This window comes from Mauremys mutica, chromosome 3 (assembly GCF_020497125.1).
Source record: "Mauremys mutica isolate MM-2020 ecotype Southern chromosome 3, ASM2049712v1, whole genome shotgun sequence".
NCBI classification, from domain to species: domain Eukaryota; kingdom Metazoa; phylum Chordata; order Testudines; family Geoemydidae; genus Mauremys; species Mauremys mutica.
In genome coordinates, this window is record NC_059074.1 from 69480151 (window position 1) to 70633583 (window position 1153433).

The window sequence follows — 1153433 nt, forward strand, 5'->3', positions numbered from 1 at the left end:
ATTATTTTGTGGGAAGTTCTATGGACTGAGTTATACAGGAGGGCAGACTAGATTATCACAATGGTCCCGTTTGGCCTTGAAATCCATGAAATCTATTTTGAAGTCTATTCTATACTTTCCCAAGGAGATTGTGGTAATCTATGGTGGTTCTCTTTGGTCATCTCTGGCTCCAAGGTGTCCAATCTGTGTCTTTTGGATCCTCTTCTTGAAAATCAGTAGCTACCATATATTTAGACCATCTGACTGCTGCATAATGTCCTCTTTTTAGACACTTCCTGCATGTCCCTTGCTGGACAAAGCAGTTTGCTGTGAGGTGGCTTGCCACACCATGGGCATTCTTTCATGCTCTTGTTGTATTCCGTTTCTCTTACTCCAGGTTAGTATAGCTGCTCTGGATCCTTTTGTGCCTGTACTGGTTTGGGTGTGTATTGCTTCTGCATCCTGAGGTATTTTCCTTCCCATGTCTTTGTGGCCTGCTCCTTAGTTATTCCCGAGGAGAGTCTGTTGCTTTATGTATTGGCATTGGAGGACTATGTTCTTGGCTGCTTCTAGTGTGAGGTTAGGATCATTCTGAAACCTTTCTGATAGCTGGCTGTCCCTCTGCTCTGCAACAAGCCTGTCTCTGATTAAGTTCTTTATTCATCTCCCTATAGCCAGTGTTGGATTAGGTTGTACTGGACTGTTATGAAGTCGTTTGCTGATTCATGCTTCTCTTGTTTGCATAAGTGAAATTGTGCCAGCTCAAGAAATTGTATTGAAGCATGGCATGAAATGTGTATTTAGTTGTTTAACTGTATTGCTCTGTTTCATTTGAGCAGCTGTGAGGCTTCTGGAAAGTATAATGTCCTCTGCTGCAGGTACCATTGTATGGAGCAGGGTATTAACTTGCTTCTCTTCTGATTGCTCATCCAAGCTGGAAGATTGATAGAACCTCAGGAATCTGCTTACCCTAAGGGTGTTGGGAATCAAATTCTGCTAGGGTGGTATTTGGAAAAAGGCTGGGTCAGACATAACCATTTGGATTAGAGACCCAGCAGACCATGGCTAGGATGGATGCAAGCCTGACTGACTCTATTTCCTGTTACACACTCTTGTCTCTTAGCAGTGTACACCCTAGTGGCAGCTCTAAACATTCACAACTAATATCACATCAAGTATGTATGTAACTGTCTGGGAAGTTCTCTGTTTGTCCACATTGAATGTAACGAGGTCATAATCTTTGGTCCCAGGGCAACCACCAGTTTCCAATCCACTGATTAATTTATCTTTAGCCATCATAATGAGATCAAAAATACTTACCTCATGTGCTCATCCTGTGATTTGCCTTGGCTTTCTGTAAATTGTTGGACAGGCCCTGGTAGGTTTCAAAGCCCCTAATGGCGTAGGCCTTGACTGCCTTACAGGGTTCCTCCTTTAATCTCATCATGATAGTTAGCTGTGCTCATAGGCTTTGGCTACACTTACACTTCAAAGCGCTGCCGCGGCAGCGCTTTGAAGCGCTAAGTGTAGTCAAAGCGCCAGCGCTGGGGGAAAGCTCTCCCAGCGCTGTCTGTACTCCACCTCCCTGTGGGGAATAACGTACAGTGCTGGGAGCCGCGCTCCCAGCGCTGGGGCTTTGACCACACTGGCGCTTTGCAGCGCCACAATTTGCAGCGCTGGAGAGGGTGTGTTTTCACACCCTGCTGCAGCGCTGCAAATTTGTAAGTGTAGCCAAGCCAGATAACCCACCATCAAGACTTAGGTGGGGAGTAGGTGATTGTGTCTTTGCTATGATGGGCACCAGGGAATGGCAGCAAATGTGCTGCAGCATTCTGAACAAGCTGCAAGTGATAGAGAAGCCCTGGTATCAGCCCCACCAAGAGGAAATACAATAATAATTGAATCTCATAGTCATGAGGGCATGTGCGGCTGTTGTAAAATTGTCATTGAATAAATAAGGGTGTAGACTATGTAAATTGTGCCACATCTAACAAAAGGTTTTCCCTGGAAAGAGAGTGGTTGAAAGTGATGCAAAGATTCTTAACCTGACTTGCTCTTCCTGAGCAAATCACCTCAATTTGGCACATGAAGGAAAAGTGAGTCATAACCTCTGCTTTACCAGGGTTCAGGATGAGGTAGCTGATGATAATATCACTCAAACATTACTCCAGGGCAGACATGGAACATGCAGGGTCCGTGGGGCTAGAGATGTAGAGGTGTATCATTGGCATACAGAAGAAACTTGATGAGTCTGATCCTTGCTAGTGTAAACGTGTCCTCCTATGAATAATGAGACCATCCACAGTTACCTTGGATAAGATGATAAAATACAGGGGATATAAACTTCCATGCTCCAGGGCATAAGCAAACCTCTGATGGCGGTTAGGAAGAAGCTTCCCCTATGGGCAATCTATTCCGTAACTCAAGTATCAGAGGGGTAGCTGTGTTAGTCTGGATCTATAAAAGCAGCAAAGAGTCCTGTCGCACCTTATAGACTAACAGACGTATTGGAGCATGAGCTTTCGTGGGTGAATACCCACTTCGTCGGATAGCTCATGCTCCAATACATCTGTTAGTTTATAAGGTGCCACAGGACTCTTTACTGCTATTCCATAATTGTCTGTTATGAGGATTATTGCAGGTGGTACTAGCCATGGTCAGATAGGAGTATTATTAGGGGTGCTAGGCACTATACAAACACAAAGTCAAAGACCATCCCTGGCCCAAGAAGCTTATAACCTAAATAGAAAAGACACACAAAAGTCAGGGTAGGAGGGGAAACTGAGGCACAGAGAGGCAAAGTGACTTGCCTAAGGTTACACGGTAAGTCAGCAACAGAGCCAGGAATAGAATCTAGGTCTCCTGAGTCTCAGCCCAGTATTCTTTCCACTAGATTATACTGTGTTAGATGAACCCTGCACAGATCCAGTATTGCAATTCCTATTTTCCTATCTTGTCTGACAGGAACATCGCAATAATCAACTGCAGAAATGAACAAAGGAGCAAATCAGTCTAAATTACTCAGACTTTCCTCTGCCTGAGAGCTTAGCTGGATATTTCTTCAATGTCTCTGACTAAGTAAAAATAACATCACTTAGTCTCACGCATAGCTCTTCTGTATGTCTACATAAAATCCTTGCACAGAAGGTGATCAGGTCAAGGTCCCAGCCATCACTTCTCCAGATTGTTCCACAGCTTCAGCTCCCAGTGACCACCATTCAACCCTCGTAGCCTCCAACCACAAGAAATCAGAGAACCACAAGGAGCTAGGAAATCAGCAGGCTTGTAACTGAAAACAGTTTTTGGTGAGCTGGCTGCATCTTTGGTTAGAAGAGGAGATCAGCTATGCCCCAGGATCAACAAGGCAATAAAAAGCCATAGATTTGGGACCATTTAAACACCCATGGAAGCTAATGGCAAAACTGTTATGTTTGCATAGGGCTTAGCACAATAGGGCTCTGGTTTTCAGTCGCTACAGTCTGCAATGTACATTAATAATAAATCTCCAATGAATACATCGGGAGTAGGATTGGGCCCTAAAATATTATGTGCTCTTTAATCAGCCCAAACCAGCATCAACTGACTTCTGAGTGCCCAGGGCTTCCAGAGTCTGGGTAGAAAATTGGCTGTTTAAGATGAAGAAATAAGGTTTATCTTAGATCATAATTTTCTTAAAAGAAGGAGCAAAGCAGGCCTTTGAGAAGTAAAACAAGGATGGAGGGGAGAGGGAAAGGCATTTGAAAATTAAGATGAAGAGGTCACCATTTTTTAAAAAAAAGGAATAAATCTCTTGGCTTTAAACATTTATTCTATCAAAATTACTAGCAGGCTGAGGGTTAATTTTGCCTGCCTTCCATAAGCAGGATTTTTGCATGATGCTGGAGATTAAAACAGACAGCATTTTTTATTCAGTGGATAGAAGGCCCTGTGGGTACTGAAGAGACCTGAGTGAATAATTTTCAGTGAACAAGATACTTAACACATTTATCCTCTTGTACAGCTTATGGAATAGCTGTGAACAGACTGATTTCCTCATATGGATTTATCATTCAAATTTGATCAATGAATATCTTCCTTTGTTTACTCTAGGGATTGATTGCAAATACTGTACATTTGAATTGTTGCTTAGTTGTGCCTGGTCAGATTATAGCATGGAGTAGTTTGTTATCTCATAGGATGAGCCTTTGTAAATACTGAATTTTTTTTGCATTATGTACCCAGCTCTAGTCCTGAACTAAACTTGCCACCTGTATTCCAACAACTTGAACAGTTTGAGCTTCTAGAGGTAATATAAGCAATAATATGGGTACATATAATTGTACATATCTAACACCATTCATCCAAAAATCTTAAAACATTTTACAAATATTTAATTAAATATCACAATATCCCTGAGTTTGGTAACTATTATGCCTGTTCCATGGATGCAGGGTGGGGGTGGGGAAGAGCTACAAAGACATTAAATGATTTGCCCAGGTCCACATAGAAAGTCAGTGGCAGAGCCAGGAATAAAATCCATGAGTCATGTAATAGCTGTTCATCAAATCCACCTTTGAAATTCTGAGTCCCACAACCTAAAAGATGTATCTTGGTTTCAGGACTGAAATGGTCCTTCTATGCATATGCTTTTGTGCTATAAAAATTGTAAGATTATTGAGCACCATATTTGTGTTAGAACCAGTCTATCTCCAAAATGATAGCACAGCTGGAACAAAAAGTGTGTTTTGCCTTAAGGCACCTTTATTCTGAATCCTATAACCACAACCTTGTCTGAAATAGAGGTAAGGTCAGGATAAAAGTCATGTCAGCAACTAGGTACTGTACCAAACCAAAACCAGTTGCATTGTCCTAGATGGGAAAGCAGGTGGTCCATATAAGACTGTTCACCACAATGATGTTTCTACCCACAGTTCTGAACCTTCCAGGATTTTGGCCTTCTCCTGTGTGATTAAATCATCTGATGGTTCACAAACCTCACGGTGATGAAGATGTTGCAGTGTTATGCGGAGTGCATCTCTAATGCCCCGAGGATCACATTTGGGCAAAGGGAAGAACACACTGCAGTGAAGTGCATGACACTAGATTTCAGATGGCTGACATGGAGGAGCTGGTACTGTTATTTTAGGCACAGGAACTATCACAATATCTAGATTGTACCAGTCACTCTTAAAAAAGCCCATGAATGGAGATATTTTTAATGGGTGTCACCCCTTGGAATATTAGAGCTTGTTATGCAAACCTTAATGGGCATGTCACTCCATCTGCATGTGACTTTGACAAGAACTGTGAGAATTATAATGATCTTTCAGTTCACTGGCAGTTCTGAAAAATTGAAGAAAAAAGTAACCTCAATGATGGGCTTTTTTTAGGTTAAAGCCTTAAATAAAATTTGAATGAAATTTTGACAGGAAATGCTATTTCATATCAAAAAGTTAAAACATTTCATTTAAGCATTTTAAAAATGAAATGTTTCAGTTTTTAAAACTTTTGGGTTTCTGACCAAAACAATTTAGTAAATTCAACATGAATTTGAACAGCTAATTGTTATAGCTGGAGTAACAGCAAGTGGACCTAACTAATTGAAATTATGTTGTTGGAAGACTTATTATTGGCTCTCTCAAGTTCTGCTTCTTTATGAAGCAGCACTGTGCAGGTGGGTTGCAGACTGTCAGGAGTGTGCCTGTATGTTTTAGTCTCCCCCTTGAATGCATTATTATTTTTTTAAAATTAGACATACTGAAGGATTATGGTCCATCTATCACCCTTTGATCCCTGTACTTGTGAACTTTGGGGAATTGTTCTGCTGCATTCGCTTTGCGGTGGTATTCTCTCTATCTGTCCTGTACCGGGGGGTGGGGGGTAGATGGGGGAGGAGATGAGGCTATACAAGTACCTTGAATAAATAGTTCACAGTTGTTGATGATAGAAAACATTCACCAATGAAGGATTTAGCCCAGATATCTCATGATATTTTGGAACATATAGCAACTAGTGAAGTTCACTGTTGGCCTCCATCATGGCACAGTTGTTGTTTTGGACAGCCACAACTTTGTCCTTTGTATTTGAAATAGACTTTTCCATGGATGTTAGGGGCCAGAAAGTTGGGAAAAATATAGCTGCCATGTTTGTACTGAGGATTATTTTTAATGCAGGGTAAAAGGGAAAGAAGAAAATATTTCCTTAGAAGGTACAAAGAAGGAAATACTCATATCCCAGTGGCAGGTTTTGTAATTAGATCTGCTGTCTTCATGTGTTGCAAAGATCAGCAGATGTGCAGAGAGAGGGGGAGAGGTGGGAATCTCTCTGTGACAGGGTTGGGGAAAACCCTGTTCAGTGTGAGGCCTGTGCATCCCATCACACGCCTAACCCCTGTCTATATATTAGTCCTTCTTCGCAGGGGAGTGCAGCCCAATGGCCAGAGTCAATAAGTTGGCCCCAGCTGGCAGGATGGTAAGGCCCACGGACTATCGTCAGTAAGTTTGCCCTAATAAGGCGGGGCAATGCGGCCCAATGGCCAGCATTAATAGATTCACCCCTCTTAGTAGGATAGTAAGGCCTAGTAACCCCAGTCAGTACCTTTACCCCAAGAGGACAGGGCAGTAAGACCTAGCAGCCAGAGTCCATAGATTCACCCTTCTCAGCAGGGCAATGAGGCCTAATGGCTAGGGTCAATGTATTCACCCCTACTAGCTGGGCAGTGCAGCCCAATGGCCAAAGTCAATATGTTCACCCCTCTTAGCAGGGCAGTAAGGTCTAGTAGCCACAATCAGTCCATTCATCCCAGGAAGACAGGGCAGTAAGGCCTAGCAGCCAGAGTCCATAAATGTACCCTTCCTGGCAGGGCAGTGAGGCCTAGTGGCCAAAGTCAGTCCAGAAGGGGGCCACCACACACAAGGAAGAGGGTGGTGGCCCTTGTGGGGGGGCGGGTCCAAGCCCTCCCTCTCCACTGGACCCAGGCCAGGGCCTGGTAGTGCCAGGGGCATGTGCCACTGAGTCAGTGGGGGGATTCCAACTGAAACACGCTGACTCACAACTCCAGTTCACCAACTGGGCCACTATCTAATTTCCCTGGGCTGCTTCCTAGCATAGTTCCCATGGCCACAGTCTGGGTATCTCTGCTGTCTCTGGGTTCCCCAGTCTGTGTTGTCCCCTGTGACTCCTGACACAGCAGGGTCTCTCAGTAAGTACCTAAGCATCTGCTTGGGTTACAGCAGTGGTCCCCAACCTTTTCCGTGGGGCAGGCGCCGGATGACTAGCTGCCGAGGACTGTGGCTGCCGGACAAGCAGCCACCGAAATGCCGCCGTGAAGCAGCAACGTCAAGAGGCATCGCCGCCGAAATGCCGCTGTGAAGGAGCATCATCGAGAGGTGTCACCACCGAAATGCTGCTGAAATTCGGCGGGATTTTGGCGGAAGCGCTTCTTGATGCTGCCACTTCTTGGCAGCATTTCGGCAGCTGCTTGTCCAGTGGCCAGTAGGTGGGTGCACATGGATGCCCCGGCGGGCGCCATGGTGCCCGTGGGCACCACGTTGGGGACCTCTGGGTTACAACATCTTGGGCTTTGGCTGATCCTTGGCTGGAGCCAATGGAGCACATCCTTCCTCCCCAGGAGTCAGCCCCAACTGAGCTGAGCTGCTCCCTTTTATACCAGTGCACATGGAACATGCCCGGTAGAGTAAAGGGGGCATGGCTACCTCAACCCACAACCCGTTAACCCTTCCCCGTCCAGTGAGAGGCGAGTGCGCCCCGTCACACTCCCTAACAGGAGGATGTCACTTTGAAATACTAAGGACAAATCCTGAGCTGGCATACATCTGCATCAATGTTGGAGCTATACCAATTAACACCAGCTGGCCCTAAGTAACTGTGTGATATCTATTATTGTCATCCTTCCCCCTCAATCTTGTCTTTTTGTGCCCCCCACTTGTTGTGGCATATCAAATCAGGCTTGCATGCTTTTCTAAGCAAAGGTTGGGTCTTTATTTGCTTTGTGAGTGCCTAGGGCATTTGGGGGCACTTAAGAAATCACTAATAATAACAAATAAAATATTTATGAAATCTGGTAGAGCAACAACCTCAAATCAGAGGGGAAAAAAGTGCCAAAACATCTTTGATCCAAGCCTGCTTATCAAAGAATAAAAATAAAATAGAGGCAAAGTATAGTATATGTGTCTCTAAGCCAGTGTAAATCCCTAAATGGATTGTATGCTATATAAATTGAAGTGAAAAAGGAGTTCAGGGGAGCTGGCAGTTTCTCAAGGAAAAAGTATTAAAGGCATAACAGCAAATTATTCCAATGAGAAGGAAAGATAGGAAGAATAGTCAGAGGTCAATATGGCTCCATCAGGAGCTCTTTAATGACCTGAAAATCAGTAAGAAATCCTACAAAAAGTGGACATGTGAACAAATTGCTGAGGAGGAGTACAAAAGAATAGCTCAAGCATATAGGGACAAAATCAGAAAGGCTCAGGCACAAAATGAGTGACACCAAGCAAGGGCCATAAAAGGCAATAAGAAGATGTTCTTTAAATAATTAGGAGCAAGAGAAAAACAAAGGAAAGTGTAGATCCTCTACTTGGTGGGGAAGAAGAGCTAATAACTGATAAGTAGGCTGAGGTGTTTAATGACTATTTTGCTTCAGTTTCCATTAAAAAGGTTAAAGGTAACCAGATAATCAACACAATTAATATTAACAAGTTGAAAGGAGTGCAAGCCAAAATAGGGAAAGAACAAATTAAAGAATATTTAGGTAAGTTAGATGTTGTTAGATTCAAGTTGGCAAGGCCTGATGAAATTCATCCTCGGGTACTTAAGGAACTAGCCAAAGCAATCTGGGAACCATTAGCGATTATCTTTGAGAACTTCATGGAGGATGGATGAGGTCCCATATGACTGGAGAGGGGCAAACATGGTACCTGTCTTTGAAAAGGGGAACAAAGAGGACCCCAGGAATTATAAACCATTCAGCCTAACTTCAATACCTGGAAAGATACTGGAACAAATTATTAAATAATCAATTTGTAAGCACCTAGAGGATAATAGGATTATAAGTAAGGATACGGTTCTGTCACAGAGGACATGGATTCTGTGACTTCCTGGGACCTCCATAATGTCTTCTGGGGCAGGGCTAGAGCAGCTGTAAGCCCCAGGGCTGCTGGAGCAGCGGCCACTGGAACAGCTCGCCAGCGACCAAAGCAGCGGGCGAGTGCCAGAGCAGCAGATGGGGGTGTATGTGTGTGCCAGAACAGCTGACTGGCGGCCGTCGCCAGAGCAGCAGCTGAAGTTGGGTCAGTCCCTCTAGAACTGGAGCAGCAGCAGTCAGCCTCTGCCACAGGAGCAGTGGCAGGGCTGGACCAGATGCAAATCCCAGCAGGGCTCTGTTTGTGGTCCCCCATGCCCAGGGTATTTTTAGTAAAAGTCAGGGACAGGTCATGGGCTTCCATGAATTTTTGTTTCTTGCCTGCCAACTGTCCCTGACTTTTACTAAAAATGCCTGTGACAGAATCTTAACCTTAGTTATAAGGAATAGCCAGCATAGATTTGCCAAGAACAAATCATGCCAACATCAACCTTATTTCCCTCTTTGACAGGGTTACTGGCTTAGTGCATGAGGGGAAGCAGTAGACATGATATATCTTGATTTTTAGTATGGCTTTTGACACAGTCCCACATGACATTCTACTAAACACACTAAGGAAATGTGGTCTAGATAAAATTACAAAGGGTGGGTGCATAACTGGTTGAATAACTACTCAAAGAGTAGTTATTAATAGTTTGCTGTCAAACTGGGAGGGCGTAACTACTGGGGTCCCACAGCGGTCAATCTGGGTGTGGTACTAGTCAATATTTTCATTAATAACTTGGATACTGGAATGGAGAGTATGCTTATAAAATTTGCAGATGTCTGCAAGCACTTTGGAGGACAGGATTAGAATTCAAAACAATCTTGACAAATTGGAGAATTGGTCTGAATTCAACAAGATGAAATTAAATAAAGGCATGTGCAATGTACTTCACTTAGGAAGAAAAAAATCAAATCCACAACTGCAAAATGGGGAATAACTGGCTTTGTGATAGTACTACTGAAAAGGATCTGGGGGTTATAGTGGATCACAAATTGAATGAGAGTCAACAATGTGATGCAATTTCAAAAAAGATTAATATGATTCTGGGGTGTATTAACAGGAGTGTCATATGTAAGACATGAAAGGTAACTGTCCTAGTCTACTTGGCATTGGTGAAGCCTTAGCTGTAGTATTGTATCCAATTCTGAGTGCCACACTTTAGGAAATATGTGGATAAACTGCAGAAAGTCCCGAGGAGAGCAACACAAATGACAAAAGGTTTAGAAAACCGGACCTATGAGGAAAGGTTTAAAAAAGAATGGGCTTGTTAATCTTCAGAAAAGAGGACTGAGGGGGGACCTAATAAATCTTCAAATAAGTTAAAGACTGTTATGAATATGGTGGTGATCAATTGTTCTCCATGTCCATTGAAGGCAGGACAAGAAGTAATGGACTTAATCTGCAGCAGGGGAGATATAGGTTAGATATTAGGAAAAACTTTCTGACTGTAAGGGTAGTTAAGCTCTGGACTAGGATTCCAAGGGAGTTCCTGGAATCTCTGTCACTGGAAGGTTTTAAGAACAGGTTGGACAAACCCTTGGCAGGGCTGATCTAGGGTTACTTAGTCCTGCCTCAGCTCAGGGGGCTGGACTTGATTTCTCGAAGTCCTTTCCAGCCCTACATTTCTATGATTTTATAAAGAGAGGAAATATGCCAACCCTGCAGTAGCTGGCCAGGAAGCAGAAATCTGAATTTCTACAGCTGACAAATGTCCCTTGGTGAACTGCAGTGTTTTGAAATGAATGCTTTTGGATGCTGCTCCTCACTGCTCTGTTCAAATTAATAACAACTTTACTGCACTAGAACATTAAAAATCAACTATGTTTATATTTTGTTTTGGAGAGGCGCTGAAGCACCAAAGCAATAAGAGACAAATGTTTAATATTTAGTTTTTGTTAGTGTTCTTTACTCCGTGTCTTCTTTATCTGTTGCACGGTTCCCTTTCTTCGTCGCAGTTCTTTCATGCAGACCAAATTCCATGTTTGAAGTTTTCCAAATTATGAATGTGCTGTTTTGTAGAATTGCTTCCTTTTGTCTCTGATCATTCTGCAGTGTTATTTGCATTCTGTTTGCTGGATTATCCTGTGTGGCAGGATATTTGACCTCTTGTATTGAGGTTTTGCTGCTAAAATTGGAATAAGCTTTTATAATGATGCTTAACATTTTTAAAAGAGATTTTAAAATGTTGAAATATGTATGATTTTGGTGGTTTTTACAGACTATCAGAGATATGTTGTTTGGTATTAGTGGCATATAGTGTGTGTGTCGGGGGGGAGGAAGGGTTCAACATATGTTTTATGATGGGGCCCCAGGATGTCCCTAGGGTGTTGTGTGCACAGGGCTTTATTTACCACTGATGAGGAAAATCTCTTCTTTAACAGATAGCCCCTTTTAGTGCCGGACTCTCCAACACACCTGGGAATCTAAGGCACTCAAAATGGACTGAAACAATACTCATTCTGGACATGGACTAGATCTGCTCTGATTTCCTGGTTTCTGTTCCTTACTTATGCTATCCTGCTAATGCCACTTCTCCTCTGTGACTGGCAATGGACACATCTCTTACCTAGAAATTTCCATTATGGAGCACTGCAGGATTCCCCTTCTCTTCTTGGTCTCATCCTTTTTGGCTACCTCCTTTCTGAATTCAGCCAATAATATGTAGACAATACCTAGAGTTTATCTCTTTTCCTGTTTCAGTCCTTTTGGGCTACCTCAGTATTATTAGCTACTAGATTTGCCATATCCTTCCACACAAAGTATCTAAAACTGGTATCCTGATTGGAAAAGCAAAAAAAGAAACAAAATACAAAACCCTCACTCAGAACTCTACTTCTCTCTCCCTTCTCAAGTCAAATTTCACATATGCTCCTGCTATAAGGAATTTATAGTAGGCATTCCACATGGCCCTGAACTCTGTGCCCTCCCAGATCTATATATGTGATTACAATGAACATCACCTGCAACAGACTTCCAAATTCTGCTTGCCGTTATACTGCTGTAAACCCAAAGTGACTTCACTAGCATGAATTTATTCTGCCCTCCAGATTTAAACTGATAAGCTGAAGGGCAGATTTTAGCCCACTATCTCAACCAATATTCTTATACTGGATGCAGCCTGGATTAACCTTCATCTCTTCTTACTTTGACTGCTGTAATTCCCTTCTTTGTCTCCCTAAATCTCAACTTGCAAAACATTCATTTGCCTTGCGTGTTATTGGGTTTTTTTAATATTAGCTTGTCTTTATAAAATGTTATGGGCCTGATCCTCAGAAGGTGTAAATCAGTATATGCTAGTTTATATCAGTTGAGGATCTGGGTCCATGTTTTTAGTATTGTCTTTTTATTCTTTGTCTGGGATACCAGAAGCTATATGGGAAGTTATAAGACTAATACTTTATTAATAGTGTTGTGCTGACTGGGATTTAACATAAAGGAATAACATGTTGCTAACAAATTCTCTTAAGGTAGACCGGAGACTGCAGGTGTGAGGGGATCAACAGGTAACTTTTTGAAGCACTGGAATTACTGAATTTTCCAAATGAGCATGTATAGTAAGTGATCAACAATACACCAGCGCATCCCACTTGCCTCAGTCAGATCAAGACAGAAGGTAACACTTCTCACCCTTAACACAATTTTGTGACATTAATTCAGTAAAAATTTGGAGGACAAAGTGCCACCTACTGAATTACCAACCCATTCTGTGCAACACCCCATGCTTTTCTTTAAGGGTCTACAATTCAAGTGCTGCCCCTGCTTAATTCATGATCTCCGGCAAGATGTCTATACATCGCTGCAGGTATTCATTTGAGGTTTAATTTTGTGCAATTTCTGTACATTAAAATAGATGAACACATGTTTTCTACAGTATCTATCCTTTGGTATGTTTACTATGATCATAATTCACTCCCAGGATGGCTTCCCCATCAGGCATCGGATGTTCCAGATTTGCCACGTTCAACTCCACTTTCTGAACTCCACCTGCAAATCACTGTCTCTTTATCGCTAATGGTCAGATGTCCATGAATATTGGCTAATGGCTAACACCATTGAAGCAACATATTCTTTATGTTAAGAAATATCGTGTAAAGAAAAACTGCTAGTTCACTATTTTTAAATAATTGAGTTAATTTTAGTATATGATCCTGTACTGTTATTCAGTGCTTAAGAATTGTGGTTTATATTCCATTGATAACTTAGTAACTGTTTAAAAGGTAAAGATTGTAAAACATCTAGAGGAGAAACAGAAAAGATGGAACCACGTGAGTCTGTGATAGACTGGCCACGTTTTCTATAAAATAAAATGTAGGAGGCATTTTGGGGGAAAAGTAGGCAAACATGTTACCTTTCATAATTTGAATGTGCTGAATCTGAAAAAAAAAATTCACCAAATTGAATTTTGAATATTTCACCGTCTAAATTGTAGTTCAAATCTGAAGTCAATTTGAAAAATTAGTAAATTTCTATGATTTTTATTCCACCTCCTGCGTTATAGGCAGTAATGATGTGCTGTAGTATGAAATGATCAGACTTTACTGTGACTACCTTTTCTTTTCTTTTCCAACTGCACAGAGGAAAACATCAAAGCCCTTGTCTTTTTCAGTGGATCACAGAATTTGGTATGGGCACTTCCCTTGTTTGGCGTCATGAGCTTTTTCTGAACAAAGGTATTCAATTGCTCCTGGCCAAATATTTCTGTATTCAGCAGAGCTTCCTGAATTGCTTCTATAGCCAAATCCTTTCTTGCAATGTTTTGCAGTGTGTTGGAGGCTGCTCACTAGTGAATAATTTGAATCTATGAAGTGTCATTAACACTTTGTTTTCATCAAGAAGATCATGCTAGTGTGGATTCGCTGCAAATCATTTGGTCCTCAAGTCCAACACTGAACACTTTTCTGGTGTTCGTCTGTAGATTGGTACCTATAATTCCTTCTCTTTTACTAGTGACATTGAGTCAGTCTTGGGAGTAGGCTGGATCTACCTGATAGACCAGTGGTGGGCAAACTATGGCCCGGGGGCCACATCTGGCCCTCCAGACGTTTTAATCCAGCCCTCGAGCTCCCACTAGGAAGTGTTGTGTATTTGGTTGTCATGGGTTTTGTTACTATGGCAACTAAGTTAGACTATTAAGGGATAGCTCAGCCGGTTTCAAAATAAAATGGAGGTTTTGGTTAGCTGTCTGCTCTCTGGCCTCAAGTGATTGCTTCCTACACCGGCTGCCCCTAGGACATAACAGGAAGCAGGGTCCGGGGCTTGCCGCACTCTGGCACTCCAGCCGGGGAGTGGAGTCGGGGTCTTGTTCCACTCTACATGGCTCCTGGAAGCAGCGGCATGTCTTCCCTCCGGCTCCTATGTGTAGGGGCAGCCAGAGGGCTCCACATGCTGCCCTCACCCCAAGTGCTGTCCCCGCAGCTCTCATTGGCTGGGAACCACAAACAATAGGAGCTGCAGGCCTGTCGCCTGTGGACAGGGGCCAGGGCAGCGCGCAGAGATGCCTGGCTGCACCTCCACATAGGAGCCAGAGTGGAAACATGCCACTGTTTCTGGGAGCTGCTTGAGGTAAGTGGCACCCAGAGCCTGCCCCCTGAACTGCTCCTGTGCCTCAACCCCCTGCCCCAGCTCTGATCCCCCTCCTGCCCTCCAAACCCCTTGTTCCCAGCCTGGAGCACCCTCCTGCACCCCAAACCCCTCATCGCTAGCTCCACCCCAGAGCCTGGACCCCCAGCCAGAGCCCTCCTGCCCTCCAACCCCCAATTTCATGAGCATTCATGGCCTGGCATACAATTTCCATACCCAGATGTGGCCCTCAGGCCAAAAAATTTGCCACCCATGTGATAGACGCTGTGGTTGGAACCTTTCACAACTGAGTTGTCCATGTTGCTTAGCACAAACGATGACATCTGGTCATAGAAACTTGCTGATGACAATGTGCACTAGGTTACTGTAGTCTTCTGCAGCATCAGATTTTGCAAAATCCAAAATTTTTTCTTTTAGTTTTTTGTCATGTTTCTGTAGATAGCTCTGAAGCTGTGGTAATGACAGTTGCCACAATACCTGTAGAGTGATCATGTGAGCATGAGTGGCTTTTGCACAATTTTTACCAGCAATTACATGCTCTATTGTTTGTCTACCTAAAATTCCAGTCCACGCACTCGACAGTCCAGAATCCTGACTATGCTGCCCCAGCGCTTTTAGGAAGTTCATTGTTATGTGTAGACCTCCTAAGCATGGAATCTAGGTTTTTATATTCTAGTACAGTCCATTTTTGCTTCCTCAAAGCAGGGAAGAGTGCTTGATCAACTGTCAAGACTACATGTTTCTGTTAAAGATAATGTGTGACTTGTGCAAATCTTTGTACAACAGTATTCAGTACATCAATTCATGAGCTGGGGACTGAATGATAGACATGAAGCTGTATGTTGTTAGTGGAGAGTTATTGTTGCTGTGCTTTTCATTAAAACTTGTCCATCCAGATTTTGGATTTTCAAATTCATGTTTGAGGGAAAATGCCATATCCTGTGTTTGTGCTTTCAGAGCTGACTGGCAATCATTTATGTGTCCATTAAACTACTATACCAGGACATCTTCATTGAATTTTGGTTCTGCTGTACCTTCTGTGATATTAGCAGAAAAGATGGTGTTCATTGCATCTGGAACATTCAGAGTAACATGATTTGTTGGCTCAATGTCCTGCAGTATCAGATCAAATGCGGGTCTTCTGCCAGGTGGTATACTATGTGGTATGAAAAGTGTTTTGCTCATCAAGTGTACTCTCATTTTATATCAGCATTAGCTGCAGTGAAATCTGTAAATCTTCCTTTAGCCAAGTTTGATGGGATCACTGTTCCATCCCCATTCATTGTCATCAGTATGCTCTTGGCCAGTGCTGTGTCAACTCGAAGTATGCTCTTGTAGATGATCATGCCCTTTACTGTGAAACACCTAGACACATTTTTTTGATCTTGTGGTTTGTTGAAGGGTGCTTCCAAGCCCAACACGTTTGGGTATCCACTTCTTACCTCCACTTACACTGCAGATGAAATCTTGTGCAATACTTAACATCATGGACCGTTTATATGATTCCTGGTTCTCATCTTCACATGCTGCTTCAACATATTCTTTAGGGTCTTTTCTGTCTTTTTCCTTCTCTTTCTTCTCCTCCTCCTCCTCATCACTATCTTCAAATTCCCTGACTCCAGGAATAGACTGGTTATCCAAGAGGAGTTGCAAAAACATGTATACACTCTTTGGCACACAGGCAGTGCCTCCTCCTCACTGATGTTTAGCCCAGGATTAGCAAGCATATCTGAGAATAATTTCAGTGCTAAATTGAGAGAAAATAATCTTCTAGCTCCGTCTTGTAAACTGGAATGGTTGATACATTTTCTTTTCCTGCACTGTCAAACAATTTAGAGGGAGAGATGTGATGGAATTTGACAGGCACTGAGCAGATTGGTCAGGTAAGATAATGAACTCATAAGCACCATCAAGACATAGAATGCTTTTCTCTGAAAGTTGTCATATGACTTACAAATGAACATGGGACCTCTCTGCCAGAAAAATGAGAGAAAACAGTAATGAGTCCATACCTGTGAGAGTTCCAAAATGTGGCCTTTTTCTTCACGATGTTTTTACTCATTACTAAGCCCAATCATTGCCAAGTCTGTACCACAATGAGTGGTTTCATACTTAGTTTTTGTTACTTTTCCCAATAAATGCTTAGGGTGGTATTTCCCTTCTGAGGCTATAAGGTCACCTACATCATCCAAACATACACTGAGATCATGTTCCAACTCTGCTGCCGCAAGTATTTGTTTGTTTCTTCTGTAACAGGATTCAAAATAAAGTTTTTTGTTTGGAACGTCCCACCAGGGGGGAATCTTACTCTGAAGCACTGTAAAGCTTTTGGTGATTGTAATACAAGATTGGGGTTGCAGCTCACTTTTGCTTGTTGATGAAGTCTTCCAATTTTACCTTTATCTATGTACATTGCATAACAGGTTTGTTGGCTTTTGTTTTGTTGTTGTTTGGTTTGGTGGGTTTTTTTGTGTGGCCAAAGTAACAATTGCCCGCAATCCGATTAAAGACCTCTTAGAATTCTGTCAGTTGCATCCCTGTTTTGGTAGTCCCTGAGTTTGTCTTGCATTTGTTGCCTCTTCTATTGTAGCCAATCCCTGCTTACTTGTTGGCATTGTTCAAAAGATACTGTTGAGGCAATATTCAGGTTCAAGACTGCCTCAAGGTTTCATCTATGGACTACTTGATGCTATAAATATAATTAATAACTACCACATGAATATTGAATGAATAAATAAATAAATTACCATTATGTAGCTTGTGCTGTGGCATAGGTATCCAAATCAATACCCAACTCACTTACACTATAAGCAAAAGTCAGCTTTAGGTTAGGTTAGTGGGTAGTGCTAATAATAACTTATATTTTTGAAAGAGAACCTACGAAAATAAGTGATGTGATATACTATGTTGTGTGATATTTTGTGTAATGCATAGCAGTGCATTTAACGTCTTCACATATCAAAAATACCTGAAAAGTATTTAGTTTACTTAATCTTAAACATCATCCTTACTGCAAAGCCAACAAAATTCAAGTGCATGCCATCGCATGACCAGAGGAAGCAGAGAGTATGCTCTTCAATAGAAACAGCTTCCTGCATTTTCTGATAGGAAATTAGGAACATATTCCATATTTAGTACTTATCCTTTATTTTCTATTTGTTTTTTTAAGTCACATATGGTAGCCATTTTCGTTTTTGTTTTTATTCGCCTTCAAGTTCAAAATTCAGCTTGGTAAAAAAACATTTTCAGATTCAGCACATTCAAAATGTGGAAGAAAACAGTTTACCCACTTTTCCCTAGAAATGCTTTTTGCTTCATTAATACAAACTTATCTGGCAATTTGGCCTACTCTATAATGAAGTAAGACAGCTACATACACTCCACACTAACTAAGCCACACAGTGAAGCACGTTCATGCATGCAATGCCTGTACCACAAACTGGAAAGCCCAAGTTCAACACCCTGGTGAAAATCTGGCAGGAAACTGTCATGTAACATTGCTCATGCAATGTCTTAGTGGTGAGGATTGAATTTATTTTTAATCATTATGCTTTTGGGTAGTTGTGGACTATTGTCTAGTGGCTAGAGCAGCAGTGACCTGGAGTCAGGGATTCTGGGTTCGTTTCCTATTTCTGCCACAGACTTTCAGTAATGCCTTCCATATTTTATGATAGTGGAAGTGCAAGAATCTTTGTTTTTATTTTAAAACCATTTAATTATTATGCAAATGACTGAAGGTGTGAATTGAGTTTAGGCTTTCCTGTGTTTGGTTAGATGTGCTGACCCTTTTCTGGTAAAGAAAGTTTGCAAGAGCTAGGAGAGAGAATTGTTTTAAGATGGGCAGTAGTGCTAGTCAGGGTGAAACCAGGCAGTGGACAACTTGGCTATTTTTTTTTCTTTTGGCAGCTGGGTCATGAGAGAGACTCCCAGAGCATCAGCAGAACAGATTAAGGCCAATACGAACTGTCCCACTACCAGCCTCCAAGAGGAATAGCAATAATGGGCTGTTCATTCCTTGGGGCCAATATCAGGTAGTGATTTAAACTTCATGTGGATTTAAGAGAATCTGTTAATATACTCTCCATCCTGGCCTACACCTCTATTCCCCATCCTTCCTTCTTCCCCTGTAATGTACAGTCCTTATATGTGTGATGTTGTCTTCTAGTGGGTGGCCCAAAGAGTAATGAGACCTAATATTACTGACTACAGCAGACTGATTTTTAGCTCAACTCATAGATATATGCGCTTAGGAACTTTAGGACCCAGAGTTCTAGTCTTGGCTTCCCAGATGTGTGTTACTTACAGTAATTGTATCCATTATCTGCAGCTCATGGACGTCTTTAGAACTCTCGTGGCTCCTGCCAAGGCTCCCTTTGTATCCTTCTTACACTCTTGTCTCTGTAGCTGCTTCTCTCTTCCAATTCTCTTGGGCCATACCATCCTCCTCTCCTTCTTCAGATCCCCTATGAAAGCACGCTGCTTTCCAGAACCCTTTCAGGGATGGCTGCTGCAAGACATCTCCGTCCCTTCAAGCTGTAGTCTCTATGACTGAACCGCAGTTTGCCTTAAATGGATTGTGAGCTCTTTGCTAAGGGACAGATGGCTAGATCCACAGTTGGTGTCAACTGGCTGGTGACTTCAATGGAGCTTTGCTGCGCTATAGCTGCTGAAGATTTGGCCCCATCTGTTTGTATAAGTATTTGAAAACGCTCATAGATGTCAAATATTATTATACCTCTGTACAAGGCTGAGCACAGTGCTGGCATTCAAGAAATAATACTACAATCAGCACACATTCCTACTGTCTTCAACTGTCTCCTCATTGAAACCTGCCAGAACCGGGGAGCTTTTATTTTTAATCTGCTCTGATGCTTTTAAGCTACTTGTCTGTAAGAAATGAAGATATTTTTAGCCTTGCAGCTTTTTCCTTTTTCATGGCCTGGATTTTTAGCACCTTGTAGCACTCTCCTTTGGCAAAATGCAGCCAGGGCACAGCTGTCTCAGTGGAGCCATACAGACATTCTTAATGAAGTATCAAATTAAGGTTCCTCCTTTGCTGCTTGAGCTTCCATTCCTGGGTTAAACTGAAAAAGGGCTCTCGTTCTGCGATAGCCAGGAGTCGCTAAACACCTGTCCATGAGGTGGGACTGATGGACTCTGTTATTCTCAGACAGGAATTTATTATGCTGAGTTTGGGGGAGAAAGCAAAAGCTATTAAGGAGAGACCCAGATATCTTTAGTCAAAAGATCAAAGTTAAAGCTCCAACTCTTTGCCGTACAACCCCAAGATCCTAGGCAAGGCCTGGGTCATAGGGAACAAAGCAAAGCTGGCAGATCGTGACTGGAGTCAGTGATAGCTCAAGAGAAATAATCCCTATTATTATTTATTATTGCTAGCTGATAAAGCACTGCTTCCTGAAGTGATGATTCAGCAGAGGACAGGCAGCTCAGCAATGACAAGAGAAGCCTTCAGCTGTCATAAACAGGGATTATATTAAAAAAAATGAAAGCTCAGAAAGGAGAATCCAAGTGCCAGATGTTGACAAGAGGGATTGCTGCCTTGGGATTGTAATATGGAAGATGAGCTGAGCTAGAGAACGGCCAGCCTTCATAACCCACATGATTTCATCAACTTGTCCTTTTTTCCCTTCCAAACCAGGTCAAGCTCAGCTGTATGAATCTGAATGCATCTCACTGTAATGATCAGACTGCACTCACTAAGACCATTCAAAAGAGCTTTGCTGTATTAGAGAAAGATGGCCACAGAGGGCTTGGAATCATCAGTAATTAAGGGCAGAAAAGTTCTGTGAGATCGTCAGGGACCCATTAGGAGAATGGCCGCAAGAAGAAGCAGACTTTATGCTGGCTGCTCTCCAGACCAAACACTGCATTAAGACAGAGAGGAAAACTGAACATATTATGCTTCACAAAAACATTAATAGAACGGTGTCACTTAAAACAGTCTAGAAACTCCGAAAATTCATAGGTATAGACCTCAATATTGATAAAAAAATTGTTATTAAAACTATTATAATGTATTATTAAAACTTTAGATTATTACAAGATTGCCTTTATCGAATTTAAGGAGATGCTTGCAAGTATTTTCATAGATGCTTGGAGAATGGTAGCTCACATGCTTATGTTTTTGGTTTCTTACTTTAATGAAATGTTCAAGCTAATTAAGGAAATTCCTGAGTAATCTCTGCTTTCTGTCAACGAATGATAAGCGTCAAAAGTGTCAAAGAGGATGAGCCCTCCTTAGCCATAAAGCCATGTTTTGGTGTGTTTATGCTGACTCTGAAGTGTAATTTCTATTTTGCTTTAACTTCCTATATTTTATTTTATATTGTGTTTTGAAAGTTGTACATAAATGTTGTGATTTGTGACTCGCAGAAAATATTTAATAGGAGTCTTTAATTGTAAATATGCTATGAATGGCAGACTGTAAATCAAGGAACCAAATTGAGGTCAAAAGTCAAACAACCAACAAGAGTGTCTTAAAGAAGAGAACTCACCCTTGTACAAGTCACCAATTTGGTAACATAAGAACATAACATAAGAACATAAGAAAGGCCGTACCGGGTCAGACCAAAGGTCCATCTAGCCCAGTATCTGTCTACCGACAGTGGCCAATGCCAGGTGCCCCAGAGGGAGTGAACCTAACAGGCAATGATCAAGTGATCTCTGTCCTGCCATCCATCTCCATCCTCTGACGAACAGAGGCTAGGGACACCATTCTTACCCATCCTGGCTAATAGCCATTTATGGACTTAGCCACCATGAATTTATCCAGTCCCCTTTTAAACATTGTTATCCTTCACAACCTCCTCAGGTAAGGAGTTCCACAAGTTGACTGTGCACTGTGTGAAGAAGAACTTCCTTTTATTTGTTTTAAACCTGCTGCCTATTAATTTCATTTGGTGACCCCTAGTTCTTGTATTATGGGAATAAGTAAATAACTTTTCCTTATCCACTTTCTCAACATCACTCATGATTTTATATACCTCTATCATGTCCCCCCTTAGTCTTCTCTTTTCCAAGCTGAAGAGTCCTAGCCTCTTTAATCTTTCCTCGTATGGGACCCTCTCTAAACCCCTAATCATTTTAGTTGCCCTTTTCTGAACCTTTTCTAGTGCTAGAATATCTTTTTTGAGGTGAGGAGACCACATCTGTACACAGTATTCGAGATGTGGGCGTACCATGGATTTATATAAGGGCAATAATATATTCTCAGTCTTATTCTCTATCCCCTTTTCAATGATTCCTAACATCCTGTTTGCTTTTTTGACCGCCTCTGCACACTGCGTGGACATCTTCAGAGAACTATCCACGATGACGCCAAGATCTTTTTCCTGACTCGTTGTAGCTAAATTAGCCCCCATCATGTTGTATGTATAGTTGGGGTTATTTTTTCCAATGTGCATTACTTTACATTTATCCACATTAAATTTCATTTGCCATTTTGTTGCCCAATCACTTAGTTTTGTGAGATCTTTTTGAAGTTCTTCACAATCTGCTTTGGTCTTAACTATCTTGAGCAGTTTAGTATCATCTGCAAACTTTGCCACCTCACTGTTTACTTCTTTCTCCAGATCATTTATGAATAAATTGAATAGGATTGGTCCGAGGACTGACCCTTGGGGAACACCACTAGTTACCCCTCTCCATTCTGAAAATTTACCATTAATTCCTACCCTTTGTTCCCTGTCCTTTAACCAGTTCTCAATCCATGAAAGGACCTTCCCTTTTATCCCATGACAGCTTAATTTACGTAAGAGCCTTTGGTGAGGGACCTTGTCAAAGGCTTTCTGGAAAAAGATCAGCCACACCATCAGCGGTTCATTCACCTGCACGTCCACCAATGTAATGTATGCCATCATATGCCAGCAATGCCCCTCTGCTATGTACATCGGCCAAACTGGACAGTCTCTATGGAAAAGGATAAATGGACACAAATCAGACATTAGGAATGGCAATATACAAAAACCTGTAGGAGAACACTTCAACCTCCCTGGCCACACAATAGCAGATTTTAAGGTGGCCATCCTACAGCAAAAAAACTTTAGGACCAGACTTCAAAGAGAAACTGCTGAGCTCCAGTTCATCTGCAAATTTAACACCATCAGCTCAGGACTAAACAAAGACTGTGAATGGCTTGCCAATTACAGAACGAGTTTCTCCTCCCTTGGTTTTCACACCTCAGCTGCTGGAACAGGGCCTCATCCTCCCTGATTGATCTAACCTCGTTATCTCTAGCTTGCTTCTTGCTTGCTTATATATACACCTGCCCCTTGAAATTTCCACTGCTTGCATCCGAAGAAGTGGGTATTCACCCCTGAAAGCTCATGCTGCAAAATGTCTGTTAGTCTATAAGGTGCCACAGGATTCTTTGCTGCTTCTACAGAACCAGACTAACACGGCTACCCCTCTGATACTTAAGTACACTATGTCCACCGGATCCCCCTTGTCCACATGTTTGTTGACCCCTTCAAAGAATTCTAATAGATTAGTAAGACACGATTTCCCTTTACAGAAACCATGTTGACTATTGCTCAAGAGTTTATGTTTTTCTATGTGTCTGACAATTTTATTCTTTACTATTGTTTCAACTAATTTGCCCGGTACCGACGTTAGACTTACCGGTCTGTAATTGCCGGGATCACCCCTAGAGCCCTTTTTAAATATTGGCGTTACATTAGCTAACTTCCAGTCATTGGGTACCGAAGCCGATTTAAAGGACAGGTTACAAACCTTAGTTAATAGTTCCACAACTTCACATTTGAGTTCTTTCAGAACTCTTGGGTGAATGCCATCTGGTCCCGGTGACTTGTTAATGTTGAGTTTATCAATTAATTCCAAAACCTCCTCTAGTGACACTTCAATCTGTGACAGTTCCTCAGATTTGTCACCTACAAAAGCCAGCTCAGGTTTGGGAATCTCCCTAACATCCTCAGCCGTGAAGACTGAAGCAAAGAATCCATTTAGTTTCTCTGCAATGACTTTATCGTCTTTAAGCGCTCCTTTTGTATTTTGATCATCAAGGGGCCCCACTGGTTGTTTAGCAGGCTTCCTGCTTCTGATGTTCTTAAAAAACATTTTGTTATTACCTTTGGAGTTTTTGGCTAGCCATTCTTCAAACGCCTCTTTGGCTTTTCTTATTACACTCTTGCACTTAAGTTGGCAGTGTTTGTGCTCCTTTCTATTTGCCTCACTAGAATTTGACTTTCACTTCTTAAAGGAAGTCTTTTTATCTCTCACTGCTTCTTTTACATGGTTGTTAAGCCACGGTGGCTCTTTTTTAGTTCTTTTACTGTTTTTCTTAATTTGGGGTATACATTGAAGTTGGGCCTCTATTATGGTGTCTTTAAAAAGGGCCCATGCAACTTGCAGGGATTTCACTTTAGTCACTGTACCTTTTAACTTTTGTCTAACTAACCCCCTCATTTTTGTATAGTTCCCCCTTTTGAAATTAAATGCCACAGTGTTGGGCAGTTGAGGTGTTCTTCCCACCACAGGGATGTTGAATGCTATTGTATTATGGTCACTATTTCCAAGCGGTCCTGCTATAGTTACCTCTTGGACCAGCTCCTGTGCTCCACTCAGGATTAAATCTAGAGTTGCCTCTCCCCTTGTGGGTTCCCGTACCAGCTGCTCCATGAAGCAGTCATTTAAAGTATCGAGAAATTTTATCTCTGCATTTCGTCCTGAAGTGAAATGTTCCCAGTCAATATGGGGATAATTGAAATCCCCCACTATTATTGGGTTCTTAATTTTGATAGCCTCTCTAATTTCCCTTAGCATTTCATCATCACTATTACTGTCCTGGTCAGGTGGTCGATAATAGATCCCTAATGTTATATTTTTACTAGAGCATGACATTTCTATCCATAGAGACTCTATGGAACATGTGGATTCGCTTACGATTTTTACTTCATTTGAATCTACACTTTCTTTCACATATAGTGCCACTCCTCCCCCTGCACGACCTGTTCTGTCCTTCCGATATATTTTGTACCCCGGAATGATTGTGTCCCATTGACTGGTCTCAGTCCACCAGGTTTCTGTGATGCCTATTATATCTATATCCTCCTTTATCACAAGGCACTCTAGTTCATCCATCTTATTATTTAGACTTCTGGCATTTGTGTACAAGCACTTTAAAAACTTGTCCCTGTTTATTAGCCTGCCTTTTTCTGATGTGCCAGATTCTTTTTGATGCGACTGTTTATCATCTGATCCGGCCCTTACATTATACTTTTCAGTCCTCTGCTCCTGAGTATAACCTGGAGATTCTCTATCATCAGACTCTCCCCTAAGAGAAGTCTGTGTCCGATCCACATGCTCCTCTGCAGCAGTCGGCTTTCCCCCATCTCCTAGTTTAAAAACTGCTCTACAACCTTTTTAATGTTTAGTGCCAGCAGTCTGGTTCCACTTTGGTTTAGGTGGAGCCCATCTCTTCTGTATAGGCTCCTCCCATCCCAGAAGTTTCTTGTACAGACAAGATCTTTATCACAAGAAAACGTCTTAGGATACTAATGTTTTAGAAAGAGACCTGGTTGTGTAAAAGAGTGTGAAGCTGTTCTTTATTCAAAATAGTCAAAAGAGGAGTGATGTTAGGATGATTAAAATGGGCCCCCTTCCTCTTTGCAAAGAGAAAATTTAGTTTGAAATCCACACAAAGAAGTCCAGAAATATTCCTATTGAAACCGATTTTTTTATCAATACTCTAAATATTCATTCTTTAAACTTTAAGGAAATTTTAGTTGGGCAATTACATGTCTTACGGAAGATATTGGTTAATTCTAATTCATTTTTTCTCAGAAAGGTGGAAACCTTTTTGTCCCTCAAATTCTTAACATGGGATAAGCTTCCTTTGAGATAATTGTTTGGAAATGTCTTATATCGAGATGCAAGTCCTTCATGTAATAATGGCCTGATACCATTATGTAAATAGTGAGCTGTTTTATTACAAATCAGGAGTGAAATTTGATGCTATAATTCATTACTAATATAAAGAGTCATGTGAGGATACAAATATTTATATGAATTGGGGATTAATTAGTTCTGTGGCAGTTCTTAAGCAACTCATTACCAAACTCAGGAAGACAAGAACCTCTCCAAGATTATTAAGAAGAAAAGGCAATACCTTCTTTAATGATAATATAAGTTTAAAAAGATAATTTGAGAGAGGAAAGATTTTTATATTGGAAATAGCGTTTGGACTCATTTGGAAGAGAATTTCAATTCATACTAAACTTGAGGGAACTAAAAGTGGTTCATCATGAAACTGGTAAATTGGAGCTTCATCTTGCACCCTGGGGAACAGTCAGCTGTTTTTAGGCATATCCGTAAAGGACTTCTGTAAAGATCTGTTCTAGCGCCTCTCCTTTTCAACCTGTATACTTATGGTCTATCAATAACTATGGCCAATAAGTATGTATATGTGGATGACATCTGTCTTGCTGATGTGGGTAATGATCTACATGATAGCAAAGGGTCCCTCAGCCAGGACAGGAATGCTCTGGCCACTTACTTTCATCAGAAGAAACTTGCCTTAAGTGAGTCTAAGACTGTGGCCACCATTTTCCATCTGATCAATTGCCAGGCCACTCAACCCCTCACAGTCTGTGCTGAGGATTGCCCACTCCCTTTGCAGCCAGTTGTCACTTACTTAGGAGTCAAACTGGACTGTAGTCTAACATACTGGTCCTATCTAGAATGCAAAGAAAAAGATCACCTCCTGAACTGCCTTGATCCAGAGGCCTGAAGGACCCTCCTGGGGAGCAAAGGCAAGTGTTTTATGAACCTCAGTCCTGGTGCTGCTATTTGCTCCAGTGGAATAATGTGCAGCAGTTTGGGGAAAAATTGGGTATACACACCACTTTGATTCAGCGCTAAACAGAGCTACCCACATTGCTGCTGATTGCCTTAGCCATATATTAACATCCAATTTATATGTGTTGGCTCATATAGCGCCTCCAAAATTTTGATGAGATGCCATCGCCCTTAAAACTGCATGGAGGCCTATGACGGATTAAAACAATCTGCTGCGCACAAGGCTGACAATGGTTCCAATAGATGCAAATAAGCAGTGCACGCTCCCTCTGAGAAGAGCTACCCACCGCCAGAAGAAAATACCTACACCTCCCATCCCTGTTGACTTGCCACCAATGACTTCATGACATCCTTTTGCAGTAGCTGTTCAGGCACTCTTGGCTGTGCTACTGGCCCAGTGCCAGTCTCGGATGAACAACAGTATATCAGGACCAACAGCTGTGTCTTCACAGTATGGCAGCAACTTTGGGATACAGAGACAGTCATGCTGATGGATTTCAGAACCCTAACTTAGATCCACGTTTGCACCCTGGGACACAGATCTGGACTAGGCTTAACAGGCTGCTGACTGGAACAGCCAGAGTGACTGTCACAACACAGAAATTTGGATTAGTCCAATCTTCACAGTCCTTACCTGAGGAGGTTGTGAAGGCTAGGACTATAACAGTGTTTAAAAGAGAACTAGATAAATTCATGGAGGTTAAGTCCCTAAATGTCTAATAGCCAGGATGGGTAAGGAATGGTGTCCCTAGACTCTGTTTGTCAGAAGGTGGAGATGGATGGCAGGAGAGAGATCACTTATGTTCTTATGTTTGTACGCATTGCCATACTCTTCTTTGAATACATGTGGGGCTAGTTCAGATCTGTCAGAAGTCAATTGGAGTTTTTCAAATGACTTCAATGGGAGCAGGTCTGGCCTCATTTTATACAGTACTCTGAAACAGATGAGACCCAAATGAGGAACAGGGGGAGGACAGAGTCTAAAATTAAAGGGAACAGTGAAATTATTCATGCAAAATGAAGTGGGATTCCTTCCTTTAGCATAAATGACACTCTCTGGATTCTGTCTGCTTCAGGGTAAATAATCAACACAACCATGAAAAGGAGACACCTCCATTGATGTGAGAAGAGGAGAAGGAGGGTCTGACGTAAGGGAGATGGCTCTCAAAATACACAGTTGGTATTAACTGACACCTTGTTGGCAGTCTCAGCAGAGGGCAAGGAATGGAAGTGCTGTGCAGGTCTGAGGGGAGGCGCAGTGTTGGGAAAGCTTTCTTGCTGCTGTCCATTCATTTTCCTGTTATGTGGATAAACAGAAGCTTTGAGCTTCAGGAGAGTCAGACCAGCAGCTTTCACTAGTGCTAAAATCATTTTTTAAACTGTAAAAAATAAAATTAAATAACATTTAAAAATATTCTATAAAAGACATTTTTGAGGAATTTTCCACAGTAAAATCATACACAGGTGCGGCTCTATGTATTTTGCAGCCCCAAGCAAGGCAGGCAGGCGGCTTTCGGCGGCGCACCTGCGGGTGGTCCACTGGTCACGCGGATTCAGAGGCATGCCTGTGGGAGGTCCGCCAGTGCCCTGCCGCCAAATTATCTCTGAAGCCGCAGGACTGGTGGATCTCCCGCAGGCGCGCCACCGAATGCCGCCTGCCTGCCGCCCTCACAGAGACTGGCAGGCCTCCACCTGTGGCTTGCCGCTCCAGGAATGTGCTTGCTGCGCTGGTGCCTGGAGCCGCCCCGATCATACATAAATGTAAAAACAATGAGGCAGTCTTGTTAATTTGTTAGTCGCTAAGGTGCCACAAGGACTCCTCGTTGTTTTTGCTGATACAGACTAACATGGCTACCACTCTGATGCATAAATGTATTATTTGATTCATTGTCTTTAGACGAAAGGGTTATGTCAAATAGAGACTTGAAAATTAGATCTGGTTTGGGGGCAAAATCTTTCCTCTTCCCTCTCCCGCATGACCTATTTGTTACTGTTGTGGTGTTTCGTGAACACTCATTGTTTTAAGGCGCTTGAAACCGATCTGATTTATTCTGTGTCCAGTTCCAACTAGCTGTACGCAACAGCAAGAGCTTCCCGGGACCCTGCCTAGACATTGTCTGGAAAGCAGAGCCCTTAAAGGCACTGCTCCCAACTCCACAACTTTAGGATTGCCTTAAATGCTGAGCTGCTGGCAACTTTTTTTTTTTAAAGGAAAAGAATTATTTATTTCAGGGGAAAATCCCAGTACCTAAAGAACGGAGTTGTCCAGTTGAAGTGGGGCAGTGGCTTGACACTCGGTAGCCAAGATGCCTGGGGAGTAAAGTACTGTGACTTGAGCTTGCTGATTGTAGCACAACAACATGACTTCTGCCCAGAGGCAGGAAAAGTCTCTTCATGAAATTCAGCCCTGGATGGGTGAGAATGTGATTGGCCTAGTCTCACGCTGAATAGGTGAGGTGTCATATGTCTGCGGAAAGTACATGGCCTTTGAGACAAAGTATATGAAAATTAAGAGGTATCAAAGATCAAACTTGAGCATTGTTTCTGACAAGAAATGAGTTGACTTTCCATTATCAAATATGGCAATCACTGCATTTTTAGACTATTATATAGAGAGTTGATTGTAGGAAATAGAATGACATGACTTTGTGCATTTGTTGTTTTTCTTTAAATGCACAAATAGTTCTTTGCTTCCAGCTTTTAACTGTCTTGATTCACAGATTTATACCCTGGCTACATACTGTACTCATGATGTGGAAATCATTTTATATAAGCTCCTCTACTGCCATCTGCCTCTTAAACTCCTTCCAAAAAAACGCCATGTGTAGCCCAGACTATGCTTTAGATTCAGCTGTTTCCTGTGGCAGAGATTTGGTGTGTTTGTGTTTTCAACTTTTTGAGAGAGAATGCTAACCCACCAAGACATTCTGCCCCGCGTAGGTGTGGGGGGGAGGGGAAGGGATGATACGATCCCTGTTGAGTATTAGTACTCCATACCTCCCAAGACAAGAATTTCCCAGGTAGCAGAAAGGTGTAGTTCTACTAGGAAGTGGATGGGACAGGTAGGACGGGGCCATGCTAGATAAGGGGCCAGGAGTGGATTTCAAGAGGGCTTGCTGAGATATGGACGCTGTGGGTCCCACTTCACGGAGGAGCAGAATACGAGGTCATGAAGCATCACTATAGCTACTCTGCAGCCTGGGGAAAGAGGGGTGATTCCTGCCCCCTTCCTTATAGGCAGTGGTGGATCAGCCACTTGGCTAATGAGCCCCCTGATAATTGGGGGCCCCCTGGAAAAATGGATGCACCCTGACCCACTCCGCCTGGCTGGTGCTCCTGCTGGGGAGCAGGGTCAGGACGCAGGGGCTTGCCCCGCTCCACCCACACGGCACACCTGCCGGGGAGCAGAGGAAGCCCCCACACCCCGACCCCGCCGGGTAAGAACATCCAGCTGGAAGTTTTGTTTTTCGGGACGCATTGGCCAGGTCTTGCGTCTACTCCAGATAGTCAGAGAGGAGACAGGGCCAGTAACTCTAGGAGGAGAGGTTGTGCCCAGCTTAAAGTGGGGTGACAGATATTTTTGTTTAGTTTTTTTTTTAAACTTTGTGTTGATTAAAAAAACCTCTAAAAAGGGCTGTGATTGGGCAAGAGAGACTATGTGGTGCTCTTAAGAGGCCCTGAAGAATAGGAAAGAGGCAGGGCAGTGTGGAGCAACCACTGGCACGTGGGGGTACTCAGGTGACAGCTGGCCTTGCTGCAAACCTCTTTACATTTACTATAAGCATAAAAAATGAATCAATAACACTAATAACCCACTATAACTTTGTGTTTTGAGAGGTTGACAGAATGCCTGACCTTGAAGGGTAAGGTTACGTAGGGAGTGGCAAACTGTGATTTTCTTTCCTTTAAATTGTAATGAAATTTCAAACTCATAACTTCCCGTCCCAGAAATGGCGAGAGGAATGTGGCCCACACAGCTGAGAAATGTTGGTTTAGACTACATGGACTAGGGTCTGTATTCTTCCACTGGCAATTGATCACCCCCAGCTAAAGCTCCAACATCCCAGAGTATTTAGCATCTAGTTTTAAAATGGGAGAAGAAAGTTGCCCCTTTCATCAACAAATACATCCATCACAGAGTGTGCTCATCTCCTTCAGTAGCTTTGGGAATCATTCACCAATCAGCTCCTCAAGCCAACAATGCATGTGAGAACAGCTTGTAACGAGGCATGATGACTACAACCCTTTTGCTAATATCAGTACACTCAACCCTCTTTCTTGCATAATAGTCATGGGAGTGGATGACCAGCTGGGGAAGCCACCTGGTTTACACATTCTTAAAGCTTCTGGTAGCACTGACAGTCTTTCCTTTTATGGACTGGCACTTTTAGGGGATTTTCTCTTGGGCATTGGTAGATCAGATATCAACCACATGCCATTACTGTTCACATTGGCTATTTTAAGTTTAGTCTAGTTGTTTCAGATTGCAACTAGTCATGCTGTTTATCAGCAGCATCTTTCAACAACATCTTCCCCCCACAGCATTATCATCTGAGACGTCTATTGCAACATTGTGCCTGCCTCAGAGAGAGAAACACCATTCATGTATCATGAGAACAGGGCCGGCTCCAGGCACCAGCTGAGCAAGTGCCTGCTTGGGGCAGCAGATTCCAAGGGGCGGCGTTCTGGCCGCCCTTTTTTTTTTTCCTTTTTCTTTTTGGTTTCCCCGCTCTGGCTGCCCTGTAGAGGGTGGCAGCATGGAGGAGGGGAGCGCCCTGCAGCAAACTCGGCAGGGCAGCCCGCGTCCTTCCTTCTCAGCCAACCGGAGCAGCGCAGAGCCCTCCCGGCAGGCGGCGCAGCAGGAGGGGCCGCGTGGCGAGACCCTCTTCTCTCTCTCCCCCGCTCCCTCCCCCTCCCCCTGCTAGACCAGGCAGCACAGGGAGTCCCCCTGCACCCTGGCTCCAGCCACCCGGCAGGTGGGTTTTTTTTTTCTGCTTTGCTGCTCCGGCCGCCCTGCATTTTTTTCCCCCTTGTTTTGCCGCTCTGGCCGCCCCACAGGTTTTGTTTGTTTGTTTGTTTGTTTTCTGCTTTGCCGCTCCGGCTGCCCCACAGGTTGTGTGTGTGTGTGTGTGCTTTGCTGCTCCGGCCACCCTGCAGGTGTTTGTGTGTGTGTGTTTTGCTGCTCTGGCTGCTCTGCAGGTAGGTAGGTAGGTAGGTAGGTAGGGGTGGGTGGGGGTGTGTGTGTGTGTGTGTGTGTGTGTGTGTGTGTGTGTGTGTGTGTGTGTGTGTGTGTGTGTGTGTGTGTGTGTGTGTGTGTGTGTGTGTGTGTGTGTGTGTGTGTGTGTGCGCGCTTTGCCGCTCTGGCAGCCCCGCAGGTGTTTTTATTTTCGCTTCGCTGCTCCGGCCCCCACCCAAATTTATTTATTTTATTTTTTTTGCTGCTTGGGGCAGCAAAAAAGCCAGAGCCGGCACTGATGAGAATGATGACGACAAACTAAATCAAAGCACCTTAGAATAGTTTCCATTGTCAGACATCTACCAAGGAAAATATTGGGCCGACTTCTCTCCTGCTTTGAGATCTGATTGGTATGGGAGCATTTGGGGAGGAGCCATCGGGAAGCTGGCTTTGCTCTCTATGCTGCCTCAGGCTGTGAAGTAATAGCAGCCTAAGGGCTGCTCTAATTGATTGGCGTTATATGCCTGCTGTGAACAGGCCGAGTCGAGCTGTGCTCTGCCCTGCTCCCATCTCACTGGGGGCATTTGGTATAAGAGCTGGCGCTGCAATGCTTTTCAGCAGCAGAACGAGGTTCCTGGGGCTGAGCAGGGCTTTGCACGTCCCCAGAATACAGGTCGTGTACAGATAGGCTTAAAGATGCCTTTCCTCTCTCCTTGCCTTTGTTTCTGTCCCAACTGCAGGAATGGAGTAACTGAGAACCAGGCCCTATGTGTTCTATGGTCACCACGTGACTTGTATAGACTGGTCCTTTTATCCATTTCTGTGCTGTGCTATATTGTATAAAATGCAGAAACAGTTTCTCTTTCCAATATTAGAATCACTATTTTATGTTTCCTTTACAGAATCACAGGCAAACCTACTTGTAGCCTTCAATTTCTATTGATGTTTGAGTGGGATGTAATTTCAGATCACTTCTGGTTTTGGCCTAAGCCTCAGGCTTTTGGGGTGGGGTGGGTTCTCAAACTCTCAGGACTGTTTTCAGACTCATAGTGTGCATCATGGTTCTGTGGTTGGTGGATCTGCAAATGTGCATCTGTGAATGCGGCACTGAAACAGATTGGAGGAGAACTAGAGAACAGGATGTTGTCCAGAGGTGCCCAAAGGACCCAACTCCCACTGACATTTGAATTCCCTTAAAGGCAGTGACACTATTTTCTTACATAAAATATATGATCATAAATAATTCTTTTTGAAGTGGCAGGGTAAAATCCATCTGTGATTGATTGGGGGTGGTCATGCAACAGGAAAATTTCTGGGTTTTCACTTGTCTATTGTAGGCAGGCATGTTGCCAATGGACTGTGGGCCAGAAATCAGTGGAACTGTGCTGATTTACACCAGCTGAGGATTTGGCCCCCTACAGCTGAGACATCTGGAGAACAATTGCAGAAATCTCCTTCCTTAGAGGTTTTTTTAAGGTCAGGCTTGACGAAGCCCTGGCTGGGATGATTTGAGCAGGGGGGTTGGACTAGATGACCTCCTGAGGTCCCCTCCACCCTGATATTCTATGATTCTAGTCTATGATTCTAGTCTATGAAAAATATTGTTTTCCTAAACAGTTTTGATCTCTTGCTTTTTGCAATCTGTTTTCTTGTGTGTAACAAAAGTTAAGGGCCAGACTAAGGCCCTTGCCCTGCTTGAGTGCACAAGAAGCCACACCATTGTGTCTTTGCTCGGTGGCTTGAGCTTGCTGGCAGCACTAGCCTCCCCAGAAAGGGAGTGCACACCACACCCGTAGAAAGGGCAGCAGAACTGATGCTCCCAGGTGCACTGCCCAATAATCCAGGTAGAAGTCTTGCTGAGTCGGATACAATTCCTCCTGGGTCTCCCACTGCAGTAGAAGCCCCTGTGCATCCCTCCAATACGGGGCTATGCCTTACAGGTGCAAGCCTTTTAAGGAACTCAAAGTGGGTATTTTCTGTATGTGGTCTATATATAATTCTCTATACCATTGACTACCCCTAGTAGCTTGGAGTGAAGCTGACAATACATACAGGAGAACTCTATCTATAATTTAACATATTGTACTATTTAGGAAACAAATCTGATGCTCCTGGAATTGATTTAGGCTGGTTGAATTGTAACTTGAAAAACTGGTAGATTTGGAGGGTTTTTTTTCCTTGTGGAACAAAGCCGGATTTAAAGGTTTGCCGTGGGTGGATGATCGCAACCTTTGAGCCACAGCCAAAAGCATTACATTACATAAAGAGTTTTTTTCTTCATTAGGAATTAATCTGTATTAACCAACTGTCATCTGTTGGTAATGACAGTTTATTAACATGCTGCCCTCACTGAATTTGGGCCATTTTGCTTATTTATTATATTAAGAAAATGCACATATAGGTCTACACAGATATACATAGGGCCTGATTTTCAACCCCGAAGTCCATCACGCACCACTGCACAAGCATGCATTCCCCCAGCTGCATGTCTGCAGGGTATATGCCTGCCCAGCTAGAGCTGGCTTCGCTACTGTCTAGCTGTGTGTGTCGGGCAAATGACCATGTTCTCTGCACTAGGAGAGGGGTTTCCTTGGGTGAAGACACTAGGCACCATTCTAGGTAAAACCACAACCCATGCCCCTGAGAAGAAAAGGGGGAAGGATGCAGCCATATGTAAGGGCTGCATTACATTTCTCATTAGGGTCTTGACCAAAATGTGCTGGGACTTGTAATGTCAGAATGCACCAAAGAGTTTAAATTAAAAAAAGTGGATTATAGGAGTAGTTGAGTTCCAAACTTCAGTCAGAACAATAACGTTTAATTAAGTATTGGTAAAACAACAACCCACAAGTGGACAAATACCAGTGCCAGATCATTCTCCCTAGGTCTGTGTACAGAGTAGGCCCTCTTTGCTCAGATACCTTCTGCTCTGCACAGGATGGAAGAGAATGAGGGAGAAGAAATGTAAGGGATTAGCATGGGAAATGGCAAGCTATTGAGTAGGATTGCTACCTACAGTGGTGGATTAGCCACTGGGCCAGTGGGGCCCATGTCTGGGGCCCTCACCAATTGTCGGGCTTCTGGAAAAATGGGCACCCCTGTGCCCTGATCCACTCTGCCTTGCCCTGCGCCCTGACCCTGCTCCCTGGCAGGAGCACTGGGTGGGGTGGGGAAAGCCCTTGTGCCCTGACCTCATTTCCCCAGCAAGAACTCTGGGGGGACTGCAGGCAGAAGGGGTGGGAAGGGACCCCCACTTGCTCTGGCTCCACAAACCTCTAATCCACCTCTGGCTACCTACCTGCCTGCTCCTGGACCAAACAATTCACATTTTTACCCTGTAGAAAAGCCTGCTTTCAGTGATTAACCAACTGAGTTGTTAAACTCTCAGTGATGCCAGTTTCCAAGCCTTGTTAGCATCTGCATAGGATACAACAAGAAGCCCATGTCTCTCAGCTGTAATGGCCAGCTCAGGGCCAGGTAAATCTTAGCCTTGGAAAGCTTGTAAAGTGAACAGTTTTGTTGAGACACTGTCTATGCTGCGCCTATTCCATGTGTTAGTAATTTCTGTGAAGGCCGTATAGGGGTGGGGGAGAGAAATAACATCCACAGAATATGTTCCATCGTTTGTATTTATTCATTAATTTCAGGAAAGGCATCATGGAGCTTTGCAGTTATAAGGATATTTCAGTTAAAAATTTGAGCTACACATTCTTCATTTCTACTGTTGTTAGAACAAAGTTGTGAAGGTGAGAGCACCTCAAATCCAAAGCGAACTGCAAAGAATTACAAAGGGATCTCACAAATCTGGGTAAACAGCAGGGACGGTGCAAGGATGTTTCGCGCCCTAGGCAAAACTTCCACCTTGCGCCCCCCCCCCGCCCCCGCCCTGAGGCGCCCCCCCCGTGGCAGCTCCCCCCCTCCGCCCTGAGGCACCTCCCCCACGGCAGCTGGTGACCAAACAGAAAATGAAATTCAAAAGTTCCCAGGGCTTTTCCTGCCCATCTGGCTAGTGCATCGGAGTTGAGAGTGTTGTTCAGAGTGGTCACAAGGGAGCATCCTGGGATAGCTCCCGGAGGCCAATAACGTTGCATTGCATCCACAATACCTTTAACCCGGGATTGCGATCTCGATTTAAGCGCTACTCCACGTGCCAAGGAGCAGTACAGAAATCGAATGAAAGAGCCCTTTAAATCGGAAAAAAAACCATTTGGTCATGTGGATGGAATCATTTTTTTTTTTCGAAATAACTTGGCTAATTCCGAACTAACAGGCTAGTGTAGACCAGGCCTAACACGCTCTCCCTCCCTCATCCCCTACGATGAGCTGGGAGGGGAGGTTCCAAAATAACACAGCATAGTCTTTTTTTTAAAAATCTCATGTTTTTTGGGGGGAGAGGGGGGGTAACAACTCATGGGTTTTGCTTTCTTTAGGTTGGCAATATTGCATGGGCGATGACACTGGGACTGTGTCACAGGGTAAGTTGGGCTTGTAAGGGGTTAAGGCCCCGTGCTCTGTTCTGTTCTATATAGGTTCTTATATTGCACTATCGCTGTAGTATCTCAGCACCTTCCAGTAGTGCATTAAATGACATGACTAACATCTGTCACATGTGGGTTGTTCTTTCTGTCATCCATGCCACAGGGAGAGAATTGTGTGTGTAATGTAGTGTAGGGTTTTGTTTCAAGAGGCTTCATTGTTGCTGGTATTCTCTGTACCTCTACTCCTACTACTGCTGCAGACTGGTGCTAGGAGGCACTATGCTGCTGAAGCTGCCATCTTTCGACTGAGGCAGCACATCCAGACGCTGACTTATCATGGGCATTAAAAAAATCCTCTAGTATCTTTCCCACAAGTTGGATGCTGCCGAACAGAGTCCTACCATGATGAGGCAGAAGTTTGAAGTCCTTGAATTTAGCATCTAGATGTCATGATAATTGGTGCATGACTCTGGGATTATTTTATGTGTATGTTTATGGCACTGTGTTCATCTAACTCAGGTGAATTACCATCTCTTTTGCTGCATTTAAATGTGAACACTTAATGGGGCCCATTATAAGATTGTTCTGGACTTTTGCATCTTTTATTGAGAATAGAATCCTTGGTTTTAAGATCCCCCTCCCTCCTATCTTTGGGCAAAATGTGTAACAAATCTACAATCTGTTTGAACATCGATTGAGGCATCCATGACAGTTCCTCCGATTTAGTGTCATCCAAATGAAGACTGCCCCACTTTGTGAAAAATGGCAGTTGTTATGAGAATGTGACCGAGACCTGAAGGGTTTTGTAGCTACAAATGCCCACTGTTCCTAAGGAGTGTACCCGAGCAATATACAGCTTAATAGAGAGGGTCTAATATTTCCTGAGTGAAATGAGCTTGGACCACACTAACAGATCCACATAAAATGGAAAGAGCTTGGAGGCTGGAGAGTTTTACTGCTTCAATGTTATGTCCCAGTTCCCAAAATGTATTTGTTAAAGTAATTTCGAACTGTCTTAACAATTAACTTCTCTTTTCATTTTTCTGAAATAAACATTCCCTCTAAGACCTGGTCTACACTAGGACTTTAATTTGAATTTAGCAGCGTTAATTCGAACTAACCGCTCAACCGTCCACACCAGGAAGCCATTTAATTCGAACTAGAGGGCTCTTTAGTTCGAATTTGGTACTCCACCCCGTCAGGTGGAGTAACGCTAAATTCGACATGGCTAGCTCGAATTAGGCTAGGTGTGGATGCAAATCGAACGTAGTAGCTCCGGGAGCTATCCCACAGTGCACCACTCTGTTGACGCTCTGGACAGCAGTCCGAGCTTGGATTCTCTGACCAGCCACACAGGAAATGACCCGGGAAAATTTGAATTCATTTTCCTGTCTGGGCACTTTGAACCTGACGTCCTGGCTGGACATCGGGGAGAGCTCCGCAGCACCTGCAACGATGCAGAGCTCTCCAGCAGAGGAGTCCAGCCAATCCAAGAATAGAAAGAGGTCTCCAGCATGGACAGACCGGGAAGTCCTGGATCTGATCGGTGTGTGGGGCGAGGAGTCTGTGCTGTCAGAGCTGCGCTCCAGCAAGCGGAATGCAAAGACCTTCGAGAAGGTCTCCAAAGCAATGATAGAGAAAGGATACAGCCGGGATGCAATGCAGTGCCGCGTGAAAATCAAGGACCTGAGACAAGGCTACCAAAAAGTCAGAGCGGCAAACGGACGCTCCGGAGCCCAGCCCCAGACATGCCGCTTCTACGAGGCACTGCATGCCATTCTAGGTGGGTCTGCCACCACTGCCCCACCAGTGACCATGGACTCAGTGGATGGCATAGTGAACCTGGACAGTTCCTCCTCGATGTTTGCAGATGGGGAAGATGAGGAAGGGTCTGTGGAGGACGGCGCAGGCGACAGCGAACACAAAACCGCTTTCCCTGACAGCCAGGATCTCTTCATCACCCTCACAGAGATCCCCTACCAACCCTTCCCGGCCGTTAACCCGGACTCTGAATCAGGGGAAGGATCAGGCGGTAAGTGCTCTAAACATGTAAACATTTATTTTTTATAAAACAGGTATAAAAAAATAGAAATACTATATATAAAATTTTCAATGAAAAACTATATGAAAAGTAGGTCCACACATATAGGGATTGAACAATAATCCTCCAGGGACAATTCAAGAAAGGTCTCATTTAGGTCCTTGAAAAGCCTCCGCAGGAGGTTCCTGGGGAGAGGTGCCTTGTTGGGTGCTCCGTGGAAGCACACTCTTCCGCGCCAGGACATCCTTATGTAGATGGGAATCATCGCCTCGACAAGCATGGTCGCATATGGTCCTGGTCTCTGCAGGGCTTCCCTTAGCATCCGCTCTTTGTGACTCCGAGGGACCCGCATCAGGGTGATCTCGTTCATGAAATGCTGCATCTAATTAGGGCAATTAGTGTATTGTTACTGTTGTGAATGGTTGACTTTTACTTTGCATAACAATGACCCTCGCTTAACAGCCACGTGTTGTAGGCCACATAGGAAAAGCATACATTGATCTTTCCCGTGCACTGGCGGGAGTGGCTGGAAAAGGGTCAGAGTATATGATTTCCAGATTGCCTTTAGCAGGAGGGCACAGCTATCCATTAACTGATAAGCAGAATGTACTGTAAGGCTTACCAGGACTGTCTGCTAGACGGATTCAACTGTCTCTCCCCACTTGTCCGCTCTCCTGTGCAATGCCGCAGCCAATGAGAGCGTATTCCGAAATCTCGAACTTGGCCCGAGATCTCGTGAGACTTGTTGCCCTGTATGGTCTTGTTCAGAGAAACTAACTAGACTGTGTTCACTGTTCGCAAACATGTATCTGTTCAAGGAAATCAGTTACTTTTCCCATCACACAGCTTCGGCTCTTTCCCGGACTGCCCCGGCATCCCCCTCGCAGAGGCTGGCGCAGATTAGGCGGCGAAAGAAAAAGACTAGGGACGAGATGTTCGCGGAACTGATGGCCTGCTCCAGAGCCGAGGCGGCAGAGCAGAGACAGTGGAGGGAGACCCTATGTCAACAGCATCGCACACACATCGAACGGGAGGACAGGTGGCGGCAGGAAGACCAGCAGGCGACTCAAACGCTGCTTGGGCTAATGAGGGAGCAAACGGACACGCTCCGGCGCCTTGTTGATGTTCTGCAGGACCGCAGGCAGGAGGACAGAGCCCCCCTGCAGTGTATCTGCAACCGCCCTCCCCCGCCAAGAAGTCCTGCCCCCCCACCCAAAAGTACAAGACGGGGGGCAGTAGGGGCCGTGAGAACTGTCACTGCACCACTGCATAGCGCTAATGTACCACACACCTCTCACGCTATAAATTTGTAGAAGTGCTTCCCTTACAGGCTCACCCAGTCCCAAATCCAAGTTTCATCCCCCCACTGTGTATTAGATTATTAAAAGCTGTTTGCTGTTATTCACTGTTTCGGTCACGTCTTTCGTGTCAGAGGATTTTTTTGTGTATGGGGGGGGGAGGGGATTTATAATTGCACGGTATAGCCTACATTACCAGGGTACAGACTTGGGGGCATGATCAACTGCAGGGCACACATACACTGCAGTCAGTAGGCACCAGGGTCACTCTGTGTGGTGTATGCTGCCCCGGGTCATTCTGTGATGTGTATGCTTGTCCAGGGTCCTAGCGCCTGCCACCCCCTTAATGTTAAGGCACGCTGCCCTTACCATGCACTTCCACCGTAGCAACGAGCCTCTCCGCTGCCCTGAGCCCCAACAAGAGCCCTCATCCACGGACAGATACTCACCCTTCCCCCACACCCCTCACCCCTTCCTACGCCCAAACCCGCAGCCCACTGCCGTCATCCAAACCCCTATCCAAAGAAGGCACCACTCGCCCCTTCCTGCAAACCCACCCCTTCCTGCAATCCCTCCCCTCCATGCACAACCACTTGCAACCGTCCCCCACCCCAGAGACCTATGTAGGAGCAGGAGGATGTCATTCCTCTATGGAACAAGCGGTCTGTACATCAGTGCACACCGTGCCCAGCACAGTATGCGTCCATGTTTCAACACCTGAACAGAAATGCAAAGTAAAACAAACATTTATTAATAATGAGTGTAACAATTAATTTGCTTTAAAACGTGCTTTGGAAGTGGGGAAACTTGGAGAACGGGGTATGTAACCGCAGATCTCACTCAACACATAGAGACACAGGCCCAGGGTCAGTTTCTCTTGAAAGCAAGTGGAGAGTCATAGGTTACCCTGCTCTCCGAGGAAACTTGCTTTCAAAGCCTCCCGGATACACAGCGCTTCCCGCTGGGATATTCTCTCGGCACAGGTGTCTGGCTAAGCGTAAACTGCAGCCAGGCGATTTGCCTCAACCTCCCATCCGGACAAAAAGGTCTCGCCCTTGCTCTCACAGAGATTGTGTAGCACACAGCAAGCAGCAATAACTACGGGGATATTCTTTTCGCTGATGTCCGAGCGAGTCAGTAAGCTCCGCCATCTCCCCTTGAGACGTCCGAAAGCACACTCCACCACCATTCTGCACTTGCTCAGCCGGTAGTTGAAGAGTTCCTTCTCTCTGTCCAAGGCGCCTGTATAGGGCTTCATGAGCCAGGGCATTAGCGGGTAGGCTGGGTCCCCAAGGATCACTGTAGGCATCTGCACATCCCCAACCGTTAGTTTGTGTTCCGGGAAGAAAGTACCTGCCTGGAGGCGTCTAAACAGACCAGAGTTCCTGAACACACGCGCGTCATGAACCTTGCCCGCCCACCCGACGTTGATGTTGGTAAAACGTCCCCTATGGTCCACCACAGCTTGCAGCACCATTGAAAAGTAGCCCTTTCGGTTAATGTACTCGCTGGCCTGGTGGGCTGGTGCCAGGATAGGGATGTGAGTCCCATCTATAGCCCCACCGCAGTTTGGGAATCCCATCGCGGCGAAGCCATCTATGATGTCCTGGACGTTTCCGAGAGTCACTACCTTTGAGAGCAGTTGCTCAACGATTGCGTGGGCTACTTCAATCACAGCAACCCCCACGGTAGATTTGCCCACGCCAAAGTGGTTCGCTACTGACCGGTAGCTGTCTGGCGTTGCAAGTTTCCAGAGGGCTATGGCCACTCGCTTCTGCACACTCAGGGCTGCTCGCATCCGGGTGTCCTGGCGCTTCAGGGCAGGGGACAGCAAGTCACAGAGTTCAAGGAAAGTGCCCTTACGCATCCTGAAGTTTCGCAGCCACTGTGATTCATCCCAGACCTGCAGCACTATGCGGTCCCACCAGTCCGTGCTTGTTTCCCAGGCCCAGAATCGCCGTTCCACACCATGAACTTGACCCATTGCCACCATGATCTCCACGGCGCGGCGTACCCTGCTTTGTGAGAGGCCTGCGCCACTCTCCTCACCGCGCTGCCGGAGCCTCCTCGCCCGATTTCTCAGCAGCTGACTGTGGAAGAGGTGGACGATAAGGTGCGAGGAGTTGACAACGGCCATAAGTGCAGCGATGATCGCAGCGGGGTCCATGCTCGCAGTGCTGTGGCGTACGCGCTGTAACTGACAAGAGAAGGGCGCGAACAGATTTCCCGCCGGAGCTTTCAGGGAGGGAGGGCGTGATTGACGGTTCAATGACAACAGTTACCCAAAAGCACCCTCGACACATTTTTCCCCCAGGAGGCATTGGGAGCTCTACCCAGCATTCCAATGGGCAGCGGGGACTGCGGGAACTGTGGGATAGCTTCCCACAGTGCACCGCTTCCAAAGTCGACGCCAGCCCCGTTACTGTGGACTCAGAAATTCGAATTAGTGTATTTACTGTGGATACACAAATTCGACTTCATAAGGTCGAATCCACAAATTTGACTTAAGTAGATTCGAAATAGTCTTGTAGTGTAGACAAGGCCTAAGCTAAACATGCAATTCTCTTCTGGAAATCTGTGTGACAAGTAGAGCAGTAAAATCTATTTTTATATCATTTCTATGCATTTTCCATAGACTAAGTTCCTAGGCCCTTTTGCTAGGCTAATTTTGTTGGTTCCAAGTGCACATATCAACACTATAAGAGACCTAGGAGACGCATGGTAGAAATGCAGTTTGGAAAACTGGCAACGACATATCTTGCATATTTTCACAAGAGAGTGAAATTTTAAAAATTGGGCCTCAGCTCGTCACAAAGGGCTTTACATTATGCTGTAAGTGGTAATACTTAGCTATGCCAGGTCTGGAGCAGCCAGCAGATGGGGGTGGCTGTGGGGGGGGCATAATCTGTGCCAGACCTTCATGAGTTATGCCTCCTCTGCACCTGCTGAGCTCTCCAGGCCCCTCTGAACCTACACTCTGCCCCTAGCACACAGACTGGCCATCGAGCTAGCCCACACTGCGCAATACAAGGGACCTTCCATCCCCTTAGTCCCTTGCACAGAGGGTAAGTTACAATCCATAGCTGGGGTCATTTAATGGCTATGTCCTCTGATTACAGTACTCCTGTACTGCTCCCTGCTTCTTCTGTTTATCACTTATGTAGTGCTGCAAGAAAAAGACGGTGAAGAAACAGAGCTGGCTGTAATGGTGTTTCCTTACACAGATGCATTGTTCTCTCTTTGCTTTCCTCCTCCCTCATCCCCACTGTTCTTGCTTTGTCTGAAATTTTAATCCCTTTACCCATGGAAGTACTGACCCTGATGCATTAATGTCCTTTAATTTAAAAAAAATGGGGGGGGGAATTAATCAGCTTAGCATGAGACTGGATTATGTTTTAATTTTAATAGTGCTAACGTCTTTAGGTACATTTTGCAGTCTCTTAATTTTTCAGTCAGACTGTCTGAATGTAACTTTTTTATTGTGTCAACCTGACAAAGCATTGTCCTTATGCACTAGGTCTAGTATATGTGCATTTTCATGCAGTCATATTGTCTTCATTAGGCACAATGGCTAAGATGGGGCAGCTGGGTGCTGAGAGCAGATTTATCTTTCCATTAGTAATTAAGGTGGAGATTTAGTCAAAAGCACAAAGGGGCACTAGGCATCCAACTGGGAACTGGGGCCTAGCTGCCATTTGTGCCTTTGAATAGCGGCCCATAAATACAGAGTAATTGTTAGCATTTTCTTCAGCTGTGGGCTGTAGTGTCTCCAGAGTTCTGTGTAGCTTGCAATTATAATCATGATTAATGGCTTAATTTTACATGGGAGCCTTGAATGCTTATAATCTGCTGGAAGACGCCCTTTTAGCTGAATTTCTTCAATAGCTAAAGACTGTTTTATATTTAAAACCAATTACAAATGAGCCATGTAGTCTTTTTTTTTTCCTTTGGCACTACTGAAAGATGGGCATTATCTCTTATTTATCAGAGCTTGCAGGTAAAATGAAAATAATGTTAAAACTTCATAAAATATCTCATGAAAGAGAGTGGGATGATTATTTCAGCCTGTCCCACCCACTTGTGGTTTTATCATGAAGTTTGAATATAGGAATTAACTGGGTCATACCAATTGTCCATTTAGTCTGGTATCTGTCATCCACACTGATCAATACCAGCTGCTGCAGAGTAAAATGCAAGAAAATCCATAATGGACAATTATGGAATAAGCTGCCCACAGGGGAATGTTTCTTAACCCTTAGGCAGTACAGTAAAAGCTTTTCATCAATCTGACAGTGTGTGTATATGTTCTTTTGAGTCTAATATTTGGTAGTTTATATATATAGTAAATTACTAAAAATATATATATATATTTGTCTAACATATGTACATGTCCCAACTACCATCTTTGCCTTTGTTATAAGGGTATCATTGTCTGTGTGTGTATATATATATATATATTTCTTGATTAAAAGTTCATTATTTGGTAAAAGAAAAAGTATAGGTTTGATACTATGAGGGCAGGATGGAGTGGAATTAAGGTTTCCTTTTTCTTTTCTTGGGCCAAGAGTTTCAGAAATGGGTGCCTAAAGTCAGTGGGACTTATGCAGCTAAATCCCTTAGATATTTCTGAAAATATAACCCTTAAGTAGGCACTTAAATAACTGGCCTAATTGTAAAAGGTGCCAAAGGCAGCAGATGCTCAGCACTCTTAAAAATCAGACTGTTTATTTAGGTGTCTAACTATGGACTTGAGTTTAAGTATAGACACCCATTTCTAAAAATTTTGGCCATAGGTTCTTGCAGACAGAGGTTTAAATGACACTATCATCTCTCTGGTCAGTGAAATCTTTTACCCAAGAGAAATGGATGGTCAACTGTATTATTAATTTCACCCCTCCTTTTTAGGATTTGCTCTTGCGCCCTGTCCTGTTCATTTCCTCCTTGTTGACAGGCAACTACAACACAGTTATTACAAATGTGTGTGAATCACTGATGGCTTGTTCTTTATTTGCATCTAGTGGTTAATATAATAATTAAAAATCTCAAACAAGAACACAGCAGCGTTCAAATTAACTTTCCCTAATGGTCAAACTCTCTCCTCAGCAATTATCTGGGCTGCATAGTTGCAGTGGCTAGAAACAAATGTAGATATGTCACAGCAGGCACATAACTCCATTACACATGTATGCATACATACTAAATAAGCTAAACTTAGCCTCCTCAGAGGAAGTTTATTAGGTAGCATATAAGTAAGAGAATGTCAGTGCAGAAGAATGTAGCATCTGAATAACTGTTTCCTACCACCAGGTAAATTCTGAGGTGAAGATGAGACATTTAATAAAAATAAATGGCAAAGTAAAATCAAGATATATATTTTTTACAGCAGCAGACATTATCCAGTGACAGAATTCACTTAAATACCTTGGGCAAAATTTATCCTTGGTGTAACTCCACTGAAATCAATGGCATTGCACCAATAATAAAAGTGGCCCATTATTTCTGTACTCCCAAATGGCTCATGTAGATGAAATCATTTTGTCTGATGGAAATTGGTGTTCAATTTGCCATTATTGATCAATTGCACTCTGAGAACAGATCTGTAGTGTGCATTAATAATAATACCTCACCCTTTCATAGGGCCTCCCAGCCAAAGATCTTAAGGTGCTTCACGAATATTAATTAATTAAACGTCTCATCACCACTCTGTGAGGTAGGTATTATTATTCCCCATTTGACAGATGGGGAAACTGAGGCACAGAGAGGTTAAATGAAGTGCCCATAGTTACACAAGAATCTTGTGGCTATGTTTGGAATAAAATCCAGGTCCCTTGCTTACCATTTCTCTGATTTAATCACAAAACTTTCCTTCCTCCTCATCTTACATCAGCCAAGAAGAACTGATCCATGAAAGCATTTTAAAATATAAAACTGGTTTCTGATTGGCTAAAATTTTATTTTAAAATGCTAATACTCAGAAATGCATTTGATTAAATAAGGAATTACACCTCTATTAAGACTCTGTGGAATATTTCTATAGTTCTTCTTGCATAATAATGGTGGTTGGTTTTCATCTCGAACTGCTATTGTGAAATGTATTCTTTAAATCAGTGGAACAACACCCTGATCTGTAGCATAAGAAAGAGGTGGCAGGCTGGGATATAGGAATATCCCTTTCTTAGGGGTATATTTCCTCCTTTATGACAACAGAAATCTCTCATTAGTTACATACACATGCAATGAAGGGGGAATATATTTCTTAGTTTGTTTCCTTAATCACTTTCATTTAGACTAACTCTAACATTGAAATGTGTTGCAATTTAAGCAACAATAATTGAGGCACAGGATAAATTCTAGGGATTGATGATAGGCTAGGAAGAGTTTACTCCAGCCAATCACTAAATCCCTGCAGAAAAGTCAAAACTGCTATTGTAAACTGAAAATGTAAAAGCCCAATAAGTATTTGGGATTTTTTCTTTAAGTGGGATTGCTGTTTTATTTAGTATGTGTAGGGTATTGCAAGAGACTTAATGCTCTGTATATTATCTGTACTATTTACATCCTTTCTGTCGACATTCTAGTCAGCTGTATAGTTTAATGATATTGTTGAATGATCTTCCAACTTCAGCACAGAATCATCTGGGTTCAGGTCTGACCGCCCTGGTATGCATCAACTTGGCACCCAGAAGCTCTGATTAACGACATCACTTCCACAGCTCAGCATGCTTGGGCATTTTCCTTAAGAAATGAGGAAAGATTAAATGTGACCTGTTGCAATTTTGTACAAAATTCTGTATCTTCCTGTCAGCATTACTAGCAAAGGAAGAGGAGACAACACTGTGTGAAGCATGGAATGCCATTTACAGAAACATGCTACTGTTCTCTTGAGCAGCTACTAAAGAATAATTTAGACTTTTATGCCAGTTACCAGAGTCCAGCTCATGAAGTATGACAGTGCTACTTATGGCCACATTTATCTTTAAAATAGAGACAACGAGTTCCTGCATGCAACTTCCCTCTTGATCCAAAAGACCTAAACAGTAGGGCAAGTAGAGAGTAGAGCTGCTCTGTTGGAGAGAGAGAGCATTGCATGCTGGGAAGTATTTTTTCTGTGGGCTGTACTTTTCTGTTAGAAATGAAGGCAGCCCTTGAGTTCCTGGAGAGGTGCCAGGCCTCCCCCTACACTGTTCCCTGCTTTGAGCTATGAATAGGGCCCTACCAAATTCATGGTCCATTTTGGTCAATTTCACAGTCATAGGATTTTAAAAATCATAAATTTCATGATTTCAGCTATTTAAACCTGAAATTTCATGGTGTTGTAATTGTAGGGGTCCTGACCCAAAAAGGTGTGTGTCGGGGGTGGAGGGTGGGGAGTGTTGCAAGGTTATTGGAGGGGGGGTTGTGGTACTGCTGCCTTTACTTCTGTGCTGCTGCTGCTGACAGCGGCGCTGCCTTCAGAGTTGAGCACCTGGAGAGTGGCAGCTGCTGGCTGGGAGCCTAGCTCTGAAGGCAGAACTGCTGCCAGCCGCAGCACAGAAGGAAGGATGGCATGGTATGGTATTGCCACCCTTACTTCTGTGCTGCTGCCTGCACAGCTGGGCCTTCAGTCAGCAGCTGTCACTCTCCAGCCACCCAGCTCTGGAGGCAGCAGCATAGAAGTAAGGATGGCATGGTATGGTATTGCCACCCTTTCTTCTGCACTGCTACTGGTGGGGCACTGCCTTCAGAGCTGGGCACCTGGCCAACAGCCACTGCTTTCCGGCCGCCCAGCTCTGAAGGCAGCGCAGCAGGAAGAGTGGCAATAGTATGACTCCCCCCTAAAATAACTCTGCAAACCCCCTGCAACTCCCTTTTGGGTCAGGACCCCAATTTGAGAAACTCTGGTTTCCCTGTGAAATCTGTATAGTATAGGGTAGAAGCAAACAAAAGACAAGATTTCATGGAGAGAGACAAGATTTCTTGGTCCGTGACGCGTTTTTCATGGTTTGGTAGGGCCCTAGCTATGAAGAGAGGAAGCAAAAAGAGCTAGCTGCTCCTGGATAAACTCCCCATTCCTATACACTAATCAAAGGCTCCAGTTGGTTACCTTCCACCTCTGTTACAGTGGAAATCACTCATCATCCATTTATCATACACCAAGACCAGTTTGTAAGGAGTGAACAGGCTTATTTAAACTTCCAAGTTGTCATTATAAACGAGCTCCAGAGCTCATGCTGCCCAAGTTCAGGGGGTTTCTTCACTTTACTTTACCATTTCTCCTAATTTTTAATTCAAAACAACTAATTGCCTAGACTTGGTAGAGTGAATTCTGCACCCATGCAGCAATCCCACTTACTTAATGGGAGGTTTGTGTAAGGACTGCAGAATTTTGCCTGATGGCTTGATGAAAGTGTATCCTAAAAAGATGCCATTTGTTTATAAGCAAAGGAAAAAGAAAAACAATGGTCTAAAGTGAGCTCTGTTTTCACGTAGAGCTTTCAATGCAGAGTTATTAAGGAGCCTAACTGTTGTCTATTTCAGGCACCTCAGCACAGCCATAGGAACTCACACTTTAATCCAGCAGTGGAGGCTGAGTGATTCTTTTGTGGTAGTTGCTCTGCCCTAGATTTCCAAAGGCATTTTGGAACCTAACTCCTCTTGAAAACAGTGGGAATTGGCACCTAACTCCCTTTGAGGATCTGGGCCCCAGTGCACATCAGGCACTATCAGCATTGTCCAGTATATATATACAGTAGCTGTTGGGCAAACCAAGAGAGCAGAGGGCAGATGGGGGTTAGGCATACAGAGTAATTGACACACCAAATTCTCTGGGAAGCCTTTGGATGAATGTGCTTGTTGCAGGATATATCCAGTGCTTTATGCTCCACACGTACAATAGGAGAATTGGTTTTCTAGCTTAACAGCCAAACTGAATTTTTTTTTTAAAAAAACACCCACTTAGTCCTGTAAAGGGCTTCTGCCTCAGTATTTCTAGCAAAAGACAGACCAGTATATCAAGTTAAAAAATATATAGGTGCCTGGGAATATTATTCTTGAGTATTTATCAATCGCATGAGTGTTCTGGATGATGCGCAAGCCAACATGGCCTTTCAGCCCTCTCTTTCTCGATGAATTAGATTCATTGCTCATGGCCAAATGAACCACCATCTTGTCTTGTTTTTCTTCCTCAATCATTATCTGGCTTCTTGTGTATCCTGCCAGGCTGTTGGCATCAGATTCACTGTAGGTTCCATCCAGCATCATGGTTTTTGTATTAGGTATTCCACATGTACATGGAAACTGAGAACAGAAACAAACAAGCAAACAATAGTCAAACACTGAACAAAAATACTAGAGGCAAAAACGATACTTTTTTATGGACAGCTTGTAAAAACTGGAGCTGCACGTTATAGTTCAACTGTGATATGTTTCTCTATTAAAGCTTAAGTTTTCTGAAATGAAAAGTTGCTGACTAGCCATACTGGTTGCAACTTTATATTGTGTCCGGCTTTGTTTCTGAAATCCTATGTGGAAATTAGGGATGGGAAATTGGTTTGATTGAAATTAAACCTGACCAGAAGTTTTTCCCAGTTAATTCAATTCCCTCTGGCTGCTTTTGCATTCCTTTTCATGTTCAATTTCTATGGATAATATAGCGCAAGAGACAGTAATGTTTGTGGAAACAGCATTTTAAGCAAAGATGAGAAAAATATTGACAGAAAGTAAGTTTTGATGTCCTAAATGTAAGTATTCCCTCTGGAAACCTGATTCTAAAGCTTACACATATCCAGCCAGAGAACAGGAAAAATATCTGGGGTGAAATTCATCCCACTTGTCTAATCAAAACAGCTAGTGCATCTGGAATTCTAAATAGCAAATACTCAGAAGCACACTGCTCATGAACTGACCAAGAATAATTTGGCAAATAATTGTGGACAACAAATCAAACTGCTCACAGACAATTCATATACTGGAAAAAGAGACTATTGTCTCTGTTCCAGTTGTAGCAAAATGATGTGGCTGTGCAATGCACATGGGTTCAAGTACTGTCACAAGAACTGTGGTATTCTTCAGACCTAGGCTACAACACAGTTGTTCTAAATAGTTTGTTCCCATCAGTGATGGGATTTTTTTAGAACTCTGTTTGACTACAACCCAATTTAAACTGTGTTTATAACACATTTTATACTTAGCTTGAAGGCAAGTGTAAGTACAGGTGGAACCCATGATCTTTTAAATGTAATTTTATTTTTGTCTCTCTTTAAGCAGCCATTATATTCCTTAATATCAAACTCCCTCTTCCCCCGCCATGTTATAGGGGAGGATTAAATCAGGATTCTTAGCATCAGGCCCCTCAGTTGACCAATCCAGGAAACAATACTAAGCACCAGGTTGCTACAGGCCAATTGCTGCAGGACCCAAGAGGAAGAGAAATACTGTTGACCCAGGTAACTGTTAGCCCCTAGGTCAGATTATGATTTGGCTTGAGAGAAGGTCACAGACAGTGACTAGGAGCTGAATGACTCTGATTTGTTTAATAGGTGTTGTATACACTGCCAGGTGTCTAGGAAGATAGTGGGAGGAGAAAGAAAGCCCAAAGTTTAGATGGTTCTGGTCCCAACATAGTCTTAATCCATCCCTGAGGTATTCCCATGTACACATGTGCACACACAAATACAGAGAAGAGATGTGCTGAATGACTTCAGGCCACCATATTGCCACAGTCCATTTCTGGGGAGTGCAAAAATCCAAATTTGGATTCCCCTGGGACTTTCACAGCTGAATGGCATTGGCTAACGAGGTCAACATTTATTCCAGTGAGAGACAATAGTCTCTTGTGTCTCTTGAAGAGCCCTCATTCCACTTGGACACTAAGCCACACTTCCCTATAACCCCATTAGAGATAACAAACATAATTTCCTTGACCATCCTTAATGATTATTATTGCCTTGTATCTGAGGGTAAAAAAAAACAACTTTTGATGTGTATATAATCAGCCTTTTCAGCCTGCTTCCTTTATTGCATAATGCTACAGTTCAGTGCAGGGATATCGACAACTGAAAGAAAATTTGTGACATAAATGATAAATTGTGCCATCACTGAACTGTCCTCTTTTTACCATGGTGACAGATAATGAAAAAACTAATGATATTTTACTTGCCATAAAAATGACCTGCTCTGGGTCAGTAGAATTTAGCAAGGCTGAATTATTAATTATTATTTGCTAAGCACTGATAATGGGGTCAGAGTTTAAGACAGGACAGAAAGAGTCTATGCTCTGCGGATCTTATAGTCTAATAGAGAGGCACAGATACAACAAGATGCATTGAAATACCCACAGGAGTTGGCAGGCTTAAGTGAAGCTGTGTGTGTGTGTGATAGTTTTCCTGAATTCATTCTCTTCTCCTCTAAACAATGTTGGGAGGGAGAAACCATTAGACATGAATAAGCATTTGTCATGGAAACAGGGCCGGCTCCAGACCCCAGCGCGCCAAGCGCGCGCTTGGGGCAGCATGCTGCGGGAGGGCGGCAGGCGGCTCCGGTGGACCTCCCGCAGGCGTGCCTGCGGAGGGTCCGTTGGTCCCGCGGCTTCCGTGGAGCATCCGCAGGCGTGCCTGCGGGAGGTCCACCGGAGCCGCGGGACCAGCGGACCCTCTGAAGGCACGTCTGCAGGAGGTCCACCGGAGCCACGGGACCGGCGACCGCCAGAGCACCCCCCGGGGCGTGCTGCCCCTGCATGGAAACAATGAGAATATAGGGGGGATTTGAAAGAGGGAGGAGCCTTGGAATGGCATGTTAGGATTTGGAGGTTATTCTATACATAGAGTGTAGAATGGGAGGAGGCACAAAGTGATGATGTTTAAACTTGATATAGAGGGAACTGGTGGAGGGATTCAAAAGTAACATCATTGTCCAATCGTCAGGCAAGCAAGATAACTTTTTCAGCTGCATTTTGTATCAGAGAGAGGATTGCCTCAGTAATCAAGGTGGGAGATAACCAGGGCACAGACAAAAAGAAAGATCGTATTTTTTAAATGGGAAGGAAGAAGTGGCATGATTTAGGGAGAGGAGGGAGGCAAAAATGACCCAGAGGTTCAAAGCTTCAATCATTGTTCGGAAGGATGGTGATTTGGTGAATGGCAATGGCGAAGGAAAGGAGGTTTAGGAGGCCAAATAAAAAGTTCAATTTCAGCAATGTTTTGTGTGATCTGGCAGTGAACTGTCCAAGGTATGTTGCAGAAACACTAAGATATGCAGGCCTGGACATCAGGAAACATGGCAGGCTGAAAGGCAGATTTGTGAATTATCAGCGTAGAGATGATAGCGGAAGTTGTATGAGTGGATGAAGCCATGCGGTGACAAGATGTAGAAGGAGAAGAGAAGCGCACCACAATTAGAGTCCTGTGGAATTCCTGTAAAGAGCAAGAGAACCACTAAGAAAGTATAGGTTCTCAAAAGCCAAGGGTGGACAGGATATTAAGGAGGAAGCAATGTATTGTTGGGTACAGAGAGGTATCAGATAGACTGTAGTACTGAAGGTTGCAGAGGGCTTATGGAGAAGAAGAATGGAGCAGAATACATTAGACTTGGCCAAAAAGAGATCATGGGAGGCCTTGGTGACAGCAGTTTCAATGGAGAGAATGGAAACCAGATTGGAGTGAATCCGAGACTGAGGTAAAAGAGAGAAAAGGCAGTAGTTGTGAGCAGCTTCTTCAATGACCTTAGCAGTGTCAGGGAGGTGGAATGGTAAATGGAGAGACAGTTGAGGGATACTATTAGCATAATAGTAATGCGTAACTGGGAAATGATGGAATCAAAGGGACAGCTGGAGGGATGGAAAATAGAGAGTAAGTGGGACCTCAGACTGCATAACTGGGCCAAAGGAGGAAAGCTTATTGATGGCCAATGGACTGTGGCAGAATAGCATGAGGTGAAAGAGGCTCATGACAGATCTTGAAGATTCAGGACTGAGGAACAGACTGACTAGAGAAGAGAGAGATAATATTTACACACAAACTCCTTGGGATACCAACCATGGGAAAGGAAGTACAGAAAAGGTATTCATCCATTAAATGGGCTTTCAGTGAAACAGGTACATTTTAAAAAAAGATTCTTTTAAATTACCCAACAGCATGAGTGAAAACCATAAAAATGATCCAGTTAGCACCATGGCCTTTCATGGCACATTAAAAGAATAAATATAAAGATTGTTTGTTGCTCAAGTGTGTTTTGTGCCAAGGAACAATTCTACTATTACCTTTATTGAACTTTTAATTCAAACTTTTATTCAATTTTTTTAATGTGCCAGATTGTGAGTTAGAAGTCTTTAATTCACTCAGAATAATTCATTAGCTGTAACTTTAAAAATAAATTGTGGTGACCACAGGGAAATATCAGTCTGAATTTCCCCTTTCTTACCCTCCACGTATGGTCTCTGCCAAAGTCCCAGGTTGCAAACATCCCCAATTCTGATCTTTGTTTTGTTCTCTCTTCCTTTTGTACAATAATCAAAAGAGACCAACTCCTGTTTTTGTGGTGTCAGCATTTCCGTGTCAGCTTCAGCAATGTAGACACATTAATCACACACCACGAATGTCAGAGTTTTCCCATTCCTTGTCCCAAAACATCCAATATAAAGCACGTCACATGTAAAAAGATTGTCTCTCACCTTCTCTCGCAACTTCCTTTCCTTCCGTTCTTGCACCGTTGTCAGGTAATTCACTGCTGCGTATTCCAACACTGAGAGAAAGACGAACACAAAACTGACCCAGAGATAAATGTCCACAGCTTTGATGTAGGAAACTCGAGGCATGGAGGCGTTTACACCAGTGATGATTGTTGACATGGTCAGTACCGTAGTTATCCCTGGAAAAAATCCCCACAAAAATGTACTTCATATGCCAAATATAGTTCAAAAGGCATCTACTATTAATTAGTTTTGTCTCAAAATACAGTATTGTCCTCAGCACCACTCATAGCCTGTAGAAATGATGTATTGGGTCATCTTGTCTAGCTGCCTCACAATGCAGGATTTTTCCTTACACCGCGTTCTTGAGCATTTTTAAATGCGATGGAGCAGTCACTACTTCCCTTGTGATTCTCTTTAACTCTCTAGTGTTTAATTAGGAAGTGATGCTTCAGCCTTAACCTACAGGGGCCGCTCATTAGATTGAGGAAGTTGTTCAGCCTAGAATGCCATTTAGTCATTTTTTTCCTGCTTTAGCTATCATCCAGGGTGCCAGTGGTGATAAGGACTCTTGGTTCACTGAGAGCACCAATTTGTTTTACACAGTTCACCAAACAGCAGTCAACGACCAATGACTTTTGGTCACTGCTGAAGTGGACTTGACTCGAATCATTGTCTCAAAAGCTGAAACCCATTTATGTTAAATCCTGTGTCTGTGTGCACGTGTGTGCATGCACACGTGTGTGTGTAAATGTCTTGCATGACATGATGTGACAGAAAAGCCCTCATGTGCTCACCTTAGCTAAGGTGATTGAAAAGTTCTTAATGGCATACACTGTATCCATAGTATAAATTTTTCAGTTAAGCAGGTACTCTGTGGTGATAAAAGTAAAATACTTTCCTTAATTTTCACCAGTTTGCAATAGCCACTTAACAATGGAGTGCCAGAGCCAAAGAGCATTTGTGTGACTTTAATCAGGTCATTCAAAACTAGCGAAGTTCTTTCACTTGAGTGGACTCTGTTGGTTTTTTCAGATGCTTGTTATAGTGCATATCTCTATGAGTATCGCAAACTATGGGACTAACATACTATTTTTACTCTGTATTTATAGGAAGTCATATGCACTCATATTCAGAGAGATACACTAGACTTTTTATTACATCTCTGTCTCTCTCTGACCTAGGCATTAATAACTGAGCACATCTGTTTCTTTTTTTGTTTTTTAAACAAAAGAAATTCCAACAGTTCTGAATTAGACAAAACTCTCATTTATTTTAATGCCCATTTCAGGATTGTTAGGTTGGGCCTATCATTAGAAATCTTGATTCACTAGTTCACAAACACTGGAATCTCTTTTCTCTGCTTCCTTCTCTTTTTAAAATACAGTTCCATCTTCTGCCCTGATTTAAATACTGACCAAGAAGATTTATCAATCATGAAGAAGCAATTCGACAATGAAGAACATAAGACAAAGTACAGACCTTAGAGTACTTTAACTATCAGATAAAATACATATGTATTTTCCTAGCATATTTAACAAGTGAAACAGAGAATTCCCCCTCCCCCTACTCCTCCAAATGTAAAGGTTTTTTCACATTCATGGTTGATGTTAATTGCCCTCACCTAATGACACTCTAGCAGGTACAGCTCTGCGATCAATCCAGAAGGACACCCACGATAGCATGACCATTAGAGTGGCAGGGAAATAGGTTTGGAGCAAGAAGAAGAAGATGTGGCGGTGTAAAGTGAAATTTATGTACAGTCTATTGTACCATCCTGTTGGGAGGGGAAAAAAGTGTCATGAAGAGCATTTTAATGATACATACAGAGCTGCTACATCTTTCAGCAAATCATATTTACTGCATAAGAGTAGACAACCTGTCATTGTGAATATATACGGGGGGGAGGGGAAATTCTATATTCTTTGCATCATTCACAGGACATAGACTGGAATGAGCTATAATCCCAAAGATGACAAGGGCAAAAGGGAAGAGACTATTACTCAAGTACTTCTTATAAATTCATTTAAATTTCACCTGGCAAATGTTTGACACTGAACTATGGCAATGACTCAAAAGAATAATAAAACCATTTTAAGAAGAATGATACCAGTGCTACTGTAGAAAGCGAGTCTGGAAGTAGTATGAAACTTTTGTATCAAAAACTGAGACAAGGAAATCTTTTCATCGGTTTTCAGGGATTCATTCCCATTTTTCCAGTAAAGCATCAGATCTTCATCAGTATAAGCATCTGCAGAAAAGAAGAAAAGAAAAAAAGGCACAATGTGACTTGGCTTTAGGATATTTCACGTAAACAGTCAGTATAAATAGTAACTATGTGTGGATAAGGAACATATTAGTGAGATTCACAGATGATTCTAAGGCCCCAGTCCTGCATTGTTATCTGCTTGGTGCAGAGGTCCATGTTTCATGGAGTCTGGTGCATGATCAGGCTCTCAATTGGGGAATATCATAAATACTAGTGAGGACAGATTAATAATGCAAAGGGTACTAGAAAGGTTGGAAGTATTGGTGGAAAATAACATTGAATTCTGTTTGGAAAAAACGCAGATGAATTTATCTGCAGAAAATAACCTGAAACACAGATACATCTTTGGAATGCAGTAATGCCAAATAAATAGTTTTTAAATGGACAGTAGATTAAATAAGGCTCTTGCCATACGATGTAACGTAGCAGCACAAAAAGCCAAACTAAAGACATCACATCATATTCCAGGTCCGCCTTTATACAGCACTGGAGTATAACTAGAATGGTACATTTCTGATCACCACACTACCAGAAAAATGTAGACAAACTGGTGGAGATTCAGAGATGAACACCAGAATTGGTTAAGGGGCTGGAAAGATGGGTTTATGAGGAAAGATTATAGGAAGTAATTATGGTTAATCTGGCCAAATTTATGGGGAAAGTGGGAGACAGCCATCTAAAGTGTTATTTGAAAGATGTAACTGAAGGTCAGAGGTATCACTGTAGGTAACAAGTCAACAAGTATTTGAAGGGTATAAACACAACACAGAGGAATTATTTTGTGTGCTATGTGAGGAGGAGGAAATTTAGCAAAGGAAAATTTAGGCTAAATATCTAGAGAAACATCAGAACAATTAGGGAATTGGTCTTGGAAGACTGAAGAATAGTCTCCCAAGGATAACAGTGGAAACACTGTTGTTTAAGACATTTAGGGCTGGATTTACAAAAACATTTAGGCCAGGGTTTCTCAAACGGGTCGCCGTGATCGGCCGGACCTGCGGATGGGGCAGGTACATACCGGCCCAGCCCACCAGGGGCTTTCCCTACACAAGCGGCGCCCCCTGTTTGAGAAACCCTGGCCTAAATCCTTTTGTAAATCCAGCCCTAAATGTCTTAAACAACAGTGTTTCCACTGCTATCCTTGGGAGACCTTTGAGTCCCATTAAGTTGAACAGAATTACCCAAGTTGAACTCAGTGGGACTGCTCATGTACTTTAGTACTTGCAGGATCAGGCCTATCATTTGTAAAGCACGTTAGAGTCTTTGGGGATGAAAGGTACATAAATTGAGAAGAGTAGCAATTATTAACTGTGCTCCATGATGGCTTCAAACATCATCTCCTAAACAGAGCCAACCAACACAGCAGAAATTCTGAGTTTTCTCTCCAAGCCTATGTGTTGTAATAGTCACCACCCCATGGAGAAGGACCCTCGTTTGACTTTTGTTGTTTTTCCTTTGTGTCATTTACTACAAACTCCATCTCTCTCTCTCTCTCTCTCTCTCTCACACACACACACACACACACACACACTCACTCAATCCCTTCCTCCCTCCACAAATAAGAACCCGATCCAAAGCCCATTGACTCATTGGAAAAATGCTCATTGACTTCAACAGGCTTTGACTCAGGCCCTAAAATATTATTTGTCTTTATTCTGAAGTATGTCTAACCAACCAGTGTGTACAGTCAGCTAAGGGGGACTTGCAGCTAAGAACGTCTATACAACTTACAGCTTTCCAGCTCCAGAGAACAAGTCTGTGAGTCCAGGGGAAATCGACTGAAGTCCATGTTGCACATTGCGGTCACTGTGATCCTAGAAATCCAAAGAGGAAAGGTCACTTCCTAAAAGAGACACTATATTCCGGAGAAGGTAGAGGAAATGTGTCACAGGGCACAGACAATATAAATTTTAAACAGATAAAAATAATTTCCGAGCTGTAAGAACAGAAACTGTGCATAATGTGTTAACATAAAAGAACTAAGAAACTTCCGAATCAGTACAGAGGCCCTGCCCTTCAGACATAGACATGGTTGGATGTGCACAGGCCATGTGAAGGGTTACACCTCATCTGTACGCTCATGATTTTCATGGTCGGTGTGGAGCAGTTTGGCTCCTAGTCCAGTTAGAGTAGCTTCCAAGGACTGTTGTAATAGGTTGGGGTCTCTGAACACTACTGCAACTCACACAGCAAACATTAATGATATTTTTAGTGTATTTGAGTGTGTTTTATTGAATCTCTGCCTTACATTAAAATGTTTACTGGGTTCCAGAGTATGATGTTTCCTTTATGTCCAGCAAGGTTCAAGCTTCCTGTTCTTTCCTTATTTTGCCTTCACTCCACCTCAGTCACTACAACAAACCCACCTGAGTTCCACATGCATAAATCATCAACAATAGCATGAAAGGCCCCTCGATCTATTTACTATTAGGGGAAAGCTGCTTTTCTTAGTGCTGGATCAGTCTCGTTTAAACTGGCAAGGGCTGAATATTATTGGTGGAGTGGGGGGCAGCTATTTTTCCAGTAGTAAGATTTGCCTCTGTTAAATTCACATCTGACCTCGGGATCTGAAACAATCCCGGCTTGAGTTTATAAATCTGAATCTAATCAGCCCTAATGTTACTTTACCAGGGAACCAGGAGATTTTTACTCATGGACTGATTTGAAGTGAGGCTCTAGATTCAGTAGGGACAGTCCAGATGTGAGTCATTACTTTAAAGTTTATAGTCCTGTTTATGCTGACTCTGACTGCTTCCCTGGTTCATTTTAGATGTTGACGAAGAACCTTTCTGCTGATCAAGGGACTATGGGCCAAATTCTGCCTCGACCTACACACCAATAACCCTAATGAAGTAACTGGAGTTGTATTGTTTATAAACCAAAGCAGAACTTAGCCAAAGCAGATTTTTGGAGCTCAGACAGTGCTGCTATCATGGTAACAATTTCTCATAGTTCTCTACAGTGTTGTCCATCATAGTTAAATACTGTATAACTTTGTGTCATGACAATATGACGTTTTCCTTCCTAATACACGTAGTTATTAACAATTCATTAGTCAGAGAACACAGAAACTCAACCTGTCAATAAGAGATCCCCTCAATTAATGTGCAGTATAGACCAAATGGTCTTGAAATTATAAGTCCCTAATGGGATTTTGTGAACCCTGCTTATATACATACTGCCAAAAGACCACAAGGAGAGTATATTCATACTGCCAAGGAGCACGTTTACTTGATCTTAACCTTGTGATGATATTATGAAGCAAATTAAAACAATGTGCCCAGTTTTTTTTATCTGCTGTATGTTGAAATTGATGAGCAATAGGTCCTAAGAAAAATAATGATTTTATTAAAACAAACGTGCATTGCACATGTCATTCCCTTATCCTGGGCTACTCTCTCTCTCACTTAGGTACTTATCTGGCCCCCGTTGCCGAGCATCTGAGCATCTCATGAGCTTTATTGTATTTGTCGTCCCCAACACCCTTATGAGGTAGGGAAGTGCTATTATGCTCATTTTACAGATCAGGAATAGAGAAACTAAGGGCCAGATTCACAAAGGTACTTGGGAGCCTAAACCAGACTTAGGTGCCTAACTCCCATTTGTAAGGTTCACTACAATCCACAAAACTCCTTCCTGGATGCCACCTAACCCTGTAGGTGCTTAAATTCACTCCGTGCCTAAAGTTTCATTATAAAAATTCCCCAGTTTCTGCCTCTGGGCATGCACATTGCTGCTTCACTCTAGCTACCCAGATGCCTATCTCCCCTCTAAGCCCTAGAGCAATCCACACACCAGGGGAAGGTAGGTGGAGGAGTACCTAACCCATCCATAGGGACTGATTCAGTAGGTCTGCTGTGAAGCTGCTTGCTGGATTGGGTCCCATTCAAAATCCTCATAGTAGTGAGAATGGTGAGATTACAAGCTTGGTTGATGAAGTTAATAGTGTTGGTGTAATATACACCGGACCCTCACAAGAACGCACGTCTATATAAAGCAAATTCGCATATAATGCGGTTGCGGCCATGGATCCCAAATTTAATTACTTTAATTGCAATTCCTCTAGTGAGGGTCTGGTGTATTTAGACTTCTGTAAGGCCTTTGACTTGGTACCACATGACATCTTGATTAAAAAACTAGAATGATATAAAATTAAAATGGCACACATAAAGCGGATTAAAAACTGACTAACTGATAGGTCTCAAAATCTAACTATAAACAGCATAATCGAGCATGTTTGTTTCCAGGCAGGTCCTGTAGAACCATTCTGGGCTCTATGCTATTTAACATTTATATCAATGACCTAGAAGAAAACTTAAAATCATCGTTGATAAAGTTTGCAGATGATGCAAAAACTGAGTGACTGGTAAATGATAATGAGGACAGGACACTGATTCAGAACAATCTGGATCACTTGGTAAATTGGGAGCAAGCAAACAATATGCATTTTAATATGGCTAAATATAAACATATGTATCTAGAAACAAAGAATATAGGCCATAGTCACACAATGGGAGACTCTATCATGGGAAGCAGTGACTCTGAAAAAGATTTAGTGGTATGGCAGATAAACAGCTGAACGTGATTTCCCAGTGTGACTCTATGGCCCAAGAGCTAATGTGATCCTGGGGATGATTCATGATCAGGGGAATCTTGAGTAGGAGGAGAGAGCTTATTTTACCTCTGTATTGGCTACTGGTGTGACCACTGCTGGAATATTGTGTTCAGTTTTGGCACCCACAATTCAAGAAGGATGATAATAAATTAGAGATGGCTCATAGAAGAGCCATGAGAATGATTAAAGCATTAGAAAAGATACTCTGTAGTGATAAATTCAAGGAGCTCAAACTATTTAGCTTAACGAAGAGAAGGTTAAGGGTTGACTTGATTACAGTCCATAAATATCTACATGGGGGGAAAATATTTAGTAATGAGCTCTTCCATCCAGCAGAAAAAGGTCTAACACTATCCTATGGCTGCAAGTGGAAGCTAGACAAATTCAGACTAGAAATAAGGTTACATTATTAACCCTGAGAGTAATTAACCATTAGAATAATTTACTACGGTTGTGGCGGATTCTCCATCAATGACAATTTTTAAATCAAGATTGGATGTTTTTCTAAAAGCTCTGCTCTAGGAATTATTTGGGGAAAGTTCTATGGCCTGTGTTACACAGGAGGTCAGACTAGATGATCACAACGGTACCTTCTGGCCTTGGAATCTATGAATCTGTAAATTTGGTGGTGCTTTTTGTTAACCAGGATACACTGTATCTATATACATTTATTTAAGCTATGATATTGCTTAACTTACATTTATTCAGATTCTTAACTTTTACATTTTTTGTGTTAGAAAATGGTCAACGGTGCAGTTCTTGTATATTAGATGATGATTCATTTTTATGTGTGATTTGTGTCAAGCTCTTTGGATGGAAATTCAAATTAAATTTTAAATGCCTCAAACTAGCAGTTTCAATTTTGTTTATTTGTTAAATAAAACTACCTTAACTATCCTGGATCCATAAGAAAAATACAGTAAGTTTACTAAAACATGTTTTGCATTTAAAACCAACTGATTTATTAAACAAAGGAAGTATTACCTGTAGTTAGTGAATTGAACTGATTGTTTCTGGTCATCAAGTCTGGCAAGATTTTAGAACTAGTAGATCTCATTCTTTCCCATCTAGTTTTTATTAATAGATTTGAAGAGGCAAAACAAGCTTTGCTGTTTTTTCAGTTTCCATTGTTTTTTTAACTTTGAATTAGCTAGTCAGTGAACTAAACTAGTTGAATAAACTGAAATGAAAAAAATATTCTCCCTGCAACTGCAGAAAAGGCTACTTGCTGTCAAAAGTTGGATTAGCACTTCAACAAATTCTGGTTTCAGGTGCTTCACCAGTGCCTTCCAACAGGTGAAGTGGGTTGACTTTCTTTAAACCTTGCCAGCAAATATATACTGCTTAATATTATTATTTTTATTTAATTTAAATTATTTCAATAGATTATTTTAACTTTTGGCCTTAACATAAATTGTCCTAATTTTGAATTTAATTTTAAATAGGTGTATTTTTTAAAAAAACAAACCTGTATTTAATTTACATTAAAAAAATTCCATTTAAATCAAAATCCAATTTAAATTTAAAAAATCCAATTTTTAATTAAAAAAACGGGATTATTATCGACCCTGGTCTAAAGGAACTCTGAAAAGCCCTGCAGCCCTTGGGTTCTCCTATCTATCTGGGTCACATTTTCCAACACATACTTCTTATCTTATCCATCTGGAGGAACCGAAGTCCTTGATGCACTACAATACTGGGGTGTTGCCTCAGAATTCTTTCAGCCAGTAATCTGCCTGAGAATCAGCTACAAAAGTACATCTTTTAGCAGCCACTTCAGCCTCAATTAGCTTTGGTTAAAGCTTGGTAGTGATGTGCAACTTATCCCAGAAAACAAAGAGAATGGCTGTATTTCTAGCAAATATGAAGCAAAAATGGACAGTTCTGGATGTTACCATCTGGTGTACTGCAGAGCCTAATTTAAAGCACATATTGACTGAAGGACAAACACTCCTGATGCACTAAGCTATTCTCTGATCATTGAGGGTTAGGAGGCTACTTTCCTTGGGAGCAGATCATCCTATAATCTCTTACTATGTGGATTCTTGCATCTTCTTCTGAAACACGGTACTGATCAGTGTTGGAAATAGGACATTGGACCAGATAGACCACTTACTTGATCCTGTATGGCAATTCCTATCTTCAGCAAATCTGACTCAGAACAGAGTTGGGCAAACAATAAATGGCTGTTCACAGACAGTGAGTTAGATTGTGTGGTTACCTCATACTATATAGCACATGACCATCTGGGAACACTCGCAACATGATGTTGTCAGTGGTTGTGTCATGAATGAATGATCTTTTGGAGTGCACAAAGAAGACATCTGGAACCCAAATCTTCTTCACCAGCCTGCCATCAAAGGTCATGCTCTTGTTAGTGATGCTAGGAAATGAGAGGCGTTCATCCTTCCAGTAGTGCCTTAAGTACAGTGTCATAGTAAAGTCCTGCACCAGAAAAAAAAGAGAACCATGAAAGAATGCATCACAATGATGCCTTCCAAACATTAGCAAGGGAATCATCTATTGTTATACTAATATGTCTCAAACAGATTGAATCTCTTCTCTGCTAAACATGGTTTTCTTCCTCAGACTAATTCCACAGAACAGACGTGAAGCATTCTGGGAAAGTTCCACAGCCCATACGTTTTTGTATGCTACATTACAAACACCCTAACAGAGTAACATGCAGATATCAATGCATTCCCGCCAAGTACTACAGGATGGTAACACAATGCTAATACAATTTGTAGCAGGTATTCCTTAGAAGCTATTAGTCTATAGGACACATTGAAATTCAACCTTCAAAGGAAAATACATATCACTATATCAGTACAGGCTTTTTTAATCCTGACAGCATAATGTTAGTTAAAGGATAATCATATACCCAGTCTGCTTGAAAAAACAAAATCTTGTTCAAATTAGCTAAGGTCTGAGTCTGAACACTGAGAAATATATCCTAGAGAAAGGATTATTACCATACTGGAAAACACCTGCAGCAGCATGAAGAAAAACGTCTGTTTCTGCCATTGGTCCCAACCTGGCAGCTGCATCTTCTTAAACTAAATAACCCCTTCATGCTTAGAGATTAAAATGTAATTATTTTTTATAGTCCCCATTAAGCAATTTGCTACAGAAGTAGTTTCAAAAGCCCTGCCTGCCTGGTCTGGAGTAAGAGCAGCACACACAGTTTTTTTCCCCAATGGTGCAGTAGTAGTTAAAAAAACTTACTAAGAGCATGTTTGAAAGGACTCATTTTTACACACACAATGTTGAGATGATCTGGTCACTGGCTGATGTCATCTTAGTCCCTTTTCCCACAAAGCAGTCAGATTACCATAGACGCAGTAGTAGCTAACAGTTGATGGATTAAAAGGTACCTGATTTAACGGACCGATATCTAATCTGGTTGAGCAATCCATATGGTCCCAGGGCACTACTAGAGCCAGTCTAATCGATTGCAGTGTCTTACACACTAGCTGGGAGGAAAGAAGTGCCGTCTGTAATGGTCAGTTGGTTATCTGCAGTTGGTTATCTTTCCCAGATTTAAAAGGGTGGGCTACCAGGATAGCATGCTAAGAAAGGTTCTTATTAAAAGGCTAAACCCATGCTGGCCAGGGGCCCTATTCTCCTGCAACAGGATACAAGGATACAATTTCAGTGGGAATAACTCATACCCTATGGTCGAGGAACAAAGCCCCAGGCAGTCAGAGAGATGTAGCTCAAGGAAAAAGGGAGCAGAATTCACAGCTTTCTGAGGGGCAAGGACCTAGGTCAGTGGTCCCCAAACTTTGTATCTCACCCCCTCCCCACCAAGGACTGGGAGTGGGGACCCTGCTCTGGGAGGGGGAGACACGAGGTGAGGGGGGACACAGCTGGGGCCAGGACCGGGGCTGGAAGCAGAGTCTAGGCCAGGGGCTAAGGCCGGCAGCTGAGGCCAGGGCCAGGAGCGGAGCTGGATGCTGCTTTCTCCCTGGCCCAGGCCCCAGCCATGCCCCCCTGAATGTTTCTCTGCACCCCTCCTAGGGGGGGGCACGCCCCACAGTTTGTGGACCTCTCATCTAGGTGAAAGTCTGAGGTTTCCTGGCTAAAGACTAGCGTGTTATTTAATGAGCTACCTACGGCATAGTTTTGCTATATTATCTTGAAATATCAGAGAGCTGGTTCCTCTGCACTGGTTGCTTTCTGTGGGTTTTCCACCACATCGTCACCCATATCCCATAGAAAATCCCTGCTTTCAATATCAATGCTCATAAGCCAAGTTCTTATAATGAGGATCCAACTGTGGCTTGATAAAATCCAATCAATCAATCTTTCAGTTCTTATTGCTGGAGGAAATTATAAATTGTTTTGTATCAGATAGGAAATGAAGCAAACTGTCCTCAGCAGTATGTTTAACACTGTAACTACAACCTAAATGGAAAAATTCTAGCTTTAGGTGTGATCCTCAGTTTTTCAAAAGGGAAAATGGCTTGTTTTCTCATTTTGTGATATGCCCCCTTATAAAGCAAAGCCGGAACGATGGTGGCACAAAAGGACTACAGGACAGTAATATTAACAGTTTGTATTAAAGATACAAAATACTGTGGAGTTTAGATGTTAAGCTAAAACCCTGTCCTTAGCCCTGCAGATTATGCCTAGATTCCACACTCCAGGATACATAAGAGGAACAGTGAGGAAGGGGATGAAGGGAGAGTGGAAAAGAGAAGATTCCCTCTTTTTTCCTCCTCCTTTCCCATTTCATTTCTTTTTCTCTCTAGTCTTTTTGCTCCATCTTTCTCCCGCACATGGAAGCTAAAGCAGGAGACTCAGAGGATAGCTCTCTCACATACATCTTTTACAGCCAGTAACACTTATTAGTTGATATTTGGATCCACATTTCTTTCCTTTTTAAAAAACACAATAAGAATATATTACAACTGAATTTAGTGCTGTTCCTAAGCTCTGGAGTGACAGCACTGGTAACTGAAATCTCGTTATCCATCACAAATTCAGCATAGATAGAGGCAGAGTCCATTCTGAATTGGACGGACTGCCTTTAGAGATGAGACGGTAGGAAGCAGCTTGTTTTGATTTATGATACTAATTAGTTCTTCTAATGTTCTTCACAGATCCATACATTTAAGAATAGATTTTCTGGTTCCATAATAAATTTAAAAATAAGTAAGTCTTTCATGATCCTCACAAGAGTTATTATAGCTACCTGAACCCAAGTGACATGAATTCCACTATGCGGTACAATGAAATGAGCACAGCAGGCAATTTTCATATTCCTGACTCCTGCATATCAACCAAGATCATGCTCATTTTCTTTTCAAGGTCTTTGTTCCCTTGCAATTTTAATCATCTTTATCTCAAGTCCTCATGATGACTCTGAACAGTGTCTATCTTTATTAAGACTTTAGTTCTGATTATGGGCCTTTCAAAATTGCTAAAAGTTGTTTTTACTGCATTTGCCTGCATCTGACAGATAAACCGAAACCCAGATATGGGATTTATCTTGACTAGAAATAATCAAGGCTTAAAAGAGTGTTACATACCATATCGACCTCAGAAATACTGTCCAAGCTTTCAACCTGTACATCCACCCCAACAGGAATGGCAGGACCTGTGGTAGAATGAGAGTTAGACATTTAAATACTATCCCTTTATATCATCTGACTTTAGTTACCTTTATAAAATAGGAGTACTTGTGGCACCTTAAAGACTAACAAATTTATTTTAGCATGAGCTTTCGTGAGCTACAGCTCACTTCTTCGGATGCATAGAATGGAACACACAGACAGGAGATATTTATACATACAGAGAACATGAAAAGGTGGAAGTATGCATAACAACAGGAAAAGTCTAATCAATTGAGATGAGCCATCAGCAGCAGGAGGAAAAAAAACTTTTTGAAGTGATAATTAAGATGGCCCATAGAAGGAGTGAGGAGAACTTAACATAGGGAAATAGATTCAATTAGTGCAATGACCCAACCATTCCCAGTCTCTGTTTAGGCCAGTGTTAATTGTATCTAATTTGCATATTAATTCGAGTTCAGCAGTTTCTCTTTGGAGTCTGTTTTTGAAGTGTTTTTGTTGCAAAATTGCCACCTTCAAGTCTGTCACTGAGTGGTTAGAGAGGTTGAAGTGTTCTCCCACTGGTTTTTGAATGTTATGATTCCTGATGTCAGATTTTTGCCCATTTATTCTTTTGCGTAGAGACTGTCCGGTTTGGCCAATGTACATGGCAGAGGGGCATTGCTGGCACATGATGGCATATATCACGTTGGTAGATGTGCAGGTGTACGAGCCCCTGATGGCGTGGCTGATGTGATTAGGTCCTATGATGGTGTCACTTGAATGGATATGTGGACAGAGCTGGCATTGGGCTTTGTGTGCGGTTGCTGGTGAGTAGTGTTCAATACATTGTTGGGCTGATGTTGTAATTTCTTGTATCTGTGGTTCCTTGATCAGACAGCCAGAATAATAATCTCAATATCTTTTTTCCCCTTTGCATGTCTCCAGCACTGACTCTACTTGTGTATGGCTCATCCATAGCAGGGGTGAAGCATTTTGGAAAGGTTCCTAATGCAGAGCCAGCCCATTATAAATCTTAGTTCTTTATAAAGAAATCCCGATGAAGATACAGGAAAATAAGAGGAAGAAACCACAATCCTTGAGATTTCACTTTGCTGATAACAAAAGGAATGAAAAAAACAAACCTCACAATGTGACAAGCTCCGTTCATCTTGTGTGAATTTTTGAGAGCTCTGTCATTTTCTGGTCTCAAATTGCCATGTGTTTCTTTGATTATTAAACAATAGTCACTTTAAAAAGTTTTCATAGTCATTCCAAAATGAACAGCCAGATAATCCACAAAGGATAAATAAGCATGAAATCATTCTACAATAAAAGCAAACTCCCTTGCTACTAGAAACGATACCATTTCCACAGTGGACAATTACTCTCATAGGGCCAAATCCTGCTCATCTTACTCATATTCCATTTTACACCCTATTTTTTTAATAGATTTTTCTTTCTCCTCTTCTCTCATTCCTTTGTCCATTGTGGATAATCTCTCCTCTCCCTCCTTTTTCCAGTCTCTCCTAAACTGAATTTGAACTCAAAGAAGTTCAATCTGAATCAAACTTTCAGTATTCAGGTGTGCTTGAAGTTAGGTAAAAAGTGCTCACCTGTCCCTAATCTGAAGTCACTATCATTATGCAGTTGTTTTATTTGTGCTTTAAAGAATTTGATGTTGTTACAAAGCCATAAGCTGCTCCAGGCAAGGACCGTGACACCTCCGTGTTTGTATAGTACCTAGCTCAATGGGGGTGGGGGGGGGTCCTGATCCTGATCTGTAAGTGCTACTTTTATATCAATATTAAATAATAATATAATATCATCATGAAAACTAATTCCAATAGCAAGCACTTTAAATAACATACATTTACCAAGACAGCTAGAAAACCTCCATTCTGAGAGGTTCTGCAATAGGGCTTCTAGCTTACAAGGTATCATCTACCCTACTGCCATTTCCGCTGTAGCACATGGCCTCCAACATCTGTTTGGGGGCAGGGGTTGGATAAAACATTATATCCATTTCTGCTGTAGAAAAGGAGAGTTCACACACAGCAGCAGGTGCTTCAGTAGGATAAGTCAGCACAGTATCAGCAGGGCATGAATCCAGGCTGATTACCATGATTGGGCCACCTGCACTGATATTGCCAGTTCTTTGACATAGACCACTGTGGTACAATACAATGCAAGGGCAGGGTTAAAGAAGCACTGCAAGTGACATAGCTCGCCTGTTCCATTAATATTGCTGCAGCCTGCTGCAGTCTTCTGCATTCATGCAGTTTTTCAGTAGCCGTGCTGATCTGGAGAAGTATAGCAACAGTCTGAGAAATATTAGCCTCACTGAGTTACTGAATGTGCTAAGAAGGATTCCACCTTGGGACAAAAACACACGAGGTGGAATTTCAGGTATGTATTTTGGGCTTGATCCAGAAAGGTGCTGAGCAGTCTGACCACAACCAGCAACATACTTCAACATGTGCTTACCTCTAAGCATTCGAGTGGGTCCATTGAAGCAGAAGGTACTTTGCCCTGCCTACTGGGTTGAAGGGTTGCAGACAGATCCATGTAGTTGTGGATCCACTAACCACACATGCCACTCACTCCCCCTCCCCACAGCTTGCCTTCCTCAAACACTTTTCATGATGCCATAGAGGAGCACCTACATATGACAGGTGCATGGGGTCAGGAATGCACTGCACAAGCTCCCCACAGAATCCCAGCTTGCAACTATACTGGTTTTCATAGAATCATAGAACTGGAAGGGATCTTGAGAAGTCATCTAGTCCAGTCCCCTGCACGTATGGCAGGACTAAGTATTATCTAGACCATCCCTGACAGGTGTTTGTCTAATCTGCTCTTAAATATCTCCAAAGATGGAGATTTCACAGCCTCCCTAGGTAACTTGTTCCAGTGCTTAACTACCCTGACAGTTAGGAAGTTTTTCCTAATGTCCAACCTAAACCACCCTTGCTGCAATTTAAGCCCATTGCTTTTTGTCCTGTCCTCAGAGGTTAATGAGAACACTTTTTCTCTCTCCTACTTGTAACGCTTTTTGTACTTGAAAATTGTTATCATGTCCTACCCTCAGTCTCCTCTTCTCCAGACTAAACAAATCCAATTTTTTCAATCTTTCCTCATAGTCATGTTTTCTAGACCTTTAATCATTTTTGTTTTCTTCGCTGGATTTTCTCCAATTTGTCCACATCTTTCCTGAAATGTGGTGCCCAGAACTGGACACAATATTCCAGTTGAGGCCTAATCAGGGCGGAATAGAGCAGAAGAATTGTTTCTCGTGTCTTGCCTACAACACTCCTGCTAATACATCCCAGAATGATGTTTGCATCTAGGTTGTATTTCCACAGTTGGTTTATGAGAAGGTCATGCAAGACAGTATCAAAAGCCTTACTAAACTGCTTCCCCCCACTCCACAAGGCTTGTTACCCTGTCAAAGAAAGCTGTCAGGTTGGTTTGACACCATTTAGTCTTGACAAATCCATGGTGACTGTTACTTATCACCACCTACTTTTGTTGTCTTATGGGCCCTAGTGATGGGGCAAGGGAGGATTTGGGTTTTATGAAGAGGGAGTCATTAAAGGTGGAAGGGCCCGGCGCAAATTTATTCATACTTGAAGGTTTAAATGTGTGTACAAATGAATAGAAACAAATGTAAGTGCCTAATGTCATTGGAATTAAGCAACTACGCAAGCCCAGTTCAGTGAGAGTATCGTGGTGAGGAGCCAAGAAGCCCTGTGAGCCCCAGTTCCCAAGCTCCCAGTCTCCTTAGCTCACCTGACAAGCTGTCACAGAGCCAGGAAGCCTGGGAAGGGGGGACAGGAAACTTTTAAAATTCTGTTTTGGTTCTTCCAACATGACATTTTTTGAAAATGTCCCTCCCATGGGAAATTTTGCAGATCTGGTTTTTGACTCTGATTTGCAGTTAATTTCTTTTTTTTTCTGAATGAGAAATTTTCCACAGGAGGGAAATTCCAGTTCCTGCACAGCTGTAGTGGCAGCACTGCTCAGGCAAGCTCATCTGCCTCTTAGTTAGTGAGAAAATATCTTTGATGAAATCTCTGCATATGTGATTTCCCTGTATTGGAAACAGAGACAGTGACTGTGCAACTCAAGCATTTATTTTTGTTTCAGAATCACCCCAGAATTCAAAATGTACTTAGATGGAGTATAACTTTAATAGCTGACAAATCCCTGTCTAGCACAACAAGTGGTGAGTAGCTCATTTCCTTTGAAAACAAATGGGAAAAACCTCCCAGATTATAAATCTGCCTACATTAGACATTAAAAGAAGACAGACGTGAGAAGATTGGAGAACAGACTATTCACTAGGTCAGTTACTCCAAAGCTATGGTCTGTAGATACTTGGTGGTCCATGCAGAGCTGGCTCTCCTTGTTTCCAGCTGCTGCATTTTATTGAAGACAGATAGGAACACACAAAATTATTTCTTAATATTACTTTCCCAACTGAGAGATTTCTTTAGTGGCTACTGGGATGTTAAGGTGAATGGGAGGTGAGGCAGCCCACAAAATCTAAAGTGAGAGTGGAGTTGTTCACACTATGAGTGCACATACACTGGGAAAACCTGTACATGTTTTTCTGCCCCAGTGTAGGTGCACTGGTGGTAGTGACAGTGGAAGCTGTAGAATAAATGAGTGGCAGGTAATATTTCCATTGTTGCTACCATTGATGGGGCTGAAAAATGAATTTTCCTAATGTAGACAAGGCTTGAGAAATTGTTTAAGAACCCTTTCTTTAGGTCTACCTGTTTAATTAGTGTGGGCGTTGTTCACCACTGGAAAAAAACAGGACTAGCCGGCGAGTAGCGAATCAAATAAGTGCATGCCAGCTAAGATGATCCCTACAGCTGCTGCTGATCCAACTGTAGCATTTGCCCACACACCAACCACTATGTTTACTGTGGGCTGGGAAGGAATTCATTAGTGGGAGCAAATGTGGCACAATCACACCATTTTCTTTTCAGATCTATTTTCACTGTTTTCCTTTTTTAAGCTCTACTTCTTGTCATGTATTTTCCTTTGGTTTCCTTCACACTCTTCGAGGTGCTGCTGCTGACTGCTTAAGGCTGTTAAATTAATAGTTCACTACATGCGATAGGAACATGTGTCCACTAGAAACTAGTCAGTCTCATTAACCATCAACTCATTTCTCATATACTGCCACAGTGACATTTTGTAAAGTTCTATTTTTGGTAAACTGTAATGGAGACTTAATTTTTTTTAAGTGCAAATACTTTATAAATCAGCAGGTTTTAGTATTTTACTGTTTATTCAGCCTCTTCAATTGACTAGCTGTGGAGTCTAATAAGGTGAAATCAGTCAATTAATTTGTATCATACATGTGGCATTTTAATATGTTGATTTCCCATTTGACGTTTGTTTATACTGGGTTAAACCTTGGACACATCCACACCTTATTCAACTCTGTGATTATTTAGACTATCAAGTGACCTAAAAGTATTAGCCATGTTACTATCAAAAAATGTTGAATATTAAGACAAATAACATAGAATCATAGATTATTAGGGTTGGAAGGGACCTCAATAGATCATCTAGTCCAACCCCCTGCTCAAAGCAGGACCAATCCCCAAATGGCCCCCTCAAGGATTGAACTCACAACCCTGGGTTTAGCAGGCCAATGCTCAAACCACTGAGCTATCCCTCTTTATAACATTGTAAAGGAATGTTCCTTCTCAGTTAATTCCACATCTCTTTCATAAGGTAGCCTTTCAAGTAGTTAACAACATCATATTTCTATTTATAACAAGGTCATTTTTGACTTGCAATAAAATCAGTGGGGTAGAAACACAACTGTGGTATTAGCCATTATATAACATTAACGTTCATTAATATCTCTTCTTTGCTCAAACATGTAGGGATGCTATACTGTGGGCCATGGTATGAACGAATAATAATAGTCTTTTTATTAATTCCCTTGATGTCGTTGGATAGACAGCATGCATTCACTATAACAATATTCATTTAGTCGACCCTGTGATATGTCTCTCCAGCCTGTTTGTTAGAAAAGATCGCTGCTCTGAGTATGACAGTAAGGAAGTCTCTTAAATTAATTCATTTTCTTATACACAGCTTTATGCTGAACCTTATGTGAGCAGAATAACTAGTGCCATAGGGATTTAGACCTGACACAGAAGCAGGCACAATAATATTACATTCGATGACATAGCAGAAGGGGAGATTATAATATATTAAACTGTTGGTGTCTGACTTTCAGAAAGCCTTAATCCAGACAGCAGTGAAATGACTTAAATTAAATATCTCAAGGATCAAGTTATTTTATGATCATGCAAATATATTTGGTTGTTGATACATCCATCCCTCAAGGTCTTTGTATATTCAGGGTTATATTGTGACAAAGCTGCTTCCTTCACTGGGATCGTGCAGTAGCAGGATTCCCTGGAGGCATTGTAGACAACTCAGCCAGAAAGACTCCAGGGACACAGAGCAGGTATGACGACAACTGTCCCTACGTCCAACTCCCACATGCTCAGCTTTGTTGGTTACTGTGGAAGGGGGCAGGACCATATCCCCAAACCCTTTGAAATGTCTAGGGCCAACAGCAGCACTAGATTGTCCTTAGGGCAGAGGTGCAATCTGGCTTTTGCTGTGGAAAGCACTTATTATTTATTGTTACTAAATACATCCTCACAGTAGATTCCATACTCTGCATACAAAGCTATGATGATTTAAATCAAATCACATCCAAAGTCTGTTTACTGCTGCAGTTCTCAGGTGTGCCTGAACGCAGAATCAAAAAGGAACAGCAGCTGGGAGGAAAGGGAATGTAAATTCACATTTACCCCCCTCCCTCTACACCTCCCTTGAAAATGAAATGATAGTGCTGCATTCTAATGTTGTATCATCTTTTTCACTTTTGTGCATCCAGGGCTCAGTTTTGCACTGAAATAAATGGCGGTTATCATAGTGCAAGGGCAACCCCTAACGGTTCAATCTGTCGTGTTTTTGATACATTACAAACCCCAAAATAAAGACATCCCCTCTCTGGGTGTTCAGTTTAAAGATGGCCACATTCGGGAGTCAGGAGGAGGAGAGGACTGAGATTGGTTTTATCATATTCTTACACTGATGACGCTCTTTTTGCTTCCTCCCCCCCCCTTAGTTAAGTAAGAGCAAGATCCTGAGGTAATGATAAAAGAGTGAATGGAATAGATAGAGAGGGAGAAGAAGAAAAATAATTAAACCTGCAAGCCCAAATTCTGAGGCCCTTATCTCAAATAATACTGAGGGAAAGTCTGAGTAAAATTGACTTCAATTACTTCTATTGACTTAAGTAGAAATGTTTACTCTGCTTTTCTCAGGCAGATTCCTACCGAAGTCAATGGCAATTATCATTGTTTTTCTTCTTTTCTCTCTCTTCAGCACGTGTGCGGAGCTGAGGTTATGAGAAGATGAAGGAGATGGGAGCCTGCAGGAAAGCACAAGCATAGGGAGTGAGTGAACCGAGGTGATGCATAAGGGGAGTGAAGATACAGATAAGGGGAAGCTGGAGGTGGGGTAGCAAAGAGGTGAAGAACAGTACAGAAATGCAGATGGCATGGTTAGTTTGATTTAGCAGCAGGGAACTAGTGAAATTAATCAAATGGGTATGAATTCCCATATAGCCTGCACTCCAATTTATGAGAGAGAAACAGGAATTATTATTAGTTAATTGTATTATCATAGCCCCTAGAAGCCCTTATCATGGACCCAGACCTCATTGTGCTAAGTACTGTACAATCAGAGCAAAGGATAGTCCCTGCCCCCAAAGAGCCTACAATCTAAGTATAAAACAAAAGACAGATGAATACAGACAGTCAGATGGGAAAGCACCAGGAAACAATGAGACATCACTGTTCATCAAGACAGGTGGTGTTCTCAGCACACCAGTGGCCTAACCTTTGTCAAGTGTTTTGTAGGCATCATGGCCAAGGAGAGTTTTAAGGGTGGGATTTGAAGGAGGATAATGAGGTAGCTTTGTAGATGTTTATGGGGAGCTCCTCCCAAACATGAATGGAGCTTGGGAGAAAGCATGAAGGTGCTTTCTGAAAATTTAACAAGTGGGTGATGGAAGAAGGCACCATGGGCTGATTGGTGGTCGGAGTCGCCACCTCAGTAACAAATCAGAGATGATAGGTAGATTGGGAATAGGCCATAAGGGGCCTTGAAAGTGAAGGCAAGTAGTTTATGTCTGATGTGACAGAGAAGGGGAGCCAGTGGAGGGATTCAGTGGGGTGGGGTTGATATGGTCGAAGTGGTGGGCTAGGAAATTATTTTTGCAGCAGGATTCTGAATGAAGACAAGTGGGGCAAGATTGTGTTTGTCAAGGCCAGAGAGAAGGATGTTGCTGTAATTGAAATGCGAGATACCACCACCCTGGACGAGAGTTTTAGCTGTGTAGATGGATGAGAAAGGCCATATCTTAGAGATGTTACTCAGAAAGAATCAGCAAGATTTAGACACAGACCTGTCTCTAGATCCTTGCATCCAGGCTGAGTCAAAGACCATGCCCAGGTTACAGGTTTAAGTGATAGGCAAGACTGTGGTGCTGTCCACACATTTATTTTGCATATACTTTGTAATTTTCATTTAAATTCCCTGTCTCTCCACATCACTATGTAAATCGATACGCTACAGCGATTGTATGGGTAAAAATTACACAATATTTGTGCTCTGGAAAATGAAGTCTCACTGTACAATACTATGAAATTTTAACAATAGATGTATATTTATTACCTATGTATACACACATGCCAGGCAAACATTTCTTTGATTAGTCTGAACACATTATCATCATGTTTATAAATTGGGAAACCAATGCACAGAGAGATTAGATGATTTGTCCAAGACCACAGAAAGTCTGAGGCAGAGCTAGGAAAACAATCCATTGCATTTCTTGATTAAAAGCTCTCTATATAAAGAGATCTCATTAACAGGAAAATTAGAACAAACACACTGATTTCTTCAGCAGAGGGGATTGTTTATTCAGGCAATTATGTTAGCGATCGTTGGCTTACAACACTCAATCCTCTGGTCTCTGTGTTATGAACAAGCACGTGATACTGCTCAACTCTTCTCACTAAATTCCAGTGTGACAAGTGTGCAACAATCTAGAGCCACTTCCTTTGGATGAATCTACCCATTTCCCTGCCTGATCACAGAATCAGCATATTTCTGATTATCGTGGCAACATAATATGCAAACAGTATATGTCGTATTCTTGTCCTGTTCTTTGCCATTATTTCTTCCCTATTTCAGGGCTTGAAAAAAACTCAAACAAAATGCATATGCACATCCATTTATAGTAGAGTGGTGAGTCTAAGAAACTGCATAGCAAAGCTGCCAAACCCCATACATTAGTTTGGAAATCAGCTCTGGTTGTTACATTAATTGTGTGCCTTGAATTACCCACATAGATTTATGTTACTTAATAACCAGTTCTCACAGTCCTTCCATAGTAGATGACACCCCAATACCTAAAGCCATGTGAACTCCCCACAGGCTGATTTTAACCAAATCCCAATTTTCTTTATGCTGGTTTACACGTGCCAAAAATTCAAGAATTCTGCATGTGAAGCTGTAAGGCAAAACTAACATATAGCAATATCTCAAGACTTTCTGACTGTAAGATTTTTGCTTATGGCTCTTCAAAATTTAGATCAATGTACATTTTTCACACTTGGTGAAGAATCGCATATTAATTACTTACAATATTTAAAGCAAAACAGAAATCCAGCAACAAATACTCTCTTCAAACTGCAACAAACCCTGGGTATTCTTAAAGGTCAGTGTGGCTACAGAACATACTGTTGAATTAAACAGCTGTTGATCAGTCATAGAAAGATGTCAAGAGATTTTTGGTCTCACTAATCCTTGTGATCATTAGGAAACTGCTACATTTTTAATCCTGTCTCTCTGCAAACTAAACTGTTCAACCACCAGGGCTCCAGATGCTTAGCCAAATTCCCCACCAACTGCCACTAATGAGGAGCAAACAAAGAAAATCTCTCTATTGAAAGGGAGCTGGAGGAGGTGCAGAGCTGGGCGAGGATGAGCCCTCTTTCCCACCTCCCCCTCCCCCTCTAATGGGATCAGTGGTAATGCAAGGAAGGAAGAGGGCTTGTTCTGTTATTGTATAACGTGATCTTCATTTAATACAAGAGCACTACATTATTCAAACATATCAACTACACCTGTAGCTTAATACTGTCAATACCTAGGGCAGGTCTACACTAGAAGTGCTACACTGGCTGCACCACTGTAGCACATCTGGTGAAGATGCTCTGTGCAGATGGGACAGCGCTCTCCCGTTGGCATAATTACTCCATCTCCAAGAGAGGCAGAAGCTATGTCGGCGGGAGAGCGTCTCCTGCTGACATAGCACCAGTGTGGACAGCGCTTAGGTCACTGTAACTTGTGTCACTGGTGGGGGGGGGTGTCTTTTTCACACCCGAGTGACGCAAGATAGATCGACCTAAGAAATAGTGTAGACCTGCCCCTAGATGTCTATATTTCTGGACAAAATTTTCAAACTTGGGTGCATAATCCACATTCAGGCACCTAACTCATCTGGGGCCATGTTGACATAGATGTTCTTAGCACAACTGGGTACTGAGCCCAATTGGGGTCCATGGGCACTATTGCAATACAAATAGTAGCAACCAGGAAGTACCCTGATTTTCAGAGGTGTTGGGCACCTTTCATTCTCATCAGGGCCGGCTCCAGGCACCAGCCCAGCAAGCAGGTGCTTGGGGCGGCCAAGGGGAAGGGGCGGCACGTCAGGCTCTTTGGCCGCAATTTGGCGGCGGGTCCCTCACTCCCTGTCGGAGGGAAGGACCAGCTGCCGAATTGCCGCCGAAGACTGGAGCGGCGGCAGTAGAGCTGATCACGGCTTTTTTTTTTTTTTTTTTGCTGCTTGGGGCAGCAAAAACCTTGGAGCTGGCCCTGATTCTCATAGAAGTAAATGGGAGCAATAATTTATGTGAGCCTGCTCCTGTGAATAAATTTATTCATGTGCTCAAGTGTTTGCAGGATTGAGACTTGAGGCTTAAGGAGAGGCTTGGGGTCTTAGCATGCAAACACTTAATGTGCTAAACTTACCACGTAGTCTCACTGACATCAGTGGGGCTACTCAAGTGACTAAAGTTTAGCATGTGCACAAGTGATTGCAGAATCAGGGCTTTAAGTTTGCATGTCTGCTCCTCTGTGTTGCTGTGTTTAAGGAATTTGTTTGGGGCTGGTTGTAGCATGCTTATGATGCACTGTGAGCCACTGGGCTTTTTGAACAATTGAAACATTTGTAAACAGGCAGCTTAAAGAGCCCTGGAGTGTCTTAGTGCTACTTTAATAGCCCTCTAATTCATCTTAAAACCAATTTTTCTTGACGCTACCCCTGAAACAATGGACGTGCTCATTTTTTTTAATGCTGCATCTCTGCTGAAACACAAGGGTTTGTAAGAGACCATGAGATTCTCCTTGGTAGACACCTGCTTTGCACCTTCAGAGATCTGGGTTCAACTTCTGAGTTAGGTCAGAACTGAAAAACAAGCGTTGATTTCATCCCAGATTGTGTACATCACAAAACCACGTCACAGTTCTGACAACATGCAGTTGCTGTTAAACCAGGTCCAGGATGGTAATAGCGGGAATAGCTGCAGCCCCAGATAAATTTCAGCTGGCAAAGCTCTGTGGAGAAATGTATACAGCACTGTACTGTGCCTGGCTCACGAGCGCTAAATTCCCTACATTTTATTTTTAAAACGTTGATTGAATTTTGGAGCTCTGGAAAGATGCCAGATTAACAATCCTGGAGACTGAATTCTGGGGTTGGGAGCAGACCCTCAGCTGGTGTCAATTGTTATAGCTCCAGCTATAAGCCAACAGATCTATCTATGTTAGGTATGATATGGCCCACGTTACTGTAATATCTGCGCACCCCAAAAGTGCTTAGGTGCCCAACTCCCATGGAAATCAATGGCAGCTAGGCACTAAGGGCACAGCTCCACTGTGATAGAAGCATGGCTGCTGCTGGCCCAGATCAGCTGACTCGTGCTGGTGGGGGTCAGGCTGCAGAGCTAAAATGGCATTGTAACTGTTTGGGCTTGGGCTCAAGCCTGGGCTCTGAGGCCTGTGAGTGGGGACGGTCTCAGAGCTCGGGCTCCAGCCTTGGATTCATTCACAGAGCAGGGAAAGCAAGATGCCTCCAAGAGGCAATTTAATGAATCTGTTTCTAAAAACTCCAAACTCCCTCCCTCCATTTATTTCAGTTTCACACTGCTGGTCCTGCTTTAGGAAATGCTTCCTACACATTGGGGGGGGGGAGGGGAGAGGAGTGCTCAAAATTTGTAATTAATTTAAACAAAAATCAGCTTTTGCATCAAAATGTGTGAAATTTACCAGGTTTCAATGTGAAAACTGACATTTCACACACACACAAAACGTTGCCTAAAGAGAAATTTTGGGGCCACAAAATGGCCTTCACCAAAACTGTATTTTTTTCATGAAAAGTATTTATTGTTTTCACACAGCTCCAATTCAAGAGTAATCATTAATGTACAGCAGTAAAAATAACTGAGATTCACCTTCCAGCCTCTGCATGTGTTTACTGCAATTTAGGGTCTCAACATCCCCCATCTCCAAGCTGATCAGTGTAATGCTAAAGACTGTGGTATATGGCAACTGAATCAGATTTAAAACACACCACTGTATCTTCTCTGACTGCTGAATATATAGGCCCTGATACAGGAAGCTACTTAAGCACGTGCCTGACTTAAAGCACAGGAGCACTGACTTCAATGGGACTACTCACAGGCTTAAAGCGAGGCCCATACTTCAGTAACTGCTGAATGGGAACCAGGCAGACTTCCAGGTGTCATGCTGGAGCTATCCTTGGAGCAGGCCAAGACTTATAGTCGGATAGCTCAGAACACAGCATTTGACATTTGTATCACAGGTTTTTTAAGAGCAAAATGGGCCTGAACCACAAAGTTCTTATCTGGGTCTGAACATACCCAAAATTCGGGGACATTCAGATCTGGGCTTTTGGTTCAGTTTCTTATCCCAATGGAGTCCAACTACTAAATACAGATTCAAATAGGAACCTCATCACAAATGGCCTAAGTGGTATGCAACCTGAATAATGAATGGAACTCATTGAAGAGTAGGTTAAAAAAAAATATGGAGCACCTCATTGTAGGTGAATCTGAAAGAAGCGAGGGAAAATTCAGATACCTTATTCCCAGGGCACTGGGCTGTGATCCAAGGAATGGTTTGCCACTTGGGAAGGAAAACTCTGGAGGACAGAAAGACATTTTCAGATTAGTCTTGAGCTCCTTTCCTATGGGTCTCACTCACATCCTGGGACATCTTGTTGTATAAAACACCCTCTCTGGGATGCAGTTTAGAAGACAAAAGGTTCAGGCCAGTTCTCTGAATAGAAGAGTTTTGTGCTGGGTACTCATGTGATATAAGCTACTGTGATTTTTTTTATGGGTATAATCCTACTGAACGCCTTAGAAGATAGGAAGGAGTGGGCTGCATTGAAGTTGTCTGAAGTCAGTATTTGCAATCTGCTGTTCTGCCAGCTCCAAGATGAAGATTTTGTCATTTCCCTTTAATTTCAGACTCTGCCACAGAGTTCAAAAGCTCAGAGTTCTGTCAGTTTCTTTTGATATCAGTCTCCTTCTCTTCATCTGCCTTTCAACTGTTAAAATGAGATAGCAGCAGTGGACTGTGAGGACAAAAATTCCACGTGTGACTAAAATGAGCTTGATACATCTTTTCTGACATGCATTTTGTAAGTTCAGTCTCATTCTGAGGCCAAAATAGTGGCTATGCAAATAAGATCAATCCCAGGTTCAGAGAGGAGTGAGAAGGAGTTGTAACACTTGTTTATTATTTATACTGTGGTAGTAGCTAAAGGCCTCCACAAAGGTAGGAGCCTTATTGTACTAGGTGCTGTACAAACATAGCTCGAGACAGAGCCTGATCTAAAGAGCTCACAGACTAAAAAGACACAAATGGAAGACACTCAGGGCAATTGTTCAAATCATGATAGAAAAAAAAAATCTGGGAGGCCACAGTATAAAATCCGATGTGTCTGAGCTGCAGCCCAGCCTTTGGTGATTCTGTACACCCCATAAACTCCTATTTATTTTTTGTTGGGTAAACAGCGTCCTTCCATAGTCTGTGCCTCAAGAAACGTAAGCTGACTCCCCACTAGTACTTGAGCTTCAGTGGCACTTGAACTTCGGCCTCCGCCCCTCCCCCGACAGATCAGCTAGCTCTGTCATAAAGCCACAGTTCCCTCGAGCTAGAGATGTGTGTGTGCAGGTGGGAGTTGGGTTAGAGTTAACACTCAAGTTATACCTTGAGCTAACAATGCTGTGGCAACATATGCTCTTAGTCTCTGGGTTTGGTCTCGAGAGGCATGAAAGACAAACAAAACTGTGGGTGCTCAGCACATGGGAGCTTAGCTCTAAAACAGATGCAATCAATTAAGTTCGGACACAGGCTACATTCAGTAGGTTGAGTATCACTGTATCAAGGGGAAGGGAGGGGCGATTGATTGTGTGTTTTCCCATTTTACTGCTGGATTATCATTGCAGAAGAAGTGAGTTTTACCCTAACCTTTGACACTAACCCTATGTGAGCCATTTATGCCTTCACTCACCCAACTGTCCTTAGGTGCTGATAAAAGTATTATTCAACAAGCGCAGCAAGATCTAGCTGACATTCTATATGGGTAAGTATAACATGAAGCATTAGGTTGTTTCTCAGCAAAGGAGGTACAGCTATTTTGAGTATCAACTAAAGCTGCTTATTCACAGGCTCCCTGTAAAATATGAAACATCATAGATGAAATGCTTAAAATGGGTGTTTAAAGAAGAGAGCACAACTAAAACATTTACATAATCTTTAAATATTAATATTTGTAAATAATACCTGAACATCTGCTGGCTTGAGCAAGGTCACTGGCATGGAGATAACTCCAAAAGGGTCAGAACAAATGCAATCTATTTTAGGACGGGAGGAGGCTGCACAGAACATTAGTAACACAACAATCTTTGTCATTATCACTTTACCCAATAGCTGTCACTAATGGGTTGACATCAGGCAAGACTTAACTATGACAGTTGGGCTGTTAATAACACAGCTTACATAACGTCTGCTCTAGCGCTTTACAATGGTAACTTCTCTTGGATACTTCACCTTCCTTCTAATAGTCTTCCCCAGTCTCTCCTCACAGAACTCTGGCTCATTTTTCTCAGGTTTTACAAACATGCTACATGATTTCACTACAATCTAATACTACTGCCTAGGTCCCCCGTGAAATTCCCTGTGGATTTTTGCGGAGATGACAGTCATTTTCATTTGGAACATAAAGTTACAGGCCTGATTCACAGTATGTGACTCTGCTTTTTTACCTGATTCTTTTTACACTAAAGCTCCTTTACAACACTCTGGGAGTGTAAAGGGGCCTTACAGTGGGCACAGATTACAGTTGCACCCATCTTTAAGGCCCCTTTACACTCCCTGAGCCAGGGCCGGCTCTAGACCCTAGCGCGCCAAGTGCGCCTTGGGGCGGCGTCCAGCGGGAGGGTGGCAGGCGGCCCCGGTGGACCTCCCACAGGCATGCCTGCAGAAGGTCCGCTGGGACCGCGGCTCCGGTGGACCTCCCGCAGACGTGCCTGTGGAGGGTCCGCTGGTCCCGCGGCTTTGGTGGAACCTCCGCAGGCATGCCTGCGGGAGGTCCACCAGAGCCGCGGGACCAGCAGATCCTCCGCAGGCACATCTGCAGGAGGTGCACCGGAGCCGCGGGACCGGCGACTGCCAGAGCGCCCCCCCCCGTGGCGCGCCGCCCTGCTTGGGGCAGCGGAAATCCTAGAGCCACCCCTGCCCTGAGCAGTACAAAAGGGCCTTAGATTATATGAGAATCAGGCCCCATTGACTTCAGTTTTATACTGGTATAACTCCGCTCGAGTAATGCAGTGGTGAATGAGGCCCTATGATTTTATTATGTATAACATTACATACAAAGTATCAAAGGGGTAGTCGTGTTAGTCTGGATCTGTAAAAAGCAACAAAGAGTCCTGTGGCACCTTATAGACTAACAGATGTATTGGCGCATGAGCTTTCATGGGAGAATACATCATGTGTCTGATGAAGTGGGTATTCACCCACGAAAGCTTATGCTCCAATACGTCTGTTAGTCTATAAGGTGCCACAGGACTCTTTGTTGCTTATTACATACAAAATATATCCAGTTAATTTACTCTATTTTTTTCCTAATCTTTTTCTATATGATTTATTTTAGCACTAGAAATATACACAACAAGATTTTTTTGATACCACAGGAACCTAAAAGATCCAGCTCCTGCCACAAAGTTGTCTGGTTGCATTTGATTTGTGTACAAAGCCTACAGTCTAATATAATTAAGCTGTTGCCAAGGTTAGTTCTTAGTCATACACAGTTAAATCCTGTTCAGCTGCACCCATTTGCTGACACCCATTGTCAGCCTTGGGCAACTTTGCTAGTTCAAAGAAGGCCTTTGTGAGATGTCATTGTTTTCAGCAGAAATTACAGAAACATGGTCTCCCCACCCATTCCCCACCTCCCGCCAAGATGCTTTCAAAAACTCATCTCTGAAGCTGAAAGTGCAATTTTCTGAAATGTCTTCAAATGCAACTTCCAATAGTCTGCTCAGTAAGTTGATGAACATTGGGTTGAAGTAACTGATTTTGCAAAGACTGCTTCAGGTTTTTAGGATTTTGCAGGATCCTAAAGATTGTATTTTTTTTAAATACTCTGTTAAAATGGGCAAAATATTTAAAATACATTGTATTAAAGTTACAAGAATGACAACGTAAACATGCCTTTATTTATTTGGGTGTGAAACATACAAAGAGAACCTCTTTCAGGCTCTGGGAGCACAGATAAAATATTAAAAATACAATAAAAGACAGAAGAAAATACAATAGAACACTAGCAGCAGGTCCCATAAAACCTAAAACTTCAGCACAACAAAATCTTGTCCTTCAGCCTCCCCAAGAACCTTTCACACCAAATGCATAGCAGTCCCGCCAGAAAGAACATCCCCTAGAGATTACTTGATTCAGGCTATTTCAGACCAAGTGAGGAGAATGCATCCCAAAGTAAAGGGCCTGCCTCAGGAGAATACCCCACCAGCCACTCCCTCTCGTATAAAACAAGGACATTCCAAGCCAAGCCCTACTCTTCATCACACTTGTAGCAGTATCATGAGAGCGCGAGCCAGTGCCGTACTGTCTACTTCAAGTGTTCAAAAATCATGAGGCTAGCTTGAAAATCCTAAGATTTTTAACAATAAAAGATGCTTAATTCTTTTTTATTTGCATTCCAGTATCTGAGCCTTTAGGGTGCACTTGGATCATGTGCTTTTCTTTGCTACCACAGTGACTAGAAGCTTACTGCTTTTTTCCCCATGAAAGCAGAGATTCTCATGTAAACACATGATTCCAGAAGTTGGGGCTTTAAGTAAAACAGCAAATGTCATGAGACTCGCAATAAAATCATGAGAGCTGGCAACACTCAACTAGGCAGGTCTCAGGCAATGTAAATGTAGGGCTTTTTAGGTCAAAATCAACACTTTCAACTCCATTAGGAAACCTCTAGGCAGCCAGTCAGTTCCAGAAGTCCAGGTCATGTGCTCACAGTGACATATTCCACTTAACCAATGGGCTGCTGCGTTCTGTACTCATTTCAGGTTCTGAACCGAGTTACAATACAGCATCTTCTTACACAACAGTTTTGCTGGCTGAGTGTATCCTGAACTATTACTTGTAAACTGAGTAAATTTGATCTGGAATCATTGGGAGATAAACATGGATCCTACAGTGCCATTTTGCATTCTGTTTTGGGAATACAACCATACCTAAAGCATTTTTGTCTACTTTCTTTTGGACTTTTAAATAACATTTTAATATAATGCTGAATAATGTGGCTAAGATTGCCAACCACTGCAGTCATAGCAAGATAGGAATATAGATTACAGGCAGCACAGCCTTTCAGATTGTGTGGTCTAACGTGAGCATGTGGTAAATACACGTCTGTGCTGGAGTTCTTTACCCTTGTTTCCGTTGGTAATAATGTGCCATGTTGTGTAAGGAATGCCTGGCCCCGTCCTCCTAAATTATCAGTACAGTGTGTTAAAGGCAGTTCACACAGCCATGAGTGTCTGAACTTGCCCTCCTCACTTCTGGGAGGGTCGTTAGTAGCACAAGCCCCAAGTTTTCCAGTTTTAGCATTTTACTTCTGCCCTTTCATTTTCATCAACAGGGGGATCCACCCAACCCAAACCTTTCAGCACCAAAACACAGCCCTCTAGTGCTTGAGCTAAAGGAGAACTCTTGTAGCTATAGATAAGTAATAGGCTTGTTATAATCACTGAAGCCAGTCATCAGAGGAGATACATCATTGCGTGCATGCAGCCAGTGTTTAACACCACTGCTTCCTCCTTGGAAGCAGGAGAAAAACAGATAAACGGAAAAGTTGCTGTTCCAGAAGCAGTTACAGGAGAACTTCTATAGCTAAAAACGTTTACCTCTTGACCTCCCTCTTTTAAGGACCCGGCATAAGGAGGCGGAGGACTTATGCTGACTTACAGGGCTAGGGACTCAGTCTGAGCAGTGGAGCAGGACAAAATATCAGAACATTCCTAGTTTTTAGGGACAGGTGGTCACCTTAGCCTGGGAGCCGCTTGAAAGAGGACAGGATAGGCTTTCCAGAACCCAGTTGTCTGTTAGGAAGACTGAGGGGGCATCTTTGATCTGCTGGCTCCTGATACGTGGTGGCAGGAACTAGCTCTCTGCCCTCTGCAACAGCTTCTCCCCTTACCTGCTCTTCTTTTTCCCACATAGCTTTTCTGGGCTAGAGCCAACTACAGGGAGGATTACATCAGGGCTGACATCGCCACTGCTGCCATGACCTACCTCTGGAGTAGTGAGCAGAGATCATCCTTTAGAATCAAGAGGGTGGCTCCTAAGCAAATTCCTGTGGTTGATGGGTGGGAAAAAGATGGAAAGGTGTTGTGGCCTGGTTCCTTCTCCTCCTATGCTGTTGTACAAGGTTATGAGAAATCAGGTTTACAACTTGACAAAACTATTCTGGTTCTTCTGTGAGCATGCAGAGTGACCTGGCTGATGATTTATCTGTTTAATTATTTTATGATTTAATCATGTCAACTCAGAAGCTCATCATTAGCCTTCTTCACAACTAGAAATAAACATCCAACTAATAACTGTAGCTGTTCTTCCCTTCTAGACACAATTCTCAAGCAGAGTGAAATATCATTTAAGAAAAGGTCTAGATCCACACTCTTGGAAGCACTACTCAGCCGAAGGAGAGCTTAGCTATAGAAAGGAGTCTGTCTGTTCTCCTGGGGTACTGGAGGCCAAAGTCTGCTACAGTTACCTTGGAGTATCCACTGAAGGTACTGGGATTCTTTCCACCTTACACAGAGGTAGGAGAGAACAATATGGCTCAGAGATATTTTACCAAAACAAATGAACTGAAAAATAGACAGAACAACATTCCTACCTCCAAAAGCTGGCCTCATGGTGAAATCATGGTCATCGACTCTCAGAAGCTGATCTGTTTTTCCTTTCCGAGTTTTGGTCATGTCATGATTCTTCTTATAGATGTGGCTGTAAAAGATGAACAACATGCCTGTCTGTCACTCCAGATCTGTAATCATTGTACCCAAAGTGACTCTAAAAAGATGACACCTTAGTGGATGAGAGTTATTTTGTCTCACTGGTTTCCATGCAATGTTAAGGAGTAGCAATATGCATGGTAGTTTTGTCTGAGCAACTCCCCGCTGCCGGAATTACCATGAGAGCAGCAGGACTTCTGGGCATGGTGGTGGGGAAGGCAGCATGGAGGAGACAGGGATGCCCTGCTGCAGCTACTAGCATGGAATTACCATGCATACAGTCTACAGCCATATTTTTAATGTCCATTTCTAAGTCTAACAAGGTTCTCTCAGCTGCCAGACCTGCAAATTCAGGATGGTCTCTGAGAATCAGGCTGTGCTCTTTCTACTTCAGATATCATTACTGTCAAAAGGATTCTAGAATGAGAGTGTAGCAGGTAATTTTGCTGAGGATGCTCAAGGTAGGCTAGGAAGCACCTGCTTTTCTTCTGCTACACATTGTTTCTTTTGTGCTGACTACAGTAAAAATAGGGTTTGATCTAAAAACTAAACTGATGTGACTTGGACTTCAAACAGGTCTGCCCACTATCAAGGTGGGTGAGGTAATATCTTTTAATGGATCAACTTCTGTTGGTAAAAGAGACAAGCTTTCGAGCTACATCTGACCTGAAGAGCTCTGTGTAACTTAAAAGCTGGTCTCTCTCACCAAGTTGGTTCAATAGAAGATATTATTATTTCAACTAATATACCCCTCACTAATATCCTGGAACTGACATGGCTACAACACCACTTCATACAGTATCAAGGTGACATTATTGTAGATTCACTTTTGTTTGACTATATTTATGCACTGTCATATGATGCTCTCAGTCCTCTGCACCAATGGGAGCTGTGCGTGTGGATTGGGGGAAGCTTGTTTCCCATAAACCTTAGTACTTGATAACCAAGTAGTAATAAAATCACTCCATTCCCTCCAGGGTATTAGTATTGCATTGTTCTCTCTCTACCTGAAGTCTACCTTAATTCTTAGTCCTCCATTGCCCCGTATAACAAGTGAGAAAATGAATTCATTTTTCATTCAGATATAATGGAATATACCACAAACTAGAACCATAGTAAGGAGTTAGCAACAAGCCCCTGAATAAAGGGCTAAAAAAAAATAACCAACCAGCATACACTGGGAATTCAATTATAGTCCTGTCAGCTAACTGTCCCATGCACCTCTAAGAGAAAATCCGATTCTGCAATCACAACAGTTCCACATCAATATAGGAGGAAGGATTAGAATAATTAAGATCTCTGAATCCCTTTGCCCTGAAAGTGAGATCTTATAAGAGCTAAATACTGCTGCAATTAATGATCAGAGAGTTACTAAGAAAATAAAAGGGGTGAAGTAGGACAGTTAAATCCATTTGTTTGGGGGGTCATTAGCTGGTAGAGGCAGAACTTGAGTGGAGGAATTAGAACTCTATGTTGGCAATAGTGAGTGCAAGAAAAAAAGACACCAAATGAGGATGAGAATTTCCAACAAAAACAGATCTTAAAAATAAACACATGAATAATCCACTGAAATCAGTAAGGATCAGGTCTATGGGTAGAAGTGTTTCTCAGCATGTGTGTTAAATACTGGTGTTATCTGTTTGCATATAAAGTTAATTAGGGCAAGATGATGAACAGGTGGAAACACTGGCCAATAGTCTGTGCTCAGTTACAGATGTGCGCAACTCCATGGGTGTTAACTGAGTTGCACTCTTATTAAAATCAGCTATGCTACTAGAGGGTACCAAGTGTTGCACCTATTTTGAAAAAGGCTGTAGGGCTGATCTAGGGAATTATAAGCCTTACTTCATTGGGGGTATATTAGTTGAAATAATCATTATTAAACAGTTAGATGAACATGATATGATAGAGCCAACCCAGCATGGCTTCTGTAAAAGAAAAGGGTGCATCTCTCTAATATGTTAACGTTCTTTAAGTCAACAAAATGGCAAATTAAAGAGAACAGCTAATAAAATTGATTTGGGTTTTCAAAAAGCCTTTGATAAAGTCTCTCACCAAAGGGGTGTATTAAGGAAATTAAATAATCATGGGGTGAGGTGTAAAATACTGGTATGGATTGGAAACTAGCTAAGAGGCAGAAACAAAGTAGGAATAAATGGTGGATTTTTACCGTGATGAAAGGCCAGCAATAGGGTGGCCCAAGATCTGTACCAGGACCAGTGTTGTACAACACCTTTATTAATTACTTGTAGAAAAGGTGAACAGAGAGGTGGCAAAATTTGTAGTTGACTTGAAATTATTAAAATTACTCACGATTAAAGAATTTGGTGAGGAACTTCAGGACAACCAAACAAAGTGGGTAGCACAGTGGCACATGGAAACTGGTTTTAGGCAAGCGGCAGACAGCGTTAATTTGGTTAATTTAATGTACTCCTCTCTACATACATGCATATCATACATCATTTGAAATCTTATTATGTCTACTTTAAGATGAGGTATGATGTGGAGCTGTCAAGTGGTGCTGTTACCAAAGAAACAGGGATAAACACTGACACCATCAACATTTTAAAAATGATCATTTTAAACTACCAGAAATGAATGAAAATATTTCTGTGACTCTATGTATTATTGCAAGACATAAAATTGGATTTCTTTGTGAGCTCAAAGCATAACAACAATGTAAAAGAAAATCTAACAATAAATCTGTACAAGTATCATTGAAATGTAATAGTGCTGGTGACATTTCTAGTTAACATCATCATTGTCAATTTTTTCATCATTATGATCTCTGTCGAGAATGAATGGCTTACCTCAGTCTTCAATGCCTTGGCATTTACACAGTTCTGTACAGGGAACATTGTTCTGACTACAGACTCAGCTGATTGCGCACCGACCCCTACTGGTACAACTAAGATTTTGTAGAAGCTCAGATGTCATTGGGCCCTTGAAGAATATAGGATGTAGTACATGATCCACATTTTCCCATCCTTGTTGCAAAGGTGATTCAATATCTAGTTTATCTATGTGTGAAGACATCCAAACCTTTGTTTGCCAAGATGTTCTTCTGACATGATCTTCAAAACTGTCCTGACATGGTGGGAGTTTGGCCAGTGACTTGTCCTTTTTGATGGATTGACTGAGGTGCAAGCAATTCGGGTCTTTGTGGGTCTCCTTTTCTTTCTGGCTTTGGTTCTACACCACTGCTATCAAATTCCTTGCTGTAGAAATTGTGGCTTGTCCATCACTTTCTCCCAATTTGACAAGCTCTCTCAAGTGGTAGGCTCCCTTTATTTTGACAATATTAAACACAGATTTTTCCTCCAATACCAAATAGGAATAACACAGAGTCACATCCTGTTAATGTTAATCCTGGAAGTATGTTGCAGAAGTCATGTGTGCATGTGTCACAAATTGCATGCACTGGTACAAAATGATGCTTATCAATTGTCCTGGGAATGGGCCCTGTCTCAATCCATGTGTTATCTATATGTTCCATTTTTGAAAAGGAATGAACAGCAAGCACCAAAACATCTGTATCAGATGACCTAATTACTATGCTTTCTTTCACACCGAAAGACCAAACAGTCATATAGGCACATAGAGCATACAGAAGCATCCTTGTGTGCACTTGTTCTTGAGTACTGTACAAATCTTGGACTTCTTCAGTGCCTCTATAGATGATGGAATTTGCTACTTTGCTATTGAAAAAGTCCCCAGTAAGAAGTAATGCTTGTGCTGGATGTGCTTCTATATTCTCAGGTGCTTTTTGAACCATATATTCACAGAGGAATTTTACAAGTGACTGCTTGTTGGATGCCATGTTTAGAAACTTCTTCCATGGAGGCACAGGGCATCCACCAATCACCTAGTATTTCTTGCATGCAACCATAGATCCTGTCCAGCACTGTCTTTTTGCAGTATATGAATTAGTGGTACAGTCTCACTAGGGATATTGTGTTAATTGCACAAAAAGGGGACAGCAAAATCAGAGCTGGAAAGCAAGAATGATTAAAGGCATGGAAAAACTCTCATATCATGCAAGATTGTGAAAGGAGGTAGAGAAGAGGAAACATGATAAAAGTATACAAAAAATAAATGCTTTAGAGAAAGTAGATCGGGAACACTTAGCCTCATAACACAAAGACAAAGTACCATTGAGGCCAGGGCCGGCTCCAGAGCCCAGCGGGGCAAGCACCCGCCTGGGGCGGCCCTTTCCCGGGGGGGCGGCAGGCTGGGCCGGCGGACCTGCCGCAGTCATGCCTGCGGGAGGTCCACCGGAGCCCCGGGAGCAGCGGACCTGCCGCAGGCATGACTGCGGAGGGGACGCTCGGCCGGCGGCTCCAGTGGACCTCCCGCAGGCATGACTGCGGACGGTTCGCTGGTCCCGCGGGTCGGCTGGACCTCCCGCAGGCATGCCTGCGGCAGCTCAACCGGAGCCGCCGGACCAGCGAACCGCCCACAGCTGCGGGAGGTCCAGCCGAGCCGCGCGACCAGCGGACCCTCCGCGGTCATGCCCGCGGGAGGTCCGCTGCTCCCGCGGCTCGGGGGCGCCTCCCGGGCATGACTGCTTGGGGCGGCCAAATTTGTAGAGCCGCCCCTGATTGAGGCTAAGATTCATTTATATGAACAAGAAGAATAACCAGAGTTCTAACAAACAGGAGTTTTGACAGGAATATAAAGCCAAACAGTAACTGGTAGGGGTTAGAAGGAAACTTTCCCTGGAGGAAGGTTACTTCATAACTGCCTACTTTAGGGTTTATTGAACTTTCCTCTGTGTCAGCCACTGTTGGAGACAAGGTACTTGACTAGATGGACCCCAGTTCTGATCCAGTAAGGCAATTCCTATGATCCTCAGGTACTGCACACTGGGAGGAAGAATCATAACTATTCGTACACAGTACTAACTCTGATTAACTTTAACCACTCAGGAGAAAGACCTAAGCATCATTGCAGAGCTGCTCAATGAAAACCTTCTACTCAAAAGATGTGAGTAATCAAAGGAATAACCAAAAAAGCAAACAAAATGTTGGTTTTGTATAAGAATGTTATGAACAATACCGACAATATTATAATGCCGCCATATAAGTCAATGATACACCTTCACCAGAATATTTAATTCTGGACACTCCAGCTCACACAGATAAAGCAGAAATAGATGGGTCCAGAGATACACAACCAAAATGATTAGAGGCATAGAAAGACTCCCAACATGAGGACAGATTGAAAAAACTGACACCATTTACTTTAGTGAGGAGTTGAGAAAGAAGGGACATTGCAGAGTTATAGAAAACAAAGAATACTAACAAAGAATACTAGAGAAAATAAGCTGGGTGCTCTCTATTTACATTTTTCAAAATACTTAAAACAAGGGAGTACTGAATGATATTAAAAGACAACAATATTAAAACTGACAAAAGGATTTTTAAAAACCCCACAAACACAGCACCCTTGGAACTCAGATGCAAAAATTTTAGGGCCAGAAGGGACTGTTGTGATTATATTGTCAGATTGCCTGTATTATGCAGACGATAGGATTTCACCAAGTCGTTCCTGCATCAAGCCTGTAACTTCTGGTTGAGTTGAGGAATAAATCCAGTGTTTGCTCATAATTGTTCTTGGCTTTTGGAAGTGGCCCTTTTAAAGTGCCAAATTTTATTTTTATATATATATATATATATATAAACTAGTCAGAATTATATTCTCATTGGCACAAGATAGCACTGAGACCAAGAGCCTAGCAGGATTAAAAACAAAAAAACTAAAACAAGGAAAAAATGTAAAAAAAAGATTTGACATTTATATAGATAATAAGAACTTTCCAGAGCTACATTGGATGAGATCTAAAAAAATTTGAAACATAAGCCCTCAAGCTCCAGGGCATAAGCCAATCACTGATAGGGTAAAAAAAATTTCTTTATAGGCAGAATAGTTCATAACTGTCCATTATTGGTTTTCTTGCACCTTCTTCTACAGCATCTCATGCTGACCACTATCATGACAGGATACTGGTCTAAATGGACTATTGATCTGATGCAGTATAGCAATGCCTATTACCTATTTCTTAACAGGGCCGCCCAGAGGGGGGGGCAAGTGGGGCAATTTGCCCTTGGCCCCGCAGGGACCCCCACGAGAGTTTTTCGGGGCCCCTGGAGCGGGGTCCTTCACTCGCTCCGGGAGCCCCAGAAAAATTGTCACGGGGCCTGGGCCCCCAGAGCTTCTTCCGCTCCGGGTCTTCGTCACGGTGGCGGGTCCCAGGGCGGAAGGACCCCCCGCCACTGAAGTGCCCTGAAGACCCGCGGCAGGGGGTCCTTCCACCCCGAGACCCGCTGCCGAAGTGCCGGGTCTTCGGTGGCAATTCGGTGGCAGGGGGTCCTTCCGCCCCAGGACCCGACGCAGGAATGCCGGGGCTTCGACAGTAATTCGGCAGCGGGGGGCCCCCCACCGCCGAAGACCCCCAGGCCTCCTGAATCCTCTGGGCAACCCTGTTTCTTAATATGATTTTAGTTTAACATGCTCAGTGAATACCTTGCTGGTCTCCAGTACAGTTTCTGAAAACTGCTAAATAAAGGCCCATTACCTTTCCAGACTAGGTACAGAAAGCTGGAGAGGACACCACACTTGGTAAATCCAATACAAAAGAAATACTAAGAGCTTGTCTTCACTACCGGAGTAAGTCGAACTAAATTATGCTACTCCAGCTACATGAATAACGTAGCTTAGGTCGACTTACCCCGGTGTCTTCACTGCACTGCATCGATGGAAGACGCTCTCCCATTGACTTACCTTCATCTTCCCAGGGAGCTGGAGTACAAGGGTCAACCAGAGAGGGCTCTGCCATTGATTTTGCAGATCTTCACTAGACCCACTAAATCAACTCCTGCTCCATAGATTGCAGCAGCGTCAATCTCCCAGTAGTGCAGACCCGCAGCCCTAAGATCAGTATCTCCTGGTTTTCTATATAACAAAGTGCACCACAGCTACAGATGTACAGCGGAAGCTAAATGCAAAATGGAGCAGAATGTACTAAAAAAAGTACATGGTTATCTGTCATAACTACAAACTATCTTGGATTGGCATTCAACATTTAATCTCTCCTTCACACATAGTAAAGTCAGCTGAGCATTCCCTGTTGAGGGAATCTCTGGGCAGCTTTAAGCTGGCTCTAATAAACCCCTCAAAGCTCTCCAGTCTAGGCGACATGTTGGGGGTGTTGCTGAAGTGCCACTGAGGATTCTCTAATTAATGTGAGTGACTAATTCAATCCCCTGCTGTCTCTAGGATCCCAGAGGACAGCCAGCCATCTTTGTCCCTACCTTCAGGTGTGACGAGTACTGCTGCAGTCCACCTGAGAATTCAGCTCCTAAGTGATGGGAGCAATTTTATTTTCAGAATATGTGGAAAACTGTATCAATTCCCCAGTAGCTAACAGAAACAAATCCAAAGGCAGTTCATGGGCATTGACATTCACCAGTGTAAATAAAAGTGTATTCCACACTGCTCACTATCACATGTTCTAGATATCCTGGATCAGCTGGTGTCTGTGACCCTTAGCTTTAATTTTTGCAAGATTTTTTAATGAATGTTTAGGTGGGAAGAGGATGTGTGCTAATATTTTGTTATCAATGTTGTTGCTCAAGTTTTTAGTATGCTTTGCAGATAAAGTAGAATATGGTTTGTTCTTGATATTGTATAATACCCATTGTGATGTCTTGCTTAGGACACCCAGAACTGTGAGTCCCTATGTTTCTGCTCTGCCTCAGCATGAGTGAACTTTGCTGCTGCTAAGCTCTGTGTCAGTTCAAACCAGGGCCGCCTAGAGGATTCCAGGGGCCTGGGGTCTTCGGCGGCCGGGGTGGGGTCCTTCCGTTCCGGAACCCGCCGCCGAAGTGCCCCGAAGACCTGCAGCGGGGACTCCCCGCCACCGAATTACCGCCGAAGCGGCACCTGCCGCCGAAGTGCAGTCGGGTCTTTGGGGCACTTCGGCGGCGGGTCCCAGAACGGAAGGCCCCCCCACCGCCGAATTACCACCGAAGACCCGGCTGCACTTTGGTGGCGGGTCCCGCTTCAGCGGTAATTCAGCGATGGGGGGTCCTTCTGCCCTGGAGCGGAAGGACCCCCGGCCGCCGAAGACTGGGAGCAGAAGCAGCTCTGGGGCCCCCGGAGCGAGTGAAGGACCCCACTCCAGGGGCCCCAAAAAACTCTCCTGGGGGCCCCTGTGGAGCCCGGGGCAAAATGCCCCACTTGCCCCCCACCCCCCCCCAGGCAGCCCTGGTTCAAACCTTGCCTTGAAGGTAACAATCAGTAAACTCCAGTTCTCGAGTTTCCTAGGGACATCTCCCTGCAGAGTTCAGCCCCTCTCACTGGGCACTCATGGAAGTTATGAAGTTAGCTGCCTCCAAAGAGGTGGCACACATTAGCCTGTTAGGTTAGCTGAAGACTCACACTCCACTTCAATTCACAGCACTGGGATGATTTTGTAATAAAACAAGAATAAGTTTATTAACAAAGAACAGAGATTTAAGAGGTACACAGCAAGAGAAAAGAGACTGGTATGGTTACAAACAAAACTTTCTTGGGACAAAACTTCATCTTAACAAGTTACGATTTTGGCTTAAGCAGTTTTCTTACTTATATCAAGTTACCAGCATCCTCTCCCTTCAGGCGAGGGGATCCAGCTTTCACAGGCTCACAATTCTCTATGTCCCCTAAGTGATGGATGACCAAAGGCTTCTGCTAATGTTTCCCAAAACTCATTGTTTTGTCCCCAGAGTCAGGATGACCTCCTCCTGGTCTTCCCTTCCTGTTGATTTCCCGCCACCCAACTGATCTGTATGTAAATGAGGTTTCTGTTTCTTTTGATTCCAAAATGCACTGGAGACACAGATAGCTGCCTTCCCTTCTATCTGGGAGAAAACCTGTTTCCCCCTTTGTTTGGTCACAGACTTTAAAGCATAATCTTAGTATCTATAATTCTTCATATAGTGTTCATACATACATTTCACAATGATATTAATCACCAGCTTTCATAAAAGACCTTATTCAATATCCTATTATAGTACAGTAATATTGTATACAATCAGTTGACTCAATTGCTTATTCTTTGGGGTTTACACCCCTTGTTCTTCCTGGTCCCTAATCGTCACACCGATCATGCAAACTATCAGTAAATCAAACCTCATTTACTGTGGTCCTGACCCTGCATTTCTTATCCACCCAACACCCATCAGATGCTAAACCAACAGCAAAACCAATGACAATTATAGTATTAAATAAAGTTCACACAAGGATGCTTTGTCTGCAGAGAAACTGTCTTTTGGTATGGGTGTTACACCAGGCAATGAAGTTCACATTCTACTTTCATGCTTTAGGAATGATTTTGCATATCCCAGTCTTGGCTTCACTTCATTCTCTGCCACATATGAGTTATGAGGTTATCTTTGGCTTGTGAGAGCAAACAGTATATTGAACACTGTCCATCATTATGATGAAATCAATGGGAGCTGCATCTGTATATGTGAGAGCAGAACTGGGCCAGTATGTTTGAGTGCAAGGATACAGCACAGTGGCTACACTCAGCCTTCAGGACTAGAAATGCCTTTTGGCAACTGATCACAGCAGAGAGCCACAGAACTAAATGTGTGCTTGGAGCTTTACAGGTTCTTCTGGAGGAAAGATCCCAGCCCTGGAAAACTTACAATCTATACAGACAATTATACTGACAAAGGATGGTAGGAAGGAATAGGGCTTAGACATTACTGACTGCCACTGACTTGTGTGACATTGGGCAAGCCATTTCACCTCCCAGTTTACAATGATACGACCCAAATGGGGGAATAATGGTACAAATATCATTCAGAACTTGGTTCCTTTGATGCCACTGCCATTCACAAGTACTAGTCTGTGCTCTCAACACATACTATGAAAAGCGCTGAGAGATCTAGGGATACAAAGTTCTGTACAATGGTAAATTATATTATTATCGAAAATATAAGCATTTGTGCAAAAGAAATAGTCACTATGTTAATCACACCAGATAAATAAATGTTATGATCTGAACTGTACTTGGATTCAAGGAGGCCCTGGAGGTTTTTCGCCTTCCTCTGCAGCATGGGGCATGAGTCACTTACTGGAGGATTCTCTGAATCTTGAGGTCTTCAAACCACAATTTGAGGACTTCAATAACTCAGACATAGGTTAGGGGTTTGTTATAGAAGTGAATGGGTGAGATTGTGCGGCCTGCATTGTGCAGGAGGTCAGAATAGATGATCATAATGGTCCCTTCTGACCTTAAAGTCTATGAGTCTATGAGGAATCGACCATTCAAACTGTGGTTCTGTTGACATCACTGCCAACTGCATGTGTCTGTGTCTCTCTGTCCATTGGGTTTTTTTGTTTTTAAATTGCTATTTTCTCCAGGGGCAATGCTGTTTTGTAGTTGTAAGATGTTTTGTGATACACCATCTACATGCCCTTGACCTTGTTCAACCCAAACGAGAGCCACATGCAAATAGAGCACATGCTGAGGCTTGTGTTGCAGCATGCTGATAGTTCGTGGTTTGTAGCCCCCCGATTTCCTTCAGTATCTACTGTACTATACTGATACCAAGCAATAGTTAATACTTCAGTATCTAATGCACATTACTAATATTGGGTACTGTAACTAATTCTTCATGGCTATTACCATGGTAAAATGAACCTCGAGGTTGATTAAACATAATTAAGGTGTACAATACTCACAATATTTTAACTTTTTTAATTAATCATTGCCTTTAGTAATCTTCTTTCCCATACACTAACTTTATTACTCTTCTGAGCAATTTGCTTTAAATGAGAATTTGGAAAGTAATTTACTCTAGAAAAATGTACCACCAACAATAATCTAATTTTCACTTGAAGCTGGCCATGCATTTCAAGCTAAGAACATCAGTTTAGAAAGCCTTCCCAGCAATGTAAACAAATAGGCAAGGATATTCAAAACTCACTAGTGGTTTTATTCACCTCACTTTTTGGCTGCCCAGCCCCGAGCACATACTCGGGGCTTTCTGAAAATCAGGCCCCTTTTAGATGTTTCAAGTTGGGTACCCAAAATCCCTGGGCACTTCTGAAAATCTTGGCCAATTCTTTTCAGCTAACAAAAGTTCAAACCAAACTCTGTTTCCGTAGCGCTTTGTTTACATTAATATCATATTCAGCATTTGGAAAAAAGAGAGTATCCATCCTTTTCCAACTGTGGCTGTTGAAGACGGTAATTGAGGGGTGAAAAGGAAAGCACAGTTAGAGAGGTAAACATACAGAATGTCACTGAATTACAGTATTCCAGATGCAGAAATAGACACATAGGATTAAATTTCAGTGGATAGTTATATTGATCTTAGTATCTATATAACTATCCACAGAAATTTAATCCTATGTGTCTATTTCTGCATCTGGAACACTGTGATTCAGTGACATTACTAAGAAGATTACTGTTTTAGTGGCAGGGGCCACTAAAACAATGGCCCCTGCCCTATAATCACATATGCCTGTATTTTTACCCATCTAAGTAGTCCCCTGGACTTCAAGAGCTCTACTTAATGTGCAAAAAGCAGGGCATCAAGCAACTAAAAAAATTAATCACGATTAATCATGTGATTTAAAAAATTAATTGTGATTAATCACACTGAAACAATAATAGAATACCATTTATTTAAATAATTTTTGGATGTTTTCTACATTTTCAAATATATTGATTTAAATTACAACACAGAATACAAAGTGTACAGCGCTCACTTTATATTTGCACTGTAAAAAACAAAAGAAATAGTATTTTTCAATTCACCTAATACAAGTACTGTAGTGCAATCTTTTTATCATGAATGTTGAACTTTCAAATGTAGAATTATGTACAAAAAAATAACTGCATTCAAAAATAAAATGATGTGAAACTTTAGAGCCTACAAGTCCACTCAGTCCTACTTCAGCCAAATCACTCAGAAAAACAAGTTTGGTTACAATTTGCAGGAGATAATGCTGCCCATTTCTTGTTTACAATGTCACCTGAAAGTGAGAACAGGTGTTCGCATGGCACTGTTGTAGCGGGCGTTGCAAGATATTTACATGCCAGATGCGCTAAACATTCATATGTCCCTTCACGCTTCAACCACCATTCCAGAGGACATGCATCCATAAAGATGATGGGTTCTGCTCGATAATGATCCAAAGCAGAGTGGACTGACATGTTCATTTTGATCATCATGAGTCAGATGCCACCAGCAGAAGCTTGATTTTCTTTTTTGGTGGTTCGGGTTCTGTAGTTTCCGCATCTGAGTGTTGCTTTTTAAGACTTCTGAAAGCATGCTCCACACCTCATCCCTCTGAGATTTTGGAGGGCACTTCAGATTCTTAAACCTGGTGTTGAGTGCTGTAGCTATTTTTAGAAATCACACATTGGTACCTTCTTTCATTTTGTCAAATCTGCCGTAAAGTGTTCTTAAAATGAATACGTGCTGGGTCTTCATCTGAGACTGCTATAACATGAAATATATGGCAGAATGCAGGTAAAACACAGAGCAGGAGACATACAATTCTCCCCCAAGGAGTTCAGTCACAAATTTAACACATTTTTTTAATGAGCATCAGCAGCATGGACGCATATCCTCTGGAATGGTGGCCTAAGCATGAAGGGGCATACGAATGTTTAGCATATCTGGCATGTAAATACCCTGCAACACTGGCTACAAAAGTGCCAAGTGAATGCTTGTTCTCACTTTTAGGTGACATTGTAACTAAGAAGCAGGCAGCATTATCTCCCGTAAATGTAAACAGACTTGTTTTTCTGAGTGATTGACTGAACAAGAAGTATGACTGAGTGGACTTGTAGGCTCTAAAGTTTTATACTGTTGGGGTTTTTTTAAGTGCAGTTATGTAACAAAAAAAAATCTACATTTCTAAGTTACACTTTCACAATAGAGAAATTGGACTACAGGACTTGTATGAGGTGAATTGAAAAATATTTCTTTTCTCATTTTTACAGTGCAAATATTTTTAATCAAAAATAATAATATAAAGTGAGCACTGTACACTTAGTTTTCTGTGTTGTAATAGAAATCAATATATTTGAAAATGTAGAAAAACATCCAAAAATATTTAATACATTTTAATTGGTATTCTATTGTTTAACAATGCAATTAATCGCAATTCTTTTAATCACAATTAATTTTTTTTTAGTTAATTGCGTGAGTTAACTGCTATTAATCGACAGCCCTAGTATTAAGTTATTTCCTGTGTACTTGCAAGACAGGTCAAATTTAAATGATCAATGACTGTTATCTAAGAGAACCTCCAAGGAACAGATGTCAAATTTGGCAGGAAAAAAAAAACCATACATACTGGGTGCTGGGAAGTGGGTGGGCGTAAGCCTGCCCATAGCTAAAAGCTCCTCCCTCAGCCTGGGGAGGAGCCACTGAGCCCAGAACTCAACTAAGTTCAGGGGACAACAAAGGAAAAAACAGGAGCAGGCATGGGGGTCAAAGAGTCAAAACTAGGGAACCTGAAGAGAACACCGAGCAGAGAACCCCAGACAGCTCCTCAAAGGCATCCAAGGAGCCAGCAGATGCTGCCCAGAGGAATTCTGCCTGGATGCGTGAGCAGAAAAAGGAACAAAAACAGGCCCTACAGTCACAGAGCCCCCCCATCAGCCAACCTCCTCTTCCTGGTGTTATAAATAGCCACCTTGGCCATGGCCAGGAGGAGGTGCACAAGGAGGTTCCTCGACTTCGTAGGGCCACGAATAGGGTGTGCATAAATAAACAGGTGCAGGGAAAAGTGCAGCCAGAACCTCAATAAGAGGTTCTGGAGGAGCCGGAAGAGAGGCTGCAACCTGGTGCACTGAAGATACACCTGCGCCAGGGTCTCCCTCACACCACAGAAAGGGCAGGTTTCGGGGATGGGGTGAACGGTGCCAGGTACACGCCCATGCTCATGGCTCCATGTAGTAGCAGTCAGCTAATATCTTCGGCAGGCAACCACACCAGAGTAGAATACAAGCTGGCCTACTGGGGCTCTCCACCCTCCAGAGCTGGTAATAGGTCCCGCCACTTGGTGTCCGGGTATGACACAAGGGTGGGGAAATGAAGCGTGTGGAGCACGAGCATGTACAGTTGTTCTCTCAGCGTGGTTCGGAAGAAAACCGGTTGCAGAGCATGCAGCTGGCTTGGGGTATGAGGAGGAGGGGGGCGCAGGGGCTAATGGGGCAGGATGGAAAGATCCGGAGGGCCTGGGGCGAGGAGTGGGTGGGGAGTTCCCTCTTGCAGGACCCGCTCAAGGTAGACCCAAGAAGAAGGCAGTAAGGTGGCCTCAACTTCCCAAAGTACGTGCTGGGGTGTCCAAAGAGTGAAGAGCCCCATGTGCCAACCTAGTGCTAGGGGATCCACCCAGTCCTCCCAGTCGTAGTCCAGGAGGTCTCCAATCCTGGTGACTTCTGCCAGGACCAATCTCTGGTGCACCAAGGGAGACTCTGCCACCTGCACATGAAACTGGAGATTGTGTAGCAGGGGCTCTGCGAGGAGATCTATCCCCTCGGTAGCCAACACAGACCTGGTCGCTGAGACCAGTGTCCAGGTCCAGAGGAGGTCCTGGTAGAAGACTGGCAGCTCAGAGAAGTCTTGCAGAAGACCTCTCGGATGGAGAAAGAAGAGCTGCCAGTCTTCTACCAGGACCTCCTCTGCCAGTCAGACTGGAGCCCTTGGAGGCAGCAGAGGAAGGCATGCGCCAGCATGCTCCATGCCGGGCTACCTGCACTATAAAGGACTCTCTGCAAGGCCTGGAGGTGGAAGACATGGACCTGAGTGCACTAGCACTTCAGGCCCTTTGCCCCCTCCTCCATAGGATCCCCCCTTCCTCCAGGGGATATAGAAGGCAGGTATATCAGCCCCAGGATAAGCAGGTCCCTTTTCCCCTGGTAATTGAACAGGGGTTTCTCCAGGTTAATTAGGACACATGGGGCCAATCAAGGACCTGCCAGAACCTGTTAAAAGCCTCCCCTCCAGTCAGATAGGCGTGCACAATAGGAGCTGTGGGGAGCAGGTATGCTACTGGAGAGCCAGACAGTGCAGATACTGACAAATGCCAGAAGGAACATCTCACAGGTGAAAAGCAGGGGAAAACCTGCCCAACTAGGCCCAACCTGCCCTTCTGGGCCCTAGAGGTTTGGGGGAAGAGACCCCACCAGAGGAGAGAGATTGAACTGGGTGTCTGGCCTGCTGCCACTACACCCAGAGGAGCTACCAGAGACTAAGAGGCTCTCCTCCCCTGTCAGAAAGGCTGAGAGGAACCCCTGCTCTGACAAGGTGAAGACAGTAAACCCAGGGGTGTGGGGAAATTCCCTGGGAGAGAGGAATTCCCCAGCCCACCGCTAAGAGGAAGCATGGAATCCACCAAGCCAGAGAAGGAGCTCTGCCACACCATACAGAATACACCACACTGATCCTTGGTGTAACTCTGGTGACTTCACCAAACGTTTTGACACATTTAGTGTTCTGGAGTAGCAGCCGTGTTAGTCTGTATCTGCAAAAAGAACAGGAGTATTTGTGGCACCTTAAAGACTAACAAATTTATTTTAGCATGAGCTTTCGTGAGCTACAGCTCACTTCTTCGGATGCATAGAATGGAACATACAGACAGGAGATATTTATACATACAGAGAACATGAAAAGGTGGAAGTATGCATAACAACAGGAAAAGTCTAATCAATAGCTCATCTCAATTGATTAGACTTTTCCTGTTGTTATGCATACTTCCACCTTTTCATGTTCTCTGTATGTATAAATATCTCCTGTCTGTATGTTCCATTCTATGCATCCGAAGAAGTGAGCTGTAGCTCACGAAAGCTCATGCTAAAATAAATTTGTTAGTCTTTAAGGTGCCACAAGTACTCCTGTTCTATTTAGTGTTCTGTTTCTGAGAAAACCGGAGAAATCTCCAATCTTTATTATGTTAGCAGTTCTAGGCCAGTTTTAGTTATGAGCCCCTGGTTTTGCCTTTGCTGAAAGTCATAAGGATTATGATATATTCTCCCTTTGACCCACTCATCACATGTTCATTTTACATAAAAACATTGATAAATAACAACTCAGTAAACTTCAAACAATCAAATGGGTGGTTTTGATTCCTTTCTTACTGAAGAAATACCACAATTTTCTTCTCAGTCTAGCAGTGTTCTGGGCTTCTTATGCATCCTTGTGAAAAATCACCAAGCATAGACGTTGCAAAATCTAAGTGGCCTAGAATGTCTGTGTAACTATGTAATTGCAAATAACTTCGGAAATTACACACAAAAACTATGTTAAAGGAACGTTATTAATTACATGATAAACTACTTTCCCACAAGACCCCTCCCTCATTCAGTGCACAGAATAGACCTGATATGGGGAGTAATCAGGGATGTGTAGTGAAGGAGACTCGTTTCATTTGTTGCAGAAGGTGGGAGGTGTGTAGTGAATGAGGCAAGGAATTACCAGGACAGAAAGCCTGGTCTCGTTGTGAAGGCAGCTGAATGCTGCCCTGGGGAACTGGATTATATCTCTGCCTCTCCCACAGGGTTCCTGTATGGTGTTGAGCAAGTCACTGAGGCTATGTCTACACTACCCACCAGATTGGCGGGTACGGATCGATCTACTGGAGATCGATATATCGTGTTTCATCTAGACGTGATAAATCCATCCCCGAACACACTCCCTGTCAACTCCAGAACTCCACCAGGGCGAGAGGAGGAAGCAGAGTTGATGGGGGAGCGGCGCAAGGACGCAAAGGAAGTCAATCTAAGATATGTCGACTTCAGCTATGCTATTCTCGTAGCTGAAGTTGCGTATCTTAGATCAATCCCCTCGTGTAGACCAGGCCTGAGGGTATGTCTACACTGCAGCTGGGAGTGATTCCCAACATGGGCAGACAGACTCACACTAGCTCAGCTCAAGCTACCATGCTAAATGTGTGGACTTTGCAGCATTGATGGCAGCTCGGGCCAGCTGCTGGAGCCCAACTCCACCCAACCCTCTCAGTCCAAGATCAGGCAGGTAGCTCAAGCTGCTGCCAGTGCCACAACAGCCACACACTATTTTTCATGTGCTACCGCAAGTGTGACAATCATACCTCCCAGCTGCAATGTAGACATGCCCTTAACCAAACTTTTCACAGGTAGTCACTAATTGTGTGTTCCTCATTTTCTGGGTGGGTACACAACTTGAGACCCTGGGATCTGATTTGAAGAAGTGCTGAGCACACAGACCTGTACCTGAAGTCAGTGGTGGCTGTGATTTGAACAAATAAAGAGCTGTATAATGCTAAGTACTCTTAAAAATCAGATCCTTGGTATCTCAAATTGGGCACTTAAAATTAGTGGATACTTTTGATTTTACTCTCTGTGCCTCAGTTTCCTATCTGTAAAATGGGAATATCATCACCCCCTCATCTCACAGGGATCTTGTGAAGATAAATTCAATAATGTTTGTGAAACACTCAGATACTATAGTGATGACCACCATATAAAAGCCCATGAGGAAATTATTAATTTTGTCTTCAGAGCAGGGTCTGAATAGAATGAAATAAATAAGACCTAATGCCATACGTTGAACAATGATGGAAAATATTGATCCCTGTCCATTCTGTGAACTGAATGAGGCAGAGGCCTTGTGAAAAAAATAGCCTGTAATCATGTAATTAAAGACTGTATCATAATGCATACTCACAAGGGAGCTTAATTAAAGTTGCACAGGAAACCTTAATTCATAGGGTTACCAGACAGCAACTGTGAAAAACCGGGATGGGGGTGGGGGATAATAGGTGCCTATATAAGAAAAAGTCCCCAAAAAAACGGACTGTCCCTTTAAAAATGGGGCAGATGGTCACCCTATTAATTCAGGAATTTTCCAGATTTTGAGTGCTTGACTTGGCAACTCTAATAATATTGGTTTAATATTCTTTTAAAATAGCTGTGTTTTGTGTTGTGTAATTAAAATGATAGAAGAAGCTACGTACCTAGAACAAAGGACAAGGAGCCAAAGTGCCCAGCTTCTATTCTTGGCTTTGCCACTGCTCTGCTGTTTTGCTTTAGCCAAATCACTTAATCGCTTTGTGTCTCAGTTTACCCATCTTTAATATTCATTATTCTGGGAACTGAGGGGGTCACAATATTAAACAAAGTTCTTTGAGATCCTTGAATATAACGCTCTAAAAAGTGATCAAACAACAAATTATGGAGCAAAAAGATTTTTGGGTTAATAGAGCCAAAATCAAAGGTCTTTGAAGACATGTAAAGACTCCTATTAACGTACATGGCTTTTTAGTATGCACATATACTACACTGACCGGCACCTTATCTAAAATGGAAAATGGAAAACTTTTAAATATAGGCTCCAATAGTTGAAAATATTTTTTCTTGCCTAACGTATTTATAGAAAAAGAAGCAAGAGAAATACAAAGCAGAATGCATGAGGCAGTTACAAAAATAAAAAAAAATAAAAGACCCATTTATTTTTGTTTCTCTCTATAAGGAATGGCAATTTGACATTGAAACTGGGTTTCATTTGACTGCAGGCAAAAAAGTCCAGCACCATGCAATTTTCAGCACAGGTTTGGTTTTAACACAAGACAACCAGAGTTTTTCTGTACAAAATAATCAGGAATGTTTACGTTACTGTTACTATTTAACTCTGTATAAAATGTTTTTAACAGTGAGCACTACAGAAATGTCTATAAATAAAAAGAAAGGTGATTCTCATTTTCAGGTTTCTAAATAAACTGCATTTTACATACATTTAAATGAATGCATTAAGAAAGTTTATATGGATAAATCACAAGGACATAGTGGTCTATGCTAAGTAGTTTACAAATATAGTTTTGGTGGTTATTTAACATCTGTGGAGAAAGACATAAAAACTGTTCCTTATACTTTTGAAATATAATGATTTATCCTTTCATTGGCTAACACATTGTTTGTTATACATCATTAATTCACAGTAAATCGAGTAATATCTATTGTCCTCTACGGTGCATAATCCATGTATTTAAGAAAAAAGTTTGACTATTTCTTGAATTCTCTACTATTACGACTTGGCAAAAGTCAATGGGGTAGGTAATAGTTTATTTTAATAAATGTCAAGAATAAGTTGCGAAGAGAGAAACCTTCCAATAACAACTTATTAACCAAGAGAGTGGCAGTACTTTTGAAAAGAGAAATGTTCAGACTGTAAAATGTGTATTAGCAGTTTATGCTGCTTTGTAACTTTTCAAGGTAGAGTTCAACCATATAGGAAAGAATCCCACACAAGTACTAATGATGAATCATTAGATTTCGCAAACAAAATATTCTGAAAGAAAGCCCAGCATGCTTCAGATTTACATTCAGTAAGGACCAGATTCTTTTGAAGTCAGTGGCAAAGCATTCCTTTTGATGTAAATGGTTTAGCATCAGGCCCCAGATATCTAAATTAGAGAATAAATTTTATGTCACTAAAAACATGTGCTTGCATATTCTGCATTAAATACCAATAGAAATATTAGACAATACTAGCCTCTCTGCTTCTGCTTCTTTCATAATACATTTTCTGCAAAATGTCTACTGAATCTCAGCACTTTCTGTAAATAAAAAGGTATGTTCACAGTGCCATATTAAACAATACAAAATGAATAAAAAGATGACTGTTTACAGTCAGAGTGATTCCATTTAATAAGATGGATTAACCCAACTTTATTTTCAAGCTCTTAACCTGGCAAACAATCTTATAAGATATAATTGTCACTGGATGACATAACTCTATACAAAAAAGGATAATATACTCTGGACTGCTTGGCAGGTTTGGAAGCTTATCTTTTCTAGTGTAAACCTCTCCTCACCCCCGGTCTCAGTAATATTAAATCTAACAAACTTCACTAAGACCTTTAACTCTTTGGTGCACACTTGCCTTATTAATACTATAAAAAAGTTATATTAAAGTTCCCACATAATTTTCCAAAATGTATCTGCAGAATAACTTTACAAAACTGATACAGTATATACTCCTATGCAGTAAGAATACCATGTACACTAACTAAAACCCCACAAGTTGTCAGGAGAAAATGAAATGCATTTTCAGGTGGATTTGCATAATAGAGATGTTTAAATAAACAACCACAGGAAAATAGAAGGCACTTTGAAAGATTCATTTAAAATCAAGCCTTATGTTATTGCTGGGAGGATATTTAAAACTGAATGGGCTGAACCTTGTTCTACATCTACCTTCAATTCTTACTGTATCTACAGTATCGTGTGTGCATGTCTGAGACTGTGTTCACTAAAATACAATCAATGGCCAGGTTACCAATGACAGCTGCTAGAAACATGACCAATTACAGTTAAGTCTGAAGATAGCAGTAAAGATTGTATAAGGTTATTCAGAAGCCATAGAAGCTAGACACATATACAATTAAAATAGGCAAATTTCATGTACACATCTAACTGAACTGACTGTATACATCTATACAGTATTAATTTCACTAGTGTATATGTAGTGAGAGCAAGAGAGTTATATATTTGAAGGTTCCTTACCTTGCCTTCTGCACCTCCAGCTGACCTGTCCACCTCTTCCTCCTGTGCTTTCTGCTCCCCACAAGAAGGACAAAGCAAAAGAGTAATAAAATGAGTTTTGCAAAATAAGGCATTTTGTGGGAAATAGCGATGAGACACTCTACACTCCAATAACCTCCTGCAGTACAAATCCACCCTAGTTCAAACATTGAATCAGCTATAATTCCAGGGTCCTGTGTTTGTCAGAGTGATCATCGTTAAAAATACTGCTTTTCTGATTTAATAATTTAAACTGGCTTTTGGGGGCTTCTCACTCGAAGCTCATCCTTCATCACTGCGTAGTGATTGGCCATTACTCAAGAAGTTGTTTCTCCTGGCAGACAACATTTCCACTCGGTCCTAAAGGAGATATTTGCCAAAAGTCATTATATAAAAAGACTGCAATTCCACATGCCAGCTTTTTGTTCAAGCCGCTAATCTCAGAACTGTACTATCCTTCTGTCAGACTGTATAAAACCATGCTCTCTCTTTTCATTAGGGATCCCAGATTTATCACTATAATATGCATTTTTAACATGGTGCTGCCAATATGTTTTGTGTTTAAGATCAGTACACTTTGCATTGCTCTACATATTTTAGTATAGTTTTAGGGAATTTTATTTTTTTCTAGATCAGTTAACAGTTAGTCAGCTGTGTAGTATAATTTGTACCAGATATTTTTGTGATATCAATTTTTTTTTAAAAGCCCATAACTCTTCCAAAAGAAAATTGTTTCCCCCATAGGTTAACAGCATTAAGGTGGTTATTTATTTTGAATATTAGAATTTCTCTAATAATTAAATTTTTAAAAATTAAAATTAAATAAAATATTGTTTGATTTTAGTACACTCGGTAACTAAATCTTCTACGGTTCCAATCCTGCAAATATGAAAGTATGCAAGAAACTTCATCCATGTGAGTACTGGGTTGCGGGACTGAGACCTTAATCTGTTAAAAAGTTTTGAGATTAGCATGAAAAGACATTACAGCAGCTGCTTTTTATCACAAGGAAGAGGATGTTTTCAGGCGTCATTCTGAAGTTTATTTACTAAACAGTAAACACAGGAGAATTCAATATTACACCTTGTCTTGACAGATGAAAAGGAAAGGATCACAGAATAAAAATTAATAGTTATTTAGATACAAGTGATCATGATTTGATAACATTTATAATGTACCAAGAGAATAAAACCCAGACCAGCGTGGTGGGTGGGTGCGTTGGGTGTGTGTTGTATTATAGACCTGTGTATTAAAAATATCAACCTGGTTTAGTGGGGAAATGAAGACAACCATAAAAAATATGTATATAACAAAAGGAAGAAAGGAAAAGTTGGTAGTAATAACTATAAATGAGAAACTAGGAATTATAGAAAATTGATAAAGGATGCAAAGGGACAAGGAGAAATGTATAGCCAGCAGAGTTTGGGGAGGGGGTTGTTTGTTTTTGCTTTTGTTTTAAGTATATTAGGGGGAACAAATCCTAACAATTATATTGGACCATTACTAGATGGAAATGACAGAACTGTCAATAATAATGCAGAAAAGGTAGAAGTGTTCAATAAATATTTCTGTCCTGTATTTGGGGAAAAACAGATGATGTAATCATATTTTATGGTAACACTCTTTCCATTCCACTAATGTCTTAGGAGGATGTTAAACAGTAGCTATTAATGTTAAATATTTTTAAATGAAGAATTCCAGATAATTTGCAACCACTTTTTTTTAAAAGAGCTGACTAAGGAGCAAGATAATTCTGGGCAAAATAATGGAATAGCTGATTCAGGACTCAATTAAGAAAGGAGGGTAATATAATTAATGCCAATAAATATGGATTTATGGAAAGTAAATACTGTCAAACTATCTTTCTTGATGAGATTACAAATTTGATTGATAAAGGTAATAGTGTTGATGTAATATATCCACACTTCTGTAAGGTGTTTGATTTGATACCACATGACATTTTGATTAACAAACTAGAATGATATAAAATTAGCACAGCACACATTAAATGAATTAAAAGCTGGCTAACTGACAAGTCTAAAAAAAAGTAAACAGGAATTATCTTTGAACAGATGTGTTTCCAGTCAGATTCCGCAGAGATCAGATTTCTTCATACACTATTGAACATTTTTATTAATGACCTAAAAGAAAACAAAAGTATCATGAATACAGTTTGCTGATGACACAAAAATTGGGGGAGTGATACATAATGAAGAGGACAGGTCATTGATACAGAGTGATCCAGATCATTTGGTAAACTAGGCGCAAGCAAAAAGTGTGGTGGGTGCATGTAAATGCATACATCTAGGACCAAAGAATGGGGACTCTGTCTTGAGAAGCAGTGACTCTGAAAAAGATTTGGGGGTTCTGGGGGCTAGTCAGCCAAACATGAGCTCCCAGTGTGATGCTGTGGACAAAAGGCCTAATGCAATCCTTGGAGGCATAAACAAGGGAATCTAGAGGAGTAGAGAGGTTGTTTTACTCGTATTTGGCACTGATGCAACTACTGCTGGAATACCGTGTTCAGTTCTGGTGTCCACAGTTTAAGAAGGATGTTGATAAACTGGAGAGGGTACAGAAAAGATCCACAAGAATGATTAAAGGATTAGAAAACATGTCTTATAGTGATAGACTCAAAGAGCTCTATTTATTTAGCTTAATAAAGAGAGGTTAAAGGGAGCCTTGATTACAGTTTATAAGCATCTACCTGGGGAACAAATATTTATTAATGGTTGTCACTTTGCCTGGTATGGGTCACAGCTGAGAATGCCAAATCCAGGACAGATTGTAAGAAACAGGGCAGACACACCCCAGAACTGGAGGTTTATTCTATCATAAGATTTCACCAAACCAGTAACAAAAGTGAACTCTTGTGTCACTGCCCTAGTTCACAGAGAGCCAAACAACAGTCCCCTAGGCATTCCAGCCCCCAATCACCAACCAGACAACTGGACTTGGTGATGAAAGGTTCTTAAAACCAAAATTCACCACACGTTCGGTTCTTCCAATCCCAAAGGATCAGACATTCACCCCCAGGTCAACATGTACTTTCAGGATCTCACCAAATACCACGTTGCACCCAATCTTTAGTAAACTAACTAAAGATTTATAAGAAAAGAAAAGAAGTTATTAAATGGTTTAAGGAATCATATACATTACAATAGATTTCAGAGTCTATAGGTCAGGAAAAACAGCAGTGATGGTAATTCTGCTACCTTGCAATATGTCTCTCTGGATCACCCAAAAAGATTGGGGGTCATCAGTCCTTCGTTCAAAGCTTCCTTCTTGTTAGAAAATCACAGTCCAGTGAAATGATGCAGGATTAAAGACAAAGAGCATTGTCCCAGTCTGCAATTTATACCCACAGCACATGTGCATGGAAAGTTACTGCCACAAACAGTAGTCCTGGGTCACATGTGTCTTGCTGAGTCATGAGACATTCATTGCCTACATGTGCCGAAGAAGAGACCTTGGGAGGGGTCCCTGGAAGAGCTGATTGTCCTTAATGGGCCATCAAGCAGGCATTTTTTCTTAATGCTTTTACTGTTGCCAGTGTTTGCATTCTTTTGTTCCTATTCTGAGAAAATTGGTCATCTCCTGATCTGAGATGTTCCCTGTAAGGTCCATTTTCTTATCTTCACATAATTTACGTTCTTTTGTGTTCATAAAAATTTTTGTGAAGATAATGGACTTTACATTGTGTTCATAGCTTCATAGGGTCATGACTCACTGATGGTCACTAATCTTTAACCCTTAAAACTCTCAATATTAAATTTAAGTCTTAGATAAGGTGGGGTTCTGAGCCAAAGCCCAATTGACCTGTGATGATGTGTATCCTGCCCAAGACTTCGCCAAATGTCACTTTGCCTGGTATGGGTCACAGCTGAGAATGCCAAATTCAGGACAGACTGTAAGAAACAGGGCAGAAACACCCCAAAACTGGTGGTTTATTCTATCATAAGATTTCACCAAACCAGTAACAAAAGTGAACTCTTGTATCACTGCCCTAGTTCACAGAGAGCCAAATAATAGACCCCTAGGCATTCCAGCCCCCAATCACCAACCAGACAACTGGACTTGGTGATGAAAGATTCTTAACACCAAAATTCACCACACGTTAGGTTCTTCCAATCCCAAAGGATCAGACACTCACCCCCAGGTCAACATGTACTTTCAGGATCTCATCAAATACCATGCTGCAGCCAATCTTTAGTAAACTAATTAAAGATTTATTTTAAAAAAAGAAAAGAAGGGAGTTATTAAATGGTTTAAGGAATCATATACATTACAATTGATTTCCATGTCTGTAGAGGTCAGGGTAACAGTAGCAATGGTAATTCTGCTACCTTGCAATGTGTCTCTCAGGATCACCCAAAAAGATTGGGGGTCATCAGTCCTTTGTTCAAAGCTCCCTTCTTGTTAGAAAAATCACAGTCCAGAGAAATGGAGAAGGACTGAAGACAAAGGCCTTGTCTACACTACAAGACTATTTCGAATCAACTTAGTTCGAATTTGTGGATTCGACCTTATGAAGTCGAATTTGTGTATCCATACTAAATACACTAATTCGAATTTCTGAGTCCACATTCACGGGGCCAGCGTCGACTTTGGAAGCGGTGCACTGTGGGAAGCTATCCCACAGTTCCCGCAGTCCCCGCTGCCCATTGGAATGCTGGGTAGAGCCCCCAATGCCTGCTGGGGGGAGAAATGTGTCGAGGGTGGTTTTGGGTAAGTGTCGTCATTGAACCGTCAATCACAGCCTCCCTCCCTCCCTCCTTGAAAGCGCCTGCGGGCAATCTGTTCGTGCACTTTTCTGGTCAGTGACAGCGCGGACGCCACAGCACTGCAAGCATGGAGCCCGCTGCGATCATCGCCGTTTTCTCCTCCTCGCACTTTATCGTCCACCTCTTCCACAGTCAGCTGATGAAAAATTGGGCTACTTTTCAATGGTGCTGCAAGCACTGGGGGACCATAGGGGACGTTTTGGAAACATCAACGTCGGGTGGCCGGGCAAGGTTCATGATGCGTGTGTTTTCAGGAACTGTGGGCTGCTCAGACGCCTGCAGGAAGGTAGTTTCTTCCCGGACCACGAAATAACTGTTGTGGATGAGCAGATTCCTAAAGTCATCCTCGGGGACCCAGCCTGCCCGCTAATGCACTTGCTCATGAAGCCCTATACAGGCGCCTGGGACAGCGACAAGGAACTCTTCAAATACCAGCGAGCAGCGTGACCTGTGACTGTTCATTTTCTTTACAGAGAAGCTGAACCTGCCCCTGTTTCTTTACCCACTGACTGTTGACTCTCCTCTTCGGTTACATACCCCGTTCACCCCGTTTCCCCCACTTCCAACACACGTGTAAAAATAAAATACATGTCCCATTGTTACTGAAGAAAGGTTTCTTTATTCATGACTTTGCGTTAAAGGGTTGAAACTGGGAGGCAGACTGTGCTGGGTAGGGTGTGCGGTGATGTAAAGACCGCCTCTAAACTCAACGAATGACAGGCTCCTGCTCCTAGAGCGGTCCGCAGTGCCGGAATGCTTCTTTCAACGGAGCCTGCCATCCCTCTTTTTCGAATTCTGTGTGCGTGGGGATATGTGACCTTGTGGCGGAGGAGTACGGATACAGATTCCTCTGCTGCGTGACTCAGCGGTCCAGGACAAGGACCGCTGTATAAGATCTGTAACCGCCCTCCCCCGCTACAAAGTCACATCCCCCCCGCCCACACAGAACCTGGAAACCACCTCCCATACCGACCATGGTGCCTACTGACTGCACTGTGTGTGTGACCCGCTGCTGATCCTGCCCCCGTGTCTGTACCCTGGGAAAGGTGACTGTCCTATGCAATTAACAACCCCCTTCCCCACGCCCCCCATTCAAACACAGTCTTCTTTGAAAAAACATGACGGAAACAGTAATTAACAGCAAAGTATTTTTATTACTTAAGTAGACACTTAGGGGATGGAACTGGGATTGGGACTTGTGAGAGTCCGGAAGGGAACGTCTTCTGCAAATGTAGGGTATGAGAGCTTTTGGGTACTTGAGCACTCTGCTGGGGTGCAGTGACAGTTTACACGGCCTCTGGCGCCCCTCCTTCTGGTTATTTTGGGTGAGGGGGGTATGGGACTTTGTGGCGGGGGAGGGCGGTTGCAGATACACTGCAGGGAGGCTCTGTCCTCCTGCGGTCCTGCAGAACATCCACAAGGCGCCTGAGCGTGTCCGTTTGCTCCCTCACTAGTCCAAACATTGTTTGAGTCGCCTGCTTGTCTTCCTCACGCCACCTCTCCTCCCGTTCACTGTGTGAGCGCTGGTACAGAGAGACGGTCTCCCTCCACTGGCTCTGCTGGTCCGCCTCGGCTAGGTAGCAGCCCATACGTTCATCGAACATCTTGTCCCTTGTCTTTTTCTTTCTCCGCCTAATCTTTGCCAGCCTCTGCGAGGGGGATGCTGTGGCAGGTCTGGAGACAGTGGAAGCTGTGAGATGGGAAACAGGGAGTGAATTCCTTGCAAAGATACATTTTTGCGAACAATTAACTGAGTCTAGGCTGTCTCTGTGAATTCTGGGTTGAGACCCCTGTGCCTGCTGGGGCACAAATAATTTTCGCGGTGGATTCTGGGTAAATGTCGCCAGTCATTCCTTCCTCCGGGAAAGCAATGGCAGACAATCATTTCAAGCCCATTTTCCCAGAATTGCCCTGGCATATGCCATAGCGTGGCAACCATGGACACTGTTTTGCCTTTTGTGTATGTCACCATATGTGTACTAGATGCCGCTGACAGAGGCGGGCCAGCAGCGCTACACAGCAGCATGCTTTTGCTTTTGCATGACAGCAGAGATGGTTACCAGCCATATTGTACCATCTACCATACCATAAATTGGTAATAAGATGGTAATAAGATGGGCATGGTTACCTGTCCTTTTGCACTGCACCATTTGGTGCTGTCATAAGTGCCCCTGGCCGAGCAGCCAGGGGCGCAAAAGCAAAAATTGGGAATGACTCCCTGAGTCAATCCCTCCTTTTTGGTATCTAAAAATAGAATCAGTCCTGCCTAGATTATGGGCAAGTGTACTAGAGAACCACTGTATCATAGAACCAGAGAGCACAGCTGCTCTGTGTCCGATCCTGCATAAATTTGGAGCTGTATGCTATTCACAGGGGGTGCTCCTGCAACAACACCACCTGTTCATTCCGGCCTTCCCACAGCCTTCCTGGGCTACCATACCATTGTCCCACCACTTGTGTGATGAAGTAATAAAGAATGCAGGAATAAGACACAGTGACTTGTTTGTGAGAAATGAGTGGAAGGAAGCCTCCAGCTGCAATGATAGTCCAGGCAGGACATTAATTACTGTGGATGAAGGAGCCCATCATCCCTCTGCTAGTCCAGGGGCAATTCAATCTTTTCTTTACACAGGAAGGGTGGGGGCTGATGGAGCTCAGCCCCCTGTTGCAATGATGAGGACGGTTACCAGCCATACTGCACCATCTACCATGAAAAATTAGGGCCAGGCGCCCTTGATCGACCTCACAGATGCTAGTACGCATGGTTACCAGTCCTTTTGCACTGCCCCATGTGCCAATAGGCTGATGATGAGGACGGATACCAGTCATTTTGTACCATCAGCCATCCATAGCATGGGGGGAGCAAGGATGTTGGTGTTGAGTGCTGCACCATCGCGTCTATCTGCAGCATTCAGTAAAGATAGGGTGACATGTAAAAGAGTCAAGAGAGGATTGTTTTCCCTTTCACTTCTGGTGGTGGGTGGGGTGTGTGCGCAAATTGCTGAACTATGCCCTGACCCACCGCAGACACTGTGTTTGACCCTAGAAGCATTTGGAGCTCATCCAAGAATGCAAATACTTTTCGGAGACAGCAGGAACTGTGGGATACCTTGCGTCCTCATTCCCCCCTCCCTCCATGAGCGTCCATTATATTCTTTGGCTTTCCGTTACGCTCGTCACGCAGCTGCGTGCTGAGTCTGTGCTATGCCGTCTGTCCGTGGATTTATTAAAAATACTTTGGACCAGGCACACCATAACAGTAATTCCACTACTTAGATGCATGAGTCTCCTAGCGAGATCACCGTGAGGACGGGCACTGAAGGAGATAGAGAGCGCATGCTGCGTGAAATCTATCACGAACCACGGACCGATGCAGCCGCGCTCGGGGAGGCAATGCTCCCTGAATACCGCATGAAAGCCTCGCGCGGAAAAGGGTGCTATCACGGAGCACCCAATAAGGCAGCTCTCCCCAGGAACCTCCTGCTGATGCTTATCGATTAACGGAAGGAGAGCTTCGTGGAGATCTCCCAGGAGGATTTCTGTTCTATCACCATATATAGAGAGACCTCCTTCTCACACACTTCAGATTCCTGTTATATTAAGAATAAAAGTTAACATGGTTAAAGCACTTACCGACTGCTCCTTCCCCTGATTCAGGATCCGGGTTCATGGCCGGGGAGGGTTGGTAGGGGACCTCCGTGACGGTGATAAATAGATCCTGGCTGTCGGGGAAACCAGCGTTGTAAGCGCTCTCGCCTGCCTCGTCCTCCACAAACACTTCCTCATCTTCCCCGTCCGTGAACATCGTTGAGGAACTGTCCGTCGACACTGTCCCATCATCAGAGTCCATGGTCACTGGTGGGGCAGTGGTGGCAGGCTCCGTAGCGTCCGTTTGCCGCTTTGATTTTTTGGTAGCCTTGTCTGGGGTCCTTGATTTTCACGCGGCGATGCGTTGCATGACGGCTGTATCCTCTGTCTGGATCATGGCTTTGGAGACCTTCTCGTAGGTCTTTGCATTCCGTTTGTTGGAGCGCAGCTCCGAAAGCACAGACTCCTCGCCCCACACACCGATCAGATCCAAGAGTTCCCGGTCAGTCTATGCCGGGTCCCTCTTTCTATTCAGAGATTACATGAACTCCTCTGCTGGAGAGCTCTGCATTGCTGCCGGTGCTGCTGAGCTCGCCCCGATGTCCAACCACGAAATGAGATTCTAACTGTCCAGACAGGAAAAGGAATTCAAATTTTCCCGGGTCGTTTCCTGTGTGGCTGCTCAGAGCATCGAAGCTCGGACTGCTGTCCAGAGCGTCAACAGAGTGGTGCACTGTGGGATAGCTCCCGGAGCTACTAAGTTCGATTTGCATCCACACCTAGCCTAATTCGAGCTAGCCATGTCGAATTTAGCGTTACTCCACCTGTCGGGGTGGAGTACCAAATTCGAACTAAAGAGCCCTCTAGTTCGAATTAAATGGCTTCCTGGTGTGGACGGTTGAGCGGTTAGTTCGAATTAACGCTGCTAAATTCGATTTAAAGTCCTAGTGTAGACCAGGCCAAAGAGTGTTGTCCGAGTGTACAATTTACACTCACAGCACATGTGAATGGAAAGTTACTGGCACAAATATGGAGTCCTGGGTCACATGTTCCTTGCTGAGTCATGAGACATTCATTGCCTATATGTGCCTGAAGAAAGAGACCTTGGGAGGGGTCCCTGGAAGAGCTGATTGTCCTTAATGGGCCATCAAGCAGGCTGGCTAGCCTTGGTGTAAATCTGTCTTGGGGCATGGAGGGGTTTACTCAGAAACACAACAGGTTTCAGATACAAATACAGAGCAAAGTTTCATAACTTCATATACAATGATGACACATGCATATAAACAGGATAATCATACATAGCAGACTATAACTTTTCCGATGATAAATCTTATACAATATGTCATGTAATGTATCACAACTGTGCACCAGTGGTTTAGTGTAAATATGGTCACCTTCCTTTATTCAGCATCACACCCCCAATGCAAAATTGATGTAGAAAAGGGTGTCCCAGACACTGCTGGGTGCATCTTAGGAGTTCCCCATTCTCAACAATGCATCTGCCACTACATTTCCTCTGCCTTTAATATAAATTATGTTCATTTCATATTCCTGTAAGGCTGCACTCCAACAAAGACCCCTGGAATTGGTTCCCTTAGCTCCATGCAGCCATATGAGAGGTGCATGGTTGCTTAATACGTTGAACCGTCTGTTGTACAAATAGAGTTTAAATTGCTTAACAGACCCACACAATTGCATAACATTCTTTTCAATAGTTGCATAATTTTGTTCACTGGTGTCAGTTTCTTGCTTACGCATGAATTGGGGTGTCTCCTATCACCTTCTCCTTCTTGCATTAGCACTGCTCCAAATCCAATATTGCAGGCATTAGTGTATAACAGAAATGGTGTCTCAAAATCAGGGCTGGCTAAGACAGGTTCTTTAGATAAGGCTTCTTTTATGCTCTGGAAGTCCTTTTCCCAGGCCTCTGTCCACACTACTTTGTCAGGCTTCCCTTTCTTTATAAGGTCTGTTATGGGAGCAACAATATTAGTGAACCCCTTTAAAAATAATAAAGGATTGGACCTGCTTCTTTGTTGTAGGCGCAGGCCAGCTTTTAATAGGCTCAGGGCAAACCAGCCCACTGTGCACCGTGTCCCTTTGATGCTTGCATTTAGAAACTTTGTCAGGTTAGCCTCTCTAAGCCTATGTAACACCATTCCCACTTGGTTTATGTGATCTTGCCAAGAGCTGCTGAAAATGGCTAATTAGATCAGCGGTCTCCAAACTTTTTTGATCGCACACCCCTATTAGTAAAAAATTTTTGAGCACGCACCCCCAATATACGTATATTTATTTATGTATAAATTATATACATGTACTACTATACTAATATATCATGTACATTATAAAACATACAAAAACAGAAATTTAAAAAGGATGAGATAAAGATGAAATAAACAATATTTTTTAAAAAATATTGTATTTTATTTATTAACGGTACAAAAAACCTTTCTGCTCTCACAAACAAAATTATTATTAATATTTTTTTAGTGAGAGCAATGTGATTGAATATGCGTCATTATTTCTGAAAACCTTGGTTTAACACTTTGTGATACAGTGATTTGACGGTCTGGATTAGGGTTAGGGTGCAGGAGGGGGCTCAGGGTGGGATGCGGGGTCGAGGAAGGAGTTAGGGTGCGGGAGGGTGCTCAGAGTGGGGGTGCAGGGTCGAGGAAGGAGTTAGGGTGCAGAGGGTGCTCAGGGTCAGGGTGCGGGAGGAGGCTCAGGGCTGGGGCAGGCAGGAGGTGCAGAGCACTTACCTGGGGCAGCTCCTGTTTGGTGCAGGGGTGTGCAAGTGGCTCTGCGCAGTGCGGCACTGCCCCCATGTCCATGATTCTGGGAGTTGCCCTCCACCCCAGGGCAGGGCAACCTGGAACACAGGGGGTATTAGGGGTTGCAGGGCCCTGGGCTAAGGGGGCTCCGGCCTGCAGTTCTAAAGCCCCTTTCAGAATGTGGCCCTGCGAGCACGGGCCGGAGAACTCAGGAGGAGCAGGGGCAGCCGCACAGCCACCAGCCGAAGAGAAGCGACCACTTCTCTCCAGCCGGCTTTGAAGGGGAAAGTGCCACTTCTTTCTGGCCGCTGGCTGCGCGGCTGCCCCTGCTCCTCCACGGGCCGGAGGACTCAGGGCCGCTTTCTGAAAGGGGCCCCCTTAGCCCAGGGCCCTGCAGCCCCTAAAGCCCCTGCGTTCTGGGTGGCCCTGCCTGCAGGGGAGGGGGGCAGCTTCCCCGCTCGCTCGTTCCCTCTCTCTTCCGGCCACCCTTCCCCCCCCCCCCCCGGGCAGTGCTCCTCCTGCCACATCCCCAATGGATCATCTTGCACACCCCACTTTGGAGACCACTGAGCTAGATCATCCACGTAAACCCTTACGAAAGTTTCCAATCCCTGCAGGACTTCATTTATAAACCTCATGAATGTGGCTCCTGAATCCTGCAATCCAAATAGTGAGACCTTGAACTCAGATAGACCAGATTCCACTATGAAAGCAGATTTTTCTTGGGCATCAGCATCTAAAGGAATTTGCCAGTAACCTCGAATTAAATTCAGTGTGCTCATGAATTTCACTCCCCCCAGTATACCTAGCAGATCCTCTATTCTGGGTGTGGAGGTAAGGGTCAGGTTGAGCGATAGCATTCAGATTCCTGTAATCCACACAAAACCTCAGGTTTTGTCCTTTTGGGGCACCATCACAATAAGGGAGGCCCAGGGGCTTTTGGGCCTAGTAGCTACTCCCATTGCTAACATGCTTTCAGCCTCTTCCTGAACCTGTTTCTGCATTTCTCCCTTGGCCCAATGTGCCCTGCCAGGAGCTGGGTGGAGATCTGTGGTTTGAACAGAGTGCATTATCTTGTCAGTTAACCCAGGCCAATTTCAGAATGTCTGCCTCTGATGCTTTGACAAAGCTAACAATCTTCTTTTGAGCTGTAGCTAAACCCTCCCCCAACTTAACGTTTTCAAGCTGTGTCTCCTCTTTGCTTTCTGAAACCATATCAGTTAAAGGGACAAAGTGTCATCAGCACAGCATATCAAATTCACAACTACTTCCCTTTCAGAGTAAGCCTTCAATCTATTGACATGCACTGTTTACACAACTCCTCTGCCATGGGGTTCCCTCACATTATAAGTAACCTCACTAACTCTTTCCATTACCTCACAGGGTCCATTCCAAATATCTTGCATTTTATTTTCTCTCACAGGATCTGGCATAAGCACCATATCTCCAACTTCCAATCCTGTTTCCTCAGTATGCCTATCATATCAAGCTTTCTGAGCTTTCTGGCTTTTCTTAAGATTCTGCTGAACCAACTTCATCATGCCTTGCAAACTCTCTTTACATTGAGACAGATACTCCACCACCAGCTGCTCTGTCTCCTCAGTATTGCCTTCCCAAGAAACACGAATCAGATCTAGCGGTTCCCTGACCTGCCTTCTATACAGTAGATCAAAGGGAGCACACCCTACAGATTCTTGGGGTACACTCCTGTACGCATACTGTAAATACGGACGACGTCCCAGTCATTCTGGCACCTAGTCACATACATTTTCAGCATATGCTTCAGTATTCCTGTTAGAGGGCTTTCCCTCAACACTCCCACTTCCCTGGTTCTTATCATGCAGACAGCAAAAAGCAAAACACCAGAAGTCCGAAGCGCAGACAGTGCGATGTTTATTGAGGTTAGTTTCCAAGCAAGCATATTTCAAAGCCCTTCACACCAGTCGGACTTATCTCTATATGCCAGTAGAGTCTGTTCCCCAGTGTTCCATTCCCAGCTCTGATGCAGCAGAGCATTTACCCCGTGTACCCCCTTCCCAGCTTTGAGGCCGCAGAGCCTTGCCTGTGTCCCTGTTCCCCTCCCCCCCCCCACTTAGCAAACATTATTCCAATTCCCCTTCCGCCCACTTCCTGTTTGACCCCAGTTTATATAGTAATATTTTCAGCTATACCTTAACCAATCATTTTACTGAAATCTGTCTAACCAATCCTAACATATTGTAACATAATTCTCTAACTAATTATAGCACACTACCCTACTTAACTTACACCTAGCAAAATTAATTATACAGCAGACAAACAATTAGAGAACCAGACAGATTAACAAGAGAAAAGTGGGGGCCATAAAGATAAAACAATACAGAAATGAGGATTTCACAACCACAACCATTGACAAGTGATTTCTTGCCAGACGGGATGCTATCACTTAAGATGGGTTTCTTTATCTGGTGGTGATGGGCATTATCAGGACAGGACCCTCTTCCTAACAGCCCAATACCACCTTATTTCGATATGACTGGTTTGGAACGTGATAATGTGACCTTATGCTTCCCAGCTTATGGCTGCCCTTGCTGCTTAGCCAAAGGCTTTAGCCTAAGAACAAGGCTTCAACTATCCTAGTGAGAGAAGGCCCTTACACAGGCAGACCGTGATTTTGATTCTTTGTTTTATACCTCTATAACTAGCTAAGTGATAAAAATACACCTAAATTCTTGACGTATAGGCCTTTACAGGCAGGCCTGAATATCTATATTCTAACAGTTCCATTGAGTCTTTCTAGCAGACCATTGGTCTCTAGGTGGTAAGGAGCAGCTTTTAGGTGCTTTACTGCACACATCTCTCACAACAGCTTAAAAATAACAGACATAAAATTAGTACCATGGTTTGACAAAATTTCTCTGGGAAAACCCACTCTGCTAAAAATAGTAAGCAATGCTGCGGCCACAGTCTCTGCCTCAATATTAGATGCCTCAGGGTATCTGGTAGCAAAATCTACCAAGACAAGAATATATCTTTCCATTCCTGAAAGGTTTAGGGAGTGGTCCCACAATATCCTCAGACACTTTGACAAATGCCTCCCTGATAATTAGTAATGGGCTGCAGGGGCACCTTACTAAGCCCCTTTAACTCTTTACACTTCTGACTCAAATCAAAGCTTCTGCAATAATCCCTCACTATTTAAAAAAGGTGATGCCAGTAGAAATTTTGCTTTAACCTGTCCATGTTCTTTTCATGCCCAGGTGCCCTGCAAATGGACCATCATGAGCTAACTTTAGCAAGTCACCTCTGTATCCCTCAGGTACCACACACTGTTTGCAAATCCTACCATGAGGATGTTTTTTCCCTGTAGGGGATTTTTTATACAACAAACCAAATTGCATGAAAAATCTGCTTCTCCCTACCCCAGCTGGGGCTTGATTCTGAGCATCAGCTCTGGCCCTCTCTCACAAAACATCATTTTGCTGAGCCATAATAAACTCCTTCTGTATTTCATTCAAGTTTAGAGCCACCTCTGACACATAAGACAAATTCTCAACTGGCATAAACAGAGACATTCTCTAGCCCAGTGGTCACCAACCGATCACAATGCTAGAGGATCTCCCAGTTCATCACGATCCCCAGTGGTGCAGCGTGGCTGTCCGATGGCAGACTCCCTATCCTGGCCCCACGCCACTCCTGGAAGCAGCCAGCCAAGGTGGCATTGGGGTCTCCCTCTGCACACTGTTCCTGCCTGCAAGCACCACCCCCAAAGCTCCCATTGGCTGGGAAAGCTACAGGGGCGGTGCTTGCTGAGAAGGGCAGCACGCAGAGCCACATGCCCCTCTCCCCCTCCCAGGGGTTGCAGGGCCACGTTGGCCCCTTCTGGTAGCAGTGTGAGGCCAGGGTAGGCAGAGAGCTGCAACCGCACCTCAACCCCCAGCCCTGAGCCCCCTCCCGAGCCAGCATCCTATACCCCAGAGCCAGCACTCTGTACCCCCTCCTGCACCCCAACACTGTGTCCCAGCCCAGAGCCCCCTCCTGCACCTCAAGCCCCTGCTCAGCCTCAGCCCAGAGCCCCCTCCCACACTGCAAACCCCTCAGCCCCAGCCCAAACCCCAACCAGCTACCCCAGCCCTGTGAAAGTGAGTGAAGGTGGGGGAGCGCCACGGGCGGCTGCAGGCACCAGCGAAGGAAGCAGGTGCTTGGGGCGGCCGATGGAAAGGGGTGGCACGTCTGGGTCTTCAGTGACAATTCAGTGGTGGGTCTCTAATGAAGTGGCATGATTGAGCTGCCACTGAAGTGCCACTGATTGGCTTTATTTTATTTTTATTTTTTTGCTTCACCTCTTGGGGCGGCAAAAACACTGGAGCTGGCCCTGGAGAGAGCGAGCGACCGGGGGGGGGAGGACTTTGGTGAAGGGGCGGGGCAGATCCTGGGTTGCCCTTAGATTCAAAAAGTGATTTTGAGCGTAAAAAGGTTGGAGACCACTCCTCTAGCCTGTTCATAATTTCCCTCACTGACATCATGCAGGGAACCTGCATCAGAGCCATACTTTTCCTGTGACCTGGTCACAATATTAACCTGATTAAACATAGTTGAAATATCATTACCAATCAAGACATCAGCAGGTAATATAATACCAACCGCCCTATCACCTTCAAAAATTTTCCATTCAAGGAGATACTGACCAAAAGCGCTTTTACAGAAAGCGCAGAGAAAGCCAATATGTTCACACTCTTATCTGGCAACAAATCTCCCTCTCAGACCGATTCCCTTTTACCTAAAGTAATATCAGTGGCTGAAATCTCACCATCAAGTACACACAATTCCATTGACCTTTGCATTCTTTATGAATTCCTCACTACCCCTCCACATCTCAGTCCTGATATAATTTGTGAGGTTGGATGCTTTCCTCTTCCACCACCTATTCTGGAATTAAAGTGGTAGCTTTAACACCTGCCAGGTTAGGATTTGTACTCGAGGTGGCAATGCTAGAGCTTATATGAGTAGCATTTGTAAACAAAGTGACAGCATTAAAATTTATTGTAGTGTTTGTTGGTGCAGGTTGTGGAATGTTTTTAAGCTTTGGGCCATTTGATTTTATATGGCATGGGGTCCCAGATTAATGGTTTCCCCTTCAGGTGAGAGGATTTATGTTCTGGGCTCCCATGAGATTTTCTAATAAAGTTGGGGTTAGATTTACTGGGGTGTACAGGGATTACCTTTCTCCTGGGGTTTCCACCCTTCACAAGCTCTGTTTTCTATAAATTCATCAGTGATATCTGCTCTCTGTAAGACTGAGGCTATGTCTATACTACAGACCTTACAGCAGCACAACTGTACTGCTGCAGCTGCGCTGCTGTAAGGTCTCCCCGTAAAAGCAGTATGCTGATGGGAGACTCCCATAGGCATAATTAAACCACACCCCACAATGAGCAGCAGTAGCCATGTTGGCAGGAGAGTGTCTCCCACTGATATAGCATTGTCCACATTGGCATTTTTGTCAGTGAAACTTGTGTCAGTCAGGGGTGTGTTTTTTTCCCACACTGTTGACCGACAAAAGTTTTACTGACAGAAGTGCTAGTGTAGACATAGTCTGAATCAGGCTGTCTATTGCATATTGCAGCTCTGATTTCTTCAGGAGCCATTTTAGGAATCTTTCCAGAGTAATTATATCTAGCAGTTTATCAAAGTCACCATAAGCTTTTTCCCCCTTAACCCACTTTTTAACGTAAATCAAGAAATTTATGAGTACAATCTACATAAGTAACATTACCAGAAATTCTTAGATTTCTGAATTTTAGCCTATAAGACTCAGTGGTAATCTTAAACTATTCAATATAATTTCTCTAAACTTTACATAAATCAAAAGCCTCCTCTACCCCTATTTCATTGGATACCTCTCTGGCCTTTCCAGTCTGTTTGTTTATCAGGCATCCACTGGTCTTCATGAATTTTGTCAATATCAAAGGTGATGCTCAAAGGTGGATAAAATACTTCAATACATTCAGAGTCTTTATGAATTGGGCGGATTTTATGTCAGTCTGTTATTCAGAGAAGATGGAATTTCAGGCTGTGGCTGCTGTTCCTTCTGCCTGTCTAGGACTCAGAGCTGCAGTTCATGAGCATCTTTCTCAGTCTCCAGCTGTTCCATTCACATTATGTGAGCTTCCTTTTCAATTTCAGCCTCTGCTCAGTGTCTCTGGTACACTCTCTCGTCTGCATCCTCACCCTTCTCCTTCATTCTAAATTCTGGCATTTTTTCTTAATGCTTTTACTGTTGCCAGTGTTTGCATTCTTTTGTTCCTATTCTGAGAAAATTGGTCATCTCCTGATCTGAGATGTTCCCTGTAAGGTCCATTTTCTTATCTTCACATAATTTACGTTCTTTTGTGTTCATAAAAATTTTTGTGAAGATAATGGACCTTACATTGTGTTCATAGCTTCATAGGGTCATGACTCACTGATGGTCACTAATCTTTAACCCTTAAAACTCTCAGTATTAAATTTAAGTCTTAGATAAGGTGGGGTTCTGAGCCAAAGCCCAATTGACCTGTGATGATGTGTATCCTGCCCAAGACTTCGCCAAATGTCACTTTGCCTGGTATGGGTCACAGCTGAGAATGCCAAATTCAGGACAGACTGTAAGAAACAGGGCAGAAACACACCAAAACTGGTGGTTTATTCTATCATAAGATTTCACCAAACCAGTAACAAAAGTGAACTCTTGTATCACTGCCCTAGTTCACAGAGAGCCAAATAATAGACCCCTAGGCATTCCAGCCCCCAATCACCAACCAGACAACTGGACTTGGTGATGAAAGGTTCTTAAAACCAAAATTCACCACGTTAGGTTCTTCCAATCCCAAAGGATCAGACACTCACCCCCAGGTCAACATGTACTTTCAGGATCTCATCAAATACCATGCTGCAGCCAATCTTTAGTAAACTAATTAAAGATTTATTTTAAAAAAAGAAAAGAAGGGAGTTATTAAATGGTTTAAGGAATCATATACATTACAATTGATTTCCATGTCTGTAGAGGTCAGGGTAACAGTAGCAATGGTAATTCTGCTACCTTGCAATGTGTCTCTCAGGATCACCCAAAAAGATTGGGGGTCATCAGTCCTTTGTTCAAAGCTCCCTTCTTGTTAGAAAAATCACAGTCCAGAGAAATGGAGAAGGACTGAAGACAAAGAGTGTTGTCCGAGTGTACAATTTACACTCACAGCACATGTGAATGGAAAGTTACTGGCACAAATATGGAGTCCTGGGTCACATGTTCCTTGCTGAGTCATGAGACATTCATTGCCTATATGTGCCTGAAGAAAGAGACCTTGGGAGGGGTCCCTGGAAGAGCTGATTGTCCTTAATGGGCCATCAAGCAGGCTGGCTAGCCTTGGTGTAAATCTGTCTTGGGGCATGGAGGGGTTTACTCAGAAACACAACAGGTTTCAGATACAAATACAGAGCAAAGTTTCATAACTTCATATACAATGATGATACACGCAATAAACAGGACAATCATACTTAGCAGACTATAACTTATCCGATACGTTACACAACATACTTTGGATAATATTTATTACAATTGTGTAACAGTGGTGATACATCAGTGATGATATATTACCATAAACGTGGTCACCTTTCTTTTATACAACATCACAATGGGCTCTTCAAACTAGCAGAGAAAGGTCTAATGCTAGCCAGTGTCTGGAAGTTGAAGCTTGAGAAATTCAACTGGAAATAAAACAAGTTTTAAATAGTAAGAGTAAGTAACTATTGGAACAACTTACCAAGGATCATGGTGGCATCTCCATCACTGACAATTTTTAAATGAAGCTTGGATGTTTTTTCTAAAAGATATGCTCAAGGAATTATTTTGGGAATTTCTATGGCCTGTTATATAGGTCAGACCAGATGATCTCAATGGTTCCTTCTGGAATTGGAATCTATGAAAAAAAAGAGCGCAATCCTGCCCCTATCTTTGGGTACAGAAGGCTTTGTGCAGCAGCTTTACTTACATTCTGCTGCAAAAGGGCAAGAGCAGAATTTGGCTGATGGATGTATCCCTGAGAATTTGGTAGGTTTGAAGGTGGGTCTCAGGGCCTGTTCTGCAAGGTGACAGCAAATCTCTCAGAGGAACAATCAGGAAGAAACTCTGCAAGGGTATCCTACTGATGGTTTTTTCTTCAGAGCCCTCTCGTAAGGGAAAGAATGATCTGGGCCCAGGCTTGCAAATGTGAACAACAAGCACATTTAAACAATGCACCAACTAGGAAAAAACTTATTTCAGGAATACGTGGTCTATAGATTTTAAATATATTCCTACCAAAATTAATATACTTAGTGCAGAAAAATACTTTTACTCATTTCACCACAGGAAACCAGACTGTCCTCCTTCCAGACTTGAAGACAATGCAAGATTTAAGTAACTGCTGATCTACCTAGACATGCTGTATACTTTTATTGTAAATGTTTAATTAAACTAAGATGCTTTGATGTATATACATCCTGTTTGTATGTATAGCAGAGGAGCACTAATTCACAATAACCACTGGGAATCCATTTCTGAATTTTGCAAGTTAGCAAATGAATAAATTAAACACACACACAAAAGATGTAATTTGTCCATTAATTTTCACAAGTGTAAAATTGTACTTATTTATAATGCTTAGGAGTACATTAGCATGTAGTATATTTTGTAATGTTGATATGAGAGCTGACTACAGCACTCTTATCTTTGCTAAGAAATAGGGTGGGACAGTCTGGCTTTACTGAGAACTATCATAGTTGCCACTAGTAAAGTGAAAATTACTGAGGTTCTTTTGGGTCTTAAATGAGCAATGGTAGATTGCCTTGATTATCAATACAGTCAGATAATGGGAAAATGATTACCCCATTGAACTTGTTCTTTATGAATTCAAGATCAGCCCAGAGGGCTCCTATCTAGGGTTGCCAACTGTGGTTGGACGTATTCCTGGAGGTGTCATCACATGACAATCTTTAACTGAAGATTAATCTTTAATTCCTGGAGACTCCAGGACCATCCTGGAGGATTGGCAACCCTTCCCCTATCTGAAGTGCCAGCACCTACAATGAATAAATGGTGATATACACATGAATGCTGTAATTGTAATATGCTGGAAAGGTATTTATAAACTTTTCTTGAAGTATTGCAATGAGGTGCAAGAAAAAAAATTGTGTAAATGAGGCTTGAATTGCGATAATTCATTAGAGCCAAGGGTTTCATGAAAGCTTCCCTCAAGCTTGTCCATGCATAGCAGAGTTTCAGCACGAAAATATTTAGATTTTTTTTAAGCAAATAACAGCACATATGAAACATTCAATGTAATGCATTATGTATATTTCTGGAATAATTAAAAGACAATAGCTCTGGGTAAATAATTATATTACATATTTATAACTATTGCAATAATAGACGTTTTATATAATCTTCAAATTTAAAAAAGCAAGATATACAATTGAGAGTATTAGAAGACGACATTCAAATCTTGCAAAAGATTATCCAATCTAACTTTAAAAAAAATTAAAAAAAAAAATAAAGCAAACAATTTTCTGGCCCCTTTTTTCACAGAGAGCACAGTCTCAGAACAACATTTCATGCATTTTTCTAGAATTGTCTTGTTGTAAATAAAAGTGGTTACAAAATATTATCCCCTTCTGAATTGAGAGCACACGCAACGCAACACATAGACACTGCGTTTCATTTTTAAAAGTCCTTCCCCCAACGTAAATTTTTATACTCACTCAAATATGGGTGACTATCTGCACCCATGTTCTACAGAGAAAAAGTGTTGAAAACCCCTCTTTTTTTTAACTGCCTCCTTTTATCAGTAAATAAGGTATACACAAATGATACTTTCTTTCCCCCACCCTTTACATATTATGCTCGTATTCAACCAAATTGTTTCCCCAAGTATCTAGTGGGTATTCATGGATCATTAACAGTTGTTAGTATTCATAGAAATGTCAACATTTGTCATCCTTACTAAGCAATGTACCTAAAGGTATATTAACATTTGTAAGGACTTAAAAGAGTAAATAAAAAAGTAACCTTCTGTAAACAGTTCTCATGTCATACCCAATACAGAATATTTAATGAAGCATTCAAGTCACTGCTCTTAAGACAGAGACAATTTTATAACTCAAATACATAGTCATTGGCCAGATATACCCGTCGGAATATAAGCGCTGCCAATGCTAAAGTCAGAAGGACAATCAGAACAGTTGATCCAGTGTGGCTTGTGTGGACTCTTGGTTGCTGCACCTGATTAAAGTTAGTTGAAGATGGCACTCTTCTCTGACTCTGCTGCTGGGCACGGCGCTGGCGAGGGCTCATGGAGGTATTATTAGATATAGGCTGAGTATGCTCTTGATTAGGTGGTGTGGAGTTATTCTGAATTTCAGACTAAAAAGAAAAAAGTGAATATTGTTTTTAAACCAGGACAGTCTGTGCATCAGCAATGTACATACCTCTACATTTAAGAACAAAGCCTACTCTTCCGATGTAATGTTGATCTGAAAGTCAGCCACAGGTGAAAGCCTCTTTATAGTATAGTTTCAACCAACTTCTGTTATAGAGCACTGTTCCAAACCCTATGGCTCTCTAGCCAAACATTCAGAATACACACCCTTCTACACACCTCCCAGCCTTGTTCTCCCAACCACTGTCATCCCAACTACATGAGGTGCTGACAATCACCACTCCTGCCTATCACATGCTACTGCTCCCCTTGTTTGTCTCTGGATATCGTAATAAGGCATTAATGTAGAAATTATCTGCATTAAACTATGTTCATCAACAATTTGCCTGTCAACTTAGGACCTTGCCTCAGGAAGTATGTACCACAGGACCTAACTACATAGTTCAATTCCTTGCTATGTTGCTACAAACACACACTTTTTTAATGCAGTTTCTGGACTTTTGCTCATTCCCTTGCTGCACTGAAGGAGCACAGAGGTATTTGCCATTTAGATAATTTGATTCCCCATGAAATTCCAAGCCACTGTGTGTAAGAAGCACTGTTCTACCATTTTTAAAACTTGAGTCTAAAAAGCTGTCTCTACTCCATGGTTTTGTGTTTTCTTTGTCATAATTGCTACCTCACATTTTGGGTCCCTGTATCTCAACAACGTTTTCAAGTGAAATATTTTAAACAGTTAAATAAAATATTTTATCCTTAAACTAGTCCTTAGCATCTAGGTACTTAAGCACAAACAGTTTACACTGCACAAATGGAAAACACTGCAAATCATATTGGAACCAGTGTTAAAGGATGAAATTGGCCATAAAGAAAGTTATAAAAATAGTATACAAAGCTGAGCAAAATTAGGAATTTCCATGTCATGGGAAACCCCAAAATTTGTTTTCAGCCCAAAAAATCACAAAAAAACCTAAATATTTGATTTTGGTTTACTGAACTAAACCAAAATGCTTTGTTTGACTGAGTTCAAATTTGAAAATTTTATTAAAGTTAATGTTTAAAATTAAATAGACAAGTTAAGAGGGAAGGTACTGTACATCTGGGGTCAGGCTTAAGTTATGAGGGATTGCAGGTATCGGTTGCAAGGATGAAGAGATACATACATATCACATAACCAGCACAGACCCAGATTGAGGTGCGGGGGTTTTACACTGTAATTTTCCCCATAGTGACGTGTTGGCTTTTGAGAGTTGTAATTTGGGAGCTTGATCTCTCCTGGCTGGACGATGTCTTCCATAATGCACCCAGTCTTGTGACTCCCATTATGCACCATGCAGCTCGGTCACAGGGAAATCCACACTGCATTATGAGACACATGGTCCTCCAGGTATCCTAGCCAACAGCATAGAATGGAGATCTGAACTACAACTCCCACAAGGAGACTTCAGTGTGCAATAAAAACTAATGATGGACAAAAGAAACACTGTCGTGTATTGAAAAGAAATCCTAATGTCCATGAGATATGTTGTACCCTCCTATGTAATAGGACAAAGGATTCTGGAACTCCAGAGATTCACCTTGAAGTTTCCTTTACATGATATTTCCAGCAGGGGTCTAAACAGATAGAGAACTTCAAATCCACACAGTCCTGGCCAGCTCTGCTACCATCCTCATGGTATCCTAGAGTGCCCTCACAGCCATGCTGACCTTTCCCCATTATACGAGTATGGCTTCTTCAACAGCAGAAATGATTTCCACTGCAGCCACACAGCAGTAAGGACCTATTCGGGCATGCACTGAGCCTACAGGAATGTTTCTAAGGAAGACCTAGGACCACTCTTTAGGCAAGGGCAAATTATGCACAGATCCCTTTGATTTGTAAGGTCTGTCCTGGGTGGCAGGTGGTGCTAGGGCCAAAGAAAATTAGATTTAGAGACTTTTAGATTTTGAAACTTTAGAAAAACTTTAGATCCACAGAAACAACTACATCCACCACAGCTGGCATCTGATAACGGGATCCGTTTATTAAAGATACAAAACTGAACTGAAATTAAGTACTCTAAGTGGAAACAATGGTTGTGAGCCATGAAATTATCAGCATTGCTTCTTGGTTCCTTGTTACATCAACAACTCTCTGCTGTCATTATTTCCAGATTAAAAGACAATCACTGTCCCCCATCCTAGGTCTCAGCCAGGAAGACGCTTGATAGCAAACTGGAGCCAAACTAGGGTTTGGCAGGGTGCAGCCAAAAGGAGGGGAAAAAGGGTGGCAATTTGGCTGCTCTGGGACCTTCCTTCCCTGCTGCGGATGGCCAGGTGACGGCTGGCTGACCGGACACTGAGCCCTGCCAGGGTGGCAGCCAGGACCTTGACCCTGGAGTGCACTGCGGGGAGCCAGGGGACAGCCAGCTGTCCAGACCCAGAGCTTGCTTTGCCTCCAGCATTTATAATGGTGTTAAATATATTTTAGAAAGTGTTTTTAATGTATAAGGGGGGGGGGCACTCAGAGGCTTGCTGTGTGAAAGGGGTCACCAGTACAAAAGTCTGAGAACCCCTGTACTAGCGCGAGCCTTGCTACCACAAGTTTGTATAACTGGCTTGGGAGGCTCACTCCTAGATGCAGTGTAGACATCCAGATGTAGACATCTGACTGAGGAGAGACAGATACCCAACAGCAGGGTGAGAGTTGTGGCATAGCTATTTGCTGGTGCCCCTTGGGCAAATACCAGTTACAGGCTCAAAGGGGCTGGCTCCCAAAGGTAAACATAAGACTTGGGAGATAGTGGTGGATCTTCCTATCCTGGAGGAAGGAGGGGGAAACCTTGAGTCTTCTCAGACTGAGATACTGGTGAGAGGATTCAGAGGTGATCTGAAACCTAGGTTTTAGTTAATCTGAAGAGGCCCAATATGAGTTATTTGATAAAATAAAAGCTATTTTTTAACAGTGCACTGCACCCAAATAAAGTGTTTTAACACTGACCTCCCCCCCGTTAAAGTTAATAACGTCACAGCCTTTCACTTCAAAATCCATCCCTGCAGCTATGCTTCATTCTCTTGCAAATCTTGATCAACAGATATACCACGTGTGATGTTATTGACATGAACTGTGACTGTATAGATCACTGTGGCAACCAAGGTCCTATAGTTGCACCAAATCTTGTACAAAGGAGGTCAAGTAAGGTGTCTATGGAAAGGTTGTAATTTGCTGGTCATGATTATGCTGTCTGTATGTGTGTATTGGCTATGTACTTGTATCTCGATGTATTTGATTCTAAGTAGCATCAGTGAAGCATTTGGTCAGCTTCTTGAGAATGGGCACTTATTCAGAATAGTCCTATCCAGTGAAACACTTAACTGACAATGAACTTTGGGAGACACCAATCCAAATCTGAGCCTTCCTGGGAACATTCAAACAAATATATAAACAATTGTGTCAGCCTGCAAAAAGCTGAATCATTCATTGACATGTGACATGCCCAGGTGGCTACAAATGCCATCTTTGTTGCTGTGATTTTGCACAGAAGAACAAAGGGGTTTCCACCCACAAGAGAGAGAATATACAAGGCCCTGGAAGCCTCCCCATTTTGTCTTCAGCTGGCTCAAAAGATGGCCTCTCCACCCCAAAGAGATGCCTGAAAGAAACTGGGACAAAGGACTGCAACTATGGGGGTAAGAGTGATTGCTGGACCCAGGCCAGAAACCACAACGTTGGTCTGAACAGGACTGGGTCCAGACTAGGAAGGAGTATAGTCTGTGAAAGAAGCTTATTGGAACATCTCTGAGGGTGAGATTTACCTGTATTCAGTTTCCTACTGCATTAGGCTTAGACTTGTGTGTTTTGTTTTATTTTGCTTGGTAACTTACTTTGCTCTGTTATTTCTTGGAACCACTTAAATCCTACTTTTTATACTTACTAAAATCACTTTTGCTTATTAATTAACCCAGAGTATGTAATGAATACCTAGGGGAGCAAACAGCTGTGCATCTCTCTCCATCAATATTATAGAGAGCAGACAATTTATGAGTTCACCCTGTATAAAATTTATACAGAGTAAAACGGATTTATTTGGGGTTTGGATCCCATTGAGAGCTGGGTGTCTGGGTGCTAGAGACAGGAGCACTTACTAAGCCGTTTTCAGTTATGTCTGTAGCTTTGGGGGGGTGGGTCAGACCCTGGGTCTGTGTTGCGGAGATCAGTATATATCTGGCTCAACAAGACAGGGTTCTGAAGGCAGATAAAACAGGTTCAGAAGTAGTCTCAGCACATCAGGTGGCAGTCCCAAGGGGGTCTCTGTGACCGAACCCGTCACACCATGTTTTAATTTTTTTTTAGCATCCACCCGTCATCTATAATTTAGCAGATCAACTGCATCTTGTCAGTTGCAGTCCTGTAGCGAAGTGGTTCCTTCACAGTGGAAGCAGCCCTGTGCAAAAATAGCCTTTTAAAAATAGCCTTTTAAAAATAAAGACACGAAAACAAAAGAATGGTTCCTTTAACCAGGAGGCAGTGATACAACCACTGAGATCCATTCTACAATTATGCCATTCTCCGCTTAGCTGATTATTTAAGCATGGCGCTATATACAAAAAGGTTCATAGTTACTGTCTAGATATGAACTTTTAAAATTTGCAGATGTTTATGATTTGTGGAATCTTTAAATATCTAGTATCACATCTATCCCATTGTTTATTTAAAGAAATAGCATATTAAAAAAAAAATCCAATTTACTGTTACTAGTGAAGCCAGAATGTTGTCCTCTACCCTCATACACAGTATTGATGTAGCACTTAAAGAGTATTCCAGTTTTTAATGTAACAATATTAATAGATGAGCAATAAGCCTGCTCATATAAACAAACCTGTACTGTAAAGATATAACTTATGACGAGTTTTGTATAACTAACTCAATGGTTTGCCCTCAACTGGAATACTTGTGGTAACCTTATCTCAAAAAAGACACAGCAGAAATAAAAGGAACTTAGGAATGGGTGACAAATTATTAGAGGCATGGACAAACTCCTGTATGAATAAAGAATGGAACGTCAGACTGTATAGTTTAGAGAGAAGACAAATAATAGGAGAAATGACAAATTAATATAGAATAATGTATGATACAGAAAAGATAAGATGGATGGATGTTGCTATTAATTATCTCCTATACTACATGAACAAGGCAACCTTAAATGAAACAGGAAGGGAATCCTTTTAAACACAATAAAAGGAAACAATTTTTGCACAATGCACTTGTGGAACTCATTGCCACAAGACCAATGAGAACATTCACAGTTCATTAGCTATTATAAGAAACTAAGGATCAATATACACCTCTACCCCAATATAACGCGACCTGATATAACATGAATTCGGATATAACGCGGTAAAGCAGCGCTCGGGAGGGGGGGGGGGAGAAGGGCTGCGCACTCCGGCAGATCAAAGCAAGTTCGATATAACACGGTTTCACCTATAACACAATAAGATTTTTTTGGTTCCTGAGTACAGCATTATATCAGGATACAGGTGTAAATCCTTATGCTTCAGGGCATATGCCAAGCACCAATTAATGTAGCTTATGAAGAAGTGTCCCCATAGGTAGGTTTCCTCTATAACTAACCACTAAAGGGTTTCTTGAACCTTTCTTTGATACTGGTCACAGTCAGAGACAAGATACTGGACTAGACGGACATAGTGCTGTGGCTATTACTGTATCCAGTCCCGTCTGAATACTTTAATGATTGCAAAGAGAATATGCCAGTATTTTGCACTGAGGGAGGCACAAATTGTAACTTGTAAATCTGTGTACTGAAATGGCCCATTTGCAGATTTTTTTGTGTCATTTTTACACTGCCTAATTGACTTCCTCAGGAGTTATGTTAAATGGATGTCAAATTCAAGAATCACTGTTATTTTGAGCAGTATGTTATTAGTTAAAAAAACCTTTCTACAGCAAATGTATGCTCTGCATGCATTGAACCAAAAAGCAACCCTATACTTAAGAGAAATTAAAAATTATCTTGACTATTCAAGAGACAAAATGAGGCACATAATTGAATCTAAAACAGAGAAGACTGATGTATTGGAAGAGCCAGAAGAAGCCGTAACTGGGTTTTTAATTTTTTATTAAAAAGTACCCTCATTTCTGTGGAATGCATCTTTAGGATGGATTTGAATAGGGAGGCTTCTTGGAAAATTGGGTTTGGGAATGCATTCAGCACATCGGATGAGAGTGGAAGATGGAACTTAGACAGGAATGGAAGATCATGATATATGTAGCATCAAGGTGAGCAATTGACCTTGAGAGGTTGCTGAGGTTGGGAGAGGAACAAAACAACATATGACATTAGACATGCATATAGCCTAAAAGGCAAGAACAAGGAGTTCTGATCTCATGCAGGAAATCAGACAAACACACAGAAAACCATTACAATATATAATCAAGTTTTTTTGGAGGAGTAAAAAAAATAGAAGTACTATGCAAACTTTAAATTAAATTAATTAGTACTATGGGAAATGCAGTAGCATATACTGTTATAACACCCCTTCACCATTATTAAAATAGAAATTGCCACTATGCGCTAACAGGCTTGAAGACTGAAAAAGAAACACTGAAAGTGAACAAATGCAGATCTATGAAACCATGAGTTTCTGTACCTCACTGATAACTGTGGGCAGTATTCCATCCAAAGCCAACAGAATGGAAACAATGCTCAGCTGATGGCATGAGAAATGCACCACTTCCTCTCCACAGGGAGGAAGGGCCACTGATGGTGCAGAAGAGGGAGAGGGTGTGCTCTCAAAACTGTGCAGAGCCAGAGGACCTTTCAGAAAACCCTGTGGGGATCCTGATAAAGTGGAAACTGCTTCACATACTGTCCTGGACACCTTCCTCCTAACAGTATTATTGTCTTCGTTGTGCTGACACCAGTTCAACAAACAATACCCCTTCTCTCCTTCCAAGTGGAGCAGGGTTAAAGTCATTGAGCAAAAGTTATTGCTGAAAGTAACAAAATTAACTTCAAAGAGGAAGTCTGCTGGAAACGGTTTGGTTTTCTTAAAACTCCTCACCTCTTCCTCTCCCTTTACAACTGGACATATTTCCCACATTTCTGCAGAGCACAACAACAATTTGTTCAGAGACTGGCTACTACTGGCAAGAGGATGAGAATGCTGCACAGGCAACGCTCCCCCGTTTCTACTTTCAGCATGATTACTATTTTGTTCCTCTGTGCTGTGGCCAGGAGTTTATATATCATCAACCTCAATTGTGCCTCCTGCCCAGAATGCCAATTACATGGCCCACAACGGCAGTTAAGGGCTGCTTTAGTACCTTTACCAATTACTGAAGTCCCTGTCGAGAGGATACCCATGGACTTGAAAGGCCCACTGGAGAAGTTGGGCAGGGGCCAGACTGTCCTCGCTGTTCTGGACTATGCCACCCGATACCCAGAAGCTGTCCCCCTACGAAACAAAATGTCCAATATGGTAGCAAAGAATTTGATTCAAATCTTCTCTAGGGTAGCTAAAAAGATCTTGATGGATGAAGGAACCCCCTTCGTGTCAAAGTTGATGAAGGACATACAGGCCGTATACCATCCATCAACTGATGGCCTTGTTGAACGCTTTAATAGGACACTGAAGAACATGATACAGAACGTGGTGAGCCGGGACAGAAAACATTTGATTAACTTACTACCTTACCTGATGTTTGCAATAAGGGAAGGTCCCCAGGCTTCCACTGGGTTTTCCCTCTGGCATACTGGAAATTGCCAAGGAGGACTGGGAAGAACAGCCTAACCAGGGGAGGAACATTATTGCTCATGTGATGCAGATGTGGGACCGAAAAGTCCAAGTCACCCCCACAGTGTGGGAACACCTGGAAAGAGCACAAGAGGCGCCAGAGACCTATTATAAATCGCCAAGCGAAGGTTCGCAAATTCCAGATAGGAGATCAGGTAATGGTGCTAGTGCCCACAGCTGAAAGCAAAGTCCTGGACAGATGTCAGGGCCCATATGAAGTAATAGAAGCCAGCAGGGAGATTGACTATAAGATTTAACAGATTCTACCATGTCAAGCTATTGAAGCCCTGGCAAGACACAGAAGCTTGTGTCGCCCTAGAGACACCACCAGAATATCCCCATAATTGACCCTGAACAAGGGGCAGAAGTTATCAAAATGACTGAATGAAACCACAATGTGTTCTCTGAGAAGCCAGGAAAAGCCACAGAAGTTCATCATCACAGATCCCAGAATAAAGGTGAAGGTTAAACCATACCGGATCCCAGAGGCAAAAAGAGAAGAGATCAGTACCGAAGTTAAGAGGATGTCAGATCTAGGAGTCATTGAGGAGTACCATAGTCAGTGGTCTAGTGCAATCGTTCTGGTACTTAATCGAGATGGCACTACGAAATACTGGAATGACTTTGGAAAATTAAACAAGGTGTCCCGGTTTGATGCCGACGCCTTACCTCAAATAGGTGAGCTAACTGACCGACTGGGGAAAGCACAATTCTTGTCCAACCCTTCGACCTGACCAAAGGGTATTCGTAAATTCCTCTGGCAAGGGAAGCCAAAAAGGCTGCTTTTTCGACACCAGAAGGATTGTACCAGCACACAGTCCTCCCTTTTGGATTGCACAGGGCTCTTGCAACCTTACAGCAGCTCATCAATAAGCTGTTACATCCACATGCCAAGTAAGCCGCCACTTACTTGGATGATGTGGTCATACATAGCCCAGACTAGGGGATGCACCTAGAAAAGGTGGAAGCAGTACTAGATACCTTGAGGAAAGTGGGTCTCACTGTGAATCCCACCAAGTGTGCTATAGGTCTAGTGGAAGCCAAACACCTTGGGTACATTGTGAGGAGAGGCACAGTGAAACCCCAACTAAACAAGCTAAAGGCAATACAAAGTTGGCCTCGACTGATCGGGAAGAAACAGGTCAGAGCATTTCTGGGGACTGTTGAGTACTACAGGCAATTCATTTCCCACTTTGCTACCAGAGCATACCCATTGATGGACCTCATAAAAGCCTGGGCCCAGACATAATGAAATGGGCCTGAGTGTCTGAAGAAGCTTTTGCAGATCTGAGGACAGCCCTCTGCAGTAATCCAGTGCTAGTAGCGTCAGTCTTTGAGGAGTTTACTAGAAATGGATGCTCTGAGGTAAGGATGGGAGCCGTACTTTCTCAAATGGTAGGGAAGGAAGAACACCCAGTCCTATTCCTCAGTAGGAAACTCTTTCCCAGAGAACAGAAATATGCCGTAGTAGAGAAAGAATGCCTGGCAGTAAAATGGAACTGAATTTCATTGGGTTACCTCACCTTCCTAGTAGCAGATCAGGGCCCATTTTTACTATCTTTGCTCAGGGTAGACTTTTATTAGCTTCAGCTTGAGTTTACCCTAAGAAAGAATAAGAGCAGGTCCTGTAATATAACCCTTCACATTTCACATCTCATTTTCCCTCTGTTCAGCTTTGAGGACTCCTCACTCTCCAGTGACTGAAATGGACAGTCTATTAAACTGGTTCCTACTCCCAAATGGTGGCGGCTCAGAAACATGGGCAGCTTTTGAAACATATGCTCACTGAAGCAATACGAGCAGAAAGATGGACAATCTGATCCCTTAAAATATTAATCTACTTTTGACAGCAGTCCATCACATAAATGTTTATGTAAGTTTAAAGCTTTAATCATTTCATATTTGTCAACTGCTCTGAAAAAAACTGCATGCAGTAGAACTGATAATCTACTGAAGAAAACAGTATTATTAGAAATGGGAATAATTAAATTCTTATTATTTAAAAAGGCTTCTTTTCCAATTGAAACACTAAGATGCCTGTGATTATTTCTGTTGACTCCAGTGAATTAGTTTTAATTAACTCAATACTCTTGAGAGCCAGGATCTGTGGTAAAAAGAATATAATCAAATGGCTTATTCTGAACCTGAACAATCTGGAAGAAATCCTTATTGTGGAAAAATGCATGCTATTAGCATGCTTGTATTTCCACATAGCTCGAAAGTGCACTGCAAGATGCAACAGATGGTCTGACGCGATTTGACGTGTGTTTTTTTTTTTAACCAATTTGCAGCCCATCATTGCTAAAAAAAAACCACCACAGCTTATCTGAGATTTGTCTACAATTTATCAGTGAATTTAGATTGCATTTGAAGCAGTCACAACAGCAGCTGCCCTGGCCCAATACCAGGCCTTAGGCACTTCCAGAATGGCTGGGTTATATAAACACTATCCCTAGCAGTATTAATATGCAAATGTCATAATAAACTGCACAATTTATTTAAAATGGTAAGAATTAATATTTTCATTTACTTAGTCACATTTATTGCAGAGATTATAAAAACAGGAACATAATCTTATTTAAATAAAAGAAAATCTGCAAATCACAGCAAACATACTTTTTTGCCTCTTGTGCATAAGAATATCACACTCTGGTGTAAGAGACTGGGACAGTATGTAGAAGGATAAAGTTCTTGAAACCTTCTTAATAAACTACAGTAGTATTCAGATGGTTAAAGATACACAAATGTTTGTGTATCTTTAACCAACACATGATACAGTTACTGAATGATGCAACACTAGAAGAAAATAAATTGATTATTTATAATATGCAATTAATGGAAGAAATGGAAAAAGAGAAAGGCTACTCTTGTGGTTAAGGCACAGAACTGGAAGTCAGGACATCTGGGTTTTAATCCCAGTTCTGCCACAGACTGCTGGGCAAATCTAGGCAGGTCACTTAGGTCTAATTTTCAGAAATGGCCTCTACAGACTCCCTCACTTTGTGGTATCTACTTCAAGTATTAGCCCTCTCATGGTCCTCTTTACTCTTAAAGCTCTATAGTTGGGAAGTACTGTTTCACTTTTCTTGCCCTATGTGAAGTTATCACAAGGAGCATCCTTTGGCATTTTTAAATTAAATGCACAAGTAACTAAGGGCTAAATCCTCTTCAATATCCAGCCTGAGTAAACATTCTGTGTGTTGGGAAGCAGAATCTTTCTTAATAGATTGTGCTCCGCAATTGCTACTGCAGCCCAAGGAATGCCATAACCTCTGTAGCAGCTGCATACATATCTCAGTGTATGGTGGATCTGTACAGTTCTGGATTCATCAGACCAGCATTCATCAGTACAAAATCAACTATATGATGGGAGTCCCCACAAAAAGTATGGTGATTCCCAGGAGGTGCAGACAGTGTAGAGACTTCCTGCAGCCTGCCTCCCTCCCACTGGTTCCATTGCATTCAGGGCCTTCCAGGTAGTGATTGAAGTGACAGGTAAATTCTAGACTAGACACTAGCAGCAAATTTTTGATGGGGTGGCGGTATGTGTGCATGCACACAAGAGCAAGTGTGCTTAATAACTTAAAGATATAGGAAGAGATTGTAGTATTTGAGGTTTGTTTATTATTAGGATGCAGGTGAGGAATTTGGCTGTTGAGATGGTCAATAAAGGGTAAATGTTATGGAAGTGAAATGATTTTATTATGGCCTGGAGGAGGAAAGCAAAGGAAAGGGCAAAGTCAAAGATGATCTCCAAGTGATGGGCTTCAGGTACAGGGAGGGTGGTGCTGTTATCAACCAATACAGAGAATGGAATTAGTGGAGGTACTTGGGGAGAAAAGGTTAAGAGCTCTATTTTGACTATGTTGATTTTGAGATTATGTCAAGTCATCTAGATGAGTGAAGCCCCAATCAGGGCTTCTCTATATACAAGTAAGAAGACACAGTCCCTGCCTCAAAATCTTACTCAACAGTCAGAGTTGATAATTAAACCCATGTAACTGGATGAAGTTGCCCAAGGATGGGGTGCACAGGGAAAAGAAGAGGGAGCCTAAGAACAGAGCCCAAAGGAAACCAGCAGAGAGGGAATGAAGGGGAAACTGTCCATCATAGAATCATAGAATATCAGGGTTGGAAGGGATCTCAGGAGATCATCTAGTCCTAACCCCTGCTCAAAGCAGGACCAATCCCCAGACAGATTTTTGCCCCAGATCCCTAAATGGCCCCCTCAAGGATTGAACTCACAACCCTAACAATAAAAGAGCAGCTGAAGAGGTAGAAGACCTATGAAAGGACAGTGCCACAGAAGCTCAGAAAAGACAGAATATCACGGAAGGGAAAGTGACTAGCCACACCAAGGGAAGCAGAAAAGACAAGGTTGAAGTATCCATCTTGAGACTTAGCTTAGGGATGACTTAGATGCAGAGGATAACAGTCAGTTTAGAGTAGATAGACTTGGCATTCAGTATAAGGTCAGTAAATTATTACAGCTCTTACAGACAGCCCACTCCATGGCCTTGTCTAGACTAGAATTTAAGATTACATAACACATGCTAACTAACACCTTTTAAGAGTCTTCTATCAATAAGACACAGTTGTCTTTAATGCACTAAAAGAATCAAACTAAAGGCTAGGTTATCCTGATAAGTGCTAACATTACAGCTTAAATCCTAGTCTAGACAAAGCCAATGAATTTGGAAATAAAGCAAAAGAAGGAGAAAGACTAGCGGCTGGAAAGATAATAAAGCCACCCTTGACTCTACCTAAGGACTGGGGAGATGAGATCTTGTTTGTACACAGAAGGAGGGAAAGAGATGGACTGTGACCAAGGGAAGGTAATAGTTGGACGTGGATGAGCTCACAAGGTGGACAGATGGAGAGTCTGGAGGAGGACAGTAAGCGAGATTTCAACATCAGTGCTAATTTTACTTATGTTAGTATAATTAGTCTAATTACTACTTGGTAAATCGGTGTCAATTTTTTTTTTAACAATGGCATGTGCCCGCTCCACATAATTTCTACTTTGGTATACATAGTCTATTTTGTTAACTGCTCTTCGGTCAAAGTATTGATTTCAAGAGTTTATTAAATGTGTAAAGAAAAAGTTTTTTTCCTGATCATCATATAAATATAAGGAAATTCACATGTCTATCTTCTTATATATTCTTACACAACTAAGTATTCCACAATCTTAAAGAAAGTCTCTCATCAGCTAAATAATTCTCTAGACATGTCTATACATTGCTTGGTTTTCAGATTTTGGCCTCCATTTGCAAATCCACTCACATTTAATAAAATTTATCAAACACATCATACCATTGTACTGGTGGTTGGATTCTGGAATGCTCTACTTATACCATCCTGTTGTGACTCAGGTAAGGTGGCAGAGTGGTTCAATTCCGATGTGTTTGGGGATTCAGTGATAGACTTTCTGGATGAATTGATTTCCGCCTAAAGAGAATACATTTGTACATTTCAGATGAGAGATCAAATTAGTTATAATATAATATAATGTGGTTTATTTGATCTATTATGGAGCATCTGTTTCAACATTTACAGCATATGAGATTTACTGAATCCTTATCAATAGACATGCAAATTGTGTTTAAGCTATATACAATGTTTCTGGAATTTGTTGAGGTGTTGCAATTCTGAATAATTTTCTGAATAATAAAAAACCTGCAGACACATTTCAGATTTAATTTTACTTGCTTGTATATAATGGTGGACGTTAACATCCAAAATGGGTATAAGATAAAGAACAAAACTAGGAGCATCCTTCAGAGGAGAAAAAAAGTTACCTCAAATAAATGCCAAACATTTTGTAAAAGTTATATTTCTTACATAGTCTCACTAACTTTGACAACACTTTGGGGAATCCTTATGAAAGCACTGATTGTCTGAGAGTATTTTTTCTAATGTATTACATATATAAAGGCTTTCCTTTAACATTAGGCCTTCATGCTTTCTACTGCCACATTTTTTTCTTGAAAAAGCTGAATTGGACCAAAGCAGAAGTCAACACTCTACGTCTTGTTTCTGTCTGTTACCACAACCAACCATGATGGAACCAACAGCAAACAGCTGGCTATTCAAACTATAAAAGCACAAAAAAATGTCTTTAGGGGGCTCATATCTGGAATGGAAATTCTTCAGGGATGTTATCCTAGCTTAGAGGAACCCCAAACAATACCTCATTTCATAAAGACATAAGAAATATTACATTTCAACATCTTAAGAATATTAAACTGTTTATTTTCTACACTATTGGAATCCAATATCTTGTGAGGTGTTGAATGCTTTACAACCTAATTGATACTAATGAGAACGAGAAGCATTCAGCACATTACAGGCTTAGGCCCTTAATTTTGAGTGCAAAAGGGATAAGAGAATGTCAAAACATTAACTGTTTCTTAGCATCTCTAAAATGTCTAACATTGAGAAGTGCTAAATGTTTAACAGTGTTCTCACTTTGAAGATTCAAGAGAAAGTGACACATCTTAATGGTGACTTGTAATGGGGTCATAGCAGAGGGGAAAAAGTAGCATTTTTCTCCTGAGCTGAACACTTTACCAATGGCACACAACTATGAGTAAAAACAGCTGGTCTGAATCAATTTAACTCACAGCATGCAGTGTAGATAAAGTGCTTTGGTAGAGAGGTGCAATGCTACACTTCCCACACCCTAAGTCTGAATCTCAAGCTAGTGAATTTGCTTTCTCCAATTTTATTAAATACATATGTTTTAATGAAAATATAAGTAGTAGCATTAAAAAGTAGAAGCAAGAGATTAGGAACCAATAAGTTGTGTAAATAACAAGAGCTTATCTCCTGACATTTTAATGTCACTCTTTTCTCTTCTATGCTCTTGGTTCCCTTGTGTTGGTCATGCCTTGCTGTTCTGTCTGATACTACAAGGTCCAGGAACACCTAACATTTCAGGTGATCTAGAAATTGTTCCTATTATTTTTAAAATTGAAATTAATCTTTAGATCAATTCACTGATTGTCTGATCAGTGTATTCTATTCCCTTCACATTTAGATAGGCTGGCTTTTTGTAACTCAGTTATATCAAATATACTACTTGTTCAAATGTAGGTCAACACAACAATAGCATGTTATACTGTGCACTACACAGAAACATAGCTTGGACATAGGACTTTACAGAAGACTGAAGCTTTTCCTGAGAAGCGTATAGCAACAGTTCTTTCTTATTCCAAATGCTAACATGGAATACATCCATTATTAGAAATTCCAATGGTTCTTACACCCCTCAATGGTAATTCCCACAATTATTGTGTGTGTACCAAAAGAGCAGTTTGTATTAGACAAATGTTAATAAGAAAAACTGACCTGGTGCTGTGAGCCTATCAAGTCAGAAAACTGGAAGTCAGAAGGTATGCCATGGCTTTGGGAAAATCACTTAAAGGCAATAGGCATAGTAGAAAAAACTGGAACTGTGCCCTTTTTTGCTTCTGATGTGTGAATGCAATCTGAAAGGGTTTGAGGAGGCTTGTGCTATACATTAGAAATTCAGGTGTTGCTAACCCATTTTTTTCTAGAAGTGTATAGACCCCTAGTTCTGTAGTAGGTTTATGATGACCTAGAGAGGAAGAATAGTCCGGTGGCTGGGCTGCTACCCTGGAACTCAGGAGACCTGGGTTCAATTCCCTTCTCTACCCTATGTGACTTTGAACAAGTCACTTAGTATCTCTGTGCATCAGTCCACCATCTGTAAAATAAGGATAATAGTACTTCCCTGTGGTGTGTGGATAAATAAGTACATAAAGAGTGCTAGACACAAATACCCTGATGACTGGTGCCATGTAAGTCTGATAGGTAGGTAGATATCTTTAAAAATGTGAACCTTCATTGAGTGGGGAAGAGATTTTATTTAGGCTATGTGGTGGATTTGTTTGCTTGCTTGTTAGATTCCCATTCAACTCAACGCCCTGAGAAAAACACTTCTAAAATAGTTTTGTTAAAAGATTGTACTCCCATAACTTTTCAATTAAGAGCTCTGAAAAATATGGATTGTGAGCCAAGATCACCAGAGAATCTGTTAAATCAAAAGAGAGCAGACTTGACATTTCTAATATTTCTACTGTTAAAAACTAGTAGTATTTAACAACAAGAACAAAAACAGACATCCCACACACTTTTCAGGATTTATACATCAGAAAGAACCAAAAAGGGCACGGTCCAATATTTTACCTTTTGCAAGTCACTTAACTCTCTGTGCCTGTATTTCTCCTCCTTACCCCACCTTTGTAAAGTGTTTTGAGATCGCCATATGAAAAATATGATTACGAACAGAATCAGGCCTGATTCATATTTGGAAGGGTGACTACTAAGAAACACATAAATGCTGCAAAAATTGGTATTGGTTGTTCAGTAGGTGGCAATATTCACTTTGATTCTAGACCAAACCAATATCGTAGCCCAGTGCTAGGGGCAACTGTACTACTGGAGATACAGGGTGAAATTCTGATCACACTGAAGTCAACGGGTAGTCTTTTGTATAAGATGCAACACTGAGGTACATGTTTCACTACAGTTAAGAAAGCCCTGCCTCCATGTACAGCAGAGTCTTGCTCAGTGGTTCACTTTGTTAAGTTTGGTGAAAACCATATTGTGCATGCTACTTTCTAAGGATCATACTTGGCTAAACAAAAACCTGATTTCACTGGACCACTCAAAAGGCACTTCCTGCTAAGAGCCCTATCCACACTAGACTCCAATTTTCTACATTCAGTCTCTTCAGCTGTGCAGCTTGTGGAGAAAAAAGTTAGCAATTTTTTTTTACATAACGAAAAGAGCATATGTTTGACTCTCTTAATATACAAAAATATCATCAGAACTGTGTTTGTCTAAACTTCTCAAAAGTATTTATGTTTGGGAAAACACTAAACTAAGCTTGGAAAATTTCATCAAGCTATTAGTAATTGAAAACAGGGAGTTAGAATGGACATGTTTAGGCAACCTTTACTATCACCTTTGTTACCACTGTCACTGAACCATAGTCGGTGCTTGTTTGGACAACACATCAGTTTGCATCTCCCCAGAAACCAACCGTGGGAAGTGTCTGTTTTCCCACAGCCTACACTGAAATCAAGTCTCCTGCACAGCAGTACAATGCAGTGCTGTTGTGTTACAATGTAAGCATTTTCTCAATGTTTTTGTTTCTTCATAGCAATACCACACTTGCAGTTTCCTCAAATTAAGCGAACAAAGAAAGAAAAATTACAAATAGTCAGTCTACCTTGAAGCTAATTTGTCTGGCAAGTTCCTTGGCCTCTTCGTCAGCCTGGCTTGAAGCACTTCCTGATGTTAATGGTAACAGACTTATCTTCATTGCTGAGCCACATATCTCACAGCAGAAATCCTGTGACCTGATAAATAAAATAGTTTTAAATGGACATTTTCTTGTTTTAAACAATGTTCTTCATGAAAAATAAGAAATACTAACAAGACAACCTACCAAAGCACTTGAGGTGCCAGAATTAGCATAAACAGTTAAAAAATAAAAGTATGCTATCCATCTGTAGCAACGATCATTGGCTGCAGTGTTGAAAAATCTGGGCTTGGAATTCTATATACTCTTTCCTAGAGTTAATTTATGGAAAATATTTACTCCCAGTTTTTATAATATTTCTGTGACCTCTTATTATATTAAAGATATTACCAACATTATTAATGGCTGTTTTATCGCTGTTATAAATTAATTATCAGAACCAGCAAGACATATAATGCAAAAAGCCATGGTATTGCAACAACATAGAAACTTTATACCCACTAAATCCAGACTTAAGGTTCCTATCGCAGCGTTGACTCTATTACATTACACATGTATTTTATGATGGGGTCTTTCATTATGTGATGCTAATAGTAGACTTTCAATGACAGGCTTCTGCATGCGCGCGCACACACAAACACACACAAAATCCCCAAAATAGCCCTCATTTAGGTATAACCAAGATTTTGGTTTTTAAATTAACCCTTTGCATCCTCCCAGTTAGACCAAAAATATTGACTGCTGTTCTTTGAGTATGGTTTTTCAACCAGTAGCGCATCCACTGTATAATTACTTTGTTTAGACTGTTTCCCTAGTTTCCTTATGAAAATGTAATGTGGGACTGTATCAAAAACTTTACTAAAATCAGAACATGTCAGGTCTACAGCTTCCCCCTATGCACTAGGGACCAATAACCCTGTCAAAGAAGGCAATTAGGTTGGTCTGGCATGATTTTTTTCTTGACAAATCCATGTTGGCTATTCTTATTACACTATTATCCTCTAGGTGCTTACAAATTGTTTAATAATTTACTCTTAGACTTTCAGGCCAGCAGGGACCATCATGATCAGTAGTCTGACCACTGGCACATTGCAGACCACAGAAACTCGCCCACCCACTCCTATAATAGATCTATCACCTCTGGCTGAGTTACTGAACAACTCAAATCATGTTTTAAAAACTTCAGGTTACAGAGAATCCACCATTTACTCCAGTCCAGTGGTTCCCAAACTTGTTCCGCCGCTTGTGCAGGGAAAGCCCCTGGCAGGCCGGGCTGGTTTGTTTACCTGCCGCGTCCGCAGGTTCGGCTGATCACGGCTCCCAGTGGCTGCGGTTCGCTGCTCCAGGCCAATGGGAGCTGCTGGAAGCGGCGCGGGCTGAGGGATGTACTGGCTGCCGCTTCCAGCAGCTCCCATTGGCCTGGAGCAGCGAACCGCAGCCACCGGGAGCCGCGATCAGCCAAACCTGCAGACACGGCAGGTAAACAAATTGGAAACAGTCTTTGTTTAATCCTGAGCTGATGGTGTCAAATTTGCAGATGAACTGAAGCTCAGCAGTTTCTCTTTGGAGTCTGGTCCTGAAGTTTTTTTTGCTGCAGGATGGCTTGCATAATGGAAGACTGTGAATGGCTAGCTAACTACAAAAGCAGTTTCTCCTCCCTTGGTGTTCACACCTCAACTGCTAGAAGAGCCACCGGGAGCCGCGATCAGCCGAACCTCCCTGATTGAACTGACCTCGTTATCTCTAGCCTGATTCTTGCTTGCATATTTATACCTGCCTCTGGAAATTTCCGCTACATGCATCCGACGAAGTGGGTATTCACCCACGAAAGCTCATGCTCCAATACGTTTGTTAGTCTATAGGGTGACACAGGACTCTTTGCTGCTTTTACAGCTCCAGACTAACACGGCTATCCCTCTGATACTGGGGTTCATTGTAAGACAACAATATGATGCAAGTGAGAAAAATCATTCTGGGATGTATTAACAAGAGTGTTGTGTGCAAGACACAAGAGAGAACTGTTCAACTCTACTCTACTCAACACTGGTGAGTACTCCAGCTGGCACTGTTTCTAGTTCTAGGTGTCACACTTTATGAAAAATGTGAACAAATTGGACAGAGTCCAGATGAGAGCAACAAAAATGATAAAAGTTTAGAAAACCTGACCCATGAGGAAAGATTAAAAAAACTGGGCATGTTTAGTCTTGAGAAAAGATGACTTGGGGGATGCTGAGCCTGATAACAGTTTTCACATATATTAAAGGCTGTTATATAACAGATAGTGATCAATTGCTCTCTATGTCCACAGAAGGTAGGACAAGTAGTAATGGGCTTAATCTGTAACACAGGAAATTTAGGTTAGATATTAAGAAAAACTTTTAACTACAAGTATAGTTAAGTACCATAACAGGTTACCAAGAGAAGCTGTGGAACACCCCACATTGGAGGATTTTAACAACAGGTTAGAAAACACTTGTCAGCAATGGTCTAGCTATACTCCATCCTGCCTCAGTGCCGGAGGATGGACTAGATGACCGCTTAATGTCATTTGCAGATCTACATTTCTATGATTCTATCATACTATAGACAGGGGATAGGCAACCTACGGCACGTGTGCCAAAGGTGGCACACAAACTGATTTTCAGTGGCACTCACACTGCCCGCGTCCTGGCCACCGGTCTGGGGGCCTTTGCATTTTAATTTAAGTTTAAATGAAGCTTCTTAAACATTTTAAAAACCTTATTTACTTTACATACAACAATCATTTAGTTATATATTATAGACTTATAGAAAGAGACCTTCTAAAAATGTTAAAATGTATGACTGGCACACAAAACCTTAAATTAGAGTGAATAAATGAAGACTCGGCACATCACTTCTGAAAGGTTGCCGACAGTGTCTGTTATACACGTCTCTCTCCCTCCGCCCCCCACCACAGCCACCCACGCCCATAGGTATGTTCTTGGTACTTATCCTCTTGTATCTTATATTAACTCCAGCCATCTCTTTTCCCTATCCTGCAATTTAACCTGTGGTCTAATCTAAACTATGACCGTAAAGAATGAATAACGGATGATTCCATACTTTGTCCACATGATGCTGACAGAAATATAACACTATCAAAATCATGTATTTTCTTTGACAAACATTCCTGGACTTATACAATGTGCAGGCAAAATATGACACTCTCTACAATGAGTCCCAAATAAAGCATTTGGAGTAAATGCTGGTGCAGATCATTGTGGATAACATACTTTTCTAAATGCTCTTTCCTCAGACCGGTGGCCAGGACGCGGGCAGTACTTTGCAAAAGAAGACTAAGAACCAGAAGTTTGTACAATGGGGCTAAAGAGGTGCAAAAACCTTCTGGCCAGCAAGAGCAATTAAAATCACTGGGCTCTCATAGAATCTAGAGATGGAAAAGGTCAGCTAATTTCATATTCCTACCAATGCAGACCATCAGGGGAAAAGAGGCATAAAGCAGAGAAACTTAGTATTTGTAGTCTGGTGTCACCCACAATATGCTAGACGCAGTACACACCTAAAAAAGCTACAATCTAAGGAGAAAAGCAACACATGAAGGGAGGAAAAGAGGAATATAAACAAAGTGCAAGTATACTATCTCCAACTACCTAATTACCTAATCATAATTAACTGGCTAATTTATTGCAGACATCATTGCAGAACTGGGTCTTGAGGAAGGACTTAATGGAGAATGTAGTGACTTTTTTAATCAGATGAAGTAATGTGTTCTGTGTGTAGAGGATGCCATGATAGAAGGAGCAAAGTCAAGGCTCCTTGAAAAATAAACATAGGGGTGTGATACCAAGGCCCACTGGGGGTTCACTACTCTGTATCGGCAATTCCTATCAGGCCTGACATATTCATTACACCTCACACTCTGCTGTCGTCATCTGTATCTAGAAGGAGTTATGTAAGAGATCAATGGAAAATGAGTAACTCACTGATCATTAATATTCTAGCATGATGTATGTATGGGGTGTGCACAGAGTTATGGATACATGCTAGAATTATGTTTTAAAATTTGTTTGACAAGCAATACATAATCTCACTCTGCACTAGACAAAGGAACGTGTAATTGTCTGACCAGCCTCATTATCAGACAGAGACAATGAAGGCATATTTACATAAAAGGCAAACAAAGCCATCAACCTAGTGAGTGGATGAACTATAAAAACAGGGGACCGAACTTCAAATGATAAGTAATATAATCAACTGATTGTATGCAATATTACTAACAGTAAGATTATGTCAGGGAGGTCACCGAAGTCACAGATTCCATGACTTCCACAGACCTCTGTGACACTTTCTACTTCAGCCCCAGGGCAGTGGGGCTGGAGCCGTTAGCCAGAGGCGGCCCTAGAGCCCTGAGTCACCGCAGGCAGTAAGGCCTGGTCTACACTAGGCGTTTAAACCGGTTTTAGGAGCGTAAAACCGATTTAACGCCACAACCGTCCACACTAGGAGGCACCTTATATCGATTTTAATGGCTCTTTAAACCGGTTTCTGTACTCCTTCCTAACGAGAGGAGTAACGCTAGTATCGGTATTAACATATCGGATTAGGGTTAGTGTGGACGCTGATCGACGGCATTGGCCTCCGGGAGCTATCCCACAGTGCACCAGTGACCGCTCTGGACCGCAATCTGAACTCGGATGCAGTGGTCAGGTAGACAGGAAAAGCCCCGCGAACTTTTGAATATTTCCTGTTTGCCCAGCGTGGAGCTCCGATCAGCACGGGTGGCGATGCAGTCCGAAATCAAAATAAAAAAAGAACTCCAGCACGGACCATGCGGATGTGATCGCTGTAAGGGCAGGCAAATCCGTTCTATCAGCGCTCCGTTACAGAAGATGAAATTCAGAATCCTTTTTTAAAAATCTCCAGACAGACGCCATAGCAGGGACTCAGCGCACTGCAGCGTGACAAGCGTAACGGAAAGCCAAAGAATCAAATGGACGCTCATGGACTGGAGGACTGAAGCTATCCCACAGTTCCTGCAGCCTCCGAAAAGTATTTGCATTCTTGGCTGAGCTCCAAATGCTTCTAGGGTCAAACACAGTGTCCGCGGTGGGTCAGGGCATAGCTTGGCAATCTACTCACCCCCCCCACACACCCCCAGAAGCGAAAGGGAAAACAATCCTCTGACTCTTTTACATGTCACCCTATCTTTACTGAATGCTGCAGAAAGACACGATGCTGCAGCCGTCAACACCAACATCATCACTCCCCCCCTGCCATGGGTGGCTGATGGTACAAAAGGACTGGTAACCGTCCTCGTCATCAGCCTATTGGCACATGGGGCAGTAACCATGCTGACTAGCATCCGTCAGGTCGATCAAGGGCGCCTGGCCCTAATTTTTTCTGGTGGTGGATGGTGCAATATGTCTGGTAACCATCGTCATCATAGCAACAGGGGGCTGAGCTCCATCAGCCCCCACCCTTCATGTGTAAAGAAAAGATTCAGTTGCCCCTGGACTAGCAGAGGGATGCTGGGCTTCTCTCCTACACACTGCATAATGTCCTGTCTGGACTATCATAGCAGCTGGAGGCTGCCTTCTACTCATTTCTCACTAACAAGTCACCATGTCTTATTCCTGCATTCTTTATTACTTCATCACACAAGTGTGGGGACAATGGTATGGTAGCCCAGGAAGGCTGGGGTAAGAACGGAATGAACAGGTGGGGTTGTTACAGGAGCACCCCCTGTGAATAGCATACAGATCATAATTTCTGCAGGATCGGACACAGAGCAGCTGTGCTCTCTGGTTCTATGATACAGTGGTTATCTAGTACACTTGCCTATATTCTAGGCAGGACTGATTCTATTTTTAGATACCAAAAAGGAGGGATTGACTCAGGGAGTCATTCCCAATTTTGGCGTTTGCGCCCCTGGCTAAGAGCAGCCAGGGGCACTTATGACAGCAGCAAATGGTACAAAAGGACTGGTAGCCATGATCATCTTAGTTCCAATTTATGGAAGGGTTTGGATGGTGCAATATGGCTGGTAACCATCTCTGCTGTCATGCAAAAGCAAAAGCATGCTTCTGTGTAGCGCTGCTGAATCGCCTCTGTGAGCGGCATCTAGTACACATACGGTGAGAGTCACAAAAGGCAAAACAAGCTCCATGATTGCCATGCTATGGCATCTGCCAGGGCAATCCAGGGGAAAAAGGCGCGAAATGCTTGTCTGCCGTTGCTTTCCCAGAGGAAGGAGTGACTAACGACATTTACCCAGAACCACCCGCGACAATGATTTTTGCCCCATCAGGCACTGGGATCTCAACCCGGAAGTTCCAAGGGGCGGCGGGGGAGGCTGCGGGAACTATGGGATAGCTAGGGAATAGCTACCCACAGTGCAACGCTCCAGAAGCCGACGCTAGCCTCGGACCGCGGACGCACACCGCCGAATTAATGTGCTTAGTGTGGCCGCGCGCAATCGATTTTATAAAATCTGTTTTACAAAACCGGTTTATGCAAATTCGGAATAGTCCCGTAGTGTAGACGTACCCTAAGGAGCTGCTGCAGCTCTTGGCTGCTGTAGGCAGTGGAGGGACCCGGAGCTCCAAGCTGCCAGCTTCGCAGATCACAGCCACTACAGGCGACCAGGGGCGGAGCACTGAGCCACCACTGGCAGCGGGGGGACCCCGGGCAGCAGGGGACCCCACAGCTCCCTGCCACCGGCCCCGCAGCTCCGACGGGGAGCCCAGAGCTGTCAGCCACAGTGGTGGCAGGTGCTGGATCCCCTCCCCGATTTCACCTCCTGCAGCCAGGTTTAGGCTCTCATCCCAATTTTTTTTAGTAAAAGTCAGGGACAGGTCACAGATTTCTGTGAATTTTTGTTTATGGCCCCATGACCTGTCCCTGACTTTTACTAAAAATAACCATGACAAAATCTTAACCTTAAATATTACTGTATTATAAAAAAGTGTATCAAGCAAGGTCTTTTATGAAAGCTAATGACATGCTGGTGATTAATATCACTGTGAAATGTATGTATTAACATTATAGTAGGAAACATGGATACTCACTAATATTATGGTTTAAAGTCTGACTAAAGGAAGAGAAACAGGTTTTCTCCCACACACAGGAGGGAAGGCTATCTACCTGTCTCCAATAAAATTAAGCAAGGTGTGACCAAAATCAATGGAAGCCCCATTTACATACGACTCAGCAATGGGATAGGAAGTCCACAGGAAAGGAAGAACAGCATAAGGCCATCCTGAGTCGGGGATGAAACAGTGAGTTTGGGAAGACATAAGGAGAGAGAAGATGCCATCTTGGCATCCATCACTGGACAGACATAAGAGGCCACAGCTCTTGCAAGCTGAGAAAGAAGGGTCATTCAGCCAAGGTGGCTGAAATCTCTGGGTGCTGAATATAGGTGAAAAACCTGCTTAGGCAAAGATCTTTCACCTAAGATGACAAGAGAAACCAGCACCTTGTACTTCTGTGGAAGGTCCTGACTGAGAAAAAGACAGTCATGGCAGGAAAGAAAAAACGGTAAGAAATCCACCCTGAACCAAGGCAATAGTTTATTGAGTTAAGTCTTAGCCACTAGAGAGTATTTTACTATCATTTGCTTGTAACCATTTTGTCTTTATCCCTTGTACTTGAACTCACTTCGAACCTTTCTTTTTGTTAATAAACTTGTTTTACTTTTAATCTAAACCAAGCCAGTGCTGTGTTTGAATTGAAGTGACCTTTAACCCCAGTTAAGGCAACAAGTTGCTGTGCTTTTTTGTCTCTTTAAAGAACCAGAGGACCATATTACTCTGAATGTTCCAGGAGAGCTGCCCATTTCAGGGCTGATGGTTTTGGGGAAATTTGGGACTGGGAGGGTGTTGGGGGTCACCCTGCAAGTAGAAACGTAGGCTGGTGGAGACCAAGGTGGGGCTGTTGTGTTGCAGGCAGACTGCTGAGGTCAGAGTGCTGAACCAGGGCTGCATGCTTGTCTGCTGGCAGTTGGTGCCTGAGCTGTGAACCACAGCAGCAGAGCATTTAAGGCACCCAGGGCTACGGAGCAGGCAGTGACATTGCACCCCAGAGACAGGGTGTGTGCGGAATCCAGGCTGGCATCACTGACAGAGTAGGGAGCAATGTGGTAAGAGAAAAGACAGATAAATAGAGTTGTTAAGGGTCTTGAAGGTGAGAAAAGGAATCTTGAAACTGATGTGGTAGTAATGAGGAAGACTGTTAATGGATTCAAAAAGATTGAGGGCAATATGATCAGAGGAATAGACAAGGAAGATCATGTAAGCAGATATGTTTAGAATGGTCTGAAGAGAGGCAACGTGGGTATTTCTTTAATGCAACAGAGTATCAGATGCCACAACATTCAACATCCTTGTTGAAATAAAAGGTAAACAGATCCAGACTGTCCCCCACACATCAACTGGCTGAACACTTTACTAACTGTGCTCCCAAATCTATATGATGGATTATCTGATGGATGATCCAGTCATAGTGAGGTTGACATAGCTTCTCAAGCAAGTTGCTTTGATTGATGACAGATGTTAGAATCACGGACTCTGAGTCACAAGAGGACCTGCAGTTCCTGGGTGCCTTATTTTGATAAGCTATCCTTTAGAATTCTCCATTCTTATTAATCTTGTATTTGTTGACATGCTGTCTTCGAAATGAAGCTGAGCTTTCCACACTTCCTTCATGTCAAGGCAGTGATATACTGACCCACTTTATTCCTTCACTACCTTCTTGCCGCCAAGATGGACTCTCAAAACTATTAGCAAGTGGAATTTGTTGTGATCCCTGTGCACCTCAGGTGTGTTACGGTAATAAATCTCTAAGCACCAGCCTTTTGTCCAATGCTGAGTCCTTACTTCAAAAACTACTCTACTGAATCAATCCTTTGGAATGGGCAGGCAGATGTGGTGTAATCTAGGATATTTCACATTGTTCATTCAACCACACTGCCCAAAGTGTTGTCACATCTGAACTCATAACATTAATGAAAGTCTTATTTAAGAGTAAGGCTGCAACACTGAGGAAGCCAAATACCAAAAGACCACGGTCTACTTTCTTGAAGGACTTTCATTAAATGAATTTCTGGTCAGAAATACTGCTCTGCATATCCTGTAAATTCATCCATAGAGCTCTAGCCATGTAAGATATCAAACACCTACATATAAGCTATTGTTAAGCACTTTGCAAATACATCTAAAGCATCTCTTTTTGCTAATACCTTTCTTAGAGATTACATTTTCCTTCAGAAGGAAGTCCTAAAGAGCATTAACAGATCAGCCTTCAATTGGGCCACACAACTCCAGACTTTGCGCACTTAGCATCTTTCTGAACAGTAGCTGAAACATTTTTTTTCAATGCTAGGTAGAACACATACATTGTCTTCATCCCTTCTAGAAATGGAAATTCACATCAACCTTCAATTACGACGTTTGGTCTTTTGGCTGGATATGCCCCACTAAATCTTCTGAATGGCAAGGTGTAGCAGGGTGGACCCTGCTCCTGCTGGAAGGGGTTTAAAAAGTGGCCTGACAGGGCTTGAGAGCAGTGGCTCTCAAGGCTGAGCTGATCAGGGAAGTGGCTGCAGCTGGGGGCCACGCCCCAAACAGAGCAACAGGGCCTTATAACAAGGCAGGGAAGCCAGAAGCCAGACAGTCTCTCTCTGGCTATAGAGGGAGACGGGCCTGGCTGCTTAGGAGCTTGAGATTGGATACCTGAGTGCAGCAGGGCTGGGGAAGGCTGAGGAGCTGGGAAGCTCCAGCCTAGAGAGCCCCAGGCTGCGGCCTAGCAGTGGGCCAATAGGTACTGTGGGTTGCAGAGGGCAACCTAGGGGTAGGCCAAAGCAGCAGCTCCAAACCCTCCTTGCCAGGGATGAGTTGGCCGAGACTGCAGTCTGCCCCAGAGTGTGGGGCTAGACAATGACTGGCAGTAGCCAAATACTGAGGCAAGGTGGGGATAGAGGGTGAGGGTTCCCTAAGGAGGGGAGACCCAGAGAGATGGGGGTTACTGCTAGGGGGCAGTACCCCATGTAAAAGGGCACCGGGTCCAGGGAGGGACACGGGGGACCTAAGAACAGGTGGATCACCAGCCTGCAGAGGGTGCTCCAGGGCTGGACTGGCCTAACTTTGGAGAGCAACCAGTAGGAGGCGCCGCAGGGGTGAGTCGACCCGTTTACACAAGGCATGGAAGAGAATAAGGGGTTGTTGTTTAAGAGACACTGCTGCTAAGGAGAAAACTTGTCACCAACAAATTTATATTACTACCTGCTTCTAAGAGCTATATTTATTATTCAAGTCCTACTATGACACAAAGATAGTAACTCCGCAGAACCATTTCACCTTTGAGGTAACAAGACAATTAAGATTTTCCCTTCATTGGAACGGGAATTTCAAAAAAGGTCCAGTTAAGAAGCTCTAACGGTGAGCAAGGGATCTTGCCTTGATATGCAAAATGAAGATCCATTGATCCACTTCCTTAATTCTGCAATTAGACCTCTGAGACCAGTCACTGGTCCTGAAAACTCTCACTTTCATTTTATTTCTCTTTTTATTAGGATGAAATCGGTTTGGCAAAACATTCTGTTGGGCTGAAGTGACAAATGTACAGATGGCATTAGCACTCCTACCATTTTCTCATAGATGTTACATGATAAAGTGTGCAAAAAGAAAGTCTTTACAGACATAAAAAATTTAAAGGGAATTGATGTTGAAGGCAAAACAAACTTGGGCAAAGAAACAAGACCAGAATGTAGTCACATTGATACAAGCATACTGTTTGCATTGAAGAAATAAATTAACAATAATAATCCCGATATATAGTTGCTTATTTCCAATTGACTGACAATCCTAGAAGTGATTATCCAGATCAGAGGAAAGGGAATCCCCTTTCCTTCAGATCTCCAACAATTTTTAATATAAAAATCATAGATGTTAAAAAAAAAATAAGACTTACTTCTTGGCAAGTGCTCTTCTTTCCTCAGGTGTGTAGTCTAGGGATCCTATGGCTCCCTCTCCTTTGGTTGGCATAAAACCAATAATGGCTAGTAAAGCTGTTCTTACTGAAATTGGGGGGAAAAAAAAGAGTCAAATTAAGTTTTTCCCAGAATTGTTACTTAATTGAGTCTAGACTTTGTGGAGAAAAAAAAAAAGTAATGAGTTTTGCCTATAAAGATTCTATTCTGTCTGAAGAGAATTTCTTGTAATCACACCAAAACCAATAAAAATAGTGTACAAAAAATAAGGAGAACACAAGAAAAATACCTTTTCTTTTATGGCAAGGAATCACAGATGGAAGGATTATGTAAGGGGAGATGGTGAAATGATGGCTGATGGAAGGGGGCAGAGGATAAAGACTGAAAAGGAAGGCTAAGACCCATAGAAATAATGGATCAAAATGAACAGCTGAGTTCAAAACAAGGAGGGAGGAAACAGGGTGGAAAAGGACCATAATAAGGAGATTAAATTGGCATGGCCTACGTACAGTTATTTGCTAAATTTGGGCCTTAGATTGTCAGCACACCGGGACAAGGACTAGTTTTTCTGTGTGTCTGCAATGAACATAACATACCTGTCATGTGTACATGTTTCTTCTTTTGATTTATTACAATTGTTTATTATATATAATAAAACAATGCCTATATGAAAATTTAAGGCACCATAACAGTAATTAAATAAATAGGCAATCACAGAAGTGTTACCCAGTTGGATAATACCTAAGAAAATTAACATACAAACCCACAGATAATAAATACCACAGCAGCATATATACTGCCCACAAAAGCCCTCAACAATTGCTGAAAAAAGTTTAAAAGCTATTAAGCAGAGACTGAAAAATTGTTCTGCTAATAAAACCCCTGAGATTCTGCAACCTCAAAATGTTCATAGCTGTAATTCTGCTTCAGCAGAACATGCTGATTCATGCACAATTCTATGAGCCCTGGTTTTCCACAATACTCTGGTCATAGAATTTAATCCTTTCAGCATATTTAAGTGTGCAATTTATAGCCAGGGTAGGGACAAATGATTGTTTTTATGCCATATTGTTAAACAGTGACAGATGGGGCAGAGGGGAACATAAAAAGATGGGGCCTTCTGCAATGCATCCTGCTGCATGATTCCTCCTCTTCCCACTTCAGGGAAAGGTATAAGTAGTATATTGCAGAGAGACTTACAAAAAGCAAAAACTATTCAGTCATTTTAAACTCAGGGTCTTGGAGCCTCCCCTCTCCTTATAGCGTTCATTTAGTACAGAGTGCCATGTCAGAATTACAAACCATGTTACTCAGTTGACCACACACTACTCGTAGAATCATAGAAGATTAGGGTTGGAAGAGACCTCAGGAGGTCATCTAGTCGAACCCCCTGCTCAAAGCAGGACCAATCCCAACTAAATAGTCCCAGACAGGGCGTTGTCAAGCCGAGCCTTAAAAACCTCTAAGGATGGAGATTCCACCACCTACCTAGGTAACCCATTCCAGTGCTTCACCACCCTCCTAGTGACATAGTTTTTCCTAATATCCAACCTAGATTGCTATTCAAGCTGATTCAGAATGAAAACAAAGTGACCAGACTAGGAAGTAAAATAGGATTCAAAGCATTTTTCATAACTATAAATTTAAAACAATACTCAAAATGTTTTATATACACAGTCTTGTAAAATTCTACTTGCTTGTTTACCCGGGGCAAATAAATATCAATAGTTCACCATACTTCTCTTGATTTCCCAGCCCCTTGAGCCCATCTGTATTCCATTGTCTCTTCCAAGTCCTCCCTATAGCTCCCTCTCACACCAATTCACATCCCTTCACTGATCTCAAACATACCACCTTACCTTTCCCCTTCCTGGGTACCCCATCTTTTTTCTCCCTTGAGATCAGCCCCCTTTACTCTCTCCCTATGAGACTTCTTCTCCTATGGTGCTTCTTGTTTTCCCACTCTTCTCACAAGACTGAGGAAGGGTGCTGCTGAGGGTGGGTGGGAGGCCAGGTTCCACCTTCCAGTATGCCGCAGTTGCTGCTCAGGTTGAGGGGAGACAGCCTTCCTACTTCTGTCTGCTTTGGCTCAGCAGAGGAACCATTTAATCTGCAGAACTCAAGGCAGCCTAGTGTCAGTGGTAGCCATAGTCCTTGCATCCACCAAAAAAAAAAAAAAAAAAAAAATGGGACTTATGATCATGGGCTACACAGGTCCCAACAGCTAGTTCCAGACAACTGTGGTGGAAACTGTGACTAACCCCTGTTGTTTATGGAAAATTATGGTGACATATTTCAACCCTAGTGATTAATTTACACCAAGGCAAGCTCTACAAATTCAGGGGCTATTTTTCCTATTCTGATTAAAAATGGAGATTAATATGGACATGTATGTGGGTCCAAAAACGGAGTTGGGGCATAGCTTTGGATTTTTCAGACCCTAAAGGCCAGCCCTGCTAACCTGAATAGAAAGTGGCATGAATGGTTAAATTAGATTGAAACAGGAGAGGAAGTGCTCACAGCACCAGCCAAGACTCCTACTTACCCTTTACCTTACCCCTGGAGAAACATACAATTAGTTGGCATTCAGCAAATAAGGTATTGTCTTGGAATTTATTTTTTTTAGTCCTGTGATCAACAGATACCGTAAGAAGATATTGATTCCATTGTCAATTCAACTAAGATTTGTTTACAAAGAAACTAAGTGACCTTAATAGAAATGAATTAAATTCAAAGTTTAGTTATCAACTTATCCAGGAAAAAAGACAACACTAAAACCATGTGCCTCTTCCCTCCATTCTACTTATTTCTCTATAAGGGACAGAAGCTCATGCTCCAATACGTCTGTTAGTCTATAAGGTGCTACAGGACTCTTTGAAGCTGAAACACTGTTATTTCCAGTGTCTCCTTAAGATCAGGAGAGTAAGTAAAAGAAGTTCTTCTGCATGTCATCAGAGATTGGCCCATATATCAAGCAATGTGCTTAAATGATATGCTGATGAGCACAGTATACAACTGAGATAAGATAATGGATAATTTCACAAAGAATATAAGAACATAAGAACGGCCGTACCGGGTCAGACCAAAGGTCCATCTAGCCCAGTATCCTGTCTACCGACAGTGGCCAATGCCAGGTGACCCAGAGGAAGTGAACCTAACAGGCAATGATCAAGTGATCTCTCTCCTGCCATCAATCTCCATCCTCTGACAAACAGAGGCTAGGGACACCATTCCTTACCCGTCCTGGCTAATAGCCATTTATGGACTTAACCACCATGAATTTATCCAGTTCTCTTTTAAATGCTGTTATAGTCCTAGCCTTCACAACCTCCTCAGGTAAGGAGTTCCACAAGTTGACTGTGCGCTGTGTGAAGAAGAACTTCCTTTTATTTGTTTTAAACCTGCTGCCTATTAATTTCATTTGGTGACCCCCTAGTTCTTGTATTATGGGAATAAGTAAATAACTTTTCCTTATCCACTTTCTCCACATATAATTTTAATATAATTCTGAAAACTAGTTTTGTTGGTGTTCAATGTTTTGCTGAAGAAGAATTACATTGAATGTTAAGTAATACTCACTACTCCATGAAGGTTGCCACGTTTCAGGGTGATGTCCTGAGATGCTTAAACAAATTTTCTTCCCTACTTCAAACCTGCCATTGGCCTTCAGGGAAGGGAGTTGGGGAAGAAAAATGAAAAAAAAAAAAAAAAGACATTCTTGAACCCAAATATTCCTTGTTAAACTAGCTTCTACCAAAAAAAACTAAGCGGTAAAAATCTTTTCAAGTAAATCTGTTTGCAAACATCATAAAACAACTGAACAAAGGACACCAATATAAAGCTAGATTAGATTTGTTGAAGCCACCCTTGCTGCTGTCTGCACAAAGCACTGAGACAATCTCTCATTTCTATCATAAGATATCTTTTAAACATAACAAATAGCAGAAATCCTCCAAAAGTGAGTTCTGTATTCCACTTTTAAGATCTGCAACATTTCATATGACAAATGAGAATAATTTCAATGATTTAAAAGCCAAGAATACTATAGACAATTTACTGGAATTGATTAACAATGGGTGATCATAATCAATTTTTTGAATCATATAAAATAATTTAGAAGTTAAGGCCACCATGATTCTGTCATGTTTTTGCCAAAACATATTTTAAGTGTTGCAAAAGGTGAAAGGTTAGCTCTTGTTATATATACAGGCAGAGCTGGTAGCACCACCTATAGTTAAGGTTGCCTGATACTTTCAATCATAAGACCCTGTTTTCAGTTGCTTATGACTTAGCCAAACATTTGCCAAATCCATGTTGGGTATTCACATGAGGCTGATTTGGAGGGGAAAGTTTCAGCTAAAACGGTTTTTTAAACAAACGGTTCAGCAGTTTCCAAGAATGAGATTAGGAAAAATACATTGTTTTGCCCGTTTTTTTTAAACAAATCTTCAGTTCAGAAACTCTAGCACCTCTCTGCTTTGGAGGGACTTAAAATTTGACACCAGGAAAGTGCTTTTTGCCATCCCAGTGAAAATTATCCAAATTTGACCAATTTATAACCCTTTGAAAAATCTCAGTTTGTACATGCTTACTAGAGGCTTGACAGAGTGTGGCAGATAAATTTTTTGATGATTCCAACTGCACTGGGCATGCTGCAGCCCAGGGTTACAGGGGCTCAGCAGGATCTTCCCTGCAATTACTCCTCCCTGCTGCTGGGGTTCGCTGTGGTATGGGGCACAGGACTGAGAGCAGTGAAACTGTCCTTCCTGCACTATGCTCCCTGTCTGAGACACAGCCAGTGTAAAGGATGAGCAGCAAATTGGAATGCAGAGTAGGTAAAGAGATTGCAGGAGCCAGAAGGTAGAGGAGAGCAGAGGAAGAGGGAAGGACCCAGTGAGTGGGGATGAATAGAAGCAGAGGCTGAAAGGGCAGGAACCAGGGGTGTACAGGAACAGAGGAGGACAGGAACAAGCTGAGGGCATAGGAACAGAAGGGTCCATAACCACTGTAGCAAGCTCCCCTTCTGAACCTGGAACTGAACTCAGGAATCCTAGCATCTAATATTCCTCTGCTGTCAACAAACAGCTGTGAAACCTACTAGAAAAGCATGTGTCTCGTCCCCTTCTAGTAGCTGGTCCACATAGAGGATAACAGCCTACTACTACTACTACTACCAGTTACTCCATTAACTCAAGTGGTAGAGATTTGTACTGTAGATCTAAAGTCCAAAACCCTGCAGACGACCCAAGTAGAGGAGTAAATATGGCTCCACTGTATATAATTTAATTATGATATAGTCTTTAATTACATGATCATGTTTTTTTCCATTCTTGTATCTTAATGCATATGCATAAGAATTCTGAATTAAGGTTGCGTAGGTAACCTTAATTCTGGTATTTCTTAAGTTTTAAGTGCTTGTCTTTGCAACTTTAATGCTTATATATATATATATATATATAAATAAATAAAAACACACACACATACACACTGCATTATTTACTAAATAAAATCCTCCTGACACAAATGTGAGGCAAGGTGCTGGGCACATGCAGCTCTTGTTGATGTCAATTAAAACTGGATAGTAAACCTCTCTCAGTTTGTTTGCTCACCCCCTATTTCTCATTGTTTCTCTGGCCTTGGAATAAGAACTTAAAGTGTTTTAATAAACAGATATTTCATTACAGTTACTATAAATAACATTTCAGCAAGCAACATAGGTAACTGTCCTTGCCTACATCACTATTCCAAAGTGAATCAAATGGCATGACGACATTGTGCCTCCTACCGCAGCAGTAGGGGAACTATTTTCCTTCCTCTTTCAGTGGTCAAAGCACTAAGTTCAGTTCATCCAACAGTGGTTTTTCCATAATGTATGTAATCTTGCATAAATAGTCTTCAAATTTTTCATTTAGTCTCATTTACAGGTATACAAGTGGATAAACAAAACAAAAAGCCACAATTCTGCACTTTTCTCTAAGTAAACTCTCTCTCATATTGCCCAAAATGATTTGTTAATGTCTTTTAAGGTTACTCTAGTTGAAATAGCAGCAAAGAGTCCTGTGGCACCTTATAGACTAACAGACGTTTTAGAGCATGAGCTTTCGTGGGTGAATAATCACTTCGTCGGATGCATGTAGTGGAAATTTCCAGGGGCAGGTATAAATATGCAGGCAAGAAGCAGGCTAGAGATAACGAGGTTAGTTCAATCAGGGAGGATAAGGCCCTCTTCTAGCAGCTGAGGTGTGAAAACCAAGGGAGGAGAAACTGGTTTTGTAGTTGGCTAGCCATTCACAGTCTTTGTTTAATCCTGAGCTGATGGTGTCAAATTTGCAGAGGAACTGAAGCTCAGCAGTTTCTACGAAGTCTGGTCCTGAAGTTTTTTTGCTGCAGGATGGCCACCTTAAGATCTGCTATTGTGTGGCCAGGGAGGTTGAAGTGTTCTCCTACAGGTTTTTGTATATTGCCATTCCTAATATCTGATCTGTGTCCATTTATCCTTTTCCGTAGAGACTGTCCTGCCCCTGGAAATTTCCACTACATGCATCCGACGAAGTGGGTATTCACCCATGAAAGCTCATGCTCCAAAACGTCTGTTAGTCTATAAGGTGCCACAGGACTCTTTGCTGCTTTTACAGATCCAGACTAACACGGCTACCCCTCTAGTTGAAATGACCATATAAAAAGGATGACTGCTAAATACTCTTACTGTTAACAGAATGATGCTTGGGGGTTTCATGGGATACTCTGGTGGTAGTACTATTCGTCCATGATAAATTCCTCCATCAAAATCCGAATCTGGAGGGCCTCTAACAGTAAAATGCCATTCAAAAAGATTATCCTAAAAAACAAAAAAAACAAGCGCACATAAGTCAGAGAGAACAGGACAAAAACAGATAATCATTACTTTATTAAAATAAGCATGGACTGTAGCTCTGTAGAATAGCAAAAATTCAAAATCAGAAGAAAGCTAAATGAGGATAACTACTATAAGACAGTGCAGCATTGCAGAGGCTACAGTTAAGGAGCACTGAAAAAAGTAGCAGCAGGTTGGCAAAAGTGGGAGGTTGAGTCAGATTCCATGTATGACTTACTTTTTTATTGTGCTTTCTAGAGGTGCAATTTTTGGTTGTTGGATATTGGTAAATTTCAACAGAGCTCTCAGCTCACAGCACAAGATCACAGTCATTTTTTCACCTAATGAGCCTGAACTGTGGGTTCTTCATAAACCATGAAAGTATTCATGATTTGTGGCACAAGCTCCTTTAGAGCCTCTAATTCTTCCAGAGCCTCTAACTTATGCAGATTGGCAGAGATTAACCTCTGCAACACATTAAAACTATTATCATTCCCCTTTCTAAAAAATGAAATGTAATCCTCAGCATATTCAAGATGATAAAGAGGTGCTCTGAACCAGCTTCCATCTGATTATTGCAGGGGTTGGTAGGATGCAAGGACTTTCCCCTTTTTCAATTAGAAACATACAAAACTGTGCTTTCATTGCAGGGCAGGCAGTAAAAGCCTGTTTTATAGCCACAACAAATGCATTTACATCCACAAATCGCCAACAAGGTTAAGCAAATGCACCATGCACATCAGGTGTACTGCATTTAAAAATAAAGGTTTCAAACCTCAATCCCAAGCTTTCATCATGTAGGTGGCATTATCTGTCACGCATCAAATGGTATTATGAATTTCTCAACAGTTTCCCTTATTGCCTAGCTTACTGTTTTAAATTAACTGCTTCCAAAACCTCGTAACTCAACAAAAATACTTTCAGCTTTTTTTGTTCACATGGAGCTGAAGTAGCTTTGTTGTCATTGCTTGTTGGGCCAAGGATGGCGAGACTATTGAAGCTATTGATGCTGAAGACATATATGTACTCATCTGCTACCCAGGGGCGGCTCTACCTTTTTGGCCGCCCCAAGCAGTCATGCGCGGGAGGCGCCCCGGAGCCGTGGGAGCAGCGGACCTCCCGCGGGCATGACTGCGGAGGGTCCGCTGGTCGCTCGGCTGGACCTCCCGCAGCTGCGGACGGTTCGCAGGTCCGGCGGCTCCGCTTGAGCTGCTGCAGGCATGCCTGCGGGAGGTCCAGCCAAGCCGCGGGACCAGCGAACCGTCCGCAGTCATGCCTGCGGGAGGTCCACTGGAGCCGCGGGACAAGCGCCCCCTCCGCAGTCATGCTTGCGGCAGGTCCGGTCGTCCCAGGGCTCCGGTGGACCTCCCGCAGACATGACTGCGGCAGGTCCGCCGGCCCAGCCTGCCGCCCCCCCGGGAAAGGGCCGCCCCACGCGCATGCTTGCCGCGCTGGGGTCTGGAGCCGGCCCTGCTGCTACCACACTGATTCCTTCAAAGCCATGCAATTTTTCTTTTTTATTCTTGAATGTATGCAGTTTTGGGATATTAGTCCCAAGATATTAGAGAGATACGGTGAGTGAGGTAGTATCTTTTACTGGACTAACTTCTCTCATCTTTCTCACCAACAGAAGTTATCTTTTATTGGACTAACTTCTATTGGTGAGAGAGACGAGAGAAGTTAGTCCAGTAAAAGATACTACCTCAGCCACCTTGTCTCTCCAATTATTGAATGTCATAATCAAAATTCTTGGGTAAGTAAAACTTCCTAAACTGGTCTGCACTAGGTATAACTCCAATGTGTGTTCCAGATTGCATTCTAAAAACCCCTCTGAATTTTGAATTGTCAAGGGTATGCAAGAGGCAGAAAAGGCTTCTGTTATTGTGAAAGCTTCATATCTCCTGTAAAGCTGCTCTTCGATCAGTAAACAGCTGTTTTCTGACGTTTCAGATTTCTGTTTTCCTCCACTTGTAATGCCTCCTGTTGGTACTTATGTGTTGCACTTTCTAGATTCTTGTCACAGCTAGTGTTTCTAGTAAAATCAACATGTATGCTGCACTACATACAAAATAACTTTCCTTTGTTTTCATTAAATGTTTGAGAATATTGCTGTGCTCGTTGCTTAGCACTTTGCCAATTTTTCTCATATTTTGTTGCTGTTGTTGTTATCCACTATTTACCGTTATTCAGAGGTTTGCATTTTAACTTTTTCACTTCCGCTGACACCGTGAAAAAGTCATGATTGCTTCTTGTTAATTAAGACATGCTCACCGTTTTCACAGTTGAGTTGAAATCAACAGCAAAATTCACAGGTTCTGGTAACAGTGGTGACCAACACTGTGACAAAGTCATATCCCTACTCATGACTAATGCGGAATGCTGGATCACAGCTCTATCTATGTTTGGCCACCTACTTATCACTCTTGAAAGGACAGAATAGTACTATCAACATTTATTCAGGTTCTGCTTCTCACTGTTCTCTCCCCAGGAGAGAGAGACTGTCCTAACAAGCAATCAGCACATTCATACAAACTACCAGCAAATAACATCCTGAAACAGGCCTTCTTATTCTTACTATTACAAAAATCCAGGTGCTGTTTATCCCTAAACTTGGTTTAAAATACTGGAATTAAAATAAAACAGAAATAAGTAAAACATAAAAGTTGATATTTTATCAAAATCAGGAGAAAAACTGCAAGTAAAAACAAAAGCTAACCAATAACAATAATCTGTATTTTATAGCACCCAAAAGCATGTTAAGTGCTCTAAGTATGCGAAGTGCAGTAAGCTTTTTTGCAAAAATTCCACCAAATGGCAAAGTCCCAACATTTAGGGCTTCTGTTTTTTAAGGTTTACTTTTAGAAATTTTTGAGTTGTATATAGATGTCCAAAAATTGGGGGGTTTCAGGGCGCTCTCTCTCTGTATATATTGTAATGAGTAGTCTGTTTGTAACGTTCCCTAGTGCACTTTAATGTAATACTGTTTCAAACAGCACTATCTTAAAGCACACTAGGGAACCTTTAGTGTATACCAGCAAAGTCTACATGAACAAATTAATGTACACCGCGACCCACTTCTGACAACAAAATTTATGACACAACCCCAGCAGAGGTGACCGAAGCCTGAGCCTACTCAAGCTCTGCCACCCCAGGTCGAGGGGGGGGAAGGGCGGCTGTCAAAGCCAAAGCTCGAGCCCCACTGGCCTGGGCAGGGGGGCCCAAAGCCGAAGCCCAAGGGCTTCAGCCCCAGGCAGGGGGCCTGTAACTTGAGCCCCACCAACCTGGGCGGAAGCCCTCGGGCTTTGGCTTTGACCCAGGTCGGTGGGGCTCAGGCTTTGGCCCTGGGCCCCAGCCAGCCCTGGAGACCCCATTAACATGGGGTCGCGACTCACTTTGGGGTCCCGATCCACAGTTTGAGAACTGCTGCTTTAGTACACTTTAAAAATCACACCCCCAAAGTCTGCATTACTGCTCCATGTAGACAAACCTATAGATACAAATAGCCATTTCTGGTGTTTATTGGATAAACATCCATCTTTTATTTTATTTTTATTTTTTAATTGGGGGGGGTTCCATTTACAGCCTAACATCAGAAACTCCACAATACTGTAACACAAATCATTAGGATATTTTTTTTAAAGTTTCGTTCTTGTCAGCACTAGAATTTTACCTTTCCTCAAATTTTTGACTGTTTATAAAATTTCCAGGACTGAGACTGCAGCATAGATAGCATCTTTAGGGTAAGATTTTTTTTTTTTTAAATAAAAGGTGAGATCCTGCAACTGCACCTTTCTGCTCATACTGAACCAGTAACTTCAATGGGCTCCTATGTATGCACAGGGCTGCACACACGTCAATCCAATTACAGGATCTAGCCTTGAACTTTCTGCTAGGGTAACTTCATAACATAACATGAATTTCTTTTTGGATGCATACCCACTTCACATTTAAATTATGATGTTATGCAATCCTTAGGGGAAAAACATATTGCAACAATGTGACATGACTACTTAGCTATAATCTTAACTTTTATTATGTACTTTTTACCGATGAGTCAAGTCCGTGATGTGTCATTAGATTTAAACTGTTCCTGATAGTTTTCAAGGAAAAAAATAAAAATCTGACCATTTTAATAAGGTGTATTAATCTCCAAAACCAAAATTAAATATTATGTATAGACTTAAAGCAATGTAACCAGGCAGAAAAATAATATTAGGTATTATACAGCAGACACAAACTAGCAGCTACAGTGAACATACACAGAAACTAACCTCCAAGGGCTGTGCATGGTAATGATCTGTAGGATCCTTCAATTCTGCTGCTTCCTTCATTAAACGTTTGACAGCTGAAAAAGGAAATTTGGTATATCAATATGAAAAGCTCCCTTAAAAAATTAAAAATGTAAAATATACAGAAGATTTTGTTAGCATTATCTTGAAGGAGTCACTTCATCTTACAAAGCAGCTTATATGGTCCAGCACACCATGTTTCTCTCACCTGACTTCCTTCTCCTCCAAGATGCACATGATAAATTACTCACCTATGACTCATTAAATCCTGTATCCTAAGAGCACTAGGTTCTGAGAAAAATTATATTTAGTTGTTTCACAGTTTCCCAAATAACGTATTTGAACATTATGAGTAAAATGTACGCGATTTATTAATTCAGCCCTTACATTAAAGCTATGGGATGGAAATATAAAAAAAACATTTATTAGGATTTCACAATTGCTTTCAATAAATACAGATGAACAAGACACACTTATCATTACATTTGATCATAAGAAGAACTGCCACTAAGTCGGCGTAGCTTACGTTGCTCCGAAGTGTGAAAAAATCACCCCCTGAGCAACGTAAGTTACATTGACTTAAAGCACTGTCTACACCAGGGTATGTCAACGGGAGACACTCTTCTGCTGCCGTAGCTTCCACCTCTCGTTGAGGTGGGGTAATTATGTCAATGGGAGACCACTCTCCCATCAACATAGTTCATCTTCATCAGACGTGCTGTATCAACACAGCTGACTTGATATATGCCAATATAGCACACTAGTGAAGAGAAGCCCTAAAAAACTTTACACCTTGACTGCTAACAGTCAGGAAAGTTACATAACTATTATCTTTAACAGTTCAAACAAAATCATTGAGAGATTTCTACGAGAGGACTGAACACTGGAAAGTACATGGACACACACATCATACACTTTACATTTTGCCATTTGAAATCATACATACATGGAGCTCGAAACATTTACCCTACCTTGAGAACTAAGCCTACCAGTAAGGATGAAAAATACTTGTGCCACCATTCCTACACTAAGGCCTCAGTTCAGGAAAGTATTTAAGCCCGTGTTTAACTTCAGGCAAATGAACAGCCCCACTGAAGTCAACGGGGACTACTTATGTGCTTACAGTTAGGTACATGCTTAAGTACTTTCCGTATTGAGGTCCAATGCCACGCCACACCACACCTAACCAATGCCACGCCTCCTGCAATTTAAAGGAATGGAACAGTTGGATGCTGTATTTATTTGTAAAATATTGTGAATCAACATAATATTTTTAAGATGTAACTTAATATTAGAGCTTATCAAATAGCAACAAAAAAAAGTTGAATAAATTCTACCAGTATTCATCTAATATAACTGCCAAAAAGTACTTAGCTATACTAGTCAAATATCACAAAAGTATCAAATGAAATTCTACAAATGCCAGTGACATTCACTGAATAATATAGTTGTCAAGTACTATTTGACTAGTCCTATTTACTATGACTCTCTTGCTTCTGTTTTTTCCTTCCTGTCTTTACTCCATTCCATTTCCCTATCCACCCCTCAAAACAAATAATGGTGCATCTTTTTTTGAGTTATTTTTCAGTATATTTCCATTTTTCCTTCTTTCTTCCCTCCACCCTCTCATCTCTTTCTATTATTACAGAAATGTTTTCTACTTCCTCCCATATGTTTTCTGTAACTCCTTTCTTCTCTCCCCTCAACACTTTCTCTTTTGTCAGTAATCCCATCAATGTTCTCTCCCCTCTCGTACACTCTCACTCATATCTACACACTCAACAGTGGAAAGTTAACCAAATATCTAGTAGACAGAAGACCAAACTTAATAGACACAGATGTATGAAAAACTGTGTGTGGGGGTGGGGGAGGAGGTGACTGCTAATCAGGCCAGGTGAAGAGATACCCTCCACTCCTTCCCAGTGGCTTGGAAAGGTAAGCGTGCTGGGATTTCTATAAGGTGCTGTCCCTGGACCATGCACAGTAGCGATCTTTCATATCACTCTCATAGTATTAAGTGTTTGATATGTGTGAAGCCCAACACCCACCCAACCCTCTCTGACTACTGGAATGAAAGAGAAGGAAGCTTTCTGTGTTTCCCCTTTGACCCTCAGCCTCATGGTCACAGGCACTGACTTTTATTTTTCGCCGGGGGTGTTCCATCCCGAAGCTCCACCCTCACTCCATCCCCAGCCACTAAGGCCCCTGCCCTCGCTCCACCACCAGCCCCCTGAAGCCCCCTGCCCTCGTTCCGCCCCCAGACTCCCAAGGCCTTCACCCAGAGCTTGCTGTTCTTTGCCCTCCCCCAATCCCATCCCCGAGATGCCAAACAGCAGATCAGCAGCACTGTCAATCAGCTATGGCTGGTGAGTACTGAGCGCCCTTTTTTTTTCCCCCTGGGTGCTCCAGCCCGTAGCACTCACGGAGTCAGCACCTATGCTCATGGTTACTACAAGGGTGGACCTCCCACTGTATTTTATACTTCTGCCAACTTTCTGGATGCTATGAGTGGAGGTGGTCTCCAGTACTCCATCCCTCTCGCAGTTTTCTTGATGTTGCAAGGGATGAGTGGTTGTGCATGCTACTCTAATCTTCCCGCAGACTTCCATAGTGAATAGCACCAGGGGTCTGACACTTTTGTTGTCGCTTATTAAAACTATAAGCAATAGCATGATATTGACCTGGTTCCTTTTAGTTTCACATCTCCTCAAATGGAAATGAAAACCAAGGTGGATAAAAATCAATGATTAAAAAAAAAAAATTTAAAAATCAATTTTTTTTGATAAAATGCTTTTTTAGGAAAAAACCTATCTAAAGATCATTTTAATTAAGATACATTATAGCTCAAAGATATCTCATCATGGAATAGGGATTATAAATTCTAATTCTATAGTATGAGACAATATATTCATGTAATGTTTAAGAAAAGTTTTGTAAATGAGTTCCAATAGCATGGATTAGGGACCCAATTTTATGGGGTTCCAGTGTCTTCTGAACAGATTATTTAGGTTAATCTTTCTATCTACCCAATGGGACTCAGTGTTCAGTCTAGAAGATACCATTAGAGATGCTTAGTATTGCAGTTCTCAAACTGTGGATTTGTCTCTCCAGAGATAACATGCTCGTTAACAGCAAAAATGTTTTTAAATAAATAGAGAGAAAGAAAGAAAAGTGAGAAATAACAGACCTCAACCCTACTGTCCCTCTGCAAATTTGTGTACACAGAGTCAATTCCTTACCTCTCTCTAAAAGTGCAAAGTTTCAAAAAGTTCAATGAATAGAAGATTGTTGGGTGCAGAATATAGGGTGACCAGGCTTCAAGTGTGAAAAATTGGGACAGAGGGTGGGGATAATAGGAGCCTATATAAGAAAAAGACCCAAAAATCAGGACTGTCCCTATAAAATCGGGATATCTGGTCACCCTAGCAAAATAGATCTGGACAAGGAGAAGAAGAAGTCTGGAGATAAATGTGAGAAGGAAGGGACAGGCAGTAGAAACAAAAGTGAAACTGTTTGAGCAGCATATTCCAGAAGTCTTGAGGTCTTTCTTTGTGTAGCCTTCATTGATCTGAGATCTACCATCCCATTCTCTCACTAGAAGGGAAAACTTATGATGGCAGCAAGCTGTAAGACAGACCCAGTTTGGGAATAAGAACCATTCAAGAAATATATGTTTGCTGATGTTTTAAAGGTGGTCACACCAGTGAACTGATGGAAGTCACTTAAGCACTTGGATTCAGAGACTGCTGAAGAGATAATCTCACTTTTAACAGCAGTAGCTTCTTCTGCCGGTGTAGGAAGAATATTTTTTTCCTTTGGACTAATTCATTCCAAATTGAGAAATCTTTTGGGACCTGAAAAATCAGGAAAGCTTGTTTTTCTTTTCCAGATTAAGAACAAACAGGAAAATGAAGGTGAAAATGACTGAGTTAGCTGCAGAAGCCAATATTTTAAGCTTCTCATGTTGACCTGGATGACACAGTCGATTTTATTTTTGTTTATTTTTTTAAATATTTCATTTAACTATTTTAGTTAAAAACAATTTTAACAAAAACAAACCTGATTTTAAAAAACGTCAATGTTTAACTAAATTCAAAAATTCATGCTTGTTTTGTTACAATATTATATGTTTGCTGTTGAAGAAAAAAATCCAGAATAAATAACATTGTTGTTTTAGTTAAATAAAACAATGTAAACCTCTGTCTTGTGATGTTCTCCTAATACCACATGGCAAGAAAATCCTCCAAATATTAATGATAAACCTGTTGAATTGGAGATAGTTCACCCCCCAATGACTTCATAAATATCTGCTTCAATTACCTTTGGTAAATGAAATAACCAAACAATCAATCATTCACTTTCTGATATAGCTGTAAAACTAATTTGAAAAGTTTTCAAAATAAATCCCTTTAAAAACGTATAGTATGTACCTTCTAAAAATGAAACCTACATGTATCTCTGAGTTGTGAAGAATATGTATTGCGGTTATAACAACCAACAAGAATGCACTTTTATGTAGAGATCCGTGATTAAAGAGTCTTCCTGACTAGTGATTTAAATCAATCTGATTTAAATCAAATCCATCCTGGTGAAAACTAACATGATTTGGTCGTTTTTCTCTCTCACACAGCTTGGAAAAGTTCTGAGTAGATGGAGAAACACTGGAGCAATCAGTCTACAGACTTAGGAAGACAGCACTGTAACAGTTTAATCTCAGTTCACACTTAAAAGGCTATTTTCACAAACATAAGTGCTAGAAACAGTGAAAGATGGCCGGGTGGCTAGAGTACTGTCTTGGTAATTCAGAAGACCTGGATTTAATTTCTAGAATTCCTCTGTGATTTTAGGCAAGTCACAATCTCTTGGTGGCTCAGCTCCCCATAACAATGGTTCCCCTGTGCTACCCTTTGTCTGTCATGTCTATTTAGACTGTGCGCTGTTCAGGTCAGGAACTCCCTCTATATGTTTGTACTGTCCACATCACAATGGGACCTTGATCTTAGTGGATGCTTCTAGTCACTGATAAAATACAAATAATTAATAATAATGCTTAAGAAAAAGAAAGGTTAGATTCTGCATAAGCTGATGGTACTTGTCCTGGAAAATTTCCTACTCACCCTGGATGAATAATCTTTCAAATCCTGTGATGCAGGATATAATGCTACTTGTGAAACAATCTCATTTTGTAATTCTCAAATTATTTAATTTTAAAAATCTCCCTCCTCTAGAAATAGCTGAAATGCCACATTTATTCTGTAAAAGCAGCAAAGAATCCTGTGGCACCTTATAGACTAACAGACGTTTTGCAGTATGAGCTTTCGTGGGTGAATACCCACTTCTTCGGATGCAAGTAGTGGAAATTTCCAGGGGCAGGTATATATATGCAAGCAAGAAGCAAGCTAGAGATATTGAAAAAAAATACTTGCATCCGACGAAGTGGGTATTCACCCACGAAAGCTCATGCTGCAAAACATCTGTTAGTCTATAAGGTGCCACAGGATTCTTTGCTGCTTTTACAGATCCAGACTAACACGGCTACCCCTCTGATACTTGACATTTATTCTGCACATCGAATACCAACATTCTCCAAAGTCCATGGCCATCTCTAAAGTAGGAAACACTCATATTGAGCTTCATCTTTTCCCTCCAGAAACATTTGTGCCAAATTATTAAGTCATGGAAACCTGGCATGAAGAATCACATGCAATAAAGAGACACCTAGAGCAGCCACCTGGTCAGCTTTTCATACCTTCTCAGTTTCAGCATGCAGGTTCATCAGTCCCAGCCACTAGAGGGAGGGTTCTGCATAACAGGCTCATTACCGACACATCTCTCCTGAAAGCATCATCAGATCTGGATGCTTCAACCAGGCAATAGCACTTCACAATGGCATGAAGTCAACCCCAAGTTGCTGCTCTACATGTTTCTGAGATGGGTATGGTGCTCCTGGAAGCCGCAGACGCAGACTGAGCCTTAGAATAGCCCTAATCTGAGATCTAAACTGGCTAGCACATAACTGTGCCTAATGCACTGGCACTTTAACCTGTCTGCAAACACTAGAGTCTTGAGATGCTAAATAAATAAATCTATTTATTTAGTATCTCTCAAGACTATATATACACACACACACATACACACACACAGTATGATAGCAGTCTAAGGATATCCTGTGTAATCTAGCCTCCCACTGACAGATACTGGAACAGGCACAGAGAAAGGCTACTAGGATGATCCGAGGAATGGAAAACCTGTCTTATGAAGGGAGACTCAAAGAGCTCGGCTTGTTTAGCCTAACCAAAAGGCGGCTGAGGAGAAGATATGATTGCTCTCTATAAATACACCTCTACCTCGAGACAACGCTATCCTCGGGAGCCAACAAATCTTACCGCGTTATAGGTGAAACCGCGTTATATCGAACTTGCTTTGATCCACCAGAGTGCGCAGCCCCGCCCCTCCGGAGCACTGCTTTAACCACGTTATATCCAAAATCGTGTTATATCAGGTCACGTTATATCGGGGTAGAGGTGTATATCAGAGGGATAAATACCAGGGAAGGAGAGGAATTATTTAAGCTCAGTATTAATGTGGACACAAGAACAAATGGATATAAACTGGCCATCTGGAAGTTTAGACTTGAAATTAGATGAAGGTTTCTAACCATCAGAGGAGTGCGGTTCTGGAACAGCCTTCCAAGGGTAGCAGTAGGGGCAAAAGACATATCTGGCTTCAAAACTAAGCTTGATAAGTTTATGGAGGGGATGGTATGATGGGATAGTCAAAGATCAATTAATTGCCAAAATTAGGCTATTAGCAGTAAATATGCCCAATGGCCTGTAATGGGATGTTAGATGGGGTGGGATCCGAGTTACTACAGAGAATTCTTTCCTGGTGTCTGGGTGGTGAGTCTTGCCCACATGCTCAGGGTTTAGCTGATTCCTTCCTGACCCCAAATATGGCAATTTTCTGCCAGGGCAGATTGACAGAGGCCCTGGGGTTTTTTCGCCTTCCTCTGCACCGTGGGGCACGGGTCACTTGCTGGAGGATTCTCTGCACCTTGAAGTCTTTAAACCATGATTTGAGGACTTCAATGGCTCAGACATAAGTTAGGGGTTTGTTGCAGGAGTGGGTGGGTGAAATTCTGTGGCCTGCATTGTGCAGGAGGTCAGATTAGACGATCATAATGGTCCATTCTGACCTTAAAGTCTAAGACTCTAAAGACTCAGATAAAAGAGTGCTATAAACTGAACCACCACCACCACATTCTGCAGCAACCTGAGATATCCTTGAAGGTCTTTCCATTCAAGTATTAAGTATTTACTGTCTAAGAAAACAAGTAATTTCCTGGTAAATCTATTCCTGTTTTAAAAAAATATATATATGCTGACAACTGCACAAACTTTAGAAATCCAGGAATAAGTTACAGTTGCATCTGTGTACAGCACACGTTACAAAAGGGCCTTTCATAACATGAACATACACAATGATAAATTCTGAAGTTTTAAAGCAAAGATTATTACTTAAGCAAACACGAAACATCACAAAAACGCTTAAAGTGAAAATCTTTTCTCAAACTCTCCTCCCGCAGGCTTTCAATGTTTTAAACTGGGGGCCAACACCCTTACAATAGTTAAAAAGAATTAAAAGTAGTAGTCACTTCAGAATGGTTTGTCCAAACCATAGTGTCACTAACAGGTTAGCAGCTCGTCATTTTCCCCATTATAGTAGATAGTCATCGGTTTTAAGTTGTAAGGGAAAATCCTAACTAATGTATGTGACTATCAGTGAATTATTTATAGCACTTCTGTTTTTCAAGGTATATTAATTTCATTTTTAGCATTTTTCAGTTTTATGCAGATATTCAAAAATAGGGGGTTTTCAGGGCTTACATTATTCATTACAGTATGGGCACCTAGAGTGTGAGCCACGCTGACATATACCCGCAGAACAACTTAGGTGTACTTTTAAAACAATATAACCCATAATGGAATATTTCCTGCTCAAAGTTCTAATAAATAAATGAATGTACCAATGTAACCAATCAGTGTTATCAATCAACTATATAGATGTCATTATAAAGTATTTTAATGGAACATGACACCTAGTCAATACATGTTGACACTTGTTACTATCTTGGCCCTGATTCTGCAAAGCCTTCTGCATATCCATAACTTTACACACTGTGAGTAGTCCCATTGATTTATACACAAACATCTTAGTATGTTTGTAAAATTAAATAATTCCGCTAAACATTCCTTTTATCCTTTAAAATAACAATTTTGTGTGCTATAATTTGATTATGCCTTCCCTAATTCAATCCTTCCTTCTCCAGTTGTGCCTCATGTAACACAAATAACTCGTACACATATACAGATAAAACACACATTTACATGTGCAAAAAGGTAATTGCATACATTTTTAACTGGCACTGCTTAGAGTTTTAAAAATATGGCCCAAAAAGTTTGTGTGTGTTTTATCTATTAATATCTTGAACTTGGGCATTTTGTAAAATAAAGTGTTATGCTATTCATTTAAAAAGTAAACTAACTGTTAACAAAAGGGATTTTCTAAATGCACATACATACTTAAGGGAGAAAACACAAATGAAGAGCTGTCAGATTTTTATATATAATAGCTTATCACAAGACTGTAGTCTGTCTGTTTTTTCATGAACTGTTAATAAATTCTCTAATAACAAACCTTAGAAAGTCGAAAAATCCTAAATCAACGTTAAAAAAATTGAACACACCCAACCCTACAATACTGGAAAATAAGAAAGTAACCCAAACAACCTTACCTCTGCCACAGTCCACCACCAGCGTGATACCCAAAGTAAAGCAGGTGTCTGTCTATGACAGTCTTGTCTATGGTATCAGTTTTTTGGGGTTGTTTTGTTTTGCTGAATGTAAGAAGGAGAGTACACATGCCAAGACAAGTCCACCGTTCATAAATATAGCATTTTATACCTTCTTCTGATCAACTGTTCTTGCTAGTACAGCAAAGGAAAGCCGGGGCATTGCCCACTCACTATGCCCTATTCCAACTCCCTTTGGAAAAGCCAGTGTTGCTTCAGCTATGGGTTGTAATATTCTAATCTAGAATCACAGAATCATAAGGCTGGACGGGATCTTGAGCAGTCATCTAGTCCAGTCCCCTGTGCTGAGGCAGGACCAAGTAAACCTAGTCTGTCCCTGAGAGGTGTTTGTCCAACTTGTTCTCAAAAGCCTCCAATGATGGGGATTCCACAATCTCCCTTGGAAGCCTATTCCAGAGCTTAACTACCCTTTACAGTCAGAAAGTTTTTTCTAATATCTAAACAAAAATTCCTTGCTGCAGATTAAGTGCACTACTTCTTGTCCTATCTTCAATGAAGATTGAGAACAATTGATCATCATCCTCTCTATACCAGCCCTTGACACATGAAGACTACCGGGTTGTCCTCAGTCTTCTTTTCTTAGAACTAAACACATCCAGTTATTTTTTAACCTTTCCTAATAGGGCAGGTTTTCTAAACCTTTTATCATGTTTGTTGTTCTCCGCTGGACTCTCTTCAATTTGTCCCTATCTTTCTTAAAGTGTGGCACCCAGAACTGGACATAGTACTCCACCTGAGGCCTCACCAAGCTGAGCGGAGCGGGACAATTATCTCCTGTGTCTTACATTTGACACTCCTGTAAATACACCTCTACCCCAATACAACGCGGTCCTCAGGAGACAAAAAAATCTCACCGCGTTATAGGTGAGACCGTGTTATATCAAACTTGCTTTCCCCCCGTTCCTTGTTCCCTGACCGCCCCCTCCAGAGGACCCCCCCTCCCTAATCACCCCCTATCTAACCTCCCTGTCCCGACTGCTCTGACCTCTATCCATCTCCCCCACCCCGACAGGCACTCATCGGCAGTGGCGGGAAGCAGAGCAGTGTGGCCCCAGTCCACTCCACTCCACCAGCTCCCAGACGCGATGCTCCGTTTCCCGCCGTCGGTGAGTGCAGGGAGGTTGGGGAAAGGACGCCCCCCTGCACTCACCGGCGGCGGGAAGCGGCCCCAGCCCGCTCCACTCTGCCAGCACCCAGCGCTCTGCTTCCTGCTGCCGCTGAGTGCGGGGAGGTTGGGGAAAGGACATCCCTCCCATACTCACCTGCGGAAGGAGGCGGAGCGCTGCGGCTGGGAGCTGGTGGAGTGAAGCAGGCTGGGGCTGGACTGTTCTGCTTCCGCCGCTGCTGGTGAGTGCAGGGGGGAATCCCTTCCCCCAAGCCCCCTCCCCCGAGCAACACGGCTGGGGCCAGGGCGAGGGAAGCAGAGCGGGCTGCTCCCGGCCCCCCGCTAATCCTCCGGGCCACTCTGGGACTGCGGGGTCCCCAAAAGTGCCCTCCCACAGCTCCTGCCTCCCAGACCCTTGTGGGGGGAAGCCCCTGACCACCCCTGAGACCCTCTGCCCCTTATCAAACCCCTCGGCCCGGCCTGGTCCGGCACCCTTAACATGCTGCTCAGAGCAGCGTATCAGAGCTTTACCGTGTTATATGCGAACCCGCATTATATCGGGGTAGAGGTGTATATTCCAAACTAGATGGACATCTACAGGCAGTATACTGGTGGATGGTAACAGTTATAGGTCATCAGAAAGGCTGCTACATTTTTCATCCAAAAGCATGATCTATTGTTTTTAGGACCTCTTCTAATCATAAGTGTTACTTTTAAACAGCTGGTGGTGAGCAAGCAAAAAACTGCGGTACTCTAGCTGTGGTACTCTTTTTTATTTTAAAAGTTTTGCCCTAACTGACAATTTTCTTGTTTTCTAATGTTTGTGTTTATATAAATTCACAGGTCTTAAGTTTTGTCCCTCTCACTGATTCATATTTGCAGCCTTAACTTCATCTTAAAGTTTATCCGTGAATTCTTCCACGCCTCGATTGTCCCCTCTGGTTATGTACCACAAATAGAGCATCTCCCAGTCACTTCTTCTCAGCTTATGCACAATGTGCCTCATGTGCCATGTGACCAGGATTTGGCCTGCTAGTTGGATCATTAGCTTTCCCAGACTGGGCCAGGTACTGACAGGAAGCACAATGGGAACAGTGATCCATGCCCCGCTCCTAGTCACTAAAAAGGTAGGAGAAGGGAGTTCTATATTTACAACATTGTCTCTGATCCCCTCCACCATCTAGAAGAATATGAATACTCTTCTGGGGCTATTTTGTGTGGAGTAAGAGGAGGAGAAGCAGCTAACCAGCTTCTCTCCAGAATATCATTCCTACTGACTTGGCAGATTTCCAAGACTTGGCACAGATATCCAATGCCAGCTGGGTTTCACCCATCACTGTTACAGAGCAGCCATGGAGTACTTAGCCAATGGCAGTACAGAAAGAGGCACACTATACAGAATGCCATTTGCTACAAAATATATTCCCAATTCTAGTATTCTTCCCTAGTTACACTTACTAAAAGCATCCACATCACTTCATCCACATCACATCACACCCAGGGTTGAGAGTTCAATCCTTGAGGGGACCATTTGAGGATTGAGTTGGGGATTGGTCCTGCTTTGAGCAGGTGGTTGGACTAGATGACCTCCTGAGGTCCCTTCCAACCCTGATATTCTGTGATTCTGTGACTGTTTTTAATCAAACTAACAGGGCTAGGTAGAAAAGTGTAGCTGGAAATTCTGACTTTAAAGTAATTTTATCTTTAGTGGGTGTCAAGACATCACTTCTCAATAGAAGAGACATTCTGATTTATTTTTAAAAACCTTAGTTTTAACCTTTTTAAATATTCAAATAATTAGTCTTTTGTTCCAACTGTTAAATAAAACCCTGGGGTTTTCCCCATAAAACTTAAATTTTGCTTTTATATAACAGTTTTCAGCCACAGCTCTCAAGGTGCTTTTACAAAGGAAAGTAAGTATCATTGTCTCTGTTTTAATTTTGCAAATGAGTGAAAGTGAGGCATAGAAGAGTATAGTGATTTGCACAAGGTCACACATAAGGTCAGTACCAGAGTGAGAAACTCCACTATAACACACTGTCTTCCATCTAAGATGCCACATATTTTAGAAAGCAGATATCTAAAACTACATTATAGTAACATATGATATGTTTTTCCCATCTATAATATGGGGATAATGATACTGACCTCCTTCCTAAAGCTAAATGTAATTATTAGATTATTACTAGCATGAATTTGGAATGATCTAGACATCTTACTCATAAGCAATGCAGTCATCACAAACACAGGCCAATATAAACTTCGCCCTACACTACCTCATCATTGGCTGGCTTGTGAGGCCTTACATTCAACTTGACAGCTTCTCTGTATTTGTCTATCTATACGCAACATAATAACTTTTTAATGCTGTATCTGATCATTTCCAAAATTTCAAGGAACATTCCAGGCATCAATGGCCAGAACCCTATTGATTTTGGGGACATCAAAAGATGGGCAACAAATGGAGCCACTGGCATCTGTTTATGCCAACCATTAACATCTTACAGAATAAGAATAGTCCTGCTCATCCGTCCAACGGAGTTTAACATGTTGACACCCTAAAGAAAACTAATTGCTCTCTCTGCTGGGAGACTGGGGATGGATTCTCAGCAAACAAGAGTAACCAGAGACAGAGAGAACTTCCTTCCTTCCTTCCTCCCTCCCTCCCTCCCATTTTGCCTCCTGTTTGGGGTGAGATGGCACCATCCAATCTGGAGGGAAGAAAAGTACTCTTATTCTCTCTCACGCGCGCGCGCGCGCTAAAAAAATTTTTTTAAAAGAGTGAAAGAGAGGAAGGGAGGGAGGGAGAGGGGGACAGACACAGAGAGACAGGGTGTAAAGTGGTGGTTCTCAACAGCCGTTCACAGAGGTCTTCCAGGGGGTATACAGGCACTGACTTCCCCTCTTTCCCATGGGTGCTCAACCTCCCGCTCTGCACCCGGCCCCACCCCCATTCCAACCCCTTCCCCAAAGTCCCTGCCCCAACTCCGCCCCCTCTCTTCACCTATTCCAACTCCTTCCCCAAATCCCCGCCTTAGCCCCAACTCCTCCCCTGAGCATGCCGCGTTCCTGCTCCTCACCCCCTTCCCCGCCCCCGGAGCATGCTAACGCCACCAAACAGTATTTGGCAGTGGCCGGGCAGGCAACGCTGGGAGGTAGGCAGAGGAGGAGGGACGCGGCGCACTAAGAGGGGAGGAAGTGAGGCCGGGGGAGAGCGGGGGGAAATTGGCTGCCTGTCGGTGCAGAGCACCCACTAATTCTTCCCCCGGGTGCTCCAGCCCCAGAGCATCCATGGACTCAGTGCCTATGAGGGGGGTACATCAACTCATATAGATATTTGCCTAGCACCAGCAACGTCAGTAGAAACTAAAATTTCATATAGATGACTTGTTTATACTGTTCTTAGTATTACCAACTTTATAATTACTCAAAACAGAACACCCCTGCTCAGCCTCTTCCCTGAGGCCCTGCCACGCCCCTTTTCTGAGGCTCCAGCCCCTCTCACTCCAGCCCCCCTCCCTCCATTGCTCACTCTCCCCCACCCTCACTCACTTTCACTGGGCCGAGGTAGAGGTGCAGGAGGGGGTGAGGGCTCCAGCTGGGGCAGGGGGTTAGGAGGGGGTGAGGGCTATGACTGGGGGTGCGGACCCCAGGGTGGGTCTAGGGATGAGGAGTTTGGGGTGCAGGAGGGGGCTCAGGGCTGGGGCAGGGGGTTGGAGTGTGGATTCTGGGGTGGGTCTGGGGATGAGGGGTTTGGGGTGCAGGAGGGGGCTCCAGGCTGGGGCCAAGGGGTTTGGAGTGCAGGAGTGGGCTCAGGGCTGGGGTGCGGGTGAGGGCTCCAACTGGAGGTGTGGGCTCCAGGGATGAGGGGTTTGGGGTGCAGAAGTGGGTTCCAGGCTGGGGCTGAGGAGTTTGGAGTGCAGGAGTGGGCTGGGGCAGGGGTGTCAGTCGGGGATCTGAGTGGGGGTGCAGGCTCTGGGGTGGCACCAGGGATGAGGGGTTTGGGGTGTAGGAGGGGGCTCAGGGCTGGGGTTTAGGGTGCAGGACAGGCTTTGGGGTGCAGGCTCCAGGTGGGAGTTTGGGTGTAGGAGGGTGTTCGGACCTGTTGCAGTGGATTGGGTGTGGGCTCCAGCCAGGCGGCACTTACCTCAGGTGGCTCCCTGTCAGTGGCGCAGTGGGGCTAAGGCAGGCTCCGCACTGCTCCCAGAAGCGGCTAGCATGCCTGGTCCCTAGGCAAGGGCAGCCAGATAGCTCTGCATGGTGTGTGCTGCCGCCACAGCTCCCATTGTCCACAGTTCCCAGCCAATGGGAGCTGGGGAGCCAATGCTCGGGGCATGGCCAGCACACAAAGCCTCCCTAATCCCTGCGCCTAGGGGCCACAGGGACATGTCGCCACTTCCGGGAGCTGCGCTGAGCTAGGGCAGGCAGGAAGCCTGCCTTAGCCCCACTGCGCCGCCAACCAGACTTTTAACGGCCCGATCAGCAGTGCTGACCAGCGCTGACAGAGTCCCCTTTCAACTGGGCATTCTGGTAGAAAACCAGACACCTGGCAACCCAGACTACTCTAAATATTATACACTGAAATCTACATACAATATTTATATTGCAATTTATTTTATAGTTATATGGTAAAAATGAGAAAGTGTGTAATTTTTCAGGAATAGTGAGCTGAGACACTTCTGTATTTTATATGTCTGATTTTGTAAACAAGTAATTTTTAATTGAGGTGAAACCTGGGGGCACGCAAGACAAATCAGACTCCTGCAAGGGGTCCAGTAGTCTGGAAAGGTTGAGAGCCACTGGTGTAAAGAATGAGGGATCCTGATGAGGACGAGTTGGGGAAAACAGAGCCCCTGGCATGGTGGGGAGAATGAGGACCCTGGTGCGAAGGGAACAGGAAGGAGAATGGGGGACCCTGCAGTGCGGGGAGGAGGGAAGGGAGCCCTGGCACAGTGGGGAGAATGGGGGGGAACCCCTGGCGAAGGGGATGGGGGGACGCAGGTGGGCAAAGTGGGGTGCCTGGTATGCGAGGGTGGCGAGCACACAGAGGCTGTGGCATGGGGGGGAAGTGAACGCGCAGAGCCCCTGCCACTGGAAAGAAGGGCGACCTGGGAATGAGATTCAGCCATTTCCCCGCCCCCGGGAAGGGGCTCGCTGCTGCCAGTCCAAGCCAGCGTCTCCCCCGGGGCCGAGAGCGCAGCGGGCAGGGCGATGCAGACCCCGCCGCCCTGGGGCCAAGGGAGCTCCGAGGCTCCCGCTCCGACCTATCAGCGCCTCCGGGCCGGACTCCCGGCCCGCTCCTCCCGCTGCCCAACCCGGGGCCGCCGAGGCCTCGAGGGAGGCCGCCAGCCGCTGCCCCAGCGCACGGCGGGCAGGGAGCCGGCTGCCGCCTCCCGCCCAGGCCGACGGACCCGGAGGAGGTTGCTGGGTCGCGCTGCCCCCGCCCCACGCCGGCCCCTCGCTCGCTCGCTCACCCGGGCTCTTCAGGTTGTAGCGGGACTCCATGGCGCGGACGGCGGCTCCCTGCGACCGGCCCGGCGGCGGCCGCTCCCCGCTGTGCAACGGCGGGGGCGGGGACTCGCGCGTCGGCTGCTGACTCGGCTCCGGCAGCGACAGGAAACTGCCCTGACGTGGCAGCGGCCGCTCTGTGACTCCGGCAGGGAGGGCCCTGCCCGCCCGACACCCCGCCCCTTTTCCCCCGTACCGCCCCCGGCGCCGGTACTGCTGCCAGCGCTGCCCCTGTCCTCCGGACCCTCCTCGAGCCCCTTCTGATAGCGCCCCCGCCGCCAGTACCTCCCCGATACTGCCCCATCCCCGTTTTCTAACCCTTAGCCCCGATACCTTCATCCCTGATACGCACCTCTTATCCTCAGTCCCTTATCCCTGATACAGCCCCCCCCATCCCCAATCCCCCTCCCGATGCCACTCCCATCCCCGATTCTGTCCCTCCAATCCAGCTTTCATTCCCCCAATCCCCTTCCTGATACCACCCTGATCGGCTAGGGTGACCAGACAGCAAGTATGAAAAATCGGGACAGAGGGTGAGGGGTAAAAGGAGCCTATATAAGAAAAAGACCCAAAAATCAGGACTGTCCTATAAAATCGAGACATCTGGTCACCCTACCTGATCGCCTCCTGATGCTGCCCCCTCCCAGATAGCCTTATTGATACTACCCCATCTCAAATACCCCTACTAATACTGGCCCCATCCCTGATACCACCACCCCCAATAAAGTCCCCCATGCCTGGCCCTCATCTTGATATCTCCCACATCCCTGATCCCCTTCCTGATACCATCCCTATTCCTGATACCTCTGCTAATACTGCCCCCATGCCTGTTACCACCCCCAGCACTGATTCCCCTTCTCCCTCGAAAATACAACCTCTCATCCCCAATGCCTCTCCTGATATTGCCCCTACTCTGATACACTCCCGGCACCCGTACTGATACTGGCCACAATCTGCCAATACAGCCCCTCCATTGCTGACACAACCTCACCGCTAATGTTGCCTCCATTCCTGATATCACTCCTAATACCTCCCCCACCCTAATACAGCCCCACTGCCAACGACACCTCTATCCTGATACAGCTCGCACTGCTGACATTGCCCCATACCTGATCCCTTCTGATCTCCAATACCCATCCCCAATACCACCCTGATCACCCCACCATCAGTAGTGCCTCCATCCCCAGTATCCCTCCCAATACCATCTTATTGCCCATATTGCCCTCTCCCTGATACCCCCATCATATCTCTCTCACCCTGATACATCCCCACTGCTGATACTTTCCCTATAGTTCTCCCAATACTTTTCCCTGCCTTGTTACATCCCCATCACTTATACCCTTCTCAGTACCACCTTGCATAACACCTTCATCCCACATCCCAATACCTCCCCTGCGCTGATGCACCCTTACCTGGGATACTGACCTAATTACTTATATTGAAAGCTCTTTGGGAGGGGGACTGTCTTTTGTTTTGTGTTTATACCGCGCCTAGGACAATGGGTCGTGGTCCATGACTGAGACACCTAGGCCCTATGATAATGGAAATAAATAATAAAAAAATAGGCACCTATATTTATAAAAGTAGCCTGATTTTCAGCGCTACTGAATTCCTATTGACCTCCGTGGAAGCTATGGGTTAGCAGCATCTCTGAATCAACCCCCTTTTACTGACGTGCCTAATTTTAGTCACCTAAGTTTGAAAATGTTGGTCTTGGCATCAGGTTTATCATTTATGTTATTGTTCCCTATTTCTTGTCCCTACCTCCATATCTTTTCCTTCCCATCTCACCTTTCTCATATCCTATGTCCCTCTGTAAACCATCAGCAGTGAAAACCAGTTGCAAGCAGAAAGGTTGAACACTGCAATGGTTACACACACCTGTACATTTTTGCCTACTTAATTACCTTTTAGTTTCAATTCCAAAAGTTACTCTTCACTTTCTACTCCTAAAATTGTTGCATAGCGTTGTTGGCATAGCATGGCAACTTAAGAGTTAGCTGCATTTCGGTAGTAGACAAGTGATCTTTATGTATACAGGGCAAAATTCTGGGTGCAGTAGTTGGAGGAACAGGGCATATATAACCTTGCCTCTCACTATGACTCACCCTTACAGTGGGAGGGCAGGATTCAAATACAGAACACAGAAGTGCATTAGGCTGAGAGATTAGCTACTACATCAGCTGGTGCACAAAAGGACCCACTGTTGTGTAGGTAATGTCCAAGAACACATGGCTCCATCTTGGGTGCATAATCATCATAGAAACATAGAAGTGTAGGACTGGAAGGGACCTCAGTGGGTCATCTAGTCCAGTCTCCTGCATTCAAGGCAGGATTAAGTAATAACTAGACCATTCCTGACAGGTGTTTGTCTAATCTGTTCTTTAAAAACTCCAATGACAGAGATTCCACACCCTCCCTACACAATTTGTTCCAGAGCTTAACTACTGTGACAGGAAGTTTTTCCTAAGCTCCAACCTAAACCTCCCTTGCTGCAATTTAACCCCATTGCTTCTTGTCCTATCCTCAGAAGTTACGGAGAACAATTTTTCACCCTTCTCTTTGTAACAACGTGTATGTACTTGAAAACTGTTATCATGTCCTCTCTTAGTCTTCTCTTCTCCCTACTAAACAAACCCAGTTTTTTCAATCATTCCTCATGGGTCATGTTTTCTAGAACTCTAATCATTTTTGTTGCTAACCTCTGGACTTTCTACAATTTATCCACATCTCTTTTGAAATGTGGCACCCAGAATGGAACACATTACTCATGTTAAAGCCTCATCAGTGCTAAATAGTGAAAGAATTATTTCTCATTTCTTTCTTACAGCACTCCTGCTGATACATCCCAGAATGATGTTCACTTTTTTTTTAAACAGTGTGACACTGTTCACTCATATTTAGCTTTTGATCCGCTATACCCCCCAATCCTTTTCCACAGGACTCCTTCCTAGTCATTTCCCATTTTGTATGTGTGCAATTGATTGTTCCTTCCTAAGTGAAGTACTTTGCATTTGTCCTAATTGAATTTAATTCTGTTGATTTCAGACCATTTCTCCAGTTTGTCTAGATCATTTTGAATTTTAAACCTATCCTCCAAAGTTCTTGCAACCCCTCCAGCTTGATAATCTTCCACAAACTTTATAAGTATACTCTCTATGCCATTATCTAAATCATTTATCAAGATATTGAACAGAACCAGACCCAGGACTGATCCCTGTGGGACCCCACTAGATATGCCCTTCCAGCTTGACTGTGAACTCCTGATAACTTCTCTCTGGGAATGGTCTTTCAACCAGTTATGCACCTACCTTATAGTAGCTCCATCTACAATATATTTCCCTAGTTTGTTTAAGAGAAGGTCATGCTAGACTGCATCAAAAGCCTTACTAAAGTCAAGATATAGCACATCGACCACTTTCCTCCATCCACAAGGCTTGTTACCCTGTCAAAGAAAGCTATTAGTTTTGTTTGATACGATTTGTTCTTGACAAATCCATGTTGACTGTTACTTATCACTTTATTATCTTCTAGGTGTTTGAAAAATTGATTGCTTAATTATTTGCTCCATCTTTCAGAGTACTGAAGTTAAACTGGCTGATCTGTAATTCCCTGGGTTGTCCTTATTCCTCCTTTTATAGATTGGCACTATATTTGCCATCTTTCAGTCCTCTGAAATATCTCCAATCTCTCTCATCAGCAGTTTAGGGGGTCTTACGTCTTCACATGGTATGTTGCAGTCACTAGGAATGGTGCATCTGAATTTGTCCCACTTGTTTTTAAAAGATCAGTAAGGAGTGGCACAGCACACAAACTTGGCCATCCTTCCTCACTTGGCTACCCTGAGTCATCTTGCCACGTACTAGTCAAATGGCTCTGGGACTCACTACAGGGCCAGACCCTTTCACTCTTCACTATAATAAGGGCAGTACTTTGCCCAAAATCTGTAAAGAAATTTAGAATCCTCCTGGCTGAAGGGCATTTTAAATAAAGGTGTCATCAGGTGAATACTTGTGTAGTTCAAATAGAGTAATATTTAGATGAGTTGACTGTTGTCTCTGTTTGGGTTATGGTAATTGTGCTTGACAGCGGTTACAGCATCACTTAATATAGCTCACAAAGGAAGCACCTGCACTTAATATGAACAATTCGTTTCTAGCTAGAAGAAGAAATACACAGTCATCATAACTACATCAGACTAAATATTACAGAAACAATCCAAATACAGTTTTAATTTTTAAAAAGTAGGAATCCATTGTAATTTTTTCCATTCAATTAAATTACATCTTTGCCAGTTTGGGAACATGGGTTACCGTACTAGGTTTAACTGCATATCTTGATTACCTTTAGATACATGTAGGAAGCTAGGTTTTAACTCCACTACTCCCCATGCTACCTGCTGGCTTGTAATAGCCTCCCACTGAAGGACCGTGTGTACCATGGCTGCAAGCACCCCTTCACTAATTTCCATAGGCAATATTGCCAACCTCAAAAGTCAGGGCCCCCAATACCATGATTTTTTTTTAATTACATTTTTAGAGTGGGGGGGGATTATTTGCCTTCTGTTTCCAAGCCTTCATCATGCACCATTTCAAGCTTCTCTGCAACCTGGAGGTCTAGAAACTTTGTTTTTTAAATGAAAAGTGAGATTCTCATATAATCACTTGACTGAGCTGGGGCTTTAAGTAAAAACATCAAATATCATGAGACTTGCAGTAAGGCCACAAATGTTGGCAACACTGCATTGGACCTTGATCTAACTAGGCTATTTCTCATGTTGAAAAACTGAAAGTGCTCAGCTATAGCAGGCAGAAACTAAAATGTACCTGTATTTACATTACTACAGCAAACAAATATTTCCTTCTATATGCAGTCACCAGAGAAAGAAACAAGATTTGACACAAGATAGTGACCTCCTTCAGGACACTTAGGATAACCACTATTGCTGACCCCAAATATTTAAAAAAAAATCATGAATCAGGCCTCAGAAAAAGAGATTAATCACATTTTTACTTTTTACACAATCAGCTCACAAACACATGGTTTCTGATACTGGTAAAGGAAAACGGTATGGTTAATGCATATTTTGTATCTAGATTTGATACATTTTTCTGTGCTCTTGTGGATATTAGTGAATTAAACTAACTGATGTGAAATTGAATCACTGTTCATTTTCTCCTGCAGGTCAAGTAATTATGTGAGAATGGCTAATAAAAACATTCCTTCCATTTCCCTGCCTCTCTGCTCCCAGCAGCTGGGGACAAGAAGGGCCGGCTCTAGGGTTTTTGCCGCTCCAAGCAACAACAACAACAAAAAAAGCCGAGATCTGCGGCACTTCGGCGGCAGCTCTACCACCGCCGCCTGTCTTCGGCGGCAATTCAGTGGCAGGTCCTTTGCTCCAAGATGGACTGACTGAGGGACCCGCCGCCAAATTGCCACGGAAGAGCCGCACATGCCGCCCTTCTCCATTGGCCACCCCAAGCAACTGCTTGCTGGGCTGGTGCCTGGAGCCAGCCCTGGGGACAAGGGCTGATCCAGCTCAACACAGGGCCCAGGTTTTCATACAGCAGGGATTTGGTCTGTTCAAGAGGAATTGCAATATAACATCTTGTTAACTAAAGCTTATATAAATAACTGCATTTTTATATACTTTGACCTTTTAAATGCACATGCAAATAATTTCTTCAGAGGGAGTTTTATGAGATCTCAGAAATCTGTGGAAAAGTATAATGGTTTCTTTTAAAAAGTAGTATCCCCCACTGACACCAAGGACCACATTTAAAACACATAGCTTTATTGATTTACAATTTCTAGCCTTTCAACTCATGCATTTGGCTGAAAGAATTTAAATAACCAAAATAAACTTTTAAAAAACTAATATATTAATGTATATAGTTTTTATAACATGTCCCCATTATAAAACTGAACAGCTATCTCTTATTTTGAACACATATTGATAGATTATTATATTGTGCTCATTACATACTGGGTCAGATCAATGGTCCATTTAGCCCAGCATCCTGTCTTCCAACCATGGCCAATGCCAGATGCTTCAAAGGGAATGAACAGAACAGGGCAGTTTCAATTAATTCATCCTCTGTCATCCACTCCCAGCATCTGGAAGTCAGAGGCTTAGGGACACCCAGAGCACAGGGTTGCATCTTTGACCATCTTGGCTAAAAGCCATTGATGAACCTACCCTCCATTAAGTTATCTAATTCTTTTTTGAACCCAGTTAATAGTTTTGGCCTTCACAACATCTCCTAGCAACAGGATCCACAGATTGACTGCGTGTTGTGTAAAGAATTACTTCCTTATGTTTGTTTTAATCCCGCTGTTTATTAATTTCATTGGATGACTCCTGGTTCTTGTGTTATGTGAAGGGGTAAATAACACTTCCTTATTCACTTTCTTCATGCTACTCATGATTTTATAGACCTCTATCTTATCCCCCTTAGTCCTCTTTTCAAAGCTGAATAGTCCCAGTCTTTTAGAAGCTGTTTCATTCCCTTCATCATTTTTGTTGCCCTTCTCTGTACCTTTTCCATTTCTAATATGTCTTTTTTGAGATGGGGTGACCAGAACTGCATGCAGTATTCAAGGTGTGATCATACAATGGATTTATATAGTGGCATTATGATATTTTCTGTTTTATTATTTATCCCTTTCCTAATGGTTCCTAACATACTGTTAGCTTTTTTAACTGCCGCTGCACACTAAGCGCATATTTTCAGAAAACTGTCTATGGTGACTACAAGATCTCTTTCTTGAGTGGTAACAGCTAATTTAGATCCCATCATTTGGTATGTGTAGATGGGATTATGTTTTCCAATGTGCATTACTTTACATTTATCAACAGGGCCAGCTCCAGGCACCAGCTAAGGAAGCAGGTGCTTGGGGTGGCCAATACAAAGGGGCGGTACTCCGTCCACTACTGGGGCGGCACATCCGGGTCTTCAGCGGGAATTTGGCGGCGGGTCCCTTAGCCCCTCTCTTCTTTGAGCTGCCACCAAAGTGCCGCCGAAGAGGAAGAGAGGGAGTGAAGGACTTGCCGCCAAACTGCCACCAAAGAATGAAGAGGTACGATCAACTTTTTTTTTTTCCGCCACTTGGGGTGGCAGAAAACCTGGAGCCGGCCCTGTTTATCAGCATTTAATTTCATTTGCCATTTTGTTGCCTTCTCACCCAGTTTTGTGAGATCCTTTTGATCCTATTTTCACTCTACTTTGGACTTAATTATCTTGAGTAATGTTGTATCATCTGTAAACTTTGCTACCTGTTTACCTTTGTTTCCAGATCATTTATGAATGTGTTGAACAGTACTCATCCCAGCACAGATCCCTGGGGGACCCCACTATTAACCTCTCTCCATTATGAAAACTGACCATTTATTCCTTCCCTTTGTTTCCTGTCTTTTAACCAGTTACTGATCCGCAAGGGGACCTTCCCTCTTATCCCATGACAGTTTAGTTTGCTTAATAGATTTTGGTGAGGGATCTTGTCAAAGACTTTCTGAAAGTCCAAATACACTGTATCCACTGGATCACTCTTGTCCACATGGTTGTTGACCTCCTCGAAGAATTCTAATAGATTGGTGAGGCATGATTTCCCTTTACAAAAGCTGTGTTGACTCTTCCCCAACAAATCGTGTTCATCTATATGTCTGATAATTCTGTTCTTTACTATAGTTTCAACCAGTTTTCCTGGTACTGAAGTTAAGCTTACTGGCTTGTAATTGCCAGGATCATCTATGGAGCCTATTTAAAAAATTGGCATCACATTAGTTACCCTCTAGTCATTTGGTACTGTGGCTGATTTAAGTGATAGGTTACATACCACAGTTTCATATTTGAGTTCCTTCAGAACTCTTGGGTGAATAATATCTGATCTGGTGACTTACTACTGTTTATGAATTTGTTCCAAATCTCCTCTATTGACAACTCAATGTGAGACAGTTCCTCATATTTGTCACCTAAAAAGAATGGCTCAGATGTGGAAATCTACTTCACATTCTCTGCAGTGAAGACCGATGCAAAGAATTCATTTAGCTTCTCCGCAATGGCCTTGTCTTTCTTGAGTGCTCCTTTAGCACCTCAAACGTTCAGTGGCCCCTCTGATTGGTTGGCAGGCTTCCTGCTTCTGAGGTACTTAAACATTTTTTTATGTTAGTTTTTGAGAGTTTGGTTACTTGCTCTTCAAATTCTTTTTTGGCCTTCCTAATTATACTTTTACACTTGACTTGCCAGCGTTTATGTGCCTTTCTATTTTGCTCAGTAGGATTTGACTTCTAATTTTGAAAGGATGCTTTTTTGCCTTTAACCACTTCTTTTACTCTATTGTTTAGCCACAGTGACATTTTTTTGGTCCTCTTTCTGTTTTTTTTTTAATTTGGGGTATATTTAATTTGGGCCTTTATAATGGTGTTTTTAAAAGTTTGATGCAACTTGCAGACATTTCACTCCTGTGACTGTTATAACTGACAAACTAGTAGTCTTAGCTTTTGAAGTCCTCTCTATGAAGTTAGACCTGGTACATTTGCTTCAATAGTAACTATACAGATACACAGCACCTTCTTTCCAGAGGAAAGATTACTGTGTTTTCACGGAGTTTAATTCTAAAACTACGGTGTCACAAAACCGAGAGCTTTGCCAAATCATTTTGTAATTAGTGGTACCGCATAAATGAAACAAAGAACTAAGGAACAAGCTTTGTTTGATTTGGCTGGCTGAAGCAGAACTTTGTCTTGAGTAGTTTAGAGTAGTCTTCATTGTCTGAAGTCTAAATTAAGAAAAAATGTTTTTTGTTTGCAAAGAGGGAGGAATTATATCAAATTACAATATTGTTTTCTCTTTTCACCATAGTTTTAAATCAGTTTGAATTATAAAAAGGATTGAAGGTAAGCGTAAGAACTTTTAGGATAAATATCAGAAAAAAGTTTTCTGCTAGTGAGGTCTATGAAACTGTAAAACAGTTTCTCAAATATTAGCAGTGGAAGACATTTTATTTTCAATTTAGAACTAGACTGAACACAGCAAGAGAGAATATAATATAAGGAACATTGATCAGAACAGATAAGATAACCTGATAGAAATTAGGGATGTAAAAGACCTATGTCAGATTTATATCTCCCATAGAGCAACAACATGGAAGGAGAAAAAAATCTACCAAGCTCCAACTAAATGCCTTGTGTTAAGCTGTGGTGTACCATCTTGTGGGGTTCCTTTTAAAAAATGTTCTTATTTATTTTGATAGCATGGAAACATCCACCACCGATACCTACAACACACATTGGGGGGACAAGGCTGTAGCCAGAGAATTAACTGAATAGTGGTTCAAAAGTACAGAAGGTGCTTATGAAGGCCTGTGTTAGGACCTGCATACTGCTGACTGGGTGGCTGCATTTGGGTGCTCTTGCTTTTAAGTCTCTCAATGTTCTAGTTTTCGCATCTTCCAGATATGGAAATAATAGCGAATGTTTCTGGTATGTATCCAGAGCACTGCAGATAGCAGAAATAAGAGTTTCATAGCCAGAACTGATTTTGGTTAATAATATTATTGGATCTAATAACTGCTTTGCAAGGAGAAATTGCTAGGTGTAATTGTTGGCCTCCTATTCCTTCCCCATTTCCATCCAGGTTATACTGCAGTTGTTAACAATTTATAGTGATCCAGGGCCTATATTAAGCTATTGAAGATGCTGTAGTCACCTTCCCTTATGTAAAGACTTCTCAGTTTTCCTTAGCTTTAAACTTATACTCATAGGCTTTCCTCAGTGAGGGAAAGATATGGCATTATGATACTACAGTATAGAATCATAGGACTGGAAGGGATCTTGAGAGGTCATCTAGTCAAGTCCCCTGAACTCATGGCAGGACTAAGTATTATCTAGACCATCCCTGACAGGTGTTTTATAATTGGAGCTATACCTATCTCCTAGAACTGGAAAGGACCTCAAAAGGTCATTGAGTCCAGCCCCCTGCCTTCACTAGCAGGACCAAGTACTGATTTTTGCCCCAGATCCCTAAGTAGCCCCCTCAAGGATTGAACTCACAACCCTGGGTTTAGCAGGCCAATGCTCAAACCACTGAGCTATCCCTCCCCCCATAAGGTTTGTCTAATCTGCTTTCAAAAATCTCCAATGATGGAGATTCCACCACCTCCCTAGGCAATTTATTCCAGTGCTTAAACACCCTGACAGTTAGGAAGTTTTTCCTAATGTCCAACCTAAACCTCCCTTGCTGCAATTTAAGCCCATTGCTTCTTGTCCTATCCTCAGAGGTTAAGAAAAACATTTTTTCTTCCTCCTCCTTGTAACAACCTTTTATGTACTTGAAAACTGTTTTCATGTCCCCTCTGAGTCTTCGCTTTTCCAGACTAAACAAACCCAATTTTTCATTGGTCATGTTTTCTAGATCTTTAATCTTTTTTGTTGCTCTTCTCTGGACTTTCTCCAATTTGTCCACATCTTTCCTGAAATGTGGCACCCAGAACTGGACACAATACTCCAGTTGAGGCCTAACCCACGCGGAGTAGAGCGGAAGATTTACTTCTCGTGTCTTGCTTACAACACTGCTGCTAATACATCCCAGAATGATGTTCACTTTTTTTGCAACAGCGTTACACTGTTGACTCATATTTAGCTTGTGGTCCATTATGACCTCCAGATCCCTTTCTGCAGTACTCCATTCTAGGCAGTCATTTCCCATTTTGTATATGTGCAACCGATTGTTCCTTCTTAAGTGGAATACTTTGCATTTGTCCATATTGAATTTCATCCTATAGACTTCAGACCATTTCTCCAGTTTGTCCAGATCATTTTGAATTATAATCATATCTTCCAAAGCACTTGCAACCCCTCCCAGCTTGGTTTCGTCTATAAACTTTATAAGTGTACTCTCTATGCCATTATCTAAATCATTGATGAAGATAGTGAACAGAACTGGATCCAGAACTGATCCCTGCGGGACTGCACTCATTATGCCTTTCCAGTATGACTGTGAACCACTGATAACTACTCTCTGGGAACAGTTTTCTAACTTTCACCCAAGAAGATTAGCCAGAACTACAGCTGTAGGCTTGCCATTGTTCAGTCCTTCAGTTTAGCAATATCATCTCCAGAATAGTCACTTATGTTAGACTGTGAACCTCTTACACATGAATCGTCCTATTGACTCTAATGGGACTACCCGTGTGAATATTGCTCAGTGTGCGCAGTCTGGCCCTTAATTCTCCAAGTTGAACAAGATATTTTCAAACTCACTTACTGTGACAGGAAACAAGCAATTTACTATCTCTTTATAGCGCTAGCTAGCAATTGAGAAGTTGTTTAAAATCTCCTAACAAATTTAATACAATTGTAATGAATACTATTAAAAGATCTTGAAAAGAAAAGGATTCAAGAAATGTCTCTCAGAAAATACTTTGTGAAAAGTTTGAGCTTAATCTGACAAGGTATTATGGGACAAGGTGGGTGAGATAATATCTTTTATTTAACCAACTTCTGTTGATGAGAGACTCAAGCTTACACAGAGCTCTTCTGTAGGTCTGGGAAATGTATTTGTGTTGCCAGACCTGTAAAAGAGCTGTGTCTAAGCTCAAAAGCTTGTCTCTTTTACCAACAGAAATTGGTCCACTAAAAGATATTATCTCACCCACCTTGTCTCTCTGATAGCTTGGGACCGACATGGTTACAACACTGCATAAGGCATTATAGAAACTTGGGGGTGGTGGTGGAAGGGAGTCTGCACATTTTCAAGCTTACTAACAATTTTTTAGTTGTGTAGTATCTCAGAAATGACTTGTCTTATAAACCACAAAACCATTTTTAAGCACTTTCAAAGTAAATCCACTATTTCAATAAATTGAGGAATTAGTAAAGTTAAATAATCCTATATAGGTCACCCACCTTGTCCCATAATACCTTGTCAGATTAGGCTCAAACTTTTCACAAAGTATTTTCACCTCACCAGAGTGAAGCTTCAGGCCCCATGATACAAGTCACGATTTTAATATTTTCCAGAAACTATTTTGTGCCATCACAAAAAAAAGTCAACTCTTGAGCCAACTCTGACTGAAGCTATTCTGGGAGATTTTTTTTTCTACATGACGTAATGTCCTTAATTGTACTGTATCTATTAAAATCTCCCATATTGCTTTCAATAGTCACCAGGAGATCGATGCCGATTCCAGACGACTCCCGGCCAATCCAGGAAGGTTGGCAACTCTGCTCTTGAGTGACTATGTTTTCAATTACATATCACTAAAGCACCTTCTTGCTGAACACACATCTTCAATAATGCACTTTGCACCTGTAATCACAGCATTATAGAAAGGTATTCTATACTGTAATCTTAAAAAATCTTCCCGGTCCCAGAAAGACAGGTCAGATTTTAACTTCTTAAAAGACATCACGGTGCTATTAGTTGCATTTATGTACTCTGGGCTTCTGCTTACTGCATTAGTTATATAGCCCTACTCCACAAAATCAAGTTGATGGAAATTTGTATGTTAATACTGACCAACTCCTGCAGCTAGAAGCAAAAAAAAATATAAAGGACATACAAGGTATTTATTTTAAAGGGGCACTGCCTGTTCAAATACAGCCCTAAATTTAGGTTGTGCAAAAGCTTGTTTTTACAATATGTAAAATGACCATGAAATTTAAAGAAACAGAATGGAAACCCCATGTTCATAAAAAATAAATTAATTAAATAAATAAATCTCCCTTATGCTTCACTGCTCAAACAGTTCAGACTCCTGGTAGCACGAGTACCTAACAGGATTTTTTTTAGTAACTGACTAATCAAAAGTGAAAGATGAATCATCATCCAAGCTGAGGAATGCAAAAAGTGAACAACAAAAGTAGTTTTATTTTAACATTCTTTCAGTTCTTTCAGCTTTAATAATCCAACATATTACTTGTAACATAGGTAAGATTATTTGATTTTTACCTTGATTTTATCCACTTGGAAGTTTTATATGATAGCTGCAAGAGTCATCCTGGTGACACTATAATACGCAACATAATGTAAAATGTACGGCTTAACTAAATTGACAGTGTCTCCACATGCACATACAAATATGATACTGTGATTGCATCTTTAGTGGAAAAATGTGCATGCTTACATAAGGAAACCAGATATCTTAATTAATCTCTTCAGTCCTGGTTCCCACAGCAGCAACTCTATGGCAGGAAAAAAACCAGTAGCATTCTTTGGCAGTACTGGAGATGTTCCTTGCCCCACATAATCAGATACATCTGAAAGAAGTGAAGTGGTGAAGACTGATACTCCTGACACATCATTGCAACAAAAGAGGGAGACAAATATGCACACACAGTGGCCCAAATCCACCCCTGTGGAAGTACTATGGAGGGGAGAATACAGGGGAGCACTCACTGACATAACTATTAACCCCCAAAGAATATATTACTGGTTAGGCTGGGGGCAGCTGTCTCCAACACCACCACAAAACCCTCCAGCTAGTGTCAGAGAGGTAACACTGGGAGGAGCTCACTCTCCCTGGTATTTTTGGAGCACTCTCCCCTCTTAAACCAGTGCCAATAATGTAGTCCCAGGTAAAGAGTTTATCCACTTCTCATTTGGGGAATCTGAAGTTTAATATAGGAGCTTCCCATTTTTTTTTAACTAATATATCACAGTGTACCACTGCAGCCCCTATTCCTCACACTGATGTCTCTCCCCTCCACAACTTTTGGGTAACAGAAGTACTCTCCATCTCTCCCAAGCACTTAGACAGCTCTCAGAACCATATGTTTGGCATATTTTTCATAATATTGATCAGATACTCTAGAAAGGATCCATTTGTTGATTAAATTCATATTTTAAAATACTCCATTTCTGTCCAATAAACTCAGACCAAAGGAACCAATGAAGGCTAAAGGATAAACAGAAAAATCATGTACGTTAGGCAGCAATGAAGGGTTAAAAGCCAATAGTTTCTCCTTAGACTAATATTCACTTAGACATATTGCATTCTTATCTTCCATCTCAGCTGGCACTCTACTACCATGATGTTGGGCACAATAACAAAAGCTAAAGAATTGCATAAGACGTTCCAAGATGGTCTTATAACAGAGTACAGTGTATGTATTCAGCAAGTCTCTCAATGACTATGTTTGCTGTTGGCAAAAACTCTCTATTTCTGTCATATGCCAAAAAATACTGGTGATTTTAGTCCACAATTAAAGGTGCAGCATTACAATTTGTTTTAACTGGATGTGTACTTTTTAACAAAGGAAACTTTCAAAAATGTTTCTCCCTTATCTTTTCTGGCTACAAGGTTATTCAGTGAACTCTTGCAGCTGTTCTAGAGCCATGTGCACATAAGCCCTATGTAGGAAGCATGGGTACAGGAGCTGCTCTCCCCTGTGTGCTCTTTCATTTGGCAGAGCTATTCTTTAAGCTACAACTATAAAATGAATACAGAATTGAGAAGGCATGTTTTACTTCTCCCTGCCCTCCTTTTTGGGGTGGGTAGTGCTGTAATTGCTGCAAGGACAGATCTGCCACTGTGATCAGTGTTAAAACAGAAAGTAGCTACATCTATGTAGATTAGAATAAAAGAGACCAGTCCTTCAGTCCTCATTTAAGAACTCCCTCTGAAATCAAAGGGAGATTTGACCCAAGTAAAGCAAGTAGAACTGGGCCCCAGCATGAGCAACTTTAGGATTTTCCTCTAATGCTTTAATATACCTGAAACTTTATATTATATTGGTATGGCAGAAATGAAATACAAACTTTTTCTTCCTCCAATTGTAGAGGCTCAGACTCTCAAACTAAGCATATAAATAAAATCCTTCAGTTACATACCCTGTTCCTGAAATGTTATAAAAGCACCAATGCAACATAAAGCAGTATTACAAAATAATATCTATATAGAAAGTTATTTTAGAGATATATGTTGAGGTAAATTATAATAAAAAGCCCAACTGAGAGGGCATTACCAGTGTTATGGAGAAGTTTGGGTAGAGTTTAGCCAAAGGCCTGTTTTACAAAAGCTAATTTTTACCTACCAGTTGGTAAAGCTCTTATTGCTATCATACATCAAAATAAGAATTCTTCAACTTACAAATTGAAAAAAAATATATGAAGTTGGATTTGTTTGAATGTTATGTATTCTGTCATAAATTTTAAAAAAGTAATTGTATCAAGTTTTCTTGATTGTTAAGTAAACAATTTGATTGTAGCATGTATATAAACTACACGTTATACTTTACCATGCATGAAAATCAGCTTAAAAAACTAAGTTTATCAAAGTTTAACTCCACGAGAACATGAAAAAAGTGCAAATTATGTACCCAACATTTCTGTCACAGCTGATTTTTCTTAATATGGCCTGGAAAAAAGTTTACAGCATATATTAAGAGAATTCTTACAAGAACATATATTCACCTCAATGTTTATATACAATATTTTGCTCAAAGTGCTCACTGTATATGAAAAAATTGACTGGATAAAAAATGTTTAAACAGTGCCTTTTTGAGGGGTTGGGAGGAAAATCCATGTAATACACCAGTCCCATTTCTCTTCCCCTTCAGTCAGTGCAACAAGAGCCTTGCTGACAATAATGCCATTAGAACTTCAGCTACAGTGGTGCTCTAGGTGTGCCATTAGGGGTGGCTCTTTTATTCTTTTGCATCTGACTCTGATGTTTTCTAGATCTCACTACTTTCATTCTCACTTCAAATACTTCATGTATAGCCTTGCGAAAACAATGGAAGTTGTAGTCTATTAGTCCTAGAAAAAGAGAGAGACAAAAAGGAAAAAAGAATTTTAAATCTTAAAATCTTCATACAATATTAAAATACAATATCAAATTAACTTATTTTCCATATTTTATTTACTAATGACTCACTTAACTGGGTCAATCTTATGGACAATGATTTTTCATTTACTGCAAAAGCACATTAAAACTGAATTATTTACAGTGTGGTATCTCATGATTCTGTACTAGATTCCCATGTTATTTAATATATTTATTAATGATCTGAAAAGCAGAAGCAGTGGAGAGAGACAAGGTAGCAAAATTTGCACGTGACAGAGTTATTTAACTTGGCCCTGGTGTACACCTAAAAATTAGATCGACCTAGCCACATCACTCAGAGCTGGAAAAAGTTTTGTGCCGTTTGCAATGTACTTAAGTTGATCTAACCCCACACTGTAAATGCAGCTAGGTCAACAGAAGAATTCTCAGAGAGTAAATCAACTACACTGATGGAAAAACCCCTTCCATCGGTATAGGAAGCTCGTACACTGCATGGCTATAGCTACAGTCCCATAGTTGTGCCACTGGAGCCTGGACATACCTTTAGTCAAGACCAGGTAGAACTAAGAGGAACTTCAGGGAGACCTAAACAAGGGAGGTGAACAGGCAACACGACGGCAAATGAAATTCAATGTCTATAAATACCAAGTAATGTATATTGGAGGGAAAAAATGTAAAACTATTCATACACCGAACAGGGTTCTAAATTAACTGTATCAGCTCACAGGTGGGCCCTGGGCATCACTGCAGACACCTTAGTGAAGACTTCTGATCAGTGTACAAATATGTTTAAAAAAAAAGTGAACAAGACATTAGGTTGCATAAAGAATGGGATGGTTAATCTTATAATACTTTTTATATTAATCAGTGTTGCAGTATCATCTGGAATACTGTGTGCAGTACTGGTCATCCAATCTCAAAAAGGGTGTTGCTGAACTAGAGGAGGTTCAGAGAAGAGTGGGAAAAACATTATAAAGAGCCTGGAAAGACTCTTATGAAGAGAGATTGAAAAGAATGGGATTGTTAGAAAGGAGATGAATAAGAGGGGACATGATAAAATACACCTCTACCCCGATATAACATGGTCCTCGGGAGCCGAAAAATCTCATAGTGTTATAGGTGAGACCGCGTTATATCGGGGTAAGGAGAGGAACCGCTCCCCGCCGCAGCTCACCTCCGCTCTGCCTCTGCCTCCTACCTGAGCGCGCCATCGCCGCCGCGCCGCTTCTCCCTCCCTTCCAGGCTTACCGCGCCAATCAGCTGTTTGGCCCGGCAAGCCTGGAAGGGGAAGGAGAAGCGGAGCAGAGGCGGCGCGCTCAGGGGAGGAGGTGGAGATGAGCTAGAGCGGGGAGTGGTTCCTCTGCGCCCCCCGTTACTTGCTGCAGCCCTCCCCAATCAGCTGTTTGGCGTGCAAGCCTAGGAGGGAGGAGAAGCGGCGCACTCATGGGAGAAGGAGGTGGTGGTGGAGCAGAGGTGAGCTGGGGAGGGGAGCGGTTCCTCTGCACCCCCCTGTTACTGGCTGCGGCTCCCCGGCCCCAGCTCACCTCTGCCTCCGCCTCCTCCTACGAGCACGCTGCAGCTCTGCTTCTCCTCCCTCCCAGGCTTGCCACGCCAAACAGCTGATTGGCGCGGCAAGCCTGGGAGGGAGGAGAAGCGGAACTGCAGCGTGCTCATGGGAGGAGGTGGAGCGGAGGTGAGCTGGGGCAGGAGGCCCTGGGGAGGGCCGCAGCAAGTAACGGGCGGGCACAGAGGAACCGCTTGCGGTAACATGAATTCGGATGTAACGAGGTAAAGCAGCCCCTTCTCCTAGAGCGCTGCTTACCGCAGTATATCCGAATTCGCGTTATATAGGACCACATTATATCGGGGTAGAGGTGTATATAAAATAATGAATAATCTAGCACCAAGGCTGTTAAGCATTGTTTGTTCACAACATGCTTCGTTTTCTAAAGCGTAGTCTTTTCAATAAGTACTCCAAAATTACACTCCTTGCACACTATAATGCAGTATAGTTAAAGAAAAATTCACTATAAAAGACGGTTACTCACCTTTGTAACTGTTGTTCTTCGAGATGTGTTGCTCATATCCATTCCAATTAGGTGTGCGCGCGCCGCATGCACGTTCGTCGGAAGATTTTTACCCTAGCAACACTTGGTGGGTCGGCTGGGTCGCCCCCTGGAGTGGCGCCGCTAGAGCGCTGAATAAATACTCCTGCCGACCCAACGGCCCTTCAGTTCCTTCTTGCCGGCTACTCCGACAGAGGGGAAGGAGGGCGGGTTTGGAATGGATATGAGCAACACATCTCGAAGAACAACAGTTACAAAGGTGAGTAACCATCTTTTCTTCTTTGAGTGCTTGCTCATATCGATTCCAATTAGGTGATTCCCAAGCCTTACCTAGGTGGTGGGGTCGGAGTGAGATGTTGCAGAATGCAGAACTGCTGAGCCAAAGGCTGCATCATCTTTGGACTGTTGGACCAGTGCATAATGGCAGGCAAAGGTGTGGACCGAGGACCAGGTAGCTGCACAACAGATCTCCTGGATGGGCACGTGGGCCAGGAAGGCAGCAGAAGAAGCCTGAGCCCTGGCAGAATGTGCAGTGAGGTGGCTCGATGGAATATGGGCCAAGTCATAGCGGATGCACGACATCACCCAAGATGAAATCCTCTGGGAGGAGACAGTTAGGCCCTTGATTCGGTCTGCCACTGCAACGAAGAGTTGGGGAGTCTTACGAAAGGGCTTTGTCTGCTCGATATAAAATGCAAGCGCCCTACAGACGTCTAGGGAGTGCAATTGTTGCTCCCTTCGTGATGAGTGTAGCTTCGGAAAGAAGACCGGAAGGAAGACATCCTGGTTGATATGAAAGGCCGACACCACCTTAGGGAGGAAGGCCGGATGTGGTCGCAACTGCACCTTGTCCTTGTGAAACACAGTATACGGTGGGTCCACCATGAGAGCCCGAAGCTCGGAGACTCGTCTGGCCGATGTAATGGCTACGAGGAAAACTGTCTTCCAGGACAGGAATAGCAGCGAGCAGGTTGCCAGTGGCTCGAATGGGGCAGTCATAAGTCTGGTTAGAACCAGGTTGAGGTCCCAGGTTTGGGTGGGGCAGCGAACTTGGGGGTATAAGCGCTCCAAGCCCTTGAGGAACCCAGAAACCATAGGGTGCGAGAATACGGAGTGGCCACTCTCCCCTGGGTGGAAGGTAGAGATGGCTGCCAAGTGCACCCTCAATGATGATACCGCCAGGCCCTGCTGTTTGAGAGACCAGAGGTAGTCCAAGATGGAATGGATCGGGACCTCGATGGGAGTAACATTGTGTGTTTCGCACCAGCAGGAGAAACGCTTCCACTTGGCCAGATATGTTAACCGAGTGGAAGGTTTCCTACTACCCAGGAGTACCTGTTGTACCGAGGCAGAGCAACGTAACTCGGATCGGTTTAACCACGCAGCAGCCATGCTGTAAGGTGCAGGGAATGCAGGTCTGGGTGGTGAAGTCTGCCGTGATCCTGCGTTATGAGGTCTGGGTGAAGAGGCAGGGGAATCGGGTTGGCTATCGACAGGTCTAGCAACATGGTGTACCAGTGCTGCCTGGGCCACGCTGGAGCGATCATGATCAGGTGTGCTCTGTCCCTGCGGAGTTTTAGCAGGACCCTGTGAACCAGCGGGAACGGTGGAAAAGCGTACAGCAGTTGGCTCGTCCACGGCATCAGAAAAGCGTCCGAGATCGAGCCCAGGGAGAGGCCTTGGAATGAGCAGAACGTCTGGCACTTCCTGTTCTCGCGAGAAGCGAAGAGGTCTATGCGGGGAAAGCCCCACTTCCAGAAAACAGAATGGATAACGTCCGGACGAATCGACCACTCGTGAGACAGGAAGGATCTGCTGAGGCGATCTGCCAGAGTGTTCCAGACCCCTGGGAGAAAGGACGCTACCAGGTCTATCAATTGGGCTATGCAGAAGTCCCAGAGCTGGATGGCTTCCTGGCAAAGAGGGGAGGACCGTGCTCCTCCCTGCTTGTTTATGTAATACATGGCCGTTGTGTTGTCTGTGAACACTGAGACACAATGGCCTTGTAGGTGCTGCTGAAATGCCTGGCACGCAAGGCGGACTGCTCTCAGCTCTCGGACATTGATGTGCAAGACCAGCTCTTGAGCTGACCAAAGGCCCTGAGTGCAAAGCTGACCAAGGTGAGCACCCCAGCTGAGAGATGAGGTGTCCGTCGTCAGGGACACCGAGGGGTGAGGTGGATGGAATGGCATACCTGCACACACCAGGGAGGGCGTCGACCACCAGTCGAGGGAGCCTAGGATGCTCGGGGGGATCGTGACGATCATGTCTATGCTGTCTCTGCTCGGGTGGTATACCAAGGTGAGCCACGATTGGAGTGGACGGAGGCAAAGCCTGGCATGTTTGGTTACGAACGTGCAGGCAGCCATGTGACCCAGGAGACCTAAGCAAGTGCGAGCCGAAGTTGTCGGGAAGTTCCGGAGACCTTGTATAATTGTTAGCATCGCCTGAAACCGAGGCTGAGGTAAGCAGGCTCTGGAGAAATTGGAGTCCAGGATGGCCCCAATGAATTCTATTCTCAGTGTGGGAATCAGAGTGGATTTCTCTATATTGATCATCAGGCCTAGACGCAGGAATAGGTCCTTGACGATGCCCACATGACAGGTAACTTGGGCCTCGGAGGTCCCTTGAATGAGCCAATCGTCTAGATACGGAAAAACGTGTATCCGACAGCGGCGGAGGGAGGCGGCGATTACAGCCATGCACTTTGTGAATACTCTTGGGGCTGTAGAGAGGCCAAACGGAAGGACCGTAAACTGGAAATGTTGACGGTTGGTCACAAACCGGAGGTACCGTCTGTGTGGAGGACAAATGGCGACGTGAAAATACGCGTCCTTCATATCGAGGGCGGCATACCAGTCTCCGGGATCCAAGGATGGGATGATGGTCCCCAGGGATACCATGCGAAACTTCAGCTTTATCATGAACTTGTTGAGTTCCCGCAGGTCTAGGATAGGTCTGAGACCTCCCTTCGCCTTGGGGATTAGGAAATAGCAGGAGTAGAATCCCTTGCCCCTTTCGTCCTTTGGTACCTCCTCTATAGCTCCTCTATAGCTCCGATGGCGAGGAGCGTCCGCACCTCTTGCAAGAGGAATTGCTCGTGAGAGGGGTCCCTGAAGAGGGACGAGGATGGAGGGTGGGGAAATAAACTGGAGGCGGTACCCAAGTTCCACCGTGAGTAGGACCCAATGATCTGAGGTTAGATGGGACCACGCAGGGAGGAAAAAGGAGAGGCGGTTGTAAAAGGGAGGGAATGGATCCTGGGTAATAATTGGTATGCCGTCCTCGGGCGTGCCTTAAAAGTTTGGCTTTGGCCCCGCTGGTGGTTTAGAGGGACCCTGATTTTGGCCCCCTTGGGGCCCTGACTGACGCCTACAACCGCCTCGGCCACGCCTTCTGCCAAAGCCCTGTCTTTGTCTAGGCGCAGGGTAAGGGCGGTGAGGCTGGGAACGGAAAGGCCGGCACTGAGTCACCAGCGTGTGCATGCCGAGAGAGCGTATAGTGACCCTGCTGTCCTTTAGGCTTTGCAGCCTAGGGTCAGTTTTTTCGGAGAACAGGCTTTTGCCATCGAAGGGCAAGTCCTGTATAGTATGCTGCAGCTCCGGGGGAAGGCCCGACACCTGGAGCCATGAAATGCGCCTCATGGCAACACCTGAGGCCAGAGTCCTGGCAGCGGAGTCAGCCGCATCCAATGAGGCCTGGAGTGAAGTTCTCGCCACTTTCTTCCCTTCTTCCAGGAGGGCAGCAAACTCTTGACGGGAGTCCTGAGGAACCAACTCTGTAAATTTGCCCACCGCCACCCAGGTGTTGTAATTGTAGCGGCTAAGCAGGGCTTGCTGGTTTGCTATGCGGAGTTGCAGGGCCCCTCCCGAGTACATCTTATGGCCCAGTAAGTCCATTCGCCTAGCCTCCTTCGATTTAGGGGCTGGTGCCTGCTGGCCATGGCGTTCCCTCTCATTGACGGACTGGACGACAAGGGAGCAGGGGGGAGGATGTACATATAGGTACTCGTACCCCCTGGAGGGTACCATATACTTGCGTTCGACTCCCCTGGCCGCAGGCGGGATAGAGGCTGGAGACTGCCAGATGGTATCCGCATTGGCTTGGATTGTCCGAATGAACGGTAGGGCCACTCTAATGGGGGCGTCAGCCGACAGAATGTCTATGACCGGATCCTCTATCTCCGAGACTTCCTCCACTTGGAGGTTCATATTGAGTGCCACCCGTCTCAGGAGGTCCTGATGGGCCCTCAAGTCAATTGGAGGAGGGCCCGAGGAGGATGTTCCTGCCACTGCCTGATCTGGGGAGGAGGAAGAAGAAAGGCCAGGGACAAGCGGGTCCTGCGTGGGCTCGTGCTCCTGGACGACCTCCTGTTCCAGTGGGATCTGGGAGTCCAGTGGCTGAACCGGGGCTTCCTCCGTACTGGTCGGAGGGGGACGGCTAACTGTCGCCTCTGGCACCCAGTGCTCTGACGGAACAGAGCGAGATGGGATCACAGGTACCCCTTGGGCCTGGTGGTACGCCCAAGGTGTCCAGAATGACCACTGATGGGGGCCAGGGTCCTGGGCCTGGGGCTCCTGGAAGACTCTGGTGGGCACATCCGAATCACGGTCCTGCGCATATGAACTACCCGCGTGGGACAACACTGATGCATGTCTGGATGGCCATGGAGGAGCTGAAAATCCCTGGGCAGAGTCTCCCTCTCTAGCTGACGTCGCTCGACGTGGCACCGGGGATCGGTACCGGGAGGCATACCGGTACCGGGAGTGAGATCGGGACCTGCGACCGGAGCGGTGCCGGGAGGTCAACCGAGATCTCGAGGCACGACGTCGGGAGTGGCTACGAGAGTCACGGTGCCTGGAGCGGTGCCGGGAGCTGGATCGGTGCCGAGTGTACTGGGCCGGCGAACGGGACACTGACCGGTGCCGCGAGTAGGACCGGTACCGAAATGGAGAATGATGCCGGGACTGCGAGCGGCGTCGGGACCTGGATCGGCGACGGGACCGAGAACGTCTGCGGGATCGCGATCATGACCGGTGCCGCTCTGCGGTGCCAACGAAGGGTGGTCTGATCAAGGCAGGCTTGCCAATTGACTGTATAACCCGCACCGGCGGTTCTGGGGGTTGAGGCAGCGCAGACTCCGTCATTGCAATCAACTCCCTCGCCGTGGAAAATGTCTCCAGCATGGAGGGAATAGTGAGCTCAACCACGGCTCGCGCCGGGGAGCTTTCGGGCACCAGACTCGATGGCTCTTGCATGGCTGGAATCGACGGTGCCGATATTGTCGGTGCCATGGCAGGTATCGGTGCCGGGCGGTCCGACTTAGTAGAGCACTTGGGCTGCGGAGCAGGCGGCGCGGACACAGCAGGAGTCTTATGCCTCTTCGCCGTCGGGGAGAGGGATCGGTGCCGAGTGAATGTCAGTGCCAGCGACGGCCGGTGCCGAGAGGCCTTGGTGGTACCAGCGCAATCCGGTGCCAAGGGAGCACTTCTTGAAGACTGTCCAGCGCTCGGTGCCGAGGGCGGAGGAGTAAGAGCTGCCTCCATCAGGAGCTGCTTGAGACGAAAGTCCCGCTCCTTTTTTGTTCTCGGCTTAAAGGCCTTACAAATGTGGCACTTATCTGTTAGGTGAGATTCCCCGAGGCACTTAAGACAGGAGTCGTGGGGATCTCCTGTCGGCATCGGCTTGTGGCAGGCCGAGCACGGTTTGAAACCCAGTGAACCGGGCATAGGCCCCGGCACCGGGTGCGGGGAAGGGGATAATCCCCGAACCCCTTTGAACTATATACACTAACTATACTATAAACGAATAAAGTTAACTACAACTATATAAATCTGAACTATATACACAAGAATTAACGAGAGAACTACGAGTAGCTAGGGAAGTGGAGGCCAGCTAAGCCACGCTCCACTGTTCCAACGACCGACACGGGCGGTAAGAAGGAACTGAAGGGCCGTTGGGTCGGCAGGGGTATATATTCGGCGCTCTAGCAGCGCCACTCCAGGGGGCGACCCAGCCGACCCACCGAGTGTTGCTAGGGTAAAAATCTTCCGACGAACGTGCACGTGGCGCGCGCACACCTAATTGGAATCGATATGAGCAAGCACTCGAAGAAGAATAAAAGGATATAATGGAAGAGGTCTTAACACAGTAGTGCTAGCACAGCAAAATTTGGGTTAAGCCTGACAGACTCGCTTTGCAGTTCTTCACAATTGCATGACTATTAGTGTTAGCACAACGTAGAATATTAAAAATATAAGAGCTAATTCCAGCTTCAGTGCTAAGGAAATATCCCAATTTGACAACACCAAAGATACTAGAGCTATATATTCACCCCAACACCAATCAATCGTTCTGTATTGATAAGATACCCACTATGACTGGAATTCCGTAAAATAAGACAAACAAGTCCTCTAATCAATTCACTGAACAGGGATAGCACCAGTATTGCTGATTACTACATACCTGCTTACGTACATTCATCTTGAGAGGGAAGAGGTGCATTCTAGGGCTAAGATAATAGTTCATTCTCCACAGCTCAGTTTATAAGACTGTCAAGTATGGTTATTAGAACCAACAATACTCGTGGGTTGGGAGACACACAGACACCTCTCCACTAGGAATCTGACCAAGACCAACAGCTCAAGCGACACTGGCCAATGAACAGCTGGACAGTGAACTAGAGTTGTTAATACTCACCTTGGCAAGAGTCAGAGTGGTTACTCACAAGCTTTGTACGTGATATACAAAACCTGAAAACTGCCTGGTTTCCAAACATGCAGTTTAAAAAAAAAATCTCAAAGAGGCAAAAACAAATCTTTTCTTATTGAAAAGTAAGGACTCAAACGATTTTCTCTTGGGTTCTGTGGATAGGATATTACAATTACATATTCTTATATCAATAAGTGCAATGCAAAGTTAGCAAAAATGTGCTGAAACAATCATTATTTGTGTATTAGTATAAATGGAAGTCTTATTGCTTTTGACATTTAATTGTATGGCTTTCTTTCATACAGGAAAGTTGTTCATATATTTATCATTTCATCTTATCTGAGTGGCAACACAAACACCTCATAATTTTAGGCACAATGATATGAAAGCCATATCAAAATACGTTTTTATTTGATATTTGTGATACCACTAGAAGTCGTAACATCCTCTAGGGACAACCCCACAGTTACTCATTAGCTTGTGAATATGAAGTAAAAAAATCGATTACTACAAAAAAATTAAAAATACCTTTTCTCTCAAAGCTTTCTTCTCTTACAAAGCAAACAAGAGCAAGGAATTTTGTCACCTCCTTTAGATAAAGGACAGTTGTATTGTTCAGTTTTATGATTGCTGTTGATTCTTTGTCATAAGGTGTTCCCGCGCCATCTTCTTTGAGCCTAAATGGCAAAATAAAAAAAAACATGTAGTTAGTCATTGGACAAATTTAAATTATTTGGCTATATAGAACCTTCCATCTAAATATCTCAAAATGTGCTTATGAAAAATTCAGCTCCATAGCTTAGCATAGATTAAAGGACTTTTTAAAGTCACACAGGAAGTCTGTGAGAGCTGGGAACAGAACCCAGATATCCTGACTGTCACATACCAGAAGTAAACCACACTTCTTTCCTGTCTGTTATAGACCAATCTACCACAAACTTGTTTGCATTTTTATTAATATGCAACACTCTGACCTCAGTTCAGATAAAGACTGTGAAACAATTACTCTGTTCTGGCCTGATAATTCTGAGTATAGAAACTTGATTTGGGCAGTGGCAGCTGACTGATAGTTCAGGTCAATGCATTAAATTCCCCACAACGCTCCTACTTATGCAACAGTATACCAAGAGGAGAGACTTCTTCCTGACTCAAACTGATAATCAGCAAATACCTGTGATAAACTTTGTAATATGATCCCAGTAGTGTAAATGCACATAGCAATTTTATTACTCTAAATGGGTAATGTGCCCCAGTCTCATGAACTATTCGCATCAATATCTTGGGGCAGCAAGTTCAAGATTCCACATTCTGTGGATATGCATTTCCTTTTATTCCTCTTACATTTGTCTTCAATTTATTATATGGTCTTGTATTTGGGGAACGGTCAAATGGGTATCAGAGCAGCTTCTCTGCAGTTTAATGTCTCTATCATTTACTCTTCTCTCTCTCTGCAAGCTAAAATAATCCTAATCAATTAAAAAATATCTGTATACCCAAGTCTTACTTTATGTCTCTAAACTACACTATATCTCAATAAGATGACAAATAGAGATTTTTAACTGGTCACAAATGCTAAACAGTTATTTAAAGAGCGCATGGGACAGTCACAGTTTGTGCACACATATATAAGGTACCATGTCCACTAATGGTGCACAACAAGTAATAAATTAGATGTGTTTGTTTTTGATGTACACAGCAGCAGCCTTTTCCTTAAAATATAATGTCACAGAAACTGATCCCTAATTATTGTATGTATCTGCAAGGCACGAGCTTTCGTAAGATTAGTGAAGCATCTGAACTCGTGCAATCTGTAATAAAATATAAACTTGAAGAACATTCTACAATTTTTCTCCCTTTTTAAAAATCTAATGTGTACTGTACCTCAGCCAAAACTATGCTTTGTACATTTAACAGAGCTGTAAAACTTTAAGAGCCAGGCAAATGATTCAAATGCTACCTTTTTTAGAAAGAGCTTTGCCCACTTGTTATCGTTAAAGACCTATTGTAGTGTTTGCAGGTACCAAAGACCACCACACATTCTCTATTGAGTATTTTATGGATTAACCTTTAGAGGGCTGTGTTCCAGGATGCACTATTTCTACATCACTATGAGCCTGACTTTAGTGGGAACAGTGGATGTTCCACACATCTCAGGATCAAGCTGTAACAGGTACCTTAGAAGATTTTCAGTTACAGCAGTGAAGTGTATGATTGCTAATGGAAGGAGATGGGAAAATGAAACTCAAGATAGCTGGTAACAAGAGTATGGGGAGGAAGGAGGCAAGGAGTATCATTTGGTGGCAAACTAAACAAACATAGTAATGGGAGCTGCGTTTTTAAAACAAAATGGCAAACATTTGTGTGTGAAATTCAACACTGAGATTCACAAAAGAATGTCATTTTAAAAGGAGGGTCCCCTCCACTCCCTATTTCTATGTTAATGGCTATTATTAGGGCCCTATCAAATTCATGGCTGTGAAAAACGCATCACGGACGACGAAATCTTGTCTCCTCTATGAAATCTGCCAGGGAAGGGCAGAGTTGGGGCACCCCAGACAGGGCTCCTACCATGTACCAGGCTCCAGCTGCTAGTCCTGGCAGGGCTAGGGAGGGACAAGACTTCCTCTTCTCCTGCAGAGGCCACTCCCGGGGCCGGTCAGACGCATCGCCAGGAACCTTCCCTGGCTGCAGGAAGCTCTGCGCCCTCACCCTGTTTCCTGCCCCCATTGCTCCCCAATCACAGAGGGAGGGGTCACTGTACAGGGAGCCAGAACCAAGGGAGCAAGGGGGCCATGCCCCCCACTTTTAACATGGGTATAGTTTGGGGGGCAGGGGTGGCCCCCAGCTACACCCATGTTAATAATGGGGGGCATGGCCCCCCAGCCTTCCTGGTACTGCAAAGGTTCCGGAACCTTGTCCCCAGCACTGCCCCTCCCCAGCACCCGACGGTTAAAGGGCCCCTGGGTTGGCAGGTGTGTGTGGGGGAAATACCCACAGCACCCTCTGACCATGAGGCCAAAGGCGGTCACCCACCCGTAAGGCCAGCCCTTTCTCCCCCAAAAACTGATGACCCCACACACACCAAGCAACTCTCATGTCTGTGCTGCCCGCTGCTCTCCGGCTGCCCAGATCTGCAGGCAGCACCTCCATCAGCAGCAGCGCAGAAGTAAGGGTGGCAACACCACAACCTCCCTACAATAGCCTTGAGACCTCCCCACAACCCTCTTTTGGGCCAGGACCCCATGGTTTTAACACTATGATATTTCAGATGTAAATATCGGAAACCATGACATGGATGATTTTTAAAATCCTATGACCATGAAATTGACCAAAATGGACCGTGAATTAGGTAAGGCCATAGCTATTATCATAGCATATTTAGAGTCTCCATGAGATTACATGTATTTGAGATACCTTAGGTGATTTCCCATTCACTTCGACATACAGTACAGTGTTACCTGTAAATTTGCAATGTTTCGAAGTCATTCCAATCTGTAGGACATTCAGTTTTTAGTTACCGTATAATATATTCTAGCCTAATAATGTGGCTAAAGAAGATTAACAAGCATGATTAACAACAATCTACTTACCCATAGATACAAGAAATATCGATAACAACATCTATCATATCACAGCAGAGCTCATAAGTTTGCATATCCACTGGAGTACTGTCCGTTGCAATATAAATTTTACTGACTACATCAAACAGAAATGCTTTCTCAATCCCAGAATTCTATAAACAAAGAAAAATATTATTTATTATTTAATATTATTTAATATTTAAAATAGTCTTTAAAGGTATATGTATAAGTCCATTTATGCTGCCTAATATGGGTCTGAACTGGTGCTACAGCAATTCCATAATCCCATCAGAAGTCTTGAAAACCTCTGATGAACAGTTTTTGTAGTTGAGACAAACTCAGTTAAATTTCACTCGGTACTGTTTTCTTTCAAAAGAACTATTTAATAAACATTTATAGATTAAAGTGACCTTCCTGCCACCTTTCTCCTATTTCCAGGAATTAAGGGATTTCAGCCCAGGGTATTGTTCAGCACAATAGCCCATAACATTTTGGGCAGCTTAATTTTAAAGGACCTCTAATTCATCCATCAACACAAAGGGAACTAATCCTGGGAACTCCCATCAGTAATAATAGGTGTCATGGGCTTGAATTTCTTTTATTTCAATGGGAAAACATACACCATAGATTGTTCTTAATAACACTCTCTAGTAATCAATTATTGAAATTTACAAACTATACGCTCTGGATCTCTTACAATTCCTCAAAACCCAAGAACAAAAATATAATATTTGATTGTCATAGATGACCGAAATGGCATCTGTACGATTTAAAAATAAAAAAAAAAATTTAAAAGGATTCATTTTCACACAAAAATTCCTCATGTACTTCAGCAGATGTCAAAATTCATTTAAAAATTCAGGTTTTACAAAAACTCAAGATTTTAATTTCAATGAAAATTATTATTTAATTCCCCTATTATTTTAGTCTCCTGCCGTGTTTGAAACTTAAATATTGTAAACATGAGTTGAATATGAAACTGAATAGTAAAGTTCTATAAACAAGAATGAAAATGACTAATCTATTTTGTATTTTCAAGTGTGAGAAATACAGAATAAAGAAAAATCATATAGATATATGTAAAATAGATTTTTAAAATCTTCAGAGTTTTATAATCTAAGAGGGCATAATCAACATAGTTAAGAAAATCTGACTTTTAGAAACATGCTTTTTCATATATCAGTATACCTATAGTGGAGAAAGGAGAGGGTGGATGAGAGAATTCAGAAGGAAAGAAGAAATTGCTCAGATAAAATTAGTGACAGGAAAAAAAAAAGAAAAGGGTACACAGAGAGAGAGAGAGAAAGAAGTCTGAAAATATGAAAAGAGAAGGATCAATATCATTATATAGTGTTACTTAGGTAAGGTATAGTAAAAAGTCAATACCCTAAAATATTCCAGTAATAATAATAGGAAGTGCATAGAATATCAGCATTATGTTACTTTTTAGGAAAGTGAGGGAAAAATGATTGAAATATCATTGTCTCAGTCTTGCCCTTATTGAAAACACTGCCAATACTCTAACAGACTTAGATGGGATTGTGCCTAATGTACCGTTTTGCTTTTGAGAAAGTGAATCAAGTTTGTTCTACCTCAAAAAAAAAATCAGCACTGAAGTTTCAGGGATGTGCACTTGTGATTGTAGTTTGGGCCCACTTCTAAATAAGGTTTCTCTTATTGTTTTCAGAGTACACACAACACTTCACAGACAAGAACATGCAACATAAAAATAGTTTCTAAATATATCAAAAAATGTAAACACAAATTAAAAGTAAACATATTAAACAAATTTGAGAGAGAGATAATACATAAGTAGGAAAAAGAAATGGAAGGAAGAGGTAATATCCAGCTGCACTGGATTTAAAAGGGGTGAAGCTAGGGTGAATCGATTTAAACTAAGGTGATTGAAACGACCAGTTTAAATCTATTGTACAGAAGCTTAATTTAAAAATCAATTTTAGCCTTTTTTATCTTTAAAGTTTCTTAAAAAAAACTTCACTTTCATCAGCAGGTGTCAGAGCCAACAACATGTAACTGTTTGATGTATTTTGAAGTGAAATATTCCCTATCCACCAAGCTAAATCTTTGGCTTGGTAACATGTACATCTCTTTATGCAGACATCTGGTTTAACAAAATTAATTCTTGTAAAAATGGAGAATATTTACTTTTAATTTTCATAGATATCAGATAAAATTTTGAAAAGTGCCTAAGTGGTGTAGGGGCCTAAATCCCATTGACTACCAATGAGATGTAGCCTCCCAAGTGCCTAGGGGTATATTTACACAGGAAAGAAAAACCTGAGGCTGGCTCGTGCCAGCCAACTCAGGTTTGCAAACTTCATGGGACTTGGGCTGCGGAGCTGTTTCATTGCTGTGTAGACATCTGTGCTCAGGCTGGAGCTCTCAGGCTCTGGGATTCTCCTACCTTGCAGAGTTCTACAGCCCAGGCTCCAACTTGAGCCCAGATGTCCACACAACAGTGAATCAGCTCCACGCAGCCCAAGCACTGCGAGCACGAGTTGGCTGGTACAGGACAGTCATGGGAGTCTAGCTGTGCTGCACACATACCCTACGTCACTTTTGGAGATTGGATTTAGGCGCTTGATAATTTTACTCATCTTATTAATCAGTATATAGTACATATATGTAGTATATGTAAGTTAGGTTGTGAGAATGAAACAAAACCACTGAACTTTGGCATGTTAGAAATTAATGCTTTATGTTTATGATTTTACATTCAACAAAGTATTTAGTGCTCTGCTTGAAAGTTAAAAAGACATTGCCAGTACATTCCTGTCACACGAAGGATTATGCTATTTAAAACATAGATATTGTTGTTACTTCCTCCCAAGTATTCAGAATGCCATACAACAGATCAAAAGCAAATACCTGCTCCCACTCCTTGTTCCACTGAATGGAAATTTGCCATTGACTTCAATGGCAGCAGACAAAGGATCTAAGCATTCACAAGTAATTTGGGACACAATCTTTAAAAAGTGTTCATTACTTAGATTGTAGTAAAATCTAAAACATGCTAAGTGTTTTCCATAAAGGAAAGACATACTCCATGCTCAAAAATGCCTACCAAGCACTATGCCCGGTAATAGTCCCATTGTCTTCAATAGGGTTACTCACATGGATTATGTCCAGTAGTGAGTGTTTGTAGTAACTGCCCCTTAGAATGCTCTGGGACTGAGATTTTCCCAAGAGTTTTCAATATAGCTGAGTAATTCATAATGAATAATTTCTCATTCATTTAGCCTCTTTCTGCTTGCTGAATATCTGCAAGCAAAAAATGAAAAACAAAACAAACAAATAACCATTTCCTCAGTAATCAAATATGTCTGGTACATTTATTTACTCTATGGATTGATTAAAGATATTCAATAGCTGAAATTCAAGCTGTGTTGCTTAATTTTGATTGGATAGCTAAGATGTATGATATTTATCTAATCAAGGAACAGAAACAAAGTGTGTGTCTATCCTCAAAGTGAAGGGGGTCAGGATTTGTCCCTAAATATATATGGAGTTTTAAGGAATATCGAAGTCATTCCACAGTCAGGCCTGTAACAGGTTTTCATCCAGCTGTATTTAGGATTTTTATTCAATAAGCTATCTAGTGTACAGGACACATACTGATTTCTAGTATTTTGCATTTTTTTGTTACATATTGATCCATTCCAACATATTAAACTGATTTTGAGCTGAACCTTTTAGATTGGATTTACAACAATCTATTTCAGTTTTTCAAGAGAGTGTCAGATTTAAACAACAACAAAATCCAATATGAACAACAAAAGCAAGCTTTACTTTTATTTTAATTCAACGGTTATTGATTTTTATCTCTCCTGGACCAAACAAATTCTATATCCTAGGGGACATTGATTAAAAATAAACGAAAACCAATCACCTGCTAAAAACAAAACCAAACAACAAACATCCCTATGACTGAGGCTCAAAAGGAAGGATTTGTATGTAGCAAAGGCCTACACAGTTAAGGACCAACAGTGCAAGTTTATTTTGGCTGCCTGTAAAGAGGTAGGTAGACCATAAAGACTACAGGACAGGCATATTATGATCATGATTGCAAATATGTTACTGCATTCTGAAAGAGTTCCCAGTGACAGGAAACTCTGCAACAATTGCTCCACCCCCAGAATCATTACAACAATAGATCACTATTGCTGTTGGAAGGTCTTAATGGGATAAATGAAAACATAACCTGTGCATATTGCTCAACTGAAAAAAACCACCCTTCATCTCCAACACATGGCTTCCTATGGAAAAAGCCTGATCAAAACTGGTATCAGGATTCTTAATCTTATTTATCATTTCTGACGTGAAGGAAGAACAAGCCTCTTAATATTGTTATCTGATTACCTCTACCCAGGAGTAAGAATTTGATTTTCCCAACACTGAAGATAAGACAGTTCTGAGCCATCACACTGACAGTGTTGTTCATATGTTGCAGAGCTTACTAGGTGCATAGGGCAAGAGATAGGCAGTTGTATGTCACTGATTTACTGATTATATTTACCCTGTGTTTACGAGTTGGACAAACCTCCTTGGCAAGATATACCCTGCGCAACATGGGAGATACAGTACAGATCCTTCAAGGACACCATTTTTCAAGGACTTGACAAAGAACTGTTTATCACTACCAATTGATTCCTGCATTCTAGACATGACTGAAAACACCTACAGGGCACCACCAGAACATCCCTCAGTCACTGAAGAAACTGCCTATGGTCAATCATCTCAAGAGGGGCAGAATGGTTCAGCACAAACCCTCTGCTAGTTCCAAAATGCACAGCTGATCCCAATATAAGATTATTTATGACCCTGAGTCTTAGCGACTGGCATGTTGTCAACACCAATGAAGGCTGTCACCCAAATGGGAACCTATCCAGGATACTGCTATATGGCTATCTGTCTTAAATTTTGTATAATGCTCAGCATGGTATTTTAGTACTGTTGTTCAAGTGCCTTTGGAACTGAACAACCACCACCTTTTCAATTACTTTCTATGATAATGGGAGATTGGGAATGGGTGTTAACTGACAAGCAGTCCAGTATCTCTGGCCGCAGTTTCACTAGTTCACTTAACTTCTCTGTCTCAGTTTTCTCACCCCACTCTGTCAAATTGTAAAGTCTTACCCACCCTACTAGTCTGCTGGAAGATCAGTTAATTATCATTTATTTATTCTCAAAGTTATGGACTAAGAACAAGTTCCAAACGCTGGAAGTTGAAGCTACACAAATTCAGATGAGACGTAAGACACAAATTTAACAGCAAATTTAACTAACTGTTGGAACAACTTACCAAGGACTGTGGTGGATTCACCATCACTGGCAATTTTTAAATCAAGACTGGATGTTTTTCTACAAAATATACACTGGTTCTAACAGGAATTAATCCAGGGAAGACCTCTGGCCTGTGTTATGCAGTCAGTGAGACTAGATGATCACAATGATCCCTTCTGGCCTTATAATTTATGAAAATGTCAAGTGATATTTAAAACCAAACAAACAGAAGCCATACCACACAGATCTAGGTCACATTCAAACCAATGTCTAAACAGATGAGGGATGACTGTCAGCTCACTCTATGCGCGATCTAACCTTGAAAAATAATTTGATGATCTCAAAATATTTTCAGTTTAGAAAAAAATGCAGCTACACTGTTCTGTACATCTTGCAATGATTTGGGCCCAAATCCTACATGAGGTAGAAACCCTAAATTCCAGCCGACTTCACTTTAAACTGAGCGTGCACAGCATCTCTCAAAAAGGCACGTAGCAGTTTTTAGGATTCACTTGTTACAGAATAAATCACAAGTTTTCTTGTATTCAATCAGTTCTATGCAAAAATCTAGAAAGTACACAAAATACTTACTGAGATAAAGATGTTAAGGAGGTTTTCCAGTGTTGGGAGCTGTGGAATCAGTTTCTGTACCACTTTGCTAAAGGCTTCAAATATAGAATGATCATATATACTTGTCAGATAAAAGCTGGAAAAAATGTCACCATATTTTCCTTTTAGCCATATAAAAGGAACATTCTGAATCTGTCATAATGAGCATGTAAAATATTTTGAAACACGAAGTACTTGAAATTATGCATTTTTCCCTTGTGATCAGAAGTTGCATAATGTTTCTAAAACACAGTTCTTCAACAAACTGAAGTCAATAATTAAAACAATTACATATATTTTCAGGGCTATATTTAATATGACAGTACACAATATGAATACATGAAACCATAGATACTGCAAAGCTATTCTATATATGGAATTTAATGATCTAGTTCCCACTTCAATATCCTCTGGAAAGCATTTTCTGTATACCGGGAGAGCAATACTACATAGCTTTTATGTATTGCTTTACATCTTGAAAATAGTAGGGATGAAATTAAAAATGAAAAGGTGCCATCAAAGTGATTAGCTACTCTATGAATTAGCATGTTTGTGAAGCACTATATCATTATGATGGCATTTTTTATTTCACAAGTCCCAAGAACCACATTGAAGTTTCTACTGTCCTGTAGCACCCAGTTTGTTGAAGTGCATTATTTCCAATTTTCTAAAATAATCTGCTCTTTCTACAGACTGAATAATTTACTCAAAGGCATTATCTTTTCCCTTAATAGTCATATCTAATAAATTCTTGTTGCCTGCTACGTCAATAAATTAGAAAGTGATAAACTGTCTATCAGATAGGCTGCTCTGGTTCTGGCTTTAGCATTAATAATGGCTTTTATCCTTTTCCAGAAGACTCTGTGCACAGTTGCTTCTCTCACCTGAGGTGAATTTTCTCCAATCCAGCATCTGCAAGGTCATCATTTGTCCTCTGGTGAATGTCTCTTTGGGTTTCAATCTTATGATCATCAGACAAGCCATCCACTTTATGAATAAAGATTTCAAAGTTGATGTCTGGATTCACTTTATAAGCTCTGGTCACAGTGAGATGCAACCTAGCCAAGGCCTCCATATAATCATCCTAATAATGGAAAAAATAAAACCCACAACCTTATGACAAACAGTTACAAGACAAAAGCTACATTTATAAGACACTTGCAGACACTTCTACAGTTCAAAATTCCTTTGTTTTAAACTTCTGTGATCATAAAGGCCTATACCTGCACAAAAGCCCAATTGCCATCACTAGCAAGTCCATGCAAGGAACCAGAGACTTTAAAGCAGACTAGTTATTTCTGCATTTAAAATAAAAACTAAAACTAGGTTTTGAACCTTTATTTGCAAAAAAGAGGTTAAAAAATCACCAACTCTGTCAACTTAATTGTAATTGGTGGTTATAGTCTTCAAAAGCACCTAAGTCCCATTAAAAGTCAATAGGACTTAGGCTCTAAGTCCCTTACGTGCTTTTGAAAATTTGACTGTCTCTGTGTTTGCATTCCATTTGCCTATAAATGGAGGAGAAAAATGACTAAGACAAACAGGTGGCCTGAATACCACCCTTATAACTTTCTCTTTACCTGAGAATCTATGACAAATATCAGTGCTCCAGTGCCTCTGAAAATCATCTCATAGTCAAACGTAGGGTCAAAGAAGTCAATTTGCCCAGGAAAGTCCCATATCTGAAAGTTAACAAAGGAGCTGTTGGAAACATCTTCTCTGCAGATCTTGTTAGTGCTCTCCAAGAAAAGGGTTTCATTTGGAGACATTTTGTGAAAGACAACTTTCTGAATGGAAGACTTCCCACTTCTTCTCAGTCCCATAAGTAGGATTCTTGGCTTAACTTCAGTACTGAAGGGGTCACTGAAATCCAGAACTGAATAAACCACACAATAAGAAGAATGATACACTCCAGCAGGGATAAATTACAGCAGTTGTATTTATATTAAATACTATATTATATGCACTTTAGATTTACTTACATTTTGCAGTGATAATTACACTACTTTATTTTACTTGCATTTACATCTGCATCTAGACTACAACTGCCAATCTCAGAAAGTGTAAAGAAAGATATTTAAATTAAAATTTCTTCCCCCTCCTAAACTACTGTTTGAGAACCTACTGCTTCTCATCTGAAAAAAAGATGAAGAGTGCTCAGGGCAAGATACCTGGGTATAGAGCTATTAGGTGGCATCAAACACACATGTCCACACAAAAACAAACTCTTCATGCCTCCCACGACCTAAAAACATCTAGGTCTAATCTCCATTATAATCAGATACATATTTTTGCAGCTGTGTTTTTGTGGAGTAATAGAAATAACCAGCATCCAGTTGGGAAATGTACACTTAAGGACCATCACTCCCTGCTGTCACTTCACTATTTATCTTACTGCTCACTGATGCCCGCCATGTAGCCAGGATGCTCAGCAGCCCTAGAATGAGAATTTGGTACATTACTATTGTATTACACTGTAATTGGCATCAGAACAGAGTTAATAGACCAGACCTATCAGTGCTGACAATTTTGGACCTCATATTGCAAATCATCATGTGCAGAACTCCCACTGAAGAAATCACAGTTCTGTATGCTGTGCATTTGCAGGATTGACGCTTCAATGAACATTTTTAAATGATGTACAGTAGGGCATGAGAGGGAATCATATGTGTGTTGCAAGTCCCCAGCAGGGACTTATTTTTCCACGGTATAAATTGATAACATGCTTTGCAGTGAGTGGAATGACAAAAAGAGGGTTTTAAAACGTACCTCTTTGTTGATATAATGGCAGAAGCATAATCACTTTTCATTTCTCCCCAGCTTGAAGCCTTACAGCCACAGCAAGATCACCATTTTTTTACAGTAAGTCTGCAACCCAGCAACCTTTCAGACTCTCACTCTACCTGCATCAGCTGCTTTGGAGTTCAGGATCTTAAGAATAGATACTCCTTTTGGCCTTGACACTGCAACCCCACAACTCTGTTCAAATTACTTTTGCTAAGATACTCTACCTGGCTTGTCACTCTAACTACGTTACTCCCCTCTTTGAGTCCCTCCATTGGCTCTCCCTCCTCCACTGCAACAAATACTTTACAAACTTTTCCTTGATTTTTTTATGGCCTGTCTTAATTTAGATCTACCTAATTAACTGTTCTATTATGAGGTAAACCCCTACCTCTGCTCTGCCAAATATGCCAGTCTTCATCACCTGCTTATCTGCTTCCCTTCACACTTTCTCTTATGCTTACCTATACACAAGGGAAAGATTCCTTTTCAAAATCCATATAGCTACCTCCTTATTCTCCTTCAGATCTTTCCTAAAAAGGCACCTCTACGACAATGCCTACAAGTCACTGCTGACTGAAAATGGTTCAGTAGGTAGCAGGTTGCTATTACTGCTGATTAGCTGTGTGAACAGTTCAAAGGTGTAATAACATGATGAAACATGCTTCTGTTACTGTTACCTCATCCACCCATCCTGATTGCTTATTTTACACACCTGTTATACCATGTTTTTAGATAATAAACTGTTTTGGGGCACGTGCCTCTTTTCACTCAGACTTAATACACACTGTGATCTATCACCTCAGGTATATGTGCATGAGGCGGCGACCAGAGAGCCTCTCACAAACTGTAAAAGAATCAGAGATAATAAAATTATCAGGTAGTTTTTGGCGTGGAAGAGTTATTGTCCATAGCTCTAGCCTAAAAGTCTTCATTCTTATAACACCTGCCACTGCAGCTCAAACTAAAAAACAAACCAAGATAGTTTTCTATTGCACTCTCATTTTATGACTCAGTCTTTCCATCCACAATTGTGATGCACAGTAACTATCAAATAAATGTTAGAAGCATCTTTCTTTTTGGACTAATGCTTTGTTTTAAACAATTTGCTTCTTTCTTATTTGGTTTTATTTTTTTTAAAAAACTGACAGTATTCTCTCACATGCAATCCAGCTTTGAAAACTTGCATATGATGTATGTATCTGTGCATAGGTGCAGGCATGTTATCTGTTAATAGCCATAGCATTCAAAAACACCACCAGAGACAGATTGTCACAGTACTGATGTAGGTAGAAAAAAGATGATCCCGTTAGTAATGCAAAGAGAGAGGGATTACCAGGCTACAGTTAAGCCTCCATTTATGTCATTTTGATTCAAGAGGGATAATTTTGTGGATCTTGACACAGACTCAGAAAGCACTTGCCTAGTGATCTTCCTTGCATTTCTATGCAAAAGAATTAAGAACAGCATCAACAATGTGATTCTAATATCACTGTCCTTTTATTGTCTAATTGAACTTGAAATACTTTTAAAATGTTTTTTAAAATAATCTAAATTTCTCTTTATCCAATAGCAAGGATTATTGTTGGTTATCCAGACAGTTACTGGCTTTATCCAGTTTGTGGGAGGAGGAGGTGTGGAGGAGAGTATATTTAGTATTAGGGTAGTACTTTTTGTTGCTGACTCAGTTCGCTAGAGTTACATACCATCCTATGCAGGACTGTAACCCTCTAAAGAAAATACATGCCACAGGTGCTTCAGGAGGTGAAGGTGGCAACAGTCTTCCTTCTAGGTCAGTACTGAACCAAAGCCTCAGCACAGCGTTGAGGCTCTCATTGGGCTCTTGGAAGTTCCATCTCCAACAGAAGAGATGTTACTGTGTGCTATTGGACAGCTTGTATTAAACTCCAGATGTGGTTGCTTTTCATCAGAGGTGAAATTTAGAGGAATAAACTATTCCAGCATGAGGGACATAACAATTTAACTTTTTCAGTAAATTACGCAGGTAACCAAAATAGTTAAATTGATAAAAATCTTTAGATGAGGCTTACGAGTTTTTAAAATGTTTTGAGACCTTAGGCTGAAACGTGGTACTGGATATAATTACGAAGTACTTTCATACACTTCTGCAACATTTCATCTGTACCATAAAGCACATACAGGAAAGAGACACATGAACACAGCATACATGAAGGATCAAGATAGCAGCAGCCAGTGGTCTGCCTCAGAGAACAAATGTTGCAGCAGACTAACAATGCTGACAACAACTAAACACCTTAACCAGAAAAGACCAGGAACTCTCACATCCATCATGAAAGACATACTGTTAGTTCACTGTTGGCGTAGTGTACAGATACAGTAACTCCTCACTTAAAGTCGTTCTGGTTAACATTGTTTCATTGTTACGTTGCCGATCAATTAGAGAACATGCTCATTTAATGTTGTGTAATGCTCCCTGTAGCAGGGTGGACCCTGCTCCTGCCCTGAGGGGTTTAAAAGCCGCCTGGCAGGGCTGGAGCGCTGTGGCTGCTCTAGGCTGGGCTGACTGGGGAAGTGGCTGCAGCTGGGGCCACGCCCCAAACTGAGCCAAGGGCCTTATAAGAAGGCCAGGGAAGCTAGAAGCCAAGACAGTCTTTCTCTGCCTAAAGAGGAAGAAGGGCTTGGCTGCAGGGGCTATAGGCAAGGTACCTAGGGTGAAGCAGGGCTGGGGAAAGGCTGAGGAGCTGGGGAGCTCCAGCCTAGAAAGCCCCAGGCTGCGGCCTAGCAAAGGGCCAACTGGTACTGGGGGTTGCAGAGGGCAGCCCTGGGGTAGGCCAAAGCAGCAGGTCCAAACCCTCGCCAGTGATGAGTAGGCTGATACTGCAGTCTGCCCCAGAGTGTGGGGCTAGACAATGACTGGCAGTAGCCAATACTGAGGCAAGGTAGGGATAGAGGGTGGGGGTTCCCTGAGACAAAAGGGGAAGCCCAGTGCGAAAAGAGGTTACTGCCAGGGGGCAGCACCCCAGAGAAAAGAGGCACTGGGTCCAGGGAGGGACACGGGGGCCTGAAGACAGGTGGATCACCAGCCTGCAGAGGGTGCTCCAAACACTGGACTGAGCTAATTCCCAGAAGCACCAGCAGGAGGCGCCGCAGGGGTGAGTCCGACCCGTTACACTCCCTTATAACGTTGTTTGGCAGCCGCCTGCTTTGTCCACTGCTTGCAGAAAGAGCAGCCCATTGTAGCTAGCTGCTGTGGGCTTGGAACCAGGGTGGACTGGCAGCCCCCCTATCAGCTCCCTGCTCCCCTAAGTTCCCTGTGTGGCAGCCGCCCAGCAGGCTATCAATTGCCAGCAGTTCTGCTGTCCCTCCTCCCACTGCCACGTGCTGCTCCTGCCCTCTGCCTTGGAGCTGCTCCTAGGAGCTTCCTGCTTGCTATGTGGGAGGGGGTGGGGGGGGAAGAGGGGGACTAATATCAGGGTGTCCCCTTCCCCCCTGCTTCTGCCCCTCCTCTTACCCCAACTCCATAGAGCAGGGGTGGGACACAACAGGGCTCAGGACAGAGGGAGCTTGCTAGCAGCAGCTGCTGTCTCAACTTGCGGATCTACTTAAAAAGGCAATGTACTTAGAGTGGGATCAGCGTACTTAAAGGGGCAATGCGCATCTCTCTCTCTCACACACACAGGGTGTGTGTCTCTGTCTGCCATGCTGTCTCCCCTCCCTCCATTTGTGCTGCCTTGTAGAGTGTGAAGCTACATTAACAACAATGAGTTAACCCTTGAGGGCTCAGTCGAGTGCTTGTCCATCATTTAGCGGTAAGGCATTCCCTGGAAAATATCCCATCCTCTGACTTCACCGTCTCAACCAAGCTTCACAATCATCATTGCTGTGTACAGTATTAAACTGTTTGTTTAAAACTTATACTGTGTATATATAAAATGTGACTTTAAGTGAAACAATGTTAAGCGAATCCAATTTCCCCATAAGAAGTAATGTAAATGGGGGGTTAGGTTCCAGGGAAATTTTTTTCACCAGACAAAAGACTATATTATATATTGTATATATTATACATTGTATATATTGTATATGTTATATATTGTTTGTTTAAAACTTATATTGTGTGTGTGTATATATATAAATACACAGTACAAGTTTTAAACAAACTATATATATACACAGTATTAGTTTTATTTATATATATATATATATATATATATATATACACACACACAGTATAAGTTTTAAACAAACAAATAATATATAATATATATATAATACAGTCTTTTGTCTGGTGAAAAAAAATTCCCTGGAACCTACTTTACATTAATTCTTATGGGGAAATTGGATTCGCTTAACATCGTTTTGCTTAAAGTAGCATTTTTCAGGAACGTAACTACAACATTAAGCGATGAGTTACTGTATATTATAGCAGCAAAGAGATTTTCTTCACGTATTGTGTGTGTAACAATCACTGGTCTTCCGTCACTCCTGTGGAAACATCTTTTGGATCAAAAACCAAAAAATGATACTTTTTAGACAAATGACCAACCTTCATGAAAAGGTACCAAAATTCAAAATGAATGACTTCAGGAATGGCAAATGAAGGATTTGATCCTGCAAGTTCTTGACTGCTGATGAGGACAATATATTTTCCTTCAGCAGAAACAGTTATTGGGGAAGGGAGACCTGCAAGATATCTGGAGGTTTGAGATTTCTTTTCAGAAAAGATGTCCTGGACTGTACGAATCTGAGATCCAGTCACAGTATTGATTCCCCAATAAACATTTTACAACTAATGACCTGTCATAATTTATAATTGACTTAATTCAGGGAAGCACTCTAAGTGAATCTGGTAAGGAAAATTATCTCAGTGACTGGCATACTTGAATGTCATCTTCTGATCACCAAGCATTTAGTATGTAATCAGAGATGGGACTGAATCCAAAACTCTGGATCCAGAGTCAAACTCTCAGGATCTGAAATTCAAACTCAGTTCCAATTTCTAAAGAAAAATTAATGAGCTGAACTAACTCCCCCAAACTCAACCATCTCCCAGCTTTGGAAGGTTTGAAATCCAGAAAGAAATGTTGTAGCTCACGCCCATCTCTATAAAGCACTGTATGTGATAGTTATGTATGACATGATAAAAGATTCTAGGGTAGTCATCTAATGTACCCTTATTGCTACAGAAGTGTATGTATTCAAAGTGAAATACTATTAAAGTTAAATAAGTACAGGCACCTCTTGATGACTAATGTTATATAAATTGACGTTTTGTTTGCAAGACGGAAAAATTCATGCCAGTACAGGGAGACTTGCACAAGAACCTAAGAGGGGCTGAAGTAGTATAGATTCTCTGCACTGGGGTGAATTTCGCCTATAAAGTGTAAGCAATGTGTTGTCATCGAGCCTATATGTTCTTCCAAAAATTGGGTATGCTAGTTGAAGTACACATGCTTGGGGTGTGCACATCAGGCATGTAAAAAAATGTAGTACATACCCTGTTATGTGTCTTGTGTTAATTACTCAAGTGTTATTCCAGGGGAACTAATATCTTGTCTGTATTGGTACAGAGCATCACATTGGCACCACCTACTGGCTCAAGAGCAGCTGGACTAGGCAGCCACTGATTGAGACATAGTGTTATCAGAATGGTTGAGGTTAAGTGCAAATGATGCTGTAACTCCTGGATCCCATGATTTTTAGATAATTTTAAAAGGCCTGTAATTGTACCACCTTGTACTATGAACCCATTAGATACCACAAGTTAAACAGTGTCAGGTTGGATAATACATGGATGAAAGCCCTCCAAGTAAAACATAGTTGCTGCAGAAAGTGGTGTTGGCAATTCAGAGTGGAGGGAGAAGGGAGGGACCCCATTCTTCTTCATGAATAACAAACCACTGCCCTAGCATGGTATTGTGATAATTCCATTGCTGGAGGTATGGTCTTGTGGACAAAACAAACCAAAGTTCTGGGACTTCATAGTTTGTTTTTTCCTAGAAAAGAAAAAAAAAAGGTGTTTGAAAGTTTCCCACTGCTCCAAAATGTACAGTACAGTCGCATCAATGTGTATGTACATGTCTTTATATAGGGTATGCCTACTCTGCAATTAGATATCTGCAGCTGGCCCAGGCCCCATGACTCAGGCTCGCAGGGCTGGGGACTAAGGGGCTGTTTAATTGTGGTGAAGACATTCAGGCTTGGGCTGCAGCCCAAGCTCTGAGAACCTCCCACATCGCAGTGGCCCACAGCCCGGCTCCAGTTCAAGCCTGAACATCTACACTGCAGTTAAACAGCCCACAAGCCACCTGACACAGGCCAGTGTGGGTTTTTTAATTACGGTGTAGTTATACCTCTATCGGGAAATTTGCTAACTGTCTTGGCCAACTCAAGATCATAAGTGAAAATCTGTTTGATTTATTTAATAAAAAACACTTTGAATGAAAGACTCTCTTTTGCGTTCCTTCTAGTCTGTGCTTTTTTGCATGTTTCAAAGAATAAAAAAAATTATATTGTCCAAAACCAGTTATTCTTAATGACCTGAATTTTTAAATGAATTGTCATATTAGGTAAACTTTGCCAAACTGCTACACTTTTTCTGGAATCCTAATTTAAAGACTGCTTAATGTTAAAACTATACTTAAAAACAATTGATGTGAATTCTATTGCTTTAGGACTGAAAATTATCTTTCTTATTTTTCAAGTTTCAGAGATGGAGACAGATAAATTATATTTTCAGACCTATGATGAGATGGCAGAATTGCTAGAGCATTTTCCTTTGAGAAGATTGGAAATTACCTTATATGTAGAGGAATGGGAAGATACATTGTCCGCCCACATTCTTTTATTGCGTGCATGACAAGGCCCTCCCCAGCTTGCCACAGAAATGCCTGTAGATACGTCGCTACAACTTTCCAGACTAGGTTCTGAATTGTAGTTATAATATGACAAACACTAATCTACACATTTCACTTACTCTGGAAGTGGGAAAAAATCTATTCTTCCCTTTACAGAATAAAATTAGTATAATTATTGATATTTCTTACTTAAAAGGCTAACATTTATAAAATTGAGGTTTACACATAGCACAAATCCTAAAGATGTCAACAGTTTCCACTGGAGGGCAGCATGATCCTTTATCTTAATTTTTATCTGCAACCATGAAAATCCAGATTGCAGAAGTCATGCTAGTTAAATTATGTGCCCTTTGGAAGTATTCACAAATCAAGTTTTGTGCAAAACAACCTATCCAGAAGCACTTTCCTATACAGTGGAGATGCCTTTAAGCCATGACAGACTTCAGATATCAACAGCAGTTTTGCGCATATTTATACAGTGCCACTGGCATACACACTGCGTTACAAAGAAAAAGCAAGACAAAAGCCTTGCTCAGAGAGTTTATACCGTAATCATTGAGAGCAATATGTAGTCTTTACTGTGTTCTACTAGTGAGGGTCGTACATAGCATACACCATATTAGCTTCCTCACATTACTGGAGATGCTAACTGATAAGTTTCTTTCAAATAGTCCTCTTTTAGGGTACGTCCATACTTACCGCCGGGTCGACGGGTAGCGTTCGACTTCTCGGAGTTTGAACTATCGCGTCTAATCTAGACGAGATAGTTCGAACTCTGAACGCGCTCCCGTCAACTCCGGAACTCCACCACCAAGAACGGCGGTGGCAGAGTCGACGGGGGAGCCGCGGACTTCGATCCCGCGGCGTCTGGACAGGTAAGAAGTGCGAACTAAGGTAGTTCGACTTCAGCTACGCTATTCGCGTAGCTGAAGTCGCGTACCTTAGTTCGACCCCCCCCACCCTAGTGTAGACTAGGCCTTAGTCTCTATCCTGTGTCCCACCCCAATAGTGGGAGACAATTACAATATATCCCTTGCGTATTTCACAGTAGCCAGCATTGCAAGAGATTTACGTGCAAGATGCGCTAAAGATTCATATGTCCCTTCATGCTTCAACCATCATTCCAGAGGATATGTGTCCTGTCCATACTGATGATGGGTTCTGCTTGATAACGACCAAGAGCAGTGCAGGCCAATGCATGTTCATTTTCATCATCTGAGTCAGATATCAGCAACAGAAGGTTGATTTTCTTTTCTTGGTGATTCAGGTTCTGTAGTTTCCTCATTGGAGTATTGCTCTTTAAGACTTGTGAAAGAATGCTCCACACCCGGTCCCTCTCAGATTTTGGAAGGCACTTCAGATTCTTAAATCTTGGGTCAAATGCTGTAGCTATCTTAGGAAATCTCACATTGGCACCTTCTTTACGTTTTGTCAAATCTGCAGAGAAAATGTTCTTAAAATGAACAACATGTGCTGGGTCATCACCCGAGACTACTATAACATGAAATATACGGCAGAATGCGGGTAAACCACAGAGCAGGAGACATACAATTCTCCTCCAAGGAGTTCAATCACAAATTTGATTAACGCATTTTTTTTTAAACAAGTATCATCAGCATGGAAGCATGTCCTCTAGAATGGTGGCCAAAGCATGAAGGGGCATATGAATGTTTGGCATATCTGGCATGTAAATACATTGCAATACCGGCTACAAAAGTGCCATGTGAACATCTGTTCTCACTTTCAGGTGACACTGTAAATAAGAAGCAGGCAGCATTAACTCCTGTAAATGTAAACAAACTTTTTTCTCCTAGTGATTGGCTGAACAAGAAGTAGCACTGAGTGGACTTGAAGACTCTAAAGTTTTACATTGTTTTGTTTTTGAGTGCAGTTATGTAACAAAAAATCTACTTTTGTAGGTTGATCTTTCACAATAAAGAGACTGCAATACAGTACTTGTATGAGGTAAACTGAAATACTATTTCTTTTATCATTTTTACAGTGTAAATATTTGTAATACAAATAATATAAAGTGAGCACAGTACACTTTGTATTCTGTGTTGTAACTGAAATCAAAGTATTCAAAAATGTAGAAAAACATCAAAAATATTTAATAAATTTCAATTGGTACTCTATTGTTTAACAGTGTGACTAAAACTGATTAATTGTGATTTTTTTAATTATGGTTAATTTTTTGAGTTAATCACATGAATTAACTGTGATTAATCGACAACCCTAGTTCATACATACTAGAAGTGGGGGTGGGATGATGTTCTTGTGGCTAAAGAACTGAGAATCAGAAGATCTGGGTTCTGTTCGGCCACAGACCCACCAGATCTGGCATTCTACCCCTGTATAACTTTGGGCCAGTCATGTAGGTGCTTTGTAGTACGATTTCCCAACTGCAAATGAGAAGATTTTTTATTACATACATCTCAAGTGGGTTGTGAGGCTTTACAAAATTAAGTGCTTTGAGGTCTTTGAATGGAAGAACAAAGAATGATTATATGTGGAAAGCTGGAAGATTGCTGTGTTTTATGCACTAACATTTTCCAGTGTTCAGCCAAAGGGCAAGTAACTACTAGTCTTGGGAGGTGATCCACAGTACGTTCAGAAACTCCCTGTGCACGTACAATCATAACCCCTATGTGGATATGGTGGGGTACAGCGACAAAGCAAACTAAACTTTTTCCAAAAGTTATTAATCTGCCATATATTGATCTTCCTCCACTCCTCTTTCATGGGAAGGAGGGATCCGTGACTCTGATCTTTGCAGAGTTTGCTCCCTGGGTCCTGGAGAATGGTACGGGTAAGCCAAGGGAAAGAGAAAGATCTTTCCCTCCAGCCCAATGGAAGTTAAGTAAAGGAGATAACACAGCTCCAGGCTCCCTCTATAGAGACTATGCCCTCTGCATGCCTCAGAAACAACAGGCAGGCCAGATCCACTGGATTTCCAAGAGAGCTGTTGGTGGCCAGAGCCTGCATGGAGGCATAGAGTCTCTATGAATTGCCCTACCCACCTGTGGATTCCAGAGAGCCATCCAGTTTAGAAGAGGGTCTCATGGTTCATTCAAGGAAAAAAGGGTACCCTGAAGGAACAACAGAGGATCAATTCCATAAGGAGATCCTCATGGAGATTTCCTCCCTCAGTGCTTTTGCCTCCTTCAGATGTTTCTGGGACACAGCTGTTTGCATCAGTTAAATATAATATTACTATGCTACTACGAAAAAAAATGTTTTCTAGAGGGGTTTTTTTTTTAAACTGCTGCAGTGACAGCCAGGGTCTACTGAGAAATAATCACCATTCTCTTCTCAGTAAGGTCTTTTGGATTACTTGTCTACAGCAAATCTTAAACTACACAAATTTGGTTATTTAAAAATAAACAGGCTATTGATTAGAAAACAAAAAAATTATAACTAATTTATATCGATCTTTGCAGACACCTTTCCTAACAAAAGTGTTCATATATGACGTGTTGGGAAAAAGATGTGGCTAGACAAATTACTCCAGAGGAATTAGGTTTGATTTGTCGAAGAGGACCAGCAACCTCCATCTGTAGCACAACAAAAGAAAATTTCTTTAAGATACTGTTTCAATGGTACTTCACACCAGTCAGGTTAAAAACAGAGAGGGACTATATGAAGATAAATGTTGAGAAACTGTGGTGAAAGATGAGATTGTATGCAGGACATGTCCAGTCATTAGAGAGCATTGGGATGCAATCTGTAGCCACATATCACAAACTATTGGATATTTATTATCAAATGATCCTTTGGTAATCATTCTGGGACTTTCTAGTGAAATGGTCACACAAAAGAAATAAAGAATTAATCTCTCATCTGCTAGTAGCTGCTAGGTTATTGGTAGCATCTCATTGTAAAAAGAAAAATAGTTCAACTATGGAGGAATGCTTCAAAAAATATGGAAGACTGTGGTTATGGAAAAATTAACACACAAATTATGTACCCAGCAAAACAGACAGAGGACAGATAGATACTTAGCTGTTTGCATTTTATTCAATATTCAGACATAGTACATTCACCTGCAAAAACACCAGTACACCTGTCCAATTTTTTTGAATATTGATATTTGATAGACATACCTGGTCTGTTAAATGTGTATACAGAGATTTCACTCGATATAATAAAAATCACTAGAAATGACGTGTTATAATGTTCATTCTGTAATATGGTAATACCCTGTTAAACAGAAAGATTGGATGAATATAGTCCTGTATAATATCTCTTTAAACGAAAGCTAACTGTTGTAATGAATTATTTTGTTTCTGATATTTACATGGCAAGGATTTGTAAACTTGTTAAAACTTCCTAAATAAATAAGTAGTTTGAAAAAATAATCACACTAACACAGAAAATCCCTTATGCAGATTTTTTAAGTGGTTTTAAAAGCAACAATACCTATTACACCATATCAGTCTGTATATCAATGAATATTTGGCTTTGTATTATGTATTTAAAATGCAACCCCCTGAAATATTCAATATTCTCCAAGCACCTTTTGTAAAATGTAACAGTGTTTCAAGGGAAAAACAGTGCACATTCTAAGTGAAAGCAACAGGCCTGGCCTACCTATTTTGTAATGTATTTCCCAACAAACATTTGTTTTGTAGCATCACTGTTGCCTCCACATGCACTGATGGATAAAGCAAATGGCAATGCAGGCACCCACAGCAACACATATATGTATACGGTCACACATACATTTAAGCAGAGCCTGGAAATCTGGGGACTGACATTCACAGCTGCAGAGCAGCCTTGGACACAGAGTTCTTTGCTTGCTGCTGCCTTTTATAACCTGACATCTGTCCTCCCCGCCTCTTGGCGCTTTAAAGAAACATCACCAGGCCATGTCCATTCATATTATACATGGAAAACTTTCACAGAAGAAGACATGGTAAGTACTAGATGGAGATGTTTTTCTGTTTGAATGTCTCCTGTTCCCATTCCCCAACATATAACCAGTGCTGCTCTCCTCCCCACATCAGAACACTGAGTCCCCATGTCCTTCCATCCATTCCTGTTCATACTTCCTAATATATCCTTATTCCTCATACATTCCCTTCACCATACAGCTACCTTGTTCTCCCTTCCTGCCTCCTATCCCATAACACAGCCAACTTTGACATGATCACACTTGCTTACTCTCCCTCCCCCCACAATACAGTGATCACTGCCCTACCTCCCTACTCAGTATCCCTTACCCTCCGAAAACAGACCCTATCCCCATCCTATACCCCCCATCACCAAATCCTGTTCCATTCCATACCCACACAGCCAACCCCTTCCTTTATCTCATCCTCAGGGCCAGCCCCTCCCCCTGTTCCCAAAGAGCCAGCCTCTTCTCCCACCCCCACCACTCAGCCTCTGCCTTGCCCCATTCCCACATTGCCTTCCCCTCCCCACAGAGCCAGTCCAGCCCCAGCCCCCTCTCCAGTCAGTCCATACCTTTATCCTATCCCCCCATTCAGAGCCAGCTCCTCCCCATTCCCAGAAAACCAGCCCTTGCCCTGCCCTATTCCCTGTTCCCCTACACCCAGACCCAGTCCCCCATTGCCATAGTGCCTTCCCCTGCACCCTACCGAGAGAGCCAGTCAACCCCAGCCCCTGCCCCCCATAGCCAGCCCATCTTGCCCCATCCCACCATACCCACGGTGACAGTGCCTTCCCACCGTACTCAACCAGCCCCTGCCTTGCCCCATCCCCCACACCCACAGTGCCAGCCTCCTTCCCACCCCACACAGCCAGCTCCTGCCTTGCCCCATCCCCCAGTGCCAGCCCCTTCCCACCCCACACAGACAGCCCCTGCCTTACCCCATCCCCCCACACCCACAGTGCCAGCCCCTTCCCAACCCACACAACCAGCTCCTGCCTTGCTCCATCCTCCCACACCCACAGTGCCAGCCTCCTTCCCACCCCACACAGCCAGCTCCTGCCTTGCTCCATCCCCCCACACCCACAGTGCCAGCCCCTTCCCACCCCACACAGCCAGTTCCTGCTTTGCCCCATCCCCCTCAGTGCCAGCCTCCTTCCCACCCCACACAGCCAGCCCCTGCCTTACCCCATCCTCCCACACCCACGGTGCCAGCCCCTTCCCACCCCACACAGCCAGCTCCTGCTTTGCCCCATCCCCCACAGTGCCAGTCTCCTTCCCACCCCACAGAACCAGCCCCTGCCCCCACACCCAGCACCGGGTCCGCTCTCGGCCCCGCAGGCATGGCGCGGTGGCGGCGCTGCCCCCTGGCACGGCGGGACACTCACACGCTTCGTCGGCGCCGGTCTCCGGGTCTCCATCCGAGAAGGACTCGGCCCTATCCCCGTAGTCCGCGAGCCCAACAAGCTCATCTTCCTCCTCCTCCTCCTCCTCCTGCGGCTTCCTCGGCACCTGGCTCATCGCGGCTGTCGCGGGAGGTTCCGATTCGGTCCCTTCCCCGCGGGTCTTGGGCCGGGCGGTGCTTGGACCGGAGCAGCCAGCCAGAGCCCCGCGTCCTCCCAGAGGAGCGAGCGAGAGAGACTGCGTGACCCGAGTCACCTGACACAGCCGGGCGGTCACTCACTCACACAGGCACCGCCGCCACGCTCTGCACACGCAAGGCAGGGGCGTGCACCCTGCCCCGGCACACGGCTCCGCCAGGGCAGTGCCACACCGAGCTGTGCCCCAGGCAGTCACACCCACAGCCTCCCCCTGTCACTCACAGACAGGCACTGCCACACCGAGCTGTGCCCCAGGCAGTCACACCCACAGCCTCCCCCTGTCACTCACAGACAGGCACTGCCACTCCGAGCTGTGCCCCAGCCAGTCACACCCACAGCCTCCCCCTGTCACTCACAGACAGGCACTGCCACACCGAGCTGTGCCCCAGGCAGTCACACCCACAGCCTCCCCCTGTCACTCACAGACAGGCACTGCCACTCCGAGCTGTGCCCCAGCCAGTCACACCCACAGCCTCCCCCTGTCACTCACAGACAGGCACTGCCACACCGAGCTGTGCCCCAGGCAGTCACACCCACAGCCTCCCCCTGTCACTCACAGACAGGCACTGCCACACCGAGCTGTGCCCCAGGCAGTCACACCCACAGCCTCCCCCTGTCACTCACAGACAGGCACTGCCACTCCGAGCTGTGCCCCAGGCAGTCACACCCACAGCCTCCCCCTGTCACTCACAGACAGGCACTGCCACACCGAGCTGTGCCCCAGGCAGTCACACCCACAGCCTCCCCCTGTCACTCACAGTCAGGCACTGCCACACCGAGCTGTGCCCAACGCAGTCACACCCACAGCCTCCCCCTGTCACTCACAGACAGGCACTGCCACACCAAGCTGTGCCCCAGGCTGCAGCCAGTCACACCCACAGCCTCCCCCTGTCACTCACAGACAGGCACTGCCACACCAAGCTGTGCCCCAGGCGGCAGCCAGTCACACCCACAGCATCCCTCCATTACTCACAGACAGGCACTGCTATACTGTGCTGTGTGTCTCAGGCCACTCACACCCACAGCCTCCCCCTGTCACTCACAGACAGGCACTGCCACACTGCACATGTCACTGAGCTGTGCCACAGACCAGTCACACCCACAGCAGACTCTCCCACCCTATCTCCCCATCTCTCACAGACAGACACTGCCACACCCTGCACACTGAGCTGTGCCCCAGCCCAGTCACACCCAGCCCAGAGCCTACCCCCGTCATTCACAGAAAGGCACTGCCACACTGTGCACACCAAGTCATGCCCCAGACCACCCATTCACATAGCCTACCCCCATCATTCAGACACGGGCACCAGGGCCATCCCTGGACATTTTGGTGCCCTACGCAGCCCCCACGCAGGAATGGCTTCCCCAGGCCTCCGCAGTGGGCGGGGGGGGGAGGCAGGAGCAGGCTTGTGGGGCAGGGGGGAAACTGCCCTCAGCACCAGCCAGCAGAGTGGAGCGGGTTGGGGCCAGGTCGCTCCACTTCCTGCCACCAGTGATTGCAGGGCAGGCCCACCCCGCACTCACGGGGCGGTGGGAAGTGGAGTGACCCGGGCCCAACCCCTCTGCTCTGGTCCCCTGGCTCCCAGCCTTGGGATTTGGGGGGCAGGGGGAAACCGCTCCCCAGCACTCACCGGCGGTGCAGCTGGGAGCTGGCAGAGCGGAGCGAGCTGGGGCCTGGTCACTCCACTTCCCGCTGCCTGGTGAATGCAGGGGGTGCCTGACCCCTGCTGCAGTCCCCCAGGATGTAGCTCAGGAAGGGGTGGAGTGGGGGCGGAGCAGGAGTGGGAAGTGGGGGGCAGAGCAGGGGCAGGCACTTTGGGGAAGAGCAGGGCGGGCTCCAGCTTTTCTGCCACACCTAGTGGCAAAAAAAAAAAAAAGAAGACGAGCGGCAGCACTTCGGCGGCGGGTCCTCCCTCTCATCCTCTTCGGCGGCAATTCGGCGGACGTGCCGCCCCTTTGAATTGGCTGCCCCAAGCACCTGCTTTCTACACTGGTGCCTGGAGCTGGCCCTGGGGAAGAGGCTGAGCAGGGGCGGGGGCAGCTCTCCTGGCTGGCTCAGCCGGCCGGGGGATTGGGCTGGCTGCTGGAGCAGCACGCAGCTGCATAGGGCACCAGGAAATTTGGGGCAATTTGATGCCCCAAATTTCCTAGTGCCCTACGCGGCTGCGTAGTTTGCATATGGATAAGGACAGCCCTGACGAGCACTGCCACACTGTGCACAGCGCGCTGTTACGCTGTTTCCGCAGGCCAGTCACACCCACAGTTTATCCCGTCATTTATAGACAGGCACCGTCACACTGTGCATGCAGAACCGTGCCCCAGGCCAGCCACCCACCCAGCATACCCCACATTGTTCCCACATACTCATTGCCATACTGTGCACACTGTCATGCACTATGTCATTTACAGTGACACTTAGACCCATACACTTTGGCATTCACACATATGCAGGAACACATACAGGCCCTGGTATGTTGTATACTCACACAGTTATAGATTGTACTTACAGAGAAAGATATCTATTATAACAGATACACAACACACACACACACACAATTATTGATGTACACACTAGTGGAAGCTAGTTTTCACATATTTTAAAAAATCTACATCTACTAATTCACACATGCACACCAATGCATATTCAGAGGTTCACCCATTTATACACATGGGCACTCAAACATGAAGGCACAGACATAATTAGTGGTACCATAGTGCCATAGCAGCATAGGGGGAAATCTCCCACCTAGAACCTCACCTCAGGACCACCCCTGCCTTTCCTATAGGTCCTCATCTGGGCTAAACGTCCAGTATCTAGATCTGGGACTGGTGAATCTAGGTGTACACCTTTCAGCAGCAGCAGGGTGAACAGTGAGGGCTCAAATGAGCAGAAGAATCCTAATATGGTGCCTGGCAGACAGGGCCAGCTCTAGGCACCAGCACTCCAAGCATGTGCTTGGGGCGGCACTTTCCAAGGGGCGGCACTCCGGCTCCTTTTTTTGTTTGTTTTTTTGCTTGGGGCGCAAAAAGCTGGAAGCCAGGGGGAGGAGGCGGGGCCGGGGATTTGGGGAAGGGGTTGGAATGGGGCAGGGAAGGGGCGGAGTTGGGGCGGGGGTGAGAAGGCACGGGAAAAATTTTTTGCTTGGGGCGGCAAAATACTTGGAGTTGGCCCTGCTGGCAGAGGATCCTCTTTAGACAATGGCAGGAGCCACATAGCCAAATTAGCAGGCACTGCGGGGCAGATGCAGCACCCTTCAGCCTTCGAGCCTTGGCTCTCCTCTGGGTAAAGTTTGCGGTATTCCAGAGCGGGCATCCTGCTACTATGCACCACAGGTTGCACGTTAAACTATTCTGTGTGGACAATCTACTGGTGCCAACAGTTTCCACCCTCCCATCATCATTCATCAAACCCTTACAAAAAGACTCATGACGTGAGTTTCCCGCTAGGCCTGAGAAGCTAAAAGCTGGTAGTCAACAATCTCCACATGAGCAGTCTAGGTGTGATGATTGCATGATTCTCGCTCGGTGATGGAAACAGAGGTCCCACTTAGGCAACCAGGCCCAGCCTGCCTCAATCCAAGGAGGCCCCTATAAAAGTTGGGGGTAAAAAAGGCTTGCCTCTCACAGATTCCTGGCTGGTTTCCCACAATCATCAGGATCTCCATTTTAAGTGAGAGAAAAAATTTTTAAAATGGACAGAAACTGACAATTGGATGCTGGATCGTTCTCACACTACTTAGCTCAATGGAAAATTGAGCCCGTAGAAGAACTGCAATTGTATAAAAAGAGGTGTACAGGTATCAAATAGATATTGCTGCCTTATCTGAGACTAGACTAAATGAAGTGGTACACTTACAGAAAAAGAATACACTTTCTATTGGTCAGGCTACAAGGCAGATCAAAACATCAGCCTACACAGGGTAGGTTTTGCAATAGCAAACTCCATCGCTAATAAACTACCACAGCAACCTATGTCAATATCTGAGCTCCTAATGACATTGCAGATACTATTGTCCCACAACAACTTTCTGACAATAACAAGCACCTACGCCCCAACACTACTTGCTCCTGAAGAAATGAAGACTCAGTTGTACAGCCAGTTGAGTGACACTCTAAGAAACATACCCAATAATGACAAAATTTAATTACTGAGTGACTTCAGTTGGAGATGACTACACCACTTGGAACAGAGTCATGGGGAAATTTGGACGTGGGTCTTTAAATACAAATGGAGAAAGACTCTTAATTTGGCGTGTGTGTGTGTAAGAGAGAGAGAGAGAGAGCAAAAAAATACACAGATGCAGACAGAGAAAGCAGAAAGGAAGCCCGATTGATATCCAAAGAAGGAGTTGTAGCGTGACCCTGAGAAAAAGCTGAGAGAGAGAGTTTGAAAGAGACTTGGAACTGTGAATAAAGAAACTGTCTCCTGATGTTTGATTTATTCTTTGTTCAAGGAAACAGACATTCTTGGTACATAAACAGCATTGCATCAAAGAAATACCTGATTCCAACATTGATTTCTCTCTCTAATTAAAAAACAATGCAACCCACCCCCAAAATCAGCTGACTGCTTAGGCCAAAAGGGGTAACAATAACTTTTAACACACAAACAGTCCCATTCAAGTCAATGGAGTTTAAGAGAGCTCTCATGCTTAACGTTATGCACATATGTAAATTTGTAAGATTGAGACAAGCCTAATTCTGCTCATTTTGAACTCGGTGACAAAACTCCCATTGATTCCAGTGGATGCTAGCAGGCCAAAAGGACCTACTTCTGTGAGATGTTAATTTCATCCACACTTATGATCCAGGACTGCCAAAATATGGGCCTGATCCTGCAAACACTGACACAAGTGCTTAACTTCTAGTGATGTATGAATAGTTCTAGTTCCATTAAGTTGGCACCTAAAAGTACTGAATTTTATACATTAATGAGTAAGATATAATTCCCATCAAAAAAGCAGGATTGGGGCCTTAGTGAACAGGCAAATACAAATAACAAGAAAATGTTCTTTATTTTGACAGTTGTAATTTAATTATGATACTGCACTTCAGAGAAGGCTGTAATATATTTTATAAAATTACAAAGTCTTACTAACGCAAGTCTTCACAATATAAACCTCTGTTGTGAAATCTTTCCTGAACGATGGGGAGAAACAGACATTTTTGGGGTGAACTATGTAGTGTGCATATAAGCAAGGTATCTATTTTGTTGTAAACCATTTTAGTTATATTGGAATTATATATACACAGAATTATATGTAAAATAAATCAAAGAAAGAAACCAACTATCACAAAAATTTGTTTTTAATGTTTGTCTTACTTCAGTGTTTTAATGCATATAAGTTCTGATCTTGAAACGCATTTAAGTCATGTGAGTAGTCCCATTAAAGTTGATGGACCATGCATATGCTTAAATGTCTGCAGGATCATGCACTGTATATAGAACAGTTTCCCTTTCTATTTGCCAAGCAATCTCCCTCCCTTCTTTTCATATCCATTTATTTTATTCAGCCTTCTAATGCCGATCCCTTCTGATACTTGTGGCTGAAACTTATTTGTTTATGTTGCTTATATCTAATTATAATGGGACGGGGACCTTGTCTTCTTACCTGTTTGTAAAGTACTATTTATATGTATAAATATAGAATACATGTACAACACTACTTCAGTGAGTCAAAGGGACACCTGAGACATTTGAATAACTGGAGTTTTGATAATTGAGGGAGCAGGCTCAGTAAGCTTTGAAGTCTGCTATCCCTGACCCTCAGAGTCAAAGACAGCTGTGCTAGCTCACTGTATTAAATAAAGAAAACCTGGTGTCTGTGGCTGAGTCTACACTATGAAATTAGGTCGAATTTATAGAAGTCAGTTCTTTAGAAATCGTTTTTATACAGTAAACTGTGTGTGTCCCCACACAAAATGCTCTAAGTGCATTAAGTCAGCGGACTGCGTCCACAGTACCGAGGCTAGCGTCAACTTCCAGAGTGTTGCACTGTGGGTAGCTGTGAGTAGCTACCCCGCAGTTCCCGCAGTCTCCACTGCCCATTGGGATTCTGGGTTGAGATCCCAAGGCCTGGTGGGGCAAAAACAGTGTCACGGGTGGTTCTGGGTAAATATCGTCAGGCCCCCCTCTCCCTCCCTCCCTCCGTGAAAGCAACGGCAGACAATCGTTTCACGCCTTTTTTCCTGGGTTACCTGTGCAGATGCCATACCACAGCAAGCATGGAGCCCGCACAGCTGACCGTCACTGTAAGTTTCATGGGTGCTGGCAGACGTGGGACTGCACTGCTACACAGCAGCAGCTCCTGGCCTTTCGGCAGCAGACGGTGCGTTACAATTGGTAGCCATCATGGTCATATTCTTGGGTGCTCTTTTAACCAACCTCGGTGAGGTCAGTCACGGGCGCCTGGGCAGACTCCTTCTGCTGAGCACCTGGGAGATGACAATGTTAGCAGTCATAATGCAGCATCTTCTGCCGAGCACCCAGGAGCTGACAATGGCTAGCAGTCAAACTGCACTGTCTGCTGCCTCCCTAAAGATGTAAAAGATAGATGAAGTGGATCAAAACAAGAAATAGACCCAATTTGTTTTGTATTCATTTGCTTCCTCCCGCCGTCCGTGAAATCAACGGCCTGCTAAACCCAGGGTTTTGAGTTTGATCCTTGAGGGGACCATTCTGTGTGACAGTTGTTTGTGTTTCTCTTTGATGCAATGCCAGCCCCTTTGTGGACTGTAATTCCCTGCAAGTCATGTCGTCAGTCGCCCCTCCCTCCGTCAGAGCAATCTTTTTTTCATGCCTTTTTTCAGCCCAGATGCCATAGCACTGGGATCATGGAGCTCGCTGAGATCACTGCGGCAATTATGTGCACTGTAAACACCATGCGCAGTACCCTGGAGTATATGCAGAACCAGAACCTGCCAAAGCAAAACCAGGCAAGGAGGCGATGGCAGCGCGTTGACGAGACTGATGAGGACATAGACATGGACATAGACTTCTTGCAAAGTACAGGCCCCGGCAATGTGCACATCATGGTGTTAATGGGGCAGGTTCATGCTGTGGAATGCCGATTCTGGGCCTGGGAAACAAGCACAGACTGGTGGGACCGCATAGTGTTGCCGGTCTGGGATGATTCCCAGTGGCTGCGAAACTTTCGCATGCGTAAGGACACTTTCATGGAACTTTGTGACTTGCTTTCCCCTGCCCTGAAGCGCCAGAATACCAAGATGAGAGCAGCACTCACAGTTGAGAAGCAAGTGGTGATAGCCTTGTGGAAGCTTGCAACACCAGACAGCTACCGGTCAGTCAAGCATCAATTTGGAGTTGGCAAATCTACTGTGGGGGCTGCTGTGATCCAAGTAGCCCACACAATAAAAGATCTGCTGATATCAAGGGTAGTGACTGTGGGAAATGTGCAGGTCATAGTGGATGGCTTTGCTGCAATGGGATTCCCTAACTGTGGTGGGGTGATAGACAGAACCCATATCCCTATCTTGGCACCGGAGCACCAAGCCAGCGAGTACATAAACCGAAAGGGGTACTTTTCAATGCTGCTGCAAGCACTGGTGGATCACAAGGGACGTTTCACCAACATCAACGTGGGATGACCGGGAAAGGTACATGACACTCACGTCTTCAGGAACTCTGGTCTGTTTCAAAAGCTGCAGGAAGGGACTTTCTTCCCAGACCAGAAAATAACCATTGGGGATGTTCAAATGCCTATAGTTATCCTTGGGGACCCAGCCTACCCCTTAATGCCACACACAGGCAGCCTGGACAGTAGTCAGGAGCTATTCAAGTATAGGCTGAGCAAGTGCAGAATGGTGGTAGAATGTGCATTTGGACGTTTAAAAGCGCACTGGCGCAGTTTACTGGCTTGGATAGACCTCAGCGAAACCAATATTCCCATTGTTATTAATGCTTGCTGTGCACTCCACAATATCTGTGAGAGTAAGGGGGAGACCTTTATGGCGGGGTGGGAGGTTGAGGCAAATCGCCTGGCTGCTCATTACACGCAGCCAGACACCAGGGCATTTAGAAGAGCACAGCAGAACGCACTGTGCATCAGAGAAGATTTGAAAACCAGTTTCATGACTGGCCAGGCTACGGTGTGAAAGTTCTGTTTGTTTCTCCTTGATGAACACCCGCCCCCCCTTGGTTCACTCTACTTTCCTGTAAGCTAAACACCCTCCCATTCCCCCTTCGATCACCGCTTGCAGAGGCAATAACATCATTGTTGCTTCACATTCATGCATTCTTTATTAATTCATCACACAAATAGGGGGATAACTGCCAAGGTAGCCCGGGAGGGGTGGGGGCGGAGGGAAACGCAGGGTGAGGTGGGGGAGGAGGGAAGGACAAGGCCACACCGCACTTTAAAACTTAAACTTAAAACCTTTAAAGCTTATTGAAGGTCAGCCTTCTGATGCTTGGGCAATCCTCTGGGGTGGAGTGGCTGGGTGGCCGGAGGCCCCCCCCCTCGCGTTCTTGGGCGTCTGGGTGAGGAGAGTATGGAACTTGGGGAGGAGGGCAGTTGGTTACACAGGGGCTGTAGCGGCGGTCTGTGCTCCTGCTGCCTTTCCTGCAGCTCAACCATATGCTGGAGCATATCAGTTTGATGCTCCAGCAGTCGGAGCATCGACTCTTGCCTTCTGTCAGCAAGCTTACGCCACCTATCCTCTTCAGCCCTCCACCTCTCCTAGCGTTCCTGTTGTGCTTTCCTGCACTCTGACATCATCTGCCTCCACGCATTCTGGTGTGCTCTGTCAGTCTGGGAGGACAGCAGTAGCTCTGAGAACATCTCATCCCGAGTGCGGTTTTTTTGCCTTCTAATATTCACTAGCTTCTGTGAAGGAGAAACATTTGCAGTTGCTGGGGGAAAAGGGAGATTGGTGGTGAAAAAGACACATTTTAGAGAACAATAGGATCACTCTTTCCGTTAAACCTTGCTGTTCACATTACACAGCACATGTGCTTTCGTTCAAGGTAGCATTTTGCCTCTTATATTGAGGGCCTGCTGGTGTGGTGTGAGAGATCACTCACGCAGGGCCAGGCAACAGAATTTGGCTTGCAGGCAGACATGGTAAGCCACAGTCTTTTGGCTTCTTTTACCTTCATAACATGTGGGAATGGTTTCAAACAGCAGCACCCCCGTTTTCCATACCAAGCGGCCGTTGGGTTGGCCATTTAAAATGGGTTTGCAATTTAAAAGGAGGGGCTGCAGTTTGCCGGTTAGTGTGCAGCACAAACCCAAATAACTCCCCCCACCTCACGCTATTCTCTGGGATGATCACTTCATCCCTCCCCCCACCGTGTGGCTAACAGCGGGGAACATTTCTGTTCAGCCACAGCCAAACAGCAGAGCATAAACTCCCACACACGCTATTCCCTGAGATGATCACTTCACCCCTCCCCACACTGCTTGGCTAACAGCAGGAAACATTTCTGTTCAGCCACAGCCAAACAGCAGAGCAGGAATGGGCACCTCTGAATGTCCCCTTAATAAAAGCATCCTATTTCAACCAGGTGACCATGAATTATATCACTCTCCTGAGGATAACACTAGAGAGAGAGAAGGAATGGATGTTGTCGGAATGTCAGCAAATACCTGCTCCATCCCCATACACGTTAACAGACTTCTGCAGTAGCTGTACTGGCCGCGAATGCCAGGGCAGATTAATCATTAAACACGCTTGCTTTTAAACCATGTGTAATATTTACAAAACTACTCCCACCAGAGGTCCCTTCTCCACCTACAGGGTCCATGAGCATGCCTTGGGTTGGTTCGGGGGGTACTGGCTCCAGGTCCAGGGTGAGAAACATATCTTGGCTGTTGGGGAAACTGGTTTCTTCGCTTCCTTGTTGTGAGCTATCTTCAATCTCTTCATCATCTTCCTCATCCCCAAAACTCGCTTCCTTGTTGCGTGATTCTCTATTGACGGAGTCAAAGCACAGGGTTGGGGTAGTGGTGGCTGCACCCCCTAGCCTGGTATGCAGCTCAGCGTAGAAGCAGCATGTCTACGGCTCTGCCCCAGACCTTTCATTTGCCTCTCTAGTTTTGTGGTAGGCTTGCCTTAGCTCCTTAATTTTCATGCGGCACTGCTGTGTGTCCCTGTTATGGCCTCTGTCCTTCATGCCCTTTGAGACTTCTTCTAATGTTTTGGCATTTTGTTTACTGCAACGGAGTTCAACTAGCACGGATTTGTCTCCCCATATGGCAAGCAGATCCCATACCTCCCGTTCGGTCCATGATGGAGCTCTTTTGCGATCCTGGGACTCCATCATGGTTACCTTTGCTGATGAGATCTGCACTCACCTGCACCTTGCCACGCTGGCCAAATAGGAAATGAAATTCAAAAGTTCGCGGGCCTTTTCCTGTCTACCTGGCTAGTACATCTGAGTTGAGAGCGCTGTCCAGAGTGGTCACAATGGAGCGCTCTGGGATAGCTCCCAGAGGCCAATACTGTCGAATCGCGTCCATGCTACCCCAAATTCAGCCCAGCAAAGCCGATTTCAGCGCTAATCCCCTTGTCGGAGGTGGAGTAAAGAAATCGATTTAAAGAGCCCTTTAAGTCGAAAAAAAGGGCTTCGTCGTGTGGGATCCAGGCTTAAATTGAAGTAACGCTGCTAAATTCGACTTAAAATCGTAGTGTAGACCAGGCCTCTGAATCTATAGCTTTGCTCCTTCATATCTTTTAGGAGCTTGTAGAACTAAGTTGCAAAACAGCTTCAGTTCAGAAGAATCTCTTGAACTGCGGGATTAGAACTCCAGCCAAACCTCAGGGATCATATCCAACCCTTAGATAACAGAATTTAGGTTAATCAGAATTTGGCTAATCAAGGCCTGACTGTATTTATAGATTATAATATATATTATTATTGTATATATTCAGGGGTAGGGTTAAGTATGCAACTTCAAATTGTGTATCATATATTTGAATTGGGCTGTCTGTGCCTGATTTAGACTGGAAGTTCCAGGGACATGATGACTACATCATTTTCCATTTATTGTATCCAGATACTATGGCAATGGATGATATAGTAATAGCTAAGGCCCGGATCCTGCAAAGACTTGAGCTTAACATTGCACATGTGAGTAGTTCTATTGATTTTAAGAATGTGTATAACTGTTTGCAGGATACCAAACACACCCAATAAATAATTATCAGAAGGTGCTATGTGACTAGCAATATTATTATGGAACAGAAGTGAAGTAAAGGTAAGATACATCTACATCAGTGATTATACACATGTCCATGTGCATGGTTGTGCCATAACCACACTGTTGTCCGCACCATAATCCCAGAAGCACTTGTTTGAAGCCAAGTAAAGGGCAAATAAGCTAGCACACCTGAAGGATGTGGGTAAATACATGCCTCAGGTGTGGCACGGCCCCATATCCATGCCAGTTTGCAGTGTGGATGGGGGGTAAAGGACATATTCCAGATCTTGAGTTTCAGTAGTTCTTCAGTCCCACAATGCAACGATCCCTTTTCTTCCTGACCATTAACAATCTATAAAGGTCCCTGTGCCCCCATTTCCATCAGTAGTCATGAGCTGTGCTGACCACTTCAGAACAGCTTTCCACTGCACTCTTTTGATCAGTACAGGTGAACATGCAGGTGATCCTGCTCTGAGACTGGCTGCCTAGCTCACCGACCACACCGGGGTGCTGATCAGTGTGTGATCAGTGTACACGACATCCTCCATTAGTTCAATCAGAGCAACAGGAACATACCTGTACTGGAAATTTTCATGAAGGTTGGAGCAGGTGGGCATTGAGCCAATGCTGGCCCAGTGCTGGGAACAGATCAAGCACCTAAAGCTCCTGTACAGAAGGGCAAAAGACTCAAACTGTCAGTTTGGGAGGGTTCATCATACATGCCCCTTCTACAACTAGCTGGACTGGTGACTGTCAAGGGCTCCCAGTACAGAGCATGAAATGCGTCATGACCCCTTTTTCAATCCCACCGCTGGGTTCATTGTCCAACAGGATGCTGAGGATAGCCAGGCCGAGGATGCAGCAGGGACTGCAGAGGATGCCCCAGAAGACCCAGATGACAAGGAGCACATGATTTGGCACCTTTACCTGGAGAAGTCATTTGAGGATGCCCCCTCTGACAAACCCTAGGAGGACCCTGAGCTGTGGCAGGAATCAGAACCCAAGGCTGGCACGTTACAATGGACTCCCACACTCCCCACCAAGATCCCCTTTTGCTCTGGTTACTGGTCTAATGGATGGGAGGAAGCAGGAGACATAGCATATCTTCCTTTTAGTAAAGGCTTTTGACACCATCCCACATGACAGTCTCATAAGCAAACTAGGGAAATGTGGTCTAGATAAAATTACTATAAGATGGGTGCACAACTGGTTGAAAGACCATATTCAAAGAGTAGGTCTCAATGGTTTGCTGTCAAACTGGAAGGGTATATCTAGTGGGGGTACTTGTTATATCCTTGGGGGCAGCCAGTTTAGGAAGAAATCACTTGAGGCCAGACAGCAGACAGCTAACAAAACTACCATTTTATTTACAGACACAGAGCTCACCCAACCAGCCGAAACCGGCTGGGCTATCCCCTAATAATCTAACTCAGTTGCCATAGGAACAAAAACCATGACAACCAAATACACAACAGTACTGGTCAATATTTTCATTAATGACTTGGATAATGAAGTGGAGAGTATGCTTATAAAATTTTCAGAGTGACACCAGGCTGGGAGGGGTTTCAAGCACTTTGGAGGACAGGATTAGCATATGCATTTGGTAGAAGCTATGTCTGAAAAACAGATTATTAATGAACAATCATTGTGCCTGTGTTGGTGTATTTCTTGGCCAGCAGTCAATGTGTGTTGGTCCTAGGGCCGCATGGACTGGGGGAAGGGAGGGATCAGGTTTAGAAAGGTCCTGGTTGGGGATGGGACAGCAGTAGAAAAATAGTTGTGTCTCTAAAGTTAGTAACAGTTATCTTTTGTCTCTTGGAAGATTACAGTTTCAGTGCTTCTACTCCATCACCCCTTATCTTACTGTCACCTTACATATGGTAGCTCATAGGAGCCGACTTACTGAATTGCTGGGAGGGTACTCGACTCCTGCTCTGCTCCAGACCCTGCCCCCACTCCACCCCTTCCACCAAGCCACTACCCCCACCCTGTCTCTTCCCACCCCAGCTCCACCCAGGCCCTGCCCCCACTGCACCCCTTCCTCCAAGCTCCTACCCCCACCCCACCTCTTTCTGCCCCTGCCTCACCTTTTTCTGCCTCCTCACCACCTCTTCTGAACTGCTTCTCTCAATCTCCCCCAGCACCTCCTGCACGCTGCGGAACAGCTGATCTGCGGCGGGCGGGAAGGGGGAACAGCTGATTGGCAGGGCCGCTGGTGGCCAGGAGGCACTGAGCAGAGAGGAGGAGGTGCTGATCTGCGGGGCTGCCAGTGGGTACTGGGTTTTTTTTCCAGCCCTTGAGCACCCATTTTGTTGGCACCTATGTGGGAGCTGCACGGAACAGGGGTGGGATGGGATGGAGATGGGGGTGGAGGTGGTGTGGTTGTTAGATCTTGGAAGGGAACAGTGTGGTTGTCTGAGGAAAAGTTAGTCACAACAATCCTTTCTTCCATGGAAGATTACAAAATGTTTGCCATCCCTAGTGCCTGGCCTCTCCCCACACCGAGCCATGCTGCACAAGCTGGGGAAAATGGGGGTGGTGGGAGAATTATCTGATCTGGCAGTTGGATAAGCTCAGTGCAGCGTCCCTTTGCAGTAGAGAGGCAAGGGTTTTGTGGTACTAATCTGAAACTTCAGAGAACCAAATAAAGTTGTGGGGTGTCTTTCTTTCTCTGTCCATTTCACCATTGTTAGGCAGGCACAGGGGAAGGATTTTCTGGTGATGCTGGGGAGAGGAGGGTGGTGTTTCTGTGGTTTGCATCTCCCTTTGCATGGGAATTCTGTACACTAGCTGAGAATATAGTTAATTTCCAGCTGAATGACTTCCCAATCCTGTAAGCATATTTCAGCAAATTTCTGATGTAGTAGAAACTCCGAGTCTTGAGGTTCAATGGCAGTGCAAATCTGCTTGGTCCACATTCAGAGCTGACCAAATCCTTCCATTCAGCAATATGTAGGGGTGATCATTAGCAGAAACATCTCTCTGGCATAGATTGCCAGATCTCCTTCACAGGACTGGAAAGCCACCTCTCTTTTCCATTCTGGTACCTTGAAAACAGCTATGTTCTCCAGATGTTGCCCAGCCTTTAAAGAAGAGATTGCAAACTGGTAATATAGCCCCTGGAAGGAACTGCCAACCCCCCCACCCGGACCCCCTTGAGACACTATGAAAACTTTACATTTGAAAAACATAAGTACATTTATCTCAGCATTATTTGCCTCTGCTCCTTCCTCATGGGCTGCAAAAGTTTTCTGAGAACCAAGGAAAGTCTAACAGTCACATTCCTGGAATGCTGACAAGTAACACTTGTAACCTTCTACAGCATAGTTATGTTATGTCAGGAGATTACTCAGTTACTTCTAAAGGAAAAGAAAATATGCTATGCTTCTCTTTGAATCAGCAGGTACTTTGGCTCCCGAGAGGGAAACCTTTCTGCCAGGAGGGCAGAAGCAGCACCCCACACACAGTGGAGGCAGATGGAGAAGGATGCTGGAAGACCTGCTCATAGGGATAGAGAAGAGGAACTACACCTGTACCCCGATATAACGCAACCTGATATAACATGAATTCGGATGTAACGCGGTAAAGCAGCACTCTGAGGGGGGGGAGGGCTGCACAAGTTCGATATAACGCGGTTTCAACTACAACGCAGTATGATTTTTTTGGCTCCCGATGACAGCATTATATTGGGGTAGAGGTGTAGTAGCAGTCTTAGTTCCTCAAGGCATGGGAGCATTGGGGTCTTCAGCAGGAAGAGACACTGAAGAACCAATTAACAGTGCAGGAGCCACACCATAAGGAACAGGACGATGCCCACAAGGAACAGGAACATTCCCTAATGAAGAGGCTCATAGAACTGGTAGCCAAATGAATTCAGGGTCTGTCTGCTTCTGAGGCCACTGCACCTGTCTGTAAACTATCACCTCCTCTTCCTTCTCCTGCTGCCACACAGGATGCTGCTGAGCATAAAGTATGTAGCCCCATATGTACATGCCAATGTTCCATCATATGCTTTTCCAGCAGCTGTACAGGGTGTAAAGATGTCCCTCAGCACAGTTATATATCATCTTCTGTCTCCTTGCTGTGCCAAGATGGCACATCTGGCATCCCTTATTTCCCTTGCCCGCTGGGGACCAAGACCAGTGTGCACAGTTTGTAAACCAGACTTGTTCTGAGCCCACTCAAAACAGAAGCATTTCTCTTTACTCTCACAAATGTTATGGAATGTGGAGCATGCAATGATTATACAAACCAGCATTGTCCACATTGGGATCCAGACGGGATAGGAAGCACCAAAAAGATTTCAGCATGCTCCATGACTATTTTGCAGCTACTGTGTTTGTAGTCTCTTTCTCCAGGGTAAATGATGTTGGGTATAATTTAATTTAATGAGCCAAGGCAGGAATGGGTATTGCACTGTCCCCAGAAATAACAATTGGTACAGACACACTGTAGAGAACCATATCCTTTCTGTGGAATAAAGTCCCTTCTTCAAGTACAATCTTGATCTCTTCAACATCTTGGCATCATGAACCTTTCCAGAGTTTACCCATGAATCTGCCTCTAAATCTGTCCACTAACCCTTGCAGAACAAGCAAATAGTAACCTTTTCGGTTCACATACTCACTTGCCCTTTTTTGTGAACAAAGTATTGGGATGTGTGTGACATTGATGGCCCCAGAAAAGTTCAGAAACCTCATCTTCTCAAATTCAGCTATTATTTCTTCAACTTTGATTATTGCAACAACCATAAGTAGATCACAGTGCTAACTACCTCACAAACCTGCACCACAGTGCTGACAGTGGATTTTCCAATCCCCAAGTGGTTTGCAATTGACATTTACCTGTCTGGTATTGCCAGCTTCCAAAGGGCAGTAGCAACCCGCTCCTACACAGTTATGTCTTCCCTGAATCAAATGTCCTGTCACTGGGAGTTTGGCACAAGCTCCTCACATAGCTCCAGGATGATCTCTTTCCTCATTTGGAAGTTCTGAAGCCACTGCTGATCACCCCAGGTTTCCAAAACTCTGTGATCCCATGACCCCATACTGGTTCTCTTATATCATAGAATCACAGAATCATAGAATATCAGGGTTGGAAGGGACCTCAGGAGGTCATCTAGTCCAACCCTCTGCTCAAAGCAGGACCAATTCCCAACTAAATCATCCCAGCCAGGGCTTTGTCAAGCCTGACCTTAAAAACCTCTAAGGAAGGAGATTCTACCACCTCTCTAGGTAACCCATTCCAGTGCTTCATCATCCTCCCAGTGAAAAGGTTTTTCCTAATATCCAACCTAAACCTCCTCCCACTGCAACTTGAGACCATTACTCCTTGTTCTGTCATCTGGCAGCACTGAGAACAGTCTAGATCCATCCTCTTTAGAACTCCCTTTCAGGTAGTTGAAAGCAGTTATCAAATCCCCCCTCATTCTTCTCTTCTGCAGACTAAACAATCCCAGTTCTCTCAGCCTCTCCTCATAAGTCATGTTCTCTAGCCCCCTAATCATTTTTGTTGCCCTCCGCTGGACTCTTTCCAATTTTTCCACATCCTTCTTGTAGTGTGGGGCCCAAAACTGGACATACTACTCCAGATGAGCCCTCACCAATGTCGAATAGAGGGGAACGATCACGTCCCTTGATCTGCTGGCAATGCCCCTACTTATACAGCCCATAATGCCATTAGCCTTCTTGGCAACAAGGGCACACTGTGGACTCATATCCAGTTTCTCGTCCACTGTAACCCCTAGGTCCTTTTCTGCAGAACTGCTTCCTAGCCATTCAGTCCCGAGTCTGTAACAGTGCATGGGATTCTTCCATTCTAAGTGCAGGATTCTGCACTTGTCCTTGTTGAACCTCATTAGGTTTCTTTTGGCCCAATCCTCTAATTTGTCTAGGTCCCTCTGTATCCTATCCCTACCGTCCAGCATATCTACCACTCCTCCCAGTTTAGTGTCATCTGCAAAGTTGCTGAGAGTGCAGTCCACACCATCCTCCAGATCATTAATGAAGATATTGAACAAAACCGGCCCCATGACCGACCCTTGGGGCACTCCGCTTGATACCGGCTGCCAACTAGACATGGAGCCATTGATCACTACCCCTTGAGCCCGACGATCTAGACAGCTTTCTATCCACCTTATAGTCCATTCATCCAGCCCATACTTCTTTAACTTGCCGGCAGGAATACTGTGGGAGACTGTAGCAAAAGCTTTGCTAAAGTCAAGGAATAACACATCCACTGCTTTCCCCTCATCCACAGACCCAGTTATCTCCTCATATAAGGCAATTAGATTAGTCAGGCATGACTTGCCCTTGGTGACTTCATGCTGACTGTTCCTGATCATTTTCCTCTCCTCTAAGTGCTTCAGAATTGATTCCTTGAGGACCTGCTCCATGATTTTTCCAGGGACTGAGGTGAGGCTGACTGGCCTGTAGTTCCCCAGATCCTCCTTCTTCCCTTTTTTAAAGATGGGCACTACATTAGCCTTTTTCCAGTCATAGACTCATAGACTTTAAGGTCAGAAGGGACCATTATGATCATCTAGTCTGACCTCCTGCACAATGCAGGCCACAGAATCTCACCCACCCACTCCTGTAACAAACTCCTAACCTATGTCTGAGTTATTGAAGTCCTCAAATTGTGGTTTGAAGACCTCAAGCTGCAGAGAATCCTCCAGCAAGTGACTCATGCCCCATGCTGCAGAGGAAGGTGAAAAACCTCCAGGGCCTCTGCCAATCTGCCCTGGAGGAAAATTCCTTCCTGACCCCAAATGGCGATCAGTTAAACCCTGAGCATGTGGGCAAGACTCACCAGCCAGCACCCAGGAAAGAATTCTCTGTAGTAACTCAGATCCCATCCCATCACAGACCACTGGGCATACTTACCTGCTGATAATCAAAGATCAATTGCCAAATTAATTGCCAAAATTAGGCTATCCCATCATACCGTCCCCTCCATAAACTTATCAAGCTTAGTCTTGAAGCCAGATATGTCTTTTGCCCCCACTACTCCCCTTGGAAGGCTGTTCCAGAACTTCACTCCTCTAATGGTTAGAAACCTTCGTCTAATTTCAAGTCTAAACTTCCTATGGTCCAGTTTATATCCATTTGTTCTTGTGTTCACATTGGTACTAAGCTTAAATAATTTCTTTCCCTCTCTAATATTTATCCCTCTGATATATTTATAAAGAGCAATCATATCCCTCCTCAACCTTCTTTTGGTTAGGCTAAACAAGCCAAGCTCTTTGAGTCTCCTTTCATATGACAGGTTTTCCATTCCTCGGATCATCCTAGTAGCCCGTCTCTGTACCTGTTCCAGTTTGAATTCATCCTTCTTAAACATGGGAGATCAGAACTGCACACAGTATTCCAGATGAGGTCTCACCAGTGCCTTGTATAATGGTACTAACACCTCCTTATCTTTGCTGGAAATACCTCGCCTGATGCATCCTAAAACTGCATTAGCTTTTTTAACGGCCGTATCACATTGACGGCTCATAGTCATCCTGTAATCAACCAATACGCCGAGGTCCTTCTCCTCCTCTGTTACTTCCAGCTGATGTGTCCCCAATTTATAACTAAAATTCTTGTTATTAATCCCTAAATGCATGACCTTGCACTATTCACTATTACATTTCATCCTATTACGATTACTCCAGTTTACAAGTTCATCCAGATCTTCCTGTATGATATCCCGGTCCTTCTCTGTGTTAGCAATACCTCCCAGCTTTGTGTCATCCGCAAACTTTATTAGCACATTCCCGCTTTTTGTGCCAAGGTCAGTAATAAAAAGATTAAATAAGATTGGTCCCAAAACTGATCCCTGAGGATCCACTAGTAACCTCCTTCCAGCCTGACAGTTCACCTTTCTGTATGACCCGTTGTAGTCTCCCCTTTAACCAGTTCCTTATCCACCTTTCAGTTTTCATATTTATCCCCATCTTTTCCAATTTAACTAATAATTCCCCATGTGGAACCGTGTCAAATGCCTTACTGAAATTGAGGTAAATTAGATCCACTGCGTTTCCTTTGTCTAAAAAATCTGTTACCTTCTCAAAGGAGGAGCTCAGGTTGGTTTGGCATGATCTACCTTTTGTAAAACCATGTTGTATTTTGTCCCAATTACCATTGACCTCAATGTCCTTAACTACTTTCTCCTTCAAAATTTTTTCCAAGACCTTACATACTACAGATGTCATCCAGGACCTCCCCCGATTGTCATCAGTTTTCAAAGATAATGGCCAATGGCTCTGCAATCTCATCCGCCAACTCCTTTAGCACCCTCGGATGCAGTGCATCCGGCCCCATGGACTTGTGCTCGTCCAATTTTTCTAAATAGTCCTGAACCACTTCTTTCTCCACAGAGGGCTGGTCATCTCCTCCCCATATTGTGCTGCCCAGTGCAGAAGTCTGGGAGCTGACCTTGTCTGTGAAGACAGAGGCAAAAAAAGTATTGAGTACATTAGCTTTTTCCACATCCTCTGTCACTAGGTTGCCTCCCTCATTCAGTAAGGGGCCCACACTTTCCTTGACTTTCTTCTTGTTGCTAACATACCTGAAGAAACCCTTCTTGTTACTCTTAACATCTCTTGCTAGCTGCAACTCCAAGTGTGATTTGGGCTTCCTGATTTCACTCCTGCATGCCTGAGCAATATTTTTATACTCCTCCCTGGTCATTTGTCCAATCTTCCACTTCTTGAAAGCTTCTTTTTTGCGTTTAAGATCAGCAAGGATTTCACTGTTAAGCCTAGCTGGTTGCCTGCCATATTTACTATTCTTTCTACGCATCGGGATGATTTTTTCCTACAACCTCAATAAGGATTCTTTAAAATACAGCCAGCTCTCCTGGACTCCTTTCCCCCTCATGTTATTCTCCCAGGGGATCCTGCCCATCAGTTCCCTGAGGGAGTCAAAGTCTGCTTTTCTGAAATCCAGGGTCTGTATTCTGCTGCTCTTCTTTCTTCCTTGTGTCAGGATACTGAACTCAACCATCTCATGGTCACTGCCTCCCAGGTTCCCATCCACTTTTGCTTCCCCTATTAATTCTTCCCCGTTTATAGAAGAGCTCTGCCCCTAGTTGGTTCCTCCAGCACTTGCACCAGGAAATTGTCCCCTACACTTTCCAAAACCTTCCTGGATTGTCTGTGCACCACTGTATTGCTCTCCCAGCAGATATCAGGCTGATTAAAGTCTCCCATGAGAACCAGGGCCTGTGATCTGGTAACTTCTGCTAGTTGCCGGAAGAAAGCCTCGTCCACCTCATCCCCCTGGTCTGGTGCTCTTAGCAGACTCCCACCACGACATCACGTTTGTTGCTCATCATATCCAAAGAGACAATCCATCCAAGAGCAGATTGTGGCAAAACCAGCATTTACTATATCTGTACCATATGAGCTGAATGAATTGTCATTGACCCTCTAGGTCAGCCATCTTCAACATGTCATAAAAATCTGTCCAAATTCTATCCAGCATCTTGCTGATTACCTACTCCATTGCATAACCATTTGTCCTATGATAAGGAGCAGGAGCAGAACCACATCATCATCCCATTAATCCATGTCTTCCACCCAGTTTGGCAGGGAATCAGGGGCGGCTCTAGAAATTACGCTGCCCCAAGCAGGGCGGCGCGCTCGCCGCCCTTCCCCGGTCCCGCGGCCGGGGCAGAAGTGTCTGCGGCGGGTGCGCTGGTCCCGCGGCTCCGGTGGAGCATCCGCAGGCATGCCTGCGGAGGCTCCATCCGAGCCGTGAGACCAGCGCACCCGCCGCAGTCATGCCTGCGGGAGCTCAAGCGGAGCCGCGGGAAGAGGGGACCCTCCGCAGTCATGCCTGCGGCAGGTCCGCTCGTCCCGGGGCTCCGGTGGACCTCCCGCAGGCATGACTGCGGAAGGTCCGCCGGAGCCAAATGCCGCCCTGCCGGCAAAATGCCGCCCCACGCGCCTGCTTGGCGCGCTGGGGTCTGGAGCCGGCCCTGCAGGGAATAACAGTGAGAGGTGACGTGATCAGGAACTACCATTGACTAATGTGTGAAGGTGGGTGACAGTACTAACAATGAACAACAAACTAGTTCCTAAGTGTCTCTCTGTGAGGCATAAAACCTGGCACATCACTCCTGAAATGGTAGAGCTAACATTGTGTAACAACAGTGCAGTGTGGATGAAGGTATATGTGTGTACACAGCATCATGCCTGTGTCCAGCTGTGATGGGCCTAAAGGGTTAAGGTGGATGGGTGGGTCAATTAACCAGCTATACTGCACCTGGGGGGAGGAGCCAGGGAGTGGGGGACTAACCAAGGGATAGCAGTGGTTTGAGCATTGGCCTGCCAAATCCAGCATTGTGAGTTCAATCCTTGAGGGGGCCATTTAGGGTTCTGGGGGAAAAATCTGTCTGGGGATTGGTCCTGCTTTGAGCAGGGGGTTAGACTAGATGACCTCTTGAGGTCCCTTCCAACCCTGACATTCTATGAATTAGGGACAAGGCTCAGCTGGACAGGAATAGGAGGGGGCTGTTAAAGCCCAGTAGCAGTGCACAGCACAATGTGAGGCTGCAGCAATTGTTCTCAGGGGGAGAGAGAGGGCAAGGTGGGAAGCAGTCTAGGGGTACACTAGTAAGGTTCAGGATTGTGCAGAGCTTGACTGCTTGTTGTAGGGTCCCTGGACTGGGTTCCCTTGCCAGCCCCTGGGGAAGTGGCACCCTTAAGGACTGCCTGAAACATTGGTCCTGAGAGATGGAGAAAGCATTGCCCCCACCCCCAAAAGGGGAAACTACAGTGAACTGGCTGGTGGGTGAAGCCATGAAAAGGGAGCAGTGGAGTCCCAGGGAGAGTGACTGAGTGCAATTGCAGAAAGGGGTGTTGGCCTGGCAGAGCTAATCCCCAGACACAGTCAGGAGTGACTAATGCACTCCAGCACAGCATGTGTGTGTATGGGGAGCATGCCTGAGCACGTACGTGGTCTGGTAACTGTGTTCACGTGTGCCAGTGTAGACGTACCTGCAGATTGTCTATTATAAGTCTGGGGTAGTGGGTTTAGCCGGTTGGGAACTGGAAGAGTTTCTTAACACTTTTTTTCCCCTGTTGAAATGTCATCCCCCCCCCCCGGCCATGGTTGTGGTCAGTGGGTCCCCTCCCCTCCCTTCCCCCCGCAAGTCTATGAGAGCCGCCTCGCTCCAACCCACCCTCTGCGGCGGCCTTTGTCCTTGCCCGCGACGGCCGCTGGGTGTCGCTGCTGCAGAAAGCAATGGGGGAGGGGGGGCCAGTTACCTGCGGAGGGAATCCGAGCAAGAGCTCGCAGGAACCTCACGCCGTCCCGAGGGAGCTGCGAGGAGCAAGCGGAGAGGTCCCCGAGGAGGGCGGGGGGGGGAGGCAGGAAACCCCCCGTGCACGGCCTGGCCGCACTGGACTCGCAGGCGTGGCTACCGCGCCGCCGGCTCCCGGGAGCCAGAGGAAAAGGTAGGACTGTTTTTTTGCGTGCGCCCCCCCCCCATTTACTAGCTAAGGCTTTGGCTACACTTGCATTTCAAAGCGCTAAGTGTAATCAAAGTGCCAGCGCTGGGAGAAAACTCTCCCAGCGCTGTCCGTACTCCACTTCCCTGTGGGGAATAACGGACAGCGCTGGGAGCGCGGCTCCCAGCGCTGGGGCTTTGACTACACTGGCGCTTTGTAGCGCCGCAATTTGCAGCGCTGCAGAGGGTGTGTTTTCACACCCTGCTGCAGCGCTGCAAATTTGTAAGTGTAGCCAAGCCCTAAGAGTGACTCTCCCTGCCGGGGGGCTGGGCTGAGAGACCGGCGTGTCCGCGGTGGCCCTGCTAGCTCGGCAGGTGTCTGCATTCCCCCTCTGCTAACGGAGCTGGACTGCAGCCTAATCCGCCCGCCCGAGCGCCTTGCGCGGGACTTGGTCCTCGCTTGTAAACAAGCGTGGGGCGCGGGGCGTTAATGCAGCGGCGGCTCGGCCCCTCCCTCTCTCCAGGGCTGCTTTTCCCTTAGCGCGACCTGGGGAGCGAGGAGCAGCTAGACTGGCTCCGTCCCCTCCCCGGGAGAGCGGCCGAGCCGCGTCCCTTCCTTGGGGAAGGCGGGAGTTAGTTTCCGTGTCGTGGGGAGAACCCGGTCTCGACTCCCCCGGGGGCGAAGTTCCGCAGTGGAGGCTCGAGCCCCGCTCCCAGTGGCTCTAGTAGGAGTTGGGTTTGAGTCAGGAGGACTGCAGCATGGGGCCCCAGGTGGCTGCACTCGCCTTCCTCTGGGACAGCAGCGATGGGAGGTGCTCCTTGTAAACAGGCAGTCAGGACAGAAAGGTGTCTCTTCATGGTGGCTGGACACTCATCTACACTCTCCAGTCCCGCAGAAAGATAGTTGGCTGATCTCCCCCCCACCTTCTCTGGCACGGTGTCTCTGATAAATACTCTGTGCTGTAGATGTAGTATTTGCTACTACACCATGTTTTATCAGCCCCACTCATTATGAAAGCCCTTATTTGCCTCAGTCATAGCGGTGTTTGGTCTGGGATGCGATTTAGGCTGCCTGAAGGCATGGAACAAAATCAAAGGTTGATATGAACTGTGAGGGAGGTTTTCCTACTGAATATTATAAGTAAGTGTTTGGATGGGAGTGAGCTTGGAGCCAGTTGATGCTTAATATTATAAAACTGTTTGTTTTATGCCAGGGATATGACAGAGTGAGGCTTTGCTATCTGCAATGTTTAAATAGTAACATAATTTTGGATGCATTTCCTCACTGAGTCCTGATCCTGCAACTGGATCTCTGAAGGTGAGTGACCATGATGCCTGTGCGAAGTCCTCATGAAGTCATTGCGGCTCCACAGAGATAGAGGGTCTGGTTGCAGGATCAGGGCTTAAGTAGCTTTAATGTCAGTATTTCAAGCTTTTATAGTGGCTTCTAGCCAGAAGTGGAAATCTGGCCCAAAGTCATCCATCCTTTTCTTGACATCTAATAAAAACTGACAAATGTTTCCATTTGTTTATTACATGTAGTAACTGCTCCCATGGATTTAACATCTTGTGATTACAGTATATTCAGCTATAACAGGATATATGCGGTTTCCATCAATGGATGATCTGGAGTGCCATTGTCTTGCAGCCAGGGGTCAAAGTAACTTACAGGACTTACCAGTACTCCTGAAGTCCTGAGGGGTGTGTGGCCTCATCTGGAAGAGGCGTGGCCTCTCAAGATTTAAAGGCCCTGGGGCATGGCTGTGGCTGGGAGCCCCAGGGCCTTTAAATCAACCAGGGGCTCCCAGCTGAATAGGTGACTGGGAGCCCCTCCCCCCCGGGCTCAGGGGCAAATTAAAAGGCTCGGGGCTCCTGCCCCTGGGGGAACCCTGAGCTCTGCGGGGCTGGGGCAGGGATTTAAAGGGCCCAGAGCTCCTGCTGCTGAGGGGAGCCCCGAGCCCTTTAAATCCTGGCCCCAGCCCGGCTGCCAGAGCCGTGGCCGGGATTCAAAGGGCTCTAGGCTGCCCGCAGCCACGGGGAGCTTTGAGTCTTTTAAATCCCGGCCCCTGCCTGATCGCCAGAGCCGCGGCCAGGATTTAAAGGGCTCTGGGCTGCCCGCAGCGGCAGGGAGCTCTGAGCCCTTTAAATCTCAGCCATGGCCGGGATTGAAAGGGCTCTGGGCTGCTCACAGTGGCGGGGAGCTCTGAGCCCTTTCAACCCGCCGTGGAAGCTGGTGCAGTCCAGCACGGCGTACTGGCTCTTGCTGGTACGCCGTACCAGACCGGACCGGCTTACTTTCACCTCTGCTTGCAGCATTCATTTTATTGCCAACATTAACATAGTAAACATTTAGCATATTGTGATTTAGTGCAGGCATCAGAGCAGGAAGCATTGGCGGAGTTCTGTTTTAAAGAGTATCTGTATTTCAAGTTATTTGTGAATGGATTATTTAGATTTATATAAAATGGCTTATAATCATTCACAGACAACACTTGACAGTGCATGTAGGTTGGTGCTGAATTTGCTTCCTTGGGAAGGAAAGTGATGGTGGGGGGCAGATAAGAAGCAATTTCAATAAGTATCTTGCAGAAAGGAAGATCAGTGTGTTTCACTCCAGTTACCTGTAGAGCTATTCAGATGTTGATGAATGTACATATTGGTCTTTAATAGGCAGAAGCCCCTTAAACTGATTTACTGTAATTCATCTTCAAAGAGGGAAGAATGTGCCAATGGCTGTGATATATTCCGCAGAAGAGCAGACTTAACACATACACGAGGGTGGTCTGTTTTAGGCCCAGATCCTAAGAAGGTTGCATCTGGGTGGAGTGCCATTTACTTACTATACATTGCTTGTGGCACCTTAGAGACTAACAAATTTATTTGGGCATAAGCTTTCGTGGGCTATAACTCAATTCATCAGATGCATGGAGTGAAAAATACAGTGGACAGGTATAAATATACAGCAATTAATAAGATGGGAGTTGTCTTACCAAGTAGGGGGGGAGCTCAGTGCTAACGAGGCCAATTCAATCAGGGTGGATGTGGCCCATTTCCAACAGTTGACAGGAAGGTGTGAGTATCAACAGAAGGAAAATTACTTTTTGTAGTGACCCAGCCACTCCCAGTCTTTATTCAGGCCTAATTTGATGGTGTCAAGTTTACAAATTAATCCCAGCTCTGCTGTTTCTCATTGAAGTTTGAGATTAATGTTTTAAACCATTTGAAATTTGGGATTCAATTTTTTGCTGTTCCTAATCTTGCTTTTCTCTGTGGTGATCTGCACTGGACACCCAGAACTGTAAGCCAGTGTTACCCCTCTGCTTTAGCAAATGTGAGTTTTACTGGAGATTAGACTCTGTGCCAGCTCCCTTTCTCTTTACCTCACTCACAACTTCTTCAAGACTCTGCCTGTGTTATTTCCCAAAACGTATTATTCATTTTTTTTGGATCTTTAGCCTACTTTTGTATCATTCAAATATATATAAAAATAACTTGTTTTATTAGGAAAATACAATACATTGCATGAGATATATGTATTATGATGATACATTTGTCTGTGTGTATATGCAAAGCTGCTTGTTGAAGTAAGGCTATGTTTTAGTCTAGAAGATATTCGCCCTAAACTAATAGGCACGCATACAAGCTCTGAAGTGCATGTGCATCTGAACATACTGATGAATCTCATGCCCACCACATACACATTTCAAGCCATTAGCAGATAATGATTTAAAGATTTGACACACTAAAATGAGGAGAAAATGAAAAGCTGTATCAGAATACATTTCAGAACACAAGGAAGTATTTGAAAGGTTTTTAAAAAAAAAAACAGGAAAAAAGGATGAAGTTGAGTGTATGCACTGCAAATGATGTCCCAATTATTAAATATAAATATTTATAGGCTAATAGTTCTAAGTCTACAACAGTAAACTGTTAGTCAAATGAAAAGTTCTATTTGGGGATTAGAGAGAAATTGTTTTCTTAAAGTCAAAGGTAGCATTGTGTTTTGAGTTCTGTTTTAGTTCTGCAGCAAACCACATTGAACGGAATTAAAAGCATTAGTCTACTGAGTACTCTTTTCCCCTTTCTTCCTGTCCACCGAAATAAACCCCAATATTTACCCATAAAATATTAACATTTTTGCACTGATTTTCACCTGTTTTTGTGGTAATAAACACTGATAAATCCTGGGAAAAATAAAATAAAATCTGAAAATGAAGGGCCCTAAACATGTTTCGAAGGACCATTCAAGGTAAACTACGTACGCTAAACAATCTATTCCATCTTCTATTTAGCTGTGATACTACATTTCCCAGACCTGAAGAAGATCTATGTGTAAGCTTGTCTCTCACTAGCAGAAGTTGGTCCAATAGAATACATTATTTCACCCATCTTGCCTAAAAACCTGGCACTGACACTGCTACAACAACACTGCATAAGACTAATTATGGTCGTTCTAAAAACAAACAAAGCTTTACTAGATACTTCTCTTTATTATGACACAGGCAACACTGAAGGTCTGAACCTAGTGTGCCTAATTCAAGGTTAGGCCACGTCTACACTAGCGAATTTACAGTGGCACACCTGTACCAGTGCAGCTGTGCTGCTGTAAGATCAGCTGCTCTATGGCGATGGGAGAGAGCTCTCCCATTGATGACCTAAAACCACCTAAATGAGTGGCAGTAGCAATGTCAGGGAGAGAAGCTCTCCCGCTGACAGCACTATGAACATGAGCACTTATGTCGGTGTAACTTTTATGTTGCTTGGGGGTGGAATATTCACACCGCTGAGTGACGTAAGTGTTGCTGATATAGGTTGGTGTGTGGACATAGCCTAACTCAGTAAAACAGAAACAATAATGTTTATCAACTTTGTAGAGATGTTGACACTTAATTGAACAACTTTGAAATACTTAAATGCAAAATAAGTGAATGCTAAATTTTTATTTATTTCTGTTCTATTCAAATCTTCAATTCCTTATTTTTCCATCAACAGTGAGGACTTCAGATGAACTTCCAGAGAGCCTATAGCTATATCTTTCCTTGGAGGTATATCAGATTAACATCTAACCAGAGGCAATACGTTATTTAAAACCACAAATGAGATGCCTTATTTCACTTGTGGAATGAGCCTAGTGATATTTCCTTTGTAAGGATAAATGGGTTGTAATTCCTCTGGGCAAATAAAAATGGAAATAAGTAATTTTAGTTCTCTATATTTACGGGAGGGGAAGGAGAAGGCATATGTGTGGCTTGTCCAAAATCATCCAGTCCTGAAAAGAAGAAATATAATTGCAGCTGGAAGAGAGTGGGCAGTAGCAAAGTAGGTGTATGCTCGTGGACTAACTGTGCACTATGTGCACCAAAGAACATTCTCCACAGGATTCAAGTCCCTCTTTCTTCAGGGCTTCAGTTTTATTTTTTCTAAATAACACAAGTTCAATATATCAAACATGTCACTGGCATCAGCTGGGAGGAAGCTGATTAAGCACAGGTGTGAGCCAACTCTCCTTAAAGGAGGCAAAAATATACATGTTCTCTGGCTCCAAGAGTTATTTGAAGACATTTTACAACCAAGTCCTAGATAGTGTGGATATGTTCATACAAGATGTACTGTGTAAGCTGTGTGTAGAACTATTTGAATAATTACAAAAAATGTATATCATACTCAGCTGCCTGGGGTTAGCTATTGAACACCTCCACTGCTTTAGTGCCAAGGTGAAATAAATAAAACAGGACTGACATGCATAGGTTATATGTGAAGCTAATTTACATTGCAAGCCAGAATTTGCTGGAATTCGTATGGAATTAAAATTAGTTTTGTGCCTCTCTTGTGTTTGGCTCCAGTGAAACTCAAGCTAAAACTTAAAGCCAAGGATGAGTCATGACATGAGATGGAGCAGAAATTCTGAAACAACTGCATTTATTGCTGAAATCTGTTTAATTCTTTAAAATGTTCTTAATCTTCAGAATTTATTAGGAGTTGATACAGAACAAAACACTGAAGTCTTTGTTTTCACTTCTTTAGTGTTTAAAGGCTAAACACTAATATTCTAAGGAGTGGCTGAGACAGAAATGAATAATAGTGAAAGCCCTTGCCATCTAAGATGGTTTGCACATTATCAGAGGGGTAGCTGAGTTAGTCTGAATGCTATTTTGCATTCACCCACGAAAGCTCATGCTGCAAAATGTCTGTTAGTCTATAAGGTGCCACAGGATTCTTTGCTGCTTCTACAGAACCAGACTAACACGGCTACCCCTCTGATACTTCATAATTTTGTGTAATATAGTTTTAAAAAAAAAAGTGTTATCCATATAAAATTGATATTTTCTAATTATTGGTGCCCAGCACAGTGGGATAAAAAGAATACAAATACAGATTAACTTTTTGTCTTAAACTAATGAACCTCTGCTTAGAAAATGTCATTGTTCCTGAAAGTGTTTTTATAGTTCTTCAAACTGCTTCTAATTATGGTGATACCCAGAGACAAATTCTGTTCCCAACTCTGTCACTGACTTACTATTGTCCTTGCACAAGTTACTTCAACCATCCGGGTTTTGTGAATTGTGAAAGTGTTGTTGTTACCATCTTTTTTGATGGTTGCTGAATTGCAACATGGTGGATTTAGTTCATAAACATTTGAAGTTAGAGATTAATGCTTGAAACCATTTGAAATTGGGGACTTTTTTTTTTTTTGCTGTTCCTAATAATAAAACTATTCTCATTTTGCTGTTCTCTGTGATGATCTGCATTGGACACCCAGACCTATAAGCCACTGTTACCCCTCTGCTTTAGCAAATGTGAGTTTTACTGAGATTAGACTCTGTGCCAGCTCCCTTCCTCTTTGCCTCTCTCACAACTTCTTCAAGACTCTGCCCATGTTTGTTACTGCAAGGCAAGGTAATCAGTGAATCCCAGTTCCTGAGTTCCCCAGAGGTCTCTCTCTCTCTCTCTAGTGTCCAGTCACTCATGGGACACTCACAGAAATTAAGTGCCTGCCTCCAGGAAGACACAGCACACACCAGCCTGTCAGTTAACTGAAGCTCACACTTGGTCAATATAACACTGAGGTGCTTTCTAGTAAAACTAAGAATAAGTTTTTATTAACAAAGAACAGGGATTTAAGCGATACTAAAAGAGGAAAAGAGACAGGTTTGTTTACATACAAAAATGCTTTCTCGTGCCTAAAACTTAATTATAGCAAGTTATAGTTTTATAACCTAAAGCCATTTGTCACTTACAGCAAGTTATCAGCAGTTCCTGCCCTTCAGGCTGACGCTCCTATGCTCAGAGGGGGGGCTGTTCCCTTTGTCACGTGTGTGATGGATAACTAGGAATGTCCTTTTCCTCACATTCATATTTTCCCATGTCCATTATCTTGTCTCAAGAGCCAGGAAGACTTCCCAACAGTGCAGACTTGGACACCTGCTATGCTCACTAAATTGTTTTGTTTTTTTTTGTTAGGTATATCTCCAATTATATAAAAAAAAAACCCAATCTCCTAGAACTAAAAGGTCATTGAGTCCAGCCCCCTGCCTTCACTAGCAGGACTAAGTACTGATTTTTTGCCCCAGATCCCTAAAGTGGCCTCCTCAAGGATTGAACTCACAACCCTGGGTTTAGCAGGCCAATGCTCAAACCACTGAGCTATCACCTCCCCTCCTCTGTTGCTTCTTAGCTTGATTGTTTTGTTTACCTTATATGTAATTGTACTTCAATTGTCCTCAACTTGTAATCAAGCCAGTCAGGCAGGTAAATCCACATTCCTTTGGGTAGGGATGAATGCATTTATGCACTGCCTCCAAAGTATATTTTAAGAACATATTTCCAGTACACATACCTAATTCTTTATACGTAACCCATACATATATCACACAGTGATTTTTTGGGACTAGCATGTCACCACTTTACATATGGTACCTTACATGACACCCTTCAGATACGTATTATGACAACGTGGGATAGCGAGTGCATCCAAGTTACTGTATAGTGGACCCTCTGCCAGTTGACACTGAGGAGCTCTTAGGGGCATAATCTCTCACTTGATTATTATAACAAACTCTTTTCTAGCTTCCTCCTTTTCTTTTCTTGTCCCTCTCCAGTCTGTATAGTTATTGCATCCAAACCAACTACATTAAGAGAACATTAAGGTTGCAAAGTGAAGCACTCAAAGGTAAAGATGTGCCAGAATTAAGCTTGTAGGACCACTGCCTCATTTGTTGCAGAAGTTGAAAGGGGTAAAGTGAGTGGGGCAGTGGTTTGCAGGAAGAGAGAGGATGCTCTCATAGTTAAGGCATAGAATGGTGCTTTGGAGAAGTGGATTGTATCCCTTCCACTGAGTCCCCCTGGGATGCTAGTCAAGTTAATTAAACCAAACTTTTCATATGTGGCCACTAACTTTCTCCTCACTTTCTTGAAACACAGCTTGAGGTCCTAGGATCTGATTTGCTGAAGTGTGGAGCGCTCCCAGCTGCAACTGAAATCATTGGGAGCTGTACTTTAAACACACAAAGCCATATAATACTAAGTGCTCTGAGTACTGAAGCCATAGGCATCTAAAATTGGGCACCCAAAATTAGTAGATACTTTTGACATTAATCTTTCTGTGCCTCAGCTGTCCTTCTGTAAAATGGGATAAAAATACCACCTCACTTAACAGAGATTTTGTGAACATAATATTTATGAGGCACTCAGCTGCTGTAGTGATGGGCACCATAGAAAAGCCTTAGTGGCAGGGAAGATGGAGGAGATATTTATATAGTCTATCTTGTTTTGGATGTCCATGTTTAAAGGAACCCAGAATCAAGGGTGGGCCCGTTTTCCCCTACCAGCCACTGTGGAAGTGGCTGTGGCACCAAAGGGGCAGTGAATGAGAAGACTGCTGGTAAGGAAGGATTTTGATAACCTGGAATGGGAAAACACGCATGGTGACCTGGCTGAAGGGCCAAGTCAAGAAGGAGCAGACTGAGTCACCGAGCAGCAGCAGAGTGTGCAGTGAGCAGCAGAAGGGGGCTCAGACCTGGAAAGAACTACTCCCCAGAGCGGCCAGGAGGAAGTGGTGAGTGGACCCTGTGACATGTTGATATTAGCTTTTTTGAATAAAATGCACAGGGATGGAGAACTTTAGGTGAGCACTGCTATTGTGATAGCAGAGCCCTTATTGCATAATTGGACGCATCTGCCTTGATGGCGAAAGGGTTGGACATGTCTGGGTGTATTAAGATGCGTGCTGAGGTGAAGACCTTCTTCAGTTGTTCAAAAGCCGGTTGGGCTGCCAACATCTAGACAGGGCAGAGTTCTGTTGGTGGCAGAGGCAGAGTTGGGTAATGGGAATACCACTCTGGAAATTCCTGTGATAAATTTACAATAGAAATTAACAAACCCCAGGATCCACTGGATGTCCTGGATGGGTTTCTGTGTGGCCCAGTCTATGATGATGGAGACCTTCTGGGGCTCCATACTAATCCCATCAGGCAAGATGACATAACCCAGGAAGCAGCAAAGAATCCTGTGGCACCTTATAGACTAACAGACGTTTTGGAGCATGAGCTTTCGTGGGTGAATACCCACTTCGTCGACGAAGTGGGTATTCACCCACGAAAGCTCATGCTCCAAAACATCTGTTAGTCTATAAGGTGCCACAGGATTCTTTGCTGCTTTTACAGATCCAGACTAACACGGCTACCCCTGTGATACATAAGCCAGGAAGTTGGTGGTGTGGTCAAACTCATACTTTTCAGGTTTTGCACATAAGCCATTTGCCCTGAAGCACTCCAGTACCTGTTGGATGTGTGGTTGTCCAGTGTTGGGTTCTTGGAGAAGCTGAGAATATCATCCAAGTAGATTACAACAAACTGGTCTAGAATGTCCTTAAAAGTGCCATTCACAAAGTGTTGGAATGTAGCCAGGGCAATGGAAAGGTCAAAGGTATTTGTAGTGGCTGTATTGGGTGTGGAACATTGTCTTACCTCCTGGCTGTGAACCAGGTTGTATGCTTCTCATAGGTTGAGCTTGGTGAAAAATTTAGCTGAGCTGACCTGTTCCAGAAGTTCATTAATCAGCAGGAGAGGGTACTTGGTTTTAATGGTAATGTTATTCAAGGCCTGATCAGGAGAGCCCAGGGTGACCAGACAGCAAGTGTGAAAAATCGGGATAGAGGGTGGGGGGTAATATATATAAGCCTATATAAGAACAAGACCTATAAATTGGCACTGTCCCTATAAAATCAGGACAGCTGGTCACCCTAGGAGAGCCTGACTGAAATAGCTTTGCATGGTAAACAATCTTAATGTGCTTTCTTGATGGAAATGTTGAATAGAGACATACCTGTAAACTGTGCACAATACATTACAATAACTGGATTAGTTAACAGGATAAAAATAAAATCTAAGATCTCATTTGATTACTGATTCTGACATATGTAGGGATGTAAAACAAGAGTAACACAAAGGAATTATTTATTATTCTTTTCTTTTTTTAACCTGCTGTCCTCCCCCTATCAGGCCTATAGCCAGCCAAGCAGAAATGAGACAGTTGGAAGCAAAGCAAAGCAAAGGAGAACCCAGAAGTCCCTTTCCTTTCTCCATACTTCCTCTCCCCAATGTCCCATCTATGTATTATGAAATCTACTATTTTGGTGGGAACTGGCGATAAAGCAGTACTGTACCAATACAGGTAAAACATAGTTCAGTCTTCTGTGATTGATAGGTCAAAACCAAAATGTTCCTGAATCATGTTACAGTTGAAAAGGTCCAAAGCCGAGGCACAGTCCAGGTATATGATTTAATCTTCTTTATACCACATCACCAAACTGTGTTTTAGCCATGTTGGAATACTGCTGTGTTGTAACACCATTCTAGATGTTTACAGTGTAGATGAGCTCTCTTCTCGATCTGGTTCCTTCCAATAGTAGAGATAAAGGGTCGAGGAATGCTGAAATCTCAGGGCATTTATGCGTTAGCCACAGCACAAGTGCTCATGACCAGTTGTAACACTCCTTCCTCGTGTAGTGCGACTGGGACTACATGGAGATACATTCGGGTGCAATGGTCCTGGAGCCCGAACTGCATATCTTAAAATTGGCTGCTCTATGCAGTGTTTACAGTCAGTGTTGCTGACTTTACAAGAATTGTGATAATGCGGCCTGCATATCAGAGCAACTTTCCTCCAGATTTTTCTTTCTCCCACATGTGTGGCAAAGCATCATGTTATAGCAGACTTGATCAGCAAACTTGGTACAGATTCATCCTGTGCTCTGGAGGGGACCCCAGTCCTCAACGTTGGGGGTTTCAGGGTAATGACAGTCTGTGGCAACCCTGGCAGCTTGGATTCTATTGGAGCCAAGGTATCTTCAAGGGATGATAAAGGAGGTGGAGGAATTGGGTGGTAATGTGAGGCACAGGGACTAACACAGATCCCCTTTGCCTTTGGCAGATCCCTCAGAACTGCAGGTGTTGGGCGCTGAATTTCTTGCCACTTCCACAACCCTCTCCTTCCACAATGGAAGAATTAGACGGAAAAGTCATGAGTATAAATTTGCTGAGTTTCCACTTCCATGTGTGTCTTAGCATGGGGCCTTGTGTATGTTACTATTAGGACATATTCTCAAACCAGGACTGACATGAGATTACCGCTTTTGGGGGACATCAGTTTGGAAAAGAATCTCAGTTTCTGAGGAAAAAGTTTAGCCATTATCTCCTAAAATGACTTGTTCATTAGTGATGATGTTTTATTTATGCTAAATTCCTTTTGGCACAGCAGATTTTCATTCTACCTGATGTGGTGTCATGTTGCAGCATAGCAGATGGCATGCTTTTGTAGATTCACATTAGTAACAGAAGTTAAGTCCAGCAGTATTTTCTTTGGGTCTCTGTAACATTACCTGCAGGTAATCCGTATGCAACACTCATTATAACTCATTTGAAGTAAGATTTGACCTTTTGTAATATCTACCTAACTTTTCTTTTGTTTGTTTGTACAGCTGGCAGGATTGTCACATGATACATGCAGAGCACATGGTGTTTAAGGTGTATCTAACTTAGGCATTTATAGTGTGCCTATCAGAGTTGTATCTAGGCCCTGTCACTATGAGAGATTGAAACACTATTTACAATGGACCAAGGGGGAAAAAAAACTAAAACAAAATTTACAATTCAGTGAATGTTCCCACTTTTCCAATGTCTAAAGGCACCAAGATGAATTAAAGAAGTAGACAAGAGTATATACAGTACTCACAGAGAGATTGAAAGAAAGATGGTGAATTTCTCACTCTTAATTGTGAATCTGCTAGCTTTTACATACAATAGTCAGATAATTGCTTAGGATCAGAAGCAGGATGTGTGCCATTTGTGTTAAAATTAGTTTTCTGGCACACTTAATTTTGTTTTAATGTAGTCTTTTTGTTTTTATAATGTTTTTCTGTAAAATAAAATAAAACAGCATCATACTGGGGTTTTACTGTCCCATTACAAATTAAATTTGCCACCTATTCATAAATTTGGAAATCTGAACTACCCCAATCCAAAACTCTTAAGTTTGCTATGTGTCTGTCTGAGGAGTATATCCAACATTATCAGAAGAATAAACTAGATGATTTAATCATTTTTTTCCATCTCTGAATTTTATGATTTTTATATCAACAGCCATCTCTTGTAGTGAGTCTGACATGCATGTGCGTGGTCAAGTAATCATAAGTTTATATGGAGTGATCCAGTATAAATGAATTTTAGATGTGTGCTGATGGCTTTTTATCCATAACCTATTTATTCGGAGGGAGCTTTTGAATATGTTGTATATCACAAGTAATCATTTTGAAATGTATTCAAGTGCCTGTGTCTGAAGGTTCTGAATGCTTAACATGAGGGTATTTTGTGTGTGTGTGTTGTTGTGTTTTTGTTTTTTGAACTAAGCAGAGTTCCATTAGGCAAAATTATGTGTGAGCTTCACTGACGTGCAGTCCTAGAAAACTGCAAATACTGGGTCCACAGATGGCCACTCTTAATGGGGGAAAGATTGGTTTAATAAATAGTGTGAAAAAGATAAAAGGAATGGGGGAATTTATGGTAGTTTCTCAATAGAGAGTCATAGAGCTATTTGCAGGAGGGCAACTCAGTTAAATTGATTTTTGCATGTGTAGAAACTGAGCTTTCAAAATAGTTGTTGGTCCTAGGCTAAGACCATGTATATTTTATCCCAGCATGATCTCTTAAAGGTGAACTACAAAATCAAGATGAAAAATGAATTCAGCACTGACTTATGCACTTAATGCTCCCTAAACTGGGGGAGTTCTACAGAAAAGGAAGTTTTAAAAGTTAAAACTTAATTTTCATCACTTTAAAATCTTCTGGTACTAAGACCTCCATGTAGCAAATCAGGCTATACTAGAGAATTAGTGTGGAGGAGAAATAGTATTTTAGGAATTAAAGTTAAAAATGTTGAATGCCCTCTGTGTCCTGCTGAGTGCTGGGGGCAGTGGTTAGAACATGGAACTGGCAGCCGAGATTTGGTTTGTACTCCAGGCTGTACTCCAGACTTTCTTTGTGACCAGTCACAAGGCAAGTCACTTAATCTCTCTCCAATTTTCTCATCTGTTGGGGATAATAATACCAATTTGTATAAAGAACTTTGAGATCTCTGGAGCGCCATGTAAGTACAAAGTGTAATTATTTAGTACAAAAATCTGTGCTTAATTGAGTTTTCATTTAGACTTTGCAGTTTACATTTAAAGCTGATTATTTGTTGTTGTTTTTTAAACTCACTGAAACTAGGTTTTTCCAAAGTAAGCCCCGTAAGACCTTTAATTGTTCACTGCAATGCAGAAACACAGTCAGGTTCTTTTAACAGTTTAATGATACATTGTTCCCTTATAGTTGTGCTAAGGATATTTAAAATGTTTGCTGAGAGGTCAAAAGACAGGTCAGTAATATCACAAAGTGTCTTGTGTGTGGTTAGGAACCTCCCATAATGCCTGGCATCCAAGGCATTTGAAAGGTACGGAGTTTGAAAAGACTGTTGCAAATGATTTAAGCTTCACTAATTCCATTTGAAAGATACAAGAGCGAACACAATGTGGGGCAGATCAATGCAACTTAAGGCCTTTAGTAGATATAATTCTTCAAAACTTTTTCTGTTAGCAAGGTTATTCACCCATGCATCAAGATTGTCTTCTGAAATAAGTGCATTGCATATACTGTGGAACCTCGATTCTGGGCTCATTAGGGCATACTTTCAGAATCAGCAAATATTACCTATATAATGTAATCATTCTAGTTCATCTTGATGAAGCAAAAATCTTGTAATGAACTAATTTCCTAGGACAGTGTTGCGTAATCCATTCCATCCCAGCCCCAAACTTTCCAAACCCAGACGACAAAACAGAAATTTGCATTTGTGCAGATCTAGCCCACGTGTTAGTATGTGTCTTCATAGAACCCAAGGGGCATTTTGAATGTAAAAATGCATGAAAATAGCTGGCTTAATTTATGAAGAAAAGAAAAAAATAATTATGGTGATATCTCACTATAAAAATATTTTTATTCTATATCAGGATAGTATGTTTAATTTTTTTAGTGCATGTGCATGCACAAAAATTATATAATTAGATCTTGCTTGAGGTGCATGTATATAGACTTTTGCAAATGTGCAGATGAGTGCACTATAAATGCATATATATACAGAGAGAGAGAGAGATGCACCAGCGGAGATTTTAATTCCAAATTTTAGAGGAAGTAAAAAAAATATCGAGGATTTTGGTATATGACACTCCTTGCAATCTTGTCTTTAATTGTTGTATGAGAACTAAAATTGTAAATCAATTTATTTTAGCTGTTCCCCCTACTTTGCTAAAAGTAGAGATTTTTGCATAACCCACTGTGTTTAAGTGGTTTCAATAGGTTTCACAACAATAGGCTGAACAAGGCATGTGCATTTCTGCCCAGACCTCAAATCTATTGAAAACTGCTTTGGGAAAACCATTATATGTAATGGATTTTAAGTATTTTTGAGAAGTATGAAGAATCTGCTCACTTGAGAACATAACTGTTATGCAATCCCATGAACATGTGAACAGCTGTGTCAATAAGCCCTTTTGCCTAGTCTAGGGAAGGTTTGTTAAATGCAGGTGAAATGAGCCTAAGAGGTAGGCCGAAATTAACTAAACTTTATTTGAGCCCTGCAGGAAAGGGAGTTAGATAAAACATGTAGAGTTAAAGAAAAACAATGTGAAATGCATGGTCTCTCATTCACTCACTTCATTTATGCCTGTCAACTGCTGGAAGAGGAGACTTGAAGAGATCACTACAGGTGGAAATAGCAGCAACACCTGTAGTTGAGGTTGCCTAACACTTTTCATTGTAAGCCTCTGTTTTCGGTTGTGTATAACTTTGCCAAACTTTAACAGTTTCGGCTGAAATTTCCCATATTTGCTTTCTGCCTCAGGCTAATTTTTTTGAAAGTTTCAACCAAAAGTGGCTCAGCTGTCTCAGAGAATGAGGGTTGGTGAACATAGGTAGCTAGGTTAATGTTAAACGTTTCCTGTATAGTTTATTTGAAGGACTTTAGTATCTTGGAGCAGGAACTTGAAATTTGGCAAAGGGATACTGCAGGGGTCAGAGTAGCGTCTTTAGCTGCCCCACAAAAATCCCCTTAGATTTGGCCAAGGTATCTCTTTCTTATGATCTCCATTTGCACATGCTCAATAGAACTTTTTAGAGGCTTGCTGCTAAAAGCTCTGAAAAATTCCATTTCCATTGATCATGCTCCAAGCTCCACAGAACTTGAGTTCCAGATAAGACACAGTAGCAACATAGGCCAGCTCTTTACCTGATTAGTGTTAATAAATCTATGCAATTTGCCACCCTTTATTATCGAACCAGGCTTTATACTTCTACCTTAGAAGTCAGGCAAATATATTTTTCCTCATTTTACAGAAGGAGTAATTGAGAGGCAAAATGTCACCCCAGGCAAGCTGGGAATTAGAACCCTATCTCTAAAGTGGGAGATCCAAGTCTTGTCTACATCTACACTGCCTTTCAGGATGAAAGTGCTAAATTTACGTGCTTGGCTATGCTTCATGTAACTACTACACTCTATTCTCCTCCAGAGTCCAGAAAAGAACCCAAGAATTCAGTTTCCTCAAATTCTCCTGTCTAGCAAATACTTGTGTAATGTACTGGCAAAATGTTTGTCTCATTCCTCTGGAGTGCATGGTCTGTACAAAGGGTAATGGCCCACTACAGCTATCAGTTACTCCTTAGCTCAAGTGGCAGAGGTCCTGGGTTTAAACCCTGCTGATGACCCTAGAGGGTGGGTCACTGTGGTTCCACATGATGCAATTTTTGGCGGGGGGCAGGGGAGGGAGTTTCTAAGAAATCATATTAAAAAAATGTTAAAGGTCAGTTTTTTAATAGCTGGTTAGTCTTTGCTGCACAGGACCTCTGTCTCACTGTCTAGGGTGGACAGTGAATGATGCAGAGGCATTGAATTTAAACCCTAGAGAAAGATTGCTAGAACCAAAGTTTCATCACTTAATTCTAGCAGTTTCTAATTTTTGTGTGATTGACTTTTCAAACTTAGCATTGACTTAACTCCTTCAAGAGTGAACTTTGACAGCTATATTTTTTTAGCTTTCCCATTTGTAATTATAACCAACTAATTCATAAAGCAAAATAGGCTGTTTTCTTGTATATCCATTTCTGTGTACTTTTGTTTTCTTTTAATATTCTCTGTTGCATGACTTTGCCTTACACATAAAGCTATATATAAGCTGTTCCTCTCCATATTTTCCATTTTAATACCTTAACTATAGCACTGTACGTGGAGGCAGAATCTTTATGGGAAATCCTTCCTGATATATGAAAATGATCAATTCGCATTCCTAAGCATAAGATTCAAATTACTCATATTATATAAGGACCAAATTCTGTCACCCTTTCTCATACTGACTAGAACCTTACTCCACAAAAGGAAGCTTATAGAGGAAGGTACTGCTGAACGTAAACGTCTGTCAGAATCTGTTCAGTAGCTTGCACAGCTGTAAATGTTGTTAGTGATTATGCAGTTGTAAGCAGTGTCAGGATGAGCTCTACCCTGACATCTGGTGGCGAATTGTGGCGAGTTGTGGAAAAGAACTTCAGGGGCTGATCTTGTTTGCATAGGAACACCCACCCTGCCTAGCATGAGCCCACAGCAGCCCAAATGGTCACTTTGGCTGCTGTGGGATCCCCAGTTTCTTTGTTATTGGGCAGGAAGAATAAAGTGTTGTTACCCTGATTATGTGAATCAAGTACAGTGGAACTGTTTTATGACAGAGGGACTCGCCATCAACTAAGTAGCACTCGCTAGAAAAGGGACATGGGTTCCACAACCCAGTGAATTGAGAGAGGTGGGGGACAGGTATTTGTACCTGATAGTATGGGCTCCTTTTGAGGGCCTGAAACACCAACTGCATCCCCTTCTCTCTCCACTGTAGAATATCAGAGCTAATTTTGATTCCATTAGGAGTCTAGTTACAGGCTAGTGAGCTGAATTCACTTTGGGCCAGTGGTGAGGCTCCCCTACTACAAGCTGCAATCACTAAAGAGCTGATATTACTGAGTGCTGTGTTAAATGGGGGGGGGGCTGAAGATGTATTCCGGAGTGGCTGGCAGAGCAGTTCGCGGCATGGCAGGAGTGGCTCACAAGATGGCTGGTGGAGCGGAGCAGTTCACAGGACGGCTGGTGGAGCGAAGCGGCTGGCGGAGCAGAGCAGTTCGCAGAATGGCTGGAGTGGCTCACGGGACAGCTGTGTGGAGCGGAGCGGCTCACGGTGAAGGCTGCAGCAGAACCCCACAGAGAGGTGGGGCAGTCGGCCTCGGACCACGTAAGGTGCCCCTTAACACCCCCATGCCCTCTCCCCCATTGCCACCCAGCCTGGGAGGTAAAACTCTGCAGATAAACTTTTGAACTCTGGGGTTGCACTGACCAGGGACAGAGACTTTTGCGTTGTTGGACTTTTGGGTGATTTTTGGATTGCTGGACTTAAGACCCTGAGGGGAAAAGGACACTGCCAAACTTACTCGGGAGTGGGTCTTTTGCTTATGGTTTGTGTTATGAATCCTGTTTGTGGTGTTTCCCCAACATAATGCTGCATTGTTTCCCTCCTTTATTAAAAGGATTTTGCTACACTCAGACTCCGTGCATGCAAGAGGGGAAGTATTGCCTTTTAGAGGCGCCCGGAGGATGGTATGTAATTGTCCCAGTTCACTGGGTGGGGGCTCAAGCCGGTTTTGCATTGTGTTATTGAAACAGAACCCCTAGATACTGAACCCAACCCTTGTTGCTGCCAACTCAGACAGGCAGAAGGGTTACACAGTTATCCATTTCTCTTTAAAATTCAGCCACCATATTTGACCCAGTAGAAACCTCTTGTTCTTTTTGGCTCTATGGCCCCGATCCTAAGCCTACTGAAATCAGTGGGAGTTTCTCCATCGACCTCAATGGGCTTTTGATCAGGCTTTTCTTAAAAAGTACAGCTCTGAATGATGATATCTTGAGGTTGCTTGGAGACGAGAAAGATACATATTCCCAACAGCATGGCTTTCAGAAGTAGGGGTTTTTTTTTGTTTTTGTTTTTTAAATCAACAATCCTGGAAAAGAGGACAGACCTCCTCAAGGAGAGTATTTTCCTAAGGAAATTGAGAGAAGTTTTTAGGTCCCACTCAGAGGTGAAAGTAAGCCAGTATGCCCCGGTACAGCCTACGGCAAGAGCCGGTGCGCTGTACTGGGGTGGCCGGGCTTCCCCAGGTGGCAATTTAAAGGGCCTGGGGCTCCCAGCAGCGGCTGGAACCCCAGGCCCTTTAAATTGCCACCAGAGCCCTGCTGCTGGAGCTCTGGAGTAGCGGCGGGGCTCCGGGGGTTATTTAAAGGTCCAGGGTTCCTGCTGCCTCTATGCCCCAGGCTCTTTAAATAGCCGCTGGAGCCCCGCCGCCGCTACCCCAGGGCTCCACGGCCTATTTAAAGGGCTTGGGCGGTAGAAGCAGGGAAGTCCTGGGCCCTTTAAATAGACCCCGGAGCCCTGCTGCCAGAGCCCTGGGGTAGCAGCGGCAGCAAGGGTCTCCAGCAGCAGTTTAAAGGGCCCGGGGCGGTAGCGGCGGCCAAGCCCTGGGCCCTTTAAACTGCTGCCGGCTGCCACTGCTACCCCGGTGCGGGAGGGGGAGGGCACTTACCGGTACAGGGGGGACCAGGGCTGGCTCTGACCCTCCCATCCCGCCCCTTCCGCCTGAGGCCCTGCCTCTTCTGGGAGCCAGAGCCGGCCCCAACCCAGCCCCATACCAGTAAGCCCTATTTCTACTTTCACCCCTGGTCCAACTCCTTAAATCTATTAAGTCCAGGTTCTAGTCTCCCTGAAATTATAATAGTAGAGCCCACTGTTCAGTCACTTCACTAGATAATTTCTAGATCAATATTATCGGATGTATCAAAAGTTTGCAGAAAAAGACCTTTTAGCAATTCTGTAACATAAGAATATAAGAACGGCCATACTGGGTCAGATCAAAGATCCATCTAGCCCAGTATCCTGTCTTCCAACAGTGGCCAATGCCAGGTGCTTCAGAGGGAATGAACAGAACAGGTAATCATCAAGTGATCCATCCCCTGTTGCCCATTCCCAGCTTCTGGGAAACAGGCTAGGGACACCATCCCTGCCCATCCTGGCTAATGGCCATTGATGGACCTATCCTCCATAAACTTATCTAGTTCTTTTTTTAACCCTGTTATAGTCTTGGCCTTCACAACATCCTCTAGCACAGATTTCCACAGGTAGACTGTGCATTTTGTGAAGAAATACTTCCTTTTGTTTGTTTTAAACCTGCTGTCTATTAACTTCATTTGGTGACCCCTATTTCTTGAATTATAAGGAGTAAATAACACTTCCTTATTTACTTTCTTCACACCAGTCTGATTGTACAGACCTCTGTCATGCCCCCCCTTAGTTGTCTCTTTTCCAAGATGAAAAGTCCCAGTCTTATTAATCTCTCCTCATATGGAAGCTGTTCCATACCCCTAATCATTTTTGTTGTCATTTTCTGTACTTTTTCCAATTCCAATATATCTTTTTTGAGATGGAGTGATCACATCTGCACGCAGTATTCAAGATGTGGGTGTACCATGGATTTATGTAAGGGCAATATGATATTTTCTATCTTATTATCTATCACTTTCTTCACATTCTGTTAGGATTTTTTGACTGCTGCTGCACCTTGAGTGGATGTTTTCAGAGAACTATCCACAATGAGTCCAAGATCTCTTTCTTGAGTGTGCGATTCGGGCTCTCTTGGTTAAGAGCCCCCATCTTGGCCTTGGCCAGCTTTGGGCTTGGGCAGCCGCTCCCCACCTTGCACTTTCCAGCTTTTACCGTCAGTCCCACCTTCTTGAGGCAGCCCAGCACCCTCTTCACCTGGGACACCTGTTCCTCCCAGGTCTGGCTAAAGATGCACATGTTATCAGTGTACGCCAGGGCCAAGTTCTCCATCCCCCTCAGCTTGTCTAGAATCTCCCCAGGTCGAGGCACGGGGTAGGCATCGGACACCGTGATGGCTTTATGCTTCCAATGGTCCCCACTAAACCAGATCATCCTGTTTCCCTTGGGGACCAGCCCCACGGGTGAGGCCCATGGGCTGTTAAACGGCTGGATTACATCTAAAGCCAGCAGGTCCCTGACCTTTCTCTCCAGGTTCTGGGCTGCTTTCCCAGTAACTTTGAACGGGGAACACCTGATGGGGAGATTGGCTCCCACCTCAGGGAAGAAATCCCTTTCTCCTTCCAATCCTTCCTTTTCAGGTCCAGGGGTCCCCTCACTCTCCTTCCATACAGCAGCTCGAAAGGTAAGAACCCTGTGGATTCCTGAGGCACCACCTGCTGCCTCCCGATTCCCCACAGTTCTACTTCCCCTTGGGGAGCCCATTCCCGGTACAGGAATCCCTTCTCCCGTAAGACTCTGTTCCTGCAGCCTTCCCCGAGGGGGTTTGCAGCACTGTTAATTTAGATCCATTCATTTTATATGTACAGTTTGGATTATGTTTTCCAATGTGCATTACTTGCATTTATCAACATTGAATTTCATCTGCCATTTTGTCACCCAGGCACCCAGTTTTGTGAGATCCCTTTGCAACTCTTTGCAGTCTGCCTGGGACTTAACTATCTTGAGTAGTTTTGTATCATCTCAAAGTTTGCCACCTCATTATTAACCCATTTCCAGATCATTTATGAATATGTTGAATAGTACTGGTAGTCCCCGTACAGACCCCTGGGGGACATCGCTATGTACCTCTCTCCATTCTGAAAACCGACCATTTATTCCTACCCTTTGTTTCTATCTTTTAACCAGTTACTGATCCATGAGAGGATCTTCCCTCTTATCCCATGACAGCTTACTTTGCTTAAGAGCCTTTGGCGAAGGACCTTGTCAAAGGCTTTCTGAAAATCTAAGTACACTATATCACCATTGTCCACATTGGTATCAATAGCAGAAATCCCATTCACTACAGTAGGTGCAGGATTGGGTTCAGAACTGCTTTTTTTCACTTTTTTTCTGCTGTGTCACTAATTATCCTCTTTCTCGCTTAGTAGTCTGCAACACATTCCAGAGAGTGTCTGTGTGTGAAAGAGAGACAAAAATGCCAAGACTGATACTGAATAAAGGACTTTGTTTGTGATGAATCTTGTAAAATCAGAGCTTTTCACTGAGGCACTAAATCTTTGTTACTGAGTCTTTTGTTGCCTTCTTTTGTGTAGGGGGGAGAAGTTGTTAATTATTGTCTTGTGACAACTCCTTATGCTCTGGTCTGGATAAATCAGAAGGATTAATGGATTTAGTCCAGGGAGAAAGGCGAATGGTGCAATGGATGTGAAATGCTAATGGAAAAATGTAATGTATGTAGTAAATGTATTTGTTTTTGTTCATAGATGTGTGAAGTATTATGTAAGCATAGAAATGGGAATTATTTAAAAAACAGGTCGGGGCACTTGAGTGTCGAGCGTTTTCAGGCAGCTGAGAGAAGTGAGTGCCTGTTACACTGGCAAGTTCTACCACACTTTGGAAGTAAGTTCCTCAAAGGTTATAACTAAATTTAATAAACTTATCTTTCAAACTCCATTCTTGAAGGTGTAACAGTATCCTGGAAAACTATAGAAAACTGGAGAACTAGTAGGATTATGTGACATTGTAAGGGTCAAAGAAAAGGAGAAGTGATTTTTATTCCATTATTTAAAAACTCTCTTTATTTTTTTTTCTGTTAGCTCCTATTTAACAGAAATTTGGAGAAAAACTCATTTTGTTAAGAACTCACCATCATTGCCCCTCTAATTAATGGCTGAAAAAGCTGCTGTTATGTATTTTTGACTCATCCAAAACGTTTCTTCTTCATGCTAAGGTCCACAGATTTGTTACAATGGGCCACTTGGAAGCAGACCCTGACTTGTCTGTCACTGGCAGCAGGGAAATGTCCAACCTCCTGAAGTTCCCACCAGTTTTTTCTGCCTCCGCAGTGGCCAACTGCTCAATCAGATCTTCCTTCTCTGGAGCTTCTTGTAGGAGATGTGGAAAAAACTGGTGGGTGATGAGTTCAAGTATCAGTTGGTTGTATCAGATTCATTGAAAAAGGTCCTTTGATTATATCATGATTTTAAAACTGCTGGACATTTTGAAGTTGTAAAAACCTTGTTCAAGATTAGAGAAAAATTCTGTTGGGGAAAATGTGATGCTTACATTGCAAAGGAGGTTTGTTTAAGACAGCAGTATCTTGTGGGGACACCAATGGGTTGTTACCCGCACAAAATTCTCTGTTATACACACGCTAGGGCATCCACCTTTACCCTTCTGTGGGCTCAAGGTATAATCTTGCTAATTTAGGCACCACCACCTTTTCCCAGTTCCTAGGGCTCCAGGCAAAAGGCACCTAACTTTTCCCAAGGTGTAATCTGGTTAATTTAAATACCCACCCTTGCCCAATTCTTAGGGCTCAGGGTATACTCTTCTGTGGGTTTGCAAGACCTTTTATCAGTGAAAAAGCCTTACACAGTAATATCCTTATCCTCTATTTATTAACAATTACCAAGCAGAATAGCACTGTATGTTTAGTATGTGTATGCTCACCAATCCTCTTCATGCAGGTGGACTTTACCTGTTGGCCAGGCAAGGTCAGTCTTGTGCAGCAACCAGAATCCAGACATCACAGTCATGCAGGATTCTTAGCAGCTTTGATCTTGCGAGTTCTTCTTCTTTCAGGTCTTTCTTTCCTTGTTGTTCTTCTTCTGCTGGTCTCCTTCTCCTTCTTGGACTCCAGTTTATATGCCATGCATCTGAAGAAGTGGGTTTTTTACCCACAAAAGCTTATGCCCAAATAAATCTGTTAGTCTTTAAGGTGCCACCGGACTCCTCGTTGTTTTTGTTGATACAGACTAATGTGGCTGCCCCTCTGATACTTGAATTTATGTAGTGAAATTGAGTCCTGCTTAGCTATACTTAACCAATCATTTTACTAAAATATTACTCATCAGTCCTAATATATTGTAAAACAATTCTTTAACCAATCATACCCCACCATCTTAATTGATTTACACCTAGCAAAATTAGTTATGTAACAGACAGAAACAATCAAAGAACCAGACAGAGACCATACAGGTAAACAATAGAGAAATGGAGACCATAAAGACAAAACAACAAAGAAGTAGGGATTTCACAACCACAACTTGTTGATAAGTGATTTCTTGCCAGAAAGGATGCCATCAAACAAAGTTTTCTTTAACCATCTTAAGATCTGTTTCTTTATCTGGTAATGATGTGTACTATTAGGACAGGATCACCTTTTTAACAGCCTGATATTACATTGTTTTAATGTGATTTAGATGGAATGTGAGGATGTGACTTTCTGGTTTCTGCTCTCCTAATATGGCTGCAGACAAAGGCCTCAGACCTTACAATATGGCTACAGGAAAAGGCCTTATCCTTACAGGGGTGCATTGCTGTTGATGTGCTTTGGCCTTTGCCTGAGATGGATGTTTAGGGTGTCACCACCGTAAGCTCCACCAGGGCAGTGGGCAAAGCTGAGATGGGGAAGAGAGTGTGTCTGTGATGATGTAGGTTGGGTGTAACTGCCGCCCTTCATTTAAGATCGTTGTAAGAAACACGTCCTTTATGGAACCAGAGAGCTGAAATAATAGTGGCCTGTACCGCAAACAGAGGCACACATCACTGCCAAAGACAAAGGCACCTGCATGGCATATGTGAGCAGAGGAGTTCCTCTGACTATTGTTTTGTGAAGAGAGAAGCAGGAAAAACACAAGACAAGTTGGCAGAGAAGGGGCAGACTAAAGCTAAGGATGCATTCAGAACGAGCACTGGGAAAGTGGCCCTGAGAAAATCTGAGAGTGATTTTGGGCTAACTGGAAAAGGGGATTAGAACTGTGAGCAAAGAAACTGTCTCTTCTTGTTCATTTTCTGCAGTGTTCACGGAAACAGGACTTTATGTATATTCTTTGTAAATAAACAGGATTGCATCAAAGAAACACCTGACTCCATCATCACCAATTTCTCCTCCTTAATTGGAGCAACCTTCAAGAGAATTTGTGCCTAATGGTTCTGGTCAAAAGGGGTAATTGTATTTTTAATTCAGACAGGTAGTTCTCGCAACTGTCATGACATTTGTTCCTTAAATTAATTCAAGAAATATTCTTCCTTCACTAAAGCATCAAAGTCTAGTCTTCAGGAGCACTGATAATTGCAGCACAGCTCAGTCATGTCAGCTAGTTACCATGTTCTGCAGTCAAATAAATTGTTCTCTTTTTCCTCAAAGTATATTTGACACAATCTAAATTAGGAAAGTAGATTTGAATTATACCTGCTGTGGAAATTATCTCAGCTGGAGGGAACAGTAGGCAGAGTAGTCTCCTGCTGCCAGTGACTGACAGGTCTGGTTCTACCCTCAGGCTTGTAAGCATGCTGAAGTACTCATTGTAATAGATATGTGGACCTTATTCAAAGAGAGGAAATTTTCAGGTAAGTACAGGTACATTTTCCTAATTTCCCTCCCTTTCTCGCACTCTCAATAATGAGAAAGGAAGACAAGATTTCACTTTCCTAATATTTCTAGGAAAACATAAAAAGGAAAACTTTGTATTTTAAATTGAAACTAAACCAAAATTTTAAGCCTTCTATATACAACTTAAGATATCAAAAATGAGCAGTTTTTTTATCCGCCATGTTGGGAGGATGGGGGGTGCTGGTAAAGGAAAAATTCTAGTTAACTAAGAGGAGGGAGTTTGGGTGTGAGGTTGGGGTGCAGGAAGGGGGTATGGGGCGAGGGCTCTGGGAGGGAGTTTGGGTGCAGGAGGGGGCTCAGGGAAGGGGGTTGGGGCAAAGGAGTGGTTTTGGGGTGCTGGATTGGGGGGGCGCTCACCTTGGGCAGCTCCCTGCAAGCGGCGACCTCCCCCTGCTGCTCCTAGATGGAGGCATGACAGGCGGTTCTGCGTGCTGCCTCCACAGCTCTCATTGGCTGGGAACCACAGCTAATGTGAGCTGCAGGGGCAGCACCTGTGGGCGGAGGCAGCACGCATAGCCACCTAGCCAGGCCTCTGCCTAGGAGCAGCAGGGACGTGTCGCCACTTGTGGGGAGCTACGTGGAGCCAGGTAGGGAGCCTGCTGGCCCTGAACCAACCAGACTATAAACCGGACTTCCTATAAAGATTAGAAATGCCGGGTTATAGAGCTCTCCGGTTGGTAAAGTGCCAGATAAAATACAGTAAAAGCTGTGTTTTTATCTAGAAAATACAACTTTGCAAATTGGAAAGTATAGTACTATGCCATATATTCTGTGTTAGATTCCAGAATAAATACTTAAGCTACTGCTTTTTAAATAGATTTTTTTGCTGTAAACAAATCTTTTGAAGTGTAAATGGAGTTCTGTCAAAGTAATTAAATGTGATTTTTTGTCCATAACACATGAAATATGTGTAATTTGGCAATTATTTTGAGTATGTATTTAAACTCTGAAATAAGAATATAGGAGTTATGTATAGTCTTCAAACGTTTTGATTCATAATGTGTAGTATATCTAGAACACAAAATTAATGTGCTAGTTGTGCAACAAAATCTTAGCATATCTACAAAAATAATGCTTTCACTATTTCCTGTAGTGATGTGCTGGACTGCTTTTATTAAGTGTAGGTAGTCGGTAGGCAAAGTACTTGATTTTCTGCATAATGAGAATATTCTTTTACTTGAGGGGCTTTTTTGCCACTATGTTTTGTGGTTTCTAAAGTGAGGAATATATTATATTGATGCTGCTTTGCGCTAAAAATGCAGCAGCTGACCCAGACAGATACGTACTATCCAGTGCTGGAATGAAAAAAATATAATTACAACCATTGTATAACTGGAATTGGAACCATTTATTTATAACTGAACAGGTAAGGAAGGTATTCTTCCTTTTAAACAAATGCTATATTTACTTTTTCCTATTTGAATCATAGAAGATTAGGGTTAGAAGAGATCTCAGGAGGTCCAACCCCATGCTCAAAGCGGGACCAACACCAACTAAATTATCCCAGCCAGGGCTTTGTCAACCAGGTCTTAAAAATCTCTAAGGATAGAGATTCCACCACCTCCCTAGGTAACACATTCCAGTACTTTTCCACCCTCCTAGTGAAATAGCGTTTCTTAATATCCAATCCAGACCTCCCCCACTGCAGCTTGCTCCTTGATCTGTCATGTGCCACTACTGAGAACAGCCGAGCTCCATCCTCTTTGCCTCCATCCTCCTTCAGGTAGTTGAAGGCAGCTATAAAATGCCCCCTCACTGTTTTCTTCTGTAGACTAAACAAGCCCAGTTCCCTCAGCCTCTCCTCATAAGTCATGTGCCCCAGCCCCCTGATCATTTTCATTGCCCTCTGCTGGACTCTCTCCAATTTGTCCACATCCTTTCTGTAGTGGGGGCCCAAAACTGGACACAATACTCCAGATGTGGCCTCACCAGTGCCGAATAGAGGGGAATAATCACTTTCCTCGATCTGTTGGCAGTGCTCCTACTAATACAGCCCAATATGCTGTTAGCCTTCTTGGCAACAAGGGCACACTGCTGACTCATATCCAGCTTCTCATCCATTGTAATCCCCGGGTCCTTTTCTGCAGAACTGCTGCTTAGCCAGTTGGTCCCCAACTTGTAGAGGTGCATGGGATTCTTCCATCCTAAGTGCAGAACTCTGCACTTGTCCTTGTTGAACCTCATCAGATTTCTTTTAGCTCAGTCCTCCAATTTCTCTAGGTTACTCTGGACCCTATCCCTACCCTCCAGCATATCTACCTCTCCCTCCAGATTAGTGTCATCTGCAAACTTGCTGAGGGTGCAATCCATCCCATCATCCAGATCATTAATAAAGATGTTGAACAAAACTGGCCCCAAGACCAACCCTTAGGGCACTCTGCTTGATACTGGCTGCCAGCTAGACATCGAGCCATTGATCACTACCTGTTGAGCCCGACAATCTAGCCAGCTTTCTATCCACCTTATAGTCCATTAATCCAATCTATACTTTAACTTGCTGGCAAGAATACTGTGGGAGACCTTATCAAAAGCTTTGCCAAACTCAAGATATATCACGTCCACTGCTTTCCCCCTATCCACAGAGCCAGTTATCTCATCATAGAAGGCAATCAGGTTGGTCAGGCATGACTTGCCTTTGGTGAATCCATGTTGACTGTTTCTGATCACCTTCCTCTCCTTCAAGTGCTTCAAAATGGATTCCTTGAGGACCTGCTCTATGATTTTTCCAGGGACTGAGGTAAGCCTGACCGGTCTTTAGTTCCCCAGGTTCTCCTTCCCTTTTTTAAAGATGGGCACTATATTTGCCATTTTCCAATCATCTGGGACCTCTCCCGATCACCATGAGTTTTCAGGGATAATGGCCAATGGCTCTGCAATCACATCAGCCAATTTCCTCAACACCCTCAGATGCATTAGATCTGGACTCATGGACTTGTGCATGTCCATCTTTTCTAAATAGTCCTTAACCTGTTCTTTCAGCACTGAGGCTGCTTACCTCCTCCTCATACTGTGTGGCCCAGGACAGCAGTATGGGAGCTGACCTTGTCTGCGAAGACCGAGGCAAAAAAAGCATTGAGTACTTCAGCTTTTTCCATATCATCTATCACTAGGTTGCCTCCCCCATTCATTAAGGGTCCCACACTTTCCCTGACCTCCTTCTTGTTGCTAACATACCCGTAGAATCCCTTCTTGTTACCCTTCACATCCCTTGCTAGCTGCAACTCCAGTTGTGTTTTGGCCTTCCTGATTACACCTCGGCATGCTCCAGCAATATTTTTATACCCCTGCCTAGCCATGTGACCAAGTTTCTGCTTCTTGTAAGCTTCCTTTTTAAGTTTAAGCTCACCAAAGATTTCACTGTTAAGCCAACCTGGTCACCTGCCATGTTTGCTATTCTTTTTCCACATCAGAATGGTTTGTTCTGCACCCTCAATAAGGCTTCTTTAAAATACAGCCAGCTTTCCTGGACTCCTTTCCGCCTCATATTAGCCTCCCAGGGGATCCTGCCCATCAGTTCCCTAAGGGAGTCAGTCTGCTTTTCTGAAGTTCAGGGTCCATATTTTGCTACTCTCGCCTTTCTTCCTTAACCTTAGCTAAGGTTTTAAAGATTCTGGACTTTCTTCATAGGTTCTATTACAGTTACATTCTGTTTTACTTGTCAGGGAACATTTTTGAAGATTGCTCATGTATTAATTATTTCCCTCAGATTAGAGTAAGTGTAAAGGCCAAAAGATTTAGTAGAGAGCTTTGCTTTCTTGGAATGCTTAGTTCATCACCCAGTAAATAAAAGAGGCATCCCATAAAATGGTCTTTGTGTTTCTTAATTATTTTCATTGCTCCTCCTTACCTTTCTGAGCAGCTTTCTTTGATGAAGCTGGTTTGATTCAAGAGTGCCTTGTGCACGGGTAACACCACACTTTGGCACATCTCCATAAAATACTTCCTTGATTCTCGAAGAATTCAGTTTCAGGAGTTCCAGTGATACAAGGACAAAATTATACTTTCTTATTCCATATTGTTTGGTTTGAATACTGCAATAACATTAGATGTTCTAAAGCTTTTTATTACACTAGTACACAGTGTAATTTTTGAGAACAAGATTGGACCTGCTGCACATCCCATGATGTTGGGTGGCCTGGTGACCTTGATTCCCTTCCTATTATCCCAGGCTTCTGGAGGTAACCGGCTGGTCCACTCCCCCATCTTTTGTGTTTGTAGATGAGGGGCACTGAAAAGAAGTTACTGCCCCCCAGTCCATACGGGGAGGCTTCTCTTCAAAGACCCTTGCCCTTTCCCCTCTGGACTCAGCTAGCTCCACACTGAACCAGCTAAGCATGAGGCATAGCAGGGCGGGGTTTCCCTCTGGGGAAGTCCAAATTCCTTGGTTGTTGGGGAGGAATCTCCCTGCCTCCCCACCAACCCCAGCTTATCAAAGGCTGAGCTCAGTCTCCCATTCTCCTTGCACAGATACTATGCAAGTGATTTCACACCTGTGAGAGGCAGTTCCTTTCCGGTAATTATGAGTGCAAGTTGTTGTTACCTCCCAATGATTTTACAGCCTGTAATATGTAATTCTTTATCTACTAAACTCATTCTAAGCTGTATTCTAAGATCATGTGGATCCAGATGTTCATATGTTAAAAAGGTATTTTGTTAGCTGTGTGCATATGGGTATAATGGTACTACTGAGCATCCAGAGATAAATACATTAAATCAGTTTTACAGTGTTGAGAGAGTTGTTTGATTACATATTCATCTACACTCAGTGGATGTGAAAATTGAAATAAGTATTTTTGATAGTCTGATTTCCTCCTATGATCCTTGAAAGCTTGTGGTTGTTTACTTTATAAATATTTATAACAATAATCACAACGTATAAATGAGGATTGGGTCACATTGTACTAGCACTCTACAAATAAATACAAATGCGGTCCCTGTGCTAAGGAGTTAACGTTCTTCTTGATTCTACAGAACAACTATTGTGCTGTTTTCAAAATAGATTTTTCTTAGAAATGAAGAGCCACGTCTCCAACTTCAGTAGACAAATTTGAAGGATATTGCTGTCTTTTAAAACTTTTTGCCTCAGTATATGACAAATTGTTTCTCATGCTAATGTGCACCATTCTGATGAACAACGGAAAGTATAGGAGGAAGGAAGGTTGATGCATGTTGCTAGACCTCTCATCTGCCCCTGTGTTTGATGTGACTTTTTTCTAGTGTTTGTAATACCTGCTGGTAGTTTGTCTTGTGTTCTTGACTAAGTATCATTTGAACAGTGGATTTGTCTCTTGCGGAAGGAAATAAATTCTAATCTGCCAAAGTACTGAAATCAGTGTAGTTGCACTGCAAAATTGTATACAAAGTGTTTCTCTTGTTAGGCCTTTTAAAGTGTAAATGAATGGTTCCTTCCTAGTTCAAATTTTTATTAACAGTAAAGCAAACACATTTTAACACTGAACATTCTATTATCTAAAATCAATTTATACTGCTTTGCTTGTTGTTACACTTGAGTCTGACAGCCTTTCTGTTACAAATCCTTGTGTATAGAAGGATTTAACTCATCTGTAATATTATCTGATTGGAAATATGGCACAGAGTCTCAGCTACTAGAGAAAATAGCTTGTTTACACTTTTTAAAAAAAGTCTGTACGTTGGGAAATAGAGTTACACTCTTATAATCCACTAGAAGTGAGTAGTTTAACTCTTACCACATAAAAAACTCATCTCCAGTGGTTTTTACTGAGGGACTGGAGTCCTCTCTTGTCCTTCAGCTAGCAGGAGCTGGTAGATCTCTTTGCTCCTGCTCCCTCCCTGTTCTTTCAACTAATCTTCTCACCTCCCTCCCAGTCCCAGGCACCTTCCCCTCTGACAGCATCCCCTTAAACACCTGATAATTGTCTTATTGTTTTATTAAACAATAATAGAATATTATTTATAGAAATATTTTTGGATGTTTTCCACATTTTCACATATATTGATTTCAGTTACAACACAGATTACAAAGTGTACAATGCTCACTTTATATTTATTTTTTATTATAAATATTTGCACTCTAAATATAAAAGAAACAGTATTTTTCAGTTCACCTAATACAAGTACTGTACTGCAATCTGTTTATCTTGAAAGTTGAACTTACAAATGTAGAATTGTGTAAAAAAATAACTGCATTCAAAAGTAAAACAATGTCAAACTTTAGAGCCTACAAGTCCACTCAGTCATACTTCTTGTTCAGCCAATCGCTCAGAGAGACAAGTTTGTTTGCATTTATGGGAGATAATGCTGCCCCCTTCTTGTTTACAATGTCACCTGAAAGTGAGAACAGGTATTCGCATGGCACTGTTGTAGCGGGCGTTGCAAGATATTTACGTGCAAGATGCGCTAAAGATTCATATGTCCCTTCATGCTTCAACCATCATTCCAGAGGACATGCGTCCATGCTGATGATGGGTTCTGCTCGATAACAAATCAAAGCATTGCAGACCAACACATGTTCATTTTCAGCATCTGAGTCAGATGCCACCAACAGAAGGTTGATTTTCTTTTTTTGGTGATTCGGGTTCTGTAGTTTCCTCATTGGAGTATTGTTCTTTAAGACTTGTGAAAGAATGCTCCACACCCGGTCTCGCTCAGATTTTGGAAGGCACTTCAGATTCTTAAATCTTGGGTCAAATGCTGTAGCTATCTTTAGAAATCTCACATTGGTACCTTCTTTATGTTTTGTCATATCTGCAGTGAAAATGTTCTTAAAATGAACAACATATGCTGGGTCATCATCTGAGTCTGCCATAACATGAAAAATATGGCAGAATGTGGATAAGACACAGAGCAAGAGACATACAGTTCTTTCCCAAGGAGTTCAGACACAAATTTAATTAATGCATTATTTTTTTAATGAGCATTATCAGCATGGAAGCACATCCTCTGGAATGGTGACCAAATCTTGAAGGTGCATATGAATGTTTAGAATATCTGGCACATAAATACCTTGCAATGTCTGCTACAAAAGTGCCATGCAAATGTCTGTTCTCACTTTCAGGTGACATTGTAAATAGGAAGCGGGCAGCATTATTTCCCGTAAATGTAAACAAACTTGTTTGTCTGAGCAATTGGCTGAACAAGAAGTAGGACTGAGTGGATTTGTAGGCTCTAAAGTTTTACACTGTTTTGTTTTTGAGTGCAATTATGTAACAAAAAGCATCTACATTTGTAAGTTGCACTTTCACAATAAAGAGATTGCACTACAGTACTTGTGTGAGGTGAATTGAAAAGTACTATTTCTTTTGTTGATCATTTTACAGTGCAACTATTTGTAATAAAAGTAGTGTACACTTTGATTTCAATTACAACACATTTGAAAATGTAGAAAAACATCCAAACTGTTTAATAAATTTCAATTGATATTCGATAGTTCAACAATGCGATTAAAACTGTGATTCATTGTGATTAATTTTTTGAGTTAATCACGCGAGTTAACTGCGATTAATTGAGAGCGCTAATCACAATTAATTCTTTTGTCCCAGGAGTAGGGGCCTACCAAATTCATGGCCATGAAAAACATGTCATGGACTGAAATCTGGTCTCTTCCCATTAAATCTTGTCCTTTGTGTGCTTTTATCATATACTATACAGATTTCACGGGGGAGACTAGCATTTCTCAACTTGGGTGGTCCTGACCCAAAAGAGGAGTGGGGGGGGTCACAAGGATATTTTGGGTAGTCACGGTATTGCTACCCTTACTTCTGCGCTGCCTTCAGAGCTGGGTGGCTGGAGAGCAGTGGCTGTTGGCTGGGTGCCCAGCTCTGAAGGTAGTGCCCTGCCAGCAGCAGCAGCAGCACAGAAGTAAGGATGGCAATACCGTACCATGCCTCCCTAACTTCTGCGCTGCTGCCTCCAGAGCTGGGCAGCCAGAGCATGGTGGCTGTTGACTGAGAGCCCAGCTCTGCAGGCAGCAGCGCAGAAGTAAGGGTGGAAATACCATACCATGCCATCCTTACCTCTGCACTGCTGCTGGCAGTGGCTTTGCCTTCAGAGCTAGGCTTCCAGCCAGCAGCTGCCGCTCTCCAACAGCCCAGCTATGAAGGTCCCGCTGCCACCAGCAGCAGCACAGAAGTAAGGGTAGCAGTACCACAACCCCTCTACAATAATCTTACGACTGCCCACAACTCCTTTTTTTGAGTCAGGACCCCTACAATTACTACACTGTGAAATTTCAGATTTAAATAACTGAAATTATGAAACTTACGATTTTTAAAATCCTATGACCATAAAATTGACAAAAATGGACCATGAATTTGGTAGGGCCCCAACCCATGAGCATATGCAAAATGACTATGGAAATAATAATGTCCCAAAACTTTAATTTGCTCCTTGCTAAGAGGAAAACAAAGGAGGAGGAGGGGTAGAAAAGCCCCAAAATTCACAAAGAGAGACAGTGGCAGCCCTGGGACCCTGCATTATCATACGGAGAGAGCAGCAAATGAGTGCTTGCTGTCATCACATGTAAAAGATCCATGGTGAGGCACAGGAAACACAAGTATGAGATCCCATTTGGGTACACAGGTATTTTTTTCCTGGAAATGAGAAAGCTTTGTTATATTGGCTTTGTCTGTGTAAGAAAGCTGCATTGAATTAGCTTAAATAGTAATTTAACCCAGGGTTTAATTAAACTGATGCAAACCCATATGCTGACACTTATTTCATTTTCAAAATGTCTTTTTCATAGTTTATCTTAAACCTATTCTTAATCAACTTAAGTTAAACCACAGTAACCCTGGTTTAAACCAGAATAACCCTGGTTTAACCACAAGAGTGTCCATGCAGCCTTTTGCATCAGTTTAACTAAATCAGTTTAAAGTCACATCTTAACTTACACTAGTGCATCTTTCTCATGGAGATAAACCCCCTATGTTTGTTTCACCTGCTCATTAAAATCCACAATTCTCTATCCTCTACAATTACTAGCTTTTACTGTTTGATGCAATTGTGTCTTTCCTGATAGCGGTGAGAACCTTCTTTTTTCTACCCTTTTTTAATTATTTTACCCTAGTATAGAGAAACATATGGAAGCAGCAAAGGGTAGAAAGGAGACTTGCAATGGGTCTGAAGCCCAGTTACAAATGGCACAGAATATTAGCAGATGCCAGGTGTTGGATTTTTTTTTTCACTACCTTTCCGATGATTTTGCCAAGGAAAGAGAGGTTAGAGAGAGGATGATAGTTGAAAAGAGCTGCTGCAACAATAAGAAATCATGCTTACTTTAGCTCTCCAATTAGCCCCAGCCCCTGCAACTAATTGTGTTCATTCACAGATGAATAATGATCCGTTGAACTCCCACTTTCCATTTCCAAAAACAAAACCAAAAAAAACCCTAACCCTTGCCCATTCCTGTGATGATTTGCCAGCTCAACTACACCTTAGAAGTACAGTATTGAAATCCAGCTCAGAGTCCCGGCATAGACCAATGTTTTAATCAGTGGGATGTATAGCAGGGATGCTGGAACAATTTATAAATGGGGGTGCTGAGAACCATTGAACCAAACTGTAAACCCTATATATGATGGAATCCACTTCAAGCCAGCGGGTGCAGCTCCCCTAGTTCTAACACCTATAATGTATAGTTTATTTCATGAGTTGGGTGAGCAAGTGTCTGAGAAAACGGGAATGTCCCTGTTTTCAGGGCCTATCTTGTAGTGTGTATTAGTTTTATGGCAAAGGTGTTCTACTTTGTTATTGTAAAGCATCCATCTGAAAGCTGTGGACACCTAAAAGAGCCAATTGGCAGTTAAAATTTGATAGGCTGGTTAAACACCAGTGTTCCTCAAGGTCTACTCGCCATCAAGCTTTTCATTGTTGTGTGCTGCCATTCGGTCTTCTCCACAAAGCGTCTAGATGATGCCCCCGGCTTCTTCACCCTCGCCCTCTCCCCGGTGTACATGAGCACCTCCAACGGCCAAAGCCTTCCTGTTCACGCCTCCCTGGCCCTTCACCAAAATAGTCTCCTGTCTGGCTGCCCACGTTCCTTCCACCTTTCTGTAACTGTCTTGGTTTTTCACTTTGAAAATGTGGTCATCCGACTCATGATGCTGCTCCAGTGTACAAAAATTGTGGTGAAAGAAGGAAACATCACCTTTTTAACCTGTACATCTCTCTCTTTCTCAATGTATTGACATTTTGTTACTTTTGAAGCAGATACTCATGTTATACATGGTATATGCTAAAGATTAGGTACACCAAATTAAGAAATTATTTACAAATCCTGATGTGATAAAACAGACTGTACATATTTTTACGTGGTTGGTTAGATATGCTGTAGAAACAACTTGGTTCTAGCCCCCTTCCCCGAACCGTGAGAGAATGACGTGCTGCAGGAGCAACTCAGCCAGTCTTGCTTGACCAGATCGGCTGGAGAGTCCCTAATTCTTTAACTTAATGGGCCCTGGAGATTCAGCTATTGACATGTAAATTGGTCTTCCTGAGTGAGAGTGGGCACGGGGGAGGAGGGTGTCTCAGCTGCTCCTGTGTTGTGCGTGTCATTCATTTCATGCTCAGGGTCCAACACCAGAGGATGTTTTGCAAACACTTGTCTTTGTGAGGATTTACTGCAGCTCCTCTGGCGTCGTTCAGTGTCACAATACATCCCTGTGAGTAGTATGCTGCAAAGCACTAGGTTTTTGTTTGTACAAGTGTAATAATACAGGTACAGCTCCTGCCAACCACAGACAAGACAACAGTACTTTTATTTGAATATCTGGAATACCTTGTTCTTTACCCTTCAGGAGGAACCATTAAAAGAATTAAGAAGTAATTGAACGTATTTTTGTTCTTCAAACAATGGGTCATATTCTCTTCTTAGTTAGAGGGTTTTTTGGATTTAAATTAGGATAACTGACAGCTGAATATGGCTCAGTGTTTATTTGCTGAATTTTGTAAACAAATATATTTTTTTCATTTAAAACAAAGGTTTTGACTATAGATGCAGTTAAGGTGAAATTGTTCTTTCACCCCAATGTTGTTGTTGCTGCAAATCTTCTGACAGAAAATAATTTGTATTATAATTGTATACATTTTTTCAGAACATGTCCTTTGTCTATCTGTTATCCTATCACTGCTATAGAAGGAGATAAGTTTGTTTGCAGTGTTGTTGTAGCTGTATTCAGACCAGGATATGAGAGAGACAGGGTGAGTGAGGTAATATCTTTTATTGTCCCCTGCACCAACAGAAGCTGGTCCAACAAGCTCCTGAGCTTCACAGACTTGAGAAAGAGCTCTGTGAAGCTCAAAAGCTTGCTGGTCCAATAAAATATATGATCTCACCTTGTCTCTGTTATAGCTAAATTTGGCATTAGTTGCAGAGGGCTGTCAGACAAAGAGGATTGAAACAGGAGTATGTACTCTTACATGAACCAAACGCAAAATTATTTCTATAAAACAAAGATTATTCAAAACCTTTTTGATAAAGAGATTCAGAACCAGTGCTGGTATTTTAAATAATCAGTAGTTAGTAAATATCTTGTTTTTGAGGAGGAGGAGGAGTATAAAAAAGGATAAAATATTGTGGTTTGGGGGGAGGGAAAAGAAAGGCAATATATATAGTGAATACACACAAGCCATTTCCGTGCATGTACTGATTTATTGCTGTCCTAAAATCATAGCCTAAATGTGTGCATGTCTCAGCTGTTGTCTGTGAAAGTTAAATATAAATGTTTCATCTGTTTTTAGTACGCGTTGTATATAATGGGTGAAATTGGTGCTCATGAAAATTAGGAATGGATACAACATAATACAATGTACAACTTTGTTTGGTTAAAGGTTACCTGAAAAGGAGGAATAAGAGGGAGGCAAGTATTCTTTGTATTTCTTTATAATGCATGAAGTAATCCTGAAAGAGTGTTAATTTCTGCTTGATTTTCACTTTAGAAATGGCTGAAGTATCAGGGCTTGTGTTTCCTGATTTTGCTAGAGGTCTCCTTGGAGGAACCAGCATGACTGGAATGGGAGTTTAGGGCTTGTCTTCACGTATAGCAGCGCAGCTGCACCGCTGACGTGCTTTAGTGAAGATGCTACTACGCTGACAGGAGACCTTCTCCCATCAGCGTAGCTAGTCCACCTCCCCGAGAGGTGGTAACTGTGTCGATGGGAGAAGCGCTGTCTATGTGGGGGGTTTACGTCGTTATAACTACTTTGCTCAGGGGTGTGGATTTTTTTTCACACTCCTGAGTGATGTAGTTATGCAGATATAGGTCTGTAGTGTGGACCTGGCCTTATTCAGCTCTAAACGGAGGGTTTGGCAGGTGAAAGGAGGAATTTGGAACCTTTAGCAAGCTGATCCTTCTTCCCACCATTAGGTATTTCACCAACAAAACAAACAGGATATGTCTGACTAAACAGTTCCTCATAACTGCTCAAGTTTCTCTACCTTGGTACTTTTGTGATAGGATAATTTTTCCAGTTCTTTAGTCAGTCATTTAGTCTTCCAGGAAAAGAAGGGAAGACAAAACCTGATCTGAGTTTCTAATTTAAAAAAAAAAATAAGCAGAACCTCACACAAAACAAACAAACAGAAAACTTCTCAGGCTTTTTGTATATGCTATATTAAAAAAAAAAGTAGAAAAAGATACAGAACAGTTGTTTTTCTTCTGCTGGTCACCTTAACAGTCTTTCACACAAACTTTAATCCAGAGCATTTTACTGACTTAAATAATACTATTACAGAAATAATTAATAACAGAGAGAAATTAAGTGGTACAAGAAAGGGGGAGAAGATACATTTTCATCTAGGATTTGAAATGAGTTGGAAAGTTGATGAGGCAGGGAAGTGACACAAGACCGTTCTAGATGACAGGAGCAGCAAATGAGAAGGCTTTCATGCTAACAGTGATGAGATTATATAGAAGAATAGAGAAGAGGACAGCACTAGATGACATGGTCTGTGAGGCAGACGGGAACAAATCCATGGTGAATATTAGACACAGAGAAAGCAAATATTGAACTTGGTCCTGAAGTATAGGGATTCAAATGAGTTGTTTAAGGATGTAGTTGATGGGCTGATGTGCTCATAGCTTTAGTTAGAGCTAGTAATAGTTGGGCAAGCACCGTGAAAGCTTTGTCACAGAACTCTGCCAATGCACCTCATTTCTGACCCAATATATTAATGTTATCTCAGCACTGAGTGTCTCTTGAGAAACCCCCAGTCATACAGAATTGTGCCAATATATATAATTTGAGGCAAATGTCCTGTGAGGATTAGGATGAGATTGACAAACTAATATTTAATCTAATCTGATTTCAACCTAGATATTCCAAATTGAAGAGTAAGTGCATTATCCCATCAAACTACCTAGCCCTATTAGTTTTGATTATTCATAATAAGAGAGTTTAGCAAAAACATATTTCCTCCATCTGCCCTTTCTATTCTGCAGAATGCTGTCTGTATTGTTTCCTATTTTTTACAATCCTCAAATGTCTGGCATAATGAGGAGTTTTTCCACTTTGACAACAAATGGAACATCTGCCATGTAATATGGTGATCTGTTTTTCTTTTGAGTGGATAGCTTTAACAGACGCTTCTTCCAGTCTCAAATCAAGTCCTTGGTAAAATAGACATTGATGGATGTTTGATTGTTCTTTACTCCTTTACTGCAACTTTTTTCCCCCTCTTCTTTTTAGAAATCAGAATTTTTGTCAGTTATTGGGAGGATTAATTCACAATACTGAGAAAAGAATGCTTAACAGTATAGTTGAACATGCTAGAAATGACAAATGCACACAGCTAGAAAAAGCAAGCTATTTTCCCAGTAGGCGGGAAAGATATTAAGTGAGCTGCACATTCACTTTCTGACATTGCTAAGGGAAGCCTCTAATGCACCTCATTGATTTTCTTTGACAAGTGAACATTATTTTTAATTTATAGTTTTGTTTTGCTTTCACATTTTTTTTTTTTTTGAAAGTGTCTTCGGTGTTTGGAATGTTTTATCTCATCAGATTTAATTGTAGTGTTTTTTCTTTTCCGACCTCCCAAAGGTTTTCTGTAGTTGATTGGCAGTACTTTTGCAGGGAGATTATTATTTTGTGTGCTGTGGCTTGTACAGTTATGAATTAAAGAGGCAAAGGTGTCTGTGTGTGTTTTGGCAATGGGGCTATGTTGTTAAAATAGCCATTTTAATGAAGCTCTTAATCCCTGCCATTTTACTTAATCCCTTAAATGAGCCACATAATTTTATTGAATTAGGAACTAGAGTTTTAATCTCCTATTGTATACCTTAGAGCACCTTTTGGTTTCTGGCAGCCCCAGTAAAACAGTCCTCCCTTACTCAGAGCATGTGAGTGTTTATGGGAACCCTCCAAGAGCTAGAGCCTGAAGAGCGTAGTGCGTGGGATGCCTGCAGTGCTTGCTTCCAAGTTTCTGGTACACAGAACACCCTACCAAGCATCAAGAAGAATCTGTTGTACCACAGCACTCACAGCGACACCTTGCAGTGAGGTCAGTTACAATAATAACCTGAAGTGTGTTGTGATGGTTCTCACGTCAATGTGGCATCAGTAGAAACTAGCCCAACAGAAACAATTTATGCTACTGTTAATACTATTAATTTTGTCAAGTACTGATGATGTGCTTGCCGCTGTAAAAGACACTAATATAGATTCTGCTCCTGGGAGTTTACAAACTAAGCTAAGTAACAGACAGATAAGGCAAGCTGCACGGATTGAACTGTTTAATGATGATTGCAGGCTTATTTTCTCTCCTGCCCCATTTTCAATAAATATCATGTGTGTGAGGTGTAGTGAGTATGTCAGCCCTGCTGAGACACAGTAATGAGCCACAAATGGGCCTCTGTGTCGCAGTAGTGAATTTAGCCAAAAATGTCAATTATTGGGAGGCATCATTGTTGGGAGGCCTAGAGGTTAGAGAACAGATCCTGGAGCCAGGCAACTCAAATTCTATTCATGTCTTTCAGTGTAACCTTGGACAAGTTAATTAAACTCTTTTGACCCTCTTAGCTTTATTATCCCCATTTTACAGATTGGGATAATACTTACCTTTATAAGTGCTTTGAAATCTTTAGGTGAAAAATGTTATATAAATGTAAAGCATCCTTACTAATACAGCCACAAGAATCTTCTATAGTAACCAGACCATGTATAATATCGCTTTAGGACACAAACCCAGACTAATGCAACCAGTGCTCTGTTTAAATTAAGGTGACCTGGCCTCATTGATGGGCTCTTATTCATTTTGCCTGCATGGAGTCTTGTTTTCTGTCAGTATTTCAAAGTCTCTGTTTTTAAAAGTCATTGCCTATGAATGTGGTGCAGCTTCTAGGAAGTGATACCAGGAACCTCCGGTGCGTGTTTAATATTCATGGTATATGTTTTTAAAAAATCAGTTATGTTTTTAAAATGGCATAACTGCATGTGTAACAACTCATGGCACAGCATTCCAGGCCTCATTTCTACATATCAGCAAGAGTCTAAGTCTCTATAAAAATGAAAAAGAAATTTTTTTAGCGAAATAGAAAGTAGTAGCACCCACACCAGCCCCATCTCTTATGAACTGCCCTGGAGGGAGTATTCAAGGGAATTGTTCCAGTCTGACAAAATTCAAATAAATATTTCAACACCTTTTACTATTCTCCTAAGAGGAAGAGCTATTCTGTCCATTGTAAGGCATTTTTAGCATTTAAAATGAACACAGAAAGCTACTTAGGAACTACACATGATCCAACATCTAGCTTTTTAGAATGGACAGATGGAAGTGTGTTACACTATTCCTCCACATGCTATTTTGGTTAATAATCCAATTCTATGTCCATTTCAAAATTGTGTTTTTATCTAAAAGTCCGTAAATGGCTACTGCAGAAACCATCACTTTCTCCACCCCTCTCTGAAAGCTTCAGTCAGTGGTAGTGCTATACATCAGTGGCTCTCAACCTTTCTGGACTACTATACCCCTTTCAGGAGTGTGATTTGTCTTACATACCCCGAAGTTTCACCTCACTCACTTAAAAACTACTTGCTTACAAAATCAGACATAAAAATACAAAAGTGTGTCAGCACATTATTACTGAAAAATTGCTTACTTTCTCATTTTTACCACAGAATAAGATAAATCAGTTGGATTATAAATATTGTACTTACATTTCAGTCCATAGTATATAGAGAGCAGTATAAACAACTGATTGTATGAAATTTTAGTTTGTACTGACTTTGCTAGTGCTTTTCATGTAGCCTGTTGTAAAACTAGGCAAGTATCTAGATGAGTTGATGTGCCTCCTGGAAGATCTCTCCATTCCCCCAGAGATATGTGTGCCCTTGGTTGAGAACCATTGCTATAGGATAAAGGAGCCCAGATTTGAACTCATGGGTATTGGGTCCTGGTGCTTGCCAGATATTCCTCTGCTAAGGAACTCACTGCCATCACATACCATGCTGAGCCTTGATTCTTGCAGCCTTGGCAAATGAGCTCTATAATGCCCATGGGCATGTTAGTGAACAGTTAGATGTAACTTTTTAAACTAGCTTTAATCCAAAGAGGAGGAGAAGAAAGTTTGGTTCTTTTCAAAAAAGATTTTACATTCTTCTAAATTTGATTAGAGACATTGGGGCCCTATGGTGAGGAGCACCCTAGAAATGCTTATTAATAATAATAATTTGAGTACTTGTGTCTGCAGCATCATAAATCAACAGTGAAACCCAATTTGAGCTCTAAAATTAGATCTAGGGAAAACTACTGTCCCAGTGACATGACCTGCTACTCAGAATTGTCTAGGTGGAGCTTAGATTTAACTTTCATGGTAGAATGAAAGGGTAATGTGTCTGCTCCAGAGTTATCATCATCTGAATACAGGAAACATTTTTAAACAGTTATGTCTGTTTTTTTTTGTCCTGATCTGCACCCCATTGCTTAAGAAAGGCCAGATGGACAAAGATTAATTTATTTGCCTATTTGCCACGGTTTTTGATAAACATTTTTGTTTTGGTCATTTGTTTCACAGTGATTAAAAGACAAGACTAAATAACTTTGTATCAGTGATGGTTTTGACAACAAAAACCCTTAAAAGTGCAGCACTATATCTTTTGTTATAGAACAGCTATATTTTTGTTCTGCTTACATAAAAAGGACATAAATTATGAACACGCTCTCCTAGTGTTCTGCTTTATTTTTACTGGCAATTACATAAAAAGAAATTTGACAGAAACACATGCAATCACTAAACGTTGTACCATGTTAGCAATATACTTACAATCATATGAACCTGCAACTGAGCTCTGTTTTAGCTCTCTTTCATAGAACCCTATCTTGAAATAGTTGAGCTAATACCAAAAAGCACATTCTGCTTTTGTTACAGCCATATCGCCTATTAAAGCACATTTGGAACATAGGTACATGAGAAATGTGGAATATAATATTAGATTTTAACCTACGTACAACAGGCTCAGATGAAATCACAAATTAAAACAAATTTCCTTCAATTTCTAGCTTTCATATATTAGCAGCTATGCAAGAATTTGATTCTACTTTGTCCCTGGTGTGTGTGTGTGTGTGTGTGTGTGTGTGTGTGTATATATATATATATATATTTAAACCTATTGTTTATTGTTCAGGTGACATAATAACTTCCTTATCTCATTGAGACTGTTGTACTTTATCACAGCGTCTGATGAGATAAATAATTTGCTGCTATTGTTTAATTAAATGCATGAGGATGTGAAGGAATATTTCAAGTTGTTTTTGTTTCTCCTGGTTTGTAGCCAACAAGGTCTTCTGGATGAACCCTCTAGACTGCCTGTTATGTAGATTAATTGACAGCTTTCACTTTATATTGGTTCTCTTTATTCTGCTTGAGTGCTCATTCAAAGCCCTTAATCACTTATCTTGCAAAAAGAAGAGAGTTAAAAATATATAAAACAAACATATTCCAGCTAATTAGACGGGTTTTAGACAAGTAGATTATTTTTTCTTTTTGAGAACGTTGTATAATATGAAAGGATTGGAGTTAAAATGACAGAAGTTGAGATTTGAAGTTTGTCTTTAAGCTACTCCATTGTATGTTGGTTATGCAAGAGATCTCGGAGTAACCTGGATCATTGAGAAACTAGACTAAAGAAAGTACTAGGAAATATTGGCTTCCATCTCCTGTTTCTGTGATTCCTTTTAAATGCATGCTACCATAAGCATGCATTGTGGGTGGAATTTCAGACTCTTGTCTCTATCTTTTAGAAGTCTAGTAGTATAGTGGCATGTTGAGTGTCTTACAGATTTAACAGCATATGTCTTATAATTTCTGGAGGCTTAGTTGGCCATAAATTTGAAGCATGACTTTTCTCACGGGAGTGTTTTCTATATCTTTATAATTTATCCAACATTTTCATATAATTCTGAGTGTTTACTGATAATCATATAGCATGCATGCAGTTATGTCCCAGGCTAAGATTTTGAAATTTTAGGAGATCTTGTCCATTTTTAAATTCTTTTCAGATGTCAAGTACAAGTCTCCTTATCACCAACAAAACCCCGAGGAGGGATTGATTTAATCAGTTGATCAAAATTTTTTCCTTTACTTTGTGACAGCCAGTGGCCCAAATCCTGCTCCCTTCTGCAGGCATGTACCACCCAGAGGGTAGTGGAAAGGGAGTGTAGGATTCCAGGATATTGCACAGCAGGATCTGAAGCCCCAGTATGCCTCACAACTCTGCTCCACAGGTAATCCACCCACATGAGTGCAGGGAGGAATTCTGGAGAGGGGCAGGGTACGTGTATTGATATGGCCAATAGATTATCTGCACTTACACAGATGCATTAGCTGGCACATGTAGCCATATGGTATACTTAGACCGTCACTGACAGGTGTTTGTCTAACCTCTTCTTAAAAACCTCCAGTGATTTAGATTCCAGAACTTTCCTTGGAAGCCTATTCCAGTGCTTAACTGTCCTTATTGCAAGAAAGTTTTCCCTAATATCTAACCTAAATCTTCCTTGCTGTACATTAAGCCCATTACTTCTTGTCCTACCTTCAGTGAACATGGAGAATAATTGATCACCATCCTTTTTATAGCAGCCTTTAATATAATTGAAGAAGACTGTTACTAGATTCCCCGCTCTGTCTTCTTTTCTCTCAACACTAAACATGCCCAGTTTTTTAACTTTTCCTCATAGGCTAGGTTTTCTAACCCTTTTGTCATTTTTGTTGCTGTCTTGTGGGCTCTCTCTGATTTATCCACATCTTTCTTAAAGAGTAGTGCCCAAAACTATACACAGAACTCCAGCTGAGGGCTCACCAGTGCTGAGTTGAGCAGAACAGTTATCTCCGATAGCTAGCACATGACACTCCTGTTAATACACCCTGGAATATTGTCTTTATTGAGTTTCATCTTGTTGATTTCAGACCAATTCTCCAATTTATCAAGATCATTTTGAATTCTAATCCCATCCTCTAAAGTGCTTGCAACCCCTTCCAAGGTGGCTCTGTTTATACAGCGTCCAGGACACTTGGGCCCTGATCTTGACTAGGTCCCTGGGTTCTACCATAATATAGATAGTAGTAGTAGAAATAGTAAAAGAGGGGTGTATCCCTCACTTTTATCACACAGTGGTTTTAAACTTCATCTGAAATGCTCCATGGGAGTTTGATGCTTTAGCCTTTGCAGGCAGTGAAGTCACCATTGGTAGTTTGATTATTCTGTATGCATTTAAAGAAGAACAGTGAATCTACTATTAAAGAATTAACAGATAAGTTTTTAGACTTGAAGGTTCAGTATATGTCAGGGCCCCACTCAGGAATTTCTAAAGCTGAATGGAATTTAGAAGCTCTTAATTACTTTATTCTCCGGGCTAGAATGCAAGGGTATTTATTTACATTGTGACAGAAGACTCACGCTTTTGGCTTAGCTTTTTTTGTAACGATGAAGCTTTCTGTAACAGCTCCCACACAGAACTTAGTGGTGGAGTGATTGTGGCTGACCCATTAAAAACTAAGGCCAGATTTGATGACCTTCATGAGCAGTTATATTGTTCCAGGTCTGGAGGCTTACCAGTTGTGAAGGGCATCCTTTCTGAGAGGCAGCAACATGTATGAGCTCTTTGTTCAGGATTATCTAGCTATGGAATGGAATATCACGAAGGAAATATTGCTAAATCATTTTGCTGAAGCCTGAAAAGGTATTTGGTCTGGACTGTTTACCAAGTGGACACTCGCAAAATTTGACTTTATTTTTATAATTTTGATGGATAACAACACTGATTTGTATTTTAAGCTTATTTCTGTTTTTATCGATTTTAAATGTTCACAATTGTGTTGGAGCGATCAGACAATGGGTGTGTGTGTCAGACAATAATTTATTTAATGACAGTATACGGTGAGATTCAAAAACACAAATTGTCAACATCATGTCAAAATATACAATGTAAAGATCCTTAAATCAAACTCTCATTAAAATTCTCAAGCAGTATTTTTCTTACTTTGCCTATCTGTTACTTTGATTAATATCAATGGAAATTTTGTCATCAGTTTGGTGAAATCAACATTTACTGATTAAAAATCAAATCCTTCCAAGACTATATGTTATACTGTACCCTCCATATTATTTAAAATGTGAGCTCTTCTTAGACGTATATAGTCAAGCTATATCTCTATTTAGGTAACTTGCCAAATATTTAAATTTAGCAGTTGCCCTCATCAAAACTAGAAAGCTCTTATGCATGTATCATATTAGACCTGTTGCCCATTTAAATGCAGAATTGTTGTCCTAATGTCCTTTTATGAGGTCAGATAAACCTATTGGTAACTATCAGTGGACCTAGACAAAATTTAATCCTATTTCTAACATCTATAAATATTTTAACACTCTAATTAATCGTAACTACCCTCTTTAAAAAGTCACATTTTTGCATATTGTAAGGCCCCTGGTTAAAAACATTGACTCTTCAGTATACTGAAGAAAACTATGATGGTTTATTTTGGCAATTGTCCTCAGTTTTACTTAATATCATTTAGATATTAGATATAATTCATATTTCTCAAGAGTATGTTCAAAATTGTTAAAATGGCTTCTGTTTGTTAAGGATGCATCTGCCCTATTGTGCTACAGTTGTTGAGTAATTTTCTTCTAAAAGCTGGCTTTTCCAGACACAATCAACCATCGAAAGGAGATTGCCTCTTCAATTTCAGCAGTCCCTAACATGACAAATTTCCCCTCCCCTGAAATATGCTTTTTCCAAAATATCTCTGGTATACTAGAAGCAGGGGCGGCTCCAGGCCCCAGCACGCCAAGCACGTGCTTGGGGTGGCATGCCGCGGGGGGCGCTCTGCTGGTCGCTGGAAGGGCGGCAGGTGGCTCCGGTGGACCTCCCGCAGGCGTGCCTGCAGAGGGTCCGCTGGTCCCGCGGCTCCGGTGGACCTCCCACAGGCATCCCTGTGGAGGGTCTGCTGGTCCCGCGGCTCCAGTGGACCTCCTGCAGGCATCCCTGCGGAGGGTCCGCTGGTCCCGTGGCTTCGGTGGAGCATCCGCAGGCACGCCTGCGGGAGGTCCACCGGAGCCGTGGGACCAGCGACCGGCACAGTGCCCCCCACGGTGTGCCACCGTGCTTGGGGCGGCGAAATGGCTAGAGCTGCCCCTGACTAGAAGATTGTCTCAAGTGTAAATTTATTCCTATATCCTTTTTGATGGCAAAACATGTTATTTGAAGTTCAATATTATTGAAGTAAAAATACCTTCCCCTGAGTTGACACTGGGTTACTTCACTGCTCATCCAACTTGGAAAAACCTGTTAGCATTCTTAAGACTATGCTGCAGACTTTGATTCTTTTTGGGCTTCCTTACCTCCTTATAATAATCTTAAGCATACAAAGACTTATTCTCATTCAGGGACCTTTCCTGATCTAGTTAAATACTGTATTTCTTAATTGTATTTTTGAAAGTGGACTCATCACATTTGTCACTGGGCACTGATAATAAAAGTGCATAAACACAACATGAAATTGGTCAATTCATGTCAATTTTCTATGGACTGACTCAACTCAAAGTTACTTGATCTTTAGTTGGGTTCTCTGAGAACATTCTTCTTTGCCACATGCATGTTCATCTCTGTATCTTGTTTGAAGAGCTAAACCCAGCATAGGTTCATGGGTGCTGAGTCATGTTCCTTTTATTGAGATGATAGTGTAGATGTGTTAGAACCTCATACTATTTTTAAAAAGAAAATTAACATACCCAGTTGTAGGGCTAAATTAATTTCTTTAATTTAGTTCCAAGTGCAAAAAGGCTAATAGCTCTGTTTTGTCCTTAATGGTGTAAAAAAGCCATTAAATTATTATGGTGCATATGTTATGCATTATTAAACTATCTTTTTGACAGACTCACTTTCAGAAAACCTCTAACATCATTTTTTGTTAAGAGCAAGGTTAGTTATGACTGGAAACCTACATTTTGTTGTACATTCTAGTTCTGAATAAAGGACCTGGTTTCTTAACTGAGCACTACATATCTATACAGCCATGAATCAGCAAAACACTGGTTGGCTTTGGTGTACCAGTGTTCTTAGTGGAGAATGGCACATTTAATCAGTATAGTTTTATTCCCTGTACTGGATAACAGTGTATATTTTTAAAACAAGCAGAAGATTTGTTCTGACTGAAGTCTTCTAAATGGCCACATTTTTTCCCCTCCTACTCTTATGAAAACACACAAATCCATCTGGAAAGCTAAATCAATAGAGACCTGATCCCTCATTTGCATGCTAAAGGGAAACCCCTGTTTTGCAGATAGTGTTCAGGAGTCAGTCACTCTCTTTGAACCACTTAAGCTTGCTTAAACATTCTTTAGAAATAAATCTCTTTTGAAGATTTCTGTAGCTAAAGACCTCCAAACCAGAAAACTGCATGAGTTGTATAAGAGCCTCTTTTTCGCTCACACGTACACATTTTTAAAAATTAGCATCCATTATTGTGGACCATGGAAATATATATTCAGAACGTGGGTAGTTTAAAAGGACATTGTCAAATACTGTTTTTGGATTTGCTTTAGCTTTGTTCCATTTTTTTTATGAAAGCCCACAGAGAGGCTTGAAGATTTGTTTTTGCTACTGAATTTTGCCTTTAACTTTTGACAGTTTTTCCTTTCCTCCTGCCAGTATTTCTCCTGGAGTTGATGCTAATATTCCTTGTTTGTTTGTTTGTTTGTTTGTTTGTTTGTTTCACAATAATTTCAATATATGTAGCAGTCTATATACCAAATTAGTCTGATTTCTTAACCATCACTGATAATGACAAAAAAGTCTGGGAATAGTACTTGCTGGTTATTGCTACAAGAGAGGGACAGGAACAGAAAATATCCTTATTTTGTGAATCCTCCCAAGAAAGTGGCAATTAAAAAAAAAAAAGACACGTGGCAGAGTTGTGAGCCTTTCTTCCCTTCTGTTTTCTAGAACTACTGGTCTGAGGCAGGCAGTGTGCTGTGCAAGTTTCCACGCACAGGCTCTGCCAATGCACTTTCATATTGATCTGCAGAGACAGAAAAACACATGCATCCATTGCAGGCTTGAGGGTCTCAAATAGAGGCTGCAAATTATGTCAGTAATGGTTTTGTGATGTGAACCAATTGTGATTAGGAGGAAACCAACAAACTCATTTTCACAAGACACCTAAAGTCAATGTTTGAACCTGATATTAGAAAGGGACATTTGACTGCATTAACCTTATTGTTTTAAGCCATGTCTAGACTAGGAAAATAGGTTATGTTATAAAATATGTTAGCTAATACATTTAACTAACATGATTTTAAATAGGACTTTGCACGTAGAGTAGACAGGTCAAGTCATGTTTGGAAACATGGGCTGGCATAATAACCAAAGAAACATTTCTCCTTAATTCCATTTGATTCCAGTGTGCTGGGAAGAGAGAGAGCAGTCAAACTGAGTCTCTAAATTGTTAATTATCCATAACCTTGTGGGGTCAGGTTGGGAAGATACTTGGCTACTTGTTGCTGAGTTGTTTGAATGACTTTCTGAACCTGTTGCCCACAAAACTCCCCATAATTTTGAGAGCGACATAAGGAAGTGAATTTCAAAGGCTATCAATTTTGTTATCTAAAGAGTTTTTCCCTTTTAACCGATGTGGAGAGCATTTCACTGCTCTCATTATACTAACATATAACCCTTTATCTCCCCTGCCCTTTTTGGGGGGTCTTTTTATGGTAGAGATACATATGCCTCTCTGAAACCTCTACCTAAAATGTAAAGGTAGCTAGCTGTGTCAACACTGTTATCACTAAGATTTTAATTACACAAGTAGGGGAAAAAACCCAAACAAATAAATCCAGTCAAGTTTTCTACAACCACCATAACTTGGAACCCTATTGTGTATGTACTTCTTTTCTTGTGTCATATATGGGTTTAACTCCTATGCTTTATAGTATATGTGCAGTGTGGATGTTCCTCTGGAAACTCAAACTTTGAATGCCCTAAGTTTTATGTGTTTAAAACTTCTCATGTAGGTGTTTTCTGTGTTTTCTTTTTTTTTTTTTTTTTTGGAAAAAAGGGATTAAGGAAATGAAGATAAGGAGGCTTGCTAGAGCTCATATAAACACATGAATCAAGAGAACAGTCACTCTCTCTTTTTTTTAAAGTTTGTGCATTTGAGAGTTATATCCAGGGCAAGAGAACCCTTACATCCTAAAGAGTACACACGTGTTTTTGTGAAGCTGTGGGCTTTTGGGTCCGTCAGAAAAGGACACAAGTTTAGCTGGGCTCCTCCAGATGCCATATTATAGATAGGCAGTGATGGGGGAGGTTCCTGAAAAATTGTACTGAGGTGATCCAAGTAGGGTCATAGGGATTAATAACTATTTGCAGATACTGTACTCCCATACACACCCACACCCATCAAATGTGTCTTCACTCCCATAAGCCATGCCTCATGGTCTGCACCAGTGGTTCTTAACCAGGAGTTCGGGGCCCCCTAGGGGGCCGCAAACAGGTTTCAGGGGGTCCGCCAAGCAGGACCAGCGTTAGACTTGCTGAGGCCCATGGCAGAAAGTCGGAGTCCCACTGCATGGGGCTGAAGCCCAGGGCCCTGAGCCCTGCCACTGGGGCTGAAGCAGAAGCCTGAGCAACTTAGCTTTACAGTGCCGCATGGGGCACTGGGCAATTGCCCCTTAACGCTGGCCCTGGCATTTATATGCAGAAAACCAGTTATTGTGGCACAAGTGGGCCGTGGAGTTTTTATAGCATGTTTCGGGGGGGCCTCAGAAGGAAAAAGGTTGAGAATCCCTGGTCTACACTGCTACTAATACCTGTGCTGGGGAGGGCTACATGGCTATGTACGCTACACACTGCCAAAAAAGCATGCAATGTAGACATACATTAAGGGTATGTCTCGCTTTGGAGACTATACTGGATAGTTATGTTGGCATAGCCCCCTAATGTAGACAAAGCCTATGCTGACAAGAGTTTTTTCCATTGGTGTGGGAACACCACTTCTCCAAACAATGTAACTATGTCAACGGAAGCACTCTTCCGTCAAGATAGCTGTGTCTACACTGCGGGTTATGTCGGCACAGCTGTGTTGGTCAGCGGTGTGTTTTTTCACATCCATGGCCTTGATGTAGCTACGCTAATATAACTTTCAAGTGTAGACCAAGCCTAAGCTACCATCTTGTCCCACTATATGGTCCCTCAGAGGAGCAAAGTTTAGGCACACCGGCAGGGTAGTGTGTAGAATATTTTGTGGCTAGATGGAGGATCTCAGGGCACATAAAAATTGCTGATTTTTTTTTAAATTAAAAAACCTCAGATTGTTTAAATTTAAATTGGATTTTTATTTAAATTACAGATTTATTTTTTTAAAATATACCCATTCAAAATTAATTGAATGACAACTGTTGAGACCTAAACTTCTTGTAATCTATTAAAATCATTTAATTTAACACAAAAAATATTAAACAGTATATGCCTGCTGCCAAGTTTTAAAAACAGTCAAGCCATTGAACTGCTTGAAGTCACTGGCTAAGCTCCTGAAACCTGACTTTCTTGAAGTACTAAACCAGTGTTTGACAGCAGTAGTCTTCTGCAGGTGCAGAGAGCATATTTTCTTTGTTACAGGTTATTCAACTAGATCAGGGGTTCTTAAACTTCTTCATTGAATCATGACCCCTTTTGACAACAAAAATTACTACACAGCCCCAGGAGGCGGGACCGAAGCCTGAGCCCACCCAAGCCCCGCCACCCCGGGCTGGGGCCAAAGCCTGAGTTCCACTGTCCCAGGTCGAGGGGAGGGCCCAAAGCCTAAGGGCTTCAGCCCCGGGTGGGGGGGCTTGTAACCTGAGCCCTGCCACCCAAGCCTGAAGCCCTCAGGCTTTGGCCCCGGGTGGTAGGCTCGGGTTTTGGCCACAGGTGGTGGAGCTGGACCTTTGGCTTCAGCACTGGGCCCCAACATGTCTAATGGCAGCGTTGGTGACCCCATTAAAACGGACTTGCGACCCACTTTGGGGTCCTGACCCACAGTTTGAGAACTGCTGAACTAGATCAGTTCAATGACTAGTTCATTCAAAGTTAAGAAACCAGTTGGAATTTGTAAAAGCAGGAAAGCTGTCTTTCCTTTTCCAATTTATGAAAAAAACTAGGCGTTATTGGAAGAGACCTACTAGTTTTAAAATCTTCAAGGATATGGTGATGAAAAACAATCAGTTCAATTGACTAACTACAGATACTATTTCCTTTGTTTAATAAATCAATTTTAAATGCAAAGCATGTTTTAATTAACTTTTTTTCTCATGGATCCAGCACATTTAAGGTAGTTTTTAAATAATAAATATAATGCTGTCTTTATACATTTTATTGAATTTGAATTTCCATCCAAATATAGCTTCACACAAGTCAAGCAAAAATTAATCATAATCCCATAAAACATTAAGCTACATATTTGATTAAATAACTGTGTATAGATACAGAGTATTGTCCTGATTAGCAAGAAGAAGCACCAAATTTAGTGTAAAGCCTATGTTTATTGCAAATCAACATGTTTTAATGGTTACCAGCAAATCAACTTCTCTTTAGGAAAGCTACTAAAATTAGATTTAAATCAAAAGCTTGCTGATTTAAATCAATGATTTAAACAGCTTTGATTTAAATCAATCCACCCTGGAGGAGTTCACTTTACTTTTCATTGTAATCGGTCGTGGTCATGAATGGAGATAGACTTTCACTTCGAAAATGTATAAACAAAACAGTAGTAACTGGTAAGACCTGCCCCATCCACCTGAGGGAAAGCAGCTATGCTGTCTCCCCATAATGCATGTCACTGCTTCAGTTTTGGACACCCACAACCACTACAGGGGGTGCACTTTTTTTTTTTGGTGCAGTGGGATGGAGATCAGATTGATGCTTTCTCATCAGGTTGCACTGCAGATATTTGGACTCCAACACACATCTTATTAAGAATGTTTGGACTTTTTATGTGTTATGATCACTTTCTCTGTTAGAAGAAGTGATAATGTGATTCTATAGCAAACCACAAACTCTGACCATTTAAAAACTACCAAGTAGAAACCCAAGATAAGGATTTTCATGGATCTATGAATAGATTGTCTTCACTAACAATGCTGCCTCTTGTGAAAAGTTCAGAAAATATGCAGCCTTCACATTGCATTGTGCTTTTTTGTTATTGGGAGCATACAGATCAACTTTCCTCTGGGAGGTGGTTTTCTAAGCTGTGTTTATGTTGGCAAGTCAGATGTTAAAGATGCAATAAACATTAATATTGTGGAGTTAGGCAGGGGTGCTGAGAGCCAGTGAACCAAATTGGAAACCCTCTATATGATGGAAACCACTTGAAGACAGGAGGTGCTGCAGCACCTCCAGCACCCCTAGTTCCAGCACTTAAGGAGTTAGGAAATTAAAAACCGCATGAGTTGCAGAACCATATCAACATTTTCCAGGCTTATCAGTCTTTTTATTTTATATGCACATAATATTGATTGCCATCAGTTATATTCTGAGATTGAGGGGCAGAGCTTTATTTATATTACAAATAAAGTGAAATACACAAATATTTTGCATTCAGTTACATGGAAGTGATGACATGAATATATCTCACCCACTGCTTTACAAATGAATGATTCTAGTCCCACATAGCATAATCATCCTATTAAAACAAATGTTTTGTTCTATGTACAGTAAAGAGTGATGTTAGCTAGAGCTGAATGTTAAAAACATGAATTATTTAACATTTTGTATATGTATTCTGTGTCTATAGTGTACGTATAATTTTATAAATACATTATACCTAAAATGAAACGCATTGCCTAGTGCTGTGGCAGCACTATGAAGATCAAGATTTTATTACTCTTTTAGGATCACATTGTCTTAAAATTAAATTAATTGGGCCAAATCCTACTCCTATTTTAGTAAGTAATGAAGCACTTTTAAATTGATTTGTATGTGCTTTACAACTTGAGTATTTAAACCGTATTTATGGACACCAAGAAGATAGGTTTGACATTAAAATATTTATGTTCATTGCCAGCTTACATCCTTATAATTTTATTTTCTGAATCACAGAACAGAAAGAAAGCAGGTACTGAACTGTGCAATGTGTTTTGTGGAATGTACTCAGAACAGTAATTGTGTGTTTAGCCATTCTACAGATATGGCTATTTATTAATTGAGTCAGAGTCACTCAAACCTCAGTGTGATAGCAGCAAAAAGTGTTTATTCCTTTGAAATCATTTTGCATATTTGTATCCACAGTTTTTCTCTTAATATGTAATGGGAAGTTATTTTTAGTGGAAAGGTCTATCTTGTTCCATTAGCTGGGAGTTTGGTACACATCAGATATTTCCTGTATTTGAAATGCCCTGTAGGCTAGGGCACTGGCTCAATGGTGAGCATTGTTATTTACATAGGCATGAATTACAGTCCCTGCAATAAAGGCAGAAATGTGAACTTACAGGGGTTGACAAAGGCAAGTTTCTAATACTCATGTGTAGCCCTTTTTTCCCCTGGGAAAAAAAAATCTGTTTTCACCATTTTATGCTAAGTGGTCTGAAGCTACTGTTGGCAAGCACCCAATGCCGACGTCTGACTAGTGGCCTGCACCTGCTCCCGCTACTGCCAATCAGCAGGGGTTATCTCTATAATGAGTTCAGATACATGCATAAAAAAGGAAAATTAGGGTAACGTGGAAGGAACAGAACAAAAGTAAACAGCCCTGTGCGTTAGGTCATTAAGAGATCCATAAATCCCATCTCACATGCATAGCATTGCGCAGATGTTGCTCTAGTTTTATTAAAATAAAATATCTTAAAATTCAGACATGTCAAAGGAGGCAGAAAGAAGGGAGGCAATCAAAGTTAAAACCAGCACAGCACCATTATCTCATGCCTAGCCATTGTACCATATGGCCCTCCATTTAGATCACTGTTGTGGTCTAGTAAATCATATTTTCAAAGCATAGCAAGGGCACTTATCATTAAGTGCTAAATCCAAGGCAAGTTTTTACTTGGCAGCTATTTTTTTGGTATTTGAACACAAATGCTTGAAAATTTGCTTAACTTCTGAAGAACACTGAATTTTCATGTTCTGATATCTCAAAAAGAGCCTGACAGAATTTTATCAAACCACCCCAAAAATGTACTAAGAATAAACACAGGAAAGTGCAATCCCCTATCCCCCTGGAGAAAATTAAAGCAGCATTCCAATATAAAATACCTAACTATAACTCAGCCCATTTGCACCTATCAAATTTGGGGATCTTTCATGTGCATTTCCTGACGCATATAGACTGAAATGTTGTCTGATTTTAGCAAATATTTCAGAAATGATTTCACTGTACCAACACATTGTCTGACTAAATGTTATTTTGTATAACTATTAAAAAACAAAAACAAACAAAAATCCCCCAAATACCTTAGTGAATCAAAACATATATTTGGTAACAGGGCGTAGGAGGGATTGTTTTTCTTCATTCTTCCATGACGGAAGAATATGATTTTGACTTGAAATACATCTTTTTGTGGACTAAACTGTTTCTGTGCATGTTAATCACGTCTGCCAAATAATTCATGTATCTTTTAGATGTCATTATGTGGCATAAATCTTTGTCAAATGAAATGTTAAGATTTCTCAGAAGGCCCTGGCAAGCCAAACAGTGTTTGACTCACAACTGAAATCTCATAAAGTCCTGCCAGCAGTGAGTGCTACGTGATGTCCATATCAAAATGGTTTCACTTATACCTTTAAAAAGACAGTGATAAAACATTTCTTCTTTCTTGCGTCATACCAAATATGATTCCAGCATTTTTGAGTGTTTCGTATTTCAGGTCAGTTTTTAATACATTGGATAGACCAATGTTTGGGCAGCTTGAGGTCTGTCCTGCTATCCCCAGCCGTGGCTCACCTCCAACATTTGCGTCCTCCACTCCTGCTCTAGTTCTGTAGTGTGTCTGGCAGAAATCCCATGACCAGGCTGACTTCTTCCATTACAAATTTGTTCTCTCTTCCTTCAGTTCTGCCATCTTCCTAGCTGAACAACTCTACTTCTCCAACTTAATTGTATCACGTGACCTCAATCCCAGCTGCCTTTTTGCCACCTTTGACTCCTCACTCCTCAAACCCTCCCCACCTCCTGCCTCTACTTCTCTCTCCACACAGGATTGTGCCAATTTCTTCCAAGAGAAAACCAACAGAATACATGACCTTCCTCTCCCCTGGGCTCATCTTCCTTTCTCTCTCTTCCCCTTCCCCACTGACAATTCTCTCCTCCACCACAGACACAGAAGTTTCTCATCTGCCCTCCTCCTCAAACACCTCCACGTGCCCCAGTGACCCCATCCCATTTCCTGATCTTTCTTGCACTCACTCACATCCCCTCCCTTACTCTTGTCCTTAGCCACTCACTCTCCTTTGGCTCTTTCCCCTCACAATACAGTTATGCTTTGCTGTCTCCCATTTGAAAAAAACCCACGCTGGATCCCTCTTGCCTCTCCAACTACTTCACCACCTCCCTTCTCTCTCTCTAAGCTCATTGAATGTGCTGTTTACAATTGCTGTCTGGAACTCCTCTCCTCCAGTCTGGCTTCTGCCGCTGAAACTGATCTTGCCGAAGTCTCTAATGATCTCTTCCTGCCCAAAGCTCAGAACCAGTACCCCATCCTCCTCATCCTTCACCTGTCAGCTACCTTCAAACCGACCATGATTATCTTCTTGAAATAATGTCTTCCTTTGGCTTCTGTGACTTTCCTCTCCTGGTTCTTCTTGTACCCCTCTAAGCACCCCTTCAGCATGTCCTTCAGAGACTCCTCCTCCCCATCTTCCCCTTTCAACTTTGTGAGGGGGTTCCCCAGGGCTCTGTCGTTTGTCCCCTCCCTTCTCCTTCTGCACCTTAGATTATCTCATCTATAGACACAAATTCAACAAGCATCTCTCTGTTGATGACTCACAGCTCTACCCCTGTACTCCAGACCTGTCTCCTTCTGTCCAAACTAAAATCTCAGCCTGTCTCTATGGCATCTCCTCACCCATATGTAGCCATCAGCTCAAGCTTGTCATAACTAAAACAGTGGTCTTAATCTTTGCCCCCTAAGCTTTCCCTTTTTGCGGTCACTGTGGATGAAACCACTGTCTTGCCTGTCACTCAGCCTGTAACATGGGCATCGTCTTTGTCTCAGACCTCTCTAGGTCCTCGCATCCAGGTTATGTCTATATCATGCCAATTCTCTTTTGCATAATATCTCTAAGATAACACCTTTCCTAGCTGTCCACATAGCTAAAACTCTTGTCCAAGCTCTTACCAAACTTCTGGTTTACTGCAATATCCTTTCCTTTGGCCCTGACAAATCTTGGCAGTCTAGCCCCACTCGTATCTATTCAGAATGCTGCTGCAAAGATCATTTCCTAGCTTGTCACTTTGACCATGTATCATCTGTCCCTTTGCATTCCCCCACTGGCTCTGCCTTCTTTATTGCATCAAACATAAGCTATTTATCTTCACTTTCAAGGCCCTTCACAGCCTGTTCCCACCTACCTGTCATCTCTCATTCACTATTAAGATGTTGACTGCTGCCTTCTATCAGCCCAGCCTCCATCATCATTGTTACATTTTCAAACAAGCACCCTCATGCTTTCTCCCATGCTACCCCTCAAACTTGGGAGGAGCTCCCTGTAAACATCCACAAAACTGATGCATTATCCTCCTTAAAACTCTCCTTTTCCATGATGCCTACAAAAACTGGACAACAGTTAGGCCACTGGTGTATTGAGCTCACTACCTGTCCTACTGGGCAATGTTGCCTTATTGTTTCCTTGTACTCCCCCATCTATCTATCGGTCTGTAGCCCTCTGTTGTTTCTTGTTTTGTACTTCAACTGTAAACTTTTTATGGCCAGGACCATCTTTTTGTTCTGTTTGTCCAGTGCCTAACACAGTGGAATTCTGATTATCGACTAGGGGATCCTAAGCACTACCACAATATAAATAATAATAATAATAATTAATAAATTAATAAAGTCAAGGTATTTTGGTAATGACAACATAATTAGTTTAAATTGTGTGAATGTGCAATTTTTAAAAAAGCAGCAAAGAGTCCTATGGCACCTTATAGACTAACAGACGTATTGGAGCATGAGCTTTCGTGGGTGAATACCCACTTCGTCAGATCCATGTAGTGGAAATGTCCAGAGGCAGGTATAAATATGCAGGCAAGAATCAGGCTGGAGATAAGTTATCTTTCAAATGCCTTATTTTTATTTTTTTTTACTCTGGATGAATTAGACAGTCTCTGTATCAATAATAATGATGTCTTTACTTATTTGGGAGGCTTGTAATTTTGCCCTATGGCCTGCAATCATATACCTTCCTGATCCTTATGTTCTTTAGGTTTCCCTAATGTTAGTGACCTCACAGTCCCTATATAAAGTGAAGCAGACAAAATTGTTTATATTTTGTGGTGGGAATTTGGCCTTGGATTTATTCATAGTGTTGCATAAATTCTGTTCACTGCTGTAGATTTGGAGTTGGTATCAAAGCAGAGAACAATGGAGGAGTCAATAGGGCAGTGCAAATGGGTGAGGAATCCAAAGATTATAGAGGAGAAATTAGACTGAAGCATCTAAAAATATTGGGATGAAAAAAGCTCAAAGTGGGCCAGAAATCACTAGTTTAAAAGTAGCTTAAAATATTTTTTATTTTTATAGGTCTGTGAGACAAAGGAGGTTTACAATTTAATTTCTAGAATGAATACTGGGCTGTTAGACTTTGAAATCCTCCATTTATATTGGTAGCTTGTGCTATTTGGACTTCAGGATGGTTTGCAAAGTGTTAAATGACAGCTCAATACAGGATAATATATTGGTATATACAGGTAAAAAAGAAGCATGGAAAGGATTAATAAGGGTAACAATAGTGGGGACTGCTTTGATGGAACCACAAAAGGAGAAATATCATGACGCCGAGATTCAAGTCAATAGAGTTTTTAAAGGATGAAATGCAGCTGCACTTGAAAGAAGAGATTTGTGTTCTCAGGCACTTATGTTTTTAATTAAACCAAGAATGCTCTGAGTTTAATTTAAATACTCTACATCGCTTACAGACAGCCCCCCAACCTGAAGCAAATACTCACCAGCAACCACACACCACACAACAAAAACACTAACCCAGGAACCTATCCTTTCAACAAAGCCCGATGCCAACTCTGTCCACATATTTATTCAAATGACACCATCATAGGACCTAATTACATTAGCCACACAATCAGGGGCTCATTCACCTGCACATCTACTGATGTGATATATGCCATCATGTGCCAGCAATGCCCCTCTGCCATGTACATTGGCCAAACTGGACAGTCTCTACGCAAAAGAATAAATGGACACAAATCTGACATCAGGAATCATAACATTCAAAAACCAGTAGGAGAACACTTCAACCTCTCTGGTCACTCAGTAACAGATTTAAAGGTGGCAATTTTGCAACAGAAAAGCTTCAAAAACAGACTCCAATGAGAAACTGTTGAGCTTGAATTAATATGCAAACTAGATACCATTAACTTGGGTTTGAATTGAGACTGGGAGTGGCTGGGTCATTACACATTTTGAATCTATTTCCCCATGTTGAGTATCCTCAGACCTTCTTGTCAACTGTCTAAAATGGGCCATCTTGATTATCACTACAAAAGTTTTTTTTTCTCCTGCTGATAATACCTCATCTTAATTAATTAGCCTCTTACAGTTGGTATGGCTACTTCCACCTTTTCATTTTCTCTGTATGTATATATATTTCTTACTATATGTTCCATTGTATGCATCTGATGAAGTGGGCTGTAGCCCACGAAAGCTTATGCTCAAATACATTTGTTAGTCTCTAATGTGCCACAAGTACTCCTGTTCTTTTTGCGGATACAGACTGACGCGGCTGCTACTCTGAAAAGTATCATTTATATTTCTTTGGATGAAACCAGAGCAGAAAATGTTGGACCAGTGATTTCCAGCCATTGGGTGAGGACCCATTTCTGGGTCACCAATTGATTCCAGGTGTGTTGTAATCAGACTGTGCATTTTATAAAATTTTTTAAATATATAGATAAAATGGTACAAGAATAAAGTATCTCATTCAGTCCATTAATTGAGCTTAGAGTTGTCTGAAGACCAATAATAGAACTGGCAAAATCTCCATAATGAAGGGAGATACCCTGAGGCATATGGTAGGTAGACGATAATGCAGAGGCAAGAAAATTAAAAAAAAATAACAGGAAGTTTTAGTTAAGGCAACATGGGAAGGCAGGGAGATGCTATATTTTTTCTTTTTATTCTTACTTATGTGTGCATTAAGCCTATAATATTGTGGAGAAAACAGGGCAAAGTGTGTCTGCCTCCCTTTCATCAGCTATCATGATAAGATGATCCTGATACATAAAATTTAATATGAAAACAAATTTATACGTAAAGGTCAATTAGCTTTTACATAAATATAATGGAATTACCTCTCCGAGAGGAAGTGAGTGTTACTGCTGCTGCTCCAAAATGTGAAACAAAGGAAGGTGAAGCAATTAGCAAAAGAAAAACAAATTCACTTCATAATCATGAGCCCACATATCTGAAATATGAAATTTACATTCATGAAAGACTGGATGTGTCCCCTCAGTGTGTTCTTTATGGAGATGTTTTGGTTAATGAGGAAAAAATAGAAAATAATCATGGTGATGCTAAAGAATCCAAGTGAATAATTGCAGAGAGAAAGGGGATCGATTATGTAAAGAAAATCAAGTTTTCTTACAATTTATTTTTGTTTCTGGAATGTTAAATGTTGCATTTTTTATTCATTATACAGCAATAACCTGTCATATGCTAATATACACGCCACAACTATTTTGTCGGTATTCATAATTTTGGAGAGATTTCTGTATAGTTGGTCATGTAATCACTCATGCAATGGTTATATATGTATTAGGGGGGCATAGACCTGAAGAGGTTGGAAAACATTGCCCTGACCAAGGGAAAGAATATCTGAATCTCAGAAATCTTCACTTTCTAGGCAATGCCCAATCAAGAAAGTGAAGTTTATGGAACCCCAGCCATCAACATACTAATAGTTCCTGTCCTTCATCAGTCTCTCATACACACGAGTGACTTTTGAACAGAAGACCAATTACCCAACAGTGCCACCTAGGTCATCAAAAAAATAAAGAAAATTCAACACAGTTGCTGTTCACCTTTGGCCATTGCTAAAGAAAGTAACTGATTAACAGGACTAGTGCCTGCTCTGTCACATCGCCAGGTCTGGAAACAAATGGCAAAGGTTTCAGAAAATCTGAAGATTTTAGATAATACCAGAGCTGCTTGGACACTACCTTCTCAATTCTAGAACAGGAAGGTTGGAGACAAGGATATAGTTGGCAAGATTATCAACATGAAGGGATGACTTATTGGGTCAGGGGCCCAGCAGTTGCTTGATTAAGAGTTGCTGACACTTTCCTCTCCAAGAGAGGCAATAACAGTCTCTTGCAATATTAGACCATTATTTCTGTGCTAGATTTAGCTTGTGAAGGAGGGTATGGATCGAAATCAGCATGGTGACTTGACGTTCCTCAAGTTCTTCCAGAATTTAAGTGAGCAAAACTGCTGAAACTCAATAAGAGAAGACATTATATTTGCCCACCCTACACAGAATTGTCCATGGAAACAGCCTATCAGGTCTGAATCTATCAGTCTGGCGTGCAAAGTAACAGAGAGAAAAATTGTTATTGTGCTTGGACATCAAATATTTGCTTTGAGCATCTAAGTAATGATATGAGCTCCCAAATGTGGATATCAAACTGGAAAGTTGTTTGCTCTATCTTCTGTTGGGCTGATTGAGTGGATATGCTCATTCTTTATGATTCATAAGAAGAACTTTTTGAGCTGACAGATGCCCCTTCAGTTTGGTACCGGGAAAGAGACCCTATTACTCTTCCCTCCACCAACAGGGGTTTATGTAGGACCAGCATGGGTTAAGCAAATGGATTTGTTTGGCAAGTTGGCCTTGTTAATGAAGAATCCACCCACTTAATTCCTTTTGGTCCTGGTTAAGCCCTGTAGTAGAAATAAGGGTTTTTTCCCAAGGCCCAGCTTGTCAGCTCAGAAGGACCATGAATACTAAAGGTCTGTACCCACCCACAGGCTCTCATTTTGTTCATATCATAAATGACTTCACTTTTAAGCAAGATGACTGCTTCCAGCACTGTTCAGTAATTATAATTGAAGAATTAAAAAGATTAACTTTAATTAAACTGTACTGCAGAAAATAGATGTTTTTATTTTAAATGAGATTAAGATCAAGAATAATTTAAAATGCACTTCTGTTCTGGGAAGTGGTAATGTAAAAATACCAGCCTTCTTTTTCCATAGACTTTGCTTGTTGCCTCTATGTATTCAGTGTCTTATCTTGCATCACTCCTATTACCATTGCAGAGCCAGCACAGCTGTGAAAAAATAAACTGGGTTCTGCTCTGGCTTGTGTATCAGCAACAGAATTGTTAGCTAAGTTCCAACTGCAGGGCCAAATTCAACTCCCAATGAAAAAGCAGTGGGGCTGCTGAAGTAGAACTGAGGGAAGGATTTGACCTATAGAATATTAGCTACTGGTGGTTATATATGAGCCAAAATAACACAGGCTGACTTTCAGGTTCTAGCTTGGTCATAATCGCAGTTAAGGAATTCATTAGAAAAGCCATCATTTTACTCTTAAATTGAGTGAATTTGAGATGGACTAATTGAGGTATTCTAAATATTACTTCTCTGTGACATTTTCACAGTCATATTTCAGAGTATAATCACACTTTTAAAATATATAGTCTGTAATGTATATCTCCCAATGTACAGTTATAATTTCCTAAATTTATTGAAGTTAGCATTCTAGCTATTGATTATCATTTGATCGATTTTATATGTGCACAAATTTACTTTTGTTCATTCGTGAGGTAAAGTATGAGATTTCTAATGGGTAGATATGAAAATCAGTATGCTACAGTGGAAATTATACTAACTATAATCCCAGTGTGGGGTGGAGCGACATAATCAAGAAACTGACAAAAATAAAATGCATTCCAATTAAGATATATTATTACATTGCAAGACTTCCCTGTTAAAGGACTGTTGTTTTTTGTTTTGTTTTTTGTTTAAAAAAAAAAGGCATTTTCTTGTTTTACAGGCTCTTTATAGATTGTCATGTTATATCAACCAGTAAGCGTAATTCCTTGTTCTCTATAGCATCCATGAAATCAGTGTTAACGTGGATTTTGTTTTCACAGCATACCAGTTGTGTGTAAGTGAGTAGAAGTAGTGCAGATATTCAGCTGAAAAACAAAAGCAGAAAGAAACTGTATTTAAACGCTTCCTGATACTGTTCAAAAAGCATGGAGGCTGCTGAAAGGATAAATCTGCTTCTTTTCAAATTGTAGAAAATGACTACCGGTATATAGAGTCAGATTATTGGGGGGAATTAATTACTGTATAATGGTATTCTAATGGTATTCTAATCATTTTTACTGAAGCAGAACATGTATAATGTGCTCTCACATAGAAATAAGTGAAGGAAAGAAGAGGGGGAAGAAAAACATTACATTGTATTAGTTCTGTTAATAACAACAGGAGACTAAACTGATCAGTTACATACAAAGGCTCATAGTATTAGGTGTTTCCCAGGACAGACAGTTAAACAAAGAATTGCCTAGTTCTTAGCAGGGAAAGACGAAGCTGTGGGAAATAAATGTCAAAAGAAATGTAGGTCATATCCAGGATATGCTAATTATATTTTGTACTTTTTTAAAATGGAAAACCAAGCTCTACCTCCTTTCCCCAAATATTTCTATTACTTTTGTATGCCTATCAAATACATTTCTATGTGTTATATGATCAAAAGATATTGCATTAGTTTCATAAGAGTAGTATGATTTTAAGCCACAGTACTGCCATTTTTGGGAAAGTGAAGGTTTAGGAAGGGCTGTACTCTGGCAGCCTCTCACAAAAGTATAGGTCACGATTTTCAAAATTGAGTGCCTGAAGTTAGATGTGTAAGTTTGTATTTAGGTTCCTAAATAAGTGGCTTGATTGTTCAGTAGTTCTGAGCATCCAGTGGTTGCAATTGGCCTCAGTGTATAATACTAGGACTAGGAATATATGTTGCACCATAAAGTAGATGGAATAAACAAATCGAAATTCAGAAAACTCATTCTTAAATATTGTTCTCCATAACTTACTTAATGGGTAATATGAAGATGGAATATGCAATTTTTTATGGTAGAGGGCCAGAAGCTTAATTTAAAACCTCCAACGTCATATGAACAGGAGTTCCTAGCATGACCATTCCAGGCCCCTGAACTGGCCAATATTCAAATTAGTTGCAAGAAGTTTCTAAAACTATGACTAATTAGTAATGACTTAAGTTAAACAACAAAGGATAAAAGAAGTTGAACTAAAGGTTTCTTAAAGTAATCTCCTTATGCAGCCTGTGAAGAAGGTACAGTCCAGATTCACTATTACTCCTTTCTGTACTATTAACAGTTTGTGCTTAGCTGGAGCATGTAATAAAAGAAAAACCAAATTCACACGGTGAAGATATACATAAAGTCAATAGGAAGAATTCTTATTAAATTCTAAACTGAAGGACAGAAGTTGTGATAGCCTGACTAAAAACCTAAACTAAACAACAAAAACAGACCCTCCACGGTTATTCTTTAGTTCTACACTAGTTATATTTTTCCAAAAAATACTGAGAAATATGCACGCAGAAAGCACCTAATTTAATATGGGTCTGTCCATCTAGCAATCATGTGTTTTATTTGGGGTGGGGAAAGAATGGGAAAGATTTAAAATGTTCAATTTTTATGTACATGTAATTCTAGCAAGTACATTTGTCACTGTTTTTGCTGTAGTTAGGATTGATTTATATGCTAATACAAACACCCTTCACCTTATCTTAGACCTTTAGAAAATGAACTGCAGCTCCATGAAAATTGTTTCATGGCATACCGTGAGGTCACAACTACCTGTTCGAGAATGCTATCTTACAGGACAGTTTACATATATTTTATGATTGCTTATGTAACTGCTGAGAAACTTTTGTTATTCTTTTCCTTCCACTTGCTATTAATAGTTAGGGTTGTATATAATTTTTGAAGTAGTTATTACAGATTAAGGAGTCAAATTTGCATTCCAAATTCTGCTCTTGTATTGTGAATTGGTCGCATGTATATAACTTGGTGATAAACTTGGGCCAAGATTAAAAACAAACAAACAAACAACAAAAAAAGGAGCTAAAAGTTAGGCTCGTAAATCCATGTTGACCACAGTGAGGAACCAGCAGTTCTCGCTGATTTTAAAAATCAGGCTACTTCTTTAGAAGACTAATTTTTAGCTCTCACTTTGGCAAATCTTAAAGTGCAGCAAGAAGGTAAAGCATCATGTAACTGACTGACTAATGCAGGTGGTTCTATACTTAGTAGAAATATCAATAGAATATCAATCTAAAATGAAAATAGAAATATACATTTACAAGATATGGTTAAAATGAAATAATCCCTTCCAGGCTGTAAAAGCTAAAATAAAAAAGGTCTTTCTTAAATATTCACCGCTAGGCTGCTGCTGCTATTAATCTGTTTGAATTTTTTTTTTACATTCTGTTTTATAAAATTACACAGCATGTAATAATGTCTCACATGTTTAGATTCCGAGGGGGTGTGGCTATTCCTTTATACTTCATTCCATTTTTAAACTAACATACATTTTATCAATGTTTTGCTTATACACTCCCTCCCCCTGCCCTACATCCAATTTTGCTCAGCAAAGTATAAAAAGAGAAACTATATAAAACTTTAATAATATAGTATCCTGGGACATGAAGTTGGGAGCACTAAACAGAAAGAATAGATGAAAAAAGTGAACTAAGAATCCTGAAGAAAATTTTGAGAACAAAACTTATAAGGTATCAAGGGAAATGATCTAATGTGAGGAAAAGCATTAGTAATAAATGCAGCGTTGCAGAGGTGGGTCCCAGCTCCAAGTTAAAACGAGAACCTGAGCTTCCCAAAAGTTTGTAGGCATATGCGTCCTGGGTTTTGGTCTGGGACCATCTCTAATTATAATCTACTTCTTTACTTTAGATAGCTGAGTATCTAAGGGATTTCTATAGTTCCAATTACTGAAGTGCTGTACTGCTGACAAACCTGCCATGTTTCACTTATTGGCATTTGAGTATATTTTTAAATTATAGCATTTTAAATCTATACCTCATTCAGAATTGTTTTTCCTGTTATTAACTTTTCCTATGCCTGTGTTCAAAATCCTAGTCTGAGAACTTGTAAAATGTTATTTTTAAACTCAAACAAATAGCGTTCTTCAGTGGAGAACACGTTTACTCATTTTGGACTTAATTGTCTTTCTATTTTAATTTGAATTTTACAATAGCTTTAAAAATTATTTCTTCTTAATTGGGATTGTGTTTACCTGCTCCCAGCTGCCAGCCAGTTATTGCTGCTAGATAAATGAACCAGTAATTAAAATAAAGAAGCTAAAAAAACAGTTTTAAAAAGTGCAAAAAGCAGGCAATAATCAGCAATAATCAGCAATCAGCCTTCTAATGTCTAAAATACAATGTTTTTCTGTGCTGTGGGGATTTTTATGCATATATTTATAATACTGAAAACATGTCCACTGATCTAAATTACATCAGAAGTAAGGTTAGAAGAAGAGCAGACTTAGGCAATGCTGTTAGCAGGAGGGGTCAGTAAGTGCCTGCGCAAAAACGTATTTTCTAATTGAAGTCACTGAGCTGGCACTTTGACAATCATTTCTGGTTCAGAGAGCAAGAGAATTCACTGTTCTAAGCAATTTTCTGTCCACGGGCCTCAAAAGTTCAAGCAGGCCAAGTGACTTTCATCATCTATGAACATTATTGAGACAGGCAGTGAAATTACTTGGAGACCTCAGGGTTCATTTCTAGCTTGTAGAGCCAAGAAAAGAACCTGCAGAAGGACTCTCTAGCCCCTGCTATCCAAATGAGGCCTCTTCTGTACCTGGACTCTAATGAGAGAGGTGACCACTGATCCATTTTCATAAACAATACACATTCTTAAAACTCAGTGCATAGTTCTTCCAAAAACCATTTTGTGCATACACTATGCAGATGGGCAGTAGTGATGATCAACAGCTTATGACTTGGCCAAATCTGAACAAGGCCAACAAAACTGGCCATCGCACTACCAAATTACAGTGCCTTGCTGCAAAACAGAGAGGTGTTAGAGCTCTTCAGAAAAGCTCACAAGAATTTTTAATAATAGAAAGGTTTGTATTTAATGAACCTGCATAATCAATTCATTTACTTTTAAAGTCCTTAGCTTCTTTTTAATTAGGTGCTGCAGTACTCTTACAAATCAGAATATGTTGTCTTATTGTTCAGATAATAAAAAGCAGTATCAGACACACCTTATCTCTGACTTGAATATATAAAATTACTCTCTTTTCACTATTAAGAGTTACCAAGTCTCCCCCAAACCATCTTCCAAGTTTTTCAATGATGTCTTGGAATTCCAAAATGGCGCTTTTCGTATAAGGATCTCCTAATAAGCAACAGGGAATAAGTCTTCAGATATAAATGATATTAACTGGCCATCAACAGGTTTAGGCTTAAAATTAGAGGAAGGTTTCTAACAATCAGAGGAGTAAAGGTCTGAAACAGCCTTCCAAGGGGAGTAGTGGGGGCAAGAAACCTAACTGGTTTTAAGACTGAGCTTGATAAATTTATGGAGAGGATGATGTGATGAGATTGCTTACAGTGGCTTGTGGCCTACCGGCAACTGCTAGTAGGAAAAGTCTCCAACAGCTGGAGATGGGACATTAGGTGGAGAGGGCTCTGAGTCACTATAGTGAATTCTTTCCCAGATATCTAGCTGGTGAGTCTTGCTAACATGATCAGGGTCTCACTGTTTGCCATATTTGGGGTCAGGAAGGAATTTTTCCCCAGCTCAGACTGGCAGAGACCCTGAGGGTTTTTCACCTTCCTCTGCAGTGTGGGGTCACTTGCCGGTTTGAACTAGAGTAAATGGTGGGTTTTCTGTAACTTGAAGTCTTTAAATCATGATTTGAGGACTTGAATAACTCAGCCAGAGGTTTTGGGTCTATTATCGGTGTGGGTGGGTGAGGTTCTGTGGCCTGCAATGTACAGGAGGTCAGACGAAGTGATCATGATGGACCCTTCTAGCCTTAAGGCTTGAGAGTCTATGAGATAATGGAGGACATGTTTATAAAGTATTCTGTTTGTGTTCCAAGCATTATTTGTGATTGATAAACCGATGATCAGAGTAACCTCAGCTGGGACTGAAATTTACAGCAGTGGAAATAAAAGAAGCACAGGGAAGAGGGCTTCCATTCTGATTCAGTGGTGCTGCTACAGGCTTTAATTTGCAGTTGTACTAGTTATTACCATGGACAGCTGCTTTTATCATTTACAGAAAGGCTTCAAGGTACCTTTGCTGTTGAGACGATACAGAAGAGAGACACTGGCTGTCAGGATTGCATGAATAGCTTCTTTCCATCTACTGGAAAACAAAGAGCATTGATAATAAAATCATAGAATCACAGGACTAGAAGGGACTTCAAGAGGTCATCTAGTCCACTCATGGCAGGACTAAATATTATCCAGACCATCCCTGACAGGTGTTTGTCTAACCTGCTCTTAAAAATTTCCAGTGATGGAGATTCAACAACATCCACAGGCAATTTATTCCAATGCTTAAGCACCCTGACAGGAAGTTTTTCCTAATATCCAGCCTAAACCTCCCTTGCTGCAATTTAAGCCCATTGCTTCTTGTCCTATCCTTAGAGGTTAAGAACAACTTTTCTCCCTCGTTCTTGTAACAACCTTTTATGTACTTGAAAACTGTTCTCATGTCCCCTCAGTCTTCTCTTTTCCAGACTAAACAAACCGAATTTTTTCAATCTTCTCTCATAGGTCATGTTTTCTAGACCTGTAATCATTTTTGTTGCTTTTCTGTGGACTTTCTCCAATTTGTCCACATCCCTCCTGAAATGTGACACCCATAACTGGATAAAATATTCCAGTTGAAGCCCAATCAGCACAGAGTAGAGCGGAAGAATTACTTCTCGTGTCTGACTTATAACACTCCTGCTAATACATCCCAGAATGATGTTTGCTTTTTTTGCAATAGTGTTACAGTGTTGACTCATATTTAGCCTATGGTCCACTATGACCTCCATCTATACCTTCCTTCTTATTTTAGAGAGCTTTCTCTGTGGTATATGGAAACAGAGGGCATGTCTACACTGCAGAGAAAAACACTGAGTCTCAGAGCCTGTGTCAATTGATTCGGGCTTTGGCTGCAAGGCTAAAGATAGAAGTGTAGATGTTTGGGCTCAGGCTGGAGCCTGGGCTCTGAGACCCTATCCCCTTTGCAGGTTTCAGAACCTGGGCTCCAGGCTAAGCTAGAATCTCTACATTGCTATCTTTAGCCACACAGGCTGAGCCCTGCATCAATTGAATCAGCTCTGTGTGTCTTTTATTTCAATGTAAAACTATCCTTGAGAGTGCAGTATGTTTACAGAATATGCTATGTAATTGGACCTCAACCAGGCATTTTATTTTTATATTGCTACCATATTGATATTTTTGCAGCTCTGCGGGACCTGTTGCTGCTGCCAGTGGAACCCTTTGTTTATTTGTCTGTGCTTGATGCAGACAGTGAAAAGAGATTTTTATAGCTGGTATATGAGAACTGGGATTTCATAGACATTACAGAACAATACAGATTGCCTTTAGAGTTGAGGTCATCCAAGTTGTAAACAGGCATAGACGGGGGGAATGATCTATCCATTCTTAATCTCACTATAGTCAGCTTTATAGCCGATCCTGTTTCATACTGAGCTGCCATAAACTTACTGTAATTTACTATACAATAAAACAAATTTAGGATTTCCTTTGGAGTTTACTCCTGAGGGCATTCTATGCCAAAAAAAAAATAAAAATTCTGCAAAAAAAATATTTTAAAATAAATGTGGAGGCTCCAGCATGGCACTGGGGAGCACAGGCCACTGGCTGCACAGAGATGGGAGATCACTTTTCACCTCCACCCCCAGGACACAAACTCAGCGGCGAAGCTGCACCCAACTGTGACACAGCGCAGAGTCCAGGCCTGCCCCAGAAACACCACAGGGCCCTGCCCCTCTGTGCCAGGTTCATCAGGTATGGGCAGGCAGGCTCAGCAAGGCAGGATCCAAGTGTGGAGGGGTTTATTGTGGGAGGATTCAGCTGTGGGTTGAGAGGGTTCTGTGTGGGACAGTCTGCTTGCGGGCAGCTCAGTGGAGGATCCGGGTGCGAGGGGAATCTGGATGCACAGGGGCTTGTTGGAGGCTTCTGGGTATAACGGTAATGGGACTCTGCAGGACAGTCCAGGTGAAGGTGGTTGAGGCTCAGTTTGAGGGGGCTCACTGGAGAGTCCAGATGCTGCAGGAGTGGGGCTCAGTGGGGTGGGGATCCAGGTGCAGCTAGTTGGGGCTTGGTGGTGTGGGGTGGGGAGGGGATCCGGGTGCGTATAGCTCATCGGGGTGGTCCAGGTGTAGGACTCATTGGGGAGGGGGGTTCTGAGTGCAGGGGGGTGAGGTTTAGTGGGAGGGTCTGAGTATGAAGGGGTCTGGATGCATGGGGGTTGGGCGGATGGGGGAGCAGCTCCCTGTACAGGGATCCCTCCCCCTGCAGCTGATGAGTGATGGGCACAGGAAGCGGGGTGGGGGGGGAGTTTGCAGAGTTTGCTGTAGCTGGGGAAGAAATCTGGGGGTGGGTCTGACTCAGCCCCAGCTGCCATTCAGGGGAAGAGGAAGTCCCATCCTCCCCAGCCCAGCTGGAACCTGGCACAGGGTAGGAGCCACCAGCCAGATCTTCCCCAGTCCTGCTCTCTGTCCCACAGTGATTTACCTCTTTGGCGGCTGCCCTGGGCTCTCAGAACATACGGTTGGGGAGGGTCGCATGACTGCTTTTGTAGCTTTCATTTGCATCCCCATGAGAGAGTCATTTTTCTGAAGGGAAGCAAAGAAATCTGCAGGGGACATAAATTCTGCGCACGTGCAGTGGTGCAGCATTCCAACAGGAGTGGGAGTTGTGCTTGTCTGTTTTCTGTCTTTCTCCCTCCCTCCCTCCCTCCCTCCCAAAAGAAAATCCACTGCAGGAATTAGTGTCAAATTCTGTGACTCCTTGAAACAGCTTGATTTCAAAGTCATGGCACCAAACCTCTCAACTGGATCTGATTTATCATTGGATACAGTGTAGGATCATGCCCTTCACTGAAGACTGAGATTAAAAACAACCCAGGAAGTGACTGGATTTGAAAAGTCATTGACTTATTTTAAACTCTATTTCTGTATCATGCCAACCTTTTTGGGGCATGGAACAGGGGTTTTTTACTCTGATGGTCAGATTATGGCTGTTTTAGTGCAAATGTGCTGAGTGGGGACAAAGTGCAGGGACCCCTATCCAGAAGCATGCACATGGGGTGCAGCCATAATGCACTGCTTGTGCTCCCTGAGCATTAGGGGTGGGGCTGCTATCATGATTGGTAGTGCTACATGCTCCAACAGACATGTGGATTGAAGATGGCCCAGTTCCGTTATCATACCAGCTAATGCTAAGATTGCAACAATAGAAGGGACCTATGTTATTCCTTTTTTGTAAGTGTAGCAAGTTCTTCCACTTAGCACACCTTATCAGGTGCCATTGGCGCCATTATTCCTTATTCAGGCATAATCCCTCCTTCCACAGCTGCTAATTGGTGTACTGGCCCTTTACGGATAGAGGGGTCCAGAAGACCCCATTCCAGGGAGCTGAACTGAACAAAGGCCCCAGAAATGGCCTAGTAGCAGAAGAGAGGAAGTGGTCCTGTGGAATTAGGAGTTAGATGGGGGGCGGGTGATACCCAGGACACTGTTCCTTTAAGGGCCTAGGATCAGGAGCCCTGTAGTGTAGGATGGCTAATGCTAGGTAAGGATTTTCTGATCTGTGCTCGAACCAAAGGCTCTTCATCCACACTGCTGTGCTCAGACCCGAGTCAAAGTAACCCTATCTCAGAGAGCCTAGTTCCTCACACCCCACTGCTCCCAGTGTTGACACTCTAGCCCTATGAATGTGTTGCACTATGGGAAAACTCTACTGCCCACCCTAACTGTGCTGGTGCTGTTGTTGCGACTCAGGTGCCCATAAGGAGCACATGATACATAAACCGCATAATTAGCTCCTTTGGTGGCTGTCTCAGTAGAATGACTGCAGTTGGAGAAGGCTTTATACTGAACTACCATCTGATCTGAGAATCGGGCTCTCCACCTCTAGGCTGGCAGGAAAATGCCCATGTGCTCCTGTTCTGAGGATAATTAGGACATCAGTCTCCAGGGCTGTCAAACTATTAAAATGAAACTTTGCAATCCTTAATTTTTAAAATGGGGTGTTCAATGAAGGTGTTTTTGTTTTTATTTATTTTTGTCTGTTTTGAAGTTTGACATAAAATGTAGGTTTAGAGGAAAGACACCCTTCTCCTTCCCCCCGCCTCCCAGCGTGGCTGCTGCTGGCTGCAGAAGTGAAGTGCATCCCCAGGACATCGGGAGCAATGTGCTATAGCACCCCCCTCCCGAGATCCCTTATCGCTGCCCCTGCCACTCCTTGGGAAGCAGGGATAAGGGATCCCCAGGAGACTGTAGTGACGTTTTGGGGGTGGCTCCCACGCACCATCCTCGGTGCCTGCAGCCCGGGCACCTCTGCACATGCAGCCCCAGGGGGTGGGGAGGGGCACAAGCAAGGGCCGGAAAGTGGAGTGGGGACCAAGCAGCTGCCCTGAAGGGAGGGGCAGTGGCAGAGCTCCTGGCTCAGCATGGCTGGAGGAGTGATGATCCCCAACATCCTGGCGGCCGCATATCACCTTTGCTCCCTGCTCTGGGCAAGCTCCACGCAGTAGCGAGGAGGTGCCGGAGCAGGAGCTGCTGCCACAGCAAGAGAAGCAGGAACAGGTGGTAATGGTGCTTCCGGCAGCTGCGCTGGCTGCCTGCAGTGCTGCTGCTCTCTTGCCAGGAACTCTGGGATACATCTGGAGGACTTCTGGTAACCAAGTCAAGCCAGAGCCATGTGCCCACAGGAAAGCCATAGGGCTCACACCTTAAGTCCCAGCGTAACAAGAGCTCAGACCCTCGAGCCCTCAGGGTCTGGGACCCTAGGTTAGCACACTTCGTATGTGGACGCAGGGGGGTTGGCCTTACATTGCTGTGTAGACATGCCTTGAGTGGAGAGTGTAAGGGGCCTGCAAGAGGAGGCTAACAGGGGCAGAGTGCCTGTAAAGTGACCCTGATCGTGAGGAGGTGCTTGGGTAGTGACCACCCTGCTACAAGCACTCTGCGGGCTTTGAGAGCCATAATTTAGCTTCTTAGTTATAAAGTGTTCTGTACATTACAATGCTGTACATTGGCCCACTTTAAATAGCTTTACAATTTTAGCTAATTAGCGTCACCATGGTGTTGCCTATAGTTAGGAGACAGCACGCCATGGGGATTCAACTTACTTGCAGGTGGCAGTTGGAACAATTTTGATGGCAACCATTAAACAATAATAATTCTGATTTCATGGTGTTCTACCGCACCTTAACTGACTTGGGTTTTTTTACCCATCATGTTTTGTATTTGTTTAGTATCAACATTGTTCTTGTCATTGTACAAACTCACAGACAATGGGCTTGACCCTCGGCTGGTGTTAATCTGCAAGACATGCAGCTACACCGATTTACAGATCTGTGCCAGTACTTTGAGTGTTTTCTTCAATTCAGGTTTCAGAAAATTGAGAGAAATGTGCATATATCCTAGAAGATTCATTTTCCCTTGCATCTATAACTTCTTTGATGACTGAATTGGGGCACCTAAGAAGGGACTGGAAAACATTATCGAACAATATAATTGAGATGTCTGCTGGATGAATAGGCTTCCAGTAGGAACTGCAATGCTTCTGGTATTGTTATGGACATTTGACAGACATTGCTGTGGTGTGAGGTACTTACGCAGTCATACTTCATCACTTGTCAATGAGAAAAAGATTAGCTGTAGAAGTAACATCAATCAGGATGCCAGGAACATTTTGTACAAAACAAGTAAAACAATGAAACCTGCTGATAGAGATATGGAGTGTGTGCTAAGAGCCACTGTAGTCTGGGGATTGAACATGGGTCTCAGAGTCGGGAATTCTTGGCCAAACCTAAAACAATTTTCATTAGAACATTCATAGGCATTTTTAAAAAGGACTGTCCGTTTGCCAAATTTCAGCTATTGAGGCCTAGTTGTTTGGCACTAGAGCTGTTTGAGATAGTTTTTTTATTATTGGGAAAGAGTATTTTTTCCTGCCTTCCTCAAATGCAAAAATGTTTTTGTACAAACTTTTTTTAAACATCATCCTTGAGTGAAGACCAGGCCTGCAAAACTGCAGCCCAAGAGGTGAAAGTTTCATAATGTTACAAACAGCTTGAAACAAGGGAGTATAGTGGGAACAGTGAGGCAGCATTAACTATAACTGTCACTAGGACTCTCTTCATAATATGTATTACATATATATTTACCAGAGGGTTGCAACTTTATTTCGTGACCGTGAATGAAAAGCACTACTTTTGGGCAAAGTATTAAGAAATGACATATTTTTATGATGCATTTAAATATGTGAATTGATTTTTTTCAGCGTTGTATTAATGAAATAGGTGAACAGCTTTTCAAGTCTGAAGGTGTTTGTTGATTTACCCATATTTTGTTGGGTCATTAAAAGTGACATACATATGCCAGAATCAAAAAAAGAATTGCATCAAGGAACTAATGGCATTTTGGGTTGTATAAGTAGGGGCATTTCCAGCAGATCGAGGGGTGTGATCATTCCCCTCTATTCAGCACTGGTGAGGCCTCATCTGGAGTACTGTGTCCAGTTTTGGGCCCCACACTACAAGAAGGATGTGGATAAATTGGAGAGAGTCCAGCGGAAGGCAACAAAAGTGATTAGGGGGCTGGAACACATGACTTATGAGGAGAGGCTGAGGGAACTGGGATTGTTTAGCCTGCAGAAGAGAAGAATGAGGGGGAATTTGCTAGCTGCTTTCAACTACCTGAAAGGGGGTTCCAAAGAGGATGGATCTAGACTGTTCTCAGTGGTAGAAGATGACAGAACAAGGAGTAATGGTCTCAAGTTGCAGAGGGGGAGGTTTAGGTTGGATATTAGGAAAAACTTTTTCACTAGTAGGGTGGTGAAGAACTGGAATGGGTTACCTAGGGAGGTGGTGGAATCTCCTTCCTTAGAGGTTTTTAAGGTCAGGCTTGACAAAGCCCTGGCTGGGATGATTTAGTTGGGTTTGGTCCTGCTTTGAGCAGGGGGTTGGACTAGATGACCTCCTGAGGTCCCTTCCAACCCTGAGATTCTATGATTCTATGAACTAGCGATAACTCTGAAAAGAATCAGTGAAAAACCTCATTATTCTTTGTATTTATTCTTTGTACCTCTCACAAAGATGTGCTGGATCCTTTGGAAAACTAGAACGACTCCCGGCATGAAAGATGTGGCCCATCTTTGTGAATATCAACAGAGGGAAAATTACTTTTTGTAGTGCTAATGAGGCCAATTCAGTCAGGGTGAACCTGGCTCAGTAATTTTCCCTCTGTTGATATTCACCTCTGCTTGTCAATTGTTGGGAATGGGCCACATCCAGCCTGATTGAATTGTCCTCGTTAGCACTGACACCCCACTTGTTCAGGCAACTCCCATCTTTTCATGTGCTGTATATTTATACCTGCCTACTGTATTTTGCACTCCGTGCATCTGATGAATTGGGTTATAGCCCACGAAAGCTTATGCCCAAATAAATTTGTTAGTCTCTAAGGTGCCACAAGTACTTCTCGTTGTTTTTGCTGATACAGACTAACACGGCTACCCCTCTGAAACCTTTCAAAAACCAGGTTACTTATTTAGGAACCTAATTGTTGGCTCTCCTATTTTGGAAAATCTTGACTCAAACTTGTATTTTTTAGGGGGTGGGGGTTGTGAAAACCTCAGGAGGAAATGATTGATTGTTTTTTACATGTGCATATTCAGCCAGTCATACACTGCAAAAAGCCCAGGTGTTAAATTTCCTGTTACTCCTCTGTTTGCTGTGACACTCCGTTTGTAATGTGCTCCTGATCATACTTATGCAATTTGTCATGCTACAGTACAGTGACTTATGACTGCTGTTGGCAAAGAAAAGATTAAAGTCAGGAATCAGCTTGCAGCCTATACATTTCAGCAGTGTGTATCCCACCCATCTCTGATCATGAAGTGCGCTGCAAGGTATGTTTTGTAAAATATTCAGAAACAGAAACTGAGAGATCCTGAAGATTTGTGTGTTGTCTCAATGGAGATAAGTAAAGAGGGACTTAGTACATGGTCATTTTTGTCTAATTCATAAAAATGAAGTCAAATATTTATTTTGTTTTCAGATGTGTAAAATTCGTATATAATTTTTTTTGGGGGTTCTCAGAAGGTATAATTTCCATGTAAATGTAGAATTTGAAGAATTGTGGTTTTGATGTTGAGAGAATTACTATAATTTGTAAAGAAAACTGTCGAATGAGAACCCTGGTGGCTTAGATGAACATGATATGGAGAAGCGCTGGTGATCCAGGTTTGGGAATGGCCTTTGATCTTTTGCCTTCTGGCTGTTGAAGCTCAGGTGTGCCACAGAGTAAGTGAATGTGCTGGCTGCCTACTCACCATGCTTAATAAACTAGCAGCTCCAGCCAGTTGATCCCTGGAGTGGATATTTGGTATTAGGTTCCAAGGATGCCACATCCCCACCTTTTTCCCAACTCAAAAATGGAGTCATGATTGTCTAGAGACAGGTGATATAGCTACACTGAAGAAAATGATGGACTCTAGAAATGGGAGTAATTTTCAGAACTCAGTCTGGGCTAATCTTTATAGTCAAGTGTAGAGTGAAGAGACTTGCATTTAGATTCCTAAACTGAGAGGGGCGGGTGGAGTACCAGCCAGTCCAAGTCCCCTCCTCCAAACCACACCTGTTGTTAAAACTATTCTAAATGAGGGCTTATGCTCAGAGGAGACAGGAGCTTCCTGGATTTTAATAGTCTGTTATGCTAGAGATTTGTTGAAACCTAATTGAAACTGGTGAGCCACACTTGATTTAGGATTAATGTAAGAAACAGCCAAATTCCTTTACGGAATAGATAGCCGAAACAATAAGAGACACTACCCAAACTACAGGCCATGCTGGGCTGATCAGAAACTGAGCTGTGTGGGTGGAGGGATATCACAGGGTGTATTTTTTGGAGGGAGGGGTGTGTGTGTGTGTGTGTGTGTGTGTGTGTGTGTGTGTGTGTGTGTGTGTGTGTGTGAGGAAGAAGCAGAGAAACACTGCAGATGGAGACAGAGACGAAGCATCAGTTACAGAAGCGCTGGTAGTGTGGCCATGAGAAAAAGCGAAGAAAGGAGCTTTTGTGGCTTTATGCTGATGGAAAAGGGGCTTGGAACTATGAGCAAAGAAACTATCTTCTGTTGTTTGAGTCCTCCTGTGTTCAGGGAAACAGGACTTTGGACATACTTTGTAAATAAACCTGATTCCAGCATCAGTTTCTCCTCCTAATGGAAACAACCTGCAAGACCCTGAATTTTTGGTTACCACTCAGGTCAAAAGGGGCAATGCTTCTAATGCTTTACTCCCAAGAGAAAGTCTTAAAGTAGATACAGAATTTAGTAGTGTGTCTCCTGTACAGACTACTACACATGCAGTATTTCATATACAGTACTGCAGTATTTCATATACAGTACTATTCTATGGAGGAAGAAATCAGCATATTTTCTTTTGGCTTAGACCTTAGCTAGGGCCCGATAACCATGCATGTAATGTTAAGCATGTGTTTTGTTTCACTGGCTTCAGTGGAACTATTCACATATTTAAAGTTACACATGTGCTCAAGGACGTTACTGGGTCAGACTCTTAGAACAGATTAACCAACCTGTTTAGTTTGGGAGGAGGGGGGTTGGCTTGCTATACCTTCCTCTCCCACAGGCATCCAAGGGCAAATTCCTCCTCCTTGACTACAGAGATTGATGGAGTCACTAGCTTCAAATTGTGAGGGATCAGAATCCATTCCTAGGTTCACAACACTGGTGAAAGTTGATCTGTCCAAGTCTGTATACTCTATAGACATGATCTTGTTAAACATTTTAGAGAAAAAAGTCAGGGTCTCAGTAAATGGGCCACATGCATTTCCTTGTGACCATGGATTAATCAGGATAGAACTTAAAGTTTGTCCCTTGTTAATCCTTCTCACCCTTCTCAGTAATGACCACAAGGCTGTATGGAATAAGACTGATGCTGTCTCTCCCTTGCTTATTGGCGCAAGCAAAGAAAACTTTGCACCTAAGCTTAAGTACCTATTTTTCCAACAGAGGGGTTCAGGAAAGCTGAACATTTGAATGGTGGTGCAGCCCCAGGAAACTTTGAAAATGTGGGTGGGTCCTTCCTGCTAAATATTATCTGGGTGATCGTGTCACATTGTGTCAAATGTTGGAGACAAATTAACATTGCTGTGGAAAAATCCTGCACGCCACAAATTCATTATTGTGGTACTTGTGATAATTGCTAGTAGACCAGTGCTGATATGATGATACAGTAGTTCCAGAAGCAAAGATTTGATATGAAAAATTAATTGTGCAATTAAATTATTTTGAAAGGTATTTCTTCTTGGTCAAAATCTTAATCTGTTTAGTAATAAAATGTCATTTATTCAGGCAATTTGCGTAACATTCTATGTTAATTATTTAAGTAACAGGATTTTGAATGATTTTTGAAAAATATTGTATAGCTAAGAAGAGATGAAGGGATGAATTGAACATACTTGTGGTGTTGTTTTTAAAGGACAAGAGCTAATTATCCGGTTGGCCAGGAGCTCTTCTAGAGCATGCCTGGCCATTAAAAACAATAGCACACGATTTCTCCAATTGAACCCTTTTAGGGTAGCAGCGACTCAAAAAATGAGGCACAAGTAGAAAGATTTGCCATTAATTTGTGATCTTGTTGGTAGAAGACCATATTCAGCCCATAGTGACAGATTTTACATAAAAGGTCGATGAAACAAATGATGTGTGTGAGTCCTCGGTCATTTGTTTTGTGTCTATTGACGGGTACGTACTGTACTGTACTTACAAACTGGGGGCCGAATCCTCCAGACACTTAATCCCAACTATGGTATTAACCACTGTGGGCACTGAAATGAGTGTACTACTCATGGTAATTATCACTACAATTGGTAGTGTTTGCACATCTTGCTATAAATTAATATGGCTGACCAATTTTGTACATGTTTCTTCTAATAAAATATTTAAAATATTCTATTGTTTTTTTGTAAAACAGGGATTTAAATCTAATAGGACAGGGCAGTATGACCCTGCAAATGGTGGTCACAAAGTTGCCTCTAACTAATCTTAATGCAAATGAATGTCTCAGTTCCCTCAAATGAATCCATATTAACAATGAAAAATTGTGATGTTCCTTTTATGAAATGAAATTAATTTTCCTAGCTCAAGGGTAGGCAACCTATGGCACACGTGCCGAAGGCAGCACATAAGTTGATTTTCAGTGGCACTCACACTGCCCGGGTCCTGGCCACTGATCTGGGAGATTCTGCATTTTAATTTAATATTAAATGAAACTTCTTAAAAATTTAAAAACCTTATTTACTTTACATACAACAATAGTTTAGTTATATGTTATAGACTTATAGAAAGAGACCTTCTAAAAACGTTAAAATGTATGACTGGCACGCAAAAACTTAAATTAGAGTGAATAAATGAAGACTCAACACACCACTTCTGAAAGTTTGCCGAACCCTGTCCTAGCTTATTACATGAGAGTGGAAGAGGATGAAATCAGTTACTAGAATCTTTTGCTTTGTGATTTTCGTTCTCAAAAAAATACAATGAACAAACACTAAAACAAATTCCAAAAAGCAGGGTGGATTTGGTTTAAATCAAATCAAACCCACTAGTCAGGAAGACTCGATTTAATCATTGATTTCTACATAAAAATGCATTCTTGTTGGTTGTTATAACCTTAATACATATTCTTCACAACTCAGAGATAGATGTAGGTTTCATTTTTAGAAGGTACACAGTATACATTTTTAAAGTGATTTATTTTGAAAACTTTTCAGATTAGTTTTACAGATATATCAGAAAATGAATGAGTGTTTGTTTGGTTATTTCATTTACCAAAGGTAATTGAAGCAGTTATTTATGAAGTCATTGGGAGGTGAACTATCTCCAGTTTAACAGGTTAATCATTAATATTTGGATGATTTTCACCAGACAGACATTTAAACTGTTTTATTTAACTAAAACAACAATGTTCTGTATTCTAGATTTTTTTCCTTTAACAGCAAACATATATTTTAACAAAACAAGCATATAAATTTTTGAATTCAATTAAATATTCACGTTTTTTAAAATCAGATTTGTTTTTGTTAAAATTGTTTTTAACAAATAGTTAAATGAAATACTTAAAAAAAAATTAAATCGACTGTGTCAGCCAGGTCAACATGAGAAACTTAAAATATTGGCTTCTGCAGTTAACTCGGTCGTCTTCATCTTCATTTTCCTGTTTGTTCATAATCTGGAAAAGAAAAACAAGCTTTCCTGCTTTTTCAGGTCCCAAATGATTTCTCAATTTGGAATGAATTAGTCCAAAGGAAGAAAATATTGTTGGATGTTCATGTCATAGCCAACTCGTCTTCTTCAGCAGTTAAGGTTTAACCCTAATACCGAATATTGAGAATATTTGCAAGAAAATGAGCTTGTCCCATTCATGTTTAAAATGCTTGTAATTTAACTCTGTCATTGCATATTTCTCTTTTTAAGATCTCACTCAGTTCCTTCCAAATTTCAACAGCATCAGCAATAAAACAGCTATTTCCCTGCATTTTGTACAAGGCTACAGAAATAGGCTTCAGGGTACTCAGCATGTGTTCAACATTTCTCTTAAGCCCAATGTTGAGAACTTTGGCTGTGACAGTGCCATCTATTTTTTAACAATTTTGTTCACAAACTGTCATCAGATTAGGCCAGTTCTTGATATAATGCTCAAAACAGTCCACTACTGAGTTCCATCGAACGTCTGGTGGGAGAGTTAGCTTGGTTTCTCCCACTTTTTTCAGAGCAGCTGCTGCAAAGTATCAGAGGGTAGCCGTGTTAGTCTGGATCTGTAAAAGCAGCAAAGAGTCTTGTGGCATCTTATAGACTAACAGACATTTTGGAGCATGAGTTTTTGTGGGTGAATACCCACTTCGTCAGATGCATGCATCCGACGAAGTGGGTATTCACCCACAAAAGCTCATGCTCCAAAACTTCTGTTAGTCTATAAGGTGCCACAAGACTCTTTGTTGCTGCAAAGTGGTTGTTATGGAAGTATTTTGCAATTTCAACAAGATTAGCCTTTATTTCTGGAACACTGAAGTCTTTGGCTAGGAGGTGCATCAAATGAGCACTGCAACCATATGTTATTAGCTTGGGACTTTCTTCTAAATAATTTCTTCTCATCTTGGATGCATTTGCAACATTGTCTGTGACCAAGCTGCGTACTAGATATTTGAATTTTTGTTCACAGTCTGTTATAGCTTTTACTGCTACTTTTTGTAAGTATTCTGCTATGTGTGTATTTCCTGATGTATCAATGGTTTCTGTAAAGAAGACATTCACTTCTTCTGTTATCACACAAACACATACTACAGGATCACTATGGACATTCCTCCACCCATCAAGACTCAGATTAACAATTTTACCCTCTAGACCTCTTGCCTGCTGCTCAATTTCTCCTTCAGACACTTTATCCAGCAATTTGCCTGCGACATCTGCTCTGTTGAGTGGACTGTATCCTGGTCTTAATAACTGAACCATGTTAATGGAGTGTGGGTTCTCAATCATATGGAAAGGAGAGTTTGTTGCATAAACAAACCGGACAATTTTTTCATCAATTACCTCTTTCTGTAATCTGCTGGTTCTTATCGCAAACTTATCTAGGGTTGTTTCTGGATGATGGAGATTTTTTTCTTTTTGCTACAGGTTATATACTGTGGCTATGGGACATATATGATGTGACTGAAACACTATCATTGGCAGATATCTCTGAAACTATAGAAAATGGTGGCGATTTTGAACATGGATAGTCTTCAGAATCCTGTATGTTGAGGATGGATTCTCCTTAAAAAAAAAAAAAAAGTCAATGCAGTTATTTAATTATTATTACCATACTGCCTATAGAAGATCTGCCTATTTCAGCTTTTTATTTTTTATCACAACTGCATCTAAAATGATAGTACCGTAAAGTAACTACTATATTTTTTGCTCAAACATGAGAATTCAAAAATAGTCCAGAAGGAAGATAGGCAGTCCTTAAGAAAGAAGTATGAAATAAGAAAGTTTAACAACCTGAAGATCCTGCCTGTTCAGACATGTTCCTTTCATCATTTTCAACGCAGCTTCCTCCGGAGAAGGAACACTTCTCATGATGTTGTTCAAGTCAGGAAACCAGGCCTTGCATTTCTCTGTTGCACTCTTTCCATATCACATGCCTGTCTTACGCACAGGTAGAGGAACTTCATTGAAATATTCCCAAAGTAGGTCTCTTTTACAGACTGCTGCCATTATAGGTTTTCCCTTCTAGTGAGAGAATGGTATGGTAGATCTCCAATCAATGAAGGCTATACTCAGAAAGGCCTCAAGACTTCTGGAATATGCTGCTCAAACAGTTTCACTTTTGTTTCTACTGCCTGTTCCTCCCTTCTCACATTTATTTCGACTTTTCTTCTTGTCCAGATCTATTCCACCCCCAACAATCTTCTATTCATTGAACTTTTTGAAACTTTGCACTTTTAGAGAGAGGTAAGGGATTGACTCTGTGTATACAAATTTGCAGAGGGACAATAGTGTCGAGGTCTTATTTCTCACCTCTCTATATTATTTATTTATTTTAAAACATTTTTGCTGTTATCTCTGGAGACACAAATCCACAGTTTGAGCACTGCAAAACTAAGCATCTCTGATGGTATCTTCTAAACCAGTGGTTCCCAAACTTTAACAACCTGTGAACCCCTTTCACTAAAATGTCAGGTCTCACAACCCACCCTCCCAAATGAATATTTCCAGGGATTTTCTCCTTTACCTGAATATAAATTATAAAAGCAGTAATCTTGGAAATATAAAATTTGTTTTTATGACATGCTTATTACACACTATTTATTATTAATCATTACGCTATTTTTATTACATTATGAAAACAGCAACACTCTTCCAAGAGCTCACTTTCATAGTTTGTATCATTTTGAATAAGCCTGTTATAAGACAAGACTCCGATGTGAAACAGCATGAAGGTATTTAAGAAGCCAACTCAAAGAGTTCCTCCTACACAAGCATTCAGGTCTTGAGCAGTCCAGGCAAACAAACAATGCACGTTACAACAAAGCCTAAACTTGTTCTTCATAATAACTTTAAAAACAAGACTAGCTGCCTGTTTAATTTTACAAACAGCAAAAAATATCCACTTCCCTTTCCATTTCTTATAAGGAGTCTTGAAGTTTAAATCTCCTCCGTGTGATAGATATGCTTGCTTTGATCTGCTTAGTTCTTGGAAGTCCAGGGGCTCCAGGCTGCTGGCCGTGTGCTGCCCAGGGTCCCTAGGGACAGCTCTGTCCGCCATTAGGGAATTTTTTTCCTGAGAACACCGTGTAACATTTCACAAACCCCCAGAGGTTCACTAACCCCAGTTTGGGAACCACAGTTCTAGAATGAGCACTGAGTCCCATTGGGTAGATAGAAAGATTAACCTTAAATAATCTATACAGAAGCCCCCGGAAACCCATAAGATTGGGTCCCTACTCCATGAACTATTGGAATTAATTTACAAAATTTTTCTTAAACATTACATGAATATATTGTCTCATACTATAGAACAGGGGTCGGCAACCTTTCAGAAGTGGTGTGCCAAGTCTTCATTTATTCATTCTGATTTAAGGTTTCGCGTGCATTTTAACATTTTTAGAAGGTCTCTTTCTATAAGTCTATAATATAGATAGGTTTTCTCCTCAAAAAGCATTTTATCAAAAAAATCTGATTTAAATAAAAAAATCCAATTTTTAAAAAAAAAATCACTGATTTTTATCCACCCTGCCAAAAATAAGTACTGTTCCTAGAAAAGCAGCTCTTTAAAATAAGATATTATTTATGCTGATCCAATTAGGAGTCTAGCTGAATATTAAGTTTTGATGGGTGAACCAACATTCATGGTAAAGGAAATGGGAGGTTTTGGACCATTGAAAACAGTCACAACAGTATGCAAAAGTAACAAATATAAATGATCACTTTCTGTCAGCATGGTTTCCCTAATAGATGCTGCACTCCTATGGGTAGAAGTAGAGTATTTTTACTGAGAACAATCAAAGCCTGGAGGAGGTTCCTATCAGTTGTGGCATATTTTGTGTGTGTGTGTGTGTGTGTGTGTGTGTGTGTCACAAGAAGCTGTAAACGACTTTGAGTCCAAAGTTTGCTAATGCTGTACTACTTAATTTGCTTAGTCCTGGCATATAAAAGCCACTGTTGGCCTGTATTTCCTTGGAAACTGTTTTCTTTTAAAGCAGTGTGTAAAGCTGCACACTTCATTTCATTTAAAAATTTGGAGGAATAGGATTTTTTTTTTTTAAAGATCTAGAAGACTTGTCAGGCTAGAAATTGATTTATTGTTGATAGTATTAGCTACAGAATGAGCTGTGGAATACCTACTAGTTTTGTTTTATCTGTATTTTCTTTTGGTTTTTTTTCATCCACCAGCTGTTTATTGTTTGAAGAGTGTTTAGGGAAAGGTAAATGCCATCTTCACTGTAAACTTTTTGGGGAAAATGGGGCAAGGGGAATGCAAATATAATGAGTAAGGTTGAGACTAGAAACCTTAGTGAAGTTTCTGCTGAGGAGTATGTGTGAGACTTGGAAGCTGAGATCAGTATTTTATTACCTAAGTTGCACAACAAATTTCTGGAGGTTGAGTGGCATGTGCTTTTCCTGCTGCTGCCTGGTCCTCTTCTCGTCACGCTGTTCGTGTGGCTGGGCTCCAGCTGTGGCGCATGCCCTGCGGCAAACCGTGGTCTGTTGCCCCATTGCTGCCACCCAGGAGTTGGAGGTATAGGTATCCCAGTCTCCAAATGCTGGGAATGGGGCTGCACCCCCATCCCCCCATCACTTCATCCCTCCCCGTCTCAACCCCTGAAGCACCACAATCCCCCGTCACTGCATCCCTCCCTATCCCCCTGTCGTTGCCTCCTTTCCCATCCCAGCCCCCCCCGCGTCCCCATCACTGCATCCCTCCCCGTCCCAACCCTCCCACTCCATCCCCCCCATCACTGCATCCCTCCCTGTCCCAACCTCCCCACCCCCATACCCCGTCACTGCATCTCTCCCCGTCCCAACTCCCCCGCACCCCCATCCCACCCTGCCCCCCACCCTACCCATCCAGCCCTGTACCTCTTACAGCGCTCTCCCACTCATCCTCTCCACCTCTCAGAGCTGCCAGCCCCATGTCCGTCACCCCCCACAGCCCTGCACCCCATTCACCTCCATACACTGCTGCCCTCTCATTACGTCCCTATACGCCCCCGTGTCCCCCACATCCTCATGCACCTATAGCCTTCTGCTTCCCCCTGCATCCCCATCCACCCCACATACCTCCCCATGCTCCCTCCTCTCTCTCCTTCACTTCCCCCTCTTACCCCCACCCTGCTCTCGTCCTTGGCCTCTTTCTCTCTCTCCATCCTCTCACCTCTACCCCCCCCCATCTTTTCCCCTCCAGCCCATCCTCCTCCCCTCCCGGCTGGGTGATTTAGGCAGCCCTTGGAAAAGTTTATGAAAAAGTGCCTCTGTGTAGGCAAGTGTGTGCATGCATGCATTGTATGTGTGTAAGAGACTGTGTGTTTTTGTGTAGGGAGGTGCATGTGTGTATAAAATTTGCAGTCTAATTCGTTGACTTCTATTCCTTTTGCTGGCTTGCACACACAAAAATTGATAACATAAAATATGTGTGTATTTATTTCAGAACAAGTTTTTAAAAGAGAAGGGAACTCTAAAAGAAACGTATTATTTCTTACAAAGTGAATGTTGTTGACTAGTAATTGCAGAAGAGCCAATGTATCATTCATTTCTCTCCACCATTGTCTAGCTACATTATAAACTCCTTCTTGCAGACTCTCTCTTTTTATGTGTATGTCCAGCACCTACCACCCTGGAGCCCTGATCTTAGTTGGGGTCTCTAAGCACTAAATAACAATTGTAATAATAAATAATGTGGAAGTATGTGTGTTAGTACATGCTAGATGTGTACACATGAATACACGTGTATCTGCCTGTAGGTGTGGAAGTCAGTGTCTACAGATTTATTTTTATAGGTATCTGAACAGGTGTGCCTTTCTGTGGTTGTGCCCTATGGATTTGTATTTGGGCTTTGGGAGTGGGCCTTTAATGGATCCATTGCAGCTTTGATAATGTGTGTTCCTAATTCCACACATAAAATTACAATAACTTTAGTGAACAAAAAACATGAAGCTGGTTATGAAAAATGGGAAGAGGGGAGGGAAAGAATCATGAAAACCTTTTTGAAATTCTTTAAATTACTCTTTTTGACTATTTTGCTTCCAGCTCTAGCGTCCTGTAATAAATAAAACCTGAAGTTCGCATAATACAGCTGTCAAAACAATAAATATGCCTGTTTGGGCCTTGCAGTGAAAATGAGCATGTGAGAGAGGGTGGGGGAGAGCAAGCAATGGAGGGAGGGGAGATGGAGTGAATGGAGCAAGGCCTCAGGCTGGGGCGGGGCCTCGGGGAAGGGGCAGGACAGTAGGCAGGGCAAGGATGTTCAATTTTCTGGAATTAGAAAGTTTGCAATCCTAGATATGCCCCTGTGACGTTCCCCTCTGGTGTTATCTGGACCAGTGATCTGCTAGTCCATGCATCCGACGAAGTGGGTATTCACCCATGAAATCTCATGCTCCAATATGTCTGTTAGTCTATAAGGTGCCACAGGACTCTTTGCTGCTTTTACAGATCCAATCTAACACGGCTACCCCTCTGACACCTGATCTACTAGGTCACTCCAATCCTTGACTCTGGGAGCCAGCTTTACCCTGCTCTGCTGTGAGAACCCCCATTCCCGGGCTGTTCACATACAGCCTCTGGCATGTAAGCAGCTCCTTGGATTGTGCAACCGAATGACACTAGCCAATACCTCCGGTCCCAGACACAACCCTAGGAGCCTCCATCTTGCAGTGTCCAGTTGTGCACGCTGGACATTGCAAGCTTATATGAGTTCGTCAGTTTAACAAAGAAATTGATATGTACCAGGCTTGTTATCCCAAGGAGAGTCTCTGACACACTTCAAACCAAACACACTGCTTTAGGTAGAATTAACAAACAGATTTATTAATTGAAAAGATAAATTTTAAGTGATTATAAGTCAAAGCATAACAAGTCAGATTTAGTCAAATAAAATAAAAGCAAAACATTCTAAGCTGATCTTAACACTATCAATGCTCTTACAAACTTAGATGCTTCTTAACACAGGCTGACTGGTTGCCCTTCAGCCAGACTCTCCCCTTTTATCAGTGCTTCAGTCACTTGGTGATGATGTCTGTAGATGGAGGTGGAAGAGAGAGAGAGCATGGCAAATGTCTCTCCCTTTTATCATATCCTTCCTTCCCTCTTGGTTTTGCCCCCCCCCTTCAGAGTCAGGTGATCATTACCCCATCGCAGTCCCAAACTGACCAAGGGAAGGGGAGTGACTCACTCGAGAGTCCAACAGATCCTCTGTTGTTGCCTAGGCCAGTATCCTTTGTTCCTGTGAGGATGTGCTGGGTTTGTCCCATACATGCCCTGATGAGGTGTGAACTGCCGCTCTGCTCTTGGAGAGTTTGGCCTGGGCTTACTTTAAGCCATGAGGATACTTTTTCAGCCTCATAACTATATACATTACATTATAACCTATAACATTAATATAACATTACTGTAAAAACAATGCTCAGTGCATCATGAGCCGTCCGAAGACACCCAGCATGACAAACCCTTTGCACTGGATACCACACAATCATTTTACAAGGATGAACATGGGGGTGCTGGGTGTTCCCCCGAGGTACAGAGCGTCACAGCCCCCACTAAGAATCTTGACTACTCAGGTGGTGAGTGCATTGCAGTGGATAGGCCTTCTAGCTACACCTGTTTTGCATTTGAAGCAGGCTTGTGTACTTAAATCGGGGTACAAAATGGAGGGGGAGATATGATCAATGAAGGCTGTGGCTGGGAAGTGGTAATGGGAGCCAGTCAGGTACAAGTTTGATTTAAGAAAGATGTGTCCCGTAATTTATAGTTTATTGCAGAGAGATAAGGAGGGGAGAAAGGGTGGCAGGCATGCCAACTTTTTCCTTGCTGTCTGTGGCTTATTATTAAGTGTTGTGACCCTTTCTTCAAATTGTCTAAAAGTTGATCAAGAGCTTTGGTCCATAGTCTCATCTCTGCAGAACTTTCTAGCTTCAAAAAAAGTGTGCTATTCACCAATAAAATTTCCTAACCCCCACTCACTGTTGCTAAAAATGAAACTATACTTCTACTGAATGGGTTATAGTACCACTTTCTAATGGAGATGTCCATGCTTAGGTTGGACGGGACCTCTACATGAGGCATATGTCTCAGCTATGATCCCTGCAAGATGCCATGACAGCAAGGTTACCCATACCTTTCAAATTTTGAGGTTTTTGAGCTAAACGCACTATATATTATAACTGTAAAGTAGTAGTATTACATATTTGCACTCAGGAGTGTGGAAGAATGTCATGTTTCTGACTTCATGTACATATGGTTCTGGAGGTGATGTTTCTAAAAATGACATTGCAATGGTGTTTCCAGATGCTGCTGTTATATAGTGGTGGGGAGTTAAAAAGTATCCCCCCTCCCGCAAAACATATTTTTAAAATTGTTATTTTGGACTGTGAGATGTCCGCAGTCTGAAATCTTGTGAGGTTCAGTGTGATTCCATACATAATATCACTCCGCTGAGAAAACTCCTTTCTCTAGAAGTCTAGGACATTTAAAATTCTGGGAGAGCCATGCTCTTTAGTTCTGTGTGGAATGGCAGCTTTTCTTCATAGTTAGATTTGATTCTCCAAATAACAGTTGTATCTGATCATTTCATGGACATTGGAGAAAAAAAAGAGAACACATTTTGTGGTGGTTAGATTTGGACCGGCATATAAAGCCTTTTTCTTGAAGAGTATGAAATATCCAGTGAAATAAAGGAAAAAATCTTTACCAGAGCCATTCACTTACTTGATGGGCATGGGCATTCTTCATATACCCAGGACAGAAAAGAGTTAATAAATCTCACTCTGTTTTGGAAGGATGATGTCTGTTAAATGTAAAATAAGTGTACTTATGTTTTTATTAGTGTGTGGAAAAGAAAACTAGGACATGGTCCCTGTTATATGGCTATATAGTTGATCTGGCAATCATTATTCTTTTGCCATGATATTATTTTGCCATACTAATTTAAATATGCAAAAAATGACTGTACTTAAAAGACTCTTCTGTAGGGTGACTCTTAAGTTAGGAACTTAATACAAAAAAATAGGCCACCAGGAATGATGGCAGACTAAAATACATATAACAGTCAAAATCTTTGACAAGATTTTAATATTAAGCATTTGTTATCTATCTTTAGTTTTCTTCATTTTTATAAGGTGTCCCATCATGCTGGTTTCTGAGTGCCTTCTGTGCAAAATTAACTTGGATACAGAAAGATCTCCTTTTTCCAGCCCAACTGAAAGTAACAAGTTTAAAGGTTATTGGTAGGGTATATGTGTGTGCATGCATGCCTATATATACACACACAATGTGCATAGTCTGAGAAATCCTGATGTGTTTGAGAGAGTTCATTCTGTATGCAGTAATGAGTAATTCTGTATGCAGACCAGATTGTGATATTTCATCTGGAAGCGAGTTCAAGAGTCTTGGCCTGGCTAATCTAAAAGTTCTATCTCCTGAGGATAAGAGTCTTCCCCTCTTTTGCTGAAAGCTTAGTGGAGTGAAGCTGTCATATGAGGTGGTCAAAACAGAAAGAGAGGCAATCTCTTGGATAACCAAGGTCAATAACATTCAGGACTTTGAAAATCAATACTGTAGCCTTGAACTGGATTCTGTGTTCAATGGGTAGCTAGTGTAGGGAGCAGTGGATTTTGATGATGTGTTCCCAGTAGCCTGTATTAGTGAGTGGATGAGCCACTGCATTATGGACTAGCTGTAGTTTCCTCAGGATATTGAGTTTCATTCCTCGTTCTAAGGAACAGTAGTTGAGCCTGGAGGTAACGAACTACTGGACCACCATGGCCAATCTGTGCCTGAAAGAATCAGGGGTAGTCTTCTAGCCAGCCACAAGTGGAAACTGGTGTTCTTTGCCACCATTGCTATTTGATTGTCTAAGTGCAGTGTGAAATCTAAAATGACCTCCATGGCTGTGAACTGGTCTAACAGTCTGAGGGCAGAGGCTTTCTGGTGGGACCTGTAGTAGTGAAGGGGAGCTTTTGAAAACACTTTCCTTTTCTTACCAGCATCACCTCAATTTCGTCGGAGTTTAGCTTCAGCTGCACTTGAATCAAGTGCTGGCCTGAGCCAGGCATTTGGAAATCTGGGGGAGGCTGCTGTTAATGTTGGATAAAAGGGGAGTGTAGAGCTGGGTGTCATTCACATGCTTCTGGCTGGCACGTCAGCCTGTCATGTCTCCCTAATTTCTCCCAATGGCTTCATGTAAATATTGAATGAGGAGGGAGAGAGATTTGAACCATGCAGGATGCAGATGAGGGCCTGGTCGTAGATAGGGTGACCAGCTGTCCCACTTTTATAGGGACAGTCCCAATTTTTGGGTCTTTTTCTTATATAAGCTCCTATTACCCCCCACCCCCATCTCGATTTTTTGCATTTGCTGTCTGGTCACCCTAGTCGTGGATGAACAACTGCCTGTAAGAATTTTTTCATTTTAGTCATCAAGGAAAGACCAAGCTATTGCAACACATTGCCATTCACTCCTGCAGCCTCCTGGAAGCAGGGCAGGAGTGTCTACAGTATCAAATGCTGAGACTGGGTCCTGTAGGATGAGGATGGGTGTAATGTTGTTGAAGGACAGGAGGAGGCCATCCAGTATAGCAGCAAGTGCTGGGTATGTGCAATGGAATGACTGGGAGGCATTCGGGATGTTGGCAGTCAGGGAGATAGCAATGGCAGACAGTTCTTGTGTATCTTCTCAAGTTAGTTTGTTGAGGAAAGGAAGATTAGAAACTGGGTGGTATTGCCAGCTCTTGTGAATGTATTGTAAGTATCACAGTGTTTGATGTTTATTCTGAATGCCCCAGCTCCTGGAATGAAAGTCATTGTATGATAATTTCAGCTTTCATTTAAAAAAGAAAGTAAGTTTCAAGTCCTCCTGGTGGTGGAGAAAAACTTGAAAACATTAAGCAAGTACAACTTGAAGGCTCAAACCAGAGGGCAAATAGAAATAACCCCAAATTTATTTTTTCCAATATCTCTTGATTTTTAAGCCAGTCTCATGTTTTTAGGGCCTGACTTACGATTTTTGAAAGCTTCAGGCTGAGAGTACTCAGATACTAGTGATAAATGCAGATTTCTTTAGTACTGGCTGGACAGTTGCATGTGTTAGAATAAAGAGCAGTAACGCCAAAAGTAGTGCTTGAGATACCTCATCCTGAGGTTAGCAGAGTAGAGAATTGCTTTGAAAATAAAAAAATTAGATGGAAAATGTAATTTGCTCTATGGTGCAAATTAGAAGAATGTGCTTAGAGTGTAACCCCCAGCAACAGGAGTGTCTGTCGGCGAAATAAGCCCCCAATCCAGTTTACACTGGTACATCCCTGATTCTGAGCCTCCAATATGTACTAATGAATAATGAGCATCTGCGCAAGGTAAGACATTAATATAATCTGTCAAGACAGCTCCCAGTGTTCTCCATTGTCTATAGATTCAGTAACTACTAACATCCCACTGGAAAGGCCTAAATTAGAAAGAGATAATAAAATGACTGGCAGTCAGAGGGAGAAAACATCACAAGGATTATTAATGACTGTAAACACCTTTTACCATGAGTAAACCCTTCTAAGACGTTAGATAATTATAGAATAACCCATCCACAATTCTGAAATACCACTTTTAGGAAATCTTCTGTTTGGTGAGTAATAGTGTAGTAGCAGTGAATGACAAGCCAAAAGGATCATATTATAGCTTGTCACAAAGACATTACAGATAACTTGCCACAGTGACAATGAAAGTCAAATCACAGAAGAGCAGAAATTTTATTTTTGGCAGTAGTTACTGTTAATGTCACCTCACTTAATGTATACCTGTATTCCCACACACAAACTTAATAAAGTTGAAGTTAAAGTTGCAGGCATGTATCAGTGATTTGCAGGAATATTACCTCTCACACAATCTAGTCAAAAAATATAAAAAGTTAGAAATCCAGGAAACGCAGTGTTAAGATAGTACTTCTCAAGCATTGTGAATTTTGCCTCAGGCTCTTCATGATCTGAGGTGAACATCACAAGGTAAAGGGGATACATGGATTTACAGATCAAAGATATAAGTCCAGGAAAAAAGACAATAAGAATTTATCATGCTGCTTTTATAAAAGATTGATTAAGACCTAAGGATTTAGAATTTCTTTGGAAAATTTAGTGAGAGATAGTAATGGTTTTTAACATTTATAACAGACGTGTTACTTAAACGTAATTTTGGTACAGATAGACTGCAATGGCATGGGCATCCTGTTTACATCCCCTCTTAATGCTTTGTGTCAATGTATTTACTGCGTATGGTACACAGCATAAACACATTAAGGGTAGTCATGATCTTGTGTGTTATTTTAGGGAAAAGAATTAAGTGAATGTCTATGGTACAGCATTGCAACCTTCAGATCCTTTATCAGCCTCATTTCCATGCCAATGTACCTCAGCCCTGACCCACAGGGCAACAGGTAAGGGTGATAAACTAGTCTAGCCTCAACACTGGCTTCTTTGATTGTCTGCTGAAACTACTTACAAGGGTATCAATTAATGTATGTTATGCTGTATTTTGACTTATGGGCACTTTACTAGGAGCTGAATGGAGACCTTCAATTCTTTTGGCATAGTACCCTACACGTCAGTGAGATGATAATTTTGGCTTGCTATTAACCTGGCCTGGACTTGAACCTGTGGCGAATGATTCTGTAACAGATGAACAAACCCCCTGAGCCATCCAGTATTCCTACTGTAGTCCCTCCTACAGTATAATCCAAGACACTGCACATCACATGACCTGTATAATGTAATGGCCAGGCTCTGTTTCCAGAAATGAGGGTTGGGTGTTGGTACTGCTTAGGGGCCTAATCCAAAATCCATTGAAATAAATGAACATCTAATGGGGCCCTAAAACAGCAGATCATTTGAATTATCTACACAATTTTTCTGTTCAGGGGTGACAGACAGCTGCTCAGTGAAAAATGAAGGTGAGGGAGAATCAGCACATCCAGTTCCATCAGTGAGAATTATTATTACACTGACTTCTAATATAATGTTATAACTGCTGCTTTGGACAGAAAAGTGTATATACACTTTCCACACTCTGACACACATTCGGTTTTTTGCGCTCTCATTTCAGAATTTCCCAAGGTGTGGCATCTCGCTGAATGTTTGTGCTTTCTCTTATCTTGATCATGACATCATACAGTGTGACACCACTGGAAATGTTGTGTTGTGTTGGATATGATCAGGGCTTGAGTCATGCCGGAACGCTCCAGAACACTATTCCAGCACTCTTTTGGGAACTGTAACAGTGTTCTGGTACTATCACTTCTGGAAGTACTAGAAGTGCATTTCAGCACTTTTTTTGTGTGTGTGAATATATGTATAAAATACCATGAGCCACACCTAATGCAAAACTGTTCACTTGTAAAATATATTAGAGACACTGCCCCTCTGAATTTCAGCCACTAGTTTGCAATAGGTTAGGGGTATTCTCATCTAAAGCTGATCATCTGACAAATGTGACCAATCCTGAGAGCAGTCTGGGTCATTGAACAAGCAGGAAATGTCTTTAGTCCCAGGAAAGAGTACCAATGGAAAAAATCACAAATTTTCTCTCTTCTTTTCTCTGATGAGATGCAGTTGTGTCCTTCCAGTATGTTTCTTGCCACCTTGTTTACATATACAACTCAGAGTCTATGTAACCTATTGCAGTTCTGAGGATACAGGCAGAGCTCCTTTCAGAACTCTTAGATTCTTGCTACTATCTTTATACAGTGCCTAGCACATTTTGGACACTGTACTAATATAAATATTAACACCCCTATTTCCCTGAGAAAATACTGGCAGGAATTGCTGATGCAGTAAAGCAAATCATCTGCCCAATTCCTAGGACTCGTGAGCATTGCCTCAGCAATACTTCCACCTCCACCTGATCTAGCATCAAAGAACCAGGCTAGACTCACCAGCTCGGATGTTCATGTTTGTTCAGTGAATTACTACTGGATCGCTAAGCTGGCCTAGCCCATTCGTTGCATCTCTATGTGAAATCAAAGGATGTTGATTGTGGCTGGATTCTTGGGGCTGTCCCACCACCATTTACAAGATACTGATAGCATCTGGAGAAGATCAGTGGCAGGGAGACTGTAACCAGTGCTATTTTGGCATTGGGAAGTTCTTTCAAAGTTGGTACATGCAGATACAGCCTGTCTTCCTGTTCTGACAGTCAGATGTCTCCTGACGCTGCACTGATGCACATCAGTTCTCATCCAACCAGAAATTATGGTCTTAATGTTGGGTTTACTGGTTGAGTTTCTATGGCATGTGTTATATAGGAAGTTAGACTAGATTATCATAATGGTCCCTTCTGACCTTAAAATCTACACATCTATGATCATATTTCTCTCTTGATCTTTTCCAGTATAGCATTACTTTTTAAAATTTTCACAAAATTTACTATTTTTTTCTTTACCATTGGCTAAACATAGGCCTTTTGAAAGTGAAAGATTGATAGTGCTGGTGCAGACCACTTCTTTGCAAGCTTCCCCACATATCTCTTTCCGTGCTCCTCAGTCCTGACCTGCAGCATTCCTCTGTTTCTGTCCTGGGCCTCTCTCAAGTGCAGGCTGCAGAAGGTGGAGAGTTGCATCAACTTGTAAGGTAGCTTTTCAATGGGGGTAATTGTCCACTAGTGAGTGGGAAGAGACTAAGACCACCATGCTCATTTTCACTTTGACATTGGAACATAGATTCCTGAAGGTGAAAGGTTGATACCAGCATTGCCTTAATCCAACACACATCCACTCCCAAAACCAGACTTTATCCAGAAATAAAACTTGTTCACTTCAGAACCATTTTTTTCATCTGAATGAAAGCAAAGCAAAGAACTCAAATGAGAGAATTTGCCATGGAGAAGAATCTGTGAATAACAAAGCAGGGGCAAAATAGCAGGTGCAAGAGGAAGAGAAATTAATTTTGGAAAGGATTTTAAAATGTAGGCCCAAACCTGCTCCCATTAAATTCTGTGGGAGTTTTGCCATGGACTTCAGTGGCAGTTGGATAAGGTCCTAATTTTGCAATAGCTGAATCTAATGCAGAAGATGATGGCAGTAAGGGAGAATTTCTCAACATCTAGTAATCCCACTGTGCTTGAATTTCTGCATGCATGCAAAGCACAAAGAACTCTGCAAAAAGAACAGGAGTACTTGTGGCACCTTAGAGACTAACACATTTATTGAGCATAAGCTTTCGTGGGCTACAGCTCACTTCTTTGGATGCATAGAATGGAACATATAGTCTGTTCTCACTCAAGCACGACCAAATGTCTGGGTCAGTTCCCAGGGCTCAGACCTCAGCACTTCTGTGAAATAGCAGTGAGCTGGAAAGACATTCTGTCTGTTAATATGCAGATGAACACCCAAGTGTCTCAGCTGTGTGTTTACACACATGTACTGTTTCGTATTAAACAACAGATTTTGTTTTATCAGTATTGTTTGGCTGGAAAATGCTCACTGAGAGGTAAGCTTGCTTTTATAGACAGTCTTTGAAGAGCGTGGGTGTTTTTGTGCTGGTGTGTGTGTTTTAAAGGAGTTGAGGGGGAACAATAAAGATTTGAAACTTAATTATAGTAAGACGATAACCTGACGAATGCTACATATAAAATAATAATAATGTTGAGTATTATGGAAGGTGCAGCACAGCAGCCAGAGCATTTATAAACAAATATGCTCCTGAATCAATGTGGAGTATGTTACACTTACATAGGTTTTTCCCAAGGGTAATGAAAGTCAGGGGTTCAGGTTGGTTCAGGGGTTGAAAAAAATACATAAAGTGTGTGTGGGGGTGTGTGTGGAGGAAGCAGCTGTCTGTACAAGAAGATCAAAGGCATTTCAGTGATCAGTTTAAATTGCAATCTTGATCCCCATATAATCCCATCTGAATGCATCTCCGCCTCAGTTTAAAGGTTTACACTTGGTTGATACCACTTCACAATTTTTCGGGGGTTGGTAACAAGGTGTGATTTGAGAACTGTCAGTCAGATGAGTTTAAATTTAACCTCGCTGACAATGGTGCTAGGATGACAGCACCTTATTTGATGAAGAGTTCAGTTTGCAGCAGTTTGAAGCTGCCCTACCTGGCTCCTCATGTTTGTGGCTGGCAAGGCCAACTGTTGATACAGAAGCAAGCAATTGTCAGAGGTGAGAGAAGGGTAGCACAGATCAGTCTAATTTACTTTACCTAACAAGCCTCGTGAGCACTAGTCATGCAGATTCTCTTTGGGAGACTGACTGACTGGCAATCAGGGTAAGTAATAAGAATTAATAAAAACAAAAATAATCTCAAGGTGTTCCAGATTGTCCTAGACTCTTAAGAAGACGAATCCCAAATCCAGTGTATATATAAAAAACAGGAATCCTGTTCAATACAGTAACATTTCAAAATGTGGACTTTATACAATAGAGGAAAATAGCTATAAGATCAATACTCTAGTTTTCCAGAGTAATCATTTTTATTAGTCACCATCTTTTTTAGTTTAAAAATGTTCACTCATGTAAAAAGTGTGCTGCAAATAAACTATATTAACATATCTATTTGTGAAGAAAAATATGAATCAAGTGTATATTGCCCCATAATTCATATCATTTTGCCTTTTTCTAGATAGCACTGCTACACTTTGGTTTTTCCATTATAGTACTTTTTATTGACCAAGTCCTCCTTTGGAAAGAGTGTTGTCTTTTTGCAAAACACATTAATTGTAGTGGAGACATTTGAGAATCTGAAAAGAGCAGCTAAAGGAAGAAAAGATGTGACATCCTAGAGAATCCTTAAAATATCAAGAGTTTAACGGTTGTTAGAAAGAAATAAAAGCTACATAGGCACCAACTCCATGAGTGCTCTGGGACTGGAGCACACACTGGAAAAAAACCAGTGGGTGCTCAGCACCCACCAGTGGCTGCACTGATCAGCTCCTCCTCCTTCCCCCAGTGCCTCCGGCCAACCAGTGGGCCCCGCCAATCAGTTCCTTCCCTCCCTCCCAGCTCCTCCTGCTTGCAAGGATCAGCTGTGCTCGGGGGGAGGGGGCAGAGCAAGTGCAGGGCACACTTGGGGGAGGGGACAGAACAGGGTGGGAAGAGGCGGGGCAGAGGTGGGACATTGGGGGAAAGGGTGTTGTGGGGTGATGGTTGAGGCAGGGCAGAGGTGGAATACCCCCTGGGGAAATTAGAAAGTTGGCGCCTCTGAAAAGATATACCTGCATCCAGGAGACAGGGGAGTGAACAAACAGCCCATGAGTCAGCTGCTAGGAAAAAATCAGATTCTTCATAGCACATAAATATGCGGAATGCAAAACTATTATTTATGTTGCATCCTTTGTTCAAAATACGATCAAATGATTTACAGTGAGAGAAAGAGTAGAGAGAACTTTGTACAGATTTTAATGTGCTGATGTGCATATTAGTAGGAAAGGAAACATGCTGCACTGAAAGTGATTGGATTAAAAGAAGAGAATTGCAATATGAGCATGTAAAGTGCCATTTAAGAGCTAATTATGGTTATTAAATATTAATAGTGTAAAATATTTCTGCAAAATGCCTGGTCTTTATTATGGAAGTGTCAGTAGTGAGTCCATAATTTGGGTTATGTAGTGATCTCCACGTAAAGCAGCATTAAAATCCTCCCTTTTTTGTTCATTATACTGTATAGTAAGAAGTTGTGATCGGTGTTTTTCTTGAAAGACTTGGCAACATTTTTGGTGGGCAGGTGAGGAATGGAGTTTGTCAGTTGTAGAAAAAAAATTGTGATTCTTTATTTATAGTATATGTGCCTTGGTATCATGGTGATGGGCACGATGGAAATTCCTTGTTAGAGATGCAATTTTTCTTTTATCTAGACAGTAACTTAACTTGATCGCTGTTATTAATGACCTGTTGTCAGGTGTTATATCCTTTCTATTTTGTTGTTTTATTTAGTGTTTGTGGGGTTTACATAGTTGATGGGTTTATATATGTTGATTCCTTTGGAAGCATTTCAATAATCTACTGAATATAAAGCAAATAAATTCTGTGATTTTTGTCATTTTCTTATGAATAGTATTGCCACTAAAAGATGCTTCTTCCCCAGGGTGACATGAGAAGAGCATTAATCAAGCAATGGTTTACCTTTGCAATATGTCCTGGAAGTGCCACGACAGTGAGCTGTCTGTATGGAATGATGTCATCACCAGCTCCCTTCAGGTCTTTGAACATCCCTGAGATTTGATGTTTCCCCAAATTTCCAAACTTATTTGGCCTATTTTCTTAAAATAATCATTCTTATGCCTTTTCCTACTTGAGTCTTTGTGTAGTAACGTGATTGAGCAACTAGTCTAGTAATGATCACAGAGGAGGGCCTGTACAGAAACCTACATTTTTGACAGTTCTTTGGGCTATGTATGGTAGAAACTGAATCCAAAGAGCTTTCTGACTTTGTCACCGAGCAACCGTACACTTTGTTTTGTTCCCTTCCAGATACAAAAATGTCCTAAGGCTTATTCCTCACTGACTGAGTCATGCATTTGCTAAAATCTGTGGACATCTTGCTGGACATCGGTATCAGACCTTGTCAAGATTCATAGCACTGAATCATTGCTATGGGTCTGAATTACTAATTCATGCTGTTAGTAGGACTGTCATCTTTGATGCTCCAGTGACGAGAGGGTGGGTAGTGGGGGATGGGACTGTTCTCAGAACTGAGTGCTCTGTGGAGCCATGTTATTACTGGATCTGTGGCCATCACATCCGGCAGGCTTTCTTAGAGGGATGCAAGGAGTGGGTATTGCTTTGCTGACCTGCCCAAGGTAGGTACAATGATGCAGCGAGGATGAATCTGAATGTAAAATATGTAAAACCAAAATAAGTTCTCATATACTTTCTTTAGTTTGTGATGCAATAAGTTCGAATGGTCTCATGCTTCAGCACTTACCAGAGGCCTAAGGAGAGCAAGAGGGGAGGGTGGATATTGATCCTGAGTCTATTGGTAAGAGCATGTTACTGGAAGTCCGGACTCCTGGGTTCTGGTGCTTTAATGAGGAAGCGCTGTTTGGAGCCTGCTCACTGGCACCAGGGAATTGGTATCAGGGCTGGCTCCAGGCCCCAGCACGCCAAGCGCGTGCTTGGGGCGGCATGCCGCAGGGGGCCCTCTGCCGGTCACTGGGAGGGCGGCAGGCGGCTCCAGTGGACCTCCCGCAGGTGTGCCTGCGGAGGGTCCGCTGGTCCCGCGGCTCCGGTGGACCTTCTGCAGACGTGCCTGCGGATGCTCCACCGGAGCCGCGGGACCAGCGGACCCTCCGCAGGCACGTCTGCAGGAGGTCCACCGGAGCCGCGGGACCAGCGACCGCCAGAGCGCCCCCTGCGGCGTGCCGCCGTGCTTGGGGCGGCGAAATTGCTAGAGCCACCCCTGATTGGTATGAAGCACAAATCACATTGCAGAATTCTTTGTGCACAATTTGAGAGTGAGAACACAGCATATAATGGGTTTTACTGTAGCACTTAGGCAATTGCTATTTACAGCATATGTGAACATTTTAAAGAGGAGACTCTAGATGTGCAAGGTGGACAGAGAGTTGAATATTACTGGGAGGGGCATGTACTGATGTCTCCCTGCCCTAGTGCAGTAACTCCCAGCTGGGGGGGGGGGGGTTGTTGAGGTGGAGTTTCCACCTATCTGTTGCCCTGGGAAAGGGTCATTTGTCAGAGTAAGTATAAGAGGGTTGTTCCCCTTCCCTTTCTCACCATCTGCTTCTTTTGCCTTTCCTCAGGAGAGAGGAAAAATTGGTCTCTTGATCATCCAAGCTCTATTTACATCAAACATGCTTTTCTGAATTGTGATTAATCCACAGTCCATAGCAGCTAAGGAAATATAAAGGGTCCAAACATGGGAATGCAGCTCATAGGTCAATACATTTCTGAAAAGGAGGAAGATGAGAGGATGACTTTAGGAGATGTAAATAGCACAGTAGAAAGACATACAAATTGATGGCTGGATCCATTCCTTAATATGCTTTTATATGTGATTCAATCAGTGGAAGAGGCAAGAATGAAAATGCATTATAGCAGCAGTGCTATAACTGTAAATCACTTCAGAATCACAGAGCATGACAAGCTGAATGGTGTCTCCAAGAAAGAATTCACTGCTGTAATCAGAAAAGAGAGCAAGATAGGGGGGAAAAAAAACTAAGACCAAAAGTGAGTACAATCTCTAGTGTTTTACTTGCTAGTAGGGTAACTAACCTGAGATCCTTTGCATTTAGTGATGGTGCTAAGCGTCTGCTGAGCCACAAATAATTTGAGAATTTGTGAACATTTCTATGGCTTCTAATTATGTGGTTAAAGCTTGCATAATACCTACATGGAATTTCTTTGTAAATCTCCTTTGAAACATCTGTTGGGAAAATGTTCACATTGTGCCTTCCTCAGAGATTCACTGTGAAGCTCTCAAAATCTCACTGATGTCACTGATTTTTATGAAAGGAGCAAAAATAAACTGTCTGGCCATAGGTATTTTAAGATGATCAAAACCAATTACAGTTGTAAATGTGCAACTTTCTCAAATGCATGAGCAGCCAAATTAGAAGTAAGGATAGGAACAAATAAGTGACTGTAAAACTTGCTCTAACAAGCAAGCAACTAGGTGGTCATGAAGAACAGGGAATGAGGAGAAACAGTAATGAAGCAACGTGGAAGCATCAATGATATGTTATTAACAATACAGCTACAGCTCTGGCTGGTTCATTTTATTTAAGCTTTGAAAGTCCTCCCTTGATAGAATTTATAGACCGACCTATTTATTACAACCATTTCATGGCTTTTTTAATATGGCTTATGTAAGGCTAAGATTTAGTCATGGGTATTTTTAGTAAAAGTCATAGACAGGTAACGAGCAATAAACAAAAATTTACTGCCCATGACCTGTCCATGACTTTTACTATAAATACCCCTGGCTAAACCTTAGCTACTCCTTAGTCCCTGGGGTGCTGCTGCCCTGGGGATACCAGCGTGAGAGGCCATTGGGGCCAACGGCTGGCCCCTGCTCCCGCGTGGAGGCTGGCTGCCCCCGACTGGCTGCTGCTCTGGCAGCCCTTGTGGTCAGCAGCACTGGCCACTGCAGCTGGCCCTGGGGCCATCCAAGCATCTGTCCCTGGGGCTGCTCCAGCAGTGGCCTGCCCTGGCCCCAGTGCGTGCCGCTGCCACCCTGGAGCTGCTCCTGGTAAGCGGCGCCGGGCCCGAGTTCAAACCCCTCCTGCACCCCGCACCCCAACTCCCTGCCCTGAGCTCCCTCCTGCACCCCAACCACCTGCCCTGAGCCCCCTGCCGCATCCCTCCTGCACCCCAAACCTCTGCCCTGAGCCCCCTGCTGCACCTCACACCCTTCCTGCACTGCAACCCCCTTCCCTGAGCCCCCTCATACACTCCGCACCCCTCCTCTGCCCCAACCCCTTGTCCCGAGCCCCTTCCTGCACACTGCACTCCCTCTCACACTCCGCCCCGGCCCTGCATGCAATTTCCCCAGCCAGATATGGCCCTTGGGCCAAAAAGTTTGCCCATCCCTGTTTTAGTGTCTTCTCTGGTGGCTCAACATCTTCCTCTTTCTCTAAGTGACTTTCAGGGTTCCATCTTTAGTTACCCAGACTCCACAGGGATAGGTAGGTTTCCCTACTGCATTTCTCTGTATGCTCAGCCCCTTGCTAATCTCAGCTGCTCCCACAATTTGTGCTACCACCTTTATGATGACATCTTGCAAATCTACTGTACCGCTTCACTTCTGACCTCTCAAATTCTGTCTAATCTTGCATGTCTACCTGCCTTTCAATTGATTCACTGTGGATGCCCCTCCACCATCTCACTTTTTGATATTGCTAAAATCAATCCCGCCTTCATTTCCACAACCTAAAACCCTAAACCACGCCTAAGTTCTCTCTTGTCTTGACTGCTGTAGCCTCCCACTTTCTGGCCTTTTTGCCTTTTACCTCTCCAGTCTATCCAAAAAATGCTGCAGCTATAATCTTCCTCTACTGCCCCCAACTTTATTCCCACTCCTCTCATCACTTCACTATCTTCCTCTTCGTTTCTGCATCCAGTGTTCTTTGTCTTCAGCTGTAAGTAATTTCCGAACAAAGCCCCTTCCTATGCCCCATCTGGGTCCCTTTGCTGTCCCCAATATTTTTTCCCCTCCCAATTGTAACCTTTTCCCAATCTCGGCTGACCAGCTAAATGCCCAATCCCTTCCTGGTTTGTATTGTTTCTGTCCAAGATAGACTATAATTTCCTTGAGGTGTGGAGCTGTCTTACCTATGTTTTGTGAAGTGCTATGTGCACCACTACCCCCGTTCCCCATTGGACTTCTATAAACAATAATGTTGTAAAAGGTGTTCTACCAAAGGAGCAGTTTCTGGCTTATGAATAATAAAATTTACAGTACTTTGACCCTAGATATTAGTTTGTTGTATGAATGAAAACTGGCATATTTTGTCTTGCAATAGGGCCCTAGTTTACCCATTTGGCTGCGGACTTTCCCCAGCATTAGAGAAATGCAGTGGAATCTGGTTTGAGTATTAAGACTGTTGATTTATAAGGCGTGTGAATTATGTTTATGTGGATGTGTTAGCTGCCTGACAGAAAGTTAGCCATACACTTAGACAGTGGTGGCTCTAGCCATTTCGCTGCCCCAAGTACGGCGGCACGCCGCGGGGGGCGCTCTGCCGGTCGCCGGTCCCGCGGCTCCGGTGGACCTCCCGCAGACGTGCCTGCAGAGGGTCCGCTGGTCCCGCGGCTCCGGTGAACCTCCCACAGGCACGCCTGCGGATGCTCCACCGGAGCCGTGGGACCAGCGGACCCTCCGCAGGCATGCCTGCGGGAGGTCCACCAGAGCCGCCTGCCGCCCTCCCAGCAACCGGCAGAGCGCCCCCCGCGGCATGCCGCCCCAAGCACGCGCTTGGCATGCTGGGGCCTGGAGCCGCCCCTGCACTTAGAGACTGGTGCTTTCTATTTCAGTAGCCTGCATTATTACTACTCTATCTTTGCTCCTGATGAATAGCATGTGGTTCTTTGTAAGAGACATGCTTTTCAGTTAACTGAATCATTATCATCCTCCCTCGTAACCTAAAACCAAAATGATTTGAAATCCGCACTACACCTAGTATTGACTCTAAATAGCCGTATGGATTTTGTGAGTTTTGAATTTGAATTAGGGGTCCTGAATATACTTCATTTTTGGCTGTCTAACTGCTGTGCCAGTGCTCTTTGTCTGCCTTAGGATCTGCACAGTGCTGTACTCTGTGTTAGCAATGGCTGTAAGTGTGGACAGATAAATGAATGCAAGGAATTCTGTGCAAAGGCAAATTTACAATATGTGTAACACCTGATGAAATTGAAGATGGAAGAAATTTTCAGGGACAAATTTATTTAAATATACTTTGTGGTTAAATTATGAGAAACAAAGTGAGCGCGTCAATAAAGGAGGCAGTAGAGAGAGTACTTTTGTGAATGAGCGGGAATGCTGGGGAAGATCTGACTCACAAATAATCTCCCTGGAGTACTTTACAAAACGATGCATTCTCTACAGTGCATTATCTCTGGATTATTTCTAGCATCACCATGGTATGAAGCTGGCACCTATACGAGACCATAATTCTATCTGTATCCTTGATGCCAATGTGGTTGAGACAGAAACAAGAGAGAAGGTGGGAGGATACAATAAAAGTGTGTTGTATCCAAATCCTGTATGTTGCATATAGAAATGCAATAGTTACACCTGTAGGATGCTCGATCGTTTTTTCCATAGCCCTCCTCTGATTTGAAGAAAATTCAAGAGCATTTCAGAGTTTCAGTGATGAGTGACTGTAGTGTTTCAGTTTGCAAAATGTTGCTGATGGCAGTTTTGTTTTCCAATCACTAGGTCCAGAAGATGGCACAGTAATAAATTAACCTTCCAGCCAGCTGGGGTCCTCTGCATGCAATCTTTGGACTGATCTGAAGCTTTCGTTTTGGACTGAAGGGACTTGTCCACTGCTTGCCCTGGAAACCTTTCTCTCCTAATTCATGAGCCAGCAGGATGCGGTCACCGTGCTTTCAGAACGCCTTCTCGTAGCTGCGTACAAAGGCCAAGTGGATAATGTGGTGCAGCTTATCAACAAGGGTGCCAAGGTAGCAGTTACCAAGGTAACAAGAGAAAAACTCTTTACAAATTCCCTGGGAACTAGTGTAAATCCTAAACCATTGTCTGTGATAATGTTCTTGTTACTCTACAAATTTAAACATATTGGGGAGGGAGGGATTAAAAGTGTTTTGATTTTTCTTTAAATCTGCATTTATTAGCCAGCATTAACATGAAATAATACATTTATTTTCCTTCTCTGCTTCCAAGAAGGGGAAAATACAGAGCATCACTGCATACTGGACCTTTAAATATGTGCTGTGCTGGATGCCTGTGCAATGACATTTTTAAAATGTGCTTTGACTTTTGAGGAATGAACATGCTTTTAAAATTCATCACCATAGAGAAAAAATTGGTGGGGAAGGGAGATCTTGAGGCTGTGCAAAAAGCTCAGGGTATCCTTCCGAGGGGAAGGAATAAAAGCTTCCTGTTCTTGTAAGATAAAGGTACGTGAGCTGTAATCATGTACTGTTTTTTAAGAGAAAGGTCCTTTGATATAATGGGCTAAATTCTGGCTGCACTTAATGTGCAATCTCAGTGCAATTCCAAGGCTGAGGATTATAAACTTCATTTTCTGTTCCAGGGTTGGAAAGTCAGGATTTGACCCACTGTATCAAAGGATTTATAATAAGATCTTAAAAAGAGTGCAGCTGAAACGAAGCTACTGCCAGCTCAAACTATGTTATAAATAATAATTGCAAATAATGCAAGTGACCTATGAAAAATTGCTCAGTCTGAGAGCTAAAGATGGAAGAGTTTGAATCTGAAAACAAATAGGCCTGAAATGATTTTCTCAATATTCTGTTAATCAAATCTGAATGTGAGAGGAATACTAATGAAAAATGGTGTTTCCCCCTCATTCCTTTTTTTAAAAAATTATTTATTTTTTTAACCACAAAAACCTGGAGTGCTCCCATTCTCCTCTGAAGTTTCCTAGTGGTCACCATATAAATCACAAGCCAAAATTCTCTGTGAAAAAGTGTCATTAATATTTAAAGGAAAAACACTTCTAGGAGCTGAAGAGAAGACATACAACCAACCCTTCAAGGGTTTTTACCTCACACCTAGTGATGTGTGAGGGAATGTTTTATCTGAATAGGTCAGTGGCTGCCTGGGAAGGAGCTGACTGCATCTCTCACCCCAGCAACTAATTTTGTATATAGTTGGTTGTCACTGGAACCTCCTTTGCTTGCTAATGAGGCTTGCAGCCAGCTTTCTACTGCCTAGTCACAAGGCTAGTTAGGATGTTGCAGGACTGAGTGCAAGGCAGGAGCCATGAGAGAGAGGGAATGTGATAGAGTGAGAGATCAAAAGGCTGGTCTGTGGCCCGCTACAGAATTTTAAAACTAAAAAAATTAGTTGGGGAGCTGGAAGTGGCTTGGGTTAAACCTGCAAGGTCTGTCAGATCTGGGACAGACTTATTGTTTGGCAAAATGCTGCCTTGAGGCATATTTAGTTTTAATTACGTTCATGTATCAATTGAGAACACAAAATTTGACTGTGAATATTAGCCTCCACAACACAGCTCTAAGGGCTGCCAGTAGGTTTTAAACAGAAAATGTGAATACATTAAATAAGGTGCAAAAATAGATTAAAATTAATCGATCAATGACACCTACTTTCTGAGAAACTCCCTTTGCCATGTTTGGATCATAGTTATTTATTTTTAAAGCCAGAGTGCCCTGTGGAAAAATCAATTTTACAGGGTTTTTCCTGTTTATTCACCATAACCAGATGGCCTCTTTTTGGTATGGTGACACTCAATGCATAGGCCATAGTCATAGTGAATGTGAAAAGCTGTAGTAAAATTCTCACTTTGACTGTTGTCCAACAATCTCTGCTTGGCATGATCTGGCTAAAGAAATATATTTTAATGATGGTGGGAGTTTTATAAGAGGACTCAACTTTGGATCTCTAAGGGGCTCTGATGGTAAGGAAAGGATTAGAGGAACAGCAGGCACACTACACACTCCCATCCCCACTATAATTTTGAATGTTGGTTCCACATAATGTCAACTGCAAAATCCAGTGCTCTGCATTATGGTTTCCAGCGTAACCATGGAGCTGATTTAACTACTCCATGAAATTAGTTAATGTAAACTATGGTTCTAATGTGAGATCAGTGGATAATGACTTGTTACAAATATTGTTTAACTATGAATTATTGACAGTTTCCATGTGTGACTTAGTATTAGTTTGGAGTTCATAACCAATTATGAAGCATGGTGAGTTTCACATGGCATGAGTTACAGTGTGAACTTCAGTTGGTGCTTAGTGTTTATCCCAAGTGGCACATCTTTCCATAACTATTACCGATTTACATTTTTCAAACTTGCGTAGTAATAATAAAAATGTAATAGCTGATTGTTCTAGTGAGACTGAAACACAGATTCTCTCTCTCTCTCTTCTTCCTCCCTAACACAAAAGTCTTTACAAAATTGACCATAAATAAAGATCTGTTTATTCATATCTGTATTTTATGCCTGATCTATACTCTACACTCTTTTATTTACATTCATCAATTTTTGCTGTCAGAGTTGACATTACATTCTATAAGATTTACCCTTAAAAGAAATCACAATCAGGGGCCCTGATCTTGTTCTCTTACCCAGAAAAAATTCCTGTTGAAGTCAACAAGAGTTTTCTTGGAGTAAGAAGTGCAGAAGCAGACCCTGAGTTTGGAGGAAAAGGAAAAGTTCTGTAGCACTTCAGGACACAAAACAGCTTGCAAATGTGTGTTGGCAAGTGTGGCTGCCTTCACAAAACACAGTGCAGAACTATGCCTGCCCGAAGTAGCTGGGCTCTAGAGCAAACTCTTTGTCTAGAAATTCTTTATAGTTCTTTATCCTCACTTGATTTATTGGGCACTAGTCAAGTAAAAGTGAGACTTGTTTACCTTTCAAAACCAAGTCATTTAAAATGCTGGCTAGCTGGCATGCCAATCCAATTCTCTTATCCTAAAAATGAAAGGTCACATCATTGCTGCTTCAATAAGCAAGAGTTTTATTGCAAAATGCTGTTTTCATTCAGAGCTCTATGTCTATATGTAAAGTGCTGTTTGCATTGGCTAGATGTTTGCATAGTATGAATAAAACTAAAGAAAGAAAATTCAATATAATTTCATTAATGCTGTGTTTGCTCAAAGGTTTATTTATCTTTTGTTTTAGTCAGATTAGTAATTGAGTGTGTTCAGCTGAGACTGTCAGTTTCCATTGAAGTCCATAGGAGTTGCATGCATACAGCACCTCCACTGAAGTCAATAAGAGTTGAGGGCAGTCGGATTCTTTTCAGGTTTTATATTTAAAATATAATAGGGACAGCCTGAGCCATATGTTCCTCCCCTTTTTCTACTTCCCTGGGCTTTGTTACCTGTTACTGTGGCTCTACACTGAAGTACTGTAAATGGTGCTTTCCAAGTGCCGTGGTTTGGATATTTCTTCAGCTATGCAGTAGTAATTATTGTGCTGTGCTTTTTCAAAAAAATTCAGTTAAAATAAACTGTAAAACCTGCCTGTGATGGGTTTGGGCCCTTTGGGGTGTCACCTGATGTGCTAGGGTTTAAGTGAGTCAGCCTGTTCTGCCAGCCTGGGTCCCCTTTACCTGGCCTTGCTGGGTTAGGCTCACAAGCCTCTTCCAGCCAAGCACACAGGCAGGCCCACGCCCAGCTGCAGAGAGAGACAGAGATTCAGCCTTAGGGACTTGCCCCAACACTCTGGTGCCAACTCCTTTTAAGGGGTACAAACCCAAAGGGTTTATGAAATTTGCCCCCTCCCTCAATGTGGAAGGAGATATGCACAACTTCTTGCCCCCCCCCATTAGAAATTACAGAAACTGGGTTTAATAATAAACAAAACAATTTTTTTAACTACAAAAGTGAATATAAGAGATAGCAGACAGAACAAAGCAGATTATTGACCAAATAAAGCAAAATACGCAAGCTAGGCTCAATATAGTTAAGAAAGAGGTTACAAAATGTAATTTCTTACCTTCAATGTTATTTTAGGCAGGTTGCAAAGTTTCTGTGTTTCAGAGTTCCAGTTATATTTCTTTTGAGACTGGACCCCGTCTCAGTCTGGACTCCCCCCCGCCTTCCCTTCAGGTGGCTTTAGCAGTCTTTCTTGAGCAGACAGGCCATGAAGAGGAGCCCCCTTTGCCTTCTTCCCCCTCCCCCCTTATATAGGATTTACATAAGGTGGGAATCGTTTGTTTCCCAAACTTGACCTTTCCCTTCCAGTGGAAAGTTACAAGAAGTTCCAGGTAATATTTAGTAGCAGGTGACAAGACCACCTGACCTAATAGTGTCACAGCATCCATGAGTCAGTGGCAGCATGGAGTGTCGGCAGGAAGGCCGAAGCCTTTTCATAGTACATTGTCCTCGCTGATGGGCCATCCACCCTGCCTGGCTTTTCCATTGTTGTACGTGAAGTGTTAGCAGCGGGCATCATCCAAAGTAGCATAGTTGAAATACAGATACATAGTCAATATTCCTAACTTCAGATACAGAAATGATAAAGGAATACAAATTGGATAATCACATTCAGTAAATTATAACCTTTCCAATGATCTCTCATGTGAGCCATCTTGCATAAAGTATATCTCAGTTATGTCGTATTTAGATCATAAGCATATTTTCATAAAGAATATGGAGTGAAACGTCACACTACCATTCCCATTTTACATTACAATTAATTAATGCTGTGAAAATGCGCATAATACCAATGAGGCTAATCCTGCAAAGTAGCAGTCACCACAAACGGTGAGCTGCTACCACAGAGCAAAAATCAGAGTACCTGCTGGAACAGGGTAGGAACAAAAATACCCCTCTTTTACAGGTACACATCAGTAGCCCCACCTCTGGTCCCAGCTAACACTTACTTCTTGACAATTCTCTCCCCTTGAACCTCATAAGATTCTATTTGTACTGTTGTCCCTTTTGGCCTGAGTGGTTAGCCAATATTCTGGATTGTGATGGGTTGTTTCTGTTAGGAGGAGAAATTGATGATGCAAGTCAGGTACTTCTGTAATTCAATCCTGTGTATCTATAAAAATGTACACAGAGCCCTGTTTCCTTGAACACAATAGAAACAAAAAGCAGCTGGCAGTTTCCTTGCTCGGAAATCCAAGTTGATTGCCGCTGTAAGACATGGATGGTTTAGGTATATTTTTGTGGCAGCATGGGGAAGCTTGCACTCCCATTGAGTGTGCGTTATCTGCTCTGGGAATAAATACAAGACTTCAGCCTCCAGGACCTTAAGTCTTTTCATGAGCTACTTTTTGAGTTTAAAAAATAAATCAATCAATCTGAAAATATGGGCTGTTTGATCCGACAGACTGGGTCATTTAAAAATAATTTGACATGTATGCTGCCAAAATTTAAAAAAAACAAAAACCTGCTCAGTCAAACTCTGAAATGATACTATACTCTGCCTTTTTTCCCCAGAGTTAGGGAGTAGTATTCACCTTCATTTTAAATTTCCTGCCTTTTTGTCAGTTTGTGACGCAACTAACTTTCAGGAAAGTTACTAATGGATGAATGTTTTAAATTGAAGTTTTATTTCTCTTTGATTAGGCATGAGTGAATTCTGTAAGTATATTTAATTAGTGTTCTGTGTCCACTTCTGATTGCTGCTGTTATAGCTGCCGCATGGAGCAACAGCTAGAGTATCATTTTAAAAGGTCTTTTTTGTTTGTAAGTATGTCCAGTTTTGGATGGACATTGTGTAGTGAAGGATGCTTGGCTGTGTAGGTGTTTAGAGACAGCCTGTCTTGTACAGTGCACAGTGCATGAGATGACCTTTCCTTATTGAACAGTGAGGGTACAAATAAATATTGAACAGCTCTCCCCTCTATTGGGCACCATGTGACCTCCTCACTCAATGAGACAGTGAACTGGCAGAAATAATAATATATGGTCTTGTAATTAAAGAATGTGTCGTAGTGCATGTGTGACGGTTATGCAGTCAACCCAAACTTTGGCATTTTCTGACTTGAGTGCTTTCCATAGCAACCCTTAATCCCGTTCTAACATTTTTTTAACTCATGTGATTTGTGTTTTGCATTTGTAGCTGGTGTCATGGATATCCTAGATGCTCCTCAGAAAGAGGAGAGACATACTGCTAACTCTGAGAGCTTACAGTTTACAAACCTAATTCTGCAAATTCTAACTATTGAGTGTAGTTCCTACTACTGTGAGTCCATTGAAGTCACAGAATTATTTTTTTGACACCGCTGTGACTAATCACAGTAGTTGGGACTATGCTGTGTAATAAGTGTTTGGAGGATGAGGCCCAAGGTTAGCTGAGATGTGACATCAGAGAGGTTTACAGAGAGTTTTGAGGTGGCTTGTTTTCACTGGTTGTATTGCAAAAAAAGAGTAGTTTGTCATGCTGTGACTAGAAAGGGCTAGAAAGGGTTAAATGTCCTGCTAAATAAATAACCCTCAAAAGACGTGTGGGGAGGTAAAGTTTGTGTTTTTGTGTATTGACATATGTATGAGTAGAGAAATCAACAGTCCCTGTATATGCTGTAATTCTGATACTTCAGAGGTCAAAAGAACATCCTATCATTGAAATGAATTGTAAACATGGAATAGCTCTGTATTCCTCTCTCTTTGAAATGTATAACAAACAGGGTGGATAAAAATCAATTTTTTGATTTAAATCCAATTTTTTTGATAAAATGCTTTTTTAGGAGAAAACCTATCTAAAGATCGTTTTAATTAAGAACATAAGAACATAAGAACATAAGAAAGGCCATACCGGGTCAGACCAAAGGTCCATCTAGCCCAGTATCTGTCTACCGACAGTGGCCAATGCCAGGTGCCCCAGAGAGAGTGGACCTAACAGGCAACGATCAAGTGATCTCTCTCCTGCCATCCATCTCCATCCTCTGACGAACAGAGGCTAGGGACACCATTCCTTACCCATCCTGGCTAATAGCCATTTATGGACTTAGCCACCATGAATTTATCCAGTCCCCTTTTAAACATTGTTATAGTCCTAGCCTTCACAACCTCCTCAGGTAAGGAGTTCCACAAGTTGACTGTGCGCTGCGTGAAGAAGAACTTCCTTTTATTTGTTTTAAACCTGCTGCCTATTAATTTCATTTGGTGACCCCTAGTTCTTATATTATGTGAATAAGTAAATAACTTTTCCTTATCCACTTTCTCAACATCACTCATGATTTTATATACCTCTATCATGTCCCCCCTTAGTCTTCTCTTTTCCAAACTGAAGAGTCCTAGCCTCTTTAATTAAGATACATTATAGCTCAAAGATATCTCATCATGGAATAGGGATTATAAATTCTAATTCTATAGTATGAGACAATATATTCATGTAATTTTTAAGAAAAGTTTTGTAAATGAGTTCCAATAGTTCATGGATTTAGGGACACAATTTTATGGGGTGCCAGAGGTTTCTGTATAGAATATTTAGGTTAATCTTTCTATCTATCAAATGGGACTCAGTGCTCAGTCTAGAAGACACCATCAGAGATGCTTAGTTTTGCAGTTCTCAAACTGTGGATTTGTGTCTCCAGAGAGAACATGCTTGTTAACAGCATAAATGTTTTTATATAATATAATATAATATAATATAATATAATATAATATAATATAATTAATATAATTAATATAATATAATATATAGAGGTGAGAAATAACAGACCTCAATCCTATTGTCCCTCTGCAAATTTGTATACACAGAGTCAATCTCTTACCTCTCTCTAAAAGTGCAAAGTTTCAAAAAGTTCAATGAATAGAAGATTTTTGTGGGCGGAATAGATCTGGATGAGGAGAAGCCTGGAGATAAATGTGAGAAGGAAGGGACAGGCAGTAGAAACAAAAGTGAAACTGTTTGAGCAGCATATTCCAGAAGTGTTGAGGTCTTTCTGAGTGTAGCCTTCATTGATTGGAGATCTACCATACCATTCTCTCACTAGAAGGGAAAACCTATAATGGCAGCAAGCTGTAAAAGAGACCCAGTTTGGGAATATTTCAGTGAAGTTCCTCTACCTGTGGATAAGACAGGAATGCATGCAAAATGCAAAGAGTGCAATATGCAAAGAGTGCAACAAAGAAATGCAAGGCCTCGTTTCCTGAATGAAACAACATCATGAGAAGTGTTCCTTCTCAGGAGGAAGCTGCATTGAAGATGATGAAAGGAACATGTCTGAACTACAGGATCTTCAGGTTGGTAAACTTTTTTATTTCATACTTCTTCCTTAAGGACTTCCTGTCTTCCTTCTGGACTATTCTTGAATTCTCATGCTTGAGCAAAAAATATAGTTGTTACTCTATGGTACTATGGTACTACCATTTTAGATGCAGCTGTGATAAAAAATAAATAGCTGAAATAGGCAGATCTTCCTTTTACAATTTCACTTTTAAAGTAGTACTGAGTGTCAGTGAATACAATGAGTAATACTAAATGAGCAGTATGATAATAATAATTAAATAACTGCATTGACTTATTTTTTTTAGGAGCATCCATCCTCAACATACAGGATTCTGAAGACTAACCACCTTCAAGATCACCATCATTTTCTGTAGTTTCAGACTAATCTGCCAATGATAGTGTTTCAGTCACACCGTGTATGTCACATAGCCACAGTATATAACCTTTTGCAAAAAGAAAAAAATCTCCATCATCCAGAAACAACCCTAGATAAGTTTGTGATAAGAACCAGCAGATTACAAAAAGAGGTAATTGATGAAAAAATTGCCCGGTTTGTTAATGCAACAAACTCTCCTTTCCATATGATTGAGAACCCACACTTCATTAACATGGTTCAGTCATTAAGAGCAGGATACAGTCCACCCAACAGAGCAGATGTCGCAGGCAAATTGCTGGATAAAGTGTATGAAAGAGACATTGAGCAGTGTGCAAAAGGTTTAGAGGGTGAAATTGTTAACCTGAGTCTTGATGGGTGGAGCAATTGTCCACAGTGGTTCTGTTGTATGTGCTTGTGTGACAACAGAGGAAGGGAATGTCTTCCTTACAGAAACAGTTGATACAGCAGGAAATACACACACAGCAGAATACTTACAAAAAGTAGCAGTAAAAGCTACATAACAGACTGTGAACAAAAATTCAAATGTCTAGTACGCAGCTTGGTCAGACAATGCTGCAAATGTATCCAAGATGAGAAGACATTTAGAAGAGAGTGAAGAGAGTCCCAAGCTAATAACATATGGTTGCAGTGCTCATTTGATGCACCTCCTAGCCAAAGACTTCAGTGTTCCAGAAATAAAGGCTAATGTTGTTGAAATTGCAAAATACTTCCATAACAACCACTTTGCAGCCGCTGCTCTGAAAAAAGTGGGAGGAACCAAGCTAACTCTCCCAACAGACATGCGCTGGAACTCAGCTGTGGAGTGTTTTGAGCACTATATCAAGAACTGGCCTAATCTGATGACAGTTTGTGAACAAAATCGTGAAAAAATAGATGGCACTGTCACAGCCAAAGTTCTCAACATTGGATTTAAGAGAAATGTTGAACACACGCTGAGTACCCTGAAGCCTATTTCTGTAGCCTTGAACAAAATGCAGGGAAATAGCTGTTTTATTGCTGATGCTGTTGAAATTTGGAAGGAACTGAGTGAGATCTTAAAAAGAGAAATATGCAATGACAGAGTTAAATTATAAGCATTTAAAAAACGAAGAGGAAAAGCACTATCTTCAGCTCATTTTCTTGCAAATATTCTCAATACTCGGTACCAGGGTCAAATCTTAACTGCTGAAGAAGAGGAGTTGGCTATGACATGGACATCCAGCAATCATCCCTCCATAGTGCCAACTATAATAAACTTTAAAGCTAAGGGTAAACCATTCAAGAAATATATGTTTGCTGATGATGTTTTAAAGAAAGTCAAACCAGTGAACTGGTGGAAGTCACTTAAACACTTTGATTCAGAGAGTGTTGAAGTGATAATCTCACTTTTAACAGCAGTAGCTTCTTCTGCCGGTGTAGAAAGAATATTTTGTTCCTTTGGACTAATTCATTCCAAATAGAGAAATCGTTTGGGACTTGAAAAAGCAGAAATCTTGTTTTTCTTTTCCAGATTATGAACAAACAGGAAAATGAAGGTGAAGACGACTGAGTTAGCTGCAGAAGCCAATATTTTAAGTTTCTCATGTTGACCTGGCTGACAGAGTCAATTAAATTTTTGTTTTGTTTTTTAAAAGATATTTCATTTAACTATTTTAGTTAAAAACAATTTTAACAAAAACAAACCTGATTTAAAAAAACTTGAATGTTTAACTACATTAAAAAATTCATATGCTTGTTTTGTTAAAATATTATATGTTTGCTATTGAAGAAAAAAATCCAGAATACATAATGTTGTTGTTTTAGTTAAATAAAATTTAAATATCTGTCTGGTGATGTTCTCCCCCTAATACAGCATGGCAAGAAGATCCTCCAAATATTAATGATTAATCTGTTGAATTGGACATAGTTCTCTTCCCAATGACTTCATAAATATCTGCTTCAATTACCTTGGGTAAATGAAATAACCAAACAATCATTCATTTTCTGATATAGCTGTAAAACTAATCTGAAAAGTTTTTTCAAAATAAATCACTTAAAAAACGTATAGTGTGTACCTTTTAAAAACGAAACCTACATCTACCTCTGAGTTGTGAAGAATATGTATTAAGATTATAACAACCAACAAGAATGCACTTTCATGTAGAAATCCATGATTAAATCAAGTCTTCCTAACTAGTGATTTAAATCATGATTTAAATTGTGATTTAAATATATTTGATTTAAATCAAATCCACCCTGATAGCAAATAAACTGTGAGTGGTGGAGGAACAAGCAAATTGCTTTATGTTAATTCTGTAGCTAAGTACCAGTGATGGACCTCCTTCAAAGTCATGTTAATTACCTTTTGAACTCACAACTTGTCAAAAGACATGACATTGTATAAAAGATCCTTGGGTCCTGATTCTGTCATCTCACATCTACTTAGGCTTCATCAGGGGAAGTTTGTCGCAAGACTGAGGTCCCAGTTATGCTGGTACACCCCGAATATGGTATTTGGACATTGGACTATAACCTATGAACTATTACTAAAAGAACTCTTTGCAACTACAAAGCTCACCATCTCTGCTATGAATCTGAATCTTAAGAATTGAACTCATGTCTGTATGTATATTGATCTTTTAACCATACTCTCCCTCTCTTTTGTTTTGTTAATAAATTTTAGTTTCGTTAATAAGAGTTGGCTGTAGCATGTATTTGGGTAAGATCTGAAACATTCACTAACCTGGGCAGTAATGTGTCCAATCCTTTGGGATTGGTAGAACCTTTTTTTATATGATGAAATAAGATTTTCAGAAATCGTCATATAGGTACCTGGATGGGGGCCTGAGGTTGGATCACTTTAAGGGAACTTTAAGGGGGGAGGGATAGCTCAGTGGTTTGAGCATTGGCCTGCTAAACCCAGGGTTGTGAGTTCAATCCTTGAGGGGGGCCACTTAGGGATCTGGGGCAAAAATCAGTACCTGGTCCTGCTAGTGAAGGCAGGGGGCTGGACTCAATGACCATTTGAGGTCCCTTCCAGTTCTAGGAGATTGGTATATCTCCAATTATTATATTATTATTATTAACTGTGTTGTTGGGACTTCTGAGTAACCAGTGAGGTAATAAAAGCTGTTTTATGCTGGTTTGGTAAATCTAAGTATTGGATTATCCACCAGTTTTTTGGGGATTGTCTGCCCCATTCTTTGCAGTTCACCCTAACTGAGTGTGACCACAGTTGGCTCCCCACTAGGACTCCAGTCACAGATGCTTTTTTGTTGTTGCCATTTTCTGTTTGACAGAACATCACAGGAGAAATCTGCTAAACCTAACAATCATTCTGTTAAAACAAGGAAGACTCACCCAAGCAGCAATCCCAGGAGGTAAGCACACTGAGGGCTTGTCTTCACTACGGGGAGATCAACGCTGCAGCAGGGGTCAATTTAGCGGGTCTAGTGAAGATCCGCTAAATCGACCGCAGAGTGCTCTCCGGTCGACCCTGATATTCCACCTCTCCAAGGGCTTGTCTTCACTACTGGGGTAAGTCGACCTAAGTAACAAGGTCTGGCGCTCATCACAATGTAATGTGTGTAGTTTAATACTTGGATTCACTGGGAATGTATAACATGGTCCAGGTGATCTCATTGAACTTAATGGTGAGAATAAATATGACGAAGGAAAAATCTGTGTAGTATTAAACACATGAGTGTGTAATTTATCTGTTATACACAAACCAGATTTGCTAGAGGCAGTGCTAGCATAGTACTGGCTATTTTGACATAGTCACTGCAGTATCATGGGTTTATAAAGTATGTTTTTCATGGTAAAACAGAGCATAGCTTTTCTGCAGATCTTAAAGTTAAAATCATATCTATAAAATTGAATTGCACGATGGAATGGTTATAATCACTTTGCTTTGTAGCTAACTCACTGATTTTTTTTTAAATCCTTCAACTCGTTGCATTATGACTAGCCTGTCATTGGTGGCACTTCACATAGTATGATAGTCATAGAGCTGTCAATAAGGTTTCAGCTTGAGCACACACTATTAACAGATCTTGAAAATAATCCTCTATTATTAAATTAAAAAGGTACCAAAATAAAATAAACACCAGTACTTTTAGTAATTATTTTTGTGTTTCTCCAGTTTGCAAACATTTTTTTCTTTAAAAAGAAGAGATACTCAAGACAACACAATCAAAAGAAAATGAAGTTACAAATGAGAACACAAACATCTAGGGCCTGATGCAAAGCCCACTGAACTCAATGAGAAACTTTCTGTTGCCTTTAGTGGCTTTGGATGGAGTCCCTTGTTGCCAACACCGAGTGGGTCATTTATTGCTAACAGTCTAAAAGTTTATTCAGTTCTTTAACCACTGTCTGAAATAATCTGATAAAGATTTTTGGATTTTGTGTTCAAACTTCATTAAAATTTGGATAAAAAGGCACATCTAAAAACAGAACTGAGAATAAACTACGTCAGCATAGCATAACAGCTGAAAGAAATGAAGATACAAGTGCAATCATGTAAAGCAGGGGTAGTCAATTATTTTTTGTAAAGGTTCAAATTTCTTGGTCAAAGGTATAGTCAAGGTCCAGCCTCCAGAGAAAATAATAATATTAAAAAAGCAACAATAATGATAATAAGTAGGGCTGTCAAGCAATTAAAAAATTAATCGTGATTAATCACGCATTTAGAAAAACAAATTGCGATTAATCACACTGTTTAACAATAATAGAATACCGTTTATTTAAATATTTTTGGATGTTTTCTACATTCAGTTACAACATAGAATACAAAGTGTACAGTGCTCACTTTATATTTATTTTTGATTACCAGTATTTGCACTGTAAAAAAACAAAAGAAATAATATTTTTCAGTTCACCTAACACAAGTACTGTAGTGCAATCTCTTTATCATGAAAGTTGAACTTACAAATGTAGAATTATGTGTTAAAAAAACAAACAAACAAAATTTGCATTCAAAAATAAAATAATGTGAAATTTTAGCACCTGCAAGTCCACTCAGTCTTACCTCTTGTTCAGCCAATTGCTCAGACAAACAAGTTTGTTTACACTTGCAGGAGATAATGCTTCCCGCTTCTTGTTTACAATGTCACCAAAAGTGAGAATAGGCATTCTCATGGTACTGTTGTAGCCGGCCTCTGCATGGGCACAAAGGTCTCATGGAACTGATTACAGGGTATAAGCCTAAATATAAACCTGTTTTTTGACAGCTATATTTATGAAACTCTGTTCTTAGATCATTAGATGACAAATGTGGATTATTGCCTTTGAATGTTTAAAAGGAAAAAAAAAATTAAAATTACCAAAGCATGTGCTGCTCACATGGAACAACATTTTGCAACAGAAAATCATACATTACTTTACCTCAAAGGTAGTCAATAGGCAGACCATGGGCCAAATCCGGACTGCAAGATGCTTTTGAACAGACCCCAAAATCTTTTCATTTACTTATTATTAGGGCTGTCAATTAATTGCAGTTAATGCACATGATTAACTCAAAAAATTAATCTTGATTAAAAAAATTAATCATGATTAATCGCAGTTTTAATCGCACTGTTAAACAATGGAATACCAATTGAAATTTCTGGGACCCCACTTTGTCGAATAAAGAAGCAGTTTCTTTATTTGGTGCCTTCCTCTCTCCTTGACTCTGTTGGCAATGGCAAAGTGAGTCTCAGCTGTGTGTATTATCTTTACCCAGTCATCAACTGGTGCAGATTTGTGTGCAAACAGAAAGAACTTCCCACACCTGAGTAAGTGGCTTTGTGACCCCGTGCGCCAGATCACACCACCACTCATGTGAGGGGAGTTCTTTCAGTTTGTGTGCAAATCCACGTTGGTTTAAAATAAAATAAAAAATCCTCTCCCTCCTCCCCCATATGAATTTGGGCTCTAGTCATTTGCCTAGGTCTTAATCTGGCCCTGCACTTGCAGCTGCTGCACTGACATGAGTCTCAGTGCAAGAGTTCCAATCTATTTTGTCAATAAATTAGCAGCTGAGAAGGATTTACATGACTTGTGTCCCCCTGAGGCAACAATTCACATTTGAATAAAAGTTCCTACAGACATATTTATATAACTAACCATTTTATTGGCTCATTAATCTAAGTTGTTAAAGTCCCCAGTTCATATCTGCATCATAGATAGGGTGACCAGATGTCCCAATTTTATAGGGACTGTCCTGATATTCGGGGCTTTTTCTTATATAGGTGTCTGCTACACCCCCCCCCCCCATTCCCTGTCCTGATTTTTCACACTTGCTATCTGGTCACCCTAATCATAGACCATGACAGCTCCATTTGAAATCTCTCTCTCTCTATCAAAATATTTTTGAACTGTTTAAAAACTATTAGGTCAGAGATCTGCATATTAAAAAGCCTGTGTCTGTTTTCACAATCACCTCCATGACAACAGCCTTTCTTGCAGTGAGCAACCATATATGCAGGGGTGGCTCTAGCTTTTTTGCCGCCCCAAGCATGGCAGGTGGGCTGCCTTCAGCAGCTTGCCTATGGGAGGTCTGCCGGTCCTGCGGCTTTGGCGTACCTGTCGCCGAATGGCTGCCAAATCCGCGGGACCTGTGTACCTTCCGCAGGCAAGCCGCCAAAGGCTGCCCTACTGCCAGCCTCACAGGGACCAACAGGCCGCTCGCTGCGGCTTGCCGCCCCAGGCATGCGCTTGGAGCGCTGGTGCCTGGAGCCGCTGCTGCATATATGCCTTCACACAAGACCTTCTCTGGTGTCATGGTGGAGGATGGCAAATGATGCTGGGGGAGGAAAGACACACGACTGCCAAATGGGAGACTCATTTTCTTTCCCCTCTCTCCCCAAGCATTGTGGGTAGGGTGATCCCTTTTAAAAAGAAAAAAATACAAATTTGAGCCAAGTGAGATTGTGTTGTCAGTACCCCCCATTAAAGCTGCAACTCTAGTGCCACCATTCTGACATGGAATCGTAGAAGACAAGAACAGAATCATGCAAGCATAGCTCTATTGCTGCCAGGGTCTGCAGACATGGCATTGATCTTTTATCAGGTGAATAGAGCGGGACACCTCTCTCTCCAAGGTCTGTCAGCACTGCTACTTGTGTTAGCCAGAGAGGGGCTGCTGGAGAGTGACTCCCAAGCTCTCTCCTACACTGAGTTTGCTGTGGGTTTTTTTTTCATATAGTCCCAGACTCTGCTGGCCTAAGGAGCATGAGCTTGATCTCTGGACCTAAATTCAGTTTTCTTGGTTCTCCAGATTGTATCATTGCTAGACCTCCCTTGTGCACCTCCAGGTTTAATGCCATTGGGTATAAAAAGGAGATGCAGTTTCCGACTTTTACAGTTTTATCATGAGACACGTGATCTCTGGTATTTTTCTTAAAGCTTTGGGCGCTGAAGTCATATGGAAACACTAGAATTTCTGCTTTCATTAAAAGAAATGTTTCTAGCCCTCATAGTTGCAGAGATAAGGTTGGAAACATGAACCCTGAAAGTTGAAAAGCCATCATGCAAATAAAAAGAACCCCAAATTTATTATTTGTAAACCTTACGAATTTTAAGCCAGTCTCAGGAGCTTTTGGGGCCTTGCTCATGATATTCAAATATTAGGGGTTGCCAATACTGGAAATAAAATGCACGAAGTGATGTGGTATATATTGTACGTTAGTGACACAGATGAGCCAAAGCAAGGACATTTTAAGTTGCCCTGAAGTTGATTCCTTAGCCCTAGGGCATGAAGGACATGAGTATCTCCTAGCACTGGAACTAGCCTTCCCTACCAGGCCCTGCAGGCCTACAACCAACTATAAGCCATTCATTTGCTTCTTCTCATTTGCCAGCCCTGCCTGCCTGGTGTCACACTGCTAGTTGGCTCCATGCCAGTTTTCCCATGTGTGTGGCCTCACTCCTGATATGGCCCCCTAACCCCGTAGTTGCAGCCTGACAAAGGAGTCAAGAAGAGGTAGGCAAGGGGGGAAGTGAGTCAGGAATACAGACAGGGAGAAAACGATGGGAGAGGTAACTGGTAGGGGAGACAGGGTAAATCAGAACTAAATATTCTGCATGCTTCAGAAAAGCGCCGCGCAGACAGATTTACTACCCCCAAAGTTGTAATTTGTTCCACCTCCCAGCATCCTGAAATCCCCTCTCCCTTTCCTGCATTGTCCACTTCCAAACAGTAAGAAACTGGCCAGTCCAAAGAGTTAAAAACCTGAGACCAAATACATCCCCAATAAAGTCAATAGAGTTACACCAGGGAGGAATTTGGTCCCTAGGGATTAGCTAGTATCCTAAAGATTAGTAAATCATTGGAGCCACTATATTTTATGTGCCTCAGGTCATTGAATGATGCAGCACGTACCATAATAGTCACAGTACGTGTGCACAATGGACAGTTTAACAATGGCGTGCCCCCCATAATGTGAATTTCCTGAGTTGTATTTGTATGTTTCACAGATCTTCATATAACTCATAGGGGTATGTGTGTGTTGTGTATGTGCGTAGGGAGGTATGCTGAGTGAGGAAAATGATCCAAGGGGTAAACATCTTCTCATATTAAAATAAATTCTTCATCTTCCTTTCAGAGTTTATTTTTAACAAAATATCTTTGGCTGCACTGCAGCATTTTTTCACTAGTTGGAGATGGTTATCTTATCAGAAAGTTTCCCCACTGAACATATTCACATAGTTAACACTGCTCTCCCTTGTGAGCTGGCTTCAAGCAGGCTTTTTTTCCGCTCCATGCACAGACTGCAATCAAATGTTATGGTGATGTATCAGTAGCTTACTGGGAAGTGAGACAACTGATTATGTGATTTATTTATTGTAATTAAGTAATGTAGAAAGAACCTATAAGCCTAAACTTGTTTGAATCCATATTCATAATCTAAGCATTCAATTCATGCCCCAGAATCATTTGTCAATCTGGCCTTTTTTTTTTTAATGTTGCCTAGAGACTCTCTTTTTCCTTTTGCTATTAAGTTACCTGAAACTGACACTAAGCCTTGGATCTCCTCCAAGCTGTAATAAAATAAAAGGAAATGTACTCCATGCAGTTGGGCCAGCAATTACTTTACCTACAGGCTTAATAAAGGCCATCTTTAGATCAGGTTGGATTTGTAAAAGCAGCAGGTTATTCATTGTTTAAACAAAGCTACAACTTTTTGTTTGTGACGTTTTTTAATTAGTGGCAGTCTTCTCACTGGCTTTTTGTTTTGGCTGTTTTGTTTATTGAGTTTGCCTATGCAGCTTTACTTCTTCCTCAGGTGTTTTCAAAGGCAGACTGTGAAAGAAGAAATCAAGCTGTGTGCAAAGCTTCAGAGCCCTGAAACCAAAATGTGCTCGATGGGAATGAGCCATTCACTTTTATTTGGGGGAAAATACCAGAGAAAATATTTGCACTTTGAAATATTTGAGTTCCGGAGTGGGTATGAACTTTTCCTTCATTTGAGTTTTAAAAAGGGAAATAACAATTAACTAGCACTCTCCACATCTTTGAAGTGCTGTGTAATCATTAACTAATTAATTTGCTATTGGGTTCTCCCTCTAGCAGTTCTGTGAGAGAAGAAGGTTTCAGCATTTTTTCATTACATGGAAGCTGTGTCCAAGGCCTTAACCACCTACTTAGGAACACAGGAATTGTCATACCAGACCAGAACAGTGGTTCATCTAGTAAAGTAGCCTATCTCCAATCAATGCTTCAGTTGCATGGAGTAACCTTCCTATTGGGGAAGTTTCTTACTAACCCCAAGAATTTACTTAGATTGTAAGCTCCTGGAGGTAGGGACTCCTTTTTTGTTCTGTGTTTGTACAGGACCTAGCACAATGGGACTGTGGTCCATGACTAGGGCTCGTAGGCGTTACGGCAATACAAATAATAAATAATGATTAATGGCTGGTTTATTCCTTTCCAGTTACTGAAGGCCACCAGTAGTCACTCAGCGCTAGAGGTGTTCACTTATTCTGTTGCTCGATTTACTAGTGCAGTTTAATCTGCTCAATCATAGTAAAATAAACCTGATGGATTCCTGAAACAAAGAATATCTAGACCAGGTTAAAACATCAGTTTGTACTTATTAACTACTGGTTGCTTTTGGGTGGAGGAATTGTGATTCTCGATGGAAGAGTGGGCGGTCTAGTAGATGATTGGGTTATTAATTACTTGTCTTAAGGAACTGTGATGAAATAAAACTTATGTTGGACAGTCTTCCAACATTCTTGTTTTACAGTTCAAGGTCTTTCACTTACTCCTCACATTCCTGAAACTAATTATTTTACTTACACATTCAATTCCTTTTATGCTGATATTTTCTAATTTAGTTTATTAGGGTTACAATCTTAGCAAACTTCCTTATTTTCGTTCTTCTTTATTGTACTGATGAACCTATTAATGTATGATTGTACTTTGAACCTTCTTCTTAAACACATATTCCAGTGTCTTCCTTAGGAGCAGCAGCTGCTCCCATTTTTCTGTAGTGTTCTCTTTTTAAAGTCTGTCAAATGATAATCCAGTTGAGTGCAATTAAAACTGAACAGTGTTCCTCTCTTGTCATTTTAATGTAGACTTTTATAACCCACTTGCTGGGAAAAGCTATTTTCCTAATTAAAAAAAATCTTATTTTAAAGTCAGCTCTTACTTTCCTTCTCTCCTGTCCCCCAAAACTGTACATCATTTCTGCATCTTACTAATTCAAACTTTCCTGTTCCCTGTAGCCATCAGGGGACCTGTCCTCAGTTGAACTGTAGATTTGCTTCTGATGAATACTGTGTTAAACACTGCTTATATGGGTTACGGATTAGTAATGTAGTAAAATAAGTGATATCTGAAAGACTGAGACATTTGTTCCCAGTTTATAGGCAGTAAGGGATTGGCTATCACATATGTTAACTCAAGTCACTTGTTGTGACTAGGGTTGCCACCCATCCGGTTTAAACCCGGCAGTCCAGATTTCTGCTTGAGTGTCTGGATGCCATTGGACAAGCCACAATGTCTTTTTTTTAATCTGTGGCAACCCTAAGCAGAAGGAAGGAGGCAGTGTAGCAGCAGCAGCCATCCCTGCCTCCGGTGCTAGGCTGCTTGTGTGGCTTGCAACGGCACGTGGCATGCAGGGGTGGGGCCTTGGGGGAACAGGTGGAGAAGGGGTGAGGTCTCAAGGGAATAGGTGGGGCAGGGATGGGGCCTCAGGGGTCCAGTTACAGCCATTAGAAAGGTGGCAATGCTAGATGTGACATATCTGTCATTCTTTCAAAGGGGAGCTGCTGACATAATCATCAGTATTCTGATGCTTATTTCTATTGCAAGACTTTACCACTGTCTTTATAATGATTTATAGCACATTTGCAATATAGTGTGTTTTTGGAAGGGTGTTTAAGGGGATGAGTTAGTAGTGGAATTGAAAGTCCTCCATGGTTGTCCCGTGGAAAAGACAGAAGCAAAAAACTGATTAAGCTCCACTGTAGAATTGTAATGCAGAGCTGGATCAGAGTTTGCAAGAAGCAGAGCTTCTTGAAATTTTTTTTTACTGTATTATTTTACTGTATTATTTTATTGTATTATTGCAACAAGGTGTTTGTCTCAAGGATGGTGCCAATAAATCCAAATGCAGCAGAAAGCAGCAGTTGTAACACACACGCAAAATAAGGGAAGTCCTGTTATAAAATGAACATGTAAAGGTTTGTAGTAGTTTGCAGCTTTAAACAGTAGGCTTCCCAGACAGAGGTGTGAACAGACCAATATGAAGAAAAGAAATGCCGGGGGTAAGTTTTGATGAATACTATGTATTAACCAGTGATCTACAAAAATCAGTATTTTCTCTTTTTTCACAGCATGGCCGTACCCCTCTACATCTTGCTGCCTACAAAGGGCATCTCCGTGTTGTGCAGATTTTGCTGAAGGCAGGCTGTGACCTGGACATTCAGGATGATGTAAGTAGATGCAACCATTCTTATACCAAGGGGCCTGCTCTTCCAATCAATGACTCAGTTTCTGAACAGAGCTAGCGTTTTGCTTCTTAAAGGTGGGGTGAAATTAGAACAGAATCAGTCTCCCACCTTTGAAGCTTGACAAGTAAAACTGTATCAGAATCATAGTAAAATTAGTGTTTTAGATGAGTAGCTTGGTCCTTATTTTCAAGCTGTAGCAGAGCATTAAAAGATGCCTTTCTACTCCAGGCCTGAGTGAGTAGTAATAGAGGATGTTGCCTGCCATTTGATACATACATGGAAATACGAGCTCATTTGTGCCATACAGGAGCCCCATTGAAACACTTTACATGATATAATCTGCCAGGAATGTTTGCAACAGAGAGGACTTCAAAATGCAGAAGCTCTTCTCCAGAGAGCATAGAAAAATGAGCAATTGGCCTGAAGTACTGTACAGTACCGCAGCAAATTGGCTACCAGTGTAATGCCTGCAGTATGCGTTATTCCCTGTCTCTCATAACCTGGGATGATAAATGAATAGTGTAAGTTATTTGTGATCATCCTTACAATTAGCAAATGATAGTTTTCAAAAAGTAAAAAGTAAATCATTGGTATTTCTCAGTTTTTCTATAAAAACAATGGTAATGCTAGAGCTGAATGCTAGGGAAAACGTTGCTTAGATGATGAGAGATTGGAATTATTTGCATAATCAATTTAGGTCTCTCACTCTGACAAAGAAGGAGTTAGGCTGAATTGTTTTTAACAGATTGAAATAAACTTGTCCAGATTCATTGCTGACTCCCGTTAACAGACTGTAATTTTGCCTCTGATTTTTTCTGTGGTGCTCCAGCTTGGGATAGGAGTAATGACCCTGCTCCCAGGAGTCTTAACATTGTTACTTGTGTCCTGACCCAAGAGGTCTGTTCTACAAATGCTGCAGCACTTTGATGAAGATGGTGTAAGCCACAGGAGAGAGCTCTCCTATCAGATTAGTTACTCCAGCTCCAGGAGAGGCAGTAGCTACATCGGTGGGGGAATCTCTCCCGCTGATGTAGCGCTGTCTACATGGCGGGAGGAGGGAGAGAGGGGCGGAATTTAACATCAGTATAACTACATTGCTCAAGGATGTGGATTTTTCATACCCCTGACCAATGTGGTTATCAGGGCCGGCTCCGGGCACCAGCATCCCAAGCAGGTGCTTGGGGTGGCAATCTGCAAGGGGCGGCAGTCCCTGTGTTTTTGCCCCCAAGCAGCACACCGAATTGCCGACGCGGATGGCGGGGGCAGTCCATGTGCCGTTAGGGCGGCATGTGCGTTTCCGCGGTGGCGGCAATTCGGCGGCAGCTTCTATGTTCAGCTGTCCGCGGCGGCGCAGCTTCTGTCTTCTGGCTGAAGACAGAAGCTGCCGCCGAATTGCCGCCGCCGCGGAAACGCGCGTGCCACCCTAACGGCACACGGACTGCCCCCACTGTCCGTGGTGGCAATTTGGCGCCCTGCTTGGGGCGGCAAAAACAGTAGAGCCGGCCCTGGTGGTTATGCTGAAGTGTAGACCTGACCTGAGCGGTGTCCGCACAGTTGCACTATTTAAGTTCTCTCACAGGCCATGTGCGATGGTGCTTAGAATGCAGGACTAGGCATTAGGGGCCAGATTTTTAAAGTGTTAGGTGCCTGAATATGCAGATAGGCACCTAGTGTGATTTTATTCAAAAGCACCTAGGTGCCTAACTTCCATTGGGTGCTTTTGAAACTTCCACCACACACCTGTCTGAATCTGTAGGTGCCTAAATATCTTGAAAAATCTCACCATTAGACAGCTGGGTTCTATTTCTAGCTGTCACTGACACTGAAATTTAGGGTAGTCTCTGGCAGGCTTGTAACCTTGATTTTTCTGCAACCACTCTTGTACTAAGGGAGTTGCTCTTGAGTCAGTAATTCAATTTCCTAACCTCTCATTGCTACAGTTTGCGTCTCTGTAAAATAGGGCTAAGACCTGATATACAGATGTATCAGGGGGCTAGATTAATTCATATTTGTCAAGTGTTTTCAGATCCTCTCCATAAATGGTGATGTGCATAGTTAGTGCAGAGTATTGTTGTTATAAAGAAATTACAGAAAATATATAAGTACAGTCAGCTTTCCTGTAAGTAAGGTAACTACTCTGAGAATCCAAGTTATGCCAATTATTTACCAGGTGGGATTTTATGGGGAGGAGCTGGGGGGGGGGGAGAAAATGAACTATTTTCTCAGTGGGACTGGCATTTTTTGAATGCTGTTATCACAAAATCTGTGCTATTTGTACATCTAACATTGCATTCTGAAGAAACTGATTAAAAGTAGGCATGCTGGGAAAATTGTAAATCTGAATTTATCATTACATCAGCCAAAGAGTGAATCTTACTCCTTTGCAGATATATTCAGTTCATTCACTTTTCCTGTAACTTTCACCAAGTCCTGGTTCACCACAGTGTGATGCTGTACCAAGCACTGTGACTAATTTTAACAACAAACTAGAAATGTGGTTATGTTGTAAAGCTTATGTTCATAGAATTGAATTCCATTTTTGAGTCCCCTTGTATTATACTGGATATCTCCTCTGGATATAATGAGAGCTCCAAGAATTGTTGTGCATTCCGAGTGGTGCTGTTCGGGTTTGTTTCTTAGGGAAAAGAGGGAAGGAGAATAAAACTCCCAACTTGAGGATTGTCACAGGACTGCCTGAGATGAAATGTGTTAGCTAAAATATGTCTGCTTTGCTTTCAGATGGTAAAAAAGCCTCCTACCTATAAATTCCCTTAGTACAATCCATTTTTGCACACTTTTTACTTGCATCACACAGAGATGTTTCTATTCCTTTTTAGACACTGTTACTGTGTGTCAGAAACTGAGGAAGAAACCCTTTGTTCTGTTGGCACTGATGGATCTCAGCATCTAATATTGTCAATTAACATCCATTTAATTAATATTATTCATAAATATACAGTTAGATTTTTAAATTATGCATGGGGGAAATAATCAGATAATTTATTAAAATATTTTAAATGTCTAATTTTCCATTTTTATGCAGAATTATTGTGATTACACGTGCAAATTATTCTCCTGCAACTTTTAAAATCTGATCCATGTTCTGTTTCATTTTTTAAAAAGACAGGGGGAATCCAACAACAAAATTTTAATTTTGAGCTGAATATCTATAGCTAATTCATAAATGCAAGAACTAGCTTTTCATCTGCCGCATGGCGAATAGAAGTGGATAATTCTAAATGTTGTGGAGAGAGTAAAATACTAACTTCATGTTCTGCAGATGAAGTACTTTAAAACACTAAGAAACATGAGAAATTAGTTGAAGAATGACCTCCAGTGGCCTGGAGTGGGATTATTATGAATTTCAACCTGTGGAAACCAGCTCTGTAGAGTATGCAACTCCAGGAACTAATTCTTTCCTTCTCCCTGCCAATCCTGCAAACTCTTATTGGAATGCTAATTCAATCTCTGATTGGTCAATGAGTATTCATACAGCACATACTTCAGAAATAGTCAAGGAGAAAGTTGCCCTGGTGAAAGGAATCAAGGAAGAAAAAGATGAGAAAAACCAGAGGAGAAAGGCTAGAAAGGAACCTAGAAGATCAGAAAGAGAGAAGGAGGTTAGAAATCTTGTGCATCAATCTTGCCTTGAGCTTCCCTCTGACATGGCTGCATGTAAAATCTTTGATTGGCAGTTTGGCATGTTAGAGTTCCTAAAACGGTGCATGGTTGCATGGCTGGGTTTCATTCTTGATGCTTTGCATAAAAATTATCTACCCCTCAATTGGCGTCCCACTGAAAGCTTTCTGACTATCTCAATGGAAAGTATGTCATTAAAAAAAATGAAACTTTACTTCTGGGAGCCCCATGGGAAAATCTAAGTTGAAGAAACTAACAGAAATGGGCCATAACCCAAAGTTTAAAATTATTTCAACCAAAATGTAAACATGCAAAGTGCCTTCAGTAGTTCCAGTAACTGACTTTTTAATTTCCTTTAGTTATGTTTATACTTTCTTGCCTTGATCATTTCTGCTGGCCTTTTATCACTATTGTCCAAGAGTAAAATGCTTATTATTGTGATTTCATGATGATTCTCTCTGTTTAGCAAGGGAGAAGAGAATAACAAGTTCACATCAATGCTTGGAAGCCCTGAATGGCTGATTCAACTACTTTAGAATATTGAAATAGTCATATGTTATTAGGAGTCCTGTGCTCTTACTGATATCATTTTCCGTATTTTAAAAATTATGATTTTAATTAGTAATATGCTAAAGAAACATTACTGTTCACTCTTTGATTTCAAAGGTTAAAACTTCCCAAACTTAGTAGTTTTTCTCAGGACTGAAGATAATTATCTTGCTATTGATTTTTTTTTTAATTCAGCACTCCTATGGCAGGATAATTTGTTCACAACAAATAATTTGACCCACTTGGGCAGTGAATGGTATAAATAGCAAGATAGAGTGGTGGGAGGAGGCAACAAGTGAGATTGGAAGGAGTATCCAATCTTTCATCCTTAAAGGAGATGATAGCATTGATGGAGGCAGTAAAGAAGAGAATGTGACTGTTGGGGTGCTGATAGATAAGGGAAGAAGTGAAGTTCCTTGATTAGATCATGCTGAAGCAACAGTGGGATTTACAAACTGAGTGCTCCGTTGCCTATCTTGCCTTCAGGGTCCAGTCTGATAGCTGTACTCTGAGCAAGGGTGGCCGCCTTTAGCCCAGTGGTTACTGCACTCATCCAGGATGTGGGAGATTCTGGTTTAAATCCCCCCTTTGCCTGACTGGAGCAGTGTCTTGAACTTGTGTCTTGGGTTTCCCACCTCCCAGGGCTCACTCAGTTTCTCCTTTTGGAAATGTTCCATTGTATATAAATACTTTAAATATTCCTTGAGGGTGTGGCAGGGGGAAGAGAGAAAATTGACCAGTGGTTTGGGCTGTCCTCTGGGAGGTGCATGTGCAAGTCCCCTTCTCCAGTGAACATTTAATTATTTATACGAAGTGGAACAGCTTCAGCAGGAAAGGCTGAGAGACACTTGCCCCGGGATAACCCGTATCCCAGTGATTAGGGCACTCTCCTTGTAGAGGGGAGACTCAAGTTCAAGAGTAGGGATTTGAACCTGGTTCTCCAACATCCTGGCTGTGAGTTTTAGCCAGTGGACTAAAGGTTGCAAGGAGTGCACCACCTCCTCCTCGCGTTTTCAGGAAAAAACACTAACCTGGCTTGGGAACACCAGAGGGTTCAGGCTGGGGATCCTGAGTGGAAATAGGTACCTCCCCCTGGTTTAACTCCCTTTGAGGAATGGGGCTTAGGCCACACCCCTCTCCCTGGTATTTCCTGGTGGCTGGCTTATGTAGCTCCTTCTCAGCATGCTGGCTGTTCTGAATCCCATTCTTAGGTGCCTAACTCTCTTCTTGCATTGTATAGGGAGCCTGGGTCCCAAACTCAAGGTTATGAATTCCACTAGGAGACAAGGCAGGGGTGATGGATCCTTCCTAAAAGCAGGAGGGGGCCATGAGGCTCAGTCACCCCCATGGCCCTGCCCCTGCCCCCTGCAGTCTCGCCCACCAGCTAAGCTGGAGTCCGGCTAGGGAGCCCAGGCCCCTCCACCTGCCCTGGGTGAAGGGCCTGAGAGCAGCCCCCAGCCCGTGTTCCCACCCCCAGACCCTCATCCAGGGCACATGGAGGGTCCGCAGCTCCCCACCGTTGCCCGCGTGGCTCTTAGCACAACCTGGCTCCGGCTTCTGGCCTGGCCTGGGGCAGGGCCTCGGGCTGAAGAGCCACAGCCAGGCCATGGTAAGGGTCACCTGGGCAGCTTTGGGGAGCCGCGGACACCTCCACCTGCCCTGGGTGGGGGCCCAAGGAGCGGGAACATGGGCCGGGGGCTTCTCTCAGGCCACACCCCGGGCAGGTGGAGGCTGCCCAGGCTCCCCAGGCCTCTGACCCAAACCAGGCTCCAGCTTCTGGCCTGGCCGGGGGCAGGGCCCCAGGGGGAAGAGGAGGGGCAGGGGGACGGGCCCATGGCGAAAAGTGGACAGGCCAGATCTCTCCACTTTGACAAGGTGCCTAAATGTTAGGCCATGTCTACGCTACAGCAGCACAGATATGGTGCTGCAGCTGTGCTCCTGTAGCACTGTAATGTAGATGCTTCCTACATTGATGGAAGGGGTTTCTCCATCACTATAGGTAATCCACCTCTCTGAGAGGCAGTAGCTAGGTTAACGGAAGAATTCTTCCTCTGACCAACCTGCACGTATGGGTGTAGGTTGACCTCTGTCACACAGAGTGTGAAATTTTTCTCAGCTCTCAGCGATGTAGATAGGTCAATCTAATTTTTAGGTGCAGACCAGGCCTTAGGTGGTGCAATGCTCAGTCCCCTGGTGAATCTAGCTCCTAAGTGTTTCAGTTCAGGCAAATCTCCTCTCCATCATAGTGGTAAAGGTCACATCTGTATAACAGCACTGTTCTTTTTTTCATTTTTACTGATCCTGTTGTCTGCAAACTCCCTTGTAAGCAAGTCACTTACAAACAAGATCATAAAGTGTTTGCTTCAGATTTATACACTTGATTGTCTGCAAAATCAATATGCACTATAGGTATTGTTTTTCTCACAATCTCTAGAACAGTATCCTGTGACGCATTCTAAAATGCACGCTGTTAAAGGCAGAGCTCGAGCAAGTGCTGTTTGGAGCCAGAGCTATTTTTTAATAAAAGGAAGAAATAGGCAATGTGAAAAATATAAATGCAGAAAGAAAAATATGAGTCAGTGATTACACTGCTTTGAAAGCTCAGACTCTGCACTTGCAGAGAAAAGCTGATGCACAAAATAAAGCAACCAAACAAAAATTTGCAGTTGACCACATAAAGGCATCCTGATATTAGCTCGGTCCTAAAAGACAAAATAGTTTCACTAGAATTCTACAAATGGGGGAGAGGCAGGTTAAAACGATATATGTAGTCAGTATAACCTATATCTCTGAGGTGCTCAATAACTCAAGGAGAAGTCTCATACAATATCAAGGGTCCTATGAATGACTGAGAACCTTTGAGTAAAATTAGTTTTTTTGTGCCTTTGAGTGGAATATGATTGGGGTCAAAGCGCTAACAGAATTCAATTCAAATCTGAGCAGACGTGGCACTTACGTTTCTGTGATCCAACCTTCAATGCCTTGCTCAGTGAGTACTCTGTGTTTGGAGAATGCTCTCACTACAGTACCTGGAGACAACCTAAGCAAGCTGGCCCATGTTGCCTGGTGACAGAGTGGGGTGCTTGGAGAATGGCTTGCTCCCAAGCAGGCTCAGCTGCTGCAGCCGTGAAAAGTGAGGTTATCTGCTTTTCAGCTATTGGTTTATTTTTAATTAAAGTGAAATGTTCACAGGAGTAGCTGTTATCTCCCAAAAGCCAGTAAGTTAAATGTCTGTTTAATTAACTGCAATTACTTTAATTGGGTCAGGATAGAAATAAGAAAAAATAATGTAACAACAAAAATGAATTGAGTTAGCACTATGAGAAGATCCTTATTTAAAGCTACACTGGATCACTTCCATTCTAGTCTCTCATTTGAACTCTGTCACACACAATGTTTCAGACCTTTAAGGTGGAGTAACCATACATAGTCACCACAGTTCTCACAGCTTCCTACACCACAGGCAAATGCTGTTTCACTGTATACTTTATTATCATGTCTTCCACAGTTTTGCCCTTGTAAACATGTCATAGCAATAGTAAATGGTGGATTTCTTTCTATTTTAATGCTAGGATAAACTGGTCTGTGCATAATTCATACTACTCAAATTAATAATATGCTGCATTAGCAATATCGGTGGCAGCCTAGAATGCTGTGACATTGTTGAATCCTCTCACGGACTGCAAGGCCAGAAGGGACCATCATGATCATCTAGCCCAGGGTTCGGCAACCTTTCAGAAGCGGTGTGCCAAGTCTTCTTTTATTCACTCTAATTTAAGGTTTCGCGTGCCAGTAATACATTTTAATGTTTTTAGAAGGTCTCTTTTATAAGTCTATAATATATAACTAAACTATTGTTGTCTGTAAAGTAAATAAGGTTTTTAAAATGTTTAAGAAGCTTCACTTAAAATTAAATTAAAATGCAGAGCCCCCCGGACTAGTGGCCAGGACCTGGGCAGTGTGAGTGCCACTGAAAATCAGCTTGCGTGCCGCCTTCGGCACACGTGCCATAGGTTGCCTACCCCTGACCATCTGCACATTGCAGGTCACAGAACCTCATCTGCCCACTCCTGAAATAGACCCATAACTTCTGGCTGAGTTACTGAAGTCCTCAAATCATGATTTAAAGACTTCAAGTTATAGAGAATTCACCATTTACTCTAGTTCAAACCAGCAAGTGACCTGTGCCCCATGCTGCAGAGGAAGGCGAAAACCCCCAGGGTCTTTGCCAATCTGACCTGGAGAAAATTCCTTTCCGATCACAAATATGGCCCTGAGCATGTGATTGCTGCATAATAATAGTTGTCAATAAATGCGTGACCCATACAATTGTAATGAGATATAGTCTTTTAGAGTTATTTCAGTTTAGGGGTTTTTGATTACTTTTTTTTTATTTTGGCTTTAATTTAAGGAAAATATGGAAGAGTTCAGACATATTTAAAATATTCAGTGTTGCCAACTCTTGCGATACTTGGTGTTAAGGCCTCAGATCTTGGAGCCATGTAAATATATGAGAATCTTAGCTTTTGTTTAAAAAAAATCTAGCTTTCATGATAGTGGAGAAAAGCTTGAAAACATGAGCCCTGAAGGCACAAAACACAGAAAAGAAATACAATTAACCCAAGTATCAGAGGGGTAGCTGTGTTAGTCTGGATCTGTAAAAGCAGCAAAGAGTCCTGTGGCACCTTATAGACTAAGAGACGTCTATAAGGTGCCACAGGACTCTTTGCTGCTTTTACAATTAACCCAAAATGTATTATTTTAAAAATCGGCCTCGTGATTTTAAACCAATTTCATCTTTTATTGGGGGCATTTTTGAATGCTTGGGGTTGGTAATACTGCTGTAGAAATTAATAACGTCTTCAATCTCAGTATAAAAAAACAGCCCCCTTAAGAGCAATTTATAACTCACTTGCCAGTTGTCTAGCACCCTCTGTATGGGAGCAAACTATTCAATTATTGAACTACCCCAATTATATTCAGTGATCTGGATCTAAATTCTTGACAAAAACATGGTAATCTTCAGTTTTTAATGTTTTATTAAAGTCTGTCATTATCTAGTTATCGATTGTATCAGACAAGTCATTTTTGTGATTATTACTTCTCGCTATCTCCAGACTTTCCCCTCTGTATACATTCCACATTTCCTCTATTCATGTGTTTTGACAAACACCATGTAGGTGAGCTGAACTGTACAGGATTCCTAGTCTGGGAAGCGAAAGGCTCTGATTGGTAATCAGAACCAGGTCTCCTGTATGGTCCCGTGGAAGTCATCTCTCTCTCATTGTGTAGCTCAGCTCATGGAATTTGTTTTAGCACCACAGACTCAAAATAGCTGCAGAGAATGAACAAACAAACATAAAGATAAGATTGTGGAAGACCAATGTGATGAGATACAACTAAGCGATCTTAATTCTATGCCCTTTTCTTCCCTACAGATATTGTGGGTCCTTGGAAGAATGGAGCCAAAATTAATATGTTAAACTGGCTATCTATTAGTGCTGTAATAATTTTAAAACTAGGTGCTAAGTATCCCCCATATTGCATCTGGGATAGTCTTCTGGTGAGAAATTATAACAATGAGCTGTGGGTGTTTTCAGGAATTAAAGGTAGTAAACTGTTGGGTGCAATAGTAAACCATATAATGGTTCCATTACTCTTGGAAACCTCAATGATTGTAGTTTATTGGTATTGCTTTTAACAATAACCAGTATTTGAATGGTATGTGTGATGTAAATATAGTTACAGTATATGGGACGTGTGTATGATATCTGTATAAAGTGTTTGTGTGTGTGTGTGTGTGTGTGTGTGTGTGTGTGTGTATATATATATATATATATGTGTGTGTGTGTGTGTGTGTGTGTGTATTTATATGGATTCAAAATTAGGTGGGACAGGCACTGATTAAAATAAATTGCTTCTTTTTACAGGGTGATCAGACAGCCTTGCACCGGGCCACTGTTGTAGGAAATACAGATGTAATAGCAACTCTCATTCAAGAGGGGTGCCCTTTGGACAGACAAGACAAGGTAATGAGAAGACCTGTTGGATAATAACTGCACTAGACTGTAATATTAGCATTCTTTGGAATATGCTATTTAGAATTTATACTCTGGAGTAAACAATTTCATTTGAATTTAATAGCAGTTATGCAGATAAGAAACCTCACTTCCCTTTGGAAATATACTCCTGTTTTACTTACATTTGATGTACTGGTAAATTGATAATCTCTGAGCCAGGAGTCTGACTTTCTCCTGATGATGGCAATCTGATAAAGACCACAGGCTTCAAAGGAAACATTGGAAATCAGCCAGCTAGTGAGGAAGCGTGTAGAACTACTAAGAAAACTTACTCCAGTGAGGCCTGAGCAGTGCTATTTGTTAAGTAAAGATATGAACTGAATGTCTGTGAAGGAACCGTGTTGATCCCTCCTCAGAGGTACCATTACTCGTTGGCTCATTAGGCAGGGAATCATTTCTTTGTCATTTGCAACTGGAAGTGATTTAGTTGATATAGTCAGAGGTGCTGCTACCCAACTAAATAATATAGATGTGTCCGGATAGGGCAATAAAAAGTGGTGGGCTTGTTACTTGGTAACATAATGTACCACTACCCAGTCAAGTTGACTCCCAATATATTGCTGGACTGATCAGCTAGAGCATCGAGTTAAATAATACTCTGGGTGCAACAATACATAGGGTAGTGCTGCAATATTGATTCTCTAGGAAGTGCTTTGGACTGTAGAGAAAACATGAGCTAAGTAGGTCTCTACGCGAAAGCTCATATTCTACTTCAGATTTTATTTAATCCACATTTGAGATAAGGCTGCTAATAAAAGCAAATATCTACTACGTACACACACTCACACCCTTTCTCTGCTTAGGTCAGAAGCTGAGTTCTAGGCTGTACATTTTAGAGGGAGACACCCAAAACTATAAAGCAAAAGCCTTCCATGGGGTTTGCTTTACTAGCCACCTGTATGAAGTTTCGGGAGAGTCTTCTCCACAGCCCTTGAACTTCCTCGGTGTCTGCAGACCCAGCACCAAAATGAAAGCAAGAAGTATGATAGGATCCTTACCCCTCTCCGGGATGGTATTTGGATACCCTTTTCACTCCCAGATCTTACATTTGTGCTATAGGACGGAAGGCAAAAATATGTGCCCTGGTGAGAATTCACTGCATTTCTCAGCTATGCGGTGTAAAAACCCATTGCCATGTATATATGGGGAAGGAAAGCAAGCCAAAATAGGGAAAGAATGGGTTAAAGAATATTTAGATAAATTATATATATTCAAGTCAGCAGGCCTGGTGAAATTCATCCTAAGGTACTTAGGGAAATAGCTGAGGCAATCTCAGCACCATTAGCGATTATCTTTGAGAACTCATGGAGGACATCTGAGGTCCCAGAGGACTGGAGAAGAGGGAACATAGTACCTATGTTCCCCTAGCACAGGGGTGAGCAAACTACGGCCCAGGGGCCACATCTGGCCCGCTGGACCATCCTGCCCAGCCCCCAAGCTCCTGGCCCAGGAGGCTAGCCCCCGGCCCCTCCCGTGCTGTCCCTCCTCCCCCGCAGCCTCAGCTCGCTTGCTCCACCACAGGTGCGATGCTCTGGGCGGCGGGGCTGTGAGCTTCTGGGGCATCGCAGCTGCAGAGCCCAGCCTGACCCAGTCTCTGTGCTGCATGGTGGCGGTGGAGTGGCCCGGCTCTAGCCGGGTGGCGTGGCTGTAGCGCCGCCAGCCACTGGTGCTCCAGGCAGTGTGGTAAGGGGGCACGGAGCAGGGTGGGTTCGATAGAGGGCAGGGGAGTTCGGGGTGGTGGCCAGGGGGCGGGGATGTGGATGGTGGTCAGGGGGAAAACAGGGGGTTGAATGGGGGCAGGGGTCCCGGGGGGCAGTCAGGAAGGAAGGAGGGTTAGATGGGGCGGCAGGGGGCAGTCAAGGGCAGGGGTTCTGGGGGTGGTCAGGGGACAGGGAGAAGGGGTAGTTGGATGGGGCAGGGGTCCCGGGGGGGACCAGGAATGAGAGGAGGGGTTGGATGGGGTGGTGGGGGTCCGGGGACAGTCAGGGGACAGGGAGCGAGGGTGTGTTGATGGGGCAGGGGTCCCAGAGGGGCCGTCAGGGAACGGGGGGGGACACGACCCCCTCCCCTAACCGGCCCTCCATACAATTTACGAAACCCGATGCGGCCCTCAGGCCAAAAAGTTTGCCCGCCCCTGCCCTAGCATTAAAAAGAGGAACAAAGAGGATCCAAGGAATTACAGACCAGTCAGCCTAACTTTGATACCTGGAAAGATACTGGAAAAAATTGTGAATCAGTTTGAAAGCACCAAGAGGATAATAGGGTTTAAGGAACAGTTATCAATGGTTTGCTGTCAAACTGGGAGAGCATATCTATTGGGGTCCCACAGGGGCCAGTTCTGGGTCTGGTACTAATCAATATTTTCATTAATGACTTGGATAATGAAGTAGAGAGTGTGCTTATAAAATTTGCAGATGACACCAGGCTGGGAGGGGCAGAAAGCATTCTGGAGCAGAGGATTAGAATTGAAAACAACCTTGTCAAATTGGAGAATTGGTCTGAATTCAACAAGATGAAATTAAATAAAGACAAGTGCAAAGTACTACATGTAGGAATGAAAAACAACTATAAAATGGGGAATAACGGGTAGGCAGCAGTACTGCCTGAAAAGGACCTAGGGGTTATAGTGGATCACAAATTCAGTATGAGTCAACAGTGTGACGCAGTTGCAAAAAAAGGCTAAAATCATTCTGGGGTGTATTAACAGAGGTGTCGTATGTAAGACATGGGAGATAATAGTTCTGCTCTACTCAGCACTCGTGAGGCCTCATGTGGAGTACTGTTTGCTGTACTTTAAGAAGGATGTGGACAAACTGGAGAGAATCTAGAGAACAAGAAAAATTTTAAAAGGTTTAGAAAACCCACCTGACCTATGAGGAAAGGTTAAAAAAATTGGGCATGTTTAGTCTTGAGAAAAGACTGAGGATAAGGACCTAATAAGTCTTCAGATATTTTAAGAGCTGGTATAGAAATGATGGTGATCAATTATTATCGATCTGCGCTGAAGGGAGGACAAGAAGTAATGGACTTAATATGCAGCAAGGGAGATTTAGGTTAGATATTAGGAAAAACTTTCTAACAGGCTTCCAAGGGAGGTTGTGTAATTTCCATCATTGGAGGCTTTTAAGAACAGATTGCACAACCTGTCAGGGATGATCTAGGTTTGCTTGGTCCTGTCTCAGTGCAGTGGGTTGCACTAGATAACCTCTCAAGGTCCCTTCCAGCCCTCCATTTCTATGATTCTATATAAACACCACCACAGTCATCAGTTAAACCATACTGTATAGAACTTCAGAGAGAATCCCCAGCACCTTTTGTTCCAAATACAGCTCACTAAAGGACAATTCTTGATTAGCTGTCACTATCTTTAGGGCTTATAGTCTTTCTGCGACAGCAATTGGAAGACAAGTCAATCACAAACACATGAACAGGTCTAATTCTAACCATTGAAAAGCAAACCATCTACATCATAGGCTGCAGTTCCCACCATCTCTTGCAGACAAAAGGATGCCAACAAAGAAAAGCAATGGAGCACATACTGCACACACATGTCAGTATAATGTTATGCTTGGTTAGAAACTCAGGAGTTGGTGAAGTAGAGGCAGGGAGGGTTGAAAGTAGGCCCATGGAAGTTGTTTAAGTCTAGGTCTAGCATACATATGCCTATCCCCAAACAGAATTAGATAGCAAGAAAAGGGAAATGATTTTTAATGCCCAAACAGGGTTACAGCACCTACATTCTGAATGTAACATTCCTGTATGTGTGGACACAACACCCTAAACTGCTGCTCTTGTGTGTGTGCTCTTCAGGATGGGAACACAGCGCTTCATGAAGCATGTTGGCATGGATTCAGTCAGTCTGCCAAACTGCTCGTTAAAGCAGGAGCTAATGTTCTTGCCAGAAACAAGGTGAGATGCATGTAGAAAGAGCTTTCAGTTCCGATGTAAAATGGCTGTTTCTCATTGGTGGTGATTTCTGGTAATGGCATTTCTTAACAGGTGGTGGTCCAGTTCCTAGTGGGATTACTCATTCTCTTTGAATTAATTATGCCTGGATGATTCCACCAGAAACATTAGGAAATTTTGTTTTTTGACAGCTGACACAGGAGGAGCTCAGTAATACTTTGAATGATACATTAATTATGGCTGAAGAACACTGGAATTCTTATGGAAACCTCTATTGTGTCCTAATTTATATTGAGTGGATTCATTGTAACGGGCATGATTAAAATGAATATTAATTGAACTAATAGGGAAATAGCATTAAAACCCAATTTATCAGAAATTACAGTCAAATGAGCGCATAAACCACAAAAGAAGGAAAACAGTATATCTTTTGTTATAATGTTTCCATTAATGTACCAGGATTTAGTCTTGTTGAAAATTTATGAGGCACTCTTAAGTGTCTCTCTCTTTGTATTATAATATCTTATGCGTAATGCAGGAGAACTGAATATATGACCCTCCAGAATTGCAAACAAGCTATTTTATAACACAAACATAGGGTACCAATTGAGGACTGTAAAATTATGTTCTAAATTGGTGCAATATACCATGGCATAAACAATTTTACTAAGATCAAAATGAAATACCCTTGGGAGATTTTTTTTCCCACCCACTAGTCAAAAGGTTAATGGAATAATCTGAAAAACAGCGAGGGGCAATATACGTTAAATTAGGGTTTGGACTGTTCAGCCAGTTGAGCAGTCAGGTTGCATGGACATCACTATGTGTTGTTACAGGCAACAGGAATTTAGAGCTACTATACTTATTGTATCTTGTAATTTTCCTTTAAAAAATGCTCCATACAATTGCAGTAAACATGTCTATAAAACTATTAAATGAGCCAACGGTTCAAAAGAACGACAGTCTGTAAAACTAAACTACCCAATGAATACTACCAGAGACAAGAGAAGAAAGGACACATGGGTATAAAAATGAATATGAGTAAAACTATATACTGTATTGACATAGGACAGGAGCAGCCACCATATGCAATCAGACTGTTTATGGTTACTTTGCAATTTGTAAACAAAATAATCTTATGCTGCTGTTTCACTTGATTTATAGCATCCTTTCTTTTATATTAGGCTTTGAGTTTGATTTCCAGATGCTCATCTTTATGTCTATTAGACATTCTTTAGATAACTCACGTAGTTACAAATATCAGGCAATAGAACTTTTTCCAACATCCAGAACCATGAAAGTGTGAGTGTGTGTGTGTTAATATAAGAATTGCTACTCTGTTTACTTGGGCGCTATGTGCATTAGAAGATTTTAACTAAAAGGGTGAATGCCAATCTACTGTATTCATACACTTTTTTAAGAGAGGTCTGTCTCAGAATGTCTTACAGTTTATGCATCATTCATAGCTTTTATGCAGCAAAGGCACTCTGTTAGAACTCATAGTGTAGCATGTCAGTGTTCAAACACGCACACGCCCTGCTTCTGCTTCCAATGGCAATGAAGAATTTTCCTAACTTTACTTAATAACTCAATCCTATTTTCACTTCATCAAAGCTGGCTTCTTTGGATGCTTCTCAACTTCTTATACTCCTGAAGATTCAACACAGTGGTTCTAACAGCATGACAAAATACAAAGCATAGCAGCAGTCAGGGTTTAGGCGCTGACAAGGTCCTGTTATAAACATTCATACTAGGAAAAATCAGATTGCCTGGCAGCCAGGACAACCTGACAAGTGATAATTACTTATTGCCAGTGTACAAGCTGCTGACCTACACCTGAGAATCCAGGGTGTCTTGACTGAATGACACAGTACCCTGTGGAGGAGAATGGATTTGGCCTCTAGGCTTAGTTAATTTATACAAGCCACCAAACAGCAGAAGAAATGGATTATTTGCCTACCCAGACTGCTACTTTGTTTAATTCCTTCTCATTGTTAGTTTCAGTTCATGTTGCATTTCAGGATAAGAGCATGTGGCTAATTATATATGCGCTCTCCCTATGGTATAGGATTGAACACAACTGCCATCCACTGATATCTATAAAGAGACAATGATTAGAGGCTAGCTTTCATTTCCGGCCTTAAGTGGGATGCACCAGTCAGTCCACCCAAGATTTTAAGTGCAAGTCAGGTTCAGATCAACAGCTTGCATTTGAGGGGAGGGACAATAATATCCATACAACACACGTGATTTCTGAAAATACTCCTTTCTTGATCCAAAATGTTAGGACAGACATTTTCTTGTCTGGCAACCAAATTTGAGAGTCAGGTTGCTGTCTTCAAACAAGTTGGATTAACAAAAAATCCTTAGTCTGATAAACATTATTCTGTGAGATCAGTACTAGCGTTTTTACATCTGTGAACAGTCTGTACCTTTCTGTTCATATTTAGGAGGCTGGGAAATCAGAGGTGTCTTTTTCCAAATCAGTACAACTTGAATCCAGTCCCTGTCACTGAAGTCAATGGGAGTTTTGCCATTCAGTAGGAGCAGGAGCCAGTTCCACTGTATGAGCTCTAAGCTCCCTGTGCTCCCTCTGTAATTTTTGTGAATTTCTACCAAAGTGCTGCAGCCTCATTTCTCTGCCTTGCTGCTCGAATTTACACTTCTAACAGCTAATAATGAAAGAACTGTACGGGCTCTTCAGAGAATAACCCAAGGGAAAAAAAATCTCTACATGTGACTTTGTTCAGAGAAAAAAAATCTGTAATGCCTGCTACAGTTCAGAGACTTGTATTCAGAACTGCAGTACACAGTAATGTCAAATCAAAGACTTACGACTCCTCTAAGAGTTCTTCCAATTCAAAATGTGCAGGCGGTGACTGGTGTTTGAGCAGTAGGTGAGACATGAAAAGGAGGATAATTGGGAGGAGAATGAACAAGAAGCAGGGAGCCTGATAATGTCTAAAACCTTTTTACTTGAGATGATCACATTTTCAGATCCAAGCAAACCTATTGCAGGCTCAGTGACAAAGACCAGCAAACAAATATTCTAAGGACTTGTCTACATGTGTGTGTGGGTGTGTGCTTTTGGATTAAGTTTGTGCATATTAACAGCTGTGGAATAACTATTCTGAAATAATTGCATCCATACGGTTAGCTTTTACTACACACTTCCCTCTTAATCAGTGTGCACATGCAGCACTGACTTCTTTTGAAATAAACTTTCAGCATATCAAGCAGGTATCCCATGGTGCTTTGTCCTGCTGCTGGGCTCTATGTATTCTGGGATTTTTCTGATGATGCATTATAGGATACCTACCTGAAGCCACTAGAATTCTGTGACTTGGGGTTCACAGCAGCAAATTTCCAGGATTCCTTTCTTTGTATCCCAGGGTTCATATGTCTTTTGCAAGTTAGCCCATTTTCAAACTGCTGTCAGCCAGCACGGAGTGAAGCAATGCAGTCAGGGATACCATTGGAGGGACTGAAAAATTAATCTAGACTGCAGATGTGTCCACACAAACCACCTTCTGCACTAACTTACTCCAAAATGAACTCAAGCCACTTTCAAAGTGGATTGTCCAATTTTCACTAACTAGCCAGTTAATTTGGAAGAATTGTATCATGTGGACACAGCCCATTTTATTGAAAAAAACAAACAAACAAAAAATTGTGGTTAGTATGAAATAACCCTGCCTCACTGGTGTAGACAAACCCTAAACTCTCAGGCCCCTCAGCCCTTCAGAAGAATAAACGCACAAACTTTTCCACATGGGAACTTCTACTTGTAACAAAACTCATCTTTGCTTTTCTCTGGACCCTTAGTAACTCACCAAGTTCTTTTCCTATTTCTGTCTGAAGACTTTCATTCATTGTAAACATACAAGCTCTCTATAGCCTAAAACCACCACTCTGCCCCCATTATATATACACGTGTTGATTTCCATAACTACCCTAATAGACTAGAAATAGCTTTTACCTAACAGACCACAGGACTTCAAACATACTTTCCTTCAGGAATTAAAGTACAAAGCCATGGAGCAGCATGTTTCTTTGTGCAAAGAAACAGGAATTACATTTATAAGACAGATGGAACCATGTGCAAATTTACTCACACTGTACCCACAAACATGCTCATATATGCATATGTGAGCTGACAGCCTCCTCCTGGTGTAAACAGGAGAGCAGGGCATTCCATGAGAGATCCTGGGGTCTAGGATCTAGGGTTCCACCTTTATTTTGTCAGAGCACGAATGTGGAGACCTCCAGGACATGGTGCTGTAAGATGCATCTGCTTTCCCTAGTTAGGACTGGGAAGCTGATAGGAAGGGAATCTGCTTTGAGCCTGAGAAGGGAATTTTTCTTTCAAGAGATCTTTTGTTTCATAGTTACATGTTTTAAATTCAAAATATTAAATTTTAGGTGATTGCAACAAATTAAGTGCATTGCTTTGGGAAAAATTCTAGGAAAATCAAGTGTCATCTAGGCAATGTAATTACCAGATATGAAAGAGAGGCTATGTACTGAGGATTAAGTCATGGGGAGTTTTATTTATTTAAATTAGGTGCTTTTAAAATATTAATTGAATTTGATGCTCCGCAGTAGTTGCTGGATTGATAATTTTGGAAATGGAAGTCTCCCATTTGCTCTCTGAACACTGGCAGTGACAATGTAAAATTCCCCAAACTCCCAATACCTGCCTCTGCTGTGTCCTGGAGGAAACATCTCTGTGGCAGAGAGGGTAGCTCTGTTTCCATGCCCATTCAGGCCATAGCTAGTTTTTCGGTGAGAACACCAACAATATTTTTGAGTGGGTTTTGTGATGTGGCCTGGAACAAAGCTACAAATTCACTTTTCATAGGCAACTGATCAGAAGTCATTTACAGCTTTATAAGTTTAAAATCCTGCAATGAGACACACATTGTTTATTGAGATGGGGTGGTAGTGTTTGCTTGCTTTGTTTTTTGACTTATGTCAATTTTCTAAAGATGGCTTCTGTATTTTTCTGTCTCTCTCCTAAGGCAGGTAACACACCGCTGCACTTGGCCTGCCAAAATAGCCATTCCCAAAGTACTCGTGTTTTGTTACTTGGAGGGTCTCGGGCAGATCTCAAAAATAATGTAAGCTTAAAAATACATTTTTAAAAATGATTATTCTGTTTCAGCTTCTGGAAATATAGCTTTCAAAATATCAAACTTTGCCTTTCTGTTTGTTATGAGGATTGGGAGAAAAATAACAAAATGCCTAAACAGACAGTGGGTTTTAAAAATGTTTTGTGATAAGACTTATAAAGGTGTTACTTACAACCGTTTTGAAGGGGGAGGGGGACAGAAAAATTAAAGACGTATACATTGTTTTCTGCTGTTACATACACCTGAACACAAGCTTTTCTTGGTTGCTCATTTTGAAGACATAGGATGGTCCCACCCGAATACTGTAATTGAAGTCTGCAGGTGGAGGAGTCCTCCCCTGTGTTTGAAAAGTGGAAATATTTAGAGGGTTCCGTAAGAGTCCAAGGAAATTCTTCAGAGACGCTCCTCCGGCTACGCATTGTGTGGGGGTCTATCAAACCAAAGAACTTCATATAGTTTTGAATTTTCAAACTGATTTCCTCTCTTTATTGAGGATCTGGCATAAAACAGGAACAAAAAAAAAATTGGAGCCAGATATACATGAGTTTAAACATAGCAAAGCCTGCAAAAGAGTACAATATTCTAAATGCTTGAGGCCTTGCATTTTGCATCCATTATAGAATTTCCATAGCTTCCTTGAGATACATCCTCTGCACTTCCCCATTGTACAACAACCGAAACAGTTATTTGGTTTCACTGGCTTTCCCTACAGATTCAGAGGTAAAATTAATATAAAGCAGCTAAGCCATTTGATCCCCAAAAAACAATTAAGTAAAGATGCTTCTATATCATTCACATCTCCAGTTCAGTGTTAAATAGCTTATTTCATCCCCAAACACCCTGACAAGCATTAACTTTTCTATTGCGACCACATGCTTAGAGCTTTGTTTCTGTTTCCAGGCAGGAGATACCTGTTTGCACGTTGCTGCTCGTTATAATCACTTGCCCATCATTAGGGTACTCCTCAGTGCTTTCTGTTCTGTCCATGAAAAGAACCAGGTCAGTGCATGAACTATTCACTGCAGCCAGGCACCCTTTTTATAAGGCTAACAACTGAAATGAGGGACCATTGATCACATGTGGGGCCCACTGTAAATACTCCCTTTTAATGTGCATTTCACTGTAATCTAAAGATGCCTGGGCTTCTAAGAATAGCCTTAAAGAAATGGTGTGCCCGTGGTTTATCATTTCAGAACATGTTGCTGCATTTACATTTCTAATTTATAACATTTTCTATTTATTATGCTGTATAGAAATATATTTCTGTTGTTTTTTTTAAAATGGGAAAGAAGTGAACTAGTGGTTAGAGCAGGAGTTACTAGACGTGATGACACTGGGCAAGACACTTCACCTTTGTGCCTCAGTTTACTCCTCGGTATAATAGGGATCATATTACCTGCCGTAGTGAGGCAGAACTGATTGTTTGTAAGGTGCTTTAGGAGCTACATAAATGACATTTTTATTAACATTTTGTAGTATATTCTCTATTTGTCCGATCCTTATTGCTTTAGTGGGAAGCAAAAATGTGGAAAATTCAAGGAAAACTTGTGTTAAGTACAAAGGAATGATTAAGCTACATGAGGACTAACCATCCAGGTTTATTTTATAGGGGAAACAATTGAATGATGCGCCTACTGAACAGCTTAGCTGGGTGGTACAACAGAATGGATTAGTGCATTTTAAAAAAATGTACTAAATCTGCTAAGGAAAATAAATTATATGGTACTTTAACAAACAATCTAATGTTACTGAGACACTTTCCGTATACAGCGTGGTGCAGGATCATACTTATGTTTTCTGATTTGTATGTACAATGTTGTTTTTCAAATGGAAAATATTACAGCAAATTGAATGGGTTTAGCCACATTAAATTGGCTATGCAATTTCAAACACTAATATGTAATTTTGTTTTGGGGGATGAATTTAGTTGCTTGTGAGCTACTGAGTGATAATATTGTCTAGGATTAGCATGCAAGCAGAAACCATTCTGCCTGTACTCCACAATATTACCCAGACAGCCTAAAGCTGACCTGTAACATGTTTGTCTTCAGTCTCAGATTCTCCTAAATTGTTGCTGGCAAGCATGTGTTATCTGTGGTTGCATGTGTTCAGTGGTACCCAAGTTGTTTTTCATTTGTACTTGCAGTACATGTCCAGAGGTGAAGTGAATGCTCTAGTGCTCTGACCCTCTGTGTAGCCACTTAGGTAGCTATGTTCCAAGAGTTGTTTTAAGAAACATCAACATATCAAGTAAAAACCAAATTGTCTTGTTGCAGTTTATCCAAGATCATTTTGCAGCTTGTCAAGCTCAAGAAGTGGCACGTATGTTCATAACCACCAGGTCATCAAAGGCCAGATAATCAAACGTATAAAACTGTCACAGAGATGAGGATACATCATAACATTCTGCCCTCAGCAATGTTGCATCCCTGCATTTGAGGACATATTTGGGCCAAGTGCTTTTGGGTCTCCAGCATAATTTCCCTCTGTGAGCACATTCTCAGGGATCAGTTAATTTAATAGGAATGTGGCTAATCCCAACCCTCACTGCCTTCCTCAAAATGATGTGATTTAGCCCAAATCTTAGTCTGCCTCTCTGTTGATCAGCCCTTATTAAAGTTCAGTTACCGTGTAATTACATTTGGACCTATGAACCATAAAGGGGCACAAGGAAACCGGAAATGCAGTACATACAAATCAAAGATGTCCACTAGCATGTTGTATTCTACTTTGTAAATTTCAGGCTGGAGATACTGCACTTCATGTAGCTGCTGCATTAAATCATAAAAAGGTGGTCAAACTCTTACTGGAAGCAGGGGCTGATGGGTCAATTGTCAACAATGTAAGTACAGGTAGAATTACTTTGATTCTTTATCTTAATGTTTCATAGATATTTTCTGCAGATTTTTCAAATGTTGGCTGATAATATTTAGACATTACCCTATTAAGTAAATTAAAATGCTTGATTATTTTATACAAACACACACACACACACACACACAACTCTTTGACTTTAGGGTAGCTATTTCAGCTATTCATTTTTTTGATGGTAGTTGAAGGAAATAATGTATTTTTTTTTCTTTTCAGGCAGGTCAGACTCCTCTAGAGGTTGCTAGACAGCATAATAATCCTGATGTTGCTCTTCTCCTTGCTAAGGCACCACAGGTACCTTATAAATGTCTTTATTACTAACAAACCTGAGAGCACCCTTTGGCAGGAATGTTCTGGGATAGCTCCTGGAGTGCACACAGAGCTGCAGTTGGGTTCCAGACAATGTTGCTAGGGTTCTACTGCCTTAAATGCCACTTGGGTACTGATGTGCAGGGCAAACTAGAAGAATGTGTCCCCGTAAAAAGGCTCTGTGGGATAGCAAATAAATAAGCTTGTCTTATTACCCAGTTTCTGTAATAGGACATCAGTGGGAAAAGTGATGATGATATTGATTGGAAATGCTACCTTGCTTCAGGTCTTGCGCTTTAACCGTGGAAGAAGCCTTAGAAAGAAGAGAGAAAAACTAAAGGAGGAAAGACGAGCTCAGTCTGTGCCAAGAGATGAGGTGGTGCAGAGCAAGGTACAGCCAAGCATTACCAACTTAATGTGTTAAGAGGCAGGGAAGTCTGACCTAGTGATTACAATCAAATCCTCCAGTACTGAATTCACCTTTTGTGTAGCTGTGCAGCAGGCACCTGGAGAAACACACAGGTCCCTGACTGCAACCAATCCTATATGAGTTCCCAGCTTTATACTTTTTAGGGATGCTCAGAGCAAGGTATACTGTCAACCCTGGCCAGTGCAGTGCATCTTGCATTGCTATTGAAGACCCTCTGGTGGTGATTCTGTGACTACTGTGCAAAACAACGTAAAATTAGGGATGTAGCAAAGACAAGCCCTTACAACTCCCTGTTTCTGTTTTAAATAGGGCAGTGTCTCAGCTGCTGAGGATACTCACAGCAGTGATCAGGTGCCTCAGAGGAAAGGAGATCTGAAAGATGAACCACGGTCAACTTCACCAGAGCCCAAAGGAAAGAACAACAAAAAGAAAAAGCCACGAGAAAAGGTACCAATACATTTAAAGTAACAGAGAGAGGGACTACTGTTTAAACAATACAGAGTTCCCATCTCCTAGCTAAGGGGTAAGTACACCATCTCCCCAGCCTTCCCAATGCCCCCTGGTCTGAGACAGGAGTCAGCTGATTGTCTCAGATTCCAAGCAGCAGTCATTTATAGTTTGGTTTTGGTTTTTTTTGTAAACTGGGGAATGTTGTGTGTGTTTCAGATTTCAGCACTTTCAGATCCTGCTTCACCAGCTGACCAGCAGACACTCCCTGGTCCCCAGCAGAGCTTACCTAAGCATCGTAGAAGTAAACATCGTTGCTCATCTCCACCACCCCCACATGAGTTCAGAGCCTATCAGCTTTACACGCTGTATCGTGGAAAGGACGGTAAAGTCATGCAGGTAAACAAGCTATCACCATCAAAAATCAGGGACAAGTGCCTAGTGGGATTTGAGCACAGTTAGGAAATGAAACAGAGATGGCCTTTGACTATGTTTTCAAGGGTATTCTGTTATTAATTCTTGTTTGTTGTATGGGATTTACCAATATTTTAGAATGAGGCCTGGCACACAGTAAGTTGGTTTTATGCATACCAAGTGGTGTATGTTTTGATAAATGAAGCATTTCCTATTTGTAGACAAGGTGCAAACAATGATTGAAAATGACACTAGAACCTTGCTAGTTTCCACTTTGGAATATTATTACCTATTTCCAGTAGGAAAAGCTAGAAGCTTTATAAATGAAAAGAAATGCACAATCTCTGCCCTGAAGAGTTTACAGTCCAAACAGAAAGCCTGACTATGTGCAATACCTTTATGTTTCAGTTTCTTCTCTTTACTAAATTGGGTCTCTTGGAGTTCAAGAATTACTAGAGGCAGGGGTTTAACACACTATTGTCCCTTTTTGACCTGTAAGGTTAGCCAAAATTTAGGGTCTTGCAGGCTGTTTCCCTAAGGAGAAATTGATGAGTCAGGTATTTCTTTGCTACAGTCCTGCTTACTTACAAATAATGAACAAAGACCTTTCTCTGTGAACACAGGAAGAATTACAGGCTTGCTGCTTGCTTCTGTGCCTCTTTCTGTGGTGTTTCTCCTACTTTTTCCTCAGACATATCCCTCAACTAAAACAACATGCAGCAAAGCCCCTGCACCCATCTAGTTCTAATTCCTGAACAGCCTCCTATGTCCTTTTGTGTTGAGTAGAAGCTCCTATTGTTTCAGCTACTTGGTTCCATAAAGATGCTTTAATAGCTTCTTTACAACTATCTTAAAGGAAGGGTGGTGATTATGCCCCTCCCCAATTTCACTGAGATTTAACCCAACCCATATGAAATAGAGCAGATTGGTTAGTGAACAGGGAACACCAAATCACAAACTCACTGCACTTCAGACACTGTAATTTGCTAATCTCGTGAATATGCAATGGATAGTTCACCCATTTGCTGGACTTAGTATAGTTCCCCTAAATGTGAATCTGCAAATATTCACCTAAAGCCATTTTTAGAACAGCACAAAAGCATGCAGTAAATTATCAAGTGATTCCCTTATTGAGATGTAAGCGACTTTGATCTGATGGGTCTATTCCATCTAACTATTGCTGCTTTTATGCATACTGTACCAAGACACATCCAGGAAAGCAGTGCGTCCCATCTCTGAATCAGAACATAACCCTTTATCCTCCCTTGCTGCACTTGGGGAATCATACATATCAGAAGGTAGGAATGGAATTTAACAGAAACTGAAGAGCATCTATTGCAGACATCAGATACTCTGTTGCCGTGATGGCTGGAGGCCTCAGAAGTAGAAACTTTGGAGGAAGGATTGGAAAATTCCAGAGATGAGCACAATGAGGACTATTCTAATGTTAGATGTGGGATTCAAGAAAGAAACCCGAGGCAGAGCTGTTGTTGTTTTATTATTTATTTAATTATTTTTGTGGTAGTGCCCAGGAAGAGCTGGGCAATTTCCATACATTCAATAAGGGATGGTTCCTGCTGCCCCAAGAATCTCTCAGTCTAAGGACAGAGGTAGGCAAAGGTTAAGGGGGAAAGGAACAAGAAGTAAGGGTCTGCATACATGTCAGTTACATTTACTTATGGGCAGCCTGGCACAAGTGGGGCTTTGAGAGACTTAAAGTTGGATGTAGCAGGGTTCTTGCCGATGAGCTCAGGGAGGCTGCAAGGAAGAAGGCAAGGAGATGAGTGTGTGAGAAGCTGCCAGCAGACAGGTGAGGATGAAGGGAATGCTAGTGCAGTAAAGGGGGCTATGCAATGATATATATGGGATTTTAAATTGCAACTGAAGGAAACTGAGCAAAATGTTCAGTTTAAAGAAAAGTCAGATGCCAAAACACATCAGTTTTATAGCATCAAAAGCAAAACAACACCCAAAACCCAACAAATCCCCTCCCCAATTTTACAGCATCATTAAGAATCATAACGTCAGGTCTCAGGCCCTAATCCTGCAATTGGATTTGCAAGATGGATCCTTGTTGCCCATCTGGAGTCTCAGTGAAGTCAACAGTGCTCCATGCAGATCAGATTGCAGAACCACAGCCGAAATCACTCCCAAACAAAATATACTTCAAATACCTATTTCCTTCTTCATGCAGGCCATGAGAGGTTATCAGGACAGTAATACAGTACCAAAGCAGATTAGCTAGGGGGGCAGGAAGTTCAGTTAGAGAAGAAGTGGTGAAAATTTACTGACTGTTTCTGAGTGTTAATAGGACAGGGATAAATCAAGCTATTTTGCTGTTCCTTATGCTCTCAGGCCCCAATAAATGGATGTCGTTGTGAGCCACTGATTAATAAACTGGAGAATCAGCTGGAGGCAACTGTGGAGGAGATAAAAGCTGAGTTTGGGACAGTACAGGATAAGATGAATATCAAGCTGGGCCAGATGGAAAACAAAACTCAACATCAAGTAAGAAAATGGTCCAGAGATATGCCATTAATGTTAGAAACATAGTTAAGTCGAGAGAGAGAGAGTGTGTGTGTTCGTGTTCGTGTTCCACAGGGAGATCTATTGTTACAAGCCAGAGTCCTGAGAAGAATAATAGTTAAAATAAACTGTACAGGTGACCTTCTGTGCTCACTTTGCATAGTGAATCTGAACTGTTTAGCTTCACTTTTGGAGTCTGATAGACTAAAGACAAATGCTGCAGCTGTTGGGATTCAATGAAGGGAATGTTTAAATTATCATGCTTCATATTTCAGTGAAAACAAGTTTTTAATTACTTTTAATTATATAGCTTTGTGAATGCCCCCAACCCCTTTGTAAGCAAGTTCTAATACTAGTGGACACTGTTCCTAGAAATAAAGGGTGTGAGTCAAAAGATTCATGATAATTTATCAGACGTACATTGATTTTTTCCTAATGTGGTCATTGGAACTGAGCTTTGTGTTCTACCACAGCTCCGTGTTTTAGATAAGTTAATGGCTGAGAGGCTGTCTGCAGAGAGAACAGAGTGCCTTCATCGCCTTCAACAGCATGCTGAGCTCGAAAAAAATGAGGGAGAGAAACGGCAGGTATGGGAGGAACAAATGTTCCACACAATTAACATAAATAAGTAGCACTCAGGAATGGATTAGTTAAAAAGTTTGATTCCAGTAAGCACTGAAATGTCTGGATGCTTATCTGGCCCTCTGAAATATTTAAAGTGGACTTTAAAAGGTTATTTTGGTGGGGGGTGGGGTGCAGAGTTTCCAGAAGTCAGGAAGGTAAAATCTGGTCTGAGCTCCAACAACTTAGGGTTAGGTGTATCAGAACTTGTAACAAAGACTTCTTTTCCTTAAAATAATCACTGGACGTTTTAACAAAACAACATTTTGAACAATTTGACTCAAGAACATCCCTTTCAACTTTTACTCTCTTGATCCTGATGGTCATTTTATTAGTTCTTCTGTCACCAGGGTGACAGATTTTTTTAATGTAAAATTTTTTTAAAATGAATTTTAAGCCTTCTTTCTACAACCTAAAAAAGATACTCTACTTTTTCCTCCTTAGGTGATCTTTTCACCCTATGCTGAGATGATTCCCCTCCTCCCTTCCTCAAACACTCTCTTTCTTGAGCTGTCTCTGCCCTCTTCCTCTGAAAAACACTTTCATGGAGAGAGGCAGAAGACTGCAGTCTCTTCCCTGTAGCATTATGGCAATACCACACTTTTCCCAAATTGAGCATTGCTGCAAATAAGCCAGTATTACCTAAGCGTATTTCTTTAATAGAATACTGGAACAGATATTGTTGTCCTCTAGCTGGTACCCATCTGCTGTTTTGAATCCATCTCTTGGGTACAAACTCCCCACAAACATGCTAGTAAAGTTCTACTTGCAAACTCAGGGCTAGTAACTCTCTTTTGATAGGGAAGTAAAAACAACTAGGTATTTCCATTATGAAAATTTAAATAAGAGTAGAGAAATACATTTCATACCTGTACTGGTAGATTTTCATGACACAACTTTGCAAAGCTGCCATAAACAAGAATAGGGGTGTAATATTAAAATAACTACTGCCCAGATCTGCCTATGGAGACAGGGATGATCTCAATTTAACCTGTTGATCTGTCTCTTATCCCCAAAACCACTTTATCCAGAGAAAGTACTTCTGAGGCAGAAATAACTATTAGAGCTGCCCCAACCTTTATAGCAAGAGGCATGTGTATCAAACTGTCTTCTCTACTTTCTGGTCTCTGAGCCTTCTCCATAGAGACTGAAGAAACAATCTTCTAATACTCCAAAAGAAAGGAGATTGAGTGAACCATAACAGGCAATCTGAATTATACTTAACAAGTATAATATATATTCTTGTTCTATTAGGGCCTGATTCAGTCAGTGGAAAGACTCCCATTGAATTCAATAGATTTTGGATTAGGCCCTTAGTAAACTGTTTGGGCAAGGACATGTTATTTGCATGGCACAAAGTCACAGTGCCACATAAATAACAGGCAAACAGAAGTATGGGGAGTGTTCTTCTTTCTATATAATCCAGTTCTTACTAAATTTTTGAAATGTTTATCGGCAAATGCCTTCTAATACTAAGCATTTTTTTTACCTGAAAACCAGTGGTTGATTATAAATCAGTGTGTTATCTGTTCTTCTAGCACAAAAACAAGAGAAAAAAAAGAGATCAGAGGTGGCACCATTGTCCTAAAAACCCAATAGTGTTTGATCTAGACTTTTTTCTCCTAAAATCTGTTAGCTCTAACCACTGTCTTGTAAAACTGTAACATCAGTGTATAAATGTTGTTTATGCCACTAGAAAATGACCATTTACTGTGATGTGCAGTGATTGTCAGTGAGGGCTGCTGTTGAAACAGTAACTTTACTATGGCACAGGCACATTACAGTGAGCTTCATCATAGATGGACTGAAGATTGTAGCTGGAGTAAAAATACTGACTTAAAATCTGGCAACTTGGAACTAAAATTCTTTTTCTTTCACAGATTTCCTTGGTGGATGAATTGAAAACCTGGTGCATATTAAAGATTCAGAATCTGGAGATGAAGCTTTCTGGAGATTCTAGATCTTCAAGACCAAAATCAACTCTGTCCACTTGTGAGTCCCTCACAGAGACCCTGGATACAGAGAACCTCCATAGTGCCAAGGACTGTAAAACTAACCAGAGCCCACTACAGTCAGAGGACTCACAGCAGCATTCCTATATCACACTTCAGAATAGTCTCTCAGAAGACATGGGAAGGAGTAGAGTCCAGACATCAGAACAAAGCTTTGGAAAGCATTATTTTGCTGTTGAACAAGACACTGCATCAGGTATAATCTTGTTAGACGTTTAGCTGTAGTATTCAAAGGCATGTGCTGATTAACAGGGGACGCTTTCAGACAATAAAAATGCCAAGATTACTTAACTTCAGTGGTATGCTTTTCTTCCCGTCATCAATACCTCTCTTCCCCCATCTCTATACATTCCGGTTAAAACACGTTGCCTCCTTCAAGGCAACCACCAAAGTTTCAGGGCTTAGTTGGCAGGGATTTACCTCATTATCTTTTCTTGACACCACCATCTTATATCTTTCTTGGCAAATCCTCAGCTGGTGAAAATAGATGTAGTTTCAATGTAGTTTCTACCACTTTCAGGGACAGTGGAGGGCTGGGTTTGTTCCCAACCCAGGGTCTTACATGTAAGAGTGCACTGAACTGTCAAATTTCCATTGAATCAACTATATTGTATTTTTTTTATTGGTGCATGGACCCTATTCCCATATCTATCCCAACTTCATACACACTTTTTGTTCATCCTTCCTTTTTTCCCCCTTGATGATCACCATAGCAGTAAATTCCATTCTTGAAGAACATATGGTTTTCTGATTCTAATATTACTGCATGAACAGCTTGCTAAGTGTAGTCCTACTAGCACACACTAACCTAAAGACCAAAAGCCTGATCTCTGTGATGTCTGATCTTGCTGGCTTACAGAAAAGGCATCCTGTGATCATGCCTCAATTTACATTTTCGGGCAAGTAGGCTGCATTTTGTTCTGAACAAAAGTGTGTGGTAAGTCGAAAGCCTATGAATTTATCCATAGGAAGAAGTGATATAAGTAGGGCTGTCAAGCGATGAAAAAAAATTAATTGCACTTAACACGCTGTTAAACAATAGAATACCATTTATTTTAAATATTTTTGGATGTTTACTACATTTTCAAATATATTAATTTCAATTACAACACAGAATACAAAGTGTATAGTGCTCACTTTGTATTTATTTTTTATTACAAATATTTGCACTGTAAAAAACAAAAGAAATAGTATTTTTCAATTCGCCTCATACAAGTACTGTAGTGCAATTTCTTTATCATGAAAGTTGAACTTACAGATGTAGAATTATGTACAAAAAAACTGCATTCAAAAATAAAACAATGTAAAACTTTAGAGCCTACAAGTCCACTCAGTCCTACTTCTTGATCAGCCAATCACACAGACAAACAAGGTTAGTTACAATTTGCTGGAGATAATGTGTTCTGCTTGATAACGATCCAAAGCAGTGTGGACTGATACATGTTCATTTTCATCATCTGAGTCAGATGCCACCAGCAGAAGGTTGATTTTCTTTTTTGATGGTTTGGGTTCTATAGTTTCCGCATCAGAGTGTTGCTCTTTTAAGATTTCTAAAAGCATGTTCCACACTTCGTTCCTCTCAGATTTTGGACGGCACTTCAGATCCTTAAACCTTGGGTCGAGTGCTGTAGCTCTTTTTAGAAATCTCACATTGGTACCTTCTTTGAGTTTTGTCAAATCTGCTGTGAAAGTGTTTTAAAAAATAACATGTTGGGTCATCATCCGAGACTGCTATAACATGAAATATATGCAGAATGCAGGTAAAACAGAGCAGGAGACATACAGTTCTCCCTCTAAGGAGTACAGTCACAAAATTTAATTGACGCTTTTTTTTTTTTTTTAACGAGCATCATCAGCATGGAAGCATGTTCTCTGGAATGATGGCCAAAGCATGAAGGGGCATAGGAATGTTTAACATATCTGGCACGTAAATACCTTGCAATGCTGGCTACCACGCCTGTTCTCACTTTCAGGTGACATTGTAAATAAGAAGCAGGCAGCAGTATCTCCCATCAATGTAAACAAATTTGTTTGTCTTAGCGATTGGCAGAATAAGAAGTAGGACTGAGTGGACTTGAAGGCTCTAAAGTTTTACACTGTTTTGTTTTTGAGTACAGTTATGTAACCAAAAAAATCTGTATTTGTAAGTTACACTTTCACAATAAAGAGATTGCACTTCAGTACTTTTTTGAGGTGAATTGAAAAATACTATTTATTTCTTTTGTTTATCATTTTTCCAGTGCATATATTTTGTGATAGTCCCAGGCCAGTTGGGAACAGCAGAGTAGCAGAAGGGAGATATACTGGCTACTGGATAAGCAGTTTTCAGTTCCCTAAGTGACCAGAGCAGGGGCTGCTCCAGGCTAATGAGAACACCTGACTCCAATTAACCTGCTAAGAGTCAGGTGAGGCTGTTAAGCACCTGACTCTAATTAAGGCCCTTCTGATGCTATAAAAGGGCTCACTCCAGTCAGGCCAAAGGAAGCCAGGTAGCCAGAGGAGAGGAAGTGCGTGTGAGGAACTGGGAACAAGAGGCGTGCAAGAATCTGAGAGTGAGTAGGCATACTACTCGAGGACTGAGAAGTACAAGTGTTATCAGACATCAGGAGGAAGGTCCGGTGGTGAGGACAAAGAAGGTGTTGGGAGGAAACCATGGGGAAGTAGCTGTCGTGCAACTGTACCAGGAGGCACTCTAGACAGCTGCAGTTCACAGGGCCCTGGGCTGGAACCCGGAGTAGAGGGCGGGCCCGGGTTCCCTCCCAACTCCTGATCAAACACAGGAGGAATTGACCTGGACTGTGGCTTCTACCAGAGGGGAAGGTCTCTGGGCTGTTTCCCAACCCACAGGGTGAATCTATGAGGCGAGCAAATCCACCAATAAGTGCAGGACCCACCACGGTAGAGGAGGAACTTTTATCACAATTTAATATAAAGTGAGCACTGTACACTTTGTATTCTATGTTGTAACTGAAATCAATATAGAAAATGTAGAAAAACATCCACAAATATTTAACATATTTGAATTGGTATTCTAAGTGCGATTAATCACAATCTTTTTGAGTTAATTGCATGAGTTAACTGCGATTAATTGACAGCCCTAGATATATTATAAACGTCTACAAAATGTATAGCATGGTATATAGGAAATCTTGGCCTTCCCCAATCCTCAGAACAATGGGAGCTTCTCTCTTAATATTAGCATAAAAGTCTGCTCAGAACTCTCGTATGCTTTTTTTTAATTTTATAGGTGCAGAGCAACAAATGACAGCTGCTGGTCCAGCTCCTTCTGCAGTCCCTCAAGATGTTAGGCCTAAAGACAAAGCTTTTAGCTCCACTGCTTTTGACAGGTTCCAGCAGGAAGGACCATTGTCAGAGCATTCAGGTTCCAAATTAAGACATGTTAAGGTACAAACTACTTTACAGCCCTTGACTGAATTTGCAAAGATTGAGCAACAGAGTGGCTACTTCATAGACAAAGGAACTCAAACAAAGAAGTCTGGCAAAAGTGGGCAGTCAAGACACAGGCCCCAGCAACACACAGTAACACATCATACCCAGTCACAGCAACCATCTGCTCTGCCTGGAGATCAACCAGCCCCTCAGATCAAAGACACTTCACAAGCTTTGGAGATTACTCAGTACTTTTTTGAGGCTGTTTCCACTCAAATGGAAAAGTGGTATGAGCGGAAGATTGAAGAAGCCCAGTGCCAAGCTAATCAAAAAGCACAGCAAGACAAAGCTGCACTCAAGGAGCATATTAAAAGTTTAGAAGAGGAGCTCAATAAATTAAGGACTAAGGTGCAAAAAGAAAGCTAGCATCAAGGTAACAGGTGCAGGCATGGAAATTGAGGATTTAGTTTTTATGTGAACTGCAGCATGGCTGATTTTGGGATCTATTAATATGTAGAATATTGCACCCAATACATACAAATATAAAAACTGCCCCTTTTAATGAGATGTAATTTTAGAATTTAGAAGTTCCAAAAATACACTGTCCATGTAGTCATAACAGTAAGTCTTTGCAGATGGGACACGCTCATGAGATACATTTTACCATGATCCTATAAAATTATAAATATTGCCAGGTACTTCATCATCAGGTACCAATAACCCAAATCACATTCTGAAGGGAGAGTTTTCCCATTTCCTTGTAGGTAACAAAAAACACCCAATGGAAATGGTTTTGTTAGAAATAAGTTATTTGTTTACAGAAGCTTCCCACTGATACTTTCCTTTGCCTTGGGTTTGCATTGTTCAAGCATATTATAACTTTGAGTTCTTTAATTATTGTTTGAATAGTTATTACAGGTTACATGATTAGTGAAGGTATCTATTCAAGTAACCTTATTGAAAAGTTGTAATTTCTTATAGCAGATGAGTGGCCAATATTTGACCAAGTCCCCACTGTTTTATGAGCAGCAGTACATTCATAGATAGGCAAGACTCTTCCTCTGAGATGCCTAAATTCCAATTTTCTATAGGAGCATGAAACACACAGATCCAGTATGAATTCCTGGCTCCACTGAAGTAAATGGCAAAACTCTCATTGTCTTCAGTAAAGCCAGGATTTCACTCCAAATGACATGCCTAGAATATTGTCTCTAGCAACTCTTAAGTGACCCCCTCTTTCTTTTGCTTTCCCACATCCACTTCCCTTTAAGGGGGGGGGGGGAATTAGAGACCTTGTCTGTCCATTGGTTTCTAAAGGAAAATCCATTCCAGACCACCACATCTTTTGTCATAAAATGAAAACTTTGATGGATAGAAAATTCCCTACTGTGAACTGATATTAAGAATCTTTCAGCTTATTATTTAGCGTTTATATTGCAGTAGTATCTAAAGGCCTCAACCATGTTGGGTCCCCATTCTGCTCAGTAATGTATGAACAAGTTACCATAGATAGTTGCAGCTCTATCCCTCTAGGGCTTCGTGCTTTAATCTAGTAGGAGACTCCAGGAGATCATGATAGCCCAGAAACAGCTATCCTAAATCATTCCATTTAAAAAAACCTGCAATATTATGCCACGGAAAAAAACAAACAAGCAATCTTTTGACACTGGAAATGCAGATGAACAAAACATACTGTACAGTATTGTAAACATTAACTCTTTAGAAATCAAGCTTGTATCTTTTTAGTAAATGTATAAAGCAAAGAAAATTGTACTATATTACAGTATTTTTAATTCCTATTAATGCACTATTAAGACAAATACAGTATAGCTGTAGTAATGGGGATATTTGTTAGTGCTATACTTTGACTTCAGTAGTCAAAAATAAAGAATTAGATATTTTCATATGTTTACAACTTTTTAAGCTACTGTAGGAATGCAGAGGCATGTTGTCTATTTAATTTTTGTATCATGATAAAAAGTGAATGTTTTTGCATAGTAATTAAACATAATGTTGCTCAGAAAGCTATTTTTTGTGTGTTTTCTAGCTTTACAGAGTTGATCACATTGAAAGCTGTAGCTAGAGAGTGGGAAATGAGAGGCAGTTTAAAATAATAAATACAGAGGAACCAGGGCTGTCAAGCGATTAAAAAAATTAATCACACCGTTAATAATAGAATACCATATATTTAAATATTTTTGGATGTTTACTACATTTTCAAATATATTGATTCCAATTACAACACAGAATGCAAAGTGTACAGTGCTTACTTCATATTTATTTTTTATTACAAGTATTTGCACTGTAAAAAAACAAGAAATTCACCTAATACAAGTACTTTAGTGCAATCTCTTTATCATGAAAGTTGAAGTTACAAATGTAGCGTTATGTACAAAAAATGCATTAAAAAATAAAACAATTTAAAATTTTAGAGCCTGCAAATCCACTCAGTCCTACTTCTTGTTCGGCCAATCGCTCAGACGAACAAGTTTGTTTACATTCGCAGGAGATCATGCTGCCCTCTTCTTATTTACAATGTCACCAGAAAGTGAGAACAGGCATTTGCATGGCACTTTTGTAGCCAGCATTGTAAGGTATTTATGTGCCAGATATGCTAAATATTCATATGCCCCTTCATGCTTCAACCACCATTCCAGGCATTCATGCTGATGGCAGGTTCGGCTCAATAACAATCCAAAGCAGTGTAGACCGACACATGTTCATTTTCATTATCTGAGTCAGAAGCCACCACCAGAAGGTTGATTTTCTTTTTTGGTGGTTCAGGTTCTGTAGTTCCGCATCAGAGTGTTGCTCTTTTAAGACTTCTGAAAGCATGCTCCACACCTCGTCCCTCACAGATTTTGGAAGGCACTTCAGATTCTTAAATCTTGGGTCGAGTGCTGTAGCTATCTTTAGAAATCTCAGATTGGTACCTTCTTTGCTTTTTGTCAAATCTGCAGTGAAAGTGTTCTTAAAATGAACGTGTGCTGGGTCATCATCCAAGACTGCTATAATATGAAATATATGGCAGAATGCAGGTAAAACAGCAGGAGACATACAATTCTTGACCTAAGGGGTACAGTCACAAATTTAATTAATACATTTTTTTTTTAACAAGCGTCATCAGCAAGTCCTCTGGAACGGTGGCCGAAGCATGAAGGGGCATACGAATGTTTAGCTTATCTAGCATGTAAATACCTTGCAGTGCTGGCTACAAAAGTGCCATGCAAATGCTTGTTCTCACTTTCTGCTGACATTGTAAATAAGAAGAGAACAGAATTATCTCCTGTGAATGTAAACAAACTTGTTTGTCTTAGCGATTGGCTGATCAAGATGTAGGACTGAGTGGACTTGTAGGCTCTGGAGTTTTACATTGTTTTGTTTTTTAGTACAGTTATGTAAAAAAAAAAAATCTACATTTGCAAGTTGCACTTTCACAACAAAGATTGCACTACAGTATTTGTATGAAGTGAATTAAAAAATACTATTTCTTGTTTATCATTTTTACAGTGCAAATATTTGTAATAAAAATATACACTTTGATTTCAATTACAACACAAAATTCAATATATACGAAAATGTAGAAAAACATCCAAAATATTTAATAAATTTCAATTGGTATTCTATTGTTGGACAGTACGATTAAAACTGTGATTAATTTTTTTAACTGTGATTAATCTACAGCCCTAGTAGGAACTAAACCCCTGAATTCTAATCCCAGTTTCCCCATTAATTTACTATCTGTTTCCCAATCTATAAAACGTGGATAATACTTAGTTTTTATACCAATCTTGCAGAGGTGCTGTAAGGATTAACTAATTTAGTGACAAGTAGTATTCATCCAACACAATGTTTACCATGGGACACAGGGAAAGGGAGCCTTTTCTAGCATTCTCCCCTACCCCCCATGCTCTACACCAGCGGGTCCCCAATGTGGATGGCACCCGCGGGGGCATCTAAATGTGCCCACATCCTGGCCGGCGGTCGAGCATCCGCCGAAATGCCGCAGCAATGCTTCTTGATGATGCTGCTTGCTGCCGACAAGCGACGTCATCGAGAGGCGTCACCACCGAAATGCCGCCGAAATTTGGTGGCATTTCGGCAGATGCTCGACTGCTGCCACAGTCCTTCGTTTGGCGCCCGCCAGATGAAAAGGTTGGGGACCACTGCTCTACACATAAGGCAAAATTGAAGGGATTCTTGGCTACTAACCACATAATCCATCCTGTCCTTTTACATATACACCCAACATTAATCCCATTATTCCAGGAAAGTTTCTAATTCCTGCATGGACTCCTGCAGAGCTCATAACCCCTAAAAGGCTTCTGGCAGACAGACTCTGGTAGAGTCCGCACATTGTGCTCCTACAGACTTACGGAACCAACAGGTTTAAATGCTTCATGGGATGTTCTCAGTCAAGTACTGGGTGGAAGTCTTATATTGCCCAAAGTAGGTAAGGAGTGACAAAGTTCATTTTGACCTGTAAAGTTTGTTATATAAAATTGCTTATAAAAACTAAGTACAAGCTGATTTAAAGAAATTTACAAACTGAATGTTTGAACTAAAAACTTTGTTTACACAGTTTCAAGACTCTGGTAAGATCACAGCATTGCTATAATAAAACAAGTGAAAGGAAATGCCCACACTTAGGATTGCTAGATGTTGGTTTTGATTAAGGGTGTCATCTCTTTCTGTACTGCTTTTCTGGGGGCAGCTGGCAGCTTGTTGCAGGGAGGAAGGAGGAGAAAGGCTTTACTGTGAGTCAGAGAGCTTCACTAATCATGGTTGTCACTACTCTCATCACCTGTTGGGACTGCCACATCATTTTCCTGAGGACTTGGCTACACTTGCAAGTTGCAGCGCTGGTAGAGGCTTTCCAGCGCTGCAATTAGTAACCGTCCACACCTGCAAGGCACATCCAGCGCTGCAACTCCCTGGCTGCAGCGCTGGCTGTACACCTGGCCAGGTTGGGGTGTAGCGATTGCAGCGCTGGTGATCCAGCGCTGCTCATCAAGTGTGGACACACACCAGCGCTTTTATTGGCCTCCAGGGAATAAGGAGATATCCCAGAATGCTTTTAACTAAATTACTTTCTTTGTTTTGTTATGCAGCCTCTCTTTGTTTTGTTGTGAACTCCGATCGGAGCTCCGTTGAACTGCTTATCTAAAAAACAAACACTGATCACAGCAAACAGGAGCTATCTGTACCTGGCTGTGAACGATCAAATGAGAGGCAAGCAGTTTGCTTGACAGAGAAACAGCGTTGGATGCAGGCTGTTTGCAATTAAGACTAAGGGTTCGCGAACATTTTGTGATTTTTAAATCCAGGGAAGCTAACACACAGTGTTGGCTCCAAAAATCCACTCTCTCTATCTTCCCCGCTCCCTGTCACAGTACACAACCCTCCACCCCCCTCTTTTGAAAAGCACGTTGTTGCCACTTGAATGCTGGGATAGCTGCCCATAATGCAGCACTCCCAACAGCGCTGTAAATGCTGCAAATGTGGCCACACACCAGCGCTGGTAGCTGTGAGTGTGGCTGCACGACCAGCGCTGTAACTCCCAGCGCTGCAACTTTCAAGTGTAGCCAAGCCCTAAATCTGAATGATGTCCTGATCTGATCAGACAAGTAGAAGGAGCCAGATGACATCACCTTCAGAGGGTCAGGTAAATTCTGAGCAACAGCTGGGATATGAACCTGATGTTCCTAATATTACTCCCTTCCTATGTGTCAGTGCCTCCTTATTTCTTCTACCTCTTTTTTGCCTTCTGTCTCCTAAGAGACCAGCTTAGCCAGCAAGGAGAAATCTACTCTTGCAATATTGCTGTAAACCTGTGACCAAAGAGGCAAGCTAAAAACAAGATTGATTGAGATTACTAAATACCAGAATGGCTAATAAATTTGTGGGCTATGCCAGTGATTTTCTAGCAGCTAAAGTGCAAGCAAGGAGCAAACTGAAGCTGCAATTTATAATCTTCATGGATCTTTTCTACCTCCCACTGGGTGTGTTTATTTTAAGTGTGTTGGTTGGACTTCACCCACAACGCCTCAGAAGTTGCCAGCTAAATCTGACTTTTCCAGCAAAGACTTCTACTGTAACCCTAAGACTATCAAGCAAAGTTTTTCTCTAGATAGAAAAAGGGAAGTTTTCAAAACAAAGTTTAAAATGTTTTAACTGATTTTCCTTTTTTGGTTAATTTAATTAATGGTTAAAAGGTTTGTGTGATAATTGTTACTATAGGAGTAGGCCAGCATACATTTATGTAAAGCACAATTGTTTACAATAAAAAGGTTCTAGTACATTTTAAATCCTGAGCTCCAAACTGTAAAAGGGACAGGGGATGGGGATGTGGATGGGGGCGGGAGGGTAGTCAGGGGACAGGGAGCAGGGGGGGTTGGATAAGAGGGTGGGGTCCCGGGAGGGGGTGGTCAGGGGATGAGGAGCAGAGGGCAGTTGGATGGGGGTGAGAGTCCGTGGTGTCTGTGTGTGCATAAGAGTCAGGGCAGACAGGGAGCAGGGGGTTGGGGGTCTTTGGAGGGGGCGGTCAGGGGACAAGGAGCAGGGGGATTTGGATGGGTTGGGAGTTCTGAGGGGGGACAGTCAGGGGGTGCGAAGTGGGAGGGGGCGGGGGCCAGGCTATTTGGGGAGGCACAGCCTTGCCTACCTGGCCCTCCATACAGTTGCACAACCCCAATGTGGCCCTCGAGCCAAAAAGTTTGCCAGCCCCTGCTTTAAAAAATCCACAAGAGCAACCTCTCTCAACACAAACCAGAGAGCTGTATAATCCAGTGTCTTGTCTTTGGTAGTAGCCAGAACCAGATGCTTCAGAGAGAGGCTCAAGAAACCCCATAGACAACAATTCTGGAATATACCCTAACTACAGGAGAAATTTCTTTCTAACAGCCCATCAGTCAGCCAGTGGTTGGCTAACCAGCCTTGTGAAGTCTTTCAACCAAGTCTGCAGATATAGCTTTGAAGAAACTTGGTCTGCTGCTTGTTAGAACTGAACCAAGACATACTAGCTGGCAGCTGTGTACATCTGCTGTTTGGGTATATAGCTATTTACATTCAGAGAAACTCAACCTCCTTTACTTTTGAAACTGAAATAAACAAAATATGTTGCCATTCATGTGGGAAATACAACATGAGGAAGGAAAGGAAGGGCCACAACATTAATATACCTTTTCTGTTTGTTCTACTTTATGTAACGTGAATACTTGTCAGTATAATCATAAGCGGTATTTCTTAATTTGGCAATAACCATATCCTAGGTTAAATTCTCTCACACCGTTATGGTTTATTCAGTCATAATTATGGTTAAAGACCCTACCTCAAACAATAAACAGGATCAAATTATCACCTACATATGAGGAATTTTCTTAGTAATTTGAACACGTTTATTATGAAACTGAAAGTTCAGGAGTTTGGGACTTTGGAACTCTAGAGATGACTCCCATAAGATTGTAACATTTAGAACTAATGTAGAAAACAAACAAACAGAAAATACATTCAAACCAGATTTTTGGTTTTTTTTCGCATTGCTGCTGTTATTCAGTACTTCCTGCTTCTCTCTCAGCAACTATTATGCCACACTTTTGATTATTTGAACAAATATGGCACAAGTAATTTGTCTATGCTTGCCAAATATTCAGGGTAACAGACTCAAGAAAAGAAAGGAAATAATGGTATTGTACTGTATTCCACCTTGAAACATTACTGGTATTTTAGCATAAGATGAGGTGCTGCATCCTGGAGAAAGTACTGTACTTCCCACAGTGGATGAAAGTCCATTGGCTCTCAGAATTAAGATTAGGAGTTTGCCAGCTGAAGTGTTCTCTCAAGCTCCCGAAGCTGCATCTTGCCCTGAGTAATCATCATCCTAATTGCATCCTGTAAAGTGAAATAGAATCTGTTGGGCTGAACACCTATATTATAACACGCTACAGTATACACCTTTTGCCAGAGTTGATGCATTTTTCACTCAATTTCTTTGCCTAAGTCAATGGCACATAATAAAACATTCAGTCTCTAAAAAAATGAAGACTACACAATATGTTCATCATTGTGATAGGTGAAGCAACTGTCTTTCACCAACAGAAATTGGTCCAATAAAAGACATTACCTCACTCACCTTCTCTCTCTAACAGCCTAGGACCAACACGGCTACAACACTGCATATATTAATTTGCCTGTCATTTTTCCATAAGTTCTTAATAGTGCCATTGGGGGTTATTTCTGTGGCTTAAAAGTCAGTGGAAAAGTTTCTTTGATTCAAAATCTAACTAAATTAGTATTTTCTTTATACATCCATGTCCTTTCCAATGTTTCCGTGAATAAATGGTAAGAACCACAGATGTGCATTGTAGAGAGGGATTTTTAAGAGAGAAATGGTGTGGACATTCTTCTGGAATTCTTTATAACATTAGTCTAAATAATTCCAGCCAGTATTCCTTAATACTGACTAGGAAAGGTGCACAGCTGGCAAGCAGGAGCATAGAAATGTTTGAGAAAAGGTGAAGGTTTCCCCACCCATTGCAGCTTCCTATGCAGATATCAAGTCAAATTTGTTTTGTTCAGTCTAAATTAATAAATATTAATTTAAATATAACCCCAATTATATCATAAAAAGGCAGGCCCAGCATTAGTAAACTTATTATTGCTCTCCACTATTCAATACAAAATTGTAAAATTAATAGTTTTGTCTGATTCTTATTTCAAGCAAGCAGTTTTTGTTTAGTTTTTTAATTCCAATTTACTCAATTTAAGGAATAAGAAAAAAAAATTCACAAGCAAGAAAGAAAAGGAGGGATAGTGTTGATAGTTTTCATAGATTCCAAGGCCAGAAGGGACCATTGTGATCATCTAGTCCGACCTCCTGTACAACACAGGCCATAAAACTTCCCCAAAATAATTCCTAGAGCATATCTTTTAGAAAAAACATCCAATCTTGATTTAAAAATTGTTGGTGATGGGAGAATCCACTATGATCCTTGATAAATTATTCCAACAGTTAATTACCCTCCCTGTCAAAAATTTATGCTTCAGTTCCAGTCTGAATTTGTCTAGCTTGAACTTTCAGCCATTAGATTGTGTTATACCTTTCTCTGCTAGGTTGAAGAACCCATTATTAAATATTTGTTTCCTGTGTATATACTTATAGACTGTAATCAAGTCACCCTAACCTTCTCTTTGTTAAACTAAATAGACTGAGTCTATCACTGTTTTCTAATCTTTTAATCATTCTCATGGTTCTTCTCTGAACCCTCCCCAATGTATTGTATTGCTTTGTATAAACATTACCTGTTTTGGAAAAATCAGCAAAATAGATTCCAAAAACAGGTGTTATAGAAGGCTTGGTACAGTTCTTAAAAAAACAAAGCATATGACAAACCATAATCTGTAGCACTAAGAGTGCTGCCAACTGTATAAAAGGCATTGTTATGAGGCTGCTGCCTCTGATTCCTCACCTCATCTGTTGCATCTTTATTTCTTTTGAATTCTTCCCTTGCCCACTCCTTTAGATAGTGCCGATCAGTTTCAGTAGGTACCTGACGAATAGCCTGCAGAATTCTTCTGTATAACTGAAGAACCTGCTGCCTTCTCAAGAACTGCAAAGAAGAGGGAAAATGCCTGTTATATCTGCTGCAACAGTGGTCTCCAGTCAAAGAAAGATTTTTTGAAAAACCTTTATAGAGTTTTAAGCCAAATACCACCTGGACATTAAATGAACCAAGAGAAAGTACCTACTGTGCAAGTTTAGTCTGTAATAAGCTTAAAATTTAGAAGAAAAACAGAGTAAATTTTAAATTTGAATGATCTAATAGCTGGGCTATTGGAATAGAGCAGGGTTCTCAAACTTCATTGCACCGGGACCCCTTTCTGACAACAAAAATTACTACACGGCCCCAGGAGGGAGTACTGAAGTTTGAGTCTGCCCGAGCTCCACCACTCTGGGAAGTGGGGGGGCCAAAGCCGAAATCCCAGGGCTTCAGTCCCAGGCAGGGGGCCTGTAACCTGAGCCTGTAACCTGAGTCTAAGTCACCCTGGTGACCCAATTAAAATGGGGTCCAGACCCACTTTGGGGTCCCAACCCACAGTTTGAGAATTGCTGGAATAGAGGGAAATCTATAAAAAGGACTAGAAACTTCCTAGTCATACACCTGGGCCCCATTGTGCCCTCTATAAACACAACAGAAAGATGGTCCCTACCCCACACATCTTACAGTCTATGGCCTGGTTTACATATAGTGTTTGCACTAATATAACTATTTCAGTTAGGGGTGTGATTTTTTTAACTGACATCACTATATTTAGGGTTGGGAGGCTCAGATTTGTATTGGTAAATGTCAATTTCACTATACATCCACAAATCAATAAAAAATATTACCACTGATAATCAAAATGTACGGATAGTCAAAGTAAGAAAAATACTGCTTGAGAATTTATCAGAGGTTGATTTAAAGATATTTACTTTGTATATTTTGACTATTTATGTTTTAAAGATTATAAAGCGTTAACTTTTTGAATATCAATGTCTACTGTCTTTAACTAATGATTGTCCGAAGCACTCATCATTACCCACAACTGTGAAAAATGAAATAGCCTAAAATTTAAAAAAAGTGCTTACAAATTAACATCGACATTATCCATCAAAATTATTTAAAAAAAAAAAAATCAAATTCTGCCAAGCCTAGTTATACTGGTACAACCCTAGTGTGGATGCAGTTTTACCAGTATAAAAGTACATTACACTGGTACATCTTATTCCCCATCACATGCAGAATAGGTATACCAGTATAAGCTCATTTATATCAGTAGTACAGTGTCCACAGGGGGATTATATTACTTTAACTATAACAGTTGCACACACAAGCTCTAAATACAAGACAAGCGACAACGAACAGATAGAGACAGAAGGGGAGCTCAAAAAATTAAGACAATAATGGTCAGTATGACTGGTCTCAGCAACCAGCTGCATGACTATTGGCAAGTTTTTTGTAAGCATTACAGCAAAAGAGAGGTGCAATTGTGAATGTTTATGGAGCACTCCTCCCATGCATGAGGCAGCATGGGAGAAAGCACAAAGATGCTTCTTTGAGAATTTAATAAATGGATGATTAAGGTTGGCATCACTGACAATGGAAGCAGGAGTCAACCTCGCTATAGCCTATGAGAGTTAATAGGTAACATGGGGACTGAAAATGGAGAAGAGGGAGCAATGGGAGGGGGCACGGTCAAAATGATAAGCTAGGAAAATGATCCTTGCAGCAGCATTCTGAATGGATACAAGCAGGGCAAGGTTGCCTTTCTCAAGGCCAGAGAAGAGGATGTTGCAGTGATTTGATTACAAGTTTTAACTGTGTGGATGCTTAGGAAAGGCTGTATGTTAAAAGATATTCTGCAAAAATAATTGGGAAGATTTAGACACAGCTTGAATGTGAGACTCCAGAAAGAAGGCAGAGTCAAAGATCACACCCAGGTTCTGACAAGGAGAACAGTGGTGGTATCCACAGTGCTTGAGAAATAGGGAAAGGGGGTGGGGGGGGGGAATAAGAGATTATGAGCTCTATTTTGACCACACTGCGTTTAAGCTGCCAACTGGATGTCCATGAGATGTCAGAGACAGAGTCTGAGATTTTAGTTTGGACAGAAACAGACGGGTCTGGAGTGAAGATGCAGATATCAGAGTTGTTGGCATAGAAATTATAGCTGAATGAGAGAAGAGAAAGGAGGAGGGAAGCTCTGTGAAACCCAAACAGAAAATTGGAGTGTGGAGGGGATTAGAAGGATTTGTCAAACAACACGCTGAAGGAGCAATTAGAGAGATGAAAGAATCAGGACAGGACTCAGTCATGAAAGCCAAGCCAGGTCTGATTTCCAGAGGAAGAGCACAGTTGACAGTGTCAAAATCTGTTGTGAGGTGGAGGCGGGGATGAAGCACTGTTTCTGAGCTTTGTCCAAGGAGGGGGCATTAGAGACTTTGGCCATGTCTATAGGTACAGAGAGCCATGGGCGGCTCTAGCAATTTTGCTGCCCCAAGCAGGGCGGCACGCTGCGGGGGGGGGGGGGGGGCGCTAACACCCAAGCCGCCTGCCGCCCTCCCAGCAACAGGCAGAGTGCCCCCTGCGGCATGCCGCCCCAAGCACGCGTTTCGCGCGCTGCGGTCTGGAGCTGGCCCTGCAGAGAGCTCTCCCGTGGGTATAGTAAAACCACCTTCATGAGCAGCAGCAGCTATGCTGGTGGTAGACGCTCTCCTGCCGACATAACGCTATGCACACAAGTGCTTATGTTGGTGTAATTTATGTTGCTCGGGGGTGGTTTTTTCACATCTCTGAGCAAGGTAAGTTTTGAGGACATAGGCTAGAGTGGAGACAAGCCTTTGGCAGGAGCTGTTTCAGTGGCGGGCAGCAAGCTCAGCATGGGTCTAGGATGGAAACGGAGGGGAGGTCACTGACGCCCAGCTGGAGTTGGGGGTGCTTAGCCCGACTGAAAATTGGGCCAAGCCACTCACCCAGGGTCCCCCCAAGCGGCTCAGCAGAGTCTCTGGCGCGGCCAACTGCCCCTATCGCTCCGCTCTGAAAACCCCGGGGCTTGGGCCAGCCACCCGGCCGGGCCCGTCGGGCTGTGAGCCAGGGGTCAGGGCAGCATCTCCCCCGCCTCTGGCCGCAGCCACTGAGCCCCGGCCGGGACCCCCGCACACGGGAACCGGGCAGGGCGCCATCGCCCGCCCCCCAAACAGCGCGGACCCCCCAGCCCGCACTGCGGCCCCCGGGCGGGAGGGCTCTGGCCGGCGGCGAGACGGGACCCTCCGGCCGGTACCTGCTTCAGCGTCAGCGCTGCCGGAGGCAGCCGGGACGCGGCCATGACACCGACCAGGCCCCGCGTGCGCGCCGCCGCCGCCGCTGCCCGCCCTCGCGGGGTCCCTGGGCCCGCCCCGCCCGGGGAGCGGCGGGTAGAGCCGGGGCCCGCGGCTCGGGCGGGGGCGGACACCCCGCGGGGCTCAGGCTCAGCCGGGGGCGGGGGATTTGAGGCCTGGCCCCGGAGAGCGGCAGCCTCGGCGTGGCGGGAAACTGCGGGTTCCGGGCCGCCCAGTCCCTCGCGCCAGCCGCCTGCCCCACCGCAGCCGCTGCGGGTTTGTGCTAGCAGGGACCCAGGCCCGCCCCATTGGCACCCACCCAGGCTGTCCCAATGCCCCCCATGGCTGGCACCTGCCAAGGGGGGAGGGTGGCTGAGAGGCTGAGCCTGATATGAGAAGTGAACACATGGGGGAGGCTCCTCTCCTTGGAAGATGGGATGAGGGAGGTAAATGACTCAGCCGGCTGCAAACAGGATGTGTGCATTAAATAAATCAAGAGGGCAGTAGATTGGAGAGACACTGTCTGAGCCAGCCAAGCTACAAGGCAGAGGACCCAGGGCACTAGTTCCTGTGAACAAGGTGAATTAGGAATGTAAAGGTAGAGTACCCAGTGTAGCAAGTGTGGGCAGAGCTTGCTGCATAGGAGGGATTGGTTCCTGCAAACTAACCAAGCCAATCTGAAAATCTGTAATGCAACGTATACTAAATGCAATGAGATGTGTAATGTATATAAAGGGAAAGAGTTGCATGTAATTTTGGAGCTATGATGTACCCTGCATCCATCCCACCTGCATTTGAGTGTAATCAACTCATTATAGCACTGCTGTATGCCAAATAGAGAGATCTCAGTGATAAAGGCTGGAGTCTGAGTTCTTGGGAAACATCATGGAAACTGATCCCAGAGGGAATCCCAACAAGGACTTTCCTCCCCTACTTGGGCGTCCATCATCCTCTGTATGTCTCTCAGATCCTCCCCAGCAGTCCTAAGGCTGTTTTAAATTATGCCTGGCTATCCTCAACCCCAAGAGTCTGATCAAATAGCTGGGAATTGCAGCAATGCAGCAAAGCTCCAGCCATGCCCTTTTCCCCCTTAACCACACCATCACAGACCTATTAAAGCTCCCCCCCACTAGATGCACACAAAGCTGATGCATTTGAATCCCACAACACTGTTAAGCTCTCCTTGGTCTAAATAGGCTCCAGGCACAAGCAGCGTCTCTTTGGCCTCTTTAGCACATTTTGTAGGCACAGATTCTGTTACCCCTTCAGAGTTGGGACCTGAAATCCAGTTGGCCACAGTCCCCAAGCTAAATGTGGACCCCCACCCCGCCTCCAAAGAGCTGTCTAAAGACCCCAGTAGCTTCAGCATACCCTTTCCCAGAGCTCCAACCTTGCAGGCACTCTCTGGTTTAGTTTACCTCTTCAGGGACAGGTGAGATTTCAAGCACATAAACAGGCTTAGTAAAGGTTTCTGAGTTTGACACAATACCTTCACCATAGCATAAGAGACATACACATCTAGACAAAACAATGAAATGCCTATGTGCTCTTCCCTGCCTGAGTTTCCTCACCACTCAAGGGTTTTTGGGGTTTGGTCATTATTCTTTAGGATGTACAGGATCCCCTCTCCTGCATGTAGCTGCTTCTATGAATTGAGTGTCTCTTCTCTGCAGCCAGCTTCTTTTGATGTTGGCTGGTCCTGCAGTACAAAAAGGTCCTCTCTGCTACAAAAGCATGCCCCTTCATTCCTCTCCATCTCTGTGGTTTTAATAGCTAGCACTAACTCCTACTTTCTCTGTTTCCCCCTTTCTGGAGAATTTTCATTGCTTCAAATCCTGTCCCCCGCATAGAAGATGGAGAAAACTGGTTTCACCTAGGATGTGGCCCTCCCATTGCTCTGAGATGCTCCCATTTGAATGGGAGCTGTATGATGACTCTCCAATGTCTCTGGTCAGGTAGGGATGTGACACCAGCCCTGCTGGAATTAATTGAAATGATTAAAATAGGAGACCACTAGACTCTAATTTAATATAAATTATTTTATTAAGCCCAAAGGTTAACTGGTATTTTAATCAATTTCCCTAAATATTCCTAAGCCTAAAAACACCCAATACAGTAATAAAGTATCCATAAGCATGTGATCAGTATACTTACATATAGGCCAGACCGAGTGAAAACTGTCTCATCCTGGCATGATCAAGTAGGATCTGATAACCTTCAGTTTTATGGCTCTCTTTATACCCTTCAGTTAAACTTGCTAGCTTTAGCAAAAACCCAGTTTGAAGAAGTTTATTCTTGCTACTTTCCTTCCAGCAAGGTCTTCCTTTCTTCTCTCTTCCCTACTCCTTGCTTACCAGCAGAACAGTGGGAAGGTTTGTGCTTGTTTCTTTTAAGACAGTTTGTCTTGTTACTGCAGCTTTTTATTTTATTAGTTACTTTTTGAACCATACATCATTCCCACACTACAAGTAAAAATAATACCACTAATGATTCTCATGACCATTTTTTATTAGCCACAAACCATAAAACAAATATATTATTTTCTTAAACTTAAGCTAACTTTAATTTCATAACTATTCCTACAGGCCCTGATAACATATGGCTGACTCCATATCCACTGAGGCATTCAATAATACAGTTTCATAAAATCAACCAGAATTCCTAAGTTGTACTCAGAGTCCCCATATCATCACACCCTCCCAGCTACACCTGGCTGTGAAGAAGAGCCAGCACTTCAGTATTCAGAGTTTCCACTTATGCATGGAAAATCCTGATGGGGCCAGTTAAACTAGCTTCCCAGCAGATTTGCATTAGTCAAGTAGCACAAATCTGCTAGAATGTTTAGGATGATGAGGCCACCAATAAAAACTCACATATCTGGTAACCTCTCACAGTCCAGAACAAGTGAAACCTGTGAAGTTATGCAAGCTAGGGACCTATATGATTTGAGGACTGTTTGTATGATGTTCTGAAAATGTAAAGCATTATATGTGCACCGAGTACTATTCCTGTGGCACAGCTATTTTTCCTTCATCAAATGACAAAGAATGGACACCATAATTACAAACAGTGGTACATCTTTTTATTAGTACAGACAATAAGATGCATAGCTTTTGCAATGAAAAAAGTCATGTACAATCTTTAAGACACCTGACTAAATGTGTCTTTAATGTCTGCCTTGGACAGAGGGGCAAACTTCACAGTGTAAAGTGATAATACAGGGAAGATCATATCATGGCATGTTTCATAAAAATACCCTGCAGGCATTATCCAACAACCAGCAACATATATTAAATAGGATGTGTTTAACCACAAAACACAGTTTTAAGTATTCAAGTACTTATATTTTGGTTGTATAAACTCATCCTTCCCCCACCCACATGTACCACCACCACGGGTTCAGCTAAAACAGTTCCAAGACTGTTCAAGTTCTTCCAATACGAGAAGTTCCTTCCCAGAAACAAGACTACTTCCCCCCCTTCAATGATATGAACATTCCAAATAAAATTTAAAAATAATAAATTACAACAGTGGTGGTAGAAGGTTTGCATTGTTATAGGGATAGGCAAAGAAGTGAGTACAGTCTTTCACCATTGCATAGTCTCCTGCACTAGCAAATGGGGGAGAGCACACCTAAAGCATTTCTTTTCTAGGCTGTCTGAATATCAGAAGGCAGTTCCTGCATGTAAATCCTGGATAGAGAGATCTCATAAAATCACTGATGAAATGCAGTCACACTTAAGTAATTTAGCAGCAATCAGAGGTTTACTTGCTTTGAAAATTCTATAGACTCTCCGAGGCAGTCACCAGTTCAAACCACTGTCGCAGCGCATCACTGAGAGTCTCTGGGAGGGCATTCACATCTCTGAGGATTATGTAGAATGGGAATGGGAACTCTTCCATGTAGGATCTGATTTCAGGCATTTCTCCGGGCTCTTTGAATATAGGTACTTTAATGTCCAAGATGGAATCCTGTAAAAGAGATGAAGGGATGACTGGACTGTAGGTACCATTTATCCAATTTTTCAAACACATTTCCCCAACATTGGACAATTAAAGGCAAAAATATTTTAAAATAAAACCCTAAATGGAACCCCCTCAGGGAAGTCAAACAGGGACAGGTATGACAAGCTGGGAGAAAAAAACTCTAAAACTGTACTGAGCATTGAGTTACAGAATGAAGTAGATTAAACTTTAAGCTTTTGTAGTATTAAACAAACATAAAAGTAAATACTAAGGAAAGAGAAGAGACTAACATAACATGAACCTGCTACCACCTGGATCAATTTGCTTTTATGTTGTGTCATTCCTTGAGCATGCGCTTCCTCTGACTTTTAAAACTGTAAAGCTCTTTGGGTAGAAATTCACAATTGAGAGGGAATAAATCAGCTCTTTCAAATTCCTTTTGCTTTCAAACTTTTTAATTTAGAAATCTAGTAGCTATTTCTGTTCTAATCAAAATTTATGACGACAGTCCCTAAATAATAATAAATCATCTCAGAGTTTTTAGGGTATCCATATCTGGGGATGCAAGAAGTGCAAATGAAGGAAGTAATTACTTGTAAAGTACGTGAGTACCAACTGTATTGGAAAGTCCCAGTTCTCCCCTATCCTGCCCACATCTTGAGGCACAAATCATTCTCACAATTTTATCTATGGAGTTAGAAACACCCTGGAATTACTTTTTTAGGGTCAGTCAACATTGAATTGGTTGGAGTTATTTAACAACAAGAGGCGCTCCCAACACCTTCTCTGCCAGGAAGTGACAGACTAGCCCAGGACAAGGAAGAGTCTTTGTGTAGGGTTTTGTGGGATGAAAACTGGGCACTATTCTGTCAGACAGAACGTTTGTGAATAGTTGGGGGCACACTGTTCATAACTAGGAGGTGGTTACACATGATGCAATAGTATGTTACTATATTTGTGTACAGCATCCAGAACAATGGGACCTGATTCTGATCGGGGGGCCCTTGCGTACGATAGAATACAAATACATTTTCACTAAGTATCTACTAGTGAACTACGGCAGATTTTTTCTATAAACCAATTTATGGTAGATTTAGGTAATTCAACAGCACAGCTGACAGAAAATACTTTACAGCATATAGTATTGTGCTGGGTACCTCCCAGTACAAATAAGATGACAGAGTTCCAGGCCCAAAGAGTTTAAAATCTAATTTCAAATATGACATAAGGAGTTACAGTAGAGAGAGGTTGAGGGAGCACTGACAGATGTTGCACATGAATGAAATTTTAATTACTTCACTAAAGGATAGTGAACAACAACGTAAAGCAAAGAATTATTTTATATTAAACAAAATATCTTTGTTGACTCCTACAAAAGGCATAGCCCCAACTGTAGTTGCAAATGTTCGACAGCTAGAAAAAAATGATCTTGGTATAAATTCCCAGCCAATTTTATAAGGAGTTACAAAGGCAACAGTTAAAAATACTTTGTGTAGCTTTCCATTCACTGCACTAGAATGCTGTTTTATTATTCACTCACTCACCCGGGAATTAGGATTGTCTAATACGACGAAAATGACAAAGATATTGGCATTTTGAGCAGCCTGAACTGCTGCTGTGACTCGTTCCTTGCCTTCTAGGAAAAGGCCTCTTCCATCAGATACTATCAAGAGCAGCTGAGCAGTTTCTAAGCACAGGGAAAACAATATTTTCAGTTCCAATAAATAAGAACTTCTAACTCATTTAAATTGAAAACAAAAACACTGCATTTTATCACAATTTATCTTTGATGTCTGCACAATGGAAAACCCTAATAACCTCCACAAGAAAACAAAGTTGTGATCAATTATTCTCTGACTTTTAAAATTAAATTACAACCCCAAGCAGATCAGGAAAGAGAATTTCTCTCCTGAAGACATGAGTTAGACTTTGTCTACACTAGCACTTTTGTCAGTCGGGGTGTGAAAAAAATACCGCCCTGACTGACATAAGTTTCACCGACAAAAGTGCCAGTGTGGACAGCGCTATGTAGTCAGGAAACACTTTCCCACCAGCACAGAGAGGTTACATAGGAGACCTCACAGCAGTGCAGCTGCAGGGGTACAGCTGTGCCACTGTAAGGTCTGTAGTGTAGACATAGCCTTAGACAATTTTTAAATGGCCATTACCGCCATAAGCAATGATAACAGGCAGGAAAACTAAACTAGTGAATAAAGGTCTGGTTTTGCATTCCTTGCTCACCACAGTCATCAGTGAGACAGGAATTTTGGGTGCACAAGGAATTCAAAGATTAGGTACCAGCTCTGCAGACTTGATTACTGCACATATTTGCTAAGGGGTTTATCCAATTTCCACGGAAATCAATGGGAGCCTTTCTGAAGGTCAATGATTTCAAAGGGAGGTGGGTCAGGCCCTAAATCAGTGTGTTTGTATAAAATATGTTACAACTTGAGTGCAATAAACTGCTTCTAAACACAACTTAGTTGCTTTTTTTTTTGGCTAAATACCCAAAAAGTCTATACAGAATGCCTATAAAATTTTTTTTTGAGATAATGAAGCACAAAACATGGTCTCAAACATCTTTTTTTTGCTTTATTTGAAAGATTATCAAATGGATCTTCTTTGTTTTGCTTAATTTGCTACTTAGTCCTGCACATGCTATACAAAGTTTCAGCTTTTAAAAATGGAATTGCCGAAAGAGCCTCTTAACCAAACATTCCATTTGAACATTCAAGACCATGGTGCTGAAAAGTGTCACCTCAATGCTGCAAGTCTTTACAGTTTTTCTCTATGACAGCATAGGAAAGATATTGTATTAAGACCTTAGTGAGCTATATTCTCATGGTAATAAGCATAATTAGCATTTTAAAAGTGCTTACCTGGATTGATATTTTGAGACAACTGCTGTGCTGCAGCAAACATATTTGCTGATGATTCTAGAAACTGCAGAGAAGACAAACAAGAGAACAGCAAGCTAATTATAAGCAGATGCATTAATGCTGGAAAGATTTTTAAAACAAATGAACAGGTTAAAAGAGTTCAGACTTTTCCACATTTCATAGAAGTCGCTACTGAATGTGGAAGATCGCTGGAGCTGTCTGGGTGCATATCAATGGCTGCTGTTCTTGATGGCAGTAAGGGCATATTAGGGATGCCAGAACTGAAAGACAGTCCAACCAAAATTCAGGCAAGGTCCAAAAGGTACCACTACAAGATTTTTTTCAAGAACCAGCCAAAAGCAAAAGAATGATTCAATTAATCATTAAAATAAACTAGTAATCACGTCTGGAGATCTCTTCTTCCTTCTGGCCTTAATACAGCATTGGGATTAAGGCTATGAGTCGATCAGAGAGGTCATGGATTCTGTGATTTCACATGACCTCCACAATTTCAGCCTGAGCGGCAGGACTCCAGCTGTCAGCCCTGGGTGGTGGTGCTCCAGCTCCAGCCCACTCGGGCTTCTGTGATTTATTGTTTATTGCCACATCCTGTCTGTGACTTCTACTAAAAATACCTGTGACAAAATCTTAGACTTAACTGGGATCCACTAAAATAAATTCCTGCTGGACTTAATTAGGACTCTTCCCCCACGCTCTTAAATGGGATTCTGCATTAGTGCAGAAATTATGCTAGTAAATCCAAATGTACGACTAACACATGTACCAAAAATGCAGGTTATAATACAGTCTGATCTGGGGGACTATCGGGCGAGAAGAGCACAAACGAAAGTGATACTGCTGAGTATTAACTATTGCAACAAGATGCTAAGCTCTCCTATCTCTTATCTACTTAAATTGTTGTCTAGTGGAACAGCCATGCCATTCATGTATTTTGTTTTTATGTAAACACAAACAGTGCCTAATGCCATGATACAGTTAATGTCTTGTCTGGAACAAAAATTCTGCAACCCTAAAGTCCAAGAGGTACTTTTGCATACCTGAGCTATCTTAGTTTTCTTTTGTTGAAATTTGCAGAGGCGTAATATCCGTGTTCCTGACTGGTCACTGAATGGTTCATGGAATGGGTGCAGAAGTTGAACTGTCTCGCCAAAGCTGAAATAAAGTATGTGTGTGTTTTAAAAATATGTTTAATAAGAATTCTATATTGCTAATTTGCTCTAAAAATCTTAAAATAAATCCATGCTTAAAATATTCTCACCTACATACAGCAATCTGCCCCACTTCTAGAAGAGACAATGCATTTCCAATCACTGCCAGGGATTCATATGCAAGCTAGGAAAAATGAAGTTAATCAAGATGAAGCAACATGTTCAAAAGTATTGCTGTATACAGGGTTGGTGTAGCCGTGTCAGTCCCAGGATGTAAGAGAGGAGAAATATAAGATTGGTAAGGTCATATCTTTTATTGGACCAACTTCTGTTGGTGAGAGATTCAAGCTATGGAGCTACACAGAGCTCTTCCACAGGACTGGGAAAGGTACTCAGTGTTACAGCTAAATACAAGGTGGAACAGATAGTTTAGCATAGGCAGTTGGCACATATTCTAAGGGACCATTTGAGATGAAGTGGCCAGTTAACATCCCTGTAGTCATAGGACAAAAAGAAGGGTTAGTGGGTTACAGATTACTGAAATAAGCCATAAATCCAGCGTTTTTATTAAGACCATAATTGTTAGTGTCTACCGAAGTTATGCATTTAAGATCCCAAGCTCATCTTTTGAAAGTTTTGTGCAGGTTCCCTTTGAGGTTGAGGACTGATAGGTCAGATACAGAGTGATCGCTTTGTGAAAAGTGTTCGCCCACAGGTGATATGATGGTTTTGTCATTTATCGTTTTATGTATGAGTTCATTTGTGAACGTAGTGATTGTCTGGTTTCACTTACATAGCTATTATTGGGGCATTTAGGACACTGGATGAGGTACACCACATTTTGTGGTGAAGTGTTGTCAGTTCTTTTAATCTTTTGGTGCTGAATTAAAAGCATATCAAAGTTCATTTTCATAATCCAGTAAAATCAAATTTAAATACTGCCCATTAAGTATTTGTTTCCTTATATAATTGTTTATGTGTGTATATCAAATACAAACCTAGCGATATCACAAGCAAAAAATTCAAAAAAATCTGATTTGAGATATTCATGAATTACAGAAAGATTATGTTGGTGCTATTTGCAGTCAGCTGAAATCCTGAAATTGGATGTTATACACTAACAGTTTAGGCTGATGAATAGAAATTAAAAATGTTGCAATAATCAGACTGAGGGGAGTGCACATTTTTTACTCAGTACAAATTCTGTACTTCATACATATATAAATGTCACTAATTTACCAGTGAAGCACAAAATATGCATTCTATTCTGCAATTCAAAATATTTTAATAGTAGAGTTTGACTAAGGATTAGAAACTGCTTAAACTATCTTCATATTTTACGTGTGACATATTAAATTATGTCTATTCAATAACAGCACCTTCCATGCAATACAATTCTTGATATAAATCAGCTACTCTTCTGATATACAATTATAAAAAAGACCTTGGCTACTGTACTGCTTCATCATTACTCTGTGGAATAGGTTCCTTCCAAGGTTTTATTTGCCTTACCTGTTTTGAGTGGTTGTCTATCATACTAGATGAATCATCAATGGCCAAGCAAATCTGGTACTGACGTTTGCTGGGTTTGGTTCTTCGCAACCAGATCTTATCCTTTCGGAACTGACTGGCAATATATGGAATCACTTTGCGCATATTCAGTCTTTTTCCTGTTCTGTAATCACCTCTGATAGTTAAGAAGCCAACAAAAATATTAGTGGGGAGAGTCATTTTATTGATAATAGTTTATACAATTTGGTAATTATGCACAGCAACACAGGCCAAGATTTTTCAGAACTGGATGTCTAAAATTAGGCTCTTATGTCCATATTTAGGTCCCTACAAATTGGTCTGATTTTCAGCTCCATTGGGAGTTGGCTGCTCAGCCCTTTTGAAAGCAGATTTTTAATGTAGGTGCCTAAATATGGAATTAGGAGCCTGACTTTTAGTACCTAGTATTGAAAAGCTTGTTCAGAATCACTTGGAGTTAAAACATGAACAATGTGGAGAAGATTTTGACTTCTAACATCATTTTGACTTGCTAGAGCTTCCATTGAAATCAGTTTGAGCATTGTATAAAAGAAAAAAAAAATCTCAAAAAGCTACAGACTCAAGATAGTGAAGTCTTATAATTCTTCACTACCACATCACATTTGCAAGTCATCAGATCACCTAAGAGTTCTAATTAAAAAATAAAATGAATGTGCATGCATATGGGAAACAGTTACTACAAATATTAGAGGATACTGCCAAGGCCCAAACGCAACAAGCTGTGGCTGTAAAGATGCCTGGCCCACAAAATGAGAGGTTAAGAGGCTAGAAACCTTACAGAGAAAAGACTTACTTCAACTTGGCTGCCTGAGTGGGTTCAAGTATGAGTCGTAGCTGCTCACAAAGCTGTTGTGAAAGAGGAGTAGTCAGTGCTAAATATCTCTGCCACATCTCAGCTGCCGTCTTTTCCTGTAACAGTACCAGACGAGACAAAACTCATTACATTCATTATGGACAAATGAAAAGCTGTGAAAATCTTGAAGGAAAGAGCACAAGTCTGAGGACAACATTAATAGGACAAAATAAGTCCTTCAGGTGAAGTTAGTGGGAAATGCTTGTTGGAGGACTCATTTCTGGGCTCCAGGGGAATGTTCAAGAGAAAGCCTTCTAAAGGCAGAATAGTGTACTTACTTAGGTGCAGCTGAAATTTTAAAGACTAAAAAAATAATCAAATCAATGCAGCAGGCTGAGCAGCTGATAATACTGTTATTGGAGATATAACTGGTGCTTTGTAGTATACTGGCACTACTGGAGGAGTCTATCCAGGAGTTGGAAAAGTCCTTGGCAGAGGTAATGAGAAGTACTGGTGGATGGATAAATAACCAATATATTACACTCGATAAAGACATAATTTATATGGAATGGACCTAAGTGGCTTTTCCATGCAGCTGACTTGCTACTGACCTGAAAGACGGAAAAGAAATTTTAAATAGATCTCCTGGAAAGAGGCCCATACCATTAGGCCTCATTGCTATCTAGAAAGAGGCAGCAGATGTATTTATTTTTTCCGATGACTCCTACCATACCAAGGAAAGTGTTACTGAAACATGTTACTCTGAACTGGTTTGAGCTAGAGAACCAAGCAGTATCTAATCTCTCACTATGAATTTGCAAAATACATTGTTTTCAAGAGCAGTTTTTACAATCTTAACAAACAGTAAAGTGTCATCTCCTTTAAAATTAATCTTACTAAACTTGTAATGTGTATGGAAAAATGTCTAAGGGATAGAATACTAGCTTCTCTTTGATTAGTAAGGAAGAGATTTGTCTACCTCTCCTGCAAATGGATCTGCCTGTGCAGTTTCCTTTGCTGGACAGGGTCCTTACATCACAAGACAGCAGAAAATGGTGCACAGATACCTCTTATTTTAGTCAACTCAGCTGTAAAGAGAAGACTTTATTAGCATTAGATTTTAAAAACCTCTCTTTAAATGTCAGAGTATACACTAATGACCAATGGCCGTTCTTGCCTCCAAGCCTACACCAAATGGTTTTAACATTTCCACTACAATTGCCACAGTATAAACAGTAATGTTTTGATAGTTAAACTAGAACCACAACAAGATGGCTGCTGGCCCACGGTCTCTCAGATTGCGTGTTAAAAATGACATCACCTTTTAGCAGGGTGACTGCCATTAAGAGGAGTCTCCATAACGACAATTTTAATCAAGAGTAATTTTCAATACAATTTAGTTTATAGCTGCGGTAATCGCAGCCAAGTTGAAGAAGTTCTGGCATCAGACAACCTAAAAGCAGACACTGTAACACTGCAGATGAAGGAGGCAGCTTCCAGCAGTAATGTCTATAGACTGGTATAGATAAAGTGGTGTGTAACGCTGGTAAATTGCTGGTGTCACGTACTCAATGTGTAAGGACTTGATAAGTTTGAGAGAAAAGATTCTCACTATGAGTTTTAGAGGTCATTACCAGAGCAAGTTCAAAGCAGCTTTCTCTAAACTGCAGATAATGCTTTGGAAACATGATTTGAATCATTGCCCAGCTGTAAGGTTTGTGTTAAGAAGTTTAAAGGAAAAGCTAAACACCATAAGACAGAGGGAGATTCAAATTGCTTTGTCTGAAAATTAGATTCTGGACTTTAAGTCTTCATCCACGACTTCAATAGGGTTACAATATGAAAGAATGCACATTAAGGATTTCTATGGCAGGTTAAGATCACTAACCTCATCTGGGTTACCAGATTGCTGAGTTTGCCAAGCTTCCAGTTGCTTTTCCAGTTCCTGTCTCAACTCTTCGGGATCTTTAATTATGTGCTAAAGGTACATTTATGAGAAACGGAGATAGTCCACATATCAGTAACCTCCAATCCTTACAGCATCACAAAAACATTAGTAAGAGCCAGAGAGGGTTATAATAATGGCTAAGATACCTAGAAAACCAAGTTTAGCTTTCATTTTAAATTTCCATGATTGCTATTATCTCTTCTTGTTCTTCTATACAGACAACATAATTTTGGTTTTTACATACATTTTGAATATGTATTAGAAGTACTGAATTTCAAGATGATCGATTTAAGTTGTCTTGCGTCAAGCCGTTGATTTTAATGACAGTAAAGAGAAAAATCAGTCTATTTCAATTTATTTAAATTTCCCAAAGAAAAAGTTCACTCAGCAGCTAGTGGTAGACTCAAATAATTTTTTCTATTTAATGTATTAACAGAATATGGCAACTCACCTATCAGGCTAATATATCACTGTTTGATAGCTTATGCACACTTTGTTAAAACAACAACAACTTAAATTATATTTCTTCACTGATAGTAAAAGGACCTCAGACATTTAACCTTAGAGAGGACTACAGTATATGGGCTATATAGTTGGAATTAAAACAATCTCTAAAACCTGCATATTAGAAAGTTTAAAAAATATTTTTCTTTATTGAGTTTTGTTTTAAACAAAATATTCAGCACATCACTGGAGAATTGGAAAAGTGCTGATAATTTCTGATCCCACAAGGAACTGTAACTCTCTCTTGTAATCTACTGCAAATTAAATGTAGGCGGGAATGTGGATGTGTATGTATAGGACCCAGCTCCCTCTCCCTTGCTAAAAGCAAAGGGACACCTCCACCCTTACCCCCATGGCTTAGGTAAGCGATGCTTCCCTTCCTCATCTGGTGCAACAAGAACTCCCCATCCTGTTTTAGTCTATTTTAATCACTTGATCTACCTGTATGTTTCCTCTTGTTTCACCTGTACATGAAAGAGCTAGACTATTCTGACCACATAATATGGCATCGTTGCAGTCAGTAGCACTTCTCATAATGTTGTTTCATTCTTACCGGCAGGTCATTTAACACTACCAATATGTACAGGAACTTCAAAATACACTCCTCTCTATCCCCAAAATAACTGAAATTGTGATATAGTAAGACAACAAATGAAGATGAAAGGGTTTTGGCAATATCACACTGAAACGGTTCCTCCTTCATAAACTGGCCCTCCACATAGCATATGTCTATACGAGAATTGCTAATTATAAACTGCATGACCACAATTCTCCCCGAAATCTTCCCTGCCACTAAGGCTATTCCAACGCGACTTATGCACAGCTCTCACAACCCATCAGTGCAGGCTACACACTCCTGCCCACCTTTCCTCCTCTGCATGGGTGTTTAACCACCAGGGAACACCCCAGATGTAACCAAGTAGTGGGGAAAATAAGAGTTTACATTCTAAATGAACACTTCTCAGCTGTAAGATACATTAGAAAGCTTCTCTCTCTTTCTCACTATTTCATATCCTTATGTAAAACAGCAGTGGGATGCTTTTGGTACAGTACCAGGACTGTGGTGTCCATCAAAAATTGATGGGCTGTATGTATAGTAGAGTCTTGGTTTCTTTCTGGTTCCTCCTCTGGCACCTTTGATGGTTTGTCTGCTGTAGCGTCTTTGACCTCCTCAGAGTTGAAAGCCTGGATTTCCAACTCCGCTTCATCAGACCCTTTAGTTACATAGTGCATAGTTACTAAACATCGTGTCCACTAAAATATACAGGTTCTTAAATTATGGCTACTATATCTTGGCTCCCACTGGGCAGAGAATTCCCAAGTCTATAATGTGCTTTGGAGCTTTTCCTGTTTTGGGCAGTTATGGCTGACAATAATCAGGCCCATTTTCCTGCCAGCTGAGCAGCAGCTCAGTTCTATTGTCCTTCCTCCCTTTTCCTTTGAGACAGTGCACTTCTCTTTATTCCATTCCCACTCAGTCCATCAAACCATTTTCTTCTCCAATTGACACTTTTATGCTGCTGCGCCTGAGGAGACCACTCAACCCCCTATTGTCTTGTTAAAATTGGGTTTTCTTGCATGCACCTGTGTGCTCCTGTCACAGATTGGAATGCATCTATAAGCCAGTTAAGAATGAAAAGAATTGACAGTCTGCCCACCTGAATGGAAACCATTTGCCTTCTTTATGGAAGTGAAAAAAGATTAAGGAGACCATTGTCTTGAAAGGGAGTAGCAAGGTACTCTGCCCCTCAACCAATTTAATAGTTAATGCTAGTTGCTGACTTGGACTACAGATGCAGCTTCAGAAAAGCTCATTAAAAGCAGGCATTTCAGAAATATCTATATAGAACTTCTTTAAGGGAAGCGAGAGGGCTATTTAAGAAGAGTTTACCAAGGGTTTTAGTGGCACTAGACTTCTTTACTTCTGGCTTCAGCTCCTCTGTGTCTACGGCATTGAGATCTTCATTGTTCTGCATTTCTGTCTCCATGGCTGCATCTTCAGAAACCACCTCTTCCTTCTCTTCACCAAGAGTCATAGTAGGTTTCTGCTGCTCCTTGCTAGCTACATCTGTACAATGGGAACAGGACAAACATTAAAGGAAAAACAACAACAACTTTGCTTTCTGAGGTTCTTCCATATCAGCACTCTAAGAGAAAAACACAAATCATATTTCAGATACCTGAAGCCTCTATTTTGTTTTCTCTAAAGGTTGCAACGTAAGTAAAACTTAAATCTGTGAAGCCGTTGAATGGGTGGAAAAATCAGTCTGAGCTATTGTCTCAATCATTGCACAATGTGAGCTATGCTATGCTAGGGAACCAATGGTGTTAATCTACTTAAATTGATAATGATTTTAAGTTCTTGCTTTTTCAACCCCACCCATACTCTCCCCCTCGCAAAAAAAATAATAATACCCCAATGCATTAAAAAAGCCAGCAACTTATTTCATATGGAGTAAACACAAAAAACGTGCTGGGTAAACCTGAATATTTCGCAGGCGTGTGAACAATTAAGACTGCAAGGCAAACAAAGTGAGATTTAAGGTAAAGTTTTTAAAAGTTTCAAACTTATGTAGGTGCCAAAGTCCCATTTTTTAAAGTGACTGGCACTTAGAAACCTAAGTCTCACTCAAAATCAATGGCAGTTAGGACCCTAAGTACCTAAGTCACCTTTGAAAATGGAATTTAGGCACTTCTGAAAACTTTGAGCTTTATCTATTGTGTCCAACTTTACCAGTACCAATGAAACAGTGATTTTATTATGAAAGAGGAGCAAAAAGCAATTACTTAAAAATCTGAAACATTTAAAAAAACCAAGAAATTTATTAAAAACTAAAGTTTGCTAAAAATCTTTAAACTATTTTGGTCCTATACACTGAGCCAAAATGGTGTAATTAGTAAGAAACACTTCAGATAAAAGGAGCCTTGACCTCAATTCTGCAATGTTCACTGTTTAAATCTGAAGTTAATCTCTGAAGCCTTGTGAATGCTACCATACCATAAGTTTGTGCATCGTAGGATTCAGTGCCTCGTTTAATGTGTTCAAACGCATCAGCTCCTTCCGCATTTTGTTCAGGCTGAGTTGTATTCTGTTTGGCTTCACTGCTGGATTCTATGGTTCTCAGTCGCTTGTGGACATGTTCACTGTGATCCCCCATTGAGCGCTCATTGTCAGCCTGACCAGGTTTCCTCTTAAAACTCTGAAAATGGCAAACAAACACCAGGCATTTCTGATAAGGAAGTTGGAATCCGACCAAAAGATTATGAACCAGAGTAAACAACAAGTAATTTAGTCTAGGCTATTTGGAATTGCATGTTAGAAATTAATTTTTACTACTATAATTTACAAAAAAAAAGCAACCTGTGTATTTTTTCTGCTTTGTTTCTGAGAAGCCAATCGTGCCATTAAGTTGGATTCATGGCCTTCTGTTTGATTTGCATCTGCAGCTCCACTCCCATGTTCCTAAAAGACAAAAGGTCAAGAGGAAAAAATATTCACCTGCTGTTCTGCTGGCTTGTAAAAAAAAAACTGTCATTGCAAGACTAGGCATAAATGCTTTAGCACTTACTGTACAAAAATTCTAGAAACTAAATGGGACTACAGAGATAGCTTTTCATCTTACACAACTGAGCTATGGCTGAGCTGAACTGAGTTCTGGAGAATAAAAGGAAGAGCTTGTGCGTATGTGCTATTTTTGTAGTGTGCAGATAATACACAACTCCATGGCTGAAGAATTAGCATAAACAAACACCTCTGACTGCCTGGGAGTTATCTGAAGAAACTGCAGATAAATTCATATAGATAAACTCAGATTCAAATTTGAGAAACTTAATATTGTTTCTTGCTTGTAATTTGTTCCTAACTATATTTAGATTTAGTACATGCACATACACATTCAGATAACAGTTTAAAGAGTATTTGCTCTGTTCTAGACATACAAAAAGAAGCGCACAGACACATTTGAAGTTAAATGGAAATATCTTAAATGGGAATCTATTTCACCTCTTTAGCCTGGTCCTTCTCTGAAGCTGCTCCAGCCAGCTCAACAGCACTGTCACTCTGCAGATTTTCTTCTCCTGTCTGCCCCTGAGCTTCATGTTCCATTCTCTCTACAGATTCAGGTAACTGCTCATCCTTCTCCAGAGTATCTTCATCCTCTCCTTCCTGAAGTAATATGAAATACAGGTCTAGCACGCTAAAAATGTAGGGGGATGCTCATCGTGGTGACATAAGCTAATTTAGAAATAAGCAGCATCTATTTTATCTCAGTGGGGAATCAGTATTTCTCCCACAATATCACTGGAATTTTGTTCAGGTGTTTCTTCCACTACTGCATCAGGAAAAAAAAAATCACAAGCCTCTTAATGGAGAAGTAAAAGTTGTTAGTCTTCAAATAAAGGGAAATTCCTCTACTAACTTTTATTAAAAGAAACCCGATTATAAAGTAAAAACATGTTTTTTAACCTGAGGTTGAAGGCCTTGGTCAGCAGCTGGGATCCCTTTCTCTCTCTCCTCTTCAGCCGATTCTTTATCTTCTGTCAGTGGTTGTGTTTCCTCCTCTTCATTTTCCTCAGAATTTTCTGTATTTCCTTCTTCTTGGTCATCAGCTTCTTCCCCCACTTCACCTTCACCCTCTGCTTTATCTTCAGAGGTGCCTCCTTCAGCTGGCTCTGGATCTCTGTCTGTATCTTGAGTATCTTCTCCATCCTTATCTTCCCCATTTAAAGCCTCATCTAAATCCATTGGCTTCTCTTCTATCTCAAAAGGATTTTCTTCCTCTGAATTAAAGGATAAGGAAGTGATATAAAACTTTCAGCAAACAGAGAAAGCCTAACTGGAAGAAAAAAGCCTAGTGCTTCAGAATCATAAAAGGAAAAAAAAAATACAGCAGTCCCTTGTGTGCAGAATCTATGATTTCTCATAATAACCATTTGCCTCCTCTCTAAGAAATACAACAGGTATGTACGTAAGGGCCCATCAGGGTCTATTCCTATTAACTAGTCTTAATCTAAATTTTCTCAGCTTTAAGTAGACTTTGTTAAGTGCAGATACTTGGAGGTGCTATGGAAAATACAGAGAATGCAGCAACTGGGCAATAAAACAGTCTGCTTAAGGAGGCTGTTGAATCACCACTACTAGATGAGCTCCTGGAATAAGTTCAATGAAACACTTTAATTATGAGAGAAAATGTATTCCATACAGGTGACTGTAACAAATAGACTCTCATCCAGCCCTACTGTCCAATTCCTGATTCCAAAACATACTGTGAACTAACGAGTATGTAAAACTAGCAATTTTTATCTTCTAGTCTTAATGGTACATTTGGGTTGTTGTGCAGCAGATTTTCTTACAAGGGATCTTATCTGATTCTTCCCTCAAGCTCCTCACTATTTGAGGTTCTCAAATACTTTTCCACTGGGTAGTTGTAGAGACAATTTCTTAGTTGGTACCTTCGCCTTCCTTGTCTTCATCGCTTCTCTCTTCATTCTCTAAGTTCAGGTCATCAGGAAGGTCCAAAGCTTCAGCCTCAGGCTGCGTCTCTTGCTTACCATGATAGGGATCCACCTCATTATCATCATATTCACGCTGATAAGCAGGAGAAGAAAGCAACATATTGTAAGTAGAGGGGAAGGGGGAAAGGGTTAAGAAGCAATTTCTCTGGGAAATGGAGATACATATATGGCAAATTAAATTTTGCATTCAAATATGGTGAACAGTAATTTCTACTAATTAGTTTCTCCAAGTCCCTAGGCCAGCCTGAACAGTGGGTTTGAAATTGCTTTAAAGCAGCATATTCTTTTTGGTGAAGACACCTTGCTCTAAAGTACGCACCCTGACATCTGTTCTAGAGCTGCCTGAATAGCAGAGAGGATGCTAAAGAAAAGTATTTCTTACCCACTACTCTGGCTTTTTCTTTAAGCCCTGTTGTGCCAATCAATCCTTTCTGTCCCAAAACATCATGCTGCTGTGTTTAGAATATAATTTTTATTGTTCAAAGTCTTAGAGCAAGATAAGCCACCCAGCTCTATTTCACATCACTAGGATTAATATCCATTGTTTGGGCTGGCATAGATGGGTTTTTGAGGAGTAACAATTTACAGACATAGAAATTCACAAAAACTAAAGACTACACAGTTTAGGATGAAACTAAGTATATGTACTTAATTCTTTATTTTTAAAACCTTATCGCAAATGCACTTTGGCTCCTGTGCAGAATCTCCAAGGACAAAATAAGCAGCAGTTTGAATAAATATCACTGAATTGTGAGAGCAAAACTTCTGAATAGCACAGAATGGAGACTCACTCTGCCGATCATCAAAACTTCATTGCAAAGTAGTGATTGTATTGACCATCAATTAGTATTTTTAAGTAAAACAAATGTAGGGAATTTCTGACTTTTGGAGCAATAGAATATATGTAGTATACTGAATGTGTTATTTTTATCACTAAGACGTAGTATAGTTTTTGGCAAGGTTCTTCAGTTACTAGATAAAAACACTTCAAGTTCTCAGCAATGCATAATGGACTAGAAGTGTTTTAACAGCAGGTCAGTATTCCCATGCAAATAATAAATGGCTTGTAACAATCTTGATGTTTTTTTAAACAAGGCTAGCCATTTTTAATTTATTTTAAATATATATATATATTTTTAATCAACCAGTAATATGCCATTAAGGCCCTTAGCACAACTAGAACAACATTACAGGCTTCTGAAGACCCTTTAAAGTACAGTATTCTTAGTTCTGTTTTAAAACCTTTTTACCTCATCTATTTGTTCGTGAATTTTCTCTTTGTTTTCACCATCCTCTGCTTGCTCCTCTTTTTCTTCATCCTTAGATGGCTTCTTTTTATCATTTTTATTGCCTGCATCCAAGTTGTCATCTTTTGCAACAAGCTCGGAATCACCCTGAGTATGGACGGAAAAAAAAAAATCCAGAAAGTGATTATGCAAAATGCTAAGTAGTCTGTGTAATTACAGGGCCGCAGCTCCCAAAGGAAACAAACCAAACACATTTAGGATATATTCAAATTGCCCCCTACTGAGGCCAGAGGCTACTACACAAGTGGTTACTTTCTTCAATTAATGTGCAATTACTACAGTCATGACTGACTTGCCCATACTCAGCAAGCATGGACAACCTTACATCGGGGCTAGGCAAAAGGTTCACATGGGACACATTTGGTTCAGGTTGATTTAATTCAGATGGGCATGTGATTGCATTGTGAGTTTGAAACTCACCATATCATACTATAACTATGAGGATCACCTGCTTTCCTAAGGCTGGTCAGGAAAGTCCAAACTCTTGAAGATCAACTCTGAAGAATAGGGAGAAATCTGGGTTTGCTGAATTAGGGACAAGAGCCAAACACTTACTACTTCCATTTTACACACCCCATCATGTGAGGGGAGAATTTAACTACTCTCCCCCTTTATGTCTCATACTCTAGGTCACACTGAGTTAGTGAGGTTGTTATGCCTGAGGGCATTCTGCACCAAAAAATTCAAACGTCTGTGCCAAAAAATTCAAAATTCTGTGCACAATATTTTAAAATTCTGCAAATTTTATTTGTCAAATAAATGTGGAAGTTCCAGCATGGCATGGGGAGCACAGGCCACTGGCTGCACAGAGGTAGGAGATCATTGGGAGTTTGCAGAGCTTCCTGCAGCCTGTGGAGAAATCTGGGGGTGGGTCTGACTGGCCCCAGATGCCGTACAGGGGAAGAGGAAGTCCCATCTACCCCAGCCCAGCCAGGACTAGGAGTTGAGCCCAGCACAGGGTAGAAGCCACCTGCTGGGTCTTCCACAGTCCCGCCCTCTGCCCCACAGTGATTTACCTCTCTGCCAGCTCTCCTGGGCACCCAAAACATACTGCTGGGGAGGGTCACATGACTGCTCGTGTGGCTTCCCTTTGCTTCCCTGTCAGAAAGTCATTTTTCTGTGGGGAAGCAAAGAAATCTGCGGGGGACATGAATTCTGTGCATGCAAAGTGGAGCAGTATTCACCCAGGAGTAAACTGTTGTACACATGGTAATAACGTTGTACTATTTTTTTATTTCTTTTGATCTCCTTTTGTTTTTTTACCTCATCCATTCCTGGTCCAGATTCTTCTGTTTTACTCTCATCATTGTCATTGTCCTCTTCATCATCATCGTCGTCGTCATCACCCCAGAGCCTCTCATCCAGTTTATCAGCTTCAGCATCACCAAGATTTCCCATCTGTTTATCTAGCTCTTCATCTTCATCTGATTTCTCACTGTCTTCTGTGTACAACACCACAACTCAATGGAACATGCTGCAACACTGATTCTGTCAAAGTGCTATTTTTTTTTAATTTAAAGTACACTGATGAGAAAATGCATTGACTATGGACTTTTCCAAAATGGAACTTTACTCTGAAATACACTAAAAGATAGCCTCTTGCAATTCAAACAGAAGCCTGTTTAGAAGCAGCTGGTGATTCTATGTACACACAATGTATTAAGGCAAGAAATAATTTTGCCAAGTCTATCCTGTACAAGTTCTATTACAATATGCTGCTGCACAGCAAGCATTTTTGTTTTGCTGCAGGATTTTTAGTTAAGTGAAATTTGTTATGTATTATTATAAAGCATTGGAAAATCAAAATTTCCCCCCTAAAAAGTTAGCTCTATTTTCCTAAGTGACACTCAAAAGTCAATAACAGCCTATTTCTTTTGTACAAATGTATTATAGCTTTGCTGAATATTGGCATTTACTGAAACACTCATTGCTGTGAAAGACATCTGAAGTCATTAACCCATTTGTAGCACTGTGATAGGTCATTTGACAATAGGAAGGACAACCAACTCATTTGTTCCAGTTCCACGCATCTGTTACAGTTGAGGATTGTGAAGCTGGCTGTGGTTTGTGTTTTGTAACTCTGACTTGTTACTATTTATACTTGACTTTTTCTATTCTATTCTTAGAGTTGGTTTAAGAGTGTCTATATGCTTTGCTATGTGAAAGTAGGAACTGTTACTGTACTAGTCAATTGCATTTCTAGAAACTACAAGAGTGAAATCTTACCAGATTGCCTTAATGAAAGAAACAAACCTTTCTTGTCTTGTTCCCCATCATGCATTTTCCCTTCAAAGTCCTCTGACATTTCAATTGCATTGTCCTCTCCTTCAATGTCTGGTTTGGAGTCTGGATCCTCTTTCTCCTTTTCTTGACCTTTTTGATAAGTGTCTTCCACCTGGATTATTAAATCAACAGTTACAACGGGTTTGTTTTCAAGATTAATGCTTGGTTTAACATTACCTTGATAGCTAACTCATTGTAACTATTTTTACCTTGATATAAACCTAACTTCTTAGTTGGACAGTAAAGCAGTCCGTAACATATCCATTTGTTTCTTTCACCTAAACACAATCTGTGTGTTTTATTTTTCAGGATTGAAGGTCTGAACATTTCTACTTTCTACCGTCCTTTTTATTGGTAAAAATGGCCCAAAACAGAACTTGAACAGAAACTATTTTGCAGTGTTCAACAATTTACAGGAGCCAAGACTGCTGCTTAAACATTGAATCTTACCCTGGTGGAATTTAGAAGGAAAAAGCAATTTACTCTGAAAGACCAAATTTACAACAAATTCCACTCACAGTAACCAAAGTTAGGGTATACTACAAATTTGGTTTGCTGCAGCTCATGCTAATCTTCAAAATAAATCTTGATTTCAAATAACTGACCAGCGATTCATTTTTAGTTATCCTTGAACCAAACCACACACATACCTGGTCTTCGTTTTCTATTTTGTCACTCACATCCTTCTTGCCTTCCCCATCTCCAATACCACCTCCCTCATAATCATGGAACTCTGTTGCTCCCTCTCCTGCTACATCCTCCATTAATTCTTTTGGCAGACAAAATCCCTAGAAAAGGGAAACATTTACTGATAAATAGTCAAAAATTAGTACTGACAGTAAAGACAGTATAAGTGAGTATTTTAAACAATAAGAACAAGAAGTGTTATACTTTGAGACCCATTTCCTTATATTGGCCCTACTCCTACAGTACTTCTTCCTAGAAATATAGATTTGTGCTAATTTGAATAAACCTGAGTAGAAATCAATTGTTTCATTAGCAATGAAAAGCTTAAAAAAAGACTCAAAATCTCTAAGCAGTCTCACATTTTTTGTTTGCACCCCATCCTGCATACTGTAACTCTACCATGCTGCTGCTACATGCAACCAAGAAATGAACCAGAAAATCCCTGAAATCTCTTGAAAATCAACAGAGAAAGCAAATTTTAGACATACGTAAGTCAATTCAAACTGTACTTACACAATGTGTACATTTACATTTAAGCCATTGTAGACTTTTGTCTACATTATGTACGATTAATATCAATCTAATAATTTCTCTAAAGGTTCTTACCTTTTGTGTGAGCTCTGTAAATATACTGGTTAGAACAGAAAGCAATTTCCCAGTACTTCTGTGAGATGCCAAGGAAACAATAAGATAGAACAAGATAAGATCTGAATACTTGGAAAGCATGGGCATTAGGCGCACAAGTAAGTAGCAGGATTGATTGAAGAACTGCAAATTAAAGACAAGGGAAAAAGAGCTTCCAGTCATATATCTCCATCTACATTAAAATGAGACCTCAGAAAGGGTAACAATACTGAAAACATCAATCCTTAAATCATGTTCTGCCTTGACTAACTAATGTGTCTGCACCATAAATCCAGTTTAGTTTAACACGTGCCTTTTAGAAACTCTCCATCCTGAAAAATGTATTGTAACTATCTAGTCTCAAGAAATCATTGTGTGGAGTGAAGTGACTTATTTTGTATTAAAGAACTCAATTTTAAGCCTAAAAAAAACATGAATTTTTTTTTCCAGATACACAGCCATTGGAGATATTTTACTTAAATTCCTTCTGTTCCTAGTGTTTTTTCTATCTTTCGCATTTCACAAAAGCTAAACCTTTCTTTCCCTACAAAAAGCAGAGGCTTGTCTATAAGAACAGTTATTCGGCGGCAAGCTGGGATGTAAATCTACCTTGCACTAGTATGCTAGGCATTAACTGTCCATGTGGACCCTGCTACCATGCAATGGAAGTTCTGCAGTGCACTTTGATCTGCCCTGTTTTCACACATCTTTCCAATTCTGAGGATAAATGCAGATGGGGTAGGTGGCGAGGCAGAGACAGTAAATATTTATGAACCCATGTTCAAATCTTCCTCCCTTGGGACCACAATACAAAGAGAAGGGGAAGAATGAATTTACCTTGTGTTTGTCTGCTGTGCAATCCTCTCCATAAGATTTCAGTCTTTCCAGGAGTTCTGAAATGGCAGAAATTATTTTCTGCACATGCAGAGAACTCACATCAGCATAGAGGTCTTCATCCAAGAGCTTAGTTAAAAGCCCTGACTTGAGTCTGTCAGCTGAGGCCTCCTCCTCTTTGACAGAAATACAGAAACACAAAGTTACCAAAAACAGTCTCTAGACTCTCAAAGTAAGAAATCCACCAATTCCTAACCTTATCAAGTTTCATAGGTAGTTCCAATTAACATGAAATCTGTGATATGCAGTAACAGATGCTACTTAAATACAGGGGTAATCTAGGTGCGCATAACTTACACTCACAGACTTACCATCTTCCTCTGAGCATTTTTCTTTCTCCTTTCCTTTTTCCTGTTTTCTCTCCGTTAAACACTGGATGGCATACAGGACAACATGAATGGCAGATTCTACTTGCACAGAGAAATGTTCTACAAACCCATCATCTGATTCTTGGTTCCCTTTTGAAACATAAAATTGCCAGCTTAACATGGGAATGCATTAAATTTAAATGCATTATTAGTCAGCATGTTTTCCTCATATACAGCACACATTGCCCTACATGATACATTGACTGGCACCTATTTAAAATTTGGAGAGTTACACTTTTCCGGGGATAGACAACAGATGTTATTAGGGATGTGCTGAAAGCTTCATTAAAGAGAAGCAGAGCACTCAGACTTAAAAATTTGGGCAAGGAGGCGTTTAATCAACTCTGCAGTGGTCCAGCGGTTACAGCCCCAGCATCTGGGTTAAGACTTCGGTGTCCAACGCACATTGACCGGTAGAGTCCAAAAGCATGGGAAGTTTAAAAGGACAGGTGCATCTGGGACCAACCAGAGAGATCTCTAAAAAGGTAGTGGGGGATGGTGTAGCAGTGAACCTCAACATTTTTAGCGAAGCATTCAAACTTTTCAGGGGTTAGCCAAAATGAAATGTGGGAGGTTTGCCCATCATTAAAAGAGACACTCTGAAAGATCACAAGACATTGACAATTCTTTGGCTTAAAAAAATACTTGCTCAAAGCAAGCTCATGGAAGACAACAGCCAACAAAATAGTGCATTAATTTTCTCCCACACTGTGTGGGTGAATATTTGCACTCATGGAATTATGGTGTGCATAGTGCAGACTGGCACTATGCAAGTTTCCTCATACATCCCTCCCAAAGTATTTTTCTTAATCCTTAATCCTACAACTACAAAATTAAGCAGACACTATAGACTACACAAGTTGTGTGATGACTTTGCAATGGACAAAAAGTTCAGACTAGACCAAACTAGTTTTACTGCGCCCTAGTCACATTTCAGCTCAGATGTCCTGAATTCTCATTTAAATTTCAAGACTTAGAGGAGCAGTCCTTACCACCACAGTCTGAAGTCAAACCAAGAAGCTGGGTTTTCCAGGTAGTAAAGTCTGCGGCAGTTTTATTAACTTCCGCTTGGATGTATTCTAGGCTCTTGATTAATGCCATCTGCTTCGTAGACTTCATACCTTCCATCCCTTGAAGAACATATAAGGACTCTATGCTCTGCAACTGAGTTGAGACTTTCAACAAACAGCTCAGCCCTGAACTGCAAACTTCAAAATCTTTCCTATAAGAAGAAAGAAATGGCATAATACTGAAAGAAACATACATTTAAAATTATGCCTTTACTCTTTAAGATGGAGATTAGTTTATTTCCTAATGGAATAAAAGTCATGGAAACAAGCACTGATGCCACCCATATGAAGTATAATATGCTTAAAGGGGACCTGAAAAGGACAGATGGAGTATGTACTGCTTTGCTTTTTTGTGATGTATAAAAAAAGCTTGAGGTGGTGGTGGTTTGGGGCGGTTTTTTTGTAACTATAAAAAATAATCTACTTGTATTTTTACATTAGAAATTCATGCCTTGTCTAAACTGGAACTATAGGAACAACAGGAGAACCAGTGGGATGATATCACTGGAGACCAGAGACAAACGCTGAGCAACAGAGTGCAAGGAATTTTTGGTTGGATTATTTAAAATAATTTGTTTGTTTTTGTTAATAACTATTTAACTCAAACAACAGAGAAACACTTAGCAGAAGAAATCTTTGTTAAAGATTCAACAAGCCTGCCTCTTTCACTTAAGGATGTGGGACGTCCCAATTTCTATTTGAGATTACCAACAAGTACTCCAGAAAAATCAGGAAAGGACAGATTTGACATCCCAAATATTTCTAAGGTTAAAAGTAAGCAGGAAAGAAGTATATCTTTCAGATTCTTAAAAAAATGTTTCAAAATTGCAGCAATATTGGCAAGCTTTTTAATTTACTTCCCGGATATATTGTTAAATCTTATGAATTTCCAAATGCACAGAAAGTGTTTCAATTCTAGGCATGCACACAACTCACCAGGAATAAAATAAGGTCTCACAAGACTGTTGTCTTATTCTGTCTATATCTGCTTTCACGGCCTTAATCTCCGCGAGCATCTCAGTCACTCTTGCAGACAACTGCTGCCACAACTGATCCTGTTTTCGCATCCTGCATCCGGAGGGTAGTTGCTCTGCAGCCACTGGAGATAGGTATTTTAGCTCTGATTGGATTAGATCAGGTATTCCCATCTGGGCATTTTCCAGATTCTGTTCAGTTCCTTTACACTGGGGAATGTTTGTTTTCATATCCGTCCTTACACCATGATTACAGATTAAAGACTGTTCTCTTGGGCAGCACTGTACAAACCAAGATAGCTGCTCAATGACCATCACACATTGCATGGCAAGATGTTGCAGTCTCTCAGTCCATTGCTGAATACTATCTTGAGGAGGAAAGGCTACATTATAGTCTCTAGTAACATTCATCCTTGAATCAATCTCCTGTACACAACTCAGGAGATTCCTGTTTAGAAGAGTCATACAAGAAGAAAGGTTAAAAAGACTTTGTATTCAAATATGGAATCGCATTTGTTTAAAGTAGAATCTTAGAATATAAAATCAGAAGTATGTAAAATATTGTTATAATATCATCACTTTTCCCATCCAGATACAAATAACTTTTAATAAAGTACATTTAGGATATTTTTAATTATTTCAATATATTTTCTGATTGATTTGCAATAATCTCTTGAAAGCTAGAAAATGAAGCTCCTCCCCCACATTCTGTACACATGAGTTTCTTGAGGTCCTCCTCATCAAAATACTCCAGGTTTATTAAAAACAAATAAGATTAACAAGCTCCCTGGCCTACATTCAATTATTCTTCACTTTCTTCCACTATTTAAAGTGGATAAATCCTACCAAGCCAGCATTTTCCAGAGAGAAAGCTCATGAAAAATGATCACATGAACCTGCCATAAATTTCAAGTGACAGAAATGCAGCTAAATATCTCTGCATTCTTTATACAGTCAGACTATTGCAAGGAATTATGTGAAGTACAGAAAAATATCAATAAATATTTACATTGCAGTAGCACCAAAAGGCTCTAATTCAGATTGGGAGTCGTACAAAAACCTAAGAGAACAGTCCCTAACTCAACATCATAGACAGTTCTATAGTGTTACAGAAAGAATTTGTGGATGCATGAGCAAGACAGGGGAATTGGCAGGGATATCAGTAAGGGTATGTCTACACTACAGGATTATTCCGATTTTACATAAACCGGTTTTGTAAAACAGATTGTATAAAGTCGAGTGCATGCGGCCACACTAAGCACATTAATTCGGCGGTGTGCATCCATGTACCGAGGCTAGCGTCGATTTCCGGAGCGTTGCACTGTGGGTAGCTATCCCGTAGTTATCCCATAGTTCCCACAGTCTCCCCCGCCCATTGGAATTCTGGGTTGAGATCCCAATGCAAAAACAGTGTCACGGGTGATTCTGGGTAAATGTCGTCACCCAATCCTTCCTCCGTGAAAGCAACGGCAGACAATCATTTTGTGCCCTTTTCCCCTGGATTGGGAGCTCAGCCAAGAATGCAAATGCTTTTCGGAGACTGCGGGGACTGTGGGATAGCTGGAGTCCTCAGTACCCCCTCCCTCCCTCTATGAGCGTCCATTTGATTCTTTGGCTTTCCGTTACGCTTGTCACACAGCACTGTGCTGTGGCCTCTGTCTATCATAGCCTGGAGATTTTTTCAAATGCTTTGTCATTTCGTCTTCTGTAACAGAGCTCTGATAGAACAGATTTGTCTCCCCATACAGCGATTAGATCCAGTATCTCCCGTACGGTCCAGGCTGGAGCTCTTTTTGGATTTGGGACTGCATCGCCACCCGTGCTGATCAGAGCTCCACGCTGGGCAAACAGGAAATGAAATTCAAAGGTTCGCAGGGCTTTTCCTGTCTACCTGGCCAGTGCATCTGAGTTCAGATGGCTTTCCAGAGCGGTCACAATGGTGCACTGTGGGATACCACCCGGAGGCCAATACCGTCAATTTGCGGCCACACTAACCCTAATCCGACATGGCAATACCGATTTCAGCGCTACTCCTCTCGTCGGGGAGGAGTACAGAAATCGGTTTAAAGAGCCCTTTATATCGATGTAAAGGGCCTCGTTGTGTGGACGGGTGCAGGGTTAAATCGGTTTAACGCTGCTAAATTCGGTTTAAACGTGTAGTGTAGAGCAGGCCTAAGTCATCCAGAAGTGACTGAGAGTGGAATAAAATGGCTAAAGACAAGGTATTTATTGTGCACTGGTGATCATTTTTTTCAGCCCAAGAGCTGCAAACCCCTACAAACTAAATATCCAACTATACAAGATTTTTCTTTTATACTCTGCTGAGGTTTCTGTATTTTCACTTAGAGAGTCATGTGTTACTCCTAGGGGAATTCTGCATACCTGCAGATGCATAGAATTAATCTGTCCCACATAATTCCCATCCCACCCCTGCATAAAAAGCGTTTTGCCGAGTACTGCAGTTCCACCTTTTGCCCACTATCGGCCACTGTTGCCCCAGAACAGCCAGCTGCACAGCACTTCAGGGGCAGAATGTATTTTCTGTGGGGGGGAAAAAAACCTGTAGGGGAATTCTGCAGCACTGGGCATGCATAGAGTGCTTGCCGATCGATTTAGTGTGTCTTCACCAGACCCGTAAATCAACAATGCGGATCTACTGGTAAGTATAGACATGCTCTGAGACTTCCCCAGCCGCTAGCTCACACAATCTCTGTCTCTGTCACACTCATCCCCCCTCACACATTCTGTCTCTCCTCTCCCCCTACCCCATCTCTGCAGAGTGGGAGGGGGAGACAGGGCTCAGGACAGAGCAGGAGAGCTTTCAATGAGTGCCTTAAAGAGACAGTGCACTGCGTCTTTCAGAAACTTCCCCAGCAACCAGCGCGCGCGCACACGGGCGCACATGCACTCACGCACACACAGTGTCTCTGTCTCACTCTCTCACACAGTCTTTCATACTCACTTTCCAACACATACTTATATTATTACTGTTGTTACTTCTTGGTACTTTGTAAGAAGGCATTACTGGGTAAGACCAAAGGTCCATCTAGACCAATATCCTGTCTTCTGACAGTAGCCAATGCCAGTGGCCCCAGAGGGAATGAACAGAACAGGTAATCATCAAGTGATCCATCCCCTGTCGGTCATTCCCAGCTTCTGGCAAACAGAGGCTAGGGACACCATCCCCGCCCATCCTGGCTAATAGCCATTGATGGACCTATCCTCTATGAATTTATCTAGTTCTTTTTTGAATCCTGTTATACTCTTGGCCTTCACAACATTCTCTGGCAAGGAGTTCCACAGGTTAACTATGCGTTGTGTGAAAAAATACTTCCTTTTTTTCATTTTAAACTTGCTGCCTATTAATTTCATTTGGTGGCCCCTAGTTCGTGTGTTATAAGAAGGAGTACTTCCTGCAATGCACATATATCCTCTGTAATTTTATTCTTTCAAAGTGTGTTATTTTAGTTTTTTGACTGGTCCATGCATTTCATAATTTTTATTTCTCTCTTACACTTAAATTTAAATTCTTTGAGTAGTGAGCTCTAAAATGCCTAGCCTGTCCTGGCTGGAGTAATTATCCCTATTGGTAACTTTTAAAAAATAAATATTATATCTAGGTTTTTTGTTTCTACTGGTGGTGCATATCCTCATATTACCTCAGTGCACATAACAAAATTAATCCTGCCCATGGATGGAAAAAATTAGATGGAACATTGCTCAGGAGCTAGTGGTGTGACGGCATTGAGCCTAGGGGTGGGGGGCTGCAGGGAAACATGGGGATCAGGGGTTTGGGGGAGAGGGGCGGTTGTGCCCGACTGAATGGGAGAGGCTTGGGGTCAGCCAGGGTCTGCATGGGGAATGCTTCCTAACTCCCTAACAATCCTCCTCCCCCGCATACCCAACACCCTCCAGGTTCACTCCCAGGCTCTTCCCCCTCCCTCAGCTCCTCCATTACCTCTGACTCCCCCAGGTGTTTGCACTGCTTCTGACAAGTGCAGGAAATATAGTTTTGTATTGTATTTTAAATGAATTACTCAAAGTTCTATATTAATATGCCTATTTGTAAAAAAAAAAAATTAGAATCTTTTTTTTTTGGTCTGTATTGTTACAGACATACTTGCTGACAGATATTTTGAAATAAATTACCACAATAATTGAAACTGGTATGATTGTATTGTGTTATTTTGACAAAATATGCAGAATTTTTAATTTTTTGGTGCAGAATTCCCCCAGGAGTAATGTTTGTCAGCCACTTGCTGGCCAATTAATTTTCCCAAAAACTTGGCAAGCTAAGATACAAGTTAAACAAATCACAAGGCACTATCAAATGGCTTATGTTTGACAATCAAAGGATGTTGATATAATTTTGTAGTGTGATTCTTTTCTGGTCTTCAGTTGTGTAGGTCTCTCATTTCTCTTAAACGTTTTGATTCTTGGTAGGCTACTCATTTACTAAATTTTCAATCTGCTTGCCCAGATTTGAGCTCAGTTGTGACTTTTGCTCCACATTTTAATTCCAGAAGGTGGAGCTGTTAGTCTACTGAATTAAAACACATTAATATTATGTTGGTCTGAAATTGATCTGTGCACTGAGAGAGGGGACAAATATGGTCTAATCACAATTCTTTTCCTTTTATTTGAGACATCAGATATATAGGCAAAAAATAAAAAACGGAAGAGAAATCTATTCCTTTTATCATGCAATTTTCCATCCTTTTATAAATTTAAGTATTTAGAGTCAACCTCCTCTTCACCATTTTAAAATAAGGCTATACTAATAAAATGTGAGATACCTCAGTATTATCCATTGTTCTGTCAAGGCAGTGAGTGAGCTCCTCTGCTTAACAAGCGTCTTCATAAGGTGTGCAGTGAATCCTTTACATCTGTCAATGCTACCTAGTCCAATTTCCTGAAGAGAGGCGGCAGAGCAAGCAAAGGTGACTAAAACTGTGTTCAATTACATCACACTGCCTTGGACTAACAAGATCTAACAAGACCACATGCAAAACAGCATCAGGCTTAGTCAGTGCTTGGATGAGGGAATACCTGGGAAAGCCTCAGGTACTGCAGAAGGTGGTGCTGATTTAACAGGAACCATTTTTTCCCCTTTCAATACTAAACTAAAACCCACACAAGGTATAGGCACTTTGCTGTTGAAGGTGCTATCTTTTGCATGAGACACAGAATGGAGGCTCTAACCAAGTCTGATCATTATATATCCCAGAGCACTTTTCATGAAAGTAGAAATATCAATGCTATTGTACTGTCCAAATTCCACACTGGATAATTTGGATTTTGTCTACCTAAATATTTTCCACAGTACAAGAAAGGCTAATGGGATTCCTGTATACGTACAATGCAATAAGCAATTTGGAATGAAAGATGCTGTACATACAATATAGATTATTAAATAACACCTCTGGTTATTTTTTAAGTTATATATTCACAAAGCCAGAGACTCTCAATAGTTTTAAATCACTAAGTTGGAATGCTGTCCCCAAACCAGATTTTAAATAAACATAGATCTTCTATGACTGTGACTCAACTCAGTATCAGAAAATCCCAACTCCAAGTTCAAAGTGGTAAAATAAAATTCAGATAAAAACCATTCTCCATTTTTGCTTGCTGTTACTCCTTTACCTTGGCAGGTGCTAATAATGCTGTCTGAAGCCTAGCGTGGCGTGCAAGAGATCGATAGAAGTACTTTTGGCATCCATCCCAGACAGAAGAAATCTCTGTCAGCAACCTGAAAGAATATGAATAAGTCTGACTTTAAAGATACACAACGTCAGGATCCTGGAAGGCTTAATAGCACGCCTGGTATCACCAAGCTTAGAGAAGCTGGATTTATCCATGCATTTAGCCAACAATTTTTCTGCAACTTTATTAAGTAAATGATCATAGAAGTAAACAAAAGTTTTTCAGTTCCTCCATGGCTGTTCTACAGGAAAAAAATACTAAAAAATTGAAGCTACTGAAGAATCTGAGTAGCAATTATAATTGAGACTTGGGGTGATCCAACTCATCCCTCTGTCACATTCCAAAATCACTCCACAATTTAAAGGGACACTAAGTTGGAATTTTTTAAAATGACTAAGGCTCTAGCCATGCCGCTAAAAGCCACACAGTGTAGCTGCTGTTTGTTGGCAGGAGAGGGCTCTCCTGCCGACAAAAAACATTCACCCCCCCCACTAGCACCAGCAGCTTTATCAGCAGGAGAGTGCTCCTGCCAACAAAGCCCTGTTCACACCCGTGCTTTTTGTCGGTAAAATTTCTGACATTCAGTGGGACAGGAGAGGGGTTTTAAACACCCCTGAATGACAAAAGTTTTGCTGACAAAGTGTCAGTGTAGACCAGTGGTCCCCAACCTTTTCGTCTGGCGGGCACCAGACGAAGGACCGTGGCGGCAGTGGAGCATCCGCTGAAATGCTGCCGAATTTCTGCGGCATTTCGGCGGCGACACCTCTCGATGACGTTGCTTGTCGGCAGCAAGCGTCGTCGAGAGGCGTCGCCGCCGAAATGCCGCAGAAATTCGGCGGCATTTCGGCAGATGCTTCACCGCTGGCCAGGATGCGGGCACCGCGTTGGGGACCCCTGATGTAGACATACCTGTAGTCTAGATTCCAGTACAGAACTCTTTGTCCTTATTTTGTTGTTGAGAAAGTAAAATTATAAACAAACCCCTACATTTGGAAGGCATATAAACCCTCATGCTTCAGGGCATAAGATGTCTGACTGAGGGGTTTATGAAAAATGCTTCCCTATGGGCAGGTTAATCCATAACTCCCTGCTTTGGAGACCTTGCATATTCCTCTCAAACATTTGTTGGAGACAGGAAACTAGCCTAGATGGACCACTGGTTTGATCTGGAAAAGGAATTCCTATGGTTCTAAATTCCTAAACATTTGTTAAAAAAAGTTAAGTGTTTTTCTGCTTCCATTTTCATTGAAAAATATTTTCCCCTCAAGTGTTTTTAGTTATAGTAAAATTGTAGGTGGTACTACAATAGGAATAATATTTTCAGTGGTTTACTGACCATATAGTTAAAGTAAAAGTAATTCATAGATGTAAGAAAAAAACAACAACCTATAAATAATCCAGGAAGACTAGGCAGAACAAGTCATTCCAGATGCACTTCATTTTGTAAGTTATGTTGATGGTTAATATTACAATCCAAAAGTATAAAATGCTAAGTACGTACTTGGCATCCAATTCATGTGTGCAGTTGACTAGGGCTAGTGCACTGTGTAAATCCAAGGGGTGCAGGCAAAGCATATCCTGAGGGTCTTTTGAACGAGACCAAGCAAGGCCTTTTCGATATGACAAACCTAGAAAGGCATTTAAAAAAAACAAAACAACCCACTTATACCATGTCTTCATGATCTGGTACTTTGTTATACAGTATGAAACCTAGTCAGTACCAATTACGCTAACACACACAAAAGGTTTTTTTCTGAGGCCAACAGCCCTTTAGGCAACCGTACGTTAGTAGCTAATTCAAGATCATGATGGAGAAACACACAGAAAAGTACTGAATGAAGACGAGTAGACATTAACCTTAGAGGTGATTTGAAAATGGGAAGAGTAGTAAAAACAAGGCAGAAGCAAACCAAAACACATGCATCTGAAAGGCAAAAACTGAAGTGTCAAATAAAACCAGGGACAAAGACAATCAGTCTTCACCCTGTTATTCAGCAGTTGTTTTGAACTGGATTAAGTATAATGTTGCTTTCACACAAGCCAACTTAAATAGTACTTTCAAAGCACTTGTGAATATAATTTTTATAATCAAATAAGTATTATATAATAGCATCAAATAAATTCAAGTCACAACAGCAAGTCACATATACCAAGTTTTCAAACAAAACGGAGAATAACCACAGCAGCAAGCACGCAGCACTTTCCCCATCTTACGTGAGGAAACTAAAGCACAGAAAGGTTAAATTCCCATGGTGTTGCAGTGGTAGAGGCAGAAATAGAACCCATGTGTGATGGCCAGGCCAGTTCCCTACCTACCAGACACTACCACCTGCCTACAACATTACATCCATTGACCAGCAACCTTCTTGCAAAGTATCTATTTCATTAGAGTTATCACAGACCACTATCAAAAGCAGAAAGTCCATCTATGGGGACACATTCCACATAGAGCCATTCATGTGTATGGCCATCTAAATAAAACTGATCTTGGTATTCTGGGAACTCCTTACACAACATGCCCTGAGAAATGCTCTCGCTCAAGTATTGCCAACACATAAAAATCATGAGTCAGGCCCTTCAGAAGTAATCATGAGATTTTAAAAATAATACATTTAATGCTTTTCACTTGCCTTCTGGCCTGAGCCTTTAGGGCGCACTTTAGTGACTCAATAGTGTCACACTTTCAAGGTTCTCTCTGCAACTATAAGGCCTATGAACTTAACTTTTTTAAAATGAAAGTTGAGAATCTCACCTAACCACATGCTTCTAGAAGCTAGGGCTTTAAAAAGAGACACCACACAATATAAGACTCATGATAAAATACACAAGAGTTAAAATACACACACACTGTGACTTGCAAACCTATGTTTCTGGCTAGAGATTGGTAGAATAGGGACAAGGGAAAAAGAAAATGTTGACAACAGCCATCCATTGTGGCCTATTACACAGTATTTAAAGTTTACCACCCATAGTCACATGTAAGGCAAAAAAAGGGTAAAGTGTCAGGGCATTAAACTGGGCAATCAGTCAGTCGGTCTATAAAGTCACTTACTGTAAACACAGTTACTCAGCCAAGAGATGGGCAAGAAAGACTTGGGTAGGATGTAAGGCTGGGAAAAAGCTGAGGTTTAAAAAAGCTTCAGGAAGCTGTTGAGAAGGCTGCTGGGGCTTGAGGGCCAGTAAAACAATGACCAAGCTAAGAGAGGCCACAGAGAAGCACTGAGAAGTATTTGCTTGTGAGGAGGTTACACATTTTGGTAATTTCAGTGATCCAGGACAGCTTATGAAAAGGAGTCAATATGATAAGAATGGAAACAGTGCTGGACCAGTAGCTTTGGAGCTCTCCATTTACCTTTAAAACTTCCTGCACTGCCTTTCTAACATGCCTTAGCTTGTTCTTAAGGGACCACTTCCCCAGGCAAGCAGTTCAGCCTTCATGTCCATTTGTTCCTTAGCTTCTCTACCAATACTAGCCACTGAAATGTAGGCCCTTTTTCACTAGGGATGAGACTGGAATCACCAACTCATTTCATATTAGCTTTGAATCAGTGAATGGGTACTGAGTCCCCTCCCATTTCTAAAGTAGGACAGTGGCCCCTGATTAAATATTCTGAATAAATGCTTTGAAATAGAGATCATATTGCATATAATGTAATGGAACACAATTGAATGGAAAGACTGTTCTAATAATCCTGACTGACACCAAAATATTGACCTACATGAAGCTTTGATACACAAATCCAAAACAGTTCAATACAAGTTTACATGCTCATGAAAACATTATGCACGATGCCTCAATCTGGAGAATGAAACTGATATCACTCAGTGTGTGTGTTTATTAGCAAAAGTATTATTCTATCCTACATCTTCTGAATTTTTAACCCAATCACATTTAAAGTAAATCTCACCTGTTTCAGTAAGGCTTTTAAAGAGATCTGATAAGGCCCGTTGTTTCTGCATAAGAATATGTTTGACCTCTGACTTCTGCTTTTCCTTATCTGCAGCCTGATTAACTGTTAAGTTCTGCAGTTCAAGCACAGAGGCAATGATATCACCTGTATGGGAGACAGTAGAAGGAGAGAGACTTGGAACCTCAACATGCATAAACTAATTATGGAAAGGATCTATATACATAGCTGATTAAGAAAATGCTCTTAGATTTTTTTGGTCACATAGTCATGTGTTTCCAATACTCCCCTGTAAACTGCTCAAGACTCTCCACCCGGTCTAGAAATGAGTTCTTCTTCATAAGAGTTGCACACAACATCTTCATTCGCTTCGTGAGCTTGGGCAAACGACACTGAAGAGATTCTGTATCAAACATAACTCCACCATAGCATTTTTCTGAGAGCACAGTCTGTGAAAATGGAAGAAATCAGCATCCACATCAACATACAGCTCCACATAGATCATAGCTAAGGCTAAGATTATGTCACAGAGTCTGTGACTTCCGTAACATTTTCCACTTCAGCCCCAGGGTGGTGGGGCTGGAGCTGTCAGCCAGTGGGGGCCTGGAGCTCTGAGCACTGCAGGTGATGGGGGCCCCTCAGCTCCCAGCCACCACGGGCAGTGGGGACCCCAGAGCTCCGAGACATTGTGGGCAGTGGGGAAACTGGAAGCTTTCAGCCACCGCAGGAGGCTGGAGACCCAGAGCTCCAAGCCGCTGGCTCCAGAACTCTCAGTTGTCGCAGGTGGCAGGGGGGACCCCGATTCTGAGCCACCATAGTGGGTGGGGGCCCTCGCAGCTCCCAGCCACTGTGGGTGCTGAGGGGATCCCGAAGCTGTGGGTGGGTGGGTACTGGATTCCCCTTCCTTCCCCAGGGTTCCAGGAGCAATGGATTCTTCCTAAAAGTGTGTGGGGGGGGTCACTAAGCTCACCCCCTCTGTAGCCCCAACCCTTCCCCTCCAAGGCCCCACCCAGGCTAGAGCTGGGCTGGGGAGCCTGGGCCCCTCCATGTGCCCTGGGTGAGGGCCCGAGAGCAGCCCCCGGCCCGTATCCCCGCCCCCCGTGTCTACAGCCCAGGGCAGGTACAGGGTCCACACCTCCCCACAGCTGCCCAAGCAGCTCTTAACCTGCCCGGACTCCAGCTTGGGCCGGGGAAGGGCCTCAGAGGCCGAACAGCCGGGTCATGGTAAGAGCCGCCCAGGCAGCTGTGAGGAGCCGCAGACCCTCCACCTGCCCTGGAAGGGGGTCCAGGACACAGGCTGCTCTTGGGCTCTCCCACCATGGGCAGGTGGAGCATGTGGCTCCCCACAGCTGCCCATGCTTCCTGGGCTTCTCTTACCTGGACTGGGCTCCAGATTCCAGCCTGGATGGGGGGTAGGGCCACGAGGGTGGGAGGGGGGCGAGGAGGGGCAGGCGGCCACACCCATCCACTTTCAAAACTGGGAGGGCCATGGCCCCTTGCTGCCCCCGCCCTGTGATTTTTACTAAAAATATCCATGACAAAATCTTAGCCTTAATCATAGCAACTTGCTGTAAACCATTCCTAAAGCTCCACATACAGCTGAAACCCAAAACATTTGATATCTAATCGGCATATAATTCAAAAGTCTTGTGGCTTAATCAAAATACTGAGTTCAATTACACGTTTTGTCCACACTAACACTGGGGTAAGTTGCAATATAAATCTCAGTTTCTCAATCCACAAGTCAAGGATAACCCTACTTATTACCCCCACACTGAAAGACTGAGGGTACGTCTACACTTACCTGCCGGTTCGACGCGGAGAGTTCGACTTTTTGGAGTTCGAACTATCGCGTCTGATCTAGACGCGATAGTTCGAACTCCGGAAGCGCCGCGGTCGACTCCGGTACTCCACCTCGGCAGAAGGAGTTGGCGGAGTCGACGGGGGAGCCGCGGAGTTCGACCCCGCCGCGTGTGGACGGGTGAGTTGTTCGAATTAGGGTACTTCGAATTCAGCTACGCTATTCACGTAGCTGAATTTGCATACCCTAATTCGAACCCCCTTCTTAGTGTAGACCAGGCCTGAGAGGTTTAATTGGTATCTGCAAACAGCTTTAAAGATATTCAGATGGAGGCTAATAGTTAACTGCAAAGTAGCATAATTATAAACCACAGAGTGTCCGGAGTTATCCCCTGGGCTGGTTAACAGTTATTCCTCAGGGCTTTCTCAACTCGTTTATCGCTTGCTGTGGTTGTTTCATTCTCTCCAGGACAGAATTATCTGCATCATTAAACTTGTAAAACGAGCTAATAGTTGATAATCAGCAACAGTATATGCTTCTATTGCAAGGAATACAATAACATAAAAGTGACCACGTTAGAATTGTATCAGATCCCCTCTCAGATTGCCATACTGAAGTAACAATGCAGGGAGAGAGAGAGAAGAAAAAAAAAATCAAACACTCTCCCAGTGTGAAGAAATCAAACAGAATCCAGGAAACTGCCAGATGGAAATATCTGAGCCAATTTCATCCAAGCTAATATTCTCGGGAATTTCAGTTAGATTTTATGTATTAATTGTATGTATTTATTTATTATATAAGTTTATTAACCCTTAAAACACTAATTCTTCAATGGGAACATGAATCCGTTTCAGAATGTAAACAGGATAACTTCCCCTCTTGGCTGGATTACATGGTAATAAATTTAGAGCTGAATCCAGGAGGGCTAAGAGTTATCAATTTATTTGAATCAGAAATCCTCCTCCTCACCTAATACCATAGCCCTTTCAGACAGAAAGGCAAAATAAGCCTTCTTCCCTGACACTGTTATTGTACTGACTAGGTAGGTAAAAGACCACCACAGCCAATGCCTGAGTACCTGGAGACAATGTACACATCCACTAACAGATCTTAACTGGAATACAGATTACTCTGCATGGCACAGCTTACTGTGCAATACTGACGCTAAGCATATTCATCGCATTCCCTCCCTCTTGACCCACATTTTATCACACAAATCACAACTGAAAGACAAAAGACATACTTTAAAAAACTTTGACAACACTCAAAGAAGAGGCTTTTGGCACTGACTTGTGCAGAAAGTCATATAAAAACAAAATCAACATTCAAATCAGAATGCAGAACATATCCTGCTTGTAATTAGAATAAGAAGTGCACATACCTGGGCAGCATCTGTTCTAGCAGACAAAGTTTTTCTTAGTATGCTGTTTAACCTTTGAACTTTAGTCTCTTGGTTCTCAGACTCTTCCTGCCTCTCCAAGCAGTCTAGCGCTGCTTCTTTATCACTCTCAACCATAGCAGGTCGACAGGGCTCCTTCAGAACAGATTCAAACTTCTTCATGAATTTAAAGAGGGTCCTAATCAACAACAAAAAAAAAAAAACAACCCAGAAGATTATCAAACATTCTTTTCTTGAAGTTTTCTTATCTTCTGAGAGCAGATATGGTTCTATGGTATAAATGAAACCCCAGTGATATAACAAGCTCAGTGCTGCACAGAATCCAACCAGTAGGAAGTTAGAAATACAGTATGTGCATATACAGTCTATCACACTGGATCCCAAAATAGTCCCTTTCTTCCAAAATTTCCATGTTACCTGTGTGTCTTCTCCACAGACTGTTTTATAGCCCAGAAGCTGACATCATTCCACTTAGAAATTTTCACAAATTCCTGTAATAGAAGAGAAACTGCTAATGAAATATTCCTTAAAAACACAATGCTTTTAAATGCAAATACTGCAATCACCAAAAAAAAAAGGATGTGTTAAGATGCGCTGACAGCCCCAAATAGCAAGGCATTCATATTCACCTTCTGCTAGTGTATACATTTGTGCTGGAAGTGTTGCACAGACAACGTGGTTAGATCCATATGGGTCTCATCACTCTGCTGTAATCTCTCTGGTTAAGTGGAACTGACTAACTCCAGACAAAAACTACAACCACCCCTCTCAGTCAGCTAATTTTCACACAAGGTGGAGTGTGAGGAAGGCTTCCATAGGAATTTCAGTAACCAGTAGAACTATTCAAGTACAGTTCAAACAATGACACCTGCCTCACTGTTCCTTCGGACAATTCAGCACATTGTCTGAGGAAAGCTTCTATTCTTACCTTAAGTTCTTTTTCTATAGGCTGACGAAGTTCAGTGATCCTGGCCTGTACACATTCTGCAAACTGCTTGTAATAATTGTATAGGTTCCAAAGAATGCTGCACAGCATATCTGGAAGAGAACAGAGCTGTAACAACAAGCTTCTTTCAAAGATAGCATTTTCTTCAATATCAACATCCATCTCTTTGGATTCATGAAACTCAGCAATACGGATAGAAACACTATGAAAAGCAGGGCAGAAGGCACTACAGTAAGTGAGCTGTATGTTGCACCTGTGGACTCTTGTAATCAGTTTCCAGAGTCTGGAATCATGGATAGTTTATTGCTCTAAAGAACAAATTATAGCCCCATTTACAAATGATAAAAATTTACTTACCCTTTCCTTCTACTTGAGGCATTAGCAGGACATGACAGTGGAAAACCAACAGTGCTTGAAGTCGTGTATGAAATTCCCCCAAGGTAGATCCTTCAATAAAAGCTTGCAGTGTGTGGACCAGCACTGTTAAGCTCAGCTGCTCATTGGTTTCTGTGATTTCATAAGGGTGGGATTTTAAAGAAGAAAAAAAAAATTCCAACTGAACATTTTCATTTGGCTGCTATAATCCGTATAGTGAGAGAGTTCAAATCAGGATCTGGCTCCCTCAGGCTAGCTTCTGTTAGGGCTGTTGATTAATCGCAGTTAACTCACATGATTAACTCAAAAAAAGGAATCATGATTAAAAAAATTAATTGCGATTAATTGTAGTTTTAATTGCACTTTTAAACAATAGTATACCAGTTGAAATGTATTAAATATTTTGGATGTTTTTCCACATTTTCATATATATTGTATTCTGTGTTGCAATTGAAACCAAAGTGTATATTATTTTTATTATAAATATTTGCACTGTAAAAATAATAAATAGTATTTTTCAATTAACCTCATACGAGTACTGTAGTATAATCTGTCGTGAAAGAGCAATTTACAAATGTAGATTTTTTTTTGTTATATAGCTGCACTCAAAAACAAAACAATGTAAAACTTTAGAGCCTACAAGTCCACTCAGTCCTACTTCTTGTTCAGCCAATCGCTAAGACAAACAAGTTTGTTTACATTTATGGGAGATATGCTGCCCTCTTATTTACAATGTCACCAGAAAGTGAGAACAGGCAGTTGCATGACATTTTTGTAGCCGATATTACAAGGTATTCATGTGCCACATATTCTAACCATTTGTATGCCCCTTCATGCTTCGGCCACCATTCCAGAGGACATGCTTCCACGCTGATGACACTCGTTAAAAGAATATGCATTAATTACATTTGTGACTGAACTCCTTGGGAGAGAATTGTATGTCCCCTGCTCTGTTTTACCCGCATTCTGCATATATTTCATGCTATAGCAGTCTCGGATGATGACCCAGCACATGTTCATTTTAAGAACACTTTCACTGCAGATTTGACAAAACAAAGAAGGTACCAATGGGAGATTTCTAAAGATAGCTACAGCACTCGACCCAGGTTTAAGAATCTGAAGCGCCTTCCAAAATCTGAGAGGGACGATGCTTGTGGAGCATGCTTTCAGAAGTCTTAAAAGAGCAGCAATCCAATGCAGAAACTACAGAACCCGAACCACCAAAAAAGAAAATCAACCTTCTGCTGGTGGCATCTGACTCAGATGATGAAAATGAACATGCATCGGTTTGTACTCCTTTTCATTGTTATTGAGCAGAAGCCATCATCAGCATGGACACATGCCCCATGGAATGGTGGTTGAAGCATGAAGGGACATATGAATCTTTAGTACATCTGGTACATAAATACGTTGCGACGCCGACTACAACAGTGCCACCCAAATGCATGTCCTCACTTTCAGGTGACATTGTAAATAAGAAGCGGGCAGCATTATTTCCTGTAAATGTAAACAAACTTGTTTGTCTGAGCGATTGGCTGAACAAGAAGTAGGACTGAGTGGACTTGCAGGCTCTAAAATTTTACATTATTTTATTTTTGAATGCAGTTTTTTTTTTTTACATAATTCTACATTTATAACTTCAACTTTGATTATAAAGAGATTGTACTATAGTATTTGTACTGGTGAAATTAAAAATAGTATTTCTTTTGTTTTTTTTACAGAGCAAATATTTGTAATAAAAAATAAATATAAAGTGAGCACTGTACACTTTATATTTTGTGTTATAATTGAAATTAATATATTTCAAAATGTAGAAAACAGCCAATAATATTTAAATAAATGGTATTCTATTATTGTTTAACAATGCAATTAATCGTGATTAATCTTTTAAATCGCTTGACATCCCTGGTTTTTGTATGAACCCAGGGAGAGAGATTCGCTGTCCTGAAAAAACTTGCATTCTAATTTGAAATAAGCCACAACAATAGAAGGGAAAGAGGAAGATGAGTGGTAATAAGATCATATGATTGCAGAGGCCAGGTACATGCACAACTTGATGGTTCAAAATCATTTGTTATTTTCAATCTCTATGAATAAAATAATTCTCAACCATCCCAGATTATCTCACAATCTAGAGATCATCAGTTGTTCAGTTCCTTGTGGGCATCATAGCAGAGGCAGGTCTCAGACCAATTTGAAAGTGCTAAGGATGATGGCTTAATGGAACCAGTATCGGGAGAGTATGCGGGGTGGTGGTAGGGAGAAGCAAAACCACTTTTCTGATTAAAAAAAACCAAGGGCTTGTTTTTAACAGTCCTAGAATCAATGTAGCTGATCTTAAATAGTAAATTTGGCATGAAAATATCCCTCTTTAAGGAGGGGAGTCCTTCCCTGCTGCAGAGGAAGTTGCTTTTGCAGCTCTAGAAAATTGCATGCTGAGCATGTGCAGCTGTTTTACACTAAGCTTGTAAAGTAGACATCTGAGGACAGTTGCTGTGCATGCTATGTGATGAAATAACTGTCAAGTGTGCAGAGCCAGAGGGCACTTTGTATGGTATGCAGAAGAGAACACAGGTTATGAGCTCAACGTGCCTTCTGTGGCTGCAGAGAAAGACTCCCTCCTGCAGACCCCCCAGCTTAAAAATACCACTTAGTGTGATACATAATTGCTGAAGTTCTATTTCTAACTGGTCATTTATCACAGGCATTTTAGGAGCAGCAGAACTGGGAAGGTGCCTGTACTAGAGAGAGGAGTACACATTCCTATGAGATGTGTACTTAAGTGGCAGAAATAAATATGCAATACACATTGTATTTGAGTAACAGTATGTGAACATGTACATTATTATAGCACATTCACTAAAGGGGCAGGAATTAAGGTTGTGTGGTATTTTCTGTCTAAGTGCCTAACTGTGCACCCTTAATTGATGGAACTGTATTATACATTCTTAATAGGATAATAGTTACCTTCTGTGCTCCCCTCAGTTTGCTCTTGCATGTACTTTTCAATCATCTGATGGATTGAGAACCAGTGCTTTGTGGATTTTTCTGTGTGCCGCTTCATAGTATTGTCCAGACTAACCGACCAGCAGCTGGAAACAGGTGGGGGAGAGAAACCAAGGTAATTATTTATATACTGAAGACTCTAAAGTAGGGTGAACATTTGTTATTCCTTATTTCTGTCAAAATTAGTATTATTTTCAAGCAGAAAACTGAGTGTGTACGAAAGAGATTACATAACAGGCAAAACTAACCACTTAAGTTCACAACTTTGTCACTACCACCTGAAGAAGAACAACCAATGCCACCACTGGCATCAGGGCTTAGGTATTTTGCCAGTCAGGGCTGAAAATATTTTTTGATCGCCCTGTCCCCTAGAATGGCTGAGCAAACAAACACCAAACAACCCCCAACCGACAGCAATGTGGCACTCAAGGCAACAACCCTGACTAGCATGGTGGCAGACAATAGGAAAACATGATACACATTCAGAGTGAGGTGTGCTTCTGAAGATACAGCATTAAAACTAAGAACTTAAGATATGGAGACAATGGTGCATGACACTCAAGAAAGAAATGACGAACAGTAGGGAACTGACAATTCTTACTTTAACTCCAGTCTACGCCACTGGATGATCAACTGAGTGACCAAATCAAGATGTCTCCGCAAAGACAAAGCTCGACTTGCATTCTCCTCCCAGTCCTGAAAGAGAGAAATTCCTCTTTATGGAAGACAAGAACTCGCACGAGAGAAAGAGGCATTAAGCATGACAGAACATCCCCCTCCATTACCACACAGGCTCGTGTCCCATGTATTTGTGACCAGCACTGGATTTCACAAAAAGCTCTATGTTGGTTTTATTATAGTACCAACACTTAGGTCACTGTCTCTTGTCACAGCCAACGATTTTACCTGCAGGTGAGCTATTAACTTGAGAAATTAAAATGGTTTCCTTTCCCCTCTTACCTGTGACTTTGCAAGCAGAATCTCTAAGCCGTTCAGGAACTTTGAGAGAGGACTGGAGAGTGGGAAGCTACGGATTCTGTCCATCACAACCAATAGCTGCAACAAGAAGTACATAAGTGACAGATGGAGTTTCCAACTCAGAGTAGCTGGTCAACCCACATGCAACACTTGAGTTTGAGCTAATCTACATTCAAACAACATCAGTGCTCCCCTTCTTTGGAAAAGAGAAAACCTTTTTATTTTAAAATGGCCTCTCCATTTTAGGATTTAGACCAGTGAAAGCCAATATTACACAACACATAAAAGCATCACACATTGGCCAAATATAAGAGCTTCAGCCAATATTAGTGCTTATGGCACTTTGCATCACTCTTCAGTGAACAGAATGGACTAGCTCCAGAGGGAGTCGCATCGAATCCTACCAAAGTGAAGCATTAGAGAAAGGAGAAGACCCTCACTGTTGAATAGAAGTTACTCTGGAGCCTTAAATGAACTTATAATGAAAAAACATTGTCTTACAAGTCATTAGAATGAACTTTGAGGCTTTGGGATCTGCAAAACACAGCATATTACTTTTACATTTGAATTGAAGATAGCACATGTGTTTACATGAGCAAACCTATCAATGTTATGCAACTGGATCATGTTGCTGACAGGTAGCTAAGAAGCTACAAAATTATCCTAATTTACAAAGATATTACTATAGTCTTACTGTAAAAAAATAATTATTTCATAATAACTAGATAATTAGATTCTGATGTGTCACACACTATGGTGCATTACACAGACTCCCCTGTCCACACCCATTTATCTTGAAAGTTTACTGTAATGCTCTCACCTGCATGAGTGCAGGGTGTTCAGGCCATTCTTGCAGTAACCTGTTTACTTCTTTAGTGAAGTTATCAAGTACAGGCTGGCATTGTCGAACTTGCTGAATATTAGGGTGCTGGTAAAAGTCATATGGGCCATCTTCTTGTATGATGAGATCTGAAGTCACTTCCTCAAAAAGTGTATTGTGGAGAAGCGTGCTAACTAAAAGTTGGCTGCCAAGAAGATAATCATTCATTTCAGCACCTAAGAAGCCGAAAAGGAAGAACTCATACATTCTGTGATCACTTTTTCATTCACCAGAAACCTACATGTTTCTTTGTATGCCTAGAGCATTATCCAAAACCTTAAGACATTGTATACTTTAAACATTCTCATACTTGAAAAATATGAAGCAATGAAGTGTGAATGCAGAAAGAAAAGGCTTAAAAATTCAGGTTGGTTGTTTTACCAGATCTCTGAACAGCAATAAGTTAACCTGATCTACAGCATAAAATGGTTTGTGGTTGAATAGACAGAGTGGCAGGTAAGTTAGCAGTTCTACTTTGAGAAGTGATTAAGATCATATCCTGGAGAGTCATGTATTATTGTTATAATTATTTCCATATCAAACATGTTCAATTTACAAGTAAAGACCATGTTATCCCGCCTCCCCCACCGCTTTATTTCTAGCCCTGCAAACTCAGTTTAGGAAAGGAAAAATCAAGCTAGGTTTTCTTTCTTTCTTCCTTCCTCTGGAAATTAAAGGCTTTCCAATACAAATTAAACCCACAGGGAAATCTGTGAAACCCCACGGTCTTTAACAGGGCTGCACAGATGCAAGAGATTGGAATGTCAACAGTTCAGCTGATGAATCACAGAAGGAATAGGATCCAGCTCACTCTTTCTAGTTGGCTCCACGTGGCTGAAATGTGGAATGAAAAAACGGTTGTAAAAATCTGACAAAGAATTCAGAAGATATGATTCTGAATACACACAGGGAACAGGTCTATTAGAAGGTGCCATTTTTAAGTGATCACTTTTCAAGGCAGAGCCATGGTTAGTAACTTAGACAATGCTGGGAAAACCTTGGTCTAAAACAAAGTATATTTAATCTGAAACAACTGCAGGTAAAAGCATTAACAACAACCTTAAGAATTAAAACGGTATGCCTGAAGTACGGCTAACAGCCTTACCTATCAAGAGATAGAAGTGTGCCACTAGAGAAGCACCAGTCTGATAGCTGGAAAGAAATGCACTGAAATAATGTTTAGCTTGATGTGGGGGCAGGCTCTGTTGATACCACAGGGACCGTGCGAAGTTTAGGCACAACTGCTGATGAATCATCATCACTGTCTGCATTGAACTCTGGGATAAGAGAGTTATTTCAGTGGCTACTAAATCCTCTGAGTCATCTTCATTTTCCATTTTTTCCTCTAGACTTGCCTGAGCTGTGATATCTTCAAAGTCCTGTAAGTCATATTAAAATAATAGTTAACTTTACCCTGCCTGTATGCTACATTTACTATCTGTATTGTACTAGTGACCAAAGGCCCCCTGTGCTAGGCACAGGTAGCAATGTTTACGATCCAATCTGAAAAAAGAGACAAGTGACCATAACAACTGGCTGGTCTTCACAGGGGCAGCAGGTCTAGTCAAGACCTGCTAAATTGATGGAAGAGTGCTCTTCGGTTGACCCCAGTACTCCTGCTCCCCGAGAAGAGTAAGGGAAGTCGACTGGAGAGCGTCTCCCGTTGACACAGCACAGGGAAGACACCGGGGGAAGTCGACCTAAGCTACGTCAACGCCAGTGTGAAGACAAGCCCAATGAGAGAGAAGGGGAAGAGAGAAATAGTGAGAACATAGTTACACAGGCTAGCTACATGCATAATCTGGTGGCTTCAAACAACTTCTTTTAAGAGGGGAAATAGGAGGCAGAAGTATTCTCTTTGGCAGACTCTTCAGGTTCAGCAGGTTTTACCAGATCTCCATCAAGTTCTAGCATCTTACTATTGCATAATAAGTGTTCTTACTACATTTAGGAACTGCCTATAAAGTTTATTCATCTGAACAACATTGGCTAAGGCTACACTACAGTCTATGTCAACATAACTTATGTCGCTCAGAATTATGTGCTATTATGCGAATAAACCAGCCCCCAGAGCAACATAAGTTACACTGACATAAGCCTCTCCAGCCAACATGTTCGTGGAGGTGGTTTTATTATATTGACAGGAGAGCTCTCTCCTGTCAGCACAGAGCATCTTCACCAGACGCACTGCAGCAGCGCAGCTGAATCAGTACAGCTGCGCCACTGCAGCGCTGAATGCGTAGACATGGCCTTTAAATCCAAAGACGACTGTCCACAAACTAAAAGGAACAAAATATTTTAACAGTACACACAGAGTGAGCCATTATCTCAAAATCCTTCCCATATTCTTCTCCTGGAGAAGAGAGAAACTGATTCATTTCTCCCTATGAAAGAAGTTAGTTTTTTAAAACTGTACAATGCATCTTTCCATAAACTATTATTCTTCTACCTTCTCATAGAGAGGGAATCTCCTCCTAAATTCACTCTCTTCCTCCTCTTCCTCACTTCGCCCCGTTCCATGGCTCTTACTCCTGTATCTGTACAGATGGCTTTCTTGCTCCTCCTGCTCCTGGGTACAGCGCTCCTGTTCATCCCATTCGTTTATAATTGCCTGAGAAACCAGAAAACTGTGAGAATTCTTCAGAAATTATAACACACACACACAAACCCCACTTGCCTCAGCACTGAGGCAATGTCTTTGTTTTTCACAGTATGCAATATTATTACGCATGTCCAGGGCCAGCTCCAGACACCAGCAAAGGAAGCAGGTGCCTGGGGCGGCCAATAGAAAGGGGCGGCATGTCCCAGTCTGCGGTGGCAATTCGGCGGCTGCAACTCAATCACTTCGCTTCAGTCTTCGGCGGCAATTCACCGGCGGGTCCTTCACTCACTCTCTTCCTCTTTGGCAGCACTTTGGTGGCAGCTCAATTGGGTTTTCCCTTTTTTTTTTTTGCTTCACTGCTTGGGGTGGCAAAAAAGCTGGAGTCGGCCCTTCCAAACCGTGCTGAGTGAACATTACAGTAACATTTCACTTGTAAATTCCTGGAACACCACACCTATGATAACTGTATGAAAAAGATCATGCAAACGTGGGCCAAATCCTATAGTTAGCGCCCCACCAAATTCACAGCCATAAAAAAAAAATCAAACCTCCCTCATAAAATCTAGCTATTGGAAGGGAAGGGCAGGGCTGGGGGCGCCTCAGTCGGGGGTTCCTACCCTGCCCCGGACTCAGCTGCTAGTCATGGCTGGGCTGGGGAGGGATAGGACTTACTTTTCCCCTGCTCCGCCACTCTTAGTGGGGAGATCAGAGCCACCTCCCGAAGCAGTGCAGAAGTGAGCGTGTACCACCCTCACTTCTGCTCTGAAGCAGCCCCAGCTTCCTGCAGCTAGGGGAGGTATCTGGAGGTGAGTCTGATCTCCCCAGGAGAGCAGCTGTGCAGGAGAAAAGCAAGTTCTGTTCTTCCTCATCCCGGCCGGGAGGCGGGCTTGTGGCTTCCGCCCCACGGCTCCTATCAGGGCTCAAGGACCCAGGCTCGGTGCTTAAACTCCAGCAACTTCTGCCAGGGCTCCCAACCTGCAGCTTCTGCCAGGGCTTGGGGTGTCCATTTTTCCAGGGGGTCCTCAAATTGGCCAGGGCCCATGGGCCCATGCGTTAATCCTCCGCTGGCCAGGACTAGCAGCTAGGAGCCTCCAGCTAGAGCGCTCCCAGCAGCATGGGGGAGATCGGACCCACCTCCATGAGCCTCCTCTGGCTGCAGGAAGCTCTGCGGCTCTGAAGGCAGCACAGCAGTGAGGGTGGCAATCCCATGACCCTCCTACAACAGTTTTGCAAGCCCCTCACTCCAATCCCATTTGGGGTCAGGACTCCCACAATTACAACACAGTGAAATTTCAAACGTGAACATCTGAAAACGTGAAATTGACTTATTTTCAAATCCTGTGGCTATGAAATTGACCAGAATGGACGTGAATTTGGTAGCACTCTACCTATAGTACTGAATCCCTTTTCAGAGGAACCCCCCAACCCACACACACACTGAAATGAAAGGTAGTTTTTCATGGAGTAAATATGGTAGGATTTGGTTTTATGTCTGAATATATCTGAACCATAGTGAATTAAACATAATTACCATTTTTAATTCTCTGAAAAAATTGCTACTGTTGCTTTTGACAGAGTATGGAATGGTTGTGTTACTCTGGAAGGCTACTCTGGTTCAGCAGGAGAGACTCATACCTAGGCATCACTGTTGAAAGCAAAGCTACACTGTACCTCTGGCATTTGGCTTTTAGATATATTTATTCCATTTACTCAGGAGGCTTTACCTGACACAGATGCCTGAAAAGCTGCAGAGATTTCTGGTCCAGCTCTCCCTTTGACAATACATGGCATCGAAGATACAATAAGGCATTCACTAGCAGCTGTTCCTGAGTCGGGTATGAACTCTGAACCCTTTCATCAAACTCTCCTTCAGAGCGTTTCAGAGATAACTTTTTAAGGCCACAGAGGATGTTCGTAGATTGCACTGAGCATAAAGTATCCGCATGTGCAAGGTAAGTGGGGAAGGTGGGGCCAACAGAAGGAAATGCCAACAAAGAAGTAACAAGGGTGTCAAGTTTGGCTGGACAGACAATACTATTGAGTGTTGTATAAACGTCAGAGGCCACTAGTCTCATGCCATGCTGCAGCTGTAAAATGGCAGCTTGCAGTGGGGTGACAGCATCAGGGTACAAAGCATAATCTTCTGACAAGTGTTTTCTAAATTGATGGTGAGATTGCTGCCAGGATGCTTCTTCGTTTAGCAGGTTCTGTACTGCCTGGAGTGACTTGGGCCTATTTCCACGAAGGAATTGCAGAAGGCGAGCTAAGAGATCCTGGACTGTGGAAATTTGTGCAATGCTGGTGACATATTGGTGAACCTCCTGGTATAAGCAGTCATATGGGGGGATTTGGGGTCTGAAGGCCTGTTTTCTGGAAAGATTGCCTATTTGTTCCTTCAGCTGTTGCATTCTTTGGCGTAGAAATCTATTAGGAAATAAAAATATTGACCAATTTTAGAAGCATATTATAAACATAAGTATCTCATTAGGGTGCACAATAAGACTACAGTATATGTATCACCTATGCAATGCAGTATTTCCTAAGAGACAGCACTACTGAAAGTGCCTTATGAAGCTCAGCCATTAAGAACTGGCTCTAATTCTCTCTAACTTCTAATAACGAATTGTCAAAGCAATCTGCGTGTGCTGAAATGAGATCAGGAACTTCGTTAACAGTGGAAAATTATGAACAATGACTGCATGCTGGAGTTTGATCCAATCTCTTGCGTACAGAAGGCTCCAAAACAGTACAAAAGGAGAGTTGCCTCTTGGCCCATTAAAATTTCTTCCCCAGTTCCTCAGCTTAAGAAACACAAATTCTAGGAGTATCAGAGTGCTTCACACCAGTATAAAGGTTCCTCACACTGGCATAGCTTATTCCTCTTCCCATAGAGAGATATACGGCATCTTTATATTGGTATAACTGCATCCACACTCGGGGGTTGTACTACTTAAATTATACCAGTGTAGTTAAAGCCATACCCTAAGGGCTAGACATAAGTTGTATGTCTACATTGCAGCTGGGAAGTGTAATTCCTAGTGTGGGTAGACAGACTTGTGCTAGCTTGCAGTGTGGATGTTGCAATATGGGTGGAAGCTTGGGCCAGCCATCTGAGCTTGGCCCCCGGGGGGATGGATGGGCTCAGACACTTATTTTTAGCATGCTAGTTTGGACTGAGCTAGTGCAAGTCTGATGGGAATCATACCTCCCAGACACAGTGACCCACCATGAGTGATCACCAGCATAAGTCAGGCATTTGTGCACCACTAAATAGTTTCTCTATGTGCCCTTACTATCCTGATATGCAAGTCTTTGTCCCGGAATCAACTATACCAGAGATCTCCAAACTGTGGGGCACGCCTCCCTAGGGGGGCACGGAGGAACGTTCGGGAGGTGGGAAGGGGCAATGGGCCTGGGCCAGCCCCCAAGGGGGGCGGGGAGGGAGCACCACTCAGCCCCATCCCACCTGCAGCTCTGCTCCAGCCCCGCCCCCAGCCATGGCCCCGGCTCCACACCCAGACAGGGGCCAGCTGCCAGTCTCCACCACAGCCCAGCTGTGGCTCCGATCTTGCCCCCAGTCTCGCTCCCTGGCCGTGGCTTTGTTCCCAGCCTTGCTCCCGGCCCCAGAACCACCCCCAGCTACAGCCGCAGCCTCAAGCCCCTTATCCCTGTCCACATCCCGTTCCCTGTCCGTGGGAGCAACAGCCCCATTCCTGGCCCCAGCTCGGGGGGGGGGGAAGGGGAAGAGGAGGCGCAGATGAGCTGAGAGGGGACGCGACCCTTGAAAGTTTGGGACCACTCAACTATACAAACAAAAATTTATTTCTAAAAAAGCAATGCAAACACATTACAATGCAATGGGAGAAATCCAAACCACGTAAGCAGGTGAGACTCCCAAAGAATATCACTGGCCTCTCCCAATCATCAACAAAATAGTTAAGTGCTTCTCCCATTACCTGATATGAGGATGAGTGAAACTCATAATTGCTTCATTTTCAAGATCTTTTCCTGTATGTAACTGCGCTGACAGATTCAGCGTCTTCCATTTACACTGCAGGTGGTGTAACTAGTAAAGAACAAATTAAACAATTTTATGGTTTTCTTTTAGGTAGCACACAAAGGACACCTTCCAGGAGATTTAAGAAAACATGACTGAATAATCTAATAATGATACTATAATATGGAGCTCATGCTTTTGCAGCATTCACCTGTGTATAATTAAAATTAATTTCAGCCACAAATGCTATGTATTCCAAAGTAGGAGTGGGCTCTAAAAAAGGGATAGAAACACCACACTCACCTCCTCCTTGGCATACTTGAGTTTGTATTCTCTTTTCACTGCAGGATCAAACCTAGTCTGTGGAAGCCAAACCTGGATCTGCACCAAACCCATATTCACCCAGAGGCTACCTCGCCGAGCTGTCTCTGATAGGTCCTGAATTCCTTCTCCTTCCCCAAAGAACTGTTGCAAGCAGGTCAGCAAGAGACAGAGGACTTCTTTTGGCAATATCTCCTGACCAGCAACATCCTTAAGTACTTTGAGAATGTACTGAAAAGCCACAGGGTCCTTGGAGGAGAGTTTATCACAGCACTGTGAATATTCCTCTTGCAGGTCTACTGGAACCAGATCCATCAGAGCCAAGAGCTGTCGACATAACATTACATGCTGGATTCTGGAATCTGTACACCTGAAGGAGTAAGAATAAAAAGATATTGGCATCCTGGTGAGTACAAGGTTCTGTAATATTGCTGGTTTAGGTAAAAGATGTGTAGAGGAAAGACCTCAATAGTACCTAAATTCTGCCAAGGAAGAAACAGACATGTTGGTCCACAAAACTGTGTTGACTTCTTGAAGCTGTTGTGCTCTCTCCACCCACTCTCCCAGTATCACATGAGATGACGACAGAACAGGAAGGCCACTTGCATCCCACTGGCTTGTCTTGCTGCTGCTAGTTAGAATTTCAAAGAGGCACTTTGAGAAAACTGCTCGGTTCAAAATACCTGGGCCCTAAATTAAAAGATTAAGAGATATGTAGTGTTAATAGCATTTCCTCACTTATTTTAAGTTACACAAAGGTAAGCTTTATGAAAGGTTTTTTACCAAAACTACAAGATAATTGCTCACTTCAGCAAAACTATTAGAAAAAAATAAAATGGTGGAGCATCTCCAGATTTTCTCACACACACAGCAGATGCTCACGTACACCTCTACCAGCTAACAAATGTTGGGAGTGGAACAAGACAAGTCTATACTAGAGTTTTAAAACATGTTTATTTCTAAAACTTCTTAGCAAAACTATTTTTAAAATAGACATTTTATCTTAGTCTAGCTATCCAATTATGTCACAAAACACAAACCTTCATAAAACGGTACATAGGAGATTTAGGCATTTTCTTTTCCTCTGCACCAGGTAGCGGCTTCCAGGTTAACCAGTACTCCGGATCTGTGGTTACAGTACTGTGCCAGAAGAACTCTAACATGCTACTGACCAGTTCTGACCACAGAAGAGACATTTCTTCATGGGATACCTAAAAGTGAGAGAGAAAAAAAACTCAAGTCTCCTAAAATAATTTACTGGCACTGAAAGAAAATTATTATGCTTGAAACGAGAAAAAACACTGAATAGAATGTGTGTGTGAAATTCTTTTCTGATGGAGATATTATCACCTTTAGTCTTCTTTAGCATCACAGAGTATGCTTTACATCGCCTCTGAAAAAAACCTATACTCCTACACAATAGCTTCCCACCAGGTGTCTGTGCCTAGCAGCAGCTTCCATTCTCTCCCTTCCCTGCATGGATGCGCGCACGCGCACACACACACACACACACACTGTTGTGAGGTATAACTTCACAGGCCAAGTTTTCCAAACATAACCTCTGTTCTGTGACTGTGCAACTTTGCACAACGGTGCGCAGAGTTCTACAAGCCCAGAGAACAGATAAAGCCCTCTGACAATCTGGCCAAAAGTACTTGTTGAGAACTTGCTGGTGTATTGAAGCCCATGGGAGCTACATGCTCATGTCACTGTTAAATTCTAACCGGCCAGAAGTGCTATAATCTATTTACTTACTAAGTAGGCAATATGACACACAAAAGTAGGCCACACAATGTTATTCCAGACTGCAGGATTTGGCAAAAAATGTTTTATATTATATATATACACATTAGTCATAGAAAGGAAGACAAGAATTTTAGATTGATCTATCTACAAAGCAAAACCATTACATATTGTCTTAATTTAAGTGGGCTACAATAAGTCAACTGGTTGATTGGTTTCCTTGAACGGTGTATCGTACCATTTAATGGGAACAGTATCATACAGATGTACAGATTTTAATGCTAGACCTGAGATTGCTTTATAGGTCTGCCATTATATTGCTTTTGTGCTCACAACTTTTATTTGGCCTACCATTTCTCCCAAGTAATAAAATGTGTAAACCTGTGAACTAGACACAGAAAGCATACTAGTATGTTACAAATACTAACACTCATTCATGGAAGTTTGAACACAAACTTCTGCAAGCCTAAATTAAACTAAAACTTGTTCTTACCTTATTGTGATGTAACAAGTGCCACAGTCCATACAGATGTTGAGAGGCAGCTGGCGTCAGTTTAAGGCAAAAAGCTACATACTGACTTAGCTCCGAACACATGCGCACCTGTTGATTGCTGTTCTCCCTGTAGCTGAAGAAAAAACTATCAACAAAAAACTATGCTACATAGTATGCAACTTGAATGCACAACTGAATGAGAAAAAGTAATGTCTTGACTGTAGCAAAGAGGTGTGAAACAGGATATTCCTGGGTTCAAAATCAATTATGTGACACTTTTTTCAATGAGACCATAAACAAGTCATTTAGAGGCAATTTCACCCATCTCATTTTACTGTTCTTTTATAAAAACATGACCTTCACTGAAATCCTGACACTGTATTGAGTGCACCAGATTTTTTTTAAAGCTCCATTAGGGAAGCTACTCTATAAACCTCATTTTCTCGGCAATGCAATAATGCAGAGTTGCTTTCTTCTAAGAACTGGTAATTAGTCATAAAACACACCTATATTTAGCCACTTGAAACAATGAAAATATTTACCGTATATACTCGTTCATAAGCTGAATTTTTTTAGTAAAAAAAGGGTAGCACCAGAGAAGGAAGTCGGCTTATGAACAGGCATAGAGAGGGAGAGGTGGGACACAGCCCCTCCCCCCCAACAGAGGGAGCAAGGAAAGGCAGCACAGCCAGCAGAGCCAGAAGGGAAGAGGCGGGGCCAGAGTCTCTCCGCTTCTGGCCACGCTGCTCTCCCCGCAGCCTCGAGCAGCCTCCGAAGCAACTGCAGCTCTGGGGCTGGCAGGCTGCAGCCGTGCCACTCAGCCCCGCCCCCCAGAGCAGGCTGTGGTCGCCCAGCCCAGCCCGCTGGAACCCGCTGCGGCCACGCAGCCCGGTCGGCCGGACCAGCTCCAGTCAGGCCAGTGACATCCATCCCTGGCCCTCCCCAGATAAGGTGGGAAGGGATGGGATGGGGATAGTGTGGGGGTCCCAGGCTAGGGGTGAGGTCATGTGGAAGGTGGTCACAGGGGTTACTCTCCTGACTCCCAGCTTCGCCCCCCCCCCACAAAAAAAAACATTTCCCCACCAGTTGCTGTCCCGGCCCATCAGGGTAAGCAGCTGGCACGCCGGGACACTTTGTTTACTTAGGTTTACATCTGTGCCTGTGGACCCTCGAGGTAAACAAACCATCTCGGTCCACCAGCGGCTTATCCTGATGGCCCAGGAGCCAAAGTTTGCTGACCCCCGAATTATAGGGTCAGCTTATGAACAGGTTATAAAAATTTTCCATTTTTACTTATCCATCTTGGAGGGGGAGGGGGGTCAGCTTATAAACAAACCGACTTATGATCAAGTATAAATGGTAATTTAATTCAAACGGCCAACTGTGTGTGTACATTTTACTTCTTTTGTTTCCTATATTCTGTTTGCACAAATTGCACTTGTAGATATGTCCCTTTCGATGATGCTCATTGTGGTGTGTAGATCTCTTGCTTCTCAAGCTCTTATTGAACTTTTTGCAGGAGCTCAAGAATACGACCATGAAGGCTTGACGGAGGATTGAGAATTAAAGGACTAATAAACAGGCTTAGAAAAAAAAATTACTTCCTAGTAAGACTCTGTATAAAACCATAGTGCTATGGTGCTATCACAATCCATTCTACTGTTAATAAAGATATTTCTTTTTATAGTCTAAATATATTATTCCAGGTGGCTTGAATAGCAGAGTTATGCTATGCCTACATTGCAACTGAGTGGGTGATTCCCCTGCTCGCAAACACATACTTTCGCCAGCTCTCATCAAGCTAGTGCAAAAATAAATAGCAGTGTAGCTGTAGCGGAGGCACAGCTGAACCGTGCCTAGTACAAACCTGCCTGAAACTAGTGGGTATGTACTTGGCACTGCTCAGCCATGCCTCTGTTGCTGCTACCAGTGCTACCACAGCTATGCTGCTATTTATACTGGTGCTAGCTCAATGACAGTGAGCATGAATATGTGCACCGGAGCAGAGAATCACCCCCCCCGGCCCGCCCCAGATGATAATGTAGCCGTAGCCTTAGTATAATCACTTCAATAAAAATCCCATGTCTGCCCAAGAGCTGATGGGACGAAAGCTAGAAAATACTCAAGTTTAAACAATTCCTTAGACATTTCACTTTGGCTTTATGTCCCAAGCAGGGCCGATGCTACCATTAAGGCGAACTAGGCGGTTACCTAGGGCGCCAAGATTTGGGGGCGCCAAAAAGCAGTGCCCCCAATTTTTTATTTTTTATTTTTTTTTACAGCTGTTTCTCCCTGAGCGCGCGGTTGCTGCTCCACTTTTCCCACCTCCCAGGCTTGCAGCGCCAATCAGCTGTTTGGCACCGCAAGCCTGGGAGGGGAGGAGAATTAGAGTGGGGGCGGCGTGCTCGGGGAGGACGCGGAGCAGAGGTGAGCTGGGGTGGGGAGGTGCTGCACGGCTCCCCGGGAGGGGGGCTGGCGGCTCAGGGCAGGGGGGGAGAGGGGCGCAAGGTGGAAGTTTCGCCTAGGGTGCGAAACTTCCTTGCACCGGCCCTGGTCCCAAGAAATGTGGTTTTGCGAATAGATAAGAATGATATATGTTGATTTGTAAGCAAAGATAAGTAGCGCACTGATCCTCATAACTTTGCACAACAGATTCTAAATTTAATTAAAAAAAAACCTTGCACTTCCCTCACCTTCTTAGACAAGCCTTAGTTACACAATCTGCTGTCAGTTTGTACTGCCAGAGCACTGCCAAATACTCCATTGCAGGCCACAGCTGAATCCTACTACAGAGCTGGATTAATGAAGCAGAGTCTAACTGACTGGAGACAGTGTCTTCAGTATGAATCTCTTCTCGATGCCCAAGCTTAACTCCTCCTGCTTTCAGGTATGAACACTGTAAATTCACAAACGTCCTTAATTCACCTATAAAATGGGGGATAAAAAGCACATGAATGCACATAAACACATATTTATCAATTAACAGTCCAAGCAGCAAATCTGAAGGGAACTGCTCATTCTCACAGATACAAATGAGAAAGAAAAATTTCTGGATGAAATAAACATAAGATAGATGTTCTGACACTGTGCTTCTGACTGTACTTGACTGTCACATATAAGGCAAATTATTTACCTGGATTAACATCTTCTAAATGATTAGCTCTGAGAACCAGACCCTTGGCCCGCAGCAGTGCTTTCTTTATTTCCCATCCAGTGGCAGCAGTTTTCAGACAACAGATTTCGTCCTGCCATCTGCTTTCTCCAAAGGCAGATCTCATCTCCAGGATGTTGAGTGCTTTGCAGAGTTCTTTCAACTGAGCAACAGACTCCACCACCAGTTTATCCTGCAAATGTAAAAAAAAACAAAATAAAAAACCCAAGAAAAGATATTTAAACAATCAATAGTTTTGTTTCAAAGGTTATAATGACATAATGAACACGCTCAATGGCCCACTAACATTGTGCTCATGCTTTCTAAATCAGAGTGCTTACACATGCAAATAGTGTGCAACTTTATGCACAACGTAACACCAATTCTTAATGCTTCATCTCCCTTATGTTTTCAATCCAACATTACAAAGATGGGTATGTTGAGGTAACTGGCCAATGGATTAGTATTTAAGATTCGGTTTGTGTAAATTGGAAAAGATAAATACAATTATTAAAATGTTGTGAAAATTAACACGTTCATCTCTCGCTGATCATCAGGCATGTACTACGTGTTAACAATTGTATGACAGTGTGTTTACAAAGACATGCCTGGAACCATCTATGCTGCATTGACACTAACTAGTTTATACTGTTAAGTCTTTCTACACCCTGCTTTGAAAATGTACCATGGTGCTTTTCATATTAGCTCATTCCAATAATGCATTAGCTGCTTATGGAAGTTTGGAAGGATGGACTCTCCTTCCCCAAGCAATTGAATACTAGTCAATCGAATGCAGAATATGCCTCGTAATCTAACAACTGAAGAGGTAGCATCACCTGTTCAGTGGTTAGTGCTGCCATCTCTCTCTAAAGAAGCGAGGTGGGGAACAGTGCAGAAGGCAATTTTAAACGGCAGCTCTCTAAATCAGGGTTTCTTAAATTGGGTTGCCAGAAAGTGTCAAAGGAGGCTCAGTGAGGGGGAAAGAGGGCAGGGCGGGAAAGGCTCTCACCGGCGGCAGGAAGCGGAGAACCACGGTTGGGAGCTGGTGGAGTAGTGCGGGCTGGGGCTGGGCTGCTCCACTTCCTGCCGCTGCTGATGAGTAGTGGGGGTGGGGTGGGGGGGGAGGATCCCTTCCCCCAAGCTCCCTCCACCAAGTGACACGGCTGGGGTCGGGGCGAGGGAAGCGGACCAGGCTGCTCCCAGCCCCCCATTAATCCCCCAGGCCACTCTGGGCCTGTGGGGCCCCCAAAAGTGGCCCCCCACAGCTCCTGCCTCCTAGACCCAGGAGGGGTGGGGGTGGGGAGGGAAGCCGGGGGGCTGCGTAGGGCACCCAAATGGTTAGGGACGGCCCTGCACAGGGTCAGCTTCTGCAGCTCCAGTCCCCTGGGGCTGGCTGGGCTCAGCTTTCTGCTCCAGGCACTATAATCTGGTGCATGGGATCCCAGTGCTGCTCAGGATTGGCCCAGTCGCCTCTTCATCATTCTGACAAGGGGCCAGACAGCCCAAATTTGCGCGGTGGTGCTGCAATCCTATACGTCAAGTTGCAATGTCACTTTCACAAATTTGGCCCAGCCCCCATCACAAGGGCTGAGCCAACCTGAGCAGTGCTATGATCCTGGAAGTCACAACACCCGCAGCGGGGAGCCAAGCCCAGCCAGCCCCAGAGGATAGGTGCAGCAGAAGCCACTAGTCTGGTATACAGAGACTATTTATTTAATACTTATTTACTTCTTATTACATTACTGTGTATATTATGTATTGTGATTAAGAAATATTTGGTAAACCATGTTTTTTGTACTAAAGATATTTACAGGGTCGCAACAGACCATCAAAGTTTACAAGGCCTGAACCAAAAAAGATTGACAGCCACTGCAGGAATCCTGATCATTGAGTACTATCAGTGTGAATAGTTTGGGTATATGACCCATTCAAGGGAAGTGAGGGTGAGGCAGAAGTTAGATTGAATGAAGGCAGCCAAGTAGGAACCAGGGGTAAATTTTTAAATTTTTTTTTTTTTTTTAAAGTACCCGACTTTCAAATCCCGCTTTCAAACATGATGTTGGCCCCAAGGCCCAAATTTTTAGAAGTATTTAGGCATTACGTTGTAATGTATAACTTATTTGGAAGCCTAAGTCTCATTTTCAAAAGGAATTTAGGTGCCTAAATCAGTTACACGTGGCACAGAGGAGCACAGCAGTGCCTAACTACCTTTAAAAATCTGGGCCCAAGGGCCAGATTGTAAACCTAAAGATATAGATAGATGACTACCAGGATTGAAATCAATGCGAGTTAGACACACTAGGTACTTCTGAAAATTCCACCAAGCACCTACTTGAATCTTTACATGCCTTCGTGCCTAAATACCTTCTTGCCTTTCGAAAGCTAAGACCTACTGACTTTCAGTAAAGTTAAGCTTCTAAGTGCCTATATCACTTCTGAAAAGGGGATTTAGGTTTACTTTTTAAGTTAATTCTTTCAGCAGTTTATCCTTTTATAGAAGGCCTGGAGGTAAAACTGTCAACTAGGCCGAACACTAAAATCTACCAACAATGGTTTGGTTTGAAAAGGCACGATGCAGTTCACACTGGGGGTGTTGTTCTGCCTAGTCTGAAATTCACAAATATCCAGGACTACTTTACAGCAGAAATATCTCCATACTCATGCAACACCCTAAGCTGTTTGCTGAAGAACTGCTTCTCTGGACAACCCATCAACAATGTTGTTACTAATTTAGACAGCTGATATATTTCAGAAAGAAATTTGTATTAAAAAAAATGTTAAAATTAGCATTAGTCATTCTTATGAATCCAGGGAAATCAGCGTGCCTATTTATTGGCGTGGGAAATGAGTATAATAGTACAAGACCCCTAAAGAGATTTGCTGCGAGCCTTAAGGAATGTTTGTGATGTACTTCGACATCCTTGAAAGCAAGGTGCTATAGTTGTCCAAAACATTCTGTTACAAATGGAATAATGTACCTTGAAAGGAAGAGGTCTCCCAAGAGACTTCTGCAGTTTCTTTACACCAATAGAAATACCAGCAGGACTGGCCAAACAGCTCTGAATCTGCTGTGAAACAGACTGAATTTCCTTGGAAACCCTTCAAGCAGAAAGAAAATAAGTTTTCAAAAAGTTCAAGAGGGTAAAGGCAAAAGGACATGCAACAAGAAACTTCCATTTTTTGGTGGAGTATAGGAGAAAAAAGTGTGCTGGAGAAAATTACATATAGGCACATCTTCACTGAGGATGGGGCCAATGCTAAGAAACATCAGAAGTTCTAAAACAAGCTCATTCAGCTAATACACTTGTGCTTGCAGTGAGAGTGGAACATAACAAACATCAATACCTGTGCTTACAGAGTAAATGAATCTTATCAGTTTTGGCTGGTGTATTTTAAAAAGAATGCTAAACTAACTGTTTAATATGGCCACATACGTAGCAAAGGGGCCCTGGGGGAGAGGAGGGGGCACCCTTCCAAATAGTTGCATTATGTGTGAGCTAAACAACCTACTTCTGCTGCTCATGTCCAGTTAGCATCTGGGGAATTCTGTTGATTAAATGCTTCATAACCCAGTGCCAGTGAAGCGATAGGAGTGCCAAGCCTGGAGAATCCACCGTCAGAGTGTCAGATGCTGCCCAAAACCGGTCACGCCATAGCAAGCAGTAGAAGATCTATAGGCAAATCAGGAATGTTATAGCCTTCCCATCTCTGAAGCCTGGCATATTACAGTATATCTTGCATTGTAGTTGGGGCACTGATGTTCCTAACTCTGCTGCTCTCATAATTAGACAATATTATGTTTTAAATCAAGAGATCTGTCCTCCACTGGCTTACCTACGTGTTCTAAAAATATTAGCAACTGTAGACTCCATTGTTAACTGATCCCCATCAGTGTATGAAACAGAGCACAAAGCAAGATGGACCTCCTTCAAGGATTTTACAATCTAAATTAGATATGGACAATACAATTCAGACAACACACCAGATGAAGAAGGTATAGCTTTAAAGCAACAAAGTTATTGCTGGAGATTACCTTTAAAAGGCTTTGTTGCAAGAGGCTTTAAAACAGAATCTAGATGGAGGGGGAAACTGGTACATTATGGGAGAAGGAATTCCAAGTATACAAAGTGGCATGGAAAAAGGAGAGGGCAAGAGAGAGTGAAAGACACAAAGGCTATGTTAAAAGACTATGTTAAAAGGGAGTTTGGGGGTGTTAAGTAAGTAGAAATGAGAGCAGAGATGTAAGAAGAAATAGACTTGTTCAGGTATGAGAGGATGAGAAAACTGAACTTGATGTAGAAAGCGAGAAGAAGCCAGTGAAGGGATTTGACGAGTGGCATGATCTATGTGGTGGGAAATTTTAACAAAAGCATTTTGAATTGTTTGAGGTGAAGGGAAGAGTTGATATAAAAGGAAGTAATGAAAGTATGTTGAAAACCTACACGTTATCTTAGAACAGTGGTGTTTAACCTGTGGTATGCAGATCCCTAGGAGGCCGCAGACTATGCTTACGAATTCCAAAGGTGTCTGCACATCCATTTGAAAATTTTTAGGGGTCCGCAAATGAAAAAAGGTTGAAAACCACTGTTTTAGAATAAAGAGTGGTGGATAATGGACACAACAGTTTACTATAAATTTGCAGATCAGCTTAACCCCTTATACCTGACACCATATAAATCATCACATTCAACATTCTAACCACAACCCTGCCGTTTATGTCAGAGTCCATGGGACTAAAAATGGAGAAGCTCCTACAGAATTCTGGATCCTAAATAACTGTAGTAAGAGCAATTTAAAAACTCGACTCACCTCATGCACACTGTCATCTGTTAAGGTCACTTGAGAAGACTTCACCCAGTGCAACATAAAGGCATCCCAAAGTTCAAAGAAAGCGGCAAGATTGGCCACAATAGCATGTGGAAGAGAGTTATAACTTCCTGGATCTTGATTTAAAGATTAGAACAAAAAAAAAAAAGGGGGTAAAAGATATAATATTCCATCTACACAAAGTAACAGAGAAGAGTTAATCTCTGGCCACCATATCTCCCGGTTACTGCCATCGCTGCTTGAAAACTTCAGTTTTTACTTGCGTAACTACATATTTCCTCAGTATCTGCAGCATTCCCTTTTACTTCTAAGTAGGTAGGATAGGGAATACTGCAAATATGGAGGCAACACTGGTCAGTCAACTAAAGGCAATTGTGAAGTGAAAGTCATGTTGTGACCGACTTTCTTCTGAGGTGGAATTCAAACTGTAAACTGATAAAATTGCAGGACTGAAACTAAGTTTTTCCTGATATAAAAAAATCCACTAGCCACAGATCCCCTCTCTTTCCCTTTATTACATGCAGTTTAATTTCTTCTCTGCTCGGGGAGCTAAATATGGCCAGTGAGATCATGTGCCACCAGCAGTGAACAGTTTGTGTGTATGTTACACTGGGAAAGTTCAGAAAAAGGAATTCTTCATATATAATCAATGATACCATGACAAGAAATAAATTGTCAATTGTGGAAGTGAAAGCATCACAGATCAAAAAGGTAAGACCTAGCAGATTAGCTACACAGACCCTCCTCTCTTTTCATTTGTCATTCTACTTCTCATCTGGCCATCAAGTCAACTTATTGCAGTTTCTCAGTGATCCAGAAGGACAATGGTCTTTAGATCACAGAACAAATGTAAGTTTTGATATTTAGTCAGTTTTTGCCCATGCATTCTCTGGAAAAGCACAAACAAAATTAAACCTGCTCAATGCAGTTGGCTCAGCAAAAATACAGAATACATGATTAAAAATCCAGCAGGCAGAGTAAATGCCAATCTTTACTAACCCAATTTTACAACATGATGCTGTATTTAATAAAACAATTTAAATATCAACTTAATATCAACAATACTAGTGCCAAAAAGTTGCTATATAAGACACTGATTGGTGTTTGTCATCAAGTCTTTCCACTTAAACTACAAACGCACATTGCTCCTGTTGCAAACCAAAAGGAAGTGGAAAGTCTGAAGAAGCTTTACTCCTCTCCAATTTCCACTAAACACCCTTTTTATAGCAGTTACCAATGAGGGCATGCAATGTCACTCTCTGTACACACATATATATTTGTTTAGGAGAGGGAAATTATCCACACATACTCTACTCTACTAGAGGGGCGTACCTACTCTACTAGAGTAATATTTTATCTTGCTATAGCTCTGGTCTGCATGCGTTACATAAATGTATAAAACTTTCATACATACAATGGGCAGTATAAAATCATGCTTGGGGTAACTGAGCTTTTGTAACTGAATCCCATCGAACATAACTATTTTTTTCTTATTCATTAAACATATTATGCAGTACAAGAAACAATGAGATCATCAGTCCTACCTTTATGGAACTCTAGAGACATTCTTAAGGCACTAGTTCTCAACTTTTTGCTAGTAATCAAGTTCTTCTCAGTATAGCTCCTTTTTTCCCGGTCAAGAAATAATATTGCCCTGAATTAAAAACAAAATAAAGGTGTTAGGAGAAGTCGGACATGACCAGCGGAAAAGCCTCTATACCATATCGGGGAGGGTGGAGCATATTAGGAGATTTGATATCTCAGTACTAACTATCTGAAGCGAGAATCAAAGGTCTGAACAGTGACATGTCAGATAGCTTAAATATGGCCTGCAAAGGATGTTAAATTGAAATTTCAATTTTTAGACTTTTCCTGGAACACAAAAAATATTTTTCTGTCTATTCACAAAGGAAAAGGTACTCCGCAATTATGCTGCAGAATCCATGCAACTATAGGTGATTATGTGGGAAGCTAGCATTTGCCAGGTGGCAAGAACCATCTTTTTACTCTGAACTCAGTTTTACTTTATGACTTGCCCATTCACCCCCTTTTTTATTTAAATGAAGAGCAATACGGGAAAGGCAGCCTAGTTCCTTCCCTCCCTACAAAAAGGTGTTTTGAGTCTGAAGTCAGTAGCATCACAGAACCACTCCCATGCTTTCTGCTTCTTCTCCTGGTTCTATTTTTTTTTGGGGGGGAGGGGGGGGGCAGTGTTCCAGAACAACTGCTGCTAAACTACCACGTGCTCTTCCCTTATGCCATCAGCAGAGGGGCAGCCTCCAGCCTGTCTGTAACCCAAGAGCAAAAGCAGGGGCTGAAGATTTAGATTTTCAAATGTTACAGCCAAAAAACCCAAGCCTAGCGTTTTAGACCTTATCTGTCAAAATTTAAGCAAAATGCTCAGGAGGAACATTAGCAATAATCATAACAGCGTTGGCTAGAATCACAATGTAAACTTCATAAACCACCAGGCTTCCACTCTGCATTTTTCTTAACCCACCGGTTTGCTACAGACATCAGAAGGACAAAAAGCTGATCTGTGTGTTCCACTTCTGTGTCAAAGTTCATTGAATTTCTAACGACATTCAAAAACTGCATATTCCATCTTGGATCCAGTGGCATCACGTGTTCATCTGGTAAGGCAAGCAGTTACAGAGAAAGATAGTGTTTTGCTAAATGAAAATGGTATTGCTTTTCTTTCTCCACCCCTCCAAGAAATAATTACGGATTCCCATAAATGTAATGAGAGAGACCACTAGCAGAACTGGGGTATCACCAACTGCAATGGACAATTTCAGCATGCAAATAAGACTCATGAGGTCAGCTATTCTTTCAACTATTTATTAATTTTGGGGATGGGTTAATGCTCCAGTGCAGCCATGTGAGAGGAAGAAAGGTACAACGGGAAAGCCCCTTCCCACAGAACACCCATGTGGAAGGCAGCAGTAATTTGACTGTAGGCTGTGGAAGCACAGTGATAAGTGTGAGGTGGTCACTGGTTAGGGCACCAGGCGGGCACTTCAGATACAGATTCAGTTCCCTAATTCACCACAAACTTCCTGTGTGACCGTGGGCAAGTCACTTAGTGTCTGTGCCCCAGTCCCCATCTACAAACTAGGGATAACAGCAATTTCCAATGCTCCAGAAAGTTTCTGCCATCCCAACAGGCATGCCTTACTAAGGCATAATACTCCCAAGGAGGTGCACTTCCCGGCCTCGCCCTGCACAGCTCTAGATTAAAGCCGTTTCCTTATCATTCTTTTGAAATCTATCCATTCCTTTGTCCGTGAATTCCTGTAAATGCCAAATGTTAACCTGAGACACAAGGTGGGTGAAGGAATATCTTTTATTGGACCAACTTCTGTTGGCGAGAGAGACAAGCTTTCGAGCCACACAGAGCTCTTCTTCAGGTGTGGGAAAGGTACTTGGAGCATCACAGCTAAACACAAGGTGAGCAGACTGTTTAGCATAGGTAAGTAGCACATAGTCTAGACAGAGGATCATTCAAGGTGGAGTGGCCTGTTACCCTAACATACTAACCATGTTTTTCAACATTACCTACTTCCAACCAAGAGAATGGTACAAGAGTAGCACTCTCCATGGTGCCACCCATGTACTGTATAACCACTTTCAAAATATTTCAGAAGGAACCACACTTCAATTTAAGGCTAATTCCAGTGAACTTCACAATATTTTGCATATCACCAATCCACCCAACTTGCAAGTTCCACTTTCAGAATCATAATGCATAACTATTTTTGTTAAGCAGATTTTCCCAGAAAAGCTGTGACACATTCAGAACACAATCTTCCTGCAGTCTTCACTCTTTTAAAGAAAAAACAAGAAGCACAAATGACTGGGGGGACGTGTGGGAGGAGGAGAAAGCAAAGGTACCTGTCATGTTTGGCTGTAGCAACTTGATCACATTACTGATTGCAGCAGAGTGAGGACTGGAGTAGAAACTATTCAGCGATGCAGCACCAGCTTCTAGTTGAGTGCGCACTGAATCTGTAGGTGAGAACAATAGTTAGGAGTGTTTAGCTTTGAAGGTACAAAGCATAGTTAGTCAACAAAAACACTCAAGATGTGCCAGCCAAAATCTCCTCTGCCCAGTTAAGGGTTGCCCTCTTTCTACACTAACTACAGATAGCAGATCAGTCTTTCAGAAGGCCCATAACAGTGTGCACTTCAGCAATCTGATCTCAATCAGCTTCAGATTGCCTAGTCTTGATTGTCAAACAGATAAAGCAGTGTACGTGACAGTCACAACACAAGAAATCGACACATGGGAATTTCCATTTACTTCTACGATTTTTAGGGTCTGGTTTTCAAAAGTCACTGCAAGTTATGTATCCAACTCCCATGGATTTATTTATTATCTATCACTGATGTTTTCTACAGAATCTAACTTTCAGTCAAATAATTTTCTAGACATTTGCAATATTTTCTGGTTACAATTTCAGATTACAAAAATTTTATTAAGATCTTAAAAAAAGTGAACAGTACAGAGTTTAAGCATAAAAGTTTCTGGTTATCAGGGAATAACATACAGATTATCGAGGGTGCAAAGTTTGGTTTAAGATCGGGTGGCATAAGGAATACATAATCTGTAATATCCCCGATTGGGGGTAAAAGGTTGATGGGTCAAAGTACAGACATTGAGATATGAGGGTATGAAGTTCATAAAGTGGCTATGTTCGGGTGTGGAGTATAATTAGTGGATATGATGATGAGGATGGATTGACCCTCTAATACACACATTGTTGTCTGGAGAAAAATAGCATCGAGAGTGTGAATCCTATCCATTGCAATGTGATATTAATGAATACTGGGATTTTCAAAAGATCTTAAGGGAGTTAGGTACCCAAATCCTATTGAGCATTTAATTCCCTTCAACTGGGATTTTCAAAGGAGCCTAAGTCTTTAATTATGATGATCAATTAAATGCCAGCATTGTGAACTATTACACTGGTGACAGTCTTTGCAAGCACGCACAGTTATGTGGCTTTCCCCTGTGGTTGTATGTTCCATTCATGTGAAAGGCTGCAAGGTTTAAATATCCAAATACTCTAGAATAATTTGTTTTAATCTAGGAGGGGTTGGCCATATACTAGCATTTTCAGTCTCAGGTGGCTTCTGCAGGCAAGTGACACAGCTTGCTTGTTGCTAGAAACACTCTAAATTATCTGTTTCAATTAAGCAAATCTAACAAATTAATTTACAAAAAGCATTTCCAAGCCTACGATAATTAAACTGGTCTATCAAATATTTATTGCTTTTTGGTCTGCAATGCATGCCTCCTTCCCATCTAACACTCACTATTTTGAGTGGTTACACATCACACAATCTCAGGAAAACTCCAGTTTCGCAGAGTTTTTCCAGCTGTCCTGCTAATTTATTTAAGACTAGGCAATCTGTAAACATAATTGCATTATTGTACAGTTTTTACTGCTGCTGTGAAGGAAAAACAATGGAGAGAATTAAATCAGTCTGTGGTAAGTATAATAATTAAGAATAATACCTTGTGGTAGATTCTTGGTTAAGTGATTAAGCCATCTAACTCTCAACAACCAATCCTGATTGGATGCCTTTTCTATGAACAATTCAACAGAAGTAGATAGGACTTCAATTTCATCTGTCCAATAGGCATCCATCTGAACAGTACTGAATCGGAGACTCTCTGAATTAGTGGATTGCATAACTTTCTGCAAATCTTGCAGCGTAAGTGGTAGTGTTCTGAAATGAATGAAAATAATTAAAGATAAATACGTGAAGACTAGAAAAAACCCTCTGTAATTCCAAAATGAGTCAATTCTCAAAGTCAAATTACTGATAATTACTATGTAAAGTATCACCAAATAACCTCCACAATTTATGCGAACAGTCATTTTTGCCCCAAGCGGGTAACTATTTGAAAATATCCCTATTTTCCAAATTCACGTAGCTTTTGTTTTTAATAGAAGCTTATCTGGATTTTTAAATCCACTTTCCCATTTTTAACCGAGTTTGAGATGTCTACTACCAGCAACTCAGTATTAAGGTTACTTCATACACACACATGACAAAGCATGAAGCTTTACAGGACAAATTACGACTGAGTCCCTGCACCAAAGAGTCCACCATGTAAGAATACAGGTAAGGATGGAGGGGAGAGGGGAGAGCAGAGGGGAGAAGGAAAAGAGGACACAGGAGAAAAACAATGTTCCTTTCTGATTTTCAGATTAATATTTAATTTCACTATGAACTTCTATGCCTTGCTCTGCCACTGACTTGTCACATGACATTGTGCCTCAGTGCACCTAAAGATTTGCATAGGAAGGAACCATCCCTGCCACCAGGAGTTTACAATACAAGTGAACACTAACTGAGGTTTTGCTTCAAGGTTGTGAAAATTTGAAAAATTGGGTATGAAACTGACTAGAGGAGCTCTTTCCTCTGCCCACAACATGCAGGACTCAGATCTGGCAGCTCCATTTGGATAAGGAGCTCAAAATTTGACTGTTCATCTGAAGCTACTGGACCAAAATCTCATAAGGAAATGTTCTCAAATATCAAGCAATCCTCTTTCTGCCAGTTCAAAAGGAGTGTAAGAACCTTTTGTGGTTATTTCTGTTTCTGGATGAAACCACAGAGTACAGAGCAGTGCTAGTATATTCTAACCTAAAGTATTAGCCACACAGTTTTGAACTTCAAAGGGTTTGGATCCAAAATGTGTTGGGACAGTTCTTGATTGGACTTATTTGTGCATCTCCAAGGTTGACATTTACTCTATGCTTTAGACCTGCAATGGTCTCCTCCATTCTGACACAGGAGGTTTCTAGTCTTCATTCAAACCCTTTCTTATAGGCTCTCTCTTTTCCACTATGCCCAGCAACTAACACTTCAGAGTAAGAATGTGGGCACCCACCTGCCTAGTGTCAGGATATTCAATGTATTTATTAGACTACTTAAACTGTAAGGTAGATCACTAGGTCAGGGCAGAAAAAACTGTGTATACTATTGGACCTTAATTAAATTAATTTGTAGGAAAACTGGGGCAGGGCTGGGGAAGAGAATGAAAAGATACTTAAAATCTAGGATGACTTGCCTTGCCCATTTCTATATAAAATTTATAATTCTGAATATCTTAATCCAGATAAATCAGAACAAAACAAAACAGATATTGAGGGTTCAGAGTAAACGTAAAAAGTTAGCCACACATCCCTGACAGAAGAGCATTGTGGTGACACCATTTACTGATAGTGGGAACAGTAACAGAGTGTTAAACCTGTATTATTTGTTGCTCATTCTTTAACCAAAAAGTGTCTCTTGCCCACCTGCTGTTTTTCAGGCTCAGTCTGTTCAGACAATATGCTAGGACCTGTCCGTCACTCTGGACTGTAGAAAGAAGTGAGTCTTCAGCTAGAAACAGACCTGTAGGTAGAGAGTCTGGCCACAATCCCATTGCTAGCAGGGAGTCACCCCAAGTTTCATGGGAAGTCAGAGCTGAAACATGCTTCATTACCAACTCCAGCACAAGCTAAAACAGAAGACATAGAGCAATTCAGATTATGTATTCAAACATGCATTCAGATACTACTACTCAGGCAGGGTTTTAATTAAGAATATACATAATCTTACTTTGTTATAGATTTCATACCAAAAGATCCCAAAGCACTTCAACCACAACTGAGACATATGACACTCAGCTGCTCTTAACAGCACATAATAGTGAACAGTAAGATAGGAAGCCAATACCACCATATTCAGGTGGAACTTCAGGCTGACAGAACAATTCCCCCAGGCTGTAATTTGGCCAGAGCTACCACCTCTAACTTTTGCTTGAGGAGACACAGAATGTACATAATAAATTAACAGACCTCACCTTTAAGCCTCATCTTAAGAGACAATGGTTCACACTGAAGAAGTGGAGTAAGGAGGCTAGAACCAGCTGGATTTCCCTGCTGGGGAATTACCTAGCACACAGGTTCAGATTAAATGCCCTAACCTACTGCATGCTCACATGACCTCTACTGCAACCCCAGTTTTAGGGGAATGCCAGTGGGCAGGAAGAATGCGTCATGGAAGGCAAAACTGAAGTGCATTGTATACTTCAGCCATTGTGTGGCACAGAAAGGCCTCTTGGGAAATCACTGCAGTATGGGTTAAATCAGAGTCTTCCCAGGGGTACTCCAGATTACACTGGGCCAAAGAACCCCCTAGCACCCACAGAATCCAGGAAGTGTGAAAGCAGTTTAAAACTACCTTTTCTCTGCTCTCCATCAGGCAGCGACTCTTGACAGGAGCAGCTCAAAATTGGGGCCTGAAACTCCCAAGAGCACAATGGTCTCCAACAGCATACAAGGGCCCTTCACAGGACAGAGCACTGCTTTCAGAATCACCAACCCTCCTCCTGGCAGCATTCCTTTCTAGGCATTTCGATATTGTTGTCCGTTTGTGAAAAAACACAATACAGTTTTAAGGAGAATGATATATTTACCTTTTGGTTCATCTGGGACTGCTGTGAACGGACATACACTTCCCAGCAAGCTCTGTAAAAACTCTTCGCTAAACCAAGGCCTCGACGCAACTGTTGTACAATTAGTGTAGCAGCATGAATCAAAGATGACAATGACAACACAGAACCTGAAAAGGCACAGAACATTAATATCAGCCAGTCATTTTTGTAGAATATTCCAGATGCTTTAATTTGCCAACATCCTCCCTTCTGACCATGCTCACCTGCTGGGGACACACACTATCATTCTATAGTGCCTTGCAGCAGAGCACCCAATATTAATGAATTATGCCTTGCATCACCCCCAGGCGAGGTAGCAAATATCCCCATTTTACAAGCGGAGAAAATGAGATCAAGTTAAAGTTAAACGGAGCATCACCAACTTAAAAAATCACTTTTTCCTGTAAATGATTATATCTGTTACAAGACAGACCTAAAATTACAGTATCTGAAAGAGTAGAGAAATGTCTATTTTTTCCTAGCTATTCAGTGCATTTACTAGCACTCTGTACAGTCAATCTCCCTGCCTCGGCTATATGGTCACACTCAAGTTTCCCATGTGTCTATCATGCAGCCACATGGAAAAAGACTCTTTAAAATGTGATTGTAAAACTACAAAAGCACACCTGCTTTAAATACCAGGCCTAAACTTAAAATCTAGACAATATTTTTAAAAAGTTAAGATGATCGTGTCATTTTAAGTGACTCGGCAAAGGTCAAACATCAAGTGGCAGAGCTGGGAATAGAAACCAAATTTCCAGATTCCCAGTTCTTCTCTTTCGGATGATCTCTTTCCACAGAGTTACCCAGTGAGACGAATTTTTCCATGCTAACTGAATTAATCCCAGCCTAGACAGAATGTAAATATAACTCATTCTTTATTAAATTATACTTATAGTTCTTATAAAAGACTTCACTGACAAAGGATATAGATGTGTTGCAGACATGACATACTGGTCATGCAGAAGGAAATTTAAAGGAGTACAAAGGACCACCACCCCACTTTAGCCTTTACCATCGGGCTTGAGTGATACAAGAGCCTTGTGCAAGTCTTTTCTCCTGTGTTAACTTTGAACCAGAATAAGTTTATTGTCATTCACAATCCATCTTCCCTCCCAGCTACCCCTCCCCCACACCCCATCTGCAGACTCTTGCACAATTCATACCAATGTAAAGAGAAATCATAAGTGTGTGCTGGGTTCTCTTGAGCTTTATAATTCACACCTAGTCCTTGAAGAGTAGAAATGAAAGAAAAAACCTAATTATACTAAAAGCATCTGCCTCTCTACTTTAACTGGACATAACGCACATTGGAGGGACCAAAATACTCCAGTCTTAACATTCAGTGCCAAGCCTATGGCCACACAAGATATATAATGCCCAGATAGGGAGTATTTACCAAACTGTTAAGAGGGCTTGTCTCACCTGCTATAGTTTCTTTAGTTTCTGAATGCACAGCCATGAGTGCATCACATACACTATCTCCCAGTAAGCCCAGTCCATGCAGCAACACTTTCATGTCCAGATTGTCCAATAAATTCCCATCACTTTCCCCAGGAATGTAAATCTCAATCCCACGGTTCCTCATGGCTCTGGATATTTCCCCATGAAAAGGATCCATTGAAAGGAAAAGCCTATTAAATATGCAGAACAGATTAATAAAATAATTAAGAACTCACTTTAGAACCACTAAGTTTGCTCTGCAGAGAATGCCACAGCAAATACAATAACCAGTTAAATCATGCTAATAAAAGGTTAAATACTGAGGAAAGAGAGGTTACCTCCCTTCCAGAGTTCTCAGAGATACGTGATCCCTATCTGTATTCCACACGCATGCACTCCACATGCCTGAAACTGGAAGATTCTTGCTAGTAGCGTCCATTGGTCAGTACCCGTGCGCTCTCTTTGTATTCTGAAGTACACAGACTTATAGACTTTAAGGCCAGAAAGGACCATCATGATCATCTAGTCTGACCTCCTACACATTGCAGGCCACAGAACCTCACCCACCCTTGCAGCACACCTGTAATAGACCCATAACCTTTGTCTGTTTTACTGAAGTCCTCAAATCATTATTTAAGACTGAGGGTATAAGAGGCAGTGCGCAGACCACCCATCTCTCAAGTTCCTTCTCTACTACGATTCAAAGCATAGGGAAGGAGGGCTGGTAGTAGAATACAGACAGGGATGTCTCATCTCAAGAAACTCTGGTTATGGAAGGTAGGTAACCTCTCTTCTTCGAGTGCTGGTCCCTATGGGTATTTCACTGTGGATGACTGTCAAAACAGGACTCATGAAGGAAGAGGGTAAAGGATGCATCAGTTGAGGAGGCATGCACCAGGGCACAGTGAAGGTATGAATGGAACTCCATGTGGCTGCTTGGCATATGTAAACAAGAGGTACTCCCTGAAGTGAAGCTGACGGAGTGGGAGCACACATGGTGTGGTGGAGGAATCTCAGACAACTAATAACAGAGAAAGACACAACCCAAAATCCACTTAGTTTTTGCGATGAGCTTGCTCTCTCAGGCATTCTGCAAAGGCAACCAAAAGTCTGAGCGAATTCCTAAAGGGTTTTTTCTTTTTTTTTCTCTTTGAAGTTGAAATGGAGTCTCTGTTCCTCCTTGGTAGTGTGAGGCTTAGGAAAACATACATAAGGTTATGTACTGATTTACATGCAAATTGGAGATTACTTTGGGGACAAATTTAGGGTGGAGTCATGAGGAAACCATATCTTTATGGAATACAATGTAATGTTTCCTCATGACTCAACCCTAGTCCCACATACTAGAGACACAGGAGGGGTGAGGTAATATCTTATTGGACCAGCTGCCTTCAAGCTCTGTGTGGTTTGAAATTTTCTCTCTCTCACCAACAGAAGCTGGTCCAAAAAAAGATATTACCTCACCCACTTTGGTGTCAAAGTGGACTTTTCTACAATTACGCATATTTCTAATGCTGTTAGGATTGTAAGCAAGGATGAAGTCGATGATGAGATTTCCCTGCCAGGAAGAAGGGGAAGCAGTGGGGTGGAGAGGAAAACCCCCAAAGGGGAAAAACAGACTCCCCAAACCCTAACTATATTAAAACTATCTAATAAGATATGCTTTTGAACTATTTACAAGTAAAGTTGAAGGAAGAGTTTTGAGGACACTGGAGTGTTCCATCTCACACCATGCTGCAGTAAGAAGGAATTGGAGAAGTGGCCAGTCTGTACTGTCCCTTATAGCCTTGGTTCAGAACATGAAGAAACACAGTACTTAGGTGTGGACCAAACAGACATTACTAACAAGAATCTTCTGGCTTCAGGCGCATGTATACCCACAGTGGGCCAGCACTCAAAGAACTTACTTGAGCAGATTCCCATTGAACTCAGTGTGAGTTCAGTTTATGTAAGTTCACCTTAGCATTAGGACACAAATTTATGTTAACTTCCCTTTAAAGTTATTTGGATCAATTATATAAAGCACCCTCTGCCTCTATTCTGCCTTTCTATTTGGACAAAAAGAGGTGTTAAACCCATTCAGCAAAGACCAAAACCACAGGCAAATCCTCCTGTGGTCATATGTAATTTTAGATTTACTAAATTAACTCAAGTTCTACCCTTTTAAAATGGTGGCATATGACTAAAGGTTTCCCACCGCCCACCCTCTAACCAGACATTTTTGCTGCAGAAGGCTATTTAGATATGAAGAGATTTTGGAGGACAGTAGAAAACCATCTAATTGTAACAATGCTGGAGGTGCTTTGTGCCTTTAGAGCATTTAAATCACCACCACCAGTGTAATTTGTTTCTCAATCAAATCCCAACAAACATTTAAAGTAACTTCACAGAAGTACAGAAATGGAGCACCTGAAATTCGGATGAGGGGCAATAGTAGGGGTGGTGCCATCTATCACACCTCTCTCACTCATGGTAAGGACTCCCCCAGGTTCGAGTAGAGCATTCAAGCGGTCCAGCACTGATGGACTACATTCAAAAGAAAGTTTACATGAGTTTCAAGTCATCTTTCATCATCAATCCCACCATTAATCAAAATACAATAATTCAGAAATGAAGAGCTGAAGTGATAATCAAAGCAGTTGGAAAAGGACACAGTATCTAGTTACTAAAAATTATCAGACAAGAATTTTCTAAAGCTGAAAAAGTTAATGAAAGACTGAAGGGCCAAGTGAACTAGGGAGGTAAACAGAGGTTTATTGATTGAAGAAATTAAATTACTGGATGCTCTTACTTGCAGAAGTTGACATTGTCCATTAAAAGCCAGTCCCCAGACTGCAACGCCTGAATCAACATTCCATCAACCCATTCAAAAGTGCCATGACTGTTACCATCCACAGACTGAACAAGCTGCAGCCTGAAATGTCGAAATTCTTCCATCAGTCTCGAAAACTCTGAAACAGAACACATCTTGTAATCACTGCTTCTATTACTGGCCGAGACAGCCTTCATTTCCAGTGGAGTGACAAGCTAGTAGTTTACTGAGTAAACTAAACGAGTCACTGCTGGAGTTCACATTTCCTCCACATTAGAGGACTATGCAATTTAGGCCCTTATGCAACGGGATCCATATGCCCAAGATCTACATGGATACAGGGACTTGCCAGGGTGGATACAGTTGCAAGATTTGCAACTTAGGCCTGGTCTACACTAGGGGGGGGTGTCGAACTAAGGTATGCAAGTTCAGCTTGAACTCGAACTACCTTAGTTCGAACTACTCACCCGTCCAGACGCCGCGGGATCGAAGTCCGCGGCTCCCCCGTTGACTCCGCCGTTCGCGGTGGTGGAGTTCCGGAGTCGACGGGAGCGCGTTCGGAGTTCGAACTATCGCGTCTATAGTTCGAACTCCGAGAAGTCGAACTCTACGCGTCGACCCGGCAGGTAAGTATAGACCTACCCTTAGAGTCTACTATATCTAACACAGGAGTCCAGGTTGATAGATACTAATGGTGCATTTTTACTAAATGCTGAAAAAGGCAGTTGACCGGATTTAATTAGAAATGCATCCTCCTCCTAAAATTGATGAAAATGTGTCCACTTTATATTGTAGACATTAACTTTAAGAACAAACAACCCCAAGTTCCACTCTTCAGAGGGGCAAGACAAGGATGCCAACTACATCCATAACCACTTCCTTTAGCTTTGGAAATTCAGCCATTGGAATTGGAAAAGACAGTGGTAAAAATCTGTGGAGAGGAATATGCAATAAAATAATCTTATATGCAACAATATTCTACTATTAACATCAAAATGCTGATATCAATACAACTGCTATCAAACCTCTCTCAATTTGGCCTTGTAATTGGTTATAAAGTTGAACGGAGATGATTTACTATTGTCAATTTAATCCAGCAGTTCCCTTTCCCTCCATTTGTTTGTAACATGCATATATTTTGCATGCCATGAACTCCGCACAGGCACAGGAGTCCTCACTGAAGTTCTGGGGTTCCCGATTATAAGCTCTTCGAGGCATAAGGTGTCCCTCATTACGTATTTGTAAAATATCCAGTACAACAAGACCCTGATTTTGCTGCTGCACAGTACCATAGTACATTTGTATAATAAAATACATCTGAAGAAACAACCAATAAAGAACCTTTCTAAAAGATGAACTGAGTGTTCCAAATGCAGAGAGTTTCATAGTAGCTTCAGAAATAACCAAGGAAAAACCAGGAATCATTCTCAACATTTCATTAGATCTATACCTCGCCACAGAGGCATCTGTAGCTGGAATATTTAATTTTCAGTGCTTTGATTTCAAATAAGCTCTGTACATACCTGCTTTTGAGTAAGAGTTTATTTTGTTGTTTAGTCGCTGGATAAGTGCAAGTATTCCCTCTAGTTTGTTCACCAGTTCAGTTGTGACATTTCTACTTCCTTCACCCAGAGATTTGGGTTTAAAGTTAAGGATGAAACTGCTCCAAGCACGCAACACAACTTCAGCATCATCTGGACAGATTTCAGTCAGAAGGAGACTGTCCCTTATTAGTGTCCTCACAGCACTCTCCACTTTCTCTAGTAGGCATTGCCATGGCCGAATGACATCAACCTGCAACATTAAGCAGTTACAATATCCAGGCAGCCACAGTACATAGATTCTATTCAGTGCTTTAACTCTAATGTCACAACTACTATATATATAGTTGGATAAACTACCCCCAACCCTCCAAAATAACATTTACCTGTTCAAATCCACCTAAGAGTTCAGTTGTATCCATAGCACTGTTCATTGCCATAACCTTTAATCGATGACCTGTCAGGTGGGCCAGAAGTTCAACAAGGCTGGTCTTCCCAACAGCTGCAGGACCCACCAATATGACCATCCAGCCCATATGCACACATTTCATTATGGACTCAAGGGACTGCAGGGAATGATGTAAAAGAGACAGACGTCTGCACGGGGGAGGAATATAGCTGCCACGAGCGAGAACTGAGTAGCCGATCTAAAAAGAATGAATAAAAACATGCAAGTATGTTGATGGGGAGGGATGGAGGCAAGGGAAGGGAAAATGGGAGCTCAAGTTTAGGGTGATTAAAAAAAAAATCACATGTTTTTAATTTATCTTACCTGAACATTATAAGGAGTGATGAGAAACTGTCTGGTTCCCCTATATGGATTAGAATTCTGACCAAAAATGTCTTTGAATATGGAAATGATCTAAAATAGCCAAAAGAAAGGTTAAAAAGATGAATAAGCCTAGATTTCTACAATGTGGGACTTATGTTTTATTTCCATAGAAATTTTCACTGTGAGCTACCCCAAAGCACTTTACCAACTTACTCAACTTACTCCAAAGGGATCATTTCATCCAACAATGAAATGCTGCAACTGTTTAGCAGCACACATCAACAATTCCACAAGTCCTTCAGACTTAGCAAATCATGGCTTCCTATCACATAACATGGAACACAATTTTATACTACCAGTACCTCTTTTCTTTAACTGAGTACAGGCAAAAAAGCCAGTCAGTAAAGCTTCTGACATAGCATATAGAAAGAGACAATGTAGATCAAGAAAAGGGGAAAGAATGAAATGCAAGGGAAAAATAACTAAGCAGCTATTTGGCACAAAAGTTTAGTCTTATGGTTTAATACATTTTCAGTCTAGGTTGTTTGGTTATTTTTGTTTAAACTGTAATGAGGAAAATGAAAGGAGTATTAGGTGATGCATGAGAGCAGGAGGCATCTGAGTGGTGTAAAGCTAACCAAAATAAATGAGTTTTAGGGGGGGACTTAAAGTAAGAAAGTGAGTTTGCTTGGCATACTAAACAAGGGAGACTGTTTCAAGCCTGGGGAGTGCCATGAAGAAAGGCACTGTCGAGTGGGAGAAGACATAAGGTTCAATAAATCCAAAGAAGCTGGCAGAATATAGTACAGAAGAGTGGTGGTAGGTGGTGACAAAATGTAAATAGGGGTGACACTGTACAACACATTCACATTACAGATAATGGGCTTGAAGGATGCAGAAACGAAACAGAAAGCCAGTGGGGGAAAAAACAACCTTACAACATTAACAATGTAGATCACACTACTCACCCTCCCTCCCACAGCTGTCCTAGATCCTTCCACACACCATTACTAATTCTCTTCCCCAGCTCACAACTCTCGGTCCCCATCCACTCATGAAGTTCAGGTCATTCCATAAAAACATTTAAGGTATTTTTTGCTGAAATACTGATATTTAATAGATGACCTGAGAAATGTTTTATATTGTTTTGCCCTTGTAAAAGTATTTTTCTGCTGTCAGTAGCAGAGAATTAAGGGTGACAATGCCATACCATGCCACCCTTACTTCTGTGCTGTTGCTGGCAGTGGCGCTGCCTTCAGAGCTGGGTGTCCATATATGTATTTGTATGGTAGAAGTGAGGGGCATAAACAACTACAGACACAAAGCAGGGGGTGTGTGATACGTTTGAGAACCACTGTCTTACATGAATAGCTTTAGAAACAATAGGTATTTCAAAAGGAAATTAGGAAAAGGTACACGAAGGATGTCTGAAAATTTTCCTTTGTGTGCAACAGTAATTTCTACATGAAAACTGTCAAATATCATTGTATTTACATAGGCATTACTGGAAACATGTTGTAACAATCAAGGAACAGGGAGCGAGGATGTACAGCTGACCTTCTCTTTGTCTTCTCTGGTTCTCATTCTTTCACCATAGACCAAAAATACATGTTGGCCTGGATCATAGCATCCTGGTGACTGGTCAACAAGTATCAGCTGACACCAGCGGAAAAGATCACGCAGGTTAAATTCCCAGGGTCCTCCTTTCTGTCCCCACTTCTTTTGAGCCATAACCTCTTGATCAATCTGGAGAAAGCAGCAGTTCAAAATCTTTTTACTCCACTCACATATGCAGTCATCTTAAAAATATTTTTAAAAGCTAGGTGGACCTTTGTCATTAGGCTCTGCTCACCTGACGTAGAAAACACTGCCAATAGGAGTTAGGAGCCCTGCTCACTTCACTGTTGCTGTCAGGAGCCATCTGGGGTCTCTTGCCACCAGATTCAGCCCACCCAAAATGAAGGTGGTCTCTTACCTCCTAATGCCCTAAAATCTTTAGTCATTGTATGAACTCACATTTCTTTTGCAATCTGCCAATATCCTTTCAGTGAGATTCCACCACATAATAATTCTACACAAGGCATATGATTAGGCATAGAAGGATTAAATTTGAATCGGTAATGTCAGTAAACACTGATTTCACTGTACACACACAAACTGACAAAAAAATTTCCATCAGTAATACAAAATTTACAGCTAGGCAAAGAAAGAAAAATGCTGCTTGAGAACTTACAAGTTTGATTTAAGGCTATTTACTCTGTATATTTTGATATGTGATGTTGACAATTTGTGTTTTAATGGTTATAAAGGTTTAACTTTTTGAATCACAACATTTACTAATTATTGTGTAACCAATCAACCTCTCAATAAATTCCCTCAACTTGATAAAATTAAAATTTGATAAAAATAAAAATGGTTAAAACCTATAATTCTGTGCAACTGTGAAAATTTAAATTGATAAAAATTGAAAAAGTGCTTAAAATAATCATCAATATTGTCTGTTGAAATTATAAAAAAATTGAATTCAGCGAAGCCCACATATAATATGTATTCTTTTATCACTTCATACTTTTCTTGGCTTTAAAAGTCATCTATTTTATCTTCCCACCACACACACACATTGTTACAAAAGAAAAGCCATCTCAGATAAAATTCTTTCAGTGGCCTTTATCACAATGCCAAGTTTAGTAGAACTGATAGCTTGAAGAGTAGATGTGCTCCTTCCCCCAAGTCTCCTCAGATATGGCCAAACCAGGATAACTATCTGTTTTAGAAGCAACTCTATAAGCATGCCAAAAATCTGATCTTTGTTTGTAGACCAGTTCAACCGCAATGACTCACTAGAGGGGATTTTTCTGCAATAAAAGTCTTTGAAATTAGACTTATTTGAATTAAACTTTTAAAATGTACTGTGGATTTAGAAAAAGTAAGTTTAAAAAGGTTTAGAACACTAATGTGCATAACAATAGGCCTTAAGCCCTAAGCAGAGCACTTCCATGTCTCGAGGCACCATAAATTAGAAGCTATTGAATGCCTATTAAAGTATACTAAATTTTGGTTATCTCTGTATCTATTGCTAGAAATAATTTATCCATTATGGTCTTCTCTTTTGATTGCAACTGATCATCCCCCAAATATACTAAAAATACCCTGCATTCCCACAAAAGCCTCTACTGCTCAAAATACTTTTTTCCTAGATTACAGCCCCTTTCACAGCATCCTATGATCGATAGATAGATCAATCTCATAGAACCGAAAGGTCATCAAGTCCAGCTCCCTGCCTTCACTAGCCTGGGGGGGAGGGATAGCTCAGTGGTTTGAGCATTGGCCAGAGTTGTGAGTTCAGTCCTTGAGGGGGCCACTTAGGGATCTGGGGCAAAATCAGTACTTGGTCCTGCTAGTGAAGGCAGGGGGCTGGACTCAATGATCTTTCAGGGTCCCTTCCAGTTCTATGAGATAGGTATATCTCCATATATTATTTATGATAAATAACAGAGTTAAGTCCAGAAACAGGAACGTAACTCAGTTTTGTAAAAACAAAGCTTTGGTTTTCCCTAATGTTTCTAGAATAGCCCACACTCAGTGAAAACAATTATTTTTCAAATTCACCTGTCAACATTGTCACCCCAAAACTACTCTCTATACTTTTTTTTTTAAAACATCTCTCACGCATTCTGCCTACCTCAGACAACAGATTTCATCAGTACAAATCCGAATAGTAAACATATTTTACCTTGTTATTGAAAGCAACCATTTTAGCAATAATATTTTTGTCGATGGCAGGAAACAAGGTATTCCCAATGAACTCCATATCTGCAGCTGAAAGTGGATCGACATATACCTGCAAGAATACATGGAGGAATTTATGTAGTGTGGATGTGGGTTTCATCATGAGGAGGACACAAGAATGAATCATAGGCATAGCCTGAAATGAATGCATGACTTGCCTGTGTAAATCTATTAAGAAAGGACTTGGGCAGCCCCTTTCTTCCACCTCCTTGTCTGTAGGGATTCTGGCATCCAAAGATCTTTGTCTTCTTATGTTGCACATGAAAACTCATCCCTAATTCTGGGATGTAAATCTCTGCTCGGTGGTCAAAGCAGGCATTTAGTCCTTCTAATACAGACTGGGAAGCCAGGTTCAACTATTTGAAAAAAGAAATAAAGATAAAATAATGCTGTTCAAAAGTAGCCTCCACTTTAGCAGGCTGTAATTTAAACACAAATGTGATTCAGCTTTCCTTGCCTGTCCAAAACACCGTCATACATGACTATCCACAGCTAACAAATCCCACATTATGGCACTGCACTAGTGGTAAGATAAAGTTTTTCTGTTCTATTTAAATTCTTCACCATGCCCTCACCAAGGTATCTGAGCATCATTGTATTATAAATGTCTATTTTCAAGCATTCATTTTTCCTTTTGAATTATTTTCATGCTACTCGTAAATCCACAGATTAAATGTTTTATCAGGTTAATAAAGTCAGTTGAGATATTGATGTTACACAAATGCTTAAAAATTGTGTTTCGCACAACAGAGGAAATTAGGGTGGTTTGTGTTTTTTTTTAAATACAAAAATAGCTAAAGAGACAATTTCTTTTCAAAACTTCATACTTAGTATAACTGTAGTCCAGGTCTCCATGAGGAATGTATATGTTGCTACATACAAAACATTTTTTTTTAAAAATAACTTGCATTCAGAGTTTAAGGGTAACATTTGCAAGAGTGCTTAAATGACTTAAGAGCCTAAATCCATTTTAAAAAGTGACTGCAGACTTTTAGGAGCTTAACTCTCACTGAAAGTCAGTGGAATTAGGAGCCTAAGTCTCATTTTGAAAGATGATTTAGGCACTTCCAAGTATGTAATTTAGCTGGTTGTGAAAATTTTACCCTAAACACCCATAAATCACCACTTCTCTTTTCCTAAATATTCCCATTTTATTGGTGTGCCAGACTTGCATTCACCTCATCTAATACAATCCAGTGTCCACCCTTTAATGCTGCAAGCAGGGGTCCATCACGCCAGGCAAATTCTCCTCCCTTTCCACCTTCCACAGGCAAGTCTGTCCCAAATAAATCTGTCACATCCTTGGGGAAGTAGAGGAAGAAAGCAAAGATTTACAAACTACATAACAGGTTACCAGATTTCAAGCTTGCTTTGATTTTTGCTTATTTTTTAAAAGCTAAGATCTATGTATGCATTTAAAATCGATGAGAGTTAAAAGAAGATATTCTACATTTTCCATATTGAGACTTCAGTCAGCAAATACAGTAAGCAAAACAATGCAAGAACATGAATGTCAGCCTCAAACAAAGGCTATGACTACCCTAAAGAGCTTAGAGCAGCATAGCTGCACCAATGCAGCTGCACTGCTGTAAGATCTTTGTGTAGTCACTCTAAGTCAATGGGAGAGAGATCTCCCATCAACTTAATTAATCCGCCCCCAACAAGCGGCAGTAGCTATGTCGGCGGGAAAAGCTCTCCCGCTAACATAGCACTGTCCACGCCGGCCTTTAAATTGGCATAAATTATGTTGCTTGTGGGGGGGGAGGTAATTCATACCCCTGAGCAATATAATTTATATTGCCTTAGGCTATGGCTACACTACAGCATAAGTCTTTCAAACAAGTTTGCAGCAATCAAGCTATATGCAGTTTACGTGACAATCTCCACATTGTAATCAGCACAACACAGTGTTTCTGGAAATAACAGCAGCTCTCTGCTCTTTCATGACACTTCACTCCTCCTTAGTTTAATCTCAAGACTGATGAGGGAAGCCAGATACTTATGACTCAACATCTGAGTTTACAAGTGTAACCACTCATGCTTCATAAAATTAGAAACCAAAATAATATTTTACATATGTATCTACACATACTTTAAAAAAAAAAATCAATTACCAGGGTAACATTTTACCCTACCGTTTGTTCAGACAGGTTGATTCGAACAAGGCAATTTCCTGAAGCCTTTGCCAGTGCTGCTACTAGACTGGTCTTGCCCACGCCTGGAGACCCCTCCAAGAGAATGGGTTTGTTAAGCTGTAAGGCTCTTAACAGCCTTTGTGCATTCATTGCTGTAGTTCCTGCATTTAAAGCATAATCTGAAACACTGTTCCTCTGAAAGACAGGGCCTAAGATGAAGAGAAAGCAAAACAAAAATTAAACCACAGACTAAATATTAGACATTTAGAATATTTTAGATCACATTTTCTAAAAACTTATTAACTTGCCTACTGCTTTTTCACACTACTACAGCGTGTGATGGAAGATAGACCAGTAACTAAATTATGTATCAAACATTTATCCTCACAAATCGGGCAGACATATTTAGTGTTTGATATTCGGTTCGACCTCAGCACAGTCTCCATTTGTTCACGCATAATTTTGCGCATACACACAAATACCTGCACATGCACTTTGCAATGCATTTTGAAAATGGAATTTTAAAACCTGTAGGTGTTCATGAACCAAACTGGAGGCTGGGGTCTGAAAACCAAGTCTATAAAATGCTCTGTTTGGCTTGTAACTGGCTGCAAGTGTAAAATTAGAGGCAGCTTTTTAAAAATTTGGCCCCATGTGTTATGGGAAAGTTTATGAATCTGTTCACACATTGCCAGTTTTGTGAGCCGAAGTAAAGTGCCCTCTCATGCAAGCATTTTCTTTACTCTGGTTATAGAACACAACCTGGAGAAAGCATTGGTCTTCTTGCCCATCAGAAACCTCCACCTTTAGAGCTCACTGTAATTTCAATAGTAAAACATCATTTCTCATGTATGCAAGGTGTTAGTCACTATCCTTCTTTAAAGATTTTGATATTTGTTTCCTAGGAAAGAGGTATTCTCCCCTTTTGGGTGCCAGTTATCCTAGAAAGTAAACCATGTATAAGTTTGTATAAGATTAGGTGATTAGATGTATTTATAAGAGCCTGTCACCTAAATTCCCTCTAAGCTGCGTGGCTGCGCAGCTGCCTATCAAAGGCCGCACAGGAGCTCAGGGCTGCAGTGGGGTGAGGTGCCTCTCCCATGGCCCCCAGCCCCAGAGCTGCTGCGACCGAGGAGGGGTGGGAAGAGACGCTCTCCCCCAGCCCCGAAGCTGCCACGGCCAGGGAGAGGCAGCTCTCCCGCAACCCCGGAGCTCCTGCAGCTGGGTAGAGATGCACTCCAGGGCCGGGGAGAGACTCTCTCCCCCAGCCCAGGAGCTGCTGTGGCCGGGTAGAGGCGCCTCTCTCCCAGCCCCAGTCCAGGTGCTGTTGCGGAGAGAGGGCTGGGGGGGTCCTCTCCTCACCGTGGCCAGGGGGCAGCCTGCACCCCAAGCCTCTCATCCCCGGCCCCACCCCAGAGCCTTCACCCCTAGCTGGAGCCCTCTCCCCTCTGTCGCAGCCCTGCACCCTGATCCCCTCCGCCCCAGCCCGGAGCCCCCTCCCACACACCAAACCTCTGGCCCCACCCCCACCACACATCACCTCCATATTGGTGCACATAACAAAATTCATTCCACACATGCATGGGAAAAATTAGAGGGAACAATGCCTGTCACAGTGTTTTTGAATGTTCCTTGTTAGGCACTGGTTATACAACAAAGACATGCTCTAAACCAGGGGTGCTCAATCTGAGGCCCACCAGGGCATTTCATAAGGCCTGTAGCCTGCTTAAACACAATATACTAACAGCCGATTCATTAGTATTTTGTCATCATGATTACATCATTTTAGTTTGCACAAGTGTGCAAATAGACAATACTGTACAATTGAGAAACATTCTATCTAAATCAGGGGTCGGCAACCTTTCAGAAGTGGTGTGCCGAGTCTTCATTTATTCACTCTCATTTAAGGTTTCGCGTGCCGGTAATACATTTTAATGTTTTTTAGAAGGTCTCTCTCTACAAGTCTATATATCATATAACTAAACTAGTGTTGTATTGTAAAATAAACAAGGTTTTCAAAATGTTTAAGCAGCTTCATTTAAAATTAAATTAAAATGTTGATCTTATGCCGCCGGCCCGCTCAGCCTACTGCTGGTCTGGGGTTCTGTTCACCTAGGCTGGCAGTGGGCTGAGTGGGGCCTGCGGCCGGGACCCCAGCTGGGAAGGGTCTGGCAGCCAGAACCCCAGACTGGCAGCAGGCTGTGCAGGGCTAGCAGCCGGGACCCCAGACTGGCAGAGCAGCTCAACCCACTGCTGCTCAGGGGTCCCATCGGCCGGCTCCTGCCAGCCGGGATCCCAGCTGCCGGACCCGCTCAGCCCGCTGCCGGTCTGGGGTCCCGGCCCTGCCCACATACGGTGGGTACCTACCTTCTCCCTGGTTCTGGCCCATTCTCTTCCTCTCTCTGCACTGAGCTGAGGGTGGGAGTGGACCAAGCACAGGGTTGGGGGTGAGGGCCAGGAGCTAGAATGAGGGAGAGGGCTCAGGGTTGGGGTGTGGGGCCACTTACCTGGGCAGCTCCCATTTGGTGTGAGGGGTGCAGGTGGGAATGTGAGTGGGGGTGCAGGAGCTCCCATTTGGTGCTCGGGGCGGGGCTGGAGATGTGGGGGGGTGCAAGAGTCAGGGCGGAGGGCTAGGCACATGTGAGGGGGGTGCCAGAGTCAGGGTAGGGGGGCTGGTTATGTGTGGGGGTGCCAGAGTCAGGGCTGGGGTCATGCGGGGGGGGGGGTTGAAGGAGTCAGCAGAGGGCTGGGTGGTACAGGGCTCAGGGCAGGGGCCTGGGTGTGTGTGTGTGGGGGGGTCAGGGCTCAGGGCAGAGGGCTGGGTGACTGCCCCCTCCCAGAATCCCCAATCCCCCTCGCTCCTTGTCCTGACTACCCGCTCCTGGGACCCCACCCCCTATCTAAGCCTCCCCGCCCCTTGTCCTCTGACTGCCCCCCTAGGACCCTACCCCCTACCTGTCCCCTGACTGCCCCAACCCTTATCCACACCCAGACAGAACCCCCTAGACTCCTATGCCTATCTAACCGCTTCCCGCCCCCTGACAGGACCCCCAGAACTCCCGACCCATCCAATCCTCCCCCTGCTCCCTGCTTGCCCAACCCCTCTCCATACCCCTACCTCCTGATAGCCCCCCCGAACTCCCGAATCATCCAACCCCCCCAGCTCCTTGTCCCCTGACCATCCCCTCCAGAGACCCCCCTCCCTAACTGCTTCCCCAGGACCCTCCTTGCTCCCTGTCCCCTGACCCCTATCCACCCCCCACCCCCCTAACAGACCCTAGGCACTCCCATGCCCCATCCAACCCGCCCTGCTCCCTGACTTCCCCCTCCAGAGACCCCCCACCCCTAACCACCCCCCTCAGGATCCCACCCCCCCATCCAATCCACCCTGCTCCCTGTCCCCTGACTGCCCCCACCCCTTATGCAACCCCTCCCCCCAGACCCGGACCCCTTACCATGAGGTTCCCCGCTGATCCGGAGCCCTGCCGCCGCGCGCACAGCGCTGTGAGGGGAGGGGCAGGGCTGCGCGAGGCGGTGGTGCTCCGGATGAGCAGGGAGCATCTTTCTCTCCCCATGGAGCCAAATGCTGCCCCGCGGGAGCGCACAGCCCCAGCCCCCAGAGCGCTGTACTCATGGGGATAGGGCAGAAGGCGGGGGAGAGGCCGGCGGCTTGCTGCGCTCGGCCCGGCGCTCCAGCCGTGGAGCGCGGACCCTGCAGCTTGCCACGTCGGCAGGATTTTTAATGGCACACTGGGGTCCCGGCAGGCCCCAGCGTGCCATTAAAAATTGGCTCGCGTGCCATCTTTGGCATACGTGCCATAGGTTGCCGACCCCTGATCTAAATACACATGAAACAAGCTGAACTTAAAATATAAATCAATACAGGTGACTTTAAACTTATTCAAATATGTATCAGAGGGGTAGCCGTGTTAGTCTGGATCTGTAAAAGCAGCAAAGAGTCCTGTGGCACCTTATACACTAACAGATGTATTGGAGCATGAGCTTTCGTGGGTGAATACCCACTTTGTCGGATGCATGTCAAATATGTAGAATCTGTTTAGCCCACACAGGTTTAGGGTTAGGTTTATGTGGCCTTCCTGCATAATAAGACTGGGTACCACTGCTCTGAATTGTGCAGTGTTATAAAATAAAAGTTTGCCAAATGAATTAAGAGTCAGCACTCTTACTCCCACCACTCTTTTCCATCCCAGCACATTTCTCCTTACTTATAAACTCTTGAAAACATGCCATCCTTCCAAAAGAGTGTGCATTATATGACAAACTTCCTATTTCGAACTCTTCCATTTCTTTTTATATTAGATCTCTCCATTTGCCCACACATTTGTTTTTGTTTAAATAAAATTGACATGCCTGCTGCTAAGAGAGACTTTACATCAATAAAATCACAATCAAAATATATTTTCCTGCCAATAACTGGCTCCACCAAAAGGACAATCTCCAAATTTGCAACCCCCCATGATGCCGCACTAAAGAGCACACATGCCAAGGTAACACCTCCATCCACTTCTCTTCCCAGTCATTCAAATTTAACTCAGACAGAGGCTTTCCCCAAAGAGCTGACAGCAACTTCTAGTCAAATGGCGCCGAATGAAACACCCTTCCTTATTCCCCTGGTCTGCAAATCTAGTGACAGAAACATCACCTTTAATCTCATCAGTAATGAAAGTATGAAGGGAGAATGAACTCTTACATAGCCAGGACGCAAACCATATACAGAGCTTCAGAAAAGCCAACAATCTCCCATTCATCTGGACATAGATAAGCCCCTGCAGCATAAAGAGCACAGGAGTAGCATGCTCAGCATAGCTAAACAGGTAGGCTACTGTGTCCTGCACTACCCAAATATTTCTGGTGGTCTTTAGAGGTGCATTAGAGTCACCCAATCTAGAAAGTGACAAGGATTGCATGAGGGAACACAGGTCACAACCTCCTGACCAGGTGCAGATAGAAAAAAATATTGACACTTGGATCAGAGATTGTAGCAAATAAGGGTCCAAAATAATCCCTGCGCTGCAGACCTTTGATTAAGGGAAGGCACAACGCTTCATAGCAAATAACCCCTCACAACCACAGATCAGTTCTCCCATTACCCACCAGCATCACCTCTCTTTTTTCTGGGTTGAACTTCAGGCATTTCACTTTGACTCATGCCTCTCACGCAGGCATTGGATAAGCAGAGAAACTGTACTGCCTGGATTTGATGAAAGACCTAGATTTTAGCTATCAGCACAATGGGTACTACAGTACCAATCCATTAATGTGGTTTTATCAGGGGCATCAAAATGCACAATCCACATGATGTATGTGGCCTGCATGACGCATTCAGATTAAAAAAATAAAAGCTGAGATTTTGCACAAAGGGTTTCTAGTCCTCATGGCAACAGAGACAATCTTCCAAACATGAACTGAGAGTAATTGATGACATGATATCTGCCAAGTCAGAAAAAAATATCCTCAAATAATAACTCAAGGGTATGAACTTTATTGTCCACTATTAACCAGACTAGAGTTGTCATCTTTAATGCACAATGACGATTAATTATTCCATTGCTGATTACTTTAGCAAATGGAACAGCAAAAGGATGGGTGTAAAGCCCTACGGGGAAAGGGAATTAGGAGTTGCTTCAACGAAGAAAATGCAGAGAGAAGAACAGAGGAGATACACAGAGGGAAGAAGGAGAGTGAAAAAGAGAAAAGAAGATAATGAAAAGGAGAAAAAAAAGGACAGAAGTAGTTGTGGCCTAAACAGGAGCAGATTTTCATTTGTAAGTGATACAGAATATGCCAATGACGTGCTGAACAAATAGAAGTTCAACATAATGGCTGTGTTTCTCCCTTGATCTCTGTGCAAACATCCCACTGATCTTAATGGCACCACCAATGCTGTGGACTGATGGGATCATGAAATCTCGAATTCATATCATGTCCTGCAGAATTAAACATGGAATCCAGCCCTCTTCCCTAAGTAAGTATGAAGAGAAAAGAGGGAGAAGAGAAGACAACAAGATGAAACCTGATCTCTTATGAAAACTTTGCAGGATGACATGCAATTTCCCCAACATAGTTGTTGTTGGACTTCTCAGAAAGGAGGGAAGAGATGCTAAATAATCCCATCCACTCATTCCACCGTCCACAGACAGCTCAGTATCACCCTGCAGTAAATAGCAGGAAAAGCAACTAGTAGGTCTAATAAAGTCATTGAACAGACAGCAGAACTTAGTCAGTCACAAAGAGATCCATGGCCAAGAAAACCCATGCAGACAGACACTATCATTCACTGAAATAAAACCCTAGGGATCAAGGAAATCAGAAGTTTCAAAATAACACTAGAGCTGCTTCCTCAAAACCTTCTCAATCACCTTTACCTACAAAAAAAGCTCAAAACCCAACGGTAATTTGTAGGACTATCAGTGTCAAGAAATGATTTCTTATACAAGGGCCCGATGACCGCTCTTCTGACAGAAGCTGTCTAGAGAAAACAGTTTCACTCAACAACTGACCGAAACTACTAGCTTGCAGCAGCAACAAGACACCTGGTGAACTTGTGCGATCTTGGTATCTCATAGGCTATAGGCCACAACTCACCCAGTTCCTCCATAAACAGACACTAATGATCCCCAATACAGTACATTTTCCATCTACTTTGTGGATGGAATCTTAAATATCAGCTTCCTATATCAAAACAAAGTAAAATACAATACACCAGGTACACCAGAAGCGGCAGTTAAAAATAAAGCTTTTAGACTTCATTATAGGATTGCAGAAACTATGCCACGATCAAACTCAGAGGTATGAATGTCACCAGTACTGTAGTGTCCCTCCAATTCACCTGTGTACTAATGGGACACAATGACAACAATGGGAGGGGAAGGGAAGTTTGAATGCCCTGTATCAGTGAGAAAAGAGATCTTATTGTCCTAGCCAGCCCATGAACAGAATGGTCCAAATATTGCACAATAAGAATATCTAGGTCAGGGATCGGTTTTTAATGGTACGCAGTTGCCTGCCGGGGTCCTGGCCGCCAGCCCCACTCAGCCCGCTGCCAAACCCAGGCCAGCAGCGGGCTGGGTGGGGCCGGCGGCTGGGACCCCGGCAGGCAGCAGTGTGCCACTAAAAATCCGGCCCGGCCCAGCCCAGCCTGCTCATCTCCGCCCACCACTCTCTCCTGCAGGGGCAGAGGGCAGAAGCTTGGTCCTGCTGGCTGCTGCTGCAGGGCAGCCTCCACCGGCAGCCAAGCTCCCTCCTCCCCCGCCTCTTCCCCCAGCATGCTGGGTTCCTGCCCCTCTTCCTCTCCCTCCCTGCGGCCGAACAGCTGATGGCCCTGGAGAGGGAGGGGGAGAAGCAGAGCCAGAACGTGGTCGCTGCTCCAGAGAAGAAGCGGGGACGGGGCCTTGGGGAAGGAGGGTGGAATCAGGGCAATATCCCCTCCAGCCCACACCCCCAACCCTGACTCCTGAACCCCCCACGCCCCTCTGCCCTGACCCCTGCACTCCCCACAGACTCCTGCCCTGACCCCTGCACCTCCTCACACACACCCAGCCCCCTGCCCTGACCCCTGCACCTCCCCACAACCCCAGCCCTGACTCCGGCACCCCCCACACATACTCAGCTCCCCCAACACTCCATTCCCTGACTCCTGCATCCCCCTTACACGCCCCTAGCCCTGACTCCTGCACCCTCCTCACACACCCCATCCCCCTGCCCTGACTCCTGCACCCCTCACACTAAATGGGAGCTGCCCAGGTAAGCGCTCCACACCCAAACCTCCTGCCACAACCCTGAGCCCCTCCCTCATTCTAGCTCCTGGCCAGACCCTTCACCCCCAGCCCTGTCTTCAGTGCACTCCCACCCTCAGCTCAGTGCAGAGAGAGAGGAAGAAAATGGGCCAGAACCAGGGAGAAGGTAGGTACCCACTCTATGTGGGCAGGGCTGGGACCCCAGACCGTCAGCGGGCTGAGCGGGGCCGGCAGCCGGGACCCTGGCTGGCAGGAGCTGGCGGACGGAACCCCAGACAGGCAGCAGGCTGAGCCGCTCAGCCTACGGCCAGTCTGGGGTCCCGGCTGCCGGTCCCGCTCAGCCCGCTGCAGGTCTGGGGTTCTGGCTGCCGGCTCCTTGACAGCCGGGGTCCCAGCCACAGGCCCTGCTTAGCCCACTGCCAGCCTAGGTAAATGGAAGCCCAGGGTGGCAGTGGGCTGAGCGGGCCAGCGGCGTAAGATCAGCATTTTAATTTAATTTTAAATGAAGCTTCTTAAACATTTTGAAAACCTTGTTTACTTTACATATGACAATAGTTTAGTTACATAATATATAGACAGAGAGTGAGACCTTCTAAAAACGTTAAAATGGATTACTGGCACGCAAAACCTTAAATTAGAGTGAATAAAGAAAACTCGGCACACCACTTCTGAGAGGTTGCTGACCCCAGATCTAGGTTCTTATATCATACTCAGTCCTGTGGTACCCACATACTCTCCCCCTTGGAATCTATTGCTGCAATGGGTCAGCCAGTAAGTCTCCAACAGTGGAGCAATAAAATAGGTTCCCATGCCTTGAGAGGTGGATGGATGAGCACTGCCCTTTGCCCAAGCTAATAGCTGATCTGACCATGAAAAATGAGATATTATTACACTCCAAAATTGAGGTCAGATGAAGTGAAATATGCTTAGAGCATTCACTCAAGGTAAACATTATATATATCTATATCTAGATATATCTAGATATAGATATATATAGATATAGATATAGATATAGTTGCTTACAGATGTAGCTTTCTAAAAAGGGTGAAACAATTATATTAGATATGCTTGGAAATACTCTGCAGCGCTTTTATAAAAAGAAAAAGAGGTTGTCTTTATTTTTAGAAGACATTATGAATTACAGTGTAGTTCCCCACATATCTTGGGGCTAAGGCTAGTCCTTGATAAGTCATTAAAAACAAAACATGGGATGAATGTCCCCCACCCCACAAAAAACACTTGCCTCTTGGTATAAAAAATGGATGGATTCCCATGAAGTTTTCCATCCATATAAATTCTCTCTCCTTTGTTCTGTCGTAAATCCTCAGTTCATCCTTCTGATATTCTGTAAGCTCAACAATAGTGCAAAGTTTCTCACATAAGAATTTCAGACATTTTTCACGAGCAGATAAAGCAGTATCAGCTGAGCAAGATGTTGTACCTATATTAAAGAAAACAAAAGGAAGTGAAAATAAGATTCCCAACTACAGCCAGTTGTTTTCATTTCAAAATTCAGAAACACACAGCCAGCCAACAGTATAGAAAACGCAGTGAATGCACCGTGCTGAGCTCAACCAAATACTGCTAGTGAATTCAAAGATATACATGTATGAAATAAAGATCTACAGATACAGTAGCATTGTTTTCCAGAAGGCATGAGGTGCTTAATATCAATCACAACTGTATTGCTGCCTTGAATTAAAAATAAAAAATGTGAAGGTTAATCTCAACCTACTGTATTATAGGTGGGGGCTGGGTAACACTTCCTATTATTAAAGTTGCCTGACACTTCCCATTATAAGAGCCTGTTTATATCTGCTTATACCTATGCAAAACTTCAACAGTTTGGACTGAAATTTTCCATGCCAGATGTCTGCATAAGGCAGATTTTTTGGAGAAATTCACACGCTTATGTTAGTCAGTTTTCAAGTCTGGGGGGAGGAGGGAAACACCCTACAATGGACAAGGAGATGGGAGGAGGGGATACTGACTGGACAAGAAGACTGGGAGTAGGAACCAGAGGTGGCAAAGCGGAGGGAGAAGAAACAGATCTTCCTGTGTACCCAGTTCCTTGTCAGAACTGGGACTGATTAGGCAAAGCAACTGGGATGGGGATACAAATTGGATGAGAAGACACAGATTAGATAAGGAGCTGGGAGGGTGGGAACTGGGACTGGCTGGGCAAGGAGACCAGAGACAAAGAATTGTGGGAGACTAGGACAGGCTGGGTAAGGAGACTGGGACTGGAATGAGAATCCTGAGAAATGGAAACAGAGTGGGTGGGGCAATGGGTGAGGAAGAGACAGGACTGGACCAGAGAGGTTGGAGGGAGCAGGGCAAAAAAGGATCAAGCTTGGTGGAGGGTGGACATAGGCAGAAGAGTCTGTACCCACTAGAGTACATTTCCTTCGAGAGCCTGGAACAGAACCCATGATTGCTGACTCTTACAACTCCTCTGCTGTCAGCAAATATCTGTGGAAACCCACTGGAAAATGAGAGTCTCATCCCCTTTAGAGGTGGTCGACAGAGGATGAGCACCTCCTAACTGCTATCAGTTCTTCTGTGAGTGCAAGTGGCAAAGGTCTCTGCCACGGATCTAAAGGTTCCAACTCTGTTGATGATCCATGTGGATGTTAATATGAGCCCATGATAGAATTTCTGGTTTTTTTCAATTTGCTTTTTTAAAAGCCTAGGAAGTTACACTCAAAAACACTACAATGAAAGAACATTAAGGTTGCAAACTCAAGCACTCAAAAGTTAGGAAATGCCAGAATTAAGTTTGCCTGTGCAACCTTAATTCAGCTCCCTTATGTGTATGCATTATGACAGTCTTTATTTACATGATCATATACAGTTTTTTCCACCGGACCCAATGAGTGCATGGGACACACCTGCTCTGGCGATGAATCAGGGTTGTGTAGGGAAGGAGGAAGCTACTGTCTGTAGGACCCCTGTCTCATTTTTTGCAGAAGTTAGGAAGTACATAGGAAAGGAGGGAGGGGATTGCAAAAAGAGAAGGGACGCTCTCTTGATTAAAGCAGTTGAATTCTATCCCTGCTTCTGCCAAAGGAGCTCCTATGTGATGCTAGGCAAATCACTTAACTAAACTTGTCAGATGTGGTCATTGTTTGTTTCTCATTTTCTGGGCACCTGACTTGAAACCCTGAGGTCTAATTTACAGAAGATCTGAGCATCCACAACTGCAGCTGGGGTTAATGGGAGCTGTGCTTTGTACACTGAAAAACCGGGTCTTAAGGGCCTCAAATTCGGCACCCAACATTTTTGGATATTTTGTCTGCATTCTCTCTGCCTCGGCACCCCATCTGTAAAATGGGGCTAATACCCGCTCATCTCATAGGAGTGTTGCGAAGGTAAGTTAATATTTCTGAAACGCTGAAGTACTACAATGAGGACTCCCAGAGAAAAGCCCAAGAGGAAATTAATAACTCTGTCTTCAGAGCAGGGCTTGAATAGTCTGCAGTAAATAAGGCCTCAGGCCACACACTGAATGAGATGGATAAAATAATATCAATTTAGCTACTACTTTATTGAGCCCTATCCATACTGTGCACTGAATGAGGCAGCAGGGGTCCAATGGAAATATACTATGTGAACATGTAATTAAAAACTGTAGCACCAAAAATATACATAAGGGGATGGTGCTTGACTTTGCAACCTTAATGTTCTTTTAATGTAGTTTTGTATATGTGCAGTGTGTAGCACTTTAGCTTGCTGAACCATTCAAGAAGTCCTTGCTGTTAAAAATGGCAAGAAAAACATATGAAGTTAAAGATATTGTCAAGTGGAAGCAAATATTTGTGTCACAGGAATTATGCCCTACCCTAAAGCATGATGCCTTCATTTTAACCAAACTAAACACTGGGATATCAATCAAATAGGGAGAGGGGATGGTATGATGGGATAGCCTAAATTCTGGCAATTAATTGATCTTTGATTATTAGCGGTAAATATGCCCAATGGCCTGTGATGGGATGTTAGATGGCGTGGGATCTGAGTTACTACAGAGAATTCTTTCCTGGTGTCTGGCTGGTGAATCTTGCCCACATGCTCAGGATTTAGCTGACTGCCATATTTGAGGTCAGGAAGGAATTTTCCTCCAGCGCAGATTGGCAGAAGCCCTGGAGGTTTTTCGCCTTCCTCTGCAGCGTGGGGCACGGGTCACTTGCTGGAGGATTCTCTGCAGCTTGAGGTCTTTAAACCACGATTTGAGGACTTCAATAGCTCAGGCATAGGTTAGGGGTTTGATACAGGACTGGGTGGGTGAGGTTCTGTGGCCTGCATTGTGCAGGAGGTCAGACTAGATGATCATAATGGTCCCTTCTGACCTTGAAGTCTATGAGTCTAAAAATATGAGCAAAATTAAAAAAAAAATGTTAAGAGTTAAATATATTCACCTCTTCTCTGATAAGCACTGATGACTTACCTGAACCTATTCCATCAATGTACACCAGGCATGCAGCATGGACAAAAGACGTCATAGGAGGAATGTAAAATAGGCTGTACTCCTCTTCTTCTACCATGACATTCATAAAGTTAACCCAGGATAAGACATCCCGGACACTGAGAATACACTGACGCCCAAATTCTTGGTTGGTTAGCCATTCAATAAAGTCCATCATCAGCTCAGCTATGTCTATCCCTAAAACATAATAAATAAATAAATAAAAGATGTTGCAATTATAAACTGAATTATATAGGTCACTTCTAGTACAAAGCTGTACAACTAGAACCCTGAAATACAGAAAAGAAATCAGGTTCTTCAGATTTGTTTTTTTTTTTTAAATTTGCATTGAAGTATGATGCTTTCAATCTTCAAAAAGTGCTCAATGAAAGGGGGAGAGCAGAAGAGCAAAGAACAGATTTATAATCCTCTACAACAAACTTTTAAAACTAATACATCCACAAAATTAATCACATGCATTTTATATACAGCACAGGGCAAAAAAAACCCAAAACACTCATACTGATATCAGGAACTAACAAGATTTAATACCTGAAATCAAAGTTTCTTTAGTAAAACACAGAAACTCCTTTGCGAATGGTTCACAGATATAGAATTGTGAGCAAAAGATGAACTGGTTATTGGGTATTGCGCTTTTTTTTTTTAATAAAGTATTTGCTATAAGCATTTCAGCAGAAGCAACAGTTTATAGTAGCTTAACAGGTTGCCTGAAAATGTCCTCATCCATTGCAACAAGGTAGATGTGGAAGATTCCACTTTGAATCTGAGGTTAGGAAATGGTTCAATGCACTACAGGACCTAAAATAACTCTGATTCCTTCTTTCTTGGGGCTACAAAGAATATAGAGTAACCTTCAAAACTTGTTCCCAACCCCCAGATAATTTTCAGGAAAAAAAGGCCTCCCTGATCTTGGAAAAAGCAAAGAAAGAAAAAAAGCAACTTGGAAGATGAAGGAAGAAGATTCAGGAGTTATCATCCACTGGGATAAAGAGAAAAAGATCCTCCCCCACAAGGAAAGCATGGAGGAAAAAGGTTAATAGTACCAAATCTCTGTGCCTCTGCTTAGGGACTGAGGAGGAAGGTTTGGGTTCACTTCCAGGTATTCCTAAAATGAAATTAGTCTAATGCTTCAGAGGGAAATTCCTGACAAATAAGCAAATCCGGAACCTCCAACCCCACCCCAGAAAGATTTGGCAAAAAACCCTGACTGACGTCCGGAGAGGTGCAGGCTGTCTACAGGATCTGTTGGAGAGAGAGATGGGACTGGGAAGGAATTCTGCAAAAAAATGTGCCACAGCAAGAGTTATCAAGCTGCTTGAGCTCCTTGTAATGGAGCCTGGGGCTCAGCTCTGAGGACACCTCTCCCTTTTCTGAACTGTGACCTACTAGAGCAAGGGAAGGGCAAGCACCAGCAGCTTAGCAGAGAATCTGGAATCATGGAAGAATCCTGAGAGTACCCGTAGGAGTGAAGGCTAAAGGCTCCTGGAAAGGTTTAGCAGGCAGAAGTAGGTCATTGAGCCACTCATGTAATCCACAGGCTAAGTAAAGGAGTGGGATGGTGTTTGACAATGAAAGCCCTTTAGCTTCTGGAAATCCCAAAGAAACCTCTTCAGAGTCTGAGGCTATCATGGAAAAGGTTGCTGTTCTCCACAAGTGAGCTCCTCGCCCTATTTTACAGGCCTTTCAAAGCTCCAGAAAACTGCTTCCATTGACGCCTCTAGGAGAGCCTCGACTCCCAACATGGGCACTTCTTTCACCCTTTAGAGAAGCTGAGGGGCTAGTTTCATCTGATTTCCAGAAATGGATCCAGCCTCTGAGCCAGTCGCAAAGGTTTCTCTCTCAGCAAGAGCAGAAGGACTCTTAAGGCTCCCCACTACACATCACTACTGCCGAAGGCACAGATGATGTGATCATCGCTCCCCCCTGCCCTCAAAATCCTTTTCTTTAGCCTTCTCTGGTAGAACCACAAATGATACCAGATATGCCCATGGAAGTCACCTTCCTGCATGCTGCTTTGAGTAAAGCAGGTATCTAACTGCAGCAGAGGAAGGAGCACTTCAGTGGGAAAACTGTGGATGGCAACTGATAACCCTCCTATCTGCCAGACCAACAGCGGAGAAGGAACCCAGTGTCTGCACTGTCAATGACAAAATATAAGGGAACACGAGAGAGAGCTCAGTAAATCAAACCAATAACCAAGCTGTCGGTAGCAAAGGAAATGAGAGTTCTGGTCCTGGTCTTTTGTTCCTTTCCAATACCTGGGAAATAGGATAAGATATTGAAGAGGAGGGCAGAGTTCAGCTGGTGGGGAGAGGATCTTTGCATTGCTTTGCTATCAACTTTTGGTCAGTCACATGGCAATGGGATGCTAGGAAGGTAGGAACAGAGGCCAGTGCATCAGAGTCTGTTTGCAGATATAGTTGTATTTATGGATGGAAGAAGCATTAGTGTGAATCCCTGCCAAAACCATCTCTATCTTCAAATTCAGTTCTTTCTCCAATGTGGAGTTTAAATTCGATGCAAAACTAAATTATACTTACCTTGGTGGTTTATCCTGTCCAGAGACAGTCCTGGATGAATATTGTGCTTTACGATCTGTATTAAATCGTCACGACTGTTACTCTGTGGACACCATATCTCTGTAAATCTGTTACGCAGTGCAGGAGAAAGCTGCAGGCAATAAAATAACAATATAGCCACTACCAGCATATATCACAGCTACTACAGACCTACACTACTTAAGCTTGCATTTAAACTTTCATAGGCTAGTAGTTCTAGTATGTGTGAATTATTAAAACAGTAAATAAACAGACTCCTTTTCGAAATAATGTAGTATTCCTTCTAATAATGACAGGGTGTTTATAGCTATTGTTAACAGGAGAAAATGTAGCTCTTTTAGTGCAAGACCAAGAGAACACACCAACTGTTCATATGAAATACTGAAAGAGAACAGGGGAGAAAATGAGATAGCTTGCAAGAATCAGAGTGAGATGGAACTTCAGAGATATAGTCTATCAAACAAGGGCTGTATAATCTCATCTGCCCTCCTGGCCTTTGAAAGAAAGACCTCCATACAGGTAAAGGGCTCAATTGGAATGCCTTTCCATAATTGCTCCTTTGCGCTGAATTATAAAGAGCAATCATCAACCAGTGCTTATGCAATAAAGAGGCAATTTCCCTTTGATTACTGAACCCGGGGGCTTTCTGGTAGATTTGTTAGCATGCTAAAAATGACTGATTTTTTTTTTTTTTAAATGGACAGCCCCCTCTCTAGGAGTAAAAGAGATGAAGCTTTGAGTTCAAATGTCTGTCATTCCTTAGATGATTACGAAGATACTTTTAAAACAACATAAGGGGATACCTGAGAATTGTAGTTCTTATTTTGTGGGAAATCTTGCCCTACTGGGATTTGTCCATTTTTTGGAGACCCTAGGTGACAACTTCTAGTAGTTAGTTTTTGTCTGTGCCAGGAGCACAATCTATCATTGCATCCTCACACCACACCATAAAGACTCCACTGCAAGAACTGGATTTGAACGTAGTTTCCTTTGCGAGTTACACTTCATTTACTTAAAGTGTTCTCCATATCAAGTCTATTTATATGATTCAGTGTCCAGATTTTTCTTTGTTGATATTTTGTTGAGTGCTTGTTTGCATTGTCAAAATAATAGTACACGGGTGGTGGAAGAAAGACACCTTAGTCCTCCTTTAGAGCCAGGAGACAGACTCCAATATGCAACACTGCATGCTGGGACCTATACCATGTGCATGCTGCACATTCTGGTCATAATTCCAGTGACCTCTGAGAATTTACCTCTTTTTTTCCAAAGTCACCTCCTGGGTTCATGGTTGCTAGGATGCGAAATTTTTTTCCAGCAACCAGAAGTTCTACTTCATTATCCTCATCTTCTTGACTACCTTTTTCAGCAAGCACCAGTGTCTTCTCAACTTCAAGAACACTAAAAACCAGGTTTTAAAAAAATTGTGTTATTTAAATCCCATAGCTTGCACTTTAGAAAGTCACCAGTCTTTTTAAAAAAAAAATATGAATATGAGGTAGCTTTGCTTAGATTAATTTCTAAGGCTATGTCTACACTACACAGCTTTTAGCGACATGGCTGTGTTGCTACAGCTGTGCCGCTAAAAGTCAGGCAACGTAGCCACCGTTTGTCGCCTCTCCTGCCGACAAAAACCTTCCACCCCCAACGAGCAGTGTCTCCTGCCAACAACGTGCTGTTCACACTGGTGCTTGTCGTAGCAAAAAAAAATTGGGGGGGGAGGGCAGGGGGAAGAGAGAGGGGGTGTCGTTCAATTGCCAGTGTAGACATAGCCGAAGTCACAAAGCTCAGTATAATGGGCTCCAGCAAAAGTAAATGATAAATTCTGCTTATCCTTCCCAACTGACAGTATTTCTGAATACACAAGTGTGGAAAGCTCATCTTAATCTTGATGTGAAAGTCTGTGCAAAGTGGTTGGTCAAAGATTTAGCATGAATTTTACAAAAGCTCTCTCTTATAAATACAATGCCAAAAGTAACTAAATGAACAGCTGAAGCCTGATGAAGAGCACACTGAATTAGTTTTTAAGTTTATGGAATACAAAACTACAAGTTACAACAAATTCACTATCAGTGCAACTTAAAATATCTATTTAATATTTTTAGTTGCATAGCCCTGCCCCATAATATACTCTCACTAGTGAACTGTGTGACTGAGCTAAAAGTGTGACCCATTACTGGGCATGTTAGCAGAAGTGTTCAGGAAGATGTTGCCTAGAATCATTAACAAAACAATAAAGTTAACTGAAGAAGATTAGAGTCCTGTGGCACCTTATAGACTAACAAACGTTTTGCAGCATGAGCTTTTGTGGGTGAATACCCACTTCTTCAGATGACTTGCATCTGAAGAAGTGGGTATTCACCCACGAAAGCTCATGCTGCAAAACGTCTGTTAGTCTATAAGGTGCCACAGGACTCTTTGCTGCTTCTACAGAACCAGACTAACACGGCTACCCCTCCGATACTTGAAGATTAGTTTGCAGGCACATGAGCTATGAAAAACCTACTTGAAATAGAGAAACAATGAAAGTAATTGCTGGTCATCTCAATATATTTGGTATCAGAAAAGAAAGGCAGACTTTAAAATGAGGAGTGCTGTAATCTAACAGTAGTATACAGTGTCAGTTGTAACACCTTTACATAAAAAAATTTGGGAAGGTATTGAAAGACACCAATTTGCTAGGCACCTTTCCTGTTCTCGGACAAGGCATGTCACTTCCCACGAACGTAATGACAGACTGAGAATTATTATTATTTTTTTTTTTTTCAGGAACTGGCAGGAAATATGGCTTTCATCTATCTTTCTATATAAGGAAAGATTATAGCGCTAGCTATAGGTCTCATTGTAGATTCCATTTTAATCATGTAAATTTATTTAGTTTTCACACTATTGTGTTAACTGCCACTACATGCTATTCTTTAAGAAGAACCGTGTTTTAACAGTTTTATCTGGGGAAATTAACCAGCTATTACTCTCTTGTCCTGTCAGTCTAAGCAAAGAAAGGTGACTATAACATTTTGAGCACAGGTTAAACGCATGAAGGTGGTCTTCAGTCTGGAGCAGTGCCAAAGAATGGGGTTCTCAACCTTTTTCTTTCTGAGTCCGTTCCCCCCAACATGCTATAAAAACTCCATGGCCCATCTATGCCATAATTTTTTTTTCCTGCATATCCAGTAAATTAAAAGCCAGGGCCAGCGTTAGGGGATAGCAAGCAGGGCAATTGTCCAAGGCCTCACGCCACAGGGGCTCCGCAAAGCTAAGTTGGATTCATCCCCATGCGGCAGCGTTCAGGCTTCAGCTTCAGTCCCAGGCAGTGGGGCTCGGGGTTTGGCTTTCTTCCCTGGGCCCCAGTGACTAACGCCAGCCCTGCACTCTGGTTTATTGTGGCGGACACCCTGAAACCTGCTCGGGGCCTCCGGACTCCTGGTTGAGAACCACTGACATAGAGTAAACCTCATTGTAACACTTGGCACACAGCTAAGGATATAAACAACCCCAGGACACAAAACATTGCCACAGTAATCTTGAACAAATTTGCACTCCTTTGCTTTTGGATCAGGATACTTCTAAGTTCTTCTAATAAGTTTAGCACCTCAATAGTGATTTAGATGGGAGTATACTTTCATCCTGTCCTTTTCATAGGCCTACCTTACCATCCCTTCTCCTTCTCTGTTGCCAGCAGCCTCTCCAATAGAAAGCAATTGTCTAAAAATACAGGACTAATATGGATGCAGTCAGCATCTTTCTGCTGGAGACACATCGGTTCACAAACTAAGTGATCTGGTACAGCAGCTTAACAGTGAATGCGCCACTGAGTTACTTTGGATCTTTTTTATTTGAACAGGAATTGAGCAACTAAGAAAAAGGGATGCTGGCTAAGATTAACAATTAGAAACTAGATTATCTAACTCATTTTTGCGATAAGTGTAGCCTGGTGGAGGGCAGCTTAACATTACACACTTTTAGAATGCATACCTATTAAGTCTTTCCAAAACAGAATCATCAGCTAATGAAATCTCATCCAGGAGAAAAAAGGCGCCCTCCTTCATTGCTAAAACAAGGGGTCCATCATGCCATTCAAACAGCCTAGAACTGTCAAATTCCTCCTAGATAATGGGGAAGAAAAAGAAGACTCATCAGGGATTTGTCATTCTCTGCTCTCTTCACCACACTAAAGCTCAGTGATACCAGTCACCCATTGTCATGAGACAGACCTTGTCCTTTGATCTCTGTCTGACTGGCCGTAATCCTCCCAGGAAGTCTGATGTCTCCATATGCAAGTGGCAGTTCACAGAATGCAATTTCTGATTTGCCAAGGCTGCAAATATCTGACAAATAGTAGTTTTGCCACACCTATAACATGAACAAAGAAAATCAATGAAGTAAACTTAGAACAAAACCAGAAGGGGTCCACAACCACTTAATGGCCCACTTCAGCAACAAAGCAGTTCCAGTTGAATTTCCTCAAAGCCTTGCAGGGCAATGGCCCCACCATGCTGTTCCTCTTACTCCCATGTATTCCCTTCTCTGAATGCTGAACCACTTTACAAAAATTAAATGAATCGCAGCCACTTCTGGCATGCAAACCATTGCTGAATTGCCACCATTATTCATTAAAATATGGATGAGGGACTTACCACCTCAGATTTCACTTGGACTTTAGAAAGATAACAAATTTCACATCCTCAAATCTCCTCTGAATGATGCATAATGCATCAAAGATTAAGGCACCATAAAATATCAGAAGTGCCAAGGAGAAAAATGTTAGCTTCTCATTCACTATTAAAAAAAAATATTTATCAGTAAAGTAAATTCTCCAAACATATTGCCTTCTGAAGATCAATACTATAGGAGTCATGAGATATGCTTACAAGCTGCAAAATCATTAGTAAAAGTTGCATGTCTTGATTCACAACTCTGGAGATCTGAATGTTCCAGAGATAAGCCCCTAAAGGCTTGCCCACACAAAACTGCATGGGTTTAACTAATTTAGTTAACATCACACCTTTTGCTAAGCTGGTGCAACATCTGTACATTGATGCTCTTATCCAGGTTTAGAGCAAGCTTATATCAGTGTAATTTGCACCTATCCACACAGATGTTTCACTGGTTTAACATCACAATTAAACTGGCTCAACTAAGGACATGTCTACACTTGCCATTTAAAGTGGAAAGTCCCTTTTTGCACAAAAACCGTGGGAACACCTACATTTGCCAATGACTTTTTACGGAGATATTCAGAAGTTTCACTGCAAAAAGAAAATCACCTCCACAAGAGGCTTACAGCTTTTACCAGTGGTGCTTTTGCGCTGATGTGCAAGTGAAGACACGTTCTTTCTGTTTAAAGAGCTTTTAGACTCCACAGGATACCCCACAGTGCCTAGATGACCACTTTGGCCAGCAGCTTTGCTGCTCTGACACGAGGTAAACAGACATCCACCCTGCCCCTGTAAAGCCCCAGGAACTTTGAAACTCCCCTTCCTGTTTTCTTGGCAAGTGCTCATTTATCATCTGGCCAGGTGACAATGGCTGCTCCACAGAGCAAACGATCCCCTGCTTGGAGCAATGCTGAGCTACTGGAGCTGATCAGTGTTTGGGGAGAGGAGGCTGTGCAGGGACCCAGGATGCCCCGCGATCCCCCCCGCCCTTCCCACAAGACCTATCATCAAATGGAGAGAGTTTCACTGTGGGATAGCTGCCCTCTGTGAGCTGCTCTCATGGTGCTGGAAGTGCTGCAAATGTAAACACTCTCTGATGCCTTTGGAAGTGAGTGAGTACACAAACCAGCGCTTTTCTTTCACCAGTTCACTATCACCGTTGAAATTGACAGCACAAAAACTCTGCAAGTGTAGACATAGCCTATGTGTTTGAACCAGGCCTACAGCTATACAAGGCTTTGCCCATCCTTCCTTCCTTTCCACCTCCAATTGTCCTAGAAAGGACTCCTAGGAAGGAGGTGGTGATTAGGGTGACCAGATGTCCCGTTTTTATAGGGACAGTCCCGTTTTTGGGGACTTTTTCTTCCCCCCACCCCCTGTCCTGTTTTTTCACAGTTGCTGTCTGGTCACCCTAGTGGTGATCCAATCTAGATCTGTACTGGCCAAATACATTCAGAGGCAGTATTCAGTAAGTGGAGACTGACAGATTTTGACTTCTCTTTGTCCTTTCATGAATTGTCTCTACAGAGTTCCACTGCAGGAGATTAAATATAAACCAGGAGGAGGTCTGAGGAGAATGCCAAGATTGAAGCAACACTGCCCACCCACACAGAAGACTACACCTAGCCCCATTAACAGATTAAAATTTTGTGAATGAAGTAATTGAACGTCAAGAAGCAGCTTAAATACCAAGACAATAAACCTTTGACAAGCAGCCAATGTATCCATTCCTGCTCTAGAACAAGTTCTCCTTACAGGCTTGAACACAAGCGATCATCCATTTTGAAAGACTATGAAATGAAAGGTCTTGACTGTTAAACTGAAAGACTTACATAAGATTTATTATTTTCCAAGTAGCATCTAAGTTCCCTTTTAGCATCTAATAAATTGGGTTTCTTCTTTCCCAGCTTCAGCTTCTTTTTACTCTCTAAGGCTATGATTACACTATGAGGCTTTTAGCAACAAAACACTTCCACCCCCCACGAGCAGCAGCAGCTTTGTCAGCAAGAGAGCACTCCTGCTGACAAAGCACTGTTCACACCGGCGCTTTTTATTGGTAAAACCTTTGTCGTTCAAGGGTGTGTTTTTTTAACACCCCAAACGACAAAAGTTTTGTCGATAACATGTCAGTGTAGACAAAGCCTAACAGAACTACTTAATACTAAATTTATAACCAGCATGAGAGATCTGCTTCCATGACCTCTTTTTTGCAGGCAGGAAAAAAATAAAGAGGATGGGCTGGGCCTTATACAGTCAGATCCTGGAACATATGTAAATGTATTCATCACTCTCCACCAAATTTATTACTAACTTTTCCAGGTTTCACAAGAAAGGTATGTAATTCTTATACTGGGATTCTAACAGACAGTTCATGAATGAAACTCAGCCCCCCTCCTCTCCAGTTCAGTTTCAATACATCCCTAACAGGTTTATATAACACAGTTGTACAAATTAGATAAAATAAAGCAAAACCACAAAAGATACTTTTAATGTCTTTTGCTAAGATAGGTGCGCTTGAACACAGCACTCTAAAAAGTGAACTCTGTATTACAGCAGCTACAAACCTGACTTGACATTTGAGAAAGTTTTAGATTCACAAAGGCCATGAAACAGCAAGGCATTAAAGCAAGGCCCCTCTTTAAGCATAAGTAGTTTTACTGACTTCAGTGAGGTTGTTCGTGTTTAAATGTAGATATGCAGTTAAGGACCTTGCTGAACAGGGCCAAACAGAACAATTCATTAGTGTAATAGAAAAACAAGTTACCCAGTGTCTCCCACCAGCAGTACTGGTTCGCCAAACTCCAGGGCTCGTCCTACCAGAACTGCAAGCCTCCTCATCCCTTGAGTCCAGACAACATGACAAAACTCACCCTCCATCACCGACATCTGTGTAGATGATTTAACTGCCCAACAAAGAACAAGTTGATTAGTTTAATCACAAGCGTCAAGCTTTTGATTTAGTCCTTTTTGCAAACTCACCCAATAACTTTCTAACACTTTCCTCTGAGAAGAGAGAGTGGGGATACAATTTCTTCTTAAAATGCTTTTCAAGGACACTTTGAATAACATCAACCTCCTCCTGTTTCCTGACTCTGCCTGCCAGAAGCATGAAACCTGTAAATAAGGCAAGAGAAATCAGAGTGTTTTCTTTGATTTTTAAAGTGGAATGTGTGTCATACCAGGGGTACAATCCAGACCAATGAGTAACTGTGACCCCTGCCCTGTAACCTGGGATGCCCTTTATAATTCCTTGCTGCTGTTGCCTGGACTGCTCACAAACAGCCTCCAGCGTGTAAGTCACTCCCAACATAAATTTTAGGGTCCCACTGAATCTTTCCACCAAACCATTTGTTTCTGGGTGATGAGAGGTAGCCTTTAGTTGTATTACTCACAACTTCCATAGCTCACTGAAGAGCTGAGATATAAAATTTGACCCACGGTCAGATAAAAATCTCTTTAGGGAAACACACACTGCTAAAGATAGTGAAAATGGCTCTTGCCACAGATTTTGCCTCAATCTTAGTCAGAGCTAATCCACTACCACCAAGATACATTTCTTTCTGCTTCGGGTAGGACCCACGATGTCCATTGTTACCCTCAGAAATGCCTCTTATATTACAAGGGGCACAGGGAAACTTTCTGGGGTAATTTTGACTTAATTCACAAGACCTGCAATAATTCCTCACATCATTCTGTATTCCTGGCCCATATAAATTTTTCCTTAACCTATCATAGGTTCTCTGTGCCCCCAAGTGACCAGCAAAAGGACAATCATGTGCTAGCACATAGCATGGTGCTATGTGGGCTCAACCAACTGCTTATAGGGTTGCCCAAGGCTTTGGTTTTTCCCCATAGGAGCTTCCCTATACAATCTCCTCATTTTCCTTTCCTGGAGCTCCTCTTGAACATGTCTGACACTCTCTAGAGTGGGATCTATCCCTTATTCAACTGCAAAATGCTGGCAACTGATATCTGGGACCACTTCTTCAGTCACAGGAATTATCTCCTCCCCAGCTGGCCCCGAAGGCTTACTGCTTTTCTCTGCCATGCAGGAGCCAGCCTCAGCCACTCCCACACCTGGAAACAGTTTCCTTCTGCTGCAGAAGAGTTAGAGGAGGGGTTCTCAATCTGGGTGTCACGAGCTGTAAAACTCCTCCCCCTAGTTTTTAATTTATAAGGAGGGTCACACTCAGAGGGCTTGCAGTGTGAAAGGTGTCACCAATACAGAAAGTTTGAAAACCACTAAGTTAGAGAGACCTCCCCTCCCAGCAGTTTCTGGGACATTACCACTTCCCTCTAGGATCCAGCACAATATTCCCTTTGACATCATTCTGTTACCAAATTAATCACCCTTAACCATACGCAAAATCGCATTCCCGACAAGTATTTCAATGGGGATTCTACCCAGCACCACTACTGTAAAGACACTTTCTAAACCTTTCTATTCCATATTCATCTTGGCGAAAGGTACAGGAATTATATGTCCTCCCACCACTTTTTCATCAGGTAACATTTCAGTTTTTTGGACCATGCATCCCTTGACCAGAGCGATCTGGGCTCCAGTGTCTTTCCCTCCCCCTCCCCCACCGGGTACTCTTTGTTATTTACTCTGGCAACCTTAATAAATTCCACATCGACCCCCACAGGGTCAGTCCTCACAAAACTCATCAGGTGAGCTCATCTTGGGGCATTGATTTCTCAGGTGCTCAGTGGAGTTACACTAGAAACATCTTCTTGGACTCTCCTCCTGCTCAGGAGGTTTGTGATGCGAGTTTCCAGGAGGGGAACGATTCGGGAGCGGGGGGCAGACTGCCTGGGCTCCCAAACACCTTCCTTTTTTCCGAGGGGTAAAACGGGATCACCCTTTACACTGGGTTTGCATCCCTCCTTCTCTGGCCTGCGCTCACTGGACATTGGGGTTTGCACAAAGGAATGAGCCAGGGTGGCCATTTCTTACAGATTTTAAAGATTTATCCCATAAACTATTCCAAATCTCATGAGTTCCTCTCATGAGGAAATGTTCTTGAGCAAAGAGATCAAACAATGGCTAAAATCCTTATCTCCCTTCCCCTTTTCCCATTTTCTCATTAGGTCACACGTCTTATAGGCATATTCACTATGACTCATACCATCACTTTTCTTGAGATTTCTAAATTTCAACCTATACACTCCAAGAATAATTTGAAACCTTTGAAAAGCAGCTTTTTAAAATTCAGACTATTAAATACATTTACAGCTGTGCAATCAGTGAGAGTACTTTTTTGTCCTCAGGAATATTATGAACCTCAGATAGCCTTTCAAAAGTGGTAGATACTCTTCAATGAAGTCTGTTGCCTTTTATGCATGGAGGATAGGTCCATCAATGGCTATCAGCCAGGATGAGCAGGGATGGTGTACCTAGCCTCTGTTTGCCAGAAGCTGGAATGAGCAACAGGGGATGGATCATCACTTGATGATTGCCTGTTCTGTTCATTCCCTCTGGGACACTTGGAATTGGCCACTGTCAGAAGACAGGATACTGGGCTAGATGGAACTTTGGTCTGACCCAATACGGCTGCTCTTATGCAGGACATAATTTGTTACAGCTGAGGGCTCCCTGAATGGAGGAAAAGATTGGTGACTCTGGGATTTGTCCAAGTTTTGCCATCACGCCAAGATTATACTTCCTCCTATTCGAACTTCCTTTGTTTTCTTTCCCTAAGTGATGATTCTGTTTACTGCTTAAATGCAAATTAAGTCAAGCGCACATTCCTTCCTTTGTTAAGGACAGACCTGACTTCTTCCTGGGCAGGGCTGTGGGGTTTGGAACATGTGTTCATAACATCAAAGAGTGGAATCTTATAACGACACATACAATGTTTCCACACACATTTTGCCAGGACAATACTGACCAGCAAATCATGAGGTTTCAAATGACACTTTACAGGGTATACTTTGTACAGAGATTATTACAATAGTGTGTAGGGTTTGAATACAAGGGGTATACTCCATCACAGAATATTACTGCTCAGTAACGAGGGACAAAAGTTTGTATTTGAAAAATGGGATTGGAAAAATGTTTATATTAGTTCTTTTAAAAAAATGAACTATCACGAAGAACAAGCGCAAAGACCCACCATCGTTTGCTAAATGCTGAAGCCAGTCATAATCCTTCTCTGTCTGTTCTGCCAATCTGTATCTTTCAGCCCAACGAAACAGATCTCGAAGAGTAATGAAACCATGCTTCCCAGCAAACACTGTTGAACCTCTGCGATAAGACTACCAAGTGAGCAAAGAGGACAGTTAAAATTGAATATGTATTCCTCATTCAAACGAAAACCTAATAAATTCCTAATCCCAGTCTCACATTTCCTCTCATTTGATAACTGGAATATAGTTTTCACTTTATTCCAATACAGTAAAAAGGTCTAAGTACATTCAAGTCTAGACAGAAGGAAGAAAGAGGGTATGTCTACACTATGGGATTATTCCAATTTTACAGAAACTGGTTTTTTAAAACAGATTGTATAAAGTCGAGTGCACGCGGTCACACTAAGCACATTAATTCGGCGGTGTGCGTCCCTGTACCGAGGCTAGAGTCGATTTCCGGAGCGTTGCACTGTGGGTAGTTATCCTGTAGCTATCCCATAGTTCCCGCAGTCTCCCCTACCCACTGGAATTCTGGGTTGAGATCCCAGTGCATGATGGTGCAAAAACAGTGTCGCGGGTGATTCTGGGTAAATGTCGTCACTCAATCCTTCCTCCCAGAAAGCAACGGCAGACAATCATTTTGCGCCCTTTTCCCCCTGGATTGCCCTGGCAGACGCCATAGCATGGCAACCATGGAGCCTGTTTTGCCTTTTGTCACTGTCACCATATGTGTACTGGATGCTGCTGACAGAGGCGGTACTGCAGTGCTACACAGCAGCATTCATTTGCCTTTGCAAGGTAGCAGAGACGGTTACCATCCCTATTGCACCATCTGCCATTGTAAATTGGCGATGAGATGATGGTTATCAGTCATTTTGCACCGTTCGCATTTGGAAATTGGCGATGACGGTTATCAATCCTTTGTACCATCTGCTGCTGTCATGGGTGCTCCTGGCTGGCCTCGCTGAGGTCGGCCGGTGGCGCATGGACAAAAATGGGAATGACTCCCCGGGTCATTCCCTTCTTTATGTTTTGTCTAAAAATAGAGTTAGTCCTGCCTAGAATATTGGGCAAGTGTACTAGAGAACCACAGAGCACAGCTGCTCTGTGTCAGAGCCCCAGATATCCCGCAGAAATGATGAGCTGCATGCCATTCTAGGGGGTGCCCCTGCAACAACCCCACCCGTTGTTTCCCTCCTCCCCCAACCCTCCTGGGCTACTGTGGGAGTGTCCCCCCATTTGTGTGATGAAGTAATAAGGAATGCAGGAATAAGAAACACTGACTTTTTAGCGAGATAAAATGAGGGGGAGGCAGCCTCCAGCTGTTATGATAGTCCAGGCAGGACATTAAAGGGTGGGAGGAAGAGGAGCGCAGCTTCCCGCTGCTATGATAGTCCAGGGAGTACAGAATCTTTTCTTTAGACATGAAGGGGGGTGGGGGCTGATGGAGCTTAGCCTCCAGCTGCTATGATGAGGACGGTTACCAAGCCTTTTGTACCATATGCTGGGAATAACCAGGAGTCATTCCCATTTTTACCCAGGTGCCCCCAGCCGACCTCACCGAGGCCAGCCAGGAGCACTCACAGGATGATGAGGATGGTTTTCCACCATTTTGTACCGTCTGCCATCAGGAAAGGAAGGGGAGGGGATGCTGCTGTTCAGCACCGCGTCTACCAGCAGCATGCAGTAGACATACGGTGACATTGAAAAAAGGCAAGAAACGATTTTTTTTCTCTTTTCTTTCATGGCGGGGGGGGTGTAAATTGACGAGATATACCTTGAACCACCCTGGAAAATGTTTTTGACCCTTCAGGCATTGGGAGCTCAGCAAAGAATGCAAATGCTTTTCGGAGACTGCGGGGACTGTGGGATAGCTGGAGTCCTCAGTCTCCCCTCCCTCCCTCCCTCCATGAGCGTCCATTTGATTCTTTGGCTTTCCGTTACGCTTGTCACGCAGCACTGTGCTGAGTCCCTGCTGTGGCCTCTGTCTATCATAGCCTGGAGATTTTTTCAAATGCTTTGTCATTTTGTCTTCTGTAACAGAGCTCTGATAGAACAGATTTGTCTCCCCATATAGCAATCAGATCCAGTATCTCCTGTACGGTCCATGCTGGAGCTCTTTTTGGATTTGGGACTGCATCGCCACCCGTGCTGATCAGAGCTCCACGCTGGGCAAACAGGAAATGAAATTCAAAAGTTCACGAGGCTTTTCCTGTCAACCTGGCCAGTGCATCTGAGTTCAGACTGCTTTCCAGAGTGGTCACAATGGTGCACTGTGGGATACCACCCGGAGGCCAATACTGTCGAATTGTGGCCACACTAACCCTAATCCGATATGGCAATACCGATTTCAGCGCTACTCCCCTCGTCGGGGAGGAGTACAGAAATCGGTTTAAAGAGCCCTTTATATCGATATAAAGGGCTTCGTTGTGTGGACGGGTGCAGGGTTAATTCGGTTTAACGCTGCTAAATTCGGTTTAAATGCGTAGTGTAGACCAGGCCAGAGGTACCTCCAGTTTTTATTATTGCATTTATTTTTAAAGAAGAAATATATTTTGGTAAGTAGCCAGTGCTAAATGGCTGTTCACAACGATCTATTTCAGCACCTAAGATCTAGAAAAATGAGGGCACATAATATTTTTTTTAAGTATTTAAACAAAAATCCCCAAATGAGGCACTGGTAGCCACTGGACTTGTTTTTGCTCTTAAACAAAAACTCAAACTGAAAGGGTGCACTTAAGCCAGCAAACTTGGATATTTTAAATTAATTTCTCCATTGTTAAGTCATACAATATTTTTTTAAAGGCCTTAATTTTACTTCTATATTAAAAAGGGAAAAAAGACACCAATACCTGCAGATTCAGCATGACTTTGACGAGTTTACTGCAGTAAGAAGGTGGCAGACTGCATCGCTTGTGAAGGATTGTTTCTAGCTCAGCACTTGGCAGTTCATCAAAATGCAGCTCCACAAAACGGTTCCTGAAGGCTCTGGACAACACCTAAAATGTACATTTTGGAATGGTATTTCTGAACTTTGCTTTACCCTTTTAATCCTTGTAAACTACATCCTGCACGTACAGCCAAAGGAAGCTGAGCTACCCTGATGGGTTAGTGGCTAAAATCCAATGGGAGAAGGAATAGATAGGACTGTGCTTAAACTTCCAAAACGGACATTAAAGATGCAAAGGGTCTATTCTCCAGCAGTCTGGGACAACCAAATAACCAGTCAGACCAAATTACATTTAATTACTTAGGCTCTGATTCAACAAAGTGCTTAAAAGTGTGCTTAATAGCTTTGCTGAACTGGAGCTTTAACATTCACCAGAGACGCTACTGACCTGCTCTTAAAAATTCTTGGTGTGTCCTCTGACTAGCAAGTCTGAATAAAGGCTGAAACTGAACACTACTCTCCAACTTCACTTCTCTTGTAAAGGCCACCAAATAGCAGAAGAATTTTATTATTTGCCTACTCACTCTGCCAAATTCTTCTCTGGCATCTCTCAGCCAGTTGCACCCAATACTGAACTTCAGAAAAAGTGCACACGTGTGCGCTGTTCATGAAATGCAATAGTTCTTAAGCTTCATTTACAAGGAAGAGAAAGGAAGCCAGTTTTCTCATATTCATCCACAAGTGTGATGCGCTAGTCAGTCAAGGCACACAGAATTTTTAGGTGTAGATCATATCAGCATTTGGTCTCTACAATAGACACGCCAGACTATTTTTAAATTAAAAACTATTGGAACTACTATATATTCTTGTTGAGGAAACAATTTCAAAACTCAGAAAAGTTCCTTCTACCTAGGCTGACAGGCTAGATCTCTTTCTAGAATAGGGGTTCTCAAACTGAGGGTGGGAGAAACTTTGGGGGGAGGAGGGGGAGAAAAAAAAAGAAAAAAAAACTTATTGTGCACATTCAGATCTGGGTGGCCAGAGAGCAGTGGCTGCTGGCTGGGCACCTGAGGGAGGTATGGGGCTTACTACTATAGACACAAAGAAGGGGGGCCACGATCAAATAAGTTTGAGAACCACTGTTTTAGTTACACACAGGCTTTTCTATGGCATTCACAGCCCTAGTATTTGAGCACCTTATAAAGATTAATGTATCTTCACAACATTTTGCAGATGGCAACTTAGGCATTGAGAGACTACGGGTATGTCTACACTGCAGCTGGAAGGTGCAATTCCCAGTGCAGGCAGACAGACTCACTCACACCAGCTCACCTTGAGCTAGCTGCCCCAGCTTGGACCCAGGGGGTCAGGAGGGCTTGGATTCGGGTGGCTACCCCAACCCGCTGCACGCTCATCCAAGCTGAGCTAGTGCGCATCTGTCTATGGGTGCCGGGAATCACACTCCCAGTTGCAGTGTAGATATAGCCTAAGTGACTTGCCCAATCTCACATAGGCAAGCAGTCCAGTGCCTTGGCTACAAAGCCATCTTCCTTTCCGCTAACTCCTTTACACCTTCATATTGTTCTCGGATATGTGTGAGAAAGTTTCTGTGCCACAGCTCTCTACAACCCTAAAATAATAGTATGGTGAAGCTTTCTTCCTAATGTAATAATAACCGAAAGCAAGAGGAGCGAGATCGACAAACCTTCCTGCCCCCATACAGTCCTGGCGGATTCTGTGTAGCAAACAGCATAAATCGAGGGTGTGCCCTGACAACTTCTTGTGTCTCTGTTATGAACAGCTCTCTGTTATCATCCAGCAGTCTGTTGAGTGCCTCCAGAACATCCGTAGGAGCCAAATTCAGTTCATCGAGGATAATCCAGTAGCCCTTTCTCATAGCATCAATAAGGACACCTGTGATGGAATACAAAAGGTTCTGATTAAACCTTTATGGTAATCTGCATGAAAATGTACAAAAAAACCTTGCAAAAGCAAGTAATCCTTGCAGCCAGTTTTACTTCAGATTAAAATAAAATTAACCCACAGCAAGATGTGCAACAGCACTGAAGCTGTTAAACCCTTTAGCTCTCCCCTCTGTCAGTGCAATGGACCAAAGAACAAGAGATGGAAGAACAAAGGAAACCCTTTAACATGATAACCAGAGACCTGCACAACTGAACTAACATGGCATGAAAGCTCATATTTGCATTGACGCAACCATGACCAGAGAAAGGAAAAGCTTTTTTCATCTCTGCGTAACATGTAAAATGGAAGGGAATTAAAGGTAAATGTGATAAGTGATAACCTCACCTTCCTTAAACATCAGCTTCCCAGAAGCGTCTGATGTATAACAGCCAATGTACTCCTGGATGTCAGTATGTTCGTGATTGTTAATCCGCACACAGTGGTTCCCACTAGCTGCAGCCAACCAGCGAATTAAACTAGTTTTACCAACTGATGTCTCTCCTTGAATCAGCAGTGGATGAGTCCTTCAAGAATTAGCAAAGACAGTATTTTAAAAGCAGTATTTTAGGTTGGCTTAGCAAAATATCCTATATGTATATGAAAAGGAAGTAACTCATCTGTACTGTTTGAAATGTTCAGAGCCTCGTGAAACAGATTATCAAGAGACTACACTTTAGTCTTTCAAAGTCTCATTTATGTTACTCACCCAAGTCACATAGCCAGTCAGTGTCAAAGACAGGACACAATCTAAAATACCTTTATTCCCATATGCTGACTACTATACCGTGCTGCCTCTGTCATCACTTGTGAAATCAGAGGCTGGTCTAAATCAGCACTGAAACCATTTTTATACCAAGCTTTAAAGGGCTTAGGTGGGACTGTACATGACAAATTTTAGGCTGTTTAAGGACAACAAAAGAAAAGTTGATTTCATATCCTCTCAAGCATGCAGATAACTGGACTACAATAGAACCTCAGAGTTACAAACACTGTTCGTAACTCTGAACAAAACGTTATGGTGGTTATTTCAAAAGTTTACAACTGAACATTGACTTAATACAGCTTTGAAACTTTACCATGCAGAAGAAAACTGCTGCTTTCCCTTTATTTTTTAGTAGTTTATGTTTAACACAGTACTGTACCATATTTGCTTTTTTTTGGGTCTCTGCTGCTGCCTGATTGCGTACTTCTTGTTCCAAATGAGGTGTGTGGTTGACTGGTCAGTTCGTAACTCTGAGGTTCTACTGTACTTATGCTCTTGTCTTAGAATGCTGGGAACAAGTGACATGCACACACTCCCCACAACTGCTAGCTACTGGTCAAAAGTCATTCTTGTAGCTCAGCCTGCAATTCCTACAGTGGGCTTTCTGCAGGTCAGTCATGAAGGATAATTATTCCTCTCAGAAGAAGTGTCTCATCATTTTTTAAAAATGTTAATACATATTTTAATCTATTAAGATTTAAGGGGCAACATTAAAGTTGAGTGGGTGATAGAAATATACTAGAAGTAGAAATATAATAGAGGTAGGCAATCTCATTATACATCTACCTTAATTACAGAATTGTATGTTGTCTTTTTAATTTTGTATTCTGACACAAAAATGTAAACATACCCTGCAGACACAACTCTGACAATGTCTTTCAGATTAAGTTTAACAGAAGAAGTTAGTACGTAAGTCTCATCTATCACAGGTTCCTTATCCCCTACTGAAATCCAGTAACCTTCTATCTGTACAGCTCTTCCTCCTTGGGGCTCTGGTAGTGGCTGAAAAACAGTATAGAAATAACAGATTGTACAAATGTGTTTCAGATTGTTTTCTAACAGCAGCAGCTATTTTTGCACTACTATAGCATCTTCCATAAAAACAATTTACAGACATTAGCTTAATCTTCAAAACTCATGTGAGGTATGTATTATCCCAATTTTATAGATGTCGAATCCAAGGAAGAAAAGGTAACTAGTCTGAAGTCAAGAATCTGTGCAGAGCTGTGAACAGAACCCCAGTTCCCCTGACTCCCAGTTCTGGGCTTTAATGTGACATGCTATTTTGAAAAGTGACTTGTAGGAGTTTCTTGAACTAAGAGGGTTACTTATTTTTAGTTCATCATTACTGGAGAGTTAATTTCTAGCATAAAAACATCTCTCTAAGGAATTTAATCCCTGTATAGGAACATTCAAAATAGCCTATTCATTCACCACTTTCCTCTGAAGGTCTAAATTGAAATCACCAAGCAGTGCTACAATAGGGCCTATTCTGGCAAGCAATGAAGCCCAAAAAGTCAAGAAAGAACTATTCATGTTTTAAATGACAATATTTTGTGTTTCAGCCCTGCAAGTTCACTCTGTGCTCCAAGAATCAACCTGGGTTTTCCCTCTTCAAGATGAAGCTCAGATTTTTGCTTCATCAGAGCACAAGCCTTTTCCATACCAATGTGTACTGCCCCTTATGTCAAAAACAAAACAAAACAAAAACAACAGCATCTCTACTTCAGAATTAGAGTCACCACCACTGAAGTTGGTCTGGTTATTCTCTGAAATTTGGCAAGATTCAGCCATATGCAAGTTCTCCACATCCTTTCAATGTTTTCAGATGAAAGAACAAGTCAGATAAGAAATCATCATGCTTAAACCATATAGTTCAAGTTAAATGAAAAAACATTTGATCAGAAACAACCAATAGTCTAAAGTTTAAATTTTTAGTATTTGAGAACTTTTAAAATTACTAAAGCATGATCAACACGGGAAAATTCATATAAAACCAATCTTCCTGACAACAACAAACATCCCAAAATATTCAGAAGTTCTTACCTGCTTAAGGAGGCTTTTGATGTTGCCAGAGACAATATGCTGGCAAATTAGCTTCTGAACTATCGGGTGAGAAACTCTGTCAAGCTGTGTCAGGAAGCCCAAGCAAAAGCCCTACAAGAATAAAGTTATTTTCTATTGTGAAGTGAAAATTTATTTAAGCTTTATTTTTCAGGTATTTGTTTGATATCTGATGCCCTTAGAAAATATGATTTTCTTTGTATTCCTTTATCCAGATAGATTTTGTATTGAACACACACTTAGGAACAAAATCACACAAAAAGATCATTACCTCATACAGTGAGCGCTGTATGTTTTTACACGGATTAGATGCTGCAAATCTCAAAGCCCTGCAAAGTGTACGAAGGCTGTAGTGAGGTCTATGGCCAGTCCCATCCACCAATTTTGTTTCGGACTCTTTTCTCACAGATAAATAGAAGCTACAAAATAAAGAGTTAAACCAGTTACTTATTTGTATTCCGGGCCCCAGGGCAGAACAGTCAATGGCCTGCCTAGAAAGGAATGGTTGAGATTTATGACACTACGTTTTAGCCTATTGATAACACATTAGAACCGATTATGCGCAAGTTGTGGCATTGCTTGATCTAGTTAACTTTTTTTTTTCCAGTTACAGCACCAGTATTAAGCAAATTGTGAGCCTAAATATAAGCTGTAGAATTTATTTTGAATTATATATTTAAATTACATAAATACATTATGAAAGTAATATCTAAAATATTTAAAGAAGCACAAAGTAAGAAAGCACCTAAAGTATCAAGTAGTCTAATTAAACACCTAATCGTGATTCATGTGTAATGTAAAGACAAGGAAAAAAACTGATATACAAGATGTAACTGAAGATGACTAACAAAGTTAAAATAAATAATACAATACAATACTTGTGTTGCTGGTGCTGTGGGACATCAACACCCAGAGCAACGAGGAGACAGCAGGTCTGGTGCACCACATCTACTGGGAGATCTCCAAGAGGGAAAACCTGTGCCTCATTCCCTGGCTGAGCAGTGGAGGTGGCTCCTCATGCTGTGCTCCTGATAGTGGTTCACCAGCCAGTGCTAGCGGCAGCGAAGGGTGGGTGGGGGGCCTACTCCCAGCTGCCTCTCTCGGCAAACTTGGAGAGGCTCGATTGGGTGGCTGAACTTGCTGGCTTGTGTCTGGCGAGGAGCTGCAGCCCAGGGAAGGAAATCTAGTAGCACAGAGGGAGCTTGTTCCTCTTTAAAGTCTCCCTGTCCTCAGCCCCACAGCGCAGCAGCCAGGTGAGGCAGCAAGCCCCACGGTTCCCAGGCTGCTGTTGCTGAGGCTCTGCCAGACTAGAAGGGTGCAGCAGCGCTCTGGCAAACTGTTACTGTCACAATGACGGACGGCGCTCTGTACAGAGCAGCAGGATTTCTTTCTTTTTTTAAATCTTAATTTTTATTAAAAAAATACGTATCTATCCCATCCGCCCAGACCCTCTTAAATCACCGGGCCCCTGGGCAATTGACTCCTTTCCTCCCCACCCTCGTCGGCGGGCCTGTTTGTATTTCATCGTTACCGAAGAGTTAATACTTTCTAGCATCAAAACATCTCTCTAAGGGATTTAATCCCTGTATAGGAACATTCAAAATAGTATCTTCATTCACTACTTTCCTCAGAAGGTCTACATTGAAGTCATCACGCAGTGTTGCAATAGGGCCTACTCTGGCAGGCAATGAAGCCCAGAAAGTCAAGAAAGAACTATTCATGTTTTAAATGACAATATTTTGTACTTCAGGGAGATAACCTGGTATGCCATTTATCACTAGGTACTCACAAATCCTTTGAACAGAGATACTTTAGATTGCCCAAAAAACTGAACTGCAGAAATTTAGCACATTGGAGGCAATATGCCTGCTCTAAAGGAAAGAGATTCCGTGGCAAGCAAGCAAACCATCCCCACAACTGACGTACAGAGATATTCTGAAGTAGCCACCCCTTCTAACCTCCCAGATGAAGGAAAGGATGAAAGCAATAGTGCTCTCTAACTGGTAATGTCAATAAACTACTTTTTGGGGTGGGAATGGAAGAAAGGAAGGCAACAGCAACAAAAGGTACCATACAAGTAGCCCTAGAATAAGGAGGCTGGGTGTCATTCTTCAAGAACCTCAGGTGGGAGAAACTAATGTAAAAAATTGTAGGCTATAATTATGTATTTTCATTTGCAACTTACTGAACTGAGGCTTCATAAAAATGTCAATATAACTTACTTCATGATTCCTTGTACTGTGTTTTTGCTCACATTCAAGCCTTTCAGATAGTCCATGATAAGAATTAGCAAGTCTCCTTCATTCTGCAGTTCTTCTACATAAAGTTCAGTAAACCTACAAGAAAAATTAAGCTATAACACTTAGACATCTGCCTGCTGATGATAAAACAGACACTCTGAAATTTCATTAGGGCCCAGTTAATCTCTCACAGAGTACATAATGCTCAAAATATGGCATAAGCAGCAAATCAAATACTGACTTGTTTGCCAACATAAAGATTTATTGACTTGATATACAAATACGGACTGAACCGAAGCAGAGAATAATATGTAACTACAGGCTAAGTATTACATTGCTTAAGTATCAATATCTGTATTGTTTTATACAGTCTACATTAGTTCAACTCACTCTACAAGAAACATGCTTTTAAAAGGAGTTTGTGGTACAGAGCTCCAGACAGCAGTTATTGAATATTAAAGTAATGGCACAGCAAGAGGGCTTTTGAAAACTGATTCTCTATATTAATCACTCAACTGTAGTGAAACATACCACACATCCAATTTTTGAACTGTCAAGCTTACCTCACATATTCCCTCTTTTAATAAATTTCTAATGGAGCAACCATTTAAACAGAGAAAAACAACTCATCAAGATAAAAAGGAAACTAAGCAGCTACATTAGCAGCAAAGTATCTACTTTAAATTTAGCTACTGAAGTGGAGTTCTAAGCCACTCCAAAAATGGCAGTAATGGGATTTCATGTTCATTGTGTCACTGACTGTGCATTAATTGTGCTTACCAAGTATGAAAATCGCATTTCTAACTGTTAGTCCTGGGAAATCATCTGGGGATCTGAGAATCAAGTTGGGTTCTTTGCATCTCATACTTCACCACTGGTCACAATGGTTCTGCAGGCCAAATTAGACCTGCTACACTTGTAAAATTCCATTGCCTTCAATGAATTTGGGACAAATGTAATTTACTGGAACTTAAAATAAGTAATTCTGATTATAATGCAAAAGGGGAAATTTACTCCATCTCTCTCTCATTGCTATTAGCTCTGCAAAGCGAGTATCAACAAAACCTTATTTTTGTCACTAGTGACGGCAGATGATTAGGTACACACAGTGAATAGATCTCCTGAGTAAGCAGTGAAGATTTTCACGTGATCACTTTTCAGAGTGATATTAATTTTGTATAAGTTTCCTGACAATCAGCAGGGACATTGCATGAGAGATAGACAGCAGGTCCAGAACTTAGCACTCACAGGTGGTATCAGGAGGGTTACACTAGAGAAAGAAATTCTCTCAGACCCACTTTTCCCCAGCCATAGTGGTCCTCTGAGTCCCAAATATTCCAGGTATCACACATCCACTCTCATGTCCAACTAGCCTTCCTCCAACTATATAAGGCTAAATATAGAGCTCTTTGTACAGCCCATCAACACTGCTAAGTTAACAAGAATGATTGCTAGAGGACTGTGAAGCACTTGCTTTATTATTCCGAAGAGGCACAGAGCATGCTGCTACAGCAGCATTCCCAGCCTCTGACAACTTACACTTAAGGAATGACTCCTAAACCATAATATTCTACACTATTACCAGAGCAGTTCTTTAGGTTCTGCATCAGCAGAACAGTAGTTTCCTCCTGCTATTCAATCAACACTCCTTAACTCTCTTATAACAAACACCTCTCAGAATGTCTATCTCCTGGGGCTTCAAACAAGGGTGTTGTACCATTCATGTTGACTCATGAAGCTAGTCAAATTCCAAAACAGACCGCAACTTTATTTTACAATCCATTCATTTTTTTACCTGTTTCTTATTCCTGGAGGTAGATTTCTCTTTCCAACATCCGTAGCTGGATTCATACAGGCAAACAAACGAAAACCAGGGTGACGCACCAGAGGTTCTGAAAAGAAAAATAAAGAGGTTTCACGCCTATTCACAAACACAAAAATGCAAACCAAAACACTATAATGTAAACCAAAGACATTTCTTAGTTAATCCAAGACAGTTTAAGTCCCTCCTCTGGGCCACTCAGCCATTGCTATCCTGCATCCTCTTAACTACAACGCCACTGTTAAAGCCTTTAGTGATTCACCTGGTCTGGTGAGTTAGGGCATATCTACAACACTGGGGTAATGAGCATTACAGGGGATGGGATTTCTAAAGCGCACTGGCATGTTGTGAATTAATTAGACCATGTAGACCCCGGAGGTGTACACTAAAAGTTCCCTAATACTAGCACTTCAACCTAGTACTTTTAGTGCACCACTAGCAGGGTCCACATAGTTAGGGAAGGGTCACCTAGCAAGCCAGAGGCAGAGCTGGGAACTGTAGCCAGGTCATCACAGTCTCAGTCCAGTATATGATACACTATACTGGCTGCCCAAAGTACAGAGTTCCTTCTGCATCACCTCTAGAGACATGAAATACCTATTCAGGGGTGCTCCAGACACCTGTTCAAAAGAGGGGCTAACAGGCAAGAGCAACAGCAATTTTTGCAAACTGAAGACACTGGGGCCTTCATGTAAGTACTTCTTCCCCTCTCACATAAAGGTGAAGTCATACTGCCAGTGCATTTTTCTTTCACTCCTTAAGGGGGAAAAATTCTGCAGTGATTATTTTAAGTTATATGGGAGGAAGAGCTGGCCATTTCAGATGACTTTGTTGCTACAGAACATTCTGCATGAGTTGATGTTTGCATGGTCTTGAAGTTAAACCACAAGAACAGCACACAGCTGTAATCTAATCCAGAGGTGAAATAACTTTAACCAGGCACCGCACTACGAAAGATGTGGACAAACTGCAAAGAGTTCAGAAAAGAGCAACAAAAATGATAAAATGTATGGAGGATTTTGGCAACCAGATCTGCAAGCAGTGTTCGAGATGTGGGCGTATCATGGATTTATATAGGGGCATTATGATATTTTCTGATTTATTATCTATCCCTTTCCTAATGGTTCCTAACATTGTTAATTTTTTTGAATGCCACTGCACATTGAGCAGATGTTTTCAGAGAACTATAAACAGTGACGCCAAGATCTCTTTCTTGAGTGGTAACAGCTAATTTAGACCCCATCATTTTATACGTACAGTTGGGATTATGTTTTCCAAAATGCATTACTTTGCATTTATCAACACTGAGTTTCATCTGCCATTTTGTTGCCCGGTCACCCAGTTTTGTGAGATCCCTTTAACTCTTCGCAGTCTGCTTTGGACTTAACTATCTTGAGTAGTTTTGTATCATCTGCAAATTTACCACCTCACTATTCACCCCTTTTTCCAGATCATTTATGAATATGTCAAACAGCACTGGTCCCAGTACAGATCCTTGGGGAACACTACTATTTACCTCTCTCCGTTCTGAAAACGGACCATTTATTCCTACCCTTTGTTTCCTGCCTTTTAACCAGTTACTGTTCCATGAGAAGACCTTCTCTGTTATCCTATGACTGCTTACTTTGCTTAAGAACCTTAGGTGAGGGACCCTGTCAAAGGCTTTCTGAAAGTTCAGGTATACTATATCCACTGGATCACCCTTGTTCACATCTTTGTTGAGCCCCCTAAATAATTCTAATAGATTGGTGAGGCATGATTCCCTTTACAAAAGCTATGTTGACTCTTCCCCCACAAACTCTGTTCATCTATGTGTCTGAAAGTTCTATTCTTCACTATAGTTTCAACCAATTTGTCTGGTACTGAAGTTAGGCTTATCGCCCTAGAAAAATGGCATCACACTAGCTATCCTCCAGCCACCTGGTACAGAAACTGATAGAGAGAGGTTGCATACCACAGTAGGACAAGAAGTAATGGGCTTAATCCTCAGCATGAGAGATTTAGGTTAGATATTAGGAAAAGCTTTCCACCTATAAGGGAACTTAAGCTCTAGAATAGACTTCTAAGGGAGATAATGGAATCCCCATCATTGGAGGTTTTTAAGAACAGATTGGACAAAACACCTGTCAGAGATGGTCTAGGTTTACTTGGTCCTGCCTCAGAGCAGGGGCTGGATTTGATGATGTCCCTTCCAATCCTACATTTTATGGTTCTATTATTATGTGTAACTGTGGCAAGACGATACATACTTTTGTCTTAAACAGCCAGTCTCAGCCTTCCAGTAAAACAGATGGAAAAAAGCATCTGAGGCCTCATCTACCAGGTGGATATTCTGAACTAGTCAATAAAGCAACAGAATCCCAACATTGCAAATCAAAGTAACAAAACACATGGCATTGCCCTACAGATTTACCTCCATTACTTCAGGATTGCTTCACTACCAACCAAGTATGACAGAGCTGAGTGTCATTAGCATTCTGGTGCCACTGCTTTCCAAACCATCTCGTATGTCCCCCAATTTGCCTTACATACACACTTATAAAGTACACTGTTGCCAGACACCAAAGTAAACAGTACCTGTACCAGCACAAACAAACAGTACCTGTGTCTCCTCTGTCTAGTAACACCAGTGAGCCAGATGATCCTTCTAGTAAGCCACTCAAGCATTCTAAAGTCTCTGCTGCAGCCAAATTAATCTCATCCAGTAAAATCCAGTCTCCTTTCTTCACTGCTTGTGCCAAAGTACCCTAAGAGTGGGACCAATTCAACGTTAGCTATTTTACCATTGAGGATATATGAAACATCTAGTGAAGTTGTAAACACGAATTACACCCTATCTTCTAATCTGTACCTCCCTCTCTCTTGGCCAGCAGTTCGTATGCAAGCGGGGGGGGGGGGGGGGAAGAATCAGACAACTGTTTATTCACTCTCCACTATCAGAGATCACTTTATCCTCATGCTTTCAAAAAGTTAGCTCATTTGCTCTTGCACACTCATTCCTAGCAGAGTTAAATTTCCTGGTTTGTGCACTAGCATTATTTTTCAGTGTACTCATTACTGTGCTGCCTAAGCACCAATGTCAGCACTGCTACAGGAACAAATCAATTTACTGTTTTACTGTGATGCCAACTCTGTGAAAACGATGGTCATTTGTTTCTCAGCCAAAATTATGCAATGTTAATTGAAAACTTTAGACCAAGTGAAATGTTTTTCAGCAAGATTTTTTTTTTAATTAGATGACTTGTCAAGAATTTAGACAACTCAAATATACTTTGAACGTACACTGTTAATAAAGTTAATAAAATTACAAGGAACAATCATTTAAAATATCAACAGGAATTTGGGAAATTATAACAATTAAAAATCTAATACAATTCACTTGAACCATTTATAAAAGTCTTTGTAGATACTTGAAGCTAAAAATACAAAATTATTATTATCTAGGTACACCTTTACCCAGATATAATGCTGTCCTCGGGAGCCAAAAAATCTTCGTGTTATGGGTGAAAACGTGTTATATCAAACTTGCTTTGATCCACTGGAGCACGTAGCCCCGCCCCCCCAGAGTGCTGCTTTACTGCGTGATAGCAGAATTAGTGTTATATCGGGTCACATTATATCAGGGTAGAGGTGTATTCTGTTGGAGAATTTAGTGCAGTCATTTATCCTGCTGAACCTGATTTTCAGCTCAAGTTTTCCCAAAGTTGCTTTTCTAACACTGTGCACCGGAATTGATGCTATGAGCATTATTTATATTCTTGTGTCAAAGCAAGTACAGCTTTCATCAGACTATCAATGATTCTTCACAACCAAATAATTCTCTTCAGCCATCCCAGCCTCAAGAAAAAATAATGTATCCAAGTCCACACCACAACTGTTTGTAAAGTTTTGCTTCATAAAAAGTCTTGTCAGTACACCCAATTACCTTATAATATTGGTTCATTGTAAATACTCCCCCTACTTTCCTAGCCCAATGTCATAACTGAAATATCTGAATACCTCTACAAATGCAAACACCAGAAAATTTTCTGTCATTTTCATCTGTTGATGGGCATGATTCAGTCTAAGACCAAATGCTTCCCACTTTTCTTTCAGTGGTGAGCCTACAAGAAAAACAAATTTGATTTTTGTAACATCAGAATGATGGCATAAAACACATTGCTATAACATTGAATTTTGTGAAGCCACTGCAGTCATGGAATATAATGCAATAAGATGGAGCTTGGCTGAACTCATAAGGAGAAGAAAATATTCAAGTTTTGCAGTTTAGATCTCATAAATTAAAAAAAGGAACTGTTATAGTTTTGTTCTAATGTATTTTTAAAATGTTCTAAGAGCTTAAAATTGTATATCATGAATATAATCAACCTGCTGTTCACGCAAAAGTCTCCCAGCTTAGGAGCGGCCACTTGCTGACACATTCAAAAGTATCAGAAATAATGTACTTTCCAATCCAGTGAGACAGTAAGTGGTGCTGCAGGAAACGATGAAATCTACAAAACCTATTTGGGGATGGAGGAAATTGTTACTGTTACTCATCCGTCATAACGTTTTGGTTTTTGACCAAGTCACTGCCCGAGGTAAGAGTGTTCCATATAATACCACAATGTCTGACATGGTTAGCTTTGTAAGTTTATTTTCTATTGTGCATTACTTTTCATTTGCATTGGGACTTCAATCACTTCTTGTTTTTTCGTCTTTGAGGATTATTAAAAACAGTCTTTAACACTCCCCTGAAGAATGCTCACCCCTGTTTAGACTTGTGCTTTTTTTAGCTTTTTTTTAGCTGAATAGCTGAGGAGAACCAGCTAATGGAAGAGCAAAAAAAATGTACATCATGAATTCAGTTTGGCCCATATCGAACGAAAGTTACAATTATTACTATTGTTAATTATATATTATACTATAGTTCCTAGGAGCATAGGAGCCCCAGTCATGAACCAGGACCCCATGGTGCCAGGCGCTGTACAAAAACAGAACAAAAAATGGTCCATATCCATGGTCCATATCCCAGAAAGCTTACAAACTAAGTGTAAGACAAAAGCCAATAGATGGACACACAAACTGACAAGACGGGGCAGAGCAAAGGATCGCTAAGACATTTTTCAGCATGATATGCAGTGGTCTCAGCACACCAGTGGCCTATTCGTTGTCAAGTTTTTTGTAGGCATGACAGCACGGGAAAGTTTTAAGGAAGGATTTGTTGGAGGACAATGAAGCGCCCTTGCAGATGTTTATGAGGAGCTCCTCCCAAGTATGAGGGGCAGCATGGGAAGACGCATGGAAGAGCTTGTTTGAAATTGAACAAGTGGGTGATGGAGGCTGGCATCACGGCCTGATGAGTGGTGGACGTCTCCATATCAATAGCTAGTGAGAGATGATAGGTAAGGTGGTAAGAAGCTGTGACAGGCCTCGAAAATGAAGAAAAGCAATTCATGTCTGATGCGCTAGAGAAGGGGAAGCCAGCGGAGGGATGAAAAGAGAAGAGTGACCTGATCAAAGTGACAGGCTTGGAAAATGATCATAACAGCAGCATTTTGAATAAATAAGAGAGGGGCAAGATTGCATTTGCAAGGCCAGAGAAGATGAAGTTGTGGAAATCAGTAAACAAGAAACTGACCACCACAACTTTTACCTTCTGAAACAGTTAACTGTTGATGATGAGAGCTTGCTTAAGTTGAATTCTTACCTGATGCGTTTTCTTTTGCTTCCTTATTAACGGCCGATCTGTGAACATGCTGCATTAATTTGAGTAGATCATGCCAACGTTTCTGTCTGTAACACGTCTGGATATGACCCAAGAAAGTTTGATTTTGCTTCCTGGAAAACGTCTGAGAGAAGAGTTCCTCAAAAGACTCTCGTAAGGGCAGCCAAATCAATTTGTTATCCACTGGCTTATAGCTGTGCAGGACCAAGAGAGAAATTAGTTACTTGTTACATGGCCAAATACCAGCTCCCATCTGCTCCGGTGAAATTTGACAAAATGTGTGTCTCTGAACTGAAGATGTTATGAGGTCACGTAGAAATCCAGAACAAACAATTATAAACTAAGGTTTCATTTGCTTATTGGATTTGAAATGGCATATACATACATGCTCCTTAGAAAGCGATTTTATACAAACCGTACTACTCTAATCCATCCTTGCTATCAGCCAAAATACCTAATAGATATTTTGATAACTATATATACTGGGTAACTTTGGCTTTTTATTTTAGCAGCCATGGCTTGCACACTTGTACACAGAACTTAGTTAAGCCATTTAAGAGCAAAAGCTCTTGAATGCTAGTGGTGACAGGAGGGTTCCTGTTCACTGAAAAACACCTACCCGGTTACCCATTTTTATAAGTTACATTATAGTTCAGTTGTGCTTAGAGTCAAATATGCTTGAATGAAAGCTTGCTTTAATACATTCTCAGTCCATTCTATATCAACTTATTCAACGACTCACCCCCCAAGCAGATCTGCAGTGTCACTCTGTTGGTTCATATTGATAACCCTCAAATGGTGTCCTTGAAACAAAACAAAACAGTCATCATTCATGTATTTTCTATTGCCTCTGTACAAAGTGGAATATTTATACTGTATTATACCTGTAATATGAGCAAGGTATTGGACAGTTGAGGTTTTGCCAGTTCCTGTTTCACCCACCAACAGCACAGGCTCTCCTTTGTCAACACACATCGCAAGCTGTTCAATCAGTACCGAAGATGGGCGTGTGGCAGCGAAGGTTTGCTTCTCCCTGCCAAGCCAGAGAAAGCAGCTGTTAAGGACAAGGTACCTCAAGAAACTCTCACTTCAATTTTAATTTTTTTCCCCTTAGGGTTGCAACTAAAGTTTTGACTTTTAAGTAAGAAAATATGTCTAACAGAAACAGTTCCAAGATATGTGTTTAAGTACCAGATTAGACACATGTTCGTTTTCTCTATTTACAACTCAGAAATTTCGGCTTTTTTGTTACCAATCTTTTATTGATTATATTAAAGAAATTTCGGCTTCTCACAAGAATCCTTGGTTTTTACACTTCCCTTTTCCCTACCACCTGAGTTATTGCCACCAAAACGGCTTTCAGTGCTGCATCCTGCAAATGCTCCCTTCACCAAGTCAGAGCTGTTGTTGTTACCACCCAATACCTTCCATTAGGTCTGACAGCATTTCCAGCTCTAGCCTGACTTCACGATATTCTATCTTAAAAGATGCAGAGAATCTCCATCCTTGGTTTGTTAGAGATGCCATGCTGACATCTTAGCCCTGATATAAGATCCTGATATCAAAACAAACAGCCTTATTCTTTTCCTTAAAATGATGTTGCCAGACTCTCTGAATATGCATCTTTTACAATTTAGCTTTCAATTCATTCGACTGCAACATAAAATGTGTAGCTCCCAGGGAAAAAGGTACAGGAAGGGTGAGCTACAATCATCTTTACCTTTGTATAAGAAGTGCCTGAGTTTGTTTCCGCAAGAGCTGCACTCTTCCCACAGCAACTTCATGTTCCCTTATTAGAATTTCTGGTTTATGAAGCTGACAATAGAACTCTGCCTATATAGAAAGCATCATTACTTCCAATGTATATCATAATTCTGCCTGATACTTTATGCAAAGAACATACCCTGTGCATTTTCTGTTCATCTAGTATCATTGTGTAACAAGCTCATTTGCTCATGAACACAGTTTGAATCCTCATCACTTAAAAGACTTAAGAATCTTCCAAGTTCCATCCCTTCACCCCAATGGCCATTTTGCATTGGACAAGTATTGATTTCTCTCTGTACTTCTTATGGAATCTATGTCATTATGGTTCTACTTTGTCAATCTCCTTGCTAGTCAATTACTTAAACCTATATCAGCATTTAGGTAGTTTAACCTGTGCTCTGCTGAAGCAGGAAAGCAAACAGCTTGTTGGGTGAGGCATAATATTGTTTGTGTATAGAGGCAGTGAGTGGGATGTCTGTCTCAACAGGATATTCATGACAGTTACAGATTCTTCTGTTTCTATACTTAAACAATGGGGAAGGAGGGAAGTGAACAGAAAAATCTGTTGATATATTTGACATTTTGAATTTTTCCTCAAAGATCTGAAGTTTTCCTTCATTAAAGAAGGCTGCAAAGGAGGGATACTGTCAACTTGGGGGTAAGGGATGGAGATAAGAGAGAAAGGTCACATTTTTATCTGAAAATTTTGTAAGTTATCCAAGTAAATTATCAGTGAAAGACTAGAGAAAAAGACTTTCCTTTTGCTTTGTGCATCTGATAGTGCTAGTTAATGTCATTGTTTTATAGATGGTCAGTTGGCCTTTGTTTCTCATTCATTAGCATGAAGATAACACCTGCACACTGATCTGGAGGGAGTTCACATTTATACTCTTCCCCAGGTATAGGCGTGGGAAGTAGAGTTGTGAAGCGTGCTGCAGCACCCCCAGGCTTTATGCAGTGTCCTGGCCATACACGTGGGGTCCTGCATCGTGGCTGCTGGCCCTGTGCCCCACTCCCGGTCACAGATGTGGGGTCCCGCCTGCTAGTGCCACACATGGGGCCTGCCCCCAGCCTTGGCCCCCTCATCCCTGTCTTTGTCCCCCGCTCCTAGAGACACGACGCTACTCCTCGCCTCAGCTCAGGGGGGGGGGCTGGGGGGGGGGGGAAGGGGGCCGGCACGCGGTAAAAAGTTTGGGGATAGTTTTGCTGGCTTTCAACACCCCCACTATAAAAAACGTTTCAGCGCCACTGTCCCCAGGCCCTTTAAAAGAGGCTGTTTACCAGAAACATTAGCAGCAATGCTGAAACTATAATTGAAGAGTCAGAAAGCAGTGATGAGTACCGACAGGAAGGGGAGGAGGGAGCCCAAGTATGTGCTGCTGCTCTTGGGCCCTGTTCAAAGACCATTCTAAACATCAGCTGAACAGCAGGAAAAAAATATTTTTTTAAAAAATTTAGTCTAAGAAGTGTCAGGCCTCGCTATTCTTAAATTAGTCGTTTCCAAAAAATTCTAATAGAAATCCTCCTTAAAAGGACAGGTAGTGTAAGACTAATATTACTTTAATACATAGACTCAGAAGCATTCTTATACACCTGCTTTTTCAAACTGTATCTATCCTAAAAAGCTAAAACAGCATCAGTGTCAGCATTTTGTTGCACATGAATAACCAGTTTTACTTATGCCTGTAACTGTGAAATTAAATGGTTCCATCCAGGCAAAAAGTCATCTTTTACCATTTGTTTATTGAACAATTTAGAATATTTTAAGTAAAGGCCAAGCTAATCATTTCTCAATATACCTTTTTCTTGGAAATGTTTAGTTTGCTTCCAATAATTTCTGCCATTTTCTGCCTGCTCCCTTGCTTGGACAGCATAGCTGTGAAACAGTCTAATGCCTGTCAAAGGAAAAAAACACCACCACATTTTCAATTAATATGTTGTAACTTGACAGAGACCACTACACTTCAGGTACCCTGGGCCTGATCCAGAGCCCCCTGAAGTCAGTAGGATTCTTTTTATTGATTTCAGTGGACTTTGGATCTGACTCCATGAGTCCAACAGTACAAAGTTCAGAAAGAACCCTAAAATCCTCGTGATCACTTAAAATAACATTTCTATACCTGGGAGTGTCATAGTTTTAGAATCTTCTTGGGTGATAAGCATCTCCTCATGGGTCACAAGATACCACACCTTAAAGCTACCTCTGAGACACAACTGGACAATACCAGTTCTAAATTACAAACTGGGCTAAAACGTAGGGGAAATTCCACATTTGGAGAAAGGAAATCATTTTTAATCACTTGCCAAAAAACAAAAACAAATGACATTTGAAATGGCTGAGGAATTTGGAATGTTAGAATAAGTCTTGTAATGGAAAAGCACAGGTGAAGTTCAAAGGTGTGTAACACATGGCATCACCTCCACAAGCCTGCTTCTATGGATACACACAGAAGCATGTGATCAATTTAATAGACATGTGAAATAAAGTTACAACAGACTACCACTGTATCACTTGTCCACAAATTCCTCTCCCAAGGACTTATTCTAACCTTGCAAATCTCTTGGCAACTTCAAAGAGCAACCAAGCTTTATTTTTTTAAATGAGCCAGAAAATGCATCTTTACTATACTAAAACATATAATCCATCACCACCCCAGGCTAAGGGCCTATAGGATAGAAAACTAGTCCTGGGCTGCCCAGTAAGCTACTCTAAATATAAGCATCACTGCTTTAAAGTCTCAGCAATGCCAAAAACAGAATCTTGTCATCATGGGAGAGGGAAGGTCAGCCTCTTCCTGATGAACTCAGTGTTTGCATCTAGCCCTGGAGGTGCCCCAGGCTATCAAACTTTAAAAAACACCACTTGTTTAAAAAAAAAAAAAAAAAAAAAAAAAGCTGCTTTGAGAGGTGTTTTACATTTATTTGTTTTAATTTCTCCCTTCCTTTGAGTCCTGCACAGTAGCTAAAGGCCTCTTGGTCTTAGGTGGGGGATAAATTACCATTTAAAAAAAAAGATATTAAAATATTCCTAAAGTTGTGTTTTTGTAGCACATAGGACGCACTAATGGCACACATTTGGGATGATATGCATAACACATAACTTTGCCACTCACTAGTAACGTGCCATCCCAAACTCACACCAATAAAAACTTATGTCACACCACGCCATCATGTATTTTATATTTCAGTAAGTTGGTCAGAGAGACATTCAGTGTATTACTACACAAATACCTTTTCCCTGATCCAAGATGGCTAAGACCATAGGGATGCTGCTAGCATGGTCTCTGTTATTGCATCAATCACTCCAACTAGAATCTGTTCAAGGCAGCACTATTTTTTTTAATTGAGTCTTGTTTTATGCCTTAAGAGCCAACGTCAAAATCCTTAGTGATCAACTGTAAAATGGATTCAGTCTTACTGTACCTCATGAAAAATATTCACTGCAGTAGTTGAGGAAGAGCTGTCAAAGTTGTAGGCAATCCTGCTGCACCAATTCAATAAATCTCTAAGACGAGAGAGAGAGGAAGCCATATGTTGGGTATAGCTGAACAGTAATACACAGCTCTTCTTTCCTCAATTCAGTCCAATTATTCTCCCTGCTGGTAACTAGATTTTATTTTTATTCAGATTTTATTTTACTTTTTTAAATGTACACATAAAGGTACCACATAAGTGGGATGTGTACTCCAAAGTGCAAATGACTATAGTAGAACCTCAGAGTTGCTAACACCTGGGGAATGGAAGCTGTTCATAACGCTGGCCATGTCTACACTTACCGGGGATCGACACTGCTGTGATTGATGCAGTGGGGGTTGATTTAGCACAGTGGTGGGCAACCTGTGGCCCGCGGGCTGCATGCAGCCCACCATTGATTTAGAGGGTCTAGCGAAGACCCGCTAAATTGACTGCAGAGCGCTCTCCGGTCGACTCTGGTACTCCACTGGAACAAGGGGAGTAAATGAAGTTGATGGGAGAGTGTCTCCCATTGACGCAGCATGGTGTAGACACCGCAGTAAGCTGGAGTAGCATAATTTAGGTCAATTTACCCCAGTAGTGTAGACAAGGCCTCTGAAATGTTCGTAACTCTGAACAAAATGGTATGGTTGTTCTTTCAAAAGTTTATTACTGAACACTGACTTAATACAGCTTTGAAACTTTACTATGCAGAAGAAAAATGATGCTTTCCCTTTTTTTTAGCAGTTTACCTTTAACACAATACTGTACCGTATTTGCCTTTTGGGGGAGGGGGGGGTGTCTCTGCTGCTGTCTGATTGCGTATTTTCAGTTCCAAATGAGGCATGTGGTTTACTGGTCAGTTCATAACTTTGGTGTTTGTAGCTGTGAGGTTCTACTGTACTTAAAGAGCCACAATGTCTATTTTGGCAAAGTACTAGCAAAGTATCAGAAACAGCCAGATGTACATACCATATTAACAATTCTAGATAAACAAAGTTATTACAAAAAGCATGCTTTTGTTATTGAGTAATTTATAAGGAAAATCATTTCAAAGCTCAAGTTGCTGCCAAAACCTCATTCCTTCTGAACTTTTTGATGACAAAGTTCATGATTAATATTAACCATGCAACTGGCTATGTTTTTAATACATGCCATTTCTATCACCCCAAGGCTATTCTGCAGTACCACGTATCTAGTAGTTGCATATTGTTTTATGAAACAGTACTGATTATATAACTCAATACAACTATATTTGGTGCTTCATGTGAGAAGAAAGAGAAAATCCAACAATCCACTCTGCATTTTGTCATCATTAGATGGGCCAAAAAAGAATTTGAAGAGCAACTAGCCAAAGACTCAAATACTAACATAAAATAAAAATATAAGTACATCAGAAGCAGGAAGCCTTCTAAACAATCAGTGGGGCCACTGGATGATCGAGGTGCTAAAGGAGCACTCCAGGAAGATAAGGCCATTGGAGAAAAAACGAAATGAATTATTTGCATCAGTCTTCACTACAGAGGATGAGAGGGAGATTCCCAAACCTGAGCCATTCTTTTTAGATGACAAATCTGAGGAACTGTCCCAGATTGAGGTGTCATTAGAGGAGATTTTGAAGAAAATTGATAAACAGTAATAAATCACCTGGACCAGATGGTATTCACACAAGAGTTCTGAAGGAACTCAAATATGAAATTGCAGAAATACTAACTGTGGTTTGTAATCTATCATTTAAATCAGCTTCTGTACCAGATGACTGGAGGATAGCTAATGTGACGCCAATTTTTTAAAAAGGCTCCTGAGGCAATTCTGGCTATTACAGGCCAGTAAAACTAATTTCAGTAAGAGGCAAATTAGTTGAAACTATATTAAAGAACAGAATTATCAGACACACAGATGAACATAATTTGCTGGGGACGAGTCAACATGACTTTTGTAAAGTGAAATTATGCCTCACCAATCTATTAGAATTCTTTGAGGGTGTCAACAAACATGTGAACAAAGAGGACTGAGTGGATTTAATGTATTTAAGACTTTCAGAAAGCCTTTGACAAGGTCCCTCACCAAAGGCTCTTAAGCAAACTGAGCAGTCAGGGAAGAGGGAAGGCCTGCTCGTGGATCAGTAACTGGTTAAAAGACGGGAAACAAAGGGTATGAATAAATGGTCAGTTTTTGCAATGGAGAGGGGTAAATAGTGGTGTCCCCAAGGATCTGTACTGGGACCAGTGCTGTTCAACATATTCATAAATGATCTGGAAAAAGGGGCAAACAGTGAACTAACAAAAATTTGCAGATGATATAAAGTTACTCAAGATAGTTAAGTCCAAACAGACTGCAAAGAATTACAAAGGGATCTCACAAAACTGGGTGACTGGACAATAAAATGGCAGATAAAATTCAATGTTGATATATGCAAAGTAATGCATTTTGGAAATTCCAACTATGCAAACAAAATCAGGGGGTCTAAATTAGCTGCTACCACTCAAGAAAGAGATCTTAGAGTCATTTTGGATAGCTCTCCGAAAACATTTGCTCAATGCACAGTAGCAGTCAAAAAAGCTAACAGAATCTGAGGAACCATGAGAAAAGGGATATAATAAGAAAAAAAAATCATAATGCCATATAAATCCATGGTAGGCCACACCTTAAATACTGTGTGCAGATGTGGTTGCTCCATCTCAAAAAAAGATATATCAGAAATGGAAAAAGCATAGAAAAGGGTAACAAAAATTATTAGGGGTATGGAACAGCTTCCATGTAAGAAAAGATTAAAAAGACTGGAATTTTCTAATTTGTGAAAGAGACAACTAAGAGGGGATATGATAGTGGTCTATAAAATTATGACTGGTGTGGAGAAAGTGAATAAGGAAGTGTTATTTACCCCTTCACATAACATAAGAACCAGGGGGTCACTAAATGAAATTAATAGGCAGCAGGTTTAAAACAAAGGAAGTACTTTTTCACACAACACAAAGTCAACTCATTGCCAGGGGATGCTGTGAAAGCTAAAACTATAGCAAGGTTCAAAAAAGAATTAGATAAGTTCATGGAAGATAGGTCCATCAATGGCTATTAGCCAGGATGGTCAGGGATGCAACGCTATGCGCTGAGTGTTCCTACCTTCTGTTTGCCGGAAACTAGGAGTGGACAACAAGAGATGGATTACTTGATGACTGACTGTTCTATTCATTCCCTCTGAAGCACCTGGCATTGGCCACTGTCAGAAGACAGGATACTGAGCTAGATGGACCATTGGTCTGACTCACTATGGCCTTGTGTTCTTGTGTCACAAAAAGCCATAAAATAATTGTATGCTACTTTGAGCAAACTATAGATTAGAATGCCATAAACAATTGCTTAACACCAAAATGCACTAATCTGATGTGCAAATAAAGAATATGATAGCTGAAAAAATATTTATTAGTTACCCCTTAATCTCATTTGTGTCCCTTTTCAACAAGAAGTTTTAGCAGTAATTAGCAAATCTTATCTACTAGACCTTATACATTTTGCTAAAAAAAGGCATAGAGAAATATCCCTGTGGCTTTATATTAAATTCTTATTTCTGACCCCAAAGAAGTTCAAATAATTCAGGACATTTTACATGTAATCAAAATTATGCAGTCAGTCTTGCCTAGTAGTTATATTCCATACTACACAAGAAAGTGAAGTTCTACATCATTTGGATTCAGAGTTCCAGAGGGCTAAGCAGCATTAAAAATTACTTTAAAAACAAACAAAAGAATGACAGAATTCTCCAAGACCATTAATTTTTTTAACTAATGTTTCATAATGTTAACTGTTTTTCCTCAAGGAAAAAAAACACAAACCAAGCCAAGATTTACTGTAAACTTTCACTCGCTGGCTAAATATTATTTGAATAAATGTGTAAGGGAAAAACCTACCTCAGAGATAGTTCTCTTCCCTCCAGACTTGGCCTTTTGTTTTCTTTTTTCAGTTCTGATGCATCTTCCACTTCCTGCTCACAGGCAGGAAAACTGATTTCTGATGTTTGATGCTTGTCTCCAGTGAGCTGAAGATAAATGTCTAGTAGACGATCAGTCACAGCAGCAAGGTTGGGGTATCTGCCCTGAAGAATCTGAGAAACAGAAATTGCAATCTGTATAACTCAGCAGCCAACTACTAGTCATGCAAGTTTTATTATGATATACTCAGATAATCACTCCCCAAGAGGGCAAGTTACAAACACTAGTAAGGGGGGATCCAGTCTTAAAAAGAAGCTAAGTTCTTTTGTATCCTACAAAGATGATGAAGCAAAAGGTAGACCAAGGACAGAGTAGGCCCATTACTCAATGAGGTGGGAAAGACAATTACAGAAAATGTGGAAATGGCAGAGGTGCTTAATGATATCTTTGTTTCGGTTTTCACCAAGAAGGTTGGTGGCGATTGGACGTCTAACATAGTAAATGCCAATGAAAATGAGGTAAGATCAGAGTCTAAAATAGGGAAAGAACAAGTCAAAAATTACTTAGACAAGTTAGAGGTCTTCAAATCACCAGGGCCTGATGAAATGCATCCTAGAATACTCAAGGAACTGACTGAGGAGATATCTGAGCCATTAGCAATTATCTTTGAAAAGTCATGGAAGACAGGAGACATTCCAGAAGACTGAAAAAGGGCATATATTGTGCCCATCTATAAAAAGAGAAATAAGGACAACCCAGGGAATTACAGACCAGACAGCTTAACTTCTGTACCCGGAAAGATAATGGAGCAAATAATTAAAGCAATCAATTTGCAAACCCCTAAAAGATAAAAAGGTGATAAATAACAGTCAGCATGGATTTGTCCAGAACAAATCATGTCAAACCAACCTGATAGCTTTCTTTGACAGGATAACTAGCCTTGGGGATAGGGGGTGAAAGCGGAGATGTGGTACATCTTGACTTTAGTAAAGCTTTCGATACTGTCTTGCATGACCTTCTCATAAACAAACTAGGGAAAAACAACCTAGATGGAGCTACTATAAAATGGGTGCATAACTGGTTGGAAAATCATTCCCAGAGGGTAGTTATCAGTGGTTCACAGTCATGCTAGAAGGGCATAACGAGTGGGGTCCCGCAGGATCGGTTCTGGGTCCGGGTCTGTTCAATATCTTTGTCAATGATTTAGATAATGGCATAGAGAGTACACTTATAAAGTTTCCGGGCAATACCAAGCTGGAAGAAGTTGCAAGTGCTTTGGAGAATAAGATTAAAATTCAAAATGATCTGAACAAACTGGAGAAATGGTCTGAAGTAAATAGGATGAAATTCAATAAGAACAAATGCAAAGTGCTCCACTTAGGAAGGAAGAATCAGTTGCACGCATACAAAATGGGAAATGACTATCTAGGAAGGAGTACTGCGGAAAGGAATCTGGGGGGTCATAGTGGATCACAAGCTAAATATGAGTCAACAGTGTCATGCTGTTGCAAAAAAGAGCAAACATAATTCTGGGATGTATTAGCAGGAGTTTTGTAAGCAAGTCACAAGAAATAATTCTTCCTCTCTACTCCATGCTGATTAGGCCTCAACTGGAGTTCAGTTGTGTCCAGTTCTGGGCGCCACATTTCAGAAAAGATGTAGACAAATTGGAGAAAGTCCAGAGGACAGCAACAAAAATGATTAAAGGTCTAGAAAACATGACCTATGAGGGAAGATTGAAAAAACTGGGTTTGTTTAGTCTGCAGAAGTTTTGAGCACAGGGGACTGGACTAGATAACCTCTCGAGGTCCCTTCCAGTTCTATGATGCTTGCTTATGTTATATAGAACTGTGTTGAAATGTAAGTACAGTAGATTCTGCTTAATAGCAACCTGGATATTAACAACTTCCAGTCAATAGCAATGTTTTGCCAGGAAGCAATCCCGTCCCATTTATTTTTAATGTAAATGGGGTTTGGATATTGACAACAGCATGCTGCTTATTAGTCATATTATTGAGAAAAAAGGATCCACCTTCAGGCAAGTTTGTGGGGATGCAGCCCCAGAAGGAAGCACTAGGATGGGCCAAGCACCCTCTGCATGCAGGTCTGCAGAGCTGCAGGTAGGGAAGCAAGTGCTGAGACCTGCCTTCCCAGGCTGCAGTGGTGCAAATGTGCCTGTGGCTGGTGCTCAGCCAGTCCCAGTGCTTCCTTCTGGGAGGGCAGCTTGCAAACCTGCACACAGGGACCACACAGGAGATAACAGGCTGTGGGCTGGGAGAGGAGGCTGTAGACAGAGTGGGAGGCTTGGGGGCGGGTGGGGGGGGGGGGGAAATGGAGCAGCTGCAGCCTAGATGCCAGAGCTGCATGGTACCTCTCCCAGTGCCTGCACTCTCCCGACTGCACCATGTCAGGTCACTCCATATAGGAAAGAAAGTGCTGGGACATGCTGAGCCAAAGGGTGCAGAGTGAAGTACCGTGCAGCTCCATGGGTCCCCAGTACCCCTATTCCCTGGAAAACCCTGGCATTTGGGCTGCAGCCCCCCTCCTTTTTGCTGTCTACCCACAATCCGGTTTGAGGACTGCACCCAGGGAAGGCACATCCCAGCATTTCCTTCCCTGGCTGCTGCTTCAGAAACCTACTTTCCGATTATTAGCAATTGTTGGACAATAGCAACTTTTTGCTGGCAACCAAGGGGTTGCTAGTAAATGGAATCTACTGTAGGCCCAAAAATCTATTTCCTAAAAACAGGCTTGACAATAGTCAAGCGAGGCCTGGTAGAAGATGGGTAAAGTGAAGTGAGATAATTCAGAGGCAAGTTAGAGATAAATTAGGGCATAACCCCAGGTTATGTTGTGAAACGCAATGGAGGAGGGTCCCAGAGCCTGGGCTCCAGCCGAACCCAAATGCCTGCATGGCAATTTTACAGATCAGCAAGCCTGAGTCAGCGGACACGGGCCAGCCACGGGTGTTTAACTGCAGCACAGACTTACCCTAAGAGGCTTGTGGACCCCTTCCACACCTCCATGAGAATTAGAAGGGTGAACATTCCCCTCAAGTCTTTTGATTGGGGGAGGGACAGGGGGCACAACAAGAACCAAAAAAGTCTCTCCGCCCCTCACCCCCTTAACAAGCCTTCTTTACACTCAGATTGCACTTTGAGCTCCATATCTGCAAAGAAAAGGGCTAGAGAATTACTTTTCAAATGGAAGCTTTCTTCTCCAGCTGCCATTTGATGTACTATACTAAGCTCAACCGAAGTAGACATTCCCTAGAGATGTTAAAGAACTGTGTTGGACAGTTCTATTTTGAGGTTGCCCAAAATCTCTCTCTGATTCACTTCCAAGCTTTGTAGAATAAGTATTCCTTTGCCCCAGATCTAACCTATCCATTTTGAAGCCAATATGACTATTTTGCGGATTTTGAACAGCAGAAACAAGGATCAGGCTTATTATGGAATCTCTGTTGTAAACCTTAACTATGGAACAACACCTGGTGTTCTATAATGACATTACTCCACCTACCTCTTTGAGTTCTGCTTTATTCATGTTATCCATCCGAATTTTGGTCCAATACTTGTCCAGAAGAGTAGCATGGCTGTTTTGCTGTCGGTACCAACCACCACCACAGCTGAAGACTCTAAATTAAACAAACACACCCAATGGAGTCATATAGCATATTACATAGTGTTTAACTGAAGAATTTAAAATTCCATTATATTCTACCATAGGACTACTCCAATGTCTCAAAGAACTAGTACGTTTAGCACAATTGTCTTGGGCTAATCTGAACGCACAGGGCTCCCAGGGTCCATAGCAGAAGCTGCATGTCATCCTGTCTCTTTTCCATATTACCCACCCCTTATTGGTGTATATTTCTCCTCTTGTCCCAAACTGCCTATTCCCACAGAGAAACATGCAGAAGGGAGAGAGCCAGAGCAGCAGCAAACTATTCTGGAGATTTCCCTTACCAAGTTTGTTGCCCTATCTAGGGGAGGGGCTTGGAATGAGGAGGGGAGTTATGTCGCCTCACTTCCCAGATTCTCTCCAGTTCTCAACTCCACACAAATAGTTGCTGCATCTGTCCTAACTCTGAGTTCTGTGCTGACTCCCATTGCTCCTGCAGGATCCATGCTTTCACGGCTAGGCTTAAGGCAGCTACAGAGGCGGACCAGGGGAAATTATAACTGAGCTGCAAAGTCTGTCAGGTCTGGACAGGACAGTGCCCAGGAGCACACTGCTCTTCCCCATGGCTCCATATCTCAATATCCATAGAGCTCCTTCAGACATAGCATCAGTGAGAGTTTCAGCAGATGAGGAAGGGTATTTCCTGTTGTAGAGATCACATTTCACATACACAGGAAAGGACACGACCCTTGTTTGCCACTGTATTGCTGTTGCCAGTTGTTTCTCACCCCACCTTGATCTCACTTTTCTTGTCACTCTCTCCGCCCTTGTTACTCCAGTTTTCACTGCTCCCCATCTTTACCTCCTCCTGTTTTGTTCCTTCTTCCTTGCCAGACAACCCTCGTTTCTGCCCCGTTTTCCCCCTTTCCTTTGCAGCAGTGTAAGGATGACCATGGATCTTCTCACCCGACTCAATTCCCTGACAGAGTTTTCTCTGAACTCACCATCTACTGGCTCCCCTCAGCAGCTGGAGGTCGCACCAGCAAAGCCTACTGTTGCACATTAAGCCACCCTGCACACAGCTCCCTCAAAGCTCATGCCATGCCCCCCATGGCAGCAGTCCTGTGCATGCAACTGATTATCAGCCTTTTACTTACACATCTTGAAATTCTATCCTTGTTTTTTTAAATTCACTCCTTCAATTTAAAGAAAACCAAACCTACTCATGACTATTTAGAGACTGTCCCAATAACACTGACACAGCTCTGCCAAAGAGGTGTGCAGCACCAGAGTAGCGTCAACAGAGCTAAGAATTCTACTATATCAAGACACATGCACAACAGGTTAAGCTCCCAAATAACAAACAATGACTAGGGCTCCATGACTTCTGCAGTGGCCAGTGTGGCTGATCCCAGGGATGCCCAAGAAGCGGGCTCAGAGGCCAGCTGCTCTGGTGGCCCTGGGGACAGTCACATCAGCTGCTGCTGGAGCAGCCCCGGGGACAGCTAGCCCCAGGGACTGCCCGAGCAGCAATCACAAAGCAGCCAGAGCCCCCAAGATTTAATCGGGGTATTTATATTATAAGTCATGGACAGGTCAGGGGCCGTGAATTTTTCTCTATTGCCTGTGACCCGTATGGCTTTTACTAAAAATACCCATGACTAAATTGTAGCCTGAATAATGATCAACAGGAAGAAAATGTTTTCTCAAAGGAGCAAAAACATAAGCAGCAGGAAAAAGTTGTTTAAGATTTGAAAAGTGTTGCAAAAATGTTACTCAAAAATATCCCTTTAAATGGTGCACTATATATACTTCAGTATACTTCCAACTTTCATAAGCACTACAAAAATGTGAGACTCAAATATTTTACATATTAGTTTTAACAACATGAAAATCAGAGCATATTATCATTCTGAGTCAAAAACACTCTCCATAAAGGAAAATGAAGGACCAGCCAATCTGAGTATTTGTTGACTTTCTTATTTTTAACCTACAAAGCCTTCAATCTTGCTGAAGTAACAGTTGCATAAGATGCTACAAGTCTAGATCCAGTCCTACTGTAAGGCTGTTTGATATTTAATGCATTCCTTTTACATGTTTTATTAATAAAGTCTATGTATCGCATTCTAGCTGTCTGAACTTAATGTCAGTCTGAATTCCTTATTCTTGTTGCCTGCAGCTTAAAAGCAGCCAATTAATGCTCATGTTCATTTTACCTTACATGCCTACCTTCTGGTTGCAAAGAACTGGAATCCAGGAGCCACTTTTAAACAGTCTCCACGACCAGGAATCAGTAATTCTCCATTTTCCAGAAGAGGAATCAGGACAGAGATCTGAAAAAGAGAAAGAACTCCTACCTTGGAAACAAAGCAATACTCCTGCTTTTGGGAGAAGCTCAACCACCCAGACTGCATTTGTTTCATGAGTCACACGCCCACTTACACTGAGCTACCTTAATATGCCAGTCCGCCAGGAACAGCAGTTCCTCTCATAGGTACTTTATCCAACTGTACTTGTTTCTAAGTGACACTGACAAGGATTAAACAGTCCCAGTTAACATCACTCAGCAGCAACTTCCATAGTGAGAGTACATTACTACGCTCTTTCTGCTGGCATTCACATTTAAATACAGAACGGATAGAAAAATGACCATCAGCATTTTCCTTTTCATCTTTCTTCACCCTGACCACTGTGGTATCTCAATTTTTACACTGCATTACACAAATCAGAAATCTTTCCTTTTGATAGCCCAATGGATTAAAAGGTAGTTTCACCCTTGCATGTTTGAAGCCTTGTCTTTTCAATTGGCCAACAAAGTGTCTCTCTAAATCAGGGGTGGGCAAATTTTCTGGCCCGAGGGCCACATCGGGTTGCAAAACTGTATGGAGGGCCAGATAGGGAAGGCTGTGCCACCCCAAACAGCCTGCCCCCTATCCACCCCCTCAGAACGGACTCATCAAACCCCCCCGGCTCCTTGTCCCCTGACCGTCCCTCACGGGACCCCCGCCCCTTGTACGGGGAGATTTTGGCAAACCAGTGAAGTGCCTGAAACCACTATGGCTTATTGTTAAAAGTAGCCTATTCAGCAGTCTCAGCTTGACCAAGGCAGGATGGGAGGGGGGTTTGGGGTGCCACAGAAAGGGCAGCTTGACCCCGTGTCCTTCCTGGTAAGAGTTGTGTTGAAGTTGCTGATCCTGCTCTTTTAAAATGCATGTATGTGCCCCAGGAATGTCTATTGGGGCCTCAGTGCTGGAAACTCTGGAAAAACCCACACCTGGTTAATCAATAATCAGAAGGAACCTCTTGCTTGACCATTGAAATTGCTTACTTAACAAAAAAACCAGGAGTACTTGTGGCACCTTAAAGACTAACAAATTTATTTTAGCATGAGCTTTCGTGAGCTAAAGCTCACTTCTTCGGAAGTGCATCCGAAGAAGTGAGCTTTAGCTCACGAAAGCTCATGCTAAAATAAATTTGTTAGTCTTTAAGGTGCCACAAGTACTCCTGGTTTTTTTGCGGATACAGACTAACACGGCTGCTACTCTGAAACCTTACTTAACAAGTTTTCTTTAAGGGACATGTCATTCTATTACCAATGTATAAATAGGGGAAAAAGTTTGAGGTAGTTGGATTCATTTGGGACTCTTTTTGGACTTTCCTTCTGGATACATCTTGCAGTCCCCACCGGCAGACGGAAGATTTGACCACCGGAAGCCTACCGCTGCATCGCTCGAGAGCCACACTCAGCTTTGGTAATTATCAAGGGTTGGGGATGTTTTACTAACTTGTTGTGGACGTGTGTAAGTGCTTGAGACTAAGTAGAATTTAGCTTTAAGTGAAAGCACTCTTGTGTTGTCCTGTTTGTGCCAGCCATCTATCGGTCGGACAGCCGTGTCTCCCCTGATTTATTTCCTGACACCACCTCACACAGAGTAAAAGTTACCAAGAGCTTTGGGTTGAAAGAACCCCGGGTAACACCCTGACCTTCCCCCCCAGAACCTCCACCCCATCCAGCCGCCCCCCTGCTCCCTGTCCCCTGACTGCCACCCAGGACCCCCTACCCCTTATCCAACTCCCCACTCCCTTACCATGCCACTCAGAGCAGCAGGAGCTCGCAGCCCCGCCAGAGCCAGCCACACCGCCACACTACCCGGCAGGAGCTGCAGACCAGAGTGCTGGCGGCATGGTGAGGTGAGGCTGCAGGGAAGAGGGGACAACAGGGGAGGGGCCGAGGGCTATCCTCCCTGGCCAGGAGCTCAGGGGCTGGGCAGGACAGTCCCGCAGGACGTAGTTTGCCCACCTCTGCTCTAAATCAAAGACCCTGTTTATGGCAGCCATCAACACCTTTCATCATAACAATATCCCCACATTCCAGCGCTGCCCATCACCCCAACAAATGTTGACATCCTGAATGACTTACATCCTAAATAAAGAGTCAAGAAATAAAAGGTTGGAGGAAGGGCTGGGGGTGTGAAGAAGTTGCCATACAAAGGAGCTCGTTGGTGGGGGAGAGAGGATGGCAGGATGCAAGGAGTCTGATGCATATAATAAGCTCAGCCTACAGAAGTGAGGACGTGTACAATCCTCTGTGTACACTCGAGTGGTAAAATACTTAAATATAGAGAAGGTGTTTCTAGGAAAGCATGGGATTATAAAGGTACAGATAACATAAAAAATCCAGGCTACATTAACCTGTAGTTTACCTTTTAAAATAAAAGACACTTAAGCAATTTTATGGGGCTACTTGAAATATTCTGAAGACCTAAATTCATAAAGAGGCTACATATTGGCTTTGTTATAGGGTCCCTATGGTTTGAAAGTCTGCATCCCAATAAAACTAAAACTGGCAGCAGAGTTAGTCCCATAAAGGATGCTTTATAGAGCTATGAAAAAATGACTGGATACAAGTAATAATTTGAATTTTTGCAGAATGTCAATACAATAGGCAGTGTAGAATTCCAGTCACTGACATAAGGAAAAGCTCTCTCTAATGAATACTAGTTCTATAACTGACTATTAGGAATCAATTAAGATACATGTCACAGTACTTGTTCCAGAGCATAATATGATATAATCTTTTATACTGTCTCAGCTGGGGCAAGGACAGGTGGGTGAAAAAGAATGAATGTACCAATTGGTTAATTCAGTTACCTAATTAATGATCATTTTCTTCCCCTCAGCTCCTCCCTGCCTCCTCCACAACTCATCAGATCCAAGGTGTCAACACACTACCGCTGATTGGGCATTAGCCTTCAAAACCAACTAACAGTTTGCCTCAAACCATCCCCACTTATTTTACAATGTTGCCTATAGGAGAAGGTAAATTGTATACCACATCCAGAGGAGCATAGTCAATATCCTCCAGCAGAATCCAGTGCCCTTTGGTGACAGCTTGTGTCAAGGTTCCAGGCTGCCATACAAACTCCCCTGGCACATCTGTACAACGATACATACCCAGTAATGTCTGCAAAAAAAAAGTTAGCAATAAATAAAAACTGGCTTATTATGTCTTGATAAACTCAGATAAATAACTTACATAATATATCTGACACCAGTATGCAAGTCATATACATAGCTTGCCTAGAGCAGTGTGCGGATGCAATGTCTCTAGAGCGCTGCGCAGATACCAATTTGTACGCGCAGCTGATCCACAAAAATGGTCCGCAGATATCCACGGATTTGCACAGCTCTATACACTACAGACCCGTTTACGCGCAGGTGTTGAGAGTCAAGCCATCACGACCGCGTGTTAACGGACCACGAGTTAAGAGGGCCATGATGAAGTATCTTAAGATATCTATATATACACACATGTATAATTATCTAGGATTACACAGCATCCCAAATACTGCAGGCCTATCTGTTAATGGCACTTTGCGAGAATATAAATTCAAATGTGTAATCTAATAAAAACATTACTACTACTACACGGGGTGAAAGTAACCAGGACACTTACCGGTACGGGGCAGGACCTCAGGCAGAAGGGGCGGGGCTAGGGGTCAGCATCCCCCAGCCAGCCCTTCCAGGCCGCCTGGTCCACCCTGCCCGGGGTTCCCGTGGCGATTTAAAGGGCCCAGGGCTCTGGACACTGCCCTGGGGCAGCGGGGAGAGGGGGAAACAAAAGGGGCAGGGACCTTAAAGTGCTGTAGGGTCCTTTGCTGCAGCAGCGCTTTAATGTTCCTGCCCTTTTAGGGTCTCTACCTGCAGGGCCACCGACGGGGGGGAGGGGGAACGTTAAGCACTTTAAGGATGGTCCTTTGCCGCGGCAGCGCTATGAGGATCCTTTAACATTGCTGCCCCTTCTCCCTCCCTCCCCCGGTCGGTAAAGACGTACAACACATTTCCGCTCCACGCTTCCTGTCGATTTCTATGTCAGTGAGTTAGTGAACAAATCTGTAGCTCTACATAGCAAGTTCCTGCACCGTGTGTTAACAAGTCTCGTGTGTTAAATAGGTAGCACTGGGAGGCATGGCGCTATCGCGCATTAAGCGGATTCGAGTGTAAATGGGTCTGTATTGTAAATATCAACAACATCCTCAGCTAGTTTTTTTCAGTATTACACTAAATTTTAGCGTTCAAAGAAAAATGTAAGCAACAGCATTCTTGAAACACTCCTATTGTTCTCTTAACAGATATCAGCTACAATCCAAAGTGATCTACAGCAGTGTTTCTCAAACTGGGGTCGCCGCTTGTGTAGGTAAAGCCCCTGGCGGGCCAAGCTGGTTTGTTTACCTGCCCCGTCTGCAGGTCCGGCCGATAGCAGCTCCCACTGGCCATGGTTCGCCACTGCAGGCCAATGGGAGCTGCTGGAAGCAGCAGCCAGTATGTCCCTCGGCCCGCGCCGCTTCCAGCAGCTCCCATTGGCCCGGAGCAGTGAACCGCAGCCAGTGAGAGCCACGATCGGCCAAACCTGCGGACAGGGCAGGTAAACAAACCAGCTTGGCCTGCCAAGGGCTTTCCCCTAGCGGCATCCCAAGTTTGAGAAACACTGATCTACAGCTAGACCCAGCCTTCTTAGGAAAAGCAGTTAACACTGGAAATGTCAAGAGTATATACACAATTTTTATTAAATCAATTACTTCCCATGGCTTGATCTGACATCCAGCTAACATAACACATCCCAACTTTGTGCCTTTTACATCAAGATGAAACATGGAGTTACTATTCAAGGTACTTATACAATAGGAAAAAAATGAAGTTTTAGAAATAATTTACAACAGCTAATGCATCCACTCATAGCTAGAGTCTTCCGTACCTTTATTAAACACAAGTTTTATCTTTAAAAGGGAGATTACCAACTTGAAATGCAGCCCATTTTAAAAAATGATAGAATAGATGCAGGTATTCCACCTGTCCCTAGATAACCCAATAGACTGTAGTTTCACATCCATATTTTCCTACGTCTAAAAATGTTTTCTATCTCCCTATCCCTGTGTAAAAAACCCACAACAAAGAGGATACCAAACTATATAGGAGAAACAATTAAACTGGAATACAGTCAAATATATAAAGCAAAAATAAGATGCATTTTAAAATAAAAAGCTCTTTCAAGAGACACACTAGAAATTCTGTGCCATACAGATACACTCCTCTTCTAAGCATTTCTTGGATAGTTCAGTTATATATTTAATTTTTTTTTTAACCTTTATACTTTGCTACTTATTTCCAATCCCATGGTGATCTTACAACTAAGCTCAACAGCAGTGGGTTGTGTGGGGCCGGCAGCCAGGACCCCAGACCTGCTGCCACTCAGGGGTTTCATCCACTGGCTCCTGCCAGCCGGGATCCCGGCTGCCAGACCCGCTCAGCCCGCTGTCGGTCTGGGGTCCCAGCCCTGCCCACATACAGTGGGTACCTACCTTCTCCCTGGTTCTGGCCCATTCTCTTCCTCTCTCTCTGCACTGAGCTGAGGGTGGGAGTGCACTGAGCACAGGGCTGGGGGTGAAGAAGCAGGCTGGGGGTTGGGGTATAGGATCTGGCCAGGAGCTAGAATGAGGGAGAGGGCTCAGGGTTGGGGCAGAGGGTTTGGGTGTGGAGCGCTTACCTGGGTAGCTCCCATTTGGTGCAAGGGATGCAGGTGGGAATGTGGGCGGGGGGGGGGGGGCAGGAGCTCCCATTTGGTGCTCAGGGCGGGGGTGGGTATGTGGGGGGTGCAAAAGTCAGGATGTGGGGGATGCATGGGGTTGGGGGGCTGGGTATGTGGGGGGGTACAAGAGTCAGGGCAGAGGGCTGGGGGCATGTGAAGGGGGTTCAGGTGTCAGGGCATGGGATGTGGGGGGCCTAGGTATGTGTGGGGGTGCCAGAGTCAGGGCTGAGGTCGTGTGGGGGAGAAAGAGTCAAGCAGAGGGCTGGGTCTGTGGGGCTGCAGGGCTCAGGGCAGAGGGCTGGGTGTGGGGGGGGGAGCCAGGGCAGAGGGCTGTGGTCGTGGGGTGCTCACAGCAGGGAGCTGGAGGGAATATGCCCCTATTCTACCCCTTTCCCCTTCCCCAAAGCCCTGCCCCTGCTTCTTCTCTGCCTTCGCTGGGAGCAGTGAGCACGCTGACTCCACTCCTCCCCGACCCCCGTCCTTGTCCTCGCAAGGGCCATCAGCTGATCGGCTGGCAGGGAGGGAGGGACAGAGAGGAGGAAGAGGGGCAAGAACCCAGCACACTACGGGAAGAGGCAGGGGAGCCAGCAGGACCACGTTTCTGCCCCTTGCCCCCGCCCCCGCGGGAGGGGCCGGTGGGGGGGGCGGGGGGGCGGACGGCAGAGAAGAATGGGCCAGGCCGGGCCAGGCTGGGCAGGAGTCCTGGCAGGCAGCAGCATGCCATTAAAAATCGGCTCGCGTGCCTCACATCTTTGGCATGTGTGCCATAGGCTGCTGACCCCGTACTAAATCATTTTAAAATCACCACTTTAATTAATCAGAGCAGCTCTTTCACGTACACAAGTCCTAAAAAATGTAGTAACTTAAAAAAAAAAAAAAAAAGAATTGATGTGATGCAGTTTTTGTGAAGAATTTAAAGCTTACTAAGCCCGTATCTTGAAGTTTCTCATTTTCAAATTCTTCAATTCCCATTAAGAATTTGGACTTGCTGTAGATCAACACTTCACATTTCAAAACTTAAGTAATGTAAGTCCATGTATAAGGATGGGGTTTTGAGTGTCGAGCATAAATGAGTTTACCCTTTCCCAAATAGCAGGAATATTTTTCCATTACCTTACTGTCTGTCTGATCTCCAAGTTGAACTTTCAGAATATGAGGGGGCTTCATTCTTCCTGTAATGACTGCTAAATACTCAATTAAAGAAGTTTTGCCACATCCTATTGGTCCCTCTAATAATACAGGATTCTGGAAAGCTACTGCCATCGCAAGGTTTTGCAGATTCATGCAGGTAGATTCAACCAGCACAAAATGGTTAACGGTACTTTCCTGTTAGGGTAGAGAACTTGAGTTACCGTACTGAAGTGTTTATTCATAGATGAGTTGTGTACAATATTACTGGAATGCTCCAATGCGGCATTCATAAAAATTAGTCTGCATACTAGAAAATGCCGGCTATATAGCTCTAACTAGGAGCTTATCCCAAATGATATAATGGGTCATTGAGAATGCAGATTGAACAAACAATATTTAATGGTTAGTATTAAAATACAGATTCATCCCATCAAAAACCTACAATAAAAATATATAATTTATAAAAGTGTATGCATGAGCTAATTTGCTCTCAAAAACCAGCCAGACTACAGATGCAATAATGGTAGAGTGATTACTTTAATGTTCCACCAATGTATATCGGACTTACCTATTAAAAAAAAATCATTTGATGTACATAGCAAATGAAGTCATTTGAGCAGCTCCCTATTACAGGACAAAGCCTTGCCATAATCCAACAGCAGTTGTTTACTGATAACCTTACTCTTGAGATTAAAGTTCTGAATCTATTCGTATTTGCATAGACAACATCGTGAAGCCACTAAACTCACTGATGTATGACCATAAAAAAAATATACAAAATATTATACACCATCTTTTACTCAGATTATTTTAGTACATTTAGACTTTTTAAAGGGAAGTTATATTTTCCAATCAGGGTATAAAACGAATCATCAACTCATTCTTAACTTTTCTACAGTTTATTCCACAGAAGTTGCCATTTTCCTGGCAAGCAAGGAGAGAGGAGTTAGAACAGAAAATCAAACTTATCCTTCATTGAAAATATGAAGAACGTTGTATTTTGAACTCCTATTTTAAACAAGTTTCAATTACTTACAAAAATTGATAGACAGTCAATACAGTTTTATTTTGCTTGTAATTTTATTACTAGACAGAGTCCAGGAAATTCAGAAATTGAAAATCCTGTCTCCTTGATTCCCACGCTGCTTGAGAAGTGCTGAAAAACTGATGCTCTCCACACACTTCTCCAGAACAGTGCTTTTAGATTAAACAACTTGTGCTAAAGCTGAACAGTCAGGAGTTGAACTCAGGTTAGAGCGAAAGCAAGAAAGGTGGTCTGGGGAGTGGTCTAGAGTACTGGCTGAGGCTACAGGAAGTACAGAGGGTGGGAATAGGGAGAACAGGTTAGAGGCAGACTCTTTCTGCAGAACATGGACATGCTTTTCCTATCAATTTAAGTGTAGAAATATTTTCCAATTTGTTTTCTTTTCCTGCCTATTAGCAGGAAAGTGGCAGTCTCCATAGAGTAAGTTTTAATTTATTTTAAAAAAAAATGTTTAAAAATGTGTGTTATTTTGGGGAGCAACTGCTGGCAAAGAGACGGTATAAACTCAGATGGTATAAAAATCATTTCCGTGAAAGTAAAAATGACTGTTTTGGACCCCCTTGTTGGCTAGGCCATGACTCCATGTTCTTGAGAAAGCCTCTGGATCTGGAAAGGAGATACTATGTAGAGTTGGAAAAGCAGCTGCTGAACATTCTCTCAGAGCCAGCTTACAAGAACTGATACATAAAAATCGAACAATCACCATGTTAACCTCTAAACTACTTCATTCCAGTACACAGCTCCTCTGAAGTACCAACATTCCACTTCATAGTGACTTAGTGCATGGCACAGCTTGAAATAAAATTTGCCACAAGTACTACATACATTCAACTTCACTTAAGAAATTAACAAAGGTAGGTCAATTCTTAACATTCACATTTTAATAATTAGGCCACAATCAAGGAGGGAGGCAGGGATAGCTCAGTGGTTTGAGCATTGGCCTGCTAAACCCAGGGTTGTGAGTTCAATCCTCAAGAGGGCCAGTTAAGGATCTGAGGTGTTCTTTGAGGGAGGGATAGTTCAGTGGTTTCAGCATTGGCCTGCTAAACCTAGGGTTGTGAGCTCAATCCTTGAGGGGGCGATTTGGGGATTGGTCCTGCTTTGAGCAGGGGGTTGAACTAAATGATCTCCTGAGGTCCTAATAATCTATGATTCTATGAAGGATGTACCTACCTGTTCTTTGGGCACAAGTTGTTGCCTGGGTAGCACAACTCCACATACTGCTATTACATTTGCAGAGAGGTCACCCGATACAATGTCTCCTTGTGTGTACTGCAACCCTTTCTCTCTCTGCCAAAGAGATGTATCTGGATTGGCCAAAACAAGGGCTCTCTCTACATTCCGCATCTGTGATTCTTCCAGTAGCCTGTCAAATTAGTACCCACATTCATTATTGCAGTTGGAAGTCATTTACACCAAATATACTTAATCATGCAATGAATTCAATGTAAAAATTAATCTTACTTTAGTCTGAAACGTATTAATTCATCTGGATTGAAGATCTTCTTAAGGAAAGATAATTTGTGCTCGTCGTTCATGCATGTAACCAAAGCAAGGCAATTTGAAGTGTACCTGCAAAGAACATTTTGAACAAAATAGGTTTCAAAAGATTCTTCAGAAACCTATTTTTGTGATTCTGATTCATAAATAAAGACACAAAATTATAGAAGAAGAGTCTTGTACATCTTTTTCCCACAGAGGAGTTGGCAGAGAGAAAGAATTGGCCTCCCCAACTACAGTTCGGCTATAGATCAAGAATGTGTTGTCTGACTCGTAGTAGAAAAAAGACTCACCTTTTGGCATATAACTGATAGAGACAATGAATTTTGTATCATAAGCTATGAAAGTTTGCTACCCAGGGCAAATATGTAGTACCAATTACTGTATCCTGTTTCATATTTTATTGCCTCACTTCACTGAATGTTCTTTAAGTGTCTTTATTTACAGTATAATAATCTGAAATATTCCTCTAGAGAAAACTGACTCAAGTCATGGCATATTGAAACAATGTGCCTCACAGTGTAACAAACCTTTCTATAAGTAGGGTATATTACAGCAGACACAAAAATTAGGTGCACTTTTTAAACAGAAACATCTCTTGGATATCTTCACCTTAAATGGAGGATGTGGCTTTCTATAAGATCTGTCTTTCATCTAATTCAGCAGCTAGATTGGCCATAGTATCAAGAAATCAAGACATTAGCTCAAGGCTCAGTGCTAACAGAATCCTAAAACCACTTCAAATCTTTTGACTTCAGTACTAGATACAGCTGCCTCTTCAAATAATGAATATGTAACTTAAAAAGCATTAAGTACAAAATCTTACAGGCAAATAAATTTTTCATCAGGTTTAGTCAGTTCTCATTTTCTGACCACCATCAATGTTCAGTGAGGCTGAAAGAGGAAAGCCCTCAGAGGAAGAGTGGCTCAGCACTCAATTTAAAATCAGATAGTTTCTCCCTTCCAAAATTACTGTAAAAAGCCATGTAAACCTGCTCCGGGAAATCAACCATAATTCTAAAATGATAACCTTATCTCATGCCTTACTGTCAAGTGAATTTAGTGTAATAGTGTATTTTTTTAAAATTGGGACAGTTAACCCTTCTTCACTCCATTATCCAGGGGTCGCTTTGACCAGAAGTCATGATGAAGAGCTATTGAAACTGATCTGTGAACTACCACCATAGTAAGCAAGCTCCCAACCTTTCAGATCATTTTGGATCTTATCAAAAGGTGCTATGAATGTTTTGTGTATATTCCTGGTCCCAAAGAGAGCTCACTGACTTCCTTGGGCTCTGGTGTGAGGAACATGTGCAGGCACAGCTCGGAAATTCAAGCCAGAACAAGATGATCTACAACAGAGTTCTCAAACACGCAGTCCGCGGGCCACATGCAGCCTGTGGCATTATTTGCTGCGGCCTGCCAAGCTCCCCTCACCTGCCACCTCCCCTCCCCCCCAGCGCGCCACGTCCCTGCTCCTCTGCCCACCTTCAGGCGCCACTTTCCAGGAGCAAGGGGCAAGGAGCCATGCACTCAAGAGAATAGGTGGAGAAGAGGGGGGCAGGGGCTGGGATTTGGGAAAGGGGTTGGAATAGGGGCGGGGGGTGGAGTTCGGGTGGAGATTTTGGGAAAGGGGTTGGAATGGGGGCGGGGAAGGGGTGGGACGAGGTGGAGCAGGGGCAGGGCCTCATGGAAGGGGTGGAGTGGGGGCGGGGCAGGAGCTTTTGTATCTTTATATGAAAAGGTGTCAGTGATGCGGCTCTCGGGCCAATGTACTAGTCCTCATGTGGCCCTCGTGGTGATTTGAATTTGAGACCCCTGATCTACAAGCACTCGCTGGAAGAAGTGGTGGCTCTGGGCTATTGAACAGCAGTGCCATCAGAAGAAAAAGGAACTGAGGCAGGAGTACACGCACAGAAAGGACAGCTCTCTAAGCTTGGCTCATCACCCACCACTTTCTATTCTCGGTGATGCACCAGGCTTAGAGGAGCTGTCCTTTGTGTGCTTTATCATAATTTACAAACTTAGGTAGGTGGGTGGGGCTTTTTCCTCCATTTTTCAGTAGAAACGTTAATGTTTTTAAAAGTTAACGGTTTTTATTTTAACTGAAACTTAAGACTTTTTTCTTAAGAGACGTTGGTAGACATGTATGAAATCTGAACTCCAGTTTAACACATTACTCCTAGGGGAATTCTGGGCCAAAAAACTAAAAAATTCTGCAATTTTTAAAAATTCTGCATATTTTAGTTGTCAAAATAACACAGTATAATCACTGTATAATCACTCCAGTTTGAAATATTTTGGTAATTTATTTAAAAATACACATCAACAAATATGTCAACAATACAGACAACACACACACACAAAAAGGTTCCCCCAGGAGAAGAGAGTGAAAGAAAGCCCTAGGACAGGGGTAGTCTATTTTTTGTCAAGGTCCAAATTTCTTGGTCAAGGTCTAGTCAAGTTCCAGACACCAGAGAAAATAAATACAAAAATAATAACAATCATGATAATAAGCAAATAAAAACATTTTGGGGTCTATTCAAAAGCGTCTGGTGGTCTGGATTTAGCCCATGGTCCACCTATTGACTACCACGGCCCTACGACAACCAGTTCCAGTTCGGTGGTAGTGGAGGGGTGTGTGGGGCCCCCAGAACCAAGACACCTGCATTCCCCTCCACCCAGTGCTCAGCTGCATGGCACCCCCCAGCCCAGACACTCGTACCCTCCTCTCCCCAGAGCCCAGCCCCTTGGACACACCCGCAACCCACACACTCGCACCCTCTTTTCCTCAGAGTCCAACTACAGCGCACTCCCCAGCCCACAAACCTCCACCCCCAGTGCCTTTACTCCCCCTAGCTTCTTTTCTGTCCCACTGGGGGACGTAGTGTGGTGCGACCCTGCCCTTCCTCACCGTTGGCCAGAGCTGGGTCTCCCAGGACCTCTCCTGTTCCGAGGAGAATGAGGACCAAGCTGGACAGTCAGAATGTGCAGAGCCTTCAACTCCACCCAGGCTGGGTGTTCTGCTCACTGTGAGCTGGGCTCTGCAGAGTCCAGCGGCCCCTAGTGACCACCAGCAGTCCCAATTCTGCAGGGGAAACATGGATTTCTGGGCAAATTCTGCATTGCACAGTGGTGCAGAATTCCTCCAGGAGTGGCGCATTCTTTGTCTGGTATTGCTGAAGATTACTCTCATCTTTCCCCTTAAAAGTGAAAGCTGCTAGGAGAAATTCAGAACACTTGTCCTTGAATGGAAAAGATTTTTGGATTTTAACTTACCAGCGGACCAAAGTATCATGACTCCTTAGCAGCGGAACACACACACTCCAGTCCCACAACTCCCGGAATACAGACTGCTCTTGTTGGAGGAATAGGTAAGCAGCCTCCATGAGATCTCGTAACTTCATCCGTCTGCGCCCATATCGGACTGTGTTTGTATCAGAACTTTCCAGGAAGAGTCTTTGGAACACTGGTGAAGTATCCTTAAAATACCTCAGAGCAAACCTTAGAGAGAGAGAAGCGGAGACATTAAACTAGGCAAATGTGTATATCCAAGTAATAGCACAGAAAACAATCTACAAAAGAATTCTAATCCACAAAAGTCCTGAAACAGTAATTGTTGGTACAATGCAAACCAAATGTAAATTGAAGTCTTGTCTACAATTGGAAATAGCACCATTTTATCTGAGCAAGGTGGATGATGAAATATCCTTTATTGAACCAACTTCTGTTGGTGAAACAAATTTTCAAACTACACAGAGCTCTTCTTCAGGTCTGGGAAAGGTACTCTGAGCATTACAACTAAATACCAGGTGGAACAGATTGCTTAGCATAAGTAGTTAACATATTGCACCTTGTATTTATCTATGACACTCTGAAGCCTGTATCTACACTTAAAATGCTACGTAGACACAGCTGTGCTGCTGTCGCACTTCAGTGTAGACACTTACTACAGCAAGAGGAGGGATTCTCCCATCGCTGTAGTTAATCCACCTCCCCAAGACACAGTACCTAGGTTAAAGGAAGAATTCTTCCATCCACCTATCACTGTCTGCACAGGGATTAGGTTAACATAGCTACATCTCTCAGGAGGGTGGATTTTTCACACACCTGAGAGATGTAGCTAAGCTGGTGTAAGTTTCCAGTGTACCAGCCCTGACTCTCTTTCCCAGAGCTGAAGAAGAATTCTTGTAGCTCAAAAGTTTGTTTTTTCTCACCAACAGAAGTTAGTTCAATAAAAGATATTACCTCACCCACCTACATTCCCGAAGTGTTCATAACTCTGAGATTCTACTGTATCCTGGGAACAACACTACTACTACCACCATCACACTGCAAACAACCATGTTAGCAGTCATTTGTCAGTAGTCAGTTTAACTGACTAGTGCTGATTATTCAGATTACAAGGACAAACAGTGGTCAGCACCAGTCCCACTAACCAGTGTTAAGCTCTGGTCAAGAGAGGGTTAATTCCAATTTGCTGAACCAGTATTGACCACTTTTATTTCGGTCTAAATTTGGATTTAGGAGCCTAATTTTAGATGCATAGTTTTGAAAATTTTAGCCAATGAATAATTTTCACATAACTCCCTACCATGCACGCCAGACATTTTTCTATTTCATTTCAATCATTGGAAAAGATGCGTATCATGTTGGACCAGGGGTCGGCAACCTTTCAGAAGTGGTGTGCTAAGTCTTCATTTATTCACTCTAATTTAAGGTTTCGCGTGCCGGTCATACATTTTAATGTTTTTAGAAGGTCTCTTTCTATAAATCTATATTATATAACTAAACTATTGTTGTATGTAAACAAGGTTTTCAAAATGTTTAAGAAGCATCATTTAAAATTAAATTAAAATGCTGATCTTACGCATTCTGGGGTTCTGTTCACCTAGGCCGGCAGCGGGCTGAGCAGGGCCTGCGTCCGGGACCCCAGACCTGGGGGGCTTCAAGGGTCAGGGCAGAGAGTTGGGGGGGTGAGGAGTTCAGGGCAGAAGGCTGGGGTGTGGGGGGGCTCAGGGGTCAAGGCAGAGGGCTGGGGTGTGTGGGGAATGTAGGGCAGAAGGCTGGGTGTGGGGGGGCTCAGGGGTCAGGGCAGAGGGATGGGAGCTGTGGGGGTGCAGGGCAGAAGGCTGGGTGTGTGTTGGGGTGGGGGGGGTTCAGGGCAGAGGGATGGGGCTGTGGGGGGTGCACGGCAGAGGGCTGATTGTGTATGGGGGGGTCAGGGCAGAGGGCTGGGGCTGTGCAGGGCAGAGGGCTGGGTATGTGTGTGGGTTCAAGGGTCAGGGCAGAGGGCTGGAGGGTATGGGGGATGCAGGGCAGAAAGCTGAGTGTGTGTGTGGGGGTCAGGGCAGAGGGCTGGGGTGCTCGGCTCGTAGGGGTGCTCCCAGTCCCCTGCCCTGAGCAGCTCAAGGCAGGGGGCTGGAAGGGATGTGCCCTGTTCCACCCCCTTCCCCAAGGCTCCGTCCCTACCTCTCTCTGCATCCTCTACGGAGCTGTGTACGCGCTGCCGCTCTTCCCCCCCCTCCCCGGGCCATCAGCTGATTGGCACAGGGAAGGAGAGGGGATGGGGCAGGAAAGCACCACGCTGGGGGAAGAAGATGGGGAGAGGAGAAGCTTGGCTGCCACAGGACCAGGCTTCTGCCTCCTGCCCCCGCAGGGGAGAGCGGGGGGCTGAGTGGGGCTGGGACCACGTCAGGCAGCTGCATGCCACTCAAAATTGGCTTGCGTGCCGTGTTTGGCACACGTGCCGTAGGTTGCTGACCCGTGTTAGACATTGCCAGACATTCATTTAAACATTTCCTTTAATGTAAAGCTTGGGTTTTCTCAGTCAGAGTTTCAATTCAAGAAATTCAAATTCAATTCAAGCTCCAACATCACACAAGCAGACATCACATCACTTACGGAAGCACATCAGGGTGGTCACCAATGAGCTTGCTCATTGCTACACAAAGCCTTTCATGCAGATCATGGTTGATTTGACCACCAGCATTAATGGCTTCTGCATTTCTTTCCAGTAAATCCAGCAGGATTGGTCGAAACTGACGACCAATCAGTACAGTACATTCTTTATCCACTAATAACTGTGCTAAGGCATTGAGAATACACTGGCGATCCTGCCGAGTCCAGATCTGGAGGAGAAAAAAGAGGAAAAGGACAATTAACGGTCACGATCACATAAAAAATGAGTTATCATTCCAAATCACATTTCAGCTACCTATGTCACCAGTCAGTTTGAGACTCAACCAGGAATTTTAAACAGAAATCAGGCAGCACAACAGATAAGCAGCAATGGTGGAGGTAATAGGAGGTGGGGAAGGATAGGAGGGCAACTTTCCGTACTCCCCACTGCAGCCTTTAGAGGTGTGTGTGGTGCCTTTTCAATCAACTGGCAAAATGAGGTATAAAGACAAATTTTCACACTGGGCTGAAGAGCATCATAACGGAACGGAAAGCCAGGGACAAAACTAAATGGCTCTAAGACCCTATGTGCCAACTTGCAACATTGAGAGTGGGGAGCCAGACCCAGCCCTGTGAGGCAGGAGCCACCACTGCTGGGTGAGTGCAGGGCTGCCCACCAATAGCCAAACGTGTGTTGTTTACTCCCTCCAAACCCCATTCCAGAACCTGGGCTCCGCCACTGATAAGCTATATATACATAAATACTTGTACTTCAGGGCACCCTCTGCAGTCACAACCATGTCACTGGAAATCAATAAGGAGCCTATTCCACTACGCAGCCTGAAAAGCATTTATAGCAATTATAAAGAAACACCACTACAACCTCAGGTTACATGCCTGTTTATTATTTCTTTTTAAGACACCAAACCTTGAATCAGTCATGCTATAAACACAATTATTTCCACATTTCTGATAGTGTTTAAGGTACACAACACTTCTGAGAAAAGGAATTTTTTATGTGCAGTTTTGAAAAATATTTTCAACTTTCATGTCCAAGGAACCATTTATACAAGAAAATGCATCACAAATTCTGCAAAAGAGAACAAATAAGACTCAGATTCACTCTCAACACCAGTTCATTCCCATTCGCTTTATGTAAATAAACAACTAGCCTTTTCTCCAGTCTTTGTTCTGCTGCCTACTGCTATATCTTCCAGTCATAAAACAGTTCTTGTGGAAACTTATCTCCCTTCTTGTTCAAGGTTCTTTGTGCCTCTGCGTAGCCAAACATAAAGCAGTACAAATACATTCATACACCACTTACCGCTCACTCCAAACAACACAATTTGTCTTGACCAGCTCCTCATATACCATTAGTTTTGTTTTTGTGAAACCAAACATTGAGTTTCCCTCACTTCCTCTCAGCTATCACAACAGAATAAACCTAGAGACAACACACTTTTCTCTGATACCAGCTAACTATTTTTATTTTACAGGTGGGTTGAACGGATTGATTTTTGTTCATCATGGACATGGAAGAGTCTGTTCATTACAGATTTTAAAACAAGTGTCCGATTTTGAGTAGCAAAACTATTCTATTAGCTAGCTAAATGGAAATTAAAAGGAACAGTTATAAGGGTGAAATGCCTGAAAACTGCATGGAGACTATTTAAAAACACCATAATAGAGGATCAAACTAAATGTATATCACACACACACACCCCTACCTAAAAAAAGTAGTAAGAGGACTTAAAAAAAAAAAGTCACCACGGTTAAACAGCAGAGTAAAAAAAGACAGAGGCAAAATGTCATCCTTTAAAAATTGGAAGTCAAATCCTAAGAAAGAAAATAGAAAGGAGCATAAACTCTGACTACTCAATCCTTAGCTACTCCAATAAGACAGCTAACGGGGTGCTTATTTTGTTGGTTAGACAATCCTTTGGCTCTGCAGGCAACAAAGTAAAATTTAGGCTGCCAGCTAACAGTAAAATCTAGGACCGCCACGTCAAATGTAAAAGTATAAGGCAGGCTAAGAAAGAATTGAAGAGCAACTAACTAAAGACACAAAAACAGCAAAAATGCAATTACATCAGAAGCAGGAAGTCTGCCAGTCAATAGGGCCAGTGGACGACTGAGGTGCTAAGGCACACTCAAGAAAGACAAGGCCATTGCAGAGAAGCTAAATTAATTTTTTGCATTGGTCTCTACTGCAGAGGATATTGGTGAGATCCATACTTTTTAGCAGAGTGGATAAAAATCAATGACAAAATGACAGATGAAATTCATTGTCGATAAGTGCAAAGCAATTCATATTGGAAAGCATAATCCCAACTATACATACAGAACCACAGGGTCTAAACTAGCTGTTACCACTCAACAAAGAGATCTTGGAGTCATTCTGGGTAGTTCTCTGAAAACATCTGCTTAATGGGCAGCTGCAGTCATAAAAGCTAACAGGAAAGAGACTGATAAGAAGACAGAAAATATCATAATGCCTTTACATATATCTATGGTACACCCACAAACTAAATACTGCATGCAGTTCTGATGGCCCCATTTAAAAAAAAAAGATATAGTAGAATTGGAAAAGGTACAGAAAAGATAAACAAAAATGATTAGGGGTATACAACAGATTCCATGCAAGTAGAGATTTAAAAGATTGGGACTGTTCATCTTAGAAAAGAGATGACTAAGAGGGGATATGTTAGAGGTCTACAAAATCATGAATGGTATGCAGAAAGTGAATAGGGAAGTGTTATTTACCCTTTCACATAACAAAATAAATAGGGGTCACCTGATGAAATAGGCAGCAGGTTTAAAAACAAACATAAGCAAGTACTTCTTCACTCAATGTAGTCAACTTGTGGAGCTCATTGCCAAGGGATGTCCTGAAGGTCAAAATTATAACTGGGTTCAAAAAAGAATTAGATACATTCATGGAGGATAGGTCCACCATTTGATATTTGCCAAGATGATCGGAGAAGCAACCTCATGTTTGTGTCCCTAAACCACCAAATGCCAGAACTGCATATGGCACTGGCCACTATCTGAGACAGGATACTGGGCAAGATGGACCACTGGTCTGACCCAGTATGGACGTTCTTATGCTCTTTAAATGCCAGATATACAGATGCTTAAACATAAGAGAAACAGAATATCATCCACCCAGTAAAATAGTCTCTAGTTACCCAGCTATTGTACATCAGTATCTGTAGTGTAAGCAATTTCATGAGAACAAGCAATGTTTTAATCAATGCATACTCCTACAGGACACAGAAAACTGCTTCGCATAGCTCACACTGACCCTGGGAATGTTCTTGTTCTATAAAAAGATAACTTAAGTATGATCTTAGGGCATATGGAGGTCTTAATAGTTTCACACATGATGCTACTTATAAGAGAGGATTTTCATAAATATGGTAATTGGTAGAAAGAAGGTTTTGTACCTTAACTGGTAAATCTTTCCCAACAGTTTGAAAGGCTGTTTTAAATCAGAATCATAAAGGATAACTCCACACTTCCCCTAGGAAATCCAACATACACACATATACATAAACGTGAAGGTGACACTGAACAGAACAGCTACAATTTAGCATTAAGGTTCAAATCAAGGTGACAGACTACAAAGGCCAGCAACAGGTGAGTGACACACGGCCCTCTGTCTCTTTTCCATCCAGCACAGACAGCATGTTTACCGACTGCACTGTTCAGAGGATACTGGCTTAAACCGAGTCACTGGGAAGATATAAGTATTAAGAACAAGGATCAAAGTGCCTGGGACTGGTCAAGTTTTGAGGGGGCAGAAGAAGTCAGAGCAGGAGGGTCCCAGGCCTCACTGCTAGCAATTGTTACTTGTTGCTGGGATACCAGGCCTCCAGGCCGGAGTGGTGGGAAGGGCCTTTTTGATAACTGACCCAAGAGCTCTGAAACACCTCCCCAAAGGAGAGCAGGAAGAGTCCTTCTCTGCTCAGATCATGCTAGCAAGTTCACCTCTTCAATACATTCATTATAGAAACAAAGCGCGCGGGCAGGGAGAGGTTTAAAAAAAAAAAAGGCACCATGGTCCAGAATAGGCACAGGCTTCTAGCAGGATGGAGACTGGCCTCTCCATTTTATACAGAGCCACTGTGTGATATATCACATGTAGAGAACCTAGTTACTAAAGTCAAAGGCATTTCAGAAAGGCCCATATATAGAAATTATGGTCTCACCATCTGAGATACAATCAAACATAGGTCATATTTAGACAATAGGTTTTGGTCCTGTTAATTGATCATTTAAATGCTAACCTAGACACTCCAAAAATGCGTCTGGTTTGGTTTAAACATTTGTGTTCTGAAACAAACATCTGTGGAGTGTCTAGGTTAGCATTTCAAAATATGCTATTTTTAAATTAACTGATGATCATTTAACTCAAGTTAAAATGGAAGCACAAACTATAGTCTAGACTTACCCTTAGGGTTAAAGTAGGAAGAGGCTGAGTTTAAGTTAAGTTAGCCAACCTACACTAAGCTGGACCTGAAATTGACCTTTTTCCTAATGTAGATATAGAGCAGGGTTCGGCAACCTTTTAGAAGTAGTGTGCCAAGTCTTCATTTATTCACTCTGATTTAAGGTTTCATGGGCCAGTCACACATTTTAACGTTTTTAGAAGGTCTCTTTCTATAACTCTATAATATATAACTAAACTATTGTTGTATGTAAAGTAAATAAGAAAGAAAGAAAGAATAGCGATATACCTATCTCCTAGAACTGGAAGGGACCCTGAAGGGTCATCGAGTCCAGCCCCCTGCCTTTACTAGCAGGACCAAGTACTGATTTTTTTTGCCCCAGATTCCTAAGTGTCCCCCTCAAGGATTGAACTCACAACCCTGAGTTTAGCAGGCCAATGCTCAAACCACTGAGCTATCCCTCCCCCCAATAGGGTTTTTAAAATGTTTAAGAAGCTTCATTTAAAATTAAATTAAAATGCAGAGCCCCCCAGACCGGTAGCCAGGACCCGGGCAGTGTGAGCGCCATTGAAAAATCAGCTCGCGTCCCACCTTCGGCACACGTGCCATAGGTTGCCTACCCCTGATATAGGGTAACATCTTTAGCTAGTCACATTCTAAGCTCAAAACAGATTAAATAAGCTGCGGTGTTAACCTGCATATCTATGGAAGAGGTAGAGTTCAGGTCAGACTTAGATAGCATGTGTCAACTAAGGCTTTGTCTCCACTAGCACTTTTGTCAGTCAGGGGCATGAAAAAAATACCCTCCAGACCAACATAAGTTTCACCAACAAAAGTGTCAGCGTGGACAGCGATATGTCGGCGGGAGATGCTTTCCTGACAACATAGCTACCGTCACTCGTACAGCAGCTACCCAGGAGACCTTACAACGGTGCAGCTGCAGCGGTACAGCTGTAAGGTCGGTAATGCAGACATAGCCTAAGGCCTTGGCTACACTTGAGAGTTACAGCGCTGTTAGTGGCTTTATAGCGCTGTAACTCACTCCCCGGCCACACTGGCAAGGCACATACAGCGCTGTATATCTCTGTGGCTACAGCGCTGCTTGTACTCCACCTCCACAAGAGGAATAAAGAGTATAGCGCTGCTGCTGCAGCGCCAGTGTAAACAGGGAATAATTTAGTATGCTGTAACTGACCTTCGGAAGCTTCCCATAATCCTTTTAAGTGAAGGTCCCGCTCTTTGTTTTGCTCTGATGCCTCTCTTTGTTTTGTTGTGAACTCCAGGCTCCTGGAGCTGCTTATCAAAAAAACAAACACAGCTACTGTTTGCTGTGAATGAGCAGAGGCAGGGGGGTTCCCTTTGGAACGCCCACAGCTAGTGTTTGCTTGAAGAGAGGGGGAAGGAGGGGGCTTGAGGAGAGAAGCAGTGTGGTGGGTGGGGGGGGGCGGGGTCCGTTTGAGAGCAGCTGCTTATCTGGTCTGTGAGGAAAAAACAAACAGCTGTTTGCTTTCAGTGAGTGAGAGAAGGGTGGGGGAGGGGGTCGGAACTTGCAAGGCAGCTGCTGACACAGTGTCGGCTCCAAAAATCCACTCTCTCTCTCCCCCACGCTCCCTGTCACACTCCACCCCACCCCACCCTTTTGAAAAGCACGTTGCAGCCACTTGAATGCTGGGATAGCTGCCCATAATGCACTACTCCCAATGCTGCTGCAGATGCTGCAAATGTGGCCACGACAGTGTGCTGGTAGCTGTCAGCGTGGACAGTCTGCAGCGCTTTCCCTACTCAGCTGTACGAAGACAGGTTTAACTCCCAGCGCTGTACAGCTGCAAGTGTAGCCATACCCTAAGCCTGGCCTAGACTCAACCATATTTCCTAATCAAGACAAACTTATAAAGAACAAAGAGTACATTCCACTGCCTTGGAACAGGCAACTTCCTGATAGGCAATAAACTATTTAATATGAGGACAAAGACTGGGGAGGATAACAGTCCCACCTAAACTAATATCAAGGATAATAGATAACATGGTCACTCCTGTGGGCTAGATACAAAATGCAACAACTGCTGTTTTCTAGCTGTAAAGGCTTGTGCCTAATTTAAACTAATCACAAATCTACTGGAAAGGAGAGGGTCAGGGGATGAAGAAGCATAACTGCACCAAGGGCAGATGAAAATAATCTTCAGTTGCCTTCATCTGAGGAAGGATTGACAGCCAAATTGCACTTCTAGCAGTTTTATGTAAAACACTATTTCCTTGTTCTAAATGTTTTGTGCAGTGTGAAGTTGTGTCATTTAATCTGAATGCTAGACTTTCATTTGACCTGGAGATTCAACTGCAGGTTTGTGTTGTCCCACATGAAAAGAGAACATGTACACTGCTCACTGTTTGTGTACAGATCCCATATTGTCCTGAGGTGAAGGGCATTAAGATGAATGGTGGGCAAGTTAAGTTTCAGAAGTTTATTTCCAATGTAGAGTTTGATTTGGAAAGCATCGGCAGACTAGGTTCATAACACTAGAGAGCAGCAATCACAAGACAATCTGATGTTATGATAATACATATAATAAATTGTTAGAGATATTTCTCTCCCAATTCTGAACATATTTTTATTTCTGTACTGAAGGTTAGTACATGCATGTCATGGTAGCTCACCATATTTGATCCTTTTAAAAAAAGGATCATTAATTTTTTTGTGACTAAAGTTTTGGTGGCTTTACAGGTAGTTGCTACAGCCATCTGCAAAGTCAGACAGAACCAGCCCTGTCTCACATACACAGCTCCCTCTTGCATGGTACACAGGAAAAAGCTAAATACTACCAAGAAATGTGCAAAAAGAGTGAGATAAAACAATATACACAACTACAACCAGGCAATACCCTGAATGGTATGTGTAAACACAAGGCTTGTTAAAGCCCAGTAAAGACCAAATATCTTCAGATTGCTAGTGTTTAAAGAGACTGTTGTAAACCACCCATCTCAGGGATGGAGGTTTTTTTCTCCTCTGCAGGAGCAGCTTCTTTATTAATAGAATTGCTCACAGAAGCCACAGCTCTTCAGAGACAGAGAAGAAGAAAGAGCTCAGCACTGAGCATAAACCTTTGCTACATGTTATGTGATTGCATATCTGGTAGCTAAATCTTTTTGTTTGTTTTAAAGCTTAACATTTTAAGGAGGCAGTTTGCCCCAGTTGTTAGGGCACTGGACTGGGTCTCCGGAAGCACTGGGTCTATTCTTGCTCCGCTTTGGCTTGCTGGGAGTCAGTTCACCTCTCTGTTCTTCAGTTTCCTCATCTGTGAAGGGAGTAACAACAATAACTCCTTGGTAAAATGATTGAGAGCTGCAAATTATTATTTTACTAAAAGATCCCTCAATTCACATACATCTGAGAAGTGAAAGTCATAATACAAGATAACAAGCTGGCATAAACTTAAAAGTAATCCAAAAGAATCAACCAATTTGAGAACCAGAATCTAGTGTCCCCCTTAAGACTCTCTCAAATGTTCTCCTACTTGCTGCATAAGCCATAACTAAATAGAAAAACTGCCCAAAGACTCAGAATTTTCAATTCAAGTTGCTCAGTTCACAGAGCGATGAAAGACTTGGAGAAAAAAAGAAGGATGTTGTGTTACCCTCCTACTTGTAGTTTAACCTTCACATTTCTGAACTGTGGCAGTGTGGTTTTTGTGGCTACAAGGAGCCAAAACTACTTTCTCTAATAAAACCAGCATTTGAGACTGCACCCATGAAAATGCAATGTTCTGATTCAAGAGAGTCTGAAGTCCAAATATTTACTGCACATTAAGGACAATAGAAAATTTATGTTAGTTGTGACAGTAACTTTTTCTATATGGTATGAACATTCAGGCTGAGTATTTTATTGCGGCAGGTGCTCAAATACTGGTGATAATGCCTATTATGCTAATTCACTTTTACATTGCTACTGGACCAGGCTGTATGTAAACATTACTAGAACAATTAAGTTTGGTTTTTTTTTAAACATAGAAATTGAAGATACATTTTTACATGGATGCAGCACAACTCTGGGTCTATACTTAAAAGTTATGTTGGCTTAGCTATATCGCTCACTAGGTATGGAAAAAAATGTAGATGCAGCTATATTGACAGAAGTGCACTGCTCTCAACCTATCTAATATCATTCGAGAAGGTGGTGTTCCTACAGGCAGACAGAAAAATTCTTCATTTGGTGGTAGGCTGCATCTACACAAGGGGGCTATGTTAGCATAGACTCTGTAGTGCAGACATAGCCTTAATAGGTAAGGCTAGTGCTTGTGAAAGATATCCCCTTGACACCAATGAAAACTGAAATCCTCTATTCACAGAGTAAATATGGCATGACTAGCAGCAATGGAAACTTCCCCCTACCTTTCCTTACCAGCCTTTCTAGAACCCACTCTAGGTAGAGAAATCCCTCTAATGGTGAGAAGGGTCATTCTATTACCATGACAATTCAATCCTTGACTTCTAACAGAGTTGCCAACAAGGGTGCCAATTGTGAGGGTGCTGCATGATATGGATCCTCCACAAGCAATAATTGTACTAAGCCAAACTCATTTCATCTAGTCCAAATAAATACCTACAACATTCAGTCACTAGTGTCCTTCTTCTTAGTGTATGCACCACGTGCCTGTAACCACACTAATACCTCTCATTTTAGACTCAAATTAATTGCTGCCTCTCACAAACATGGGGTTTGCTTGCATAACCCAGAAATGCAAGCTCAGAAAATTAAGATTGGTTGAAATTTTGGCATGATTATTTTTCTTTGGCTGAGACACTATTTATACGACTCATTTAAGCATGAACAGCAAAATCCCTTATAACCAGAGGGAGAAGCTTTAAACATTTATTTAAAATGAATCCCCAAAGCAGGATTCTCTTCCCCAAATTACTCCTGGAGAAATTCTGTGCCAAAATTTTAAAATTTCTGCCCACAGTATTTTAAAATTCTGCATATTTTAAGTTGTCAAAACAACACAATATAATCACTTCAGTTTCAATTATTTTGGTAATTTATTTCAAAATAATTGTCAACAAGTATGTCAACAATATAGACAGCAGCAAAAACAGATTCCCCCAGGAGTAGAGAATTAAAGAAACCCCTATGACAACCCAGTTCCAGTTGAGTGGTACTAGAAGAGGCTGTGTGGGGGGCTCCCAGAGCCCAGACTCCTGCACTCCCATTCCCCCAGAGCCCAGTTGTGGGATACCTCCCAGCCCAGATACCAGCACCTCCAGAGGCTTTATTCCCCCCAGATTCTTTACTGTCCTGCCTGGGGACGTGGTGCGGTACAGCCCTGCCATTCCTCACCCTTTGCCAGAGCTGGGTCTCCTGTGCCCTCTCCCATCCCTGGGAGAATGAAGATCAACAGATCATGCAGCCTTCAGCCCAGCCAGGCCGGATACTCCGCTCACTGAAAGCTGGGCTCTGCAGAGTCCAGCAGCCCTGCCACCCCAATTCTGCAGGGGAAACGGGCAATTCTGCAAATTTCTGCATTGTGCAGTGGCACAGAATTCCCCCAGGAATACCAAATAGATTTTGGACAAGTCCCTTTGACAATGATTTATGAAATACTAAAGGGACGAGGAGAAGGGAGCCAAACAAAAGTACTGAAGTTACAGAACGATATAAGTAGCATGTATCCTGTATATAAAGCGATAAAGATACAATACATTTAGCAAATTAAAATGATGAACAGAAAGGATGGCTGCAGATGATTGCTGTTGAGTGTCCTAAGCCTAATGATAAGGCACTAAGCTCTCGAAAACTGAAGGTTCAAAGCCTGTCAATACCACCAGTCTTTCATCTCGACAAAAGAATTAACTACTATGCACCAGGGTTCTACCACTGGCCCTTGACCTATAGTCCGTCTTTCTATCAGTTTCCAGCAAGCAAGAGTAATAAAATTGAAGCTCGCCTTCTCCTAAAACTACAGGAAAGGGGAAGAACATTCTCTCTCCCAGGTCTCATACTATTTCATTGGCCTCCTGGCTGCAGTCAGAGAGAGATGGACTGCTCTGCCTCTTCCTGCTACTCTACCCTTCCCTGCTTCCATTTCTCAGGTCTTTCTTCCTCATGAATAACTTCAATGCCTGATTCCACTGCTTCTCACCTGTCAGATTCAGCTCCCAAATGTATCATTCGGACAGTCTTGTCAATTTCCTACAACATATAACTTGGCAGCTGAAGTTTTTGACTTTATTAAGAGGAAATATCAGGACTGGTTTGATGAGAATGACTCTGAACTATGTCAGCTCTTGAACTCACTGCATGCTTTTGCTCCAAGCCTACAAAGCAGATAAAATCAGCTGCTAGGACGGCTGCATATCACTGAGCAAATCAGATGGTTCAGCCCAGACTTCGACATATGATAAAGCAGTGGCGGAAAACAAAGTGGTGGAATTACAACCGATAGCAGACCGCAAGCACACCAAAAGCTTTTTTCCCGGTCTCCAGGCTGTATATGGCCCCAGGTGAAACAGGATAACCCTTGTACGCACTCTGGATGGTAATCAACTTTTAATTGACAAAAAAGAAATGCTTGATGGCTGGAACATTTGAGTTCACTTCTCAGCTACCCTTCAGACATCCCTGAGGAAGCAATGAATGCTCTTCCACAACACCCTTTATAAGAAGGGCCTGCACCAGCCCCTACCTCATACAAGACTATAGTCAAGCAGATGTCACAAGGGAAATCACCCGGACTAGATACCATTCCAGCAGAGCTGTACAAGCAGGCTGGCTACTATATTGCAAGTCACCTTACAAGGCTCTTCCATATTATATGGGAGCAAGAGTCAGTACCACAGGATTTCAAGGATGTCAACAGTGTTCACCTTTACCAGTTTGCCCTATCACCCCTTAAGGCTTTTGATTCTGTAAATCATGAGGAACTCCAGAAACTTTTGTTCATCTTCGGATGCCGTGCAAAGTTTATTTCTGTCATTTGGTCCTTCCATCATGGGATACTGGTCAGAGTGGTGGAAAATGGAAAGATATCAGACCCCCGTCACTAATGGCCCCAAACAAGGCTCTGTGCTTGCTCCCATACTCTTTTCCATCCTTTTTTTGGCTATGCTTATGCATGCATTTCATAACACTAACAGAGGAGTATTTATTCAGTTCTGCACCAATGGGAAATTGTTTAATCTGCAACACTTCTGTGCTCACACAAAAGTGGCATTTACTTATTATTTACTTTTTACTTTTATTTGCTGATGACTGTGCACTAGTTGTTCACTAGATTAATGACATTCAATTTATAACTGATCACTTTGTTCATGCGGTTAATTGCTTTGGTTTTGCAATTAGTCTTTAAAAAACTGAAATACTGTATCGAACCTGTGCTGGGAGATGTGCATATCTATCCATTTATTAAGAACAACAACACTCCTCTCAACGCTCCTCATGTTACCTAGAGAGCATGCTGTCTAAGGCGAGCTTTGCATTTGGGAAGTTGCCACAACACCTACAGAATGATAAGGGCACCAAAATAAGTGATAATCAAAATATCTATCGGGCAGTTGTGTTAACGACACTTCTATATGGTCGTGAGACATGAACAACATATTGCCCCATTCCAGGAAACTCAATCAGTCCCATGCCTTCTGTCTGTTTGCCTTCTGTCTGTTTGCAGGGTCAAATAGTGGATCAAGATTCCTAATACCAAAATCCTTAATTGTTGACAGATGTCCGGCACTCAAGGCATGCTCATAATGGCTCAGCTGCATTGGTCTGGGCACCTTATTTGTATGGCTGACTCAGGAACACCCAAAGCCATAATTTATGGTCAGTTAAAACAAGGCAGTCACTCTTATGGTGGTTGGTACAAATGGTATAAAGATACACTGAAGTCAAACCTGAAAACATGTGAGGTCGAGTCCAGTAACTGGGAAGCAGCAGCCCATGAAAGGGCAAGGTGGTGGCAGGTTTGTCATGTTACCATTAACTATTTTGAAGCAATGTGCATCGACACCTTATGTGAAAAAAGTAAACAGCGCAAAGCAAGGAGACAACAGCCTGCAATAGTCACAGACAATTACTCAGTTCCACGTGCAATCATGTTTGCAGTTCTCACATCCATCTGAGCTCCCACATACATATTCACTTATAGTGTTGGCTAAATCCTTGCACATCAATTTCACTTTCCTCCTACTTGTGCTTGAGAAAACTGTAACCACCAATGACTAGCGCTGTCTATAAATAAATAAGACTGCAAATCATCGATTCACAGTAGGAAGGTTTTTCCTATAGCAGAGAAAAATCATTTTGAAATAAGAGTTTATACCCTGAAAAAGTTTGATGGTTTAGCCTCCCTCACCCTCAGACATCGGGAACATTTACTACTTAGGCACTCAAATGGGAAACTGCAGTTTGAGGGAGGGTGTGTGCGTGTGCGCACATGCGCGGGCTGTTTAAGTACTTTGAAACTTCAGTCACGAAAGATAATACATAATTTTTCCACTTTTATCTCGTCTTCCAACTGAAGATCTCCAAATCTTTCACAGACATAAATGAATTAGACCTCAACATCCCACAATGTAGATAAGTAGCCCTACTGTTTAACTAAAGAAACTAAAGCACATAGAAGTCAGCAATCCTCTCCAGATCACACAGCAAGTGGTAAAGCAAAGAATAGAACCCAGAACTTCCTGTCCTTAACTCACTAGACCATACTCCCTCTAATATTTAGAGAGAAGAGAGTGAGAGAAAAATACATCCTGAAGCTTAGGGGACTGAAGGGAAGAAACTGAGGCCCAGATCCTCAAAGGCATTTCAATACTTAGCTCCCTCTAGCTCTCACTGTAGGGCAGATTCATCTCCATAGGCCTGGAAGACAGTGGAGGTCAAAACCAAGAAGAAACAGTTTATTGTCAATGAGGATACAGTACAGACGTGTTAGAAGGGGAGCTCCCGTGGCTCCAACTACAGAGGCCAGAAGAAAAAATGCTCTAACTATGCAGAGCAGCAGAAAAGGTGTTTTGTCCTTTCCCCGTTAGGGATACACCTGGGTGAGCAGATTAGGGTTGGACAAACATTGCAGGGTGAGAGCCAGCAGGAAACAAAGATGGAGGGGCGATGGGGGTGCCTGGTGTTCTCTGCTCACCGTGGCAGACGCTGGGGCTGGGAGGAGGGAGATGGACGGCAGCGGGGGAGGGGGGGGGAGTCGTGTCTTTGGGACGGGCAGTTCTAGGGACGCAGACGAGGGGTGGGGGTGTTTCAGAAGGGGGGGCCTCCCTTGTTCTCCTCCCCAGCCCCACAGCGACAGCCGAGTGACGCAGCAGGCGGGAGCGGGGGGAGACGCGGGCTGGGAGGGCTGCCCAGGGAGCTGCCTCGTGCCCCCGGGAGCTGCACTGGCGCTGCGCGGCCACTCGCTCACCTGCTTGGCCAGGAACCTGCCCAGCTCGCCGCTGCTCTTCTCGTTCCGCTGCGCTACCAGCTGCAGCGGGCCGGCCAGGCGGAGCCGCAGGGCCTCCATCCCCCGCCGCGAGCTCCGGGGTCTCTCGTAGAGGGGGAGGGGCGCGCGTCCCTTTGGAAGCTCCGATACACCGCGACACGTGGGGGACAAGGAGAGACGCGCAGCTCGCGCCGGACAAGCTTCCGTTTCTGGCAAAACGTCACCAACCAGCGCCGTTGACGGAAAAGGAAGTGGCCTCGCTTCCCCAACCGCGGGGCCCGTGGAAAACTACGCGTCCCAGCATGCAACACTCCCCCGTGAGCCGAGCGGCCACTCAGAAGATCGAGCGCTGCATGCTGGGATCTGTAGTTTTCCAAGGGGCTCCACGGGAGCCGCTGCAGTTCTACTTACAGCATCGGGAGCTGGGGCGAGTCTTACCCTGCCCCTTCTCTGTGATCAGGGCTGCTACTGCTCTGTTCTGCCCGGGTTCAGCGTTCAGAGCTCGGTCCGGCCAGGTGCCAGGGCTCCTCAGTGCCCGCTGAGCTATTGCTATGACACTGGGCTACATGGGCAGCCAGCGAGGAGACAGCAGCAGGTGTATGAGGCGAACAGGTCGGGCTCGGGCAGAAGGGCGACGAGGTAACTAGGACGAGATCATGTTTTGATACTGACTAGCTGCGCATGAACTGTAGCGGTCTCCTCGCGTGTTGGCAGTGGTCTGTAAACACCAGGGCACATCAGAGACTGTGGGGGAATCTGGATGAAAAGGTGGCAGCCTTGCAATGTTTTCAAGGAGTTTAGACATTGATTCACTGACAGCAGGATCGGGGCCGCCTATTTTACACTCTGATCCTACGATGGGATCCATTTATGCCCTCACCGAGTCGATTTAATTTCACTGAGTAAGAGCCTCAAGCTGCAAATGGTTTCAGAGTGGTGCTTCATGACGGAGACCTTGTACCCAACACGCCGCTGGACGGGACGGTGGTGAAAAATCAAATAATGTCATTTGAGCGCCGCAAACAGGCAAAGGCAGCTCGCGGCGCTGTTTCTCTCCCCCTGGGCCGCCAGGAGTATTGCCCGCGGGCGGAGCACGAGGATTGTGCGGCTGTATTTTTAGCTGCGGCGTGAAAACAGAGACTGAAAAATGAACTTCCTCGTCTGCCCATTGCCCCAGGACGCGAGGCATTACCCCTCCCTCCCGGCAGGTCCATCGGCTGCGGGCAGGCGGGGCGCTGGGTCAGGAGCTCCGGAGGGAGAGTAGAGCGCGAGGGTCTCGGAGCGGAGCTCGGGACACAGGGAGAAGGGGGCGGAGCTCGAGTGGAGGGGGGCAGGGCCAGGCTCTTGGGGGCGGGGCCGCCACAGACGGTTCACTTTCGCGCCAACTGTTTTTTCCTAGAGGCGGAAACTAGTGACGTCGGTGAGGTTACGTGCTGTGCGTCTCCACTGAGTGGCTGGCAGTTGCCCGAATCCCGCCCCTCCTCCCCTTGGCCCGGCCTGCGGGACTTGCAGCGGCGACAGCGGCGGCACTGGGGGGTTCCCGGGTGTCTGGGAAGCTGCCGCGGCGAGGGAGAGACGCCAACCGGTTGGTGAAGGGGGCGGGACAGGGTCCGCGGCGGGCGCCAGGCGGATGCGCGCACCCCAGGGGGAGGGGTTGGAAGAGAGAGACCCAGTCCCCGCCCCCCGCCTGGCATAGCCCCCTCGGGACTGGCACAGCCCCCCACAGCTACCAGCCTGGCACAGCCCCCACCAGCCCCCACCACCCCTAGCCTGGCACAGCCCTGCCACCCACTCCCTGCCTGGCACAGCCCCACCAGCCACCACCACCCCTAGCCTGGCACAGCCCCACCAGCCACCACCACCCCTAGCCTGGCACAGCCCCCACCAGCCACCACCACCCCTAGCCTGGCACAGCCCCCACCAGCCCCCACCACCCCTAGCCTGGCACAGCCCCCACCACCCCTAGCCTGGCACAGCCCCCACCACCCCTAGCCTGGCACAGCCCCCCCACAGCTACCAGCCTGGCACAGCCCCCCACCAGCCACCACCATCCCTAGCCTGGCACAGCCCTGCCACCCACTCCCTGCCTGGCACAGCCCCCCACCAGCCACCACCATCCCTAGCCTGGCACAGCCCCGCCACCTCCCCCACCTCCTTCCCCACCCAGACTCCACCCCGTGCCTGGCACAGCTACACCTCCCTAGCTGCCGCCACCCCCACCCAGTATTAGCTGCCCGACTGCCATCCCTGCCCTGGCCTTAACCCCCCGGACTGGCATGGCTCACATCCCTTTGCCCAGCTGTTGCCATCCCCAGCCTGACATGCCCCCTCCCAGCTGCTCCCCCCAGCCTGGCATAGCTCCCATCTGCCCTCGCCCCATTGCCCAGTTGTTGTCATCCCTATCTTGGCATAGCCCACAGCTGCCTGCCATCCCTGGCCAGGCATAAACCCAATCCCTGTTCTTCCCTCACCTACCGGCATAGCATAACCCTTATTCTCCCCATTGCCATCCCCGGCATGGCATAATATACTACATGGGAAATGACTACCTAGGAAGGATTGCTGCAGAAAAGGATTTGGGGGTTATAGTGGATCACAAACTAAATATGAGCTAACAGTGCAATACTGTTGCAAAAAAAAAAAAAGCAAATGACATTCTGGGGTGTATTAGCAGGAGTGGTGTAAGCAAGAAGTAATTCTGCCACTCTGTTCAACACTGACAAGGCCTTAACTGGAGTATTGTGTCCAGTTCTGAGCACCACACTTCAGGAGAGATGTGGACAAATTGGAGAAAGTCCAGAGGAGAACAACACCTCCACCCACTGAGAATCTTGATGCTGCCCTATGTGTATGCCCTGGTAAAGATTTCATAGCATAGTTACTTGTGTTGTTATCCAGATATCTTAGTCCTCCCCTTCCCACATTGTATTAATCGATGTTCACCAGGCTGCCACCTTCACTTCAGGTGGTTGCATGTCAGTGAGGGTGGGAAGGATGAAATGATAGTTTCCAGTTGGTGTACAATGTCTTGGGTTAACTGCTGTTGGACCCATTGGCAGGAAAAATGTCATGTAAATGTGAAGTGTTTATACGGGTTGCTGCTTTGGTTTTTAAGTGCAACAGGAATTTACTTTTAAAGTGTAGGTAGAAGTGGAATTGGATTATTTTCATTAATTGGTTTAGGAATACACTTGGTAGACCTATTATCTTTATGCAGTGTAAACTGACCTGGCTGCATAGGAAAGTTTTTTTTCCTATGAAGATTATTTAGCAATACTAAATAATATAGAGATTAATATAATTTTGTTGTGCTTAAGAACACTTCTAATTGTGTATGAAGTTGTCCTTTATTTATATTTTATTTTGCCAGACTACAGAGCTAAATTCTGTAACCTGGCATCAAAAATCCACCTGGATCTACTTTGCTTGTTGTTGGATCTCATTTAAAAATGAGTATCAAATTCGAACCCATTGTGAGCGATCCTTAAAGATGCTTTTAATTCACGATATTGTTTTCAAATTATTGGTTAATCTACCTATTCTGTTTTTTTATTGTACACATGCAGATGGGGAAGCTGTAGGGAATTAGTATAATGGCAACAGATGATGATGGACTGACATTATGTGATATCCCTTGTGGTGGTAAGACCTTTACTAAATAGGTTGTTAATTTTTTACTTTGCAAGATGAAGACAAATCCTCCACACCATATGTATAGTAATGCTATGATGAGTGAAAATAATAGAATGTCTTTTAAAATCATCTTAATCTAATCTGGTACTGCAAGTACTAAAATGCCATAATCATATGGTTAATGCATGGTGTCAGTACAGGCCAGAGTTAAGATTGTGTGGATATCTTATATTTCCTGGGTTTTGTAATGCAGGATTTTGAGATAACTACAACATCCCAGTAGTGTCTTATCTCTTAAATTGCTACCCTCAACCTGAACTCCATTTTAATACAGCTTTTTATGTGGAAATATTATAGGAGGTGTACTAGTTTGTGTCTGAGTACATTTACTTTCACAAGCAATCAAGATACTGTAAACATTATTTTCCCAACCAAGAGAAAATCAAAACAAGGCACACAAGACCAGATCATAAATTTCAGATGCACTGTACATATTAATATCTTCAGTAGTAATAACTGTTCGTTGCAGACTTGGAGGGATTCAAAGAACACTAGTGAGAATGAGTAGAGGCATGAGAAGTCTGATATGAAAAGACATTGAAAAAACTTGGATTGTTAACCTGAAAAATAAGACAAATAAAAGGAGATGTTATTCAGAATTTCAAGTTCACAAGAAATCTCAGTATTCAGAATTTCTTGTGAACTGGGGGATTTGGAAAAAATTTTCTTTTGGAAACACTGAAACATGGTGTTTCTAAAATGAAATATGCTCCTTGATACCCAGCAGCAGCTGAGTGAAATAAACATGATTCATATCAGTTTCATTGCTGCCCATCATTGAATAGCTGCAGTGAAACTGATGTGAATTGTGTCAACAGCTGCCAGAGATCCAGGGGTCTGGACTTATGGGGCAGCCCTGCCATGCAGATTGCCCCGAGGCTGAGATCTCAGGGCTTCCAAACTCCTAGGCCAGCTGGCTGACTCCTACAGCCTGGGGAGCTAGCTGCTTCAAGAGTCTGGCTCAGCCCAGGGAGCCAACTAGCCAAAGAGTCTGGTTCAGCAGCAGGGAGCCTGACAGCTCCAGATTCATTTGGGGCTTTCAGAATCTTTGCTGCAGTGCTAGGAGCTTAAACACTGAGAACCAAGTCTGCCAGGCTCCCAGCTGCGTGGCAGGGAACCTGAAAGCCCTGACAGCTATGGCTCCCAGTGCTTCCTGGCTTCTAGCTCAAGCCAGAGTTTTCAGGGCTTGCTGCAGAACCAGGGCTTTTAGGCACCCTGCTCTGCTGCAGGAAGCCTGGAAGCTCTGAAGTCTCTGGCCCAAGGCAACCCACATGATGGGGCTCCCCTGAAGCCTGCCAAGGGAGCTGGTAGGGACCCCTGCAAGTTCTTCGAAGCAGGCTTGCTTTCATGGGAAATTTCAGTCTTGATGAACCAGCTTTTTCCAGGTTTCAGAGTGGTAGCCATGTTAGTCTGTGTCAGGAAAAAAAAAACGAGGAGTCCTTGTGGCACCTTAGAGACTAACACATTTATTTGGGCATAAGCTTTTGTGGGCTAGAACCCACTGATGAAATGGGTTCTAGCCCACAAAAGCTTATGCCCAAATAAATGTGTTAGTCTCTAAGGTGCCACAAGGACTCCTCGCAGCTTTTTCCAATGAGCCCTAGTTATATTATTAAAATGTCAATAAACTTTAATCATATGAATTGAAACACAGATTACATAAACAGATTGCTGCATTAAATTTCTTATCAATGTACTATGAGGAGATTTAAATATAGCAGTAGTTTTCCATCATTTAGTGTTATGATGCTTTTATCTAATTTCCAGAATGGTCCAAGCTTTGGGTGTGAAGTGCCCTTGGACTAGGGTTTCAAATTTCAATATGTCTGACTTACTGCTTACAAATGTCTTTTCCTCATTGACACTAAAGAGGTTTTTTTCCTAGGAGTGGAAACTTACCTTAGTGTCGTTGGCCAAAATGTCCCTATCTCCCACCAATGTGTAGCAGAACAGATGCTTACTTACGAAATAGTTGGTGATGATAGGTGCTATACAAATGTAAAATACTGTTCATTAATACATTAATGTTAACTGTAGTTCTGTGAAATGTACACTCGCATAGAAAGAGTAAAGCTTAAAAGTTACTAAAAGTTTAAAAATTTTGCTTTTGATCTTGCTTTATTTGCAGCTTCCTCTTTTAGGGATGATGATGAGAGCTCAGTGGATATTTATGATGGGTTGGACAGCACTTCAGTTGTTTCGGGTATGTTGATAGTAAACTGCTGCATTGTCTTATTCAGTTTGATCTACTGTGTGAGGATTCTTGATGCTAGGCACAAATAAAGTATCACCAGCCTGACTGGATGCATTGTGTTAATATCTGTTTGTATTATGGTAGCATCTAAGAATTTCAGTCAAGGATTGGGACCCCATTGTGGTAGGCACTGTGCAGCCAAATAACAAAGAAGACAGTCCCTGTCACAGAGATCTTGAAGTCTGGGTGCCTAAATTGGAGGTGACTGATGAACAAAACATACAGATAGGATGAGGGAGAGTGTTTGACTTCTGTGGTCTATGCTTCTGCCTTACAGTGGAGCTAGAGCAAGTGAGTCAAGACTTGGAAGAGGACATAAAACAACATAGAGGAAAGTTTGTCAGTTATATTCTAAATGCCCTTCATTTTGGAACATTCTTGGTTACTGGGTTGAGTGCTGAGACTGCCCCTTCTCTTTCTGACTGACCTGCCTGCTACCTGTATATGTAACTCACAGGAGTCAGAGGCTGGGCTTTCTTGGTAGCTGGCCTCTGCCTCAGGAATCTTCTCCCACTGGAAATGTTTCTAAGACTGAACCTAGCCAGATGCAGAATGCATTGCAAGACGCACTTTGTTTTAGCTATCCATTACTGACTTTAAAATCCTGGAAACTTGGCCTACCATCTAGATTTACCCCTTCTCGGCACTTTTAAATTAAAGGGCTTGCTATGCATTTGCTCTCTGTTTTAATTGGAAACAGTTAGTATTAACCAATCATGTAAAATGCACTCTCATTCAGTGAGGTTTGCTGTCCTATGAATCAGTAACAACAATAAAAAAAATTTTAAGCAAAATATTTGCAAGTAGACTTTAAAACTAAATTTCATTCACTTTTACATTAGAATGCAAATTAGGCCCTTAAATTTTCAAATAAAATAAAAGTAGCACAAATATTATAGTGGTGGCGGGGGATGAAAGGAGAGAATCTTTTTACTGTTGTGACTTTCTCATTGAAGAATGTGAGCCGTCTTGTTTAAAAGGCCTCTCCTCTGTGACAGAAAAATCTGCTCACTGCATAATACCAAACTACTTTGATCATATTTTTTTCCTTTACCTAATGAGTATTTCTTATTTCAGACAATCTTGCTCAAAACTCTACACCCACAAGAAACTGTTTAAACTTATTTGATGAGATCCTGATTGAAGAAGGAACTGCAAAGGAAGCAACTTACAATGATGTGTGTATTAATATGATTACAGCTAATAGAAAAAATTGTCATGTGCTAGCAGACTGCAAAAATTGTTTTAACACAACACTGGTGGTCAAACCATAGACGAAAAAAAGAAAACTTTAATAGAACAAAACTATGTACTAAACAATTTTATCTTAATTTCAAAGGTTATGTAAGAATTGGACTCGTGTTCTAATTATGGCACTATTCTCATGTTAATGCATGAAGTGTTATGGTGAGATTATACCCTTTGGCATTTCAGTCTTCCTTCCAATTATATTCTTGCATTGATTATGGAGAAACGGCCAGTATACTTAAGGGTGTGATTGGGCTTATCAGAAAAGTAATCTTGAAACTGCAAAACTTAAACTACTTTACCTTAAACCTCTTAATTGTAGTTCCTGAAGAAAAAGAAAAAAAATGTTTTGGAAATTTGGAGGCAGTTGGCTAAACTGTGATATAAGTGAGACTGTTTGTTTGGAAAATTGCATGTTCATTTTTATAGAAGTTTCCTAACTTCTGGATGATTCAAAAAATATCTTAAATTAGAAACTCTAAAACTTTGTTTATTCTTTTGACCTCAACACGAACTTGTTCCTTGACTGTTTTTGGAAAGTTTGGGTTTTGGCATTTTTCATTATATTTATTTTAAACTATGAGTCCTCTGCATTACATAAAGTCCACAGGGTCCCTGATGGGACTTGTAGCTTTCTCTGGTTTTGTAAAGTACAGGACTTGCTCTGCCCATAGAGCTCTTAAAGGTTGTAAGAGAAGGAATGCATGCAGAACTGCTGCTTAGCACAGTTTTTAAACTCATCAGAAGTTCCACTTCTGCAGAAGCTTGTTTTGTGACTCCAGATAAGTTCATCTTCATCTCCTAGTGGCTTGGCTCCCTGTAACTCCCTAGCTTACCACTATTGTACATGCACATGTAAGTTTACGCTGCTCATGTGAAATTCAGTGAGCTTTTTTGTAACTTTTTTTTAACACCCAAACTGGGGAAGTTATTTTATGTACTCACATGAAAAGGCTAACATGATTTTTTTTTTTTAAATCTGACAGCTTTTTAGACAAGTTAATATTTTAAAATGAGAGTGGTATTGGGAAGAAATGTCATTTTATAAGCTATGTCCTTAACTAAAGAACAGTTTCCAGACACAAATCTTAGAACCATTTACTTAACCAACTTTTACATAAATAGTCAACCTCTATAAAGTGAAATCTCCTTTATTTTACAGTTGAAGGCAGAGTATGGAAAATGTCAGCAGCAGATTAAAGAGTTGATGAAGAAGTTTAAGGAAGTACAGGCACAGGTACTGTGTGCTAAAGGGTATCTTTAAAACTTATCAGTGAGAATTCAGTTTGCTTTAAGTACACTAATATGGCATCCAATGTATATTGCTTTGAGAGAATAACACAACTAATTAGGTATCTACTGCAATAACTTTCCCAGGAATCTTTAAAGCAAAAGACAGTCACTTGTGCCTTTAGTAGATTACTAGATAAATAAACTTGTGTTTCTAAAATTACATACAAAATGTAAGAGAGCCTGTTAGGAACCCTAACTCTATACATTTAAAAAAAAAAGGGGGGGTGAGGGGGAGAGAGAGAGAGAGCTAGCTGGTTGCTTCTGGAAAGATGTCCAATTCTTTTGCTGATAATGTCTATTTAATGTATAGTGTCAGGGTCTCTGCAGCCATTCAGAGTAGTTAATCGTGAAGATTAGGGAGTTGAAAGCAAAAAATGAAGACCTGATGCTGAGCACCTTCAACTCCCACTGATGGCAGTGAGAGCTGAAGATGCTCAACGCCTCAGAATTTGTTCCTACGTAAGTTTATTTTGTCATGCTTTGCTGAGAACAATCAGATGCTCACTATCAACCCCAGTAGGCCCTGCCATAGATTAATGTTGCCAGGAGAGAATTACAGTCACTACCCTGTAGAGCTTGCATGCTAAATTGTACATTTGATACAATGGCAGTGAGAGCAACAAATAGTAGAAGGCCTGGAGCAAGGAAAGATGTGGATTACATCAGTACAATTCTATGGGCACTCAGTATAAAACATGGTTATATCTTGGTCATTATATTTTTAATATATCAAAAACACAAGGAACATAAGTAAGAGTGAAGAGTTTTGACTTGTGTAGAGACCATTCATTTGCTGCCTTTTACATAACTTTGCAATACATTTTGTAGTCTGTTTTAATAGGAATGTCTGTTTTTCTAATTGCTATCATATGTGTCTAATGTTTTTATGCATGTATGAGAGTAAATATTTCAGGCTAATTCTCCATGTATTTTTTTTAAATAGAACTCCATTCTACAAAATGAAAATCAGGCACTTAAAAAGAATATTTCAGCACTTATCAAAACTGCTAGAGTGGAAATTAATCGCAAAGATGAGGAAATCAGTAACCTCCACCAAAGGTACAAGTAGACGAGTCTAATTTATTATATACTTTTGAACATAGTTTTATAGCTTTCTATTAAAAACTATGTATGCATTTAAAGTGGAAATGAACACAAAAAATTGCTGTTTAGTAAATGCGTTGTCTGTTGCTAATCTTAGTACTTTTTTTTTTTTTCTTTTTTGTCAGAAGTGCTGATCTGAACTCTCTGGGTTCTACCCAGGGATCATTGAGAATTTCTAACGGACTGACCATATGCTTAACCTTATCTTTGGGTCAAGTTTGAACCGGGGAGTTTAATCATCCCATTATATGTGTGTTTCAGTGTAGACCAGTGGTCTCCAACCTTTTTATGCACAAGATCACTTTTTGAATTTAAGATCAACCCAGGATCTACCCTTCCCTGAGGCCCCACCCCACACACTCCATTTTGCCCCCTCCTTCTGTTGCTCACTCTCCCCCACCCTCACTCATTTTCACCGGGCTGGGACAGGGGGTTGGGGTGGAGGAGGGGGTGCAGGCTCTGGGCTGGGGCTGAGGGGCTTAGAGTGTGGGAGGGGGCTCTGGGAGGGCATTTGGGTGCAGGGGTCATACAGTCACATTATACCTAATCTCAGAATCCACTGGATATTTCATGAATTTTACTTTTTGTTAGTGTCATTTGTGGTTTATAGATCCAAAATCCTTCAGGGATTGTCAGAAATCAGAATAACATTCTCAACTGTGGGGTGTGCATTGGCTGAGCCTGGGGCAAGGGGTTGGGGTGCAGGAGTGAGGGGTGCAAGTTCTGGGAGGGATTTTGGGTTCAGGAGTGTACTCCAGGCTGGTGCAGAGTGTTGGGGTGCAGAAGAGAGTGAGTGGTCTGGGAGGGAGTTTGGGTGCAGGAGGGGGTGTGAGGTGTAGGCTCCGTCCGGAAGGCGCTTACCACAGGCAGTTCCCGGCTAACAGTGCAGTGGGGCTCAGGCAAGCTGCCTGCCTACTGTGGCCCCACGCCGCTCCCAGAAGTGGCTGGCTGATAGCATGTCTCTGCGGCCCCTGGGGGGAGGAGGGCAGCGGGTCTCCACGCACTGCCCATGCCCGCAAGTGCCGCCCCCGCAGCTCCTATTGACCGGTTCCCGGTTGGGGAGCCCTGCTCTGCTGCCAGACTTTTACCAGCCCGGAGATCACGATCAACTGGCAGAGGCTCCGGGATCAACCAGTCAGTCACGACTGATCAGTTGATGACCACTGATGTAGACTATCTCATCCATATTTCCACTTCAGGGCTAGTCTACTCTATGGTCTCAGATTGATTAAACCCAGGAAATATTTTTGGCTACTTCTTGCTGGCCTTTCTAGCCAGATATTGAAGAGCTCTACCTCCACTGTTAGTTGTGAGGGGGCTCTCTCTATTAGCATCTTGTCATACTTTGGCTGTCCTAGGCCAGGGAGTTCAAAGTACAAGTGTGTAGACTAGAAAGGAGTTGGCTGTCTGGTTCCTGGACTCTGAAGCTAAGGCACAGGACTGAGACTCTGGAGAGCTAGGTTAAATTCCCAGCTCTGTCACTCACTACCTCTGTGACCTCAGGGTAGTCCCTTAGGCCTGGTCTACACTGGGGTGGGGGGTCGAACTAAGGTACGCAACTTCAGCTACGCAAATAGCGTAGCTGAAGTCGAACTACCTTAGTTCGAGTTACTTACCCATCCTCACGGCGCGGGATCGAAGTCCGCGGCTCCCCCGTCGACTCCGCCACCGCCGTTCGCGGTGGTGGAGTTCCGGAGTCAACGGGAGCGCGTTCGGAGTTCGATATATCGCGTCTAGATGAGACGCGATATATTGAACTCCGAGAATTCGATTGCTACCCGCCGATCCGGCGGGTAGTGAAGACGTACCCTTAGTTTATTTGTGCATCATTTTATCCATCTGTAAAATGAAAATTTCCCAGTCTTATTAAAGGGTATTGTGAGGATAAAACCATTATTTGTGAGATAATCAGATGTTGCAGTGCTGGAGGTCATTAATACCTACATTGTATGACATTCTTTTAGAGATGATTATCAGAAGTGCTGTGACTGAGGTCAAAAAATGTTTTTGTCCTTATTCATAGTTGTCATAAGGTACTGTCCACATGAATGTATTTGAATAGTCTGATAAACACACTTTGTCCTATTAGTTTTTTCAACTGATGGCTGTGACAAGTTAGCTGTTTTTTTTCACAACCTTGAGTTCAGCATTCTAGATCCCAAAGCTATTGTTTTATTTCAAAATTTTAATTTATTTTGAAAAACATTTTCAAACTATACTTCTATAAGTCCCCAAAAGATGAGACAATTATTAGCTACTTCAGAAGTGTCCATCATGCACTGTAGGCTACTAGTCAGAGCATAACACACTGTCATCCCCATTTATCTGTAATCCCTTTAGAACATGTCGTAGGAAATTCCTGGTCAAGGGCTGATTTAGTCAACATTATGGGCATTCTTATGGTAATTCCTGAAAGTCAAATTTTGGGCACATATTTCATGGTCGACTTCATCATCATCATCATCATCGTGACTGAAATCTCTCTCTCTCTCTCTCTCTATAAGGAAAAGATGCCTTGTGTTTGAGGCTTTGCAAAAGCTACAAAGTGTTATATGCTTAGATACCGTGGTGATGGGTACAGTACAAGAACCTGAATAGAATACAATATACTGGAACTCAAACAATGAAACAGAGTCTTGACCCTTATGTCCAAAAACTTATCTATAGCAATGGTAAATTTGTGAAAAAAGTAAACATCTCTGGGTCTTAAGACAAATCTATAGAAAAATCAGACCCATGTATTTCAGTTTTGATGCTTTAATTCCACACAGTGGCCTAGTGATAAAGAAGTATTGGCACATTGTGCCAATATACAGATTGTTAACCTGCTTAAGCCACATTACATAGATGTTGAGTGAGAGGAAAATAAAGTGGTTATTTAAAAAATTACTTAGGCCTAGTCTACACTACCATTTTAGGTCGAATTTAGCAGCATTACCTCGATTTAACCTTGGACCCGTCCACATGCCAAACCCCCCCCCCCTTTTTTTTTTTTTTTTTTACTTAAAGGGCTCTTTAAATCGATTTCTTTACGCCACCTCCGATGAGGGGATTAGCGCTGAAATCGGCCTTGCCGGGTTGAATTTGGGGTAGTGTGGACACAATTTGACGGTATTGGCCTCCGGGAGCTATCCCAGAGTGCTCCATTGTGACTTCTCTGGACAGCACTCTCAACTCAGTTGCACTGGCCAGGTAGACAGGAAAAGGCCCGCGAACTTTTGAATTTCGTTTCCTGTTTGGCCAGTGTGGCGAGCTGATCAGCACAGGTGACCATAATGTGCACATAGCCCGGCCCATAGTTTGTGAGAAGTCTGTCCTCATCACTTTCGTCACCGCGCTGCCGTCGCCTCCTCGCCTGGTTTTGGTTTTGCAGCTTCTGGTTCTGCATATACTTCAGGATAATGCACGTGGTGTTTACAGTGCTCATTTTTGCTGCGGTGATCTGAGCGGGCTCCATGATCCCAGTGCTATGGCGTCTGCGCTGAAAAAAGGCGTGAAACAATTGTCTGCTGTTGCTCTGATGGAGAGAGGGGCGACTGACGACATGGCTTACAGGGAATTAAAATCAACAAAAGGGGTGGCTTTGCATCAAAGAGAAACACAAACAACTGTCACACAGAATGGCCCCCTCAAGGACTGAACTCAAAACCCTGGGTTTAGCAGGCCTGTGATTTCACAAAACAAATCAGGTCAATTTCTTGTTTTGAGCCACTCCTTCTATCTTTTACATCTTAGGCTTGCCAGAAGATGGTGCAGTACGACTGCTAGCGATTGTCATCTCCTGGGTGCTCGGCAGAAGATGGGAATGACCTGGCTGAGTCACTCCCATGTCTGCTCAGGTGCCCCTGACTGACCTCACCGAGGTTGGCTAAAATATCACCCAGGAATATGACGACGATGGCTACCAATCGTAATGCACTGTCTGCTGCCAAAAGGCAATGAGCTGCTGCTGTGTAGCAATGCAGTTCCACGTTTGTCAGCACCCAGGAGATGTACGGTGATGGTGAGCTGAGCAGGCTCCATGCTTGCCGTGGTATGGCATCTGCTCAGGTAACCCAGGAAAAAAGGCACAAAACTATTGTCTGCTGTTGCTTTCATGGAGGGAAGGAGGGAGAGGGGGGGCCTGAAGACATGTACCCAGTACCACCCACGACACTGTTTTTGCCCCATCAGGCATTGGGATCTCAACCCAGAATTCCAGTGGGCAGCATAGACTGCGGGAACTGTGGGATAGCTACCCACAGTGCAACCCTCTGGAAGTTGACGCTAGCCTTGGTACTGTGGACGCAGTCCGCCGACTTAATGCACTTAGAGCATTTTGTGTGGGGACATGCACAATCGACTGTATAAAAACGATTTCTAAAAAAATGACTTCTGTAAATTCGACCTAATTTCGTAGTGTAGACATACCCTTAGATACCATCAAGTTCACAACAAATGTAAGTACCCATATACTTTTAGCTGTCAGGCTACATGCCTTTCAGGGTCTGTTGCTCTTGATGGAAATACTGTTCTTGTATTGTTGCACTATGATGCCAGAACATAGGTTTTCTACAATTAGCATAATCAAAACAAGCTCATACAGGTATTCAGCAAAGCCCACAGGATTTGATGCAGATGTTGGTGAGTGACCCCAGTGTAGATACTTTCTAGCCATATCAGGCTACTCTCCCTTAGTGTGAAAGGGGACCAGGATTAAAACATCTTGTTGGACGCAGTCACAGCGAACACTTAACGATAGCAAGCTGAACTGGTAAAGGTGAGCTATTCTGTCTAATCAGATCTAGATTTCAAACCTAATTAACAGAATACCTAAATAATACTAAGGATTAGGATTTTTACTTACTTTGAAATTTAGTTATTTCTTAATCTCCAATGTGACTTAATCTCAGCCTAATAAGGACAGTGGTATTTTTTTGTTTGTTTGTTTGTTTTTTGGAGGGCAAAATTAAACATTAGCAGTAAATGAAAATCAGGCATACTAAAAAAAGGAATAAAAATGACAGAGTTCAAAACAAGCAGAGTGCAGGGAAATGGCTTTAGGCAATCACAGCAGCAACAATATTTTATTGACTGGAAAGCAGAAGACCAAAAATAGGGACAAGCACATTTTTTTCATCCATAGGCAAATTCCATATTTGGCTGCTAACTGGTCAGCAAATAACATTTCTCTGCTTGGGACTGACATGTATTTGTCTCTTTTGCCCTGTAGTTCCTTACAGGTTTGTTCTTAGCTTTGAAGGTACACTTGGATTCAGTTTAGAAGTTGTAGGTATCAGAGGCTCTAAAAACACCTACAAGCATGACTTCTATATGTTATCACTATGCTCTTATTTTGTTTCCTGGATTATGGACTGGCATTTGTTTAGAGTTAGTCACGAGAGTGTAAGAAACATGGCATTGTTTTTAACCAGTCCCTTTATGTGGAGTGCCATATGCTGGACCTGGCACAAAAGTGTCTAGCTCGGTATTTTTTTGCATGCCTCTCACTATCTGCATAAGCTGCGCTTTTTTTTTTTTCTTTTTTTCCTTCCCCCCTGTGATGACCTTGCAGCAGTTGCACATGGCCTTGATGAGGCTTGATTATCATAATTTACTTGTTTTCTTTTGCGTGCAGCAAGTTTAACACAATAGCTTATTTGCTTATTGCTATTCTTACTGCCTGTCTACATACTGGAAGGTTTGCTATCTGAGTTAGCGTGGTTGATTTTTGTGATCCCTAATGGCATAAGTCCTGATTATATTTGAGGCCACCTCTGAGTCTTGTGCTAATGATTATTGCTTTTTCACTGCTTGGCAATGAAACAGTAATTTCAAATAATAAAACTGATATGTAGAACATGCAATTCTATCTTTCTTGCCCTGTGGTTCCTTATGCATTTGTTTTTGGGATATTTCACCACAAATCTTTTTTTTCAAATGAGTTGCTTTTTGAGGCCAGGTGAATTGATTGTCCGCTTTTAAATTTCTAGGTGTACTTTTAAAAATAAAGGGGTTTTTTTAATGTCCTAGTTTTACCCAATTAGAAAAAATACAAAAAAATTCAGTGTAAATTGTGAAAGATCAAGCTACGTAGAGCATTAGGCTGCAATTCTTACTCTATAGCAGAGGAAGGGCGAACTACAGGGTCCTGCCTGGCCCTTGAGTTCCCAGCCTGGGAGGCTAGTCCCTGTCCCCCTCTCCCCCACAGCCTCAGCTCGCCTGGGCGGCAGGGCTGTGAGCTCCTGCTGGGCAGCACTGCTGTGAGAGCCACTGGCCTGACCTGATGCTCTAGACTGCGCAGTGGCATGGATGGCTCCAGCCAGGCAGTGCAGCTGCCAGTCCTGGTGATCTGAGCAGCGTGGTAAGGGAGCGGGGGGTCCCAGGTGGTGGTCAGGGGACAGGGAGCAGGGGGCAGTTGAATGGGTCGGGGATTCTGAGGGGGGCAGTCGGGGCAGGAAGTGGGAGGGGGCGGATAGGGGGCAGGAGCCAGGCTGTTCGGGGAGGCACAGCCTTCCCTACCCAATCCTTCATACAGTTTCAGAATCCCGATGTGGCCCTCAGGCAAACTTTTGGCCTATCTCTGTTTTATAGAATTTCACCTACAAAAGCTGCAAACTTGGAAATTTTAGGATAAATGCCTTGTATTGTAAGCTTTACTGTCCTTTAGTCAGTACTACTGAATAACAGTGTAAGAAAGAACCAAGGTGTTCATAGAATTTTGGCTGTAGTTAAATTATAACCAAAACAAAAACAAACCTTAATATGATTCTTCTATCTGTTTACAAATAGGCTATCAGAATTTCCCAGTCATCGAAATAACTACGCTAGAACGTATCATTCAGGATCAACTAATACACGGTGCTCCGAGATAAATAAAACAAAAGATCCTAAATTCAGAGCTTCTTCTTTAGTAGACAATACAAAGACAGATCATAGACTGAAAACTGACTGTTCCAAAGATGTACATCACAGTTATTCATCTCACAATATGGAGGATGGAAAATCACACTCAGAAAGAAGAAACTCTCCATATTTACTCAGATATCCTCCTGAAGAGCTTTGTAAAGACAGTTCTCATACCTGTTTCCAAAACTTTGACCACTACTTCAATAAGGGTAACAGGAGGGAAAGAGAAATGAAAAATGGTGAGCAGTATAGCAGGGTTAATGACAACAGGTACAAAAGAGATACATACCAGAGCACTGGTAACAGTACAGATAGTGAACAGGGAAACACAGACTCTCATCAAAAGTTGCACATATATTCAGAAAAATCTGGTAAAAGTGAGCTGCAGCAAGAAAGTAAGAGCAAAAAGCTGAAATGTAGCCCACCTGTGGAAAATAGAACTGATAGGTGCATTTCTACCTGGGAGAAACAAACAGCCATTAAGGAGAGATCACAAACAGTTGAATCTCAAGGTGATGAAAAGGGTGAAAGGTCACAAAACATAAATAAACAGGACCTTGAAACACACGATAAAGATGAGAAGAATTTTGCACAGAAAAACAAATCAACTGAAAAGCAACAAGAACAACCAAGAAGGTCTGTCCGAGTGAGTAGTCCACATTCAAAGAATGAAGCTGCAAGGAACCCACACAAATTACATAAGTGCCCCGGGGAAAACTGTAAAAGAGGAACAGATGGAGACTGCAAGAGGGATAGAGGAGTAAGTGATCATAGTTCCCGAGAGGCAAGATCTTCACCTTCTACTTCCAGTAACAGAGAGCACAAACATACGCACTCCAAGGAAAGTAGCAGCAGATATGAATGGGAAACTACATATTCAAAATTGGAGAGACACAGAACTGAAGAAAAAAGGAAAAGAGATAAAGAAAACCAGGAAGAAAGTAGGCATCCTAGAAATGAAAGAAAACTAACAAAAGAAATTACACACCAGACTGCAAAAGAATCCAAGAAGGTTACAGATGCTACAAAAAATGAGAGAAACAAATCGTCTAAACCAGAAGAAACACCCAGAGTAGCAGATGGTTTAAAAGAGCACAAAGCTAGAAAAGCTAAAGATGATAAAAATGGAACAAAAAAGGAAGATCTAAAACTAAGCTTTATGGAAAAGCTAAATTTAACTCTTTCTCCTGCTAAAACACAGCCTCTCTGTCAAAATAATGGAATTGAAACAGATTCCAAAAAAGCCAGTAGTGAAGATAGTACAGAGACCACAGGGCATACAGAAATGTTAACACCTGCCCAACCTATTAGTATTGCTTCGGTAGAGCAAACCAAGGTTCCAGTTCAAACAAACTTGGAACCAAAGACACCTGTTTCTGAGATCAAAAGGAAAACTGAAAATGAAGCTTTGGCAGAAACTCTAGACCTAGTGCAGCCTGAAGCTTTGGCAGAAACAGTGGATGCACTGCAACCTGAACTGACTATTAACACTGTGTCCCTTCCTGAGGCTGGAATAGAGATGGACAAGGCAGACAAAACATGCAAAGCTCCTGAGTTAGAAAGCCCTATGAATCATGATGAAGCTCAGAACATCGATTATGATGACTTGGAGACCATTAGTTCTGATGATTTTGAGTCCCATAGTGTTGCAGATGATATTAGACAAATGAAGTCAGACTCATTAATGCAAGTGGTAGATACCAATGATGGTGTGTCTGGAGAAAGTTTTGAGTATCCTGCCAAGGAAAACAGTGCTTTGAAAACTGTACCTTACAAGGAGGGTGTGACTACATCCAAACCAACTGACAGGGATATACCAACGGATGGGGGCGTACCAGTAATTGATCAAAACACTTGTAATTTGGAGCAAAACTTGCCAGAACCAGAAATCAGTGTAGTAACATCTTCTCATAGTGATAAAATAGATCCTAGAACTAAAGCAAGAGAAACTAACCCAGTTCCTGCTGACGATGACAATTCAATATTAAGCATTGATCTCAATCACTTGAGATACATTCCAAAGGTTATCAGCCCACTGAATAGTCCAATGCGACCACTGGCTAAAGCACTCAGGATGGAGAGCCCTTGCAAAGGACTTGTGAAGAGTTATAACAAAGGTATTCAGTTATATTTTATGCTAGTTTTGTTTTTGATTTTAGATATCTGTCCAAAATATGCATTAGTGGGAAGTAAAGATGATTGTCTCTTAAAGATTTTTAAACCCAGAGAATTCAAGTTTGCTTTATCTATGCCATTGCTTACTCTTTCATATCCCCTTTGTATGTACACTTTATGGGGGAGGGGCAGGGGTGTCTATGATTGCCTGATTGCAGTTGGCAATTGGACTTCAGTGTTTGTGATTCACACACATTACATTGGAGTTAAGGAGTGAAGGAATTTGTATTAACCTTACACAAAATAAACACACACAAAATTGCCATTTTAAAAACGTAGTAATTAAAAAGATGGACAGACCAATTAAGGCATCTCATGTAAGTATCTTAGAGTTACCTTAGAGTTTATACATTCAATTAGGGTTGATTCATGAAAATTAATTTTATACAGTTCATTGACAACCATAACTTTGATCCACAATGAATGCATAAACTCTTCCAACATATACAGCAATCATTGTATTTGTTGGCTTCTATATACCTGTTTTTTCAAAAGGAATTAAACCCTACCTTAAATGGAAAAAATGATAGGAACCCAAACTATTGAATCGTTACTGACATCTCCATCATAATTTGCACTTCTATGGCAAAGGATCTCAGTGCTCTACAAACATTAGTGAATTAAGCTGTCCAACATCTTAGTAGAGTAGAAAATAGAAGTAGTTTTAGTCTGATTGAAAGTTTTCCATCAACATTGTTTTTCAACAGAAGATTGGTGTTTTGTTTAAATGAATTGCTTTGCAAAAAGTGTTTGTTTGGTTTTCTGTGGAAAATTTAGATTTTTGTTGAAATACACAATGCTCACAAACCAAAATATTTAATAAAAAATTGTGATTTTGAAATGCTGCTGCAGTGTCTCATGGGAGTTGCAGTTCTGGTGCCGCATGCTCTCATTCTTTTTTATGAGCTAGGATCTGCAACTGGACTTTATCTCCTGTGAGACATGTTGACTTCTCTCCAAGAAAGGAGACTGGTGCATTATGGGAGATGTCCTACCAGAAAGGTCAGCCCGTAGAGGAGAATGGGAGCACAAGGCACCACAGTGGCATTTTCAGAATTGCATTTCAGCTGAAAACCAAAATATTAAAATTCTTGCCTAAAATTTAAAATTTTCCATTGGGGGGTGGGGAAACATGCACACACTTTCTGATCACCTCTAGTGATATCCCTAGTTACAGATGGGAGACTAGGATCAAAGGGGGCAAATTTTTAAAGGTACTGAGGGGCCTAAAGAGGCAGATCAATGCCTAGATGCTTTTGAAAACCCCACTAGATGTCGATCTCTTCTTGAGGTGCCTAAATAACTAAAAATTTGGCCCCAAATGACTTACCTCTTGGAAAGATGGGAATTGGAGTTCCCAACTTCCAGGGGTGTGTGTTAGCCATCAGACTATCCTTCCCCTTGCCCCTTATCCAGTCCCTCCGCCCCCTTACCATACCGCTCAGAGCACTAGGACTGGCAGCTGCTCCGCCCAGCCAGAGCCAGCCACACTGTCTAGAGCACTGGGGCAGGCCAGTGGCTCTTGCAGCCGTGCTGCCCGGCAGGCGCTCGCAGCCGCCCCTGCCCAGAGTGCTGGCGGCACAGTGAGCTGAGGCTGCAGGGGAGGGGGGGACAGCAGGAGAGGAGCTGGGAGCTAGCCGCTCTGGCCGGGAGCTCAAGGGCCAGGCAGGATGGTCCTGCGGGCAGGATGTGGCCTGCAGGCAGTAGTTTGCCCACCTCTGCTCTAATAGTAATAGTTATTACATCTGTTTTTGACAGGCAAGAAGTTATAGTCTCCCTTAGTCCAGAAATTCAGTACTCCTCTCTATTATAACTCCTGCTTAATTCTCCCAGGATACACTTTATGCATATGCTGCTGCTTTATTTTGACACCTTTTACTTTTTGTTTTAGTTTATTAAAAATTTGGTTAAGTGGAAAGTTCAGGAGGGTTATTGCGTAAAGGAAGCTGAAGAATATTGTTTAATAACAGTAAAAGTTGCAAAACTTGTAGAAGGTAATTAAATGTTATGTAACAGTCAGAGATCTTTGTCTCCATTCCTTTCCAAAAATCGTTACTGGAATAACCGTTTTACCGCTCTGGAAGCAATATAAAATGGATGTCCAAGAACACTGGCTTCAAAGTGGTGACCACAGAAAAATGTTTGTTTGGGGAAAGCAATTATTTTGAATTCATATTTTTTCTTGTTTTTTATACTAAATGTGAGATGTCAGTGAGCAAAAGAATATCTAATACCTATGTAATTAAAAATATAAAAGAATTTAATGACCAACAAACAAACCCAAACAGCTAAAAATCTTAATCAAATAATATTTACCACTTAATTACACATATGTAGATATTTTCTTTTTATAAGGGGGAGCCAAAATCTGTCTCTTGTAGCTTGATATTGTACTAAGCCTAACTAGATGACTTTAAAAAAAAAAAAACACCTCCCAATGGATTGGTTTTAAAATAAGGTATTAAAAATTGAAAGATCAAACAATTGGTAAACTTGATTGTGAGGGGAAAAATAAGCAATTTTTGAATTAGGAGTATTAAAAAAAATAAATCCTGACCTTTCCCCTTGTCTCCCACATTTCTGTAATTCAAACAGCTGAACTAAACGCTTGTTTATCAAAAATTAATAGGAGGAAGAATCTCTTATGCTGTGGAGTTCGATTTAACCTCTTTATCTTAAAGTTATCAGCAACTGAAATGAACTTATTGTATCTGTAGTGCCTAGTGTGATGAGGCCTGATCATTACTTAGTAGATTCATAGATTTTAAGGACAGAAGGAACTATTACATCCCTTTTGGTAGCCCTGATGCAGAGAAATGAATGCCAAAGTAAATAAGTGATTTATGCTACATATTTTGACCTTATTATGAAACCAGTAAAAGAGAGCCAGAATTCATGTGTAAATCTTGTTACGCTTCATGGTTTCATAGTTGAACTCTAAAGACACAGCCTTGCACAATATTAGCATAACAAATAACTTACTGGCATAAAGAGTAAAATAGTGAAAATTTTCACGCATTTTATTTTTCTTCAAAAAATGTTCAGTGCAGACCATAATGTTTTCACCAAACAAAACTTGCATAATCCATACTTGTTTTTAATCTTAAAGACTGAAAAAATCCCACTGACATCAATGGGAGCAGAATGAGGTACTTATTTTTTATCTGTAATCTGCTTTCTCAATGTTGTTCATATCTACCAGAGTTTAAGATCAAATATACTGAGTAGAAGCTGACAATTCTAAACAGTTAAGCATCCAGTTCTAATAAAAGAAAAACCACTGAGTCTTCTGGGTTTTTCCTAAAATGTTTGCTCTGTGTGGAATTTGTGTGTTTATGGATGGTTAACAAACTATTCTCTCTTTATAGATTTAACTCCTGAAAGCACAGTTGCCTGTCCCTCAAAGACTCTGTCAAATGAAGTAAATAAAGAAAATCAAAAGCCAGTTTGCTCACCTGATAAACACTTAGAGATGGAGTCCCAGCTGAACATATCCTCAGATGAATTAGAAGAAGGAGAAATTGTAAGTGATGATGAAAAACCCAAATCAGAAAGAAACTCTGAGACTAGTAAAATATCAAGGGGAAGAGCTTCTCCTGAAACACACAATTTGAGCAGCAGTCCACATAACCAAATGAATAAAACTTCATCTTGCAAAGAAGATAGTGGAAAATTAGCTTACAAAAAAGGAAATGCAAACAAAAGTAGAGAAAAACATAAAACTGGAGCTACCAGATCGTCAAAAGAAAGAAAGAAAAATAAAACTGTGAGCATTGCTTGCCTTGAAAAAATAGTTCAAATTATTCTTGAACCTTCTACTGTACAAGAAATTATGCAGATGTTAAAAGGTATACGAAAACAGATAAGAAAAAATTATATGAAGTTCAAGATGCATTTCCCAGTTCAGCATTTTCACAGAATTATAGAATCAGCAATTTTGAATTTTACATCATTGATAAAGTACCTAGATTTTTCCAAGATGTCTAGATTAGGTGAGACTTTAAAATTGACTCTCTGTGAAACTATAGAGTCTAAACTAAGGCATGTTAAAAAGAATGCAACAGTGGAACAACTTTTTGAACAACAGCTGACAGATATGAAAAAACAGTTGTGGAAATTTGTGGATGAACGGCTTGATTACTTATTTGAAAAAATAAAGAGAATTCTGGTAAAACTCTGTGATTTAGTAAGCATTGGAAATGAGAGTGATGAAGGGAAGCTTGAAATCATAACTACACAAAAACAGAAATGCACAACAGATTATAAAAATGATGTACAGAAATCCAGGAAAAAGTCCCAAAAAGTAAAATCTCAAAAGTCTGAAGAATATGTCCTTCCTAAACCAGTGGTAAGTTATCAACCATTCAACAAGTGTCACCATGACAAAAATAAAACAGATGCACCAAAAAATATGATTACAAAATGTCTAAATTCCATTGATAATACAAGGAACTCTCAAACCCAAGTGCTTCCCTCTAAGGAAAATAATTTACAAGGCACCCTAACTCCACTGAAAAGTGCAAGATATGAAAAGGAAGGCTTTCACATGGTCAGAGATGCTCACAAGTCTGATTTTAATTATGAACTTCTTACAGAACAGCAAACTTCTAGTCTTACATTTAACCTAGTGAGTGATGCACAAATGGGTGAAATATTCAAAAGTTTGTTACAAGGCTCTGATCTTTTAGAAAAAAGCATCAGCAGCATTGATACGGATCAGTGGGAGTTCAGGACACCAGAAAAACAGATCCTGGAAAGTCAGAAATGCAGAAATAATCCAGCTTCTGTTATAGAAGAGGCAGTTCCAATAGAGGCCTGTGTGAAATCTGGACCAGTAGAGGGTATTAATTGGCCTGCGGTTTCACCTGAAAGAGCCTCATCTTTATCATCTAGACTTCAGATGCCAGTTGATCCAGATGTTCTGGATGAAAGCTGTATGTTTGAAGTTCCTCCAAGTGCAGTTTCCAGCAAAGATGATGAATGCAGTTTACAAAGGAATAAGTCATTTGTTTCTTCTATACTCCTTGAAGATCTAGCAGTTTCTTTAACTATTCCATCACCTTTGAAATCGGATGCTCATCTTAGCTTTCTGAAACCTGAAAACACATCTGGTTCAACTCCTGAGGGAGTTCTTAGTGCACATTACAGTGAAGATGCTCTTCTTGAAGAAGAGGATGCCACTGAACAAGACATTCATTTGGCTTTAGAATCTGATAACTCAAGTAGTAGATCAAGTTGTTCTTCATGGACAAGTCGGCCCATTGTTCCTGGTTTCCCTTGTGACCCCAGCCTACCAATGCAAGCAGTAATAATGGAGAAATCCAATGATCATTTCATTGTTAAGATAAGACGTGCAGTGCCTTCTATATCACCAACCCTTGATCAGACTACCCTGGCAGAGGAGTCACTGGTATCCTTAACCAAGAAAGAAAAGGAAGAAATTATATCTGCCAGAATAAAAAAAGATAATCAGGATACCACAGGCACAACTGTTGAAGAAAAAGATTCTAAGAGCGATATCAATGTCATTGATTCCACTGATGAGCTACATAATGTCAGTGCTAGACAAGAACAAGCTCATGATTTGCCTGAGCCCCTTAAGGAGCCACATAGTGCCACTAGAAAAGACGAAGCTCCTAACTTGTATAATCCCTTTTCAGAAGCATCAAACAAAAATAGCCATGGTAGTGAAAACACAAGTGAAGACTTTAAGCTGTCTCAGATGCATGAATTGAAAGTGCCTGAAAACAAGAGAGAAATATCTAACTCTTCAGAAGAAAGTCCTGTTAAAGCTGAAGTTGCTTTTCCTTCTGAATGCAGTGTTGATGCATATATAGATTTGACAGAAGATATTGCCAATGAAAGTGAAGTAGATTTATGTAATCTTGCAGTGGAATCGACTTTAAAAGTTACAGAACAGGAAATTCATATAGGAAACTTAGATAAGGGTGATACAAAGGAAGAACCATTGGAGTGCAGTGTTAATGCATATATCGATTTAACAGAAGAGCTTTCCAGTGAGATTAAAGCAGATGAGTGCAACTCTAAAACAAAATCCACTTTAAATGTTGATTTGGGATGCCAGACAAGTCTTGATAAAACTAGCAAAAAGAGGAAAAAGGAGTCTGTAACAGACAATTCCAAGTCAAAAAAACCAAAAAAGGAAACTGAATCAGCTAGTGAAAGAAATGATAAAAGTAGTAAGAAGTCTGAGGAGAAAGGTTTAACTCCCAAAAGATCTTGCAGTAAGAGGACTGAATTGCCTGAGAATAAAGATACTTCAACTTCCTCCACATCGCCACGTAGTCTATATGCCAAAAACATCATTAAAAAGAAAGGAGAAGTAGTTGTTTCTTGGACAAGGTAAGAGGATTGACTGTATACTATTTTGGTGGGGGATAGAGTCTGGGGACATGTTTGAAGTATAGGGATAAAAATTAATTTAGCTGGTGACTGAAGTTCCATATTTCTACAGAATAAACACAGTAATGGCCACAGCAGTGCAAGCATCCCATTGCTGCTATAAATTGAGCCTACCTCAGCCTTGTTCAGAAAGGACCTCCTAGGTTGTGAGAGTGATCTAGTCTTCATATCCATTTAGTTCTTGATCTCTCTTCTGAGGGTGCCAGTTAATGGTGCTAGTGGTTGTGTGGATTGTGGGTTTTTTTTGGTTTTAAACCATATTGATATCTGTTCACTGGAAATGGGTCGGAGACACTAACTCGTTTCACAATCCACTGAACAGCTTTTGGAAGATAGTGTTTTTCAGTCACTTCATGTGGGTTGGAATCAGAAAGGTGTCCAAACGGAGATGGGTTCCATATCTCATAATTTCTGATTTATCTAGCCTTCCAGCAGTGGATTTTTTTTTTTTTTGGTTAATGTTGGGAATTACAGATGAAATTCAGTGTTGATAAATGCAAAGTTAAGCATATTAGAAACCATAATCCCAACTATACATACAAAACAATGGAGTCTAAATTGGCTGTTACCACTCAAGAAAGAGATCTTGGAGCCATTATGGATAGTTCTCTGAAAACATCCTGTCAATGTGTAGCAGCAGTCAGAAAAGCTAACAATGTTAAGAACCATTAGGAAGGGGAAGATAATGCCTCTATATAAATCCATGGTATGCACACACCTTGAATATTGCAAGCAGTTCTGGTCACCCCATCTCAAAAATGGTACAGTGAAGTGCCACAAAAATGGTTAAGGGTGTGGAACAGCTTCCATATGAGGGGAGATTGAAAGCATCGGGATTGTTCATCTTGGAAAGAAGACAATGATATGATTGAGGTCTATAAAATCATGAATGGGGTGGAGAAAGTGAATAAGGAAGTGTTATTTACTACTCCTCATAACACAAGAGGTCAGCCAATGAAATTTAATAGGCAGCAAGTTTAAAACAAAACAAAATACCACTTCACACAATCTTTGAAACTTGTTGCCAGGGGATACTGTTAAGGCCAAAAGTATAACTCGATTCAAGGTAGAATTAGATATATTCATGGAGGATAGGTCCATCGATGGCTATTAACCAGGATGGTCAGGGATGCAACCTGGTGCCCTGAGTGTCCCTGAACCTGTGACTGCCAGATGCTGGGACTGGACAGCAGATGGCGGCTCACTTGATAATTGTCCTGTTCTGTTGGTTCCCTTTGAAGCATCTTAGAGAGACAAGTTAGGTCAGGTAATATCTTTTATTATTGGACCAACTTTTGTTGGTGAGAGTGACAAGCTTTTGAGCCACACAGTGCTACCGTTCAAGTCTGGGCCTGTGTGGCTTGAAATTTTCTCTCTCTCTCCAACAGAAGCTGGTCCAAAAAAGAGAGTACCCACCTTGCCTCTCTAATATCTGGGGATCGACACAGATGCAACTGCACTGCATACAACTTGGAAGCATCTCACATTGGCCACTGTCAGAAGACAGGATACTGGGATAGATGGACCATTGGTCTGATCCAATATGGCCCTTTTTATGTTCTTATATAACACTCCTAAATTTTTAACATGAAACCTTTTGACCTAACCATATTTTGTTTTATTTTAAAGTTCTCATTGATTTATTCAGAAAGTTGGTTGTTCCTACAAGTGTGTGATTTTTAAAATGGAATACATCATAACTGTTGCTTGAAACAAGCAAATCAGTTAAGACGGGGTGGCCAACCTGTGGCTCCAGAGCCACATGCGGCTCTTCAGAAGTTAATATGCAGCTCCTTCTATAGGCACCAACTCTGGGGCTGGAGCTACAGGCGCCAACTTTCCAATGTGCCGGGGGATGCTCACTGCTCAACCCCTGGCTCTGCCACAGGCCCTGCCGGCACTCTACCCCTTCCTGCCCCTCCCCTAAGCCTGCAGTGCCCTCGCTCCCCCCTCCCCCAGAGCCTCACGCCACGAGACAGTTCATCGGGGAGGGAGGGGGAGGTGCTGATCAGAGGGAATGCTGGTGGGTGGGAGGCGCTGGGAGCAGGGTGGGGGAGCAGATGGGGGGGGTGCTGCTGACATAATACTGTGGCTCTCTGGCAATGTACATTGGTAAATTCTGGCTCCTTCTCGGGCTCAGGTTGGCCACCCCGAGTCAAGATGTAGAGAGTGTGCTACAATTTCTGATTTATGAAATCTGTTCTAATTCAAATACCTGAAGCTTTCTCCTCCTGCTGAACTACCTTCTAAAAGATTATGAAGAGTTCATTTTAAATAGCCAATCGTCACATAAGTTTAATTTTTTATACTTTGAGCTGTTGTCAAATTTCTAAATAACATACTTTGCACTTATTAGTATATAGCACTTTTTATCCAAAGATTTCACAACCAAACAATTGACTCCTCACAGCCACTCTGTGGAGGGGGTATATATGCCCATTTTACAGATGGCTACACTGAGGCACAAAGAGGTTATGAGCTATCCAAAGGTCACGTAGTGAATCAATGGCAAATTTGGGAATAGAATCCTAACTCTTTTCTGCTTTGATCACTCTACTTCTATGTAGATAATAGGAGTGTAGGGAAATGGAAATAACTGGTACTCTTAAGAGTAGCGTGTTTGTTGACTTTTTGAGTCTGGAGCAGGGATCAGCAACCTTTGGCCCATGGCCCGCCAGGGTAAGCACCCTGGCAGGCCGGGGCGGTTTGTTTACCTGCCGCATCCGCAGGTTCGGCTGATCGTGGCTCCCACTGGCCGTAGTTTGCCGCTCCGGGCCAATGGGGGCTGCGGGAAGCGGCGCAGGCTGAGGGATGTGCCAAAGGTTGCCGATCCCTGGTCTGGAGCATTCAAAATTCAAAATGTGGGATCTGAGTTCTGCACAAATGGTAGAAAACTAGGGGTTAACATAGTAGTACAGTGCCCTATGAAATGAGAAGACCATGGTTTTGAATGCTATAGACCTAGGTTCTAAGTCTCTACGCTGAGTATACTTCATTGCCCTTTTGATTGTACAAATATAGGGGAAGAATGAGAAAATTTTATTCCAAAAATGCAGTCTGCCGGCATATCTACATTAACATGTGCTTGTATGCAACAACACTGCTGTTAGTTTTACATCAGTAAAAGGAAGTGCCTTCCATCAGTTTCATAGCACTGTTTTAATTAACGTTTCATAGTTTAGGAACAGTGGGGTTTTGTGTGTCAAAGTAATGTTTAGAAATTAAATTAATCCTGGAATTTATTTCTTTAGAAATGACGACCGAGAAATTCTATTGGAGTGTCAAAAAAACGGACCATCAGGAAAAACATTTATTTCTGTAGCTGCCAGGCTAAACAAAAGCCCAAATCAGGTATATATATTTATTCTAGTTGGACTAGCTACCGTATTACTACATTACTAATTGCATAGTCCTGGAACAATATTTTTCTTCAAAACACTTAAGGACAGAGATGTCAGGTTTCAAAAATTTAGGAATTATTTTTGTTCTTGTACATGTAGTTGGGGATTGGAAGAAGGGGAAATCTCTCTGATTCTCTTGGGTTTTATTATTTTGAATCATAAGCATTCGTCTTTTGTATGTCTCAAGTCCTTAGGCAGGAATACTATGTCGAAAATAAAGTAGTACTGGACTCCCATCTGTTTTGAATCTTAGTAATTATGATGGAGAATGAAGATTTCAATCCCTGAAAGTGTAAAGTGGAGCAGAAGACTCATTTACTGTCATGTTCCTAAATGCTTTGGGCACTTTTGAAAAATCTCCCTCTAAAATTCACAAAACAAACTATTGAGGAGTTGAGAGAGACGAAAGAACAAAAAAATCTAGATAGGTTTACATCTAGAAATTCTAATACTGGAGGATTAATCTGACCTGGTAGATACTGAAATCGAGAACACTAATAATGTGTGTTTTTGTTTTTTTTCCTTAGGTTTCAGAAAGATTCAAGCAGTTAATGAAGTTGTTCAAAAAGTCAAAGTGCAAGTAGCTATTAAGCAAGCTGCTGTTGTGGTACAGGGTTTTGCTGTTGTCAGCAGCGACTGACTACTCCAAGTGCACACTTATGGATACTATGGGAAGTATCCAAGTCAGAACACCTAGTTCAGTAAGCTGGTGCACAGTCATTTTATTAGGTCACTCTTCCTCATACAGTTGAAATGCTTTATCTCGGCTCAAATAGCAACAAGCATTCATTCTTTCAGCCTCTCAATAGTGTGTCAGCCATATGTGGGGAAAACAAAAACCAAACAAAACCAGCAGGCTGATTGAAGGAGAAAATTCCTGTACAAATGGAACAGTGTACATTCAAAACTGCAGAAACTCGGTTGTTGGTTAAACTTGTTACATAACTGAGGGAACCTGCTCAGTCAAATGAAGCTGGTGACAAACTTATTAAAGGTGCTGTGAACAGACTTTGTGTAACATTGTGAAACATGGGTTTTATAAACCTAAATAATTGCCTGGAGTCCAATTGCTAGGAAATCTTCAAAACATCAAAATATTCTTTTAGGTTTTTTTGTCTTTTGTTTTTGTTTTTTTTCAAATGTGACCTTAAAATACAGTTCCTAATAGGAATAATCCTGAAATCAGTTGTTCTAGTAACTGGATTATCACATAATGAGAGAGTTGATTCTTTCCAACTACATGAATTGCTAACAGTGGAATTCATGTTGGGGGAAAATCGGACATTGCGTCATGCAGTTAAGCTAGTAATTAATTCAATCGCCAGTTTTTCAGATGACTGCTTACGTTCTGAGATTGACTGCTGTGGAGTATTCCTTTACTAAGGGCTATTTTGAAGGTGAAAAAGTGGCTGTTCAAACTCTGTTTCAAAAATCCTTGTCTGTTAAATGTTGAACAGCTGAATTTTTCCTTCAGAAGAAATGTATAGGTAATACAAATTTACATAAAGTTCATGTCATTTTACCAAAAGTTTATCCTCTCTAACTTGCATCTTAGAAATAGCCATTTATTTAAATAGCATCCTTCAATATGTGGGAGCTTTTGGCACTAAAATTTAATATGAATTAATCACCTTAATTTAAATGGTTTAGAAACATGGACTTTTGTAATTGCCTTGTAAAAGGCAATTTCATATTTATTGCCAGGGGAAAATCATTTTCTAAACAGCCACTGAAAGCCTACGTCCATTTAATATACTTGAGCAGCATCATGTCAATCTTCAAAAGTTTCCTTGCATAAGATGTCTAACTATGTGTTTAACTCTTTAAAATCTTAGAAATTGTTATCGTTAAATGTTACTGTCTTTAAAATACACGTTACCATTTTATAGGTTTTTAATAAAAGTTTCTTTACAGATGCCTGTTTATTCACAGTTTGCTAATTATGCACTGGACAAATTTGTAATTTGAATAAATAGATGTCCGGGTTCAAGACCAGATTCTATGGTCTTTACTCCATCAAAACATAAATTGAAATAACCTGGAGTTTTGCCTGAATAAGAACCTCGCCCTGGTTTACTAACTTCAGTTTCGTGTTACAATTTAGGTTGGCTTACAGTTTTCCAAAAGCCAACAAACCCTTATTATACCATCAGCATGACATATGTTATTCCCCTGTCACATATGTCCTCAGAGGAACAACATATTAGACATACATATGTTGTAACAAATATATTAGAACTAGAAGCTCAATAGACTGTCGGATTATTCCTTGACAATTCTGCTGTTATGTTTTCTGTTTTGCGAATATTACCTATGGAGTCATGACTGTTATATTGCCAGAAAGTATGAAACCTATGTTTTATATAGCACCCTATACAATGTTAGAAGTAGTGAATTATTTAAACATAGGTTGTGGTGTTGCAATTGGAAGTTTTCCATCTTATAGACACTTGCCACTAAAACTGGATTGCTTTTAATGATCAAATTCTGTCCTAAGGCACACAAGGCCGGTCCCCATGATTTCAGTGGGAGTTTTTGTATGTGTATCCGTATTTGGCCCTAAAAATTATTTGTGCCAATTGTTTAAACTATAAGTAAACTGATTAACAAGTCTGTTCTCTGTATATTCAGTTTGCAGAGTTGCATTTGCTTGCTCTTTTGGAATAATTAGACATTGCTGCTGGGGCATGTTCAAAAAAAATTCTCTTTATAGAACAAAATGTGTACAGTATCAAAGGCACTAAAGAAAAGCTAATGGCTTTCAGTGCGTGACCCTCTTCTTCCCTCTCACAAAAGCAAGCAATAAATATTATTATAAAGCACACTTGGCCCCTCTTTCTGTTTCTCTACATTCATAACTAAGAAAAATGATTAGTTTAGTTCTAACTTGAATTCCTTTGTTGTAAATTGTTAAACTATTTTTTTAAATGTTGCCTATTGTAAGTATGTGTACAGGTTCCCATATGGCTATGTAAAATATCTTGTGTATATATAGCTTTATTTAGCCAAAGATTTTTAACTATGTAAAACTCCAAGTTTATTTTGTATAAACTGTTAGTTTGCTTACTGTAAGAGCAATGCAAAAAATAATAAAACCTTGTAAAGTTCACGCTTATGTTCTTGTTGATCAAATGTTGGCTTGAAGTGTTTTGTACTATTGTTTATAATTTATTTCAATAAGAATTTTGATACCATATATGCAAAATGTACTGTATGTAAACCTACAGTCTAACTTGTAAACCTCAGGTAAATGAAAACAACTTGTCTGAATTACTGTTGGCTAATGGTGTGGCAACTGCTATGCAGCAGCATTAAAGCTGCTTCTATAAATAATGAGGATGTTGGGGGAGTTCTTCTCTCTTTCCTCCACATGAACAATAAACATAAGTGCTTAGCCAGCACTCTGATTACTTGAATTATGTATTGGCTTATTTTGAAGTGAACTATTAATGTGTTAAACATTTGTGTCTACAAAATGACTAGATGGGAAACTGAACCCTCCTTAAAAACAAACTCAAATGTTTCTTAAAATATTTGAGAAATATATAGTTTCCCCTCCCTCTTTCCAAAGTGTACGTAGTGTTGCTGTGAGATTAACGTACTAAATTTAGTCCCACATGAGGAAGACGGTTTTCCATGGAAAGTAGATAATCTAGTAACTTCCCTACCTCCTCTCCAAAAAAAAAATTTTTTTTTTTTTAAATAATTGTAGTCTGACTTGCTATTTAGGAGTAAATCCTTCCATCAGGTAGAAGCAGAGAGACACAAGCCACCTCATATAGATAGAGCTGAACCATTCTGTTAGGTAGAAACTAATGCATTCAGTTGGCAATAGCATTAAGGGGTTTTCCAAAGCAGAAACTATACTTGCAGTCATGGTACCTGGGTAGGTTGCCCATACTGAGGCTCTTGTCCTCTAAGGGATGTCCACATTGCAATTAAATACCTGTGTCAGCCTACTCAACTCAGTCACATGGGGCTTGGGCTAAGGAGCTGTTTAATTGTGGTATAGATGCTCAGGATGGAGCCCTTCTCCCCTTGGGTCTGAGTCAGTGAACACAGGCCAGCTGCAGGTGTTTAATTGCAGTGTCGACATACCCTAAGTGTACTTCTTTCCTTTCACATGGGAGGCCTGTACCTCCACTTCCTGTTTGGCCCCTTACCCACTGCTTTACAGTCTCTCTTGATTTAACACTCTGCATTTAGGTAGGCAGTAATACACACTTGAACAGTGAAAATAAAAAATACAGGCATTTCCCCAATTTATCTCATAGGTGCTGTAGCAAAGTTAGTTGTATATCATTGTGATGCTCTAATGTGTAGTAATGATCTCATTAAGAAACCTTCCCTATTGATTATAAGTGGAGATAGGACAGAACCTTGAGGGATAGCATCAGCAGTGGATATGGAATGTAATAGTGTGTCATTTGGAAGTTATGACTGGACGTAGAAGGCACTTCAGCTACTAGTTAGTTACCAAACCAACAACCCATGATCATTTGTATCAAAATCTTCTAGACAGCTGACAACCTAAAGCCAGCTTGAGATGGGTCATGATTAAAATGCAGCCTTCCTTATAAAGGAAACTTGGAATCTACTTAGGTTGCCTGTATGGTCCAAGGCACCTGGAATTAAATTTAGGGAATTCTCAGCTTCCCTAGAAAGGTATGAAATTGAACAGCAAGTAACATGCAGTTCAACAACAAAAGTGGGTTTCTTGGGATTAGCCCTCCACCTGCTTATGAATAGTTGGTAGTCTTCCCTCTCTAAATGTAGCATTGAGAATTCCTGCCCATAAAGTCACTACTGTAAGCAACCACCGTCTAATGCAGGCTAGAGCCATAAGTGATGGGATTCAAGGAAATCAAGACTGTATCAACATCTCAGCAGAAAACAAATGTGGCCAACAGATAACAGTCTGCAGGAGAAGGCAGTGCTCATAATCATAAAGGGCTAGTATTGATCTATTTATTTGCAAAGGCTATTGCAAAACTATCACAGCATGCAAATGAAGGGACTAGTAGTAGATGAAGGCTGTCCACAGTAATTTGTGTTGTCCTTATTTAAAAAGGCTCAGGTGGAACAGTTATGGAGTAACATGTCAGCCTCAGGCACAGCCTTTGAGTATGCTTTATCTATTTTTTGTTGTAAGAGTATAGTCGCGGTGCATCTCCTTCCCAATCCATCTCTGTTCATTTCTCAGTGGCCACCAGAGTCAAGCTGGGTTCAGTGAGGGGTCAGCGAGTTAAGTGGGGGGGGGGGGGAATTTAGGCTGAGAATTGCAATGCCTAACTGTAAGAGGCCCTGCCACCAAGTGGTAGGTGCCATACACTGCATGGAAAGAGTCAGGCACCTACGAAGGGGATTCGCAGAAGACAGCCTGCTGAGGCGGGGAGTTGGCTGTGTTAGCCAGGAGGAAATGTCAAGGAAAGGGGTATGGCCTAAGCCTCATCCCTCAGAGGGAAGTAGACACCTAAGTCAGGTCAGATTGGGCTCAAGAAAAAACAAAAAGGTTTTAGTACAGTTTGCCCTTGTCAGCATTAGCTGCCCAATCTGTTACAACAGCTTCAGGTCAGAATTTTAGTATACATTACCTCAGTGGGTGTATAAATTTAAAGCTTATAGTGGCTGTAAGACTAAACAATAGAACGCCCATTGTGATATTAAAGTATTATATATATTCCTACCTGATGTTTTAAAGCATAGCTCTTGTTTTGCAACCTTACCTTATATCTTGATTGGAGGCAGCTATGGCACTGATGATGTACTGAGGCAGCACTCACTAGAGAAGCATCAGGAAGGTGGTTTAAATAGGTTTGAAAGAGTGGGTGAGGCACAACGCCACAATGACAAATTTCCCACAGCATTTCCCAAGCCTCCACCCTAAATAAAAATCAAGCCTCCTAACTCATATCTTGCAACCCTGGTTCTCTATTTCCCCATCTTTCAGCTGCCAAAACACTATCAGGCCCCCACAACAAAGCCCCATACTTTACCCCACTCCACTGGCACTCTTGCATGGACATGAATTCTACACAGGCCACCTATGAGGCAGTCTTGGTAGAGTGGTGTTTATCTTGGACAGAGTGGGCTGGCATCTATAGACAACAGCAGCAAATGGATGTAAGTAGTCTAATATTCATTTATCCACTAGCAGTTGGACCTTCTGGCTGTTGCTGAAGACTACCATAGATGTTTGCGCCAGTCTGTGATTTAATTTACACCCCCAGCCTTAGTTTTACAGTTTGCTACAACAGCACCAGGTAAAGATGCTTCAGGTGAAAGCTGGGAACAAAAAAGACAAGGGAAAAATCACTAACTAGTAACTGAATCATAGAAGATATGGGTTGGAAGAGACCTCAGGAGGTCATCTAGTCCAACCCACTGCTCAAAGCAGGACCAACCCCAACTAAATCATCCCAGCCAAGGCTTTGTCAATCCAGGCCTTAAAAACCTCTAAGGATGGAGATTCTACCACCTCCCTAGGAAACCCATTCCAGTGCTTCACCACCCTCCTAGTGAAATAGTTTTTCTTAATATCCAACCTAGACCTCCCTCACTGTAACTTGAGACCATTGCTCCTTGTTCTGTCATCTGCCACCACTGAGAACACCTACCTCCATCCTCTTTGCAACCCCACTTCAGGTTGTTGAAGGCGGCTATCAAATCCCCCCTCATCTTCTTTCCTGCAGACTAAATAAGCCCAGTTCCCTCAGCCTCTCCTCGTAAGTCATGTGCCACAGCCCCCTAATCATTTTCATTGCCCTCCGCTGGCCTCTCCAATTTGTCCACATCCTTTCTGTAGTGGGGAGGGGGCCCAAAACTGGATGCAATACTCCAGGTGTGGCCTCACCAGTGCCGAATAGAGGGGAATAATCTCTTCCCTCGATCTGCTGGCAATGCTCCTACTAATGCAGCCCAATAGGTCGTTGGCCTTCTTGGCAACAAGGGCACACTGCTGACTCATATGCAGCTTCTCATCCACTGTAATCCCCAGATCCTTTTCTGCAGAACTGCTGTTTAGCCAGTCGGTCCCCAGCCTGTAGCAGTGCATGGGATTCTTCCACCCTAAGTGCAGGACTCTGCACTTGTCCTTATTGAACCTCATCAGATGTCTTGTGGCCCAATCCTCCAATTTTTCTAGGTCACTCTGGACCCTATCCTTACCGTCCAGTGTATCTACGTCTCCCCCCAGATTAGTGTTATCCACAAACTTGCTTAGGGTGCAATCCAGCCCATCATCCAGATCATTAATGAAGATATTGAACAAAACCGTCCCCAGGGCCGACCCTTGGGGCACTCCGCGTGATACCGGCTGCCAACTAGACATTGAGCCATTGAACACTACCCATTGAACCCGATGATTTAGCCAGCTTTCTATTCCCCTTATAGTCCATTCATCCAATCTATACTTTTTAACTTGCTGGCAAGAATACTGTGGGATACCATATCAAAAACTTTGCTAAAGTCAAGGTATATCACATCCACCACTTTTCCCATATCCACAGAGTCAGTTATCTCATCATAGAAGGCAATCAGGTTGGTCTGGCCTGACTTGCCCTTGGTGAATCCATGTTGATTGTTCTGATCACCTTCTTCTCCTCCAAGTGCTGGGTTTAGTATAGTTTTAGCAGTCCTTCAATCTATTTTTTTTTGTGATCAATGGCTCCAAAGTACTCTAATTAGGTGGGTAGAGCATGGACATATTATATAAAAGAAAGCGTGATTAGCAACTTCCTTATCACTTGCTGCCTGGTATTAGTATAAAATGCAGCAGCCTCTACTGTAGAACAGGGAAGCAAAGAGTGAGAGCTTGTCTACACTAAAAGTGCTGCAGCTGTGTCGCTGTAGTTCTTCATTGCTGTTGCTACCTATGTGAACAGGAGGGCTTCTCCAACCAGCATACTCCAAACTTCTGAGAGGCGGTAGTTAGGACGATGGGAGCATTCTCCCATCAACTTAGTGCCGTCTACACCAGGGGTTAAGTCGGTTTAACTGTGTTGCTCAGGGATGTGGATTTTTCACATCCCTGAGCAACATAGTTTTACCGACCTAATTTCCTAGTGTAGACCAGGCCTGACTAACTGGTACATAATTTCCCCACATCAACAGATACTTAACTTTTTATAGCTGCGAAGGGCATATAACCTTTATTTTGCTCTCTCAGTACAAGCTCTAAAGACAATGAGACTCCTATTTCCTTGAACAGATTCCCCCAAGCAGACTCATTCAGTGAGATGGTGAAGGTGAAGAGGCTGTAGAAGTGCCCAGCTCTGCTGGCATCTGCATATCACCCTTCCTGACCTTGAATGGTCATCTAAGTGGTTATGATTTTCTATCATAATCTAAGTGGAAGTGATTTTTCTATCATTTTCCCCCACATACTCTACAAATCCCAAGTCCTGAACCAAAACAATGCTACATTTTCTGGGAGCCTAATTTTATTAAAGGCACATCACAGTGCTGCCACAGAAGATCTGCATCTGGGGACTTTGATGAAGTTATTTTTGCCAAGTGAAACTCTCAGCTTCCAGACACCACCAACCGCAGTCACAAAATTACTCCCTAAATAGAATATCAGCCATGAGTAGCGACTCTCGTCCTCCTTGATGTGGCCAGAGTTACAGGTGGCGGAGGTGCCACAGTGGGGCACAGTGAAACTATAGGTTCCTTTGTTCCTGGATCTTAGCAGGCTATAGGTGGAAGAGATCCCACAAGGTTGCCAATGGGGCTACAGATGGGAGAGGCAGCATAGCAGTGGTTGCAGGAAGAAAAAGATCAGTGTAAGTAAGTTTTCCCCTTTACAGATGTTTACATTTCTACAGCTCTATGGAAAGGGAAGTTGCCTTCACACAGGAAGATGTGCCTGAGAGTCAGAACACTGTTTCATAGAGTATTGTGACTGAGTTACGGGATTCTGCTTCTTTGTAAATGTTTTGTTTCATAGGGGACAGTTTCACAATCCATAAAGTAATGGGCCAACCAGGGAAGAAACTATCCAAGATCCACTTCTTTCTGACTGATAATCAAAAATCTGGTCGAGCTCCCCTGCTTGACACTCTCCAGAGTGCTGTAAGGGGATCCTAATGCTGAATCACATGTGCCCTTAGCCTGCTGAAGCTGGGAAGAATTTAGACACTGTCCCTGGCTTTGGACCTCTAGGCAGGCATGCTAGGTACAGACCTCATGACTGATGCCCCCTTTTGGCAATGAGGACCCTCAATGGTCCAATTGCCTAGGTCTTGAAGCTTGTGCCATCTCCCCCAAGCCTCCCCAGCAGCTATTACACATTCCCCAGAATCCCACCGTAGGCATGAGCCTTCTGGTTTACAGTTCATCTGTTATGGGGTACATGATAAAGTCCAGCAGAACTTACACATGGCTGTACTTTGCACAGGAGTCTAAAAACCCCATTGCTCTTTGCTAAGCCTGAAGGAAAGAGAAATTTAGGCAAAATAAACATACCTACATGCATTTTCCCTGCCTTGGTTTCCTCACTACTCTGGAAAGTTCTTCAGGTGTTGGATGTAAACGTAAACAAAATGTCTCACTGCCCACCAGCAGATTACGCTGATGGGTTGCGTGCCAAAGGTTGCTGACCCCTGGGCTAGAGTTTAGGTGCCACTTTCAGGGCTGGTCTACACTAAGGGGAAAAATCGATATAAGATACGCAACTTCAGCTACGTGAATAACGTAGCTGAAGTCGAAGTATCTTATATCGATAACTTACCCGTCCTCACGGCGCGGGATCGATCTCCGGGGCTCTCCATATCGACGCCGCCACCGCCGTTCGCGGTGGTGGAGTTCCGGAATCGATATAAGCGCGTTCGGGGATCGATATATCGCGTCTAGATGAGATGCGATATATCGATCCCTGAAAAATCGATCGCTACCCGCCGATACGGCGGGTAGTGTAGACGTAGCCTCACTTGGGGTCTGGTAAACTGCTCACTTTGGAGTGAGGATGCAGGCTAAATCACTTGAATGCTGATAGTCCTCCAGTGGCTTCCCACTATTCCCCCATCTGCCCAGAAGTACTGCCAAGTTCTCCCACAATTCACTGGGAAAAAATCATATTGCTGCTCAGTTTACCGCAGCACAAGGAACCAAGGGATATACTCCCAGAAGTCCCCCATGGGGGAGGGCAGCACCAATGAGGATGTAGTAACCTGGGTTTGGCCTTGCAGTGTGGCTGGTCACACCCAGGCTAAACTAACCTGGGTGGCAATCACGCGAGTTAACTCTGCCATGAAAACATATGCTGTAGCTCAGTTCTCCATCTGTAAAATCTATATCAGACACACACACCAAAAAAAAAAAAAAAAAAAGAGAGGGGAAAGGAAGTGCTATTTAGACTGTAAGCTCTTTGGGATTTATAATGTGTTTGTACAATGTCTAGTGAAATGGAGCCTAGATCTGAGTTGGGGCCTCTAGGCACTACTGTAGTACAACTAAATAAAACAAGGAAAGTGCAGTGTGTCTTCATGAGGAATGGCTGAAAAATGCAGCATCTATGTTCAGAGTGCTTGTAGGAAAAGGCTGTCATATTACATCTGCTGAAGAGGGGAGAGGAAACGGAATAAACAAGAGATAATGGAGTTAAAGACCAAAGGTGAGGAATTTAATTTTTAGTTGTACATTTACAGTCAGTCACTGTGACAGAGAGCACAGTTAGAAAAAAATACATGGAAAATATTACTGACATTGTGGAACTGAGATTGTGAAACTGAAGTGGGAAGTGATCCACATAAGAACCTCTCTCAAGAAATAGTCCACTCTAGGGAGGGGGTAAAAAAAAAAAGAGAGAATATACTATGCTGCAGAAAACCATTGTGAACTTTGCACCTTACACTGCATCTTTGAGAATCTGGATCTCTTTGGATCACAAGCATAGCATCAGAATTTGTTAACTGTCAGGAAAACTGAGTAGCTAACAAAAGATTCTGAATAGTCTTTTACCGGTTTCCACTTTAATATATATATCCATGTTCAACTGCCTATAGTTTCAAAGTAGCCCCCTAACAGATGCTAATTTAACTCACTAGGCAACAGACTGTGAAATCGGACATGACCGATTGATCACTCACCATTGATTCACATGGAAACTAATGGAATGTAAAGAAAACATATGAATCTCTAGCACAGTAAATGGAGGTTATTTATTCATTTTACAAAATAAACTTTCATTTATGAATCGGATCAGCAAGGAGGCATAGCCTTTGTGGATTTGAATAAAATAATTAGCAGGGACGTTATAAAGTATGAAGTACATGCTGAGCCTTGGGACATGGCTTTGTTAGAAGCCACTGACTAAAATAATTGCATGATCAGTCTGGCTAGGGGCACCATGCCATCACCAGCTGATCAAACTCTGCATATATAGTTTGGCTCAGTGATCCCAGCATTCACTTTCACAGAACTATGAATTGTGTTCAGCGTGCCAACTGTTCCACATCTCTGTTTTTGGTCTTCAAAAACAAACAAACAAATGAAAAGAATCTCAATTTCAAAGGAAGCTCTCTGGGCTATAACATTCAGCAACAGTCTAGAATCCATCTGTAATGTTCTAAGCTACTAATAACCAAGACATTTCTCATAAGGTAAGCAGCAGAAAAACATCTTAACTCATGTATGGGGAAAGTGTGGAGCAGACAGATACGTGTATGTGCTTGAAGTGAAGAGATCTAAAGTAAAACGTAGAAATAATACAGAAAAATAATATGTAAATTAATATTTCACTTTTTGCATAGAAATTATCCTTCGGAAAAGCTGGTAACTTAATCAGCAGTGATCTTGTAAATACTTTAGTGATAGGTTATAACAGCAGTCCATGGCAATACTTGTATCTTTAAAATATCTATTAGAATTTAACCAGTTTGTAACTCAGCCTTTGCATATCATAGTGGACAAAACTCTGACACACATTCAACTGAGAAGTGATTTTTTTTAATTACGTAAAAGAATCAAACTAAAATTTAATTAGAAAAGAAATCAATAAAAAATGCCAGACAAACTCATTTCCCTCCCCCGCCCCGAAGACAAATTGATTTTCCCCAATAATTTTTGTGCATGACTTTTAAAGGTTTAATATAAAAATAAAAATCACATTTGGCCAGTCTGTAATGTTACCTGAGTCTTTTTGGTATTTCAAAAAGTGTAATTAGAAATGTCCAAGATATATAATAGCTATAGTACTTTTCATAATTTAAGAAAAAGCAATAAAAAAATCTCACCATTGTATTGTAAGAGGATATCTTTAAATGTGTGATTTTCCCTTCGCACCCCGCTACTTCGACTCTGAGATTGATATTAAAGATCAGATTGTTAAAAGGCGCCCAGATAATACCACTGAAAGCAAGTGAGTTAGGGACACTGGAAAATTACTATTGCAACACTATTGCTGATCCTTTCATTTTAGGTCTTAAAACGGTTTTAGCTTTTTCTCCAGAATGATGGTTTTCATTAAAAGACTAGTTTTTCCATTGCAGGAAGAGCCTTCACCATATAAACCGCATTGTTGTTCTGCCAACCCAGCCATTCAAGTAAATGGCCTTCAGATAATATCAGCAGTAAAAGTGTGAACTATATCAGAGAGTCTAGGATACAGCTATTTAAATACTGGCAAAGGCAAGCTAAGAACCAAATGCTTTGCCAGAGACAAGGCAGTATGTTCATGCCCCCTATGTCTTCCCCAGAATGGATGCTTTGGCCTCCCATTAGCCAAAGGACATTATTGCTATTCGTCCTCTGCTAGAAAGATGTTAGGTTTCCCCTGCCTCTTCTTTCTTGGCATTAAAAGAAGGCTTTGTCTCCCCTTTGCTGTTGCATCTACAAGCCAGCACCTCACTTAGGGCCTGATCCAAAGCCCACTGACTTCAACAAGCATTAGAACAGGCTCTTGCAACCCAGCAAATGTTACATAAGATTTCTTAGTTTCACTGCTGCACCTTGCATAGGGTAAATCACCTTTCCAGGGAAGCTATGCAGGAACAAAATCCGATCCATCAGCAAACACCACTAAGGAATACACAGCCCTTTGAATGCCTTAGGAGTGGAAGCTTGTGATTAGGTGTATCACTGGATCTCCCACTTTACTGCTGGATATTTTATAATTTGATTGAATTCACTGAGGTCTAGGGGTGTTTGCTAACATGGCATTACTGTTGTTGAATTCACAGACTATGCATCTCATTTGCAAGATCTGAAAAATAGGTCATACAGTGTCCATTAAAAAAGGTTGTGATGTAACATTTTCTAGTGAAAGTTTCAGAATTTGCCAAACCTTTTCTCCCCAGATTTCTGTGGATTCTGAAGTTATATAGTAATATAGTTAATCTAATAGAAATCTGTTATATAGCATAAGAAATACCCATATAGTATTCCACAAAGAGGGGGAAATTCATTACTATTTTCTTCTGAAGAGTTCCAATGTCTCTGGTTTTGTGGATAACTGGAAAAACAGAGTGGAGCAGAGAAGGTATCCCAGATACATCAGGAAAGCTAAGAGAATACCAGGAATAATTAGGTTTCCTGAACAAATTCTCAGTGTCAGGAGGAAAGTTCAAGTGAGGATTCAAATGGTCAGGAAAACAAACTTTCTCAGGTTCAGGACAGAATTTCTGGTCTAAATCAGAGAGCTAGAGAAAAGGACCAGAATAGCCAAGTGTCTGAATGGTTAAGGTATTCACCTGTAATGTGGGATACCGACGTTGCAATCCCTGTTCCAATCTTGGAGGGTGAGGGTGCTTAGCCTCGCCCACTCAACTTTTCATTCAACATTTTTGAAATGTCTGTTTCATTCCACATTGGAATGAAAACAAATTCCAAAATCTCAAACATTTTCCATGAAAATGAAATTCTTGTTTTCCAGTCATCTCTAACCATAAAGGATGTAGAAGGAAAAGCAAAGTCCAGAGCAGCTGGAAATGCTGAAAGAGCGGCCCAAAGAAGATAAGAAATGTGAAGATGACTAGAAAGACTGAAAGAATGTGGCTTATTAGTATAATGCATGTTAGTGAGAGTTTTCAGCCAAGACTATAAGTACTGTAACAATGAGCCATTGTCAGAATTCTCATTTTTTGTCAGCACAAAACCATTTCTACCATCTACTGGTTGTGTTATCTCTATGGTTAGACAGATACCACTCTCAAGACCTCCCCCCTCCCCACTGCCTCCTGCTTTCTTTAAAGACCCACTTGGAGGGATAATTGGGTGTTATTATAAATAATTCAAATGTATGATGGTTCAGGAATGATTTTAATAGCGTCACCTTTTATCTCTACATACATTATTTTGTTTGTGTTGAAGTTTTGGAAGGTAAACCATTACAGCTGATCTTTTATCCATTTATTAAAAGGTTAAGCAAGCACTTAGAAAACAAATGTGAGTTTAAGCAAAATGTCACTAGCTAATTTAACTTATTATCAAGTTTACAATAAAAATGCAATCATCAAATCAAGATTATAATTAAAGTATAAGCAATACCTTGATGGTTTAATTTATCTGGCCCGCCAATTACTACAATAAGGAACTAAATCGAATGATAATAAACAAATTAAGGAAAACAATTCTCTTAGTATGTCACAGGAAGGTTAAGGGGATAAAACTGTTCCCTTTGATTTCAGCAATTTTGCTAGGCATCTGTTAAAAGCAAAGACCAGTTCTTGCCTTGGTTTTAAGGAAGTACAGCTCTTAGAATGATTTCCTAGTAACTTCCTCCTTTGGCTTTCTCTTGTTGAGTTTTACTGTTCACAGAAACTACATCAAACTGTGGTTTATTTAATCTGTTTCCCCACCCCACTTGAACACAATGCCCACATCTTTCTGGAGGTCTGACACAAATACAAAATTATTTCGAGAATCCCATACTTTGCATCTTTAGAACGACACTCATTTAACCCAGAGATCTCTTGCTGTGTAGGTAACAGACTAAGGGGTTTAGTGTCTTCTTTGGGGAACAGTTAGTGACAAAGAGAAAGAGACACACACACACACACACAAACTTGTACTAATGGGACTTGGAACTATTCTAGTGATCTTGAATTGCTCTGCAGAAGGATTTTCACACGTTCTTAAAATCTTCAGTTCACATGATTGGTATTAGTTTGGCACTAAATTGATATTTACTGGTATCATTAGGATGAAATGAAGATTATTTGCATGTGGGGGAGGGAGAGTTTGGTCTCGCCTCTCTCTCAGTTGTAGACTTCAGACTTGGTTTAGCAGATGGTCAGAGTCTTTCACCTCTTGTTCGTTGGATGGCCAGTCCAGGGAAGAAAACAGGATATACAACTCTGGGTGTCCTTGTTAATGCAAGAGATCGCCTCCCTCCCTTTCTGTCTACATAGTTTAGTCTTTTGTAGTGATCAATGTCCTTACTCCGCCTCAGGGGATACATCAATATCTTCACAGGCCAATTAGATGTTAAAGGCTGGTAGTTGTAATTTGATGTGAGCCAATGACCTGGCATCTTGATTTTGAAGTCACATCAAAGATTCTAGGTTAGAGTGTGAATGTCTTTAACAATAACCACAGATGTATGTCTCTTGAAAACAGGATACAAGAAAGTACTATGTGTTAAGGAAATGATAGACAGACTTTCACTTAGGCCCAAGACATCATTGTCTTCATTGTTTAAATATAATTAATATCTTGTCAGTGTTTACTTACCCACACATTCCCACACATCCACATGACAGTGAGTTAAGACACTGGGAAAAGAACTCTAAGAGGTGGTGCAAAGTCTATGGCAAGTGGATGACCTTATTCTAATAACCTTTTGCCTACGAACCAGAAAGCTGCTTCAAACATCTCCTAGTAATCGAACTTTCATTAAACATTTGGCCAACTAAAGTGACTCAAGCCTAAAACCAAATATGGCTTAGGTTCCTTACACAGCTAAACCCACCTGCTTTTCCTTCTCCAAAGGTTGAGATGTTCTCTACTCCTAGGATGCTCTATCAGAACTTGTTCTTCAACATTGGCAGTGAAAAACAATTTATAACTTCATTTAAACAATGTCTGTATGAGAGAGAAGGAACATAAAGGAAGAACATTCGGACATAATCTCAAAGTCTCAGGCTTGTAAAAGCCACACTTGTACATCTTCCACTTTGCCTACACTAAAGAATTTTAGCAAAAAATTCCCACCAGCGCTAGGATCAGTTCAGCTGAACTGGTATAAGCACAAGTGAGATCCCTAGTGTAGATGAGGTTCCAGTGGCTTCCAGTATTTTACCATGTTAGTGAAATATAAGGGAAGTGCTATTGAATATAACATCCATGTTCACATTAAATTTTTTTAAAATATCAATTTGGGAACTTATATGAAGCTCCCACAGAATTTCCATAACCGGCTGCACTGCGGTGCCTCAGAAACCAAGGGCCCTTGTTGCAGAATTTATGTCCCATTTGGTGAAGAGCACAAGGGCCTTTGGACCTCAGCTAATTAAATGAATTTTCCCACACTCACTGATAAAAATCTTGATATCACCCATGTTGTGTTCCCCAGTCTATCTGTAAAGATACTCACAAATCCTAAAATTAGTGATCAAGCCAAAGCCCCATTGACTTCAGTAAGACTTTGCCCTAATAAAATCTAAGCCTCCCCCCTCACCCGCAAATTCTTTGCATGTGAGTATTCCTGTTGAACTGAATGAGACTACCCACAGGTGTACAGTTAGAAATTTGCTCAGATGGTGCAGGTTTGGAGCCTACATGAAAACTTCATCTTTGTTCCCATAGTTGGTAGGAAGCCATGGGCTGAGAGGCTCTATGACGGAGGTAAGGTACTAGCAATAAAAGTGTCATGTCAGGCCTACTTTTCAAAGTACCGGCAATGAGCTTAGTTTGCCCGCCACACTGCCGTAGCTGTCTATATTCAAAGACAGAGCCACTGCTACAGAAATTGAGTGGGTGAAGCTGCTGCCAGCTATAGCACGATTATATGAACAATGATATGAAAAAGAAAATCAACTGCTTCAATAATAGTAAGGATGTGATGTAAACCAATAAGTGAGGAAACAGCTTCAAAAGTTTATCATTGAAATCAGCCTCTAAGAGCATTTTATGATCTTAAGAAGTGATCTCTCTCCTGCCATCCATCGCCACCCTCTGACAAACAGAGGCTAGGGACACCATTCCTTACCCCATCCTGGCTAATAGCCATTAATGGACTTAACCTCCATGAATTTATCCAATTCTCTTTTAAATGCTGTTATAGTCCTAGCCTTCACAACCGCCTCAGGTAAGGCGTTCCACAGGTTGACTGTGCGCTGTGTGAAGAAGAACTTCCTTTTATTTGTTTTAAACCTGCAGCCTATTAATTTCATTTGGTGACCCCCTAGTTCTTGTATTATGGGAATAAGTAAATAACTTTTCCTTATCTACTTTCTCCATATCACTCATGATTTTATATACCTCTATCATATCCCGCCTTAGTCTCCTCTTTTCCAAGCTCAAAAGTCCTAGCCTCTTTATTCTCTCCTCATATGGGACCCGTTCCAAACCCCTAATCATTTTAGTTGCCCTTCTCTGAACTTCTCTTGCTTTTGCATCTCTCACCCCCTTCCTTGATATGATGTTAATTTTGTGTGTGTATTAATGAGCCATTGATCAGAAAACTCATGAACTTTTAAAATCTCTTCCCTTATGGGTGTATCATAAGGAAATATGAAAAAAACATAACTGAACATAGCTGAAAAGCTCCAGTTCCTATAGAAATGCAGCTTAATGTGGGATGCTTTAATGACATGGGATTTTCCATTTCAGACATGAGCCTCTGATGATGGGGGATTGGAACTTGCTAGGGAGCATCCTCGAGGAAGTGCACATTCACTCCACCATCGTGGGAAAAATCTGGCTCACTATCCTTTTCATATTCCGGATGCTGGTGCTGGGAGTGGCTGCTGAAGATGTTTGGGATGACGAGCAGTCTGAATTCATTTGTAACACTGAGCAACCTGGCTGCAGCAATGTCTGTTATGACAAAGCCTTCCCCATCTCTCTGATCAGATACTGGGTGCTTCAGATCATCTTTGTCTCTTCCCCATCCCTAGTGTACATGGGACATGCACTTTATAGACTTAGGGCCCTTGAGAAAGAGAGGCAGAAGAAGAAAACCCATCTGAGAGCCCAGCTGGAAGAGCTGGAGCCGGTCCTGGAGGAGCACAAGAGATTGGAGAGGGAGCTGAGGAAGTTAGAAGAACAGAAGAAGGTGAACAAAGCGCCCTTGAGAGGGTCCCTATTGCGCACCTACGTCCTGCATATCTTGACCCGCTCAGCGGTGGAAGTGGGCTTTATGATAGGTCAGTATCTTTTATATGGGCTTCAAATGTATCCCCTTTACAAATGCACTCGTCCTCCCTGCCCTAACACGGTGGATTGTTTTGTGTCCAGACCCACAGAGAAGACCATCTTTATGATTTTCATGCATAGCATCGCAGCCGTCTCCCTGTTCCTGAACATCCTAGAGATTATCCACCTGGGGATAAAGAAGATAAAGAAGACCCTGCATGGAAGGCAGAGAAGAGAGGCAGCGATGGCAGAGGAGACAAGCATTTGCACCTTGAAGAAGAACTCGGTGGTGCAGCAAGTTTGCATCATGAGCAATTCCTCCCCTCAGAGCAGCTATAAACTTTTGCCAAACCAGCAGGGTGGGCTGCCTGTTTACTTGCCCCCAGTACAAGGATACAAAGTGCTCCAGGCACCTGCTGATCAGTGCCAGCGGGCAGTAGGGATGGGTGCTGAGCAGCGCCGGTGCAGCACAGACAGGCCTAGAAGCGAGCAGCACCATGGACAGGTCTCTCGCCTCTACAAGCACCCGGAGCACCCCCAGGAGAGGGAGCAGCACTACAGACAGCTCCCCAACCAGCACCTGGGACAGCCATCCCGACACCCTTCCTCCAGCAGCGAGGAGACCCACAAGCAGCCCCAGCAGGGCATAGAGAGATGCCCAGGGAGTGAACAGCACATCCCGGAGCCGCCCAGGAACCCCGTGCAGCAGGCCAAGACTCCCACTAGTTCCGGTCCGCTGGAGATTCCCCAAGCCCTCCGCAATGTACTCCGCAAACACAGCCGGGTAGGCAGCTGCAAAGACTATGGGGACGATCGCGGTGACTCTCCGGACAGCGGGCACTATCAGGGCAATCGTAAGGCCAGCTTCCTGTCCAGGGTGCTGTCCGAGAGCCAGCTGGCCAGTGACTCGGAGAGCTCCGACTCCAGGAATGGCTCCAGCTCTGAAGCCAAATGCAGAGAGGAGAGCAGCCCACCCATCACCCCACCACCCCCTTCTGCAATGGGACGCAGAATGTCCATGGTAAGTCGACCTAAGTGTCCTGCCCTCTAGTGTGAGTTACTGCTCTTTGGAAGGTGTCTGAGCCTTAGGCCAGGCCTCAGGATGGCCAGGCTGTGGCTGGGGAGTTGTGTGGATACAGTAACAAATGACATACCTGGCCTCATGCAAGTAGAGGGCCAGAGCCATTAATGGGTAAATGACAAAGGGACTGAAAAGAAAAACACGCCATTATTTCCTATACATCCCTCACAATCCCTGGAGGTTTCAAATCAAATTATCTCTCTGCTTAACTGGGATTGTCTTTTGCCTCTAAAGTGAATATTATCAGTAACAGATCATTCATCACTTTATTGGCTTCGGTCACTGAGGTTTCATATATATTTAAACTATATAAATATATCCCCCAATTGATCTTTAAAGGATTTTACCATATCCTAGTAGAGGTTCATTCCAGTACAAGAAATTAAACTAAAATCCTGTCCCCACTGAAATGAATGAGAAAATTCCACTCAGCTTGAGGGGGCAGGATTTCTCTTGGACTGTAACTTTGGGTTAAACCATTGCCTAAATTAGATTGTTAAATCTTTATCAAAAATGTAAAATTTCTACTAGATTAGGTATTTTTTTTTTGCCATAAAACACTGAATAATACAGCAAGTGGGTAATTTCATATTTAGCAACTGTTCATATTCCGTAACCACACAAGCTGTCTGAAACTAGCTTGCTTACTTTCGATTTTAATAAACAATTGTAATTTGGATCCAGATGCCAACAAAGTTGCATTTTAAAATAATTTAAGCTCAGCAGTTGCAAACCCTTAGTCGGGCTCACTGGCATTGGGGGAGAGGGGCACAGATTTCACTGGGAATACTCCAGTAAGTATGGATTTGCAGACCTTCAGATACTATCTTATACCATCTGAGGCAAAAATGATTTTAAAAGAAACCAAGCTTAATTTCAAAACACTGTGGGCCCTCTAATACGTGCCATTCCATTCTCCCCTATTCTTTAATAACTACCCTTTTTACACATTAAAAATATGTCTGAACCCCTGCCTAACAAGCAGAAAGTATATTTGTACATTATTCAGCACATTACCATTTGTATCCGCCAGTTTCAATTGTGCCATAGTCTCTATAATGTATAGACAAACAACAAATACCATACAGAAGAAAATTCTCATTCTCTTAAATACAGTATCATCATTTTCCCTTTGTTGTTTCCAATATTGCCTGAAGAGAGGGCTCAGAGTCCATCTCGCTGGTTTTCTATGTCTGCTTGAGGCTGAGGTCTCTTTTCTCCTCCTCAGCAACACAGACTATCACAAGCAAATCATACCTGTCCTCTGCTCCCCACAGTGACTTGCCATAGAATTTTGAATGAAGTTCAAGGTCTGGGTCTTTATCTTCAACGAGATCTATGGCCTGGGCCCAGAATATCTGAAAAACTGCATACTACTCCAATAACAACTATGATGCTCTGGCACAGTGGGACTTTCTACGATAAGGGTAAAGCTCATCTGTGCAGGAGAGTCAGAGCTTTTTCAGGGACCTATCTGTTGGGGGAATGAACTCCCTCAGGAACTAATGACAAACCTCCCATTACAAGTACAAAGTGCATTGTCTTTGACCTTGCTATATAAATACATAGCAACAGGCATATTTCTAAAAAACAAACCAAAACAAGATACTCCACTGCACACTCTTCTCCCATGGAGAGAGGATGAAAGAACAAACAACACATAACAGATGTTAGTCATGCTGCTTAATGCACTACTAGTGGGCATTCAGATACTATGATGATAAGTGTAGCATAAGGACTGGAATATAATAGAATGGGATTATTTAAAAGGTAAACAGTAAAACCAGAACAAACAGGACAGAATTTAAGTAACATCTTAATGAAAATTAATGAAAGCCTTGCCTGCCATTCTTAAATACTGGACATGACAGTATCTGCTATTTTGCCTTTTGGGCCAGGTCTTCTGAAGAAATACATTCAACTTGCAAAACCAAACAATTTCAATGTTCTTGAAAGCAGCACACCTTGTTCAGCATGCCAGTGTTTGTGGTAAACACCCTTCATGGATCACTATCTGTGTGAATGTCACCAGCATTTTGAAATTTGTATACACACATCAGCTAATCTGTCACTTCCTGCCCACAATGTATCCATGCCATCCCAAGGCAGACATGCTGTTACATACAATTTGATCACTATTGCAGCAAATGCAATTTGGTATAAATATTGCTAAGAGACTTGATGAAGAACAATCAAAATCTTCCAATGCACCAATATATATATTATATATATTGCCCTAGGAAATAAAAAAAACTATACCATAATGTGTCTAATGCCTCCCTATCCCTATGGTTTCTATACATTATGGCTGGAATTGTCAAAAGTACTTAGCATTTGCCAAACTTTGTTCCCATTTACATCAATGGGAGTTTTACCATACAATAAGGTTTAGTTTTTAAAAAATGATATTATTTACCTACTTCCCCAACAGGAACATTGGGAAGATTAATTATTTGATCTTAATATAAGACAACAAAAATGAAAACATTTAAAAAATTTAAACTGAAGTACAAAAAAGTCTATTTCTACTTCTGTTTAATAATGACTTAAAATAATAATCCAGACAAAGAATTGCCCCCCTGAAACCTGATAAACCTACACAGCACAAAACCTAAATACATTTTCAAACAACAATTTAAACAGCCAGAAATATACTACGCCACTCTGCACTGCCATTGGTCAAAAAAATTCCTAATTTGGAGGGAAATCACCCTCAGACAAAGGGGGTGATATTATCTCTTCTGTCTTTTATGATTACTTCCCCAAACTACCACCACCACCTCTATCTTGGCTGGAATAGGTCGCAGTAGATTTTTTTTTCTTTCATCTATGCCCTAATCTCTACCAGATTTTGATTAAGGCACTCAGCAACATCACCTCAATTGGATGAGATAGAACCAAGCTGGTTATCATCTGCATCTGAAAACATCAGTCTTTGCCCCATTAATCCTTCCAGGAGCCCCTCATTATAGATAGAACCCTGCTGCACCCCATATTTGAGATTCCTAGGAGAAGCAAAGCAATTGCCTACAACTGCTGTCTGAGCTCTCTCTCAGATAAAAAAGTTTAAATTTACAAAAGAATCAATGCCATCCATTGCTGCTAAGGACTGCATAAGAGTCAACAACATTCCATGATTAATGTTATTGAAGGCAGCTGGCAGAACTAGCAATATTATCATAGATGCTTGATTTTATCCATTACCAGGAGGAGATAACTGACCAATATAACCAGTGCAGTCTCCTGGCCAAACACAAGTTTCTACACAGATTGACGAGTGTCAAGAAGACCAGGAGCATCTTCCTAGTACTTCTCTATGGGCCCTCACCAGTCAGGAAAAAATTGGACCTTAAGCACAGATGTAGCACAAAGTTCTTCAACGTCTGGAGTACCTCTAAGCAATATTGTCCTAAACTGAATTTGCCACTTGGGATACAGCTCTGTGCTCCTGAATGCTAATGCATTGCTCTGGATCAGCTCAATTATATTTGCAAAATAATAAATTTCATCACCAAATGTGGGACTCAGACCAGCCATTGAGCAGAGACAGTCCAGATTAGTCAAGCTGTCTAAAGAACCCCTGTCTGAAATCTGGTAGAGATTAAGAGCCATTCCTTTGCTTCATGCACAGCCATGGCATACGAATTTTAAAAATCTTTACTCAGCTTTTACCCAAGACTTTTACTATGAGCACCCTATCACTTCATTTGTCAGAGGTGATTCATAAACCAACGTAAGCTGTAAGAGTGAACCTGGGGAAGAGTACATCAAGGGGACATCGTAGGGAAGGCCAAAAGATTGTTAAAATATCCTCTGGACAGAGCAATCCTTTGGAGAAACAACATTTTCCCTCACAGCTCTCTGAAAATCCTTTAGTTCCATTACCCTATAGGGCCAGACCACCAAAACGGACCCTTCATTCTGACAGGAGAGAAGTGCTACAGCCACAAAGTTGAGAGAGAATATTCAGGCTATGACACAGGTATAATTTTCAGTTGCCTTTACCTGCACCAAACACAACTACAGCATGACTTGCTGTATGAGTGAGCTTGCAACAAGCTAAGATAGTCTCATGGCTATCATTGCTGTCATGAAATCCTCAGCTGACTCAGGGAGTTTGTCATCTATGTGGATGCTGATGTCAACATGAACCATCAGACTCAGAGGTTCCAAAACCACAGTAGTGAGGAATTTCATCACTCCCACAGAACCTTTGCAGTGCAGCAGGGCAATCGGGACATGGATAGGGCTCCATTTTAACCCCTGCCCAGGACTCACATGGAAGATGTACACCTAGCTTTTCTGGGCCCAATCTGCCCTCAGTTACACAGCTATAACTCCCCCCTCTCCCATTTTAATCAAGGGGGATTACAGCCATGTAACTGAGGAGAAAATGGAATCCTGCCTCAGGGCCAGATCCTGCAAGACCTCCTCACATCAGTAGTCCTCCTTTGGACAAGCAGTCACACTGATGTCACTGCGAAGTGACCCACTGACTTCAATACAATTACGTTCATGAGTGAGGGTTTGCTGAAGCGTCAGTCCTTACTATCTACACTAGTCATATTTTAACCTTTGGGTTCACTGTGATATTAACTAGATCAGCCACAAAGTGGACCAGTGAAGGACCTGATCCTGCAAACCTTTATGCCTGTAACTTTACTCTTATAAGGAGGCCTATTGATTTCAGTAGAACTTCTCCCATGGCTGTGTCCAGGAGCAAGCAAGTGCAATATGCTTGTCTGCACTGAATGCCAGGCAACTGGGAGCTATTTGGTTCATGGCATAGGAGTTATCTGAAACTTCTCAATGGGGAGCAGAAAATGAGGTATCAGAATTCTCCCTTGAAACAGTGAAGAAGGGGAGAGAGGAGAAATTTACTTTCCAAGCAGTCATGAGTGGAAGGGCAAGATCCCTTACCCTTTCTGACTGGGATACATCAGGAACGAAGATAAAGAAAAGAGGAGCTAATGCATGGGATAGCGTTTATAGTGTAGACATGCTCTATTTGAGCTTGATCCCATTAGTTGCTAAGGGTATGTCTACACTATAAACTTATGTTTATAAACTATGTTTGGTCGATTTACAGCCCTCACAGTAATTACCCAGTGGGGAACGGAGAGCTATTCAGCTTGGACTCTTACAGTCTTTTCAGTACACACAAATGGTCACCCACCCAATGGAAATGACTGTATATTAAAATGTTATGGGTCTGTTTGATACTTAGAACAGCATGGACTATGCCAGCTAAGCCCCCCTCAAGACATAGCATTGGGATGAGAAACTGAGCAAAGTCGCTCTGTTCTACTCAGATGCTGGAAAAGCTTTAAACATTAATTTTTTATGGTTGTTTTCCTCCATCAGCTCTTACTGTTATTTTTCATGCAGTTGGTTTCTGTGTGACTGTCCTAATTCCTGAATGCTCTGGATTATTTATATGCTGCAAAGTGAACTCTGCCCAGGAGTGCTCCAGTGTAGTTTGCGATGAAGACAGGTGAAGTACCAAGGGCCTGTACAGTTTACTTGATCAATTAAACTAGCCATCCGGCAGGCTCACAGACCATGCAGGCTCAAAATGACAAACTTGTGGGCTGATAAGAAATTGGCACTCAGGGCTCTCCTGTCTGAGGAATGTGTATGTTAATACAGATCAGGCTGATTTTTAGAAACTGGAGCTCTGCTGAGTGTAGCTTTGTCCATTCATGTCTAGGAAACCTACAAAAAAGTTGTACATTCATTTGCTTATACGTTTCCAGCATCGGGCCTGCAGGTTTGGGCCCTTCAGTAGAGTTACAGCAGTGATTAACTTGGTCTTTTATGTATAAATACAATAGGGATTTTTCTGTTACAATTGCAAAAGGTAGTATAATGTAAATGTGTTAAATATATGTGTTAATGTATAATGTAAATGTGTTAAAACAAACAGAGTTTTTTAAAGTTCCAACCATATTTTGAGGGAACCTGGGTTAGTAACAGTGGTTTAAAAAAACCAAACCTCTCTGTCTTCCTTAAGACCATTCAGTCTCATTCTCTCTTTCTCTTGTTATCTTTCAGAGCATGCTCCTCGAACTATCATCTATCATGAAAAAATAATGCCAGTCTGGGGACAAGAAAGAAACCATGGAATCGGGTACAAACCATTCCTCAGCAGGAAGAAAAAGAGCAGCCTCTCCGTTTATTCTGAAGCTAAAAAGCATGATGCAGTTCATGGAAGAAAGCCCTTGCTTTACACACTGCCAAGTTTTATGCCAGCACACGTAGCAACATAGCCTGACTCCCATTATGGGCTGACAACCTGCTTCAAACCTCAAGATTTCGCTCACATATACCAAGCAGCAGCTGCTTTGTGTGTGCAGTTACTGCAGAAATAGCCTTGTGTCCTTGGAGAACATTTGGGAGGCACAACTTGTTGTTTAGGCCTGTAGTGTTTATCTCTATAAGATGCAAGATCTATACTTTCAAAGGAGTAGTAAGACCTAAGACATTTGCAAGGAAGGGTTACTCAGGGTACGTCTTCACTACCGGCCGTATCGGCAGGTAGCAATCGATTTCTCGGGGATCGATATATCGCGTCTCATCTAGACGTGATATGTCGATTCCCCGAACGCGCTCTTGTTGACTCCGGAACTCCACCAACGCGAACAGTGGTAGTGGAGTCGACATGGGGAGCCGCGGACATCGATCCCGCGCCGTGAAGACGGTAGGTAATTCGATCTAAGGTACTTCGACTTCAGCTACGCTATTCACGTAGCTGAAGTTGCGTATCTTAGATCGATCCCCCCCCCCCCCCAGTGTAGCCCAGCCCTTAGAGATGAAGGTTTTCTGAAGGATTCTTTTACATCTCACTCCCTGGGGCCTAACAGCCAGTGAATAAAAGATGAAAGCAGCACACCAGGACTTTGTAGCACAGTCCTCCTGGTTTAACAAAGAGATCTGAATCCACGCTGCTGCTCAGCAACCTGGGCTAAAGTGAAGCGCACCTTCTTTTAGGGATTAATTGCCACTCTGACATTGTCTCCCTCATTGCCAACACCCTCGCTGCAAAAAAACAGTACACAAAATCAAATTGGCTGATTGCTTTTTAATGTGCAGCTTACGCATTCTTCTTCAGTTTGCTAAATGAGAGATCCTTAAAACATCTGCCCGGGATCATAAAGATCTCATTCCTTTGTTCATTCCATCAGTTCCTATATGGGCTGTAAAAAAGAAAAAAACATGTTGTCACAGAGTGGGGGAAGTCAGGGCCCTGCACCCCTCTTTCTGCAATTCACCGTGACTCTCAGTCAGCTAGTAAAACAGAAGGTTTATTAGACGACAGGAATGCAGTCCCAAGCAGAGCTTGTAGGTACAGCCTGGACCCCTCACAGTCAAGTCCTTCGGGGGGGTGGGGGATTAGGGAGCTTAGACTCCAGCTTTGGGGTTCCCTGCGTTTCACCACCCAGCCCAAAACTGAAAGCAAAACACCCTCTAGCCGTCTCTCTCCCCCTCCCCCCGGCTCCTCCCCTCCCTTAGTTCCTGGGCAAAGGTGTCACCTGGCACCACCCCTGTCCTGGCTCAGGTTACAAGCTCAGGTAACTCTCAAGTAAAATCATCCCCTGCTATCCCATCCCCAGTGAGGACAGTCCCAGTAAAACTAGACGATATTCCCAGGTCAATCCGCCCCACTCCCTATTGCGTCACATCTCTCCCCCCTTCCAGACTGAGCTGAGCGGGGTCACTCTGACCAGTGGCCTGGGGAAGTTCAGGGTCCCCTCCGGGACAACGCATCCGCTATCATGTTGGCACTTCCCTTCACATGGACCACGTCCAAGTCATAATCTTGCAGGAGCAGGCTCCACCTCAGGAGCTTGGCGTTGGCTCCTTTCATCTGGTGTAGCCAGGTCAGGGAAGAGTGGTCGGTGTACATGGTGAAGTGTTGCCCAAAGAGATATGGCTCTAGTTTCTTAAGGGCCCACACCATGGCCAGGCATTCCTTCTTGATGGCAGCATAGTTTTGCTCCCGGGGTAGCAACTTCTTGCTCAGATACACATTGGGGTGTCTCTCCCCCTTTTCATCATCCTGCATTAACACTGCCCTCAGTCCCGTGTCTGAGGCATCGGTGAACACCATAAAGGGCTTGTCAAAGTCTGGGTTTGCCAGAACTGGGTCACTGACCAGAGCGTTCTTCAGTGCACAGAGAGCCCCCTGGCACTCCTTGGTCCAGACCACCTTGTCTGGCTTTCCCTTCTTGCACAGCTCAGTGATGGGGGCGGCTATGGAGCTAAAGTGGGGCATGAATCTTCAATAGTACCCCACCATCCCAATAAAGGCTTGGACTTGCTTTTGGTTTGTGGAGCGGGCCAATCTCTGATCACCTCCACTTTGGCTGGTTCCGGCTTTAGGCAGCTGCTCCCCACCCAATGGCCCAGGTACAATACTTCAGCCATCCCCACCTTGCACTTCTCAGCCTTTACGATCAGCCCAGCCTCCTGGAGTTGGTCCAGCACTTGTTTAACCTGGGACATGGGGTCCTCCAAGGTCTGGCTAAAGACACAGATGTCATCAATATACGCCATGGCAAAACTCTCCATCCCCCTCAGTAGCTGATCCACCAGGTGCTGGAAGGTGGCCGGTGCCCCTTTGAGGCTGAAAGGCAGGGTCAGGAACTCATAGAGCCCCAGAGGGGTGATAAAGGCCGATTTCAGCCTGGCATTTGCATCTAGCAGCACCTGCCAGTAGCCCTTTGTAAGATTCATAGTGGTAAGGTACCGAGCGCTTCCCAATTTGTCTAAGAGCTTGTCAGGCCTGGGCATGGCACAGGCATCAGAAACAGTGGTGGCACTGGGCTTCCAATATTCCACACAGAACCGGATCAACCCATCCTTTTTGGGGACCAGCACCACCGGCGAGGCCCAAGAGCTGGAAGACGGCTGGATCACCCCCAAAGCCAGCATGTCCCTGACCTCTCTTTTCAAGTCCTGGGCAGTGTTCCCTGTGACTCGGAAGGGGGAACATTTTATAGGCAGGTGCAATCCTGTCTGCACTCGGTGGACAGTCAGATTAGTGCATCCAGGCTCACTGGAAAACAGCTGTCGGTACAGATGCAGCACCCCTCTGATCTCAGCTTGCTGGGCAGGGGTCAGCTAATCAGAGAGGGGAATTGCTTCCGGGGGGAACCAGCTCTTGTATCAGGAAATAGATCTACTAAAGGGTCGGCTCTCTGCTTCTCCCAGTATCCACACATGGCCAGCACCACATTCCCTCTATCATAATATGGTTTCATCATATTCACATGGTACACCTGGTGGTGGTGTGCCCGGTTCAACAGCTCCACCACATAGTTTACCTCATTGAGTTTCTTGACAACCTTGAAGGGACCTTCCCAGGCAGCCTGTAGTTTGTTTTTTTGCAAGGGAATGAGACCCATCACCTGACCGCCGGTGGCGAAGGCGTGGGCCCACGCCGTGCAGTCATACTAGACCTTCTGCTTCCTCTGGGCTCTGGCCAGATTCTCCCTGGCCAGGCCCACGAGCTCAGCAAGTCTTTCCCGGAAGGTCAGGACATACTCCACCACTGACTCTCCATCGGGAGTGGCCTTCCCCTCCCATTCGTCTCTCATCAGGTCTAGGGGCCCCCTTACCCTCCTGCCATATAACAGTTTGAAAGGCGAGAACCTGGTACACTCCTGGGGTATTTCCCTGTATGCGAACAACAGGTGAGGTAAGTACTTGTCCCAATCCTGCGGGTGCTGGTTCATAAATGTTTTTAGCATCATCTTTAGCATCCCGTTGAACCTCTCCACCAGCCTGTTGGATTGGGGGTGATATGCTGAGGCCCAGTTGTGCCGGACCCCACATTTCTCACAAGCACTGGAGTAGGGCCGACATGAAGTTGGACCCTTGGTCTGTTAAGACTTCCTTGGGGAACCCCACTTGGCTGAAAATGGTCAGCAGCGCATCTGCCACAGTGTCTGCTTCGATGCACAATAAGGGCACTGCCTTGTGGTAGCGGGTGGCGAAATCTACCACTACCAGAATGTATTTCTTCCCTGACTGGGTCGTGTTACTGAGAGGTCCCACTATGACCACGGCCACCTTCTAGAAAGGCTCCTCTATGATGGGCAAGGGTCTCAAAGCCACTTTCCCCTTGTCCAGGGCCCTCCCCACCCTCTGACCGGGGTCACAGGATCGGCAGTACTGTTGGACATTAGTAAAGACTCCAGGCCAGTAAAAGTTCTGTAGCAGCCTCTGCCTGGTGCACCAGATCCCTTGGTGCCCTGCAAGAGGGATGTCATGGCCCAGGTACAATAGCCTGTGGCGATACTTCTAGGGTACCACCAGCTGCCACCTGATCCCCCATGACTCCGTATTCCCTGGGGGAGCCCATTCTCAGTACAGGAACCCCTTCTCCCACAGGAACCTCTCCTTGCAACCTCTCCTCATGGTCTGTACCGCACCGAGGTCAGCCAGGTCCCTTGGCTTCCACAAGGAGGGGTCTTTCTGCAACTTGGCCTGGAACTCAGTGGCTGGGGAAGGGATGGGACCTGCTCCCTCTCGCCGGCTGGGTTGGAAGTCGCAGCCCCCGTGAGCCTTGTTCTTGGGTGCTCCCTCCCGACCAGGCTAGGGTTCTGTGCCTCCAGTATGATATCCTTCCCGAGGTCAGGGCGTAGTGCCCCTCACCGGCTCTGGGTAACGATTAAGGCGTTTTGGGGGTTGCTTGACCAGTACTCCAGGTTCCCCCCCCCCATCAACACCTCAGTGGGCAAATGGTGGTGCATTCCCACATCCTTGGGGGCCCTCCTTGGCCCCCCATTTCAGTTGTACCCTCACCATGGGCACCTTGAATGGGGTCCCGCCCACCCCCATCGGGTCAGGAAGGTGCTGGGCATCACCTGATCTGAAGCTACCACCTTGGGCCGGGCCAGCGTCACCTCAGCACCCGTGTCCCAGTATCCATAGACTTTCCTCCCATCCACCTCCAGGGGAACAAGGCATTCACTCCGCAGGGACAGCCCCATGCCCACCCTGTAAACGGAGAACCTGGTGTCCGGAGCATCCAGCCCCCCAGAGAAGCTGGCCTGGGGCCCTCCTCTCTCCTGAGCAGTTGATAAGCTGTCAGCCCCCCCTTGCCTGGGAAGCGTGCCCCTCGTCCGGCTGGGTCTCTACCCAGTTAACCCGGTGTGGGTTCGGTCTGCTCAGTCTGTCCTTGAGCTTGGGGCACTGGGTCTGAATGTGGCCTCTTTGGCCACAGTAATATCAGCTCATGTCCCTTTGGTCCCCTTGAGCTGGTCGGTTGGTCCTGACGCCAGATGTTCCCCTTGGGAGGGGGTTCTCCACGTTTCCCCTTTGGGAGGTCCCAGGGTGACTCTCTCTCTGCATCATGGCAGACCTGTTCCTTTGGGACTCCTCCCTGCCACCCCCGACCGGCTCTTCACAAATTCATCGGCCAGCCGCCCAGTGTGTCGCGGGTTCTCTGGCTTTTTGTCCACCAACCACAGCCTCGGGTTGGATGGGCACCGCTCATATAGTTGCTCTAGTAAGATCAGTTTAACCAGGTCTGCCTTCGTCTGGGCCCCATTTGCCCACTTGTTGGCATATCCCTCCATGCGGATGGCTAGTTGCAGACATGAGACCTCAGGGGTTTTATACTTTCCCGGTACATTTCAGGAGTCAGCCCAAACTCGCGTAGCAGGGCCTTTTTGAATAGTTCATAGTCCCCTTTCTCCGCCCCCTTCCAGTTGGCGGTACAATGCCACGACTTTAGGGTCCAGCAAGGGGGTGAGAACCCGGAGCCTGTCCACAGGATCAACCTGGTGCAGCTCACAGACCATCTCAAAGGCATCCAGGAAGTCATCCATGTCCTCCCCCTCCTTATGCTGGGCCAGGGTGCACTTATCAAAGCTTCGTGCAGTCCTGGGTCCCCCCTCACTCACCGCAGCCAGGGGCTCGCTGCTCCTCAGCTTGGTCAACACCAGCTCATGCTGCCTCTGTCACTCTTCATGCTGTCTGTTTTTCCCATTCTGCTTGCTCCTCCATCAGTTCCTGCTGCCTCAACTCCAGCTCTTTCAGCTTTAATTCCTTCTCCAATTGCAGCTGCCTCAACTCCAGCAATGGGGAGCTCCGCAGGGACGATCCCCTGCTGGCCAGGGGAGAGCTCCACTGGGAAGATCCACTGCTGGCTGGGGGTGTCACGGTGCCCTCGGTATTTGCTAGGCTCCTCCCAGCCCTTCCCCTAGGCATAGGAAGGAGGGGTCTCGGGAAGCCCTCAGCAGTCAGCTGACCACTCCCAGCTGGGACAGACACTGGTGCCTGCGCTGCATCTGCCAGGCTGCTGCCCTCAGAGACAGAGATCAGTTCATTTGAGCGATCTCTCTCCTCCAGCTGGGCAATCAGCTGTTCTTTGGTGAGCCTCCCACTATGCAGCCCCCTCTGCTTGCACAGCTGGACCAGGTCGCTCTTAAGGTGCTTAGCATACATCTTCCTACTGGCTACTCACAGGCCTGTGTGCTCGCCGCCCCGCACAGTTTCCAGGGAGCACCCCTAGTGTGCCAACCCTTCTCGAGGTCACCGCCTCTTTGGCAGGGTCGAGCTGCAGACTCCCCTGCCCCTGGGACCACTCGCTGCAACCCCCGGGGGAACCTTGTTACTGCAAAAGTCCTTCTCACTGGTCACACACTCCCAGGGGTTAATTGCCCCCTGAAACTGTCCCTCTCTGACTCTTCAGCAAGCCTGGTCCCTGTCAATCCCCCTTTGTTTTACTGCTCCCCAGTCACTTTCTGCAGGAAGCACCATCCACGGGGTGCAGTAGATCCCACCTCTGCCACCAGTTGTCACAGGGTGGGGAAGTCAGGGCCCTGCACCCGTCTTCCTGCAATTCATCGTAATTCTCAGCCAGACAGTAAAACAGGATTATTAGATGACAGGAACGCAGTCCCAGGCAGAGCTTGTAGGTACAACCTGGACTCCTCAGTCAAGTCCTTCTCGGGGGAGGGGTTTAGGGCGCTTAGACCCCAGCTTTGGGGTTCCCTGCGTTTCACCACCCAGCCCAAAACTGAAAGCAAAACACCCTCTAGCCATCTCTCTCCCCCTTCCCCCAGCTCATCCCCTCCCTTAGTCCAGTTTCCCGGGCAAAGGTGTCACCTGGCACCAACCCCCTCCTGGCTCAGGTTACAAGCTCAGGTAACTCTCAAGTAAAATCATCCCCTGCTATCCCATCCCCAATGGGGACAGTCCACTAAAACCAGACGACATTCCCAGGTCAATCCGCCCCACTCCCTACTGCGTCGCACATGGTCTCACTATTTGATAGGAAATAGCTGCTTTGGATGATTAGATTTCTAATATGTGCACAACCCAGGACAATCACACTTCCAAACGATATATCTTAAAAATAGGCACCCTCTCCCAGACTATCCATATCACTGTCCCCGGTCACGTGCTCATCAACTCCTCCTATTCATTATTCAACGACACACTCTCATCTCTTGCCTTTGTTATCAATGCTCCATTTGTTCCAGTGGAGAATCACATTTTTAAGCAAGCTAGTTGGTTGATATGTCAGTCTCCCTAATCATGCAAAGCCTTTATGGTTCTGACAGCTGCACCGAAATAGTAGCAAAAAGCACCCCCTCCCCCAAAAAGGTGCCAAGTGTAAAAAACTATTAGGTTGCTCACTGAGCTTGCATAGTGCTTTTATCCTAGTTTTAATGACTTCCATCCATACTCCTCAAGGATGGATCATTGCCTCAGTTACACACTGTTTGGTTAAGCTATTGCTCGGATTTGTTTTGTTTTTTTAAGTGAAAAATGAAACCGAAAACCCCAGCCATTAAAGAAGCAGCCGTGACTTCTTATGGATGGATAAACAAAGCTTGACTACAGACTGGGAGTAGAGTATGTGCTGCATGGAGATATAAATGATGAAGTATCTTCTGACAAACTTGAGAGGAAAGGGGCCTTTGCTGATGTATGTTCCAGCTTTTCCAGCAAGACTCTGGAGTGTAGTATCACTGTTCTTTTTTTCTGAAGGGGAGAGGTTAATTTTACTTACAAGGACACTGCTGGTTTAAAAATCACAGGCCAGGCTTAGTCCTGTAGAAGCAAAAGGGTGCAAGTTACATCTCCAGGGGCAAGGGGAACTGGCAGAGGCATTTATCCTCAAAGCTGGGCAGTCTGTGCTGTACTTTTTTGTCTATAAAAAGACTATGACTTTAGAGGAGCTCTCCCCCGATGGAGGCTTCCTGGGCAGTGCGCTGAATTAATGTGCATCTCCCAATAGGCCTAGCTAGGTCACACCCACTTTGGCCCTGATTCAGCAAAGCATTGAACATGCCCTTAAGTCAAACTGAATCAAGGCCTTTGTGGGTTGTGCTGGCCAGCTCCCGGCCTCCATATGGATTTGGGATTGCAGGCAGCTCACATCGCTATCCCCTTCTTCCTGGCAATCTTAATGTGATTGGGGGGTGGGATTGCAGCCTGGAGACTTTAAAAAACTGCAGTAAACTTCCTTGTCTGAGTTACCACCACCTGAACATTAAAACAATATAATTTACTTTCTTTTGTTTACGCTCTTTATTTTTTGCATTCCTCTCAGCTTGAACAATGCTAACAGGTCAGCCAGTCTCATTTCCAGGTTTCCATTCATTAGTGGAATGCTGCAATGTTTGGGTTGCAAATGCTGCAGGGAATTTCATATATATAGAGATATACCTATCTCATAGAACTGGAAGGGACCCTGAAAGGTCATCGAGTCCAGCCCCCTGCCTTCACTAGCAGGACCAAGTATTGTTCCTGACAGTTTTTTTGTCTTTTTTGGTCCCCTCAAGGATTGAACTCACAGCCCTGGGTTTAGCAGGCCAATGCTCTTGTTTGCTTGTTTGTTCTGGGTTGGAATGTTTGCTTTGTTTTGCATTTCCATAGAAACAATTCTATTTTCTCTTAGGTTTTGTTAAAAAATACAGTGGTTACTTACGTGATGTTGAGAATGCAGGATGAGCAGAACTAGTTTGAATCAGTATTATGGGGATATAGTTATGAGAGTTACTCTGTACACTAAGTCCTACATCAACACACCTCTGCTAGTCCTGCAATGGACCTGCCTGCAGCACAGATAACCAGTCATGCTGGATTCAGCCTAAATGGGTGGAAGTTTTGTCATGTGGTCAAAGATTAACCACATTTCACATATCCTCTGGAAATTAACCATTACTCTGGCATTAATAAATAGGACATTCATTTCAGAGACAAGAAAAGTTGATATACAATACATAATGATATGTCTTTATTTCATCAACAGAAATGGTGTCTAGACAAAATTCAGTTAACACTAGCAATTCAAATGAATGGAAAGGTTTTTTTTTTTGCACAATACTGTATTTACAATGAGTAAATGAAGTTTTAAATTCATTAGTTCATAACAATGCTTTTTTTTCCAAAAAGGTAAAAATTCTTAGTAACAGAGAATAAGCATCAACAGCCATCTCGTTTATACAATAAAAATCACAAGAAACCACAGTCACCTAGAAAAAAATAATAAAGACAAGCTTAAGAACTAGTACAATAAAATGATGCATTGAATTAAGTTACATTAATCGCATAGAATCTGTGTAAAAAGTATGTAGAAAAACACCTGATGTAACCTGTTACAGTCATTGACCAGTTATGAGAGGTACAGAGGATTATACAGGTAGATATGTGTGAAAACTGTCCATATACTGTTTGACCTGTGGAGGAAGAGAAGAGGGGTTGCACCCCCTTGCATACATGGATAAAACCCTGTTTTGAATATGGCCTCTGAAATCTGTAAGGCATATATTTGAGGTGCACTTGTATCCAACTGGTTCTGGAACAAACTCTTAGGGCAATTCCACTCTTGAAATCAAAAAGTGATGCTTGAAATTAATAGCAAATAACAAGCATCAAAGATCATCAAAGTGTTTAATATAATTTCTGCTAGTCTGAAGGATCCAGATACTTTCGGTCAGAGCATGAGTAGCGAGTACAGTATCTACACACGTACAATTCTCTCAGTTATAGTACAAATTCAGGGTAACATTGTCTCAGGAAAATGCAGTGTTCTAAGTATTATGGGTCCAAGAGAAAACAACAATCCAGATAATGAAATCACTCCCCCATCACACCATAAACTTTAGGGTTGTTGGCTTGACCCTGTTATAGAGATGGGTCCAGCTGCGAAACCCAGAGTTCAGATTCTGGACTCTCCCAAAAGTCTGTGGATCCAAGCATCCCCGTTTGGTTTTGGAGCCATCTCCAGTTCTAAGAAGCGGACAAAATCAAATACTGACAATTCTGTCTTATCCACTTTTTCAGAGTCAGTTATTTTCTGTATGCCCTTAATCAGCCCAAAGCGACAATTTCTGCATTGCATGTGTGTGTTTTAATCATGTGGGTGAATAACACCTACATAAACGGCTATTTCATATAAAGTTAACAAAACTGGAATAAGAATGGGATTTACCCAACTGTTATTTTTCCTATTGTTTGATTTGGCTAATTATTATGTCACAGTCTTAAAAAAACGGTTTAAGGATTCCTCACTGCCAAAAAAGAGGATTTTATTTGCCCAATGGCAGCATTATATGTGTATTACAGTAAAAAATTGATATAAATACTACCTATCTTGGTGGAGTGTAGGAAAATACTGTACACTTTGTCACTGCAAGTAATGCCATTATATCTTTCACACTAAAGAGAATAATTTATTATTCTACAATCCACCACCAATAGATTTTTTTATATAAAGAGACACTTTTTGAATGCACATGTATATACACATATATTGTATTCTGCAGCATCAAGTCTGATGCCTGAGTCATGAAATATTCCAAACAGTATTATAAATCGACATAAATGTATTATAAACAGGTGAACATACACACACTAACTATAATTACATATATAACTAAGTTTTGGATTGCCTTGGCAGAGCCAAACTACAATACAACCTTGATGTGTAGAGAAAATACACATTATATGTTGTAGGAGGCAACAGAATATAAATTCTTTGTGTTATTTTTATCTAAAGTAAAGTGTAACTAGAAACATTAAGACATGCCATACTCAGCAGATCCTCTTGGCTACATCATCAACTCCATTGCTCTTACTGAAGCTAAACCTTTTCTAGACAGAACCTAAAAGATATACATTTAAAATGATGCAAATGTAGACTATGGAACCTGCTAACAAATCATCACAAAACATATTTCAAACTGGAAGAAGATGAAAAGATTGCTCCTCATTTAAATCAAGGTAATCAGCTTAACTGTGGAGGACTTGAAGTAGATTAGAATGCAAGCTTGTGTAGGCTTGATTAATATTCCCTATGTTTTATGTTAAAATACACTACAGTTCTGTTCTCTAATCCCAGATTTATTTCTATTTTAACATAAACAGCAATGGAATATATGACACCAGTGAGGATGTGATCTAACTTCTGGAATTACAGTGTTTGATCATGTTTTCCTTAAAAGGTCAAATTTTCTCTTATAGGATTATGCCAACTCCAGCATACAGGTTTGTTTTCTTTAATTGGCAATCATAAGGTTAAATATTAAAAATCTAACTATACAAATACACACTTCTATTTAAGTTTTTTAAAATAAAGACTTGACAAAGTGTTGAAGTTAGGATTAACAACCATACTATCAGCATTAATCATTTCGCTGGCAGCCAGTTATTCTTTATTGACAAAGTTACTTTTATCTAGTTCCCACTCTCCCTTTTAAAGAGAGGTAGCAGTTGGCGTACTAATCACTGTGGTTTGCCTTTGCAACACAACATTTTTTACTTCCTTGGGGGGGAAAAATACAAGGATTAGATCCAAAAATATAGTGCATCTTAAAAGCAGCATATATCCTTAGAAAGACATATAATAAATTACGCATACAATATATAAAATAATAGTTTTATACTGCAGCATCAAACTCTGACGCCTGAGTCATCATATGTTAGGAAGTCGGTGATATAAATACTGAGATGTCCTGATAACATGGCTGACTTTTTTCCCCCGCTACCTCTTTGTTCCAGAATCAGCTTTTAATGAACTTTAATTACTTCCAAGGCACCTCCAGATAACGCAGAGAAACAAATACATTATATAGTGTAGTACTCATTTGACACAAGTATAATAAGCCTAAATGAAATGAGGTTTTCTGGCAATACAAGTATAGCAAAGGTAAATAAAAAGGAGAACTAGATGTAGACTGGACAAAGCTAGATGCTCAAGAATTCACACTCATGCTATATTGGTGCAGCATTCAATATGATAACCTGGCCCTATCTAGCACAAAATTTCAATTTTGCCCAGCTGGTCAATACATTAGAGACCAGAAACTGCAACTTTTTTCATGAATAACTGCATGATCCTTATTTAAAAAGATACATTTTGGTTGGCCAACCCTTTTAATTTGCTAAATATTGTAGTTAACTTTTTTTTAAAATTGGATTTTTGGTCAACTGTTTTAATATCTCACTACAGATGGTTTATTTCAACTCGTGTCCAGTTCTGAAGCTAATTCTCCTAGTTGTTTCCCTTTAAAGTTAACCCAATAACAGTTTTGAGAGCCACATGGTTCAGAAGAGCAAAAACATATACGTGTAAATATAGGTCAAGGAAGCAATGACACTTCTAATGGCGAAGAATGAAATCAAACATCATGAAAAGTGAGAGAGAGAGAGAGAGAGAGAGAGAGAGACTTATTTGAGCAGTGGTTTTAAATATCAGTTCCCATGAAAAAGAAAATCAGGAGGCCCAGCACCAGAGTGAGCCGGGTCGATCCCAAGAGCTGCAGCACATGTTCTGTGGGTGGCTTTTTTGTTTGTTTGTTTTTAACCGTTGGAATGAGGTCAAGAGTACCAGTTGCACATGAGTCGTTAGCAGGGTAAATCTTCATGTCAGGAAGCTAGTTCAAACTTTGTTTTATACTCATAAAACATTGTATCTATCTATAGAGGTGGTCACTTAAAAATTAAAAAAAAAGGCAACAGAAAAGTCTTTAAAATACTGTCAGTTGACAAAAAAAATAGCTCTGATGCTATAATGTGATTCACATTTAAACTCTAGCTTTCACTATGGTCTCACAGAAACAAGACATCTCTGCAACACACAGAGTTGTTCTGCAATGTCAATGAATTCAAAGGAAAATCAAATTCCCCAGAAAGAGCTTCTAGCTCAGTTTCCTGCACAAAATGGCTGGGGGAGGGAAGTGTTCCAATATACTTAGATCTCTATCTTTTAAAAGAAAGGATGACTTCCCCCTCCCCCCTGCCTTCTTCAACTGTGTGAATTAGGAATTTGTGGCATTTGGACATCTCTGAACATTTAAAGATAAGGAATTTGCACAGAAACGATTAATACTTAAACATAAATTATGATTTTTTAAAAAAAAATCACATATCCTACATTATATACTAATTTCTTTGTACATGCAGAAAAAACATTTTTCAACAAACATGGCACATGCTATATGCATTTCCTCCTCCGTAGCTAGGCTACCGTCGTTTGGGAGAAGAGAGCAGAAGCAAGACTGGCAAGTCCATGACGGCCCATGAGCACAATCTCAAAACACAAAAATAGAGGAGAGAGGGAGCTGATTCCTCCTCCAGGAAAAGATGCTGATTTACTGAGTGCCTCAAAAGAGCACCAGGACACACCCGTAGTGTAAACATTAGCACAACAGAACCTATTGTCACTTAGTGCTTGTGAAAAGCTGCTTTTTCAAACAGGTGTGCCCAGCTGGTCAATTTTGCAGCAAGAGTGAACAATGTCAACTTGTATAGAGCATGGGTGGTGTTGTCCAGGATAAAGCCTCAGTACTAGCCACACACCCTGGCGCAGATAGAGCAAAGAATCACAAAATAAAATTCAATACGCTTATAATAATACTAATACTGATACTACTACTACTACTACTAATTCATAATAAAAATGTTAGGAGGACGTTTTTCTGTCTATGCCGTACATAGATGTTATGCTTGGAAAGCTGCTGTCCCACGCTATCCTAACACAATTCACTGATTACCTGTTTCACCGGATCACTTAAGATACAAATTCAATACAGTTACAACTAAGCCAATTCTCTGAGCAGTCTCCTGTGAGACAGCACTCTTTTAGAAGTTGACTTGTGCTGATGGCAATGCTGTAGAATAAGAGGATAATATAACACAACACTTCAAAGGATAAGCAACCAAATCAGGTAATGTTTTGCTCCTTAGGGGATACAGCGTTCACTTGACTTCTGTAAGCAAACATCTGCAAGTCTCAGTTATGGGCCTGATCTTGCAATTCTTACCTACATGACTAGTCAGATTTCAATAGGCCTGATTCTGATCTCACATCAGTGAGAATCAAGAATAAGTCCACTGAAGTAAATGGAGTAACACCCGGGTAAAACTGGTGGGAGATCAAAATCAGACCCAATGGGACTATACCAGTGGTTCTCAACCGGCGGCCTGCTTGTGGCCCAATCAGCATACAGCTGCGGCCCATGTGACATCCTCAGGGCCATACAGGTAGTATATATATTGTGTGGATGTGCCCCACATAACACAGAGAGCTGCATATGTGGCCCACAATGGTAAGTAGGTTGAGAACCACTGGACTACACGTCTGAGTAGCAACTACTTGCCTGGGAAAGGGTGCAGATTCAGGGTCTGATCCAAAACCCATTCAAGTTGATGGGTGTGTTTCCATTTACTTCAATGGGCTTTGAAGACCTTGGACCCCAATTTATGAACATATGCTTGACTGATCCACTTTTTATATTTTATTAAAGAGCAAAATACATCTTACCATATAGTCCAAAAGCATAATTAACAGCATTTAAACTTTGTTTGGGAAAGAAAAAGAATATAAAAATATTCAAGCAGATTTTCTTTTACATATTATATGGTGAATTCAGTATTTGGCAAGATTGTTCTTCCTACATAATCATCTCCTGAGTGTTTTTTCTATTAGCTAAAACTTTATAATTTTATTTCAATTATAAAGCAAAGAATACAGTATACTCAAGTTATACTGAAGTCACAACTTCATTATGAAAAGAGGTTTGACCAGAAACTCAGTGCAAGTGGCAAAGTTGACCATTACTGTACAGTATCTGCAAGAAAATAAAATAAATCCACATTGCTCAAATGGCACAAAATGGCTGTGCCAAAAACAAAAACCTGGCTATAATAAAAATCTCAGATAAGCTTCCAACATTAAAATTTTATAAATAAGTACAAACTGAATGATATTGCTGAACTGTGAACCAAGAAAAAAAAATCATGTAACAAGTTACCAAACTAGTTCTAGCATTAAAGACAAAAAAGGAATGTTGGAACTTGTTTATACAATATAAATGAAAGTTTCCAGTTGTAGGATGAGAAAAATTGAGGCATGCAGGGACTTTTGCATATGGAGATATATATTTTATATATATTATATATAATATGTACAGTTTAGCTATAAAACTTTGATGTGTAAAGAAGCTGTCTTCAATGAAAAATTGAACATTCAGAGGAAATTCCTGAGTTAGGGTTTTGTGACATGGGTCACTGAGAAAAAAGCTGCAGTTGGGTCCTCAGAGGTGTTATGTCCATCCCTGTTAAGATTGAAATTAACATACAAAAACAGACAGTGTTGCCACTGTTTAATTCCCTGCCTGAGCAAGGGATAGCACCATTGTGACGGTAACTCCTGCTTGTAGAGAGGAGGGAATACTTAAAAACAGTATTGCTGCTAAGACCACTGTAGTGTGCACCAAATACGTTCTTCTAGACAACAAATGAATACTGCCACTGGCTGACTGAAGAACACCTGACCAGGTGTAATGTAAGGTTACAAGTCACTAGGTGTAATCTTTCCTAGGCTGCTCATCTGTTGTACATTTATCAGTCATTTCCTGACAGAAGTCTACTGTCACTGTTTGGCTACTCTGTTCTAGAGGGAGCTCTCTTTCTGAGTAAGTACCTTGGGCAGCTCCATCAAGCCCTCTTCCGTCTGTACAATTTTCTGAGACGTTGTTAGGTAGCCAGTGAGCTCCTAGTTGCACAGAGTCTTGCTCTGAGCAGCACTGCATGCCTTCCCCAACACACTGGGATGTCACTAGGTTTTGCTCTACTCCAGCTGGTGAAGGGTTGATATTAGTGGCTGTTGGTAGATCCATAGGCCTGAGAACAGGGCAATATCGGTGCAGGGCTTGGATCTGTTCAGGGCTCTGTATATCCCTACACACTTCTTGGGAAAGACATGAGAAGTTATCTAACAATTCTCCCATGCATGCTTTCAGCTGGTTCCTTTCAGACAGTAATTTCTCTTTCTCACACACCTGAAAAAGAAAGAAGGCATCTTTAGCTTCATAAAAGGCCACTTACTGCAGTTAAGCCTCTATTCCAGTTTTATATGTTGCTTTATCCACTCAGTAAAATTACAGACAACATTCTGATTTTGTATGGCACAGGATAAGTCACAGACACATGCAATACTTCGTCCTCCACCTGCTCTGCATGAACTTGTTGCTTGCATGCTACTATGTGCAAGATGTTTGGTTTGAAGAGAATAAAGCCGCTAATTCTTGGAAGGCCGTTGTTTTCCTCAATCAGACTATGGTCATGCGACACACACTTTTGGAAAAGAACTATTTTCTTTGAGAGAAATCCACTCTCTGCATAAAGTCAGAGAAATTGGGTTCTAAGCAGATAGAGTGAGGAAGGGTTGGGGAAGTAAAATTCACCCTAAAACCCAAGGTCAGTTCATGGGACAACTGTGCATTCCCTCTGTGGTTTACAGTCCAGCCTACAAATAACTACAGCCCTTCTGCACGAGTTCGATGGGTTGTTGGGACCACAGGCTCGAATGTAAAAGTGATCCCGTGATCCCTGCCAGAGCCTGCTCCTTTTGTGGCCTTCTGTTCCTGCCTGCGTGCAGCTGGCACGTGTGACTCCCATGGAAATTGTAGCAAACGGGGGTACCCTGTGCTCTCTCAGGCAAATCTTTTAAGTGAGCCTCATGTGATGCAGAAGGTCTCACGCTGCCCTCATGCACCACAAGTGAATTTCATTATGCGTGAATTAGATTAGCAATTCTTCGACATTAGCCATTAGGAACTAGTGGACTGTGATCACACTTGACCTCTGCATTATTTACCTAAGATCCCTCCACTTAGGATCTTATATTGGCACCCATCACTATCACACTAGAATGTGTCCCACAAGTAAACACACCAGTGAGCTTTCTCTCCTTTCCCTACTGGCAAGGACAGGCTTACAGGTTTGCTTTGTTTTTTAATTAACAGAGAAAAATATTGAGGTGTAAGCAAGAATAAGGATAGCTGGGTTTAAGGTGACCAGATAGAAAGTGTGAAAAATCAGGACAGGGATGGGGGGTAATAGGCACCTACATAAGAAAAAGCCCCAAATATTGGGACTGTCCCTATAAATTCGGGACATCTGGTCACCCTGGTTGGGTTTCATAATTTGTTCTGAGTGCAGCAAAGTTAATGGTGATTGTTCTTTTGTTTGGAAGCGAGTTCTAGAGGCTGTCTCCTGTCTTCACAAGTCTCTTCTCATTAGACAACAGTTTCATTATTTCAGTGGAACCAAGCTCTTCTGGGTGGCTCTAGCTGGGACTAGAGAGACAGCCTCAAGTAGCCAGGACCAGTTTCATGCAGAGCTATGAAAATCAGGACAAAGGCCTGGGACTGAACTCTGTGTTCAGTAGAGAGAGTGGTGAATCAGGGTGATACATTTTTGACAATTGGTAAGGCTGAGTAGATAGACTGAGTGTGCAGGCACATAGATGTGCACACACACGCTCTAAAGGAGACCAGAGGATTTAGCTAATGAAAAATACTGACAAAAATGCAGAAAGCTGCGAAAATGTAAAGAAAAGGCCTGAAATTACACAAATAATAAAAAGCAGATTTTTCAGGCCAGAAGGGACCATTATGATCATCTGACTGCCTCCATTAAACAGGGCATTGAATTTCACCCAGTAATTCATGCTATATATTGAAGATGCTCTTGATTGTTTAAAAAAGTGCATGTATGAAAGTTAGCTGCAAGACGACAATGGGTATCAATTTGTTATGTCAGCTTCAGACCCATCATCGGAATCATATTCTTTCCATGCAGCCATGAGAATAGGAGAGAGACAAAGAACAGTTTTCATTAAAAAACACCACCTGCCAAAATATTGATAAATCCAGCAAGAAAACATAAAAACAAACAGATGCCCAAGTGCATCTTGAGATGAATAAATTATGTAAGAAAATGTATATTATGTGTGTGCAGACAAGGGAGAATGCAAGTGGGTGGATGGATGGGTCTGTGAGAGAAGCATGCAATGTCATGAGCAGGGAATAGCATTTCACACATTGCCCATCCTTGCCGAGGACTGGGAAATAAGGACAATGGCAAAAATTCCATCCTTAATAAAAAAATAAAGCAATACATGAAGAAATGGGGACTTACTGGTCACCTGGGGGTACACAGTGTGACAAATTAATTTCAGATAAAGGCCTTAAGCCTTTAAGTCAATGAGAGTTTTGCTATTGGTTTTCTTATGCAAAAATTAGTATGTGATCCTGAAATTGAACGCTGTCTTACAATGTGTATATGCAAAAGTGCAGAGTTAAGGTTGCATGAGCTACCTTAATTTTGGCATTTCCTAACTTTTGTGCTTCATTTAGTTCTTTTAATGTATTCTGTATTGCAAAAAATGTCATGGACTGTATTATGGAAAAAGGTAGCAGTGTTAGAACAGAGGATGCTTTTTAAAGTCATCTTTCAGACCAGTGCTATTGCGATCAAAAGACAAGGTTTTCTGCTCAGGAAATGGAACTCTGGAAGTGAGTTTGGTACTATATTACTTTGGTTTCAGAGATTTTCTAAGGTTATTGCTGGCTAGCTCTCATTTCTTTGGATATTTAGATTCCTTGTCTCAAGGCTCTTTCAGTTTCTTTGCTATATTTTCAAGTTACTTGCTAAGTTAAGAAGTTGAAAATAACTTGTGGCGAGCTGAAATATTCAGGAAAAAAATAAGAACAACCTTGCACTAAATGCAAGAAAATAATCTCACCATGGAGATTATTCCATACACTTGAGTACTCCACTCCATCACAGTAATAATAATCATGGCCTACAAACACTGCATGTTTCATGGAATATCAGGGTTGGAAGGGACCTCAGGAGGTCATCTAGTCTAACCCCCTACCTCAAAGCAGGACCAATCCCCAGACAGATGTTTGCCCCCCTGATCCCAAAATGGCCCCCTTGAGAACTGAACTCACAACCCTCTGTTTAGCAGGCCCATGTGCAAACCACTGAGCTATCCCTCCGCCCCCCTTGTCTTGTTACTCTCCACAGCACTTGTGTGAGGATGTTAAAATTATAATTTCACAAATAGGAAAACTGAGGCAGAAAAATTAAGTGACTTGTACAAGGCCATAGAGAGGGTTGGCTTGAAGCAGTGAGACTCTGGTATTTCAGATTTCCAGTCCAGTGCTTGACACTCCAAATCAAGTATCACAGAAAAATTAATTTGTGTACTGAAATTAAATAAAATTAAGAACATACTCCCTCCCATTATGCACTGCATTCCCTTGAGATTATCATAAGGTATTTTTTGATTGACATAACTACTGACATACACATGAAAGCATAAATCTGGGTGAAGTGTAACTGCTTTGATTCAAAACCAAAACAACAACAAAAAACCCCACTCAGCTATCTGCCTTTGTGAAATAAAAGTAAACTGGTTATTGAGATTTACCTCATTGAACTTAAATTAACTAAAAACTGCACTGGGATTGTTTTGAATATTTGTCCATCATTTAACTGATAGCCCCATTATCATATTTAATTGAGGCTACAACAAGTAACTCACCAATTTGCGGATTTCACATTCTAAGTTCTGAATACAGTCCAGTTTTCTTTTGCGGCAGCGCTGAGCTGCAATCCGGTTCTTACTGCGCCGGCGAACATCATGGATGAACTCTAACTGTTCTGAGGTTAACTTGTGCATCTTTATCATCATCTGGAAATCATTCCGTGGAAGATCTGTGATTTGATCTACAGGAAAAGGAAGCTTCACCTAAAACAAAAAGAACAAACAACAACCAATAAAGTTACAATTTGCTTGGTTAATGCAGTAGGAACAATGGTGTAAAAGTCACTTAACTGTTTTCCCCCAAACAAATAGAGCAGCAAAAGTTTCATAATCTCTTTGGTAACAAACAACACCCCATCAAAGCCAACAAACCAACCAACCAACCCACCCATTCACCAAAGCTTACTGCTGCCATGTGATTGATTTTGTGGGGGAAATAAATTCTTTGGGCCAGATTCTCAACTGTTGTAAATCCATGTAGTTCTACTGAAATCAACAATGCTTTTCTGATTTATACCTGCTAAAAATCTGGCCCTATGAAACTAGTACTTCAAAGGAATTCTCATAGAATCTCTTACACAAACATGGAACCTAATCCTCTCAAGTGGCAAATGTGTTATGGGAGCAGTTAATTGCTACTGATTTCAATGGGGGTAGAGGATGCCAAACTCCTCACAGGATTAGGTCCAATTTTGCAGTGGGAGTTTTATCTGCAAATGAACGGTGGGGCTAAATCCCAGATTAGCTGCCATGTTAAAAATGCAATCTGAAAACATCAATGTGATTACCAGTTATAGATAACAACAGCTAGGATTGGTTTTACAAGCAGTCCAAATTAACAGCGCTTGGAAGGGTCAGAGTAACTGAAAACAACAATCCTTATTCTTTCTTTATTAAAATATGTAAAAAACTCCAAACATTTACTAAAATTCCATTTAAAAAATGTATAAAACAAAGTCACATTTACTAGAAAAAATCTAAAACCTCAGTTACTGAAATCAAAACATTTGTTCTAAGTTCTTGTACTTCTGCTCTGATGCCATAGCTGAATGCAAACACATCAGTCATTTCTTTTGATTTTGGAAATTATAACCCTTTCCCCCACAGTTCTCGCTGAATATGCATTTAAAAAACAAAACAAAACAAGACAGGGGATGGCTCACTTGATGATTACCTGTTCTGTTCATTCCCCCTGGGGCACCTGGCATTGGCCACTGTCGGAAGACAGGATACTGGGCTAGATGGACTTTGGTCTGACCCAGTAAGGCCGTTCTTATGTTCTAATGGAAATTAAAGCTGTAAACACAGTCTTTGAGACAGACAATGTCTGTGCAAATGGAAACGTTGCTGGATGGATTGAAACAAAAGCAATTTCTGTCATAAAAACTGTGTTTCACATATTTTGTGAGCAAATGAGAGTTGTGTGCCAAAAGGCCAAATTACTGTAAATTGGAGCCTTACTTTCCTTTTAGTGAGACAAGGTGGGTGAGGTAATATCTTTTATTGGACCAACTTCTGTTGGTGAGAAAGACAAGCTTTCAAGCGACACATGTCAGGACCTGAAGAAGAGCTCTGTGTTAGCTCAAAAGCTTCTTTCTCTCACCAACAGAAGTTGGTCCAGTCCAAGATATTATCTCACCCACCTTCTCTCTCTAATATCCTGGGACCTACACGGCTATGCTGTCTTTTTAGTGTCATATCTACATTGACCAAAAGATGGCAGTAAACATTTAAGTTTTACTGTGATTATGCAGTTCAACTGCTATTTAAAGAAGTAGACTACACAGTACTTAATAATTGGCTACCAGAGAAAATACATTTAGTTTCTCTAGCCAACCAAAAGATTCTGATGAAAAGGCTCCTCTGATATTCAAACATGCAATTACTACCATCAACCAGTGCCCTTCAAGTATGTGGCAAAAAAGCAAGTGCACAGATAACTCTAAAATGAAAACACCTTTTCCCAGTTTGTTTACATCCAATAGTTTGCTAAGGACACACATACAACAAAACACACTTTGACATTCATGATAATTTAATCTCTTCAGGTTGGCAAACATGCCAGCAATTTCTTCACTTCTTTATTGTTGCCTTCCATTTCCATGCCCTCTAATGTCATTGCTCCATTTTTCTCCAAGCCCCAGCCACGTGAAACTTGGTACAAGCACCTACTGTATCCTTTCACACAGTTTTCATGCAATGAACTTTGCCCCCTATCCCTGTGAAACTGGTTCAGAGACTGCCTAATATTATAACACATCACACTGCAGATCAGTTTAATGGAAGAAGAAATACCAAGCAGGTGCTGCCAGGGAAAACAATACTTAGCTTATATACACAGAGATTGACCTCAGACATGGTGATGTGGACTACCTTGTTTGCAGACTACTACCTACTGATATGAAGAATGTTTGATTTCCCTTTCATACCCTTTGGACAGTAAACATAAACTTAGTGTCATATGGTTTGCTCTTAAGCCTCAGCCAGTGCCTGAAAAAAATTGGCTACGGATTCCTTTGGAAGACACCCCAGTTTAACCTGGAAAAATAAGGCTTTTACATTCAGGTTTTGACACCAAGAGTGAAAGCAAGTTTTAATTGTTTTGCTCAAAAAGTTGTTTATGTGCAGACAGGAAATTTGCCTGCATTTCATGTCACAGGGAAAAGTTCATGTGGCAATACGTTGGAATCCACTTGTAAATGCCAGGGAGAAGCAGGGCAAGGAGATAGGAAAATAAATAGAAACAGATTCAGAAACGACACGGGTTGAATGTGCAAACTTGGACGTACTGGGCTCAATTTTGCTCTCCATCAGGAAAAGTAGAGTGACTCCATTGACTTCAATGTGCAGAGTTACATGAGATTAAAAAAGTAAAAGGAAGACAGTGGGAGAACATCAATCTCAGCCTCTTTCACTTTATAAATTATTTTTTAATGTAATGCCACTTTCTTCACCTTTAAATAGTGAAACTATTTCTCAGCTAAAAAAAGGCCCCTGTGGAGTGGCTGCTGTGAGTAACTATTCTATAGTGTAGTTATAAGAAGCTAGCGATATTTTATGTTGATTGTGGGCCAGATTCTGACTGATATATACTGCAACAGAGCTATGTAGATTCCCACAAGATGAGGATCTGGTCATGTCTCTAGCAATCTCTCAAAGGTGAAAAGAACAGGAGTACTTGTGGCACCTAAGAGACTAACAAATTTATCTGAGCATAAGCTTTCGTGGGCTACAGCCCACTTCTTCGGATGCATGTAGTGGAAAATACAGTAGGAAGATATATATACAAGAGAACATGAAACAATGGGTGTTACCATACACACTATAAGGACAGTGATCAGTTAAGGTGAGCTATTATCAGCAAGAGAGAAAAAGAACTGTTTGTAGGGGTAATGAAAACGGCCACTCCTGTTCTTTTTGCGGATACAGACTAACACGGCTGCTACTCTGAAACCTCTCAAAGGTGAGTAGCCTGCTGTATAAAACTAAACAAAGAGCTGCTTCTGAAAGAAAAAGGAAACTTTTCTGAACTTGGCCTTTCAGAGATTAAGGAATTTTCTAGAACCAGTTTAGGATATTTCAAGCAGAAACATCCACAGAAGCCACATTCTTTCAGTGAGTTATTACAGCAGAAGCTATATACCTAGAGAGGGGAGCTAAGTATCTAACTATCTATACAATTACTTCTGTTGGATTTTTACATCACAGCAGAGGCCCTGTTCTTCACCAAAGATACCTCAAATACTGCAGCCTACATCACTAAACATGTCAACCCATTATGCTATCATTGCAATTCATGTCTCCCCTAAATTATGGATGATACAGTCAAAGGAAAGACGGCCAAACAACGCTTGTGAAAACTAAAATCTGCCTATGATTTTGGGAATTTTTTCTTCATCAGTACAATGAGGATGCCAGTGTAAATGTCATTACATCAAATGGCTAAGCAATTTAGTAGTGACCTAGATAGACAGGGACAGCCATTGACTCAGAAAGTGAAAGGTGCATACATAACCAATTCTTTCAAGCTTCACTAGCTAATGCCAGCTTGGATAGTGTGCTACTTACTACTGCACTGCTCATGTACTGTACTAATCACTGCTTTTCTTCTGAATAAAGGGACAGAATCAGGTCCACTATAATCCACGTGAGAGATGTGAACATCAGGTGACTGGAATTTTTCCTATCTAGTGAGTATCTTTAGCTTTTCACTTTTTATTTCTAATTGAATTTCCCCGGCACCTTACTTGGGCTGCTAAATCTCTAACAAAATACCAGCAAGGTGGCTGAACCGCCTTGACCCTAGCAGCAACATTAAAACAAGTGAAGGAGCCCACAGGGAAGGGTGTGTAATAAAGCAGGGACCCCTAGACACTGACAGCCTTTAAACACAGACTCAAAAAATCTTGCTCTTTTAGTGTTTGCTTTGTTTGCACAACGTAAAAACTGCTAGTGAGTTTTTTTTAAACTGAAAGTGGCAGCCTAGTGACAGCCTGTGGTACTTAAACAGCTTGGCCCTGACACAGCTTGCAGCTCCCGGTGAGTACATCTCAAGTATGGATTGTATCCTAGGAGTGACTTTTTGTGGGGAGTGAGAATTGTTTGTTATATCCTGAGAATACAATCACTGCTGTTATTTCTGATACTGTTTTCCTAAAATGCATTTAGAGGGGAATTTTCAAAAGCGCTCTACATTGGCTCAACTTGACTGCCATTGAAGTCATAGTGTGGCACATCTGGTCACCCTAACACTATGGCTATTTTTGGAGCTTTTTCTTACGTAGGCATCTGTTACCCCCCACCTCCTGTCCCGATTTTTCACATTTGCTATCTGGTCACCCTACATAGTGTTGACTCCCAATAGGAGCAGCGTCAGGCCAACAATGGGGCTTTTGAAAACCCCGCTCCCCCTGCACAAACACTGTGATATATATATATTTCTGTACACTGTGGTGAAAGCTTTCAGAAACAGAAACTGCTTTTTCTGACCACAGTCTCCCCTCCTCACCCAGTGGAAAACCAATGAGAGGCCAAAGCCTAAAGAACCAAACAAAGAACAAAAACCTTCTCTACAAGGGGCCTTCTAGCCTATGGCGAACAAACCCAACAAGATGAAAACCAAGACATGTGTGGGATAACCACGCATAACAGAGTTTTGGAAGGGGAAGTGTAAGGACTGCTCACTCTGTCTTGCCCCTTCAATATACTCTTTTCTCTTTTTTCTCCACCAGCCACAGTCCTTCTCCCACCTGGATCCTGCCAGTCACTGTATCACCCATCCACAGTCTTCTACAGACAAGAGTTTTCACTCTGGTCTGCCCCTCCTCCCTCCCTCTGCAGCCACAGTTTTCCCACCATTCATTATGTGGATGCTACTTCAGTGGGCCAATGAAGCTGATCAGCTCCTAGTCAGGACTGCAGCTGAGGACATGTGACCATCAGACTGGATACAAGGGTGACAATTCTCCGGAAATCACAGATTACTATTGCATTTATTAATAGGAACCCAGTACCGGGTTGTCTGGGCTGACTTTACATGGCAGACTGGAATTCATTAACACTCCCAAACATAGAGAGCAAATATATTTCTCCCCTCTCAAACTGCTGATCCCCTTAAAACTTTAATATTTAGCTTTTGGTCACCAGATGAGCAGAGAACTGTTCCATCTGTCACTTGACATGAAGGCTTCTGGACTCTCATTGAAGATAATTTGTCTTTAATATCTTCAATTGTAACAGCACTGCTTTTGGGAAAATTTCCTTTGAAAAATGAGTCCCTAAATCCAAGTGGGAAATTCTTAAATATAAATGATAGACATATTGAATGTGATTCCTTAGATATTAATAGTTCTCGGAAAACTCAGCCTCTTAACTCCTTCTGCCCTTGTTTATTCTTTCCAGGAAAACTGTATCTAAGTGACCTGAGTTTAGATTTTATTTTTACCTAACACAGAAGAATTTGATGCAACAAATACATAGATTTCATTACAAATGATGTTTAGAGGCAGGCTGCACCCAGACTGTTTTATAGCAGCAAAAGGATATTTAGGAATATACATTTTAAGAAAGCAAAATATCATTGGGGAGAATGTTTCTGTTCTGGACGGCCGTATTTTTTTTTTCTGTTTTAAGCAAGACTGCTGGAAATTTTGTGAAGCAAAAACAGCTGTATTCTTGTCAGTGGTATTACATTCCAATAATTGACTTTAAGTACTCTCCAGAGGCTGAGAGGAATGAGTGAAGAGAAAGATTTGTATGAAATTGGCCATTACATTAAACAATATGCCAATTCCATAAAATCCCAGCAGCTCAAAGGACTCTGGTGCAGATAGTCTCTCCTCTCTGCTCCTATAACTGTACTGCATTGTGACAGGGATATTTCTGCTTGCACCTGCTATTTTATCTATCAAAGGTAACTGAAGACAAAAATATCAGTAACCCCATCATACCCACATGACTCTTTCCAAAGGAAGAGACATACAACACAGAGGCATTCCCCTTCCACCACCACCAAATATTTTCTGAATTAACTGATCTGAGTACATGTGCTTCTGCATGGCCCACATTCCCCAAGAGATCAAAGTCACCGAAGTCTGGGCACTGATGACACGTTGGGACCCAAATCAAGAATGACAGGTCTAAAATCCAAGTGACATTAGATATTTGATAACTCAGGGTCAGAGTCCGTCCGCCAGACATACAAATTACGATCAATGGGAATACTCAAGGAGTAAGGTACTGCTCAGTGTGAGTGGGGAGGCAGAATATGGCCCCTTAGATACTAGGGATTAATTATACTCACTCAACTATTTCATCAGCTACACTTTAAAATACAAACAAGCAACCCATGAATAATTTCATCTTATGCTGCATGGAGACTGAGGAACTAGAGACCAGTCTGCAAAGTAATAAAGATGACAAGGGGCAAAAATCACATTTTCAAGGTTGGAGAAAGCTCCAATTAAAAGCCTATAAAGAGGCAGCTGACAGCAGCGGTTACATTTTCAGAACATTACATGTGCTGCCCACTGATCTGATTGGCAGCAAGAGTTGCTAAAACTACGCATAATGATTTGAAAATGCACCCTACACCCCCAGGTATTTTACATTGTTTGATGCCTTTACCAGAAGCTAATTTCCAGGGACATGGATATTATAGAGTTTCTTGAGATGTCTATATGATAAGACACTTCTTAAATGAGATTGCATTGTATTTCTATCAGCTGTTCTATTGGAATAGCCTTCTCAAATTCTCTTTTCAATCAAAGATCTGAACTGGGACGTAGTGCTCACACAATCTAATTTCCCGTTCCCTTGGATTGTTTATCTCAGTTCAGAGATCAATACCACCTCATGGAGTATTAATTTACTCCCACTAACAACACTTTTCATCAATACATCTCCAAGTGTCCTGGAAAAGTGGACAAGCACTATCATAATTCCTGTCTTGTACATGAGGCACAAAGAATTGACTTGCCAAGTCAATGGCAGAATCAGAAATAGAAGCCAAGCATCTTAATACCCAGCCCTGTGCTCAGTCCACTAGAGACCACAACTTGCAGCCAGGGGCATTCTGAAGCCAGCTTCAATATCCCATTTGTCTGTTTCTCCCATTAAGGTCTTCCTCCTTTTGTCCTCGCCACCCCGTATGCATACAGAGCTCTCTCTGAGACGATCCGCCAGGCCCCCCCATCCTCCTCATTCAACTCCTCATTCAGGCCCACTTCTGCTGCAGTATCTTCACACAGCCAGCAAAGACAGCTAATTAGCCATTTAAAACAATAACAAAAATCCCAACCTCCCATCCTCTTTACTACACCATGCTATGCATTTGCCCTCACTGAGTAACAGAATGATTTTGTGCTATCACTGTCTTCTCTTCTCCACCCTCTCCCTGCTGTCTTGTTCCCCCTTGTAAATGTGACATCTAATATAGGGCAAGATTGTGACGTGGCCATGCAGGGGCATGAGGCCTCACCCACTCCTGCATGACTGCTTTAGGACCTGGATCTTGGATCTGGGTCCAGTTCAATGCTCTGGATATCCCACCCCCCAGGAAGCAAAGGGGCAAGAGGAGGAGGAACACTGTCTCCACTACAACTCACCCCCGCTCCCATCACAGACGTAGGAAGAAAGATGCACACTTTCAAAACTACTTCACTGCCACAAATGGTGACTCCAAGTCACGATGCCTCCCGGGCCTGTTCAGCTTCACACCACCCTTTATTTAGAGCCAAGCATAAAACAATCCCCTCCAATCTCCTCCATGTAATGCTTATGGCCTGCTGTTTTGGGAAGCACCAGTTGCGAACTGAGTGAGTGACGAACAGAAGAGAGGCGAACAGAGGGAGTTTGCCTGGGAGCTCACCTGTGGGAAGTTCCCACAGAGTTTTTTGCCTTTCAGGTTTCTGTGAGCAGTAAATACAACATCTGAAGAGGCTCTTAGAAGGAAGACAATATGGATAGTGAGTGATCAGCTGTTGTGACCTGCACAGGATATGCCTTGTTTGTCTTTCTCCCAGAGGACAGAAGGGAATTCGTCTGTATGAAGTGCAAGCTGGTCTCCATACTGGAAGATAAGGTTAAAGGACTAGAGACCCAAATATCAACCCTGCATTGCATCAGAGAAAATGAAGACGTTCTAGATAGAAGTCAGAGTTTGGTACTGCAGGCACAGCATGCTGAAGAATCAGAGAGGGCAGTGCAGAACAGGGAAGAAAATTGGCAGCATGTGACCTCCAGAAAAAGAAATAGGAAAACCCATGTACTCCCAATGCAGATAAAGATAAGAAACCCTTTTCAGGCTCTCTGCACAGGTACAACGGCGGAGAATGGCTTGGAAGAGTCATCTCAGAGAAGGGATCAGAAGGTGACCAGAAGGCATGGAATGCATTGTCCTAGGGATGGGGGTTCTATTACCACCACTCCCAAGAGGAGGAGACAGGTGGTGTTGGTCAGGGACTCCCTTCTAAAGGGGACAGAGTCATCCATCTGCCATCCAGACTGGGAAACTCAAGAAGTGTGCTGCTTGCCTAGAGCTAGAATTCAGGATGTGACAGAGTGTCTGCTGATATTGATCAAGCCTTCGGACCGCTACCCCTTCCTACTTCTCCACATGGGCACCAATGATACTGCCAAGAATTACTTTGAGCGGGTCACTGAAGACTATGTGGATCTGGGAAGAAGGATAAAGGAGTTTGAGGCGCAAGTCGTGTTCTCGTCCATCCTCCTTGTTGAAGGAAAAGGCCCAGGTAGGTACCATTGAACTGTGGAAGTAAATGCGTGATTGCGCAGGTGGTGTCAGAGAGAGCGCTTTGGATTCTTTGACCATGGGATGTTGTTCTAGGAAGAAGGATTGCTAGGAAGAGATGGGACCCACCTAACAAAGAGAGGGAAGAGCATCTTCACAGGCAGGCTTGCTAAACTAGTGAGGAGGGCTTTAATCAAGGTTCATCAGGGGATGGAGACCTAAGCCCTGAGGAAAGTGGGGATACCGGGAGGAAACACAAGGAGGAGGGTGCAACAGGGGAGGCCTCCTGATTCATACTGAGAAAGTAGGGACAATTGGCTAGCTATCTTAGATGCCTGCACATGAACGCAAGAAGCCTGGAAAACAAGCAGGAAAAATTGGAAGTCCTGGCACAGTCAAGGAACTATGTGATTGGAATAACAGATACTTGGTGGGGTAACTCATATGACTGGAGCACTGTCATGGATGGGTATAAACTGTTCAGGAAGGACAGGCGGGAGAGAAAAGGTGGAGGAGTTGCACTGTATGTAAGAGAGCAATAGGATTGCTCAGAACTCCAGTATGGAACTGGAGAAAAGCCTGTTGAGAGTCTTTGGGTTAAGTTTAGAGGTGAGAGCAACAAGGGTGATGTCGTGGTGGGCATCTGCTATAGACCACCGGACCGGGAGGATGAGGTAGACAAGGCTTTCTTTGGACAATTAACAAAAGTTTCTAGATCACAGGCCCTGGTTCTCATCAGGGATTTCAATCACTCTGACATCTGCTGGGAGAGCAATACAGCAGTGCAGAGACAATCCATGAAGTTTTTGGAGAGTGCTGGGGACAACTTCCTGGTGCAAGTGCTGGAGGATCCAACTAGGGGCCATGTTCCTCTTGACCTATTGCTCACAAACAGGGAAGAATTGATAGAGGAAGTAGAAGTGGGTGGCAACCTGGGCAGCAGTGACCATGAGATGGTCGAGATGAGGATCCTGACAAAAGGAAGAAAGGAGATTAGCAGAATATGGACCCTGGACTTCAGAAAAGCAGACTTTGACTCCCTCAGGGAACTGATGGACAGGATCTCCTGGGAGGCTACTATGGGGGGAGGGGGGGAAAGGAGTCCAGGAGAGCTGTCTGTATTTTAAAGAAGCCTTATTGAGGGTGCAGGAACAAGCCACTCCAATGTGCAGAAAGAATAGTAAATATGGCAGGCAACCAGCTGGCTTATCATAGAAATCTTTGGTGGGCTTAAAAACAAAAAAGAAGTTTACAAGAAGTGGAAACTTGGACAGATGACTAGGGAGGAATATAAAAATATTGTTTGAGTATGCAGGAGTGAAATCAGGCAGGCCAAAGCACAATTAGAGATGCAGCTAGCAAGGAATGTGAAGGGTAACAAGAAGGGTTTCTACAGGTATGTTAGCAACAAGAAAAAAGTCAGGGAAAGTGTGGGACCCTTACTGAATGGGGGAGGCAACATAGTGAGAGATGATGTGGAAAAAGCTGAAGTACTCAATGCTTTTTTTGCCTCCATCTTCACAGACAAGGTCAGCTCCCAGACTGCTGCACGGGGCAGCACAGTATAGGGAGGAAGTGAGCAGCCCTCAGTGCTGAAAGAACAGGTTAAAGACTATTTAGAAAAGCTGGACATGCACAAGTCCATGGGGTCGGATCTAATGCATCTGAGGATGATGAGGGAGTTGGCTGATGTGATTGCAGAGCCATTGGCCATTATATTTGAAAACTTTTGGTGATTGGTGGGAGGTCCCAGATGATCGTAAAAAGGCAAATATAGTGCCCATCTTTTAAAAAGGGAAGGAGAATGCGGGAACTATAGACCAGTCAGTTTCACTTCAGTCCCTGGGAAAATCATGGAGCAGGTCATCAAGGAATCCATTTTGAAGCACTTGGAGGAGAGGAAGGTGATCAGGAACAGTCAACATGGATTCACCAAGGGCAAGTCATGCCTGACCAACCTGATTGCCTTCTATGATGAGATAACTGGCTCTGTGGATTTGGGAAAAGCGGTGGATGTGATATACCTTGATGTTAGCAAAGACTTTTGATTTGGTCTCCCACGGTATTTTTGCCAGCAAGTTAAAAAAGTATGGATTGGATGAATAAGGTAGATAGAAAGCTGACTAGATCGTTGTGCTCAACGGGTAGTGATCAACGGCTCAGTGTCTAGTTGGCAGCTGGTATCAAGTGGAGTGCCCCAAGGGTCGGTCCTGGGACTAGTTTTGTTCAACATCTTCATTAATGATCTGGATGATAGGATGGATTGCACCCACAGCAAGTTTGTGGATGACACTAAGCTGGGGGGAGAGGTAGATACATTGGATGGTAGGGATAGGGTCTAGAGTAACCTAGACAAATTGGAGGAATGGGCCAAAGGAAATCTGATGAGGTTCAACAAGAACAAGTGCAGAATACTGCACTTAAGGATGGAAGAATCCCATGCACTGCTACAGGCTGGGGATGACTGGCTACGCAGTAGTTCTGCAGAAAAGGACCTGGGGATTACAGTGGATGAGAAGCTGGATATGAGTCAATAGTGTGCCCTTATTGCCAAGAAGGCTAACAGCATATTGGGCTGCATTAGTAGGAGCACTGCCAGCAGATTGAGGGAAATGATTATTCCCCTCTATTCAGCACTGATGAGGCCACACATGGAGTACTGTGTCCTGTTTTGGGCCCCCCACTACAGAAAGGATGTGGACAAAATGGAGAGAGCCCAGCGGAGGGCAACAAAAATGAGTAGGGGGCTGGGGCACATGACTTACAAGGAGAGGCTGAGGGACCTGGGCTTATTTAGTTTGCAGAACAGAAGAGTGAGGGAGGATTTGATAGCAGCCTTCAACTACCTGAAAGGGGGTTCCAAAGAGGATGGAGCTAGGCTGTTCTCAGTGGTGGCAGGTGACAGAACAAGGAGCAATGGTCTCAAGTTGCAGTCGGGGTCATCTAGGTTGGATATTAGGAAACACTATTAACCTAGGAGGGTGGTGAAGCACTGGAATGGGTTACCTAGGGAAGTGGTGGAATCTCCATACTTAGAAGTTTTTAAGGTCCAGCTTGACAAAGCTCTGGCTGGGATGATTTAGTTGGGGTTGATCCTACTTTGAGCAGGGGGTTGGACTAGATGACCTCCTGAGGTCCCTTCCAACCCTGATATTCTATGATTCTATGAACTACACCTCAGGAAGAAGGCAGAAATAACAATACATAGCACCAATTGGTTGAAGTTCTGAAAAAGTAAATGACTTTCTACAAGTGGGGCATAAAATAAAATAACGTTTTTTTTGTCCCCCTCCCTTTCTCTTTTCACTCCTATGGGCCTGACTCCAGTGAGTTCTATCCTAGGCTCTCACAACATATGCTAACCCAGGCAATGAACTTACCTGCTTTCCATGCTAGAGCAGCCGGTCTCAAGGCAACGTTTTATTGTTCTGACCCAGGACAGCAGATATGCAGTTCCATACAGAAATTACTCCAGTTCACTCACCTCAATTCCCGACTGGAATTCTGTACAAACACCCATTCTCTTTTCAGCTCTCAAGCTATGCACTGCACCTTCATTCTGCCAAGCTCATACATTTACACTGAAATAGTCACTCCTAGTTAGTGAGGTGCCACCACAGCATTTATACCTGGCCTTGTTGCCTTTGTCAATGACCCTATTTCTCTCTCACTGATGGAAGAATATTTGTCAGTGCTGCATGGAAACTCACAGCTTGTTTCTCGGTCCCATACACTTTCCCTGCTTCTCTCAATTGTTCCTGTAAATTCATGGATAACAATCCTCGATGTTTTATGCAACAGTCTGCTAGAGTTCTTCAGTAACGAGGAAAGTGTGGTCCTAGGCAGGAAGTACAATCCAAATAATCAATTTGATGAGAGGCAAACCACCATTATTTGATGGTTGCAAATAAAGACAACACACAGGGAGGCTGCACAGTTTAGAGCAGTGATGGGCAACTGTGGCCTGCGGGGCATGAGACATTTTGCTTACATTGACCATCTGCAGGCACTGCCCCCTGCAACTCCCAGTGGCCGCAGTTCGCCATTCCCGACCAATGGAAGCTGCGGGAAGTGGCGGCCAGCACATCCCTGCGGACCCACTGCTTCCCACAGCTCCCATTGGCCGGCAGCGGCAAATTGTGACCACTGGGAACTGCGGAGGGCCATGCCTGCAGACGGTCAACATTAGCAAAAGGTCTCGTGGCCCGCAATTAGATCACTCCTGATGGGCTGCATGCAGCTCACAAGCCGCAGGCTGCCCACCACTGGTTTAGAGGATAGGCAATGAGACTAGGAGGAAGCAAACCTGGGTTCTATTCCTAGCTGTGTCACTGACCAGCTGTGTGACGTTAGGTTAGTTATTTCACCTCTTTGTGGCACCGTTGCCCCTCCCATCCTTTGTCTGTCTCATACAGATTGCAAGTGATTTGGAGCAGGGACTCTGTTTATACAGTGCCATGTCTACCTCTACAAGGCCACAATCTTGGGCCCTGTAAGTGCTACCATAATATTACACTCTATAAACCAAGCTGGAGGAAACAGTACAGTTTAAGAGTGAAAATATACTTTAATTCCTTACAATAGATATATTTTTGGCTAGGTGTGAGGAGGAAAAAAGAGAGGTGGCAGCATTTCTATGAACATAAATTTACTCTCATCATTCAGCTGCTTGCTGCTGCTTGTTTAATATTAAAATTTCAGTAAGTGCCAAGTCTCTAGGAGCTCAACAAGCTATTCATGATCTCTCCTCTGTTAACCATGCAGATTCAGCTGATGAGGAGATGAATACATACCCTTTGCCTCTGTAAATTAGAAAGTACTGGGCAAATGCCAAAAGTTATTTCAGAGAATAAAGGACTGATTCAATGGGTCACAATGACTGTTATATGTGTACTTATCTTAATTCCCTACCTCATGTCCTCTGTCTTGCACAGGACATGATTCACTGTCTGCTTCTGAGAACGACCCAGACTCATCACTGGAGTTTGTTCCATAGGATGGCTCACATTTAATCTGGGGTCTGACTTGGTTGTACATTCCATCTCCCATCATGCCTGGCTCCTGATGTTCAGGGGCCAGGAATCGAGCTCCTTGGGAACAGGGGGAAGATGAAAACTCACACAGAGGGAGGCTACAGGGAGAACCAACACTGCCATCCTCTGCATATGAGTAGGAGGAACATGAGCTAGAGGTCCTGGTTCTGGTTTCCAAAGGAGGAGAGCGAGGGCAAACTTTAATTGGCACCGGGCAGCTGGTGTTAGGCCGCATCCTTCCTGGCAAGTGATCAGCTGTCAGTCCACTGTGGGAATAGGTCTGTGAACTAGGAAGGGATTGGCTGCCTCCAGCCCACAGACCCTTTGGCACAGTCTCAGTGAGGTCTTTGTCCAAGCTGCTCACACCAGAATATGAATGCACTGAAGTGTTTACTTGGTCACAAGCATTTGAAGAGAATATAACACTCCTCCTGTCCAGTTCACCTTCCTGTTTACAGAGTGCTTCAAAACCAGGCCCTCTGAGTGGCGATCCCATCGTGAAGTTGGAAGTATCCTTCTGAATGGCATGGGACTGTCCATAATTCCCTGTGAAAGGGCTGTAGTCAGTTTTCTGGTCACCCTGAGTTGTCCCTTTGTCAAAAGGGCATGCTGGACTCCTGGCAAAGTGCTGTTGGGAAGTACTGGGGAAGCCAACCAAATCTATGCTTTTTGTTCTGTTGAAGAAAGACCTTAAGCAGGAAGGAGAGGACACACTTTTAGACCTGTCAATACAAGTGGGACTTGGCTGTTTCCTGTCCATTTCGACATCCCCTTCTTTATCCCTGATGTCAGGTTCATCTCCAGACAGGCAAAGCGTGATGCTTTCTTCATCGTTTTCCTCATTCTGAGGCTCGCTTTTTATCTGGCCCACAGCAAGTCCTGATTTGAGGCCATTGCCAGAACTCTCTTCGCTGAATGTGCTTGCAAAACCTGAGGTACTGATGTGTGATGTGTTGTAGACATTCTTGGAACAAGCAAGCTGGTATTTCTTATATCTTGGGTACCGTGTTACTGCGTCTTTGTCCAAACTGTCCTTGCTATCTCTCAGCATGTCAGAGTCAGGCAGCATCCCTTCTTCCTTGTCTGCTCCAGAACTAGTGGATTCAAAGTTAAAGGGTTCCTGATGCATTCTTTCCCTTGGGCAGGATATCTTTGAAGTCTCTGATTCCATAGTTTCCTCCTCTTCTCCATCAGAGTTCTCTTCATCGTGCATTCTCTGGCAGGTGGTATCCTTTTTGCACAGGAACAGGCCATCTTCATTGTTCAGCAGCTGAGTCTGAAGGAAGCTGAAGCAGGAGTCCTCCAGGTTGTGCATGCGCAGGAATTCAGCACAGTGGATGACCTCCTGGATGTTTTCTCTGCTGAGTAACAGCTTAGCAGTGTAGGCAAACTGTAACAATGGACCAAATCCTCTGGCAGTGACCTGCAAAAAACAACAACAACAGGGAAATTGACATCATTACCATCAGTACAGCTATTGTCCCAAGCCTTTCAAGTGTAGTTAGATAACCTGACAGCTCTAATGTCCATAAATAAATACTGTAAAGTACCAGTTAATCTTTTATCAGGTCAGCCATTATGCTACTTCCAATAATTAATGCTGTCTGCTCTGTGTTGCTTTTATAGCTCATATTACAGGCTGAACTAAACATTACTTAGACGGAGTGACTTAAAGAGCTACGAACAGGGCATTTAAAAGATGTAAAAATATACATTAGCATACACACTGTTAATCTGTCAATGAATGAATTCATAGTTCTCTGTTAACATGATGCATTGCAACAAGAAGATACAAATGAAAGTATGATTCTTCTAACCCTGGTGCATTTAATTTGCACAGTGTTTTGGGAGGCAAACATGTATGCTATGTGTTATATTTAAATGTTATATGAAAATTCAGATAAGAACTTTTCCCCCAAGGCAATCAGGCTAATGTTTCCTCAAATCTATGCTAGTCACCATTTATCTAGTTGCTATTTCACAAATAATGGAAGATTTTGAATTTGTACTGCACATGGGTTCTCCCCAATCAGAGGAATTGCATTATTTCTGGTTTCAGTGAATATGAATTACAGCATGCAGGGAATAGGTTCACATTCATATTCAACTGCTATAAGTCACACAGAGCCCTAGTCTGGCACATATTTTATTCTGTTTTTCTTTGGGAATGAATTATAGTTATTGCCTGGATCTATTATACATATACACCACACACATATTATATATAAGGAATACATACCCTCACATATGTACATGCGCACTTCCTCCCCGCCCCCAGATATGTTGTAGTGATATCCATACACAGAGCCATGTGATAAATTGCATATATCATGAACTTTTGACTACTGTATCCCACCTGCATCCTGCCCATTAATCCATTGCAATCGACTCCAACTAAAGGTTTTTCCCATCTGTCCTCCCCAACAAGTTATTCTGGACTGAAGCGCAGCACAAGCACTACTCGTTCCCGGAGCAGCAAGAGGTTTAAGATGTGATATGTCCTGACTAATCCAGGACTAGAAATGGAAGCATCCTAATGGAAAAGGGAAATGTTTAGCTTTTTCTGGTCCCCATCCTTTGTATTCTGAAAAGCAGACTCGTGTCAAATTTTCACTGACAGACCAGTCCCAAGCTGTGGCTCACAATCAAGGAACAAGATTTCTAAGACAGGAAGGACTGTCCAGTGGTTAGGGCACTAAAATGGGATTAAAAAAAACAGCGTTAAACTCCTTGCAGCACCCAAATCTTCCTGTATGACACTGGGCAGATCACTTAGCCTCTCTGTACCTTAGGTCCCCATTTGTAAAATAGGAAAGCTGGTTCCTATCACACAGCGGTGTTGTGAAGATAAATACATTAAAGATCATGAGGCACTCCAATATGATGATAGCAGGAGACAGATAATTCCCCTAAAATAGGCAGATGGTTTTCCACTGAGTTACACGGCACCTGCTTTACCCGTGCAACGTTCTGATAAATCAGATTTTAAATCTGAAAAGTTAGGATAGTAATCATAGATATGTAGGACTGGAAGGGACTTTGAGAGATTATCTAGTCCCCTGAGCTGAGGCAGAACCAAGTAAACCTAGATCATCCCTGACAGGTGTTTATCTAACCTCTTCTTAAAAACCTCCAAAGACAAGGATTCCACAACCTCCTTTAGTAACCTGTTCCAGTGTATAACTATCCTTATGTTAGAAAGTTTTTCCCTAACATCTAACCTAAATCTCCCTTGCTGCAGATTAAGCCCCTTTCTTCTTGTCCGACCTTCAGTGGACATGGAGAACAGTTGATCACCATCCTCTTTGTAACAGCCCTTAATATAACCGAAGACTTACTGCAGGGTTCTCAAACAAGGGTCGCTGCTTGTGTAGGGAAAGCCCCTGGCGGGCCGGCTGGTGAGTTTACCTGCCCCGTCCGCGGGTCCGGCCGATCGCGGCTCCCACTGGCTGTGGATCACTGCTCCGGGCCAATGGGAGCTGCTGGCGCAGCGATCCACAGCCAGTGGGAGCCGCGATCGGCTGGACCCACGGACGGGGCAGGTAAACACACCAGCCAGCCCGCCAGGGGCTTTCCCTACACAAGCGGCAACCCCTGTTTGAGAAACCCTGACTTACTGGGTCCTCTCTCAGTCTTCTTTTCTCAAGACTAAACATGACCAACTCTTTTTTAAACTTTTCCTCACAGGTCAGGTTTTCTAAACCTTTCATCATTTCTGTTGCTCTCCTTTGGACTCTCTCCAATTTGTCCACATCTTTCCTAAGTGTGGCACGCAAAATTGGACACAGTACTCCAGCTGAGGCCTGTTAATACACCCCAGAATGATATTAGCCTTTTTCACAACTGCATCATATTGCTGACTCGTATTCAATTTAGCCCCCAGGCCCTTTTCAATGGTACTACCACTTAGCCAGTTATTCTCCATTTTGTAGTTATACATTTGAATTTGCCTAAGTGAAGTACTTTGCACTTGACTTTATTATATTAATCTTATTGAATTCAGACCAATTCTCCAATTTGTCAAGATCCTTTCAAATTCTAATCCTGTCTTCCAAAGTGCTTGCAACCCTTCCCAGCTTCCACAAACGTTATGAGAATACTCTCCATTACTGAAGTCATTAATAAAATATTGACTAGTACTGGACCCAGGATAGACCCCAGCGGAACCCTATTTGACTGTGAACTACTGATAACTACTTTTTGAGTAAGATCTTTCAACCAGGTGTGCACTTACTTTAATTCATCTAGACCACATTTCCCTAGTTTGCTTATAAGAATGTCAAGTGTGGCTGTGTCAAAAGCTTTACTAAAATCAAGATGTATCATGTCTACTGCTTCCCCCCATGGGAATAATTATGTATGTTTGGAATCGACTCACTCATAATGCTAAAACCATGAGTGAGTCATGCAGGTCATTCCAAAGAAGTGCTTATAAATCCTTTGCTACACAACACCATCAGGTACTTTGTACAGGCCACATATTTTAGAGAAAAAATGAGAGAGAGAGAAAATTTTAAAAAGAAACTATTGTATAGCCAGGCTGTCAAGAGCTCTACCATGGAGCCTTGGAAGGAGAGGAAAACAACAATCTTTTCACACACTTCTTAAAATCGTCCTCAATAGATTTTCTATACACAACAGTACTGCAATAAATGCTATTTTAGAAAACTTCTAACTTGACTGCTTGTATCTTACACAATTCTTGCAACAAAGCCTATACATTCCCCTTTTACAATAAGCCTCTGGTGTAAAATTGCCTAGATTTAGGAGTTGACTATTGAACTGATCTTTGCTCTGTCAGTGTTACATTTTTTTTCTGTTAGATTGTCAGTTCACTGAAAGTGTATCTGCATTTTATCTACACTCAGTTTGATTAGCAAAATTGCTTGGAAACTTTAAACATAAGAACAGATATACAGGGTCAGATCAAAGGTCCATCTAGTCCAGTATCCTGTTTTCCAACAGTGGACAATGGCAGGTGCTCCAGAGAGAATGAACAGAACAGGCAATCACCAAGTGATCACCATCCCGTTGCCCACTCCCACCCTCGGCAAACAGAGGCTAGGGACACCATCCCTGCCCATCCTGACTAATAGCCATTGATGGACCTATCCTCCATGAATTTATCTAGTTCTTTTTTGAACCCTGCTATAGTCTTGGCCTTCACAACTGGTACAGAGTTCCACCACTTGACTGTGTGTTGTGGGAAGAAACAGTTTCCTTTGTTTGTTTTAAACCTGCTGCCTATTAATTTCATTTGGTGACCTCTAGTTCTTGTGTTATGAGAAGAAGTAAATAACACTTCCTTATTTACTTTCTCCGCACCAGTCACGATTTTATAGACCTCAATCATATCCCCCCTTAGCCGTCTCTTTTCCAAGCTTATTAAGTCCCAGTCTTATTAATCTCTCCTCATAAGGAAGCTGTTCCATACCCCTAATCGTTTTTGTTGCCCTTTTCTGTACCTTTTCCAATTCCAATACATCTTTTTTGAGATGGGTGACCACATCTGCATGCAGTATTCAAGATGTGGGCATACCATGGATTTATAGAGAGGTAATATATTCTCTGTCTTATTATCTATCCCTGTCTTAATAATTCCCAACATTCTGTTTGTTTTTTTGACTGCCGCTGTACATTTAGTGGATGTTTTCAGAGAACTATCCACAATGACTTCAAGATCTCTTTCTTGATGGGTAGCAGCTAATTTAGACCCCATCATTTTATATGTACAGTTGGGATTATGTTTTCCAATGTGCATTACTTTGCATTTATCAACATTGAATTTCATCCGCCATTTTGTTGTCACCCAGTTTTATGAGATCCCTTTGTAGCTCTTTGCAGTCTGCTTTGGACTTAACTATCTTGAGTAATTTGTATCATCTGCAAATTTTGCCACCTCACTGTTTACCCCTAAGGGTAAACAGTGTTTATTTATGAATATGTTAAACAGTACTTGTCCCAGTACTGACCCCTGGGGGACACCACTATTTACCACTCTCTATTCTGAATACTGACCATTTATTCCTACCCTTTGTTTCCTATCTTTTAATCAGTTACCAAACCATGAGAGAACCTTCCCTCTTATTCCATGACTGCTTACTTAACTTAAGAGCCTTTGGTGAGGGACCTTGTCAAAGGCTTTCTGAAAAATCTAAGTACACTATATCCACTGGATTCCCCTTGTCCACATGCTTGTTGACCCCCTCAAAGAATTCTAGTAGATTGGTGAAGCATGATTTCCCTTTACAAAAAACATGTTGACTCTTCCCAACAAATTGTGTTCATCTATGTGTTGACAGTTATGTTCTTTACTATAGTTTCAACCAATTTGCCTTGTACTGAAGTTAGTATTACTGGCTTGTAATTGGTGGTATCACCTCTGGAGCCTGTTTTAAAAATTGGTATGACATTAGCTATTCTCCAGTCATCTGGTACAGAAGGTGATTTAAATGTGCCACTCGGAAGCCAATTTTTTCTTGATAAGATCTTCAATCATGGGTTTTTGTATCACTGCATATCTTGTAAAAATCAGCTACAACATGCGACTGTAAGAGCAGTAGATTATAACGTATTTGAGATCAGAAGAGACTCCATGGAATAAAAAGGTTCTCATGGTAGTTATCTAACATAACCACTAGAGGGAATTACTGCAAAACAAATTGAAGCACTCAATGGCTCTGTCTACTATGTTTTCACCTGTGCTGTTTGCTATACTGTAGATAGTCTAAAGAACCTTGTAACTGACTTGTAACAGTCCACAAGAAAGCTATCTTCCAGGCTGACTTGGTCTTTCACTCCTAATAACCCTAGATGATAAATACAGTATTCAGGACATCTGTTTTATGCCAGTATCTGTTTTTAAGCCAGAATGTCAGCAGCAGAGCTCTTGCCACACTAAACAGGAAATATGGAAGACACCTGGCCGTATGAGAACTTCGGCTTTCATTTAAATGAAATGAAGATATGTAGAAAAAACTTTGAATGAAGGGCAGATGAGAGAGACGGTCAGGCCCGCCCTTGAATTAATTTTGATCTGACACAGCAATTTTGTAACTATCACTGTCCTAATTCATTTACAGACACACAGAAGTAAAGTTACCATTAGCGCACCAGAACGATCAAACTTTCAGCTCTAACAGACGCCCTCAGGGAGGAGTCTCTGAAATGTTTCAATTCAGAGCGAATGTTTTAAACTATATAAAACAATAACTTTGATAATAAATGCATGCAAACACTTGCTGGTAAGTGTTAAAACTAACAGAATCGCAGTAGCCTGAAGCTGTCCAAATAATGATTTGGCCTCTGTTGTGGGTCCACCTTCTTACTGCCGTTGGAACTGCTTGTATTTAATTCACTGTGACAAGAAAGCAGATATTCAGGCACTGGAGTATGGTTATACATATTGCACATTTTGAAAAGGAAGATTTAAAAGCTGCATATATTACAGCTACCCACGCACTTTCATATCTATGGATTGGGTTTTTACAGCAGGAACGGTCCTTTTAAAAGATCACACCAAAGATATGTCACAGTACAACAATTTGTGAATCCAAGGTCATATGTTTTACTAATGGAATTGGGATTTATTAACCCAAAATAATGCTCCTCATTTATATTTTAGAGAAACATTGGGTAGATGGATACAATGCTACTCACAGACCACCACCACAACCAAACTTTATTTTTTATATTACAAATACGATGTCCGATTTCCAGGATCTATTTGCTGCCAAATTTAAGAGGTGTTTTCAATAAAAATAAGCATTCAACAAGACAGCTGTTTGTGGGAACATGTATGGAGCATCCTCTCCAAACTGATATGCCAGGCCACTACACCACTAGCCTCTCATCGTACACAGCTCTTCTGACTACCCACTTCTACCAAATTAACCACAACCATTGCTAGACAGAGTAGTTAAAAGTTTGTGTGTACAAAACCCCAACCTAGGAAACAATATATGTGTGCCAGCTCCCTGACTGTACGCTGCATCCCTTTCTTTTACCCTTCATCCCTTTGCTGTCTTTTTGATTGTAAGCTGGGCTTTGTCCTCATATATATTTGAAATGTGCCAAGCACACTGTGGACTCTACCACAACCTAAGTAATGAAGAATTTTGTTTTTCTTGTGTAACCCCCTGGTCTGTGGGCATTAAATATCTCATTCTGTGCCCCAGCCACATTGGATACCAGACTGTCACAGCCCCACCCACAGAGACTGGCTCTTTGGCTCAAGTTACTCCCGTTTTTAGCTCAGGAGGTCCCTAGTTCAGCTCCCGTGTTGGCCATCATGGCAGTTGTCATGCTTGCTCCCAATGATTGAAATTGAATGTGGAACTCTAAGTCAATTTTGTCTTATGAAGCAACATGAGGCTAGTGATGGAATGGAGGAGTGTGATGCTGATGATCAGGAGCACTCTAGAAACTGTGTATAGTGGGGAGACAATTATTAAGAGATTCTGAGATTATAAAGCTGTAAGGGTCCACTGTGATCATCTAGTCTTACCTTCTGCATAACATAGGCCATAGGACCTTCACTAAATTAATTCCTGTTTGAACTACAGCATATCTTTTAGAAATAGATTGGCTAATTAGCATTAGAAAATACTACATTTATTGACAAGACCATAAATTTATAGACTCGCAGAAACTAAGGATGCAAAACCCATTTAGATTATTCTGTCTCTCCCTTTGTTACCCAGAGAGTAATGAGTGTTTTGTTCTATCTACTTTTAATTGGCTTAAGTGATGGACTTCCATGACTTCCTTTGGGAAACTGTTACTAGAACCTACTTAAAACCTCACTGCTAGGAAATTTTGCTTCCCTTATTTTCAATCACACAATTTTTTGTTTTATCTTCTTGGATTAATCTAAACAATTCCTCTCCCTCCTGGGCATTTAGACCTTTCAAATACTTGCAGAATTACCATATTCCCTACCTCCCACTTGTCCTTACTTGGTATTAAATCCTCAATAAACCCAAAACTAGATAATCTAGGGGAAATATCTGGAAAATAATGGTACTCTCGGACATTTGGGGGAGAGAATGAGAAGCAGATTAGGCCTGAGCTGGCAAGGCAAAAATGTTAGCAAAAAAGACCAACCCTGTTGTGGCCACAAACGCAAAGGGATGGAGGTATCGTTCTTGCATAGAAATGTCCAGAACTGTCTGCAGTATTCTAGGAGCAGGAAGATTGTAGCCAGTCTCTAAATGTATTCGTGACATTTCTCTGGAACTGCTCCGTAGTGTTCAGGGCAGTTCAGTACTAGCAAAATGTCAATAAATGGGAGCTGAATTCAAAGAAGAATGAGATAAGTGATTAAGGGGCTGGGAGAGACTGACTTATGAGGAAATAGTGAAAGAACTAAATATGTAAAAATTGGCTAAGTGATAGCTAAAGTGGAATGAGAGTCCATATACAGTAGTCTGAAGGGTGTAAATGCTGAGGAGAGAGAGGAATTGTTTAAGATATTAAAAAGAGGTACTGCTGGGTGCAAATGGGATAAAACCGAAAAAGGGAAAATTTAGGCACATTTTTTTATACTCAACCTAGTCGTTAATTGTTTTAAGAGTGTGGAATGGCTTCCCAAGCAAAGTGATGAATGCCTTGTTGCTTGAAACTTGACAAAGCAGTGAAGAATATATTGCAGAGAAAAAAAATCTTGTCCTGGCAGGGACGGACTAGATGATTTGGTGAGTCTTTTCCAGCTCTAATTTCTAGGACTGTGTGAGTGACATTCATAACTTATCAGAGAATAACCAAAAGCAGCTGATTCATTAGTAAAAATACCTTGGGTGTTTAAAAGAATAATTCTTTAAAAACCGGCAAGAGGCATTAACTTGCTCCACTGGATGCAAAAAGTTCTGTGGAGTATTAGCCACATAACTCTCATTGGTCAGAACTTTGCAATGCTTTGAGAACTCAGGGATAGGTATAAGAACAGCTGAAGGTCTTCATTCTGAAAGCACTTATGCAGACAATTAACTTTATACTCTCATGTGGAAAGCTAAGCATGCATGTAAAGTGCTTGCAGGATCACAGTTTAAGTTTATAATATTCAGAATTTGTAATATAAGGGTATCACAAAAGCATCTAAAACACTACAAATAGTTTCCCATCATCTCTATCTCCAAAAAGTGATTTAACTAATTTAAACCATTTTTTTTGCGAGGCAGGGGAAAAAGAAAATGTAGATCAAGGCTGACACTTTGAATGTCAAATTCCAAACTTAACTATTAATTAAAAATACTGAGTAATAAACATATAGGAAGGGCTGTGTGTGTGTGTGTGTGTGTTTGCTTTAAAGTGAAATCAGAAACCATCTATTTATTATTTTATTGCTATATGGTGGTGGTTGATATAATACACAACACTGATTTAGAGGCATGTGTAAAGACTTTAATCAACTTCAGAGTTGAAGATTGTTTCCTCAGCCTTATTAGTCAAATTAGTAAGTGTCTCCTAGGCCAATAAGTTCCTAAAGTACAACTTATATAATCAAGCACACCCTAAAAATAGAAGATCAGATTAATGACAGTTAACTGTTCCTATTTTTTTCCACAGCCCGAAGGAGGTCTCAGGGATTAAACAACACCTCTAATCTTATTTGCTATAATTAACATGCACTTTATTCTTTTTCTTTTGCAGGCAATGTGTGGGTATAGCATGTGCATTATTTTCAGATTGTAATTTAATAACTAAGATCAGTAACCAGGATGTTATTTCATTAAAAGTTAAGTAACTTTCTGATTATTTACTTAGTTATTTTTTCTTGGAATGGGGTTTCCTGGCAGATTCTGTTTTTTCCCCAACCTGGAGTTTTTTGTTTGCTTGGTTTTAAATCTTTTCAGACAGTTTGTCAAACATCCTACTATATTTGCACAAGCAAACACTCAGTTGCATGTGCAAAATAGACAGATGCAGATTTTCATGATTTGCATATACAAATGCCTATCAGCATGCATAAGATTGGTATGTGCAAGATTAGATGCTGCTTTTCAAACTGCAATCTTTTATGATCATACAGCAATGCACAGCAGGCAGGAAAAGAGATCCAAAGATGAAGACGAATAGGATACAGAGAAAATAATAGAATATTTATTTTTTAAGCCAGAGACAAATATGCCAACCTTATATTGACTTTTTTGGCTTAATTCTGTGGTTTAAGTATCCTCCAATCCCTAAAGCTTAAAAAATGGTAGCCCTGCAATCACAACAGTGCACATTTCCCCTGTCTGATCATTATCAAGAGGCCACTGGGTTAGATCCATTAATCTAATATCATTTCATATAAGGAATCAACAATCACTCTTTAAAATCCAGTTTGGTCCAGAAGCAGGGAGGCTACATGAATCTGTATCTGGGCTTTTAAATATAACATTAAAAGCAGTTCCCCTGCTGGTACAGAAGTAATGAAAGCTCTAAGCAAGGCCTGCAGTTTTGCTTGAAAAATGTCTTTTGTGCTCAGCATATTTTTAGCTTGAGTTTTACTTTCTACCCACTCAGGCTGGTGATCACAAACTTCGATACAAGACTGATCTGATGTCAAATTGATACCCTGACAACTTTCTGACATTAAATCGAAAGTGTGAGTGACAGCATCGCAATGAAAACATCTCCGCATCCATGCATTCTAATGAAAGGGAGGAACCCAGACCATAAAGCTCTTTTCTCCAAAATGCTGATTTATCTTTTTTAGTGAAAATAAAAACTAAAAAAGCAGCCCAGCCACCTGCAAAGCAGCACTGCAGCCAGGCTAAGGGATGTGACAGAGCAGCTTCTCTTTGAAGTACATCCACTTCAAATGCCTCTTAAGAGGTCAGGCTACAGTGCTTCAAGAAGTGCCTTAACTCTCTTTGTAGTTTTACTTTTACTTAGGAGGCCAAAAGGGAGCACTTTTATGGCATCCAATTTTGCTTTTACTGTAGAAGTTTTAAGTATAGCAGCCCCTCTTGCAAGCTCCAGCCTCTGATCAGGAAGGAGAGAGATCTACTACAGCCTTTGATTACCTGTGCAGTAGTATTTATAAAATGGAGAAGGAAAAAAAATCTATTTCCGTTTTCTTCATCTCCTTGACATAATGAACATGTAGTGGGCCAATATTTCAGACAGGCGCACACTCGTTAGCAGATCACTGGCAGTTCAAATGCTAGTTTGCAAAGTTATCTAGTACCCAAGCACAAATTCCAGCTGCTCATGCTTACTGAGGCCATGGCTACACTTGCAAATTTGCAGCGCTGCAGCAGGGTGTGTAAACACACCCTCTCCAGCGCTGCAAATTGCGGCGCTGCAAAGCGCCAGTGTGGTCAAAGCCCCAGCGCTGGGAGCGCGGCTCCCAGCGCTGTACATTATTCCCCACAGGGAGGTGGAGTACGGAGAGCGCTGGGAGAGCTCTCTCCCAGCGCTGGCGCTTTGACTACACTTAGCGCTTTGAAGTGCAAGTGTAGCCATAGCCTGAGAATGGGGTATTTAAAAAAACCTCATTAAAAATAAAACCTGATTGGCCAGTCTGAACACAGGCTTTTTGATCCTGCATTTTGATCTTCACCGGTGGAACCTGGCAGCTGGTCAGCTGAATTCAACTGGACCGGTTGTGGGTTCAGATTTCAGGACTGGAGCCACAGCTTTAAGCAGTCAGGGTCTGAAACCTTGGTATAACTGGGGTCTCTGGAGTCTGGGTATTTGTTTTATGCAAATGAGGATTGCAATTTTCAGGAGTCAAAACTAACATTTAGTGTTTTTAAAGTTTTATTCCTGTCAAGTGAAACAAACACCTTATTTATGGTTTATAAGGATCTTGACAAAAGTGAACGCAAATGAAAGGTTTCAGCAATAGGACTGAAATTAATATCCAAAGGTGGAAGGATGGTCATGGGGATAAAGCCAAGCCTGAAAATGAGGAGATTTAGGTTCTGGCTCAGAGACAAACTCCCTGTGCGACACTAGGGTTGACAACTTTCTCATCGCACAAAACCGAGCACCCCTGCCCCGCCACCTCCCTCCTGCCCCAGCCTGGTGATTGGGGTGTCGGAGGGGGTGAGGGCTCCGGTTGGGGGTGCGGGCTCTGGGGTGGGGCCAGAACTGAAGGGTTCAGAGTGTGGGAGGGGGCTCAGGGCTGGGATGTGAGGGCTCTGGCTGGGTGTGAGGGCTCTGGGGTGGGGCAAGGAATGAGGGGTTTGGGGTGCAGGAGTGGACTCTGGATGGGGGCTGAGGGGTTCAGAGTGTGGGAGGGGGCTCAGGGCTGGGGCAGGGGGTTCGGGCTCCTCAGGCGGCTACTGTAAGCAGCGACGTGTCCCTCTAGCTCCTAAGCACAGGGGCAGCCTGGTGGCTTAGTGTGCTGATTCTGCCTGCAGGTGCCGCCCCCACAGCTCCCATTGGCCATGGTTCCTGGCCAATAGGAGCTGTGGAGCTGACGCTTGGGGCGGGAGAAGCGCATGGAACCTTCCTGCCCACCCCTGTGCCTAGGGGCCGCAGGAACATGCTGGCTGCTTCTGGGAGCTGCGCGCAGTCACTGCATGCAGGGAGCCTGCCTTAGCCCTGCTGCGCTGCCGACTGGACCTTTAGCCGTCCAGTCAGCGGTGCTGACCGGAGCTACCAGGATCCCTCTTCAACCAGGCATTTCAGCCGAAAACACGATACCGGGCAACTTTATGAGACACTGCCTAAACTTCAGCCATTTTGTACCTCAGTTTCATGGCTTGTAAAATAGGGATAATAATATTTCCCTACCTTACAGGGAGATGGAGACTTAATTCTTTAAATGTTTGTAAAACACAGAGATCCCTAGATGGCAGGTGCTTCACTAGTACAAAGTACTAGAATGATAAGAAGGAAAGGCTGACTCACCTAAAACACCTTTCCCCAAGGACAAAAAAAATTTGTAAACTACGTACATTGCTTTGAGAAAACAGTGTCGTTACTGGCAGCAGGACACATGGCTCAGAAATGATTGCCAAGTGCTGAGATGGTATAAATAATAAATTAATCAATGTTTACATTATTGGTCATGTCAGATTTCAATAACCTGACATACATGTTAGAGTGCAAAAGTTAAGACATACATATGCTTAGGTCCCTCTAAATCAAGCTTACTGCCATAGCAATGTGTACCTTTGAGGTATTTTTAAACATGTTGGTCCTGAATACTTTGCTGCTTACAATTTTCAGTTTAGGAAATCTCATCTTTAAAAAAAATATGGGAACACTACTGAATTGGAAAATCTGGTGCTTTTCTGTGCACTCAGAACCATGAAAATGGAAAATCATACACTTTACCTTAGTTTAATAAAAATTAAAGGATGCTGCATAACAGGTGTAATAATGATAACTGAGATCTGATGAAAACATTCATTCTGCACTCAGAGAAAAACTAGGCTCAGCTCCATTGAGCTAGACCAACTTGCACCAGTTGAGGATCTGACTCAATGTATTTCCCCCTTAATGTTAGGTGACTAGGGTATAATAATCGAAAGACACAGATGGTTCATAAAGAAGAGTCAGGAGAATACCTGTGTAGAAGAATGGCTGAAGAAATTGAAGTGTAAAGTTGTATGGATTGTTACAGTCCTTACAAATCAAGGGTGGAGATGATGCAAAGAGAAAATTAGTCACAAGGATGTTACAGACCATCTGATTCAAAACACTTATTTTTAATACAATATTTGCCTTAGCAGACATAGAATGGAGCAAAACAGAAAGACAAAGGACAACTTGGTCAGCAGGCGCATGCAGTATTCCATCCTTGGATGTACATACAAAATTCACATTGAAATCAGCGGGAGAGACACATGCACCCGTGAAGAGAAAGAGTTTAATGCAAGAGTGTCAGGACTAAAACAGAAACTCAAATTCAGATTAAAGACAAACAAGCCACATTTTGAAAGGGGAAAATTAAGCAGTGTGTAGGACACAGTAGATCAAATAAAATGGGATGAGGAATGGGAGGAGAACAGTCCTAAAGAGGGGGGAAATTAAGTGGTCACAAAATAAAGATTATAGGTGAAAGTGTGTAAAAGACTTGTTTGCGAGCATGACATGTTCAAAGGCCTCCTGGGAGGAAAAACAAAAGCAGCTTTGGACATTTAAAATATCTAGGATGAAAAGGGAACATGCAAAAGCTGTCAGGTTACACTAGCAAGCAGAATCAAAACAGGAAAAGTAAAAAGACACAGAAGAAACTTGGCAGTTCTGAGTGGTTACTAGGAGAGCTGATTTGGAGGACTGAGTTTTTGGAAGCAGCAAGTAAGGAAACACACATAAGGAAAAATTAACAATGCACCACAAATGATACTTTCTCTGTCTCTCTCTTTTTGCAAGTGGAGTTAAGTTTCAATTATTTATGTACATTCTTCATAGTGTCCTGATAAATACACTAATATATTTTGTAAATATAACAGAATTTTCACAACAAGAAATCTCACTACAGCATATGCTATTACATTTTGCTGAGTGCAGGCATAGGGAAGCCATGTACATTTTTGCATGTGCCTTAGTGAAATGCTAATTAGCAAAGTTATACTATAAGGAGCAAACTGAGAAGGAAAGAGACAATAGGGCTACTGAGGGATAAGACTGCAAAAAAAAAAAAAGGACAGATGAAAATGGTGTTGCTAAAGGATTCTTTGATATGGTGTGTCTTGGGCAAATTTCTAAGCAGGCAGAGCTCATCTCTCTCCAGGCAATGTGGGTCCAAGGACAGAATAGGCCCACTGCTCCTCCTGCATGTTGTAAGAGGTGACTAAAAAGGGGCTGAGCAAGTCAACGATGTCCATACCGGACTGATCACAGCCCGGGTTAATAATGACCGCGCCATCCGTCTCCCACCAGGGCAGATGTGACAAGTATACTACTGGTGTAACCCCAACAAAGAGGATCCGTGGAAGAGACAACATCACCATAGCCACATGAAATGTAAGGCCATTGAGACAAATAGGGAGGTTGAAAGAACTCACGTACAAAATGGAACAATACACCTGGCACCTCCTAGGAATCTCTGAGGTCAGATGGAAGAACTTTGGAGAGGTACTAACAGAAGAAGGCCATGTACTCTATTACAGTGGAGAGGACAAACATGTCAACGCGTAGGATTTCTTGTGCATAAAGATATCAAGAATTCAGTATTAGGATGCCGCCCAATGTCCAGTAGGCTTATTTCCATCTGTCTAAAGGCAATACCCTTTAATATCACAGTGGTACAAGTCCACGCCCCTACAACAGACTATGATGATGAGCAAATTGAAGATTTTTACAATCAACTCCAAGACATCATTGATAAGGTACACAAGAAATATATTCTGATTGTACAAGGAGATTGGAATGCTAAAGTGGGTACTGATGCACAGGCAGATTGGCGAGATTATTGTGGCCCTTTCTGTAATGCGGTAACCAATGAGAGAGGATTGAGACTTTTGGAGTTTGCGAACTATAACAATCTGGTTCTTGCAAACCCATTAGAAGCACATAAAGCATCCAGATGATCAACATGGCACGCACCTAATGGTCTACATCACAGCCAGATCAACTACATAATTGTGCAAAACCGATTTCATTCTGGGATTAACAGAGCTAAAACAAGGAGCTTCCCTGGTGCTAATATTGGAAGTGATCACAACCTTGTGATGCTAAATTTTTGGCCACGGCTAAGGAAAATCATCAGGCCAAAGTTCACCAGAATCAAGTTTGACTTAGAAAGACTCAGAGACCGAAACACTGCAGAGTCATTCCAAGCAATGATCGGTGGAAAATTTGCTCCGCTGCTTGCTCTAGAGGAAGATGAGAAACGATGACCAACAATTTCAACGCTGTAATGAATGAGGCAGCAATGGACATCCTTGGGAAACATCGTAAGAAGACAAAATCATGGGTCACAAATGAAATACTATGAACATGTGACACTAGAAGAGAACTTAAGGAGACAAGAACAGCACCAAGGGAACTAATACATACAGAGTGATTGGCAAGAAAGGAATGAAGGTGGCCAAGGAGATATGGATTGAAAAGCAATGCTCTAAAACTGAAGAGTGTATCAATAATAAAAATAGCAAACGAGCCTTCCAGGTTGTAAAAGATCTGACGAAGGAAAGATGGACCAAAGATAACGCAATTCAGGACAAAGAAGGGAACAGTCTTACAGAAGAAAGGGACATCCTCAAAAGGTGAATAACTACTGCTCTGATCTATACAACCACCAGACCAATGGAGATCCTAGTGTCTTAGACAGCCCAGATTCAACAGAGGAGGATGACTTTCCAATACTGTGTGAAGAAATGGAGACAGTTGTGAAATCACTCAAGAACGGAAAGGCTACAGGTATTGACAACATCCCAGCTGAACAGATGAAATTTGGAGGAGAAATAGTAATAGATGTACTCACCAAGATCTGCAAGACCGGTGAGTGGCCCTCCACATGGACAGTCACTAATTATCACTCTGCCAAAAAAAGGCAACCTGCAATTGTGTAAAAATTACCAGACCATAAGTTTAATTAGCCATCCTAGCAAAGTGATGTTGAAAGTCATATTGAACAGATTGAAGCCACAAGCAGAGAATATCATCGCTGAAGAACAGACTGGCTTTCATGCTGGAAGAAGTACCACAGAACAGATTTTCAACCTTCATGTTCTATGGGAGAAGTACTTACACCTCCAGCAGGACATCTACGACGTAATAGTAATAGGATGAAATTTAATAGTGAAAAGTGCAAGGTCATGCATTTAGGGATTAATAACAAGAATTTTAGTTATAAATTGGGGACACATCAGCTGGAAGTAACAGAGGAGGAGAAGGACCTCGGCGTATTGGTTGATCACAGGATGACTATGAGCCGCCAATGTGATATGGCCGTTAAAAAAGCTAATGCAGTTTTAGGATGCATCAGGCAAGATATTTCCAGCAAAGATAAGGAGGTGTTAGTACCGTTATACAAGGCACTGGTGAGACCTCATCTGGAATCCTGTGTGCAGTTCTGGTTTCCCATGTTTAAGAAGGATGAATTCAAACCGGAACAGGTTCAGAGACTGATCTGAGGAATGGAAAACCTGTCTTATGAAAGGAGACTCAAAGAGCTTGGCTTGTTTAGCCTAACCAAAAGAAGGTTGAGGGGGAATATGATTGCTCTTTATAAATATATCAGAGGGATAAATATTAGGGAGGGAGAGGAATTATTTAAGCTTAGTACCAATGCGGCCCACGTAACAAATGGATATAAACTGGACACCAGGAAGTTTAGACTTGAAATTAGACGAAGGTTTCTAACCATTAGAGGAGTGAAGTTCAGGAACAGCCTTCCAAGGGGAGTAGTGGGGGCAAAAGACATAGCTGGCTTTAAGACTAAGCTTGATAAGTTTATGGAAGGAATGGTATGATGGGATAGCCTAATTTTGGCAATTAATCTTTGATTATCAGCAAGTAAGTATGCCCAGTGGTCTGTAATGGGATGGGATCTGAGTTACTACAGAGAATTCTTTCCTGGGTGCTGGCATGTGAGTCTTGCTCACATGCTCAGGGTTTAACTGATCGCCATATCTGGGGTCGGGAAGGAATTTTTCTCCAGGGCAGATTGGCAGAGGCCCTAGAGGTTTTTCACCTTCCTCTGCAGCATGGGGCACGGGTCACTTGCTGGAGGATTCTCTGCAGCTTGAGGTCTTCAAACCACAATTTGAGGACTTCAATAACTCAGACATAGGTTAGGGGTTTGTTATTGAAGTGGATGGGTGAGATTCTGTGGCCTGCATTGTGCAGGAGGTCAGACTAGACGATCATAATGGTCCCTTCTGACCTTAAAGTCTATGAGTCTTTGTTGATTTCAAGAAGGCATTTGACAGAGTATGGCACAAAGCTCTCTGGGCAACCATGAAGAAGTACAATGTTGGTCATAAGCTTATTCTTACCATTAAAGAACTGTATGCCAAGGCCACCAGTGCAGTTCTGGTCAATGGCACAATAGGAGAGAGGTTTTGCACCACTGTTGGGAGTCCGGCAAGGCTGCCTTCTTTCACCCACACTGTTCAACATCTATTTGGAGCGCATAATGACGGATGCCCTAGAAGATCACATATGCACAGTCAGCACTGGGGGGGAACAATCTCAAATCTTCGGTTTGCTGATGACACTGATGGCCTGGCAGGCAGCGAAGATGAACTTGCCAACCTTGTGAAATGATTGGATGAAACCTCTGCAAAATATGGCATGGAAATCAGTGCAGAGAAAACCAAGCTGACGACAAACAAATGTGATGGGTTCAGCTCACATATCACTGTCAGTGGACAAGAGCTGGAGACAGTGAAACAGTTCAAGTATTTGGGGGCAATCACCACTGATGAAGAATATAAATTTGGGCAAGAACTGCATGAACAGCAGTAGCAGTGGCAAAGCTAAAGCCAATTTGGAGGAATAAGAACATCTCCCTGGAATCCAAACCGAAACTGCTGCATGCATTGGTCATCTCCATTTTTCTGTATGCGTATGAGACATGAACTCTTACGGCAGAACTTAAACGGAAAATACAGGTAGTAGAGATGAGATGCTTCCGTAAAACCCTGGGCAACTCCTACTTTGACCACATCACTAATGAAGAGGTCCACAACATTATCACCCAATGCGCTGGGTCATATGAAGACTTCCGGACGACTGTGAAGAAGCGCAAGCTGGAGTGGTACGGCCATGTAACACGATCAATTGGCCTATCCAAGATCATCCTCCAAGGAACAGTACAGGGGAAGAGAAGAAGAGGTAGACAGAAGAAGAGATGGATTGACAACATAAAAGAGTGGACAGGAATGGACTTCGCGGAGACTCAAGCTCTGACACACAATCGTCAGGGGTGGAGACAATTGGTTGATTGTTCATCAGTGATGGTGCCCCAACAACCAATATGGTTATGGGAGTGATGATGATGATGAACGGATTCTCTGCCTTGTTTTTCACAAGGGCTTGGCTACACTTGAGAGTTGCAGCGCTGGGAGTTACAGCGCTGGTCGTACAGCTGTGTAGGGAAAGCGCTGGTGTGTGGCCACACTCACAGCTACCAGCGCTGCAGTGTGGCCACATATGCAGCATTTGCAGTGCTGTTGGAAGTGATGCATTATGGGCAGCTATCCCAGCGTTCAAGTGGCAGCAACGTGCTTTTCAAAAGAGGGGGGTGGGGTGTAGTGTGACAGGGAGCGGGGGAGAGAGAGAGCTGTGTATCAGCTCCCTGCCTTGCAAAATCAGAAAATTTTCCCGACCCCTTACTCTTAACTGCAAACAGCCTGCAGACCAGATAAGCAGCTGTTTCTCTTGTCAAGCAAACACTCATCCCCCTGCCTGCCTCATTCACAGGGGTTATCTCATTTGATTGTTCACAGTCAGTTACAGATTGATCACAGCAAACAGGAGCTGTGTTTGTTTTTTAGATAAGCAGCTCCCGGAGCCCCGAGTTCACAACAAAACAAAGAGAGGCTGCATAACAAAACAAAGAGAGTAATTTAGTTAAAAGCATTCTGGGATATCTCCTAATACCCTGGAGGCCAATAACAGCGCTGGTGTGTGGCCACACCTGACGAGCAGCGCTGCATCACCAGTGCTGCACTCGTTGCACCCCAAGCAGACCAGGTGTACAGCCAGCGCTGCAGCCAGGGAGTTGCAGCGCTGGATGTGCCTTGCAGGTGTGGACAGTTACTAAGTCGCAGCGCTGGAAAGCCTCCACCAGCGCTGCAACTCTCAAGTGTAGCCAAGCCCCAAGATTGTTACCAGTCAGGAGTTAATGCCTCAAGATACCAGTGTTTCCAATGTTCCTGTTACTGCAAGCCAGCATGGCACAGAATATAAAAATCGCAAGTTAGTAAGAGAACATGGCTCAGTAATGACTCTAACATTCCAGATACTGGGATGTTTTAGCCAGGCTATGGAAGGAATGTAGTGTCAAAAGCTTTAGTATTCCACTTGACTAGATAAATAGGCAATTAGAATTAACTGGTAGGCTGCAACCATGTATAAATATCCCATCATCCTGCAGGCCATCATGTTTTTAAATGAAAACTGTATCTTCTTCAGTTTTCATTTTTTCTTCTACTTTCCAATATTTGGAAAAACACAGTTCTTATGTTCACTTGGGACATGTTGATTTTTGCTCCTACGCCCCTAATGGATCTGAGGATTAGCATGGATTGTGTTTTACTTCTTTGTGTTCAGATTTCATTAATGACAACATAAAAGAGTGGACAGGAATGGACTTCCGCACAACTCAGGGACTGTGAGGCAAAGGGAGCACAACCTTGTTTTGTTCACAGCCTACAAAAAGAGTACTTAATTCCTTCTACGGAAGCATAGAATACAGACTCCACAAATACCAGCAGACAATGATGAGGCATTTACTATTTAATACTATTTATCTCTTTATGGCTAAATTTGCTAATGATTCAAAATATTTGGGACATAAGCATAGAAGGCTTGATGGTCCACTGCCTTGCACCTTGTGTAGGGATTTACACCTTTTCAGAATTAGTGTATAGTAGGGTGGTCAGTTTTCAACTGGAAACTCTGGTAGAAAAGGGGACCTAACAGTGTCCGATCAGATTTACGGACGGACACCCAAAGTCCGGTTACTGCGGATGGAGGAGGAGGGAGGCTTTGGGTCATCACGCATGCCAGCCCCTGATAAGCCAGGGCCACCTCCTACCTACGCTGGGCATCTGCAGCTCCCAGCCCTGGCTCTGCAGGCGAGTCCCTCCCAACCTGGTTGGGGTGGGGGGCTCAGGAGGAGGGAAGAGAGGGGAAAAAGCAGCAAGTGACAGGGGCGGGGGAAAGAAGAGCAAACAGTGGTGGGGCCATGAGGGAGAGGTGAAGCAGAGCCTCAGAGGCATGGCCCTCAGGGGCAAGGCCTTGGGGAAAAAGGTGAGGTTGGGTCGGGCTGGGCCTCGGGAGCGAAGAGGCGGGGTAGGGGAGTTCTGGCACTCCTGCTGGAGTGTCTGGTTTTTAAATATTACAAAGTTGGCAACTCTAGCGCCTAGTGTGAAAGTAGAATGAATTATATTGTTAAAATAAGAATGGATTAAAGAAATGTTGTATGTACCTTTAAGCAGAGATAAGAAATGTTGAAATACAGGTGCCAGGAAAAGAAACATTAGGCATAAACAATGGTGCTAATGGCGAAACATTAACAGAAGATGGGTAATAGTTAGTAAGGAAATAAGATATGCATGCCTAGCCCAGGTAAACTTATCTGATTCTGCTTCCTTTGTTATCTTGTTAGGTTCTCACCCTTTTATCTGTATAAATAAGATAGTTTGTGTCTTGCATGGTGCTCACATTATCTGGGTGTCATTAGCAGAGCGCTGTGCTAATAAAACAGAGTGGTCTGACAAACTGTGAGTCCTGAGTCTAACTTTGACACTAGTAAGTGTAAGATGCTACCAAATCAGAATAGAAGCATTTGATACCCACTGTGCACATGTGTAAATGACAAAGTATATGATGCAAAAGAGTGGAGAATCGGGGAGAAAGTTTCTTTTTTAAGTCTTTCCATCTTTCCTCCAGGCCTTCAGTACCAGCAATGGACATATGGTATAATAATAAGCAATGATGTACATTGTCTCATTTAGGTTCCGAAATGATCTATAGAGAAAGTGAAATATATAGAAAATTCTAACTGGAATATGACCCCATGTAATGCTGTTTTAATTCTTTCTTGTCCTGTGTGGGTTCAAGACAGACATTTAATGCTATTTTGACTGTGAGTGTATGTGCGAGAGAGAGAGAGATAGCGTACACATATACGCGCGCACATACACAGAATGACATCTGAGAAGTGTGCGCACGCGTGTATGAAAAAGAGAGAGAATAATATGAGAGAGAGAAACTCCCATCTGTTCTGAAAGGATTGTGTTCTCCTTGGATTTCTATTACCATCGTATTATTGCTACACTAGAGTGCATCTTAAAAGGCTACAGTTCTGGCAGCCAACATCATTACAGCTGCTCAGCTTATTAACAGAATAAATAAACTCAGAGACACTAGTAAGAAAATATTCACTACAATTATCGCTGTCTGATAAAATAATGAACAGTAAAAAGTGTCATTCTGCTGTCTCATCTACAAGTGTGCATTTACTGCTGTGTATGATGAAAAACAGTTTCTTTGCACACTGAATCATCCTAAAATTTGTTCTTTAAAAAAAAAAGAAAAAAAAAGATATTTCGAGTTAGTGCCTTTCAACTCATAAGATGAGACCGTTCATCTGCTGAATTCAATGTGCTCCATTTCCTTTCCTATCACATAAAATGCTATTAATTCCCAACACAACTCAACAGAAAATCATGCACATAACATACAGCTTTGACCAATTTCTATACTATACTATACTAACCACCACCAGTGGAGAAATATCAACTAAAGATACCTATAGGAAAGTAGAATGTATAGAATATTATTGTGCTCTCAGAGACCAAAGGGGAGTTAGATATCACCTTTTGTCCATTTGCCATTTTCTCGCTGGCTCCAAGCAAGGGAAATGGTCAAAATGGAGCAAAGCCAGTAAACTGCTTCTAAGATGATTGTCCTTTCTTTCCCCTTCTCCAGCTGAAGCCTGTTCTCTTTGCACGCTCATTTTTCTTGATGCTTCCCCACCGCACTGTTAGCTTCTGAATGATATACTCAAGCAGTATCTTTCCCTGACAGTGTTAGGAATCTCAGTTTGGGTTTTATTAACATAATTTATCATTTCACTACAAATGTCAAAGATTTTTTTAAAATATTTAGCGAGAGAGCAAGAGAGTGACTGAAGGACTAACACACACAGTGTTGCCAAGCAGCCACACAGTGTTATTATTCTGATATTGGTCTATAATCTGTTAACCTGTATAACTCCTTACCCAGCGCTCTGATGACACTGTCTCTCAAAAAGGTGCTAAGTTGTTTTCTTTTTCTAAAGGTACCCTTTTGGGTTTAATTTGGAAAGCAATAGCACATTCATTATTGGAGCTGTTAAAATTATGAAAATAAGCTATCTGGTCCGAGACTATGTATTACAGAGCAGTAAATATGTTAAATCTTGAGTCTAGTCATCATGATCATTATCCCGATTAAAGAGACACTGCACCCTTTCAAGTCTAACCGAACAGATTAACATCTATATATTCCCAATTAAAGGACGTCTTTCCACAAAAGGACTGAATAAAAACACTGTTTATTCAGGTTCTCAGACCGTGCCTACCAGGGTAGTATCTGACCACCAGTGCGGAGAGGGACGGAGTAGAAGCACCTCTGAAGTCAATGGGGACTACTCAGAGCAGTAAGCACTATACTCTGTAGCGTTTGCAAGATCAAGCCCTTTGTTTCAATGGAGGCAGGTGAAATCTGAGAAGAAAGTGGTAAAACTGACATGTGCCTCCAGAGGTCCTTGCAGAAATATTGGCTATTTCGGATAGTATCGGTGCAATCTGATTTTCAGTAGCCATGTTGTAAGGTTAAGTACAAGCTTGGCTGTTTTATGTAAGTTTCTGGATGAGAGGACAAGATTGGCCCCAGGGTGCAAAAGTCTGCCAGGCACTCAGGGAAGGGCCACATCTCAGGCAGCTCTGAAGAAAGGAGGAAAGATCAGATGGAGATAGCAGGGTGGGGGGAGGGGAGAAGAGCAGGAGTTGGATGAGACAAAAAACAGAGCAAAAAGTAGCAGCTGGCGAGAGAGAGAAGGGAGGAAGGGATTGTCTAAGACACCTTCTCCTTCCTTCTGTGCTACAAAACCATAGCAAAATAAACAGATGCCCACTACATCAGCTCCTCTTTACACATTTTTCTTCTATAGCGGTGTGTCTGTCTTCTCTCTCCCCTTCACCTTTGTTCCTTCACTCCCTCCTCCTCTTTTCTCCTGTGTTTCTTGATCTCTTGTCTGTATCCATCTGCCTTTTGTTTCTCTGACCCCACCTAGAGAGAATGTATCCCCCCTTTTTTCCTCCCTGGCCCCTTCATCCTCAGCTCCAAAGTAGGCTTCATTGCCAGACTGCATCTCCCTTCACACCTTGCCTCCTTCCCTCCACAAACCAATAGCTCTTCTTTCCTTTACCAATTTCACACAGTTTGTGGCAGGGCAGGACAAGAAAGATGTGATGCAAAGCAGGAGGTAGGGTAGGAAAGACAGAGCTGCTTTAGAGCAGACTTGCCTACCTTGTTTTGTAGGTTCAAGGGAAGTGGGTGCTTAAAAGGAGACATGACCCCACCCCCTTTCCTAAATACCACTACTAAAATGCACCACTGTTTTCTTAGAGGAGAGTTGTGTCAAGTCTTCAGCATCCCTCTCAAACTTTTCGTTTTCCTCTCCTTCAGTCTCAACAGTTGGTCCCATTTGGCAGTCTAAGCAGGATAGGCATTACTTGTCCTGGACAAGCCACCTGTGTTTACTTTTCCTCATTAAAAAGAGTTCCTATGCATTGTTTCTTCTGCATATTTACGAAGACAAATTAACTCTCTTCAAATGAATTACTGAAAAAGCCCCTCTGGAAGGCAAAATACAGAGAATGGTACAGGAATCACTGGAGAAGAACTGAAGTTCATTTTAAATCAGTGGACCATGTACAAATGCTGTCTTACAAATAGGATTATTTAATTTAAACCTTAGATCTGTCAAGTTCCATTACTTCGAATGGAGCCTGTCGTTTCTTGGCTTCATTATAAATCAGGATTATATTACAATTTATGTTAGGTTAAGTCATTGCTTAGATACAAGGAGGCCAAAAAAAAAAATTACACAGCAGTCAGTAAATAGAGCAAAGTCATTGCACTGTTCTGAAAGGCAAAAAGTCATCTTGCTAAATGAGGATCCAAGCTGTCCTGTACCACGACTGTTACTAATAAATAAAAGACCCCTGGGAAAAGTGCTGAGCGTACGCTGGGTCTATTTTCAGCTTGCATCAGCAGCTGCTGCCCCTGGGATCACATCTTTACTCATATCCTACACCATATGTAATCACTCCAGTGCTGCAACCAGTAAGATAATGAAAGAGCATGGCATAAATCTATACTTGAGTGGAATGCTAAATGAGAAAAATAACACAAAAAGGGGGGAAATAAACCACATTTTCAAGTCATTAGGAAGAAAGACTTTGACATATGAAGTGTTGCAACCATTAATAGCACTTATCATATAGAGTGGAGACAAAGAGACAAATTAATCAAACTGACAGAACTGGGACGTTTTATGCTAATGCAGGCTCCTGGGTTTTAGTGTGTATTCCTCTGTGTCTGGAAAACTGATACCATTACAGGGCAGGAAATTGCATGAATAACATGCAACAGATCATAAAAATTCACACACTGAGCACAAAAACACAGCCAAAAGCACTGTAAAAAGAAGGCTAGAGACCTCAACAGAGGAACTACCAACAGCTAATGAATGCAAATAAGTACAGGAATATTTCCCCTTCATGCATAACAACTAGACAAAGGCTGTGACTCCACAGTCTTAAATACCGTAGGTAAAATAAAACCTGGAAAGCTTACATGCAGATAACCGGGAGAATTGCTGGCCATGTCAGATTCTAAATTTGTTTGCAGTATTGCAGCCAGTAGTTTAAAGCCATTGGGGAATTAACCTGGCCAAGTGCAGTCTCTGCCTAAATCTATTGCCATGTTGTTGTTACATTTAATTTAATGTATAAAGGGCAGGAATAAAAGCAGAAATAAAAATAATAGTAACACCCCCTCAAAAAAGCAAAAATCCCCACACAGGAAAGCAAATCCAAAAAACACACACTTAGAAAGATGCAAATAAAAGCATTTTAAAGTCATTCTTTTGGGGACTGCATAGCCACTTGCTGTCCAAAGCCACAGATGTGTTGTAAGAAGCAGGAAATGGCAAGAACTAAAGGAATGCTGGGAAGGGCAGTGTTTAGCAGAGGATCTCGCCAAGGTTACTTCATCTGCCATAGAGGCCTCTTAAGGACCTTGAAAAATCACTGTCAAAACCGAGCACTAGTGAAGCATGTAGAGCTAATCATCCATATACACATCAAATGACTGATAATTCACTTCATGGTCAGCCAAGGCGTTGTTGACAGCGGTCTGCTTCTAAAAGGAGGAGGATGCCTGGCTGATAACCCATAGGTCTATATAGTACCGCCACTCTGAGGTGAAGGAATTAAGGCAATAAATAAAACCAACCCTTAATAAAAAAGCAACTTTAATATATTTGGGGCTGCATAATTTCAAACCCAACCCCTGCTTCCCACCCCAAAACATATTTTTGTGACTGTTGATGCTAGTGTTGCTGAAAAGTTTTTGAGTACCAATGTTATGGGCATAAACAGAGTGAGAATGTTGAGACCATGCAGTGAGTAGAGACTTGCTGCTTCCCACAGAAGCAGTGAAGTACAAATCCTGCACACAGCTCTGGGTCTGGGGAGCCCCCTCCCACACACAGTGGAATGGGTGCAGTTCTATTTCATCAGAGATGGAGGGGAGTTGACCAGAGGGTGCACACACCCTTCATAGGAGGAGTCCAGCTCATGAGAGCTCTCTAAAGCAATCCCAAATAAAGCACTTTGGGGATTGCTGAAGATTTCATCGGTGTGACCTGGGCAAATATCAAAGACTGAAAATTTCATCTAGTTATTCTGATTTTTGTTTTTTGTAATGTGCTGAGCACCGTTGAAGCTCAATCAATAACAGACTACAATGGAACCTGCTCTGAAGAGATTAGAATCCAACTAGACAGAACTGTATACACTACAAGTAAATATACATATACACATAAAATATACTTAGATTATGGTTTGAATATGGAACCATGTCTTCCTTTTAAAAATTTTAATAAGTAAATGTATAGACAATAATAATGTAGAGGCATCTGATTTCTTTAATTCTTTAGGTCTTTCAAGATATCCTGGAAGTGTTCTGCAGACATCCAAGATGCATCACCCTTTCTTCTTCTCCAACTGTAAGAGAGAGTACCGGTAGGTCTTTTCTTCTCTCAAATTCTAGTTACAATGATCTGAAGACCTTCCTTAAAGGAAGAGATTGAGACAGGTGAAGAGATTGAGACGAATTTATCTTTCTGAGAAGAGGGACGAGGTGCAATGATAAGAAATGACTATAAAGTTTTCCCACCTTCTTGGCCAAAGCAACTGCTACCAGGAAAATCAGTTTCAAAGGGTCTGAGCCCTCACCCCATATTCAAGAAAACAAAAATCTGCTTTAGAACTAAATTGCTACTCCAATAGCAGATATCTCAGAGCATCTGACCGTAAGAGGATGGGGTCTACTCTAAGCCCTTGCAAGCCTGTTGTGAAGAGCACTAATAGCTGCTTAAGAAGTGTAGAGCCAGCCTGTTCTACAGATCTCCTTGGATGAAGTCCAGGATAGTGAGAATATCAGAAGTTCTAGCCAGAATCTCTTTGGCTGTGAACAAGATGAAGACAAAGAAAGAAAATGAGAATGTGACTGTAACTTCTTGTCTTTGACAGTCCACTAAGCTATCCCCTCACATGCTAGGTCTTCAGTTTGAGGGTTGCTAGATCAGGGTGTAGAAAACCCCGCAAAAGAAGAACTGGAACAAAAATAACTGTCACTCAGTTAATTCTTCAGAATCTCCCACATGAGCAGGTTTAGCGGGAATGAGGCAGAAAGTCTAGGTTAGATTGGAGCCGTACTTGAGGGTAAACACTTCTGCAACCTTTGCAAGCTAATCTTTTTCCTGCTACTGAATGTTCTGATGGCTTTGTATGTGTGAACAGGTCCATTTGGAGCATGCCCAATATTCCCCTTCTCTTGTCCCCTGTTCTTCAGGGACAGCTCCTCTTTTATTCTTCACTTGTTTGGACATTTGTCTAGATGTCATTTCTACTCACTGGCCAGTGCCTACATAAACTGGACAAATGAAAGCATGTATCTTCAGTGTTAGCAGATGAGAAAGTACAATTGATAGAGAGCACCTAGAGTGGACTGCAGAATCTCCATTTCTAGTTTCTTGGGTTTTACAGGCTTATTCAGACATTTTAAATCTAGCAGTGGTTTAACATAAAGTCTTCTGCAAACAGACATGTTCCAGGATTAGGAACTGGTTGATTTGGTTGTATTTCCATATGATTAAACAGCTCGTTCAGTAATCCCTTATGTGTGAATGAAGAAGGCCTCACTTAGATGCCATTGGGTGAGATAGGGAAGGTAAAGTCTAGTTTAATTAAATAGCCAGATTAAACAGTCTAACGCAGCGGTCTCCAACCTTTTTGGCACCAGGGACCGGTTTCATAGAAAAAAAATTTCCGCGGACCTGTGGGATGGTTTTGGGACGATTCAAGCGCATTACATTTATTTTTGTACTTTTATTTCTATTATTATTGTAATATATAATGAAATAATTATACAACTGACCATAATGCAGAATTAGTGGGAGCCCTGCCCCCTATCTGACCCCACCCACTTCCTGCCCCCCCAACTGCCCGCCCCCCTCAGAATCCCCGACCCATCCTGCTCCTTGTCCCCTCACCATCCCCCAGAGACCCCCACCATCCTGGGACCCCACCCCTGCTCCCTGTCTGCCCCAACCCCTATCCTCCCACCCCCGCTGAGTCCTGACAGACCCCCCCGGAACACCCACAATCCAATCCCCCCCATTCCCTGCCCCCTGACCGCCCCCTCTGTGTGCCCTGACTGTCCCCAGGACTCCCTGCCCCTTAGCCAACCCCTCTGGCCTCAGCCTCTTACCCCCGGCTCCCTCCTCACCTGGAGCCTCAGCGCCTCGCCCGACAGCTGCAGCGTGCCTCCGGCGGGGCCTGAGCTCCGTCCCGCTCAGAGCCGCATGGTGAGGGGGCGGGGCTGGGAGCTCCACGCTAAGCGGAGGCAGCTGAGCTCAGCCTGGAGCTCGCAGCCCCGCCCCCTCACCATGTGGCTGTGAGGGGGCGGGGCTCAGGGGCCCCGCCGGAGACACGCCGCTTGATGTGCTAGGGGTCGGTTCGCGGCCCGGTTCCTAACAGGCCGCGGACCGGGACCGGTCCGCGGCCCGGGGGTTGGGGACCCCTGGTCTAAAGGATTCATTTACCTAATGGGGCTCACTCTCAGTTCTTCTGGAAGCTGAAAGTATGCTTTACTCCTCCCTGGATGTAGAAGGGAAGTTGAAAAAGCTGTCAAAAGACAAATTCTGACCTCTCATGAAAGATGTTTGGTATCAGCCCTGACCTTTGAAAGAACAGGAAATAACTCAAGCTTATTCTGTTTTTACTTGACCAAGAACCTCTTGACTGGGAAATTTTCTCAGAAGAGCATGTGTGGGGGTGGTGGTAAGGGGACATAGTCCAGGCACTCAGAAATATGTTCTGCTGATGTCTGCCTTAGATGAAAGGGATGTTCTGTTTTCAGTCTTCTTTCAGAGCTGTCCTCAAATAGTCTGGGCTCCTTGAAAGTGTGGACCACAAGTCTAAATTTTAAAAATAAAATCACCTTCCCATATATACCATCAGATGCATTGCTGGCCAAAATCTCCACACTGCTAGCTGCCAGCCTGAGAAAATCCTGGATCGAGTCATCAGGAGCCAACATTTCCAAAACTGATTGTTGACGTTTCATTTACAAAGTTTGCATGGGCACCATATTTACATTTGAACATGAACAAAGAATCATAGAATAGCAGGGTTGGAAGGGACCTCAGGAGGTCATCTAGTCCAGCCCCTAGACAGATTTTTGCCCCAGCTCCCTAAATGGCCCCCTCAAGGATTGAATTCACAACCCTGGGTTTAGCAGGCCAATGCTCAAACCACTTGTGCATTACTTAGGGGGAGAGTTTTGAAAATTTGGTAGTAATTCTAAAACAACTAAGCACCAAGCCGGGCCTTATGGGCACTTTTAGAAAGCATGGATTTGAAAGTGCTCATTGGAGAGCAGAATGGACATCTACTATACCTTCAGCCTTGATAATATTAGAATAGTATAGTGGCCATCCTAGCTAGAAGAGTGTATTTCCTGGAGGCACAAATTTATCACACTGAGATGCCTACAGTTAGGCCCCTTAATAAAAGTGGCCTGATTTGCAGAGATGTTGAACACCCACAACCTTCATTTACTTCTATTGCTAAGCTCTTTGGCTTTTTGTCCTGTGTTTGTACAGTGCCTAGAACAATGGGGCTCCTGTCCATACATGGGACTCCCAGGCACTACCGCAATACAAATAAATAACAACACAATTAAAAAAATTAACTTAGGTGCTTACAGTTTAGCATCTACATCCTGAAATGCATAAGCATACAGCTGGATTTAAACAAATCAAGCTTCTTTCTGAGGCTGGATTCTACAAAGGATTTGGCAATCCAGGTGTGACAGTTTGGGGAACCTCTATATGGACCACTTATGAATTCTAGTTGATTTTGAAATTATTGTACCATCGAATGCCTCAGCAGATGGCTGATTCCATATCCACTATCAGGGCTGGTGTCACATCTCTTCCAGACCAGGGTGTGGGTGATGGAAGCTTGCTTTGAATGCAGGGATAGGAGGGTGATATGGGTGGGTCCTCCGCATGAGGAGTGTTGTGAAAACTGTGCCTACAAATTTATCCTTACTGTGAGTCCAACTGTTAAAAAAAAATAGGTGAAAGTTCATAAGATGTTACAATAAACCTGAAAAATAGGTCAAGTTGCTTAAGAGGTTGAACGTTGTAACAAGTGCAAGAGAACCAGACAATGCAGCTAGATTAGTCTAAACCAAAAAATCCAAGTTGATATGATTCAACGACTGTGTTGAAATTATGCTTGTTAAAAAGAGTAGCTGTGAACCTGAAGTTGATGAGCTAAAATTGGGAAGTCAGATTTTGTGGGGAAAGTATGCAAACAAACAAAGGAGCAGAAAGGAAGAACAAATGAAGGCTTATGGAGAGCTTCACTATCATGGCTGCCACTAACACTGTCTCTTGGGACCCGGGGCCTTCATCATCCTGATCCTGAGGCGCGTCCTGACTAAAGTGGGCTAGAGAGAGGGATCTTGATGCCATCACTACCCCTACCCGCTCCCAAACACCCCCTGAGATGAAACAATACTGGACTTTAACAGCAGCAGCAATGATATGTCCAGCCCATCTCAATTAACTTCTTCTTTCTCCCCCCCCCCCAAAGGACAGTTATTATCATCTTTGACTGCCAAACAACAGGAGGGTTTTCTTTTTAAAAACTATCTACAGCTAAAGGGAAAGGGAACAAGGGATGCTGTTAAAATGAAACTCTTATATAAAGCATTTGAAATGTAAAATATTATCTGTTTTTCCTTCTTTTTTGTATCTTTCATAAAAAGATAAAAGGATTTTTAATGGTGTGTTTGCCGTAGTACTAAGCAGGTTGAAGTGTTCGTACACCTTGTTTTATGCTGTTTAATGTTGGACAGTGATGGGGTTATGTTAGTACCTTTAGCTCATATATTCCATCTAAATTAAAACAACTGGACTGAGGGAGCTATTAGGAGTTGGTAGGAGGTGGGCAGCCAACTCCAAGCTGGGAAGGGTTGGTCCCAGTGGTTTGTGTCTTGACCCAGCTTGTCTGCAGGGAAGGGGAGAGGAGCTATGGAATTTCTCCAGCAGGGGAACAAAGGCCCAGGTCCACAAAGGTACCCAGGCTCCTAACTTCCATTTAAAAATGTAGAGGGACTCAGAGAGAGAGAGGCACACAAGGGACAGGCTTTAGGAGGGAGAGGGGACCTATGAACTATGGGACCAGCCAAAGCTGAAGGAAGCTGACTGCAGAGGTCAGAAGCCTCAGAAGAGAAGCCAGGAGCTGGAGAGGTGCAGCCCAGCAGAGGGTAACAGGAACCTAGAAAAGACGTAGACCTAATTCCCAAAGAATACTCAGGAGTGGTGAGGAAATTGAGGCAGGGAATGGCAAAAAGGGTTTTTTTTATTTTATATGGATTGAAGTAAGGCTAACGAGCCCACAGCTAGGTCATTCTGCTTGCCCTTTTTGAATCCTGGCACAACATTAGCACTTTTCCAGTCTTCTGGAATTTCCCTGGTCTTCCATTATTAAAAATTAACATCAATGGCCAGAGATCTCCTCAGTCAACTCCTTAGGACTCATGCGTGCAAGTTAACTAGGCTTGCTGATTTAAAAATGATTATCCCTAGTAGATGTTTTTCAACATCCTCCTCAGTTACTAATGGACTAGAGGTACTTCATAATCCTCTCGTGATACGAGTATGTCATCCTGTATATCCAATGCACAGCAGAAATACTTATGACATACTTCTGCCGTTCCTGCATCAGTCTTAACAATTTTAATATTTCCATCTAATAATGAGCCTGTACTATCGCTAGGATTTGTTTTGTTCCTAATATACTTTTAAACAAATCCTTTTTCTTTGTGAGGATCCATGGGTCCCCAGGCAACCTTCACACCCTGGGTGTCGTACAGGAGCCTATGAGTAACTGGTGGGTTGAGTGGTTAATGGAACTCCAGACCCACCAAAGGCACCATGCACAGAAGTTCTGAGTGGAGGAGTGCCTGGTCCAACTGTGCTATTTTAGTCAGAAGCAGGCACAGGAAGTTGTCCGTGCAACTGGGTGAATTCTAGGCTGGCTGCTACACTGGACTCTGCTTTCTCACCTGACTCCTCAGCCTTGGCATGACTCCTGACTCTGATTCAGGCTCTGACTCTTGGCTTACTAACTTCCTTTGTTGTCTCTTGCTCCAGCCACTAGGTATGATTGCCCAAGCCCCAGTCATGATATTATTGTCCTTAGCCTGGCCAGCCATGCACTTTTCTCTAATGACCTTCACTTCTCTTATCAATTTTCCACACTTCGTAACTTCCAATTGATATTGATTGCTACCTATTTTGCCTTTTTTCCATTTGTTATACGTTGCTTTTTTATTCTAACTGTGGCCTTCACACTGCCACTGAACCAGGATGGGGCTTTTACCCACAGTTGTCCTCTTTCTTGATTGTGGAATTGTATCTTTTTGGACAGCTCATAAAAACTCTTCTTTAAGAGCTCCTAATTTTCATTCACATTTTCTATCTAACTTAGTCCTCCCTATCGTTGTAACTCACAAGTTTTCTCAGATTTGGGAAATTAACCCTTTTGAAGCACAAAGCATATATGTATTACTGGTTGGGACTATCTGTTTATCTCGATGATTGATCCCTAGACAACCACCAACTTCCAGTCTAGTGATTAATTCATCTTTATCATGATGAGTTCCAGATTAGTTACCTTGTGTTGAGTGCAATACTTTTTGTGTTGGAAAATCATCATCTTTAAGTTTTAGAAAACTGGATGTTTTACTACTGGCTGCATAAGACCTCTAGCATGTATCTCCCAAATTGAAGTCTTCCAACACAGCTTTTCAGCAGAGTTAGGTTGAGTCAGTACTTGGATAGGAGACTTCCAAAGAACCCATAGATATTGCAAGAAGCAATGGTGATGATTTGGTACTGACCCATAGCCCCCGCATGGTGGAACGGGGCACTATGCAGCACAAAGTGCCAGCTGCCACAATGCAAAAAACTGAGCATCTGTCTACTTGCAATCATTAAAAACCCTGTGGTATTATTCATAAGAGGTGTGTTTAACCCAGTGTCCTTTGCAAATTCCAATACAGGTAAGTTGTATTCTGCCCACCTAAATACTGCACTTCAGTTTCAGATTGGATATGATGTTCTTCACTACCCCGTTCTTAACTTTTGTGGACCGCTGCTATGCAGTGTTTAACACCTGTCATGTTTATCCCCAGAAGGGGCTGCATTTCAGTGGTACCTGAGATGATTAGTCAATGTAGTTTGAAATGCACTCAGGGATCACTAGTGACAAAAGGTGCTATATAAGGGTAAGATACTCTTATCCTGAGTTCATAGGCATGCTGAGGAGGTGGTGTGCTCAGCACTGGAAGGGATGGTCCCCCTACGGGATTGAGTCTAAGTCCAGTGGAAGTCAATGGGAATCTTTCCATGAACTTTAGACTAGGCCTCAACATGATTAGCCCTCTATCAGTCCCTTCTGACACAAAAAAGAATGTTGTTTGTGGGCTCTATGAAGAGCTGATAGTCAGTCTTCCTGCACCACAGCATGATCACAAATAAAGGCAATGCCTTTCAGAAAGGGAAGGGAAGAAGCAGGTATATAAAGGGGGGAAATGGAGAAGACCTTTAAAGTTGCAAGAGAAGTGAGTTAAACAATACTGTACTTAAGAAGGAAAGCAACATCATTTTAAAGCCACCTTATTTTCACGCATGCTATCCATTCCCAAATGTTTAATGTAAATAAAATAGGACATCCTCACTGTTATTATACAAGAACACATACCTATGGCTACCCATGCATTTAGCACTCTCTTCAAGTAGCAACTATTTGGCAGGGCTTCTTTTAAATTTTAAATCGTGTTTGTGATTTAGAAGCAAGAGAGCCTGCACTTTACATGGTGTCTTTCCAACAGTATGTTAAATCCCATCAGCCAAATTCACTACTGGCACAAGGGGTGCAACTCTAACAACAGCAACAGGGTTATGCCCACTGACACTAGTGGTGAATTGGCTCTATGTGTTTATTTTCCATTTTCATTTCAGTGGTGCATTTTTATGTGATGGGGGGGGGGGGGGGAAGAGCACATACCACCACCAGGGGGAGGGAAAGCAATTACTTTCAAGCTCTGAAATGTTTTCCTTAGTATGTGTTTTCACCTAGTTCTCTTCACAATGCAGTGGATCAGAACAGGAACACATTTCATTTTTCTTCATCAGAAGACATCAGAAGCTAACTACTGACACTGAAGTTGCACATACAAAAGTAGAGGCAGTCATGCCATCCACAGAGTGGCTATATATCAGCCAATACCAAACCATTCTGGTCCTATTCCACTGTGGACAGGTATAACATCATGCAGGATATGTGAAATCACACAATCATAGAATATCAGGGTTAGAAGGAACCTCAAGAGGTCATCTAGTCCAACCCCCTGCTCAAGGCAGGACCAATCCTCAGACAGATTTTTGCCCCAGACCCCTAAATGGCCCCCTTGAGGACTGAACTCACAACGCTGGGTTTAGCAGGCCAATGCTCAAACCACTGAGCTATCAATGCTCAAGGGCTCTACAATGCCCAGCCACAAATGGGTGGGATATGGCTGGAATTTCAGATTTAAATATGTACTTTCTTGCAGTTTTCAGGGGAGGAGGTAGAGAGGGTGTTATGATTTAATTTTCTGTATTAAATTATATATATTGCTATGTCCTTGTGGCTTCTCCTGACCCAGAATCATGCCACTAAACCCATCTAGATTTATGTGTATACTAAACATTATTCCCAATATACCTCTCCAGTGCACACTGCAGTAGTTCTTCTGGATTCACTGATGTGTGCGCCATGAATGAAATCTGAACAATGGTACACATTCCACACAATGAATCTATAAAACTGAATGCAAAGTAAAAATCCTTAAGAGATGTGATTGCCATACTTGGGGATTAATGAGAATGGCACTGGTGGTCTCAGGCTCATGAAATTTAAATGTATATAGGGCTTGGCTTTATTAGTAGCTTTGAGGGTTTGATGGATGTAACTCTTGTCATTCCACAGACAGCTCTGCAAATAGAGGAGTCGGTGGTAGCGGATGCAAGTCAGATTAGTACAGTCTGCTGAGTCAATGACAGAAATAATTCCAGCCAGCGATTGTGATTTGCAAAGAACATTAATAGCTGATGCAGACATGAAAAGGGACTACCGCTTTAAACCCTACTACTCTCTGAGAGTTAACGTTAGATAGTCCTAATACTGCTCTTTGGAGTACCAAGGGAAGAGGAGCTTTTGTAGTTGTCCATCAGTTGACAGTATCTCCCCAACTGAGGAACAAGGCATCATGCAGATTATTTTATCCTCACATTGTCTTTTTCCCCTTCCACTTTATACAGAACCCTTCTATTCCAAGCTCCCACGGAGCTTCCTCCAAAGGCCAGTCAATGAATTCCTTAAAAATATTATACTCATGTGTACACACAGAGAGAAAGGAGGCATAGTAAGAGAATACTGTTTATTTCTATAAAGATAAAAAGGAATAGTAATCTCCTTCAGCCACCAGCATACTGTAATAGTTCACATCCTGCATCCTGCCTTTGATTTTCTCCTGGACTCAATTCATCTATTCATCTTTTGTTGGCTAATTGCCAGCATTTTTTCCTCTAGGCCGGCAGGCTGGCACAGATAGCTAACAGTGCCAGTATTTCTGATTGCTGTTGGTTAAGAAACACACTAAGGTTAGATGCCTGGTTCCATCCCACCCAAGGTGCTGAATGCATTAACTTTCCAGCATACTCCGCCTTTGGCAGCCTGAATCTCTCTCTCAGCCTGCATTCCTCCTTGGAAAGATTAACTACCCCAGGAGTGGGTCCATGCAAATTTAAGAAATAGATGACAGATTTTAGGGATTGGTCATCATGGAAAAATGGCAAATTTTACGAGTCCCAGGTTAAGTGCAAAAGGCTTTAAGAAGGCAAAGGCATTTCTTACATAGTGTGAGTTATCTCACTTATAAACATCATTCTCCAAACAGTGAAAAAAACCCCCAAAATAAAATGACATTTCTTTCTCTCTCCTAGTAGCGCTTATTAGCCTTAGAAATGTCTATTTAATCACTCAGCATCACCTGTGGATTTTTTCTGACATTAAAGTTCACTTCAGACAGTAGAGGCACTGGGAACCACAAAATCAAACAGATTCAAGGGAGGAAAGGGATACAGATAGAAAAGTTAATTGAGAAGGAGAAAATCATTCTTATAATGCCAGTGGTACCTGTTGGTCAGTTGGTGGAGAGACAAACCTGCCATTTCAGGTTTTTGCATCTAACACTTACAACTCAAAAATGCCAGACAGAGAGAATTCCACAGTGTTTGGGAAAGTTACCTAATACTCTTAATGGATTTGCCTTCTTGAGTTCCTAAAATTTGTTCCAAACACTAAACTGTAAAAGAAAAGGCAAAACTGAAAGCAGACCTGTGGATTCTGGCTTTGGTTATGTTAGCTTGGGATTCTTATTTTCTTGTGACAAATGCTTTCTGAGATTAAGTGAAATTTTCAGGAAGCAAAGAGAAATGAGATATATAATCGATGCTTTTCTTCTGTTCAGCTTTTGGCTTCTAGACAGGGACTAAATGCCCCTGCACTTTTATTGGCAAAGCAAGGCAGGTAATAACAGTGAATAAGAAACCTATTCTTAGAAGTACTGGCTCTTTCTCGAGTAAAGTACCACTACAGCATGAATGACTCAATCATCTACTCAAGAGCTATTACTTGCAGCGCTGAAGCAATGTTAATTGGATAATGGCCTGCTGCCAGCTAATATTGGCATGACCTACAATACCCTTGGCTGACAGCCACGTATGTCTCTCTATCACACCTTATTTTTTGTAATCTGGATGGGAAGTGAAAGCCATTAAAAATACTCCCAAGTGATATTTAACTTCTTATCATGAATTAAAAGCTTAATTAAGTGCCTTGTTAAAGGAAGGAAGACCAGTTTCTGTGATTAAATAAAACACAACAGTTAGGGATACGGATCAAATGAATATTTTTTGAAATTTAATGTTTTCCAAGAAAAGAATTAATTTGGCTCACTTTTAACAAGAGCTGCTAGGATAAGAGCCTAACAGAAAACTACTGAAAAACAGGACAGTAAAAATTAAATGTAAAATTTTTGGAGAGCAAATAAAATCAAGTGAGGGGAAAACTTTTATAAAATTAAGATTCATAGACGTGGTTCTTAATAATTCTCCTTTGCAATAATCTATGGATTTATTACATGCTCATTTTTCTAAGGGTTGTCTATATACAAATTAACTAATGGTGTTATCTGAAATCAATTTAGTTGGACCAATGTAAAAGGCTGTGTGGACACTCTTGAGTTGATATAAAAATAGCCTGTACTAATTTGGCTTAAGTTGATTAGGAAAAGGTTTAAACTAAACCAAAACAAGCTACTCTTAAACCAACATAAGAGCATCTAACACAACCATTTGCACTGGTTTAAAAAAGAATTTAAATTAAACCAGTTCCACTTTCTGTGGGTACACAAGGTATGATATTTCATTAATTTCAATACGGTAGAAACTAATAGATTTTTTAAAAAACAAAAATGATTTTAAATCAGTTCACCCACTGTTTAAACTAGACAGCTATTATAAATTTGATGAGGGTCCAGATGTCCTAATTCCAGCCTCTAAACAGAAAACAAATTTGCAACTTAGCCTTCAAAGGAAGATTTATTATTTTGGATAGTTAAAAATAACTTCTGTTTAAAAAAACAAAACCAAACAACCCAACTCAGATGAGCTAAGTATTGACATTAGGTAAGTATGTTGGTAACTGCTTTTATGCCTTTCTGTACACCAGTGCCACATTTAAGCCTTCACTGGACACTAACTCCTATTTTTATGATTTCACATTTCTGCCATTTCAAAGCACAAAGAGAACCTAAAACCTGATGCCTGTGTGGCTAGTTTAGAAATATTTTTGTTATATTACAAGCCTTTCAGTGAGTTTTTGAGCCACCAGGGTTATTTAAAAAGGATAACTTAAGGGTACTTTTGTTCTTGTGGTACCAGCTATATCTCAAGGTAAATTAGCCTTTTCTAAAAACACCACAGCATTAAGTGTTTATAGAAAACCTCTGAGTCTGAAAAGTTCTTCGCCTAGGATACAGGTATTACTTAGTGAACCAGAAGGACTGCAAAATTATCATAATAAATGTGTAATTAAATGCTTCGTCATATTTTCCTGACCCCTCTTGCAAAATTTGAAGGTTTTTTGATTCTGCTAAAGGAAGCAAGAAGCCCAGGCAGCCATCTTTGATGCTGGCATACAGCTTCAAATATATAAAGCAGTGGTTCCCAAACTTGTTCTGCCACTTGTGCAGGGAAAGCCCCTGGCAGGCCGGGCCGGTTTGTTTACCTGCCGTGTCCGCAGGTTCGGCCGATCGTGGCTCCCAGTGGCCGCGGTTCGCAGCTCCAGGCCAATGGGAGCTGCTGGAAGCGGCAGCCAGTATGTCCCTCGGCCCGCGCCGCTACCAGCAGCTCCCATTGGCCTGAAATAGCAAACCGCGGCCAGTGGGAGCCACGATTGGCTGAACCTGCGGACACGGCAGGTAAACAAACTGGCCCGGCCCACCAGGGGCTTTCCCTGCACAAGCAGCAGAACAAGTTTGGGAACCACTGATATAAAGTATAGGAGCCTATCAAAACAGCCAAATCAGAAGAGCCAACAAAAGTAGAGAAATTTGCATATGCATCATATAGTAACTGAGAAATTACTGTACTGTGATTATGCATATCCTTGTGCTCCAATTGGTTAAAAATGGTTGTTAGACAATTAAAGAATTTACATACATATATTTATTCAAATAAACCAGTGATTGAACAAATCAGACTTCTTAGCCTATCAGCACAGGGATTTAAGTATGTAAGAAACCAGTACCTATATCGTATACCTGCTCTGACTGAAATAGAATTATCTCAGTCAATCTAAAAAAAGTAAAACCTTGTTGCCATGTAATAAATCTACGTCAATGGAAAACTAATAACGCCTATCCCTTACATAGTATTTTATATTCTCAGACCACTGAAAAGTATTAAAAGCCAGATTCTGGTATAGTTCCACTGACTTCAATGGAGTATGGTAGCAGGGAATTTAGCCCTAAATCTCTACGGCTGTTTTGGATTTTGCTTTTTTTTTTTTTTTTTTTTTTTTTTAAGTAACAGTCTCACATTAAACTGAAAATAATGCTTATACTATTTATTTTAATGGCGGTTGTACATAATAGAAATCATGTATGGTTGGAATGATGTTACTTATGTGGTAGGAACAGTCTTTATTTTTTAATAGCAGCGTCATAAGGTATGTTTCATATTCTCTCTTTTTTTTAAAACTACCAAAAGTTGCTTTGCAATAAAGAGACTGCATCCACCACCAAGTTAAATAATCTTTCTTCAGTAAGATTATTAACTAACATTGTGTAGAAACATAATGCAGGTACTAGTGTGTCCTATATGATATGAATGAAGTCTTAAGGAAATGGTACTGGACTACAGTTTATTTATGACAAATTATTTTTTACCCCATTTTGTTTTTAGTTTGCAAAGTCACGTTGAAATTAATCAGGTACTTGCATCATCTATTTCAATCGGGCTGTGTGTAAAATCAGCATAACCGGCAATAATACGGTGTAGAAATATAATGAATAGTAAGACTATTCTAGTCTCTGATATGGTTTAAATGACAACTGTACTGCTCAGGGTGCAGCTTTTTGACTGCCTTAAAACACAAAGGTGATGTACAACTAAACATGCATTAAAGTAACTTTAAGGTCAATTTAAACCTTCAAAAGCCAAGAAATGTAGAGACAACCTGAAAAATATATATTAAAGATATGACCTAAGAAGTTAGACACAAAATTATCTGAAGGAGCCAGAGGCAAAGGGGCATTCCATACATAACTGACTGAAGTTTACTGTTTTAGTTTCAGGACTCATGAAGTTACATTGACTGACTTCCACTGGTATTCACTAATTTGGACCATGATGTAACATCAAAGCTAGAGTATTATTGTTGTTAATAGTTGTTTTAATATCAACAATAAATGGTGCCTCAGTAGTGCCAGCCCACAAAAATCAGGTACATGAAAATTTTATGTAAATAGCCTAATTTTAAAAATGTTATTTTAATTCCAATGGGTATAAAATAATTAATGCTGAAACAATTTGTTAGTCTCATATCAGACCCTAAAACATCATTTACCTACTGATCAGGTAGCTTCATGCTCCTCTGACACGCCATAGATAACATCTTTACTACCACTGCATGCCTGTACAAGAGAGCAAGAGGACATAGCAGCCCCAGTGCACCAGGTGAGTTACCTGGCACAGTGTACTTCCACCACAGAGCAGTGGGAAGCCGAGTATTTTGTGACTCTGATGTGTCCAGGGGTTGCAGTCCAACACAACATCTCCTCATGGCAAAGCCACAAGTGAGCCCTGTGTAGCTGTTAAGTCAGATTGATGCATGGTAGGGAATCGCAAGGGAGTGGGAGCCTGCAGGTGTGATTTCATGGGAAATAACAACAAAAGGTAAACTTTTCAGTGAGCTCTGTCTTTAATGCCCCCTGTCCACTGCCTTTTGGATCATTCTGTATCTTTAACACCTAAAAAATTATTTTCCAAAATAATTTGTTCAGCATAAATCACGTGGCTTGAGGCAGTTAAATATCATACTACTGATGAGCGGAAGGGAAAGGAAACAAGGCTGAGTGAGAAATACAGGGAAAGGAACAAGAAGAACCAAAATACTCGCTGCTGAAAAGGGAAGGGTGGCAATGAGACCCAAAATAATGTGACAATTCAAATGATTTTTAAACAATAACCCACTTTCTGAGAGCCAAATGGCCCTTTTAAATTTCCTGTCTAGAAAACCAGAAGAATATCAGGGTCTAGATAATGTACTGAATAGAGCTATATTCATTAAGTGACCTCTGTTTGGGTACTATTCTTTTAGCAGTGGTGAGAAAAGTAAGCTCAAACATTTTAAAGCTTTGCTATAGTAACTGGTTTGAAATGCTGGCTGCTTTTTTCCAGCAGAGATGATTCTGTGAATACGTTCATTCTTTAACTCTCAAGGGGTATCCAACAATTCTTAACCAACCAAAACAGAAAAAATCACATCAACAGTCATGCAGAGGCAGATCCTAGAATCTGTGCTACATTTGGATTTATCTTTTAAGACCTTGAGGGTTAGCTGGCTAATAGCGAGTACACCATTACTGCCATGTAAGAGGGGTTTGTTTTTACAACAGAGGAATAATGACATACTGTACCTCCTCTGGCAGGCTGACAACCAGGTCATTTTCCGTCTGCCCAACCAGCGCCTGCAAGAAGTATTCACTGCAAGCAGCCAGCACAGCCCGGTGGGCTCGAAACTCTTTCCCCTCCACAATCAAAGTCACATCACAGAGAATATCCTGCTTCCGCTGGTCATTTAGGCACAGGAGGATATTGGTACAATGGACTGTTGACTCATACACATACATGGGGGATTCAGTCTTCTCATCCACAGACATTCCGTTCACACCCTAAAATAGAAACAGCAACAATAAGGAGAGATACTGCTGAAGAGTTATTACAGCAATCAAAATTTTAACAGCGAGAGCGAGATAACATCATAATTTGCGTACTGCAAGATCTAGGCAGCAAAACTGAAGAACTGCTGATCAGCACATTAATTCTTAGTCTGAACAAAGAACTCAGGAAAGTTACTTGGAAAGACATTTACATTACAAGCCTTTAGTCTACCCACTTTGTAGGCTTTTCCCCCCGCCCTCCCAATATAAAATCAAACTAGACTTCAGACTAGTCCACAAAATGCCTACAAATAAGACTACCAATAAATACTTAATTCTTTAATTTTATAAGTAATTACACATACAATTTTGGAAAATTATAGTAAAAATAAAAATATGAGAATATTGGGTCTTCCACAGAGAGAGAAGGTTTTGACCCTTGTCCTTCTGTTGTGTAATGGCAAGAAGCTTGACATTTAAGTTGAGATGTGTACATTCAGGTGGAAAGCGCTTTTAGAATTTACACTGAAAACCCAGGCTTAACTGCGAAGGAGCCGGCAGTTGTACATGACAGAAAGAACCCACCTAACTATGATGATTTCATTTCCTATTGTCTCAATAACAGATCTAGTTATTTTTAAAGATCAATGGGGGGTGTGAAAGCTTTTTAGAATTAATTTATTCCCAGGTGTGGCTGAAGCTATGCAAATTCATTGGCTGTTTAAGACATTTACGGAGAAAGCAAAAGTAGTTTCTATTTCTTATCTTTCCAAATTAAGAATCCAAGGTCCTAGTCTTACAAGCTCATGTATGGGAGGAATTCTGAATAACGTAGCTGGAGTTGACACAGCATAGGTTGACTTACTGCGCTGCATCGACGGGAGATGCTCTCTGGTTGACTTACCTTACTCTTCTGGGGGAGCTAGAGTCCACCAGAGAGCGCTCTGCCGTCGATTTAGCGGGTCTTCATTAGACCCACTAAATCAACACCCGCTGCATCAATTGCACCAGTGTCGATCTCCCCAGTAGTGAAGACAAGACCGAGGTATCATGTGGGTGCAGAAGAGTTTGCCCCGTCTAGAAATTTGTAGAACCATGGGTTAAATAATTTCTGACTATGCATTTGTATGATGCATAATATCCACTGCAAGAGTGTGAACAGGGAGATTCCTTATCTATTCCTGTACAACTCCCTGTACAGTTGAACAAAATTATTTGTTCACTTACTTTCAACATCATCACTTGAGGGACCCCATGTGTATCTGAATAATTAAAATAATTTATTCCCCACCCTCCCATATCTTTATGGAGAGTTCTGTTTAGCACCGAAGTCAATCTTCTTGTTTGCTTTGCTTTCTCATTCTAATTTCTGTGGCAAGAAAAACAATGGAAATGTATTCTATGCTATATTTAGCCTTGGTAGGGAGAATTTAATTTTTATTTTTGGATAATTTCAATGGATAATATTGATGTTTATTTTTAAGCATTTTTTTTAGATTATCAAATTCACTTTCCACAGTTGCAGGAAATTATGGGGGGGAGGGTCCAGACAATAATTATTTACTGACATTAGACATAAAGATTAAAAAAGTTAAAGCTTTATAACCAGTACAACACACATTGTCAACATCACATATCAAAATATACGAAGTATATATCCTTAAATCAAACTCTAAGTTCTCAAGAAGCAATTTTTTTTTAACTTTGCCTATCTGTCAATTTCAATTATCATTGATGGAAATTTTGTTGTTGGTTTGTGTGTGTACAGTGAAATCAACATTTAATGTCAAAAATCTAATCCTTCCAGGCCTACCTATCAGGGAAGGTTCAGAGTCTTTACAGATAATGGTTACAAACCAATTTGTTTTGATACAATATAGTTTACATTACAAATACCTGAATATACAGTAGGAAACTGATGCAAAATTCCTCATTTGTTAAAAGCAGGTCTTTTAGACAATTTTTACTTTGATAATTTTAGTTTTGTGGGCGCTTGTACTTGGTAAACTCAATTCAGTGCTATTTCTGTTGCTCCAGATTGAAACCTAGATATTTTTCCTAACAATCAACCTGCTGCAAAAGGTCCTATGCATTCAAAAATATAGCAGGAAAAGGCTTCAGAATGGACCTGTTTTCTACATGTAAAGGTATACTCACCTTTTCAATCCAAGAATATTCCTCAACTCAGCTGTATAACATAGGTCCTAGAACTTCTCCAAAGTAATTCCTAGAGCACATACATAGATGATATTCTGTCTGATTAGGGACAGTAGCAATGGATTAATACAAATGAAGTTTTAGACTTCTGTAAAGCAGAGAGACCATGATTGAGATCTTGCTTCAATACAGACATCCAGATTGCTGACGCTGGCATTCCAGAACTACTGTGGGAATTCCTAACAAAATGCTTATGATTTATGAATATTTTACAAGCAGCAAAGAATCCTGTGGCACCTTATAGACTAACAGACGTCTGTTAGTCTATAAGGTGCCACAGGATTCTTTGCTGCTTCTACAGAACCAGACTAACACGGCTACCCCTCTGATACTTGAATATTTTACATTTACTGATGAAGGCCAAGACTTTCAATAGTAAGTGCCTAAGGTTAAGCTCCTAAATAAGTGGCTTGATTTTCAGAAGTGCCAAATACCAGTCATCTCCCTCTCATTTGATTGTGTCTTTTTATAGGTATACACACAACTATCTATCTACAGTTGAGGAGTGTCATTTTGGTTTTCTGCAGTTTTACTCTGTGTTATGGGTTTGCTTTCTTAAACTGAGAAAATTTACACTAAAAATTCTTCTCATGAAGTGAGATTAATGATCAGAAATGGCTGCAATCATTTTATTAGGATTATGGTAATGTAAAAGAGAAAATGATACTCAGCTCAGCCCACTCACAGCTTTCTGTATAACTGATCTTAGATGCTAATGATAATGTAAAATAATGTTTTAAGTGGTCACTCTTGAGTGGTGTGAAATGTAAGATTTTACAAGAAAAATCTAGTGGGAAAATCTGAAAGTCGCAAATGACGATTAAATGGGGAATGCATATTTTTTCAGGCAAATCTCATGTCTGTAATGTCTGAGATGATTCTGAAACTGTACAAGAACCTGAAACCGGGCAGATAATAAAAAGAATCAACGATATTTTTAGTATTTTTTTAAAAAAAGAAAAAAGACACTTTGCCTGAAGTTGCAATCCATTTAGTACAGTAATAGCATAATAAGCAAATACTTGTGTGAATCAAACACTGAATTCTTTGGTTACTATTTAGTAATTTCCTTCTTTAACTATTGCTCTTATCAAAATTTTTTAAAACATTTATTATAAAGCTAGTGGAATGGTGAGAACATCACCATGCATTTCCTCACCGGTTACTCAGCAAGCTTTTAACTGATAGGAAAAGTGTTGGCCTACAGAGGTCCCTGATTTGAATTTGACCTGTACTGATTGTCACCAACAGCCATTTCCACTGCAGCCAGTGGCTACTGGGTGCCCCGTATGAAATGAATTGGTGGTCTAAGCTAGTTTCTTGTACCCCAGACAGTTATTTGTTGCCATATGCTATAGCAGTGGAAGTGGAGGGTCCAGGGCAGCCTTTCTATAGCAAACCCCCATGTTGGAGAGGGGAGGCAGAAAAGGCTCTTATTAATTCAAGTATTGTGTGAGGTCATCATTTGGCCCATATGAAGACAAAGATAACTATTTACTCAATGATGTGCAAGCATTAGGTCAGGGATACGATAGTGTGAGAGACAGATACTCTAAACCAGCGGTTCTCAAACTTCATTGTACCGCGACCCCCTTCTGACAACAAAAATTACTTCATAAACTCAGGAGAGGGGACCAAAACTGGAGCCCGCCTAAGCCCTGCCAAAGCCCGAGCCCCAGAGCTCCGGGCTGGGGGGGCCAAAGCTGAAGCTCAAGGGCTTCAGCTCCATGCAGTGAGCTTGTAATCTGAGCCCTGCTGCCCAGGGCTGAAGCTCTCGGGCTTTGGCTTCAGCCTTGGGTAGTGGGGCTCGGGCTTCAACCCTGGGCCTCAGCAAGTCTACGCCAGCCCTGGCGACCCCATTCAAAGCGGGTAGCGACCCACAGTTTGAGAACTGCTGCTCTAAGCACATCTGCTGTAATATGCCAGAAAAGGTTTATCGGGTGTTGCCTCAAATTGACTACAACATTCAATTTTAGCATGAAAGCCAGCAAGTAAAACTGTATAATTTACCATTAAGAATCACAGCACCGGATCCAGTGCAAAATGAATGGCATGAAATGCAAGCAAACATACTATAGAGACTGCATTAAGCCTTGTAGAAAAGGTTCCTCTCAGTTCTCTCTTGATCAAGTTAAGAGGATCGATGAAGTGTTGTATTTTTTAGCTCCATTTAATAAATTACATTCTCTAATTCATTTTTTCAAAAACTAATCACTTAGAATAAGGGTCTTAAGAATAACTGTAAAAAGAACTGCTTGAGCACAAGTAAGAATCCCAGGTCAGACTTAGTTCAACTACATAGCAGAAGTGCACAGAAATTGTCTGACAATGTTTCTTGTCCAATAGGATGCAGACAGTATTCTGAGCTTTTCTACTGTTACACTGGCTGCAAAAGATGCCACAGGGAATTCACGTGAAAACAGCTATTTGAAGTGCTAGTCTAGAAATAGTTTATACTCCTTTCAGGATGAAAAACCCTATACATCTTTGTAGAGGGAAGCCGTTTAGTGCTTCAGACAATATGTAATGTAGTTCTAAAGTGGAAATAAGGAAAACTGTTTAACAGGTCCCATCTCCCCACTTTCTCCTAAGTATTTTGCTCCATGACGATTACTTGCTTAATAATAGCAGAAGTTTGTTATTAGAGGAAACCTATTAAAGTTTGACCCATCAGTTAGCAAGTTCCTTAGAGCTGTGGAAAATGACCAGCATTAAAATCTATTATTGTGAGCTCTTAATTATTTACATTCCCATAACAACAAAGGAATAATTTATAATCAATATAACCATTTATAACTTTGCTGCAGTCCCTTAAAATAAACTACTGAAAAGCTTAATGATTAATTCAGCAGTTTTGAGAGCTCACTAACAACAGTAGACTATACACAAAGGTCTCTTCAGTGAACTCATTATTTAATTAATAAATGTTGAACACTGAACAGTTCATAGTCATCTGAAACTCCCAAGTATTGTGTGTTTTAATCAATTAATTATCAATTACGACATCATAAAACATCAGCACAAAAATAGAAATAATGAAATTTAATTATACATTATTCTTCTTAGTTGCCACAAATACTATACAAGACTGATTTGGATTAATAATTCATATAGCAATAAAGTATCAGGAAAGATAATTATACAGTGACACAATTCTCACACTGATTTTGGTAATTACAGATTACAACCATGTTAGCAATTTAAAAAGGTTAGAGAGCAGGAGTAATTTGCTATGTCATCCTCAGATACATTAAATGTCTTTTTCTTTCAGCACCAAAGATAATTGAAAATATAATGGATCAGTCAAGACTGCATGGGCCTGCTTACTGCCAAATATACTGTACCTGAGCCTTAGATCCTTTGTAACTGAGTCCTTAGTGATCAGCTTCTTGTATTGTTTAAATAACCTGTGCTGCAAAGCACAAGGTACATTGCCAAGTGAACCCCCCCCCCCCAAAATAATAAAATATTCTTCAATAATTAGAAATGAGATCATGGACTATACTAGAGGACAATGAATAGACGCAAAGTCTTTACATCCAATATCACTATTGCCTATGCAGGGTGAATAGTAGACCTAGTTGGTCGGTAAACGCTGATTCATTGAAACAGTTTCTCAGGTCTGGGAGGGAATTTCTGGGGAGATACAGGAAGGTCAAGCCATTCACTGGCCTACTGGTTATTCTGGGGTGGGGAGGTGTCTGTTTTTCACAAAAAATTGAAAAGGTCACGATTTGGCTACAATGTGGAATGAAAACTAATTTCAAAACCTCAATTTTTTTTTGTGAAACAGAATTCTTGTTTTCTGGCCAGCCCTATAGAATAACACATATGGAAGCTGTCCAACCCTACTGCTAAGGCAATTTATATAATGTGACCTGTCAACTCCTCCAGGTTTTGTGCTCTTCCACATGCTTAGAGTTAGTTGAGAATACTGAAAATTCATTCCTAACCTTAGAATAGATGGGGACTTATTAATATGTACAGAATTTTGGAAGCTTACTTATTGTACAGTTGTGCATAAACACAGCAGAATATTGGCTATAGAAAGTAGAGAGGTTCTAGTGCAAAAACAGATTGTAAGCTCCTTCAGGGCAGAACTAGATTTTACTGTACATTTGTGTAGTGCCTAGCACAGTATGGCCCTGATACTTGTTAGGGGCCTTTAGGTATGACTGCAATATAAATAAAATTAAACACACCAATAGAATAGTGACAATGTATAGAACTAAGTGATTACTATGGATGTCTTCCAGTTTTGGAAAGATCCCTATCTTTGATTCATTCTGCTGAACACAAAATAAAGGGAGTAAACATCCATGATCTGACAAAGGAGAAGGCTCCCAACTTTTCATGCGTAACTGTAATTTGGCTGGATGACACTGCAAGACAGTTGATTTCAGCTGGATGCTTGGTTCAATATAAATTGAGGGAGACTGTGCTATTTGCACCCAATTGAGACAGCACAGTAGGCCTCATGCCATGAAACTAGAACTAAATGTATACATACTTAGATGTCTGTATACTAATGCCAGAAGTATGGAGAATGAACAGGAAGAACAGGAAACAGCCTGGTAGACAGACACCTCCCACCAGGGCCGGTAAAAGTGGCCAGAAGGCAGGGCGTGGGGGAGTGGGTCTCGGGGTGGGGTGGGGAATGCACTTGAGAGGGTGTGGAAGATGTGTGTGTTGGGGCACTAGGGAGCAGGGGTTCTGTGTTTGGTGCTTGGCAGTTGTGGTGGGGCTGTGGGCAGGGAGGTGCTGGACAGGGTGGTGTTATGCAGGGTGCTGTGCATTTGTGGAGGGGGTCTGTGTGTCTGTGGGGGCTCTCGGAGGGGTGCTCATGTTGGGCAGGGGGCGGTGGGGGACTGTGTGGTGTGGTATGGGCCCACCCCCAAAGGGAAGGGGCATGCTGGCAGCACAGGGCCAGGTGGGCCACTGTGCATTTGGCAACTGCTGGTTTGTAAATAGTACCCTCGTACTGGACTGGGCGTAGCAGGGCTGCCCCTGCCATGCCATGCCCCATTGCCCCTGTCTGGCCACTCGCTCTGGGGACTGATCTCCCCGTGCCATGCTCCATTGTCTCCATGGGGTCCCACAAGGGTTAATCCGGCCCTGGCAAGTGATCATGAAATGATAGAGTTCATGATCCAATGAGTGGTAGAAGGGAAAACAGCAGAATAAAGACAGTGGACTTCTAGAAGGTAGACTTCAGCAGACTCAGAGAACTGGTAGGTAAGATCCCATAGAAAGGAAATCTAAGGGAAAAAAGAGTTCAGGAGAGTTGGCAGGTTTTTAAAGAGAGGTTATTAAGGGCAAAAGAACAAACTGTCCCAATGTGAAGGAAAACAAGAAGTATGGTAAGAGACCACCCTAGAGAGCCATACAAAAAATGGAAAGTAGGTTGAATTACTAAGAATGAATATTATAATGAATTACTAAGAATGAATTATATATATATATTCATTATATATATAAAAACCCAACAACAAAAGCTCATAGGGACATAATTAGAAAGGCCAAGGCACGAAAGGAGATTAAACTTTATGTCCCTAGCTAGTTTAACAAGAAAACATTACAAATACAGTAGAAGCAAGAGGAAGACCAACGACAGGGTAGGCCCATTACTCAAAGAGGAGGGAAAGACCATATCAATGGACGAAGTGTTAAATGACTTTTTTTATTTCAGTTATCACCACAAAGGTTGGCAGTGATCAGGTGACTAGCATAATGAACATCAATGTAAATGGAGCAGAAACTGAGGCTAAAATAAGAAAAGAACAAGTTAAGAAGTAGTTAGACAAATCAGAGTCTTCAAGTTGGCAGTGCCTCACAAAATGCATCCTAGAATACTTAAGGAACTGGCTGGAGTGATCTGAATCATTTTCTGAAAACTTATGGAGGACAGGAGAGATCCTAGAGAACTAGAAAAGGGCAAATATAGTACCTATCTAAAAAGAGGGAAATAAGGACAACCCAAAGAATTACAGATCAGTCAGCTTAACTTCGGCACCCAGAAAAATAATGGAGCAAATAAACAATCAATTTGTAAGTATCTAGACAATAATAAGGTGACATACAATGATCAACATGGATTTGTCAAGAACAAATCACATGGAATCAACCTAATATCCATCTTTGCGGATAAAGGGCTTTGTGGATAAAGGGGAAGCAGTAGTTGTGATATATCTCGACTTTAGTATGGCTTTTGATATTGTCTCACATGACCGTCTCATTAGCAAACTAGGGAAATATAGCTTAGATCAGAGGTGGGCAAACTATGGCCAGCAAGCCGTATCCGGCCCGCCAGCTGTTTTAAGCCAGCCCTCAAGCTCCGGCTGGGGAGCAGGGTCTGGGGCACTCCAGCCAGGGCGCAGGGTTGGGGGCTGCTCCAGGTGGCTCCCAGAAGCAGCCATATGACCCTGCTCCAGCACTCCAGCCGGGGACCAGGGTCAGGAGCTGCTCCACACAGCTCCTGGAACAGCGGCATCCCCCCCCCCACTCCAGCCTGGAAGCAGGGTGAGGGACTGCTCCATGCAGCTCCCCGAAGCGTCTCCTACACGCTCCAATGGCCCCCTCTGATGTTCCAATGGGAGCTGCAGGGGCAGTGCCTGAGGACGGGGCAGCGCGCAGAGCCACCTGGCCGCACCTCTGCATAGGAGCCAGAGAAGGGACATGTCACTGCTTCCGGGAGCCGCTTGAGGTAAGCGCCGCCCAGAGTCTGAACCTCTGAGCCTCTCCCCATGCCCCAATCCCTTTCCCCAGCCCTGATCCCCCTCTTGCCCTCTGAAACTCTCAATCCCAGCCCGGAGCACCCTCCTACACCCAAACTCCTCATCCCCAGCCCCACCCCAGAGCCCGCACCCCAACCCCACTTTTGTGAGCATTCATGGCCCACCATACAATTTCTATTCCCAGATGTGGCCCTTGGGCCAAAAAATTTGCCCACCCCTGGCCTAGATTAACCTACTAGAAGGTGGGTGCATAACTGGTTGGAAAACTAGTCAAAGAGCAGCGATCGATGGTTCACATTCAAGCTGGGAGGGCATATTGAGTGGCGATCTGCAGGGATGTGTCTTGGGTTCAGTTCTATTCAATATCTTAATAAATAACTTGGATAATGGCACAGAGAGTACACTTATGGTTTGCAGACAATACCAAGCTGGGCAGGGTTGCAAGTTCTTTGTAGGGCAGGATTAGGGTAGTAAATGACCTAAACTAAGTTGTGAGAACTGAAGACACCCTCATATACTTAGATGATCTCATTTGTTTCCACAAAAGATGGGAGAAACATCAGCCAGGAGTGAAAATGATTCTAAAGCTTTTTAAAGAGGCAGGGTTTAAACTTTCAGGAAACAAATGTCAGCATGTGAGAAGCTGTAGCACCTTCCCAGGACACAGTGAAGATGGGTTGGAGCACCAATCCCAGAAACTGAATGTTATAATGGACAAGAAGTTTTCTACAGATGTATAGGCAATACAGTGGTTTGTTGGCCTTTGTGGATTCTACGGGAAGTTTGTACAACATTTAGCTGGTATAATGGTGCTGCCCATTCTGCAAACTAAAAGCAATTCTGTCTGGACAGAGCAACACCAAAAAGCATTTCAGTGATGGAAAGGAGTTCTAAACCATGCTGTGCTTAAATTCCTGGATCCACCCCATCCATTACTGGTAACCTGTGATGCTCAAACAGTTGCTGTTGGATTTGCCTTTGAACAAACTGATGACCTGTGTGGGGAGGGATAGCTCAGTGGTTTGAGCATTGGCCTACTAATGCTCAGTCCTTGAGGGGGCCATTTAGGGATCTGGGGCAAAAATCTGCCTGGGGATTGGTCCTGCTTTGAGCAGCGGGTTGGACTAGATGACCTTCTGAGGTCCCTTCCAACCCTGGTATTCTATGATTCACCTGCAAATAAAATGAGAGGTAAACCAAGTATTTGGCTGCAGAACTGGAGTGTTTGGTTATTGTGGAGGCCCTCGAGGCCTATTTTCTCTATATACAGTAGATGGAATTCAGTTTGCACAGACAACAGTGCCCTGCAGCAGGGCCGCCCAGAGGGGGGGGCAAGAGGGGCAATTTACCCCAGGCCCCGAGCCCCACAGGGGCCCCCACAAGAGTTTTTCGGGGCCCCTGGAGCGGGGTCCCTCACTCGCTCCGGGGGGACCGGAAAACTCTTGCGGGGCCGGGCGCAGGAGCTTCTTTGCTCCTGGTCTTCGCTCTGGGGCGGAAGGACCCCCTGCTAGTGAATTACCGCCGAAGACGGAGCGGGACCCGCCGCCGAAGTTCAGCTCGGTCTTCGGCGGTAATTCGGCGGCGGGGGGCCCTTCCGTTCCGGGACCCGCCGCCGCCGAAGTGCCCCCCCGCCGCCGAATTACCGCCAAAGACCAGGCTGCACTTCAGCGGCGGGTCCTGCTTCCGCGGTAATTCGGAGGCGGGGGGGGGGGGGGCCCGCCGCGGGTCTTCAGGGCACTTCGGCGGCGGGTCCCGGAACGGAAGGGCCACCCACCGCCGAAGACCCCGGGCCCCCGGAATCCTCTGGGCGGCCCTGCCCTGCAGTGGCTCCTTACCAAGTACAATCCAGCATACCTGTGGAGATGGATTCACAAACTGACTATACAGTCACAGTTCACCATAAACCTGGAAAGCTAAGTGGTTGCAGATGCTCTCAGCCACATGAGGGCAGTGAGAGCTTGGTCTTTTGAGAACATCTGACAAGAACAATCTAAGTCTCTGCCTTATGTTTGGTGCATCAGCAGATCTACTGAAGGAGACCCATATTGGGAGGTTTAATATAATTCAGGAACAATTATCCATTGATCCACCACTTCATGCTGGTGTATGAAGATACCAGGATCATCTTGCCAGCAAACTTACAGAAAATAGTACTAAAGTATTTTCATGACAACAAAGTGGAAGGCCAGCTGAGGTATGAAAAGACACCGAGCAAGGTATTGACATATTTTTTGGCTGGGCATGGCTGCAAATGTTAAGAACTGGTTACTTTCCTGTCTTATCCATCCAGAAAGGAAAGCAAAAGCAAGGAGAGGCAGTACTCTTCAGGGAAAACGCCCCAATCTAGTAAACCGTGGGAGTTCATACAGATTGACTTGAAAGATCCACTAGCAGAAATACCAGCTGGAAATTAGTATTTGCATGTAGTGTGTGACATCTTAAACTATGTGGTGATGCAGCTACTAAAGGATAAAAGGGCAGACAGCTATGGCTGCACTAATGAAACACGTACGAAACAAGCTGCATCTGCTGTGATCGGAGGAAGAAATGTGAATTGTGGTTATTACACAAGGTTTGTTGATAACTCCAGATAACCAAGGTGAATAACAGTGTCACCAACCCTTTGAGTAATGGAGAAGCAGGAGTGGAGTGACTAAACCACACCACTAGTTCTGTGCTTATAATCTTAGTCAGTGAACACCAACAAGACTGCAATATGAAGATACATGCAAATACAAAAGGTAACTGCAGTCAGCATTCAACTACCCATTACTCTCCTTCTGAGATTATTTTTGGACTCAGCAAACCCATGTTTCCCTCAGATTTCATATTCAGGCAGTAAGAATAGGCAAGACCCCCCTGCACTTACACAGATAGGAGACACAACAAAGTCTTATATTAATGTTCCAGAAAGGGAGGAACAAATGAACCGGAAGCGAGCATGCCAGGCACAAGATGCTAGGAAAAAAAGAGAATTACAGTCCCATCCAGGAGGGAGAGAAGATGTGGCTATGCAACTGGAAAAAGCAGCCTCGAGAAAATCCCAAACTTACTCCTTTCAGGAGGGGACATTACATGTAATTAAAAAAAGTAAACAATGTATCTGTGCCGACACAAAAAGCAAGCCCCTTGTAATGCATCAATAACTCATGCACAGATTCATTAAAAGAAAGGGGAGGGCAAACATTGAGGATGCTCATCATCTCAGAGGGATGGAGAAGAGGATTTGGAGTTACTCCAGCAGGTTCCTGTGCCTTCTAATAGGAGACTGGTTGTGGAGAATTGCCAGGCTGTTCTTGGGACTTCAACACTCTGCATTCGGCAACTGTTGGTTTACAACAGATAGGCCTGACTTAGAGAACATGTACCTGTATGCACTGATAATCTAGATCCAGCTCTAAGTGATGTCTCCATGACTGAACATAGGACTTGAGCAGGCAGAACTACATGGTAACTGCATGGGTGGCAGACTATCTGGATTCCTAGGAGTTACTGTTTTAAGTTATTATTTAACTGGAGGGGAGAAGTTGTAACGATCAGTGCAGACAGCACCTCTAGCAGTAGATGGTGTGGTATTTTTTATCTTATTATGAAGTTGTTGCCTTTGATATTTTGTTGTATCTGTTCTGTGGGTTTTAGCGGGAAGTTCATTCCTGCCTGTGCGCATTGGAGTTGGTACCTGCAGTTTTCAATAAATCCCTGTGATTCTATAAGCGAGTGTTACAATATATATATATATATGTAGAAAGTGACAAACTTGGGAAGAAAAATGTTATAATAATGTCTCCTCTCTTGGTTCCCATTTCTGCTACTCCTTACAGTGCACTGATTATGACAACTGGGGGCTAAACCAGATCCATCACACTACTGCTAAGCATTGCCTCCTCAGAAGCTGTCTGGAGTGGGGTATGCCCAAAGCAATAATTGTGCCAGGATGACTGTTAGACAAAACAATATAAATATATATTTTTAAATGATCAAAAGTTTCAGTGCACTGGGGAGAGATCACATGGCACTCTGTTGACTTATTTTACTGGGTAGGTTGGATGGGCAGACATAGGAATTTGGTGAAAAAAATAATCAGGTAAATAATTTCTTCTCTCTCTCCAGAACTCCCATATCTGCCATTCCTTACAGTGTGGTATTTACAACAATGCAGATGCCTACAAGGGAATACAAATCTAAGTATATGCATTTCAAAGTTCCATATGGGCTATAATTTGTATTGAGATACTACAGATCCCAGTACTCATTCCCTGAAGACTGCACTGGCTAAGGCTTGTAAGTCTTACCATGCTTTGAAAAACAAAGTGTGCTGAGGTCCAGGTGACAGCTTTGTAAGAACCTATCAGAGGCTTGAGCTCTTTCTACTCAGGAGGTAGCCAGTGATCTATGGAAGGTATGTGAGCTTTTCAGGAAAAGTCTTGCCTTTTGCTTTGTATGCTTCAGATATCAAGCATTGAGCTACCTTACAATTGAGGATTTTGAGATTCTTCTTTCACTACAGAGTGGTAGAGAGTGCATGAGTTTGATTTTCTGAACTTTTCAGTTTTTGACATATGTATCCTCACCTCTCTTCTGATATCCAGTTTCTGTGCCATCTTATCTCAGAAGGCTATTTTTGGGAGAATGAAAAGAATACAACATCCTGAAAAAGTGAGTCATACTCGGGGTGAATGCTGCGTCAGTCTTCAGCACTCTGTGGAATGTGCAACTCTGGGGTACTATAGAGAGGGATCCCTATTTCAAAATTCTTCATGACATTATGACTACGATGAGGAAGGCCAATTTGATAGCGAGTACAGTAACTCCTCGCTTAACGTTGTAGTTATGTTCCTGAAAAATGTGACTAAGCAAAACGATGTTAAGTGAATCCAATTTTCCCATAAGAATTAATGTAAATGGGGGAGAGCTTGGTTGAGGTGGTGAAGTCAGAAGGTCGAAGAGTGTGGGATATTTCCCAGGAAATGCCTTGCTGCTAAATGATGAACTAGCACTCGGCTGAGCCCTCAAGGGTTAACACATTGTTGTTAATCTAGCCTCGTGCTCTATAAGGCAGCACAAATGGAGGGAGGGGAGACAGCATGGCAGACAGAGACACACACCATGTATGAGAGAGAGAGAGATGCGTATTTCCGCAAGCTGAGACGGCAGCTGCTGCCAGGAAGCAACCTCCATCTTGAGCCCTGTTGTGTCCCGCACCCTGCTCTATAGAGATGCGGTAAGCGGGGGGCAGAAGCAGGGGGACACCCTGATATTAGCCCCTTTCTTCCCCTGCCCTGCACAGCAAGCAGAAGGCTCCCGGGGGTAGCTCCAAGGCAGAGGGGGGAGGGACAGCTGAACTGCTGGCAACTGATAGCCCGCTGGGCAGCTGCCGCACAGGGAACTTAGGGGAGCGGGGAGCTGATAGGGGGGCTGCCAGTCCACCCTGGTTCCAAGCCCGCACCAGCTAGCTACAACGGGCTGCTCTTCCTGCAAGCAGTGGACAAAGCAGGCGGCTGCCAAACACCGTTATAAGGGAGTATTGTGCAACTTTAAATAAGCATGTTCCCTAATTGATCAGCAAAGTAACAACGAAACAATACTAACCGGGCGACTTTAAGTGAGGAGTTACTGTAGATATAAACAGCCCAAAGGGGTTGAAAGAGCAGACAATTCTAAGTATAGAGCTGACAATACTAAGTTTAGGGTCCATGCTGGAAATTATGAGCAGGTGACAGACAGGTTTGTTGTGTTGCTTTCGGCAACCCTTTCACATGACAAATTAAGGACAACAGATTACCTAGATAAACTCTATTACTGTTTCCTTGGGTTTTAGCTCCAGATTAAGCCCAACCTGTACCAACTCCAGTAGGGTTCAACTTTGAGGATTTGTACTTGAATATTTTGGATATTATCAGTGCTTAAAACTGAACCAATTTCTATAATAGTTCTCGTTGGTAGACTCTTTCTGAACGAAACTAGTGGGCTGTTACCTCCTTTTCCAGGTTAATTTTCATTTTTCGCTATACAGTTAATCAAATATTGCTTTCCAGGTCTGTATGCAAAACTGGGTCCCTGGTTGAGGAGGTCCTGCATGGTAGGAGCATAGAGGACCCCAAGAACATGCTCATTAGTTACAACAACCTCTACTGTTAGGGAGCTATGAGGATGACCATGTCTTGCTCCTTTTTGACATATTATATAGTTCTTATGAGAAGAATCGGCATCACTCAGTATAAATGTTTTCTAGACTATTTTGCAAGCTTTTTATCTTCACTGTAACCTTGCAGGCATTTAGAAAATTGTTCATATTCCCTTTGTCTATGGATTCTCTTGGGTCTTGCCTGTCTGTTCTGATTAATGTGAAGAAAGGGAAGGAATACAGTTGTTTGTAGGGTCATATATATATGGTAGAGTTTCTAAAGCTATGGGTTCCTGGTTTCTCCTTCTGAAAATGAATAGAAGTGTCTCGTTCCCCATGGATACAAGGCCACTATTTGCTTGCTCAGCACTTTCCAAAATAAATGGAAGACTTCATGATTGAAGTTCTATTTAGAATGTCCATGTGCTGATGACATTTCCTTTGCACAGAGAGCCTCAATGGATAAGATGATTTTCTCTGTTCACTTGAAATTTTTTTCCCCCATAATTAAGGCAGTAGCCATAGATTACGGGACTGAGTCTCACCGAGTCCATAGTAGGTAGATTTTGCCAAAAATCCCAACTGGCTTTACAATCTTAAGGTGGCAACTGGTTCAATAAAAATTATTCAGTCCACTTAAACCTGGTCTACTAGGACTCCAGCTAGTGTTAAAACTGGTTTTGTTAAACTGGTAGAATTTTTGGATACTGGCCTTGAGAGTAAATCTTTAGATGACGCAACCAGGGCTGTTAAGTTAATCAGAATTCTTTGCTTTTTCCTATTAGATTTCCTCCCGTGAGAAGATCTGTGCCACTTAGAATAAACCTTTCCTTATTAGCATGCTTTGGAAGGCTTTGCAAATTTTTCATTTTCTCCATGACTCAGCAGATGCTTACATTCTTGTTCAAGGCGCAGGAGGAGGAAGAAAATCTGAGCATTTTGACAGCTCAGAGCAATGTAGTTAAGCCAACCTAACTTTGTAGTATAGACCAGCCCTGAATTTGTCAAAATGGCCAGATTTTCATTCTCCTTGTGCACCTTGCCTGTAAATATCGCTAGTAGCAAGGACATGGCTAGGGCTCGAAGGTGCTATAGTAACACAAATAATAAATAAAGATAAACTATAGAAATTTAAATTAAGCCAAGAGGCAAAGAAAGGGGTGGATATTGTGTATTTAGAGGAGGGTCCAACTCTGCTTGTTCCTGTCCTGAGGATAAGTATGCCAGTTTAGTACCTATACATAGAGAACTGTGTAGGGGAAAAAAACCAGAAGGCATGGACAGAGATGAAAAAAATATGGGTAAGATCCTGAGGGGTACATGTGAGCTTCTGTGCAATGGTAAACAGCTAGGAGTTTAAGCAGTGCTAGTTATAATAAGGAAAAATCACTGGTTTCTAAATGGGGAAAGCTCCATGTGCCTACTCTTTCTTGAATGGAGAAGCCATGTGATTACTGGGTAATAACAGTAGAATGAAAGTAAAAATTTTTAAAAAGCATTCTTCACTGTAAAGTACAAATACAGCTGCCTTTGCTCATTATGATTATTTAGAAAGTGTCTATAAGAGTATTAAAAGGTTAAGAATTTGACATTAACTGAGACTAGTCATTTGACATATTGGATCCTATAGCAGGGGCCTTTTGTTTCGAAGTGTAACCTTATCACCAGCCTCGTTAAATTTAACTGTAGTACCTTTGTTTTCCTTTTGTCACAACTAGGGCTGTTGATTAATTGCAGTTAACTCATGCGATTAACTGAAAAAAATTAATCACAATTAATTGCAGTTTTAATTGCATTGTTAAACAATAGAATAACAAATGAAATTTATTACATATTTTGGATGTTTTTCTATATTTTCAAATATATTGATTCAATTACAAAACAGAATACAAAGTGTACACTGCTCACTTTATATTATTTTTATTAGAAATATTTGCACTGTAAAAATGGTAAACAAAAGAAATTCACCTCATAGAAGTACTAGAATGCAATCTCTTTATCGTGAAAGTGCAACTTACAAATGTAAAATTTTTTTGGTTCATAAGTGCACTCAAAAACAAAACAATTCATAACTTTAGAGCCTACATGTCCACTCAGTCCTACTTCTCGTTCAGCCAATCACTAGAGAAACAAGTTTGTTTACATTTACGGGAGATAATGCTGCCCACGTTCACATGGCACTGTTGTAGCTGGCTTTGTGAGATATATACATGCCAGATGCGCTAAAGATTCATACGCCTCGTCATGCTTCGGCCATCGCTCCAGAGGACGCATGTTAAAAAAATAATGGGTTAATTAAATTTGGGACAATTCTCCTCTAAGGAGTTCAGTATGTCTCCTGCTCTATTTTACCCACATTCTGTCATATACTTCATATTATAGCACTCTCGGATGATGACTCAGCACATGTTGTTCATTTTAAGGACACTTTCACTGCAGATTTGACAAAACACCAAGAAGGTATCAATGTGAGATTTCTAAAGCTAGCTACAGCACTCAAGCCGAGGTTTAAGAATCTGAAGTGCCTTCCAAAATCTGAGAGGGACAAGGTGTGGAGCATGCTTTCAGAAGTCTTAAAAGAGAAACACTCCGATGTGGAAACTACAGAACCTGAACCACCAAAAAAGAAAAACCTTTTGCTGGTAGCATCTGACTCAGATGATGAAAATGAACATGTGTCGGTCTACACTGTTTTGGACTGTTATCGAGCAGAACCCATCATCAGCCTGGACACATGTCCTCTGGAATGGTGGTTGAAGCATGAAGGGACATATGAATCTTTAGGGCATCTGGCACGTAAATATTTTGCGACACCGGCTATAACAGTGCCATGAGAACATCTGTTCTCACTTTAAGGTGACATTGCAAACAAGAAGCGGGCAGTATTATCTCCCATAAATGTAAACAAACTTATTTTTCTTAGCGATTGGCTGAACGAGAAGTAGGACTGAGTGGACTTGTAGGCTCTAAAGTTTTACATTGTTTTACTTTTGAATACAGTTTTTTTTGTACATAATTCTACATTTGTAAGTTCAACTTTCATGATAAAGAGATTGCACTACAATACTTGTATTAGGTGAACTGAAAAATACTATTTCTTTTGTTTTTTACAGTGCAAATATTTGTAATAAAAATAAATATAAAGTGAGCACCGTACACTTTGTATCCTGTGTTATAACTGAAATCCATATATTTGAAAATGTAGAAAACATCCAAAAATATTTAAATAAATGGTATTCTATTATTGTTTAACAGTGCAATTAATTGCACAATTAATCACGATTAATTTTTTAATCGCTTGACAGCCCTACTTACAACTTATAGTAATTGTATTTAAAAACTGAATTCACATGTGTACACCATGGAAAATACTCTCATTCATGTCCCTACAGTTTAAAAATACAGTATTTTTCATGCATTGTTCAACACAGAGCACATGGTTGGTACTAAATAAAAAACAGTTTTTGATCTCCTGTTAAGATATGCAAAAGTCTAATACATTACACACTGGCTGTACAGTAAAAAGTGCTGTGAGGTTTATACTGTGTGCTGACTTACACTGGCACATTATGGACCTGATTTGGCAAGACGCTGAGTGCCTTCAACTCCCACTGACTTCAATGGAAATTGAGGGAGCTCAACATCCACCAGGATCAATCTCTACGACCATGGAGACAAGTGGATTCATAATTCTACAGTATACATAATTTGGGGTGAAATAGATCTCTGTTGTTCCATTAGCGATTTACATGTTTATGTGCAAAGTGAGGAAGATATGAAGCTCTCTGATTTGGATTTCAGATGAAGCTAATTGAAGTATATTCATAATTATTATTAACTACACAATATAATACAAACAGCAGATAAAGGGGCAATCAATACATCCCACAGATGGTAAAGCTCCAGAGCATTTCTCTTGCCACCGGGACCAACCCAGATGGCAACTTTGGGTGACCAACAACAATTTTGTCTCTCAGTATAAATGTAAAGAGAGAGAGAGAGCTGTCTGGAGTATAAAGATTTAAAATCTGCTTTTTTCCTCCACTTGTATGAAAAATGGCATCCCAAACAAACCCATAGTACTGTTGCGTAAGACCCCGCCCCCCCCAAAAGCAAAGAAAACGTTACAAATACAATTTCTTTCCATAAACTTTACCATATATGCAACATATTATTTTTGTGAAAAGACAGTTTTCCAGTCAGATTCAATATAGACTTTGCCACTAGCACAATTCACGTTTTGTAGACACAGAGTCAGTTAATTCATATTTATCAGAAGTCAAGATCAGGTCAGCATATCCACATATCTGTATGGTTATTTCAAGAATTCTAATAGTAGGAATAAATAGTTTTTAAAAATACCCTTAGGCATAACTTTTTTTACAAAATTTTCTGAATGGCAAAGTAAGGGAGATATTCACTAATTTGTACTGAATGACGTTATTCTTTTCCACTATCATCATAACATACTGCATTCTATTCTATTAGTAATACTGACTTGAAATGCACCTGTGCTTTTTCCTTTGTTTTAATAACTTGGGAGATATGTATTACTATTTGTTTCCAGTGCTGCCCACAGTGTCTGGCATACATTTTTCAGACATAAGAAAGCTATGGTCTCTGGAAATAGGGCCATATCCATCAGTAGAGCAACACAGTTTTACACGAGCAGGGGATATGGACCTTTTTTTTTTTGTAGGGATTTACATGTTAACATTCTCATTATTACCTATAAGAATTACCCTTCTGTTTATTCCTCACAAGTAGTGAAAAAATATCCCCTGCTTGTGAAAACATTATGATTTCAAGTGGGTAATAAACAGAAAAGAAATTAAAGACCTGAAAAAAAATGAGCCAATGTTTCTGCAAATGTCTTCAGTAACAAAAAATAAAGGGGAGAGAAAGACAGGAGGGGAAAAAAAAAGATGTGATAGAGAGTTGGTCCAGGGCTGACCGTCAAAAGGGAAAAGGCAAAGGAACAGAGCCAGAGGGGACATCAACATGGAGTCTGAAGTCAGCAGAGACAGAGGTAGGAGGAGAACCAAGCTCTAAGCCAGACACAGGAAGGAGAATGAGGAATCTGGGAAATAGTAGGTGACAGCCACAGTGAAAGGAAAGAGAAAAGAGATGCCTGGAGTATATTTCAAAACAGAAGGGGTGTAGGGAAAAAGGAAGGTTGGATGTGACAGGAGATTGAGAGCAGGAGCCAAATTCTGCCATTGTAACCTCCAGGGGCCAGGGTGTAAGGTGCGAGAGGAGACAGAGCTGAGGGTGAGAGCAGCTATGGAAGCTGAATCAGAACAGAAAGCCTATTTCCAATGAAAGAAAAGAACAGATCAGGAGATAATAAATTACATACTTCAGCCAGTGTATTAGGAGTGGAGCAGGAGGGAGCAGAGAGGGGGTAAAGGGTAGGCAGCAGGGAAAACTAATGTTGCTTAGAGTGATGCTAGTGATGGAGGGCTTGGGAGGCAGACAGTGAGGGGATAATGTTGAGAGAAATGTTGTCAGAGATGAGGAAGAAAAGGAAGAGAAGGAGTGTAGATGGGGGAGAAAGAGTAGCATCAAATGAGATGGGTGGGCGAAAGGAGGCTTTGGAGGTCAAAAAAGCATCATGCTGGAGAGTTAAGATGCAACAGAGATCATTCTTTGCAGAAAGGTACAAAGCGGGTGAGGAGGCAATGGCAACAGATAAAACCAACAAGAAAAGGAAGCATGGTGGGTGACAAGTGGGAGGCAGAGGCAGAGAGAGAAGAGGTGAAGGAACAGAAGAACACAAAAGAATAAGCTTCAAAATAAAAAGGTCAAGCAGCCCAAATATACGGCCAACCAGAACCAAAGGATCTCACCCTCGAGGCCCGACGTTGCTCAGCACCAACCAATGTCTCCAGCTTGGTTTCTTTTCATGCCTTGTCTGCCCTCACAACCCTGGCCAGGGCTGGCTCCAGGGTTTTTGCCGCCCCAAGCAGCAAAGAAAAAAAAAAAAAGTCATGATCGCGATCAGTTCTTCCGCCGCCGCTTCAGTCTTTTTTGATTGCATGAGGCCTTTGTTTGCAAAATCCATAGGGGCACAGCACTTTTAAATGACCTGCTACAGAAGACTAAAGGGATTGACTGAAATTCCAGCATACTAGAAAGGTATGAAGAAAACTGCAATGTATTGGTCTATACAAGGAGGTGCATAAAGTATTGGATCATAATTTGAACAGCTAACATAAAATGTTTTCATGGTTCTATTTTCCTGCAAGGTGACTTATATCCAGCAGTATGAGGATTAATGGATATGGAGGCATGAGGAAGTTATTACTATGCTTATTATTAGAGTATCAGCTTGACATTCTCCATACTAAAAGTGCCCCCTCCTCACAAAAACTATTTAACTTCTTCATGAACTATGGTATTTGACAGAGAAATTGATATCTAAGTTAAAAAATGAGACACTATAGCCCTAATTTCATTGTACATATTTTTATGAATGTTCTTTTTTTTAGTGTAGTAACTAATTAATCATATGCTAGATTCTGAAAAGCCTGTACTAGTTGCTAATTTACAGACAGCTAGAAAATGCCGACTCAGGCTAGTAGGTCCATATAAGTAATTCAACTTGCTAATTACTCTTTCAGAAAACTAAGGCTGCCAACAGCCATTCTAACATTTTGCTAAGTAGAGTGGCATATAACTCACATTATCTCATATATCATGTGAAACAACAGGATGCGACTCAACTAATGTGACAAAACTAAGTAGCTGGGAAAACAAATTAAAAACTAACTGATTTGCACAAAGTTTTGAGGGAGAAAAGAATGCTGTAGCAACAGAGGGTTTGGCTGATGATACATTTAAGTGCAAGCAGTGTTTATGGAAGTTGTCAGAGAGCATTTACCTCTTGTGTGACCGATAAGACAGAATTCAAACCTATGACCACTTGCACAGGAGAATTTCCACTGCCCCACTAAGCTACTGCATTTAAAGAACTATGCACCACCTCAGACAAATGAGATGTGGTATGAACTGGCAACCACGCGCATATAAAAGCATGAGAATGTTCACTGCTCCCCTAAGATACTGCACTGAGATCAAGAATCCTGGAGGCTGAAGTTCTAGGATCCACAGAAATAGCAGAGGCACTGCATGCTTCCCCACATTGTGCTGCAGGTGTACTTCAACCCTGCATGGATGGACCAACAAGGGTAAGAAGGTAGTGATGTCTCCAAAGGCATTTATTTTCTTTGGTTACCAATTAGAGCCAGCTGGTAGTATCTGTGATGAGAACAACGGTCCTAAAAATAAGAGGGGTTGTTTTTAAAACAAACAGATCTGCTACTGAACATTTCAGGGTGTGTCACTACTAAGTCAAATGTCTTGTTTTATTAATGCAGTTAAACTCTGGCAATCCATCCTGTTTAGGTGAAAAAAGTATATTTCTGCTTTCCTGTCCCATTTTTTATGATACAAATTACTAACACATTACCATTGGGAAAAGAAACTAAATCTGACTAATTATGGACATGTTCTTGTATTTACTAAGTAGTCTTTTGAATGAGGCACAAGGTACAAAGCAAAGCTACACAGCTTATTCATCGAATGCCTGCAGTAACAGTTTCCTGTTACTGAGAGGTTTCCTTGAAATCACTCCACAAATGCATTGCAACCATAGTGCAAAAGAAACGACTTTTCCTGCTCTGATTGCCCACTTGAACTTTTCAAGAAGGTTGTATTTATTTACCATTGCTTCAACAAAGCTCTTTTGACAACTGTCCTGCCCTGGAGAGATTGCAAAGTCTATCTGAGGTTCTCATATGGCTCCCATCACTGCAATATCTGAGAAGCTCACTCACTTTAATGGCTTAATTCTCATAACAGTCTGTGAGGCAAAGAATTACTAAATCCCCATTTCACAAATGGGGAACTGAGGCATAAAGAATGACTCTCCTAAGGTCACACAGGAAGTCTGCGGCACAATGAAGAATTGCACTCAGTTTTCCCCAGTCCCATTGTTTAGAGCACTAGCCTGGACTACCCCTCTTCAGGGGTGCTGGAACAATGTGTATAGTGGGGATGCTGAGAGCCACTGAACTAAACTGCAAACACTGTATATAATGCGGGATGGGGGGTGGCAGCACACCTAGTTCCAGAAGCTATGCCCTTCTTTTCATGGTGGAATCAATCTAAAAATGTAATACTAATTTCAACCTTAGAAACACAAATGTATCACAATTCTTAAAGAGATACTGTTATGATTAGAAAGGCCCAAAATCTGAGATACCTTTAATTCTCTTGTAACTGTTTACAAAATGTATGTAATTTGTCAATGATCATAATTAAAAAAAAGTCATCGCTAACAGTCCAGGATATGTGAACAATCCTACAATAAAGTAGTATGTGAACAAATGATGGAGAACAATTTTGTTCTTTGAAAAAAGACATGTCCAGTATCCATGTTGTTAATAGACAAAAAAAGAGGTGACCCATACTGTGAATAATAGAGGCCTTATTATTTATTTGTAATATAGTAGAGCCTAGAAGCCCAAGCCAAGATATGAGGTACTGTATAAACTCACAGTATAAGACAATCTGAAAAACGCGCATAATTTAAAACAGATGAGAGACAAAGGACATAGCATAGCACAGGGGTCGGCAACATCTGGCATGCGGCTCGCCAGGGTGCTTACCCTGGCGGGCCGGGCCAGTATGTTTACCTGTCATGTTGGCAGGTTTGGCCGATCGCGGCTCCCACTGGCTGCAGTCTGCCGCTCCAGGCCAATGGGGGCTGTGGGCGGTGCAGGCCGAGGGATGTGCTGGCTGCGGCTTCCCGCCACCCCCATTGGCCTGGAGCGGCGAACCACGCCCAGTGGGAGCCGCAATCGGCCGAACCTGCCAACGCGGCAGGTAAACAAACTGGCCTGGCCCGCCAGAGTGCTTACCCTGGCGAGCTGCGTGCCAGGGGTTGCCGACCCCTGGTCTAGATAATACCTAGTCCAGCCTTGAGTGCAGAAGACTGGACTAGAAGACCTCTTGAGGTCCCTCTTCCAGTCCTACGACTCTATGATCCTATAGATACATTGATGTACTGTGTTTGAGAAGGGTGAGAACTCTACCTGCTTAAAACTATATGATGTAACTAAACCCTTGGTATTTGAAACTAAGAGCAGAGAGCAACCAACCTTCTCTCCATTTCTGCCCAGAACCCACCTCAGTATGTACTGAACATAAAATGGCAGATTCATTATTTACATTTCTATAACATAAAAAACCAACTACCAAAACTAACTAACCCAAAGTCCCTGCTAATCAAAAATGCCTTCAAACTTCCCAGAGAATTTATGTTTCCCTGAAACAAACTATAAAAGTTTCAGCCCCAAAGTATTTTAAAGAGAAGGTTATAAGTAGGTACTGTAACACCATACCATTTATACATCATACATCCTCCCAATCTCAGTCTCCCAGGCCTCTTCTGACTCTTCACTCAAGTTCTTCTTCAAATGTGACTTCTACTGCGAAGCCCCGCATCCCCTCCTCATTTTTCAGTCTTCTAGATTGTAAACTTTGTTAGGCAGGGCCTGTCTTTATAGCATTATTTTAGCACCACATTCTTGGAGTGAAATAAATAATAAAACTGGAAAGCAGAGGCTTATAATTGAATGATTAATGGAACCAGTATCACCAGTGCACTAATACATTTCCTACTCACACCATATCTCTGCCCACCCTATGCATATGAAATAGTGAAAAGGAAAAATTAGGAAATGCAAAAGGTGGACTCAAATCCTCTCTCCCTGAAGATCATCACCATCTAGCTCAGGCAACACTGCAAATATTTTTGGATGTACCAATAGCTTATTAACGACCAGGGAGGATCAAGAGGATTCATTTAAAACTCCAGTATATAGATATTGTTTACAACAGTATATTCCTCTAGCTGAAAGATCTCTTCTTTTCCCTAAACTAAATCTAAAGAGAAAACTAATCTCCTGATTTAGAGCTGACAGGTGGTACATGCATAATTAAAGATGACCTAACATAGAATGCTCTCATTTCTGGCATATAATCAGACACTTAAGCAAAGCAATTATCAGTAGGCAATCTTTTGTGTCAACAGAGATAGGGATGAAACATTTCTCTGGTCATGAAGATTTTGTAATGATGCTGCATATGCATTTGCAAATACTTTAGCACCATTATAGATTAAATCTCAGTCATCTCTGAGAAAGATCTTCATCACTTCCAGACAACTACAGTACCCAGCCTTACTATGATGAAGGCTTACATTTGCAGCACAAGCACAGCAATCAGTGCTTGAGAAATGGTCCAAGACATCAAAAAATCTTTTCAGTGCTCTGCCACGCTATTTCCAAAGAACCGAGGTACCTTCTATATACACATTGCCCTGTCCGTGATTATGTCTATGGCCTTACCGCCTCCTACATTACCTTGGCACTCCCTATTCCCTGCCCTTTTTCCACACCGTTCTCATTGTCCTCTTCTGTAACTCTTGACTTTATGCATCCTTCTGTGCTACGCCTTATGCTTCAACAGACTGCCAACTACCATGTGCTAAGAACCTTCGCTTTCTTCCTTCAAGTAACCTCCTGAAAACCCATCTGTTCCATTAAGCAATCCAGCTATAGTGACCACTAGAGACACACTGAGTTTGTTTCACACTGCCTCAACACTCTGTTTTTCCTGCTTGTGACTCTCTAGGTTGTGGACTTCTCAGGCCAGGGATTTTGTTCACTATATGGCATGCTTTATCTACTGTTAATGCCTTGTTAACGCCCTGTCCTGTATAACACTGCCTCCCTGAAGTAGTAATATCTCCCTTACAACCTGAAAAAGAGAAAATTTAACTTAAGCCTTTAATAATCTCCCCCTCTCCTTCCAACACTATTTTTTGCGGAATCCAGAAAGGGTGTCCGGAGAAAGAATAAGCAATTTAAACAGATGGACATTCTAAAAAGGGTCTTATTGGTGGGGTGGGGGAGTAAAAATAATTTAGAAGAGAAAAGCCTAAGAGTGAGATGGTTTTCCTGATTTTGGGGACGCTGGAGTCGTGAGAAGCATTATAAACCACAATTAAAATACAGCCCTCCCACCCATTCTGCCCTACGAAAGAGCTGCTCTTAGGATATAAAATTACTTTAATATTGCAGTGAGAAAAGTGTTTTAAAAAGAGTGACTTATGATAATGGATTTTCAAAGCAAAAGTAAAGCTGCTTTTCCTGAGAATAGGGCTTTATAGATGGGGAACTTCACAATGCCAGTGGTGTGCATTTTACTGCATTTCACAAGATTTCTCATAATTTAAATTCCTATATATTTATGTCATACATGAATAAATGACCTTATTGTTCAGAACATGTCTTTATACGAACATCTCTGCTGTTAGGACTAGTGTTATTTTGCATTTTTTTCCTTACCAAGTCAGAACAAAAAAGTTTCTTTTACTGCAGTTTTGGGAACTTCATGCAAATGTCAGTTTTTACACATCAATCGTCAGTTTAGCAACATATAATGATATATGTAAGAGTAACACTAATATTATGGGTTGACTTTTTAAAAAACAAATCAAAGCTTATAGACAAGTTTCTGAAGGCAAATTTCATGGTACTGCATTACCAAAAGTGTTAGTAATAAGATTACAATATTGAACTGTTAGATTAACTAGTTAGACAGTTTCTTCCACAAGGCATATTTATTTATAAATCCTTTACACAAGATATAATAGCAGCAGCCTTTTTAAGAGTGGGAGGAAGGGTATGGAGCCATTTATAGACCAAAATAATTTAGCGTGAGATCCAAAGACGATTCAACATGCTCAATTTCTCTCAGGAAGCGAACATTTTCTTAAGTCAGAGGAATACTTGTTAGTCTCTTTCTTCTTAAGGCACACGTGTTCACTTTAGTTCTCTCTCTACCCCACCCTCTGCAACAGTGGTATTTAGGGTCCAATCTCGCAGCCCTTACTCACCTTGAGGACTTCTGTGGGACTGCTCATGTGAGTAAGGGCTTCAGGATCAGCTCCAGAAAGAGGAAAACACCACAGCATATGTAGCTATGGAGGCAGGAACAAAGGATTTTAGAGAGAATGAAGGATGAGGATTGCTTTGCATAACAGAATGCAGAGACTACGTTGGGTATAAGCTACATTTTAAAATGTGGAAGGATTACTTCATGAGATTGAAATTGCATGATAGAAAAATGTTTTATTTGGAAGCTTACTTCTTATGGAGCTCTGCAAAAATATAAATATGTACAGTATCCAAAAATGGCAGCTTTCTGGAGCTAAAATACCATATGTGAGGCATGTTAAAGTACAACATTTTTATAGACATACAGAACAACACAGAGGTCACATGTGAGAGGTGCTGGAACAATTTGTATAGTGGGAGTGCTGAGAGCCATTGAACCAAACTGTATATAATGGAAACCACTTCAAGCCCAGGGGTGCTGCAGCACCCCCCGTTATCTAGTCCCAGCACCTCTGCCGCATGTACAACTGTATACATCTATCCATGCAGATACAGAGATACAAAGCAATACATATTAGCATAAAATAAAAAATGTTATTCCAACGAGACAAACATTCAGATTAGATGTAGTTATGCTTTGCCCACTCCCTCTCACCTCTACAATATGCTAAGTGTTAACTAGCTTCACCTACTAATTTAACTGATGTCACGTCCCATGTAGGACACCTTCTTTATAATGATGCTCCATTGCGTTTTCTTTGACATGTTCTGTGGTTTTTATGTTGTGCTTTTATGGATGAATTTTTAGGGCAGAATTCTGCTTTTCAGTCATAGCCATACAACCTCCACAGAAGCCAATGGGGGATACATGAATGCAAATGATGAATTTGGTCCTTATTATTAGAACTGGTCAAATAATGCTTGACACATTTATTATACAAATTGTTTGTTGTTTGATTTGTTTTAAGTAATGCACGTACCTCTGCTTAATTGTGCCATGTTATAAATGACTCAGTGGGTGTTTTAATGCTATTTTAAAAAGTATATTATTACACTTAAATGCTTATTCCTTTCTCTGTAATTCCCTTTCAGACTCGGTTCTTACAGATAGTGCAGTTCAGTTTTGCCAAATAACTTGGCTAATATTTACACAGCTTAAAACCATAATTACAGGTGAAGAATGACTAATATATTTCAGTAACAAATAGAAAACTGTTAGCTGAGTTGTGCTGTGTGGACACTGTTCTGCTATTTGGGAGGGTAGCTTCACATCAGAGGTAACATGCGCATCAGAATGCTGGAGAGGAGTTACTGAGTGTACTCCCACATTACTGTTTACAGCAGATACATTCAATGAGAGTTTTAATGAGCAGGCAGCTGGAAAAGATGTAATTAAGCAATACAAAGATAACATTTTACTAGAAGACCCAGGTAGACTTCTGCGCCACAGAAATGATGCATGTAAACTTTGGAGGAAGTGCTGGCCTTATCTTAAAGCAGCTCTGTCAACTTATTCAAGAAATGGCATTAAGAGACAATTTTGGAGAAAGCTGGGAAGTATATTTTCTTAGCCTAAGGTAAGGCAATGAAACAGCAGCAGCTAGTAGATGTTTGTGCGGACATGGGGTTATGTTCAGCAAAAAGATTAGAGCAGGTAAGTAGCCTGTACAGTATACATTTGGGTGGATGAAACCTTAGTGTTTTTGCTGACTGCCATCACAAAATAATCCATCCTGGTACTTGCACTATTCATCACCACAATATCTGAATGCCTAAAAACTAGAATGGAGAAATAAAAGCTCAGGCATTCCAATTCCTAGCATCTGAAACCATAGAATCCAGAGCTACCAGAGGGCCCCCCCTCAAATAATGACATTTTAAAAGACCACCACACCAATTTTGGGTCAGACTTTCAGAAGTGCGGGGAACTCACAATTCCCACCCAAGTTAATGGGAGCTGTGGATGCTCAGCAGCTCTGAAAGTCAGACGTGTTATGCACTTATGCACTGTGTATAAGTAAACATCCGGAAAGTGTTATTGCCTCACCAATAAACTGTAATTAAAATTAAAAATATTAACAAAAAAAAGCAGCTAAAGAGCTTTACATGATAAACCTCAAAAAACCCACTTATTTCCAACCCTGCAGCCAGTTGTTCTGTAATATCTTCTGCTTTGTGCTGACAACCTTTTTTCCCCTGCACTCATTCAGACACAATGCCTTCAGGTCTGTCTAAGTAATGTAATTTACTGGAGTGGAATTCCCTTGATACCTTCTGCAGCACTCAGTGACAGTATCATTTATACTCTACACTGTCATGCTATGACACTGATACATTGGCTTTCATCCCTCATTCACTGCAGAGTGTGCAATTTCACCTTCCATTGTGTCCTTTTGTAGAGTGCATGTACAAATTTACTCCATTCATCCCTAATTACAAACCTCTACTGAAATACTCTCATTAGATTTATATTTCTCCCTCCAAATGTCAATCTTATTTGAAAATTCCAATTTTCCTGAAGATTCATCCATTAGCAATAACCTCTAAAGCATTCCTTAACTGAATGCTTTAAACGAGAAACCAACAGAGCAGAGATGCATCATTATAGTAAATCTCCATTGCTAATGTTTTCTATTATTCAAGTAATGTAATAATGAGCACATGACCAGCCAATTCTATACTTTCAGCACATAAAAGGTGTGAGCTAATAATCAACTGTTAAGTCGGAGTCTGATCATACTGTATCACTGGGTAGCATTTCTAAGTCTTTGCCATTCCGTACGAGCGTGTGGGAGAGGCATCACAGCCTCAGTATGATCTGCCACCACCTCCTTTTGCACCTTTTCACAGCAGCTCCAGTCCATGACAAGTGCAACAAGGCAGGGGTGGTTATAGTAAGTAAATCTGTGTGTGCTAGAAGATCATTCTTGGGCATTTCAGCTTGGCTTGCCATGCCAGGAACTGAAGCACAAATTTAATGAATTTATGAAAAATTCTGCTGGTAAAAGTTCCTGATTGCAGATGTGTTTGCCATGGGAAGGAAAGGGAGATTTAAAAGTGAGTCTTGCTGATTTCCGGATGTCAATGACCTACAGTACATCCTAACAGGTTACCGACCTTCAACAGAAGAACTAGTCTACTACATTCTCTGATAGTAATTTCAATTCAACTCCTTCACCTGCGACTGTTCAGTTTGGACAGTCTATACAAGAAAATGTGGGCCGATTAAACAGGGAAGTGGTAAAACTAGAAAGGATCCTTCCTACTTCCTAGGAGAAAATACGGTATTATCACATTTAAAAAAAATGAAGACAACTACAGTGTTTACTGACTCTTGTACAATGCATCCTACCTGCCATTACTCAAAATATCATCTGAGCAATATCTACAGAAAAGTAAATATTGTATCATGCTCATCGGAAAGCACTGAATCAAGTGAGAGAGTTCTCAGCATATGATACAGACTTTCCTGGCATTTTCTTCAAAGCAATTAGATATGACCTCATTCATACCAGGCTTAGCAGCAGAAAGAAAACATTTCTACATCTGTATCAAATAGGGAGAATCCATAACAAAAATGACAACAAATGTTCCCCTGCTTGTCAGCTTCTGGTCACCTACAGGATTAAGACACGTAGATAATTATAACAGATGTAACGTAATTCCCTGCAGAAAACACCACCACCACAGAAGCTAATTACTCCTGAAGTTTTGCCCATTCCCACCTGAAGTATTTAAAACCTTGATTATTGCATCAACTCTCTTGCCTTTTGTACTGTATATCAGCCGGTACTACAATGGATGTGTACAGATGCTAAAACAGAAATATGCATTTAAATAAAAAGGCAGAGATGAGGAGGTAAGCGTAGAGTAATAATGACACACAACACAGTTCTGCTCCTAAGAGAAGGGTGAGCTAATTTAATGGGATTTAATATTGCATAATAACCCTCCCCCCCACACACACACCAGACAGCATCAATAATCCATGGAACAACTGTGTGTGGCTTTAAGTGCTTGCACTATACCACTTCCTCTATACTTCTTGGAGTTACATAGCTTCTTAAGTGAGAAAAGGCTCTGAAGGAGAACCTGGCTTCATAAAGAGGCAAACATTCAGGAGCATCTTTACTCACCCATTTCAAGAATCACATCAAACTGAAAAGCTAAAAATGCACAGACACACTCATTCTTTGGAAATGCCACAGCTACTTAATGAGTGAAACAGGGACAGCACCAGAGAAGAGACCATAAAGTTATGAATTTCCCTGTAAATGCCGACATTTCTCTTTTGTGTTTTTCTTGGCCACAAGCTGACATGCTATTAATTAATGTGGCCACAGTAGATTTAGCAGCTCAATAAAGGTACATTTTAATTAATTTAGCAGACCCTTTACCAGCTGTGGCTACCTGGAAAGGCTACCAAGCCAGCAGTTACCCATGCTATCACCTTATAGTGGAAACAAAAGAGTTTTACATGCCAATGGTCAACATTAAGCATTCCTTTATTTGGTGTTCAGAAGGCTGGCAAAGAGCATTTATATAAAAAAGATTAAGTTATAGATCAGCAGTTCAAGTTATACAATTGTGGTTTTGGATGGCTGATTTTAAAAATCCGTGAGTGCTTCACAGCTGCTTTTTTCAGATACAGGGACAATTCTGCTTCCAAAATCCTTTCATCTCCATCTCTTATCAGTCATACTTTGCTTTTTAGAATGAGAAAATGCTGATAGAATATTACATGAAGACTAACAGTGTAAGTAACTTGTCTGTCTCTCTCTTATTTCAACAAAGACACATTTACAAGTACTCAAATGTAGAACTTACCAGACAGAGGCAAAGCTGCATGCAAGCCAGTCATCAGAGCTAATGGAATGATTCTGCTTGCTCTACAGATTCTGAATCGTCTGAGTCTTATTTTTAGTTGTACACAAAGGGCAATAAATGGAAAATCTTATTGTAACCACTGCTTTTTCTTGGCCACCCACACTTCCAACACCTACAGCGCAAGTATACAAATGCAAAAAACCCAGTACTGATGGCTCATCTTAACAAGGGATGCAAAGTAGCTAAAAATCTATTGCATATTTTTCCAGTTTATATTTATGGTTTCATTGTGCTATTTTAACAGCGAGGACACAGATTATAATGTAGATAAACTGCAATAGGACATAAATGGGGTTTTCATGCATTCAGCGCATCTTCCATTCTTTGATCTGATTCACTGTCTGGCAAACAGGTCTCAAATTTAGGATGGCTAACCACTGACCAATTTTAAAGTCAGTAATAAGGATGCAATCGGATAACAAAGGCACACTTCCTGTACTAGCTTTTTCAAACCAGTGATTTATAAAGGGGTTACTGATGGGCTTATCAGTGGGAAATTATCCTGATTATTTTACTTCAGAAAGTGGTAATTTAAAAAAAAAATCCCTTTATACTCATAATAGTAGTATTAGAAGAACGAGAGCGCCTGCTGTCAAGGATGATTTCATCATGCTTAAAAAATTCCACTTTACTTAAACTTGCTTAGCAAATTACTTTGTAATTTCATACATGGCACAAATCATAACTTAGCAGTACACTGGTTCCATTCACCATTCTTTCTCCATACCTGACATTTTTCTGTTTACCCTGCACACATTTTGAACTGATACAAGTATGAGCATAATTATCACGTGAAAACCTGCACAGGACTAACCCAAACTGACTGATTCAATCCGTTTAAAAATAAAATTAAATAAAATAAAAAAGCCCACTCAGAGCAGACTGCAGAAGAGAATCAGTAAAGGAGGTTTGGGGATGTGGGAATGAAAGCTGACAGTTTGTTTTCATTAACTACCTCACTTCTTGAAAATGCAAAGTATTATGGCTACTAAAGCATCAATTACAATATTCTGGCCCGAACTCTTTGCAAATCATAACAGGAAACACATGCAAGTAGGCTAGCAACCATTATTTCAACAAAATAATATTAAGACACAAAGCATCAACTCCAGAAAATGTGACTACCTAAGATTTCTCATTAACAACATACTGCACAAAACTGCCTGTCATCTTCTAGTAATTAACATGGAACCTAATGCACAGACAGCTGCTCTGAACATACCGCAGTTTACACAATACTGTTGAAATCAGATACATGCTTTTCTGGTGTTTTTATGTCGTAGGAACTTCTGATATGTGTTGTAAAAGCACAGGTATCTAAGTATTATCAAAAGTGGGTCATACGCCACTGAGTCTCAACCACACCACCCCCAAGTCGGGCACTGGATGACTGTACACTGTGCTGCAAAAAGGGAGGGATGGATTTCAGCAGCAGTGAAAACAAAACTTTTATGTGGTGAGATGTATTTTAGTTTTTACTGGTTTAGGTTAGAGAAAGTTGATTTCACTGTCACCGTCTTTCAGTATTTTCTTAAAATGAATGACAAACCCTGGCAGGTATGATACTCTGTGGGACACGGGAGAGCTGCCAAAGGTACTGTCCCACCTATGGGGAAATGCTAGTTATCAGAGTCCCTGTGGTAAAGTGAAGCTTTATCAGGGCTGAAGTGAGAGCTCTGACTCAGGCAGGCTGACACACAGACTGCCACCTGCAACACTAAGAAGAAAAACTTCGTCACAACATCGTCACGTGAATAGAAAGTAAATAAATCAATAATACTTCACACGTATGCAGCACTTCACACCTCGGAAGCGAGACACAAACATTAATTAATGGCAGACAGGGAAGAGGTGTCAGAATAATTCAATTTTGGCGTGTTGTATCATATCATACGGAACACAGCTCTTCTCAAGCCTAGCAATTACCTCTAGAAAGAGTTCAGAGTAGCAGCTGTGTTAGTCTGTATCCGCAAAAAGAACAGGAGTACTTGTGGCACCTTAAAGACTAACAAATTTATTTTAGCATGAGCTTTCGTGAGCTGCAGCTCACTTCTTCGGATGCATAGAATGGAACACACAGACAGGGGATATTTATACATACAGAGAACATGAAAAGGTGGAAGTATGCATACCAACAGGCAGAGTCTAATCAATTGAGATGAGCTATCGTCAGCAGGAGGAAAAAAAACTTTTTGAAGTGATAATTAAGATGGCCCATAGAAGGTGTGAGGAGAACTTAACATAGGGAAATAGATTCAATTGGTGTAATGACCCAACCATTCCCAGTCTTTGTTTAGGCCACAGTTAATAGTATCTAGTTTGCATATTAATTCAAGTTCAGCAGTTTCTCTTTGGAGTCTGTTTTTGAAGTTTTTTTGTTGCAAAATTGCCACCTTCAAGTCTGTCACTGAGTGGTTAGAGAGGTTGAAGTGTTCTCCCACTGGTTTTTGAATGTTATGATTCCTGATGTCAGATTTGTGTCCATTTATTCTTTTGCGTAGAGACTGTCCGGTTTGGCCAATGTACATGGCAGAGGGGCATTGCTGGCACATGATGGCATATATCACGTTGGTAGATGTGCAGGTGTACGAGCCCCTGATGGCGTGTCTGATGTGATTAGGTCCTATGATGGTGTCACTTGAATGGATATGTGGACAGAGCTGGCATCGGGCTTTGTTGCAAGGATAGGTTCCTGGGTTAGTGTTTATGTTGTATGGTGTGCGGTTGCTGGTGGTATGCTCTCTGTATGTATAAATATCCCCTGTCTGTGTGTTCCATTCTATGCATCCGAAGAAGTGAGCTGCAGCTCACGAAAGCTCATGCTAAAATAAATTTGTTAGTCTTTAAGGTGCCACAAGTACTCCTGTTCTTTCTCTAGAAAGAGTGTAAACGGTATTTGACTGAATGTAATGGCTCCATAGTACTACTTTTAACAGTCATCAAATGAAAAGGGAGATGGCTGTTTCTTCCAACTATCCTGCCACATTTTCAAGCTGTTCCAACCAGCATTGTACCAGGGGCTTTTGGTTCACTCCCTCCACATCCTATTTTAGAAGATGTTCTCACACATGGATGCATGTGTACTTTATACTTTAATGTATAAGTGCTGCCTGGTGGGTATACACTTAATATTTTCCAGATTATATTATGACATAAGACATATTTGCATCAAATTTATTTAATTTTTCAAAATAACAAAAACAAATGTATAGCCAATATTTCCAGCTTTATCAGACTAGCCAGTTAGTGGCATGCTGGTTCCTGTATCACTGCTGTGTAACAGACAAGCTGTAGGGAAAAGCAGTGGGAAAAGCCCTTCTACCTTAAGAAAGGCTCTCAATACTGACAACTGCTTCTAACCTTAATCCTCTACCAGACCATCCCCACCCCCAGAAAGGAAGTTAATAAAAATCTAACAAACAAACAAACAAATAAATAAATAAATAAACCTTACCCCCGCCCCCAGCAGAGTTTTGACCCCAAAAAGGTAGAAATACCAGAGACTCCATGGAACCCACCAGGAACTTTCCTAATGATTTTATGTGGAAGGTGTTCAGATAAAACACAGAGAGAGAGAGTACAGTACTCTCCTTCAGACAAGACTGCCCATTCACGTGAAAGTAAGTGTGCGTGAATATGTGGCCATCTTCTCCACATATTAAAGCCCAAATTTTCAGAAGTGCACGCTTGCGTATGTGCCTGATCTGTGCATGGACAACACCTGATATGTGTGCCCCAATTGGGGTTACATGTATGCACAGCTATGTAAGTGCACAAACCCCTAGCTCGCATTCATACACTGAGGCCTGGTCTACACTAAGAAGGGGGTTCGAATTAGGGTACGCAAATTCAGCTACGTGAATAGCGTAGCTGAATTCGAAGTACCCTAATTCGAACAACTCACCCATCCACACGCGGCGGGGTCGAACTCCGCGGCTCCCCCGTCGACTCCGCCAACTCCTTCTGCCGAGGTGGAGTACCGGAGTCGACCGCGGTGCTTCCGGAGTTCGAACTATCGCGTCTAGATCAGACGTGATAGTTCGAACTCCAAAAAGTCGAACTCTCCGCGTCGAACCGGCAGGTAAGTGTAGACGTACCCTGAGTGTTACTTACATGCAAGTCAGATGTGCACTTTTGAAGAAGTAAGCCTGACGCATAGGCTGTGGAGCTGGGAGGGAGAATTTGGGGAGGGAGGCTCTATGTATTTTGCCGCCCCAAGGACGGCAGTCAGGAGGCTTTTGGCTGCATGCTTGTGGGAGATCCGCTGGTAACGCGGATTCGGCGGTATGCCTGCGGGAGGTCTGTTAGTCCTGTACCTTCAGCGTACCCGCCACCAAATTGCCGCCGAAACCGCGGGACTGGTGGACCTCCCGCAGGCGTGCCGCCGAAGGCAGCCTGACTGCCGCCCTCACGGCGACCTGCAGGCTGCCCCCCGCACACGCTTGGTGTGCTGGTGCCTGGAGCCGCTCCTGAGGGAGGCCCACCCAGTCCATGGCCTGACCACTTTTAAGCATGTAGGTGGAAAACAGCGTTGCCACCTGGCTGATTTTTGACCGGCTTGGATGGTTTTTCTACTCTCTTGCTGGTTGCTGGTCAAGAGATGCAATTTGCCCAGGTTTTTTTGCTGCATTCATGAGCAGTGATCTTGTATCTAGTGTCCACACACATTATGGCTAGGAGCGCACCATGGCTGACACCCGGGTTTCCCTCACCTGCCAGCTGCCAAAACTGGAGCACCTCCTCTTAGCACTGGGAAACAGCCAAACTCGTCACCCAAAAGTGAGACTTACCACCAGGGAGAGGTAAAGTAAGGAGGGGGCGGGGAGGCAAGGGCTTCTGGAAGAGAATGGTGCCTGAGAGGGGAAGAGGATGATCAGGTTGGGGACAAGGGCTTCAAATCTATGCCTACCCCTCATCTCTCCTCCACACACTTTAAATGCCCTGGCCTGATATGAATATAATAGTTCTACAGTCATGTAAAATACAAGCACTCAAGGAGAGGATTTTTTCCCCATGAAATATTTCATGGCATATGTTGCACATCTGAAATTAGAATCTGGTCCCGGATGCTCAGTGGCACAAAGACCACATCTCTTCTTACCTACTATCATGACAGTTGAGATCAGCTGGGCTGCTCTTGGTAACAGTACAGAGGGGATATGAATGTCTACCACCCAGGTGTTCCAATGGTTGAGTTGTCACCTTTGGAAATTTGATTTCCCTGTTGGTCCAACGAAGCATGTGTTTTTTGACCTGTAGACAGACAATAAAGCCTATCTGTTTTCTCATTGTTTGGGTGATGGTAGGTGTGTGACAGACATTTAGTCATCAAATGGCGCACTTCACATTTTAAAATTAATTTACATCTGCCCACAGATTGCTGATGGGCAGGTTTTAGAAACCTAAAAATTAGATTAAAAATATTTTATTTAAGAGAACAATTATTACCTTATATTATAGAAATAAGTTTCTGTTTGATTTTGTTTAGCTCAAACCCTTTAAGAGGCTTACTGAACTGTCAAGACAAGAATTTGCATAAGTAGTATAAATTCAGGCAGTCCATTATTCCTCAGAATGCCATTGATTGGTATCTTATTTTTGCTTCTTTTAAAAAGAAATAATGAAAAATCAAAACAAAAAAAATGTAAACTTAGCATTTAAATTGCAGTTCAGAATGCAGCATAGTTCCATGGTGATGTCAACAGGACAGCTGTGTAGCCAAATCCTATCATTGCAATTCCAGTAGCATCTGATCAAAGCCCTTTTATGTTACACATTTGTTTTGTGCCATCAGATAGCACAATGCAACAAAGTATGAGCTGTTTAGGGATGAAAACAGCCCTTCCCAAACTCCCTACTCCATCACTGCATGTAGGTTTGTGAATGATGGTGTAACATTAATGAATTAACTAAAGCTTTGACTCTGCATCAAATTTTACTAGTGTGGATCCAGATGCAGGTTTGGCCTAAGCCAGTAACCAGCTGCTTTATGACATTGCAATTAGCCATACTCCTTGGGACAGGGCCTGTGTCTTCTTCCAAGTTTTGCATGGTCATGAGCACATTGTTGGCAAGAAAAAAATATAAAAGGATTTTACAACATTTTTCAAATCCATGTCCCATTTTTCAAGTTAAGTTAGTGCTCCAACACTGCTACACTGTCAGAATGGAGAATACTGATTAACCATGGAACAGGCAGCAGCGTGATAAACATTCCTGTGTACCTCAGCTATGACCAGGGGATGAAAAAGTTTTTCAGTTATGTCCATTCAGCTCCTGACTGCTCTTTTAAATCTGTCACTTAAGGTGTCATATTTAAGTTAGTTTCTCCATCATAGATTTGCAGAATTGAGCATTCAACAATCATGAGGAAGGCCCCAAAAGTCATGAGAAATTTAGAAATAACAAAATCTGCATTCTTTCTGTTTGCCTTGTGGCTTTTAAGCCTCCAGTGTGCAAGTTTCCAAGCTTTTATTTCTGCAGCCATAAGGGCTAGAAATGTACTTAAAAAAAAGAAAAAAAGAAAGCTGAGACGCTCACAGTCACATGACTCCAGGTATGGGCGCTTTATGAAAAACACCAAATATTGCGAGACTCATGACAGAATTGCAAAAGTCTGTAAGTAGTTTGCATCCACTAGAAAATGAACAAAAGTCACCACCTCATGTCACACAGGCCACTCAGCACTTCTCTGATGATGATGACTTTCACTCACTACCAGCCTGGGCTAGAATTCTGACTTACCAAAGCTCTATTTACCATCTCTTTCAGCCAGCCAGCATCATCTTTCATTTTCCTAATTCTGTGATTTTTTTTGTACAATCATTTATTTTGACCAACCGCTCTCCTTCTAGATCTTGGGATATACTGACAAACACGTATTATGTGTCTCTCTACACACCAATTCACTTCCCACACTTCTCTTTTTTACAATAATAGTTGCATATGTGAAAATGTTCTTTTGACAATGGATAGTTTTTTAAGAGTGGAGCCACAGGAAAGTATTCAGCTGTATTTACGCTTTTCACCTACATAAGTAGGTTAAGTTTCAGTTTTTCCTGGTTCCAATGACTCCTATGATAGCCTGTTTTTATTAAGACTATACTATACTCTTGGCCTCTTAGGAGAAATAAATGGACCTTCTTTTACTTTGATTTTTTCCAGATACCCCCGTCTCCCCCATGATTATGGTAAAATCCATACCTGTGTCTTTAGCTTACTTTATACCTAGTATGTTGAAACATTCAATGCCATAACAGCATGAATACTGCCAAGAACAGAATAAGATTTAAAGTCTCCTGATGGGGACTCGAGTAGCGAGGATGGCAGATGTCCTTATACAGACTACAGCAAGTCCCAGACCTTAGGCCAGAATGAGTTTTCATTCCATGGATTCCCTTAAGGTTTTTCTGGTAGAGTTATTTGACCAGCTGCTAGTTGTCACATGTTTGTATAGAGAGGAGTGTGGATCATAAGCAATGCAGGATCCAGCCTTATCAAAAGGAGCTGCATTGTTGCTCCCAAAAATGAGGATAAGCAAAAGCAGGGAGCATCTTAACAGGTACAAAAGACCCCAAAATGTCTTCAGTTGATTACTAAAGTGGACAATGTATTTTATTAGCCATTATAGTTCTTCATTTCCCCTTTTTGTTCATTGATACAAGATTCTAATGCATAACTGATGTGGGGCATTGGTAAAAAATACAAAGATCAGATGTACAAATTTGTCTCTATGGGCGGGTGTGTGCCTTTCCTCAAACTGCACTAAAGCACAGCCCACGTACTAGCCAAAAACAAAATGCACACCCCTACCCGGCGCTTGGTTTGATCAACAAAGAAATTAACAGGATAAAGTTCAACTCCAGCCTTCTCCCAAGCATGGCTGCTCCTAGGGTTCCACCCTTGGGACCACTCTGCCCACACTTTATATGCTGCCTCCTGGGTCAGGGCAACAGCACTCCACAGCCCACTTCCTCCACTTGGGGAGCCTTCCTTGTAGAGTTTCAGCCCCTATCTCCAGGGCAGAACACTGATCCCTTCTTGACCAGATCCAGTGGGGGTTTGTCCACCTCATTACACCATCTACAGCAATCAACAGTAAATAACACAATTATATTCTCTGTGTGCACGCTCATTGCTAATGTACAACTTCTACCACTGTTACATCACGAGCATGCAGCAGGGGAGGGAGTATGGTCCAGCAATTAGAGGCGGGACTGGGATTCAGGGCTCCTGGGTTCTATTCCTGCCCAATTCTGAGACTGACTTCTTGTATTATCTCCTGTGTTAGATACTATAGAAAAACCTAATCTTTGGCAAGCCACTTAACTAGTCTGTGCCCCAGTGAGATCCTCACATGGAAGGGGCGGAGTAAGTGAGGAGAAGAGGTAGCTGTAATAGAGATAAGAAGAGGCGTAAGCTATAAAGGTACTGTGTTAGCACCCTCCAATAAAACAATGAGAACAGAAGGCAAGAAAGAGGGAGAGCACAGCATGGGAGGGAGAACTGTGGTTCCACCATGCAGAAGCTAGGGAACACCCACAATATTACCATGCAAAGACTCCATCTGAACCAGCCTCTGAGGAGCAGTTCAAGTATGTTTTGGGAGAGCATGTATATGCAGGACTGAAACACTGAGATAAGAACAATTAAAACACACACACAAATGAAGTTATCCTGAAGTGGCAAAAACCTAGGCACACTTTTTAGACAAATATTTAAGCTATTTTAAAGCACTTTTTGCAAAGGTCAACGATGGAAGCAGAAATTACCGTCACAGTTCAGTTTACAAAGCCAGTCATAGAACTTCATACCCATCTATTCACAACCTAATGTTTTATGACATTTAAAAGATGGTACTTATTTGCTTTTTTGTCTGAAACATTTTCATTCTTTTTACACTTTTTTATGGAAGAGGAGTTTGAATCAAGACTTACATGTAATTTTTCTATTTTCTGTGCTGGCTAATCTTCTCACGATGCTGGGAACTGGATGATTGGAGAAATTAAGAGGCTACAGCAATCCATTAAGATGTGGACCACCAAAGCTTTATGAGGCAAATTTCTGGCAGCTCAGCTGATATAAACCTAAAACAAAATGAAGACAATCATTAAAATTCAGACATCAAATTTACATTAGATGTTACTTTTGGCAAATTATTACTTTGTTTTCTGTAATCTTGGTGATGGGAGTAAGGCCATTTGCAAAATCAACATAATTTTTTCCTCTGTCATTATAAGCACAAAGTATAAAGTGACCTATATTGCCATCTTCTGTGATTCTGCTGAGAGATCAGTTTTATATCTAATGAGAGAGCTGTGCATATCACACATGCAGGGGCATTTTAAAAATAATCTTTATAATATGCAGATCATAGAGGATTTACATAATTTTTAATATTGAAGTTTGCCAAAATTTAGCTTGGATTTCATCAGGGATTTTTAAACTGCTGTCTGAAGTTTGTTCCTTTGTTTAACCATTATTTTAGAAGGCTTCAGGAAGGGAAAGTTCAATTATTAATTTATTCCTTTTCATCTGAGACACTAAATGTTAAGGTTGATCAAGGAGTATGGCCAAAAATAAAATAATAATAATAATAATCTGTACTATGCAATAAAAAGTGATTTTATAGGAGAGGCTTTGACAAATCCACTTGGCCAGTGGAAATAGAAAACTTTCACTGATGAGCATGGGGCTTACTCATTTCTACAGATTTTGATCTTTATGAATGTGAATGGAATGTAGACCAATGCAGCATTGCTTTCTGAGAACACAGATGGACACACTGAGTGAAATGAACAAGAACTACAGCCCATATCTTGGCCTTAGAGACCAAGCCAAACAATTAAGATGGGAGGAAGAAGGAATCGTTCCCATAAGCCACTACACCAACTTTATAGCTAGGGTAGCCACTATATCATTGGCTCCTCCATTAGGTGGGGATAAGAATGGCAGATAGGTACATGTAAAGGTTGATCATTGCCACACGTAAGCAGATGCACAGCTGTGTGCAGGGAATCCTCGTGGAGCTGGGTCCTGTGGTGGGTAGAGTGAACATAGCTTGCTGCCTCCCCAAGCCCCACCCCACACTGTGCTCCACAGTGGAGTAAGCAGGATTTACCCATAAAGGAGATGTGAATTGACTCTGAAAGGGGAGTTATCTCTGAAGTAGAATGGGCTGAAAAAACAGGGGGGAGGGACAATTCACTTAAAAAAAAATCTAACTTTGAAATTTCAAATTTAGAAAGCTCATCATAATTAGAAATTTGAAAAAGCGACTAGCTTTTCTCCAAATCCTCATCTTGTGTTCTACAACTGGAGACTTCAACTGTCTCCATCCCATCTGCCCATACATACAACTGCATGAATAAAGTTGTGGAGGGCATACAAGCGAAAATCCACAAGACTTGCTACTGGATTGAAGGGGACCTCAACAGGATAATAAGAGGTTTGGGGGCATGTTCCTATCATTCACCATTGGTAGCACAGGTACTCACCCTAAACTAGAGCTATTAAAAACAACAAAAATCGAAATAAAAAGACCAAAAAAAAAGATTTACATGAAGGTTTTTGGTTTTTTTTTAATCTATGCATCAGAAATTTGGAAAAAAATTGACCAGCTCTCTAAACTGATCTCAAAATCAATGAAAATTTGTCAGAGTTGGACAAAAATTGGGTAATTATTTTTGGAAACTCAAAATTAGAAAAATATTGAACACCACAAACGCAAACCTTGTACACATTTCAAGTGCTCATGGGAAGTAGGTTAGATCTTCTGGATAGTGACTTACTGGATGATTTGTCAGCTGATGCTCAGACCTGCTATTTTTGAACACATATATTCTAGAAAAGGGTAAAAATAAAATTTATTTCTAATTTATAAAAATTTCCTCTAATTTCATTGTAGGGAGGACAACTTAACAGAGTAGGGAACCAGGGAAAGAGAGGGAAATCTCTGTGATCACAAATGGACTCAAACTATGGAAATATAATACAAATATTAACTCTATCAAATCACAAATCAATCATTTGTAAAACAAAAAAGAAACTGTCATTATCTCAGGGCAAGAAGCAATAAAGCTAGAAAACTTAATGAGGTCTCTGCTTTTTCAAGGGCAAATGACACTTTCACGCTAAAATTACACTTGCTACGGGAATGTTGGGACAGCAGGAAGGGGAGATGGAGGGAGGGAAGGGGAAACGAAAAAAAGAGTAGATTTTCAGTGCTACCCTGTTCTTGGAAGGTGTGATTGATGTTCACTGCTGTAAAAAGCATGAGACCGCATCCCAAACATTTCATTCCCTTCTGCAAACATCTCACTCTGTTTCTCTCTGATGATAGCCTTACATTACATGGCGTGAGCCAGAAAGCATCAGGTTTTACACATGATCTACAACATGAAAGCAGGAATCTCTCTGCCCAGGGGTCAGACCAAGCAGAATGAAACCTAAGCCCCTACACTACGCTTTGTTCAATATATACTCTGTTGCATGTTTCCATTTTATATAGGAGTTTTCTTTGTGTAAGTAGGGAATGATTAAAGCAAAGTTTTCCTTAAAACACAAAACTCAAACATATGATATGAAAATGCAGAGCATACATGAAATGAAGAGCCAGGACCAAAAATGATTAGTGAACAAGTTTCCACTCATTTTTGGTTATTTCCTGAGTTAAATCAGGGTGCTCAATGCTGTACCACACACAGAGGAGGATTCAGTCCAGGCCTCCAGGGGTCTTATCAAGTGGCCTCAATTCTGCAATCAGATCTGCATGGGCAGTCCCTGATTCCTGTGGGGATCCAATTATAAGACTGGGCAGTGTTGCTAACTCTGATAGTGTTTGGAGCTTTTCTTAAAGGCCCAGGTCCTAGAGTCATGTGTGTGCAAGAGAATCTCAGCTTTCACTAAAAACAAAGTTTCTGGTTCTTATAGGTGCAGAGGAACGCTTGAACGTATGACCTGGGTGTAGTTACAGGCTCAGAAAGCAAATGAAAAGAAACTGAAAAATTTACTACTTTTTAAGACAATCTCATGAGTTTTGGAGCCTGACTCATAATCGTTTTGAACACATGAGGCTGACAGTAAAATAACACACCATACACCTCAGCTGGCAGGATAAAGCATCAGATTAAAATGGTGTTTTAAAAAGATTTATTTCTGGGGTATACTTTCAATATATTGTATTATACCAGGGGTGGGCAAACGTTTTGGCCTGAGGACCACATCTGGGTATGGAAATTGTATGGCGGGCCATGAATGCTCATGAAATTGGGGGTTGGGGTGCAGGCTCTGGGGTGGGACTGGGGATGAGGGGTTTAGGGTGCAGGAGGGTGCTCCGGGCTGGGATCGTGGGATTTGGAGGGTGGGAAGGGGATCAGGGCTGGGATGGGGGTCAGGGGTGCAGGCTCCGGGCAGTGCTTACCTCAAGTAGCTCTCAGAAGCAGTGGCATGTCCCTGCTCCAGCTCCTACACAGAGGCATAGCCAGGTGGCTCTGTGTGCTGTCCCGTCCGCCTCTCCAGCTCCCTTGAACCGCGGCCAATGGGAGCTACGGGGGCGGCACTTAGGGCGGGGGCAGTGTATATAACCCCCTGGCTGCCTCTATGCATAGGAACCGGAGGGGGGACATGCCGCTGCTTCCAGGAGACTCGCTGAGCCACAGTACTCACAGAGCGGGGCAAGCTCCCGAACCTGCTCCCCAGCTGGAGCAGGGCAAGCCCCTGACCCTGCTCCCCAGTGGGAGCTTGAGTGCTGGATTAAAAGGTCTAATGGGCTGGATGCTACCACAGTTTGCCCACTCCTGCATTATACTCTGGTAGTATAGTTTGCTATAGCTAGTTTGCTAGACACTTTTCTAAACATAGGAGCCAGTGTGATCCTTGTCCCAATCTGCTCAGACTGAAGACAGACTGACTGCTCAAGACATTCTGCCACCCTAGGCAAAACTTCAGTGTGCTCTCCCCTCAGGCGGGGTTCTTAACTAGGGGGGGGATACATCGGACTTTCAAGGGGGAGGGGCTGGTGAGCCCTCTGATGGTTTGGTAGTTATGGTAAAGGTGGGGTGGGCCAAGTGCCAGGAGATTGCAGCGCTACTCATTCAAGACAGATGGGCAACAAGGCCATAGCCGTACAATTCTGGTGTTGTGATGTGCCACATGCGGTCATAGCGCTGTTCAGGTGTGGCGTAGCTGCTCAGGTTAAGCAGCTGCCTAGTTTGCCCATAATTAGAGTGGCTTCTAGACATACAGTGAGTATGTACAGAGGGAAGTACAGCAATAAATGTATAGTTGTGTTTACATATAAATATAATATCTAAGCAAGACAAGTAAACCCATGTCAACGGTATCAACAAGTTTCTTATAGGCTTGGCAGAGGGAAGAGACAGAAGGCTGGGCCAGGAGGGGCAGCAATGATCACAGAGGAGTGAAGAAAAGCAGAGGTTTTTAAAGGTCTGTGTTTCAATTGATATTATTTAATACTTATAGCACTAGCATCTAGTTGTCTCCATTGAGATTGGGGCCCCAATCTGTTAAGCGCTGTACAGACACAAGAAAACATTGTTAACATATTCTATGCGCCTTTTGTGGAAAAGTGCAGAATATTTCTTTTTGGTTGAAATGGCTTTATTGTAACTTTTCTTTAAGAAGTTTTTAACTACTGAAAGGATTATTTGGGGCTCAGAAGACATTTGTAACAGCGTTGGTTTTTAATCACAGATTCCAAGACCAGAACGGACCATTGTGATCATCTAGTTTGACATCCTGTATAACGCAGGCCATAAGACTTCCCCAAAATAATTCCTAGAGCATATGTTTTGAAAAACTTCCAATCTTGATTTAACAGTATCCAAGGATGGAAGAAAATCTGGCATTACCCTTGGTAAAGTGTTCCAAAAATTAATTACTCTCATTTCTAAAAAGTTCATATCCTACCCTGAAACCTGTAGGGAAATCTGAGATAGCTTTTCATTTCAGAGATAAATAATATTACTTTTTTTTTTTGGCTAACAAAATTTTCATGTACATATAACAATCTACTAGATTCTCATTATATTTAGATTCAAAAGGACAAATTCAACCAGAACTTACATTTTGTGTATATAGCACCTGGAAGAGGGCACCCCAGGCTGAAAGTATGAATGGTGGGAGCTTTCAAGATCAGAGAATGGCTGCAACTTCCTCTCCAGCAGGTATGAGACACAAGGGGCTTGGGCAGACAGCATGTGCAGGTCAGCCAGGAGATGCATTGATTCAGTGCATCCCCTCAACAGCCTCAGAGGGAGCAGTGACCACAGATTAAAGCTCCCCACACTCAGGCCTGTTCCACACTCATGGGCGCCGACTTATATGGGCTCCTGGGGCTTTAGCCCCAGGAATATTTACAGTTAGAACCAGTCCATCTAACCATCTAACCATGATTAAACTGCTCAGAACAGTTGTCAGCTGACCTGATGCTGAAACACAATTGGTCCTGGTCTACACTGACTGCTAGACTGTGTTTAGCATCATGTCGGCTAACTGGATTCTTCAGACAGAACTGTGTTCAACAGCACACAGCAATCCCAAGTGGAAAATTCTAAGGCAGGGAAGCAGGTTTTCCACCATCTGTCCTCTTCTGGAGTAAATTCCTCCTGGGATACACCAGCCAGACAGGGCAAGAGAGGTGGGATTTACCTTTGGTGAATATGGCTCAAAACTTGTAAGACTTTATATATAACCTGGAATATTTTAATGTAGGAATATATTTGAAATAAAACAAACAGTTCTGTTGTAACACTACATCCCCTCAGCAGCATGATCTATGAGAGGAATAATTACTAGATTGAAAAGGGGAATGAATATATCCTATAAGTAACCCCTCCAAATGATAAACAGAAAATCATGTTACATTTGACAAACGATTCAATTGTGTGATATATTTCTCCAGAAGGGCTAGAGAGTTCAGTTAATGAAAACGCTAACATGCCAAAGTAAGATGAATTGGAGACTAGACTGAAATCACTAAAACTACCACAGAATCTTGTTACCAAAACTGGAGTCCCAGGTCTGATGTGGGATTTGACAGTGTTTTCAATTTCTTCAATTAGGACTCTACACTTTTCATGCCATTGCTAAATGACACCCCACTGGGCTTATGCTTCATGCAGACCACACGGATTTACTTGAAGTCCTATTGCAGGCTGAACATTTTCAATGTTTGTCATAATCTAACTGATCATTTACAACTATTTCTTTTAAAAGTCCTCTACAAAAAATAAACAGTCCCAAAAAGGAATGGACCACTCAAGAAGCCAATATAACTTTCCCCAATAAACTTTAACACATGAAAGAGGCATTGTAAATGCCATGGAAGATGAAAAACCTAAAAAGGTAAGTATAAGTATTAACCATGTCCACCGTCACACTTTGTTTTTAAAAAGGGTTTTCTAGGACATTTCTAGGAGTCCTGCGGCACCTTAAAGACTAACAGATTTATTAGGTTTTTTACCCACGAAAGCTTATGCCCAAATAAATCTGTTAGTCTTTAAGGTACCACCGTACTCACTGTTTTTGTGGATACAGAGTAACACGGCAACTCCCTGATACTTAGGACATTTCTGTCAATCTTCTATTAAGCCCTTATTCGACTACAAAAATAACTGTTTGAATACAAGTGAGAAATACGACTGTGGCCTAGCAGTTTATAGCTAAAGCAGAGCTGAATTTCAGATAATTTCAAATTTAGCTGAAATCTGATAGTTTCCAAGTCAGATAAACATTTGTGAATCCAAAAAAGTTACACAATCGGCTGAACACAGCTTTCATTAACTTATCAGTTGAATGCCTACAGATGTACTTAAAATTAGGGCAGGTAAAATTAAGGGAAAAACAGATTGAAACAAAAAAGTTGTAGAATTTTGCAATGTTTTATTTGAAGTGAACTTCTGCCCCTCTGCTCACATCTGACTATAACATTGTAAAGAAATTATGTTTTAGTTTAGGAATACACCTAAGGAAGTAGATGTGCAGCAAATTATAGTAGAGATACTCTAGGTCCCGAGCAATTACGGTGATGAATGCAGTTTAATTAGATAGCTACTACAGGAGACCAAAATATAATATTTTTATATTGCTTGACTCATCTGTTAATCGTGCCAGTTTAGGTCGTCATTTCTGTTATCATCCAAATGCTGCTCTTTTTTTTAATGCAAAGCCAGTAATGTCAATTGGTTGCAATGGATGTAACTAAAGAGTAGATTTTGCCCAATGGGCTGGATTCTGATTTCGTTTAGTTCAGTGCTAATCAAGAATAACTCTACCTGAAGTCAATGGAGTTATCCATGTGTAAAAATAGATGCAAATTCAGAATTACGCCAAACGTCATTCAATCATTTTCCAGAATGCTCTCTGGAGACTATGGGTCACTGGGTACGGTAGTGCCGTTCCATGTATGAAAGGACTGCTTTTTCATTTCTCCATCTTTACTCTCAAATTAAGCTGGGGAAGTTTAAAAAAATTAAGAAGTCAGTTTGTGGGTTATTTTTCATTCTGTTGCAATGAAAAGTAGAATCATGAGAGGAAAGGGGCTAAAAAATAATTCTCTGTTGTGTGAACTTAAAAAGAAAAGCCAATAAGGCCATGCACACTAATGCTGAGAAAAAGGAAATGGTACTTCATTTCAGCCAAAGTCATAAATCTTACAGGCCAGATTCTAACAGCAAAACGGCAAGCAGGGGAATTTTTATAAACAGATAATTAGTTCTGAGCTGAGATCGGGTTTACTGTACTGTGTATTTTGTGTCTGTAGCACTGCCTGTATATTGTTTCCCGAATGTTCAAAGTATTGTGTGAGGGTTTAGCATTGATTGCCACCGACTTGACTGGGAGATGTGTGGCTGAAACTCCCACAAACTGCTATAAAAATGACATGTGCAGATGGATATTTTTGCTCCACATAAAGCCAATAATAAAATTCTTCCTGAGCAAGATTTTCAAAGCAGAAAATGCCCTGGCAGCACTGTGTTCATAAATCCATTTCTGCCATGGGGAGGAATGGATAAAACAGAAGATGGGTTTACAGGCCTAATCCAGAAGAAAATAGTCATGCCTCACTGGATGTGCAAAGCACCAAAGGATGAAGACGCTGGATGAGTAGCAGGCTGGCTTATCCAGGGGAAAGGTTGGCCTGCTGAACAAGCCCAAACAGGAACATGAGAAACAGTTCGGCAGCTACAAGTTGCAGTGCTGCCTAGAGGGAAGAGAAATCATGTCGACAGTTTTCCACATGGTCTCAAGCAGGGAGTCTGCCAGGTCCTGTGCTTGGATACCCTGTGTTGTTGTTTTAAAATGACAAATATCTCAGTTATTGGTAGATGTGAGAGGGTCTCTACTTACCCGAATAGCTAGAAAGGGGTGATAGTTTGAGAAATCTGTTCCCAGTTATTGCATGCAGTATTATATGGCAGCACCTGTTGATTAGCAGGGGTTCTCATAACAAAATTTTTGGCGGCCTCAGAGTGCGGCCACCAACTCTCGCTGGTGGCCGCTGTTACAGTTTTAACTAAAATTCCTAATTAAGTTTAGGAAAGACAAATAAATTTGTATGGATATTTTGCCGACTCTAATAAAAATAATGTACACTTGTCTCTATTCTTTACAGGCCTAAACAGAACAAAAATTAGGTGCTTTGCATGTTCTTGTCTTTGTTGTTCTTTATTTTCTTTTTTGGTTGTTTTTTAAAAGACTTGCTAGCTAGTAAGTCTGCTGCTGTGAAAAGTGATATGTGTATGTTTGTTAATATCACTTTTCACAGCAGTAGATTTACTCAGTCCTGGCAAGCCCAGGGACAAATTAAGCCCTGGATGGGAAGGTGGGTAGAGAGGCAGTGGGGGCCAGAGGTGATGGGGATAATGGATGGGAGGTCAGGGGAGGCAGTGGGTGCCAGGGGGGAATGGATGGGAGTGAGCCCAGGCCTGGAGCCTGCTGTCCTCCACCCTAGGGAAGGTGGGGAACTCACTAGCAGCCTGCTCCTCCAGCATTTGTGTCTCCAGAGGGGGGGCAGGACCCAACCCCTGCTGGCAGCCTAAGGGGAGGGGCCACTGCTTTGCCCTCCACCCCCATCACTGCTCAGGAGGCTGTGGTGGCAAGAAAACCCCCTGGTGGCCGCATGCGTCCACAGTGGCTGCATTTGAGAAACACTGGAAATTTGATATTGAGGCATGGCAGATCTGGAAATCTTCAGCCCAAAAGACCTCTCCCCCTCCCAGCTGAAGTTAAGAACAGAACTGTCAAGGCAACAACTTGCTCCCTTTAAAACTATTCCCTGGCTGACAGAAGTTTAATCAACCAAGGAGAATCCACCCCTCTCACCTGGATATTTGAGAATGAACTCGGCTCAAGGTCATTCCCAGTTCCCTGAGCATCTGGGTAAGTCACAGGCTCTCCAAGTGGGAAAGAAGCAGTCATAAGCAGTAGCAAAATTTTGCTTCAGGTAGTGCAAAGTCATGGCTAATGGCATGGCAACTCCTTAAAATAAGGTCAGCTTTGTTGCTAGGCAGCTCCAAAGTCCAGAGGAGCTGCTGTAGGCTAGCAGCAATGGAGACTGCTTCCTGCTAGCTATGGCCCCAATGCACTATACTGATTGTACTTACTACTTTCTCCCTACTTTGCACTCATTGTGCTTCAACCCCATACAAGGCCAACTATCATGGCGGCTCAGTCAAATCACACTCCCTTGTTGGCCTGAGGGATCACTGGAGAAATACACAACATGCTGACTGCACAATGTTTGTCAGCTCCGGGGTTTAGGGCCAATGCTCAGGTCCAAAACTCAGACGCCCTACTAGGGATCGCTAGACTCCAGGGCCAATCTCAATTTACAGTGTTAAACTGCAATTATGATTCTTTAAACATTCAGCCTAGTGATATCTTTAAATCTTTAACTCTTTAAACACATCACTGGCTCCCACTGAACTGATTAACTGGATAAATGACCATGGTCAAAAGACATGAAGATGGGTCCAAATTTAATCTGAGTGGAACAGAGTGGGAAATCTCATTCAAAGTACTGGACCAAATGAAAAGCTACAATACAAACAAAGGTTTTGTTTTACTATTTTAATGGACAGACAAAAATTCTTCGAAACTGTCATTTGGCTTAAGTAGCAACGTGCAGTAGAGTAAGCAGTGGTGATGGGTTCTACAACTGCCAGACAAATATGAGTGTGCCAACATATGTATTTCCAATCCTGAGCTCAGGGAGAAGCTACAAAGATATTGACCATACCACTAAATGTAAAATCCACACCCAAATCCAGGTTCAAGGAAGGTATTTGGATCTATTTTGTGTAACAAAATAACAAATCTTTCTAGCAAACACTTCACTTCAGTTCAGCAGGTTCTCTGTACAATTTTTTTTATTTAATAATATACTACTTCTATAGCAGGCATGGCGCAATGGTGGCTCATGGCTCCTTTACAGTTAAAGTCTGGCTCCTGGAGCCCCCACATACATGTACCCCTCCATTCTCCACCTACAAAACTAGTTTTGGGGGGGGGCGGCTTGGGGCTTCTGCCCTGCGGTGGGCTGGTGGGACTAGGGGCCTCTACCCTGTGGTGGGGTGGGGTAGCCCTGCGGGGGGGGAGGGAGGGGTCTAAGGACCAGGGCCGCCCAAAGGGGGGGCAAATGGGGCAATTTACCCCAGGCCCTGGGCCTAGCAGGGGCCCCCACGAGTTTTTCGGGGCCCCTGGAGCAGGGTCCTTCACTCGCTCCGGGGGCCCCGGAAAACTCTCGCGGGGCCTGGGCCCCCGGAGCTTCTTCGCTCCCGGTCTTCGCTGGCCGGGGGTCCTTCCTCTCCAGGATAGAAGGACCCCCCCACCGCCGAATTACAGCCGAAGCGGGACCCGCCGCCGGAGTGCAGCTGGGTCTTCGGCGGTAATTCGGCGGCAGGGGGGTCCTTCCATTCTGGGACCCACCGTCGAAGTGCCCCGAAGACCCGCGGTGGGGGCTGCACTTCAGCGGTGGGTCCCGCTTCGGCGGTAATTCGGCGGAGGGGGGTCCCCGCCATGGGTCTTTGGAGCACTTTGGTGGCGGGTCCTGGAATGGAAGGACACCCCCCCCCCGCCGACTTACCGCTGAAGCGGGGCCCCCCGCCGCCGAAGACCCTGGGCCCCCGGAATCCTCTGGGTGGCCCTGCTAAGGACTTTAGCCCCACGGGTGGGCGCTGCTCCTGGCAGGCACAGCGCCCCAGGGCAGGCTGTGCATGTCTTGCGGCTCTCAAACTTCTGAAGATTATTGTATACGGCTTGGAGGGTCAGTAAATTTGGCCACTCCTGTTCTATAGCATCTGCTTTTATTAACTGTGTAATACTTACCATTCTAATTCTTTAGATGTTTTATTATAATTAATCACTTTATTTCACTCCCACACCACCAAAATAAATATCCTCCAGAGCTCTAAACATTCCAAGAGGAATTACTTTAACAAGAGTTATGAATATGCATTGCTTTTATTTGATTTTATTGTGAACTGTATTTAATAAAAAGCTCTGGATCTCGATTACTTTCTTTGTAGAATATTTACTATTGGTGCACCATCCTTTCAAAGGGAAGTGCATACTCTTTAAATAAATCAATCAATAGCCTACTTTGCTCTTATATAGTGATTTCCATACATGGATCTTGAAGTGCTTTACGAAGTCCATACAAGCCCCATTTTACACACAGGTTAAACCAACAGAGACTTGCCCACAGTCATGCAGTGAAAACAGAGTAGAGTGGCTTGGCTTGACTAATACAAGACCCTCGGGTACCATGGTGATGAGAGCAGTGCAAATACATGAGTGAGAGAAGCAGTAAGAGAACACAAGTCTTATCTCCCAGCACCTCTAGAGCATGCACAGCTGCTTCTTTCAAAAGTTAGCCTCTAAAGAGCTTTCTGTACCTTTTGTATCATTTGCTTAAATGCTAATTTGAAACTTCTTACAGCCGTATTGCTCAGTTTATTTCCACCCCACCATGCCTCTAGAAGCCGCAGTAAAAAAGGGTTAATACTTGTCCTTTTTTTCCATTGGCAGATGAGCACCCTGTTACAAAATGATGAGACTCTCCACACTTAAAATGTGACCTACTGGTGTCACAGAGCATCCTAAATATGGCAGTGTATTGTATAAATCAACTACGCCATTTAGTTCAATTCCACTGGTGTAGAACACACATTCTTCTACTTTTTTTAATATTAGATGACCTCAAATGTACCAACATCCTGTCTTACTTAATACTTCTAACAAGTTCTATCAAATGCCATGACAAAATCAGACAGCACTACAGGCAACGAAATCATTCACTAGGAATTCATTTTTTAATCCAAAAATTAGATGTGCCAGATAGTTCTGACATGGTTTATCGTACAGCCTGAGGATCATACGGGCTCTACCAAAAGGAATCTAAATGACTGCTGAAGACAAAGCGTATTTACACATATAATAAATAGATAAAATTGCGGTCTGCACTTTGTTTCAGGTTTCAAAGCTAACTTCCGGCCACCGTTCAGAGAAATATTTTGCATTTCAGTTTCTGAGTCACCAATTTCAGCAAGTGCACTGCCTGGAATTACTAAGAATAAGAGCTGATCAAAATATTGCAATTTGATTCAGAAAGTTCTTTTAAATTGCGACACAGGAACTTTTTATGTGGTTACTGGACAGAGAAATCATTTTGGGGCAGATACAGCCATAGGGAAAGCAGGATAAAATACAAAACCATCTTCCACAAAAAGTCGAGCTTTCCATTGAAAGTATAGGGCAGTGTCTAGTATTATTCAGAAATGTTTGGTAGCCTTTTCCCAAAAGCTGCTTTCACTCTCCTGGTTAAGGAATATAAAACAATATGTACGCTCCAGAAACAAATCTGAATCACGGAAGAACGAAAAACATTCCTGAAAAGAATCTGCTACGAAACTGAAATTCGGAGACCGCCGCAGTGTTGTGTCTAAGTTGAGTCATCAGTTCCCTTTACACCCTAATAATCATCGGCACTTTGATCAGAATGACTGATCTGAATGCTACTTTGTGTTTGTATTTTTAAGAGCTTCCCTATGTAAACAAGCACGCTATCATCTTGCGGACAGGGTTACATTTGTGGAATCATGGGGAACATCTGTCAGAAACAGATATCGCTTTCTTCAATCAACCTAGCATATTCTGAATCACTTTAATTGTGGTACAAAAGAGGCAGCCCAAAACAGGTCCATTATCATAGCAAAATTATGCCACCACCTCTAAGTGTTAGCAGCTTGATCTTACTGTACTTTCCTTGGACAGTGTGCTATTAAGATTAAATTTAAAGTCCCCATGAAGGAACTCCTCTGGAAAGTAGCTCATGGGAGTATGGAAGGACCTCTGTTCCCTTCAGCCCCACAGTGAAACCAGTTCTGCTAGCAAAAGACAAGGAAAGAAAAAGAAAATTATTTAACACAGTTTAGAGCAGGGAGGGACTGGACTCTCACCTGTTAACATAAGGAGTAGCTCTATAGGGTCGTAGGAGCTGTTCATAAGAACGTAAGAATGGTCATATTTGGCTTGCATTAAGATGTTTTCCCATCATACACACTCATTACATGTTGCTATTGAAATACCCTTGTGTTCCCATCCAAGCATTTTTCAAAAAGAAAAACTACAAAATTTTCAGACGCATTTATTAGTTTCCAGCCAGTAAGTCACCCTTCTTTTTCCTCTTTGCTTTTTCATCTCTGCCTTCTCCTTTCCCCAGACCTACTCCTTTTGGATTTTGTGTATTTTCTCTACCTGCTCCAGCACCCTCCTTGTTTCCAGTCCAGTATCCTCTCTTCTGACAGCGGCCAGTGCCAGATGCTTCAGAGGGAATGAACAGAACAATTTATCGAGTGATCCATCCCCTGTTATCCAGTCCCAGCTTCTGGCAGTCAGAGATTTAAGGATAACCAGAGCATGGGATTGCATCCCTGGCCATCTTGGCTAATAGCCATTGATGGACCTATCCTCCATGAACTTATCTAGTTGTGGGTTTTTTTTTAACCCAGTTATACTTTTGGCTTTCACAACAACCTCTGGCAATGAGTGCCACAGGTTGACTGTGTGTTATGTGAAGAAGTATTTCCTTTTGTTTGTTTTAAACCTGCTGTCTATTTCACTGAGTGAACCCTGGTTCTTGTGTTATTTGAAGGGGAAAATAACACTTCTTTAGTCACTTTTTCCACACCATTCATGATTGTATAGACCTCTATCATATCCCCCTTTAGTCGTCTCTTTTCTAAATTGAACAGTCCCGTTCATTTTAATTTGCCCTCAAATGGAACCTGTTCAAGACCCCTTATTATTTTTTATTGCTTCTCTGTACTTTTTCCAATTCTAATCTATCTTTTTTTGAGATGGGGCTACCAGAACTGCAGGCAGTATTTCAGGTGTGCGCACACCATGCACTTATATAGCAGCATCATATTTTCTGTCTTATTATCTATCCCTTTCCTAGTGGTTCCTAACATTCTGTGAGCTTTTCTGACTGTGACTGCACCTTGGGCAGATGTTTTCAGAAAACTATCCACAATGAATCCAAGATCTTTTTCCTGAGTGGTAACAGCTAATTTAGACCCCATGATTTTGTATGTATAGAATCACAGAGTTTACGGTCAGAATGGACCATTATGATCATCTAGTCTGACCTCCTGCACAACGCAGGCCACAGAATCTCACCCACCCACTCCTGTATCAAACCCCTAACCTATGTCTGAGCTATTGAAGTCCTCAAATCAGGGTTTAAAGACTTCAAGGTGCAAAGAATCCTCCAGCAAGTGACCATAGGCGCCGTTGGGGTTACGTTTTCCAATGCGCACTGCTTTGCACTTATCAATAATGAATTCCATCTGCCATTTTGTGGCCCAGTCACCCAGTTTTGCCAGAACCAGACAGAGAGGAAGGGGAAAAAAAACAACGCTATGGTGAAGAGACACCAACAGTGAGGAGAGGGAGAGGATACTGGATGGTGCACCAATGCCTACAGGCACCATATGTTAACTCAGGACTAAATTCAGTCTTTGCCGCTCCTTAGGCCAGTAAGATCTAGGAGTATTAATGAGACTGAGCCTTTAAGAGGTTGCACTTTACATTCTCTATAGTAACATATCCTCAAATGGATGATGGAAGGATCAGTATTGATGGGCTGTAGAGGGAGCCATTTCCAGCACTTCATAGTAAGGCTTTGAGGGATGAGAAGAACATAAGAATATTAAGAGCCTCTTAAAAGAAAAATGAGCATAAAATAAAAAAGGGGTGGCACTGAAATTAAGAGGGGAAAGGAAGGGAAGGTGCATAGAAATAAGAGGAGAAGCAAAGGCAGGAACAAGGAGGGTGCTGGAGTAGGTAGAGAAAATACACAAAATCCAAAAGGAGTAGGTCTGGGGAAAGGAGAAGGCAGAGATGGAAAAGCAAAGAGGAAAAAGAAAGGTGACTTACTGTCTGGAAACTAATAAAATGCATCTGAAAATTTTGTAGTTTTTCTTTTTGAAAAATGCTTGGATGGGAACACAAGGGTATTTCAATAGCAACATGTAATGAGTGTGTATGATGGGAAAACATCTTAATGCAAGCTCTTATTCAAGCCCTTTAACACAGCATGTAACTGGAGAGTAAAGCTGGTTAATGAAAGAAAGCTACAAGATTATAAAATTGCTTCTCATACATTTAGACTAACTTAAAATCCAGTGGGTAGCTTCAATCTTCAAACTATCATTTAGGGTTTCATAAAAGGGATCGTTCATATGTTACCTGAGAACATTACAATAGTTCACTTACTTTCAACTAAATTTGGAAGGAAATGGATGCAGACATTCCCATACTGCAGGTAGGAGACAGATCATGCTGGCCAGATCTGAAAATGACGTGTGCATCTAATTAGTTTTCTGTATCAGTATGGACAACCAGGTTTAGCAAAACACAAAGCAACAGGGCTTTTTGACTCTGACTTCCATAAAGTGTTTGAAGTTTATTGCTCCAAGATACAAAGTAAACTAAAAAGAAGGCAAGAGTAAAAAAAAAACAGGGATTAAGGGAGAGGTTCAATGATTTTGGAATTTAAGCAGGCATGCAATATAGACTTAGCAGCTGGCTTCAAGAAAGCACTGCCAATACTAACAAAACCTTTCCAGTCTAGCACTGCATATCAGTGGGTGGTGTACAAACATACGTAAATGTTAACTTTGCTGTAGGATAGGTAGGCAAAATTTGAGGTGAGTAATTTTGTCTGTTGTGGTTCCTGTTTAGTTTATTTTGCAAAAACTCCTAAATACCATGATAAAAAAACATAAGGGCACTGGAGAACAAACTAAAAGATTCTTTATAAAGTCGAGAACTGATAAAGACAGTTAAAAATAATTAATGCTACCTTGTAATCTCCCTCTGCTTCTCCATACCAATGTAATTCAACCAGAAAACATGAGTCCAGATTTTATTCCCCCTCTGCCCACCATTTCATCCTATATACAAAAGGAAAATTTCAAGATTTTAACAAATATATGCATACCAACTGTGCCACAGTGGTGAAGTCTTTTATTACTTTCAAGTTGCTCAGTAAGTATCAATATGGATTAATCTAGTAGAGGGATCAGCAACCTTTGGCACACAGCTCACCAGGGTAAGCACCCTGGCAGGCTGAGCCATTTACCTGCCGCGTCCACAGGTTCGGCTGATCGCCGCTCCACGCCAATGGGGGCTGCGGGAAGCGGCAGCCAAATCTGGCATAAGACAGCTTCCTATTTGGTAAACAGAGGAAGTTCTGAATAAATATTTGTTCCCCCGTATTTATTTTTTCTACTCAGATTTAGGTAAGACAAGAGAATGTTTTATGAGTAAGCTGATTTTAGCGTTTATCCAGTCTGTATAATTTGGTCCATAACATAACAGGGCTTCTGGTCTCAGAGATGCACTACGGATTCTATTGCCATCATAATGAAACCACACAAGTTCACTTCTCCTTTTATTTTACAATCATCTGAAGGATGTATTGTAATGGCAGAGTTAGTCGTGTATTGGTGATTTAAGAATATTAAGCAATATGCCTCAGTCACCAATCTCTACCTCCATGTAAAATGGTTAAATTGAAAAGAAAACAGTAACTCTCCCACTTGGAGGCATGATGACCATGTTGTGGCTATCTAACCAAAAATTAGTAGGCATCAGATTACATACAGTAAACTCATTAGTGAAAAAAGCAGGAAACAACTGTCCCCCTCCCCAGACACTTCTCCTATTCTTCTTGCTCTCCAGCAAGATGAAACTTTATTGATCTCCAATTCTGGATAAATATGTTGAGACTTGGCTATCAGTTACCCAGTGTTAAAGAGTACCCTTCCTGATTTACAGAGGAAAACTACCTTTTCAATATGTAGATAAGGGCTTGTAGACACAGTGGGGTAATGTGCCTTACAGGGATGTGATTTCTGAGTGAATTATCGTATATACTCATTCATAAGCTGATTTTTTTTAGTAAAAAAGGGAAGCACCAGAGAAGGGGGTCGGCTTATGAATGGGCATAGAGAGGTGGGACACAGCCCCTCCCCCCAACAGAGGGAGCAAGGAGAGGCAGCACAGCCAGAAGGGAAGAGGCGGGGCCAGAGTCTCTCCGCTTCTGGCCACGCTGCTCTCCCCGCAGCCTCCGAAGCAACTGCAGCTCCGGGGCCGGCAGGCTGTGGCTGCGCTGCCTGGCCCCACCTGCCAAAGCACGTTCCGGCCGAGCCGTCTGGCCCAGCCAGCTGGAACATGCTGTGGCTGTACCACCCAGTCTGGCCCGCCGGAGCAGGCTGTGGCCGGGCTGCCCAGCCTGCCGGAGCAGCTCCTGTCAGGCCAGAGACATTCTCCCCTGGCCCTCCCCAGATAAAGTGGGAAGGGATGGGATGGGGAGAGTGTGGGGGTCCCGGGCTAGCTGTGGGGTCATGTGGGGGGTGGTCACAGGAGTTACTCTCCTGACCCCCAGCTTCTCCCCCACAAATCATTTTCCTGCCAGTTGCCTTCCCAGCCCATCAGGGTAAGCAGCTGGCGCGCTGGGACACTTTGTTTACTTAGGTTTACCTCCGAGGCCTGCGGACGCTTAAGGTAAACAAACCATCTCGACCTGCCAGTGGCTTATCCTGATGGCCTGGGAGCCAAAGTTTGCTGACCCCTGAATTATAGGGTCGGCTTATGAATGGGTTATAAACATTTTCCATTTTTACTTATCCATCTTGGGAGGATCGGCTTATAAATGAACCGGCTTATGATCGAGTATATACGGTAATATGTTGCACATTAATTGGTCCGTGTAGACCCTGCTGGTGTGCTCTAAAGAGTCTCAAGAGCCCTTTAGCATAGTACTGTCTCAAACAGCACCACATTAAAGCGCACTAGTGCATACCATCAGGGCCTACATGGACCAATAAATGCACAACACATCTGTGCACTTCAGAAATCAAACCCTTATAGTGCATGTTGCTGCTCCATGTAGACAAGCCTTAAATGACTAATAACTGGTTACTTCCAGTAAGTGTATGGTACTAAAACAGCAATGGACAACTAATCTAGCATCACGTTTTTTGAGCTTTACTAGACTAAGATCTCTAGTTTCCCTCTAACTCTCCAATGCTTCCCACTCAGTTGTTCATACTGTAATACAGGCTGCTCCAAAACCCCACTCCTGTGAAGACTAGCAGCACTGATTCACAGAGGCCAGACAAGTGACTCATAACTAAGGCAGAGGGAGGACGAGAGAACAAACAACACGTGAAAGAAGTGTAGTCACACTGCTTAATGTGCTATTGGAAGGTGCTCAGATATAAGGTTGTGAGCATGCTTTAAGACTCTATATAGAACAGAACAGAAGAAAGCTAATGACAAAAGTGCCAGTGCTGGTAGATATACATTCAAGTGGTAGGGAATCCTTAAAGATAGTTACAAACTGAATTTAATGAATAGAAACATGTCTTTTCTCTTATTTAAGAATTCTTTCTTCAAACTTGGAGGTTTGGAGAAAACAAATGGATCAGATACAGCTGCCTCCTTCAAACCTCCACCTCTCCCTCCCTGGGTCTGATTCTGATTCTTTGTTAGTGTAAATCAGGAGTTGCCCAATTGAAGTCAATGGAATTGCACCAGTGCTTTACTGAATTGGGGCCCAACTGAGTAATAAAGCAAAAGAGTAACATGGTGCTAGGAGCAAAGTGGGGAGCAATTATAGAGGAGTGCTGGGCTATTGGGTGGGGCAGAGCTTTGGGAGGCTGAAGGAAAAGACAGGAAAGTGACTTGATGAGAGAGTGTTCATGGATCATAGTAACACAGCGAGGCAGAAAGCGCCAGATTGAATGCAGTTCAGAGACAGGGGATAAATACGAGGAAGGAGGAGCTGGAAGTGGCAAAAGACAAGGGATGAGTCCCAGGCTACCATGCCTGGAGGCTACAGAGCATGATGTGTGGGGAAAGGAGAAAACTCTGAAGAAAAGGGAAGCGATAGACATAGTCAACAGGAGGCATCTGGAGTTCAGTGAGGATGAAAAGATGGAGATGTAAAAACCATAAATGGTGGACAGCTTAATAGAGGCAGAGTAGGAGCTCATGAGGGAGCAGAAAGAGGGATGGAGGAGTAGCAGGAGATAGGAATTAATAAAAGACTGATGGTAGGAAAGTAAGGAGGTGTGGCAGAGATGGGAGGGCAGTGTGGGTTCTGTGCCGGGAACCAGGATTAGGAGGACAGATGTCACCAGCAGCTAAAAGGATGTTTCAGAGGAGCAGGTGAGCAGAAGATTTGTGAAAGTGAAGAAGGGAAAGCAACAAATGTGGGAGAACAGGAAGAAATACAGTTAATAAGAGCAGTGACTGGGTGACGGAGGGGAAAGATGTAGAAATGGAGATTGGAAAAGAACAGAAGGAGAAGAGAAGATGAAAAAAAAAGATAAAGAGCATGTAAGAAGGGAAAGAGTTGCTGTGCTGGAATCAGAGGTCAAACAAAAATGTCCCTCCCAGCTGAGCATAAGCCTGCCTGCGACTTTGGGCCCTGACTGTAAAGTAACCTTCCTAGTATTTTGGAGAATGAAGCACTCAAAACGTTCTGTACTTCCTTCTAAAAGAAAAAGGACTCAAGCACTTGTGGGAGAACTGTCACTAACAGGTAAAATGGCATATAAAAGGCACTTTACATATCATTTCTGACTTCTTAATCAGAATTAGCATGAGAACTGTGTTACATTCATATCAAAATCTCCAAAATGAGTATTTGCTTAGCAAAGGCTAAAAAGAGGAACAGAGAGGTTGAAAGGCCAGCTGACCCAATTAATTTCTATTCCAGGTAAGTTTCAAGCTCTGATGACTGCTACTAAAAGGTCACTTCTGCAAATGTATGGCCTACCAGAAGGTCTTGAAGAAGAAGACCTGGCCTCCTTTTTTGTTTCCTTCTTGAATTACTGGAGTTCATCTTTGAGAGATCATTCAGTTTCAAGGCTGTCTTCAGCTCTGCCAGACTTACTACTATCTTAATATGCAGAGATATCCGCATACAATCCAAATACTGTGAATGGCTACATTTTTGGGATGTGTGTACATGCAAGTATGTGAGTATCCAATAGATACAGATGACTCAGAAAACTGTGGGGAGAAGGTGATGGAGGAAGCAAAGCAGGGCAATGGGAAGAGGGGTGAGAGCCAGCTGATGCTTAAAACGGCTGTCACTACACGGTAGCATCTAGTTCTTTTTTAAAAAGTCTGTGTTACTAGAAATCTGGTCAAATGGTGGGATTTATGTACAAGTTATTTGGGGAATCATCTCCTCCACCTCTAAAATATTGAAATTCAGGAGAAAGAGGTTACTTACCTTGTACAGTAACTGGAGTTCTTCGAGATGTGTCCCCCTATGGGTGCTCCATGTGAGGATGTGCATGCATCTGTACACTCTTGATCAAAGATATTTATCCATGGGTCTACGCCCTACACACTCTCATGCTGTGGTATGAGGCATGTAGTGGACTACTGCCATTCCAGTTCCTTCTCACCCAGTGAGAGACTGAGGCAGGGGAGAAGGAAGGTGGGCAATGGAGCATGCATACTGAAACACCTTGAAGAACTCCAGTTACTGTACAAGGTAAGTAACCTCTACTTCTTCGAGTAGTGTCCTTACCATGTCAGGAGACTCCCGAGCAGTACCTCCATCACAGAGGAAAGTGCTGAGGCACTGGATTCAGTATGATTCGTAGAACAGCATCAGCAAAGCCATATCGGCTCTGGAAACAGTCAAGAGAGCATAATGCTGGGAAAACGTGTGCAACAAAGACCAGGTGGTTGCCCTGCAGATATTTGAGACAAGGGTATTTTTCAGGTGGGCAACAGAGGTAGACTGAGCCCTGATGGAGTGAGCAATTACTATCATAGGGGGATGAACCCCTGAGACTTTGTCACAGGAGAAGATGCATCCTGCAACCCATTTAGACAGTCTTTGGGAGGAAATCACATGCCCTTCCATTCGTTCTACAATCAAGATGAAGAGTTTAGGAGAAGTCCTAAAGGGCCAAGTCCAGTTGCAACAGGCAAAGGCTATTTTAACATCTAGTGTATGGAGGCTTGTTTCTTCCTTTGGAGTGTGAGGCTTGAGATAAAACACTCTCACCAGAGAGCCAACTAGGAGCCACGCTTTGAGGTGAAGCGCTGAGAGGTTGGGGTGGGTGATGGATCCCGACTCCTGGATGAGGAGAGTTGCTATCAGGGGAAGACAGAGGAGTGGTTGCAGGGGCATACGAACTACAGCTCTGCAAATGACACCTGGCTTGGGCATGCTGGTACTACGATGGCTATGAATATCTCCTGTTTCAATTTGTTCACGACCTTGAGCAGGAGACGCATGAGGGGAATAAGCATATAGCAATACATAAGGCTAAGGAACGATCAGGGCGTCTCTCATTGATTTGTGGCCGCTCCTTTCCCTCAAGCAGAATCATCTGCACTTTGGACTGGATGGAGTTGCAAAGAGATCTATCTCTGGATGAACCCAAGACAGACATTTCTTTCTGAATATCTTGTTATCCAGCTTCCATTTTTGATCAGTGCAGAAGCATCTGCTAAGGGAGTCCGCCACTACGTTCTGTCATCCTGTAGATAAGCCACTGAGATCTCTATGCAGTGTGATATGCACCAGTTCCATAGTTTTACAGATTTGGTGCAACAGGACTAGGATCTTGCTCTTCCTTGTCAACTGATATAATACATTGCTGTTCCGTTATCCAGCACTACTCTGATTGGGCAACCTCCGGTATGGGGTAGGAAGTGCTGGCAAGTGTAGTGAACTGCTTTGAGCTCTAGCACGTTGATATAGAGGATCACCTCCTGAGGTGCCCATTAGCCCCAAGCTGTGAGGTTCTGGGAATGAGAGACCCAGTCTATCAGGGAAGCATCTGTGGTGATGATGAGCCTCATAAGAAGAGGCTGTAGGAATGGAACTCCCATGCACATTTTTTTGGATTCCTCCACCAATCTAAAGTATCAAGGACTTTCTGAAGTACGGACAGCTGTTTGGATAGATTGTGCTTGCTGGGGATGTAGACAGTTCTCAGTTAGGTTTGACATCAAGTGCGCAGTCTTGCTAAGGGTGTCACAAATATAACGGCTTCCATATGGCCCAGAAGTTGTATGCAAACCCTTGCTGCATTTCACAGGCTTTGCTGTACTGTTGAAACAAGGTTAGACATTGTGGCAAAACTGTCCTTAATCAAGTACATCTTGGTAGTGGAAGAGTGATCCTGATGAAGCCTGTGTGTTGAGTGGGCATGAGAGTAGACTATTCCACATTGAAGCGGAGGTCTAGTGAGTGGAACAGAGCTAGGGCTTTGCTGCCTGAGCCTTGAGAAATAGGCAACCTTTCAAGAGCCAACTGTCCAGGTAGGGAAAGGCAATTATCCCCATCTAGCGAACACTGGCTGCGGCAGCTGACAGGACCTTAGTAAAGACCCTTGGGGCAGCGGAGAGGTCAAAAGGTAGGACATGATACTGGTAGTGGTCCCTGTCTACCACGAAACTTATGAATTGTTTGTGTGAGGAATGTATGGTGATAGAGAGTCCTGAAGCTTGAGGGGAAACAAACCAATCTCCTGGCCTGCGTGCAACATACAACTCTGTTAGAAAGTTCTAAACATTTGAGGAAAAAATGCTATAACACCACAAACTTTCACAAATTCCATGTACTACATAACTGCTTATTGGGCTGCAGCTAAAACTATCCACAACATATAAAGATGCATCAGGAAAACACATGTGCTCTTCTGCTACCACAGCCTTTCACTAGCTTGTGTGTGCCGAGCCATCCAATAACAAAATAACGTGAAACTTAAAATGTATAAAGCAACTGAACAGCTGCAAAATATTTAATATTAAGTACCACTCAGCAGCTGAAAAAACAATTGCTTATAGAAGACACTCAACATTATTCAATAGTTGGAAAAAGCTACTTGTGAAACAATTAACATTTACTTGGCTGCTTAAAAATATTGTAGGTACAGTTCAGATCACTCAAGAGGCTGGACAAGCAACCTTTTCATATTCTTGAATGGACATATAGCCCAACTCAAAGACATGAGATCTAAGGCTGTATTGGAATTGAGAATCAAGGTCTTTGAAAAGCTGAGATTTCACAGAATCGTTACAATTGCTACAGCAGTACTTCCTCTGGGATACCTGGTCTGAATCTGGTTTAGGATAGAGTCGTGACTACTTCAGAGTGAGTTATATACACAAATGGATCAAAAATACGATAAGAATAAAAATATAAAATAGCATTAAACCAACTTCTAATTAAAATCAATCCTAACAGTTATTTAGTATTTGTATTGCGGTAAAACCCAGTGGGCCATTTAGAATCAAGGCATCCTTTTGCTAAGTGCTTTAGCAACACACAGGACAAAACAGAAGAGCTTACACTTCAAATAGAAAAGAAAGTTTATAAGCAAATGTCAAAGGTACATATCTTGATAGGTTTTTTTTTTAAATATAATTTCCCACAAACAATTTTCCCACTCTATTCCTCTGTCAAGGTGCCTCAGCCAACATGTTCCACCATCACACCAATGAACGGGTCCTTGTTCCACCTTGCCTCTACACAGATACAGAATCAGGCTTGGCATGGCTTTGCCAAAGTGCTCTATAGATGTACAGCACCAATGAAATGGCTGCCTGAGGGATAGCTGGCAGACAGAGCCCAATGCAGAACTGGAGTGGGAAAATTCTAGTCAAGCTCATCAGGACAAGCTTTATTCTTACATGAAGTGTCCACTGTCTACACCAGGGATCGGCAACCTTTGGCACATGGCACGCCAGGGTAAGCATCCCTGGCAGGCTTGGCTGGTTTGTTTACCTGCTGCATCCACAGGTTCGGCCGATCGTGGCTCCCACTGGCTGAGGTTTGCCACTCCAGGCCAATGGGGGCTGCAGGAAGTGGCAGCTAGCACACCCCTGCGCCTGCGCTGCTTCCCGCAGCCCCCATTGGCCTGGGGACCCTTAAAACACATGCTTAACTTCAAATGTGAGAGTCACACTTGGTAGGATCGCGTCTTAGGTCACTTTACCCCGGCCCTGCCCTTCAGCTGAGAGAAGACAATTGTTGTTACAAGACCATTTTGAGGAACTTACAGTCTAAGTGGTAGTAAAAGAGTTATGAATATGTGTCGTATGCACAATAATCACAAAATGGAGGGCAATGTAAATAGGAAAGGAAAAAGTATTTTTAATTAAAGCCATAGCCACACCAAAATTGGTTCTACTTTGGAAAGTGACTTTAAAAATGGCATTGGGAAGTGGTTCCATTTTTTAATTTTTTTTTTTGGTGCCTTAATGATTTCCAGAGCAATTTTGCTGAATTTATAAGACAAAATATGCTTGTAACTGCCACACCCATATACTCAGCCTGAAACCTGAAAGGGGAACTATGTTCTTTTTGGTTCATGCATCATCAGCATCAGTAATGGAGAACCCTCGTTTATAACTGGGTGAAATATTCTGGCCTGTAATATACAGGAGGTCAGACTAGATGATCTAATGGTCCCTTCTGGATTTAAAAATCTACCAGTGAAGGAACTGTATGGAAAAGCAAATCACCATTTACACCTGTGGAGCACCTCTGCTTTAGGGGTTTGCAGTGGAGAACACTAATATGCTGCTGCAAAACAAACAAATACAAAAAGATCAACTCATTGAGAACAACACCATCATCATTTATCTGACAAACACACTGAGGTGAAAACGTGAACTGGCAAGGGGCAAAGAGATCCACATGGATTTTTCTTTATATTTTTTTTTTTAGATTTAAGTGTAGGCACTTGTTCCTAGAACAATTTTTTGCCACTGTAATCCCAGAGCTTCAAAATTAGCCAGCAAAGTTCTGGAAATGCTTTCAAGGGATGAGTCTTAGATAAGTGCCTTAGATGCTACAGTTAAATAGACAGCATATTAAATTATAAAAGTGTATGGAGAGATTCCAAAAAACAAACCTCTTTACACTACTTGTGCAAAATTACTTACCCAACATACAGCCCCTGGCAACTCTCTTTAGGCAAACTAATTGCTGCTTTAGGCAGTTGACTATCTCCAACTGGATGTTGTGTGGCTCAACTTTTTTGCCGTAAGAAACACCTATAGTTATACCTAGAAACGGAAACAAAACCAAAATCCTTTGTAAGAAATATGCAAATTTAGTAGTCTTTTTGTTCATCACATTGGGGCAAAAGCAGCTTGATGGGGAAATTTATAAAATTCTCAAGCCTCCTTTTACAACGAACAACTACAAATCTAACTACACCCAGAAACAAAAAATAAAGGATTTTATGCATCAAAGAAGCCAACAAGTTACTAAGCCTCACATCTGCTGTTGTTAAGAACATAAATGCTTATAGAGAGAGTGGGGGAGGGCTGCTCAGAATTGGAGACAGTTGAAATTCTTTGAATTTCAAAAATTTTGATGAATTTTTTGTAAAAAATATTTGTGATTTTCTAACCATTTCACGTAGAACAGGTTGAATTTCTTTCCAACATTAAGAATTTAAATAAAAATGAGGCTGAAAATTAGCAAGAAGTTTTTAATGTTCTTCAGCCAGCTCTGCCTAGAATGTTCTGAAACAATAGTAAGGTGAAATGCAAACTCCGTTACAGTCAATGGCAAAACTCTTACTGACTTCAGTGGGGCCAGGATTTCATGACTTGTGTTTAGATTAAAATATACTGAACAAAGAGAAAAAAGAAGTACCATTGTTGATAAAAGGCAGACAGGGTTTTTTTTACAGGTATGTTCTTTAATTGTTAGGCATGTTAGCAATTCAGTGATTAGGCAAATTAATGCAAACATGTATGCTCATCATGTTGGGAGGCTCTGTTGCTTGGTTTATTTAAATCTATTTGAATCTGTCAGTTTATGTCTGAATAATCGCTTTCGGTCTTATTTGTGAAATTAATGTGAATTCTTACAAAAAGGGACTTGCTATGGAATTACCAATCAAACTGACATTTACAAAAACAAATCTACTTTCAAACTGAGAAGCCAAAAAAATAAGAAATAAAAAAAACCATGGCCATTGCTCAGTCATGACATTCTTCCTGTAATTTTGGAAAAGCAGGTAGTGACCAAATTTCTGGTAGTCACAGTGATTAATAACATGAAGTGACACGGTATTCATTAATGAGGTGCATCATAGTCCTTGAAGTTGTTTCCGTAGAAACTCTGAATTCAAGCAATACCGAGATGCTTCATGACTCAGCAGAAAAATACTAAAAGTGGGTGCTAATCTGCTGCAGGCAGCAAAGGATGATTTTATCAGGCATTTCAAACTGAAAATCCTGAACAAGATTCAGCAGATGTGAACTTACTCTGAACTTCTACTCACACCAAGATTTAAAAGAGGCTTTGCTACATTGTTACAACAACATTTTGCTCAAATGTGTCTGAGACTTTTAATACTATATACAGGATAAAACATTTGCCTAATGCTGGGACTTTTGCTGCTGTCTATTATGTGGTCCCGCCTAGGGAATCTCTGCTCCTCAGCTCCCATTTCAACTACTGAGCCATGCACAGCATGCTTGTATTTCTCTTTCTTTCTGCAGCGTGGCCTGTATCTAGCACTATATTCTGTGTAGTTCCTCCTTCCTTATGGCCAAGAAGTGAAACTGTTCCTTGCTCAGACTTAATATGGCTAGCATGGCAGTAATACATTGAGTCCAGGCCAGGCAGGCATCCTCTTGTTCCCTGGCTTTCTTGGACTGTATTGAAGCCCCTTATGCCATCTGCAACATATCACCTCCTATTGCTGAACTGCTCCTGACAATACTACTGCCACAATGAGCCCAGGAAAGAGGAGACAATACTACGCAGTCCTTTACCATATTAGCTTTTCACCCATCCATTTTGTCTGTGGCTGCAACTCCTTAAATGTTTTAAGTCCTTTTTAAAAATTAATTACTGGATCCCAATGCACATGCAGATACTGGTCTCAGGGCATATGACTTCAGATGAATTTTTGGAAGTTTAACCCTATGTAAGAGTTCTAAAAAAGGGGGGTTAGTTACAACCTTTAGTTACCATACTCATTTAAAAGAGGGAAGGTGATGTCCTAGTTCAAAAGGTATTTTCTAACTTTTGCAGCTGAATCTGATGATCTAGGAACTTTTATTAAGATTCCTTACTCCTTCAGCTGAATCAAAAACAAAAGCCTTCATTTCTATAGCACTGAAAACAGGTGATCAATAAATATAGACAAATTCAAGATTCCAAACAGAATAAAGCTGACCCCCATCTAATCTAGCTGCCTTGGGTGTGTAGAAATAAAGTTCACATCAGACACTTTTAGAGCTATGGCTCTGAAAGTCAAGGTTCCACAACACTAGCCCAGCCCACCTGCTTACTTAACATGAGACACTAGCTGACTATGTGAGGGAAATTCAAATCCCAAGTGTCAGGGCTTAACTGATTGGTCTGGAAGAAATAAAAGCACTTCATTTTTCTGCCATTCTACCTATAATACATTTTGTAATAATCAATGAGTTGTTCAGCCTTTTTTAAAGATAGACATCAAGCTGCTGACAACTCACACTGTATAAAAAGTTGCTCACACTGCAGAAAATATTTGCCACTCACAACTGATGTTCAAAATTAATTCACAGCAGCATCATCAGCTGCAGAAAGCTGTGACAAACTGTGTCATGTGTTGACAGAGTCATAAATTGTTAGTTAAAAAAAAGTTACACTTTCTCTCTTCAGCCACCTCACAGTTAACATTAGGAATGGGTGTAGAATGCAAAGTTTGAGGATTTGCCAGCTTCACAAGTATTTGGGGTTCACAAAGTATGTTGACCTGTGAAACTTACTTCCCTGTCAGTTAAACCTGTGCTTATTTTCATGAAGATTCAATTTTTAAAAAATTCTTTACTACCTTCCCAGAAGTCTGTGCTATGTAAACAATGAAGAAAGCTATGAAGAAAAACCTCGCATGGTGCTCATGCTCTCCTATCTCCCAGCACATTTAGACCTGACCAGTGAAAAATATTCTATATTAACTGTTCATGGCCATGGAAACCAACCAACCACCCACTTTAAAACAAAAAATAAAGCTTACAACAAAGGCTTTTATTGTTTCTAATCACAGACTAGCTTGTACGCGATATCACAAGTGAATACATTTTCTTACTGAGAATACTTCTGTAAGGATCCATATGGAAAAAATTACTATGGTTAAAACTGATTCATCAGTATTGAAGATGTTTATTGTTTATCAGTACCTAGCACACTGTAGCACACTGCCTTGTTTATGTCTGGATAAATCTGTCTTGTTTACACATTTGGTTCAGTAAGGAGGTAACGCTGCTCCTCATTGAAATGTGAGAAGTATTCACTTGCTGAAATGCTAACTAAGGGCAAGTCTACACCACGGGGGAAAAAAATTGATCTAAGCTACACAATTTGAGTTACATTAGTAGCGCAACTCAAGTCAACATAGTTTAGATCTACTTACCGCGGGGTCCGCACCACGCTGGTCAACGTGAGAAACTCTCCCGTCAACTCCTTCTGGTGGAGTACCAGAATCGACGGGAGAGCGATCGGCAGTTGATTTAGCAGGTCCTCACTAGACACGCTAAATCGACCCCCGGTGGATTGATCGCCGCAGCATCAATCCCACCAGTAGTGGAGACAAGCCCTAAAGGTTCCTACTTGCTCCAAACAAGAATAAGATAAGCCATCAAAAGAAGATAGGAGAAACAATGCCAGGAGAATGAAATACATGGATTTCTTTAGTTGAGGATTAAGTACTTTTTGCATTGAACTGCTCTGCTCCTCAGTACACGCAAAAATAAATGCAAGGGAGCCTAAAGCAGCGAACAAACCAAAAACTCATGGTGGGTACTGTGTGTCGAAAAATCATGATGGCAAAAGAAGTTAATCCCAGAGTATAACACAGGTAAGTGATTATTCTCTTCATTAGCCAAATCATCTCCACCAGTCTACTCATACATAAATGCAACACAAATAATTTTCAAAATGCAAGATGTTCCACATTTTCTGGAAGCAATCTGGATGTGCTATTTGCAACATCAGGCCAGTACGTACACTGTTTCATTTTTGCTTTCCGGTATTCATATGGGCAGCTCACGATATATTTAAGTGGTTAATGCAAGTAACTGTACACCACTGCTGGAATGGTTTGCTCAACATATGGCTAAACAGGTGCAGCAGTGATCTGTGTAAGATTTCTTCAAAAGCTGATGCCTGTGCAATCTTGAGTCCAAACTACTGCTGCTACATACTAATAAAATGTTAAGTGGAATGAGATTTTTAATGACCTGTTAATTTGGTCACACTGCACCCTACACCCATTTTTCTTGAAAATTGTAAACCTTATTTAAGTTAACATTATCTTACATACCAAACTATTTTAGTAATGTAGTAGAAGCCCTAACTCCTGGTTTTTGATACTTGATTTCAGGTTGGCACTGCACAAAACACTAGTATTGCATTGCATGCATGCATAAAGTTGATTTGCACACACACGGCCACTCCTACTTGCACACAACCTGTATATGCTCCAGTAAAGAATTTCTGCACCACCTGAGACCTTATTCTGACAAGTGAAATTGATTACTCTTCTAAATCTAATGGAAACAGAGACACTGAGACTACTACTAAGCATTACACATTTACGTCATGCGGGCAAGCTGGACATTATCTGTGCTGCTGAGTGAAATGATATAATCCATGCTCAATTAACTTAGATTGCTTCTCTAAACACAAAGCAATCAAGTGAAAAAAACAGCAACTACCAAACAGTTATATATACTTAGAATGCATCACATGAATATACTATACCGCTGGGCACAGTCCATCAGGCCATGAGGCTGAAACAGAAGACAGCCCAAGTATTAACTAGACTACTTCAACAGTTTGCTGGGACTTTCTTCTGTTCTACACAGATGGTAACATTAATTTTCTTCCTACTACAGGAAACTGAAAATCTAAAGTATTACATCGAAAATTACCTGGATTATCCAAATTATGGGCCCCGTCTCTCCTGTGCACTTTATTGCCTGTGTGTGTGTGTGTGTGTGTGTGTAAAATTGAATTTTTTTTTTTAAACCAACTCTACCTGTGAGTACTGAGAGATCCACTGGAAGCCAGGTGATTACATGGATAGGTCCCTTGTTTGTACCATTGCTTGCTCCTCTCAACCCCTCACCTTTGACAGCTTGACTTTTGCAGGAGGAGGGGATTCCTGTCACAGAAGTTTGTGATGGGGACGGGGGTTCATCAGCATGGTTAGTGGAGACCAAGTAAATTACTAGGGACTAAGTATGAAGTAACTTTGCTGCTCTGCCTGCAGGTTGAGGGATGGAGGGAAGGAGGGAATCTGGTAGAAAGTTGGTTGACCCCATAGCCCCACATCCTCCCAATGTTCAGAGCAGTTTCCACGGGGTCAGGAGCACCTCCCGAAGAACATTCACTTCTGTAGTCCCATGCCCTGGATCCCAGAATCAGAAGGGAACATTTAGATCATATTCTGTATTCCTCATGCCACTCATATTTAAGGTGATAACATACCAGATAATATACTGTGAAACAAAGTGAAGCACTGCCTAGATTCGATATTTATACTGAAAATCAAAAGTCCTATAGTTGAGAGAAGTGAATAGGATTCAGCATTATTACTCCCCATGTATCATTTTTTCAAACTTACAGTTTCTATTATAACCCAAACACTGCAATGCTGATCGGTTTTATCAAAAAGTTTCCTCACTCCCAAGACAAATGACATCAATGGCTAAAAAGAAAGTGGGTAATTTCCCTATTTATGCTGTACAATTGTCTTTATATTATTTAAAGGTCACCACTGTCAGCAGCAGTACTGCTGAGAGACATTCCACCCACCAGCAAATAGGAAAGCAGTTAATTTGGACATTCTGATAGAGCTGTCCTCTGGCAATTGAGAGGGGAAAAATTCTTTGTTTTCAACCGAGTGAAGGCTTCAAAAACCTCTTTCATTTCTTAACCTTTAAAGGGAATGTGAGATGTTCAAGCTGGGCTGAACCAAAACCTGTACTGTTTCACATGTGGAAACCATTGGGAAGGGCTTAAAAAAAAAACCCACCATCCCCTCCATCTCCATGATTCTAAAGTGGCTTTCTGCTTCAGAGAAAAAGCTAAGTGAGGGAAAGGTTGGGTCCCTGTGCATGAAGTATTATATTTATATGTACCATTAATTATGATGTAGGTCACATCAGTGATGAAGTTGGCCATAAGCACCCAGAGAAAAAGTTTTGCTTGTTGGTCTATTAAATCTGTCCAGCCTCCTGTTGAATTTGTGCCTGCAGTGTTCAAACCTAATTAAAATCCTCCAGCTTTGGTAAAGTGTTTGGGTTTTAAAAAGGGTGAACAAGGGAGTCCTCAGATTGCTCTCAAACCCAAGCCCTGCTCTTGGCATGAGCAATGTCAGGCAATTTTATTTTAACATGACATGTAAAAACTGAGGTAACTAATTTAAAAATCGCTGAGAAGGCACAAAAGAATGATTAGCCTTAACATCACCAGTTATTGTCAGACACTACACATGGCTATGTATTTTTGTTCCACTGCAAAAGTTGACTTAAAGACTCAGTTCAATAACAGTCCAGTCTTGCAGGTGATGTTCTCTCATATAAAAGGTATCACCTAGAGCTTTGGAGGTATCACATCACAAAAATCCCTCCCTGTAGAACACTGGTGAAAAAGAACCTAGAATTCTGTGTACATTTCTGGGCCACTCAGCACCAGAAAGTGAACAACAAACTAGACAGAATTTGGAGAAGAGCAAGAAAAAAAATATTAAAAGTGTTTATTAAGAAGAAAAGTTAATACATTGACCTTGTCTCCAGATAAACATCCATTTGTTGCTGGTGTTGTGATCTCTGTGGTTAAACATCTCCACTTGGTGACTCGTAGAACTTTTATGATTTGAGGGAGAATATTTAAACCAGATCATTTTCTACTTCAAGCACAACTGACTCACCTCAAACCTGACTCCAAACCAAGGGAAAGAATCAGCTCTATGGCTTTCAGAGAACTGTCTCACCTTACACACACACACACACACACACACACACACACACACACACACACACACACACACACACACACACCACTACTGAAACACAGTACTGCAACTAGAAATCCCAACATGCAAATTTTATTGGCCCGATCCATTCTTGACCTCCTCAATCCACTTTGATTTTCATAGTAATATAGGTGTAAGCCAAGCAAAATAATTAAAACTGTGAGACTTATCACATCCCAGAAAATGCAAATATGAATTTAAAGCAACATTAAGGGGGATATATTCCCTCACCATTTTAAAGTAAACTGTCTGCAGATTTGCATGGAAACCTATGAGGAAAACTAGGGGAAAAATTCCTAGGGAAAAAATGTGAATTGTGACATTTAAAAAGCTTTATCTCCTTAGCAATATAGCTACTGATGTTAGCAACACAAGCACAGACAAATCGCATGGGTGTAAGCAAGGGTCTCATGCCTCATGAGGGGAATCAAGGCAAGGATACTTGGTCCCCTAGATAATTCAGTCCTACCTTACTCATAAGTTTCTTCCCTACCAGGGACATGTTGGTTTGGATTTTATTCAGGTCTGAGCCAAAGTGTTCAGTTTCAGGTGTCAAAAAACCTGTTCGAATGCCTTGCTCATTACAACGGCTTGTAAAAATTATTAGGTATGTTACAAGGCATTTCCCTCTGGAGACTATAAGGGGAGAAGAAAGGGGATGCATAGCGACAGTTTGTGGTTTCTAGTGTGGCAATGAAAATAAATAAATAAGAGGAATACAGGATATAATGTGTTTACATTTGTCATGACAAGTTTCCTGGAGACAGTGAGGTTTACTGCTGCTGAGCTGTCAGTTACACTATAAACTGCTGCTTCATACTACTGGGAGGTCACTGACTGACCTACTTTCTGATGGAGGAGTTCATTTGCTAGTTCTGTACACAAACTTTTTTTTTTTTTTTTTTTTTAAAGGCCACTCTCAACAAACCACAGAAAGCCTCAAACAGCCTTTTAAACCAGCTTGGAAGTTTGACTGATGCTGTGTTAGGGTAAAATATTACATAGCCTGGCTCAAGGCCCATTTCCTCAGTCTGCTTATTCTTTTGGAAAAATCCATATTAGATTTTTTTTTAAAATGAGGTCATGCTGCCATTACATTTTCTTCACTGAACTCTTGCATTGCATCAATACCAATACTAGCCCTATACCCGCGGCAGACATACAGATGGATACACAGCTCTTCTCTTAAACTGTTCTTGAAATACCAAATAGCCAGATATATAAAGTGAGAGTGTTATGGGATCAAGACACAGCTATTAATAGAAAACAAAAACGTGCAGGTGAAACATACACCTGCTTAAATCATTCAAAGAAGCTACCAATCTGAACACATGTTGGGAAATGCTTACAGCAAAAGCTTGTACATGTTGGAAGAGGACAGCAGTGGAGAGAGATGAAACTAAAGAATGACAGAACTCTTCTTCCATATGTATACATCAAAGAAAGTTCCACATATTGCTCTATTCACTGAAAGAAAGTTCCATATATTGCTCTATTCATTGAATGGCTATGTATAGGTAGACTGACAATCTACTACTATTACTGAGATACCTCTCCCCTTGAAATAAAACCTGGGTCAGATGTAGCTTTTTGACAGCACTTCCAGGTACACTGAAAAGGAAATCAAAAGCAGTATATAATCAAAGCTTTACTGCTCGTTGGACAAAGCTCCCAAATCTTCTCAGGTGTAACTGAAAAGAGATAATATGTCAGACAAAGTCAGCCTAACGATGGAGTGAGGCACAACTATTCTGTGGTTAAGACTCTGGCCTGGGACTCGAGAGATCAGGATCCAATTCCTAGCCATGCTAGGGACTCCCGCTGCGACCTTGGGCAAAGCACTTAAATGCTGTGTCTCAGTTCCCCATCTCTAAAATGGAGATCATATTCCTTTTCTCCCACTCTTTTGATTGCCAGATTTTGGGGGCAGGGACTGTTTGTATGTATTTGTACAGTGCCTAGCACTCCAAGGCCCCAGTCACACTTGAGGCCTCCAGGCACTACCCCAAAACAAATGTATAGTACAATCAAGCAGAAGATCACATTATCACTGTGTACGCCGTTTGCTTGTTCCTGGACCTGAGGGAGCTACACTATGTAAAATCAGCAGTTTCAATTCCAAAGGGTTGCTGCACCCCCACATTAGGAGGTAAGGGTGTGACTATCATAGGTCCATGTCAGACCCTCAGGGTTGCCTCAAGAGAAAACTTATTAAAAGTGTGCAAATGCCACTGCTATAATACAGAAGAAAGTTGACCAAACAACCTGTAATTATTGGTAATAATTAGTTTCTTATTTCTGAAGAGCCCATTATGCCACAGATGGAAAATTTCCTCCTGTAAATTTCTTAAACAACTTTTATACACTCTTCCCATAAAACACACGTCACAAACAAAAAAATAATAGAAAGATGTAGGGGGAAAAGGAAAATATTTATGCACTTAAATCAGAGGCTCAAAACTATTAAACAAGCCATTTAATCCTCTTACCCTCATTCCTGTCTTAATCATTTCTAAGTCTCTCAACAATCAACCATTTTTGGGATTCACTACTGTGAAATCTCAACAAATCCCAGCAGTATTCTTCAGCTGAAGAGGCACTCTAACACCAATGAAGTTTCCCTGTATGTTGCACCCAAATTTTGGATTTATAAAAAATGCTGTGATTTGTCAGACTTCAACAACCCTTCACCTCCACTTACCCAGAAAAGAAAACAGAAGTATCTGGGACATGTGTCCAGAATGATGCCAAAGCATCTGCCATGGCAGCTGTGCCATTGGGCACCTAGAGGAACATTCAAAAAGGGCCAACTGAAAGAGTCCCTGTGCGAAACTCTACTCAGAGAAGGAAAGTTTATGGGATTTAAAAGACATAGAAAAAGCAGTGCAGGATAGACAGGGATGGCGGAGCCTTGTTCATGCCCTAAGCAACATCTGATGACATGGGAAGAATTCAGATTCAGATAATACATATTCTTACTCAGATATCATCTGATGATGTAGTGTGGTATATAAAGGCTTTAATGGTATGAGTTTTAGGTGACCATACCACTCATAAGCAGCAAATCCATAAATGAAGTATGCAAGTCATTTGAAAGAATGCCAATAAAACCGTGACACCATATCATACCAACACATATTATGCAGATGCAACATTTCAGACTTCTTTTTTAAAGAATATTTTAGAGCATTTTCCATAATTTAATTATTACTCTTTTCCTGACCTTCCATCTATAATGCAGGAGGTCCAACTGCACACATGCCTCAAAGCAACATAAAAATGATAAGTTGTAAAATTGGTACAATCTCTAAAAGTTACCTAAAATAGCTTTTCTGTAAATCATATCTCAATTTCAAAGTCCGCTTCCTTAATACCCTCAAGGGCTAGGACCAAGTGTTGTCTCTGCTTATGTCTCTCTGAAAAGCTAAGATACTTTCCCTTCTAATTGCACAAGGCTCCTGATTGCAGTCCTTAATTATCAGAGCTTAAATCCTGATCCAAGGCTGAATATTATCTTTCCTTAGCTATGAGATGCTGGTAGGAGAGTGTGTCCACATGCCTGTGGGAAGGATGGAGCAGAGGGATTCCATATTTTGAGGAGAAGAGAGGACATTTCTCTAAGAGGTTTTCGATTAATTTGTTGTCAGAATGATAGCTATCAGGAGTAGTATTGGCAGAGAATGATTAGTGGGCAGAGTGCAGGTGAGGTGGTCAGCCATGCCTGGAAAACGTAATTTTTTGTTTAGCTTTGCAATATAGTAGATGAATGTCAACATCACATAGGAGGTGTGCATTTGTATCTACTGATTCACCCCCCACAGGCGGCAGCAGTGGTGGTATTTATATAACTGCACACTTGGCTGCCTTGCGTGCACTCTTCTCCCCAGTCCATCTCCCACCCTTTAGTCCAACATTCTAAAATCCTGAGTAGCTCCTGACAATTGCCATTTGAAACACATAAATTGGCCTGTAAGCTCCTTATGGCAGTCATCGTTGTTTCATACAGTGCATAGCACAATGGGACCTTAACCTGGCTGGCTTCTATGCACTACAGCAGGGGTCGGCAACCTCTGGCACGCGGCTCGCCAGGGTAAGCACCTGGCGGGCTGGGCCAGTTTGTTTACCTGCTGCGTCGGCAGGTTCAGCCAATCGCAGCTCCCACTGGCCATGGTTCGCCGCTCCAGGCCAATGGGGCTGTGGAAAGCAGCGTGGGCCGAGGGATGTGCTGGCCGCAGCTTCCCGTCGCCCCCATTGGCCTGGAGCGGCAAACCGCGGCCAGTGGGAGCTGCGATCGGCTGAACCTGCCGATGCGGCAGGTAAACAAACTGGCCCGGCCCGCCAGGGTGCTTACCCTGGCAAGCCGCGTGCCAGAGGTTGCTGACCCTGTACTACGTTTTTCCACAATTAAAATGAAACGCTGAACTTTAGTTTCCCTAGCCCCAAAATATATAGGTATCAGTTGAACACAATGTTTTATTGATGTACAGTAGAACCCCGTTTAACCGAGCCTCCATTATCCAGCTCTCCATATTAACTGAACCACCAGCCAGCCGCCTGGGGCTGACAGCAGAGGGGCTGTCCACCCGAGTCCCCTACCCCTATTCTAAAATAAGGGATAGAAAGCTTTTTGTCAATCCTCCTGATTATCCAGTCTGGCCCCAGTCAGATCAGATAAGCTGTAAATGTAAAGCGCATTCAAAAGTCAACCACAAGAGTGGGAGGTTGCGCACATTATGTAAGTGACACTGGTACTTCCAGTAAAATGTAGTTAATATATGATTATTTTTTCACAAAATGTAAAAACTAAAGTTTCTCTGTAAAAACACAAATTCCGCATTTTTCTGTGGGAAACGGATTTCTAGGATCCCAATGATAATAAATTAACTAAGAGATATGTTCCTCTCTTCTCTAAAATCTACATGTGTTCTAAAACTGAAGAGGGGCAACATTCAGTCCGGGGACAATGACAGGCTTTAGGTTCAATGTTTTATGGCCCTTTGGAGCTTGAAAAAAGGAGTTTTATACTATGGAAACTAAATACCGTAGAGCTTTATATAGTAGAAAGCCAGGAAGTCTCCTTTCTAATAGCATCAGTTTCTAGCCCTGGAAGATCTAGATATACTGAATTTAAATCTGCAACACTGTAGTGTTTGGAAAAGCTATTTTAAGTAAATTTTAGAAATAGCTAACAGTTACTAGCTAGGTTTGACTATACCACACTTGCCAACTGTGGAGTTCTTGCACCTTTCACTGAAGCATCTAGAGCTGGCCTCGAATAGAGAGTATACTACAGTGGTGCACAAACTTTTCCAGTCACCCCCCCCCCCTTACCATTACTGGAATCTTTCCATACCCCACCCTCCATTACGGCACAACCAAGGCTTCCTCAGCATTGGCGCTTGGGCTGAAGGTGGAGCTGGAGCAGAACTGGGGCTGGGGGAGGAATTGGGGCTAGAAGCAAAGCTGGTCTGCGGGTGGCGAGGGAATGAGGGTAGAGCAGGGGGTAGAGTGGAGCTGGGCTGGCCTGGGGGCTGAACGGGATTGGGGGAGGAGCTGGTCTGGAGACAGGGTGGAGTGGAGCTGGAAGCATTCCACTCCCTACCTACACTCTATGGGGGCTGGCGGTGGAGCTGGTCTAGGGGTGGAGCTGGGCCTGGAGGCAGAACAGGACTGAGGACTGAACCAGGATGGGAGAGGAGCTAGTCTGGTGCCAGAGAAGGGCTAGAAGTGTGGCATATGGGGGCTGGCCCAGGCCCTACTGTGCACTCCCTTCTCCTGAATGTTCCCCATAGTTTGGGGACCACTAGTATACTGCGACTAGATGGACCATGCGTCTAACCCAATATAGCAATTCCCGTGTTCCTTTGTTTTCTCTTCCTCCGAGCCATCCCCCCTCCCAACATGTGCACACTCTCTTGCTTTATGTATACAACTGTAGATTGGAGCACAATCTACAATTTAGAAGGGCTTCCTTTCTTGGTGCCCCAGACAAGCATGCAAGACAGGAGGCTGAAATCAAGAATAGTGACAAGATAGCATGTACTTCAATATTGGTGCGAGAGCTGCTGTCTAGAGTGCATCAAGCCAAAAATATAAAAGGTCTGCCAGAACCAAGCTTCATTTTTCCAACACACACCACAGGGATGTATATAATCATCACACAGGATTAGAATAGATCTTAGTCTATATTGTGGGGGAAAAGAGGCAAATAATGGATCTTGGAGAACAAAATGAGGAATTTCTTTTAAATAGAAAAGGTGCTGCAGGGAAACAGATATGGGCTTTATTGCACACACACAGTAAACCCTTCACACCAATGTGTAAGTGTGGTGGTCGCATCAAAAATATAGTGCTGTTTAAATAGTATTTCTGAAGTAATACAAGTCAAGTCAAAGGAGATCACGTCATTCCTAGGTACGGCTGACTGAATTATCATATCAAGCAAGAATAATAATCCTTCCTGAAAGGGTGCAATGCACAGGAACAGAGCAATGCCAGCAAACTAGATTCCAAAGATTTAGGTTATGACAAGAGACTGAGGAAGTTAGACCCCTAACAGGTTAAAATAGATAAACTGCAATAACTGAAATATACAAAATGATAGAAATGATACCACATCAAAATAAACTCTTCACTTGCCAACACAGCCGAAAACTGCATGGAGGGGGCGTATTTTTGGACTGGGAGTTCAGCCAAAAGAAACAGTGCATGTGTGTTGCAAGACACATACAGAGAGTAGATTTTTGGGAAAGTACTCTTAAGCCACAAGGACTCATTTTAGAAGGTCATATTCTGAATAAGGAGAGAGAAAAAGAAAAAACAACCCAGACAACAATGAATGAAGTAAAACAGGGCAGGCAAGGAACCCATGGTGTTGCATGGATTTTCTTTTTAAAAGTTTGATGATCTTTGAAACTATTTCTTTCAGCCTCCCCATGTCTTTTTCAGATGCTCCCCATTTTCATGCAGTTTCCTTCACAGACATCTCCCTCGCTTTCATGTGTAGCTTACCCCATTTACTCTCTCACTGCTTCCTAACAATCTCATTTTTACAGATTTTCTCTTCAAAGCTTGACCCCTACCAGAAACAACCCACATAAATATGCAACAAACAGTCTACTAAAAGCTCTTCTTTTCCCCAACAATGGAAACATAACTGACACGAGGTCACCGGTAATTCAACAATCTTACTAGGGCTATGGTTACCAACTGACATTATCATCATGCAGACCTAAGAATGAGCAAGGAACAATGGCCCAGTTGTCAAGTTTCTATTCTCAAGACCATTTCTATCTGTGTGTATTCAGAAAATTACAAGAAATACAGCTCTTTCAAATCGGAATGAAATACACCTATAGAAAACTAAAAATAAAGTAAGATGTTGCATTCTTAGCCCTTTCCCTTGGAATCCAGAACAACTAGTTTACCTCAGCAAAGAATCCTGTGGCACCTTATAGACTAACAGACGTTTTGCAGCATGAGCTTTCGTGGGTGAATACCCACTTCTTCGGATGCAAGACCAACAAATGGATGATGGCCAGATAGTATGCATATATAGGCCTCTATTGTAATATACCTAACATACAAGGAGTGTCCCTAATACAAACTATTGCCCAAAATGCTTTTCAGGATTGAATTCAAGTTAATGATCAGTATATGTTTATGGTATAGCCCTGGGATCGGCAACCTTTGGCATGTGGCCCATCAGGGAAATCTGCTGGTGGGTCAGCACGGTTTGTTTACCTGCAGCATCCGCAGGTTCGGCCGATCGCAGCTCCCACTGGCCGAGGGACCTTTAGCACATGGCCTGTCAAGGAAAATCTGCTGACAGACCACGTGCCAAAAGTTGCTGATCCCTGGTATAGTCAAAGAGTGGTGTAAGGGCAATTTCAAAGGGTTGGATTAAAGCATACGCAACATAGGCTCTTGGAGTGACGTGATGAGATTTGAATCTTAGCTTCCATTTACAAATATATTTTTCTAGCCCTTGTGGACAAAAAAATTCTTGGAAATGTGAGGTGAACATAATCAATGACAGAAATAATTCCAAGAGGCATGTGACATCTTATTCATCTTAACCCTGAAATGTGCTGCCACCTCAAGGAGGGGTGAGGCAATCAGTAGGGGGGTTGGGCTACAAGGGGCCCCAAATTTTCTGAATTCAGCTCTGAGTTAACAGCAAAGCTGCATCCACACCCCTGATGTTTTGGTACACACAAAATGAATAATTATTCTTGCATTATCAAGTGTGGTATGTGCAAGGGCATATTTTTCAGGCATCAACTTAAGTTTGGCCCTTTCAGGTGAACAAATTAAAGCAGGCACTTGTTAGGCTAATAACACAGAAACAGAAAAATAAAGACTCACAGGTGAGGGAGAAAAGATATAGTTTAAGATGACATTTGAATGTGACAGAGAACCCCTGGGGCAGAGAGATACAGGAATGTTACATGGAACAATGGAAACTGCAGAAGAGAAGGTGATGAGATTGAGAAGATACAGTAAAGAGACTGAGGGTATGTCTACACTATGGGATTATTCCGATTTTACATAAACCGGTTTTGTAAAACAGATTGTATAAAGTCGAGTGCACGCGGCCACACTAAGCACATTAATTCGGCAGTGTGCGTCCATGTACCGAGGCTAGCGTCGATTTCTGGAGCGTTGCACTGTGGGTAGCTATCCCGTAGCTATCCCATAGATCCCTCAGTCTCTCCTGCCCATTGGAATTCTGGGTTGAGATCCCAATGCAAAAACAGTGTCGCAGGTGATTCTGGGTAAATGTCGTCACTCAATCCTTCCTCCGGGAAAGCAACGGCAGACAATCATTTTGCGCCCTTTTTCCCTGGATTGCCCTGGCAGACGCCATAGCATGGCAATCATGGAGCCCGTTTTGCCTTTTGTCATTGTCACCGTATGTGTACTGGATGCTGCTGACAGACGCGGTACTGCACTGCTACACAGCAGCATTCATTTGCCTTTGCAAGATAGCAGAGACGGTTACCAGTCATATTGCACCGTCTGCCATCGTAAATTGGTGATGAGATGACGGTTATCAGTCGTTCTGTACCATCTATTGCTATCATGGGTGCTCCTGGCTGGCCTCGCTGAGATCGGCCGGGGGCGCATAGGCAAAAATGGGAATGACTCCCCGGGTCATTCCCTTCCTATGTTTTGTCTAAAAATAGTCAGTCCAGCCTAGAAGATGGGGCAAGTGTACTAGAGAACCAGAGAGCACAGCCGCTCCGTGTGAGAGCCCCAGAGATCCTGCAGAAATGATGAGCTGCATGCCATTCTAGGGGGTGCCCCTGCAACAACCCCACCCGTTGCTTCCCTCCTCCCCCAACCCTCCTGGGCTACCGTGGCAGTGTCCCCCCATTTGTGTGATGAAGTAATAAAGAATGCAGGAATAAGAAACACAGACTTTAGTGAGATAAAATGAGGGGGAGGAAATGCTGCTATGATAGTCCAGGCAGGACATTAAAGGGTTGGGGGGGAGAGGAGACCAGCCTTCCGCTGCTATGATAGTCCAGGCAGTACAGAATCTTTTCTTTAGACATGACGGGAGGGGGGCTGATGGAGCTCAGCCCCCAGTTGCTATGATGAGGACGGTTACCAGCCGTTCTGCACCATCTGCTGGGAATGACCAGGAGTCATTCCTATTTTTACCCAGGCGCCCCCGGCAGACCTCACCGAGGCCAGCCAGGAGCACTCACAGGATGATGACGAGGACGGATACCAGTCCTTTTGTACCATACCGTCTGCCACCAGAGAGGGGAGGGGAGAGGATGCTGCTGTTCAGCGCTGCAGCACCCCGTCTACCAGCAGCATGCAGTAGACATAGGGTGACATTGAAAAAAGGCGAGAAACAATTTTTTCCCTTTTCTTTCGGGGGGGGGGGAAGGGTGTAAATTGACGACATACACCCTGAAACACCCGGAAAAATGTTTTTGACCTTCAGGCATTTGGAGCCCAGCCAAGAATGCAAATACTTTTCGGGGACTGTGGGATAGCTGGAGTCCTCAGTACCCCCTCCCTCCCTCCATGAGCGTCCATTTGATTCTTTGGCTTTACGTTATGCTTCTCACGCAGCACTGTGCTGAGTCCCTGCTGTGGCCTCTGTCTATCATAGCCTGGAGATTTTTTCAAATGCTTTGTCATTTCGTCTTCTGTAACGGAGCTCTGATACAACAGATTTGTCTCCCCATACAGCAATCAGATCCAGTATCTCCTGTACGGTCCATGCTGGAGCTCTTTTTGGATTTGGGACTGCATCGCCACCCGTGCTGATCAGCGCTCCATGCTGGGCAAACAGGAAATGAAATTCAAAAGTTTGTGGGGCTTTTCCTGTCTACCTGGCCAGTGCATCCGAGTTCAGATTGCTTTCCAGAGCGGTCACAATGGTGCACTGTGGGATACTGCCCGGAGGCCAATACCGTCGATTTGTGGCCACACTAACCCTAATCCGACATGGCAATAGCGATTTCAAGGCTACTCCTCTCGTCGAGGAGGAGTACAGAAACCGGTTTAAAGAGCCCTTTATATCGATATAAAGGGCCTCATTGTGTGGATGGGTGCAGGGTTAAATCGGTTTAACACTGCTAAATTTGGTTTAAACGCGTAGTGTAGACCAGGCCTGATATAAGACAAGTGGAAGGAGAAGAGCCCAGAAGACAGAGACGATGGTCAAGAAGGTGCTTACATCAAGCCTATAAAGGGTTTTAAAAATAAAAGCAGGGTTGAGAAGCAGAATTTTGAACTGGATCCTGAAATTACTGGCTCCCCAGCCAGTGGATCTGTCTGTCATCACTAAATTGTAAGCTCTTCCAGCTAAGGACTTGTCTTCACTTGGGTTTTACAGGACTCAGCACAATGGGGCCCTGATCATGATTGGGGCATTTGGGTGCTACTGCAATATAAGTGACAGATGCTATTTACTGAGTAACACAAAAGAACATAGCAATAGTTTCTAAGCAATGCTCCAACATAGCCCCTTTGGCTTTATTTTATTTAAGCAAATCCTGTTTAATTTTTTTATATATTTTATATTTGTCAATATAGACAGAATCAAAAGATCAGCTGGTTTCAGTTAATTTATTTCCTTAGCAGGTACATCATTTTCTTTCTGACAGAAAAATCTGTCTATGGTAAATTACATCAGCTGGGAATTTTTTTTTTTAAAAAGACTAAATAATTGCTGACTATAATTTGTGCCTTAAATAATAAAGCAATTAATGGCATTTTAGCAGGAGCACATTCTTCTCTCCAGAAATAAATCCATATTTCATCTCTTATAAATTGCTTGGTCAGCTTCAAAGGAGCACGGTATAAATCTCTTCCCCATGCTGCTACAATTATCTATGATAAAGAAAGGAGACAGAAGGTAATCCTGTGTTCTGTATACACTGACACATCATTTTCATGGTACTCTATACTCATTTATTTCCAACAGGATAAACCTCATGTAGTCCTCCTACATTGCTTGTATGTCTGAGCGCACACCCTGGCCCCATACACGCACCTATCCCCAATTAGCACTAAGATTGTGGGACTGGCAGGTGCAGCACATACAAACCATGCACAGTGGAATTTTGATGTCTATTGCATATTTCACAAATGGTGCAGCTGTGAAAATAGACAGAGACACTCTATAATTAAGACATGTTTTTATTCTGCCCCACCCTCAGACTCTGGCAAGCAAGTCAGTCTTTGGACATAGTACATTCACATAATTCTTTATCATTTCAAATTAAGCCTTTCAGTTTGCATCTAATCTATACAAATGCCTAAAGGAACACTGTCAATTTAAGAATCATATACTGCAGTGGTTCTCAAACTTTTGTACTGGTAACCCCTTTCACACAACAAGTCTCTGAGTGTGTTCCCCCATCCCCCATAAATATAAAAAAAAGTTTGTATATCTTTAACACCATAATAAATCCTGGATGCAAAGCGGGGTTTGGGGAGGAGGCTGACAACTCGCGACCCCCCATGTAATAACCTCGCGACCCCCAAGGGGTCCCAACCCCCAGTTTGAGAACCCCTGATATAGTGTAAGATAACATTTCTTTACCTACACCACTCACACATCATCTTAGATCAGTGATGGGAAACCTGCAGCCTGTCAGGGCAATCCACTGGTGGGCCACGAGACAGTGTTTACATTGACCGTCCGCAGGCACGGCTGCCCGCAGCTCCCAGTGGCTGCGGTTAGCTGTTCCCAGCCAATGGGAGCTGTGGGAAGCGGCGCGGGCCGCAGGGACGTGCTGGCCGCCGCTTTCCACAGCTCCTATTGGCATGGAATGGCGAACCGCAGCCACTGGGAGCTGCGGGTGGCCGTGCCTGCAGATGGTTAATGTAAACACTGTCTCGTGGCCCGCCAACGGATTACCCTGATGGGCCGCAGGCTGCCCAACACTGCCATAGATTATTAAAAATGAGAAAAATACAAATCCACCTTATTTGTTAGTATCTGAGGCAGGGTGGATAAAAATCAATGATTATAAAAAAATAAATATTAAAAATCAGATTTTTTTTAAATTTAAATCTGATTTTTTTCATAATATACTTTTTGAGCAAAAACACCCATCTAAAGATAGTTTTAATTAAGATACATAATAGCTCAAAGATATCTCATCATGGAATAAGATTATAAATTCTAATTCTATAGTATGAGACAATATATTCATGTAATGTTTAAGAAAAGTTTTGTAAATGAGTTCCAATAGTTCATGGATTAGGGACCCAATTTTATGGGATTCCAGTGGTTTCTGTATAGATTATTTAGGTTAATCTTTCTATCTACCCAATGGGACTCAGTGCTCAATCTAGACGATACCATCAGGGATGCTTAGTTTTGCAGTTCTCAAACTGTGAATTTGTGTCTCCAGAGGTAACATGTTTGTTAACAGCAAAAAAGTTTTTAAATAAATAAATAAATAAATAATATAGAGAGATGAGAAATAACAGGGGGGAGGGATAGCTCAGTGGTTTGAGCATTTGCCTGCTAAACCCAGGGTTGTGAGTTCAATCCTTGAGGAGGCCACTTAGGGATCTAGGGCAAACATTGGTCCTGCTAGTGAAGGCAGGGGGCTGGACTCAATGACCTTTCGAGGTTCCTTTCTAGTTCTAGGAGATTGGTATATCTCCAATTATTACCTAACAGACCTCAAACCTATTGTTCCTCTGAAAATTTGCATACACAGAGTCAACCCCTTACCTCTCTCTAAAAGTGCAAAGTTTCAATAAGTTCAATGAATAGAAGATTGTTGGGGGCAGAATAGATCTGGACAAGGAGAAGAAGTCTGGAGATAAATGTGAGAAGCGAGGGACATATGCTTGTTTTGTTAAAATATTATGTTTGCTTTTGAAAAAAAATCCTAAATACTTAACATTGTTGTTTTAGTTAAATAAAACAATTTAAATGTCTGTCTGGTGATGTTCTCCTCCTAATACAGCATGGCAAGAAAATTGTCCAAATATTAATGATTAACCTGTTGAACTGGAGATAGTTCACCCCCCAATGACTTCATAAATATCTGCTTCAATTACCTTTGGTAAATGAAATAACCAAACAATCATTCATTTTCTGATATAGCTATAAAACTAATCTGAAAAGTTTTCAAAATAAATCACTGTTTAAAAATGTATAGTGTGTATCTTCTAAAAATGAAACCTACATCTATCTCTGAGTTGTGAAGAATATGTATTAAGGTTATAACAAACAACAAGAATGCATTTTTATGTAGAAAACCATGATTAAATAGAGTCTTCCTGACTAGTGATTTAAATCAATTCCACCCTGATCTTAGGGCCAGATTTTGCTACCCTTTATCCACTAAGTAGGTCACTGATCCTACAAACAATTACTCACATGCTTAACTTTACTACTCAATGGAGCTCCTCACAACAGTAAAGTTAAGCCTATATGGCAGTGTTTGCAGGGGGCCTAACACCATACTCAGTGACTAAACACACTGAAACCAGTCGGACTACTTGAGGAGTAAATATAACCCCACAGAAGTAAAAGCTGCAAAAGCTGGCATTATGTTTTTAATTTGGTTTACTTGTTTCTTGCATTCCTCTTAGCTATGACAATGGAAATTAATGGAATTTCACCAATTACAGTACATTTTGATTTCAGATTCTCAAGTACTGGAACACTAACGTAGCAAACTGTGAAGGTGGGATATTGCTTTCTATTTTTTAAATGGGAACATTTTTACTGGCCTTAGGTTTTGTAACAGCTTGTTTAACATAGCCTAAATTTTGGGCCACATTTGACTTGACAGTATCCCTTTACAAATCTTTCGGAGTCCCAAGACACAAAGTGTGCAGGCCACAGAAAGATGCTGACAAGGCTGATATGAAAGTAATTTTTAGCCAATTTTTGTATGACTTACAGTATATTCTTCTGTAAAAAGATTTTTCTATGAAGCTTTAAAGGGACCTTACAAGATATTAATCTACTGTCAGTTACTAAACAATGCTGTAAATCAGGGGTTCTCAAACTGGGCCCCTCAGGAGGTCACAAGATTACTACATGGGGGGTCGCAAGCTATCAACATCCACCCCAAACCCCACTTTGCCTCCAGCATTTATAATGGTGTTAAATATATTAAAAAGTGTTTTTAATTTATAAGGGGGGGGGTCGTACTCAGGCTTGCTGTGTGAAAGGGGTCACCAGTACAAAAGTTTGAGAGCCACTGGTGTAAATCAACGTAGCTCCACTGAAGTTAATGAGGCTATGCAGATATACACTGGCTGAGGATCTGATCTCATTACTTCATCTACAACTGTTTCAACATCTCCCTCTTCCTACTTACAAACATACCCACATATGGAGCACAGCATATGAGCTAATCAAAAACACCAGATTTTTATCCAAATTAGCCAACTCTTATTTATCTGTGTACTTAAGAGGCCCTCTCACTGTCGTAGATGTGTGGCTGTCAGAGGCTTGGCTAAGTGGAAACAAAGCTACTGAGGAGTGGGAGGAGTAAGTCAGGGAGCCAGACCAGGCTTCCTGATTCTCAGGTTCACCCCAGCCTTGATGTCAGCAACTTTGAATCTCACAATTGGTTGGGGTCTTTAGTGGACCCTGAACTTGCATAGCATTGCTACGGCAAAGCCCTGGAAGTCAGTGTCACAGCCACTGGCTTAATACAGATGAGCTCCCATCTGATAGGGAAATTTTCTGCTAGGCATTTGCAGATTGGGATACGGCCACTTTGCATCGCTCCATAACACGGACTGTGAGTCTGCCCTTAACTCTGCTATACCCACAATTTATGCATTTTTTTAAATGTTTAACTTCATCTCCTCCTAAGATCTCTCCCTGCTGCCACAATTAACCTAATCTAGGGCCTGGTCCTACAGACACACATGTAACTTTACATCTGAGAGTAGCTCAACTGACTTTAATAGGGCTACTTATAAGAGCAGAGTTACTCCCATGTATGTTTGCTGGATTGGATCCAACATGCACATTTTTAGGTGCTGACTGGATTTTTGTAAATACTTGTCATAAGTGTTTTAAAATCCCGTATCAGCACAGGTCAATTCTATCAATGGAACAAAGCTCACCTAGAAAGCCTTTGCTGCACACAAGCAGGTCACAGAGCTGAAGGATGGAGCTCAGCCCTAAACTGGCCCATGTTTCTTTGCAGTCATGTCACAGACACTACGCCAGAGTCTTCTGTGCTTCTCTCCACAGAAACTGCCAAGCCACAGAACTGAAATTCCCTACCTCAACACCCCCAATAAAAATCCACACCTCCAACTGACTCCTTCCCAAACACTCTCCCAACAGATGGGGCTTGCAGTATGCCCAGAAGGTAAACAAATTTGGAATATTTCAAAAAGGGAACGTGAGTGAATTCCCAAGTCTAGGTGTCATCCTAGCAAACACTCTGCTAGAATCCCCCTTTCTGTTAGAGCAAGGAAATGTTGGCTTAAACATCTCTGCACATTGCAACCATGGCAGCACTGCATGGAGAGAGAAGCAATCTCTCAGGTGGGCCAGAGGTCCCAAACTATTTAAGGCTTTATAAGTGAGGATCAATGTTCACTCCCCCTGGAACCTCACAGGCAGCCCTGGCAGATTCTAGAGCATGGGTATTGTGAATATGTGGAAGATATGGAGACGAACAGCAGACATAATGGGCATGCTTTCAAGACTGGCTTTCTTCTGCCTTCTGGCACAGATTCGTGCCATGGGAGATCTGCTCTGCAACTTGCAGCAGGTGCAGCGCCCCCTTGGACAAGCTCGCTTCTCCTTTGTCCCCAGTGCTCACAATGGAAGTTCAATAGGCCCGGTGAGTCATGTGATCACCCACTAGGAGTGTGATATGTGCCTTGAGGAAAATGACAGCCATAAGAGTTCAGAGTATTTGGGAGAATACCTATATGCAGGATTTGGGGCCAAAAGAATATCTATATGTAGACCTCAAAATTTCAGATAGATTAAATACAGCAAAACCATGTTTATCTGAACCCTCTTCGTTCAAAACTTCCTCTTAAACACAAGTCAGATGATTCATGCCATGGGACCCATGTGCTCAGTAACTGCCCCAATTATCCAAAGCCCCATTTAGCAACACATTTCAAGGACATCAAAATCATTTCAGATAGACTATATTTGAAAAACTCTGCTCTGAGGCCCAGACTTTGGTATTCTGAGCTTCCCTGAAAGAGAGGATGACGTAACTCACACCTAGGGCAACGCAGCAAAATGCACTACTTTAGCCACTTGTGATGTTATCAGCTCTTGCAGGGAAAACACATGACCCTCAACGTAGATCTTGGCAAGCAAATAAAATAACAAGCTTCAGCATCAAATAACTTTAAACATAAGGCTGATAGAGCTTGAAGTACACATAGGTACAGTCAGAGCCATGTAGCTAACACCATAATGTGCCCTGCCCCCCTGAAGTTATACAGAGTGCAAATCAGGGCAGAATGTAGCACATGGAAAACAGCATTCAGTCATGGGCATCTCATTATCAGAAAGATGCCGTTGACAAATGGAAGGCTACTCAAAGAGGAGCCATAATTATGATTAGAAGGCTACGGAGACTGATTTTGGGGGAAAGATTAAAAGGGCTAAGTATGTATAGCTTGGCTAAATAAGGACAAGGGCAGGGCATGGTAACAGTCCACAAATACAAAACAAGTAAACACCAAAGGGGCAAGCATCATTTAGCTATGTGAAAGTGGAGACTATAATTAAGATGAAGAGAACTGAATTCAGAGCAGGAGAAAATTAAGATCACTATTCGGACTAACTCCATGACAGAAAGTTTGCTTACACTGTGGAATATTCTTCCCAGAGCTAATGGCTGAAGTCTTCTCCCCTGAGTCATTTAAAATTAGGCTAGTCAAGCAACAAATTTTAAAAAAATTATTAAAGCTAATGTTAAAATTATATAATACATAGGTTAAGAAAAGAGTGTCTGTACATCTGAGTATATACTACTAGACTGGCAGGGAGATGGAGTAGATCAGCGCTTTTCAACCTTTTTGATACCAGGGACCGGCTTGCTCCCTTCCTAAATTGTGCCAGGGAGATCTCAGGGACCCAGCTCACAGACCAGTTGTTGAGAAACACTGCAGTAGATGACATGATAGGTCTTTTCCCATCTTTAATGTCTATGCTTATGAAAAAATAATCTGCTAACCAACAGGCTAATAATAATGACACTGCCCCTAGAAATAAACATTATGGCAGTCTGTACACCAATACCAGAAGCAGAAAAACTGAAATGGGTGAGCTAGAATGATTGGCCTGGAGAGGAGAACTCAACTATTTTAATTAGATTACATATATATCCAGGAGGTGGTGGGGTGAGTGATTATCATTGGGACATAACACCTCCTGGCTACATAGTACAAACCAGAGAATAAAAGGGAAGTAGCAACACTCAACATAAAGGATGCCATGAATTCTAAAGCAAAGTGCAATTCAGGGTGAGGAAAACCCAGGTATAGTTTGTAATAAAAATACTAACAACACAGTGAGGGATTTATTAATAGTTTTTTGTGATCTAAAACCCATGTGCACACCGTCAAAGACTGCAAAAGCTTCCTAAAATGATAACTACTGTAACAACCATAACGGCTTTTTGTATGGAATTTTATCTATCAAGACAATGTTAAACATGCAAGTGTCAGTAAATGCCAACGTTACATTTTAGACTGTATAAGTAGGGGCATTGCCAGCAGATCGAGGGATGTGATGATTCCCCTCTATTCGGCATTGGTGAGGCCTCATCTGGAGTACTGTGTCCAGTTTTGGGCCCCACACTACAAGAAGGATGTGGAAAAATTGGGAAGAATCCAGCAGAGGACAACACAAATTATTAGGGGGCTGGAGCACGTCTTATGAGGAGAGGCTGAGGGAACTGGGATTGTTTAGTCTGAGGAAGAGAAGAATGAGGAGGGATTTGATAGCTGCTTTCAACTACCTGAAAGGGGGCTCCAAAGAGGATGGATCTAGACTGTTCTCAGTAGTAGCGGATGACAGAACAACGAGTAATGGTCTCAAGTTGCAGTGGGAGAGGTTTAGGTTGGCTATTAGGAAAAAAAATTTCACTAGGAGGATGGTGAAGCACTGGAATGGGTTACCTAGTGAGTTGGTGGAATCTCCTTCCTTAGAGGTTTTTAAGGTCAGGCTTGACAAAGCCCTGGCTGGGATGAGTTAGTTGGGGATTGGTCCTGCTTTGAGCAGGGGGTTGGATTAGATGACCTCCTGAGGTCCCTTCCAAACCTGATATTCTATGATTCCCTACACTACAGGAGCGTTGCAAGGATAAAATACACTTAAGATTGTGAGGTGCTGAGATTTAAAAAATTTATTAAAGCTAATTTTAAAATTATATAATATACAGCTTGAGAAAACAGTGTCTGCACATCTGGATATAGGCTAGAAAGATTATCCACAAATACAAAGTTTGTTTTTAAAAGTCACATGATACATATTGTACATAATCAGCAATAACCCAAATTTCGGTGAATAAATTTAAGAATATAGTTTAGATATTAGCTTCCAAATATTCAGGTACATCGCTCATGAAAAGTTATACAAAGATTTGGTTGTGGAAAACAAAATATATCAATGACTGAAGATTGTCTCTCAGTAATTGAGAATTAGGGTAGATTGTATTTTCTAATACAACCTATCAGGGAAGTATTTCAATTACTTTCCTGACTGTGCTTCTCATTGGCACTCCACCTCATCCTTCCTGGTATTGCCGATGTCCAGTGATGTGTTCTATGTAGACGTCCCTCGACCATCTGATGACGTACGACACCATGAGTTGCCACATCAGCCGAGTGTAATGTTGACCGTTTCCGCATTCTCTCAGCACTTGGGGGTCCCATGTGCCCAAGGCTCTGACGATCAGCATGTGTGTCTGAACCTGGTAACCCCTAGCTCTCAAGGTGTCAGCCAAAGGGGCGCATTTCTTTTCTTTCAAGTACTACAATGACCCTAAGTACCAGATAAGTACCTAAGACAGACTGATGGCATGAGACACAGATCTATTACACCAAAGAGCTGGGTTTAATCCCAGCTCTTCCACAAACTTCCTATATAGCCTTGAGCAAATAAAATTTAATTTATTTGTGCATCACTTATCCCATTCCATCCCACTAAAATACCAGTAATTGTATCAGCTTAACTCTTGCAAGCCATGGAGTGAGGATTCACCAAAGATGAGGTGCAGAAAATTAAGAACTGCCAGTAAAAGAGATGGAAACTCAGGACCTCCTGGGACCAGCCCAGTTCACATTCTCCTAGGCTAATGGGACTTTGGTGAGCTGAGGATGAGCAAGAGGAAAATCCCTTTTACCACTTCTTTTTGAACAGTTCTAGATCATGCAAGGTAGGAGATTCCCCTCAACTTGGTCCTGTGCAATATATAGGAATTGTTCCAGAGCTAAACAGTAGTTAAACTATTAGGCGACAAGGACAAAATTTTAACATCCTAGGTGCCCAAGGGGCAGTACCATTATACTAACCATCACAAAGGCACAGTTTAAAAGCATAAGAAAGTCAGCAATAGCCTACTTAAGTTAAATACCTTAAAATCTACAGAACCAGCTCAGAAACGCTTCTCAAATACTGCCAGAGTCAAATGATGATAGCATATCCACAACCAAAAAAAAGGAAATAAAGCTAGCATGGTTGAATAGAAAAGAACAGTAGCTCATCACCACTACGACATTGGCCTTTACAGTGTGGAAATCCAGCCCAAATTATGTCCACATGCTGAAGCAATCTACATCTTAGACTTTGCCTGATGAATTTATTTTTTGATAGAGAGAATATGAAGGAGAAAAAGCTAAATATGAGCTACACCTGAGATTGTCAATAGATGTGAACATAGTGGCCAGAATAATTCCATAAGACTGCTGGACCACTATAAGATTAAGGCAGTGCTTGAAAAACCTACTCACATAGGCCAAGTGAAAATCTGGGTGTACAAATGGACCAGTCCCTTTCAGCCCTATCCAGTCCACATGATTGCTGCTGGAAGTGTGTCTGTTGAGCCAGCAGAAGTAGCACCTGTCCCCTTCTGTTGGGTTACGGACTCCTAATTGGAGGGGAGGAGAAGGGCTGGAGGGCAACCCAACACTTACTCCCTACTCCACCTCCCCAGTAGCCAGGGTGAGAGGAGATGGAACAAGGATTTCAGCAGAGACAGTGGTTACGTGGGCAATGCCTGTCAACAGCTAGATCTGAAGACATGGGAAGATGAAAAAAGTTCGTGGTCAAGACGATCTTATTGTAATTAAAATAAGTGTGGCAAAAATACTACAGCCAATGTTCTGAGTTCAATGTAAGTCTTTTCTTGAAGTCAAATACACCAAAGCAAAAGAGGACTGTTCACATAGCTTACTTCTGGTGATATGCTAAGAGATTGTTTTCCGCTGTCCTCGCCGTCAGAATCAACGCTCCACTAAAAATCAATGGTTTAAGTGTGTATCAAGTTATTATGGTGTAGGAATGCCAAACAACTTCTGTCAGTGACCACTGAAGTTTTATAGATAAAAATGTAGGAATTCACAAAAGTATAGCATTCAAACTAATGTATAACCTCCCATAAAATAATTTTCCATAACCTGTCTTCAATCAATCTACAGTTGAAAATTACATTATCAGAGAAGGTAAGGCAAGTGAGTCAACAGATCTCCTCATACCTCAGTTTACATGTGTATGTGTTGCCATTAGAAATATATAATTTTCCCCCAGTAAACCAGAGCTTAGTTTCATTTACAAGAAGCACAAATGTGCTCTTTTGTTTCTGCAACTGAAACATGACTCTTTGATCAACTGCTCAGGTCAAGAATTTAAAATGTAGCAAGTAAAAAAAAGCCCAGTTCTCTGGGACAAGGCCATTACTTTTTGGAGTTGTTCTCCTTTGAGAAAAAGGGGACTAGAGGAAAAACCAGCCAACATAGCTGTTGCCTGCCTGTATTAATTCTATATCAGTCCCCAGAGGAGGATTGCCAATGCAGTTTTCTAGTGAAGAGGCCATGGTATCATAATGCCTCTTGACAAGAGCAGGCATCCAAGCAAATACGGGTTCTAAAATATCTGCAGCTTAACAGAATCCAAAGGCAGGAGCAGAAATTTGTAGGATGATGTATAAAAAGGGGGAAAAAAACAATTATTTCAGATTTGCAAGATTTAGCCTTTGGGCTGCAAAAAAGTGATCTTGCGGTCTTAATACTACATCACTGATTTACATCACATGTTTGGATTCTGCAATATCTTCATTTGTTCTGAATCATCAACAATAGCCAGGCAACAAATGCATGCACCCAGACAATTAGTTTTGCATAGTATGTTTTAATATTTCTTGTACCTGCAATCTCAGAGAACAAAAATTACAGATAAGCAAGCTTGCTCCTGAGATGCTGCATAAATTAAAGATCAGATTCATTTACAAGTTTAATTTTCTTACAGTGAAAGGGTGTGGGAGCACAGGAGGGAAAGCATGAAAGCACATTGTAGGTTCTCCCCCTCTCACCCTGATCAGATTTTCCCAAATGCTCTGCCATCTCCAAAAGCAATGGACTTGGGATACACAGAAAGTCCAGTGGGCTTGCAGGATTATTTACCTCTCAATTTGTTTTGCCACTCGTGTAATTCTACTATCCTTTATTTCAGCACCTGCACTGTAGCCCAGAGGAATGAAAGCTTCCTTCAGGACGGTTGCAATTATTAATTATTTGTTAAGAGCAGACAGTGTGCCTATACCTATACAAGACAGACACAAAAGATACACTCCCTAGCGAAAGAGCTCTCAAACTAAGCAGACAGAATGCAAAACACTTGGGAGATTAATGCAGACAAAGACTGGTTCTTAGAACATCTTTTGATTTTACTATTTCGCTAATGGATGGGTGACAGCAGCGCATACTGATGTGGGGGATCATACGTGGGTTTCATGAAAGACAGAATGCCAATGTTCATTCTCCCTGGAGACTCAGTCTCACTGACGTGACACCCACGCTCACACTGGAATCACAACTGTGCTAGCTACAATTTTGTTTGAGACTCAGTTGGTGTGATACTGTTTAAATATGCTTTAGCTAGCACAGGGCTAAATTCCAACCTAATTCCTCATTATCTCAAACTTTTTTTTCCAGATTTTATTTACGGTAGAAGGGACCTGCATTGTCAGCTGCACCATCAGGCTGGCATGCAAGGAGAACGTAAAGATTGCATTTGATAAAGATGAACTTTGTATAGAAAACTGTCTAAATATACAGCTCTGATTAAAAATTATAGCTCCTTACACCCTGCATGGAATCATATAGTTTGAACACTGCATAAGCACTAGTTATCTTTGGTGCTAGCTTCAGGAGCTGGGATCCAAGAAAATGTATCTTTGCATCAAGAATGTGCCACATCAAGGGTTCCAATAGCTTTGACATTCCCCACTACATACAGTCAGGAAAAATTCCTCTGCCCCACTTGTTTGATAAATGCAAAATACCGGCATACATAAAGCTCATCTGACACTACCACTCTGAATCTGCATTGAGGTACAGCAACAAAGCAGTACTAATCTAGATGGTCAGAAATTGCTTCAGTGTTTTCTAAAATGGTTGTTTAAATAAGGTCTTGGATGCTTTTTGAAAATTAATGTTTTAATTTTAGAGATATCTGTGTGGAAATCATTCAAAGGGTTAGTACCTGGATGCAATAGTACTTGCTTTTATTTCAGTGGCCAATATACAGAAGGTATCTGAATTCTACCATAAGCCTATCTTCCATAAAAATACACTCCAAGTGAAAGCCTGACACACATGCTCTCAGAGGGGAAGTACTTCTCCCCCTATACCTCCCCCATCTAGTTTATAATTTAAAAAAATCAAAATAATAAATTCTTAAAAAGGACATGTAGGGTCAATTCCGAAAAGTGCTCATCATTGATCTCACTCTGCTCCCGTTCAAGTCAATGGGAGTTTTGCCTTTGACTTGGATGGGAGCAGAGTTAGGCCAATGCTTTGCACTTTTCAAAATCCCGCACAAAGCTTTAAAAGCCCCCAGATTTGATTTACCTTAAAACGAGTATAATGTGATGGGGGGAATCCTCCAGATTAAAAAAACCCAAGGTACACTGCATTCTGTTTGCTTTTGAATCTACAACTTCATTGACAGGAAATTAAAACAAACCAGTGCCACAGACTTTAAAAAAAATCAAAACTTTTTGTGCTCCATCTGTTGGCTCTGCAACAGCAGCTAAACACTATTCACAGATTGTGCAGATATCACCAGTGATATTATAGCACATAAAATATCCCCAATTCCAGATTAAATAAGATTTGTTCTACAACCTTCTTTTACAGATAAAACACTGAGAACTGGATCAACCTGTCCTCATTTTACACCCATATAATGCTGTTAAATCAATGGGATCTCAAGGCTGTAACTGAGGGCAAAATCGGTCTGTGTTTATTAAAATAATGGTTAAGGTTATGTTAATATTTTGCCCTATTTTGCAATCCCAAGAATATTCAAAGTTCATTGCATCTTTTGTTCGAACATATACAAACATTATGTCTGCCTTAAAGAGACAGTGACAGATTGAAAATTATAGCTTTTGAAAAAGCTATTTCCTCCAGCCATGTTACCAACACCACTTCAGATTTCAAAAATGAAAGAATATCAAAAATGTAGTTTACTTAACTAATTAATCTCTTTAATTTATATTTTTTTGCATTTTACACTCAGCATGGGCAATGCGCTTGCAGGTTCTTCTGCACCAATGCAATTCTGTGATGTTTTTAACATTGCCTGGGAACAGTCAAATAAAATTTTCAGTGGCATTTTGAAATAATGACCAGAAAATATTTTCAATAGCATTAGCTTTGTCAAACATTATAAAAAGGCTAAATTTTAGTTCTACCTTAGATTAAAGTCTATAAGTTTGAACTTCATCTAGCACGCCAATTTAAAAACCGTTTCCTTGATACTCACACAGAAGCTGAATGGAGAGACGCATATCCCCATGCACACAACAGCAGACATCTCAATACAAAGTTATTTTTAAAATTAACACAAATATGAATGGTTTTCAAAGGCATAAAGGTTAAGTTTGCTCACAGATACCTGAGCCTATGAAGAAGAAACTTATTTTGCATCTCTATTCGGCACACAAAGCACATTTACTTTATACATTTTAAGCAACTGATAAATATAGATGGCTTCTTTATATGGTGAAGCTTTAGTTTGTAAGGGGAGTAAGATATTATCATACAGTTCATACAAATATTTATTTTACAATACTCTGCTTGTGTAAAAATAAATAATTCTGGCTTCTCTATTTGTATTGGTCCAGATCCTTGACTATGGCTGACAGTATGTCTACACTGAACTCATGGAGTGTGACTGCAGCTTATGTAGACATATCTGAGCTAGCTTCTAGCTAGCTAGCGTGGGTACTGCTAGTAGTGAAGCTACAGCAGAGTGCACTTCAGCGCAGATCAGCCACATGAGGAATTAGCCAGGATTCTGGGCAGGCCTGTACAGCCCATGCTGCTGAGGCTTCACTGCTCCCATACCTGAGCTTGCTAGATTAAAGTTAGCTTGGGTATGTCTAAACATGCAGCAATCACCCCCCATGCTTGCACTGTAGACAACCTGTGAGAGAAACAGCATAGGCTGAATAGGGAGTGATGCATGTGTGAAGGTGGCATAATGCTCACCTGATGGGCCAGCTCTTGGCCTAAGTTAAAGTGCTCATTAGCCTGCTATAGCTTCTGCTTGCTGCCAATTGCCCCAGCAATCAATGAGGATTTAATGAAGTGCAGGGAAGTCCCAGCCACACCCCCTTTAAAGAAAAATGCTGGTGTGAGTGTGTTACACTGATTTTGTGCCACTGGAGGATCCCCTTACAGTGAAATGATCATGGTGTGGCTGGCTATGCCACCTAAATGGCCAGATTCTGAGTGTGGTGCAGCACAAAATTGTTGCAGCATGCCTTAAATTCGGACCCATTAGACTGCGAGTGGTGACCAGCAGTACTACAGTCATGATTCTTGGATGCATTGCTGGGTTTTGAGTAGTTTATAATTTGGTTGTTATTCATTTGCTTTGGCTGGAAGTTACAGAAGCGGCAGTTAGAAAGCACATTTAGCTTTATAAGAACTGATTCTCTGTTTCACTCTCAGTGGAAGACTGACAAATTCCCACAGATACTTGCAAACTTTCTGACAAAGTCACCACTACAGTAATTTATGCTAATGTAGGCTATCATACTGGAAATTACATGAGATCTTGTAACAGGTATGAATGTCTTGAGGGTTACCATTACTCAATTCCAGATGAGACCTTAAACAGAGCTCTGGCTACTTTGAAAGAACATTAAAGATCTCTATAGCAGTTTTCTGTCATAATACAGTTTGCGCTGGCATCTTTGGAAAAAGTTGCCTGCTTCCTTCCTCATTTGTTGGATAGTATGCTCATACTGATTGTCACATCTGGCTATCACCCTCAATCCCAGAGGAAGAACCCTTCTCTCTTATACACACACAAGTTTATGAAGCACTTTGAGATTCCTCCTAGGGAAAGATGCTATATAAATGTAACATATTACCAGAGACCTACAACATACTGGGTAATATTTTTTATATAGCACCCCCTGTATATGAAACATTTTACAAGCCAGTCACTGTTCTATGACTCCATCACATAGCTTTTTCTTCCAAAAAGATTGACTGTCCCGGGAAAGAAGGATCTGCCAGAGGCACAAATACAAAATGTAAGGATCCAGATTTAAAATGATCTCTCTACAGGTTAGTACAATTAAGCCAGGAGAAAAGATAAAATAAAGCTTAAATGATTACACAAATAAATAGAGCATGAGCTTTAAAGCATTTTTGTCATTTCCTTCATCGGGAGATAGGACCAAAATGTTCCCCTTCTCATCAAGCAAAACAAGGCCTGCAGCCTTACCACCTCGAGGCTGTGATCCTGGCAGACATCATAAGGTAAGCAGGGTTGGGCACACAGAGTAACTGGATGGAAGACATGAATGCTACAGAATGTAGAATGTATGTAGTTCCATTGAATTGACTGGGACTACTCACATGTGTAGAGTTATTCACATGCGGGATCAGAGCAATAGTCCTCTCTCTGCTCCATTTCAATCCCAGCAATAACATTAATAGACTAAACCAAAAGGCACTAATTCTAGTCTAACCTCCTGTATATTGTAGGCCATTAAATTTCACCCCATCATGCATGTATCGAGTCCAAAACTTGTTAAACAGCTTATGTTTCGCTAAAGCATATCTTCCAGGCCCTGGTCTATGCGTCCACACAACCAACCCCGTTCTGTCGACTTAAAGGGCTCTTAAAATCAGTTTCTGTACTCCTCCCTGGCAAGGAGAGTAGCGCTAAAATTGACTTGCTATGTTGAATTTGGGGTAGTGCGGACGCAAATCGATGGTATTGGCCTCTGGGAGCTATCCCAGAGTGCTCCATTGTGACCGCTCTGAACAGCACTTTGAACTCCGATGCACTAGCCAGGTACACAGGAAAAGCCCCGGGAATTTTATTTCCTGTTTGGTCAGCGTGGTGAACTCAGCAGCACAGGTGACCATGCAGTCCCCCCAGAATCGTAGAGCGTAGAATGTTTCTACGCTCCCCCCTATCATCTCCGTCCCTGAGGTTATCGCAGATTAGAAGGTGAAAAAAATGCACTCACGATGACATGTTTTCTGAGCTCAGGCAGCCCTTCCACACTGATAGGGCACAGCTTAATGCATGGAGGCATTCAGTGGCAGAGGCCAGGAAAGAATTAAGTGAGTGCGAAGAGCGAAGGCAGGATGCGATGCTGAGGCTAATGGAAGAGCAAACGGACATGATGAAGCGTCTGTTGGGGCTGCAGGAAAGCCAACAAGAGCACAGACCCCTGCTGCATCCACTGTATAACTGCCTACTCTCCTCCCCATGTTCCATAGCCTCCTCACCCAGACGCCCAAGTATGCGGGGAGGGAGGGGAGCAGGGAGGCTCTGGCCATTCCACTCCAGAGGATGGCCCAAGCAACAGAAGGCTGTCATTCAGACAGTCTGATTTTTAGTGTGGCTACAATAAGCAATATGGCCTTGTCCTTCCCTCCTCCCCTACTCCACCCCACCCAGGCTACCTTGTCCATTATCTCATTTTTTTTTAAATTAATAAAGAAAGAATGCATGATTTCAAAACAATAGTTACAGTAACTCCTCTCTTAACATTGTAATTATGTTCCTGAAAAATGCAACTTTAAGTGAAACAATGTTAAACGAATTCAGTTTTCCCATAAGATTTAATATAAAAGCGGGGGGGGGGGGGTGTTAGGTTCCAAGGACATTTTGGGGGGGCAGACAAAAGGCATTATATACTGTACTGTGGTTGGGAAGTGCCCCTGGCTTACCCCACACAGGCACAGCCCGCTCCAGGCAAGGACGCTAGGAAGCACCTTTGCAGCAGTGGCAGCTTCCCCGGAGAAGAACAGGCTCTTGGGTGAATGCCATCTGGCCCCGGTGACGTGTTAATGCTCCAGGCCTGTCTCCACTCCACTCCAGGCCCACCTCTTCCCAGCCCCACTCCACCTCCTCTCCAGAGCATGCCACATCCCCCTCCCCCCCCCAAAGTCCTAAGCACTGCCCACCATAGGACTTTCTGGGAGGGAGGGGGAGAAGCAGAGATGCAGAGTTTCCCCGCTCCTGCCCCTCCCTCCCAGAAAGTCCTAAGCGCTGGGAGGGAGGGGGAGGAGGCAGAGAAGCAGAACTTGTGCAACGCTCCCTTGTAAAGTCACTGCTCTTCCACAGAATCTTACAAGCTGGCAGCCAAACGAAGTTATAAGGGATCATTGCACAACTTTAAACGAGCATGTTCCCTAATTTGGCAGGGACGTAACCAGGGGTGAGCTGGAGCCGGTTCGCACGAACCCGTTGTTAAATTTAGAAGTGGTTTTAGAACCGCTTGTTAACTAGCTTCCCTGCGAGGGAAGCTTTGATGGGCTCTGCCTGGGAAGCCTGTAATTCCTCCTCCCGGCCGCCGGGGGGCGCTGCGCTGTGCTGCGAGAGCCATGTGAGCTGCCTCCTGGCCCTGTTGCTGCTCCTGCTCTTTGGACCTCTGGCCCTGGGGCTCCGGCTGCTGCCTGGTGAGTCCCCGGCTGCGTCCTGCTGCTCCCAGCCCCCCCCCCGTGTGAGTATCTGCGCCCCTCCCCCGCCTTCCCTGCCCGCAGCCAGCCCCTGCCCCCAGCCAGCCCCTGCCCCCAGCCACCCCCAGCCAGCCCCTGCCCCCAGCCAGCCCCTGCCCCCAGCCACCCCCAGCCAGCCCCTGCCCACAGCCAGCCCCTGCCCCCAGCCAGCCCCTGCCCACAGCCAGCCCCCTGCCTGCAGCCAGCCCCTGCCCCACCCCCTGCCCACAGCCACCCGCAGCCAGCCCCTGCCCACAGCCACCCTCTGTCTGCAGCCAGCCCTTGCCACAGCCACCCTCTGCCCGCAGCCAGCCTCTGCCTGCAGCCCCTGCCACGGCCACCCCCTGCCTGCAGCCAGCCTCTGCCCACAGCCGCCCGCAGCCACCCCCTGCCCACAGCCACCCGCAGCCCCCCCGTCTGCATCACCTGCCCACAGCCAGCCCGTGTCACTCCCTGCCTCCAGCTAGCCCTGCCCCACGCCCCTATCTGCAGCCAGCCCCACATCCACTGGTGCCCTGCAGTTCCCAGGGCAGTAACCCTGCACACGTGCTTTAATGAGGGGGGGGGCAGGGAGCAGCTGGGACCCACACATGTGCACACCCTAGAGTGACCAGACAGCAAGTGTGAAAAATCGGGACGGGGGTGAGGGGTAATAGGAGCCTATATAAGAAAAAGACCCAAAAATTGAGACTGTCCCTGATCACCACCCACACATGTGAAACGGAGCTCATTTCTAGTTCAGCCCCATCTTTTTAAAAAAGAACTTTAGGTAGGGTTAAAATACATCTGTATTTTCCTGGACATGTCAGGCTTTTCGGTTCTTAATCACCTCCTGGGAAAATATGGACGTATGGTAACCCTATTGGTACAAAAAATACATGCTGTCGCACATCCCTTAAATCAGAACTTTTTATAGGGAACCCGTTGTTAAATCAGAACTTTTTATAGGGAACCCGTTGTTAAGATTTTGGCAGCTCATCACTGGACGTAACACTGAAACAACGTTAAGTGGGACAACGTTAAATGAGGAGTTACTGTACTTTATTTCGAAGAGGGGAGAGTGGTTGGCTTACAGGGAATTAAAATCAACAAAGGGGGCAGATTTGCATCAAGGAGAAACACAACTGTCACACCGAAGCCTGGCCAGTCATGAAACTGGTTTTCAAAGCCTCTCTGATACGTAGCACACCTTGCTGTGCTCTTGCTGGTGTCTGGCTGCTCAAAATCAGATGCCAGTCAATGAGTTAGGCTGCAAATTTTATTCACACAGGTATACACACATGCGGCAATACATGCACCTCCCTACACAGACACACAGTCTCTTACACACATACAATGCATGCATGCACACATTTGCCTACACAGAGACACTTTTTCATACACTTTTCAGTGACTGCCTAAATCACCCAGCCGGGAAGGGAGGAAGGTGGGCTGGAGGGGAAAAGATGGGGCGGGGGGGTGGTGGTGGAGGAGAGAGGATGGGGAAGGAAAGAGACCAAGGACGAGAGCAGGGTGGCGGTGAGAGGGAGCAGTGAAGAAAAGAGGAGGGTGTGGGGGTATGTGGGGTAGATGGGGATGCAGGGGGAGGCAGAAGGCTACAGGTGCATGAGGATGTGGGGGGCACAGGGGTGTATAGGGACATAATGGGATTGCAGCAGTGTATGGAGGTGAATGGGATGCGGGCTGTGGGGGGTGAGAGACATGGGGGTGCTGGCTCTGGGAGGTGGAGAGGATGAGTGGGAGAGCACTGTAAGGGGTACAGGGCTGGGATGGGTAGGTATGGGGGGCAAGACGGGATGGGATGGGGGAGGGATGCAGTGACAAGGGATTGTGGTGCGTGGGGGGTTGGAAGAGAGAGGGATGCAGTGAGGGGGATGGGGGTGCAGCCCCATTCCCAGCACTCAGAGACGGGGATACCCATACCTCCAACTCCTGGCTGATGGCGATGGGGCAACAGACCACGGTTTGCCACAGGGCAGGTGCCGCAGCTGGAGCCCAGCCACACAAGGAATGCGAGGAGAAGAGGGCCAGCAGCAGCGGGAGAGGCACACGCCATGAGACCGCTCAACAGCCACCTGCTGAGTGCAAGTCACGCTAGTTCCTCCCCTCCCCTGACCCAGCCAATAGGAGCTGTGCCTGCGGGCAGGGTAGCACGCACACCCCTCTGCCCTGGCCACCCCTAGGAGCCAGACATGCTGGCTGCTTCCCACCGGGAGCCACACAGTGCAATGGCTGGTGCTGCCAACCAGACACTTAACAGCCCAGTACTGACTGGAGCCGCCAGGATCTCTTTTCAACTGGGTGTTCCAGTGCAAAACAGGACACCTGGTCACCCTACATACAACCAAGGCCTTCACTATTTGTGATGAATAAAGAGCCTATGACACTTCTTGAAATATTAGGGGTATTAACCCTTGTTTCCTTGACAAATTCAAACTTTAGTAATTTCACTCAAGCTACCAAAAGTCTCCCTGTAGTTTAAATGAATTATTTTTTCCTTTCTATCACCATTAGCGTAATGCTAGGAAATGAAGAATGATTGCTATGTCACTCCCCAAGATTAGCCATTTTTCAGTGGTAAGTAAATCCCGTTATATACAATCTGTAAAATGTTTTTTGTTTCCTCAGAGTTAAAACCACTGTGGAGACGTAAAGTACCATTATTTTGACATTTTCCTTAGTTTCAGAAAAGCAGCCTGGAATCATTTGTATGAAACCTAATCAATAAGCAGAGTGAGCTATAGCCAGAATGACAATCTCAGAACTTCTTTCCTTTTGTGGTTATATGTCAAATTAACGTACCTCTAGAATTGTGTGTCATTTTTGAACTTTGTCTTTTTAGCTGTTACCTTTGTTATCATATTTTCTTCCCTCCCTTCTCCTTCTCCCCAGCCTGAAATCATATTTCTTAACTCCAGAAGTCTAAATGAAGTTCAAACAGAGGAAGTTGATGGGAGTCCACTGCCAATTCCACTTTACAGTCACAGCTTGTTCCCAGAGCTCCATCAGCCGCCTACAATCAAGGGCTGCTGGCTCAGTTCTGCTCGCTGTCCAGGTTTAATAGGTTCAGCTAGTTAATGAGCAATGGCTAGATTGCATTCCAAGACTTCACATCATTCATGAAGCAATTAAGTGTATACCTCTTGGTCTCTTGGAGGAAATGGTGAAGTACCTTATTTCACTGAAAGGATAAATGTAATGCATTTTTCATCCGAATGTTGCAACATAATGAAAAACATCTTATAAAATATTCACTAGATATCAAGAGAAAGGTATCTTTAACCAGCTTAGGAAGGACTGCCGTACCTGTACACTTTTGGAATTATGAAATGCTTTCACAAGATGTTTAGATAAAGCCAAATAGTGTGAGCCATCAGGAAGTATCTCATTGAGTTGCTAAAAAGCCAGGCAAGGGAGCTTTTGTAAATACACCTCTACCCCAATATAACGCGACCTGATATAACATGAATTAGGATATAATGAGGTAAAGCAGTGCTCCGGGGGTGGTGGGGCTGCGCACTCCGGCAGATCAAAGCAATTTCGATATAACGCGGTTTCACCTATAACGCGGTAAGATATTTTGGCTCCAGAAGATAGCATTATATTGAGGTAGCGGTGTATATTAACTACTGAGACACAAAGATGTTTAATTTGAAAGACATTTCAGAGATAGTAATACCTTGCACTTTTAAGGTGCTTTTCATAAAGGATCTCAAAGCACTCTACAAACATTAGTGACTTATTAAGTATTATTCCTGACTTTGCAGTTGGGGAAATTAAGGCACAAAAATTAACTAACTTGAGCAGAGGTACACCAGAACCCTCTTGTGGAACTTGGATTAGAACCCAGATCTCCTGACTTACAACCACATCCCTATATCACACTAAAAAAAATAAACCAAGCTTCTCTCACACACTTACATTCCCCTTTACTTTAACTGCATCTCCCAATATTCTATTTCTCCTCAGGCCTCTTCTTGTTTAAAAGTTCTACAACATGAGGCCACAGCTCTTCTGGTGGTGTTTAGAATATTGGTATGTTCTTGAATTAAGAACTCCCCATTTTGACCTGAGATTACCTCTTTTAACGCGTAAGTCTCCAAGTTTTGTGGTTCAATCTGAAGGAGGAGGAATCATACTGACGTGGCACCTGCACTGCTTCCCCCAGCCTCCCAGGGCTGCTACATCAGCAACAGCTGACACTGTTTCCTGCTCCTCTCCCCTGCCGGCCTTTTCAATACATGCAATGCACTAGCAAGGTTTGCTGCTGATACCTTGCACCAAGCAGAACAGCCAAGGCATGGTGGAAGAGAACAGAGAGCAGAGGAGAGAGGTAGTGTGGAGATAGTGGGTGCAGGGGAGCAGGAACAGAGAAAAGGAAAGATGAACAGGCCCCATGGCCATGACTCCCTTATATGGATCCTTCCTTACCTGACAGAAAATTATGCAATTTGTATGTTTGAATGATAGGTACTACGTCCTAAAGCTGCTTTAAAAGATTACTATACCAATATTAAAAAAACCCCACTCTCGTGACTATCACTGGGGCAGACTGGGGAACCAATAAGCCTACACTGGAATGGGGGAGCTTTATAGGCTGGAGAATCAGATTATCCAACAGATACAGCCAAATAAAATTAGCTTCTCTGACTGTGGAAAAATCATGACTTATTTTGCTATCTTAACTGAAGATGAATTTACAGAGAGATGACACGTTCAGTCACTTACCAAAAACCCGTGGTTCAATTTTAGAAAGGATGACTAATGTGATAAAGAGACACAGGTTTTTTTTTAAATTAAATGCAAGAGTCTAGCCATATGAAGTAAGCACAGCAGAAGAGTTATGTAATCTTTTCTCTTGTTACTCCCCATTTCCTTAATGCATGCCAGCCAAAAATACAACACTTGCACATATATCTCACAAAACATGGTTTCACACGCTGAAAGATCGATTACCATGTGCTGCATGAAGCCAGTGGGACTACTCATGAAAGTAAGATGAGCAGGGTTTGGCCCACCAATGCAGTGATCATATACTAAAGGCCCTATCCCATTAACACTTACTACTGTGCGTATTCTCTAGTCAATAACACTTCACCCAGCCCTAAAATCAGCAGCATTTGAAGGACCATCCCTAAACCTGCTAAACTGCATATACTGTGTAACAGTACTAATGAGCAACTGTAGATAATGCATTTTTTTCTAACACTTACAGTGAAGCAGCAAGATACCCAAAGCTCAGATACAACTTCAAAGCTATGTAAATATTGACACTACGCTCAGAAAAAAAAATAGGTAATCATACCAAGGGAACCTTATTATACAATGTTAAAAAATAAATTCCATTCCTTGGCCCTTAATCCCTGCTTCCATTTCCATCCTTTGTGAGACGGGAGAGGAGGGATATCTCAGAGCAGGGATAGTAAATTGTTTTGGGGTTTTTTTGTCAAGGTCCAAATTGCTTGGTCAAGGGACAGTCAAGGTTCAGACCCCAAAGAAACATTTTTTTCACACCACAATAACAATAATGATAATAAGTAAATAAAAAGATTTTGTGGTCCATTCAAAAGTATCTGGCGGTCCAGATTTGGCCTGCGGTCTGCCTATTGACTACTCGTGTTTTAGAGTAACAGATTTCTAATTCAGGAACTTCACAGAAACCACAATGATGGGCATGGTACAGTAGGCTAGATAAAACAGCTAAGCCTGCAATCAAGACCATGTGTTGTAGAAGTGTTTGGATGATTAATTTGAGCAGTAAATTCAGTCTGAAAGGAGAGAATCTGAATTCAAAGCATCTGAAATATAGCAAATGTTGAGCTTCCAGGTCATGACATAGCAAATCTGGGAGGTCACTCACCAATGAAAATACCTAATGTGAAGACTGCAGAGGATGGGGGGCTGGGGGGAGGGGAAAGAGAGGAGAGGAGAAACTGCATGATCTTGAACCAATTAGCTAAATTGTCAAGCAATAGTTAACACTGAGGAATCTTGCAACATTGTTTATATCCAGTCGCCATAAACAGGGGCTGGGAAGGTACAAAGGGCCTGGGATTGGGGGTGGGGGGAAGGAAACATGGAAGGTTTTATTTGACCAGTTCAGATTAAGCTGTTAAAGGCAATTTCTTTCCTGGAATAAATACTGATGCTTAAATATGACTATAGCGCTCTCTGACAAGTAGAGGACATACCTCACAAGATTTAGGTGATTTAGACTTTTTAGGTGAGCATTTTCATGATGGGGCAGGAGAAGTTAGGGATTTTTAACTATTCTATTCTGTATCGGTTCTTATACCATGCTCATCATCATAGTATCTGAGCACCTGAGATTTTTTTAAGCCTTCAGAAAAAAAATAATTATTTTTACACCTGCTATTTCCCATTTGAAAAGGGAGGAATAAAAGAAAACATGTCCATCCCATTTTAAATCTGTATCAGAATTCACCTTGTATACACTGGTGTCTGAAATATCTATGACTCTACACCTACAGATTTTGTATTCAAAAAAATGCTTTGACCCACAGATTATTTTTTTTTCTCCTGCTGCTTTTCTTTGCCCCTCATACCAGCCACCTCACTCTCCTTTCTTCTACAGCTCTTTGTTGCAGAATGTCAGGGTCATCAGTGTCACAGTCTGACATGATTAGTGTTGCTGACATTACACCAGTGTTCTAAGGAAGCAGGCAGAGGGCAGAAAAAAAGATTGCAGCCATTTTAGGAAGAAGGAATCAGGCTAAAATACGTATCAGCAAACTGAGTAAAAACTCCCACTTCCCAATTAAAATAAGGTTCTTGAACCACTGCAGCTTTGTGCTGCTTCTAAGCAATCTCCATATTTCCAGATTCATAAAATCGATGCATCTCTGCCTCCACCGCATATATCCCTGAGGTATGTTCCTATTTTTGTGAGATTAAAGCCAAGGACTGGAGTTACAGATAAAGCTTGAACCTGTGATTCAGCAGATTCTAATGTTCTGAAGTAGGATGACAATCTGTGTACTATTGAAAGATAGCAGCAGTCCATTACATGTATTGATTTGCAGCACTTTGTCAGCACTAATGATGTTATCTCATTAAAAGAGATAAATGCCCTACTGTTCTACAAAAAGCATCTGCTTCTTATTTTTCTCTCACACACTCCAGCAGTGCTCTCAGCAGCAAGCACACTGAAATCAAATTGAAATCCAATGCAAAACTTGCTTACAGAATTGCTTACTAAGTCTTCTTTTTAATTAGGTTTTTCTACTTTTCTTAAATGGTACTTCTGGTTTAGATACTGGTGGGCGTATCACTGAAAAAACAAATTTTGCTTCTAATCTATTAAATTTGAGGGAGCAGCAGCTGAACACCAGTTAGAGAAGTTTTCAAACAAAGAGAGATGTAATTTGCAATTTCTCAACATTACAATTAATCTTTGCACAAAATAACTATATGGTTGCAACTTTTGTCAGAATAGGTAAAATAAAATAGAAAGTAGCATTAATTATTCAGTTTGTTAACACCAAGCAACATGTTGCCATGTGCACGGCAATGGTTTTGTTTCAACAGATTTCTAGTTAAATAAAAAGGTAGCAATTTACCATAATGAATGTTTGATATATAATTCCTTTGTGTATAGGGTCTCTAAATACACATTATTAAAGTCTATTAAATTCTCTATTTAGCAGTATTACTAATGTGCCTATGGGGAAATTATTACAATGAAGCAGCACCAGTATTTAAATTCCAGTTATTTAATATGCTCTCCTAATAATCAATCCAGATATCTACTTTAAGATGTAGCCAAACTACTTCCAGAATGGCATCATCCGTATCCTTTCCTACTGCTGTAATAAGAATTGCTTATTGTCATTTAGTTGCTAAAGAAAGTAAAAATTAGTATTTTAACCTAACCTGTCTTTCATAATTAACGTTATAGGTTGCTACTGTTTTAGAGTAATACACCCTTCCCTGATTATCCGGACGTATCGCAGTACTTTGTTGCTAGGGCTAGATTCAGCAATAAGTAACCACTGGTAGCCATAGCTATTAAAACTAGTCTTGTTTCAGTTATGTCTGGGAAGCACTGAGCTCTGTAACTGACTTTAGGCCCCATTACTGCATATGACTCAGTGGGGGAAGAACAATGAACTTGAGCAGAGTCCACTGAATTTGAGTAGGGTCTGACCACAAGCAGCCACCAAATGCACCACCTCCCTAAGCTTCAGAGCCTGAGCTCCAGCTTGAGACCAAACGTCCGAACAGCTATTTTTACTGCCATAGCACAAGACCTGGTCTGTAGAACTGTGCTGAGAGACTTGATGCCGTAGGCTGCTGCTTACTGTGTAGATGTACCCTTGGGGAACAAATGTAGGTTATTTGTAGAGTATTAAAAGGAGTGTGTGATAAACTTTTTAAAAGCCCTTTTACCATTCCCTTTCCAAACACTGCAAGTTATAGTTATTAATCTTCTTCTGAAATGTGTTAGATTTCATTGCAATTCATTTTAAAATTTACAGTTAGTTTGATCCATTTAAATGTGTAAGAGCAGCACCAGATCTAGTCCTATTGGGAAGGTTTTGGGTTGTTTTTTTGTTTGTTTTTTAACAGAAATAATAAAATTTTATTATAAAAAGAGAAGAATGGTGTTTGGTTAAGTTACTGGGCTGGGACTCAAGATATGTGGGTTCAGATCCGTCAGTCTGGAAAATTCTGCCCTTTCTCTAACCCTCAGTCGCCCATAAGTACAATAGGGGGTACTACTTTCTTACTTCACAGAGATACTGACAGGGTAAATTTATTTATGCCAGTGAGGCTCTCAGACACTACAGTGATGAGGATTATGAAAGTACTTAAGCAGCTGAATAGATAGCTTAACTTCCCATCAAGCCACCAGCATAATCTCAACACCAATTTAAAATTCAATTAAACTACAGTTATAAAGAGGAACAATTACTACACGCAGTAAGCAGAAGATAAAAAGGTGTGAAGCTAAATACGCATGGAAATAAGGTATCAGTAAGCCATCCTACCACATAAAGCAGTAAGTAGGAATGTGATGCTGCTCAGTATTGTTGCTTATCTATCCGTCCTCAAACACAGGAATATGAAGAATTTAGACAAAATATATAAAACGACTCTGGCACCCAAATGATTGTGAAAATACTCATGAAAAGGAGGGATTAAGCCATAATTTAATCTTGAAAATTATCTTGTATATACAGTGCGAGTTCATCCCTGGCAAGAATGAACCAAATTTTGTCCACTCGTACAGGTTCTGAGATAAGTTCAAGCCCTCAGGCAGGTCTGTGCAGTTATGATATTTTCATATACAGACCAGAGGTAGTCTGTAATAGATCAGAGAGATACTCAAAAAAGTACCGCAAATGAGTGGATATTTTTGAGCTATACACTAATTCCCTATAAATCAATGTCCAGAACACACTCCTTTCACAAATTATAAACCATTGTAATCAGTTACACAAATGCAACCCCATTACCTTGACTGGATTTACATGTGTAACAGAGCAGAATTTATCCTCAGTTGGTTATTTATAGAAGGCCAACATTTCCATAAATTACAGTAAAGAAACCAATTTGTTTAGCTTAACTAAAGCAAGAGAAGCATTCCTTTCATCCTTCAGAAAATCAGACATTTTTTGATAAGAGGAAGGGGGTAGGAAGATCATAACTTAAAAGTTAAATCTATTATCTATTTGTTTGTTTCTACTGTAGACCAGCACTCAAGGAAAATTAGGATACCAAAGTCCCTGCTCAGGAAGGGCAATAAGACTTTTGGAAAGGGTTTGATTAATTGTTTTAATCATGATTTTAGTCAATTTATCTTAACATCCCACTGCAGAACAAAAATTCAGCCAGCATTTAGGTATAATCCCAAGGAATATCACACACAGGACTGGAAGAAGGTACAAAATGTTAAATTAGAGTCTTATCACTATCATGAAACTGAAGTACAGACACTCTAACCAGGTAGAAGTACAGTGTAAAGATCCATAATCTAATGTGCAGTGGTACTATATTAAAAAAGGCATTATCACGTGCCTCTCTAAAATATCCCTCTCCTCATCTCTTACACAAGTGTCTTGGCATTAGTCATAGCACATGACAGACATATCAGCATCCAGCTGTAGCAGGACAAATGGTATTAACATTTACCTGGTGTGAAAGTTGTGATGTAGCCTTATATTTACACCTTTGTATTGGCAGAGAAAGCAGCTACTTCTGCCAAACAGTCACTTTGTCTGTCCTACTATCTACAGTTCTGAAATTCACAAGCGTGTCACCAACTGCAATGCGTCTCCATATCTACTGAAAATACCATTCTCTACTTCTTTTAGCAGAATCAGTATTCTCGGCTGGGAACAAGGGACTTTTCTATATTGCAGTCATGCCAGTTGCATCACCAAACATTTCCTGATCAAGGCTAAATGTGGCATCTCTGTAGCTATGCTTAGCTAACTAATTTTATTCTCTGCTAACATTAGGGTTAAATACTAAAATTTCTCCTAACAAATTTTAACTTACTGGCATCCCCTTACTTCCATCAAACGCAACTTGTCGTAAATAGTGTACTCCTCACCAGAGCATTCGAGTACCTACTTCCTTGTTCACAGTTAATTCCAGAGTTTAAAATTAAAAGAAATAGGAAGAGAGCTTTGAGGTACGTCTAAGGCAGTGGTGGGTAACCTGCGGCCCACAGGCTGCATGCTGCCCGTCAGAGTGATCCTATGGTGGGCCGCAAGACAGTGTTTACATTGACTGTCCACAGGCACGGCCACTGGGAGCTGCAGGCGGCCATGCCTGCTGATAGTCAATGTCAACAGTGTCTCGCGGCCCACCAGCGGATTACTCTGATAGGCCGCAGGTTGCCCACAACTGGTATATGGTCAATTTGTGAGCAGGGGAGACATTAACTATATTTAAAACTAGCTAACCAAGCAAGTTAACTAATGTCAAGCAACAGCAGACCCGGCAGCAGTAGAAGACAACTTTAGGCCATGCTTCATTTTGTCATCTTATCCTTTCATGTTCAAACACATTTTAGCAAGTAATGAATGGGCCATACTCATCTAGTGCATAGTGCTTGACCAGCAAAACTTCCTTCAAAGGGATGGCATTTATATACTCAGAGGTCTAAAATCATGTAACACAGCAAAGGTGTCAGAAAGTGACACCATTCACAGATTCCAAGGCCAGAAGGGACCACTGGATCACCCAATCTGACCTCTTGTATAACACAGGCCAGAGAACACCCCCACCCTCAATAATTCCTACAGCATATCTTTTAGAAAAACCGTCCAATCTCGAATTTAAACATTGCCAGTGATGGAAACTCCATCATGACCTTTGATAAATGGTTAATTACCCTCATTGTTAAAAATTGCCTTATTTCCAGTCTGAATTTGTTTAGCTTCAACTTCCAGCCATTGGACTGTGTTGTACCTTTATTTGCTAAATTGAAGAGCAAATCATCAAATATATTTGTTCCCCATGTAGGTATTTACAGACTGACCAAGTCACCCCTTAATCTTTTCTTTGTTAAGCGAAATAAATCAAGCTCCTTGCGTATCATGATATGGAATGTTTTCTATTATTTTGACAAACTGTAGTTTCTTAATTTTAATCACATTCATAAGAACATAAGAATGGCCGTACAGGGTCAGACCAAAGGTCCATCTAGCCCAGTATCCTGTCTACCGACAGTGGCCAGTGCCAGTTGCCCCAGAGGGAGTGAACCCAACAGGCAATTATCAAGTGATCTCTCTCCTGCCATCCATCTCCACCCTCTGACAAACAGAGGCTAGGGACACCCTTCCTTACCCATCCTGGCTAATATCCATTAACAGACTTAACCTCCATGAATTTATCCAGTTCTCTTTTAAACATTGTTATAGTCCTAGCCTTCACAACCTCCTCAGGTAAGGAGTTCCACAAGTTGACTGTGCGCTACGTGAAGAAGAACTTCCTTGTATTTGTTTTAAACCTGCTGCCCTTTAATTTCATTTGGTGGCCCCTAGTTCTTGTATTATGGGAACAAGTAAATAACTTTTCCTTATTTACTTTCTCTACATCACTTATGATTTTATTTACCTCTATCATATCCCCCCCTTAGTCTTCTCTTTTCTAAGCTGAAAAGTCCTAGCCTCTTTAATCTCTCTCCTCATATGGGACCCATTCCAAACCTCTAATCATTTTAGTTGCCCTTCTCTGAACCTTTTCTAATGCCAGTATATCTTTTTTGAGATGAGGAGACCACATCTGTACGCAGTATTCGAGATGTGGGCGTACCATGGATTTATATAAGGGCAATAAGATACTCTCCGTCTTATTTTCTATCCCCTTTTTAATGATTCCTAACATCCTGTTTGCTTTTTTGACCGCCGCTGCACACTGCATGGACGTCTTCAGCAAACTATCCACGATGACTCCAAGATCTTTTTCCTCATTTGTTGTAGCTAAATTAGCCTCCATCATATTGTATGTATAGAGTTGGGGTTATTTCTTCCAATGTGCATTACTTTACATTTATCCATATTAAATTTCATTTGCCATTTTGTTGCCCAATCACTTAGTTTTGTGAGATCTTTTTGAAGTTCTTCACAGTCTGCTTTGGTCGTAACTATCTTGAGCAATTTAGTATCATCTGCAAACTTTGCCACCTCACTTTTTACCCCTTTCTCCAGATCATTTATGAATAAGTTGAATAGGATTGGTCCTAGGACTGACCATTGGGGGACACCACTTGTTACCCCTCTCCATTCTGAGAATTTACCATTTATTCCTACCCTTTGTTCCCTGTCTTTTAACCAGTTATCAATCCATGAAAGGACCTTCCCTCTTATCCGATGACAACTTAATTTATGTAAGAGCCTTTGGTGAAGGACCTTGTCAAAGGCTTTCTGGAAATCTAAGTACACTATGTCCACTGGATCCCTTTTGTCCACATGTTTGTTCATCCCTTCAAAGAACTCTAATAGATTAGTAAGACATGATTTCCTTTTACGGAAACCATGTTGACTTTTGCCCAACAATTTATGTTCTTCTATGTGTCTAACAATTTTATTATTTACTATTGTTTCAACAAATTTGCCCGGTACTGACGTTAGATTTACCAGTCTGTAATTGCTGGGATCACCTATAGAGCCCATTTTAAATATTAGCATTACATTCAAATTGAAAGCTACCACGTGAAATTTTCTAAAATATTCTGAGCATCTGATTTTTGTTTAAGCCAGCACATATGAGACCCAACAGCTGCTTATTTCTCTCATACATGGCACTTCCTTTTACCTACCATGCAACAGATTGGAGCTATATGAGGGCTGTTGCTAACACTGATGAAAACAAACCTTTAGATAGAGAAAGATCTTCAACATTTGCATGAGCACATAAGTTATCAGATTCATTTATTTATGACGTGACCACAACAATCAAGAGCCATTAAATGCGGAATTGAGCACCAGTTAAAATGGCAACACAATGCATTTTGAATCTGGATTTCTCATTGATAGAGAGGAATGAAAATAACCTTTACTGGCAATGTTCTGAAGAATGCAAATGGAAAAGGAGATACCGAAGACATGCTGAGCTCTTCTGCAAAGGCAAGAAATTCTTAAGATTTATAGCAATAATTCTGACCTGTCGTTGTGGCATCAGAACACTAGATAAATTTAAAAGTCATAGAAGGCCAAAATGAGGTGTTCTCAGCCCTGAAATGAATGGATTAAGGATTCAATATTAAAAGTATCCATTTGGATATGTGCAGTCTTCAATTCTTTTCTAATTTTGATGTTTTGTTTATGTTTAACCTTTACTTTATGTTTTAAATTACTTAAATATTAATATATTATTATTAAGTTACTTTAAATTCAGTTAAACTTTTGCTCACAACTGTCTAGAATAAATTTAATGCATAGAACAAATCCATCAATTCATCATTTCTTTCAGCATTTTTTGTGAATGAGACAAATAGTTAATGCAGCTTTGTTGTTCCAATGTTGGTCTCAAGATATTAGAGAGACAATGTGGGTGGACAATATCTTTTATTGGACCAGTTTGTCTGTCTCACCAACAGAAGTTAGTCCAATAAAAGATATTACCTCACCCACTTTGTCCCACAAATAGTTAAGAAAGTCGCTGAAAGAAGGCAGAAGTAGTCAGATTTCAGTTTTGACTTTTATGTGGCGACACTGATCTGCTGTGTAAAGGTGAAAATGGTTCAAAACTGTCTGCAGTATAGAATGCTAAAAATCCAGCTGCAGAATATCAGCTATGAGAGTTCAGAAAGCTTTTTGTGTACCAAAGTTTGAGAATGATTATGTCATGAAGGCTCTAAAAGCAACCTGAGAGGTGATATTTTGTTCCTTTGCAAGCAAGAAAGACCCACTGTCTGGACCATTCTAAAGGTAAAGATTCACTATTTGGATAAAAAAAATTAAAATAAAAAATTTAACCAGACAGGAAGTTTATTTAGATACCAGGAGACTGAGGAATGAGCCATGATGTGAGGGGAACAGCACAGTGTGCCACTAAATAGAAAGGTAGGAAATGAGCGAGCAGCCTCTGACACTGGTGAAAACAGGCCTTTTTAGTGCATAGTTGAAGAAAAGAGTCTTGGTTAAATCTAACTTCATTTAAGGAAAAAAAAAACAAGCCAAAGCCAAGTGATAATTTTAGCAGTTGGTAACACCACAGGCAAACCACAAGCAAGAAGCTAATGGACTGCTCAGACAAATGATCGGAAAGTTTGAAGAACCTGGTCCGTTACTAACATATGGACTGAAAAATCTGCCACTGTAGCAGTATCAGAAGATGCTTGATCATCATCAGAAAACTCACAAGCATTCCTTTAGAAAGCCCTTACCAGGTTTTTTGTGGGAATTCAGAAAAAGACATCCCTGTTTGTGCTGTGTTGTTCATTTGGATCAATGCCTGGCTATACCAATAAGCAAAGATTAATCTCTGAAAGGGATTCTCTATGTTCTATGAAAAGGATGGGAAAGAAATCTAAGCTTGTTTGGTCTCCAGCTGAACAGGGACTTTCTAACAGAAGTTTCCTCCTGAACTTGCTTGCTTTCTGATCAATCAAGCTTGCGGATTCCTGGATGATAAGCTGGTCCCAGAGTTTTGCTTGCTCCGAGAGAAGAGAATTGTGCTGTTCATGGATTTATTTCAGAGTGGATTCCAAACTACTTCAAGTGGTTAACAGGATAGCTAACCAGGAGGCTCTCTCTACATGAAGAGAGAGAAGGGGGGGAAGACATAACCAAACCTCCTTAACTAGAAGGAAAAATCAGAATAATTTTACTGTCATTTAAAAATAATCTTGCATTTTGACACTGTGCCATTTTAGACCCCTGGAGGGGAGGGGTTTGCATATATTTAGCCCCCTAGAGATATTTCTAGAGAATTTAAATTAAAGCCTCCACTCAGAGTAAATCCCTAATATCCATTGCTGAGCTGCCCTGAAGATATATACACGGAGGAAAATGCCACACCCCACACTTCCAGCCAGTTCATATATCTTCATAAGAGCTCCCTCTGTCTTTTTGTCTAGGGAATTTCTAAGGGAAAGTGTGCTTGTTAATAATATAAATTAGCATTGTAAAATGGAGTCGCTGCCAAGCCCACGTTGGGAATCACCTGCCAGCTTCTGAGCTCCCCAAGAGAAGTTCATAAAATTTGTTCAAGTTTTCTGCTGGAGAGAACTGGGCATCTATCTGGGCTCTTCCAATATAACTCCACAAATGATGAGCTTCAAGTAATTGAGCCAGATTACCTGGTTCATAAGAGAACATGCTTTGGATCTGCAACTGAAGCACCAGAAAAGGTCTCCTAGATCTTTGGGAAGAACTGAAGACCTCTCAACCTGAAGCACAGCAAAAAGAAAGTTCCTCCTCTTCTGAAGCCTCAGTAAAAGTGAACACAATAGCCTTATTGCATGTAGGAAGTGTGAGCTCTAGAAATCCCTTTCAGGATTGCACTCCGTTATGATGAGATATAGACAGGCCAGGATCAAAACTTGAACCTAAATTCCATGGCCTTATTGAGCAAATTAACCACATCTGGGTGCAGAGCCTCATGGATCCTATGCTACATCTTTTGACCTGGCTGTTGGCCATGAGGATGACATCTCGTTTGGCAGTTATACATGGTACAGACCCCTTTTGTAGTACAGTGGCATTCCCATGTATGCCTACAGAGCTCTAACAATCAGTTCTTGGCCTTGGAGGTAAAGTTCTTCAACTACTTGTGTGACAAAAGAAGCAAACTGCCGGATCACCAGAGACAGAAACAAGAAAACAATATAGAACCATTGTGTAGAAGCAACATGAGGAAAGGAAGTGATATATGCTGTGACTGGCAACCACCAGCCTGCTGTTGTCACAGGTTAGAACTAAATGTTGCTCACTGCACTGGTGGCAAACAGAGAGGCAGAGCAGCCACTATATCATGGCATTCTTTAAAACCTGAAATACATCTGTCAAAGAAAATACCTTTACAGTCTGTTAGTAACCCAACAGCCAGAAGAGAAAAGTGCTCAAGGCAGCAATGAAGAAAAATTACTTCAAAAAAGACAGCCTCTATCTTGTGCATGTTGCATAGACTGAAGTGAAGAGTGAGACACGTCACAAAACATGTAAGCACTTGAATATTTTCCTTCCAGATCCTCAATTCCAGAAGGAGGCAGCACCAGTGTGAATACAAGTATAGAAGAAGCCAAAGTCAAAAATTGCTGGTCTAAATCAAGAGCATGGAACAAGACCATGGAACAAGGGAAATGCAACCTAGATGGAGCTACTAGAAGGTGGGTGCATAAGTAGTTGAAAAACCATTCCCAGAGAGTAGTTATCAGTGGTTCACAGTCATGCTGGAAGGGCATAACAAGTGGGGTCCTACAGAGATCAGCTCTGGGTCCAGTTCGGTTCAATATCTTCATCAATAATTTAGATAATGGTATAGAGAGTATACTTATAAAGTTTGCAGATGATACCAAGCTGAAAGGGGTTTAAGCGCTTTGGAGGATAGGATTAAAATTCAAAATAATCTGGACAAACTGGAGAAATGGTCTGAAGTAAATAGAATGAAATTCAATAAGGACAAATGCAAAGTACTCCATTTAGGAGGGAACAATCAGTTGCACACACACAAAATGGGAAATGACTGCCTCGGAAGGACTACTGCAGATACAGATCTGGGAGTCATAGTGGACCACAAGCTAAATATGAGTCAACAGTGTAACACTGTTGCAAAAAGGGCAAACATCATTCTGGGATGTATTAGACACAAGAAGTAATTCTTCCGCTCTATTCCGCACGCATTAGGCATACTGGAGTATTATGCCCAGTTCTGGGCACCACATTTCAGGAAAGATGTGGACAAACTGGAGAAAGTCCAAAGAAGAGCCAGAAAAATGATTAAAGGTCTAGAAAACATGACCTATGAGGGAAGATTAAAAAATTGGGTTTGTTCAGTCTGGGAAAGGGACGACGGAGAGGGGACATGATAACAGTTTTCAAGAACATAAAAGCTTGTTACAAGGAGGAGGGAGAAAAATTGTTCTTCTTAACCTCTGAGGATAGGACAAGAAGCAGTGGGCTTAAATTGCAGCAAGGGAGGTTTAGGTTGGACATGAGGAAAAACTTCCTGTCAAGGTGTTTAAGCACTGGAATAAATTGCCCAGGGAGGTTGTGGAATCTCCATCACTGGAGATTTTTAAGAGCCGGGTAGACAAATACCTGTCAGGAATGGTCTAGATAATACTTAGTCCTGCCACAAGTGCAACGGACTGGACTAGATGACCCCTTGAGATCCCTTCCAGTCCTATGATTCTATAAGATGTAGTGGGTCTGAAAGAGTGGATGTGAGATGAGAATTAGCCAGCTCCTGGGCACAGCTCACAGAGAAATTTCAAGAAGGGGCAGAGGAAGGCAAGCAGCAGTGAAAGAAAGGGGGAAGAAAAAAGGAGAGCAGATCAAAAGGAAAATAAATGCTGTTCCCAACAACAAAGGAATGAGCAGTTCCTGAGACATGTCTAGGCTGGCTGGTTGTCCAAAGCAAAGGAGTAAATAGTGAGAGAATATCAGCTCTGCATTTTCAAAGCAGAGAAATGATCATTTTCGTTTTTTAAAAACTGGGTTACTTTTTAGGGGGATAGGAACCACTCTACTGAGATTTTTCTCCTGTCAATATATAGTGGATTTACATGGTTAACGTTCCATACCAGGAATTATGCTGATATTTCCAACAGAGCTTAAGGGAGGAAGGTGCCAAAATCTTATTCAATTTCAATTGGATATGGCACAATGGCACCCAGCTCCATAACTAGGAATCCAACACATAATACAAATAAATAATAACCCCACAACAAAAGCAAAGTCTGAGGGGAGGAGGCCTATTATCTCTGTTTTACAAATGGGTAAAGAAGCCTCCTAGAGCAGACAGAACACTTCTTGTACATCAAAAAATTCTCTCTGAGTCAAGGCTGAGAACAGGACTCAGGAACCCAAACCTCCAGTCTCCCTGCTCCAACCAAATATTTACATCATATACCATAGCCAGCCCCCCCGGAATTCTGAAGCACTTTAGGATGAGCATAAGGAGGGAAAGAACAGAAAAAAAGAGTGGAAAAGCTCAGACACACCAAGGAAGAAGAGAAACACCAATGAGCCAAACCAAATATTCGTTCCAACCTGAAAGCACCTTAGTTATAGCTTAGCACTCTCTGTAAAAAAGGCAACTCTACATGAAAAAAGGGATAGGAGCAGTTAGAGAGGCAAGTTTAACAATCCCAGGGTAAGTTTCTTACCGAGCTTTAAGAGTTTAAGATTCGTTTTTAATTGTTTTTCATTGAATTTGCTTTTTTGCAAATGCATTCAAATAAGTCCCAATTCCAGTTTCCACTCCTTTTTGAATTTTTAATTATCCTATCAAAAATATCATTCCTGCAGTATCTGAATATTAAGAAAGTCTGGAGTAATGGCAAAAGTTATTACTTTGGGTTTTTTTAGGAAGTGCAAGATAAACATAGACTACCTTTACAAGATTATTTAAAACCTTATACAAGTTTGTTCATGCTAGAAAACTGTATATATTAATCCACCTAATTTTCCATTACTTATCACTAAGGATATAAAATGCCATAAATTTGACATATTTCCAAATCCTCCTTTAAAAAATAGCACTAGAGAGCATTCTGGTTGCTCTGGGTAGCAAACCAACTCAACTGAATGAGTACAGTCTATTTTCTGATGTAATGAAGATCATGCTGTAACTGATTTCAAAATGAAACAAACACTTTGCTATAGCTAACAGTGTTATAGTACAGTATGCTTAGAATTGTGTATATCCCCCTCCCTCCACTGTCCTGTTAAATAATCTCTGGAAAGAATTAACCATGAGTAATATTCCAATTCTCCCTGTTCCCCATACCCGGCAACCCTGGTCATGCTGGCATCAAGACAAAGCAAACTCATCTTGCATCACAGAGCCAACACATTTTCTATAAACCTTCCAGTTAGTAGTTTACTGCTACTGTAATCCTGTGCTGTCCACAGGCTGCAATGCACCCTTCATTTTGTGTGTGTGTGTGTGTTTTATTTTAAGAAGATTTTTTTTAATGAATCTGTTTTTCAAGTGATTCGCTACAGTGACTCCACCCTGTACTGTAAACTAGACGTTACCTTATACAAGAATGAATCTGCCGCATTCCTCTGTCTAGCTGCCTCAAAGCTGATTTCCTACACTCCCCATCAGAATCAACAGCAACACTCTCCCACCCCTTTCTCCTCCTCCTCTCTCCCTCCCCCCCCCCTTTTTTTTTCACTGCCTCACTGTGTTTTTGTGTAAATGATCTCACATGACTCAACAAATCCATCTGCCTGCAGCAGGCCAAGTTTGGAGCCTTCCCAGGAGAGAGGAAAAGAATTGCTTTGTGGAAAGGACCTGGAGCTTTGCCCTTTCTCTGGATCAAATTACCCGCCTGTCAGGCCTGACGGATTTGGCTAAAAATAAAAGGAAGCAGGCCATGAAAAGCAGATGAATGAGCTCAGAGTTCCTTAGATAACATAGGTCTGGTGTTGCCCAAAGCTCCCACAACAGAAACTTCAAATGCTGGGCATGTAAGTGCAATGCTGCAGTCCAAGCAAACTTGGTTGTTTAAAAAAAAAATTGCTGTTGAAAACAGATTAAAAAGAAAGAGAGAGTGAGCGAGAGAGAGAGAACAAGAAAGCTGACTGATGTAGGTTCTTAGCTTGTAAAATGTGATACTGCATTTCCACTGCGGGAGAAGGTGGGGGGAGACATTTTAAAGCTACATATGATGTCAACTTCTCAGTCTATGCCAGCAAATAGCTAAAAGTCGTTTGTATAAATGTATGCCCAGAGCCCGCAGTGGGTATTAAGCACTTAGCTTGGCAATGTAATGACACACTGTAACAATCTGTAATGTGAAGCAGTCAGCAAAGCCCTGGCTCTGAAAGCTATTTCTCCTAACCATTAACCATATGTTTGGCTCCTCAGCTATCCAACCGGGTGTTCCAGCTTACCATCTGGTTACTATCCACACAAGCAACTGTAAAGCATAGAGTATTTCCCTCTGGAGCTACATGTTTCTCTCTGTCTCTCTCTCAGCTTCCTCCCAGCAAGCGTTCCTTCTCATTCACCACCTTCAAAGCAAACTTTACCTCATATAGTGCCACCAAGGCCTTTACTATAATTACTCAGGAACGTACTGCTATATTGTAAACAAGGCAAGGAGCGGCATTCCAGTTGTATACAATGATGGCTCACATGCGCGCGCGCGCACGCACACACACAGATTAAAACTGGCAATAGCATCACTTGATACATCATGTTAAAAATAGGAGCATTCTTCACAGATCCAGGAGTAGCTGTGGCACCCTTCACACCCGTTCCACTTTCTGGGAACTGTGCTTTACTGGCCCGCCTCTACCTCCAACCGATCTGCATTCAATCCGGATTACATCAGCTTCATTACTACATGACAGTAAATTTTCAATAATGAATTCAGCAGCAGAAATATGGTAAATAATATATGTACTGTCCCCAAAGACAGCTTCGTAGGCCCATCTATTTTTCAGAACACAGAGAAACTTTTAAAAAATTAGGGGGAGAGGAAAGATTTTGGGAAAAGGAGATGGAAACACCTCCCCTCTGGTGATTACTAAATAAGCTTCTTTTTAAAATGATAAAAAGACTTCTACTGTATTTCATTACATTTTTTAAAAAGACTTGTACCATATGTCTGTTTTATGATCTTGTGAATTTTAACTAGCATTTACATTTTAAAGCATTTTTTTTATCCTGCTCTTTGTTTCTAAAGTGGCCTATGGGAGATCAGTAATAAATTTTCCCCCCAGATTGGCTTGTTTAGGATTAATCATGACCTAATGTAAAATATTCACTGATGCAAGCAACAGGAAATTCAGTAAATGCCATCCTTGCTTCTTTAAAAGAAAGTTTACACACTGCAGTGAATCACATGTACAATGTTTATTCAAGTTTGTAGTGCTACAAAAAAAAAAAGGGCGGGGAACCACTACACTTGCAAATGTGCATTAATAGTGACAATAAGCATACCACGCATTCTTATTTCTGTGTCTGGACACTGATATTTTTAACATAATGAGCTTTTCTACCAATGTAGTTGGAGCAACTATATTGCTAGAATAAGCAATTTCATATTAAAGAAGGGCAATAGCTCTCAGGAATCTCAAGATAGTATAACAGTTCACACCAACTCTTGTGTTTTCAAATGTCATGCTCTGTCGTGAATCTGAAAGTGCAAAACTGTGACTGCACTCCCGCCTCACCACCCAAGACAGAATGGACAGAATCTAATAGAAAGGAAATGCATAGGAATAACTAGTTCAGAACAGCTTGATTTAAACTGCCTTGCTCTGCATATTAGTTTACTGCTACGCATTACTGATCATCTTCAACTTGCACTGAATGCCTGTAGTGAAAGAGAGACAATTTTTCCAAAAAAGTGTCCTCTAAAATTAAAAGAGTGCAAAAGGGTTACTGCAGGCCCCAATCCTGTAATGAGATTCTCATGGGAAACCCTTAAACTCAGGAGGAGCCCCAGCAACTTCACTGGGGCTGCCTGAAAGCATAAGTGTTTGCCCATGAAGACCCAGTTGCGGAATCAGGGCCCTAGTTATGAGCTCCTTCACAATTAGCATTGCAAACTCCTACTGTGGGAATATAATATCCTCAGTCATTCTAAAACTTGTAGGGTGAAAGCACAAGACATGCAAGTTGTAGGCCTAAATAGCATTGCTGGGGGAGGGATAGCTCAGTGGTTTGAGCATTGGCCTGCTAAACCCAGGGTTGTGAGTTCAATCCTTGAGAAGGCCACTTAGGGATTTGGGGCAAAAAAATAAAAATAAAAAAAAAATTGGTCCTGCTAGTGAAGGCAGGGGGCTGGACTCAATGACCTTTCAAGGTCCCTTCCAGTTCTAGGAGATTGGTATATCTCCAATTATTACCTTACCTATTCCGGCTTATCTACACAGTGGGGTAATGCACACTATGGGGATGTGATTGCTAAAGCACACTGTGTTGCACATTAATTGGTCTCTGCAGATCCTGCCTCTGCACACTAGATATTCCATAGTGCACTTTAATGTAGGGCTGTGCACTGCCAGAGAACATTAAGTGCACTCCAGTGGAGTCTACATGGACCAATTCATATGCAACACATTAGTACACTTTAGAAATTACACCCCCATATAGCACTTTACCGCACCATGTAGAAAAGCCCTTCTTACAAAAGAGGATCTAAATTGGTTAGGATACATCATTTAGGATACAATGTAGCAAAAACTCTTCTAGTGTATTTAAATGTTTTTAATCTCATTTTAGGGTTCTTAAAATTATTTAAACACAAAAACTCAAGACTGTATGCTCACAGCATAAGATCAACAAAACCCCCACCCTCATATAGCATTCATGAAAAACAAATACCCAGGGAGGATAGTCTTGCCTCTGATCTGAACCAAAATACTTAAGAACAATATCAGGAGTTACAAATGAATAATGTCAAATAATAAAGAGGAATGGAAAAGACTAGTTTCTTCCCTGACCACCAATACTGGCAGGGAGGGAGGAAGGATGTAATGGTAATGTAACGTAAGGTTACATATTTTTAAGGCCAGAACAACCCACTGTGTTCGTCTAGACTGACCTCCCACATAACACAGTACTTCCCTGAACTGAAGAAAGAATTAAGTACAGCAGCTGTGGCAGAACTAGAGCATATCTTTTAGAAAAACAACTGGTCTTGATTTAAAAATTCCCAATGATGGAGAACTCATCACAGCCCTCGGTAAGCTGTTCCAATGGTTAATTACCTTAACTAGTAAAAGTTTGCACCTTATTTCTAGTCTGACTCTATCTAAATTGTTTTTCCATGTCACCTTCATTTACTGTTCAATCCCTGACAATGGGACACTCTGTCAACTTATGTCAAGTCAAATATTTAAATGTGAGTTAAACATAATGTCAGATATTACTTAAATCCATTGAACCGCCTTCCCAATATTGGTGGTTCTGCAATCACATTTTCCTATTTTTTAAAAATATGTTTTTCTTCCCCTGTTGCTCTGGGTAAAAACCAACACAAACAAAATAGAAAACTGATTGCCTATACAGGTTTATTTATTATTTGAATTACAGTAGGGTACAGAAGCCCCAAATGAAACTGGGGCTCCTTTTTGCTAGGTATGACACAAACAAACAGCAAGACAGTCTTTTCCATAAATCAGGCCTGCACAACTTGTAAAGCGGTGAGGGCTATATTACTCCAAAGAAAACAGCTGAGGGCCACTGAAACACCACCCCCGACCTCCACCAAAACACAACACACACTCTCCAGCACCGCCTGCACTGCAGAAACAAACCCTCCTTGCCCAGTGCTGTCCTGCCAAAACAACAGCTGTGGGCCAAAAAGGAAGGTTGGGGGGGGATACTTTATTAAGAATTTTTCAATTAAAGCAAACAATTTTTTAAATTTTAATTTTTTTATGAATCATGGAAAAATGAAAAACACCTGTTCCGTTGAAAGAAAACATGTGTACTTTTCATAATTACCTTGCAAATTTAATGAGAGATATTACATCTCATTTCGGCAACAAGCTTGTCATATTTGGGGGTCATATTTGAAGTGGATATTTTCATAATGTCTTCCAAATGGTCATCAGTCAGAGAAGAACGCTGCTTGTTTTTATTCATGTTCATGATGGAAAATGTTTGTTCACATATGTACGTGCTTCCAAAATGCTGAACGTTTTCAGTGCAACTTCAATAAGATTCTTGTATCAGAGAGGTAGCCGTGTTAGTCTGGATCTGTAAAAGCAGCAAAGAGTCTTGTGACACCTTATAGACTAACAGACGTTTTGGAGCATGAGCTTTTGTGGGTGAATACATCCAACGAAGTGGGTATTCACCCACGAAAGCTCATGCTCCAAAACATCTGTTAGTCTATAAGGTGCCACAAGACTCTTTGCTCCAATAAGATTCTTGTATTTTTCATCATCCAGACTTTTGTAGAAGTCCCGCAGGCTGCTTTCTCTGCTTATTTTGGTAAACTGCCGAACATTGAAGTTCAATAACCTCCAACTGCAAATCTAGTGGCACTTCCTCTGGATCCATAGAAAAGGAATCTTCAATCAGCTTCAACTGGATGTCTTCTTCTTTAGACAAAGTAAGTCTTCTGTCAAATTCTTCAATCAAAAGATCGGCGTGCTTTGTGTATTTTTCTCCTACCTCACCGTGTTTGTGCTGAGGGATACGCTGTGCACAAGTGGGAAAGTGACACATTTCGCCTTTTGATAGCTGACTTCTGAAAAGTTTCAATTTCATTTTGAAAGCTTTCACGGCTGCACACATTTGAAATATAAGTTGATTTTTTCCCTGAAGTTGAATGTTGAGATCATTCAGGTGTGCTGTAATATCACAAAAAAAAAAAAAGAGATCTTGATTCCAGGACTCATTTTCAAGCTCTGGGAATTTTATTGACCCATTTTCTAGGAATTTTGCTACTTCCTCTTTCAAAGCAACGAAACGTTGGAGCACTCTTCCTCGACTCAACCACCTCACTTCCGTATGGTAGATTAAGTCGCTGCACTCGGCATCTACCCCTTCAAGAAAGGGCATTTTGAGCCTATGTTTTAGTCCTCTAGAACGGATGTAGTTTACAATGGAAACCACCACTGACATTACATGCTCAAATTTTAAGACTTTGCTACACAAAACCTGCTGACGTATAATGCAGTGATGTTTGGTTATTTGTCTCCTGATAAATTCTTCAAGAAGAGTAACTGCTCCAACATTTTTTCCGTACATAGCTCCATCATTACAAATGGCCACCAAGTTTGTGAAATCTAATCCCAATTTATCATTCATGCACTTTATCATTTCATTGGAGATTTCTTTTCCAGTTGTGTGACCCATCCTGGAGCACATGCCAACAAGTTCTTCAGTAATTTCAAAGTTCTTATTAATACCTCTAATAAAAATCAGAAGTTGGGCGGTGTCTTTTAAATCGGTGCTTTCATCCATAGCTAGGGAGAAAAAGCAGAATTCACTGACTCTCTGCTTTAACTAATCACTTAGATTGGTAGAAATGTCAGCTATTCTTCTCTGTACAGTCATGCGTGATAGACTGACATTCTCAAATATTCCCCTCTTTTCTGGACACAACTCAGATACAGTAATCAACATACACTTTTTTAAAAACTCGCCTTCTGTGAAGTATTTCTCAGCAGCAGCAATTTCCTTAGAAATTTGAAAGCTTACTTTAGTAACCGTATCGTTCTCAGTGCTCACTTTCTTGAAAATTTGCTCTTCTCCACTAAGGTTTTTCGCTAAACTGGCTGCTTTAATTATGTTTTCATTTGGGTTCAATTTTCGTGAGATTGGGATGTTTAGTTTCAAAGTGCTGCCGAAGGTTGTATTATTTCGGAACGGCTAACGTTTCACAATACACAAGGCACGGTATTTTGTCTTTGGAAACAGTACATAAGTATTTATTCATCCATTCAGTGTTGAAAAATTCTGTGCTTTGATTATATTTTTCTCTCTTTCTTTTCACTCATGGTAGCCATTATGAAGCCCAAGATTTTGTTGAATAAATTCACACACAAGGGAAACACTCACAGTCACACACAAAGAGAAGAGATATCGCACGGCGTGTGGCATACTAGCAAGGCACTGACGGTGTGTGGAAGCCTGTAGAGGGGGAAAGAAACGGCGCACACAGGGTGACCAGATCACACAAGTAAAATAGGACCCGCCCCCTCCCTGCTCGGCCCCACCATCACACCCCTCTTCAACCCCCCAAGGGTCACTATATTACTGCACACAGCAGTACCAAAAATTAAAATACTGAAAATGAATGCCTCCCTCCAGCCACAGACTCGCCGCTCGCCTCCTCACCCCCCCAGTATAAAGCCTCGCCGCCACTGCCCGCCTGCTTGGTTTGTCATCCCCCCATGAAATAAGGGGAGGGGAAAAGGGGGACAGTTTGACGGGATTTTCTGGGGCTATGAACTAAGCCGGGGAGGGGAAAGGGGGGCAGTATGAAGGGATTGGATGTGACTGTCCAACACACAAACACAGGGGCCGCAGGGAGCCCTGGCCATTAGGGCGGTTGGAGTGCGGCACACGCGTGCGGGGCTGTGAGGCCAGTGCAAGGATATTTTGTGCCCTAGACGAAATTCCACCTTGCACCACCCCCACCCCACTGGTTCATTGAGGGGCAAATCCCAACGAGCCTTTATAGACCCCAGGGGCCAGCCGTGCCCTGGGCTGCTCCCCAGACCAGGTTCCCCCCCCCCCCCGGAACTCCCCTGGAGGGAGCACAGCCCCGTCGCAAGCCGTCCCCACCCCATCCCATCCCGGCAGCCCCCGCCCCGAGTGCACTCACTGGCTTTGCCGGGCTTGGGCCACTGCAGCAGCTCGGCAGGGAGGAGCTGCCTTCCGGAGGCACCAGAGAGCCAGAGCGTCCCACTTTCGGCGGTGGTGAGCCCCAGCCATGGAGGAGCCAGCGCGGTGCAGGGGGGCAGCAGCACTGCAAAGGCAGCGGTACAGCTAACGGGGAGCAGCCACGCCCCCCGCCCCTCCTCCCAGGGTGTGGCCCGGCGCCCCCCCCAGGGGCTCCTGCAAGCTGCAGCGGATGCATGCAGAAGCTGGCCCACCCATGCGCCCCCTGGCTGCCCCCTTGCCACGCTTGGGCTCTGCGGCTCCTGGGAGTGTGAGCCACCACCGCCGCTGCCCCTCCTGGAGCAGGCTTAGGGCCCCGCGCCCTGGCAGCTCACATGCCTGGGAGCCGCAAAGCCGAGCATGGCAGGGGGGAGCCGGGGAGCACGAGGGGGGAGCCGACCGCATGCATCTGCTGCAGCCTGCAGGAACCCCCGTGGGGAGGGGGAGAGGGGGCGCACCAGGCTGCAGCCTGGGCAGAGGGGGTAGGGGGGTGCAGCTGCTCCCTGCTAGCGGTACTGCTGCCTTCGCAGGGCTGCTGCCCCCCCGTGCCGTGCCAGCTCCTCCATGGCTGGGGCTCACCGCCCCTGCAAACCGACACTTTGGCTCTCCGGTGCCTCCGGAAGGTGGCTCCTCGCTGCCGAGCCAGGGCACCGCTCTTTTAGGGTTACCATATTTCAACGATCAAAAAAAGAGGACGGGGAGAGCCCCACCCGAGCCCCGCCTCATCCACTCCCTCCCACTTCCCCCCCCCTCAGAACCCCTAACCCCCCCCCTGCTCTTTGTCCCCTGACTGCCCTTCCTGAGGCCCCCCCCACACCCTAACTGCCCCCTTAGGACCCTATCCCCTACCTGTCCTCTGGCTGCCCCAACTCTTATCCACCCCCCCACCTCCAGACAGATCCCCGGAACTCCCACGCCCCATCCAACCACTCCCTGCCCCCTGACAGACCCCCTCCCCCCAGAACTCCCCACCCATCCAACCCTCCCCCTGCTCCCTGTTCCCTGACTGCTCCGATCTCTCTCCACACCCCCGCCCCCTGACAGCCCCCCCTGAACTCCCGACCCATCCAACCCTCCCTCCGCCCCCATCCCCTGACTTCTCTGATCCTTCTCCACACCCCCACCCCTTGACAGCCCCCACCAGAACTCCCGACCCATCCAATCCTCCTCCTGCTCTCTGACTGCCTCCCGGGACTCCCCTTACCACCACGCCGCTCCAGCGGCTGGCTCCACGTGGAGCCAACCAAACAAGCTGCCAAGCACACAACCCCTCCCCCGCAGAGTGCTGCAACGCAATGCTGGGGCAGGGGGAGAGGAGTAGCGAGGGAGGGACTCTGCCTGCTGGAGGCCGATGGGAGCAGCTAAATCAGGCCCAGGTGCCCAATCAGCCGCACCGCACTCTGAGTGAGGGGAAGAGAAGGGAGGGAGGAAAAATCCCCGCTGGTTTCACCGGCTCTGGGCGATCCTGACAGCCCCGCCCCGCCGCTTGCCCGCGGGCCACACAGTGAGCCCACCCGGGCCGCATGTTGTGCAGGCCTGCCATAAACAGATTACAAACCAAAGAGACAAGTTCCGAAGTGGTGGAAGGAGAAACAAAAGTGACTTGGGACACTGATTTGTCCAAGGTCAGTTGTAGAGAAAGGAACAGAACGTGTGTCTGGCAAGTCCCAACCTACTCCCCTCTCCACCAGACCAATCCCTTCCTCCCACAATTAAGAGTGAAACTGAACTAGATGCAAAATACTCTCAAAAGCACTAAGCAAAACTGGAAAAAAAATTCTCTCCAATTCATTTCAGTTTCACCAGAACATAGGTGCTACTTGTAACTATAACAGATAAATAATTTCACAATAGCTGTTATTTAATTACACAAGAGATATTTTTAAATTGACTGTGTCCTTACAACTATAAACATTCTTTGAAATATGCTCATGATATTTTAACAGCGAGTTTTGGCATGAAATTCAGTAGAGCAGCTCACAGCCCTTGTGATTGCTCACCATCCTAGAATTTATTAGCTCTACCTTTAGAAATCAAACTCTCCCACCGATAGGCCAAAAAACAACAATATATAATCCACATAAATCATCCTGATTTCAGTGGGAGAGCCGACCTGTAGGATAAATACCCAACTGAAGATGTTATATTATCAAATAAAAGTCATGCCAGGCTGCAAGAATCATAAGTGAAGAAAAAGCCATTTCATGGTTTAAACCAGGGGTCTCAAACACGCGGCCCACGGGGCTCTTGGGTGTGGCCCGCCAAGCTCCCCATTCCCCCTCCCCCCCCCGCCTACCTGCAGGATTGCCCCCTGTGGCACTGCGAGCCCCACGCCGCTCTCTGAAGCAGCTGGCAGCACACCCTTTCGGTCCGGGGGGGAGAGGGAAGGAGGCAGAGGGCTCCTGCATTGCCTCCTTCCAGGCACCGCCCCCCGCAGCTCCCACTGGCCGGGAACAGGGAACCATGGCCAATGGGAGCTTCGTGGGAGGTACTTGGAGGAGCAGCAAGAGCAGCAGACGCATGGAACCCTGAGCCCCTTCCCCAGGGGCTGCAGGGACACAGTTCCAGCTGCTTCCTGGAACGGAGCGGCGCGGGGCTGGGGGCCAGGGCAGGCACGCAGGGAGCCTGCCCTGGCCCTGGTGTGTGCTGCTGCCACCCCAGAGCCACTCTAGGTAAGTGGTGCCGGGATAGAGCTCGCACCCTGAACCCCTCCTGCACCCCAACTCCCTGCCCTGAGCCCTCTGCTGCATCCCACACCCCTCCTGCACCCAACTCCCTGCCCTGAGCGCCCTGCCGCATCCCACACCTCTCCTGCACTCCCTGCCCTGAGCCACCTGCTGTACCCTGCATACCTCCTGCACCCCCTGGGACAGCGTTGGGGTGGGGACTTTGGGGAAAGGGTTGGAATGGGGCAGGGAAGGGGTGGGAAGAGGCAGGGCCTAATGGAAGGGGTGGAGTGGGAGCAGGGCCAGAGGCAGCGAGGGGTGTGTGTCAGTGATGCGGCCCTCGGGTCAATGCACTAGTCCTCAAGCGGCCCTCGTGGTCATTTGAGTTTGAGACGCCTGGTTTAAACCCTGGAAATGCCATTAGCTTCGCTATTCTGGTTGCTTTCTAAAAAAGACACAACACACCCTTAATCAAGCAATATTACCCAATGATTTGTGTGAATCCATGGTCATGATACCACTGGGGAACATGAGTTAAAACACATCAGGACATTAACAGTGGAGCTGATAATGCCACCTAGAGTTAAGATTGCCCAACACTTCCCATTAAAAGACCATATTTTTAGTTGCTTATGACTGAAACTTTAATCATTTGGGGTGAAATTTTCCATCCTGGGTGTCTGCCTCACACTGAATTTTGTTGAAAATTTCAGGCAAAACGGTTCAATTGTTTCTGAGAACAAGGTTAGGGAAAAATGCATTTTGCCCATGTTAAATTTTAGTGACTTTTTGTTTGAACAGTGCTCAAAAATATGTGGGGACTTGAAGACTTAAAAATGGGCAAGGGTTGCCTTTCTATTACAGATGTACCTTTTGCTGTGCCCATGAAAATCAGTCCATATTTAGCCAAATTATAAGCATGCGGGGCAGGGGGAGGGGAGAGAATCTCACACACACACACACACACACACGCACGCTAGAGTTTAGCAACTAAAGTCTCCAAAGTTTCTTTCCTCTCTGAGCCTGCTTGAGCCTCTCATAGCTCTTAGTGCTGACCAGACTGCACATGTGCTATACTCAGAGCAACTGTGCATGCTCCAGCCCTGGACTGCAGGGGCAAAGCTGGCCTTTCCCCATAATGGCTGCTCCTAGCTGCCTCAGACTGGGATGGGGTCAAGCACAGGCATGGGAAATAGGGGTGAGGGGGGTGCTTCAGCACCCCCAGATTTTATGTGGGGTCCCAGCTGCCGGCCACGCACGCGAGGTCCCAGCTGCTGGCCATGCACATGGGTCCTGTATCACAGCCCCACGCCTGAGGGTCCCGGCTGCTGGCCCTGCATCCGGCTGCACATGCGGGGTCCCAGCTGCTGCTCCCACACATGAGGCTCTGCTACTGGCCACGCACCTGCCCCCAGCCTCAGCCCCCTTATCCCTGTCTCCCTCCCCCTTCCTGGAGACACAGCCTTGCTCCTGTCCGGGGGGGGGGGGAAGGGTGAGGTTAAAAGTTTGGGGATAGTTTTGCTGGCTTTCAGCACCCCTACTATAAAACATGTTCCAGCACTACTGGGGGTCAAGTACTGGAAATGAGCGCAAGGAACCTCTCTCTGTGCTCTCACCGATTCCCCTCTGCCGGTGCTCAGGTAGTATGGAGGAGAAATCCATACAATCTGAATGAAGAGGGGACAAAAGAGTGTGTTGAGATAAGGAGTATGTTGAGACTGGGACTGGAGGGGAGGAAGAGGGTCAGGGAGAGAAACTGTGATTGGCTGGGCTAGGAGACAAACTGGACGGGGAGCTAGCGAAGGGTAGGAGAGACTGGGACTGGAAGTCAATGAGGGAAATGGCAGTGGAGAGGAAGACTGGGAGCCAATTGGTTGAGGGGTAGATGAGGAGCTGTGGGGACAGAAGGAAACTGGAACTGGCTGAACAAGAAGAACCATGGGAGGAGGGGGAAAGAGGGAAGGAAGACATAAAATCATAGAAATGTAGGGCTGAAAGGGACCTCGAGAAGTTATTAAGTCTAGACCCTGCACTGAAGCAGGACCATGTAAACCTAGACCATCCCTGGCAGGTGTTCATCCAATTTGTGCTAAACACCTCCATTGATGAGGATTCCAAAACCTTCCTTGGTAACCTATTATAGTACATAACTACCCTTATAGTAGGAAAGTTTTTCCTAATATCTAACCTAAATCTCCTTATCTGCAGATTAAGCCCATTACTTATTGTCCTACCTTCAGTGGGCCTGGAGAACAATTGATCACTGTCTTTAACATACTGGAAGACTTATCAGGTTGTCTTTCCACACCCCACAGTCTTTCAACCACTTGTGCACCCATCTTAAAGTAATTTTATCTAGACCACATTTCCCTAGTTTGTTTGGGAGAATGCCATGTGGGATGGTGTCAAAAGCCTTACTAAACCGAACTAACATCTGACAAGGAGTTGGGGTGTAGGGAGAGAACAGGGACTAGCTAGACAAGGAGACTGGGGACAAGGAATTGGTGAGGGAGGGGTAGGAACTAGGACTGGCTGAGCAAGGAGACTGGGATGAGAAGTGGAGACTGGTACTAGATAAGCAAGGAGACGGGGCAAGACAGTCAGGACAGGGATGGGAGGAGGGAATGGGAAAAGAGGGGATCAAGCACAGGAGGGAGAAAGGAGAAAAAGGCCAGTGCCCCCTAGAGAACACTCCCCTCCAGAGCCTACAATGGAACCCAAGTTTCACTGTTCCTCTGCTGTCAGCAAATACCAGTGAAACCCATTTGCTAGGTGTGTCTCCCCCTCTCTAATGCTAGCTCACAGCGGATAATCATCCACTACGGCTATCAGTTACTCCATTAGCTCAAGAGGCATAGGTCTGTGAGGGAGATCTAAGAAATCCAAGCACAGATTACCCTGGTGGAGGTCATTATGTCACATGATAGAATCTCTGATTTTCCTGTTTGCCTTTTTAAAAGCCTAGGAAATTACATACAAAAAGAAGTAGGTTAAAAGAACATTAAGGTTGCAAAGGCAAGCACTCAAAAGTTAGGAAATTCCAGAATTAAGGTTGCTTGTACAGCCTTAATTCAGTCCCTTGTGCAGATGCATTATGATACAGTCTTTAATTACAGGATCACATGCTATTTTTTCCATAGGACCCTTGTCTTATTCAGTGCACATGTTGGACCTGCTTTGGAGATGGATCCAGAAGGCAAACTAAAGGAGGCCGCTGTCTGTATGATCTCTTCCTTATCTGTTGCAGAAGTTGGAAGGTGTGTAGTGAATGAGGCAGTAAGCAGGATCTCATGGTTAAGGCAGTTGAATGCCACACCTGGAGAACTGGATTCTATCCAGGCTTCTGCCACAGAGCTCATATATCTGATGATGGGCAAGTCTCATATGCAACTTTTCAGATGTGGTCACTATGTGTTCCTCATTTACTGGGTGCCAAACTTGAAACTCTGAGCTATGATTTACAGAAGTGCTGAGCACTCTCAGCTGCAAATGCAGTCAATGGGACCTGAGCTCTGAAAATATAAAGTCATATATAATGCAGAGTACTCTGAAAAAAATAAATCAGGTCCAAGTCATCTCAAATTGGGCTCCCAAAACTGTGTGTGGGGGGGTCCTTTTGGCCTTAATTTCGCTGCCTCAGCTCCCCAATAGGGCACCACTTCACCTCACAGAATTGTTGTACAGGTAAATTAATATTTATGAAGCACTCAGATACTACAGTGGTGAATGCCATAAAAAGCCCATGAGGAAATGTCTTCAGAGAATAATTTGAATAGTGTGCAGTAAATAAGGAATGGTCATACACTGAACAATAAGGATAAAACAAATCATTGAATAGCTTTTCATTAATTGAGCCCTGGAGCACCGAATGAGGCAGGGGCATTAGGCGAAAAAATAGTTTGCCATCAACAAAATTAAAGTCTGCATCATAATGCATACACACAAGGGGTCCAATTAAGGCTACAGAGGCAACCTCAATTCTAGTATTTCCTAACTTTTGAGTGCTTGGCTTTGGAACCTTAATAATGTTATTTTAATGTAGTTTTTCTGTGTGTAATTAAAGTAAATGATAAACAGCACAAACAGCCCTCAACTCTGTGCCAACCCAACCATCCATTGTTAACAGTACAGCATAGCTTTACAGGCAAGCAAACACATAATTCAAAAGATGTGCCTTGAAATGTTAATGTTCACAACGTAGGGCTGTAACAGACCACTTGAAAAAGGAAGTTCCACAGTCAGGGAACCTCTACTCAAATGCCCATCTCCAGTCCTCAAGAGTGCAGACCCAACGTCTGTCAGCAAAAAGCACCTCAGATAATCTATGGTATTGTGACAGGGACCATCTTTGTCCCTGAGCACAAAAGTCCTAAATCATATAATAGGGCTTTACAATTAGTACCAACACTAGCTGAAGCTTCCTCAAGGTCATCTGTAATCTGCTGTACTTGGAGCTACTCCTGGAGCCCAACCTGGACGTGCCAGAGGCACGAGTTAATGTGGCACAGCTTTGCATCACAAAGACTGCAAATTCTTAGCCAGGCATATAGATTAAAAATAAAAGTCAACTGAATGTGTAGTTATTATCATCTGGGAAGGTCTCAGAAGTATCCCTGGAATACAAACCTCTCTGGCAATGGGTGGACATAAATGATCAATAAAAAGAACTGTCAGAATCCCCATTAAATTAAATAGCATCTCCCTGCCAACAAGCATCACCTCAATCTTCCTTAACTATGTTGTCAGCTACAGGAGATGACTCTCAACCAAGTCCCTATCTTGACCAAGCAAGGAAACAGCATTAAAAAGATGAGCAAGCTGACTGTCATTAGCATACTGATGTCACTGCAGCCTAAAATTCCTCTGTCTCCTTTAGAGGTCTCACATAGATGAGGAGAAGCAGCAACATCATATAAATGAGGCCCCTGAAGCTGGGTGAAGAGTTGCTGTACGCCACCGTATGAGATCTACACAGAAAGAAGGTACTGAACAACCCCCTACTTTACCCTGCCAAATACCACAGACATGTCAGCAACCACTGGTGGGCAACATATTAAAAGGCTGCTGACATATTTAAGCGCCATTATGGACACATGCTTGCAGATGTCAATGATGCTATTACAGTTTTCATTCCACCAAAAAACAAAAACAATGGGCTCTAGGCAGTCAGAGGAATATATATGAAGCTGGAAGTGCCCTGACATGATCTAGGTAACGTTCCTCAAAGGGAAAAATCTCAGGCAGGCTATAATTGGCAAGGTCATTAACATCAAACAGCAGCTTCCAAAGCAATGACTTACCACAATTTGTTTGAGGATGGTTGGCATCTTGCCCTCCCAGGAGGAGGCATTAAAAAATCCCTACCTACAACAGGACCAACCCCCTTTCTGTGGCTTTTACCAATGATGTTGATGATTTCTCTGCTGCTTGACAATACTGATTATAAAGTGTAGTGTGATCTTTGTATGTAAATACTTCGTAAAAAACTGCATTGTAAACAGTACTCAGATTCCAATTCCTCAGGAATTAGCAAGTACATCTGAATATATAATGTATTTCTCCTCAATGATGTACAAAATATTAACTTGTTTAGCTCATCTTCTAGTTAAAAATACCAGTCTAGAAGAGGCAAAAAAGTGCTTACTAAATGGAGGTGCCTGTTTTAAAACCTTGCAGTTATTTGTGAAGAATAGAGCTGGATAAGTCTCCAGACATGAGACAAGTAGCTTAAATCTATCCAGAATTGGGATTCAAACACCTCAATGCTACACTATTTGAAGTTTTTATATGTCAGCGGGTTGACTACATTTCCTTGTTTATGTCTCATGATGCTAGAGTTCAAAGTTTGGGGCAAAAAAATGTGTATAGAATCTTTCTGCCTAGAAAGAGTGAAATGCTATTGTTTACAAAATAAAAGTGCATGCTGTTAACATGAACCCATTTTTACACACATCCAAACTCTGTTCCTCAACTGAACAACACCCACTCTTGAAATCCTGTACCAGCCAGATTAGCAAATGTGCACATGCTTGTACTCTTGCAGAAACAATAGTCTCTTTCAGTCCATACAATCGTCTGAAGAAATAGGCTAAAACGTCATGGGAAAAATTAGGAAATATCTGCAGAAAACAGTTCACAAGAAGAAGAGTGGAAATGTTCAATACAACCCAGAAGAAGAGAAACTAATAGCCTTGTTGCTAGCCCTTCTACTTCAAAAGAAAGAGGCTTCTTTTTGCTGAGTGTTCAAAATGAAAAAGAGGTTGATGTTGCATTAGAAAATAAAATGCTCAAGAGATGGAATGACTCCCTTAAAATAGAATGCTTAGGGCACATTCAGCTCTAAGAGCTGCATAGCAGATCTCGAGTCTGACATTTTGTTCTCCTTACATGTGCAGATCTCCGACTGACTCAATTACTCTTGCATGGAAAGAGAGCAAAATATTACAGTTGAGATCCACTGGGCAGCTCAGAAGATACACTGTGGCCTATTGTCTCTGAAACTTATACTTTAACCTGGAGTTTCTCAACGAGTCTTCACCCACAACCCAAAAACCAACTACAGGTTTTTGCCATAACCCCTCCCTCACAATCCTTTGTGGCTGAAAATTTCTATTTCTATTTTGCATATTTTGTGTTTTCTTTAGATTTATAAAAAAAAATCTAATAAAATGCTGCTAGATTCTTATGGGTGCTACCAAATGGGTTCCGGGGAAGGGTGTTGCAGGATGAGTGTGGATGCTAACATCATTCACTTCCCTCTCCATTCATTCCTGCCCACACACTGCTACTATTGAGAGAAGATAACATAAAGCCAGCTAAGTGCTGTGAGTAACTTTAAGGGCCAAGCTTCTGAGTCCACATCATCCTGAAGCAGCTCCTTGCCATGCAGCTGAGTGTACTGAGAGCAGGCAAGCAGCTGCAACAGGGCAGGCTGTCAGCAGCAGGAGAAAGGAGTGATCTTTCTGACCTCTACCCCTCAGGGTTCTAAATACCAAGCAGGCTCATTTTTATTTGGTGGGGGGGTGGGAAAAGACATTTTGACTGACATTATGGTTGGGAGTCACTGCATTATACACCAGACCCTAGCTAGAACGTGCGTCTATATAGCACAAATTCGCATATAACGTGGTCGTGGCCATGGATCCCAAATTTAATGACTTTAATTGCAATTCATTTTAACGCAGTCCCCGCGTTAACGTGGTAGCATGCATGGATCCCAAAAACTGTGTTCTAGCGAGGGTCTGGTGTAATACAAAAACACATATTCCAAACTCTAGGCTACAACATACCCACACTGTGATGGATCACTCGAACTGCCCTGTTTTATTCGTTCCCATTGAAGCATCTGGCGCTGGCCACTACCAGAAGACAGGATACTAGACTACATGGACCACTGCATGGTCTAACACAGCATGGCTGTTCTTATGTCATTAGATCAGTAACATTTTTCAGTTATATAATTCAAAAGCAGCACCAAGCAATCACAAGGCTGGAAACAATACTGATTTTTTTCATAGACCCCATGCTCCTATCTCTCAGCGCCCCCCCCCCCTCCCCAAAAAAAAGTTTGTATCTCCTTTAGGAAACTGAAATACGTTTCCTTATCAAAAGTGGCTTTTCCAGATATTCAGTCCTGGGTTCATACTGTGTTTTTTTCTTTTAAGGGTAGCTCCTGTTAAGAAACTATAAAACCAAGATAAGTGTAGCAACTGCGGCTCTAACGCTAGTTTTAGCTTCTAATATAAACACCCCTGTGTTCTTAACTCTTACATACACTTTTCTGGACCTACTCATTCTCTAGGATTTTAGTTCATAATTCATCAAGAACCAGCTGTGTAGTATTTTTGTAATGTATCAGTAAATCAAAGTATGATTTGGTATGTCAGATTGCACATACCAAATGGAAATGCTAGAATTGATTATGCAATGTTACTAATAACTGGAGCTGTGAAATGAGAAGCAAAGTCAAATGAGCGTTTAGGACTCACACCAGTACTAGATGCTTTAGAAAAGAAAAGCAAAGAAAAGAAACCTTGTAGTGGACAAATATGAAAAATCTGCCCACCATGGAAGTTTCCAGGCAGCTTCTAGTTGGTTATGTCCTGAAATGTAAGTGTTTATATCCCTAGACTTTTATCCTCAATTATGCAACTGTGGATGCTTGTATCATCTACAGGAGTATCTAATCACATTTTTAATCCTACGGCGTTCTTGTGGCAAGAAGTGCCACAGGTTAATTGTATTACTACAGTAAATTGCAGCAAAGAATCCTGTGGCACCTTATAGACTAACAGACGTTTTGCAGCATGAGCTTTCGTGGGTGAATACCCACTTCTTCGGATGCATCCGAAGAAGTGGGTATTCACCCACGAAAGCTCATGCTGCAAAACGTCTGTTAGTCTATAAGGTGCCACAGGATTCTTTGCTGCTTTTACAGAACCAGACTAACACGGCTACCCCTCTGATACAGTAAATTGGACACTGTCAGATTAAAAAATTCATGTTTTAAAAGAAATTCCTTCACCTTTATTATAAAAACAGATTATATAAAAACATTGGAGGAAGGGGCATTCATGCAATCTGACTACACTTATTGCCCAAGATGAGAAATGAAAGAGTAAACTATTTCACTTTTGTTTATAGTCAGTCTCAGCTCAGTTTCATTTTCAGGTTTTAAGACTGCAGCCATGTTCAGATTGAAAACACTGATATAAATATATTACCATAGTTTGCAGAGCCCTAAATCAGGATCAGGGCCCTAACAGTGCTGCTACATGCTATACAAACACACACGGAGACACGGCCACTGTCCTGAAGAGCCTACAGCTTTAGCTTGTAGCTACACTACATTAGAATAATTTTAAAATAAGGAAAATTACCACCCAAACCACAAAACGCCCAAGCTAGGGATGTTGTTGAGGAATAGGAACACAGGACATGTCCTACATAACAGCCTGATCCAAAGCCTATCAAAGACAATGGGAGTGTTACCACAGATATCCATGGGCTCTGGATTGGGCCCTAAGAACTAACACTATTCCAATGGATTTATATCAACATTCTTGATGCACTGGAGAGTCTGAATGGAAAAGTCCTAAAACTTGTCATGTCTTTGCTGGTAGCAGAAGCTTAAGAATTTCCTGAGGCTCTCTCATTTCATCATGATGTAATGATTGGCATTTGTAAGTAATAGGACCATGTAAGTATCTACATTGGCCAGACAGAAACTTTACATTCTTTAGGTTCTGCCAATTCTGCTGTACCAGATTCCATTGCTTGTCTTTTTCATTCCCACACTTGTTTGAATAGAATGTGTTATATGCAAATGATGGAGAAAATCTCAGGCAACGACTGAGGATAAATTCTCAAGTGTGCAGGCAAATAAGAGTCAGCACTCCTGGGTTCTACAACCAACATAATCACATAACCTTGAGCAATTATTTCACTGGTCTTTGTCCTAACTACATGTCTATAAAAGTATCACTCTGCACACAAGGACGTTTCAGAGGGTTAACTAATGTTTGTAAAGCACTTGGAGATATACATATGGAAGGTGTGCAAAACATTTTTAATAGCCCTTATTTTATATACACACTTGTCCAATATACTATTCTGTTCCTCCAGAAACAAATTTCAACCTTGCCCAAATCCTGCAGGGACTGAGGCTGAAGGGAAGGATCCCAGATCATAGAATATCAGGGTTGGAAGGGACCTCAGGAGGTCACCTAGTCCAACCCCCCTGCTCAAAGCTGGACTAATCCCCAACTAAATCATCCCAGCCAGGGCTTTGTCGAGACTGACCTTTAAAACCTCTAAGGAAGGAGATTCCACCACCTCCCTAGGTAACCCATTCCAGTGCTTCACCACCCTCCTAGTGAAAAAGTGTTTCCTAATATCCAACCTACACCTCCCCTACTGCAACTTGAGACCATTACTCCTTGTTCTGTCGTCATCTGGTACCACTGAGAACAGTCTAGATCCATCCTCTTTGGGACCCCCTTTCAAGTAACTGAAAGCAGCTATCAAATCTCCCCCCTCATTCTTCTCTTCTGCAGACTAAACAATCCCAGTTCCCTCAGCCTCTCCTCATAAGTCATGTGCTCCAGCCCCCTACTCATTTCTGTTGCCCTCTGCTGGACTCTTTCCAATTTTTCCACATCTTTGTTGTAGTGTGGGGCCCAAAACTGGACACAATACTCCAGATGAGGCCTCACCAATGCCAAATAGAGGGGAATGATCACATCCTTCAATCTGCTGGCAATGCCCCTACTTATACAGCCCAAAATGCCGTTAGCCTTCTTGGAAGCAAGGGCACACTGTCGACTCATATCCAGCCTCTCGTCCACTGTAACCCCTAGGTCCTTTTCTGCAGAACTGCTGCCTAGCCATTCGGTCCCTCGTCTGCATCAGTGCATGGGATTCTTCCATCCTAAGTGCAGGACTCTGCACTTGTCCTTGTTGAACCTTGTCAGATTTCTTTTGGCCCAATCCTTTAATTTGTCTAGGTCCCTCTGTATCCTAGCCCTACCCTCCAGCATATCTACCACTCCTTCCCGTTGAGTGTAATCTGCGAACTTGCTGAGGGTGCAGTCGAGGTCATCCTCCAGATCATTAATGAAGATATTGAACAAAACCGGCCCCAGGACCGACTCTTGGGGCACTTCTCTTGATACCGGCTGCCAACTAGATATGGAGCCATTGATCACTACCTGTTGAGTTCTTGTTGCAGCAGACATTTACAGTGATCTGTTGTAGACCACCTAATCTAGGTCAACATGACCTGTAAAGGAAACAGTCATTCCTACATTGTCTTTCTTGTTAGGATTACAGAGATAACCTCCATCTATTACATTTTTTATTTTCTTCCTTATCAGTCCTGTAATGATGTAAGGGGATGATTTTTCTTTCTGCTGACTTGGCTACTACATTGTTGAGTGAAGGTACATACAAAACTCCTTTAGTCAGGTGCTGAAAATATTCCTGATTAGTCTTGAGGTTAACAGAAATTGAAGCATAAAGTCCAAGTAAGTCACTATTTTAAACTGTAGGAAAACCCCTTTAAAAGAGAGAATGAATTCCTAATTGCCAGTGGCTGTCTGGATGCATAACTAACATGATAGCAAACAGCAGCTCCTGATGGACAGATTTTTATTTTCCATGGGAAGAACACAAGCCACTCATATTTGCTGAATAGGCCTTTCTAGTGAAGACGACTTCAATATTTTCAGCAGAATCCACATGCCGAAACCCCATTTTCTAGTCAGTCATGCAAAAAAGCCAAGCTGCCAGAGAGGAACAGAAAATACCAGATCTTCTGGAAATATGATAACTCATCTAATTCCTTACTTGCTAGAAAGTCTCTGTTACACAAAGAAATAGTTATATTAAAATGTGAAGTTATGTTTAACATTAATCTGGGGAATTTTACAACAGAACATACCAGTTTAAAAAGGATTCTACAGTTTTAATGAATTCCTAGAATCTTTAGACAGAAATTAAAGGAAAATCAGTGTTGGCTAGACATATTTCAATATTTGTTACCATAGAAACAAGACAGTAGATTTAGGTTTTTGGAGTTATCCATTTCTATACAATATTAAACTTCTTACAGTCTCTGCATATGTATATTACAGCAAGAACACTGTCAATCCAGATAAAGCCTAAAATATCTTGTGTTTAACAAAACAGGATTTGAATTTTTTTCTAAGTCTTTTGAAGAAAAATCTATTTTAAAAGATCACTTTTTAAAATTTAGTACTTACAAAATACCAAAGTGACACTTTTGGTTGAAGAGAGGGGATAAGGGAGATTTGTGATTAAGATACCTACAACCTCTCCATGAGGAAGAAATGTAACAAAGATAAAACAACTGTAAATTGCTTAAAGATGCAATGGTAATGATAAAAATGTTACCAACTAACAGTTCTAATCATTTGCTAATTAAAAGTGTATCTAGTTTTTATATTTCTTTTGAAAGAAGACTTATTTTCAGGATGTTTTTTGTAAGCCATAGCAATGTAACAGACTAAGTGTTGAATTTAAGCAGGGTAAGGTAATGTCTTGACTCCTCACTCACTTTTCTTTAATATTTCATGCAGGCATTTGAGAAACAGATGTGTTGTACTTTCAGCCTTCAAACAAGAGAAGCAACAAAAGCTTTTGTAAATTTGCAGTGGTAATCAACATGAAAAAGCTCAGCAATTCAAACTAAGAGAGGAAATATATTTATTGCACTGCCATCCTTAATAACCAAGATGAAAAGTAAGGCTTGTTCAGATTACTGGGAAAGTGATGTGGATTAATGTCTCAATGTGCCATCAAGCAAGAGAGTGTCTTGGGCCCAGTTTACAAGTAAATGTTAGGTTGACAAAGGTCAGTCAGTGGTGCAAAACAAACAAAAAAACCACACACACAACTCTCCTCACCAACGTAGCTATGCCAACCTAACCCCAAGCATTAATGCAGATGTCAATGGAAGAATGCTTCCATCAACCTACCTACCATTGTTTGGGGACGTGGTTTTCCTACACTGACAGAGAGAGAGAGACACACACACACCCCTGTAACCATAGGTTGCATCTACACTACAGGGTTATGCTGGCATAGCTTCTGTACTGTAGACATACCCTTGGATTTGATTTGCGGTAGGGACTTTGAGCCAGCTGTGAATATTGGGACAAGCCAATGCTAGTACAACCTGAATTTCACAGCTCCTAGGGCTGGATGTCGGTAACAGCATCGATCCTGATCTCTCAGCCAAAACTCGTTTAGTGTTAAGTATCAGAGAGGTAGCCGTGTTAGTCTGGATCTGTAAAAAGCGACAAAGAGTCCTGTGGCACCTTACAGATTAACAGAAGTATTGGAGCATAAAGCTTTCATGGGTGGTTTAGTGTTGCAGCTCTTACTTGTAAGTGGGGTACAAAAAATCATTACCTACTGGAAGCTCGAAATAATGAAGCTTCCACATGAGGGACAAATGGAAATCTTGAATGTAAAAGCTTTAAGGTACAATGCTGAAGCAACCAAGAGGTATGTTTCCCCTCAAGATCCCCATGTGTTGAGAACTAAAAAAGTTGGCCACAAAAGCAAAGCAAAAAACTGAAACACTCTCTTCTTCCAAGAATTAAACAAAGCATTTTTATATACCAAGTGCGGGTATAGTTAGGAAATGCTAGTTCTACCGCTTTTCTAAACCTCCTATGACACAGACTCTCAAAAAGCAAATAAATCTAGTATCTTGTGGTACAAATGTTTGCAAACTCAACTACCATCTTAATAAAACTACTTAAACCCCGTAAAAACAAAAACTCATTCTTAAAAGGGTTCCAAGACAACATTACAACAAATGGAAAAAAATATTTTATACTTTAAAGAGGAAAATGGTAAGCAGTCTAAATTTTAATTTAAAACAGAATAAGATTTTATATGCCATTTCCTGTGTAATACATTGATTTGAAAAAAAACTTGCATTTTTGTTTTCTTTGGTGTGGTTAAACAGTGGAATCTTTTTAGAATGTATATCTGTGACATGTATTTCTGACTGACTGTTTATGCTCTCTGCAACTTTCTGTTCTACATAACTCTAAATACAAGAACAGCAACAGAAAGTGAGTTTTTCCACTGTAAAGAAATAGAAAGATCTAGAAGTATCATGCCCTGTAAAGCTTTTGAAGATAAGGGTAGAAACAAATTCCAATGCAGAAGAGGAAGGCACAATTTTATTTCACTGACTATTCAAGGAAATACAATTAGTTGGCTTATTATATAAACTGAGTAGTAAAATGCAGCTGTGTATTCTGTGTGACTATATAATGGTGTTGTGTGCTGTAAAGATTTTATCAACATAAGTTTGAGATGGGCACCGTTACTCATAAGAAGCAAAAATGTTTGAAGTTACTATGGTATTTGGATAAGTCCCAGAGTAACGGCTATGCGAGCAGACAATGCGTTCATACGCATATAATGTATTGCACTGGTATTTAATACACACATAAGCCAAAAAAGCATTACAAAAAACTTGACAAATCACATATGTACTTAACTAGGATAACAATTAATGGTTGGGGCGGGGGAGGGCAGGCTCCACGACTGAGCACTAGCAGTTTCCCACTGATACCTAATACACCTCTACCCCGATGTAACGCCACCTGATATAAACACAAATTCAGATATAACGCAGTAAAGCAGCACTCGGGGGGAGAGGGGTGTGCACGCCGGCGGATCAAATCAAGTTCGATATAACGCGGTTTCACCTATAAGGCGGTAAGATTTTTTGGCTCCCGAGGACAGCGTTGTATCGAGGTAGAGATGTACAACTGATAAAGATGCCAAGTATTGCCAGGGTGATATTTAATCACTCATCCAGTGAATACAGGACTAGGAAGGTGGCAAGTTGAGATTACTGATTGGGTAAGTGCACGGCACCATATAGCTTTAGAACAAAAATAAGATGTTTTACATCTTACCTCTCCTCCCCCATGCACTTTTTTTTGTCTCAACACACCTGCTATGACTTGTCTTGTGTGCTCTTTGGGCCAAGGACTGTCATGCACTATGCTTGTACAGTGTCTAGCACAACGGGGCCCTAACTCTGTCTCAAGGTGCTACCACAATTTGCATCCTGAATATTATTTATTAATATCATTATGCATTTATAAAGCTCCTAATAAAGCCTAATCTATTTTAAACATAGCACTGACTTTCTCTGCACTATACTCCAGACTTTACAAAAAAATCTAATTGTATTTTGTAATATTATAATATAATATATTCTTACAAATTGAAAGAAAAAGTCCACTGCCATTCAATGAAATTGTTAAATCTTGTGTCAAAGAATCTCTGGTGCTGTGTCAAAGAATTAGAAATGCATATGCAGAACAGCTTTTAAACCACTTAATAAAAATCTGTTTCTTTAAAGCATACAGTAATAATTAATGGTACAGAGAATGTAGATGAGGAGATTGCGTTCCTCCTGTTTCATAACAGAAGGAGGCAAAATTCAATGACACTAAAAGGTGGTAAATTAAAAAAAACGTATAAAAGGAGATGCTTTTTCACACCATGTGTAATTATCCTGTAGCAATGAATTCCACACTCTATCCTTGAGGCTGAGAACTTAGCAAGATTTAAAGAGGGACTGGACATTTATATGAACAAAACTATCTAGGGTTATAATAGTTAAATGATAAATATTTCAAAAGAAGATTTAAAATGTCATGCTTCAGTCTGAAAACCAAACTCTATCTTCATGAGTAGGCAGATGTGGAATATTCTGCCCAGTCAGAGGTCCTCTGAAACATCTGTTGGAACACAATCTCCTCATCTACATTCTCTGTAAGATTAATTATTTCTGCATGCTTTAAAGAAACAGATTTTTAGTAAGTGGTTTTAAAAAAAACTGTTCTGTGTATGCATTTCTAATTATTTGACATAGCCCAGGATATTGGAGAATACAGCAATTCCTATGTATACCTTTTCTATTGTTACTGGAGGATTATTATATGAAAGAGCTGATGAACAGGCATGAGTCAAGGGAGGAGAAATAAAGAAAATGTATTAATTGGTAAGAAAGTTAATGAATTGTGGGGAAGAAAATTAATTAATGGTGGGAAACTAAGTAAAAGAGAATAAATGGTTATTGAATAAAGGAGTGGGGTTATTTGGAATGTGTAAGAAACAGTTGTACAATGCATGTGACAGAGTATGTAAGAAGGGATATAAGTACATACAGTAAGACCTTGACCCCAAGAGTTTATCATCTCAATAGATTGTTCAGTTAGAAATTGTTACTTGAAATCAATTGACTTGACACAATGAGCAGGCTGTAATGTTTGTTTAAATTACACTGTGAAAAAAATTCCAGTCCTCAGTTTCCCTGTGATGTTGCCATATTTTAGAAGGTACAAATCGAGAAGGTATAAATTTATTGGCCTGGTAGCGCTTATATACCTCAAAATCCATGCATCCCCAGGCTTTGTCTGAATTTCTAAAGATAGTACGATCAAGTATCCATTTATTCACGTGGGCTTTTAAGAAGGATAACATGGGGAGGCAGGTGCAAGACTTGTACATTCGGTTACCTTTATTCTTTTGCAAGTGCTAAATCTCAGCAGCGATCTGTCCTTTTGGTCCAGTTATTCTTTGATTCTTTGCCCTACGCTCATTAACACAGGCAAACTGCCTTCCAATGACAACATCTTACCAACAGCTTTTTTAACGCAATGTCTCACGTTACAAGCCAGCATCTTCTAAAACATTGTAATTAGTGCTCCCTTCAGTGCCTTCAATCCATTTGCTTTGGCAAGGAATGATAAAGCAGCAATAAAAAAAAATTACAATTTAGTATTCTAGAAGCACTTCACATTTTTGTGTAGCCACATTTTATTTTTCTTATTCAAAGTCATATCTAATCATGTATAAAAATACTTTTTTTCAGTTTTAGAAAAAAAATTAACTGACTACATCCTCTTCGTGTTATGCTCTTGACTGAGCTTTGTCTGCCTTACTGAGAAACAAGCACCTGGATCAATTCATGGGCATCCAATGAAGCTGTTAATTTCCCCTCAGAACATTAACTTACAAAAAAGGCATTGGCAAATCTGAGCACGTGAACAGTCTTAGAATCAGCTTAACAAAAAAGTTTTAATGGCAAAATCATACTGTACAAAAATATTCCCCAGCTACCTTTTTATGAGATATTAATACATAGCAAAAAGGGATTATTTTTGTTATAGTACTATAGTATAGTAAAGAGACTCCATCTTATTGCTAGGCACTGTACAAATATGTACCAAAGAGACACTCCCTGCACCACAGAGCTTACGGTTTAAGAAAAATAAATCATTGAAAGTAAAATATCAGGATGCTGAGGAGAAACACTTGTCTAAATATCTATTAGTTTCACTATCACATAAAACTTATTTTAAGAAATTATTTTGCTACCTTTGACAGGTTTTAAGTCCTCTCACATCTCAGTCTTTTGATTTATGGGCTCATCCCAATTAGATCTGAATGATTCCTTCTTCCAGCACAATCCTGCTCCACAAAAGCAGCATATCAGAATGTGGATTCAAACAGATTCACACCAGGAAATGCCTGGATACAGGCTAAGTAAATTCACAGTGGTAACTTCTGTTCTGACACCACTTTTCCATAAAAAAGAAAAAAAGAAAATCAGACATAAAAATACAAAAATGTGTCACAGCACTTACTGAGAAATTGCTTACTTTCTCATTTTTACCATATCACTATAAAATAAATAGATTGGAATATAAATATTGTACTTACATTTCAGTTTATACTATATAGAGCAATATGAACAAAGTCAGTGTCTGTATGAAATTTTAGTTTGTACTGACTTCGCTAGTGCTCTTTAAGTAGCTGTTGTAAAACTAGGCAAATATCTAGATGAGTTGCTGTACAACCTGGAAGACCTCTGAGAACTTCTGGTTGAGAACCACTGTGGCAGAGCAATAGTTTCTGATATGATACTGATAGACAGGAGAAGAATGCAACATCAGAAAAAAACTGCCACTGTATCATTAATGCATGCTGTTGCGGTGTCCAAGTTCTCCAAGTAGACTGCAGCCAAATGAAATCCCCCAATATCCATAATCTTTTCCTGTGCTTGTCACCATAGTGTCCAAGTGCCATACAAATTCTGTAGGTTTTGCACAGGGACTTCCCTCCGTCACCATTCTCCAGAATTATGTTATTTGGAACACCAGCACCCTGGGCATTCCATTGCAGATGGTCTACACAAGCTCCTCCTGTACCATTTAAGCTCCACGTAAACCCCAGGTTGAGGGACTAAGTGGTGCAACCACACTTGTGTGGGCTCTTCACAAGAGGGTGGATTTTACCTATTAGCCTTATAAAGCAACACCTTTCACCTAATATACTTGGGTATTATTATTATTTACAAATGCTAAGGTTGAGTGAGATCAATGGTGCAAACAACCTATTCACTGCAATGGAACTTTGTATTAAAACAACGGGACTCCTTACAAAGCTGCTAAAAACAAGCAAAAATCATACACAAAGCTCTGATCATACAAGAAGCACCTAAAACTACAGACGTCTTACTTACAAAGTACCTTTGCACTGTGTAATTTTGCATGCTATTGTGTAGTGTATTTTCATTATGTGTGCGTTATTATATACTGCACCCATTACAATAACTTGTTCAAGCTTCTACATTTCGTTCAATGGAAGTTTTTTAATTTTAAGAAAAAAGTATATGAACAGATCTTTGTATAAGGTTTACCTATAGAGCAGAAAGTTTTAAAATTAAACTAATTTAAAAAATGGCATAATAGATTTTAGAAAAGAGCATCTGGAATGGAAATCAAGTTGAAAGTGGCAAAATTATGAAACTATGGAAAACTGAAATCAACAATTAGCAGATAATACCAAGATTTATTCAGTGTTGAAGATTCTATGCAGCACTCATGCACAGAAATACAGGTTAAGAAAACTAAATACTCTCATTATCCACAACAAATTATGTCAGATTTTGCATACCCACAGTCTTTCAAAATGATAACAAAAGAGACAGCTACATCATTTTTTTTGAATTGCTTGTAAAAATGTTCATTTTGGGAGCACAAGAGGAGGAAAAGATCAGACAAGTGCCTATGCATTACCTAGGATGTCAGAAGAGTAGCAAATCAGATCTGAACCTTAAATTCAGCTTAGATTGGAAGTGACCAAAAGTTGTGACTATCTGATGGATATTTGATTATTTGTATGAAGTAAGTTTGGAGTTCTGTCTCCTTCCCAGTGAGGAAATGTCCATCATAAACCACTATTACTACTTGCCTTATGGCAGTCTCAGAAGAAAAACCAAGAAGAAAGGAGCAATCAATACATGAGAATTGTAAGAGATGAAGGTGGTTGCCTGGGAAAAAAAAGAAAAGAAAAAGAAAGGAAGAGTGGAGGGGGCTTCATGGGGAAAGGCAGGAAAGGTAGAAGCCAGAAGAAAGGTTCTAAGGGTACATCTACACTCAGGGCCAGCTCCAGCTTTTCTGCGCGGGTCCTCCCTCTCTTCCTCTTCGGTGGCAATTCGGCGGCAGCTCAAAAAGGAAGAGAGGGAATGAGGGACCCGCTACCAAATTGCCGCTGAAGACCCGGACGTGCCACCCCGATACCGGACGGAGTGCCGCCCCTTTGAATTTGCCATCCCAAGCACCTGTTTCCTACACTGGTGCCTTAAGCCGGCCTTGTCTACACTGCAATAAAACACCTGCAGCACGGAGTTTCAGAGCCCAGGACAACACAGGCTTGCGGAGCTCAGGAGGCAGGGCTAAAAACTGCAGTGTAGATGTTCAGGCTCAGCTGGAGCCCAGGCTCCGAAACCCCAAGAGAGGGGTGGGTCTTAGAGCCTAGGTTCCAGCCCCAGCCTGAATGGCAACACTACCATTTTTAGCCCTGCAGCCCGAGCCCTGCAAGCCACTGACCTGGGCTAACTGTGGCTATGCTGTGGTCTTTTATTGCAGTGTACCCTAAGAGACAGCAAAAGCTACACAGAGGGACCTAATGTTCACTTTGTGGAACCTGGCCCCCAGAGGGAAGGAAATAATAATGGGGGAGGGCATTTCATCACTAAGGGACAAGTTCTAATATATTTACACTTAGCAATAACTGAACATCAGATAAGCCAATGGCATCTTCTGGTGTAAAGTTCTTTTCATATTTGAGTAAGGATATCAAATCCAGCCCTAAATAAATGTATCCTGTATTCTGGAACTGAAATGTTGTAAAGCGCACAACCCAGCAGTCTGACCAGTCCTCCCCAATAAAAAGGGAAAGCTCTTGACTTTTTTGCTCCCTTGACTTTGAGGAGCCTTATTATAATAAAATTTTTGCCAACCATACTCTAAGCACAGTGGTTCTCAAAGCCGGCCTGCCGCTTGTTCAGGGAAAGCCCCTGGCGGGCCGGGACGGTTTGTTTACCTGCCGCATCCGCAGGTTCAGCCGATTGAGGCTCCCACTGGCCGTGGATCACCGCTCGAGGCCAATGGGGGCTATGGGAAGTGGCGTGGGCCGAGGGATGTGCTGGCCCGGCGTGCCAGGGGCTTTCCCTGAACAAGCGGTGGACCGGCTTTGAGAACCACCGCTCTAGAAGACACTAAGCAGCCCTGCTTTATTGAACAAAATGCCAACATTTTTGTGTTTCCCAACTTTCTACAGTCACAAAGTAACAAAGGAATCATCCATCCTTGTCAAAGACTACAGAGATGCCAGAAGATCATTTTCTTTTGCATTTTCATATGAAAGTTTCAGGAGAAAGAAAAAATATTTACACACAGAGTGTATTACATATAACCAAACTACTGGCAGGGGCTTTGAAGTGCCTCAACACTTACAGCATGGGTCTGGTAGAATCAGACTCAGCTGAGAATGGCTGATGAGTTTGAGATATTTTTGTTCTTATGTTTGATGTTCATTCACGGTTTGAAACTGAAAATGTTGGAATGTGCTCATTATTCCTGCATGCTTAAGTATGTTTCTATCACAGGCCTAACTAGCTGTCTGAAGTGTAGTGAAGATTGCACACAACATGGAAAGCTTTGTTAGTGACCCACAAAATGGTGAATTAGTAAAAGAGTCTCATACATTAATTATTATAAAATTGGTGATTTAAGTTGGTCTGAGGAAATTACGCGTGTTCTCCCTGACCTTATGGAATTGTCTTTTAATGTTACCACTTCCTGTCTTCCTCTGGAGAGGTATCATTAAAAAGAAAAAAAAAATGATAAGGAAGAAAAAGCCAAGAATCTGAGTTAATATGAAGAACCTGCTTCTTTTTAAGCAAGAAAATGAGAATGCTCACCAAAAATACTTAATGTACACTTTTGTGGTGTCTATCTGTAAACTCCGTTCTTTTTTATGAATATCATATGCACTTCAGTTTACCTGCCTGCTATTATCTAGCCTGATTGCATAGAGTTAAATCAAAGGCATCTGGTTAGGGGGGACAGGAAAACAGGAAATGAAACAATGACAAATACAGGGTGCTGCACAGAATACCAAGGAGGAAACTATTAATTGGGAAATGTCCACCTGCCTGGCTCCAACCAGCTATTTGCAAACAGTGATTAATCCAAAGTAGTATTCTCCATTTTGTAAATGGGGAAATTGAGAAAGGGGAGAGGAAAGGACTTTGCAAAGGCCATAGAAGGAATACATGTCGAGCTGGGACTAGAATTCAGGACTTCCTGGCTCTCGGTACTGTTAGACTTCTGTCTCTCCATCAATACTTCATTACACCAGGTTTCTAACTTGTTTACATTTGTATCAGTAGGTCCTGAAGATCAAGTATAACATTAGTAATCCTTTCACACTGATACCTGGGTGATACAGATATATAATACATTAATAAACCAAATAAACCCATACACAGCAATAATTTTGTACTGGTCTATGGGATGCAAGAACTTACTGCAGGCAGTTTCCCACACATTAGTCCCTGCATCTTATTAGTATTTCCCTCTCTGAGCTCATTGGAGTGGATGGGAGAATTCTCTTCTCTTCAAGTTCATTTTGGTGAATTATAGGATGTGAGGGTAAGAGAAGAGAATTCCCTGCAGCCAGGTCGACACTATGGGTGCTGCAGTTTCAAAATAAACAGAAGGAAGGTTTTCATTGATGTAGTTAATCCACCTACCCAAGCAGCTAGATCAACTGAAGAATTGTGCCATCGATCTACCCACTTCTACATTGGGGGATGGGTTGGTTGAAGTACAGTGCTCAAAGGTGAGAATTTTTTCACAACCCAGAGCAACGTAGCTAGGTCAATCTAAATTTTAAAGGTAGATCAGGTCTAAGTGTTTCTTTTGTTATTGTTGTCTTGTTTGGGTCAGGAAAGATGATGTTGTATGATAGATTAAATGAATGTATAAAATGGGGAAAGGAGTATGGCAGAAGATGCTGCTGACAAAATGAACCTGTCGACCTGGCCGCAGGGAATTCTCGTCTCTTACCCTCACATCCTATAATTCACCAAAATGAACTTAACAAAAGTATACATATATACATACATATATATATACATATATATACATATATACATACATATATATATACATATATACTTTTGTTAAGAACCTAAAATACCATATATATAACCAAAATATATCTATAACCAAAATACCTCATGTGAAATTGTGGCTCCATTGAACTAGGTGCTTTACAAACACATAGTAAGAGATGGTTCTTATCCTGAAGAATTTACAGTCTAAGGCCATGTCTACATTAGCACTTGTGTCAGCAAAACTTTTGTCACTCAAGGGTATGAAAAAAAAAAAAGCCACCCCTGAGTTTTGCCGGCATAAACACTCATGTGCACAGCGCTCTATCAGTGGGAGACATTCTCCCGCCGACATAGCTACCGCTGCTCGTTGAGTTGGTTTTATTATGTCGACACAAGAGCATAACGCAGCCATATAAGCGCTCTTACAGCGGCACAGCTTCACCTATACAGCTGTGCTGCTGTAAGCTTGTAAGTGTAGACATGGCCTAAACAGATAAGGATGGGAGGAGAAACAGAGAGGTTAAGTGCCCAAGATCACTGCAGTTCAACATCAGGAGCCAGGAAAGTCCATTTCCACTAGACCAGGAGTTCTCAAACTTCATTGCACCGCGACCCCCTTCTGACAACAAAAATTACAACATGACCGCAGGAGGGGGGACCAAAGCCTGAGCCTGCCCAGGCTCTGCTGCCCCCCCATGGGGAGGGGAATCAAAGCCAAAGCCTGAGCCCCACTGGCCTGGGCAGGGGGACCAAAGCCCAAGGGCTTCAGCCCCAGGCAGGGGGCCTGTAACTTGAGCCCCACCACCCAGGGCAGAGGTCCTCGGGCTATAGCCCTGGGTGGTGGGGCTCAGGCTTCAGCCCTGGTCCTCAGCAAATCTAAGCCATCCCTGACAACCCCATTAAAATAGGGTCGCAACCCACAGTTTGATAACTGCTGCACTAGACAATGCTACCTCTCTGGTGTCCCTGGGAAATACATGACCAAAGTAGAACGCATCAGATTCTTCCTGTGTTTTATTTTGATATGGCAATGCCTGATCTGCTGCAATTTAGGCTGATAATCTCCGTAATTCCAGATCCAGGAAGAATCACTGAGATTGGGTTCAAGTATCAGAGGGGTAGCCGTGTTAGTCTGGTTCTGTAGAAGCAGCAAAGAATCCTGTGGCACCTTATAGACTAACAGACGTTTTGCAGCATGAGCTTTCGTGGGTGAATACCCACTTCTTTGGATGCAAGTGGTGGAAATTTCCTGGGGCAGGTATATATAAGCAAGCAAGAAGCAAGCTAGAGATAACGAGGTTAGTTCAATCAGGGTGGATGAGGCCCTGTTCTAGCAGTTGAGGTGTGAAAACCAAGGGAGGAGAAACTGGTTCTGTAATTGGCAAGCCATTCACAGTCTTTGTTTAGTCCTGAGCTGATGGTGTCAAATTTGCAGATGAACTGGAGCTCAGCAGTTTCTCTTTGAAGTCTGGTCCTAAAGTTTTTTTGCTGTAGGATGGCCACCTTAAGATCTGCTATTGTGTGGCCAGGGAGGTTGAAGTGTTCTCCTACAGGTTTTTGTATATTGCCATTCCTAATGTCTGATTTGTGTCCATTTATCCTTTTCCTTAGAGACTGTCCAGTTTGGCCGATGTACATAGCAGAGGGGCATTGCTGGCATATGATGGCATATATTACATTGGTGGAAGTGCAGGTGAATGAACCGGTGATGTTGTGGCTGATCTGGTTTGGTCCTGTGATGGTGTTGCTGGTGTAGATATGTGGGCAGAGTTGGCATCGAGGTTTGTTGCATGGATTGGTTCCTGAGCTAGAGTTACTATGGTGCGGTGTGCAGTTGCTGGTGAGAATATGCTTCAGGTTGGCAGGTTGTCTGTGGGCGAGGACTGGTCTGCCACCCAAGGCCTGTGAAAGTGTGGGATCATTGTCCAGGATGGGTTGTAGATCCCTGATGATGCGTTGTAGGGGTTTTAGCTGGGGACTGTATGTGATGGCCAGTGGAGTCCTGTTGGTTTCTTTCTTGGGTTTGTCTTCCAGTAGGAGGCTTCTGGGTACACGTCTGGCTCTGTTGATCTGTTTCCTTATTTCCTCGTGTGGGTACTGTAGTCTTGAGAATGCTTGTTGGAGATTTTCTAGGTGTTGGTCTCTGTCTGCGGGGTTAGAGCAGATACGGTTGTACCTCAGTGCTTGGCTGTAGACAATGGATCTTGTGGTGTGTCCGGGATGGAAGCTGGAGGCATGAAGGTAGGCATAGCGGTCGGTAGGTTTTCGGTATAGGGTGGTGTTGATGTGACCATCACTTATTTGCACCGTGGTGTCTAGGAAGTGGACCTCCCGTGTAGATTGGTCCAGGCTGAGATTGATGGAGGGGTGGAAGCTGTTGAAATTGTGGTGGAGTTGGGAGCTGAGATTGGGTTGCTGAATCTACAGCCCGTATTTTGGTATGGATCATCCAGGTATTCAAACCTCTTCCAGTCTAATACTGTACAAAGAGGTGGAAGAGAAGTAGTGATGACATTTTCATTTGTTTGCAAAGCATGAGGCAGCCAATCACAAGAAGTCTACTCACTAAAGCCTTTGCTTTGCACGAGGTCTCCAATTTGTTGCTGGCATTACTGATGAGCTCCTCATGTATTATTGCCCTTTGAACTTTTAACATGCATGATGATGTAAGTTCATATGGTCCAGCAGGTGTATTCCTAGAATTAATGGGCTCACTGAATTTAATCCAGAAAAAAGTTTCCACAGAACACAGTAGTTTCTTTGGCTGTCTCTCTCCGTCCTGTTTGAATGCTTACAATACTTAGGTCATACCTGTTAGCTGATTCAATAGTCATCTCATGCTTTTCAATGAAGGAGGTTTATGCACTTGTGTCTACATTTTCCTCAGAGATTAATATATGTTACAATGAACTAAATGTAGTTAGAAATTATGACACTTTATCCAGATGGGATACGAGAGTTGTTTAAAAAAAAAATCTTTAAAACCGTTTAATAATGTTATGTCTTAAAATGACTATAATACAAATGCAATCTGCTAGCAATAATAATAATAATACTACTTAAGGTGGGTGGTAATCTTAGTTCTAGCATACTTAAGCTTTTCCTCAGAACAAAACTATCATAAATTGGTTAAAAACCATTGTCAGATGCAGTCACCACCCACACGCACTATACTGGGGCCCAAGAACAAATGATACATATGTGAGTGTATGTGCATACATGTGCACTCACAATGTATCAGTATGCTCAGTGTATTATCCCTGTTAAGTACTCAGCATTAAAAATAAAAACCTAAATACCTTATGCAGATGCTCTGACGCACACACGCACACACACAATACGTAATCCTCTCCAACACACATACAGAATTGGATCCCTGTACATTCAACATATCATAATGGTCTTTAGGCAGATAACAAAAGATTACCTAATATGACAACGCAGACCGATGGGAGTTTATAAATATATTGTGTAAGGAGGTAACGTGGTATGAAACTCTTTTTTCCTATGCACGAGAGTACAGCCACATCAAAAAAGAGAAAATAGTTAAAGAATAGTTAATATGCAGATACAGGATAATAAGCAATAAATTACTAAACAACATAGCAATGATTTCTAATGGTGGCAACTTCTCCAGGCACACCCAGCCACACTACAGATGCAGGAAATAAAGTAGCACTCAATCACCTTGATTAAAAAGTAACGATGCTCAAAGGAAACAAAATGCAGGTGCAAAGGACCCTGGGGAGATGATAAAGAAAAACTGTTTTTTTACTGCTGAAATACCAATGAATAGTCCAGTTACTCAGATTGACAAACTAATCTGATTTCCAGTCTACAGCTCCAAGTACAATCTGCAAAACAAAACCCTACATATATTTCTCTTATGAAAAAGTGAAATATAGCTTGATATTAAAATTGAGAATAATCAAAGGAAAAGTTGAACACCCTTTTTAAGTTTTGAAAGTTAATGTTTCCTGCAATATCAGCTTTCACATAGCAAAGTTATAATGAAGGTGTTTCTCTGTAAACTAGGATAACCTTAGAGAAGAGCTCCGTGTAAGCTTAAAAGTTTGTCTCTCACACCAACAGAAATTGATCCAATAAAAGATATTACCTAACCCATCAAGTCTCTCTAATATCCTGGGACCGACACAGTTACAACACTGCATACAGATTGACAGATTTTGTCTAGTGTATACTTTTAAAGTTATTAGAATCAGCTTCTCTTAACAAAATTGCTATAGTAAGCACACACAAAAAATCTATTTATTAAAAAGGTTCCTTTCTCTCATCTGACTGCAGAGAATTTATGGCACATGCAACACTTCCATGAGAGTGACACACATTAATACCTCCAGAAGTTTTAAATATACCCAACATACACCTTCCCTTGTCATTAACTGCTTTCCAGAACTAAAATTCACTCCAGCTGGTGATATTACCTCCCATATTGCTCAGCAACCCACCAATTCCAACTGCGTGAAAGTGTATCTGCATAGTAGGCATCAGTGGTAATACAGCATGCCAGATCCTCTCATATCTTTTTTACTTGCCATAAAGTAACTTTAATATAGGCAAAAATATCTGACGTTTTGGGTACACACCCCATATTCCCCCACACTTTTCCTTCTGTTTGTTGATGCTGAAACAGTTAGATAAACTGAATCTTCCAGAGTACAACACAAAATGGTGTCAACTCCTCTTCCTCTAATTGGTTACAATGAGCTATCCAACATAGAACAGATGGAAAACTGATGTTAGCTGGGACAAACAGACTGGAAAAAGGAGAATTCTTTATAAGATCACATGAAAAAACCACACCATGTTTCTCCAGTGCTAAATCACCATGAATATGGGTCTTTTATATGAAATGTTTTTTAAAATGCCAATAGTTTTTCAATGTATTATGAACCAATTTGTGTCCTACTGTGCTCTTCACTGTACGTTTGTTTTTAATAACAAATCAATCCAATAAAGAATTTCTCTGCAGTCTCTGAAAATGGCATGCAATGGGAAAGAAATCAGAAATTATTTTGGCAGTTAAGGTCTATTGATAGGATTACTGAGTGTCACGTTTCCTAAGCATAACTTCACATAGTAAATATTGTGTTATACATCTTCTATAAATTCATATTTTAGATAACAATTATGCCTGCTTTTTCTTAAATATCAAGTGTCAACCCGCTATGGCTATCTGCGGCTATGAACAGTAACTTAATGCAATTATTCTGAAAGTAACGATAAGTGGGCAGTCATGCGAATTTGTAACTTAATGGTTTAAGCATGAAATTAAACAAACAGGAGAAATTAATGAAAATGATTCAACATTAGACCATACTTGCTACAAAATATGAGTAAGTGTTATAAACATTACATAATCTCATTTAAAGAGTCTGTGTAATGCACAGGTTTTACAAATATTTACTGACATTAATCTTGTTAAGTTATTTGAAGTGTTTTATTCAGTAACAGGATTAATTGGCTGGAAAAACAGGGGCTCATACAAAATAGCTGAAAGCTCTTTTTGTGAGCATGATGGATTTTTTTTAAGTAACTTGTTTAGAGTATTAGAACGTAAGACAACAAAACATTACAAATGGTTCTCCAACTGATAAATATGAAATATATCAGCCTATCTTGTCACTACAGTTTTTACAGGGTCAAAGAGCCAGATGAGAAGTAATACTTCATTTTGCTCTTTTTCATGCTGCTCAAAATCACTTTCCATTTGTCCACAAACAGATCTTGCCTCTAAAGCAGTGAAAACATTGTCCGTTCCATGGGAATGTGGTAATACCTATACTCAGACTGGTGGAGATACATTTACAATCCCCAGGCAGAACCTCAGCTAGTGTGAAGGGTTACAACTCCCATGGAGCTAGGACAACTTACACAAGCTAGAAATCTGCCTTGCCACATCTGACATCTTTTGGAAATCCAAAGTATTAACATTCATCCTTGTTATTTGTTTGCTTCCCCCTCCCCATAATAAGCATTAAGTCTGAACTCCTATATAAGACAGGCCATAGAACTCCCTCAAAATAATTCCTAGAGCATAATTTTTAGAAACATTAAAAAAATTGCTAGGGATGGAGAATCCACCATGACCCTTGGTAAATTGTTCCAATGGTTAATTATCCTCACTGTGAAAGGTTTATGCCTTATTTCCAGTCTGAATTTGTCTAGATTCAACTTCCAGCCATTGGATTGGGTTGTACCCTTTTTCTGCTAGACTGAAGAGCATTTTATCAAATATTTGTTCCCTATGCAGGTACTTACAGATGGTAATCAAGTCACCCCTTAACCTTTTCTTTATCAAGCTAATTAGATTGAGCTCCTTCAGTCTATCGTTATAACGCATGGTTTTGAATCCTGTAATCATTCTTGTGACTCTTCTTTGAATCGTCTCCAATTTATCAACATCCTTCTTAATTGTAGGCATCAGAACCAGACATAGTATTTCAGCAGCACCAGTGTCAAATTCAGAGGCAAACTAACCTCTCTACTCTTACTCGATATTCCCGTTTATGCAGCCCAGGATCACATTATCTTTTGGCCACAATGCAACACTTGGAGCTCATGTTCAACTGATTGTCCACCATGACCCCCAAATCTTTTTCAGAATTGTGGCTTCTCAAGGTAGAGTCCCCCATTGTGTAAGTATGGCCTAAATTCATTGTTCCTAGAATATACATTTTCATTTAGCCATATTAAAACACACACTGTTTGCTTGCGCCCAAGTTTATCAGTAACCTGTCCTCTTCATTATTTACCACTCTCCCAATTTGGGGGTTATCTGAAAACTTTTTCCGTGATGATTTTGTGTTTTCACTGACAAAAAATGTTACGGTGTAGCACCAAGAACCAATCCCCGTGGAACCCCACTGGAAACACACCTGCTTGATGACGATTCCCAGTCTATAATTACATTTTGAGACCTGTTTGGAATGTTGTGGCAGCCGTATTAGTCTCAGGATATTAGAAAGACAAGGTGGGTGAGGTAATATCTTTCAGTGGACCAACTTCTGTTGAAGAAAGAGCCAAGCTTCGAGCTTACACGGAGCTTTAACCCATTTAATGTATGGCACACTACCTTTATACTGGTGTAGTTTTTTTAAAATCAAAATGCTGTGTGGTATCAAGCCAAATGCCTTATAGAAGTCAAGTATATTATGTCAACTCTATTACTTTATCAACCAAACTGGTAATCTCATGAAAGATTACAAGTTTCTGTGACCATGGGTTTTATAATAAATAAATAAATGAGATCATTATCCCATATTGTGTGATATAGCTTAGGGCAGACGTGGTCAGACTACGACCCGCCAGCCATTTTAAGCCGGCCCTCGAGCTCCCACTGAGGAGTAGGGTCGAGGGCCACTCCACATGGCTCCCAGAAGCAACAGCATAACCCCACTCCAGAACTCCAGCCAGGGACCAGAGTCGGGGGCTGCTCCACGCAGCTCCCAGAAGCCATGGCATGGCCTCCTCCGGCTCCTATACGCTCCAATGGCCCCGCTCAAATGGCCCCTCTGGCCTTCCAAAGGGAGCTGCAGGGGTGGTGCCTGCAGACGGGGCGGTGCGCAGAGCCGCCTGGCCACGCCTCCACTTAGGAGCCAGAGAAAGGACATGCCGTTGCTTCCGGAAGCCGCTTGAGGTAAGCACCGCCTGGAGCCTGCACCCCTGAGCCGCTCCCCATGCCCCAACCCCCTGCCCTAGCCCTGATCCCCCTCCAAACCTCTCAATCCCAGCCTGGAGCACCCTCCTACATCCCAAACTCCTCATCCTCAGCCTCACCCCAGAGCCCACACCCCCAGCCAGAGCCCTCATCCCCTCCTGCACCCCAACCCCAATTTTGTGAGCATTCATGGCCCACCATACAATTTCTATTCCCAGATGTGGCCCTCGGGCCAAAAAGTTGGCCCATCCCTGGCCTAGGGCCATGTAGATTACTTCTCTTATTTTGTTTATTTCAATTTCTTTAGAAGCTGTTTCCGACACATAGTACTTGTGACTGAAATGGTTTTTTTAGAAAACTCCCAATTATTTCCATCAAATAAACATTACTATTAGCTATGGCTAGTGTATAGTGGTGCTTTATACTGTACACAAGAAACTGCCATATTGGATCATAGCTGTGGTCAAGCTAGTCCTTACCTCCAACGGTAGCCAGCACCAGACGCTTCAAAGGAAGATACAAGAAGCTTTGCATTATGCAGATGAGGGATAATATGCTCCCCCACATTAAGTGTCCTCCTAATCATTCACAGTTCAAAACTGGCTTACACACTAAGTTCTCTGCTCTGCAGACTGGCTTCCCACAGAATAATGACTCAAGTTCAAGGTCTCAGTCCTTATCTTCAAGGCGCTCGCTCAATGGCCTGGGCCCAGAATATCTAGAAGATTGCCTGAAGCTCCAAGATGAAGACTGTGGTTAACTACTGTGACTCCGGGACCCTTTTGTGCCAACAAGCAGAGTACACAGGTTTTTACAAGGATTCACTAGGCCAGATATATGCACAATAGTTCATGAAAGGGTGGCTTGGGAGGTCTCTATCGAAAGCCAAGAACCCACTGGTCATCATAATCATTGTGAAATATATGTTTGGAAAATGTTTAAGGAATTATGTATCTAAACAAAAATTTATATTCTTAAAGTCTGAGGCCTGGTCTACACTACGACTTTCGGTTGAATTTAGCAGCGTTACCTCGATTTAAGCCTGGACCCATCCAAATGACAAAGCCCTTTTTTTCGACATAAAGGGCTCTTTAAATCGATTTCTTTCCTCCACCTCCGACGAGGGGATTAGCGCTGAAATCGGCCTTGCCAGGTTGAATTTGGGATAGTGTGGACGCAATTCGACGGTATTGGCCTCCAGGAGCTATCCCAGAATGCTCCATTGTGACCACTCTGGACAGCGCTCTCAACTCAGATGCACTGGCCAAGTAGACAGGAAAAGGCCCGCGAACTTTTGAATTTCATTTCCTGTTTGGCCAGCGTGTTTGCAGAGCTCATCAGCATGATGTGCACGTTGCCAGGGCTTATTGCCCGGCCCATACTTTGTGAGAAATCTATGACTATGTCCCTCTCATCATCTCGCTGCCGTCGCCTCCTCGCCTGGTTTTGCGCGAAATAATTGTCTGCCGTTGCTCTGATGGAGGGAGGGGCGACTGACAACATGGCTTACAGGGAATTAAAATCAACAAAAGGTGTGGCTTTACATCAAGGAGAAACGCAAACAACTGTCACACAGAATGGCCCCTTCAAGGATTGAACTCAAAACCCTGGGTTTAGCAGGCCGTTGATTTCACAAAACAAACTGGGTCAATTTCTTGTTTTGATCCATCTATCTTTTACATCTTAGGCTTGCAGCAGATGGTGCAGTATGACTGCAAGCCATCGTCATCTCCTGGGTGCTAAGCAGAAGATGCTGCATTACAATTGCTAGTCATCATCATCTCGGCTGCTCGCCAGAAGTCAGTGCAGTACAAGTGCTAGCCATTGTCATTTCCTCGGTGCTCGGCAGAAGATAGGAATGACCTGGCTGAGTCATTCCCATGTCTGCCCAGGCGCCCCTGACTGATCTCACCGAGGTTGGCTAAAAGAGCACCCAGGAATATGACGATGATGGCTACCAATTGGAATGCACTGTTTTCTGCCAAAAGGCAATGAGCTGCTGCTGTGTAGCAATGTAGTCCCACGTCTGCGAGACTTACAGTGATGGTGAGCTGAGTGGGCTCCATGCTTGCCATGGTATGGCGTCTGCTCAGGTAACCCAGAAAAAAAAAGGCGCGAAATGATTGTCTGCCGTTGCTTTCACGGAGGGAGGGAGCCTGACGACATGTACCCAGAACCCACCCGCGACACTGTTTTTGCCCCATCAGGCATTGGGATCTCAACCCAGAATTCCAATGGGCGGCGGAGACTGCAGGAACTGTGGGATAGCTACCCACAGCTACCTACAGTGCTACACTCCAGAAGTTGACACTAGCCGAAGTATTATATATATTTTTATTTTTATATATATTATATATATTTTATAGCCTCGGTACTGTGGACGCAGTTCACTGACTTAATGCACTTAGAGCATTTTGTGTGGGGACATGCACAATCAACTGTATAAAAATTATTTCTAAAAAATCGACTTCTAAAAATTCGACCTAATTTCGTAGTGTAGACATACCCTGAAAGTTAAGGCAGTTCACCAGGAGGTAACATACCTCCTATGTGAAAGGAACATGCCTGAGGTAACAGACATTTATCTCTCTGTCTGGCCAGGACAGTATTGCTTGCCTTACAATGGATGCCTAATAGCATATTGAGTCAAAGAGTGAAAAGACTGGGAAATCTACAAGAGAGAAAATCCACAGGAAAAAAAAAAAAGCAGCAGGGTGTGTCTTGTTTGTGCCTAGGATCAAAGGATTAGTCTGGTATATTAGGGCATACAAAAAAACCCATACAGGATCCTTCATTGAAGAGGCAAGCTGGCAAGTGATTTGTCTCCTGAAAAGAGTGTCACAGCTACCCTGGCTGTAAACTGCAGGTGAGCAACACTTTATTAGACAAAGTATTTTGTTAATAAAGTCTAGGCTCTAGAATGCATGTTATAAATTTATTTTATATGTAACCATTGCTATTACTTGGAATCTCTATGCTTTGTTAAATAAATCTATTCTTTGTTTTGCTATAAACCTACCTAAGTGTTGTGTGTTAACTGAAATGGTGATCTGAGATGGAACTGGTGGCCCGGGGCGGGGGGGGGGGGGGAGGAAACGGTCTACTGGTTGTTTGGAAGCAGTGGATGTGAGAGTACTGAGACTGGCCAGCAGAGCAGGGGCTGGACACTCCAAGGGGATGGTCAGAGAGCTGGAGTGTGCCTATCACTAACCTCTGCAGGCCTAAAGAGAGAGCTTGTGTTGCTCATGGCCAGTGGAGCTAGGAGCCAATGCCCGGCAGACACAGACAAAGTACCACCTGCCTTTAGCATGAGGAAGCCAAGGTGCCTCAGCCCTGAGTACCTCACGAGAAGGAGTCAGAACTATTCCTCCCTTCAAGCACAATGGAACTTGCCATCTGCCTTCTCTGATCTAAACAAACAGCAGCATATATTTTTTTAAAACCAAAACAAAACCATATACTACACATACAGAGAACTCGTCTGCCCCAAGGGAGAGAAGAAGAGAGAGAATGAATTACACGTGACAGATGTTCATCACACTGCTTAATGCACTGTTGGAAGGTGCTCAGATACTACAGTGATGGGGCAGTATAAGAACCTATACAGAACAGAATAGCTGCTCAGATGCCTTTCCTGCATTGATACAATTAATTTAGAACCCTTTATCCTCTTATTTAAATATCTAACTAAATATCACTAATATCTAGATACACTGTACACAAATTAGACTAAGGCAAAAATATATTTAGTCAATAGAGGGAACTCTACCTACATAAAAACAGAGTATTGTAGATTTAAGTGTACTACGTTCTCAATAACCAAAAGGGAAGAGTAGGCAATGATAAAGAGAATACTTTACTGGTGCCTCTTCTGGAATGCAAACTTGGAAGCAGGGCCTCCTGTGGTCAGAATGATTAGATGGCTTTGCTTTTTCTCCACCGTTTTGACTGTTTTCCAAGTCAGGAGAAAGGAAATGAGGGAGGAAGGGATGGAGTCTATTGCCAGATGACAGCAAAAGCATCCCTCTACTCATGCTCCAGTTCCTGGATATCTGCTACAGTATCTGAGACTTACTTATTTTCAGTGGATATTGTTCTTGCATTACAGATTATCTAGTTTACGCTCCACTCACATGCTCTGGTGTCTTGCTCAGCCAGTCCACGTGTGTATGGCAGGGGAAGAAAAGGGTGTTATAGGATTTAAATTTTACACAACCTACTGCAAAGCAGCTTGGATTTCTTTAACAAAGTCTGGCATCAGGTTATCCCGCCTTTCCAATTCAAGTAAGATACCACAGCGTAATCTGAACTGATAGGAATGTGTTTTTTCAGGTGCTCTTTAAATTGACAAGAGATCCAGGTGAGCTTGTCCTCCGTTCTACTACAGAGTTTCTTTGCCCAGCGGAAAGTCCAGGGGAAATTATTATTTGCAGCTGGTGGGGACTCCCCCCATATACTCATGGCTTGCAGCTGTGGTGGATGAAATTCAAGGGAGGTAGATATGTTGACTCACCATATCTGCTGCACCACCAGTTGAGAAGGATTTTTTGTTTTTGTTTTTTTTGTTTTTTTACTTATAGGAAGAAATACTCACAGTATCAAGATTGTCCTCTGACTGTTTTAGATCAAGGACAGGTCTTATGCCCTATACTTAACTCCTATCCACGCATAAAATTGTTGAGACTACAGAATAATTCAAGTGGACTCCCCAAAAAGATTGATCCCAACTGACTGGGCTGATCCTATACCATTTTTTAAGGCAAAGAGGATAATTTCAGAATTGGGGCATGCATTTATGCTCTGCCTTAAATGTTTCCAGTAAATTTTGGGGATATTTGTTGTGAACTTGGGCTTTTTCTCCCCGAAAAAAAAAGGAAAATTTAACACTGCCGCTATGTCTGTTGGAACTTGGGTTAGTTCTGATTTATGACAGGGGGGAGGCTGGGAATTGAAACAATGTGTGCCCAGAGATGGCAAATTACTGTGTGTGTCTCTGAGATTTGAAGCTAGTAGCAGAAGGGAGAGCTTATTTTCCTCAAATCTTTCTAACACTGGAGTCTGTTCACAGTCAACATTTTTAACTTGGAAGAGTTATTCACAATTCAAGGATGGATTCTTAAGTTCCAGTGGACCACTAATGAGAAATCCAATAGGTTAAAAGCAAGCAAAATAGAGCACCGGGTTGCTAAGACTACTAAACATCAAGAAGCATTTGGAGAGATTATGACAGACCAGTTAGGACTGTTTATTAGCATGTTTTTGTCAGCTTAAAATTTCTGCTAGCCATGCTATTACTTCTCAGATCCTACAGGTGACACAAATAGAGATGCTTATTGATCAAAAGTCCTTCTCACTGCTCTCTCCAGCTCCTGACTAGGGGACCCCACAGAAAAACTGGAGTCAACATCTGAATCTATTTTGGGAGAATTAAACCAGAGGACATGGAAGTCCTGATTTAGTTACATTCAAGTTTCTAGCCAACAAGACTTTTGTCTCTCACACAGAATTCAGTGTTGCCACCAACTTTAGAATGGAAAGCTGGCCTCCTTGGTATCTGAGAATGATGCTGCACGGTCTGAGACACGTATTACCAAATAATTCTACTTCTTCAGGACATTTTCTTTAAGGGGACTAGGTTGTTTGGGTTCCTCTCCGCGCAGCAGCTTCTTTTTCTAATTCCACACAAGAATCAGTGTCCTCTTCTCCAATACGCAACTTCAGCTAAGAGAATAGCGTAACTGAAGTCGACGCATCTTAGATCGAATTAAAATAACTTACTTCGCGTCCTCGCAGCGCTGGATCAATGGCTGCGGTTCCCCCGTCGACTTTGCTTCCCCCTCTCGCACTGCTGGAGTTCAACAGTCAACGGGAGAGCGATCGGGGATTGATAATCCTGTCTACATTACCCACAATAAATCGACCCCCAAGAGATTGATCGCTAGCCGCCAATCTGGCGGGTAGTGTAGACGTACCCATGGTGTGGGTGAGTGAGTGTCTTTTACATAGAGGAAACAGTGTCCCTTAGAGAGAACTAAAAAGAAACACACATACAAAGCATGAATCTGAGAGAGACCTAGCACTAGACTCCATTATCGGGGAGCAAACGGATGCAGAGAGAAAGGGAAGCAACCTAAATTTTGATAAGCTACATAATGACCCTTAGAGCTAGTAAGAGATATTATCTGCCATTATGCTAGCAATATAAGAGATATTTACTGAAGCCTCTACTAGGTTGGGGTGTGAAAATATGGTGCAGGCACCCAATTTGACCCTGGAGTCAGTCAGTTATGGGAGAAAATGGAAATAGGGAGCGGGTCATAGATGGTACTCAAGAACAAATCGTTGGCTGGAGCCTTGGAGAGTGCTGCCCTATTCAGGCTTCTAGGCACCCTTACAACACAAATTAATAAGCGTTGCACTTCTCCCTAATTATCTGTTTCTTCTGGTAGTACAAGAATGAGGTAACACTGCCACACACCCACCCCAATGGGGTAACCAGCATGGCAGGGTAAGAAAAAACAGCATCTCAGCTTACAGGACCCAGCTCCTGCTGACTGCCAGCAAGGCAAACAACAAGTGGAGAGCCTACTGGGAGACAAAGGAGAAAAAAACATGGGCACTAGCATTCTAAGAGTGATTGGCCTGACTGACACCTGGGTTAAAACCTGTACTGGTGACAGCCAAGTCACAGAATGTCCCATTTCATAGGCTCCAACCCCAGGAATGGCGATATACTCTTCTGCTAATTTCTAAATATGAATATATTTTGTTTGCGGTGTTTTGTACTAATACAGTGTGGGAGGAGGGTTGCTATAGTTTTATTGTAGTCAAATGTTTGTGTATTGGACTGTTATTTAACAGTTACAAATCAAGCTAACACAGACAATTTATAAAAGCAGCAAAGAGTCACATTCCAGGTTTACAATTCCTTTAAACTAGTAAGATCTAGAGCGAGTGCTGTTTTACTCAGTGACTGCCAGTGTTCTAGAATACTTCTTTTGAACATTATATACAGTGTGTCACCTATCAACAACATCTCCCTCACCTACATCTTTATCTTGATCCATATAAAACCTCTATTCATTACACAATGTTCCATCAAGAAGAGTAAGTCATTCATTCTTTGGGGAAAGAGGGGGAAATTAAGAGCTGTTTCCAATTCAATTTAACTTTTGTTCTCCTTCCACTGAAGTGTGCTCAAGTGTTTCTGTCCTAGCTTGTATTTATATGGAAATCACTGTACAATATATTTATGTTTTATTTGTGTTACCTATTAGGTCCTTTGAAATAAAAAGCGTTTTTCCCCATGTGTCTGTGAGCAGAATGTAAAGTCTTTAGATAAATATCTGCATGAACTGAATAGGTGTGTGTGAGTGTGAGAGAGACAGAGAGATACTTTGTGTATGTGTGTGTACGTCTACACTACCCGCCGGATTGGCGGTTAGTGACTAATCTATCGGGGTTCAATTTATCGCGTATAGTGTAGATGCGATAAATCAATCCCCAATCGCTCTCCTGTCGACTGATGAACTCCAGCTTGGCGAGAGGCGGAAGCAAAGTCGACGGGGGAGCCACGGCAATTGACCTCGTGCCGTGAGGACGCGAGGTACGTCGAACTAAGATATGCTGACTACAGCTACACTATTCTCGTAGCTGAAGTTGCATATCTTAGGTCGATCTCCCGCCCCCAACCACCCCTGTGTTACTGTAGACCAGGCCTAAGTATCTCTCTCTCTCTCTCTCTCTCTCACACACACACTCACACTTCAAAGTTCTTCCACTTCTCTTATCACACGTCCCTTTCTGGCCTTTTAGTTGTTTAAGTGGCAGAGTTTCTTTCCCATGTAATTTGACTCACTATATCAGTGTTTTACAATAGGACTGCTATGCACACCCAACTGATTTTGAGAAGCAGAGAGAGAAGTACTTTGGATTCATTTAAGGGGCCCTCCATACAGTGCACTCATCTTCTTTTGATTTCACACTGAGACAAACATGCCCCACCCAGCCTTTTTACTGTATGTTCTAGTTTAAAGAAATGGCTTCCTGTAAGCAAACAAGCTGCATTTTTCTTTGGATACAGTATTTTTGAAGTGATGCAGTAAGAAAAAGATTTAATTAGCACAGATGCATTTTTTTTTAATGTCACCATCTACTCTAGTTCCCAAATGAACAGGGGCCATTTAATTATGCATCCACTTCTGGCATATAACAGAGGTACCTACCAGCTTTTTTAGTCTAATTTTTGCACTTCTTGTGTAATTTCTGAATCATGGGTTCAGCAACTTTGTGGCTTTGCATCATCTATACCAGTGGTTCTCAACCCGTGGCCCAATCAGTATACAGCTGCGACCCATGTGACATCATCAGGGCCATACAGGTAGTGTGTGTGGGTGTGTGTGTGAGGGTGATGTGGGTGCGGCCCACATAACATATAGAGAGCTGCATAAGCAACCCACAATGGTAAATAGGTTGAGAGCCACTGATCTATATACACATATATATATATATATATCTATAAAAACTTTCTATATATAAATACTGCAGTACAAAAAAGTTTCAGCCTGGCAGCTGAGCTCACTTACAGGGGTTTTCAATTGAAAGCCCCTTTCTCACACACACAAACACCTCTTCCCAAGCACTGTCTGAACCACAGTATACAACTAGAAAGAGTGAAGAATGAATAGTCTTGCCATGAGACATGAACTCTTAGGCTAGTGTGCTAAGAAATGAGCAGCAGCATCCTCAAAATTAAGCTAACTAAAATGTTGTTCCACTTTGCTAATTGTTCAGGTCTCTGTCTACATTTGTGTGGGAGCCTTTGAGTTTGGTTTTCTTTTACTTTTTAAATTTTTCCATTTTATTTTACCTTCCATTTTTTCAAAGCATGCATCAAACATGGCTAATTCATAACTGTGACACCACGCATAAATTAATATTTTCAAACCATAATTTGAAGTCTCAACTTTTCCTATACTATCAAATAGATTGACGTCTTTCTTTCAGTCAGAATCAACAACGATAGGAGACATAATAATTATTATTAGATAGCCAGTATATCTTACAGCTCAGCTGTAATTAATTTAATAATTCAATTCAATAACTCAATGCCTCTCTTCAGTTGTGTGCACAAATCCCCCTGAAATGGAACACTTGTAACTTCTATCAACCACTGACACCAGGCATTCCAGGCACATCCAAGTGGAACATACCTGTTTTGCTGCTAAAAACAGTAGTAGGTACATTCTCTCATTCCACTAAATTTCAATGGCATGTTGACAGACCATATCAATGAGGAGAGTTAATGATAAAGAGAGCTGCACATTCTTACTGAAGGAAGAAGGGCACTGTATTATTCTTATCTCCATACACATGTCCACTTTTTTCTCAGTGAGAATATGCAATTAGAGAATATGATATTAACTCTTTCACTACTAGTCTGCCACCACACTTATTGTATTGTCACGCTCAATTAACATGCCACCAGAAATAATGGAATATGAACACACACTTAGTATATTCAACAGCACTGCAGGTACATTCTATCTAAAGTATTAAACAGCAGGCAAGTGTAACCGAGTTACAGACCCTGCAGAATATAAGGGGAAGATATACTGGAACTTTAAAATAAATCTGTATTTGCAAATGCTAACATTAAGCTCCTTGTGGGTGGTTTGGGATCAGGGGAAAAGACACCTAATCTGAATGATACTCATGTAATATTCCAAATATCGAAAGCTTACTTTACTTTAAGGATCATTTTGCATTTAAAAAAATGTTTTCAACGCCCCCAAAATAGGTACAGTTTTTGTATGATAGAGAGTTTCTTTTTTGACCTTTGATTATTAGACATGGTTGGGGTGTTTTTTTAAGCTTCTGGGTCTCTAAAACTTGTGGAAACTTTTAAAGACAGAAAAGGCCATGGCAAAAAAAGGAAGAAATGCAACCCTAGATAATTTTAAAGATTTCATATACCTAAAATGGGCAAATTTAAACCGCAGCCTTAGTCATAAACCTACAAGAAGCAAATCAGTAACAGTGAAAGAAAAACTACCGCAAGCAAAACCTGATGCAGTGCAAATATAGTTTGAACCAGTGGGTTACAGTACATCACAATGTACGCCAAAGGAAGTGGGTGTAATACCTCTCTCATTGCTTCTCCTCCTTCCCCCCCAACCTCATTTGACCACCTGTAACAGTCTCAGAGGAAGCAGACAATCTCCCACATACTTTCCAGCTACACTGCAACAGCCACAAAGTACACATGCAGCTATCAGCACATGTGTAAAAATATATACGTGGAGCATCAGTGTCAGAAATCTTTGTGATGATTAACCTACTCTACATAAAAAACTACCAGAAAAAAAAAAACACAAGGGGCAACTGATCCCCCTCAAACCCACACAAGACTGGAAAATTATGGTAAGCAGGACATAACCTCCATTGACTACTGGGAGCTGCGGTTGAGATTAGCACTCAGCAGAAAACGTTTGCCCTTCTGACCAGCATTTTCCACTAATGATTGAATGGGGTTGGAGTGGGGAGAAAAGGGGTGAGTAGGAGTGGGGACAGAAGTATCTTCATTTCCTTTTGGCCTTTAGGTACCATTAACCAATGTGGTTCAGACAATTTTTTCTTTGATAAACTAGAATTATGGCACAGATCATGCCACCGGTTCTGAAGCAAGACTTCTCGGGTAGATCACTAAGGTGTACTGCATTAAAAAACAAAACAAAAAACCCACTAATAGCACGACAGGGCCTTGTGAACCTGAAACCTGGGCCCAACAGCAAAACCCATCTAAAGGGGCTTTCTTTGTGGAAACTACAGGGCAGCTGGGTTTCAGCTGGTTTTAATACCCCTGCAAAAGAAGATGTGTACCCCTTAAGAAGTCTTTTATCCCTTATACACCAGTGTAAGGGTTTTTTAGATGAGCCCTAAATAAAATAGGGGATTCCCATTACCTGGAGCTTAGGTAGGAAAAGCCCAAGAATCCTCATGCCTACAGGATGTCAGCATACTTTTAATTTTATTTTTTAAAAAGAAGTGTCTTCTGGAAACTGTTTGACAAAATTTGCATATACTGCAACAGTGATTTTCCCTCCGTGAGTTGCTTTAAACTTGCTAATATTGGGTGCGGGGTGGGGGGGGGAGAAGAGAGAGAGTTAAAAATAAAAGCTAATAGTTAAAAGTCATGTGTAAACTCTGTGTTTCACTTGAACAATTATTTAAAATAGTGGTTTCTTTAACTGAATAAATCTGCACCTGCAAAATGAATCACTGCTCTATAAATATAGAAGAGAGAATCCTTTCCAGGTTATATGTTTACACATTCTCAACTACATTTTATATTTCAGTTTTGTGGAAGGACACTATTACACTTGTTATAAAGAAATTTCTTAAATCTCCCAAAATTTTCTTTTAAAGCAAACTGAAGACAAGAAAAAAAAAAACTTTCACAAAAGGAAAAGCATTCAAGATGACTTTAGCATTACATTATTAACATAATGGTCCATACTGCATTCCAGATTAATCCACAATACTTGGACTTTTTGATCAATTTTTCTTTGACCACAGAATCCCCCAAATCCCTGAACATCCCACAATAAAAAGTGGGGTGCTAAAATGAAGTGTAAGTCACCTACCTATAGAAGTATAGATTATTCATCAATTATCACACCAGAAAGGGCCATTGTGATCATCTAGTCTGACCTTCTGACACGGAAATGTAACGTATGTGCCTGAAATTCCAAGACTGGCAACTATGCCATATTATTGAATTGTAAAAAAAAAAAAATCTCACAAAATACAAATGGTCCATTTCTGATAGTAAAAGATTAGCTTGGAAGATCGGTCTTCCAATGTTAAAGAACTGAAGACGAACAGCTAGAAGTAATCAAGAAATTCCTTGCAACATATCTACTTAGATTTATAACAATAAAAAAAAAAAAGCACCAATCCTCATCTCTAGGTGCCTATCAAAATTTAAAAATATTAACAAATTAAAAGTAGCAACTACTCCATGCTCACACACAAACATAGCATCAAGACAAGAAGTCCAACACTACTGCAGACACCAGCCCCTTACTGAGCTCCTTCCTCCCCCGGGCCCTGGAAAATACGCAGGTCTTGTAGCATGCCCTGAAAGTTTAAATTTGTGTTGTACTGGGCCATAGAGATGTGGGTGGGTGGCAAGAGGACGGAGGTAGTAGGTTCAAAAGTTGATTGATGGCCCCTCTCAGAGAACACCTGGCCTGCAGCATCCTCTCTTTAATACCAAGAAGCCATCCACATAACTGTCTACACTGATCACAGCTGTGCAGTACTGCACGGGGAGACAAGCCACGTGTCTTAACTGGGCAGATTCCAGATAATTTATTAAAATGTAAATTCTGCTTGTTGAAAGTGAAGGGGTGTTTTGGTAACACTACAGTAAGATGGAGGGATTTCTCAGGTGTTTCATTATGATCTCTGGCTCACTTCAATTCTGTATATCAGGAGCTGTTGCTAAAATAAAGGAGAATTTATTTAAAAAATCCAGGGTGAAATGTGGTCCTAAGGGATTAATTTTGTTTTGATTGAGGCAGGACAGGGGCAGTAAAAGCAGCAGTACTGGTTAATTCTTTGCTCCTTTCAAACAGTGCCAGGTTAGAACACAGCTTATAGCTGTCGGCTCAAGAGCAGATCTAACAACAACAACAAATCTATAAATCACTCTTTTTTTTAAAAAGAGTAAAGTGCTTGATAGAGTTTTCAGCTAATGTCCACCCACTGAAACCCCCCACCCAAAATCCAATCACAAGCACATCGCTTTTGTAACTAAATGGATACAAACAATGTATTGAGAAGTAAATGCATTTTAAACAAAACATTTATATTACAAAGTGTGTAAGTTACCAGGATATGCAAAACTCAAAGGTTACATGTTCAGATAAGCATCCAAACTATATATGTTTACCCAAAGCTTAGATGAACCATCCAAAGTGCCTCCAGCTTGCAAAGTGGGGCTGAAAGTTTCCTAAGTGCAAGATTTCTCATATTTCAGAACCAGAACTGAACAAAGGCATTTGAAGGTTTCAGAAATTTGAGATTTAAGATCAGATTTTGAAGTGAGTATAAGTTTTGCATGCCTTTTCCCCCAAAATACCAACCTGCACAGAGATTTTTTTTTCATTAAGGTGACTGCTCCAGCAAGTGATAAATCTATGCCATAGCATTATTATTTTGGAAGCGATTAAGGCTGTTTTCTGATTAATGAAGATACTAACAAGAACATGTTCCTTTCCCAACCTACCATTTTCTTGCTGCTTCAGTTTACAGTGAAATCGTAATCCTGAATTGGTGATATTACATGAATATCTATGGCAACATGCCAACATCAAACATGGAGGTAATGACCTCACTGCAGGATCAACCAGATGGAGAAGTGGGGTTGAGAAAGAGAGAAAGGAAAGAAATATCTGAAATACCTATAAAGTGAATAAAGAAAGTGGCTGGCCAAGTGAATCACTTTTGTTATCACTGTCCTCCCCCCCACCCATACACACAGTTTTGAAGTTTTTCCTTAACTTTGAATTCCTTTGCTTTTGAGGGTTTTAGTCAGATGTTATTTTAGAACACTCTGAAAAGGCTCTGGGTTCTATAAAGTTCTGTGGTGACATTACTGACCGTATTATTCTTTACAGTACTCCAGTTCCCATGAGAAAGAACAAGTTGTTTGAATCACTTTTAGTATTTTAATTACTGTACTCATGTTCAAAAATGATAGGCATCACCTCAACCAAATATCTACACAATCTGTATAGGAAAGTTTTATAATTTCAAGTTCTGTAGAGATAACACTTCAGCAGCATAAGGATTGTTTCACCAAAAGGAAGTTGAAAAGCAATGCAACTATTTGTATGTAACGGCTAGCTAACATCAACTTGTCTTTCATGACAACACCAGGCAGCTTTCACTAAGTGTGTGCCTCAATGTACTCCCAATTTAGTGACACAGAGAATGACAAAGCTTAATAAAATAGTGGAAACCAACTAGTGGAGCATATGAGCCTGTGGCTTTGGGTGGTGGGAAGCTGAAAGGAAGAACAGGAAATGTTATACTGATTAAAACCAAAAACAGACAGGTCAGTGCCCAAATGAACTTGTGTATTAGTTTGCAGCCTTGAATTCTGAATTAACAAATCAAGGCTAGACAAAACTATTATGCTGTGACTATCATTCAGCATGCCAAATCATACTAGCTTCAAAACACACAGAATGGTAATATTTTTAAGGGAAAGTCTGGATACTTTGTTTCAGTAATGCTTACAGCTTTTCAGTTTGGAATTTAGTGGTTACCACATTAAGCATTACTCACATTATGAATTAAGTGGAAGGTAAACATAAATTGGTAGAGAACTAACTGTCCAAGAAACTGACTAGTGAATGAATCATTTACTCCACTTTTAGTCTAACAGTAAAATAAAGAAAGAAAAAGATCAAGAAAGGAAAGCAAAGGAAAAGGAAAAGGGCATAAACATACGAATTCTTTGCAGAAGTGTTTATGTTTGCATTGCCTTTGAACTTCCAACTATGACAAACAGCGACATCATTATATAAAACTACTGTGTGTATGAGTTTTATGTACTTGTTCAATGAAATACTGCAGTTTCTTGAATACTCTTGGTTGATTTGGACTTTTATCACAAAAATTCTGCACATTTTTTCTCACCACACGTTTTAAAGTATTTACACAAGAATGCATAAAGAGTTTGAAAATAAACTCTAAGCCATTGGGTTTAAATCTGAAGTGTTTGGCAAGTTAAACATTCTGAGTAAAATTGTCAAAAGTACTTAGGAACTTAAGTTTCATCAACTTGACTGAGGTGCTTTTGAAAATGGAACTTACGTGCCTATGTGACTTACGTGTTTTCGAAAGTTTTATCCTTTATGTTTATAATGCACCTACTACCACTGTGTCTTTTCTACAGACAGGATGAAATCAGAACAACGAATCTAGATACCTTTCAACTTTGGACAACATCTGATCCAGACCATCTTTAGTCCTTACCCATACAAAATTACTCCATGTACTTCACTAGGAGTGCTCCATAAATAAAGACTACAGGAACTGGCCATCTATTCCCTCCTGTTCTTATAAAACCAGGACCATTTTTGCATTTACTGAATAACTAGAAGTTTTATGTTTCTCACAGTAAGGTTTCCATAGGCTTATACAACTATATTATTCAGTGTGATTTTCACAGTAAAAGGTACCAGAAAGAAACCCTCAATCCTAGTTTGGGTTATACACCTGCCTATATCTTGTATCTGAAGTTAACCAATTAAAACAGAAACCAAAAATAGTTTACAGAATATAGATATTTTAAAATACTATTGCACGCACAATGACTTCTAAACATAAAAGGGCAGATGTTCAGCTGATGTGAATTGTCTATTGAATTAACTGGAGCCTATAGAAATTTTCACTAGCTGATCTACCCCAAAATGATTTTTTTTTTAAATCCACAGTTTTAAAGAGGCCCAATAAGAGGATCAGAAACACCAAATCCTTATAAAGAGTGATTTGTTGTCACAAGCACTGCAACAGTAGAACCAGTATATATCTGGAAGCTAGTTGTACAAATGTTGATATGCTAAGTAACAACAGCAAAGATTTGTTTTGTCTTCTTCTTCTTTACGCATAACATCCTGAAACTTTTTAAATAATACTGCCATCCTGAAAGCAAAACAGCACCACTCTCTAAATAAATTAAGGGAGCAAATCAGAAGTGTTTTCAAAGAATACAATGGCTAGTATTACAGCTGAAATACCTAGTATTTCAAAGCCAATATACTAGGTATTTCAGCAGTAATATTAGCATGATCATTATATTTGACCTATATTACAGAATGGAGAGTAGTCTGTTCTATATCAATTTTAAAAATGCATTAACTTGCAAAAAAACAACAGACCCAAAGCACAGACTATACAGTTTCTTCTCCTCTAACAATTCTTATCAGGTTTGAATTTCTCTATACAACATAAAGAGAGGGGTGGAGCATCCAAGGACAAAGGTTTAGTAGAAATCAGTTTCTTTTTTGCATTTTTACTACTAGAAGACAAATGTCCTCATAGGCAACGAGCAATCAGCTTTGCATATTGTCATTTATTCTCCAACTCTTATTTTCCATTAATCTTCTTGGGATCCTTTGAAACCAAATCAAATAGCAATATAGGTTGGTCAACAATACTACCATCCTCCACAGCAGTTTAACTGAATTGAATTAAATAGTAGAACAACAGCTTGGTAGAATGAGGCAGTATGTGCCCTTTTTTTCTTCCTGAGGTAAAGGAGGTTAGATTCTCCACTTATATTTCCTCTAACAGTGTAACTAAATATCTACTATACTTAGTGCAAAAAAGTTCAGGACACAGAAGACTGGAGGTTAGGAAATGTTTCACAGTGCAAATAAAAGCAGCAGTGTCACAACTAATGGTGCAACTAATTTTTATTGGGTGGGCGGAAGGAGAGGGAAGACCTTTCACCACTGTAAAGCAAATCATGAAACCTTCCATAAGTTTAAAAAGAGCACAAAGTAATATTTTCCAACCTTTCACTAAGAGTAGGGGTGAAAACCACATGTTTTAAAGGTCTTGCACAGTTTTATTATTAGAAGTAGAAACCCTACTGATACTGATGAGTCATTTGTATTGGCGGAAACCAAGAACACCCATCTTCTTCGCGGGTTACACAGCACTCAGTGTGGTTTTCTATTCATTACCGGTCAAAGTAGTTGACTGAAAACAAAACAAGAGACAAGAACTCACCTTCGCTCTCTATGCCTGTTTAATACCAGCTGATTAGTTTATCATCCTTCTAGAGATTGCTTACATTGACTGCTTTTGGTTACATAAAGAAGGGGAGTCCCTTTCAGAAAAAAACGTGAGTGCCTTTAAACTTTAAAACAATCAAGATTAAATCCAGCACTGAAAATTGGTAATATACTCCATTTCTGCAATGACCTCTGTGACAGATTCAAACAAAACACAAACCAATTACAAATATATGGAATCAGCAGAAACTGTCACCTTGAAGAACTTTCTGAATCATCAGAACAGAGTCCGTAAATACAAAAAGGACCAGTTGCACTAGAATATAAATCTTCCTCCTCATACAAATGGAGTCCTCTAATGTTAACAACAGGAGTTATTTCGGTACATAGGATTAAAAACAAAACAAAAACAGAATCCAAGAGCTAATAGAACTTTGAAAATAATAGAACACTATATCGAGTTTTTGGGTTTTAAGCGGAATTCTCCACTGAATGGAATGAGTAATTCTGCTTTTTAAAAAACTGAACAGCCCATAATTACCTAGGAAAAATGCCATTCTAATGTTAAACTCCATATCTGAGGCAGGAACAATAGTTCCTTTTTTGTAAAGCCACCATCCCCATTTTAAAAAAAAGGCCAACCAACACACAAACCACACACAAAAACCAAACAAAAACCAACACAAACACACACATGTCCTGTTAAATATTTGCTGGAATCAGATGCAGTTCAGCCATAGTTTGAACAGAGGTGGAGCAAACTGCAACTTTTTGCCATGAATGCCAAAATGCTGGCCCAAACAAATGAAAGATTTTGATAGTAGTGGGGGAAGAAACTACAGCAAAGCAGTGGCCAGAGAACTGAAAATATGTACCAACACTCACATTCTCGAAGTCTGTCTCTTACTGTGGACAGTTTATAGTGAGGATAGCTCTGAGATGCAGCAGACATGTGAGTCAGCAAGAGCTGCCTGTAGGAAACTGCTGACATGTTAAATTGCTCTGCATACACTGCGCACACCTACCCACTAAACAAAAACAGGGTGTATGCAAATTAGTGCACAGGAACACCTCCACACTTACAGTTCTTGTTTTCCTAGTTCAAATCTAAATTATAAAACAATCACTAATAATAAACACCTTGAATGTCAGCTATAACAAGCAGCTGTGTTCAAGTCTCAAGGGTCACTTTGTTTTATTCAAATAGGTTTAACTCATTTCTCTCTTTGAAAAAGGAAAATTGTTGCTCTACAGATGAGAAGAATTGCATGGCGACAGACACCTATATACAGTTCCTGGTTTTATGAATGGGGGACTCCTCTTGAACCTACACATTAAAATCAAATGGAACAGATATCTATTACAGTTTGGGTGAATATTTTGAAGCCAGAATGCCAAAAATAAGTAATAGCTTCAATTTCAACACCCATCAGATTTAAACAACTGGAAATTCCCAGGTTTTCCTGATTCTAAGAATTCTTCAAACAACACTTTTTTGTTGATGATACATTCTGAAGTCATGTAAAAGTGATATTCAAACTTCCATGAAATAAAAGTTTTTAAGAAGCAAGTCTCAGAGAATGAGAGAATTTCAGGTCATCTTCCATATACCAAGAGTGACAAGAAAGTGTAGACTGTAGTGACTTCTCCATGAGGCTCTAGTTTAAATGTCAAATAAAACACTGGCTTGCTATGTATATTTATTGTAGAGAATCTCTTTGGGAGGAACTTGGGATAAGTCAGGCATTCTGTTTATTGTAATATGGAAAGCCGTCACTCTCCCCCCGCCCTCCCCTGCCCATTTGTAATAGTCTAGTTACTATGCCAGTACAGTTTATGATCTCCAAACTGTTTTGGTCGGCCTTTGCATACAACCTTCAATGGAACTAGAGGAAAATTCCCCAGCAGCATCCCTTTTTTTGGCTGATCAAAGATTTGATACTTATAACTATTTAGTAGGGTTTCCAAAACCCATTCTGCCATTCTTTTTTGTTACCATATTTTGAACATTAGTAGATCTTCAGTCAGTGCTGGTAGTTTTTGTACTAAAACCAGTAGCATCAATTTAAGCTCATTACTGGTCACACAAATTTGTATGCATTTCACTGCTTGATTTTGCTTAAAATTATAATTTAAAGTCCAATAATGGCAAAGTATCGTGCTTTTCAACACACTACAAAGATGTTTCAGCCTAACTAAAAAGCAGAATGAGCACACTGCAACTCAGCTGGCTACAGAGTCATACATTTCCTGATGCAAGCTTCAAATGTGTACTTATTATTCAGACAGCTGCCAAGGTTAATATCTTTTGGCTGAAGCAATGGTGACCAGTTTTTGTAAAAAACTGAGTAAGCATTTTGAACACTATCCTGGCAAACCACTGGTAGATTTAGAGGTAGGAAGTCATTGTTCACTCGACCGCAATAATATATTCAATTTAAAACCTATTCAAATCTTAGTGGAGAATTGCACTATCTTCAAAGAATCTGCCACATTCTCCTAAACTGATTGTAATGGAGAAACAAATCACTTAGATTTTTAAAGAAAGCTGGTATTTCTCATTAGAAATGAGTCTAATTTTTCTTTACTACATCAACAAAATGCATTGTATATGCCCCTTATTCCAACTCGGAAACAAGTTATACACAAGCCCTACATTATACACCACACCCAAAGTGAACATAAATCTATACTTGAAGGATGTGATAATGTGCTCGTTAGAATGTAAGTCACATGTGCAACATACAAAAGACACAGAAGTCAGGCTTGTAAATAAAGAAAAGTTATTTTTGACTGCATTTTTTAATAAGAGTGGACACTCTTACAAGGAGAGCAGGGCTTTGCATACAATTAGAGGACAGTGTAAAATGCATTTGGACCATCTGAATTAGAAAAGGAAAAGAGATTCCCCACAAACACACCTGTAGTATATGCAGTTCTAAGAAATCACCAATTCACACTCTTGTATAAAAAATGTAATCACTGCTGAAGAGCCTAGTTAGGACCTGTCATATACTACTGTACGACCCATTTTTAGATGTTTTAAACATCCATCAAGCTGAAACTGGACAATTTTTCATCCCAGATGCACTTTTAGAGGTCTTGTCTCACCCTATGCATGAGTAAAGTCCTGTTGAAATGAATGAATATCATGGACACGTAAGGAGAAAGTATTTCTCTTTATTCTTTTGGGGAATGGGATTTAAAAAATAATGAGGAAGTCATTATGACTGTTTTTCATGGTTTCAGATATTTGTAGAGTAAGCCTCAACAGATATTAGCCAAGATGGTCAAGGATGTAACCCCATGCCCTGGATGTCCCCAAGCCTCTGACTACCAGAAGCTGAGACTGGACAACAGGAGATAGATCACTCGATAAAATGCCCAGCTCTGTTCATTCCCTCAGAAGCATCACGCATCAGCCAATGTTGGAAGACAGGATACTGGGCTAGATGGACCATTGGTATGACCCAGTATGGCTATTCTTATGAAAAGCTAGTCCAACAAATACTGCAACCTGTAAAGAAGACTAGCTATTTTACTTAAACTACAAGACAAGCTTTAACAGCCAAGCTATTGAGGTTTTTAAATAACTAAATATGGGCAATTACTATTACACATTCCATACTACATATCACATACATAAGTGTTCGGTTTCATCTCTCCCACTGTCATTAATTATGTGCGTTCATGAAGAGATGCACAGACCCCTGGGCAGCATGGAGATTGTACTAAACCTCATTAATGTCAATGGGTCTCCAAGGCCTTCTACAATGTCAAAACATTTACCAGGATTTTTCATATTAAGAATATTAGGCATCAACATGATACTCCTATTTATCTGGATTTGGGCCATTACTCTCAGTCAGCAATATACGTTATTCCTAGTGTACAGCACACTATAGTTTGCAAATTTTCTCCTCAGTGCTAAGGTACTATGGCTGAAAGCAAAGGGGTGGGGAGGAGAGAGGGTTATCATCATGGTATCTGGGGTCTATTCTGTTTACACATATAAATTCCATTAATTCTAATGGAAGTCCCATGTGCCTCTGTGCTAGTATGCAACCAGAAACATTAGCCCTACCACTGAATTTCCTGCTTTTTAAAGTTATATGAGATATAAACCATTGTTAACAATTGACTAATCAGGATTTTATTAAACGCATATTTTGGAGTATGTCACCCAATAGTCTGTTGTGTACACCCTCCTCCCAGTACTCATTGCTGTCTGCCATTTAAAAACTTATGTTAGTACACATTATAAAAAATGCAATGTCTAATTTTACATCTTAACACTACCTGTGCTTCTATCGGACTTTTCATTAGTAATGTTGCTATCCTGCTCATTTTACAATTTGGTCAACTGAGGCACACCTTGGGTAAGTGATTTGCCCAATACCTCAAAGCTGGAAAGTGGAAAAGCTAGAAATAGAAACTTGAAATTCTGATTCTTTATCATCTGCTCTTACTATTAGACAAGATTTCCTTCCACTTTGCGCAGCTGATTTTGATGCATAATGTCCAACACCTTCAAATCAATCTTTGGAGTTAGATGGTTAAGTGTGAAGAGAACACCAATATTTAAAAGCACGTATCTATGATACTACAATGAAGTACTATGCCAGTCTACCTGCTACATGGGCACTGAGATACTAACTACAGTGAGGGGCCCACGCAAGTCAATCTTGAATTTCAGAAGAATATGCACTCATCTGAAGCAGAATTTAGCTTTTCACTTACACACTGAAGTGCCTTCCGAAATGTTATTAATAAAATGTTACTACACAAGCCGGGTAGTTAAATACTTAACATACTTCCTTAGCCATTTTATTCTATTCAAATGTATGAAAAGCAATTATTCCATTTCCTACCCAAAATTTCATTTTCCCCTTATCCAAACAATTGTCAAATAATACAAGTAAACTACACCAAATAATCCACCACCTCCAAACTACACACTTACATGTAGCTAAAACAAAAATCTCATTCAAATTTACCTACTCCAAAAAAGAAAAAGATATAAAAATACTTGCTCTCCACTCAAGACCTAAAATACCACATTATAATGCATACAAATTTTATGACAATGATGAAGTCTCAAAAATGGATTTTTATCGTTACAACACTGACAAATGTTCAACTACAGCAGAGCAAACAGCAACACTATAATTTAGCAATCTTTTTAGATACTAAAGTCTGATGGGTGCCATTTCTACCTCACGTTCATTATTACCTTAAAGAATGAAAAATGCAGTTTACTCCAGAGCGGCCAGGGCTTCAGTAATAAGGGTATGATGATCTCACAATAACTGAAGCATTTTAAGCAAGACACCCGCTGTATTATAAAAATAGCCTGTTCCACAAAAGGAGAGGCATGATTTCACACTTAGCTTCTTTCATGACAGCCAGAGCTTTTGCAGCTAAGGGCCTTGCCTACATGTTATATTTTAATGATCTGAGAAAATTGTTATCAGAGTTACCCTTGCTCTCTAATTTTACTCCAAACAGAGGGGGGGGGGGAAGCATCATCTCTCAATAAGCACTATCTTCTTTGCAGACCCCATTAGGCAGGAAAGAAATTAGCTTTTTTTGTTAAATACATTCAACAGATGAAATTAACAGAAAAACCACTCTGGAGCAAAAAGATGTCATCTGAGAAATGAAGAAATGATCTGATGCTTGCCAGAAACCATTAAAATTGGTTCTCGTTTACCACAAGCACACTGCCAATAATAAAATTATTTTGAAGGCTGTTACACACACTGAGCAACTACACTGTTTGGCAACAACTTGCAGTAAGTTACAAACTAGCCTGAAGTCTGGGTTGGAACCCCAAGCACAGGCAGGCATTTTACAAGCTAGTGTGACCAATAACCCCATGCAGGTGTCTAATGAAATAGCTGAGCCACTCTTAAAGAAAAGCCACAGAAGCAAGCAAGCAAGCTACAGAAAGGACCCTCTTTCATGGGCCAGTAACTTTGAAACTGCACCCACCCCACATCTCCTCTCCACTGCAGAACACAGCAACGTGACCACTCACCCGAAGGGGAAAGTGGGAGAAATCCGAGAACTGAACAGTTTCACGTCGCGATACACATAAGATCCCGAACACAAACCCCCATCAAAGGAAAGGGGGAGGTGGAGTCGGGTTGATGAGAAGAGCTTTACATACAGAGTGGCTGTAAAGGAGGGTCTGGCAGGAAGTATTTAGCCACCCAGCGAGGACAAAAATTCACACTCTGTCACACTGCTTAAGGGAAGTGTGCAAGGAACCCAAAGGGCAATGCAATCCCGACTGCTTTGCTTTTTAGCAGCACCCTCCTCGCTTTATGTTAACCTAGGCATTCTTTGCTCGCCGGGGGGCTTGGAGCCAACAAATGCATAGCAAACCCTGTGGGTGGGTTTTCCTTTTTTAAGAAAGATCGAGCCAGTCGCCGTAGCACAAAAGAGCTAAAATGCCCAAATAAACAACGCGAAGGGGAAATAAGGAGGAGGGGGTAGACAAGGGGTCTTCGCCTCATCCCCCCTCCTCTCGCTGCTCGTTAAAAAGGCCTCGAAATCTGACAGCTGCTTTCCTCCGCTCGTACAAAACAAGAGCCCCCGTGCCTGACTTATTACTCTTGTGCTCCTCCTCCTGCTTACTCAAAACACCCATCACCATGCATTGCAATATACCATCTACACTTTCCTCTGGCGCGCACACTAAAGCAACTGCGGGCTGACCATCATCTCTGCTCCTCCTTCATCCCCACCATAACGCCCATAAAAGGCACCCTTTGCGGTGGTCCCTAAGCGTCAAGCTAAGCTAGTACCGGCCAGCAACAAACAGCCGAGCTGGACTCACTCTCTCTCTCTCACGCACACACACACACACACACTTCAGATCCTTTTACACACTTTCAGTTACGCAACGTTTCTGTGGTTGGTTCCCACTTTTAGAAATTACTGTTCGCCCTCCTGCGAACCGGGCTTGTTTTTAAATATGCCCCCGCAGCAGCTGGCTCGGAGAAAATCCGCCCCTTCTCCGCCCCCCCCCCCCTCCCAGCTGCACACACACCAAACTTCATCTCCATCATTCCCCGGGGGAAAGAGCCGCGAAAAGGGGACTCACCTTCTTCGCCTGCAACTTTCGATCCTTCCCCTCTCGCTGCAGCCTCCCCAGCCCGCTGGGGCTCGGGGGCAGAGTGGGACGCGGAGGGGGGTGGGGTGGGGGCTGGATTTGCTGATGATGGAGGGGGAGGGTTATTTTCTGCGGTTAGGAATGTGCACCCGCGGAGACGCACCTCACATGGCGATGGCTTAAAACCCAGCTGCCTCCAAAGTCTTTGCAGAGAAAAACAGAGGGAGGGGACGGGGAGCAGCAGGAGGAGGGGGCAAGGCTGCAGCAGGGGAGGGGGGCGTGGGGAGGGGGAGTCGCACAGGAATCGCTACGCTGCTGCTGCTGCTGCACTCGGGACTGGCGGCGGCGGCGGCTGCACAAGGCGATGGCAGCTCGGTGCCTTCGCAGCCCGGCGGCGCGTCGCTGCTGCTGCTGCTGCTGCGGCGGCTGCCCCCGTTCTGTTGGTTACACTCTCCCCGTGGCTCGCGCTCTCCCCAATGGAACGCCGCCTACTCCCCTCAATCGCTACATTGTTGACATTCGCAGGCTGACATCATCCTCCCTCCCGCCTCCTCCTCCACCGCCCGCCTTTCCCATTCACAATAACGCTACGTAAACCGCGTAGCGCCCTCTCCCTCGGCGGCGGGGACGCCTTCGCGCAGAAACAGGCGTAGCACCGCTCCACGAATAGCGGCTTCGCCGGCATCCCCGCGCTCAGGCGCACGCGCACCTCCCTCTCCAGCGTTCTCAGCGAGCCAGTCCGTGTCTCTTTCTCGCTCGCTCTCTCCAGCGTCTTCTCCCGGCGGCCTCCCTGTTGCGCCCGCGCGCGGCCGAGGGGCAGGCTGGGAGTTGTAGTCCTGGCTCCGCGGGGGGGGCGGCCGGTCCAGCGCCGCGCGGCCAGCGGCGGGGGGTGCTGCTCTCACGGTTCTGTGGCTGGGCTCTGCTCCCTTAAAGAAACACACACACACACACACCCGCGAGCGCCAGGGGCCGCAGGATCCCGGGGCTGGGGGAGCGCAATGGGAGCAGCGATTCAGGCCCACGGGACTGCCGGAGTTTTGCATTACGCGATGGGAATGACCAGGGGCGCATCAGCTTTGCCAAAACTGTCCTCAGAATTGGTAGGCCTGGCACGAAATCCATCGCTGCCGCCGCCGCCGCCACCCCGGTGACAACAACGGCAGCATCCTAAATGTTGATTCCAGATATTTCACTTGGCCGACACCCCCCAGCCCCAAGAAAACCATCTCCCCAGTGCAATTGCCAGCCCGCTGTGTTCATGCACCAGCCCCTCCAAATGATAAGAATAGCAAACACATCCTGAGATTAAAAAACAAACTGTACATGGTGGGGGTTTTCTTTGCTTTCTGGTTTTGGAGCCTTTGGGGTGCACTTGATTCATTTTTGCAAGTTAAGTGCAACCATGAGTCTAGCACCTTCCTTAAAAAAAAAAGATTGTTATGCCTTCCCTTAATTCCAGCACCTGGGACATTAAGGAAAATGCCAAATATCATGAGATGTAAAATCATGAGAGCTAGCATCACTACCGTGAATACGGGTGAATAGAATTTGGTAAGCCTAGGATATGAGCCTGAGAAAAAGGCATTCTGAGAAAGAGAAAGGTGACCTGGTAAATGTGTCACACCAGGCTAAGAATGAGACCACATGAGGGGATCTTTCTAAAAACAGGGATTTGAATAACTACGGTTTTTTACATTTTATTGGGTTAGTGGTCTTGGAAAAGAAGATGATCCTAAGAAAATTTGCAGTGAATTGTGATATTGACTCAGCCGACAAAACTACAGTTAGTAATTATTAATATTTCAGTATTTGTGAATGTTTTGTTTTCTGTCAGATTGTTGGATGTTTTCATTGTCTCATTTATCTAGTTTTTACTTAATGAAAAAAATACAAAAGAACAGTTTCACCCTCTTCCAACTGCTCTCAGTGAAGAGGAACTTCTGATGCTCCCTTCCATGATTATATCTGCTATATTTTCAATGCTTCATTAATCGCAAAATACATTCCAAATACACCAAGTTAATGCAAGGTAACTGCCACTGCCAGCATTTTACACAAGATACAGTACGGAGTGTCATCGCTTTGCGATTGATTCTCCACTGTCTTGCACTTTATGTAATCATAAACAGCTGTGATTGAGTGTCAAACTGAGTGTCAAAATGAGTGTCAAACATTCTAATTTAGTAGCATTTTACACCCACTTTGTGTAGGTACAAGTGACTACATCAGCTGCAAGAAAATGGAGAATCAAGCCACACAACTGTAAATTTCCTTTTTGAGTGTTATTCAAGTAAAATCTTGTTCATAAGTGTTATTTAAGCATATAAACATGCACATGCTTAGCTTTAAGCACATGACAAATCCTGTTGTATTCAGTGAGACTATTCCTGTGTTCAAATGTTTACCAGATTGGGACCTTGTTTGTCTTTATTGTTTTATTTATCATAGAGCTACAAAAATAATTTGAAAGGAATGAGAAGCAAAAATAAAGCTACCAAGTTACTAGCCATTCAGCATCATTGCAGAGAGCTTCAGACAGGGCTCAACATGTCTCCAGTGCCATCAATTTGAAATTTGATATATTCCATAGTACACCATGCACTTTCAGAGATACAGCCACAGAGGGAATCAAAGCTGAATTGAGTGTGGTAACTTAAGAGAAGGAAATCTAGAAAAAGGGAAATTTAGTCACCTTCTGGCCTGGTTAAAACCACCAGACTAAAGCCATCTGTAATACACCTCTATCTCGATATAATGCAGTCTTCGGGAGCCAAAAAATCTTACCGTGTTACAGGTGAAACCGCATTATATCGAACTTTCTTTGATCCACCAGAGTGTGCAGCTCCCCCACCCCAATCCCCGGAGCACTGCTTTACCACATTATATCCGAATTCATGTTATATCGGGTCGCGTTATATCGGGGTAGAGGTATATTGTCCTGTAAAGTTATGCCCATATGTTAAGTTTCTGAAAGGAACAATATTTGCTATTTAGCTTACTAGTTGGTATTATAAGGTGACTATACTAATATAACTTAAAGTAAACATAAAACTGAAAGCTGTCAGCTCTAATTAAGTGACTTTTGGAATTTGAGTTCCTGATATTTCATTCCATTTTAGTCTCTGGCAAAACTTTCATTGACTTCAGTGAGAATAGGATTGTGCCTACTGGGGTGAATATTCAGTGCAGAATGGAGGGAACTAGGAGCCTAATGGGAGTTAGGCACCTAAGTGCTTTTAAAAATCCTACTAGGCTCCTAAATACCTTTCAAAAATGTGACACAACTAGTCTTACTGGAAGATGGGTTTTGGATTCCTTGTGTACCATTCAGGAAGTGTTTATATTAGGTCAATTTGTATTTGAAAGCCAAAAAATATGCAGGTCTTACAGTAAAACCTACCATTTAAAAATCTGGACAGTCTGCCAGTGATGATTATGAAACAGTGAGGTAAATAGGAAAGTAAAATTCAGTGGTGGGTAACCTGCAGCCCACAGGCTGCATGTGGCCCATCAGTGTAAGCTGATTGCAAGCCACCAGACATTTTGCGGATGTTGACTGTTCGCAGGCACGGCCCCCCGCAGCTCCCAGTGAACGTGGTTCTCCATTCCCAGCCATTGGCCACCGCGGCCACTGCGGGCTGCAGGGGGCCATGCCTGCAGACAGTCAACATCCGCAAAATGTCTCGTGGCCCGCAATCAGCTTACCCTGATGGGCTGCATGCAGCCTGCGGGCCGCAGGTTGCCCACCATGGTATAACTTTTTGCATAAATACTATGTTATTTCTCACAATGCATATATTGTATTTTGATTATTTTGTGATTTAGCTTTCAGTCTACATAATGCCAGTAATGAGACTGCAGGGCCGGCCCACAACATTTTGGCACCTGAGATGGGGTTTTGGCCCATACCCCCCTCACTTGGGCCAAAACTTTGAAAGGTCTCAATTCTGCCTTCTTCCTGTTCTACTCCTCTCATAGTACTGCTCTGCTACCTACTCCAGTAAAGGAGAACTAACAACTTAAAATGCCTTGTTCACGCCTGAACAGCAAATGTAACTTTTCTTGTCTGCATAGTAAACACTGGCATTTTTGTCTGTTTGAATAATCAAAGTGGTGATTTCTCCATTGGCAACTGTTACAGGAAGTGTTAGAAGTATGCGCAGAGTAGCAAAAGCATTTGGAAAGAGGGTGATCATCTTATTTGTGCACATATATTCCAGAACAGCCTTTGGAGTTGATCCTGCTGAAATGTATCTTGAAAGGGCTTTCAGTTCAGCACCTAAATCACTCTCATCAATATCGCGCACATCATCATGCGTCAACACTGTCTCTAGTGCCCTGCACTGCTGATATAGGTCTTCAGGTATAGAGAGGCAATTTGGAATATCATACAACATCCCAAATATACTGCTGTGTTCCTGGAGCTGCATGAAACGTTCAACTGACTGTATTGCACAATCTAGCACCTGGTTAAAGAATTCAACTTTGAATTGTTGTTTGGGGTCGCTTATGAGATTATCCCGTGCCTCGTAATGAAAATGTCTTCTTCTTTGGTGGCTCTTGTATTCTTGAACGGGTGGGAAAATAGCTTCAGTGTGAAGTTCCTCTGCCAACTTGTGTGCACTCTTCAGAACGTTTTGAAATCCCTCATCTGACCGGTAAGACTGTAGGTATGACTTTGCTTTGTCCAGTTGTTCCATTGCTCCAGATATATCAAGGTCAACACCTTGGAGTCTCCTGCTTACATTTATTTCAAACAGTATGTCATGCCACAACACTAAGCCACACAGAAATTTGAAGTTATGTATGTTTCTGGTGATTCCATTTCCCTCTGCCACTGTTCTCCCACGAACAGTTCCTGTCATAGCATTATCCTCCATAATGGCAACTATGGCATCATCTATCTTTCCAATTTGGTGTTTGATAGGCTTTATTGCCTCCACTCGACTTTCCCATTGTGTGGCACTCAGTGGTTTCAGTGTCAGAGAGGATGTTCCCAGATGTTGCGTCAAAATTTGCCATCAGTGAGTTGATGCAGAGAAAAATGTATAGATGCTTTGAATTACATTAAAAAATCCAGCAGCCCTACTAGAAGCTGATGTTGTATCACTGACCACCAAGTTCAATGAATGAGAACTGCCTGGGACAAAAAAAGCTCGAGGGTTTAACTCTCGAATCAGTGTCTGCACTTCTGTTCTTTACTCTCATGTTGGCACCATTATCGTAGCCCTGACCTCTCATGTCAGCTATCACAATTCCCAGCTTTTTAAGAAGCACATTTGTCATACCAGCTCCTGTAGTATCATAAATGTCAATACATTCTAGAAAATGCTCTCTGACAGCCACCATTGCAGGGACATTTTCACTAGGTTCTGTTGTTGTTACAAAACGCACCATTAAAGTCATTTGTTCCGTATGGCTGACGTTAGGTGTGCAGTTCAGAATAACAGAGCAATATCTTGCTAACTTCAGATCTGCTGTTGGACCATATCAGGGAATTTCTGTATTATAACCATAAAGTATATGTAGAACCATAAAGTGTATGTGTATAACAAGTCTGAGGCCAAGAGAGACAAGGGGTAAGATTGAATTCAGTTGAATTCCCCACAGCTTAGGCTTCTTGCTTTTCCCATTTCTGTGTCTCTCCCTCTCTGTGAGAAACATGCAAGGCCAAACTGCTAATTGTGTTAACACATCCTAAGACAGAAAGTCTGTTCTCAAGAACAACAGTAATTGTTCTTCCAAACAGAACACAGTTTAGTAGCTTTTAACTTGTTTGCTATGTATGTTAAAGTTTAAGTAGATTTGGAACATCCTGAGAGTTGCTAAAAGTTAAAAAATAGTAAAGTAATAAGTGATAAATGTATGTTAGAATAGAGGATGTCTGTGAATGGATGCTTGATTTAGATAAAGCCTAAGAATTACAACTTCAGTCTCCATTGGCCGAAGAATGCGCAGACTAGAGATAACCGGATGATCCCCGGAGGGCAGCCGGAATCCACCCAAGTGACCCCCCCACCCCCGATGGAGGGCTGAAGACTCCGAAGAACAAGATAACATTCAGACATTCAGACATCAGGGATGTGCCACCTGCTGATTAATAATCACCTCAAACAAACATCAGCAGGATGAAGCAATTCCCATAGGCTTGTATGAGGACAAAATCCTATAAGAACAGACTCTAAAGACTGAAAACGTTGAGTCTGGTTCTGCCAGCACCCTCCAGGAGCATCGGATGCACATCTGACAAGGACTCGGCTCTACCCTTGTGTGCAGGCTACTTGGCCAGTACTCTGCCACGAGCAACCTCTAGGCTGGTAACTATAACAACTGCAGCACTTGTAGGAATGAGGGTATGTCTACACTACAAGAATAGTTCGATTCAACTTAAGTCGATTTTGTGGAATCGACCTTACAAAGTCGAATTTGTGTATCCACACTAAGGACACTAATTCGACTTTGTGAGTCCACACTAATGGGGCAAGCGTCGACACTGGAAGCGGTGCACTGTGGGCAGCTATCCCACAGTTCCCGCAGTCCCCGCTGCCCATTGGAATTCTGGGTAGAGCCCCCAATGCCTGCTGGGGGAAAAAATGTGTCGAGGGTGGTCTTGGGTAACTGTCATCATTCAACCGTCACACCTGCCCTCCCTCCCTGAAAGCGCCGGCGGGAAATCTGTTCGCGCACTTTTCTGGTCAGTGACAGCGCAGATGCCACAGCACTGCGAGCATGGAGCCCGCTGCGATCATCGCTGCACTTATGGCCGTTGTCAACTCCTCGCACCTTATCATCCACCTCTTCCACAGTCAGCTGCTGAGAAATCGGGCGAGGAGGCTCCGGCAGCACGGTGAGGACATGAAGTCTCAGAGTGGCATAGACCTCTCAGAAAGCATGGGATCCCGTGCCGCGGAGATCATGGTGGCAATGGGTCATGTTCATGCTGTGGAATGGCGATTCTGGGCCCGGGAAACAAGCACGGACTGGTGGGACCGCATAGTGCTGCAGGTCTGGGATTAATCACAGTGGCTGCGAAACTTCAGGATGCGTAAGGGCACTTTCCTTGAACTGTGTGACTTGCTGTCCCCTGCCCTGAAGCGCAAGGACACCCGGATGCGAGCAGCCCTGACTGTGCAGAAGCGAGTGGCCATAGCCCTCTGGAAACTTGCAACGCCAGACAGCTACCAGTCAGTAGCGAACCACTTTGGCGTGGGCAAATCTACCATGGGGGTTGCTGTGATGCAAGTAGCCCACGCAATCGTTGAGCTACTGCTCTCAAAGGTAGTGACCCTGGGAAACGTCCAGGTCGTCATAGATGGCTTCGCCGCGATGGGATTCCCAAACTGCGGTGGGGCTATAGATAGAACTCACATCCCTATCCTGGGACCGGCCCACCAGGCCAGCCAGTATATTAACCGAAAGGGCTACTTTTCAATGGTGCTGCAAGCACTGGTGGACCATAGGGGACGTTTTACCAACATCAACGTCGGGTGGCCGGGCAAGGTTCATGACGCGCGTGTTTTCAGGAACTCTGGTCTGTTTAGACGCCTGCAGGAAGGTAGTTTCTTCCCGGACCACAAAATAACTGTTGGGGATGTGCAGATGCCTATAGTGATCCTCGGGGACCCAGCCTACCCGCTAATGCCCTGGCTCATGAAGACCTATACAGGCGCCTTGGACAGTGACAAGGAACTCTTCAACTACCGGCTGAGCAAGTGCAGAATGGTGGTGGAGTGTGCTTTCGGACGTCTCAAGGGGAGATGGCGAAGCTTACTGACTCGCTCGGATCTCAGCGAAACCAATATCCCCATTGTTATTGCAGCTTGCTGTGTTCTCCACAATCTCTGTGAGAGCAAGGGGGAGACCTTTATGGCGGGATGGGAGGTTGAGGCAAATCGCCTGGCTGCTGATTACGCTCAGCCAGACACCCGTGCGATTAGAAGAGCCCAGCGGGAAGCGCTGTGCATCTGGGAGGCTTTGAAAGCTAGGTTCCTCAGCGAGCAGCGTGACCTGTGACTGTTCAGTTTCTTTGCAGAGAAGCTGAACCTGCCCCTGTTTCTTTGCCCAGTTACTGTTGACTATCCTCTGCAGTTACATTCCCCATTCACCCCGTTTCCCCCCTTCCAACACACGTGTAAAAATAAAATACATGTTCCATTGTTACTTAACAAAGGTTTCTTTATTAATGACTTTGCGTTAAAGGGTTGAAACTGGGACGCAGACTGTGCTGCGTAGGGTGTGCAGTGATGTAAAGACCACCTCTAAACTCGAGGAATGACAGGCTCCTGCTCCTAGAACGGTCCGCAGTGCCGGACTGGTTGTTTCAACGGAGCCTGCCATCCCTCCTTTTTGGGACTCTGTGTGCGGGGGCTATGTGACCTTGTTGCGGAGGAGGACAGATACAGATTCCCCTGCTGCGTGGCTCTGTGGTCCAGGACAAGGACCGCTGCATAAGATCTGTAACCGCCCTCCCCCGCTACAAAGTCACGTACCCCCCCACCCATACAGAACATGGAAACCACCTCCCATACCGACCAAGGTGCCTACTGACTGCACTGTGTGTGTGACCTGCTGCTGATCCTGCCCCTGTGTCTGTACCCTGGTAAAGGTGACTGTCCTATGCAATTACCAACCCCCTTCCCCACCCCCCCTTCAAACACAGTCTTCTGTACAAAAACATGACGGAAACAGTAATTAACAGCAAAGTATTTTTAATAATCAACTAGACAGTTAGGGGATGAAACTGGGATTGGGGCTTGGGTGAGTCAGCAAGGGAAGGACTTCTCAAAATTTAGGGAATGGGAGCTTTTGGGTACTTGAGCACTGTGCTGGGGTGCGGTGACAGTTTTCACGGCCCCTGGTGCCCCTCCTTCTTATTATTTTGGGTGAGGGGGGTATGGGACTTTGTGGCGGGGGAGGGCGGTTGCAGATACACTGCAGGGGGGCTCTGTCCTCCTGCCTGCGGTCCTGCAGAACATCCACAAGGCGCCGGAGCGTGTCCGTTTGCTCCCTCATTAGTCCAAGCAGCGTTTGAGGCGCCTGCTTGTCTTCCTCACGCCACCTCTCCTCCCATTCGCTGTGTGAGCGCTGGTACTGAGAGAGGTTCTCCCTCCACTGGCTCTGCTGGGCCGCCTCGGCTCGGGAGCAGCCCATAAGTTCCTGTGTGGCTGGTCAGAACATCCAAGCTCGGACTGCTGTCCAGAGCGTCAACAGAGTGGTGCACTGTGGGATAGCTCCCGGAGCTACTAAGGTCGATTTCCATCCACACATAGGCTAATTCGACATAGCCATGTCGAATTTAGCGCTACTCCCCTCGTCGGGGAGGAGTACAGAATTCGAACTAAAGAGCCCTCTAGGTCGAACTAATTAGCTTCCTGGTGTGGACGGGTGCACGGTTAAGTCGAATTAACGCTGCTAAATTTGACATAAACTCCTAGTGTAGACCAGGCCTGAGTGTGTGAATGAATAAGGAATGGTAGTGAAATAATATTGAATTGCATATCCTGATTTCTTGCTCTTTCTCTGTATTTACAATAAACCTGGCATTTTGCCTCATCCCTCTTATAAGGTCCTGTTCGTATTATTTTATTAGTGTAACACTGCTACAATCTTCTGTTTGACTTTTGTTGCCAGTAACATGATCTCATTTTGAATTGTTTTTCCAAGGTAGTGATGTGTGTACATTTCTTGGGTGGTGACTCTTCTTAGATGCTCCAGGAATACAGCATCAAACTCAGCCATCAGCTCCACAATTTTAAGGAAGTTTCCATTGTTTGGCACATACTGCTGATCTGAAGTGCCACGCAGTGCTAGATTTTGGGTAGCAAGCATTCTCACAATGGCAATGAGCCTTTTCAGAACATTTTGCCAGTAAAGAGACTCTGATGTAATCTTCTCTTGATGCTGATCATCCATGATGGCCTTTAATCTTAGTCTCATCTCAAGTTCTTTCCACCTATGGAATGCTCTCTGGTGATTTGCTGCCTTCTCATGGCATGCCAAATTTCTAGCCAGATTTTTCCAGTCCTTTGTTCCTGTAGAACCCAATGTGTCTGGAACATTAGACTGGAAGAGTTTGCAACAAAAACAGTATGCAGCATTCTGAGTTTTTGAGTACATAAGCCATGGCCTCTCCACATTGTCACCATTGGGTATTTCACACCAGTAATGTGTTGGATGGCAACTTCTATTTTCATTGTCTTTGGGGTACATGAAGTTTTTCACTTGCTGTGGCCCATGCAGTACAAGGAAGTCCCTCAGGCTACTGCTCAAGTGGGTCCACAGTCCTGGATCATCTAGACTTAAGGAACTAAACTCAGCAGCAGCTGTTTCTTGTGCCTCCACCACACTCTTCTCTGATCTACACTGTTCTTTAGGAATGTGCATGGCTACAGCCATTTGAGATGGAGATATGGATGCTGCAGTAGCTGCCAGGTCACCTGCACTCTGACTAACTGGAAGATCAGGCATCTCCTCACCACTCACATCCTCACTGGGGCCGGAAGGCTCACCGTGAACATTTGTGTCTATGTATCTCAGGAGAGCTCCTTCCTCCTTAGATAGAAAAGCTTCCTTTGCTTGCTTGCTTTTTCTAAATGCTGCCCCAGAGGAGCGTTTTCTTCTTTCACTCATGACTACTCTTCTGTGCTAGCTATAGTGGCTCTCAACACTCAATTGAAGGGGACAAATAAGCAGGCTGGTAGCAGGGCCTGAGTGAGGGAAATATCAGCGCCTTAAGGGCCTAACTGGCTCCTACTACTTCAGTTGACTGCCTGTTCTCCTCAAGTGGCTTCAGAGAAGCAGCAGGAAACAGGAAGCTCCCTGAGAAGCTGGTGTTAATCAGTCCAGCCTTCTGGGGGTGCTAGAGAGGTACATAAGAAGCTCTTCCTCTCTCACCCTGGAGCTCCTGCTGCTTTCTGTTATTCCCTCTCACCTTTTCTCCTGCCTGCCTGTTATGTCTCTTGTGCCCACCTTCCTCCAGCACAGCACTCCACATCTCTGTGCATCTAGAGCACTGAGAATACATATGCACCAGCAGACACAATTTTCTACATTCTGGGTCTTAGTGGCGCCCCCCCCCCCCCCACGCGTGCGCACACACACACTCACACAGAGTCTGGCCCCTGAGGCAGCCACCTCAGTTCGCCTCATGGTAAGACCAGCCTTGTGAGGCTGTCACAATTCAGGGCAACTACACCTATATTCCCCCTCTGTGGTCCACCAAAAGCACCCATCTCAGGCTTCCAGCTCTCCAACTATCACCTCTCTTGGGTGGAGACACACATCTTTCTCTCCCTCCTGACCTGGGTATTTCCAGGTTGCACAGTGCCTGCATATACTGTGAATTCCCCAGCAAGTAAGACTACCTGTGCAGGCCTGCTTTGCTTTTTTCCACTGAGGCTATCAACAGAGTAATTACCCAGAGTTTTAAGGTACCACACGGCTTCTCCTAAGCAAGCACATTTATTCTGTGGAAGCCAGTAAATAATTAACAAGGATTTGAAGAGATCTTAATGAATGTTAGTTAGCATGAGTTAGGCTAGCTGTGACCCTAATGACGTGGGATTTGTAGAAGCAAGATAATGTAAGACAGAGTGAACTGTGTGAAAGTTATTACGACCTTGCATATGCAGTCTTGCTTTTTCTAGTAAGATAGCAGAAAAGCTTATGTATAAACAAAATGTATTTGTTGCTTTTTACTGTCTCCATGATTGCTAGAAATTGTCTGTAACAAAGGTATAAAGGCTTGATGTAATTGTTTACCAGTTGAGAGACCTGTCCAGGACCCTGTGTCCTATGGCACTCTCTCCCTCCATTGTAATTACTGGAGAAAATAATAAAGTATTTGATTTTGCTGCACCCAAACAAAAAGCGAGAACTAAGTTTTTCTTCGACAATTCTTAAGGTGAAAACTTTACGGAGAAAATATATTGAAACAATAAAAGAACCTACACACATGCTTATAAGTTTTCCAGAGATCACCCCAACTCTAACAAAGGCTCTGGTAGGAGTCAGTCCTTCAAATCCCACCAAGAGTTTTTTCTGTGGTTACAGGTTTATAACTACCTTGGCTCAGAACCAGCATCCCTTGAATCTGAGAGTCCCTCCTTTATACAATGTGGGCTGCTGATCTTGTCCTCATGTAATAAATGATTAGCAGTTCCTGCATAACTAAAGGTGATACCTTTGCATACACGTCATACTAGAGATTTCCTGGGAAACCCACTTAATGGTAAAGGTTCGTTCTTGTCTGGCACATTGTTTCAAATAGTCCTTTGAAGCTCATAATGCTGCCAAGGGTTTACATTAATCATGTCTACCCCCAGAGACATTACATACAATTTCACAATAATATATAAACATTTGCATTTTTAAATCAATCAACTCAGATTCTTAAATTTAATTAAGTAAGGTTTAACTTAATTCAGTAAGGTTTGTCCAGGAATTTGCCATATCTGTCACAGAGCCCAATCCTGCTGTTATTATAGCCAACTGAATATGCACCTCATAATTTTTGCATGTATAATTATTTCTAAATAACTTGTCTTCACATACATCCAAAGCATTTGACCTTACTGCAGAGTAAGTTCATGGAAAATATAAAGTTTTAAAGATAAGCCATTATCAAATATTTGCTCAAAAATGGAGACATTTTACTAAAACAAAAACCTTTAGATGAGAGAAAACATAGAAATGTCAATCTACAGACTATATATTTCAGAGGAATAAGGCACCTAAAAATAGATGCCAACAACAAAATTGCCGTCTCAAATATATTTAGAAAATCACAACAATCTAAAAAAACCCAAACAAACCTAAGTTGGTACTTTTACTTGACATTTTTATTGCTTAAATCTTTGAAATATAACATGTTAAGGATTTTTTTGGTCTCTCTTTCCACATTACCTAACTTTACCTATGTCTTAATCAGTTTCAAAACAGCCCCGTGTCTCCGTCCCTTTGTCTGGTACTCACTTGTGGTACGTGATTTACTTTTCAACATTTTCCCTAATGGTAACACAAAGCTTTCCAGAATATCCCAACTATAAATAACTATTTTTGATCAGATTTAAAACATATTAAAACCATTTAAAATACAACACAACTGTGTAAAAAGCATATCCCAACAGCCCTTTCTCAGAGTTGATTTGCATATTGGGTCATGCAACATGTGTAGTCCCAGCAGTGCCAGCTATTGGAGACCTCGGTAGATGACAGTATATGTCACTCATTAAGAGAGCATGTAAAACCAATAGATTTTTCTTGGCAAATGAACCAGAATTCCTAATTTAACAGATTACAAGAACAGAGGTAAACATTGTTCAGAGGTACTCCTGTTGCAACTCCTCTGTGTATGAAACCAAACTAACTTAAAGATCATAGGATTAGGCAAATTAGTAGTCGGTTAAAAATCTTACACAGATCCCTCATTGTCATATTCTGAGACCTCAAAGTGATAATGGAAGAAGACAGTCCTCAATTGAGCAAAACCCCTGTTTACTTCAGGGAGAGTTTACTTAGGGCTTGTCTACACTACAGGACTATTTCGAATCTACTTAAGTCGAATTTGTGGATTCGACCTTATGAAGTCGAATTTGTGTATCCATACTAAATACACAAATTCGAACTTCTGAGTCCACATTCACGGGGCCAGCTTCGACTTTGGAAGCGGTGCACTGTGGGAAGCTATCCCACAGTTCCCGCACTCCCCGCTGCCCATTGGAATTGTGGGATTTCCCCCCAATGCATGCTGGGGGAAAAAATGTGTCGTTATTGAACCGTCAATCCCGCCCTCCCTGTCTTCCTTGAAAGCGCCGGCGGGAAATCTGTTCGCGCCCTTGTCTGGTCGGTTACAGCGCGGACGCCACAGCACTGCGAGCATGGAGCCCGCTGCGATCATCGCTGCACTTATGGCCGTTGTCAACTCCTCGCACGTTATCGTCCACCTCTTCCACAGTCAGATGCTGAGAAACCGGGCGAGGAGGCTCCGGCAGCACGGTGAGGAGAGTGGCGCAGACCTCTCAGAAAGCAGGGTACGCCGGGCAGTGGAGATCATGGTGGCAATGGTTCAAGTTCATGGTGTGGAACGGCGATTCTGGGCCCGGGAAACAAGCACAGACTGGTGGGACCGCATAGTGCTGCAGGTCTGGGATGACACAGAGTGGCTGCGAAACTTCAGGATGCGTAAGGGCACTTTCCTTGAACTGTGTGACTTGCTGTCCCCTGCCCTGAAGCGCCAGGACACAAGGATGCGAGCAGCCCTGAGTGTGCAGAAGCGAGTGGCCATAGCCCTCTGGAAACTTGCCACGCCAGACAGCTACCGGTCAGTAGCGAACCACTTTGGCGTGGGCAAATCTACCGTGGGGATTGCTGTCATTCAAGTAGCCCACGCAATCGTTGAGCAACTGTTCTCAAAGGTAGTGACTCTCGGAAATGTCCAGGTCATCATAGATGGCTTCGCCGCGATGGGATTCCCAAACTGCGGTGGGGCTATAGATGGGACTCACATCCCTATCCTGGCACCAGCCCACCAGGCCAGCGAGTACATTAACCGAAAGGGCTACTTTTCAATGGTGCTGCAAGCTGTGGTGGACCATAGGGGACGTTTTACCAACATCAACGTCGGGTGGGCGGGCAAGGTTCATGACGCGCGTGTGTTCAGGAACTCTGGTCTGTTTAGACGCCTCCAGGCAGGCACTTTCTTCCCGGACCACAAAATAACGGTTGGGGATGTGCAGATGCCTACAGTGATCCTCGGGGACCCGGCCTACCCGCTAATGCCCTGGCTCATGAAGCCCTATACAGGCGCCTTGGACAGAGACAAGGAACTCTTCAACTACCGGCTGAGCAAGTGCAGAATGGTGGTGGAGTGTGCTTTCGGACGTCTCAAGGGGAGATGGCGGACCTTACTGACTCGCTCGGACATCAGCGAAAAGAATATCCCCGTAGTGATTGCTGCTTGCTGTGTGCTCCACAATCTCTGTGAGAGCAAGGGCGAGACCTTTTTGGCCGCTTGGGAGGTTGAGGCAAATCGCCTGGCTGCTGTTTACGATCAGCCAGACACCCGTGCTGAGAGAATATCCCAGCGGGAAGCGATATGCATCAGGGAGGCTTTGAAAGCGAGTTTCCTCGCAGAGCAGGGTAACCTGTGACTGTCCACTTGATTTTAAGAGAGCCTGATCATAAACCAAGTTTCCCCCAGTTCCGAAGGACGTTTTAAAACTAAGGACATGTTTTAGTAATTAATAATAAATCTTTCGTTGACTTTGCATTTCTCTTTCTTCGTTGAAACATGGAAGCACTCTGTGCTGGTTAAGGTGTGCACTGATGGGTGGGTTTGCAGGAAGGGGCGAGGGGTGCCGTCTTTGGATAGGGGTTAACATGACGGCTGTGGGTTTGGGCGTTGGAAGGGGTGAGGGGTGTGGGGGAAGGGTGAGTATCTGCCCCTGGATGAGGTCTCTTTTTGGGGCTCAGGGCACCGGGGAGGATCGTGACTACGGTCCAAGTGCATGTGAAGGGAAGCCTGCCTTTACATTCTGGGATGTCAGGCACCAGGACCCTGCACAAGCATACACATCAAGGAAAGACCCGGGGCAGCATACACCACACAGACTGTCCCTGGTGCCTAGTGACTGCAGTCTGTGTGTGCCCTGCAGTTGACCCTGCAGCCAAGTCTGTAGCATGGCACTGTGGGCTATGCAGTGAAATTACAACCCCCCCCCCCTACAGAACAACAGAAAGTCTTCTGACACCAGAAACATGACGGAAACAGTCAGTAACACAAAACCGCTTTTAATAATGTAGTACACAGTGGGGGGTTTAAACTTGGAGCTGGGACTGGTTGATGCTTTAAGGAAAGAGCTTGTACAAATTTACAGCGCGACAGTTGTCTCGAACATTATCGGTGTGCTGCGGTGCAGGGACAGTTCTCACGGCCCCTACCGCCCCTCCGTCTTGTCACTTTGGGTGAGGGGGGGACAGGACTTCTTGGCGTTGGAGGGCGGTTGCAGATGCACTGCAGGGGGGCTCTCTCCTCCTGACTGCGGTCTTGCAGAACATCTACAAGGCGCCGGAGCGTGTCCGTTTGCTCCCTCATTAGACCAAGCAGCGTTTGAGTCGCCTGCTGGTCTTCCTGCCGCCACCTATCCTCCCGTTCCATGTGTGTGCGATGCTGCTGACACAGGCTCTCCCTCGACTGTCTCTGCTCTGCCGCCTCCGCTCTGGAGCTGGCCATCAGTTCCTGGAACATGTCGTCCCTTGTCTTTTTCTTTCGGCGTCTAATCTGAGCCAGCCTCTGCGAGGGGGATGACGGGGCAGTCCGGGAAGGACCGAAGCTGTGTGATGCGAAAAAGTAGGTGATTTCCTTGAACAAATACATGTTTTCCAACAGTAAACACAGTCTAGTCAGTTTCAGTTAAGAAGACCAAACAGGGAACCAAGTCTCAGGAGATCTCGGAACTAGTCCGAGATTTCGGAATACGCTCTCATTGGCGGCGCGATTGCACTGGATAGTGCACAAGCGAGGAGAGACAGCTGCATCCCTCTTGCACAAAGTCCTGGTAAGCCTTACAGTACAGAGTGCTTATCAGTTACTGCTTAGCTGTGCTCTCCTGCTGGAGGCAATGTGCAAAGCAGAAAAGATGAGCGTTATGCGGCACCTCCCGCCAGTGAACGGGAAAGACCCCTGTATGCGTTTCCTCTGTGGCCTGCAACACGTGGCTGTTAAGCGAGGGTCATTCTTATGCAAAGTAAAACTCTGTTAAGCGAGGGTCATTCTTATGCAAAGTAAAAGTCTACCATGCACAATAGTAACAGTACACTAATTCCACTAATTAGATGCAGCACTTCCACAACGACATCACCCTGAGGCGTGTCAGGCGCACACAGAGAGAGCGGATGCTAACAGAAGCCCTGCACAGACCAGGACCATACGCTGCCATGCTCGTCGAGGCGATGGTCCCCCTGTACCTGAGGATGGCCTGGCGCGGAAGAGTGTGCTTCAACGGAGCACCCAATAAAGCACCTCTCCCAAGAAACCTCTTGCTGAGGCTTTTCCAGCTGCTCTCTGAGAGCTTTTTTGAACTATCCCCAGAGGACTATTGCTCCATTGCTGTTTGTGTAGACCTGCTGTTTGTCTAGTTTCATATTTAAAAATTGTTATATAGTATTTCTATTTTTTATATATATCCCTGTTTCTTAAAAAAATAAATGTATCCCTGTTTGTAGCACTTACCGCCTGATCCTTCCCCTGATTCCGAGTCCGGGTTAACGGGCGGGGGACGGTTGGTAGGGGATCTCTGTGAGGGTGATGAAGAGATCCTGGCTGTCAGGGAAAGCGGGAGTGGGTTCGATGTCGCCTGCGCCGTCCTCAACAGACCCTTCCTCATCTTCCCCATCGGCGAACAGGGAGGGGGAACTGTCCCGGTACACTATTCCGTCCTCGGAGTCCACCGTCACTGGTGGGGCACTGGTGGCAGACCCACCTAGAATGGCATGCAGTGCCTCGTAGAAGCGGCATGTCTGGGGCTGGGCTCCGGAGCGTCCGTTTGCCGCTCTGACTTTTTGATACCCTTGTCTTAGGTCCTTCACTTTCACGCGGCACTGCATCGCATCCCGGCTGTATCCTTTGTCTTTCATGGCTTTAGAGACCTTCTCGAAGGTCTTCGCGTTCCGCTTGTTGGAGCGCAGCTCCGAGAGCACAGACTCCTCGCCCCACACAGCGATCAGATCCTGGACTTCCCGGTCAGTCCATGCTGGGGACCTCTTTCTATTCTGGGATTGCCCGGACTCCTCTGCTGGAGAGCTCTGCATCGTTGCAGGTGCTGTGGAGCTCGCCCCGATGTGCAACCAGAACGTCAGATTCAAACCGCCCAGACAGGAAAATGAATTCAAATTTTCGCGGGTCATTTCCTGTGTGGCTGGCCAGAGAATCCAAGCTCGGAATGCTGTCCAGAGCGTCAACAGAGTGGTGAACTGTGGGATAGCTCCCGGAGCTGCTAAGTTCGATTAGCATCCACACCAAGCCTAATTCGAGCTAGCAAGTGCGAATTTAGCGTTACTCCACCTGCCGGGGTGGAGTACCAAATTCGAACTAAAGAGCCCTCTAGTTCGAATTAAATGGCTTCCTGGTGTGGACGGTTGAGCGGTTAGTTCGAATTAACGCTGATAAATTCGAATTAAAGTCCTAGTGTAGACCAGGGCTTAGTTAAGAACTGCAGGATTTGGGCAAAAACTAAAGCTCTCCTAAAGTTGAAGCTTTTGGTTGTACAATTTTGTTGGGATTTGTACCTTTCCTTACCACACACAGATATATCCTACCATTGATAATTGTGTAGATAAATCTTATTAATATTAGTCTCCATATAATGAAAGGAGAATTTAAAAAATCGTGCTATTTTGTATTTAATGATTAGGAAATTAACAGCTGACTATTAGCTGTAGTATATGCACATATGTTTTAATATACATTCCAGATAATATTTCTACTAACATGGCATGAATAAATGTGCACTGACTTGGTAACTGTGACAGCTAAAAAGAAATCATTGTCATCAAAGATCCACAATGTAATGTCTTCATAGTATGGCTTGACACAACATCACAAGAACCATGAAAGAGAAATTGCCAAGTAGAGCGTTCAGATTGTACCCGTGATTCTTTGAGGATCCATTAAGTTGCACTGAGATTCAGTTCCTTTTGAAATATCTTGAAGTGTTCAAAAAGCACCACTGCAAGGATTAAAATGGTGGTGTCAGGAAGTGAAACAGAAAGAACAGAAACAAATATTTAATCACTGACCTTTTTTGAAAAAAGAGAGTGGCAATGTAATATCAAATGCATTTAGAATAAAAAGGAGGATACGACTTACAATGTTAAAACTTCTGGAGATGTTCTGAGAACCTTCAAATCTTATGAATGCAAATGATGGTTGTAGGTGCTGAATGTCTGAGATTTTACCCTTTCCATTTCATCCTTGACCCACTGCTTTCTTTTGTAGTTTTAGCTAGGTCTCAGAATGTCTAGAGTGGGATTTTTTGACTAATATGTTTTTTATTTTATAAGATGACAGAGAACTATGGACACCTCAGTGGAATAAGTTTTAATAAGATGTATCCTGTAGGCCAGGCCCTGTTTCTGCAACTGCAGAATTAGCTGCAGACTCTATTTCTTGCTGTAGAATCTCTCCTTTTTAAATTTACATCTTTAGGCCATTTGACCGCAAACATAGTCTTCGGTCCCCATCAACTCAGAGGGGTATCAACTCTGAAATTTAAGGATGGAAATTTAGAGCCTATCCAAACCATAGGGCCATGAACAAATACATATTCAAACATCAGTTTATCTATTCCTGTTGCTGACAAACCAGCGCAGATAAACCAGCATTGAAAATGGTATAAGTGCTATTTGGACTGGGTTAAACCATTTCCAGCATTGTGTCAGGAAGCCTAGCTCAAAGATACTAGAAACCATTTTCTTTTGTTGCCACATCACAGACGTACTTAGTATAGCTTGCTTTTGAATCTTTCTTAGTCTTTATTTTCCTTTTCAGGAAAAGTACAGCGAGATGTGTAAATACCCTCAAAAGAAAACACCTTAAAATACCAGTTGTTAAATGTAATTTATTTCTAACAAATACCGAGATTCATTAGAGAGTTCAAGAACTGCTTATCTCTAAAGTTATCCAGAAAAGAAAATAGAAATATCTGGGACATGGGTTTGAGATGGAAGCCAGAGTATTTGCCATGGCCAGCATGTCATTGGGCTCCTGGTGGAACACACACAAAAGGGGCCAACCAAAAGAATCCCTGTGTTGAACACTATTCAGAGAAGGAAAACGTATGGGATTTTACAACATAGACCAGTGGTTCTCAAACTAGAGCCGCCGTGCTGGCTGCCCTTCCTACAGCCCCCATTGGCGTGGAGCGGCGAACCGCGGCCAGCTGAACCTGTGGACGCGGCAGGTAAACAAACTGGCCCGGCCTGCCAGGGGCTTTCCCTGAATAAGCGACGGCCCTAGTTTGAGAACCACTGACATAGAGGACATGGAAAGAGTGGCCTAGAATAGATAGGGGTGCTGGAAACTTGTTTGTGTCCTGTGCAACATCTTCCAGTATGGGAAGGATTTAGATTCAGACAGGAAACTTTCTTGTGCTATATACTGTCTGTCTGATACTTAAATGACATACTGTTGAACAAACCTGACCTGCTACAAACACTATTAACCCAGTAAGATTAAATTCTGGATTGTAAATAAAAAGAAAACAAATCTTTGTTTTTTGGTGTGGAGGAAAATCTACTTATCACCAAAAAATTACTATTTTAAGGACTCTTTTACCTTTTACTTTACATAGTCTTTAGCATCAATGGGAGTTTATGCACATTCATCAGTGGATGACTAGACCCAAATGATTAATTAGAGTAAAAGCCTGGAGGTAATTATTAAGCATAAAAAGGTATTGTATTGGAAAAAGCTCTGAATATTTAGCAGGTATGATACTTCTGTCTTTAGAACACTAGATCGAAGGCTTTATGGAAAGATTCATTTGCATTTTCCTCCAGATTTAAGGCTGCAGCAAAAGCACAGGACATGTTGCTATCATTGTAGGAGATTCAGGGGGTTGATTTTCAAAGGCACAAATGGAATGTAGATGTAGCTCCCATTGGAAGTCAGTGGAAAATAGGAGTGCCACCCATAAAGGTACTTAGATGCTCAAGTCCCATTTTTAGTCACCACTGCGATCTATAAAACTCCTGCTCAGCTACCACCTATCCCTGTAGGTACCTACACTCACTGAGCATCTAAATTTCTTCCTCTGGGCATGTGCACTGCAGCATCACTGTAGGCGCCTGGCTGACTTTCTCCTGTCTAAATCCCAGAGCTATTCACAAACCAGAGAAGAGAAGCATTTAACAGCCTGTCTCATGTGCAGGGGCCCGATCTGCTAGGCATGCTCAGAGGCTGCTTATTGGATCAGACCACCTCAGGCTAGTCCACCAAAAACCAGGGTGGAGAAGGACACAGACTTCCGTTATAGCCTAGCCTAGTGGATAGGGTACTCATCTAGGCTGTAGGAGACCCCCTGCTCCAAGTCCCCTCTCTTCCTGAAGGGGAAGGATTTGAACAGTGCTTGGCAAACTCTCAGGAGTGCTCTAATCACTAGGCTATGGAATAGTGTGATGTAGAACTCCCTCAGGTTCTCCTGTTGAAGTTTTTCTACTTGAATTAAATAATACTCAATATATATTAATTGGGGCAATGAAAGAGTTAGAATTACTATAGCCTGTGGTTAGAGTGCTCACCTTTGATGCAGATCCCTGTTCAAATCACATCTCCTGCTCAGGTGGAGGGGGAACTTGAAGCAGGGGTCTTGCACATCCTAGGCAAGTACCACTAGGCTAAAAGTTATAAGGGAGCTCCTCACCCCAAATGTTTTGTTCTAGGCCCCAAATGCCTAACTTCTCCCTCGCCCCCACCCCCGGTTCATGAATCACAATCAGGGACAGGTGCCTTTCATCAGCCCAGACTTTGCAGCCCAAACTTTGAGAGGGAGTGAGAGAGGCGCCTACTTGGGCAACATCTCCTATTGGGTAGCTTAGATCAGTGCTTCTCAAAGTTGGGTCGCCACTTGCTCAGGGAAAGCCCCTGGTGGTCCGGGCCGGTTTGTTTACTTGCCGTGTCCACAGGTTCAGCCGATCACAGCTCCCACTGGCCGTGGTTCACTGCTCCAGGCCAATGGGGGCTGCGGGAAGGACGGCCAGCACATCCCTCATCCCGCGCCACTTCCCACAGCCCCCATTGGCCTGGAGCGGCGAACCGCAGCCAGTGGGAGCTGTGATCGGCCGAACCTGTGGATGCGGCAGGTAAACAAACTGGCCCGGAGCGCCAGGGGCTTTCCCTGAACAAGTGGCAGACCGGCTTTGAGAAGCACTGGCTTAGATGGTTCCCTACTTAGCATGCTGGCTTTGTGGATCTCATTCTAGGACACGTATCTCTACCCATTGATTGTGCAGGAATCTAGGCAACTAAGTCAGGCTTTGTGGATCAGTGTTATGCCTATGATTTTCTAGGTGCCTAAAAGTTAGGCATTGCAACACTCCCAGGTCCCTTTGTGGTTCTGGGTCTATGTGCCTAATTGCGATTTGTGTTTTTGAAAAATCTTCCCCTCTGCCCTTAATGCAGCACTGCTTTTGTGACAGCTGTGTGCGGCCTTTGATTATGAAAGGGAACAAGTACTTTGCTGAGTGCACTGTTGCTTCAGCATGAGGAGGAATTTCTGTTGTGTTCCAGTGATGAGTCATGCAGGATGTAACAGATGGCAGAAAAAGTGAAGCCACAAGAATATTCAGAGACCAGTGGGATTGAGATAGAAGATTAGAACATGGAGGAGGGGGCAGCGTGAAAAGCCACTAGAATTGCTAGAGGCCAGCAGAGAAGAATGAAATGCAAATTATTGGAGACAGAAGGTTCTCCAGTTGCATGTACACACACACACGAAGTGTGAGGAAAGAGGCCAATGAAGCTAAATACTGAGGGAAGTTAGTGTATGGTTTATGCAGCTGAAACATACTTGTGCTTAGTGAAGTCACAAGTGGTTTTCCACTTTAAACAAAAGCCAGAGAAGGCCTTAAAGGAAGTGACAGCAAACAATAGGGATCACACAGAAACACAAGAACTAACTCAGTAGAGATGACATGTAGTAGCGATAGAATAATAATTTGCATTTCCTCTAGAAATTAATGAATGAGGGTCTTTTATTAATGGGCCTAATTTGGAGTCATTCCTCCAGACTGAACTGTGCATCATCTAAATTTTTAAACACAGTATTATTCTGAATGTGTCTTAGTGTGGTTCAAATACTGAGTGTATTTTATTGTAGTTTAGAGCCATGCCTAAAATTCATAAATATTATATTTGTCTTTATACAGGTGAGCTGCCTTTTGTCTCAGATTCATTTACAGTAAGCCAATCACAGGGTACCACAACATATTTGTGTTTTTTTACTCAGTTTATTATAAAGAGTATTATATTAACTTGCTTATCTCATTAGCTGCTTCTGCTATTAATTCCCAGAACAGAATGTACCAGGATGTTCTTGTGACTAAAGCAGAAGACAGAGTGAGGAAGGCTGGATCCTTTGGGCTCTGCCTTAATCTTCTTGCATAACCCTGGGCAAGGCCATAACGGCCTGATTTTCAGAAGTCCTGAGCCCCAAACTGTGTTATTATTGCCCAGTCCTAAAGATGAAGTGTAGTCGGAGATTGGCCACTGGGGCTGGGCCAATGGGGTCTGTGCCCAATGGCTCCGGAAAAACGGGCGCCCCCATTCCCTGACCCCGCTTCCCAGCAGGAGTGCTGGGGAAAGGGTGGACTGCAGGTTGAAGGGGTGGGGAGCGGCCCCTACTTGCTCTGGCCCAGGGCCCCACAAAACCATAATCCGCCTCTGATGAGGTTCCATTAACTTCAATGGGAGGTGAGGGTATTCAGCACTTTGCTGGATTAGATACTAAGTCTCTATGCCTTTTCTGTAAAATGGAGATAATGCTTAACTATAGCTAGTAGATATTTTGAGGCAATATTAATGAAAGTTTGTAAAGTTCAATGAGGTCCTCGAATGGCAAGCACCAAGTATTATTATATGCAAAGTGCCATGTTTTCATAGTGTATGATATATATATATACTACCTGATGCAAATAATTCAATATAAACCTTACTAAGCATTTTCTAAAAAAATGTATTAAATTTCACAATCAAGTGTCTTAGGTCAGGTTTGTTCCTTTCAAAAAAGCACAATTCCCCTTTACTATATATAGCACAGCATCCTTCTGTGTTTGTGAACTGCTGTGTGAAATGGACTGTATTTTTATAAGCAAATCCATTTTCTGATTAACGTATCACGATGTGATGTAGCTGAAGTGTTGGTCCTTAAGTACAGAGGTCAGAGCCTCTACTATATTCTTGGGTTAGAGGTAGAGCTGGACTGCAGTGGCTTTAAACTTGTGGGTGTTTGATGCTTCTGCAGCTGCAGCAAATAATTGTGACTCCTGTTTGCTGGAGTAATAACAATCTGTGCTATGTTAACTTGAAGCTGGGAATGATAGAGTGCTACCATGAATTGCATATGAATAGAAATGGGTCTTTGCTGGAACTATCTATCTACCTTTTAGCTTCATAGAAGCTAGAACTGGAAAAGACCCAGTAGATAATCAAATCTATTCACTGTAAATGCAGGATATAAACTCCTGATACATTGATATTATTCTCAGATTTCTCAGAAAAAAACATGTTGGGAATTTTTTTTTCTTTTTGGAAAATGCTTTAACACAATGCAATCATTAAGAAGTCTGCATTTTGACCTGGTCTGCCAAGTAAGTAATTTTCACATCAAATTTTCAGTGTCAGTTACTAAAACATTAAGGCCTCATGTGGAATAAAGATAATGTATTACTCAGTTCTCTCCCTTACACTAAAGCCTTTGGCTATTTGCAGCAACAGGAAAACAATACTCCATAGCTAATAAAGTTGATATCTCTACAGGGATTGTTAGTTTGGTCTAAACTTCAGTTTTGTAAAAACATTTATGAAATCGAAGATCAACAGAACTATTCCTACATTTAAATAAAAATCCACGAAAGCAATATTAAAACAAATTGTGAGAAACCTGCAGTGTTTGAAACCTAAGAACTGCAGCAGTGAGAGCCTGAAAGCAAAATAGATTATAAAGAAAACTGAAACTGATTTTAGTGATTTTCATCAGCCTGAGAGAAATTAAAAATGTAAGCAAATATATATGTAACACATATAAAGAGACAAAGAAATTCTATTCGAAAAATTCTCCATCTCCAATAATTTAACATGTGGCATAGGCCATGCAACTTGTTTTTATTTATAGCATATGATTTTTAAGTTAACAGTGTCCCTTTGAGGAATGGACTTGCTCTCTGTAATTTATACTTAATATAGTCTATTTTTGTTTTTAGCGTACAAATTTTGGTCTAGTTTGTCAATACTACTTTCTTTGTTAAAAGGTAAAATGCACATTGGGCAAATGCTCTACAGCAATTTGCATAAAAAGTGATGACAAAGAACAATTAGCACTTCATTATTATGCAGTGAAATACTACTTTGCTCCAAAGTGACTGTAGATTAGGGTTTTTTTTCCCTGTGTGTAAATCTCATCAAGCATTGTTCTAAAAATAATACTTAAGAGCCCACTGCACTCTTTGTAAATCAGGATTTGAGATTCTATTGAACTTTTTATGGAGAGATTTCCTCACAAGATGTTAACGCAAAGTATTACTCAAAATGTTCATCATCCTAATAAGCATTAGAATTTTGTTAGATAAGGCAAGATAGAGGAATTTAATATTTTGTCAAATTAAAGCATTCCCTTTTTTATCTCTTGGGATCACTCTTCAAACTACCCTCAGATCACACACAAATAGAAACACATTCCTACCACACACAGCTACTCTATGCAGAACAAAGAGTCAAGATATCATTTTCTGTGCAGGCTTGATTTTGAGTACAGATTTCATCACTGGCTCACCATAGGATAATCAAATTCCTTTAGGGCAAAGATGAGCTACATCAAAGAGGCAGTATGGAGAGGCAGGCTTTGTTAGTGCATGCTCTGTCACCTGCATTACTGGTCCTTGCTTGCCTTTAATTTGTCAGGAAATGCTAGTAATTCAAAACCTTTCTTGGGACCAACATATATATCATAATACAAAACCTTCTGGAAGCCATGTGATTTCTTTGTAGCTGAAAATGGAATAAAAGTTAATTCACTTCTCACCAACATAAATGACCTGTATGGGTCCTAAAAGCATCTGTACATTGACTTCAAATAAATGCCATCTGTAGCTTTTTGATAAATACATTTTTCTGCAATTTTTTCAGTTTATTTCTTTAGCATTTGAGAGAAAATTTAGTGATTATGAAAATGAGTCTAACGTTGGCTAGGACCACGTATAGCTGAAGACAAGAACTATACAAGCTTCTCCAAGTAGCTCTGCCAATGCAGGAGCAAAAGTGCAGTATCCTGTTTCTGGCAGCATCCAGTAACTGATTATTCAGAGGAAGATCAAATCCCCAGAGGATACCTAGCTAATTGTGAGATGCTATGTATGGGGGGTGGGAGGGAGTTGATCCTAACTCTCATATGAGATCAGTTTATGCCCCAAAACATGAGGTTTAATTTCCCATATATCCCTTTGCTCATATAGCTGCACATGCTATTTCTGCTTAAAAGATTCTCTAATCTATTTGTTGGATCCTAATCAAGAATCTGCCTCAATAATGTCAGTTATCAGGAAGATTAATGGGCTGAGCACACTCTATATGGAATTGTTACATTTGGTTAGTTAGAGCTCAGGGCTTGAAAAGTTTTCCTAAAAAACGACTGCCCTGAGGATTAAGCCTATTAGCATGGGTGAAAGAAACATGACCTACCATGTCCTTTCCTCAAGTCCTCCTGAAATAAATAAATACATAAATACCGTCCTCTCAAACAATTCTCTCTTACTAGGCTCCCTTCACGATGCAGCTTTTGCTGCTTCCCCACCTTCTAATGGGCCTGCCCAAGTTCCTCTTAAGCAAACCCAGCTCCTTAACAGAGTAGAAAACAGGGGAAGGAAGGAGTGGAACTGTGAACCCCCTGTGCAGCCTGCAGGTAGGGTGACCAGACAGCAAGTGTGAAAAATCAGGACAGGGGTGGGGGAGTAATAGGAGCCTATATAAGAAAAAGCCCCCAAAATCAGGACTGTCCCTATAAAATCGGGACATCTGGTCACCATACCTGCAGGCCCCCCACCCTGCCTACCACCACCGACTGGTAAAACAGATGCCAGTGGTGGGCAGAAAACGAAGAGGGGAAATCAGTGGAGAGGAGGCATAATTGGAGCAGCAATGATCCCAGTTCTTCCTCAGCTCTCACATCACCTCCAGATGAAACAGCAGCACCTGGGCTCTCTGCTCCAGCTAGCTTACTCTATTTCCCTTTGAGGAAAAGAGCAGTGGAGCTCCTCCTCCCGCAGCTCACTCCAAGTTATTATTTGCCCTAGGTGAGCAGACAAATGGCATTTTCAAACCCTCATTGTCAATTTACTAGCTCCAATTTCAGTTTTGAGTGCCCCTTTGTGATGTTACGAGGGTTTTTAATAAAAGAGCCAGGTTGGTTTTTCCCCCCATTGTACTGTTTACAATTGTTATTTATATCATACCAGCGATGCATATGGAACTTAACAATAAGGACAGTCTCTGCCTCTAGGAGTTCATGGTTTCACCCTACGTAAGGCCATCCATGCCTCTGACTATTTCCCTTTCCTTACTCAAGGTCTCCTCAACAGCTGCTCTCGCTGTGTAATAATAACCCAAGCCCCAGAACCTGCCGTGAGCTTCACAAAGAGAACGCACACCCACAAGACTGCAGCTAAAACTGAACTCAGTACTGGTCTGTTGATATGGGATTGTTTTTACACCTTCTCGCTACAGAGTTCTTCACATTATCTTGTTACTTTTAGATTAATTTAAGCATGTTGTTTGCTTGAATAACATTAACTGTGCATTGAGCAGATGTCTTCATTGAGCTATGTATGTATGATTCCTATATTTTTTTTGAGACAATCGAGTTAATTAAGAGCATACCAGTTCATACAAAAGTCTATTATTCCCACATTAAATGGTGTTCATCAGATTTACATTTTATCTGACTGGGTGGAGTTTCTCAGTCTTCCATAATTTATACTAACCTAAAAACTTCATTATCATGCATAAAGATCAGCTGCTCATTGTCCCTTTAGCTAGATCATCATGAAATCCCACAGTGTCACACTGATTCTGGGGTACTTCACTATTAACTTCCTATACTTCTGAGCAAGCAGTCTGGTAAGATGGTGGAGTGATTCATCAGAAAACCAGGCACAATCAGCAAGGTTGTTCCCTGCAGTAATAACTCTTGTCAATGTGGGGGTTCGACCTACTTCTATAATCCTGGGTGGGGAGCTATCTGTTCCCTTTTTTGCTCATGCAGCCTCTTCCATAAAAGCTTCCCTTGAATACTTGTGAATGGGTGTGGGAAGCTGAGTCTGGGACAACCCCTTGTTCACCTGGGACCGGTTAGCACCCTAGCATGCTGTCATGCAGACATTTATTATGACAGTTTGTTTTCCATTGCTCAACCAGTTTGTAGTGTATCATTTTACCTCATGGTTAATGATTTTCACCAGCAGTCTTTTCTGAGGGACTTTATCAAAAGTATTTTAAAACCCCAAGTAAATTATATCTACAAAATCCATATTTTGGTGGGTCTTTCAAATTGGTTACATTTACATTGAAGTTAATCTGGATTTACATCATCATAGTTGAGATTAGAATCTAGCCCTGCTATCTGGTTACATATAGTCAGTTGTTTTATTTCTTTGCCCTCCAGCAGACTCAACCAGTATCCTCAGCACTGTGGTGAAGATACACTGGCTCACTTTTGGCTCCTGTTTTGGAACTGGGCAGTTGTTCATAACTTCACTCCTGAGGAACAGTCTCTTTTTCCAGTTGTATTTGGCATGTTGATCAGCAGCTCTGTTCCTCTGTATTTTAGTTGCTTCCAGACTCTCAGATCAATACCACTGGGACCTGGTGGCTTACTTAACTTGTTTTTCAAGTTGCTCCACTATCTCTTCTTTAAAATGTTTATCTTCATAATATCACACTCTTTCTCCCACAGGAAGTGTGATTAGGATAGGAATTTCCACATCATCCTGTGCTGTGATGACAGATGCAAATTCCACAATTTCTTAATCCTTTTTAATTGCCTCCTTAATCTCTTAGTGACCTGGAGGGCCCTCATACGCACATGTAGCTTTATTTACGTTTAGTCTATTTGAATAATTATGCATTTTTTATCTTAGCATCTTTGCTTTCTCTCTCTGATTTGCCATCCTTATTTACCGTTTGCTTGATATAAATTTATGATCCATTCTGTTGAGCTGGTTTAGGCAGATTTTCCTTTTTTTCTGCACAAGAGCTCCTCTGGTGTTGTCCCAGAAGTATTGTCTCTGAAGTTTACTCCACTACACCATTCCTTCAGTTCAGAAATTCTAGCCCTTAAGGGTATGTCTATATTGCACACTAAACCTGGGTCTGTGGGACCCAGGATTGTGGACTCAGAGTTTCCAAATCCATGTCCATGCTTGAGCATCCACACTGCATTGTGAACCTGGGTCTGTGTCTCACAGACATGCTATGTCCACACTGCATGACACAAATCTTCTGACTTGGGTCTGTGGTTTGAGCTGCATCCACACTGCAAAATGACAAGGCTTAGACCCTAGTCACAGCAGAACTCTTGCTCTGACCCACCCCACTAGCAGCGTCATGGGACCTGGGTCCTGAGTGCATGCTGACCCAAGTCAGGCTAATTTGCATGTGGATGGAAGGCGGACTTTGGCTCAAACCTGAGTGAGAGCCTGGGTTTAGGGTGCAGTATGGACATACCGTAAAGAACGCCTAAGTCTCTCAAGTTTCTTGCTGTGATTTAATTTGCCTGAATTCAATGTAATCATATATGTCCCGGTTCAGCGAGGCACTTCATTACAGGCAGAATGGGCAGTACGAATTATAGTTAAGGTGCCCAACACTTCCCACTATAAGACCCTGTGACATCCCACAGGGTACAATCCAGATTGTAGGACATCTGTGCTTCCTGAATTCTCCAGTCTGGTATTCACTATGGGAGACTTGAAATTTGGCAGCGGGGATTATTCTGGTGTCAGGGACGCTTTTTGCTGCCGCTGAGAAAATATGACCATTGAAAAATCAGTTTGCACATGCTCAGTAAAGACTTGTTAGAGTTTGGCAGCTAAATTCGCCAAAGATTCCATCTACATTGAGTAAGCTGCAGCTCCTCATAGCTCATACTTGCTGACCAAGGAGTGGCTGAGCCCAAGGTTGCAAAGATTGAGTATGACTTTCCCTGTAATTGCTGCTCCCAGCTGAGCTCCCCAACTCTGTGGGGATGAGCACAGGAATGGAGAGTAAGGAGACTCTTTATCCTGTGTTCTCATTGTCCCTTCCACTCTGGGCTCAGACAGTACGAAGAAGGGAGAACTTCCTGACTAACATGCAGAGAGGACAAGAGATGGGGGATGTGGGTAAGACTGGGATTAGGCGGTGTGGGAAGAGCCTGGGATCAGATGAAGAGATATGGGAGAGAGGATGGGAAAGACTGACTGGCTGAGCATGGAGCCTGGGAGAAAGAGTGTCACTCCAACTAAGAACCTGGAAGGGAGACTGGGACTGGGATGAGGGGCCCTTTGGAAGGATTCTGGGACTGGTTAGGAGAGGAGACTGGGACTGGGACAAGGTGCTTGGAGGAAAGGGGAGACAGCGATGAGGATCTGGGGTAGAAGTAGGGACAGGAGTGGCACAGGGACAGGCTGGAGGGGACACAGGCAAAAGGAGTTAGGCTTGGCGGGAATAGGGACAGAAGAGTCTGCATTCACTTGAGCACACTCCCCTCCAGAACCTAGAATAGAATCAAAGATTTCTCAGTCTCACCATTCCTTTGTTGTCAGCAAATATCTGTGAAAACCATGGGCAAACTATATGTCATCCCCCCTCTAGTGACTGGTCCACGTAGAAGATGACAACCTACTGCTAATGGTGGTAGTAACATCCATCCTGTGCACTGACTGAGGCAGGGGTCTTGTGGAAAAAATAGTATGTGATCATGTAAATAATGCATATGAACAGGGGACTTTTCACAGGCTTACAGTTAAGCATATGCATAAGTACCTCACTGAATCAGGGCCAACAACACTCCATGCAGGATACTTTAATTCTGACCTACAACACCCCTACTACTTCAATTCCTACCATATCTCATCTGCCAGCTGTGGTGACATGTCATGTTATAGGGTAGTTTGTCATTTGTACCAATGGGGATCAGGATAAGACTCCTAACTTAATTTTAAATTGTGATTTGAACAAATACTCAGAGGTAAAGGGCCAGTGCACTAACTCACCTAACCACCTAATTCCATGTAATTTTCATTTTAACTTGTCACAAAAAATGTTATGGAAAAAAAAAACTTTCAACTCGGTTATCTTTGCCTTTGTGTTATTGCCTCATTTTAAAATGGATTAATTAAAAAAGGAGAAAGAAATCATGTCTCTTTCCATAAGAACCTAATGTACTGTATGAAAATTAAAAGTAACAAGAAATAAAGGCTGTAATGTAGTGGGTTATTTTATGTACTTCATGGGAAAAAAATCGGCTCAACTCACTTCAAAGCAAAATATGCCTATGGTAGAGAAGGAAGAAATAATAATTAAATCTGAATTGGCTTGCAGCTAAATTCCGTAAATGAATATGGGTGTGGCGAGGCAAAATGTTGTCTCAATGTTAACATTAAGGAAAATGAAGCTGGCAGAAATCAAATTTCATTGCAAAAAAATATGACCTGCATTATTGCATATGCACATAAGTAAATTAGATTTCTTTCTATCAACATACATCTTAGGATTCTGAGTGTATGGACTAGTCTACTCCTTATTAACCTCCGCAAGTAACATGACCATATTTAGATGAAAACGATGTCGATTGTACATGAACCTTTCAATTTCAAACATCTCTAAGGGTCAGAATTATATGTTAGTAAATGACAAAGAAAATTAGAAATATAAATCTGGGGTTTTATTGTTTAAAAAAAATCACTAGGAGATACTGGAGAGTCAGCATCGAAGGAAGAATGGAACAACACATGTATATTTATATGCTTAGACAGTAGGCTCTTTGGGGTGGGGCCTGTGTGTTTGCACAGTGACTAGCACAAGGGCACCCTGATTGTGGTTGGGGCCCATAGGCAGAGATGGCTTAAGGCCTGGGCAAACTGGGCACATGCCCAGGGCCCCCTCCTGAAAGGGGACCTCAGCAGTGGTGTATCATCTGTGATTTACCACCTGCAAATCCAAGAAGTGATGTTTTCAAATATATGTACAACTTTTTCTATTACCACTCTGTCATGTTTTAGTTTACAATAAGATTGTAAAGAATTACTATTTATTTCTTACCGTAATATGGTAGGGGCCCTAAATTTACACTGTGCCAAGGGGTCCCCAAAGTTATTTATATGGCCCTGCCTATAGGCACTACCATAATATAAATAATAAAGTTGTGTACAGTGGGCCAAACTATCAGAGAAATGTTTAGGCAGTAGAGTGATGGGGGCTGTAGAAAAATCTTAGCTAGCTAGAGAGAAAGAAAGAGTACCTGGTAAAAGATGAAACTTTGTAAAGTGGCCAGAGGGAGGACAAGGGAGAGCAGACAGAAGGGGACTAACCTTGAGCCTGAGTACACTGATCTGGCTTTGGTGAGCTGCTCTGCAGTTGCTTTTGAGGCTTCAGGGCTATGGTAGCCTCAGCTCTGCTTGCACTCCCTCTGTGTGGGGGAATGGCCAAAGGATCTGCGTAGTCCTGGATACGCCAGCTCCCTTCCAATTCCATCCCAAAGAACAAATCTTTGTGGATTGAAGCTCCCTGGTGAGGGTTACCAGTACCCAACACTAGGGATTCCTCGAACTTGCCATTCTGTAGGCAACTCTGTCTGATACAGATGGGTCCAGCTCGCCTCCCAACATGCCTCTGTCCTGCCTTCTTCCCCACAGAAACTCCATGGACTCCCATGGTTTTGCCTTCACTGTCCCCTTTTAAGTTCTCTCCACCATTTCCACAACAACCCCGTGCAACAGTCTATTTACAGCACCAACAGAGCTTTTTGGCCCTCTTCCCAGGGCCTGCAGGGAACAGAGGTTTTCCTCCCTTGAGGCCTCTGTGTAGCTGAGCTCAGCTTGCCCTAGTCGCCTCTCTTTCTCCCTTGGGACTTCCTTCCTGCCTCCAATTAATGGGTTAATTGGCTCCTTATCCCACCCAGAGGCCAACCTGATTGTCTAATTTCCCCCATTAGCTTTCTCCAGGGGGAACTACTGGTAATTAACATCTGAGTGATCAGAGTGCAGGATCACCTGTTCGCTCCCTGCAGAGGAGGATGCTGGATGGGAAGGTGCTCTTCGACTGTGGGGCCTATTTCCGTTCCTCTTTTGGTTCACATATCGGGACAGAGTATTACCCCTTGGAACTCAATAGGTGTTCGGTCCCTGCAGTCTGTCATAGCAACACTTCTCACAGTAGGTAATTCTGTAGGCCACCAGATAGGGCTTAGTAGACCATGGTTTCAGAACCTCCCTTCTACATGCACAACCCCCCTACCAAGTCCATGCACAGTAGAAACAGACTAGCGCAGCTGCATGCATTGTGCTCTTCATATACAGAAGAGGTTGAAGAATTTGCCCAACACAGGAGTTTTGCTTGCATGGTTAGGTCCTAAGAAGTATTCTTATTATAGAGTATAATAACGTGAGCATCACATATTGTCTATTTTAGGTAAATTCAAATCACCAAATGCAGCATTGTCAACTCTCGACAAGTTTGGTGTTTCTTTTATGAAGTCATGTGTTTACATGAGAATCTCAGCTTTCATTAAAAAAAAGTATATTTCATGTGCTCTGATTTCAGGAAAAAAGCAGGAGAACATGAACTAACACTCAAAACCCAGAAGGGAAAATATGCAGAACCCACCCAGATTCTTATTTTTAAAAAGAATCTCATTATTTTTAGCCCAATCTTTTGACTTTTGGGGTCTGACTCATGGTTTTTGAAAACCTGGGGTTGGCAATACTGAGAACAAAATCTTTGAAGTATCTAGAAATGGATGAATTAATAATGCTCCCTGAACATACCAGGACACAGCTAAATTGATCAACAAAGAGGAGGAAAACCAGAACAACAAACAGAGAAGTTGCATTTGCCTGGTACCAAAAGTCAGGTGTCAGATTATGTGTTACTTCTTAAAAGACTAAATGAAAAATTATAGTTCCTCTACATGAAGAAAGAAAAGCTTTATTGAAATAATCTCTTTTGCTACATCCTATAAAAATATTATGAGGACAGCATGAATAAAAGCATAAGAAAAACAGAGAGGATTTAATTGTGGGAATTCCTGTAAAGGCAAGTTTTCTTGTTTTATAGCATAGTGAAAAAGATTTTCAGACTGCCTTTGTTATAATATTGAGATTTGGGGAGGGGGGTGGGTGGGTTAAAATCTAAGAGACATACTGTAAATACATTGTCATGGACAATCGAGCACTGGGAGGAGGAACAGGATGACCTAGCAGTTCTTGTCCATTTCTCATTGCTTTGATTAACAAATGAGGGTATACATATTTTCCAGGAATGCCTATATTAAAATCTAAGACCCAGTTTTTCTGTTGTAAATTTCTGCTGGACATAGTAGATGCTGTCAGTGAATAGTTACTGCTCCATGATTCTCTGGCTGGTTTTATGCCAGCCCCAGCCTGGGGAATCTTAGAGCAACCTGGGTGCTCTAAAATCCATCAGCTGATGATGGTCCCTGGGGCATTTTTTGCCAGCTGGGGATAGCTGGAGTACAGTATGTTCTAGCCATTCTTCTTTCCTTTCCACTCACCGCCCCGGCCCTCACTGAATGTCAGGTGTGTAGGAGGGTATTTCACTGAGCTGTAAATTACAGGTGCAAACTCAACTGGTGTAAAACAGATTTATACTAGTTTAATAATATCCACACAAAGTTGGACTGATTAATTAAATTGGTTTAATATCACACCTTTAGTTAAAGTGGCACAATTTTGTATATAGACATAAGAACATAAGAATGGCCATACTGGGTCAGACCAAAAGCCCATCTAGCCGAATATCTTGTCTTCCGACAGTGGCCAATGCCAGGCACTTTAAAGGAAATGAACAGAACAAGTAATCATCTCCCATTCCCAGCTTCTGGCAAACAGAGGCTAGGGCAGCAGGTCTCAACCTTTCCAGAATTCAGTACCCCTTTTAGGAGTCTGACTTGTCTTGCGTACCTCCAAGTTTCACCTCACTTAAAAACTACTTGCTTACAAAATCACACAAAAATACAAAAGCATCACAGCACACTATTACTGAAAAATTGCTAACTTTCTCATTTTGTCTTTATGAAATTTTAGTTTGCACTGACTTTGCTAATGCTTTTTATGTAGCCTGTTGTAAAACAAGGCAAATATCTAGATGAGTTGATGTACCCCCGGAAGACCTCTACGTACCCCCAGGGGTACATGTAGCCCTGGTTGAGAATCACTGGGCTAGGGATACTTCAGATTATAGTTTTGCATCCCTCCCCATCCTGGGTAATAGCCATTGAGGGACCTATACCCCATAAACTTATCTTTTTTGAACCCTGTTATAGTTTTCTCCTTCACAACATATTCTGACAGAGTTCCACTGGTTGACTGTGCATTGTATGAAGAAATACTTCCTTTTGCTTGTTTTAAACCTGCTGCCTATTAATTTCATTTGGTGACCCATAGTTCTTGTGTTATGAGAAAGAGTAAATAACACTTCCTTATTTACTTTCCCCACACCAGTCATGATTTTATAGATCTTTATCTATCTCTCCTTAGTCATCTCTTTCCAAGCTGAAAAGTCCCAGTCTTATTAACCTCTCTTCATATAGAAGCTGTTCCATACCCGTAATCATTTTTGTTGCCCTTTTCTGAACCTTTTCCAATTCCAATATATCTTTTTTGAGATGGGGCGACCAGATCTGCACATAGTATTCAAGATGTGGAGTACCATGGATTTATATGGAGGCAATATGATATTTTCTGTCTTGTTAGATATACCTTTCCTAATGTTTCCCAACATTCTGTTAGCTTTTTTGACTGTCCCTGTGCACTGAGTGGATGTTTTCAGAGAACTATCCACAATGACTCCAAGATCTCTTTCTTGATGGGTAGCAGCTAATTTAGACCCCATCATTTTGTATGTACAGTTGGGATTATGTTTTCCAATATGCATTTCTTTGCATCTGTCAACACTGAATTTCATCTGCCATTTTAGTGCCCAGTCGCTTAGTTTTGTGAGATTCCCTTTGTAACTCTTCACAGTCTGCTTTGGACTTAATTATCTTGAGTAGTTTTTTATCATCTGCAAATTTTGCCACCTCACTGTTTACCCCTTTTTCCAGGTCATTTATGAATATGTTGAACAGTACTGGTCCCAATAAAGACCCCTGGGAGACACCACTATTGACCTCTCTCCATTCTGAAAACTGACCATATATACCTACCCTTCATTTCCTATCTTTTAACCAGTTATTAATCCATGAGAGGACCTTCCCTCTTATCCCATGACAGCTTACTTAGCTTAAGAGCCTTTGGTGAGGGACCTTATCAAAGGCTTTCTGAAAATCTAAGTGCACTATATCCACTGGATCCCCCTTGTCCACATGCTTCTTAACCCCCTCAAAGAATTCCAGTAGATTGATGAGGCATGGTTTCCCTTTACAAAAACCATGTTGACTCTTCCCAACAAATTGTGTTCATATATGTGTCTGACAATTCTGTTCTTTACTATAGTTTCAACCAATTGTCTTGTACTGAAGTTAGGTTTACCAGCCTATAATTGACGGGATTGCCTCTGGAGCCTTTTTTAAAAATTGGCATCACATTAGCTATCCTCCAGTCATCTGGTACAGAAACTGATTTAAATGATAGGTTACACACTGCAGTTAATAGTTCTGCAATTTCACATTTGAGTTCCTTCAGAATAAGTGAATAACATCTGGTCCTCATGACTTATTACTGTTTAGTTTGTCAGTTTGTTCCAAAACTTCCTCTAATGACACCTCAATGTGGGACAGTTCCTCAGGTTTGTCACCTAAAGAGAATGGCTCAGATTTTGGAATCTCCCTCACATCCTCAGCTGTGAAGACCAATACAAAGAATTCATTTAGTTTCTCCACAATGGCCTTATCTTCTTGAGTGCTCCTTTAGCATCTTGATCATCCAGTGCCCTCACTGGTTGTTTAGCAGGCTTCCTGCTTCTGATGTACTTAAAAATTTTTTTGCTATTACTTTTTAAGCCTTTGGTTAGCAGTTCTTCAAATTCTTTTTGGGCCTTCCTAATTATATTTTTACACTTCGCTTGCCAGAGTTTATGCGCCTTACTATTTTCCTCACTAGGATTTAACTTCCACTTTTTAAAGGATGTCTTTTTGCCTTTTACTGCTTCTTTTACTTTGTTGTTAAGCCATGGTGGCTCTTTCTTGGTCCTCTTACTATGTTTTTTAATTTGGGGTATATATTTAAATTGAACCTCTATTATGGTGTCTTTAAAAAGTTTCCATGCAGCTTGCAGGGATTTCACTGTTGGCATTGTACTTTTTAATTTCTCTTTAATTTTTGTGTAGTTCCCCTTTCTGAAATTAAATGCTACCGTGGTGGGCTGCTTTGGTGTTTCCCCCCCACAAAGATGTTACATTTTATTATGTTATGGTCACTATTTCCAATCAGTTCAGCTATATTCACCTCTTGAATCAGATCTATGCTTCACTTAGGACTAAATCAAGAATTGCGTCTCCTCTTGTGGGTTCCAGGACTAGCTGCTCCAAGCAGCAGTCATTTAAGTGTCAAGAAACTTTATGTCTGCCTCCTGTCCTGAGGTGACATGTACACAGTCAATATGGGAATAGTTGAAATCCCCCATTATTACTGAGGTTTTTATTTTTGTAGCCTCTCTAATCTCCCTGAGCATTTCTTAGACCAGGTCTAAGGTGAGATAAGTAACACCTCCATATTCCAACAGACTCTCTTAGGGCATGGCTACACTTGCTGATGTAGAGCGTTTTGAGTTAAACCAGCCTTCGTAGAGTGCAGTAGGGAAAGCACTATAGTCTGTCCACACTGACAGCTGACAGTGCATTGGCAGGGCCACATTAGCAGCTCTTGCAACGGCCACAGAGAGCAGTGCATTGTGGTAGGTATCCCAGCATGCAAGCGACTGCAATGTGCTTTTCAAATGGTCGGGTGGGGTGGAGTGTGACAGGGAGTGTGTTGTGTGTATGTGGGGGGAGAGAGAGTGGGTTTTTGGGGAGCTGAGAGCATGTCAGCATGCTGTCTTGTAAGTTCAGACTGCAGCAGACCTCCCCCTCTCACCTGCCTCTCTCTCACACACACACAGCATGCCACAATAATGGCTTGCATGCTGGCTCTCAGAAACAGAGCTTTGAAAGGGCATTTCCACATTCCTACAGGAGTTCAAAACAATGACAAGAGTGGCCACTTGACTTAAGGGGATTATGGGATGTTTCCAGAGGCCGATCAGAGCACAATAATGCAACACCTTGTTCACACTGACTCCTGTGCATTGTAGCCAACACGCAGCAAACGTTATTCCTCTCGCTGAGGTGGAGTACCAGGAGCACTCTAGGTGCGGAGTCAAAGCGCTCTATGTGCCTTGTCAGTGTGCATGGGGCTCCTTTATTGCACACTAACTCGCAAGTGTAGCCAAGCCCTTAGACTTACCAGTGTATAAGGGAGTCTACATTTGGTGCAATGGAGAAAAATTCTGCCCTTAGTTACACAAGTATAGCTTTCCTTGAGGCAGACTTTTTATTACCCTGCACCTTGTGTAGACGTTGACACTAGTGGATAATGGGTGTAAACCATTACTAAATCAGAATGGTATAGATTTGCACCCAACTTGTATAAACATCAGTGACTATGCTAGGTGCAGAGCAATGGAGAATCAGGTCCATTGACTTTAAAGAAAGTTACATCGCAGTAACTGAGAATATAATTGTGCCCAAGGTGTCTGATTTAGACCACCTTACTTATCACATCTGAAATGAGCCCTGTTCTCTTTTAATTTTGTAATGTGCCTAGTGAATTTGATAAGCACAAAGAAAAAATCCAAATATATTTGATAATAAATAGCATTTATTTCTTTTCTTTAAAAAAATCCAACAACACACAATACTTCATCTACATTTCAGAGGAATCTTACTAGAATACATAATTGAAAAGCTATTGGAACAACATGTAATTCTGCTATTTTAGTATTGCAGATATGTATTCTGAAATTAATTGCTGCATGCCTGCTTCCCAACTGAATGTTGCAAGAAATAAAACCTTAATCATAATACTGGTAAATAGTTAACAAAGCTTTTCTTATGTTTTGGGAGAGGAAGCAGATTGAGTGTGATGCTGACACTATATTGTGTTTTCACTATTGTTATGGTGACATATTATTACCTAGTTTATTTGTTCCATCTGTTTCATGCCTGCTTTGCTATGATGCTAGTTTAAAAATACTGTATCTGTTTGTATTCATATGAGAGAAGAATATAAAGTAAAAACAGCAACATAAGAATGGAGCCTGTGATGGGATTATTGTAAATATAGAGAAGACACAAGTAAACACACAAGCTGCTGGAGGGTATAGGCTACAGAGAGGAAATGAATTAAAGGCTATTAGCAGAGGAGAAGAATGTTCTTGTGGCTCAGGCATTGGACTGGGACTCAAGAGATCTTAGTTTTATTCCTGGCTCTACTACAGGATTCCTTTGTGACCCTGTAGTAACCACTTATCTCTCAGTGCCTCAGTTCTTCATCTGGAAAATGGAAGTAATAGTACTTCCCTACCTCACGGAGATGTTGTGAAGATATATCCATTAAGGGTTTGTGAGCTGCTCATATATTAAAGTGATAAGTGCTGTAGAAAAGCCAATAAAAAATAGATACCGCCTAACCCTTCCTTCGTACAGAGTTTTGCATGGTGAGCATTTGTTGACCAATTTAGTATCAAGAAAAATGCTAGTCTCCTTCCAGGGAAAGAAAACTCAATGACTAATGGTGTTTACAGAGTGTTTTAAGTCACATAATGGCATGAGATACTTCCAATAGCAAGAGAGAAAATGAAAAAAAAATCCATTTTGCCAGCTAGGACAAGGAAGAGAAGATGCAAGAGAAGGATGATAGATATCCTAACTGGAGATAGTGAAGGTGTGGCTAAAAAAACCATAAATCCTCTCCAGCAGTAGGAAACAGTTTTGAAGGCTTGTAGAGTCTGAGCTTGATTTTCCACTGCCTTGTACCTAATTAGTCAATTACATCCATGGAAAGTGAGTGTAAAATGGATATAAATCAGAATGGTTGCATTGTACCCTCACTTTGCACTGGGATAAATGATGCACAAGGGACAAGACACTGGAGAAACCATCCATATATATTTTTCCAGCATAGTTCAACTCAGTGATGCTGACTGATCCTTTCATAGCTTATTTGTCAACAAAGCTTCAGACAGGATTTATTCAAGTGGGGTAGATTGTTATAGCTGCTGTCACAGAATTACACAGATGCAATCAACATTTCAGAAAACTAACTAATCCTAAATAACTACTATCAGATTCTAAATCTGTGTGTATTTGGAGTCAATTAGAAAATCATTTCACTGCTTATTATCTTTGATTAGATATGGGTTTCAGTTTTCATTTAGTATTAAGTGCCTGATTTGAGGCACAAAGGAGGTATCAGAGATAGCAGAGTTGTTTAAGAAGTGAAATCTACATAGGAGAATAAAAAACAGGTTGTTGAATTTCCTTTCTTTTTTAAATTGATTATCCTTGCACTACCATTATTGATTCGTGGATGCATATGCTTGCTTAAAGAGAAAAATTAACTTTATCGGTGCAATGACTATCATGCACTTAAATGTCCCATTGTCACACTTAAAAACAGAAAAACATCAGATAATACAAATGTAGCTGACTGGTTTTCCATTAGACTGAAGACAAACAGTTTCCCCTGAATCATTATTGTGTTTTTTTTATATGGCTCACATGTGGCTGAATGTTATTTCCAGGCTGAGGCTGACAATTTCCCGAAGAAACTTCATGGTTCATTACCTCCTTTTATCATAGCAACAAAATAAATTGCATAAAGTCAGCTAATGTGATAGAAAATGTTCAAATTTCGACAAAAAGTCCTGTTTTTCCAAAAGCTTTAAAAATACTTTCAAATCACCTGTCATTCTTTATGTGTACACAGATATTTAGTATTACTTTGTGGTAAGGGAACAAAGGCTGCGTTTACACTGTAAATGCCGCTGTTTTATGGAGCTGCCTAGATATATTCTTTAGGAAATCAGTATGGAGTACATCTACTAACTGTTAAGAGGAGAGACAGCTAGCGGTGCTTGTTGCTTCTGTTGTCTGCAGCTTTCTGTGTTCCTATAATCAGTGCGCTACTAAGAAATATAATGTACAACAAGAGATGTGGTCGTCAGTCAATATTTGCTCATGTGGAGTGCCTCAGCTCACCTCAGGGGTGTGTGTATATATGAACTGAGGAGTGAACTGCCATGTCATATATTATTGTGATTGTAAAATGGTTAATGTATTTTTGAACAGAGACTAGGTAAAAGCTGTGTAGTCTGGAGGAATGTGCACAAGATGGAGAATAAGGTGGTCTCGAGTTTTAATGCTGGCGCTGCTGCTGACTCAATGTGTGGCCATGGCCAGTCGCTTCACCCTGCCTCAGTCTTCTCATCTGTAAAATGGTGCTAACAATACTCACCCAGCTACCTCACAGCTGAGGATCAATTAATGTTGTACAGAGCTGTGAACTTATAAAATGCTTATCAATATTATAGTTTTAATACCTGTGGCCTGCCTGCTTTTTCCATGGCTGCCCAAACCTTCCTCTGGTCTCCCTTCTCCTCTCACTTAGCCTGCTTTTCTCCTCTCTGTCTCACATGTCTCTACCCAGCTGCATTTCTTAAACAACCCCAACCCATAGGTCACACATCTCTGCTGCTGCTAACATTGCCACTGAAAACAAGGTGTCTCTGTATGAATGTCAGCAGGGGAGGGAGGATGAAGAGAAGAGCATCAGGCATGGAAAGGGAGCTTTTTCTGGGTCAATAGCTCCCACACTTAGGGCCAAAGTTTGCCTCCACATACTGGGATAAGAGTTGAATTGTACCACCCAAGGGAAAACTCTGGGAGGGATTGGTGCTCACAGGGCCGGCTTTAGGAAGTGCGGCAATTCGAACAGTTTCAACGGGGCCTGGCAGGGATGACTATTAAAAAAAAAATGTAAAAAACCACATGGGGCTTGTACTCACCAGGCGGTGCTCCGAGTCTTCGGCAGCACTTCAGCAGTGGGTCCTTCCCTCACTCCAGGTGTGTTCAGTGGCACTGAAGGACCTGCCGCCGAAGACCCAGAGCAAGCGAAGGACCCACCGCCGAAGTGCTGCCAAAGACCCGGAGCGCCGCCAGGTGAGTAAAAATTAAAAAGGCGCCTCTAGCCAGGGAAGGGATTCTCACTGGGTGCGGGGCCCTCTTAGGCGCGGGGCCTGATTCGGGAGAATTGGTGGAATTGGCCTAAAGCCGGCCCTGGGTGCTCAGGGAGCTCCCATGCACACAAAAGGACTGCACTTCTGACATGACTCCTTACAAGAATGCAGCATATTCCCCCTACCTTCCCCTCTCCTTTGGAGTGGTGTTGTGAGGAGAGAGCAGTCGCTGCCCTCCCCTAAGTGCCGAGTGTGTGTGTGGCCTTTGTGAGACGGTCACAAGACAGGGAAGTTTCTTGCAACCCTCCCTTTCTCCCCCCTCTCTTCCCCTCCCCCTCCCCATGCACCTATGCAAGTTCCGGGCATAATCTAGCTCCGAATCATCAAGACTTGCCAAAGTCCACTCTCACATGAAGAGGAGGGATCAGCCAATTAGGAAGCAGAAAAACAGCTAAATAATGTTCTTATTCTTTAATTTTTTGTTTTTAATTTAGCATCGTAGAGCCCAATCCTGCATTCTATTCCGAGACATAGCTCTCGAAGAAGGGAGTTTTGCCCAAAGAAGCAGTGCAGAATAGGGTTCACATTTGATATGGACGGGACACTATTATGAAATAGCCATGTTGGGTTACGTATTTTGCTGAATGGCCTGGTGATCAAGTTCTCAAAGAAGCTTTACTAAGCTGATGCTTACGTTCACTGGGAAATAATTACATGGGCTCTTTGGAGCCCTCTTCAGCCAATCAGAAGGCAGATTTTATCCAGGGCTAAGCTTGGATTCTGGAGCCTTGTTGGCACAGCTCTTGTGTGTTATCATAGCTCACTAGTCTCAAAGGCACAAAATGAGAACAAGATGGACAACCCCCCCCAAACACAAGTTTCCATATTAACTAACATTTAATTTTCTTTTTTCCCCACATGGGATAGGCCATATGAATGAGGCAGTGAAAAAGCCAGTTAAGTATAACAGAGCCTTCCCTGGTTTCAGCTAGCCGCCCTGCTCTTAAGGGCCGAGGTAGAGCACTTGCATAGGAATTAAGGAATTATGTCAGATGATAAATCAATTGATTGTGTGTAGCTGATTATGGGATGCTGACCTCAATAATGTATGTTTATGTCGAAAAAGTACACAGGTAGCCAATCATAATCTCACATGGTGGGAATCATTTTTAAGCAGAGATTTGCTTCCTAAAAGCGTGCCCTAAGCCAGAAGATAAGTCTTTCAAAGCCAGTATTTACCACGTGCAACACACATTTAACTCTGGGTGATGTGATTTCACTTACAGTTAAAGCTAATACCACAGCTCCAGCTCCAAGGCTCTGCATAGACAGGCAATGTTTAATAAGTGTGTAACACAGGGCAGACTAAACATTCCAGTCAGAAGAAAGAACCAGGAATTCTCTTTCTTTCTTTCTTTCTTTCTTTCTTTCTTTCTTTCTTTCTTTCTTTCTTTCTTTCTTTCTTTCTAAATAGAACATGACTAGTAAGCGAAGGAATGTAATCCAAATGCAGACCTGTAGGTTTAGGCATTGAGATGAAAGGAAAAAGCTCAGCATGGAGGCACAAAGCACTAAAAAAGAAAGGCAGAGAGTAAAAAGAGGAAGCAAAAAGAGAAAACTTCAGTAGAAAAATCTCAAGCACTGGAATGGCTGATTTCAGCTTCACAGAGTCAGTCGCCCTGAGCATACATTAAACTGGGTTCAGCTGCTCTATGTTCCATCAAATATTTCGTATTAATAATTAACAAGTCGCTGGCTATCAGAGCAAGATTCAAATGGATGGAAGGGGAGTTTGGGTCACCTTTCTTAGGGCTGCAAGACTTAATGAGGGGTTAGCATTACTGCAGTATTGAGAAATGATGATATACTAAAGGAGTAAGGGATATACATCTTGCAGGTTTCCCCCCGCTCTCTTGCAGACTCTTATTTCCTCCTTTTATTCTTCTTGATTCACACTGCTGCTGTACATACACATACAGGGCTTGATCTTGCCCTCTGATCTCTGTGGTGTGCATCACCATACATCTCTGGGAAATCAGCTGACATACACAAGCTCAGTAGCTGATTTCGCCAGATAAATGGCAATAGATGCTGTGTATGTGCAATAGAACGCAGTGGCTGTTCTAAATCAAAGTTTTAAGTGGAGCACCATCGCCCTCCTTTGCCGAGCACATTCTTATTGAAGTAGGTGATTTGAAATTGTCCCTCATTCCTGTATTGGTGAATGGGCTGTTCACTTAGACCTCCCTGAATGTCTTGCTCCTGCTTTGGACTTTCTTCCCCAGCCCCTACTTGAATGTGAATGTGCCCTAGACAAGTTGGGGCACTTGAACGCCACCCCTGCGTGGATCTCTTACCTGCAAAGTATGGGAAGAACCATTATGCCATTACATGCACACCTCTAAATGGCACATGGTGCTGGGAAGAAAGCAAATTAATTTTACTTCCTCCTTTCTTTAAAGTGGGGCAGTGCTGTTTGTACAAGCCTAAACGGACACAGCCGTGCCCCAAGAGCCTCAGCCTCCGAACCACTAAGACAGCAGCCCAAGAAGAGAGTCCTGCATGAAATATTCAACACGGAGTCAAGAAAGAAATCTGGGAAACAGGAGGCTCGCTGAGATCACTTTGAAATGCTTGTGAAGTCACTGCCATTTGCCCACCTGGCCTGGGATGAAAAGCAAGCCTAAAAGCTGTGCAGAATTATATTTGTAATAGCAGGGAGACAGACAGTCAGACAGAGAGAAACTGTGGGAGCCCAGAAAAATAAGTGGCACATTTAAAAGCACTAATTACAATTTTTTTTTCTTGGAGATTTATCCATTGACTGTAATTAAGCTCACTCTATTTTTGCGATCTTGGCAAGTTCTAAGAAAAGAGAGGGAGAGAGAGCTTGCTAGCCAAGCGGATTTTTTCTAAGCTCTCTCAGCCCTAATTAAAATCCTTTGTGTCAGGCCAACTAGCAATCAGATTTCCAATAGATCTGAGTCAAACTGCCTTGGCTACATCTAAACACACAGTTGCTGGGAGCAAGGCCGCAGCCAGTATTTGCAGAACCCGGGGGGTGGCGGGTAGGTTTAAGCTTCCCCCGCCCCGGCCCTCTCCTCTTCCTCTGCTGCTTTGTTCTGTTCATACTCTTACCAGATGGTTGAGGCAGGCAAGAGAAGAGACTGCCTGAAGCAGGCAGGTGATGAGGCCGGCAGCAGGGACAATGATTGAAGAAATTGGTACAGATCTCTCACTATTGCTCCTGGCTTAGTGCTTTGTTGTTTCCCTTTTACTCTTGCTGCATAGTGTAATGCATTCATGACAATACTTCCTGACGGCATTCACACACGCCGCTAAGGGCTAGATCCTCACCTGGCGTAAATGATGGCAACTCCATTGAAGTCAATAGAGAAATGCCAATTTACACCAGCTGAGGATCTGGCCCTAAGTTTCAGCGCATCCAAATTCCACTCTTCCCATACTGCTTCTCCTATGCATGGGTGGGCATAATGCAATTACCAATGGGGGGCCCTGGCCATTTGCTGTAAATCTATTATTCATTCTCAATGCACAACATGCCCAGCTCCCCTCCCACACAGTGTAATGCTGTTGCCGTACACTAGTGTAAATGAGACCAGAACTGGGTCATCTAACTCTACAGAGAACCAAAAGATCCACAGCAATCAAGAGGGGTACGGAACAGGTCCATTCACATTCAGTGGTCCTTTCCAATCCCCTCTTAAAGTCAGAACAGAAAAATGCACCCCCTGAAAAGATGAAGTAGCTCGATCTTGGATTTTAATCTGTGGCAGCATCAAGGTTTTGTGTGTGTATAGAATTAGTTCTTTAAAAAAATCTGTCTTGTATTTCATATAATATACTATGCAATCCTGCTGCTGTTCTCATCCAAGTGAATGACAAAATTCCCATCACTTCAATGGGAACAAGATTGGGTTCTATTATTGCTCTGAGGAAACTATAATAACAGAACAATACTCTGTAACTCATACAACAGTTTCTAATTATTGTACAATAAAATACTCTTGTCAGAGATCCAAATTTTGAGAAGTCTCTAATGTTTTTCCAGTTTGGAGTTTGTGAAATTACATAAATATAAAGTATATTTCCAATCTTAACCTCATCTACCGTGATCTAAACAACAATGGAATTCATGCCATTAAAAAAAAAATAACCTGAAAGCCATAGAACAAAAGAAGTACCCGAATATATGATGCATATATTTGTCATAGTTAAGCTTATATATAAGAATACCCCTTGTCTGATTTTTTTCTAGATAATTGAAAATTACAAAAAAAGAAGAAGAAAAGATGTCACTTTATCTTCTCCAATAATCCTCATATTTATCTCTTAATCCTTTTTTTTTGGAGTTTGACCCAAGAAAAAATCAACTCTCTGGATGTACTTATTATCTACATTACCATTAAGGAATTCTTTTTAAAGAAGTGCTTGCATTTGAGAAGACTTTAGCATTAACAAAGTGAAAACAAAATGATATATACTTCCCTCTAACAATGGTGTGATGTTTTACATGGCACAGAGGGACTTCCATTTTGATTCTCATACAAGCTTATGAGAATTTAAGCCCTGTTTCTGGAGCAAGCTTCATGAAGGCAGATGCTTCTTCCCTCATGTAGCCCCACTGGGTATATCTTCACTGTGGAGTTAGTCCAGATGATTAGCACTTGGGTCTGAGCACTTAGGTTAGCCTAGCTCAGGTGTGAGCAACCCACTGTAAAGTCATAACCAATTTACTGCATCTTCACTGATGCTGCACCCCTTTGTGTGTGTCACTAGGACTTCTAGGGGCATATCCACGGGTTCCTTGTGCTGCAGTAAACTGAGCTGGTCTCTGATTCCTTGCCAGTGAACTGTGGGAGAACTTGTCTGTCCTTGTGGCCACGTGGGGTAATTGTGGGAAGGCACTGGAGGACTATCAGCACTCAGGTGATTTCCCCTTCGTCCTCACTGCAAAGTGGGCAGGTTACCAGCCCTTGCATGAATACAGCACCTGAAGTCTAGGCTCTAGTCCAAGCAAGACAAGCTAGCCCAGATTTAAACCTGGGTCAGAGGGTTTCGTATGTGGATGGGAGGTGAGTTAGGGCAACACCTGGGTAAAAGTCAGAGTTACCTCTGCAGTGAAGACATATCCATTGATTTCAGTGGAGGTCTGTGCAGATGGAGGAGTCTTCCCACATGCAGCTCATTGAAGGATCCGGGCCTTAGTCTGTGTAATAGGAGTCACTGAATACTGGATGCAAGGATGCTGACACCTATCACATGACAGAGCATAAACTTTTTGTAGCCCTATCTCGTGTCAGGTGCCTGGAGCCATGAACTAAAAATCAGTCAGTTCCCAGCAGTCCAGTGTGTTACAACTGAATCTTTGGTTAAAAAAAAATCCAATTAATATTATTAAATTTTGTTTAAAAAACCAAACACCTTCAAAACCTCCAATTAACCTATTTTCTAAGAGTGTAGATTTTGCCACTCCTGACCTCTAAGTGGCCCTACCTGTGACACTGGGAACATTGTATATGCTACCACTTCACAGCCTGATGTCCTCCCGGAATGCTGCTTCTGACTGGCGCTCTACTGAAGCAGCTAGTGCTGTGATATTGACCAGGAGCAGATTAGGCAGTGTGAGATGGACACTGCAGCTAGGCTCAGGGGAAGGGGCCCATTTGTAAATGCAATAATTATTTTTATCTTAGCTGAGGTGGGAGAAGGAAGAAATGAAGCAGAGTGACAAGAATAGGAGGACCCATGAATAGACAGTGAAGTGAGCAGGAGAGAGAAGAGCCCCTTTCTCCAGCAAAGCCCTCCTAGTCCAGAAGCCAGGGAATTGTTCCTTTATGGGCCCAGCAGGAGAATTGCTCATAAGGGTCCATTTGTTGGGAATGTCTCCATTCATAAATTGGCTGCTGAGACAGAGACGGAAGAGGATGCTGGTAGTGAAGAGAAGTTAGTAAAGAGAATAACGGTGAAATTGTTGACCAAGGCCTAGATTCTCCAAAATATCTCATAACACCTGTGAGGAGCTAAGCCCAAGTGTCAGGTTAGGAAAGTTATTTGCAGTGTCTTTTTGGTGGTAAATACCAACACAATAAAGTCTACAGCCTACCACTGGGGACATCTGTACTTTTTGACATCTAATGGTCAGAACAATGGTACCATCATCTCTTGCTGTTTTCACCATGTGTTTCTGTATGATTCACCACCACATCTAAGCCGTGCTTAGACATAGAGAATGGTGGCTGCAAATAACTTATAGCTCTTCAATCCTTGGCTGATTGGCCCTGCAAGAAGTTAGAGCAGCATGGGGCCTACTCTAATTTATGTCACAGGTATAAATATGATGGCTGTCATCTTGGCCACCAACACCGAAGCTTCAGCGCTACAAGCATGAGCTGCTAAGTTTAAGCTAAAGAGCCAAGGTTTCCTAGCTGGGGCTGTAACAGACTCTCATCCTCTGTGGATTGGGCACAGAGGGGAATGTGTAACCGTAAGGTCCAGTGGAGGATCAGGCACAGTGGAGCTCTGCTCTACCACTCTCTCTTGTTTCTGCTCCAACCCCAAATGTCCCTGGCATCCCATCCTGGCTCCCACACCTTTTATGCCAGGCATGGGAGTGGCTGGTGGAAAGCTCCCCTACACAAAGCCAATTCTACACCTATTCCCCCCCCGCAACTAGTTCCAGCTGCTATATCACACAAAGTGGCCTTAAGCAGATCAGCAAGACACACCCTGTGTTTCTAAATTGGCTCTGATAATATAAAGACATCAAGCAAATATGCATTTGTCATTAAGAAAAACGTCATGCTTCTTTCATTTGAATGACTTTTGAAAAAGCAGCAAAGCCAGTCTCTGCTTTGAGTTTGAAAGTGGTTTTCCAGATGTGCATTTCGGATGGGTGCATGGAAAGAGAATCTGCAAAGGGGTGTATTTTGAAGTAACTTTATTGGAGCTAATTTGCAAGGAGCACAATTTCTACTGTAGTACTGCAGCTGGTTTATATGCACTCCTTAGTGTCTGTTTAAAGTAATAGAATGCTGGCTTTTGTTGTCTCTACTGGGGCAGAGTTAAGATCATGGTGGCTTTCCAAGCATTAGTCTGTGGCTTGTTGTAGAAAGGGCAACCTTTGAATTAACATGATTTTTTTTTTACACTGACGTTCTTCAAAGGTAATATGCATTCATAGCACTGACATATGCCTGCAACCTTAACGTCACCTAAACATTTTTTGCTTGAGAGTCTATTTATTTTTGTAAAGGTCCCAAGTTCCATTGGAGAGGAGCCCTGTTTGTGCAGACTCCTACAGACTAGAATACTAAGGTCTTTAGGGCAGAATGTCCCTGGGACTACTGCTCATGAAGTCTCTTGCTAATCAGAGACTTCACTCATGAAAATCCTGATACTGCAGTGCTAATAAGGTCTGCAAAAAAAGGAGTCCCAATGCTGTGAAACTCTGTAGATCCTCAGAATCAGGGCTCTCATCATGCACAGCCCAAGAGTTACAGAGGAAAGTGATTCCTCTTCCGTTGACTTGCTAGTGACCCTAAGACTGGAGCTTTTCTCCTATGGTCAGCTGTGTTCAAATACCACACATTAATGCACACACCTTACTCTAGTAATTTCCCTGCTCAGACTGTATATTTATATTACGGTACATTATATGAGATGGCTTGAAAGAATCAACATATAGTTGAATCCTCCCACACCCTGCCTCTCTGTTCTCTTCCACCCCTTAAGAAAAGGATCATGCTGTATGTAGTGGCCTAGGATGCCCGCAGAAAGCAAGTCCCTCATAAATAGGAAATGAAACAGAAATGCCATAATCACATAGGAGAGGGATTTGGAGGACGTTAATAAAATTCTTCAGAATGTGGCTTGAGAACACTCATGGTGATTTAATCCTCCGGCCAGAAGGGCTCCTGAAAATTACATATTCAAAGGCTCTAGTACACTCTAAACCCATAACTTTTTAGAAATACATTTCCTCAGACAGCTGCCATGTGAACACTTCTAATAGTGAAGCACAGTCAGGTTTTGGTGTGGTTTGTGTTGATAACAACCAACGCTTTTGCGGTTGTTAATGTTTCCTTTCCAAAGGCTGTTAGAGAATCTCTTTGGCTACGTCGGGATGTAGATGCTGACATCCAAAGGATTCACTGAGCTGCTCGGCGACACGGCAAGTGCTGCAAATTTGGTGGTTTTGCAATGTGTTGTGTGGTAAGGCTGTAATTTGCCCTGAGTTACCACCTGATCTGCTGAGTAAAGATTTGCTGTCTGAAAAATTACTCTCTGGCCCTGAACTCACTGCTTTCCCAAGAACAGCCCATGCTGAGTTCAAGGTGAGAGAGCTTAACGAAACAGAACGCCATTCCAGTCCCTGAAGTTGCCAGGATCCCTGAATGAGAATGGTGGGAAGGTTCAACTTTACTGTCCTGGGTGCTCCAAGGGGGGGGGGGGGAAATGACCCACAGAGTGAATGGAATAAACTAAAGTATCTGAATAACTAAAGACACTCTGAAGTGCAGGAAGCAAGCACATACTGGTCAAGGAATTAGATTACTCAAGATGGTGACTCATCCAATAACTATTCAGCGTTTGTGGTTAAAAGAGAAACCCTTGCCAGAGAATGACTAAAATCTATTGGCAGAGGCTTTAAAGGAATCATGACTGGGCCTAAACTAGTGTGTATGCAAGAGAATTATTTTTCTGCCTCTTTTACTGAAGCAAGGTTGAAAAAACCCCACAGCCTCCCTGTTTACGTAGATTATTACAGTGTTCTGCTAGCCTCAAGGGGCGTTTTCAATCACCGCACTGAATGGGGCCAGGTTCAGACTTATATTTCCTTGTTCGGGCTCGGATGTGTGATTTTGTGTTTTAAAGGTTAGAGCTGACAGTGTACAGATAGCTGCGGGGCATTTATTTTGGACTCATTGTATGGTATAGAGGAGGAAGAACAAATTCTACTATCTTGCAGTTTTGCTGCAGAAACTGAAACAGGATAGAGTTTTTTCAGTCTAGACAGACTGTTGCTTGGAGTGCTGTGTAACTACTAGAGGCTCTTATTCTGCACGGTGTAGGGTTCCCTCGCCTCCACTTCTCTGACAGTGGAGATCACTCAGCACCTGACAGGATCAGCCCCATAGTTATTGCAAATGGCCTTTGAAAAGGTAGCCTTAGACACATACTAAGCTGCCTTCATTGTTCCCCAAATGGGGTGTCACTAATACGCCACAGAAAGGACATTGTGCCACCAATGGGAAAATACTGAGCTTATTTTATTTTCCCACTGCCTACCAAAAGTAGTTTTCATGTGACCCATTTCTTTGATTCATTTTGAGATCCCCATTGCTTATGTCCTGAATCCAGTAGCTAACAAACTGTATTCATTGTCCTTATCAAAGGCCATTGGCAAGGGCTGTTATCAAGCAAGGTTTTTTTTTTTAAATTAATTTGCGCATATTTGGTTGCTTTTATTTGATAGACTTCTCTGGCTGCAAGGAACTATGTAACAAGGCAATAGCCTGGCATACACAGACACTTAATTCCCTCCAGCCAAGGTTAAAACGGAGCCCTGGCATCATTTAGAGAAACCTTCCCACACCTGCTTTTCATTTCCTCTTGCTATTTCTGGTCATAAAAATTGGACCCATTGCTATAAATTTGGGCGTAAAAAGTCTTCTACACATTTTTTTTCCTAAAAGCATGCTTGTGATTAAATGAACGTCTCAGCCTATAAAAAACAAAACCAGAGAATTTCTGGAAGATGTAAAAGAAAAGAAAGGCCTTGCCCTCTGTTTTATTTTTACTGCTCATCCAGCTGGAAGTCTCAGGTTCCACTGAGTCCTTCTTAACTGTCTTCTGTTTTTTTAATCAAAAATTCTCTTTACATTGTCATGTGCTGGAGTTTCCCTTCATTAGGGACGCCAATGGAAAACAACAGAATCATATTATCTTGTTTTGAAGCACAAGTCGAACTTTCTGTTGGAATAGATCACTTTTTGGCACCTTATTTCTCTGTTTTCAAGCCTTTCCTCATTTGAAGCTTTTTCCCTGATGTTCCTGGAGGGTAGGTTCATCAATAACTATTAGCCAATATGGTCAGGGATGCAACCCCATGCTCTGGGTGTCCCTAAACCTCTGACTGCCAGAAGCTGGGACTGGACATGCCAATCTGACCTGGGGGGAAATTCTTTTTCAATGCCAAATAGATATTTTCTATCTCATCATTATTCTTTATTATAGCTGCTTTTTTCTTCTTCTAGCCACAGAGGCTCCAATAGGATTTATTGAAAGAAATATGCACTTGTTAACTGGTATAAAGAAATGTAATAGCTAAAACATTTTACTTTGACAGGATCAAATTGTGCTGATTTATCCACAATCCAGGTTTCTTGGCAATATACTCTGAGTGTTTTAATATCACTTGATGATTACCTGTTCTGTTCATTCCCTCTGGGGCACCTGGCATTGGCCATTGTTGGAAAACAGGATACTGGGCTAGTTGGACCTTTGGTCTGACCCAGTATGGCCGTTTTTATGTTCTTATCCCACATCACCTTAAGAAGTCTACTTAAATCAATAATTTTGCCAAAGGCAATAAATATAAAATTTGATTAAACATCTGCTGGAGTAAATCCTTCAAAATCTTAGTGAAGAATTCTGAGGCCTGCAGTGCTGACCAGACAGACTGGATTTGGTTTTACCAGAATACAGACATTTAAAAAATAAGCACTGCAAAAATACTAATGCAACACTTGGTGTTCAGCAGACATTCAAAAGGTCATGATCAAAAAGTTCTCCAGTTGCAGGTACTGAAAAACTGATAGTCACCACCATAAAAAGACTAAATGATGCTTCCTAAAATTAAATGTTTCTCTCATTCTTTTTTGTTCAGAAATCTTCATCTACCATGGTAATATAGCATCCAGTTTTGTACTCTGCATTTAAAAGGGATTACTATGAATTTTGGTGACATACTATTTGCCCTGAAATTTTAAGGGAGGGGGTGGGGAGGAATTTCTGAGCAATCAGGAGAGGCTACTTGGTCAAAAATATGTGCTATGCAAATATTCTTCCTTTGAAAGAGAACTCATTTTCTACAACTCGGGCATGTTCTGTCATTTGATGTCATGGTTTCATCTGCTTGCTGTTTTCTTCAGATTTCAGGCTTTTTAATTTCTTGGTTACTATGCCAAAATAATTGCTATTCAACAAATAATGGTGCTAACCTAATAAGTGGGGGGAGGGATAGCTCAGTGGTTTGAGCATTGGCCTGCTAAACCCAGCCTTGTGAGCTCAGCTCTTGAGGAGGTTATTTAGGGATTGCAGCAGGGGGAATCTGCCAGGGACAGTTCTTGGTCCTGCTAGTGAAAGTAGCAGACTGGACTCAATGACCTTTCAAGGTCCCTTCCAGCTCTATGAGATAGGTATATTCTTATCTAATGATGATCTTTCAGTTTATATTAGGGCTGTCAAGCAATTAAAAAATTAATCACAGTTAAACAATAATAAAATACCATTTATTTAAATATTTTTGGATGTTTTCTACATTTTAAAATATATTGATTTCAATTATAACACAGAATACAAAGTGTACAATGCTCACTTTATATATTGCACTGTAAAAGGACAAAAGAAATAGTATTTTTCAATTCACCTAATACAAGTACTGTAGTGCAATCACTTTATCATGAAAGTTGAACTTACAAATATAGAATTATGTACAAAAATACTGCACTCAAAAATCAAACAATGTAAAATTTTAGAAATTGCAAGTCCACTCAGTCCTAATTCTTGTTCAGCCAATCGCTCAGACAAAAAAGTTTGTTTACATTTGCAGGAGATAATATTGCCACTTTCTTGTTTACAATAGCACCTGAAAGTGAGAACAGGTGTTCTCATGGCACTGTTGTAGCCAGCATTGCAAGATATTTATGTGCCAGATGTTCATGCTTCAACCACCATTCCAGGGAACATGCGTCCATGTTGATGACAGGTTCTACTCGAAAACCATCCAAAGCAGTGCCCACCGATGCAAGTTCATTTTCATTATCTGAGTCAGATGTCACCAGCAGAAGGTTGATTTTCTTTTTTGGTGGTTTGGGTTCTGTAGTTTCCACTCAGAGTGTTGCTCTTTTAAGACTAGGGGGGAAAGGGATAGCTCAGTGGTTTGAGCCTTAGTCTACTAAACCCAGGGTTGTGAGTTCAATCCTTGAGGGGGATCTAAAGCAAAAATCTGTCTGGGGATTGGTCCTGCTTTGAGCAGGGGGTTGGACTAGATGAACTCCTGAGGTCCCTGATATTCTATGAAAGCATGTTTCCCTACTTCATCTCTCTCACATTTTGGAAGGCACTTCAGATTCTTAAATCTTGGGTCAAGTGCTGTAGCTATCTTTAGAAATCTCACACTGGTACCTTCTTTGCATTTTGTGAAATCTGCAGTGAAAGTGTTCTTAAAATGAACACATTCTGGGTCATCATCCGAGACTATTATAACATGAAATATATGGCAGAATGTGGGGACATACAATTCTCCCCCCAAGGAGTTCAGTCACAAATTTAACTAACATATTATTTTTTTAAATGAGCATTATCAGCATGGAAGCATGTCCTCTGGAATAGTGGCCAAAGCATGAAGGGGCATACGAATGTTTAGCATATCTGGCATGTAAGTACCTTGCATTGATGGCTACAAAAGTACCATTCAAATGCCCGTTCTCACTTTCTGGTGACACTGTAAATAAGAAGAGGGCAGCATTATCTCCTGTAAATATAAACAAACTTGTTTGTCTGAGCACAAGAAGTAGGACTGAGTGGACTTGTAGCCTCTGAAGTTTTACACTGTTTTGTTTTTGAGTGCAGTTACGTAACAAAAAAAATCTGCATTTGTAAGTTGCACTTTCAGGACAAAGAGATTGCACTACAGTACTTGTATGAGATGAATTGAAAAATACTATTTCTTCTGTTTATGATTTTTACAGTGCAAATATTTATAATCAAAATATACACTTTGATTTCAACTACAACACAGAATACAAGATATATATGAAAATGTAGAAAAACATCCAAAATATTTAATACATTTCAATTGGTAGTCTCTTGTTTAACAGTGTGATTAAAACTGCGATTGATGTTTTTAATCACGATTAATTTTTTGAGTTAATCGCGTGAGTTAACTGCGATTAATCAACAGCCCTAGTTTATACCCAAATAGATCCCACAGGCCTTTATAAACTCTTCTGACAGATTTTACCAACTATATACCATGGACTCAAAAGGTGGTTGCCTGAACAGGACATTCAAATCCCATATTTTGGCATTTAAACTGGCATGTAAAAAGTAAGAGGCATTTGCACAATTAAGGCGCTGATCCTTCAATGAGCTACTCACAGTCAGAGCCCTGCACCTGAGTAGAGTCCACTGACTTCAGTGGAATTCTGTGTGTGCACAGGGTTCCCTTTGCACAAAACTCATTGCAGGATTGCGGTCTAAAGCCTAGAAAAGCCTATGTTTCTAGGGATTTGATCCAGCTCCAATTGAAGTTAATAAGGACTTTCCTACTGCATGTCAGCATCCAAATGCAGGTTTTGGACATCTACATTTCAAAATTGGCAATCCCGAATCACATTGTCCACACTGAAATGCGGCTGACTTAGAAGTAAAGCATGCCAACAGTTTCATAGCATACAGAAACACTACACAACTGATTATGACAGGATGTGAATAATACTGCATCCATTTGAAACTGCAGGGGGAATTCTATGAAGGCAGTGTATAATTACCTCAATTGAAATCTGGCTCAGACTCAGAGGTTAAAACCTGATATTGAAAGCATATTTAACTTCCTGTTCAGTCTCTGATTTCTTGTCTCTTAACAGAATTTCTCTGGTAGATTCTAATCTCTTTCTGATTGAAAAAAATAAAAAACCCTGATAGGTAGGAAACAAATAATCTCCATTGTGCCATCAGATTGAGACAGAGCCTCAGCATGTGAGCAGTAGTGTACAAATGTGTGATGACATTTTTTTTTAAATGTGCTGATTTTAGAAATAGGGTCACCGAATTTTAAAAAAGCCCCTGATTACTCTGGTACCACTGTGTGGGACCAACACTTCATCTTCCATTACAACAGTGGATTTTAAAAAAATGTTTGTAGGCACTGCTGGGAGACAGTAATGAAACCAAGGAGACAGTGTCAGAGTCTAGGATCAAGAACACAAAAAGGTATTGTAATTGGGGAAGAAGGGCTGGGAAGACTGCCCTTGATTTAGGAACAAATAGTAGCTGAAGGTGTCATGTGTTTCCAATGATTGCACATTCCCAGAGAATCTATGACAACTGGCCCAAGAGGATGGTATCCAACACAACACTGAGAGAACCTACTTTTAAATTGCCAGACTGAGTAAAATCAATATACAAATGGGTCAGTGAAATGTGCCTGATGTTGTCTACATGTAGAAACCCTACAGAGGTTGCTTATTATTGAATAGCACTAGATTGAGCAAAGTAGGTCATTTTACAGCTTTGTTCTGATAGCAGTATTATACCTGCCAGAACAGTGCCCTCAATACAGTACTTCAAATTTAGTGCTTGAGGATATGCAGGGTTCCTTTAACACTGCCCTCCCCCCGCCCCCGACACACACATTTTATCTATGATTATTTTCTGCAATTATCACCAGTTAAATTACCAGAGTTTGGTTCAAGGCAGCTACTTGACAATCTCATATGCCAGACACTTGCAAAAGACTATTTATAGAGTACATTCTAACTATAGTGGTGCTCCTCTTTGTCAGCATTTCCATTACAGACTCCTTCTATAACTTGGCAGTAAAAATTTACTCCAGGCTAAAGCCTGAATTTTTTTTAAGAATTTTTTTTATCTATGGGCTCTTTTCATTAGAAGAGTTTAAAAAACGTTTTCAGTTTCTAACACATTTGAGCTCCTAGTGCTTAAAAAAAAGTGCCCTATTTTGTCAACTGAAATTTTGTATATCCAAGGCTCAAACCATACCTTCCTTGGGGAGGGGGGTGGGAAATGGGGGGTGGGGGGAGAGAGAGAGAGAGAAATAGAACCACCTAGAGGGCAAGAAAAAGTGAACTAGAAACCGCTGCATCTTCATTAAGTGAAAGCAGCAAAGAATCCTGTGGCACCTTATAGACTAACAGACGTTTTGCAGCATGAGCTTTCGTGGGTGAATACCCACTTCGTCGGATGCAAGAGACAAAGTGGGTATTCACCCACGAAAGCTCATGCTGCAAAACGTCTGTTAGTCTATGGGTACGTCTACACTACGGGTCTATTCCGAATTTGCATAAACCGGTTTTGTAAAACAGATTTTATAAAATCGAGTGCGCGCGGCCACACTAAACATATTAAATCGGTGGTGTGCGTCCATGGTCCGAGGCTAGCGTCGATTTCTGGAGCGTTGCACTGTGGGTAGCTATCCCGTAGCTATCCCATAGTTCCCACAGCCTCCCCCGCCCCTTGGCATTTCCGGGTTGAGATCCCAGTGCCTGATGGGGCAAAAATCATTGTCGCGGGTGGTCCTGGGTACAGCCTCACCCCTCCTTCCCTGAGCAGCAGACAACCGTTTCGCGCCTTTTTTGCTTGGTGAACTGTGCAGACGCCATAGCACAGCAAGCATGGACCCTGCTCAGCTCAATACCGCAATCGTGAATGTTTTAAACACCTCGCGCACTCCCGTGCAGTCCATGCTGGGGCTCTTTTACGATTCTCAGGAGACTGCATTGTTAACTGTGCTGATGAGCTGTGCGTGGTCACCTGTGCTGATGAGATCTCCACGCTGGGGAAGCAGGAAATGAATTTCAAAACTTCGCGGGGCTTTTCCTGTCTACCTGGCCAGTGCATCCGAGTTCAGAATGCTGTCCAGAGCGGTCACTGGTGCACTGTGGGATACCGCCCGGAGGCCAATACCGTCGATCAGCGGCCACACTAACCCTAATCCGATATGGTAATACCGATACTAGCGTTACTCCTCTCGTTAGGGAGGAGTACAGAAACCGGTTTAAAGAGCCATTAAAATCGATATAAGGTGCCTCCTAGTGTGGACGGTTGTGGCGTTAAATCGGTTTTACGCTCCTAAAACCGATTTAAACGCCTAGTGTAGACCAGGCTTATAAGGTGCCACAGGATTCTTTGCTGCTTTTACAGAACCAGACTAACACGGCTACCTCTCTGGTTCATTAAGTGAATTTCTTGCTAATGGCCCAATGTGGTCTTGGGCACAGGGATTCTGTATCTATGGTGGTTGCAGGGGGTGTGGTTGTCCAACCGATGGGGTATCCCAACAGCCACAGGGGAATCCATGGATATAAGGCACTGGTACAGATGACTGGGATATTCATGCAAGAGAGGCTTCCCTCTGTGCCACCTCTGTGGTCATGGCTTCCCCCCAGAAGTCATTCTCCTGGCACAATTATGTGTCAATCATATTTGTCTGCCATTTAGCTGCTGCTCTGCACAAGCATGTTTGTATCAGTACAGTCTGGGAACACCTTGACACCTGTGTTTCCCATGCTCCCTCAGCTGCTGGTGCCAGTGGAAGAGGATTGTATTTTTTTCTCACACTGTGCAACTGCCTTTTGGATATTCTCTCCCACAAAAGCCTGCAAGGCTGGGGAGCTGGCTAACCTGGTCCCACCACACATAGGTGGCTCCACCTATACAATACAAGATCTGTGTTTGAACCTGGCTGTGGCGTGACTATTGTCTTAAAACTCTGCTCATAAGCAAGGTGGAAACATGGTACACCCACATGTACAGAAACCATGGGTTGTATATGTGGACATGTGGAGTCAACTTGTTTATAGTACAATAAAACTCTGAATATGGGCCCAATGGGGCTTTGAGTTTAAAGACTGCACAAGCACTAACACACCCCACCTGCCTCACACCCTCAATGCTCCCCTGTATTTAAAGGTAGAACCATTTTGTCTGTGTTCCCTTCCTCTCTAGCTATTTCTTTCCTCTCATTTTCCACATGGTGTGGAAACGCAAGAGGAATTCTGCTGTCTGGCAACCCCAGTTCCTTGCCAGTTCTTAACTAATATGGAGTCTGGACATATATTGATTTTTCTGCTTTTTGCAGACTGCACTCATCAGTCATTTTATATTACTGAAGAGACCATTAGTAATAAAAATAAAGGATGAAAGGTACAGAGCCCATTAGAGTACTTACTCCATGTGTATGAGGGGGTGAGCGAAACAGTTAAAAGCACATCAGCTTATAATCATGCTGATACAGTTATTAGAATGGTGACTGACATTCAGAGCATGATACCAAGGGACAGAGATGAAATCCCTTCCCCCTCCCAAGTGGAAGGGAGGGAGCTGATATTCTATACCAATGCTGAATGTATGTAGCCTCAGATGCTCTCCATGGGTGAGACAGAAAGAAGATTAAATAGCAGAATTGAGGAACATTACACAACAGCCATTCAGCGGTTGGCTCAGGAATGAATGAAATTCAGACCTGTGATGTTAAAACTAAAGTGAGAGACAGGGAGGTTAAATATAAAAAGAAGAGGTGGTGATGTAGTCCTGAAATGAGTTTATAATAAGCAGAGAAAGCAGAGGTGCTTCAACACATCGAGGAACAGTCTAGATTGCTCCTGTTGTCTTGTTGATAGAATAATTTCACTGAACTGCTTTTGACAGTCTGATACAACCTGAGGGTGGTGTAAGCAAGAGCAGCATTTGTATAAATACTGTACCGTGTCAGGGCTCATCCACTTTTTGAATATGTTAACACTACATACAGGAAAAATGTTTTCAGGGAATATTTTGCAGTTTTGTATTGATCATCTTCTTTTTCTTAGCATCCTTGGATGAAGTGCATAGAATTTGGAGCCTAAAGCATTTTGGTTTTGACCAATATGAGTACACCTTCCAGGTATTGGAGCTTGGATTCATATCCCAGGTGTTTGAATCCTTATGCTCCAAAGATGGATGCATATGATGGTGTCTTCAGGACCTCAAATCCCAAGTCAGAGTGCCTTCTAGCACTACCAAATGATGAACTGTGTGTTTGTTTTGTTATAGGTTAGTGGGTAAAGTACGAGAACATGCATACAACCGAAAGTTATCTATCAAAACAACAGGGAAACTGGTAAACACTAGTTCAGTAATATTATTTTAGGTGAGGCCAAGGGGTCAAACTGAAGATATTGTACATGGTTTGTTTGTTTTCGTGTTCCCTCCTCTGTTCCATCCCCAATGACACTGTAAAGGAAAGCTCCGCTTATTCCAGTGGTGAACTGCAGTAGCAATTCCAAAGCCCTTATGCTGTCAGGAGAGAGAGAGGTGATTTCTGAGGCAACCTCTTGGGATGCTGAAACCCAATCTGCAAACTAATGCACTGTGTTCACAGGGTTATGGCAGAATGATGGTAGCTATACTACACCTCTGCTGGGTAGCTGATGAAGCAATGCTACAGTTTGGCTTGAGGATGCTCCATTCTCCAAGGACGAATGTGTTATTTGAATATCCTGAACACAGAGAAATGAAAGCAAAGGAAAAAATGAAAGAGAGAGGGAGTTAGAAGGAAATTACTGGACTTTACAACCAAAGGTAGTTGTAGAAATATTGTATATCAAAATAAGACTTTAGGTAAAGGTGTAGTTTACACCACTTATACCCCACTTAAGAGGCTAAGACTACATGACATAGTAGTGGTGGGTTCCACATCCTGTCCAGGGATGGACTTCATCTAATACAGTAGAACTTTTCTATCTCCAGTTACTATGTTTTTACATCAAAATATTGGATATCTAGAAGTATAGAGCCCTGATCCTATGTGGAAAAGCTTACTAGCATTTCAACTGCCTTTGGTGGAGCTAGACGTCTAAGATTCTGTCTATACCTAAGTATCAGAGGAGTAGCTGTGTTAGTCTGGATCTGTAAAATGCGACAAAGAGTCCTGTGGCACCTTACAGACTAACAGACGTATTGGAGCATAAGCTTTCGTGGGTGAATACCCACTTTGTCAGATGCATGACATGGGTCATCCACGAAAGCTCATGCTCCAATACGTCTGTTAGTCTATAAGATGCCACAGGACTCTTTGTCGCTCTCTATACCCAAACTTTCACTAATTCAATTATACCAGTGCAAACCCCTTTCTTGCTACATTTGTATCAGATTGTAACAGGTTACATTGGTTTAGCTTGCTGTACGTTTAATAAACCAGGTTTAAGTCAATTCAGAAGCATACACATATAAAATAGCACTTGTTTAACTAAATCAGTTTAAAAAAAATCACACCTTTAGTTATCCCAGTGCAACTTTGTGTGTAGATCAGACCTAAGAACTTGGCTAGGGAGCAAAACATGGTGTTATACAGTATTAATTCAGTCATGATTCTGCCTGACAATGGTTTAAAGGGCAAAGATTGAAGGTGAAATGAAAGGGAAAAGATTGCTCTTGAACAAAGCAATTAGTTTAATAAATGCAGCTTGGGGAGAGAGTTGAAGAGAAAAGTGAAGGGATCGTCCCCTTGTTAAATATTTAATGTTTGACTTCTGCTACTGGTGGTGTCCTTAGTCCTTGTGCCTCTAAATCTATACAGTATATAGTTTAAAGCTAAAGTACAAAAGCCAACTTATACCCTGAAAAACTTAAGTTTGTTCTGAGAAGATATATAGTGGCATGCGAGTTCCACGGCCGAGGGGCAGATGATGGTGAGCGTACAGCCTATGCAACCCATACCATGTATGTATCCTTTTCTATATTTTTCTGATGAATGGAAGGTAGAGAGTAAGCAAAGAGGCCTGAATATATGTATGAGCGCTCTCTCTCTCTCTCTCATTCACACACACACACGCTCCTATAAGGTAATCACAGAGGAAGTGCTGACTAAACTGTGCCTCTGAACTGCATTTTTTATCCTGACCTAAGGTCAGGTCCTAATGACTTGCATTGGCACATTTCAAATATCCAAGGAAAGCAGAAACAACAAACGCTTCCAAAAATCTGTGCTCAAGCTTGTTGTTGATCTGCATAATATTGCCTACTCAAATAATGAGCAAAATTACAGCTAAAATTTCAAAAAAACAGAAAAACAAAAAGTGGACCCAACTACAACTCCACAACCCATAGAACACCGTCTCTGGGAGAAACCATGGCACCAGGGCTGAACACATGGATAGTACACAACACTCCAGCATCATCAATTTATCAAGACTATCCTTGACCACAGCAGAATTATCTCTACTCTCCAAGGGACTGAACTTCTTCCCTACCACAGAACCATACTTACATGTGGAGAAAGAAGAATTCTTTCGCTGACTCTGCCTCAAAGAATTCTTTCATAACAATGACCATACCACCCACAATAACCACATCCCCACAGACAGTCATAAGAAAAAAGAATCATCTGACTGGACACCCCCCAGTGGATGAAACCACACTCTTGATCACTACATTGATTGCTTCAGGAAAAACATGAAATCCTTAACAAACATCATATGCACCACAATCTCTCCGCTGCTGAGAAGACAGCTGTACAGTTCCTGAAATCCAACCAGATAGTGATCAAACCAGACAAAAGTGGTGCCATTGTAGTCCTCAGTTGTGATGACTATTTTAATGAGGCCCAACCAATATCTCTCCAAAACTAACTCAAAGAAGACCCTACACCACAGTTTACCCAAGAACTTAAGGATATCAGCAAATCCTTCCCCAAACAAGTCCAAGAGAAATTCTACAAACTCATGACCCATAAACCCACCCCAGGGACCTTCTACATGCTTCCCAAGATACACAAATAAAGGAAACTAGGCAGACCCATCATATCTGACCATGTCACTTTTACTGAAGGAATAACAAGACTCATAGAATCTGTCGCCAAACCACTCACCATACTAAGGACCAGCTTCCTCCAGGACATAACTGACTTCCTCCAGAAACTTCACAACATTAACAACCTACCTCAGAACATCATCCTTGCCACCATGGATGTCACCTCCCTATATACCAACATCCCTCACAATTACGGTATAAATGCCTGCCTCAAATATCTACAAGACAATGGACAACATTCAGATTTCCACCCCAAACACATTTCCAAACTCATCCATTTAATCCTCACCCATAACAATTTTACATTCAACAACAAACACTTTGTCCAAACCATGGGAACAGCTATGGGTACGAGGATGACACCTCATTGTGCCAACCTCTTCATGGGCCACCTTGAGGAAGAATTTCTGGATGAATGCACTACAAAAATCAATAATATACCTGAGATACATCAATGATATTTTCATCCTCTGGACAGATGACCTAAGCTCACTCACAGATTTCCACCACAACTTCAAGCAGGACCACCTATCCATTAAACTCTCTGTAGAACACTCCACGCTAGCATCAACTTCCTGGACACTATGATCAGCTTCAACAATGGAAACCTACAGACAACTATATAAAAGAAATCCACATATCACCACACCTACCTTCATAGATACAGTAAGCACTCCAAACATATCAAGAAATCTGTTATCTACAGCCAAGTACTCAGAAACCACAGAATATGCTCTAAGGAGAAAGTCTGGGATATATAAGTTAACACACTTAAAACAGCCTTCATCAATCAAGGATACTCCACCAGAGAAGTAGATTGCATCTTGGAATGGACCACCTGAATACCCTGAGAGAATCTGCTTCAATACAGAAATACAATCTCCTCCAACTGAGCATCCCTAATTGTCACCTACCACCCCTACACAGGCACCCATATAGAGTATCAGTAAACACTCCAAACAGCCCCCCAGTTTCTCCAAGCTCATCATCAGACGCAAGCTCCCCATAGACCAGGACACACCAACCCAAAGCAGCACCAGACCCTGCCAGAGCAACAGATTTAAAACCATATCTCCATTGCTATGATGATCAACACCCCCAGCACGCATAACATACCTTTCAAAAGCCATGGGTCCTATATATGCCTATCACAACATGTGGTGTACCTTATCCAGTGCACTAAATGCCCCAATAACAACTATGCAGGTGAAACTAGACAGACAATCACTACAATCTCAAATGAACTCACACAGGAAAATGATAAATGACAAAAACACCTTGTCACCTGTGGGTGAACACTTTTCACAAAATGATCACTCTGTATCTGACCTCTCAGGGTACGTCTACACTTACCTGCCGGTTCGACGTGGAGAGTTCGACTTTTTGGAGTTCGAACTATCGCGTCTGATCTAGACGCGATAGTTTGAACTCCGGAAGCGCTGCGGTCGACTCCGGTACTCCACCTCGGCAGAAGGAGTTGGCGGAGTCGACGGGGGAGCCGCGGAGTTCGACCCCGCTGCGTGTGGACGGGTGAGTTGTTCAAATTAGGGTACTTCGAATTCAGCTACGCTATTCACGTAGCTGAATTTGCGTACCCTAATTCGAACCCCCTTCTTAGTGTAGACCAGGCCTCAGTTCTCATTCTCAAAGGAAACCTGCACTACTACATCTTCAAAAGACAAGCCTGGGAGCTTAAAGTCATAACTTTGTTACACACTAAAAATCACAGACTTAATAGAGACACTGACTTATGGCTTTTCACAACAATCTATAACCCCACTGACTTTAGGCCTCAGCTGAGCACTGACAAATTAATTGCTGGAAACCAGTCTATTTCACCTGTGTGTTAGTGTGGTTAAGATGGATATTGGATTTATAACAATGTATTTCGAATTTAGACTTTATGAAATGCTTGTAAGTTGCTGCAGGCATTAATCTCACATAATTTCTTTATCACATGCTATAAAGTAATATTTAAGTTTTTGGTTTGTAACTATAAAAAATGTTTGCTCTGAAACTGTGAACTCAGTCAGGAGGGATCGTCTCCTGCCCATCAGGGACTCATTCACCTGCACATCTACCAATGTGATATATGTCATCATGTGCCAGCAATGCCCCTCTGCCATGTACATTGGCCAAACCAGACAGTGTCTACGCAAAAGAATAAATGGACACAAATCTGACATCAGGAATCATAACACTCAAAAACTAGTAGGAGAACACTTCAACCTGTCTGGTCATTCAATGACAGACCTGCGGGTGGCAATTTTGCAACAGAAAAGCTTCAAAAACAGACTCCAATGAGAAACTGCTGAGCTGGAATTGATATGCAAACTAGATACAATCAACTTAGGCTTAAATAGGGACTGGGAATGGCTGAGCCATTACAAACATTGACTCTATCTCCCCTTGTAAGTATTCTCACACTTCTTATCAAACTGTCTGTACTGGGCTATCTTGATTATCACTTCAAAAGTTTTTTTCTCTTACTTAATTGGCCTCTCAGAGTTGGTAAGACAACTCCCACCTTTTCATGCTCTCTGTATGTGTATATATATATCTTCAATATATGTTCCATTCTATGCATCTGAAGAAGTGGGCTGTAGCCCACAAAAGCTTATGCTCAAATAAATTTGTTAGTCTCTAAGGTGCCACAAGTACTCCTGGTCTTTTTGCAAAACTAAATGGGCCATTGTGGAACATCAGAATACAAAGACTTTGCTAATTGTCCCCTCATGAAGAGGCTATGTGCAAAAGGGCTCATCCCATCAGGCTGAATTCTGGAAGAAGGAAAGAAAAATAGCTGACAAGAAAACTTTTAATCTCTTTTGCTGTTTGGACTCTCACAGGAGCAGAGCTACCAAAGAGAAGCAGAGATCCCCAGGGTCAACCCAGGTTAACCCTAAAAGACATTCAGAGCTGACAGATTACTACAACTCTGTCACCTTTTAAAACCATAGACTGTAACTAAGGCCTGGTTTACATTACAGAATTAGGTCGACATAAGGCAGCTTACGTTAGAGTTACCATACGTCCTGATTTTCCCGGACATTGCCTCTTTTTTGAGGCTCCGTCCTTTTTCCGGGTGGATTTTTCAAATAACAGGAAATGTCCAGGATTTTTGCAGAGCAGACACTGCAGCTCAGAAAGAGCCCCAACTGGTTCCTCCCATGCATCCACAGCTGATTCATCCATTCCCCTGCAGTCACAGCTGCTGGATCCTGCACACCAATCCCGACTCCCAGCCCAGGGGAAGGGGTTCTGCAGGGAGGTGGTGACTGATGGTGGTCACTGCATCTGGGCTTGTGTCATCTGACCTGCCACCATGACTAGGAGTGACATTGCCCCCCCCAGGTAACCCCTCCATCACCCCCAACTGTATTCCCTCCCCCTTTCCAGCTCCCCCCCCACTCCAGCAGTGTCCTCTTTTTGGGAATCTGAAATATGGTAAACCTAGCTTACATCATCCTAACTTTGTAAGCATCTACACTAAAATGTAGCTCCCACCGATGTAACTTGCCCACTACATCGACTTAATGACTCTACCTCTGCAAGAGGCATAGCGTTTAAGTCGATCTAGTTAGGTCAATGCAGAGTCAGTGTAGACTACACTGTGTCAGTCAGTCTACACTGACACTGCATTGCTTACATCGACTTTTGCTCCCTTTCAGAAACCATCCCACAGTGCCCCACACTGACGGTTACATTGGTGCAAGTGCTCCTGGTGAGGATGTGCTCCGCCAGCACAAGAGTGTAGTGTGGTGGACGTGTAAAACAGATTCAATTACTGTGGTGGCTGTATGCCGATGTAACTTAGGTGGACAATTTTGTAGTGTAGACTTACCCTCATTTGTGTATATCTGATTGCCTGCTTTAACCTTGTAATAATGCTCTTATATCTTTTTCCTAGTTAGTTCTTAATAAATCTTTAGTTAGCTAATTAAAGTTACAAACTACAAGCGTTGTTTTTGGTGAGACATCTAAGGTACAAATTGACTTGGAGTAAGTGACTGGTTTCTTGAGACTTGATCTTTCTTGATCTTTTGTATATAGCAGCCATTTATCTGTAAGTCCAGCTTGCCTGGATGGCAAGATAGTCCCCTTTGAGTATTCCAGTCTATCTGTGACTCCATGGTAAGACTGCTATAGTGCTTTAGGTGTTCACACTTGTTACTGGGTTGGTGAAATCCAGTTATAGAACACACAACCAGTTGGGGATGTCTGCCCCACTTCTGGATAGTCTTGAGGTTGCACTCACAGTTGTGAACCACTCCAAACAGTATGACACCACTAAGAACCACCATCAGCTGCCTCCCCTCCACCCTTCCTTCCTCCTGTCTGACTGGCGGGGTCAAGGGACCATTCAGAGTGAAGTGGTCCATGAAATATGTGTTAACAACTTATGTTAAACAATCTGTTCCACCTTGTATTTAGCTGTGACATTCTGAGTATGTTTCCCAGACCTGAAGAAGAGCTCTGTGTAAGCTTGAAAGCTTGTCTCTCTCACCAACAGAAGTTGGTCCAATAAAAGATAGTACCTCACCCATCATTCCTCTCTAAAATTACAGCCAGACAGTTTTATTACATGTCCCTCAGGGATTGCTCAGTACAGTTCCTCTGATCAAGTAGGGGCTTCCAAGTCTATTTGTAATACCCCCTTGTAATATACCGGATATGTACCGAGGAATTCCCAAACCACATTTAATAAACACTCAGAGGTGTTAGCTTATTGGCATCCATCATTTACTCCATTTATTTTAGAATATGCACGATCTTTGACTACAGAAAATTGCCACATAGGCTTGTCAGAATCCAATTTTTATTTTTTTATAGTTTGGACATACAATATCAATGTTTATTTTTAAGCATTTTTATCAGTTTTAATGTTCAAAATTGCAGAAAATTAGGGGGAGGTCTGAAAATAATGTAATGATAGCAGGCTTTGAGATTCAAGATGTGAAATCTTTACAGATGTTAAAACAGAAATTGTCAAAGTATACAAAATAAATATGCTTAAAGCGAACTCTAAGAAGTTCTTAAGTAACACTTTCCTTTCTTTATATTGCTGTAAATTTGGATTGTCATTGATGGAAATACTTTTATCATTTTCTGTGTGTAGGGTGAAATTGACATTTACTGACATTTGGCGACAAAAATCTAATCCTTCCAAGCCTGCACATAGAGGAATCCCTGTGAGTGGAAAAGCAGGGATAAGCAACAAGAAAAAAATGTGAGCAAACAAAATCCACTCAGACCTTTGCTCTGCCACAGTTATTTCATAACCTATTTATTACAGTGAATGGCTTTCAGGGGCTTGACGTGCGCAGTCATTTGTACAGTCCTGTTCCCAGATATTCTTGCAGGCTTATCTAGTTATGTCATAGCAAAAAGGAAAGCATGAAAAACAACCAAGAAAGTCTCTACAGCCAGTACTTGGCATAAAAAGTGTTAGCAAGTGCTAACACAGTAATTAGATGTACCCAGTGCTTTCTGACTTCACAGATGACAGTCTGCGGTTTGCCTGCCCACCCAAATTGTGTGGGAGGGCAAACCCAAGTCTTCGAATTATAGCTGTAGCGAGCGCCTTATCACTTTCTTTATCAAGATTTTCACAGTGACTGGGAAAGGGTCACACCCAACATCACAAGACATTCGGGAGTTAGAGATGAGATATCTTTCCTCTCCCACAATCAAGTTGTACAAGATTCCTGCATCATAATATTCAATATCTTATCTCTATACAGTGTACTTTTACTGCAATGTCATTGTTATTGTACCTAAATGTACAGAGAGTTCAGAAAAATCAAATGAGAAAGCAGGAGTTTAAAAATGAAATAGAAACAGAATGATTCCATGCTGTGCCAGAGGTATGATCAAATTCTTGATTGCTATCAATAGACCCAAACAATTAGGAATACTTGGATTTTCAAAAAGCCTTTGATAAAGACCCTCACATAAGGTTGCTAAAGAAACTAAACTGTCTTGGGTGGAGAGGTAAAGTATATCATGGGTCAGAAACAGAGAATTGGAATAAGTGGGCAATTTTCAATATGGCAAAATGTTAACAGTGGAGAGGTCCAAGCATTTGTGGTGGGAATGGTGTTTTTAATAAGTCGATGATCTAGAATGAGACTTCACAACTGTAGATGACACAAAATTGTTTAGCAGCGTCAAGCGAGGACTGCAAGGCACTCCAGAGAGACTTAAAGTTAAGAAAGAGAACAGCATGGTTTTATATGTTGACAAATATAAGATGATATATATTGGACGCAATCATTTGAACAACTCATACATATTGCTGGGTTTTAAATTAATTGAGTAACTACTCAGGAAAAAACACCAGATTCTCCAATCCACTAAGGCCCCTTTGTACTGCTTAAGTGGTTGGAGAGGGCCAGCAAAGAATTCCTCTTGTGTAGGGGAACTCTCTGCCAGCATAGCCACACCCTGCACCAACAGTCTCCCTGCCCTGCAGTATAAGGGGAGGGGAGGAGTATGTCAGGGTGTTCTGAGGCACAGTAGAGCAGACGTATGGCAGAGCAGAGCCCCACCATGCCTGATCCTCCACTGGCACAAGGTTCCCTGAGATCCAGTGAAGCTCTAACTTGTGCTGGAGCCAGGTGGCTCTCTATAGCTCCCTGATTTGTACTCCCATCTGAAGGAACTGAACCCTTGAGCATCATTACAAACATCTTAATAGAGACGTATGCTCCATGGTCTATGCCAGTTTAAAAACAGCAAAGAAAATATGAAGGTGTATTAAAAACAGGACAGGAAATATTACTGAAAAATTAATGTCATTATAGAAATAGTATTCCAGATGAGGGCATATCAACAGTGTGCAGTTCTGGCTACTATTTCAGGAGAGAGATGATAGAACTATCTGGTGACAAAAATGACTAGAGGCATGGAGAGACTTTCATATGAAGATTGAAAGAAAAGATTGGGGGCTGGTCTACACTAGGGGCGATCGATCTAATATACGCAACTTCAGCTACATGAATAGTGTAGCTGAAGTCAAACTATCTTAGTTCGATTTACTTCTTGTCCTCACGGTGCGGGATCGACGTCTGGGGCTCCCCCTGTCGACTCCGCTACCGCCGTTCGCGCTGGTGGAGTTCCGGAGTCGACAGGAGCACGTTCGGGGATCGATATATCGCATCTAGATGAGACGCGATATATCGATCCCTGAGAAATCGATTGCTACCTGCCGATTCGGCGGGTAGTCTAGACGTACCCTGGGACTGCTTAGTTTAGAAATGAGATATGAAAGAGGGGACATGATAAAGATATAACAAAGTGTTTTATGGCACACAGAAGGTAAATCCAGCCCTCCTGTTTATCCTTTCTCTTAATAAAAAACAGGTACATTCAATGAAACTGAAAGTTAACCATTTAATAGCAATAAAGGGAAATACTTTTTTTATACAATCTGTGGAACTTATTGCCACAAGATATAAGTGAGGTCAAGACCTTAGTAGGATTCAGAAAGCATTATCCATTTATGCTGATGAGAACATCCACTGTTAGGATATACAGGAGAAAAATAATTCTAAGGAATATAAACTCTTATGCTTAAAGGCATAAGCCACCCTTTTAACTGATGGGGGTAAGGAAGAAACTTTCTTTGTGAGCAGGTTATTCCATAACTGCGTACCACAGAGTCTTGCTTCTTTCTCAGAAGCATCTAGAACTGTTTATGTTCTTTTCAGATGAGATACTGGGCTAGAGGAACCACTGTTTTGATCTTGTATGGAAATTCCCATATTATTAATACAATAAAGAAATCCCATGTAAATGTGAGTGCAGTGAACCTGTGCTGAGCGTTGACTAAACTTCAGTTGGGAGCTCTATTTTATGAAGCTGAGAATCAAGAATATTTGATGAAATGGGCTAATGATCAGTGCTACCGTTCTCTCCACTATTTGTCTCTTAAAGTGGCTATTGGAGAGATGTAGCTGCTGCATCTGAGTTGCCATATCAAGGCATTCAGGGCAGAATGCAAGAGCCATCTCCTCTCCTCATCAGTATTAATCTCAGAAACCAGGGCCGCCCAGAGGGGGGGGCAAAGGGGGCAATTTGCCCCGGGCCCCGGGCTCCGCAGGGGCCCCCAAGAGAACAGCGGAGGCTCCCGTCTCCGCCCCTCTCCTGGAGCCTCAGTGAATCAAGCGCCGAGTCTCCGCCGGGTCCCCTGAGCCCCGCCCCGCTCAGAGCCGCGTGGTGAGGGGGCGGGGCTGGGAGCTCAGCTCCCTCCGCTCGGCGTGGAGCTCCCAGCCCCGTCCCCTCCCCACGCGGCTCTGAGCGGGACGGAGCTCAGGCCCCGCCGGCCACACGCTGCGGCTGTTCCGGCGAGGCGCTGAGACTCCGGGTGAGGAGGGAGCCGGGGGTAAGAGGCTGGGGCTGGGGCTGGGGCTGGGGCCGGGGCCGGGGCCGGGGGGGGGGAAGCGGGACCCGCCGCCGAAGCGCAGCCTGGTCTTCGGCGGCGGGGGGCCCCTTCCATTCCGGGACCCGCCGCCGAAGTGCCCTGAAGACCTGCGGCGGGGCCCCCCCCCGCCGAATTACTGCCGAAGACCGGGCTGCGCTTCGACGGCGGGTCCCGCTTCGGCGGTAATTCGGCGGCGGGGGTCCCCGCCGCGGGTCTTCAGGGGAACTTTGGCGGCGGGTCCCGGAATGGAAGGGCCCCCCACCACCGAAGACCCCTGGCCCCCGGAATCCTCTGGGCGGCCCTGTCAGAAACATAAAACAAATTCCTGCATGAAACCCAATCCTACAACAGATTCTCTCAGCAAATGGCACCCAAGCAGGCCTGTCTGGTATGAGAAACCTAGTCCCACTGAGACCAACAGGAAAGCAAATATCTAGCCTAGGAAAGAGCATGCTAGGATAGTGATATTAAGGCAGAGGTGAAAGTAAACCGGTACGGGCAGGTACGGAGGACTGGTAAGAAAAGGAGACTGCCTGAGGGAAGGAGAAGCCTGCCCCCTGCATAAGAATAGTTTAAACTCAGCTGTTCCCTTAGTGGTTCAGCCCTCGGTGTTAGGAGTGGTTTCTGGCATCCTTGTTAATTTCACTCACAGTAGATGCGGGGAGTGGGGAGGGTGTGTTTGACCATGGCAGGGGCAGTCCTTATCTGCCCCCGGGATGAGAAGATCTTGTCTCCAGTACTAATATACACAACAAATACAAGCATTTGGCTGCACAACTTAAATCCAGAGCTAATAAAAGAAGGTTGGAAGGGGAAAACTCACTGTCACATTGGTTTCTCGTCTCCTCCCTCCCCCTCCTCCAGCCAGGCTGCAGACAAAGCTCTGCATTCCTCCCCCCCACAGCAGGGGTTCTCCTCTAGGCTCTAGCTTGCAGTAGGGACACTGGCTGAGTTGCCTGCTGCTGCTGCCTGCATAAGAACAGTTTAAACTCAGCTGTTCCCTGCGCAGTTCAGCCCCCACGGTTAGAAGCCGTTTCTGGCATCCTTGTTAATTTCACTCCCAGTTGTTGTTGTTGTTGTTGTTGGGGGGGGCGGGGAGGGTGTGTGTGACCATGGCAGGGGCAGTTCTTTTCTGCCCCCGGGATGAGGGGATCTCCTATACACAAAAAACACAATCAAAATCAGGAACCATTTCCAAGTTCAAATCTATCCCATTCCCTCCTCAGCAGAGGACCATGGTTGTGATGTCCAAACTGCTTGCAGATCCTCTTTGAAATGTTACTGAACCACACAGGGAACAGCTGAGTTTAAACTGTTCTTATGCAGGAGGCAGGCTTCTCCCTCCCTCAGCCAGTCTCCCTTCTGCAAAAGGGAAGCCCCTGCAGCTGCTGCTCAGTGCCAGGCAGGGAGAAAGCATGGAGCCTAGTGTCTGGAGGAGGAGGTAAGACATGGAGAAAAATGTGACAGTGAGTTTTCACTTTTTCAGGCTTATTCCAATAGTAAAGTTTTATTACAGACAGTACTGGTAGTAGTAATAGTAGCTTTATTTTCTCTATCTATGTCATGCAATGGGAGGGATCCATGAAGTACGTAGGAGAGGTGGGTTGCTTGCGATTGGACCATATGGGTAAGAAATGTAAATTACTTTCATCCCTGCCCAACCCCAGGGCTCCCAGCTGCCCTCTGCAGCTGGTAGCTCCGGGGGTGATTTAAAGGGCCCGGCTCCTAGCTTCAGCTGAATCCCTGAGCCCTTTAAATCCTGATTTAAAAGCCCCACCTCTTCTGAAAGAGGCCATGCCTCTTCTGGTTGAGGCCCCTCCCCCTCTGCAGGACTCTGGAGTACCGGCAAGTCCTTTAAGTTACTTTCACCCCTGTATTAAGGTGACTGCCTGATATTATATTTACAGCAATGACTTTTTGGGTTGATGTTCTGTGGTCTACTGGCCAAAATGGTAAGGGACGCAACCCCATGCTGTGGGTATCTCTGTATCTCCAACTGCCAGGAGCTGGGATTGGATGTCAGGGGACTGATCACTTAATAGTTGACCTGATCTGTTCATTCCCTCTGAAGCATCTGGCATGGGCCACTGTTAGAAGACAGGATGCTGGGCTAGATGGACCAGAGGTGTGACCCAGTATGGCCGTTCTTATGTTGAATATTTGGAAAAGATAAAGTAGACTGACTTGTTTGAATATAGAGATACTCATAAACAAGTGTTGGGCCACAAAATCTTAAACTCTGTCAAAGGAACATTTTGCTCAGATTTCAGAAACATAGTGTCTTGTTGTATTTGGGTACAGAAGTGAAAGTTGCCTTGAGGCAACTTTAACTTGTGAGACTGGCGCTTGCACAGCAAATCATGGTAGGTTTAACTGACCTTGGCAAAGGCACAGAGATTTTTATTTTCACAGTGATAAGCCCTTTTTGGACATATTCCCCCCATGTATTAATTGCAAACAGGCTTCTTTCTCTGACCACCCTCCCCCCCACAACACGTATAGGCTTGGCAGAATTTGATTTTGATAATTTTAAAATTTTGTTGTATAATATCAGTGTTTATTTTTGAGCATTTTTTTTTGGTTTTTATTGATTTACATTTAAGCAGTTGTGGGAAACTGGGGTGGGGTGGGGCCGGTCTGGCCATTTTTAATGACAGGAGACACTGAGATTCAAAAAAGTTAAAGCTTTAAAATGGCTAAAACAAATTGTCAAACTATACAAAGTAAATATCCTTAAATCAAACTAACAGTTCTTATGCAGCATATTTCTTACTTTTGCCTACCTGTAAATTTTGATTGTTACTGATGTAATTTTTTCCATCAGTTTGTGTGTGTACAGTGAACTCGACATTTATTGATAGCCGTCTAACCCTTTCAAGCCTAAATATGTAGTGTGTGTCATCACCTTCATGCTTTGCTCCTCAAAATGCTATTGAGGCTAGGGAGAAGGAAGTCTAAGGTCTTAGAATACCTGGCAATTATGCAGGGCAGGATTTTGTTCCACACTTTTGGGCATATTTTTACATTTATGTGCTGTCTTTAAGGCATCAGTAGGGTGGTAGCTGGAGTAAGGCGAAGCGAATGTGAGTCTTTTTTGTTGTTGTTGAAGAGACTGATGCACTAGGATCAGATTTTGATCCTCTTACTCATGCTAGTAGCTTTTTATGCCATGAGCAGCCTCACTGATTTCAATGTGACTACTAGTCGAGTAAGGTACAACACTCAAGGTGAGTAAAGTTATCAGAATCTTATTCTGATGAAAAAATTTTAGTCAGGTGGCAGTTTTTCTTACCACAGAATATCTGGTGGACTGTGGCGATTGTCATATCAGCGTACATTCATTTCTCATGTAAGTGAAGAACTGCTGATAGTTATTTAAGTAAGGATAGAGAAAAGTGTAAAAGCAGAAATAGCACTAGAAAAAAATAGAGCTGAGCTCATGCAAAATATGAGTTCCACTATTCTGACTGTTCTCAGTGGTACCAGATGACAGAACAAGGAGTAATGGTCTCAAGTTGCAGTAGGGGAGGTTTAGGTTGGATATTAGGAAAAACTTTTTCACTAGAAGGGTGGTGAAGCACTGGAATGGGTTACCTAGGGAGGTGGTGGAATCTCCGTCCTTAGAGGTTTTTAAGGTCAGGTGTGACAAAGCCCTGGCTGGGATGATTTAGTTGGGAATTGGTCCTGCTTTGAGCAGGGGGTTGGACTAGATGACCTCCTGAGGTCCCTTCCAACCCTGATATTCTATGATTCTATGACTCTTAGGCCCATATTCTGCCTTCCTTGCTTATGTTGAATAGTTCCTTATTCTGAGAGTAGACCCATTTTTACTTGAGGCATAAGAGAATACTTAACATCAGTAAAGAGGGGCACAATCTGGCCCAGAATGATCATGATAAAAGCAGGAAGAGGACAACCAACAAATGTAGATGTGGTTTACAGATTATTTTTAAATAGCATTTTGCCTTTGTCACTCAATGTTCTGAACCACTCTGGTGTGAACAGACTGATCCAAGAAATTAGATTGTAGGCTCCTTGGGGCAAAGTCCAAATTCCTGTCTTTATTGGTTTACAAAGAAAGATGCACATTAATGGCCCTGTAGAACTAGTAACAGCCAATGAAGCCTGGGAGGTACTGTGTTTCTGGTGTCCTACAAATTGCTGTCCCCCTTGACTACAAGAGAGTTTTCAGGCCTTCTTCCTGAGTTTACCATCTGCTAGCAGATATATTAGTGTTGGTTGCTGTGGTAACTAGCATGCAAAATACTGTGACCAAACCTTGGAACACTGGTATGTAAGCCCAGTTACTGAGCTGTGCACTGGGGATCCATGCAGGGACTAAGGGGGCAGAATTTCTTCCCCTTCCTGGGCCATGGAAGAGTGGCTACAGACCCCAAGACAAATCTCTCTGTTGGGAGAACAATGTGTACATCTGCATAGCTGCAGAATCACTAGCTCTACCTAAAACTCCCCAGGGAGGAGCTCAGATGGCTCCCATGGAACAGAACATGACAGTGTGCAAGACATGCAGATCGCCTATGTGACTCTCCAAATCCTGATCCTCCCCGTTCCACAGTGGAATGGCACCAGATTGGTCAGGGCCTACACTGGCTGCAAAAGACAAGATGGGGGAATGATATGACCTTATAACAGCGGTTTTCAACCTGTGGTCCATGGACCCCTGGGGGTCCGCAGACTGTTTAAGGGGTCCATGAAAGGTTGTCTTTACCGGAGAACAGTGGTTTTACCTGGGGGTCCGCAGAGTATGCCTAAGATTTCCAAAGGGGTCTGCACCTCTATTCAAAATTATTTAGGGGTCTGCAAATGAAAAAAGGTTGAAAACCACTGTCCTATAAGATCTTAAACTACCTGTAAATGAAAACTACCTGTAAATGAAATCTTTGGTAGATGAGAAGTAGTTTGGTAAAACATCTTATTGACAACAGCCCTAGCCTGATTAAACAAAATAGTTGCAGTACGAATGTAAAGTCCGGTATGCTTATCTGTGTTCTTAGATTGTGCAGCTTGAGGTAAAAACTGATGTCATCCTAGGAACATAGACTATTTATTTTTGCAAATTGGAAATGAAAAGGAATAAAAATGAAAGGAGAACGTTACCTCCTCATTCCAGCAGTTTTATTTGATGTAGCATCTACACAATTGGTGGTTATTTTAAACTTCAGGCACTCACATGGAAACCTGGAATTCTAGAAATGCTCTAACTCTGATCCCATCTCGATTATTCTGTTCTATTCAAATTTGTATACTGCACACATCACCACGAATGCTTATGTACTGTCTTTAAAAGAAGCCAGCAATGGCTTTAACTGTCTATCAAGGGAACTGTGGGAGAAAACATCATTTTCTGTAAAAGAATATATGCAATACAAGTGTACAGAGGAAGGTTACTTTTTATCTAGTAAATACCAGAGACAAGGTATAAATGAAAAAAACTCCAGAGTGACTTTTTTGCAAATAATTCTTTCCTATCTTGCTCTTACCAGGAGCTGCATAGTTTGTCCTAAGCAAATAAAAAGTTAAAATAAATAAGTTATATTCAAAATAAATTTATCTCACATCCTTTCACAAAATACAAGATTCTCACTCTATTTCACGATGCATGTCTAGCAGAAATAATTTTTTTTTTAAAATACAATACATAGCTAATCTCTTAAGGAGTTAATAGATATCACCCCTTTACCAGGGATTTTGTGATTTGATTTCAAACATTGTTCCTCATCTTTGGTGCAGGATGTGTGACAATAAGCTCCAACTGCTAGATGGCTGTGCTACACCAGCTAAAAATAATCTGTGGTCAATCCAGAAAGTATATATGAGAATGCGCCAGAGGTGAGGAGTGAGGCTGGCCTATAACATGTATAAACACATGTCAGAATGACAATTGGAATGTATACAAAGCCATTGTTTGAGATTTCCTACACCTTCGGAGTCTCATTTTTCTGCTAACGTGCACAAACATAGATGCTTTTTTGACAGTGTATCGAAAGTCACTGCTAAATATAGAAAGCTGTCACATGCTGTAACATTTCAATTCATTGCAAACTGCAGCAAGCATCTTACCAGAATTCTTTTAACCTTGCTACAGGTTTGGTGCACTTTTTGCTTATTTTTTCCGCTTCTGATTCTGAAGAGCTAAAGTAGATGAACAGCAAATAAGCAGGAAGCTTTGATGGTTCTATTTAGCTTGTTAAATGTACAAACATGTCTGAAGCAACATGGAAAGTGATAGTGGAGAGGATGGGTGAGTGAGTCACTTTTAAAGCAAAGCAGGCAAACTTAAAAAGAAAAAAGTGTGTCTTAGATCCATTCCCAAAATATTCAGCTGATGCCTCAGTGAAGATTCTGAACTTAAAACCTATTTTCCCTCTCATTTGTTATTTTTATGCCTTACATAATGTGACTGATTCATAGAAATCTATTTATATACTCTAGGATATGAGCCAACTCTGAAATCCTTACTCTGTCTTTACTCAGGCAAAATGGCTATTGTGATTAATGAAGTGAATGAGTTCTGCCAATAAAGTTTATCTCTGAATTCAAGGGGAGCATTTCCAGAGTAAGGATTACAATATATGGCCAGATATTTTGTCTCTATTCCATGTAAAGATGCCATTTAAAAAACAAGGAATTTTAGGCCCTGCCATGTCTCATTTGAGGGTTACGTTTCCTTAGATTCCAATAGCATCTCCGATTTAACCTGTGAGGCGCATGTTACAAGGAACTAATGTTCCCACAGAGACTAGGGGCGTCCAACCTTTTCAACCAGAATGGCAAACATATTACTTCAAAAGGGTCAAAGGGCCACAATCAATACAATTCTTTCCCTAATTCCACTCCCTTTGTGTCACTCAGGTAGCACAAAGGGAGTGGAAGACACCCACAAGTCCCCCTGCTGGGAACTGTCCCAGTCTGAGGGAGTTCCCATCAACAGCAGGGCAGATGTTCCAGACGCCTAGTCCTCTCTTCCTACAACCCCTGGCAAAGGGGGCACACTGAGGAATGGGGGTGGCTGGAGTGTGGTGCACTCCAGCTATCCCCAGCTAGTATATGGTCCTTTCGGGACCACAGCTGGCAGGTGTAAGTTTAGGGCAGCCTCCAGGCTGTTTTAACCTGAGTTGGGACAGAGAATCAGGAAGCAGTAATTGGCTGTTGGTTTTCACTTTCTCATCTTTTCCCTCTCTCCTGGGTTGCCTTGGGTGGCTGTGTGGAGGAGAGCCACACTTGCCAGGGGATGCCATAAGCTCACGGAGCCAATTTCTTCTCTGATCCTGGTAGCCCACAGGGGAGCTGCTGAGCAGTTGCAGCAAGGAAAATGCACTTGAGAGCACTCCCAGCTCACACCAGAGCTCTCACTGGGGCTTCAGGGGAGACAGCCTATAGATTGTGCCTTCCGATTCCTCCCTCTAGTGATGGGGTTGATTTAAAACACTTCAGCCTTTTTTTAAAAAAGAAAAAAGACAAAAAAGCCATGCACCAAGAGAACGGCTCTGGGAAAGCATTTTCAATTCACAATCAAATACAATTTTTCTTCTTAATACCCTTGTCCGAGAAGGCCACAATTTAGAGTGGATAGGGCCCCAGGCTGGATGCTACTGAGATAGGCAATATAGGGCAAGAAAATAGAACAAAGCAAATGCTCTTCCCTGTCCCTGTCAACCACTAACATTTTATGAATTTAGTATGATAAATGACATTAGAACTCACCCATTGCTAACAGTTGCACTACATATCCATCTGACAGCTAGCTCCATTAGTAAAGTCTATAACACAGCAAATAGTCTTATACAATTCTCTTTTAATTATGAAGTGACTAGTGATTTTCGGTGCCTTTATTTTTGCTGAGCACCACCTTCGGAAGGCTCAGCTCACTGTGTGGGCACCCCTCATGGCTGGGAGTGGCACAGCAGGCTCATTCTTCATCTATCATCCCCTGCTGACAGCTGTTCTGGCCCTGGGGTGGTCTGTCTCTTCTTGTGACTGTGCCCTCTGGCCAGGTCACAGTTTAGTTCCATACCTTCCAGTGTAACAAAAATACAACTAAAAATCCCAAAACTTCCCAACACAAAAGATGCTCCTGCCTTCTCTTAAGCAATTCCTCAGTCTGTCCTTAAGGCTCTGTTTTCAGCCCCATCCTGGGTTCAGTAGTCCTTATGGTAAGCTTCTATGCCCATTTCTCGGGGCTGGTAGGGGAACCCAGTCTCACCCTCTTGTCTGCATTCTGGCCCAGGAATCCTATATCAAGCAGCTAGATCTGCTCCTTCAGATGTGCTGCTGTTTTTCAGGGCCACTTCCTACTTTCCCTCCTTGTGCTGTTTCCCACGTGCATAACACAGGCTGTCCTCTGGTTCTCAGGCATCTGGCTTCTAGGTCCTCCCAGCATCTTTCTCTGCTGGAATGTCAACCCCTCAAGACTGCCTCTCTACGCTTGGCTTCCTTTCCAGGGCCACCACAGAGATTAATTCCATCCCTTTGGCCTTCTTACTACTGACCACATCCTCTCTCCTGTGTTTATCTATACATCTCGTGGACCTCCCCTATAGCTTTCACTTCCTTTACTGAAAAAGACCCAGCTCCTGTCTAGCTGAGTCTAATAAAAAAAAATCAAGCCTGACACACCCTTTTGATTGGCAAGGTGGGCTACCAGTGGTGTCAGAGTCCTGTTAAATCTTTGTTCACCTGTGTGGGGAAGAGGCTCCATAACAGACACCTAAGAACTGAGGCATCCAAAATCAATTTTGAAATGTTAGGTCTATGGCATTCTTGCTCCTAACACATTATGAAGTCCATTACAAACCTTCTCTTTATTAGACCTACAGTACCTTGCTGTTGCATACAGGGCCTCATCACCCCAATAACAACTTCGTGAAGAACATATACTCTATCTGAGCAGAATCAGAAACCAATATGTTAGAGCCAATGACTGATTAGTTTCAGAAGGCTGGATCACTGAGTCTGGCTGAACTCTAAATTATGCCAGGTAAAGAGGTTTTATAGGAACTGCTGCACTGTCCAGTGATTATTGGAGTGATGTACACTCTTGGTCTGCTCCTTCCTGTTCCCTCCAAAAAACCTGGGAACATAAACTAACTCAGAGGATCCCAGATAAGGTCCCAAAATGTAACCCTTCTGCCAGGTGGTGAACAGAAGGTTCAGTATATCTAGGGTCCCTCTTGATAAATAACTAAACCAACTTGAGCCCCCCTTCCCCAAACCTGAGAAAAATAAAGGCAACCTCTCTGGATGCCCTTAACAGGCAGAATGTCACCTTCGCAAAAACACTTCAAGACTGTGTACACACTAGGGAATCTTTATTAGGGGAATGGAGCAGAGTTATGAATTTGGGAAAACACAGCAACAGAATATATACACAAATAAAGAGTATCATACTCCCCTCACCTTCCAATAACTTTGGCAGTAACATATCTAACTTACTTCTCACCTGCCAGTAAGACTGTCCCACAGGTGATAGTCCCTTGGCTATACCACCTCACCCATTCACCAAATCCTACTCATGGTTTGGATCAGCAAGTACCAGTTGTCCAACTGTCTCTTTGCAGGTCTGACAATTGCTTGGTCCTGCCTGGAGGCCCCACCACTTAACCCAGTTTAGTAATTCAGATTTATTAAGGGGTACTGGGTAGGTGAGAACTCACCAGAATCCACTCAGTTGTGCTGCACACCTTGGAGTCCTCTGTGACAGCTCTTGCAGCAAAGTCCTCAGTCTGCATGGTCTTTCATAGCAAAATCCCCACATGAGAAACCAAGAACACTAGCCACCCTTAAGCAAAATGCTGACTAATTATAAATATGCTCTTTCTCATAGGACAGGAACTCTAACCTCTCTTCAAGCTTCTCTGGCAGCCAACTATGTCTCAAAATCCAAGTTCATATATAGTTACTGTGACTCGCCTACTGTCAATTGTGGGTAGGTAGTGTATGCAAATGAAGCTCTCTATGGCAGCACTAGTCTATTTTCAACAACAGAGGGGGCAGAGATCTCTTTCCCCTCTGGTGCTTCAGACCATACAACAGCATGTGTATGTTGTTTAAACTCTAAGTACACTGCTAGTTAAGGACAGAGCAGAAATCCTAATTGTGAATTTTCTTACTGGCTCTATGTTTAAAATAGACCACCTGGAAAATTAGTTTTTGAAGTGCACTTACAGCAATGTAAAAACCATGGAATTTAGGAAATACAGGTACTTCTAGGCTGAGATTTTATATGCCTTAAAACCCAATGAAAGCTAAGGCTAGTGCCAAGTTATAAACCTCAGAAAATAGATGTTGATAATGGAGATGCTGTTGCTAATAGACATTTAACTATAACAGCACTGGCAGGTGCTTCGGTGATAATGAAAATAATGGTCCTTTACAGATAAAGCATGGCTAATGTCTTTTTTTGATAGCCTTCCAGCATGCTAGAAGGGCTGAGAAGCACACAAGTGCAATTCGTGGCATCTGTAGTTTCCAGGAGTTTTATTAAGAGCACTTTGCTGACACCCTAACCACTCTCATTACATTTTGATTTCAATGTGGCTCTTGCAAAGAATCTGAATAAAAAGAATCTGAAGTAACAGGAAAAAAAATGAAATAATTGGTCTTTCCTAAACTTTCTACTTATTTGATTCCCTTTCACTGTAATTATCTTTCTTCCTGTGTCACTATTTTCTTATGCTGGCACCGATCACAGGGTGTAACTACTCAAACAATAGCGACTCTGTCATTGGACTACTGATTCCTTCTCCTTCTCCTCTATGGAAGACTGAACAAGATGACCCCAGAATATTATTAGACTTTCCCTACCTCTGCTCCACAGAGAAACACAGAACCAAGAAGATGGTCCCCCCAAAGCCTTCAGCCCCTTGCAATCACAAGAGATTGAGCATGGGGAATATGACTCTAGAGGATGATCTCAACATGGCGCTCAAGACGAAGATACGAACAAAAAACAAATGAGGAAATAAATGAAAATGATTTTTCTTCCTTCAATCACATACAAAGTCCCTGCCACTATATTCTTCAGTAAAGTTGCTTCTTGATCTTAAATTTGGTGACCAATTTAACTCCATGCAAATGAGATGGCCTAGTGAATAATTCACACTGAATAATCTGTCCAGTGAGTTTAGCCACTTTTTCTGTTGGTGAGACGTCTACAAACAGACACACTTCCTCCAGTGTGCTCCTTATTTGAGAATATTCAGCAAAAGGTTTTTGCACCTTAAAAAAAGAAAATGTGAATTAATTATGGACAATTCCCTTTTGATAGTTACTGTTCAGGTTGTATTAGCAACCTGTATGTAGGCATACAGGGTACATGGTATTGCTTCTGGCTTCTAATTGGATGAGTGTGTAAAGAACTTTTGGAATGAAAACAGACCTGTGAAAATTGAAAGTTTGCCTTGCATGAACATGGGAGGAGGGATAGCTCAGTGGTTTAAGCATTGGCCTGCTAAACCCAGAGTTGTGAGTTCAATCCTTGAGGAGGCCATTTAGGGAACTGGGGTAAAATTCTATCTGGGGATTGGTCCTGCTTTGAGCAGGGGGTTGGACTAGATGACCTCCTGTAGTCCTTTCTAATTCTATGAACATGTGCCTGAACTTCTTTCCCTAAACATTTGTGCCATTAAAACACATTCACATGTAGGTTTGTGGAGAGCAAACCCAAGAGAGGTGTCAACATGGCCTAAGCAAACATTCATAGAATTTGTTTATAGCATTCAGCCAGTTCTCCTTGGCCCTGATCTAAAGCGCATTGCCTTCAATGGGATTTGGATCAGGCATCATGTGAGCAAATAGCTGTATATTTGTATGTATCTATTTTAGTTATACTCTATAGCACCCATCACATATCACCATTGGTTTTATTCTACAGTAACCATTACTCATCACCATAGTAGGTAAGTATCTAATCTATGCTGTTGGTAGCCAAGTAATTGTGTATGTTTTTTCCTAATAAGGAGGATTGTATTGGTGTCTCCAGGACCAGAGAATTCTGAGTGCTAATTAGCCTTTGAGAAAATAAAATCCCTGCTGGGTATTTAACCTACATTTGTTTGATTTTAATTTACAGAGTGTCCAGGTCCGAGTCTGTTGTTAGAGATGAAACCCTTGCAATTCAATAGGATTTGTCTGAACTACCAAAAGGGTTATGGAAATAATCTTTGTAATGTCATTTCTCTGAGACAGCACAGTCTTGGAGCATGAAGGGGATTATTGGACAAGTTAATTTGCTTAGAGCTAACAGATTTTCCTTTTCCCCAGCTGATAGCTCATTTTAATTGTAAAAGATCTTAGTCTAAGTTCTAATCAAGCATATGACTGACAAAGTTATCACTTTGAGACCAGTGTTAGCCACTCGCTGCCTCCAGGAGATTAACTAGGGCACCAGTTACAGCAAAAGGCAGCGTGCAGAAAACAAAGGCAACTGGAAGCATGCAAAATATAAACACATGATTATTTTCTATATGTGTGAAGTACATTGTCAGGCTGTCATATTGGATATTTTCCAAGATGCTGTTGAAGGATGAGATCCTGGAAGTTACCTACAGTCCTCCTGAACCAGTGGTTCTCAATCAGGGGTACATGAACTCATCAGGGGGTAGGCAAAGATCTTTCAGGGGTACATGAACTCATCTAGATATTTGCCTAGTTTTACAACAGGCTACATAAAAAGCACTAGCGAATCAGTACAAACTAAAATTTCATACAGTCAATGACTTGTTTATACTGCTCTATATACTATACACTGACATGTAAGTACAATATTTATATTCCAATTGATTTATTTTATAATTACATGGTAAAAATGCAAAAGTAAGCAATTTTTCAGTAATTGTGAGCTGTGACACTTAGGTATTTTTATGTCTGATTTTACAAGTCGTTTTTAAGTGAGGTGAAACTTGGGGGTATACAAGACGAATCAGTACAGTTGTCTGGACAGGTTGAGAGCCACTGTCCTGAACTAACAATGGGCTTTAGTCTGCTATCAAAACAATCTGGTTCTCTCAATGGCAAAGGGAAAGTCCAAAGAAGAAAAAGTAGAAAAGAAAATCAAACACCTGATTGTTTGTTTAATACACTGCAGCTATACTTCATTATTAACTCAGAGCATTCTTAACTATCCTGTACACAGCACTGCAGATCTGATTTAGCTTAAATCCAATACTCTATGTTGCATCTGGTAGATGGCTGTCTGTCGTACCCAACAAAAAACATCACGGCATCATGTGTGTTCTTATGTAGCTGTATAGTCTGATCGGTGAGAAGCAAGACTGGAAACAGAAATCACACAGAATGTGCAGGCTCCCATTGAAGACATGGCCTTCTTTCAATCAATGTTTTGCGTCTGTCTTCCTCAAAGTGTTTACAACCTTTACTGATAGTTGCTCTCCATTCAGAGCTATCCTTGGCTATGTTTTAATGTTTATGCTGTATGAGGTGAGGTTCTGCTTACTCGACCACCGCTCCTGCATTTTACAAGTTTCTGATCTCTATAGAAATTTTTTTGGGGTAGTCTATCATCGTCCTGTCTGATAACATGTCCTTCTAACCTGAGCTTTGATTATCGTTGCCTTGAAGCTGGTTGTTTTTGCTTTTTAAAGGAAGTTAATGTTTAAAACTTTGTCCTGGCAGGGGACTTTCAGAATAGAAGGGAGACAGCACATGTGAAATTTTTCAAGTTGCTTCATGTGTCTAGTAAACTGCCCATGTTTCACACCCATATAAAAGGGATGCTGTTGCTGCTGGATTGTATATCATCAGTTGATTTTTGATGGTTAGATGGTGTGCTGTTTGATTCTCCTATGGTGAAATCTTCCAAAGACCTGGCTTCCTTTTCATATTCTATTTGATATTTCTTTATCCAGGGAATCGTCACTTGAGATAGTACTACCAAGGTATGAAAAGTGATTGATGCTTTTTAGGTCTATAGCCTCGTTGGTGATGTTTGGCTCAGTGCTAATGATTGGTGGAGCTGGTTGGAAGAAGTCTTCAGTTTTTTCCAGGTTGACGATAAGTCCAAACAGTTTGGCATCTCGTAGGCACAAAGGGATTGGGTTAGAAACACAGGGCCAAATCTTGGAGATATACAAATTTACACCAACTGAGGATTTGGTGTGAGAGATGTCTAGTGGAGCCCCTGAGGAAGCTGGTAAGAGGTGCAGAAAGTGGTGGCTCATCTGCATAACATCAGGGAGCACGAGGACTTCATCAACAGGATGCACATGGAAACATCTGGGAAGGAGGATACTAGCTGACTACAAGAAAGAGAATTGGCTGCTCTGTGAGGGGGAGATTGGCTGCTGGTCACCTCAGAACCAGATGCAATTAGGCAGCAGCAGAGACCAACCTCCTCCCCCCGCCCTCCCAAAAGTAAATACAGCACAGTATTGTGTTGAATGTAAACTACTAAAAAATAAAGTATCAGAGGGGCAGCCATGTTAGTCTGGATCTGTAAAAGCGACAGAATCCTGTGGCACCTTATAGACTAACAGACGTATTGGACCATAAGCTTTCGTGGGTGAATACCCACTTCGTCAGACGCATGTAAAAAATAAAGGGAAAGTTTAAAAAACATTTGACAAGGTAAAGAAACTGCTTCTGTTCTTGTTTCATTTAAATTAAGATGGTTAAAAAGGCATTTTTCTTCTACATAGTAAAATTTCAAAGCTGTATTAAGTCAATGTTCAGTTGTAAACTTTTGAAATAACCATAACGTTTTGTTCAGAGTTACAAAGTACCTCCACTCCTGCAGTGTTAGTAACTCAGAAGTTCTACTTTATGGCAAAACACAATATTTCTAGTAAGTTCTTGAAATGTATTGGGGACAAATTTTTGTTCCAGAAAATGGAGTTCAGGAGAGCTGGCAGTTTCTCAAGGAGACAATATTGAAGGCATCATTGCAAACTATCCCGATGTAAAGGGAAGATTGGCTTCTTCCTTCTTCCTATATGGCTCCAGCTCTTTAATTACCTGAAAATCAAAAAAGGAATCCTACAAAAAGTGGAAACATGGACTAATTTCTAAGGCCAAGATTTTGTCCTGGGTAGTTTTAGTAAAAGTCACGGACAGGTCATGGGCAATAAACAAAAATTCACAGAAGCCTGCGACCTGTCTGTGACTTTTACTAAAAATAACGGGAGGTTGGGGGCTTACAGGGGATGAAGCCCAAGCTTGGAGGAAGAGAGCCCAAACCCCATTGCATTAGGTAGGGGGGTCCAGCACCTGCCACCACCCGGGAGCTCCAGGGCGCTGCCCAGCACCTGAGGTGGCTGGGAGCTCCAGGGACCCCCCTGACTGACAGCTCTGGCTTCACTGCCCTGGGGCTGAAGTGGAAAATCTCATGGAGGTCTCTGAAAGTCACGGAATCCATGACTTCCATGACCTCCGTGACATAATCTTATCCATATTAATTGCTAAGGATGAGTACAAAAGAATAGCACAAGCATGTAGGAACAAAATTAAAAAGGCTAAGATACAAAATGAGTGAGAACTAGCAGGGGACACAAAAAGCAATAAGAAGAAGTTCTTTAAATCCATTAGGAGCAAGAGAAAGAAAAAGGAAAATGCAAGTCCTCTACTTAGCTGGGAAGGCGAGCCAATAGCTGATGACATCAAGAAATATGAGCTATTTAATGTCTGTTTTGTTTCAGTCTTCAGTAAAAAGGTTAATGGTAACCAGATACTCAACACAATTAATATTAACAACAAGGGGAAAGGAATGCAAGCCAAAATAGGGAAAGAACAGGTTAAAGAATATTTACATAAATTAGATGTATTCAAGTCAGCAGAGCCTAGGATACTTGAGGAACAAGCTACAGCAATGGTGGAATGTTAGCAATTATCTTTGAGAAATGCTGGAAGAGGGTTGAGGTCCCAGAAGATTGGAGAAGGGCAAACATAGTACAGATTTTTTAAAAGGGGAACAAAGAGCACCTGGGGAATTATAGGCCAGTCAGTCTAAGTTTGATACCTGGAAAGATACTGGAACAAATTATTAAACAATCAGTTGTAAGCATCGGGAGGATAATAGGGTTATAAGGAATAGCCAGTATGGATTTATCATGCCAAACTAATCTAATTTCCTTTTTTTGGTTACTGGCCTAGTGAAAAGGGGGGAAGCGGGAAGCTATGATGTATCTTGATTTTAGTAAGGGTTTTGCACAGTCTCACATGATGGACAAAATGGAGAAAGTCCAGCCAAGAGCAACAAAAATGTTTAAAAGTCTAGAAAACATGACCTATGAGAGAAGATTGAAAAAACTGAGTTTGTTTAGTCTAGAGAAGACTGAGAGGGGACATGATAACAGTTTTCCAGTACATAAAAGGTTGTTACAAGGAGGAGGGAGAAAAAATGTTCTTCTTAACCTCTGAGGATAGGACAAGAAGCAATGGGCTTAAATTGCAGCAAGAGAGATTTAGGTTAGAGATTAGGGAAAACCTCCTAACTGTCAGGGCGTTTAAGCACTGGAATAAATTGCCTAGGGAGATTGTGGAATCTCCATCATTGGAGATTTTTAAGACCAGGTTAGACAAACACCTGCCAGAAATGGTCTAGATAATACTTAGTCCTGCCACGATTGCAGGGGACTGGACTAGATGACCTCTCAAGGTCCCTTCCAGTTCTATGATTCTATATTCTCATAAGGGAACAGGCAAACCAAAATGTGATCTAGATTAAATCATTATAAGGTGGGTGCTGGTAGAAAGACCATATTCAAAGAGTAATTATCAGTGGTTCACTGTGAAACTGGGGGGATGTAACTAGTTGGGTTCCACAGGGGTCAGTCCTGGATCCGGTATTAGTCAATAATTTCATTAATGACTTGAATATTTGAATGAAGGGCATGTTTATAAAATTTGCAGGTGACACCTGGGAGGGTTGCAAGAAGTTTGGAGGACAGGATTAGAATTCAAAATGACCTTGACAAACTAGACTGTTTGTCTGAATTCAACAAGATGAAAGTCAATAAAGACAAGTGCAATGTACTTCACTTTGGAAGAGAAAAAACAAATGTACAACTACAAAATGGGGAATAACTGACTAGGTGGTAGTACTGCTGAAAAAAGATCTGGGGGTTATAGTATATCACAAATTGAATATGAGTCAACAATGTGATGCAGTTTTAAAAAAAGACTATTATCATTCTAGGAGATATTAACAGGACTGTTGTATGCAAGACATGGGAAGTAAATGTCCCATTTTACTTGGCACTGGCAAGGCCTCAGCTGGAGTCCTCTGTCGAATTCTGGGTGCTACAGTTTAGGAAAGATGGGGGCTAGATTTACTTGGTCCTCCCTCAGCACAGGGGGCTGGACTTGAGGACTTCTCAAAGTCCCTTCCAGCCCTACATTTCTATGATTCTAGTATTTGGCCTCAAAATTGTCTATCTCTGAATTTCTTTGCATTTATGCCTCAATCTTAGCATTATTTCATTGTATTTGTGTGGTTTCTCATAGAGTATCTAGCTGTAAGACATCTTGAAGGATATGCAGTACCCTGTCAATAATGGAATTAGGAAAACAATTGTTTTAGTTTTGTTGTAAATCAGATAAAAACCTTTCAGAGTCAGTTGTTGAAAAGACCTCCCTCCCTCCCATCTGATTCTGAACAGGAGTACTTGATCCTCCTTGCGCATTGATTCTCAAAAGTGAGTAGAAGCTGTTTGCTGATGGCCAAGGTGGTTTTGAACCCAGGTATTGGAGCATATTTGGGTTTTTTAATTTCCCTGGCTTGCACTGAAGTCAGGTAGGAAGGGGAAGAAGGCACACCAGGAGCTAAAAGTTTCCTTCACTCCTTTTAATTGCTTCTTTTGACTCACCTCATCAAAGGCCCTTCGGAGTAATGCTGTGTGAACCTCACAGGCCTTTGTTTCAGCCTCAAGTTCCCATTTGAAGTGTAATGCTCCTCAAGTCTGAGCTTGAGCTTCTCCAGGAATGGGGAGAGCTACACAGGATGCTTTCAGATATTACACAACAGTCTGAAACCACTAACAGCTTTGGAGTGGAAAACCCAAGTCAGCCTAAAAAGAATTAGAAGTTTGGTTGGTGTCCAGTTCCTTCTGCGCAGCTCTGCTTTTTCAGTCTTTCCTACTCTTTTCCTCTAAACTCACCTACTTTGTTCAGTGATTTCTTGTTTTCTCCACAGTTTTCCTATTGTAAATAACAGTGTTTTACCATCAGGTGCATCATCCCTCTGTGACTATCCACTGGAACAAGAATTTTGCATGCAGAAGTGAAACAAGTGATAAAAAGGGTAGTTTATCAATGACTTCAGTGAGCCAGAGTGATGTGTCATTCTGGCAGAGAGCCTGTTAAAGAGGAAGCACTGTTCTGTAATACGTTCAGCTGGGGATTTCTGAGAACTCTTTTATACCCAGTCATTATCCATTTCACACACTGGAATGGATGGTTATGTTTTCCTATGTGACACAGATCTTAGTAGTTTTCTAAAGTACTAGATCATTTAGCTCTCAGCTAATACAAAACCAAGCTAGTAATTAACATTAAATACTGAGAAATGAATCTGATGTGATGAACATTTAGCACATAATGAGAACACTGTGATTTCTCATTTGGGAACTGTAGTGCTCTTGCAACATAGCTAGATGAGCAAGCAGAGCTCAAACCAACAATAGAAGCTGGTTATCTTTGTGGATCTAATTGTTGCTACACTTTACAGATTTCCAACATGCCTAATCTTCACTTCAGTAAATAAAACTATGGTCATTTTGTAATAGCAGTTTATATTTATATACTAACACTTTTCATCCCCAAAGGATCCCCAAATGCTGCACATGTTATAAATATAAAATACAGCACAGCTGAAAATACAGCTACTTCTGGGGTATAGAGTGTCAGACCGCTACTGCACAATATCCTGTACAACAGTGTGGAGGAGGGAGAACTTAGACAAAGGATGTCAGAGTGTATCCTTAGTCTTACAGAATATAAAGTCCACATTGGGCAGACAGAGGTGGGTTTTTTTTAACCTCATAGATTCACAAGGGGGACTTGAGTGCCATTGGCATTCACAAAACCACCAGTCAGCTTCTGCCTATTCCTGTAGGCACCTAAAGTTCTTAAGTGCCCAAGTTTCTACTGGTAAAGTCCCCTAAGTTTCTGCTGATGGGCTTGTGCACAGTCACTTAAGATCTGACACTTGCAAGCCACTTGGCACCTAACTCCTGGCAGGATTCACAAACTAGGTGTTCCCAAATATCTTGCATATGGGGCTCTGATAGGCATACTTAGCACAACCCCCACAAAACATACCCAGGAGGAGATACAGTCCCCTTTCTCTCTCCTCTTCTACCCAAGAGTCCAGTGGTTAACACACTCAGGATATAGGAGAGCCCGGTTCAAATTCCCACTCTGTCTGCATCAGAGTAAGGTGTTGAATATGGCTCTTCCACCCTCTGGTAAGTGCACTATCCCTCGGGGTATTCTGGGGTGGGCTTCTCTCAGTTTTGTCTGTTGAAGTTGTTCATTTTTGGACTACCTGAATAGTCACTGGGGCAGAGAAAGTGAGACTGAGTCTGTAGTCCAGGATTAACGCACTCGCCCCAGATGTGAGACCTAAGTTCAAGTCCTTGCTCTGAATCAGCAGATTGGCAATTTGGAACTGGGTCTCTTCCATCCGGGATGAGTGCTGGTGTATAGGGGGGCACCATGTCCTCTGTTCTTCAGGAAATAGGACTGAGCTGCTAACTCCAGGAGAGGGTTTATGGCTGTGAATCCTGAGTACAGATAGGTGCCTTCCTCCAGCATCTTAGCTCTGTAGCCATGTTGGAGGAACTAAGAGAGGGATAGGAAAAATTTGAAAGTTATGTATTTGCACTTATCTCTTCTGACAGGTAAGTGTTATCTACATATCACAGTTTGGAAAATGGAGGTACCGAGCAGTTCAGTAATTTACCACAACACGGCACAGTTTTAATTGATATGAATTATGCTACCTGCATGATAGAAATATGTATAGCACATGTATCATATATAAAAGATGTTCTTCCATTTCTGAGAATCTACTGTCAGTTCTGTTGACAGTACTCCCAACATAGATGAAGGTGATGACACAGTTATGATTTGGTGGATCCGCTCAAGCATCTCTTTCACAACACCTCATTTTTCTAGTCTCACCAGTGCACATGAATGCAGCTAGTAAATTCCATTGTAGAGATCAATCACTGATGGGACTGAAGCCCAGGTCTCTGGTTTCTCCATCACATGCTGTAGCTATCCAGCAAGTCTGTTACCTTAAGGCAATAATGGCTGTGTCATACTATACAAAACAAACTCAGCAGCTAAGTAGATATGTAAATAGATTATGATTTCCTCAGAACAGCAGCTGTGTCTTCATGTGTGTTTGAACAGTGCCCTGCAAAATAGGCTCTGCTCTTGACTGGAGCATGTCACTGCAAAATAAATAATTGTAGCAGTGCAGGACTAGAAGGGATCTCAGGAGGTCTTAGAAGAGAACAACATAGAATTCTCTCAAGTGTGACTCTTCCCAGACCAGCTCCTCTGCTCTTTTTCTGCAAGAATAAGTAAGATTTTTCATTCAATTTTCCTTGTATATATCTGCCCTCTGCAGTACGTTTCTATTTTTTTAAGCATTAAAGGTGCTACATTAAAGGTGTTAAGATGAAAAAATTGCACTTTTGGGAGATCAAATCAATACTTGCATCTTAGACCACTCAGTGCAAAAGCCCTGATTGTTAACGTTTGTCTAGTTAGAGTCCTTGAGGAGAGGGAATGGGTCACCTCTTTGTTCTGTGAGCTGTACTGTGCAAAGAACACTATCAGCACTCAAATAAATAGTAATAGTACCACCGTATTTCTCTATACTTGTAGAAAGAAGCAAATGCAGTGTGTAGATGGTGACAAGAGATTATTTTTTTTAAATGGTGACCATTTTGTGTGTATGTATGTGTATGGTGATATACCTAGTGCGGAAGGATGGCCCAGTGGCTAGAGTGATAGACTGGGACATAGGACACCTGAATTCTAACTCCCTGCTCCACTACTGACTTCCTGAGTGACCTTGAGCAAGTCATTTAGTGTATGTCCACATTGCAATCAAAGGTGGACTGCAGCTTGTATAGGTATACTCATGGCAGTGTTAATCTAACTAGCGTGGCTAAAAATAGCAGTGAAGACATGCTGGCACAGACTCTGGCCTGGGCTGTCCAAGCCTGCCTGGAATCCTGGGTATGTACTTGTGTTACTAGTCTACGCTGGGGTCTGTATTGCTGCATCTTTATTGTTATATTTAGCTGCACTCACTAATTGAAGCCTACACAAGCTTCAGCCACACCTCCGATTGCAGCATTGTCTCTCTGTGCCTCAGTTTCCCATCTGGAAAATGGGTATGCTAGCACCTCCCTACTTTGCAGGGGTGTGGAATGCATTAATGATTATGAGGTGCTTATACACTATGGTAATGGATGCCATAAGTAACTAAGATACATAGATGTCCATTTGATATACTGCCTCACCTACACTTTTGTCTTATCCATCTCCAGTTGAATTACATCTATACATCTTTCCTGATATAACAAAATATTCTGTCAGACTGTTTCATCCTCTCCCTGCCTGTGAAAATTTCACCCCAAAATTACACTGGTCCCAGACTCAGACAATATTCCGTCCTGAATCTGGGGGAGTTTTAACAGTCAATATTTTGTGACCAGAGCTAGAAATGAGTACAAGTAAAATGGATTATTGTGATTTAAGACAGTTTGGCTTTACAGGTATCTGGATATGAGAAACGGAACCAATAACATTTCAAAAACATTTCCAAACCAGTTTTTTTGTAAAACGTGGCACAGAAGCATACTCACTGGTGTGGTATGAACATTTTATTGCCACTTACAGGGGTTGATCAGCATGAAAAAGAACAACCAAGGTACAAAATCTCCTCACCCAACATTTTCCATGATTGTTGGTAATGAACTGGAACAGGAGAAATTATTTGCTGAGGCATGCATACTAACTACCAACACTTGTCAAAGAGCAATGTTTGATAATCTGTGCCAATAAATTAGAGCCATTGAAGAAGATATCAAGATACTCTACCGGAATAAGAGCGATTTCCTTCCACATAGTATCATTGTACAACATATTGGTTGACATAGTGGCACTACGTTGGCAAGCATTACTGATGAGGCTTAATGCAACTGAACATATTATCCCCCATCAGACCTTCCATGGGCTCCCATTTTGCACTGCATCAAATTCAAACTTCTTACCTGTTCTTGTTTCCTCTTTTCATGCTTGCGGTTCAGTCAATGACTCCATCCTTGAATGTTCATTTGGTAGCTACTCCCACAAATGCCTCCATTCCCCACACTTTCTTCCATGTGACACCCTGTGCATGGAATGCTAGTCCTAACTTCATAGGTTCTCAATAATGTCTCTTCCCTTTCCCACAGATCCTCAGACTTTCTTCGCTGTATTGGCTTCAAGAAATTAGCCTAACATCGATGCCCATGTTGTGCAGCAGCAGGAGACAGCCAAATTTAATTAGTATTTTTTTTAAAAACCACACATTTTAGATTATTTGGAACCAATCACGTTGTGTAATAACTAGCCAACATAACCAGAGTTTAATTTTCATCATCCTCATCCTCCTTTTCCTCCTGTTGTTTGTTACACTCACTTGTTGGGTTTTATTTTAAATTAGATTTTAAACTCTATTGGGCAGAGACCACTTGTACCATATGCTTGTATAGCACCTAGCAAAATAGGACCCTGATCTTGTTAGAGGCCATCAACTGCTACTACAATAAAAAAAAATAATTGTAAAGTGCCTGAGTGGATCGGGGTGTCTCTATGTTTTTTGCCGCCCCATGCATGGCAGTCACGTGGATTCGGCAGCGTTTCTGCGGGTGATCTGCTGGTCCCGTGCCTTTGGCCTGCCCGCCGCCAAATTGCTGCCAAAGCTGCGGAGCCGGTGGACCTCCTGCAGGCATGCCGCCGAAGGTTGCCTCCCTGCCACCCTCACTGCGCTGGTGCCTGGAGCCGCCCCTGGAGTAAATGTCCCCCCTGTGCATTGCACTGGGAGCAATGAGTTTTGAATGACTGCTTTGTATTTTTATTAAATATATTTACTTTTAGGGAGGCAGGTATATACATTTAGTGAATCAAATTGCACACTCTTTACTCAGTCCTTACTTACTGACTTCAGCAGGAACTTTGAGTGAAAACTCAGGTTTTGACAGTTATCTTAACTGCCACTTTAAACTGAAGCACATTTGCAAGACACCGTGGTTGTAAGCAAGTTTCTGGAAAATACAGCAATTTGGGATTCACACAGAAATTGCAGAAGAATCATTGCCATGTGTGCAGAATTATACCATGGTGATGGGAACTATAAAAAGGATCTCGACTAATAGAGAGCGAGCCCAGTATGTGCACATCTGAATAACGTATATCCCTGAAAATTATTTCTTTGCTCCACACTGCATTTAGTTCTTGTTACAGATGTCTCACTAGGAGTTTCAGATTTGATATTATTAGCATTTTGACTAGTTGATCACAAGTACATAATCAAGTTTTTAAAAATTATGTAATATTCCTTTACACTCTTCACCCATTGCCAGACACCCAGAGTCACGAAAGCTGTTCAGGAGACAGGGCCTCCTTTCAGAAAGCCTCCTGCATCTGTATCTTATGAAAATAAAGACATAATGAAGGTGTTGTTATTGTCTCCTCACATTACCATGGCACATATTGGATGGATGAAAGGAGAAGTCTTTTCCTAAGTTAGCAGGAAAGGCTTTAAAGTGGATGCAAGAGAGTTTCTTTTCCAAATGGAATGTAGTTGTCAACTGCATTGAAAGCAGGAAAGAGTGAGAAGGACAGCTCTCAGGACTGCACTACATGTGGCTGACATCCTGAATCAGAACATCCTTGGTATGGCTTTGGGTTCCAGCTTACACAAATTACAGGGACTGAAGATGCAAGGTTAGGGAAAAAACAGAGGTGAAACAATAACCGGAACGGCTCAATGCCCATGGAGAGCCCATTTCATAGTATGACTTTAGGAACTGCTCCTGCTCTCACTTTGGCATGCTGTGCCTGTTGCTTATTATGCTAATTACTGCTACCTTGTGCTCCTCGTCTGTTGGTTGTATCTGGAAAGATACCAGTTAAAATATCTAATGCATTTCCAGACAGTTGTATCTAACTGCCTGCTAGATACACAAATGCACGTTGCGACTACCACAGCTACCTGCCTCTGAGAAGTCTGTTCGTTTGTCAAGAAACAAAACTAAGAAAGTGCTTTTCAATGAACAGAGCAGGTTTAGGCTCACATCCTGCACTGACTCATTTCTCTAACTGATAAAAACTTCCTGACCTCTCCCACAATCTGCCAGCTCACTGTGCCCTGGTTAAAAGGCTACATTGCTTAAAGGAATAGTAACGCAACACAGCTAAAACTAATCTTCAGTAGCTGAGTCTACTTGTGGCATGTTGGCAATGGACTGGGCTGTACTATAAGAGGCCCCCCAAGTTTAAAACTAGCCCTAAAAATACCAGGTTAAATACAAATGCCGGGGGGGTGGGGGAAGGGAGGAATAAACACACTAAGGTAAGGAAGTAGAGGAAACAAAGGAAAAATGCATATTCTATCAGATCTTGAGCTCATCAGTATTCTTATATGATTTATATTAGAGTCCATTAGATCAGCCCCTACATCATGTGAGAGGGAATAGTTCCCAGTGTGCCACACTTACAGGACCAGCTGGACTAGTTAACCTTGTGATGATTGATCCACTGAATATTTGTAACATTTTATGTTTAGCCTTGTAGTTGGGCAGGCTAGTGATTACATAATGAACAGTAACCCAAAACACTCGGGGACTAGGAAAGGTAGTTCAAGACCTCCCAAATCATTTCTTTTTTTCATTGCATTTATTCCTCTGTGATTAGGCCCTGATATATTACTTCGATTCTGCATTTATACTTAACACTATCATTGGAAGGGCGAGGGAAGGTGTTCCAGGCCCCTGTATAAGAATTCAGTGTTCTTCTGCAGAGTCACCTTAATGTTAGGTGTTAGAACCTTGCATAGTTACTTCCGCTGACTCAGGCTGACAAGTGGGTCCTATTAGCTTCAACTGTCCTTATATCCCTGGTTAAAGTGCCCCTATGAGGCAGAAGGTCCTGCAAGGAAAACTCTGGGAATAACCAAATTTGGGGGGAAGCTTAGGTTGGGAGTTTATATGTTTTTGTTGGTTATTTCTGGTAGTGCCCACGATGTCAGAGGCACTTGTTACATGGTCCCTAATCTGAAGACCTTGTGGTTGTTATTTAAGCAAAGCGAGAACTCCACCTGTTTGTTAGCACATTCTAAATGACACACTGTACTAATAAGGTGCTACTGCTACTAAGAAATGCACTCAAACAAGTGTGTAAACATCAGGAGAGAAAGTACAGAAGAGATAAACAGGTTGTAAGGGTTTGCCTGCAATGAAAGAAATTAGGCCCACTCTGGCAGTATGAAAATCCCTCCCCTACTCCTCACTATGTTAATGTTAAAGACCGGTGCCCTGAAATTATTCTAGAAGAAACCCTAGAAAAATAGTGGATAATTAAAATGAATGTTCCCCTCCCCCCCACTGACAGATCTTGCCCTAAACAAAAAAAAAAAAAGAGGCAGTATCAGACTGCCTGACCCACAGTTAAAAGTAGTGCAAAAGCTTTCTATGTGCCACACTATGAAAACCTGCTGAAAGATCTACTATCTGAAACACCAATCCAGCTTTTTAATGGCAGCCAGCTTAGATCATTGTGGTCTGAACCTGAATCCTTTCCATGGCATCAGACATTGCATGGGGCCTGAACAAGGCTCTGCCATCTCTGTTTAACATGCTGTTTGCCAAAAAGGCTGCCTTGCTGTGTTTCTGTAGCTTTTTACGAGGGTAGGTTGTTCGGCTGTCACTCAGCCCCCAACCTGACTAGTGGAGTGCTATTCATTTGGTTCTACCCTCTTACGTGTCTAGCTTGGGTGACCCTATCAGGAGTTAAAACTCCCGCTGGCACAACCCCCAGGGTCACTGGAACACACAAGCCTTTCTTCCCCATCAAGGTGCAGTCCTCATGGAAGGATCAGTGTGGTGCAACCACGGGAATACAGTGGGGAAGGAGAGGGCTGGGAAGAGTGAGAGTGAGAATGCATTAGTCCTACAATTGCATTGAGGGGAACACTCACAGAGTAATAAAGAATTGGGAGAGGAGACCCTTTGCTTTCAATAGCCACCAGCAGTTGCATTTATGCACTTAAATGCAGTCTTGGGTACTGTAAGGCAATAATAAAACAGATTCAAACTTATCCAGAGTCACTCAGATTGGTTCTAGGTCTTTCTGAGAAATAGCTGATCTAATAATTTGTGAAAGTCTGAGTCATCCAAGCAGATTGTACATGGGAAAGAAAATAATCTGATGTAACAGAAACATTTACAAGCCTAGTAACCCTCCTCCCTCAAAGCTTTAAAAAGCCACATAAGGCCAAGGATCAAAGCAATGAAGTGGCAACGTGCTGTACATTGAAACAATAACAGACATGACTTCCTCAGACATCAGTAGTGCACGTTTACAGAGGTTTTTCACAGTCACTGAAGGAGAAGGTAATATAATCACATGCATCAGAGATTGGAAGCTGAGCTCTAATACCACCAAATCTTACCACGAAAATATTGTAAAGCATGATTACAAGGTTCACTAGAAATACCAGGCGTTGAATGCCCAGAGAGGGCAGGATTAAGAAGGCTGCAAACAGTCCAGAAATACATGGTTAGTTAATGCTTACCAGAAGCAATCAAATTAGAGTATTGTTCAGTTCTGGCCTTTAATACATCTCTGTTTATTTTACAAGTACAGATATGTTCCCTCTATATCTAATAGATCTCTTCCACTCCTTGGTTATTTTCCCCAACAACACCAGCACCTTCAATTCGCTGATCTTCTTAGTAAAATTATGCACAAGTTAGTGGATTTCTTATATCATGGAAAGTTGATTTTTTTTATGAGCTCACAAGTTTGATTGATAAAGGTCACTGTGCTGACATTATATATAGAGAGATCGGTAAGGCTTTGGAGTTAGTCCTGCAGCCCATTCTGAAAAAATTTAGCACTGTACAAAATCAATGTAGTAATATTAAATGAATTAAAAACTTGTTAAGTGATAGATCTCCAATGGCAATTGTACACGGGCAATTGTCATCCTATAGGGTGTTTCTAGTGTGTCCCTCAGGGATCTGTTCTTGGCCCAACGCTATTCAATATCTTCAGCAATGATCTTAAAGAAAATATAAAATCATTGTTGGTAAAATTTGCAGATGACACAAAAATTGTTGAAGTGCCGAGGAATGATGGGGACAGATTAGTTACATACATTGATCTGGATCGCTTGGTAAGATGGACTCATGTAGGTCACACTTTTAATATGGGGGACCATATCCTGGCAAGCAGTGACTCTGATAAGGACTTAGTGAGTATGGTGGAGAACCAAATGAACATGAGATCCTAGTGTGATGCTGCAGCTTAAACAGAGTCTGTGATCCTTGAATATATAAGCAGGGGAATATCAATTAGGAATAGATAGGTAGTATTATTTCTGTGTACAGCATTAGAGAGACCATTACTGAAATACTGTGTCCTTTTCTGGTATCCTGTCTTTAAAAAGGCTATTGAAAACTTGCAAAGGATTCAGAAAATGCTACCAGAATGATCTGGGGTCTGGAAAACCTGTCTTATAATGAGAGACTAAAGAAACTCTATCTATTTAGTTTTTCCAAGTGGAAGTTAAGAGGTGACTTGATCTACAGGGTCTACAAGTGCCTACATGATGAGTAAATTTCTGATAGCAGATAGCTCTTTGATGTAGAAGAAAAAGATATAACAAGACCCAATGGTTGGAAACTGAAGCTAGACATTTTCAGACAAGAAATAAAAGTGCAAATTTTTAACGATTGGAACAACTTATCTAAGGGTGGCGATTCTCCACAACTTGCAGTCTTTAAATCAAGACTGGGTATGTTTTTAAAAGATATTGTCTAGCTGAAACAGAAGATACAGGCTAGGTGCAGAAGCTAGTGGCTGAGGTTCTCTGGCCTGTTTTATGCAGCTGGTCAGACTAGATTATCATAATGTCCCTTCTGGCCTTAAAATCTATGAATCTGTATCTTGGGCATGAATTAGGAAAGGATACTAAGCAAGCACAGAATTAAAAACATTCAGCCACTCACAGTTAGAGGAAGGATAAATATGTCCCTCAACTAGAGATGCTTACAAAGCTTGAGAGAGTAGAGATAGATCCAAGCACATAAGAAAGGAAATAGGAAACTGGGAATCAGGACCGCTGAGTTCTATTTCCAACTCCACCATTGCCTGCTTAGGCAAGTCATGGAGAATCCCCATACACATGGTTAATTACCCTCAGTGTTTTAAAAAATTGTGCCTTCTTTCTTGTCAGAAAAAGTCTAGCTTCAGAGTCTAACCATTGGATCTTGTTATATTTTTTTCTTCTACCTCAAAGAGCTATCTGATGTTTAGAGCTGCTCCCATTGATTCACTGGATTTGTAAATAGTCAGCACTTCTGAAAATCAGGCCCAAAATGGCTTAAATTGTGCAACCAAAAATTGTGGCCCTAATAATCATCTTAGTATCTCTGGCTCTGAATCACCCTTATCTGGCACCTTGTGTAGTAAATTATACTTGGTACAAGTGGGTATAATGCTACAACCTGTGTGAAAGAGTGGAGAATCCTGATTTGGTAGTGCTGTAACATTCACTTTGCACAGGTATGGATGATCATACAAGATGCAAAGCAATGAAGAATCAGACCCCCTGCACTTCAGTTTAGCCTCCTGTGAGATGAGAATAATGGTAATAAATAATACAGTAATAATCATCTACTTTGCAGGAGCACTGTGAATATCAGTTGATTAATGTTGATCAGTCTCTTTGACTTTGTCATATGAAAAGTGCTCTAGAAGAGTAAAGTTCCATTGTAGGAACAGTGGAGGAGAATGATATGTAGTTGTAGGTAAGGTAGAAAGAGAAGTAATATTTTGTGCTTCTGTATTTAGTGAGATGTTTAAAGTGCACCTATCAGAACTCTAAGCAAATGTACAATGAAATATATACAGATGTTACAACACAAAAATCGACCAATGGAGAAAAGTTAGCTTCAGCTCTTCAGTTAATCAATCCATAAGACTATTAGTATTTAACACCCTCAGTTCTATCTCTATGTGCCTTCATGCCCATGGCGTCTACAATACAAAGGTAAGTTGACTTACTGTAAGTCAGCATCCAGCCTTTGCAATAATTAAGTCAGTCATGTGTGCCACACCCTGCTCATTGTATTGGTGGAGTGCGTCCTCATTAGCAGTGCTTACATCAATGTGCAGAGCAGTGCACTGTGGGTAGCTATCCCACAATGCAATTAGCCACAGGGTTTTTTTGAAGGTCTTGCAAGCACCTCACGGGACCAAAACATTGCCGCAGGGGGAATAGGCGCATGGCTTTGGTCTTCTGTGATGCATTTTCCTCCAGCCCTCCCTCCCTCTGTCCCCTACTATCAATGGTAAACAACCCATGTTTTTTCACGCCTTTTTTCGAAAGCCTGGCTTAGCCATGCAAATGCCATAGCCCGAGAAACATGGACCCTGCTCAGCTGTGCACTCTTATTGTGAGCATTACAAACACCTTGCGCCTTACCCTGCAGTATTTCCAGAACTGAGACAGGAGCCGCCACACGGAACATTGCAATGTCATGCAAGCAGCTCTGCTGCAAGCCATAGAACAAAATGATTCCTGGATGCTGTTGGCAGTCGTGCAGCAGCTGAACACGGTGAAGTGCTGTTTCTGCTCTTGGGAAACAAGCACTGACTGGTGGGTTCGCATCATTATGCAGCTATGGGATGATGAGCAGTGGCTGCAGAACTTTCAAATGCAGAAGGCCACTTTCCAGGAACTTTGTGCTGAGCTTTCCCCAGCCATGACGCACAGCAACACTAAAATGAGACCTGCTCTGACAGTGAAGAAGCGAGTGGCGATAGCTCTGTGGAAATTTGCTACTGGTCAGTGGGGAATCAATTCAGAGTTGTTAAATCCAGTGTGGGAGCTGTTCTGATCCATCTGTGCAGGGCCATTAATCAACTTCTGCTAAGAAGGGTAGTGACTCTGGGCAATGTGCAGGACATAGTGGATGGGTTTCCCTAACTGCGGTAAGGCTATAGATAGCATGCATATCCCTATCTTGGCATCAGTCCACCTTGCCAAAGAGTACATAAACTGTAAGGATACTTTTCAATGGTGTTGCAAGAGCTAGTGGATCACAGGGTGCATTTCACCAACATCAACACGGGATGGTTAGGAAAGGTGCATGATGCACACTTTGTTCAAAAAGCTGCAAGCAGGGACTTTCTTTCCAGACCGCAAAAGAACTATTGGTGATGCTGAAATGCCAATCGTGATCCTGGGAGACCCAGCCTACCCCCTGCTCCCATGGCTCATGAAACTGTACACTGACCACCTGGACAGCAGTAAGAAGCAGTTCAACAACAGGCTGAGCAAGTGCAGAATGGTGATAGAATGTGCCTTTGGATGTTTAACAGGTTGCAGGCGCAGTTTGCTCACTAGGTTAGACCTCAGCAAAAGCAATATTCCCACTGTTATTGCTGCCTGCTTTGTGCTCTAAAATATCTGTGAAGCAAAGGGAGAGAAGTTTCTGCAGGGATAGGGGGTGGAGGTTGGCAGCTAATTTTGAGCAGCCAGATACAAAAGCCATGAGAAGAGCCCAGAAAAGAGCTCTGCATCTCTGGGAGGCTTTGAAAACCTGTTTCAGTAATGAGCCACAGTAATGTGCACTGGTTATCTGTGTTGTGCCATCCCATACCATCCCCTCCATTGCATCAGTTTCCCTGTACCCCCTCCTCTGCAACCCTCATGACTGGAATAAATAAAGAGCCTTTCTTTCTCTAAGTGTTTACTTTTATTGTACAAACACAAAGAAATTGAAAGAACAGGATAATAAGTTAACTTTGGTCAAACGGTCTGATAAAATTGGGAGAGGAGAAAACAAGTCACTTTGTTTTTGAAAGCACCGTAGTCTTGTCCACCAAAGGTCTTGGAATGGGTGCCTTTTCTTCTTGGTACCCTTCCCCGGTGTTGAGTGGAAGGAATACTGAACTTCCCCCACCCCCACCTCCTGGAATGCTTGGGGGAGGAGGATTGGGAACAGGGAGATGCTCGCAGGCTGTTCTTCAGGGACTGCAGAGAGAGTCTAGTCTCAAGCTTCTTTTCTTGAAGCTCAACAAGATGCTCCAACAAGTCTGACTGGTCCTTCGTAATCCGCTGCATCTCCTCCTGTGTGGCATGCTCCGCTCCTGGCATGCTCTCCTGCTCTCCGTATCCATGTCGAGTTTCTCCGAGAGTGAAATTCTCCAGGCTCTGAGCTCCATCTCAGCTGTCCCAGAGGCATTCATTATCTTGCTGATCATGTCATACTTCGTCCTCTTTTTCCGCCTTCTAATATGCGAAAGCCTCTCTCCTGGTGTGGATGATGCGCCGAAGGCCAAGTTTTCTGCGCATACCCTGGTTCTAGTGCAAGGTTGCTATTTTAAACAAAACATTCCTCTTATTACATGGAAGTGCAAGCCAGAACATAATCAGAATCCCTATCTATTCAACGAACTGGTTTGCTGTTCCAGCCATGGTGAATATGGTCCCGAGGCACTGATGACAGGCCTTGTGCTGCAACTTGTGGCAAACCCATGTCGGGAACACAGGTGGGCAGTTGGACAATGCCCCCTCCCTCTAGCAACATGGCTGTTGTTTTGAGACCAGGGACTAGTGTTAAGCCTCTCAAATTGCTGTCTATTTCCCTGGTGGCTCCAGTGGGAAGAGAGAGAACATAGGAAGCCCTCCCCTTCCCTTAATGCTGCTGGTATTAGAAAACCAATCCCTGCCAACCAAAGCAATGGCATGTAAGGGAAAGTGTGGTTGAGGGACCTGGAATTCACCATAGAGGGTGGATCACATGCTCCATTGTTTGCAGTGAAAGCACTTGTAATGAAAACTTCCCCCCATTTCCCCTAGGTGACCCTATGTGATATCGTCTCCTGAGGGTAACTGAAGTGGCAAGGGAACAGATGCTGCAAGCGTCTGGGTACAGACCTGGTCCTTATGCTGTGTGCCACAATTATACCAGTAGAGTTAATACTGGAGTGGCATGGTAAATTGTCCTACTGTGGCTAATGAAATAAGGCAGCCCTCCCCAGAAACCTTTTGCAAAGGATTGCAGAGTACCTCCATGAACATTTCCTAGAGATCTCCATGGAGGATTCCTGGGCCATCCCTGCACACATAAATAGTCTTTTCTGGGGAGCACCCTCTGCGTAGCTGGAGCAGCCACTGGAAAGCAGATATCCACTGCACCTTTCTTTTTATTCAGATTAAACATAAAATATAAGATCATGTAACTCCTGCAGTTTGATTGGAAATGTATACTCACCAAAGGTGCCTTCCCCGGCATCATGCTGTTCTGCAACCGGCTAGGCTCTGGGGTTAAAAACAGCTCCTGGCTCTTGGGGAGAATGGATCCACTGCTCACCTGTCTCCCATTCTCCTCCTCCTCCAAAATGTCCTCCATGTTGTTGCCTGAGGTGGCCTGGGACTCAGACTCCTGGGAGGTGTCCACACTGTGTTTGGGGGTAGTGGTAGGGTCACCACCGAGAATCGCATGCTGCTCATTGTAAAAGCAGCATGTCTGTGGAGCAGAACCAGAATGACTGTTTGCCTCCCTTGTCTTCTGGTACGCCTGCTGAAGTTTTTATTTTCACATGGCACTGCTGCGTGTCCCTGCTGTACCCCTTCTCCCCCATTCCCCACACGATCTTTGCATAGATGTCTAAGTTCCTACAACTGGATTGGAGCTGTGCCTGCACAGACTCTTCTTCCCAGAGACTAATAAGACCCACCACCTCCTGTGTACTCCAGGCGGGAGTGCGTTTGGCAGGTTGAGTCTCCATGATTAGCTGGACTGGCGAGCTCTCCATGTTGATCAAACAGGAAATGGGAATTCAAAACTTCCCAGGGCTTTAACAGGGCTAGCGGCTGTTTCCTGTGTACCTGGCTGCTTTGTGCAGCGGAGTTGAAAACGATCTCTAGAGCAGTCACAGCAGAGCATTGCGGGACACCTCCTGGAGTCCATTTCAGTTGACTTACACAACACTGTGTCTACACTGCCTCTCTGTCAACCCATCAACATTGAATTAAGTGCTACGCCTCTCACGGAGGTGGAGTAATTAAGTTGACGTTACAGGAGAGTTAGGTTGGTGCAAGGGACCTGGTAGTGTACATGCATACACTATTAGGTCAACTTAAAGTGGCTTCTGTCGACCTAAGTTTGTAGTGTGGACCGGGCCTCAGGCTGTGTCAGATCAGGAGATCCAGAATCAAGGGCCTTTCACTGAGACTATTCTGTCTGCACCCCTTCCTTGCTTAAACCAGTGAGGTACCAGTGTAATCGCAACTGCTGCCACATGAGACGGGGACAGACGTTCTCTCTCAGATAGCTAGGCTTTCATCGGACCAACTCAAAATACTTTACAAATATTACTTGTAGTGTAGATACTGCATAGTAAATCTCATTATCCCCCCTTTTACAAATGGGGAAAGTGAGCACTGAGAGATTAACTTGCCCAAGGTCACACCATAGTTTACTGTCTGAGCCAAGAGTAAAACTAACTTTTCCTGTCTACCAGCGTGTTGCTGCAACCACTGCCAGATATGAAAAAGTAACCAAAGAATGATACAGAGACATCTTGAGAACTACCCATAAATTGTATAATTAAGGAGATAACCAAACGGGAAATACAACCCTTTAAGATGATCTGGATATTATATTAGGCCCCAATATTATAATGAACTCTGTATGGGCGTATCCCTGCACCCACAGAGAGTTCATTGCAGGACTGGAGTTGTAATGTGGGTGGTTGAAATTACAATACTCCTGTGTTTCCTGCATACGTGGTGATCCTCCTTGGAAAAATTCCTGTCTAAACCAAACTCTCCAAGATTATTAGTGTACAAAACTGTAAACAAATCAAGCTCAGTGAATTTTGAAAAGCAGCTTTGAACACTCCAAGGTGGACGGTAAACCACAACAACAGTAACAGGAAAAGCAGCACCGCAAACGAAAACCTAGCACTCCATTTGAAACTACATTCATTTAATAAGGTAAAATAAATAGCTTAACAATACAAAACTCCAGCACCACCACCCTGACCACATGAGATACATGAGAATAAACATTCTTGTGGGCACACCTCAAGCGTGCTTAAAACAGCAGACTGCTCCAAACAGTTTCCACATAGCAAGGTGATCTCGTTGTCTGATAAATAACTCTAACCAGGCAACTGTAATAAATCAATGATTTCACAGTTTTGCACACTATATATAAACTGGGGTTGGTAAGAGCATAATGGATTTTTACACTACACTGATATCTCATTCCTACGAGCAAATGAACTGCAAACAATTTTGAACAGATGCAGCATTTGGAGTTGAATTATAGCTTGTAGACTGGGATGTAAGATTTCACATGGGAATTGGAGAGAAAGCCAAATCAGAGTTCAGCAAATACTGCACAGAAATCTTTCAGGAATATTAGCTTCCGTTTAAAATAAGTTTGATCTGACTGCACTCACACACCCCTTTTTGGATTCACTTTTTGTGAACAGTCAAGGAATGGAGGTTTACGCACGCTGATGCCTGTGGAAAGGGAATTTGAAGCTTGCATGCATGTTCACACTGGTGTATTTTATACAGATGGGACACGGCTTGATACAGTGGATGACAGGTACCCCACAATGTCTTGCTGGGGCTCTGGCACAGAAACAACTAAATAACCCAGATTGGATGTCTTTCTAAAAAGAAGCTCTACCTCATTGGTGTTCAAACTTTTTGTATTTGTGACCCCTTTCACACAGCAAGCCTCTGAGTGTGAGCCCCCTTATAAATAAAAAATGGGGGGGGGTTAATTTAATGGGGATCGGGGCTGTCAGCCCCACAGAGCTGACAGCTCATGACCCCCATGTAAACACGTTGTGACCCTCTGAGGGTTACAACCCCCAGTCTGAGAACCCCTGCTCTAACTCAATCAGAAGATATGAGCTTGAGGCAAGAACCTCTGTGGTCTGTGTTATTTAGGAGGTCAGGCTGGATAATCATAACAGTCCTCTTCTAGCCTTACAAAAAAAACCCTATCAATCTGTTAATAAATGCCATGACCTTAACATTCCTGCTTTTTCCCCAAACTTCCAAGGGAAAAAAATCACTCTTGGATGAGATGGAGCATGTGAAATATTAAAAGGGTTGATTTCTTTTGGAAAAGTTAGGTAGGGGCCTGAAAATTGGGTTTATACATTGAAAATTAGTTCCAGCTTTTATAGAACACTGTCAACATAAGGTTTTTTTCAGTTGACTAATTAGAACAACAATCTCATTTCTGGTAGAGCACTATGGAGTATATTCTCATTTAACAATAAAGAAATAAATGCAAATACAGGGTTTTTCTGCTCTTCCATTGATAGCTGCAAGGATCTTTTCCCACAAAGGAGAAACTGACTAAGGTCCTATCCTGAAATGAGCTCTGCCTCCATATGGCTCAGAGCCTGCTTGGGTGGATCACATTGCATGATCAGACCCTAGGACTTGACAACTCAGATGATTTCTTTGTTGTATCTTGAGGCCTCAACCGAGATCAAGGCCCCATTGTGCTAAGTGCTGTACATACATACTGAAAGAGCTAGTCCCTGCCTCAAAGAGTGTCTAACAGAAAAAGACAAAGGTGGGGAAAAAGATGGATTTATTAGGTGCTGAGAAATTAAGTGACTTGCCCAAAACCATACCAGAAATCTGTGGCAGTGCTGGGAAATTACTACTGATCTCTTAAACCCCACCCAAGTACCTTAATCATAAGCTCGTCCTTCCTCTGAAAAGCTAAAGTAAGGTCTGTGATGTAGTTCTTCTTGTTTATAATTTTAAGGACTTGGGCTACCACAATAGGAATTAGAGCACCAGACCCTCACTGGATAAGCATACAGCGGTATCCTCATTTTTTCAGGACAAAGGACAGGGACGAACAAGACGTGAACAATGGAGCCATGCCTCACTCAGATTCCTGGCTCCTGCTGCATGCCTAAAACACTTTGATCACATGCTGTATATTTTTACAAGCTTTGTACACCTGGCACTTAAAGATCACCGACAAGGTATTTTTCATCACAACTTAAGCCATTCTTTTACTCACTTCTATCGGTAACAGGCTTTTGGAACTTGAAAATGACATTTTGTTTCCTCACCATTTATTTTCCTCCTTCTACTCTGGATTGTTATTGTAGGGCTTTTTACAGTGCATGCTTGGTTGACAGCAATGAATTTAATATATTATCTTTATATATAGACATTATCAAATCACAGCGCTCTTTTTACTTTAAATAGATTATGTGCCTTTGTCATACATTGTGTTCTGCATTTGGGCCTTGGTAGGTTGATAGGCATCAGTCAAACTGTGGGAAACCCACTCTAAGCCTATCCCTTAAGATTAATTGCCCACAAAGTCTTGGAGTTGTTCATGTCAGAGGTTAATGTGCAACAGTCTCTCTGCACAATAACAACTATACCTGAAGAAGTGTGTCCCCAAGTGACTCATCAAGGAGAATAGTCTTATGGGAAGTGACACTGTCCTGCACTTTGGACTTGATCTATCACACTATGCACATCACAAAAGATATCAGAGCATCTGGCAAGCAATGAAGAAACTAGGAGCTATTGCACTACATCTATATTGGGGGAGTGGTAAATAACAAAGAGGACAGGTTACTAATACAGGGCGATCTGGTAAACTGGGTAAATGTATATATCTAGGAAGAAAAAATGTAGGCTCCATTTACACAATGGGGGACTCTATCCTGGGAAGCAGTGACTCTGCAAGCAATTTTGTGGGGTGGGGAGGATAATCAGCTGAACATGAGCTTCCAGAGTGACATATGATCCTCAGATGCATAAACAGGGGAATCTCAAGTTGGAGTAGAGAGGTTATTTTACCTCAGTATTTGGCACTGGTGTAGCTGCTGGTGGAATATTGTGTCCAGTTCTCATATCCACGATTCAAGAAGGATGGTGATAAATGGGAAAGGATTCAGAGAAGAGCCGTGAGAATGATTAGAAAACATGCCTTATAGTGATAGACTCAAGACTATTTAGTTTAACAAAGAGAAGGTTAAGGGGTGATTTGATCCCAGTCCCTAGGTACCTACATGGGGGACAAATATTTAATGATGGGTTCTTCAATCTAGCAGAGAAAAAGTATAACACAAGCCAATGGCTGGAAGTTGAAACTTCACAAATTCAGACTGGAATTAAGGTGTAAATTTCTAGCAGTGAGAGTAATGAACCATCGGAACCATTTACCAAGGGCTGTGGTGGATTCTCCATTGCTGCCAATTTTTCCATCAAGATTAGATGTTTTTCTAAAAGATCTGCTCTAGGACAGTATTTCCAAAACTGTGGGTTGTGACCAATGAAAGGGCACCACGGGGGGTCTTGAGACTCCTGCAGCTCCTGTCCCTGGGGGCTGCCTGGGGTTGGCTCTCTACTGCAGGTATTGCAATCTGGCCTCTGGCACATGGGGTCACAACTCCACTCACTCAAATCTGGTCTGGCCACCCCGCTATCGGGGGGGCAGGGCCAAACTTGAGCAGCACTGTGACGTGACCCCATGCGCCAGGGGCCAGGTCGCAACACCCAAAGTGGGATGCATCAAGAAAAGTTTTGGTCAGCCCCAGGTGAATTTGTAGGGTTGGTGATTAGTGTGGTAAAGAACTTAGATCTAATGATAACGATTTCCAGAAGGATACTGATTATGTAGAGATCTACATGTTATGGCAGTCAGGGCCAGGTTTAGGGGCAGGTGGCCCAGGCAACTGCCTGGGGTGCTGGACTTGGGGTGCGCCAGGCTTGGGGTGCTGTTTTTGTTGTTAACAACAAAAGGGAAAATAGAACGTTTGAATGAACACGTTTTAGGTATTCCATATGTGGATTCGTGTTTCACTAACCTCCCAGAATGTTCTGCACCTTTGTAGAATCTCGTGGAACCTTCCAAACTTTCTGAGAACTACATTTTCCTTGAACCGCCTAGAATGTTGTCAGCCATGTCCTCATGGGTACATGGATGCATAAATACAGATTTACAGATCCCAGCGTGCAAATTTATCGTCTTATATGATAGGGTTAAATTATGTATGCAAATCATGCATCAAAGTCGTGAAATGGGCAACAAATGCAATTAAAAAAAAGGTTTTCAAAAGTTTAACAAATAGATGGGAGGTGCCAAAGATGCTCCTCACCAGGGGCACCATTTGAGCTAGGGCCAGCCCTGATGATAGTTGATTATAAAGGCTGTCCCACTTTGATGCCAGCTTTGATATTGAGAGGGGGACTACTCTGGAGTTTGGCATAAGCACTGAGTCCTAGTAGTAATTAGCATTTATACAGTGTTTTTCATCTGCAGAATGTTTTATAAACTTTAGCTTAATTTATTCTCAAAACAACCCTGTAATTGTTTTCATTGGGTGGAAAAGTGAGGCATGGTTAGCTGACTTAGCCAAAACCAGGGAGCCCTAGCTGCAGATAAAATTTAGGTAAAAATATCTGGCCCCCAGTCCTGAGCTCCTGTTGATCTCTTCTTATGTTCCTATCATAAAACTTCAGGGGAGGACTGTGGAAAGGGAGAAAAAGCTGAAAAAAGAGTCCGAAAGGTGAATATCTGGCATCTTTTGACTGCGGTTAGCTCAGGGGGCTGGGAAAGTACACAAGGAGATAAATGCGTACCATCAGTGCTAGCCCTCCCAAAAGGAGTAGGGTGATGGTGGGAATCTGGCCTATTCCTCAGTGACATTGGAATGATTTTATAATGGGGGTGCTGAAAGCCACTGGACAGAACTCTACCTTGTATATGATGGAAACCACTTCTAGCCAGGAGATGCTGCCACACCTCCAGCACCCATAATCAGTGGTTTCCCCAGGAATTGAAATTAGGGGGAGGTGTTTGAATTTACAGGTGGGGTGTCAGGGCCGATGAGATATATAAAAGAAATATGAATAAAGTTAATGTTTTGTTAGGATAATGCAAATTTAACATAAGGATAATGCAAGTTATGCCAAAACACATAACCGGTCTAGATTTCTAAAAAAATATAATTTTTTTTTAAATAATGTAGTTAATTTAAATTGACTTTTGAAAAGTAAGCCATCATGGGATAAGAAGCTTTTGAAAAGTAAGCCTCTCATGGATCAGTAACTGGTTAAAAGATGGGAAACAAAGGGTAGGAATAAATTATCAGTTTTCAGAATGGAGAGAGAGAAATAGTGGTATCCCTGAGAGGTCGGTACTGGGACCATTACTGTTCAACATACTCATAAATGATCTGGAAAAATGGGTAAACAGTGAGAAGGCAAAATTTGCAGATGATACAAAACTATTCAAGATAGTTAAGTCCCAGGCAGACTGCAAAGAGTTACAAAGAGATCTCACAAAACTGGTGACTGGGCAACAAAATGGGAGATGAAATTCAATGTTGATAAATGCAAAGTAATGCACATTGGAAAACAATCTCAACTATACATACAAAATGAAGGAGTCTGAATTAGCTGTTAACACTCAAGAAAGAGATCTTGGAGTCATTGTGGATATTTCTCTGAAAACATCCACTCAATGTGCAGCGGCAGTCAAAAAAGCAAACCGAATGTTGTGAATCATTAAGAAAGGGATAGATAATAAATCAGAAAATATCATATTGCCTCTATATAAATCATGGTACATGCACACCTTGAATACTGTGTGCAGATCTGTTCACCCCATCTCAAAAAAGATATATTGGAAATGGAAAAGGTACAGAGATGGGCAACTAAAATGATAAGGGGTATGAAACAGGAGGAGAAATTAAAATGACTGGGAATTTTCTGCTTAGAAAAGAGACGACTAAGGGGGGAATATGATAGAGGTCTATAAAATCTTGACCGGTATGAAGAAAACAAATAAGGAAATGTTATTTAATCCTTCACATAACACAAGAACTAGCAGTCACCCAATGAAATTAATAGGCAGCAGGTTTTAAAAAAACAAAAGGAAGTACTTCTTCACACAACATAAAGTCAACCCGTGGAACTCTTTGCCAAGGGATGCTGTGAAGACCAAAACTATAACAGGATTCAAACAAGAACTAGATAAATTCCTGGAGAATAGGTCCATCAGTGGCTATTAGCCAGGATGGGGAGGGATGCAACACTATGCTCTGAGTGTCCCTAGCCTTTTTGCCAGAAGCTGGGAATGGGCAACCGGGGATGGATCACTTGATGATTACCTGTTCTGTTCATTCCCTTTGAAGCACCTGGCCTTGACCACTGTCGGAAGGACCACTGGTCTGACCCAGTATGACCATTCTTATGTAAAAATTAATTATAATAATAAAAATGTTTAGTACAGAAACTCCCCAACATAATGACCTCTCAAGATAGCAACGATGTGAGATAACAACCTTAGTAAATAATGCATTTTAAAAATCTTGGCCTATTAGGAAACATATTTATATACGTTTCTGTTCCCAGTCACAAATTTAGCATTTTTGAGCAAAGTCACTAAAATATAGTCCAACAAACAAATGTTTATTTAACGTGCCCCTCACTTTTCCCTCCACCGCACCCCACTCACCGGTGTTGTCCTTGGTCAGTGGAGACTCAGAGTTCAGAGGTGCTTTCATGTGAGTACACCTCCCAGGTGAGGGACAAGAAGGCACCTTGCTCTTTCCTCCAGCTGCTCACTGTTCGCTCTGTCCACTGCTGTTCGTTGTGCCACCGTTCACTCCGCCACTCTGTTGCCAATGGCCCTGCGCAGTCACCTTCTGCTGCCACCTGCCACTGTGACCTCTGCGAGTCGGTCTCTTGAAGTTCCACCCAGCTCTCAGTGATTTCAACTGAGCTCTCAGTGGGGGAACCTTGCTGCTAGTGCAGTCTGAGCTGTCACTTCCACAGAAACACTGTCCCAACAGCAGGACTAAGCACTTAGACCTGATTATCAGTGATTTCAGCTGCAGTGGTCACTTAACAGAACAAAAGACTATCTATGGAGCCTAATCAGCTTTGTCTTTAAACAGTGGAGAGGGGCAGGTCCCCACCCTCTCTCTTGATGCCTTCAATCAGCACAGGCTAAGTACAGTTCTACTGCCCTTTACTCATAAAATAAGAACAACAACATTTCATTCCCCCCCCCCCTCCCTGGCATTCAAGTGATTTGTAACGCAACCCCAGCCAAAATCTATCCCTTGGGCAACACAGCTCTGTTTGCTGGATACCTAGGTAGATTAGGTGTGAATGAAAATACAATCTGGTCCTGAAGCCTTTCCCCCAGCTCATCACTAGCTGTCAGGGAGAGCTCATTTAGACTTTGCTTACAAATCATCATTTGAAATGATTAGGTTGGCCAACATCACTGAAATGAATGCACTGACATTGTCATAAAAACAACAGCTGTATAAGGAAGCTAGTCTATGTTCATACTTTTCAAATCCATTATACTTTTTCAGATACATGCCCATAATTCCAGAATTCCTGCCATTCCTTCCCATTCACCAGGAAGCAGAGCTGGCTATGAATGGAGAGTGGTGGAGTTGCCCTTGAAGTCAGGGCCGGCTCTAGGTTTTTTGCTGCCCCAAGCAAAAAAATTTTTGGCTGCCCCCGACCCAAGCCCTGGGCTTTCACCCCCCTCACCCCCTGCCGCCTCAGCACTGGGCTCTCTCTTCCCTCCCCAAGCCACACCCCCTGCCGCCCCAGCCCTGGGCTCCCCCCCACCAGTGCTGACTCGACCCGCTCTACTCTCACCTCCAGCTGGTCCAGCGCTGGCAGGGTCGGGGTAAGTAGCGGGGCTCCCAGGCCATGCCTCAGCCCAGGGTCCTCTCAGCCAGGGCTCCCGCCTCCAGGACCAGCTGGGACCCGGGAGGGCAGAGCCGGGGGACCACCCCGGCATGGGGCTGAGGAGTTGAGGGATCGCTCTGGCAGGGGGCTGAGGAGTCGAGGGACTGCCCCGGCAGGGGGCTGAGGAGCCAGGGCAGGGTAGCCCCAGAGGGAGCAGAGCCCCGGGGAGCGGGAGGCGGGCCCCGCACAGCAGCGCCGCGCCCTCTATGGCTCTGCTGCTGCTGCTGCTGCTGCTTCTGGCCGCCTTGCCACAGTCCCTGGGCGGCTCAGGCCGCTTCGCCCAGCCCTGGCTGCAGCGCTGGGAGGCAGCCGCCCTGCGGCACCCAGGGCTGGTGCTACCATTAAGGTGAACTAGGCGGTTGCCTAGGGTGCCAAGATTTGGGGGTGCCAAAAAGCGGTGCCCCCAATTATTTTTTACAGTGGTTCCTCCCCGAGCGCGCGGTCGCTGCTCCACTTTTCCCACCTCCCAGGCTTGCAGCACCAATCAGCTGTTTGGCGCCGCAAGCCTGGGAGGAGAGGAGAAGTAGAGCGGGGGCGGCATGCTCAGGGAGGACGCTGAGCAGAGGTGAGCTGGGGTGGGGAGGTGCTGCACTGCCCCCGGGGGGGGGAGGGCGTCTCAGGGCAGGGGGAGCTGCCGCGGGGGGGCGGGGAGCTGCCGCAGGGCTGGGGGCGGCACAAGGTGGAAGTTTCGCCTAGGGCACGAAACTTCCTTGCACCGGCCCTGGTGGCACCTGCACGGCGGCTCCATGTGCCCCGTGGGGCAGCCCCCAGCCCGAGTGTCCCCCGCTGGAGCCTGCCCAGCTCAGCCACAAGGTGCGGCGCTGCTCCCCCGTGGCACAAACCGCAGCGGTCCCAGGGCACCCCCCACGTACGACGCGTTGCTGCTGCCAGGGTCAGTTCTATGCTTTTGCTGCCAGCAGCAAAAAAAAAAAAAAGAAAAAGATGGCCAGAATTCTGCCCTTGAAAATGTGTCGCCCCGAGCACGTGGTTGGTTTCCAAGGAAGGGCTAGATCAGGGTTTCTCAAACAGGGGTCGTCGCTTGTGTAGGGAAAGCCCCTGGCAGGCTGGGCCTGTTTGTTTACCTGCCCTGTCTGCAGGTCTGGCCCATTGCGGCTCCCACTGGCCACGGATTGCTGCTCCAGGCCAATGGGGGCTGCTGGAAGTGGGAGCCGCGATTGGCCAGACCTGCAGACAGGGCAGGTAAACACACCGGCCCGGCCTGCCAGGGGCTTTCCCTTGGAAATCAACTTTTAGGCTCCAGTTCGGGAAGCCACTTAAGCCTAGCTTAAGTCTATGGGCCTAGCTTTAAGTCTATGAGTTGCTCCTTTGATTTCAAAGGGACTGCTCACAAACCTAACGTTAGGCATGTGTTCAAGTCCCTAAAACAGAAAAGGAAGATCCCAGAACTGCAAGGAAAAGAGCCCTGGTTTTCATTCCTTTATTAAAAATCAAAATTTAAAATGGATACCTTTCTAGTCGACATCAACTGACTATGCACAGGGTAAAGTGATGAGAAGATCCTCTGTGCCTACGCCATCGGTGAGGAAAATATAAACAATAAAACCCACAAAAATGTTAAATTAAGTGTAATTCCACTAGATGGCAGCACAAGAAGTGTTTATCTTTGTTATTCTCAATGTCTCTGTGTTAAGGTTTTTATTAGTGCTCTAGAATTCGATACATTCGGAAAGGATTTCTGATTTAGAATTTTCAATTACACAACTAATGACCTAGGGTCAAATTTAAGTGTCTTAGGAGCCTAAATCCCATTTCCAAAGGTTACTAAGGACAAAAGGTACATTCCTATTTCATGTTAGTTAAGACATGAGAACAAACATGAGGTAAATCCTAGAGAAGACAAGACAGGTGTAGTATTTACACAACATGTTAGCAGGTTGAGGTAAGGACTGGGCTTCCCATTATGTTTACTTTGATCTGCTCACCCATGTGAAAGCTACAAAACGTTTCTACCTTTTTTGATCAGTTCTAGCTCACCTGATACAATTTTACTTTTTTTTTGTATCAATTTATAAATTTTAGGGTTGCACAACAACTGGGGAGGGGGGATTGTGAACAATTCATGAAAAGTTCCCCTTTTAGTTGGTGAATTTTCAAAATTTGAAATTGTCATGAAATTTCAAACTTAGAACATTTTGAATAGCGCTCTGGTTTGTTTTCTGGCATACCAATTGTTGATTACTGTTAGCACAATACAGCCAGTACAATTACAGCGCAGAACAGCAAACTAGATTATTTTTTCCTTCCATGAACAATTCCACTGGCTGTTAAGTTGTGATGATGTCAGAATTTTTATTGGTGAAGACACAAGAGACAGAAAGATCACGTGATTTTTTTTCAGATACCATGTTGAGTTTGCTGTGGTAGGACTCAAAGGGAGCAAAAGATAACTAGCCTTACAGTATATGCTGTTGGCAACTCTGCAGCTGCTGGAATCATGATACCTACCCCATACAGAGACTGAGCTGGCTGTTTGGTGCTGAAGGTGAGCACACTGGCTGCAGGGGCAGCTCTAGCTTTTTTGCCGCCCCAAGCATGGCAGGCAGGCTGCCTTTGGCGGCTTGCCTACAGGAGGTCCCCGGTCCCACAGATTCAGTGGCTTGTCTGAGGGAGGTCCGCCGGTCCCACGGCTTTGGCGGCTTGCCTGCGGGAGGTCAGCCGGTCCCACAGGTTCGGCACACCTGCCACCGAATTGCCACCGAATCCATGGGACCAGGGACCTCCTGCAGGCATGACGCCGAAGGCTGCCTGACTGCCGCCCTCGAGGGACCGCCAGAGCGCCCCAGGGACACACTTGGAGTGCTGGTGCCTGGAGCCGCTGCTGACTGGCTGTCAAGGCAGGTATGAAGGATGTGGGTTGAAAGCCTGGAGGGGGTGGAGTTTTTTCCTGTTCATTTACATGTTATTTTCCTTGACAGGAGGGAGATGGGTCAGTGAAACAGTGAGAGTGCCCTAAGGTGATCAGATAGCAAGTGTGAAAAATCAGGCCACTTTATTGGCGGGGGGAGGGTGGTATAGTTGCCTATTTAATAAAAAGCCCTAATATCAGGATTTCTAGTCACCCTAGGTTGCTCTGCCAGTGGCACAAGATGAGTCAGGTGCGGATGTCCCCCTTTCATGGTGAGAAGTAGTGGAAGGCTGAAGAAATTGAGTGGGTGATGATCTCTTCCTAGTAGCATGAGACATCTGAGGGGTGGAATAGGTCCCTCCTAGTGGTGAGAGAGACAGCTGAAGGGTGTGGTGGGGAGTGTCTCGCCCATGCAGCTGAAGCGAGTAGGGAGTGGGGAGCACCAAAGAACAGCTGTGATGCAGCTGCAGTGAGCTGTTCTGGGTTCATTGAATACATGCTGCATACCAAGGGCTCAATTCAATTTCCAGCCCTCACACTGAATTGCTTTCAATGGCACTACTCCTGGAGGAAAGTACTTCTCAATGTAACAGTGGCAGGATTGGGTGCCCAGTTAGCAGCAGGCAGAGCTGCTACCCAGTTCTAGAGTGAAGACAGATGTAGTCATAATCATTCTCCACTAAGCTGAAAACTCGGCCCATTTGCTAGGGGATGTAATAACCAAAGGAGAGTGAGTATGGGAGGGCACGTTAGTTTTGCAAAAAGTCTTTTCTGCTTTAAACCACACTTTAGTATATTTTTCTTCACAGCAGGAGTGAGAAAAGTGGATGTGAATAATGTAACCTAGTATTAAAAGGCTTACTTTAGCAGGGCTTAGCTGCCACGCTTCCGTAATTCCTTTCACATCCACCAAAAGAACCAAAGAACAAAGGGAAAAGGATGAGAATTTGGGGTCTATTGTCTACACAGAATTTATTGGTATTAATGGAAGTAGCTTGCTTGTGATTATGCTGAGGAGAGTGGCCCAGAAAAGCCAAAAACAGTATGTATAATGGGAGGAGTCACATTTCCTGGCTTCAGTTGAGCTCTGTGACCAGGTTATTACAACCCCACCCACCTTGTCTCTCTAATATCCTGGGACCAACACGGCTACAACAACACTGCATACGTGTTTATTATGCTTCAAAACATGCAGACAAGTCACCAAGTAAAATACTAGCTAGACAAAGAAGTGGAGTGTACAAAGAAAGCTCTGAATAACTCACACTGTTTCCAAATGATTGTACTTGACACAGCAAGTATCTTGTGGATCGATATTGTGATTTTGTTATCTTGGTGATAAATATAAGGCCATGACGATACTGCCATCCTGTGGTCAGGATGATTAGGATGGAGCGAGCCCTTGTATAAGATTATAAGTACGGCTCAGATTTAGTCATGGGTATTTTTAGTAAAAGTCATGGACAGTTCATGGGCAATAAACAAAAATTCACAGCTTGTGACCTGTCCATGACTTTTACTATAAAACCCCATAACTAGATCTTAGCTGCTCCTGGGGCTGCTGATTTGGAGGGGGGTGGGCTGCTGTTGCTGCTTTGGGACCGCTGCTCTGGGGCCACCCCTGGGAGCACTGCTGCTCCAGCAGCCCCTGGGGCCAGCCGCACTGGCTGCTGCAGCTGCAGAAGTCACCGAGGTTCCAGAAAGTCATGGAATCTGTGACTTCCATGACAGACTCACAGTCTTAATTATAAACACACTGTAGTGATTTCTTTAGGGCAGGGAGGTCTGTATATCACTCGTGTGACAAAGTACCTTCTCCTTAGCAGGCTCAGTTCTTTTTAGCCTTGGCAAGACAGGCTCGGGCAAGGCAAATCCTTACCAGTAGCACAGGGTCTGGCTATTCCTTTCCCCAGTCCATCCCTTGTGCTTGTTTTCCTTCCTTCCTGGGAGGGTTCAGTATCTTGCTGCACCCAGCCTACTAGCAGCTTCCCTGCTTCTCCTACCCCCACCCCCTGCTTCCATGCAAGGGAGGGTTTAAAAAGGTCCCAAGCAGTTGAAGCCAGCTGAACCTAATTAGTTCCCTAGTAACCCCTTTTCCAGCTGAACCTTATTTCCCTGTGGTTCTCTCTCCTCAGTGGATTGGGAGAGGCCTCTAAACCCCCTGGGAGTAATTACTACTCCTCACCCCCCTTTGTAGCTGTTTGTCCTGGGTTTACCACACTCACTGTATATCTTTTTGTCCAGCATTTACCTTCCAGTGTATTTTTTTCCACTGGACTTTTGTCTTGTACCAAGGAGTTACTCATTTTAAATGGGGCTGAATCAGAGAATTTAACTGAAGTCAAAAGAAATCTAGATTTGTGTCTAGAAGAGGAAGGGATGGAGGGGTCTGGGGAGATGGGATCAAGGTACATTTCCAAAGGATGGGGTTCCGCAGGTCTGGGATTTCTGGAATCAACTCCTTGTTTTAGTTAAGAAAATAACTGGAGTTAGAGATGGCAAAGTCTGGGAGTGGCTCTGGGTTCGCAAAAGCAAAGCTGGGGTAGTTCAGATCCAGGTACTATTTTATCTCAGTTTTTAGCATTCTGGGCTAGGGAGATGGTGGCAGATAACTGTGTCTGGTTAAGCTAATCTCTGATGGAAGGATCTTAGAATTGTCCCAGAAGATCTGTTGCTGGTAGGGTGACCTAAGGAGAGGTTATTCAGGCAAAAGAAACACTTTGTTACCCAGATGGCTCCTCTCTTGACTTAGTTTTCCTCCAGTCCACTCTCTCTGCCACTTTCCCTCATCACAAGGTCCAATCTTGAGCTGTAGCTTGCCTTTAACACCCATATTCTCTGCTCCTGTTCTGTTGAGAATCTCTGGTGTAAATCTCAAGCCCACGTTGAGTTTCTCCACTACAAACTCACTCTCTTTTCCTTTAATTCTATCATTTTATTAGCCAAACAGCTCTATTTCTCCTTCCTGATTGAATCCTTCACCTGAAACTCCAATTGCTTTTTTGCCAGATTTTCCCTGTATCAAATCCTTCCCCACTCCTCCATCTCTGTTCAGAATCTTGCAGATTTCTTCTCTGAAAAAAAATTGCTAAAATGTGGTGTCATCTAGCCCCTTCCCTTTGTCCTCTTCCCCCATTATTTACAAGCACTGCTTTGACTAACATCTTTATCCTGATGACTATGGCCTCTCTGTCTCACATCTCTTTGTGAGTGTTTTATCATCTCAAACTCAACGTGACCAAAACTTATGCACAACAAGTCAGAGATGGGATTAGACTATCAGTCCTGATTCTTGATCCTCTGCTCCAGCTTTTGGTAACACCTGCCTCCAGTCTTTAACTTTCAGAAAAAGTAGGGTCTCAACCCCAGTGGCCTGCCCCTACCCCAAAAAACCAAGTTCCAATGTCCAAGACATTACATCAGGTGTTTTCAAGTACAACAGCTGCTGCATTTACCTACTGAATTGTATTATAAGCATTCAACCACTATTGGAAAGGACTTAGAGATATCTTGCTCTAAAAAACAAGGGAGCCCATTATTTTGTGGTATATTTTAATCTAGTAAATCCCACCTACCTGAGATGTAAAAACATCCACATCCTCTTGCATTTTAACTTTTGATGTTCAAAAAAAGTTTGTTCTTTAAAGCTATTAGTTTCTTAACTAACAATGCATTCATTTAAATAAAAGTGTTCATTTTAGCCTAATGATGGCATGGATACAGGTGAAGTGAACTCTACTTTTGCAGAGCAAATGTGTGTCCATTAGCAGAATCTTCTGTAAATTCGATTTTGAGTGGGGAGCGGCAGATGTTTATTCAGTTTGCATATTTCTTGTGGTTTGTGGTTTCTTGTGGTTTAAGCATCTGAAGGGTGTAGACACTAACGAGGGAGAGGAATTGTTTATCATGATATCTGAAGCACCTTTTGCAAGTTTGTTATGACTTTTTACCAGCCCTGGCAAAAGCCGGCTTCCCAAGCAACTGCATGAACCAGTCCTGCTTGTTCCCAGTGCACAATTAGGCACTCTTCTCCCAGGACAATGATTGCCTTCCAGAAACGGGCTAGTATTGTTGACAGGTTGGAGTTGAAAGGAGGTGAATTTATTGTGTTATTTAAAAAACAATCAGAGAACAGCATTGTAACTAATAAGACATGTGCCTTTCATCATTGTGATTTTTCCGCTTGTATGTTGCATTCCTTTCCTCCCACTGTTTGAGTGAGATTCTCAACACTGCTCCAGCCCTGGTTCCACAGAGAACATAAGAATGGCCATACTGGGTCAGACCAAAGGTCCATCAAGCCCAGTATCCTGTTCTCTGACAGTGGCCAATGGCAGGTGCCTCAAAGGGAATGAACAGACAGGTTATCATCAAGTGATCCATGCCCTGTCACCCAGTCCCAGCTTCTGGAAAACAGAGGCTAGGGACATAATTCCTGCCCATCCTGGCTAATAGCCATTGCTGGACCTATCCTCCATGAATCTACCTAGCTCCCTTTTGAACCACTTGATAGTATTGGCCTTCACAACACACCCTGGCAAGGAGTTCCAGAGGTTGACAGTGTGTTGCGTGAAAAAATACTTTCTTCTGTTTTTTTTCAAACCTGCTACCTATTAATTTCATTTGGTGGCCCCTTGTTCTTGTATTATGAGAAGGAGTAAATAACACTTCCTTATTTACTTTCTCTATACCACTCATGATTTTCTAGACCTCTATCATATCCCCCCTTAGTTGCCTCTTTTCCAAACTGAAAAGTCCCAGTCTTATTAATCTCTCCTCATACGGAAGCCGTTCTATACCCCTAATAATTTTTGTTGCCCTTTTCTGAACCTTTTCCAATTTCAATATATCTTTTTTGAGATGGGGCGACCACATCTGCACACACCACCACCAAGCGACTGAAGTGCTGATCAAGGGGGAAAGCCTGGCTAAAGGGCAACGTGCCAGCGTGTGGTGAGAAGCCCCTAACTTTGTAAAAGCACTGGAAGAGTTAAGATCAGCTTAGAATGCGTTTTGCTTTTATTTCATTTGACCAAATCTGACTTGTAGTGCTTTGAGTTATAATCACTTAAAATCTATTTTCGTAGTTAATAAATCTGTTTGTTTATTCTACCTGAAGCAGTGCGTTTGGTTTGAAGTGTGTCAGAAACTTCCCTTAGGATAACATATCAATTTCTTTGTTAAACTGACGAACTCATATAAGCTTGCAGTGAACCAGACAGAGGTTCCTAGGGTTGTGTCTGGGACCAGAGATATTGCCTAGTGTCATTCGGTTGCACAATCCAAGCATGGCTGGCCAAAAGTGCTGTCACGTAGTTGGGAGCAGCTTACATGCCAGAGGCTGTGCGGGAACATCCTGGGAGTGGGGGTTCTCACAGCAGAGCAGGTTAAGGCTGGCTCCCAAAGTCGAGGACTGGAGTGACCTAGAAGATCACCGGTCCAGATAACACCGGGGAATGTCACAACCATTCTGAGCAAGAAAGATAGTTAAGAATCCTCTTTGTCTCTTAACCAGATACCCAGGCAATACCAGAGATGCAGCAATGTGTAAGCTTCCCTACAGTGCGCCTTACTACCTACATGGATGGAACATCAGTAGATCTTGAAGTGCTTTAGGAAGGAGGTCAGTATTTCATCCCCATTTTACAGGTGGGGAAACTGAGGCAGAGAGCAGTAAAGTAACTTCTCTATTGTCAGCCAGCAGGCCAATGGCAAAGCCAGGAATAGAACCCAAGTCTTCTGACGCCTAATTCAGTGCGTCACCAGCTAGACCACACAGCCTCTCCAGAGAATGAGTGTATTTTAGATGCCATATCAGTACACACCCTTAGAGTGGCAGCAAGGGTCCAATTAATGTTAATTATGGTGGTGTTTTTTTTTTTATTATTCGTAATTTGTGTACCAGCAAGTGAGATCACAAAATCATTTAATACACTTTACTACTACACGGCAATCAAGGGGGCAGAATCACAACCAAAAGAACTATTCTGCATAGCTAATTGGCTAATCAACCCAGACTGCACAGCCCATCCATTGGATCTGAGCAGCCGGTGCTCAGAAAAGCTGTCAGTGTACTTTGCTGATAAGAGCAAAATGTAAATTTTATGTAGGAAAATTTCAATTTTTCAGAAATGTTTTGATTTTTCCATTGGGAGAATCTAGATGAAATATTTTGATTTGGATCAGGTTGACTCAAACTGAAATATTTTGATTTGTGGTACTAAATCAAAATTTTTAATTTTGGGCCAATTAGATATTAATCTGTGTCTGCCTGAGCTGCTGCTATGTCTCATGGAAATTGTAGTTCAGGAACTGCATGCTCCCCTTTTCTCCTGTGGGCTGGGCTCCCTGGCTGAGTTTGGCCTCATCACATTGACCAAAGCTCAAGCACCCTGAAAAATGTCAGCATAACAAAATGTGAAACAGCTCTGTACCCTTCCTGGCTGGTAAAAGTTAAAGAAAAAACTACCTTGTGGAGATTGTTAATGCTTCTTCAGAGACGCATACCCACCAAAAGCCTTGAAAAAGCAATCGTCCACTCAATCCTCAAAAAGCCAACATTGTGCCTTGAAGACCTCTCCTGCCATCCCATCGCCAGTCCCCTATTCCTGGATAAAATAATAGAGAAAGTAATAACCACCAAGATCCAGCAAAGTACAGCACTGAGACATCCCCTAAATGACAACCTCTTCCTTGCTATGGACACAGGCAGATCTCCATGCTCAAATTGCTGCACTTCTCTGCAGCCTTTGGCACAGTGCCCACAAGGTACTGCTGCTAACCCATCTACATGACATAGCAGAAGTAGATGGCTCAGCACTAAAGTGGCTCCAATCATTCCCCTCCAATAGAATGCAGAGTGGTGATGGGCAACTGTTCCTTCTCTCTGAAGGTTGTCTATGGAGTCCCACAGGGATCCATACTATCCTTGCCCCTCTCATCAATGAAACCACTGGGAGAAGTAGTGAGATGCCATGGGCTCAGCTGCCAACAATATGCAGATGACACCCAACCCTATAGCTCATTTGCCACTGATGCCACCACCACCATTAGAAAGATATCAGAATGGCTACAGGAAGTCAGCTCTAGCCTTTTGGGTGAAGAGGAGCTGGCTCAGGCTGAATCTAGGCAAGATGGAGGTGATGCTGGGTGGAAAGGGAAAACACTTTCAAGATCTAGCTGAGATACTGTTCACACTTTCCACTGATGGCAAACAACTCCCATTCACCAAAGGGGTATGAAACCTCAGAGTCCAGTTTGACTCCTCTCTAAGCTTGGACAGCCAGGAACTTTGGTATCTAAAAGTGTCTTTTTTTTCTCCTCCTGCTCTGTAGGAAACCTTACCCCCAGATGAGGGCCTGACTACAGCGTTCCATGCATTCATCTCCTCTGGGCTGGCTTACTGTAATTCAGTGTGTCTGAAGCTGAACGTGAAGATGAAGAACAGGCTCCAATGGGTACAGAATGTGGCTGCCTGCCTTTTCTATGGCTTAGGCCTCCACGGTCTAGTGCAAGTCAGGTCTGTGTTCAAGTCCTTCCACTGGCTTCCAGTCAGTTTCAGATGCCAGTAAGACCTTGGTCCTAATCTTCAAAGCAGTTAATGGTTCAAGGCTCAGCTACATCAATGACCAGATTTCAATCTATGAACCTGTGAGACAATGAAGATCACAAAGGCTAGGATGTAGCATGAGAGCTAGGCATAAAGCATTCCCAATTGACGGAAATAATTTTCCAGAGCAAATGAGGTAAATCCAGACTCTGACTGTCTTTAGGAAACACTGCAAAACCTCTGAAAAAAGCTTCTCCACCATAGCAAGGATAACATTCACATCACTCCATCTGCCCAAACGCTCCCACCACATGAAGAAATAAACTCTACCCCTCCTGTAATACAAACAAATCAACCAGCCAAACCCAACAACCAAACAAACTAATAAGTAAAAATACCCCAGAATTTTTACCCCAAGAGGGGAGAAATACCAGAGACTCCATCAAGTCTACTAGGGACTTTGCTATTGCTATTGATTTTACCTGGGAAAAGCTCAGATACTATGGTGATGGGCAGCAGCATAAAACCCTAAGACAGATAGAAATGATCAAGTACATAAATTTGTGTGACCTACTGTGTTACAAACATTGATTAATTTGTCCGATACCCATAGCTACGGATGGATGGTGTAGCTATTACCTCCGAAGCTTTGACATGTGGCAAAGAGTAGCTTAATAGTTCAATTCGTTCTTGGAAGAGCTCTTTAGGTGTGCCAAATAAGCAGCATGCAATTTCTATGAAAAAGCAATGCTGCTGCTCCTTGTGAAGCTTTAACTTCCTGCAGTGCCAGATGTGACTAGTGTTTTACCATTCTTTCTTCAAATAGCAGTGCTCAGGGGGGATAAACTTTACTTAACCTAATTAATTTTAATCACAGCTTTCAAATCTCATACTGTGCAAAGAATTACAAATTGGAATACATTAATAGAAGCCATGGTTTATGCTGCAAGCTAATTGTGAAATGTGCATTTACATTTTCTGCATGAACTTGCAATTACCATTAAAATAAAATTCAGTTATGTCCTTTTAAACTACTAAAATGTGAAGAACAGATTGAGCTGGTCCCATTTGTTGTACTAAATGGCTTGAAAATGGCCTACATTTCAAAGAATTAAATGTCTCTCCTTGAACAAGAGGCTTTAGAAAATGATTTCCAGTTGTCTAGAGTTAAGATGCTTCCAGGCATTCTTGTTGTTTAAACAATCTTTATAAAAATGGATTATAGGTTTAAAGTTTCCCACCTGCTTTAATACAGATTCATTTAAATAAAGCAGATGGCTCTTTTTCAAACTCTCACTTAAGTTTCCTTTTATGAGTAGATGGAAGTAGCAACCACTCTCCCTCACTATATCCAAGATCTCATTCTGAACTCCTGCAGAGTTCAGAAGCGTCCCAGAAAGTGAGCTTCCCAATAAAGAAGCTGATCCTTTATTCTTTGTATCTACTGGTAAAAGAATGATGGGAGAAATACTTACAAGGAACTCCAAAGCCAGGTAAAATCCAACCAGGTGGTTTATTACAGACTCAAAACATTGATCATGTTTATCAAAATGTTCACTAAGCTTCATAACTCTTATGCAATTCTGATCAATTTTGAGAGATTTTAAAGTAGGGTAAAATTTTCAAAAGTACCTAAGGGTACATCTACACTGGAAATGAAGGTGTAATTGTTGCATGGGTAGGCATACCCATGCTTAATTTAGCTAGCACTGGTAACAATAGCAGTGTCGATGTGGCACAGGCTTCAGCATGGGCTAGCACCCAGAGTACATACCTAGAGCACTTGGAGGGCTTGAACTCTGGTTGTTATCTGCTATTGTTAATTAAAGATAGTATGGGTATGTCTACCCAAGCTATAATCATATTTGTACCCTCGCAAAGTCCCACAGCTCAAGCCCAAACAAAGTTTAATTAAATTACAAGCTAAGTAGGAAGACCACCAGCAGGGGATGCCATGGAATACCCCGGGAGCAACCTGGGACTGGGTAGTGCTGTGCCCCTTAACTCTCCAGCCTGGGCTGTCTCTCACAATGCTTTGCTAGTGACAAGCAGCAAACCCCTCCAGGCGCTGTTATCACTCAGCACAGCCGCATGTGGAGCCCCACGCCCAGCTAGATGCATGAATGCTCCCTGAGCCACTCACAAATCACACAGAGAAAGGCACCAGCCAAATCCCCCCAGCTTCCCAGCCCTGCACCTCGGAAACCTGACCGGTGTAAGTTCATTACCCAGTCTGCCCCTTCCTCAATGTGGAGAGGACACAAACAAGCCTTTGTAAACTGAGCTGAGATTTCCCAAGCACTTTAACCACAACACATATGTTTTACCTAAAACATAAAACAGGTTTATTAACTACAGAAAGAGAGATTTTAAAGGATTATAAGTGGTAGGCACAAAAGGTCAGAGATAGTTACCAAAGGAAAAAAAAACGGTAAGTGCACGGGTTAATCTTAAACCTTAGTATACTAGGCAGGATTTAGATCAAGCAGTTTTTGTCACCCCACTGGGTGTTACAGTTCTTAATACACAGGCTTCCCCTTTTAAGCCTGGGACCAGCCTCCTCAGATGAAGTCTTTATCTTCTCAACATTTTTGTTTCTTCCAGCATAGGTGGGGGATGAGAAAGGCCAAAACATGATGCCACTGTCGCCTATTTTATATCCTCAGTCCCTGTGCCTGGAAAATACTAGCCCAGACTGGTCACAGAGTTGAGCAAGCTCCCACTGTGTGTTGCTTGTGCAGCCCTCTTACGGTCTTGTAAATCACTTGTTTACAACCCCCTGTTGATTAATGGTTGTTTAACACTCTCCTGGGCGTGGATCACCTCCTTCGTTGTCACTAGCAAATTTATAACATATTTCAGTAACAATCATACAGCAAAATCTCATAACTTCATACACACTAATGATATACATATTTTGACAGAACAATGGGTTTCAGCAGATCATGACCTTTCCTGTGATATCTTACATGGCATGCTTTATATGAAATATATCCTAATTATATGACAGTGGTGAATATAGTGGCTCCCAGGCGCTGCTTCGAGGTACAGAGCGCCCAGCTAATACAAGAGTAGAAGTATAAACACTGCACACTTTATAAAAATAAATACACAAATACAGAAAAAAAATTAATCATAAAAACACTTATTGATTCCTTTCTAGATTTAGATTAATAGATTAGAAAGCCATAAGGGACCATTTCAATCATTTAGTCTGACCTCCCTCATAAACAGGCTATAGGATTTCCCTGAACTAATTCTTGTTAGAACTAGAGTATATTTTGATTTAAAAGCTTCCAATGATAAAGAATCCACCACAACCCTTGGTAAATTGTTGCAATGGTTAATTACTCTCCCTGTTAAAAATTTGTGCCTTGTTTCTAGTCTAAATTTGTTTAGCTTCAACTTCCAGCCACTGGATCTTGTTATGCATTTCTTCTTTCTATTCAAAGTATTACCAGATTCTCACAGGCTCTTGGATCATCCAGGAAGCCTCCTCTGGATGACTGAGGGAATAACTAACACTTTAATCTTCTTCTTTTTGTAAATCCTAATCCTGCAATCTGATCCACGTAGTTGACTCCTTGCACCTGGGTAGAGTTCCACTGACTTCAATGGAACCCTGCATGGGCATAAGGGTCTGCCTGTGTGGAACAGATTGGAGAAGCAGAGCCATACATAGTAACAGGGAGGAGAAATGTGACTTTAAGAGCTCAACCTTTTTCTCAGGATAACAAGACCATATCAGCTTTTCCAGTATAATTGGGCCAGATAACTGGGATGTGCAAATCCTCCTCATTTACCTGATGAAGTCCAGATCTACACTAAATCCACAAGAGAGCTACCAAGAAAAGAAAAGGTTTATAGAATAGACATCCCTTGTGCCTCAGAGAAATGTTGAATATCTATACAGGATTCATGGCATCCCTGCCTACAAACTACAGTATAGTGTCTCCTTTTGGACATATTTTGAACAGTAATAACACTTGCAATTAATTAGAACATTTATTTTACTAACTTATAACACTAAAGTCAATAGAAACAGTTCCACAATATGTTTTCTCATTCAAAATTCAGGGAGACTCTTTTGTAGTGAAGTGTTTCACATTCACAGAACCACTTCATTATGATGGCATTTGGATATTGTTTCTACTTTGCTATGAATCTAGTTTCACTATAGCAGGGTGCAAGCTTCTGTATTCCACTGTATTAAAGGATACCATTGAGAGGAGCACAGCAGTGGTTGCATTTTCTTTCCACTATAAAACTCTCTATAATTTAGCATTTTCTGTTGAACAAGATTCCAAACTAATCTGGCTTGTGATTAGTCATGAGACACATCACAGTCTTGACACTGCAATCACTAGTCATTCACATAGAAAAAGGTCAAGTTTCAGTCCTTTCAGGAAACCACAACAAGCTTTATATATGATAGATGATAATTGTTGGCTAAGTTGCAAGCTTCATGCTTACTAAACAATTTATAGTCTGTTGGAGCTGCAAGAAAGCCATGTTTAGAATGCTGAGTTTAAAGATAATAGCTAGTTACAATATTTTTTCATAGAGCACAATACAAAATATGCTGATGTTGGAAGACTAAAAGGATGAAATATTGGTGGATGAGGATATCCAAAATAAGACTGAAAACCATTAATGCCGAAAGCATTTATGCAGGAGTAAAACTAACTACGTTGTTGCCCTGCAGCTGCACTTCAAATTTACATTTGCATGAAAAAGTTTGTTACGAAATGCATCTTCTCTTTTTCAAAGTTGCAGTTCATGTGTTCTGATAGTATATATAGATATGTAAAGTGAATACAATTTTAAAGTAGATGATGGGCCAGATCCTCACCTGGTGTAAATTATGATTATTACGTATTTGTATTATCATGACACCTAGAGCCATAGTCATATATCAGGACCTCATATAGCAGGGATGGCCAAACTGTGGCTCATGAGCCACATGTGGCTCTTTTACCATTAAAGTGCGGCTCACAGAGCTTCACCCCCATTCCCCACCTACCAGACTGGGGTAGAGGAGCTCGAGACCTTTGCCTTGCAGTGGGGTGGTGGGGTAGAGGCTTCTGCCCAGCAGGGAGGGAAGGGTCTCGGGGCTTCAGCCCTGCAGGGCACCACCTGCTGGGACTCAAGGCTTCAGCAGGAGTGGGGCTGAAGCCCCGAGGCCTGGACCCCAGCAGGTGTGCCCTGGCTCTCAAACTTCTGAAGGTTGTTGTATGTGGCTTGGAGAGCCAGTAAGTTTGCAATATAGCTGTAAAGAAGCTCTAGTGCAGTGTTTCTCAAACTGGGGTCGCCGCTTGTGTAGGGAAAGCCCCTGGCGGGCCGGGCCGGTTTGTTTACCTGCAGGTCCGGCTGATCACGGCTCTCACTGGCTGCAGTTCGCTGCTCCAGGCCAATAGGGGCTGCAGGAAGGGCGGCCAGCACATCCTTTGGCCTGCTTCCCGCAGCCCCCGTTGGCCTGAAGCGGTGAACCACGGTCAGTGGGAGGCGCGATCAGCTGAACCTGCGGACGCGGCAGGTAAACAAACCGGCCCGACCTGCCAGGGGCTTTCCCTACACAAGCAACGACCCCTGTTTGAGAAACACTGCTCTATTGGCCTGTAATTTTTAATGCACAGTGTCAAAGTTCAGGGCAACTGCACCTATATTCCCCCTCTGTGGTCCAGCAAGGGCACCCACTCTTGGCTTCTGGCTCCTGAGCCATCACCTCTCTTAGGTGGACCTATGCATGTCTCTCCCTTCTAACTGGGGTATTTCAATGAAATGGTGAGCCTGGAAATACCCCAGAGGTCAGATTTTCTAAACTTTAATTATTTTGGTCACTCTCCTTTGGTGTTGGAACGCCCTCCGAAACCTCTTTCCACTCAGCTTCCCACGAACTCAGTTTGACTCCAGCCTTCGTCATTCAGATATCTTTATTTGGCATATAGCAGTGCTAAGCTCAGTGTGGGGAATGGATGCAGGGTATATCACAGTTACAAAGTTACACAGAAACCTTTTCCCTTTATACACATTACACATCTCATTTGCATCACACATTTTTGGATTGGATTGGCTACTTTGCAGGAACCAATCCCTGTGCCGCATGCACCACATCTCTACATTTCTAACTTCCTGTGTTATCTAGTTCATAGTAAATATTTCCCTGCATGTTCTCTTGCTTATCTTAGCTGGCTTAGGAATTCTGTTTTCTTAGCCTACTGACCTATTTACTTATCTTATTTAGTACAAATGTTCTGTTTTCAAAGTGATGATTCATTTTCCTTAATTCTCTCTTTCAAAAAATGAGGCCTCCTTCCTTATGTTGATTGCTCATGTCAGGCCAGGCCTGAGCTATCTTTGGACTCTCTCCAGTTTCTCCACATCTTTCCTAAAGTGTGGCATCCAGAAATGGAAGCAATACTCCAGACGAGGCTTCAGCAGTCCCAAATAGAGCGGGACTCAGACATGTCACATCCAAAACTCTTGTTAATATACCCAGAATGGTATTAACCTCATTTGCAACTGTCTCACATTGTTGACTCATATATTCAATTTGTGATCCTCTACAACCCTCAAATCCTTTTCAGAAGTACTACCACCTAGCCAGTTAGTTCCCATTTTGTGTTTGTGCATTTGATTTTTCCTTCCTAAGTGAAGCACTTGGAACTTATTTTTATTGAATTTCACCTTGTTGAATTCAGACCAATTCTCCAATTTGTCAAGGTAATTTTGGATTCTTATCCTATCCCCCTTAAGTGCTTGCAATCCTTCCCAGCTCGGTGTCATCATTTTATAAACATACTCCACTCCATTATCCACATCATTAATAAAAATATTGAATAGTACAGCATCCCTCACTGACCCCTGTAGGACCCTACTTGATACACTTTCCCTGTTTGACAGCAAACCACTGGGTATGGTCTTTCAATCATTTGTGCACCCACCTTGTAGTAATTTCATCTAGATCACATTTTCCTAATTTGTTAAGGAGAATGTCACATTTGACTGTGTCAAAAACCCTACTAAAAATCAAGATATATTACATCTACTGCTTCCCCACCAGCCACTAGGACAGTAACCCTGTCAAAGAAGGAAATTAGGTTGGTTTGGCATGATTTGTTGTGTACAAATCCATGCTGACTAATACAGCCCTATTATCCTCTAGGTGCCTACAAATTGATTGTTTAATAATTGTTCCAGTATCTTTCAAGGTATTGAAGTTAGTCTGACCAGTGTATAATTCTCCGTGTCCTCATTGTTCCCCCTTTTAAAGCTTAGGTACTATGTTTGTCTTTCTCCAATCCTCTAGGACCTAACCCATCCTCCACAAGTTCTTAAAGATAATGGTTGTGAGATTGCTTCAGCTACTTCCTTAAGTACCCTAGGATGAAATTAATTAGGTCTTGTTTACATGAATACATCTAACTTAATGGTTAAAGAATATTTGGATTTTTCCCTATTTTGGCTTGCATTCCGTCCCCTTTGTTGTTAATACTAATTGTGTTGAGTATCTGGTCACCCTTAACCTTTTAGTGAAGACTGAAGCAAAAGAGGCACTAAACAATTCAGCCTTCTTGTTGTCATCAGCTATTAGCTACCCTTCCCCCATAAGCAGAGGATGTACATTGTTCTTCATCTTTCTCTTGCTCCTAAAGTATTTAAAGAATTTCTTCTTATTGCATTTTAAGTCCCTTGCTAGGCCTACTCATTTTGTGCCTTTGCCTCTCTGATTTTGTTCTTACATACTTATGCTGTTCTTTTGTACTTCTTAGCAATTCATCCATGTTTCCACTATTTGTAGGATCTGATTTTCAGACCACTAAAGAGGTCCTGGTGTAGCTTAATTGGCCTTTTACTATTCTTCACATTTGGATTGTTTGCAGTTATGCCTTTAATATTGTCTTCCTGAGAAACTGCAAGGTCTCCTACACTCTTTTTTCCATTAGATTTTCTTCTCCTGGGCCCTTACCTACCAGTTCTCTGAATCTGAGACAGGGAGGGCTGTGATTTACTAGAGATAATTTTTTCCCAGGTGTCTGGCTGCCCACATGCTCAAGGTCTAACTGATAGCCATATTTGGGATCAGAAAAGACATTTTCCCCTGGGTTGGATTGGCAGAGACCCTGGGTTTTGTTTGTTTTTTGCCTTCTTCTGCAGCATGTGGCATGGGTCACTTGCAGGTTTAAACTAGTGTAAATGATGGATCCTCTGTAACTTGAAGTCTGTAAATCATGATTGAGGACTTCAGTAACTCAGTCAGTGGCTAAGGGTCTATTTCAGGCGTGGGTGGGTGAGGTTCTGTAGCCTGTAATGTGCAGGAGGTGAGACTAGATGATCAGATGGCCCCTTCTGGCCTTAAAGTCTAGGAGTCTGTTTTTTTTTTTTTTTTAAGTCCATTGGCCTTCCTTTTCTTAGAATCATGAAATCTATAATTTCATGCTCACTTTCATCCTAATTGACTTCCACCTTAAAATTTGCTACTCTGTTGGTCAGAATCAAATCCAAATGCCTTTCCTTTTAGTTACTTCCTCCATTTTCTGAAACAAGAAGTCATCTACAATACATTATTGAAATTTTTGAGTTTTGCTGTATTACTTATCCAGCCGATGTCTTGATAGTTAAAGTCCCACATTACTACCAGGTCTTGTGTTTTGGATATTTCTATTATTTGTTCTAGAAATGCCTCATCCACCTTCTCTTCAATAGTCCCCTACCATGATATCACCCCTATTTTTACCCCTTATATCTTTACTCAGGCTTTCTACTGGTCTGCTTCTGACCTGCTTCTGGACCTTGAAACAAGTGTATATATTCTTGACACATAATTCAACACCTCCTCCCTTTTCATCCCACCTGTCCCTCCTGAACAAGTTATGCCCCTCTATGCCAATATTCCAGTCATGAGACTTGTTCCACGAAGTCTCTCTGAAATAATGGCAATGAAATAAAAAAACTCAAGACTTAATATTTTGGGAAGGCCTAAAAAGCTTTATAGATTGGATAGTAAAAAAAACAACAAAAAACCAAAAGAAAGCAACGTGGCTGCTTGTTAAAAATTCTGTAAAAGCATTTTAAAAATTAAGAGTAAGGTTCTGATTGAAATAAGGGGCTCCTAGAGAGCTATTAATGCATTATACATTTGAGGTCTCCCCCTGTATGGCTGCATGTTATTACAGGAACATTATGCAATCATTATGAAACAATGTACCTAAAGATGTATCTCTGCAATCTAGTATGCACAGGAGGAAACCTTTAATCACTGAATTCAAGTCTTTTATTTTATGATGTTTAAAACTGGTTAAGAACTGCAAAATGATCTTCCTTTTTTGAGACTTGTTACAGTGGTAGAACTGGTTGCTGGGTGGTAAGAAATTGCATTCTGGTGGAAGGGGGGTAGGTAACCTTATTAGAAGATGGAACACAAATCAGCATTTTTTTTTTTAAACAAACACCATGAGCATTAACTTTGCTTCACTATGTCTAACCTCTCCAGATTATTTCTTTGGAGCTGCTGAACCAGTAAAAAGTCTGACTGCAACATTTGATGGCTGAATCGTAGTAGCACATAGCGGGCCAGATTTTAAAAAGTATTTAGGCATCTAAAGATGCACATAGGCAGCTAATGGGATTTTCAAAAGCACCAAAGGCCTAACTCCCAGTAGGCACTGTAGTGTGTCAACATAAACACAAAAAGCCACGCCTTAAGCAGTTACTAGAGAGCTCCCTGGCCAGGAAGTCCCTCTGTTTATTATACTTCTCCTGCAACACATTCTCATCCCCTCTGGTAATCTATAAAACACTGCACAGGCACTTAGGTGCTTTTGAAAACCCCACTAGGTGCCCATCAGCATCTTTAGGCACCTGAATACCTTTGAAAATGTAGCCCAGGGTTCTGTCTTCTTTTTGCTCATGTTCCACACATTGCCATGGAAACTCTTGGCTTCTGGTGGTTGCAGTGACATTTTCACAAGATGCTGCTGCCTGTAAAAGCAAATGACAATGTTGATGATCCATGTCATGGTTCCCTTACTTATGCCTCCTGTATCTCCACACTTGATTAAGGGGGTGAATTGAGGTTAATATTCCTGCCCTTGGAATTAAATCTGTCCTTGTCCAGAGTACAATTAGTGAAAACAATATGGATATGGAGCCTTTCATGTCTAAGTCACTAGTTTATTTACTACCAGTTGGGTAGTGACTAATACCATCAATTTCTCTACTTGGTGGCCTCTGTGGAATGAACTGGAGTTTTTAGTCTAGTTGTTAGATAGTCACATCACAAAACCACTGACAACCTTTGTGGTTGTGTGAAGGGCCAGGCCAAAAGACTCCATCTGCATGGTGATTGAACTAGTCTCTCTCTTGTATACATGGTCCCTCTTGCACTGGTGTCTGAGACATGCTGGTTGAATGGAGATTCTGCACTGGCTGCTCTGTGTGTTATACCAGTTATGTGGATAAATAGAGAAGTTCCTTAAAAGTATTAACTGCATGTTTTTATTAATGTAAAGGCTAATCAGAGCTGCTGAATCTGTAATTTTGTCCTGTATGTTAGTAGTATTCCCACTAGCTTCTGCTTTTCTGATCTGTCAGATTACTTCTATGCATTGCAAACACAGCCCACCCTGCTCAGATAAGTATAACAAGTATTATCCTTATTTTGCTGGTGGGGTAAGCTGACACATGGAGTTTTAGTGACTAGCCCAAGATCACTGTGGCAGAAATAGAAACAGAACACCAGGGTCTCAAATCCTACTATACCCACTAAAGGGAACCCCGTCTCTCTCTCTCTTATAGCTCTGATCCATCCCACTGCTAAGACTGCACATTTCTGGTGATGCAACATCTGAAGTTCCTTCCATCCACCACTTTTCTTGCTATGAAGAATCTCCAAGCTACAGGGAACCAAGCCTGAATCACAGAACCACAACCTGTTCTTAAACTGTGCCACACGTTGAGAACTTTAACATTTTGTGACTGGACTGAGTAAAACAACAGGAAAAGGGACACGACTACTCGATATTTTGCCATGCAGTATTATAACTCACACTGCAATGATTAGGTCTATTCAGATACCATTGGGAAAATTAGCCTAAGTAAATACCAGGCACAGGATCATAGAGGGTCACGAGAGCGCAAAGTGATCAGTGTTCATCATCTTACTCTTAAGGAATTTGTATTTATGCCAAGTTAATAAGTGAAGACAGTCTATAAATGACTCATTTGGTCATTCTGTATCTCTATGCTTTCATGCAAATAATCACAGCAACGTTTAGTGTTACATTCAATTTTTGACTTGTATTTGGAGGCAGCTGCTTCTCCCCTCTTCCCCTCCAGGCTTAACACAATAAGACTGGACAACAGGACAAAACAGTGTAGTTGGTAACGTTATTTGAGAATGGCTTTGTCCATTGTGCTGATCCCACAAATATTTTCCCCATGCAGAGATATTATGTTGGCTTAAATCCAGGCCTGTAAACTTTTCCTAGAGATTTTCCATATTTTAGCTTTAATTTACAAGTGTTTGTTCATTCCAGAGTTAGAAGGACATTAAGCCAAGGCTAAATCTCTCAGCTTTTTGTAAGTATGGACCTGATCCTGTAAGGCTCTGAGTGCCCATTGAAAAGTGTCAGTACCCAGCAGAAGAGTCTCAGCACCCAGCAGGACTCAGCCATGTAATTGGGGTTTTGTAGGTAATTCTCACACTGCATTGCCCTGAAAATCAGTATTGGAAGCTGATGAAGTTTTACAAAATTATCTAATCAAGCTGCTTAACACATCCCCTTTCCTGTGCATTGTCTTTTAAAGTGACTCTGGCAAATACTTCTCGAGAGAATTTGGGCATAATAAGCAGGGGCGGCTCTACAAATTTGGCCGCCCCAAGCAGTCATGCCCGGGAGGCGCCCCCGAGATAATAAGGTTTGCTGGTGCAGCGGGTTAATGCAGGCTAACTAGTTCTTCACTCTGCAGATCCAAGGATGGAATCTCCCCTCAACAACAGTCCCTAAAAACCCTTAGACAAAACACCCCTTCACTCCCTTGCAGTGATCGCAAGGAAGCCAAATCTGACTTCCGTGCAATCACAGAGAAATTTTCCCAGACAGTGGCATGCCACGGTTGCCCCAGGCTTAGGAGATCCACCACCACTTCCTTCACATCCCCTCCTCACCACCTCCACTACATACTACAGTGTATTTTTGCTTTGATTTGGTGCAGTTTGGGGTCTGCCTCCCTTCTCTGCTCACTGAAACTCAAAATGGTCATTCTTGGTCAAAATGTCAAATTGACTAGACTTGCTATTCATTTTTTAAATTGAAAACATCCACATTTTTCCTTCTGAAACAGAATTTTTTGTTTGACAGGAAATTTTTAAATCTCAACATTTTGTTCCATTCCAAACAAATTGCCTAGGAAGGTTGTGGAATCTCTGTCACTGGAGATTTTAAAGAACAGGTTAGACCAGGGGTGACCAACCTGAGCCTGGAAAGGATCCAGAATTTACCAATATACATTGCCAAAGAGGCACAGTAGTATGTCAGCAGCCTTCCCATCAGCTCCCCCCCAGCTTCCAGCGCCTTCCGCCCACTGGCAGCCCAGACGATCAGTGTCTCCCGCTCCCTCCCCACACCTCCCAATCACCTGTTTTGTGACATGCAGGAGGCTCTGGGGGGGAGGTGGGGAGCGAAGGCACTGCTGGCTCAGGGGAGGGGGTGGGAAGGGGTGGAGTGGGGGCAGAGCCTGTGGCAGAGCCAGGGGTTGAGCAGTGAGCATCCCCTGGCACATTGGAAAGTTGGTGCCTGTAGCTCCAGCTCCGGAGTCAGTGCCTATACAAGGAGCCGCATATTAACTTCTGAAGAGCCATATATGGCTCTGGAGCCACAGGTTGGTCATCCCTGGGTTAGACAAACACCTGTCAGAAATGGTCTAGTTCAGGGGTGGGCAAACTTTTTGGCCCGAGGGCCACATCGGGGTTGCAAAACTATATGGAGGGCCGGGTAGGGAAGGCTGTGCCACCCCAAACAGCCTGCCCCACCCCCTCCCACTTCCTGACCCCTGACTTCCCCCCTCAGAATCCCCAACTCATCCAACCCCCCCTGCTCCTTGTCCCCTCCCGGGACCCCCTCCCCAGGACCTCACCCCCTATCCAACCCCCTCTTCTCCCTGTAACTTGACTGCCCTGACCCCTATCTATACCCCCGCCACTGACAGGCCCCCCTGGGACTCCCACACCTATCCAACCACCCCCTACTCCCTGTTCCCGACTGCCCCCCCGAACCCTGACCTATTCAATTGCCCCCTGCTCCCTGTGCCTTGACCCCTATCCACACACTTGCCCCCTGACAGCCCCCTGGGACTATCCAGCCTCCCATTCCCTGTTCCCTGCCCCGCCCCCCAACCTCTTCTCCATCCAAACATCCCCTGCTCCCTGTCCCCTGACTGCCCCCTTACCATGCCGGAGCCAGCCACGCCGCCGTGCTGCCCAGCAGGAGCTGCAGGCCAAAGCGCTGGCGGTGCAGTGAACTGAGGCTGCAAAGAAAAAGGGGGGACAGCAAGGGAGGGGCCGGGGGCCAGCCTCCCCAGCCGGGAGCTCAGGGGCAGGGCAGGACGGTCCGGCCCACAGGACATAGTTTGCCCACTTCTGGTCTAGTTATTACGTGGTTCTGTGTTGAGTGCAGGAGACTGGACTAGATGATCTACTGAGGTCTCATCCACGATTCCTGAATGACAAGGATTTTTACATTCCTTGGGAAATTGATACTCCATTTTCTCAACCGGCTCTAATTAGCGGAGATCATCAGCGTGTAACAAATAATAATTTGGTCAGGGGAAGACAGGAAATGCACTACTGCCTTACAACTTGTAGCATACAAAGTCACTTTTAAAATCTAACATATCTTGTATACAGACTCTGATACTATTCCCTACTGAGGATGTTATAAAGGTCTCGAAGTTTCACATTAAATTTGGTCACACGAGTTCAAAACAACTATTACAAAAGCTGCCCCAAATAAATCAATTCATGAAGGTTAAACTTCTGAGTCTCTAGGATTTCCTTTGCCGTTCCCTTTTATTATTATTTTTAGCCTATGAGAGAATCTTTTTTCAACAAATCCCCCCAATACTGTTTGTAAATGGAGTTTAAAAGGATATAGACCCTCAGCTATTTATATTTGGCTAGAAAGGCTATTCTTACCAGTTAACTGTCTTTTTCTTGCGATGTGATTGGGTTTTAGGCAGAGGAAAGACAGTTTAGAGTTCTCAGACATTATTTCTTTTGTTTCAGATTCATAACCCCAGCCTTCTTGGATGCAAGTGGTCTCTCACCACTCTAGGAAAAAAATCAAACTAGACTAAGGTCACTTATAAGTACAGTTCTACTCTAGAAAGTGACTATGTAAAAAGGGCACCTTGCCCAACAGATCTGTTCCTTGTATGTATTCAGAGTCAAAGCTGCTGAGTTTGAGGAAAACAGTTTTTTTTACTGCTATTGCTAGTTAACATTGCAGAGCCAACACAGCTTACAGAGAGTGAGCTATCTTCTACTACTCCGTGTGCATCAGCAGAATGGCTTATTACATTCTAATCAGTTACATCTGACAAAGCCACATAGGTGTTACTGAAAATACAATCTCAATACAATAGGAGTTATACCCAGGGCTGGTGCAACCATTTAGGTGACCTAGGTGGTAGCCTAGGGCGCTGGGATTTGGGGGGTGCCATTTTCTTCGGCAGCGACTGCGGCAGCCGGATCTTCGGCTGCCGCTGGCATTTAGACGGAGGGAGCTGGGGCAGGGGAGCACGGGGAGGGCCGCCTGCAGCAAGTAAGGGGGGGGGGGACGGCACGCAGGGGAACTCCCCGCCCCTGCTCACCCCTGCCCCGCCTCCTCCCCGAGCACCCCGTGGCTGCTTAACTTCTCCCACCTCCCAGGCTTGCAGCGCCTAAGCTGATTGGCACCACAAGCCTGGAAGGCGGGAGAAGTGAAGCAGCCACAGCGTGCTTGGGGAGGAGGTGGGGCAGGGGTGAGCTGCTTCACTTCTCCTGCCTCCCAGGCTTGCCGCGCCAATCAGCTTAGGTGCTGCAAGCCTGGGAGGCGGGAGAAGTGAAGCAGTGACGGCGTGCTTGGGGTGCTCGTGCTCGGAGCAGGGGTGAGCTGGGGCGGGGGGTGTGTGTGTGCCTCAGGGCGGAGGTGGGTAGCTGCCACGGGTGGGAGGGGCAAGCCTCAGGGCGGGGGGAGGCAAGCCTCAGGGTGGGGGGGAGGCAAAGTGGAAGTTTCGCCTAAGGCGCAAAACATCCTTGCACTGGCCCTGGTTATACCGCTGAGATTGAGGGCTCAACTTGGTCTGAAGCACCTTCATTGCTTTGTCCCAGACTCTCTGATCCCATGCAAAGTTTGCAGGGCTCTCAGTTAAAGATATCTCCCCACATCTGTAAAGCAAGTACATTCAGCATTGCATCATTGAAACACAAAACATAGAACCCTCACCAGCGCCACTTTTACCAATTCGCTTTTCGGAACCAAACCCTGCTTTAAGTTTATAGCCAGTGCTATGGGTTACACTTCCTGAGCTTCAAGAAAGCTATATAGTAAATAGGATTGAGGTCTTTCATATGTTTCATGATATCACCCTTAGTTTTCAAAAAGCTCTAGTCAGTCATATCTTGCAGCATAGTTTGAGGACACAAAAGCAATGGACCCAAACCATAAAATTAGATACAGCTCCCAACTTCCCCAAGCCCGTCTCCAGTTTAGAGCTGGGGTTGTGGTTGATGTGACTTTACCAATAGGTCTGTTTATTAACTTTCAGCTGTTGCACTCCACTGTACACAGAAAAGTGACTATGGAAAAATGGCATCTTCCTTCCACATTTGTGCTACCTACTTTCGTCAGTAAGAGGTAGGGTTTTACTACTGTTTGTACTCTCTCCCCACCACAGACCCAGGGCAGCCTGCATCCCAAACCCCTCATTGCCAGCCCCACCCCATCCCACTCCCTAGCTGGAGCCCTCACCCTGTTCACTCAACCCTCTGCCTCAGTCCCCTTCTTCATCCCAAACCCATTATCCCCAGCCCCACCCAAGCCCTCATCCCCCCTCCCCAACCCTCTGCCCTAGCTCTGAGCCCCCTCCCACACCCCAGTCTCCTCACCCCTGGCTCCACCCCAGAGCCCTCATTCACCTCACCCCCAACCCTCTGCTCCAGCCCTGATCCCCCTTCCCACACTCTGAACCCCACAGCTCCACCCTCACCACACATCACTTCCATATTGGTGCACATAAAATTAATTCCGCACATGGACATAAAAATTTAGAGGGAACACTGACCATGTGTACAATAAAACCCCAGGTAACAACCCTTGTCCGAGTCATTTCTGTCCCACCATGCATTGCCAAAACTACCCAAGAGATGGCACAATGAACGGTGGCAGGTTGTATGTTAGGATACCTACCAATGGTGCACTGCACTAGTCATCAACACAAGCACTTCTGGTGAGTATGTGCAGCACTGACACAAGGAGCCAAGTATGCACATGCACAAGCGATATACTGTGGTGGCTGTATGCCAATGTAACTTGCATTGGCAAAACTTTTGTAAACATGGCAGCAGTGCATGAGGAAGAACTGGGAGAACCACGTGAAAGTAGTGACTCTACAGCATGCTCCACTCCACCCAAAGAAACTCTTGTATGCAAGGAATATGCTTTAGTGTCCTATTGGAAATGGGGAAGGATGGAACCAGTGAGGAGCTACAATGGGCACATTTATCCCCTTGTCACATTTATCTCTGTCTCATGTAGTACTATGGAATTTTTCACTATTTCTGTTAGCAGCTCAATTGTGGCCAATATGGTGTTCAAGCAGATGTGAAGGACTAACTCCCTGCACTTAATATCCAGGACAGAGCAGCCTGTTATTCCCTTCTCTCCCCTCCCCACCCCCATGTGTGGGTGGGAGCAGTGGGGGGAAAAACTGTTACCTACCTTTCTTAACAGTTGGTCTGAGAGATGTGTTGCTCCTGTCCATTCCACTATAGGTGTAACTCTGAGATGCTATGTCCAGCACCCAACAGTCCAAGGTGACTTGGGACCAGGCCGAATGGAAGGGACGAAGACGGTTGAGGAAAGAGTGGGGTGGATCCTGGAAGGTGATTGGGCTGTTGCTCTCGACTGCACCCTCTAAATGAGTGCTTCTGGCCCCTGGTGTGTTTTGCCAGGCTGGGCTGCATGGGTGAGTGGGAGGAGGAAGGATGACGGTGGCTGAAACTAACATTTCTGACCCTTCTCTTTGCAGACCCTGGATGAGACTGCCAAGGCCTAGGAGGCGGGGGTGGCCGGAACCGCTTTCTCCCAGGCTGCGGTGTACGCATGCCCAGCAATCGAAGGGTGGTCCTGGTGTCCTTTAGCCCATGCAGCCTAGCATCCGTCTGGTCCGAAAAGAGTATTCTCATCGAATGGGAGGTCCTGGATGGAGGTCTGCATTTCTTGGGAGAGTCCGGTGGTCTGAAGCCAGGAGCTGTGCCTCATTACCACTGCAAATGCAACCACCCTGGCTGCTGAGTCTGCCACAGATGGTATGGTATGGAGGGAGCACTTGGCAGCCGTGTTTGCCTCCTCCACCAGGGTTCCACATTCTTGGGGCAAACCCTGTGGGAGGGACTCCTTGAACTCATGGAGGGAGTCCCATAAGTTAAAATTGTAACAGCCCGAGGATCTGATAGTTTGCCAATGGAATTGCAAACTGGCCGTTGAATACATTTTTCTTCCAAACTGGTCCAACCGTTTGGCCTCTCTATTTTGAGGGGTTGAGCTAGTATGCCCCCATTTTGTCTCTTTCATTGGCCACAGAGCCCACCAGTGAGCCCAGGGAAGGGTGGGTGTAGACGTATTCAAACTCTTTGGCCGGGATAAAATATTTCTTTTCGGCCCTTTTTGAGGAGGGAAGAATAGAGGAAGGAGTTTGCCAGAGGGCCTTGGCAATCTTAAGGACACCGTCATGCACTGGTAGTGCAACACGGGTTGGGGTAGAGACTAACAGGACATTAAACAAGGTGTCCAACTGCTCAGCCATTTCCTCCACCTTCAGGCCCAAGTTCTCAGCCTCCCAACACAGCAGGGCCTGTGTTCTTAGAAATCATCCAGTGAGCTGGCCCTTGAGGGTTCTGCAACCACCTCATCGAGGGATGAAGATGACTGCACTACTGGGGGAGGCTCCAGGGCATCTTACTCCACAGGGAGGAAGGCTTAGGGGTGAGTACAATTCCCTCTGCCTCGATCTCCGAGCATGCCTCATGCACTGAGCATGGTGAGGGGGATAGATAGCTCAGTGGTTTGAGCATTGGCCTGCTAAACCCAGGTTTAATCTTTGAGGGGGCCACTTAGGGATCTGGGGCAAAAATATGTCTGGGGATTGGTCCCGCTTTGAGCAGGGGGTTGGACTAGATGACCTCCTGAGGTCCCTTCCAATCCTGATAGTCTATGATTCTATGGTGCAGTCTGTGCTGCCAGCTGTTGCTCTGAGGTGGCAGTGATAAGCGGTGTGAAAGGGGCATCGCTATAACCGGCATTTTGACATAAAATATGCAGAATTTTGGATTTTTTGGTGCAGAATTCCCCCAGGAGTAAACTACTATAAACAAAGGTTTTACAAGGCCCTAAGGCTTGAAGTCAGTAGATGAAAAACTGGTAGCCCTGCCAATGCAAGGAAAGGCACTGACTAACCCCCACTGGCAGTAAGAAGGAACTGAGAGGGCATGGGGATGGTGATGCCTGATAAACTGGCGTATGAGCGCAGCACTCAAGCGGGCGCCACTGCCGACCCTACAGGTACCACAAAGGCAAAAATCTCAGATGACCGCACGTGGGAGCGCTTACACCTAGAATGGAATTGACATGAGCAAGCACTCGAATACAAAAACCTTTGACTTCACACCAGCTGGGCACTCCTGTGCTAATGGATTTATGCTCTGAGGCTCAGGATTTGTCCCCCATCTGTGAACTAGTGGAAGCAGGAGGCAGATTATGACTGTCACAATTGCCTCCTGTCCTGGCAGCCACCCTGGGGTGTGTGTGTTTCTGAAGAGATTACATTCTCAAGTTCAACCTCTATGGTGATGGCACAACCAAGCAGCCCAAGTAGTCCTAATCCTACTGCAGATCTTTAGACCCATGCAGAACCCATTGTAGGCACAGATGGGGAAGCTGGTGCTCAGGAGGTAGCTGACCCTTCTGTTCCACATGAACAAGCCCACCCAACTTGATTTCCTCCGATTGTACTGAAACTAGACAGAGGAGAACACAGTCTATTCTTACAACCAGGAGACAGACTCAGATCTTCCTAGCTCTGCCACTGACCATGTCTAAAGGTTGGTCATTTAACATTTTCGTGCCTCTATTTACCCATATGTAAATTGGACCAAAACCCTTCTGAGGCTCCGTTAACTAATTTTGCAAATACTTTTGAGATCCAAGAATGTAATAACAAAGCATAAATAATGACTTTAATAACAATACCGCCTTATTGAAATCACGTCAAATTCATATTCAGTTTGTTTTACACCTTGTAACAGGTTTGTATTCATTTAGTCTAAATTCAATTCTTCTGTGTCACACTGATTAAAACAGCCAGCCATGTACAGTATAGGAGGAAGGGAAAAATGTCACACTTCAACTGTGTGGAGCAGATGGGAGGAACTGTTGCACACTAAACTGACCTAAGTCCAGATTCCAAAAGGTGTTAAAAATGCTCAGAAATAATAAACTGACACACTCTTACTGATAAGCATAATGCAAATAACGGCAGCACCTTTTCCTGATATAACACTATTCCGTCAGGATTTAGTAATTAAATAAAGAGCCTAAGCAACAAGACTGGAACTTATTTAAAAAAATCCTATGCACCTGAACCAGTGAAAGTATTAAAAAGTTGACCACAGACAACTTACTTCACAACAATCAATTCTGGAATATATTTAAGTCCTTAAAAAAGTTAATCTGTTTTAAACAGCATCACACATGTATGAGAGACCTGGCTTAGAAGGATTTTTCTCCCCAACCACTAGCATGTGGAACTCCTATTCTCAGGGGTTGGGAATGCTCTTCCCACACTGCTCCTACTGTTACTAAAAAGATTAAAAAAAAAAAAAGTATGTTTGAGCATGGCATCTGAGAACCCCTTGGTAGGACAGGCAGGCCAGGGGCAATGGGACAGAGTTAGGATAAAGTTACTGTTATCAAGGGAGACAGGAAGCTCAATGGATTGATTGCAACTGCCTATGTATTCCAGTGAAGCCTCTAACACAAAGCGTAACTGTGTGTGTTAGGAACAGAATCAGGCAAATGTCTCCAGATAGGGTTGTCCGAGGTGGATTCAGTGTTGATATGCAGCTGTGGTGGGATCTGTTTGTCCATAGCTGTCCCTCTGCATGCATCAAGGAAAACAGCAAAGAACATAAGAGTGTTCTCTTTGTGGTTCCGATGGCTGTCCCACGAACCGTGGGATTCCCTCACAGATCAAAGATGCCATGGCAAGTGGTGGGGCATTACAACTCTGTTAAAGTCTCTCAGCTTTTATTAATTTGATTCCTGGTAATGTAATACACCCCTGTAGCAGAAAGCCACACTGCTCATTCCCACATCATATGAAATCATTCACCATTTTATGTACAAGTTTTGAATTACAATCTTCAACTTTTCATCAAAACACAAAAATAAAGCCTAAAAAAGCATTTTTGGTAAAATTGCACAGTATACAGAAGCATACTTTCATTACACAATGTCTTACACAACACATACTTTGACAAAAAGCAGAACCTGTTACCGTTTTGAGAATGAGGAGGCAGTGCCCAGACAAAACTAGATGTTACACATCCACAACTAGAGGGATAGCTTTAACTGAGTAAAAGATGACATGAAAAATATGTCCTGAACACTCCAAAATAGCTTAACAGAAAAAATAAAAGCACATTTGTAAACAACTTAAAAACAAAAGCCTTTTGAAAATGCTGAAGTCACAAGAAGATAAATTATTAGTTCTCCTTGGCTCAAATAGCCATTGCTATCCTCTAGGTTTGCTGGGGGGAGAAGTACAAGGATTTTGCCCACACAGAAGACTTCACTGAGAAAGTGGGGGCAAACAGTTCAAATTTTTGGTGGAATTAGGGAAGGGAAGATTGAAAGGCAAAAGGACATGAACTCTATATTCTCTCTGGAAAATATCATTAGAATGGCAACACAATCTAAGTAGTGAATGGAGCTGAATTCCACACAGTGTACATTACTTATTTTACAGTCTGAGACCCTTTTCAATGTAAACTTAAAAGGTTATAAGCAACTGTTCTAACTTAGACTTTTGTATTATGTACCATTAAATGAAGTTAGCATTGCTTTCACTTCCATTATTCAAATTTTGCCATAAAGTGACTTTGCATATGAAGTGTTAATATTAATTTAAACATGTTTCATTATGACACAGAAGAACCTCAATGACTGTCCTGGGAAATGATTTTGCAATTATTAACCATGCATGTGAAGTCAAGCATTAGTATTCATTCTCCTCTACTTCATGCTTAAACACATGCTAAGAAGCTGCTGAGCACTGACTGTGTCCATTTTGGTAGATGGACAGATGTATGCAAACAGCAATGCTTTGGATCACTTGTGCTATTCCTAATACTACAGTTATTTTCTCTGCCAATTACATTTTGCTATAAATATGTGTGCCCTTAAGTTGATCCCAATATCAGTTTCAGCTAACTAATCAAATTATCTGCTAAGGTTTCGGGAATGATAACCCTTCCTTTATTTAAATAAAGTTAGGGAAGGGTTTTAACTCCCGAAAGGCTTGCCAATAATAGGTTTATTTTAAAGTTAGAATGACACTGTTCAGTAAGGTATCCTTCATCTTTGATATTCTTATACATTCACAATAATATCAACATTTATCAGATAGGAAGAAGAGCGGAAGAGAAAAGTAGTGAGGTTTTTACAACTAAGTATTTTATCAAGCGCTACTAACAAACTCTTGCATTAATTTATTCATCTGAAATGAAGCCCAACAACTAAATCACAAACTTTTGATCATCTCGCTGGTATTTTGATGATACAACAGACTAAGTTTTCATTTTATTTTTCATCTTTGCAAAAGATTAATGTTATTAAAACCTGAGACTGAGAAACTTAAAAATAGTTTAGGATTCTATTAAAAAGTGACTCAGTTGAAAGTTAGTTTATAATCCAAACAATCCATTTTCGGTGATTTCTGCTCACATAATCATGGCAAATACAGATATTGACCATTCCATGTTTTGTTTGAGTTTGTTAAATGCAACTCTTCAGTCACAAAGGCAGCAGGCATTCTGTGGCAGGCTTGCTTTGAACATTTCTCAAATGACTGAAATAACTAGGATTCACAAAGCAGACTAAGCCATTTCTCTCATTTTCTTACCAGCTTCGTCCATCTGCATTCCCTACTTCATATCATGTTTTTGTATTTAAAAATAAATAAAAATTACTCAAGTCCTCAGCTCTTTATCCAAAACAAACTTATTTACATGTATGGTGAATATGGATGTTTTCCTTTCAGCATTTCAATAAGGGTTCAAAAAGATCCCAATAACTAATATGAAGGGAATGATTATATAGAACTTTATATTCATTTGCTTTCTGAATTGGCTTCCAAAGATGCTACAGGCATAAAAGCTTTAAAGGTTAACACATGCTTCCACACATTTTGATTTTTTTCTCCTTTTATACAAGAGACCCACTTTGCTCAATGAATCACCATCATAATTTTTTGTCCAGTATGATTAGGTGAAACTGCATGCCATCCCACTCCTCACCCCAAAAAAGTACAGAAAATACAGCCTTTTGCTTCAAAAATTTTATGAATGCGAGATTACAAGAATTATATTAGTCAAAATGCAGGGCTATCAAGCACTGAACCAGTGATGTTGGCATCAGTCTGACTACCATTTTGCATGTGGAAAAATGCACTAAATCTACAGGTAAAAGGTATCACTAATGCATCATGAATTACTCTGGTCAATCAACATCAGCTCTGCAGCATGGTGCATGAGAAAATGACTGTCATTGTAAATTTGTTTGAGATGAGACACAAGAACAAAACCATTCTAAAACAGAAGTTTTTGTTTTGCTCTTATTGAGGTAACATCAGAAATTAAAACAAGATTTTACAATTTAGCAGCCATTTTAATTCTTTTGTTAGGCTAGCCTTCACACACTGAGCACGTGTACAGCCACAGTTCACTGTATTTGTGTAAGCTGAGTGCTGGTGATTAATTCAAGTCACTGTTCTCCCACCTCGTTCAAAAAAACCTGTTGAAATGAATGTTCACCATAAGAAAAGGAAAATAAATGACGTTCTAAGTGCAGTAGACAAATATAGGCATTCTGAACACATCAAGAAGCTAACACTCATGAGCTGTCATAATAAGGGATAATACAAAAGTCTTTTCTGTGCATATTTTTTTATTTGAAAGGTCCCAGTGAATCATGATGTGCCTTGTCGTTTCTGTTGCTGATTTCTGATGACCTCTAACTGTTTTTTGCATTGCTGGTAGTAAGTTGAAAGACTTTTGTTTTCATCTAAAAGCTTTTTATGTTCTTGTACCAGACGGGATGTGTTTTGCTGGTCTTTTTCATCCTGGTCCAGTTCTGCTATTAGCTCCTGTCTAAAGATAAAAAAATGTTAACATTAAAATGCTATGGAGAATAAAAATCATAGAATTATAGATTATTAGGGTTGGCAGAGACCTCAGGAGGTCATCTAGTTCAACCCCCTGCTCAAAGCAGGACCAACCCCAACTAAATCATCCCAGCCAAGGCTTTGTCAAGCCAGGTCTTTAAACCTCTAAGGATGGAGATTCCACCACCTCCCTAGGTAACCCATTCCAGTGCTTCAGCACTCTCCCAGTGAAATAGTGTTTCCTAATATCTAACCTAGACCTCTCCCACTGCAACTTGAGACCACTGCTTCTTGTTCTGTCATCTGCCACCACAGAGAACAGCCTAGCTCCATCCTCTTTGGACCCCCCCTTCAGGTAGTTGAAGGCTGTTATCAAATCCCCCCTCACTCTTCTTTTCTGCAAGCTAAATAAGCCCTGTTCCCTCAGCCTCTCCTCGTAAGTCATGTGCCCAAGACCCCTAATCATTTTCGTTGCTCTCTGCTGGACTATCTCCAATTTGTCCACATCCCTTCCGTAGTGGGGGGACCAAAACTGGATGCAGTACTCCAGATGTGGCCTCACCAGTGCCAAATAGAGGGGAATAATCACTTCCCTCGATCTGCTGGCAATGCTCCTAATAATGCAGCCCAATATGCCGTTGGCCTTCTTGGCAGAAAGGGCACACTAGTGACTCATATCCAGCTTCTCATCCAATGTAATTCCCAGGCCCTTTTCTGCAGAACTGCTCCTTAGCCAGTTGGTCCCCAGCCTGTAGTGGTGCATGGGATTCTTCCTTCCTAAGTGCAGGACTCTGCACTTGTCCTTGTTGAACCTCATCAGATTTCTTTTAGCCCAATCCTCCAATTTGTCTAGGTCACTCTGGACCCTATCTCTACCCTCCAGCATATCTACCTCTCCCCCCAGCTTAGTGTCATCTGCGAACTTGCTGAGGGTGCAATCAATCCCATCATCGAGATCATTAATAAAGATGTTGAACAAAACCAGCCCCAGGACCGACCCCTGAGGCACTCCACTTGATACTGACTGCCAACTAAACATTGAGCTGTTGATCACTACCCGTTGAGCCTGACACCTGCTTGTTTTTGTGAGTATTCACTACTGTATATTTTTATTTTTAACCAAATAAAAATTTTAATTTATCACTGAGTTTATGAAGATCATGTCTCAGGTGTAATATTTAGTACAACAGAAAGGCCTAAGAGATCACAACAACCGAATTGGTTTTTAAATTATTCTCTATACTTCTCAGTACATGAACTCAATACTGAATGCAAACAGAGCTTTTCTCTATATTATTCTAATCTGTAAAATTCTTTTAAAATCTCACTAAGTAAAGGCTCCAAACCTACAATAAAGTTCATGCAATGGGACCCGCTTCATACATACTGTCACTCTAAATCACTTAGGACTCCACATGAGTGAAGGAGTCTGATTGCTTAGAGCTCATTGCATAACTGGGGCTTAATGTCTTGCCACAATTTATTCAGACGAATGGCTTGTCTTCACTACGGGGTTAAATCAACCTAAATTATGCTACTCCAGCTATGTGAATAACATAGCTGGAGTCGACAAAGCTTAGGTCGACTTACCCGTGTTTTCATGGTGCTGAGTCAATGGGAGAATCTCTACGGTTAACTTCCCTTACTCTTCTTGGAGAGCTGGAGTAGGGGGGTCTACAGGAGAGTGCTCTGCCATAGATTTAGCAGGTCTTCACTAGACCTGACAAATCAATCCTTGCTGCATCAATTGCAGCAGCCTTGATCTCCTTGTAATGGAGACCAGCCCTTAGTCCCTGATCCTGCATGTAAGTACATGTGTTTAAGGTTAAGTACATGGAGTAATCTTACAGACTTCAATGCAGGATTGGGACATTAAAAAGTAAAATCTGTTAAAAGCAACACTCCTACTTCAGACACTAATAAATATTTGTTGAAAAAATATTCTTAACTGCTATTCTCTGTCACTCAAACCCTTCTTTCTAATAAAGCCATAAAAATGAAAGTCACTGAGACAAGAGATAGAATACTCCAGTACACAAAGATACACTTCACTTGTCCCATTCTCAATATTTCTCAATCTATGTTTTCTCTTTACAAGCATTTTACTTACTTTCTCTGCAACAGCAATGCAATTTCTGTCTGAACTTTCATATATTCTTGTGCCATTTTACAGTGCTGTTCAAATACAGCCATAGATTCTTTGGAGTTTGGGCATGGTGCTAGAGGCTGAAAATAAATCAGACACGTTAAAATCTAATCAACTGATATCTCAATAATAGTGTGTTAGAATGTGTCTGCAATATATTTATACCAGCTTTCAGAAACTAGTAAGCTTTTAAAAATAAGTGTTAAACCATGCCCTGGAAAAATCTTAGTGCACTGTTGCCAAAGCTGAATCAGACCCAACATCTACATTTTATTGCTCTACCACATTCTTTGTTACAAAGGATGATGATCAAAGCACTATTTGATCATCCATAGAACAAATAAAGTTTGGATGAGACTGTAGCAATTTTATTCTATGACCTCGAGCAAAATTCTTATTCATACTTTTAAACTAAGATTTCAATTTGTTTTAAGGATCATATTTCCCAGGGCTTGTTTTTAATAGCTTGATTAAATCTGAGTCAACCAATCTCAGGTTACAGAATAATTTTTTTTAGCCTTGTTCAAAAGTTAGGCAGGACACAAACATCAACGAATACGAAAAACAATATTTTTTCAGCCCATATTTATATCACTCAGGGAAAAAAAACACAGATGAAAATGTTTTAGACTAGTTTAGACTGAATTTAAAATTCAATTGCTCATAAGATATACAGTTATTACCTGCAACTGGTGATCTAGTGTAAGATATGCCATTGGGATGGAGTTATCTGACCCATTGGTATCTGTAACAACAATACCACAGCTATAATATATTTTCAATTGAGTTAATTGTACATTTCCATGTAGGACATCCATAAGACACTAAAAACAATCCTTTTTTGCTAAGGAAGTATAAACAAAACTAAACATCAATATGCAGAATGATATTTGGAAATATCCATTTTTTTTGGTTTGTGTTTTGTAAAGTTAGTTGAGAATGACAACATTATTAGAGTATGATCTATTGTACTGAAAAGAAAAAAAGATTAAATATTACACCTTTATAAATTTCTAGAGGCCATTTTAGTTGAACATAGGTTTTTTGCACAGTTTGCATTCTGGCTGGCTGTTTATAAAGTTATTTGCTATGCCATTCTTGTTTATGAGGGATCAGCCAGTCAGTCTACCCATTAGGGTGACCAGATGTCCCGATTTTACAGGGGCAGTCCAGATATTTTGGGGCTTTTTCTTACATAGGTGCCTATTACCCCCCACCCTCTGTTCCGATTTTTCACACTTGCTATCTGGTCACCCTACTACCCATTAACTGAATTTAAATTAAGGCTGGGCAAAACCAGCTCTGAAAAACAAAATGAACACAAACTTTGTTCAGTCATGACATGACTGACTTTACTCAGACATGAAACCAAACCTAGGAAAATACCACCTCTCCCACCCAATATGTCCTAGGATACCTTTCTCCCCAATATTCTTAGGGATAGCATAGGAGTAATGTGGGAAACCTATAACATCCCTGCTGGGCCTCACTGCTGTTACTGTTTTGGAAGAGAGCAACACCATGGGTCTTCCCAGAATTTTCCCTCCGAACGACACTTCATGCTTCTGGAATCTGACATGCTTTGTATCTTTAGAAGCCCAAGATCTGAGAGACACAAGTCTATTGCTAAATCTTAAGATAACCCTACTGCTGTAAGTGGAAAAACTACTGGGCTCCAGCACTGTGTGACTGCTATCAGGAGAGCAAATGGTAGAGGATAGGTGGGAAAGAAGTGGGCTGCCCAGCCATATCCCGAAAGCATCTGCCATAAAGTAGTGGGGTGGTGGCAGCGAAAATGAAAAGGTGCTGCCTCCCAAAGATTACCTACCGTAGCTCCAAAAACAACTTCAAGAAGGTAAAGGAAACGGGAGGGTGAGAAAGGAGAAACTGCCATTCTCCTCCTTAACAAAGAGCAAAATGAGAACTAAAGATAATGACTCGCATGCAGACCCCGAGTACCAAAAGAGAGGGCTATTCAAGGTCATGCTGTAACCAACCTTGCCTTAAAATGAGAACTTTTTGAAACAGTTTTTCTGATATCTTGTTTTTTTTTTTCCTAGTCAGATTTACGCAAACCATGAACTAAAGATTGTCCTTGGAAAGGAACCGAGACTCTGGGCTCCCAGTGCTACATATAATTTCTGAGACAAATATGTCAGAAAGTCTGCCCACTTGTGATCTTAGGATATCACAGAGAACCAACGGTGTTAGTGTGTTGAAGTTCTGATCCTTTTATTATGGTTTGTAAGCACTGGACTAAGAGTATAAGAATTCTTTAACTAGATTCCACTATTATAAAACATGGCTGAGTGAGTGTAATATAACAAAAAAAGAGTGATACTCTGGTAAACAAATATTTTACACGCTTCTGAAATAAAACTTTACGCTAACTTTTTGTAAAACACCTTGCAATAGCACGTGTGTACACGCCTTCTTCCCCCCCACGCCTCTCCAGAGATATGGGCCTGAATCTGCCACCTTTACTTATCCTGAGCAATACTTTATCCAAAAAGGTGGCTCACTGAAATCTAGACATGTGTATTTATAATGTACACATACAAATAAAATGTTGCCTTGTGTTTTAAAAAATGTAGCATCAAAATTCATGTTCAAAACTGTTAAGTAGAATATTCTATTTATAGTAGCATCATAGGAAAATTATATATTTTGCTTTTAATGAACTATAGTTAAGAGTTTATGTAATTTCATTGTGTCTACTTAAAGAATTTGTACAACCAGTGAGCAAATGCAGTAATGGTTTAAATGAGAGTCAGAAAACTAAAATCAATCAATTGCTCTATTATTCAATTTCTTTGTAAAGTTTACACACACATTGATCTTAATCAAAATATATTATAAAATAAACCTCTCTTAGAATGTTAAGACAAGAATAAACAAAAGAACAAAAAAAAATAAAATCAAACATCACCTGTAGATTCATCAGGTGTCCAGGGAAGACTACGAGCTGGCTTTTCAGAGGTTGGTCCTGGGGTAGTGATCATTCTCACACTAGGACTAGATGACCTACTGCTGTTTCTGCTCTCCTGCACAAATAAAACAAGATTTTTAAATAAGACTCTTATAGTCTCATGTGACAGTGACAAAACCAAAAGAAGGGAAGACTGGTTCAAGAGTTTGTTTTACTAGCCTTTTTGGATATAACTCATATAAAGAAACAAGAGCATTCATTTCTTTCTATCGTTCTTTTTATTCTGAAAGTTCTCAAAATGCTTGATAAACTTTAGAATATATAGAAATTATATAGGAATCATTTCACCCTTATCTAAAATTTATCTTTGAAGTATAACAGCAGTTCTCAAACTTCATTGCATCACAACCCCTGTCGGACAACAAAAAATACTACATAACCTGAGGAGGGGAGACTGAAGCCTGAGCCCACTAAGCCCTACCCCACCCCCCCGGGGAGGAAGGGGAGGGGAAAGAAACGGGGACAACAAAGCCCAAGGCTTCATCCGGGGGCCTGTAACCTGAGCCCCACCTCCCTGGGCTCGGCCTTATACAATGTACTCAAGAGGTTGCATTTTGAGCATCCCATTATGATTCTACATAATTATCACAGTAGAGTCAGAAGCTGCATTCACTAGAACAGGGGTCAGCAACCTTTCAGAAGTGGTGTGCCAAGTCTTCATTTATTCGCAGTAATTTAAAGGTTTTGCATGCCAGTAATACATTTTATATTTACAGGGGCCAGCGGATGGAACCCCAGACCGGTAGAGGGCTGAGTGGACTGGCAGCTGGGACCCCAGGCCAGCAGCGGGCTGAGTTCCGTCTGGGGTTCCATCCACCAGCTTGGTCCTGGCCGCTGGCCCCGCTGAGCCCGCTGCCCGCCCGGGATTCCATCCATCAAGGCCGGCAGGAGGCTGAGCAGAGCCAGCGGTGAGGACCCCAGGCCGGCAGCAGCGTGCCACAGTAAAATCGGCTCGCGTGCTGCCTTTGGCCTGTCGACCCCCTGAAATGAACAGAATCGGCAGCACTTCCTGTTCTTGTGAGTCGCGAACAAGTCCACCTGAGGACTTTCGGAAGATCTGGTTGACCACATCAGGGTGGAGAGGCCACTTGTGGCGAGATGAGACGGTTCTGCTGAGGTGATCTGCCAAGACGTTCCTGGTTCCGGGGAGGTGTGCTGCCACAAGATGGATGGCACGCTGCACACAGAAGTCCCATAGTCTGAGGGCTGATGACCTGGCTCCACCCTGTTTGTTGATATAAAACACTGTGGCAGTGTTGTCAGTCATGACTTGAACCATTTTGCCTTGTAACTGGAACCGAAAAGCCTGGCAGGCCAAGTGAACCGCCCTGAGCTTCCTGACATTTATGTGGAGGGTACAGTCGACCCCCGACCATGGCTCTGTGTAATGAGCTTGCCCAGGTGGGCTCCACAGCCTGGCGTCCAACACCAGAGTTAGCGACGGGGACGCCAAGAGGACTCCCTGCAACACTGATGTGGGGTCCATCCACCACGCCAGTGATGCCTGGATGTACCTTGACTACCACGTCCAGGTTGTGCCTGTTGGGAATGTAGACTGATACCAACTACACCTGCAGCACCTGGAGGTGGAGTGGGACATGACAGACCATGTAATTACAAGCATCCATGTGGCTTAGCAGCCTTCGGCAAGTGCACACGGTGATGAGTGGGTGGTGCTTCACATGGGAAATTACATCTAACATGGCTCAGAAATGGGTCTCCAGAAAGAAGGCCCTGGCCCACGTGCACCGATGACCCTCATACCAGTGCAACCGATAGAGTTTAACTTCTTTTCGTTCACTAACAAGCCCACGTTGCGGCATGTGGACCGCAGCAGATCGAGACTGCTCTGCACTTGATACCGTGATCTGCCCTTGATGAGCCAATCGTGGAGATAAGGGTAGACCTAGACTCCCTGATGCCTCAGGTAAGCGGCTACTGGGGCCATTCATTTTGTAAAGACCTACGGGGTCGAGGAGAGGCCAAAGGGGAGCTCTGTGAACTGGAAATGGCACTGGCCCACCATAAAATGGAGAAACAGTCTGTGCCCTTGAAAGATAGAGATATAGAAATAAGCATCTTTCAAGTTGAGAGCAGTGTACCAGTCTCCTGGATCCAGGGAAGAAATGATGAAGGCCAGGGATACCACGCAAAACTTCAACTTCTTGAGATACTTGTTGAGTCGTGTCAGGTCCAGAATGGGACGTAAGTTCCCTTTTGCCTTCGGGATCAGGAAATAGTGGGAGTAGAAACCTTCCCCCCTCATTTCTTGAGGACCTCCTCCACTTCCCTCAGTTGCAGGAGGTTATCTTCTGAACGATGAGTTGTTCGTGAGAAGGGTTCCTGAAGAGGGCTGGGGAAGAAGGGGCCGGGGGGAGGGGCAGGCAAAAACTGAAGGGGGTAGTCCAGTGACAATTTTTAGTACCCAATGGTCCGAGGTGAGTCTCAACCAGGCTGAACGGTAGGGATGGAGATGGTTGAGGAAAAGATGGGGCAGATCTGGGGAGGTGATTGGGGTGTCACTCTCGAGTGCACCCTCAAAACGCCTGCTTCAGGCCTCCGTGGTATTTTGCCGGGCCAGGCTGCACGGGTGAATGGGAGGAGGAAGGGCGGAGGCGACTGGAATGGCTTCATCGCAGACTCAGGCGTATGCATCCCCAGGGAGCAGAGGGTGGCTTGAATGTCCTTCAGATTGTGCAGCCTCATGTCCGTCTGATCGGAAAACAGCCCGACTCCATCGAACAGTAGATCTATGTCTCAAGCCAGGAGCTGTGCCTCATGACCACCGCCGAGGCGACTACCCTGGCTGCCGAGTTGGCTGCATCCCAGAACATCTGGAGGGAGCACCAAGCTGCTGCGGGACTTTCCTCCACAAGAGCCCCGAATTCTTGGGCTGCCTCCTGTGGCACGGAGTCCTTAAACTTGTGGAGGGAGTCCCACAGGTTAAAATTATAGTGCCCCAAAAAAGCCTGGTGGTCTGCTACCTGGAACTGGCCATTAAATAAATTTTTCTTCCAAAAAGATCCAGTCTCTTGGCCTCCTTATTTCTTGGGGTGGAACTAGCAGGCCCCCGCTTGTCCTTTTTGTTGGCTGCTGGCACGACCAACGGCCCCGGGGACAGGTGGGTATATAATTATTCAAACCCCTTGGCGGGAACAAAATACTTTTCCTCAGCCCTCTTGGAAGTGAGCGGGATAGAGGACAGCTTTTGCCAATTTGTTCTGGCAATGTTCAGGATTCCTTCATGCACTGGGAGTGTGACACGTGCAGGGGTGGACACGGAGAGTACATTGAACACCATGTCTGATTGCTCTACCATCTCTTCCGCCTCGAGGCCTAAGTTAGTGGCCACCCATTGGAGCAGGGCTTGGTGCTCCTTAAAGTCATCCGGTGGGCTAGCACAGGAGGGCAATGCCACTGCCTCGTCTGGAGAGGACGATGAATGAACCACTGGGGGAGGGTCTGAGGGATCATCCCCCGCAGGGGAAAGAGGTCTCTGGGTGGGCACCTGTTCCTCTACCACAATGACCAAGGACTGGAGACAGGGGCATCAGCATAACTGGCATGCCCGAGGTATTCCAATAAGGCCACTGCGCTGGCTACTGGCCCTGCTGCCAAGTTGGCATCACTGCGGCAGATGCAACCCCCAGAGCCCAGTCGCAACAGTGCTGTGTCAGCAAAGGGCTGAACTCCCTCTCCATGCCAGAGAAATCCTCCTCTGGTGACCAGGAAGGGACAATTGACACTTGAGTCTGGTGGCTAACTGTCGCCATGGGTGACTGGCGCCTTGAATTGTTAGACTGGTGCTGGGAATATGGGGAGTGACACCGTGTTGGGGAGCATCCCTGAGTTCTTGGTGCCGTGACCGCCGGTGCGAAGATGACCGGTGCTGACTAAGGCAACCAGCACCTTCCTCTGGGTGAGGCCTGGAACGAGGGCGGAGACCGGGAGCACGGTGCTGGTGACCTGTAACAGCGAACTGGTGACCTGGGCTAACGCGGAGACCAAGGATGTGGTGAAAAAGGGCTCTGCCTTGGCTCCAGATGCCAGCCCAGCTCACTCATCTTCTGGGAGGCCTTCATGGCTGGCTTGCCCTCATAGGGATCCTTCACTGGGTCCATCACCACACGCCTGCCAGCTGTGGCAGGAAAGTCAGTTGCTCTCTGTGCGCTGGGAGGGCGTGGACTATGCCATCAGCCTGGGTCTCCTACCGCTCCCCAGAGTTGGTGGTGGATCCCTTAAGGGGCAGAAGGTCCCCTAGGGGGCGTGACCCCTTGCGGCTCCAGCGTGGGAGGACAGCCCACGCAGGGTCCTTTGCCCAATTCCTCCTGATCCGACTTGCTCAGTGCCAGGTCCCTCTTAGTCTTCTTCCTGGGCACTGGTGAAGTGGATCAGTGCTGGGAAGAACCCGGTGCCAGGGGCATGCTACATACCGAGGCCAAAGTGCTGGGTCTTGTGTCCAGGCCAGCTCCAAGGCTGGGTGAAAAGCGGCCTCCATGAGGAGGGTCTTCAAGCAAATGTCGCATTATTTCTGTATCCTGGGACGAAAGTTCTTAAAGATGTGACACTCTCTTTAACGTTGGACTCCCCCATGTGGTTCACTAACAGGTATAGAAGGCCTGTTGCAGTCAGAGCATGGCTTAAAACCCAGAGACTGGGCATGCCCTGGCCTGGGGCAAAGTCCCCCCCGGGACCCTGACAGTACTTAACCGCTACTTACTAACCAATCTACTATAAACAAACTATTTACAGCTGGAATCAGAGGTTCGAGTAGGAAAAAAAATGCTGACCACTTGTGAAGCAAGGGAAAGAGGTACTCGGACCAACCACCACAAGCAGTAAGAAGGAACTGAGAAGACATAGGGCCGGCGGTGCCTGATATACCAATGCACGAGCGTGGCACTCAAGGGGGCGCAACAGCCAGCCCTACGGATACTGCTAAGGCAAAAATCTCTGACAACTGTGCACGTGGGTGCTCACACACCTAGAATGGAATCGACACAAGCAAGCACTAGAAGAATTCTGTGCTGGAGAAAATTAGAAAAAAATGTGACTCAGTGCATGGGTTGTCAAGAAGTCCAGAGGATCCACCCACCTTTTCTTTATGGGAATGGATGTCGCAATTTTTAAAAAATTGTAATCACAGAATATAGAATATTAGGGTTGGAAGGGACCTAAGGAGGTCATCTAGTCCAACCCTCTGCTCAAAGCAGGACCAATCCCCAGACAGATTTTTGCCCCTGATCCCTAAATGGCCCCCTTGAACATTGAACTCACAACACTGGGTTTAGCAGGCTAATGCTCAAACCACTGAGCTATCCCTATGGGGTGTCACAAACTGGAAAAGGTTGAAAGCCCCTGGCTTAGTGTATTCAGTTATTCATGCCCTGGATGCAATATTCAGCCAAACAGCAAATCATTATTTGCACAGCATTAGACTGACCACGCTGATAATGCCATTCAATACCAGGAATTAGCGTTGGACAACATTTCTAATCACAGCAGCAACACAATATAATAGTGATAGTCCTCCAGCTGCAAATGGTGGAAATCAAGTCTGAAACATCAGAATTTGTATTTTGTTGTTGAGAGGGGGAGGAGACGTGACCTCCCTTGACAAAAATCAGCAAAATACAGACACTAGATCTCTGATGGCTGTGATCAGTCTGAGAGAAAAAACCCAACAGATCTCCCTCTTGTACATTAGTTTTTTTTCCAAACACAACTACAAATGGGCCAGATAATGCATGGTTTTCAGTTATCACAATGCTGAAATGAGGAATTGTGAAGGAACTATAGGACAATGAAGATGAAGACTATGCATGATTTAATATTTATACTGCAATCATGCTCAGAGGCACCCATCAGGATTGAGGCTCCATTGTGCTAGGCACTGTACAAATGTATATGAAGACAAGGTAAACTAAAATTAAAAATAGTTTTTCAAAAAAATGGTATACAAACTAAACTTAGCCTGGATTATATGTACTTTCATTTTCATCCTGCTTGTCCAAATTGGATTATTTATTATAGCACCACAGTTGTGCACCACTCTTAATAAAATATGTGGTTTAGAGAGCTCTTTGCCTTTAGAAGCTTAGAAATCTAAATTGGACAATACAAATACATTTATAAAGGGAGTAATCATTATGGTATTTAAACTACATTCAAAACAGAACAATGTAATATCTTCCCATCATTAAGAAAAGACTGATATTTGTCCTACAGGACAAGACTTGCATGCCCTATTTTGGGAACAGAAGAGGTGCTGGTTCCAGCATTTACATTCACTCAGCCTGAAGAAAAAGTTGCATCTCCTGTTAAAGTTTTCCATGTTTGGGCTCCAATGAGTTTCTAATAAGAACAAATGCTAGAGCAGGCAATTAGGTATGAAGAATAATTTACTGCAAACTCCTGCCAATTTTTTCCTTGGAATTGATAGTGAAATAGAGAGCATGACAGAGCAGAGAGGGAGAAGCAATCTCAAATTTAGCAGGACTAGACCATTTAAGGCTTTATAGATTGTAACCAACATTCTGAAAATCACCTGTCACTTCACTGGCAACCAATGCAGTGTGTGGCTTAAAGGGCGTGGGAATGGAAGCAAACAGTGCCATAACTGATCATTGATGAAGACTAGGTGAAGAAGTGGGTTTAAGGAGAGACTACAGAGATGTAGAGAAGAAGGATGTTTGCAATGAAAGTGGTGGAGGAAGGATAATATATTTATATATAATTTGAAATGGTATACGAGGTGGAGATAGGGGGTTGGGGGTTTGCCAGGAAGGGGAGACCACAAGAGACTGTGGGGTACCGCAGGGGCAGAAACCCTGACAGAGGGGCACTGGGGTCTGGGAGGGACATGGGGGCCAGCAACAGGCGAGACTTGGGCCTTCAGAGGGCGCTCCAGAGGCTGGCGAGCTAATTTCCTGGACGAGCAGTAGGAGGCGCTGCAGCAGTGAGTCATTGCCCAGCTATAACGATGTTTGATTTTATATTGTTTAAAAAATATTCAATTTGATGAGCAATCCCCTCAAATAGTGGAGTCGGCTAGGAAGATCCATCACCTGTTGCATCCTATTTAATCTTAATGGAGGGAGGGATAGCTCAGTGGTTTAAGCATTGGCCTTCTAAACTCAGGGTTGTGAGTTCAATCCTTGAGGGGGCCATTTAGGGATCAGGGGCAAAAATCTGTCTGGGGATTGGTCCTGCCTTGAGCAGGGGGTTGGACTAGATGACCTCCTGAGGTCCCTTCCAATTCTGATATTCTATGATTTCTATGTGGAGAATATAAGTGAACTGATCAGAGCTGTGTGGATTTCTAACCTCTTTATAAACTGATTTTTTCCTCTTTTATCTAGTAGGTTGTTTATATTGCTGCAAATCATTACTTTGAAGTTTTAAATTAAAAAATTCAAGGATAGCAGGAGCTCAGCTCAGAGTTATGGAAATCCATAAATATAGGCCTTGAACTTAAGGAGCAGTCTCAGGTCCTTCTGTCCATTCACACCTGAAGAAGGACAGGAGGCCATGAATGTGGTTTATTAGGCCACAATTTCATTCACTTAAAATATTGGAGTACCTGGCAATGAACTGTACAGTGCAGGAAGGAGGAGGAGAAGGTGGTGCTTGGCTCCCCAATTTTTCAGATGTAGGAGCCCAACCCCCCTTCCTCAGCAAGCTTAAAGGGGTCTTGGAAAAGGAAGGGGTTGGCTCCCCACTCTATGAAATATGGGTGCCTCAAGCCCTCCAGGGCTTCATGGGCAATAAATACCACTGCCCTCCCGCAAACTCTTCCGGTCAGCAGGAAGGACAATGCAGTGACCTTCTCCTGATATGGCACCAAATGCTTCTTGCCCTTCTCCCCACCTGCTCTAAGGGAGCAGATGAAGGCACACCACCACTTTCTTCCAGCTAGTTGGACAAAGACCCGCTCATGTGAAGACTGCAGTGGGCATATCTAGGAGACAACCCTGCTTGCTTTCTACACTAATGTGTTGTGTGATTGAAAAGTTCTATTACAAGTTCAAGAGTCTTAGTTTTAGACTTTTCCATTGCTTCTCATTCACAGACCTCAAAAACAGGAACACAAAAACCTGTGACTTATTTATACCAATAGTGCAAAACATTATCCAGTGTACTTATGACTTTTAAGGTATTACTTTATTCTGCTTATCTTGTACGCTACACTATGATTCATATTTATAATAGGGCACTTCAAAATGCAAAATATAAATTGAATATGAATAGAATTTCAGACTGACAAACCTAAGAGAAATGTAAAACAAAAGATATACAGATTTCTAACCCTTCGGCTGGCACAGGTAGGAGGGAAGAAAAGGAAAATGGTGAAAGCTACACCAGCATCATCATGTTCTGCTCTCTTGTGTAAACAAAGGTACCAGCAGAAAACTGAGGTGAAAAAGCCTTTTGCTGTTATTCCTGGCAGGAACACAGCTAGAATCTCTAAGAAAGTAGCACATAGCAGCTTTCTAAGGCAGGATACATGAAAGTTAAAAAGATCCAATACAAATACTATATGTCTAACCTACTAGTATTATAATCTGGTATCTGCAAACATTAATAATTTTTAAAGCTAACAGAAGGAATTGAAAGTTACATATAAAAGAACTTACATAAAATATTTTAATATTGCATAAAATAGTGGCATATAGGTGTGACAGAAGTGCATTGAAACCTTAATCATAAAATAATTAAACATGTTACAGAATAATAATCAAAATTGTTTCAATTTTCTTTCTTTTCTCTAATTACACTGCTTGACTAAGTAAATGTAGAATGATTTATTACTGTGCTTGTATTTGTAGAATGCTTTCATTTAAAAAGCCATATGTTTGGTATGTAATAAAAACGTTTTGAAATTTTAAAATTGATTCTGATGCTTTCTTCTGCTATATGCACATATTCCCAAATAAACCAGACAAATTAGATTTTGGGGGATGGACAAGGTTTCTGTTGCTACAACACTGCATGAAACTGAAGAGAGATCAAATGTTAATCTCTTTGATGAGTATACACCCTTAAAATTACCACCTATTTTGGATTACTACAGTAGGCTGTTTAATATGGAAACCTGATTAACCCGATTAACACACTGAGCTCCTATTTTTCCATGTTCAAACTACAGCAGGGATCTTAAAATTACAGTAGAACCTTGCTAATTCACACTAATGATTAAAAACCCACTGTGAATTACTGACATCGACAAATTAGCAATTAAATGAACACCACCAAAACAAACAAGGCTAAAGCACCACTAACTGTACTTTGGTCATTTGAGACATCTGTTTACTTTTAATATTTCATACTTCAGAATGTATCACCGTGCTTGTTACCATGGTATCTAGACATCATGACACAAAAAGCAATAGTTACTAGTAAATATCTTGTAAAAGTAATCAAGTCTTAGTAACAAGACCTTGCTATAGTACTTCACTATTACATTTTATTCCAAAAAGTAGAGAGACCATCATAACTAACCATTTAGATTTGAGCGATACTACTATGTTGAGGTTCATTACCAGTACATACAAAATTATGCAGCATGCACAAACAAAATATATTTTTGAATAAATATTACATGTGCTGCTTAGGTAAGTTGTAATCAAGAAACTTGTCACCTAGACATCTTTCATAAGCTGCCCTTTCACAGATTTTATTTTAGATGGTAAAACAACAGATACTATGTTTTGTAAATTAAATTACCCCATATCACATAGATGAAGTTTTAAAGACTAGCTCTACACAGTATAAGTTTACAGTTGATTTCACCTAAATGTTCATGAAAGACAAAGAAAGAAGCTACAGGCTGAAAGATTTTACCTGATTGGATTCTGTTACAGCAACACTAAGGTCTTGAATGGATCTCCGCCTCTGTTGTCCGTTTCCTGCTTGGAAAAAAAGAGAAAACAAAACACTAAAATCTGCTCAGAAACAAAATAAGAAGGGTGCGACTGTTGCAGCAGGAGCTTGGAATTTGTACAAATCCACAGAGAGAAAGTGAGAGAGGGAGAGAGAGAGACAGCTGCAGAATTTTAACTCAAAAAATGCTGGCCTGTCAAGAGAAAGTATATCCTAATACAATAACCACTCCTACCACATGAATAGCTTCTGCACTCTACTCCACCATCTTCTGTCACATGTGTTTGAACAGGATTAGCACTTGGGAATTGGGGCTGATGACGACATCTATTTCAAGTGAGTTACGTTATGGGCATTTCTAGAGCAAGGCTGCTACGATAAGATGCTGCCAGCTCTAACCTGTTGTTCTTTGAAGTAACAGACGGAACACTCTGCTGTGTGCGTTATGTTCCTCTCACATATAGTAAGAAACTATAAGAAAACATATTCCACTTTAAGTCAAAATAAAGCTCTTAGTCATCTTTTATGAGCAAAAATACTTCCTATTTTGAAAATCAGGGCAGGAAGTTGTTCTCTAGCTATGTCACAGCTTGCTATATCAATCTACTGAACACAATGCTGTAATCTTTCCTCTTCTCTTTCCACCCATTAGCAATTATCCACCACTGAGAGCTATCGAAAATAGTTTACATTTTAATACTGTTAGTCCATCAAGGAAATGTTTATGAAACTAAGTCTTATGTTACATAATCCATTGTATTTTACAATTTCCCTTGGTACTTTGATTTTTATTAATATTGTTTATAGTGTCTCCTGAGATGACAACAGGTCAGCTGCCCAAAAGGAAACACTAAAACATCCTGAGTAACAGCTGACAATGCTCAAGATTTTTGGTCTTCAACCTGCATTATGTAACTTTTCTACCAGTAGGTAGCATTTAGAACATGTACTATAACAGTTACAGCCTCATACACCCATAGAATTCAACAGTCAGAACTCAATCAATGTTTTGTAACATGCGGCTTATTTTTTAAACTCTTAGATATTTATGCTGGGTCATTTTAATATGACTTAGCAGCCTTTCTAGATAGAAGTTTTAATTTCCACATCAAATTAAAAGTGAGAATGGCTATCTAATCTCATCTACACAGTTTAAGACATCACAAATTATGAAGTTCTTTAACCAGGATTTCTGTGCAGCAGATCTGTCTGTTCTAAAAAGACACTACCAGAAAGTGAAAAGTTCTTAGTACCATCATCTCCAGTTTGTCACCTGACATTTAAATTCAAGAAATTCTAAAAGTACCTAAGGGAGAGAACAGCTTATAGGTTAGAGAACGGGACAAGGCTGTCTGAAATTGGGGTTATATTCTCAGCTCTGACACTGATTTGCTGTCTGACCATAAATGAGTTATAACCTCTCAGTAACTTAATTTTCTACATCAATAATTTGGGGAAATAAATAAATACTTACCAATGTAAAAGTGATGTTGCAAGGCTTAATGCATGTTTGTAAAGCGACCAGAGATCCAGTAAGGCACCAGGTGAGAATTATTAAACTCTTCCATTTAATATAACTACTTGGCCATTAAAAACAGGATGATTCATAAACGGAAGAATTATGCTGTTGATAGTAGCTGCAACTCATCTTGGAACTCAAGATATAGATGATCCACTCATGACTGATACAACAATTATGTGCACATTTCATTCAACAGCACCATTCTAAAATTAGCCCGTCTGAAATAAGCTTGCAAAAAATATCTGGAATTCTCATTTCAGATTAGCAACATTTGTGAATTTAAAGAACCTAGCACATGTGTTGCTGAAACATTAGATCATGGTTGCCAAAAAGTTAAAATAGTCAGGGTGGGGTGGAAGTAAAAATGAACACTTTTTGAGGGCAGGAAGAGGCCAACTGATTGTGTTATAGTGAATGAGAATAGAATGCCTTTAAATGAGAGATCTCCAAGTTAGTAGCATGAGGAAAAAGCAAGCTCTATTATGCAATGTTGTTTTAATTAGCATAACTACTACAGACATCTGGCAAAATGTTCAGACAAAGCAGAAACAAAGACAGCAAATCAACAAATACTTGTTGCTCCAGAATCAAGATTAATGTCAATTTAGGAATATGAAGATGGAATACATTTCCTTGACTTTAATTAGTTCTAGTCTTTGTACATTTTTTTAAAGTTGTTTTGAACTTGCTCTTACTCTAGTTTTTAAAATAACTGGTTTAAAATTTTCTCTTTACAGGAACCTAGAACAATTTAATGAAAATTGACAAAAAGTGAATACACATCAGTTATGTACAACATCTAAAAGCAGAAAGTGATGCACAATGGCAGGATTTCAACAATTTATTGGATTTTAAGATTACAATTCAATTATCAACCAATTACTCATCTGGTTTGAAAAAGGCAGCTGTAATGAAAAATAAACTTCAGATGCCTGGATCATCAAGTGAGGAAATAAAATGTTCTTTGGAGTGTGTTTGCTCATGAACTAGAAAAGAAGGTTTTTTGTTTTTTTTTTAAAGAAAGGATGGGATGCCAATACGAACATGTAACTAAACCAATGGAGCAGTATATACCATTTATGGCATGGTAGTTGAGGTAACAAAAAGTTTAATAAGATATTTGGAGCAAGGGCGATTTCTAAATTTTTGTGCAGTTATGCACGTGTCAAGAGAGTCTACATATATCTTGTAAAAGCAGCAAAGAGTCCTGTGGCACCTTATAGACTAACAGACGTTTTGGAGCATGAGTTTTCGTGGGTGAATACCCACTTCGTTGGATGCATGTCATATCTTGTGGGTCAGAATTAAGGTTACTAGAATAAGTATGCTGTATTTTCATATATGTCAATACTGCCATTAAACTAAAAGTATAAACTGTAAGGGTAAAAAGTGAAAACACAAAAAAGTTGATGGAATGAAAAAATTTCTACCTTTCTCCTGCCTCTCTGCCCAAAAAATTCTCTCAATCTCCCTGCGCATCAAAATCACCAAAACACTTCCTACCCTCTTTAAAAAAAATTAAAAAAAAATTATACAGGCTCCCTCTTAGCCTCTAAGGATATGTCCACACTATAGCTGGGAGGTGTGATTCCCAGTGTAGACTTGAACTAGCTCAAAAATAGCAGTGTGGACGTTGTGGTATCGGCAGTGGCTTGGGCTAGCCGTGCAAGTCCAAACCTGCCTGAACCCTTGGATCTGAGCCTGGGTGGCTAGCCCAAGCCACTGCCAATGCTGCGATGTCCATGCTGCAATTTTTAGCATTCTAGCTCAAATCTGTCTACCTTCACTGGGAATCGCATCTCCAAGTTGCGGTGCAGACATACTCCAAAAGTCCACACACACGCAACTCAATCGCCCCTAATTAATATCTGCAGCTTCCCCTGGTTCTCTCTTTGCTCCAGCAACAACTCACACATACGAGCTGCTTCCTCTCCCGCACTGTCTTGCATAGGTAAATCCTCCTTCCACCCACACACTCTCCCTCTCTAACCTTCCCAAGGCTCTGTCACCCATCTTTCTGTCCTCCACAGAATCTCCCTCATGTTTTGTCTCCTGCCAAGATTCTCTCCTTTCTCCAAGCTCTTTCCCTTTTCATTCTCCTTTAGCTTTGTTTTTAATTACACAAACACACATTTTTCTACAAAGACCCATGCCTCATTCAGTGCAGCATGGTCAGTGAATGAAGTAGAGGGCTACAAGAGAAAAAATGGTGTGTTCTTTTGAATTTTAAAGGCATGAATCTGGGATCCAGGAAAGACTGGATTCTATTCCTGGATCTGCTACAGACTTCCCGTTATCATAGTTCATATACACAAGAGGGCAGAAATAAGGTTACACAGGCAACCTTAAATCTAGCATTTCCTAACATTTGAATGCTTCTTTTTGTAACCTTAATGTTTTTGCAATAGGTTATGTTAGCAGATCATTGACAGCCTTTTTAACGCATAGGGTTTGGGGTTTGTTTAAATGGTAATGCTGTTATGTATTTTGCATAAGGCCAATATTAATTAATCTATACTACAAAGGAAATCATGCCACAAAACTTGGTTAACTTTTACATAAAGAGGAAGTTCTCACTTCACTTGGAGTAAAATCCTGATATTTGTGGAGTTTGAAGCTCCAGTGGCCAGGCACTTTCTCCTGAAAATATTCCCTGACACATACCCCTGATGCCGGTAATATAAAATTATTTTAATTCAGGTGTTCCTCAGGGCACCTTTGCTGGCATGCCTTCTAAGTACAAAGAAGAGGAGTACCTCTCCTACAAACCACAGATCTGTGGTAGTAGGATTCCTTTACTGCATGCTTTTAGAAGGCATGTTCTGTCTCAAGGACCTTATCATATCCATAGAAATGGGTTTTTTCTCCTCTGTCCTGTGCACCTCGTAAGGTGCATCCCACTGCAGAAAATTATGTTTCCAACATGAAGTTTTCCACGTCAATCCAATTCATGGAGGCTTGAACGTTTACATTTCCTTCTTTAAAAAGGGACTAGACATGAACATTTTTTAAGGCCACCGAAAAGAGAATACTACCCTTGATAATATTATATGAGGGCTTTTATAATAATGAGGTATCTAATATTTTGGTTTAGCTATTTCTTTTAAAACTAATCTATGCAAAATATTTTAAGATTATACCTCACCTGAAAAACTGTTAAAACTAAGTCATTTGTAAATGAGAGGTATTGAAGGGGGGAAAAAACTGGACATTCTAATAAAATGAATGCAAGTTTATAAAAGCATATTCTATGTTTGTATTAATTGTTGACTGTGTAATTTATCTCCAAATCACATTTAGCAGGGAGTGGTGTAATTTTAGTTGTGAACATTTGTTTCTGGGTGTACAAAAAGTTTAAAGATATTTAACCTGAAAAAACATGGAGGTACTACTGATGACTACAAAACAATGCTATCAGTCGATTGATAAAGTGATGGAAATTGGAATAGCAGCCTCTAAAGCATCTATGCCTTTCTACAGTTTTTCTATAGATATTCTGAAAAATATCAACTAACTCCCTTAATCTCCATTCCCAAGACTCACCTGTGATATACACAACATCAATGGTATACAGATCAGCAAAGCTCTGTATTTATTCTGTGCTGCAGTTATGTATTGAATTGACTTGTGACTTGACTAGCTTCTTTGGGGCAGGGGCTTTGTTGTTTGAGACATTATGCTTTACATGGCACTATGTAGAGCATCCACTATTAAAAATGTAAAACTATAGAGTCTAGGTAAAATCAGCCTTATTGCAGTTATTTGTGGCACTCCTATATTTGGAATATGGAATATAGTATGAAAATAGTGCTACTAATAGAGTGGTGATAATCAAGTTTTTAAACTAAGGACCACAGTACTATAAATACAATAAGCCTCACTTTGGTAGTCCAGCATTTTTAGTTGATGATGTAACATACAGCCCAAAGCACATAAGGTATATGCATAAACTGTCTAATAAATGGAGTTGCCACTGCAAGAATACTGTAATGTAAACAGGATTTATCAGATACTTCCTGACTGACTAGCTTTTTAAAACTGGTTGCTTACTTATCTTGGTTATATTTTGCATTATTTTTCAATACATACTTTAAAACACCTGGCTATTAATACTTTGGTGGGCCAGGCTTTTTTTCTTTTTTTAAAATACTGGTTTGCAGTGTCCATGCTATATCTGCTGGAACTAAAAATAAGAAAGGTGTACTTTTGTATGTTCATATGGATACATACCTATAACAACCCTGGAAGATTAGCTACCAAACTGTAAACTAGAACTGAGTCTCATGAATCCATTTTACTGGTTTTGTTTTGTGTTTAAAGCTTGGCACACTAATGGCAAACTCCGGTTTTATCTGTTTTAAATGTCAGGGTCTCAAATGAATAAGAATTATACTCAGGCAGGATATTTCAAAAAGTGTTTAGAAAGGATGGGAGTTTAGAAAATATATCAAAGCTCTTTATCTTGCAAACATACCACTTTGAGTTGTAGCATATTTACATTAAATAAACTAAGCAGCCTAATCAGTCCATGAATGAGAGGCCTCCAAGGAAAACAAATACATAAGAAATGGTGATTCAGGAGATAGCTCTTGTACTAAGTCAGTACTCTCCCAGTTCCTTAGGGAGCACATTTGTGATCTTTTGGATAAGATGCAAAATGAAGTTCTTAATCACTTGTGGTCATTTGTTAGCCCTATTCTAGTTTGGGCAAAATACATTTGGTCTACATCAAATTCCTCTGAAAGCTTTATTTAAATAAGGTAGTCTTCACTTTGTCCCAAAGCATAGTAAAGTTTTGCTGTTATCTACCCTGAACAAGGCTGTATTTCAGTGGAAGAGATCTGTATATCTAGTTTGCAAAGCTCTTTGGATAAAAAGTTGATTATATGTAGTATATACAAAATGTAAATCTATTATTAATAATCTCAGTAAATATCTCAACACTGGGGGAAATCTGATACAAAATTGATATTTTTTTTAAAAGGTTAAGTTAAATGAGAGGGAAGGCTTTCTGGAAAGGGAAAGGGAGGGGTAAAAACAACAAAAGCATGTTGGGGCTGCCATCTTGAGGGCTTTAGAGGAAAACCTGGCCACACTGTAACAGTTTGCAACCCAATATACTGCTTATAGATGACAACACCGAGTCTGAACTACAGCTGGGAAAAAAATTCAGTGAATAGTTTATTTGCTGATAAATGCAGTTTTAGGGGACCTGAAACTAATTTGTGTTAAGTTTGTCAAAAATAGTTTTGACTGAAACAAAAATTTGAAATGTTCTGTTCAGTAATACTGAAATTAAATGGTTTGTTTCAACATTACCATAACATTTTTGGGCTGGTGTCATGAAAGTGCCAGAGGTGGTGATCTCAGCAGGTTCAATTACCCCTTTACCTGCTGTGGAGAAGGGATCTGAACATGGATCTCCCACACTGCAAGAGAGGTGCCCTGAACATCAGGAAATGGGATATCCTGATGTGGGTTTCAATCTATTTTGCTGAAGCTGGTCCGTGATATATAAAGAAAAAGACGGTTGTTGGAGCAGGAACTTGAACTTGCATCTCCCACATCCTAGCTAAATGCCGTAACCACTGGGCTATAGAGTTATTCTTGCTCTCTGGCCCAATGACTATTCATTGTCATTGTCTGGCTATACCGAAAGAAGGACAGGAGATACTTGATGTGGGTTTAATCTGGCCACAACTTTATTATCAGATGTCTGGGACTACCCAGTGGATAAAAGTATACAGTGCAAGTAACCCTATGTTTATTCTGTAATTACCCAGGGGGCTTTTACCAGCTCCCACTCTTTTTCCATCCGGGTCCCTCCAGCAAATCCACTGCCGGGACCATACCATCCACCTCCCCTCATAGGAGGATTAAGGCAGGCTATAAGAATGGGAGTCCCCAACTGTCCCCCATTTGTTCCTTTAACAAAACACCTCTTTTAAGTCCTTTTCCAAGCCATTTATCTGGTCATTGTATACCTTTCCTATGGAGTACCTGCACTGGACATCCACCCTACACTTAATGAATTGTGAGAGACAGCCTACCGCCTTTAAGGCCACGCATAAACAGAGCCCTTCCTGAACCTGCTGTGGGGAAGGTGGAAAAAAAAAGGGGGGAGGGGAGAAGAGAAATTCCTTCCCAACCCCCCTAAAAAAGGGCAGTTAGCGTAATACCCACAGCAGGTCCTGACCAAACCTGGAATTTTACCACCTGAAGTGGAGGGAGGGTGGGTCCTGCCTCAGCCTGCTCCATGTAAAAGGGAGGTTTGAGGCACAGAGCTGCCACTTGTAAACCTTGCATTCCCAGGGGATGAGTCAGTGACTACGCTGACCCTTTTGTAGCAGTTTTCATCCCCCCTAGCCTTAAAGCACTCACCTAGGATGTGGGAGACAAGTTCAAATCCCTGCTCCAATGACTATACATATATGTGTACATGTATATATAAAATACTGCACATACAGGATTTCTCTGCAATTTTGCTTCATATGTGAGATAGTCTTTAGTACCAAGAGATAGGATTGAGCCCTTGGCTGGACCAATCTATGAGACAAGGCAAAAAGGATCGCACATTGGCAAGCTTTTTTTTTTTTTTTGGTTAGTTTTTTTTTTTTTAAAACAAGGACATCATGAAAAATCTTACTGGATGGTCTCCATCTGCACTCTGAACTGGAGCAAAAAGTATTTTTTTTTTTTTTTAAAATAATGTGATTGTTATTCCAGCATCTTATCAATAGACCCGCTCACATGGTCTGTGATACCTGGTATGATGATTGCAGGGACATCCAGAATGTTGCCAAATGAAGCAGTTTTACGATGGCCCCGTTTAGGCTTGGAATAGGCTGAAAAAATACACACACGCACACAATACACATGCAAACAGCTACAATGGTAACAGCAAATGATTAAATACATAATTCAATTCTCATATACTGTTAAACTAAAGTACATGCAAAACGTGTCACACAGAATAAACTGCACAGCTTTCTATTCATGCTTAAAAATAGTAAAGAAATTGTTAAAAGCAAAACAGAACTAGCTGTCAATACAACATAATTAGCTGTCGTTAGCAACACAAAACTCAACAGAAAGCAGCATGGCAATGAGGAAGGGAAAAGTGCAACCATCAGAGAATGGAAGACAAATATTGACTTATTCCAGTTCACCTGCATATTACTAATAAATGTATTTCCTTAATTGTTTTAAGTTTTATAATACTTCCTCAATAGTTTTATTCTAGTCTCAGGCTAACATTGTTTATAAATAAGTTTACATTTTCATGTTGGGTGCTTTCATTTTCTTTGACATCTCCTGTAAAGTGAAATCCAAGCAATGTTCAAAGGAAGCTCACTTTAATATTACAAAATTTGAAGAACTGCTTCAAGCGTTGGTAAAGTGCCCTCTGACTAAATGCTTGTTGTTTTGTAAAAATGGCCACTGCATACCAACCTAAATACTTTAGAATTAAGCATCCCATTCATGGAACTATTGAAAACAAAACCCTCATATTCGTTAAAGTGGAATTTGTATCTATTCTAAATCACATCGAACACCATAAAACAGACTTACAAAAGTTCATTTTGCCATATGTGGTAAGAGGAAGCAGTAGTAAAATAAAGGTCTGTAGTTTAAAGATTAAATAACTACGTCCCATTTGAAACAGATTTGTGAATGCAGCTCCCAAAGGAGAACTGCTCTGGCATGTTTACCTGAAAGAACTCTCAGTGACTGACATAAATATGCACTGCCTGATTTGTTTCTATGGCCAGTCTAATAATAGATGGAACAAGAAGATTAGGTAATTCTTAAAATACTTTGTTTTATTTATTCTTGACAAAAGCCTTATCCTCACATAGCAACAAAATTTCTTTAGACCATAGTATGTTGTTCTCTGTAACATAGTTAATGAGGATAAGAAACCATTGTTTTTGCTGTTTCCAACTTAAGTCACAAAAACCTGCTTAGATTAACATGGCCTGATTTCTACCAGTTTGCCACTGCCTGAAATGAACTCTGTTCCCTTATTACTTGTCCCATTCAAATCAACTATCTTTAGTTAGGAATTTAAAAAAAAACAAAACAGCTATAACAAAATCTCAGAACAACGTACTTGGATATAATTACTGGCAATACTTAAAAGAATCTAGTTAAGGAAAGTAGACTGGGCTGATTCCAAACTTTCACTGGGTGGTCAAATGAGTTGCATTTGTTCTGTATCAATGAGAGACTTGAATGAGGCCCAGATTATTAAAATAAATCAGAACACCGCAGACTATTGTTGGGTAAGGACACAATTGCCTTGTGGTGGCTAGACCCTTGATGAATACATATTTGAACAAGCTAGGGGCGAAGGCTATCAAGAAGTAATTGCAGTCAACTAGTTAGAGTAATAAAACAAAAAACAAAACAGTAATCCATCCTGGATTGATACTATAATGTTCAAATGAGATTATAAACTTTTTAGGACAGGGACTATGTCATCCCACAACAGGCCTTTAGACATTATCAAAGTAAAAAAAAAAATTCTCTCTCTCCTGGGTTGAATAAGACAGTTTAATAGTCATGGTGCACAAGAGAGTCAGAACACCCAGTACATTCCAATATGTGAAAAAGTGATTACTACAAATTTTCAGAGTGATGGAAAAATATTGGCCCAACTAGATAAGATCTGATTAACCGTGGCAATTGTGTCCGATTATTGTGTCCGATTATTGTGTCTGGATTCTATAAATCTAAGGATGTAGGTCAATAAAAAGGCCCATTTAAAATTATGAAAAGTTAATAAACAGTGAAAATGGGAACTAGAAAGCAGTTTTTGCCTGCCAGGTATAATGTTTTGTTAATTTGCTTATTGGGAAAACACATACTCTCTCACTCTGCTTTCACCATAAAATTGTGCATTTAATGTGGCTAGTATCCTAAACTTCATCTTACATCAATGATCCACCATGTAAATAATGGAGCAGCTTTTGCAACCTGGCAAAATACGTGTAGCTAAAATTCTTTACAAAAACATCCAAGTTCTGCTTCTCTGGGGAGAAATCGGAGGGTTATATTTATATCTGATCTTTCCAACGACATAACTAAATTACTAGTTTGCACCTATTTTCTGTCAAAATTTGTTTTTCAATTTACTGGTGGAAATAATATTGCTTTTAAATCCACCTCCTGCATTTTTAAATAGTTTGAACGTAGTTTTGAATGAAATGTAATTCAAATAATAAAAATGAAAATGGATGGAGAACACTCAGAAGCAGAGAGAAACTTGTATTACCGAAACAAGGCTCATACCAAAGAATCCCAAATTTACGTATTACAAGCAAAATTTAATTTAGCCATTTTAAAGGCAATCAAAAGTAATCTTTTCTGTAATCTCAAACTACACACATTTAAAAAAAAATTCCTCTCATATTTGAGTGCACAAAGGTGAAAGGAGCTGGTCTCTTTTTATCTAGACTTGGCAGGATTTGATTTAAATCGATAGAGGTCAGTAAATGTTGATTACAGCTGTTACTGATGGATATTTTTTTCCTCAGTTTTAGTGTAACCGTTGGCCCAAGTGCAGCTTCTCCTCCACACTTTGTGCCTGCAGGAATTGACCTCAGTGGCTCTACAGCAGCACAGAGAGCTCGCTGCAGCCCTGCTGTCATGGGAGGAAGCGAGTGGGGTAGAGATGCAGAGGGCTCCCCTGCATGATGTGGGCCAGTGACACTGGATCCCTGCAGGCTGTGGTTCATGTGGGGCAGAGTGAAGACCCCCATGGCCAGGACTGCAAGGAGGAAGAGGACAAGCCCCCAGCCAGGGAGGAAGCTATCCCATTGCTGAATGTCTGTCGTTAGGAGCCATTTGGCAGCAAGGTAGGCTCCCTCAGGGAAGCCTCCTCCCGACAGTCCTGGTGAGGGGCTCTCTGCTCTGCCTGGCTAGGACCACAACTTTCCTTGCACCTTGTGCCTGCAGGGATTGGGTGTCACCGGCCCTTCAGCAATGTAGGGAGCCCTCTGCAGCCCTACTGTCACAGCCATGCTCTTTCACCAGCTGGGAGTGCAAGAGGTCTCTGCTCAGCCTCACCAGGACTGTAGCCTTCCCCGCACCTTATGCCTGCAAAGATTGGGTGTCACCGGCTCCACAGCTGTGCTGAGAGTCCTCTGCAGCTCAGCCCTCATGACTTGGCTCACTCACCCACCAGCCAGGAGCACAGGGGCCATTGCTGGGCGAGAGCTTATAAGCACTGGTGTGGCTTCCCTGACAACTGGAGGGGCTTGTCTTCTTCCTCAGAGCCCTGTCCTGGTGGAGCAGAGACCCATGGCCAGGACCACAGCCTCATCTGCACCATGTACTACGGTGTCTTGGGCCCCTTGGCCGTGCAAGGAGTCCCCTGCAATTCTGCTTTCAGCACTGCCCTAACTCCAACCCACCCTTAATTTCCTGCAATTGTAAAACTAAATATAGTTAAAAATAGAATAAAAATAATTTTAAAAAATGTACAATTGTCAAAATTACAAAAAAATAATTAATAAATATTCTACCAAGCCTATTCATATAAATTCTTAAAAAATAACGGACAAATTAATAATAAAGAATCCATGTCCAGTTAAGAGAGTTACCTCACAGGACTCATCTTATTAAAAGTAGCTCCTTTCACCTTTCTCCCCCCTAACTTTATTATTTATTTTTACCTGGCGTACCAGTAATTCTTGCTTCTATTTCAGACATGTCAGCACTCATCCTCTTGCCTTCTCCTGAAACAAGAGTTGACTGTGGTCGTCCACGAACATCTGATAAGCTTTCCACGCTGCTCCCGCGAGATGGAGGTAAACTCAAACGGCCAGGGTCACCCTGTTAAAACAGTGTTACATTTTCAATAGGGCTGTCAAGTAATTAAAAAAATTAATTGTGTTAATCGTGCTGTTAAACAATAGAATACATTTAACTTAAATATTTTTAGATGTTTTCTACATTTTCAAATATGTTGATTTCAATTACAATACAGAATAAAAAGTGTACAGTGCTCACTTGATATTTATTACAAATATTTGCACTGTAAAAATGATATTTTTCAATTCACCTAGTACTGTAGTGCAATCTCTATCATGAAAGTTGAAATTACAAATGTAGAATTATGTACAAAAAATAACTGCATTAAAAAATAAAACCATGTAAAACTTTAGAATCTACAAGTCCACTCAGTCCTACTATTTGTTCAGCCAATCCCTCAGACAAACAAGCTTATTTACATAAAATGACAAAATTAGAAAGGTCAAGGCACAAAACGAGATCAAACTAGCTAGAGACATACAGGGTAACGAGGAAACATTCTACAAGTACATTAGAAGCAAGAGGAAGACCAAGGACAAAGTAGGCCCGTTACTCAATGAGGGGGGAAATAACAGAAAATGTGGAAATGGCAAAGGTGCTTAATGATGACTTTGTTTCAGTTTTCACCAAGAAGGTTGGTGGTGATTGGATGCCTAACCTAGTAAATGTCAGTGAAAAAGAGGCAAGATCAGAGGCTAAAATAGGAAAAGAACAAATTAAAAATTACTTAAACAAGTTAGATGTCTTCAAGTCACCAAGGCCTGATGAAATGCCTCCTAGAATACTCAAGGAGTTGACTGGGGAGATACCTGAGCCATTAGCAATTCTCTTTGAAAAGTCACGGGAAGACGGGAGAGATTCCAGAAGACTGAAAAAGGGCAAATACAGTGCCAATCTATAAAAAGGGAAATAAGGACAACCCAGGGAATTACAAACCAGTCAGCTTAACATCTGTACCCAGAAAGATAAAGGAGCAAATAATTAAGTAATTTGCAAACATCTAGAAGATAATAAGGTGATAAGTAACAGTCAGCATGGATTTGTCAAAAACAAATCACGACAAACCAACCCGATAGCTTTCTTTGACAGGCTTGTGGATTGGGGAGGGGGGGAGTGGTAGACGTGGTATATCTTGACTTTAGTAAAGCTTTTGATACTATCTCGCATGACTTTCTCATAAACAAACTAGGGAAATGTAACCTAGATGGAGCTACTATACGGTGGGTGCAAAACTGTTTGGAAAACCATTCCTAGAGAGTATTTATCAGTGGTTCACAGTCATGCTGGAAGGGTATAACGAGGGGGGTCCTGCAGGGATCAGTTCTGGGTCCGGTTCTGTTCAATATTTAGATAATGGCATAGAGTAGACTTATAAAGTTTGTAGACGATACCAAGCTGGGAGGAGTTGCAAATGCTTTCGAGGTTAGGATTAAATTTCAAAATGATCTGGACAAACTGGAGAAATGGTCTGAAGTAAACAGGATGAAATTTAATAAGGATAAATGCAAAGAACTCCATTTAGGAAGGAACAATCAGTTGCACACATACAAAATGGGAAATAACTGCCTAGGAAGGAGTACTGTGGAAAGAGATCTGGGAGTCATAGTGGTTCATAAGCTAAATATGAGTCAACAGTGTAACGCTGTTGCAAAAAAACAAAAAGAAAACAAAAAAAACCCAAAAAACCCACAACAACAACATTCTGGGATGTCTTAGCAGGAGTGTTGTAAGAAAGACATGAGAAGTAATTCTTCTGCTCTATTCCACACTGATTAGGCCTCAACTACAGTACTGTGTCCAGTTCTGGGTGCCACATTTCAGGAAAGATGTGGACAAATCGGAGAGTCCAGAGAAAAGCGACAAAAATGATTAAAGATCTAGAAAACAAGACCTGTGAGGGAAGACTGAAAAAATTAGGTTTGTTTAGTCTGGAAAAGAGAAGACAGAGGGGACCTGATAACAGTTTTCAAGTATGTAAAGGGTTGTTACAAAAAGGAGGAAGAAAAATTGTTTTTCTTAACCTCCAAGGATAGGTCAAGCAGCAATGGGTTTAAATTGCAGCAAGGGAGGTTTAGGTTGGACATTAGGAAAAACTTCCTGTCAGGGTGGTTAAGCACTGGAATAAATTGCCTAGGGAGGTTGTGGAGTCTCCATCATTGGAGATTTTTAAGAGCAGGTTAGACAAACTCCTGTCAAGAATGGTCTAGATAATACTTAGTCATGCCATGAGTGCAGGGGACTGGACTAGATGACCTCTTGAGGTCCCTTCCAGTTCTATGATTCTATTCTATGATTCACAGTAGATAATGGTACCTGCTTTTTGTTTACTGAAAGTGAGAACAGGCGTTCGTATGGCACTGTTGTAGCCGGCATTGCAAGATATTTGTGTGTGTTAGATGTGCTAAAGATTCATATGTCCATTTATGAGTCAACCACCATACCAGAGGACATGCGTTCATGCTGATGACAGGTTCTGCTCGATAAAGATCCAAAGCGGTGCAGTTCGATGCATGTTCATTTTCATCATGAGTCAGATGCCATCAGCAGAATTTTTTTTTTTTTTTGGGTGGTTCAGGCTCTGTAGTTTCCGCATCAGAGTGTTACTCTTTTAAGACTTCTGAAAGCATGCTCCCTATCTCATCCCTCTCAGATTTTGGAAGGCCCTTCAGATTCTTAAACCTTGGGTTGAGTGCTGTAGCTATCTTTAGAAATCTCACATTGGTACCTTCTTTGCCTTTTGCAGTGAAAGTATTCTTAAAATGAACAAACAACGAACTGCTATAACATGAAATATATGGCAGAATGTAGGTAAAACAGAGTAGGGGACATACAATTCTCTCCCAAGGAATTCAGTCACAAATTTAAACAACATTTTTTCATTATCATGGAAGCATGTCCTCTGGAATGGTGGCTGAAGCACAAAAGGGCATCCGTATGAATTTTTAGCATATCTGGCACATAAATACTTTGCAATCCAGGTTACAAAAGTGCCACGCGAATGCCTGTTCTCACTTTCAGGTGACATTGTTAATAAGAAGCAGGCAGTGTTATTTCCTGTAAATGTAAACAAACTTGTTTGTCTTAGTGATTGGCTCAACAAAAAGAAGTAGGACTGAGTGGACTTGTAGGTTTTAAAGTTTTACATAGTTTTGTTTTTGAGTGCAGTTATGTAACAAAAAATGTCTACATTTGTAAGTTGCACTTTCACGATAAAGAGACTGCGCTACAGAACTTGTATGAGATGAACTGAAAAATACAATTTCTTTTATCATTTTTACAGTGCAAATATTTGTAATAAAAATATAAAGAGAGCACTGTACACTTCATATTCTGTATTGTAACTGAAAACACTATTTGAAAATATAGAAAACCATCCAAAATATTTAATAAATTTCAATAGGTATTCTATTGTTTAACAGTGTGATTAAAACTAATTAATCATGACTGATTTTTAAAAAAAAAAATCAAGATTAATTTTGAGTTAATTGAGTTAACTGTGATTAATCAACAGCCCTAATTTTAAAATAAATGTTTCTCCAGAAGACTTAACAAGTGACTTCTGAGTTTACACCTCTATTCAGAAATCAGCAGTTAAGAACAGTGATAAGAGAAATATCCCCAGTATATTTCTGTAGTTAATACTTATACTGTGGTATTTTTAATTAAATTGTATAACCAATAATTATAGTATACACAGACAGCATCATATATGTTGTGATTTTGAAAAGCACTCAGCATTGGCCTAACTCTGCTCTCACTAAAGTCTTCTGATTGAAGATTTACAGTAGAACTTCAAAGTTACGAACAGCAGAGTTATGAACTGAACAGTTGACCAGACACTTCATTTGGAACAGGAAATACACAATCAGGCAGGAGCAGACACAAAAACGCCAATACAGTTCTGTGTTAAACGTAAACTACTAAAAAAGGGAAAGCTGCATTTTTGTTCTGCATAGTAAAATTCCAAAGCTGTATTAACTCAATGTTCAGTTGTAAAGTTTTGAAAGACCAACTATAACATTTTGTTCAGTTACGAACATTTCAGAGTTACAAACAACCTCCATTCCTGAGGTGTTTGTAACTCTGAAGTTGTACTGTAGCTCTATTTTTCCATCCTAATATAAACTGTGGATATATTTTCATTATTCAAATATGTCTACTTTTTTTTTTTTTTGACTCATACCAATCTCTTAGTCTCAATGTCTTTTTGTAACAATGAGTTCCACATGTCACTTACATACTGTTTATAAAGCATTTCCTTTTATCAATTTTACATTTGCTGACTGAAGCTTTCATTGAATGTGTACTATGAGAAAAGATAATTAGGAGCTCCCTGATTTCTCATCTCAGTATCATTTCTGATTTGGTATACCTCTCATGTTCTCTTATTCCTCTCCTCCCTAAACTAAGAAATCCCAATCTCTCACTGGTTCTGAAAGAAAAAAAGGACAGACACTAGTGTGCCTCCATGCTTCACTATGTATATGATGTATTTTGTCCCCCGCCCCTGAAGGAACAGTCTCCTTTTGCTCTTAATTTCACTTTGACTTTCTCATCTTCTCTCTTTTTCTGCTCCCCTGCACATGCTGCTTTGCTCCTGCTCCTTCTCCGCTACCCTGATCATGTTAGCTAGCTGGCTGGCTGCCACTCTACTCTACTCTCCCACCGCCTGCACTCTTGAGGAATCTCTTGGATCTTCTCAGTGGTTGCCAACAACCCTGAAGAGGGCAACTGTTTACATTCCTTTCTACCTCCACTAGGTCCTATGGCGACAACTAGACATGCACCTTATTTCTATCTGCTTTTTCAGATAAGCCTCACACTAATAAGAATTTTTTTGTAAAAGCAGCTGTAAATGAGGAGTCAGCATCATATGTTCTCCATGGACCATCAGTAAGTGCAGAGTGGACCATAGATTTAGAGATGCTGATGTACTACATTATCCTTAGGGTTACTTACTTACTGCCCTTTATTGAATAGAAAAGCTTATTGTTATGAAAAAAAACCTCCTGTATTTTAGAGCAGTGTGCTTTTAATACAGTGATTTTATCCATCTAATGGCAATTTCATCATTAAGGCACAAGATTTTATTCACTTGCTTACCGACTGCTTTGCTGAATTTTTCATTTGCTGTGCCAGTTTTGATTCTAAGCGTTTAATGGTATCATTGGTAGCAGTTCCTTGAAAGTCACTTGGTTCCATGTTAGCATCACTCTTGTTACTGGTGTTTGTAGAAGTCATGTCCATGAACGAGCCTATTTAAAAGCCCCACCCCCCAAAATAAACATTTTTTTGTATTTAAATCACTTATTTGAAAACATTAAATCAAGCTGGAATTCTTTAGCTACCCAGTCTTCGTTCCCTAATACCAACCGTATAAATTTTAAAGTAAATTTTTAAAACATTTGACAAAGGAAACTGCAGCACTGCAGTTTAAAAAACAAACAAAAACAAACAAACCTCTTAAGAATATACCTCAAAAGCAAAAAATTCAGAACAAAATATTTCTCCTTGCTTGAACAGTAAGTTTACCCCGATCTTAAAGTCAAACTTTAGCTATTAATCTCAAATCATTAACAAAAAGCTTGGATTATGAACACAATTGGCAGTTTTGCTCGTAAAATCCATCATGAATCCAACTGTATAATGAAAATATATTTGTAGGATAAGCATAATTAAAACATTGATTTAAAAATAGCAAGCAATAGATTTAAAACTATTTTCTTAAGTATGTTAAGTATGCTAAACATGTTTCATGTAGTTTGGCTAGAGAAGACCATCAAGTATATAACAGAGTTGATGGGATTTTGCAATAAAATGTACAGGTGAATTCAAAAGTACCTTATGTCCAAAATATTCTGTGTGCGAGAGAGAAACTTAGAGTTTGGGACACAGAGAAGTAGGCGGGTATGGACAACTGTAGTTGTTAAGTTACAAGAACCCAAGGGAATGAAGAAAATAGGGCAACATTTCATAAAGAGAGCAGTTAAATTTTTTCCCCATGCAAAATGCTGTGGGTCTGAGTGATCACCAGTTTTGTGCACCAGGAAAGAATTTATCTCGAGGCAAGATTGGTAGACTGTTTGGTGCGTATTTTTGCCTTCCTCCTGGCACCCTGAGAGCCCTTTTTTTTAGGTTAATAGGAAGTAAAGAAAAGTTGCAAGTTTAATCAGTGGGATCTGTTATTTCATCAAAATTTGATGAGGATGTCCAGTGCAGAAGAGAGGCTCAAAGGGACCAGCTGACGGGGCAAACAGGAGTAAGATCTGAGAGATGGCTATTGGACCCTAATAACCTGCAGGAAGAAAGGGAGACCCTAAGTCTTTGCAGACTGAGTTATCCTTCATGTTACCCTCACTCTCCATTGTGGGAGGAGGGCAAGGGGAGTCAGAGATTGGCTGAACCCTAGGGATTAGGCTGAAGGAAGCAAGACTTGAATATCTGTTATGAGGCCCTTTACCATAGCACTGAACCAGGCATTTAGGAAGGGGTTATTTCCCCCCGCCCATCAAAATTTAAAGTTAATAAAGTTTCAGACTGCGCTTTATAACACATTCCTGGATCTGTTTATCCTGTTTTAAAAGTGTGGGGTTTTTTTCTTATATTTATACAATCATACCTGTACTAGTGGCAGAGTTGCTTTGGCCTTCATCTGAATACTGACAAGGATACTGCAGAGGTTCATCAGCTCCTGGAAAGTACTGTGTAGAGAGTAAATTGTTAGGTATTAACATAATTAATGCTTTCAGAGTGCATATAGCAGCTACTGAGTAGCATACACCTCAACAGATCCTAGCTCTCTGAACAAATGCAGAGGAGGAAAAGGTAATTTGAGAATGCTTTTTTAACTGCAGAACCATCTGCAACAACTCAAGTCTTGCTTTTCAGTAACACTCCTTCCTCACATGTCCAAAAAACAAAGAACACAAACCTATTTTTATTAAGTGCCTTCAGACAGATTTGTTATGTATTTTAAGAAAAATGCAGCATAATGGAAGACACTTACAATAGCATAAATCAGGCAAGGTACAGTTTAATTCAGCATAAGGATGGAATGATACACATTCTATTCTAGTGGATATTAGGGAGTTTTGTCAGGGAAAGTTAGCAGTTATGAAGAGAGAGGATGGAGAATGGAACCACATCTTGAAAGTGTCTGTGAATAAACCCTCTATGACTTAATGGCACAAGCCATTCAAAAACTTTTTGTTTAGCTTATTTAGACACCTGGCAGTTCGTTTAAATAGTGCTCACTATCTAAAAAATGGCTAAATTTCTGTGAACCTGATCACCAATATGACTAATACAAACAAATCTGTTGGGGATAATGCACATTTAAAACTATTTTTAAATTTCTAATTATTCTTGTTCACTTGCATTCAGTGCAAAGATATTCAGATTGGCAAATGTCTGAGTAATACATGTGCTACTTCTATGAATAACATTTTGTTTGGTTTAGCTAATATATTTTGATTTTGATTTGCATTTCTGAAATTTAGCAAAACAAATGAATACTATTATTCTTCAGGATCAGATTTCTGAAGGAAATGAAGTTGAATTAGCAGTGATACTGATAAAGATAGGTAATATACCCTTAGATAGATTCTGTTCCTGAAGTTTGCAAAGTTACCATGCAAGTGCCTATTTTTTCCTTAAAGAAGCCAATGAAGGTCCTGAAACTACAGAGCAGCTATCAACATCTCAATGCTCATGAAAATGGCAGAGAAACTAAAATACTTAATTATAACTTTGTAAGGTAAAACCAGAACACCTGAAAAAAACCTCACACGATCCTACAGCCTGTAGCAGTTTTTAAAGAGTCTTTTCAGCAAGTCGTGTGGTATAAGCGTTTAGGAAAAATCTTTAGGGACTGGAGATACAACTTAGAACAACAGATATAACACTGGGCTCATGGAAGGCATACCTTCAAAAGCCAATACTACAACATAACCCTTGTTAAATTATTTACAGATTAAAAGAAAAAAAGTTATACCCGCATCAAATGTGTCATTATTTTGACAATTTCTTCCATGGAAGGTCGTTGTGAAGGATCCTTAGACCAACAACGAGTCATTAAACTCTCAATAGGTTTAGGTAAATTTTTGATCAGTGGTGGCCGAGTACCTATAATTAAAGTTAGACAAATCTTAATTTATATATCAAACTATTCTTGAAAATTCTGTCATTGCCTGAATTTTTTAAACAACTTATTTTGTTATTTAAACAAACTCATTAAAGATACATGGTAACTATCTATTGTCTGGAGAAAACCAAGCTCCATTTAATTATTTAAAAAAAAAAAAAAATAAGAAAAAATAGAATAAATGATTGGTGACTCTTATTTGTTATATTACATACAAATTAGAAAATTACATCTAGGTAAGCATAAGTAAAAAGAGTTGTCTTTCAATAATGCTCTGAATGCACTATATGTCTGGTCAGTTTATGAACATATTTGAACAACAAGAGGAAAACAGAAAAAATAGAAACAGCAGCACTTTAGATAGTGTTTTCCTCACCTAGCTTCCCCTGCAGACAGAGTGGAAAATTTAACAGTGCTTTACATCTTCAAACTAATATTTATATTATCGTTGCACCTAGGAGTCTCAAGTCATGGACCAGGATCCCATTGTGCTAGGTGATGTCCAAACACAGAACAGACAGATAGTCCCTGACCCAAAGAACTTCGTCTAAAACAAGAGACAATAGATCGATACAGAGACTTGGGAAGATACAGGGAAACAATGAGACAATTCTGGTCATCATGATAGCCAGTGGTTTCAGTGCAACAGTAGTTTAGCTGTTGTCAGGTTCTTTATAGGTCTCACAGAAAACTCGAGTTTTAAGGAGGGATTTGAAGGAGGAAAACAAGTTAGCTTAGTGGATCTCTACAGGGAATGTCTCCTAGATAAAAAGCTGTTTTTTCAGAAGTGATGAGCAACAAGATCTCCTAGTAACGTAATCAAATAAGTATTTTTGAAAAACCATGCTAGTTATTTAGCACTTAGGACACAAACTTTGGGTGTCCTGGTTTGATAATCTTAGCTAGCGTTACATTCAGCTTCAATTTTGGCCGTTTTATTTTTGAGATCTGTATCTCACTTATTGCTCACTCAGGATGACTGGAATACTTCACTATCACAACAAAAATAAATTGATAGTTGTTCTCCCTAGTAATTCATACATCATAATTACATGTAGCACTGTCAGTAAGCACAGTCTAATAGACAAGAAAGAGAACCAAAAATGAACTGGTTCCGGACCAAGAGTGCTTAAGTATTAATGGCAACACAATCTACAGTGAGGTATCAAACTGCCACCTACTGAATAATGAATAATTTTGCAAATATGAAATAATTAATAGTGTTACATGTCAAATATACAATTTAACTTTAAATGCACCAAAATGAAAAAAAAAATTCAACTCACCATTGTGAACTGCCCACATGATGCGGAAAGCAGGGCCACCAATCTCATCAAAAGGTTTCCTACGGGTGATCACTTCCCAAAGAATAATACCCCAACTGAATACATCACATTTTTCACTGTAATTGCTACCTGGAAAAAAATCATCAACATAATTTGTCTTTCCTGCATGATATGTGCCTACAAGTTTAGAGAACTAGCTATGTATGCATCAGTTTTCCTTCAGAGTAGAATCTCTTTTTGGTTTTCACACAGAGAAAACAGCTGTCATAAGTCCATATAACACCAATTTTTTTAAAACTTCTAATTTACCCAGAGTAAATTTGAAAAAAAAAATTATAGAAAACATTTGCTTCAAGGTTTTAAAAAACCCTTTTGCTATTATTGCCAATATGTTTAACTAAGAGCTCTCCTCTTTGCAAACTAGTTCCTTCAAAAAACTTATAAAAACATAACGCCTAGGACAGTCTTTTTCTGAAATATCAAATGTGATTTTACGATCATCATCAATCTCTCAAATTTAGCATTATTTCATTGTCATTTTGACTACCTGTGCCTCCTTTAAATCTTTCTCCTAAATTCACTTCTTCCATGATGGCCACAGTAAATCAGTCATAATTCACTATCATCTGTCATTTTTATATTTAAAAACAAGATGTCCTTAAAAGAACCAGCAAGATGTGCCCATGCCTATACTAAGTAACCATGTGATGTCACTGTATCTCCATCACCCCAATGCCTCCCTGTTTATTATCACAGATTCACAGGGTTGGAAGGGACCTCAGGAGATCATCTAGTCCAACCCCCTGCTCAAAGCAGGACCAATCCCTAAATGGCCCCCTGAAGGATTGAACTCACAACCCTGGGTTTAGTAGGCCAATGTTCAAACCACTGAGCTATCCCTCCCCCCACTCATTTATCCTCACTCATTTTGTCATGCCTAAAATTTAGTTCTTTGAGGCTGGGATTGAGCCTTTCTAGGTCTCTCATGAAGCATACAGCAGACGTTGGGTGATATAAAATAATGAATAATAATAAAGCTCAGAGAGAGGGAGACAAGAGACTACAAAAGGATAAATACTTTGTTAATTAGAGAAAGCCAGGAACGTCTTAAATAGACATGAATGATAAACAAATTCAAGATATAAAGTATGTAAAGAACAGTCAGCACTATGAATTTATCCTTTCTGGTCAATATCTGAAACAAGAATGACAATAACTACCTAATAAAGAGTCTGTTCTGTTTTCTCAGGAAACATATGGAAAAACAATCTAATAATTTAAAGAGACACTTCTATGCAGAATTTCTTTATATAGGAAGACACCATGTGACCTAGGATAGTAGCATATACACGCTGCACCACAGCTTGCTCAACTATTTTACTTCTAGAGTCAGTTTTGAGTTTATAGTACTTCCTCCCTCCTTACTTTAGAAATGACATTTATTTAAATTTAAATAATAAAAAGGCATGTATATAAAGCTCTAGGAGCCCGGACACACATTTAATATTGCAGCAAAACCCCAGCAGCATTGAAGTAATTATTTCAAAAGGAATTCTGACAGACTGCCATTTACAAAATAAAAGCTTCTTTCTACTCTTATCATTCTGATAAGAATACCTTCAGTTTTCTCCAAAGACCTATCAAACAGATATGAGAAAATTTAGAAATTGTTGAGTTAGATGTAGATTGGCTTAGGTTTTGTTCTGATTTTATTGTTATTTGAGGTAGTAATTAATGCATATACAGTAACCCCTCACTAACACTGTAGTTATGTTCCTGAAAAATGCGACTTTAAGCGAAACTATGTTAAGCGAATCCAATTTCCCCATAAGAATTAATGTAAATGAAGGGGTTAGGTTCCAGGGAAATTTTTTTCACCAAACAAAAGACTATAATTAACACACACACACACACCAAGTTTTAAACAAACAATGTAATACTGGTACACAGTGATGATGATTGTGAAGCTTGGTTGAGGTGGAGGAGTCAGAGTGTGGGATAGTTCCCTTACTGCTAAATGATGAACTAGCAATTGGCTGAGCCCTCAAGGGTTAACCCTCTCACTCTACAAGGCAGCAGGAATGGAGGGAGATATGCCCATTTCCCCTTTAAATACACTGCCTTGTTAATTAGATCAGCTTGCTGAGACCGCAGCTGCTGCAAGCTCCCTCCAGTCCTGAGCCCTGGTGTGTCTTCCCTGCTCTATGGAAGATGGGGTAAGCGGGGTGCAGGAGCAGGGGGAAGGAGGGCACCCTGACATTACCCCCCCTCTTCCTTCCCTCCACTCCCCTGCCACATAGCCAGCAGGGGTCTTGGGGAGCAGCACATGGCGGGGGGGGGGAGAACAGCTGCAATTGCTAGCCTGCTGGGCAGCTGCTGCACAGGGAACTTAGGGGAACGGGGAGCTGATAGGGGGGCTGCCAGTCCACCCTGGTTCCAAGCCCCCACCAGCTAGCTGCAATGGGCTGCTCTTCCTGCAAGCAGCAGACAAAGCAGGTGGCTGCCAAACAACGTTAGAAGGGAGCTTTACACAACTTCAAATGAGCATGTTCCCTAATTCATCAGCAACGTAATAACGAAACAACGTTAACCGGGATGACTAAGTGAGGAGTTACTGTAAATTGTTAAAATTAAAAATGTTAACATTGGTTTAATAAAGTTGAATGACAATGGTATTTCGAGATATTAATTTGAAATTTTACATTCCACCATTTTCAGACATAAGACATTCAATCATTCTGTGTTTCAATGGTGCCAATACAAATTTTGGGAAACAAAAATATATAAAAATTGCTGTATAAAAAAGACTTGCTGCAGTACTAAACGCAGGAAATTTAGAACTGAAATTTTACATGTTCCTACTTAGTTGAATTTATGGACTGGAGAGTCACTAAGAAGTGGATGACTTAGCATTTGCACTGGAATTCCTAGTAACAGCAAGGCTTTTAAATGTAGCCCTTAATCCAATTTAAAAAAATCAGGATTTCCTTCCCTCCCCCAAAAAAGGAAAAGAATCTAACTTCTACTGGTAAATGAACATTAAGAATAAGTTTTGGTCAGTATCTGAAGTGAACAAGGAGGTATCCCCAGGGCAGTTTCTGGTAAACTGATACTTGTAGCACAGAAACTGACATAAAATTGCCAGTCTTAGGAGAGAGATCAAGGACCGAATGACTATGGTGATTTACCATATTGTCCCGAGTATAGGCCGCACTTTTTTCCCCTAATGTGAGTGTTTAAACTAGGGGTGTGGCCTACAATCGGGATAATAGCCATGGCGGGAGCCCAGAGCCCTTTAAATCCCAGCCGCGGCCAGGACTCAGAGGCTGCTGGGCTGCCCGCTGCGGCGGGAGCCCAGAGCCCTTTAAATCCCAGCCGCGGCCGGGACTCAGAGGGCTCTGGGCTGCCCCAGCCGTGTCCCCGCCTCCCCCGCCGCCCGGCTCCGGCCCTGGCCGCGTCCCCGCCCCCCCCGCCGCCCGGCCCCAGCCCCAGCCCCGCGTACCTGCCTCCGCCGGCCGCGTCCCCGCCTCCCCCGCCGCCCGTCCCCAGCCCCGGCCGCGTCCCCGCCTCCCCCGCCGCCCGGCCCCAGCCCCGTGTACCCGCCTCCACCGGCCCCGGCCTCAGGGCTGCCCAGAGGGGGGCGCAAGGGGGGCAATTTGCCCCCAGGCCCAGCAGGGGCCCCGACGAGAGTTTTTCGGGGCCCCCGGAGCGGGATCCTTCACTTGCTCCAGGGGGCCCAGAAAACTCTTGCGGGGCTGGGCGCAGGAGCTTCTTCTGCTCTTGGTATTCGCCTGCGGGGGGGGTCATTCTGCTCCGGGGCGGAAGGACCCCCCACTGGCGAGTTACCGCCCACGCTGGACCCGCTGCTGAAGTGCAGCCCGGTCTTCGGCGGTAATTCAGCTGCGGGGGGCCCTTCCGTTCCAGGACCCGCCGCCGAAGTGCCCCGAAGACCGGGCTGCACTTCAGCGGCGGGTCCCGCTTCGGCGGTAATTCGGCGGCGGGGGCGCCCCGCGGTGGGTCTTCGGGACACTTCGGCGGCAGGTCCCGGAACGGAAGGGTCCCCCCGCTGAAGACCCCGGGCCCCCGGAATTCTCTGGGTGGCCCCGCCTGGCCGCGCGTCTCCCGCTGCCCGGCGCCGGCCCCACATCGCCCGTCCCCGTCCCCGCCGCCCGGCTCCGGCCCCAGCCCCGCATCCCTTCCCGGCCGCCCTACTCTGGCCGGCCAGCTACCTGGCTCTGGCCGTCCGGCTCCCGCCACATCCTCCAACTCCGGGCTCCGGCCGCGTGACTTCTGCCCCGGCCCAGCATCCCGGGGCTCCTGGCTCCAGCCGTGGCCAGACTGTAGTGCCGCCAGCCACATACAGGCAGCGCAGTAAGGGGGCAGGGAGGAGGTGTTGGAGAGAGGGCAGGGGGGTTTGGGGTGGGGGATGGATAGGGGTTGGAGGGGTCAGAGGGCAAGGAACAGGGGGATTGAATACGGGCAAGGGTCCTGGTGGGGCAGTTAGAAAGGATCAGGGTATGGATGGGGCGGTGGGAGGCAGTCAGGGGCAAGGGTTCCAGGGGCTGTCAGGGGACAGAGAGAACGGGTGGTTGGATGGGGCAGGGGTTCCTGGAGTGGGGGGAGGTGTCAAGGAACGTGGAGGGTTGGATGGGGCAGGAGTTCGGGGGGGGGGGGGCATGATCCCTAACCCTAAGAACATTTGCTAATGTTGTTGATTGTTGTGCAGGGGAGATGGTGAGAACTGTTCCCATCAGTCTCCTTGTTGTCTATTCCTTTTCCCTTCTTTATTTACAGTATAACTACAAAATAGTTTTCAATATTTCTGAGTATATAACATATGCCGTCAAAAGCAGGACTACCAAAAGTGTTAAAAGTGTTAAAAATACTGGTACATGTCTTCCTATTCATTAAATAAAATACTGTTTTACTGTTCTACTAATGTGTATATTTTCTTTAAGTTAAAGTTAAAAATTTATTTTTTTTAAAATAGCACCAAACTTTAAGGGTGCGGCTTATAATCAGGAGCGGCCTATACTCGGAACAATACGGTAACTAGAGGCCTAATCTATACTTAAAATTTAGGTTGACATAGCTACATTGGTCAGGGGTGTTAAACTGATCCCGGACCAATGTAGCTTTGTTGACCTAACCCCAAGTGTAGATACAGATGTTGATGGAGGGCTGCTTCCATTGACCTAAGTACCCACAGATGGTGCTTCAGCACCAATGGACACACCCCCTTCCATCAGTGTAGGTTATGCTGGCATAACTATGGTGATGTCAGTATGCCACATTAGTCTCAGTAGCACAGACACTCTAAAATGTTCATGCGCAGAAGTCCAGAACATCTGACCAGAGCCTACTGATATTGTTGTGGAGAAGACAGCACGCGAGCCGATTTTTAACGGCAGGCTGAGCGGGGCCGACGGCCAGGACCCCGGTAGGCAGCAGTGTGCTATTAAAAATCCTGCCCGGCCCAGCCCGCTCTTCTCCGCGCCCCCATCTAAAGCTCTCTCTGGCGGGGACAGAAGCAAGCTTGGTCCTGCCGGCTGCTGTAGGGCAGGCTCCGCCAGCAGCCAAGCTTCCCCTTCCCCCGCCTCTTCCCCCAGCGTGCTGCCTTGTGCCTCGCCTCCTCTCCCTCCCTGCCCCCGATGGCCCTTGCAAGGGAGGGGAGAAGAGGAGCCCCAGCGCCCTCGCTGCTCAGACCAGGAAGGAGGCAGAGAAGAGGCAGGAGCGGGACCTTGGGGAAGGGGGGTAGAATCAGGGCATATCTCTCCAGCTCCCTGCTGTGAGCCACTCAGGGCAGGGGGCTGGGAGCACCCCCCTGATCCCAGCCCCCCACCCCATGCCCTCTGCCCTGACTCGTGCACCCTCCAAACATACCCAGAGCCCCCCAGCCCCTACCCTGACTCCTGCACTCCCCACACATACCCAGCCCCGTTCTGGCTGCCGGCCCCACTCAGTCCACCACTGGTCGGGGGTCCCGGCCCTGCTCAGCCCGCTGCCAGCCTGGGGTCTTGGCTGCCAGCCCCGGTGAACAGAACCCCAGGCCGGCAGCGGGCTGAGGGGCCAGTGGTGTAATATCAGCATTTTAAATTTAATTTTAAATGAAGCTTCTTAAACATTTTGAAAACCTTGTTTACTTTACATACAACAGTAGTTTAGTTATATAATATATAGACTTATAGAGAGAGACCTTCTAAAAAATGTTAAAATGTATTACCAGCACGTGAAACCTTAAGTGAATAAATGAAGACTCGGCACACCACTTCTGAAAGGTTGCTGACCCCTGCTTTAAAGGTAGGTGGTTGTCTGTGCTTTTTTTCAGGTGGCTACCCAGACTTTTTTACAGTATTATGAATTTGATACCTTTCTGGAGACCTTAGTTCACTATTAAGACCACTAGGGAAAAACAAAATATACACAAAATCCCACTCTAACCATCCACAATTAAACTTTTAATGAAACTTTTACTCACTCCCGGGGGCAAAATCAGCACCAGTTAATCACTGGTCTGAATGTGGTCTGATATGCATAATGACCGAGCTATTCCCCATTTAACCACACAGTAATCACACAAATCCTTGTGATTTTATTGTATACCATCACTGGGCTTCCCCCATCATATGCCAACAAATCGCTTTTGATTCCTCTCCCCACTTAAATATTAAATACAAATTAATTTTTACAAATGAATTATTTATAGGGTGAGAGGAGAAGAAGAGGTGAACTAAACTTCAAGGGATAAGGAAGAGAAGGGAGATATAGGGAAAAATGGAGGTAAGGAGGGATAAAAAATGGAGGTGGCTATGCTTGATCGACAACATACGTGGCAAATTCTGAAGACCATAGCGAATCAGAATACGGGGTGGAAGGAATGACAACATATTTCAGTGCAATAAAAATTTGGGATCTCAGAAACAACAATATCCCAGGATGGTAACTCCAAACAATATGCATAATTTAAGATTATAGTCTATTCAGTTTTTTTTTGCCATTTGTGAACTCCAAGTATCAAACTTTTCCCCATTTGTGTGAATTTCTTTCCTAAAGATACTTGTACAGCAGTCTTTGTCCCTAATTTTTAAATGTAAATTAAAGACTTTTCCCCCCAAGTTCTTTTTAATCTTTAAAATGTATTTCTATATTTTATAATGCAACAACGGAAACAATGCATGTGAATGATGCTCTCACAATGATTTCTTATATCAAATCACTCAAAATAATGTCCTTAAGTAGAGGAATACATGTCAAACTGTACATTATTTTGTTACCTTCAAAAACTTCAGGTGCCATCCAAGCAGCACTTCCCTTATTGTTGGTCATGTGTGTTTGAATATCACAGGCTGTACCAAAGTCACAGATTTTTAGAACTGTCCCACCAGCTACCAACAGCAAGCTGTCAAGAAAATCCCAAAACATTGTTTATAGAATTCAGTAGTCTTGGTACAATAATAAAACATTACTATTTTATTCCAGCAACTTTCACTTGAGGCCTTACTTCACAGTAGTGAAGTAACATGGCAGAAATTGTTCAGATAAGTATAAATGTATTCTTAAAAATTACTATTGTATATCAGTAGGTTGTGACTTGCTAATTATGATAAACTGCAGAATTTTAATTTTTAATCTTTATAGCTCTATTTGAAATATGTTTAAATAGAAAACAGTTTCTTTAGGAATAATTATTTCAATCCACTAAGCACCCAATGGAGACAAAATTAGCCATTTATATGCTGATTCACAAACATTTTATATAGGCTCTGCAGACAAGAGGCCAGCCATCATGGCTGCTATCTTTCCAGAAGTGGAATGATCAGGACTCCCATTAGGGCCAGCCAATGCTGCTTTTTCTTCAAAGGGAAGGATTGCTATTGACCATGTGGTCTCAGTGCCTATGGATGAGCGTTGGGGAAGGATGAAGGAATTGGAGCATCAAATGCAGGTTCTCCTGCAAAACAATGCAGGTCACTAGAAGTAGACCTCAAGGCCTTTTTAATTTCCCCATTCAGGTAACCAAGTCCCTACTAAAAACCCACTTCTATGATATGGGGCAAGAACAGGCTCTATGTCTGCATAACATGCAGTACTGAAAACACGATTAGTGGTACACAAAACAATCAGCATGTCTTGATTTTATAACTGAAATTTAAAACCCATAGTATTTAGATTCAATTACTTTATATCTAATAAATAAAAGTTTTTAATTTTTTCCTCCAGATCAACTGGAAGTAACAGGATAAAGAGAAACCCCAAATTGCAATTTTCAGAAAAAAAGATTTAACATTGACTAGAGACCTACTTTGGCGGTTTCAGGTCCCTGTGAATTAGAGCCTTTGGTTTCATGCTGTGGAGATATGCCACTCCTTGGGAACATTGTAAACACCAACTCATTGCATGTGCAGCAGTATAATAAGGCAGAGGCTCAGCACCATGCAGCACTGCAAAACAAAGGCACAAACTAAAAAGAACTTTATTGCATATTACCATAGAAACAACAGAGTTAACAACATACCAGTAACAAGATCTATGATATTCAACTAGTTATTTACTCTCATTCTTTAGCATTGCTGTTGAAATCTCTTTTTACATTGTTTAACTTTATATCTCACTATTAATGGAAGTTACCTGAACAGTGATTTCCAAAGTTTTTAAAATGGTACTTAGTTCATTAGCAAACATTTATACACAAATTCTGCCACTTCATTGCTAGTTATAAAATAAAGTCACTCATTTTCAGCTGTGTCTGGTGTGGTCTGTATTAAATGATCACTCAAGAAATTGACAAGAAGTTGAAGGTGGTCACTTAATAAAGTCGGATATTTTTAGAGGGAAAAATGAAAGGAGTCACAAACTTTAAACCATTTGATACCAAAAAAATCAGATGATTAAAAAGCATTTTTAAACTATTCTGGTTGTAAAATGCTCTTTAAAATAAATATTAAGCCCATTTTATATTTTAAGGAAAGGTTCTCCTAACATTAACAGTTCAGCTGCAGGGAGACACCATGTTTAAATGATACTCACCATTGTACAGAGAACCTCCTTCAGCATACTCCATAACAAGACACACCTTTGGGGGAGGGACAAAAAATAGGGATGTTTTAAAGTGCAGTGTAGAGGCAGACAATAGGTTTTGTAATTTGAAAGGAAAGTTCTTTGAAAGGAACTGCAAAAAGTGTCCATAATTGATACATTGATCTATTAGATGCAGAATTAAATTGATGCTTAGATCCTATTAAAGGGTAGCAAAGAGGAGGATGCATCACTGTATACCCCTTAAGGCTAAGGTTGCCTTCAGATTACAGTTAGAATGGATTTACTGTAAGAGTGGATTATAAAAGATCTAATAAAAATTGGCAATTTTAGTTAACCAGAATAAATTATTATTTTAACCAATTTAATATCCCAGGCCACTAATAAAATATGTCTAAGTTAGCTTACCATGTTGCGAGTTCAAGATTTCACATTTGTCCTGCTACAGTACTTGCTGCATCACCTAAGGCATTTGTAGGGTTATCAGCTGTTGCAGGGCAAAAACAGAATCCTGACCTTGGCAGGTAAGTGTAAAGAAATTGATTTTCAATTGTGTGTGTCATTTGTAAATAAACCATTTTTTGTAGTGCTGATTTGGAATCAATATGGGGACTGCACACAAGTGACGTTACATATATATACACACATACCACACTAATTTCTTTGCAATCAAAAAAATGAGCAGAGGGAGAGCAAATGGACAAGATGAAGCATGAATAGGTTTTTAGAGGCTACACTTTGGTTCAAGTAAAAAATAAAAGTTTAGAAAAATCAACCCGTTAAGAAAACCAACAACCATTTTAGAGACACAATACTAAGGTGGGTATACTGGCTGAATGTATTTCTTGCACTACTGCTTGATTATAGTGAGCTTTATCGTGGTGACAAAAACTGAAGGATTACAACTTACTGGATTCAGACAGGCTCCATATAACTTGACAATATTAGGATGGTTCACACGTGACAACTGTCGAAGCTGCAACACAAAAGTTCACCACTTTTTTTCAACCACAAAATACTTCATTTGGTTTCATATACAGAGTTAACAATTAAAATGAACACAAACAATTATTTACATACCATGAGTAGTTAGGGTGAAAAAGTTGATGTCTTAGATAATTAAATTAGGTTGTAAAATAACAAATTTATGTCACATACTGTGCCTGGACTTTAAAACTGGACCAGCCTCTAAAAATCCAATGCTTAGGGCACTAGCCTAGAACCTGGGACCCTGGCTCTGCCACAGACCTCGTGCATGACCTTGGAAAGACAAATCAGTTTTCCTGTGCCTCAGGTCTCCATCTGTAAAATGGAGATAATAGCACTCCCCTGTCTCGTAACAGATTGTATTAGCCAGGCAGACCTATTAAAATGGGTCAGAAAATATTGTGACTCAAATCAAATTTTTAATTATGCATGTTAAGAACATAATTAAGTCACATGCTTCAGGGCCAGAGTGCAAGCCGATGAACAAGCAGAACATCCACTTTCCAAGTACAGCACTGCACAACTAAATATGGCATTCTGAGGATTTTGCAATACTTCTGTAGCATTGTTTATTGCCCACATTTGGAGGCAAGGATACCTGACTTCAGAGACAAATGGTCTGAATCACTACAGAAAATCTTATGGGAAAAATACTCCCTTTTGTGTTAAAGAGAACTAATGTCCACAAAAATGAACTATAAAATAAATTCTACAAGTTAACATTTATGCCATCCAGTCATGAGAAAAAATTGCTTGTAATAATTGATAGTAGGCATGTGTGGATACACCCACTGAAGAAATTAAAAGCCATTTTTTATTTTGCAAGTTGGCAGAAAATCAAACCAAGTGGGAAGTTTTGGCTTTCACAGACTTTTGAGGGAGGTTTTTATAGTATCCTCTGAATTTCACTATCCAATCAATAGGGCACATGACCCTATGTTCCTAGAAATTCTTTATATATAGTCTGAAGTGATATTAGAACAGAACTGAATCTATACAGTGCAAGAACTCAAAATGTAATAATATCTTGAAACCAATTCAAAATAATTTCTGAGGATTTTCTTTCTTAGATTCTCTCTCACATAAAGCCCAACCAAGACGACTTACCATTCAACCACGTTTAGATTTATGTGAACATTATTCTGCACTCACATACCATGGCAATGAGCACAGTATAAATATTCTATTAACAGAAAGATGCATTATAAATACATTTTTAGTCACAAAATTGTAGTATGGTTAAAGGAACTGCAACATTTTAGGGATTTATTCTTATTTTACTCCATATATCCTGGGCATCCTAGATTTTCATCTACTGTGTTTTAAATGCAAACAAACAGAACTATGGGATAATGAAGTTCATTGAAGTTAAGCAGTATCAACATTCAATCCTAGAATGTTGTCTCTCCTTTAGGAAAAGTACGAATTATGTGTGAGGGATTTGTTCTCAAATAAATAGGTTACATGTATTTTCTTCTAGATTTTTACAATTTTAATTAAAAATAAATTACTACATTAATGGAAACATAAACCAAAGTTTTTCATAGCATGATCCCTCCCCCAATGTTAACCGAAACTGGATGAGATTCTCACTCCCTCTTTGGTCTCTCTACACCGATTGAAAGGGCTGGAGTGCAATAAAGAAGCTCTAAATACCCCAGATCTGGCTGGGAGGAATTCCTTCAGTGCAGAAACTGGGGAAGACACCCACAGGCCATTCTCTGAGGACCCTCTTACAAGTTCTGGTGGAGGAGGCATGGCTGGAGGTGGGGTATATCAGTGGAAAAACTATACCACATTACAAGTGGGGAAGGCTGTGGAGGGGGGGGGGAACATACTAAATCCCATAACTTCTTTTCAAGCAAGCTTACTGTACCTCCACAATGAAGGCCTTTCTTTCAGATTCACTTTCTATTTGTTTAATGGCTACATCTTTTCCTCGCCATTTTGCCTTGCAGACCACACCAAAGGCTCCTCTTCCAACAACCTAGATCAAGACAGTAAGGAATATTGTAGTTAAGGAAACAATTTCAGCTTGCCTGTAGCAGTTCACAAATATTTAAACATGTTACACAGCGTCAAAAATTAAAAATTTAGCGTAAAGAAATCAGACATATGAAGCGAAGTCCAAGTTTATAACAGAACTTGGAATTTATGCAGTCACAAAGAACAGCTACAAATTCTAGGACTATTGTCATAAATGGCATGTGCATAAGGCTTCTCCAATAGATCACCTTCAGGGAAAAACAGTAAACTACATGCATTAAATTCTTCACATTTTTTCTGAAATATTTATATTGCATACAAATTTGTAAAGTTACTTATTTCACACAAGATCTACTCAAAAAGAACCTAGAAAAAAGGAAAAATAGTTGCTTCCCCCTTATTCTTTTCTTCATCCTTCCTATGCAAAGTTCACCTTTATAAAACTTGGTCTTGGAAATAGTATCTAATTGCATATATTCCTGCTTATTAGTTATACAAAGTTTGACGTCTGGAATAAAAGTACATAAACGCATGTATCCTAGCACTATGCTGAAGTGTAGCAGAAGACAGAGTAAGGGACACATATCAAATACGACCAAGGTTATCTCCCCCCCACATACTTTCAATACTGAGATTTTCAGACTAATGAGAATTTACACACAGTCATTTCCTTTAACACTCCCTCATGAGCAAAATGTACACTAAAACAAGTTCTCTCCATTTCAGTCGTTTGCCTCCAATTAACCCTCTAATGAAACCATAATACTGAATTTTAACTTTTACTATTATTTCCGTAACAATGGGTAGATATCATAATCCTGCACTTTGACTTCACTAAAGGGGGTTAAACAGTGTGGAAGTAGAGAAAGAACTGACAGGGATATGTAGGGGATCTTAATGCATGACAGTCTCTGTTAGCAAGAGTTAGGCTAACTGTAACCCTAATAATGCGAGATTTGTAGAAGCGAGGATTGTGTGAGGCGAGTGGAAAAGAACTGAGAGAGAAGTTGTTTCGACCTTGTGTAGATAATATGTAGATAATAGGAAATGTAGACTGGAGTCTCTTAAGTGAGAAAAACAAGATATCAGGATGACCTATGTATAAACAAAATGCAGCTGTTGCTTATTATTGTCTGTAACAAAGGTATAAATGCTTGCTGTAATTGTTTACCTGTTGAGAGACCTGTCCGGGACTGGGGCAACCCTGTGTCCTAGGGCACTCCCTCCCTCAATTGCAATTGCTTGAGAAATAATAAAGTATCTGACTAGGCTGCACCCAAACAAAAAGTGAGAACTGAGTTTTTCTCCGACAACAGAGATCCCTACATTTAGATTTCACGATACTTCCCATTATAAGAGATTCTTGAATCTTTTTTTGGGAGAAGCTCGAACATCTCCCTTTTTTGGAGCAGGCCCTTGAAATTCAGCAGGGGGGCTCACTAGAAATAGAAATGCCTTTTCTTGGATCCATCCAATTCTATTCATGTTTGGCAGAGATATAAACTGTTGAAAAGTTCAATTTCCCTTTTCTTGCTCGCATTCCTCAGGAAAATCCTGGAAGCATGCCAAAATAATAACTGAACATGAACGCTCTGATTCAGGGCTAAGCCTGTGCGTCACCAAAGGAAGGCATGGGAGGTGCCAAGGTAGCTATGTGTGGGGGGATGGCACACGAAGGGCCATCTCTCCCACATGGGGCAGCAACTCCTCCAATTCATGTGGGGTGCTAGGCTACCAGCAAACATCACTCAAACCTAACACCTGGCCCCAGCAGTCCATCCCAGCCTCCTGGATCACAGCTTTCTCCTGATGCCAGCTAACACAGTTAAACCTGTAGTTCAAGTCGCAGAAATTTGTGCTGCAGTGATGAAGGCTAAGGCTTCAAATGCTATGCATGATTGGGGTTATTACAATTACATACAATAGAATCTGATCTCACCATTTGCCTTAAAAAATAAATTAACGTTCATTTTTGTTTGTAAGTTGCAAAGAAATCAAACACTACAAAACTTTTTTGAAATTCAAAGTAAGTTTTCTACAGAAAAGTTACTTCTACTACATTGCATAAAGGTAGTAATTTCTATTTCTCATATCCTTATTAAATGCAAGGCCTTATTACTATTACTGTTACATAAAATACACAAATTACTATGTAAAAAGTTTAATGATTCAGTGGAAACAACTTTTGGAAATTCCTGATTTCTCAGCCTTTTTACGCTGTAGACATTGGGTATAAGTATATATCAGCAGTAATAAGACATGTTCAAAGACTTAACCATCTCTAGTATTTTACTTGGTGAGCATGTCTTGGAAAAAGGCCTTTTAAAAGATTTCTCCTTTCTTTATCCTCTTCCACTTCTCTTTTTTGTTGCTTTAATGCTAATTTACACATCTGATGGACACCAACTCGAAAAAAATATCACTGTCTGAAAAATGTTGTACACAGTACAGTTACAAGTGACCCCTACGATTACTGTAAGCTAAGTTCCCTGTAAGCTGCGTGGCTGTGAAGCAGCCTTTTTAGCACCGCGCAGGCGCTCAGGGAACCCGCCCAGGGACCTGCCATGGCCGGGGAAGGGGCACCCCTTCACCTAGCCCCCCAACCGATCATGGGAGGGGCGCCACTCCCCTGGCCCCCAACACAGCCTGCAGCACGGCCAGACCAGCCCGACCCTGGAGTGGCCCGGCCCCAGGCGTGGCGGTCACAGCAGCCCTCCCCTGGCCCAGACCTGCTGGGGCTGGGGGAAGGGCGCCTATCCTGCAGCCCCAGAGCTCCTACAGAGGGGGGAGTGCGCTGGGAGGAGTCCTCTCTCCCCACCGTAGCCCCAGAGCACCCTCCTGCACCCCAAACCTTTCATCCCTTATTAACTGCAGTGTCTACAAAAGAAAGCCCACAAGACATTAACTTAATTATGATCTGAGTGGGAGTTTAAGAACACCCAAATCCACACTTTCCAATGGAGTTTTTTCAAAGAGTAATTGTATATTAAGGCTTACTTGTTCACATCAAAGAGTCTAGTGAATACGCAATTAATATCTAAACATTCTGTGGAGTATTCCTAAAACAGCCATTTCCCTGCTTAGTCTAAACTTAATTCTTTTTTAAGAGATTATTAGCATTTAGATCGTTTACTCATTCCAGGAAGTGTTTGTATTCCAGACTAAGGTAACAATTTATCAGCAAAGGGTTATTTTAGACCCCAGTACATTTTATATATTCAAAAAATGTTGGGTAAAACTTCATTAAAAAGACACTTAAAAATAACTTATCTGAAACTTAAAACTTAATGTACAGTAATCTGTTTTAAGGATTAAATTCACTATACCCAGTAATAATTTAAATATATTGGGGTAAAATCTGTTTTCCACATATTGGAATGGATCATTATCCTCTGTCATGATATCTGAGGTGCTCAAACTAACAGGCCCTAGATTTAAACATTAAAGGCTAGTGCCTAGGCATTGTTGACAGAGGACTCAACTCTGGAACTCGGTCCTCTTGTTGGTCTGACAGAGCCCAACATTACAGGCCTTCAATGCCCACTGCAGGATCCATTTCATTTTGCAGGCATTTCTCAGAGGGCAATTGGGTAGGAAGAAGGGGGATTTTTCTGTAAGGGGATAGCTCTATTACAACAGAGGTGAAGTTGTTTGTATGTGTATACACCTCCTGAGTTTTATAAAAGGGTGTACTTTATTGTTATTCCTATTATTTCAGTGATTCCCAAAGGCCCCAATCATACATTTTTTTCCACAGGTCCCTGTGCACATACAGTGCATAAGATGGACAGTGCTCAGAAAATAAGGCATTCATTCAGGATTTTCTTTTATCCTCTCATCATTCACTGCACTGAACACAGAATTTATTATTTCCTCATAAACACTTGTCTTGCATTCATCACCATAATACTGAGCGCCCCACGTTCATTTTTTAATTCAACTTTCTAGCACCCTATTAGAGAGAGAGGAGTTTTATCCAAATTTTACAGATAGGGAACTTCACACACAAAAATTCTACTCATAACTATGTTTTTAAATCAGATTAGTTACACTGGTGCAAGCTTGTGTATAGATGCTTCCTCACAGGATGACACTGGCCCTTTAAGAGGGTAGAGGCCAGAGCAATTGTGATTGTCAGCTGACTGCAAATTGGGTTTTAGGGAAAGGCACCTGAACCATATAAATGGATACAGACTGACACAGAAAGCCCAGTGAAGAAATAGGTCAGCTAAGAGCAGGTAAGAACTGCCTGAGTCAGTCAAAAGAAGAGGAGCCAGAGGGCTGGAGAGGGCTAAAGGTAGAAGAACAGCACGAGGGAATTGCTTGCTGACTTCTAAGGCTAAAAGCCAACACTGAGGGCTGGAAAGACAGGGGAACAGCACAGAGGCTTACCGGCTCATGCCTCCAAACTGGAGAGCTGCATCCAGGGGAACAAAGAGAGTCAGGGGCAGTTAGGGATGCTTCCTTAGTGAGGATGAACTCCCAGCAGGGAAGCTGTGAGGGTTCCTGCTGGGAAGAGAAGGGTTGTACTCAAGCTGGAAGGGCTGTGGTGGCTGTCCTGGTAAAAGGACAGAAGGAGATCAAAGAGCTTGGGTGTGGTGGAAGACACAGGAGAATGATACGTGCTTATGGATGGACTAGAAGGTGTTGGATTTTAAAGACTACATGCCATGCACATTCACAGCCAGTGATAAATGAACTATACTTGCGGACTTGTTATGGACTATTTTACACTATATTTTTATAATAAACTGGCCCAAGGAAGTGTATTATTATGCAAGGGAGCTGTCACAGAGTTACCGCGGCCTCCAAAGAAAGGAGGCTGAGGCAGGTTTGCCTATCGTGGCGTTGTCTGCTGCAAGAGGGCACCTTAGGTGGGAACCATGCCATGCCAATACTATTTTGGTTCAATAGTTTATTTCAGTTGAAGCTTTTTTAAAAACCAGATTAAGTGTCTACACACAAACTCCCAACAGTTTAACTCAATGGGTTTAAAAACTGATTTTAAGTTAAACCAGTGAAATGTCTGAATTTAATCAAGGCTACAGAAATCAAAACCAAAAATTTCAAGTGTCTACTAATTTCCTGTGTCTTTGTTTTGTGCTGCCCAACTTAAAACATCAAGAGCTTAATATTTCAGAGATGCTGAGCACCTACAGTTATCATTGACTTCAACTGGAGTACACTGCACTCCTCAAAACCAGGACCTGATTGTCTCAAACTGGGCACACAGAAAGTCAGTTGCCATTTGTTATAAGTCATGTTTTCCAGACCTCAAATAATTTTTGTATCTTTTCTGAATGATTTTTCAAATTTTCAATATCTTTTTAAAGAGTGTGGCTACAATATTCCAGCCGTTGTCTCAGAAATGCTATATACTAATTTAACATCACCTCCATGCGCCTGCTCAATATTCCTGGTTACACAAGGAACTACATTAGTTCTTTTAGCCACTGCACTGGGAGCTCACGTTCTCTTGTTATCTAACATGAATAAGGATATGATTTTGCCACAGTAATCATGGAAACGATGAATTTGAATAAAGTCTGTGAAATGCCCTCAGAGTAAAATGCCCCCAAACTAAGTGGTGTTGCTTTATAGCCCTCCGCTCCTCTGTGTCCACCTATGGCAGGGCGGATGTGCCAAACTTCAGTGGCACTGTGACTCCGTGCGTTAGGTCGCAATGCCCAGAGTAGGGAGCCAAACCCAGCCCTGCGGGACAGGAGCTGCCACTGTGGCGTAAACGTTGGGTAGGACAAATTTCCCGTCAGTGTAATTAAGCACTGGAATAAATGGTCTAGGGAGGTTGTGGAATCTCCATCATTGGAGATTTTTAAGAGCAGGTTAGACAAACACCTGTCAGAGATGGTCTAGATAATACTTAGTTCTCCCATAAGTGCAGGGGACTGGACTACATGACCACTTGGTCTCTTCCAGTCCTGTGATTACAGGATAAAGACTCTGGACCACAGTTAAGACTCCAGGCCTCAATAGTTGCAAGGAAAACAGATCTGGTCAGGAATTTTCAGTCCATTTTTTTTTTATAATCAGAAAATGACAAATTGTCAAAACCAAAATTGTTAGCAGGAAAAAGGATCAGCTTTGATGAATATCCTGATTCTAAAACTTACTGGAAAAAAATTCAAAAAATTGTTAAAATGGGATGTTTTGACATTTTCTAAATGAAAAGTTGTTTCTAAATAACTTCCATTGGAAATTTTAGTTAATTCATACTAAAAAGAATTTAAAAATAAAAAGTGAAATCAAAATGAAATATTTCAATTAACCTGATCTGAAATATTTTTGGATTATTGGTTCACAAAAATTTGAGATTGACTTCTTGTCCTGATTCAGGACAGGAAAAATATTCTAAATTTCATGGGACTAGAAAACCATTTCCTGCCCAGCTGTAGAAGACAAAGAATCCTAAATTCAGACCCCAGTGGACAGATGAAATCATATTCATCTGTCTCCAAAAATGTATTATGTATAGGTGTACACATTACAAATATGTCCTCTTAGTGGTGTGAAAACTTAAATAGCTATTCTTAAATATATATTTAGAAAGCTTATCAGAGTTCCTCTTTGTAAGAGGATTCCCTCAAAATACTCTAGTTATTAACTACCATTGTTCAAGTGGACTGTTGAAACTAAGGCTTGGGCTACACTACAAAGTTAGGTTGTGTCTAAATCAAATTCGTCTCTAGCCAGCATAAGTGCCTTATACCATCAACACAGTACCCCTGCCCCTCCACCAAAATGCCATAGTTGACCTACTTAAGTGGATGCAATGAGTGAAGACACTGCATGATAGGTGTTGACTAACAGTCCTCTAGTCACTGTCCCACAATGCTCCATTCCATGCAAGAGTGACACTTTGATCACAATTTTAAAGTCCACTGACCAGGGGTCAGAGAGACTGGAAGCCACCCTCTTTAAAACCTTCCGTACCTTTGAAATTTTTCGAATTGTCCAACTTGGCGAGCAGACCTAGCAGATCAGCTTTGTTGTGTGCAGCTGCCCAATAGACCATGCCAGCTCCATGCACACAGAGAGGTACTAGACACGTTCCTGGCTGGAGCAGACAGGAAGTATTGGCTCTCTTGAGCCAGTGGGGAGATAGACTATGGAAGCACAGCTACGTACCAAACACAGAAACACAGACAACTACAAGTAGATTGCATGGGGGAGGTGCAGGCAAAGGAGTCTGACAGGAATCATCAGCAGTACTATGGGAAAGTAAAGGAACTTTGCCGGGGATTCTACAAGGCTAGGGAGAGCAACAATAGATCTGGTACTGTGTTGGAGAACTGGCACTTCTACAACAAATTGCATGCAATACTTGGTGGAGATGCCACCAGCACCCTGCAGCTCACAGATTACTGTACTTGAGAATAACAGAAACTTTCAAATAGTATATGGTTTAAAGTTGTTTGGAAGTCACTCTAAGTAAGAAAAATATATAATATTGCATATACACACACACACCCCACTCCCAGTACTGGGTTTAGATTTTTCCATAGTGGGGTGGTCAGCACTGTAGGATTTGGGTGCCAAGGCTCATATAACATAAAATGTAGCTGTGTACATTCTGCACTATTCAAACCAACAATAGACTACAACCAAAACGTGCACAAATCAGACAGGTTCTATTTAGTTACAGTGGATGTGTGGCGGCAGAAGCAAATTAACTATGGAAAAGAGTGGAACAGAGCCATGAGGACAATACTTAGAAACAAAGTATCAAAAAAGGAAGGGAAGTATACTTTAACAAATAAAATAATTAAAAGTCAAGTTTACCTTTTGCTATACATGTACCCTTAAGATCAGGTTTAAAAAAAACTAAAAATAAAAACCCACACACTGTATTGCAAGGCATCTGTTAACTGAACTTCCCAAATAGAGAGATACCATGTATCACTATCAGAGGGGTAGTCGTGTTAGTCTGGATCTGTAAAAGCTCATGCTCCCAAACGTCTGTTAGCCTATAAGGTGCCACAACACTCTTTGCTGCTTTTACATGTATCACTAATTATTTAATCAGATGGGCCTTCATTCAACAACTGAATGAATCTGCACTGGTATCACCACCACTTTCAAGACAAAACTTTTCAGTTCATTTCCAAACTTTCAGAATTATATACTGTTTTATAAATCCTTCTGGATTTTTCTAAAATGTGGCATAAAGGCACCACATATTCCTTTAAAGGAATATTTATCCACAATTTTCCAAGCAACTCCTAAAATATTAAAATGAGATCTCTAATTTAGCTAGCATCATAAAACAGATGTGCAGAACACAACATTTAGAAAAATTAGCTCTTTTCCATGCTGTTTGAAATCTAGGGTAAGGTCTGTAGATTTGTTCCCTAATTATTAATGCTTTTTCAGACTATTTTGTACTGAAGTTAAAAATAAGAATCATAGAAGCAATCAGAAGTTTCCCCTGGGTAAAGGAAAGGAAGGCTGCTGCTGAACCTGAGATTTAGGTTGTTTTTCATTCTTGCTTTGAATATTCTTTTATGGCACATTAATTTTGGGTTGACTTTTATTCACCCATGATAATTACGTATCCACCTTACCCCAACTCGAAGACTTTAAACAACAAAATGCCACCTGGAAGTTGGATATATGTTTGGCTTGTGTATGTCTCTCACCTCCCAAATTATAGCCATGCAGATGAACAAAATACGGTATATTCGTGTGTTATCCAGTAAAACTTGGCCAAACTATACTGAAAGCACAAGTACAGATCTTATGTTTATTAGCTAGGACTTGGGGCCTGTAACTATTCCAGAACTTAAATCTATTAATAAACCAGTGGCAGTGCTATCTGCTGACCAGACAACCTTGATAATACAAGAGCAAAGCTGGGATTATACAAGAATTCTTTTACATTTTTCAGTTTAGATTTGTTGATGTTCATCTTGGGACATCTAACTGATGTCCACATACTATAATAAAACTTAACCATTTTAACTCCTTGTAAAGGGTGGCTATTTTAGAATTCTTGCTCTCTAGATTTAAAGTATTAACAGTTTTCTTCTAGTGCACAATGCTATGTCGTTAGTTACAACATATAGTCACTAGCAACTGTGAAATCAATGAAGGCACAAGAAGAAAGGGGTGCATACATCTTGGAATTTCATCATAGTGGACAAGTTCTGTTTCTAGTTCACCTGTTCCATCACAAAGCAGTTTTTGTTGCTTCCACTGTAATAAGAATTTATCCTCTAGGCCAGGGGTAGGCAACCTATGGCACGCATGCTGAAGGCGGCACACGAGCTGATTTTCAGTGGTACTCACACCACCCTGGTCCTGGCCACCGGTCCAGGGGGCTCTGCATTTTAATTTAATTTTAAATGAAGCTTCTTAAACATTTTAAAAACCTTATTTATTTTACATGCAACAATAGTTTAGTTATATATTATAGACTTATAGAAAGAGACCTTCTAAAAACATTAAAATGTATTACTGGCACGCGAAACCGTAAATTAGAGTGAATAAATGAAGACTCGGCACACCACGTCTGAAAGGTTGCCGACCCCTGCTCTAGGCATTTTTACTACACTCAGCATTGTGGTATCCAGCGGCCTAACAAGAACTGCTGGTAGGTCACATACACTTAACTAAAAATGCTAAAACAACTGTTATGAAAATTTCTCCCTATCCTCTGACAAAAGTCCCCTTCTCTTGGTCTTAAAACGAATGGATCATCTTCATTTTTTCCTCAGATTGAGAGGCAAGTCTCAGGATGACAGTGTCATATAGTAAAATAATTAGGACTCAAGACTCCTATAGTTTAATTCTTGTTGAGGCCTCAATCTAGGCACCATCTGGGCACACGTTTTTGGTGCACCAAATCCTGCCTGTGCAGGTGTTAGCATGCATACAGAGGTACATCCATAAGAGGACGCCAAGATTTGTATATCACGCCTCAGAGTTCTACCTTCCAGTCAGACATTGTGTGGCCCTGAATTCCACTTCCTGTAAAATGAGGTTGTAATCCTTACAGTCCTCAGGTGTTGTGAGGATTAAACATTTGTATAGTATTTTACTTGTTCAAAGTGCTAAGTACAACATATTACAACTCTACCTCGATATAACATGAACTGATATAACACGAATTCGGATATAATACAGTAAAGCAGTGCTCCGGAGAGGGGGGGGGGGCTGCGCAGCTGCGCACTCCAGTGGATCAAAATATCGAGGTAGAGGTGTATATTTGCTATGTGATACTCACTTTTATGGGTCATCACTGGGCACCTGTTTATGAGCTCTAAAATTACCACAACCATAACTTTTACCATGGGGGTAAGGGCTAGCTACAAGCCATATCTCAAAAGACACTTAATTGTTTGATTACTGAACATAGGCAAACATTAAACAAATTTCAGAGTCTTCTTCAAATACAAAAGTACTTCCAATTCCTTAATACAGGAAAACTGTTTGGAAATGATGGAACTAAATGTTTAAAAGGAAGAGGAATGTGTAATTCTGAGTCAAGACATTTCATAGAGTCACAGAAACGTAGAACTGGAAGGGACCTCAATAAGTCATCTAGTCCAGTCCCCTGCACTGAGACAGGACTATCTAGACCAGGGGTTCTCACAACAATTTTTTTTGGTGGCCTCAGAGTATGGCCATGAACTCTTGCTAGTGGCCACTCTGACAATTTTTCCTAAAATACTTAACTTTAGGAAAAAAATAAATATGCCCACATACAAGTCCAAATCATTGTAATTTATTTATGTAGGATTTTATTTGCAAACTCAACAACCAACAACAACGTACAGTTTCCTCTATTCTTTACTTGACCAAGACAGAATAGAAACAAAAATAAGGTGCTTTCCGTGCTGTTGTTTTCTTTTGCTCCCCCCTTTTTTGTTGGGGACTTGCTAGCTAGACTTTTAGGCTGCAGGAAGCGGCAGCCAGCACATCCCTCAGCCCACGCCACTTCCCACAGCCTCCACTGGCCTGGAGCAGCGAACCGCGGCCAGCGGGAGCCGCGATTGGCCAAACCTGTGGACGTGGCAGGTAAACAAACCGGCCTGGCCCGCCAGGCTGCTTATCCTGGCAGGCTGCATGCCAAAGGTTGCCAATCCCTACCCTAAAGCATCTCATGCCCCCCACAGAATACATTCCATGGTCGTCCTCCCAGAGGAGCCTCCTCCCCCCCTTCCAGTTTGAGAACCTCTTATCTTGTTTATAAAAAAGGAAATCCTTTGGAAGAGAGATAAAAGCTAAAGTACCTTCTACAGATTTCTGGTGAGACTCAAGGTGGAGATCAAAAAGATACCATGATGCCTTTCGAACACAGTGTTCTTGGAAAACATTCCTTCCCAATAAAACACTTTACAGTCTCCAAGACTGTGTGTGGACCAGAATTCAGTAGGATACAGGCTAACTATCAGTATTTAGCAAATGATTCTGTAAAGCTCTAAGCTACTGGTTATCTTATATATGAAAGGTGCTATACAAGGCTATGTTCACTTCTGTACAGTTACTGTGTTCAGAAGAAAAGATCTTGTTCTTTCAGCAGTAATTAATCTGCTAAGGAGTTAAAAGCACAAAGGTTGTAATGATGCCAATGTTTGTTAAGTCTAGATTCCACAAGTCATTCTGCGTGTGTAAATTCTACTGAGTTAAATGGGGGTCTGCCCATGCACACAGCACTTCGACTTAAACAGGGACTTCACAAGGGCAGAGGGATACAGCTGTATGGAACAACTACTTGCAAGATAAGGGCCTTAATGAGCAAGTTAATATATCTCCACTGAACCTTTTTGGAAAACACAGATTGGTCCTGAGAAAATCCACTCTGCCTCCACAAACTGATCCACAAATACTCTTAGAAACCCCTCCTTAATCAACTACATACCAACTGCAAAGAATTTAAGACAATTCTTCTATAGCCAACCTTTCAGTGTAACACTCAAGTGGGAAACACTTTTCTTCAAACTAAGTAAAACATAAATGGACAATTGAATTTATTTCATGTGTAATCAATACCAAAGATGTAATACGGGTCACAAATGCAGCACTGATGTTAATGTAACAGCCACTGGATTGTAGCATCACTTAAGTTAGTTTAATAAATTTAAAAAAGGGTCTTTTATGCCTAAACACGATAATGTATGCATGAGAATATGGATAATAATGAGCAGCAGCTAGATACCACAGTAATGGATGCATTATAAGTGCATTAAATAGGATGGATGGAGGAGAAAACAGAGACCTGCAAAAATAGACACATTAAATGGAAGCATTACAATATAGTTTAAAAACCTCTCCATTTGACTGTGATAAATTAATTCGAATTTATCAACTGCCACCAAAGTTTGGATTAAATTTAGACTAACCTAAAATTCACTTTACAAAAGCTGATTGGTTCCTCAGGTTTGGAATACCTGAACTCCCTGGCAGCTCAGGTTCACAGCCCTTTGTCTATCTATACATGGTTACTGTGCCCATTATTGCACTATTTAGGCATTTCTGAGAGGGGGAATAGCACAGAGTTTACTATATAGATGAGAGAGGGCCAGCTCTACCTGCCTGTTAGTGGTCCCACAGCCTCTCTCATAACATTAGGGTTTTGCCTCTCTTTCCTCCCACCCTTTAACTCATTAACTCATTAAACTTTGTGCCAGCTGACTGCCACCCTAACCCCCCCAACCCCCCCTCCCCGGCCTATAAGGGTTGCAATACTTGTGTAGTCTGTAAAGTGCTTTGGGGTCCCGAAGGGTAAAAGCTGCCCTAAGCTCTAGGGAGCGGTACACCTAGGGATCGCCCCAGGGGCCAGGTGCAGGAAGGTGGTGGGGAGTCTCCGAACATCCCCGGCTCCGCACGGGGCTCGCTCACCTCTTCCACCTCAATCTCCTTGTAATCAATTTCTTCGAAGTTGAGGACCGGGGGAGTTTCGATCATTTCAGCGGAGGTGGCAGCAGACATCCCTTCACTGGCAACCGCGGCAGGAGGGGGCAGGGCCGGGGCAGAGCAGCGGCTCAGGCAGGCCGCCGCGGCGGCCCCCAGCTGCACAGGCTCTGGGGAGCGAGGGCCTGGCGGAGGCGCCTCCTGGGCCGCCGCGCGGGGCGAGGCCGCATCCGCGGCGATCCCGGGCTACTGGGGCCGCGCGGAGCCCCCGGCCGGGGGGGTCTCGCTCCGCATCCTGCGCCTCACGCGCCCGCCCGCCCGCCCTAGGCCGCGGCCTCGCCTGGGCTGCGCGTCCCCAGCAGAGGAGACGGGACGGGACGGCCCCGGGGGCGGGGGCCCGCCGCCTCCGCCAGCCCCGGCGGAGAGGGGACGAGACGGGAAGGAGCCGCTCGGAGCCGAGCTCCAGCCGCCGCTACTGACAGAGGAGCCGCTTCCCGCTGCCCGGGCGAGGGGGGAGCCTCCGGCTGCGGCTGCTGCTAAGGCCGCCGAAGCGGGGCCATGGCCTGGCGGCGGCTGCTCCTCCCCCCGCGCGCGGCCGGCGGCGTCCCTGCTCGGGCCCCGCCTCCCTTCCCGCCCCGCCGGAGGCCGCGCGCCAGGGGGAGCCGCCCCCCGAGCCGCACAGGCGGCTGGGACACGCACCGCGGAGCGCGCCCGGCCTCCCCCGCGGGAGGGGAGTGGCGTAATGGGCACAGCAACGGCAGGGGGAAGTCGTCGTAACACCCCCGCCGCCCACATACACCCGCAGCACGTACACTAGGGGGGTTGATTTACAAGTGGCGTCCCAGCCTCCCTTGGGAGGGACTGCAGCACGCACAGCCACCGTCCCACCCCACCCCCCAGCAGACAGAAAGGCGCTTGTAACACACACGATCTACACCAATACCCCCTCTCTCCCCCCCCCCGCAACTACCTCAATCATCCACCCCACAGAGCGAGGGTGTCACATTCCAGGGCGCAGGTCAGCCAGTGAGAGGTTGCATCACTGCTTGCCCTGTGACCTTGGGTGCCTCACAATGCTTTGCTTCTGTAACACTTAGCCTGGGCTGCTCACAACCAGCCTAGTGAACCTACTAGCGTGCAAGTCACACCCCGAATGTCTGTGTCTAGCTGCAATCCTGGTCCAGCAGCTCTGACCTCAGTAGCCTGTCAGTATCACTGCAGTCACACACTGGCTTCCACCAGCCTTGGTTACTACTTGCAGAGTTTATCACAAAAGGCTCCCAGTCCTATAAAAATTGTTCCAACACCACTGTGCAAAATGTATGCAAGGATATTATTTAAAAAATTATGTATCTATACTTAAAACTGTGTTCTTATGGTATGTAAATTAATACAGGTTACCAAAAGGTGATAAGTTCTGCTCAGGCAGGGGTAGTAGACACTTATCTCCCTGGCTGTTCATTGTGTATTCTATATCTTGCAGTGTATCTCTATTTGCATACTAATAGAGATTGTGAAGTTTGCAAGAGATTACAGAAACTACAGGAAAGGCGAGTGCCCTGATTATGATGAAGATTAAAGAATTAGTCTGGTGTATCAGGAGAATGCAAGGAGACACACAGTATCCTTCATCTGGTGGACAAGCTGCCAGTGTGATTGCCATATGAATAGAGGGTCACAGCTGTCCTATCTGGGAGAAAGATTTTGGGTGAGATAACTTTTATGAGAGACAGGAGAATGTGTTGTTATTTAAGTCTAGGCTCTAGAAGACGTATCATGATTTTGTTTTAGATGTAACCAATTGTTTCCAATACTTCTACCTCCTTGCTATTACTTGATCTCTGTTCTTTGTTAAATACACTAATACTAGTTTTCACTATAAACAAATCTAAGTGCCATGAGTTAAGTGGAGTGGTGATCCTAAAGTGAAACTGGTAAGCTGAGGTATATTGTTCCTTTGGGAATATTGTATCTGTAAATACTGTGAATGTCCATTGGAACAGGGTCTGGACACTCCAGGGAAACACTTTGAGGGCAGCTGGTAGCAAGGTGCCTCACAACCTTGGGCACCCCCAGGAAGCATCACACCAAATAAGTACCTACAACAGAGATAGCAACAAAGGAGCTGTTTGCAGCTCCTTCATCCTGGGGCCAGTTCTATGATTTTGTTGTTCTCACACTTTGGAAATCCACAAGTAGCCAGTAGATCCTGCAAAAACGTAGTATGTGATCATGTAATTAAGGACGGTCTCATAAGGCATATAGCACACACAACCTTAATTCTGGCTTTTCCTAGCTTTTGAGTGCTTGACTTTGTTGCCTTACTGTCATTTGGTATGACATTTCTAAGGTTTTAAAAAAAGAAACTAGAAAAACAGAAATTCCATCATGTGGAACCATTGACACCCACATGGTTCACCAGCAGGGCTGGAACCCTTAGAGTAACTGAAAGCAGTAGTAGATTGTCATCGTCTCCTAAAGGGAGATGAGGCACATATTTTGTTAGTGGATTACACAGATATTTGGTTACAGCAGAAAATATAGACATTCAGGAATCCTGGGTTCTATTCCAAGTTCTGAGTGGAGTATACGGTAGTGGTTACAGACCCTTCTGCTCCAGTTTCCCCCAAGTCTGGCCCCTTTGGTTGCAGGCCTCTCCAGCTTGCCTTTATTCCAGTTTCCCACCAGACCTCCTTGGCTCCTTGTTGGAATTCTATTCTTCTTCTGCCCCTTCTTGGCTCCTGGTCCCATTCCCTCTCCTCCATCATCTCCTTGGCCCAGCCCTCCCCCCACTTGGCTCCTTGGCCCAGTTTCCCCACCTTGGTTCTTCATCCCAGTATCTCCCAGTCCTTTGTCCCACCCCCAGGCCCAGCTCCTCATCCCTCTCCATTTCAGTTAGGCTGTTTTCTGCTGCTACTCACTGCCTGGGTACCAGCAATGGGAGCACTGAGAGTGCTAGAGAGACAGACTCCCTGCTGTCAGTTCAAGTGCTTGGCAGCACAATGGGCCCTGATTACTTCAAGGTAAGTACTGGTTAGTCCCTGAAGCCCTGGAAAGGGACTCCACGCTGATGGAATCTTTGGCAAATTCAGCCATTCTAAAACATTTCTACCATGCATGTGCAAATTGAGATTTTCAGAGGTTCATACTGTGATGGGTTTCCCCTGGGGTGCCACCTGGAACGGGGGTAACACTGAGCCCCCGGACCCACTAGCTGGGCTCCGTCTCACACTGTACTGCTGTGATAAGTTGCAAAGCCGTCCAGCCTGCACTTTGACCAGCATTCATACAGGTAGGGACACAACTTCAGTTGTACACAGGCTCCCTAACCACCAGCTTCCCAGCCTGGGACCCCAAAGCAGTACCGTCCTGCCCTGGTCAAATCTGGCCAGCATATGGGTTTAATACCTGGTCCGCCTCTTCCTCAATGTGAAGAGAACAATGCACACTTGGAGTAACCAAGCAGAGATTTTCCCAAGCACTCCAGTCAAAGCTCACTGAGTTTAGATTAAAACAAAAACAAGTTTATTAACTACAAATGATAGATTTTAAGTGATTATAAGGGATAGCAAACAGATCAAAGCATATTACCCAGAAAATAAACAAAAAATGCAAACTAAGCTTAATATACTAGATAGATTGGATGTGAATTAGCAGATTCTCACCCTAAAAGATGATACAAGCAGGCTTCAAATTCTTAAGGGGCAAGCTGCACTTGCTTTACAGCTTAGATTCTCCTCAGGCTAGAATTCCCTTCAGCCTGGGTCCAGCACTTCCCCCAGTTCAGTCTTTGTTCCTCAGGTGTTTCCAGGAGTCTTGTGTGGGGAGTGAAGAACCACAGATGATGTCACTCCCTCCCTTATCTAGCTTTTGTGTATGGTGGGAACCCTTTGTTCCAAAGCTTGGTTCTCAGACCAGACTGGAAAAATACTGACATCTCAAGATGGAGTCCAGCATCATGTGGCCTGGTCAAATGTCCTTGTAGAGTCATAGGGCTTGGCTACACTTGCAAGTTGCAGCGCTGGTGGAGGCTTTCCAGCGCTGCAATTATTCTCCGTCCACACTTGCAAGGCACATCCAGCGCTGCAACTCCCTGGCTGCAGCGCTGGCTGTGCACCTGGTCGGGTTGGGGTGTGGACACACACCAGCGCTTTAATTGGCCTCCAGGGAATAAGGAGATATCCCAGAATTCCTGTTCAGCCACTCTGATCATCAGTTTGCACTCTACTGCTCTGGCCTCAGGTGACCCGCCCTTTAAATGCCCCAGGAATTTTAAAAATCCCCTTCCTGTTTGCTGCAGCCAGGTGTGGAGTGCAATCAGTTAATCTTTACAGGTGACCATGCCTCCATGCGGCAAACGAGCCCCGGCATGGAGCAATGGCGAGTTGCTGGACCTCATTAGTGTTTGGGGGGAGGAAGCTGTGCAGTCCCAGCTGCGCTCCAGCTGTAGGAATTATGATATCTTTGAGCAGGTATCAAGGTCCATGCTGGAAAGGGGCCATGATCGGGACGCGCTGCAATGCAGGGTTAAAGTAAAGGAGCTGTGGAGTGCCTATTACAAAGCCTGCGAGGGAAACCGCCGCTCCGGCGCTGCCCCCACAACCTGCCGTTTTTACAGGGAGATGGACGCGATACTTGGGGGTGACCCCACTGCCAATCCGAGGACCACGATGGACACTTCTGAGCGGGGTGGGGGACAGGAGGAGGAGGGGGGGGAGGAAACCGCGAGTGAAGCTACTGGGATGGGGGAAGACACCCAGAGTCCCTGGAGGCATGCAGCCAGGAGCTCTTCTCAAGCCAGGAGGAAGGTAGCCAATCGCAGCAGCCAGCAGTTGCTGAAGGACAAGCAGAGGAGCGGGTTACCGGTAAGCGGCTTTTATTTTCAGGGTGGAAATGTTTCGGGAGAGGAGGGGGGGTTAAGGCTGCATGCATGCATGCCTAGATGTGGAATAGCCCATTGATGTGGTCTATCATGTCGCGGTAATCGGCTGCAGTAATCTCCTCAAAAGTTTCAGCCAGAGCGTGGGCAATGTGCCTGCGCAGGTTTATAGGGAGAGCCACTGTGGTCCTTGTCCCAGTCAGGCTAACGTGTCCGCGCCACTGTGCCGCGAGGGGTGGGGGGACCATTGCTGCACACAGGCAAGCTGCATAGGGGCCAGGGCGGAATCCGCATTGCTGTAGAAGACCTTCCCGCTCTTCCCTAGTGACCCGCAGCAGGGAGATATCTTCCAGGAGTAACTCCTGTCGAAAATGTTGGGAGACTGTTTAGTGCAGATCCCCCCTGCAGCTGTTTGCTGTCCCCAACGCACAGAAACCCCTGCACAGCCCTGAAGCAATCAGTACCCCTTACTCACCATTTCGTGGCTCCTGTTGTGTTATGTGTGCTCTTATTTGGTATGGGAAAAGTATGCTAAAGTGAAGACTGTAAACTCCTTCAGTGTGTGGGAATTACTGTCCGGATGAGATAATGAACAATGCTACCCTGTTAAATGTTGCCATTTTTGCCTTCCAAAAGTGACCTTGACTGCTGGACTGCCAAGCTCCACCACAGCACAGAGACTACAGAATCTGAGGAAAAAGCCGTGAAAAACCAAGGAAGACATGCTGAAAACAGTTATTGATCACTCTGCTAGAGAGAGTAAACACCTGCAGGAGTGGAGAGAAAGGGAAAGCAGGATCCGCCAGAGACATTGGCGGAGAAACGCTGTGGCAAAGAGGAAAAGCACAAACCAGTTGCTAGGCATCCTGGCGCGCCAAGCGGACTCTCTCCAGGCACTCATAGACATGCAGGCAGAGCAGTCCCGTGCTGCCCCACAGCCCCCCCGCGTCCCAAATTTTATTCTCTTTTGCCCCAATGTCAGCTCCAAACCCCCTTCCCCAGCATCCAGGTTCTTACCACCACCAGCTGCTTCCAACACCTGTACGTTCACCAACCAGCCCTGAGAACTACGACTCTTACCCTCTGCACTCAACCCCCATCACCATGCAGTATATGCACCCTGAAGTGCAGCAGCCATTGCACAGCACTGCAGACAGGACATATGCAAACTTGTGACTGTACAGTTCACCAACCCACCCTCCTGCCCTAGGTTCCTGAAATGTTGTGTCTCTGTCAATGAAGTTTTTTTCTTTTCAATAAAATAAATCTTGGCTTTGAAAACAGTCTTTATTATTGCAGATAGTGAAAGATACCTTATCCCAGTAAAGAAACAGTCACTGCAAATCATGTTAGGGATAATAGAATCCAAACAGTGTAACCACTGCACTTCACTCCCATGCAAGGCAGCAAACATTTCTGTTGGCTTTCAGCCTCAAATTCTTCCTTCAAGGCATCCCTAATCCTTGTAGCCCTGTGCTGGGCCTCTCTAGTAGCCCTGCTCTCTGGCTGTGCAAATTCAGCCTCCAGGACTTGAACCTCGGTGGTCCATGCCTGACTGAATGTTTCACCCTTCCCTTCACAAATATTATGGAGGGTACAGCATGCGGATATAACCGCGGGGATGCTGCTTTCCCCCAAGTCTAGCTTCCCATACAGGGACCTCCAGCGGGCTTTTAAACGCCCAAAAGCACACTCCACAGTCATTCGGCACCGGCTCAGCCTGTAGTTGAACCGGTCCTTGCTCCTGTCAAGCTTCCCTGTATAGGGTTTCATGAGCCAAGGCAGTAACGGGTAAGCGGGGTCTCCAAGGATCACAATGGGCATTTCGACGTCCCCTACTGTGATCTTCCTGTCTGGGAAATAAGTCCCTGCCTGCATCTTCCTGAACAGGCCACTGTTCCGAAAGATGCGTGCATCATGCACCTTTCCAGGCCAGCCTGTGTAAATGTCAATTAAACGCCCACAGTGATCCACAAGCGCCTGGAGAACCATAGAGAAATACCCCTTCCGATTAACGTACTCGGATGCTAGGTGGGGGGGGGGGGGTGCCAGAATAGGAATATGCGTCCCATCTATCGCCCCTCCACAGTTAGGGAAACCCATTTGTGCAAAGCCATCCACAATGTCCTGCACGTTCCCCAGAGTCACGGTCCTTCTTAGCAGGATGCGATTAATTGCCCTGCAAACTTGCATCAACACGATTCCAACGGTCGACTTTCCCACTCCAAACCGGTTCCCGACCGACCGGTAGCTGTCTGGAGTTGCCAGCTTCCAGATTGCAATAGCCACCCGCTTTTCCACTGTCAGGGCAGCTCTCAATCTTGTGTCCTTGCGCCGCAGGGTGGGGGCGAGCTCAGCACACAGTCCCATGAAAGTGGCTTTTCTCATCCGAAAGTTCTGCAGCCACTGCTCGTCATCCCAGACTTCCATGACGATGTGATCCCACCACTCAGTGCTTGTTTTCCGAGCCCAAAAGCGGTGTTCAACGGTGCTGAGCATTTCCGTGAATGCCACAAGCACTGTAGTGTCACACGCGGCAGGTGACTCGATATCATCGTCGGACTCCTCACTGTCACTTTGGAGCTGAAGGAAGAGCTCAACTGCCAAACGTGTTGTGCTGACGACACTCATCAGCACAGTCCTCAGCAGCTCGGGCTCCATTTCCCACAGAAATCACGATTCACAGACAGAGAGTAAAAAACAGAAAGAGACTCACAAGGGCGCCAAACGTGGCCGGAAAAACTGTGAATGCTGGGATGCGAAGCGATGCACCACGGGGCGTTGGGACAGGAAGCGGAATGACCCGCACCCTTCCGTCCCCTTCCCACAACCCACAGCGCCAAAATGGGCCGAGGTGCTCTGTGGGATAGCTGCCCACAATGCGCCTCTCAATACAGCGCTGCAAATGCTGCAAGTGTGGCCACACTGCAGAGCTGGTAGCTGTCAGTGTGGCCACACTCCAGCGCTGTACCTACACAGCTGCACGACCAGCACGACCAGCGCTGTAACTCCCAGCGCTGCAACTTGCAAGTGTAGCCAAGTCATCACTCACAGGCTGTCTGTAGTGTTCTCAGCAGTGGTGAGCTGCAGCCGGTTTGCACCGGATCGCGCGAACCGGTTGTTAAATTTAGAAGCCCCCTTTAGAACCGGTTGTTCCTGGAGGGACAACTAGTTCCAAAAGGGCTTTTAAATTTAACTAAAACTCTAGCAGCTCTCTACCCTTCCCCAGCCCCAGCTCACCTCACTCCGCCTCCTCTTCTGAAGCGCCTCCGGCTTCTCCTCCCCCTCCCCAGCTTCCCACGAATCAGCTGTTCACGCGGGAAGCCTGGGAGGGCTGAGAAGAAGCAGGGCTTCCACCAGGTGAGCTGGGGCCGGGGGCGGGGGTGCCAGCGGGAGGAGGGCTCCAGGCGGCGCGCCGCTCGGCGAGGTCCTGGCGAGACTCTGGGGTTGGGCGGCTGGGCTCCTGCCCCTAGGGTCCAGCCGCGACCTCGGCCGGGCGGCGCGGTTCCTGCCGCTGGGTCCGGCCGCCGGGTCTGGGCGGGCAGCGCGGTTCCTGCCGCCGGGTCTGGGTGGGCGGCGTGGTTCCTGCCACCGGGTCCGGCCCCCGGGTCTGGGCGGGTGGCGCGGTTCCTGCCGCCGGGTCCGGGTCCGGGCGGGCGGCGCGGTTCCTGCCGCCGGGTCTGGGCCCCGGGTCCGGGCGGGCGGCGCGGCTCCTGCTGCCAGGTCCGGCCCCCGGGTCCGGGCAGGTGGCGCGGCGCGGCTCCTGCCCCGGCGTCCGGGTCCGGGTCCAGCCGGGCGGCGCGGCGCGGCTCCTGCCCCGGCGTCTGGGTCCGGCCGTGCGGCGCGGCTCGGCTCCTGCCCGGGGTCCGGGTCCGGCTGTGCGGCGCGGCTCGGCTCCTGCCCGGGGTCCGGGTCCGGCCGGGCGGCGCGGCTTGGCTCCTGCCCCGGGGTCCGGGTCTGGCCGGGCGGCGCGGCTCGGCTCCTGCCCCGGGGTCCGGGTCTGGCCGGGCAGCGTGGCTCGGCTCCTGCCCCTGCGTCCGGGTCCAGCCGGGAGGCGCGGCTCTGCTCCTGCCCCGGCGTCCGGGTCTGGGTTAGGGTTGGATGGGGTGGCAAGGGGCAGTCAGGGGACAGGGAAGGGGGGTGGATAGGGCATGGGTGTGGGGGGCTGTCAAGGAACATGGGGGTGTTGGATGGTACAGGAGTGGGGGGGGCATGACCCCTCATGGGGTGAGGAGAGGGAACCGGTTGTTAATATTTTGGCAGCTCATCACTGGTTCTCAGGAAGTGTCACCAGGTGGGAAATAATTCAGCTTCCACCTTGCATGGGTGAGTAGCCGGGGCAGGGCGTGCCCCTGCTTCTACAGTGCACCTGCTCATGCACCTTGCCTGGTGCTTGGGGCAGCCCGTGGGGATGGAGTCCCCTGCTCCCTCAGGTGGAGGGGGTCCACTGGCCCTCTGGCAGGGGGAGCAGGCTGAAAGCAGCCTTTCACCTCACTACCGACCCCACTGCACATGGGACCCTTAGTGGGGCATGGAGGAATGTAATGGTGGGGGAGTGGCAATGCCAGCCCCGCGCTGGAGAGACGGTTAGGGAGGGGGGCTCAAGCAGCCCCACATGCAGGCATGCAGTGGGGGGTGCGGTTCGGACCACCAGCCCTGCTGGTGTTTGTGTGGTGGAAGTGGGGGGGGCTCAGACCAGCCCTGCGCCTGGGGGGAAGGGGACCGCAGGGGGATTGCAGATGGGCAGCGGGTGGCAGGCGGGGGTTCGGAGGACCAGCGCAGCACACGGGCAGGCGGCAGGGTAGCTCGGGCCAACCCTGGGTGCCAGTGGGGAGAAAGACCTCAGTCTGTCCCTGCATGGGCGGGAGTAGGGCCGGCCCACAACATTTTGGCACCTGAGGTGAGGAGCTCAAATGACGCCCCCTCGCTTGGGCCAAAACTTTGAAAGGTCTTAATTCTGCCTTCTTCCTGTTCTACTCCTCTCATGGTATTGCTCTGCTACCTACCCCAATAAAGGAGAACTAACAACTTAAAATTCTTTGTTCAAAAATTGTAAGTAATACTTAACTTTCAAATGCCTGAACAGCAAATGTAACTTTTCTTGTCTGCATAGTAAACACTGGCATTTTTATCTGTTTGAATAATCAAAGTGTGCTTTCCGTGCCTTCTTGGTTGTAAAGGTTTGAACTGCTTCCTGAAGGTCCACAGTCTGGGCCAGCTCATGCTCTATTGAGATGGTTGCAAGACTGTCATTGTGGAGCGTAGCTGTGTTTTTATTAACTTCAGCTTGGAGAAGCTGCATTTTCCACTGGCAACTGTTACAGGAAGTGTTAGAAATATGCGCAGAGCAACAAAAGCATTTGGAAAGAGGGTGGTCATCTTATTTGTGCACATATATTCCAGAACAGCCTTTGGAGTTGATCCTGCTGAAATGTATCTTGAAAGGGCTTTCAGTTCATCACCTAAATCACTTGCATCAATATCGCGCATGTCATCATGTGTCAACACTGTCTCTAGTGCCCTGCATTGCTGGTGTAGGTCTTCTTCAGGTATAGTGAGGAGTTTTGGAATATTATTGCTGTGTTCCTTGAGCTGCATGAAATGTTCTTCAACTGACTGTACTGCACAATCTAGCACCCGGTTAAATAATTCAACTTTGAATTGTTGTTTGGGGTCTCTTATGGGATTATCCTGTTCCTCGTAATCAAAATGTTGTCTTCTTCTTTGGTGGCTCTTGTATTCTTGAACGGGTGGGAAAATAGCTTCAGTGTGAAGTTCCTCTGCCAACTTCTGTGCACTCTTCAGAACGTTTTGAAATGCCTCATCTGACCGGTAAGACTATAGGTATGACTTTGCTTTGTTCAGTCGTTCCATTGCTCCAGATATATCAAGGTCAACACCTTGGAGTCTCTTGCTTACAACATTTATTTCAAACAGTATATCATGCCACAACAGTAAGCCACACAGAAATTTGAAGTTATGTATGTTTCTGGTGATTCCATTTCCCTCTGCCACTGTTCTCCCACGAACAGTTCCTGTCATAGCATTATCCTCCATAATGGCAACTATGGCATCATCTATCTTTCCAATTTGGTGTTTGATAGGCTTTATCGCCTGCACTCGACTTTCCCATCGTGTGGCACTCAGTGGTTTCAGTGTCAGAGAGGATGTTCCCAGATGTTGCGTCAAAATTTGCCATTGATGAATTGATGCAGAGAAAAATACATAGATGCTTTGAATTACATTAAAAAATTCAGCAGCCTCACTAGAAGCTGATGCTGCATCACTGACCACCAAGTTCAATGAATGAGAACTGCATGGGACAAAAAAAAGCTCGAGGGTTTAACTCTCGGATCCGTGTCTGCAGTCCTCTGTTCTTTCCTCTCACATTGGCACCATTATCGTAGCCCTGACCTCGCATGTCAGCTATCGCAATTCCCATATCTTCCAGCTTTTTAAGAAGCACATATGTCATACCAGCTCCTATAGTATCACCAATGTCAATAAATTCTAGAAAATGCTCTCTAACAGTCACCATTGCAGGGACATTTTCACTAGGTTCTGTTGTTGTTACAAAATGCACCATTAAAGTAATCTGTTCCGTATGGTTGATGTCAGGTGTGCAGTCCAGAACAACAGAGTAATATCTTGCTGACTTCAGATCTGCCACAATCTTCTGTTTGACTTTTGTTGCCAGTAACTGTATGATCTCATTTTGAATTGTTTTTCCCAGGTAGTGGTGTGTGTACATTTCTTGGGTGGTGACTCTTCTTAGATGCTCCTGGAGTACAGCATCAAACTCAGCCATCAGCTCCACAATTTTAAGGAAGTTTCCATTGTTTGGCACATACAGCTGATCTGAAGTGCCACACAGTGCTAGATTTTGGGTTCCTACAATAGCAATGAGCCTTTTCAGAACATTTTGCCAGTAAAGAGACTCTGATACAGTCTTCTCTTGATGCTGATCATCTACAGTGGCCTTTAATCTTAGTCTCATCTCAAGCTCTTTCCACCTATTGAATACTCTCTGGTGATTTTCTGCCTTCTCATGGCATGCCAGATTTCTAGCCAGAGTTTTCCAGTCCTTTGTTCCTGTAGAACCCAATGTGTCTGGAACATTAGACTGGAAGCGTTTGCAACAAAAACAGTATGCAGCATTCTGAGTTTTTGAGTACATAAGCCATGGCCTCTCCACTTTGTCACCATTGGGGATTTCACGCCAGTAATGTGTTGACTGGAAACTTCTATTTTCATTGTCTTTGGGGAACATGAAGTTTTTCACTTGCTGTGGCCCATGCAGTACAAGGAAGTCCCTCAAGCGACTGCTCAAGTGGGTCCACAGTCCTGGATCATCTAGACTTAAGGAACTAAACTCAGCAGCAGCTGTTTCTTGCGCCTCCACCACACTCTTCTCTGATCTACACTGTTCTTTAGGAATGTGCATGGCTACAGCCATTTGAGATGGAGATATGGATGCTGCAGTAGCTGCCAGGTCACCTGCACTCTGACTAACTGGAAGATCAGGCATCTCCTCACCACTCACATCCTCATTGGGGCTGGAAGGCTCACTGGGAACATTTGTGTCTATGTATCTCAGGAGAGCTCCTTCCAGCTTAGATAGAAAAGCTTCCTTTGCTTTCTTTCTTTTTCTGAATGCTGCCCCAGAGGGGTGTTTTCTTCTTTCACTCATGACTGCTGTTCTGTGCCAGCTGTAGTTGCTCTCAACACTCAGTTGAAGAGGACAAATAAGCAGGCTGGTAGCAGGGCCTGAGTGAGGGAAGATAGCGTCTTAAGGGCCTAATTGGCTCCTCCTACTTCATTGACTGCCTGTTCTCCTCAAGTGGGTTCAGGGAAGCAGCAGGAAACAGGAAGCTCTCTGAGAAGCTGGTGTTAATCAGTCCAGGCTCCTGGGGGTGCTAGACAGGTATATAAGAGGCTCCTCCTCCGCTCTCTCCCTGCAGCTCCTGCTGCTTTCTGTTACAGGGGAGTCGCAGCTTACGCGGGGGTTAGGTTCTGAAGTCAGCGCGTAAGGCGAAAATCGCATATAGTCAAATGCTCATTGAGTGGAACGGCGGGTGGAATCGCCCGCACTACAGGTACAGTATTTAAATTGTTATTTTTCTCTTTTTTGTTTTGTTTTGCTGAGTGTGTATTGTTAAAATTGCGTAAGTTAAATGCGCCTATGATGGGACTCCACTGTATTCCCTCTCACCTTTTCTCCTGCCTCCCTGTTATGTCTCTTGTGCCCGCCTTCCTCCAGCACAGCACTCCACCATCTCTGTGCATCTAGAGCAGAGAGAATACACATGCACCAGCAGCAGACACAATTTTCTACACTCTGGATCCTAGTGGCGTCCCTCTCCCTCCCCTTCCCTCCCCCTGCAATCCGCTGGAGGTAGAAAAAGAGGTGATGGACTTAATCTGCAGGAGCGGGGATTTAGGTTATGTATTAAGAAAAACTTTCTAACTATAAGGATAGTTAAGCACTGAAGGGAGGTTCTGGAATCCGTGTTATTGGAGATTTTTAAGAACAGGATAGACCAGGGGTAGGCAACCTATGGCATGTGTGCCGAAGGCAGCACGCGAGCTGATTTTCAGTGGCACTCACACTGCCCAGCTCCTGGCCACTGCTCCAGGGGGCTCTGCATTTTAATTTAATTTTAAATGAAGCTTCTTAAACATTTTAAAAATCTTATTTACTTTACATACAACAATAGTTTAGTTATATATTATAGACTTACAGAAAGAGACCTTCTAAAAACGTTAAAATGTATTACTGGCACGCGAAACCTTAAATTAGAGTGAAGAAATGAAGACTCGGCACACCACTTCTGAAAGGTTGCTGACCCCTGGGTTAGACAAACACCTTTCAGGGATGGTCTAACTTTACTTTGTCCTGCCTCAGCACCGGGGGCTGGACTAGATGACCTCTTGAGGTCCCTTCCAGCCCTACATTTCTATGATGCTATGATAATAAGGTTCTAACTTTAAGAATGTGAATAGTCCTGGAAGACCACAAGACTAATTTTGTTTTCTCTTGTTGATTGTGAATATTAGAGATGAGCCAAAACTGGAACTTTGAAACCAGGTCCTTTCAGGTTATAGGGAGTCAGGTGTGGTTCAAATCCCTGCATTCAAATCCATTCCTACGGTTTTAGCTCCAGTTGGGATCCGGAATTGAAAGAAGAGTGTTTCTGATTCCAATTTAGATGCATCCAACAGATCATGAGAACAGATAATCTTGCAAGATTTCTGCCATTCAACATAGTGGAAATCTTACATAATCAACTGTCCTTGTGTAACTTCCATTTTGTGCTAAAATTTCACAAGAATAGCTTGTGAGGTTTTGTAGATGTCAAACCTCAACTTGAATCCAAATCCTAACCCTGATTCTATTTTGAACCTGGACACGGAACCTTAACCTAAACTTAAATTGTACCCCTAACTGAATAGTGCCTCTTTGAGCCATTTCTAGTTAATATTTGATCTACGTATTTTACCAAAGTGGTGAAAATAAACATATTGTAGCATACTGTGATAATTACTATACATTTTATTTTGCTAACAGAGAATTCATTATTCATATGGTATATCTTTGTGAACAATATGTGAAAGGAAATGAACCTCAAAAAAACTATATTTCTTATTCTCATTAACTAAAAATAAAGCTAATATGATCATGGAATAAAAAGAGAAGTTGCTTACATTGCAGTTCCACTTGTTTGAAGATATGATATTGTGGGATTCTCATTCTTGGGTCTCTGCTCCCAAGCATAAGATTCATGACACTACCAGAGCTCTAGAATTTTTGGCTCCCAAGGCAGTGGTAGCAGATAGGACCACAGAGCACAACACTACAGGAACTGAAAAAATCACCCTCTGAAATTTAACCATTGTTCTTGAAACCTTCCAGTCAAATGCTTCCTGACCAATCAGTGGAGAACTCTTCACAGGAACACTTGTTCTTCTGACATTACTTTGGCTCTTAAATATAACTCAATATGATAGAGATGACAGAGCCTGACCCTTGGTATCACCTCAGCAAGTTGGGGCTTTTGAACCAGTAAACTCATATTGAGCATGAAGATTGATATCGGACTAGCAAGCCAGAGATGTTAAGCCAATGACATCACAGAGTACTTCCTCTTGACATCAGACCACCAAGCTACAGGTGCAGAGCCAGTGATGTCAGGGGACTGCCCCTCGGCATCATACTAGCTAGTCTCATGACATAAAACCATCTAGCTCCGGGGCTACCAGGCCAACAAGCTCGTGGTGCTGAAATTAGAGATCTTACAGAATTCTGGTTTTCAAATAACCCCAGATAGAAGTGTTAAGCTAATGACCTCACAGAGGCCTACATTTTAACATAAACCTAGCAAGATAGGTGCTGAGGCAATAACCTTTAAAAGGCTACTTGAAGGGAGTGAGGGTAAGGACTAGAACCCCGTTCTGTAGGGTTCTGGGACAGCTGATGTTCACATCAGCACCAGGAAGTCACGCAGAGCTACAGTGAGACACTATTGCGGAGATTAGGTGCTGCAGGAAGTACCACCCAAAGGGTCCAGAGTGACAGCACCATGTGGCCTTCTGATTGGCTCATGCTCATTATGTTACCCTGTAGTCATCCAGAAAGTTGTCTGAGCAACCATACAGACTCCTGGCTTGCTCTGATTCCCGCCCTCACTTTGCTTTCTTATCTTCAGTCTCTGACCTCAGCTTGTCTGTGACCTGGACTCTCGCCTCCTGATTCCAGGCTGGTAACAATCTCTGATCTCTGACCCAGGCCTGACTCTGACCCATTCCCAGCTTCTGGAAAACAGAGGCTAGGGACACCATTTCCGCACATCCTGGTTAATAGTCATTGATGGACTCATCCTCCATGAGGATACAACACTTACAACACTCTTGCTAATACAACCCAGAATGATGTTTGCTTTTTTTTTTTTTTTTGCGCAACAGTGTTATACTATTCACTCATATTTAGCTTGTGATCCACTATGACATCCAGATTCCTTTCTGCAGTAATCCTTCCTAGGCAGTCATTTCCCAATTTTGTGTGTGTGCAACTGATTGTTCCTTCCTCAGTGGAGTACTTTGCATTTGTCCTTATTGATTGTCATCCTACTTACTTCAGACCATTTCTCCATTATAAATTGTTTCCTCAGTTTTCAAAGATAGGGATAAAGCCTATAATAGGCAGTACATTTAGGGTGTCATCCTAAAGTCCCTGGCAATCTTTCCACAGAATTTAATGGAAGTTGGAGCAACCTCTTATTAATGCAGTTTTTAAGCTGTAGATATCTGAGTTCAAACTGTAGTTCAGTAAAAAGTGAGAATGATTTTAGTCTCTTTCTACTTCCAATGTGCTTGATCTTGACCATACAAATCAATGGGAGTTTTCCCATTGGCTTGAATGGGAACAGAATCAAGTCTTTTCTGCACATATTAAAAAACCCACAACAGTTTTTCACATCTTAATACACTGGTCAGTACCCACTAAAGAAATGCCCAGAAATGAAAAAGCAGATGTATCTTATGTCAGTAATCACGTACATTGACAAAACTTTGTGGGGAATCCTGCACAGAATATGCCCAGCATGAATTATACTTACATAAGTCAGTGCTATTTATCTCTCATGATTAGGCGCATTGAACCCACTCAATAATTTAAGAAAAAACAAATTAAGAAAAAATATGCTCCACAGAGCCCTTAAATTGTGGGTAGTGGCAATCAGAAATCAGTTAACCATACAAATCTCTTTCACTGAATAAGTGTATATTAGGGACGGGCAGAATTCGATGTCGTTATCTTCTGATGCTAATGGTGCTAGACAAATTTTCATATTACTTCAAAGGTGCTCAGAAATACCACTGGCTCCAATCTCTACATCAATTCCGGAGGAGCAATAAGAAAAATCAGTCTCAGAATCCTAGACTTAGTTGGTTTATGTCATGACCTTAGTATTTTTAAACTATTTTTGGTGGTGGTGATGTATTTGTACTACCTAGTCTATATTTCTTTTTATTCCATATTCCAAGTGAAATAAATATACAATGAATGGAAGTTAAGAAAAGAATCCAAGCATATATAAAAGGAGATATTTTATTTTGTGAAAGCTTTTACTGAAGACCTACCAAAGATTTTGATGAAAACATGTTTTTTTTTAAAAAAAAGTAATTTGATATTGGCAGAAATAACACTTTAAACATGTTCATGCTGCCTAATTATTTTTTTCCTAAGTTGGGATTTTTTATTTATTTCTCCCTTTTCTGTAACTAACTGTTCAGGGAAGAAAATCAGCATTAAAGATAAATATATTTTTATTTCCCCACAAGGTGGTACTGTGGTACTTCTGTTATAGAAATCTCATTGTTGCACTGTTTAATTTTTTTCTGTAAAGCTTCTGCAAGTGTTTTTAGGATAGGTTTTGATCTAGGATGGAAGACTCAATCACTTAAAAGCAAAGAAGGCAGTTGCAAGACAAACTTTCTTGTTCAAAAGTTCTGCTGAGTCTCTATTGAATCTCTTTCCAATGTGCTCGCTTCTCCTTGCTTTTCACTTTAGAAAAATAAATAATTTTATTACAAGATAAAATTGTTGGAACAGTTTCCCAATATTGGTTTTAATTTCTTAACCTTTTATGGACAGTCATTTTATTTGTCCAGTCAGACCATTTAAAAGTGTTTTCCCCTCCAAACTGTGCACATGAACAATATTTACTGTAAGTTTAGTTAGAAACTGATCTCTAACTCATTGGCTTTAGATTTGTACAAAAGTAAAAGGGGGCAGCTGCCATTAATTCCAAAAACAAACAACAAAAAATTAAATCAAATTAAACAGCCATCAGAAAACAAACTTCTCTCTCCACAACAGATCCCCTATCAATTATGATATCAAAAACACGATTGGCCTGATCCAAATCCCATGGAAATCAATGGGAGGCCTTCTATTGACTTATATAGTCTTTGGATCAGACCCTTGGGGTTTGATTCTGCAAGGTATGGAGCACTCTGGCCCTGATTCAAAGCAAAGCACTTAAGCACATGCATAGTCCCATTGAAGCCAGTGGAACTATACACATGCTTAAAGTGCTTTTCTGGATCTGACCCAGATTGCTTCTTGTAGGGATGAGCTTTATTTTCCATAAATTAGTGTATTTTTCTACTACTTTTACTCACCCTAGTGTTAAGAACTTAATCCTGACACCTCGTATCCAGGCATGTATTATAGCTTATCTTGTTGGAGCAGCTATTGTGCAGATGCTGATTTTACAAGACATGATATGGACCTGGTGTAACCCTTATTAGAAAGCAGGGACAAAGGATCAAAGTGACTCCACTTACACAAATTCAGATTTAAATTTAGTTCCTATTTTTTTAAAACATTTTTAGGAAATAGTGGCCTCTGCACTATTCTCTAGCCTTTTCTATAAATATGATTTAGATATACACATTTCCAAGAAACATATCTGAGGGTTGTATATGGCTATTATATTTTTGAAATTTCTATAAAATAGTATACCACCTTTGAAACTAATGCTCAGTGTTAGGTCATGACACTGCAACCAGAGCCAGGCAGGCAAAGGGGTCCCCGTTGCTCCCAGAGCCAATTGCAGTATGGGGTTCTCAGATATTAATGGATGTGGCAAAAGAAACTCTCTCACCAGTAGATGGCGCATACACACCTGTTGGGGAGGTAATAGAAACATGCACACACTAGCCTTGGTTCTATTCTTGGATGATCAGCATCATCAGATTGTTGTTAATAAAGATTTTTCTTCTTCCCTTATTTCCCTCCCACCTTTACACTGAATTCCGTTAACGATCTCAGTATATTTGTTTACATTTTAGAAAGTTTTCTTATAGCTGTCCATGCCAGTAATATCACCTCTTCCAAGCCCTTTCAGGTTTTCAATATTTCTTTCCATGGGCAGTTAAGATTGTTTTCTCCTTCAGAGAAAAATATGACTAGTGCCCTGGATAGGTGTCCCAGTACAATAAGTCTTAAGTTGTGTTTGGAAGAAGTCTCTGACAAAACAGCAAGCAGCTATCTTACGAAGTATCGTGGCATTGCCAGATAAGTTATATATTAAAGGGAATGGTTCTTAAAGGCCTGGTCTACACTAGGACTTTAAGTCGAATTTAGCAGCGTTAATTCGAACTAACCGCTCAACCGTCCACACCAGGAAGCCATTTAATTCGAACTAGAGGGCTCTTTAGTTCGAATTTGGTACTCCACCCCGACAGGTGGAGTAGCGCTAAATTCGACATGGCTAGCTCGAATTAGGCTAGGTGTGGATGCTAATCGAACTTAGTAGCTCCGGGAGCTATCCCACACTGCACCACTCTGTTGACGCTCTGGACAGCAGTCCGAGCTTGGATGCTCTGACCAGCCACACAGGAAACGACCCGGGAAAATTTGAATTCCTTTTCCTGTCTGGGCACTTTGAATCTGACGTCCTGGTTGGACATCGGGGCGAGCTCTGCAGCACCTGCAACGATGCAGAGCTCTCCAGCAGAGGAGTCCGGGCAATCCAAGAATAGAAAGAGGTCCCCAGCATGGACTGACCAGGAAGTCATGGATCTGATCACTGTGTGGGGCGAGGAGTCTGTGCTCTCGGAGCTGCGCTCCAACAAGCGGAATGCAAAGACCTTCGAGAAGGTCTCCAAAGCCATGATAGACAAAGGATACAGCCGGGATGCGATGCAGTGCCGCGTGAAAGTCAAGGACCTGAGACAAGGTTACCAAAAAGTCAGAGCGGCAAACGGACGCTCCGGAGCACAGCCCCAGACATGCCGCTTCTACGAGGCACTGCATGCCATTCTCGGTGGGTCTGCCACCACTGCCCCACCAGTGACCGTGGACTCTGAGAATGGCATAGTGTACCTGGACAGTTCCTCGGCGATGTTCGCCGATGGGGAAGATGAGGAAGGGTTTGTGGAGGACGGCGCAGGCGACAGCGAACACAATACCGCTTGCCCTGACAGCCAGGATCTCTTCATCACCCTCACAGAGATCGCCTACCAACCGTCCCCGCCCGTTAACCCGGACTCAGAATCAGGGGAAGGATCAGGCGGTAAGTGCTATAAACATGGAAACATTTATTTTTAAAAAAACAGGTATAGAAAAAATAGAAATACTATATAAAAAATTTTAAATGTCAAACTATATAAATAGTAGGTCCACACATATAGGGATTGAACAATAATCCTCTTGGGACAGTTCAACAAAGCTCTCAGAGAGCTGCTCGAAAAGCCTCCGCAGGAGGTTCCTGGGGAGAGGTGCCTTATTGGGTGCTCCGTGGAAGCACACTCTTCCGCGCCAGGACATCCTAATGTAGAGAGGAATCATCGCCTCCACCAGCATTGCTGCATATGGTCCTGGTCTGGTCTGTGCAGGGCTTCCCTTAGCATCTGCTCTCTCTGACTCCGAGTGACCCGCCTCAGGGTGATGTCGTTCTGGACAGGCTGCATCTAAGTAGGGCAATTAGTGTATTGTTACTATTGTTAATGGTTTAAAATTAGGTTGCATAACAACGACCCTCGCTTAACAGCCACGTGCTGGAGGCCACAGAGAACAAGCATACATTGATCTTTCCCGTGCACTGGCGGGAGGGGCTGGAAAAGGCTCAGCCTTTCTGCTTTCCAGATTGCCTTTAGCAGGAGAGCACAGCTATCCACTAACTGATAAGCATTATCTACTTTAAGGCTTACCAGGACTGTCTGCAAGACGGATTCAGCTGTCTCTCCCCGCTTGTCCGCTCTCCTGTGCAATGGCGCCGCCAATGAGAGCGTATTCCGAAATCTCGAACTTGTCCTGAGATCTCGTGGAACTTGGTGCCCTGTATGGTCTTGTTCAGAGAAACTGACTAGACTGTGTTCACTGTTCGCAAACATGTATCTGTTCAAGGAAATCACTTACTGTTTCCCATCACACAGCTTCTGCTCTTTCCCGGACTGCCAACGCATCCCCCTCGCAGAGGCTGGCTCAGATTAGGCGGCGAAAGAAAAAGACTCGGGACGAGATGTTCGCGGAACTGATGGCCTGCTCCAGAGCCGAGGCAGCCCAGCAGAGCCAGTGGAGGGAGACTCTCTCTCAGCAGCAGCGCTCACACAGCCAACGGGAGGACAGGTGGCGGCAGGAAGACCAGCAGGCGACTCAAACGCTGCTTGGGCTAATGAGGGAGCAAACGGACACGCTCCGGCGCCTTGTTGATGTTCTGCAGGACCGCAGGCAGGAGGAGAGAGCCCCCCTGCACTGTATCTGCAACCACCCTCCAACGCCAAGAAGTCCTATCCCCCCCTCACCGAAAATTACAAGACGGAGGGGCGGTAGGGGCCATGAGAACTGTCACTGCACCACAGCTGAGCGCTAATGTACCACACACCTCTGACGCTATAACTGTGTAGAAGCGCTTCCCTTACAGGATCACCCAGTCCCAAATCCAAGTTTCATCACCCCACTATGTAGTAGATTAATAAAAGCTGTTTGCTGTTGTTCACTCTTTCCGTCACGTCTTTCGTGTCAGAAGACTGTGTATGTAGGGGGGGGGCAGGGGATTTATAATTGCACGGGATAGCCTACATTAGCAGGGTACAGACTATCGGGGGCAGGATCAACTGCAGGGCACACACAGACTGCAGTCAGTAGTCACCAGGGTCACTCTGTGTGGTGTATGCTGCCCCGGGTCATTCTGTGATGTGTACGCTTGTCCACGGTCCTAGCGCCTGCCACCCCCTAATGTTAAGGCATGCTGCCCTTACCATGCACTTCCACCGTAGGCGCGATCCTCTCCGCTGCCCTGAGCCCCAACAAGAGCCCTCATCCACGGACAGATACTCACCCTTCCCCCACACCCCTCACCCCTTCCTACGCCCAAACCCACAGCCCAGAGCCTGCATCCAAATCCCTATCCAAAGACGGCACCACTCGCCCCTTCCTGCAAACCCACCCCTACATGCACAACCACTTGAAACCGTCCCCCACCCCAGAGACCTATGTAGGAGCAGGAGGCTGTCCGTCCTGTATTGTACAAGCGGTCTGTACATCAGTGCACACCGTACCCAGCACAGTATGCGTCCATGTTTCAAACCCTGAACAGAAATGCAAAGTAAAAGAAAGATTTATTAACAATAACTGTTCCGTTTAATTTGTTTTAAAACGTGTTTTGGAAGTGGGGGAAACTTGGAGAACGGGGTATGTAACCGCAGATCTCACTCAACACATAGAGACACAGGCCCAGGATCAGCTTCTCTTAAAATCAAGTGGAGAGTCATAGGTTACCCTGCTCTCCGAGGAAACTTGCTTTCAAAGCCTCCCGGATACACAGCGCTTCCCGCTGGGATATTCTTTCGGCACGGGTGTCTGGCTGAGCGTAAACAGCAGCCAGGCAATTTGCCTCAACCTCCCATCCGGCCAAAAAGGTCTCGCCCTTGCTCTCACAGACATTGTGGAGCACACAGCAAGCAGCAATAACTACGGGAATATTCTTTTCGCTGATGTCCGAGCGAGTCAGTAAGCTCCGCCACCTCCCCTTAAGACGTCCGAAAGCACACTCCACCACCATTCTGCACTTGCTCAGCCGGTAGTTGAAGAGTTCCTTCTCACTGTCCAAGGCGCCTGTATAGGGCTTCATGAGCCAGGGCATTAGCGGGTAGGCTGGGTCCCCGAGGATCACTGTAGGCATCTGCACATCCCCAACCGTTATTTTGTGGTCCGGGAAGAAAGTTCCTGCCTGGAGGCGTCTAAACAGACCAGAGTTCCTGAACACATGCGCGTCATGAACCTTGCCCGCCCACCCGACGAAGATGTTGGTAAAACGTCCCCTATGGTCCACCAGTGCTTGCAGCACCATTGAAAAGTAGCCCTTTCGGTTAATATACTGGCTGGCCTGGTGGGCTGGTGCCAGGATAGGGATGTGAGTCCCATCTATAGCCCCACCGCAGTTTGGGAATCCCATCGCGGCGAAGCCATCTATGACGACCTGGACGTTTCCCAGAGTCACTACCTTTGAGAGCAGTTGCTCAACGATTGCGTGGGCTACTTGAATCACAGCAACCCCCATGGTAGATTTGCCCACGCCAAAGTGGTTCGCTACTGACCGGTAGCTGTCTGGCGTTGCAAGTTTCCAGAGGGCTATGGCCACTCGCTTCTGCACACTCAGGGCTGCTCGCATCCGTGTGTCCTGGCGCTTCAGGGCAGGGACCAGCAAGTCACAGAGTTCAAGGAAAGTGCCCTTACGCATCCTGAAGTTTCGCAGCCACTCTGTTTCATCCCAGACCTGCGGCACTATGCGGTCCCACCAGTCCGTGCTTGTTTCCCGGGCCCAGAATCGCCGTTCCACACCATGAACTTGACCCATTGCCACCATGATCTCCACTGCGCGGCGTACCCTGCTTTCTGAGAGGTCTGCGCCACTCTCCTCACCGCGCTGCCGGAGCCTCCTCGCCCGATTTCTCAGCAGCTGACTGTGGAAGAGGTGGACGATAAGGTGCGAGGAGTTGACACCGGCCATAAGTGCAGCGATGATCGCAGCGGGCTCCATGCTCGCAGTGCTGTGGCGTCCGCGCTGTAACCGACCAGAAAAGTGCGCGAACAGATTTCCCGCCGGCGCTTTCATGGAGGGAGGGCGTGATTGACGGTTCGATGACGACAGTTACCCAAAACCACCCTCGACACATTTTTCCCCCAGCAGGCATTGGGAGCTCTACCCAGCATTCCAATGGGCAGCGGGGACTGCGGGAACTGTGGGATAGCTTCCCACAGTGCACCGCTTCGAAAGTCGATGAAGGCCCTGTTAATGTGGACTCGGAAATTCAAATTAGTGTATTTACTGTGGATACACAAATTCGACTTCATAAGGTCGAATCCACAAATTCGACTTAAGTAGATTCGAAATAGTCTTGTAGTGTAGACAAGGCCAAATTGTGATCTGTGGCCTACCAGTAGACACAAAGAGCACTTGTATCTTATTAAAAACAGCTAGAAGCACATCAAATAATTTTCTAACATTGTTTTTTCATGTAAGAAATTGCTGTAGTTGCCACAGGGACGCTATGTTATCAAGAATGGGAAGGAAGTTGGTCTGCACAGTTGTGAATGGGAGACAGTGGCACAAGTAGGGCGGTCTGATCTGGTATGCCGTACCAGTAAGCTATTTATAGCTGGTACAGCATACCGGAAAGACACAAGAGGAGCAGAACGGGGGGCCGGTGGGTGGCCCCACGCTGGCAGCTCCTCCAGCACAGCTGTACTGCCCCCAGCCCTCCCACGCAGCTGCGTGCCTGCATCCCCTGTCCGGGGTCTGTACAGCAGCCCCGCTGGAGGACAGGGCTGGAGGCAGTACAGCCACGCCGGAGGAGCTGCTGGCATGGGGCCGCCCGGCAGTCCCACATTCTGCTCCTTTTGCCACTGAGATTCCCAGGAGAGCCCTGCGGTTCAGGGCTGTCCCTGAGGTTCAGGGCTCTCCAGGAACTGCAGCAGCAAAAGGAGTAGAACCCCACACTGGAAGCTGTACCGTTCCCCAGCCTTGCGCCCTCAGCCCTGTCCTCCAGCAGGGCTGCTGTACAGACCCTCCCGACAGGACTCAGGAGACGCAGCTGCGTGGAAAGGTTGGGGGTGGTACAGCTGTGGCACAGGAGCTGCCGGCATGGGGCTTGGTTGCCAGCGTGTCTGAAAAAAAAAATTCTCTGCTGTCAGAGGGAGCTGTTTTGAAGCTCTTCTGCTGGCAATTCCCAAAGCAGATGTGACTGTGAACTGGCTATTGTTACAGGGGTCATGTGAGGGGTTACATGGGGGGGGGGGGGTTACATCCCACCCCCCGTTAGCAGGTGCAGTGTACCAGTAAGAAATGAATTCTGCTTACACCACTGATGGCAGAGGAAGTATTCCACAAAACAATGTCTTTATCAAAATATGGTGCAAACTATAAAATAAAACAAAATTAAGAATCCTAGTTTAAGGCATCAGATCTTGGGTAGAATGTTTGGGGGCTTTTCCCTGACCATGCCTGTGTCTTCTCAAGAACATAGTTCACAGTGGGATGGAAGACCCTTCAAAAGGTTTTGGGGATCAAATTATCACACTTTGGAATGCAGTGAAGCATCAATGAGATTAATGGACATTTGAAACATCTGTCCTGTGCATTTCAACTTTAATTCACGTCTAAGCACTGCCTCTCATGAAGCATAAGGCAGCTGAGATAGTCTTGTCACCTCACAAACCTGATTGAATCTCTAACATTATTTGAAACACCCACAGATTCCAACTTTATGTGACTAGAGGCTTCAATGGTCTGTAAGCTATTTTGGGTTTTGTGGAATCTCTTCTATTACATTTCCACACCTTTGATACCATAAAAAGAAGGTTAGAGGCCTTCTATCTGAGATGGCCATGTAAAGCAGAGGTGGGCAAACTACAGCCCGCAGGCTGCATCCAGCTTGCAGGACCATCCTGCCCAGCCCCCAAGCTCCCGGCTGGGGAGGCTAACCCCTGCTGTCCCCCCTCCCCTGCAGCCTCAGCTCACTGTGCCCCGAGCGCTCTGGCCCACCGCTCCTGCTGGGCAGCGTGGTGGCATGGCTAGCTCCAGCATGGTAAGGGGGCAGGGAGCAGGGAGTCCCAGGAGGGCACTCAGGGGATAGGGATCAGGGGGGGTTGGATGGGGTGGAGGTTCTGGGGGAGGTGGTCAGGGAATGGGGAAGGGGGGACTGGATAGGCGTGGGAGTCCCGGGGGAGCATGTCAGGGGGCGGGGGTAAGGATAGGGGTCGGGGCAGTCAGGGGACAGGGAGAAGGGGGGGTTGGATAGGGGGTGGGGTCTCGGGGGGGCAGTTAGGGGAGGGGGTCTCTGGAGGGGGCGGTCAGGGGACAAGGAGTAGGGGGGTGGATGGGCATGTGTAGGACTCTTGGATCTTAAAAGGTGTGTTGTAGGGGGTGTTGTCATAGCAGGATCTGTTGCTGCTTTGCATTGGTGTGTCATGGTTTGTAGAGAGTTTGTTTCTGATGTTGAGTTTGGTGAGGCTGGGGGTTTGTTTGAAGGCCACAAGAGGAGTTTTTCACTTTTCAGAAAATGATTGCTCCATATCTGACCTCTCAGTCCTCGTCCTCAAAGGAAACCTGCACAACACCTGTAAAAGACAAGCCTGGGAGCTTAGATTCATAACTTTGCTAGACACTAAAAATCATGGATTCAATAGAGACAGTGGTTTTATGTCTCATTACAACAATCTGTAACCTACTACTCTCCTTTAGTCTATGACTGAAGAGGTGTTAATTACCCACTTCATCTTGTGTTAACTCCTTATTCTTAACAATCTGCTCCTCCTTGCATTTAATTATGACATTCTGAGAACCTTTCCCACACCTGAAGAAGAGCTCTGTGTAGCTTGAAAGCTTGTCTCTTTAGCCAACAGCAGCTCGTCCAACAAAAGATATTACCTCACCCACTTTGTCTCTCTAATAAAGTATTAAAAGTTCAAGCCTGTCCCATCCAGACAAAGGAAATACAAAAAACTCTGCTACACGTGGCTCAGATGAAAGGCTTTCTTCATGGTGGAGGAATTATGTTATAGATCTCATTGGCCTCACTGCCTCTCCCCTCTAGCTCCTCCTATCTTTACAAAATACTTTGTTTATACAATTATTCTTCTTTTCTACTGTTCTGATCCCACATCAGCCCCTCTTTGAATCACACCATTGCTACCCATCTCTTACTACTTCAACATCAAACTCCTCATAAAGCAACCGACATAATCTTGCCCTCACCTACACACTCTCAATTCCCCTTACTTGCCCTCCCACTCTCTAAGGTCTTCCTCTTGCCTTATTCTTTCTTTTTGGCTTCTTGTCTTCTGTCATGCTGCCCTCTGTGCCTGAGAAAGTCTCCCTGTCCTCATTTTCTGAGCATCGTCTTCATCCAACACTCAGCCGGAACCTCAGGGTAACAGATAGACACTGAACCTGAGTACCATCTGAAGGCTGTGGGTTCTCAGATCCTGTCTTTGAGCTATTTCTGTGAGTGTCTGGTGTGCACGTTATTACAGCTTGGTCTGTGTGGGTCATAATGGTCCCTCTGACCTCAAAATCTATGCGTTCTCCTTCAAATACTGACTTAAAACCCACCTCTTCAAATGATTTTTTCTCCTCATTAGTAATCCTCTCATACAATCTCTGGTATAAATGTTGTTTTGTCTGGTGTTTGTCTTGATTAATTTAGATACTAAGCCCTTGGTGACTGGCAATGTGTCTAGCAATGTAAAGAACTCTTTAATAAATAAATAAATAAATAAATAAATAAATAAATGTAATAATAATTAATAAACCTGCTGGAAGCAATACAGCTCAGCTAGCAAGGACATTAATGACTTCAATGTGTTTCATTTCAGCAACATTTGTTATTCCCATGGCGTGTCTCCCTGTGAAGCAGGCTTCATAGACAATGAGTTCTAAGTGTATATAACTGGCAGTCCCCACCTCCGTGGTCCACTGAGGGTACCCACTGTCAGGCTTCCAGCTCCCCAGCTGTCACCTCTCATGGGTTGAGACACACATCTCTCTCCCTCCTGACCGGGGTATTCTCAGGCTGTACCGTTCTCTGCCTGAATTCCCCAGCAAGCCAGACTGTCTATGCTTTGCTTCTTTCCAAAGGCTATGACCAGATTAATTGCCCCCAGTTATAAGTTACCACACAGCTCTTTCTAAGCAAGCACATTTATTCTTAAGGTGAAAATGTTACAGATAAAACATATTAAAAACAAGAGTAGAACTTGCACACATGCTAATAAGCTTACCTGAGATCCCCACCTCCCCTCCAATTCCAACCAAACCTCTGGAGGACAGAGCTGGTATGCTCCAGTATCCAAAGTTGCTGAGATGTGCTGCTGTGTACCATACTAGCCAGATTTTTTCTAACTGCTGAAGGTTTTATGCCCAGGTATACTGCATTACTGTGGTTCGGATGGGAGGTGAAGAAGTGATATATAACTGAGGTCAGGTCATCATTCACCAGGATGGGATGGAATCTCCTAGCCAGCCAGAGATGGTAGAAAGCATTACTCATAAATGTTGCTGTTTGAGAGTTTGACACTAGTGAGGGATCCGGGAACATTCTTAAACTACAGACCCAATTGACCAATTACAGGTGTGTGCCTTTAGCCAAAAGAGACTGCGCCAAGACTGCACACTTCAAAATGGTTTCCTCTCCCCACCAGCATCACTTCAGTTTTTCTCAGGTTCAGCTTTGACCAACTGCTCTTTATCCATGAGCCAATCTCGTACGAGCACTGAGACATCTTGGTGGTGCTGATATGGTCATATATGCTGAAGAATAGGTAAAGCTGTGTATCATCTGCACATTGCTGGCACTTGAGATCATGCTAGGCACTGTCATAACACAAATAATAATAAAATATTACTACTAATAAAGTTCTCAAAGGGTGATGGAAAGGGTGCACGGAGTCTTTTATACTCTTTGCATCCCTGAACAGGCTCAAGTCACAATATACTGTGGAGTGCAGATTTTACTTCATGCTAGTGCTCCCACAGGTGCCAGTGACCTGAAAGAGGGCAGGGAGGGAAAGTGAGAAAAGTGTCATGGTGTAGAGGGGAGCATGCACTACATCCACTGAAGGGATGGCAGAGCTGCTGTTGTATCATGTGCTCCTTGGGGATCTCAGTAGTCAGATATTCTCCTAGTGACTTCTCCCTGCAGCCCACAATCTCTGCATCCTCTCCAGTACCAGCCATGGTTAAAAATGACACTATCTGGCCCAAGTTATTTAGAGACACTTGACAGAAATGTGTTTTACTGTCTTTCTCCTTCTGTTTGTGGAAAGCATGTTGTGTTCTGAGCTTGACTAGACCCTGATAGTGCTAGCCCGTCCATTCCTGCCCCACCCTCCCTCCATCCTGGGGACTGGCGCATCATATATGTGTCTTTAAAAAACAATGAAAGCTTTTTATTGTTTAGATTGGAGTTATTGCTTTTATCTAATATGGTGAGTGGCAAAGATTAGGTAAGAGCTGCTTTTATGACTTTTGTTTTCATTTTATGGAGGGATATGGCTATTTAAACTAGGCTAGATGTGTGAGGAAGAAAAAATTTCAATTGCTTTTAATAATCAGACCATCAAAGTTCAGGCAGACAAATTGGGTAAAGATTGTGCTAGTCCAAAATATAAAAGTAAAGACTGAATAGCAGCAAAAGAAGGGACATTATGCATCATAGAAGGATTCAAACATCTTACTCCATATACAAATGTTCATGAGAAACAAGTAATAGGATTATGATGTAATACCACCGGGGGGGAGTAAAACCTAGCGGACATGTTGACATTAGAGAAACTTGGTGGAGTAAGTCACAGGACTCAAATATTAATACGGAGTGTGCTGGTTGTATTAGAGGTAGAGCTAACTGAGGGAGGTGTTCATAGGGTGTGGGTTTGAGTCCAAAACAGGGCTAGGGTTTGAAAAGCTTTAAGATCAGTGTGACAGGATCCCCAGGGTGCAGCCTGGGACTCTGGGATTGCTGTGCCCCTTAACTACCCAGCCTGGGCTGTCTCTCATGCTGCTTTGCTAGTGACAAACAGCAACCCCCTCCAGGTGCTGTTATCACTCAGCACAACTGCATGTGAAGCCCCACAAGCAGCTACGTTGCAATAATGCTCCCAGATCCACTCATGAATCCTACAGAGAAAGGCATCAACCAAACTGCTCAAGATGAGCCGTGCAAGTTTATTAATTGGTTCCCCACTTCATCAATGGAAAGTGGATCGACAGCAGCCTTTGTAAAACTTGGAGCAGATTTGCCAAACACTCCAGGCAAATTCACTGGTAAAGATAAATAATAAAACAAGTTTATTGGCTACAAAAGATAGATTTTAAGTGATTATAAGTGTTATGCAAAAAGTCAGAGTGGTTACTAAAATAAAATAAAATAAAATAAAATACAAGCACACAGTCTAAACTCTCTGGGCAACATCTAAATTAAGCAGATTCGGGGGAGGGATAGCTCCGTGGTTTGAGCATTGGCTTGCTAAATCCAGGATTGTGAGCTCAATCCTTGAGGGGGTCATTTAGGGAACTGGGGTAAAAATCTGGGGATTGGTCCTGCTTTGAGCAGGGGGTTGGACTAGATGACCTCCTGAGGTCCCTTCTGACCCTAATATTCAATGATTCTCACCCCACTGGATATTGCAGTTCATAGTACACAGGTTTCACCCTTGAAACCTCAGCCCGTCTCCTCTGTTGAAGTCTTCATTCTTCTGAGTGTCTTTGTTTCTTGCAGTATAGGTGAGGAAGGAGAAAAGGCCAAGAATGGGGCCCCTGTGTTCTGTTTTATATGCTTAATCCATGTGCTTGGGAGACCACAAGTCCAGGCATGTCTGGTGGGCATTGCTGAGTCCACAGGGAAGGTTGAGCAATTCACCTGGTGTGGCCTTGTGCAGATGAGTCATTGAATTGTAACTCCCTTTCTGGACAATGGCTGTTGATGGGTTGTTTGACATCTGCCCGGCATTGGTTACTTTCCTTGTTGTTGTCTCTGGGGAGCTAATATCTGGCCAATTCCCCAACTTACAGCATGTTTTTCTGATATGCATACAACACAATCTCATAACTTCATATGAACTGATGATATACATATTTAGATAGAACAGTGACTTTCAGCAGCTCATAACCTTTCCCCTGATACCTTACATGGCATGCTTTATATGCAAGATCACAATTATATATAAATGAGGAATGTGGAGGTTAAAAGGTGCTCCCCTGAGGTATAGAGTGTCACAGTTGGGATCATCTCTTTTCTACATGTATATAGCATAATGGAGCCTTAGGTACTACCATAAGATAAATATCTACTACTACTAATTTGCTGGCTCTGAAATCTCACAAACTAATCTTGTGAGACTTTGGTCCAAAATGGAGGATAAGTACAGTATGGGTGAAAAGTGCATTATTATTATTATTATTAGTTGAAAGCAGCATCAAAATACAAATTAATAATGAGAAAACAGCAGCAAGAACGTACTGTTTGTCATAATATGAGCTATAAAAATTAAAGGAGACAGCCCAAAGGAGCTGGTAGCAATAAATAAATATGTTTATAAATATACTGGAGTAAAAAAGAAAAGCAAGAATGGCTGTCAGTCTGTTGATTAATGAGAAGGTTAATGAAATAGCTGGGAAAGAGACTTAGTGGTATAATTCTCTGTCTTTCTGTCATTGTTCCCATTCCCACCAGAGCATCTAAGTAGGGAATTGGATCCTCTCAGTTATGATGGAGGGTATTGAATAAATACCCTGGGAAAGGCAGACTGGCTTTGCTGTCTCAGACTGCTTAATGTGGGTTTATGGTCATGCAGGGATACAGGGAAAGGTGGTGAGAAGGCCTCAGGAATGGATCAGTTCCACCCTTACACAGCAGCAGCTCATAGAGCTCCATTAACCATCCAAATCCTTCTCTTTTCCCCTCTACATGACCTGACGGGTGCAAATGGACTTTGTTTTCCTACCCTTTAATGGAAGTTCAATGTGGGGCATGGATCAGTGTTCACGTTGCACTCCCGATCAGTACCTGGGCTGGG

General features: G+C 42.3%; 10 protein-coding genes across 27 annotated transcripts; 3 read left to right on the forward strand and 7 right to left on the reverse strand.

The window, feature by feature from the left end:
- Positions 1-48458: 48458 nt before the first annotated feature.
- LOC123367572 (gamma-aminobutyric acid receptor subunit rho-2) lies at positions 48459-85425 on the reverse strand. Of its 2 annotated transcripts, XM_045011896.1 has the most exons (9): positions 85248-85355; positions 84641-84701; positions 65597-65664; positions 62281-62504; positions 57176-57258; positions 55286-55426; positions 54800-54952; positions 53158-53354; positions 48459-48788 (listed from the first exon to the last, which is right to left on the reverse strand). In XM_045011896.1, exons 2-9 carry the CDS (start codon positions 84663-84665, stop codon positions 48480-48482), a joined length of 1200 nt encoding a protein of 399 aa, XP_044867831.1. In that variant the 5' UTR covers positions 84666-84701; positions 85248-85355; the 3' UTR covers positions 48459-48479. The 2 variants fall into 2 exon arrangements, with proteins under 2 accessions (XP_044867831.1, XP_044867830.1); XM_045011895.1 differs by lacking the exon at positions 84641-84701 and having other exon boundaries at positions 85248-85425.
- A 40990-nt stretch (positions 85426-126415) lies between these two features.
- On the reverse strand, positions 126416-182309 carry UBE2J1 (ubiquitin conjugating enzyme E2 J1). The gene is made up of 8 exons (XM_045011547.1): positions 182165-182309; positions 166696-166769; positions 162278-162409; positions 159151-159235; positions 155553-155658; positions 144570-144699; positions 140624-140758; positions 126416-127497 (listed from the first exon to the last, which is right to left on the reverse strand). Exons 1-8 carry the CDS (start codon positions 182193-182195, stop codon positions 127228-127230), a joined length of 963 nt encoding a protein of 320 aa, XP_044867482.1. The 5' UTR covers positions 182196-182309; the 3' UTR covers positions 126416-127227.
- Positions 182310-195047: 12738 nt separating this feature from the next.
- Positions 195048-232560, reverse strand: RRAGD (Ras related GTP binding D). Of its 3 annotated transcripts, none has more exons than XM_045011424.1 (7): positions 232155-232560; positions 217836-218131; positions 217140-217339; positions 216238-216352; positions 210352-210494; positions 207290-207438; positions 195048-197956 (listed from the first exon to the last, which is right to left on the reverse strand). In XM_045011424.1, the coding sequence occupies exons 1-7, from the start codon at positions 232285-232287 to the stop codon at positions 197805-197807; spliced, it is 1188 nt and encodes a 395-aa protein (XP_044867359.1). In that variant the 5' UTR covers positions 232288-232560; the 3' UTR covers positions 195048-197804. The 3 variants fall into 3 exon arrangements, with proteins under 3 accessions (XP_044867359.1, XP_044867362.1, XP_044867360.1); XM_045011427.1 differs by having other exon boundaries at positions 217836-217937; positions 232155-232292; XM_045011425.1 differs by lacking the exon at positions 232155-232560 and adding an exon at positions 219755-220256.
- Positions 232561-254889: 22329 nt separating this feature from the next.
- Positions 254890-414205, forward strand: ANKRD6 (ankyrin repeat domain 6). 3 transcript variants are annotated; one of them, XM_045010698.1, is made up of 16 exons: positions 254890-254975; positions 359131-359393; positions 379750-379848; positions 389985-390083; positions 393945-394043; positions 399062-399160; positions 400073-400171; positions 401916-402014; positions 402260-402337; positions 402639-402743; positions 403092-403229; positions 403449-403628; positions 405999-406151; positions 406643-406756; positions 408671-408998; positions 412050-414205. In XM_045010698.1, the coding sequence occupies exons 2-16, from the start codon at positions 359274-359276 to the stop codon at positions 412616-412618; spliced, it is 2379 nt and encodes a 792-aa protein (XP_044866633.1). In that variant the 5' UTR covers positions 254890-254975; positions 359131-359273; the 3' UTR covers positions 412619-414205. The 3 variants fall into 3 exon arrangements, with proteins under 3 accessions (XP_044866633.1, XP_044866634.1, XP_044866632.1); XM_045010699.1 differs by lacking the exon at positions 254890-254975 and adding an exon at positions 290597-290678; XM_045010697.1 differs by lacking the exons at positions 254890-254975; positions 359131-359393 and adding an exon at positions 383147-383486 and having other exon boundaries at positions 379814-379848.
- Positions 414206-419571: 5366 nt separating this feature from the next.
- LYRM2 (LYR motif containing 2) lies at positions 419572-425130 on the reverse strand. Its single transcript, XM_045010889.1, has 3 exons — positions 425012-425130; positions 421660-421800; positions 419572-420082 (listed from the first exon to the last, which is right to left on the reverse strand). The coding sequence occupies exons 1-3, from the start codon at positions 425054-425056 to the stop codon at positions 420002-420004; spliced, it is 267 nt and encodes an 88-aa protein (XP_044866824.1). The 5' UTR covers positions 425057-425130; the 3' UTR covers positions 419572-420001.
- Positions 425131-428108: 2978 nt separating this feature from the next.
- Positions 428109-596196, reverse strand: MDN1 (midasin AAA ATPase 1). The gene is made up of 102 exons (XM_045010265.1): positions 596020-596196; positions 582174-582400; positions 579549-579773; positions 576234-576341; positions 575943-576135; positions 573707-573919; positions 569840-569971; positions 566737-566840; positions 564406-564520; positions 560863-561056; positions 556925-557006; positions 555301-555396; positions 553455-553567; positions 552619-552767; positions 552477-552537; positions 551717-551928; positions 550027-550130; positions 548630-548774; positions 546001-546097; positions 544188-544301; positions 542237-542384; positions 541948-542058; positions 540752-540903; positions 539484-539662; positions 538879-539087; positions 537136-537282; positions 534271-534412; positions 531134-531268; positions 530919-531057; positions 527711-527849; positions 527472-527602; positions 524753-524897; positions 523479-523608; positions 520900-521115; positions 517699-517896; positions 508699-508907; positions 507742-507864; positions 506722-506919; positions 506508-506615; positions 504332-504520; positions 502775-502864; positions 502389-502649; positions 501985-502255; positions 500441-500600; positions 500059-500175; positions 497632-497840; positions 496189-496334; positions 495026-495228; positions 493231-493445; positions 491604-491717; positions 490210-490342; positions 489254-489363; positions 487692-487825; positions 486393-486553; positions 485861-485981; positions 482865-483075; positions 482425-482656; positions 479732-479858; positions 478536-478706; positions 477971-478185; positions 477478-477865; positions 477134-477243; positions 474902-475601; positions 473025-473186; positions 471681-471954; positions 470516-470751; positions 469678-469773; positions 469319-469413; positions 468679-468803; positions 465694-465843; positions 465319-465428; positions 464808-464881; positions 464373-464568; positions 461480-461639; positions 461191-461337; positions 458784-458910; positions 457223-457328; positions 456376-456491; positions 451542-452027; positions 450528-450757; positions 449479-449625; positions 449111-449283; positions 448256-448417; positions 447613-447750; positions 446933-447074; positions 445943-446121; positions 444623-444766; positions 443310-443445; positions 442324-442637; positions 441862-442023; positions 441220-441321; positions 440857-441058; positions 439750-439926; positions 438912-439072; positions 437295-437384; positions 435407-435522; positions 434575-434749; positions 433173-433246; positions 432952-433066; positions 431894-431957; positions 430559-430701; positions 428109-429020 (listed from the first exon to the last, which is right to left on the reverse strand). The coding sequence occupies exons 1-102, from the start codon at positions 596116-596118 to the stop codon at positions 428832-428834; spliced, it is 16725 nt and encodes a 5574-aa protein (XP_044866200.1). The 5' UTR covers positions 596119-596196; the 3' UTR covers positions 428109-428831.
- Positions 596197-597514: 1318 nt separating this feature from the next.
- Positions 597515-627917, forward strand: CASP8AP2 (caspase 8 associated protein 2). The gene is made up of 10 exons (XM_045011523.1): positions 597515-597622; positions 599604-599679; positions 601859-601933; positions 603062-603162; positions 604395-604469; positions 605469-605584; positions 612401-614634; positions 618061-621055; positions 624367-624466; positions 625044-627917. Exons 2-10 carry the CDS (start codon positions 599631-599633, stop codon positions 625098-625100), a joined length of 5802 nt encoding a protein of 1933 aa, XP_044867458.1. The 5' UTR covers positions 597515-597622; positions 599604-599630; the 3' UTR covers positions 625101-627917.
- Positions 627918-642301: 14384 nt separating this feature from the next.
- On the forward strand, positions 642302-650160 carry GJA10 (gap junction protein alpha 10). Its single transcript, XM_045010296.1, has 3 exons — positions 642302-643831; positions 645120-645318; positions 649946-650160. The coding sequence occupies exons 1-3, from the start codon at positions 642302-642304 to the stop codon at positions 650158-650160; spliced, it is 1944 nt and encodes a 647-aa protein (XP_044866231.1).
- An 8986-nt stretch (positions 650161-659146) lies between these two features.
- On the reverse strand, positions 659147-911579 carry BACH2 (BTB domain and CNC homolog 2). Of its 3 annotated transcripts, XM_045011413.1 has the most exons (8): positions 911539-911579; positions 793532-793654; positions 767944-768093; positions 764109-764260; positions 726834-727088; positions 683920-685464; positions 669756-669962; positions 659147-666198 (listed from the first exon to the last, which is right to left on the reverse strand). In XM_045011413.1, exons 5-8 carry the CDS (start codon positions 727074-727076, stop codon positions 665719-665721), a joined length of 2475 nt encoding a protein of 824 aa, XP_044867348.1. In that variant the 5' UTR covers positions 727077-727088; positions 764109-764260; positions 767944-768093; positions 793532-793654; positions 911539-911579; the 3' UTR covers positions 659147-665718. The 3 variants fall into 3 exon arrangements, with proteins under 3 accessions (XP_044867348.1, XP_044867349.1, XP_044867350.1); XM_045011414.1 differs by lacking the exon at positions 764109-764260; XM_045011415.1 differs by lacking the exons at positions 764109-764260; positions 767944-768093.
- A 144496-nt stretch (positions 911580-1056075) lies between these two features.
- On the reverse strand, positions 1056076-1123041 carry MAP3K7 (mitogen-activated protein kinase kinase kinase 7). Of its 11 annotated transcripts, none has more exons than XM_045009303.1 (17): positions 1122944-1123041; positions 1108991-1109101; positions 1107038-1107103; positions 1106119-1106164; positions 1105394-1105532; positions 1104366-1104490; positions 1097092-1097220; positions 1095656-1095786; positions 1094282-1094363; positions 1092766-1092917; positions 1087524-1087683; positions 1083609-1083689; positions 1075284-1075351; positions 1065381-1065495; positions 1063135-1063196; positions 1062416-1062531; positions 1056076-1060291 (listed from the first exon to the last, which is right to left on the reverse strand). In XM_045009303.1, exons 1-17 carry the CDS (start codon positions 1122950-1122952, stop codon positions 1060111-1060113), a joined length of 1773 nt encoding a protein of 590 aa, XP_044865238.1. In that variant the 5' UTR covers positions 1122953-1123041; the 3' UTR covers positions 1056076-1060110. The 11 variants fall into 11 exon arrangements, with proteins under 11 accessions (XP_044865238.1, XP_044865235.1, XP_044865234.1 ...); XM_045009300.1 differs by lacking the exon at positions 1122944-1123041 and adding an exon at positions 1121962-1122563 and having other exon boundaries at positions 1075284-1075348; XM_045009299.1 differs by lacking the exon at positions 1122944-1123041 and adding an exon at positions 1121962-1122563.
- Positions 1123042-1153433: the final 30392 nt, after the last annotated feature.

Coding starts and splice junctions, on each gene's coding strand:
- LOC123367572 (XM_045011895.1), bottom strand. CDS start 85,374: ATGTTGTTCATCTTTTACAGCCACATCTATAAGAAGAATCATGACATG. Junction 57,259..62,280: donor CATGTGCTATATAGTATGAG/GTAACCACACAA, acceptor TTGGATTTCTAG/GATCACAGTGACCGCAATGT. Junction 53,355..54,799: donor ACCTGCTAGAGTGTCATTAG/GTGAGGGCAATT, acceptor GATTTTTTCCAG/GGATAACTACGGTACTGACC.
- UBE2J1 (XM_045011547.1), bottom strand. CDS start 182,195: ATGGAGTCCCGCTACAACCTGAAGAGCCCGG. Junction 140,759..144,569: donor CCAGACAAATTAGCTTCAAG/GTAGACTGACTA, acceptor TATTCTCTTTAG/GCGGAAATCAATTCATCCAG. Junction 127,498..140,623: donor ATCCAACCACCAGTACAATG/GTATGATGTGTT, acceptor TTTTCTTTTTAG/TCTGAAATTCAGAATAACTC.
- RRAGD (XM_045011424.1), bottom strand. CDS start 232,287: ATGAGCCAGGTGCCGAGGAAGCCGCAGGAGGAGGAGGAGGAGGAGGAA. Junction 218,132..232,154: donor GACCGGCGCCGACGAAGCGT/GTGAGTGTCCCG, acceptor TGGTTTATTCAG/TTCTGGATTTCAGTGACCCC. Junction 216,353..217,139: donor TTGGAGAAAATTCACCTCAG/GTGAGAGAAGCA, acceptor CATTTTTTCCAG/CTTTTATCTGACAAGTATAT.
- ANKRD6 (XM_045010697.1), top strand. CDS start 383,193: ATGACCTCCAGTGGCCTGGAGTGGGATTATTATGAATTTCAACCTGTG. Junction 383,487..389,984: donor GATCAGAAAGAGAGAAGGAG/GTTAGAAATCTT, acceptor TTCTTTTTACAG/GGTGATCAGACAGCCTTGCA. Junction 406,152..406,642: donor AAAACAAAACTCAACATCAA/GTAAGAAAATGG, acceptor GTTCTACCACAG/CTCCGTGTTTTAGATAAGTT.
- LYRM2 (XM_045010889.1), bottom strand. CDS start 425,056: ATGGCCGCGTCCCGGCTGCCTCCGGCAGCGCTGACGCTGAAGCAG. Junction 421,801..425,011: donor CAGCGCTGACGCTGAAGCAG/GTACCGGCCGGA, acceptor TCTTCTTTGCAG/TTCTTGAGAAGGCAGCAGGT. Junction 420,083..421,659: donor ATAAAGATGCAACAGATGAG/GTGAGGAATCAG, acceptor TTCACTTTACAG/GATGCAATTAGGATGATGAT.
- MDN1 (XM_045010265.1), bottom strand. CDS start 596,118: ATGGAGGCCCTGCGGCTCCGCCTGGCCGGCCCGCTGCAGCTGGTAGCG. Junction 443,446..444,622: donor TTCACGAACAAATAGATGAG/GTAAAAAGGTTT, acceptor CCTGCTTATCAG/CGTGAATATGATGATAATGA. Junction 435,523..437,294: donor AATCTGGTAACCCAGATGAG/GTTAGTGATCTT, acceptor GTACTGTTACAG/GAAAAGACGGCAGCTGAGAT.
- CASP8AP2 (XM_045011523.1), top strand. CDS start 599,631: ATGGCAACAGATGATGATGGACTGACATTATGTGATATCCCTTGTGGT. Junction 599,680..601,858: donor ATGTGATATCCCTTGTGGTG/GTAAGACCTTTA, acceptor CTTTATTTGCAG/CTTCCTCTTTTAGGGATGAT. Junction 614,635..618,060: donor TGTGAAGAGTTATAACAAAG/GTATTCAGTTAT, acceptor CTCTCTTTATAG/ATTTAACTCCTGAAAGCACA.
- GJA10 (XM_045010296.1), top strand. CDS start 642,302: ATGGGGGATTGGAACTTGCTAGGGAGCATCCTCGAGGAAGTGCACATT. Junction 643,832..645,119: donor TGGGACGCAGAATGTCCATG/GTAAGTCGACCT, acceptor TCTCCTCCTCAG/CAACACAGACTATCACAAGC. Junction 645,319..649,945: donor TGGGACTTTCTACGATAAGG/GTAAAGCTCATC, acceptor GTTATCTTTCAG/AGCATGCTCCTCGAACTATC.
- BACH2 (XM_045011415.1), bottom strand. CDS start 727,076: ATGTCTGTGGATGAGAAGACTGAATCCCCCATGTATGTGTATGAGTCA. Junction 669,963..683,919: donor TGCAAGACAGAGGACATGAG/GTAGGGAATTAA, acceptor TTTTTGTTTTAG/GTGAAGCTTCCTTTTCCTGT. Junction 666,199..669,755: donor AATGTGAAATCCGCAAATTG/GTGAGTTACTTG, acceptor TTTCTTTTTCAG/GTGTGTGAGAAAGAGAAATT.
- MAP3K7 (XM_045009299.1), bottom strand. CDS start 1,122,051: ATGTCTGCTGCCACCTCCGCTGAAATGATCGAAACTCCCCCGGTCCTC. Junction 1,075,352..1,083,608: donor CCCTGCAATCATCATACCAG/GTATCACAGACC, acceptor TTTTTTTCCAAG/CAGGAAACGGACAACAGAGG. Junction 1,060,292..1,062,415: donor GCATTGCTGTTGCAGAGAAA/GTAAGTAAAATG, acceptor TTTTATCTTTAG/ACAGGAGCTAATAGCAGAAC.